Below are 1153433 nucleotides of genomic sequence, written 5' to 3'. Positions count from 1 at the left end.
GTACCAGGACCTGACCTCAAGAGCCACAAAATCTTGAAACATTTCAGCACAAGATAGTTAACTCACTGATTCAATAAACAGAGTGTTAGAACAGTGAGCGCCATTAAAACTTTTGTTTCATGTTGGTGAAGAAGGCAGAAAAAAAATAGCAATAGCGAATTTCTAGCAGTGAAAGCATTAACGGAAAATTATGTTTTTATAAACTTATTACATACATAAATCACAGATGGATACAGTGAAACAATACAGTAGACATGGAGATTATAATAGTCACAGTCATGTGAATATATATAAATACTAGCTGTAATACCCGATGTTGCCCAGTTGGTTTTTGAATGTTTACTTTTTAGTATTACCAGATAGTTATATGTAAAGTGAATTCCTTCTTGGTATATATATTTTGACCATCTATTATGTAGTTTTAGAGTTATTTAGATGTGTTTCGATTTCAAGTTTTAGATTACAAGGGCACTAGGAAAGTTTGTCAATACACAAAAACGGTTGGATGGTCACCCCTGTTATGGTGAGGGATGAAAAGAGGGGTGAAAACCGGTCTAGAAGAGAGCAAGGCACGACCTTTACACTAGTTGTTACCAAGCAGTGGGAATGAAAGCAAGTTAAGATGTCAGTGTGGTCTAAAGGTGAATATGACGCAATTATCCGCTACAGTTTTGCTCGTGGATTAACTGTTGACCAGTGCCTGGAGGAAATGACTCCTGTGCTGGGGAAAGACTGTCCACATTAGACAACAATTTTCTGCTGGTACAAAGAGTTCCAGAGGAGAAATTTTGGGGTTGAAGATGATCCTCGTTCTGGGCGACCCTCTGTATCAGTGACTGAGGAAAACATTGAAGCTGTGAGGAAAATGTTGCAGCAAGAGAGGCGGTTGACATATCGGCAGGTAGAAGAGACCCTCCGCATCCCTGCACCAGCTGTTCATTCAATTCTACACCACCATCTCCATGTTAGAAAGGTTCGTTCCCTTTGGGTGTCCCATTCACTTTCAGAGGAACAAAGGACACATCGAGTGAAATGGTACCGAGAAATGCTAAAACAGTTTGAAAATGGGACTTGGCGTAATGTCAATAGCGTCGTTACCGAGCTCGATGGCTGCAGCCACTTAAGTGCGGCCAGTGTCCAGTAATAATAATAATATAAAAGAATTTATTGGACTCCAACCTATTCAATACATTACTGGATGTTAACATTTTTAGTTAAACATCGTTAAAATGGAGACATGTTTCGCCCTCCATGTGGGGCATCATCAGTCATATCAAAGCACCTCAAAATTAAACCAGACGTCTGGTTGGAAATTATGAACAAAATATGTAAGAAAGAATACATTAAAAACACATACAAAGTCCTATCCTAAACGAAATAACAACAGACTAGTTACACCTAGTAAAATACGCTAGTGGTTTCTTAATATTAAAATGAGGTTATCATATGCACAGTATAAAAATGGAAGTAATCAAAGTCCGTATGATATTGAGTTCGATGGTAGTTCTGCGTAGTATATGCAATTGTTGGCAAGATAAAACACAATTTATAATTACTGTACACTTATTTATAATTGTTAAAATTGATGAGGTAAAACATTCCAATTTGTCTATTTGTAATTTGGCTCCAACCAAAATAATTCGCCCTAGGATTCATGAGGTAGTCAACGTTGGTCACTCTCTATTTAAATGGAGTGCACAGTGCAAGTGAACAGCTTTTGTTGATTATAAACTGAGGCTGTGCTAAGACAGAGTTAAAACAACACCAGCTTCAAATGAAGATAGTTAAAAACATCATTAGGTTCTTCCTAGTTGACTAAAAATTTGCGTATATTTTGTTGTTGAAGTGTGGGAAAGTCAGTTGTTGGTTGAATGGGCAACGGTCGAAAATGTTGTGCAGTGCAATCGGTGTTTGAGCTGTCCTACATGTGAGGGAAATCTGAAAATGGAGGATTTGTCTTAATTAGTTAAGTGAAATGACGGAAAAAGAAAAGAAACGGGAAAATCATTGAGAAATGAAAAATGTGAAAGTTAAAAATTTACCTTGAAAGCTGTTGAGCTGTTACCTAATTGTTAGGAGGTTTGTGGAGCACTGGCTGTCACTAATGTCCTGCTCCTCGTGTTGTACGTGTGACGTCTCAGAGGAGGGGAGTGGATTTGAGAAGGCGGCGCTGTGGGTATGTGATTGGCGCTTGGGGAGGAGTTGTGTGTATTGGAGGGAGAATAGGGGCGTGATGAGTTGAGAGGCTTAGTGGGGGTGCTTGGAGAGCTTGTTTTGAGGACGTTAACAAGTCTTTTGTCTTTCAGATTTAAACTATTGAGCGAAAATATTAATTGTTCGTAAAGAGGGCTTCGGTTGTCTCTTGGATCATTTAAATTCTTATTCTTATTATATTTTTGGTCCAAAAAAAATGTATAAATTTTCGAACTCGGTCATGAGCCTGCCTTTATCTAGTCTTTTTAAAATTGGAGATCTTGTTCGATTGTGGTAATAGTCCAGTCAAGATGTACATCCGTGCTTGCAAAAGGTCCGGTCGTTCTGAATTTTTTATATGTTGTTAGGACCTAAACCAATATTAGAAAAACAGATTTGCAATTTCCGAAGTGCTGTGCAAGCGGCGTTGTACCCAAAAAACCATGAAATGTTCGGACTTTTTTCAGGTTTTGCTCAATATCTCAGTGAAGGAAGGGTTTTACCGGTATCGTTACCCTATATACTTTTAAAGTAGACTAAATGTTCTACAATTTGAGACCAGATGGAGCTCTATACAGCCATTGGTTCCCAAGATACAGTTCTTCAAAAAGAGGCAATTTTTTCCAAAAAGTGAAAATTTTTCGAAATGGTAACTTATTTTGTGAAATATCTTCTGAAATACGCATCCCACGTCAATTATTATATGAAATGTAGTTGTAGTAAGGTTAATTATCTTTCATTTGAGACCAGACTGGTACCTATTGGCCTAGTGGTTCTCTCAAAAATGGAGGATAACCAAAATAGTCGTAAGTGGGTTTTGGGGGGAAATTCAAATAAACTGTTCTCAGGTGTTTTTATGGTTTTATTTATTAAAAAGTTAAAAATTTTATTGTTAAAAAATTGTTTGATGAAAAAAGAAAAAGATTATATACCTACATACTAAAATGCTTGCACAAACATCATGGTACCTACTATAAGGACAAATTACATTTACACAATAAACAAAACTAATAAAAATAATGTAGGAATTGTGTTTTGGTTGCCAAATCATGCCTTTCTTTTTATCTTAGATAGCCCGGGCTTCAGCTGGCACGAATATGGTGTCTCGATGACACTAGGAGAGGACGCTTGGAGAGGCGCCCAGTCTGTAGTCGGGTCATCTTCATCATCTGAGCATTTCAGCTCCACATCCGGAACGTTAATGCATAATTTACCACCGCATGACTGGCAGAAGACTGAGCATTGGAGCCCAGCCTTTCTGCACGAGCAGCTCCCACAGCACTCTTTCTTGCACTTATATGAAATTTTTCGAGGAAGAACAGGAGGTGCGGGATCCATGGTGGTGGGGATGGGGGAGAGTCCTTGGGAAGAGAACTTCCACCCCCAATCAGTGGGATTCAAGTTGATTCCCCGCCACTTCTGCACTTGGAGTTAGCACCTTGCTGCATGGTGGCCTGCGGCATCTTCTGTTGGTGGCAAACGGGCGAGGTTTATGCTCGTTGAAGTGACAAACGTCTTATATCTCCGGAAATCCAAAGTATCTATCGCGATGTCACCCCCATACAGAGCCACAAAGCACTTGATGCCCGCTTCTCTCCTGGTTTGTGGGGTGGAGTCTGGCCGAAGGAATATCTCCACTTGCTCAGCAAGTGGTTCACTCTTGCTCAGGACTGTAGTGATTTTGGTCTTTCCTTGGCCAAACGGTGCTGAGGGGGTATCGCACCCGGTAAATGCGTGGGTGAATAGTACCGTCCCTGGTGATCGCTAAGAGTCCTGGTGGTTGTAGGAGGTCGTAGAGTAATGACAGCAACCAGCCTCGCCCTTCGTTCTCTTCTGACGGTAGATGTTTTTCTCGTCAGCGCCTAAACCATTGAGAAGAACGAGCAGGTCGACTTACTCTCCAACTATGACGACCCGATCAGCTACTGTTCTTTTTTAAAGCGCTGTCATGACGATCCCTTGATCCGCATCTTTTTCGGCAGCAGCCACTTCTACTCCTTTCTGAAAGGCGTCACAAAGAAGAGTTATTAGGCGTCTCTTGTAGTTCTCATTGCCCAATACATGCTCTTGATCAATTTCAATTACTGTGAATTCATCGATCGTCAATTCGAAGCTGGAATGAGCTGCGTAGCGCCGGAGTCGTTCCGCAGTTTTGGTGGGGTGTTTTTGTAGCATCTTCGGGGTAGCCGTCAGGAACGACGGAGACGTTCTTCCCAAAGTGGTTACGGACGTAGATGGTATAACGCACCAAAAGTGATCGAACTGTGCTCTTCCGCTGCCACACGACCTTGTGCAAGAGGTAGCCACCATCCAAAACGACATGAGTGCAGGCAGCTATCGGCGTGTATCTGGAAAGAGGAGTGAAGGCAGAGTACAGAGTGGATTTTGTGCCCTTGCGCATCCTCTGTTCATTGAACATAGACATCGGGAACTGGGCCAACTCATACTTGAAGTCATCCTTTAAATCCTAAGGACATTTCAGTAAACCACTACTGATAGAAAGCAAAATGCCAGTTTTAGGAAATGGGGGGTGGAGAGCAAACCAGTTTTTGAGTTTTTCCACATCACCGTTATCTCAGACAATTCTAAAAGGTCTCATGTCTACATGCTGCTCTCCAGTAGGTTATGATATGCTGCAAAAACTTTCAAGTTCTTCACATATGTTTACCACAAACACCATTCCTCTTGTCCACCTTGCCAGCACACTGTCGGAGATTCCACTTCCTTGGGTCAACCCACCGTAGGTCTTCATGGATCACACCAGCTTCTGTTTAGTTGTTAGGTCTGGCCACAACCCAGATAAAAACTTGTCAGACCGGCGAATGGTGAATGATCCTTTTGTGAACATGTCGTATTCACTTTTATCCATCAGTTCTTGTAGAGCTATCATATCCTAAAGGTAGAGGTGCGCGCCCGTAGCGTACAAAATACGTCCAGCTGAGTGGACAAAAGGGAGCATCTTGTGGACAGTGTACAAATGAAGGTTCCAATAAAAAATAAAACCATAAAAATACGTTAGAACAGTTTATTTGCATCCCCCTCCCCCAAATCCACCTATGACTGTTTTTGGTTATCTGCCGGTTTTGAGAGAACCGCTGGGCTTACAGGTACCACTCTGGTCTAAAATGAAAGATAATTAAATTTACTACAACTTCATTTCATATAATAGTTGATTTGGGATGCTTAGTTTAAAAGATATTCCACAAAATAAGTGACCATTTCGAAAAAATTAACTTTTTGGAAAATATTGCCTGTTTTCGAAGAACTATATGTTGGGAACCAATGGCTGTATAGAGCTCGCCCTGGTCTCAAATTGTAGCAAATTTAGTCTACTTTGAAACTGTGTAGAGTGACTATACCGATCAGACCCTTCCTTCACTGATATATTGAGCAAAACCTGAAAAACGTCCGAAAATTTAATGGTTTTTTTGGGTACACTGCCGCTCGACAGCACTTCAGAAATTGCAAATCTGGTTTTTTAATATTGGTTTAGGTCCTAACAACATATGAAAAATTCAGAACGACCCAACCTTTTGCAAGCACGACCCCCTTTCCATGTTTAACTTGACTGGACTATAAAGCTATGTCCGGTGTCTTTCATATGGATGCTCATGGCTGAGTGTTTATTGTGCTTTTGGGCATTGAAATGTTCTGCATATCTAATTGCAAAGCTTCTACCAGTTTGACCGATATATGAACTGTTACATTCAGCACATTTCAGTCTATAAATGCCAGAGCCCGAAAATTTATTGTTGTCCGAGTTTATCTTATTGTGGTTGAAAAATAGCTTTTGATTAGAATTATGGGTCTTATAGGCTACCCTAATATCATGTTTTTTTAAAGGGGTAGCGATTTGATGTATAATGGGGTTAATGTAGGTGAATGATGCATATTTAGGCTTATTAATTTTTATTGGGGAGAGGTTTGTGGCCAATTTTAATTTCACTTTATTGATTATTTTCTGTATGATTGAGGGGTTGTATCCATTGAAAACAGCTATTTCTTTTATGGTACTTATTTCTTTTTTTAAATTGACGGTTGACATGGGAATTTTTAACGCTCTGTACACTAAACTGTAAAATGAGGCTTGTTTGTGCGATTGTGGGTGAAGAGAATTTTGTTTTATGGTTGTGGGAGTGAATGAAGGTTTTCTGTGAATCTGGAAATCGAAATTGTTTGAGGTCCTGGTGATTGTAATGTCTAAAAAATTGATGAAATTATTGTCCTCATCTTCTTTAGTAAACTTGATGCAATTGTCAAGGCTGTTTAAGTAAGTTAGTATGTTTACACTATTATTGCAGCTTTTGTCTATTATTGCTAGTGTGTCATCGACATAGCGTAGCCAAAGACACAAACCGTTAATGCTGTTTGTTATTTTACTATTTTCGAGGTTGTCCATATAAATTTCGGCGAGTATTCCCGAAATGGGATCACCCATGGCTAGACCTTCTTGTTTGTATATCTTATTATTGAACGTAAAATAATTGTTATGAAGGACGAAAGTTAGTAATTGTAAGCATTCTTCTATTTCTAACTGACTTAAGGTGCTGTGTTTAGAAAGATTAGTTTGTATGATTTCGATAGTTTTTTTTAGCGGGAATGTTCGAGAACATATTGGTAATGTCAAATGAGCACATTATGTGATTAGGCTGCAAATTAAATTTATTTAAAGTTTCGCATAATTCTATTGAGTTTTTAATAGGGTGTTTATTGTGAAATGTGAAGTGTTTCTTAAGGAATTTTTGGAGGAACTGAGAAGTTTTGTACGTTGGGCTATTTCGGCTATTTATGATGGGTCGAATGGGAACGTCATTTTTATGTATTTTTGGCAGTGATCTGACGGTGGGTAATTTGGGATTCATATTGATGAGTTTTTGATGTTCGTGTTCATTAAATAAGAAAGGTGAATATTTTAGGATTGTTTTTAAATTACGCTGAGTTTTTAAGATAGGATCTTTTGAAATTATTGAGTAAGAATTATCGGAAAAGAAATCTTCCGTTTTTTGGACGTAGTCGTGTTTATTCTACCAATATAAATGGTCCGTTATTGGACATTATAAATTTTCCAGCTAGCTCATTCTTGGTTGCCAGCGTTTCGCCCTCGTGTGCTAGGGTGGGCTCATCAGTTGGTACCTAGCACACCTACCAATACGCTGGCTAGTGCATACCGTGGAGGCCACTGCGTAGGCTAACTGGAGCCACCGGCAGTGCCAATGCACTAAGAGACTTTGTCTCATCACTAAAAATTGATGCCTGCTTGGCCATCAGATGATATAGATGTTAATTCCCATAGGGAATCTGAAATATTTGTCCTGAATGAGCAAATTTATAATACCAATATAAATGGTCCGTTATTGGACATTATAAATTTTCCAGCTAGCTCATTCTTGGTTGCCAGCGTTTCGCCCTCGTGTGCTAGGGTGGGCTCATCAGTTGGTACCTAGCACACCTGCTCATTCAGGACAAATATTTCAGATTCCCTATGGGAATTAACATCTATATCATCTGATGGCCAAGCAGGCATCAATTTTTAGTGATGAGACAAAGTCTCTTAGTGCATTGGCACTGCCGGTGGCTCCAGTTAGCCTACGCAGTGGCCTCCACGGTATGCACTAGCCAGCGTATTGGTAGGTGTGCTAGGTACCAACTGATGAGCCCACCCTAGCACACGAGGGCGAAACGCTGGCAACCAAGAATGAGCTAGCTGGAAAATTTATAATGTCCAATAACGGACCATTTATATTGGTATTATAAATTTGCTCATTCAGGACAAATATTTCAGATTCCCTATGGGAATTAACATCTATATCATCTGATGGCTAAGCAGGCATCAATTTTTAGTGATGAGACAAAGTCTCTTAGTGCATTGGCACTGCCGGTGGCTCCAGTTAGCCTACGCAGTGGCCTCCACGGTATGCACTAGCCAGCGTATTGGTAGGTGTGCTAGGTACCAACTGATGAGCCCACCCTAGCACACGAGGGCGAAACGCTGGCAACCAAGAATGAGCTAGCTGGAAAATTTATAATGTCCAATAACGGACCATTTATATTGGTATTATAAATTTGCTCATTCAGGACAAATATTTCAGATTCCCTATGGGAATTAACATCTATATCGTCGTGTTTATTCATTAGGACTACGGTATTGCCTTTGTCGGCTTTCGTTACTATAACATTATTGGTGTGGGTGGTTTTTTTTTTCATTTTTTAACTTGTAGGAATTGAAAAACATTTTGTCATTGAACTTTCGCTCTTTTTTTTTTTGCTATCAACCAGCCTTTGGGCTGAATACCCAACAAACATACATACATACATACATACATACATACATACAGTGGCTTTACGTCACACCGACACAGATAGGTCTTATGGCGACGATGGGATAGGAAAGGCCTAGGAATTGGAAGGAAACGGCTGTGGCCTTAATTAAGGTACAGCCGCAGCATTTTCCTGGTGTGAAAATGGGAAACCACGGAAGACCACCTTCAGGGCTGCCGACAGTGGGATTCAAACTTGCTACCTACCGAATGCAAACTCACAGCCGCGCGTCCCTAACCGCACGGCCAACTCGCCCGGTGCACTATAATTTGCTTTGAAGGTTGGCATTTCTGAACATGGTTACTAATACAGCACCAAGTTTCTCACTAAATGTTACAATGCAATTTCTCTTGAAGTCCATTGGCAACAGTACTTTGTTTTGTTTGTTTGCTTGCATGTATATTTCTAATAATCTATCTATATATATAAAATTTTTAGTGATCTGTACATTGCTCAGAATTTGAAGAGAATGGTATTTCTGTATTGGTCATATCCATAGTAACAAGAAAATGTACTTTTTACTTTTTCGTAACTTCTGTCTGTCTGTCTGTCTGTCTGTCTGTCTGTCTGTCTGTCTGTATATATGTATGTATGTATGTGCACGCATCACGAGAAAACGGCTGAAGAGAATTTAATGAAAATCGGTATATAAAGTTGGGAGATGAGCCGCTACACTCTAGGCTATAAATAATTTTATTCACGCTGAGTGAAATGGTAGTTTAGGGGAAGGCCTTAAATTTAATTATCGAATATTTATATCATTGGCGGTCCTATCGATAAATACTGTATAACTAAAGTTATATAGAATTAAATTTCCAATCAATTATGTCTTATACATTTTTACCGTACCGGCTCTGATAACACAGATATTAATGAATTTGTACTTTTGTTGCTAAGTCCATATCAACGCCGAGCTACAAGAAAATGGGTTAACAGAATTTAATGAAAACTGCTATATAGAGTCGGGGAATAAGAAACTACGGTCTAGGCTGTAAATAATTTTATTCGCTCGAGATGAACTGGTAGTTCAGGGGAAGGCACCTAAGATTTAATTTTAAAATACCGGTACCTATGTTATTGGTGCTATCGAAAAGTACTGCGTAACAAAAGTTATAGACAATACTGTACCATTTCATTGCCCTGGTCATTTAGAATCGCGACATTGAAATCGTCATTTGGCGAGAATAGTGGTAAAGTTCCGTAAATCGTGCGGCAGAAAGTTCGAAGTAATGAAATACAGACTAATGGAATCCATGTGGCCGCTAACATAAGGGAAAATATACAGGCAAACGGAATCCAGGTAACCGTGATATAAGAAAAGTTCACTATAAACCAACAGTATAGTAATGGGAAGGAGCAGTTCACCTGTGGGAACTAGTTCATTTACTCTCGCTCCCAAGAAAGAACTACTTCATGAACTACTTCACCAACTACTTCAAAATGTTTAACTTTCCCGCTAGACTACTCTGCAACCGCTGAAGTAGTTCGTCAGCGAACAAGTTCTTTCCCATTCCCTTCACACTCGTGAAGTTCTACAGTTCGAGAAGTAGTTCTCGAGAGACGAGTAAACACTTCACAGTTCGTGGGAGTGAAGTAGTTCACGAGAACTAGTTCGTTCGCGAACTACCCATCACTACAACAGTAGGAACATTCGAAGATCGTAAAAAGGAAGAATATACACAGAAGATTTCAAGAAGCTACTGTATAAAGAAATAGCAGGTTTTAGAGAGAAGATACTAACATTATCGGAAGAATTAACAAAAATACGAAGTCCAAATGTTATATTTCTCGTAAAGATATAGGGTCATAGGCAAATTACACTGCAATTCGTGTTGTTAAAACTGCAATAGTTGAATTTGCGTCATCATATTCTCCTCATAAGATCCTAAAGAATATAAGAAGGCTTTATAACTATGGAGACCGTGGAATTAATGTTATGTTTGTCTATGTTTTACATGCATGTACGTGAAAACGCTGTGATGGCCTGCTAAATAGAGATGGGATTGGCGACAGACGGGAACCGAACCGGCCTTGCCCGACAACACAAATCCAGCGATCAAGACTCGGAGATGCCTCAAGGGCCCCATACACGCGCAGACTTAGTCGGAGGTAAGTCTGCACAAACCAGTCTCTTCAGACATGTCTCTGTGTGTATGGCCGATAAGTCTGCCGACAAAAAGTCTGCAGGCAAGTCTCTGACATTCTAGCGCTGCTTGAATTCAGCCGGAGACTTTGCGACTAAAGCGCCATCTCAGAGTTGCGGCAGAAAATGTAAATGTGGTAACCTACAAATATGAAAACTGAAATTTATTTTTTGCGCGTCCTTTTCGTGCAGGGCACTAAATTGTGTCCAAATAACAACTCATCTTCTATACCGACTATCTAATTAATTTAGATCGTATACATTTTTCAACCATCAGAAGCCCATAATCTTAAACAGAAAACAGCTGAGCGTGACGTATTCAACTTCCTCGGTAAATAGTCATTTAGTCTGAGCGTGTGTGGACAACTGCATACTTCCGACTTACCTCCCGGAGGCAAGTCTGTGCAGGTAAGTATTCCAGAAGTCTGCGCGTGTATGGGGCCCTTCAGATATAAACCAGAGATGATCGCCACATAAGAGGACGAAATGACAGCAGTCCCAGCCCAAAACACAGGCAGAATAAGATAAGTTTAAAAGCTGTATTTTTCAAAAGTAGATATTTGTGTAGTATCATATAGTAATTTGTTGGTTGTGTTGATGTAAGGAATGGATCGATGTATCTTCGAGAGATGACTTATAAAGATAGTTTCATCGCGAACGTATTGATAATGCTGTTCAGATGAAGGTGTTTGGTAATCTTCAAAAGCAGATAAGAACTTCCATATGTAGGAAATGTCGCATTCGCCAATGAAGCACTATAATAACATCTTGTCAGTCGATTTTCAAAGAGTTATGCCATAATCTAGCCGTTCAAATGTACTTGGAGTAAGTAAATACCGGTAATGCAGATCGAATCGTAGGTTACCTAGATCATCATTAACACCAACTTATTGCCAAACGTGAATAAATATGGGTTATATTTATACATATATATTTAGACAAATCAAGTGCATATTGTCAGAAATAGATGTTGTCGATCCATAATATTGTAATTTCATTGAGATATGGAATTATTCAAATCGAGCGTTACATTGAATAGATCAAATGAAGTTTATGTATGCGGTGATGCAAGGATATGATGGAAATATGAGATAGGGAGTGCGAATAATAAATAATAGATATCCTTGAATATTTGTTTGGGGAATGATAATAAATGGAAGGTCGTTTGAGGAAAGTATCTCACGTATAAGTAATTAATGAGAGTGTATGTAACGTAGTGTAGAATTAAGGTTTTATTTAATGCTTAAAGCGACGTAACCTCGAATAATCTATATGTGACGTATTGACAAATTGAAGATGGGTTTACAGGATGTTAATGAGGTATGGTCATCGGAAATTAATCTCAGTTAACCTGCGACTCGGGCTATTATGGCAACCTCAAAGAAAATTTCCACATCCTATTTGATATTTAAGTTGATTTGAGCTGAAACACTAGATTAGTGTCGGCAGGTATGAAATTAGTGTCATCGTAACGTTAGCTAATCACTATTAATGGCTTAGGAACTGTCATCTAAGGTATTCCTTGACTTATTGCAAACATATAATTGAATTTATTAAGCGGTGCGACATATTATAATCTGAATGCAAATGTGTTGAGCTATCTTGAAGATTTTACAGGTTTCATAGGAATATTTTGATCACATCTAGTCATGAATAATGATATATATATGTGTGTGTGTTTATATATATATATATATATAGGCTATATATATATTAACGTAGGTAGCTATTACGAGCTACAATCATGAAACATTTCTTATTCTGCGTGTGTTTTCTGAAAGATAAAGTTAGTTGAAGAGCCCAGAGAGATAATTAAGCTTACTTACCAAAAGTTAAAAAAAAAAAAAAAAAAAAAATATTCTCGGATTCTTAAGTTTGAAACTTTGTAAAATATCAATAACCGAAACTGGATGTTTGTCAGAACTCGACTTTCTGCTGGAATTTCACGAGAATTTGACTTTATTCATGAAAGTTTCACTATTATTTTACTCTTGTTGTGTCATTTACACAATTTCAAGCTAATTCATTAATCTAATTAATTTATAAATGTCAATATAAAGAACTATACAATTATAATTTTTTTTTAATAAGAGAATGAAAATATGAAGATAGATTGTAATTCATGAAAAGTCAGGATGAATTCATCAAACAATCTTAATCCATGAAAAATTTTAGGAGAAGAATTATTTGGTAGGACGAGACCATAGGTAATAATGAGGCAGTTTTTTTTTTATTAATTATCATGGACTTCAAGGACTAGTTCAAGATTTTTTTTTTGTTTGGATGAAATACCAATGTACATACAAAATATTTAGAAAACATTTAGCTCATCTGAAAATATGATATAATTTTGAATAAATATCAATAATTTAGAATTTAAGCGATTTTATATTATTTATAGATTATAAGATTAATTTAAGGTAATATCTTACCTGATGATGGTAACTAATTGAGTTTGAAACCGAGTCTTTGTGACCAAAATATTCCAATCGATGTTCGCATATAAAGAAAGGTAGAGAAGGTAATCCCAGTCGGATTCACGGTAAAAAAAATGCTGATGTAACTTATTCCCTGAAATATTGTTCGAACATTGAATTTTCTTGATTGCTGAGTAGGACCGAAAGGTGGTATAGGCACTGTAGCACGGCTCTAGATAAATAGTCACCCATAAGAACGGTGCAAGAAAGGAAATTGTTGCCCACTCATAGAGCTTGAAAGGAGAAAGACGCCGCGGGACTAAGCGTTCGATTCAGGAAAAAGGTAGTCGCCCACTCATGGCAAGAAAATTTTCCATACTTCGGCTCAATACAATTTCTGATCATGTATGTTTCATTCATTTTACTGTACTGACTATGATAGAGGGCTATTTCAGAAGGCCTACAATATCAAAAGCGCATAACACTGATCAACAATAACTTTACATTGACCATTGTTTGTTACTGATCAACAATAACTTTACATTGACCATTGTTTCATGTGATTGTGATGTTCTTCATTTCTTATGGTGCCGCTCAACTCCGATAGATGGGTTACTACTGCAAACCGCGTACAGCCCGACTGATAATTGGCAGGAAATAGCTGGGGAGTTGGAAAACTTTCTTCTTTAGCATGCCATTCCTCTGGTTCATGTAGCCTCCGTCGCTCAGATGGCAGCGCGTTGGCATCTCACCGCTGGTTACCGTGGTTCAAATCCCGGTCACTCCATGTGAGATTTGTGCTGGACAAAGTGGAGGCGGGACAGGTTTTTCTCCGAGTACTCCGGTTTTCCCTGTCATCTTTCATTCCAGCAACAGTCTCCATTCTCATTTCATAGCATCTATCGGTCATTAATATATCAATGGGAGTGGTGACTCTGTCGTACTAACAGCCTATATATATGCTTCGTTCATTACATCCCTGACCCGGTCAGTGACTGGAAAACAGGTTGTAGGTTTTCATTTTCATTTTCCTCTGGTTCATACATTTTCTAATACTGCAGGTACGTAACACACTGGTTCATCAGAGTATTCCCGCTATTCGATCCCTACTCTTGACGCGCTGTTTTGAATGAGCTGTATGCATACTTATGGCAGAGGCTCACTTAGTAGTAGTAGTAGTAGTAGTAGTAGTATGACCTGGTCTAGAATTACAATTTAAGCCTATTTCAAATTATAGCACCACATTTCACTAAATAACTCAAAAGTCAACCCTGAAAAGAGCTGTTTCTTAGGAAAAGCTTCTTCCTCTTATTTATTAAATTCTTTTATTAAATTCTATATTCATTTAATTCCAAATTAGCATTGAAGAGGGGGCTTCTCCTCGGCTTGGAGGAAAAAATTGCCTCCAAGTCAGGTTTTTACATTGCCAGTGTAGTGAATTGAGATTTTCCGACTCATCGGGTACTCCTCGGAAACAGATTAGTAAAAGGGCATAGTTTATGCCTTGGGACTCTTCACTATTCGCCTTCCCCCCGCCCTCGCCCCGCACCGCCGAAAAAAGATGAGTGTTCACGGATCAGAGCTGTCTGCGACTTGGTCATTCCAGCATAGTACTGTTCGTTAAAAGTGAGAAAGTGCGTGGTCTTTCATTTGATGGAGTATTTGATATGAAAGCATTGCTTTTAATCGCGCCATTCCTACTGACGTCATTGCAATGACCTATGTTCATTTCAGTTGGAAAAACCACTAAGACAGTCTTTCTGAGGATATAAAATGGCTGGTGGAGAGTGAGTGTCTGCCATTATAATAAAAACTCCCCAACCTGGTGGTGACTGATGGTAGGCAAGCGGGCCTATCATTACAACGAAAATTCCCTAACACAGTCTTCATATGAGAAAAGACGTTTGGTGACTTCCCCGTCACGTTTCTAGGGTAACATTAAGAGCTATGCAATTTAATACAATCTTGCTCACAATGTGTACACTACCTAGCCTAGAATTCTGTATACAATGTAGAATTCCTTAGCGACGCACAGGTACATCAGCTAGTATTTAATAAGGAAGTGTGTTGCAATTAATTCTATGGGCTTATTATATTTTTTTTTTACAAATTACTTAGATGTTTTTCAAAACATATTTTAAAATTTAATTTTTGCAGTATTTTAAAACTAAGATCACAGAGCATGCAGTCAAATTATTTACACATGATACAACTAATAATAAATAATCAACATATTATGAGACATATTTGGGAAGTAGGAAGTAAAAGGATGGGGGGGGGGGGGTCATGGCTATATTTTTACAGGAAAAATAACTAGTGGTGCACTAGACACTTCAAAATAATAAACCAGACTTGAATTGGCATACCTTCACTGGGTGAGTTTGCCGTGCGGTTAGGGACGGGCAGCTGTGAGCTTGCACCTGGCAGATGATGGGTTCGAACCCCACTGTCATTCCTTCCCATTCCTGAGCCTTTCCTCTCCCATCGTCGCCATAAGACCTATCTGTGTCGGTGCTACGTAAAGCAAATAGCAAATATATATATATATTGGCACACCAGTCTGAAAAGGTTAACTGTCACTGGTCTACTATAATCAGAGAATATGGTTTGGTGGTTGTATTTTTGACATTTGTTTCATAAACTTTGAAGAGTTGTTAGATTGATTTTGAAAATGTTCGATTCCCACAGAACTTGAACTAGAGATCTTCGGTTTATGGCCTATACAAGTCAAACATTTTTTTTTTTTTGCTAGGGGCTTTACGTCGCACCGACACAGATAGGTCTTATGGCGACGATGGGATAGGAAAGGCCTAGGAGTTGGAAGGAATTGGCCGTGGCCTTAATTAAGGTACAGCCCCAGCATTTGCCTGGTGTGAAAATGGGAAACCACGGAAAACCATCTTCAGGGCTGCCGATAGTGGGATTCGAACCTACTATCTCCCGGATGCAAGCTCTCAGCCGCGCGCCTCTACGCTCACGGCCAACTCGCCCGGTCAAACATTTTTAGCTTAGGAACTTAAGTTGTATAGCTTCATCATTAATTTTGTTTAGTTATGCTTGTAACTGTCTATAGGCCTATATTACGTTCTCCTCTGTGATGCTTGTGTATTTTTCTGAAATGAGAGAGAACAGCTAGGCCATGGTTGTTAATAATAGAAACACCGGGCGAGCTGACCGTGCGCGTAGAGGTGCACGGCTGTGAGCTTGCATCCGGGAGATAGTGGGTTCGAATCCCACTATTGGCAGCCCTGAAGATGGTTTTCCGTGGTTTCCCATTTTCATACCAGGCAAATGCTGGGGCTGAACCTTAATTAAGGCCACGGCCGCTTCCTTCCAACTCTTAGGCCTTTCCTATCCCATCGTCGCCATAAGACCTATCTGTGTCGGTGCGACGTAAAGCCCCTAGCAAAAATAATAATAATAATAATAATAATAATAATAATAGAAACAGAAGTGCATTGACGAAAGGCTATACAGAAATTGCAGAGGGGACCTTCTCAAATCCTATTGACCTGAAGAGAGACTGTGTGTTGATAGCTCATCGACTATAGATTACCCAGGTCTATTTTCAATAGGATGTTGGTGTTAAAGATTTGATACTCCAGGTTTCTAAACCAATCTGTTCTCCCCACTGGAGTCTAGACACAACTGGAACAGTTTTTATGCATTGCTCTCCACAACCTTTTCTTCTCCGAGTTCCCCCCACACCTTTCCTCTGTTGACATTATCGTATACTTCCACTAGATTAAGGAATGCCATCTTCAGATCTTTTCCATATTCCCACTGGCTTTCTGTCTATAATCTCATGGCAAATATAGGGTGTATCGTTGACTTGCCCTGTTGAAAGCCATACTGCTCTTCTTCTAGATTTCTCTCCACCCTTCCTCTCACCCTCCTTTCTGTTGTTCTTTCCAAAATGTTGGCTGATTGTGACAACAGTGTTATTCCTCGATAGTAAATTGTCACATACCTTCCTATCGCCTTTCTTAAATAGTGGTATTATTGCTCAATTACACCAATCATCAGGTACTTGCTTTTTCCTCCATTTACACCTTAGTGGCCTATATAACCAATGTAGACCAATAGATTCTGCTACCTTTATCATTTCCACACACATTTCATCCATCCCTGCTGCTTTTCCTCTTTTCATTTGTTTAATAGATTGCAATATCAAACTCCGTTTCCAGATCGTCCTCATTTACCACTACACTCTTTTCTGTATCATTTCTTACATTCAGGAGTTTATCATAGTAATCTTTTCACCTATTCTTTATCTCCCCTGGGTTTGTTATCACATTTCCTCTCTCTTCCTTCACTTGTTTTGTGTAGATTTTTTTCTTTTTGCTTATTTTTTATAAATCCATGCAACATCTTTTTACCACCATTTACATCCATTTCCAACTCTTGTGTGAATCTCTCCCAACATTTTTTCTTTTCCTCTTTTACCACTTCTTTACTCTTACAGTACTTTTAATTTCCTGATAATTGATCTTACTTCCTTCTTTCCTATCTATGTTACATTCATGCCATGCTTTCTTCTTTCCTTTAACAACCTCCTTCACTTTTCCATTCCACTAAGGTGTCTCCATTTCCTTCACTCTTTCCAAAGTTCTGCTGCAAATATTCTCTGCACAGCTTACAGATGTGTTTTTAAATTTGGTCCATTCTTTTTCCACATTTTCCTTATCTGATACAGGGATGTGCTGTTTTAATTCCTCCTGAATTCCTTTTATCTTTTAATTTCCATACTTTTATTTTTTTCTGTCCTATTTCTTTTACTCTGACAATTTTACCTATTTTCAAATTTTGCTACCACTACTCAATGGTCTCCATCAAACACCTCACCTGATAAAGCTGTTACATCCATTAACTGTTTACAATTAGTTTTCTCAACCAAAAAATAATCAAGAACTGTTTTTGTCCTTCTTTCACTCCACCAGTATCTAGTATCTCTCTCCTATCATTCTTTTTAAACCAAGTGTTGCCTACAGTCATTCAGTTTCTCTCACAAAAGTCAATTAACTTATTTCCCTTGCTGTTTTTTTTTTAATTCAAAAGGTCCAATCATTTATTTTTCAATTGTCATTTCCAACCTGCGCGTTGAGGTCTCCCATGACTATCACTTCTACATCAGCGATTACTTCCTCAAGTGTCTCAAAGAATTCCTGTATATTTTCCTCACTGTTTCCAGTTTGGGGTGCATAAACTTGGATGAAGTCCTTCACTCCTCCTTCAGTATACTCTGATTATTCTGTTACTAACGTAGTCTACCATATCCACATTTTCATCCAGGGTTTTGTTAACAATTGCTTCTACTCCATTCTTTGCCTCGAGTCCTCCACTCCAGTATAGGGTGTATCCCCTACTTATCTTCTTCACTCCCTTTCCCTTCCACTTGACCTCACTCAGTCCCATCATTGCAACATTCTCTTTCTCCATAAAGTCAGTCAACTCTCCTCACTTTCCTGTCAGGGTCATAACATAAATTATTCCCATGTTCACAATATTGCTTGCTGGTTGGCCGCTTATCACAGCTACTCCAACGTAAGAACTGCGCGTCATTTGCAGGGTACACCCGAACATTTTCCAAGGATGATATTTACCATCACTCATTTTGAGGCTATTGTTACGATGGGGTCGCTACTCCCAAAGACATTTTAGAGGTACTGCGAGCAATTATTCGGGCCACCCCTTACAGAGGGAACAGATTCTCTTGCAGCCACCCTTAACATGGTATATAAATGCTTGAATAGTGTACTTACACTATTCCCTGAGTACTGGGCTGCCTTTTCCACAACCTCCACCATTCTAAAGTCCATCTTCTCTGCTGTAGATTCCGTTGAGGTCTTGACGCATAATCCTGAGCTGGGACCCTTACCAGATGATACACACCAGGTCAGGGTGCTCTGGGACTCACATAGGCACGCCACTCCCTAGGCAGGGCTGCCTCCAAAGAGGGTCCCTACCTGGTACCAAGTTATGCTGTGTCTTATGTTGTGATAATGCACCAGTAATGGTTTTAGTGGAGTTGCAGGTATGCTGAAAACTGATATGCCCAATCTCTTTGTCGCTGGATATGCCATTTATTAATTTGGCTGCAGAAAAGGGAGCATCATGTCTGTCATTCTGGATTGATGATTATTTGATAGACATACATTATTTTCTGCAAAGAAGTACTAAGAGGAAAGAGAAACTGAAATAATTTCAGGAACTGTGCAGTGTCGAGACAAGGAAATTTTTAAAATGTGTGCACACATTGTCTTTCTGTGGGCAAATGTTTATCCAGACTTTTGGAACAGTGACAGCCTGTGTCCAGCCCAGAGTCCTGCAGCCAGACCCACCGTGCAGCACTTCAAACCCACGGGCTCCGGAAGCCCAGCCCGTGCAGTGCCGTTCTCTTCTGACGCGGCAGCGTACTGGCCCACAGCACTGGGCTCATAGAGCCCACCGCACTGGGCGGGCCCAGTAGAATAACCTTGTGTACTTCTCCACAATAACATGTGCGCCGTGCATAATGAAATATTCGCGTCGCTCTACCATTCGGATCGTTCTCTCTACGAATTCCCGTACGCTAATAACATATTTTAAAGTAGGCTAATCACATTTGGAAATTAAACGGTAGAGATATCTCCTGCACTGTAATAATAATAATAATAATAATAATAATAATAATTGTAAACAAACAGAAACTTTATTATAAACTAATATTCGTCTGCAATTGACACCAAATTAACTGAAAATGAATCTAAATAACACGAAGCATATTCATAGGACTTCATTCGCGTTTACCTCAAAATAAAATACAAACAGAAATGACGTGCAATATGCCAACAACACAAACAAACCTAAAAATAGCTTTTACTTAGTGTGCGTAGTTTATTGGTCATTGTTAATTGTGGTGGAATGGAATTACTGTGAATGAAAAGAAGAGCATCAGCAATCGTCTGGTTGTAGAAGAGAATGAAGCCCGCTGAACTGAAATTTATCTCTGAAGCTAAACGTGATGCTTGCATACATATTACTTTCTTAGCGATCTGGTGAAATTTTGGATAGTTTTGTCCATTTGTTCTCCAATAGGACGGTATATCCATCTTCTTCCATTCCATAATTTTGCTTTAAATATCTTTCCAGCACATCTGTTGGAATAGGAGCATCATGAACGTCAGTCCACGAAGAAAACCTCATTACTTTGACAGGTTGTGGCATAGTCGTGGAGTGCGATGACACGGAAACATTAGAATGCTCGTCATTCAAGCACACCTCGTTCAACGTAAGTTTTTTATCTAATCATAAAAAGACAAAATCCTTTAACTCCTTTAACTTTTACTAATATAATAAAGATAATAACAATAATGCTATTTGCTTTTACGTCCCACTAACTACTTTTTCAGTCTTCCGAGACGCCGAGGTGCCGGAATTTAGTCCTGCAGGAGTTCTTTTACGTGCCAGTAAATCTACCGACACGAGGCTGACATATTTGAGCCCCTTCAAATATCACCGGACTGAGCCAGGATCGAACCTGCCAAGTTTGGGTCAGAAGGCCAGCGCCTCTACCATTTGGGCCATTCAGCCCGGCATACAATAAAGAGAGAGCGCGAATTTTGTTAGTTTGTGTATATCTGGAGGGTAATCTAAGAAACTACTGGACCGATTCTAAAAATCCTTTTTTAAATGTAAATATACATTATCCCTGAGAGACATGGGGTGTATTTTATTTTCAAAATAATTCGAGGTGGGGGGGGCGATGGGGAAGATATCAAAATAATAGGCTAATATAGGCGAAATATCGAATTAGTCGTGCAACGAGGAGACTAAGCTCATTTTAACCCCCTTGACCCAAAGAATAAATCTCGGTATGCCCTATGGGCCCGAAAACCATGTTTTAAGGCCCTAAAACCGACCGTTGTGGAGATATTGGCGCCACACTACCCCTGCTCTCGGAATTGGATAAGGAAATGAACTGCTGTAACCATGGCAACGCCAGCTCCAGGATTCTACAGCAGCAAGATTATGCGTGTACGTTTGGGCATAGCTGCCAACCAAAATTTGTACACATAATCGCTGAGCATATTTACAATATATCTCGAAAACTTCACATGTTACAGACGTGAAGTGGTATTTATAGTCTCTTTTTAAAATAAAGAGACATGTATTATTTTGTTTTCGAAAAAGACACTTAAGGAGGGGGGGGAGGGGGCTGGCATGAATTCTTAAGATGAGCATATCTACAGCATTTATCAAACAAATAACACGTTACAGATGTGAAAATTTATATTTTTAAAATTTAAAAAATTAAAAAAACAGGTATTATTTTGTTTTTGAAAAACCACTTAACGTTGGGGGGGGGGGTTAAAAGGGACTGAAAAGGGGGTTGAATTAATTTTATTAGGTTACTGATATCTCAAAAACTGAAGTTCTTACAGACGTAAAAAGATGGTATTTAGATTCTCCTTTAAGAAGAAAGAAATACGTATTCTTTTGGTTTTGGAAAATCCACTTAAGGGGGGATGAAAGGACTGAAATATTAGTTGAATTATTTGTGTGAGGATACTTATATCTAAAAAACCTAAAGATGTTGCAGACGTGCAAATGGGTTTTTGAAATCACCTTTAAAAATAAAAACCACTCATTTTTGGGGGGTAAAATTAACTTCGGTTGGAAGGGTGGGGGGGTTGCTTTGAAATCGGTGTTGAGTTCTTTTCATGAGGATACAAATATCTCGAGAACTGAAGATGTTACAGTTGTGATAATTGGTATTTGGCAGCTCCTTTATCAATAAACGTCTTTTTTTGTTTTCGGAAAAACCTCTTAAGGGACTGAAAAGAATTGAAAAAGCAGGTGAATTTTTAAAATGAGTACCGGTATATCTACAGTGTATGTCAAAAACTTTACATATTACAGACATGGAACTTGGTACTTGGAATGTCCTTTAAAAATAAACAAACATGTCACTCTTTTTTGTTTTCGGAAAATCCACGTAGGTAGAGGTGGAGGAAGGGCTGATAAAGGGGTTGAATTCTTTTTATGCGGATACTTATATCTCAAAACCTGAAGATGTTATAGATGTGGAAATATGTATTTGTAATCTCCTTTAAAAATAAAGAAACTTTTTTTTTTTTTTTACTTGAGAGATGACGTCACGTGTACAGTTCTATGTCGAATGGTCATCTCAGCGCCAAAAGGCCTTTCAGTGAGGTTTTACACTTCAGGGATTTTCAGATAATGTCTTAGTACAGTACTGAGGAACGATTACTTTTATCAAATTACGAACTCCACGCGAGAAGCCGCGGGTAACTGCTAGTGTGTACATAAAGTTCACTGCAGTTCGTTTGTTCCTTTCCTTTTTTTTTTACTTCAAGATTTTTTGCCACGGTTTCCTTTCTTTATGAACTACAGTCCATATTCGTTTCCGATAACAGGATAGACGGAAAAGTCAAACTGAAAACCACAGCAAATTTGATCGGCTCCACTCGACCGTAATGCAACGCGCTCCGCTGACATGCAGTACACTACACATTGAAGTCAGCCCATGGAACTTCCACAGCGCTGTCCTTGACTCACCGCATGCAAAAGACAGAGCGCTGGCCCAGACCAGCCCGTGCGATGATGTCACGGGCTTCTTATGTTCGAGCCTTTCAAAGCCCATTGCAGCCTACTTTCGAAGCAGCTCATGGGCTGGGCCTCTCTGCAGGACTGTGGTCCAGCTTGCTCAATTATGAAGTGATGTCTGGTAAGAAAGTTCATGTTGAAAGTCTTGAGACTTATATGTTCCAAAGGTAAAACAAACTCCAGTAGAAAGTGTTTTCCCTTCATTGAAAAGAACCAGTGAATCACCAGTCCCATGTTCTTTTACACCCAAAACAATTAAGCAAGATGCCTTTGTTAAGTGCAGTCTATCTTGTGAAGAAAGGATTTTTGTGTTGCTGTTATCAGATTTAAATCATTCTTATAAATGTTCTTATCAAATATTACACCAACCTTTGAGAAAACAAATGTAATTTTACAGCCAAGTCTGCCTCACTTCCATTTACTGCAAGATTTGCTCCTGGACACTCCTCTGTTTTAGAAGTTGATTACTACAGCAGAGGAAACCAGAAGAATGGTGTCATTGATAATTGCAGTTCCCTATTCATAGATTATCTGAGGCATCATTTGGAAAGTATGTCGCTGCCACATGTGACTACATTGTTCACAAGATTCTATTGAAGAATCCAACAGTTGCACAAATTACGTATGCATCCAAGACCCCATTTTCTACATGTAATATATTTTGTGGCCAAGTTTCCAGTGTTACTGAATGCAAGTGAAGAACATGAAGCCATGAAACCAGTTCTCTGCATTTCAGATGATGATATACCGGATGAGATCTTATTGGAAGAAAGAATTGATGTGCAGTGGTCTTTGGTAGGAAAATTAAGAAGTGATGATGGGTGCCTTAAAATATGATAGATTAGTTTGCATTATGCTTGTTATTTTAACAATTCCTCGCAGTAACACTGAATCTAAAGAGGATATTTAGTCACGTGACTAAAACGCGAACAGAGTTTGGGTCATCTGTTAGTGACGAAAACTTGAAGAGATTGTTGACAGTAAGATAACAGCTACAGGATATATACTTTCAACAAACCTTCGACAGAGGGTTTCTCAAACAGGCAAAAACTGCCACTGCTCCTTCTATTAGTCAGTAGCAATGTTTCACTGCTGAGGAAGCTCTTGTATATCAGTAAGATTGAAAGTAGACCTACCATTCCGTACATGTTCTTATAAATATTCCATTGTTGCTCAATATTTAGGTATAACTGAATATCAATGATTTGTGGTGTCTTTTTCTGTAGTCACGTCCTAGTTCGTGAACCATGGGCAACGGCTGAGTGGCCTAGTACGTGGTCCTGCGGTTCGGGGTACCAGTTGCTACGGAATGGAAGTGGGAATCTCGGACATATTCTGAGTCATCGCCCACCTTATGCTCAAACGGCTAGAACCATGCAATCCACCTGTGGTCCCTGACCTGTTAGAGGAGATATCTTCACTTGGACTATGTGTAAGTAAGGGTAGCATCCTGCTTCACAGAATTTTCACCGAGCAAGCTCAGAATGATTCGTGCAATCCTCGGAATTGGGGGAGTAAGAGAGTCCCACTCTCATTTGACCGGTGAAAGACGCCTTTGAAACAACTTGACGAACGAAATGGATTTTGATGGGGAGCTTAACGTATTCACACAGGAGCACACGAGATGCTGTCAGTTGGTACAATTAATTTTATTCATATATAATCAATCTTTTTGATTGGAAGTCAAATGTACTTATTATCTAAATAAATAAATTATCTTCCCCACACACACGTAAGCTTAATCACTGTATCACAACAAAACACTTCACTTCAAGAATATCAACAAATCCACCATTATTAAAAACAACTACCTATCACTGCACATGGAAATTACAACTTTGAAACACGGTCTTCGTGCATACAAATTTGTATGCTCGAAGAATACAGTTGAAAACAGATGACTGCATAAAAGCATGTTACTTCAATATGGAGACTGCAACTATGGCATGTCAACATGAGAATAACTTCCAATCAATAACTAACTTTTACCATCAAGATCGTCTCCATATATATATGTGCCTGACAGGCTTCTAGAAAGTTACATTACAACATACATCTTCGTGAGAGTTCTGGAGTGTCTAATACATAGGTTATAATGTATATAATATTCTCAATTGTTCTTGTGCCTATTACCATTCTGGAAGTTACAGTGTGTTTCACAATTATGGATTACAATTCATATATACAGGTAAGAATAAATTATAATATAAATTTACAGGTATTTACATAACTGAACTGATATAAACGTCTATATACAGTGCACATTTCATGATATAACTTCAAAAACAACGTGATCATTTCGTATGTACACATGAAGTAATAATAATACTAATACTAAATGGATGTACACTTCATAGCCATACATACAAGTAATAATAATAATAATAATAATAATCATAATCGTAAAAATAATAATTCGAGCTCGATACTTGTAGTAGTTACCCATGGGTGAGAGAATATTGTTTTCAAGTTATACCTGTTATCGCATTTGCGTCATTATCCCCACTATAACTTGAAACAATTTCCACACTTTGTCACATTCGTCGACTTTGCCTTGGACGTTGATTGTATCTTCTTTCTTCCTCGATGTCGCTGGATGTGCTCTCCTCCTCTTGACCAGCATGTGCCGTGTCAGGGGTCGGGGATGCCTCACTGCCAGCCTCTTCCTCGATGATCGTCGATGTATTCTCCTCATGGTGACCAGATGATGCTGTGTCATTAGTAGCCTCTCCTCCAGGCTTACTCTGTATGCACAGTGGTTGGGTGACTTGCCGCAACTCCGATGTGTGGACCCTGACAGGAGGGTAAGTAGATCCCATGGCCCAGCTGTTATCCACCTCGATGGGACCAACCCATTTAGGTTCGAGACCTGCGTGAAACCCTCCAATCTTATTACTGACTGGGTGGTTACGTCGCAGTACTTGTTGGCCTGGTAGAAAGATCTGGGTCTCTTCGACATCTTGAGCCTTGGTCTGGGTAAGGGATCTCTTCTCGGCCAAAGCTTGCTTCTCCTTGATGTTCTGTTTCAGCTGCTGCTGCTGCCGCCACTCCGCCAGCGAAACAGCTGCATCATCTTGGCCCGAAGTGGGTGGTGGACGAATCTCCCAATCCCGGGTACCGTACAGCTGTCGACCAAGAAATAGCTCTGCTGGGGAATAGCCAGTGACACTGTTGATGCGTCGTCCCAAGGCAAAGAGTGACTGCTGTATCTGGCGGTCCCACAGTCGATGTTCTGACTCCCGTTGTCTGACAGAATCCACCGTGGATAACCGTACCAGCTGAATACCTTATCTTGTAGCAGGCTGGTGATGCGTCCCATCATGGCTTCATGTTTACATAAAATCAGCTTCATGGACCTTATCGCACTTACACAGATTCACAACTAAGTATTTTTTATTTTCTACCTTGTCGATACACTAAATTGCCTAAGGCAACTTACTGGTTAAAAGTTGTATTGCCTCAAGCAGTTTAGTGTATCGACAAGGTGGAAAATAAAAAATAGTTGTGAATCTGTGGCTTCAGGTATCGGAAAGGCCTCAATCCATGTCTCGAAGAGGTCAGTGATTACTAGGAGTCCTGTTTTACCCCGTAGTCTTCTAGAGTAAGGACCCATCAAGTCCAGGGCTATGACCTCCCATGGGCGTTGTGGCCGTCTTTCCCGTTGGCTGGAATCTGCCTTCCTGTTGCTCTCCTTGTTGCAGGCATAGATGTAGCACCCCTTCACGTAGTCCAGGATGTCTTTCCGCATGTTAACCCAGGAGAATCTTTGTCGGATAGACTGATATGTCTCTTCGCCTCCTGGATGTTCGGCTGCCATGCTGTCGTGGAACTTCTCGAGGATGTCCATCGTGTGCTGTCTGGGAATCACCCCTACTGCAGGCGTGTCGCAGAAGTGCAACATGTACATCAAGAGTCCTCCATCGACCTGGAAGTTCTTGTTGCACATCTTTAATTCCCTCGGGACAGGTCGACTATCGGTGTTCTGTCTCCTAATCCACTCTGTCATGGTCCTACAGGGCTTTTCTTGTTCCTGCCACTGTCTGATCACTCCCAGATCGAGTTCCATCTTGATGGTCATAAGGACAGGTTCCTTAGGCTCCCTTTGGTGTTTTGTGGGAAATCCCTCTCGACAATGGTGCTCCAAGCTTCAGGTTCCATCGCCGGGTGTCCAGATAACCTGTCTGCTCCTATGTTCATCGGTCCTGGGACGTGACACACATCGAAATCAAATTCTGTGGTTAACAGGGCCCATCACATCAATTTAGATTTTGAGCCAGAGACCGAGTTCAACCATTCGAGAGCGGCGTTATGGGTGTAGAGCTGGAATTTCCTTCCCCCAAGTAGCCTTTGAATTTGCCCATGGCCCACACCACAGCTAAGGCTTCCTTCTCGGCAGTGCAGTAGCGTTGTTCGGTGAAAGATAGCTTCCTGCTGGCATACTCGATGATGTCCCTTCCGCTATCACTCCTCTCCTGGAATAACACTTCTCCTAAGTCGAGTCACTGGCGTCTGCAGGCACATCTATTGAGGGTCGGAATGGGCTAGACCGGGGGCGTTACATATCGCAGCCTTAATGCCTTGGAATGCTGCCTCTTCCTTGCAGGTCCATTGGAACGGGCAGTTATTACGGAATAGATCTGTGAGTGGTATTGCCTTTTCTTCGAACTGTGGCACAAAGCTGCTATACCATCCACAGAAGCCAAGAAACTGACGTACTTGTTGCTTGGTCCGCGGGCGTTCAGCTTCTTCGATAGCTCGATTCTTATCCGGTTGCCTTTCTAAGCCTTCAGAAGTTAGGATATGCCCAAGATACTCTATGCGGGACTGGACGAAATGGCACTTCTCCATTTGGCAAGTCAGTCCATGAATCTTCAGTTGTTCCAGCACCTTCCTCAGAAGTACAAGGTGTTCTTGAAAATTCCTGATATGAATTAAAATGTCTTCGAGATACACTTTGCAAAAATCTCAAACATATCCTGATACCTTATCCGTCAGTCGCATGAAGGTGGCAGAGCATTCTTCAATCCAAAGGGCATTACTGCAAACTGGTACAATCCTCTCGATGTCATGAAAGCGGTCAGTGGTATAGAACTTTCCTCGACCTCTACTTGCCAGTATCCAGAGTTGAGATCCAGTGTGCTGAAAATCCTAGACCCACTTACTCGTTTCAGCGAGTCTTTCAGGTCAGGCATGGGGTATGCATCACTAACGGTCTTCTCGTTCAACCTGCAGAAGTCCACACAAAGTCGATACTCCCCACTCTTCTTCTTCGGTAGGATGATAGGTGAAGCCCAACAGGATGTAGAGGGTTCGATGAGACCTTGCCCTTCCATCTCTTGAATCTTCTGGATGACGAAGTTGCGTTTATCCGGGTTGATTGGAATATGAACATTGCTTGATAGGTGAGGAAGAGCTACATTCAATGGTGTGCGTTACCGTGGCAGTCTGTCCTATTTTATTGGTGATGACTTCTGGAAAGTCCTATAAGGTGCGTCTCAGTTCCTCTTCTTCACTCGGTCGAAGATGTGTTAACTGGATATCTCCCAGGTTTATATCAACTTCCGTATCGGTGTGAGTCCAGAGATTTCCATCGTACCAAGCGACCCTCAGGCATCTGTCTTTTCCCAAAAAGACTTCATGAGCTGCATAGTTGAGGATCACCTTGTATTCCACCAGAAAGTCATGACCTAATATGATGTTAGGTATCAGGTTCTGAATCACTGCAACATCAATTACATTAGGCAAGTTCATGCATTTCGCAGTTAGGTTTGTCCTTGGATGGAATAGGTTACCCCGTCCGCTGCTCCCACTACCCTTCTGAGGTAGTGATTCTTCATAGGCGGTAGTAATCTGGCGACAGTCCCGTTGACAAATGAGTGGCTTGCTTGGCTGTTGAATATGGCTGAAAAATTCTCGTTGCCAATCCTTAAGATGATAGCTGGGCAGGGTTGGCCTATTCTATTCGCTATCTGACCTGCCCCTATCCTACCTGACCGGGGTTGCTTCTCTGTCAGGTCTTGAGGTGCATTCCTGTTCCTGGTCCCATCCCCCTCAAACGAGAATGGGCCGGACCGAGTTTTCCAACGTCAAGGCTAGGCACTTCTTCAGGTGCCCCGCTCTTCCACACTGGTAGCACTTCCTAACTGCGCTGGGCTCTTCCGTAGCTTTGCTCTTATGTTCCTCCTCCAGCTGGGCGATGATTCTGCATAGATCGTCAAAGGATCTGGGTTGTGATACTTTCACAAGGGGCTGAATCTCATTGTGGAGTAGCTCTGTGATATTTGGTAAGATTTCACTTCCTTCTGGGTGCAGACGCTTGGAGAGTTGGTACTTCTGCAGTAAGAAGGCGCTAGTTTTCATGCCAGTGGGTTGTGCCTCAGTCAGTATCTTCCTTTTCACGCAGCTCTTCACCCCTTCGGAATTGAACCTAGCGAGGAATTTTCTCTTGAGGTGCATCCAGTTTAGATGTAAACCCTTCAAGTTGTTCCACCAAGTAGCAGCTTGCCCCTTTAATCGTGGTGGAATGAGTTTCATGAAGATGTTCTCTGGTAAATTAGTCCTTCCTAATAGGTTGACCGATCCCTCAACGAAGCTAGTTGGGTTCTCCTCAAGTCGCCCGTGGAATTCCGGAAGGCTCTCTATAATCACCATTGGGTCTAGGTGTCCTGTATTGCCGGTTAGATTTATGGGGGGTAGAGGTGTTGCGGTATGTCCTGTTTGAGTTAATCTATTTTCTACTGCATGAAGGATGCTTTCTCTTATATTCTGCACATCTCCTTTGATGGTCGACATCCAGTTTTGTATCCTTCCTTCGACAGCAGAAATACGGCCCTGAAGAATTCCCTCGAGAGCAGATATACGGCTTTCAAAATTTCCCTTGATGTTAGAAATCCTCCACTCAATCTGTTGTTTTATGTCAGAAACCTGGATTTCCACCCCTTGAGGTCCAAGATATTCCCTTCTAGCTGGCTTACTCTACTATCGATCTGGTCAACCTGTTCCAATTTTGACCTGATTTCTGATATCTGCTGCGTTAATTATCAGTGATATCTCTAATATGCGATGAAATTTTGTCATTTACGGTTGAAATGTTCGATGCTAGGCCCTGTTCAACTTTGTAAACCTGTGTATACACATGTGATATTTGTCCAGTTAAAACTGGGTTAGCTTGAGAAATTTTGCCTGAAAGTTTGTCATTTACATCTGAAATTTTGTTATTTAGTGCCTGCATCATGGTCATTAGGTTAAAACACCATTTCGGTTATATTTACCTCATCTTCCGATGTTTCATTGGCATCTTCGTTGACTTCGATGCAAAACTTTCCTGGAACTTTTCCCTTCTCCAAGAGATCTTCCCATAGTCGCGCCTGTAGCGATTTCTTCTTCCGTTCATCAGGAGATTCCTCTTGGTGAGTTCATCTTGGAGCTGTTTGAGAGACATATTCTCTAATACGACTTGCATTTTGAACTACTACACTCGTATTCACTCATAAATTTTACGTCCTCATCACGGTCACCAGTTAACGTATCAACACAGATGCACACGAGATGCCGTCAGTTGGTACAATTAATTTTATTCACATATCCACAAATTAACACACACATAACCTTAATCACAGGATCACAACAAAACACTTCACTTCGAGAATATCAACAAAGATGCCATTATTAAAAACAACTACCTATCGCTGCACCTGGAAATTACAACTTTGAAATACAATCTTCGAGCATACAAATTTCCATGCTCAAAGAACACAGTTGAAAACAGATGACTGCATAAAAGCATGTCACTTCAATATGGAGACTACAACTATGGCATGTCAACACGAGAATAACTTCCAATCAATACCTAACTTTTACCGTCAAGATCGTCTCCTGATATATATGTGCCTGGCCAGGCTTCTAGAAAGTTACATTACAACATACATCTTCGTGAGAGTTCTCGAGTGTCTAATACATAGGTTATAATGTATATAATATTCTCAATTGTTCTTGTGCCTATTACCATTCTGGAAGTTGCAGTGTGTTTCACAATTATGGATTACAATTCATATATACAGGTAACAATAAATTATAATGTTAATTTACAAGCATTTACATTAACTACACTGATATAAATGTCTATATACAGTGCATGTTTCATGATATAACTTCAAAAACAACGCAATCATATCGTATGTACTTATGATGTAATAATTATAGTACTAAATGGATGTACTTCACTTCATAGCCATACATGCAAGTAATAATAATATGTTATCGCACTTGCGTCAAGCTATCATTATTAATTGGACTTATGAAAGAAAGAATTGAGAACTGCCTGAGTCTGCATGTGTTACGAGTTAATGATATTCGGGTAAGAAGAGGTAGAAGATTATAAAGATATTTGACAGGTGTTACAAAGGGAAGGGCAGAGTGAGTGAGAGGCTGTTCGTCAGTAGTACTATTGCATGCAACATGGTTTCTGTTAGGCTTCTAAATGAGCGAATGATGTGGGTAAATTTGGCAGTTGGAGAAATCAGGATGAGAATTGTCTCAATGTACTCGCCATGTGAGGGTGCAAATGAGGATGAAGTTTTATGAACCATTGAGTGACATTGTAGTCAAGGTCATCAGCAAGGATAGGATAGTGCTAATGGGCAATTTCAGTGTGAGGGTTGGAAATCAAACTGAAGGATATGGAAGGGTGATTGGTAAGTATGGGAAAGAGATGAAAGGTAATAGGAATGGAAAGTGTGTGCTGGAATTCTGTGCTAGTATGGGATTAGCAGTTACAAATACATTCTTCAATCATAAGGCTATTCACTGCTACACATGGGAAGGTAGGGACATGAGATCCATAATAGACTATATCATAACCGACTTTGAATTCAGGAAATCGGTTAGGAACATGTGGGTAATCTGGGGATTTTTTGGGTCATACAGACCACTATCGGATCTGAATGAAGTAAGTATCTCTAGACCTAAGATAGAGAAAATGAAATCTGTCTGCAGATGAATAAGGGTAGAAATTCTCCAGGTTGAGAGAAATAGTCCATGTATATAATTAGTAAAAAGTTCCCAACAGTGGACAGTAAGAAGGTTCATGATATGGAAGGGAAATGGGTGGCATACAGAGATGTTACAGTGGAAACAGCAAGGGACTGATATGAGAGCAGCTTGTAGACATAAGAATGAAGGTGTATCAGAAATGGCTCCAGATAAGGACATAAATAATCAGGGAATTGTACATAGATGAAAGAAACAAAGCGAAACAAATAGCTCTTGAATCCAAGAAGTTGTCGTGGGAAGATTTTGGTAATAACCTAGAAAGGCTAGGTCAAGCAGCAGGGAAACCTTTCTGGACAGTAATAAAGAATCTTGGAAAGCGAGGGAAAAACAAAATGAATAGTGTTTTGGGAAAATTAGGTGAATTCATAATGGATCTCAGGGAATCACTGGATGGATTGAAGGAATATTTGGAAAATTTTCTCACCATAAAAGGAAATCTTCCTAGAGACTTTATAAACAACCAAGCACATGGGGAAGAGGACAATGATGTTCGTGTAGTTATGTTTGAGGAAGTGGAAAGGATGGTGAATAAACTCCATTGTCATAAAGCAGTAGGAATAGATGAAATTAGACCTGAAATGATGAAGTATAGTCAAAAGGCAGGGATGAAATGGCTTCATAGAGTAATAAAATTAGCATGGAGTGTTAGTAAGGTACCTTAAGATTTGACAAAAGCAGTAATTGTGCCTATCTATAAGCAAGGGAACAGGTAGAATTGTAACAACTATTGATTAGTAACCAGGCAAGGTGTTCACTGGCGTCTTGGAAGAGAGGATGCGATCAGTGGTTGAGAGGAAGTTGGATGAAAACCAGTGAGGTTTCAGATGACAGGGAATCAGATTTTCAATAAGCACCAAGGTAATTGAAAAATGCTACAAGAGGAATACATAGTTATGTTTATGTTTTGTAGATCTAGAGAAGGCATATAACAGAGTACCGATGGAAAAGGTGTTTACTGTACTGAGGGACTACGGGATTAAGGGTAGATAGTTTAAATCTATCAAAGGCATTTATGTTGACAATTGGGCTGCAGTGAGAATTGATGGTAGAATGAATTCTTGGTTCAAGGTACTTGAGGGGATTAGAAAGGGTTGTAATTTTTCACCTTTGTTGTTCATAGTTTACATAGATCATCTTCTGAAAGGTATAAAGTGGCAGGGAGGCATTCTGTTAGGTGAAAATGTAGTAAGCTGGGCTGAGAGGCTCAGACGGTTAAGGCACTGGCTTTCTGAGACCAAGTTGGTATGTTCGATCCTGGCTCAGTCTGGTGGTATTTGAAGGTGCTCAAATACGTCAGCCCCAGATTTTTTGGCACATAAAAGAACTCCTGCAGGACACACTTCTGGCACCTCAGCATCTCCAAAAACCGTTAAAGTAGTAGTTAGTGGGATGTAAATAATAACATTAATTATTAAAATGTAGTAAAAAGTGTGGCCAATGCTGACAACTTTGTCTTAGTGGCAGATTGTGCTGAAAGCCTGCAGTCTATTATCTTGGAACTTGAAAATGGGTGCAGTGAGTATGATATAAAAATAAGCCTTTCTAAGACTAAAATTGATGTCAGTAGGTAACAGATCCAGTTGAATGTCAGATTAGGGATGCAAGCTGTAACAGGTAGATAATTTCAAGTATTTAGGATGTGTTCTCCAAGATGGTGGTATAGTAAGTGAGATTGAATCAAGGTGCCGTAATGTTAGTGCAGTGAGCTCGCAGTTGCAATCAGCAGTATTTTGTATGAAGGAAGTTGGCTCCTGTGCGAAACTTTCTTTACATCAGTCTGTTTTCAGATTAACTTTGCTTTATTGGAGTGAAAGCTGTACGGGCTCATGATATTATTCATAAGCTAGAAGTAACCGACATGGATGTAGTGAGAATGATTCTGGTAAAAACAGGTGAAAACAATGGCAGGAGGGTACTTGGGATTAGGAAATAAGGCTAAGTTAAGAATAAACACGATGGATCAAGCTGTACGCATATAAACCGGCTTTGGTGGTGGGGTTGTGTGGCGAATGGAATAGGATATGTTACCTAGGAGAATAATGGACTCTGTTATGGATGGTAAGAGGAGTGGAGGGAGACCAAGAGGATGATGGTTAGACTCAGTTTCTAACGATTTAAAGGTAAGAGATATAGAACTAAATGAGGCCACAGAACTATTTAGAAATAGAGGATTGTGGCAACTATTAGTAAATTCACAGAAGCTTGCAGACTGAATGCCAAAAGGCATAACAATCATCGATATTGAGAAAGTAATATATATAGCATAACAAAAGCAAGAAATATCAAGGCGGCGGTAAAAAAAATAAAGCCTAAGATTGTTATATTATTATTACTACTACTTCTTGTAAAAGACTGAATACTAGAAGAAGCAGGTACCGGTCGTTGCAAAATAAGCACATACCGGTAATACGAGTAGCTGACTGAGATTTGAAGAGAATTTTTACAACATTTGGGAGAAAAAGATAAGAAATACAGAGTGCTATGCTGAAATGTGCAAATAAACGCCAATAAATCAAAGTGTTATATTCAGAAGAAGATTGCAGGAAGGATTATGTCACAAATCTAAACAGCGGCAGATAATACTCATAGCTGACCAGAAATAAATATTTAAGTCACGGCAATTAGTATCAATGTATCAAATAGAAATCGTAACAGATAACTGAATTTTAGGCAGACATATTTGTAATCTAGAAGAAAAATCAGAGTTGAAACTTACAGAAATGCTACATTTGACATCAATATTAATGTTAGGAGGCAGTGAAGTTCCGAAGATGACGAAAATGACTTGTTTATACGCATTTTTGTTAAATTTGCGCAAGAGATGACCGTCAACGTGAACTAAGGAGACCATGGCCCGATGTCCGGGAAAAGCTTGCCTGAGATGACGGAGATGGAAGCATCACAACATCCCAGAGACCAGGTTGATGTAGCAGCCAAACTAAATCACAGATGTACCAGTACATCTAATTCCAACGTCATGGAGCAGAGGGAAAAAGGATGAGTCATATACGTCAATGCAGTAAGTAAAGTAAAATTCTTTTGAATTAAATGTAAATTTCTTATGCGATAAATAGATAGTGAAATGGTGAGATCTTCAAATTTTTTTTTTTTTGCTAGGGGCTTTACGTCGCTCCGACACAGATAGGTCTTATGGCGACGATGGGGCAGGAAAGGCCTAGGAGTTGGAAGGAAGCGGCCGTGGCCTTAATTAAGGTACAGCTTGCCTGGTGTGAAAATGGGAAACCACGGAAAACCATCTTCAGGGCTGCCGATAGTGGGATTCGAACCTACTATCTCCCGGATGCAAGCTCACAGCCGCGCGCCTCAACGCGCACGGCCAACTCGCCCGGTGATCTTCGAATTAGCTTATAAATAGTGGATTTTCGTGAGAACACATATGCATGTGACAGTGCAAAGGGATGATATGTAGTCATCTAAACGAAATAACAAATCTTTGGCTAGGACGTGAATGTGATATATATAACCTGCAAATGCGTTCGTAATGTTTCCCAACATAGAGAAGGGGTTAGCATATGTGAATTATAAGAGTTATGTCGACGTAATGGTTAATGTGATAAATAAGTTAGGGTTAGTATTTTATAAAATAGAAGTAATTCAGTGCCATATGTAGGTTATAGTTGGATTATAAGAAGATATATGAATAACATGAAATGAAACAAAGGTGAATTAAGAAGAAATGGAATATTCAAGCAAATAGATGATGATGATGATGATGATGTTGGAATTAGGCATCAAATCAGCATGTACATGAAGGTAGTTGATATGAAAGAAGAAGAGTAATGATGGTGATAGTTATTATTTCATTGGTAAAGGAGAGAATGATTTTTGGTAGTGGTTATAATAATAATATTGATGCAACTTAAGGTTAATAATACATATTTAATTCCATGATGAGTGATAATTCTTAGATATTTTATATCCAACATTGAATATGAGTTGCATAGCTCACATATAGAAGGTACACATGTATAAGTCGTCAAGATAAATCCATATAAGGAAAGTTGAGTAGAATATTAACCAACATTAACGCAGATTTAAACCATAGTCATGCTTACTTGATAGATAGAAATATATCGTACTTGTTTTATTACATATATGCTATTGAAAATGTTACTCACACATAATTGCTAAAGATAATGGTTATTAGTCTTCTTAAATGATATACAATACATATTTTCATAAATAGTGATGGGTGAGGTGTTGTAATGTATTAATGACCTGTTAACATGTTTCATGTGATACATTTATACAGTTGACCTAAGTTGTAAAATTTATGAGAGGGATGATATCCACATGATGATAATTTTGAAGAGTACACATGTAATAAGTGAGTTATCGCTTACCTTTTTCTTGACGTATCCATATATAAAAACTGATATGATTGATATCCTCGATATTATTGTTATTAATGATATGATGAAATGTGAAGACATGAATATTTAAGATTAGGATATTTAATTCAAGGCAATGGATTGTTGCTCAGTAAATTTTTCCAGATAGATCTGTAGATTTTGCAATAAGAAATAATGTAGGGATAGTAATCTCATTCAGTCACAGAAAAAAATGAATCGGAGATGTGATTTTAATGTATTGGTACAGAATTCATTAAATAATTTCATACTTATTTTCTACTTTTCAATATACATAATTGTAAATATTATATTTTTATCAAAGATCTTTGATGAGTCAGTTCAACAGTTAACTAATTTTGAATGAAGATAGATATGATACTTCATTTTACTTTCTTTTGCTAGATTTTTCTATTAGAATAATGAGAATAATCAAAAATTAATGGCATTTTTATGTTATACTAAGATCAGACAGTAATAGTCAAGTTTTGGGTTAAGGATTATGAATTATATTATGTAAAAGTGATTGATCGGCATGATGGAGACATCCATCAACTTCATTGAAAGGAAATAAGCCGGCAGATACAGCTATCTAATGATTTATGCGAATCCACGACCTCAGGACGAAATGAAAATTGTTATTTAATTGGAAATGAGCTAGTCTGGATTTCTTCGCGACCCACCCTCGACGCAGGAATGGCACATTATCCTTGTACAGCTGTTCAATGATTAGGTCGATCTTTTTCAATTCATGGGCGAAATTTGGAACCCATTCAGGTGTTAATGCTTTTGGCAGAGATTTGATCCTTCCAGAAAGGAATCCTACTTAACAATGCGTCCCTGATAGAAATGTATCAGTAGGCCCTACCTGATCTTTATATACAGCCTGGAGTATATATTAACATATTACGTGAATCAGGATATTGTTGAATATTTGCTTGTGCTTGTTTTAAGGGGTCTAACATCGAAGGTCATCGGCCCATTGTTGAATATTTAATTTCATATATAAGAGGAATAGGAGGTCCTCATGATCATCCAAGTCCCTTGGATTTCGTACATAGATTAAGGTGGTACATTATGGGGAAATATTCTATTGCTGTGTATACTCAGAATCAGAGCACAGTGAACAATAATGAATCGTGTTTGATTTTTTTTGCTAGTTGCTTTACGTCGCACCGACACAGATAGGTCTTATGGTGACGATGGGACAGGAAATGGCTAGGAGTGGGAAGGAAGCGGTCGTGGCCTTAATTAAGGTGCCCCAGCATTTGCCTGGTGTGAAAATGGGAAACCACGGAAAACCATTTTCAGGGCTGCCGATAGTGGGGTTTGAACCTACTATCTCCCGAATACTGGATACTGACCACACTTAAGCGACTGCAGCTATCGAGCTCGGTTAATAGGGAATAAACAATCCACAACCTCGCTCTCAGATGCAAAAAAAGAAGAAAAGGAAAACAAGCAGACTTGCCTTTGCTAAGGAACGTACTCTGTCCGAAGTCATTGCTATGCTACTTTCTGTGAATTTCATCGCTGAGAAATACGGCCACAGAGACTCGGCCAGTATCCCTGAGGAGCCACTTTTTAATTTTGCAAGTTTCTTCACTTCCTGAGAAAACTGTGATTTCAAGTTGTGCGGTTTTCGTAGTATTTCCCTTGGTGACTTGTTAAAGTCCTCTGCAATTGTGCTGAAAGCATTGGGTTTCTTACTTCCGTCTCTGAATTCACTGCTGTGAACTTCCCAAATTTCTGGGAAGCTCTCGATTTTTTATATCATTTCACTAGTGTCCTTCCTGGTCATTCGCATTTTTCCTCCATGTCTGAAAATTAAATTTGAGCATATCATTATTTGAGCATTATCATTAACGATATACATGGAAACAAATGTGTTAAATGTGATCACCTACTTTCCAACTTGCATCTTCCACTTGCACAAAATACGATTGGATTCTATTGGTGCAAGTAACTTGCGGAAGCTTACGAAATGTCCTTCACACTGCTTGCATGAGACTGGCTGCAAGTTCTTATCCAAGAAATTGCTAACCGCTGCAAGTCAGCCTTCTGGGGAATTTCGACTTGCAAGTGGTGCAGCAAGTTGCTTTGTGCAAGTTAATTACTGCAAGAACTTGCTACTGTAAACGTAGCCTTAGAAAAAGGGATTAGTGTCTAGCGGTGCAATAAAATGTCTCGTTAGATCCCGCGCTACCAATCCTGCTCATCGGAAGTACAACAGCAGCAGTGTTAAGTGTACCCAGTGACTTAGTTTTGTAACAAAGGATTTCATTCAGTCAATCCCCTATCATTGAAATGATTTATAAACAGTATGAGACAAGGGTGTTATGTCTTTTACAGTCTGTGGATTAGGAAGAAGTTTTAGTGAGACTGAGGATGAATTAGAAGTAGTAGACTAACAGTTACACTCAACAGAGCGTTAATGAAGAAGTAGTAAATGTTAGTGATAATTATTTACTTCTTTCTCAACGGTTTTGGACCATAACAGGAAAGAATGGTGTTACAAACTGGCCAACAATTCCTCCTTTCAAAAACTCACGTACTCGAACGCACAACATTGTCACTCATTTACTGGGAGTGAAACCCATAGCAAGAGTGCATAATCGTCTGGAGAAGCTTTGAGCATTTTTTTCACAAATTATATGTTGCAACTGATTGTAAACTGTACGAACCTGGAAACAGAAGGAGTCGGAGGAAATTATACTCGCAAACGAATAACTTATCATGATATGGATCATCATGAAGAGGATAATTATTTCCAATAGCGTAATTATTTTGAAAGAAACCCTCCCTGCCACCTAGGTACATACTACAGGAATAGCATAACGTAGTTTACAGAATCTAAGCCTGTCAGCTGAATTACGCAAGGTAAGGTGTTATAATAAAGATTATTCCTATGCATGACAAGTGTTTATTTTTGTATGCTGTGAAGTATTGGATATATACATTTATTTTTGATAAAATATCATGCTATTCTGTTAATAAACCTAATTATTAAATATATGATGCATAAAAATGAGTACTTTTATCAGAGTAAGTTCAACCACAGTGGTCATCAAGTACCCCCACGCCACCTCTCTCACTGCACCAACAAGCGCTGCCTGTCCAGGGTTAAAATTATCATAGTTATTTGGTACTAAGATCGGGATCTATGTAGAAATAACAAGAGTGTGGAGCAACCTGGGTAAACACCATTTGAGTGTAGCTGCTGGCAGTACTATGAATTGAACATCTATCATAGCAGTTCAGCTTCTTATTTTTGATGGATTCTGTCATAACATGTCAAAACAATAAAAGGTGGGTGTTGACAGTGTGTTGTATCTTCTGTGGAGCATATTCATCATCTCATATAAATTCAAATTCCTGTCAACCCAAGAACTATACAAGACTGCACAGGAAGAACAAAGATGGGTAAGTTATGAAAGAGTTTATTTTGTTACAAAACTGAAAAAAGATGATACAATATTCTATAATAATAATAATAATAATAATAATAATAATAATAATAATAATAATCTCTGTTGGATAGAGTTTTAAAGATTGAATAGATTAGAAAGGAGTGCAATGAAATATTGAATGGCAGCTTCTGGGCTCAGCATTTAAGTCAAAAGATCTAATCCTTGAAGTTAAGCTACAGCTAAATGAATGATAAAAACGATTAGACGTTAATAAAGTCCACTCACTCTATTAGTTCATAGACAATAGACCAGCCTGTAGAATCCATAAAGGGTAGATGCGTCTTACCCTTAGGTAATTGTTCACATACACCTTTGTCCTTGTTCCAGTTCAACCTGGAAGCTTTTCTTTCTACATTACTCTGTCTCTTGATATCGTAGCCCACTACACACTAACTCACGTCCTTAAATTTTGAGGACCATCTTTGTTGTAGGTATCCCCTGCTCCTTTTTTTTCCTATCTTCGGATACCATAACATAGTGGCATTGTTCCGCTGTCTTCATACATCTTGGGCACATGTCCTCCCCAGCTCTGACTAACCTAGCGTTGGTGATTGCATCTTCATACCACTCCTTGGCTCCTCATTCTGTACGTTGTCCTTGAGACTGATGCCCAGTAGTATTCTCTCCAGTTTACTATATTGTACTGGCGATCATCTCCACAGTCCACATTCAGGATTTATTTAAAGATTTCTTTCATTTTTGAAGTTGATTGCTCTCATTTGTAAGGCCAATGTCACTTCTGTCTTTGACTGGACATTTTTACATCTTTGTGAATATTGTAATACAGCATTCTCATGTCTCCTGTTCCAGCTGTTTTTTCAAGCTTGCTCATCTACCTACAATAATTATTGATCCCTCCCTTCTGGCATTCTGACTTCTATCATGTTCTTTATATTTCCCTTGCAGAACAGCCTTTTGGCTTCTTGTTTTATAGGAGTTAAGCTTGTTTTTTATTTTTTCTGTCCCGTCTTGCTCAATTTCATTTTAACTTCCAATCTCTTCTTCTCCTTAAAGCACTACTTCACTGTATTGGCATAAACTTATTTTATTCTGTCTGATCTCAACACTATGTTCATTCACCATCCTTTGGGAACCACAAACTGGGTCTGGAGTCTTGCTTTAAATTCATACTTCTTATACTTACGTTTCAGTATGTCATGCTGCCTTGTCCATTTTTAAGATGCCAGTTTTCTGTTTTGATCTTCAGTCAAAAGAGAGCAATGACAAGATGATCACTACCATCATCAGCTCCCTTTCTATTGTATACATCTGAAAGAGATCTCCACTTCCTTGCTATAGCAGTGTGATATTTTTTATATTCTGTTATGCCATCTGCTGATACTCAAATTATCTTGTGGCACCATTTATGGCAGGGCCTCTCAAACGTCCAAAATCTCACACGTGCAAACTTGAGGCGCAGAGGTCCTGTGCACAGTGCATCGTTCCCATTCGGCTCGAATATGGAACACTACGGAGCAAGTGAGAAAGACAGAGATAGGCGGAGTGAGCCAGACAACGCTATTGCTCCAAATCGAGGAGTGGGGGTCCGCACTCTGTTCAACCGAGCGAAGTCGTCTTTTACACCTTGCACCGCGCACCGCACAATGCACTGGTGCATGCACACTGAGAGGCCATGATTTATGGAGTAAAAATGGTTCCACCAATCACAAGATCTTTTTTTCAGCCAGTGACGGACAATCTGAGACGTGGTCTCAAGATTCCCTGAGACTAGCACAGGCACTGTTTCTCACGAGAAATTTCGAGGGCGATGTCTCCACATTGTGTGGCGAGCAGCATGTCGTAAGCCTACAGGTAGACAGAACTGAATGGTGTTTGTGCCGAGTATGCGAATAGCCAACCTCGATCTTCTCCATACCGTAAACACATTGCAACGTCATATACCAAAGTACCTAATTATGACGTGAATACTCTATAACAGGGCCTCTCAAATGACCAAAATCTCATACGTGCAAACGGAGGTGCAGAGGTTCTTTGCACAGTGCATTGGTCCCACTCGGCTGGGCTCGGACCAGCGCTTTGTCTCGGGGCGACTCGGCTTGGATTTGGAGCGTTACAAAGCAACTGAGGAAGAGGGAGACAGGCGTGGGGAAAGAGAGAGACAGCGTTATTGCTCCAAATCGAGGAGCGGGGGTATGCACTCTATTCAACTAAGCGAAGTAGTCGTTTGCACCTTGCACCACGCAATGCACTGGTGCATGCACCCTGAGAGGCCCTGCTCTATAACATTGTAAGGAATCATTTTCTTCGTCACCAAATATGGGTAAACACAAGCCGTGGTCATATGATATTGAATGTGGGGTCTGATAACGTTGTATACCTACCTGTCAAAAGAACTGGCGCAAACTCAGGCAGTTTAGATCGCACTATCCACTCATGCATAAAAGTGGTTGCGTATTCAACAAGGCACATCTTGATCCATCAAACGTTAGAATAATGCACACCTCTAGTATCCAAGTAGGTGTACATCCTATCTACAGTTATTCACAAATTATACGGGGTTATTCAGCTAAGTTGTCCGCCTCAAATAAGTTGTGAACAGGTTGAGATACTGATATTTTGTTTTCACTTTTGCTAATGGTATTAAGGGGTTCATTGTTGAACATGCAGTGGTTTTCCAGGCTTTGACAAAATGTATTAGCTCATACGTTTCCAGATGAGAACGTTATTTCACGCAACAACTGCTGATATAGACCTACTATCAGCTTACACTCTTAGTTACTGGAACATCACAGATATCGCAAGAGAGTTGGTCTCGAGATCTGTGTATCAGTCTTGAGCGAGAACATTACACATCACTACTTTGAGCACTGAAACTGCCAAACGCTTCCGTTTTCATTCTGATCTCCCCCAGCATTACATACCCTCATCCTTCATTATCTGAACCTTCTTTGACATTTACTGTAGCCCCATCAAGGTAGTGTGATTGTTAGAAAATCTTCATCTGACTCCGTATTTCTATTAAAACATGCTTTATTTTCTCTCGTGCAAACTATATTGAAATTCACCTTCTGCACTTTTATGAAATAAAACAAGAACAACCAAATTATTAGCATATTACCCTATGATAGTTACTTACTCCTAAGAGCTCTGAATCAACAGTTCATGGAGATAACAAATCCAAGGAGTACAAATGAAGAAATATTTATAACACCCTCCCACATAGGAATTTCAAAACTGTACTCCTTTATGGGGTCCCCCAACCTACCCCACTTCAGTCACAGTATTTGCTGTTAGGTATCACTACACGACCACTTTTTGTCACATACGAACTCTGTCCTGATGTTGTCCCTAAGTTCAGTTTTCTTTTAAAAGTTATTTGGTCACTGTCTACCTCCAGAGGATAAATTTTTTCAATTGAGCGAATCAGAACTCCATCTTTCGTTTTCACTTTAGCCCCACGCGCTGAACCATCGCGACAAAGGAAGAGCATTAAAATTCTCGCCAAAGGCTATTCCACCCTTTTCAATTTCTCAGAACTGAGTATACCATGTCGCCTTCTTTCAGAGATGTTGCCTTCTTTCCTTTGGGACGTTGGACCAACTGTAAGAGATATTCTTTCCTGAAGCGCTGTTTCAGTTCTTGAATTAAGTACTGTCTGAAATGTAAGCGAGAACAGAACCTTTCTCCCTCTAACTTATGTAGATCTGATATATGGGTAGCATTGATCTCGTGTAGAAACATACTTGGAGTTAATGTAATAAAGACTTCTGGATCCTCTGATATGTATGTTAGTGGTCGGCCATTAATCACCAACTCCACATCACACAGTGAAGTTGACAGTTCTTCATAAGTCAGAACAGACTTCCCAAGCATCCTCTTCAGCAGCTTCTTGACAGACCGAACCAGGCACTTCCACCAACCTCCCCACCAACAAGCTGTGGGAGGATTGAACTTCTACTCAATTCCTTATAGCTGAGATTCATTTAGGATTTTCCGGACAGACATTTCTTTTAGCATATTTGCAGCTCCAATAAAATTAGTTCCGTTGTCACAATATACAATGGATGGATATCCTATTCTTGCTATGAATCTCCTTAATGACAGAAGGAATGCTTCAGTGCTGAGTGAAGATAAGAGTTCTAAATGTACAGCCCTATAAATTGCGCACGTATACAATGCAATCCACACCTTCGAATCATTCTTTAAAATCAATGGTCCAGCTAGATCAATTCCAATAACTTCAAATATTTCAGCATCCTTGATACGATCTTGTGGTAGCTGAGTACTCTCTGATTCTACGTGCTTAGCTCTGTGTCGCTTGCACTGTATGCACTTGGAAATCACATTTCTAATGGCTCTTATACTTTGAATGATCCAAAACTTTTTTTCTCAGATGTACAAGGTGAAATTGTATGACAATGAACTTTATGTTGTTCATTGATCAAGGCATCAACAACATCATGATTGCTGGGTAATAACAAGGGAAATCGGAAACTGAAGAGGTCATTTCTCATTGTGATCTTTGTCTTTACCTGGACTGTCTCAAATTACTTTCGATCTGCTGACTGTGTCACCTTTTTGAGGAAGTAGCTCCTGCTGTACACACTTTATAGTAATTAATTCTGAAAATGTTAGTGGGCCATTTTGCCTCTCTCTACTATATGAGCATTGTAATAGAACCTTAATACCCATCCCATTATTCTTACTGTTTGAGAATATGTGAAATCACCATTTAGATCAATGCACATCATTGTTACAGGCCTGTCTGTGTTTTTCTTTCTCTCTGAAACAATGATATACTCATGACTACCACAAGATCGTATCAAGAATGCTGCAATATTAGAAGTTATTGGAATTGATCTAGCTGGACCATTGATTTTAAAGAATGATTCAAAGGTGTGGATTGCATTGTATATATGCGCAATTTATAGGGTTGTACACTTAGAACTCGTATCTTCACTCATCGGCGTGATAAGCAGGCCACTTCCCTTCAGGACCTTTTAGCCAGAGGGGTCCCTCACACCAGTTAGAATTTGCCAATTCTGATGGATAGCACCCTATTGATAGTAGGTCTGCAGGATTATAAACACCAGGTGTATGCATCCATTGTTGCAGGTCAGTTAGTCGTCTTATTTCCTTGACTTTGTTACCGACAAATGTATGCCATGGTTCATTTCTCCTAATCCATGCAAGCGCAGTCGTGGAATCACTCCAAAAGTAACCTTTCACATTTTCTAAAGAAAGGGATGATCTGACTAACGAAGCAAGACAACTTCCTACAAGGCAACCTAACAATAGTGATGGGCAGTCTGAGACAAGGTCTCGGGATTTCTCGAGACTAGCGCAGGCACTATTTCGAGAGATCTCGAGAGCGTTGTTCCCGCATTGTGCGGCGAGCAGCGTGTCGTAGGCCTACAGGTAGTCGGAGCTGAATGTTGTTTGTGCCGAGTATGCGAATAGCCAACCACGAGCCTTCTCAATTTTGTACATACGTGTCAACAAGCGATTAGGGCTTTCATTTCTACCCAGGTCTATTTTGACGCAGTATAACATAATAATTATAAAGGATACGCATTCTGGCTTTGTATGCAGTGGGAAGTACACGAATGAATAGGGTAAGTACAGAAACTGACGGCTACAGTAGGTACATCTACCTGGATACTAGAGGCGTGCATTATTCGAACTCGAGACGGAGCAAGATGTACCCTGCTGCATATGCAACCACCATTCCGCATGAATGGAATGTGTAATCTAAAATGCTTCAGTTTGCTCCAATTCTTTCGACAGGTATGTGTACATCGTTATCAGACCTCACATTCAATAACATATGACCACTGCTTGTGTTTACCGATATTTTGGTGACGAAGGAAATAATTCCTTACAATGTTATAAAGTATTCTTTTTGGTGCTATTTGCATTACGTCGCACCGACAGAGATAGATCTTATGGCGACGATGGGACAGGAAAGGCCTAGGAATGGGAAAGAAATGGCCGTGGCCTTAATTAAGGTACAGGCTCAGCGTTTGCCTGGTGTGAAAATGGAAAACCATCTTCAGGGCTGCCAACAGTGGGGTTCGAACCCACTATCTCCCGGATGCGAACTCACAGCTGCGCGCTCCTAACCGCACGGCCAACTCGCCCGGTGTTATAGAGTGTTCGCGTCATAATTAGGTACTTCGATATATGACGGTGCAATGTGAAATTGTGTCTAGTTATACGCGACAACTTGAAGACGATGTCCGAAACGCAACGTATGTCGTGGTTGTCTGTTATTTTGAAGAGATGTCACATAGCACTGCCCGCTGTGTTGCTTATTCAAAAGAAGGAATGGGATGATCCGACACTTAAAAACACATAATATAAATGAAGAGGAATAGTCACAGAACACCTCCGGACGGTCTGAATCGCAAGAAGCTACCCTGCCGACAACGATTGTGAGGCATCCAGGTAGGTTTACATCCTAATAACAGTTATTAACAAATTATACGGATTATTCAGCTAAGAAGTCATCCTGACATAACTCGTGAACAGTTTAAGATACTGGCATTCTGTCTTCACTTTCGTTAATGGTATCAAGGAGCTCATAGTTCAACATACAGTGCTTTCCCAGGATTTTGACAAAATTTATGGTCACACACGTTTCCATATGAGAACTGATGATGATAATTATCAAGGTTACACTCGAAGTTACTGGGACGTCGCACAGCTCGCAGCATACGAGAATCGGTCTCGAGAGCGTTGCCCATCAGCCCTGCTGAAAGAATTGGAGCAAAGTCGGGCATTTTAGATTACACGTTCCACTTATGTGTAATGGGGGTTGCATACGTAGCAAGCACATCTTCCCCGTCTCAGGTATCCAAGTAGGTGTCATCCTATCTACAGTTATTCACAAATTATGCAAGGTTATTCAGCTAAAAGTCGTGTGAACAGTTTAAGATACTAATACTCTGTTTTTACTTTCGTTAATGGTATTAAGGGGCTCATAGTTGAACATGCAGTACTTTTCCAGACTTGACAAAATGTATTGTATCACACGTTTTCATATGAGAACGCAATAACTGCCATTAATATACTACCAAGTTTACAGTCGTAGTTACTGGTACGTCGCACAGCTTGCACTACAGGAGGATCGGTCTCAAGAGTCCCGAGATCTGCGACGTCAGTCTCGAGTGAGAGCGTTGCTCATCACTACTATAGGTTGAGCTTTCTACTAGCTTAATATTACAAGTGATAATAAAGTGAAGTTAAACCATCATTACCGGAACACTACAAGTGATATTTAAGTTAAAACATATACTACCCAACAACTAAAACAAGTGTTCAACAAGTAATTCCATGGAGAGAAAATATTACAAGAAGTACTACTACTATAACATTCTAAATCCAGCAGACAATCACAAATTCAGTGTCCGTCGTTGACAGCTTTTACTTTGCACTAGCACTAATCATCATCTTGAACGATTTGATAACGGAAGAAAATCTATCCAAGACTGCTGCAGGTAATTTATTCCAATCCCTTACGGTCCTGTTTACGAAGGAAAACTTGCCCACATCAGTATGCTGGTTATTATCACACTACTGTAAGTGACCATTGCCACCGGGATATTCCCCATCTGCGATGTATTTGTTAATAATAATAATAATTAGGCACTTCGGTATATGACAGTGCAATGTCTAATTGTGTCTAGTTATACGTGACAACTTGAAGACGATGTCCGAAATGCAACGTAAGTCGTGGATGTCGGTTATTTTGAAGAGATACCACATTGTACAGCCCGCTGTGTTGTTCATTCAAAAGAAGTAAATTACGTCGGCAGAAATAATTCTAGGATGATCCGACACTTAAAAACTCATAATATAAATGAAGAGGAATAGTCACAGAACACCTCCGGCCCGGTCTGATACCGATAACGATTGTGAGGCATCCAGGTAGGTTTACATCATAATAAGAGTTACTTACAAATTATACGGGTTATTCAGCTAAGAAGTCCACCTGAAATAACTCGTGAACAGTTTAAGATATCGGTACTGGCATTCTGTCTTCACTTTCGTTAATGGTATTAAGGAGCTCATAGGTCAACATGCAGTGCTTTCCTAGGCTTTTGACAAAAAATTTCGTCACACATGTTTCCATATGAGAACTGCTGATCATAACTATCAAGCTTACACTCGTAGTTCCTGGGAAGTCGCGTCGCACAGCTCGCAGCACACGAGAATCGGTCTCGAGAACGTTGCCCAACACCCCTGCCGAATGAATTGGAGCAAAGTCGGGCATTTTAGACTACACGTTCCACTCATGTGTAATGAGGGTTGCATATGTAGCAAAGCACATCTTCCCCGTTTCAGGTTCGAATAATTTACGCCTGTAGCATCCAAGTAGGTGTTCATCCTATCTACAGTTATTCATAAATTATGGAGGTTTATTAAACTAAAATGTCCGCCTCAAATGAGCCGTGAACAGTTTAAGATACTGACATTCGGTTTTCACATTCGTTAATGGTATTAAGGGGTTCATAGTTGAACACGCAGTACTTTTCCAGGCTTTTGACAAAATGTATTGGCTCACACGTTTTCATATGAGAACGTTATTTCACGCAATAACTGCCAATAATATACTATCAAGTTTACAGTCGTAGTTACTGGTACGTCGCACAGCTTGCACTACAGGAGGATCGGTCTCGAGATTCTCGCGAGAGTCTCGAGATCTGTGACGTCAGTCTCGAGAGTCTCGAGCGAGAGCGTTTCCCATCACTACCTCACAATTCTAGTCGAGGAACAGTGACACTTTTGAGAGGTGCTATTCAAGCTTTATCTAGTACTAACTGAACTGGTACACCCTTCTCATCCTCGGTTCTGAGATACACTACTGCTGTATAGGTGTGTTGACTGGCATCAACAAAAGTATGCAGTGACCAAGGCTGTGTATCTATTTTTCCACCAGTTAGCAGTCTTTAAATCTCTATTTCTTCCAAGTAGCTAATTTCACGGTAACGCTGGTTGAACTCCTTCAACATTATATCAGGTAGAGCAGAGTCCCAATTTGACTTAAATACTCTTTTACTTAATTTCTTTGAAGCTTCTGTTTTCCATGACTCCTGTAGCAATAATTTGAATGGAAGAAGCGCAGGGGCAAGAAACCCAATGACGTCATAAATTTTCCGTATCGCTGAGAGTAGAATTCTCTTTGTAAGTGTTTCTGTGGAGAATTGAAAGTGAGCAACAATATAAACCCCCAATGTACCCAAAACCTTTGTGACATATCTATTGTTATTAATATGTTCATTGTTGTCCTCGATCTTCGAAAGTTCACAGTTTCCTATTGTAGATTCGCAGCTTCTCAGCTCCATCTTGGCTTCAGCTAGAATCTGGGTACTTTCTTAATGAAACATACAGTATTCTTCTACAGAAGCAACTGATGTTACACAGTTATCTACGCACATAGATTTCATCAGTTTCCGTGCTATCAGTTCATTGTTATAACAGTCGAAAGATGATGATCCAATACAACACCCAATATAAACGGACTACACCTGGTTCCAAAAATAACTCTTGAATATCTATAAGGCTTCAGTTTCATACTTCTGAAATCCTCCCACCATAAAAATCGGAGATAGTCACGATTTTCAGCTCGTACCTCAATCATTTGGAATGCTTTTCTTATGTCTGCAATAACACCCAGCTCTTTCTCTCAAACCTTAAAAGAATTATTGGGATAATTTGAACGTAATTAGGACCATTCATTAAGCAATCATTTAGTGAAAGCCCTTCATTTGTTTTACCCGAACCATCGAAAACTGGTTGAACTGGAGTAGTCAGGCTTTCAGGTCGGTGTGGAAGATAATGACAAGATTTCTCAACTTCTTCCTATGCACTTCTTCAATATAACCTTCCGCTGTCCAGTCTTCAAATATATTGCCGTATTGTAAGAGGAACCTGTTTTTTGCAACTTCTGTATAGTCGACTGAAGTTTTTTCTGCTATTTCCTTATTGGACTGGATTTTTGGGTGACCCTCCTTCCAAGGAAGGTCAACTACATAACGTCCATCTTCCTTTTGGGTTAAAGTATTAAATAGATATTGCTTCGCTTCTCGATCTTGTTCTTCAGCTGATTTTATTTCTACAGGATTCTGAATACCAATTGTTTCAAGATTCCACAAGTCCGTGATTGAACCATCTCTAAGTCATCGTGATTGTTGTATTTGCCATATTTACTTCAGGAGAGTTGTCAGTTAGTTCTCCACCCAAAGTCCATCCTAGCTTTGTTTCAATGGCTGTAAGACCATTCTTAAGTCGAATTCCAGTTAGAATTTTAACATAGACATCCATTCCAATAAGGAGCTGAATTTCTGGATAGTTATCACCCACACTGCTGATCCATATTTTCTTAATTCTAAGTTCTTAAAAAACGTAGAGCACGCTGAAACTTGTGGGACTGACTGGCGAATACGTGGCTGGTCCCTGACTTCGATCTCACAATCAACATTACCACCTGGTTTTTGGAGTTTGATTGTGTACCTCTTATGATTTATTTCCAAGGTCTTGCTTCCACCGAACAGAACATGGGAAACCAATTCTTCAGCATGTGCTTTCAATCCGAGTTCTTCGGCTGTTTTCTTCAAGAGGTAGGATCGTTGAGAGGCACAATCCAAGAAAGCTCTCGCTGTTTTTCTTCTGCCATTTCCGTGGATAGTAACTGTACCGGGCGGTACACCTCTACTCTGTTTATTTAAAAGTTGCGCCAGTTGAAACTCCTCTTCTGGAGGAAGGTTGAACTTTATCTATTCTATTAATTCTCTACTTTCTCAGAAGATGTCACCACGTGGAAAATTTTGAGTTTTTGAACTGTGTCACTTTTGATGTGTTTTTGTTTCGCTTGAAATAAGAAGTGTGAACTTTCTCTTCTAGAGGACACTACTGAAGAATTACAATAGTGCAACCTAGTGCGAAATCAAAGAACTATTTTGTTGGAGAAATTTTTATTTCAAAAGTTTGTTTCTTGTTAAATTTCTTTCTGTTATTGTTTAAGTTGGCTGTATACCCCTCTTTTTCCCCTTAGTTTGGATCTAGCCAATCCCGAATTTCTTTAATTAATTTTCCACCAATAATGTGTTTCTTTTTCCTCTATGTAGGGGTTTCTTTTCCCGAACCAATAAAGATTTTGTGGGAGGGTGTTTTATTTCCCCTAACGCCTAGAATCTTCCGCGAGAGGATATAAACTGCTGATTTTGGGGTCTCCGGGCCACTTCTGTTCCATCTTTCAGTGTATTAAGTACTTTGCAGGAGGCGGGAAGCGCCTCTTTCCTCGGCAGCGATCTACTACCAGGTAATGGCCTATTAATATCTTCTTTTTTTGCTAGGTCGGCAGTTTAACTCTCGCGGCGGGTTCGAAGCATTTTCCATCATGTAACCTTTTCCTAAAATGTAACTACTCTTTTCTTCTTTTCTTGTAAAGTTACATATTGGGATAGAGAGTGCTAACCCTCTCGAGCTCCCACTCACATTTGTTTTGAGGTGAACTTATTTTCTCAAACTTTTCTTCGTTTATGTAATGTAAAGTGTTCTTCTCTAAGTCACCTCTGTAGTATGGGATTAGCCCTTGCGTTAGTGGCCCAGAGCCAGATTAGGTTTTAAAAGCAAAGTGTATTAGGAGTGCAAGTTCGCCTCCTCTCAAGTTGTATTTTAGAGGTCATGTATTAATCTTTTCTCACCTAATAGACCTCAGTAGGTTGGGTATTTTACCCCTGTGTATATGTCCTTTGAGGACGACTTGAAAGTTGAGTTTGGTGTGGCCTGGGAGAGGCTTAACTTTAAGAGCGAGTGGCTCTTTTCTAAAACTGAGAGTTGTATGCCTCGAGGAGGCTTTGCTGTGTAATTTGGAGCAAGGGCTCCAGGGTTTGAGTGGGGTCTTCTGCCCCTTTTGTTGAAATTGGTATATCGTAAAGTTGAGCTAGTTGCTCAAGAATTGTATTTTCAGGGCTCGAAGCCCAAATTCTTTAATCCCTGTAATTGTACATTTCAAGTTGTATTTCGGCTACTAAGTACCTGTTCTATTTGTTGTTACCTAATTTTGAAAAGAAAATATAACCTTGCTAAATTTTAAAATTTAATTTCTCTTTAGTAGCTTGAGACCTATTCACCACCCAGCACCTTCTTTCATGCTTAACTACCACAAAAACTCGGTAACAAGTGGTAGCAGAGCGTGGTTGAATGGGTCTCAATTTAGCCCCTTTTGACGGCTAAACATTGCTTTGATTCGAACTCTAACAATTTTCTCAGTTGCTGGAATTTTTTGAGTTTTTCAAAATTGTTCTGTCATCATGCCCGGCCCTCGCGATGTTCTCCTCCTTAACTACTTGCGCAAAGAGGAGTTGATATATGAGTTAACTATCAGAAACGTTCAATCTGGAGGCACGGTTGCAATAGACACTAACAAGCTTAGAGAGTCCCTTGATTTGCCCATTTCCATCCCCAATTTGGGAGAGAAAGAAATTGACGACTCTCTTTCCACGATTGTCGAGAATATTACTGGGCTAGCATCGGTAGTCAGCTTTTTTGATGAAAACGATCCATCTCCTAATCAAATTAAGCGTGTGCAAGGCAGGCTGTATCACTTTGCAAATAGAGTTAATGATCTATTGTCTCTAAAGGTGAATGACGTTCAGAGGAAGCAAGCTAATACGCTCCTTGAAACTATTTCTGAATTGTCTAATAAGGTCACTCAATTGCTAACCGGCGAAGCTCCTCCCAAAACTGATCAACCCGCCACGGTGAATGTAGGTAACGAGGAAGAGCCTCCTCAGGGAGAAGTCAATAGGATAACCGTTGCTGCTCAAACTATCTCTGCCCCATCGAACAACGAATCTGAACGCCGTGCGTCATTGAGTAACATCCGCTCTGAATTAACTTCCTTGCCCTTGAAACCTTTAACGACTATGACACCTGGGTTCAGCAGCTTGCCTCATCCATTGGCAATGTTGCTTAGAGGTATCTCTAAGTTTTCCGTCAACACCACCAGTGACGTAATTTCATTTTTAAGATTTCTAGTGGAATTTCAGGATCATGCCCTTGTGTTTTCTCTTTCCCCATGTCAAATTTTGCAAATTATCTATCCTTATGCTATTGGTGTTCTATCTGACAAAATAGTTAGAGCCATTGCCGAGCAATCTTCTATTGAGGATTTCCACGCCCATTTGCTAGCTAACTTCATCCCGGCTAGGGCCAGGTCCTCCCTTATTCAGAAATACTATTATCGGGTACAGCGCTTGGATGAAAACCTGGCAGACTTCATCCAAGATATTAAGTTTTATACTAGGGTGTTTGCTCTCCACTTCCCTGAGGATCAGATCGTGCAAGCTATTGTTGAAGGGATTTCACCACCCTACAGGTCATATTTGTGTTTCGCGGCGTGCCCGCAAACCTTCTCTGAACTGGAAGCATTAGCCGTCTCTGCGGAAGGAGTTAGGTATGCCGATTCCTTGCGTGTGGCGAAAGAACCCCCGCCTTCCTTTAGTAACACTCGGCCTCCACCTTGCCGACCAGTCAATCCCCGTAAATGTTATGCTTGTGGGTCGCCTGACCATCTGCGGAATAAGTGTCCTCTGATCAAGTCAAGTGGGACAAGGAATGGAGTAGGGTCATCACAAGGCTGTTTTAAGTGTGGGGCCTTCTCACATATCGCCAAGAATTGCCCAAACTCAAATAGCACCCTCTCCTGCTCAACTTCTGGTGCAAATTCCAGCTATTCCAATAATAAAAAGTGACTAGTGGCGTCGGCTGAGCCGACTAATCCATCTTCCCGAGACTTAGCCCCTAGTAAACAGGTTGTAAATGCAGAGAACGACCAGCCTTCAAATTCATCTTTTGAATGCCCTAAAGAGTGTCTTAGGATTGCGGCGGATACCCCCGCACCTGTTCCTTTTCTTAAGATTGAGTTAAATAACGAGCCTATAACAGCTCTCTTAGATTCAGGCAGTGTTTGTTCCATTATTTCGGCTGATTGGTATTCTAAATTGAAATCTGTTTGTAAACTCCCTGACTATGTCTCTTCTCCTGTTCAATATGTTTCGGCTAATTCATCTCCATTAGAAATTCTAGGTTCCATACATGTCAAAATTCGGGTTTTTAAGTTTACATGGAAGATCAAATTGTTTGTGGCCAAGCGTTTGTCTTGCCCCATCATATTGGGAGCGGACTTCATTTCTCACACTGGTCTTGTGCTCGATCTCCAGTGTAGGTCGTGCATATTCAAATTTGCGTCCAATTATAGAATTCCCTTGTTAAAGTGTAATTCTGTATCATGTTCATCTATTTCGCCTACCCAGGATGAGATGTTGTTAGACCTTAGACATCTACCTGAGGAGCAGGCTGATAGTATTCGGAAACTGTGTCAGTCGTTTCCCGAGGTGTTCTCTGATACTCTTGGTGTTACTGACCTTATTGAATACAAAATTGAGGTCACGGATTCAATTCCTGTCCGTTTTCCACCGTATAGGCTATCTCCACCTAAAATGAAGGCTCTGAAAGAAATCATCGATCAGATGTTGAAGGATGGTATTATTAGGCCCTCTAAGTCAGCGTATTCTTCGCCTATTTTTCTAGTCCCGAAACCCCAAGGAGGCTTCAGGCCGGTCATTGATTACAGGGCTCTCAATCGGAAGGTGGTGTTGCAATCTGTGCCCCTTCCCGACCTTCATTCTTGCTTTTCATGGTTTCGTAAGGCCAAGTTCTTCACCATCTTGGACTTGAATCAGGCCTATAATCAAATTCCCCTTGCCGAAGAGTCCAAACATCTTACAGCGTTTGCCACGGACTGGAATTTATATGAATACAACCGCGTGCCTTTCGGGCTCCCCACGGGGGCAGCTGTGCTCACTAGGCTACTAGATAGGGTCTTTTCCGACATCAAATTTGAGTACTTATATCACTACTTGGATGATGTCGTCGTATTTTCCGAAACCTTTGAAGAACATCTAGATCATTTGCGAGAAGTTCTCAATCGCCTTCGTAAGGCTGGGTTAACTGTTAAGTTGTCCAAGGTTGCCTTTGCTAAGCCCTCTATGTCATTCCTAGGGCATATTGTGTCACCTGATGGTGTAGCAGTCGATCATTCTAGAACACAGGCCATCCGTGATTTTAAACCTCCTAAGGACATCAAAGGTATCGCTAGATTCATTGGTATGGTGAATTTCTTCAGGAAGTTTATTCCTAACTTCGCTAATAGAGCGGCGCCCTTAAACCTTCTTCGTAGGAAAGGCATCAAATTCGAGTGGGGACCTTCTCAACAAGCCGCTTTCGAAGATCTTAAATTAGCTCTCTGTAATGCCCCTGTACTTGCTATGCCTGATTTCTCGAAGAAATTCATCGTCCAAACGGACGCGTCGTCGTCAGCTGTAGCTGCAGTCCTTCTTCAAGAGACTGAACTAGGGAGGCGTCCCATCGCCTATGCATCTAGGACTCTATCGGTTCAAGAAGCCAAGTATTCCATCTATGAGCTCGAAGGGTTGGCAGTCTTATTCGCCTTAGAAAAGTTCCGTCTCTATCTGGAACATGTCAAATTCGACCTGGAGACAGATAATCAAGCCTTAAGCTGGGTCTTAGGTAGGCCGCGTCGTACTGGTCGTATAGCCCGTTGGGCCATCCGTATTTCTGCCTTCCAATTTGATGTACGACATATCAGAGGTACCGAAAATGTTGTTGCTGATGGACTCAGCCGTATGTTTCATAACGACGTCGAGACCCACGAACCGGTCGATAGTTCATCACCTTCCGAGTCCATACTATCTGGTGTTAATGCCATCTTAACAGGTGCTCCCATGCTTTTTAGGGATATTGAGAAATACCAACGTGAAGATCCGACGCTGGCTCCTATAATGGAAACCCTTTCTTCTGGGGAACATGTTGTCCCTTATGTTCTGAGGAATGGTGTTCTATGTTGCCCTTCGAGGCATGATAAGTTGATGAAAGTTGTTGTTCCAGCGGTTCTTGTACCTATGATCTTCAAATACTATCATGAGACCCCATTGGGGGGGCATCTTGGAATCTTTAAAACTCGTGAAAAGATTCGTGAAATGTTCATATGGAAAGGTATGGACGGTGAAATTCGAGAACTTGTAAAAGCTTGTAAAACTTGTTTGATCAGTAAACCCACCATGTCCACTAAAGTAGGCCTTTTGTCTTCTCATCAAGCGTCGCGCCCCATGGAACGCCTGTATATCGATTATGTGGGACCCTTCCCCCAGTCAAAGGGTAATGCCAACAAGTTCATCTTTGTGTGTGTAGATGGTTTTACAAGATTTTCCTGGTTATTTCCGACTAAGTTGGCTACCGCTCAGTCCACCATTACTTGCCTAAATTCTATTTTTGCTTCTTTTGGTCCGTGCCAATACATTGTATCTGATAATGCTAAAGCTTTTACATCAAATCTGTTTCGTAAATTCTGTTTTGACTTGTCCATCTCTCATGTAACTACATCTGCTTATTACCCTCAACCATCTCTGGCTGAACGGGTTAACCGCAATCTCAGGTCCGCACTTATTGCCTATCATCATGAAGATCATTCTAGGTGGGACACGTCCCTGCATTGGTTAGCTTTTGCTTTGAATTCGGCGGTTCATGAATCTCACAAATTTACTCCAGCTTCTTTGATGTTTAAGTTCGTTCCCAACACGCCGCTCTCTAACCTCTGGTCTCTGAATGACATTCTGCCCGAGACAATAGATCCGGACAACATTAAAGATCTTTGGAAGAAGGCTAAAGCTAATCTTAAAGTGTCTCATGAAAAGGTTAGGGAAAGGTATGATCGTGGACGGAGACCCACCACTTTGAAGGTAGGTGACCCGGTTATGGTCAAAAATTTTGTTCCCGCGGGCAAGCTTGCCCCCAGATTTCATGGGCCTTGTATCATTCTCGATTTTCTTACGCCGGTTACCTTATTGCTAAGTAATCCAGCCACCGAGAGGATATTTAGAGTTCACCTGTCCCAGGTGAAACCGGTGTAATTTCTGTGTTAACTTGCTCCATATTATTTTGAAAGGATATGAAGGTTATATTTTTTTGAGTTTCACTTTTAAGGCATTCTGCCCCTTCTGTAATATTTTGGTTTTAGATGTAAGCCTTATGTAAAACCTGCCCCGACCCGTTAAACTGCCATCCTGTTCTTGCCACGGCCATTACCACGCTCCCGTCTCCTGCTCCACTCTACACAGTGGCTTAATGAATACCATGAATATCTGCACGCCGCTGGCCCCTCACTCTCTCTACAAGCCTGTACCCTCAAAGAAAATAATTGTCCAACACAATTCTGCCGCCTAGCTTTAATGTTTCAGCGCCCCCGCAGCCGCGCAGCGCCGCGCAGCGACTGGGGAGGGGGATGGGCCCCCTCCTCTCCAGCGAGGACGACATGTGCACGGCGAGCCGGAGCTCACCTCCAGGCCAAGGCTGATGTGCGGCGCACGACCTGCTACATGCCCGCAGCCTGTATCTGTTCACCGCGGGCGCGGCGTATTTCAACACCTCTGCTCCCCTCATAGTGCGGGCGAGCGGTATCTCAGGGTACTTGAGGGGTCCGAGCGGCCTCCGTTGGACGCAAGCTGCAACGGCCGGTCTGGCCATCCGACTCAATCTACATCAACTACATGGACAGTCACCATAAGCAATAATTACATTTGGGAATTTAACAACAATATTTGGTGGACATTGCAAAAACTTTTCTTCACCTTTTAAGCATTAAAGGTTTATCTTCAGAAATTCAACTTCTACAAACATAAAAACTTTACTGCACCGGCAACAACAAAATTTTGAAATTGCAACCAACCAAATTACTAAAATCTTATAAATGCTTCCGCAATTAATCTTAATATCAACATCAAAACTTGGACCTTATTTTGGAAACAAAGCTTATGTTCTTCTGTGTTACCCCTTGGAGGAACTTTTGGGGGGGGAGGTCTGTACCGGGCGGTACACCTCTACTCTGTTTATTTAAAAGTTGCGCCAGTTGAAACTCCTCTTCTGGAGGAAGGTTGAACTTTATCTATTCTATTAATTCTCTACTTTCTCAGAAGATGTCACCACGTGGAAAATTTTGAGTTTTTGAACTGTGTCACTTTTGATGTGTTTTTGTTTCGCTTGAAATAAGAAGTGTGAACTTTCTCTTCTAGAGGACACTACTGAAGAATTACAATAGTGCAACCTAGTGCGAAATCAAAGAACTATTTTGTTGGAGAAATTTTTATTTCAAAAGTTTGTTTCTTGTTAAATTTCTTTCTGTTATTGTTTAAGTTGGCTGTATACCCCTCTTTTTCCCCTTAGTTTGGATCTAGCCAATCCCGAATTTCTTTAATTAATTTTCCACCAATAATGTGTTTCTTTTTCCTCTATGTAGGGGTTTCTTTTCCCGAACCAATAAAGATTTTGTGGGAGGGTGTTTTATTTCCCCTAACGCCTAGAATCTTCCGCGAGAGGATATAAACTGCTGATTTTGGGGTCTCCGGGCCACTTCTGTTCCATCTTTCAGTGTATTAAGTACTTTGCAGGAGGCGGGAAGCGCCTCTTTCCTCGGCAGCGATCTACTACCAGGTAATGGCCTATTAATATCTTCTTTTTTTTGCTAGGTCGGCAGTTTAACTCTCGCGGCGGGTTCGAAGCATTTTCCATCATGTAACCTTTTCCTAAAATGTAACTACTCTTTTCTTCTTTTCTTGTAAAGTTACATATTGGGATAGAGAGTGCTAACCCTCTCGAGCTCCCACTCACATTTGTTTTGAGGTGAACTTATTTTCTCAAACTTTTCTTCGTTTATGTAATGTAAAGTGTTCTTCTCTAAGTCACCTCTGTAGTATGGGATTAGCCCTTGCGTTAGTGGCCCAGAGCCAGATTAGGTTTTAAAAGCAAAGTGTATTAGGAGTGCAAGTTCGCCTCCTCTCAAGTTGTATTTTAGAGGTCATGTATTAATCTTTTCTCACCTAATAGACCTCAGTAGGTTGGGTATTTTACCCCTGTGTATATGTCCTTTGAGGACGACTTGAAAGTTGAGTTTGGTGTGGCCTGGGAGAGGCTTAACTTTAAGAGCGAGTGGCTCTTTTCTAAAACTGAGAGTTGTATGCCTCGAGGAGGCTTTGCTGTGTAATTTGGAGCAAGGGCTCCAGGGTTTGAGTGGGGTCTTCTGCCCCTTTTGTTGAAATTGGTATATCGTAAAGTTGAGCTAGTTGCTCAAGAATTGTATTTTCAGGGCTCGAAGCCCAAATTCTTTAATCCCTGTAATTGTACATTTCAAGTTGTATTTCGGCTACTAAGTACCTGTTCTATTTGTTGTTACCTAATTTTGAAAAGAAAATATAACCTTGCTAAATTTTAAAATTTAATTTCTCTTTAGTAGCTTGAGACCTATTCACCACCCAGCACCTTCTTTCATGCTTAACTACCACAAAAACTCGGTAACAGTAACCATCAATGTTTGTAGTATTTCTAGACAAACAGATGTATGACAAGCCATATTTGAAGTTGTGTGAAGCTGATGGGCTTCTTCTTATTTCTTCATCCTGATCTTTCTGCAAAAGATCAGGACACATAACTGTGGCACGCTTCTTACAACAAACCAAGCACCTAATGTTTGATTTGCAGTTCTTTGACAAATTAGGTCGCAAGCATGTGAAACAACACCTTTTTTCTGTAACCTTCAATCTTCTTTCCTCAACTGTCGTTTTTGTTGTTTTGAAACACTTCTTACTATCATGGGCCTTTTCACAGAAGATACATAAGTCTTCTTAAGTAGGGGCCTATTGCTAAGTGCAGCCACTGTAGGTGAACTCACCTTATCTTTAATATCCTTCCTATCTACTTTTGAAAAATATTCCTTCCTTTCAGTCTTTCCTTTTGCTTCTGTACTACCGAATCCTGACTGTGCTATCAGGATTTGCTGCTCATTTCGGACTTCAGCCTTGACAAACTCCATTAAACAATCAAGTCGAGACATCCTAGGTTCCATTACATTTACACTCTGTTTAGAAAATTGACTCCTCTGCCATACCCGTAACGCTTCTTCTAGCACACTCGACTCAACCAGGGGAAATAATCATGTACCTGGATCTGTGCCGGTTAAGTTTAAGGTACTGAGTGACCGTTAATGTAATTCTAATTTAATGGATAAATTTGAAAGGGGTTGTTTATCATTTTGAGTAGCATTTGAAATTACTAGTTCCAACAGCTCTGTTACGTAGACTTGCATCAGAAGGTCATCCCTACCAAATCGTTCTTTTAATGCTTCAATGACTTTTGGATAATTTTCCGCTGTTTGAGAGTAACTAAGAACAATTGCCTCTGGTTCTGTGCCAGATTTCATTGGCTGTAATAAATACTGAAACTGTTCACTGTTGTGCAAAGTATCGTCTTCGTGTATCTTTCGGAACTGAGAACAAAACCCTAATAATTCCTTAAGATCTCCATTAAATATCTTTAGCTCAATTTTGGGTAACTTAAAAGACCTTCGTTTACTGTTATGATTGCCTCCCTCGTTTCCGAACAACTCGCTAGGTGGTGAACTAATCTTTCATGTGAGCAAAAATGTATTGTTTACTTGTACTTTCATAACCTCAAATTTGTCACTATGTTTCTCAGTACTTTCTCTTTCAGCTAAAATAGCATTATCCTCCGCATGACTGTCTAATAAATGATCCATTATTTTCACGTCAATTTCATGAATTTCCTCCATTAAACTTTCCAAACGGTTAAAATTTGATTGCAACAAGTCATGATTCTGCGAGGTAATTTCTGTTACAAGAAACTCTTTTAATGCATTGAAACTTCTTTGTTACACATTGACTAATAGGCGTCCTACCTTTCTTTAGCCGTTCCATGTCGCTTCCTTGTCTTCTTGGGTAGGAATAATTATTCACGATTACTCACAACATATATTCCTCTTTCGCCTTGGACAGGAATGTTCACAGTAATTTATATACATTTCCGATCATGTCAGGGGTCACCAGATGTTAAAATATATTTATCTGACCCCATATTTTTATAAAATAAAACAAGAACAACCACGTATTAGCATATTACCGCATGATAGTTACTTACTCCTAAGAGCAGCCGGGTGAAAGTCTAATAGGGCTTATGGTTCCAATCTGTAGCTAGCTTCAGGTAGTTTCATTCTCTTATTTTAGATGGCGCTGGAGGTCATTCGTAACGTGTAGATAGTTATATATAGAGCTTCTGTAGATGGCACGCAAGTAAGCATGAAATGAGCGATGTTAATAATTAAAGGCAGTTTGTCTCGAAGTGAAGTATTTCAAGTCTAACCTCAATCAGTGGGCCCTTCTAATAAATTAATTAGTCATATAACGTCAAGCATTGTGGAGATAATATTGCTGGATTGCATCGAATTCGACTTTACCCAATCGAATAACCTTGTTCGAACTGATATCGATTTTAATCGATAGTTCCCATGATGCTACAGTATTTGTGTTGTTTGAATTCCAAGTGCTCATGTGCTTGTGCTGTAAATCTTTGTTCCTTGTGCTTCTTTATTTGAAATATATCTTCGCCAGTCCTCCTGAAATCCTGTATTTCCTGTTTGAGTACACATCAGGGGCTCAAATCTGAATGGTTCTATTAATGTAGTTCTATATATTTCCTGTCTCAGTGCATTTAATTCTGTTATTTTTATTTTCATGTGGTACTTGGATATTGATATGATACCCCATTCTCTTGCATATGGTGTGCTCTGCTGTCTTGCTTTCGAAGGGATTTCTTATTTGTTATAATATCAGCTTTGTGTTAATGTGTCAATCTTTCATTTGAAGTTAAAGCTGCTTTGAGGTGTGTGGTTATGTTCTCAGTAACATAGTATGCCATACGAACTAGGGGTATCAGATCATTATTTACAACATAGTAAGTACTTGGAAATAAAAATATATGAATTACAATGTATTGGGCATGGAAGTAGTAGAACTGCATTATTATCGCCGTGCGGTCGGGCGAGGGGCAGGGGAAAGGAGGGGGGAGGAGCTGGAAGCATACCCGGATGTGCGTCACTGCGCCGGATGTCTCTTCCCTGCGCTATCTGTTGATAATAGCAGGAAGATAGTGCACAAAATGTGCACTGTGGCTCTATCTCTATTCTATCCTCTTTGCCTAAGACAAGACCAACTACAATTACATCAGACCGGAATCCAGAATAAACATGGCGGACATCGGTGTGCGATATGAGAGGTTGAGGGAAAGGTTATGCATGTTATTTCGAGTCACCTAAAGAAAATATCACAAGTCGAACGTCATGAAATGCAACTCAAAAACTCAAAATATGAATAATTAAAGACCAAAAGTAGTGTTATAGCGTATTGTAAGTCTAAATGATATTTCAGAGGGGAAAATAACGAAGGGAGAATTATTTTATCAACGTTAGATTGAAACAGACACATGCCCGAGTGCACCAAACTCGGTAAAGAGAATACCGCGGTAAACTGCGCAATTTTACCAGGGTAAAGTCGTATTTCTATTGCACCAAGCTCGGTTTCGAGTTTACCGACATTTTACCGCGGTATAATGTTTACCGCCCGTGAGCGAGCGGTTAACTTGAGAAAACCGCGGTAAAGTTGTATTTAAGCTCTGTGGTTAAAGATTCCAAGATGGAGCTTAACAACTATAGGTTAGATCTCCAGTATCTTGATCAGTTTGAAAGAAATGAAGGGAGAATTATAAAAGAGAGACGCGATTTATTTGAAGAATTAAGCGATGTTTCGTTCCAGAGAAGATTTAGATTGCGTAAGGAAACTGTGAATTATATTTTAGATTTAATTGGTGAACAACTGGAATTCCCGACTGGGAAAAACTGTCCTATATCGCCTAGAAATCGCCTTTTAATAGCGCTGCGGTTCTATGCAACTGGAACATTTCAAGGAGTGATCGGTGACGTCTGTGATGTTGACAGAACAACTGTATGCCGCATAATACACAAGATTTCTGATCTACTTGCGTCGTTATCGCCACAGTTCATTCAACTTCCACTTACGCAGCGGGAACAAAGGGAGGTTATGGAAGGGTTTCATACAATAGCTGGGTTCCCTGGTGTGTTGAGTGCGCTGGACTGCACTCATGTGCGAATACAGTCTCCCGGAGGTGAAAATGGGGAGGTATTTTGAATAAGGAAAGGTTATTTCTCGCTGAACGTGCAAACTATGAGCGATTCGAACCTCATGATACGAGATATTGTAGCAAGATGGCCAGGGTCGACTCATGATAGCACAATATTTCACAATTCTCGGCTGAGAGCGCGTCTCGAGACGAGAGAAATAGCTAATGGCTATCTTTTGGGTGATGGAGATTACCCATGTAAATCCTTCCTCCTTACACCTGTTCAGAATCCCACCTCCCCAGCAGAACAACGATATAACAGAGCCCATATTGCCACAAGGAATGTTGTCGAGAGACAATATGGTGTGTGGAAAAGGAGGTTCCCTTCCATGTCTTTAGGACTTCGATGCAACATTCAAAACATGTCGAACATTATTGTTGCCACGGCTGTGCTGCACAACATTGCCATTGCAGCTCGAGAAATAGATCCTCCCAATGACCCTGAAATTAATCTTCAATTACTTGATGTAGAAGAAGAAGAAGAAGGCAATTTACCAATACCTGCTGTGCATCTGCATCTCAGGAATGATAATCCAGGACAAGTTACCAGACGTGCTGTAATTAACAGACATTTTACTTAAATTCAAACAAAGTGAAGGTGAGATTTTATTTTAAAACATTTCTTTTACAATGGTTCAGCATTTTTTCCTTTCCAGTATGCAATTTTTTCTTTTAATAATTCCTTTTTTAATTTAAAAATTTCTAATTCCTCCTTATGTTTTTCTTTCTTCAGCGTCATGTCCAACAGAAGTGCCTCTCGCTGCACTTCTGCAGCACTTGACATGGACTCCGCTGCTGTCAGCTTCCTCTTTTTTGTACCTCCGGGTGCCTTCCTCGATTGGTGCTGCAAAGAAAAATATACACCCATTATTTTAGTGAAGAGAGAAAAAATGCAGTGCCATGTAAATTGAAAAAGAATATTTAATAGTTTGGCCTCGGTGTTATAAATATTGGTGATTTTTAAATTTATTTTCACTATCTAAACTCTACCTCCAGTGCAGTGCAGTGCAGTGCAGTGAAGTTTTTCTAAAACTAAATTAAAACAGAAAATATTTCACCTTTAGGCCTACACCACTTGAAGGTCTTCTTGGTGTATGTAGTGGAGTTTGCCCATAATCATGAAAACACTGGCCTAAGTTGTCACCCTCATCATGATGATGATCATCATCATCATCATCATCACCATTGTCAACACCAAAGTCCCCCTAAAACAGAATAATTACATATATATGTATTATTACATAAACACAGTCTGTACTTCTGTGGTCTGCAGTTACTTGTGTGTAGTTTTGTGCATTGTGATATATGGTGAACATATTAACATACCGTACTCACATCAGCAATATCTCGTAGTGTGTCCAGAGGGTTGGAAGTACTGTGAGGTCTTTTCAGACTGTCATCAGGTTCTGGAAGTTATATTACAGTTTATTATTTTAAAGTGATCTACTATATGCTATTGTTAAAGTATATTTACAAGCAAGATATATATATATGAGTTTACTACCATATAAGTATCCTATTTAGGCCTACCTTTGTTTTCTGCATAACCCACATCCGAGTCATGGGTGCTTGGAACACACACACTGCTTTCCGCAATAATCCCAAGCACCCTTTTGTCAATATCCTGCACTTTCGGCGGTACGCTAGGTCCATCCCCTGTCTTGTACATTTCTACCTTTTCATCGGCAGAGGCTCTTCTAGCCCTTCTTTTAAGATTTTCATACACACCTTTTAAGTTAGTGTGTGACCTAGGTGTGGTACCTGAATAATATGTACAGAAAAATATAATAGAACATGTTGCAACAGGATAATAAAACATATATACAAATGCCTGAACTCCAGAGACAAAGAACACTACTGTATGTGCAATTACAATCTTCAGATCTGTACAGTTGTTGTTCAGTAAAATACTGAGCACATAGTACTCTATAAGATCCTCATGGGTACACTTTTCTGAGAAACAAGTGAACCTATAAGTATAATATTTGTTATGGGACACCAGAGTATTTGTATCTATTTGGGAGCTGAATTATACTTTAATAACAATTTAAAATTACTTTAATAAAATATAATTGCAACAAACATAGAATGCCATAAATATAACATTGCAGGATGTTCCTCCTAATCAATACAAGTTCAAATTAGTAAACAGTTTCTGTCTAACATATCAACAACGTGAATTACACAATATCAACACCGAGCTCAACACCATAAGTGACCTGCATTGGAAGAATTGAAGCATGTGCAAACTATTTTAATGTTATCAATATAAGCACAGATTCATCAAGCACTAATGTTACAAACTGACAAAAATACTGAAGTAGGCTATATGCCATTTTAATGTTAACAACATAAGTACAGACTCTTTTCATCATGCACTAGTGCAACGAAGTGACAAGATTTTAAGTGTATATTACTTTCAGAAATTATTCTATGCATAAGCTAATTATCTTACACTTATATGGCTGAAGATGGCACAAAATGTAGAGCTGAAACTAGAACTATGTAATAAAATGTGTACTAATCTGAAATTGTATTTATTAGGAGGAACATCCTTCAATAATATATTTAGGCCTATACAATATACATACCATCAATACAGAACATGAAACACATAGTTTACAAAGAATACAGTACTATGCGTTCATTCTAATTTCTGAGTGACTACATATGATGCTAACCTACACATTCTGCCCTTTCTAGTGGCATGTAGTCCTAAAAATCCTTATGGTTCCCATATAACCAGCATCGTTGATGGCTCATTGAGCACCGTGTGACAGCTGTTATACAGAGTCTTTCGGACTGTTCAGCAGTATGCTGCAGTGTTCTAATAGCATGTGAAGTTATTGAGTTCTTTGGAGAAACTGAAGTGATGAGGATGTGCTCTCTGGAGGAAAAAGTCATTAAGGATATTTTTGACAATAGAAATCATAACACTTGTCCAGGTAAGCAATAAGGTTAAACTGGCATGACGTCAGTGCAATCTTACCATGGTGAAATCTATAAGAATTTACAGTAAGTTTCTCCATTTGTGTGATCAGCAGATCCTCATTAGTATTTGTAAATTTATTATAGCAGAACAAGTACTCTTACAGAGCTTACCATTTGTTGGAGTTACACATACATCACCCATAACCACATGTGAGCATACTGACATACGAAGCAAAATTACTTCAGTAGATTATAACACTAACCAATCTTGTGCTTCATTACACCACAGTAGCATGCAATATCAAAGCAGCCTTTATGTTCCACTTCAGAGAGCAAGATATTGAATGATTATTTACTATTAAGCTGCAGTGAACCTCATGACTGAAAATGATAAAAATTATGAGGCTTTTCTTTACGAAGAGTTCCAGAATGGAGTCAGATACTGGTCCCTACACAGACCAGTCGCACTGCTGACAGTATTTTGGATAATCCCGTTAGGTTGTGAATAATACAGCAGGCAATGAAGTCACAACTGGAAAGATTACATACAATCACAACAGCAATCAGTCAGCAAGGAAGGAAACGTGTCCTGAATCCAAGTCAGTGGGGTAAGTAACAAGCCCAATGCAAGCTATGTAGCTAGGAAATCTTAAACAGATAAAATGGGTCAGAATGTAAAGTACAGAGCAATGAAATCACCATGATTCTGCAGGATGCATTACCATAAAAAATAAGGGAACAGAAAGGTTGGAAATATTCTGTTCATATTACTGGTAAGCCCAACATAAAAATAATGATACCTAAAGGCATTTTATTCGTTCGCCCACAGATTTCACATACTAGGAGCTGGTAGTTTAAATCAAAAGCCAGTTCTCTGACATGCAAACTTATAGTGAATAAAACGGTAGCAAGAGTATGTAAAGTCGTGTTTCTCACTATACTCTGTATTTCTAATACAGATAAAATTCACATTCTTGCTAAGTTAATTTTAATGCCTACATATATTATTATCATTATTATTATTACTACCATCGCCATTAGGCTGAAAAAGGGGTAACAACGAAAATGAAGATGGAGCTAACAGATATGAATGAAAGCTTTATTTGTGAAAGTAATACTCATCAAGTCACTTTTAAGTTACTTTTTCAGAGGTATAGAACATTATAAATCCACTTACGCCCATTTTCAGGAATTTAAAAAATACTATGGCATTACATTTTTACACTGGCAAATGTACACTAACCTAGCTACCCACAAAGTAATTGCAATAGAACTTCAATGCAAAAACGCAACTACCAAAGAAACTCTCCTCACAAATATTTCTCTAGCGGCATAGTGTAGTATCATTCATTCATTCATTCATTCATTCATTCATTCATTCATTCTTTCATTTATTTCAATTAATTCCAACGAGCCTGCAGGCTCATACATAGGAATTGTACAGGACATCACATACTGGCGGGCACTTACACATCAAAATATAGTTTGTGTATATACGATAATTAGTAATTGGTTGAACATATAAACACATACAATATATAAAATATGTACATCATCAATATGAGGATTACAGAGAATTATTTCTGACTGTATTTACATTAACATAACATGAAAGTTGCAGAGGTACAAGAATGGATTACGGAGTATTTACATTTACATAACATAAGAGTTGCTGAAGTACAAGAATAGATTTCAGATTATTTACAATTACATAACATAAAAGTTGCAGACGTACATGAATTGATTACAGAGTATTTACAGTTTATATACATAACACAGAGTTGCAGAGGTACAAGAACAGATTACAGAGTATTTACATTTACATAACATAAAAGTTGTAGAGGTACAAGAATAGTTCCTGACAGTTTGCAAGATTGTTTGGGAGAATGTCTTAAATGACAACTGATATTTTGATTTAAACAGCACTGTACCTTTCCCAAAAATAATGCTTGACTCTTTTTTTGAATTTTGCCAAAGTTGGTGCTGTTTTTATCTCCACAGGGATGTTATTAAATAACTGGATCGCAGAGAACTTCAAGCTGTTTATACTATATTTATAAGAGCAAACATTGTATAAGGCAAAGTCATTAGCATGCCTAGTACTATATGGATGGTTGTCAGAATTCAGAGTATATGTAGTGTTGTGTTGTATAAATTTATGTTTTATTTTATACATGAGTACAGCTGTATTGAATTCTGCACTCATGCTTAGGGGTGGTAATTTAGCACTTAGGTATAGATATTTTATTGGTGTTAAGTAGGGAAGATTAAGTATATTTCTAACAGCTCTATTTTGTACTACCATTAGCTCATTCAAGTCAGACTTCTTACAGCGCATCCAGATTACATTCAAATATTGTAGGTGACTATGAATTAAAGAGTAGTAGATCTGTTTTAGAAGATGTTGTGGGATAAGATAACTACGTTTCTTTAAAATTCCTGCAATAGGTGTGATCTTTTTAGTAATGTATTCAACATGGTCTGTCCAGTTCAAGTTCCTATCAATCACCAACCCAAGATATTTGACAGTACTAACTAGTTTTATTTCAGTATTCTGCATATATATTTTACTGTGTGGGATTTCATTCTGACCTTGTTTTATCATTATCATATAATTAGTCTTTTGCACATTAATAGTTAATTTATTTGCTTGAAACCAAAAGCACAGAGTATTGAGGTCTTCCTGCATATCTTTAACAATGGAGTCTATATTGCAACTAGTATAGAACAAGTTTGTGTCGTCAGCATACAGTGTGATACGTCCTTTCAAGCAGCAAGTTGCAATATCATTGATGTAGACTAGGAAGAGAATCGGCCCTCATACTGACACCTGTGGAACGCCAAGGGTTACCCTAATTGCTGAGCTCCTACAGTTATTCAGCACTACATACTGTTTTCTGTCGGACAGATAATTATCAAACCACTTCAATGCAACACCACGAACTCCTACTCTCTCTAATTTAGCTAACAGTCTTTCATGGTCCACTGTATCAAAGGCCTTCTTTAGATCTACAAACAACCCACCAGCAAAACTATTAAAATCTATTGATTCTTGCAGCATATTTATGAGATCTACGGTTGCTATTTCAGTGTTAGAGTTCTCACGAAAGCCATATTGTGCATTGTAAAAGAAATTATTTTTGTTTAAAAAAGTGAGAAGTCTCTTTTTGACAATAGTTTCTAATATTTTGGAGATTATGGAAAGAATACAGATAGGCCTATAGTTACTAGGATTCCTCCCGTCCCCACCCTTGAAGACAGGAACTACTTTAGCTATTTTTAGCTCACTAGGTAATGTACCAGATGCCAAGGATTCGTTAATGATATCTGTTAGCATCCCACTTAGAGAATCCTGGAATTCTTTTAGAAAGTTGGCAGTTATACCATCCTGCCCACAGCTACTCTTGTTTTTTAGATGTGATATTATAGATCTTACTTCTGTTTCATCAGTTGGATATAGGTAAAATGAGTTCAAGTAACTAGGAACCGCAAGTGTTTCAGTGCTCTGGGGAGGGATTGCTGAAGCCAGGGTTTTAGCAATATTTGTAAAATATAAATTTAATGATTCACATATTTCCTGACTGTCTGTAATTATCTTGTTACCTATTTCTAGAGATGTACAATTATCGTCTTTTGTTGTTTTTCTGTTATGTATGATTTCATTGATTATTTTCCACGTTTCCTTTGGGTTCTTGTTATGAATTCTAAATTTTTCAGAGTAATATTTGTTTTTAAGCTCCTTTTTAGATTTGTCACATTGTTTCTACACCTGCGATATTCCTGATTGAGATTGATGTTATTCTTTAGGGTGGGATTTTTTAAGTTTTGCATGTAAAATGTCACGTCGCTTAATAAGGCTGAGAAGTTCAGAAGATATCCATGGCAAGCTACCAGTTCTTTGGGCTTTCTGTTTTTGTGTACTAAGCGGTAGCTGGTCAATAAAGGAATTATACATTATGTCAGTTCTACTAGTAGTGTTGTTTATGACTTTTGTGTTATGTTCAGTGATATTACTACTTTCAGGTCTATCATCATTTCGGTCTACATTAGTTGCTTTCAGCCTTTTTAGTTCAAGCGATTGTGATGGAGATTTAGAATTTGGCAAAAGAATATCAAATATTAATATATTATGGTCACTTATATAGCTACCAACATTTGATAAATAATAATATATTCCAGAGTTATTTATAGACACATGATCTATTCAAGTGCTTGTGGTATCACATATCAGTGTTGGATATACATTATTGCATTGCTTGAAATCATAGCAAGAAAGCAGGTTCATGTATTTTCGTTTTAGTTGGTCACTAGTTAAGATATCAATATTCGTGTCACTCAAAAATAGGCATAAATTGTTAGTTGTTTTACTTAGAAAATTTTCGAGGGATGCTAGAAATGGTATGGCATTATTCCTATTTGGGTTATATCCCGCAATTAAATCAATACTTTTATATTTACTACTACTAAATTTATCCCTATAAATTTCAACCCATATCAAGCTATGATCAAGTTCAAAATTCATTTTCACATTTGCTTTCCAACAGTGTGAAATGTAAATACCTAAGCCACCTCCAGCTTTGCCGGCTCTGTGTGAAAAGATGCTTCTATAATTTGGTATATTATAGTATTTCGCCTCCTCACTTTTTACCCAGGTTTCTGTCACAACCAATATATCTACCTGGCCTATAATGTGCAACAGAATTTCTATTTCCTCAAGTTTGTTTCGGATACTCCTGCTGTTTAGGTACAAGCACCTAACCGCACTGTAAGATTTTGACGGGCCTGTAGAGCTGTTTCCGTCCAGGTGAGAAGCAACTGTATATGAACTGATGTTCTGTAAAACAAAATTATTTATGGAATCGTATTGAATTTCATAACAGCCTAATGGAAAAATGGAATATTTGTTGTAACTCTTAGGTACTGCCATTAACGAGTGTTGGTATGATATCTTGGCTGTGCCGTTACACTTGTGTCTTCGCTCTGCAACTTTCTAATATCATCAATGCTCCTAATTCGCACTGATCGATGGTTTTCAGTCCTTCTTACGTAGATTTTGCAGTCCCGTGTCCAAATATATTTATATCGATGTTGCCGTAGATCCCTGGCCATCTTGTGGAGATATTTATTCCCCGATGTCAAATGTTCGTTGATATATATATATAGGTCGGTTAGCTGCTTGGTTACCTAAATCTTTTGAGCTTAGTGTTGATTTATTTTTCCTTGCTGCGAGCAGCTGATCCTTTTTTAACCGGCTGCAAAATTTTACAAGGAGAGGAGGAGGGAGTTCCTGCTTCTTTTGGGGTAGACGATGACACGCATCAATATCACTGTCGGTCACTTCGACACCGAGCGCATTGCCAAGTGCTTTCACAACTGCGACTGGATTCTCGTCACCAAGCTGAGTCAGTCCATGAATTTCTACGTTGTTCCTCCGGACGTACTGTTGGAGGGCCTGATTTTCCTCTCTAAGCTTCGAGACTTCTTCCTCTGCTATTGTCTTCTCCCTTTCGAGGACAGCAACCTTAGACTTCAATGTTGCTACTTCTGCCATAGCCTTTTTAAAGTCATCAGTTATTTTGTGCAGCTGACGCTTAATATCGTCGAAACTCTCAGCACAGAAGGTTACCGACTTTCTAATTTCCGCTTGTTCAGCTTCGATTCCTTCTAGTTTACATAGCCTTTTGTGGATGTCCCTAACTACGGATTCCATATCCCCAAGCTTATGGTCACTCGGCCCTGCAGCCAGATCACCATTCACACTATCACACTTGCCGCAGTACCACTTCTTTGATTTGTCCTCAATTAGTGTCTTGAATTCCCGTTTATTTAATTTAACACACGCTCTGTGATGTTTTCTATGACACTTACCGTCACAGATGATGTAGTCGTCCTCGGCAGTAATTGATTTTATGCACGAACCACACACAGCTAGTTGCTTATTGCCCGCCATCTTAAAAGCCTCCCAGGGGCAGATAAAGTCCATTAAATTGCTTTTTATATTTACTTACCTGGCACACAACTAAATTCTTGACTTATCCTTAACCAAGTTTTCTCCTTTTCTTTTAATGTCATGCCATCCGTCTTTTTATTTTCAATGACTGCCTTATATTTTTCAGCCAAATCTAACAGGACGAAATTTTCGTGAGGACTGAAATTAGGATTTCTAGGGCGTTTCATTACTTTGTTTTCCATTTTAAGGAGCTGATAACTTGATTGCGCTGTCACAAAATGTAAACACGATGGACAAGTGACTGTCGAAACGATCACTGCCGGCTGGATAAACTAAAGACAAGTGACTATCGAAATGATCACTGCTTCCTGAATACTACTTCGAATGTCTTCCGAGGGGAATAATAGCAGAAAATAGAGCGTCAAGAAACCGCGGTAACGAAACCGGGCGATAGTAATGGTGCACTCAACGAGCTAGAATAACATAGAGTGGCGGAAGCGCTGCCTGGGTGAACCTAATAGAACGAACGTCCACCATGTTTCCTGTTGTCACACAAGCAAGGGGGCATGGCCTTTAAATGACGAAAAGTGTAGAAAATGCGCATTTTAGAATCGTTGGGGGAGAATTAAAGTCCGTTGCTGAAAGCTTGAAGCATGAAAGCGAATACCGCCACTTCATCATATTGCGGCACGAGGCCAACATCACGATCAGTTGATTGTAGGGTAGTTCGAAATCATCGCACAGTGACATACGAATAGGCCTCGAAATCGGAACAAGAGCGTTACCCTGCTTGGCTGTTGTAGTTAAGCGTAAATTAGAATAAAATCGATGGACATAAATATTTATGACAGGAAACCTTAAAATCATAGGGACCTATAATAGGTTACAACCTCATTCTGTTAATATTTTTAAAATGATTGCATCTTCATGAGTACTGTGTTCCTTTCTTAATCTGTTTACCCTCCCGGGTTGGTTTTTCCGACGGACTCAGCGACGGATCCCACCTCTACCACCTCAAGGACATTCTGGAGCGTGAGACATTGGGTCGGGGATACAACTGTGAGGGAGGGCTGCACCTGCTATGCTGAACAAGGGCCTTGTGGGGGGAGAAGGAAGCGGCCGTGGCCTTAAGTTAGGTACCATCCCGGCATTTGCCTGGAGGAGAAGTGGGAAACCACGGAAAATCACTTCGAGGATGACTGAGGTGGGAGTCGAACCCACTTCTACTCAGTTGACCTCCCCAGGCTGATAGAATCCCGTTACAGCCCTCGTGCCCCTTTTCAAATTTCGTGGCGGAGCTGGGAATCGAACCCGGGCTTCCAGGGGTGGCAGCTGCTCACGCTAACCAGTGCACCACAGAGGCGGCCCATGAATACTTTACCACAATAATCGTTTAGTGTAATTATTTATTATAATATAGGGGGATACCGGTATCGTGTTTCTCCCATTACCATATCATACTGGGATTACTAGCTTGAAAGTTGTCCATTATGAAGTGTGGCATAGTTTTAAAAACCAAGGCAACAGACATCTACAATAAAGGCTGTATACATTTCAAAAATAGCAGTAAAATGCTGTATTTATCATACTTGGTGTACGTTTGAACGAAATAAGTGATTTTTGTGGTTACGTTTTCTTGGTGGTGGGCGTTCCATTTCCTTTATTTGTAAATGTGAATAAAAATTAAATAGGGCTGAAAATGTACAGAGCATAAGCAACTGAATTGAGTGGGATACCATTTACCTCTTTTCGCCCTCACAACGCATTGTTCAGTTAATTCCTTGTTCTTTAAACGAAATTTGAAACAAAATTCGACAAATAATTACTGTGGCTATCCGTACTTTCGCTAAGTAAACAATAAAATGGATTTAATTACAAACAGAAATTACAAAGAGGAATCTCGGCTATAATTCAGTAATACTTACATAAAGTACGATATATCCTTGGTTTTATTACTCCGATTAGTACAACCATATGCTGAGCTTACGGCTGGCATTCTTGAAAGCGAGAATCTATCTTTTCACTTCTTAAAACTTAGGGAATTAAATTGGCATGCACGATCTCCCTGTCACCTCAACATATGCTCTCGCGCCAATTCGCTTTGTCTTGACAACCGTTAACATGGCTGCCCCTTATCAACTTGCTTCAAGCAGGGAGCGCTGCTGTCATGTATAGAGCCCCTCTATGTTATTCTAGCTCGTTGAGTGCACTGCTTTTACGGCAATACCACGGTAAAAGTTTTACCAAGGTTTCGTAAAGGCTGATAATTACCGAGCTTGGTGCACTCGGGCAACAGAGTATAAAATTATTTCACATATGAATCTACTATGTAACACCACCATTAACCACAGCCCATTATGTAAAACACGCAAACAAATTTCTCCAACAAAATTTCAAACCTCCAAAATCCACCTGTATTGTTGAGTAGGTAGGTATGATACACTTGACCATCTAAAGCACTCGTCAACTTAAAACTCACCAGAATTGATGGCATAATTGTAATTTTATATATAAAGAAACACAATCCTCATGTTCACTCCACGGGAAATGGGGTTAGGTTTAGTTTACGCATGTTCATTGTAAAACATTAAAAATTAATTACATCATTCTTGCACCACCATTTAAGAATAATTTGAGTCTCTAAATCATAAATTTTAGTCATGATTTCTGGGACTGATTTAATGTTCTTTGTAGTAAGGTACGTTGGCTGATAAGGCAAATGCTAGGATAGGCATCATTAGTTTAAACTTCGGAAATTTGCGCGGCACTCGAATTAGATCACCACTTTCTATGGGTATATAATGTCTTCCCTGACAATATATTTGATTTCAAAAATGATTAATCCACACAACATTATTAGTCTTATGATTCGGTTCAAAGTTTTCCTTACGAATGCTCTTAACCCAATTTTGTCTTAATACTAGGTCTGTTGGAAACGGGAACACTGAATCTCTTACTTACATCCAGGCACACAGCACATTAAACTATAAACATATTGCATAGGTAACTAAAAATGAAAAATCTTTCAGAGAAGAACTCGAGAATCAACATTAACTTTATCACCACCGATATTGTTGGAATAAATAAGCTCTTTGAGAACAAATAGCTTCTTACGGCACTGAACGATGATCTGTAACCTTCTTAAGACTATAAATAAATGTAATGTACGATTAACAATATTCAAATTTCCGTAAATATTTGGTAACAACACGGCTTACACAAATCAAAACAAACGCATGCCAGCACTCCAGCTGCCGCCATTATGGACAGTTTCGATAGGTCGGTTAAGGTCTGAGATATTATAGTTGGTCTTGGCCTAAGAGCTCTAAATCAACAGTTCATGGAGATAACAAATTCAACGGAGTACAAACAAGGAGTATTTATAACAGTGATCTGTCTTCTTTATTCCATCAAGTATTTCCTATGATGTAGAATAGAACTTGTCTTTCTCTTCATCGGCTGAACATAAAAATACTCTTACTTCCCTGCCGCATGTCTTGAACTGAGCTTTCGCTATCCTCCCTGAGCTTAGTTTCCATATGAACAAACTTCTTTTAGCATTCTTACTTTGATGTATTCCAACAACATTTTGAGAATAAAGAAAAATTAACCCACTCTGGCATTTTTATTAATTCTCCATTCTAACATACTTTGCTCAATACCAATATAAATGGTCCGTTATTGGACATTAAAAATAACAAATTCAAAGGAGTACAAATAAAGGAGTATTTATAACAGTGATCTGTCTTCTTTATTCCATCAAGTATTTCCTATGATGTAGAATAGAACTTGTCTTTCTCTTCATCGGCTGAACATAAAAATACTCTTACTTCCCTGCCGCATGTCTTGAACTGAGCTTTCGCTATCCTCCCTGAGCTTAGTTTCCATATGAACAAACTTCTTTTAGCACTCTTACTTTGATGTATTCCAACAACATTTTGAGAATAAAGAAAAATTAACCCACTCTGGCATTTTTATTAATTCTCCATTCCAACATACTTTGCTCAATACCAATATAAATGGTCCGTTATTGGACATTATAAATTTTCCAGCTACCTCATTCCTTGGCATCAATTTTTGGTAATGAGACAAAGTCTCTCAGTGCATTTGCACTGCCGGTGGCTCCAAGTAGCCTACGCAGTGGCCCCTACGGTATGCACTAGCCATGCGTCTTGGTGGGTGTGCTAAGTACCAACTGATGAGCCCAACAGAGCACACGGGGGGCGAAACACTGGCAACCAGGAATGAGGTAGCTGGAAAATTTATAATGTCCAATAATGGACCATTTATATTGGTATTATAAATTTACTCATTCGGGACAAATATTTCAAGTTCCCCATGGGAATCAACATCTATATCATACTTTGCTCAAGCCGAAGATATCAAACTTGTAGCCCATTTTGCAACAAACTTGCATTCCAATTTCTTTCGGTCTGTATTCTAGCAGCCAGTTCTCATAAGCATTTTCTAGCTAAATGTTGTCTTCAGTTTATCAGGCCATTTTCTCTTGCTTTGTAATAGTTTCTATAATAATTCAGTTAGAATTATTGGTCTCTTTTTGACACCTATTTTCTGTCACTACTTTCTCCTTTTACTTTTAAGAATCCTTCCTCCTTACAAGGCAGCAGTCTCTCTTGTTATTTACCCTAAGAGAATAGGACGACTTATGACAACTGCACCATACCAAGGGGCTCTTCGAAATCTACCATTGAGGACTTACCCTGAGCCCTGTCAACCATCAATTTTTAGGGTCTCTATGGGACTGGTGCATTACCGTAGCATGGAGGAAATCCAGACCCCACTACACCTAACTCCTACAGACAGTCCCCTACTTTATAACATTGCTCATCTGGACAAAGAGATCAGACTTATGGAAGGGAATTTTCCATGATATGTACCAAGAAAGATTAATTTGCATAAAAATGAGAAATATGAAGTGCGTTTTAAAATGGACTGTCCATCAAATTACTGTTTAATTGTATTATCAAATACCCTATTCTGAAACTGCCTATTGCAAGATAAAGATTAATAATAGTTTGAGTGAGATGTGCACAAATTTTTGTACAAAATAGTACTCCATATTGAAATTTATTTTCAATAATATGGATGTTAAGAATATGACACCAGTTGGAGCCTATAAAGAAATCGGGAATTTGTATAGTCTGGCATGTTGATGGATTCTTCCTACTTATATTGTAAACTCAACGGTATGAGGTGATATAGTGGAGGGACAGAGTTGCCTAATGTTAAAACGTGAGACATTAGCTAGCAATACAGTTTTCTGTATATGAACTTTGATATGGGCATCTTAGGTTTGTTTTGAGAATTTTGAATCATTAATATAGACAACATTCAAAAGTGTGTTTAATTGGTGAATAATAAATTAGTTGAAAATAATTTTGGTTAAAAATAACTATGCATTGTGCTTGTGATGATGCTTGTTGTTTTAAGGGGCCTAACATCGATGGTCATAGGCCCACTATGCATTGTTGGGGATTTTCAGCCTATACCAGGTAGCTGAGAAACACTACAAAAATATTTTTTATAGATCTACCTAAGGCATTTGTTGAGTACCTAGAGAAAATAATTACACCAGTAATTACATTCTATAGTTTATAATTTCCACAAAACATAAAAATAAAATTAATGTTTTTCTGTCCTTTTAGATCAATTTATTAGAGAATGTTTTATAAATACCATGCAAAGACAACAAAAAGGGATTTGTTTTAAAACACATAGTAAACAATTACATAAACTGTTTCGAATTTTGCAGTGATGAGCATCTCCTTTGCATTCTTTCTTGATACTATTACATCCCAAACTAGGTGAGGAAGAATTGAATGTCTATCAGTACTTCTCTTCTCCTGTTTAAATTTCACCTACTGGCTCTCTTTCAGGGCCGGATTAAGAGGGGGGGGGCTAAAGGGGCTGCAGCCCCGGGCCCCGCGTGCCAAGGGGCCTCGGCCCTTGGCCGAACCTAAAATTGTATAAAAAGGCCTGCTGCTCCACCTCCGTGCATGTATATGAATATTTACGCTCGCAATATATCGAACACGCACTCTTCCTTCCTTCTTATCAGTTGTCCGCTGTAGTATTTCATCACTGCTAGAATCAAGTCTACGAATCCTCGCTACTTACGCATTGTAATTATTGTAAAGGTTATTGTTGACAAAAATTTAAATCTGGCAGCTTGCAAGTACGGGCAGAGGGGAAGGTGGTGAAGAGGTCTAGGAAGTGAGCGCGAGGGACAGGGGAAGCACGGTGGAATGCGCATGCTATACTAAATCTTTGCATCAGGAAGATAACTTCCAGTTCACCTCTCATTATTGAACCATTCGTAAGTTACAACTGTAATGTTTTTGTAAAATGGATAGAAAATATCCTAGTGGTGCCAAAAAACGTAAGTTCTGTTTTGCATGTCGATTTGATAGTGATGATGAGACAAATGTAAAATATGTTTTGGCATTATGAAATATTAACATGAAAAATTGTAGTACGCTAGTCTTACGTGATGTTACGAAGAAGGGGCCCCACATTTTTAAATAGCCCAGGGCCCCCAAACACCTTCATCCAGCACTGCTCTCTTTCCACCTTCAACATCTTCCTTTAACACTGTATGCTAAATGCTTTGTTCTGTTGCTTTATACATCAGGCATTGTGATTCAATACCACACCACATTTCACTCAACCACATTTTGAAACATCGTTCCTTCATGTTCAAGTGTAAGTTCAGTTAATTTACAGTTTTCAGAAAGGAAGGTTCTTTTTTGTATCCTGAATTTTATGCCCTCCTTTCCTCAGCTATTACAAGCTATTTTAGTAATCATGAGGCAAAATTCACACACTTCAAGAGTTCACTTCCTAATCTTAATATTTTCTCCCTCATCTTACTTCATCCAAATCCATATCCCTTCTGCCCTTAGTTTCCAATATTGTATTCAACAATTCGCGGCGTTATTACAAAAGCCTTTCGCAATAATGGGCGAGAAGTGCAGTAAAACCTGCCTTTAGCGGAACGTTTATGAACCGGAAAATTTTCCTGGTCCCGTGAATTATAGTTTAATATTCATGTATTTAGCAGAACCTGTCTGACTCGGAAATGGAAGAAAATTTTGCGACTATATAGGAAAAAAGTAAATTTCCTTCCTAACCCTTTTCAGTATGCGAGTATTCCAAATAGATCTAAGATGTTCAAAATACTGATTGCTACAAGAAACTCTTGAACAGTGATGTCATTGCAGAAGATCACATGGCCATTGATCTAAAAGTCGAGACAGGCAGCTTTGGAAAACATCAAAGAGTTCGTTACCCATGACCTCCAACAACAGAAATTGATGGCTACGTTGACGGTGAAGAAGATGGTTCATGTAACATTAAGTCCTACCGACATGCCCTATCAGCCATAAAAGTAGTATAATGGGAGAGTTCGGCGGCACCTCCGCCGCCACACGCCTCCGCCCGCCTCCTCCTCCGCCGCCTCCTCCGCCGCCGCCGCCGCCCGGGGGAAATTTGAATTTTGGCGGGAAATTTGAATTTTGGCGCGAGATTTGAATTTGTAAACAAAGCCACGTGCTTTTTGACAGCTGTCATCGACAACAACGCAACGCTAACCTCACTGCTACCATCTTGACGGGCCTAAACCTCACTAGTGCCAACTTAACCTAACTAGCATGAGGTAAACAAAGCCACGTGTTTTTTGACAGCCACGTGCTTTTTGACAGACAACAACGCATCGCAAACCTCAGTACTACCATCTTGACGGGCCTAAACCTCAGTAGTGCCAACTTAACCTAACTAGCATGAGGTAAACAAAGCCACGTGTTTTTTGACAGCCACGTGCTTTTTGACAGATTTGTAAACAAAGCCACGTGCTTTTTGACAGCTATCATCGACAACAACGCATCGCTAACCTCAGTACTGCCATCTTGACGGGCCTAAACCTCAGTAGTACCAACTTAACCTAACTAGCGCGAGATAAACAAAGCCACGTGCTTTTTGACAGCCACGTGCTTTTTTGACAGCTGTCATCCGCCATCTTTGAGCACCGTGCTGCCCTCTTTTATCACCTGTCATCGGCAGTGCTGCCATCTTGACGGGCCTAAACCTTAGTGCTACCAACTTAACCTCACTAGTTCGAGATAAACAAATCCACGTGCTTTTTGACAGCCACGTGCTTTTTGATAGCTGTCATCCGCCATCTTTAATCTATAGAGCACAGTGCTGCCCTCTTTAGCTACTTACCTTTGAAATGTGGTGGCGGATAATTTGAAAAATGCTTTTCGACAAGCAGCCATCTTTAATCCAGAGAGAACAGTGCTGCCCTCTATGTGGTGGCGGCAAATTGAAAAATTCCACGTGCTCTTGTTTGAAAACAAACTCACGTGCTTTTTTGACAGCTGTCATCTGCCATCTTTAATCTATAGAGCACAGTGCTGCCCTCTTTAGTTTGAAATGTGGTGGTGGTAAATTCCACGTGCTCTTGTTTGGAAACAAAGCCATGTGCTTTTTTGACAGCTGTCATCCGCCATCTTTAATCAACAGAGCACTGTGCTACTATCATGCGGGCAATTTCATCACCTGTCATCCGCCATCTTTAATCCACAGAACACCGTGCTGCCCTCTTTATGGCTACTACCTTAAGCACGTAGTAGCGGGCAATTTGAAAAGTTCTGTTAGCTATCATCCGCCATCTTTAATCAAGAGAGCACCGTGCTGCCATCTTTAGCTAGATACCTTTGAAATGTGGTGGCGGCAAATTGAAAAATTCCACGTGCTCTTGTTTGGAAACAAACTCACGTGCTTTTTCGACAGCTACCATCCGCCATCTTTGAGCATAGTGCTGCCCTCTTTAGTTTGAAATGTGATGGCGGCAAATTCCACGTGCTCTTGTTTGGTAAACATAGCCATGTGCTTTTTTGACAGCTGTCACCCGCCATCTTTAATACAGAGAGCACCGTGCTGCCCTCTTTAACGTAGTAGATGTAAATTCGTCACCTATCATCCGCAGTGCTGCCATCTTTAGCTAGATACCTTTGAAAAGTGGTGGCGGATAATTTAAAAAGAAAAATTCTACAGCAGCCCTCTCTCGACGCTAATTGCATAAGATGGCGGCTATACATGACTCCTTAAGGGTGCTTACGCAAGATGGCTGCTATACACAGGTTCTTATGAGACGCCCTTGGGATGCTTGCGCAAGATGGCAGTTATACATGGCTCCTTATGAGATACCCTAGGGATGCTTGCGCAAGATAGCGGCTGCTCTTATGGGACGGCTTAAGGGTCCTTGCACAAGATGGCTTGAGACGCCCTAAGGATGCTTGCGCAAGATGGCGGACACAAGATGGCGGCTATACATAACTCCTTATGAGACGCTTTAAGGGTGCTTGCGCAAGATGGTTGCTACTCTTAGCTTAGAGGCTAACGTGTCGTGATAGTTCGATTCATTAAATTTAGGGCTTAAATGCAAAATGTTAAATATATCGAAAACGGTGCACCGTAGAGCAAAAGGGACAAAATTTTTCTGCCTAATACCCAGGTTCGCAGTATGAGGAACAAGAAAATCATAGTCTAATGATGGGATCAACGGTTCTGTTCCTACTTAGGCCCTTTGGCATTTGCTCTGTTTTAGCTTGTATTGAAGCGAGTCTTCGTAACATGATCAGGTCTAGCTATGGTAGAGAGTATAACGTACCGTGCAGGTTCGATTCATTAAATTTGGAGGCTTAAATGCAAAATGTTAAATATCTCGAAAACGATGCATCGTAGAGCAAAACGGACAAAATTTTTCCGCCTAATACGTAGGTTCGTAGTATCAGGAACAAGAAAAAACATAGTCTAATGATGAGATCAACGGTTCGATTCCTACTTAAGCCCTTTGGCATTCGCAGCTATCTATTTCTACAAGATGGTGGCTGCTCTTATGAGAAACAAGATGCCTTGAGACGTCCTGGGGATGCTTACGCAAGATGGCAGACACAAAATGGTGACTATACATAGCTCCTTATGAGACGGCCTAGGGGTGCTCGCACAAGATGGCGGCTACTCTTATGAAGAAAGCTAGCTTAGAGGCTACTGCGCAAGATAACAGCTGCTGTTATGCATGTGGTGGAGGGCAATTTGAAATTCTATGTGCTTAATCAACAGAGCACCCTGCCGCCCTCTTTAGCTGAAATGTGGTGGTGGATAATTTGAAAAATTCTTTTGACAGCTATCATCTTTAAAAACAATGGCGACTATACATAGGCTGTTAAGGCCTTATCATTCTCCTCCTCCTCCTCCTTCTCTACCTCCTCCTCCGCCTCTTATGTCAAGGCATAGCTTTATATCGAACAAGTTTAAACCTGCATCGCGAAGGTAATCGTGTGCAGCGATAACATTATTGTGCATGTTTAGACTTTCGAAACATAAGAAGAGTAGAATCAAACGCTGTACTCGATACGACATGTGATTAGAACATTGATTGATGCGTTCAGAAAACAAAATCAGTGATCAAGACTAGAATCGAACAATGTACTCAATGCATCATGTGTTTAGAATATGTCAGGGGATACGCTTGTTCTAAGAAGATCAGATTGAAACATAACAAGACTAGAATAGAACACTGTAATCGATGTTGTTAACTTCAACATGTGATCAGAACATTGATTGATGTGTTCAGAACACAAAATAAGTGATCATGACTAGAATCGAACACTGTACTCGATACAACATGTGATCAGAACATTGATCGATGTGTTCAGAACACGAAATAAGTGAACAAGACTAGAATCGAACACTGTACTCAATACAACATGTGTTTAGAACATGTTAGGGGGTACCCTTGTTCTAAGAAGATCAGAATGAAACATAACAAGACTAGAATCGAACACTGTAATCGATGTTGTTAACCTCAACATATGATCAGAACATTGTTTGATGTGTTCAGAGCAAAAGTACAATTTTGATGATTTGCTTAGTGTAAAATCAAAAACTATGGAAACACACTGTGCACATATCGCGTAGCTAACTCGCTCAGTAAGCAATATTGCAAAACTACAACTTCAATGATTTGCATAGTGTAAACATCAAAAACACACTGTACCCATACTGCGCAGCTAACTCGCTCGGTAAACGATATAGCCAAAGTATAACTTCAAATTATTTACCTTCCATCATTCGTCTTGTGTGTAAAAATCAGTCGAACAAGTTATCGCATAAACATGGCTGAAAAAAAATCGTGATAGGGTATGGAACCCAGGGGTTACATCTTGTCAGAAGGGCAAAAAGGATGAAAAGACTCTTCCTCCTCCTTACCGCACATTCCTTGGCTAAAGGGCTAATGGGCTAAAGGGCTAATGGGCTAAAGGGCTAAAGGGCTAATGGGCTAAAGGGCTAAAGGTGCAACAACCTCGTCGATCGCTATCAGCAAGAACGCTTGTACTTTGTAGAAAATTAATCTTTATTGGTAAATGGTTTTATGTTCAGAACAAGGAATGGAACCTAGGGGTTACGTCTTACGTAATAAAATCCCCGAGGTGCGATGAGTTACGTTTTTCGAACTAGTGTTTGGAACACTGAACTTTTCAAGATGATAGCAGAGAGTTTAGCAATGTTCTGTTGTTGGATTTTAAATTCCGCGCTACAACATGCATAAGGTGGCAGCCTTGAGGTTTACTGCCGTAAAGATGGCAAGAGTGAGGTTAACAATGTTCTGTTGTTGGATTTTAAATTCCGCGCTATAACATGCATAAGGTGGCAGCCTTGAGGTTTGCCGCCGTAAAGATGGCAGCAGTGAGGTTAGCGACGCTCTATTGTCCTTCAAAGTGAGGTTAGGGTTCGTCAAGAAGACAGCTGTCAAAAAAGCACGTGGTTATGTTTACCAAACAAGAGCACGTGGTCTTGACGTCACGGTCACGTGGTATCTTGCCTCAGCATGTAAAGTTCAATGTCTACACCTACGTAGTTAACACTCTGCTATGTTCACAAGATTTTTTACACATAACTATTCTTTATGCTTTAAGTTCATGCACATAGGCTATGCTAAGAAAGCAGCACACACACATGCGAACTTTGTACATTCTAATGGAATAAGTTTAGTACTGTATGCATCATGGATTCATGATGTGTGCACACATTTAATCTTGACTATACGTAATGCTGCTGCTTTGTTTACAAGATTTTTATACATTGCTATTCTTTATGCTTTAAGTTCGTGCGCGCACAAGCGATACTCGTACGCTGTAGCAGGAGAAGTTTAGTACGATATTCGATACATACATTATCGATAGGTGGTGTGTACACGCTTTAGAACATAGCTCATCTTTATGCCTTAAGTTCATGCACATGGGTTAGGGATACACAAAAGCGATTGCTATATGCTCTAGCGGAAGAAGTCTAGTACGATAGTCGATGCATGTAAAATCGATAGGTTATGCTAAGATAGCAGCACACTTACATGATTTTAGCACAATCTAGTGGAAAAAGTTTAGTATGATAGTCGTTTCGTGCAAAATCATTAGGTAATGTGTAAACGCTTTGAAACAAGGCTATTCTTTGAACTTTAAGTTCATGTGTACAGGTTATGCTAAGATAGCAGCACAATCTAGCGCAGGAAGTTTAGTACGAGACATGCAAAATCGATAGGTGACGTGTACACGCTTTGAAGCATGGCTATTCTTTGTACTTTAAGTTCATGGGTATAAGTTATGCTAAGATACCAGCACAATCTAGCGGAAGAAGTTTAGTGCGAGATTCGATGCATGCAAAATCGATAGGTGATGTGTACACACTTTGAAACATAGCTATTCTTTGTACTTTAAGTTCATGTGTATGAGTTATGCTAAGATAGCAGCACAACCTAGCGGAAGAAGTTTTGTACGAGAGTCGATACATGCAAAGTCGATAGGTAATGTGTACACGCTTTGAAACATGGCTATTCTTTGTACTTTAAAGTAATGCGTATAGGTTATGCTAAGATAGCAGCACAATCTAGCGGAAGAAGTTTAGCACGATATTCCATACATACATTATCGATAGGTAATGTGTACACGCTTTGAAACAAGGCTATTCTTTGTACTTTAAGTTCATGCGTCTTAGTTATGCTCGCGATAGTCGATGCATGTAAAATCGATAGGTTATGCTAAGATAGCAGCACACTTACACGATTTTAGCACAATCTAGTGGAAGAAGTTTAGCACGAGAGTCGATGCTTGCAAAATCATTAGGTAATGTGTACACGCTTTGAAAAAAGGCTATTCTTTGTACTTTAAGTTCATGCGTCTTAGTTATGCTAAGATAGCAGCACAATCTACCTGAAGAAGTTTTGCACGAGAGTCGATAGGTACATGCAAAATCGATAGTTGTTGCGTACACGCTTTGAAACATGACTATTCATTGTACTTTAAGTTCATGGGTATAGGTTATGCTAAGATAGCAGCACAATCTAGCGGAAGAAATTTAGTACGAGATTCGATGAATGCAAAATCAATAAGTAATGTGTACACGCTTTGAAACATGGCTATTCTTCATACTTTAAGTTCATGTGCATAAGTTATGCTAAGATACCAGCACAATCTAGCGGAAGAAGTTCAGTACGATATTTGTTGCATGCAAAGTCGATAGGTAATGTGTACACGCTTTGAAACATGGCTATTCTTTGTACCTTAAGGTCATGCGTATAGGTTACGCTAAGATAGCAGCACAATCTAGCGGAAGAAGTTTAGTACGAGAGTCGATGCTTGCAAAATCGATAGGTAATGTGTACACGTTTTGAGACATAGCTATTCTTTGTTCTTTAAGTTCATGCGTCTTAGTTATGAGATAGCAGCACAATCTACCTGCAGAAGTTTAGTACGAGAGTCGATACATGCAAATTCGATAGTTGATGTGTACACGCTTTGAAACATGACTATTCATTGTACTTTAAGTTCATGGGTATAGGTTATGCTAAGATAGCAGCACAATCTAGCGGAAGAAATTTAGTACGATATTTGATGCATGCAAAATCAATAAGTAATGTGTACCCGCTTTGAAACATGGCTATTCTTTGTACTTTAAGTTCATGTGTATAAGTTATGCTAAGATAGCAGCACAACCTAGCGGAAGAAGTTTAGTACGATATTTGTTGCATGCAAAGTCGATAGGTAATGTGTACACGCTTTGAAACATGGCTATTCTTTGTACCTTAAGGTCACGCGTATAGGTTATGCTAAGATAGCAGCACAATCTAGCGGAAGAAGTTTAGTACAAGAGTCGATGTGTGCAAAATCGATAGGTGATGTGTACACGCTTTGAAACATGGCTATTCATTGTACTTTAATTTTATGGGTATAGGTTATGCTAAGATAGCAGCACGATCTAGCGGGTGAAGTTTAGTTCGATGGTCGATGCATGTACAATCGATAGGTCATGTGTACACGCTTTGAAACATAGCAATTCATACTGCTGCTCTGTTCCCAAGACTTTTAAGCATAGCTAACCCTAATACTGCTCTTAACGACGTCGAGCTAAGGATTGATTACGTGACCGTGACGTCACGACCACGTGCTCTTGTTTGGTAAACATAACCACGTGCTTTTTTGACAGCTGTCTTCTTGACGAACCCTAACCTCACTTTGAAGGACAATAGAGCGTCGCTAACCTCACTGCTGCCATCTTTACGGCGGCAAACCTCAAGGCTGCCACCTTATGCATGTTATAGCGCGGAATTTAAAATCCAACAACAGAACATTGTTAACCTCACTCTTGCCATCTTTACGGCAGTAAACCTCAAGGCTGCCACCTTATGCATGTTGTAGCGCGGAATTTAAAATCCAACAACAGAACATTGCTAAACTCTCTGCTATCATCTTGAAAAGTTCAGTGTTCCAAACACTAGTTCGAAAAACGTAACTCATCGCACCTCGGGGATTTTATTACGTAAGACGTAACCCCTAGGTTCCATTCCTTGTTCTGAACATAAAACCATTTACCAATAAAGATTAATTTTCTACAAAGTACAAGCGTTCTTGCTGATAGCGATCGACGAGGTTGTTGCACCTTTAGTCCTTTAGCCCATTAGCCCTTTAGCCCTTTAGCCCATTAGCCCTTTAGCCCATTAGCCCTTTAGCCAAGGAATGTGCGGTAAGGAGGAGGAAGAGTCTTTTCATCCTTTTTGCCCTTCTGACAAGATGTAACCCCTGGGTTCCATACCCTATCACGATTTTTTTCAGCCATGTTTATGCGATAACTTGTTCGACTGATTTTTACACACAAGACGAATGATGGAAGGTAAATAATTTGAAGTTATACTTTGGCTATATCGTTTACCGAGCGAGTTAGCTGCGCAGTATGGGTACAGTGTGTTTTTGATGTTTACACTATGCAAATCATTGAAGTTGTAGTTTTGCAATATTGCTTACTGAGCGAGTTAGCTACGCGATATGTGCACAGTGTGTTTCCATAGTTTTTGATTTTACACTAAGCAAATCATCAAAATTGTACTTTTGCTCTGAACACATCAAACAATGTTCTGATCATATGTTGAGGTTAACAACATCGATTACAGTGTTCGATTCTAGTCTTGTTATGTTTCATTCTGATCTTCTTAGAACAAGGGTACCCCCTAACATGTTCTAAACACATGTTGTATTGAGTACAGTGTTCGATTCTAGTCTTGTTCACTTATTTCGTGTTCTGAACACATCGATCAATGTTCTGATCACATGTTGTATCGAGTACAGTGTTCGATTCTAGTCATGATCACTTATTTTGTGTTCTGAACACATCAATCAATGTTCTGATCACATGTTGAAGTTAACAACATCGATTACAGTGTTCTATTCTAGTCTTGTTATGTTTCAATCTGATCTTCTTAGAACAAGCGTATCCCCTGACATATTCTAAACACATGATGCATTGAGTACATTGTTCGATTCTAGTCTTGATCACTGATTTTGTTTTCTGAACGCATCAATCAATGTTCTAATCACATGTCGTATCGAGTACAGCGTTTGATTCTACTCTTCTTATGTTTCGAAAGTCTAAACATGCACAATAATGTTATCGCTGCACACGCTTGCCTTCGCGATGCAGGTTTAAACTTGTTCGATATAAAGCTATGCCTTGACATAAGAGGCGGAGGAGGAGGTAGAGAAGGAGGAGGAGGAGGAGAATGATAAGGCCTTAACAGCCTATGTATAGTCGCCATTGTTTTTAAAGATGATAGCTGTCAAAAGAATTTTTCAAATTATCCACCACCACATTTCAGCTAAAGAGGGCGGCAGGGTGCTCTGTTGATTAAGCACATAGAATTTCAAATTGCCCTCCACCACATGCATAACAGCAGCTGTTATCTTGCGCAGTAGCCTCTAAGCTAGCTTTCTTCATAAGAGTAGCCGCCATCTTGTGCGAGCACCCCTAGGCCGTCTCATAAGGAGCTATGTATAGTCACCATTTTGTGTCTGCCATCTTGCGTAAGCATCCCTAGGACGTCTCAAGGCATCTTGTTTCTCATAAGAGCAGCCACCATCTTGTAGAAATAGATAGCTGCGAATGCCAAAGGGCTTAAGTAGGAATCGAACCGTTGATCTCATCATTAGACTATGTTTTTTCTTGTTCCTGATACTACGAACCTACGTATTAGGCGGAAAAATTTTGTCCGTTTTGCTCTACGATGCATCGTTTTCGAGATATTTAACATTTTGCATTTAAGCCTCCAAATTTAATGAATCGAACCTGCACGGTACGTTATACTCTCTACCATAGCTAGACCTGATCATGTTACGAAGACTCGCTTCAATACAAGCTAAAACAGAGCAAATGCCAAAGGGCCTAAGTAGGAACAGAACCGTTGATCCCATCATTAGACTATGATTTTCTTGTTCCTCATACTGCGAACCTGGGTATTAGGCAGAAAAATTTTGTCCCTTTTGCTCTACGGTGCACCGTTTTCGATATATTTAACATTTTGCATTTAAGCCCTAAATTTAATGAATCGAACTATCACGACACGTTAGCCTCTAAGCTAAGAGTAGCAACCATCTTGCGCAAGCACCCTTAAAGCGTCTCATAAGGAGTTATGTATAGCCGCCATCTTGTGTCCGCCATCTTGCGCAAGCATCCTTAGGGCGTCTCAAGCCATCTTGTGCAAGGACCCTTAAGCCGTCCCATAAGAGCAGCCGCTATCTTGCGCAAGCATCCCTAGGGTATCTCATAAGGAGCCATGTATAACTGCCATCTTGCGCAAGCATCCCAAGGGCGTCTCATAAGAACCTGTGTATAGCAGCCATCTTGCGTAAGCACCCTTAAGGAGTCATGTATAGCCGCCATCTTATGCAATTAGCGTCGAGAGAGGGCTGCTGTAGAATTTTTCTTTTTAAATTATCCGCCACCACTTTTCAAAGGTATCTAGCTAAAGATGGCAGCACTGCGGATGATAGGTGACGAATTTACATCTACTACGATAAAGAGGGCAGCACGGTGCTCTCTGTATTAAAGATGGCGGGTGACAGCTGTCAAAAAAGCACATGGCTATGTTTACCAAACAAGAGCACGTGGAATTTGCCGCCATCACATTTCAAACTAAAGAGGGCAGCACTATGCTCAAAGATGGCGGATGGTAGCTGTCGAAAAAGCACGTGAGTTTGTTTCCAAACAAGAGCACGTGGAATTTTTCAATTTGCCGCCACCACATTTCAAAGGTATCTAGCTAAAGATGGCAGCACGGTGCTCTCTTGATTAAAGATGGCGGATGATAGCTAACAGAACTTTTCAAATTGCCCGCTACTACGTGCTTAAGGTAGTAGCCATAAAGAGGGCAGCACGGTGTTCTGTGGATTAAAGATGGCGGATGACAGGTGATGAAATTGCCCGCATGATAGTAGCACAGTGCTCTGTTGATTAAAGATGGCGGATGACAGCTGTCAAAAAAGCACATGGCTTTGTTTCCAAACAAGAGCACGTGGAATTTACCACCACCACATTTCAAACTAAAGAGGGCAGCACTGTGCTCTATAGATTAAAGATGGCAGATGACAGCTGTCAAAAAAGCACGTGAGTTTGTTTTCAAACAAGAGCACGTGGAATTTTTCAATTTGCCGCCACCACATAGAGGGCAGCACTGTTCTCTCTGGATTAAAGATGGCTGCTTGTCGAAAAGCATTTTTCAAATTATCCGCCACCACATTTCAAAGGTAAGTAGCTAAAGAGGGCAGCACTGTGCTCTATAGATTAAAGATGGCGGATGACAGCTATCAAAAAGCACGTGGCTGTCAAAAAGCACGTGGATTTGTTTATCTCGAACTAGTGAGGTTAAGTTGGTAGCACTAAGGTTTAGGCCCGTCAAGATGGCAGCACTGCCGATGACAGGTGATAAAAGAGGGCAGCACGGTGCTCAAAGATGGCGGATGACAGCTGTCAAAAAAGCACGTGGCTGTCAAAAAGCACGTGGCTTTGTTTATCTCGCGCTAGTTAGGTTAAGTTGGTACTACTGAGGTTTAGGCCCGTCAAGATGGCAGTACTGAGGTTAGCGATGCGTTGTTGTCGATGATAGCTGTCAAAAAGCACGTGACTTTGTTTACAAATCTGTCAAAAAGCACGTGGCTGTCAAAAAACACGTGGCTTTGTTTACCTCATGCTAGTTAGGTTAAGTTGGCACTACTGAGGTTTAGGCCCGTCAAGATGGTAGTACTGAGGTTTGCGATGCGTTGTTGTCTGTCAAAAAGCACGTGGCTGTCAAAAAACACGTGGCTTTGTTTACCTCATGCTAGTTAGGTTAAGTTGGCACTAGTGAGGTTTAGGCCCGTCAAGATGGTAGCAGTGAGGTTAGCGTTGCGTTGTTGTCGATGACAGCTGTCAAAAAGCACGTGGCTTTGTTTACAAATTCAATACTCGCGCCAAAATTCAAATTTCCCGCCAAATTCAAATTTCCCGCGGGCGGCGGCGGCGGAGGAGGCGGCGGAGGAGGAGGCGGGCGGAGGCGTGCGGCGGCGGAGGTGCCGCCGAACTCTCCCATTATACTACTCATAAAGAACGTTCAGTCTGTTTTGCTAGTGAAAAATGATGCAGAATTGTTAGACTTTATTTGCTGTACCCATATTTTAATTGAGAACCGTGCTACCAGGTATAATTGTGTCTAGTATACATTTCTGGATTAGTGGAGAAAGTAAATGACAGTACTGTAAAGTATTACCATGGGTGTGCTAGATTATCTAACGGAGGTATGCACTTATTAGTTTTGTTATGATTTATTAATTACCTGTATGAACCGGAATCCTGTGTACAGCGGAAAAGAATCCAGTTCTTTAGGTTTCCACTGAGGACAGGTTTCACTGTATATAAGAAAGTGAACTGCTTAGCTGAAAATGGTAGCATGAGAAGAGTAGATATTGTAGCAATCGATAATCAAAGATCATTCTTTAATATTGGACCCAACAGTACATCTAGAATCAGGCGAACAGCAGCCATATTATGTGCATTCTGAGAAGAAGGCAGTCTGCTTTCCAGTATCAAAATACATCGTGGAGAAATATGTAAACTCCGTCACTGTATGTGGATTGTATGGTGCAAGAGCTACTATCCCGGGAATGATGGCTGAGTTGTGGAAGATGTTTGCCCTCACAGAAAGCTACCTAGCCACAATTGCTGAGGCAACTGTGCATGGGTCAGTACGTTTTAAGGAACCATTTATATTCTAAAACATAAAAATCGTACAATACTTATGGCAAACCCGTTGAGGGTCAGTTTCCTAAATAAAGGATTATATATACCGTCCAGATATTTCCCTAATTATCCTGCCATTACTGCAAAATGTCTATCAACCAATGTGATCTGGATCTCCAAAGGCTACTAATGCAGAGGTGTCATCTATTGTGTATTTCCCCTCATGATTCTTAAATTATGCCCAAAGGGGAAATTATAACGGATAAAATAAAATTGTCATGGAACATGGAAAACATTATTCCATATAGAAAATTGAGAAAAAGTATTAAAGCTGCTTGGTCTTACTGCCATGTGTAATATTTTTCAGGTGTGCAAGTGAAAGATTCCCTTGTGGGTCGCTTCAGTTTGCTACAGTCATTGGTGTAATACCAGGAATCATGACGAGGAACATAATACTGAGAGATTCTCACACTGATTGGCTGGCTGGCACACGGTGCCTGCCATTGACTCATCAGTTCCTGCTCCACAGCATAGCAACAAGCATGGAACTTCATCACTTTGTCCATTCATGACATGACATAACAAAACTATGAAGATAAGCGTGTACCTTATGACGGGAGATATTGGAATTGTCTGGCCACATCAACTCATTTTTGGCATCGTGTTAGGAAACTGCTTTACACACATTAGTTCGTCTTCCATAATTTATATTGCCAGTAGTGTTGGTCGTGCGGTTAGGGGCGCGCAGCTCTGAGCTTGCATCCGGGAGATAGTGAGTTTGTACCCCACTGTCGGCAGCCCTGAAAATTGTTTTCTGTGGTTTCCCATTTTCACATCAGGCTGTGCCGGGCTGAGTGGCTCAGACGGTTGAGGCGCTGGCCTTCTAACACCAACTTGGCAGTTTTGATCCTGGCTCTGTCCGGTGGTATTTGAAGGTGCTCAAATACGACAGCCCCGTGTCGGTAGATTTACTGGCACGTAAAAGAACTCCTGTGGGACTAAATTCCGGCACCTCGGCGTCTCCGAAGACCTTAAAAAGTAGTTAGTGGGACATAAAGCAAATAACATTATTATTATTACATCAGGCTGTACCTTAATTAAGGCCACAGCCACTTCCTTCCCACTCCTCGCCCTTTCCTATCCCATTATTGCCATAAGATCTATCTGTGTCGGTGTGACTTAAAACAATATTGTAAAAAATTGTAATTTATGCTTTTTTCTCTCCAAATATGTTTCAGGAGCTCGCCATGCTGAACACTGTGAAATCGAAGTTTCTTGTCCTAGTTGTTGTAGGGATTTTGTAGGTGTATGTTCTAATTTTTCTGTGCTTTAGTTCATTTTCTTCTCATTAAGCACATGCTTTTTTTACCCTTCTGTTTTTATCGAGTAAAGAACCTGTTCTTCTCTATTTGTTTATGCTCAGTATCTCTCTGTGGGGGTGTATACCTGGAAATTGTGTTGCAGGACTCTGTTTTCACATAACTGTTGTACATAAATACGGCTTCCTGTACTGTGTGCACAGTGGAGTGCATTATGAGAATTATACCCCACACTAAGACTTCATAACTCGAGAAAAGTTGGCACAACAGCTCGGCACAGGTCTGGAAGTGAGGGAATTGTTGTGCTTGTTGCTGCGCCGCTAAGGACGGAGTGATGTGTCGATGACAGGCAGGCCTCATTTGCCCGCCAGCCGACCGATGAGGAAAACACACTGTACTAGGAAACACAATTCAGGCTTGCATTAAACTCAACACAGAAATCACTCCTGATCTAGAAAGTCATGCGTACTGTATGGGCATTCGACTCTTTTAGAGGAATTTATGTTGGGATTACTGATAACCCACTTTGACATTTGCTACCTCTGCTGATGTCTTTTATATATAAGGAAATGTCATATTTCAAGAAGATATTCACAGAAAAGCAGATGTTGGATACAAAACTATTACTGTATCCAGATCTAGTTTTTACTTTAATTTTCAATAGATTTTGTCAAGTTTAAAACAAGTGGCAATCAACTTTGCTTCCGTTCGATATCAGTAAATGGCAGCCACATCAACTGAATGAAACGCTCACAAATGTACAGTTCACTTGGAAAATGCAAATGATTACATGCAAGCATTTAAATTACTTTGGGGATGTCTGAATTTAAACATGATGAAGAGTTAGGATTAGCAAGGAAAATACTAGAATTATCCTGCACTTACAAAATCAATGTAAGAAAAGTAACATTCATAGTACAAATAATATGCAGGATTAGCAGGGAAAATACTAGAATTATCTTGCACTTACAAAATTAACGTTAGTACAAATAATATTCAACATACTTTGAAATGATAATGAACATTATAACAACACACAATAATGTACTTTATATGATGCTATCAAGGCTGTCAATCCGACACACAGTTACAACAAATGGCATGCAGAGAGAGCAGGAGGGGGAGTATTCAATAACGCACATCATAATTATATGCCTATGTCACTTAACAGAGCCATCTGATGAGCCTCCACTGCCTACAGAAATGATCAACATGTCATCCAGAATCCCTTCATTTTCCCAGTCTTCCTCAATAACTCCCCTTACGTGATTCACTGCACATGCCCACCTCTCAGCTATCATAAGTTCACTTATACCTTTAATATCTATAGATAAATTATGACAACTAGGGCTGGAGGGAGGAGCATTGCACGTGTCATTTCACGATGTTGCCACGTTGTTGTAGACTACCTGTCCAGACTGTGACTGACTTGGTCTCATGTTCCGTTATCTTTAACAGAGGCCGGGATTATAAGCTCAGACAATAGAGCGCTGGCCTTCTGATCCCAACTTAGCAGGTTTGGTCCTGGCTCAGTCTGGTGGTATTTGAAGGTACTCAAATATGTCAGCCTCGTCTCGTTCCCTTGAGAGAATCATCAGTCCGTCCCCTATTTCTGATATGGCCAGCAATGACCAATGTCTCGTCTAGCCATTTTGTAGTATTGAATAGGTGGAAACAATTACCCTCACTACTTAATGTAAATCTGGATTCAATACGGACCAAGAATGAAGTTTTTGAGATCATCTAGCCACACAATAGACATTAGATCCCAACTTCGAATTCTGGGGGCGATGACCTCGATGTTAGGCCCCTTTAAACAACAAGCAGCAAGCATCGAATCTTCTGCAGGAACGTACTCCTTAGAGCTACTACGTCACCTCTCTCCAACAGCAGCTTCCTACTGTTAATCGTTTTATATTAAAAAACCAAGGTTATCAACTACTTTCAGTAAGGAAGAGTAATTGCCTTTAAATAAGTCATTCAGAAGTGTAAATAGCAGTTTTTGAATTGTTGGATTTCCCTCCTGGAGTAGTAGGAATATATGTGATGGTGAATAGCATCCTCTTTAAACAGATCCAGCTTTGTAATTCTGGAAGTTCTAGGCCGCTTCTTTCCATGCGTGGATAGTTTAGATGACACCTCCTCTGAGTTTTTATATTTTTCCATCGTAACTCTTGTCACAGTACTTTTGCTAACTGTGTAAGAGCTTTAGCAGTGCATTCCTGAACACTCTAAAATGGAGTTAAGGGAATATTCCTTTCCGAAAAACTCATAGCCTCCTCTTGCGGCACATATAATTTCTCTTCCTTGGAGATGAATTGTCACACCACGGCCGAGAGTAATTTTTTCACGAGGTGGACGAGTCCTGGACCTCCCTCTCCCTCAAGGAGTATTCATCGTACTCGAAATATATATTTAAATACAATAATTGTGCATAATTAGTGTACCGGGCGGTACACCTCCACACCGTTTATTTAAAAGTTGCGCCAGTTGAAACTCCTCTTCTGGAGGAAGTCTGAACTTTATCTACGGTCTTAATTTCCAAATTTCTCAGAAGATGTCACTACCTGGAAATTTTTGAGTTTGTGAACTGTGTCATTTTCGACGTACTTTTGTCTTGCTTGTATTAAGAAGTGTGAACTTTCTCTTCTAGAGGACACTACTGAAGATCAACAATAGTGCACCCTAGTGCGGAGTCAAAGAACTATTTTGTTGGAGAAAATTTAATTTCAGGAGTTTGTTCTTTGTTAAATTTCTTTCTGTCATTGTTTAAGTTGGCAATATTTACCCCTTTCTTCCCCTTGTTTTGAATGTATCCAATCACGAATTTTTTCAATTAATTTCTGACCAATCTGGTGTATCTTTCCCCAACTTGAATCTGTTGCGGGGTCCTACCCAATAAAATCTTTGTGGGAGGGTGTTTTCTTTCCCCTAACGCCTAGAACTTTCTGCGAGAGTATTTAAACTGCTGATTTTAGGGTCTCCGGGCCACTTCTGTTCCATCTTTCAGTGTATTAAGTACATAGCAGGAGGCGGGAAGCGCCTCTTTCCTCGGCAGCGGTCAACAATAAGGTAATGGCCGATTAATAAATTTTTTTCTTTGCCAGCTCAGCAGTTTAACTTTCGGGGCAGGTTCTAAGCGTTCCCCTATGTAACCTTTTCCTAAAATGTGACTTCTCTTTTCTTCTATTCTCTTGTAAAGCGACATACTGGGATAGAGAGTGTTAACCCTCTCGAGCTCCCACTCACATTGTTTGAGGTGAACTTATTTTTCGCAACCTATTCTTCAGTAATGTAAGTTAGTAGTTTCTTAAGTCACCTCTGTAGTATGGGATTAGCCCTTGCATCAGTGGCCTTAGAGCCAAAATAGGTCTTAAAGACAAAGTGTATTAGGAGTGCAAGTTCGCCTCCTCTCAAATTGTGATTTTAGAGGTCATGTATTAACTTTCTTGTCATTTAACAGACCTCAGTAGATTGGGTATTTTGCTCCTTTGTATATGTCCTTTGAGGACGGCTTAAAGGTGGAGTTCGGAGTGGCCTATGATAGGCTTGTATTTTAAGGGGAAGTTGCCCTTTTTGAAAATTGTGTTTCTGCCTCAAGGAGGCTTTTGGATGTAATTGGAAGCCGGTGTTTCTGGCATGTTTGGGGGTTTTCGGCCCCTTTGTTGTATGGTGTTCATTGTAAGGTTGGGCTCATGGCTCAAGAATTATGTTTCTGACTTTTTGAAGCCCCAAATGGGGTACCTATGTAAATGTAATTGTCAATCGTGTTTCGGCTACTAAGTACCTGTTCAATTTGTTGTTATCTAATTTTGAAAAGAAAATATAACCTTGTTAAATATTAAAATTAATTTCACTTTAGTAGCTTGAGACCCCTTCACCACCCAGCACCTTCTTTCATGCATAACTACCACCAAAACTCGGTAACAAGTGGTAGCAGAGCGTGGTTGAATGGGTCTCAATTTAGCCCCTTTTGACGGCTAAACTCTGTTTTGATCCGAACTCTAACCATTTTCTCAGTTGCTGGAAATTTTTTATTGAGGTTTTTCAAAATTTTTCTGTTATCATGCCCGGCCCTCGCGATGTTCTCCTCCTTAACTACTTGCGCAAAGAGGAGTTGATCTACGAATTAACTATTAGAAACGTGCAATCTGGAGGCACGGTTGCTATCGATACTAACAAGCTTAGAGACTCCCTTGATTTGCCCATTTCCATCCCCAATTTGGGAGAGAAAGAAATTGATGACTCTCTTTCCACGATCGTCGAGAACATTACTGGGCTAGCATCGGTCGTTAGTTTTTTTGATGAAAATGATCCGTCTCCTAATCAAATTAAGCGTGTGCAAGGCAGGCTATATCATTTTTCAAATAGAGTTAATGATCTGTTGTCTCTAAAGGTGAATGACGTTCAGAGGAAGGAAGCTAATACGCTCCTTGAAACTATTTCTGAATTGTCTAGTAAAGTCACTCAATTGTTAACTGGGGAAATTCCTCCCAAATCTGATCAACCCACCATAGTGAATGTAGGTAGCGAGGAAGAGTCTCCTAAGGGAGAAGTAAATAGGAAAACCCCCACTGCTCAAACTATCTCTGCCCCATTGGACAACGAGCCTGAACGCCGTGCATCGTTGAGTAACATCCGTTCTGAATTAACTTCTTTGCCCCTGAAACCTCTACCTACTATGTCACCCGGGTTTAGCAGCTTGCCTCATCCATTGGCAATGTTGCTAAGAGGTATCTCTAAGTTTTCTGTCAACACCACCAGTGAAGTTATTTCATTTTTAAGATTTTTAGTTGAATTTCAGGATCACGCCCTTGTGTTTTCTCTTTCCCCTTGTCAAATTTTACAAATAATCTATCCTTATGCTATTGGTGTTCTCTCAGATAAGATAGTAAGAGCTATTGCTGAACAGTCATCTATTGAAGATTTTCACGCACACTTGCTTGCAAATTTCATTCCTGCCCGCGCGAGGTCATCTCTGATTCAGAAATACTATTATCGGGTACAGCGCTTGGATGAAAACTTGGCTGATTTCATACAGGACATTAAGTTTTATACTAGGGTGTTTGCCCTTCATTTTCCTGAAGATCAGATTGTGCAGGCTATTGTAGAGGGAATTTCACCTCCCTATAGCTCATATTTGTGTTTCGCGGCGTGCCCGCAAACCTTCTCGGAACTTGAAGCGTTGGCCGTCTCGGCGGAAGGAGTTAGATACGCCGATTCTTTGCGTGTCGCGAAAGAACCCCCGCCTTCCTTTAGTAACACTCGGCCTCCACCTCGCCGACCAGTCAATCCCCGTAAATGTTATGCGTGCGGGGCGCCTGACCATCTGCGCAATAAGTGTCCTCTGATCAAGTCTAGTAGGGCAAATAATGAAGCTGGTTCATCACAAGGCTGTTTTAAATGTGGGGCTTTCTCACATATCGCCAAGAATTGTCCCAATTCGAATAGCACCCCCTCCTGCTCAACTTCTGGGGTAACTTCCAACAACAATCAAAAGTGACTAGTGGCTTCGGCTGAGTCAACTAATTCATCTTCCCGAGGCTCAGCCCCTGGTAAGCAGATCGAAAATTCTGGGAACGTTCAATCTGCTAATCTGTCCTTTGAATGCCCCAAAGAGTGTCTTAAGATTGCGGCGGATACCCCCGCACCTGTTCCTTTCCTTAAGATTGAGGTAAATAACGAACCTATAACAGCTCTATTAGATTCAGGCAGTGTTTGTTCCATTATTTCGGCTGAATGGTACTCGAAATTGAAGTCTGTTTGTAACCTACCTGTCTATGACTCTTCTCCTGTGAAATGTGTTTCTGCTAATACATCTCCATTAGAAATTCTAGGTTCCTTACTGGTCAAAATTCGTATTTTTAAATTTACATGGAAAATTAAATTGTTTGTGGCCAAGCAATTGTCTTGCCCCATTATATTGGGAGCTGACTTTATTTCTCACACTGGTCTTGTGCTCGATCTCCAGTCTAGGTCGTGCACATTCAAATTTGCTTCTAGTTGTAAAATTCCACTATTAAAGTGTAATTCTGTGTCATGTTCTTCTATTTCGCCTACCCAGGATGAGATGTTGTTAGACCTTAGACATCTACCTGAGGAGCAGGCTGATAGTATTCGCAAACTGTGTCAGTCGTTTCCCGAGGTATTCTCTGATACTCTTGGCGTTACTGACCTGATCGAATACAAAATTGAGGTCACGGATTCGATTCCTGTCCGTTTTCCACCGTATAGGCTATCTCCACCTAAAATGAAGGCTCTGAAAGAAATCATCGATCAGATGTTGAAGGATGGTATTATTAGGCCCTCTAAGTCAGCGTATTCTTCGCCTATTTTTCTAGTCCCGAAACCCCAAGGGGGCTTCAGGCCTGTAATTGACTACAGGGCTCTCAATCGGAAGGTGGTGTTACAATCTGTGCCCCTTCCCGACCTTCATTCTTGCTTTTCATGGTTTCGTAAGGCCAAGTTCTTTACTATCTTGGACTTGAATCAGGCCTATAATCAAATTCCCCTTGCTGAAGAGTCTAAACACCTTACAGCGTTTGCCACGGACTGGAATTTATACGAATACAACCGCGTGCCTTTCGGGCTCCCCACGGGGGCAGCTGTGCTCACTAGGCTACTAGATAGGGTCTTCTCCGACATCAAATTCGAGTACTTATATCACTACTTGGATGATGTCGTCGTGTTTTCGGAGACCTTCGAAGAACATCTAGATCATCTGCGAGAAGTTCTGAATCGCCTTCGTAAGGCTGGGTTAACTGTCAAGTTGTCCAAGGTCGCTTTTGCTAAGCCCTCTATGTCATTCCTAGGGCATATTGTGTCACCTGATGGTGTAGCAGTCGATCATTCTAGAACACAGGCCATCCGTGATTTTAAACCTCCCAAGGACATTAAAGGTATCGCCAGGTTCATTGGTATGGTGAATTTCTTCAGAAAGTTCATTCCTAACTTTGCTAATAGAGCGGCGCCATTGAACCTTCTTCGTAGGAAAGGCATCAAATTCGAGTGGGGACCTTCTCAACAAGCCGCTTTTGAAGATCTGAAATTAGCTCTCTGTAATGCCCCTATCCTTGCTATGCCTGATTTCTCAAAGAAATTCATCGTCCAAACGGACGCGTCGTCGTCGGCGGTAGCGGCAGTCCTTCTTCAAGAGACTGAACTAGGGAGGCGACCCATCGCCTATGCATCTAGGACTCTATCGGCTCAAGAAGCCAAGTATTCCATCTATGAGCTCGAAGGGTTGGCAGTCTTATTTGCCTTAGAAAAGTTCCGTCTCTATCTGGAACATGTCAAATTCGACCTGGAGACAGATAATCAAGCATTAAGCTGGGTCTTAGGTAGGCCGCGTCGTACTGGTCGTATAGCCCGTTGGGCCATCCGTATTTCTGCCTTCCAATTCAATGTCAGGCATATCCGAGGTACCGAAAATGTTGTCGCTGATGGACTCAGCCGTATGTTTTCAGGCGACGTTGAGAACCATGAACAGGTCGACAGTCCATCACCTCCCGAGTCCATGCTATCTGAGGTTAATGCCATCCTAACAGATGTTCCCATGCTGTTTAGGGATATCGAGAAATACCAACGTGAAGATCCGACGCTGGCTCCGATAATGGAAACCCTTTCTTCTGGGGAACATGTTGTCCCTTATGTTCTGAGGAATGGAGTTCTATGTTGCCCTTCGAGGCATGATAAGATGATGAAAGTTGTTGTTCCAGCGGTTCTTGTACCTATGATCTTCAAGTATTATCATGAGACCCCATTAGGAGGGCATCTTGGTACCTTTAAAACTCGTGAAAAGATTCGTGATATGTTCATCTGGAAGGGTATGGACGGTGAAATCCGTGAATTAGTAAAGGCATGTAAATCCTGTTTGCTTAGTAAACCGACCATGTCCACTAAGGTAGGTCTTTTGTCTTCTCATCAAGCGTCGCGCCCCATGGAGCGCCTGTATATTGATTATGTGGGACCCTTCCCCCAGTCAAAGGGGAATGCCAACAAGTTCATCTTTGTATGTGTAGATGGTTTTACTAGATTTTCCTGGTTATTTCCGACTAAGCTGGCTACCGCTCAGTCCACCATTTCTTGTCTTAATACTATCTTTGCTTCTTTTGGTCCTTGTCAATACATAGTTTCCGATAATGCTAAGGCTTTTACATCTAATTTATTTCGTAAATTCTGTTTTGACTTATCCATCTCTCATGTAACTACTTCTGCTTATTACCCTCAACCATCTCTGGCTGAACGGGTTAACCGTAATCTCAGGTCCGCACTCATTGCCTATCATCATGAAGATCCTTCCAGGTGGGACACGTCCCTGCATTGGATAGCTTTTGCTTTGAATTCAGCGGTTCATGAATCTCACAAGTTCACTCCAGCTTCTTTAATGTTCAAGTTTGTTCCCAACTCGCCGCTCTCTAACCTCTGGTCTCTGAATGACATTCTACCCGAGATAATAGATCCGGACAACATTCAAGATCTTTGGAAGAAGGCTAAAGCCAATCTTAAAGTGTCTCATGAAAAGGTTAGGGAAAGGTATGATCGTGGACGGAGACCCACCCCTTTGAAGGTAGGTGACCAGGTTATGGTCAAAAATTTTGTTCCCGCGGGCAAGCTTGCCCCCAGATTTCATGGGCCTTGTATCATTCTCGATTTTCTTACGCCGGTTACCTTATTGTTAAGTAATCCAGCCACCGAGAGGATATTTAGGGTTCACCTGTCCCAGGTGAAACCGGTGTAATTTTGTGTTAACTTGCTTCATATTATTTTGAAAGGATATGAAGGTTATATTTTTTTTTGAGTTTCACTTTTATGGCATTCTGCCCCTTCTATAATATTTTGGTTTTAGATGTAAGCCTTTTGTAAAACCCGCCCCGATCCGTTAAACTGCCATCCTGTTCTTGCCACGGCCATTACCACGCTCCCGTCTCCTGCTCCACCTTACACTGTGGCTTAATAAGATTAAATGCCACGGATATCTACACGCCGCTGGCCCCTCAACCTCTCCATAATGCCTGTGCCTTCAAAAAGACGATGGTCCAACACAATTCTGCCGCCTAGCCTTAATGTTTCAGTGCCCCCGCAGCCGCGCAGCGCCGTGCAGCAACTGGGGAGGGGGATGGGCCCCCTCCTCTCCAGCGAGGACGACATGTGCACGGCGAGCCGGAGCTCTCCTCCCGGCCAAGGCTGATGTGCGGCGCACGACCTGCTACTGGCCCGCAGCCTGTATATGTTCACCGCGGGCGCGGCGTGTTTCAACACTCTGCTCCCCTCATAGTGCGGGCGAGCGGTATCTCAGGGTACTTAAGGGGTCCGAGCGGCCTCCTTTTGGACGCAAGCTGCAACGGCCGGTCCGGCCATCCAACTTCATCAACATCAACTACATGGACAGTTACTATAAGAGATAACTACATTTGGGAATTCAACCGCAATATCTGATGGACATTGCAAATTTTTCCTTCACTTTTAAGTAGTAAAAGCTTATCTTCAGAAATTCAACTTCTATAAACCTAAAGACTTCACTTCACCTCCAACAACAAAATTTTGGAACCGAATTAAGAAATTTCTCAAATACTTCTGCAAGTTATCTTAATATCAACATCAAAACTTGGAACTTATTTTCAAACTAAAGTTTATGTTCTTCTGTGTTACCCCGTGGAGGAACTTTTGGGGGGGGAGGTCTGTACCGGGCGGTACACCTCCACACCGTTTATTTAAAAGTTGCGCCAGTTGAAACTCCTCTTCTGGAGGAAGTCTGAACTTTATCTACGGTCTTAATTTCCAAATTTCTCAGAAGATGTCACTACCTGGAAATTTTTGAGTTTGTGAACTGTGTCATTTTCGACGTACTTTTGTCTTGCTTGTATTAAGAAGTGTGAACTTTCTCTTCTAGAGGACACTACTGAAGATCAACAATAGTGCACCCTAGTGCGGAGTCAAAGAACTATTTTGTTGGAGAAAATTTAATTTCAGGAGTTTGTTCTTTGTTAAATTTCTTTCTGTCATTGTTTAAGTTGGCAATATTTACCCCTTTCTTCCCCTTGTTTTGAATGTATCCAATCACGAATTTTTTCAATTAATTTCTGACCAATCTGGTGTATCTTTCCCCAACTTGAATCTGTTGCGGGGTCCTACCCAATAAAATCTTTGTGGGAGGGTGTTTTCTTTCCCCTAACGCCTAGAACTTTCTGCGAGAGTATTTAAACTGCTGATTTTAGGGTCTCCGGGCCACTTCTGTTCCATCTTTCAGTGTATTAAGTACATAGCAGGAGGCGGGAAGCGCCTCTTTCCTCGGCAGCGGTCAACAATAAGGTAATGGCCGATTAATAAATTTTTTTCTTTGCCAGCTCAGCAGTTTAACTTTCGGGGCAGGTTCTAAGCGTTCCCCTATGTAACCTTTTCCTAAAATGTGACTTCTCTTTTCTTCTATTCTCTTGTAAAGCGACATACTGGGATAGAGAGTGTTAACCCTCTCGAGCTCCCACTCACATTGTTTGAGGTGAACTTATTTTTCGCAACCTATTCTTCAGTAATGTAAGTTAGTAGTTTCTTAAGTCACCTCTGTAGTATGGGATTAGCCCTTGCATCAGTGGCCTTAGAGCCAAAATAGGTCTTAAAGACAAAGTGTATTAGGAGTGCAAGTTCGCCTCCTCTCAAATTGTGATTTTAGAGGTCATGTATTAACTTTCTTGTCATTTAACAGACCTCAGTAGATTGGGTATTTTGCTCCTTTGTATATGTCCTTTGAGGACGGCTTAAAGGTGGAGTTCGGAGTGGCCTATGATAGGCTTGTATTTTAAGGGGAAGTTGCCCTTTTTGAAAATTGTGTTTCTGCCTCAAGGAGGCTTTTGGATGTAATTGGAAGCCGGTGTTTCTGGCATGTTTGGGGGTTTTCGGCCCCTTTGTTGTATGGTGTTCATTGTAAGGTTGGGCTCATGGCTCAAGAATTATGTTTCTGACTTTTTGAAGCCCCAAATGGGGTACCTATGTAAATGTAATTGTCAATCGTGTTTCGGCTACTAAGTACCTGTTCAATTTGTTGTTACCTAATTTTGAAAAGAAAATATAACCTTGTTAAATTTTAAAATTAATTTCACTTTAGTAGCTTGAGATCCCTTCACCACCCAGCACCTTCTTTCATGCATAACTACCACCAAAACTCGGTAACAATTAGTATTTAAAATACCGTTAGATACCTTTCTTCTTTGTTAGTTGCTTTACGTTGCACCGACAAAGATAGGTCTTATGGCGACGATGGGGGAGGAAAGGGCTAGGAGTGGGAAGGTGCGGCCGTGGCCTTAATTAAGGTACAGCCTCAGCCAGCATTTGCCTGGTGTGAATAATGGGATACCGCGAAAAACCATCTTCAGGGCTGCGGACAGTGGGGTTCGAACCCACTATCTCCCGGATGCAAGCTCACAGCAGCGTGCCCCTGACCGCACAGCCAACTCGCCTGGTCCGTCAGATACTAATGGCCACAAAACAGAAATAGAATGTCACTCACACTGAACTGCTTGCGACAAGATCTAACTCAGAAGTGAGGGGTTTGGCAACTCCAAGCAAGACAAGCTGGCCAGAAGATTTATCTCCATGGCAACCACAGTCACCACACTCTTTTTTCCATGGTAACCATACCCCCACTCCCTTTATCCCGCCCCGACAGCAGTAAACGGACCTTCCTCTAAGAACTGTCAGGATGCATCTTTAGATATTAGAGGTATAGAGCTTGCCACATTTTTGAAACAGCAGAATCCACGAAACTACTGCGCTGGCGTAGCAGGGGGAGAGGTGAAACTCCCACGTGGTGCGTCCCAGGTGGCGGATAGGGGGCTCCTAACCGGCTTGCCGGCGGACTTGAGCGAAATAAAATAGCTCTCGCGGACCAAACACATATCCCCCTGTGGGTTGGAGACGCAGGCAAAGAATACTCCCACGGTATCCCCTGCCTGTCTTAATGTGTGACCATCGGATGATCGAATTAGAACCATGAGGCTACTTGTAATTAGTACCACCACTCACGGAACACCATGGGTCGCTTTTACTTGTGCATAGTACCACTATCTTAGGTACACAATAGGTTTATGATTAGTAGCGACAGTGTGTGAATCAGGGTGAGTTTTATAGTACCTGTGATTAGTACCACTCTGTGAGCGACACAATGGGTCTGCCTTGCCTATGATTAGTACACACTGTATGAGGAACACCATGGGATAGTACAAGTCGCTGTGATTAGTACACCTATGTGAGGAACACCATAGGTTTGCGTTGCCTGTAAATGGCGCCACAATGTGAGAAACACCAAAGGTCTGTGTTACATGTGCGCATTATATTATCTTTGAGTAGCACCATAATGTGTGGAATACAACAAGTCTACACTACTTCTGATTAGTACCGCAACATAACAAATACCATGGTTCTACTTTCCTAGCGATAAGTACCATTATGAAGAATCAATGACCTGGATTTTGGACTCATTTAGACTACAAGCATCATCGATTCAGGATTGTGCTGTAAATAATGGCTAAGGAGCGCGAGTGTACGAACTGTGGGTGTGGCGAGGCATTGAGGGGTACGAGGGAGGAGTTGGAGAGTTTGAGGGAGATAATTAGGATTCTCACAGAAGACAGGAAGGAAGATAGGACTCCCTCAAACAATGTACAGGTTATAGTAGGTGTACAAGACGGAGGGGAAGGAAAGGGAGGAGTTGTAGAAGACAGGTGGTCTAATGTTCTAAGGGGAAGGAGATTGCAGGCTAAGGGCTCTATTCAGGATCAGAATTCAGGACAGGTGTCTGTGCGAAATCGGTACGAGTCACTCCAGGTAGAACAACAGAGGGAAGATGAGGGACAGGGAACTGTTGCTGAGATGTGTGGAAGTAGGAGGAAGAGAAAAGGTAGGAAAGGGAAATGTAGAGTAGAGGATAGGAAAAGACAGGTGGAATAGGGTCATGGGAAGGAGAAAATGGAGGAGGAAGTAGCTTCTGCAGCTATCAGGAAAGATAGGGCTGACCAGGAGGGGAGGGGATCAAATGAGGTGGGTAGGGTTGAGGCTCTGGTCATGGGGGATTCCATCGTTAGACACGTGGGGAAAGTGTGTGGAGGAAAGGGAAAGGAAAGGTTGAGGCAGATGTTGAGGAAAGTAGAAGAGAGGGAGGAGGGCAGAAGGTGGTAGTGTTTCACGTTGGTAACAACAACGTAAGGCAAGCTGATATAAGTACCAACATTGAGATGTGTGGGATCTGGTAAATGCAGCACGGGTGAAGTTTAAGAAAGCGGAGATTGTTACTAGTGGAATACTGTGTAGGAAGGATACTGATTGGAGGGTAATTGGGGATTTAAATGAGACTATGGAGTGGGTATGTGGGAAACTGGGAGTGAAATTTCTAGATCCTAATGGGTGGGTAGAAGATAGGGATCTGCGCTCAGATGGCCTTCACTTAAACCACAGTGGTACGTATGTTAGGAAATTTGTTTGGGAGGGTAATAGGGAGGTACATTCAGGGAAACGGGGTGGCCTAGGGAGCGGTGATAAGGGAACAGGAAACTGGAAATCAAGTAGGGATGACATAAAATTGTTAGTGTTGAACTGTGGAAAAATTGTAAAGAAAGGAATAGAATTGAGTAATTTAATAGATATATATTTACCAGATATTGTATTAGGAGTTGAATCATGGCTGAGAAATGATATAATGGATGCAGAAATTTTCTCACGGAACTGGAGTGCGTATCGTAGAGATAGGATAGGAATGGTGGGAGCGGGAGTATTCATTCTGGTGAAAGACGAAATTGTAAGCTACGAAAAAGTTAAAAATGAGACACATAAAATTCTAGGTGTAAGGCTCATTTCTAAAGATAATAGGCAACTTGATATATTTGGAGTGTACAGACCGGGAAAGGGTAGCACTGACACGGATTCAGAATTATTTTATAAGATAATCAGCTATGTAGGAAACCACAAGGAAAGAAATGTGATTGTAGCGGGAGATCTGAATTTACCAGATGTCAACTGGGAAGGAAATGCAAATGACAGGAAGCATGACCAACAAATGGCAAATAAGTTAATATGGGAAGGACAGCTGATTCAGAAAGTGATGGAACCAACAAGAGGGAAAATATCCTGGATGTAGTGCTGATAAAACCAGGTGAGCTCTATAGAGAAACTGAAGTAATAGATAGTATTAGTGATCATGAAGCTGTTTTTGTCATAGTTAAAATAAATGTGATAGAAAGGAAGGTCTTAAAAGTAGGACTATTAGGCAGTACCATATGGCTGATAAAGCAGGCATGAGGCAGTTTCTAAAAAGTAACCATGATCGGTAGAAAACGGTAAATAAAAATGTAAACAGACTCTGGGATGGGATTAAAGAAATTGTTGAGAAATGCGAAAACAGGTTTGTACCTTTAAGGGAGGTAAGGAATGGTAAAGACCCACCTTATTATAATAAAGAGACTAAGAAGGAGGTGCAGACTGGAAAGAAATAACGTTAGAAATTGCTGTGGAAGTAAGGAGAAATTGAAGGAACTTACTAGAAAATTGAATCTAGCAAAGAAGGCAGCTAAGGATAACATGATGGCAAGCATAATTGGCAGTCATACAAATTTTAGTGAAAAATGAAAGGGTATGTATAGGTATTTTAAGGCAGAAACAGGTTCCAAGAAGGACATTCCAAGAATAATTAATGAACAAGGGGAGTGTGTATGCGAGGATCTTAAAAAAGCAGAAGTATTCAGTCAGCAGTTTGTAAAGATTGTTGGTTACAAGGATAATGTCCAGATAGAGGAGGTGACTAATATTAAAGAAGTATTAAAATTTACCTATGACAGCAATGACATTTACAATAAGATACAAAAGTTGAAAACTAGAAAAGCTGCTGTAATTGATAAGGTTTCGGGGGATATACTAAAGACAATTGGTTAGGATACAGCACCATATCTGAAGTACTTGTTTGATTTTTGTTTGCATGAAGGAACTTAACCAAATGAATGGAGAATTGCTATAGTAGCCCCTGTATATAAAGGAAAGGGTGATCGGCATAAAGCTGAAAATTACAGGCTAGTCAGTTTGACATGCATTGTATGTAAGCTCTGGGAAAACATTCTTTCTGATTATATAAGACATGTTTGCAAAATTAATAATTTGTTTGACAGAAGGCAGTTTGGGTTTAGGAAAGGTTATTCCACTGAAGCCCAACTTGTAGGATTCCAGCAAGGTATAGCAGATATCCTAGATTCAGGAGGTCAGTTGGACTGTATTGCGATTGACTTATCTAAGGCATTTGGTAGGGTAGATCATGGGAAACTACTGGCCAAAATGAGTGCAATTGGACCTGACAAAATAGTGACTGAATGGGTGGCTCTGTTTCTAGAAAATAGAACTCAGAGAATTAGAGTAGGTGAAGCTTTATCTGTTCCTGTAAAAATTAAGAGGGGAATTCCTCAAAGCAGTATTATTGGACCTTTATGTTTTCTTATATATATCAATGATATGTGTAAAGAAGTGGAATCAGAGATAAGGCGTTTCGCAGATTATGTTATTCTGTACAGAGTGGTGGGTGGGTTGCAGGATTGTGAGCGGCTGCAGGGTGACCTCGATAATGTTGTGAGATGGACAGTAGGCAATGGTATGATGATAAATGGGGATAAAAGTAAGGTTGTGAGTTTTACAAATAGGAAAAGTCCTCGCAGTCTTAATTACTGCATTGATCGGGTGAAAGTTCCCTTTGGGGATCATTGTAAATACCTAGGTATAAATATAAGGAAAGATCTTCATTGGAGTAATCACATAAATGGGATTGTAAATAAAGGGTACAGATCTCTGCACATGGTTATGAGAGTATTTAGGGGTTGTAGTAAGGATGTAAAGGAGAGAGCATATTTGTCTCTGGTGAGACCTCAACTTGAGTATGGTTCCAGTGTATGGGACCCTTACCAGGATTACTTGATTCAGGAACTGGAAAAAATCCAAAGAAAAACAGCTCGATTTGTTTTGGGCGATTTCCGACTAAGAGAGTAGCGTTACAAAAATATTGCAAAGTTTGGGCTGGGAAGACTTGGTAGAAAGGCGACCAGCTGCTCGACTATGTGGTATCTTCCGAGCTGTCAGTGGAGAGATAGCGTGGGAGGACATCAGTAGACGAATAAGTTTGGATGGTGTCTTTAAAAGTAGGAAAGATCACAATATGAAGATAAAGATGGAATTCAAGAGGACAAATTGGGGCAAATATTCGTTTATAGGAAGGGGAGTTAGTGATTGGAGTAACTTACCAAGGGAGATGTTCAATAAATTTCCAATTTCTTTGCAATCATTTAAGAAAAGGCTAGGAAAACAACGGATAGGGAATCTGCCACCTGTGCGACTGCCCTAAATGCAGATCAGTAGTGATTGATTGATTGATTGATTGATTGGTTGATTGATTGATTGATTGATTGATTGATTGATTGATTGATTGATTGATTGATTGATTGATTGATTGATTGATTGATTGATTGATTGATTGATTGATTGATTGATTGATTGAAATCTTGGATTCCGGAGGTAAAATGGACTGTATCGCGATTGACCTGTCTAAAGCATTTGATAGGGTGGATCATGGGAGACTACTGGCAAAAGTGAGTGCAACTGGGCTAGACAAAAGAGTGACTGAATGGGTTGCTATATTTCTAGAAAATAGATCTCAGAGAATTAGAGTAGGTGAAGCTTTATCTGACTCTGTAATAATTAAGTGGGGAATTCCTCAAGGCAGTATTATCGGACTTTTATGTTTTCTTATATATATAAATGATATGAGTAAAGGAGTGGAATCGGAGGTAAGGCGTTTTGCGGATGATGTTATTCTCTATAGAGTAATAAATAAGTTACAAGATTGTGAGCAACTGCAACGTGACCTCGAAAATGTTGTGAGATGGGCAGCAGGCTATGGTATGTTGTTAAACGGGGTTAAAAGTCAGGTTGTGAGTTTCACAAGTAGGAAAAGTCCTCTCAGTTTTAATTACTGCGTTGATGGGGTGAAAGTTCCTTTTGGGGATCATTGTAAGTATCTAGGTGTTAATATAAGGAAAGATCTTCATTGGGGTAATCACATAAATGGGATTGTAAATAAAGGGTACAGATCTCTTCACATGGTTATGGGGGTGTTTAGGGGTTGTAGTAAGGATGTAAAGGAGAGGGCATATAAGTCTCTGGTAAGATCCCAACTAGAGTATGGTTCCAGTTTATGGGACCCTCCCCAGGATTACCTGATTCAAGAACTGGAAAAAATCCCAAAAAAAAGCAGCTTGATTTGTTCTGTGTGATATCCGACAAAAGAGTAGCGTTACAAAAATGTTCAAAGTTTAGGTGGGTAGAATTGAGAGAAAGAAGACGAGCTGCTCGACTAAGTGTGGTATGTGAAGTCAAATAAATATTAAAGTTTATTTATTCCACCTGTTCAATACGTAAAAAAGATAATGAATTAAATAAAATTATAGGGACATGTTTCGCCCTTTAATTATGGGCATCTTCAGCCTTAATCTCAAACTGAAAGTTGATCAATCAGGAACCTGATTATAATTAACTTACATATGAATGTGAAGGAAATGTTGGAAATGTGCAAAATGGTTGACAATAGTTATGAAATTCTTAATATTAGGCCTTAATAAAGTCTAAAATACAAATGTTTGTAATATTATACACTTTCTTGAATCTAGTTAAGAAATTCTTGAAATGAGGCTTTAATGTTTAAAATACAAGTAGTCGTGAGTTTATACACTAGAGGAAACTTTTGGATCTTAAACAGATTGAATTTCACTATAATAATCACATCAAGTTGCGTTCATAATAAATGTGAAGTGATAAAACTTAGTTTTTTAGAAGCATGAGAGAAGAAGTGTGTTTGAAGGTAAGTTGCTGTGATAAATGTTAGCAGGAAGGAACGACTGTAGTCTCTTGTGTAGAGTCGTAAGGGAAGTTTGGATTGAAGTCTGTAACAATAGGAGATTTACGTGTTAAAGGATGAATTTGAATGAAAGGAGATTTTAAAGAAATCGAAGTGTGTAAAACCACTTACCTCTTTATTAACGTTGAAATTGGTTGACGTAAAGACGATTCGGAGAGAAAACGCTGTGTGTAATTTATTTTATTTTCAATTGTAATGGTATTAAATAGTTGCTATGGTAGCGTTGAAATGACTGATATTTAAGTTACTAGTGTTATGGATGATGTGAGATTAATGGAGGAGGGTGTCGAAGTTTATATGTTATTGGCCGTGGCGGGTAACGGGAAATGAGTTCAATTCTTAGAACAATATAAAGATAAGCGATATCATCAGTATCAAGTGAAATTCAAATATAAGTTATAACCAGTCTATAGTCTATCTTTTGTGAGGAGAAAAATTAGCCTTCCTCGTGAATTACGTTGCGGAAGCGATGGAAAGTGTGACAGTAAACATCCAAAATTATAGAGTTCAATAAGGACTCAGTTAATTTCGCTAAAAGGTGTTCTGTAAATGCAGTGCTGGATTAAGGTGTTTGGGGGCCTTGGGCTATTTAAGAATGTGGGGCCCCTTCTTCGTAACCAAGGCCCCCCCACCAGGGCAGCGCCAGGGAAGGTACATGTGCTTTCGGGGGTAGCAGTCATTATTCCTATCACTACACCAACGAGATCGGCAATTTATTATTTACGACTCCGAGTATTCCATACATTGTGACTGAAGTTTAAAATACACATTAGGACTCCCTTTCATTGTTCCTAAAACCATCTTCCTAATGCTCATGCTATCCAATTCCGTTAAGACCTAATCTCTCTTAAAACAGCAGACTTAGATATTACACTATTCGCTTACCTGTAGAAGATTACAATTCACCAGTAACAGTCTCTTCAGTCGTCGATACACTTGTAGACTTCCTGTCAAAAAATGTTGATAATCTGCCACTTGGGCGACTGCCCTAAATGCAGATCAGTATTGATTGAATGGTTGATTGAAGCAATCCCTTGGTCAGTAATTCTATTGATTAACGCTAGTTTCTGGGAGTGTGGGGCTTTGCGGGTCGGATCCACTGATTGTTTTAAATTCAGATCCATTCATTCTTCATCATCACATTTTGAATTCTGGTCAGTGGATGATTTTGGACTTTTATATTGTCATTACATTTTGTACCGTTGGGGCTGATGATCTAGATGTTAGGCCACTTTAAACAACAAGCATCATCATCATCATCAAAACAGCTTATTCCTTTTGTGGTTATAGGGGCTGTATCTGTTGCCTGTTTAATTTAGCTGCCCAAAAGGCTGCTAAAACATTGGAAGCAAGTGGAAACCTGGAGACATTGTTTTATCGAGTGAGTGAGTGAGTAAGCCGTGCAGTTAGGACCACGCAGCTGTGACCTTGCATTCGGGAGATAGTGGGTTCAAACCCCACTGTCCGCAATCCTAAAGATGGTTTTATGTGGATTTCCATGTTTGCACCAGGCAATTGCTGAGGCTGAACGTTAATAAAGCAGCCATGGCCCAAACCCTATTGTCAGCAATCCTGAAGATGGTTTTATGTGGTTTCCTATTTTCGCACCAGGTAATTGTTGAGGCTGAACCTTAATTAGGCATCCACGGCCACTTCCTTCCAACTCTTGGCCCTTTCCAACCTCATCGTCGCCACAAGACCTAAAGCCAATTGAAAAACGTTGTTAGTAGACATATCTCTCTTTTAAAAGAAGCTCCAATTCAAGATGTATCAGGAAATTTGTAGACCTGAGCTCAAAAGCCACAAAATCTTGAAACATATTAGCATAAGGTTATCTCGCACTGGTTCAGGATGGTACACAGGATATTAGAACAGTGGGGAGTCCATGGAATGAAATTGTTTCATGTTGGTGAAGAAGTCAAGTTGGAAGAAACCAGCGATAGCAAATTTCTTGCAGTTAAAGCAGGAATGAAAAATAATGTCACTAAACTTTACTTCTTATTTCTGAAAAGCACACTCCCTGGTTTCACAAATTCATAATCATGTTGCAAGTAGAAGTTTCCTCCATACATAAAGTGGCCAGATAAGTGGATGGATCGTTAATAGATTTAATGGTGAGGTTTGTGAAAGCTGAAAAGTTTAGAAAGCGGTTAGAAGTCAGTTTGAAATGCATTTGTTATATATAGTTCAATAGCAAGAGTTGTCAGAAAGATGACTACAATCCTGTAACTGGAGTTACAAGAAGACAGTACAGTAAGCAGTGATTGATACTGCGCCCTTCGGGGCCTCGAATGGAAGACCCGCGCATAAGAATGCCTCCACATAACAGGGTAAACATCCACGGATGAGACTAGAGTATGGAGCGGCTCAACTTGCCTAACGAGCTTCGAACCGATCCCCTTCCTACTTTTTGTGCTGGCCGCGGCAGCTCGAGCACTTGGGGAGTGGTACGTTCGAAAGAAAAAAAAACAACAAATATTTAAGATGGAGTCTTATGTAATCTGAAAGTAGGATTCTCTGGGTTCAGCTGTCTACTGGATACTGCTTAGCACTGCTACAATGACAAGAGGCATATAATTGGGGGTTTATAAAGACTAATTTATTCAAAATATGGCATAATAAAAAATAGATACAACCCTATACAATGAATTTCCCGCATTCGGGAGGGAAAGAAAATAATGAACACTTTAAAATTCGACTCGCCTATGGGCATCGTCTGCACAAAGGTATGACTGAGGTTTAGCGACCACTACCGTCTATCTTTCCCTCATTAGTTCGTATATTTTTCTGAATTTTATATTCTGTCGATAACACCGTGAGATGAGCTGATGTCCCTACACATATTAGTTTCTGATCTTAGCACGTAATTAACCGGTTCCTGCACTACATGATTACCATATTAAAGGATACATTTACATAATACACAGACAAAACACACATACCATTAGCTAAAATCCCCTCCCCGGACTTCCCGTATCTGTCACCAAGACAAAACAACGTGGAACAACGGTTCTGTTTGAACTCAAAATAAATGCACATTAAATACTACACACACAGATATATACACATCATGCGTAAAGGAGGCTATTCCTGTACGGAAAACATAGTTATCAGCATCTTCTGCCCACGGCGCAAGCTTAATGGAAGCTTGCCCAAGGTGACACCTCCTAATCCGGGGCTCGAACTGGATGAATCCCGACTGAGAGGTGCATTCCTGAAAGAAAAATCCGTAACTAGCTACGGTCTCATATCACCGGATGTTGGGGGGAGATCCCTACTCATTTATTAATTACCTTCTATATTACCGTGATATTATCATTGACAGAAGTCTTAGCTGAACTAGTTAAAACAACAAGCAATTACGGGGGAGATCAACAGCCACAAGCCTTAACTGTAATAGCCCAGCGGGGCCGCTCTGTCGCGAAGGGCGAGAAGCAAACACTCACAAAAAAGAGGAGGGGACGGTCATTCAATTCATACGAACATTTCTCATTCATTGGCCACGCCAGATTCTTCTCTCCCTCACAACGTCCAGCCTTCCCTTCTCGGGGACATATATCTATGGCCCACTTCATTTGTTTAATCATCTTACCGCAACATTCCCAAGAAATACTCATTTATTCCATACATTCTCATTCTCCTCGTAGAGCGATCACTTCCGAATCATCTCATCATAAAACTATCTGGGCATTCGGCCCTCTAATTACGTCTCATATCGCGTATCTTCTTTCCTTGGGCATATAACTCTCATGATTCCTCAATTCCACGCTTCATTTTCGCTCAGCGCTCAAGGTTAAGCATATATTTATATTTTTACCATCCATAAGACTCTGGCTTCCCTGGATCTCAGCCGGATGCATACAAAAAAATTCCATACATTTCTGGTTAACTAATCAAGAATCACGGGAAAGTCGCGATGTGTCCCTCACTATTATACCTAAATAACATATGTATGCACCTCTCTCGGTCAGGATTTCTTCTCTCATGTTGTACATGCACTTATTATATGTGTAAATTACGCATGCATCGTCTGATTGACCCATGAGTTTCCCCAGCAAATACGATAACCATGTTGGAAATTAACTAGCAACCTTTGGACATGGTTTTCCCTGCTCACTTATTATTGTTCCAGCCACACTTAGGGGAACTCAAATATTCTCCTATCCTTGTCTCCCTTACTTGTTAGGATATTGTACATATTACTCAGGGTAACCCCTCACGATAAACTAATCATTAAGAAATAAACAAATGGGTTGTCCGGGGAGTTAGCTTCCCTTGAATTTTAAGTTAACATGATCAAGAATAATAAAATTTCCATATCAGGACATGCATTATTTTACAATATTTAGGTATTACAGAGGAAAGCTCATCCTACTACCGGTTCTACAGTAACGTGCTAAGGAATTTTATATTGACATCACTCATCTATTTGGTGGCCGTGGTTTTTCCTTCCACGGGAGACCCATGGCGGTGTTTACTCCTGCATGGCCTCGGCGCTGGAAACGGGCGTGCTGTCCTTCACTCCTGGTCCATACAAGTCTGACATCCTGGAGATCTCTTCACAGCTGAAATCTCAGAGTAATCCACATGTGTAACACTTCACCACTCGTCACACGGCCTTCTGTTTACCGCGACACGAACACAAAGTTTACACCACGAACAAGCAGGTCATGCTAATCACAGCGAGCGCGTTCACATCATGAATCGGGTAACTCACAACACATTAGCACCCTGACTTAGAGTAGCAATTTGGGTGATACCCATTTACTAATATCACGGACTCATTTAGGCCGGCATTGTATATAGCCGAAACCCGCTACTCGTTTATAAATTATGCCCGCAGTTTATTTAATGACATACGGTACAGAGACATTCGCCTAGACTCGCTTGGCTTCCCGTTCACAAAGGCTTCGTATTTCACGGCCGCGACGGACACAATAGCACTGTCTTAGTATGCGGTAAGTAGGGTTCGGACTGTAAAAACTAGAGCACAACGGGACACACTGTCCCCTCCCTACGACCCGCTTAGAACTGTCTTCAGCGAGGGTCAGCTCAGCTTTTATGGTATACGCACCGGAAGACAATGGGCGTAAACGATTCACGGTTCATTAAGGACAGCCGCTCCTTTCATCCCAGGAATTCAGAACATTTAAATGGTGGATATTGTAACCCCCTCTTTGCTCTCTTATTTGAACCAGGCGTGCCCTGCCGGCGATCGGCAGATTTCACGTAATTCGCTTCCCGCTTTTAATTATTCCATGAGCGTCATCTGGGGGGTGGAGTCAATTTTGAGCGCGACTCTTAGCTTGGCCGACGCTTTCTCATTCACATGTGTTTGCAATCTGTTAAATCTGGACATCTGGTGACCTCCTTTCTTCCCCTGAATAAAGTACTACATATTTTTAGTCTGGGATACGCAGAAAATTCAGCTCTATTCATTGGTGTGTCTCACATAATTTTCCCATGTCTGGATCAAAATATCTTATTATCTTTACGCGTCAAAATTCGACGTTGGCACTCGTGAAACGTGCATAAAAACCGGAAGTTCCTTCTGTTAGTTTGGATCCCTGGCAGAATAGGCCATACCTCAGGGCGTGTTTGACTACGGCCGCGTCGCGTCATATCTCCAACTCGCTCTGCAAGTTGAGAGGGCCTTTTCGCGTGGGCTTGGCTCCTGCTCAGTCTTCCCTTTGTTTTCCAGGCGCTCTTTCGTGGGTTCCGTTCTGGCCGGACGCCGCTCGATCCCCATCGCCCATACTACTACCAATGACGCGACCTTTAGAAGTGTTTTTAATGAGATAGAAAGGCACCTATAATTCCAAAGAGCTGTACAGTACACTGTACGGTTTCAATACAGAAAGTGAAGCTGGCAGTTTATCTGGAGATGCAACGTGAGACAGTTAAAGTGCGGTTACTACTGTTCTCTAGTCTCATGAGACATTTCTCTTCAGCTAGAAATTGTTGGGCACCCCTTCTGAATTTGTGGTCATCCAGAAGTTTTTATTTTAATTACCAGTATTTGGAATAGTATCACACATTATTAGCCAAGGAAGTGGAAAGAAGGAAGCCTTCAGTAAACTTGGTATAATTTATGCTATACCATAGCAATTAGTCTTCAAGGTAGTGATGGGCAGTCTGAGAAGTAGTGGGTCGTTCGTGAACGAACTGACTCTTTTGAACGACTCATTGGAGAGAGCTAGCTCTCTCAATGAGAGTCGACTCTTGTAAGAGCTATCTCCCTCCTTGCTCCTTGAGAGCTAATCGTTCAATTACGAGCCGACTCTTGTATGAGCTAGCTCCCTCCTTGCCCTCTGAGAGCTAGCACGAGTCGACTTTTTTATCAACTGCGACTGCAAGAAAGAGCTAGCTCGTCACATCGACTCTCGTTCATTTCTAGCCAATACCATGCCTCAGATAATCACGTGACATACAGAAGCCGCTTTCGTTTTTATAGGCTGCCCAGTCTAGCCTCTTCCCACATTCAGTCAGTGCTCTGAGTGCAGTGGTTGTGGTCTGTCTGCTAGGTACTTTTTTGTGCCATAGTTCGGGCAACTTGTAACCTAACGAAACAATGAAATGAAATAAACAACATGTTATTGAGCAACACTTACCTGTTCACTTCCTGTAAGCACTCATAATCTATGAAGGATGTAGGGCCTAGTATAGATCCAGTAGGTTAGGAGCAAATAAACAACACAAAGTTCGGGTTAACTAACCTCAACTAAGCACGAACAAACAGTCACTATCCAGAATACTGAATATACCACTTTTCTGGTTCGGGAACTGGGTGTTTGTGTTTGTCCCAACACTTTCCTCTTCATATTCAGACTACACACCACAATACCAACCACCATAGAAACACGCAATATTGATTACATCCCTCCGCATAATGTTAGCGTCAGGAAGGACATCCGGCCGTAAAACAGGGCCAGCCGGGCTGAGTGACTCAAACGGTTGAGCGCTGGCCTACCGACACCAACTTGGCAAGTTCGATCCTGGCTCAGTCCGGTGGTATTTGTAGGTGCTCAAATACGTCAGCCTCGTGTCGGTAGATTTACTGTCACGTAAAAGAACCCCTGCGGGGCTAAATTCTGGCACCTCGGCGTCTCCGAAAACCGTAAATGTAGTTGGTGGGACGTAAAGCCTTATTACGTATTATAAAAAAAGGCCAAATCGACATTTGCGAAAATGTTCGCACCCGCGAACCCACAAGTGTGGGAAAAGTGGTCGAATAAGAAGAAGAAGTGGCTAGTGTAAGGAATGCCATTATATCGAACATATACGTCTCATACGGTTTAATCGTTCTTGAAAAAAATAGAAGTCTGACCATACCGTACAAAAACGGCAATATGCTATGCGTACTGTAGTATACTTGGTTATATGTACATTTGTGCTGATAGTCACTGGCGTAGCCAAGGGGGGCCCAGGGGGGCCGGCCCCCCCAAATATTTCCTGAAACTGAGCGAGGATCAGCTGTTGTTTTACGTACGGTACGAACAACTTAAAAACGTACGCCGAAATGTTAATTTAACGTAGCGACAAGAATCTACTAGCAGGGCTCATTAGGGCCATACATAATTCTCCATATTTGTACTGCTTGAATGAAAGGAAGACACTTAGGGTACGTTCACACCGCACGCAGCAAGCTGGGCAGTAAGCAGGTTGACCTTGCTGCCAGGTGAGGGTCGTGTGCAGCAAGCAGCACAAGTGTTCACACCACTACGCTGGGCAGTGTGCTGCTGATCATTTGTCTGCCGCGTTTCGCTTTGTGTAAGATGCCATTATCAAAGTTATCGAGAAGAATGTATTTAATGGAAAGTGTTGCAGTAAAGGTGGATGATCCTAGGATCTTGACTCGTACATGGGTACATGAATTTAAACAGTCTAGAGCCACTCGTGGTGAGTTTAATCGTCTCTACCGTGATGTTCGGAAGTACAACGATAATTTTTTTAACTACCTACGAATGACTAAAGAGACATTTGATTCCCTACTACGAAAGCTGGAGAGACACCTTTACAGAGAAGAAACTAATTTCAGGAGGCCAATATCACCAGAAGAACGACGTGTTATTACCCTGAGGTGAGTAATAAAATCATATTGCAAACTCTTAAATGGAAAAGGTAGTAAAAATCTGCTGGAAATAATTATTTATTACTTCATCATCATATTTTATCAATTGAGAAGTTTCACTCAGATATTTTACTCACAATTTTGAAGTTATTTACATTTAAAAATAATAAGGAGCGTATAGTAATTAGCAAAAACAAATTAGGGCCTAATGAATTAAAGCACAAAAATGTCCTTGTCAGTTTCTCACAGCAAACATTAAAAACTACAAAGAATTGCGTAAACTGTCTGACGGAAAACTGGGATTTAAACTCATCACTCTGTAACCATCGGTAGAAATATTAGTTTCTTCAGTTGGTTTGGGAGCAAAAGAATGGGGCTACCTCTCCAATGCATTAATTTCACTGCAAATTATTTCTTGAAATTTCAAACGCACTGCACGATTGCGAGAACGAGGCAGAGACTTCAAGTCAGGCAGCAGGCTTTTTAGAAACATGAGGTCGTCGTCCTTTTCTTCGGCCATATCTTTCTGAAGAAATTCCAATTATTGCCTTTCTATTGCTATCAATGCTTCATTCTTAGTCAATATTGCGTCAATATCAGGCGTGACCTTTTTCTTTTCTACGCATACTCTGAGTGCTTACCGATGACACGTCCGAAGGTATCTCTTCCTGAGGTGATGTGGTCTAAGGCCATCTTCTTGAGTTCTAGGGACTACTTCATTTGCTACTTCTGGAGACAAGGAACTCCTAGACTGGAACTTCTAGCTTCTGATATCATCGTATCATGCAGGAAACTCATCAGTTGAAAAAACTGCCAAGAGCTAGTTGTCGTCCCGTCTCCACCGGTACCAGATCTCTGCTTTTCAATTTTGTTAATTTCCTGGCGAAAATAGTCGCGCAGTGTTTTCCAGCGGTATCTGGCATGTTTGACTGAAAAACAGAACAAGAAAAGAGGGTGAGTATGATTCACTAATTAAAAGCTACAATCATGATTCAAACAATGTTGAAATATGCAACTATCCCTCTAAGTATGCCATTTTAGTTCGTATCCCTGCTTCGCTAATTCTCACCGGCCGTATTTTTGAAGGTGTTTCAGTTTTCCTTACTTGCTCATACACATACTAGGGTGATATCTTAATACAGTTCCAGACATTTTGCCCGCTGTTCGATTGTTTGTATGCTTAACCCATCCCTGAAGGAAAAAATAAATAAATGGGAAAGAACAAGTCCGTCATTAATTTTAAAAGCTCTAAATTTCAGAAGACACAATTATATTACATTTCGTCTCCTTTTCAGATTTCTTGCAACTGGTGACTCGTTTGCATCTCTCTCCCTTCGCTTTAGAGTGAGGAAATCTACAGTAGTAGCTATTGTCAAGGATACCTGTAAAAAAAATATGGGAGGTCCTGCACGAAGAGTATATACCGGAGCCAACGACAGAATTGTGGTATGATGTAGCAAAAGAGTACTCTTTGAAATGGAATTTTCCTAATTGCATCGGCAGTATAGACGGAAAACATATTGAAGTGAAATGTCCGTCTAAGTCTGGCTCATTGTACTACAATTACAAACAGTATTTTTCAATAGTGCTTCAGGCTGTAGCTGATGCTGACTGCAGATTAATTGCAGTTGATGTGGGTGCTGCAGGCCGTCAGAGTGATGGAGGTACATTCAGGACATCTTCATTGTTTCAAAAATTAGAAGCTGGAATTTTGAATGTGCTTAATCACACGGAATTGCCGGAGACACCGTACAAGGTTCCATTTGTCCTTGTAGGTGACGAAGCTTATCCTCTCTTACCATATCTGATGAGACCGTTCCCTAGACGAAACTTAAATGATAAACAACTTGTGTTCAATTACCGTCTATCCAGAGCAAGGAAATGCATAGAATGTGCTTTTGGGATCATGATTGCTAAATGGAGAATTTTGCATAAACCGATTGAAACGAACGTTGATCTTGCAATTTCTATTGTGAATTCTATTTGTGTATTACACAATTTTGTTATTGCTGAAGAGGGTATTGATCCTCAGTTCATGAGCGTTGCTACGACCTCAACAGCAACAGTACGAAATAGAGAGTCTGGTTCGCACTTCCGCTTCTCTAATTCAGCTAAACAAATCAGGGAAATACTAATGCATTATTTTAGTGGACCTGGAAAACTGACTTGGCAGAATAATTATGCTATACCGGAAAACATTGTGGAAAGAAATGCTGAAGTAAACAGAGAGGGACTAGTTACACATTAATGTTGATGGTGTCATATTTTCACTGCTAATATTTTATAGTGCTAAGAAAAAATGAAATTCTCTTCATTTAGTTAAATGGTAAACCTCATGTAACTAAAGTCAGCCTTATGTTATGTATCTGCTATATTAATCGTTAAACAGAGTTGAGAAAATAAAACCAGAACACCAGTCAATTTCGTATCATTATTAATAATATTGAATACTTACCATTACAGCCCACCTCTGTAGCTACTTCGTCCCAAAGTTTCCTACTAATCGTATTGTTTTTGTACGACGCTGTTTTGGGATCCCATAAAGGTCTCCTCTTAAACACAGCACTGATTAAAACTTCTTCCATGGTGAAAACTGTGCGAGCAGTACGCTGGATTTAGAAACACTGCTGCCTGTCGAGCTGCGAGGCAAGCAGGAAAGTTGGCATGGCATGTCCTTGAAACATTCGCAGCGTGCGGTGTGGACGGTCTCATTAGAAGAAGCTGTGTTTCTAAACGGAGCATGCCGCTCACCTTCCTGCGTACTGCTTACTGCCAAGCTCGCTGCGTGCGGTGTGAACGTACCCTTAAGATTGTGATGCGCGGGAATATTTCACTGTAGAGGTCTCACTATTGAGAATGTAACCGTGTGTTGAAAAACGTCAAGACATGAAGAAAGGGGCAATTAGCAAGGGATTACTCAATTGGGGGCCGGAACGTGACCACCGAGATAACGGGGGCGACAGGCAGAAACAGTTGCAAGCTTACAACATCGTGTCAGCTTTTGCATATCGGTTCCAGGAAACAACAATGTCCTAGGGATTCTTGCGTTGTACCGTGGTTGAGAGATGTGCTGTGTTTAAATTGTTGCGTTGGGAAGACTGTGACAATATTGTGAGCTGCACGCTAGTTCCTCATTTTGTGCCATATAAGTAACATTTTTTTGAAGAGGGACCGTTTTGTCACTGAGAAGCCAACACTATGTGCATCCTCGGTAAGTTATGAAAAAGTTTTTTTATTCTTCCAGTAGCAAGACAATCGCGGATGCGTGCCTTAGTTCGATAGGTAGGCCTATATATTTTTTCAAATGACCGGCGACTAATTGGAACCTCAAATAGCACCATCAAAAGTGCGGGTAACTATTTTGTAATTGGCGGGCGTGATAACTTAGTTCCAATGGTTCTATCTTCTCATCACGACGGCCCAGGCTTGAATCGCAGTCGATGCATGACACATTTTCTAAATGGGAAGCCACGTTCTATTGATACGGATTCTACTTAAAACATTAGATCCCGTCCCTCAGCCCACGTGTTTTCCTTATAGACTTTTGAGCCAGAACCGCATAATTTATGGTTGTGTATTTTGAGTATCCAACCATTATTCGGACTTGTACCTTAAATGGTGAGTGAATGCAGTGGCGTACCCACAAAATAATTTCAGTGGCCAGTAGTGTGGATGCAACTTTTCCTTGGAAGGGGTTGTGAAAATATTTTTTATTTAGAATTTGCTTTACGTCGCACTGTAGGTCTTATGGCGACGATGGGAAAGGAAAGGGCTGAGAGTGGGAAGAAGCGGCCGTGGCCTTAATTCAGGTACAGTTCCAGCATTTGTCTGGTGTGAAAATGCGAAACCACAGAAAACCATCTTTAGGGCTGCCGACAGTGGTGTTTGAACCCACAATCTCCCCAATGCAAGCAACAGCTGTGCGGCCTTAACCGCACGGTCAACTCGCCCGGTTTATATGAAAAGAAAGCCGGTCCTACCAAGTGCGGTAACTGATCTTTAGTAGATATTGTTGGTTTTGATTGTTGCCTTGTACAATCATAGCTTCTGTACTCTTAACATAAACCTGCTGCATTATTGAAACTGTTCGTAAAATTGACAATATCGTTCTTCGTTTGTGAGGAAGTAGAATCATTTAATTTGTCTTCTTAAAAAAAGGAAGTACTTTGGTACTACACCCCGTGAAGTTGACTACCTTACAGGCCGTAAATATTTCGATTACAGGCGACTCAAGGAGACTCTACTGCACCCAAAAACAAGCCTGTATCCTCCTCATCCCATGCCTTTCTTAACTCTGTCAGTGCCGGGAATCGAATGCAGGATGCCTTAAGTCAAATTCGGAAATAAAAATACCTAAAAGTAACCAGCCGGCCCCACGGTGTAGGGGTAGCGTGCCTGCCTCTTACCGGAGGCCCCGGGTATGATTCCCGGCCAGGTCAGGGACTTTTACCTGGATCTGAGGGTTGGTTCGAGGCACACTCACCCCACGTGTTTATAATTGAGGAGCTATCTGACGGTGAGATGGCGGCCCCGGTCTAGAAAGCCAGGAAAAACGGCGGAGAAGATTCGTCGTGCTGACCACACGACGTTTCGTAATCTGCAGGCCTCCGGGCTGAACAGCGGTCACTTGGTAGGCGATGGCCCTTCGGGGCTGTTACGCCATGGAGTTTGGTTTGGAAAAGTGAACAGAGAAGGAAGCGACACCCCTGCAAGGCTCCTTAGCTTCCGGCTAGTTCTTCTGTTCGGCCTTGTGCATTTAGGACAGTAAGAAAACGTACGCCTTAATAAATGCTCCTCAGAAAACCTTTGTAAAAATACTAACTGCACCTGTTTATAACAATAATCACAATCGCCTCCTTTTCATGTGGCTCAGTTGGTTGAGTCGCTGTCCTTCTGAGTCTGAGTTCGCAGGTTCAAATCCCGGCTTGGATCGGTAACCCTTAAAACGGTGTTGAAATGGCAACAGCTCAGTGTCGGTGGTTTCTGGAACGTTAATAAAAATTATACATACGAATATTAGCGTCACAAAATTCTAACTTTATACTACTATATTCTGTATCCCAGGCTTGCGAGGGAGAGTAATTAACAATTTACTTTACGTCGCACTGACAGAGATAGGTCTTATGGCGACGGTGGGATAAGAAAGGCTTAGGAGTGGAAACTACGCGGCCGTGGCCTTATTAATTAAGGTACAGCACCAGCATTTGCTTGGTGTGAAAATGGGAAACCACGGGAAAACATTTTCAGGGCTGCCGACAGTGGGGTTCGAATCCACTATCTCCCGGATGCAAGCTCACAGCTGCGTGGCCCTAACCGCGTTGGAAACTAACAGGAGAAGGTAAACCCTACATAGCATATGTTGTAACGTGTAATTTTCTTTATCAACTAACAAAATATCTGTACCCATACGCTTTACATTATTTATTTATTTATTTATTTATTTATTTATTTATTTATTTATTTATTTATTTATTTATTTATTTATTTAAATCGTGATTTAAAAAAGCTAGTTTCTCTGACCTGAGTGGCAGGGATTTCCATAATCTGGCGACAGTCACCACAAATGATCTCTTAATTTTATTTGTGCGGTGCAGTGGAATAGAAAGGAAGAATCTAGAACGTGTATTTAAGATGTGAAATGATAAAAAGATGAATTTAGAAGAAATATACATTGGCTGACATTCAGCTACCACTCTGATCACCATCGTTAAAGTGTGTAGCTGCCGACGTTTATCAGACATCAACCATGAGATAGCCTGAAAGTACGGGGTGATATGAACATCGTACCCGATATTGTAAATAAATCGCAGGCAGATATTCAGTACTCGTTGAAGTGTTTCTTCTCTCGTCATATCAACTAAAATAACGTCACAATAGTCAAGAATAGGGAGAATGAGTGACCGTATTAGTTTGGCCTGTAGTTCAACTAGTGAACTATCTCGCACCATCTCGCTCTTTCAAATAAAAACGGGAGTCATGATTAATCTAGAAAATGTAAAATCACACTATTTTGGGCTTTTATGAATAAATAACTCATAGCGTAGTATATACTATAGTAACTTACATCCCATTACATTCTTAAACAATTATATATTAACGTGTAAGTATTGTCAATATCATGAACATACGTCACGGTGCATTCAGTCTTGAAAAGCATCATTTTAAGAAGAAAGGAACATAGGCAAAGTATTATTAGATGTTTTCCATTAATACTGCATATTTGTTAAACATTTCTTCGTTACTGTATATAAAGCTTTATCGTTAGATTATTTGCCAATGTTGCCAGGAGTGCATATATTAGTTGTTTATTTGGTTTTTTTTCAAGAGTAGCTTTCTGAACTGAGCATTGTGCTGTCATCTGTTGTGGAAAATATAAACTATTTGCGCTATATCGTTCGTTCCCGGAAGTCATGAAGAGCGACCGGAAGTCATAAAGAGCCGTCTGCCCTAAACAGGATGAACGAATGAACGAACCTGGAGCGGAGAGCGGCCTCTGACCTCCTAGCTGGCTCCTACTTTCCCGCTCCCAAGAGTCGACTCTTTTGAACGACTCTCAATTAGGAGCGGGAGCGAATGAGCTAGCTCCCTCAAAAGAGCTAGTTCGACACATCACTACTGAGAAGAGGTCTCGAGATTTCGCGAGACTAGCGCAGGCACTATTTCTTGCGAGAAATCTCGTTGTCCGCGCATTGTGAGGCGAGCAGTGTGTCGTAGGCCTACAGGTAGTTGGAGCTGAATTATGTTTGTGCCGAGTATGCGAATGGCCATCCACGGATCTTCACCATTCCGTAAATACACTGACTGACAGAGCAAATGCAACACCAAGAAGGAGTGGTCAGAACTTTATGCCAATTGCAGGGTAGACTGACGTCATTGAGGTATGCTCATGATGTGAAATGCGCCGCTGTGCTGCGCACGTAGCGAACGATAAATGGGACACGGCGTTGGCGAATGGCCCACTTCGTACCGTGATTTCTCAGCCGACAGTCATTGTAGAACGTGTTGTCGTGTGCTACAGGACACGTGTATAGCTAAGAATGCCAGGCCGCCGTCAACGGAGGCATTTCCAGCAGACAGACGACTTTACGAGGGGTATGGTGATCGGGCTGAGAAGGGCAGGTTGGTCGCTTCGTCAAATCGCAGCCGATACCCATAGGGATGTGTCCACGGTGCAGCGCCTGTGGCGAAGATGGTTGGCGCAGGGACATGTGGCACGTACGAGGGGTCCAGGCGCAGCCCGAGTGACGTCAGCACGCGAGGATTGGCGCATCCGCCACCAAGCGGTGGCACCCCCGCACGCCACGTCAACCGCCATTCTTCAGCATGTGCAAGACACCCTGGCTGTTCCAATATCGACCAGAACAATTTCCCGTCGATTGGTTGAAGGAGGCCTGCACTCCCGGCGTCCGCTCAGAAGACTACCATTGACTCCACAGCATAGACGTGCACGCCTGACATGGTGCCGGGCTAGAGCGACTTGGATGAGGGAATGGCGGAACGTCGTGTTCTCCGATGAGTCACGCTTCTGTTCTGTCAGTGATAGTCACCGCAGACGAGTGTGGCGTCGGCGTGGAGAAAGGTCAAATCCGGCAGTAACTGTGGAGCGCCCTACCGCTAGACAACGCGGCATCATGGTTTGGGGCGCTATTGCGTATGATTCCGCGTCACCTCTAGTGCGTATTCAAGGCACGTTAAATGCCCACCGCTACGTGCAGCATGTGCTGCGGCCGGTGGCACTCCCGTACCTTCAGGAGCTGCCCAATGCTCTGTTTCAGCAGGATAATGCCCGCCCACACACTGCTCGCATCTCCCAACAGGCTCTACGAGGTGTACAGATGCTTCCGTGGCCAGCGTACTCTCCGGATCTCTCACCAATCGAACACGTGTGGGATCTCATTGGACGCCGTTTGCAAACTCTGCCCCAACCTCGTACAGACGACCAACTGTGGCAAATGGTTCACAGAGAATGGAGAACCATCCCTCAGGACACCATCCGCACTCTTATTGACTCTGTACCTCGACGTGTTTCTGCGTGCATCGCCGCTCGCGGTGGTCCTACATCCTACTGAGTCGATGCCGTGCGCATTGTGTAACCTTCATATCGGTTTGAAATAAACATCAATTATTCGTCCGTGCCGTCTGTGTTTTTTCTCCAACTTTTATCCCTTTCGAACCACTCCTTCTTGGTGTTGCATTTGCTCTGTCAGTCAGTGTAATTACGTGTCAACAAGTGACGAGGGCTTTCATTTCTACCGAGGTCTATTTTGACATAAATATAAAGGACAAGAATTCTGGCATTGTATGTAGCGGTAAGTACACGAATGAATAGCTTAAGAAACTGACGGCTGCTCATTACTCATGCGTAATGGTGGTTACATACACAGCAAGGCGCTTCTTGTCCCGTCTCTAATTCGCACATTGCACGCCTCCAGGTAGGTGTACATCCTATCTAGGAGTGTCATTATTTACAAATTATACAGGTCTGTTTTAGCCAGGATATCCACCTCAAATAAGGCGTGAACAGTTTAATATTCTGACATTCTGTTTTCACTTTCGTAAATGTTATTAAGGGGTTCATAGTTGAACATGCAGTACTTTTCCAGGCTTTTGACCAAATTTATTTGCTCACACGTTTCCATATGAGAAAGTTATTTCACGCAATAACTGCTTAAGGAATACTATGCAGTTTACGCTCGTAATTACTGGGACGTCGCACAGATCGCAGCACAGGAGAGTCGGTCTTGACAAGGTCTGTCTAGGGAGGTCTGGTCATGCTACCATAATCCTTTACGGTGGCGGCCATATTGGGTCTTAAATATTATAGTTATGTGGGCGTGCCCGATGTAATGATGTGAGTTATTACTTGTATTTTGAAGGGAAGTGGGATACTGTGCCGCACCAAATTGTCAAAATAAGACAACTGATGGAATTAGTGTTTCGCTTCCCGAGAGATAAACAAAGGAGAGTTCAGTGCAGTGGCGGTTTCTGGTATAGCGCAATGGAGCAATGAACCTCCAATTTATATCAAATTATACTGAACTACTTTATATTCATAACTCCCTTGTCGAACTCGAAGCTTTTGCTTAGCCCGTCTGTACGTAAAATACTCGTACTGGCTTTCAATTCATCTGAACTGCGCACGTTCCGTGGTTGGATACTTGTCTGAAATGAACCCCCTTGGAAGACGAACTCTCCGTCCGTACCTGGGCGAAGGGAGTGGCGAGGTGAGGGGGACATCGGCCGGCACGTAGGCAATACCAGGATATCGCATAAACAAATCTCTGTGGTTTACGCATGCGCAATATGCCACTCTCTCAAGTCGTGTTGGGGTAAATATGTGCCTGCCATCTGTTACCCTTATAGGAATTCATCTACGTAGCGGAAAACAGTGCACATAATTAGCGCTAGTGTTGAAGAGCATCATTACTACCAGCAGTCACATTAAACCGCCAAATTCCAATTGATGCTTTTTCCCAAATACATCAAAAGTTAAACATCTATTCATTTGCCTTCTTTGGACGGTACTTACTTTTTGGAGAGATAATTAACTTAAAAATCACCGAGGCAAAGAGTAGCGGGAATATAATACCAATGAAAACGCAAATTGCCTAGCCATAGAAGTTCTTAAAATTATGTTACCAACATTGTGAACAGTGCGAACATACATCCCTAAAGTTCACTCGTGTTTCCTGGGAAAGGTAAGGAGCTACATAATGAGTTTGAACAGTGATATGATACTTAAGAAGACAAACTTTTCTTCTTCTTCTTCTTCTTCTGTCTCCTTCTCTCTCTCTCTCTCTCTCTCTCTCTCTTGAGCGTAAACTTAAGATTAAAATTAAGGATGCCGGACGTCCAATGCCTGATCTTGATATAACGAGGCATCCTAAAAGTATAATAATAATGGCGTGTGGTCTCTGGGGAGACCTGGTACAGGTCTTTTGGTTTGACTCCCATAGGCGACCTGCTAGTCATAATGAAGATGAAATGATGATGAAGACGACACATACACCCAGTCCGGGTCCCAGGGAAGTTAACCAATCATGGTTAAAATTCCCGACCCTGCCGTGAATCGAACCCGGGCCCCTGTGACCAAAGGCAAGCACGCTAACCATTTAGCCATGGAGCCGGACATCCTAAAAGTAAAAGTAATGAAATCGTGCATAAATTCAGAATGGATATATGTATAAAAGAATCGAGTGGATGTGTGGGTACGAAATTACTAACATGTTGATTTGTTTTCCATTTTTATGATTCATGAGTGATGAAGGCGAAGGGACTTGGACCAAAGTCGGAGTGGTAGATTTAAGACATTTGTCCCCAAAAAATAAAGAAACACAAAAGTTCTAAATCTCATATGCTTGCCCAGTTACAATTCGATCTCCTGGGAAGACACGATTACCGTCAGTAATTTGACTGTGCTTACAGGCAGTCTGTGGAAAGAGACAACGATCAAGTACGGAAAAGTCGTTATGTGCTGTGTAAAGTTATGTGGCGCGTTTGAGATGGCACTTCGCGGGCATGACGAAACAAGTGAATCATCGAATCCTGGCATATTTCGAGGCCTCGTTAATTGTAGTTCTGAAATTGACGTTGCATTAAGAGACCATCTGTCCAAAGCTACTGTTTTCAAAGGCACCTCGAAAGACCTTCAGAATGATTTGCTTTCGTGCATGTATGAAATCTGTCGTGAGAAAAGAAAAAATAAATAAATCACCACAGCGCACTTCATTTCGATAATCGCAGATGAGACCACCGATATATCAACTACAGCACAATTTGTTATCGTTCTTCCCAACGGTAGGCCAGCTGAAAGATTCTGGGGTTTCCTCTCACCCTCTAGTCCTAATGCTAAGACAATAGCAGAGTGTTTAAAATTTTCTTTGAGCGAAGTTGTGGATAGTCCAGATAAGTTGATGTCACAAGGTTACGATGGGAGCAAATGTAATGAGTGGTTACCATTCAGGGTGCAAGTTCTCATCAGGGAAGATTTTAGGCATACACATTATGTTCACCGTTATGCCCATTCTTTGAACTTAATCATGGCACAGGTGACAGGGGGGAGATTAGATATTGAGGCGGGGGGGGGGGGAATTTTCCTTCTGTTGAACCCCCACTGACGAAAGTCACGCGCCGCCACTGGTTCAGTGGGTACCAAACTGTAGGCGTGACAAATGGCAACCTACAGACAATTCCGTCTTGTGCGAGGTTAGTGAAGTTACACCTTCGTATTATTCCTGAATATGGATATGTTTATATGAACGATGTTTTATATTTATAGGTCTTATTACGTATTTTCTTCTAGCATCATTTTGAAGAATCGCAATTTGAACTAAAGAGGGCAGATGGACGGAAACTTCTCAAGTGGAATTCCATCCCAACAATTTTCAACGCTCCTAATCCACCCAAGTCTTTCAAATATAATAGGAAACCTCCCAAAGAAAGAGAATTGTCTTTCAAAACAAACAAGAAAAGTAATAGGAAATATGTAATAGTAGTATTGATGTTTATGAAAATTCCCTTTTCATGTATCCGGCTTCATGACTAAATGGTTAGCGTCGATGGCATGCTGGCCTTTGGCAACAGGGGTCCCGAGTTCGATTCCTGGCAAGGTCAGGAATTTTAACCATAATTGGTTAATTTCGCTGGCAAGGGGACTGGGTGTATGTGTCGTGTTCATCATAATTTCATCCACATTACGACGCGCAGGTCGCCTACGGGAGTCAAATCAAAAGATCTGCACGTGGCGAGCTGAACTTGTCCTCGGACGTTCTCGGCTCTAAAAGCCATACGCCATTTCATTCCATTCCTTTTCATGTAAACTACAGACAGTATCTTTCTAACCCTACATACAATGTAGAAATATTTCACATATATTTGTTCCTGTTCATTTACCAATTACAATCACAACAAACAATAGGCCTATCACTTCAAACCAACAATTTGTCTCCAGCTTGCCATCATTACAACAATTGTTAATAGCAGTCTTAAGGTACTGCAGTTATTATTTACAGCTAAATTTCATTCTTCTTAAATGCTCTGTAGAGTATATTATATGGCTGGAGGCTGGACCAATACTTAAAGATCACTTCACTCGCAGTAACCAGCTACTGTAATTTAACGTACTGTAGCCTAACATAATATCCTAATGTAATCCCTAAAATAGCCTAACCTAGGTTAACTCAACTTAATAGTGACTGAATTTCTGTTTCTTATGGAATCGTGTCTACCAATGGCTTAATTTTCTTAACTATTATTAGTATTATTATTATTATTATTATTATTATTATTATTATTATTATTATTATTAATTTTATTATTATTATATGCATGAATGTTAGGGCTCAGTTAAGAGTCCCGCGGTCGCCAACCCACCGCTTGCTAGTTAGGAGCTCCTGGGGCCCCTTTCAGTCACCTCTTACGACAGGCAGGAGATACCGTGGGTGTTGTTCTATCGCCCCCACCCACAGGGGGGAAATCTATTTTGGGTTGTGACTACGAGGCCCTTACCTGAGTCTTGACATTGCTTTCAATATTCTAGCCCAGGGCTGTCCAACGTTCGTTTCCATGCGAGCACATTCACATGATAACTAAGGGTATGCGGGGGCCAGGTACGATTCCACTAATTCGACTATTGTTATCGGTACTACAACGACTATATAATAATAATAATAATAATAATAATAATAATAATAATAATAATAATAATAATAATAATAATAATAATAATAATAATAAATCTAGAATTAAGAATTATATGAAAATATATTTACTCACATAATTAATGTGAAATCTGGCACTGCATGCTCGCTGCAAGTTGAGGAAAGTCTGGTGTGTAACTGGAACAGGTTGCTCTTAACGCGTCATCCAGGAGTGTGTCTGTCAGGCAGGATAGGTATTTGTTTTTTATTATGTTCATAGTCGAAAACGTGACTTCACAAAGATAGGTTGCACCAAAACAAGATTGCATCTTCAGAGCAACACTGCGGATAATGGGATATTTTGTACCGTCCACCAGAGTCCAGAAATTGCCACGTGTTGCGTAGGAGGTTCTCAAAGAAAGGTCTGACTGAAGGCTTAAAATTTCCATTTCTAATTCTTCAGGATTATAATTTTCGAATATTTCACACACCCTCCTTCCAAGCTCACAAACGTCAACAGAAGCGAATGGATTATTGACAGACATGATCACTGGTTCAAGCGTTGGAAACTGGCTAAATCTGCTACCCTATTCGGACCCAAGAGTTTCAAGATGTTTAGCAAGAGATGAAAAATCAGGCTTGCGGCCAATTACTGTATCTGCCATAGATTTCAAATTTGGAAAATGCTAAAGGGAATTTCTATTTAAATGGACAATCCATACCTTTAAGTTTCTTTTCAAATGCATTGACAATACTTATCATACCTGAAATATGATGGTCTTTTCCTTGCAATTCCAGATTTAACTCATTTAATTTTGAGGTGATATCTGCCAAAAATGCCAATTCGATTAGCCAAGATATATCGTCAAGTTAGTGATAATATTTCCCAGGAGATGATTTCATAAAGTCTCGTATCTCATCCAACGGGCAGCAAAACCGTTCGAGTGTTTTCCTCCTACTAAGCCACCTTACGTCTTCCTGACGGATGACGTCACCATACTCCGAATCTGACATAAAATATTTCTGAACAATCGATGACGAGTAGATGACGATCTTATATAATTCACGATATGAGTTGCAATTTTCATAACATGATCGAACTTTAAAACCTTTGCGGATAAAGCTTCTTGGTGAATAATTCAATGATAAGAAATTTTGGAAATGATCCATCCTTAGCGCAAAGAGAAAGAAATCCATTATTTCTACCAGTCGTAGACGGTGCCCCATCTGTTGTTATAGCGACAAGCTTTGACAGTGGTACGTTACTCTCTTTGGTGAATTTAACGAAAGCATTAAAAATGTCTTCTCCCCTAGTACGCCCATGAAGTGGCAATAGCTTGACAAATTCTTCCCTTACTGTAAAATCATTAAAAACCATTCTAGCAAATACACACAACTCAGCAGTGTCAGACATATCACCACTTTCATCAAACTGGAGTGAAAAATGTTCACACGATTTCAAATCCTGATTTAATTGAGATTCTATATTGTTAGAAATCTGTTCAACTCGCCTAGCAACAGTTTGGTGAGACAACTGAAGTGCTTTGATTGAAGAAATCAATTCAGATTTATCTTTGTGAGATTCGAATAGAGATTCAGCGGCATTTAGCATAGCTTCTTTCACTACTTCCCCATCCCTGAAATCTTCTTTCTTTTAGCTAGGACGTAACAAACGTTGTAACAAGCTATTGTCACGATACGCGTTTGCTGAACTGGCTTCTTAAACGCACATTGTTGCAATGCTAATTTAGATTTTAGGTCTTTCACTTTGTATTTTCTTAGTTCAGAATTAACAGGAAGTTCACTGTCAAATTTTTTGTGATTAGTCAAAAAATGTCGCTGTACATTACTTCTTTTAGGAACAGACACGCTAGCATTACACAATAAACACACAGACTTTCCTTTGTTTTCAATAAAGCAATACTGGTCCTCCCATTCACTGTTAAAATTATAATTTCTTTGCCTTTTAGCCATGTTAAGAAGAGTTATGTTTAATGAAATATAACTGATTATAAACTGAATAATTTAAAGTTTAAATATTAATGAAAAAAGCACACGAAACATGTTGAATGTACAACTTATCACAACACAAGGCACTCAAAACGTATTCTGTAAGCCCTGCATAAGCTCACAAGTAATATTGAATGTTCGCCTGAAAGCTAGGAACTGGGAACATTCCAACTGCAAGACGTTCATAAATCGTTTGTTCATTGTTTACGGCACAGCTTTGTTGGGATTAAAAACTCTGTCATGGTAGGTAGTTTATGGCATTGCAATCAAGTGAATCATAAGGAAGCGGTTCTGTTTGGCAGAATAAATATGCGGCTGCATTTTGCTCCGTGAGTAGAGAGGGCCTTATTCCTGGCACCCCCCCCCCCCCTACACACACAGTGAGAGGTTTCCCTTTGTCGCAACTACTTACATGTCGAATAGCTCTCTTTCTGAACCTTTCTTCTATCTCTTCACTAATTGCGGACACGAGTCAGTTAGACCTACATGACATTTATGGCTTACTCAAAGCTCTTTGTGTATTTAGAGGTACGGATATAACAAATTTCTTGACTTTGAGGACGGTATTTTTAAGAGAAAGGTAAGAATATTTATTGAAATGCAAAAGTATTATTTTCAAATATTAAGTAAAATTTAATTTGGAAATTAATTGCGAAGGGCGTCATAAAAGGGCACCTCGGGCGCCGCGTTGGACAGGACTGTTCTAGCCCATCCGACCTCCCCTGGTCAACACTTATTCTTTTCGGACCGCGACGGCATTAGCGCATTCGAGGCCTAGGAAGTTTTTCATTTCCACGCACTTTGTGGCCTCCATCTTACTTTCGCCGATATCTTCATTTTTGAAGTGTTGGAGCCCTTCCATTTGTTTTCTTCTGATTAGTGTTTATAGAAGATGGTTGACCAGTTGTACTTCCTTTTAAAACAATAATCACCACCAACACTTTGTACTATATAGCAGCATGGGTTATCAATAAACTAGTTAAAAGTAGCTAAGAACATCACTCTTGTTGCATATATGCGGAATATTTTTGGCTTAGAACCCAAAGAATGAAAGAAATACCACATGAATGGATAATAACAGTTACCATACATAATTTAATGCATTCAACTCAAGAGGCATTCAGTGTTTGTCAACATACTGGGGTAATCTTTTAGAAACGCAGTATCGGCAATTACTTTCTTAATAAAGAAAACGCTTAAGGTAATTTATTACAACTGTATTTTAGTACTTTAAATACAGTACTTCAAATTCAGTATTTCATGTACCGGTAATCATAATATGGCACAGGTACTGTACAGATTTCTATGTTTCTGTCAATAAGATTGCATATTTGACAGATGATATTAATAAGAAATACGGCAAGACCAAGTTGTAAAGAGGTAAAAGAGAAGAACATGAGCTTTTCTGTTGATTCTTGCTTCTCAAAAAAAAAAAAAAAAAAAAAAAAAAAATCAGGCTCTGTTAATTAACTTCCTATTCAAATAGCTGTGAATGTATTCATATCATTTAAGTGTTATACAGTTATACATACATGACCAATAGATGCCTAGTTAATTTCTTTATGAAAAATAGTTGGTATTTTGTTTTTATTTCAATGTAGGGTACCGAAATCCTCTAAATTCGAATGCACTTGCCTTTGGTTATACCGGCTTAAAGACCCAATATGGCGGCTCCATAAGTAGCATTCGTGACTTGACCTCCCTAGACAGACCTTGGGTCTTGAGAGTCTCGAGTGAGAGCGTTGCCCGTCACTACTATTCACAGCAAATGACATAAGCGAATATGTAAATAGGAAGAAGGTGGTAGGACGTCTGATGAGACCACTCGGCTCATTTGACGTGACGTTCACGCGAACATCGGCCAGGCCGCGTCGCGCTGAGTCGTATGTACTAGCTTATATTTTGATCACCCCTGCAGGGTTTTCCTTTCGTGAAGTTCTATGAATAGGACAGGAATGTGGCTTGTTTATAGCTCTCCTTCTAAGAACTTGCACCGTTATTTATTGCCCGACTGTAGCCTCTGAAAGCAAAAACATTTCATCAAGTGTCAGTCATTCTCCTAGCGAGTGTAGTATAGGCAAGTGACAGCAATGCTGTTACTGAGTTAATTGAAAGTGTTTTAGATTCGGAGGACAGTGATGGCGATTATTATAACATTGAAGAAGAGATTTTAAGTGAAAGTGACAGTTCATCTGATATGAGTGACTGTGAAATTGTACGTAAAGCCCTGCGTGCGGAACAAAAGCATAGTGACTGGGTGTGGCTTAGTAATAATGATAACAGATCAGTTACCCTTCACTTTACTAGCTCTCCAATGATATCATGAGAACTGAGAAAAAAATATTTAGATAATTCTGTATCGGAGTAGTCTGTATTCTTTGAGTTTATGGACCCGTCTTTTACCCACATTTCACGGGAAACACATATTTATGCTATGGAACAGTTATCGAATGCACGTGGAAAAAGACTGTAACAAGCGGTATGACACTAATGAGGATGAAATTAGGGGCTACCGGTACCGGTACTTTGCATTCTAATGTCTCAGGTTCGTAAGCCTCGCATCCTATTATATTAGAGCCAAGATGAATGTATTGAGGCCCCAATTGTTCGAGAGGCAATGAGTAGTGTCAAGTGCCTCTATATATTCCCGAAATGTTCGAGATTTACCGCACAAAATCTTCGTTCTAACATCATTGTTGTTGAGTACAATTATTTGAATGCTTCTTTGAAAATTCTAGTTGCTATTCCATTTATGGCATTTATTTCAGAGCGGTGCACAGTAGTTCCGACCGCATGTCTTATTCGTGCTGACGATGATTTAAATCTGATTTCCAAACCAGCGCGCGGGGCCATTAAACCCTAGTCAACCTACGAGATGAAAAGGAGATTCTGTCATCTCACTTCAATCTGACCCCTCGATTTGTGGCGGATGGGAAAGATTTGCACTTTCGAGGTTATAATTTGTTGAATGTAATATTTTTAGCGCAAATTTACGGCTTCAGTGCTGTATGTCTACACCTTAGTCCCGTTTCCTGAAATGAGTTCGAGGATGAGCCGAGATGAAATTAGATGGCAGGCTTTTATGGCCCGATGCACTAACTATCGTCACCCTCACTTGAGGAGCTAATGGGGTCTACGAGTAGGAACTGTGCCAATATTTGCCAGGAAGTGCAAATGGGAAAAAACAGAAAAGCATTTTCAGGACAGCCAATGGTGGCGTTCGAACCCACTTTCCCAAGTGCAGAGCTTGGCTTCGTAGTCATCGCACTTTAATACGCTCGGCACATTTAAGGCTACGTACCAAGAGGAACTCACAGGACTGGGAGCATTTCATAGATCCCCTTGAAAGTTAAAAGCAACGCAATCATTTTATTTGTGAATAGCTACGAGACATTTCAAGGCAGTCAAGAATTGGCTTCTACTTTGCGGGCTTCGTTTGTAGTTTCAACTACGTTTTGTTCTTCATATGAATATGTAGGTAGTTGTGATGTTATAGTCAAATACCATGTTTTATTAAATAAATAAAAAGCAAGAGAAAGTTTAATTTGATAAAAATAAATACACTCGATTTTTATTCACTAGTGGTTGCAAATAATATTATGTCTGTTTTTTTAAGAGTTCCTGAACTGAGTCATGTTCTATTTTGTTTATCTTGACAAATTAGTAGTTCCTTAATATAAAAGATAATCCAGTACATGGCAGTCTGCAGGCAAGAAATTCGTAAAAGATATTGCACATGTGTTATGACAGATTAACGAAAAATGTGATGCTTTAAAACAGCTTTGAGTTTGCGCTTCCTGAGAAATGCCTTCAGCAAGTTGCGATTCACACCTGCATACGCAGAGATCGTAGCTCTATTCACTTTGGCTCGAGAGATGTTGAGAGATTCTCAAGAGTTTAGCTGCCGTCCTCAAGACTACCGATTGAGAAGGATTTGTATCCCGAATAAAAAGGACAGTAACACTGATGGGACATACCGGAACCACCTGCTATTCGTTAATAATAATAATAATAATAATAATAATAATAATAATAATAATAATAATCGTATGGCCTCAGCTAGCGTGTGCAGACATTTCGATTTGACGCCATCTGGCTGTCTGCTCCTCGTCAATTTCGACGTTCCGTTTTACTCTAGGTCCGCTAGATGACAGACAGGACAGAGTAAACCGGATCTCTCTTGGGCGTCTATGGCTGAGATTTAATTAATTTTGTCGGGTAAATACTAAATGTATCACCAGAGATCTTTTACATGCCAACATCGTACGACATGGAGTGCCGAATGGACTTTTATTCGCCCTTCAAAAATCCGGCTACCTCTGCCGGGTTTGAACCCGCTATCTTGGGATTCGGAGGGCGACACCCTACCACGGATCCACAGCTATCGTCCTTAGAAACTGGAATCGATGCTGTATGAACTCGCGGAATTCTTCTAATCTGTGGATCTCAGGATGACCCTCAGGGAAACAGTTATGTGCTCAAACAGCATGCATGTCACCATTGACAATCAAGTCTGTTGACAAGTACATATACCTGGGGCACAATATTAAACTAGGAAGGGACAATCAGACATCAGCAGGCGAATAGACCCGACCTGGTCAGCTATGTACCCGCAGTTGTTAATAAACCTCAGGAGGAAAATATACGGCACGTACGTTTACCAGTCATGATACATGCTCGTGAAACTGTCACTTTCACCGTGAACAGCGCTGTCAGGCGGAGAGCAATGGAACACACTAAGATTGGAATCAGCCCGAGAACAAGTCCAGAACGAAAGGATCCGGAAGTTTCCAACATGACGGAGTACGTGGCAAGACTGAAGTGGAGGTGTACAGGCCATGTAGCAAGAGACATCTCAAAATGGATCAAGGCTTTCATGGAATGAAGACCACCTGCTAGATTGAAGATATCCCTTGCCACGAAGGAAGCAAGTGGATACTCACTGCCCAGCAGAGGTCATTATGGAAGGGACGGAAGAGGTCTATGTCAACAGGCTTGAGAAGAAGAAGAAGCAAATTACCAGCCGGATGTAGCCCTTGTAAGGCAGACCCTCTAAATAGGTGGGCAGTGTTTGCTGTACGTGTAGAGATATGTGTGGTGGTGGTGGGTTGTGTTGTGTGTATAGTGTTGCAAGCTGCACGACTATTGGGTGCCTCTAAACCCTCAATACCCGAATTATTTATTATTTAAATCCCACAATTCGGCCAGATAGCAAATGTAGGATTCTGAGGCCCAAACGCCAAGTTAATTGATCAGTATTGATTATTTGATATTTTAAAACTTTAAGATCTTAGTAAGACAAATTTGTTTTATTAATCTATTTTAAACGTCTTGCAATCTGTTTACAATATTAAAGGCACAAAATGTGACTATTTTCTCAATTCTTTTAACAGTTCCTCTCACATGCCAAGTTTTTAAGATCTGTCTTCTTTAAATTTCAAACCTTCCCATTCCAAATGGCAGGGTGGCTCAGACAGTTACGGCGCTGTTTTTCTCAGCTCACGTTGGCAGGTCCGATCTGACTCAGCCCAGTGATATTTGAAAGTGCTCAAATATGTCAGTCCCATGTCGGATGATTTACCGGTACATATAAGAACTGGCAGATTTACCGGCACGTCAAACAACGCCGGAGTGAAAAATTCCTCCACCTCGGCATCTCCGAAAACCGTAAAAGTAGTTACTGGGATGTTAAAACAATAACAATATTATTATTTTGGGGGATGTGCTAAGGGAAGAGTCGGAACTTCTCAGAACCTCAACAAAGATCAAACCTGAAAGAGTTTTCAGAATGGCGACCATAAACATATAGACGATGGCGAAGACTGGCATACTCAAACAAACAATAGACGAGACGAAAGAGAGAAACTCGGGATACTATCGCTCCAAGAAAGTAGATACAGGGGAGAGGATACAGTGGAGTCGGAAGGCTTCGTAGTGCTGAAAGGAAAATCAGAATGAGAAAGGAGAGACACACACCTACATGTTTCGGTACAGGGTTCATAGTGGGCAAGAGATACGAGGGTGGAATAATTGAGGTAAAGAGCAGGTCGGAAAGGATATTCAACGCTGACATTCCGAGCAAGGAAGATTAATCGCGAACACAATTTGCGACTGATAAAACACACTTCTGGACCAAACCAAACAAGAAAAGGACAATGGCAAGCCCACAAACAAGTTTAGGAGAATTCCAGTTTGATCATGTTGCGATTAAGTTGGACGAGCACTAAAGAGATCATGAACGCCAAGGTCAGGAAGAACACAAGGATGGAGTCAGATCACTACCTTACTGAAGTCAAGTGTCAATGGATACCGAACAGGGATAGGCAGCCAAAGACGGATAGAGCAACTGGGAACATCAAGATCGATCGAGACAAACTAAGGTGCAACAAGTACAAGTTTCAAGAGGGGATCCAAACACAGACTGAATGGGAAGACGTGAAGACGAACATGGGAAGAGGGCTGAGTTATGGGTGAAAGAAGAAGACGCGCTGGTGGTGGAACGAGGATTGTGAGAAAGCAGTAGAGAACAGGAAAAAGGCATGTAGCAGCAAGAAAAACCCTGAAAAATGGAAGGTTGTTGTAAAAGTAAGGAAGGCAGTGGCCAGAACAAAAAATTGGACCAGAAGATAGAGGATAAAGCAGGAATTGAACGAGATTTAAATCAACTTCAGAAAGTCCACCACCAGAGACCTGAAAAGTAAAAAAAGACTGACAGGATATAAGGGCAGAGAAGTGTTCATAAGAGACAAGAAAGGGAACTTCGCCATAAGTGCGAAGGAGATTGGTAGAGTACTTGCAGAGAACTTCCACCACCTGCTGAATTGCGAATCATCTGGGGATGAACTGGAACTCGGACCAGGCGTTGCACAAGCCAGAAGGGAACTGAAGAATAACAAGGGGATAAAAGGTGAGGGAATATTGTCGGAGATGATAAAATGGGGAGTTAACATGATCGAGATCGTTACTCAGATCTGGACGATGAAATTACCGGCAGGTTAGAAAAATGCAATCATAGTACCGATACACAAGAAACGGTACAAGAGGAACGCAAATAACTACAGAGGGATATCGCTACTAGAGATCGGATACAAGGTGCTGTCCAGGCTCCTCTTGAAAAGAGTAGAACAGATAGACAGTTCAATATGAAATTACCAAGCTGGTTTTAGGAAAGGGTGAGAGTGCACAGAGTAGATATTTACTTTGAAACAACTGATAGAGCACAGGACCTTGAAGAACAAGAAGACGGTAGTAACCTTCGTAGACTTCAAGAAGGCATACGACTCCATAGACAGATACTGGGGATGATCTTGAACAGAGGACTGGATGGCACCACACAAGAACTGATAAATGAAATATTGTCAGACACAAAGGCAAGGGTGAGATTCAGGAATGTACTATCAGAAGAGTTTGAGACCAAGATCGGAGTCGTACAGGGAGACTGACTGCCATCGGTGTTATTCAACGTAGCAATAGATGAAGTTATCAATCAAGGAGAACAAATGAAAAGATGGGGAAACTGAAGACATGCGTAGGAGAAAAGAAGGAAATCAGAAAGCAGGTGGACTGCCTAGCCTTTGCGGATGACATAGCCATAATAAGCGAGATGGAAGAAGATGCAAAAAACAACTCAATAGCATGAACAAGATAGCCAGAAGGGTAGGGCTACGGATCGCCTACGAAAAGACTAGGAATCTGACCACCATCGGTGCTTGGAACACACCAGAAGGCACCGCGGAGGAGGTAGAGAAGTTTAAGTACCTTGGAGAATATGTAACAGGAAGGAATAGGAAAAGCGAAGGGATAAAACAGAGGGTGAAAAGGATGAGGACAGCCCACCTTGAGACCAGAGAAATGAACAATAATAGAAACAATCAACAGACGCAAAGCACAGGCACTACAACGCAACAGTGAGGAACGCAGTACTGTACGTGGCCAAGACAATGAACTAGCAAGCCATTGGGCAGAACAACCAGGGAAAGAAGAAAGAAAAATCTTGAGGAAGATACTGGGACCAAAAAGAGGAGGTGAAGTATAGGAACGAGGATCAAGGGACGAACTGTACCGAAACCTGAGGATTTACGAAGAAATAAGACTGAAAGGAGCAAGATTTGCTGGACATGTGATCAGGATGGAAACTGAGAGAATGATAAGAAGAGTATCGGAGACAGTGCATAGGACGAGAGGAAAGATTGGAACTAAGTGAATTTGATAAAACAAGTATATAAACTAGTGTCCAAAAGTTAAGCATAATCACTAAACAAGGCCATGCCGAGTGATAGGAATGTCATACGGATTGCTGAAAAACGAAAGCTGAATCACACATCATATTGTGTCGTAAAGGCACTTAGAAAATAAATTAAGTTAGGTGGGTACGGAGCTATACAACTTACCTATCGTTCCTGTTCTTCCTTCACCTGGCTAGGTCATCGGAAGAGCGCTTGTACGGTCCGGTGACCACATAAAATATAACTAAAAGGATCTTAACGATCTAACAGGACAGAATACATCGTTGTGTGAGTAAAGGGGGAACAAAATAAAATCAACTAAATTTAATGAACGAAAGCACAAAAGATAGAGAAGATAGAGGATAAAGCAGGAATTGAACGAAATTTAAATCAACTTCAGATAGTCCACCACCAGAGACCTGAAAAGTAAAAAAAGACTGACAGGATATAAGGGCAGAGAAGTGTTCATAAGAGACAAGAAGGGAACTTCGCCATAAGTGCGAAGGAGATTGGTAGAGTACTTGCAGAGAACTTCCACCACCTGCTGAATTGCGAATCATCTGGAGATGAACTGGAACTCGGACCAGACGTTGCACAAGCCAGAAGGGAACTGAAGAATAACAAGGGGATAAAAGGTAAGATCACAAAAATTAAAGAAAGCGTATGAAATATAATTATAAATTTAAATCACTGACCATGAGGTAGCACTGGAACATCAAACTCGTGGAATCCGTGTGATAATTGCTTTAGTCTTGATGAATTGCTATAAGTTTCAACAGTTTTCTTTGCGTAAAACCCCTGAGCATAACGTTTATAATTGATGATGTTAGGAAAGAGAGATACTTCGCAGATTTATAAATTAGTACTATCATAAGTTCCTCCACATACGGGCATATTTACATATTAAAATGAAAGAAGAACCTTTTGTTGCCCCCAAAATCACAGAAGTTAAGAGTGATCCCGATATCACAGAAAACGATGCGACTTTAACCCACAACCCCTAGGTAGCAGACGTGCTACAGCACTTTCTAACGACAATACGGTACAACAAATGCAAACAACACAACATAACACAAGACAACGCACTCTACAGCACCTGAAAATAATAACACGCCAAATGGAAATAAAAACACTTCATGCGCTGTCTTCTTAAAGAAAGGATCACACCCTCTTCAGGGAGTACTGGGCTGTGTTATTAACCGCACGCAGCGAGGGTCGGGAAATACCGTCTGTACTCGAACAAAAATACGTCAGCAGATCCTTCTTAACTAGGCCTAGTTCCACATAGCTGACACTGTTTCGACATAATGGGACATTTAAATCTTCCGCTTTCCTCAAAGAGGGCATTCATCTGGCTCTTTGGGCCTCGTCATAATATACATGAGAACACACTCTTCTTATTCGCATTAAGGCCTATGTGCCTGACCTCATCTCGTGTCAACTTCATAAAATAAAACATTTTCGTATATCGATTCTTTACATAAATCCACGGAGTATCATCCGTACAATGTATCTCTTTTCCCCGGAGTCCTTGGTTGAAATCGAGTACACAGTTGTGAAAATCTGCCGGTAAATTCAGAAAACGCTTGCTATTTCGACGTTGCAGACACATGCTTCACTGCATGGCCCCTTTCTCTGAAATTCATGCACACATATAACATGTGTCTAACGCTTCGTAATAACTTCCCATTCGAGATTTAAAAGTGACAGAACTCTCCATTTTAAAGACACTGACTTTACTACTATCTACATTAACATGCACGAAGGAATAATATTAAGCATTTTCATGACGACAATCCTAGATTGGACCTATCTCCCTCGTTACCCATAAAGAAAGTAAAAGCACTGGCTACACATGCATTAGTCCTGTGAATGATAATCAGTTGCTAGAAGGGCTTAAATAAAATCTTATTTACATTAAAAGAAGACTATCTGTGAACAATTACTGAACGTAACTCATGCCAAAACACCTGTTCAGACTTATCTTATTGCTGTATACCTCATGGCGCCTCCATTGCGGACTAGGCAGTTATATTTAGCCCACCATCAGACTGTCGTCCTCCTGGGTTGACAGTCTTGGTTTCAGCTCTTTGGATGGCTTCATCGTGAGGCCGTCTGCTTAAAGTAAATGTAGGAAGGACTCGTGCTATTGGCAGCTCTTGCCGTAGTCTCCAGGTCCTAACTGTAATCAAACGCCTAATTAGTCGTCTGCGATGCACACAGGATGCTCCTACTCGCATTGACGTTAAGGCAGAAATTTGCGGTATGTTAAACCAAAGTAATTGTTATGTGACTAATGCTCAACCGCACTCGAATTCATGTGACGAATCTGACTTTAACTGTGGGCAAAGATTATAGCCTAATTAGTAGATATGTACACTGTTACTGTCTCGTGCCGGATTGCACACGCATATTACTTATAAGGCGGTAATGCTAGCCGTTCTAGTTTATATCTCTAGCTACACTCTAAACTTGTTTATTTACATTGTTCGCCTATACAGCTCCTTTGACAAAGTCTTTGTTCACGGTGTTATCATCAGTCGGACGGACACACTCGCGACCGCACTGGGAAATGTTAGAACAGAATGACCTAATCAAACCTTGTTCTAAAATAAGTTCATCGCGCAACTATCGGCCGGGTTGACACACTCACGACCTGCACTGAAGGAAGTCAACTCTTTGTTCTGTAATAAGTTTATGGGGCAATTCTCGATCAGACTGGCATGCTCTCGAACGCATTGAAGCAAATGTTGAAACAGAATGAAGTGCCATCCCTCGTATCTCTCTCTTTTTATAGGGAACAGCAGGGGACGCCACGCTAGGGACTTCACCAGGATACACACTTGAGACTGCTATGTGGCGAGTCATTTCGTTCCAACGGTGTACACGCGAATGTTGTATTGTAGAATTCATTGCTGATTGATATCTCAAGACACATTATGTCGTTTGGAAAATTACGAGGATTATTACTGTAGTTTTAGTTTCTCTAATAACCCTCTAGGAGAGTAGATGTGGTCTTATTTCCTAAACGTGTCAAGCCTGATCCTTGCCTATTTAATTCTTGGTACGGTGGCACGGTAGTTCCCCAGACATCATCCAATTGTCTCTGTCCTTATCTGTTATATTCCTTCTCGCTCACTCCCTGTGCCACTCCCGTCTCGGTGAACTACACCCTAACTAACGCTTCCAGCACGGCTTCGCGCCAATTGTGAGTTCAATTCTCTGACACAATATTACCGCTGCGTTAAATATCACTCTTTCATACCATGAACGGTACGGTTCAATATGTCACATAACTCGTCCAAAGACAGTGTCAGAAAGGTTCTGATAGCTAAGGTGCACCTTTGACAACAAGTAACAGAACTTAGCAGTGTCTTCCATAAAAAATATATGCTATTAATAGGGTGTACGATTACCGCTAACGGCCACACATGCTTCGCAGTGACGAGGCATGCTCCCTATCAGACGGTCCAAGAGCTCTTGTTGCAGTCGATCCCATTCCTCTGAAAGGGCAATGCGAAGGTCTTGGAGGTCCTTGGTGGAGAATGACGGGATGCAATTCACCTCCCGAATGCATCCCATGCATGCTGTATAGGATTCAGAACCGCAGACCTCGCTGGCCAGTCTATGCGATGAATATCTTCCCCAGCCAGAAATTCATCCACCAGAACAGCGGGATCCGGTCGGTCATTATCGTCCATTAAGAGGAAGTCTGGACCAACCGCACCTCTCAAGAGTCCAACATATGGTCTCAGTACATCATCCCTGTATCTCCCAACGTTTGCAGTGTTTCTGGGACCACTCATGAAGATGTGCAGGTCCGTACGTCGATTCAACATGATGCCGCCCCACACTATGACGCCGCCACCACCACCACCACCACCACCACCACCACCACCACCACCACCATACTGGTCCCGTTACACGAAGTTCCTGTGGTTGTATTGGCTACCCGGTTCTCGCCAGATTAATGTGCGACGGGAATAATTCTGCAAACTGAAGGGGGTTTCATCTGTGAAGAGCACATGTCTCCATTCATTCATGGTCCAGTTTCGATGTTGATGGCTCCACAGTAAACGGACCCTCTCTGTGCAGGAGTGAGCGGGACGCACACCGCTGGACGTCGGGCAAACATGCCTGCTTTTCTGAGCCTCCGGTACACAGTTCGCCGTGAAACGGCAACCCCTGAGACGGCTGCAAGTTCCGCCGACAATTGTCTTGCAGGTGCACTCCGATTTCGTCGGGCGGTTAAGGTCAGAGATCGGTCCTGCTGTGGGATGGTTACCCTTGGTCGATCTGGTACTGGCCTACGACTAGCATCTCTTGTGTCTCGAAATCGTCTCCAATGCCTGGAAATGACACTTTGTGGCACATTCAAGGTTACGGCGACTTCGGTCAGTGTTTGGCCTGCTTCCAGGCGGCCGAGTGTTCTACCCTGCATAACGGGGTCCAAATGGCGTCGTTGTGCCATTATGTTGTCACGTTTGCAACGAGACTACACTCCGCACACTATAACAGAGCAATCAAGACTGAGGGAATATGGGGCGCAGGCACTGGCTGTGTTTACCTTGCGGTTACGCCGCTAGTCAAAGCAGGGAACACTCCTTTCCTATACAGAGCGAACACGTAAGGTTGGTAGGTGCATATATCGTGCGATTTGCGGTCTATTTCCTGTTGACCTGCTTACTCGTAACTTATGCTTAACTTTTGGACACTAGTGTAGTTTAACCACCTAATCAATACACGATATTAAAATCTAAAAATATTTATGGAAAAAAAGTGGATATTTTTTGGCTCTTGGAGCATTCATCCGCACACAAACACTTAAATAAGATTAAAAGCACATTAGCATGAAACAATCTTAACACAAATTCGTATGATATAAAGATCATGATGATGCTCGTTGTTTAAAGGGGCCTAAGATCTAGGTCGTCGGCCCCAAACGGTACGAAATGAGACGAAATGTGATGACAATTTAAAAGTCGAAATCTCATCCACTCGTCAGAATTCAAAACGTGATGATGAATGAATGGATGAATATGAATTTAAAATAATAATCGGATCTTAGAACGATAGTATTACTGACCAAGTGACTGCCTCCAAAGCACAATCCTTAATCGATGATGCTTGTTGTCTAAAGTGGTCCAAAATCCCGGTCAACGGCCCCTCATTACGGTTCTTATCGCTAGAAAACTAGAACCATGTTATTTCTCATGTCACCGAGCTCGATAGCTGCAGTCGCTTATGTGCGGCCAGTATCCAGTATTCGGGAGATAGTAGGTTCGAACCCCACTGTGAGCAGCCTTGAAAATAGTTTTCCGTGGTTTCCCACTTTCACACCAGGCAAATGCTGGGGCTGTACCTTAATTAAGGCCACGGCCGCTTCCTTCCCACTCGTAGCCCTTTCCTGTCCCATAGTCGCCGTAAGACCTATCTGTGTCGGTGCGACGTAAAACAACTAGCAAAAAAAATTCTCATGTCGTGGTACTAATACAAATTAGCGCAGGCTCAACGTGTTCCACACATTATGGCACTACTCAGAAGTATTGTACGTCGCCCAGGTAACGCAGACCTATCATGTTTCTCACATATTGGCGCCAATCATAGGCAACGCAAACCCATGATGTTCCTCAAGGTAGTTAGAGTAAGAGGTAGGGAGACGCGCAGGTCTCTCCACCACGCCTGGCCGTCGATGACGTCATCGTGCACCCTCAGCGCCTTGTCTTCAATATGAGGTAGGCTAATACACAGCTGTGAGCTATTCTGTTTTAGCCACAAGTTAGAGATAAGAGAACGTCATTGATATTTTAACATCACCTCAGCAAAGGTATTCCCCTTCACTATTACAGTCGAGTAATAATAGGAGATCAAATACAGTGTGTATCAAGCAGCGTTTCTGAAGTATTTCGATCTGTATAAAGGGTTGTAACAATGCTAGACTCTGATCGCAGTGGAATGGCCATTCCATATGTTCATGTTATTAACACATATGATGACAATAACTAGGGACTCGAACATTAAAGCTTGATGACTGCAAGAAATATGTCAGTTGTTACAAGCAATATTGGGAAACTATATACACTGTCAACGACACAAACAGCAAATGTTCGGAAACTATAAGTCTACAACACAAACAGTACAGTAAATGTTCTCCAAGTGCCAGGTACAGACAAATTCCACGTGAACAGTAGATAGGCTATATAAATAAAGAACCTGTATATTAACATTCTTAGCACTGGTTTCATATACAACATAGTAAACTGCCTTTCGTAAAAAATAACAGGTATGTTATACACAAAGATAAAAACTGATATTTTTAAAAATGTATTATCAAACACACTTATCTATAGCATCAGTGGAATTTCTTTGCTTTACTTCTTTCTTTATCGGTATTGTATTAACTGAAACCCGGTCTCTTGGATGTCTTACTTTTGTTTAAAGCGTCCATTCGAATAAAAGAACAGCAACGAAGCAACTTGCAAACTCATAAATTTCGAGGAATTTCTTCTTCAGGATATCCGTAAGGTTTATGATGGTGTTAGAACCCTGTTTCAGTTCTTTCCCGTGGTAAAATTTGAACTACCGGGCGAGTTGGCAGTGCGGTTAAGAGCGCGCAGTTGTGAGCTCGCATCCGGGAGATAGTGGGTTCGAACCCCACGGTCGGCAGCCCTGAAGATGGTTTTCCGTGGTTTCCCATTTTCACACCAGGCAAATGGTGGGGATATACCTTAATTAAGGCCACGGCCGCTTCCTTCCCATTGCTAGGCCCTTCCTGTCCCACCGTCGCCATAAGACCTACCTGTGGCGGTGCGACGTAAAACAACTAGCAAACAATGAACTCTTTTTCAATCAATCAATCAATCAATCAATCAATCAATCAATCAATCAATCAATCAATCAATCAATCAATCAATCAATCAATCAATCAATCAATCAATCAATCAATCAATCAATCAATCAATCAATCAATCAATCAATCAGTCAATCAATCAATCAATACTGATCTGCATTTAGGGCAGTCGCCCAGGTGGCAGATTCCCTATCTGTTGCTTTCCTAGCCTTTTCCGAAATGATTTCAAAGAAATTGGAAATTTATTGAACATCTCCCTTGGTAAGTTATTCCAATCCCTAACTCCCCTTCCTATAAATGAATATTTGCCCCAGTTTGTCCTCTTGAATTCCAACTTTATCTTCATATTGTGAATAGTAGGAATACTTTTATAAACGCCATTCAAACTTATTCGTCTACTAATGTCATTCCACGCCATCTCTCCGCTGACAGCTCGGAACACACCACTTAGTCGAGCAGCTCTTCTTCTTTCTCTCAATTCTTCCCAACCCAAACATTGCAACAGTTTTGTAACGCTACTCATTAGTCGGAAATCACTCAGAACAAATCGAGCTACTTTTCTTTGGATTTTTTCCAGTTCTTGAATCAGGTAATCCTGGTGAGGGTCCCATACACTGGAACCATACTCTAGTTGGGGTCTTACCAGAGACTTATATGCCCTCTCCTTTACATCCTTACTACAACTCCTAAACACCCTCATAACCATGTGCAGAGATCGGTACCCTTTATTTACAATCCCATTTATGTGATTACCCCAATGAAGATCTTTCCTTATGTTAACACCTAGTAATTAAAACTGAGAGGACTTTTCCTATTTGTGAAACTCACAACCTGACTTTTAACCCCATTTATCAACATACCATTGCCTGCTGTCCATCTCACAACATTTTTGAGATCACGTTGCAGTTGCTCACAATCTTGTAACTTATTTATCACTCTATAGAGAATAACATCATCCGCAAAAAGCCTTACCTCCGATTCCACTCCTTTACTCATATCATTTATATATATAAGAAAACATAAAGGTCCAATAATACTGCCTTGAGGAATTCCCTCTTAATTATTAGAGGTTCAGATAAAGCTTTGCCAACTCTAATTCTCTGAGATCTATTTTCTAGAAATATAGCAACCCATTCAGTCACTCTTTTGTCTAGTCCAATTGCACTCATTTTTGCCAGTAGTCTCCCATGGTCCATCTGCACTACCGTGGGGTACCATCTCTCTGTAGGCTGCATCAAACTGTCTCTAAACGTTTTTGAAATCTACTTTACACTCCTTGTAGGTTGACCTGTTTTCTCTCCGTAATTGCTTTCTATATCGAGGTTTTACCCTAAAAGCTATATAGCCAGCGATGTCTTCAAGCAGCTCATCACGATCCTTGGTTTCGCGATTGTCCTCGAGCTGTTTTACTAGCTCTTCAAGGGCTTTAACGATCCCTTGCTCATCCTCCGGTAAAGAATAAGATGTTGTGGGCTCCAAGCTGCCCTTAGACTGGCACCCGATATCCGAGTTTTGATCGAGTTCATCAGCAGCATGTAACATATTTGGACGTAATGTTTCATAATCTTCCGGAGAACAGTTGAATTTCTTATCGCCTCGGAAGCATTGAGGCTAAGAAGCAATGATTTCACCTTTTGCGTCACAGCTGTCGGAAGAGGATGGTCATAAAGTCTTCCGAACCTCGAAGGTGGGAAAGATAGCTTTCGGTAATGCCTTGATTACTTCTGTCACCATTTATTTAGGTCAGTCGCTTTAGGGAATACATGAAAGTGTATGTTTCCTTCCTTCACGTGCCTGCTATGATTTGTGCAGCCTGCACTCGCATGACAAACCATACTGAAAAGTGTACACTATTACTGCTTTTTACGTTTTAACACATAAAATAAACACACACAGTTTCTTAAACACCACAGATATGTTATTATCACCTAGCTTCTGCGTGCACAGCGATTCTTATTCGAACTACCCCTACCTCATTCAGAGCAGATTCAACGCGATGGTCCTGCGTGACGTCACAGCTCTGCTTTGCTACAGCGCACCTCTCTCTTGATCCCTACCTTGCATTCTACGTACCGTGGGTGTTCCTCGCCTAGGTGTACTAATCACGGGCGCCGGTATTCTCGTGGTTTTCCTCACATAGTGGGTAGTAATCACAGGCAACGCTGACCCACGATGTCGCTCATATGGTGCTACTAATCACAGGCAACACCCAGACCCGCGATTTTTCCACATAATGGTACTAATGACAGGCAACGTAAGCCCGTAATGTTCCACATATAGTGAAACTAATCACAGGTACTGTCAAAACACAGTGAACCACTCTGTTGCTACTAATCACAAACCTATGGTGCCTAACATAGTGGTACTACTCGCAAGTAAACGCGACCCATGTTGTTCCCCGCGTGATGGTACTAATCACAAGTAGTTTCATCACCCTTAGTCGCCCGTCTGAGTCTCCTCTTACGACAGGCAGGGGGTACCGTGGATGTACTCTTCGTCTGCGTCCCCGACCCACATCGGATAGAAAAATCTAGAATGCAGTATTGGTACTTAAGACAATTCAGAACATCATATTGGATCTCATTGATAAAATGTTCGCAAATTCACCGCAAGATTGCTAAATATATATTACTAATTTCATTGATGAAACGTTCGTAAAATTATCACAAGGAGGCTAAATATATAATATTAAGGTTAAATAACCAAAGATGAGAACTTCACTCTTTTACGAGCTGCAGGGCATCCGTTCAATAATCTCATCGAGAAGAATGTTAAGTGCGTAGGTGAAAAGTAGCTGTATCAAATGTGGTATCTTCTCGTCAAATATTTTTTTTTGCTAGTGGCTTTACGTCGCACCGACACAGAAAGGTCTTATGGCGACGATAGGATAGGAAAGGCCTGGGAGTTGGAAGGAAGCGGCCTTGGCCTTAATTAAGGTTCAGCCCCAGCATTTGCCTGGTGTGAAAGTGGGAAACCATGGAAAACCATCTTCAGGGCTGCCGACAGTGGGATTCGAACCCACTATCTCCCGGATGCAAACTCACAGCTGCGCGCCCCTAACCGCACGGCCAACTCGCCCGGTCGTCAAATAATTGTAGACTTCTTCACATGTTAATCATATATGTATTGAAAAGAATAAATTGTTTAAAGGTATTCATAATAAAATGTAATGGAATATAAAAATTAAAGAATGTGATTGGAGGAAGAGTTTGAAGGAAGTTTGAATATTTGATAGATAAGGGATATGAACATTGTTATGGTTGTTTTTTTGTTTGAAGATGTATTGGAGAAATATTTCAAGAACGCACTGTTACTCGCAAAAAATTTCTAGAGATCTCGAGAGCGTTCTCTCCGCATTGTGTACCGAGCAACATGTCATAGGCCTGCAGGTTGGCGGAGCTGAATGTTGTTTGTGCCGAGTATGCCAATAGCAAACCACGCGCCTTCTCCATTCCGTAAGTACGTGTCAACCAGAGACTAGAGCGTTCATACCGAGGTCTATTTTGACGCAGTATAACATAATTATAAAGGATACTTATTTTGCCATTGAATGCAGCGGTAAGTACACGAATGAGTAGGCTAAATATAAAAACTGACGGCTACTGTAGATACACATAATTGGATACTAGAGGCGGGCATCGTTATCTGGCCCCATATTCTCTGCTTGCGTTTGCCGATATTTTGCTGACGAAGAAAATAAGTTCTTATAATGTTATGTAATATTCGCATCATAATTAGATACTTTGGTATATGACGGTGTAATGTGTAACTGTGTCTAATTGTATGCGACAACTTTAAGACGATGTCCGAAACGCAACGTAAATCGTGGATGTAGGTTATTTTGAAGAGATGTCACATAGCATAGCTGTGTCATTAAGATTGTGTTTTCACTTTCGTTAATGGTATTAAGGAGCTGATAATTCAAGGCTTTTAACAAAAGTTATGGGCATACGCGTTTCCATTTGAGAACGCATAAAGGGTTCACGAGTTATTTGAGGTGGACATCTTAGCCAAATAACCATGCATAATTTCTGAATAACTGTATAAAGAATGTACACCTACCTGGATATCTCGTAATTGTTGTCGACAGGGTAGCTTCTTGTGATACAGGTCGGGCCGTAGGTGTTCTCTGTGACGATTCCCTTTCAGCGATATCAAGTGTTTTTAATTGCCGGATCATCCCAGAAGTATTTCTGCCGACGTATTTGACTTCTTTTGAACAAACGACTCTGATGATGTACAATGAAGCTTACACTCGTAGTTACTGGAACGTCGCACAGATCGCAACACTGGAGAATTGGTCTCGAGAGCATTGCCCATCAGTACCCTGTCAAAAGAATTGGAGAAAACTCAGCCATTTTAGATTACACATTCCACGCATGCGTAATGGTGGTTACATACGCAGCAAGGCGCATCTTCGAATAATGCACGCGTCTAGTATCCAGGTAAGTGTAGCCTACATCCTATCTACAGTTATTCACAAATTATGCAGGGTTATTCAGCTAAGACGTCCATCTCAGATAAGTCGTGAACAATTTAAGATACTGACATTCTGTTTCACTTTTGTTTATGGCATTGAGAGGTTTATAGGTGAACATGCAATACTTTTCCAGGCTTTGACAAAATTTATGGCACACACGTTTGCATACGAGAACGTTACTTCACGCAATAACTGCTGATATATTGTCAAGTTTACACTCGTGGTTAATGGAACTTCGCATAGATCGCAGCACAGGGGAATCGGGCTCGTGATCTGTGACGTCAGTCTCGAGCGAGAACATTGCCCATCACTCCTGGAAAGTAGAGCCCTGAGGCTCGAGCTCTAGACTTTCTCTTAATTATTAAGGCTGTGTATTAACTTCAGCGTCAAATATAATCGTTGGGAGTCACCTGAGCCCTTGATTGAACCGGATTGGCTTCCGATGTCCTCATGAATTGACTATCACAATCATCAAGTTTGAATTACTAGGGCTGACTGCCAAAGGATAAGTCCGATCGACTGATATTGGATTGAAGATCCCAAAATAAAGTTAACATCATCATCATAATCCAGCAAAAATAAACAAGTCAATTAATTAAAGCTAAGCTATGTGTATTTGACGACAAAAAGAGTCAAATAAAACAATTACAGGTTAATTATTTGGAATTGGAGCTCCCACAACAAATGTGAATGTGAAAATGAAAGAAATTTCAGGTTGAGCACCCACCTATCACCATTACGTTTATTGCATTTAATAATTAACAGTAAGCTTAAATGTCAGGAAGGTCCTCGACAAGCAAAAATATAAAAAAGAAAAACGATGGTTTCTACAGCAGGAAAGCTTTTTTCTGGTTTATTAGTTTAATCACGTATCACGTGACCGTCACATATCTGCAGCACCCGAAAAAAAAAAAAGAAATGTGCTCCTAAAGTTAACTTACCATTATTACTGTTCCATGAGTTACCGGTACTAAAATAGTAACTAAAAATCCTTACTCATTCATGTGTACACGTATGCATACACTAAACTAACGCTTGAATAATAAATAAACTCGTAAATATAATAATAATAATGACACAGAATGACGCCCGCACTTGACATCGGACCGAAGTTACAGTGCACAAACCGGCACTCTATCGATCACCCGCTCCGTACGACTTTGCGATGATGACCCCTCAGCTAGAGATAGGCAAACTGAGAAGGTGTCTCGAGATTTCTCGAGACTAGCGCAGGCTCTGTTTCTCGCAAGAAATTTCAAGAGATCTTTATGGCATTGTCCCTGCATTGTGTGGCGTGCAGCGTGTCCTAGGCCTACAGGTGGACGGAGCTAAATGTTGTTTTTGCCGAGGGTACGAATGCCCAATTTCGTAAATACGTGTCAACAAGCGACTAGGGCGTTCATTTCTTTCATTTCTACCGAGGTCTCTTTTGGCGCAGTATAATATAATAATAAAGCATACGCATTCTGGCATTGTATGCAGTGGTAAGTACACGAATGAGTAGGCTAAGTACAGAAACTACCGAGCGAGTTGGCCGTGCGTTTAGGGGCGCGCGCCTCTGAGCTTGCATCCGGGAGATAGTGAGTTCGAATCCCACTGTTGGCAGCCCAGAAGATGGTTTTCCGTGGTTTCCCATCTTCACACCATGAAAATGCTGGGACTGTACCTTAATTAAGGCCACGGCCACTTCCTTCCAACTCCTAGGCTTTTCCTATCCCATCATCGCCATTAGACCTATCTGTGTCGGTGCGACCGACGTAAAGCCACTAGCAAAAAGAAAAGTACAGAAACTGACGGCTACTACTAAGTACACCTACCTGGATACTATAGGCGTGCATTATTCGAAGATGTGCCTTGCTGCCTATTCAAGCACCATTACGCATGAGTGGATCGTGTAATCTTAAATGCCTCAGTTTCCTCCAATTCTTTTGACAGGTAGGTGTACATCATTATCAGACCCCGCATACAATATCATATGACCACTGCTTGTGTTTACCGATATTTAGGTGACGAAGGAAATAATTCCGTACAAAGTTAGAGTATTCGCGTCATAACCAGGTGCTGATGAAATGGGAGACCCAATTTTGAGATCAGAGTTTGACAGAGCTTTGAGAGACCTAAATAGGAACAAGGCACCTGGAATTGATGACATTTCCTCTGAATTACTTACTGCCTTAGGAGAAATCAGCGGCAAGGTTATTCCACTTAGTTTGTAAGATGTATGAGACAGGAGAAGTGCCATCCGATTTTCGGCACAATGTTGTTATACCTATTCCCAAGAAAGTCGGTGCTGACAGGTGTGAAAACTACCGCACCATTTGTTTAGTATATCATGTCTGTTAACACGTATTATTTACAGAAGAATGGAAAGACAAGTTGAAGCTGAGTTGGGAGAAGATCAGTTTGGCTTCAGAAGAAATGTAGGAACACGTGAAGCAATCCTGACTTTACGTCTGATCTTAGAGGATCGAATTAAGAAGGACAAGCCCACGTACATGACGTTCGTATCTAGAAAAGGCATTCGATAATGTTGATTGGACCAAGCTATTTAACCCTTAAATTCCCTGTGTGTCCATATGGACACACATGTAATATCATCCCAATTCTTTAATGGTAATTTTTGTCTTTAACAATTTGGGTTGGTAACAATTCAAACTGTGAAATATGCAATACTTTCCAAGTGCTGCACTGGGACTTGTGTTTTGATTCTTAACCTCATTAAAGACTGTGACAATTCAGAATACGCATGTCGCGTTCCCAGAAAGCCCAGAACTTTCTAGTATTTTGAGTGAATTCCATAGTATGCAGATGTATAAAAATCAGTCTGCAGTGATAAGAATCGAGGGCTTTGAAAAAGAAGCATTAGTCCAGAAAGGAGTGCGGCAAGGCTGCAGTTTTCAACCCGTCCTTTTCAATCTTTACATAGAACATGCAGTAAAGAAATCAAAGAGGAATGTGGAAAGTGAATCACAATCCACGGAGAGGAAATCAAGACCTTGAGATTTTCCGATTATATTGTACCCGGAAAAGTGTTTATATCTTTGAGGCGCTTGATATTAAATTAATGAGCATAGATTCTATCTAGGGAGTAGCTTTATCATTGGAGTTGGTACAGAGAGGGGTATAGTTATCAATCTTAAGGATTTTTTTAATAATCTGAATTTATTGATTATTGAAAGCAAGTTGATATCAAGTTGATATCACCTTCGTACAACAGCATGGAAGTGTTGTGGCTGGTTAGCAACTCCGAGTCCTGAGATGGCGCCGGATACGGCCTGGGCGGTGACCACGACTGCTTGGATGAGAAGTTCTAGAATTTCTCGAGGTTTTGGACTTTCTTGAAGTTCTAGAATGTCTCGAAGTTCTGGAATGTCCCGAAGTTCTGGAATGTCCCGAAGTACTGGATGCACACGTTCAGAGTTCGATTTGAGATGTGATTCATATGTGAGTTTTCTGCACGGCACTCCACACATTCATGGCACTGTTTAAACAGATACAACCTTTCAATGATTTTTACTACACTCTTAACACTGAATCGAAAACGTCCTGCAATAAACACTCGGAGAACAGGATGATTTTGAAAAGCTTACAGTAAATCAGAATGTTCTGTAGGATTACAGTCAACACAGTTCTTAACGCATAGTTTCTGAAGATTTAGAACACATTGGCACATTGGCAATGAACTGAATAAATGAAATAACACTCTGAAACTGTTCCGTCAATAGGCAAAGCGAATAATGATATTTGAAAAAAGGCTACTTTCATAAATTATGGATTCACTCAAAATGCTGGAAAGTTCTATGCTTCCTGGGAACGTGACATGCGTATTCTGAGTTATCACAGTCTTTAATGAGGATAAGAATCTAAACACAAGTCCCGATGCAGCACTTGGAAAGTATTGAATATTTTCACAATTAAACGTAATGTTTGAACGTCCCTAAGTTTCAAAATTCTTCACAGAACGCAAATTCGAGGGGCACTTGAGAAAAAAGTCATATCGTTCACACGAAAGTTTATGTTGGTAGGACACAAGTTCAACCTACACGTTCGGAAAATTTATATGTTCACGAAAATACAAGTTCGAATAAGTTCGAAACATAAGTTCCAACGTGGTACACAACACTCATGAAAATTCTAAGTTCTTTCAATCATCGTCGGATAACCAAGTCCCAACGCGGCACTTCAAGAAAATGACAAAGTCCCTACGTGGCACTTTAATGAAATAACTAAGTCCAATGTGGCACTCGAAGAATATGACAAAGTTCCTATGTCACTTTAAGAAAATAACAAAGTCCAATGTGACACTCGAAGAATATGAGAAAGTCCCAACACGACACCTTGAGAAAATAACGAAGTTCCAACACTTGGATTTCGAAGACTTTTCAACTATAAGTTCGGCACGCACAATGCTCCTCCCGTCACCCGTGTCGCAGAGACGGTGGAGCGACAGATACTGAATTCGTAGGTCGGGTGGTCCTCCTTTTATATCCGTTCGCGTGGAAGTGTCTATTCTCCGAACCACCTTTTGAGCAGACTAAAGCGGAAGTGAGTGTACAGACCAGGGGATGGCGCGGGCGACAGGGGCAGCGCCAACGGTGTTGTCACACGGTTGGTGAGGGGGCAAGGGGGGTGTGCTACTCGGAGCGAGTTTTGGCAATAGTGCAGTCAATGCGGAGCTGCCATACTTACTCACTCTGTGGATGTCTTGAACACGTGGGTTTAGTTCCAACCATATTCTGTTTAAAACAGCAGTGAGGGAATTTTATCAGTGTGCTTCGCTTTTACAAAAAGAATGTATGTGCGTATTGTGTGCTAATCCATAATTCTTGTAGTCCCTTGTACGTTTGTAGGTTTTTTCTTACTCGTTATTGGATATTATTGTGCAATGCATCTGAACAAAACTTCAAACTGTTATCATTTGAACAAGAAACGCAAGATTTTTACGTCCGGCGAGAGAAACATGATTCTGTCTGTTTATAAACATTTCCGAGCGAATAGTATTGACGGCGGGATTAGTTTACCTCGTGTGCTGAACCCGGCTCTGATTCCGACTTGGATGTGCAGCCACTCGATAGTGACACAGATTAATTACTGCGGCACAAGGTAAGCTGACGCTGAAACCTCCTGCATGATGGTAATAATAATAATAATAATAATAATAATAATAATAATAATAATAATAATAATAATAATAATAATAATAATAATAATAATAATAATATAATATATAATAATATTTTTATAAAAATGTATTTGTAATAATTAATTTATTGAAATTGGGCTGGACAAAGCGGAGGTGGGACAGGTTTTCGCCTGGATCCCCAACTTCATCTGTCAGTTTCAAGTTAATTCCAGTATGAGTACACAATCCTCACTTCTCTCGCTTATTCATAAATCGCCCGTGAGTAGCAGCTCATTTCAATCAGGAATCAGGCCATATATTTAGATGATAATAGTGATTAAGTTATATGCAGTATATATATTTATAATAATAATAATAGAATAATTTAATGAATGCAATGCTTACAGTTTATGTCAAAAGAATTCGTTCGCAGTGCTTTAAGCGTGAAATTGTAATTAGTACATTAAAATTGTGAAAGCCCTGTGGCTCAGGTGGCAGCGCGTCGGCCTCTCAACGCTGGGTTTCGTGGTTCAAATCCCGGTCACTCCATGTGAGATTTGTGCTGGACAAAGCGGAGGCGGGACAGGTTTTTCTCCGGGTACTCCGGTTTTCCCTGTCATATTTCATTCCAGCATCACTCTCCAGTATCATTTAATTTTATCTGTCAGTCATTAATCATTGCCCCAGAGGAGCGAGTCAGGCTTCGGCAGCCGGCTCAATTCCTATCCTCACCGCAGGATGGGGCTTCATTTATTCCATCCCTGACCCGGTCAGTGACTGGAAAACAGATTGTAGGTTTTCACATTTAAAATGTAATTCAGTAAATTAATTGTTTAAAGATGTAAGCCCTTAAAAAACTATGGGATTCTAACACGCATACGTTAATGTATTAATTATTTTAAATTCATTCGAGGTTCAATCCATGAGCTGTGCTGTATTATAGTGGTAGAGTACAACTTTGAATCGTGCGCCGGCTTATTTGGCAACCACGGCGAGTGTGACGACACAATGACGTCACTTCCGCTTTAGTCTGCTCAAAAGGTGGTCCGGAATTATAGAACCCGGGTATTATCTACCCTTATATCCCCTAACGTATTCGGTGGATTTCCCTGAAATCTTGACAGATTGCGTCCATAGTATGGTTTTTATGATGGCAGTGTCAAAATAGCGATAGTTTAGCGCAAAATAGACTTTTGCGGGTAAGCTAGGACATTACCATATATGGTCACGTATAGCGTGCTCAAGGAGGTCACGTCTCTCGCTGCGTACGTCATTGAGTTCGGCGGGTTGCATACGTTCCACCTCGCGCGAAGTTCTATAAACATACTTCGGACTACTCTCGTAGCGGCGTTCCCGGTACAATATTGTTATTTTATCTGAGACTGCAGAAGATCTCGAGAAGCTGCTGAATGGTATGGACGAAGTCTTGGATAAGGAGTAGCCTACAAGATGAAAATAAGTAAGTCCAAAACAAAAGTAATGGAGTGCAGTCGAACAAAGACAGGTAATGCAGGAAATATTAGATTACGAAATGAAGTTTTAAGAGAAGTAGATGAATATTGTTACTTGGGTAGTAAAATAACTAACGGTGCCAGAAGTAAGGAGGTCATAAAATTCAGACTATCACAAGGAAGGAAGAGTTTTGTTAAGGAAGAAATTTGCTCACTTCAAACATTGATATAGGAATTAGAAAGATGTTTCTAAAGGCTTTCATCTGGAGCGTGGCATTGTATGGAATTGAAACATGGACGATAAGTAGCTCAGAAAGAAAGAGAATAGAAGCTTTTGAAATGTGGTGTTACAGAAGAATGCTGAAGATGAGATGGAGAGATCGAATCACGATTGAAGATATACTGAATCGAGTATGTGAGAGGAGATCGATTTGGCTAAATTTGACGAGAAGAAGGGATAGAATGATAGGGGATATTTTAAGACTCCTAGGACTTGTTCAGTTGGTTTTTGAAGGAAGTGTAGGTGGTAAGAACGGTAGAGATAGACCAAGGTATGAATATGACAAGCAGATTAGAGCAGATGTAGGATGTAATAGTTACGTAGAAATGAAAAGGTTAGCACAGGATAGGGTGGCATGGAAAGCAGCATCAAACCACTCTCTGGACTGATGACTTAAACAACAACAACGACGACTAGGTACTTCCGTATATGACCGTGCAGTGTGTAATTGTGTCTAATTGTACGCAACAACTTTAATACGATGTCCGAAACGCAGCGTATGTCGTGGATGTAGGCTATTTTAAAGAGGTACCTCATAGCATAGCCCGCTGTGTTGCGTATTCAAAAGAAGTAAAATACGTCAGCAGTTCGGGAAAGATCAGACACTTAAAAGCACACAACGTCTCCGTGTCGCAGAGACGGTGGAGCGACAGATACTGAATTCGTAGGTCGAGTGGTCCTCCTTTTATACCCGTTCGCGTGGAAGTGTCTAGAACCCGGGTATTATCTACCCTTATATCCCCTAAAGTATTCAGTGGATTTCCCTGAAATCTTGATATATTGCGTCCATAGTAATGGTTTTTATGACGGCAGTGTCAAAATAGCGATAGTTTAGCGCAAAATAGACTTTTGCGGGTAAGCTAGGACATTACCATATATGGTCACGTATAGCGTGCTCAAGGAGGTCACGTCTCTCGCTGCGTACGTCATTGAGTTCGGCGGGTTGCATACGTTCCACCTCGCGCGAAGTTCTATAAACATACTTCGGACTTCTCTCGTAGCGGCGTTCCCGGTACAATATTGTTATTTTATCTGAGACTGCAGAAGATCTCGAGAAGCTGCTGAATGGTACGGACGTTACAGAGAACACCTCCAGCACGTCTGCATCACAAGCCGTCCTGTCGACAACAATTGCAAGGTATCCAGGTAGGTGTACATTCTATCTACAGTTATTAACAAATTACACAGGGTGTAGGGGTAGCGTGTCTGATTTACGAAGAGGCCCCGGGTTTGATTCCCAGCCAGGCCAGGGAATTTTTTCTGGATCTGTGGGCCGGTAGAGGTCCACTCAGCCTTCGTGATTACATTTGAGGAGCTATCTGACGGTGGTATTGCGGCCCCGGTCTAAAGAGTCAAGAATAGCGGCCGTGAGGATTCGTCGTGCTGATCCCACGACACCTCCTAACCTGCAGGCCTTCGGGATGAGCAGCGGTCTGTTGGTAGGCCATGTTGCTTCAGGACTCTTGCGCCATGGGGTTTGGTTTTTAATTCAGCTATGATGTCCACCTCAAGTAACTCGTGAACATTTAAGATACTGGCATTGTGTTTTCTCTTTCGTTAATGGTATTAGGGGCTCACAGTTGAACATGCACTACTTTTCTAGACTTTTGTCAAAATTTATCGGCACACACGTTTCCATATGAGAACGTTATTTCGTGCAATAACTGTTTATGACAAACTGTCAAGCTTACACTCGTAGTTATTGGGAAGTCGCACAGATCGCGGCATGGCAGAGTCGATCTCTGTATTCTCGCGAGAGTCTCGAGATCTGTGACGTCAGTCTCAAGAGTCTCGTGCGAGAGCATTGCCCATCACTACCCTCAGATACCGTAGCGGTTTCCGACTCTCATGAGGAAATACGCCCAGTCACCTTTTTGCGGATATTAACAGACGACCCTAAATACAGCAGGAAACAACTCACGTGATGATATGCCTGCCTGAGCATCGCATTATCCGATTGGTTCAGAAATCAGTACATACTATCTCGCAACTCGCGAAGGTACAAACCACAAACGGATAACCGAACAAACTCGTCCTATGAACCTCAAATAAATAGAGGTATAACGTCACTGAAAAAGCTCCACATTAGTTCACCTAATGAACTGAACTTACATATGAGGCGGTTAGGTGGATTATCGGAGTGATATGACAATTGTTATGTGCCTAGTAAATATTATTATTATTATTATTATTATTATTATTATTATTATTATTATTATTATTATTATTAGATTTACGTGTGTGATTGTGTGTGTGTGTATGGTGCCTTAACGAGTCAGCAGTCCATTTCTTCAGGAAATCCAGATAAGATTTTTTTGTCTTAGTTAAAGTATGCCCATTAGTCAGGTAGCTACGGTATTTCCTCATGACAATGACCTCTCTAAAAATAGCACACCCCTCACTCCTTCACAGAACATAGATGCTGGTAACCTTTTGAAACAAGAACTTTCACTATATCCTCATACTCTCCAGTGTTGTCACTTGAACAGCCTAAGCTTGCCCGCACACATTGACGAAATTCAGGCTATATTTAACAAAAATAGCATCCATTTGATAGGTATTAGTGAAAGCTGGTTATCGCCATCAATTCCAAACAACATGGTTCGTCTTGATGGCTATAACCTCTACCGCCATGATCGTACAAATAAGAGGGGTGGAGGTATTGTTCTCTACTGTAGAAATGACCTGAAGAGCCGTGTCATTTGTACCTCATCGACCAGTGAATTGCCGAGAACAGAGTTTATGTTCGTTGAAGTAGTTGCTAATGGACATAAAATACTTATTGGAGTGGTTTACCGACCACCTAAAGTACTTGACCGAGTTTGAAACGCACCTACTTAACTTGCTACCAGCCTATCAACATATCATTATATTAGGCGACTTCAATAGAAATCTACTTACGAAGAAATACGATACTAAGAAACTAGAAGACTTGTTTTCCTCATGTGACTTGACTATCCTTTCATCTGACCCTACAAACCATGTACGTACTGCCAACAATATTTCCCACATCTTAATAGATCTCAAAGTAACAAACAACCCTCAGAAAGTGGTAAGGCACGGACAAATTTCAGTACCGGGCGTGTCCACCCACGATCTTATATTTCTTACGTACTCACTTCGCGTTCCAAAATATAAACCTAGGTATATAACGTGCAGGAATATGAAAGATATCGACATCTATGAATTAAGACACAATCTTCCATGGAATAGCATTTTAAATCTTAATTCGTTAATACACAATCTATACAACAAACATGCACCGAAAAGACAGATCAGAATATCCCGCAAACCCAATCCATGGCTAACCCCTGCAGTTAAAAATATGATGTGTCAATGTGATGCTCTCTACCGACATTACAAACGTACTCAGGACCCAAATGACTATGAACAGTATAAAATAATTAGGAATAAAACTAAACAAATCATCCGTAATCTTAAATTTAAATATGTTCGCGAATCAGTTAGTAACCTAAACACGGCTAGTGCCTGGAGGCATTTCCGAGCCATAGGCATAGGAAAAACACAAAACAGCTTCAGGTACCTGACATTCCACTCGACGATTTAAATAAGTATTTCACGGAAGAGAGAGCTCATTCTAATCCGCTTAACAGACCACACGTAAATAACGTCCCAGCACCTGTCCCATAAAATCGCCCCTGCTTTGCCTTTCGTATCGTCAGCAGTTATGAAGTTAAGAAAGTCTTGTATTCTATTAAATCCAAAGCAAGCGGTGTCGATGAAATTCCTATTACTTTCATACTTAATATTATTGGCGCTATTCTACTCATTCTCACCCATATTTTTTAATTACTGTCTCAAAAACGGCACATTACCGACAATTTGGAAGTACGCCAATGTAATTCCACTTCCTAAAATCCCAGGTGCGAAACTCCTATCCGATTACCGACCCATTTCGATTCTCCCATCTCTCTCCAAAGCGTTAGAACGGTTGGTACATGCGCAAATATTGGAATACCTTCAGGCTCACTCTCTTCTTGACCCCCTACAATCTGGCTTCAAGAAGGGTCATAGCACAGCCACTGCCTTACTCAAAGTGACTGAGGACATCAGACAAGCAATGGACGAAAGACAAGTGACAATACTCACACTCCTTGACTTCAGCAGTGCTTTTGACACGATAAAAATCCAGACATTGCTGATGAAGCTCAAATCGTTCTTCGGTAATGTTGCTTTAAAATTTTTCACCGCATATCTTACAGATCGTATGCAACGTGTTACAGTACAAGATACTGCTTCTCAGTGGCGACTCTGGAGGGCAGGAACCCCCAAGGTTCTGTTCTTGGTCCCCAATTGTGTGTCCTCTATATAAATGATATCTCCTCTAAAATAAAGTATAATAGATATCACCTCCTTGCCGACGACCTCCAAATTTTCTGCCACGTTAATATAAACGATATATCGAATGCAATGAGATAATAACTCCGACCTTCAACAACTCAGTGTGTACGCCAGTGAAAACTCTCTCCTCCTCAACCCCCAAAAAACTCAAACGATTATTATCGGTTCTCAGAAATGATTAAACATCATGCATAAAAATTATGCTATTCCTCCGGTGACATTAAATGCCACCGTAATCCCGTTCAGTAAGGAAGTGAAGAACCTAGGTATGATCCTGACTGAAACTCTTGACTGGTCTGCACACGTAAGATATACATGTAGAAAGATATACGCGACGCTACACCCACTGAAACGACATAAGGACATTTTGCCACAAGACGTAAATATAAAACTACTCCAAACTTTGATACTACCGATACTTGACTACTGCGACATTTTCCTCATTGTAGCAACCCGTGAACAAACTATCAAACTTCAACGAGCACTGAACTCTGGTCTTCAATTTGTTTTTAACTTGAGTTAAGATGCTCACATAACCCCTACCTACACATTTCTTTCCTGGCTGAAACCCCAGAGGCGACGAAAATTCCACGTACTTACGTTGATATATCGAACTCAGGAGGAAAATCTACCCAAATACATCTCTTCAAAATTCCATTTATTATCCTCATTTCATAATTCTAACACTAGATCTGGCACTTCCCTCGCTATTCCCGTCAACCACTCCTCAATATATAACAGATTCTTCGTTGTGGCTGCGTCACGATTTTGGAATTCATTCCCAGCTGCTGTCAGGAACTCAGACTCAATATCGAAATTTAAGATTGCATGCAGAGATTATCTGTTGAATACCGCTGACTGTTTCGTGTGATTGTTTCGTGTGTATGATGACGTATGATAGGTTGTGTGATTATTATTATTATTATTATTATTATTATTATTATTATTATTATTATTATTATAGTGTAATGTACATAATATTTAGCTTCTTACTCATGTACATAGATCACTTTTATTGCCATACTTATATTTCCATTTACTTTATTACTTATTGTGTTCTCTTTATGTATTGCTTATTTTTTCAGTTTGTATCTTACTTTTTCATTATGACTTTGTCTCTTTCTCATTATCTATACGCTCCGAATTTTATTCTATTTTATTTGTTGAACTCTGTTTCTTTCTTGATTATATGTTGTCCAAATCTGTAATTTTTAGCTTATCTTTGATTTTATGATAGAATAGTACATTTCTTTTAAATATGTATTATCTGTAGATCAATTATGTGGTTAAGTGTAAGAGAGGGCCACGAGCCCTAACTTCGCCACTGCTAAAGTCAATAAATAAATCAATATATAAATAAATAAATAAATAAATAAATAAATAAATAAATAAATAAATAAATAAATAAATAAATAAATTGAAAACAAGGCTTAAATAAGGAATAACATAGCTTTTATATTTGCATATAATTACTAGTTTCTAACATTAAAGAAAAGAAATACTTCACCAGCGTAAAGAACGGAGATTCACATTCTCTGAACATGAACAGTTCGCCGACTCTCGAGATATCCCTTCACGCGACATTTTCTTTACCTGCTAACCGATCGCTGCAAAATCTGAACCGAAAGAAACACTTAATTAACATAATTTCAACCCACACTAAATCTCATGCACTAACCAATGTGAAATACATAGCAAGACTTGTTCTGCATTCTGCCAGACAAATGACACCAAACATTTAAAAGAACAAATATGACTTCATAGATCACTGCAGACCTTACACAAATGCGGAAATATGACGTCCTAAACTGCACCATTAATAAATACTTTCTCAGGACAATTACCTGGTATATCTCTACACACGCCGTGACAACGACGCTATTCAAATGACGAGGTGAAACTACTGAACAACTGTCTTCCTGAATATACCAAAATCTACAGATCACTAGCCTGGAATAACTCAATCTCCTAATTCAGGTCAACAAATATCACCAAAACGCCTATTTCCGGACAACAATATCAAAACTACGTGGTCATTTCGTCCATCTCGTCACCAAGACAAATATCACAACAATACGACATGACAGCAAAACACGATGTTACCTTTTCCCTTCTGATCATAATTCACTCTGCCCGCGTGATCTATTAATATGACCGGTCACCCTATATTCATGCCAACGCTATCAAGTTTAAATATTATTAATCTCTACAAATTTAATGGACACGGACAGTTTCAGTCATCCTTCTCCCAGTTAACTACATGTTTGAAAACAACAATTAGCACTTCACAGTTACCATTTTGATGCCGTAGTTACAAATACATTTCTATTACAGGATCGATCGTATTTCCTTCTGCCCAAACCTTGACACCAATCTATCCTTGAATACTGTGGCATAACCTTTAAAAACTTACGTTGTCTAACGCGAATAATATGTACTTATCTACACCAGTCTAGCTTGAGCAAGCGGCGAGAGAGGACGTGCTGCGTAGTGCGTGTCTTGAAGTATGGTGGGAGTCGAACAGTACCGGGCCGCGTTTGGGAGGTGGTAGTGGAAGGGGGGAAAGAATTCAAAGAAAAGTTTGGAAAGAAAAGAAGAGCTGGGAAATATGGGTGCGGCGGTACTTGTGGTATCAGTGAGGGCTGTGTTTCTGGTCATTGTGGGTAGGGGTGGAAATAAACCCCGGCCCGTATACCAGCGGCAATTTCAGCCGGGAAGACTGGCAGTAATTAAGGAGATAGTGAAGGAAGTGATACAAGAAATCTGCACATGGAACCAGATTAATGAAATGATAAAAGAGCGATCAAAGGAGTTAGGGAGTGTGAAGCAATGACTGCAAGAAAAGACGGAAGAAACGATGAACAAAACGTGTAGCAACGAGAAAGAAGTAGAGCTGTTAGAGGGAAAGTAAAACTCTAGGAGAGGAGGTGCTGATTTTGAAGGAAGAAGCAGAAGTATGCAACCACGAGAGGATGAAGTAATCCTGATTTGTACATGGTATTCAGGAAGATGAGAAAGAAGGCAAGTTGGTCCTAATTCGCAAGGTGATGTAGGCCATCCAGAACAAGATGAAAATAAATGTTTGTGAAGTGAATATAAACGATGTAGAAAGAGTGGGTGAAGCTAAATTTCGCAGACCAATTAGAGTGAAGTTATTCGTACTATCTTCTTATATGGCAGAAATAGTGCTATGGAACGCTAGCAATTTACAAGGACACAAAATCTAGGGAAAGAGAGACATGGGTAGAAAAGGAAGTGAAAATCTGAAAACGTTAAGTGAAGACAAATCTTAAACAGTTATGGAGATAAACTTTTAGAATTGTGTGCGGCGGGAAATTTATATATTCTGAATGGTTGGAAAGAGGGCGACAGGAATGGGAAGCTGACTTATGTTGCAGAACAGGGAGGAAGCGTGATTGACATAGTAATAAACTCAGAAAATATGTTAGAGGAAATCATAAGGATCGAGGTAGGAAACTGGGTTGAATCACATCACTTTCCAGTGTGGGTGTTGTTAAAAAAGGAGGGTAGGGGGAATGAGAGAGTTAAAGAAGAGTGGAGAATTGGAGATAGGTTATGTTAAATATAAATGGTCAGAGAAAGTAAAGCGGGAATTGGATACGACTATAAAAGAGGAGTTACAATTCGTAAAGTACGGGTGAGAGGTTGCATTGGAGGTTAACAACATAGATAGAGCATTGGAACGGATTTTATATCCAATGAAAAGGTTGCAATTATAGCCAGAGGCAGGAGGAGAAGGAAGAGAAAGGGAGAAGGGTGATACAGTAAGGAGTGTGAGGAATTACGAAAAAAGAATTATGGGTGCGTTAAGAGAGTATGGAAAAAATGTGGGAGGGCAGAAAGAGAAATTTTCTGTAATTTAAGGAAAGATTACAAAAGGGAAATCAGTGACAGAAAGAAGTTATGGATGAAAGAACAAACGGAAGCGATAAATAAAGTGTGCAGGAAGAATAAAATGGAAAAATTGGGAGAATATACAGAATTAACAAGGGTGAAGGAAGATTTGAGAAACCAAGTATTGAGGATGAGCAGTGGGTGAACTATTTTAGTGAACTACTTGGGGGAGGAGAAATGGTATAGAGAGAAGGGGAAGAAGTAATTTGGAGTAATGGGGGTATCGGTATTTGAACTGGACAAAGAAATTTCCCAAAGGAGAAGTCATGGAAGTGATAGGTAAATTTAGGGGTAGATCTTCGGGAGGATGCAATGATATTAACAGTAGGTTTGGAAATAATTAAGCAAAATTAGGCTGTTGATAGAGGGCACAGTAATGTTATTAACAAGATTTTTGATGGGGGTAAGTACTCAAAAGTATGGAAAACGGGAATTATATGTCCAATATACAAGAAGAAAGGTAATAAAAACATCACGAGTAATTATAGGGGTATAACTCTGTTAGATTCTCTAAGTAAAATTTACACAGGAGTTTTAGCAAACAGATTAAGAGACTGGGCTGTTCTCCAAGGGTTCTTTAGGAAGAGAAAAAGAACGGCAGACAATATAATGGTAGTGGAGTTGATTTTAGATAAATACATGAGTATGGGAAAAGGAGAAGTGTAAGTGGAGGCAACTGATTTTGAAAAAGCTTTTGATGCGGTAAACAATTGCGCTAGTAGAAAAATTGGGTAGGTTGGGATTTTCTGAGAAGATAATACGTGCAGTGGAGGCGATATAGAAGGAGGTCCGGTGCTGTGTTAAGCTGGAGGAAAACAGATTTAGTAGGCCGTTAGAGTATGAGATGGGTTTAAAAGGGGTTGTAAATTATCCCCGATATTGTTTATTTTATTCATTAACGACATTTTGGATGGACACGACGGGAATAACTGGGCGGCACCGGTTCTTAATGGGATGGAAATTCCGGGACTGATTTTTGTGCACGACGTTGTTTTGCTGACTTTAACTGCAGGTGGGATGCAGCGAAGTTTAAATGCAGTATCAGAATATGCAAAGGAATGGGCCCTGAAATCAACGGGAATAATTTTAATGTGTTAGTAATGCAGAAACATAAAGGAGAAGAAATAAATAAAATGGATGGTCCAGGGAGAGAGGATAGAACAAATAAATAATTTAGAATAATTAGGAGTGACTTTAAACAGAAGAGGGACATGGGAGGACCAAATTAGGGGCGCAAGGGGAAAGAGGATGGCAGCCTTAGACGTAGTCAAAATTTTAGTGGCTAAATTTCCGGGAATAAGCTATAAATCCTTGAGGTTAGTCTTAAGATCAGTAGTATTAGGCAGGGTAATGTATGGGGTAGAAGTGTGGGGGTTGGAGGTAAAGAGGGATAACTTCAGACAAATTATGAGTAAATTTGATAAGGCGGTGATGGAACTCTCTCATTGCACAGCGAATGCTGGGGTGGTATTAATGTGCGGGGAAGAAATAGATGTTTGTGTGTGTGAAAATATTAAACAAATATTGGATGGGTTTGAAAAGAGGAGAGGGATGGAGGGTGGTTCAGACTGCGTACGAACAACAAAAGAAAATCATGTATAAGGGGTGCTGGAGAAGGTGGAAATGGGGTACATGTGAGAAGAGGTTCGGAAGAAGAAGGAAGTTAGGGGACAGAGAGTTCTTTTTAAGGGGGATTAGAGATATTCAAAGACAGAGACGGATAGAAGAGTGCAGGAACATAGGATCGCTTAGTGTTTTTAATAAAGTAACGGAAGTGACAGTGTTAAATATAAGGAATGTAGATAGATGGAAGAGAGGAGGATTACTACGGTGGCTGATGGGGTTATACAAGAATAGGGGTGGACAAGGGGTAAAGAAAAGTCACCATGCGTATTATGTGGGGCAACAGGCAATGATCTACACTTAATAGGTAATTGTAAAGATAGGGAACAGGTAAGAAATAAACTTTTGAGTGCCAATAAACGGGAGTTATTAGAGAATGGGGATGAGCAGAACATATTAGGGTAGGTCATCAAAGAATGGGAAAAGGGGGAATTTAACAGGTATTTATACGCGGTAAGGAAAGCTTGTGAAACAAATTTAAAAGAGGAAAGTGCATAATGTTACATGGGTGTGAAACAAGCTAAATGACGACGGTGAGGACTTGTTGGGTAGTCATGAAGGTATAATACTTCTAAGTGGATGTGAAATAAAAAGGGTTAAGGGTGTAAAATGAGAATGAATTAGAGGAGTGTGAAAGAGTGATATATAAAATTAGAAGTAAGGATTTCTAAATAAATAGGTTTGTTAAGGATGGTTAAATAAGACAGGTTATGGTCATAAATGTGTGTGAAGTGTGAGTGAAGGATTGCTAAGATAAGGACAGCAAGTTTAAGGTTTGAGTATATCTGATTGTAAAACGTGGAGGTAGATTTTAAACGTGGGAAGTTTGTGAATTGCAACTAAGGTTTGGGAAGTGGAAAGATATTGTAAATTTGGAAGGTTCAAGTGATAAAGATACGGCATGTTAAGATTGATATGGAAAGACATGGATGTATACTTTAAATAGTATTGGTAAGTACGTTAGAAAATGATGTTTTAGTGATTAACGTGTGGTAACACGAAAGTAGAACAATTACATAAAGTTGGAACGTGAGAAAACTAAGCGGAAGTAGGTCAGTGCATATGTAATATTATGAACTGCGAAGTCAGTATGCGGGAAAGGCGATAGCCAAGAAGAATGAAGCCACATGCTCTGCGGATGACGAAATGTTAGGTCAGCGAGTCTGGAGCATAGTAGGTCAATAATAAGTAAATAAGTGTAAACTAAATGTATGAAGACGAAATGTTGATTCAAAGAGGCTTGAGTAGAGTAGGGCAGGCCTTGAGTGAATAAGGGTGTGTAAGAGTTAGGGAAAACGTATAAGAGAGAGATAAATAGGTAAGAGGTTACAGGGTGAAAAGGGAGTGGGGGAACGACATAAGGGGGAGAGATAAGGCGGTGAGAACAGCGGTAGCCTGTCGCCAAGCGGAATGGTGAGGATCTGGCTTTGCCAACTGTAAGGAGGGGCCGGATGTGTCGATCAAGGGAGGGTGGTTCCTTATTTCCTCACCAGGGGGGATTGGCAAGGACGGTCAGTAATTTTAGGGGTGGAGTCTTACATGTGGTCTGGTTTCTGTTTGTGTGATGGGTCACAATATTAAATTAAGATTTTACAGTTAAGGTAGTTATAGGGGTGGCGCTTACATGTGGCCGGTCTTTCCGCCCACGTGAGTGACCACATAGTATATAGTGGTGGCGTCTCACATGTGGTCTGGTTTCCACCTGTGTGAGGGTCACAAAATTAAGTTAGGATTTTAGAGTTAAGGTAGTTATAGGGGTGGCGCTTACATGCGGTCCGGCTTTCCGCCCATGTGAGTGACCGCATAATAGACTTAGCTTATTTGTTATTTTTACTTTGTAATGGGAACATGTATTCGGGCAAAATGCCAATTCATCTTCATGACTATTTACGATACATCTACAAAAATTATATATAAAAAATGCGGTCTATTTCCGCGTTCGGAACAATTAACAGTGTAAGGAGGACATGCCTACATAATACACAGATAAAATAATTAGGGGAACATGTTTTTGAGCGTATTCTATGCTCCACAAAACAATACCTCACACCCATGTGTATTTCCAACTAGACATTTATTTTATACCTTTGAAGTATACAAATGAACATCGATGGATTCTCGTTCATTTTCAGAACACAAACGGAAATGTCCAAATAGGGGCGAAAACAAACTGATTACTGTCCTCTAGGGTGGATTTTTGTCACAGTTGGAAAGCTTCAGTTTGGTGTATGTTCACCACGAGCATTTATCACACGGAGGTCACGTTACGATATCAGGTCCCACTCTTCAATCAGAGCCTGTTCGAAGTCTTGGAGAGTCTGTGGTGGAACAGAACGCCCACGAACACTTCTGTCAAGCCTATCCCACACATGCTCGATGGGATTAAGGTCGGGACTCACTGCTGGCCATTCCATCTCTTGAATGTCCAGTTCTCGCAAGACAGCTCTGGTGATGCGCGCTACATGAGCCCTGGCATTGTCATGCATGGGTACGAATTCGGAGCCAACGCCGTATTCAGCAACAAACACGTGCTGTAGCAGTATCTGCTCGATGTACTCCGCAGCGGTAAGATTACCACGAACGACGACATGATCCGTACGGCCATTAATACAGATGCCACCCCACAGCATCACAGAACCTTGTCCAAATCGGTCGCCTTCCTGGACAACATTTCACATGTACTGCTTACCACGGTGTCTCCATACACGTTGACGTCCATCACGCTGTGTCAGGGGAAATCAGGACTCTTCTGTGAACAACACAGGTCTCCATTGGCGAATTTTCCATTTGACGTGGGTACGGGCAAACAGAAGGTGAGCTGCGCGATATTGCTGCGTTAGACGGGGCGTAAGGACACTTCTTTTAACCTGTTCCTTGCTGTCTGGTCAGACGCCGTGATTCCACTGATCCACCTGAGGTCTTGTTGCAGTTCTCTGGCAGTTGCTGAACGAAGCAGCAAGGCACAGATTGCCAGATACCGGTCATCCGGTGGGGTTATCATGCGTCCACGACCTTGTCTAACACTGCTTGTGAAATGGCCTGTCTTATTGTAGCGATTCCTCAAGCGGCGAATAACCGACGGAGAGTCATTGAGATGCACAGCAACAGGAAGAAAAGTCCACCCTTCCTGGATCAAAGTGACGGCCCTTGCGACTTGAATCTCGTTAAGATGTCTCATGGGATGTGCTGGTTGACGTACAACGTGCTAAAATGACCGCAGTAGTCTGTGTACCTCACAACGACACACGGACGCACCACTGTTCACTTTGTTTTGAGGGATCACCTGACAGTTCTTTAGTACTAGCCACCTCCTATAAGTGGTCATTATCCTTGTAACCAACAATCTTTACATACTGCTGAATTCAGTGGCTGCTGGTGATAATTCTTTGAAAACGAACACTCGTCGTGCTACAGAGTCTCATCAGGTGATTTAAGACATTTGACTTCGCTTTCATGGACGTTTTTCTCTTTTCTTCTAATAATGTTGTTCATTTTTATAATTCTCAAACAATTCTTCCAATTTTCAGTGTATGGTTGTATAGTTATAATGGTTGCAATCTGAGGATTTTGCATCTGTACTGTACCAGTAAATTAGCCCGACTTTATGAATTAATTTTAAAGTTAGCACGATGTAGTTCTCAGGGCAATACTGGGTGATTTCTAGCTAGGGCTTGGTAAAGGAGGCAGGGTCCTATCTACAAGAAAATTTTTAAAGAGATTGGATAATAGTTTTTTATTCAGAAAATGCATTTCAAAGTGCACATCACCTTACTGTTGACAGTCGTTGTCTTCAACATCGCCCTTTGATGACCCGTGCTCCCATTTCTCCAGGATGAACACATTCTGGAAGTTGCTAATATTACGTTGAGATAAGGTCAGAACACCCAGATTGGTTTGATATGGGTTTGAGTCTTGAACTTTCGACGTTCTGGACGATCTCCGACATTCTACGACGTTCCCCGACGATCTCCGACGATCTCCGATGATTTTGAGGGGTAATCACTCGTCACATAACTTACACGAGTGTCCGAATTTACACAGTCCCCCGACACTTTGGTTTAACAGCACTGTTTCATTTAATATGTTTGGGATATGCCGTCGAATTCACTCTTAATGTTATAGATATAATTTATAAGTTCACTAAAGAGGAAGATGCGGGTACCATCGAAATTGGAAGAAAATAAAGCACAGTTCATGAATAGAAATAATGAAACTGAAAATTGTTCACGCACTTGTCACAGTTCGTGGTGATTTTCCACTAAATAAAGTAGCACTTGACATTGAAAGAAATGTATGACTACTCTAGAGTTTATCAAAGACACTGCTGTCAGTCACACACAAATAATTTACACAATGTTCAGAAGAAATAATACACAATTTTGTTTGAATTGGATAAAGAACACAGTTTGAGTTCGGAGTGAAACCTTGGTGTCGTAGCACACGATTATGGTAATCACTTGCATTAACATTCATGTGAAAGTTCGAACACTTTCATATATACCCTTGTTTGTTAACGAAATTATGCTGACTGAGATTTAACAAAATGCCACAGTTAATAGTATAATGTAGTAGTGTCACACTGAAATTATTATGTGTTCAGAGATTAAGTTCTGATGATTGAAATTTAAAAAATAAATATCACAGTTCCTAGTGTATCGCAGTAGTGTCACATTTAAATTAATATCGATTCAGAGACTAATTTTTATAAGGTGACGTGGTAATGAACTCAGTTCCATAATAACGTAAGTAAGTGATATCGAGAAATTTCTACATGCGCACAGAATATAAGTTCAACTCAGCTGTTGTCACCCAATACATGACTTGTCATTATCAGAGTTCCAACACACGCAAAATTTTTAAGTTCAACTTAACTGATGGACTCAATGTCCATTATAAAGACTTTGTCATACATTAGATTTCACATGCGCACAATTTATAATTTCAACCCGACTGTCAGAGTTGAAGTCCCACATGAAGACTTGGAATATTCGAAGATATCCTCTGTCAGCACATCAACGAACACTACAACGTGGAGAGTCAGGCTGGACACCAAGCTATGACTGTGTAATCGGGTCTAGTGAGCTCAGCTTACATTCAGTTTGGGGCTTCTACGTCATCATATAACGTGATCTCTTTGAGGCTGATTATCTTGCGAACCCCTCGACGGATTTCCTTGAGATTTGCAATTTGAGACATTTATGTTATCCTCTTCAAAATGACGTAACGCTCAAGACGCTGCGATCATTATATAAGTTTTGAATTTTTTAAATCAAATGTTCGCGAAGGCGTGACGTTCATATCCAGAACATACCAGGCCATGCAGGCTACACGTGGCGTCAGGCGGGTAGTCTATATTGTCCCTGCAGCTACGTCTCACACACAGCTCTCGCTCGCTCGCCTGCTCGCTCCTCCGAACGTAAACAAACCAAATTCGCTCTGAACGTCTTGCGTGACGATGAAGTACAATTAATAGTTTTAAAAAATACGGCATGTACAGGTCGTAACCGGTACAGTACCCACTTTGTTTTCTTGCCATATTTATTCGACTGTAACATTCCTGGCCCCTTACGTCTTGAACTGACAAGCCCATGATGTGCAGTTTTGTCACAATATTGTCTGACTTTCTCCTGTTAGATCATCAATATTCATAAAACCTCTGCTTTGTACATCGAAGTATCTAATGCACAGTGTATGTTGTTTACATCGAACTGTCTATCACGAACATCTTCTCAAAATATATGAAATGCACAGAATATGCCTTCAATCTTTCCTCCCATACTTGGACCAAGCATTATTCTATAAACCCTTCGACTTCTCCGAGGAATATTCTGATGGCTAAACAATAGTACAGTATAACTTTTATTATAGGAATAAGACACAACCTGTTTTGTACAACTATTTGTTTTTATATGCGAGTCAACTTGCACTGATAAACTTCACATTTGCCTTCCATTGTTTCCTTAAAACAATAGCTTTCATTACAGTGCATTTTATGATAATGACAAGACGAATAGTTATTGCACACTAACTGCATTTTTATAGCAACAGAATGGTTTTGTTGTAAAGGGCTAGAGTTTGGCCTGTCCTTTCCTCTTCTCTTCTGCGAAATAGCACACAAAAACGGCAGTATACGCTATAAGTTATCTTTATCACCATACGTCATCCAAGGAAACGGTTCTACCAACTTCACTTGAAACTTGCTGTTCGTTTCAAACTTAATATGAGTTGGGTGCCTAAGGCTTGCATGATAAATTGTACTTCACACCATCCAAAATGCCTTGCTTATTTAAATTACATTTGGTATCTTATTCATAGTTCAACACAACTTGTCTCGGAATATTTACTGGAGCATGCAGACTGGTCAATTTGCAACACAGCATCAACCCCTTCCTGCTCCATTAACACTTTCAGTAACAGCTCCAGTATTTCTGACAGTTTCCAACTGTTTGGGAATGAAAAATGAAATTGGAAAAATGTTTGGGATTGATTACTTAATTATGCATCAGCGTCACCTTTTTACTTTAATTTAGTTGAGACATTGCCTTTAAATAATAACATACTATAAGAAAGTACAAAATGTTTACAGTTTAACACTTCAAATCCTACTACTTCATATCACCACAAAAACTCAAACCAAGCACTATTAATACTACCAAGCGAGTGATCAACAATATCTCAGTTTTACTCCAGTAATTTAACCAGCACTTGCAATGTAATCAGATAAATTACAAGTATCTTCGACATCTCCTTGCCTCCACAACCATCCCAATGTATTTCTAACCTGCGCCTCGTCCTTAATCCCCTTATTTCTCTCTTATAATGTTGAACCTTATAATATGCTTCATTTTATTTATTATAACACTGTGGCATAATTTTATTTAAGTGCTAAAGATAATCGCGTGGAGTGATGGAAGGAACCCTGGATGGCTGTGCTATAGGCTGTGAGAACCCCCTAGGGAACGAATTCCTCTAGTTGGATCTGAACTGAAAGCCGTGATTTAAATCATGTAGACCCCAATAGATGCATACACAAGCGCACAGCAAATTCTGGAGGTGGTGCGTTTTAATCGAGGGGATGTACCGAACAGTTGTCACAGGTTGACAAACTTCTCTTTTCCAGGGCTGGAATCACGTGAATTTTAGTCAATTAATCCTCCATTAAGCTAAATTCTACAGATTTGGCACCACGCTTAATTAAGATTATAATGATATAGTAACAGGAGCTGATAAATTTGTTTCCTTGTGCTAAACTGAGAAATATGCGTATTTACGGGAGCAGTCGTTGACATCTGGCGTGCTCGGAAAACGGGAAAGGGACTGTTTGCCGGTGGTTACCCTTGGAGCTGGCGACCTCGAGAGACTATAAAATCTGCGGTCAGAAGGAAAGGCCCCTCTTTCCACTTTTGAACGCCAAGTGTGACGTGTCGTGAGTCGACAAAGGAATTGCTTTGTGAAATTTTGTTAAACTGGAGTAGAATCGTTGTAATTTAAATCACAAGAGCTAGTAACGGTATGCATTTATAAATAATATCTAACGCGTACGCGAACCGTGTAATTAACGTGTGCGAGTCGTTTAAAATAAAACCGCTGACAAGGAGAGATGGCAACTGGGCCCAGTTCCCTTAATTTAGTGCTGCGTGGATCGGACTAATATTTATGCGGAGGCTAAAGCCAAATAATTACCAGTGATAAGGTTGTAATCGTGCATAAAAGCACGCTAGGCGGAGAAGTAGATGGTTCTAACTTGACCCAACAGTTCCAGATACGTCCGACATCAAGGGGACAGCAACCGTGAAGTATCCAGGAGTCGAGAAGAGGACCCTCATCCTTGTGCTGTGTACCGTAGTCATGGGCTAAGCACGCGTGACACAGCGGTTATGTGATTCGTCACTGTTGGAAAGGATGCTGCCAACTTAAGTCCTTTTGTTCCATAAGTATGTTAAGTGATGTCCAGATGCACTAGTTTAGGGCCCAGTTAACACTTTGAGCGCCACATGATATTACGGTTTTCCTACCGCTGAGCGCCAAGGCCAGTTTCCGTTTTTTTTCCAAGGTTTTGTTTGATCACTCACTGTTCAGCTGTTGAAATTTGCGTTACTAATAGGATTGCCTATATGGATAAAGCTTTACTCGGTTCATTTATGTCCATTAGTAAACCCAAAAATGTTAATTAAAAATAAAACAAAACAAACGCTTAGCAATAAAATTTAGTTAGAATAAAAATTGTTTATGCATCGCGAACATATTTATTGAATAGTACAACTTTTATGAAATTATATTGAAAATGTCATTCATTTTGAACCAAAAATAAATCTGTACTAGTAAAATAATTAATTTATATATCCAAATGAGTCAAAATACAAGTCTAATTACGTTCGTTTGGTTTATATGTCAATATTTACGACATACGGTACAAACTTCTTTTACATAACAGATAACATAGTACATAGTAATAATAACGATAATAACAATAATAATAATAATAATAATAATAATAATAATAATAATAATAATAATAATAATAATAATAATAATAATAATAATAATAATAATAATAACAAAATTCGGTACAAATATATTTTCCAAGACATCTCAAACACAATTATGTTTTGTCAAGCACAGTGGATGGACAGCTTTCTTGCATAGTTTGCAAATATACCTAGTATTTTTCCTCATCCCTCCTTGAATGGTACTAGTTGCAATGCAGGTGGCACAATTCCTTTGTTTCTTTTCCTGTAGAAATTCAAGTGAATCGAAGCTATCGGCGGGAGCCACGTCACACAACCACTTTCCCCGTCAGGTATGTCAGCTTAGAATACATCTCCTTACCCAAGGCAATTCAGGTGAAAGATTTGTCAACGGAAACGTGAAAACATTTCTTTTGGTAGTTACCCATTTCAAACAAATTCATTACAACTTGGTGTGCAAGGCCCTTTTCTCTGTTAACAGTCCCACGATTACGCTTTGTAGCTCTATAGATAAAACATCCCAAACAGTAATATGTTACTGCATCACACAGCATCCAGAGATTGATGCCCCACTTATGGTGGTGCTTATTGTGTAAGTACTGATTGAGCTGTGCACGGTTTTTTATGCCTGTAAGGCTTCGCCGATTGAAAGCTGTTCGTTTGGAGAACAATACTGCCTGAAAACTGGATTAGCATGTTCAACTTAAAGAAAAGAACCGAACACATGGATCACAGCCCACATGTCCTGGCATTGGCAGTGTTCTACTGTCTACCAAATGAAAAAACTTGAGAATGCTTTCAAATCGGTTTCTTGCAAGTATCTTTCCAAACTGTGGAAAATGTTGTGAACCTAATGTCAACCAGTATCCTGATATAGTAGGTTTTTTATTTAGGCACATGTTGAGCAGGGCAACAGTAAAAGCTTTGATTTCAACTAAACTTACAAGCCTCCATTTCCTATTCCTGCTATGAGCACGTAATCTGTAACGATTTACATCAATAAAGTGCCTTGCATAGCTATTTGTTTGCATAACATCGGAATCTTTAAGTGTCATAGAGAACAAAAAGCCGAAATACGATAGGGGATGCGAGTTCTTAGGGGAGCATCGCTTAAGCCCTGGTGTCTCGTTGAAAGTGAATGAATGATTGTATCCACGATCACTGTTTCTTGTAACTCCTGCCCAACTCTCTGAATCATGTTAATAGTCCCTATCTGATGAACTATCACTGCTTACGTCGTGTTCATTGCCATTACGAGGTGGGCGGCCGCGGCGTCTAAGGACCAGCCTGTTGTTGATGTGTAGCCCTGGTGCGCGGTGCTGATGAAGAAAAAACTGATCTGTTTATTGTATTGGAAGAATTCAAAGACAGACCAGAAGTATTTGATAAGCTGGGATAAAAATCTAGATCTGCGCCTGTATTGACAATATCACTAGTAATACTTTCCGTAGAAACGATATCACAAAACTCGCTGCACAAAACTCGCTGTCACTGAAAAAGTCTTCTTGTCCTTCTTCTTCGATCATATTACGAATAGCGTTCTCATTCACAGGAGATCGGCTCATTTTCACAGCAATAAATGAACAAGTAAAAGATCGAGAGCAACTGGACACAGAGCGGACAACGTACATAGCGAGGCAGCTAGTGTTGCTGCCGCACCAAGTAAAGCGCGCCAAAAATTAAGCCTGCTGATTGGACTGATATACTGAAACAATGGCCTTGAAAATAAAAGACTCTGTTTATTGCAAAATAATAAGTCTTTAACTAAATATATTGGGAAATTCTGAACGAAAATGACTGTTACTTGTAATAATAACTACTGAACGTCCTTTTGAAAGGAAGTTTGCAATTTTTCAGATGAAAACAAAACGGGCTTTCTAAAGGACATTGGCGCTTAGAGAGTTAAACAAGGAAATTAATCTTTATATGCAAGCCAGAGTGGCATTTGTTTTGCTCATTTTTAGTAAAGTTGAATACGTGCAGGACTATTTGCAGTCCAAGTTCCCGAGCTAAGTGGTGTATTTATTCAGATGGGAATGCGGGAGATAATAGGTTATATACGGGTGTGTATTGTAGTTGTTTGTATTTTATTGCAGTGTGTATTGATTTTAGATAGAGTTGTATGGGCAGATTCTCCCGTGGGGGTTTTCTTACCTGTTCCCCTATCGGGCGAGTCCCAGGTGGCGGATAGGGGTCCCCCCTTACTTGTCTGTAGGATCAGAGGGAAATAAAACACCCTCTCACGGAACAAAGACAGGTATTGCCAGAAAAGTCTTGAGGCATTGTGATTGTTACTAGCCCAAGTCAAGGCTTGGAAATGGAGGCCTCGCCCACACATGCTAGAGAGGCAACCATGATGATGCAAAGTGGGGCTGGTGATTGAAGTGAAGGATGACTTTGGGGTGCTTCAACAAACACATCACTTTGCTCTACGTAGCATGGACGAGCCCCGGGTTGGGAAAGGGATGATCCCAACCTAGGGGGAAAGTCATGGTTGTGAACTCAGTCATAATAGTGCCAAGTGGAGACATCGTGAGTAGGCCTACTGAAGGGGGAACAAGCCAGGCGGACCGCTGGATTGACGACTGAGGGGCGGGGTTTCTGCTAGGGAGAGCCTGAGAGCCTGGATAATGTCTGGCTGTATACCTCAAAACGGATGGTGAGAACGACGCTCAGGACCCTAGAAGGGGCAAACCCCTATGATTTATTGAAATATGGACGCTTATAAAGAACCAATTTCAAAAATCTCGACTTCAATTGAAGCCATGGAAGCTCCAGTACAGCAGATCCGGGAGCAAGCCCAAGATAGAAAAATGAAGACAGAAGTCCTAATTGGACAGGCTGTCGCCGACTCAAAACAAGAAATATCAACAGAAGCTCCAGTAGAGCAGACTGCTAACACAAGCAAACAAGGAACGTCCGTAGAGACAGAACTGAGGATTTCTGCATCGAAAATCAACAGATTTGATATCGACAGACCACCTCGCAACAGAGCATATTACAAGGAAAGGAAGAAAGCAAGGAAGGAAGCCAAAATAGCGGCAGGAACTTGGACGGAGAAGAAGCCAAGGAACAGGAATCGGCGAGCGGCTATCCCTCCGACAACGCCCAAAAGGTCAAGGTCGGGGGATAGTACGCCATGAAGTTCGGATAAAAACCGTCCAACAAGAAACAGAAAGCAGTAATACCTAAAACCTTTCCAGACGGGAAATTGAAGGAAAAAGACGTGACTGAACTTTTATCTGTTCTGATAGCGCAAATGAAACCGCTGTCGGACGAATGCCTTCCAGGCTTCTTCGAGTCTCCAAGGCTGGAAAGTGGAGCAATCTTGCTGATTTGTACAAATCCATAAACTAAAAGCTGGCTGGAGTGGACAATGGCCAATTGCAACACTTGGAAAGGGGAGAATTTGGAGGTGGCAGAAGCCAAGAAGGTGCTAAATACTACAAAGGTCAGCACCAACTTTCCTCCTTCATTTGACAAGATGAAGGTTGATGATGTGCTTGTCAGTATAATCAGCATGACATCATACTTCCGACGAAAGTGGGGAGAGTGCTGACTGCAATAACTACTGATAACACAGGAAGGACAATTGTTTTGGCCCTTATTGAAAGAGATTTTGAAGAGCTCAAGAAGAGAGGCCTTGAGGCTAAGCTTGGACTTGGGCAGATCAAATTTCAAGTAATTAAGGGAAAAACAAAACCTAGCGATGGCAGGGCTGGTATTGAAAGTTCTACAGGCCAACCTACAACACAAAAAATCAGCTGTGGTCAATTTCGCCTGGAAATTCAAGTCTGAGGCTATCGACGTGGCTCTTATTCAAGAGCCATGGGTAGTTAAGGGCAGAGTAGCAGGACTGGCAGAATCTGGAGGTGATCTAATGTACGATACTACATCGAATATGCCTAGAACATGTTTAATTGTAAGCAGAAAACTAAAATGCCTTTTGTTGCAGGAACATTGTTCAAAGGACTTAGCGGCGGCCAAGATAAAACTTGGAAGTTGGGAAGGTCCCAGAGAAATAACCATAGGCTCTGCATACCTGCGATATGATTCCACTAATCTACCCCCGTCAGAAGAAGTTGAGAACCTAATTTGCAACGCAAAGGGGAAAGGCGAACACCTATTCTTTGGCGCAGATGCAAATTCACACCACACGGCATGGGGAAGCACGAACTGCAATGCAAGAGGTGACTCTTTACTAGAGTTTATTATTGGAACTGAGTTGACGATATTAAACCTAGGAAACAAGCTTACATTTATAAATAAAAATCTTAGGGTGGTAAAAGGCATTACACTAAGCACTATGCAATTGCAAACTTTATTAAAGACTGGAAGGTGCTGGAGGAACCATCATTGGCCGACCATCAGCACATCCAATTTGCAATAGATGCGAGAATATGTGGGATTCAAATGTGCAGAGACCCAAAAAGAACTAACTGGGGTAGATACAGAGACGGCAGTATAAAAAAATTCCAACTAACCTGAGAGGACAGAAAGAATTGGATGAGGCATTGGAACTATTAGAAGAGACCATTATAGACTCATTCCATGACAAATGTCCTCTCAAAGAAAAGAAAAATGCCAAAAAAGTAAGGTGGTGGAACAACAAACTAGCCAAAATGAATAAGATGTAAGAATGGTGTATAGAATATCATCTAGAAATGTTATATGGGACGTATATTATAGGAAACTCACTGAGTATACCCTAGGGATACGGAAAGCGAAAAGAAAATCTTGATGACTGTTCCGTGAGAAAGTGGAATCATACACTGAAACAGCAAGGCTCCAGAAGTTTCTTAAAGCAACCCATATAAATCAGATGGGGACGCTGGAGAAACCAGATGGGTCGTTTACTCAGGCTGGAAAGGACACGCTGGAGATGCTAATGGGGTGTCACTTTCCTGAGGCTGAGGAGACGACAGAAGAAGAAACGGTTGGAACAGAGACCGGAGCTCGAAGAGCAGACTGGAACTGTGCCAACAGAATAATAAAACACAACCATGTAAAATGGGCAATCGACACATTTCACCCTATAAAGGTTCCGGGGCCAGATGAGATAATTCCGATACTCCTACAGGAACGACGGGAGATACTCGTCAATGCCCTAATGGACCTCATCAGAGCTAGTCTAGCTTTAGGGTACGTGCTAAAATAATGGTCTGATTCTAAAGCAGTATTCATACCTAAGCCTGAAAGGGCAAACTATGCCCAAGACAAAGCACACAGACCATTATGTTTAACCTCCTCAATGCTGAAAGCAATGGAGAAAATTCTGGATAAATATACCAGAAGAACGATGCAACTGAACTCAACGTTACACGAAAATCAGTTTGCATATAGACCTGGCAGATCCACTGCAGTAGCATTCCAACTGTTGGTTTGTAAACTAGCGGAAACCCTACAATACAAGAAATGGCACTGGCGGCATTTCTAGATATAGAAGGAGCCTTCAGCAATACAACCTATGACTCTGTGATCAACGCATTGGAAAAGAGCAAGGCGAGTAAAACTTTCGTCATATGGATTAAATCCATGTTAGACGGAAGGAAGATAAAAGCAACCCTGTTTGAAGAAACGCTGACGGTTAGGGCCACCCGAGGCTGTGCTCGTGGAGGAGTTCTTTCGCCTCTGCTGTGGAACCTCGTGGTGAACAAAATCATAGCCATGCTCAACGAACAGGGTGTCTATACACACGGATACGCAGATGACCTAGTGATTGTGGTACGAGGGAAGGTGATGAGTGTTATTCAGGACCTCATGCAAAGGTCACTTAACCTTGAGGAGAACTGGTGTCGGGAAGAACAACTATCAGTCAACCCGAACAAGATAACTCTGGTCCCTTTTACAAGAATGAGAATATTAGAGGGAAAGAGATCACTGAAGCCCTTTGTGCAAGATATAAGTATATGTATATGGAAAAACAGGCATTGCACCTAGGTATAGTGTTAGATAAAAATCTAACCTGGAATCCACATATAGAAAGGAACATAACCCGGGCAAGAACTTGCAGTATGTATGTAAAAGAGCCTTTGGTAATACATGGGGCCTAAGACCACCAATGGTAATGTGGATATACACAATGATCGTTAGACTGTTGATGGCCTACGCTGCAATTATCTGGTGGCAGAAAGTAAGTCAAGGGAAAGTCGGTAGTAGATTGGATAGCCTACAGAGAATGGCATGCATAGCCATAACTGGGGCTATGAGAACTACGCCGACAGAAGCCTTGAATACTTTACTAGACCTCCCTTCACTAAGCAATTTCATAAAAGAACAGGTTAGAATGAGTTCATATATACTGGCACAATCAGAGTGCTGGAATGCACAAAGACTCAGTCTAGGACACTGTGAAATTAACAGAGTAATAACAGAGGAAATTCTACACATGCCTTCTGATCGTATGATACCAAAGTACAACTTTGAAAATCTGTTTGAGACCCAGATAATAAAAAAGAAGACTGGGATATCAACAAATGGAATACTGAAAAAGAAGATATAGTGTGGTGGACTGATGGCCCAAAGACTGTGGATAGCACAGGAGGAGGGATCAACGGGGAAAGACCTGAGAGATCAATCCAGATGAACCTGGGCAGACACACTACAGTCTTTCAAGCTGAAATGTCAGCTATCACAACATGTGTTGAAGAAAATCTGAAAATGAAGTATATGAATAAGAACTTTTTCATTTACGGACAGCCAAGCTGCAATTAAGGCAACAGAGGCAGTCCGAATAATATCCAGAATTGTCTGGTATTGCCACTCATTTCTCGTGAAGCTCTCAAAGTACAACATTGTCAAAATAATATGGGTACCAAGGCATGCAGGTATAGAAGGAAATGAAAAGGAAGGTAAACTGGCCAAGAAAGGGGTAGAAACATATGCTGTAGGCCCAGAACCTGTATGCAGGATTTCCTACGAATAAGCCCGGCACTACATAGGAACATGGGTACAAAAGGAACAAATGGAAAACTGGAAAAATACTCCAGGGTGCAGGCTTGTAAAGGAACTGATAAAAGGACCAAACAAGAAGCGTACTAAAGAACTGTTGAAACTCAGCAAAGGAAATATAAGATGGGTAGTAGGACTGTTGACAGGATGCTACCATCTCAAAAAACACCTACACAGAATTAGAGTAATAAGAGACAACATATGTAGGAAATTCAATGAAGCAGAGGTATGAGATGAACACATATTTTTCGAATGTGAGGTGCTGGGTACAATTAAACTCCTGCTCCGTTATGTCCCTTAATTGTTGGGATCACGTGTCGTTCTCGCGTGAAATATCTCGGTAAGTTCCAACCCGGTCTGGTGTTTGTGTCAAACGTACTCAGTTTGTTATTCCAGATCCGCGACCTGTATTCCATTAGTTCGGTTTCGATTTCTATTTTGAGTTGGTTTTTAAGTTCCCGTTCTTCATCGCGGTAATATTGGACCCAGTTGCGCCTGTGTTGGTTGCGCTTGTGTATTAGGTCTTTAATGTAGGCCGGTATATCGATGTTAGTGTGGTGTTTAGGTTTGTGTACCGCGATGCTCGCTGTTATGGCTGCCTGGATCGCATTTATGAGAGTTTTTATTGATTCTTCCGTTTGGGCTGGGTTTCCTATTCGTATGTCCTCAGTCCCGTGTAAGAGTAAATCGAGTTTTCTTTCGAATTTACCCCATTTGGCTGCTTTGTAGTTGAGCCGGCACTTGGGGTTATTCTCAAAATCCTCTGGGTTCGCATCCAGTGTAAATATCACTGATTGGTGCCTCGATTCAAGGTTGTTTATGATTTTTATGCTGTGTCTTTGAGGAATATGTCTCAGTAGGGCTATGTCTAGTATATCGGAGACCTGATCGTTGGCGCTAGGAACGTGGGTTCTCTGGGGGCAGTTATCATATAGTCCTGGGATAGCATTTGGCTGCTTGTGCCTTGTGCCTGCTGAGTTAGATCTCAGGCAGCCCCAGCTGGCGTGTTTCGAGTTTAGGTTCCTCCTAGAATCGTGTTTCGATTTAGCCTTAGTGCCGCTTCGATGTCTTGTGTGTTTAGGCTTTTCGGTCAGGAGTATGCCGATATGACATTAATGAGTGTTCCTCGCACTGGAATGACTATTCCGCATGCTTGCAGTTCGACCAGTTGTGGTAAGTCAATAAGTCAAGTTCAATATGTTTAATGTCTTTCCTTACCAGAACTGTCACCCCTCCGACTCAGTTAACCTTGTTGCTTCTGCGTAATTTGTAGCCTCTCATGGTGAACTTCTTCCCCGGTGGGAGAAAGGCTTCTGTTAGGAGTGATACGAGTATGGTATTCTTGACTAGGAAGGCTTCGAGTTCGAAATTTCTGGAGCTGACGCCCTTGCAGTTCCATATTTATACTCGAAGCCCCTGCGTGTTTTTATTGTTATTATTGTTATTGTCATCGTTGTGTTGTTCAGACTTCTTGGAACAGGAGGTCAGAGATCGCATTAGCCAGGTCCCTTAGCCAGGAGAATGGTAGCATGTTGGCTATCAAAACTCCAGTGGTTATGATTTATGTGAGGTTCAAGTTCGGGAAGATGGTTTTCAGGATTTATTCTATCCTTTCCTTGAACGCCCTTCCTGCCATGTTCCCTTCTGGCTGCTGTACATGTTTCAGTGTTTCGTGTGTAGGTGGCTGGGTTGCTGTGATGTGGGTGCGGGCGTAGTGGGCGGTGGTGCGGATGCTTGTTTGCTAGCGGCAGGTTTCCCGCGGAGGTGGAGCTGACCTAGGGCAGGCACTGTGGCAGCTCGGGCGTGTGGGGGGCTTGCGTGGACTCAACCTGGCTTTTGTTTGTTGTTTGGGGCTGGGCCTTGTTTCTATTAGTGTTGGAGGTCTTGACTTGGACGGTGGTAGGGTCTGGTTTGGCCGAGGGCCCGGGGTTAAGTTTGCCCGCCGTCCGTGTTGGCTTGAAATTTAAAATACCTCCGCCTGAAGGGCCTTGCTTGCCTGATGAGCCTTTTTTTATCCTTACTCGGCGAGGCGATGACCTTTTATACCTGCAGCTGTCTGGTTTGCTGCTTGAAGCGAAGAAAATGTGGTTTTGATTCCACCTCGATATGTCTGAAATTAGCAGATGGATTCCTTTCATATTTTGGCTACTTTCGTTCCTAATTACGAGCTTGACGCTGATGTACCTCATATTTTTGTAGCTAACGTCGTTTTGCAGATATTAAAAAGTATCTAGATCATTCCAGACCGGTGGGTCTGCAGCACGTGGCGATTACTTCACCCAGCCGATTCCTTGCCCTGTGACGTCGCGTTGTCTCTCTCACTCCTATTGCGAGCAGCTGAGTCTGGAATATTCGTTCGGCACGCTGTTTCCAAATGTTAGAGCTTAGCAATTTTTTAATAAATTATTAATTACAAACATGATGTGCGAGGCCATATGCATTCCTGGTACAATACACACCTTCACACTCCAAATAAATTTCTTCAAACTTATCCCATAGGCAGTTTACATGTTTATTTACCATTTTCCACTGGTCATAATTGCTCAAGTGTTTATACCTCCGCATCGAAACAGCTAGTACTATTAACCGCCATTTTTGGAGGTTTGAGTTTGATTCCCCAAGGATATACAGCTCCCCGCAGACGAGGACGGAGTGTACAGACTAGCCGAAGCTCTTAACTCTCTTCTGCTTCAAACTTCCCAAGACCGGGACCAATATGACACGTTCGACTGACCTGTGGTTCCTATCCATGGGGCCCTACCTCGACAATGCCCAGCGATCCGACGCTTCCACCGGAACAAGCCTGCTCTACATTGCATTATCAAAGAGATGGGCCTATGCCATCCAGTTGGATTCAGCAACTGGGGACAAAGTGGTCAACCTCCCTTCCGGGTTCTAGTTCGTCCAGCCCTTCAACCAGGTCTGCACCGGTCAGCCGCCGAGCCAGAGCCTACAGCGGCTGGAGATCTGGCAGGTCAACAACAGCAAAGCCGATATAAATCTTCACGGCGGCCTCAGGTAAGTGCCCCCATGTACCGTCCTCTACAAGGCAGATGTGCGGTGGTTCATGGACGTGTGTGCTTTTCCTTAGTGTATTTGTGGCTCTAGTGATATTTTTCGCAGGAGTTTATCGTCACTACTCTCAAGTCCCGGCCTGAATGATAGATGGAGGACCTTTCCTGTTTGTGTTCCCATAGAAGTAACGCAGTGGTTACTGATTGGACCAACGATATGGTGCCTTCATGGGACTTCAAAGTAGATGGTGTTCTTGGATATATGTACATAGGATGTTCTTGGTAAGACCACCTCAGACTCAGTCTTCTTGCTATATCTGAGTATAGTTGTTCATTGTATTGGTGTATGTTGTTCGTTGGGCTCTGATTATAATTGTTTTTAGCAGCCTTCCCGTCTGGAGCAGTAAATCCCTGCTTGTATACAAGAGGTATGGAAAATAAAACATTCGGTGCACTATCAGGTATGCAAAAGGTTAGATTTGTCTTAGTTGACGCACCCGCCGAAGTGACCTTGATTGCTCAATTCGAAATGCAAAGGCTGCGCCAGTGTTCTTTCATAATACATGCGCTTGACCAAGGCTATATAAGACGGGTGAGTCCAGAGCTCCGCTGCAGCCGTCTGTGGAAGCAGGAGGACGAGACAGTGGAACTGTACTTACAAAAGAGCTGCACCACCTTCGAACGGAGACATCATATTATGAACACTGCAAAGAGGTTTAATATTGAACCCAGTCCTTTAGCACGCAATCTGGTGATTAGAAACTGTACACCACCACCTCTCCTATCCTGCTAGCCAACATTCCGATGGTGAGATTTCTTTTCCAAACAGCATGACTCGAACCAGCTATCCATTATGTCAGACCCTCAACGATCATAGCCACCGGGAGGATACATTCATACTTAAGACCTATTGTGTTAAGTCAGTGAATGACGCCTTCATCAGAAAACAGCTTCTTACTCAGCGGCAAGAATATAAAGAATCTATTGACCCGATACTTAGTCGAGACTGTCAGTCCAAGGCAGTCTCTGCTGAAAGTAATACATATAGGTGTATGCAAGGTGATTTTCTTAGAGGCCTTACTAACCCTGATATTCGTCAAATATAGTAGAGAACACGACGCTTTATCTCTCCTATGATTATGTTCAGGCGCGTTCGCTGGGGTAGGCTCTTCTGCACCCTTAGCAGTAAGTAGGAAGCAGGAAGTAAACTACATCCCTTTGGTGAAACAAATGGTCTTTTTTGGGGTTATTCGGTGGCTGCTGTTAATTCTAGGTGGCAGTTCTAAGTACTTAAAATGCATCAGGCAATCATATGTAAAAAAAAAAAAACTAGGATAGTCTGCTAAGCCGATAGCTCTTAAAGACATTTCACTGTCAGCACTGCCCGTCTCTAACAAAAACCAAAAGAACTCATTGATAGATAGACAAGTATTTAGAAAGTGATTATTTGAAGAATGTGTGTCTGAAACTGAAATGATTTTTGAGACGGAAGATTATGCCTATTAAAGCAGTTCTATTGCTGGACAACCCAGGATCACATTCAGATGAACAGGAACTAGTTGTCATGGAATTTGTGTTACAACAAGTTTGGATCAGGGCGTTTTGGAATGCAGAAAAAGGAAAGAAGGTATCGCCACTGAAATTGCGAATACATCACCAACTTCCTCAAACACATAACCTTCAGGGACATAGTGTACTGGTTAGCAGAATCATGGGACGAAGTTAAGGCAGAGACACGATATCATGGAAGATGTTAAGAAGTGCGCTCTGCTGACAGTAACTCCCATGACAGCAATGAAGATGACATACAGAACTTGTCAGATCTAATCTCACAGATACCCGGATGTAAAGATGCTAGTGAAATCGAAGTCACGGAATGAATGAACAGTGATGAACGGTATGAACTTACTGTCGCTCAATCATTTAAATATTGGATGAATCAATTTCGTAGAACCACAACCAGAGGGAACAGCCACCGACACCCTGTTCTTCAAGCGATGGCGTGACACTGCTGCACAAAAACGATGCAACATTCAGAAACAGAAGTCAACTAAGGACTTTATCAAAAAATAACTTAAATCCATGCCGTTACAATGTAAGAAATGACGACACAGGACTTTACCTTAAATCGTTGTTGATCTTTTTAATTGTTTCACGATTCTCTCCGTGCTGTTCCGTGCAGTCCGAGTTGTTCCTAATCCAAGGTACCTCTCCTAATAACCTCGAATTATCGAGACTCTATTGTACATAAAGCTACTTATGAACTCAAGTAAGACTCCATTTTTCCTCCTTTTGTACAGGCTACAAGAATGGGGTTGTGAAACTAGCCATGAAATGAAAATATCAAAGTCAATAATTCAAATATATTTTAAATATCCATTTAAAACGTTTGCTAAGAAAATGATGACGATGATAATGCTTGTTGTTTAATGTGGCCTAACATCTTGGTCATCGGTCCCTAATGGTACGAATTGAGACGAAATGTAATGACAATTTAAAATTTAAACTCATCCACTGACCAAAATAAGAAACAAGATGATGAAAAATGAATAAATGGATATGAATTTAAACCAGTTAGTGGATCCCACACAGAAACGATCATAAACGATAGTATTACTGACCAAGGGACTGCTTCTAAAGCACAATCCTGAATCGAGGATGTTTGTTGTCTAAAGGGTTCCAAAATCCAGGCCAATTGCCCCTCATAATGGTACTTATCGCTAGTAGAGTAGAACCGCGGTATTGGTCATGTTGCGGTATAAATCAAAAGTAGCGTAGACTCGCGTTGTACTTCGCACAGGTGAAGCAGACCTATGATGTTTGTCATATAATGTCGCCACTCATAGGCAAACCAAACCCATGGTGTTCCTCACCTAGGTGAACTAACCACGGGCGCCGGTATTGCCGTGGTGTTCCTCATATAATTGGTAATAATCACAGGCAACGCAGATCCACGGTGTCGCTCATATAGTGTTACTAGTCACAGGCAACGCCCAGACCTGTGGTGTTTCTCACAGTGGTACTAATCACGGTTATTGGATATCCCATACAGACCTTCTGTTGCTACTAATCCCAAACCTATTGTGTACTTAACATAATGGTACTACTCGTAAGTAAAGGCAACCCATGGTGTTCCCCGCGTAATGGTGCTAATCACAAGTAGTTTCATGATTCTAATACAATCATCCCTTGGTCGCCCCTTAATACAGACAGGAGATACCGTGGGTTTATCCTTCGGCTGCGACCCCCACCCACATGGGTTGCTAAGAAAATCACATTGAAAGAAGTGCCTCAATAAGGAGCCAATGATTTAAACAATTGAAATGTAATTTCTGTTCTCTGTAGATATAGATGCATTGTAAAATGGCATCTGCAAACAAATTGAGTTTTAATATTCTGAACGGTGATGTCATCTTTCTTCAAGGTCTCCTTATTCCAACTAATGAAAACGTCCATATTCCTTATCAGAAGGAAATTATAACTTGCATTAGTTCTATCTCTGCCAACGTAAGGGAGTAAATACAACTTTTACTTGGCAGTGTCAATAGTTATCGTTCTTTGTTGGATTCATGATTTTAATAGCAAAAAGGGATTTCAATTAATAGTTTTTAATTCTGTCATTACGGGAGGCTTCCTTGTTGCTTAAACTTTCCCATTTTACAATAATTTTTATCCTATAAATTAAGTAATGCATCTGTGATTACTGAAAATGTTAATAACATTTATACAAAAACTGAATTGTGTATTCTCGAAGTAGGGCAAATTCTGTGAACTGACAACTTTAGGAAATGCGAATATTCTCAAATAATTGTGTGAAAATTAAAATGCCAAGATGTAATGTTTAAAATGGAATTAAATTTTTCTGAATTTTCTCTATAATAAAATATACTCGGAAATAGTTTTAAGAGTATAATATCCACCTTGTTCATGTGGGAAAAAGTCATTTAATCAAAACACATATTATCACCTACCTCAGACTGACTATATGCAGCAGAACAGGATATGCGATCACGCAAATGAACTACACAAGACAATAACCGAATTGCTTGTCAGCTATTGTCAGAGTAGCGGTATTTGAAAATGAGATCTTGGCCATTCTGAAATAAACCTTTATCCGTGCAAAACCAGAACAAAAATCCCAGAAACAGGATTGCCTTGCCTAATCTGGGGCGTTTCACCTATACTTACCGATTACTTACCTCAGTCTCTTGTTCAATCACCACCTGGAAGAACTTATGAGTGTATGTAAGTCTCCATTTGTTTCTTCTCATTTCCCTGTATGACTATGTGGTTATGAAGTTACACAGGAGATGCAAAAAAGCAATCATGAACCTTACTGTACGAATGTATGTTTTAAGACGTACGTACGTATACTTTACGTGGTGCTGGTAAAACCAGTTGAGCTCTATAGAGAAACAGGAGTAATACATGGTATTTGTGATCACGAAGCTGTTTTTGTTGTAGTTAAAAATAAATGTGATTGGAGGGAAGGTCTTTAAAGTAGGACTATTAGGCACTACCATATGGCTAATAGAGCAAGTATGAGGGAATTAAAAAACTATGATCGGTCGAAAACCATAATAAAAAATGTAATCAGACTTGGGGATGGGTTTAAAGCAATTGTTGAGGAATGTGAAAACAGGTGTGTACCTTTAAAAGTGGTAAGGAATAGTAAAGACCCACTCCATTATAACAGAGAAATAAAGAGTCTAAGAAGGAGGTGCAGATTGGAAAGAAATAGAGTTAGAAGTGGCTGTGGAAGTAAAGAGAAATTGAAGAAACTCAATAGGAAATTGGATCGGACAAAGAAATCAGCTAAGAATAACATGTAGGTAAACATAATTGGCAGTCATACGAATTTTAGTGAAAAATTGAAGGTTATGTATAGGTACTGTAAGGCAGAAACAGGTTCCAAGAAGGATATGCCAGGAATAATTAATGAACAACGGGAGTTTGTATGTGAGGATCTTCAAAAGGCAGAAGTATTTAGCCAGCAGTACCGTACGTAAAGATTGTTGATTTAATGCCCGAATAGATGAGGTGACTAATGCTAAATAAGTATTAACTTTTGCCTATGACAACAATGGCATTTACAATAAGATACAAAGTTAAAAACTAAAAAAGCGGCTGAAATTGATAAGATTTCGGAGAATTTACTTAAGACAATGAGTTAGGATATACTGCCCTATCTGAAGAAATTTGATTATTGTTTGCATGAAGGACCTATACCAAATGAAAGGAGAGTTACTATACTAGCCCCTGTGTACAAACGAAAGGGTGAGAGACTTAAAGCTGAAAGTTACAGGCCAGTAACTTTGACATGCTTTGCATATATGCTCTGGGAAAACATTATTTCTGATTATATTAGACATGTTTGCGAAATGAATAACTGGTTCGATAGAAGGCAGTTCGTGTTTTGGAAATGTTATTCCATTGAAAGTCAATTTGTAGTATTCCAGCAAGATATAGCAGTTATCTTGGATTAAGGATGTCAAATGGACTGTACCGCGATTGAACTGTCTAAGGCATTTGAGTGGGTGGATCATGGGAGAATAATGGAAAAAATGAATGCTATTGGACTAGACAAAATAATGACTGAATGGGTTGCCATATTTGTAGAAAATAGATCGCAAAGAATTAGAGTAGGCGAAGCTTTTTCTGACCCTGTAATAATTAAAAGGGGATTTCCTCAAGGCATTATTATTTGACCTTTATGTTTTATTATATATATAAATTATATGAGTAAGGATGTGGAGTCAGAGGCACGGATTTTTGCGGATTATGTTATTTTGTGTAGAGTAATAAATAAGTTACAAGATTATGAATAACATCAAAATGGCATCGAAAATGTTGTGAGATGGACAGCATGCAATGGTATAAACGGGTTTAAAAGTCAGGTTGTGAAGTTTCACAAATAGGAAAATTCCTCTCAGTTTTAATTACCGCGTTGAAGGGATGAAATGTAATCAGTGTGGATCAATGTAAGTACCCAAGTGTTAATATAAGGAAGGATCTTCATTGGGGTAATCACATAAATGGGATTGTATATAAGGGGTACAGATCAAACATTCTTGGTTAAGATGGCTACTGTCAGTCGTGTTGTTCCTCAAGCTGTTGGGGATTTTCAGAAATGTAATAGTTGAATGGAAAGTAGTGTGTGTGTGTAGAATTCAATGACGGGAAGCAGAAGGTGTCAAATGTCAGTGGAAGTGTGCACCAGAGTGACAGTAGTGACGTGGGCCCGTGGGAAATTAATTCGCGAAGTTTTCGTGTATGTGACGCACGCATCGGGCATGCGGAATATTGTGTTAACTGTGTTAATGTATTATAAGAACTGGCCTCAAGGGATGAAATTATTCGAATGTTAAGGGAAGACATTGAAAATGTTAAACGTAATAGACTTAGTTTAAATTATGTGACTGAAGTGCAAACTGAGGCATGGTCGGTGGTAATTGCAACAGTATAATCGAGGCGTAGGCATAGGCATTGAACTAAGGAATCTGTTGTCGGTTGATAAATAACACAAACTGATTATAGAATCTATGTACACTGATTGACAGAGCAAATGCAACACCAAGAAGGAGTGGTTCGAAAGGGATGAAAGTTGGGGAAAAAACAGAGACGGCACGGACGAATAATTGATGTTTATTTCAAACCGATATGCAGGTTACACAATGCGCACGGCATCGACTCAGTAGGATGTAGGACCACCGCGAACGGCGATGCACGCAGAAACACGTCGAGGTACAGAGTCAATAAGAGTGCGGATGGTGTCCTGAGGGATGGTTCTCCATTCTCTGTCAACCATTTGCCACAGTTGGTCGTCCGTACGAGGCTGGGGCAGAGTTTGCAAACGGCGTCCAATGAGATCCCACACGTGTTCGATTGGTGAGAGATCCGGAGAGTACGCTGGCCACGGAAGCATCTGTACACCTCGTAGAGCCTGTTGGGAGATGCGAGCAGTGTGTGCGCGGGCATTATCCTGCAGAAACAGAGCATTGGGCAGCCCCTGAAGGTACGGGAGTGCCACCGGCCGCAGCACATGCTGCACGTAGCGGTGGGCATTTAACGTGCCTTGAATACGCACTAGAGGTGACGTGGAATCATACGCAATAGCGCCCCAAACCATGATGCCGCGTTGTCTAGCGGTAGGGCGCTCCACAGTTACTGCCGGATTTGACCTTTCTCCACGCCGACGCCACACTCGTCTGCGGTGACTATCACTGACAGAACAGAAGCGTGACTCATCAGAGAACACGACGTTCCGCCATTCCCTCATCCAAGTCGCTCTAGCCCGGCACCATGCCAGGCGTGCACGTCTATGCTGTGGAGTCAATGGTAGTCTTCTGAGCGGACGCCGGGAGTGCAGGCCTCCTTCAACCAATCGACGGGAAATTGTTCTGGTCGATATTGGAACAGCCAGGGTGTCTTGCACATGCTGAAGAATGGCGGTTGACGTGGCGTGCGGGGCTGCCACCGCTTGGCGGTGGATGCGCCGATCCTCGCGTGCTGACGTCACTCGGGCTGCGCCTGGACCCCTCGCACGTGCCAGATGTCCCTGCGCCAACCATCTTCGCCACAGGCGCTGCACCGTGGACACATCCCTATGGGTATCGGCTGCGATTTGACGAAGCGACCAACCTGCCCTTCTCAGCCCGATCACCATACCCCTCGTAAAGTCGTCTGTCTGCTGGAAATGCCTCCGTTGACGGCGGCCTGGCATTCTTAGCTATACACGTGTCCTGTGGCACACGACAACACGTTCTACAATGACTGTCGGCTGAGAAATCACGGTACGAAGTGGGCCATTCGCCAACGCCGTGTCCCATTTATCGTTCGCTACGTGCGCAGCACAGCGGCGCATTTCACATCATGAGCATACCTCAGTGACGTCAGTCTACCCTGCAATTGGCATAAAGTTCTGACCACTCCTTCTTGGTGTTGCATTTGCTCTGTCAGTCAGTGTATTTAGAAGATAACTCTCTAGTTAAGTACGGAGAAAAACAAAACTCATGGTTATTGGTTGGAAGTCTTTCTGTGTTCACCATACTACCAACTGACGGGTGTGGAATCACATTTGTTACACAGAGTTTTTCTAGACAGATAGATAGATAGATATTTCAACAATGAATTCCAACGAGCCAAAGGCTTATGCAGAGGAATTGTAAAATGAATAATATGTTCAATGGCGGATCTACAAACTCTGATATATTCAGGTGACTTAAACAGTAAAAGTAGAAACATCAGTACAGAAAGTGTATAAAATAAAAATAAAATACCGTTCTATAGTTCCTTAATTATACTAATATGCTTAATCTATTTAGTGCTACAAGTGAATAACAATACAACAGGATTGGAAATGCGGGGCGAATGTTTGTTTTAAACATGACCTTTTTATATTTATATTTCACCTATTATCTATTCCATAGATTTTCCTTTGCCTTTCGTTTGAAAGTTATTAAAGTAGGGGCAATTTTTACGTCAGTAGGAAGTTTGTTGTATGCATGAATTGCTGAGCATTTACAACTCTTCTTCCCATATTTTGAAAAGTGGATGTGATACAAGGCCAAATCATCTGCATGTCTAGTTTGATACCTGTGGTTATCTGAATTGGTTATTAAAGTAGTGTTGTGAAATATCATGTTTCTTTTTATTTTATACGTTAGTATGACAGAATTAAGCTCTGTAATTATGCTGAGAGGTGGAATTTTGGTCTGAGTGTACAGGTCTTTTACTGGGGTGTATAATGGTAAGTTCAATATGTTCCTTATTGCCCTGTTCTGTATCACCATTAGTTCATTCAGGGAAGACTTTATACAATGTGACCAAATTACGCATAAGTACTGCAAGTGGCTACGTACTAGTGAATAATAAATTTGTAGGAGGAGGTGTTTAGGGAATAAATATCTAAGTCTTTATAGTAACCCAGCAATTTGGGGCGATTTTCTTAGTTATGTATTCAACATGGTCATTCCAGGTCAGGTTCTTATCAATAATTAATCCTAGATATTTCACTTTATTTCCTTTTTTCTATTTCCGTATCAATTATGAGTAATGTGTCAATATTTGAGGGAATGATTTTTGTTTTGAAATAAGTATGGATTTAGTTTTCTGCAGATTCATTGTCAGTTTGTTACAATTGTACCAGTGTAAGAGAGTGAGTATGTCCTGCTGCATGTTTTCTAAAATTGTGTCCTTACTTTTGCCCATATAGAAGATATTGGTGTCTTCAGCGTATAATGTGATATAGCCATTAAATTACAAGAAGAAATATCATTTATATAAATGAGAAATAAAATAACACCTAGTATGGAACCTTGTGGGACTCAATGGATTACATACTTGGCAGAGCTCGAGTAATTATTCACGGTAACAAGTTGCTTTTTTCGTCCTGTTAAGTAATTTCGAAACCAATTCAGCGCATGGCCACGAATTCCAGCCTTTTCTAATTTTCTTAAAATAATACTATGATCAACAGTATCAAAAGCTTTGGTAAGATCAATGAATAAGCCTGCTGCAATGTTGTTGTTGTCTACGGTGGATTGTAACATTGTAATGCGATCAACAGTAGCTACTTCGGTACTAGACCTCTCCCTGAACCCATATTGCCCCTTATAGAAGAAGTTATTTTTGTTTAGAAAAGCCAAAAGTCTTTTCTTCACAACTGTTTCCATAATTTTGGAAACAATTGATAAGATCGAGATTGGCCTATAATCTCTTGGATTTGGTCTATTCCCTCCCTTAAACACAGGGATTACTTTAGCTATCTTTAGTTTATTGGGTATTATACCGGTAGACACGGACTCATTAATGATCTCTACGAGGATCCTTTACTTTTTTAATAGTGAGGTAGTAATGTCATCTACACCGCAGCTATTCATAGTTTTCAGGTTAGATACGATTGCCTTAAATTCTGCTACATCCGTTGGGTACAGGTAAAGGGATTCAAGACTAGTAAATTCACTGAAAGGCACAGTATTATGTTCAGGAATACTTAGAGCTAGGTTTTTGGCAATGTTTATAAAAAAGGAGTTGAATGAGTAACACAGAACCTGTTTATCAGTTATTACTTTGCCTTCAATTACAAGCGTGGTACACGAGACGTTTGTTACTTTTTTATTATGAATGATTTCGTTCATTAATTTCAATGTCTGTTTTGGATTGTTATTATGAGATTTGAAAAGGTTTGAGTAGTAGTCATGTTTGAGTCTTCTTTTTAAATTAGTTACTGAATTTCTACACCTGCAATATTCCTGTCTCAGAAGCACGTTATTCTTGTGAGTAGGATGTTTGAATTTTGCATGCAAGCTGTCTCGTCTCTTTATAAGGGTAAGGAGATCATATGTAACCCAAGGAATTTTCCTAGATTTGTTTACGCCCTTTAATGTTGTATTGTGTTTATTAGGACAGCTCGAATAATTGTCCTTTTGTCGTATTTAGTTAATGAATGAATCATAAAATATATCTATTTGGCAACTGTTCGCATTACATATATCTGACTTGTGTACACCAGTGTTCATGTAGTTATTGCTCGATTCATTCTCCTTACACCTACTAGGTATTGCAGAAACATTAGAGTGGGGAGATGTTAGGTGAGTGTTTTGGTTTGGCCATAGCATGTAAAAAACTAAAATATTATGGCCACTTAAGTCATTATTAATATTTGGTACCGTATAGCATAATTCAGAATTATTCACTCACTGATATGTGGTCAAGTAAGGTGCTAGCAGAATCACTTTTTCGGGTTGGATATGTTCTATTACACTGAGCAAAACCATAGCACGTTAGAAGATTGAGATACTTCCTTTTTAATTGGTCACTGGATAAAACATTAATATTGACATCATCTAGGAACAAACACCGCTTGTTAGGATTATTAGGCTTACTGAGAAATTGTTCAAGAGAACTCAGGAATGGAGTGGCACTATTCCGGTTAGGATTGTATCCGGCAATAATGTTAATGTGATTGAAACCTTTCCGTTTGAACTGATATCTGTAAATCTCAATCCACAAGAAGCTGTGATTCAAATCACATTTTGATATCAAGTTTATTTTCCAACAATGCCATACGTAAATACCCACTCCACCTCCCTCTCTACCATCTCTGTGAGCAAATACACAATCATAATTCCTTTTATTATAGAATTTAGCTTCATTAGTAGTTGTCCAAACTTCAGACACAACCGCAATAACCACTTCACCAATGAGGAATAACAACAACTCAATATCGTCAAGCTTATTTCTGATATTTCTGGTGCTAGTGTACAAAATCCTAACCTCACTAAGTAAATTAATTGAAATTGAACTATGACTTGAGTTCACGGTAATATCCGAGGGTTTCTGCTGAAGGAAATCGTCCAAAGACTTGAATTTGACTTCATAGCAACCTAGAGGAAGTTTTGGGTATCCTGTTATAAGATTATTTAAAGTAGTCCTATCATTAGTAATTTCGAGGTTGAATAATGTGCCTGGGTGGCTTAGACTTGGTAATATCTTCCCCTTGAAGGCGTTTAATGCCCTCGATGTTCTGAATGCGGATTGATCGGCGATTCTCCGATTTCTTTACGTATATGTTGCAGTCTTTAGTCCACACAAATTTATATCCATGTCCCTTCAGGTCCCTCGCCAGTTTATGTAGTTATTTATTGGTCTGTGTCAGGTGTTCGTTTATGTAAACAATTCTAGGGGCAGCCTGAATGCCTACCTCACTCAACTTGATGTTTTTCATCTTTTTAGCCGAAAGAAATTCTTCTTTCTTGAGGCGGCTACACAATTTCACAAGGAGAGGTGGTGGGAATTCTGGATTTCTGGAGGGTAGTCTATGACACACATCAATATCACAATCGGCCACTTCGACGTCGAGTGCTTTACCGAGGCCTTTCACTATTGAATGTGGATTTCCAAATTATTTCTTCGAACATATTGTGGCAATTCTTGGTTTTCTGTCTTTAGTTTTACCACCTTTGCTTGTGTTATTTCACGTTCTTTCTCAAGATCCCTTACCTTGCATTTTAACTATGTGATTTCAGACGTCGCCATCTTGAAGTCTTCTGTAATTTTTCGAAGAGTGTCTTTTATCTCGTCGAACGGGTCCGCACAATATGACACAACCTTTTGAATCTCGCCCTGCTCCGTTTCTATTGCCTCAAGTTTGGAAAGTCTTTTATGAATAACTCTAATCACGTGATCTATTTCACTAACGTTAGACACACACTTAGTCTCATTACTAAGACATGCCGAATCATCACACCTACCACAGTACAATTTTTTCGACTTATCATCAATAAGTTTCCTTAAATCTTTCTTATTTATTTTTACACACACTCTATAATGCCTTCTACGACACTTTCCGTCACATATTATGTAGTCATCTTCTGATTTTATGCCAGAGTTGCACAAGACACACACACACGACTGAATTGGATCCGCCATCTTAAACTATGAATACACAACATTTCCTCCTTCTTTTAAATTGTACTAGGTATGCCTATGGTGAGAATTTGACTGATCTGCGACGTGTGCGTGTAGATGTGCGCGGTATGACTCGGGTAGCCAGTGTAGCTGGTGTTGGTGTTTGATAACCACGGATCACTTGTGGTATCCTCTCGACTGGTGCTGCAGTAGCTGGTGCTTGGAAGAACCGAACGCGTCGTGGCCCAGGTGGAATTTCGACAGGTCCGTCACAGGTTCCGGGTTCTCTCTCTCTGTTCGCCTGTGTTCCTGGACATTGCAGTTGTAATCGTGCAAGCGAAGAGGAAGGTTGTTGAGTGAGTGAGTGCTGACATGGGGATTTCAATAGAATTGTACCGGGCGACGATAGGTCTTTGGCACGGTAGAGGCAGGAATACGAGACGCAATATGAGTGGCAGAACCGGACAGCAGGTGAGTTTGGTTTCAATTTTGATGGCTGCATCAGTGATGGCAATGTTGTTGGTTATTGGAGGGGTCGAGATGAACCCTGGACCTGATCATGAGAATGTGGTTGGTTGGGAAGACATGGAGAAGATAAGGGAATTTAGTAAGGCCCAAACTGAACAAATGAGAGAGCTATTACGAGAGCAATCTAGTGATCTACGAGAAATGGTGAAAGAGGAGATAGGAAAAGTGACAGAAAGGGCGGTCCAAAATAATAAAGAAATATCAAGCTTGAGGGATAAGGTGAGGAGAATGGAGGAAGAGATAAAAGAGTTGAGATGGCAGGAGAAAAAAGACAAGAGGAAACCCGAAAGAAAAATATTTTTATATATGGCCTACCAGAGAACACTAAAGAAGACCTGGTATTCAATGTACTGGAGCTAATTAACGAGAAGATGAAGGTTAGCTGCAGAGAGGGCGATATAGAAGAACTACAGAGAATGGGGAAAACAAAAGGCAAGAGACCAGTGAGAGTGAGATTTGTATCAAACCTACTAGTGAGAAAGTTTCTGCATAGTACAAGCCGGTTGAAAGGTGAGAACGTATGGGTCAAACAGGAGATGGAAAAACAAGCCCTCAGGAACCAGAAAATGCTACAGTTTCACCTAGGGAAAGCTAGACGTGAAGGATTAAGGGCCTACATAAGGCGCAACAAATTAGTGGTGGGGGACAGCAACTGGACGAGGCCTTGGGGAGTAGAGCAGCTAAGGAATATGTACAATACAGCGAGTACATTGGCCGAGGAGGAAGGTGAACGTACGAGGCAGCTGAGACCAGCAGAATGCGGAGCAGTGAGGGTCAACCAGCTAGCGAAGCAACAAGGACAGAGAGAGGAAGTAACAGATGCTGAGACAACGAATAGCGAAGGCAGTCCAGGCGACCTTCAGCGGCAGCTGAGTGCGGACTCTATGAAAGGAGCAACACCGAAACGCAGACGTGTGAGTATCAAGGACTTCTTGCTCAGAAAAGGTAATGTAAATGAGGGTAGCCTTCATAGAGAAGGTGTTAACACTCTAGATGAGAACACTGAAGATCTAGGTGTAACAAGGATTACGAGGTTCAAGAAGATCAGCCAGAGTGAGGGACAGGGGTGAAAGACATAACTAGAGATAAGAGTAGGGTGTATCAATATTGAAAGCCTTAGGGGTAAGTTACAGAATGAAGCTTTTATAGAGTTATTACATAGCTTGCATATTCTCGCATGTGTGGAAACCTGGATTCCACCGAAAACTATTATAGAAATAGGAGAGTTCACAGTCTACTATAAGTCAAAATAGAGGCGAACCGAAAGGGGCAGATACCCGGGTGGGATAATGGTGATGGTTAGGGAGGATTTGAAAGCTAGAATAATTCAGATAGAATCAGAAATGGAGCAAATGATGTGGGCCAGAATAAAGATGTATGATGAGAATGAGTCAGACTTATGTATTGGTTTTGTCTACAACCCTCCTGAAACCTCGCCATTTGCGAAAAGGGTTTTCGTTGATGAGATGGCATTAGAAATCAATAGATTACAAAATATTTTTGAGGATACAGGCATTCTAATAATGGGAGATTTCAATGCGAGGGTTGCAGACCAGAAGCCGGTGTACGACAAGGAGACAGAAGCTGTTTATGTAAAAAAGAGAGTGAGCCAGGATAAGGGTTGTAATAAAAATGGAGAAAAGTTGCTAGAGCTATGTGGTACGATAGAACTATATATTTTGAATGGATGGTGGCATGGCGACGAATTAGGGAACCTGACATACATAATGGAAACAGGGGGTAGCAGCATAGGCTTGGCGTTATGCTCCAGGAATGCGTTGCCTGTGATTAAAAGTATGGAGGTTAAGGAATGGGGTGAGTCACATCATCTCCCAATTATTGTCAGAATGAAAGTTAGTGAGGGTAAGACACCAAGAAGCAATATGATAAAATATAAAGAAACGATAGTCACTAAATATAGGTGGAGGGAGGAGCTAAAAAAACGAGTTTATGAATTATTATGATGGAGAAATAGGACAGATAGTGAAAGCTGGAATAGATTCAATGATCGAGATTAACCAAACGAGTACAGCAGTTAAAATAATTGAAAATTCTGTAAAGATGGCAGGGGAGAAGATGAGGATAAAGGAGGGGCAGAATATAATAGGAAAAGGCTGGTACAATGACGAATGCAGGCATAAAAAGTATGAAGTGATGAAAGCATTGAAGGAGTTTCGGAAGCATGGGGGAGAAAACCATAGGATGGGATTCTGTAACTTGAGAAGAGAATATAGGGAGTTACTGTATGCAACTAAGTCCGAATGGCAGGAGCAGCGAGTTGTCGAATTAAATAGCAATGCAAAACAGAATGATAGTAGGAAAGTATGGAGTACAATTAAGGGGATTTGTGGAATGCGGAAGCTGCCGCGGCAGACGGTAATAAGTCAGGCTATCTGGGTGGAGCACTATAAGAAATTAAACGATACCGGTATATCGGTAGGGTTAGGGTGTATTGTGCCGCCATTAGACAAGAAGAAATAAGAGAGGTACAAGGGAAAGCCAGGAAAGGCAAATCAGGAGCGATTTCGGGTATCACTAACGAATTTTGGAAGCAGCTGGCGCAGAATAAGGATATCGTAGAAAGTATGGCGAAACTATTTAACAAAATATTTGAAGGAGGTGAGTTCCCAAAATCTTGGCAAGAGGGAGTGATCTGCCCAATCTATAAGAAGAAGGGAGATAAAAATAACCCTAACAACTACAGGGGTATAACGTTTCTAGATACATTAAGTAAAATATATACAGGTGTGTTAGCAAAAAGGATAATGAAGTGGGCAGAGGGGGAATTGATTCTGGAGAGGCTGCAAGCAGGTTTTAGAGAAAGGATGAGGACAACAGATAATATTTTTGTAGTGAAAACAATAATATATAAGTATGTATAAAAGAAAGGAGGAAAAGTATACATTACTACTATTGATTTGGAGAAAGCATTTGATTCTGTGAGCAGAGGGGCGATCGTGGCCAAGATGAGAGGGATAGGGGTGTCCCAGAAGATGATAACAGCGGTTGAAAATATATATTCAGAAGTAAGGTGCGCAATAAAAACTCAGGAGGGCGTAGTATTTGGAGAAATATTCTCTAATGTAGGATTAAAAAAGGGTTGTAAGTTGTCACCAGTACTGTTTCTACTCTTTATAAATGATATCTTTCAATCGAAAGGCTTCGAGGCAGGGATTTACCCAAGTCTTGAGAACCGAGATATTCCGGGCCTCATTTTTGCTGACGACATCCTTCTACTCACTTTGACACCCAATAGTATGCAGGGTAGTATAAATGTGGTGGTAAATTACTGTCAAGAATGGAATTTAAAAATCAATGTACAGAAAAAAGGTAATGGTTGCAAAAAAAAACATAATTGATCAGAAAATGAAAAATGGTGGATGGGCGAGACGAGGTTAGAAGTTGTCAAGAAAGTAGAATACTTGGGTATGATTTTAAGTGGAAACGGAAAGTGGTCAGAGCAAATAAAAAGATCAAAGCTAAAAGGCATGAGTGCACTGTCAGCCATTAGCATACTGAAGAAGAACATGCCCAACACAGACTACAGAGTGTATAAAAATGTTTTTAATGCAGTAGTTAAATCTAGAGTGCTGTACGGAGCGGAAATTTGGGGAGTTGAAGAAAGGGTTGACTCACTTGATACAATTACGAGTAGATTTGGGAAAATAATTATGGGTCTACCCAGCTGTACAGCTAATTGTGGAGTGAGAATGTTGTGCAAAGACATAAGTCTGCGAGTGGACATTATTAAATGGATAATAAAGTATTGGTTGAGAATGAAGTTGCGAAAAGGGGGCGAAATTTTACAGATAGCATATCAACACCAAATTAAACATCAGAACCAAGGATACTGGGTGGATGGGGTACGGAATATTTTAGAAACGTTTGGAATGGGATGTTACTGGGAAAAAGAATGTATAGAGAAGTGGAAGATATATAAAAAATAGTTCTAAGAATTAAGGATATTGAAAAACAAGACATTGATGCACAATGTAGAAGTAGGAGGTCATTAGAAGAATTTTGTAATATAAATGGGAGAATGAGAATAAATGTAGAGTTTATAACAAAAAAGAGAATGAGGGGTATAATATGCTGGTTAATGGGGATACATAAAAGTAAAGCATATAGAAGGAACAGGGATGAAAATAAATGTTTAATATGCTCTGAAGAGATGGGATGGGCACACGTTATAAAAGATTGCCCTATGACAAAGGAAATACGAGAAAAATGCATAGACGATGAGGATGTAAAGAAAATTGAGAACGAAAATCAGTTGTATACAATTGTAAAGTTATTGAACAGAGAATGGATGCATCCGGATAGAATTGCAAAATTATTTAACATTATTAGGGGAAGGTGGAGCAGGAAATTGAGTGAAGGAAAGGATGTGATACATGTCAGCCAGGAACCGAATTGTGCCTAAGGTAACCTAGGCAATATAACTCCGTTGAGGTCTAGAGCCATTAGGTACATAGGCTTAAGGGATAGCATGGAACTACCTCGTTACAGTAGTTCTACTAGTTTCATGTATTGTCGAGTAATAATTTCCGTTTTCTCTCTTTACTTAACAGCCTGCAAAGGCAAGATTATCTTTGATAATCTGAAAAGATATGACTATAAATAGATGTTTTGGTTTTTTCTGCCATAATACTATATATGAATGGAACTCCAACATTCAGTTTATAGTATTCTTTCTCTGTTCAATTACTAAGCACCTGCTTTATATGAACATTCATCGCATGTACCAATTATTAACACTATTCACAATAGTTATTTAAGTTACTCCTTCTAATTTTGTATACGGCATGTATCACAAATTATGAAATTATGAAACGATTACAATAAGTAATACCCTCTCCCTAATCTATGATTTTCGAGATTAAGGGTGACGGGTATTTTCAATTGCCAAGTTTGTTTGATGTGGCGCTTTATTTATTTTCCTTGGCGGTTAATCTCATAATGTAGATCTCCAATGCGCGCTGCAATGGTACCGGGAAGGCACCTGTCCAGGTTCGGGTTGCCAGATAGGAAATAAACAGACTGACCCGCTTCGAGGGTGCGGAACATCGAGTCCATTTCTGCTTTCTGTTTTTCGCAGACTCTAATGCGGACAACTTCGGGTCTCGCCAGGTTGAGACATGTCCGAATTTCTCGTTCCAGGAATAGTTGAGATGGAGATTGTCCCGTGGTAGTGTGTGGCGCTTTCCGGAATTGACGAAGGAACGCGTTCAGGTAGGTCTGCAGAATTCCCTCCGTGGTCTTCATCTCGTAGAGGGCGTTTTTCACTGCTTGGACGCACCGTTCTGCTTAAGGAAGCGGAGATTGCTATCAGTGGAATTCTGTGTAGGAGGGATACTGACTGCAGGGTGATTGGGGCTTTAAATGAGACTATTACGTGGGTATGTGGGAAACTGCGAGTGGAATTTCTGAGTCCTAATGGGTGGGTAGGAGGAAGGGATCTGCGCTCAGATGGCCTTCACTTAAACCGCAGTGCTACATAAAAGTTAGAAAATGTCTTTGGAAGGCTAATAGAGAGGTACATTCAGGGAAACGGGGTTGTCTAGGGAGCGGTGATAAGGGTACAGAGATGTGGAAGTCGAGTAAGGATGTTAAACTGTAGAAGTACTGTAAAGAAAGGAATAGAATTAAGTAATTTAATAGATATATATTTACCAGACATTGTAATAGGAGTTGAATCATGGCTGTGAAATGATATAATGGATACAGAAATTTTCTCACGGAACTGGAGAGTGTATCGTAGAGATAGGATAGGAAAGGTGGGAGGGGGAGTATCCATTCTGGTGAAAGAAGCATTTGTAAGATACGAAAAAGATGAGAAAATGAAATTCTTGGTATAAGCTAATTTCTAAAGATAATAGGCAACTTGATGTCTTTGGAATGTACAGGCCGGGAAAGGGTAGCGCTGACGCCGTTTCAGAATTATTGGATAAGATAATCAGCTATGTGGGAAAGGACATGAAAAGGAATGTGATTGTAGTGGGGGATCTGAATTTATCAAATGTCAATTGGGAAAGAAATGCGAACGACAGGAAGCATGGGCAACAAATGGCAAACAAGTTAATATGGGAAGGACAGCTGATTCAGAAAGTGATGGAACCAACTAGAGTGAAAAATGTCCTGGATGTGGTGCTGGTAAAGTAAGATGAGCTCTATAGAGAAACCGAAGTAATAGATGACATTAGTGATCATGAAGCTGTTTTTGTCGTAGTTAAAAATAAATGTGTTAGAAAGGGAGGTCTTAAAAGTAGGACTATTAGGCAGCACCATATGGCTGATAAAGCAGGCATGAGGCAGTTCTTAAAACGTAACTATGATCGGTGGAAAACGGTAAATAAAACTGTAAACAGACTCTAGGATAGGTTTAAAGCAATTGTTGAGGTATGAGAAAACAGATTTGTACCTTTAAAGGTGGTAAAAATGGTAAAGACCCAACTTATTATAATAGAGAAATAAAGAGTCTAAGAAGGAGGTGCAGATTGGAAAGAAATAGAGTTAGAAATGGGTGTGGAAGTAAGGAGAAATTGAAGGAACTTACCAGGAAATTGAATCTAGCAAGGAAGGCAGCTGAGGATAACGTGATGTCAAGCATAATTGGCATTCATACAAATTTTAGTGATAGATGGAAGGGTATGTATAGGTATTTCAAGGCAGAAACAGGTTCCAAGAAGGACATTCCAGGAGTGTATGTGAGGATCTTCAAAAGGCAGAAGTATTCAGTCAGCAGTATGTAAAGATTGTTGGTTACAAGGATAATGTTCAGATAGAGGAGGAGACTAATGCTAAAGAAGTATTAACGTTTACATATGATAACAATGACATTGACAACAGATACAAAAGTTGAAAACTAGGAAAGCGTCTGGAATTGATAAGATTAATGGGGATGTAATAAAGACAATGGGTTGGTATATAGTACCATATCTGAAGTACTTATTTGATTATTGTTTGGTTGAAGGAGCTATACCAAATGATTGGCGAGTTGCTATAGTAGCCTCTGTGTATAAAGGAAAGAGTGATAGACATAAAGCTGAAAATTACAGGCCAGTCAGTTTGACATGCATTGCATGTAAGCTTTGGGAAGGTATTCTTTCTGATAATATCAGACATGTTTGTGAAATTAATAACTGCTACTATAGAAGACGGTTCGGTTTTATGAAAGGTTATTCCACTGAAACTCAACTTGTAGGATTCCAGCAAGATATAGCAGATATCTTGGATTCGGGAGGTCAAATGGACTGTATTGCGATTGACCTGTCTAAAGCATTTGTTAGGGTGGATCCTGGGAGACTACTGGCAAAAATGAGTGCAATTGGACTAGAAAAAAGAGTGACTGAATGTGTTGCTATATTTCTAGAAAGTAGATCTCAAAGAATTTGCGTAGGCGAAGCTTTATTTGACCCTGTAATAATTAATATGGGAATTCCTCAAGGCAGTATTATTGGACCTTTATGTTTTTTTATATATATAAATGATATGAGTAAGGAAGTGGAATCAGAGGTAAAGCTTTTTGCAGAAGATGTTATTCTCTATAGAGTAATAAATTAGTTACAAGATTGTGAGCAACTGCAACGTGACCTCGAAAAAGTTGTGAGATGTACAGCAGGCAATGGTTTGTTGATAAACGTGTTTAGAAGTCAGGTTGTGAGCTTCACAAATAAAGAAATTCCTCTCAATTTTAATTACTGTGTTGATGGGGTGAAATTTCCTTTTGGGTATCATTGTAAGTATTTAGGTGTTAATATAAGGAAAGATCTACATTGGGGTAATCACATAACTGGGATTGTAAGTAAAGGGTACAGATCTATGCACATGGTAATGAGGGTATTTAGGGGTTGTAGTAAGGATGTAAAGGATAGGGCATATATGTCTCTTGTAAGACCCCAACTAGAGTATGATTCCAGTGTATGGGACCCTCACCAGGATTACCTGATTCAGGAACTGGACAAATTCCAAAGAAAAGCAGCTCGATTTGTTCTGGGTGATTTCCGACAAGAGAGTAGCGTTACAAAAATGTTGCAAAGTTTGGGCTGGGAAGAATTGGGAGAAAGATGGCGAGCTGCTCGACTAAGTGGTATGTTCCGAGGTATCAGCGGAGAGATCGCGTGGAATGACATTAGTAGACGATTAAAATTAAGTAGCGTCTTTAAAGGTAGGAAAGGTGACAATATGAAGATAAAGTTGGAATTCAAGAGGCCAAACTGGGGCAAATATTCATTTATAGGAAGAGGAGTTCAATGCATTTCCAATTTCTTTGAATGCATTTAAAGATGGCTAGGAAAACAACAGATAGGGAATCTGCCACCTGTGCGACTGCGGTAAATGCAGATCATGATTGATTGTTTGATTGATTGATTGATTGATTGATTGATTGATTGATTGATTGATGATTGATTGATTGTACGGCGCTGTTAGCTTGTGGTACTTCACACCACTGTTCTGCAGGAAGTCCTTGAATTCTTCTGCGATGAACTACCTACCGTTTTCGGAGACGACGATTCCCGGAGTGACATGTGTTGTAAATAAGTCGTCCATCAGGGCGATTGTTGCTGCTGCTGTCGAGGAGGTCGTCGGCTTGACTTCGAGTCACTTGCTGTAGGCGTCTATAACAATCAGAAGCATGGTGTCGGCTACTGGGGCTGCATAGTCGATGTGTATGCGCTCCCAAGGTGCTTTCGGGTACTTCCAGTGATACTCGCGGTACTTGTGTGTAGCGTATGCATGGGTTGGGGATCTGGTGCAGAATTTCGCGATATTCTCAATGTCGAAATCGATGTCTGGTCAAAACACGGAGGAATATGCTATTTCCTTCGTTTTACGATTCCGAGATGAGCTGCGTGCAGGTCGTTGAGGATGGCATCTAGTAAATCAGGCAGGACTACTACTCTGTGCTCAAACATCCAGCAGTTTTCATCGAGTGTGTATTTTCGCCTCGGGTGCCTTGGAGTCATGGCAAGTGAGATCTTGGGTTCCTTCCAGAAGTTTGACATTTCTGACAAAATGAGGGTCCTTCCTCTGCTCTCATGCGATGGCTTCAGCTTTGACGGGTGACTGCTGCGTCTTGTGAACTGTAAATTGGTCATCGTAATCCTCTGTCTCTTCCCTCTGGCGTGGGATTGAATTTTGGATCTTCTTGACAGTCGATGGTAACAGCGCTCTGGAGCAGTAGACAACGTTAGCGTTATCCTTCGACGTTTTAAAAGACACAGTGTAGTTAAAGAATGCGAGATTGTCGGGATAACTGGCCATTTGACTAACGCAGAGGACTGGTAGTTACTTCTCTGGGCGCAGTATCTGTGTCAGGGGTTTGTGATCTGTGATCAACGTGAAGTGGCGATTTTACAGATAGTTGAAAAACTTCTATAATGCCCAGACGATGGCGAGTGCTTTCTTATCGATCTGGGGGTGCATCTGTTGCGTTGTCGACAGGGTCCGACTAGCGTATTCGATAGGCCGTTCTTGTCCGTTGCAGAGCCGGCGTGCTAGCACTGCGCCTAGACCGGTTTTGCTGGCGTCTGTTGCCAGAAAATGTGGTAATGCTGGATCATACTGCATAAGGTCCTGCGGCGAGGTTAGAGCATCCCTGATGTACTGGTAAGCCCTTTCGCTCTCTGGCGTCCATACGAAAGGGTTCTTCTGCAACATCCCTGAGTGGTCGATCTCTTGTTGACAGGTTATGGATGAAGGCGCTGTAGTATCTCGCTTTACCCGAAAACAAACGGAGTGGTTCTTGAGTCGTTGGTTTCGGCGCATCTCGTACATCTCGGATGTGCACGTGAGACACGGATGCCTGATGCATCGATCTTGTGGCCAAGAGCTTCCAGGGCAGGTTCAGAAAACTGCACTTAGCTTGGTTGTTTTTCTGACCGTGTTGGCGGAAGCGTTCAAGTGTCTTGGTGAGGGCCTCTATCAGGTTTTCAAAACTATCGGCAAAAACAATGGTGTCGTCAAAGAAACTTACGACATTAGGAAGGTTCTGCAAAACAGTGTCCATTCGCCGCTGCCAGATGACGGGTATGTTGTTTGCTCCGAAGACAGCACGAGTTGGGCGATCAGGCCATGGGTTGGAGCGTTGAGCGTGAGGGCATAGCTGAATTCATCATCAACTTCGAGATCAGTGTACGCGTCCGTGACATTCAGGTGACAGAACAGGGTGGCGCCGCGCATCTTGTTGAACTGGTGCTCCACTTTCGGAATTGGGTGTTCATCAGTGATGATCCGCGGCTTGAGAGTTGGTTTGTAGTTACCCGTCGTTCTCAACTTGCCGTTCTTCTTCACGACGTCGTGTGTTGTTGACGTCTACTCTGAGTATTCTACTCTCTTGTAGAAACCAGATTCGATTTTTGCATCGATTTCTCTGGCGTAGGCACATGCAGTGCCACAGGAACTTCATGTGCTCGGGAGAAGACAAGAGTGGTACCATCCTTCAGGTGCATCTTCGCTGGTGGGCCTGACAGCTTCGCGGGGGTATCGCTGATGTCATCCTTGTACTGGTTGACGACAGCATCAAGTTCCTTTGCTGGTCCAGGGACAGAGCCTGCTTGGGGGAGATTTGATGGATCTGTCCTGGTCTTCCTAGAAGCTGCTCGAAATTGATCTCTTGTGCGAACTCTGAGATCCACCCTCGATCAAGGAGCGTCTCAAATTTATCGTCGACGATGTAGAGGTCAGGGTTCCTGGAGGTGGTGCTAATGGTGGCGGTGACTGGCATCTTACCGATGCAGTTAATACGGTGGTCAGTGTAGCTCGCAAAGTTGCAATCAGTCTTCTTCAAAGGAAAACTTGGTTTTATCGTAGCTAACCTCAATTTGTTGATCATCGAACAGGGGGGCACCAGTGTCGAGTTCCATTTTGACGGTGGTTCCCTCGATGTTGACATCTATCAACTGCTTCCCTGGGAACTGTATTTCTCCGACGAACTCAATTTTGTTGAAATGATATGTGGTATCTATGCTGTTGACCGGTTTTTCTTCTTCGGTCACGTAATATGTCTTGCGCTGCTTTGGTTCGGACCTTCAATCTTTAGCAATGTGACCTTTCTTATCACACGTCCGGCAATCAGCGTTGAGGAACCTGCACTGCCTGCGGGGATGGTTCCCACCTCACCCAGCGCACGACGATGACGGTTGTTCACGTGGTGCTCCTTGATTGGCTTGATGCAATCCTTGTTGAGGCCTACGTTAGTCAGACTTCTGTTGGCGATTGAATGATTTCTCACGTCGCCATTGGTAGCCGCCCCTCCACGACTATGGCTTTGCATAGCCCATCCGGTTGTTTGAACCGGGTTTTGAGGTTACGTTCGGTTTCTTGACATTGTCAGCAGTGTTCCGGGTGGCTTCGTGTGTGTTGGCTATCTCGTACGCAGCTGTCAAGCTTTCCGGTTTTTCGCAATAATTTCATCGCACATGTCCCTCGGCTCTAAACCTTTGATGAGTTGTTCAATTAGCATGCGGTCTAAAATTCTCCATATTCAGAGTGTGTTGCTGCTTGCCGTAATCTGAGAGTGAAGCTGGCGGTGGTCTCCCCTGTCGTCTGCATGACGCTCCAGAATTTTATGTTCCCTGCATATTTATTTCGACTGGCGTCAAAATGGTCCGTCAACTTCGACTGAATTGCGCTGTATGCGAGAGTTTCTGGGTCGATGGGACTTACGAGAAACTTAGCATCGTTGAGTTCGGCGCCCATGTAGACACGTGCTTACTGCGCGTACTCTTCTTCTGGAACCTTACTCAGATCGAGCGCCCAGGTAAACCGCGTGAAATAGTCCCCCATACTGGTCCCACCGGCAGCGCGATATGCTGGCAACGAGAACTGTTGTGGTCGAGGCTGTGCTCGTGGTGCTGACTCGTTCGCGGTGGATTTCCTGAGAGCGTTGGCGATCACTCCAGAAATAGCCTGAAGAAGTTATGCGACCACTCCTTGTGATATGATGGAGGACGATGGTTCTCTATTTCACTGATACTCTAACACGTGTGATGTTGAACTTCGTTCGGTGGCACGTGGTCGAGTTGAGGTCAGGTTTCTCACGGGTTTCACTTCACTGTTTCGCACGAGTATCACTTCACTACTTATCGAGTGCACGCGAAATTATTTATAAATCTCAGTTAGCATCAATCAATCAATCAATCAATCAATCAATCAATCAATCAATCAATCAATCAATCAATCAATCAATCAATCAATCAATCAATCAATCAATCAATCAATCAATCAATCAATCACTACTGATCTGCACTTAGGGCAGTCGCCCAGGTGGCAGATTGCCTATGGGTCGTTTTCCTAGCTTTTCTTTAATGATTGCACAGAAATTGGAAATTTATTGTACATCTCCCTTGGTAAGTTATTCCAATCCCTAACTCCCCTTCGTATAAACGAATATTTGCCCCAATTTGTCTTCTTGTATTCCAACTTTGTCTTCATATTGTGATCATTCCTACTTTTAAAGATACCACTCAACCATATTCGTCTACTGATATCATTCCACGCCATCTCTCAAGTGACAGCTCGGATACCACTTAGTCGAGCAGCTCGTCTCCTTTCTCTCAATTCTTCCCAGGCCAAACTTTGTAAGATTTTATAACGCTACTCTTTTGTGGGAAATCATCCAGGATAAATCGAGCTGCTTTTCTTTGGATATTTTCAAGTTCTTGAATCAAGTAATCCTGGAGAAGGTCGCATACACTGGACCCATACTCTAGTTGGGGTCTCATGAGAGCCTTATATGCGCTCTCCTTTACATCCTTACTACAGCCTCTAAATACCCTCATAACCATGTGCAGAGATCTGTACCCTTTATTTACAATCATATTTATGTGATAACCCCAGTGAAGATCATTCGTTATATGAAGACCTAGGGACTTACAATGCTCCCCAAAGGGAACAGCGAATAAATTCACGCCCACGACGTGGAGAGGGCGTCTTTCAAAACTGACCAATGAAAACAATGATTCGTCCATTTCTAGGTTCGTAGTATGTAAGTGCAAATGGTTTCTAGAAGATCCGCTGCAATCGCTGTTGTCGATTAAGATGCCATTTCCATACCACCTGAACTACATTTACGAAATAAGAAACATACGCCTCAACCCAGGATCGAACACTCGACCTCCTGCATGCTAACGCAAAAGTCTATCCACTGTACCAACTGTACAGCACGCTTAATATATGCTGACAGAGGTAGTTACCCAACATGTGGTTACAGTGTTGCATGATTGCCACTCTTCAACGTCCTTTTTCCTGCCGGATTTACTCGTAGGACGAACTTTTGTGAGAGATATTTTTATGGCTGGCATGTGAGGAGCCGCGTTGCGACGACCGAAAGCGCGAATTTCGGTTCAACCAGTATGAGAAAATATAAAGTTCCAGTAAAACTGCCTTGAGGGATTCCCCTCTTAATTATTACAGGGACAGATAAAGCTTCGTCTACTCTAATTCTCTGAGTTCTATTTTATAGAAATTTAGTCACCCATTCAGTCACTCTTTTGACAAATCCAACTGCACTTATTTTTGCCAGTATCTCCCATGATCTACCCTATCAAATGCCTTGGATAGATCAATCGCGATACATTCCATTTGACCTCCTGAAACCAGGATATCTGCTATATCTTTCTGGAATCATACAAGTTGAACTTCCGTGGAATAACCTTTCCTAAATCCTAACTTCATTCTATTAAACCAGTTGTTAATTTCACAAACATGTTCAATATAATTAGAAAGAATGCTTTCCCAAAGCTTACATGCAATTCATGTCAAACTGACTGGCCATGACGAATAGAAATGAATAGTGTGACGACTCCCTCTGAATCACATGTTAACAGACACGGTGTACATGTTCTACGCCACCTACAGCGCTGCTGTCGATAAAAGGACCACGTACGCGCGATTTTCGTCTGCTTACTGTGAAAGTGTGCAAACAGTTTGTGGTCTTTTTCAGTGGTTTTATACATTCTCCAGTTGTATAAGTGCAAAATAGCTGGCATTAATATTTCATGAACGGAAAATTGAAAAAAGATTATGCATTTGAGAAGTAGGACGTATACTTTGACATATGCTTCAATTTACTACCGCATGTGAATATGCCTACAACTTGCATTGTCCCTGGTTGTAATTCGGGTTACAATAAACATTCGAATGATAAGCGTCATTTTTGTTTCACCCCTAAAAGATCTCACTCTGTTCTCAAAGTGGTCGAAGGCGATCCCATGTCAACATCTGCCTTAAAGTGATAGTAACCTTAACATAATTTTTCAGTCAGATTAGAGCCATGGTAAAATCTGGTTGTCAAATAGAATGCCAAAATCACAAGTACAGTTCAGGAAAAAATTACAGCACGATTATCTTTGATTAGCCACCATTATCTTTTTTTCTAGTTGCTTTACGTCGCACCGACACAGATATGTCTTATAGAAAGGCCTAGGAGTTGGAAGGAAGCGGTCGTGGCCTTAATTAAGGTACAGCCTCAGAATTTGCCTGGTGTGAAAATGGGATACCACGGAAAACCATCTTCAGGGCTGCCGACAGTGGGATTCGGACCCACTATCTCCCGGATGCAAGCCCACATCCGCGTGCCCCTAACCGCATGACCAACTAGCTCGGTCCACCATTATCAAGTTGGGAAGATGAACAAATAACTCCTTTCACCAGTTCAAAAATTAATGTCATTCATCAGTTCTGTGGGTATATTGTAAACATGCAAACGAAGTAATAGGCTGTAGAGCGTGTATTGGTTCTATGCAAAACAATTCAGGAGAGGACCTAACAAGCCTATAAGAATATTTTAACGCATCCAACTATCTTATTTATCCATCGAGTGAATTATTTTTGATGTTTTCTCATGTAGAGGAAGTTGTGAGGAATATTAGTGTAAAAGAAGCATAATGGGGTGAAATATTTCAAGAATGCCTGGATAGCTTACCTTCAATTACTGTTTCTTATAGACTTGGGTGGTGGTGGTGGTGGTAGTGATTTTTGTTTTAAGAGGAAGTACAACGAGGTAATCATCCTCTCTGAACAAATAAGTGGAAGAAAATTTTAAAATATAAAAACGAAATTATTTATTCAGCAAAGTAATTTGGAAACGCAGTACAAAATAAAACAAAAAACAATTATAGAATTAGGCCGAAGGGATTACTAACGTATCAAAAGGGAACGTACGTTCCCTGAGTAACAGTACACTTGTAATTTATATACCCTTGATAAGTATACTGTCGCACATAAAGCGGATGACGAGATCAGCAGTAGTCGCGTCATCGGCTAGTATGCGTTCGAGTGTTTCCTGCAGGCCGAGGCTCCGTCTTAGGCCAGAGAGATCGGCGCACTCTGTGAGGATGTGGGCCACGGTGAAGTCGGCACCACAAGAGCACACTGGGGGGTCTTCCCTCTTTAGGAGATAAGAGTGCGTGGATCGTAAATGACCTATCCTCAACCTGCTTAGTACTATGGCCTCTCTCCGTGAAGGTCGGAAAGAGGACCGCCACACGGTAGTTGTCTTCTTGATTGCTCTAGCTTGTTGGGTGTTCGGATATCTAGCCAATCCGATTCCCAGGACGCCAAGATGGTTCGACGTAGCTGAGAACAAATATCCTTAGCAGGTACATTGACTGGTCTTGGAGGTAAAAGTACAGCTTCCTTTGCAGCTTCATCCGCAAGTTCGTTTTCCGCAATCCCAACGTGGCTTGGAAGTCACGCGAAAGTGATTCTGGTGCCAGCATCCCATAACCTGGCTAGAAGGTCATGTATCTGCAGCACCAGTTGCTGTTGCGAGAAACAAGTTTCAATAGACTGCAGAGAGCTTAACGAATCGGTACACAACAGAAAGTGGCTTCTTTCGTCACCCTTTGCAAACTGCAGAGCCTTTAAGATGGCGTAAAGCTCTGCAGTATACACGCTACATACTTTAGGGAGCGAGATCTTCGTGCTGATATCATCAATGACGAAAGAGCAACCAACATTATCTCCAATTTTTGAACCATCCGTGAAGATAAGTCTCGCAGCCGGATATTGGTGAACAAAGTCCTGGAAATACCTCCGATAAACGGAGGAATCCGTGTTCACCTTGGGTCCACGCAGCAGATCTAGACGTATATCCGGTCGCGAAACCAACCACGGAGGTACCTCGCTAAGAGTTCTTTCAAGACAACCACCGATATCAATATTCAAATCATGACACAAGCTATCAATCCGAAACCCAACCGGCCGTGTGGCATTCGGCCGGTCTTGGTACCGTTGGTGGTATTGAGTACGATAGATGCATTGATAGCTTGGATGTAGCGGCATTTCACGAATTTTGGCAGCGTACGTGAGGAGTAACTAATGCCTCCTTATCCGTAAAGGTGGAACTCCCGCTTCAACAAGTAGGCTGGGAATGGGGCTAGTATGGAAAGCACCCGTTGCCAGCCTTACTCCACTATGGTGAATACTGTCTAAAAGGCTCAGCGTAGATTTTGATGCTGAGCCATAAGCCGCACTTCCATAGTCAATCCGGGAGAGTACCGTAGCCGTGTAAAATCGCAGCAGTACCGCACTGTCAGCCCCCCACGAAGTGCCACTGAGAAACTTAAGCATGTTAAGTCTCTTCATGCAGGCTGTACTGAACATGCTCAGGACGTGTTACCAAAATTATTTTTTCATTACATACGATGCCGATTTTATTTTCGAACAAAAGAAGTACGGAAAGAAATGCAAGCTATTACGACCGCAAAACATACCCGGAAAATGTCCAAGATGTCCAGTTAACTGACTGATGGGGTGAAGTGCTGATAAGATTAATTAATTTGAGCATGTTAATATATAATTTAACTTAAGTAGTTTTGTAGGAATTACATATGTATGACATACCGGTACGTAACATCATGTGGGTGCCTGCAGAGTTTTAATGTGTTTATATTACGCAGCATGTACACTAACAGTTGAACATGTGTTTCTTTAAGATAATTGCAACTGAGTTTGATTTTGTGGTGAATGAATGAAATAGCTCTATACACACATACCCGTTTGACATAATCGTTAAGACACTGACGAACCAATTTCAGAAGTTATGTCATTAAATCATTACTAAATGTAAAATATTTCCTACGAATTTGTCACATATTACTTTCAAAACAAGGAGCACTATAATCTTAATTTGCACGAAACACAGATCGCACATAAACACAGTCATCGGTCAGTAAAGAGAATGCACATTCTTGAAACATAACAATAATAAACACACGGTTTTAAATAACTTATTTAAACGATAAATTCCGAATTAAATCACATCAGATCTCATTTAAAATCACATGTTCAGGGACAGCTGATCCCTGTTTACCTACACCAGCGCTGCGTAGTGTAGGAACATATCAAACAGCAGAAGTCGTCACACTATGTACTTCTATTCGTCCTGGACTGACCTGTAATTTTGAGCTTTATGTCTATCACCCTTTCCTTTCGTTCACTAATAAACTAACCCGCGTAATTTCGAGCTTCATTCAGCCGCATGTGGTCGCGTTGAGGTTACGTTTCGCGCGCGATTTTCAGTTCACTCCACTCTATCTCGAGTGCACGTGATGTTACACATCCATCCCATTCTTGAGGGTATAGTGCGCATTGGTATCACCCAAATATCACTATAAAAATTGTCACAAATGGAACATAATAATTGCTTTTACACATATCAAGTGAAAAATCTTTGGCAAATTAAGAAATATTTGATTTTTGGAGAATATTATGTATACGTACTTTACCACTTTACAAGTACATTTGGTGTTGCGCTCACAGTGACACACGTATGTCTTTTGTCTTACACGTTCAACAATTTCGTGTGTGATATCTGTGTTCACTGAAATTCTTTGCTTTCGTTTCATTGCTTCACTTGTCAATGACATCATTTCATGAATTGTATCGCGATATACAATATTTAATAGGCGGCAAAATGGTATGGCCAATGTACATAAGAAAAATTCAGTGGACTGGTGATTTATTGATCCAGGGATCGAGCTACTTTCGTTCGAACAGAAATAAAAATATTTATTGGTCCAGGGATCATGCCAACGAGCTAGAATAACATAGAGGGGCTGTATGCCTGTCATCAGTGCTCCCTGCTTGAAGCAAGTTGATAAGGGGCAGCCATGTTAACGGTTGTCAAAACAAAGTGAATTGGCGCGAGAGCATATGTTGAGGTGACAGGGAGATCGTGCATGCCAATTTAATTCCCTAAGTTTTAAGAAGTGAAAACATAGATTCTCGCTTTCAAGAATGCCAGCCGTAAGCTCAGCGTATGGTTGTACTAATCGGAGTAATAAAACCAAGGATATATCGTACTTTAAGTAAGTATTGCTGAATTATAGCCGAGATTCCTTTTTGTAATTTCTGTTTGTAATTAAATCCATTTTATTGTCTACTTAGCGAAAGTACGGATAGCCACGGTAATTGTTTATCGAATTTTGCTTCAGATTTCGTTTAAAGAACGAGGAATTAACGGAACAATGCGTTGTGAGGGCGAAAAGACAAAAATGGTATTCCACTCAATTCAGTTGCTTATGCTCTGTACATTTCCAGCCCTATTTAATTTTCATTCACATTTACAAATAAAGGAAATGGAGCGCCCACCACCAAGAAAACGTAACCACAAAAAAAACCACTTATTTCGTTCAAACGTACACCAAGTATGGTAAATACAGTATTTCACTGCTATTTTTGAAATGTATACAGCCTTTATTGTAGATGTCTGTTGCCTTGGTTTTTAAAACTATGCCACACTTCATAATGGACAACTTTCAAACTTACCTTTCAGCTAGTAATCCCAGAATGATATGGTAATGGGAAAACATGATATCCCCCCTACGATTATTGTGGTAAAGTATTCATGGGCCGCCTCTGTGGTGTACTGGTTAGCGTGAGCAGCTGCCACCCCTGGAAGCCCGGGTTCGATTCCCAACTCCGCCACTTAATTTGAAAAGGGGCACGAGGGCTGGAACGGGATTCTATCAGCCTGAGGAGGTCAACTAAATAGAAGTGAGTTCGACTCCCACCTCAGCCATCCTCGAAGTGATTTTCCGTGGTTTCCCACTTCTCCTCCAGGCAAATGCCGGGATGGTACCTAACTTAAGGCCACGGCCGCTTCCTTCTCCCCCCCCACAAGGCCCCTGTTCAGCATAGCAGGTGCAGCCCTCCCTCACAGTTGTATCCCCCGACCCAATGTCTCACGCTCCAGAACACTGTCGTTGAGGTGGTAGAGGTGGGATCCGTCGCTGAGTCCGTAGGAAAAACCAAGGATAAACAGGGTAAACAGATTAAGAAAGAAACACAGTACTCATGAGGATGCAATAATTTTAAAAATATGAACAGAATGAGGTTGTAACCTATTGTAGATCCCTATGATTTTAAGGCTTCCTGTCATAAATATTTATGTCCATCGTTTTTATTCTAATTTACGCTTAATCACAACAGCCAAGCAGGGAAACGCTCTTGTTCCGATTTCGAGGCCTATTCGTATGTCACTGTGCGATGATTTCGAACTACCCTACAATCAACTGATCGTGATGTTGGCCTCGTGCCGCAATATGATGAAGTGGCGGTATTCGCTTTAATGCTTCCAGCTTTCGGCAACGGTATTTAATTCTCCCCCAGTGATTCTAAAATGCGTATTTTCTACACTTTTCGTCATTTAATGGCCATGCCCCCTTGCTTGTGTGACAACAGGAAACATGGCGGACGTTCGTTCTATTAGCTTCACCCAGGCAGCGCTTCCGCCTCTCTATGTTATTCTAGGTCGTTGGATCATGCTATTTTTCTGTTGACCTCCATTTTGCTGTTTGAACTGGCCACTCTAGTCATACGGACAAAGACAATGAGAATCTACAGATATAGCACTCCCATTCCACGGTGCTAGCCCTGGACCTGAAGAAAGTAAAAAAAAGAAGCACCATCACCAGCAGCGAATGGACAAGGATAATGAGAATCCACAGACATAGCACTTGCATTCCTCGGTGCTAGCCCTGGACCTCAAGAAAGTAACAAAAGACGTCATCAGCAGCGGAATACGACATAAACCAGTCCTGTCTACAAGCCTTAAGTATGTTTTCATATTTCTCAAATAACGACGGTATTTCTTAATTTGCCAGAGATTTTTCACTTGATATGTGTAAAAGCAATTGTTATATTCCATTTGTGACAAATTTTATAGTGATATTTGGATGATACCTATGCGCATCATACCCCATTTAAAATCACATGTTCAGGGACAGCTGATCCCTGTTTACCTACACCAGCGCTCCGTAGTGTAGGAACATCAAACAGCAGAAGTCGTCACACTATGTTCTTCTATTCGTCCTGGACTGGCTTGTAATTTTGAGCTTTATGTCTATCACCCTTTCCTTTCGTTCACTAATAAACTAACCCGTGTAATTTCGAGCTTAGTTCAGCCGCATGTGGTCGCGTTGAGGTTACGTTTCTCGCGTGAGTTTCAGTTCACTCCACTTTATCTCGAGTGCACGTGATGTTATACATCCATTCCATTCATAAAACCACTTTTGTATTTTGTGGGTTGATAAATAACACAAACTGTTTAGAGAATCCATGTATTTAGAGGATAACACGACAGTTAAGTACGGAGAAGAAGAAAACCCATGATTAGTAGTTGCAAGTCTCTCTGTGTCCACCATACTACCAACTGATGGTTGTGAAATAGCATGTGTTACACAGAGTTTGCAGCGCCTCCTAGAGAACAAGGCCTGGCAATACGATTCGTGACGTCACGCGACTGGGCTCAGCCGTGACCACCACGGTTCAGCGCGAGTGGATAGTGGATGAAGCTAATTCCTTACGAAAATTGAAAAATACGCTGGTTAAAGTACATTCTACGAATATTCTTTCTCGTAGACGCGCGTATCGGAAGCGAAATGTGTAATATACCGTAATCATTAGAAAGAACAATTAAAAATGCAAAAAGAAATCAGTTTTCAAGAGTCTTAATACTGAACAACTTTAATAATATGTCTATATGTCACTTTCTTACGTATATTTAAGAGTCAAAAATGATCAGTTCCGTTTACAAAACTCGCCATAAGACCCCTCTGTGTCGGTGCGACGTAAAGCCACTAAAAAAGAAGCTTTTACAAAACAGAACTTGCTGATGAAAGATAAAAGATCAAAAACAACATGTAAGTACAGCAAAAGCTATTAAATAAAAATAATAACGTATAAACTACCTTACTTAGAGTATATTAGTAGCAGTCCAGGAACATATAAGCTGTAATGCTCAGTGTTGTCGGTCATGAAAACAGGTAAACATTTTTTTACAATAGAAGCCTAACATAAATTAAGGGGGTGAAGAGCTCACACAATTTGGCTGTTACGCAAAGAGAATGATTACAGTAGATGCCAACAATAGTTTGTTTATCAAGTCATCAAAATTATATTCGCATTCCCTAGTGTATATAAATGTACTTATATGATTTTGGACCCTGATTCAAATAACCAGAACAGGGGGAAAATTGAAATTCTTAAATTTGAAAAGTAGCATGCCAATTCTGATAACATTTGAACTGACCTTCACCCAGACATTTTCTGAAATTGTTTTCAATTTCATTTCACCAGGTTGCTTAAAATTGAAATGGACATGAGGTGAGCATGATATAAGAAAATATAAAAGGAAATCTCTATGAACATTAATTTTTAAAATCCTAAGAAACCATATTAAGAACTTGCGTCCCTGCCATTACATTAAAAAAGTACACTGAACTACTCACTTCATGCTTTATGAACCAGCTGCATTATATAGATATGACACACTTGAGATCAGAAAGAATAATTTCTAAGCTACGAAAAAGTTAAAGATGAGACACATGAAATTCTAGGTGTAAGGCTCATTTCTAAAGATAATAGGCAACTTGATATATTTGGAGTGTACAGATCGGGAAAGGGTAGCACTGACGCGGATTCGGAATTATTTGATAGGATAGTCAGCTATGTGGGAAACGACATGGAAAGAAATGTGATTGTAGCGGGAGATCTGAATTTGCCAGATGTCAATTGGGAAGGAAATGCGAACGACAGGAAGCATGACCAACAAATGGCAAATAAGTTAATATGGGAAGAACAGCTGATTCAGAATGTGATGGAACCAGCCAGAGGGAACAATATCCTGGATGTGGTGCTAATAAAACCAGATGAGCTCTATAGGAAAACTGAAGTAATAGATGGTATTAGTGATCATGAAGCTGTTTTTGTGGTAGTTAAAAATAAATGTGATAGAAAGGAAGGTTTTAAAAGTAGGACTGTTAGGCAGTACCATATGGCTGATAAAGCAGACATGAGGCAGTTTCTAAAACGTAGCTATGATCGGTGTAAAACGGTAAATAAAAATGTAAACAGACTCTAAAAAAATAATAATAATCGTATGGCCTCAGCTACCGTTTGGAGACATTTCGATTTGACGCCACCTAGCTGGCTGCTCGTCAATTTCGACGTTCCGGTTTACTCTGTCTGCCATCTAGCGGACCTAGAGTAAACCGGATCTCTCTTGGGCGTCTATGGCTGAGATTTAATTAATTCTGTCGGGTAAATACCAAATGTATCACCAGAGATCTTTTACATGCCGACATCGTACGACATGGAGTGTCGATTGGACTTTTTTCCGCCCTTCAAAAATCCGACTACCTCTGCCGGGTTTGAACCCGCTATCTTGGGATCCTGAGGCCGACACACTACCACGGATCCACAGAGGCAGCTTAAACAGACTCTGGGATGGGTTTAAAGAAATTGTTGAGGAATGCGAAAACAGGTTTGTACCATTAAAGGTGGTAAGGAATGGTAAAGACCCACCTTATTAAAATAGAGAAATAAAGAGACTAAGAAGGAGGTGCAGACTGGAAAGAAATAGAGTTAGAAATGGCTGTGGAAGTAAGGAGAAATTGAAGGAACTTACTAGAAAATTGAATCTAGCAAAGAAGGCAGCTAAGGATAACATGATGGCAAGCATAATTGGCAGTCATACGAATTTTAGTGAAAAATGGAAGGGTATGTATAGGTATTTTAAGGCAGAAACAGGTTCAAAGAAGGACATTCCAGGAATAATTAATGAACAAGGGGAGTGTGTATGTGATGATCTTCAAAAGGCAGAAGTATTTAGTCAGCAGTATGTAAAGATTGTGGGTTACAAGGATGATGTCAAGATAGAGGAGGAGACCAAGGCCAAAGTAATAAAATATACGTATGATAACAATGACATTTACAATAAGATACAAAAGTTGAAAACTAGAAAAGCGGCTGGAATTGATCAGATTTCCGGGGATATACTAAAGACAATTGGTTGGGATATAGTACCATATCTGAAGTACTTATTTGATTATTGTTTGGTCGGAGGAGCTATACCAGATGAATGGAGAGTTGCTATAGTAGCCCCGGTATATAAAGGAAAGGGTGATAGACATACAGCTGAAAATTACAGGCTAGTAAGTTTGACATGCATTGTATGTAAGCTTTGGGAAGGCATTCTTTCTGATTATATTAGACATGTTCGTGAAATTAATAACTGGTTCGATAGAAGGCAATTCGGTTTTAGGAAGGGTTATTCCACTGAAGCTCAACTTGTAGGATTCCAGCAAGATATAGCAGACATCTTGGATTCTGGAAGTCAAATGGACTGTATCGCGATTGACCTGTCTAAAGCATTTGATAGGGTGGATCATGGGGGACTACTGGCAAAAATGAGTGCAATTGGACTAGACAAAAGAGTGACTGAATGGGTTGCTATATCTGTAGAAAATAGATCTCAGAGAATTAGAGTTGGCAAAGCTTTATCTGACCCTGTAATAATTAAGAGGGAATTCCTCAAGGCAGTATTATTGGACCTTTATGTTTTCTTATATATATAAATAATATGAGTAAAGGAGTGGAATCGGAGGTAAGGCTTTTTGCGGATGATGTTATTCTTTATAGAGTGATAAATAAGTTACAAGATTGTGAGCAACTGCAACGTGACCTCGAAAATGTTGTGAGATGGACAGCAGGCAATGGTATGTTAATAAACGTGGTTAAAAGTCAGGTTGTTAGTTTCACAAATAGGAAAAGTCCTCTCAGTTTTAATTACTGCGTTGATGGGGTGAAAGTTCCTTTTGGGGATCATTGTAAGTATCTAGGTGTTAATATAAGGAAAGATCTTCATTGGGGTAATCACATAAATAAAATTGTAAGTAAAGGGTACAGATCTATGCACATGGTAATGAGGGTGTTTAGGGGTTGTAGTAAGGATGTAAAGGAGAGGGCATATAAGTCTCTGGTAAGACCCCAACTAGAGTATGGTTCCAGTGTATGGGACCCTCACCAGGATTACCTGATTCAAGAACTGGAAAAATCCAAAGAAAAGCAGCTCGATTTGTTCTGGGTGATTTCCGACAAAAGAGTAGCGTTACAAAAATGTTGCAATGTTTGGGTTGGGAAGAATTGAGAGAAAGAAGAAGAGCTGCTCGACTAAGTGGTATGTTCCGAGCTGTCAGCGGAGAGATGGCGTGGAATGTCATTAGTAGACGAATAAGTTTGAATGGCGTTTATAAAAGTATTCCTACTATTCACAATATGAAGATAAAGTTGGAATTCAAGAGGACAAACTGGGGCAAATATTCATTTATAGGAAGGGGAGTTAGGGATCGGTATAACTTACCTAGGGAGATGTTCAATAAATTTCCAATTTCTTTGAAATTATTTAGGAAAAGGCTAGGAAAGCAGCAGATAGGGAATCTGCCACCTGGGCGGCTGCCCTAAATGCAGATCAGTATTGATTGATTGAATTAAGTAATTAATCCCCAATTTTTCACAGATGCATGTTAGATTCATTACATAACAAAAGCTGGAAGGAGTACTTTCTCCAAGAGGAAATTCATAACCACAGTGTGAATAGGCTATAATGCTGGAAGAGGAAATTCCTAATTGAATTCACAATTACTCAAACAGGAATGTTTACTACTGAAGGAACTTACAGTGATTAGCCCTGAATTCAGAGTTTAGACATTCCCTTTGAATGGAATTCATAGAGGTTCATCAACTCAGTAATTAATAATAGTAATGTACTAAAAAGAAATGAGAAATCCTTAGCTTACCACAGACAAAAGGAAAGGATGGTTAATGATTTTGTAGGATATGTGCCACCAAGGTAATGAACCGTATTTTTTAAATGACAAAATACCCGTGTAACATAAAAGGTGCCCTCTCAAATGTAACATCACTCCCTGAAAACATAACACCTGGCAATAAATATGATAAAATAAAAGTGGTCTTGTGTTATTACTGTGTTCTCTTCTAAAGAAACTACTATGGAAAATAGAGCTACCAAATTTGGCAATGTGTCAAGAAGTACATACTGTAGATACAGAGACCTTGTTGCCGAAAAATTAAAGAATAGCTCAATAAACTTCTAAATATTGTCACATTATCAACATAATAAATAATATGGCATGTACAATATTAAAATACAAACCCTTCAGCTTGTTTTACAGATATTGAACTTAATTTTTCTTAAATTCCTGGAAGTTCTTGAAAGAAACAGTACTGACATGAGTTTCATAGGTCTCTAAACTTTGAGCAAGAGCCTTGGCCAAATTTTCATTGTCTACTTGACAACGCCTATCATCTGGAGCTTCTCGGTGGGCAGATGTGGTATCAGACAATTACTCTGGGCAGTTTGGAAACTGAGAAGGAACAGCTCCTAAAACGTTTAGACCAAGTTAGAATGCATTCGCCTAGATATAAATGCGCTCGTCTATTAATTCATGGCACCACTTACTTCACAGGACCATGTCATGTCTTAGATATATCTGGTTGATTTTAATATATATAGAATAGCGCACAAGGAGACAGGGAAATTCAGTGAGTGAATGTAACTTATAATAATTATACAGAACCTAACTTAATTGCAATAAACACAATAACATTGCTGTCTAGACTGAACTAAAAATATTAACCCACACTGAGAGGTATATTCCCTCATGCAATATAATAAACAGAACTGCCTCACTTGCAGTTAAGGGTCCAGCACAGAAGGAATACTTGAAAGCGAATATCTTACATGCCTTCATAATTTAGGCCCTATAAGTTTTCCCAGAATATCACTATACCCACAACAGTAGTCCTATAAAGTAATGTGAATACTCAGCACATCCCAAACTAAATGTAATAACTGGACAGTTCAATACAGTAGATGCTTAAATCAGTAAGATATAAATCACCCTGAAAAAATCTACTATTTCATTTATAAATAGCAAAGATATAAGAGACCTATTCACAAACCTTTCACAAGCCTTGGATGAGATAAAGGTGCAGTCAATTTCCCATTTCTCTCATCATACATGCTGGTCGTCCTTTCAACCTTATGAGTTTTGAAATGGAGCTCGCACACTTACAACACAGGGCTCGATTTCAAGGACCATTTCACACTTAAGTGATTGAATGATTGAAATCATATATAATACACTAATAACTAAGCCTTACCTTTGCATTTTTGGAACGAACGAAATCATCTCGGCGAATAGCTCGTAACCACTTAAAATAGCTCTTCCGAGTCGTCAGTTGGAAACGAGAAAACACTCACTTTAGGGCCAGTGCGATAATTGCCCTTACATTTTGGAACATTGCATTTCTGAGGCATCGTTATTCATAATTTGAAAAACAGTGATCGCAATTCACAACACACCATTAAAAATAAACTCAGTTCTAACCTTACGTGGTGGCCATGCCGGCACTATAAACACAATTTATCAATATTAACAATTTATACGTACTACCACCTGTAACTGAACTTACACTAATAGGAATATTAAGCGAGTGTTAACACACAAGACTCGATTAACATTAATGTAATCGATGAAAAACACACATAACAGAGAAACTTGTCCTCATACACCACGCGACAACAAGCTAATTGAGTTACTGGCATGGGCCTCCTTCAACATACATCATCAGCTACTCTCATCCGTATTACCAGGCCTTGCTCTCTAGGAGGCGCTGGAGTTTGAATACACAACAAGATCTTTGAATCAATTACGTCTAGTGAAAAAGAACGTATGAAGTCTAATAACGTTCCAGCCATTAATGGGAAGCCTGCACTGGGGTTTAGGGAGAAGAATTGTAATGTAGTTGTGTACGGGGATAGTCATATTACTCTTAAAATGTGGGAAGGAAGACAGTGATCCAGAAGAAAATGCAGAAATCTTAAGTAACTGTTTTCTAAAGCAGTTTGGTGTTTAACAGAAAATTTTCAAACATCAATGATAAGAACAAACTTCAGTACACTTCATATGAATGTATCATACTTGCTTCTTACTCTTGCGACTGAGCAAGATATAGAGCAAATAAAAAAGCAAGTGGTAATACGGAATCTTCTGGTTTAGATGGTTATTCAAAATACCTTATTAAATGCTGTTACCAATACATAATCAAGCCTCTCTGTTATTTGATGAATTTGTCACTAAACACTAGCAAATTTGCAGACAAATTCAAGGTAAATGAAGTTGTTCCGATACATAAAATGTGTATTGAGGGAGATGCCGGTAACTATAGACCTGTCTGCCTCCCATCTGTATTCTCTAAACTACTGGATAGAATTATGTACGAAAGACTACTATCATTCTTAGAGAAGTATAATATTTTAGCTGGTTGCCCAAATGGCTTTCGTAAAAATAGATCTACTACCACAGCATTTATTAATTTTATTGAACGTAAGTTATATATGACACACTAGATGTGGTGCGTGCATATTTAGGTATTTTCTTAGACTTATCAAAAGGTTATAATATAATTGTCCACAGCTTGCTTTTGGAAAAGTTATACTTGTATGGAGTTCGGAGAATGGCCTATAACTGGTTAAGATCTTTTTAGGGGACAGAAAACGGATTGTTGAAATATCATATACCGGTAATGATTTGAACATGGATGACATTAACAATATGTATACTTGTGCCAGAAATATAGATCATAGTCGTCCACAGGGGCAAGTTTTAGGACCGTTATTATTTTTAGTATTTATCAATGATATAGTCCAAATTGTCGATAATATGTGAGGAGTGCAGTTAACAATGTTTGCATATGATATTTTCTATTTTTGTAGCTGATTAAAATTCTGAGGTGTTACAATTAAAGACAGGCATTGTAGTGAGTAATAATCTGATCTGGCTTGAAGATAATAAAGTAATCTTAAGTAGACAGAAAAATTATGCGGATAGATTTCACCATAAGATTAATCTAAATATAGAAATTTGTCCAATATCATTTGGAGAGATCATAATTGAATACTCATCATCAACAAAGTTTCTTGGCTTGTGGATGGATGGATCATTTACCTGGAAAATACACACAGAATTTATAGGGAAATGCTCAGTAGAATTTATTTCATGATAATATTGTACCGGTAACGGCGGTACCAAACTAAGTCCCCGTCATAGAAATTTTAAAATCTTACGTGTTACGCTCCGGGCCGCCTACGAAAGACTGACTGGACGGCGAGCAACAGCTGTGTGCGTGTGACGTAGAGAGTGGGTGACGTCACAGCATGCCTCGCCGAGATACAGAGCCTAGACTGATGTGGAATGTTCTTCGAGTTTCTATGGGTAATAACTTTCCCCACAATAATAATTAAACAAATTTAACAACATCACCATGTAACTCGATCCCTTATCTATGTTCCTGCCGAGTTTCGCTTATATCTGACATGAGGCGATAAAGTTATGGAACGAGATGTGAAGGCCCGGATCAGATATAAATACGTACTGCTTCGCTCAGCAGACCAGTGTGTTGCCAGTGTGTTACCAGAGTGTGTTGCCAGTGTGTTGCCAGTGTGTGTGGCCTGAGTATGTATGTACACGCTAGGCAGTGGAGTTCACACAGTCGGTTCGCGAGCACCGTGATCGAGCGTGAAGCAGCTATTAATCTTCGAGTCCGTGGACTTTAACCTAATCGCGTCGAATATGGACTTGTACGGATTTCTTTATACTGTGAGTGACAACTTTTTACTCCGACGGGACGTGATATGAATTGTGCTTCGTCTGAACATTATCAAGTGACTGTTTTCCTACACGAGTGTCTAAGACTTGCGAATGTTTTCGAGTGCTCGTAATTTGAAGTTTCATGTTATGGACAGGACTTAGAACAGTTTGCTCCTTACAGAGTACTAAATACGGTACTTCGAGTTTATGAGACTGTGTTTGAATTCAGATTTACTTGATTCCAAGCATGACTACGTCACTAATTTACCATTTCATGAACTATGTAAATATTTTAGGTCATGAACTGTGAACTGTGCATTTCAGTTCTACTAAACAGCACATTTCAATTCTACGAACATTCAGTTTACGAACAGTCGAACCGAGGACTGTCAATGTTCGATTAATTTCGTCTTTTGATTTCATGCTGTTATCAATACGTGAATGAGTTCTAATTCACGAGTGGAACATCTTTATTTTCAATTAAATTATGTTGAACAGTGCTTCAAAGAATTAAGTCGTGCGGCATTACTTTACATTGTACCAAGTGTCACAAACTTTAAGTGACTCTGTTAAAATTCGACGATAAGTTTCGAGTGGACTTTTATTTTGATGAGTATTAAACTTACATGCTCATTCGAGCCTAGTGGCCTTCTTTCACTTAACACGGGACAAAATTTAGTGACATTTCACCGTGTGATAAACTCTCAAGGATACATTTTTGTGTTTGAACCTTGTTAAAACATTAATAAATTTTCCTCTCATCTGTGCAGAAGCAGCCTTTGCAATAACTCGCCCCAAGGCTTAACGATGTTCATTCACGTTCATCATTCACGAGGACTACCTCAACGCCCTTCATCAGCATCGTATGGATCTTCAAGACGTCGAATGGTTTTTCTAGAACTTCCATCGGGGGATGAATGGTGGTTCACTGGTATGGGAAAAGGAGCTGCCGGAATCCAAGGACATCGCCAGCCCTAGGACGAGGAACGTTTCCTACTGTATCTGCTGTACAGAGGTGACATGACTTTGAATTTATTAATAAACTCAGAGGAAAAAATTTTAAGATTTATTTCTAAACAAACCCTCTCCCTCTGTACGCACTTCAACGAATGGTACACGCCCTGCGTCTCATGTCTACCGATGTACCACATTTACTGTTTGAAAAGTAGTTTCAATTTAGAGGCTTGTCGATTAATGTATTTTTCATATGTCCATCCTACACTAACCTATGGTATAATTTACTGGGGGAATTAACTGAATGGAGAAATGATCTTTAAGTTGCAAAGAAAATAATTATAGGAATGGCCGTTGTCGGCAGGAGGACAAGCTGCAAAAAAATATTTTAAACTTTATTCTATTTTACCATTGCCTAGCCTTTATATTTTTCAAACACTTCTATATATTAAAAAACGCAACTCGATTTGTTCTGGGTGATTTCCGACAAAAGAGTAGCGTTATAAAAATGTTGCAATATTTGTGCTGGGTAGACCTGGGAGAAAGAAGATGAGCTGCTCTACTAAGTGGCATGTTCCCTATTGTCAGTGGAGAGTTGGCATGGATGACATTAGTAGACTAATAAGTTTGAATGGTGGCTTTAAAAGTAGGGAAAATCACAATATGAAGATAACGTTGATATTCAAGAGGACAAATTGGGGTAAATATTCGTTTATAGGAAGGGAAGTTAGGGATTGGAATAACTTACCGAGGGAGACGTTCAATAAATTACCAATTTCTTTGAAATCATTTAAATAAATTTAGGAGAACAACAGATAGGGAATCTGGCACCCGGGTTACTGCCCTAAGCGAATATGTGTAGTGATTGATTGAAAGCCATCTGAGCGTAGATCCCTATCTCATACCCACTCATTGGAATATACATATACATACATATCTCACTCCCAATTTCGCACATACTGTACCTATTCTATAGGCTCATTTAATCCCCAGTCAGTGGCGGTGGGCTCTCAGGAGCACATGAGCACGTGAACACCCAGTTTTAATACATCTTTACGCATTCATGGATAATTTAAAACTTCCCTTTCTTTCGACCTGATTTCGACAATTGTTCGAAAGCATTCAACTTATATCGAAGCTCTGTTACACCGACAGTTGTTTGTTTGGCTGACAGTGCAGCGAGCACTCAGCATAATGCGCTATTGTGCTGAAGACTATACGCATGCGCAAAGCAGATGGCGTCATGGTTTATGCACTGATATTCTCATTAGCGAGGAGCACGGTAAGGTACGTGCCTTACAGTCTAGAGTCACCCTCAAACCAGTGGCAGTATTACAGTTGACCACAAGGGTCCGCCACCTCCCCTATTGCGGTTATCCACAGCCTCCCAGGAGCTACTATTGCATTACATTACCGGCAGATTTCGCTAGTAATTATGAATAGGCACTTTCTAGCTCGTTATGAACAGGTGTTCCTAATCGCGGGAAGAAGTTTACTCTATCTTGTGATTGGAAAACCTTTTCAACTGAAATTTATTTGAGTGTTGTGTTTTGCTTCTCTGCTTGAATGATTTGTAAGCGTGGTATTCTTTGTGCAAGAGAAAATTAATTCAAATCAGGTAATTTTAACCAGCAAAGTATTAAACTCACGATAAGTTAGAAATTAAAAGGCTAGGTCCGGACAGACCAGATTTGATTATCGAAAAAGTTACAAAACTGACAAACGCGAGTATAGGCGTAAGTTTAAGAGAGAATTGTACGAAACACGCAAGTGGCTCTGTGGATGTAGGTCTAGGAATGCGCTTTTTTTGTTTGCCCTTTTTATTTTTCAACAAACAAAGAAGTGTATGGAATTCAGCTGGGTGCACAGACCTTGCTCTTTTGACTGCAAAAATAAATAAACATGAAAATTCTCATGCACACAAAAACGCGAGTATTGAATTCCCTATGCTAGTGTTGTCTATAATTTCCAGGACGAGAATAATTAACATATGATGCAGTAGAACTCTGATTAACCGAGATAATGTTGTAACCGCAGACGGATTAACATTCTTTACCCGATACCTCCATTCTTTTACTCGTCGATGGGCAGCCTAGTTTGACGAAATGGAGTCGCTCAGCGGATACCTCAGGGTTTTCTTGTTGCAAGTAAGACATGTAATCTTACTGTAGAATTCGCTTTACGTGAGTTCAAGAGAATTCCAACTCACGGGTGACACCTATCGTTACTCACGATATAATAATAATCATCGCCGACAACCTTATCAGAGTATTGACTTCGAGAGAACTTACCATAGTTAAATGAACACTTAATTACACGGTACCTTTTTTAGCCATTAATTAACTTACAAACTAGACAGTAATTAAAGAATTCATGACACCAGCAATTATAGAAAAATAACAAGATATTTATTAATAAAATATTAAGTTATTAAATTTCCATATTATGCGACGCATTATTTAAAATTGACTGAAAATAAGTATGAGAATGAGTCAGCGCTGGCTCGTATAAATAAACAAAAAAATATTCAGTATTTTAAATTATTAAAATGATCAGTTTCTTTGTGAAGAAGAAGTTCAATATTTACACATTTACAATAGATCACTGGACACATCTGAGGTCCACCTCGCAATTGGAATGTAAGTATAACATCGACACAATTAACTAGTTCCGACAGTTCACTTTCTTTAGTCTGATTAAACCAGTCTCACTTGGATACCATATCCAACTGAAATGCATCTCAAATACACTAATAAGTTAAGTCTGAATAACTTGGAATACATTTAAGTAGTTATGAATAAATTAAAGGAAATCGAAAATAGTTCTAAGGAATCAAGATAATTTTTGAGTGAAATCCGAAGTCATGCTTTTGTTGCATCGACCTCGTTGTGCATGGATAACTACTTACGAACTAAGGCATTCTTTCCTAGTGCCTGGTAAATGCGGCTCCTACTCTAGCTTTACCCTAGCTGTAATTCGTTAAAGAAATGTACGTTCAAACGGAGAATATTAATCGATCTAGCTATCTATCTAAATTCAACATAATCTTTGGCTGTCTTACACATGTCCTTTTAGGTTCAATGTCCCTTTCTATAGTTATCTTCCAATAACATTCAACTACAATGCAAGCTACTTTTCTCTTATGCAGTTACTATGAAGCGCTATGCCGCGAGGTTTAGAAACATAATCTCATATACGTCGGTGTCGTAATGCATCTGTTTAACTACAGCTATTCAAAGTATCGTAGTATTCTAATGTTCATTATAAATCATCTACACTGACATACGATTACGTCACGAGCATACATCTATAATAGAAAATCCAGTTCGTACCTTGGCTTGTGTAGCTCCAGCGGTGTGGGCACTCATTACGCAAATAAATCATAAAATAAACTTGTAGTGTGGCATGACTTAACTCGCAGGTACACGATGGTCCTGCATCGCGTAAAACCATTTCATATCACTATATATGTATATAACTCGAAACTTTCATCCAATTACCATAATCATATTCTTATTACAACATCCATTTAATATTAACATCGTAGCCTCCATAATAATATATCGCGTTCCCAACTTCACGACTACGTTAAAATACCACACAGTTACTTAATAATATTTACAAGTCAGAGCTTCTCATAACCTACGGACGAGTTCAATGCCCTTTCTATGAACCAAACAATGCGTAATTCCATTTGTTTCTTTCTACACCGCGCACAACCATTCGTGACGTCAACTTTAAGCATTACTTCAATGAAATCTCTATAATCTCCCTGTATGTCATTTCAATCAGCTGTTTTACATTTCTCTTCAAACCTCACGCTTCCTACAAGTATTCTGGTCGATATAGCATAAACTATTGCTATATTACTAAATCGTAACTACGAACTTAATTATCTCACACATCGTTGGTAATCCTCACTTGCATTGCCATATTTATCGGTCTACAATTAGCCCATCGGCACATACCTAAGGTACATGTGTAGGCAAACCAAAAATTATGCAATAAAATATTATGAATGACTTAGCTCGCTCGTGGTTGTCCCTGGTCCAGCTGTTCCGTTCCCAATGGATGTAGTTGGGTCTTCGGTTCGGTCACGGGTCAGACATCTGGCACGTCATCCGCTCCTTCGTTCTGGAAGTACTATCAGGTTTCCCGTTGCCTTCCTCCGTCATGGCTCGGTTGGATGGTTACCCGTCGCATTCCTTGTCATTGTCTGGTCGTATGGTAAGAAGAATTGTTCCCAGCTCGGTCCATCACGTGAATTTAGCACATCATCTGGATCATCTTCTTGTCAGTCTCAAAGTTGAAGATTATATTACAGTATACAGCCATTTATGCTATTCTTCTCTGACGTCTTTAATCCTTAATTTTTATCTATTTTTATTTTTCTCCGTAGCTCTTCGATGTATCTGCAATTTCGTATGTAACGACTTCAGTACGTCTATTTTCGTCTGAACTGCTTATGAATCTAGACGAAAACTTATTCTTTATTCTTATAAATCGTTGAAATATTTCTTTTTTTATGCGCGATTCCTTTGCTTCTACTAAAGAATTATTCCGCTGTCGGTGATTGCGTCCGCTCTCGTTGTCGTGAAAATTCAAGAAGAAGCTTTTTTAATAATAATGTTTTTCCCATTTTTTTGAAAACAATACTGTAGACCGTCCACTGTCCGTTTTACTCGAATACTTGACCATTCCATGACGTATATGGCCCTCTGAGTCATCATAACAGGTGACTATTCCTTGCTTGATATAGATTACATGGCCCATACCTTCGGTCGGCGCCATTTTGTAATCTGTCGTGGACGTGCGAACGGGCACAATGTGGAGACTATTGGGATCAATTCGCAAAAAAGTATTTTTTAAAAATCGACCGGTAAATGCGGTACACATTATTTCTATGCTTCTCGCCATACCCAGGTGAACTTCGTGCTATTTGAAAACCAAAAATAGTACTCGCATCCTTCAATGTTCGCAGTGCAGTAAAGTTATTATTAATTTTACTTTTGTTCTACACTAACACAGCCGGCCCCGTGGTGTGGGAGTAGAGCTTGTCTCTTACCCGCATGCCCCGGGTTCGATTACCGGCCAGGTAAGGTTTTTTACCTGGATTTGAGGGATGGTTCGAGGTTCACTCAGCCTACGTGATTACAACTGAGGAGCTATCTGACGGTGAGATGGCGGCCCCCGTCTAGAAAGCCAAGAATAACGGCCGAGAGTATTCTTCATGCTGACCACACGACACCTCATAATCTGCAGGCCACCGGGCTGACCAGCTGTCGGTAAGCCATGGGGTTTAGTTTTGTTCTACGGTATCACCCAGGTGAACTTCGTGCTATGTAAAAGCAAGAATAGTACTCGCATCCTTCAATATTCGCAGTGTAGTAGCGTTAGTATGAATTTTACTTTTGTTCTACATTAACAGATTAGTCTAGTATAAAATTTATTCTCGATTACAGGGGTTCTACCATATTATTTGTGTGAAAGGAACCGTACAAGGAACTTTTAGTGAAGTGATTTATGTGCCTATGTTACTTTTTTGCTGATTTGAGACATGAACAAATATGTTGTTGTGAACCCCCTAAAATTTTTATCACGAGCCGCCACTGTCTCCAGTTACCCTCTAGTCGGTATCCCTTCCCCGTTGTGATGAAGTTGTATGTAAGTTGGCGTGTGCCTATTCGAGAGTGGGTAGCTTGTTAGGATTAGTTGTTGGGAAGACTGAAAATTATCGAAAGGCATGCAGCGTGATTTGTTCTAGACCTTTTTCGACAAGAGGGTAGTGTTAGAACAATTTTCGCAAATTTTGGATTTGGAAGAATTTTGGTTGTATCATATATTAATAAGAAGCACTGAAATGAGTATTAAGTTTGTTGTGTTCATTTACATTTTGCTGTATTCTGTTAGATTGTTGGCTATTTTTGCACTTTAGCAGGTGGTAGCGGTCGCACTCTTCCTTACACAGTGTACAAATTCAGTCATCTGTTGTGTTGTGGAATTTTGTCTTTGCGCATATATTGTGGTGGAAGCCAATTATCGCATAGTTTGTTATAACATGACTTTTTTCTTGAAGTTGTTTCGTCCAGTGACGATCGATCATGGCGTCATTGCCATAGAATTCGGGGTCTATTTCCACGCATTTCTTAAGAAGTTTTTCTGAAATTCTTCAACGAAGTAGGTTTCCCGTTCCAGTACATAAACAAGACTGGAGGGTGCCACTTTACCTACTCCTAGAGGCTTCTTGAAGTTTCTTGCTTTGACTCTATTCTCTCGAAGTCATCGAATGTCAGGTTGTGCCATATTATTTCGGTTGCGTATGTGACAATTGGTGTTATTGCGGTCTTGAATAAAGTCATCGCTGTGTTAAGGGATAGCATAGATAAATTCGTGATATTGTGAATGGCTCTGATCGCTGCTGTCGTTCTGTCTATAACGTGGTTATTGAAGGATGTTATGCTCGTTTGGAACGGAATGCCCACGTTTTTGAGTTTCTTGACTCTTTATAGTGTTTTATTTTTTAATGATATAGCGTCGTCCTTAGCCGTCTTGCCGTCTTTTCTGTTCACCATCTGTACTGCCTTTTCCTGGTTACTTTAAATTTGTTATCTGAAGCCCAAGCTTCTAACTTCATCATTGTCGTCTGTAGTTCTGCCATTGAGCTCGATCCCATTGCCATATCATTAGCGTTCATTATTAGAGTAGTTTCAGGAGAGTCCGTCATTTTTCGTGTTTTATCTGCCGTCGCTGCGTTAAATAGTTGCGAAATTAGGGGTTTCCTTGAGGTACCCCATTTGTTTGCATTGCTTTCGCGGATAGGATGCACCAACTTCAATTTTGATTAGGTTGTAGTCTAGTATGGTTATGTGTTTTTGGCTAAGTTGGTCGGCGGGGATTCACGTGGGCTCTGTCCGTGGAGAGATGGTGTGGGAAGATAGTATTAGCAGTCGGATGAACATGAATTGATATACTAGGAAAGACCATAATATGAAGTATAATTTGGAATTAATGAATCTGATTGGGACAAATTTTAATTTGTTGGTAGAGGAATTGGTGTTTGGAAAATATTCAAACATTATCAAAGCTTTTGACATCATGTAAGGAAAATTCACAGGAAACAAATGTTAGGGAATCTGCCAAATGGAGGTGTGGGTTAATGATGTTTAATTGATCTCTGGTGTCTTGTGCGAATTTTCCTCTATTATTGTTTTAAAGCAGAAATCTTTTGTCGCAGTATATCGTTTAGCCAACGATATATCGCGGAACTATAATCCTTTTCTGAACATGGTTCAGGTGTTTGTGTTGAACATCTTCGTATTCTTTGAACTTATTTCCGGTATATTTCGTCAGCAGGAAGCTTGCCTGCTACTAGCGAGTATTTATTTTAGGGCAATGCAATGGTTCGGTAAAAATGATCCTATTGCTGCAGTATATTGTATTTTAACTGTCTTTGTGGTATGGCTGCAACAATTAATTTTAATTCGATGAATGGAACAGTGTCTTCGGTAAGTTGCTTTCTTAAAAGAAAAATAGTATTATCTGTTAGTGAAGTCTTTTGAGACGGTACGTAAGGTAATGGGTGGCGGAAGCGATGAAGTTTTGTGTGGTTATGTCCCTTTTTATTATCGAAGTCGCTTGTTTTCTTGATGTATTTTGCATTTGTTATTGCGTTATTTTATTATTTGTGGAGTGGGGAGTGGAATGATTATTATTGCAGTTTTGCACACATTAATTGGCGCCAATGACCGCCATTTTGTGCCTCTCCGCCTGGGAGGATTGCTTAGTATTGATTTTTATCTACCCCTGTTAATGTACATCACCCACGAATATCTGGACATTAATACTAGTGGCATAACTCTTCAAAATTAAAACATCCTTCATTGTTCATATTCTACAGTCCTAATTTGGTTTTATTCAATTCGTGTGCACAGAGTCTTGGAAGGACGCACTCAGTTATGTTTTCGCTTTTAACCCTTTATAGGTCAGTGGCTGAATATTTAGCCACCTGAATTTTCCCTGAATGATCAAATTTTATTTTTTATTAAAAAAACATTATTTGTAGCAGGGGTATCTCTTGGTTGGATGTCATTTGATTTGATATTGTTTTTTCATAAAACCCCTTCAAACGAAATTCAGAACGTGATGGCTTAATATTTAGCCACTGTTCATTACTGCTGACAATAGGCTGGTGGGTAAATATGTGTACTGTTAGCTATTAGCTTCCCATGGATTATTGTAATGGTTAAAAATCATTAAACTTACATGAAATTTTGCATATCGGGATATAACATGGCAGTCGCTCCAGAAATACTGAATAAATAGCAACAAACTGAGAATATACACTTGTGATACTGCTAGGTAAGCGAAGACTTAAGTGTCTAAATATTTGGCCACTTTCATCCCAAATGGCAGCACAGTGCAGGAACTGACACACACAGCAAAAAGTGGCCAAATCTTAAGCCACTGAACATTTGCAGACACCACCAAATTCAATAAGACTCAATATCCATGGCTTCTGTGGAGCATATTCAACTTTGTTGAAGTGTAGACATTTAGCCACTGTTTATGTACGCAAGCTAAACCTAAAATGATATGGGCATAGAGGGTTTATTGAGGTTATTGTATGTGTTATTCCTGTCTGCTGGCAGAGGCCGGTTCCTGTTGTTTCTCACCTGTGGAAGACTTCTTCCACATGTAGATACCGCACCTCTGAGCTTCCTTGTTTCCTTTTTCTTTTTTTGTTGTCACCAGGCGAGTTGATCGTGCGATTAGGGGTGCACGGCCGTGAGCTTGAATCCGGGAGATAGTGGGTTTGAATCCCCTGTTGGCAGCCCTGAAGATGGTTTTCCATGGTTTCCGATTTTTGCACCAGGCAAATGCTGGGGCTGTACCTTAAGGCCACGGCCGGTTCCAACTCCTAGCCTTTTCCTATCCCCTCTTCGCCATAGACCTATCTGTGTCGGTGCGATGTAAAGCCACTAGCAAAAAAAAAAAATTCCTTTTTGTAGGTCCGTATTTAATCGTAATGTATCTAGACACAATCTTGAATGTGTATCTATGGCATTAATAACTGTACACATTTTGAAGTTCTATGTAAGGAATGATTCAAGACTTTGGGGCCGTGGTAACCTTGGAGACGGATAGCTGTCTTATGACCAAAGTGGTTGCAGTTGAATCTAATGCATGTGAGACTTGTAAAATATGTTTCATCCCTTCAGTTCCGATTCCATGTAAAATTGTTTGTCCTGTGTATGACCGCAATATGAATGAAACATGTAGCCCATGGCCATATAGGCTGGAAACATAGGAATAAAAAATTGAGAACTTTCTGCTATTCTTGTGTGGTGTAGAATCTTGTTTGGTAATAGTCTCTGTTCACAATACATTACATAGTGCCTTACACACACAGTCCCACATGCTTGCAAACACATACTGATCCAGGTTGATGATATCTTGAATTACTGGTGATCGGATGGTGAAATCTGGCTGGCGCTTCCGCAAGCGGGCCGGCATTAGTAAAGATTGAAAGGGAACGTTTTACAATACCCGGAGTACCAGAGAGGAGAGATCCTTCCTCTATGCTTGCTATAAATCCACCATCCCGCCCCAAAAAGTATTCTTTCTTATATAGGAAAATTGAAAGCAAGACGGCATGAAAGAAGAAATTGCCACTAGTATCTTTACTCCGATTGGCCGGCTCCGATCAGCGGTGAAGAAGTCTATGTAACTTTTTTCCTGCTAGAGGTCGTATGATCAGTGGCCACAGGGTTAGCACATTCGGTGAAAATAAGAAAAGCACGCATTTTAATTTAGTACCTGTAACCTTTGTAAATCCAGGCCAAGCTCTGTCATGAGAACAGTGGCACCCGGGTCACACTCCCTTCGCGAGGCTCTTAACCCTAGAACCGGCAAGCGGTTCACCTTCAAGCGGCAAGCATTTAGGCGAGTTTTGCAAGCAACTTTTAAAAAATACATAAAAATGTTATTTTTCAATTTATGTTTATGTACAACATGTCATTTTATTCAGAAAAGGACGAAGAATACTGTAGTATGAAATTAAACTTACCAATTTAGTATCGTGAAGCAGTATGGGCGAAGTATCGAACACACGCCAAGTATTCCAAAATAATCCAAAAGTTCTGGGCAACGTGTACGTAAAAAGTAATATGACGTTTTTACTGTATACAAAATTTTCAAAATTTTATGCTGATTAAAAATATGTAGAAAGGTTTCACTACATTGAAGTATTGTAAAGTAAAATAGAACTGAAATAACACAAGCACATCGCACCAAAACATGAGTCTACTTAGTCAGATTCATCCTCGCTACCTTCGGGGTGGCTCCTCTTTCTTCCTGCTTTCACATTCCGCCAAAAATGTTCTAATTTATGTCAGTACTGTTTATGGACACCACAATTACATCCTGGGCACCAGAAGTGGGTGCGTGACTTTTTCCTGCAGTCGAGCAGACAGGGCACAACCGCAGTTTCTTCCCTGGGAGGCGTACCACCTGATGTCCCATTTCTCCTGAAGGTCCAGGTGGAATGTTTTGAAGAGTTTCTTCATCTAAAAGACCTTCGTCAATACTAACCATAAATAATTTATGGAATTATTCCTCATGTTCAAGGGGTTTGTCGGTGTTCAAACTATAGAGTATGTAGGCATCAAAAATGATAATTACCAACAGGTTATAGAACATTTCTTACCAGTCGAAAAGTTTTAGTGACATGACTTTAGAAAAATATGGAAATGTTTGAGATTTTGAAGTGGACCACTATTTTTCAATATTGTTGTTATGGTTCAGACCCATATTTATAACTAGAGAAATGATATTTCATTTTTGATACTTTAACTTCAACCCACCTTTGCAGACGAGAATACGGACCCATATTTCCGGAATTCGTTTTAATTCGAATAATTTCTTGTGCTTATTTATTAGTTTTAGTTACTAAAAGATTCTAGATACCATTAGAGAAACAAATAAAAATATGTTAGAGGAGGATTGTTTCTCAGAGGGCAATTTCGTACACCTGCGTTTCGAACCTTGAACTTCTCTTCCACATTTATTTCAGTCTGGAGGATAAACTCTTTTCCACTTCGGTTTTGTTTGGTCAACTGCATTACCTTCATTATTATCATCAGTGGCATGTTCATTGTGTTCCACATCATCGTCAATATCATTGTCGGAACCACTCAGCCTAGCCTCATATAACTCGCCACTACCTGACGAATTATTGTCAAAATCATCGCCAATTCCTTTTAAAAATACCTCACTATCACCTTCGCCGTCCAGATCAAACAAACATTTACGAATTTCACTACTTCCTGACAATTCACTAATTTTGCGCCACGAGAGGAAATGCACATCGGACAACCACAGCAAGCACAACAGAATGACCATCTGCAAATCGTTCTCGTTTTTCCCCGTGTATACCGCACACACTGTCACACTAAATTACTTCAGAATTGAGCTGTATTATAGAGTAGAGTTTCCTCTTCAACATGATGCAAGATATGTCATAAAGATATTGAATGTCAAGGCGCTATCTCGAAATTAGTCAGCGCTGGCGTGATGCATCTCGATAGCGACTCTGCCGGTTGAGTAACAGGGAAATGAGTCGCGATCGCGACGACTGCCGGTTCCAGGGTTGACTATCGCTGCGGTGCATACTGCCCGCACAGCAGGAAAAAAGTTAATTCAGTGGTTGCAACCTATTGTCAAATTTTCTCAACAGTTGGTGACAGCATCACCTGCCGCCAAGCCTCCGTGTGTACAGTGAGCGGAGTGTGAGGCGTGCCATGCCCAGCCCGCTTGTGGAAGTTATACTGAAATCTGTGTATGGTTACGTGAACGATGTTGATCCACGAAATATCACTGTAATATTTGTCACAAACGAAAGGTAATCATTGATTTACTCAAATAAAGTCTCAAATCCCAGGTTGATTTAGAAATACCGTCGTTACTAGCAAGAAATATGTATACGTATTTACTGGCTGTATATAGGAGTCCATGGTGTTGCATTCCGTTGCTCGTGCCGTCGTTTGTTTGTTTTTCCTTGAGGTCCAGGGCTGGCACCAACGAGCCCTCTTTCTAGCGAATGGGAGTGCGGGTATTTTGTTGAAAAATAGCATGATCCCTGGACCAATAAATTGTTTAATGAATCAGTTAATGCACATGAAGTGACAGCCCATCAAATTACATGGAATGCGAAAAATCAATAAAACGATGCCAAAGAACTTCAGTGAGCAAAGACATCAGGCGACAGTGTTGGACAAACAAAACACTTACGGAAGCGCTGCGACGTAGCAGAAAGTTGTTGTAAGGCAGTAAAGTATGTATTCTCTAAAATAAAATATTTTGTATTTTTTAATCAACCTGGGATTTGAGACTTTATTTGCGTAAAAGCAATTACTATCTTCCATTTGTGACAAATATTACAGTGATATTTCGTGGATCAACATCATTCACGTAACCCTGTGTATCACAGATGTGATCGTCATATGAATGAGCTCATAATTTGCATGCATCCTGTTCGGGATTATCATAGCATCAGTGGTATTAGCTCTTGCAAGATAGTCCTGTATCTGGTTCTTACTGGCAGAAGCATTGTGAATCGTAGTTCTTCTACTTAATACTGGGTTACGTTGCGCATTCCTATCTACGAAATTTCACTGTAAAATTTGTCACAAATGGAATATAATAATAGCATTTACACAGTTAAAGTCTAAAATCTGCGGTAAATTAAGAAATGTTTTATTTTCTTAGAATATTATGTAAACCTACTTTACTTTTGGTGCTACGCTCACAGTAACACATGTATGTCTTTTGTTTGTCTTACACTTTGAAAAGTTTCGTGTGTGATGTCTGTGTTCACTGAAGTTCTTTGCTTTCGGTTCATTGCTTCAGTTGTCAGTGTCATAATTTCCTGTGAATTGTATCGCGATATGCAAGATTTAATAGGCAACAAAAGGCTATGGCCAATGTACATAAGAAGTATTCTGTGGACTAGTAATTGATTGGTCCAGGGATCATGCTATTTTCGTTCGAATAAAAATACCAATATTTATTGGTCCAGGGATCATGCTATTTTTCTTTCAACAAAAATGATTTTTGTGGTACTTACAATATTTCTCTGTAATGTGTAGCACCAAGTTGTTGAATGCGTCCTTAGTTGTTTTTCCGTAGAGTTCCATCCACATCACTATAACATGATCATTTCCCTCATTGAAGAACGAAATAAGATTGTGAATGCTGCTGACCTCCATTTTGCTGTTTTATCTGGCCGCTCTAGTCATATGGACAAAGATAATGAGATTCCACAGACATAGCAGTCCCATTCCTCGGTGCTAGCCCTGGACCTCAAGAAATTAACAAAAGACTGCACCAGCAGCGGAATACAACGTAAAGGAGTCCTGTCTACAGGCCTTGAGTATGTTTTCATATTTCTCTAATAACGAAGATATTTCTTAATTTACTGCAGATTTTTCAATTAATTTAAGTAAAAGCAATTATGTTACATTTGTAACAAATTTTACAGTGACATTTTGTGGATAGGAATGCGCGACGTTAACCTAATACTGTTCTCTGGCTGATACGTACACTGAATGGGATAGCGTGACTGCCACATGAACTTGAGACATGTTTCTCTAACTTCCAGGGCTCTTTTAAGGGAGTTTTTTTAATGTTCCTAATGATTTGCAGGCCATACATCACGACAGGTAGGTCCTATGTTTAATGTTGTTCATTGGTTTTATTGCTTTACCGACCCTGTGATTAATGTGCATGCTGTATATAATTAACATATAAATACTGCGGAACTGTTTATTTAAATGATACATTTTCATTATTGTAATCATAATTGAATAAATTATATCGGAGTTTAAAGGTTTAGCGTGACAATCGCGTAGTGTCGTGCACGAGTGGTGTCTGGAGTATACCATTATAGTTGGCCCGTTGTTGGACATAATTTTACTCATTCGGAACAAATATTCCAGGTTCCCTGTGGGAATCAACATCTATATCAACGGTGTCTGGATTAGCGTGGAATCATATGTGAGCACTCTATTCCACGTCACAAATCCGTATGGCAACCCGCAGCAACGAAGTGGTAAGCTCCGGTGTTATGTAGTTGTGAACGAGCAGTAGAACACAAGTTCAAAATACTCTTATGTCAATTTTGCTGTTGAATGTTTACCTGTCTGATATTACTGTTAATGCCTTGAGTGGTAAAATAGAAATTTTATCATATTCATAGTTTAAAAAATGTATGTAACTTTTTTAAGGTTACAACAATCAGTGTTGAATAGGTGAAACCCTTTAGCTTTTATTTTACACTATATTGCTCTCCAATACGGATTAATATGAAATTTATTACCTATGACATTCATAGTTTACGTAGTATTCTCCACCCGCTGCTTATTCCTGTCACCCGGCTGATGAAAAATTTTGAGGGGAATTCTGTGTTAATTTCGTTACTTAGGAAGCTATTATCATATCGTCGCCGTAGATTTACAGTTTAAAGACAGTTACGTCTGCTGTAGCTATTATGAATAATACTGGGTTTACATATGACCACAGTATCAGCTCTCGCCTAAAACTACAAGCATGCTTGCGTTCATAGCCTTTCTTGAATGTTCCGTATTTAGTATATCCCATTCAGCCGAGCGTCTAGTTAATGCGGTTTGGGTCATGTAGCTATTAGCTTGCATCCGGTAGATTATGGGTTCAAGCCTCTCTGTTGGCAGTCCTAAAGATGGTTTTCCCATTGTTTCACATTTTTACACAAGGCAAATGCAGGGGCTGTATCTCAAGGCCATTGTCGTTTCCTTCTCACTCCTAGACCTTTCCCATCGCATTGTTGCCATTAAGGTCTGTCTGTGTTAGTGTAATGTAAAACAATTTCTAAAAAAGAAAATTTTTAAATTCCGGTGACCGTACTTTTAGATGGTACAGTAGGTACTGGTTTCCTCATAAGCAAGAGTTTTCATTAGAGAAGTTTTGTGATTCTGTAGTTATAACTTCCTTTATTAAATTTATTAGTCGTATACAGGTACGAAGTACTCCATTTTGCACTGATTGTATTACATTAAAAAAAATGGTAAAGGAAAACAAACAATGGTGCAGCTCCTGTAAGGGCTGACCAGCATAGGAGCGCTGTTTAATGTTCATTTGTTATTCAGGATGTAAGTCAGTTCAATTAGTTTGTGGTACCAACTTTAATTAGTTTCTAGTGTGACGTACCAACTAAACTTTGTTCCTAATACTTCGTAACACCAGGTACCAACTTGGGGGATGAAGGGGAGGGCACTGATTGCAGGCATTGTTTAATTATTCTTTTCATTCCTATGGTAATCATCAAGTTACTGTTCAAAATGGATGTCTCTGTTAGTGCAAGTTATACCACAATCTCTTTCTGGCAGCTCGTGATCTCCTTTAATTACGATCAATGTTCCTTTTTTCTACATCCTCCTTTATGTGTGTGTGAGAAATAATTTTTCAGTATTTCTTTTCCCTGTACCAGTGTGTACCGCTACCTCTGAACCATTTAAACACGTCATTATTCAAAGCGATTGGTCTCTGAACAAGCAAACGTTAGAAGCCGCAAAGCGGCTTTAGGCCTCTTTCTTATTAATATTAAATCATAAATGCTGTAATCTAAGCTTTACAGTGTTCAGATACGTAATTACTGCATGGATAGTGCCAAAGCGATTGGTCTGGGTACGTTAGGTCCGGCTAGTGACAAAACCATCTAACCTCTATTGACAAAGCTTTGTCAACAAGCTTAGAAGCCGTAAAACGGCTTTAGGCTTCTATTTCTTATTAATATTCAATCATAAGTCACGCAGCTTTAGGCCTCGATTTCCTAATATTAAAGCATAAGTGGTGCAATCTATTCTTTCCAGTGTTCAGAATCTGTACTATTTCAACATGTTCTTATTTCTCTTTGGTGTTCATATATAATCATGGCTGGCGGTGGCACGAATGGACTCTGCCATTGCCTGAAGATTTGCCCTATGAAACGTCACTCCCATAATTTTCTTGTTTATTTCATATGCTTATTCTTTCACATTGCCTCATTCTCTTAGGTCTTTTTATTCCGCGAAGGTTGGTTATAACTTCTCGCTGTCTTGAATTTTGGGAACGGCGTTTCATTGGAGTAATCTTCAACCAATGGCAGAGTCCATTCGCCTACCGTCAGCCATGATTACTATGTTATTTATCCTGGCGAGCCTTCTCGGGAGTTACACCGATAGGCCTATAGCAGTGGAGGGCACTAATAATATAACAAATTTAAATAAGTATAATAAAATAAGTCGGTATAAATAACAGCATAAAGTATCAACAGTAAATTAATAACAATGTAACAAGAATGGCAACGATACCTGGCAGGGGATCGGTTACAGAGTTAGCAAGAATAAAGGTTATGGCTAGGAAGGTCGGAAGAAAATGGAAACCTGGAGAAGACTTTGAAGGAATCTTTTAATTTTGTTTGAAAGGGTGTGAATATGTCTGTATCGGGCAGTGGGTTACCAAGAATAGGGAGAGGGTGATGGATGGAGAGTTGTTGTAAGATTAGGCGTGGGCGGCACACATGAGTATGCTGGTTGCGTGTTGGGCAGGCTGGAACATACTTAGGGAAGTACTTTGGAAGAGTATTGCACTTGGTATAGCCGTTGATTATTTCATGTAAACAAATTTGGAGAACTGTAAACTACTTCTCAGGTCATGTATACCCAGGTAGTTCAACTTGTTGGGATTTAGTTGTGTTCTTAAAAGCTGGATTGCAAGTCTTAACAATGAAAGTGAAAAGTACTATTTAGTTGAAATATGTTTGTAACGGGAGACGAGGACCAAATAGGGATACAAAAGTCAATACTGGGGAGGACATAGAGACGAAGTATAATTTTAAAGTGTTAACATCATTAATTTCAGTGAATCTGTAAAGAATGCTTAGGCTATGCATAGCTTGGGATTTTATTGATTATATGAGCAGAGGAGGTCAGTTTGCAGTCAGTTATAACGCAGGTCTCTTACCTGAGAAGCCGATTGCAATGTATTTCCCTGGTTTGTATAGGCAGTGTTCATTCCTTGCTTTAGCAGTGAAAAAGATAGTTTTACACTTCTTAACATTGGGAGAAAGATCACATTTTTTAAACCAGTCACTACACGAATTGAGAACTCTTCAGTTCATGACAATCAGGCGTAGACACTTGCCGTAAGATTTTCAGGTACAAGAGGAGGAAACAGTGACTGTTTCGGCCTCTTACTGCTAGAAAACATGTTTTGGGATTTTGCCATACATTTTGTGTATGTTTTAATGTGGCTGATGATGACCCCGAGTAGGGTTGAAACTAGTCCCATGTAATGTAAATACTGTAAATACAACTTAGTATTGAATAGGTGGAAAACTGTACTGTGCATTATTTATATGTCAAAGAATGTAATATATATAGAGAACAAACAGTAGGGGTCCAAGGATACTATGCTGAAATACATCTGATAACACAGATAACCATGATGAGGCAGATTCAGGGAGTACCATTATTGTTTGAAAAGTTCATTTTCCGTATTGATAGATTCAACGTATAGACAAGAAATGTGTTTTTCCACCAATCACTACACGATTTATTGTAAATAGATTACACTAGTACCGGTTTCGGCCCTTAACGGCATATGTCTAATGGCTGCAAACTAATTATGTACTAGCTGTTGATGGCCGTTAAGGGCCGAAACCGGTACTAGTGTAATATATTTACAATAAATCGTGTATTGATTGGTGGATAAACACATTTCTTGTCTATACATCAGGGAGTACCAGTCTTAGTTTCTGCTGAACAGGAAACTACACTAGTGTCCAAAAGTTAAGTATAAGTTACGAGTAAGCAGGGCAACAGGATATAGACCGCAAATCGCACGACATATGCACCTACGAACCTTGCGGGTTTGCTCTGTATAGGAAAGGAGTGTTCCCTGCTTTGACTAGCGGCGTAACCGCAAGGTAAACATAGCCAGTACCTGTGCCCCATTTTCCCTCAGTGGTGTGTGCCCTGTTTTAGTGTGCGGAGTGTGGCCTCGTGGTGATCTTGAAAACATAATGGCACAAGGACGCCATTTGGACCCCGTTTTGCAGGGTAGAATACCTTAGGCGCCTGGAAGCAGGCCAGACACAGACCGAAGTCGCCGTATCCTTGAATGTGCTACAAATGTCATTACCAGGCTTTGGAGATGATTTTGAGACACAGGAGATATTAGTCGTAGACTAGTACCAGGTCAACCAAGGGTAACCGCCCCACAGCAGGACCGATATCTGGCCTTAAATGCCTGACAAAATCGGAGTGAAACTGCAAGACAATTGTCGACGAAGCTTGCAGCTGTCTCGGGTTGCCGTTTCCTGGCAAACTGTGTACCAGCGGCTCAAAACAGCAGAGCCGTTTGCCTCGCGTCCAGCGGTGTGCGCCTTGCTCACTTCGGCACTGAGACAGGCGTGTTTACTGTAGAGCCATGAACATCGAAACTGGACCATGAATGAATGGAGGCATGTGCTCTTCACAGATGAATCCCGCTTCAGTTTGCAGAACGATTCCCGTCGCACATTAATCTGGAGAGAACCGGGTAGCCGATACAACCACAGGAACATTGTGGAACGGGACGAGTGTGGTGGTGGGGTCAAGGGTGGTCCGAGGAACGCTGTTAATGCTCCGAGATACAGGGATGAGGTACTAAGACCACATGTTTGACTCTTCAGAGGTGCTGTTGGTCCAGACTTCCTCTTAATGGACGTTAATGCCGGACCGCACAGTGCTGCTCTGGTGGATGAATATCTGGCCAGGGAAGACATTCATCTGAAATATTTGTTCTGAATGAGTAAATTTATAATACTAATATAAATGGTCCTTTATTGGACATTATAAATTTTCCAGCTAACTCATTCCTGGCTGCCAGTGTTTTGCACCCGTGTCTAGGGTGGGCTCATCAGTTGGAATCTAGCACACCTACCAGGATGCACGGCTAGTGCATACCGTGGAGGCCATGAGTTAGCTGGAAAATTTATAATGTCCAATAACGGACCATTTATATTGGTATTATGGAAGACATTGCCAAGTTTTGTTAGTTGTTGTCAAAGGTGAACCTTAGCTATCAGAACCTCTCTGACGCTGTTTCTTTGGACAAGTTGTGTGACTTATGGTGTGTGAGTCAGCTTCAGTTTGTTCGGCAATCTGACATTCCTATCAGACGGAATGGCCTCGTTTAGTGATTATGCTTAAATTTTGGACACTAGTGTAGTATTCAATAACAAAACGGAGCCATGGATATTAAATCTTCATACGTGCCAACTTTCCTGATTTTTCATTGTTTCGCTTGATCACTGGAACTGATCTCCCGATTTTGAGAACAGTTTTGGGAATTTTCATGTTATTTTAAACTTTATTTATAGAGATTTGAGCATTTCCACCCAAGCAGTACAATTTTTAATCACTTAGTGATTAATTATACTGGGACATTTTTTATCTATTCAGTGGATTGCCACTTGCCCGGTCACCTGTGCTGCGAGCCTTTCTCTGCCATTAACAATTGCTAAACTGAACCTTATGCTGATAAAGCTCTCTGCAAGACTGAAAAGGAAGGGAACTTGTGGTGCTGAGACATGCGTTACGGTAAAGGGCTTGCCGGGAGAAAGGCTCGCAAAGTGGGCGAGAGACAATTAAAGCGTCTTTATTGTGGCGAAGTTAGGGCTCCCGGCCCTTTCTTACACTTAACCACTTCATGTATATACAATGTAATTTTTACATAAAATTGAAACATATGAAATTTTTACAACCTAAAGAATAACTAAAACAACTAAAGTATCACTAACTAAACTAAGGTGAGTAAAGTATAACTAAATTATATACAGGAACACATTGCAATAAACAACCATATTCACTCTCATTCATGCATCCCATTCACACTCAAGAAAGACTGGAAGTGTTTAAAAGATGACGCTGGCAAAGGATTTTAAATTTTGTCTTAGATTTAGCTTCTCTGATGTCATTGGGGAGTTCATTCCACCTGCTCGTGGCAGTGATCGTGAACGATCTGTTGTAGGTTGCGGTTCGATGCACAGGAATTTCTAGCGTACAGCCTGACCGGGTATTGAACAGGTGTAGGGAACTAAGGTAGCGAAATCTGGTGGATAGGTAAGGAGGAGTGTTTTCAGAAAGCACTTGATACACCAAAGTAGTTGCATGGAGTCTACGTCTGCCATTCAGTCGTAACCACAATAATTGTGTATAGAATGGGGATACATGGGCGTATGTCCTGAATAGATTAAAAAATGTCCCTTTTAACCCCTCAGCGTGCTAAATTTAAATGCCCAGTAGTCTCTGTGCTGTGGGAGGACTTCTGAGCGTGGTGTTAAACTTTCCCCGATTTGTGCAAAGCAACACAACTTGGTACTATTTTATGGATTTCAATAAAACTTCGATGTGTATGTTTAGAAAACTCAATTCTTTCGGATAATACAATGGTACCTTACTTTAATAGCTTGTTGGTGTGGAATGTCTTGAAGCATCCCTCAGTACAGAGACCCGCTTCGAAGTCTGTACACCGAAACGTCTCTCTTAATTTTTTTTTTTAGCACACTACATAATCTGATACATTTTGAAGAGTTTGGAGGGTCCCTGATATCTGTCAAGTGTCGCATTGTTGTTGAAGTTCATACAATCACTAATTGATTCAGATACATCCATTGAAATGACTGACCGAAAAGTTGGTGTTGACAGAATAGAGCTTTTAGAAAAATAGCTTCGCAGCTTAGGTTTTTGTATTATAGCCATTAGCATATAAAGAGCAGTCACAATGTGTATGTTGTCCTTTGTGTCTGGTTTCCAAAACCACATTCTGGAACGCAGTGGTGATAAGCTCCTAGATCGGATTTGTTTCACGAACTATTAGTTCCAATAACTAGTCCATAAAGAATGTCTTAAAAATGGTCACATCATCACATTCCCCAAATGATTCAATCTGAGGTCCTGGGTTCCCTATAAACTGTTTTATGGGAGATAGTAGGTTCGAATCCCACTGTCGGCAGCCCTGAAAATGGTTTTCCGTAGTTTCCCATTTTCACACCAGGCAAATGCTGGGGCTGTACCTTAATTAAGGCCACGGCCGCTTCCTTCCTACTCCTGGCCCTTTCCTGTCCCATCGTCGCCATAAGACCTATCTGTGTCGGTGCGACGTAAAGCAACTAGCAAAAAAAAAAAAAATACTGTTTTATTTGACCCACATAATTAGACATGTTTTCTCACCGAAATGTATTAGCCATGACATGCAGATTGCCATTTTGCGCACTATCAATCGTATCTTATTCCGAACCAAGGATTTCGCGTACAGCGTTGTCAACAGCATCACTCAAATCATCTGAATCTAACAAACTTTCATCAGAACCACTCATCTGTTCTAAAACATATTCTGTTTCCAAGCTTGATAACCCGCACTTGTTTATAAAGGCCATCTCCATTCAAGACCGACGGAATGCAAGACAGCGTGTGATAAGGGAAAAGGACAGGGAAAAAAACTTCTCAAGAGAGCCCTGAATAGATAAAATTTGATTCTGTGACAGCCAGGTTCTTCCTGAGAGGAAATTAAGGTATAATGCAAGAAGTGTACATGGTAGTTGCCAGATAGCAGGCAAAAACAGTGCTCCCCCCTGGAAGCAGAGGTGAACATTCCTTGAAATATCACTCGAATTTCATTAAGAAAAACACTCAAAATAGGGATCAAGGTAGATTCGAAAGTTCAACCCTTCCGTTTTAAGCAGGAACGAGTTAAAACACAAACAGCTTTGATCGTAACCGCTAGGTTGCAGTAGAGTACACGCGTGTACTGTGCGAGCAGTGCTCGTCACTCCACCGCGCGTAATGCTCACCGCATGACAAGCAGTGCTTGGCACTCCACACTGGCAGGTTAAAAAAATATGCAGTACGTTTCATTTCCTAGGAGACATCTTCATTAGCTTCATACGGTTAAATTAAACATGAGACATTGGCAACGATCTAGTATAGTTAAAACTTTTTAAGTCCTAGAATCGCACTGAGTACATTTTAAAAGATGCTTAGAAAAAATCAGTCATAAAATAGTCTTAAAAATAATAGAAAAGACATCCACTTGTGGGGATTACTACACTTACTGATTTGCCAGCTACAGTAAAAACAACATTAAATAGAACTATATTTTTATTCTTCCTGGGACTTTACATTATTTTTCCTACAATCTGTCCATAGATAACATTACATAGATAGACACTTGTATTAGTTTACCATCTTCATCCTGTCAGCCATCTTGTTATGCTGCCATGAAATCGCAAGGGAGACTGGTACTGTACATTCTTGCACCGGCGTCGCCTAGTATGCTGCCCTCTAGGTTCCTGTGGCAGAGGGATGACGTGGTTTCGCCACACCAGCCCCCATGGAGTCGAGGTAGTCACGGCTGAAAGTAGTCCGGGAACCTAACTCTTTGGCCAGAGCGAGTTGTGGGTACCAAGTCGCGGGATGGTGGAGCACTTTTAAGTAGTGTCCAGACTTGCAACAGAACCTCGTAACGTGACTGCGTCACGCTCCTGTCTGGACGGTACTGCGTAACTTAGTCGCGTAACCATAGCCCATAACATGAAGGATACGGAACAAGGTTCGCTGCGTTCCACTGCTTGTCGGTTTTTCCATGTGACAACAAAGAACTGCGCGCACGGAAGTTACAGCAAGCTTGGAGATACACAGAACCTCAACGCGCAACACGCATTTGCCTCAGTCTGCTTGATCAGTAAACATGGAGTGGACCGAGCAGAACACACAGAATTTTATTGAAATGTACAGAGGTAAGGAATTTCTATGGGCAGCTGGTCATCCCAGGCATGTCAACAAAATTTTAAGGAATGCTTGAGAGGAGCTGGCGACTGTACTTATCACAACGGCCGAGGAAAGCTGGAAGAAAATGACTCCTTTGCTTTCTTCACTCTGGAGCGACAAAGGAAAGATGAAGAGCAGGGTCAGGTGTGTATAGATAAAACTATATAATATTTACACATAAAATATCTTATCAGACTGTAGGTGACATTCTGGTTAAATTTTTATAATGCCCATTAGCTGTTTGAAACAGTCACTGGGCTGAGTGACTCAGATGGTTCAGGTGCTGGCCTTCTTGGCAGGCTCGATCCTGGCTCAGTCCAGTGGTACTTGAAGATGCTCAGATAAGTCAGCCTCGTGTGGTAGATTACTGGCACGTAAACAAACTCCTGCGGGACTAAATTCCAGCATCTCGGCGTCTCCGAAAACCATAAAAGTAGTTAGTGGGACGTAAAGCAAATATTATTATTATAAAATTCATGTCGGCCAGCAAATGTGTACCACCATGTGTAGTTCTACTTGTATATAGCTGAATTAAGCACTCTGTGTTTCTTTCTCGGTTTGTTTCACAACGTAAATATAGTAAATATATGCTGCTGCTGCTGCTGCTGCAGCTATCTCAGTGTTTGAAAGTTGCACTAGCTCAACTGCTGGAATGCTAGTAGGTTACACTACATGTTTGCCATCCAGGGCTCCTAAACAATGAGGCAAGTTCCACATGCGTTCATAGTTTTGTGCCACAGCCTGCCATCCTTGTTCTGTTTTAGGAATCTGTGAATAATAATAATAATAATAGTGGAAGTAGTAATGCATATGTTAAATACGTATGTGTATCCTATACACGATATTTCTTATATAGATGCCGCACCAGACAATGAACAAGATCAAGAAGATACACAACATGCGGAAGGCACCATAGGAACTACATCGCCTCACCCGCAGCCTGTTTCCCATAAACGGAAAAGACGAGTTAAGGACGAGAGACTAGAGAAGGCATTTGAAATACTGGCGGCATCTGCAAGCAAACGTCAAGAAGAGGACGAATGCCAGATCTTCGGGAACTTGGTTGCCAAAAGGATGCAGAAATATTCACCAATAACTTGAGCCAAAGTTGAACGTTCTATGATGGACACTTTTACTTCGAGCAGCCCGGGGACAGTATGACCACTTTCCCCATCCACTACCTTCCCCGGTTCACTCTACATATTCCCAATATCCCCATCGTCCTGTGCAGCCTAATGTTCATCAGGTGCCGAACCCGTCACATTTTCAAGGTAATAATAATAATAATAATAATAATCGTATGGCCTCAGCTACCGTTTGCAGACATTTCGATTTGACGCCATCTGGCTGTCTGCTCGTCAATTTCGACGTTCCGGTTTACTCTGTCTGCCATCTAGCGGACCTAGAGTGAACCGGATCTCTCTTGGGCGTCTATGGCTGAGATTTAATTAATTTTGTCGGGTAAATACCAAATGTATCACCAGAGATCTTTTACATGCCGACATCGTACGACATGGAGTGTCGAATGGACTTTTTACCGCCCTTCAAAAATCCGACTACCTCTGCCGGGTTTGAACCCGCTATCTTGGGATCCGGAGGCCGACACTCTACCACGGATCCACAGAGGCAGCTATTTTCAAGGTTACACTGTGTCAACACCCACTCCTTCAGCTTCTCTATCCTAACCGAATACTACTACACCTAATTCTCCTCGCTCCAATCTGTCCACTGAGTCAAATACAATAAGCAATTCCCACGATGTGGATATGGATTTTCAGGACTTGATTTGGATTTAGACTTACAAAGTAGTGTTTCTGTGTTGAATAAGCAATTAAAATAGATAATATTTGATGTATGTAACATAGAATATCCCAGCAATAAATTCCTTACGTTTATGTTTTCTTTTAGTGCTTCAATCAGAGCTTGACGTACTTCTGGTACGATAACACTAATCGGCTGTTTGGATATTTTGAAGATACTGCAGACTAGTGTATGAATCACCGGTTGCTAGAAATCGTACTGTCACTGCCAGTCTCTCTTGCACCGAGATAGCCTCTCTGTGGTATCCTTCTTAGCAACTTAAGGCCGTATCAAATTGATGAGGTATTCAAAGTCTGTAGGTGACATTCTAATAACATTTTTATAATGCCCACTAACTGTCTGAAACTTCATGTCAGCCAGCAAATTTGAATCACCATGTGTAGTTCTACGTGAATATAGCTTAGTTTGCCACCATCGCCTATGTTTCCGTTTCCGTTTGGTTGCATAATGCAAATAAATATAGACTGCTGCAGCTATGTCCATTTTTCAAAGCTGTACCGTCTCAACTGGCAGAATGCTGGTATGTTACACGTTATGACCTGCGGCTCGGGGTAGAAAAGTTTACCTCGCAACCGCGGTGCGTAACATTGCCCCGTTTAACCTTGGCGCGTGACGTGGATACGTAATAGAGTTAGGCGCTCATGTCTGTACCCGCCTTTAGGTGCCGGTGATGCTGCGACTGTGTCATCGATGAGAGTGTTCTCTGGGCTGATGCTATGATCCTAAGTGGCATTTTGTCCAGGTAAGCCAGGAGGAAAGCAGGTTTTATCTGATCAATGCTGACGCGGACAGGCTTGCCTCTTAGGTGCACAGTCAGTGTCCTATCACTTCCATCTAACACTCGATGTGGGCCTGTGAATGGTGGCTGTAGGGCGTTGCGGACCGTGTCGTCACGTAGGTGACGTGAGTACAAGTGTTCCCCTGAAGATGAAGGTGGAGTGTTGATCATGTTGTGATGCTGTCAAAGGACGCAGTAGACTCATTTGTTGTTGGAGTCTGACTACGAAGTTTGAAGTGTCCTTCAGGTGGTTGTTCGTTGTGGCGCAGAGCATTTTTCCAAGAAGTCGAATTGGTTCTCCATAGACTAGTTCTGCCGATGAAGCACCAAGATCTTATTTATGCGCACTTCGGATACCAAGCAAGACAATTGGCAAGGCTTGCAGCCAAGACCTTTCAGGATGACACATGATGGCTGCCTTGAGTTGACGGTGGAAACATTCTACCATGTCATTGGCGCAAGGATGCCAGCTGGTTGTTCGGGAGCATGAGGTCCCGGTGAGAACGTCGGCTGTGATGCGTTCCGGTGGCCAGACTTCTGAGTGAAATTAGAGGAAAGACTTTTTTCAAAGATGACTGGTTGGACAGAACAATAAGATTGGAATTGGCTTCAGAGTGGAAAGTAATAGCTATGAAGGCTATTGCTCTTTGTGTAGGACTAGTTTTGATATTAGCAGCAAGGGGGTGTCTTCAGTTCGATCTCATGCCAAAGGCAAAAAGCACATCGAAAGAGTAAATGCTTCAAGTTCCAGCAAAAATCCTTCACACGATACCTGCCGAGGAAGAAACTACAGATTCTGTTCCAGTGAAAGCTGAACTTGGTGAAGTGCTAACTACGCAGTTGTTAAGTGATAAGCATACTTGTGTTGTGACTAGAAGCATTCTTAACAATTTTATCAAGGATGAAGTTATTACTGCAGAAATATTGTGGGCTACTACTCAAGTTGTGACCCATTCTTCTACTAGAAGTTTTGGCATTTTTGTGATCTTTTTAAAATCATGATTCCTGACTGCAAAATTGGGAAGAAGTTCAAGTTGCACAAGGATGAACTTGGATACCTATTTACATATGGACTGGGTCCATACTTCCAAAGAGAATTGACAAACTTGGTTAAAGAGTGTCCTTGCTTTTGTATATCTTCTGATGAAAATCCACAGCCTGTTTCCAGTCATCCCACCAGTCAGGAATGGAATGAATGAAGCCCCCATCTAGCGACGAGGATAGGAATCGTGCTGGCTGCCGAAGCCTGTTGCACTCCTGGGGCAATTATTAATGAATTGCAAATGAAATGATATTGGGGAGTGTTGCTGGAATGAAAGATAACAGGGAAAACCAGAATACGTGGAGAAAAACCTGTTCCACCTCCAGTTTTTCCAGTGACCAGTGGAGTGACCAGGATTTGAACCATGGGACCCAGCAGTGAGAGGCCGGTGCGCTGCCACCTGAGCCACAGAGGCTACCTGTATTTCTTTTGATGAAAGTTTAAATTCTGTTGCTCAGAAGGGTCAAATGGATATGGCTGTTCGATTTTGGGATGGAAACTTAGTTCAAACGAGATATCTTACATCTGCATTTTTTGGTCATGCTTCTGCTGAGGACCTTCTGATGACATTTTTGCAAAACTGGTTTGGATGCAAAAAAGATGGAAGTTTTTGAAAGTTTCGAAAGATCTAAAGAAGTACTTAAAGGTGATTCACCTTCAGATCCGGAGCTGTTGGATTTTGGTACCTGCTCCTTGCATACTATTCACGGTGCATATAAAATTGCACTCAACCACTCTGAATGGAACATTCACAGATTTTTGCACTCTCTATATTACTTCTTCAAGGACTTTCAAAGTAGACTTGCAGATTACAAACGCATAACAGGTTCACACCTCTTTCCTCTGAAGTTCTGCTCTATCGGACGGGTTGAAAACTCAAAGGTTATTGAAAGAGCTGTGGAAATGCTGCCACATATTGAGAAGTATGTTGATGCTTTTGAGGAAAAACCTGCATCAAAACTTTGGAATTATAAAAAAGTTTTGTGAAAAAATGATCTCCCAGCACAGTTGGGATTCATGCGTTCTGTTTCCCTTGAACTGGAACAGTATCTCTCTTAAGTATCAGAGTAATGATCGTTTGCCTTGTATGTTCTCTGATCTGAGTACTATGCTTGAACACCTGTTGGAAGAAGTGTAAAGAACCAGGTTTTAGTCAGCAAATACCAGTAAGAAACTTCTCGATTGATTTGAAGTAAACAGAAAACCTCAAGCCCTTCCATGCTGTTGACATTGAAATTGCAGCCTCAGCAGCTTTAAAAGGAGAGGGAATATGATGCTTGTTGTTTAAAGGGGCCTAACATCGAAGGTCATCGGCCCGGAAAGGGAATAAAACATGTGAAAGTTCTTCAGTTCTTCTATGGAGACTGCAGAAAATTTCTTGTTATTTATATGAAGATTTTTGTCAAAGGCTCTCTTCCTTTCAGGTTTGTTAGAGGTACCAGCTGCTTCACTCCTGCAATTATGACCAATTTGTCTATTGGGACCCGCAGGGTAACCGCTGCATTAGAAGTTTTTGTTGAGACAAAACAATTATCTACTATTGCAAACTAAAATACCGTACTAAGATTTCTCATCAAAGGAAGTAGTGAAGTATCTCAAGAAGTTTGATCTCAAAACCGATCGATTGGATGGTTTTCTTAGCATTGCCTGTTTTCAACACAATGTTTCAAAAGAACTGATCCACTTCATGCAAAAAGTGCTTGCTTTGTTTCATGGCAATGCTACTGTAGAGAGGTGTTTTTCAATAAACTAAGAATGCCTAGTAGAGAATCTTAATGAAAATAGTTTGATTGCACAGCATCTGGTGTATGATGCAGTATCTGCAGCTGGTATAATATTAGCTGTCAGTGTTCCAAAAAAAAAAAAAGATGATCCCTGCAGCCAAAAATTCATCGACATTGATAAATGAAGCTTTAGAAAAATTTTAAAAAGAATACAGGTAACATCGCAGCCAAAAGAAAGTTAGTAGCAGAAGAAATAAAATATATAGAATTGAAGAAACCATGTATTATGCAGAGTGCTAAGGAAGAGACAGAACTACTGGAGAAAGAGGTAAAAATACTTCAAAAAATTAGTCATAAGTGCATTTGTGTGTATCTTTTGAGTATAAGCTATAGTCATTGTGAATTGATAATTAAATACATATGATGATAATTCACAAATTTGTTATAAAATGTATAAAGTATATAGCATAGCACACAACTTTTTGTACATTACATATATTATAAAGCATAAAAACTACTGTATATAGGGTAACATTGTGTTTTTTTCTGTGATGAACATAAAAGTGATTGATTTAATGTCTTTCGTGTGACTTATTATCTAGAACAAGTTTTTATTTAGAATAAGTTTGGTACAGACTCTATTCAAGTACGGTTTACTTCCGCAGTGTGTGTTATGTGGTACTCTTTCTTTGGGTGTGTTTATTGGATGAAAGTCTTAACGAAGTGATCCAAACAGCCAAAAGTGCATTGTCAGTTACAAGCAGTGATGTTAGATAGGACTTTTCATGCATATTTTGTGTGTGTGTAATACAGCATTGTAAATTGAAAACGGACAGTTATATAGTATGAAGTATAAGTACAATTTTTTTCATTTATATAAAACACAAAACTGGCAGTTTGTCAGCTTTTGTGTTGTAATTGTTGTAGAGAGATACTCGGATATCTGAAGGACTACCAAAGTTTTTGATCAAGTCTCCGCTGTTTTCTCACATGCCTATATAGTCCTCAGCTTCCCCTTTACTCTCACATAAGTCTAGATTGATCCTGGCCATCCGATCACGAGTAGAAGATTCTCTTGCCATACCAAGACCCCGTCCTGAACCTCTTCTGGGTAGCAAGACAATAACATCAGCGGACTCTGCGCAGTTCCTTATGACTCGTGCAAAGCTTTCGAGTTGTCTTTTCTGCGGTGGTAAACATGCACAAATTAAGTGAACGAACTGATACACAGACGTAAATAAAACTACGGCGGTTTTTTTTTTACACTGAACTCTTAAACCTGTATTGTACTAACTTACACTATGCTAAACGTAAACTATGATATACTGTACTAGAGAGGTAAAGGCTAACATGAAAAACACTAATTACTGAAGAAAAATGCAAAAGATAGCAAACCGTACTGAATACCATATGCTGAGCAAGTTGGTTAAGCACGTGGTGAATGCAAATATTAGAGTTAGCAACTAGGTTTTGAGATCACGCTCTGCTGATATAAATCAATATGATTGGCAGCCTGGGATTGGTTGGATGTCTGTTTCAGCGCATAACCAGCAGACAGCCAAAATTGGCCAGAACAGAAGAAACTCGTATCGTATTCACAAAGATGCACACACGTGATGCTGTCAGTTGTGTACACTGTTTTATTTACAAATTATATACATATTACACACACACTAGAGAGGTAACGGCCAGACTACACATTAGCATGTCAACCATATACCACCACAACAAAATCACGACACGAGTTCACACACTCGACTAATGACTTTCACTAACAACTCAACAACCCAAGACTGCCTCTTTATATACCTTGCCTGGCCAGGCTTCTAGAAATGTACGACACATGTTTTCTTGTTTCTTCCGGAGTCTCCAATAACCTTTGTACAAATCGATCGAAAATTCCCCGCGGTATAGGGAACAACGCGTCCGCCTGTCACCCAGCGCCCCAGGTTCGATTCCCAGTTGGGTCAGGGGTTTTTAATTGTAAATGATAATATCCCTGGTCTGGGGACTGTGTGTTTGTGTCGTCCTTAACGTTCCTTTCCTCACATTCAACACACTACACTTCCTCCATTCCAATTGCACGCAGGTTCATATCACATGGTGCAACAACAAATATCATTTTCTTGGACAAAGGTGTGGTGTTCTGGAACCTTACCCTGTGTTGTGCAACATTACTTCGGATTTATACATCATATTTACATGTAATAATAAATTATATACCATTAATTATGCCTTGTTACATTAAATAAATTAGTATTAATAAACATACAGCTAAAGTATCGTGACATAACCTCACGTGTTATATTACACAAGATATCATACACAAATAATAAATGATACGACAACAATTTGTACCAAATCAATTCTGTACATAACTACGTAAATAATAATACTAATAGATGTAAACAACTTCACTTACTTCAGGGATGGTTGCAGATACGAAAGCACACACGACACACTTCTGTACAAAAGAAAGTCTAGGCAAAGAAAGTATTATGTTGGAGGTACAGAAACATGATTGTTGCCAGTTGCTGCCATCTTGGACATTCAAGAACAAGAAACATGAAGTTTTTGTAGACATTCTGTCCCAAATTTATTTTCAAAACAAGTGAAATGGAGTCTGTTACAGAATAGTACTGATGGATACTCAGAAATGAATAACAATATGTCAAAAAGTAGTGAAAAAAGAAAATTTATGCAAGAGAGGGAGAGAGAGAACAATACAAGTGGCAGAACAGATTCAGATAATGAGTACCTGTGTATTGGTGGGATTAATCATCAGAATTTGCTAAAATGAGGGTGTCATTGATAGTGCTGAGGAAAGCATGGAATGGTATGAAATCACATCAGTTTCAGTACCATGAACAATTCTAGTTTACAACATAAATATTTCAATTTCTCATTTTAACATTCTGTACTTGTCTATTAGCAAATTTGTCATTTTCAGTAAATATACTGTAACATTAGTGATTGAGTTGTCTGTCTGTTAGGTCATCAGCCCAGAGGCTGGTTGGATCCTCAAATAGCACCACCAAAGGTTATGCGGTTATGAGGAAACCCCAAAAACCAATGGCAGCACTAAAATGAGGCGTACTAGGCAAGATGAGGAGTGAGGTAGTTTGCGATTGCTTTCCTCACTGGGTCAGAAAGTACTATTGCAGCACAACTGACCCTATGAGCAGCACCTTTCATAACACTCAGATGCACTAGTCATGCTCTGAATGTCATTACTAGACCTGGGATTTTAAGGCAAATGCCTATTTCGTTCCTTACAAAATAACATGATTTTTTAAAAATGTGTTGACGTTTCATGATAAATCCCTTACATTAATAGAGTTTTATAGTGCCCTAAAATGCCTATTTGGACCTTTAGAGCCTATTTTACTATTTTAGTGCCTAAAAATGCCTATTTACTACATTTAAAATAAAATTTAACTTCTGTGATTTTTACAATCACACAATGGACATCCCTGGAACGAGCAGAACAGCAGAGGGTGGGTTTTTCACAGAAATGTGCTCTTCCCAGACAACTGTCACCAAAGGAATGCTGAGTGAAGGGTGGAGGTGGAGGATGAGCTCAGAAGAACAACGAGCAGGTAGTAAAGGACGTACTGTGTCGAGTGACGGGGTGAGGGGGAGCATTATCTGGGAAGAACAAGGAGCAGATAGTAAGAAGGGACATACTGTGTCAGGTCGCCAGTGAAAGAACATCTGTTTAAGTGAATATAGTTCACCATGTCTAAAACGAAATCATCTAAGAGTGCGCTTATACAACAATGGCTTGTACAATTTCCAGGGATGACTTCTGATGGCAAGATTATTTTCTGCCAGTACTGAAATAAACAGGTATGTGCATATATTGTAAATTTCATATTAATCTAAAACTAAGGTTTTGATATTGGCTCTTCTAACTAATTATAGAGACCTAGTCCAGGCGACCTGGGTTTGATTTCTAGTACCAGCAGTAATTTAGAAATCTATGAGGTCTGGAACGGTGTTGACCCAACATCATGAGGACAATTGAGAAGCTACAGTGGCAGGGGTCACGGAGGCAAGGCAATACGGCTGAGGGATGTATCGTGCTGACCACATGCCACCCAATATCTGCAGGCCATGAGCTGGGCAGCAACCGTTATTGAAAGCCAAGGCCCTTCGGGGACTGTAGTGTTCTTGTTCTTAATTAACTTTAGAGTAATAATGGCTTAATTTAAATAGTTCAAAATTACAAATTTTGTTCAAAAGCTCATCTTAGTCCTTAATTGACATCACTTTATTGTGTTTTAGATTTCACATGAGAAAAAAATGCCACCTTCAGCAGCATGCAGATACTGCCATTCACAAAGCAAAAGCAGCCATGAAAAGTAACATTAGACAGACTCTGCTCACACAAACTATATCTCCTACAACCCATAATGGTTTCTATGCTGATATGTGTTGAGCCCTAGTTGCAGCAAATATCCCCTGGAATGCTGTGCATGATCCAGTTTTCAGGGATTTTTTTGCAGAAATACACTAAGCAGCACATGCCATCAGCATCTACATTAAAGAAAAACTACTTAGATATTTGTTACAATGAGGTAATTTTGTCATTCAGGGAGGATATTGGGGAGTCTTGCATATGGTTGTGTGTGGAAGAAACCACCGACTCTTTGGGCAGGTACATTGCTAACCTTATAGCAGGAAAACTGGAACACAATCAGGCATCTACCGCTCACTTTCTTTGCTCTAAACAGCTTGAGAAAGTCAAAAGTCAAAGCATTGCATACTTCATCAACAAGGGGTTGGAATTATTGTATCCTGGGCGTGTTGATGATTCTAAAGTCCTTCTCCTTGTCTCCGATGCTGCTTCCTACATGATTGCCACTGCACCTCTCGTCAAAACTTTCTACACTTTTTCAATTCATGTTACTTGCATGGCCCATGCCTTGTATAGATTCGCAGAAACAGTTAGGGCCGAGTTTCCTGCAGTAAATACTCTCATTTCAACAATGAAGAAAGTGTTCTGTAAGGCTCCATCAAGAATAGCCATCTTTCGAGAGAAACTCCCCTCTGTTCCACCACAGCCAATCATCACCCGTTGGGGTTCCTGGGTGGAAGCTGCCCTGTATTATGCAGAACATCTTGAGGAAATCATGACTGTGATAGACAATTTGCCTTTAACGGACAACTCTGCATGTGTGTCGTCTGTCAAAGAGCTGTTAAATGATTGTTCCAGTGTTCAGAGAGACATTGCGTATATTCAGGCAAATTTTTCATTTCTTCCAGTCACCATTACAAAAATACAATACAAAGGAAACAGTCTCAAACAGCAATTTTCTGTAATTGAGGAAGCTGAAAATAACAAAGTGCTAGGGGCAAGGTAGGGGGATAAAATAAGAGACATACACCGAGCTCGATAGCTGCAGTCGCTTAATTGCGGCCAGTGTCCAGTATTCGGGAGATAGTAGGTTCGAATACCACTGTCGGCAGCCCTGAAGATGGTTTTCCGTTTTTTCCCATTTTCACACCAGGCAAATGCTAGGGCTGTACCTTAATTAAGGCCACGGCCGCTTCCTTCCCACTCCTAGCCGCTTCCCGTCCCATTGTTGCAAAAAGACCTGTGTCGGTGCGACATAAAGCCAATAGCAAAAAAAAAAAAAAAAAAAAAAAAAAAAACAAAAGAGGTCTAGTGTACTGCAGAAGAACCAAGGTTATTCAGTGCTGAAAAGGGTACATCAGGTAATGATGGGGAAAAGGTAGACTTACCAAGTGAAATTGAATTGAAAAATGTAGGTAAATTTTCCTATGCCCCTCTAACATCCGTAAGTGTGGAGCGCTCTTTTTTTTGCTTTCAAAATGATTTTATCAGACAAAAGACACAGCCTGACTGTGGACAATTTGGAGAAGATTATTGTTATGTACTGTGAAGCAAACTACGAATGGAATTTCTGTAGGAATGTTCCTCACAAATAATAAACACATACTCCATTGGCATTTACACTGTTATTGGATGCCTACAGTGCTGTAATTGTGTACAGTGATTTTAGTATTAAGGTTTTAGATCAGTACCGATAATGATATATTATATAATCCCTAACTTTTTTGACACATGACTTTTTAATATTGTTTTTGATAAATGTCTTTTTTATTCTGTCTTAATTTTGCAGTTATTTCGATTAAGAATAGGGATATTACGTTTCGTCAAAGTAAAAAAGTATCACGTTACAGTTTAAGTGTATGTTGTAATATTTTAAAGTCTATTTCTTGCCTATCCACACATTTTAAAAACATATTTTAAGTGCCTATTTTCTCTTTTAAAAGCCTATTTACTTGTTTTAAAAGCCTATTTTAGGCACCTAAAACTAATTTTTTTAGAGCCTAAAATCCCAGGTCTAGTCATTACTCAGCACTACCCATACCCCAGCAACTTCCATATTGTCACAGCCATGGATGTTGACTGGGACTTCGGTGGAAGCTACACTTTACTCTGGCCTGTGCCAAGAGTGATTGAGTTATGAAGTATATAAAAAAGTGAAATATAACAGTTTTCTGTAGCCATCTGAAGCAGAATGACTCGGCAAGTTGGCCGTGCGGTTAGGGGCGCCCAGCTGTGAGCTTGCATCCGGGAGATGGTGGGTTAGAATCCCACTGTCGGCAGCCCTGAAGATGGTTTTTTGTGATTTCCCATTTTCACATCAGGCAAATGCTGGGGCTGTACCTTAATGAAGGCCACAGTTGCTTCCTTCCTACTCCTAGGCCTTTTCCATCCCATTGTTGTGCAAGGACATGACAAAGCTCATTTCAAGCCTCATTACGCAAAGAACAATATTCTGTATGTTTGTATGGGACATTGAAAACCATGTTTTAAGGCACTGAAACCAACCTTTTTCAATATATTGTCACCACACCACCCCCGCCATAGGAATCTAAAGAAATGGCTTGTCGTAACTTTGGCAACATCAGCACAAAGATTCTAGAAATCAGGCCTGGTGTTCGAAGTAGACCTGTGCTTTAGTGTAGGCTGCCCCAAGGAGAGATCCTGTCTAAACAGTTTAAACTCTTAGCTAGCATTAATCTGCCGGGATGCTTCTTGTTTCTGAATGCAAGTTGGCACAATGATTGTGAATAGCACCTAAGTGCAGGCCAATTTCTAACTAACGTTAATATACTGAGATACTTAACGTTACTGGATCTACATATTCATAACCTTATCCGTTATATGCTCATAAATGAAATACTTTTGTCTGTACAAGATTTAGAATAAAGTAATTTTAGTTTATCTCTACATTTCATGCATTAGGGGATCTGAAACGGATGTTAACCCTTTATAGGGCAGGATTTTTTCTTTGGTTATGGGTATATTTTTATGTTTCTCTTAATCCTGAGTTGCAAACGAATAGGTTAGAACAGTTTTTAAGGCAATTTGCTCCTAAATTTGTTATATACGAATGAAAATAGGGTGGCTAAATATTTAGCCACCATCCATTCTGACTCACAACTTTCTGTATGTGGATGGTGGCTACTTATTTAGTCACCTTCATTATATGAAGCCACAATTTTCTTTCATTTGTAGGAACTTTTAAACAATACCATAGGACAAATGCGAATAGTCTTTACAAATTTGGATGAACCTTGATGGGAGACAAGGAAAATTTTCAGGATAATCTTGTATGAAAATGTCATCAGTACCCATGGGATCAGCTGATTCAATCTCTGACACATTATCGTACAATACAGAATCATTGCTGCTTTTAGAATGAGTAGATGTAGCCATTATCCCAGTTCTGTACGCAACAGAATCTTCATCACTATATCCACGTTCCTTGTGCTCGTTTGCTTGATCTGCTGAATCAGCATCTAGTAAGTCGAATAGCTCGTGTACTGACGTGTTTATTTACGTCCACGTATTTCTCCATGACGTATCTTGAAACACAGATAAGAAATTCCGGATAGACAGATGTTTTATAGCAGTTGAACGCTGTTTTAGTTATCATTTATAGCATAAACATAGGCCTAGGCCTTCGTTTAAAAGTGAGGTTATGTTGTCACTTGCCAGCTCGGATAAAGGTGATAATATGAGTGGATAATTTCCCATACTAAGGTCGCATATTGGTTACATACATGTTTATTTCTACATGCATTTTTACCTCACATTATTCTATAACTATACGTGTTTCCTTTATAATGCAAGATAATTAGTTTACAAGCGTAGTATTGTTTGGCGCAACGTCAACAAAACAACATAAAAGAATGTACTTGTGAAGAGATCTGCTAACTTTTGACAGAATAAACTGTCTGAATATAAACTGAAGACATTGATATAGCCACAACCAGCAATTCAAATTTTGTTTGTTAGAAAAACAACATTGAATCACATCAATATAGCATAACCATGTTTTTCCATGGAGCCTCAATGGATGGTGGCAATATCCTTAGCCACCTCGATCGTATTCCAATTCCAGTTGCTTGCATAGCCTTCAAAATCTTCCGTGTGGCTTACTATTTAGCCACTACCCGTTCAGGCATGTGGTTTATGGCGATAAAGGCCAAATTCATTACAATTTTTTAACAATATGGACCTGTATATGGGGTGGCTAAATATTTAGCCACCAACCTATAAGGGGTTAACTAAATGTCTGTCTGTCCTTCTTTTGGGGCTGGTTTTGTTGACTTTTCACAAGAAAATGGCTGAACAGATTTCAATTTAAAAAATTCCATTATATAAAGCCATATGGAGGTTTTTAGCAGTAGCAAACTGCCATCTATCTTAAAAAATAGCGGAGGGGTCAAGGCTTGCTTTTATTCCTTTTGACTGATATTTTTTTGCTTTTCACAGAAAAGCCGCTAAACCAGCATAGTTATTATGTAGAGTCGCAGAAAAGGTTTTTATTAGAATGAAACTATCTGCCATCCTGGGACAGAATGATGGACGTTTCAAAACCTGATTTTATTTGTTTGGACAGACAAATTAACAAGTTTCCGTGATATTTCTGAACACTTGGCAGTGAGTGTCTTTTGTTTCTTTACATAAAGCACCCAGAGCGGTACATTGGAATTGTATTTTGTCACACATGGTTGACATAGGTTATTAGCAGAGACTGCTAAGACTAAACCTGTGCAGTAAGAAGCAACAGAAGCATTATAATGAATACGAGAAATGTTTTCATAGATTTAATTTGAAAGTATGGCAAGTGTGCATGAAAAATAAAAGAATGGACTGTTATACCACAACATTCAAATTATATTCTGATCTAAGGCTGCTATAAAACTGGGATAATTGATATACATCTGAATGATTTTCGGGCATTCTTTTGATGCGGGGAAAGTAATGTAATGTAATGCCTTGCCAATGCAGTGGAAACTCTTTGCACAATTTTAAACACTCTTGTGATATTCTGTATTGCATTCATTACAAAGAGACTCAACTAACACCATGTAAGTAAAATTGCAGATGGGACCTCTTGAGTTGCCTACAATTACATGAGTCTATTCCTGTGCTGGAGATACTAAGTTGCAATCCGTGGAGAAACTCTAATAACCAATTTTCAATTTCTTGTAGTATCTTGTTCATTAGGGCTTTGGTAATTAGATACCTATCATGGAAAACTTTCCTCTGAAAACACTAAATACATTTTTTTTTAGTATGGGGCAACCTTTGCCTTCTTCAGTTTATAGTTTTCATACAGCAGTATAGCTTCAAACTTTTACCAAGTATTGACAATTTGTTAGTGTTATCAATATTCTTAATGAGACGATCAGTTTGTTAAATTGTGTGACCGGCCAGTTTCATCAAACTCCGTTAAGGATTTAATGTCACGTTAAACTGCTTTAACGGGGTTAACAGAATGACTTTTTCATTGACCTTTGTTAATGCCAATGCACCGTTAATATCTCTGTTAATTTAATGTAGCACTCTTGTCCTGTTTAGCAGAACATCGTGTTAAAATAAAATTGGCTGAAAGAGATTATGCGTTGGGTGCTCAGGTACTTTATTTAGATAACCTTCAAAATGCTGAGACAGGAAGTTTCATGGGGAAGAAATGACTCTTGAAATAACAGAAAGGCAGTTTTTGGAGCGGTATAGGTAATCTACATGAGAAGTACTCGAAGAGACAGAAGAGAGGTAGAATACCCTATAGGACGAAATTTACCTGTTTCCGATGTAGCAATTGCTGATTGTATTGAAATATTATGCAAAACTCTCATTCAGATTGTTACGGGAGATACCAGTATTGTAAATAGTAGAGGAGAGGTACTTTAATATTTCATTAACTTATTCATATGTAAGAAACAGAGTTGAAATGTAAATTCAAAGGAAGGAAGATCTTAGTAAAATATAGCCTACACCATATATGGCCTGGGCAGGCCTGATTTCTAATATGATTGTTTTACTGTACTTATTAATGATAAAATTAAGCTGAAAACCTGTGAACGGTAATACGAAAGAGATCTCTCGCACAATAACAAGATTGCTTTAACACCCAAGTATTATTTCATATAACGACATTAATGTATCATGGTTAATAAATTATGGTGGTATGACGTGATACTATGTATTGCATTCATTACGAAGAGGCTCAACTAACACCAAGTAAGCAAAATTGCAGATGGGACCTCTTATTGAATGCAAAACAAGAGTAGTGTCATGTTAAAAAGGCTGGAAGAGCTTTTGTGTTTTGCGCCCAGTTGTTTTAAATATTAGTCAATTTTCACAATGCTGAGAGAAAAGAAATTTTACGCAGAAGTAATGGTGCACTTTACCTTACAGGAAAGCAGTTTTCGTAGTGATGGGCCTATAGGTTGTTGAAGTCTCTCGTGAGAAATGTACTTGAGATAAAAGAGAGGTTAAGGTACCCTCCAGGAACAAATTCATCTCTATCTCCGATGCAGCAATTGCTGATTGCACTGTGATGTTATGCAAGGGGATCATTCAGATCATTACGGGGATATTATTTATTTATTTATTTATTTATTTATTGTTGTCTTGGTCTCCCTCTACATCTCTTACCCTCCATAACAGAGTCCATTATTCTCCTAGTTTACCTGTCCTCCTTCATTCGCCTCACATGATCACACCGCCGAACCTGCTTTATGCGTACAGCTTCACCCATAGTGTCCATTCCTAAATTAGCCTTTATCTCTTCATTCTGAGTACCATCCTGCAATTGTTCCCACCTGTTTATACCAGCAATCATTCTCGCTACGTTCGTGTCTAACTTATAAGATATCCTGAGTCCACCCAGCTTTTGCTCCTATAAAGCAAAGTTTTCCTGAAAACAGACTGATGTAAAGATAGTTTTGTCCGGGAGCTGACTTTCTTCTTACAGAGACTGTTGATTGCAACTGCGAGCTCACTGCATTAGCTTTACTACACTGATTGAATCTCACTATATTACCAGTCTGGGAGAACACACAACCTAAATACTTGAAATTATCTGCCTGTTCTAGCAATTTATCACGAATCTGACATTCAGTTCTGTTAAAATTTTTACCCACTGACATCAATTTAGTCTTCAAAAGATTAATTTTCATACCGTATTCATTGCAACTATTTTAAAGTTTCAAGATATTAGACTGCAGGCTTTCGGCACTATCTGCCATTAAGACCAAGTCGTCGGCATAGGCCAGACTGCTTACTACATTTCCACTTAATTGAATCCCTCCATGCCACTTTATACCTTTCAGCAGATGATCCATGTAAACTATGAACAGCAAAGGTAAAATATTACAGCCTTGTCTAACCTCTGTAAGTACCCTGAACCAGGAACTCATTCTTCCATCAATTTTCATTGAAGCCCAATTGTCAACATAAATGCCTTTGACTGATTTTTAGTAATCTACCTTTAATCCCCTAGTCCCCCAGTATGGCGAACAACTTTTCTCTCGGTACCCTGCCATGCTTTCTCTAGATCTACAAAACATAAACACAGCTGTCTATTCCTCTCCTAGCATTTTTCAGTTAACTTGCGCACATTGAAAATCTGATCCTGATAGCCCCTCTGTGGTCTGAAACTACACTGGTTTTCATCCAACTTCTTCTTGACCACGGCTTGCACCCTCCCTTCCAAGATGCCAGCAAATACTTTGCCTGGTATACTAATTGTTGAGATACCTCGACAGTTGTTGCAAGTCTTCCTGTTCGCTTGCTTATAGATAGGTGCGATTACTGTTTTTGTCCAATCTGAAGGTACCTTACCGACACTCCATGCTAATCTTACTACTCTATGAAACCATTTCATCCATGCCTTCCCACTGTACTTTACCATTTCAGGTCTAATTTCATCTGTTCCTGCTGCTTTATGACAATCGAGTTTTATTACCATCCTTTCCACTTCCTCAAACATAATTTCACCAATGTCATTGTCCTCCTCCCCATGAGCTCGATTGTTTATAATGTCTCCAGGAAGATTTCCTCTTATGTTGAGAAGATTTTCAAAAAATTCCTTCAACCCGCCCAGTGATTCTCTGGGATCTATTATGAATTCACCTAATTTACCCAAAACACTTCATTTCCTTTTTCCCTCCATTTGTAAGATTCTTTATTACTGTTCAGAAAGGTTTCCCTCCTGTTTAACCTAGCCTTTGCAGGTTATTACCAAAATCTTCCATCGACTTCTTTCTGGATTCAACATTTGTTTTGATCTGTTCCTTTCAACGTACAATTCCCTGTCTGCAGCAGCCTTTGTTTGGAACCATTTCTGATAAGCCTTCTTTTTACGTTTACAAGCTGCTCTCACTTCATCATTCCAGCAAGATGTTCGCTTTTCGCCATCTTTACCACAGTTGTTCCGAGGCTTTCCCTTGCTGTTTCTACTACAGTATTTCTGTATCCACCCATTCTCTTTCTATACCCCGAACCTGCTTACTGTCTACTGGTCGAAACATCTCACTAATCATATCCATGTACTTCTAATTTCCTTGTCCTGGAGATTTTCTACCTTATTCGTTTGCAGACAGATTTCACTTTATCTATCCTAGGCCCAGAGATACTTACTTTCCTTCAGATCTGATAGTGGTCTGTATCATCAAAAAATCCCCAGAAAACTCATACATTCCTAACAGACTTCCTGAATTTGAAGTCAGTTAAGATGTGGTCTATTATGTATCTGGTACCCCTAGCCTCCCATGTGTAGTGCTGAATAGCCTTATGCTTGAAGAATGTATTTGTAACTGCTAGACCCATACTAGTACACAAGTCCAACAAATGCTTTCCATTCTCATTAGCTTCCATATCTTCCCCACATTTACCAATCACCCTTTCGTATCCTTCAGTTCTGTTTCCAACTCTCGCATTGAAATTGTCCATTAGCACTATCCTATCCTTGCTGTTGACCCTGACTATGATGGCACATGATGCTTCATAAAACTAGTCCACTTCATCCTCATTGCACCCTCACATGGTGAATACACTGACGGCCTCGGTTCACGCAAAACTCTACATTTGTATTGTATATACGTTAATCTGAGATCACTTCGCACTGAACTAAGATCAACTTTGGCTGGACGCTTTGATCTTAGTTCAGAGAGTTGTTTTCTGCTTGAGTTACAAGAACGGCTGATTGTTAATAAAATATTACCTGTGTTGTTACGATAAATGATAAAAAAAATACACTGAAGTCCAACCTCGTACATTCCTAACTATAGTTGTCCGTATATAGGCAATATTACGCTTCTTCTACTGCATTGTCATGTAATAATTCTATAACATAACCTCGATAAATTGCTTACGTTATTATCTTATCTCGTTCGTATTTTACAGATGTCTGATTACTCTGATTTGTCGGATATATCTTCTGATGATGAAAATAATTAATTTAGTCGGGCTCCCTGTGTGTTCTGTGAAAGAGGAAATCCAAAGAGAGAATTGAGTAATAAGTTTAAGCTGAGGGATCGCTTGGGAAAAGATTCCGTGGAACAGCTAGAACTCAGGTTGTGCGATATTCTAGATTCTAGTTAAACCTACCAAGAGAAACAAACCTTTGTCTCCAATGCACATGTTATTACTGACTTTGAGATTCTTTGCCATGGGAAGTTTTCACTTCCCTGGTGTTATAGGTGCTATAGATTGTACCCATGCCTTTGCTGGCAGGACGTAGTGTTTACAGTGCACTATGTCTTCTGGTATGGGCTAGAGCAATATTGTTACTTTCATTGATCTGTCGCCGCTTTATCCTTGGCTTTGACAAGATGAAAGTGACTGAGGTATGAGTGATCCTAGTAATGCCATTCCTTCTGCAGCCAGTCCCTGCTATGAATGGTGTGAAAATGTTGTTCATAGGGTCAGTTGGTGCATGCATTTCAGTGGGCTTGGCAGACTGATATTTAATAGCAACTTCTGGCTCGGTGAGGAAAGCAACGGGAAACGACTTCACTCCTAATTTCCCTAGTACGCCTCTTCAGTGATGCCTAGGCCATTTATGACAGCTGATGGTTGAGCTGTTGAGGATCCAACCAGCCTTCGGGCTGAGGACTAAACATACATACATACAGATTGTACCCACGTACCTATACCTCCTGGGGGTGGTAACGCAGAAGTTTATAGGAATCGTCATGGTTGGTTTTTATTAAATGTTCAACTTATTTGTGATGCTCGGCTCAGGTCCCTAAATATCGTAGCAAGATGGCTAGGATCTGCTCACGATAGCAATATCTTAATTAATTTACGAGTGCATGCTCAGTTCGAAACAGGAGATATTCCAGAAGGCATAGGCCTACTCTTGGGAGACAGTCACTATCAGTGTTGTCGTTACCTGCTGACTCCAGTACTACTTGCGGAAACAGCTGCAGAGCGAGCTTATAATCGAGCCCATAAAGTAACCAGGTCAGCAATAGAAAGAACATTTGGGGTTGTGAAAAGTCGGTTCCCTTGTCTCACTATGGGGCTAAGAGTTAAGTTACCTTGTGTTTTTAAAAAATTAGCTTTACGTCGCACCGACACAGATACATCATATGCTGACGATAGGGTAGGAAAGGTCTAGGAGTAGGGAGGAAGCAGCCGTGACCTTAATGAAGTTACAGCATCAGCATTTGCCTGGTGTGAAAATGAAAGACCATGGAAAACCATCTGGGCTGCAGACAATGTGGCTCGAACCCACGATCTCCCAGATTCAAGCTCTCAGCTGCGCGCCTCTAACCGCATGGCCAACTTGCCCATTACGATTTCAATTAGGGCATCTTTGTTCTCCTTGAAAAAATTAGAATGGTCCTTTTTCTGCTTCATTTGGTCATTCTTTCCTTCATTTCTTTCGTTGCTCGGCACATAGAATACGTAGGAAAAGAGATTCTCACTGCTCAACGTGACTCACGATACTCAGCTGTTTCTGTGCTGTTGCCAAGCGCTTACATATGAACTGGGATCAAAATTGAGCTTCGATTAGTTGATCTTAGAACAGTGTTATACAACACGACATCAGTCTGATCTTAGATCATTTTCTTAACTTCGATTAAAACTGATCTCCAGTCAGTAATGTGTTCACAATCGGCCCTGAGACAGTTCTCGTCCTAATTCCTCCAACTGCCAAATCTACCCACACAATTTACTCATTTAAGTGCCTAACAGAAACTGTTCATGCAGTGGTATTCCTGACCAACAGCCCTACCCCATACACTGCCCTTCCCTTTTTAATTCTTATCAAGTACCTTTATAATCCAGATGCATCCTCTTTGCTGACTCAGCCATTTCTACTTTCTTCCATAAGCCCCATTAATATTGATAGCTCTCCCTCGAATTCCATTTCTTTCGCCAAGTTGTTTCCAAGGAGTCCCTCGCCTGTCAAATGGGAGTGGGACTCCGTTACCCTATAGGTCCGAGGCTTGCTTGAAATGTTCTGAGCTCGGTAAATTCATAAAGCAGGATGCTACAGTACTTGAACCTAGTCCAGGTGAGGGTCTCTCCTCTAATGGGTTAGGTACCACTGGCGTTTGTATAGTCCTAGCGGTCTGAACACATACAGGGCCATGATTCAGAATATGTCCGAGATGCCCACTCCGATTCCACAACAACAGGGGTCCTGACTCAGGACCACTTAATAGGCCACTGAGCCGTTGCCCATGGTTCACGAACTAGGATGTGACTACAGTAACCCACCATGAATAAATACTTACCATATAACGCATACAGAATTATTGTAGGCCTACTTGCCAACTTCTCTCCGTTTGGTGTCGTCCAGTTCGGCAAAATTTGGAATGCTTTGTTGCGAAACTTCATTCCACATTTGACTTTTAAAAATTTCATTTGAATAGTCTGTTTTGTGTAAATCCCACAGACATAGCCTTAAGTTCCGGCATTTGCCTGGTGTGAAAATAAGAAACCACAAGGAAACATCTTCAGGGCTGTCAACAGCGGGGCTTGAACCCACTATCTCACGGATGCATGCTCATAGCTACCTGAGCCAATCCACATAGCCAACTGGCTTGGAAAAACTGCAATTCTTCAGGGGCCTAAAAGTAGTTAGTGGGTCGTAAAGCAAATATTATTATGATTGTTATTAAGGCCACAGTCTCTCCCCATTCCTAGACCTGTCTTATCCTGTTGTTGCTTTAACACCTGTCTTGTGTTGGTGTGACTTGAAGAAACAAATAGCCAAAAGATAACGCAGAGTTATTAACTGTTGTCAGTTACCATGCACCTGGATTATAACGTGCCACAATGTGTAGGAGTGCTGTGAATAAATGTACGTTTATGTCCTTGAGGTTACAGACTCTTCATTTAATCATCATTGGTCTGTTACCCATTTCAGTCTTTTCTCTTCGATGATACTGAGCATGACTGTGTTTTCTCAAGATTATTGGATCAAATTTTGACTAATTTAGTTGATGTTGAGGGAAGGTTAAATGCGAGAGACGTTTGTTAATAGTTACTAACACATTTCATAACCTCTTTTCAGGGCCCTGTTTCATAAAACGTCTTTCACTAATATTATTACTAAGAAACCAATAATATTAACTAATAATATTAGTATTATGTTTCATAGAGTTATTAGCTAATCGTATTAGTAATTAGTTTGAGTGAAAGTTATTAGTAGATATTCCTAATAATATTAAAAAATGGTTTTATAGACAACATGACTAATAAGTTACTCATATTATTGGGATTATTTCCATGAGTGTATTTTGACTCGCAATTCATAATTATTATTAGTTTAACCAAAGTGTGTGGTATTTTAAAATTCGGCATAAAATTGTGAAGATCGCTGAAAATGGTCGACTCTGATTGAAATTGTTACGAGACTGATGAGGAACGAGTGTAGGTATTCACCGTTCAATAAATGTTACATCAAAGACAGCCTGTACTGGCAAGTAACACACATGAATACAATGGGAGATTTAAATTATATATTTTATATATATTAATTATATATTTAAATTATAAAACTGTTGAGTGTTTGCTTGATAGGATTGGTAATAGAACGTTCCATTGTAAGGAATGAAGCATAACCTCAAAACAGCAGCTTCACACGAGTTGGTAGTGATACACAGTATCATTGTGTTTCTCTAGTGCACTTCTGCTCGGACACTCCACCCATCCTTTAAAATCTTTGCTTATATCACCAGTAAACCAAGATGATGATGATGATGATTATTATTATTATTAAGAGGAAATAGTCTACAACTAGGCAACCATCATCTACAGTACAATGACACTAATCAGATAGAAAAATGGAAAGGATTCAACTTTTCACAAAATGAAGGTATCGGCCAAAGAAAGAGAAGGGCTTGAAAATGAAAGTCTCTCTCGGCCTCGCAATCTAATACTGTCATGGTTGGAAAAGCACAAGAGTTGAACAAGGTGTAGGTCGGAAGGGTAGATGAAAATGAGGAACCTAGCACAAGTGGAAGCAATGCCAAGACTTAGCTCAGGGCCCCTATGGTCGCCAACCCACGTTCCCAAGTTGAGAGCAGTGAAACCTACGGTTTATCCATGAATCTTAACAAGAACAAGCTGATTGTATTCTCAAAAACACCAAAACAGGCCTCTCTTTACATCAGCAACAACATCGTCCAACAAGTATCTTCTATCAAATATCTTGAAACTTTAGTTAACCAGCGTTGTGATTCAAAATGCGAAATCTTATCCAGTATTGGACAAGCAAAGAATATGTTCTATACCATGAGGACCTTATTCACCAGCCGAGAACTCAACCTCCAGCTCAGAGTTCGAATGCTACGGTGTTATGTCTTTCCTGTCCTGTATGGTTTCGAAGGGTGGACGCTTAGCCCTGTATTGGAGAAGCATATTGAATCTTTTGAAATGTACTTATACAGAAGAATACTCTGAATATCTTGGGTAGAAAAGAAGACAAATGAAGTCCTCAACATCTTGAACAAGAAGGAGCTTCTCATAACCATCAAGGAGCGTAAGCTCAGCTACCTCGGGCACATCATGAGAGGTGAACGATACGAACTTCTCCGACTGATCATTCAAGGGAAGATTGATGGGAAAAGATCTGTGGGAAGGCGGAGAAGAAAAGATCTGTGGGAAGACGGAGAAATTCCTGGCTGAAAGACTTGCGGTGGTGGTTTGGACATACGTCGATAGAAATCTTCCGTGCTGCCGTTTCGCGTGTAATCATAATCAATTGGATCGCCTACCTTCGAATGGAGACGGCGTCATAAGAAGGGGCCCCTTTTAGTTACCTCTTATGACAGGCAAGGGATACCATGGGTTTTATTCTACTGCCCCACCCACAGGGGTAGTAAACCAAGATTTTGCTAGTCCATCTCAACAGATATTTTTAAGAGCACATAAAATAAAAAGTAAAAAGAACAAGGAGGATTATAGTGTGCAAGAGGCAGCGAATAGTTGATGCATTAACTCAGTCACTTCTTTCCACTAAGAAACTTTCTTACGATTTTCACTTCTTTCATTGCTTCTCATATGTGTCAGTCACAACAACGAAAATATCAGGTGAGCCTCTCGAACATGTGGATTAATAGTCGGTTGTCAAGTACTAGCCTACTGCTAGGAATAAACCCAAACCAAGAACATATGCAACAGACATATTCTAATCTTCACTTGTATCAGCTGACTAAAGAACTAATATTATGAGTGAAGATATTTCATTAGTTATTGTAAATCTTTATGAAACAGAATTTGGTTAACTAATAATTATTTTTATGAGTTCTAACATTATTAGGTAATATTAGTTACTTTGGGCAATATTCTGACACTGTGGTTTCCTAAAATCTTACAGGGATTGAAGGCTGTTTGAACACTAATTTGTTATTGTTTCAGATGTGAAGTGCTTCTTTGGGGAAGGACTTGGCTATAATATGCTTACAGCTGTCAACTCAACTACTGTCCTGCAGATCATAGTGTTCTGACTTAACCGTGCTTCTTTGTAGTTTAAAATGTTTATTTTTATATGTATATTCTGCTTGTGTTCTAGTAATGTGGCAAATTTTGATTTTTTTAGATAATGCTTATGATAAAATAAGCATTAATGAACTGTCACATAAAATGGTGGTTTGAAAAGTCCGTGCAAAGTCCGAGAGATGGCACCACCGGCACGTATAGACGTCATGTTTAGTTAGTAGCATCTCTTGAATGAACACTCCAAGTTTCAGCCATATTGGTGTATTTCTTTGTGTTTGGCATGCGTGTGAATCGAGGAAGTCGAGTGATTTTCAAGAAATGGACGAAAAAGAATTTCATGTGGTGTTTAAACATTACTTTATGAAAGGCAAAATGCCTCAGGAGACTAAAGAGAAGCTTGATAAACATTATGGTGACTCTGCACTTTCGATTAGAACAGTTTATAAGTGGTTTCAAAATTTTTGGACTGGCCATATGGGCACAAGTGACGCTGAACGTTCTGGACGGCCTGTGGAGGTTACGAATCCAGAAATCATTGATCAAACCCATGATATGGATGGCAGAAGAGTTAAGGTGCGTAAGATTGCTAGTACTGTGGGCATCTCGACTGAACTGGTACATAATATTTGGCATAAACATTTGGACATGGGAAAGCTATCCGCAAGATTGCTCACACTTGCAAGTGTTGCAAGGATGGTTTGCAGCTGTTCCAGAAGAATCCGGAGGTCTTTAAGTGTCGTTTTGTCAATGTGGATGAAACATGGATACATTACTATACTCCTGAGATCAAACAATCTAAACAATGGGTTACCAAGGGGGAATCTGCACCAAATATTGCGAAGACCAGTCCTTTGGCCGGAGAGGTAATGGAGAATGTCCTTTGGGATTTGCAAGGGTTAATCCTCATCGACTATTTGGAAAAGGGTAAAACTATATCAGGTTCATATTATTCATCATTACTGGACCGTTTGAAAACCAAGCTGCAAGAAAAAAGCCCGCGGTTGGCCCACAAGAATGTCCTTTTCCATCACGACAACGCACCGGCACACAACTCGTCAATCAGTCAATACTGATCTGCATTTAGGGCAGTCGCCTAGGTGGCAGATTCCCTATCTGTTGTTTTCCTAGCCTTTCCCTAAATGATTTCAAAGAAATTGGAAATTTATTGAACATCTCCCTTGGTAAGTTATTCCAATCCCTAACTCCCCTTCCTATAAATGAATATTGCCCCAGTTTGTCTACTAATGTCATTCCATGCCATCTCTCCGCTGACAGCTTGGGACATACCACTTAGATTCACAATTAAGTATTTATTTATTTTCCACCTAGTCGATACAATGATTGCTTAAGGCAATTTTTAATGGTCAAAAGTGGTACATGTTTCGTATATTATCAACATCTTCAGCCACATAACACTGTTTTGGTGAAAAATATATAAAATTGACAAAGTAATGCTTTAGAGGAAGTGTCCTTAAAATTAACATAAGATTGACAAGATTAAAACAAACAAATAACTCGAGAGAAAATATATAAATTATTTCTACAATAGAAAGCAGTCGTCAAGGAAACACTTGTACAATATTCCATAGAGTAATTGTCCTAATAAATATTCTTTTCTTAATAATTCATGAAAAAAGATCAATTTATAAATTAAAAATTATACAATTTATAAGTAATTATCAAAATGAAGAAATCCTGATATCACAGTGCAGCTCTTATTATTAATACAGATGAAAATATAACTAATTCCTAGTTGTCAAATCTTATTAAGCCTGCTTTCCTTTGGAACAGTAACTCCTGTCATTCTTTCACAGTTTTGCGCCGGGTGTAATATTGATGATGCGTTCTTCCTTGCTCTTGCACCTGAGGAGGTGGAGGAGCGGGGGATATAGGTGTGTCAAGAACTTCTTTGCTGTCACCTATAGCTTCAACTGGGGAGGAATAAGTTGTAGGGCTATCTGTAGGTGGAGAAATTCCAATTATTTTTTCTTGATCCTTCTCAAGCATTTTCAAATATACTAGAATTTGATAATATAATGGATTCTTATATTCTACAGCCTCATTAAGGTTATCATTTTTCTTTACAAGTTGGTCTAGATGAATGTACAGGTCTTCATATGTGTTCATTAAGCTGCCCTTTTTTAACTTTTTTATGATGGTCAGGTCTTGTTCTATCAAATTCTGAAGATGTTGATAATGTACGAAACGTGTACCACTTTTGACCATTAAAAATTGCCTTAAGCAATCATTGTATCGACTAGGTGGAAAATAAATAAATACTTAATTGTGAATCTATTGAAGTGCGATACGGACCATGAAGCTGATTTTATGTAAACATACCACTTAGTCGAGCAGGTCTCCTTTCTCACAATTCTACTCAACTGAAACTTTGCAACATTTTTGTAATGCTACTCTTTTGTCGGAAATCACCCAGAACAAATCGAGCTGCTTTTCTTGCGATTTTTTCCAGTTCTTGAATCAGGTAATCCTGGTGAGGGTCCCATACACTGGAACCATGATCTAGTTTGGGTCTTATCAGAGACTTATATGCCCTCTCCTTTACATCTTTACTACAACCCTTAAACACCCATTTATGTGATTACCCCAATGAAGATATTTCCTTATAATAACACCTAGATACTTACAATGATCTCCAAAAGGAACTTTCACCCCATCAATGCAGTAATTAAAACTGAGAGGACTTTTCCTATTTGTGAAACATGCAACCTGACTTTTAAACCCGTTTATCCATCTCGCAGCATTTTCGAGGTCACGTTGCAGTTGCTCACAATCTTGTAACTTATTTATTACTCTATAGAGAATAATATCATCCGCAAAAAGCCTTACCTCTGATTCCACTCCTTTACTCATATCATTTATATATATAAGAAAACATAAAGGTCCGATAATACTGCCTTGAGGAATTCCCCTCGTAATTATTACAGGGTCAGATAAAGCTTCACCTACTCTAATTCTGTGAGATCTATTTTCTAGAAACATAGCAACCCATTCATTCACTCTTTTGTCTAGTCCAATTGCACTCATTTTTGCCAGTAGTCTCCCATGATCCACCCTATCAAATGCTTTAGACTGGTCAATCGTGATACAGTCCGTTTGACTTCCTGAATCCAAGATATCAGGATATCTTGCTGGAATACTACAAGTTGAGCTTCAGTGGAATAACCTTTCCTAAAACCGAACTGCCTTATATCGAACTAGTTATTAATTTCACAAACATGTCTAATATCAGAAAGAATGCCTTCCCAAAGTTTACATACAATGCATGTCAAACTTACTGGCCTGTAATTTTCAGTTTTATGTCTATCACCCTTTCCTTTATACACAGGGCTACTATAGCAACTCTCCATTCATCTGGTATAGCTCCTCCGACCTAATAATAATCAGATAAGTACTTCAGATATGGTACTTTATCCCAACCCATTGTCTTTAATATATCCCAGAAATCTTATCAATTCCAGCCGCTTTTCTAGTTTTCAACTTTTGTATCTTATTGTAAATGTCATTGTTATCATATATAAATTTGAATACTTCTTTAGCCTTAGTCTCCTCCTCTATCTGGACATTATCCTTGTAACCAACAATCTTTACATTCTACTGACTGAATACTTCTGCCTTTTGAAGATCCTCACATACACACTCCCCTTGTTCATTAATTATTCCTGGAATGTCCTTCTTGGAACCTGTTTCTGCCTTAAAATACCTATACATACCCTTTCATTTTTCACTAAAATTTGTATGACTGCCAATTATGCTTGCCATCATGTTATCCTTAGCTGCCTTCTTTGCTAGATTCAATTTTCTAGTAAGTTCCTTCAATTTCTCCTTACTTCCACAGCAATTTCTAACGTTATTTCTTTCCAGTCTGCACCTCCTTCTTAGTGTCTTTATTATAATAAGGTGGGTCTTTACCATTCCTTACCTCCCTTAAAGGTACAAACCTGTTTTCGCATTCCTCAACAATTTCTTTAATCCCATCCCAGAGTCTGTTTACATTTCTATTTACCGTTTTCTACCGATCATGGTTACTTTTTAGAAACTGCCTCATGCCTGCTTTATCAGCCATATGGTACTGCCTAATAGTCCTACTTTTAAGACCTTCCTTTCTATCACATTTATTTTAACTATGACAAAAACAGCTTCATGATCACTAATACTATCTATTACTTCAGTTTCTCTATAGAGCTCACCTGGTTTTATCAGCACTACATCCAGGATATTTTTCCCTCTTGTTGGTTCCATCACTTTCTGAATCAGCTGTCCTTCCCATATTAACTTATTTGCCATTTGTTGGTCATGCTTCCTGTCATTTGTATTTCCTTCCCAGTTGACATCTGGTAAATTCAGATCTCCCGCTACAATCACATTTCTTTCCTTGTGGTTTCCTACATAGCTGATTATCTTATAAAATAATTCTGAATCCGTGTCAGTGCTACCCTTTCCCGGTCTGTACACTCCAAATATATCAAGTTGCCTATTATCTTTAGAAATGAGCCTTACACCTAGAATTTTGTGTGTCTCATTTTTAACTTTTTCGTAGCTTACAATTTCGTCTTTCACCAGAATGAATACTCCCGCTCCCACCATTCCTATCCTATCTACGATACACACTCCAGTTCCGTGAGAATTTCTGCATCCATTATATCATTTCTCAGCCATGATTCAACTCCTATTACAATATCTGGTAAATATATATCTATTAAATTACTTGATTCTATTCCTTTCTTTGCAATACTTCTACAGTTCAACACTAACAATTTTATGTCATCCCTACTTGATTTCCATTTCCCTGTTCCCTTATCACCGCTCCCTAGGCCACCCCGTTTCCTTGAATGTATCTCCCTATTACCCTTCCAAACAAATTTCCTAACTTATACGTACCACTGCGGTTTAAGTGAAGGCCATCTGAGTGCAGATCCCTATCTCCTACCCACCCATTAGGATCTAGAAATTTCACTCCCAGTTTCCCACATACCCACTCCATAGTCTCATTTAGATCCCCAATCACCTTCCAGTCAGTATCCCTCCTACACAGTATTCCACCAATAACAACCTCTGCTTTCTTAAACTTCACCCGTGCTGCATTTACCAGATCCCACACACCTCCAAGTATGTTAGTACTTACATCAGCTTGCCTTACTTTGTTGGTACCAACGAGAATCACTACCACCTTCCTTCCCCTCCTCCCTCTCTTCTACTTTCCTCAACATCTGCCTCAACCTAATTCCTGGATAACATTCTACCCTGATTCACTTTCCTCCACATACTTTCCCCACGTGTTTAACGATGGAATCCTCAATGACAAGAGCCTCAACCCTACCCACCTCATTTGATCCCCTCCCCTCCTGGTCAGCCCTATTTTTCCTGATAGCTTCAGAACCTACTTCCTCCCTTTTCTCCTTCCCATGACCCTGTTCCACCTGTCTTTTCCTGTCCTCTACTCTACATTTCCCTTTCCTACCTTTTCCCTTCCTCCTACTTTCACACTCTCAGCAACAGTTCCCTGTCCTTCATCTTCCCTCTGTTGTTCTACCTGGAGTGACTCGTACTGATTTCGCACAGACACCTGTCCTGAATTCTGATCCTGAATAGAGCCCTTAGCCTGCAATCTCCTTCCCCTTAGAGCATTAGACCACCTGTCTTCTACAACTCCCCCCTTTCCTTCCCCTCCCTCTTGTATACCTACTGTAACCTGTACATTGTTTGAGGGAGGTCTATCTTCCTTCCTGTCTTCTGTGAGAATCCTAATTATCTCCCTCAAACTCTCATACTCCTCAATGCCTCGCCACGATCCTTAGCCATTCTTTATGGAAAAAAAATGAAAATAAAAATAAAATATCTTATTTGCAAAAAGTAAATGAACGGAGGGTTGTGGTCACAAAATTAATGGAAATAGGTTTCCAACTCATTTCACATCCCCCCTATTCTACAGACTTGGCTCCCTCGGACTACTATTTGTTCCCCAATTTGAAGAAATGGCTGGCGGCGGGGTAAGAATTTTATTTTGGCGAGGAGGCGATTGGATAGTTTGCAGACTTTGACAAATCCTATTATTCGGAAGGGATCAACAAACTAAAACATTGTTGGACGAAGTGTACAGTAGAAGTCCGATAGTCCGGCACGTTCAGGACCGGCCCGGTGCCGGATTATTGAAAATGCTGGACTATCGGGCGGTACCTCTTACTACGATGTAGGTTAAGGCGTACAGCGAAAACAGCTGTAACACGGAGTTTTGCAGTAAAATATTGATCAGCAGAATCATTAGTTTAATAACTTTAGCTCAAAATTAGGGTAGCACCAAAATTCATTCAACACATTCAGTTTAGATACATGTACTGTACAATATTTTGGTGTGATGTAAAAAATCTCGAATGTCTGTCTGTTTTCGAGATCGTTGTCGCTTGGCATAAAAGTTATTTCTGATGATATGTAAATCAATAAGTTCAGTGGCATTGTAATTATTAGTATTACACTCAGCGAAAGTGATGAATTTATTTAGGGACTCTGCGGTTTCTGCCCAGCTGATTTTCTCCTTTACTTTGGTTTCCTCAATGAACTGAACCTGTGTGTGGTGACAGCCAACAATGCCGATTGTGTCTAACAATAGCAGACACATAGCTTCCGGGTGGTTTCGAACCACGCCGTGCGCTTTAACTGTCACAAATGTAAAAAATAAAGTAAAAACATAAATCCTGGAATGGTGCCGGACCATCGGGCGTTCCGAATAGTTGGATGCTGGATTAATGGAATTCTACTTATAAGCCTAAAAGGAGACTGTCGGATAATAAAAAAGGTTAACCCCAAACACGTAAGTAGTTTTTATTTTTGCACGGACTTTTCAATCGCCCCTCGTACTTGGTTCAAACTAGCTCTCTTTTTGAGGTCATTCTCATTACTTCATTTGGTAATCTCTCTGGATTTCTCATATTATAATGATGGTGGCTGTTGTTTACAGCTCTTAAGAATGACCAATCAGAAGTATCCAGAGAACAAAACTTCATTACAGCTACAGTTACCTTATTAAAGGAGTGTTAATTATTAAAATGTACCATTAAGGGGTAGGGTAGAGGATCTGTCACTTTGATTGTGGACTAGATTTTGTTGCACCGGGCGAGTTGGCCGTGCACGTAGAGGCGCGCGGCTGTGAGCTTGCATCTGGGAGATCGTGGGTTTGAGCCCAATGGTCGGCAGCCCTGAAGATGGTTTTCCGTGGTTTCCCATTTTCACACCAGGCAAATGCTGGGGCTGTACCCTAATTAAGGCCACGGCCGCTTCCTTCCAACTCCTAGGCCTTTTCTGTCCCATCGTCGCCATAAGACCTATCTGTGTCGGTGCGACGTAAAGCAACTAGCAAAAAAAAAAAAAAATGAGATTTTGTTGCCAGATTAATAGGCCTACTATCAGTTGCTGTGTTCTGTGGCTATGCTTGAGGAGTCATACCGACTCCTACAGGGGGAAAGGTGTACGGTTTGTTATGATCACACGTGCTAGAATTTCCATTCGGTCTGTACTGTCGCCATAGCATTCGGCATGCTTGTGACCAGTAATTCAGTACCTAATGGTAGCTGGTGCTACCAGCTGTCCAACTAGCACCATAGTGGAAAAGTGTAATTTGAAGTGATGAATAATGCTGCACAGTCTGGTGGTTTGCTGTGGGTTTGAGTGTGGCACTGCCTGGAGAATGATACCTTTGATTGTGCATGGCGCTCAAAATGAAATTTGAAGGATGTAGCGTTATATTGTGACCATATATATATTCGGTATAGTAAAAAGCTAATTTGGTGCTAAGAATCTGGAAATAGTCTGGCCATCCCTTACAGCTCTTGGGATGAATTAGAATGGCAAGTTTGCTCTAAACTTTGACAACAGGTTCGATCCTGGCTCAGTCTGGTGGTATTTGAGGGTGCTCAAATACGACAGCCTCGTGTCTGTAGATTTACTGGCACATAAAAGAACTGCGGGACTAAATTCCGACACCTTGGCGTCTCCGAAGACCGTAAAAGTAGTTAGTGGGACGTAAAGCAAATAACATTATTATTATAAACTCTGACAATACAGATCACAAGTCACTTCATTGTGCCTCTCAAAGTTGAATAGGTTGGTGATCCTTCCAAAATATTCAGATGCATTATAGCAGGTCTCCCAGACGAGCCATCTCGAGGACAGAATGGTGATGTACTTTATTAAAGTTCAATGTGCGACATGAACATGCTTCTAATTTTGAGGTAGGTGTCTAAACACTTCAGTTCAGACAGTGTATTTGAATAAATTTTGGAAGTTAACACAATTCAGATTCTGTATTTTCAAATTAGATGCAATGTTTGAAATAAGTTATTTGCCACAACTAGTTTCATTGCAAACCAACATAAGTATGTACTTGGGTAGAAACAAAAGGATAACTTTTTGAACATATTCTTTCACTAACCTGTGAGAAACATATCTAGCTACAATTTGGTTACGTTTAACTTGATCACTTCTCCTATAGGGATGCTTGGATAGTTTTGTGTATTTTTAAGAATAATTATTTAACTTTTATGCAAGGCTTATGGGTAAACTACTCTGCACTATTTTCTGGTACCTTAATCCCATCAAATGTTGACTGTTATCAGGGCGATCTGATTCTTGTTCTCAGCAACTCGGAACAGGGTGGAGGTATTGAGTCCATACCATTCTCTTAAGAGTCTGTAGCGAAGATCTCCTTCCCCCGCTTATTTCTCCTTCAGTTTTAACCTGTAACATAAGCTGACGGTGGTATACTAAATAGATAAATCATGGTTTTATTGTTTTTTATGGTAAGTATACTAAATATACTTGAAGCGTTGGATGGTTGAGTGACCATGTTTTGGGTTCTAGTACGCAAGTTTTTAGGTGGAGGCATTTTTGTTCATTTTGTAACGCCATCCTTCCTATTATGGTCCAAAATTGTTGACAGAGACTTAGATCGTCATCACTAATATTTACTACTTCATTAGCACTTTTGTCTCATATCACTGTTATAGAATTTACTACTTCTAATTCATCCTCACTCTCACTAAAACGTCTTCCTCTTCCACAGACTGTAAAAGAGATAACGCCCTTGCCTCCCCTCTTCATTACTCATTTTAGCGATAAGGTATTGACTGAAATAATTCTTGACATGATCACACAAGTAACTCGCTGGGTACATCAACACTGCTGCTGGTGTACTTCCAATGAACAGTACTGGTGGCGCGAGGTCAACGAGACACTTCATTGCACATTCTTTCTAAGAATGAACACCTCTCACTTTACTGCCCAACCTCTTAGAGAAGGTAAGGAATGTGGGGAGAGTTATATGGCAGCCAAGGTCTCTTAAGTTTAAAAATAAGCCCTATCAAACTGAATACATCTGTGCCAGGTTGCAAAAGACCCCATGCCACCACTCCTGCGTTAAGAAGCTGGAGAAAATTGTTCAGTGTCCACTGGCAATGCAGATGTAATCAGCTAGTGGTGGTCTGAAATATGACAGAATATCTAATGTAATACGGTGAAACGTTGTTCGTGCGTTCCTCATTAACACGTTTTCCCGCTTAGCATGTCGCAACTTCAAAATCCAGATTCTCAACTTATTCAATCTATATAAAAATACCTCACTTATCGAGTCACAAATTTTCGTTATTACTACGATCACATTTTTCCTTGCCCTGAACATTTTGTCATCTATTGTGAAACAACGTGATTTTCAACTCGGGTAAAATCCCTTGCCACAGTTACGTGATTACGGAAAAAGGCCATAAATTCCTGAACTTCATGGGATAAGTTGCACCTTCGGGTAGCAAGCTGTTTGCCTCAGGAATGTTCAATGTGCTTGCCGGTTAGCAGCAAGATTGCTGAATAAAAGTATTTGTGCTTGTGTTTCGCATTTCATTCAGAAGTAGAAATTTATATCTTGTTGAGTTGCACAGTGAAGTTTTTTCACGTGATACTGTAGCCTATATCTGGCTTAGGGTGATAATCGTGTGAAATTGACTATAGTCCATCTTCTTAGTAAGTGTCTTTTTGGGCGACCGGAGGTGTGGCCTGGCCTGGAGTGCAAGGAACTATGGGAGCGTTCGCGCTGGTAGTGGGGGAAGAACTTGATATTTTCCTCGAGCAGATATGGTCGAGTTCAGGCAGCGGGCGTAGCCCAGGGAGCTGATTAAAGTAGTGTGGAAAGCTTGTCGTGTGTTACTCTCCCCGCTTCAGGTGCAAAATGTTTTTTGGTCAGGATGGTCATAATGCAATGGCACATCGGTGTACATACACCATACTAACTCGTGTAAGAATTACTTAATGTGATGAACTAGTGAAAATAAGGTAATACTGTACATTTTACAAATCGAGTCTTACATTTTGATTGTGTGCGTTAAACCTTGTCAGTTGACTACACAGGCCTTTGAGCACGGAAATACTTTGTATATTCCGTAGTAAATGTTGGTGACACCAAGAAATCAGAGGGTAATGCTTAAAAGAATTCATATCGGATGATGCTTTCGATACATTGTCAAATATATCTCAGTGTATAACACTCTGTAGCCTTTAATTTATTCTTGTGCCATTTATTATTTCACATTGTAACAAATGTGTCACCAGTTATATAAAAATGAAAGGTTTGAGCTATTTAGTAGAAGCAGCTTGCAACTGGTAAAACTGCGAATGAAGTAAGTTCGTTTGACACTGTACTATATGCCCAGGAAAGGCACATCGGTACTTGCTATCATCTCATCAGTCGCTTAACGAAATGGTGGAAGTTGTTTCCACTGACAGCCCGAAGATATTATCTACAGCACTTAAGCTGATTTACAGTGAAATACGTATAAAAGAGATGAATGCGAATTTGTCAGGAAAATGCAGAGAAAAAGCCTTAGTAGAAAAACTTCAGCTACTTGCATAATATTAGCAATGTCTACCTTTCTTGTCCACCAGAAGAAATATAATACATAATACTCTTGAATAACCTGCTATTGTTATGATTGAGAGACAGGTTTCTTACAACAACAAAGAAAACGGCAACAAAATGCTCCGGAACAATAGACAATACAAATGTGTCGCATAAAATCAAAGCAAAAGTATTATCCGACTGCTTAGGTGTTCTATGATCAAGTTTGTTTGTTTGTTTGTTTGTTTGTTTGTTTAATATTCGGAGTTCAGAGATCTTACAAATTATTCAGAACAATCTTCACTCTGATCTGAATCAGTGTCATCTGAACTTTCACTGAGGTTGATGATGAACTGGTCTAATTCTAATTCCTCATCCATGATGTGGTCACGCTCCCATCATTCCTACTCAATGCCTTTTACACGGTCACAACATTTTGTCCATTTGTCTTGCGAATACTGTGCGAACAATATCCGGCAAAGAGCTTCCTTTTTGTCGAGCGTGTCTATCAAGTCACGAGTGATCTGTAAGACAGAGCAACTTTTTTCGTACATAATAATCACTTTTATTTATATTGGGAATAGGAGCGCCTCATTTATGAACAATGAAGGCATTAGAGATGCTATGGCACACTTTTTTGAGCTTGAAAGTGAATGATGCAGTCTTACTATTAGTTGAAATATATTCTTATTATGTACCTCTCCTTTGATGTCTGCCCAAACCAACTCAATGGGATTGAGATCTGGATGATATGGAGAACTTCATGTCCATAGCTTTTCAAAAGATTATCTATTTTGTATACCTTCTCCATGGTAGCTCTTCTCACTAGTCCCAACAATTCAGCCTTTGTCATACCTGGATCAAACTCAATTCCTTTCTTCTGCAGCCATTCCTGTACATCCTTCTTCAGATAGGTAGAATTAGGCTTTCTATCTTCCTGAACACAATGATAGGCTGCATTGTCCATTACTACTACGCTCCATGGGGTTAAATTTGGAGCAAGTCTCTCATTTATCCACTTAGGAAAATTATAATAATTCATACCGTCATGATAGTCCCCGGTCTTTAAGTGGGACTTATAAATTGAAAGGGCATTGGGAACAAAACCATTCTCTCCTGTCCTGTGCACTATAATTAATCTGTTACCCTTTCCTACGGAACAAAGTACCCCCAGTTCTTCAGATCCTTGCCAGCACCGAGAAACAACATGTGAAGTATGAAGTTAGGCTTCATCTATAAATATAATATTTCTGCCTTCATTTCGGAAAATCCGTAACTGTCACTCGCCATTCCACAATTTCTGGTCGCTCAACTAAAATCTTACCCTTTGATTGGCATTTCCTCCAATTAAATTCCAAGTCACGCATTATTTTTTTGCGGATGTGAGGGACTGCACTGCACTATGTCATCCTCTTCCAAAGCTTCAGAAAGGTGTTTCAAAGTGGGCACTTGTTTTCTCACAGCGTAAAATTTATGAATCTTTCTCCTAATAGCTGCTTTTACAAAATCATCAATTGTAACTCTCTTCTTTCTTTCACCTTATTTTCCTGTCGGAGTGCTAAACTTAAGCTCACTCCTAGCCTGACTCGACACTCATTCTTTCATTACCTTCTTCACCATTGTTGTTCCCACTCCTGTCGCCTCTGTAACTGTCTGCACAACATTCAATTTCGAGTAGTGTTCTCGCTTCATAACTTTCATATGTTAAACATTTTCTCTTGCCTGACCTCGCAGTGGTCTCCCGGATTTAGAAGAGGACTTAGAAGCCATGCTCGTCACTTCAGTAATTTCAACTTAGCCCGCACGTAACATGCATTGCTTGAGAGATGTTTTCATTTCAGCCTGGCGACTGGACTTGCTGCAGGAGTGGCGGGACGATAGCTCCCACCACTGCATGCGCAACCATTTCTCGTGCAGGATGCTTTCAACCAAAATGGACTATAGTGTGGTGCATATTTGTCTTGTGATAGCTTAGGTAAGTGAAATTCCTTTCTAATGAAGACCACAAACCTGCTACGCGGGCGTAGCAGGGGGAGAGGTGATACTCCCAGGTGGCGGACAGGGGGGTGGACTTCAGGGAAATAAAATACCTCTCGCGGACCACACACACACACTCCCTGTGGGTGGGGGAGGTAGACGAAGAATTCACCCATGGTATCCCCTGCCTGTCGTAAGAGGCAACTAGAAGGGGCGACCAAGAGATGATACAATTAGAACCATGAAACTACTTGTAATTAGTACCATCATGCAGGGAACACCATGGGTTGCATTTACTTGCGCATAGTACCACTATGTTAGGTACGCAATAAGTTTGTGATTAGCAGAGACAGTGTGTGAACCAGGATGTGCGTCCTACAGTACCTGTGATTCGTACGCCTATATGAGCGACACCATCGTTCTGCCTTACCTATGCTCAGTTCCCACTGTATGAGAAATTCCACAGGATAGTATGGGTCCCTGTGGTTAGTCCACTTATGTGAGGAACGCCATAGGTATAGGTTTGCGTTGCCTGCAAATAGCGCCGCAATGTGCGAAACACCATAGGTCTGTGTTACATGTGCGCGCGACGCTACCTGTGAATAGTACCATAATGTGTGGAATACCGCGAATTTCCTCTACTTTTGATTAGTACCGCAACATTACACATAGCATGGTTCTACTTTCCTAGCAATAAATACCATTATGAGGGGCTGATGGCCTGGATTTTGGACCCATTTCGACTATAGACATAATCTATTCAGCATCGTACTATAGAAGCAGTCCCTTGGTCGGTAACACGATTGTTCTGTGCCAGCTTCTGTGCATGTGGGGCACTGTGGGTCTGATCCATTGATCGTTTTAAATTCATCTCCGTCCATCCATTCATTCTTCGTCCTCATGCTTTGAATTCTGGTCAGTGGAGGATTTTGGAATTTTAAGTTGTCATTTCATTTTGTCTCATTTCGTACCATTAGGGGCCGAAGAGGTTGCGAATGTTGAACTCTCATCTTCGAGTTTTAACTCAATCCGTCTTTGTCAAAGTTTTTCAAGATAGCAGCCAGAGCCATTCTGTTCTGTTGCAGATGCTCATGGCCGAATATATCCTCCAATTCATTGTTTAAGAGTGTGACCAGAAAATGTTTTATAACCCACTGCTCTGAAATAAGTTTTCTACTAACATTTGTTTTGGAAAGAGTGTGATCTGCAATAATACTTGGATATTTTTATTGGCCCCTGTGCATATGTTTTCATGTTTGTTTGGTGTTTTTCCACGCTGTTCATTGCACTAGTTTTTATAAGCCCGAGCAGAAAGGGTTGTCATATTTGTTCTCTCGTGTTTTTCACACCTTTTAATACTTTCCTCATATGTTGAGAAATGGTAGATACTGTTTTCACTGTACTCACATATACACGACGTAAAATGCCTTCCTTAAGACAAGGACCGTTACGAGTGTTTATTAATTTCCACCTATTCAATACAAAGTGAGTTCTTGTGATGAAATATATAGTCATATTAATTGCAGGGACATGTTTCGCCTATTATATGGGCATCCTGTTCCTTAATCTCATACCTGTAGGAAATGATCAGGATCCTGATTGTTCTTAATTGAAGTTCTGAAGAGAAACATACATATCATAAACTTGAGGATACTTGTTGTAGTTACTTGTTTAACATTTATGTACTAAAATACATTGAAAAGATGAGAGTAGGATGACTGTTATTACAACATTCTTAAAATAAAATCTTTTTTTTAAACTTTATAATCAGTCCTTAACTTCTAAGAATGTCCATGGCTAAAACTGTGATATCAAGTTGCATGTTATAAGTTCTATATGAACACTTTTTGGTGTGTTAAATGGAACCTGGTTAAAGGCGGCCCACACTGGTTGAGGACGTAAAATGTTAATTGGAACATGAACAGCTTAATCCCTTAGATAATGATGTAGAAATGTGTTTTAGATCACTCCTAGTGGAGGTTGAGTTAGAATGTAAAGCTGTTAGACTGTTGAAGTTGTTAAGGTTGTTCATCGTGTGATAAGATTATAAGATTAATCAACAATCTTCTTAATGTTCGTTGTAGAAGAGAGGAAGGGTTGTCGACTGTGTGTAACTGTGTTTATCTTAGCTTGAAGATGTGACTGTGGCGTCTTATATTGATAGTCGAAAGGGAACGCTCAGGTTTGGTGTAGATTAGCGCTTGGATGTTGACTTTTACTACTGAGGAATGTGTGGTGTATTGTCTGTAACGAGAGGAGAGGGCGCTTGGCGAGCCGAAGATGTGCTTGGATAATCCCGGCACTAAAAGCCATACGACATTTCATTTCAGAGGAGAGTAAAATACTTACGAATAAACTTAAAGAAAGGATGAGTTTAAAGAAAAATGTTGTGTGTACAATCACTTATCTCTTTGACTATTATAATGTTGATCAGTTGTGTGTATATTCACTTACCCTTCGACTGTTATGATGTTGATCAATTCCTATGGCAGCGTTGGAATGATGGACACTTGTGCTTCTAGTGTTGTATCGATGTGAGATAAGGGGAAGGGGTGTGGTGGATGGGAGGGGATAGGCAGGGTGTTATGTTTATGTGCTGTTGGTTGCAGGAGGTTTGTGCGGGCAGACAGGGAGTGAGTTGTGTTTAATAAAGTAGTAGGTGGTTCTTGATGATAATTTAAGATTGTTAAGAATGTTGCTTTGTTTTTAAATCTGGTGTTTCCAATAATTTGAGTAAAATCTCGTATAAGGGATGTTTGACTTTAGTTATTTCGTTCAGGCTTAGATTTTTGTTCTAGTACTCGTCTAACTACAGGTAAACCCCGTTATCCGCGATTTCGCATATATGCGATTTTGGTTTTAAGTCTAGTGCTGCTATCTGTTAACAGTACATGGAAGCTGTAATGCCTGGCGGGTACAGACATGTGTGCCGAACTCTGTAACATACACTACGTCGCGCGCCTAGGTTGAACGAAGCAAGCGCATCTCTACGCGTATGTTCTGCCGTATTTGTAGAGACGTGAATCGTCAGTTTCGGTCAGTAGAGCTGTGAAGTTGCACTTGACAGGTTTCCTATTTTAAAACGCTGCATAAAATGAAAGGAAGTGTACCTGTCAAAGAAAAGAAACGTATACCAAAGTTGTATTAGTTAGAAACAAAGTTAAAAGTTTTGGATCGCTATGAGAAAGGAGAGGGTATTGTTGATATTCACCGTGCTTTGGGACTTACTGAACCCACTCTGAGAACTATTCGTGACAATGCAAAATCAGTTCGAAAAACTGCTCACTCTTCTACTAATTTAAGTGTGACTGGAGTGACCAAATCTCGCTTGGAAGCGATGGAAATAATGGATTGAATTGAGCGTCACAACCAACTCCAACCAACACATGCATCATGAGCTGCTATTGAAGCTAAAGCCAAGAGCTTGTATGCAGAATTTAGTTTATTATTGTGTTTCAGTGTTAAAAAATTAAGTTTATTTTAATTTTTGCATTAAAATGCATTTCAGAAACATAATGGCCTTTTTTTTAAAAAAATTGTAAGAATCTCTGCTATTTTAAACTTAACATGCGAGTAAACGGAAACCTAACCCTATATTTTACGTATAAAATGACTCGATTTACGTGAATTCGGTATGCGCGACAATTCCGCAGAATGTAACTATCACGTATAACGACGTCTACCTGTGTATAGAAATATTTTCTAGTTCATTAATCAATTTCTCTTTACCTACTCTTTTAATTATTGTAAAGTCCTATTCTATAGTTGTGAATTGATGCCCTGTCTCCTTCACATGGGAATTCATAGCTGAAAATTTGTTGTGCTTGTTGGCATTATAGTGCTCCGAGTATGTTGTGTGAAAACTCTGGCGTGTTTGCCCGATATACGAGAAGTCACATTGTGTGCATGTGAGCTGTATATGACTGAGTCTGAGTAAATGTTTTGACTCGACTGTGTTGTGATTGAAAAATAATTTCTGGTTAGTGTTTGTTGTCTTAAAGGCTATACTGGTGTGTTTTTTATATTTTTTTATGGGGTTCGAGATCTGGTAAATGCCCAGATTGTTGTTGGTGAAGGAAATGAACGTAGTTTTTGGGTCTGTCAGTGATGAGGTTTGTTGCTATTTTGAGTTTGACCTTGTTGATTAAATGGTTAATCATTTCTGGTTTATACCTGTTAATTTTTGCCAAATTCTTAATATAATTGAGTTCTGCTTTTAGGTTCTTAGGTGTTAGAGGGATTTTTAGGGCTCTGTAAAAACTGTAAAAGGTAGCCAGTTTATGGGAGTTATGTAATGATGAATTTTTGATTGTCATTGGGGTGTGAGTAGGTTTCCTATATATTTGGAAATAAAAACTATTATGATTATTATGTGTTACTGTGACATCTAGGAAATTTAAGGATCCATTGGCCTCATCTTCTTTGGTGAACTGAATATTATGGTCAAGGTTGTTTAAAAAATGTAATATTTCATTGCCATTATTGAGTTCTTTATTGATTATTACGAACGTGTCATCCACATACCGAAGCCACAAGCTGAGGCTTTTTATTTTTGTCATTTTATGATATTCTAATAAATCCATATAGATGTGGGCCAAGATGCTTTTAACTCAAAATTTAGGATCTTTATGAAGTCTTCTAATTCAAGCATGCTAAGGTTATGTTTGGGGAGGTTGTCTTTGATAATATATATGGTTTCTTTGGTGACATGCTATAATACATGTTTGTAATGTCAAAGAAGCACATAATGTGGTTGGGTAGTAAAGTGAATTTCTTTAAAATATCACAAAAGTCTGAGTTCTTTAATGGGGATTTATTGTTAAATCTGTGATGTCTTTTGAGAAAATTGTGCATATACTTCGAGTTTTTATATGTCGAACTATTTCTACAATTGAGAGTTGGATGCAATAACATCACAAGTAGATTTACGTATTTTGAGAAACAGAAGCTTGAAGTTTATAAATGTTCTGAGTTAAAAGTAATATTAGGAATCAACCTGAATTTCATTTAAAGACATTTAAAAGAGCCAGGAAATGTATTTCCCAAATAATTTTACTGATCTATTAGCTAATAAGAAAGACAGTTATTTAAAATTTCCTTTTATACGCTGTTATTGCATGAAGAGCAGGAATATTATATTTTGCCATACACCAGTATTGATAAGGGAGATAGGAAAGCATGATCACTCACTATAGAGGAACAAAAGTGAGAGTTTATCCCACCTCAGTTCTCCAAAATGTCTAAACTTACTAAAATTAAGAACAAATTCATAAAAAAACTGTCAACTAGGAAAGGTTAAAAAAAAACGTTTATTCATTATTTAATATTCACCTTTTTCGTTCTTTATTGAGTAAAGGGCCGAGAGAGGTTTGTTACAGTGCTCTCCCCAACTATGGTATTAGGCTATGGTAATTGCCCCCTGCCAACAAATATTTGAAGTGTTATAAAATTAGAAACAAGCTTTCTGAACAACTTTTATTCCTATTTTCATTTACAAAGTGATTCTCTAAACGTAAAAGAAATGGAAAGAAACAAATAACAGATCACAAAGTATATAATTGGGATTTAGACATTGTATGTCTTACTTGTTTAAAATACTTAAATACCGCATCATTGACCAAAATCAGGATGATTAATCTTCACATGCTGCATTAACAGACTCTAGGGAATCATTACACACAGACATGACTTTCACATACCACTCAACATTTTCAGGTTTTAAGTATTATCCGCACACTTTATCTTGGTGCATTTGTGTACGGAGATGAGGAGTAAGCAGGGAGCTGTCCCTATATCGATAGTGCTGCCTGGTCCTGTCAACTGAATGAAATTGAAATCTGAATTGAATCGAAAATATGATCGATCGATATGAAATTTCTAAACCGTTACCATCTTAAGCCAACAACTATGTCACATACACATTACATAACATTATAAAACATTTCTCGATGCGGATTTTGTTCCTAGCATGAATTCTATACTTTGGCTTTGTTGTGTAAACAACAGTACTAGTACGTAAAGTGTACGCCAGATGTCGTACGACGATGCTTAAGTCTGATTCCTGGTTTGTGTTTCAAAGGATGCCAGTACGAATCTCGAAGATCGCCGAGGTCTACCGATTCAGCACTAGGGTGTAAATGCACCAAGATAAAGTGTGCGGATAATACTTCATTAGTGAAAGAACATCAACCCTTTTGTCTGCACCAGCCACAAAACTTTCTCTTCCGTTCGCTGACATCTTCTCCAGCCAAAGAGCTCGTGGCAACTGAACGTACTGCTTGTGAAGCATGCCTCATGCAATAACAGCGTAGCGCATGGTACCGGTTTTAGTGAGCTCCTGACCTCTAGCGGCACCCTAGCAAACTAAGACCCGGACTGGGTTGTAGTGAAGGGACCGGGAAATTCGAAAACAGTATTCGTGCAATAACAGCGTAAGTAGACTTACGCTGTTATTGCATCTAGCTCCTCAATTGATGATTGGGCGCATGGCTGTATCTTATGTACTTTAGGTAATGTTCTGGCTGTGGGGGTATTAGGGTTCGTAAGAATTAGCTCTTGCTGTTCTTGTTCATTAATTAAAAGAAAGTGGAATTCTTGGTGTTTTTAAATTTCGTTGGATTCTTACTGTTGGGTCTTTATTGACTATTGTGTATGTCTCATCTGTGAAAAAATGCATTTTTTAATGTAACCTTTCTTATCTAATAAGACAGTAGTCCAACAATCAAGGACTGACAGACTTTTGAAAAGAGGATTGGAAGAACCTGCATCAACAAAAATTAACCGGAAAGATGGACAATGGCGGATAATACCTAACAAAGTGGTGTACAAAGAGGTGGAACCCATTACAGATGCTATGCAGAAGAGGAGACTGGGATTCTTTGGATGTATCATGAGGATGCAGGATTCGAGACTTCTGAAACAACTAGTACAACACAATCTCGCATCAAAAACAACAGGATGTAAATGGATCAGAGAAGTAAGAGAGGATCAGAAGGAAATAGGCCTTACAATAGAAGACACTACAAATAAAATTAAATACAAAACTCAAGAATACAAACCTCTGCTTTACCCTTACATGAAACAAATGAACAACACACGTATTTTCAACCAAGGAAAGGGCACGAAGATCGGAGCATCTGAAGAAGTACTGGGAAGACGTCAAAGCCCGAATTGTATTGTTAACTTTTATTTTGCTTTTCATTTTTTTAAATTAACCTTGTGTGGTTGACATCAGCATTTTTATTTAATCCGTCAGTTAATGTGGTAGTTTCTTTTTCATGTTTGCAACTCCAGAGGGAGTTATGAGACATTCGACTCAAATTCTGCTATGGTGGTGATAACATTGATTTCTTTTCATATACTAGGCCAATTATGGTTTATCCCTTTACTTACAGCATCCATTTCTTTTTCTGACAAGCTTGTATTCATCATGTTAACTATGGCAGGTGAGTTGTTGAAACAAGGAATCCCTTTTCTTGTTCTACATTCCTCTTAGGCGACTGAGTTTCTCTTAAGTGAGCAAGTTTATCTCCTACATGTAATTGAAATGAACTCCACTCTATAGGGGCTACATATTGAGATACTAAGCCGTGTAGTCTGTAAAATTGTAAGTTTAAGTGTGACTTCTTGTAGAACGTTTTTATTTCGTCCTTAAGCCAGATTTCATTAGTTTTGTTTTGGGTTTTTATTAAATTACTAGCTGATAAGCTTTTCCTTTGGACATGTATTAAGAATCCTGTTGTTTATCCTACAGGTATGAGATTAAGCCTGATGATGCCCATGTAGTGGGCGAAACGTGTACCTGTAATTAATATGACAAGATATATTTCTTAATCACAAGAACTCGCTTTGTATTGGATGGGTGAAAATTAATAAAGACTTGTAACATTCTTTGTCTTAAGGTACATTTCAGTATGGGCCAAAATGTGAATTGTAACTTGTAAATGCCTTAATGTTGGAAGAAATCATATCTAGTGTTTCCATATCCCTGTTGGATAGTTTTTATTCGTATATTCAAATGTACGTTTTCTCGTGTAACGTTCATTTTTGTTGCCCCCTGCAGAAACTTTTGACGAGGTTTTACTGTACTTTTTATGTTATCATTTCCACATAGCATTGCCGAATGTCTGTGTGTTTTTAGCTTATTGACAAGGACAAAAGCTCAGACCAAAGCTTCTAAAAATGGGATTCTGGAAAAATATTAAACCTTAAAACCCGTTCAACAAGGCCAGTGCTTTGGGCATAAATCAAGTTCAGAAATATATACGAACAGGCCTAAGGCAGTTACAATGAAGAGTTGTATGTTCTAAAGCTCAGATACATGCATTATTTCAGTATTTATAAATAAATTAAAAAGAAAAAATACATTATTGAGTAATATGTGTTAAATATTCTAAGTTGCATCATCAGTGATGTGTTGTAACATGTCAGGATGTGCTGCAAAGAAAAATCCTAATACTTTTTACTTTTGCATGTTGGCATGTCTGCACACACAATTCTATTTAACCATGAATGGCCTCACTCATTAATTGCTGTTTGTTTACAAAAGTCTGTCCTCCTCACAGTGGGCAGTCTGGCTTGCTGCAGATACTGTGTTAGCTGGCAGACTAATCCTGGTAGACAGGTATTTCACTTTCGCTTCTGTAAGCTTCGTCCCTTCCTACATACATACATACACAGAGCTGCATGGAGACCACTAATGTTTGAAAACAAGGCTGTTGTCCCCCACAACACCCGATGACTATTCCTTGGTTCACTATCAGCCACTGTCCAGTAATTAACACATTCCAACATAGTGAACTACTAACGAGTAACAGCTCTGCAGTTCTAAACAACAGGATAGTACTCACAACAGTGACCATTAACACTGTGTCAAATACACTCACAACAGCTACGCCATACTCTGACTCCAGGGCAGTTCAGGGTGGTATACACACAGTAATCCCAAGACAGTACTCCACTCCTTACCCGACGATACTCTTGACTCAGGCGGACTAAACCATTGAGGCTTAAAGACTAACTCAGTTATATAACAAAGGTCTTTGACCAAAATGAATTTATGAAAAGGTGTGGTACATTCGTTCCCAAACAGAATCTCAGTGCAAATTTGACAATGCCAGTCACGAGGCGCTCAGCAGGAGGTTTTCTGCTTTTAAACATAAACATGAGAAAAGATCAACCATGGGTAAAGAAAAGCTCAAAAGTGTGTGGAGGGGCACAGAGTGCTCCTTGGTAGTATCAGTGGGAATTTTTTTCGTGGAGTTCTTGCAATTTATTCTTTAATGACCAGTACGGTTTTGAAGCCTAGCTGGCCAGCTGTGTTTACATTCCTTATCCGTGAAGTGATAGGATTTCTGCAGCTCGACAGAGTTTTCAACTCTGCCGAACACTGTAGGTTAAGGGCAGTTGGAATAAAACTTGATGGTTCTGAATTAATAATAATTAGGGCCCGGATGTTTAACATGCCATATTTTTTTTTCTTTAAATTATTTCCATGAAAAATTAAAGTTAAGCGCATTTTTATCTATAGTGGCTAAAATTGTGCAATTTTCACGGGGCATATAAAGTCATATTCTGGCTTTAGCGTTTCTTGTCATTTTTCTGTAATTTTTTATATCATGGTCATATTTCCCCGTGAATTTTTGTATTTTTGTCATGTTTATCTTTTTTTGTTCCATTTTCGTATACCTGCTTGCAGGTTCTCAAAGACGGATTTTTCACATCTCCTAATTGTTTTCTGTTAATTTCCTACAACTGTCTTTCTTAGAAATATATATTTATATGAATTAGGAAGGTAAGCTGTATAGAAAGAGACAGATGAGTAGAAAGCGACAGATGTAAAGGAAGCATAAGGACAATTGAGGATGGCCATTGTCAGTTTTTGTGCCAAGGTGAACTGTTTCTGTAAATAACTTGAGCAGGTAGAATTGTTTTTCACGGGGGTGCCAAAGGAGAAGGGGGCGATAGAAAGGTACAATGGGCTCAGTTACTGGACAGATTTCGCAATATGCGTGTTTGATGCGAATACTCTCAATTCATTATGCCAAAAGCTAACCGGTTCGATAAGTGAAAAATTACGAGTATTAGTACAGATGGCGCCATTCTGTTCTGTAAGCTGTGCAAAACTAAAATAGCAGCTAAAAAGCAGTTTAATGTTGAAAAACACTGCAGTATGGCAAAACATTAAAACAATTTGGCTCGAATGTTACATCACAGAACCATCAACAGCTTCTGTTCCAGAGAATTTCGTCGCAGTCTATGACAAGCAAAACTTAATAATTAAACAAGGATTTATGTACAATGATGTCTGCTGATATACTACTGGAGAAAGTTAATAATCAGCACTCCAGCAATTTTTTGAAGAAATACGCTAATCAGCATATTCCGAATGCAACAACATTTCACAAGAACTACGGGACTACCTGTTACGAAGATGTTTTAAATAGAATACGATCCTACGTCGCTGATAACAAGATCTGGGTTTCTATTGATGAAACCACTGACGCTGGAGGGAGATACGTGGCAAACGTTGTCATTGGTGTTCTGTGGGGAGACTGAGCAGGAGATATATTTCTCATTTCCTGTGAAGCAGTGGCCAGAACCAACCACTCAACAATTGCTGTAACCTTCAATAATGCAATTTAAACAAAGTCAAATCTGCAGTGTACATTCAAGGAGAAAGTAAAAAATGTTCTGGCCTTAAGGAGTGAAGAGAGAAAATGTTCTATTTCTAGTCACTGATGCAGCTTTCTATATAGTGAAAGTTGGCAAAGGTCTGCAGATTCTCTACCCTAAAATGATACATGTAACATTCATTCCACATGCAGTAAATAGAGTTGCGGAAGAAATTTGTGGAAAGTTTACTGATGCGGATAAGTTAATTTCAGTAGTAAAAAAGATCTTCATCAAAGCTCCCACACAAACAACTGTTTACCGGATCGATGCATCGCGTTCTATCATGCCAATAATGCACCCTCTTTCAAGGTAACTCATTTGACGGTACGGTTCTCGTATACGTCAGCGAGACATCGTGCAGGTCTGCTCAGGTCACACTGATCCATTACCTTTGATTTATAGCGGCAACGAGAGCCGCAGGCACATTTTACCAGTCGGTGGTGGTGCGCCGAGATATCGATGTGGACCTTGAACCTGAGGGCCGACACGGTTCAAATGCTAATCAATTCTTTAGAACATACTAATGTCCACTATGAGTGCAGAAATTCAAGGAAATTTTTTCTTCTGTGCCATTGCCTCCCCAACCCACCCTCACACGTTGGGGAATCTTGCTTAACGCCGCAGACTAATACTGTACCAATTACAATGCCATCGAAAATGTTGTAAATGTATTGAACGAAGGTAAAGCTTCCTCCATCAAAACTACTAAGACACTGTTTTCAAGTGCCACACTGACGGGAGATCTCACTTATATCAAGTCAAATTTCACCATAACAACAATCATACAGTTAGATGAAACAGGTGAAAAATGTTGAAAGTGAGTTAAAGGCTGTGCTTGGTGAAGTTGGTGAATGTGTAAATGTAAAACTACAGTGTGTGCTGGGTCAGAATGAAGGGTACTCTACTCTCTAAGATTAGCGACATTCTGAGTGGCAAGTCGGCAACATTCCATGAAGGTGAGTCTCGTTTGAACTCTAATGATTTGACCACTGATCTCTATACATGGATCGGTGATGGCAGCTCTCCGCTGCAGGAGAAAGTACGCCAAGTTGAGCGCGCGGTTCGCCATGTTGGCGTACCCATCCTAGAGCTCTCCTTATGGGGAAGCAATGATAATATAGTCAATTTTAAATCGCAATTAATGGCGCGTTGGAATAATTAAAAATATAGGGACATGTTCACTCAAAGCATAAGGACATTGGGATCACTGACACGTCGTTCCTAGGTCAGTAAATCTCCGGGATAGCAATAAAAATGAGTGTATAATAACGGCCGACTAATATTAACTTAGGTGCTGAATACATGCAATTAGCGATCGGTAACACAATACGAGTGAAAATCACTTTCTGGAAACATTGCTGTAAATTGTATACATGTATGTCACGAAATTATGCATTCTTAAAATGATCTACCTACAAACGTAGCTCACTATACAGGCCTAGATTAGACATACCATAATCGGTGCTTGATAATGAATTCCTGTTTCCTGTTTGTATGAAATAACGCGCAGTTTATCAAATTAAAATATAACTGAAGCAAATGTGCACATTCATAAAACCAGCAAATATTCAAAACTTGTCAATATATCACGTTACCTGCAGCTTAATTTACTATTACAGACCTCTTTAATTAAATTCAGCTACCAAAGCAATATTGATGGTCATCATCAGAAATATGTAACACCCGTTAAATGAGCCCCAAATACCACAACTAGTATAATGGGATAGCCTAAAACACCCACCACACTTTGCCTTCTCCCACCACTCCAGTATCTGAAACCCATAATTATTACTGATGTAAATAAGGTCTAGAATTCCTCCAGACTTCATTTTCTAAGATTGTTATAAGGTCACGCCAATTATTTCATCAAAACCGTCAGTTTAATTATGACAAATAAAAAAAAAATAAGTAAATCTTTACTTGCAGTTAATGTTCAGTAAAATTGAAAACAGTTGGCTATACATCATTTCTAAGGCGTGCAGTTTGTCCTTTTTTATCTAAACAGTCTTCCTCAAAGTGATGGGAGCAGAGAACAGCTGTTTTAGAAGGCTCCCAAATCTCCCGCCTGATACTCCTAATTCATGATCTTAGATGTTCGGGTTTCGAGAAAGGAAACCTAGAAAAATTGCCATTTTGCTCCCAGAATATGCGAAATAAGATACAATAAACCTAAAACTCAAAACACTACCCTAGAGAGTACAGTACTGTACAGTATGTACAGTATAAAACTCACCGATGAAATGATTTCTCCTTCTGCTGATCGTTTCTGTTTGTACATCCATAAGCTGAACACTGCGGTATGTTAATACCTGGTAGGATGTTTCTTCATTCGGATTTCACATAAATACATGCACATTTAAATTTAATTTTGTAATTTACAAGCAGTGTCCGCCTCTGTGCTGTAGTGCTTAGTGTGATTAGCTGCCACCCCCAGAGGCCCAGGTTCGATTCCCGGCTCTGCCACGAAATTTGAAAAGTGGTATGAGGGCTGGAACGGGGTCCACTCAGCCTCGGGAGGTCAACTGAGTAGAGGGGGGGTTCGATTCCCTCCTCAGCCATCGTGGAAGTGGTTTTCCGTGGTTTCCCACTTCTCCTCCAGGCAAATGACGGGATGGTACCTAACTTAAGGCCAAGGCCGCTTCCTTCCCTCTTCCTTGTCTCTATCCCTTCCAAACTTCCCATCCCCCAACAAAGCCCCTGTTCAGCATAGCAGGTGAAGCCGCCTGTGCGAGGTACTGGCCATACTCCCCAGTTGTATCCCCGACTGGAAGTCTGAATCTCCAGGACACTGCCCTTGAGGAGGTAGAGGTGGGATCCCTCGCTGAGTCCGAGGGAAAAACCAACCCTGGAGGATAAACGGATTACGAACGAACGAATTTACAAGCATACTGCAAGGCAACAAACCTAAATTCATAAAATACACTACTATTTCTTTTGAAATAACACAGCACAGAACACCTGTCGAACTACAATCAAAGGGGTTGGCGTCACTGAACTAAGCAAAACAAAGCAAGCGCGCTCCTCGTGGTCTACTGCACCGTGCGCTCGATGCCATCTTACTACGCCAGTCATCTTCTATTCGGCTTGCTGCTACCCAAGCCACTAGCCATCCATGTATAGAGATCAGTGGATTTGACTCATTTCAAATATGCCCCAATAACATCCTGCTATGTTGAGCGGTCTTTTTCACGTTACAGGTCGGTGTTGCGTGAAATGTTGAATGTATGTCATTTGCTGTTGTAATTCTTTCTGATCACCCATCAAAATTTGACATTTATTTCATTCTGTGCAGCGTGGAGAGTTACCCCTGGATTGATAAATTAAATAAAATTCAAAATATAATAACAAAAATTAATATTGTTACTTATTATTAAATGTGCTAGATTTTAAGGGTATATTTTCAATATAATTTTAATTTAAACAGCAGCAAGATTTTGAAGAAGTTGAAAATTTAACCAAAATATTTTGAAGTCATATTTATTGTCATATTTTAATACATTTTTAGGTCATAAATGCTTGCATGTTTTGAGAATTTTTAGGTCATAAAAACCTGGGCCCTAATATAAATATAAATAATAATAAAAGAAAAAGAAAATGGTAATTTAAGTCATAACCTTCTAGGCTATCTGTGCATGTAAGTCGAATACATAATGCAACATCGAGGAACGCTGCCTAGTGCGATCTTTCAGGGTATCACTTTGACGGACAGTTTTCGTTTTAAGGGACACTGGGACTGAAATTTCCAAATTCTATATAAAGTGAGGTACAGCTTTGAAATTTTGTATGCTTATGAATAGTCATAACATAAACCACTGTGGTAAATTTGAGCATTGCAAGTTGATTAGTTCTTGAGATATTAATTATTTTATACATTTTCATGTGCAAATTATTCAATATTTATAAAGGTCTGCCGCATTACACCAATCAAGATAGTGTAACTTTTAGGTAATATTCTATTGCATTAATACAATTGGAAGAAACCTACGGATTCGTTTTTGAATTGCATTAATGAGTATGAAGAAATAAATTTTTTTCATATCCAAGTTTTTAATCTACAAAAAATCTTCTATTTTTTAAGTTTGAAATTTTTTGCAGCCAGACCAAAAGTGCAATCCAAAAATCGATCCGCAGGTTTATAGTCAATGCAATGAAGATAATACATGCAAATTTTGAAAGCAATATCATAAGATTTATGATGCGTGTAATGTTTTGAATGCCTGAAAAAGTGAAACAGAGAAAAAAGCAATTTTTTAAAATAATGGACAATGCTTAGAACCTGTATTGCCAGCTGAGAATCTCAAAGAAATTTCTTGTTTTCTCCTACTTTCGGATTTTGGCTTACGCCACTGAGAACTTATTGTATGCATTTCACCACAGAACAACACCAAACAATAGTAGAAAATATTCGCATACCTCAACACAATCAAACTGGAAAACAACTTGTTTGTAAACAAACAGGATTTGCACATGGTATGTACGGAAATAGTCATAAATAATGTTGAAACTAATAAATATTTCTTTTATAAGTAATCACTGTCTTTGAATATAGGCATAAAAATTTACTCAATATATTATGCAAGGCCACACCACCACCTGTCAGATTTTTCAAACTTTTGTAGTTCTTATATAGTTTATGTAGTAAAAGTACCTACTTCCTCCACTAGAAAGCAGCAAAATGCAGACCGACAGATGTAGGAGGCCTTTTTGAATTATTCTTATGAAATGAAATCGTGAAATCTGCTTGAATACACCACTGTGCGCTGATCGTGAGTCGAACGAAAGTGGGCGTTTAAAGGACTGCACGCCAGGCATTTAAAAGCTACGCTAGAGCTTTAAAAATGGAGGAATTTGGATGAAAACACTGCTATCTGATCCGCGGGGGTTAGGGGTGTATTAATATGGAAAAAGCCGAAAATCAATATTTTACATATATTTCGCCAAAATTTCAGTCCCAGTGTCCCTTAATTGGGAAACTTGTTAATCCTTCTCACTGATTGTTCACATGAAAGATTTTTCATATTCTGTAACATATTCCCCCAGTACTCCTACATAATGAACTTAATGTGTGGCCAGAATAGCTGAAATATGTTGAAATTGTTTAAGATATACCTTTACCTCTTCTGTTTCAACTCGTGGTACCTGCTGAACAGTAAATTTCTTGGTCTTATTGCTCAAAATGTTAACAAAATCTTCAGCACTGTACCTTCATTGTGCAACTATCCTCAGTGAAGCAACCGTATTCTAAATTCAGCTTCACAAAAAGGTTGACTCATATAGTTTTGCAATTATTGCTTAAATTGTTTATACAGATGAACCTCAGGAATACATTTTTGAATGGAGATGGCTATCTATATATATAAAATAAGAGTTTTGTCTGTACATTGCTCAGAATTTGAAAATAACGGTATTTCTGTATCGGTCATGTCCATAGTAACAAGAAAATGCACTTTTTACTTTTCCGTAATGTCTGTCTGTATGTATGTATGTACACGCATCACGAGAAAACGGTTGAAGAGAATTTAATGAAATTCGGTATGCGAAGTCGGGGGATGAGCCTCTACAATCTAGGCTATAAATCATTTTACTCACGCTGAGTGAAATGGTAGTTTAGGGGAAGACCTAAAGTAGAATTCTCAACTATTTATGTTATTAGTGGTCGTATTTTAAAGAAAATAGGTATGCAAAGTTGGGGAATAATTTGCTACCACCTAGGCTGTCAATAATTGTATTCACGCTGAGAAAAATGGTAGTTTAGGGGAAGGCCTAAAATTTAATTCTCAAATATTGTTATTAGTAGTCCTATCTTGATGAAAATTGGTATGCAAAGTCAGGAAATAAGTCGCTGTAGTCTAGGCTGTAAATTATTTTATTCACGCTGAGTAAAATGGTAGTTTAGGGGAAGGCCTAAAATGTAATTCTTACATATTTCTTTTTAGAGGTGTAATCGATGAATGATACATAACTAAGGTTATACAGTATTAATTTTCCTATTATTCATGTCTTAGACATTGTTACCGTACTGGCTATGATCACAAAGATATTCATGAATTTGGATTTTTGTTACTACTGTAAGTCCATATCAGCGCCGAGTAACGAGAAAATGGGTAAACAGTATTTAATGAAAATCGGTATGTAAAGTCGGAGAATAAGAAACTACAGTTTACGGTATAAAATATTTTACAAATCACAGAGTCGAAAAAAAACTAAATGTGTAGGCCTACAATATAGAAAGCTCATAACATTGATCAACAATAACATTACATTGACCGTTGTCTGTCGTAATGTGCTTTGTGTCTCCTGTTGCCCCTCATCTCCGGTAGATAGGATTACCGCTGCGTACAGAGTATTTTTTATTTGATTTACGTCGCACCGACATAGATAGGTTTTATGGCGACGATGGGATAGGAAAGGGCTAGGAGTGCCTTAGGCCTTAATTAAGGTACAGACCCAGCATTTGACCGGTGTGAAAGTGGGAAACCACGGAATACCATCTTCAGCGCTGCCGACAATGGGGTTCGAATCCACTATCGCTCGGATGCAAGCTCACAGCTGCGCACCGCTAACCACATGGTCAACTCGCCCAATCGTACAGAGTGTAACAGCCTGCCTGAATATTGATGGGAAGTAGCTGGGGAGTTAGATAACTTTCTTCTTTAGCATGCCATTCCCCTGGTTTATAAATTTTCTGATACTACTGGTACGTAACACACTGGATCATCATAGCATTCGGGCTATTCAATGCCGAATGAACAATGTGCATATTTAGGGGAATAATGGCAGATGAGTGTTCATGGCAATCTGCGACCTGGTCATCCCAGCTCTGGAACTTTGGGCTATTAGATTGGCACCTCAATCTAACCGCAGCACTGTTCGTTAAAAGTGATAAAAAGTGCGGCTTTCCATTTGATCGAGTATTTTATATGATAGCATTGCTTTTAATTGCTACATTCATACTTACGTTTTTGTAATGACCTATGTTGATTTCAGTTAGGAAAACCACAAAGTCAGTCTTTCTGAGAATCCCGTAGCGAAGCACGGGTACATCAGCTAGTAACAACATAAATGAGAAAACTTAAAAGTGAATTTTCTTACGGAACTGAAACTGGTTTATTACGTTATTACTCAAACTGCTGTATAAGCAAATAAATGAAACGCATACACTGTAGTATTTAGAGTACAGTACTGTACTTACTGTGTACATGTTGATTTTTCTTTGATTTTTCTCCTCAATATAACTAGGTTATATGCACTAACGAGAAATGTCATCCCTTAGGCTTTGTGATGATAGAAATTCTTTGAATCTAACATTGTTCTGATTGATTCAGGCTTCATGCTGCCCCAGCGGATTACCATCTGTTTAGTCCACTTAAAAATGCTCTATGAGGCCTTCGATTCCGCTCCGATCAACAGGTGAAGGAAGCGGCACAATAGTGTTTTTTTTTTTTCTTTACGTTGCACCGACAGAGGTCTTACGGCTACAGTACAGTGGCTTGCTGTGCAACCAAATACCTTTTTTACAGAGGGTGTCAGAAATTTGTGAAACAGTGAATCATCTGCATTGAAAAGCACAGTTATGTTGAAAAATATCAATAAAAAGTGTGCATTTTTTGTAATTATAAAAACTGATTGCAGATACTTATTGACTTGCCCTCATATCCGTAAAGGGTTAATATCTAGAAGAATGTAGTCTTGTTTTTTCTTAAAATTTTGATTTTAGTGCACAAATATTGGCGTAAAATCTTTGATAGCATACGTGGCGGTGTTTCTTGAATCTGTTGTTCATATATATTGACCTCGTTTCTTTCATCATAATGATTCCTCCTGATCTGTACTTCACAAAGTCTGTATTACCACCACTGAAGTGCACATAGCTTTAGCCTTGTGGTGGACTTGTGACTAACTACTTTAATTTTTTTAAATTTATACAGCTTGAATGATGTGTAACCTTTCAGTTGCTATTTCAGCTTTATTCAGGTATTTCTTTCAATGTCTTGAAATCTCTTGTGACTCAATTACTTGTGGCTCGTAATTACTGTACACACTGAGATGTGACATCGCACAGTATGGGAGTATTGCAGCTTACAGTTTGAATGAAAGTGAAGTAAATGAATTATCCCACACCAAACCGAGTTACTAAGTTACGGAGGTGTGCACGTGAGATCAAATTACTGGCAGTGGAACCCCTCAAAATGCATGAACTAATCATCCCACCAACTTGGGATTTGTGCTAAATGATTCTTTGAACTATTGTTGCCAATTTTACTACACACTATTTCTGAGACAATAATTACACTATTTTAATTGCATCTTGAAGCAACCCTTGCAAAGAAAAGGTTACTTCCATTCTGCCTGGAATATGAGTGATCCCTTCTCGATTAGTGTAAGATATAACATAAAATCAATGATTGTGAAGTATGTTCTTTAAGATCAACGGGATATTTGTATTTCCCTCATTGCAACAGCCAACCTACCATATAAAATGCAGGCAATCGTGGTGAATTGTTTGAGAGAGTAATCAAGGTTGTTCAGAAGAGCCGTAATTTTTTCCATAATAGCAAATCAAAGAATGGTTATACACAGTAGCTTTGCCAGCCAGAACAAAAATTCTTATTCCTCACTTGGTTTCTTACGGTTGTAGGTATTGGAGCTTATTTTCCCTTTGAAACTCAGCTGACACTTATTTCCCACATACAAAAATGCTATGCTTGATTCTGGATATTTCAGAAGGTATCTAACTTAGTGTGTCCTGGCAACACTATTGTCTCTCCCAATAACGTCTGGATTAGGACCCATGTGCAGCATCCAGAAGAGATGGATGAATCTGTCTCGTGTAAGAACATTATGAAAAATGGAATATGTGGTAACCATTGCTGAGAATAGTAGTCTTGTATAATACTAAAATTTCAGTGAATGTCAACTTTGTCCAGTTCCTGCACGTAGACGGTTTCATTCTAGGCATCAGTTTACAGTTTTTCCTTGGCTTGTTTGATAGTTATACCTGCAGTAACTATTTTGTTAGTTATGCTTTATTGATACAAATCATTAATAAAAAAATTGGCCAGGCTGAGTGGCAGAAACTCTTTCTGACACCATCTTAGTGGATTTGATCCTGGTTCAGCCTTGTGGTATTTGGAGGTGCTCAGATACGTCAGCTTTGTGTCGGCAGATCTACTGGCACGTGAAAGAACCCCTGCTGGACTAAATTGTAGCACTTTGGCATCTCTGAAAACCAGGAAGAAGGAATTTAAAACAAATAACATTGTATGTGTATGTTGGGTACTCAGCCCGAAGGCTGGTTTGATCCTCCACATTCCCGCCAACAGCTGTCATAGATAGCCTAGGCGTCACTGAAGAGGCATACTAGCGAAATGAGGAGTGAGGTAGTTTCTCATTGTTTTCCTCACTGAGCCAGAAGTTGCTATTACATATCAGTCTGCCAAGCCCACTGAAATTGTGCACCAACCGACCACCATAACGGGGGCTAGCTGTAAACGGAATGGTATTACTAGCATCACTCATACCTCGGTCACCTTCATATTGTCAAAGCCAAGGATGACATTGAGATAGGTCAATGAAAGTTACAAATTTATTCTAGCCCATACCAGAAGACATAGTGCACTGAAAACACTACATCTTGCCAGCAAAGGCATTACATTATTAATAAAAAATGTACAATAAGGAAACAGTTTACCCTCAAAAGTCCACAGTGTCTTTCTAAGATAATTCCTTATATTGTACCTTAAAGAAGAAAAAGTACTTGAGTAGTGGAACCAGGCTAAGTGGTTCAGATGCTTAAGGCGCTGGCTTTGAGCGCAAATTGGCAAGTTTGATCTTGGCTCAGTCATGTGGTATTGGAAGATGCTAAAATACGTCAATCCTGTGTTGGTAGATTTAGGGTCATGCAAAAGAACACACGCGGGACAGAATTCCGCACCTCTGTCTCCGGAAACGGTTGGTGGTGGTGGGACGTAAAGATAACATCATTTTATGGTAGAGCTAACAAAAAGGAAAAAAATATTGAACTTAGACAGAGGATGGTCAAGTGCTATATGTGGTCAGCCTTGCTATTTGATGTGGAAACATGGACTCTCAAGAACATATCAGTGAAACGCTTGAAGCCTTTGAAATGTGGATCCACCGTAGGGTGCTCAGGATTTCGTGGGTTGCACGACTAACAAACCAAGAAGTACTCAGAAGAGCAAGTCGGGAACTTGTTCAAACGTTAAAACGCCGGAAGATCTCTTACCTTGGCCATTCTTAGAAATGACTGTTACCTCATCTTAGAGCGGATTGTACATGGCAAAATACAGGGTCGAAGAGGTGTCGGGAGGAGGCAAACATCATGGCTTGGAAACATCAAAAATGGGCTGGAATTCACAGTGTTGAAAGACTTTTCCACGTAACAAGAGATCGTACTGCATTCGCCAGTGATCGCCAATGCCAAGGGGACCTAATATGGTATGAAGAAGAAGAAGAAGAAGAAGAAGAGTTAAGATATGGATGAAATTACTGCAGGTTATGAAACTGTAAATTATGTCGTGAATGTCCTGGAAGTTATGGCTTTTTCAATGCTTTCTGTTTTGTCGTGTTGGCTGTATTTAGATTTCACTCTCGTTTTCTCATTGCCTGGTTCTGAGGCTAATTGATCATCAAAGAGTCCTGGTTTCAATTTCAGGCTGGGTCGGGGATTTTAAGTTCCATTGGTCGATTCCTCTGGTTCGGGGGTTGGGTGTTTATTCTGTCTTCAACATTAGATTTCATCCTTGGCAAGGCTCCATCCTCAGACGTTCAGGTAGCTCATGGGCGTCAAATTGAAATATATGCAGCATGCCTTCTTCGGAGGCCGAATGCCATTATTATTTGTTCATTTATTGTATGCAACTAATTAAAAATAATACCTATTGCATTCTGGCCTACAGGATAAGAGAACAATTGGCAATTCGTATTTTAATGTTATTTATCTTTTAGTTTGTTAGCTACTGACTCCTTCTTGTTATGAATAAAAGTTAACTCATGATTCAATCTTCCATAATTAATTTGTGATTGTGTGAATGAAAATTATTCCCATGGTGGGTTACATGACATGGCATTTCATGTTGCTTGTGTATATGATCTGTATCAAACATTTGTCAATGATCCCGCTAGAAGTATTCAGTACATTCATGTAAGAATGTGTTCTGAGAATGTATTTCTTCATCTTATTAATACTCTTGCTGTTGTGGATATTTCTATTAAAACCTATTTTGCGTTGTTTTGTATCTCCAGTTTTCATATGCAGCTTTGCATGAGACTTACAGTATTGTCTTATTTCAGCCTGCTCCTCCAAATTCTCAACCGTCTGTACCTGGTCTAGAAGTAGAACCTCCAACCAAGAAAGCGAAAGCTGAGGGTAAGTACGAAAACAATTTGTTACCTGTTATTAAAATTGAACCTTAGTAATAGTATGGGATATGATCACATATATATGTTTAAAGTTCTTTTTATTATCAGGACAGGTTATAACTGTAAATAGTATTGTTTATTACTCACACGGGTTTAAAAAAAATGTATAGCGGGCATACAAAAAAAGATAGGCCGTTGAGTATTACACGTGTACTAATCTCCATCGTCTCTCTCTGTTTCTGAGTTGTTACAGGATTTCTCTGAAGCCAAAACCAAGTGATCCACTAAGTTAACTACCAGTGGAGAAATGTGACTTCACCTTTCTTTGTGTTCACAATAGGGCATGGGGAGTTATTTCTGTTACGTGTTATTCATCTTTTTGTCCCAACAAATTGCTTATTAATCCTTTTGGTAGTAGGTTATGTTCTATCATGTCTCCATTAACATAATTTCAAAGTTACAATTTTGTATCTTTCATTATTTACCACAAGATTTTCTTGAAGAAATAAAACTCATATCTATTTAACATGATTTCTTTTAAGATTGTCTCTGATCTGAATTTTGTTCTAGAACAAAATTGAAGTTAATGTATTGTGGTAGATTTTGAATTGAATAACGGTCATGCATTTAATTTATTTCATAGAAGAGTGTCCCTCATTTTACTAATCAACATTTTTTTTTTTACATAGCTAATTTTATTTTACATATTGTTATTTGTACAGTATATTGCTACATCCATTATGCACAGTGTCATTTCTCTTCATATCTCAATCCCTTTAAACTACTTAAGTTTACAATTGAGACTGTTATCAAAACTTTCTAAATCAGGGTTGTCGGGTGGGTATAGCAGCGTTGTCAGTTCCACTATTTGGGTAGAGTCCTCGGTTTTCAAATGGTGTGTGTTCGAACATTGTTGTGCAACAGCAGAACAATCATCGGATGAACATAATTCAGTCAAGCGTGAAGTTCCTTTGGTGATAACACATATCCATCGAAATTGTGGTTCCTTGAGCCATGATGGCTGCAAGCAGAACTCCTTTCTGATCCTATAGATTGGTAGCCATCTCTTTTCCTGTCGAAGATGACAGTTGAAATTTGTTTTATGGGCGAATTTACACAATGGCACGCTCCATTCATACCCTCTTCATCTCTGGTTCAGAATTGTGCAGTTGCGTTTAATCTTCCCATCAGTTTTTTTAAAGGAAGTCTCTCCACTATTTTCATACTGTGCTGAGAGTTTTCTGAACAAAATTTTTTTTTTGCTAGGGGCTTTACGTCGCACCGACAGAGATAGGTCTTATGGCGACGATGGGCGATAGGAAAGGCCTAGGAGTTGGAAGGAAGCGGCCGTGGCCTTAATTAAGGTACAGCCCCAGCATTTGCCTGGTGTGAAAATGGGAAACCACGGAGAACCATCTTCAGGGCTGCCGATAGTGGGATTCGAACCTACTATCTCCCGGATGCAAGCTCACAGCCGCGCGCCTCTACGTGCACGGCCAACTCGCCCAGTCTTTGTTTCTTTATAGGCAAATGTCAACATTCTTGGAACCCAACCATAGTAAACCTCTGTCAGAATTGTTAGTATTCTACACACGCTTCCCCAGTTGGTGAAACTTTTTGCTCACAGTTTGGCATTTGTTGTCTGTAGTGCTGTGCATTGGGAAAGTGTTTGTACAGTCTGACAGTCTGAGAATATTTTTGAATTTGACTTGACTGTGGCCTGATTTTCTCTGTGTTCAGCAACTACTGTAAAATCCTGAATACCATCCACCACTGAATAAGACCTGCACACCTGAATTTCTAACGTCAACATTTTGTAAAAAATAAATCGCATGTTTACTTAACCAATTTTAATAATTTCTGTGAATGTCACTAAATTGCTAATTTAAAACACTTTACAAGTAATAAAAATACTAAAAACACCTTACTGAAACATGAAACCAGTTCAGTGTACAAATCAGTTGTGATTCAATGTCATCTGAACTACCAACATCGAACATTGATCACTGCTGCCTTCCCATATATTTCCGTCCTCCCTGTCATCCATAGAATTTGAAATTCCACGTTTCTTGAAACTTTTCGTCACCAAGTTGTGGAGATGCGATCCCAAGCAGTCTTTACCCATTTGCATAGAAGTTCCACTTCGGGTCCTTTTAAGTCGTTCAGTTGGTGTCAGTACGTGATCGCCTGCAGACGCCACCAACTCGGTGTTGAGCAGTTTCAATGTAGCTTTGTAAGGCTAGTTCAAACATCCAATGGCTGTAGCATAGAGGAATTATTGCCAAATCCTTTACAGTGTTTGTAGTATGCCTGCGAAAACTGTCGAGCAGGCTCTTCTGCAATAAAGCTCCCGGGGGATGTTGCCAAATACACTTACCCCAGTCCTCAATTAGCTCACTGCCCATCCAGCTGGATTCTTGGGTTCAAACGAAAATACCAGACGGATAATTTCTTTTCGGAAGGGTTTTTCTCATCAGAACCACATACGGAGGAAGTTTGTTTCTGTCAACGCATATAAATCACTGTGCAGCATTACTTCATGCCACCACTTGTCCTGACGGGTGAACTGTATCGTGTAGTGCATACCTGCCAAGTATTCTGGTTTTTCCGTAAAATGTACGGAATTTGAGTGTGTTTTACGGTTGTACCGATGAACATTATTGTACGGATTTTGAATATCCACGCTTGGTTTCACTTTCTGCGGTCAAATCGGATTTGTTTGACTTTCGATAGTAGCTGGTAATATGAGATGCAGTGTTTGAAATTTGACCGGTAAATGTATCGATAATCACATTATCGATTATCACTGTGCTTTTGTCACCTGTTCGACCTCAACTGCTACTTCATTCAATGAGATGTTCCCAAACAAGTAGCAGGCTGCGATTTTGAAGAAAAGAAATCCATGAAAAGCACGCCGTGAATGTATATATAAAACAACTTTAGTAACTGCTTCGTGCTTCGTAGCAATTGAAAGGCTTTGTTTGTGTACGTGTGTAACATTGGCGGTAGTTCTGAAACTCGTGAAATTGTGTGATGAATTTTTAAACGATTTTTAGTTGTGTTCATAATGAGTTACTAAGAAACTGTTATCAGTCTTTTTGTGAGGCATATTCTGCTTGATTTCCTTGTTTTATACGATCACGGAAAATGTTCCCAGTGTTAAGTGAAAACAGATGAGCACTCACCAAGATGTAACTTCATGTATTTAATTTCAGGGTTGACCATAACATATACAGTAAAACCTCAATGCATCGTTTTCAGGGGGCAGGGGGAAAATGACGACGGATGCGGGAAAAATATAAATGCGGGCAAGATAAAAAATAGGGGGAAAGCAAAATAATAAAATACGGTACTGAGTTGGGACGTTTTTCGTTATGTAAATATATTATGATAATCCACAAGGTACGACGCGATTCATCATCCTGCGAGTAATTAAAACGTATCTGGCCAGCCTATACCAACACAGAAAATGGTGGCAAATTTGAGTTTTACGCTGTCTACATTTTTAATTCTTGTAAATAAGAATACTTCTAGGGGTCGGTTAATGGGCCGAGGAGATGCGTTGGCGCCAGGAGCCTCGTAGTGAGATTGCGCGTGAATAACCTGCGCACAGCACTCCAGCCTACAAGATCCTTGTTCAAGACTAGCTACTTAGAATCGCTTGTACATTCTCGCGTCACAGGTTGCCGCTATTATATGCTAAGAGTTTTGAGCAGTCCCTCTAAATTCAAGAAAATGTTGCGTATATTTTTCTTACGCATGATTGATCAGTGTGGGAAAATTGTGACCGAGAACAAATAATTTTTCGACGATTGATGCGACAAAAACGATAGTTCGAGAAACGATAGATGAGGGGAAATTTAACATTGGTTTATATGGAACATTTTTTTGGACCGAATAAATTCAACGATGGATACGGGAAAACGGCAGTTTCGGGAATGATGCATCGAGGTTCTACTGTATTTGACTTCTATTAGTATTGTTCAAAGTCTTGAGACAATGAAAAAGGACGGTAAGGGCCTAAAAATTTCCGCTTAAGAATCTTCTGGATTTCACTTTTCGAAAGTTGGCAGGTATGGTGTAGTGGTATTTCAGAATCAATGGGCGTCTGATCAGCATTTCAGATTTGAGAAAGCAAGTACGAATATTGTTTCCGCAAACTTATAACATGGCGATGAAAGGCCATAACATTTTCTTCGTAGAAGTTGCTTTGCGATCTCTCAAACGATTTTAGTTGACATATTTCAGTCAATACACCATCATCTAGTTCATGACTTTATTACGTATTTATAAAGCCGTCCTTCAGTTTCAGGAAACTGCACTCTGCCTTTGGGAAGTTCCTTGATCACTTTTTATAACATTTCCTTCTTCCTCCAATTGCGAATACATGATTCATAAAAAAATATCCAAACACCCTGAAATAAAGAATGTAGAATATGGAAATTTTGGCAATACATTTGTCGAGGTTACATTTAATTGATTAAAGGTACAAGACCACGGGTTAATATCCGCACGAGAAAAGCCCTTGCAAAATTGCCATGCTGGTCCATTAATAACCGGTGTAATCGCCTGACTGTTGAATGCAGGCATGCAAACTTACATCCATTGTGTCGTACAGGTACCAGATGTGCACATCTACTGTCCGGGTGTGTGCGATAACCACGAGTGTGCTCCTGCTGTCATAGGAAATAGCTCCCCAGTGCAGAACTCTCAGTGTAAGTCCAGTGTGTCGACGCTGCTGACAGGGGGAATGCTGACGCTTACCTGGCCTGCTTCTAATCAACACTCGACCATAACTGGCACCAGGGCACAACCAGCATTCATCAGAAAACGCAACAGACCACCACTCCACTCTCCAGTGAGCTTTCACTTGACACCACTGAAGTCGCAGACGCCGCAGGGCGTCTGCCTCGGAGCTGTCCTTCGAGTAACCAATTTCGAACTGTTCGTTGCGTCACTGTGGTGCCAACTGCTGCTCGATTTGCTCCTGTAGACTCAGTCCGCTGCGCCACGGCCATGCGCCGAATACAGCGGTCCTCCCTCGTGGTGTTGTCACGGAAGTCCAGATCCTGGTCTTCTTGCGAGTATACCTCCTGTTGAATAATGCTGCCATCACGCATGCACAGCGGAGACATTCCTGCAAAGTCGTTTTGCAATAGCGCGGAAGGCAAATCCACCTTCGTGCAGGCCTTATATACAGCCTTGTTCTACCGCAATGAGCTGTTGATACTGGCCTTTTCATAGTCAATGGCATTCTTGACCTGTTACATGTGATAAAATTCATTTTTGGGTCGTATTGAAAATATTTGTATTAAATAACACTTGCATGTTTTATTATTCATCCACCTATTCAATACAATACAATTTTAAAAATTAGGACATTGTCCTTATCAAAGTTAACATGAAATTAATATATTATATGGTACATGTTTTGCCTATCAATAGTAGGCATCATCAGCCACATTTTTCACCTTAGGATAGATCAGGTACCTGATTGGAAATAATTTATGAATGCTGTTAAAAACTATGTCATTTAAAATGTATTGGAGATTGTTAAACACTATTACAATATAAAATGTAGTATGCTGTTCTTCTTCTTTTCCTGCCGCGTTTCCCACACCTGTGGGGTCGTGGGTGCGAACTGTGTCGCTTGCGTCATTTGGCCCTGTTTTACGGCCGGATGCCCTTCCTGACGCCAACCCTCTATGGAGGGATGTAAGCACTATTGCGTGTTTCTGTGGTGGTTGGTAGTGTAGTATGTTGTGTGAATATGATGAGGAGAGTGTTGGGACGGACATATACACCCAGTCCCCGAGCCAGAAGAATTAATCAGAAGCGATTAAAATCCCCGACCCGGCCGGGAATCGAACCCGGGACCCTCTGAACCGAAGGCCAGTACGCTGACCATTCAGCCAACGAGTCTGACAATATTTGTGATAATATTGGAGTCTAAAAACATGATAATTATTTGACAATTATGAAATATTAAAAGATGTTACAATAGAGATAAAAATAAGAAAACGCATTCCATTTAGTTGTCAGATGGCGTATTGTTAAAAACTTATGGAAAGTTGAGCAGTGGTAATGGTCGTTGGTTCTTTGTCTGGTTCCTTTTGAGATAATAGTAGTTGGAAATGTTGGTGCCGTAGGCTATATTAGTCTTTGTAGGCGTCATTAGACCATTTTCTTTGATGTGGTAAGAGTTTGTAATGTGTATGGCTCTTTGCTGTTGGGCATGTTGAGGTGAGCGTATTAGTTGGAAGGGAACGTTGTTGTCATTCGGTGGTTAGCCAAAGATGTGATGAGTTCTGTACTTAGAGTTAATTTAAAAATTTAATGAACAACCATAATTGGAATTAAGGAGCTGAATAGTGGAAGTTAAATGAAGAGTATTGACACTTACCCCTTCGACTGCTGAGATATTATCTTACGTTGAGAGTTTTAGAGTAACTGGCAGTCGTCGAGCTCTTACTACGTCTGTTGTATTTGTAAAGTCTTGGTGGAGGGGGTTGAGCTTGGGAATTCGTGGCTGAGGGCCCATTCGCTGCGCATGAAAATAAATGAAAATCAATATTTTAATAACTTCAAGAACCAACGACCATTACCATTGCTCAACTTTCCATAAGTTTTTAACAATACGCCATCTGACAACTAAATGGAATGTGTTTTCTGATTTTTATCTCTATTGTAACATCTTTTAATATGTCATAATTGTCAGATAATTATCATGTTTTTAGACTCCAATATTATCACAAATATTGTCAAATAACAGCATACTACATTTTATATTGTAATAGTGTTTAGCAATCTCCAATACATTTTAAACGACATAGTTTTTAACAGCATTCATAAATTATTTCCAATCAGGTACCTGACTTATCCTAAGGTGAAAAATGTGGCTGATGATGCCTACTATTGATAGGCGAAACATGTACCATATAATATATTAATTTCATGTTAACAACTTTGATAAGGACAATGTCCTATTTTTTAAAATTGTATTGTATTGAATAGGTGGATGAATAATAAAACATACAAGTGTTATTTAATTCTTGACCTACTCAAGTCATTCTGTTTAATCTCACAGGTAACTAACGCTCTCGCACAGTACAGCCCGTATTTAAAGCAAACCTGATGTGCATTGTCATGGGGTCCCTACCAGCGCCACGCTATTGCAGTATGCAGGAAATTTGAATCAGCATTATCTTTCAGATGTATAAACACGCCTACCAACGTTTGTTAATCTAGCACTACCCCTTCTTGATGTTTGGATATTTTTTCCATCAGCGTATTTTGTGCCGGTGGCATGATTTCTGATTGTTTTCATTACAAGTTTTAATTTTCGGACTCGCAGTATTTGACTGTAAACAGCTTTTTGAATTCCTCATGTTACCATTGATTCTTCTTCACTCTGAACACAAAGCATTAATTAACTGCCACACCGTATGATTCGTTATCGCGGAAGCGAGCGACGGAGGGAGATTTCAGCCGTTGCCAATTCGCAACATGAAACCGCTGTTAATACGTCTTTGTAACAATGTATTATGAGACCATGATAGGAAAGGCCTAAATATGACCCACACCCGAATTTAAGGAGTAATATTACTGTAAAAAAAAGTGTGAGTGGTATTTAGGATTATACGGTATTGTCAGGAACATATGTGCTTACGCTTATTTCGATCTCTTGTGAGTGTTAGCCACTGTCTCATTCTCGCAACCTAGGAACTCGTATACTGTGCGTTGCTGTTGACAAAAAGCACAGCAGTGTACTTTGTGCATTCTTTGATGGATTGTCTGCTATGATAGGTTTCAGTACATCATTTATATTAGAACATATTTATATATATTTTAGTAATGCCTTTCATGATTATAAATACAGAGAGTTTGAGGATGGAATCAATAGCTCTATGGGTAGAGATGGTGTAAAGTATTCATTCATAACCTCTCCTATTGTATAACCGCTGAACTATATTATGAAGTCATGGCTACTCCTAGTTCTTGTATTCGATACAATCTTCAGGGAAACTAAAAATTACCGACATGAATTTATGTAGATGAGCTGTTAGGCAGCGGGAATTGGGTGGTAATTATTTTGAAATTAATGTATATTTCCTCATTCTCCGTAATGTTAAAAATTGCCTAAACAATATTTTGTTATAAATTACCATTGTTTGGAATTCATTCAGTTGAGCGTAAAGGAAAAAAAGTGACATTTTATGTTCTTGGAAATACGATTAAAACTTCAAGATTCATAGTTAATTTTGTGTTCATTTCAAGATATTTTTAAGTGCTTATAATAGTTTCACATACAATAATTAGTCTTGTTCCTTTTTTTCCCTTAAGTTTGTGTATTGAATGTTTTTCTTACTGAAACATTATCATTTTGTTATTGCCTTACAGCCATGACTTGTTCACCTTTGCCTGCTATCTGAGTTTTCATGTTTTAACAAGAAAGTAGAATTGTGATTGATACATATGATGCATTGCTAGATGATTTGAAATGGCAAAACAATAAATTTAAAATGTCTAAACAGTCTTTGTTTCTATTTTGTACCTGTTCCTTTCAACATGTTTACAAATCTGTAAAGGATTTAAAAATTTACCTTCCAGTTGCCCCCCTTGGGGATAATTGGGTGGTGGTATATACATTTTATCATAGAATCACTTATTTGCAAGTGATTGTATTTAGAAGTTTGGATCCTGTGCTCTCTGAATATAAAGATCACAGCTAACTAGAAACTAGGGAAAAGGTTTCAGAAAACATACCACCCAATTTCCCCCTTTCATGAAATTTTTGGGGTCTATAAATGATACTCCATGCTGATACCTTGCAGCTATAGCAATTTTTATAATTCTGTAGAAAATAGGTCAAACTGTTTTCTTGTTTCCTATTGTGATTGTTGGCACGCAATATTTCTCCATCATAGAGTTGCCCTGTATTGAAGTGAGTAGGAAGATAACTTGCAATAATAGTGATTTCAAAACTTATCTGGAAATTAAATTTATTTTTTTTTCCTTACGAGTTACTGCATGTTAATTTTCAACGTACCATGCTGAGATATATTGTTTGCAGTAATTTATTCTGTTCATTCTTCATCAGTTTTTATACTTCCTGCTGTACTGTATTAGATCCCCTTTTTGTTCACTTAACTACAAAAGTTGATGTCCAATTTGCAGTAGCCTCCAATATTAAGTGAACACATGACTTCTGGCTATAAAGAACTACACATTGTGCATGTTTGCATTTTGCACTATTTGTTAACAAATTTATGATCATATTCTGAGTCTTTGATTACATTTGTAGGTTGGTAATATTTCCAAATTAAATTTTAAAAAATATAACAATGACCATTAAACTCAAGACTTTTAGGCCTACGTGTTGTGTAAATGTAATCAGTCGGGTTTATTTATTCTTCTGTAATGTTATTCATTTCATTTCGTTTACTCGTCTGATAAGGCATCTGGTAATAAAAACTTGGTACCAAGATTCATCTCACTTCATACCCAACCGCGTGGAGAAACTGTGTAAGGGTTGAACATAGTTTTATTTATTATATCATGCAATATTAGTACAAAAGAACTTCTGTAATACCAGTCATTTATCTCTGTCAGTTGAGCAGTAGGCCTATCACTCAGTAAACCTTATCACTGCTTTCATTTGAATTGTCGTTTCTGCCGCCAACTTCCCTGCTACCGGTGTCAGCATCTCAAATGACAGCTTCACTGCCATCGAGAACATCCAAAACTTTCTGCAGCAGTTGTGCTCCCGATTAGTGGCCAAACAGTACATATCTATTCACTGATGATATTTAGATATGTCTCTGTATTCTCCCAGTCGGTGTATGTGTAGCAGAAGCAAATAGACTTGCTGTAAAAAGTCTGCATACCCACCAGCTAATCGCTAATTTTATGAGTTGCACATCCAAATGTAATACATAAGGACTTTTAACATTCTTTGGATAATTGCGGCTGTCGAAAGGAAGACTTTCATTTTAAGTATACTTCATGCCTGTTATCTACATTTATCACATCAGGATTTACTTGAACAGCTGTAATCGGGACAGCGAGACGCTTTGTTTAGGTCGCTTGCTATGCCTAACAGCAACATCCATGAATACTTCTTAACTAAACTTATCATCCTGTAGTGTAGCAGGTCTTTTCAAGAATTCCCTCAGTGGAAGTGAGCTACATGCATCATTTTACTGCCTACCAACCTTCTTGCCATTCTTAAATCTCTGGGAGTACCGAGTATCGAACTTTGCTGCTGAGAACGGCAGCTAATTTTGCTAACCGTTACGCAGCGGAGGCGAACATTCTTAACCCCTTAACTGTGGTTGACTCCATCTACTAGCATATTTAAAAAAAACTTCCTTTCTGCTACACGTAGTTATTACAGACCCGTTCATTTTTATTCTATCTCATGCCGGCCGTGTAGTTCGTGCCTAGGCAGCAGCTAGACAGCTGTCTCTTGTTGCTTTGTGCGGTCTGCACAAAATTTTGTTGTAAAGTATTATTTGTATATACAGTACATTGAAATGAGTTAAATTGACGAGTTACTGCAATGGTACATTTGTTCTGCGTACTCCATTGTGTATGTTCTGATAACTTTTTGTAAATCGGTTTGTGTATGTTGATTAACTGTTGCATGTGGAGTGTACATGGGTTGGGTATGAAAGACATTGAATCGTATCGGCGAAGATGAAATAGTGGGATATTTATTACAAGATGCTGACAGTGACATATTAACTGATGGACAAAGTGACACTGAAAAGGGCGACCCAGAAATGCTAGAAAGTGATGCTATATGGGCTGACATTCAGAGTAAGCCTAGGTCTAGAATTCCTTGCATTGCTTTTCATGTAATTCTGGTATATGATCCGTTAAGCATTTTTGAATTATTTCTTACTGCTGAACTATGTGGAGATGCCAACTATTACGATTAAATCATATTAATTACACATTACCTGTTTTAATTACCCCTTTACGAATGACACGCCACAAATTACGATTTTTTGTTGATTTTTAAATGTAGGTATGTGAAGTGCTCATGTACGCAGGGAATGCCATTTCAGCTTGAATTGTCAGAATATTTCTTTTAGGATTTCTTGGTAATAATTTATACCCCTTTCCTGTCCCTCATTTAAGAATATTTTGAGTTTTCATGCGCTTCCAGTATCGGAAAAACAGCCACCTTTGAAGTGGCATATCTTGCCAAGTTGTTGTCTTTGTTCGTCACAAAATCAGACTTCCTTGAAAGTATCTTGAGTTCTTTTGTCTTTGTTTTGGCGGCAAAGTGGTGGCAAGCTCAGTTTCATTGTGAATACTGTGTGCGTGACTGAAGTATTTATTGCGAATTTGGTTCCCTTCTAGAATCACATGTTACGAAATGCAGACAGTGAAATAAACAACAAAGTGATTTCTTGTGCAGGAAATTACGTGTGGGGACATTACCGTGACTAGTGACGCTAGTAAGAAACCAAAGATAGTTCAATAATTTAGGGAGGGATACTCTGAAGAATGGCCCTGTTTACTTAATTCCTCAATCTCCTTCACGTTTGTTTTGTATTGTATGTACCCGCGATTTCTCAGTTGCGCATGGTGGGCGAGATGACTCATAAACACGTGGCTAGCAAAATTCATACGGATACAGTTAAGCTGGGGGACACAAACAAGAATTTAACAATTTTTGCTAAATCCTTGGAAGATGAAAGCTCGGTAACAAATGCTGAGTTGTTGTTTACAACTTTTCTTGTTTAACACAACTTGCCTTTAGCCTGCAGTGACCATGCAGAATATTTTTTCAAGATAATGTTTCCCGATTTGAAAATAGCTTCGAAGTAGGTTGTGCAAGAACAAAAACGGGAGCGCTTGTTAAAACTTTGACTTCTACAATTGTGGGAAAGGTAAGAGTCAGTGAAATCCCAGCCCTTTGCCCTGGAAACACACAGCAGTAATGATGTGAATGACAAAAAGCTCTACCCATTAGATGCGATTCTTTTTGATTGGGTATGTACGCAAATTTCAACAATAATTCCTACAATTATTGAATCCAACGAAAATACAGGCCACGGAATATTCAGTATTTTGAATGATGAACTGGAGATCAAGGGGACTCCGTGGGATAAACTGCGTAGGTTTCGCATGTGATAATCCAAGTACTATGACTGGTGTTTCCAAAGGTGTGAGCTCCTTTATTTGTAAAGAAAATCCTAATATTTGTGCGCAAGGCTGTGCTTGTCATCTTGTACTCTTAGCTGCTCAAAAGGGGTGCAGTGCTCTTGTAAACGTTAATATTGAACAGTTTTTTAATTGATGTTTATTACTATTTGCTGACGAGTTCAAAGGGGCAAAATGCTTTAAAGATATGCCAGGAAGTCTTTGGTGAAGAGCCTCACAAAATTTTGAAGTAGGTTTTTGCCATTTTATCTCTTCTACAGTGTGTATGAAGGGTCTAAGAACAATAGATCCTTTAAAAATGCTCTTCTGTCAATCAGATTCTGACAAGACCAACTCAGAATTTCTGAAAGTTAAGGAACAGTTTGAATATTCATCTACTAAGCTTTACCTTTTGTTTCTCAGCTCTGTTCTTCCACTTTCCTCCAACAAGAGACGCATGTTATTCATAAACTTCAAAGTTATATGAATTTTTCAGTGACCTTATTGCTCGGTTTGTGAGAGCATCCTCTGTCCCAGAGTCCGATACTGATTTGCTCGATGTGAAATTTAGTTATGCTAAGTTACAGAAAAGTGACGGAGCGTCATTGGGGCAGTCATGAGGGCTTACATAAGGGCAGATTCTCTAGATGAAACTACATTTGCACCATCCCGCGTCCAGGTTGATTACACGAGTTTCCAGACTAGCTCTAGATAATACTTTCATCTGCCGAATATTCTTGGGTTGTGAGTTCCGCGTGAGAAAGAACACCGACGGCCTACGGTAAATACCAACCTACGTAGATGAACGTCTTCAACACGCTATTAGTCGGTTACCGTATATTTTTGACACCAAATTTTATCGCAAAAATCAGATTATCGTGGCTTGTCAAGTACACTGTACATGATATCATCATGATCGCAATGAAAATTTATCATTCCAAGCTTATATCTAGTATCTATTCTAAGTAGACATTGAAAGAATTCAATATTACTCTACTCAGCTTTTATTCATAAATTGATTTATGGATGAATTGGAATAAACGTTGATTACCTTGAAAATCATTTATACAGTATAGCAGGTTTCCTATTCAATCAGTTTCTCAATCATATATTGATGTTGTCTTGAAGAAATAGGTTTGGGAAAACCTCTGATAAATAAATAAAATAATGAACTTAGGCCTTATTCATCTGACTCATAATCTTAGCCTATCGAAAAATTGTATTATAACTAAGTAGTTTCCAAGGGATTCAAATGAAAAGAAAAATAATTAAATTATATAATAAGTAAAATTACTCAACATAATTGAAAAAGTTGGATAATTGCAATAATTATAATTATTATAATGTTTGTAATGAATGAATTATTTGGATGCATCCGAAAGTTCTAAGTAAAATAAACTATATTCCTACTATATACAATTCAAATTAAAGTTCAATTGGAAAATGAGGAAAACGCAAAGAAAATGGCCAATAATTAATCACTCAATTAATTAATTAATTAATTAAGATCTGGAATCTCTGAATATCAAGCTAAGTTGCTTCTCGAAATCATCAAAATTCAATTGCCTGAATTAAATTCGCATACAATTACAGAAATGTATATCACTCGGTTGAAAACAGTTCATCTCAATGTCCACGCACAGTAGAAAAATCGTGTGAAAGGATTACTGTCTGATCCTTAGGTATTTACTCTATTCGAAGTTTCAATTTGTTCAATGTTTCATATTTTGTACCAATTAGCCTCCATATAAGCAAAACTAAGTCCACTTTAAGTCGTAAGCATTTTCAAATTATTTCCATCGTAAGGATTACATTGCTAAATTATTCAATTATTCCTTTAATTCATGGTTAAATTTCAGCTAAAGTGCGTATATGACTTACCATAACATTTCCAAGTATATTACGATTAATATTCCAACGAAATACCATGTGTGGAAAAACTGACACATAGGAAGACTCTATCCTCATCTAAAATCCACATATGAAAGTCTAAGTTACCAGTAATGTCTAATATTGCTCCAAAAGAAAATAAATAAATAAATCGTAAGCTGACTTGCCGTAAGTGAGAATATATGAAAACATTCGTAGTTATGTCAGTGAAGGTCTAAATGTTTACGTAAGTGATCTCTCGGCTCTTCGAAGATCCTACTTATTCAATTAATTCTTTAGTGATGGCATTAAGATCGTATCCTAAACTGTATCATATATATATATTAGGGAATAAAATAGCAATCAGAAACAGTACGTTTCACCTCCGACACCTTAGCATGTGCAACCCACACATACTACCATTTCTCGAAGAAATACTATGACCGACACCTTAAATAACAGTAACTATCACCATCAAAATACCCTAGCAATTCATATGCTAACTATATTCATTATTTAACACTTCCATTATCGCGTAGCATTTATAATTGAAGCACTCATTCCATCAAAACACAACATATGTACTATCACCTGCACATATATATATTCATTACCATTACTGTCATAGTATCAAATAAATAGTACACTGTAACCTTAAAATTGTGCCATCAAACTTCCTTGTAATACTCCCTAAATACGATCTTTACGCTTGCTCTTAGTCAAAACCATCATGCATATAAATATTAGGTTCCTCATAATACTCTAATATTTCACTGACAACAAATTATGAAAAATATCAATCACTTCTCCACTCTCATATTGACAGATTTACGAACGGCATTTCACTGGTGCTTTAACGTCTATGTTTGGAATTTACGGTAACTTTGGATGAATACCTATTTCCTTGTGAACACACACACGTATATTAATTACGCACACAAAATGTTACTACATATATTATACATTAACCCAAAGAATAAGGTTTTCTACTTACGATACGACTTAAATGGGGACTTATCTTTGCTTATTGGATCTGACTTCCATTTCGCTGTTGATCGTCATGGGATGGTAGGTCTTGCTCCCTGGTTCGGCTTAAGTAATAAGGAATCATCTCGTCATCACAGCTGACTATTATCCTCCTGGATCATCCATCTCGTCAAGCGTTACCATAGCCAGAGTAGTCCTCGCCTCAGCTTCTTAGAACATCATGACGGCCTTCATTGCATCAAGGACAGAATAATACAAGGCATTAGTGGATTTATACATGGTAATCTGCTTAGTAATGCTAATGTGGTCAGTATATTTGTTTTCTGTTCCGCTTAATTTGCCTATAAGACTCTAAATATCGTCTTGTTTCAAACTGCCTTGCTCGCCGAAACGTTATGAATTTTATGTGCTTTAAGGATTGCACTCTGTTCCGTCTACTTCAGTTCTCTTGATGTTATGCAGTATCGGGCAAATAAAATGTTCCGAGCCCAACCGTGACGTAGTGAAGCTCCAACTTGACGTTTCTTATCAGCTGGTCTCTTATCTCACGTATATGTCAATTACAGCTGGTGTTCGGCGGGTTATCGTGGACTTGATCTTATCTCTAACAGTAGACTAAACTCTCCAATTATTACTGGGTTTCTTTACGCGATTCCGTCTTTCTTGGTGTAGTGCTCAATTAAGAATCCTTTCTCTAATGGAAGATTTTTTTTCAATAATGGATTTAAATAATCTGCTCTCGTCATTCTTTCGCACTGCCTTCTAAAAAAAAAATTCCTTCTGTGATTGCCGGTTGAATTTATCATCTCTTCAGTTCATACAGCTGTTAATTGTTTTTATTCTGACCCGCTAATAGCCGAAGCGCCATTTTTGTTCCAAATATAGTAACTATAGAACGGTGAAATGGCACACATTGAAGAACTTTTATTCTGATATCAGACTGTTTTATATGAAAACATGTGAGTACATTGTCAACAAATGTTCAATTGGGGATAAGTTTCCTCAGCATGCTGAAGTTGCTGATGTTTTCCAGAGGATATCCAAGAGATTATTATCAGAATTTATGATTGACTGGTTTCCTAAAATTCTGTCATCAGAAGAAATTGATTCTTTGGAAACAGAGTTTAGTAGTTTCCAATTTGATGGATTCCCTTTTGACAAGGATGAAAGGGCCGACAGACTTTGGTTCGAAATATCCGAAGATCACTGATGCTTCAGGTATAAGGAAGTACCCTTCACAGAGTAAGCTAATGATGGCTGTTCTTCTAAATCCCCATAGTAATGCTCCAGTGGAAATAGTTTATAGTTTGGAGAGGAAGTACAAGATTGAATTTCATGCTAATGTGAACATCGAACTGTTACATGCTCTGTTAGTGCAGAGTATGCACATGATATCAAAAGAAAAACATGTCACCAGTGTACGTTTACGAAACAGGAACTAAAAGCAAGTAAGGCAGTAACTACAGTAATTCAACAAAAGAAATGATTCTTCAACCTCCACTCGGATATGTACTGCAGGATCGCCGGTTACTCTAGCAAGTCAAGTATCGTACACTGTTTATATGCGTCTTTGAATATGTTACATCTGGTTGAATTGTATGTTGTTCATTGATTTTTGAATGATGTGCGAGTTAGTGAGATCTCGAAAAATAATTCTACAGTCATACCATCCCCTTTACCCGTTCCTGAATGGCTGCATTATTAATTGCCTTTCTTGAAAGTGGCATCTCTGACTATGTACTCTAATTGCTGATCAAACCAATTTGTATCACACAATCAATTGAAAGAAAAACTCAAACTGTGAAAATGAATAGAAGCAGCGAGAAAAAGTGGGAACCTACTAATAGCTTAGAAATAACACTTGTTGGACCTATTTTTATTACAATGCATTGTTCAAAAGCCAGCAGTGGAGATGTTTTTCATTAAAAAACAGAACTATTCATACTACATTCTTTACGGATATCATGACTGTATCACAGTTTCATTTGTTAGTGAAATTTCTGATAGAATAGAGAAGAGCTGACTAAGAGGGTTTGGGAACATAAATTTCATCCAACTTCTTCTTGACCACAGATCGCACCCTCCCTTCCAGGATGCCAGTGAATACTTTGCCTGGTATACTAATCGTTGAGACACCTTGTTAGTTGTTGCAATCCTTCCTGTTCCCTTGCTTATAGATAAGTGCAATTACTGTTTTTGTCCAATCTGAAGGTACCGTACCGACACTCCATGCTAATCTTACTACTCTATGAAGCCATTTCATCCCTGCCTTCCAACTATACTCCACCATTTCAAGTCTGATTTCATCTATTCCTGCTGCTTTATGAGAACTGAGTTTATTTACCATCCTTTCCACTTCCTCAAGCGTAATTTCACTATCATTTTCTTCCTCCCGATGAGCTTGGCTGTTCGCAACACCACCAGGAAGATCTCCTTTTACGTTGAGATGTTCAAAATATTCCCTCCACCTCTCCAGATATTCCCTGGGATCTATTATGAGTTTGCCTGAATTACTCAAAACACTTTCTTTTTTCCCTCCCTCCCTTCCTAAGATTCTTTATTACTGTCCAGAAATGTTTTCCTGCTGATTGACCCAGCCTTTCCAGGTTCAAAATCTTCCCATGACTGTTTTGCTCTGTTTCATCTACGTGCAAATCCCTGTCTGCCTCGGCTCTTGTTTGGAGCCATTTCTGATAAGCCTTCTTTTTACATTTACAAGCTGCTCTCACTTCATCATTCCACCGAGATGTTCACCTTTTCCCATCTTTACACACAGTTGTTCCTAGGCAATCCCTTGCTGTTCTACTACAGCATCCCTGTATGCCACCCATTCTCTTTCTATATCCTGAACCTGCTTACTGTCCTCTGTTCAAAACTTCTCACTGATCATATCCATGTACTTCTAATTTTCTTGTCCTGGAGATTTTCTACTTTTATTCCTTTGCAGACAGATTTCACTTTCTCTACCCTAGGCCTAGAGATACTTAGTTCACTACAGATCAGATAGTGGTCTGTATCATCGAAAAATCCACAGGAAACTCGTACATTCCTAACAGATTTCCTGAATTTGAAGTTGGTTAAGATATAGTCTTACGGATTTGGTACCCCTAGCCTCCTATGTGTAGCGGTGAATAGCCTTATGCTTGAAGAATGTATTCGTAACTGCTAAATCCATACTAGCACAGAAGTCCAGTAAACGCTTCCTATTAGCTTTCGAAGCCTTGAAGCTGCCTGAGATACATTCTCAACAATGACGCAGACATTCCGAGGAGTCTGCATACCAAGTCGACCAATCAGTGGATTGAACTGGCTAGTAGACATTATTAAAATATTCTCCAGTTAATAGGTTAACTACAAAACATTGAAATATCGCATGACCGGTGTGTGCTTAGAATATGCAGGTCGGACATATAAAAATGTTCATCTATTGCTGTGATGTCATTGGAGCTGCAGTGTGCTACGGAAGCAAACAGTTCCTAATTATGGAACACCGTCGTACCACGACTTCAATGCATGCTCCATGGTACAGTTTGGATGGACGAAACTATTCACCTATTTGTGTAATGTTATTGAAGCAGCAGTATGGCCTGTGCCTGCTATGAAGCAGAATCATTGTTCTCTGACAAATTATGTTGGGAGGATCTTACATGCAAGCTTTAATTTTTAAACTTTTTTTTGTCTTGAAAAATCAGGGGTGTCTAATACGAGGAAATATGGTAAGTACATAGGCAACCAATAAGAGGAAAAAGAAATCTATCCAATTTTTAACTGTTAATCACAAATCTACTTATCAGAAATGAGTAAATTTATCGGGTGTTCGGAGTGAGATATATACTTAGTTACCGTTGCTGATTTGTTACGTCCAATCCAACTTCGGTTACCTGAAATAGCTTACATTTGACTACCTTAATTTCAAAGCTGGAAAGCTGCTTCCTTCATGATCTTTCAGAAATTGTTGTTTCTTGCATTAATCATGGAAATCTTGACATTTTTTCTGCTAAGTATTGAGTCCTGAGAATGTTCATATTTTTTTTCACGTCCTCAACTGCAATTTCTGGAATATGTGTTATATATTATAAATATATTTGGACGTGCTCGAGTGGCAAGGAAATGAAGTTACTGCCAGCCACTCTTCTATACTAACAGCATTTGTCAAGTGGGTACTTTCCATCGCCACTAATGAATCAGTTTGAACCATCCTGTGAGCAGCCCTGAAGATGGTTTTCTGTTTCACATTTTCAAACTAGGCGCTTCCTTTCCACTCCTAGCCCTTTCGTATCGTATCGTTGCAGTAAAATCTGTCTGTATCTGTGCGACGTAAAGCAAATTTGAAAAAGGAAAAGATCTAATTGGAGCAACTTTCTGGACTAAATACTGAAATATGTCTATATCCATTCCTAAATATCTCCCGTATGATTTTGGCTCCTCAGTTTTCAATTAATTGGCCTTGTTAAACATTTCTGGCTCTCCTTCTGTCTTTCTTTTCTCACTATAATTATTACTGCACTTGTAACTAGAGCTGGAGCCTGCTCAGAATCTGGTGTTTATACAGGAGACTGAGGAGTTTGTCCAAGATATTTGATGTAATAGAGTGAAACATTGGTCAAATTATTTGATAAAAGTTGTTACCCAAGTTCTTTTATAGTGTAACACTGGCCTTAAAGATGATGGTCTTATTGCTGCAGGGAATTTTGAAAGCAAAGGATCAGAAAATTTGGCTTCAGTTAGAAGAAATTCTGGTCTGAGGAAGCTGCTTATCAAGTGTGCAGATTTAATCACTTGGAGGACAAGGTACCTGCTAGAAATCGGACAGTTCGGGTGTGAAGTTTACAACATTGTTTACGTTAAGATGTACATTCAGCAGTCGCCCAGTGTGAAGTGTTGGCTGTTGGAAGAATAAATAAGGGCTTCTTTTTTGCTATGGGCTTTATGTCGCACCAACACAGATAGGTCTTACGGTGACGATGGGATAGGAAAGGCCTAGGGCCAGTGGAGTTCGAACCCACGATCTCCCGGAATGCAAGCTGACAGCCGCGCGCCTCTACGCCCACGGCTAAATAAGGGCTAAGACTAATATTGGGCCCGGGCAATGACTAACAGTTGTTCATGGATGTGTAGAGGAATGTTTTGTGGTTGAGGCCTTGTGTTGATTTTTCAATCAGGACAAAAAATCAGGCCATTATCACAAGTCATTGAACTTCTAGAATCTTCTAAAATGGCTCGAAACGCAGCCACTCCCAGTCTCGCGGTGTCCAAGAGTTATTGTCGAGGATATCACAACACACCACTGCAACAAGAGAAACGAAGTGCCTGCTCAAGCTTCTCTAAAAAATGACGTAGTTTAGTGGGTTAGAGAAACATTGGGTTTCATTCGATGCAATGAAGGATAAGGCTGTACTTAAAAAATTTGTCCAAGTCACTCCTCATGGAGAAGTGTATGATATTAACAGCTACAGCCTTATTCTTTTGCACCTACCACCTTACTGTCTGGATCTCAATCCAATTGAGATGGTTTGGGGTGATGTTAAATGTTGAAGATAGGAATTTTGTAATGATCGGTGTTGAATTGAATTCACAAATTGAAATTAGATATATGTTTCGACTTTTTCAATACAAGTAGAATTAGAAATGTAATGTTACATTCCTAGTTGATTACAAGCGGTACTGGTTTTGATCACTGTTACGGGTCATCAGCCGATCACTTAAAATATAAAAAACAATGCACAGGGAGACAATAGTTAATATATAAATCTTTCATCAGTTGCAGTTCACAAAGCACTATAACACTTCAGGGATCAGCACTGCGTGTTGAAAATTCCTAAAATCCTGAAGAAGTCGATCACACAAATGAAGCCAGATGCAAGTTCTTGGAGAGCTGCAAAACACGTGCTAACCGGCTCTGTGCTTCCGAATGTTTATTGAACTCGATGAAAAATTAAAAAGTTCAAGGATCAAGCCTGCAAACCTGCTAGGCGGAAATTGTACAATACAGTTTAATATACTTGACGATAGAAATATATATTAATGTTTATAGAATCTCGTATATCAGATTCTTGAAGGTTGGAGATGCAGAACAGTTGACATAAAAAACAATTGTGAAAAGAAAAAAGTAAAAAAAATCGTGATTTCTTGAAGATGCAGAGCTCAGGTAGTTCTTGAGGTGGCGTAAGGGTTAAATTTAAATGTTGTAATAATCTGAACTGTAAGTGGTATTATAATACACTGTTCAGTGCGGAAAAGAGAGGGAAAACAAAGTTTTTAATTTATTTTTATGTATATATATATATATAGACAGGGGTTGAATTAGATAGGACATGATTAATAAAGCGGTAGGTAGATTGAAGAAAGAAGTAAGGAAAGGATAAGATAGGGTAATAAAACAGGGGTATTAGTTTAATCCTCTTGGAGCAAGGAGCCGATCTGGCCGGCTGCTCACCATCAGCTGGAAGAGGCCAGAGCTCCGCCTCCACTCTACTACTGTGAAGTGCCGGGCCGTTTTTAGTGAAAATACGTGTATTTTAAAATTCACGTATATCTACCGGTATAAGTCAAGAAATTTTCTACATATCGACTACATAGAATAAACAACTCATTTAGAGTGATATAAAGAATCAGAAACGTTTTATTGTTGATATTATAGTTATTACAAGATATTAGAATCATTCCATATTGACTGTTTTCACTTTACAAAGGTGAACAATGAGAGTATCCTCCTAATTCAATACAGTAAATATTCCGTCATTAGACGGAGTAAACAAATTCAAACATGTTTTGGCTCGTTTGAGCCATCTTCAGTGAAAAATGAGAGGAGTTTGAAATAATTTACATAATATAAGTTGAAAAAATGCTAAAAAACATAATGAAGGAGCAAATGATAAAACAAAAGAATCTAGACAGAAACAAAATTAGCAGATGCATAGTAAACTGTAAGTGATCTAGTGGAAACGGTCAATGAAGTTCTAATCTGTAATGGAAAAATGAGGTGTGAGAAACTTGGGGTGATAAGTAAAAAGTGTAGAATGGGTGTGAAGAAAGCTTAAACTTACGGTGTTTAGCAGGTGGTTGTCCTCTCAAATGGCCTGGCCTTCTCAAAGTAACGGTCTCGTTCGCGTGATCGAGTCTGTTGGTTCGACTGTGTTTGCTAGGATGGAAGGAGCGGAGGGGGAAGGGGTGGTCCAGGGCTGGTGTGAGGAGGGGGCAGTGGTGGTGAGTTGGAGAGATGGAGGTGGGGTTTGTTTGTGTTATAGAAATTCTGACAAATATATGGAATGAATGTTTCAAGTAGAATGTTCTTTTTCTCGCTGACTTCATTTAAATTGTGAGAGGGGTTCATAAACTGATCTAAATCGATGTGGATGCTCTCGAGAACGTTGAGCAAGGTGCCTTTTTGCTCATAATGCAAGATCTTGAGGTCTTTATCTATTGAAGTGTATTCGTGGCTGGTTGCTTTATGATGTTCACTCATAGCTGAGAAACGATTATATTTGAGAGCGTTGAGATGTTTGGCGTATCTTATAGTTGTCGATAACGTTTATTTTTAGGAAGAGAAAAACATTTTCACACTTTCTCTCTCAATATCTACTTTGCAAAAATCATATACGATACTGAAGAATATTCGTAATGATGTATAATGTATTTCTAAATATAATTCCATAGAATAATTAAAATATGGACATAAAAAATAAAAATTCAAAAATGTCACTATTAAAAACAAGACAATTTTACTCACCGATGAAATTCGCGTGTATGCATCGATGTATGGCAAATATTGACAGGACATTTTATATGTACGGACAACATAGTATAACAATTATTCTGAATTATTAAAAAAATGATATAGTTTTTGTTTTCCGCAAAAACTTTTTCTCGCTTTTGGTTCTGGTATCTATTTGAAAAACATTTTTACAATACAACAGAATGCCAGAATGAAGAGGTTTGGGGAAAGGAAGATGATGCAAGCTAAATCTTCAGTTAATTCTTTGTTAACGTAAATGTATTTGGGTTTGATTTAAGTGCTCCAATGTGGGCGTAAACTATGTAAATAAATAAATGAATAATACAACAGAATACACGTAATTGAAAAATCGATGGCGCTAAAATCCTGCTTTGCTTTGGCCTACCAAGCGACCGTTGCTCAGTTTGAAGACCTGCATTATTCTTGGTTTTCTAGACCGGGGACTCCCTCTCACGCTCAGATATCTCCTCAATTGTAATCACTTAGGCTCACTTAGGTTGAGTGGAACTCAAACCAACCCTCAGGCCCAGGTAAAAATTCTTGACCTGGCAGGGAATCGAACCGATGACCTCCGGGTGAGAGGCAGCGTTGGCCCGCGTGGACAGGAATTTACGTAATGATAGAGGACTATATGTGACCATAAGGTTTAGGAGATGGAAAGTGAGAAGTAAGTTGAAGTATGATATGGGCGGAGAATCAGGCGGAGGGGCATGTTCTGGTCCTACAGGTTTAATGAAGGAGACAGGAAGTTGAGGAATGTTGTCGGGTTCGTTGGGAGAAATTTTCACAAAATCTTCTCCAGAGACATTATCATGATCATCTTCGTTATCACTAGTTTCATCTACGACCATAATCACAGTAGCTTTAGTGACATTAGAAACAAATGTCGTCTTTAGCGCACAATAACTCGTAGCCTCTTTACTATAGGTTGCCACAAAAGTTTGCACGTCACTAGAGGTTGCCTCAAAATGATGTACATCACAGAATTTTAAGCTGGCCAATGTAATCGGCTTCGGTAACTTCCGACTGGATTTTTTAAGGCCGACCTGATCGGCTTTGGCAATTTAAAGGGTGGATGCTTGCACTACCGCCTAGTTCCAAGAGTGTTAAGGTGGGGCAGGTGGATGGGTTAATGGAGGTGGAAAATGTTGGTAGGAACTGTGTAAGGCATGGAAAATCGAATTCGGGTTTAGAAATTTAGCATTTTTAAAAATGAGAATGAAGTTGAATAGAATATTGGGTATTTCAGAAATGTTGTTTAAATTGAAATTAGGGTTGAAGTATTGGTCAAGGTTAATAAAACAATTTTCAGTTGTGTTTAGAAGGGACCCTTTGTTAATAATTTTAATTATTTCCATGACCTGTTAAATTTTGGCAAAATTATGTTTAGAGTCTTGTATGTGTTGTCCTATTGCAGAGAATGTTATATTTTATGGCGTAGACATGTTCGGAGTATCTAATAGTAAAGTTACGTCCAGTCTGACGAATGTACGAGGAGCTACGGTTGTTACATTTGAATCTGTATACTCCAGATTTAGATCCTATTAGATACTCCCTAATGCACTCTGTTGCAATGTATCCATGATCTGTTGGCTGGATTGTGGAAAGTAAGCTCTAGAATTGCATTTGTGTTGCTTACAAGCTACATGGACATTCTGGGAAACAAGGTAGCTGATCAGGCTGTCAAGAAGGCAGTAACTCTGCCCCATTGCCTGGGATATACGTTCTCAGCCAAGACATGTTAATACTGCACTGGGAGGAGTGGCAGGCCATTCCTCTCTTTCCGGTAAGCCGAGACTGATTAAAGATACAACGATGGTGTGGAAAACTTGCCTCTTCTGTCTTGCGATCATCCTTGATATAGTGATGGATCCCTATGTACTGAACGGAGAAGACACATCAGTGTGTAGACCTGTCTGATGTACACCATAGTCCAACACATCCGAGGACCATGGCCCTTGTTCTACGAGGTGTCGAGCAGTTGGGACATTATGTATTGTGAGGGGCACTGGTATTATTAAAATTGTAGTATTACCGACCAAGTTGGCCGTACTGTTAGGGGCGCACGGCTGTGAGCTTTCATCCAGGAGATAGTGGGTTTGAATCCCACTGTCGGCTGCCCTGAAGATGGTTTTCCGTGGTTTCCCATTTTCACACCAGGCAAGTACTGGGGCTGTACCTTAAGGCCACAGCAGCTTCCATCCAACTCCTAGGCTTTTCCTATCCCATCATCGCCATAAGACTTATCTGTCGGTGCGGTGTAAAGCACGTTGAAATATTATGTAACTAGCAGATAATATCTAGGTTATGATAGCAGGGCGGTCAGTGAAAACTGCTGGGCGGTGCGTCCTTTAGAAATCTTCTAAGGGAGAACACTGATGCTATTACGAGTGACTGGTGGGAGGGAGTCCTAGTGCTCATTGCCTCGGCGATCCCTTATTAGGCATCGTCCAACATCGGACCCCGGGCAGTACCGGCTATGACCAGGCGGGTATTGCCTTGGCTGCTTTGTTCGGCTTGAGAGAGCCCTGATCGGAGTGGGTGGCATTCGGGGAGGGTGATTTTGGGCATGGCTTCAAAACGTCATTGTCCTGCCCAAGGTGGTCCCCACCGAAGGCTTGAAGTTTTGATTCCTTGAGGGGTTCAACTCCCTGGGAACATGCACTGCGTGAAGGAATTGGATCCGGCTTCCCTAGGTTTCTGGTTGCTACCAGAACCGCACGATTTTAAGCTGATAAAAGCGTTCCTTTTTAGTAGGCGCATTGAAAGACGTCTACAGCGAACTTGAGGATCTCATGAAAATTCGCAACGGTAGTTTTCTTTTGAAGACTCGTACAGCACTGCAAGGCAATCAAATGCTTAAGTGTGACCACTTTGGCAAAATCCCTGTCAAAGTGTAGGAACACAAATCCTTGAATCTGGTTCGTGGAGTCGTCTTCCTCCACGACCAAAATTTGAACACTGACAAAGAGTTGTTGGAAGATATGAAGAACCGTAGCATGACACACATCTGGCGCATTATGTGCAAAGTAAGCGGTGTAGACATTGCCGCAACTTATCGTTTGCTATGTGATGCTGTACATTCTGCCTCCTATGTGTTGCTATCAATGCCAGAGATTTGGATATATTGGTATGTCATTTGAGCCAGTCTCTGTTTGGTACATGTGGAAGAGTAGCTCACGGCGCAGAGGAGTGCAAAACTCCGTACAGGTGCACTAACTGCTCTGGTCTTTATTCTCCTCGAGATCAGAACTGTCCGTCATATCTGAGTGAGAAGATGGTCCAGGAGATCAAGGCCCTGGATGGTCTTTCCTACCAGGAAGCACGTAGCAAGTTTAACTGTACGAACAAACTTGCCAGTACACTAGACTACAGCATGATAGCTCAGTCTCCCAGGTTTGTTATTCACGACGTTACCCGTGAAGTTTGCTGCGCCCAAGGCGATTGTTGCTCCTGAGGGGGTGTGGTGGGGGCCACCCAACATTCGACCAACAAGAAATCTGTGCCGGCTGGCAGTCCTAAGCGTGCATACCACGGGGGGGCGAGGCAAAGTCTCCCCCCACTAGGAGGTCGGCGAAGGCGGCATTGTCGGCCAGGGCTGGGATATTATCTCCCAGCCCGTCTAAACACGAAAAAAAGGCGGAGAAGAGGAGCGCGCACTTCTCCTGAGAAGAGGAATCATGCCTTCGGTACGGAGAGTACGGGTCTGTGCCAGCCGGTACGCCTGCACCAAAACTTGCGCGCTCCCCTCGAAGGGGTACTCCACTCGCTGAAAAGTTCGAATTTCTGGGCGTCAGTCCCGCCATCTGTCGATGACGGAATGGATGTCGAGCTGTCGTCTACAACTACAAATGTAGATGTTGATATTGATAGTGTTCAGGCTTTAAGAGCATCGTGTCGCTCATAACCTAGCACTTTTTCTTATAGTGTACACTATGGCACTGTTACAGTTGAATTGTGACTGTTATGACAGTCATCTTGCTGAGCTATGTCAGTTCATTAAGTGAGTTTGCAGCGAGTATAGTCTGTATTCAGGAGACAAACTTCAGACCAGGTGATCATGCGGTCTTGAGAAATTTCAGACTGTACTCGACAGAACGATATTATGCTCACTGGGCGTCCGGTGGCATGGGTATTTTTTTTTTTTTCGTTCTGATACCTACAGCAAAGAGGTTCAAGAACCCCACTGGAAGCAGTTGCGGTGCGGCTACCGCTGCCTGTCATGGCAGCAGTGCGTAAAGTTTATTTTCCACCAGGCCAGCCTCTTAACATGTATGATGTCAGATCAGCTATCACCTCCCATCCTCTTATTGGGCGTTAAACGCCCATCATCCCATATGGGGCTTTGAGACGCCTTGCTCAGTTGAAGAGAGCTAGAAACATTAGTAACAGAGGTGGGTTGATGTATTTTGAAGACAGGGGAACCAGTTCACTTTAGTGTACGTTACGGCACATACTCTCGCATAGACGCAAGTCTATGCAGTCGACCGTTTGTTCCGCTTTTTCGGTGGAATACAGACAATCTTTGTGACTGACCATTTTCCCATTATCCGTACTTTGTTGAAACAAAAATGCGTAGAGGCTTCTCCTCGATGGATTCTTAAACATGCTGATTGGCCGATGTTCATATCATTAGCTGCCTTTAACGACGAGACCAGGCGAACTGTAGATGACAAAATAACTTTCATAAGACAAGTTATTCTTGCTGCTACTGAGGAGTCCATTCCCTCCTTTTCAGGGACTCCTCGCCGAAAACTCGTTCCCTTGGTGGAATGAAGAAATTGCAGCAGCTATCAAAGAACACCGTCGCATTCATAAATGTTATCGTAGGTAGCCTACTGTGGTGAACTTGGTAACATTTGAAAAACTCTGCGCTAAGGCAAGAGTTCTTATTTGCGGAAGTAAGAAAACTTCATGGGAGAGATATGTGTCATCTATAACGTCACAAATTCCATCATCTGAAGTGTGGACTATACTTCGATATATTTCGGGTATCCAAGTATCATCTTCTATACCAGGAACAACCACCCTCGATTGCTAACCATCTACCTAGTCATTACGCGGATGTATCTGGCTCCGGGAATTACCATCGTGATTTTCTTGCTCTGAAGCGGGAGTCAGAACGTCATCACCTTAGTTTTGTCACTAGAGCTTTAGAGGACTATAACGTGCCCTTTACTGAGTGGGAACTCTGCAGCGCCTTAGCTCTTTGCAAGGACACGTTTCCTGGGCCAGACAATATCCGTAACCAGATGTTGAAACACCTTAGTGAGGATAGTCTATTATATCTCCTTCGTGTGTTCAACTGAATCCAGATAGAGGGTGAGGTTCCATCTCAGTGGTGAGAGGGCGTAGTCATTCCTGTCCCTACGCCTGACAAAAATCCTAAGTATGTGGAAGTTACAGACATGTTTGTCTTACAAACTGCCTGTGTAAGCTGTTTGAGAGGATGGTAATTCGCAGAGTTGTGTGGTGTCTGGAGAAACTACTACTTTTGTCAGAGTAGCAGTGTGGGTTTTCGAGCCGCTCGCTTGACCACTGACTCCTTCGTATGTCTGGTGAGTTCTATCCAGGATGCGTTTCTCCGCAAACAGCATTTGGCGACCGTTTTCTTTGACTTCAGCAAGGGCTATGACACGACACGGCGATATGGTATCCTTTCAGTCCTGCATCGATGGAGACTCCGAAATCACTTGCTATCATTGTAAATTTTTTGTCCCTTCATCTATTCCGTATCCGATTAGGGAGGGCTTATTCACAATTCTACATTCAAGAAAATGGATTCCCACAGGGATCGGTTCTTAGTGTCACTCTGTTCGTGATTGCCATGACCGGTATTGTCGCTGCTGGTTCAGCCGCAATACTGTTGCTATGTGTGAACTTTTTTGCTGTGCACTATAGCTCATGTAATATGGCAGTCGCAGAGCGACAATTACTGCAAGCTATTAAGAGGGTGAAACGGTGGACCTTAAAACATGACTTTCGGTTTTCAACCGAAAAGACCTCTGTTGTCCACTTTTGCTGGCAACGCACTCTTCACTCACATCCTGAACTTTATTTAGGAAATGTTGCTCTTTCCACAGTTGACACTTACCGATTTCTTGGGCTCCTTTTCAATAGCATATTATTGTGGGAACCACACGTGCGGCAGTTAAAAGTGCAATGCACCAAGAAGCTGAATATCTTGAAGTTTCTTCGCAGCATTAATTTGGGGACTGACCGCACGGTGCTTGTACGATTTTATAGGGCAGTGCAGTGCAGTGCACTGCAGTGCAGCATATGGCTGAGCAAGGCCAGATGGCAGAAGGTGCAAACCCGTGGCGTCTGTACTTCTGAGGAGTGGCTGCGAAAGGCGTCTGACTCCATGTTAAGGGCGGCCTAAGTTTAATTTGGGAGAAGGTAAAGCCTCGGAAAGTGCTAGGGCTTTGCCCTGAAGTGATGTGCAGTTCCCAATCCTCTGGGGGAACTGTGGGAATCGGACTACCGGACATCACGTCAATGTCACAACTTTGAATGGCAAGGTATAGAAGAATTGGAGTATGTGGAGAAGAAATATATAGCAATGATGGGAATAAGTGAGACAAAATGGAAGGAGAAGGGTCAAAACGAATTGAAGATAGGGTATAGATTAATTTGGAGTGGAGGATAGATGGCAACAAATGGTGCTGGTGTTATATTGTGAGAAGACCTAGCGCAATATGTGGTCAAAATTGACCAGATCAATGACAGGATAATTAAAATTGGACTTGAGAGTGGAATCAAGGATTTTATACAGGTTTATGCGTCCCAATCGGGGAATGCAGATGAATGTTTAGAACAGTTTCTAGAACAACTTAAAAAAGACAGAGGTTATAATAATGAGAGACATGAATGCATATCTGGGAACAGACAGGGAAAAGAAGAGAAAATTGGCCCCTATAGTTATGGAAACCAAGATGGAGAGTTGGTAATGGATTTTTGTAGAATGAATGGATTAATTGTTGGCAATATGTGGTTTAGGAAAGAAAGAACTCTCAAAAAATAACTAAATACAGCTGGGGAGATTGAAAGACAAAAGCAGTGATTGATCTTATTCTGGTGGAGAAGGAGAAACTTAAACATCTGGAAGATGTGACAGCAGTGCCAAGAACAGATTTTGAAGGAGACCAGAAAGTGGTGGTAGCGAAATTAAGACTTGTTAAAATAACAAAATAGAAAAAAGGGAAGAAATAGTGAAGGGACGGAAGTTAAAAGAGAAAGAAATAAGGGAAAGTTTCAAGATATGAAGAAAGAAATTCCCAAGGATGACTTGAACAGTGAGGAAGAGGAATGGACATTCAGAAATGGATTCGTAAAGTGTGCAGTAATCGCTTGTGGAAGACTATCAGGGACGAAAAAGGAAAAGGCGACTCCTTGGTGGAACAGCAGGGTAAAGGAAGCAGATAAAATGGCTTGGAGGAAGTGGATAGGCAGCAATAGTACAGAGAATTGACAGAAATATAAAGAAGCCAGAAGGGTATGTAAGAAAATGGTACAAGAAGAGAAACGGATGAGCTGGGAAAGTTTCACAGAGGATATAAAGGGAAGTAAAAAGGTTTTGTATGGTTTGATAAATAATAGTTTACGAAATAGGGAAAATACAAATTTTGTAAAAACATACAGGGCAGATATTGATGCAAAGAGATGACATACCAAAAAGATTGGAAGATTACTTATCAGAATTCGTAAATATTAAATACAGTAAACTGGTAAACGAGAGGGAGCAGGAAGGAAGAAAGGCGAAAGAAGAAAAGGAGATATCGATGTCAGAAATAGAAGAACCTGTACAAAAGATGAAGAGCGGTAGAGTAGCAAGTGTAGATGAGGTAACTATGGAAATGATAAAAGCAGCAGGACCAATAGGGCTACAATGGCTGTATAGATATATGTTATTTAGAATAATCTGGAGGAAGAGAGAGATCACAGAAGTGGGGAAAGGGTTTAATTATCCTGATATTTAAAAAAGGTGATAAAAAGGAAAGCATAAAGTTGAAACTGGTCTCCGTCAGGGAAGTGTACTATCCCCCATACTACTCATCATAGTCATGAATGAAATTCATAAGAACATTAAACAGGTATTGGGAAGACAGGCAACAAAAGCCATGTTGTTTGCAGATGGTGTAGTGATATGGGGTGAGGTTGAAACGGAGGTGCAAAAAGAAGTAGATGTATGGAATCAAGAGATAGAAAAATTCAGGATGAAAGTAAGCACAGAGAAAAGTAATATGGTAGTGATGACAAGGGGAAAGAAGGAAGAGGAAAGATAAAACTGAATGGTAAAATTCTGGAAGTGTTAAAAAGTTTCAAGTACTTGGGAAGTGTGATCACAGAAGATGGAGAGGTAACTGAGGAAACTGGGAAAAGAATACAAGAGGTAAACAGCTTCTACCACAGTGTAAGGGGTATTTTGTGGAAAGATATCCCGAAGAAAAATGTAAGAAAATATTATATTCAACCTATTATGAACCCACACTAACCTATGCAGCTTTGTCGTGGACTACAACAAAAGGAGAGGAGAGTAGAATACAGGCAGCGGAGATGAAATTCCTAAGAGGTATAGAGGGCTCAACGTGCCAGAAGACAGTGTGGAATTCCAGTCTGCTTTTATCTCCATTTTAAAGGAACAGTCAGTGGATAAGAAGCACGAGAAAATAAATGCAGTTCAGTGTGAACTACTTGCTAAATTTAACTTCACTATTTCCGTCCAGCAACTGTTGGTAAAAAATTACAAAACATGAAAACAAGACTGAAATATAAAGTAGAAATAAAGCGTTCTGGAAACCCCATACCATTAAAATAATAGGGAGAGAATAATCCTACCATCGACAGTCTGAAAGGTAGGAAATCATAGTCTGAATATTACGACCTTAATAAATTGAGATGGTTCATGGTGTGGTTTACTGTAGTTACAACCTTGTTCGTGAACCATGGGCAACATCTAAGTGGCCTAGTAAGTGATCATGAGAGTCAGGATACCATTTGCTACAGAATGGGTCTGGGCACCTTGGACATATTCTGATTCATGGCCCTTCTTTTGCTCAGGCGGCTAAGACTATATGGTCCACCGGTGGTCGCTAACCCATTAGAGGAGAGATCCTCACTTGGACTATATGTATCATTTCTGCTAAATAATTTGGTTTTTCTGTAAAATATACGGATTTTGCGTGTGTTGTACGGTTGAACAACGTTATTGTACGGATTTAGAATATCCGCGCTTGTTTTCGCTTTCTGCGGTCAAATTGGATTTGTTTGACTTTCCATAGTTGTTGGTAATACGAGGTGCAGTGTTTGAAATTCGACCGGTAAATGTATCGATAATCACATTGATTATCACTGTGCTTTTGTCACCTATTCGACCTCAACTTCTGCTTCATTCACCGAGATGTTCCCAAACGAAAGCAGGCTGTCATTTTGAAGGTAAAAATCAGTGAAAAGTAGCAGGCTGTGAATTTATATAAAACAACTTAAGTAACTGCGTTGTGCTTAGTAGCAGCTGAAAGGCTTTGTTTGTGTGTGGGTGTGAGTATTTGAGGAAGCAACTTGTAACAAGGTTTCTGCAGGTGAACCTGTGGGAGGATCATTACCGAAATTGTTTTATAAAAAATCATTTCGAGGAGGAGTCGGACAGAGTAACATTGGCGGAAGTTCTGAAACTCGTGGAATTGTGTGATGAATTTGTAAGCGATTTAGTATTTTTAGTGGTGTTCATAATGAGTTCAACTAAGTAATGATACGAGGGCTATGCCAAAGTTTTTAGCAGTGTGTGAGAAAAAAAAATTATTTGCGAAACAAGTACAACTTTTCAAAATACTCTGCATTAGCAAGTATATATTTTTCCATTCTCTGAAACCACTTAGAAAACGTTTCAGTCCAACGGAACAGAAAGAAGTCGCATGGGGCCAGGTCAGGTGTGTAGGGGGGTGAGGTAATACTCGCGTTTTTTCCCTTTCCAAAAAGCCCATTGTTCTGGCAGCCTTGTGTGCAGATGCATTGTCTCAATGCAACAGAAGGTGCCCTTTCTTGGACTTTGGGTACTGTGACCTCCAAGTGGCAAGGACTTCGGGAAGACAGTCATTCACATACCATTCAGCACTGACTGTACAACGTGTGTCCAAAGTTACAGAAGTGTGATCCCCCATTTTCGTAAAAAAAAAAAAAAAAAGCTGCCATCTTCTTTCCGGAGCTCCGACTTCATCGAAATTTTGTGGGTGGTTCCTCCCGTGGAAAGCACCACACAGAAGACTGTCTTTTCGTATCAGGGTCATAATGGTAGACCCATGTTTCATCACCTGTGACGATATTGTAGGTGTCTTCGGACTGCCCTCCATTAAATTTTTCTAGCATGAAATGACACCAGTCCACTCTCTCCTTTTGGCTTTCTGTCAGGGAATGTGGCACCCAACGGGCACATCTCTTGGTAACGCCTAAATAATCATGAACGATGGTTTGCGCTGCTCTTGACCTAATATTTAAGGTCCCTTCAATGTCACAAAAAGTAAGATGTGGATCTGCTGTGATCATTTCCCTCACAGCATCAATGTTTGAGTCACAGCTGTTGCTCGGCGACCAGGACGAGGTTCATCTTCAATTGATTGCCGACCTGTTGAAAACTGGCGAAACAAATTCTAACAGTGGCTCTAGAAGGGGCAGCCTCACCAAAAATGTGCAGCAAAGAAGAATGGCGTTCTTTGGCACTTATATTTATTTTTATAATCATAAATCATTGCTCGAAAATTGCGGCGCGACAGATCCATCTTGCGCCATGTCTGACTCAGCACTGCCTGTGCTTTCTTCCCTCGCTGTGGAAGAACTTCCGCTAGGAGGGGTTGCGCGCACATGTTCCAAGGTCGAAAGACATCGCTCTTTCAAATGAAAATAATCCCATTGTCCTCAGAATTACGGTTTACACGCTGCTAAAATCTTTCAGCATAACCTGCACAACCCCCTTCCCTACCGATGACATGAGACGTAATATGATACGCACATAGGGCAAAAATGAGGTGTGGACCACGACTAGGAAAGGCCAGGAGAACACAGCCTTGAGCTGAAAACGTCCCTCATTAGTGATGAATAAAGACATCCAAATAAAACTTAAATGGGGGTTTATTGATAAAGTAAAACTGAAACAGATAAGCAAAATAGTGATGTCAATAACTTAAAAAGGGAAAAGTATTGTAACATAAGCATACCTCGTTCAATGGATGTCAAAACATTATAGCGTGAGCGCAGCATTATTACAGATACAGATAACTATTATCACAAGCTCGCCGCCTCAAATATAACCTCGTTACATCATGTGCAGGTATTAATACAGCTCACACGGCCCAGTTAGGTCGTTCTTTTTATGAGATTGACTTCATTCAAGCATATATATTCTTTGTGCTCATTATCCACACAATAGCCATATCGCTACGAAAAAACCTCTCTGCATCATGGAGAAGAAAAGGCAGGTAAAACAAATATGAAAGACAGTATCACGCCAGAGAGAGGAATGTCTCTGGACCAAAGAAGTGTATTTAAAATCAAAGGAGAAAACTCAGGCATGAGCATTGCCCACAAGAATGAAAGTAAACAAACAAGGCTGCCTCACGGGCAAGCAAGCACCCGAGACAGAGACCAAGACAAAATAAGTAATACTGTACCGAGAACAAAATTAGGTACAGAAACTAACTTAAAAACGTAAAGAGAACTGACCGGTACATCATCTTTCCACTCCCCTTACTCACGCACGCACTCCCGAACGGCAGGCAATACGAGCGGTCGCTCCAATTAATAAAGTCCAACACCAATCCATATAGGGTGACTCACCTGGTCACGAACTGCAGGATCGGAAGAATCCCATACTCAAAACCACCATGTCACATGCCCCGTACGACGAGAATGGAGCTTCCAGTCGACACGGAGAGCATAGATATATTTGATGGCGAAGTACCATACTATGCAGTGCACATAAATAGAATCACATTGAGACTTGCTTATCGTGGCATAGTCACAAACATAGTAACACACACTCGTCTCATTCATGCTGTTTGGGGCAAAAGACGCATATCGATCAGCCATAATGAATAAGGCCAATAGTAATACTAAAGAACTGCAGAACCAAAGTCAAACAAGAATTAACGTACCTGCGATATGAATAATCAAAATAATAAGATGCATGTTACAATGAGCTAGGTTTGAATATATTAATCACCCATTTATAAGATAGGAATGAAGCTCTGCTCTTTGTGGGCTCTTTTGTTAATTCATCTCCCATAAAAAGGTAAAGATACCCATCAAAGAGATTAAACTTCATCTCGCAAAAGGAACCATCTTCCGTGTTTATATCACAGAGTGCTGCCCTCTCTAGTACATTGTCGGAAACACACAAGTTATTCGAATTGAGGCCATAGGCAGCCATTTACATATTGAAAAACGTCACATTTATGAACATGCCATTAGGCATGGCTCAAACCTTTGTATTATCAGTCTTTTAGCGAGGCATATTCTGCTGAATTTCCTTGTTTCATACGATTACGGAAAGGCGAATCATTCGCATTCTGTTCCATGTGCTGGTGTGATATAAATGTTTCTCACTGAGGAAGAACAGAATTAGTAAATCACATTAAATCATTTAAACACATCCCCAATACAAAATTTAAGGATGGCAGTCAGAAAATTAATTCGTTTTTTACCTCTTGTGGAGCCGACCTTGATACAGTAAGAGCAGAATGCTTGTTTACTTCATTTTTAATTGAACATAATATCCCATTAGCTGCTGCCGATCATGCTGGTGCTCTGTTTAGGAAAATGTTTCCTGGTTCAGAAATTGCAGAAAAATATGGCTGTGGTTGTATGAAAACCACACACATTTTGAGAGAAATGGCTTTTGATTCAAGAAGTGAACTTGTTGGTTACATGCAACATGAACCATTTTCTTTAAGTACGGATGGGAGCAATAATATTTATACTAAGCTTTATCCAATTGTCGTCACCTGTTTTATGGCAAAACAGGAAAAGACAGTAAGCTCAGTGTTGTCTGTCCCAGCCTTGGTGAGTGATTCAACCTGACTAATATTGGTAATTTGGTAATTTCACAGTTAAAAGTGTTACAAAATACCAATTCAAAATTATGTAGCATTCTGTTCCAACAATGCTCCAGTCATGATTGGACAGAAGAAAGGAGTTGCTGCTGTTTTAAGAGGACCACTGTCATCTGTCTTCGTACTGGGTTGCTCAAGCCATTTGATTAACTTGGCTGCTGAGAAATTTGCAAGCAATTTGCCTGTTAAAGTTGAACTTTTAGTCAACATCTTCTATTATTTAGAAAAGAGTTGTAACAATCAGGAACGCCTTAAAGAAATTCCAAGAGCTTCACAGCAAGGAAGCAAAGAAGATACTGAAACATGTTTGCACAAGATGGCTATCAATAGGAAGGTGTCTGCAGAGGCTGTTAGAGCAGTGGGATCTCCTACTTGGTTTCTTTAAAGATGAGGTGCTTGTTAATGCTCAGTGTGCCTCAACCACTAGCTTAACATAATTTACGATCCCAAAAGCCGAACCTGGTAGTTCCAAAGACCATGAAAAGAGGAAAGCTACTGAGTCGTCAGAATTGGTTGCTCTCAAAAGATTTGCATGTGTCTCAAAATCTGACACGCCTGTGCTAAAGGATAAGAACATTTTTCAAAATCGTGAAGATTAAAAAAAAAAAAAAAAGGGTTCTGTCATCCGGCTAAAATAAGGCATACTGTGCCTTCCCATGTGCTGTCATTCCATTATTTGAGAATCTCTATTCTACACTTCAGAGTGCTTCCCCTCACATTCATAAACTACTAGACCTAATGATTAAAAGGCAACTAATTTCCAGAATTGTTAAACCAAAAGTTATTAAAAGTTCCCTTTTATTAAAAGTTCCATACCATTCTATTGTGAATTAGAGAGACAATGATGAGCTAGTCATTGGCGTTGAGGCAATGAACTTGGTGAAGAAAATGATAGAAATAACATTTTCATCTGCCAGGGGTTACTTCTGCACAGCATATGATTGTTATTAGAAAGTTCCCTCTTAATGATGAAGTTCTGAAATATGCAAAGGTTGCAGATGTTGGAGAAATTGAAGATGCCCAGTTTTCTTCTGTACAATTCTTTGTAGAAAGATTTCCATCATTGCTGCCAAGTAAGGACTGTGAGTCAGTTGAGGAGGCAATAGAATATAGAATAGAACATATTTATCACCTACAGGATGTCCCAATTACAGATGATGTAATAGAAAATAAAATAAAAAATTAAATAAAAAAAATGAAATTAAATATTTAAATAAAATAAAAAATAAATTAATATACATACAAATATACATATATACAAATAGATATTAATCACATGTTTTCTACAGATTATTTACATAATTTACAAAGTTATCACGTTCCATCCTTGAGAAGAACTTTACAAATTGCAGTGGAAGGGTGGTAGAAAATTTCGAGTGACCCTTCCAGCTGATTTATTGTCCTAAGGGCTTGCATGAGCCAAGAATTTTAATGCGCAACTGTCCTATATTTGGGCAGGTGGAATGTACATTTCTGCCTTGTTCGTCTGCTTGGAACAAAAGTGGGATCGACCCCAGTATAGCCGGGGAGTCCATTTCACTCTTCAAGCATTTAATCACTAACATTGCGTTTGCACATTTTCGGTGCGTTGCCAGTGTATTCATTCCAAGAATGTTTACAAATTCTTCATACCTGCTTGAAGAGAGTGGCATGCCTAGGAATACGAAACTAATCCACTCCATGAACCTTATCTGTAATCGCGAGATGGTGTATTTGGCCTTTCTGATACGGGAGCCACACCTCACAACCATACTCGAGACAGGGTCTCACCAGGGAACAGAAGAGAGTTTTGACACATGCAGTATTAGTGAAATCTTTACAATTCCTTTTGATAAACCTAGGAGTCTGAAAGATTTCTTTATAATACCACTAATGTGCTTCTCAAAGGATAAGCCATTCCTGTTGTTAAGAATCGCACCTAGATCATTAAACTCCTCTGCACGATTTAAACTTTCTCCACTGATTTTATATTTGTAAAATACAGGTGTTAATTTTCCGAGTAAATGACATGACTCCACACTTGAATTTATTCACTTGAAGGGACCACTTATCACACCACTCGCATATTTGCTTCAGATCCTCTTGTCGTCTATGACTTTGTATAGTTTCAAGTCATCAGCGTACAAGAGACATTCACTGCTCTGAATGACTGTAGTAATATCATTTAGGAATAAAACAAATAGAAGAGGTCCTAACAGTGATCCCTGTGGGACGCCAGATGAAGGTTGATAGGGGTTGGAGATCAAACTCTTGGACTTGACATAACATATTCGTTTTGTCAAGTAGCTCTTTAGCCACTCGAAAATACTCCTGGACACGCCATACGCTGACAACTTTCTCAACAAGGCTTCATGTTGTAAAGAGTCGAAGGCTTTGGAGAAATCAGTATATATCATATCAACCTGTTTACCTTTGTCCAATGCATTGGAAATTGAAGATAAACTGCCAGGTTGGTAACAGTTGACCTGCCTTTAACAAATTCATGCTGTGATGGGTCTATGTACTGACTAAAAGAGTCATACAGGCGATTATATATACTTTCTCTGCCACCTTCGATAAAAGTGAGAGCAGCACTACTGGTTTTTAATTATCGAACAACACCTTATCACCTTTCTTAAAGATATGGGTTATGTAACACTTTTTCCACTCAGCTGGAAACACCCACTCTTAAATGATTTATTTATAATTTCACGTAGTGAAATTGCTAGTTGGGAAGCACATTCACGGAGGACGATGCCAGGTATCTCGTCAGGCCCACATGATTTGTTGATATCCACCGATGACAGGATACGTGTCACCTCTGCCACAGAAGTTTGAATAGACACTGGATCTGTCGAAAATGGGGGAGAAAAATTGGAGTTGTAGGGCTCGGCAGGAGAATGGTACTTTGCAAAACTTTGCGCAAACGTGTTTAGAATTTTATCTTTTTCGTGGATTTCAGTTTATTAGCATAGTGGGAGGCAGACAGGAAGATTTTCTTTTATTAATGAAATTCCAAAAGCGCTTAGGGCTTCTGATGATGTCATCTTCTACTGACCTAACGTAGTCCCTGTACTTAGCACGCTGCATATTTTTACATTCACTTCGTAATGTGGAAAACTGCACAGTCGCACTCTTGGCCTGATCATTTGTATTTCCTTCTTGCCCTTTCTTTTTCCTTCAGTTTCTGGATTAGTTCTGAGTCGTACCAAGAAGGATATTTTGTGATGTTAATTTTTCGAAATGGTGCGCTGTCTTTTATGACCGTATATAGTGAGTCATAAAAGGTGCTCACAGAGTGGGACTCTTTAATCATATCCCAGAGGCAGAGGGATAAAAGGTCCCTCATTAAAGAAAAATCAGCTTTCTTCCATGCAAATATGACTTTGTTTTGCGCTTTGAAGCGAAATGTCCTTGGCATAGGCAGGAAGATTTTGATGACTTGGTGATCAGAGTGAATTACGTTTTCAGTTTTAACGCACTCTCCACTCTGAAGTAATTCGTTTGAGACTAAAATTAAGTCCAGAAAATTATCATTCCTAGTAGGGAAATCACAATCTGACTAAGATTGAAGTCAATAATAATTTCTAGAAATAAGAATACGTCCTCGCTTCTCTGTTTGATAATGTGTTGTACTTTCAACGACTCATCAGTTTTCCAAGCTAATTGGCTCAAGTTCAAATCACTGCACACAATAACAGTGTCCCGTGAGTTGAGAACAGATGTAATGTTTCCCAGTGTTTGACGTAGGTCACTAAGCCAGTCATTCACTTCATCTAGAGGCAGGTAGCAGCACACAATGAAGACACTACGACCGGGTTGAGGGTTGACTTTCACTACTTGACACTCCCAATTCCCAGCAAGCTCACGCTTTGACACTGGTCCAACGTCAGACTTCACAGCTAGTAAAACACCTCTGCCATCCAGTTTTGGAGTGTTCACGGAATTTCTGTCCTTACGAAATACAATGTAACTAGCCGTTAATATTTGTTTCGTTAACCCTCTCATGCATGGTGTCCTCATATGAGGACATCCGAATTTTTAGGCGTTACTTATTCTCTAGAGTTTCTAAAGACGGAGTTTAAGTTATTGAAAGTATATTTTAGGTTGGTAAGAGTGAAAAACATCAGTTTTTAAAAGAACCAGCAGGTGAAAGCATTTAATTGGCATTATTGAAAACATGATATTCATGGTTCGCCAAGTTGTGAGAAGTCATCATAGTTTCCAATTGTTTTGAGCTGTTTCTATCTTGAAAATGCCCGAGGTAAGTGTGTGGTTCTTCATTTTGTACATTCTACTGTCATTACCACTATAATTCAGCTTATTCTGGTTTGTAGTCTTAGCACAATATTGGTATAATACGGGCATCCACATATGAGGACATCATGCATCAAACTACCATGTGTTATTTTTGAGGTTAGCTTGTATTCTCAACTGCTTCATCCAATATTTATTTTCCAGGATTCTCCAAGTGGTGTATAATATTATCAGATGAGCGAGTGATGTTTGTAGGACAAGAATATAGTAGTTTACAATATTCCCACCAGATATCAGTATTCAACTTACCCCTTGGGCTGAAACTGATATCTGGTTTTTAGGGACCCGCAGAGAAAATAGGCTGAAGGATGCTACTAAAAAATTGAAAGATGTCAAGGACCTAAAGAACGAGGGTCGAGGAAGCTCATCAGTTACAACATCAACAGATGGCATCACAGTAATCCGGTAGGTTGATAATTCGGCAGTTCATATCATTTCTTCCTATGCAGGCTTAGAACCAGTTGGTAAGGCCAGAAGATGATGTAGAAAAGAGAAGAAATTCATTGAAATTGACAGACCGAAGGGTATAGAAATACATAATGGCCATATGGGTGGTGTTGATCTCAGGAATTCCTTGGTGGCTCTTTACAGGAATGATATATGGAACTGCAGATGGTGCATGAGGATTTTTTTACCATATGCAAAATGCCACAATTGTAAATGCTAGGTTACTATGGAAAATGGACTGTAAGACCCCTATGGACCTGCTCGAGTTCAGGAGTCGTGTGGTAACAGGACTCATCTTCAGTGGTAAGGCAGAAGTAGCACCACGGAAGAGGGGCCGGCCAAACAAGAATGGCCCATCACCACCACTCAAGAAACAGGCTACACATACTGTGCCTGCTGAAAAGAGGATGGATGGAGTAGAGTAGGTCACTATCCGCAGAAAACACAGGCTGGAAATGCTAACAGATGCCGTGACAAAAACTGCGCAAGTAAAACACGGTATATTTGTGGAAAATGTAATGTACCACTATGTCCAGAGTGTTTTCAGAGTTTTCATACCATTGCCTGAAATATGAACATGTGAAGTACATCAGTTGCATATAAATGCCCCCGTAGGACCAGTGTGATTTTGCTGTACTCATACAATTGCCTCAGATGTAAAAAGTTCTTGTAAATACTAGTATAATAAACCAAAGTAGTAAATGTATCACGTGTTGCCATTATTCCACTAAATGCATGATGTCCTCAATTCCCGCCAAGTATGGTAACTTCATTTTGTGTTTTAAGTTTGTATCACCTGATAGGGTCATTTTAACCAGGAAAATCACATTAAAGTATTTTTAATTTATTTATTTTTAAATTCATGCATGAGAGGGTTAAGCCAACTTTCGCTGATACAAATACAGTCATAGTTCCCTTCACTTAGTCCAGCATTAAAGTCAGCAAGTGAGTTACGCATACTCCTCACATTTTTATAGAAAAATGTCATACCTTGATTGCTTTGGTTGGGACCTGGGTTCAGTTGTACATCTCCGGAGAGTGCTAGCATTAGGACGGCTAGTACATAGCTGGATGCCAATTTGTAGCTCTTCAGATTGATGACTGTCCAATTTTTGAGAGTGAGAATCTGACAGTTGACACCAAATGGGCTCGCTTGATGAACATTCGTGGAGCTGATGGGTGTTCCTAAGTATGATAGGATATCCAGGCTAATGCTTTCTGTTCTGACTACCGCACAGCAATGCTGAGTGTGAAAGTGTGTTCAGATTGGTGAAAAAGAACCAAAATCAGTTTAAGGTCTTCAATGTCAAATGAAATTCTGGGTTCTTTTTGAAAACCAGAAGTACTGATCTATGTTACTAGAGTAGTTTCCCTCCAGAATTTCTGAAGAAGGTAAAGAAAGCAACTCATCTCCATCTGTACTCTCCAACCTGTGATGGATATTGTGAACTTGAAAGAAATTTGTAAATAAGTGTACATGTTTAGTTTAATTTTGACGGTGACGTTCATATTGTGACCCGCAAGTTTAAAGTGCAGAAAAACACTGTTTGTATATTGTGTTCCCAGTGTTAAGTGAAAACAGGTGAGCACTCATCAAGATGTAACTATGTATTTAAATTCATGGGTGATTTTAACATGTATTTGACTTGTGTTGATATTGTTTGTAATCCCCCCCCCTCCCCCTTGCCGTCCTTTTTCATTATGTCTTAAGACATTACGATACATGCGCGTGTTGTTAAATTTTCTGCTATAGGATCTTCTGGATTTCTCCTTACAAAAGTTGGCAGGTATGATGTAGGTAGGGTAGCATCCTGCTTCACAAATGTACAGAGCTCAGAACATTTTAAGCAAGCCTCGGACCTATGGGAGTAATGGAGTCCCACTCCCATTTGACGGGCGAGGGACTCCTTGGAAACAACTTGGCGAACGAAATGGAATTTGATAGGGAACGATCAATATTTATGGGACTTACGGGAGAGGGAAAGTAGAACTGGGTGAGTCAGCAAAGAGGATGCATCTCGATGTGCTAGGAGTAAGTGATATTCGTGTAGGGGGAGATATCGAGACACAAGATTATAAAGTGTACTTGACGGGTTTTAAAAAGGGAAGGGCAGAGTATGTTTTAGAACTGTTCATCAGGAATACTACTCCATGTTTAATAGTGTCTATTAGGCACGTAAATGAGCGAGTGATATGGGTTGATTTGGCAGCTGGAGGAATTAGGACGAGAATTGTCCCAGTGTATTTACCATATGAGGGTGCAGATGAGATCGAGTTGTCAAGTTTTATGAAGCATTGAGTGACATTGTAGTCTGGGTGAACAGCAAGGATAAGATAGTACTAATGGGTGATTTCAATGTGAGAGAAATAGCACTGAGGGATACGAAAGGGTGATTGGTAAATATGGGGCAGGAATGGAAGCTAATAGGAATGGGAAGCGTTTGCTGGACTTCTGTGCTAGTATGGGTTTAGCAGTTATGAATACATTCTTCAAGCATAAGGCTATTCACCGCTACACATGGGAGGGTAGGGGTTCCAGATCCATAATATAGTATATCTTAACCAACTTCAAGTTCAGGAAATGGTACATAAAATCAACTTCATGATCCGTACCGCACTTTAGCAGATTCGCAACTAAGTATTTTTTAAATTTTCTACCTTGTCGATACATTTGTTGCTTATGGCAACTTATTGGTTAAAAGTGGTGCTTGTTTTGTGTATTATTAACATCTTCAGCTACATAACACTGTTTAGATGAAAAATTCATATATAGACAAAGTATCAGTGCTTTGAGAGAAAATGTCCTTAAAAATAGCATAAGAATATTAAATTACAACATTAAAAACAAAATGTCATTGTTTTAATGTTGTAATTTAATTTTTAGTATCGTATTGAATAGGTGGGTGAACAATAGAAATAAACTAGTTTTATTTAATGCAAATACTTCCAATACATATCCAGAAATGATTTTTATCACGTGTAAAATAATGCCCGAAATTTATTTCATTAAAGGGACTACTTGCTTTACTTCTTTAACTATGTGCCTTAAGAATCAAGAATGATACAACATGCGTAGCCGAATATGTCCTCGTACACTCCTGGCATTAAAAGCCTACTTATTAAATGGCACTGAAGATTTAAGAATGTGGACAGAGGAAAGAAGGCTGGCTCACAGCCAGAAAAAGGAGTACTGAAAGAGGAGAAAACAGAAGGCCCAAGTGACAGGATATGAGCCCCGTGGTCATCAGAAGGCCCAAATGACGAAGAAGAAGAAGAATACAACTATTACATGTAGGGAATATTAGTGGTGTCTCCTGATGACTGCAGGAGGAAGTAATTTTTCACCAACAGTGTGGGGCATCATAGATTTTGCAATTATGATGCTTTTAGTGCTTTCTTAGGAACTGTAGCATGCTTTGCTAGGAATTTGACATTTACTTTCAGTTGTTAACCGTGATGCTTAAAAATGTTTATAGGTTTACTCACATGCACGGAAGTGTCTTGTAAGTTTTATAGGTTTCCAACTATTGTTGGCTAAAATATCCAAGCAAAAAACACACTGTGGTCACTGCTGCGATAATCCGGCATGCTAATGCTGGATTATCAAATATCCTGGATCATCAAGGTTGTTCTTAATAACCTGGTTTAAACGAGGGGATGTAATTAAAAACTTATGTTTCAGCTTAGTAAAGGAAATAATTACACTACCCAGCATGATTTTTGCGGCAAAGCATCTGATACGTGATTTTAACTAAATAAGGTCTCCTGATTTCAGAAATGCCATTGGTTCTATTGTATCACATCTAGTTTTTGTGTTATTTGCCATTTACTGTCTGGAAATGTGTCATTGAGGCACACTGCTGCTTTGTGATAACAGCGAATCGGCTGTTGTTAGAGTGGCCGTGGTTTGCTTAAAGGCTACTTCATAACTGAAACATTCTAGCTTCGATTCCTGTGGCACATTCCGTTTCACAAAAAGAAAATTATATCACAATGAAAACTGTTTTAGATAAAATCAAATATCGTGAGCACCGGTAGAATGTGTATAGTGACTTGAAGGTGTGTGGTATTCTATTAGGACAACAAGCAGGCTACTCTAAATTCCCTTGTTATTTATGTGAATGGGACAGCAGAGCTAGGGACAAACACTGGTCTACACCTTCCTGGCCCAAGAGACAAGTTTTGACATCTGGTGTGAAAAATGTTACAAATTCTGCCTTAGTTGACACACAAAAAATTATTCTGCCACCGCTACACATCAAACTGGGAATCATGAAGCAGTTCGTTGAGGTCTTGGACAAAAGTAGCCCCTGTTTCAGGTACATTGCAAGCAAATTTCGACATATGATGCAAAAGTCAAAGAAGGCACTTTTAATGGACCGCAAATTAGAAAGCTTCTGAAAGAAAGAAACTTTGAACAGACGATGAATGCTGTGGAACTTGCTGCATGGAATTCAATATGAGATGTCATAACGAAGTTCCTAGGAAATGTAAAGGATGAACAATACGAAACAATAGTGAAAACGATGTTGGATGATATGAAAGAGTTGGGGTGTAGAATGAGCCTGAAACTGCACTTCCTTCATTCTCACCTCGATCACTTTGCGGAAAATCTTAGGGCTGTTAGTGAAGAGATGGGAGAGAGGTTCCTCCAGGACATCAGGAAGGCAGAAGGAAGATACCAGGGTAGGTGGGATGAACCAATGATGGCCGACTACTGTTTGTGTTTGAAAAGAGAAGGCAAACTTGATGCAGTCAGATGCTGGGCAGCCAAGCGTTCATTCCAAGGGGACATCTAGGACTGTTCAAGTTTATTTTGTTCACATTTATGAATTCATAAAGATACTGAATAAAAGTTGCATTGTTTGCTTGTATATCACAATTATTGTCAAAATAAATTGCTTTCATTGCCTCAGAGATGTTTATGTGTTTTTTTGTGTAAATTAGTATTGTATTACAATAAATGCTAAATATTTCATTGTAATTTTATACTCAATAATTATTCATTGTATATAATAATTCAAGACAATATTCAACTATTTCAAAATATATATAATACAAAAATGATAAATATTTCCAAAATTATCAACATTTTAAAGTACTTTTTATATGCAATTTTCAGGTCTATCTCTTATTTTGGTATACCCATTGCGAGAAAACGTGACGTGATACGTAGAAACGGACAACGGATTCATGTTCAGCGACCCAAAATTAGTCAAGATCACCTATTACACCTCTTGCCGCAAAAAAAAATGTTTGAAAATGCTGGGTTGTGTTATTCATTAAACACATCTGAAGATATTACATTATAGAAAATGAAAGCGTGTAGTATTGTACGATACAAACAAAATTGAATTAAAAATAGAGTACTGTACTGCCCAGTTAAATCAGTTTAAGGCTCTTAAGTTTTAGCAAAGTTAAATAAAATCATTTTTGAATGCCAGGTTTATTAAATAAAAAATACTATGGCTGTGAAAAGCCGAAAACCAGTTAACTGTCATCTAATAAAAAGGGTTAAATACCAAGAAATTCATACACTTCAGTCGGAATCACTGTCTACAGGCCTAGCAAAGGTGTCGGATAATGTCGCAGGTGTGGAACATGTCAGACTGGTCTCTACCACTGATGGGATATCTTGAATTATATTCTGAGCCCTCTGGAACACTGGGGATTGAGCTATTAAGAAAAGAAACAAATTGAATACTGTTGAGATTGATAACTTGAGTAACGTAAATACTTTTGGCTTCCCTCTGTGAATTTCGCAAAGCTTGCGAAGCCTTAGACCATGAAGCGTTTGGTTTAGAAAATATATTCACTGTACGTATGAACTCTTCAATATGCTGTAGTCTATTTGACAGTCGTTCATATAGCTCAACTTTGGTACAGTCCAGTGAAGTTATTTAATAACTATAAAATAAAACTGCACCGCACTGATGCAGACATAAGATTTTTTCCTATTTCTTTGACGACGTACTAACACATCGAACGTTTTCGGTGACGGAAGGATGGGAAAGGTCTAGAATCGCAAAGGTAGAGGCCATGTCCTTAATTAAGGTATAGCCCCAGCATTTGCCTGGTATGGAAGTGGGAAACCACGCAAATCCATCTTCAGAGCTGCCGATGCAGGGATTCAAGTATGCTATCTCGCGAACGCAAGCTCACATTTGCGTGACCCTGAACCGCAAGGCCAACTCGTTTGGTGCAAATGTAAGTGCTGTAATTGTAGGTCTACGTGCATGAAGAATTGTAGTGATGCTAGCTCGAAGCCAAGAGAGCGACTGGCTGATACCGGCGACAGTACACTCTTAACAATGAGGCACACAGTAGTGACTGACGAAATGCTGAACGGTCCGGTATCTCCCAAATGCATCAGAATGTACTGTTAACCGTACCGGGCGCCAAATCGCACGAAACAAGGGGGAAATATCTGTTTCTGATGCGTGCCGGACTATCGCTCCTGCTGTATATTTGCGCACATTTGTTCTTGTTGAACAAATTACCTTCTGGCGAGAGCTGAAGCAGATGTGGAAGGTGAACATACAACTATATTTGCGTCTTGCTTGTTTGTTATTTTCATGGGAGAACAGGCACTTGACTTACATGGGATCGCTTTTTACCACTGAGAATCAGCCGCTTGTCATTGATTATGATGATAGATTTACCCATTTACCACTAAAGAACGTGCAGAAATCCATCTGTACTGCAGAATGTACCGTTCACTCAGTCTTTTCACTGACTGGCGAGTTTCAGGCTGAGAAAGAAAAATCTATTCTTGTAACGTAGCGAGGTAACTGATCTCCGAACTTGTGCTGGCAAGGTCAGTTGCCAGCCTTTCTGGTCAACAGCTGTGAAATTGTAAGTTAGATGTTTTCCACGTAGTATATTTGTTTTGAATAGCAGTGGAAGAGCTTCTCACCTGCTTTACTGCACTGAGAAACACAGGATAGAAATAATTTTTCAAAATGAGATGAATGTATCGTCATTTGAATATCTGATTTTAGGTGAGCTCCCACAGTATTAATCTTATTGCCGTCTTCTTTGCAAACCATTGTTCTAGTGGCTTCTGGGATGAAAAAGAGTGGGCGTGACTTGCACCACTGGCTCGTCCTTCGCTGGCGGACGGTGCATGCGGCAGGCCAATAGTTTCACTTGCAGGTGGGGCTAAATAAACTTGCCTCTCCTGCTTCAAAACAAAGTGGCGGACATTCCATGAATATAGGTTTCACCAACCTCAACCTCTCCCAAGAAGGAGTACTTAAGATTTATCATGAGTATGTTGCTAGAATAAATGTTTGCAATACACAAATAGTTCGCAAATCAGTCACTGAATTTTTAATACATCGCTGGTTTTCTAGGCATAAACATTGTGAAGGCACATCACTTGTGAAAAGGTGCACAATTTTTGATAAATCTTCGGTGATCTTTCTTTTTTTCCCCTCGATCATTTGGATTGTCAAACCGCAAAGCTGTCAGCAAAATCAGAAATCCATTCTTTCAAGAGGATGCATCGAAAAACATGTTTTCCCATATAGTTAGTGGCAAACACATTGTGGACAGATCGTTTGCCAGACTTGAATATGGCTGTATAGACCAATAATATAGTCGTTGCTTTCACTTGAACCATATCTGTATCTTGAAGATTGGGCAAATTCTTATTAGGGTAATTTGTGTTAAGTTCAGCTGATTTTGCATTTGTCCAGAGGACTATTTCATCAAGAATATCCTAAATATACTGATGGAAAATTATTCCAACACCAAGAAGACCTTAGGGGAATGCAATTTAGGCTAAGCATTTGTTTAGATAACATTTATTTGAATAACGGTTCAAGTCACAGTTTCAATTATGCTCAAAGAGACGTTACATGACATTTGCAAGCATTCAAATGTTCATGTGTTGTCATGCAGGTGCTGTGTCATTTTGTGGATGGAGTTCCACACCTGTTAAAAGTAGTCAAATCAGCAACGGTTAATGCTGGTATTGGGATGACACTGGATTGGTCATCCGATAATATCCCATATGTGCTCAATTGGCGAAAGGTCTGGTGATCTCGCAGGCTAGGCAACTGGTCGACACTCCGTACAGTATGTTGGGTGACAGTAGCAGTAAGAAGATGAGCGTTATCCTGTTGGGAAAACACTCTCTTGAATACTGTGAATGAGTGGCAGCGCATCCTTTTCAATCACCAGTCTGACGTACAAATCTGCTGTCAAGATTCTTGGGATAATGGCGAGAGTGCTCCTGGTGTCTCCCCAGGCTACGACTCCTGATACTGGTCCTGTGTGACAACAGACGCTTGGTTCCAAGCACTCACCTGGCCGCCTCGTCAACAGTCGATAGCTTGGTTTCAAAGACTCACCTGGCCTCCTTACTAACCTGCGACCATCAGTGGCACAAAGACAGAAACTGCTGCCATCTGAGAACACAGACATATTTCCACTCCGCCTTCCAATGAGCTCTAGCTGGACACCACTGAAGTCGCAGATGGCAGTGATTTGGAGTTAGTGGCATAACGCTACAGGACATATGGCTTGGTGCTGTCCCTCAAGTAATTTATTTGTTACAGTTTGTTTTGTTACTCTGGTGCCAACTGAAGGTCTAATGGCAGGTGCACTACGATGCACCACAGCCGTGCAACGAATACGGCGGTCTTCCATATCCGTAGTAGCCCTTGTGCAGCTGGTCACTGGTCTTTTTGAGACAGCGCCTGCAGTGACCATTGTTGCCAACACTGATGCACTGTGGATACATCCCTATCAAGTCCTTCTGCAGTATTGTGAAAGAACATCCACCTTTCTATAGCCCTATTACACAGCTTCTTTCAAACTCGGTAAGCTGCTGATACAGCCTTCTCTATCTCCTTAACCTGTCAACCGGTACATTTCTTTCGAGGAGCTAATACAGTGGCACATTTTCCACAAGGTACTGGGAAGTAACATAATGTGATACTCTTGTGTAATATAGTATTTTTATCGGGTTCAAAAGTACAGAATATGTATCAAGCAGTCAATATTGATCATAGTATGAAGGGCAAGGCATCTGGCTCACTGAGGAAAGCAACGGGAACTTACAGTGAGGTACTTTTAATTGGTCAGGTACTTTCATCACATGAAACACACGGCTCCTTGTCGGCTCACTGGACACTGGCAGAGAGCCGACCTTCCGCTGCAGCGAGACCTACAGCGAGCCATGGTACACGGAAAGAATCGTATGCTATAATGGACTCTCGAGCTCAGCTCATTTGAAAATAATACCCATTTGCATTCACTGTCCTCTTCTTACAGGGAGGTTTAATTAATAGATGGATTTATTTGCAGTGTTAAAAAAGGTAGTCAAAACATAATACTGAAGTAGCTAGTAAGTAGGTAGGCTATTAGGTTATACTATTTATTAGTTTAATGAATCTTAGTATTATAACTTAGTTGACATTTGACAATTAAACTTGACTCTAGCCTGCCCTATACCATGAGTTGTGCTCATGACCACTCAAAAGTACCTGTTTTATATTGAGAATAATGGCTCGGTATTCTCCGAGTTCATATGTCACATTGTTGCACAAGACATCAATCATATGAGGACAGACACAATAACTTAACCAACAGTATGTTGAATCAGAAAACCAGTGGGCTGCTGTACATCTCGGGTAGCCTGTACAAAATATGATGATTTAAAAAAATCCTCAGCTGATAGAAAAATACATATTTTCATAAATGACTGAGCGAGTTGTCGTGCCGTTAGTATCTCGTAGCTATGCGCTTGCATTTGGGGGATGGTGGGTTTGAAACTCACTGTCTGCAGCCGTTAAGATGGTTTTCCATAGTTTCCCCATTTTCACACCAGGAAATGCTGGGACTGTACCTTAATTCAGGCCATGGCTGCTACTTTCCTAATCCTAACCTTTCCCACCCTGCGTGGCTGAAAACCTTCGATGTATTAGAGTGACTAGCATTTTTTTTCTAAGAAAGGAGTCCATAGTATGAAGACCAGATGGCAGCTGCGAGCACTGAATGCTGTTGCTGCTGTCTTACCAGCACATATTACACGGATGCAGTAGGAGTGGTGACTAACATGCCGTGAATCGGATCACTGTATCGATTCAGTAACGTGAACAGAATCAAATGAATCGATTCAGTAAAGTGAATCGAATGTCCCATCACTACACCGGACTGGGCGGGCTCAGTCGAATAACCTTGAGTACGTCTTCACAATAACATGTGCGCCGTGCACAACGAAATGTTCACGTCGCACTACTATTCGTGAAGTTAACTGAAAATGAATCTAAATAACATGAAGCATATTCATAGGACTTCATTCGCAAATACCTCAAAATAAAATACAAACAGAAATTACGTGCAATATGCCAACAACAAAAACAAACCTGAACATGGCTTTTACTTAGTGTGCGTAGTTTATTGGTCATTGTTAATGTGGTGGAACGGAATTATTGTGAATGAAAAGAAGAGCATCAGCAATGTCTGGTTGTAGAAGAGACCATCGTGCATTGAGAATAAAGTCCGGTGAAATTTCTCTCTGAAGTTGAACTTGATGCTTGCATACATATTACTTTCTGAGCGATCTGGTGAAATTTTGGATAGTTTTGTCCATTTATTCTCTAATAGGACGCTATATCTATCTTCTTCCATTCCACAATTTTGCTTTAAATATCTTTCCAGCTCATCTTTGCCTGCTGCCATTTCTTGATGGATACAGAACTTTTGTATCCATCCTTTGGCACAGGCCAGAGTAAAGTGTAGCTTTCACCGAAGTCCCAGTCTCATCCATGGCTGTGACAGTATGGAAGCTACTGGGGTATGGGTGGTGCTGAGTATTGACATTCAGAGCACAACTAGTGCATCTGAGTGTTATGAAAGGTGTTGCTCATAGGGTCAGTCGTGCTGCAATAGCACTTTCTGAACCAGTGAGGAAAGCAATGGCAAACTACCTCACTCCTAGTCTTGCCTAGTACGCCTCATTTTGGTGCTGCCATTGGTTTTTGCGGTTTCCTTATAACCTTTGGTGGTGCTATTTGAGGATCCAACCAGCCTCTGGGCTGATGACCTAACAGACCAGCTCATCTGTTGGAATAGGAACATCATGATCATCAGTCCACGAAGAAAACTTCATTACTTTGGCAGGTTGTGGCATAGTCGTGGAGTCTGATGACACGGAAACATTAGGATGCTCGTCATTCAAGCACACCTCGTTCATCGCAAGTTTTTTATCTAATAATAAAAAGACAAAATCAGTCTGACTCCTTTAATCTATACTAATATAATACAGATAGAGCGCAAATTTTGTTAGTTTGTGTATATCTGGAGGGTAATCTCAGAAACTACTGGACCGATTCTAAAAATCCTTTTACTGATGTAAATATACATTATCCGTGAGGGACATGGGTTGTATTTTATTTTCAAAATGATTCGAGGTGGGGGTCGACGGGGGAGATATAAAAGTAATAGGCTAATATAGACGAAGTATCGAATTTGTCGTACGAGGACGAGACTAAGCTCATTTTAAGCCCCTTGACCCAAAGAACAAATCTTGGTAAGCCCTACGGGCCTGAAAACCATATTTTAAGGCCCTAAAACCGACCGTTATGGAGATATTGGCACCACACTACCCCTGCACTCGGAATCGGATAAGGAAATGAACTGCCGTAACCATGGCATAGCCAGCTCCAGGATTCTACAGCAGGGAGATTATGCGTGTACGTTTGGGCATAGCTGCTAACCCAAAATTTGTACACATAATCCCAGAGTATATCTACAATATATCTCAGAAACTTATCATCATCTTTTAAAAATAAAGACACATTTATATTTTGTTTTCGGAAAAGACGCTTATGGGGGAGGGGGGTAGAAAGGACTGAAGTGTGGGTTGGCGTGAGTTTTTAAGATAGCATATCTACAGTATATCTCAAATACTTAACATGTTACTTAACGTGTGGGGTGGGGTGTAAAAGAGACTGAAAAGGGGGTTGAATTAATTTTGTTAGGGTACTGAAATCTCGAAAACTGAAGTTGTTACAGACGTACAAATTGGAGAGTCTGCTTTAAAAAGAAAGAAATGCGTATTCTTTTGATTTTAGAAAAGCCACTTAAGGGGGATGAAAGGACTGAGATATTAGTTGAATTATTTGTATGACGATACTTATATATCGAAAAAAAAAAAAGAACCCTAAATATGTTGCAGATGTGAAAATGGGTATTTGAAATCACCTTTAAAAATTAAAAACACTCGTTTTTGGGGGGTTAAATTAACTTGGGAGGGGGGTGGGGGTGAAATAGGTGTTGAATTTTTTTCATGAGGATACAAATATCTCAAGAACTGAAGATGTTACAGTCATGATAATTGGTATTTGGCAGTTCCTTTATCAATAAACACATAGTTTGTTTCTGGAAAACCACTTAAGGGTATGAAAAGAATTGAAAAAGCAGGTGAATTTTTACAAAGAGTACCGGTTTATTTACAGTGTATGTAAAGGATCTTCACATGTTTCAGACATGGAACTTGGTACTTGGAATTTCCTTTAAAAATATACCTTTTTTTTCTTCAGAAAATCCACGTAGGTGGTGGTGGTGGAGGAAGGGCTGATAAAGGGGTTGAATTCTTTTTATGCGGATACTTACATCTCAAATCCTGAAGATGTTACAGATGTGGAAATATGTATTTGTAATCTCCTTTAAAAATAAAGAAACTTTTTTTTACTTGAGAGAAGACGTTCTCATATGTACAGTTCTATGTCGCATGGTCATCTCGGCCCCTAAAGGCAGCACCACAAACTTGGTTTACAAAGAGTTTCTGGGGTAATTAAACTCAAATTCTCAGTGAGGTTTTATGCTTCAGGGATTTTCAGATAATGTCTTAGTACAGTACCGAGGAACGATTACTTGTATCAAATTACGAAATCCACGCGAGAAGCCACGGGTAACTGCTAGTGTGTACATGAAAGTCTACCGCAGATCGTGCAGCACACAAAATTAACGTCTTTTCCATCACCATGAACTTGAGGCTGGAATACCAACCAAAGACGACTTTTGAGTTTAGGATCCATTTCAGAAGTCTTGTATTGTGCGGTTTTTAGCTCGTTTGTTGCTTCTTTTACTTCACGATTTTTTGCCACGGGGTCTTTTCTTTTGGAACTACAGTTCACATTCATTTCCGATAACAGGATAGACGGAGAAGTCAAACTGAAAACTACAGCAAATTTGATCGGCTCCACTCGACCATAATGCAACGCACTTCGCTGACACGCAGTGCACTTTAAACATTGAAGCAATCAGCCCATAGATCTACTACAGCCCTGTCCGTGGCTCACCGCATATGAATGACAGTGTACTGCCCAGACCGGCCCGTGCGATGTCACGGCCTTCCTATGTTCGAGCCTTTCAAAGCCCATTGCTGTCTTTTGCCAAGCAGCTCATGGGCTGGGCCTCTCTGCAGGACTTTGTTTGGGGTACATGCCCTTCAGTTGTTGGAAAGCCAAAAGTATATACAGTGCACGCCATTTATTGTAATCACGGTTAATGTTATCAACCGTATTATATGATCACTTTTATGAAGACTCGTATGGACAAATACTGAAACATTGAAAATCTTACGTTTGTTGCGATCATGAATTCGATTTATGTTATCACTTTTGTTTTCAAGGATTTCATTCTTCAGTATGCGAGTAGAGTGCATACAAAGAAAACGCTCCCACCATTTAAGAACCTGTTTTTACACTGCGTCTGTCTTCAAGGCCACTTTCACGTCTCATCTTCTACAGTATAGCAGGTGTACTACAGAAAACCGGTCAGTGCAGGTTGTAACCTTCCCGTATACACTTTTTCTTTTGTTTCTTCTCTTATGGTAGTTTAGTCAAGGACCACTCAATGTATTACAGTCTTATTCGAATACGCCTTGTCAACACACTTATTCATGAAGGAAAACTGTTTATTTAACCATACATGTTTTGGGCAGTCAGCCATTCCCTTCATCAGTGGTCAGTTCAAAGAATACAACAATATAACATAATCTTTTGTTTTTACAATTCAAAGAAGTATTGTGTCCTAATACAGCATATCAATGAACAAAGAAAACTTACAAAATATTATAAAAATGATCAATACATAAAATTTTGTTGAACTGAATGAGAACACTTATATAAATTTAAGAACTTCAAGCTTTTCTTCTTTTTTTCTTTTTGTTCCTTAAATGATCATATGCTAGTCTCTACAGTGGGTTATCTTCTGCACTTCTCTCATTTAAACTTGATTCAAAATTATTATTTTGTGTAAGATAAATTTCTAAACTTCCCAACACAGTCATTAATTTTCCTTTTTGGCTGAATGTAATAATTTCATGTCATTAGAAATGCCTGTAAATTTATGATTCTTTTCAACCATATGTTCTCCCGTTGCCGAATATCTTTTATGATTGACTGCATTAACATGTTCTTTGTACCTTATACGCAAACTTCTTCCAGACTGTCCTATGTATCGTAGTGCAGTGACGGCTAGTGCGAAAAGCAAACTTAAAGACTTAACCATTAAAGAGAAACTTTCAATAGTATAGAACGTTATGACAAATTGTCTACAATGAGTCAATGCAATGCTGCTGTGGAGTTACAAATCTTGCTACCTCTCCTGTGCAAGCTAACGAAAAATTGAGACAATATTCTTAAGCAGCAAAAGAAAACAAAAACTTTAACTGTAAGCGAAATCGTGGTGGAAAAGACTTGTCAAGTTAAATCAGCAGTAAAACTGTGGTTCTGAAATGTTCGTGAGAAAGATACTCGTGTTGGCGGTCCTCTGATGCGGCAAAAGGCCGAATTATTAGGGAAAAAGAATTTTGTGGTAACGGAAGGATGGATTCATCGTTGGTAGAAACTAGAAAATAGTGTGTACAAACGAACCTATGGTGAGCAGGAGGACGCTGATTCTGTCGCTGCCGAGAGGTGGAAGACGAGGAGTGGCCTAAAATTGCTTCTGAATTCCCGTGTGTGTGTGTGTGTGTGTGTGTGTGTGTGTGTGTGTGTGTGGTGAGACTGCACTGTATTAACGTGCTTTGCTGAACACACTGACTTGTTCTAAAATGAAAGTGCCAAAGGCTGTAAAACCTCCAAGGAATGTGTATCGGTGATATGTTGTGCGAGCATGTCTGGTGAAAAGAAAAGACTGTTAGTGATTGTTAAACATAAGAACCCACGTTTCTTTAAAGGCATCAATAAGTTTTTCAGTGGATTATCATTCCAACTCTAATGCATGGATGACTGCTGTGAATCAATGCTTACTGAAGTGGTATAATAGGCTGGACCGTAAACATTTTTGCTGGCTGACAACTGTGCAGCACATTGTGAATTTTGAGTTCAAGAACATCAGTGTATTTTTCTTACCAGCAAATAAGACTTCATTAATTCAACCATGCAATCAAGGAATCATTCGCTCCATGAAAGCATGTTATTGCCACGAAATGCGCACAAGAATCTTAGAAAACCTAGAGGACTCGCTTAAAACTAGTGCCAGTGCCCTTGCCAAAACCACCAGCCTTCGCGATGCTCTGCATCTTCTAGCCATGTCATGGGATAATATCTCGGCACATACAGTAAAGAACTGTTTCCAGCATGGGGGAATTTTAAGAGAGTTACCAGAAGTAAAGGGGAATGTTGGAATTTGTCCGACAGGCCTTTAACGGAAGATGAATTTCTGGAATGGATGAACATTGATGAGAGCATCATTACTGATACGGAAAAAAAAAAAAAAAAAAAAAAAAAAACAGAAGACTACATGAGAGGCAGTTACTTCCGCAGAATTAGATACGAGAGCTGAAGAACACAGAACAGATAGCGATGCTGATGGAAACTTTCCGAACACCAGTGAATGCTGAAATGCGACAGGCGCGGGATATCTTCAGCGAGGGTCAGTGGACTTCCGAAATATTATGAATATAAAAGATTCATTAATGGACTTTTGAGAGACAGCCAGAAGCAAAACAACCATTAGAGAATATTTTGCATAGCTGAATTAACATTATTGCAGTTTCATTGTAGTGCATGTAGGTTATGAATCAGTGTTTCATTGTAGTGCATGTAGTTTATGAATAAATACAGTGCGCTGCCTATCAATTTTTATTTTTTGGCTACTGTTATCAATCAGTTAATATTATCAAATTATCTGCATCACAGTGTGATCATAATGGACAGCGTCCACTGTAGTGTGATTGAATAGTCACGATTTCGTCAACAAGTTGTCAACCATAACCCTTCAACCTAAAGCACTTTCGGTGGGTTTCGATGTGGAGTCCTTGTTCACTAAAGTGCGGATTGACTCGGTCATGGCTCTCATTGAACACCTGTTCCCTGAGGACGTTGCAAAGCTATTTTACCACTGCATGACTTCCAGCTAGCTATTTCTTGTGGGGTGGGAATTTTTACGAACAGACGGACGGAGTGGCTATGGAAAGTCCACTTTCGCCCGTATCGGCCAATTTCTTTATGGAGCATTTTGAAGAGGAGGCTATTGCTTTGGTGCCCATTAAACTTATATGGTGGAGGTATGTTGATGCATTTGTGGTCTGGACAGAAGGTCCTGAGAAACTTCATCTATGTCCAAACCACCTAAATCAGCAACATTCTTCAGTTAAATTCGCTATGGAGATGGAGTCGGATGGATGCCTTCCTTTATTGGGTGTTCTAGCAAGAAAGAAACCGGATGGCTCCTTTGGTCATATCGTCTATCGTAAGCCTACCCATACAAATTGCTATCTTCATCCAGATTCTCACCATCATCCAGCACAAAAACAAGGCATTCTCACGATACTCACCAAGAGGGCGAGGCAAATTTGTGAGCCATCAAATATCCAGGTGGAGATGGACACGCTCAAATTCACGTTCAAGGGTAATGGTGACTGCGATTTGCAGATTCATAGAGCTCTGCATCCCGGAGAAACGACCAAGCAAAACTCACAGAAGGAAGAAGTGAAGGGAACTGCCTACTTGCCTTACATTCACAACACCACAGATCGAATTGCCAAGGTCCTCTGTAAACACAATATAAAAACCGTGTTTGGCACTGTCACTAGAATTGTTGAACGTCTGAGTAAAACCAAGGACAAATTGTCCCCACTTTTACATCCTGGAGTATACGAAATTCCCTGTACTTGCGGTAAGGTATAGATTGGACAAACATGCTGGTCCATTGGTACCCGTATCAAGGTACATGAACGTAATATTCGTCTCAACCAGCCAGACAAATCGGCAATAGCTGAGCATGCTCTATCATCGGGTCATGATTTCATGTTCCAAGATGCTCGACCTCTTTCCCACACTAGACACTACAGGTCCAGGATTATACGGGAAGCTGTGGAAATATGTAGAAATCCTAACAATTGTAACAAAGATACTGGCTGCCAACCATTAAAGATTTAAGTAGATAGTTCCCTTCCCCGTCCCTTCATTATTGTTATTTTGTCTTGGTGTTTTCCAAATTCATACGTTCTTCACTGCCAGATGTTTCTTCCAGGCTTGTGCAAATGTCATACACCATGTTAGGCGGAGTCTGATGGATCGGTCAGCTTCTGCTTCGAGCTCTGGTGCTGTGCCACATCCGGGGAGTCATCTAGTGACGAATGTACCATTTCGACTTCTATTATAAGTCTAAATTTCAAAAAGTCATTGTTTAAGAAACCTTTCTCGTGGACAGTCAAGATTTTCTTCTGATGACGCAGAGCACAGTTCTCTGCGAAATGTGAAGAATTTCACCTTATTTTTTTGACGGGGCATAAGCCCAAAAAGCATATACAGTGTCATGTCTATAAGTACAGGCCATGAGAGCATCAGTGGCAACTTTTTAAACATTTGTTCAAGAAGTGTGAAAAAAAATATTCTTTCCAATGTTTTAAAAATACAATTAAAGTGGGGGAGAAAGGTGCTGAAGCATGAAACAGAAGGAAAAAGGTGGCAAAATGTAGTAATCTCAAAAAAGAAAATAGAAAAAAGTCCAAAAGGTGCAACAAATTGTGTATATTTCAGTTAATTTCATGCTCCTTGTGTTCAGTGTTGTTATATTAAAACCTATTTAAGTAATGGTTCCTGCTGTGCATGGTTGCTGATTTTGCTCAGGTCTTTTTTCTGTCTTTTTTGTCTTGGGAGTTAATGATTTTGTGTTATGGCTCTTAAGACAGTAATCAGCATCATGAGATTATTACATTTCGGGTATTTTTATTTCTTGTAAACCTTGTTCAGAAGAATGACTACAGTTAGGATTGGTGGCTTTGGTTGCCTGTGATGTTTGAGGTAGGTAGTACATATTGTAGAGATTATCTGATTTTAGTCTAGAGAGAAAGGAACAAGTGATGCATTATCAGAAATGTAAGATTTTTGTTTTGTATTTGCTTTACTTTCAGGAACCAAGACCTATTGCTGACATTCTATATACAGATTTTTTAGTGCCTGTTACGAATCCTGTGTATTTGTGGTGATTGTATTGGTGTGGGTAAATGTAGTTAATTGAGCCGTGGGTTTGTATAGAAGATGCAAAATGTGTTATGTACGCTTAGGGTGGGTTCTGAATGTGTCCATGGTTTCTGTTTAAATGATTATTTTGTTGATTCAAAGTCCTTGTATAGTCTTCCATTTTGTATGGAAGATAATGGGTGTGCCTCTAGAGAGGTACATCAACGAACGGTACTGATACTTCACATTGCAATATTATTTCATCATTTGGTTTTCATTAGTTTTAATGAAGAGTATGGCTTTATGTATACTTGCAGGTTTCTGTTATTGTTTTGTATCCTTGTAGTTTGTCGATTAGTCATGCACTTACAAAGTCATCACACATTTCTACTCTTTTAATAAAAATGGCAGTATTTGAAGCCTTTATTTTTAAGTTAATTTTTCTTTCACATAGACATATTGGTTGGTAACTTATATCTCAATGCTGAGAGCTCTGAAATGTGTGGTAACTACGAAGCTATGTATTTTAGATTTTTAATACTGTAAATTTACCAGTTCATTGAAGAGCCCGTTTCCTTTTCTTGTTATCTTTACAGATTGACACAGGTAAAGGGGTTAGGGTGTGTACAAGAGCGAGGCAATGACAAGCGTCACATACTGTCAATTCATTGAATCCACCGATCATCGTCTATCTTGTACAAATAGGGAAATCCTTGGTTGTGTACTGAGAGTATCAAATTAGGTGAAATTTCTTTCAGTTGCGGGAAGCTATTCTAGTTTTAAAAATTCATTGGAGGTTTTCATATATGTACTCTTTTGTGACCTTTTTCTGGTGTGCCTGGGGATGGCATTTATGTTGAGCATAGTTTTGTGGCTAGATGCTCTTCCTGACGTCAGCCCTGTCTGGAGGAATGCATTTACTATTATGCATTTCTGTTGTGGTTAATAGTGTTAAATTTTGTGTGTAAATGAAGGTGTGTATTAAAATAATCCCAAATGCCCAGCTCAGTCAGAAATCAAACCCAAGGCCCTATAAACCAAAGGCCACAATGCTGACCATTTAGGCAAGGAGCCAGACCTGTTATAAAGGCCTGTATGAAAACCTCAATGAAATATATGAAGATACTGTTTGTTCAGCAGCATTGGTTTTCTGAGGTACATAAAAAATGCATTTTAATTTTTGATTTTTAGAAAGTTGTGTTCACTTCTCTGACTTTTATGTGATGTATGTAAATCTAAGCGGAACAGGATTAGTTATTTGAGATGGTATTTGGCATATTTTCATTAGGCTACTTTTAAATATTTGAGGAGATTTTGAAGGTCACCATATTTTTATGAAGTGGAACAGATGCACAGTGAAAATGGTATTTTGGTGAAAGAAATTCTGCTTCCTATTGGAAGAGAAAATTTGATCTGCGTTCTGAGAAGACATATTATCGTGCATTCGAGAACTCGAGTTCTTCCTTATTGCGAATAATTATATTCAATTTATTGCACGGGTAATGCTATCAGCCTTGAAAGATGATTTCCAAGGCAAGATCAGAGCTGAATGTTACATGCAGTGGAGCTCATTCAGAACTTGGATGAGGCTATCAAAATAGAGATGATGAGAGATTAACTTGCAATAGGTTGCTAGTATACTTAGTTAGTAAATGGTAATTTCTTTTACTGTTCTGTAGTTTGAGCTTGATAGTGGAACATGACTGTACATTTTAAAGATAGATTGAATGATGAGCACAATTATGTAACTTTTAATTAAATATAAATCACGGTGTGAATCTCTTCCATTATCATTATTGTCAACGTTGCTGCACTGTTAACAGTTAAGGTTCAGATCATCATTTTATTTTCTGTGTTGCATTTTTTGTACCTTTTCTTCATGAAAGTTAAAAAATACATATTAATGGTTAAAAATAGGAATAACCATTCTTATTAACATTTTTTTTACGAGTTAATGCATTTATTGAATTATACCTATTTACACCAAGTTTTAACTATATACAGTCCAGTATGAGTACTAAAAACCATGTCTCTAATAAAAATGTAAATACACACCTATCTCCAGGGTTTTTTTACCATGTGGAATAGGCAAATACTGAGCTTGATAGCTGCAGTCGCTTAAGTGCGGCTAGTATGCAGTATTTGGGAGACAGTGGGTTCGAACCCCACTGTCTGCAGCCCTGAAGATGGTTTCTGTGGTTTCCCATTTTCACACCAGGCAAATGGTGGGGCTGTACATTAGTGAAGTCCATGGCCGCTTCCTTCCCATTCCTAGCCCTTTCCTACCCTATCGTCGCCATAAGACCTATCTGTGTCGGTGCAAATAGAAAAAAACAAACAAAAAAACATAAGCCAAGACTGACAGTCTAGATTGTCATGTTATTGTGCTCTGAGTCTGGTCTTCTTGACATGTACAGGTAGTCGTGGATAAGATTGGCATTGCTCTCAGAAGGCACAATATCAAGACCATCTGTAATCCTAATATCATAGGCAGTTGGTTGATATCTTATAGATGTAGTTTGTTTAGACTGTGCTGCAATATAAATGATTCCTTGTTCCTGCAGATCAGTTTATGTTGGTCAGACATGTAGGAAGACAGCAAAGAGTGTTAAGAAACATAGCAGGCATGTACATCTTTGCTAGGCAGAGAAGGCTGCTATGGCAAAGCATGTCATACATAATAACCATCAAATCATTTTTGATGCAACATCTGTAATTTGTCAAGAGAAATGATTTACCCCTAGAACTATTTGTTATGCGATTGAAATGTCTGAACCTCCAAATAATTTAACAAAAGGGGCAACTATGTACCGAGTGGATCATGGCTACCCTCTGTAGTAAATTTTTCAAAGTCTTTCTCCTTGACTTCGGGGTCCTGGAATGAACTACATTTCTACCAGGGTCTACCTGTTTTTAGCCTAGTTTCTATGGAGTGACAGTTGCAATGTACAGATCTCATTCATCTTCCTTATTGCTCTGAAGACTATCCTGGTTGCAGGTTTGAAACGCGTCAACGTATTATTATTATTATTATTATTATTATTATTATTATTATTATTATTATTATTATTATTATTATATGACCTAACATCCCCAAAATAACATTGTCATTTGGTGTTTGTGAAGGTCTATGTTTTAATATTACCTAAATATGGTTTATAGGATGCTCCTAATACATTTTGTTGATTGTCCTTGAATGGAGGAGAGGAGAAAGGCTTATGGAATAGGAAGAATTGTATGATGCTGCTGGAGGGTGATCAAGAAAGTAACTTGTAATGTTTCATTATTTTAAGCTTGCCCCCATTCAGGTTGATATGATTTTCATAGATATTCAAAGAAATAAAATCACCATCATACTCCAACATTTATATTAATACGCGAGAGGTCATGCCTGTTATAGAACCCGAGAAGTCACGCAAAGGCAAATTGCTCGCTTAATATTTTAATGAGCTGCTATTTTCCTTTTGCAGTGAATGCTCTGATATAAATATTAATATGTACCTTGTTTAACTGCCTTTCAACTAGTGCTAACATAATTACACAGCAACTATATTTTCTCAATGTAAAAAAAATTAATTTATTTTTTGAAAAATCTGGTAAAATTACGCGAGTTTTAAAGAGGGCGAGAGGTCGCGCGTGGGCAAGTTCCCTCAACGTTTGCATTTGTACATTTCAATGAATGATTTGGTCACAATTCAAGATAAAACTACAGCAGCACACTTCAGTGAAAGCTACTATAAACTTCATGAACTTTACTTAAGAAACTTTCTTGAAAATGCAGTCATGTAAGAATGCGCTGCGCTAGGGGTTGCACAAATGTAATTTGCCGTGGCAGATGCGAGAGTGAAAGAAAACTTTAAACTACTCCGGAACACAGCAGGCAATACACTGACGATAATCAGCGTCAGGCGAAAGAGAGGGAGGGGAGGGATGAAACGAGCGCCTTATGCTCTACAGCTGCTAGCAAGTAAATTATGAACAATTTTTTAAAAAGTGCGGCAAACTGCCGCGGGTGCGACCTCTCGCGTGTTAAGGGATCTGTGACATTTTCAGGCTCCTTTTGCTTCCATTAATGTGTTTTTGTTTTGTTTTATAGTTGTTGAGTTTCCAGATGCTGGACATCGGTGTTGTATTATTTCTAGAATGCAGAATTGTAAAATTCCAGTGATGTGATGTATCTGTTAAGTTACTTTGATTTCTTTCCTCTTTTTTCTGTGTTGTTCCATGGGTAGAGTTGCGCCTAGACTAGCCCCGGTGTTTTCAGCGAGTGGGCGAACCGATCAGGGGGCAACATGACACTGCCTGCCTGCTACCCTCCGTGGTAAACGTCAACCCTTGAGTCACCATACTGTAAATCAAACTCTTTTAGCCTCAGTTATTTTACATATGTATTGAGCAGCAATTGAATGAGCTTTTCCTTTTAGTATAAGATCTGTTGTCTCTTTCAGTGTAAGGCTCATGGACACATGCTATAATTGTAAAAATTCTGGTTAATATTTTAAGAGAATTGTAACTAATAATTTTATTACAGAAAATCTGAAATTGCATGATTTGTACTTCAGTCACATCCATGCTTTATTCTGAGGCTAGGTTAGTTTGATGTAATAATAGAATTTTGTTTCTTTATGTTCTCTGTATCCTCCTTTGTCTCCATCTTTTGGTGTTTTGTGTATTGTTAATGCTATTTCTAAAGGGCTAAACATGTCAGCTTTGTCGACTAGCAAGCAATACATTGTTTCTGTATTTTTCCTTTTTTCAGCAATAAGTAGTTTTAGAATTGCAATAAACTCCGTAATGGGAAGGTTGTCAGTTTTCCTTATGTTCAAATGATGCTTGTTATAGGAGTTCTCATTGTATTTCAGTCAAGTTACTGGTCTTCAAAATAATGTGCAAGTGATAAATGCAAATGGGAAGGAGGATTGTTCTCTAACATGAAGTGACAACACTCATGCAATTTCCCTTTCAGCCAGTTTCGATAGTTTCGATAGACTGAAGAACCTAAGAGTTATTTAAAAAAATGCCTGAAACTAGAAATTATAAAAAAAGTTATTTGTACAATCCCTGTTGATTTTTCAGGTAATTTCCTTCATTTACTTTTTTTAATTATTAAGAAAAATACTTAGCGGAAATATGCAGAAAGTGTCGTTTATTGTGGCTTACCGATTCATACAGCACAGCAGTGTGTGGTATTCGCTGTGATGAAAGGTAGCAGGGATATATTTTTTGCCCAGGTCACGTACACAGGTATGATTCACCTGCTTCAGTATTCTGGAGATAGGTTCGAACCCCACTGTTGGCAGCCCTGAAAATGGTTATCCGTGGTTTCCCATTTTCACACCAGGCAAATGCTGGGGCTGTACCTTAATTAAGGCCACGGGTGCTTCCTTCCCACTCCTGGCCCTCTCCTGTCCCATCGTCGCCATAAGACCCATCTGTGTCGGTGCGACGTATAGCAACTAGCATTAAAAAAAAAAGATTCACCTGCTTGCTTCGCGCATTCGTCATTTTGACAGTGTCGCTCATTCAGTGTGTTTGTGCAGTTCTATAGTGTGTCTGTTACTTTGTTAGTGTATAGTCAAATACTTAACGATTGTAACTGTATAATCATGGCGTACTTCTATTTAATTGTAATACATGTGTAATTGTCCCTTTGATGAAATTTTATTGTATAGTACTATTATAACCGTTCTAAATTTGGTAGACTCAAGCCTTTACATCGCTGTCAAAATTAGTTCAGTCAGCATTAAAAAGCTTACCATTTTGCAGCCTTTTTTTCTTTTCAAATTTTATGTACTCGCTCTCCCCCCTCCCACTCTCTGCTAATGACCTTAAGCCTGGGTACTTTTTGTTGTCTATTACTGTTTGTGCCCTCCCACTTCTAGCTTCCAATCGCTGCTACTGTATTTAGAAAATGCATTGTTCCAAAAATACTTTAATTTATCATTCAGTTCAAGTTCAGTATTGCTTTTATAGTAAATGGTATTTTGTTTTTTTAAACATTCTTCTGAAATTGGATTGGATTTGATTTGATCCAATATTTCACAAGTAGAAATGCAAATTATTGATTTCAGTCTAAGTTTATACATCTTTTCTAACTGCAAAATCATTAATCCATTGCAGTAGAATAAACTTTTATGTTTCACACGTTGATATAATCTCATAAACCAGCAAGTTTCTACTACTAAGCATGTAGTTATGATTTCCCCTAATGATGAATTTGGGGTGAAGGGCTCATAGCAGACTATCCAGTCTGCAACTAAAACAATGTCTCTACAGGATATAAAAGACACAGTCAAGCAAAATACATATTTAAGTAATCGTTTAAGAATCAAGAAGCAAATAGGAATGCAAAACTATCGATTGAACCAAGTAATCCACACCTGAAAGCAGTTGGTCCATACTCATTCTTGCAAGTGAGATTAATTTTCCAGAGTATAAATTGCTAAATTGTATCATAGATATCCTTTGCTATTCTAAGTTCAACATTCTATCATAGAGCAAAACCTGCCACCTGGAAGCGATCATTTGATACTTGTTTATGGAATTGACTTTAATTTTCCAGAGAATAAATCACTGTATTGTATCGTAGATATTTTGTGCTATTTTAATTTCCATGCTATTCTTTTCTCCAGTCTATCCGCTAATAGTTTTGGTATAAAAACCAGCAGCACACACACAAAACCTTCTACCTGTACATCACATTATGACCAGTTGTTCAAAATCTTTCATGGTATAACTACCTCTACGCATCATACTCCTTGGCTGAATGGTCAGTGTACTGCTCTTTGGTGTGGAGGGTCCTGGGTTTGATTCCTGGCCGGTCTGGGGATTTTAATTGCTTTTGATTAGTTCTTCTGGATCAGGGACTGGATATTTGTGTCTGTCCCAGCACTTCCCTCTTCATATCCAAACAACACAACACACCCCACCCCACCACACCTCCAACCACCACAGAAACATCCAATAGCGATTACATCCCTCCATACGGGGTCGGCATCAGGAAGGGCATCTGGCGGTATAATGGAGTCAAATCCACATGTGCTATGCAGTTCGCACCTGCAACCCCATAGATGTAGGAGAAGCGGTGGAAGAAAAAGAAGATAACTACCTCTATGACATGTCCGATTCATTTATTGGATGAGGTTAATTTCGTAGGGAGTAAATCGCTAGATTGTATCATAGAGCAGAATGCAGGGATGTACCAATGAAGGGTTTGGTCCTTTTCCTTATGAGGTATGACCATATTCCTTGTTATTCCAAGTTCCATTTTTTGTGTGTGTCAAGTCTGTTCCTTAACAGCTTTGGTATAAAAAATGGCAACAGCACACAAAATAATCTACCTGTGTGTATTACATATTAGACCAATTTCACTTTTTAAAATCTTTAACAGAGTGCCTCGAGTCTCGTCGAAAATTTTGGTACTGATCAGTGTAGGCTTGTAGATTTGTATAGCAAGCAAACAAACATACTTACTTTTGATTTTATTGGAAGTAACCATTATCACACAGAGATCTTTACTAAATTATGAAGTGTTACCTAACAAGACCATATAATAATGATAATGATAATAATAATAATAATAATAATAATAATGTTATTGTCTTTACGTCTCAATAACTACTTTTTTGGTTTTTGGAGACGCAGAGGTGCTAGAATTTTGTCCACACAAGGTTTTTTAAATGCCAGTAAATATACCGACACAAGGCTGACGTATTTGAGAGACTATATTTTAACAAGCTCCCCCAGAAAGCAGGTGCTGTTTATTCTCTGCTGTGGAAAATCTTCTTAAACTCCTATGTTTATTACAGTGTTGTTACAGATTAAAATATGTTTGAGCCGATAGTTTAACTTCCCAGAGTTTACAGTATAAAATAACAAAATCATTACTAAAAAGCTGTTCCCCAAATTCTTGAACGAATTGCCTCAGTTTTGCACTGTCTTAAACACTTACCTTTAGGCATGTTAAAATGACCTTGTAATACTGATGGTGCTATCTCATATCAAGGAGTGAAGGGGAGGTTAGTTCAGTTGTCCTTGCTTTTCCAGAAAATAAAAATCCTAGTACTGTGACCATTCAGGTAAGAGGGAGATTTACTCGGCCCAAGCCAAGCTACATTTTTTAAAAATACTGTTGTTTCACTCTCTCGGTTGAGCTCATTAGGAATTTCCAGTAAGCCTCCATTGTGCAGTCCTTTACTGGTACGTGCTAAGAAGAGACTAAAGCTGAGAAATAGTCCTTCCATTGAAAGTCACCACCTACCTGTTGCAGTAGTAATATATTAAAGTGTGCCACAGAAACTCCTGTACTAGTAATACGAAATTCTATGGAAAGTGGAGAAAAAAAGAAAAAAAAAAGCCTTTATATAGAATTAAGCAGAATTAAGATCAGTGTTTCAATTTTAATGCAGAATAAATATTTCACAATTTCCTTCAGATGACTTGCACGTGTTTTTATGTACGTAGTGTTGAAATGAAGCTCTTTGAACAAATTTGACTTCATAGAAATCGACACCTTGATAATGACCTGACAAAATTTTTCATATTTATCACTGTAGTTGGTATCATCCCAGGTAATTCTGATTTGTTGTACCTCTGGGATTATGTAAAACAATTTCCCTATGAAAACCGAAGTATTGCATTTGAACATAAAACTTGTTACTTTCATTACCATTGCATGTGTGATATCTCAAAGGCTTACATAACTTGCATATAATCAATTCTAGAATTTCCTTAGCTAAAGACGTTTTAATTACAAGAGCAGTTTTTGTGACTAATGGTGGGAAAATGCTCATAGTTTGCATGTTAATCCTGTCTTATTGATATGAAATTGTTAAATAATGTAGACAAACAAGTTTTGTAATTCTTTTTCACCTGTTTACATAAAACATTCGTCATACTTGTGAGACTTTCACTTTATTGATTATTGATTAAATTAAAATTGTACACTTGCATAGATAGAATTCATATAAACGGTGTAGGAAAAAAGTTTCATGTAAGCCCTACTTGTGCAAACTTCTTGTTTAGGCAGAATAATTTACCCTTTTGTAAAGTCCTTAGCTATGTAAAAGTACAGGTGGTTTATCCCAATCATTAAGCTTTTATTAGTAGTCCTACTCCATTAAATCATTTAATCTGCACTTTCCTTCTTCCCTATTAATAGAGCCTTCAAGATTGTTTCACCTACATCAAACCAGTGTTCTGCATTATGTATTCCTAATACCACAGTATTGCTTTCACATTTTTGGTAGTTGTTTCATAACCATCATAAATACCGTATAATCTCGAATACCACCTGCACATTTTTTCGAAAATATCTCTTCCGAAATTGGGTGCGAGTCTTATTTAAAATTTTTGGAAATGTATCTTTCTGAATGCGCGTAAATCGGGCTACACCGCCAGCGCGGCTTGGCAACAATGCTCTCTCCGCTCTCAGTATACGCTACTACCGCGCTTGGCGTCAGTCTCACGCACGTTCTCGGAGTATCAACATTAATTCCGAAAAGAGTTTGCGATCTTTTACTGCGAGTGGAAAACGGAAAGTAGTTTGGGAAGCCGAAATTATTGGAAATCGTGACGCCGGTAGGAAATACGATATTGATGAGTCGTGTGTTCGCGATTGGATTTGTCAGCTGTAGGCATTAGAGATCGCAAAGGAACTTGTCGGATATCGTTCTGGAAATGCTTGTTTGATGTGTGTTAGTAAAGATTGTAAATAATTTTGTCTTCACTTTTTTAAAAAATTTTGTTTTTTCAAAATAAGGATGCCGGTCTTATTCGATGGCGGGTGGTATTCGAGATTATACGGTAATTTTTGAGTCTTTGATTTTCTAATACTGTTGCGTTCATTTGAGAACATTTGCGTAGTGGAACCTTATATTTTGTGCTTCCATTGTGTAGTTTACTAATTGTGCCAATTAGTATGGCTTTCCAGTTCATGGAAAGCATTTTTAGGTTTAAACTTTTATTATTTTCTGTATAGTTTTTGTATAGTTGGTTGCTAGGGGGCTAGCTAACATGTCGAGTCAGTTATGTACTGTATACTTGTACTGATTCCAGTTTCTCTCTGTTGTAGGGGATGGAGTGGCATCGGCCTCAGAATTTTTACCAGGTCCGATATACAACTTGGCTCAAACAGGACCACTGGTTGCAGGTAAGCTGCATCTCATTCCTGAGATCCTAAATTAAGGTATATATGGTTTTTAACAAATTAACTGTACATTTTTAAAGTAACAGCTTTTTAGTTTGACTAGTGCTCAGTCTTCCCATGGTTTGCGTGTTAATAGCAATAGTATCGTACGATATAAACTTCATAATGATCTGTATTGACAAACATTCCCATTAATAAGAAATTAAAATGAAGGTCCACCTATTCAATACCATTTAATATGTCATATCACTGTAGATCATTTAAACCATTCTAGATTAATACCAAGGGGGAATGTCTCACACATGACAAAATTCGACTAGTGGACTTTGAAATTCACTAATAATAATGTTTTGGAATGGAAGATTTTTTGTCTCTTTTGAAAAGTAATTTTTAATATGTACATAATATTTTTCAAATGTTAATTTGATTGTATTTGCACTATATATTGTCAATTTTAGTCCATGGTTTAAGATGATCCTTAATGGGGTTGAAACCGTTCCCATTATAAAGTGATTTGACATCATATTAAATGTATTGAATAGTTGGACCTCCCCTTTAATTTTCTCATTAATGTTAATAGCAATAGGGTTAACACATTGGAGACGGCCATATAAGAACTTTAACGGTTAGGTAAAGTGATGGTTGTAAAAACTGTTGGAATAGTTAGAAAGGCCTGACTTTCATCTTAACAAAAATGTTTTAATTGTAATAGTACATCGGTTTATTTTTTATATATTTATGAACATGGTATGTTTTACAAGTAAAAACATTTTTTTCCTGATGTTGCTATGGATACCAGTCAGGTTAATATTTTAAAATTTTGCAAATATTGAGAACAAATCAACTAAATTATACTACCGATATATACATAGTCTAGTCTACGAGGGCATTTGGCATGGGTATCATTGTTTACAAGGAGTAATTAGCTTTAGTATGGTAAGCCTTGAAACAATATGGCATACACAAACCAATATCACAAATGCTGCAGAACCATCGTGGTTCCCTCCTAATTCTCTTTCCATTATTCTTTTGCCCTTTGAACATACTTTACAGTACATAGATGCATACTGCTTTCCTGTGGTGGGTGGAATTCTTTCAGCAAAATGCCTCCCAGTCAGTCGCGCAGCAGAATTTGTGATATTACTCACGCTGGGTACTGGATTGTCAGTGCCTCCCATTTCCACGAACTTATTTGCTAATTCAATCATAAAGCCCTCTAAATGTGCTTTCTTTGGATTTGACCGTGTATTTGAAGTTTACTTTTTTCCACCATTTCAGTTGCTTACATTGGAATGGATAATAACTAAGGAACTGATCCCCATGATCAACTCCAGTTTTATTTTTATTGTAATCTAATACAGCTAATACTACATCAGGCTTTTCTTTGTTTATGTTTCCTCCCTTACATTTTACCTGAACACTTGTCATTTTTGCCCCGGTGTCTTGATGAAAGACAATAAATATTCCTTGTGTCTTGCCACTTGAGTGCAAGTAAATGTTGTTTACATCTGAATAACACTTCACCCTTTCTCAATTTAATTGCTTTAAATATTGTCGATAGGTTTTTCCAATTTTTTTTCTTCCGAACAGTGTCAACTGCCATTGTTTTTCTGCTCCACAAATGATGAAACAGTGGGACACTGGTAAAGAATCTATCCATATAAATAGTGTGACCCTTGTTGAAATAAGGACCACATAACCGATTTATTAGTTCCTGAACCGTGTTATTTGTTCCCCCAGCCTACCCTGTATAAATTTCGCAGTTGCAAACGTAACCAGGTTCTGCATCACTGACAATGTAAAACTTGATTCCATATTTGTTTGGCTTCATTCTTTATGTAAACACGGAACCCTTCTTGGCCTCGGAAAGGACATACGACTGTCAAATTTTCAGTTGTATAGAAATTTTCTTTACATTTTCTAATAAAATGGTCATATGTCGGTCTAATCTTATGCAGGGGATCATGGTTGGGTTGACCCTTTTGAACATAGGTTCAATTGTCATTCAAGCGTAAAAATGGCAAAATCGCTCCAAATCTATCCCTAGATAGGAGTCATCTTGGGAAAGGAGCTTGAAGAATCGGCGATTTTGCCCAATAATCTGTCAACTTTGGCTTCTCAAACAAACACATGTGAATGATTATTGCAGAGAAGTGATAAATCTCCCTCAATGTAACTGTAGTCCAGGAGCCAAAGAGAGATCTTTGCTTTATCTGTTCACTGCTATTTCTTTTCTTTTTTATTGCATCGCTTGCATAATGATTTGCTTCTGATTTTATGCCCTTAAAAATATCTACGTTCAGATAATTTCTAAAACATTCCCATGCATCACTGCTATTATCCACTGGAATTCTGACTCCACTTTTTTTCTTGAAATACTGGTAATTGAGGAAGATTATCAATAGATGACCATCCGTCATAAATAGCTGGTCTCTGAACTGCACGCTTCCTCCCTTTATTTTGATGCTTTTCCTGCAGTTCGTAACATGACGACGGGCTAGTATCGGGTTGCTGCAGGTTGTCATCTGTACACTGGAAACAACCCAAATCATTGGAGACCCAGAATAAAACTACCGTATTTAATCGTGTACTAGACCCCTTTTTTTTTCCCATTTTTACAGCCAAAAATAGTAAAGGAGAGCCCAATAAGTGATAACCTCAAAATTTTGTGCAGCAAACACGACATCTAGGTTATAAAGAGCTATAAATTGTACGTGTAAACATTCTATACGTACTATTATTTAACAAACTTGGAATGTATTTAAGTTATACTGGCTATTTCCTTTGATAGGCAGTATTTCTAAACGTTAAAAGACCATAAATGGTGAACATGACTTTTAGGCCTATGGTACATAAAAGTCCGTTTTAGATACTCCTATTACGTCATTGTCATTTGTCACATCTCATTAATTCCTCTGGTGTGGCTGACGTCAGGAAGGGCATACAGCCGTAAAAAGTCGCTACAGAGATTCGTCTCGCTTCATACTTGATCCCATAGAAGAAAGGGATAAAGGTATCGTGTTATATAATTAAATATTGATACAAAAGAACTTAATGACCAGTCATTTGTCTCTGTCAGTTCAGCAGTAGGCCTAGCACAGTAAACCTGATCACTGCTTTCATTTGAATTATCGCCTTGTGCCGCCACCTTCCCTGCCTTGCTACCGGCTTGTCAGCATTCTAAGTGACGTCATCTTCACTGCTATATCTCGCCAGTCGCGTCAGCCATGCTTCATTCTCTTTGAGCCATGCACTGCAATCAAGAGCATACGAGGTCCCGTCTTTTTTAACCTTTTAAAAATAATTTCGTTCCCAGCTATAGAGTCTTATTTTTAAGTACGTTTCATGCTTCTTCTCTTCATTTATCACATCAGGATTTGTGTAAACAGCTATCCATGAGATAACAGACCACATTGTTTAGGTTAGGTATTTTATCGCCCTGATAGTGCCAAAAAATTCGACGGAAAAATAGAAATAAACAACATGAAAATATACCGCATTTATGGATATCTACAGGTGTAGCGGTAATGCGTTTTATGATCATAATGTTTAATTTCATACGTTCGTTGTCTCTTTTTTTATTAAAGCATACCCTAGTATGTTTTGTTTGGCGTCTCCGAAAATCGTTTAAAGTACGTTTGGACATAAAATTATTATTGTTGTTGTTGTTGTTATTATTATTATTATTATTATTATTATTATTATTATTATTATTATTATTATTATTATTATTATTATTTGTTAGGTACCTTGGCGAGTAAAACAATAGTTTTAATTGGATAGCTTTTATCACGTTTTAAATTTACTTCTCTCCAAATATATACCTATATTGGCCCGAGTTACGAGATATTAAACGGCCACTTTGTTAATGATGTCGCCTGCTGTATACATAGCAACAACCGCGAATATTTCTCAACTAAAGTAAACTCGTGTCCTCATCTTGAGGTGGTACAGCTCTTTTTAGACACACCCCCAGTGGAGGGGAGTTACATGTACCGCTTTTACCGCATATCAACTTTCCTGCCATTCGTAAATCTCCGGCAGTACGGTACTGGGAATCGAAGTCAGACTCCAGAAAACAGCAACTAATTGAGCTAACCATTATGCTAGTGGACATTATTAACTACAAAACACAGACATGTAGCATGACGGATTCATTCTTGCAATGCGCGGGTTGGACACGAAGCTAGGCCTATTCATCTATTTGTGCGACGTCATCAGAGCTGCAGTAGACCTACACTACAGAGGCGGACATTTCTTAGTTACGAAACACAGAGGTACCGCATGGATTCGATGCGTTTTCATTGCGTAGGTCGTATGGACAAAACTATTCACATATTTGTGCAATGTCATCAGAGCTGCAATAAGACTTGTACCCGCATCGAAGCAAAATTGTCGTCGTTCTTTGACGAATTATGTGGTGGGGGGGTCTTACAGGCAAGATTTATTTTTTTCATTTTCTTCGTTTTGAAATGCCAGGTGTGGTCTAATACGCGAGGGGGTCTAATACACGAGTAAATACGGTATATTACAGAACGCACTTTATACCATTTTGAAATGAGCTAAATAATAAGTGTACTTGCCTGAAGCGTCAGAATCATCATGGTCACTTTGTATGAAATCGTCACCTTTGTCCTCCATTTCAGAACCCGAGTCTTCCATAAGAACATCCAATATGGATTCATCGTCTAAATTTTGTGCGCTTGAATTAGACATAATAGCCACAAGAATGACACAAATAAGTCATGCTCCCAAAACACACTCTCTTCCTGTCGGTATGCACGTACTTTTCAGCTCATTTCACAGCTGAGAGTGAGCATTGATGCAGCCACAGGCTATGTCGGAACGCAGCTGTGTTATCAATGCTTTGATAGAAGAGCTCTTGACTTCAGCTCATAACTAGTAAAACTGTATGCTCACTAGAAGCATCAGACAGTATCCTGGTGAAGTAAGAGCTTGCTGCAACAGCGGCTTCTCTTCCTAGCCACAGTGAAAACATACGCTCGTAGATTCTCCGAGCGCTGTCAGTAGCAATGAAATCACGCGCCCGTAGAAACTACGGGCGGCATCCCCAATGTGTTAAATCAAGACCATTCGAAACTTGTTTGTTTCCTGTTATACATGTGTATTGCACAATTTCTTCGAGACAGCTAGTGAACTGTATTGTCTTCTGCATTAAGGTGTGTACGTTTGAAATGTTATTGCATATATTATTTTACCAATGCTTATTTCATTGTTCTATTCATTATTGGCTGGAGGTGTCTTGTTTTTTTTTTTTTTTTCCAAGTGTCCACGCCTCTTTAATCTTTACCTTTCTATTCTGTCCTGTGTAAGTTCCTTCTTCAGCTTCGTCACCATAGAGACTGAAGGACTGTATGCACAGGAGAGATTTTTATTTTGAACAGTTATCTTCTTCCTCCTGTACTCTTAACATGCAGAATCACAGTCTCATGTTCTTGTATCCATTTTTGTTGCCCTGCAACATCATCTTTTAAAAAATAAAATGCAACCGCTTACGATGAACAATTTTGTCATACATTTGCTATTAACGTTGAACCACAGAAATTGCACTATTTCTTCACTCAGAAATTTAAAGGAAAATGAAATTTTTATATGTAGTGTAATAATTTGAATGCTTTTTTTTGACTTTACATCGATTTTGCACAGACAGAGGCAGAAAGGTTATAAAAGGTGTATATTTCCAGCGTGCACTAATGAGTCACATTCTACCCGAAACAAATTTTAATTAATTATAAATAATTATTTATCCATGTGCCAAAGGCCCCTAAGACTGGGAAGAAATTAGTTTTGGTGTACCGAAGTTGTTATTGAAAGGTTGTAGTAGCCACTTTTTTGTTTATTTTACTAAAGTTTTTCATTTGCTCTGTGCGAATGTCGAGGCCAGCTGCTTTATCACTGTTTGTACATTCTTATGGACTTCCCGAGATCTGTTAAATTGCAGACACAGGGAGGGTCTCTTGTTTCATTCTCGTAGTCTCTTTGGATTTTGGACTTCTAGATGTGCTCCTTGACTTTGCTGTTCAACACCAGTTTTGAGCTATTTGATTGAGAGTTATGTTAGTATGGATTTTTTTATTGGGAGTTCCATTGTTTAATCTCTTCAAGGTCTCAAAGTGCCTTTTTTCTTCTTTTTTTTTCTTTTTTTCCCCCTGAGACTTGTCAAAGTTCGGTTATTGTTCGTGCCCATCTCTCTTGTTTTCCTTTTGCAAGGGCAGGGTTAATTTACAACCTAGTTGAATGGTTTCAGTCCCAAATGGTTATCTTTGTCCATATTACTAGTCTTTTTAAAGTAGAAGGCTGAATTGGCTGGTTCTTATATTGAAGATACTGTGCTGGTTGAAAACTCCACTGTTAGTATCTCCATGTTACCATCTTCAATTCACTCAGTGGACAAGACTGTGATATATGGGCTAATAAGAATGACACTTATATATTGCTCATAAGATCTTTCAGTAACTAGTATCATTCCTGGAATTGCTGGTAATGTCTGCTGTTTGCTTCTGTGTGTTTCCTGGATACAGAACACATCACACTTGGGCGATTCCTTCAGTGTTAATCGAGACTATAGTTAGCTGTGGTCCATAAAAGGACCGATTCATTGTATCACGTTCCATTATAATGCAGACTGAAAATGCTTCTGGAATGCTCGTATTCAGTTCGGTACTGGAGTTTGATTTCAAGTGCCTATGTAGGTCCACCATGGGCAGGTATCAGGTTCGCCCCCAGCCACCATATATTACACTGTTATAATTATGAAAAGAATATATTAATATCTTACAGTTTTATACTTACGGGAATAATGTAAAAATACGTAATATAATGTGTAAACAGGTTTGAATAAAAACTCTTTGTGACATGTTGCATGGAAAGGGACCCAAATTGGCAATCGAAATTTTATAGCAGAGCTCAACAGAAGTGTCTGGGATGTAAAAACTGGATTTTGTGTTTTGACTTCTTGTACTACATATAGGTCTTCTTAAGTTACACAGCAGTTTGTTGTTAAGAAAACTTTATACAATTGGTAAGAAAATAAGTGTAAAATACATTTTTTGTAATAGCATTGGTTGATAATTAATATCTTCTGAAGTTTTGTAATGCTCTGTATCTTATGTCAATTATGGAACCTTAAAAATCTCAAAAAGGAAAAATCTGATTTTAGGTCCCTTTCCGCACAACAGGTCACACATTAAAGGCATCTGTAAACACTGCTTTGCACTTTGTTTTACTCATAACATGTTTTAGAATAGCAGGTCCACGGTTTCATCTTTATCATGTCTTGATTGTTTTAAGAAACTTCTTTGAGTTGCTTTTCACTTAAATCTTGGACAGAAAAACAAAAAAACAAAAAAACAAAACCAAGAATTCTGTCCGCCATTTGTTTGTAGTCTGGATCCTTTGTGTTGCCAAAAAAGTTTTTGACTACATCCTGGAGTGCTTTCCATGTCGATCATTCTGCTGCGGCAAAATAATGTCTTCAAAATTGGCATCTGAAAGGAGTTTCCTGATGTCCTGGACTGTGGTCTACAGGTGGTCATCACACTAATGGAATTCGCAATGGTAGCGCTGTTTGTTCATCTTTCTCCCTGTGCCATAACTCCTCTTACACGGCTCCTGCAAGCTTTTATGTGCTGCCCATGGCTTTTGTTGGTCTCCCAGTTTGATGCCAAAGAATGTTTGGTGGGCCTTTCTCACAAACTATTTTGTAGGCACAAAACTTCCACATACATAGCAGATTGTATGTGGATGGTTCTTGCAGCCACAACATGACATGTTAATATATATATATATATAAAAAATAAGAGTTTTGTCTGTACATTGCTCAGAATTTAAGGAGAATGGTATTTCTGTATCGGACGAGTCTAAAGTAACAGGGAAATGCACTTTATAATTTTCCGTCATTTCAGTCTGTCTGTATGTAGGTACTTAGGTGCATGACAAGTAAGCAGCTGAAGAGAATTTAATGAAAATCGGTATGTAAAGTCAGGCAGTGAGCCTCTTCAATCTAGGCTATAACTAATTTTATTCAAGCCGGATGAAATGGTAGTTTTGAGGAAGGTCCCTAAAATTTAATTTGTAAGTACCTACCTATGTTATTGGTCCTATTGAAAAGTACTACATAACAAAAGTTGTAGAGAGTACAATTTTCGATCATCTTTGTTTTATTCAGTTCAACTGTACCAACTGTGGTAAGAGTGGTATTTACAGTTGGAAGAAAACTAAATGTGAAAGCCTATAATGTCGAAAGATTATAAATTTTATCAACAATAACATTACATGGACCATCGTCTGTTACGTTCTTTGTCTCTTATTCTGTCACTCGTCTCCGATAGATGGGATTATTGCTGCGTATCGAATGTAATAGCCTACCTGAATATTAGTGTGCAATAGCCATGGAGTTATATAACTTTCCTTCTTTAGCATGCCTTTCCTCTGGTTCATAAGTTTTCTGATACTACTGATACGTAACACACTGGTTCATTATAGTATTCCAGCAATTCGATCCCTACTCTCATGCGCTGAATTGAATGAGCAGTATGCAAACTTAATAGAATACGGCAGAGGAGTGATCTTGGCTTTCTGCGGCCTGGTTATTCCAGCTCTGGCACTTTGGACGGTTAGATCGGCAGCATGGTACTGTTCATTGAAAGTGGGGAAATGTGTGGGTTTTCATTTAATCGAGTATTTCATGTGATAGCATTGCTTTTAAGCACGACATAACTACTGACGTCATTGTAATTACCTATGTTGATTTCATTTGGGAAAACTACTAAGTCAGTCTTTCTGAGGATGTAAAAAGCCAGTTGGAGACTGATTGTCTGCCATAATAATGAAAATTCTCCAAATTGATTGTAAGTGATTGCAGGCAAGAAGGCCTCCCATTACAATGAAAATTCCCTAACCCAGTTTTCACGTGAGAAAGGACGTTTGGTGACTTCCCCGTCGTATTTCTGGGGTAGTGGTAAGAGCTATGCAACTTAATACAGTCTTTCCCAGGACTTGTATACTACCTAACCTAGAATTCTGTATACAGAGTAGAATTCTGTAGCAAGGTACGGGTACTTCAGCTAGCTAGTTCAATAAAAATATTTAAAATATTAACACAGCATGTAACTCGCATGTAGGCCATTTACGAGGACAAAAATCTTGTTTGACTAGCAAGCAAAGAATAACTCAGACTGAAGGACACAATGTGCTGCAATAGATCAGCTCCATGTAGAAATAAAAATTTTAAGATCATCGGTTAAAAAGACAAGAAGAGATAGAATTCAAAATATTAAAATCAGAGAAGAGCTAAATATAGAACCGTTACTACAAAACATACAGAAATCATGACTTAGATGGTTCGGACATGTAAAAAGAATGGGAAAGGAACGGGTAGCAAGAAGGGAATTGGAAAGAGAAGTTACAGGAAAGAGACCAGTTGGAAGACCGAGAAGAAGGTGGATGGATCAGATTTGGAAGGACATTAGAGAAGCTGGATTGGATGTGGTGGAAGTAATGGAGCAGGAAAAGTGGAAGGACAGAAAGGAGTGGAGGAGGCTTGTTAACCACACCCAGGCAACTGGAGTGGTACATTGATGATGATGTAAGAATTGTATAAGTAATGTTTGGATCATTATTTTTGTGTTAGTATTTACTCATTGTTTCTTTATATTGTATGATATTACTGAGTACACAAATCTATAGTTACATTCAACAATCAGTCCTACATTATGAAGTCTTATAATGAAAATGCTGATCAATAATTGAGAAAGGCACCAATTATGTTGCAGACCCTTGCTGACTGCTGTTGGAGTGACACGTGATTTATCATAGACTCGTTTCATTGCATCTGTTGTGTGAATTTTGCTTTGTGTGTGATACAATGAAGTGACAAAGGCCAAAAACAGTTAAACCACGATTACTTGCATGGTGAGCATGGCACTCACCTCCGTAGTATATTGCTTGTGGTTGGAGTATTAAGTCATCTCTACTGTTGAAACTCCATATACCTTTCAATCAAATGGTTAGGAAGGGGAGGTGGCAGTTATTTCTATTATCTTTGAAGGAAAAAAAAAAAAAAAAAAAAAAAAAAAGAAGAAGAAAGAGGAAGAAATTGGATGATGCACTGAAAATTAGAATATAAATGTGATTACTAAATTGTAAGTGAAGCACTATTTCTTTGGTTCACTCAAAACTGGGAAAAGGGCCTGGCAATATCTGGTTCCATTCTGCAAGAAAAGGTGGTGTATTTCCAGAAGAAGTTTAATGAAGGGGACCGTAATTTTGTTGCCTGTGCTGGGTGGCCTGATCGGTGGAAAAAATGGTACGGTATTAGTCAGCTTAATATCTGTGGAGAAAAACGGTCAGCTAAATCCGATGAGGTTGTGAAATTTAAAAAGGAATTTCAAGAAATAATTCTTGCTGAAGGATTAACTGGTGATCAGATTTTAATTTTGATGAGACTGGGCTAAATTTTAGGATGCTGCCATCAAAATCTCTCGCAGCCCAAGCTGGATGTCTGTACCTAGCTAGCGTAGTAAGGAATGAGTTAATGTTCTTGCCTGTAGTAATGTTACTGGGATCTTAAAAGCAAAATTGCTTATGATCGGTAAAGCAGAGAAGCCTAGGACACTTAAAAACATTTTTGTTAATGCTCTTTCAGTCCATTACACAAATTAGAAGGCTGCCTGGATGTCTGCTGACTTCTTTAAAGATTTTTTTTTTTACACAGTTTTTTCCAGATGTAGAAACATTTCTAGCTTCAAACAATCTCCCTAGAAAAGCTCTTCTACTGGACAATGCTCCATCACGCCCAAATGAAGAGCAACTTAGAAGTGGCGACATCAAAGTCATGTTCCTCCCTTCTAACGTGATGTAATTACGCCATCCAGTGGACCAAGGTGTGCTGGAAACATTGAAGAGGAAATATTGGCGGGAGCTCCTTTGATCCCTGATACAGGAAATGGACAGTGGCACCCTGCACAAATAATCACAGGCATGCGAAGGAACGAAACATACACTTACATGTATTCTTTAAAGCCACTGGCCTAAATGAATGGTGACCGAAGTAATCAAGACATTATAGAAAGCTGTCTTTCTCAGCTTCGAAGGTTCGGGAGATTTTATGACCATCATCTTCCGACAGCTGTGACGCAAAAGGTGAAATCATTGCTTCTTAGCCTCAATGCTTCCGAGGAGGTAAGAAATTCCAACTGTTCTCCGGAAGATTATGAAACATTACGTCCAAATATGTTACATGCTACTGAAGAACTTGAACAAAACTTAGATATTGTGTGCCAGTCTAAGACCAGCGTTGAGCCCACACCATCCTATTCTTTACCGGAGGATGAGCAAGGGTTGGTTAAAGCCCTTGAAGAGCTAGTAAAACACCTCAAGGAGAGTCGCGAAACCAAGGATTGTGTTGAGCTGCTTGAAGACTTCAATGGTTATATAGCTTTTAGGGTAAAGAAGAACCACCTTGATATAGAGAGCAATTATGGAGAGAAAACAGGTCAACTTACAAGGGGCAGAAATTAGATTTCAAAAACGTCTAGAGAGAGTTTGATGCAGCCTACAGAGTGATGGTACACCATGGTAGTGTTAATGGAAAACAAGTTCAAATTTTACCACGGGAAAGAACTGAAAGTGGGTTCTAACATCATCGCAAACCTTACGGATATCCTGAAGAAGAAATTCTCCGGAATTTATGAGCTTACGAGTTGCTTTGTGAGAAGCCGTTCTTTTATTCAAATGGATGCTTTAAACAAACGTATGGCATTCAAGAGACGGGGTTTCAGTTAATGCAATATCGATGAACAAAGAAGAAAAGTAAAGAAATTCCACTGGTGCTGTAAATGTGTTTGATATATATATATCAATCAAACACTTTTATTCTTTGTGTATAACATACCTGTTATTTTTTACGAAAGGCAATTTATTATGTTGTATATGAAACCATTGCTAAGAATGTTAATATACAGGCTCATTGATTTATATAGCCTATCTAATGTTAACGTGGAATTTATCAGTTCCTGGCACTTGGAGGAGAACATTTACTGCATACCTGCCAGCTTTCCTGATGTAGGCGGGAGACTCCCGAATTTCGACAGTTTTTCCCGCCTTCCGATTATTCTATTATTTCTCCCGATTTTAGCTTATATTTTGGTGAACTTTAAACATTTGTTTTCAAATCCCGCCATTTCAGTTTTTTTTACACCAGTGGCCGGAAGTCCTTCGCTCTGGCCGCTTTCAAACAAAATATCGACGTTTATTAATGCGAGAAATGTGCGCGAATGTGCAATGTTTTTTGAAACCTGTATATAGCGACGCATATATCGATTGTCAATCTCCCGTTCTCGCGTGCTATGTTCGTGTTCATTTGCAGTTCACATCAGTCTAGTCTATTCTAGAGACTAGTCACTAGACATGGAGTCTTTTTTAGTAATTTAGTGACAGAATTTCAATCATAATGACTAGTTAATTTTTGTGGAGATTTTAGTGGCCATTTGGAGACAATTCTGACTAATTTTAATTTATCTGAATATAAATAAAATTAGAGCTTTGTCTGTACATTGCTCAGAATTTAAAAATAATTATATTTATGTACCGGTCTTGACCACAGTAACAAGGGGAAATGCACGTTTTAAGTTTCCATAATATCTGTCTATGTATGTATGTATGCTCATCACAAGAAAATGGCTGAAGAGAAGTCGGGGAATAAGTCGCTTCAATCTAGACCATAAATAATTTTACTCATGCTGAGCGAAAGGGTAGTTTAGGGGAAGGCCCAAAATTTAATTCTCAAATATTTGTTATTATTAGCCCTATCAATAAATACTACATCAATTTCCTATCATTTATGTCTTATACATTTTTACCGTACCGGCTATAACAGAGATATTCGTGAATTTGTATTTTTAACCGAGCTCGATGGCTGCAGTCGATTAAGTGTGGCCACTATCCAATATTCGGGAGATAGTGATTTCGAACCACACTGTCGGCAGCCCTGAAGACTGTATTCCGTGGTTTCCCGTTTTCACGCCAGGCAAATGCTGGGGCTGTACCTTAATTAAGGCCATGGCCACTTTCTTCTCACTCCTAGTCTTTTCCTGTCCCATCATCACCATAGGACCTATCTATGTAGGTGCAACGTAAAGATTTTGGATTTTTGTTGCAAAGTCATATCAGCACCGAGGTATGAGAAAATGGGTGAACAGAATTTACTGAAAATCGGTATGTAAAGTCGGGAAATAAGGAACTATAGTCTACGCTGTAAATAATTTTATCCACCCTGTTCGAAATGGTAGTTTAGAGGAAGCTGCCAAAAATTTAATTTTTAACTACCTGTCTTATTGGTCATATCGAAAAGTACTACATAACAGAAGTTATAGAGAATACAATTTCCTATTATTTATATCTTATTCAGTTTTACCGTACCAACTATAATAATATTGGTGGTGATGCCGATAAAATTGTGAAGAATGAGAAAAAAGTCGTGAAGGAACAATCGCTTGAATAACAACACAAGACGGAGTCATGAAGGACTTTACGTTAGATGCTCTAATATCACAAATCGGAAGAAAACTAAATGTGAAGGCCTGCAATGCAGGGAGCTTTCAAAAAATTGATCAACAATAACATTACATTGACCATTGTTTATTGTGATGTGCTTTGTGTATTCTGCTGCCATTTGTCTCTTGATAGCCAGGCTGAGTGCCTCAGACGGTTAAGGCGCTGGGCTTCTAACCCCAACTTGGCAGGTTCGATCCTTGCTCAGTCCGGTGGTATTTGAAGGTGCTCAAATATGACAGCCTCGTGTCGGTGGATTTACTGGTACGTAAAAGAACTCCTGCGGGGCTAAATTCCGGCACCTCGGCGTGTCCGAATACCGTAAAAGTAGTTAGTGGGACGTAAAGCAAATATTATTATTATTATTATTATTATTATTATTATAATATCTGATAGATGGGATTAATGCTGTGTAGGTGCGTGTTCACCGGGCGAGTTGGCTGTGCGGTTAGGAGCGTGCAGCTGTGAGCTCGCATCTGGGAGATAGTGGGTTCGAATTGCCCTGTCGGTAGCCCTGAAGATGGTTTTCCGTGGTTTCCCATTTTCACACCAGGCAAAATGCTGGGGGCTGTACCATAATTAAGGCCACGGCCGCTTCCTTCCTATTCCTAGGCCTTTCCTGTCCCATCGTAGCCATAAGACTTATCTGTGTCCGTTCAATGTAAAGCAAATTGAAAAGAAAAAAAAGAAGAAGAAAAAATGCGTATCTCTCTTCTTTAGCATGCCATGCCTCTTGTTCATAAATTTTCTGATATTGGTACGTAACACACTGGATCATCATAGTATTCGAGCTATTCGAACCCTAATCTGAGGCAGTGAATTGAATGAACACTGTGCACACTTAAATGGAATAAGTACACAGGAGTGTTTGCAGCTGTCTGCAGCATGCTCATTCTAGCTCTGAAACTTTGAACTGTTAGATCGACACTGTAGTACTTTTCACTAAAAATGTGAAAATGTGCTGTTTTTCATTTTATCGAATATTTCATATGAAGCATTGCTTTTAATTGCGACATTCATACTGACGTCATTGTAATGACCTGTGTTGACTTCAACTGGGAAAACTATCAGGATCGTTTTTCTGAGAATTCTGTAGCGAAGCACGGGTATATCAGCTAGCTATTTTATACAAATAGCATGGTGCTTCGCATAATCGCAACGGGTGTTTGATGCAATATATTAAACTATGCATTTGCTAAGTAATGGCATGACTGATTCACACATGTGGAGCATGAATTCATACTTTTTTCAGAAGGTTTATCAGAGACCGATCATCCCACTCACATACTTCCTGTGAGGGAGTAGATATGTGTAATTTTTGGCCTTGTAGCCTCGTTTAGCAACAGTCGGGCTTTGAGACAATTTGATTTTCGTATCAAAATGTCCCGATTATTGGTTTTGTAAAGTTGGCAGGTATGTTAACTGTACTGTTTGTGTTGTGGACAGTTTCCTAACATTTGCTGTTTGTGTTGTTGACTATGTATATAGTTTCCGAAATATTGCTTGTAACAACTTACATATTTCTTGCAGTCATGAAGCTCAGCCCCGTGTTATTGTTATCATAGGTGTTGAGAACATGAACATATGGAATGACCATTTCACTGCGATCACAGTCTCGGCATTGTTACAACCTCTTATACAGATCGAAATACTTCAGAAACACTGCTTGATTCACACTGTATTTGATCTGCTATTGTTACTTTTCTGTAATAGTGAAGTGGAGTGCCTTTTCTGAGATGATGTTAAAATATCAATGAAGTTCTCTTATCTCTTTGTGGCTAAAACAGAATAGCTCACAGCTGTGCATTGGCCTACCTCATACAGAAGACAAGGCGCTGAGGGCTCACGATGACGTCATTGACGGCCAAGCGTTGTGGGGGACCTGCGCGTGATCCTTACCTCTTACTCTAACTACCTTGCGCCAAAGTCAAAAGAAAAGTCATATTATGCAATATTAAACGTCCAAATATTCGCTATTAAATTCATATTTTCAATACAAAATGTTATATTTATTTATAACATGTATTTGCACTTGGAACTAGTTTCGACGCTGTGTTTGCGTCATCATCAGCCAAAATGTGGGAAATAGGTAAGATGTAGGCATTTATATTACACAAGGCGTTACATTAAACAATACACATCTTACAAGGAGATAAAAACAGGGACGAATATAGAAACAAATGAATCGTTGAGAAAACAAAAGTTATACATATTAAAAATAACATTAACCAACACATCTTGCAGTGCGAAAGTGTTCTTCTTGAATGATTCCTGAATATAAAAACACACGCGCACACATTTCTGAAGAGCCAGCAGGCAGGACAAAGTAAAGTGAAACCTTAAGAGTTCTTCTGAGAAGAGTTCATCATTCTTTCTATGTTCCGACTAATTAATGAAGTCTCCCTTGAGTTCCTGATAAACATACACAACAGGAAATTCTCCTTCACTCTCAACAATAGCTCTAAAGACCAACAGTAAAATTTTTATTTTAAATATTGTGCAGAGACGTGAAAGCATGATTTTGAACATGATATAACTCCTTCATATAACCCAGTTTTTATACAAGGTGTTGCATTAAATAATACACATCTTACGAGGAGATAAAAACAGGGACGAATGTAGAAACACATGCATCGTTGAGAAAGCAAGTTATACATATTAAAAATAAGCTTAACCACATAACTTGCAGTGCGAAAATATTTGCCTTGAATGATTCCTGAATACAAAACGCGCGCGCGCACACACTTCTAAAGAGCCAGCAGGCAGAAAAAAGTAAGGTGAAACCTTAAGAGTTCTTCTGAGAAGAGTTCATCATTCTTTCTATGATCTGACTAACTAAAAAAGTCCCCCTTGAGTTCCTGATAAACATACACAACAGGAAATTAAACAATACACATCTTACAAGGAGATAAAAACAGGGAAAGTTATACATATTAAAAATAACCTTAACCACACATCTTGTAGTGCGAAAATATTCGTCTTGAGTGATTCATGAATACAAAACACACGCGCACACATTTCTGAAGAGCCAGCAGGCAGGAAAAAGTAATGTGAAACCTTAAGAGTTCTTCTGAGAAGAGTTCATCATTTTTTCTATGTTCCGACTAACTAATGAAGTCTCCCTTGAGTTCCTGATAAACGTACACAACAGGAAATCCTCCTTCACTCTCAACAATAGCTATAAAGACCACGGTAAATTTCATTTTAAATATTGTGCAGAGACGTGAAAGCATGATCTTGAATATAACTCCTTCATTTAACCCAATTTTTTACACAAGGTGTTGCATTAAACAATACACATCTTACGAGGAGATAAAAGCAGGGACGAATATAGAAACAAATGCATCGTTGAGAAAGCCAAAATTATACATATTAAAAATAAGTTTAACCACACAACTTGCAGTGCGAAAATATTTGCCTTGAATGATTCCTGAATACAAGACGCACGCGCACACATTTCTAAAGAGCCAGCAGGTAGGAAAAAGTAAGGTGAAACCTTAAGAGTTCTTCTGAGAAGAGTTCATCATTCTTTCTATGTTCCGACTAATTAATGAAGTCTCCCTTGAGTTCCTGATAAACATACACAACAGGAAATTCTCCTTAACTCTCAAGAATAGCTATAAAAGACCAACGGTAAATTGTATTTTAAATACTGTGCAGAGATATGGAAGCATGATCTTGAACATGATATAACTTCTTCATTTAATACACCACAAATACTGGCACAGTCAACCTCCACACTCGCAACAAAGTATTCCTTAATACCTATTTTATATTCTTGTCGAGCTGAATACCGGACCTGTGAAGATTACAAGATTATTTTGTGCATCTACAGAATGGTGTGTTAATGAAGCTATGTAATATAGAGAGAAACTTTCAAAGGTGGTTAAATGAAGAAGTTATATCATGTTCAAGATCATGCTTCCACATCTCTGCACAGTATTTAAAATACAATTTACCGTTGGTCTTTTATAGCTATTGCTGAGAGTTAAGGAGAATTTCCTGTTGTGTATGTTTATCAGGAACTCAAGGGAGACTTCATTAGTTAGTCGGAACATAGAAAAAATGATGAACTCTTCTCAGAAGAACTCTTAAGGTTTCACATTACTTTTTCCTGCCTGCTGGCTCTTCAGAAATGTGTGCGCGTGTGTTTTGTATTCATGAATCACTCAAGACGACTATTTTCGCACTACAAGATGTGTGGTTAAGGTTATTTTTAATATGTATAACTTTCCCTGTTTTTATCTCCTTGTAAGATGTGTATTGTTTAATTTCCTGTTGTGTATGTTTATCAGGAACTCAAGGGGGACTTCATTAGTTAGTCAGATCATAGAAAGAATGATGAACTCTTCTCAGAAGAACTCTTAAGGTTTCACCTTACTTTTTTCTGCCTGCTGGCTCTTTAGACGTGTGTGCGCGCGCGTTTTGTATTCAGGAATCATTCAAGGCAAATATTTTCGCACTGCAAATTATGTGGTTAAGCTTATTTTTAATATGTATAACTTGCTTTCTCAACGATGCATGTGTTTCTACATTTGTCCCTGTTTTTATCTCCTCGTAAGATGTGTATTGTTTAATGTAACGCCTTGTGTAATATAAATGCCTACATCTTGCCTATTTCCCACATTTTGGCTGATGATGACGCAAACACAGCGTCGAAACTAGTTCCAAGTGCAAATACATGTTATAAATAAATATAACATTTTTGTATTGAAAAGGTGGACCGTTTTAAGTTTTTCCTATCATCCTTTCTCAGTTCAATACAGACAAATGAAATTCCTAGGTTTAAATTAAATTCATAATCTTCAAAATATGCATTATGCATGAATTTTCTCGTAAAAAGGTCAAAACATGCAAACATGCAGGGAAAAAGAACAGTTATTTGGAATTGTTAAACCTCAAAATGAATGTTTGCAAAGTTTGAGAAGTGTAAGTACCTTGTTTAAAAACATGCAATTGCATGGGAATCCGGGCTCTAGTGATAACACAAGGGAATTAATATTTTAGGTGTTGGCTAGAGAAATTATGGTCACGTTGTTGAAGTCTGAAAACTTTACCATCGTTTGGGACAATGCAAATACAATGGCAGGTAAATTTAAAGGAGTGTGGGCATTTTTGAAACAGCAGAATCCTTCAATTGTTATATGTGGCTATTAACTTCCCCAAAAGTTACTAGAATATTGGAAGTAAGTGAAAACTTGGAGACATTCCTTGAAGGAAGTTCCAGCAGAGAAAAAAATGGGGATGATTAGGAAATGAGATCAGAAGCCACAAAATCTTGAAACATGTCTGCACAGACAGTTCATCTCTCACTGATTTAGTGAACAAGGTATTAAAACAGTGGGAACCATTGAAATCACTGTCTCATGTTGGTAATGAAGTCAAGTCCGAGGAAGCTACCAGTAGCAAATTTCTTGTTGTGAAAGCAGCTATGCAAAATGATGCCACTTAACTTTATTTCTGAAGAACACCCACTTTCACAAAGTTCAGCATCATGTTGTGATATTTTGAACATTACAGCATATACAAAATTATCAAACTGTGTAATTAGTTGGAAAGATGTATATATTTAAATAGTGGTAGGTCATTGTAAATTATTTTTATATATAGGGTTTTTAGTCATCCATTTCTCATTTATCATCTCATTTCTTTGTATCACGGCAATAACGAACTCTGAACGAACACATTCTTCAGTAGGTATTACAACATCACCTGTATTTATAGCTTGCAGTAAATTTCCAGTAGCTGAGGTCAGGCGACCGGACACGACATGCTAATTTTAGCCCTTTACCAGGAAAAAGACATCATAAGGCTTGCAAGATATCCTGCCCCATTCCATATTCTGAAGTGACAGTTACTTTTTTCGTCTAGTTTTCGAAGTTCGCTACATGACGCTTTGTTTGCCTGCGAAAGTTCAACCTATGTGATTGTACGTTATGAAACAAGATGATGGATATACAGCAATGGATAGGAGAAGTGATAGAAAATCACATCTTACTGGACTATGTGATATGGTGCATATAGGGAGATTTTGGAGCCTATATACATCCACAGCAAGAGCTTTAGAGTGTCTGTGCTGGTCAAATCTATCTGTTGATTCTGTCATTAAATTGGAGGAGGACTGTACGTCTTTCTTTTACATCGGAAAACGTCCTGACACTGGAGGTCTTACCTGCTGAAGGCCTTAATGAAGTTCACTTCACATCTGAGTAGAGCTCTACTCAAAATTACTGTCATTGAGACCTGGTTTTCTCAATGACGAGAGATGAAGTCAACAAGAGACCAGTTTTGATTTGTCTAGAACAGGATATATTTTTGTCATGTATTTAGTTATGCTACAATTCTGTAATGAGCCTCCATGGCTCAGACGGCAGCGCGTCAGCCTCTCACCGCTGGATACCGTGGTTCAAATCCCGGTCACTCCATGTGAGATTTGTGCTGGACAAAGCGGAGGGGGGGCAGGTCTTTCTCCGGGTACTGCGGTTTTCCGTGTCATCTTTTATTCCAGCAACACACTCCATTCTCATTTCATAGCATCTATCATTCATTAATAAATCACTTTGGGAGTGGCGACCCCATTGTACTAACAGCCTATATCTGCTTCATTCATTACATCCCTGACCTGGTCAATGACTGGAAAACAGGTTGTAGGTTTTCATTTTTCACAATTCTGTAATATGGAAGAATACAAATGTATTCTCTCCATGAACGTAACCCGAGGTGATTTTGATGTTGACGGCTCATTGCTCATTATGTAATGAGTATCCTAAGTATCATAGGAAGTGTTAAAGTGAGGAATGTCGTCCAGTTAGTGGGCTATGCACGAATCCGAAATAGGACTGGTGGTACCTACGAGAGACGACAACGCCTGTACGAGACGTCCATCAAACATCAGCTGCTACATCGAATGTGTCCAGGTAACAGAGTCTACAAATGGTGAGCTAATGGCATAAATTACTGCAAGCCCCATGTAACAGTACATTTTCTTAAATTTTATTCTATTCAATTTTTCTTTTGTTTCCGGAAGTTCAGTTTGCGTAAATACGCCATCACGTTTATCATCCTAATAAATAGATATTTTAATTCGTACTTTAATAAACTCTTATTAATGATCCTTAATTTCCAAGTTAGCGTGTACTTAATGGTTAGTGTTCTGTCACCCCACCTCTGGGAGTATTTAGTCTCATTACCGATGATGATGATGATGATGATGATGATGATGATGATTATTATTATTATTATTATTATTATTATTATTATTATTATTATTATTATTATTAATTATCAACTATCGTCTTCAAGCCATAAGTTTGAAGGCTGGCGCCCATGGGATGTTGTTTATGGAGAAGTAAATGAGCAAGTATTTATTTATATTAAAATTAAGGTGACCCGCCACGTCACATATTGTTGCACATCTGTGGGCAAGAGTGGGTACGTTACAGTGTTGCAAGTGGTAGTCACCCCATGCATTAAGTGGCCAGATACAGGATTGGATTGTCTGGATTTAATGGTGGTGTTTGTGAAAGCTGAAAAGATTGGAAATTGGTTAGAAGCAAGTTTGAAATGCATTACATGTAAAGTTCAATAGCAGGAATTGTCAGAATGATGACTATGATCTGGTAAGTAGTTTCAATAGGACAGCAGATTAAGTGAGGCTTGCACTTATCTGGCGATGAGATGAGGTAGTTGTTCAAATTGGAAAGAAATTTCTTCGCTACAGCATGCAATTAAATCTTGGACAAATCCCCGTTTTATGACTTTGTGGTGAAGGATGCAGAAGTAGTGAACGATTCATTATAGCAACTACTTCATTTTCGTCAGAGCTTTCTTGGTTGAATTTTTTCAAAACATAATTGTGAAAACTGACCATGATCAACTCTTAAGCGGAATTTGCTTCCTACCAAGCAGACCCATTAAATGAAGACATTTAAAACTGCAAAACAATGGATATAGCATGGGCTAACATTTTTAAGCTGAAATATTCTTCTGGAAACATTAAATACTCAGTTCTTCTTGGAATGTCGCTTGCCTCTTTAGTGATACCTCAGAGGAATGCTTCAACTGACTGAATGTTCAGTATTGATTCTAATAAAATACAAGGTGGTCACGTTTCCACCTAATCAATAAAATATTATTTTGATACAATTGTTTTAAATTTAGTCCCAAGTCTAGTTTTGACCTTTATGAATAGACGGTCCTCAGCCGAATCGAAATATAATCTTATATTCTTGAAAAGTATTCTTCACTTAATAATGGATATCATTGTTATTGTCTTTTAAAATCTTCTGTTGATGGTAAAATGGAAATGTTAACTTGCTTTGCACCTATTATCTGTATATATAAAATAAAGAGTTTTGTCTGTACATTGCTCAGAATTGAAGGAGAAAAAAAAAGTTATTTCTCTATTGGTCATGTCCACAGTAACAAGGAAATGTACTTTTTACTTCTCCGTAATTTCTTTCTGTCTGTATGTACACACATAGGAGAAAACGACTGAAGAGAATTAAATGAAGATCAGTATGTAAAGTCAGGGAACGAGCCACTACAATCTAGGCTATAAATTATTTTAATCACGCTGAGTGAAATGGTAGTTTAGGGGAAGGCCTAAAATATAATTCTCAAAATTTGTTATTAATGGTCCTATTGATAAATTATATACGTACAACTGAAGTTGTATAAAATTACTTTTCCAATGATTTATGTCTTACACATTTTTACCATATCAGTTATGATGACAGAGGTATTAATTTAATTTGTATTTCTGTTGCTAAGTCCATATCAACGCCGAGCCACGAGAAAATCCGTAAGCAGAATTTAATAAAAATCGGCATGTAGAGTCAGATTAAGAAATTATAGTCTAGGCTAATTTTATTCACCCTGAATAAAATGGTAGTTTAGGGGAAAGCGCCTAAAATTTTTATTTTAAAATAAGTGGTTCATGTTGTGGGTTACTGTAGTCACGTCCTAGTTCGTGAACCATGGACAATGGCCGAGTGGCTTAGTAAGTGGTCCTGAGAGTCGGGATACCAGTTGCTATGGAATGATGGTGGGCATCTCTGACATATTCTGAGTCATGGTCATCCTTGTGCTCAGACGGACTATACAATTCACCGGTGGTCCATTACCCATTAAAGGAGAGGTCCTCACGTGGACTATGTAAGTAGGTAGCATCCTGCTTCATGAATTTACCGAGCTCAGTACATTTTAAGCAAGCCTCGGACCTAGGGGAGTGACGGAGTCCTACTCCCATTTGACAGGCAAGGGACTCCTTGGAAACAAGATAGCGAAAAAAAATGAAATTTGATGGGCAGCTATCAATATTAATGGGGCTTTGGAAGAAAGTAGAACTGGCTGAGTCAGCAAGGACGACAGTCTAGATGATTGACTGATAAAGCCTTGTAATAATACTCAACATGGCTTAGCTGTGTTGATACTGCTACACGGCTGAAAGCAACAGGAAACTACAGCCGTAACTAACTCCCGAGGACATGCAGCTCTCTCTGTATGAATGATGTATTGATGATGGCTTCCTCCCGGGTAAAATATTCTGGAGGTAAACTAGTCCCCCATTCGGATTTCCGGGTGGGGACTACACGGGAAGATGGATACTGACATTCTGCGAGTTGGAGCGTGGAATGTAAGAAGTTTGAATCGTTGTGGTAGGTTAGAGAATCTGAAAAGAGAGATGGATGGACTAAAGTTAGATGTACTTGGTATAAGTGGAGTACGTTGTCAGAAAGAACAGCATTTTTGGTCAGGTAACTACTGAATTCACTATCACTATCAGCCATATTCAATCGTCCGAAGCAAGGTAGGTTTTCATGAGGTCTCTCAATCTGGGATGGTCTTGAGCGATGTTCAGCTAATTGATCCCAGTAATCTTACGGATGTCTTTATCCCATCTGTCCGGTGGTCTTCCCCTAGGTCTCAGATGATCTTTCGGACTCCACTCAAGCACAAGTTTTGTCCACCTACCATCAGTTCTCCAAGCAACATGCAGGAGTTGGTTTAAGCTATTACGACCAGCACAGTGAAAGAATTATTTTCATCAAGATAGACACCAAACCAATGCCCACCACAATTGTACAGGTCTATATGCCTACTAGTTCAGCGGGTGATGAGGAAATCTAAAGAATATATGAAGAGAGAGAGAAGATTTAATACAATATGTAAAAGGTGACGAGAATTTAATTGTCATGGGGGACTGGAATGCAGTGGTAAGCCAACGAAGAGAAGGTAATACAGTAGGAGATCCGGAACTAGGGGATGGGATTATTCTATTCTACTATTCTGTATAACAATGTTCTCGCTTGTGCGTCATGAATTCTGTGCTGCAAGGGTTATTTTACGTGTCGATAAAGCTGTCGACACGACGCTGACGTAGTTCAGCACCTTCAGATACCATTGCACTTAGCCGAGGTTGAACCCACAGACATATTGTACGCTCAGAAAGCCAGTGCTGTACCATCTAAAATGGGTGAGAGAGGAGGGAATTTATTCATTATTCGACGAGTTAGTTTACTGACAAACTCAATTTTATAGAATTTTATTTAATCACAAAATTCTTAAAAATACTGTACTGGTAGGCCTAATTATCTTCATCAATCATTGTGTCTCTATGTCACTTTTCTTGGTGACACACAAAACTATGACATAACATTTAAAACAATAGTCTGTAGGCCTAAATTAGCTTCATCAATCCTTGTGTCCCTATGTCACTTTTCTTGGTGACACAAAACTATGAAATATAACATTTAAAACAATAGACTGTAGGCCTAAATTATCTTCATCAATTCTTGTGTCCCTATGTAACTTTTCGTGGTGACACATAAAACTATGAAATAAAATAACATTTGAAACAATAGACTGTAGGCCTAAATTAGCTTAATCAATCCTTGTGTCCCTATGTCACTTTTCTTGGTGACATGTACAAAACTATGACATAAAATAACATTTAAAACAATAGTCTGTAGGCCTAAATTAGCTTCATCAATCCTTGGGTCCCTATGTCACTTTTCTTGATAGGTAAAACTATGAAATAAAATAGCATTTAAAATGGTAGACCGTAGGCCTAAATTAGCTTCATCAATTCTTGTGTCCCTATGTCACTTTTCTTGGTGACACACAAAACTGAATGAAAATGAAATAACATGTAAAACAATAGACCGTAGGCCTAAATTAGCTTCATCAATCCTTGTGTCCCTATGTCACTTTTCTTGGTGACACACAAAACTATGAAATAAACTAACATTTAAAACAATACACTGTAGGCCTAAATTAGCTTCATCAATCCTTGTGTTTCTATGTCACTTTTTATGGTAGCACACAAAACTATGAAATATAATAACATTTAAAACAAGGGACTGTAGGCCTAAATTAGCTTAATCAATCCTTGTCTCTATGTCACTTTTCTTGATGACACACAAAACAGTTTCCCTTCTCGTCCCTCTTCATCACATTCTTGGATAACATGTCTGATAACCTCCCTAGCTTCGCTGTGGATAGTCTTTCTTTTCTTCCGGCGGGGTTCCATAATAGTAATACAAAGCAGCATTAATAACATAAATGTTTTATAACACAGTTATGTAAGTCTCAATATATAAATCGCTGTTCAACACTTACAACACACAGACAAGATCAACACTACTGAAATGTTCGATTGGCCATTTGTATCATCAAAGGGATATTGGCTGCTGGCTCGCTGGCTGACGATACTTTTAGGAAGAGCCATAGCCGAGAGGACAGAGAGAGAAAGCTGCTCCCCTGTGTCCCACCTCACGTCCAGCTAGTCTTCTCTGCAGCTCGCATCTGTAAATTTCTTTTCATCAGTGAGATACTACTTCTGTACTGTCTGTGACTACATCATCAGCAAGTTTCCACTCAAGGATGATGTGTTAAAGCATGCTCAAGTATAGGTCAGACAAAATTTAAGATGCACTTTTTGTTCCATTCGCTTTTTCTTGGGAAAGTTTCCTATCATATTATGCAAAGAAGAGAATGAAACTACAGATAAGGTGATGAATGAGCTTCACACGCAGTCCACAGCTCTTCAGGTAGATTGTACGCAATTTATAAGCCAGGGAATGCCGAAAATTGTTAGATTTTTGTCGCACGTGAGTTTTACTGAGAGCCGTTTTCAAAAGTTGGCAGTTATGTTAATGCATTGATGCAGGTAGACAGCTTGCTGTAAGACTGTTATGATTGGTGTGGACACAATGTTGGATGTATGGGGGTCTTTGGCACTTTCTGTTGAATCCCTTCCCCTCCCTTTCGGTACTGGAGTGGCCTTCAACTTTACCCCTCCACTTCCTCCCTACTTTATGTCGGGACACCATTTCTATGCGTGTTCAGTAGCACTCATTCAAATGTTCCATCCAGAGAAAGATAATTTGTGTGTTTGATAATTCTATACCCATTCTAAGAAATATAACTAGATTTTAAAAAATATACTGTATTTCACAATATTTAAACTACTTACTAGTATTCTTCGTGGTCAGTGGACGAGCAAAATTACAAAGGCAGTGTAGTGTCGACAGTTAATTTACACTGGACCTTTATTGGAGGTAAGTAATAGGATTAAGATTAAATTACTGTATAAATTGATAATTTTCATTTGTGTAACGTTTGTTCTTTTCCAGAGCATTTTTACATATGTAAGTTGTTTCCCCATGATCCTTCCCCCAGCTTAGTGTAGAGTGGTACAATTTCGATATCAGTACAGTTACGAGAAATGTTAGACAACTTGCTGTACAGTATTTAATTCTTCAGTATTAGTAGCACTTACATGTGACCAGCTGTGGGAGGAGTGGAGTAGCTCCTGTGTAAATGTGAAAAATAACACACCTGTTTTTATTAGTTTGCAAGAAGTTGCTGATTTTACATTGCAAGGTGAACAATGCTTCTTTGTATTGCACATTGTTATAAGTTTCAAGCTGTTTTAACTAAGCTCTGGGACTTTTCTTTGAAATATAAGGTGCTGTTTATAATAACGCCATATTTCTACAAACTTAAAAATGAGAGTATGATACTGCAAGCACTATCTCTTGCATTTCTCTGTAACTAGTTTATGGATCCATTGTTGAAATACATGCGGTACAGAAGGAATAGTACAATTTTGATCTTAGATGTTTGCATTTTTCTCGCTGCAGATGCTGCACAGAAAGTCGGAGAAGAAAGTTTGTATGAAATTTGCTTATTTCTTGAGACTCCTTGAAATAGTCGACTCAAAATGAATCATCCTTCGCGAAATGTAATGAATGATAGGAGTTCTGTACTAATTCAACACCATATACAGTATTACCCTTCTTTTACAGTTTTCAAGGGACCAAGGAATACTGGCGTAAAGTGGGTGGGGGGTGTAAATCGTGGGAAACAACTTGTACAGGTATATGTAAAAATGCTCTGGAAAAGGAGGTAAATGTTTTACAAATGCATATTATTAATTTATAGAGCATTTCAGTCTCAATCGATTTACTGTACTTACCTCAAGTAAAGGTCCATGTAAGTTAATTACTGTACTGTATTAACTGTTCACTATACTGCATTTGTAATTCTGCTCATCCTTTGCCCAGTAGAAGGTTACCAGTAGATGGTTAAAAATTTGTGTAAAATATTCTTTTAATGTACAGTAGTTACTTTCTTAGAATGGCTATATAATTATCTACGATGCAATATTTTCTCTGAATGAAACACTTTAATTGCTACTATTGTACCTGTATTTACAACATCAACACAAATTTATTCCAGATGAAAAACTACACAATCACCGCTTCGTACCAAAATAGTCCAGAATCGATTTCTGTTTACACTTATTTCTTATGACCTCTTTGTTTTTTAAGCTCTTCTGGCAGCTGATTTTCGGGACGATTCTTGAAAAATCGTGCTTTGAAGAAACAATTTGAGACGGTGGCCTGCTTCACAGCTTTCAAAGACTTTGCAATGAAGTGAAGCGCATCCAGGATTGAAACTTTAAATGATGATGGATCCTTTCCAGCATCCACAAGGAATAAAATTCGCTGCACCAGGTTCTTCCTATAAAGTGACTTAAAGGAGTGAATAACCCCTAAATCCATAGGTTGTAGCTTGCTTGTGCAGTTAGCAGGCAGAAATTCAAACTGCACATTCCTCAAATTAACATCCACGGGATATGCAGGACAACAGTCGATTAAAAGAAGGATCTTCCTATTTTGCGCACCCGTTTTTGAATTCAGAGCAATTAACTGCGGTCGGAAAAGATCTGAGGTCATCCAAGCTTTATGGTTGGCATTTTAGGCAGTAGGTATTGAGCACGTTCTTGAAGCAACGAGGCTTTTTAGATTTCCCAATCACGTAGGGGTGGAGCTTGTCGGAGTCATCAGCATTGGCTCCCAACTTCACTGTGAGTCTCGTCTTGCTGTGTTTCCCACCATGGCATTTATCGCCTTTGAATGCCAAAGTCTTGCTGGGTAACACACTGAAAAACAGTCCAGTCTCATTTAGCTTAAAAATTTTCCTGGGTTCGTAATCCTTGGTCAGCTCCTCCTCTTATCGATCCAATCTTCCACAGTTTCATCACTAACTGCATTAGATTCCCCACAAACAGTTTTATAGGTTGGGTTATGCCTTTTCTTAAACGGGTCGATCCAGCCATTGGACGCGTTGAAATTTTCAATGCCAAGATTGTTTGCCACTTTAAGCACCTTTTCCCTTCAGAGCACACCATCGATTGGAATGCCTGCAGCTCTTGAAGTTTCAAACCAACTGTTTACAATTTTTTCCGTTTTCTCGTATTTGCAGTATGATGCATACTCCCTTTTCTTGGAGTTTGGTCCACATTCTGAAGCACTTGATGTAATGCTTCCTCTGTTTTTCACAGTTGTATTCAGCATGGATACAGGAAGCTGCAATCCGGGTGCCAATGAAACACGTGTTCCGCAGTACGAATCAACCTTTTCTAATAATCTTTCTCATCCATAGTGAAAGTTTTTCTTTCTTTCCTTTTCTCCATTATTAGCAGGAAAACAACAAAGCAATAACAAAGGAGGATTAACAAATACACACGACGGGGAAGGAAGATCGCAGCAATTCACTTGGTTTGCTTGACTCGCATAACAAGAACAAAAAATGTAACAAATAACAAAAATAAATGTGACAAATCAGTGACAATAACTCCAACAACAAACGCAAGTGTAAAACAATAATCATGAAATAACGAACTCGGGCAAGATAAACACTGAATCACTTGGTAACGTCATCTTCTTATGGCTTATGCTGTACTTAGCAATAAAGCAAACCCCTGATACGGTATCTTCTCCTTTTGGTTTTGTTGGGCTCTGCATTTTGCTATTACCCAGATACTGTATGTGCGGTATTATACATGTTTTTGACTTCTATTGGGTGTGTGTTTACTTGCATTCAAAAGTCATAGGATTATGGTGGAAAGTTTGTATGTGAGATATAGGGAGTTAATTCAACTTGTCGGATTTGAAAATAACGTTTAGGATGTTGTGGAAAACACGTGTTATCAAAGAATGTGCTGCGTTGGTTAAGCGGAAGTTCAATACTGAGAGTTCTAAGAGTTATTATAGTTCATGGTTTTTTGATTTGGTCGTCATACCATGATTACTCAAAGCGTTTTAGGTTAGTTGCGACACCATTTTACCTCAAAATTGCATAAAATGTCGCAAACGTAAATTTGAGGATTTTAATACATTGTGAGCATAGGAAATATCAGGGAACCAAGAAAAAATGTTGTAAAAGACGAGAAAACGTAAAAGCCAGAACGTAAATGCGGGGTAATTCTGTAATTGTACTGTTATGAAAAATGCGTCAACTTCAACTTTTAATGTTACAAGCGCTGTATCACCAGACAATTCTATGAAAAATTCCTACTGTCACCTGAAAAGAAATCCATGCCAAAATAATGAAAGTGTCACGAACCACCAACCTTCTCTCTTTACACAAGTACTGTAAAATAAAATCCTAGCCCTAAAGTTTACTACGAGGTGTTCCCGTAGACATAAGTTAATGCTTGAAGGGTCAGGGGAAAAAAGCTGGGGAGTCAATATTTGTGCAACTTGAGAAAAAGCAACTTTTGTGCTTCACTTCCCTAGCTCTTTCCCCTAACAGCAAAACTTTGAGTGCTAATTTCTCCTGACTCGCCTGCTTTTTTTCCATTTTCGACCTCTCAGTAGATGCGCATGATAACTCTGAAGCGGACTGTAACAATATCTCAATTTCGATGAAAAAGTTACTTACCTGGTTTTTCCCCCCGACCCTTCGCTTATTCAACCAGTACAGAGTATACACGCAGTGGAAAAACAGCTACTCGATTGGGGTTTCTCATAGTGGACTCGGCTCTGGTGAACACAACACAGTTTGATGTTGAATCAGAGTCAGTTAGCATAGCAAACAAAATTCTGAATTTAGGATAATGTAGTAAAGGAGAAATACATTTATTTTAAAACACATAAGGAAGGAATATATGAATATTAAACAGTTAACCTCTTAACTGCGAGGACGGATATATACGTACTCAATCTTTTACCACAAACAAATCCTGGGTATAACAAGTTACTTTGCCGCGTCGTGTATTGCCGTCTTAATTGATGTTTTTCCCGCAGTCTTAATTGGTTTTTCCCGCGGTTTTAATTGATGTTTTTCCCGTCGGATGGGAGCTAATTCCACATTTAATGCTTCTTGAAGCTTATTTGTTTTCATTTTACATCTCTGCGGCGCCACTTATCCACAATACGCCTAATATGGCAGCATTTAGTTCAAAGCGTAAGTTCGAAATGCTTGAAGAAGACGAGATTATTCAACGCTTTGAGAATGAGTGTGGTGATTTAACTTCTCAGAAATCCGAAGATGAGTGGTTTGAATGAAAACTGTCGTATCCTAGGGAATGGACAGGCTAGGCACTGGGGTTCGAATATCAGATTGACCTCAATATAAATCAACACTCTGACACAAATTAAAAACTTATTTTAATTATTTAATTAAAAAAAAAGCCAGAATTTGCCTTTCACATATTAACACCTTACAGTTCTTTTAGCTTCGCAAGTATCTTTACAGAAGTTCACTTTTCAAACTGTCGTAGATTAGCAGTTTGTTAGTCTTTGATAACCTTATGTATTAGTATTCCATTTTACAACACCTTACGTTTCTGCTAATTCTTAAGAGTCTCTTAAACAGCAGATACTTAGGTCGGATATTGAAGGTTTCTCTCTTGACTCTTGCTGGAGTGCTTCTGGATTCTTCTCTGCTGCGCTCGGGACTCAGATATGGAACTCCTTGTCTGGCTGACGAGATCACTCACGGGCAAACTCTCCCGCTTAAAGTCCAGTAGGTAAATTCCCAAATTGATGTCTAGAGTGCTTTACTTAGAAAATTCCAACTGTAATGATACTCAACACGCCCTTGGACTGAGGCTACAGTTCCTTTAATGTCTCTTTGTGAGCTTTCAACATACTGTCCTGGTGCTCTACCCTGCGAGACTACTGGCCGACATTCCGAACTCTTACTAGTCGTCTCTACTCTAGCCTATACTTGCCTCTTGCTTGCCCCTTGCTAGCCTGAGCAGCTACACTGCTGACTACTTTTATTCTCCTCCTTAATGTTCTAGAACAATTCCCTTGCCTTCCTGAAGTGTGACACAATTCACTCATATGACTAGTTTACTGACCCCTCGTTGGTTCGTTTTAAGCAAACCTAGTGTAAGTTACAAGTCTCAGTACACATGTATCTAACTTCTACTGCGTTCTCAAGATATGTAATTTCTTGTTGATTTCACACTGCTTGGTTCTAGAACTCTGCATATGTGACCATAGTCAATGCGTTTTCAAGAGTTCTGCCCTGAGTTGATTCCTTCTAAAATTTTCCGAGCAATAACAAATTGTTTTACCTGTTGAGTTCGTAAACACACACATTGCAGCAACTTGCCTCAACATTGTGATCTGTCTTCACTACACTCAAATAAATTTGTGAACCACTCTTCAATTATTATTATTATTTTGTTGTTGTTATTATTATTATTATTATTATTATTATTATTATTATTATTATTCACTATCACTGTATCACTTCACTGGAGTCTTGTGTTCAGTTGCCTTAGTTTCCCGTATAATACATGAGACTGAAAACCTGGTAAAGTTCTGGGATCTTTACCCTGGAGGTCTCGGATGGAATCCTATTTGATCCGCTCACTTCTGTCTTATGCGGAAGGGCGTGTTTTGAGTTCCAGTCTCATGACGGAAGGAAGAACTAGACGATGAACAAAATGACAAATAGCATGAAGATGAAGTGCTTGACATATTTCTACCTTCCCCACATGTGGTGTTTGCATTTTCTAGAACTTGTGGTGTAAATATGGACTTGGATGATGAATCCAATGTGTTGGAATATTTTGAACAGTTCATTGGGTGGATACAAATCCAGCTGAGATAAAAACTCCTAATTGGATTTCTAATGCTGCAGGGAATAGTTCATGACAATGCTAAAAAGAGAGATGTTCCACCTATTCTATACAGTAATAAACTGTTGCACAAATTAATCTCACAACATGTTTAACCCTGGAACCGGCAATCGTCGCGATAGTGACTCATTTCCCTGTTACTCAACCAGCAGAGTCGCTATCGAGATGCATTTCGCCACCACTGACTAATTTTGAGATATCGCCTTGAAACTCTTTATGACATCTTTATGACATATCTTGCATCATATTGAAGAGGAAACTCTACTGTATAAATGCACCACAATTCTGAAGTAGTTTATTGTGACAGAGTGTGCGGTTTACACGTGAAAAAACAAGAACGCTTTGCAGACGGTCATTCTGTTGTGCTTGCTCTGATTGTCCGATGTTCATTAGCTTTTGTGGCGCAAAATGAATGAATTGTCAGGGAAGTAGTGAAATTCGTACTTGTTTGTTTGATAAGGACGGCGAAGGTGATAGTGACGTACTTTTAGAAGGAATTGACGATTATGTTGACAATAATTCGTCAGGTAATGGCAAGTTATATGAGCCTGGGCTAAGTGATTTCGACACTGTTATTGACGATGATGTGGAACATAATGAACCAGCCACTGATGATACTAACGATAATGACGGTAATGCAGTTGAAATAACAGAACCGAAGTGGACAAGAGTTTATCCTCCAGAGCCAGAAATAAAAGTGGAAGAGAAGTTCAAGGTTAGAAACGCAGGTATATGAAATTGCCCTCCCAGGAGCAGTCCTCCTATAACATATTTCTATTTGTTTTTCTCAAATGCTATCCGGAATCTTTTAGTGACTGAAACTAATAAATACATACGCACAGGAAATTATACGAAATAAAACGAATTCCGGAAATACGGGTCCGTATTCACATTTGCAAAGATGGGTCACGTTACAGTATAAGAAATGAAAAAAATCAATTCTCTAGTTATAAGTATGGGCCTGAACCCTAATAACAACATTGAAAAATAGTGGTACACTTCAAAATCGCAAATAACTTATTTCTATTTTTTTCTAAAGTCATATCACTCAAACGTTTCGACTGGAAAGAAATATTCTATCCTGTTGGTAATGGTAATTTTTTATGCCTATATACTCTATAGTTTGAACACCGACAAACCCCTTGAACAGGAGGAATTTACGGTTGGTATTGTCGAAGGTCAAAACATTCCACCTGGACCTTCAGGAGAAAAGGGACATCAGCTGGTACGCCTCCCAGGAAAGAAACTGCGGTTGTGCCCTGTATGTTCGACTGCAGAAAAACAGTCACGCATCCATTTCTTGTGCCCAGGATGTAATTGTATTGTCCATCAACAGTATTATCATAAATTAGAATATTTTTGGAGGCCTATGAAAGCAGGAAGAAAGATGAGCCACTTCGAAGGTAGCGAGGATGAATCCGACAAAGTAGACTCATGTCTTGGTGCGATGTGCCTGTGTTACTTCAGTTCTATTTTACTTTACAATACTTCAATGTAATGAAACCTTTTGCACATATTCTTAATCGGCATAAAATTGTGCAAATTTTGTATATAGTAAAATTGTCATATAATATTACTTTTTACGTAAACGTTGCCCATAACTTTCGGATTATTTTGGAATACTTAGTGTGTGTTGGATACTTCGTCCATACTGCTTCAGGATACAAAATTGGTAAGTTAAATTTGCTACTATAGTATTCTTCGACTTTTTCTGAATAAAATGACATGTTGTACAAAAAAACTAAATTGAAAAACAACATTTTTTTGAATTTTTTAAAAGTTGCTTGCAAAACTCTCCTAAATGCTTGCCGCTTGAAGGTGAACTGCTTGCCGGTTCCAGGGTTAATATGGTTTGGATCCGGTTTCGACACATTTCCATGTCATCATCAGCCGATAGAAAAACATGGCAAGAAGTCAACACACAAAAAACTTTGAGGGGTAACTGTAACACTTAGGACACTTTCTTGAAGAAATTAATAATCAAAGTTCATGGAGCACTTTTAAATGAAGATAATTTTTGTAAATATCATAAGCAGTGTGATGTTCCTGAGCATTCTTGCTGCGGATCTTGAGGTTAAAAAGTTATGTCAGAAAATTGCATGTACTTCTCAACTTTTCGAATGTTATGTCGATGAAAAGATTTCACTCCTGAAGTTCCTTCATTTCTCTCCCAGTTCCAGATTTTATCCTAACCTGCACAACAAAAAGCTCTGTAACATTCAGCCGGTGGTTGATCACTAGAGCCCGGAAGTTAGGCATTTATTTTTGGTTAAAATAGGCATGCATAAAGGCACTTGAAATACTATAAATAGGCAGTACTGTAATTAAAATAGGCATATAAGGAGTGAAAGCAAATAGGAATGTCGCTCATTATTAATGAAAATATGTACTTTTAATACTCATTCATTTCTTTATTATCAGTTGATGATATAATTAGCGTGCTTACTCTTACTTTCCTTGGTTACAAAACAAGGTGCTTTTACAAAGTATCAACTGTAGACAGACGCTTGTCAGAAAGAATGTTTACCATCATGGAAAAGGAACGTTGTACTTCCACTGAAGTGATTGGCACAAATTTGAAACAAGCTGTTTCAGAAGGACACATGCCAGTTAAAACAGAATTTTCACCTTTCAGAACATCCACGAATGTTCTTCATTTTTTCAATGTCCACATTAGCACTCAGAACTTGTTTACACTTTTCACTAACACTGCTTCCTTTTTCTCCTGGTGCTTGCAGCAGTTGATTTACTGCATCTTCGAAGATCGCCATGGATGATACCAGCAAATCATCTCTTTTCTCCAACTTCAAGATTGCTTCCGGTATCACACTATAATGTGCTGTTATAAATGCCAGATCATTGCTGAGCTCTTCATGGTCCAACAACTTTTTTACCTCGCGAACTGAAGCAACTTCGTCTACTGATACGGCATGAATTACTGCACGTATCTTGTCCAAATTGTTGCTGTAGTATATGACTGCTGAGATCCAGGTTCCCCATCTGGTGAGAACTGGCTGTGGAGGTAAATGGAGCTCTGGTGCCACGTCCTTGAAGAAAACCCGGATGGGAGGGTGAATTTAGGAAGATTTTCTTGGTATTCGAAACTAACTTATCCACGTGAGATACAAACTTTTTATCTCTTCAGCAATTCTGTGCAGTCCATGGGCTAGACATGTGAGGTGGAGCATTTTAGGAAAGAGAAATTTCAAGGCTGTAGCTTCTTTTTTTCTTTTTCATGTAAGGTGCCGCATCTGTGACAAAAAGTAGGACATCATCATGCCGTATTCCATCCGGCCAGAGTAACATTAATGAATTTGTGAACAACTGTGCCACTGTGGAACCATTTGCTGTCTCCATCTCTTCTGTTGTCAAAAGAAATAGTGATGATAGATCAGTTTGCTCTGCTTCCATAGTTCCAATGGTAACGTTGGCCGTGTAACGTCCCATTGCATTCGTAGTTTCATCAGTGGAGATCCAGATTTTTTTTTCTGCAACTCTGCTTCGAATTCTCTGCAGGGTCTCTTCAAAGGAGATATTCAAATACGTTTTTCTTAATGTGGATTCTGAGGGATTGATTTTCCAGTTTCCAGAACGGAATTCCAGAGTCCAAGAAAGCTTTACATAGTTCCAGGGAAAACTGAGATTGCCTGCTGGATGTTGTAACTGCTGTTGATATTAAATTGATCTTAGGGTCAACAATATTTAACCTAGACTTATGTTTCGTTGTTGCGAAATGCAAACTCCATCAGTAGAAAGTGTATCCGAACCGAATTCACGAACGTAGCCATGCAATTTGCCACACAACGATGAAAATTTCGGCATGATTAATAAGTCAGCGGGAACATCCAAGTTGCCTTTAACAAGTTCAACAGTAGACTAACAGCTTCTTTTATGTTTGATCTGGTAGACAAAAGTGATTTGCGCCCTTCCTCTGCATTATCTTATCATTTTGAAATCATGAATACCAGGTAATTACGCATTGTCACAGCAAAAGGGCTGTGAGGAAGGAGAAGAGATGTACTTCCCTCATCCTTTCTCTTTCCTGGTATTCATTATGCTTGTGCATTCCTTTCACTAATGAAGGTTCTGCTATTCACAGAGGTTAAATGATTGGGTTGAGAAAATAAACTTTCGAATGCCTGAAAACAAACGATTTACAGGGAACAATATTCTAAATAGATATTTGAGATGGCAATATGTAATTTAATTTATGCAACCTTTTTTGTCCTTGATGTACGGAAATTCATCATCTGCTTTTTAAAATGTGTAAATCGCAGGAAAAAATCGCATAACGAAGAGAAAAGGCAAAAAAATCTTAAAATAGGCAGCGGAACCCAAAATAGGCAAAAAGAGGCAAAATAAAAACTGTCTCTACACTTCCTAAATGCACGAAAACATATTTATCTCTATCTGATTCTTCAATATATTCAGTCAGATAAAAAAAGGCATTTTGCCTAACTTCCGGGCTCTATTGATCCCCTATAATCAAGATTTTCTTCCTTTTACACTCCTGAGCAAAACATCGGTGTCGATGGGTCCGATCTTCTATGGAAAGGGCGATTGGGCTGGTTGGGCGGGTAGGCAGGCAGGCGATGAGCGTGTGCTATTCGGACGCAGTGACTTTGTTGTTACATCATAGGCCGTAAAGATGGAGCAAAGTTTTCCCAGTCACTTTCAATCACTGCGGCGATACCTGACTTTGAAATGGACACAGAAAATAATGAAAGGAAGTGGGCAGAAATACACGTAATTTTCAATTACATTGTAAAAAATAAGTTGTTTATGTTCATTGTAGTTTATCTATTTTGACCGAATACAATGAAGAGTTAGGCTACAACCTCAAATATTTCAGTACTGTACGTAATGAATTACAATTTTCAATATTATATTTTAGGAGGTGCTTTAGTAACATTCTAATATAATGCGGAGTTAGGCTGATTCTCCACGAGCAGGTAAAACGCCGCTGTTCGCCCCCTACAAACCCGCTTGCGGAACAGAACCATGGGATATTTGTCGAGTTGTCTACACGGGCGGTTTGCAACGCCGCGGGTGGATGCGTCCGTGAACGGGCAGGCGGGTCCAACGCAAGCAGAGACATCATTCCCGCTAGCGGTAGAACAGCGAATCGTACTCCACGTGGCGGCAGTGAGCAGTTCACCCGCCTCTGTTCCACGATAGGAACCGCCTGAAGTGTAGTATATTCTTTACTGGCTGATGTACCTGTGCTTCGCTACGGAATTCTAGATTGTATACAGAATTCTAGGTTAAGTAGTGCACACGTTGTGAGCAAGATTGTATTAAATTCCATAGCTCTTAACGTTACCCTAGAAACGCGACGGGGAAGTCACCAAACGTCTTTTCTCATATGAAGACTGGATTACGGTATATCTATAACGGTAGGCCTGCTTGCCTACCATCAGTCACAATCAAGCATTATAATGGCAGACACTCAATCTCCACCTGCCCGTTCACATCCTCAGAAAGACATGAACATAGGTCATTGCAATGATGTCAGTAGGAATGACACGATTAAAAAGCAATGTTTCCATATGAAATTCTCGATCAAATGAAAAACCACTCATTTTCTCACTTTTAACGAACAGTACTGCGCTTCCGATCTAACAATCCAAATTTTCAGAGCTGGAATGACCAAGCTGCAGACAATCGTGATTCGTGAAGACTCTTCGTCTTTTTTTTCGGCGGGCGGGGGCTCAAATAGTGGAGAGTCCCAGGATAAAAATTATGCCCTTTTAATAATCCGGTTGGCTACGAGTACCCGATGAGTCGGAAAATCTTAATTCACTACACTGGCGGCGAAAAAATCTATTCGACTTGGAGGTAAATTCTTCCTGAAAACCAGAGGAGAAAGCCCCTGTTCACTATTAATTTGGAATAAAATGAATATAGATTTAATAAAAATGAAGCGGAAGAAGCTTTTCTTAAGAAACGGCTCTTTTTTCAGGGTTGAATTTTGAATTATTTAGTGAATTGTGGCGCTATAATTTGGAGTAGAGATTAAATTCTAATTCTAGACCAGATCATACTACTACTACTGCTGCTGCTGCTGCTGCTGCTAAGTGAGCCTCTGTCTTAAATGTGCACACTGCTCAATCAAAACAGCGTGTCAGAGTAGGGATCGAATAGCTGGAATACTATGAGTGCTACATACTAGCAGTATCAGGAAATGTATGAACCAGAGGAATGGAACGCTACAGAAGGACGTTTTCTAACTCCCCAGCTATTTCCTGCCAATATTCAGTCTGGCTGTTATACTCCGTACGCAGCAGTGATCCCATCTATCGGAGTTGAGTGGCAGCATAAGATACAAACAACATCACAACAAACAAACAAGAGTCAATATAATGTTCTTGTAGTTGAATGTTATGTGCTTTCGATATTGTAAGCCTTCACATTTAGTTTTCTTCCGACTCTGAAATACCACTCATCATAGTCGAAGGCAGGTTGGAAACTCCGCAGAGGTATGCCTGTGCCGGAGTTTGCGTGCGGTAGGGTGGTCAGTTCTTTCCCGCTCCTCCATCCCCTTACCCCTCACCAACAGCGCGTGGCAACCCATCCAAATCTTGATTACGCCCAATGCTGCTTAACTTCGGAGATCTCACGGAATCCGGTGTAGCAGAAATTGTATTCTCTAACTTTTGTTATGCAGTACTCTTCGATAGGACCAATAACTTATTGTAGGTATGTAAAAAATGCATTTTAGGTGCCTTTTCCGAAACTGCAATTTCATCCAGGGTGACTAAATTGTTTATGGCTTAGACTGTAGTTTTTTTATTCCCCGACTCTATGTACCGATTTTCATTATATTATGTTAATACATTTTCTCCTGGTTCGGCATTGATATGGACTTAGCAACAAAAATACAAATTCATGAATGTCTCTGTTATAGCCGGTACGGTAAACATGTATGAGACATAAATGATCGGAAATTTAATTCTACATAACTTGAATTATGTAATATTTAGCGATAAGACCACTAGTAATTTAAATATTTGAGAATTAAATTTCAGGTCTTCCCCTAAACTACAATTTCACTCGTTTAGTAATATGCACCTTAATAAGTTCAAACAGCTCATCGAATGAAGCAACTGGCATTCTATAATATTGGAAAAACATTTCCGGATGGCTCATGTGTTCGCAAAACGTTAAATGAAATTGTCCAGCGGTGAATCGATTTGATAACGCAGGGTGAGTCCACCAACGTCTTTCTTACCAGGTTTCGTTTTTAATATTGCTAATAACTGTAGTTGAACAACTCCGACAACACAACCTATTTGTAAGACATCCATCGTTATAGTATGGCGGGCTTATCGCTGGTGGAGAATGGCTGCGCGTGTCGCCGGTGTTTTTGGCGCTGTTTACAGGCGTCAAATCAACCGCTCGTGTAGAATAGGCAAAAAGTTTGAGCGTTCAGGCGGGCAAACAGCGGCGTTTTACCTGCTCGTGGAGAATCAGCCATAAGGTAGATAAGCTGTGGCTTGTGGATTCTTGTTTTTAAATTAATTGATAAACTCGCCAACAATGCAGTCATGCTTACCAGGAATAACGTCAGTTGGGTTATTTATATGAAGGCACACACTTTTTTGGAAGATGCGTCTACACTGTTGTTGTTGTTGTTGCTGTTGTACTCTAACCTTGGTTAGTAAATATCTATATCCTGAACTGAGATGAAACTCCCTCACCATTATCATTGGATGCCTGGTAAGTATTAATACTATTTTCGGAAATTCAGTTAACAGGGGAAGTCGCATAACACTACAACACTGCAAAATCAAGCATTGAAGTAGTTGAATTATGCAAGTACTATGTTTTGCTGAATGAATAACAGGAATTTGACCTTTGTAATGAAAATACTGTCATTCCTATTCAAGGAATTGTGAATCGTATTTTGTACTCTTAAACCACGTTTCCTTGTAAATTGTAACACAAAAATAAGGTGGCAGTTTTCTTTGAATGTATAAATATAAGAAAAGAAAATAGGCTGTTTTTATCAAGTGCAGTCTAAATCAAACCGGAATATGTTGAAAAGGATGGTATTGCTAATACTCGTAGGATGCTATTTCACCACCTATTCAATACATTAAATACTTCACATTTTTTATTTATTAAATAAATTAAATGTTCATGTTTTATTTATAAAATACATTAAATATTTTATTTAATGTATTGAATAGGTGGTTAAATAATTAATTAATTAGCATCCTATAAGTATAGTATCTTCAATATGGAACCATAATGATATTTATCACTTCCATTTGTTGAAAAGGTCAGTTTTCTTGCAATTATAGCGTGTTTAAAAAAAATTCTCTACCCAAATCAACCATTTAGCTGACTAGTGGAGGGGACCTTCACAGTCACAATCGAACAACACTGCTTCACTTCCCTGCCAAGTGTAATCGCTCTTCACTGTGACATGTGCATGCCACGTAAGCTGTGTGCATTTACATCAGGCCAGCCCGGCTACATTGGGCTAGCTTCAAGGGCTGCCCAGCTGAGGACCTCTGATCTAAAAGAAGCACATTTGGTATGAAATTTTAGAATCTTTGTAAAAATGGATCTGGGTTACCTAGGGACAAAGATATCCTTGTGAGAAAATTTCGTCCAGAATTGTACTAGAACCTACTCACGGCTTTCTAGATAAAGAGTATTATTTCTACCTTGACAAATGTTACGATAGTTCAAGACTAGTTGATACAATGTGTAGCAGAAATACTGATGTGGGAACTATGAGGGTTGAGAAAAAGGAATTCCCACACACAGTGAGGAGGGCCAAACTGCAGAAGGGTGGGAAAAAAAAAAAAAAAAGAAGGAACTTTTTGTAAAGAGCGAATGATAATGTAATGGAAAGACAAAAGGGATGTTACCTTAGTTAGCATAATACATGATGGCAGCATGAGTGATGTTCAGACCATGAAAGTAGTAATCCATAAATCATCCCTTATATTAGATTACAACTAGAACTTGAGAAAAGTAGATTAAAATGGGTCGATTTCCTAGCTACAAACTTGCCATAGAACCCTTAAAATAGTATTACCAGAAGATGTTCCGTCACCTAATGGATCTGGCGTATTTGATTGCATTTATAATTTACTAGGAAAGGTGGAGGGTACCTACGTAGATTGGACTTTCAGCTGACCTTAGCAGAGGACTTATCTTCATCTGGAGGAGCGGAACAACAGCAGCCAAAAAGACGCCCTTCAAAATCACCAACACCTTCTCGACTACTGGGAAGCTGCTTGCCAGATTTTTCCATCGTTAGTAGAGCTGTGCCGTGAGAGTGGAAAAGTGCTAATGTGGTGCCTGTATACAGAAAGGGCGGAAAGGAAAGGTTTGAAAATTACAGGGCAGTGTCTTTACTCCATTGTCTGTAAATGCATGGAGCGGCTGATAGTAAACAGCGTGCTGGAATTCTTTCGGGAGATTAACTTACTTAACTCCAATGAGCATAGTTTTTTCCTAGGGCGTTCCTGCATAACGTTATTCACAAAGGTCGTTGATGACTGGCAGTTTAATTTGGATCAACCTGATGTGATACAAATTGACTGTATTACCCTAAATTGGTCCAGAGGCTTCAATCAAGTGACACATCAGCAGCTTCTGTTAAAACTACAGCAGCTCAGCATAGGAAACAGTTTATTCGCATGGATAAGATTCTTCCTGGAGGGAGTGACTCAGTGCGGCGTGTACAGAGGTGTTCGATCACTGGCTGTTCCAGTAACATCTGGTGTAATACAAGGTTCTGTGATCGGGCCTCTTCATTGTCTTTGTTCTCAATCATCCCCTGTGGGTGGGGGATGCGGACGAAGAATACACCCACTGTATCCCCTGCCTGTCGTAAGAGGCGACTAAAAGGGGTGACCAAGGGATGGTTGTATTATAACCATGAAACTACTTGTGATTAGTACCATCACGCGGGGACCACCATGGATCGCCTTTGCTTGCGAGTAGTACCGCTATGTTAGGTACACAATAGATTTGTGATAAGTAGAGCCTGGATTATGTGTAATATAAAAATGAAAAATATGCTCAAATTGACAAAATATGTAGTTACATAGGTAGTAAAATAACTTAATATTTAAGCTTTATTTGATGTATTCTTGTATACAGAAAAGGAAACAAAACCAAAAAATATTAGAAGTGCAGATGTTATTCAACCTGTAATTTTCATTTGGAGGCGCAATTAATAACTACATATGTTTACAAATTTTCTGCGGTCATTGAATGCCTTCTGTATGTTAGGATGTTCTTATATGTAGAGAAAGACCTTTCAAATTCACATGAAGTCACTGGCGCATATTTCAAGTGAAGTTACGTTCTCATTCTCAGGGAGCTGCACAGACTCGCCATTAAGTATATGGCATATATTTGAAAAAAAAATTGTATCCTGGGTTCTTTTTCAACATACTGAATTTTACTGAAACACACCCACAGATTGCTTCCAACACAACACTCAATTTACTGATTGCATCTTCCACTATAAGCATGGATTCATTGAGGGACAGTTCAGATGTTTCCATCTTTGTTATGCTGTTCGAAATCCAAATAAAATGGCTTGTGATGTATGCAATCAATGAAGCCAACTTTGAATCTCGAAAGGCACTCATACACTTACGCACAGACGCTGGACTTTCAGGAGGAAATGTTTCCACCACTGACTTCATTGCTTCAAAATGTTCATTACAAGAAGTTTACAGCTTCTATCCACGTTCCCCATCTGGTGGTCACAGGTTGTGGAGGTAAAGGCTCACCTGGAAACAATTTCTTGTAGCACTGCACATGATTGGGAGATTTGTGGAAAACTTTCCTTGTAGCTGATACTAAACCATTCACTTCAGCAAATTTTTCTCTTATGATCTTAGCTACTCAATGTAATCCATGTGCCAAACATGTGAAGTGGACTTTATTGGGGTAAAACACAGACAAGGCAAACGCAGCTTTTAGCATATAGGATGCAGCATCTGAGTAGAGCACAAACACGCTTTCTTCATTAATTCCCAGATCTTTAAGTCCATTGTTAGTGAATCGTGAAACTGTAGCACGATTTGTCTGTTCCAGTGGTTAGCAGTGAATTAAATAAGACTTTGGAGCCTATGGATCCAATTTACTTGCTAGGAGATTTGCAATAAAACGACCCAAGTCATTGGTCGACTTGTCAACGGCAGTCTATACATATGATTTGCCAAGTTCAGCTCTAATTGTTTCCATCGTGTCAATGTAGCAGGATTTCAAATAGTTTTTCCGGAGTATTGATTAGTAGTAGTAGTAGTATTAGTAGTAGATGATGATGATTATTCTAGTGCCCCTTATGGAAGAGGAATTTGTTTCTTCGACGAAGCACGTTTTTTCTCACATGACGACCAGTTTTTAAATGCTGTTCTAATTGTGACTTAATGGAACATCCAACATGGTTGTAACACACTGTGCATAGCATGCTTTTACCTTCACTTGCAAAGGCTTCAGCAGTTGAAATCCATTTTAACTTTGACAGTTGTTCCGATGCAACTGGTGCCATAGCGATTCACTATGACTCAAATTTGATTCAAGCAGTTGTTTTCTTTCACGGGTTGTTTTTGCTAAGCGGTCATCCAAGTCGCAGTGTAATTATAACTTTGTGTCTTTCTGCATAGTACAGCGATATGTCATTGAACCCACCTTTCACACTGTATCGTTATTCTTAGGGATGTACAAATTATCAACTTAGGTAATGGATGTGATTCTTTGACAAAATACTTCACTTTAAATTGTTAAATTATTTTTAGATGTTAGAGACGTACACTATAGGGTTTTTAAACTATGTGTTTAATTACAAATTGAAATTGATTTCAAATTAACGAAAAAAGGATTGTGTTTTCTTTCAAATGCGCAATATCCTTCAAAATATTTAAAATATGTAACATTTATTGGAATATTTATTATGCATCTAATATGTAAAAATATGTAACTTTAAACTCCTGGAATAATGGTCCTTTTAGTGTGATTCGCCGACATTTTAGCGTTTCTTGTAGCTACATATATCGGAATAGAATATGTAATTACATATAATCCGGGCTCTAGTGATTAGTAGCAGTAGATAGTTGTTTACTGTGGGTTTCCAGTCCCCGTGATTAGTACCATTGTGAGAAGAACCACGGGTCTGGGCGTTGCCTGTGATTAGTACCATTATATGAACAACACTGTGGGTTAGCGTTGACTGTGATTAGTACCCACTATGTAAGGAACACCACGGGATAGTACGAGTCCCTGTGATTAGTACACCTATGTGAGGAAGACCATACATTTGCGTTTCCTGTAAGTGGCGCCACATTGTGAGAAACACCATAGGTCTGCATTACCTGTATGATGTAAAATACTTGTAAGTAGTACCATCATGGGTGGAACACCGTGAGTCTACACTACTTTTAGTTAGTACCGCAAAATGGCAAATACCATGATTCTACTTTACTAGCGGTAAGTACCATTACGATGGACTGTTGACCTGGATTTTTTAGCCCTTTAGACAACAGTCATTCTCAGTTCAGCAGGATTGTGCTTTAGAAGCAGTCACTTGGTCAGTAATACTATTGTTTGTGGTTTGTGTATCGGATCCACTGATTGTTTTAAATTCATATCCATTCATTCATTCTTGATCACATTTCTTATTCTGGTCAGTGTATGTTTTTGAACTTTTAAATCATCATTACATTTTGTACCATTAGGGGCCAGTGACCTAGATGTTTGGCTCCTTTAAAACAAGCATCATCTACAAGCATGTTCTCCATCTCCTATGTTGTGTCTTATATTCAGTGGTCCAATACGCCGATGACACTGTGCTGTACAAGTGTATAAGAAATAAAGACTCCGACTTCATCCATTGGTAGCCATCTGAACGAGGAACTGCCAGGCAAATAGATAGCCTGAGAGGCCCTTTTTCTTGGCCCGCCAGATCACCAGATTTAACGCCGTTAGACTTGTTCATGAAGAGGCATTCTGTTACACTCGAGCGCTAGAAAATCTCAACCAGCTCTGGCAACTCATCATGGACGCCTGCCGAGCAATTGCACTTAGAATGCTGCAGCAAGCAAGATGATCTATTGGACACTGGGCCGTACGTAATGTGCATAAACCAAAATGGTCATCACATTGTGCACATGCTGCAATAAAACGTTGTCTGGGCAGTCGTGTTCCTGTTACTTCCAGTCCGTATGTGTCCTTCCTGCTAACTAATCGGCCCTTCTTATGGCCACAAACACATTCATTCACACACAATTTGCATGAATGTGGGTATTAAACTTACATCACATGTGGTACGTATTAAACAAATATTTCAAAACTATGTCTTCGTCCCGAACTTGAATCTCCCACCCCACGCATGAAAGCTCTCCGCCACGCCTGTACGAAGTATGCTACATTTCCGTTTGGCACACTGTGCAGCTTATAGCATGTATTAGGTTTACTGCGGTCACAATATCAAGTTAATGTTTCACTGGCGTGTCATGTTCATGTGATCTGGAAGACACATGCATGCCTTCCAGAGTTTGATACGAGTATAATATTACAGCGTCCTATCATGGTGAGGCGGTAAATACCAAGACACAGGTTGTGCTGTCGGAGCATACCAGCAGGGCACATGTTAATATTGCTGGTTGCGTAAAACTACATTGGGAGGGGCAGCTGAATCACACAGTATAACTAAAAATTTCATTTAATGTGCATGTGATTGTATGGGTGAATGAGTGAATGATAGGTAGAATGAAAGGAAATGTATGAGCACAGGAATGATAGAATTAATGAATGATTAGCTGTCAGTAGACAGAATGAATGTGCATTAGGAAATTTTATATATATGTATCTTGCACGTTACTGCGTATTTTGTAAACTATGTAAATAATACCTTAAGATAGGTCTATGGAACATTTTATATGTACATGGGGCCTCACCCTTCTTCTCAAGGCTTTCTATATTTCTGTGGTAAATAGATATACTAGTACGGTTACCGTTGATGCTTTCATGGCCCGTACTTCTAGGCATGATGTATGCTTTTGGGCTTATGCTGTGTCAAGAAAATAAGGTGAAATTTTGTATGTTTCGCAGAGAACTTTGCTCAGCGTCTTCAGAAGAAAATCTTGACTGTTCACGCGGAAGACTCCTCCAAGAGTGACGTTTGAATTTAGATGTTAATGATATAAGTGGGAGTGGTACATTAATTCGCCATCAGATGGTTCACCATACGCGGTACAACACTAGTATTTGAAGCGGAAGCTGACGGAACCATCAGAATCAATCTGAGGGGGAGCCATGTAACAGATGTACACACATATGATCGTATAACATTGACACAAATGTAACATCTGGTGATGAGGAACATATGAATTTGGAAAACACTGAAACAAAATAACAATAGTGAAGGTACAGGGAAGGGAACTACCTTCATAAATTGTTAATGGCTCGCAACCACGTATTACTTACTTGGTAGCCAGTGTCCCTGTTGAAATTGTTAGGATTTCTACTTATTTCCACAGTTTCTTGTATGATCCTGGACCTGTAGTGTCTAGTGTGGGTAAGAGCTCAAGCAACTTGGAACACGGAATCATGACTCATAAGTTAAGAATTTCATTATGGTTCGTATTGGCAGTTATTCACTATTAAAGGGTACAGAGAGGTTCACCTATTGAATACCATTACTTTAATATAGTGTAATGTATCATTGGTTCTAGTTTCGACCCTACATATATTGGGTCATCTTCAGCCATGATGTAATTAGAAGTGTATATTTACATACAGCCAATAATGAAAATCCACAGCCTGTTTCCAGTCATTCGACCGGATCAGGAAAGGAATGAATGAAGCCTCTATATAGCAGCGATGGTAGAAAATGTGCCGGCTGCCGAAGCCTGTCGCAGTCGTCTGGGGCAATGATAAATGACTGACAGATGAAATGAAATGTTAATGGTGAGTGTTGCTGGAATGAAAGGTGATAGGAAAAACCAGAGTACCCTGAGATAAACCTGTCTCGCCTCCGATTTATCCAGTACAAATCTCACTCTCGATAGCTGCAATCGCTTAAGTGCGGCCAGTATCCAGTAATCGGAAGATAGTGGGTTCGAGGCCCACTGTCGGCAACCCTGAAGATGGTTTTCTGCGGTTTCCCATTTTCACACCAGGCAAATGCCGAGGCTGAACCTTCAGTAAGGCCACAGCCGCTTCCTTCCAATTCCTAGGCGTTTCCTATCCCATTGTTGCCATTAGAGCTATCTATGTCGGTGACACTTGAACAAAAAAGCAGAACAAATCTCGGATGGAGTGACCGGGATTTGAACCACGGCATCCAGCGGTTGAAGGCTGGCGTGGTGCCTCCTGAGCCATGGAGGCTACAACCAATAATAAAGAATATAATTATGTCTTAATTTAAAAATCTAAGTCTAAAACATTGATGAAGACTGACTACCATTTTGAAATTGAAACCAAAATGACACATTAAAATTGCTGCAGTTGGTGTTGAACCATGTCATCGTTCTTCAATCGATCTCGGCGTTTGTATTCTTTATCTGTGTAGATGAGCCATCTGATTTATAAGTTATGTTTTGTTGAAGAATAGTAACATGAGTAGTGATTTATATGTAGCTTGAGAAGGAACATTCACAACTTGTATAAGTATTCATTTCCATCAGATGTAGTGATATATTGTTTAATTTGGTTTGAAGTGAAGGTCTGAAAAGAAAATATTTTGAAGTGAATTTTTGAGGAAAGAAAAGAAGGGAAACTAGATTATCAAGATAAATATACATCTGCATGAGACTCTTCCCTATGTTCCTCATAAATTGTGTGCACTTGGTACAGACACTGTCACCAGACTGATGGTTAAGAGGGAGCAGGAGTATTGCTTGTGATGGGGTTAAAGGATTGGTTGACTTAACGTGTCTGTTTTCCGTTTATACTTTGCATATATACGAACCTTTATCTCAAATAGACGTTTAGTAAATTCACAGAGGCTTGCGGACTGAACACTGAAAGGCATAATGGTGTATAATGATAATATATGCATCAATATTAAGTTTTTCATTGATTTCATTAATATTATGGTTAAAGTACGGTTCTAAATGAATGTAACAGTTCTTCCAGTATGTTGAGGGTGAATGTTATTCTTCAAGCTACATATAAACCACTACTCATGTTACTATTCAAACAAAACATAATTTATAAAGCAGATGGCTCAACCACGCAGATAAGGAGTACCAACTCTCTGACCGACTCATTATCATTTGGTTACTATAAGAACGATGACATGGTTCAACACCAAATGCAGCAATTTTGACGTGCCATTTTGGCTTCAATTTTAAATGTGTAATCAGTCTTTGTCAATGTTTTAGACTTAGCTTTTAAAGTAAGACATAATTAATTATATTTTTTTATTATTGGTAGTATGTAAAAATAGGTTTCCAGTTAGATCATGGCTGAAGATGACCCAATGTATGTAGGGTCGAAACTAGTACCAATAATACAGAAACCTATATTAACCCCTTCGGTGGCGGGTTTTGGGAGACCTCCTGTGCCAGAAAAGTGAGGTTTTTCGGAGGAAATTATTTATTTTTAGGAAGCAAGGAATGAGTAACAATTATTAAGGGAACACATTCATATATTATTCAAGGTTAATAAAATCTTACTTTACACTCTATTAACACTTTTTCACAGTAGGCCTGTGATATAGTTTAATAAAAATCATAAAACACTGGTGTTTTGAGTAGGACCTATACTGTCCTGTGAGCAATACATTCTTATTTCATGCTTTTGTATTATTCCCATCAGCAACACTAACGCAATCAATTGCCAAATTTTGTAAGAGTTTATTTTTTCCAAAACTGTGCCCTTCCATGCGGAGATTTATTTACAAGTTTTTCAATGCAATTTTAGAATAGGGCCAACAAATTTTTTCGGGCACTGTCAAATTTACAATTTCATCTGTTACAATCAGTTCAAAACAGTCAATCGCACTCACCTCTGATAATCCTCACACCAGGATTTGCCGTAAATGGAATAATATTAGGTCGCGCACTATCCCCAGGCTTACACATTTTCCAAACGAATGTATATTCAACATCTACCATCACCTTAGCTTCTGACGTAATACCGTCTTCACTTTCACTACAATTACTGAGGTCATCTGAAGAATCAATAGTACCATTATAGCTACTATCAGAAATACTAATGTCACTTAGAGATTCATCTTTGATGTAGTTCCTTATTTTGTCTTCAGACAAACTTCTCTTCCGTTTCGCGCTCGCCATTTCTGTTTACCTCGTCAGCTGGCCAGAGGTTGTATATGTAAAGTAGAAAAGATAAGGCATATTTTAGGCCAGACGCTTCGTGAATACAGCTGGAAATCCTCCCGCCATTTGTTGAGAATGCTTGAAAACATTTTCCAAAGCGATTAGAGCACCCGAGAAATTATCTGGCGATCGAGAAATGAACACTGCAGCTAAACGAGAATTTCTCGGGCGGTGACGTTGTGGGCAGGCGTGCGCCACCCGATAATTTCTCGGGCGTGCCACTGAAGGGGTTAAACTAATGGTATTGAATAGGTGGACTTTTCTCTATCCTTTGATAGTTGATAACGACATCATGGCCCAAGGACAGGGCGTGCTCAGCTATTACTGGGTTTGTCTGGCTGGGCGAGACGAATATTTCGTTCATGTTCCTTTACGAGTACCAATGCCAATGGACCGGCATGTTTGCCCGATGTATACTTTGCCGCAAGTACTGGGATTTTTGTATAACTCGATGTAAGGGGGGGAGGGGGCAATTTCTCCATGGTTTCACCAAGACTATGAGCAATTTTAGTGACGGTGCCAAACACGGTTTTTGTATTGTGTTTGCAGAGGACCTTGGCATTTTGATCTGTGGTGTTGTAAATATAAGGCAGTTCCCTTCACTTCTTCCTTCTGTGAGCTTTGCTGGGTCCTTTCTCTGGGATGCAGGGCTCTATGAATCTGCACATTGCTGTAAGCATTACCCTTGTACATGACTTTGAGTGTGTCCATCTCCACCTGGATATTTGATGGCTCACAAATTCGTATTAGTCTCTTGGTGACGTGAAAATGCCTTGTTTTTGTGCTGGATGGTAGTGAGAATCTGCATGATGATAGTGATTTGTGTGTGTAGGCTTACGATAGACGGTATGTGCTAAGGAGCCGTCCGGTTTCTTTCATATTAGAACATACGATAAAAGAAGGCATCTGTCTGACTCCATCTCCATAGTGAATTTAATTGAAGGATGTTGCTGATTTAGGTGGTTTAGAAATGGATGAAGTTTCTAAGGATCTTCTGTCCAGACTACAAATGTATCAACATACCTCCACCAAATCATAGGTTTGACGTGCGCTGAAGCAATAGACTCCTCAAAACGCTCCATAAATAAATTAGCCACATCCGGCGAAAGTGGATGTGTTCGTGAAAATTCCACCTCACAAGAAATAGCTGGAAGTCATGCAGTGGTAAAATAGTAATGTCCTCAGGGATCAGATGTTCAATGAGAGACATGACTGAGTCAATCGGCACTTTAGTGTACAAGGACTCCGCATCAAAACTCACCAAAATGTGCATTAGTTTGAAGGGTTATGGTCAACATTTTGTTGACGAAATACAGGGAGTCCCTAACGTATGATTCACTACGTTCTCACCGCTCACCACCCTCTAGGACCCCGGTACCACCTAGGGGTGATGAGGTGAATAACCTTACCCACCAGGGTGAGAGAAGAAGAGAGAGGAAAAAGGACACAGAGAGAGAAAAAGAGAGAGAGAGAGAGAGAGAGAGAGAGAGAGAGAGAGAGAGAGACCCTGGCGAGAAGGTTGCTAGCGTGTCCGCCCCAAAATGGGAGTTATAGCGAACACGAGGAAGGGTGAAGGGCACAAGAAGAACAACAACAAAGTACAATCACGATAAAAAACAAGAAACCATAGAAAAACTTACCGGAAACAGCGGAGGAAGACGACTAAAAGGCCGTGGAAGTTAATCAGTGGCAGTGCTCCACCGAACGTGGCGAATGAAAACCGACACTTCAATTAAGTTGAAGAAATTTAATGGAAGGGCAAAAGGGTGGTAACCAACCAAGTCATTAAGATGATAAAGCCTAAGTTTATTTTAAAACGTAATGCCAAAATGTAAATAAAATCAACATAAGGTTGAAAAAAGGAAAAGGTAATCAACAATAAGTAAAATAAATTAGAATATACCCAGGTAGGGTTTAAAAGAAAATTAATTCGTTACTAATTAACAATTAATGAAAATAAATACTCTTTAACGGATAATAAATTGAGAACATTATGAAAACAATAAGAAGAAAGGATGACCTCCGTACCTAATAAAATGTGATCAGAAAACAACGGAAAACCGATAGACTCTCTTACATAAGTACTAACTTGAAATAAAATGTGATCGATCACGGATAGTTATTTAATAAAGAACTAAGTTAACAATTATTCAATAAAATGGATCTTCAACGCGGTCGCTTCTCATAATTACCAAATTTGAAAACGTTTAGTTTCCACCAAGGACAGTTTCCAAGGCAAACAGAATTTTACGTTAAAATACCTCCTCACGCGGGGCAAGGAAATGGTAACACAACATAAAAGGAGGAGAAAATAAAATAAATTAATTAATTTAAACAGTAAACGATACACTCAACCCCGAAATATATAACTCAAGATCCACACCGGCTCAACACGCCAGACAACTCTTAACCCGACAACAATACACACACGAACCGTTGCCAAGGTAACCACTAAACAAAAGCAACGCCTCCAAAAACACGGAGGAAACCAGGCAAGAGAAAATAAATTTAATTCACCCAAAAACCCCAGAAGGGGGAGGGGAGAAGAAAACATACCAAACAAATTAGAAAACAAAACACAGGAAAGCAAACAGAAAGCCGAAGAAGGTAAGGCTCGATACCTTGGAGACTGTACCTTGGTTTACAAAGAAGGTTACAATTTGAAGTGCCAAAAGTAGATCAGTAAAATTTTAAATTAATAATTCCAATTTAGTTCATGGTGAACCTTCCACATTACTGTGATTAGCTGCCGAAACTGTTTTTCAGATTTTCGATACCACACACGCAAACAGGAATTAATTTAACGGCGAAGTCCAAATATTTATTATTATTATTATTATTATTATTATTATTATTTTTCCAGAAATCTTCGAAAATATCAAAATCCTCTTCAGGACGACGTTTAAAGTGTGTCAAACACTGGTACATACCTTTGGTGATGAAGAAATGAGAAGAATTTTAACCTGACATTGTTGACGAAGAAATACAGTCACACCACCGGCATCCAGACCTCGTTGTGAAGTATCCAGACGAAAAATAAATCCAAAAACATGATCAGAATGAATGGCAGGAGGTCTCCAATTAGATTACCTGGGGAAAATCCCCGTTAACGTGGAGATTACGGTGGTTTCCAGCTACTCCATGACGCCGGACACCAAGCCACACCAGTTCGACATGGCTGACTGAAGCTAACTGAGTCTCGCGTCGGCGAGCGAGCAGGGGACAAGTTTTGCCTGGTAGTAGCCCAGCGCATGCGCAGTTATGCTCAACCGAACAGAGCTAGGAGAAACCGTGCGCGGCCTACGTTATCTTAAACTGTTAGTCGAGTAGTCACTTGGCACAGATATTCTAGGGCGCAAAGGCCAGTTTCGAAATGGTTATAAGGGGGAGGCTCACATTATTTAATATTGTCTCAGCCCTCCCGCCCCGAATCGACGACAAAATCTCATGCACATGCCATCAATGATGAGGTGGTCACACATACACTAAATTTGGGCGGAGTTGTCCAACAGAAAACGACCACCAAGATTAACTCATTTTAGTTAGGAGTTCACATGACCAGGTCAATAGTTCAAGACACAGTTCCATATCACATAGTTTTTAGAAATAATAGGCGGGGTGCGATCAACATCAATGTCCAGAAACGTTAACCGAGCACACGGTAAATCACCAGAATAATGTTTATCATCAAATAGAGAGCACAATGACCAGAGTTCACCAAAGTTTCAGGTTCACCTAACACACATGTTTTCAATGCATCACACAATGATATAGGTTATGACACATGACGCAGTTCACCTTGAGGTTTGGCAACTCTCACACTAATCACAGATATATTGACCAAAATTAAACAAAAACCACATGATTATAAGTCCACGCATCCAGGTTATTTTCTCAAGCACGGTGGTAAATTAATTTTTAATGCATGAATACCTTTACAAGTCTCCTTTGATATTAAGGGAATGCATGATCTCGAGTTGCAAAAAAGGGTGACAACAGGGGAAAGAAACGCACAACGGGATCAGGGGAGGACCAAAGAAGGCGCAATTGGTGAACGTAATCTTCAAAATAAGTGAACCGCAAATTTTAGATCAATACAGTTTTGTTACGCTTGATTAAGTCAGGGCCACGGTACACCACTCAAAACACAGCAGTAGGTAGTCAACGAGGTAAGCACCAGATAGTACACGGAGTATCCATAATACCAGAATGGAACGAGCAACCACACCCATCACCATAGCCAAACAAGACCTCAAACTTCAACACTCGGTTCGGTTAGCAATTAAATACCCAGAATTAAAATCACCGCAAAAACAACAACCCATAATCAAGAGCATCAACCACAACATAAGGTGCCATGACCGCAGTGCCAAATAGCGATTTTCCACAGAAGTTCAGATCAGAAGCTCTGAGTGAAACAACACCTAGCCCACAAGTACCGTCCCAACAGTACAACGGCTTACCATCACTAGCTAAACATAAATAACTATGACATAGGTCAAGAAATTTTTCCTCTAGACGAAGGTCATTACACAGGCATACTCCAATGAAAGCAAGTTAAGTCCAAGATTTTGAATTTAGTAGATACAGGGTTACGACACAGTGAAGAATCGACCACTAACAGATTCCGAGATCCACTGACAAGAGCATTAGGAGAAGAGAAAAAAAATTTTCAAATACAGGTTCAACTTCCCACATCAAAATACACCACCTAGTTGAATAAGAGTGAGGACAAGAAACCAAAACGCAATAGATAAATCCAGCTTCACGAAGTCAGTGTTAGGATATTAAATATTGAAAATCCAAGGCTTAAAAGGGTAAACATGTTTAGAGCAAGGGAAGGATTGACTGGACCTGTTTGGAGACTTCTTAAGGTATCCAGATGGAGGGTTCGCGAATAGTCTGTCATCGACAACAAATCAGCCAAGCAACACCAAGCAACCGCGCACATCATTAGTCACAAATAAGCATCCTGGAATTAACGGAACAGAAATAGGGATAGAAGAATCACAGGAGGGAACACAATCTGGAATCAGTAACCAACCTACTACACAGAACCTTAAATACAATTAATTTCACAACGGCCAGCCAATCAAATTAAAAGGCAAAGTAAAACCTCAGATCGGAAGACCAAAATGGAAAATATCGAGCAATGAAGCACACAACGTACACCACCGGATACCCAATAGGGTCTCGGCATTACCCGGTCTACAAATACGTGACTTTCCCATCACACTGTCCCAATACGGCCACAGGTACTTTCTCCTATCCACCAGGAGAGCAAGCAAATAAAACATAAGTGGCGGAATACGAGGCGAGTCCATGGAAAATGCTCACAGTAGCATGAAGAAGGCAGTACTCTACAAGAAGACCCCATAATCTACTCGCAGGAAGATTCCAGTACCGACCAAGGGAGCACTACTCCGTCCCATACCAGAGTAGCAAACCCAGAGCACGGTAAGATGACAAACACCAATGTCAACAGACACAAGAGATCCACTGAGAAAAATAAAACACCATAGAGTGGTAGGTAAAATAAAAATGAGCTTTACAGTAGAAGAAATTACAGACACGACAACGTCAGATCAATAGGAAATGCATGGAGACAGGGAAAGAAAAACCCGAGCATACGAAACAGACACATTACTGAAAATCCACAAGCTAATTCTGAGAGTAGTAGATTCATGTAGAAGAAATGGCCATATCCACAGAACACGGAGGTAAATCAAAGACAGACACGAACACTGCCCATACCAAGGTGCCAACATCACCAAATAATACAACACAAAAGAATAACCCAACCATGACAAACCACACCGGACATGTGTCAGCTCCACAAAGGGATTAAAGGAACACAAACATCCTCAACAACATGCCGTGTAGTTCTCATGCCACCCCAAAATACATCCCCAAAAATAATCCACGGTACCGTCACAACACAACCACCTTACATATGTCCAAAGCCATCCCAATGAAGGTTCAAAAGGGCATATACCACCCCTCAGGCAGAGGATCATCAACAACACAACACAAGACCCGACAAGTAGATATGGTAAGGAATACTTGAACCCACAACTCAAAGGAATTAGATAAATACCAATAGGTTAACAAAATTTTGACAACACATATTCTAGGCCTATAATTACCATGGCAGTGCACGATACCAAAATGGAGTGAATAATCGGGCATAAGAAACACCAAATTACCAAATAACGTTTACACCGGGATGAAATCCAAAGCAGTAGTTCAGAAAAGGTCAGTCAGATTAATTAATACACAGCAAGACAAGTTACGAGTAGCAAAACTTGAAGTGGCCCAGACACCAGATAAATATCCTTGAACTAGTTGATAGGTTACACGAGGAAGATGGTTCACGACACACCAGAAATAGCTAACATGCTTGACCAAATGTCAGAAAAGGAAAAAAAAAACAGTTAAAACTATAATAGCTCAGGCACAAGGCCATCCAGTTATCCCAACCTAATACCGGCCAACATGGCCCAACCACAACTGATGACTGCCTCACAACCAGTTGACAGAGAAGATAACTCCAATCACAAACCAAGACCAGACATACATACACATATTCACGGGTGGGATGATGAAATGAAAAGACACTCAAGCCAACAACACACAGCACACAGCCAAGGCACAAACACACAAAAGCTCGGTAATGATTGAGGCACATCATATAGGCAGATTTCAATATACCAAATTCCACACAAGGATGGGAACACGTCTCTAGTCACAGGACAAATAAACCAGACATGATCTCACAAGGGTGCATATTTAACGGCACACTAAAAGCCAACTACACTTCAGATAACAGAAACTTAAACCAAATTCAAAGAAATAAAAAAGGACAAGTGAGGTTAAGCAAATTCCAAATTAAAAACCAACCAAAGAGCACAGAAACATTACAGGCTTGATAAGTTTCAAAATACCATGATGTTGCCCACTAGATTATCAGCTACTAACAGCCAAGAACGGTTACTGGCATGGAAACAACAGAGGTTAGTCATAAGTTAGTAGGGGCAAATAACTTTACCCACACAGCCCCAATTAAATGAAAAGCACATACAACCATCAATGCCATAACACCAGGTCACACTTCAAAACCATGAAAGGGCATAACACATCACCGTACACTACAGCACATAACCGTTTACACATATAAGTAGGCATATTTGGACATGCTTAGTGGCCAGGTCAATTTATAATCAGAATCACACACCAGAGTTAACGCAGTAAGAAGGTATTAAATTTAGAAGACAAATAAACGGTTAGCATGTACACCACCGAGGTACCATACAGGAAATATGCTAGAAATGATAATAACAACATTAAGTCTCGGAGCCCAAAGCAAGGCCAGAACAGGTAACACAACAAGGTGATCCCAGGACACCCTATGTTACTCTCCAAAAGCAACCGAGCAACCTTCACATAACATAATGATCAGAAAAGCACTCCACGATTAAACCAGATTAATTCCCACCGAAATCGCAACCACAGTATGCAGGTAGGCAGCAAAAATACAAGGTTGACAGCCAGTACAGATAATACAGGACATGTACTAAGCGGTAGTACACCAGTAGCCCTGAGTCAACCAAGTCATACTCCATTACAAGTTGTTCAATTATTACAACTTCCACCAACCCAGAATAATTAATTACATGCAATCACTCACCAAATCCGCCAGGAAAAAGGAAGAAAAAATGTACAGGTCACCTCGAAACAGCAAGGCAGAAACAGAATTCACAGCACAGGTACCCAAAGGGTTTCAAAATCATAGTCAGCAAGTAGGTAAGTCCATACAGCTCAGCATAAACACAGTTGAAAGCAACAGGGAACTCCAATACACAGGTACATGAAACAAATAACATAGGGAATTACACGAGATCCTTGCATTTCCTTTTACAATAGTTATTGACAATAACACTTTTAGTTTCTTAAATCTTTGATTTTCATTCACCAACATTCACTACAGCACTGCACCAAGCAAGGATAGAAAGTGAGGAAAATTAGGCTGCACAAGGCAGAAACAACAGAGGTTAGGCAGCAGAGCAACAACAGTGGAACAACAAACAACCACCGCTCTGATACCACTCTCACCGCTCACCACCCTCTAGGACCCCGGTACCACCTAGGGGTGATGAGGTGAATAACCTTACCCACCAGGGTGAGGTTATTCACCTCATCACCCCTAGGTGGTACCGGGCTCCTAGAGGGTGGTGAGCGGTGAGAACGTTCTGTATTGTGCTGAAGCAATTTCCTTAGGTATTTAGCCAGATCATACGTAGGAGAACCTTTCACACTTACAACATGCCTGAGAGGAACATCATGTTTATGGATCTTAGGACGTCCATATAAACTAGGTGGCACTGCATTCCCCGATGATGGATGTTCAGCCTCCTCCTCTAGAATTGAGGATTGCCTTAAGATCTTCACAGTGGCGTTGAACACACAAGTGGTAGGGTCACGTGAACTCAGTCTGTAAACAGGCTCTGACAATATAACCAAAATCTTATTCTTATACTCGACAGTGTCCATGACCAACGTCACATTACCCTTATCAGTTGAGAGAATGGTCGGTTCTGAATCAACTCTTAAATTCCTTCAGAGCTCTCCTCTCATCTCTCGTTAAATTCGGCGCGGGTGCAACAGCAGACCTGATGAGGCTCGTACATTTTCTTTAACTCCTCAGCCTTATCTGTAGGTAGTCGACACCGAAATTAAGACCCCTAGCTACAACTGCCATTTGGTTTTTGTCCGAAGATTTCTTGGAAAGACTGACAACAGTTTTACTAGCATCAGAGTTCGTGCAAGAGACGGTCTCCTTCTGATCCAATCAGAGGAACTTGGATTTTTGTCTGAAAGACACCTGGTTGAATTTGCGTTCAGCCTGTATAGCACTAATGCTGTTGAAAGACAACCACAGTTCCTGTGAAAGTGTGTTGCTTAACAGCAGGTGTAAGTGAAGCAACTCTCGGGAGACCTAGTCCAGTTCCTTACGAGTGTAATGCACACTCTTGATCATAAAATTCTTGCTAGCGCGCTGATATATTCTTCTCGCCTTCAGAGTATTTAACGTGTGGCTCAGCTTCACACATTTGTTAATGATGGTACGGTCCCGGCATCTCAGCAGAAAGCATAAAGAAGAATGAAGAATCCACAGTCATTATGGCGTGTTCCAAGATGCTAGAGTTCTTACTGACACTAGACACTACAGGTCCAGGATTATGTAGGAAGCTGTGGAAATACGTACAAATCCTAACAATTTCAACAGGGACACTGGCTACCAATTAAGTAATACGTGGTTGCCAGCCTTTATGAATTTGTGTAGGTAGTTCCCTTTCCTGTCCCTTCACTAATGTTATTTTGTTTCTGTGTTTTCCTACTGCATACGTTCATCACCATATGATTCATTCCTGGTTTGTGTCAGTGTCATACTTTCATGTGTGTTTATCTTGCTAGATGTATTCTTGGTTAAACCATGGGAAATTGTTGATAAAACTGAGGTAATTGAAGGAATAGGTGACCATAAGGCTGTAATAATGGATGTAGGACTTCTACCAAAAATGCTTAATAAGAGGGTCACAAAAGACAAGAAATTATACAGAAAAACTAAAGTTGATGAATTTGGGACTTACCTTAAATCACAATTCAGTTGTTGGATAAGTGAAGGGAATAATGTGGATACACTTTGGGCTAAATTTAAAGGAATCATTTGGGAAGGAGAGAAGAGATTTGTACCTGTTAAGAAGGGTAAAATGACCTCAGACCCTGTTTATTACACAAGGGAAATAAGATTTTTTTTTTTTTTTTTCTATTGGCATTACGTCGCACCGACACAGATAGGTCTTACGGCGACGATGGGACAGGAACGAGCTAGGACTGGGAAGGAAGCGGCCGTGGCCTTAATTAAGGTACAGCCCCAGCATTTGCCTGGTGTGAAAATGGGAAACCACGGAAAACCATCTTCAGGGCTGCCGAAAGTGGGGTTCGAACCTACTATCTCCCGAATACTGGATACTGGCCGCACTTCAGCGACTGCAGCTATCGAGCTCGGTGAAATAAGAAAATTAAAAAAAAAAAAAAGAAATTGTAGAATAGTAAACAGGAAAATCAAAGAAGGTAGGGAGAGTAGAGAAAGTAGAAAAACAGCTAATGAGGGAACTGAAAGAGTGAAAAAGGAAGCAAAAGAGAATTATATGAATGGCATTCTTCAAGAGGGTAATGACCACAAAGGGAAATGGAAAAAGCTGTATTCATATATTAGGAATCAAAAAGGAAAAGGAATCCAAATTCCTACAATGGTGGGAGAAGGGGGTGAATACTATTTAACAGATACTGAGAAAGCAAACCTCTTTAGTAGGGAATTCCGAGATTCAGTAGAAGATTGTCAGGACTTGGAAACCGTAACAGAAGATAGAGAGGGAGAGACACAGAGGGAAACAAGAAGCTTCTCATTCACAAATGAAGATATTTTCAGAGAAATCCAACTGCTTCAGCAAGGAAAAGCAGCAGGAAGTGATCAAATTACTGGGGAGGTGTTAAAGACAATGGGGTGGTATATAGTGCCTTATTTAAAATTTCTCTTTGACTATGTCATAAATAATAGTGTGATACCAAAGGAATGGAAGAAATCTATAACAATACCAATTTATAAAGGAAAGGGTGATAAAAGGAAACCAGAGAACTACAGACCAATCAGCCTGACCAGTATAGTTTGTAAAATACTGGAGAGTTTAATAGCAAAGTACATCAGAGGGATATGTGATGATAAAAATTGGTTCATGAGGAGCCAGTATGGATTTAGAAAGAAATTTTCTTGCGAGGCACAACTGGTGGGATTTCAGCAGGACATATCGGACCTGTTGGATTCAGGAGGCCAGTTAGATTGCATAGCCATAGATCTTTCCAAAGCCTTTGATAGAGTGGAACATGGAATATTATTAAAGAAATTGGAGGGAATAGGATTGGATGTAAGGGTTATACATAGGATAAGAACATTTCTAAATTCAAGGGTTCAGAAAGTCAAAGTAGGAAATAATATATCACAGGAAGAGAAAGTCTGGAAGGGAATTGCACAGGGTAGTATAATCGGTCCGTTACTTTTCTTCATATACGCAAATGATTTAGGGAACAATATAACATCGAAAATAAGATTGTATGCAGATGACATAATTGTTTATAGGGAAATAAATAACATTGAGGATTGTTCAGAATTACAAAGGGACCTTGACAGTATCCAAGAATGGGTTGAAGAAAATAATATGAAGATTAATGGAGGCAAATCAACTGTTACAACATTTACAAACAGGAGCTTTAAAACTGAATTTGAATATACTTTGGATGAGGTAGTTATCCCAAAAGATGGCAAGTGCAAATACTTAGGTGTGAGATTTGAAAGTAATTTGCACTGGAAGGGTCATGTTGATGACATTGTTGGGAAAGCATACAGATCGTTACATGTCATAATGAGACTACTTAAAGGATGCAACAAAGAATTAAAAGAAAAAAGTTACTTAAGTATGGTTCGTCCATTATTGGAATATGCAAACAGTGTTTGGGATCCTCACCAAGAATACCTAATAAAAGAACTACATGGTGTGCAGAGGAAAGCAGCAAGGTTTGTAACAGGGGATTTCAAGAGAAAGAGTAGTGTATCAGAAATGTTAAAGGAACTTCGGTGGGAAACTTTAAGTAAGAGAAGCGAGAAAACTAGACTTATAGGATTATATAGAGCCTATACAGGAGAAGAAGCATGGGGAGATATCCGTGAGAGGCTTCGGTTGGAAAATAACTATGTTGGTAGAACTGACCACAAGTACAAAATTAGAAGGAATTTTAGCAGAAGCGATTGGGGTAAATTTTCTTTCATTGGGAAGGGCGTGAAGGAGTGGAACAGTTTACCAGGGGTAGTGTTTGATCCATTTCCAAAATCTGTACAGATATTCAAGAAGAGAATAAACAACAACAGAGATAATAAATTAAATGTTAGAGGGCATTCGACCAGTGCAGGATATTGTAAATAATAAATGTGTGTGATTAAATTCATTTCATCCCCTGGTCTAAGGAGTTTGGACAGCCCAAGTAGGGGACTGCCTGTAGGGGTGAAGTACAGTGGGGACTTCGAGGGCCCTGGGACCGCTACGGTAGCTGTGAAGGCCCTTCAGGAACTCTGAAAAGTGGTGGCAAAAGGGGCTCTGGTTAAGACGCAGCAGGTCGTTATGCTACTTAGGTTCCAAAATGGGTAAAATATAAATATGTAAATAAATTCAGTGTTAATTTTAATCTTATACCAGTTGTATAGTATTATTAGAAGTAATTTCACATACCGTACTGTATATGAGTTGACTATGTTTGTAAGATATTATAAGTAGAATTTTGTAAACAATATCAATTTATTAAGGATGATGTGTGTGTTTAATAGAAAAAATTATTAGCGTAAATTGTATAATATTGTATTCTAGGAAAATTTTCTTCGTCTCCTGTTAATTTAAAATTTAGTGCTTGACAATAATGTATTTTAGTGTACCATTTGCCACCGAGGTAGACACCTCATTAGCAAATAGAGATTTTGATTTTGATCTGTTATGTGTAAATGTGGGGAATCAGATTTTTTTAGAGGAAACGATTCACCAGTATGATTCACCAAAATGATTTGTTCATTCGATTACCACGTGGCAGAGAGACGAAAGCGAAACCATGGACTCAATATGAACCATTCCGTTATGTTCTTTATAACTGCTACTGGTTTACAAGTTTACAGGGTGGAAGTAGTGAAATCTTCAAGCTAATTGGTAGCATTTTAACAAGAGTAATATCCTTTTCAAAGGTTACAGTCAAAAAATGCTACACCATTGCCCGACTAATCGTGTCCAAACTTAAGAAGCTACCATTGAAAACTATACAACAATCAAATATCAAATTTATAGGACGATTGAACATTTTAGTGGCAATTTGAAAGTGAATATTGACAGCACTTCACCATCAGTTCTTTACTTTTAATTATTTTTTAGGGAATAAATAGTTTAAAACATCTGGAAGCAAATGTAAATGTGATCACTTGACTATGAAATAATAAACCATGACAAAGCAACTGCTACGTTACGTTTTTTTAACTTCGGTTGTTCTTAACAACATTCCTTACAGTTTTCATTATTTTCACAAGCTACTCACTAGATAGTAACTTGAGGCAGGTCACTCACTCTCTGTAGTAGGCAGTGAAATTATGGGAAAGAAATGCGGGCTCACATGTAAGACTATCGATGTATTTGCAAGAAATCCGTTTCATTTTCCATATCAAATTTTATTTACATTGAATCAATAACAGTAAATTTCCACCTTTTTGATACTTATATTTACTGTACTTTAAGCAAATTAACTAATCATTTACAGTACGTGTTTCGTTCCATTTGGAACATCTTCACCTATATTACAACACTTAGGTGAAATTACAAAGTATATTTATGTTCTTAAAATACATCTTCATAAGTACCATGTTATGCTTCAAATCTTTGTGAATTTGAAAAGTTAAGGTAATTAAAATCAATGTGGATTGTTGAATGGAGTAGTGAAATGGGAAGGGAAACGGATTTATATTAACGTACTGTATTTTAAAATATCTATTCATTTAAACAGATATTTTAAAATGTTTTTGTTCTCGGCACTTTTCACGTTGATGAGCGATTTTCTAGTTGTCTACAAACAAAAAGTTTTTGAAAAATAATTTTCTTTTGTCAATGTTCTCTTTTTTAAGAGGGTGTTCTCTTCATTTGTCCTTCCCAAGGCGAATGTTGTTGTTTGTTTTAATTTTATAAAAATGTCTCTTCAAAAACTGTTAATGCAGGATCCCTGAGGCTGATTGCTCTTTTATTATTGTTATTATTAAAAGATGATGTGACACACATCATTACTTCACAAGGCAGAAGGCTGCATCAGCCATCGCTCGCCCAGGGACACAGCATGGTATGATATAGATGACAAACCTGCAAACCCTTCCGATTTACCCGGAAATTTTCCGGTTTTTAACTCTATTTCCGGTTTTCCGATTTATTTTTACTTCTTTCTATTTTTGACCATTATAACTTCTAGAATGACCAATACTCTTCCCTTATGATAAATTCTTATGTGCTCTTGTAATTTATGGAACCTCATTCTCAAGCATCTTTATTTGATGCTTTATTTTGCGAGTGCTTCATCCGGCGCGTTTGTGCATCGTGTTTCCTGCTCACCACAGCAGCGTGCACGCTTTGTACAGCTGGGGATTCGGGGTGGTAATCGTCCTGCAAGCAAGATAGGCTGGCATGCGTTAGTGACTCAGTTAATCGGGAATAAAGAATGAGTTTGTTATTGTTGTTCGCGTGCTGTTGACATCGTTTCTGTGCGTGGTTTCATCGGAGTTGTAGGCCACTTGTTTTTTCTTACATTTCTATGTTTTCCCCCACTGCCAAAGTCATATCTTAATAGTTTGTGGGACTTACTGAATTGTTTTGTATGTGGTACTTTCGCATATTTAAGTGCATGATTTTAATGAGTTGAATGTTAAGGGAGTTGTGTCGGTGACAGTTTCAAGTATTTATTTTCTCGTTATGGCCAAAAAATATAACAAACGTTATCTCCAATTGTTCAGAGATACCTATGAATTTCCATTCATACTGTCTGATAAAGGCAACTTCCGTATTTTCTCGCGTAATTAATGCCCTTGCATAATTTACGCATCCCAATATTTTCGGTGCAAAGTGGGGAAAAAGAAATGTTCAAGTATTTAATGCGCCCACAACTTCGAATATCACGAAGCTCCGGATGTGTTTCAAAATAAAGATGTCAAATACTCAAGTAGCAGGTTTCCTGTTGCGATAGCGGGCATTCCAAATACAGGGCAGCATGCTGTTATTAGCTGGCAGGAATTCCCACTGCACTAGTTTTACGAGTGTTTCGGGTACGGGACATTCTGTGATCTCAAAATTGTTTGTCAGTCCACAGTATTCGTGTAATACTGCATCTTGCAAACTCGCGGTGATCTGTTACGCCGAAACATACAGGAATATGGCAGCGGGCAACAAGTATGAAGTGCACTTCAAGCGGCCAAGAAGTCTCGCAAAGCATTTCGCGAACCAAAAAGTGACAAGTTTCCGCAAGTAGATGAAGATCTGCTTAAATATATGATTTTGTTACGCAATGTTGGATAAGCCATTTCTCACGAAATGCAGTATTTTAAAGAATGAGAAATAGCCGCTGCATGTGGAATCAGTGTCTCGAATTTGAAGGTCAGCCGAGGCTTAATTTTATGAAGAGAAATGTACTTCCTATTCGACGAAGCACATCATCGTGCCAAAAAATGACGAATGACTTAAACCATTTTTATCGCTTTGCGATTGAGAAGTGTAAAGTGAAGGAATATTTGATCTTCCTTATTGGAAACGCAGGTCAGATGCCAATCAGTTTCCATATGCCACAAAGTCGAACAATCTATAAGAAAGGAACATACAGTGTTATCGTACGCGCTGCCGGAAGCAAAAAAGAACGATATACTGCAATGCTTGCTGTAACAGCTGTTGGCAGAAAGCTTGCACCTTACATTGTTTTAAAACAAAAAACCATGCCTAAAGCAAAATTTCTGCAAGTGATCCACGTTCGTATTGAATGAGGGTGGATGACAGTATATGAATTTTACTTTTATTAGTTCATGTTCATTTCACTTCAGGTTGTTTTGTCAGCTCGTAATGGGAAGGATATTTTCCGTTGTCTATACTTCAGTCCCATATGTCTCACTTACCTGATGTACCCTATTTGACTTTTCAGAAAAATCTTGCGCCGGAATTTAATGCTAAATGACGATAACCACAAACAAGTTGAACCAATTGTTTATATTACATTTGTTGTATCTTTTAAATGTAAATGAATTGTAAATATCTGAATTCCTTGAATAATTTATGCATACAACATTTTCGCTTGTATTTTTGGTAAAATAATGCGTTAATTACGCTAGAAAATACGGTATTATACACTTTGTTGCGTGTGTCGGTGTGTCATAAATATTATTATTCACTAAAGTGTCATAAATGAAAACGATTAGGTACATTTTCTTGTAACCATTTTTATGTTTTCTTAGTTTTGGATTTTAAATTAAACTGTCAATTTGCATTGTAAATGTAGATATGTATGCCTTTTATCTTGACTTTTTTCTTTGACCTATAGGCTGGTGGAATATATGTGATGAAATCCAAGAATTAAAAAATCTTCCTATTTCTGGTTTCTAAAATTTAGCAGGGAACCTGAAATATTTGTCCCGAGTGAGTAAATTTATAATACCAATGTAAATGGTCCATTATTGGACATTGTAAATTTTCCAGCTAACTCATTCCTGGTTTCCAGCATTTCGCCCTAGTGTGGAAAGTTGGGCACTTCAGTTGGTAAATAGCACACCCACCAAGACGCATGGCTAGTGCATACCGTGGCGGCCACTTCGTAGACTACTTGGAGCCAACGGCAATGCCAATGCACTATGAGAGAGTTTGTTCCATTACCACAAATTGACGCCTGCCTGGTCATCAGATGATAGAGATGTTGATTCCCATAGGGAGTCTGATATACGTATTTGTCCCAAATGAGTAAATTTATAATACTTAGGTTATGTAAGTGGTCCGTTATTGGACATAATAAATTTTCCAGTTAATTCATTCCTGGTTGACAGCGTTTCGCCCCAGGTTCTCTACGAGAATCAACATCTACATCGTCTGATGGCCAGGCAGGCATCAATTTTTGGTAATGAGACAAAGTCTCTCATAGTGCATTGGTACTGCCAGTGGCCCCAAGTAGCCTACGCATAGGCCAGCACGGTATGCACTAGCCATGAGCCTTAGTGGTTGTACTATTTACCAACTGATGAGCCAAACTTAGCACACTTTGGCAAAACGCTGGCAACCAGGAATGAGTTCGCTGGAAAATTTATATTGTCCAATAACAGACCATTTAATTGGTATTACATAGTAGATTAGTCATAATAAGAAGATATCAGGGAAGGTCTGGAAAGCAAACTGTTAATGAAATTGTTGAGCCCAATTATTCAATAGGGGCAAAAACGAGAACACTAACACATGATTTGAGAGTTTATTTTTCGTGTGTTCTTGGGTGTGTTCTCCTAAATTTACAAATTTATTACATCATTTTAATGAGTTGATAGTAAACTGAAGTGCTTTACTTTGTTTTTCTAGCAGCAGAATATATGCATTATCTATTTTCAATTCATTATGGAGGGTCATTATTAAAGCCAGGAACTTAGGAAAAATGCCTTTAACTTTTACTTGGTTGATGTATGGAAGAGTTAAATAATGATGCTAAGCCTCTTTCAGCGTATTTGGAATGTTGGGGACAATTTTTATTTTGCTTTTTGCCTATTTTAGCTGCCCTTTCATATTTTAAGCTTTAATGCCATTTGTTGCCTATTTGCGGGGTTGCAGATTCTTTATGGTATTATTTGCACATTTCATTCATACATACATACATACATACATACATTATCATTATAGACTGTTATGCCTTTCAGCATTCAGTCTGCAAACCTCTGTGAATTTACTAACTGTCGCCACAATCCTCGATTTTCAAGTAATGTTGTGGCCTCATTTAGTTCTATACCTCTTATCTTTAAATCATTAGAAACCGAGTCTAACCATCGTCGTCTTGGTCTACCTCTACTTCTCTTACCCTCCATAGCAGAGTCCATTATTCTCCTAGGTAACCTATACTCCTCCATTCGCCTCATATGACCCCACCAACGAAGCCATTTTATGCGTACAGCTTCATCCATCGAGTTCACTCCTAAATTAGCCTTTATCTCCTCATTCCGAGTACCCACCTGCCATTGTTCCCACCGGTTTGTACCAGCAATCATTCTTGCTACTTTAATGTCTGTTACTTCTAATTTATGAATAAGATATCCTGAGTCCACCCAGCTTTCGCTCCCGTAAAGCAAAGTTGGTCTGAAAACAGACCGATGTGAAGATAGTTTCGTCTGGGAGCTGACTTCCTTCTTACAAAATACTGCTGAGCGCAACAGTGAGCTCACTGCATTACCTTTACGACACCTTGATTCAATCTCACTTACTATATTACCATCCTGGGAGAATACACAACCTAAATACTTGATATTATTGACCTGTTCTAGCTTTGAATCACCAATCTGACATTCAATTCTGTTGAATTTCTTACCTACTGACATCAGTTTAGTCTTCGAGAGGCTAATTTTCATACCATACTCATTGCACCTATTTTCAAGTTCCAAGATTTTACACTGCAGGCTTTCGGTACAATCTGCCATTAAGACCAAGTCGTCAGCATAGGCCAGACTGCTTATTACATTTCCACCTAACTGAATCCCTCCCTGCCATTTTATACCTTTCAGCAGATGATCCATGTAAACTACGAACAGCAAAGGTGAAAGATTACAGCCTTGTCTAACCCCTGTAAGTACCCTGAACCAAGAACTCATTCTACCATCAATTCTCACTGAAGCCCAATTGTCAACATAAATGCCTTTGATTGATTTTAATAATCTACCTTTAATTCCGTAGTCCCCCAGTATAGCGAACATCTTCTCCCTCGGTACCCTGTCGTATGCTTTCTCTAGATCTACGAAACATAAACACAACTGCCTATTCCTCTCATAACATTTTTCAATTACCTGGCACATACTGCAAATCTGATCCTGACAGCCTCTCTGTGGTCTGAAACCACACTGGTTTTCATCCAACTTCCTCTCAACGACTGATCACACCCTCCCTTCCAAGATGCCAGTGAATATTTTGCCTGGTATACTAATCAATGAGATACCTCGATAGTTGTTGCAATCCTTTCTGTTCCCTTGCTTATAGATAGGTGCAATTACTGCTTTTGTCCAATCTGGTACCTTACCAACACTCCATGCTAATTTTACTACTCTATGAAGCCATTTCATCCCTGCCTTCCCACTATACTTCACCATTTCAGGTCTAATTTCATCTATTCCTGCTGCTTTATGACAATGGAGTTTATTGACCATCCTTTCCACTTCCTCTAGCATAATTTCACCAACATCATTTTCCTCCTCCTCATGAGCTTGGCTGTTCGCAACACCACAAGGATGATTTCCTTTTACATTGAGATGATGTTCAAAATATTCCCTCCACCTCTCCAGTAATTCCCTGGGATCTGTTATGAGTTCACCTGAATTACTCAAAACACTGTTCATTTCCTTTTTCCCTCCCTTCCTAAGATTCTTTATTACTGTCCAGAAAGGTTTCCCTTCTGCTTGACCTAGCCTTTCCAGGTTGTTACCAAAATCTTCCCAAGACATCTTTTTGGATTCAACAACTATTTGTTTCGCTCTGTTTCTTTCATCTACGTACAAATCGCTGTCTGCCTCGGCACTTGTTTGGAGCCATTTCTGATAAGCCTTCTTTTTACGTTTACAGGTTGCTCTCACTTCATCATTCCACCAAGATTTTCGCCTTTTCCCATCTTTACACACAGTTGTTCCTAGGCATTCCCTTGCTGTTTCTACTACAGCATCCCTGTATGCCACCCATTCACTTTCTATATCCTGAACCTGCATACTGTCTACTGTTTGAAACTTCTCACTAATCATATCCATGTACTTCTGTCTAATTTCCTCGTCCTGGAGATTTTCTACCCTTATTCATTTGCAGACAGATTTCACTTTCTCTACCCTAGGCCTAGAGATACTTAGTTCACTACAGATCAGATAGTGGTCTGTATCATCGAAAAATCCGCCAAAAACTCGTACATTCCTAACAGATTTCCTGAATTCAAGATGTGTTAAGATATAGTCTGTTATGGATCTGTTATCCCTAGCCTCCCATGTGTAGTGGTGAATAGCCGTATGCTTGAAGAATGTATTTGTAACAGGTAAGCCCATACTAGCACAGAAGTCCAGCAAACGCTTCCCATTCCCATCAGCTTCCATATCTTCCCCACATTTACCAATCACCCTTTCGTATCCTTCAGTTCTATTCCCAACTCTCGCATTGAAATCGCCCATTAGCACTATTCTATCCCTGCTGTTGACCCTGACCACGATGTCACTCAATGCTTCATAAAACTTGTCCATTTCATCCTCATCTGCACCCTCACATGGTGAATACACGGACACAATTCTAGTTTTAATTCCTGCAACTTACAAAGCTACCCACATCATTCGCACATTTACGTGCCTAACAGAAACTATGTTGCGCGCAGTGGTATTCCTGATAAAGAGCTCTACCCCCAGACTCTGCCCTTCCCTTTTTAACACCCGTCAAGTACACTTTATATTCGCCTAGATCCTAAAAAATTAGATATAAATGTCTTTAGTGATAGTTATCTCCCCTTCCCCGAATATCACTTACTCCTAGCACATCCAAATGCATCCTCTTTGCTGACTCAGACAGTTCTACTTTCTTTCTTCCATAAGCCCCATTAATATTGATAGCTCCCCATCGAATTCCATTTCTTTCGCCAAGTTGTTTCCAAGGAGTCCCTCGCCTGTCAAATGGGAGTGGGACTCCGATACTCCCATAGGTCTGAGGCTTGCTTAAAGTGTTCTGAGCTCGGTAAATTCATGAAGCAGGATGCTACCCTACTTGCACATAGTCCAAGTGAGGATCTCTCCTCTAACGGGTTATGGACCAGTGGTGAATTGTACAGTCCTATCCGCCTGTGCACAAGGCGGGCCACGACTCAGAATATGTCCGAGATGCCCACTCCCATTCCATAGCAACTGGTATCCCGACTCTCAGGGCCACTTGCTAGGCCACTCAGCCGTTGCCCATGGTTCACGAACTAGGACGTGACTACAGTAATCCACAAACATAAACCATTTCAAATAGAAGAAAAATTTTAATACAATACTCTATGTGAAACTAGAAATGAATATGAGATACATAAATTAAGTGATATATTTGCAACACATAAATCTCTATTGAGAGTATCATTCCTGGTAAATACATTACTTTGTCTGTTTCTATATTGTTAAACAGGGAATGCAGCTATGCAAGGGTCAGGTCGACTCGTGCGTGCAATTAGGATTGACCAGACCCTCCCATTAGTCACCGCTTAACTGAAACACTTTGGCAATTTTTTTTTTTTAAATATCTTGTTTTTACCCTCTTGTTCTTAGACGTTGATATCCGTAATTCTCTTGCTACTGGGCAAACCCTATTTTGATATATTTATATTATGCACGTGTAACATAGAACAAAGCAGTTTCTTAACCTCTAGTTTGTTTCATGATACATTTTTTCTTGAACCAGCAGGAGTTATTAGTATTGTTGTTGTTGTTATTATTATTATTATTATTATTATTATTATTATTACAGACGTGCCAAGTCTCCCGATTTTTCATCGTTCCTCCCGATCTCTTGATCGCTGGGTCTGATCTCCCGTTTTTCAGAGCAATATCCGTAATTTTCGTATTATTTTAAACTCCCGCGGATTTCATCGTTCTATCGATATATGGCTGAGTATGGCTGGCCGATAGTAGATGGGAGTACGGGGCACGGTGGCCAGTCATGTGCTGCTCCTTGGTCTATAATACAGTCATTCTCTTTGCAAGCGAGTCAGGCGAGTAACATTCTCTTTGCAGTAACCTAACCTCAGAAGTAGCACACCATAGTCGTTCTACCCGGGCCAAGACCTGCAGAAGTGCTTGTGTTGTGCCTTAATATTTGTTTTGGCCAAAATGTAAAGAAGAAATATGATGCAGTGTTTAAAAGTGCTTATAGGGAAGAGTTTCCGTGTTTGAAGGAATCCTGAAAGGGGCCAACATTCATATTCTGTACTGTATGTAGGTGTGATTTTTCAGTTGCACATAGCGCGAAATGCAATGTACTCAAGCACATGCAAACGAAAAAACATAAGGAGAGCGTTCAGTATGTAGAAAAAAACCAGAAACTGAACTTTTCATGTAAAAACCAAGATGTAAATCCTGTGACGAATACCGAGGCGTTATTTACGTCATTTATAGTAGAACATAACCAGCCTGTAAATTGTGCCGATCACGCGGGACCTTTGTTTCCCAAAATGTTTCCTGATTTCGAATCGCTAAACGATATGGGTGTGCTAGAACGGAAAACAGCGGCTATCATTACAGAAATGTGCATGGAAGAAAGGGCGAAAATTGTATCACATTTGCAGGTGAATGCATTTTCTGTTGTTACTGATGGTAGCAATAAAAGCGATTTGAAGATATATCCCATTGTTGTAACATTTTTTAGGCCTGAACTCAATGAAATACAGAGTTGTCTACTCTCTGTGCCTACTTTAGAAGGGGGTGCTACTGGAGCTAACATTGCCAATCTTTTGCTCTCAACTTTTTGGGAATTCTGTATTCCATTAAAAAACTGCCTAGCTCTTGGTGCTGATAATGCTCCAGTAATGGTAGGATTGAAGAATCGTGTGGCAGGATGTGTGAAGGGGGAAAATGGTAACATAATAATCGTAGGCTGCTCTTGTCACCTAATTAATCTTGCTGCCGAGAAGGGTGCGGCATGCTTGCCCGTAAATGTAGATGAAAATAAATTGATATATTTTGTTATCTGGAAAGGAGTCCAAAGAGGAAAGAAAAGTTCAGAGAATGTCAGACTTTCTTTGTGCTGTTGTGCTAACAGAGGTGCCAGCTATTACGGATTTTCTGTAATTATTACGGTTTTCACCTCACCATTACGGAATCACGGTCAAAGAGGAAATTATTATGGAAAAGGTGACATTATCAGGAAAAAATGTTTTTCTACGGAGCAAAAGGAAAAGAAGGGAAAAGGCTCGGAAGAACTGAACATTTCTCCTAAATCGTTCTTGTTTCAATGCTTGTGAGTTGGCAACGATACTTATTTGATCGTGACTTTCTTTTGCTACCAATAAGCGTTGTAAAATTAATTGTGAATGAAGGAGCTAAGGCGCTGCTCTTCTCCATTATAAATCCTTCAGTAATGTTGCATTTGCTGTGTTAAGTGTACCTGACAGTTGACAGAAAGACTGAAAAAGAAGTGAGCCATACATTAAGCACATCAGCACTGGAATCGCTTATGGTTCAGAAGACGAAAATGCCATCACAGTAGGAAGGATGCTTCAAGAAAAACTACACTGAAAAGCAGCTGCTGCGTGAGAAACAAGCTACAAGGAATGTTTTATAATAGAACAGGTTCTGTGCAAATGTTATTGTGTAATTTGGTATATTTTCTAACAGATTGCTAGAGGGAAGGGCAAAAGGGGTGTCATTATCAAGAAGGAAGGAACGTGCTTTGGACTTGACTTGAAATTTTTCTCGGGGGCGGAGGGCGATTACTGATCATCCACTTCAAAGGTTGGCACCTCTGTGCCATTCTGATATTGATCTTGTACATTTGATCATGACAAGAGCAAAAGGGGTTGTCTGCTAGACAATGCCATAAATAGACTATCAGAATACTATGGTCAAGCTATCAGAAGCAACATGATATGAAAAAGGCTGTGTGGGCAACCTTTTTCCATAAAATATCAACAGATGACAGGCCAATCCACAACCTTTGTTCTGGCGAGTGGTGTAAATACAAAAAAGCTGAAGCAGCTGGAACTTTAGATAAGTTTACCCACAAGAACTCTATACCTATACCTGAGGGTGTTATGTTGGCTATAAAGCCAATTTATGGAGATTTGGCAAATCCAGATCTACTGAAGAAATGTCTGACAGGGAAAACCAAAACGTAAATGAGTCATTCAGCGATGTAGTGTGGACAAGAGTACCCAAAAATGTATTTGTGGGGTACCATACATTGAAGCTTGGTGTGTATGATACTGTCATCACATTTAATGATGGCAATATTGGTAGACTGAAAGTCTTGGAGGAGCTGGGTGTGAAGACTGGTTGGAATACACGAGCCATACTGTAGGACTGAAGGAACTGGACAAGGAGCGAGTTGCCAAGGCAGAGCTACAGGCCTAAAAATGTCCAAGGAGGCAAGATCTTTGAAGAGGAAGGAGAGGATACACTCGGACAATGTAGGAGATCTAATGGAAACAAAAGAGGTCCACCTATTCAATACCATATAATGTTATAAGAAAAATTATAACATTTTATTATACTCGGTACCGGTTTCTATGCTGGTGTGCATCATCATCAGCCAAAAATAAGAAAAATATACATAGACAAAGTTACAATAAACAATGCATAAAGTACATACAAATTTTTACATAACTGGCAAGACCTAATTAAAAGCGGGATCCATAAACATTAACCTATGACTTAAACTTGAAAAAATGTAGGAGATGATGAAGACTACACAGTCGGCAGTTTTTTTACTGTTGTTTCCATTGAAAAATTAGTTTCAATCTAAATTAATTAATCACAATTTTGGAAAAACAATTTTCTTTTGCAGACAAATGACCCATTATCTCCGGATCTATAGAAGATAGACTTTTGATGTTTTCACTGTTCATGTATAATACTCTTGTAATACCACACCTCTAGAATCGTAGAGATAACTTGTATATTTGAAGAAAAATTCACAAACATTCGACAAATAAAAGGTGTAAAAAATGTAACAGAGAAAGAAATGTATATCCCAATGTGTAAAATATGTAGTTCTATGAAACTAGAGCAGTATGTATTTTGAAAGTTTCATTGTCTTTCATCAAGTAGTTCTTGAGAAAATGGGTTATGAAAAAGCAAATTTAACATTAGCGGGATAGGCCATTCATACTCCCCTTAATATAGTATTCAGTTCAAAGATATTAATATTAAAGTTCCCCCTTTACAATACTAAAAGCCGGGCTGAGTGGCTCAGACAGTTAAGGCGCTGGCCTTCTGACTCCAACTTGGCAGGTTCATCCTGGCTCAGTTCGGTGGTATTTGAAGGTGCTCAACCACATCAGCCTCGTGTCGGTAGATTTACTGGCACGTAAAAGAACTCCCGCGTGTCTAAATTCCGGCACCTCGGCGTCTCCGAAAACCGTCAAAGTAGTTAGTGGGACGTAAAACAAATAACCTTATTATTACAATACTAAAAAAAATTGTTTTATTCTTAAAGCAAAGTTATTTACATGTTCTGTCCCTCTTGGGGGGCATCTTCAGCCTAGAAAACCAAAGTTATATAGTAAAATTAACATAAAAAATGTTATATACATGCATACATCAAATCAAATTTATATGTTAAACAGGTACAACCTATATAGAGTTAAATTTCTAAGCAAAATCTCAGACCCTTTGAAAATCAAGGGTGGAATTTGGCAAGATGATGGACTTCAGTTGGGTATTAACTAAAATTGAGGGAGTGGGAAAATGCATTACATGAGAAAAACATTCAGGGAATCCATTTGGGGCAAGGAAGAGGAAGATTTGAGGTGAAATGTCTTGTTTTTTAATATCATATAGCTTTTGGAAAACAAATTTCAGCCACAAATGATGACAGAAACTCTGCATGAAATCGGAATTCAACCTGATATTCAAATTTTCTATGACAAAATTAAATATAATGAACATAGACACAATACTAGGGGGAATGGATCCAGCAAGGTGGATACAATAACACAACCTGCAAAGTGAGGTTGAAGAAGACTGAAAAATCATGCAAACTCTCATAAAACTGTTGTAGCAAAAGACTGATACCATTGGGAAAAATAAAATAAAAACACAGCCCCATGGAACTGTAATGAAACTAGAGGTTCTATATGGTTCAAATTGCCTAGCGAACAAATGATGTGGACAAGAGGAACTGGAGGGGTAAGAGAGGAACATTATGGGATCCCAAATGTTTGAGATATTGTGTGGTGTGAATAAAAATGAGTCTAAGCGAGTGAGCGTGTGCTCGCTGAGTGCCTGAGTGTCTTCCTGCTGATGAGCATTTGCGGTGAATAAAAATATAGAGCGGAAGCACAGCGTACACTCAAGTGTCTGGAGGAGCCACTCAGTGTCACTGATCAAGGTCGTGGATGTGCCATGTATGTGGGCCGGCACAAGGTTGCACTTGACAGTTGTAAGTCATGTTGTCACCACTACAAAAATGAAATGAAGAACACGTCAATCAGAATCACCAATCTAGTACTTTTTATGTGAGATACAGTTACACATTTTATTCATGTTAATTATAATATTTTATTTGTTATTCATGTTAATTATAATATTTTATTTGCTTACACAAAAATGGGCATTAAAAAAATTGACATTTAAGCGAGCCACAAAATAAATACGAACTATTTTCAGTTGATTGTTGTTGGCAATGTGGTAGTACGGTGGCGCCATCTATAACTAGCTTGACTACCATATTGAAGTGTTGCCGTTTTGTCTGTCGCCCCTAGCACGTGGTCAGGTGTGATTCGCGCATTTATGAAAGTTTTGTGTTCTTTGTGAGATAATCTTGAAATTTTATTTTAACGAATGCAGTGCGTTGTGACGTAAACAACATAGTCGTGAACCGCGAAGTGATAACTCTTTGCGCCGCGGAGTGACTCTTAATAGTCAGGCGTTAGAATTAGTGCAGAGAACTAGTGAGTTTTACGAGAGGCAGAGGAAATTCGTACGCTTGTATAGCCATCTCTCTGTTCCTGCAGATCAAGTTGTGGAACGCATGTCAAACATTAGGGCTTTCAAAGCGTACTGTTATTCAGACAGGTGTTCGCCTCCAAGAACAGAAGGATAAAGGGACTGTGGAACATAGCAGTAGCAGAAACGGGCCTGATAGTAGGGACTTGTTTCACAGCACTCTGAGAAAGTAACGAATTAAGCCAACACCTGTAACAGGAATTAATCTTTCCATGCTGATGAAATACGAAGACACGTGTACGATTATTACAGCTCGAAGTCCCTTCTGTCATTGTTACGGATAATGCACCTTACCACTCTGTAATAATGAACAAGACACCAACTTCGAGCGCCCGTAAATAGCTGTTAGTGGAATTGCTGCGGTAAAGAAATATCCCAGCGCATATTTGTATGATTAAATTAGCCGACAAGGTAGCGAAGGACCAAGGGCACGAGATTATTAGGTTGCCGCCGTACCACTGTCGCTTCGACCTCATTGAGTTGGTACAATCAATCAATCAATACTGATCTGCATTTAGGGCAGTCGCCCAGGTGGCAGATTCCCTATCTGTTGCTTTCCTAGCCTTTTCCAAATGATTTCAAAGAAATTGGAAATTTATTGCACATCTCCCTTGGTAAGTTATTCCAATCCCAAACTCCCCTTCCTATAAATGAATATTTGCCCCAGTTTGTCCTCTTGAATTCCACCGTTATCTTCATATTGTGATCTTTCCTACTTTTATAAACGCCATTCAAACTTATTCGTCTACTAATGTCATTCCACGCCATCTCTCCGCTGACAGCTCGGAACATACCACTTAGTCGAGCAGCTCTTCTTCTTTCTCTCAATTCTTCCCAACCCAAACATTGCAACATTTTTGTAACGCTACTCTTTAGTCGGAAATCACTCAGAACAAATCGAGCTGCTTTTCTTTGGATTTTTTCCAGTTCTTGAATCAGGTGATCCTGGTGAGGGTCCCATACACTGGAACCATACTCTAGTTGGGGTCTTACCGACTTATATGCACTCTCCTTTACATCCTTACTACAACCCCTAAACACCCTCATAACCATGTGCAGAGATCGGTACCCTTTATTTACAATCCCATTTATGTGATTACCCCAGTGAAGATCTTTCCTTATATTAACATCTAGATACTTACAATGATCCCCAAAAGGAACTTTCACCCCATCAACGCAGTAATTGAAACTGAGAGGACTTTTCCTATTTGTGAAACTCGCAACCTGACTTTTAGGCCCGTTTATCAACATACCATTGCCTGCTGTCCATCCATTTTCGAGGTCACGTTGCAGTTGCTCACAATCTTGTAACTTATTTATCACTCTGTAGAGAATAACATCATCCGCAAAAAGCCTTACCTCCGATTCCACTCCTTTACTCATATCATTTATATATATAAGAAAACATAAAGGTCTTATAACACTGCCCTGAGGAACTCCCCTCTCAACTATTAGAGGATCAGATAAAGCTTCACCTACTCTAACTCTCTGAGATCTATTTTCTGGAAATATAGTAACCCATTCAGTCACTCTTTTGTCTAGTCCAGTTGCACTCATTTTTGCCAGTAGTTTCCCATGATCTACCCTATCAAATGCTTTAGACAGGTCAATCGCGATACAGTCCATTTGACCTCCAGAATCCAAGATATCTGCTATATCTTGCTGGAATCCTACAGGTTGAGCTTCAGTGGAATAACCTTTCCTAAAACCGAATTGCCTTCTTTCAAACCAGTTATTAATTTCACAAACATGTCTAATGTAATCAGAAAGAATGCCTTCCCAAAGCTTACATACAATGCATGTCAAACTTACTGGCCTGTAATTTTCACTTTTATGTCTATCACCCTTTATACACAGGGGCTACTATAGCAACTCTCCATTCATCTGGTATAGCTCCTTCGACCAAACAATAATCAAATAAGTACTTCAGATATGGTACTATATCCCAACCCATTGTCTTTAGTATATCCCCAGAAATCTGATCAATTCCAGCCGCTTTTCTTGTTTTCAACTTTTGTATCTTATTGTAAATGTAAATTGTAAAATCGGACTTCGAATTATGTGATTTCGAATGGTACGGTATGGGGTGAAGTAAAACATTACGTACGCACTAATAACAATTCCTTCACAATTACTGAAGTGGAAGGACTGCTCCGGGAGGTTATTGCTCGAATGGATGCGGCTTTGTGGAGGAAGAAAGTTAGCCATGTCGCAACATTCATTAACTCGGCAATGGCAATACATGGCATCATCAGTGACTGTCAAGAGTTGATAATCTGCCTAGACGACAACGAAGGCGACGGTAGTGATGGCAGTGATCTGGAGGGTATCGAGCCTCTACCTGTGTGAATTAGTTATGAAAATATTTCTGAATTATCGTAAATTGTATGTACAGTAAAACCTCGTTAATTCGAAGTCGTTGGGACTCAGAAATCGGACTTCGAATGACGTGATTTCGAATTAACCGCCAATTCGCAATTCAGAAGTACCAACCCAGAAGTACCAACACAGAAAGTACCCGATGCCCTTAAAATCAAACTTTCCTATGACTCTATCCTTGTACGATTTCCCGCCATGGCACTTCTCTCGTACTTCAGAAATGTAAACACTTCCCGCGTCACAAAGTATTCTAAGACCCATTAATGAATTCAATCACCTCGATTCACAGTTTAAACCTTTCCAATGCCATGGAAAAACTATTTCCGAAATGTATCCAACAAGGTGAATTTACAATGTTCAAATAATGCATTTGGATAAGTCACTGACGAACATAACCTCACGCAACGAAAGAAAAACAATCACACAATTCAAAGACAAGGATAAATTTTGCTGCTTCCCCCGTGCAAATGCATTTTTTTTTTGTTAATATCTGTACTGTTTGCATTTTTAGATGCTTTGTACTGGGATGGAAAGTGTCCGACGGCCTTAAAACATTGTAGCTTATCGAACTTTTCTATGACGAGGGGATAAAGTTTCTCGCTTCCATGTGCAGCGCACTACATTGACCCCATCCCCGACCCTTTTACGATTCTCCGGCTGGCACTTTCTCCTTTAAAACCGTAAGACCGTTTGGGCTCGCATTAAAATAAAGTAATGCAGTTTCATCGGCAATGACAGTATTGTTCGGTGCCTACGAATTTATTATATGAGCCACGCTTTTTTGTCAACTGTCGGCATCGCCAGTGTTAGCGCATTTTGTTTTCCCGCACACTGCATGTTGCGTGATGTTACGGCGTTCCTTAAAAGGTTGAATACAAAAGAATTCCGATTTCATTCAACTTGGCAATCATGAAGCGCGCTGTAGACCCACCGAAGTGAGTGTAAGTGCGGAAAGCTACCCCTCCACGTTCCGAAACACGCGTTCTATTATGACGCGGATAAATTTCGAGTTGAAATTACTCTGTAACATACTATTGTTTTAAAATGTAAAGGCAGTTTCGAATTAAAAGTCTGAATATCGGTAATGGGGCCGACACTGTAATTCGAATTACGAATTATCCGTATTTCGAATTAAACAATTTAAATAACATGCAGAACTGTATCTCATGTTTTCGGGAACGAGAGCTTCTTCGAATTACGTGGGATTTTGAATTAACCGATTTCGAATTATCGAGGTTCTACTGCTGTATTTTACTTGAAATCTTTTGTGTTAGCACCGGTGTATATTATTCTAACAGTTATTGGTGTATTTGAAATGAGGTTATTGTCGGCCGATTTCTTCCGTATTTTCTAACTTCACGATAATAAGATCTCCGTAGTATATTTATCTCGTATTATTTTGTGTGGTGAAGTATTTTATTGTGAACTTAATCGGTGTGTTAAAAGTTTGATTTTGTCGGCCGATTTCATTTGTATTTGTGTTGTGTATCATTGCGACGACATTAAAAGCATTTCTCCCATGTTTTTTAAAACTCACGTGTCGTGCAATGAGCTGTTGTTGTGGCAGCAGCATCGCTTCGTGCGCCATTGCAGTGTGACCAACACTGCGCAGCTGTCATGTGCAACCTTACACCAGCCCATCTATAGACTGTGATAACACTTCGATGACTTCCGGATAGTTCAATGCTTAACGTGGCAGACGACAGCGTGTAATTCCAGTCCGCTTTTATCTCCATTTTAAAGGAACATACTATTATGTTTTCAAAGTCACAGTTACCGGATAAGAAGCACAAGAAAACAGGTGTAATAAATGCAGTTCAGTGTGGAGCACTCGCCAAATTTAACTTAAACATTTCCGTCCAACAACTCTCTAATTGGCTGAATAGTCAGCATTGAGGCCTTCGGTTCAGAGGGTCCCGGCTGGCTCGGGGAATTTAATCGCCTCTGATTGATTCTTCAGGCCCGGGTGTTTGTGTTTGTCCCAACACTTTTCTCTTCACATTCGTACAACACACTACGCTACAAACCATCACAGAAACATGCAATAGTGATTAGCTGATTACATCCCTCAATCTAGGGTCGGCGCCAGGAAGAGCATCCGGCCGTAATACAGGGCCAAATCCACAGGTGCGACACAATTCGCACCCAGGACCCCACAGAGGTGGGAAAAGCGGTAGAAGGTAAAGAAGAATTTCCGTCCAACAACTGCTGATGAAATATTACAAAACATGTAAACAAGACTGAAATATAAAGTAAAATTGAAGCGTACGGGAATCAGATTCATATCGTTAAAATGGGAGAAGCGGCTGATGAATCTGATGCAGAGTGAGAATAACCCTACCATCGGCCGTCTGAAAGGTAGGAAATCATAGCCTGAATATTACAACATTAATAAATTGAGGAAAATGGTAGGCCTATAATGTAAATAACAAACATTAATTATGATGAAAATAATATATTGACAATGGAATTAAATTTTTAAGGAGTCAGATCTGCAGGACCGGATGAGGTGGCCGCGCGGTTAAGGGCGCACAGCTGTGAGCTTGCATCCGGGAGATAGTGGGTTCAATCACCACTGTCAGTAGCCTTGAAGATCGTTTTCCGTCGTTTCCCATTTTCACACTAGGCAAATGCTGGGGTTGTACCTTAAGGCCACGACCGTTCCCTTCCTACTCCTACGCCATTTCTATTCCATCGCCGCCATAAGACCTATCTGTGTCGGCGTGACGTAAGCAAGTTTTAAGATTGCAGAAGTAGTCATCCCTTCGACTTCCTACAGAGGTGTCATAACTCTGCAAACATCGGAGTTTGCCGTGATACATCTACACTGGTTGAATTCTTCCTTTCCATTGCATGTGGTCTGTACATTGATGCTAGGGACGTTTTTTTCTGTAAATGTAGTCATTCCCATGAACGTGTGGCTTCTGAATTTGTACACGAGTACAGTCTACAGTTCCGTCAGCATATGGGAAGCTCAAACGTTCTTGCCACTTAGCCCTGCTTCCTGCATCTAAGCAACATTTGTTGGAATGTTATCTGCTTTCATTTCTGTTCATGTCAAAACCTGAGAAAATGTTTTTGACACAGTTCTCCGGGATGTCTTCACCAACTCCACTTTGAAAACCAGGGTCACCAACATAACGCAAGAAGATATACATTTTTCCTTCATTTGTTAGGGCACCACCTCTTTTTTCTTAGGATTGGCCAAGGAAATGCTCCGCTAACCATTCAGTATGCTCCTTGAAAATCCACAGCCTGTTTCCAGTCATCTGACCGGGTCAAGGATGGAATGAATGAAGCCCCATCTTGCGGCAAGGATAGGAATTGTGCCGGCTGCTGAGGCCTGTCCACTCCTCTGGGGCAATGATTAAAGACTGATAGATGAAATGAAATGATGTTGGAGAGTGCTGCTGGAATGAAAGATGACAGGAAAAACTGGAGTACCCGGAGAAAAACATGCCCCGCCTCCGCTTTGTCCAGCACAAATCCTACATGGAGTGACCGAGATTTGAACCACGGAACCCAAAGGTGAAAGACTGGCGCACTGCTATCTGAGCCACGGAGGCTATTCAGCACGCACCTTACTGGACCTTTATAACACTCTGTAATCAAGTTGAGATGATTCTCTGCAAAGTTTATATAATTTTCTTTTCCGATTAACCTCCACCATTACCTCTACCATGCCATTGAACTTGACACTATCATTTGGAGTCACCTACTGAGTTAGCTCAAGGAAACATGAGCAGGCTCTTACCGGAAAGAGTGCCTGCTTTATCTTTATTCACCAGAAATCTGGAGCGCCCACTCTGATACTCGAGCGACTGGAGTGTGTGCTCAAGGTCACAGGTCTGATGTGAGTGACTGCTTCTGACAGGCGGTTTTTATTCACCTCATTGCGAGTGCCTGTTCTAAATTTGTTAGTAAAGAGTGCGTGCTCATTTTTATTCACACCACCCAATATTTAGACGAATGGGAAAAATCAAGACATTTACCAGGGGGAAAAAAAAAAAAAAAATTTAAAACTACTTTTTGTGGACACTTTCACAGAATGAACAACAGGTTAACCAAGAGGATTTTTGAGTACATATCATTCAAAATACCACAGGCTAGATGGAAGAGACAACATGGAACCTACAGACTGAAAATTACAGTTCGCTTCTGCAAATGTTTCGATTTTTCAAGTTCAGCATCAGTGTAAGTGAGTGATACAGAGTTAGGCCCATCAGCCAACGAATAAAGTGGTTCTGGGAAGAAAGGAAGAAAAATACTGTTTCATAGTCTAAGGTTCAAAGTGTTCAAAAATTGCAAATTTCTTAATAAAAGATTTTTAAAATACTCATGCTTAAGTTGTACTTACTGTCCTGTGAAAATATTCACTAGTAATGTTCATACCAGTTACTTTTCTAATTTGAAATCCTTCTTTTACCATTATGTGTCTGCTATTAACACGAATGGTTTAACGTTGCAGGTCCTGGTGCACGGAACACGACAATACCTGGATTGTTGGGTGCTGGTCTTCCAAAACTCTCCTCAGAGCAACAAGATGCTGTGACCAGGGCTAAGAAGTATGCAATGGAGCAGAGCATCAAAATGGTGTTGATGAAACAAACCCTTGCTCATCAACAACTGGTAAGTATTCATCACCATATTTAAAATAGCTACCAGGTGACTTTTGTAAGTAGTATAAAGTTACTTTCTGTAATAGGAGCTATGTTTTGATATGAAGAATGGCAATGCTAAAAAGAAGGTATGGAGGTTCTACCTTTCCAGTACACTGTTATTAAGTTGTACCAATATTAAGTTACAACATGTTAACTTTGTAAACTTTGGGGCCAATTTCGACACATTTAAAGTGTCATCAGCCGATTAAGGGAACAGGGCAAAAGGACTAAATCATAAACAATTATAAACAGACATAACAAAAATAAGACATTATTCACAGAGTTTTTAATTGGTACACCTTAATAACAGTGCATTGAAAAGGTGGAACCTCTATACCCTCTTTTTCGTATTGTGATTCTCAGTTGAATACAGAACAGTATTATGTTTTTAACTTTGCATTTGCACCATACTTCATATAATCAGCTACTGTGGTTTTTGTCTTACTATAAGAACACGAGTTAGTTAAGTCGCTGAAAGTTGAATGTCTCTCTTTTCTTGCTTATGAAGGGTAGGAGAAAGATATTTGCAAAAATCCTAACTAATTCTACCAGTTATAAGTTACTCCTGGATTGTAATCTTGCTATCTTATTACCCTCAAAATGTCACTTCTTTTTCATTTTGTCCAAAAAGTTAACAGTTCAAAAATATTGAATTGGACCTAAAAGGTCTCATTTGTAGCTTAGGACCTAAAAGAGCCTGTTTTGCTTGTTAAAACTAAAAAAAAAAACAACCATTTATTTAACTTGTACTGTACATCTATGTGTATTGTAGAGTAGAACCCTGATTATCCGAAATCCAATTATCAGAGGTGCTTTATTATCTGAGGCAAATCTGTAAGTATAAAACAACCTTAATTCTTGATGCAGTAATTTTTAAAAGCTTTATCATGAATTCTGCGCTGCGCATGTATATTATTGTGGTAGAAAAAACAAGCAAGCTTGAGGTGTAAAATGTTAGAAAGTGATTTAGTTTTCATTATGTTGCTTCATTTGATTATAACTTCGATATACGTAGTCTACTTTGAGAGTAACAATTCCTGCAGTTTTTAATTATAAAAGTACTTAATAATATGTATTATGTACACTGGCGGACAAAGAAATGGATCACTTTAATTTAAAAGCAAAAACTGTATTTTTCTTTAGCCCTGCTTTGGCTCTGTTCCTATACATACATACATACATACATACATACATACATACATACATACAAGGGTTGGGACAAAAGTCGCGGCAACTATTTTTTTTTCTTTTCTTGAAGATACTAGCCCGCTTGGAAAACGGGGCATATACAGACGAAAGGACAAGTCTGGACATGTGTGGACAATGAATAGCACTGAAATATTGTAACACACTCATTTATTACGGTAGTATACCGGGAAATATAGCCTTTCCGGTGCAAAAGAATGACAACACAGTACACATAAAGTTGACATGACAAACCTGGGCCTAAATACCCTCAAAGTAGTCCCCTGCTACTGACACCACACGCTGCCAACAATGTGGGAGGTGGTGAATACCATCTACCTCAGCATTGCCACACCATATGTGAATTAGGTCACCTGTTGGTGCACAGCATTAGCAATGTCCTCTCATGTTGCAAACCGCCTACCACGTGAGTGGTTCCTTAATCTTTCGAATGAGATCGAAGTCACAGGGCGAAATTTCGGGTGAGGATGGTGGGTGCTCCAATACTTCCCATCCCCAACATCGCAGTAGCTGCCCCGCACACTCTGCTATATGTGGTTTTGCATTGTTATGCAGGATTATTGCACTGTCCACAAGATCCTGACGTTTCTCCCGAACACCACCGTGCTACTGTATGGTATGGTAGGGCATTATTCCCAAGGGCTTCCACTAATTCACTGTGACATTCCATCACATTTCTCCCTCGGAGAATGGCTATTTTGATGTAAGTGCGCTGCTCAACACGGGTTGCTTCCATCTCGCATGTCATTCACCAACTGATTGATTTCACAGCCCTTGCTGCGCTACTACCAGCTATCACAGAGCCATGTGTTGTTCTGCATACACACTATGCCTGCAGAACTTCCACAAGACACATACAGTGAAACTCGGTTAGGAAGGTCCCGCATAAGAAGTTTTCCCGCCTAAGAAGTGTGATATTCTTGGTCCCTTGATCAGTTGCATTAAGATATATGTATATTTTTCCCCTTTAAAGTGTTCTGTTGTAAATATATTTCCCGGTTAAACAGTTCAGATTTTAGAGCCCCTTGAGATAGAAAACGTCCGCTCAAAGCAGCCCATGGTTAGAACCCTCCAGTCTCCGCGCAAGTTGCACCCTGTGTTAGACCGTTCGCACGCTCGCGGTGTGTCTCTGGTGTCACGGAACCTGTGCGGCACATTCCCTTTGCTGTGCGGGCTTGCCTAAGCCATACGACGTCACGCTATGACAACACGGACACTAGATGCTCACTCTCACCTTGTGGAATCGAATCGAACCCATCAGTCGAAATTTCCACTCCTCCGTTCCATCTAGCGGTATAGAATCGAACGGGATTCTACGTGGGAAACATAAAGCATGCATTGGATGGTTTGATAAAACTTTAATGCAGTAATTTGCGGGCCGTGACAGGATGAAGTCATTAATCGAGGTGGCCTAAACATTAATTGAAAACCGTAAAGTGTATTTGTCCGCAACGATAGTGTTAATCTGCCACAAAATGGAATATTCTAACCTGTTTGATTTTTCATTCCCTTGGTTATTTCCTTCCAGGCATTCTCTCTTACGTTGTTGTTGCGATAATACTTATGGGTCTTGCCGTAGAGGAAATTACGTTTTTGAACTAAACTGATAAGATTTTCCGTGTCCATTATTAGTGAGGCGAACAAAAACAACTTCCCGACTCAATGCAGGAAACAGCCGACTTGCCAGCTGATACACGTGCCGCCAAACAGCCGGCTGAAAGATCCCGATCGTTTACGAAGTTGAACGAATTTTGATAGCCAACTGGGTGTTGGTGGGAGGCACACAGAGGCATTGCAATACCATGTGTTCGCATAAAATTGAAAATTTTTAATTTTACCTTTATACGAGCTAAACATTGTATTATCGTGTCACTCGTAATTATTACATCGCATTATTAGAACATAGCACAAGGATGATGAGGCATGAAAGAAAATTCTCGCGGGGAAAGAAACCGTGTATGGTTAGATGTGCTAGCGTTGCTACTGCGCCTTTATCACTTCCACGTAATACCCCAGATACGTGACCATGCACTCATTTCTGCAACTTCGAACCTGTGTTTCTTTTCTTCATTACGTAGAGCATGAAGAGGATTGAAGCAGGAAAATAAACTCAATACTGGCTTGGCCATGCAGTACTTATGAAACACATCAGATGTAAATCTTTTCAGGCCAAAAGACTTACATCTGATATGTTTTTGACATGCTCTATTGGTGAAAAATATCAAATTCCCTCCATGGGAATTTAGAATTTTCCACTTGAGAAACAGCCAGAAACTACGCCCATCGTCGTGACAACCAGTTGGAATGCACGGGCGATTTAGGCCTAGGTTCTAAGAATCTCTCTAAGAATAAGTTGCCAGATTTCCCATTTGATGCCGTTATCCTTGAAGCAGGTGTCGGGGGTGTGAGGAAGATAGAAAGCACATGCTAACAAACTGTAGTACACATCTTGTCTTTGCGTCTTGTAAGCCTAAGCTGCCGATTGCCAAGCAAAGTGTAGCATCGTAGATAGTATGAATAGGAGTCGGTGAAGTTAATTGTACTTGTAATATCAACGTACAAACGTTTTAAGTGAAAATTAGCGGAACTCAGAGGAAAGAGATCAAGCGAAAGGCACTAACAATAAAAGACAAAGGGGAGATTATAAGGAAAGTGGAGTCTACACTTTCCCGTGCGTGTTGCTTTGGCAAAGGAGCTGGGGATGTCGCCGGGCCATCTACTTTGAATGGCATTATAGCGAAGAAAGAAGGGCTCTTTGCTTCTGCAGGGAATACTTCTGCAAACTGTAAGGAAGTTAAATCTGAAAAGTACGATGAAATAGAACAAGCTCTGCTAATATGGTTTAAACAGCAGCGAAGTTTAAACATATGTTTCAGTGGGACTATTGTGCAGGAGAAAGCCGCAGGCAAATTAAGGGTACGTTTTACCGCGTAGAACGGGTGGCTGGACCGCTTTAAAAATCAAGCCAGCGTCGTTTACAAAACAATTTGTGGCGAAGCAGAGAGTGTAAGTGCGGAGGAAAGGGAAGCGTGGAAGGAAATGGTTCTGCCTGCTAAAATAAGCAAACCTTGCAACGTTTTTATATAATATGTTCCCTGCTCTTATCAAATATATTTATAGTACGATATGTTTAATTATTTTACTTTATCTCTAAAAATATTGTCATGATAATTGAATTTTTATATTGTGGCTTTTTGTTAGCAGCTCTTATATATCGGCTTATTTCGATATTGTTCACAAACAAGAAAATCTGTTGGCTGTGTGTTTCACATGTATTTCAAAGTTCAGAATAAGTTTTTGGGCATCATACCTTTTAAGTAGTTTCCTGCATAAGAATTTTTTTTTTGCAGTCCCTTGAAAAACTTCTTAAGAGAGTTCCACTGTATACATTTGTGATCCGTTCACATATCTACAAGAAAAAAAATAGTTGCCAAGACTTTTGCCCCAATCCTCATACATACATACATACATACATACATACATACATATATACATACATATCCCACGTCGTTCCATCTTAAGCGATGGGTCAGCGTACGAGGCTTCTCCACCAGTTCCGGTCTCTGAACTTCTCTCCTTCGATGCTTTCCAAGCTATGTACTCACTGTTCAGTGTCAATCTTCATCATGTCCTTGTATTAGAGTCTTGGTCGCCCTCTTGTTCTTTTGTCTTCAAGTTTTGGATCATACATTTGTTTTGGTAATCTGTTATCTCCCATGCGTCACGTATGTGCATACCATCTCAGTTGCTGCGCATTGTTCTGTCATGCAGTCTTACAACTCGAGCCTGCTTGCGGGTTTCATCATTACGGGCTGTCCCTCCGTGTTTTACCAATCATGCTACGGACAAATCTCATTTCTGCTGCCTTGATTTTACTTACATCTTTCTCATGGTCCATGTTTCGCAACCATAAGTCAGAATTGGTACGTAATAGCTTTCATATATGACTGTTACATTTTGTTGGTATTTTCTTGTTCCATATTATGTCTTTAACTGTTTTGTAGAAGTTGCTACCTGTCAGAATTCTGTGGGGAATTTTCCTTGTCTATAGACCCAGTATCAGGGATAATACTTCCAAGATATTTGAATTGATGGTTTATCTGTAGCTGTTTCCCTTTCATTTTAATGTCTCCCACTGTCATGACCATAACCTCGCTTTTCTATTGGCTGAAGACGAGTTGATATTCTTTAGCAGCTTCTGTCCAGGTCTTTTTGTTCTTGAAGGTCTTATTTAGAGTCTCCCCACAAGCATATATCGTCAACGAACAAGAAAACTTTCCTTTTCTTACCTCCAATGATTTGGTGAACTTTTCTCTGAATCTCGTTCATCACAGTGATAAGAAAAGGAGACAAAACTCCACCCTGTCTTAACCCAGATTTTACATGAAAGGTTTGTCATTCCTGCAGGTGTTTTGGCTTTACTGCAGGTATCTTCATACAAATTCGTGATGCTGTGTATCATGTCATCCTCTATTCCAATTTTCTTCAGTGTTTCCCACACTTTCTCTCTGTTCAGAGCATCAAATGCTTTCTTGATATCCAGAAAGGCTAACAAATCTCTGTTGTGTTTGTAATATTTTTCCATTAACTGATGGACGGTGAAGATTAAATGAGTAGTTTATCTCCCCTTCCTTGTACTATTCGATTCTTCTTATCTGCCCAGTAATTTTTCATTCGTTCTGATCGCAGTGTTCTTAATTTGTCTAAACAAAAGATAGTGTTTTTTATTCCTTGACTAGCTGACCCGACAGACGTCGTTCTGTCAAGTATAAATGGCAATGGAACAAACTGAAATTCAAACTGTACAGCATGCAAAAATCGAAATAATGCAAATGAGGAATCATCAACATCAAATGAGTTAATTTTCTACTGCTACCAAAAGTTAGTAACAAACTACTGAAAAAACGTGTTTCCATTACCTGCAATATTAATATCTTGATTGTGAATAGGAAAATGTTCAAATAGGTCACAGCATATCACTACCCAGAAATAACCCCGATTGACTGTAACGTAGATGGGAACTGTTCAACAGGTCTTCAAATCCCTCACAGAGCCATAATTATCCCCCGTTGCAAATCAAGTAATTTGATAAGTTGATGACATGGAGATAATGTGGCAAAACTTACTCCTCTTTCTTCGTAGGGAATAACTATCATAGAAAACACTGATTCCAATGAACACTATGAAGATATTTTTCATTGTAAAGCTTTAAGGTACACGATATTTTTTGTTTGATTACCTGGCGAGTAAACAAACAAAGTTGATGGTTTTCCAACACGGAAACAGGCAACATACAATTTTCCATGCGAGAAACATGGCTTTTCAAGATTAATGCTGCAAACACTCAATGAATGCCCCTGGGATTTATGTATGGTCATAGCAAAAGCGACCCGCACTGGAAACTGCAGTCGTGGAAATTCAAACGGTATGTCAGTCGGAATCATAGGGATGCATGGTATCAAAACGTCTTCTCCTTTCTACTTCCCCGTTAGAATTGTTGCTTCGATCACGTTGTTCAGTAATGTTTTCACCGCTAGCCGTGTGCCATTACAAAGACGCGGTAGGTTGTTATTTTGTAACATTATGACCATTGATAGAGCCTCCGTGGCTCAGGCGGCAGCGCGTCAGCCTCTCACCACTGGATACCGTGGTTCAAATCCCGGTCACTCCATGTGAGGGGACAAAGCGGAGGCGGGACACGTTTTTCTCCGGGTACTCTGGTTTTCCCTGTCATCTTTCATTCCAGCAGCACTCTCCATTGTCATTTCATAGCATTTATCACTCATTAATAAATCACCTTGGGAGTGGTGACCCCTTTGTCATAACAGCCTATATATGTTTCATTCATTACATCCCTGACCCAGTCAATGACTGGTAAACAGGTTGTAGGTTTTCATTTTCATGACCATTGATCCGACCTTTAATTGAAGAATATGAGGCGGCAATCTTGGCAAATCCAGCAAGTTCAAAATTCTGTAAATTAAGGACAGGTTTACTATTTTTGTCACAAAAACTATAAAATAAAATAAACAAAGCAATAAGTCTGTTTGTTACATGTTAAAACAAAGCAATGTTATATGTTACCTTGAAAGTTGGCATGAATTTGTCCCGCAGTACATTTGTTGCCCCAAATGAAATTATTTGAAACCAGTTGTTATATTTTTGGATATTTGTAAGGAAATGTACAGAATCTGTTCCTGTTCCTGAAACCAATGAGTACAATGGATCTGGTGGTGGAATCAGTGGCGCTAATTTCACTTTGCCATTTGCGCAACACAATCTAGTGGCTTCATTTTTGTATTTCAATGCCTTAGAATTTTGGATAACTGAGTGCATAGATCCAATAGCAACGCATTGGTAGGCACTGTAGTCAATTGAAACATCGTAACTGAAAGCAGCTTGATTCAAACTTGCAAGATTATTAGCTGAACGACGCGCTGCACGGATTTGTGATAGTTGAATCCTTTCAGTTTCATTTCGCTCTTCACGTTGTTGTGCAGTCCGATCAGACTGAAAATTAGCTTGGCTTGTAGCATTTTGAGTTCTTCGACCGAAGTTTCTCCGCCCGCGTCTTATAGGCAGCATGAGTCTTGAAATGAGTATACTGTAGATGGAAGCACTCTCAAAATAAACCAATCAACCAAAGAAATCAATGAACTTGTTTGTTGAGAAGCGAAGATTTAAAAACAATCAGGGTAGACAAAGGTCTCCAACTATAGCAAAACACGACACTGCATGCGACTGTCTGGAGAGCATATCTTTGGGAGATCCGTACCGGCAGTCGAGACAGCCAGACAGCCATCCAGCCCGCGCGAAACCAAAACTCAAGGAAACATTCTTCCTGTCACAAACTGAGAACTAAGCGAGATAGGAACTTGGGGTTTGCTTTAAAAATAATTTCCATATCTGAAGACCATTTTCCTCGCTTTGAACCCCCATGCAAATTCAATAGCAAAGAAGTTGGACAGCGACTGACTTTTTTGTGCCTGCACATAAAAATCTCTGAACATGACTGAAAAGAAACACATATAGTGCATGTTCTTATCATTTAAATTTAAAAACAAACTTATCTACGTCGAGCTGAAATGTTCCTTTACCATCAGTGAAAAAATTACAAATATAGTGAATATGAAGTAGGAGTAATGACATAAGTTCTATGCAGTGAAGATTTTGCATTTGAGGTAACATTCCATTAAATTAACATTTTCACACTCAATTACTTTGTAAACCTTTTTTTGTTAACGGCATCACATGCGGCTTGAAATTTTGTACATAATCCGATATTCACCCAATTTAACCGATAACATAGATTTACGGACATTTGGCAAATGCGCTGGATTAGAGGAGGACAGCGCTAAGTGCAAATGTGGGAGAAGGAAAGAGAGACGAACAGTTTGAATGGAAAAAGAGAAATGAGGCTTTTACGTTTTTCCAGGCATTTTTTTCCAATTTTTCTCTTCGTAAAAACCTTACTCGGACTTCGACGAATATTTGAAGAAAAAAAATTAGCCCAATTGGTCTAGCCGTTCCTGAGTTTTGCGCTTAGCAACACATTTAGTGATTCATTTTTTTAAATATAGATTTGACTTCATGAAGGGAATGCATATTGTTACTGAAACATGTATGATAGAATAAATCATTTTCCATCATTAGAAGTGTATTGACATGGTGAACCCAACATAAACTATCTTAAATGGTTTCTTTAATAGATTTAGACAAGTCAATACACGATCAAAGAAAATACCTATTATGATTAACCTCTTAACATGAAAGCCCGAGTATACTCGGGGGTTTTATATATTTATATAAAATAAAATCCCGAGTATACTCGGGAATGTCGCTCATTAGTCGGTACTCAATTTAAAAGCCTGAATATACTCGTTTCTTGTTGGTTATCAATATTTCCGCCAGATGTTTATGAAATTATTACTTTAGGGTCCTATTTTTGCCAACAGATGTCTCTGACTCGACCGTAGTGGATGTCGGTGACTCGAGCAGTTCGTTTTCGCGGCTTTCCAGCGATGTAGCATTGTGTGTTGATCCTTGTTTTAGGGCATTTCACACAGCCACTAACATTTGAACAGTATTGAGTGTCATGTTGTATTACTTGCCATCTGTTTAATGCTGTGTTATTTATTTTAGAACCCGTAAAAAATATCACGAGTATACTCGGGATTTTAAAGCAGGAACTTTTCGGTGGCTTATATTTCATGTTAAGTTCGAAAAATGTTTTTTTATTGTTACCACTGTCATTAGTTTTCAATAAATAGCCCATTTTAACAATAAAAAATAAGGTAAAATAAAATCACAATTTTGTAAATATTGGTATGTTAAGAGGTTAAGTTTATCAAGATTGTTTTACAAAGCGATCCACTTTTTTTGTCTGCCAGTGTATAATGACATTTGTGCCTATTATATGAATTCTATTGCTGGTTTGACCATCCATATAATCTGAAAGATTTCTCTTATTCAAGGTGGCCCTGGTCCACATTACCTGTGATAATTGGGGTTCTGCTGTATTTATTTTTAAGTAACCATGTGAGTCTAAAAAGGCTTTCCAAACATGCATGCTACATGTCACTTCTTTGTTTTCTTTTTCACATCACGAAGGGACCAGTGAGTTCTTATGGCCAATGCTTTTCCCATGGGAGAATAAAGCATGCTGTTTCTAAATTTTGAATTTAGTTAAACAGAATAGAATATGTACTTTTGTAGGAAATTTTATGGAGGAAAATATGGTTTGAATAAAAAAAAAAAGTTAATTGTTTTATGCACTTGCTGTTGTACTGGAAATAATCATTCAGCCTATTATACCATGTTCCGTAAGTATGGTAATTTTGAAGAGATGTTACGTACAGAACAAAAATGGCCAACCAGACATAATTACGATCCAAACCCACAGCCTCACAATTTTGTGTTGGTTGCTCTACCAACTGAGCTGTGGTGGCCTAGGTCATATTTGTTCTCTTGGAAAGGATTTAAGGTACTACTGCCATCGAACTTTAGAGTGCGTGCAATTCGTCCATTGTGTGCCAAGTAAATATTTAATTTTCATGGACCCATTGTAATGGAAATAAACCTCCAACCTATTAGGTCGTGTTCAGTACACATTTCCGATATAAATGGTCGATCTTGGTTGCCAGTGTTTCGCCACAGTGCACCAATTTGGGCTCATCAGCTGGTAACCAGCACACCCACCATCAAGACGCATGGCTAGTGCACGTAGCGGAGCCCACTGTGCGGGCTACTTGGAGCCACAGGCAGTGCCAATGCACTATAAGAGACGTGGTCTCTCTCACAAAAATTGATGCTAGGCTTGACCATCAGTTGATGTAGATATTGATTCCCATAGGGAACCTTCAGTATTTGTCCTGAATGAGTAAATTCATATTTCCAATATAAATGGCCCTTTGTTGGAAATAAATTTTCCAGTGGACCCACTGCAGATGTGGCAAGGTGTGTTCTATTTCTTTGCCACAGTAGGCATGTAGGTGTTTATGTGGCTGTTAGCAGGTTATCATGGACATTCACTTCCTGGTCCTCTGTGGGCTTTCGCAGTTTCATCTTTTTTTTTTTTCCCCCTTCAATATTGCTGCTCTTGATCCCATCTCTTCCTTCTAGTATATAATCGAACTTTAAAAGAAAAAAAGACTACTGACACATCTACAAAGCTTTAAACCTTTAGCCAAGATGATTTCCATAACTCTGCATAAAGTAATTTATTGGTCGTTGGGCTTGGCCAGTAAAAGTTATTTCCTTTATTTTTCACTTTAACAGCAAGGTGTATTCAACAAAAAGTTCATAGCCTAAATAATATTCTCTTTTTTTTTTTTTTTTTGTGTGTGTGTGTGTGTGTCATGAGCAGTTTTCCTGTAAAACCAATTGTACAAGCAATGCGTCTAGTTTTATGCTAAGGCCCCCTCACAAGGCCTGTTATGCCGAACAGATGATAGCTATGATCCTTAACCTCAACTTAAATACCACTTTTCATGAAAATCCACCAATTCCACCAATCTGTCTTGCTGTGATGCTATAACAGTTGTTGCTTGGGTCATCAGTCTATAATAGCTGTTGTCTATGTGATACCCTATTCTTTGCTAACCTCTTTGCTAACCTTACAATTTCTACTAAATCGTAAGTCTACTCTAATCTGTTCGTCATATTCATGACTGGATCTACCCGTATCATTCTTACTGTCTGCACTTCTCTCAAAAAGTAACTTGTGACCGAATTTATAGACAGCACTTATACATAAGTGCTCCTTATAAACCAGGTTTGATTTCATATTACCTACTTAAGTGTCCCACTTATTGCTATAAGTGGACCTCTTACACACACTTAAGTGACTCACTTATGTTGCAGCAAGGTGGAGGATAATGATTTTGCTGAATATGTCGGATTTCATTCACAGAATGCTTTCTGTGCACACAGTAGAGATGGAAAATCCTGTCGAAATGTTATGTGACCAACAATTTAAAGAAGGTTTTGTCTTAGTACAATGACAGTTAAGAATATTCTTGTTCCTTTGATTGATTGAGAGAGTGAACATAACATCTAGAGGACTCACTATCTCACTGTTAGCCCTTTCCACTTGCTGGTTGAGAAATTTTATTTTCAGCCTACTTGCGTTCATTTGTGTAAGAAAAGTTGTGTCTTGCTGAGTTTTATAGTTTTGCAGTGTGTGGAACCTTTTGCATAGTGTCCACATTCTGGAAAGTCGGGGGAAGTCAGGGAAAACATTTTGGTCAGTAAAGTCAGGGAAATAGACAAAAAATCTGGAAAGTCAGGGAAATCTTCCCCAATGATGGATTTGAGTGGATATTTTTGGGCTTTAGTAAGCTGTAACCCAGGCTATTGTAGCATTTCATTTTTTTGCGGCCATGAGCTATTTGTTTCAACCATTTTTATCTTATTTTTATTTGAGTTTGAAAATGCTTTCTTGATGCTCATGACAGTGGCTAACAAGCAGTGTTTATATTTAATAAACTTTGGCTAGACAGTAAAGTGTTTCCCGAACTGAGTGGTTGGACATGTTGGTAAATGATGCAACATCAGCATATTGTAAAGTGTGTTGTAAATCGTTCAAACTTTGTAATATGTGTAAACAAGCAGTCACTTCTCATGCTAAAGGACCTATTCATATAAAATACATGAAAGCTAAGTCTTCTCAACCAACGATTTCTTTCCTTGCAAAGGAAACCTCTATTCCATCTCCACTTGAAGATACACAAGTACTATATACTACATTCACAGCTACAAAGGAATTAGCAGTGCCAGGAACAAGTCAGACGAGTTTAAAGACTTTCAGTGTGAATGAAGATGATACATCGGCTGAAGCCATATGGATGGGCTCTCCAGGTTGTCACTGGGAAGATGTCTCTCAGCTCGTGATGAAACCTCCACAGCATTCAAAACAATGTTCCCAGACATTAAAATTGCTCAAAACTTTACTATAGGCAAGAATAAGGCTTCCTATGTTATAAATAATGGATTAGCCCCATATTTTAAAGAAAGTGTGCAAAATGACTTAAAACAGTGCTCTGACTACGTTCTTTGCTTTGATGAATAGTTACACAGATTTGTCCAAAGAGGACAAATGGACTTGTGTGAAAGGTTTTTGGGATGTACAGTAAATTTTCAAAAAAGTTGCAAGAAGTTACTCGAATAGTGTATTTAACTGCAGATCTCTTATTAGATGGGTTTATACATGGATTCTACTTACCATTTGGATATATTTTGCAAGTCTCAGTGGTTGGGCCAAATTTTATTAAAAAACTTGGATATCATTTGCAGAGGGCAAATATCTTCTTGATATTGGCATATGCAGTTTGCATATAGTGAATGGAGCCATGAAACTGGGATCTCCAAAATTGACTGGGACCTTCATTTTTTTCAGGTCTCTGTAAAATCTTTTTAAAGATAGCCCTGCTTGACATGCTAAATATACAGACGTAACAAGCACTGCAATTCCTCACAAGTTCACTGCAATAAGATGGTTTAAAATATACGATTACACTGACAAATTTGTGACAGAGTACACTGAAGAAAATGACAACAGAAACCTTCAATACCTTAGAGAAGTTATGATGAATCCACTACTACTTAAGGCAAAATCAAGTGCTTATAACCATATTTTCTTAGATGTTGAACCTTTCCTCAGAAGTCTGAAAATATAGCTGAAGCAACTACTAATAAAGTTAGACTTACAAGATAGCACCAATCTTTCAGTAGAAAAAGTGGATATTGGTTATCTTCTGAAAAGGAAAAAGTTACTTTCATGAATGAGTTCAAAAATGTCTTGATCACCATGTTAGAAAAACCTCTAAAATCACAGACCCTAAAATGATATTGATCAAATCCAGGTTGGTTATGAAAAGGATTGATATCTTTCTTGAAAACTTGCACAGCCATACAAGAATATGTGATAACAGTGCTGAAAAGGCCAAACGAGAGTTCTGTCTGCTAGCTGAGGAAGCTCAGAGTAATGCAGGAATCGGCAAATAATGACTTCATTTCTAAAACGGATGACTTGGGATTGGATGAATTTTACTACAGTCTCACAGGAGATGATGAGAAATATGAAGATCTCTGGTCTGTAATGAAATTTTTTTTTATTTTCTCCCATGGTAAATGCATTTGTTCGGACAGGCTTTTCTGTCAACATTAATAAGTCTATTTCTTGTAGAAGAACCACTTGTGTCCCAGAGAATAATTTTTGAGAGTGTGAAACACGTTGGTGGTTCGAGGGATCAATAGAAGTCTGCTGACTGCGATCCGAGCTTCAAGAGGAAGTTATCAGTCATACCTAGAAAATAAAAATTGTAAAGCAATAAGGAAAATTGAATTATAGTTGATAGATTTTGGGGAAAAACCAAAAAAGATCAAAATTGAAAGAGAAAAGCAAGATGCTGAAATTGAAAAGAAGAAAATAGTTCCAGGAAACAAAACGAAAACAGTAATTTTTTTGATAAGTGCAAACTTCTCTTTTTCATTCCTATCTTTCCTGACTGATTTTTTTTTTTCAAATTTGAAAACTGTTTTGTATATAGACGTAGACTAATTGGAATTATTCATATTCACCTACATTAGAATCTAAATACACATGGAATAGTATTGGATTGCTCTGGTAAAATGATTTTATCTTAGTATTTGAATTACTCTTATAATAAGCTAGTTGTACGTTGTTTCTTGGAATTGATAAGATAAAGGTATATGTTAGGCCTACATGTTACCTTTATGCAATTTGTTTATATATGAAGTGCCATCAGTGTAATTGTTCCTCCATAAATAATTGGAAAAAAGGAAGTTGAGAAGGAATTAGGCCAGCTATGGGAATGGCGAAGGCTGGAATTTCCTTTTGTGTTTCTTGTAAAACATGCTGTTCAGCGAATTAACTTGTCACTCAGTTTTCATGAGTCAGTGAAATTTTTCTTGTAGGTCAGGGAAAATTGAGAGAACATTACTGTGGACACCATCTTTTGAAACAAACACCAGGGTGCAGAGCAGGATTATTTGAGACCCACCTGCAACATCCAGAAAATCTGCGTAAATCTATCTCATGTAAAAACATTGTGAAAAAATGGCACTTGTGTTACCCATTGCTGGGAGAAGTAGTCTTGAAATTCGGTAAACTGAGAAGTCCCATGTTGAGAATAACACCAATAAACACTAAAATTTCAGTAAATGTCACTTTTGTCGATTTCCTCCATGTAGACTGGCATCAGTTTGCAAATTTTCTCCTCAGCATATTTATAAGTTTCATTGGATATACCCTCAAAAATATTTTTGTTAAAAAACAAGCTAAAATATTTCAATGATCTTGCATCAGTTGGTAGATAGACGTCCCGAAACACTGTTTGTTTGGAGGAAGGATATTCAGTTGGTCCGCCGTTGTCATTCGAAACATTCTGCCATAGCATTGCACTTGCATCAACGTTTGTATCCGTATCACTTTCATCATTTGAGGATTGTCAATGTTTGATTCACCAGCACTAAACTCAGAAATGTCTTATAAACCACTGTCACTATTTAGTACCGTGTCCTAATGTTTCTATCGGGGATATGCGTACTTTTATCCCTCCGTAATTGGGACGTTCTACTTGTTCATGCCATGACAGCTGGACTGGTGCGCAGCGAGAGTTAGGGTACATACTCTCCAGATAATCTAGCTGTGCTGGGAGAAAGATTACTCGTTGATGTTATGAAGTGTGATGAGAGAGTTCAGGACACATGCAGCTACCTTTCTGCACAGGCATTTGTCGAAATGGCTCGACATTTGATTTTTCAAGTGGAAATCGAGTGGAAAGATATTGTTTTGCGATTTTATGCCACCTCTTAATTTCATGTTATTGTTGTTATTATCACCACCATCAATATTTTGCGTAATTAATTGGAAACGTGTTACAAGTTAAGTTATCAAGATTATAGGCCTATAGAATAGTTTAGACAATACTGAGTTATAAGAAAAATGAACGTGTTGCACTACTACCATTAATTTTACTGTTGGTTTTTGCTAATTACATCAGGTTAGTCAACCAATCGTTTGCTGGATTATATCAGAAGTTTATGAAATTATGGCACCGCACATCAAAACATACTATTTACATTTTATTGAGGAAGTAATTAAGCCTACTACAAAGTAAGGGCTACGGATATATTTGTCAATATATTCTACATTTGGATGGATATTTGTTTAGGTTCGAGTACCTGGATAGCTATAAACATATTAAGAAGAAAATTAGACTGAACACTTTAGTAATTTGCATTGTCCACAAGTTTTTCCCACGTCATTCATATTCTGCTGAGAAACTGCGTTGACCAAATATAATATAGACGATCTTTTAACCATAAAAATGGCAACAAATCCTGCGCAATGTCCTTAGATAAACGAAACACAATAGATCATCCCACTCTTTGGTAGCCAGAACTATACAAATTATGAAGCATGGGCATAATATACGGCATTGCCACATCTCCAGTGAGTACTTACTGTATCAGTGAGTTTGCTCTCTAAGTGCTGTCTATGAAATGTAAACTCGTATAAATGAATACTTACTATAAGTGATCCCTTATTACTTAAGTGATCCACTTATGTACAAGTGCTGTCTATGTATTTGGCCCTAGGAATCCTAAGATGTGTCTATCCATTCTCTCTGATGTTATATTTTGCCAAATTGTTCTACTCTCACCTATTTGATTCATCATATCTATCCTCACCTTCAGCATTCTTCTGTAACACCACATTACAAAAGCTCTTATTCTTTTACTTTTGAGCTAGTTAATGTCCATATTTCACTTCCATATAATGCTATGCGCCAGATGATAGTCTTAAAAAACATCATAATTCCTATATCAGTGTTTGAAGTGAACAAATTTCTTAAGAAAGGCCTTCCTTGCTTGTGTTAGCCTGCATTTTATGTCGTCCTTACTTCTGCCATCATTAGTTATTACATCACCCAAGTACCAATATTCATCTACTTCTTTTATGACCTTACTTCCTTTAGGACCTCATTTCCTAACCTAATATTACCTGCATCACCTGAGTTTTTTTTTTTTTTTTTTAAATTCTCTCCATTACTTTTGTTTAGATGTACACCCTGTGGGTGGGGGCAGTAGAAAAATACTCACGGTATCCTCTGCATGTCCCTAGAGCAGGGCCTCTCAAACGCCCAAAATCTTACGCGTGCAGACAGCGGCGTAGAGTTCCTGTGCACAGTGCATCGGTCCCGCTCGGCTCGGACCTGACCAACGCTTCGTCTCTGGGCTACTCGGTGCAACTTGGCTTGGATTTGGAGCGCTACGGAGCAAGTGAGGAAGAGAAAACGGGGAGTGAGCGAGACAGGCGTGGGGAAAAAGAGAGACAGCGCTATTGCTCCAAATCGAGGAGTGCGGGTCTGCACTCTGGTCAACCAAGCGAAGTCTTCTTTTGCACAGTGCATGCACCCTGAGAGGCCCTGCCCTAGAGACTTGGAGTGTGGGTTGGCGATCACGAGGCCGTTACCTGAGTCATGGCATTGCTTCCACTTACTTGTTCCAGGCTCCTCACTTTTACCAATCCTATCCAACCTCCCTTGGTCAACTCTTGTTCTTTTCCAACACAGACGATATTAGGTATGAAGGTCTAGTGTAGGTCTAACCACTGGTTTAGTTATTTCCATTACTTGAGAGTATTGTTAGTTAATTGATTTTTGCCTTGTCTAAGGCTCGCATAATTGTGTGTTTAAATATTTTAAATTTTACTAAGTAATTTTTTAAAATTTACATATTTTTGCAATTTTTGTAGTTAATAACATGTTCTGACATATTTATTCAGAAGTACTCATTTCCTGTATTTGGTAGTATATTCTACTACCGAGATGTTTCCTGTCCACAGTTTTGATCCTGGCCGTTGGCTTCCCTGTTTCTTCAGTGCACCCTTGTCTCTGTTTTCTATTTCAAGACAGGAATTCCCCAATCATTAAGGACAGCAGGGAACTGGAGGTGATAGTCTCATTAAGCCTATTTTGCCTCTTCAATAGTGCGTATGTTAACAGCAAATTTTACATGAGATTACAGCGGTCTTTCGAACTTGTAAGACAGACAGTCAGTGTAGAGTTCTCGTTTCAGGGAATAGGATGTGTTCCAAAAGTGTGAAGAGTGTTACTTTGAATAGCTTCGTGTGGGAGAGAAGTTTTTAAAACTAATGGAACTGTATTGTTGCAACATTTATTAGAAATTAATAGCCAGAGACATGGTTGCAAGTTACATGTGAAATGTGCATCGATTTTTGCTGACAAGGGTTCATCTTGAAAAACATTACCTAAAGCTTTTAACTCTTATAGTGCCAGGCGGCCAATCTATCGGCCAAGCAAGCTGCCATAACGTGCAATATTGATATAGGTGAATTTTTATAAAAGCTTTCTTTCGTCACATTGCAAGTTTCGCTCATGGTAGCCCAGCGCTCTACCGCTTCGTATCACTTTCTTGTTATCTCCCTTGTTTATACGTTGATTTATCTCCGATAGTGTAAAGATAGCTAAATATATGAAAGAGGATGAATACGCAATGTTTTAACATTTAGTGATTCATTAGAGAGTGATTTATCATCTGATGACGGCGACAATTTCGCATCTTCTGACAACAGTGATAATTCTGTAAGTCCGCTGCCTAAGCGAAGCCATGTGACAAATGTATCTCTGACCCAGGTAGGAATGATTCCAAGTAGCTCTTGTAGTGAATACGAACTGACAGATGTTTCCTCAGATTCTGTTGATAGTTCGAACGGTGATAGGGAGGTAGTTACAGATGACACAGGTAATCCGTCTAATACCGGCTTTGGTTATCAAGAACTTCAAGGACCAAAACACATTCCCCCTTAAAATTCTGCACCATTGGCTTATTTCTACTTGTTTATTACCATCTCCCTTCTGAAATCATTTGTAGTTAAAACCAATAGATTCATGTTTGTGGGTTACTGTAGTCATGTCCTAGATCGAGAACCATGGGCAACGGCTGAGTGGTCTAGTAAGTGGTCCTGAGAGTCGGGATACCAGTTGCTATGGAATGGGAGTGGGCATCTTGGACATATTGTGAGTTGTAGCCCTCCTTGTGCTCAGGCGGCTAGGACTATACAATTCACCGGTGGTCCATAACCCGTTAGAGGAGAGATCCTCACTTGGACTATGTGCAAGTAGGGCAGCATCCTGCTTCATGAATTTACCAAGTTCAGAACACTTTAAGCAAGCCTCGGACCTATGGGAGTAATGGAGTCCCACTCCCATTTGACAGGCGAGGGACGCCTTGGAAACAACTTGGCGAACGAAATGGAATTCGATTGGGAGCTATCAATATTAATGGGCCTTATGGAAGAAAGAAGGTAGAACTGGCCGAGTCAGCAGAGAGGATGCATCTGGATGTGCTAGGAGTAAGTGATATTCGGGTAAGGGGAGATAATGAGAAAGAGATAGGAGATTATAAAGTGTACTTGACGGGTGTTAGAAAGGGAAGGGCAGAATCTGGGGTAGGGCTCTTTATAAGGAATACCATTGTACGCAACATATTTTCTGTTACGCACGTAAATGAGCGAATGATGTGGGTAGATTTGTCAGTGGGAGAATTAGGACAAGAATTGTGTCCGTGTATTCACCATGTTAGGGTGCAGATGAGGATGAAGTTGACAAGTTTTATGAAGCATTGGGTGACATCGTGGTCAGGGTCAACAGCAAGGATAGAATAGTGCTAATGGGCGATTTCAATGCGAGAGTTGGGAATAGAACTGAATGATACGAAAGGGTGATTGGTAAATGTGGGGAAGATTTGGAAGCTAATGGGAATGGGAAGCGCTTGCTGGACTTCTGTGCTGTTAAGAATACATTCTTCAAGCATACAGCTATTCACCGCTACACATAGGAGGCTAGGGATAACAGATCCATAACAGACTATATCTTAACACATCTTGAATTCAGGAAATCTGTTAGGAATGTACGAGTTTTTGGCGGATTTTTCAATGATACAGACCACTATCTGATCTGTAGTGAACTAAGTATCTCTAGGCCCAGGGTAGAGAAAGTGAAATCTGTCTGCGAACGAATAAGGGTAGAAAATCTCCAGGGCGAGGAAATTAGACAGAAGTACATGGATATGATTAGTGAGAAGTTTCAAACAGTAGACAGTAAGCAGGTTCAGGATATAGAAAGTGAATGGGTGGCATACAGGGATGCTGTTGTAGAAACAGCAAGGGAATGCCTAGAAACAACTGTGTGTAAAGATGGGAAAAGGCGAACATCTTGGTGGAATGATGAAGTGAGAGCAGCTTGTAAACGTAAAAAGAAGGCTCATCAGAAATGGCTCCAAACAAGGGCCAAGGCAGACAGGGATTTGTACGTAGATGAAAGAAACAGAGCGAAACAAATAGTTGTTGAATCCAAAAAGAAGTCCTGGGAAGATTTTGGTAATAACCTGGAAAGGCTAGGTCAAGCAGCAGGGAAACCTTTCTGGACAGTAATAAAGAATCTTAGGAAAGGAGGGAAAAGGAAATGAACAGTGTTTCGAGTAATTCAGGTGAACTCATAGATCCCAGGGAATCGCTGGAGAGGAATATTTTGAACATCTTCTCAATGTAAAAGGAAATCATCCTGGTGGTGTTTCAAACAGCCAAGCTCATGGGTGAGGAGGAAAATTATGTTGCTGAAATTATGCTTGAGGAAGTGGAAAGAATGGTAAATAAACTCCATTGTCATAAGGCAGCAGGAATAGATGAAATTAGACCTGAAATGGTGAAGTATAGTGGGGTATAAAGGTATAAAGGTATAAAATGGCAGGGAGGGATTCAATTAGGTGGAAATGTAGTAAGCAGTTTGGCCTATGCTGACGACTTGGTCTTAATGGCAGATTGTGCCAAAAGCCTGCAGTTTAATATCTTGGAACTTGAAAATAGGTGCAATGAGTATAGTATGAGTATGGCTTCAAAGAGTAGTAAAATTAGCGTGGAGTGTTGGTAAGGTATCTTCAGATTGGACAAAAGCAGTAATTGCACCTATCTATAAGCAAGGGAACAGGAAGGATTGCAACAACTATCGAGGTATCTCATTGATTAGTATACCAGGCAAAATATTCACTGGCATCTTGGAAGGGAGGGTGCGATCAGTCGTTGAGAGGAAGTTGGATGAAAACCAGTGTGGTTTCAGACCACAGAGAGGCTGTCAGGATCAGATTTTCAGTATGCGCCAGGTAATTGAAAAATGCTACGAGAGGAATAGGCAGTTGTGTTTATGTTTTGTAGATCTAGAGGAAGCATATGACAGGGTACCGAGGGGAAAGATGTTCGCCGTACTGGGGGACTATGGAATTAAAGGTAGATTATTAAAATCAATCAAAGGTATTTATGTTGACAATTGGGCTTCAGTGAGAATTGATGGTAGAATGAGTTCTTGGTTCAGGGTACTTACAGGAGTTGGACAAGGCTGTAATCTTTCACCTTTGCTGTTCGTAGTTTACATGGATCATCTGCTGAAAGGTATAAAATGGCAGGGAGGGATTCAGTTAGGTGGAAATGTAGTAAGCAGTTTGGCCTATGCTGACGACTTGGTCTTAATAGCAGATTGTACCGAAAGCCTGCAGTGTAATATCTTGGAACTTGAAAATAGGTGCAATGAGTATGGTATGAAAATTAGCCTCTCGAAGACTAAATTGATGTCAGTAGGTAAGAAATTCAACAGAATTGAATGTCAGATTGGTGGTACAAAGCTAGAACAGGTCATAAGTTCAAGTATTTAGGTTGTGTGTTCTCCCAGATGGTAATACAGTAAGTGATATTGAATCAAGGTGTAGTAAAGCTAATGTGAGCTCGCAGTTGTGATCAGCAGTATTCTGTAGGAAGGAAGTCAGCTTCCAGACAAAACTATCTTTTCATCGGTCTGTTTTCAGACCAACTTTGCTTTATGGGAGCGAAAGCTGGGTGGACTCAGGATATCTTATTCATATGTTAGAAGTAACAGATATGAAAGTAGCAAGAATGATTGTTGGTACAAACAGGTGGGAACAATGACAGGAGGGTACACGTAATGAGGAGATAAAGGCTAATGTAGGAATGAACTCGAATGATGAAGCTGTACGCATAAACTGGCTTCGGCGATGGGGTCATGTGAGGCGAATGTAGGAGGATAGGTTACTTAGGAGAATAATGGACTCTGTTATGGAGGGTAAGAGAAGTAGAGGGAGATCAAGACGACGATGGTTAGACTCGGTTTCTAACGATTTAAACATAAGAGGTATAGAACTAAATGAGGCCACAACACCAGTTGCAAATCGAGGATTGCGGCGACGTTTAGTAAATTCTCAGAGGCTTGCAGACTGAATGCTGAAAGGCGTAACAGTCTATAATGATAATGTATGTATGTACCAATAGATATGCAAATAATTTTCTCCAGAGCCATACAAATCTTCTTATAAAGCTAAAGATTGGAAAAATGTTACTCTCAGTGAAATGTAATGATTTATTGCCTGGCTGCTAAGCACGGGTCTTATCAGATGACCCACGATTGCATCATACAGCTATTGCCATGGTTTCATATGATGATCCCCAGAAATCACTTCAAATTGATCATAAAAATTTTTCATCTTGTTGACATTTAAAGATCACCCCACTCCTGGACAACCTGGCTATGACATATGCTCAAATATTCAACCCCTGATAGACAATGCTAAAAATGTATTTAGTCTACATTATATTCCCATCAGCAACTCATTGTTGATGAGAGTTTGTAGGCATAATATATCACACTCGGCTCATGCATTATTTACCAAATAACACCACTATTGCTGGGGCGTAAAATTTAGGATGCTATGCGATTCAGTTTGGCTATTTTTTTATATATCTTGATACAAAGCACACTCCCAGCGACAAGGCAGATGTTCAGAAGCATGGGCCAGCTCATAACGTTATTATGAAATTATTGAAAATGGTAAATTATTTATACAAAGACTACCATGTACTTTTAGATAATTATGTCCATAACCTTGGCAAAGCAACTATACAAATTACAGACTTATGTAACAGGAACCATTCGTCACAGTAGAAAATTTCTACCACAGTCCTTCTCAAGGAAGTTCCAGGTAGGAGAAATAAAGTACTTTCGGCAAGGCCCAGTTCTGCGAGCTGCTTGTAGAGAGAAAAAATTACAGCGTTTTCCTGTTTTACTAGTATCAACACACAGGAAAGCCGGAGATTCAAGCTGTGTGTCCATCGTCGTGATGTTCGTAATGTAACCAAACCTAGTCATTGACTCTTACAATAACAACATGGGGGAAATAGATACATCAGACATGATGCTGTATGCTTACTTGGATGAGAGGCGCCCCGACAAGTTCTGGAAGAAAGTATGCTTAGACATATTTTCAAGAATGTTTCTGAACTCTTACATAATTTATAAAGAAAAGCTTCCTACCAGTACTACGCCAATGCCGTGTTTGGATCTTGCCGTATGCATTATTAATTCTTTAGGTGATGAGTGGCTGCAACACAGAAAAAATCTCTAGTGGTGCACCATCTTCAAGAGATGGAGCTGGAGTTGGAGGAAATGGTGAGAGATGTCTTTGGAAGCTGTCTGAGAAGGAAAAGGAAAGGTATGTTTGCAGCACCAGAAGCAAAACTGGGGTAGGGAAGAGGAGAACAAGAACAGTGTGCATGATGTATGGAAGAGGATTTCCTGGGGAGTGCTTTCCTGACCACAAGTGCTCAATAGGGGTCATTGTGTATTTAACCTGCGTTTGCATAATTTAGTAAAAATTCGTCATTCTCAAAAACTGCTATCAAGAATTACATACGACTTTAGTTTTTTGTTCAGAATGAAGTGAATATTCTCACAAAGGCATCATACCTGTAATAAAAATGCACTGTATAAGTAAAAATTAGGTCAAGTTTGAAAAGTAAATTTAAAAAATCAAAAATTATTGCTTCTCAGTTTAAACCTCTTGAAAAACACTATTTTTGAAATGTACCTCACGAGGTGCATTTACATTATACAAATAATGTATTTGGATAAAACAATGGCAAACACAACCTCATGCAGTGAAAGAAAAAATTTCAAAGATGAGGACAAATTACTGCTGGTTGTCCTTGCAAATGCATTATCTCTCCGACTACTCTACCGTTTGCATTATTTGATGTCTTGTACTTGGACAGTGAGTGCCTGACGCCCATCATACATCGTGGCTTATCAAACTTCCATATGACAAGGAAAAGAAGTCTCTCGCTTCCACATGTATTGCAACACAATACGGTGACACCTACCCTTGTACAGTTTTTCGGCTGGCACTTCTCTCCTTTAAAACCGTAAGTCCTTTTGGGCAGTTGCAGTTTCATCGTCACTGCGAGTATTCAACATAAGAATAATAGTGAAGCCTCCACCTTATCAATACATTTATTTATATACTATTAGTTACAGTAATCACAGTACCGGTTTCGACCCCTCGAGGGTCATCTTCAGCTGTCATAACCAAATGTAGTTCTTAAAACATCACATGAGAAGGTGGTGAACATACATGAACATTGACCAGTTTGACAGGTCGTCTAAATCTGTATATATAAAATAGCTTGTCCTGACTGACTGACTGACTGACTGACTGACTGACTGACTTACTGACTGACTGAGTGATTCATCATCGCCGAGCCAAAACTACTGGACATAATGAAATAAAATTTTGGGGATACATTCATATTAAGATGTAGGTGCTAGCTAAGAGAGGATTTTTGGATATTCCGTTGCTAAGGGGGTGAAAAGGGGGGTGAAATTTTAAAATGAGTGCACCTATATCTCAAAACTTCAAAAGTTTACAAATGTACAAATTGGTATTTAGAATCTTCTTTGAAAATAAGGAAACACGTATTCTTTGTTTTCAGAAAATCCCAATAGGACGGGTGAAAAAGAGGTTAGTGCCTTTAATCAGGATACCGGTACTTATATCTCAGAAACTGAAGATATTACAGACCTGAAAATTGGTACTTTTGATCTCTTTTAAAAATAAAGAGACACGTATTTTTTTGTTTTTGGAAAATCCAATTAATGGGTGGGGGAAAGGGGGGTGAATTTTTAAAATCTATGTCTCAAAACTTTGAAAGTTTAAAGGTGTAAAAAATGGTATTTAGAATCTTCATTAAAAATAAAGAAACACGTATTTTTTGTTTTTTTTGTTTTCAGAATATCCAATAGGAGGGGTGGAAAGGGGTGAAAAAGTGTTGAATGCATTTAATGAGGATACTTATATCTCAGAAACTGAAGATATTACAGACCTGAAAATTGGTGTTTTGGATCTCCTTTTAAAATAAAGAAACGCGTATTTTTTGTTTTTTGCTTTTAAAATAAAGAAACACGTATTTTTTGTTTTTTGAAAATACAATTAATCGGGGGGTGAAGAAGGGGTGAATTTTTAAAATGAGTGTATCTATATCTCCGAACTTTGAAAGTTTACAGATGTAAAATTTGGTATTTAGAATCATGATTAAAAATAAAGAAACACCTTTTTCTTCCTTCAGAAAATCCCAATAGGACGGGTGAAAAAAGGGATTGAATGTCTTTTATCAGGATACCGGTACTTATATCTCAGAAACTGTAGAAATTATAGACCTGAAAATTGGTAGTTTGATCTCTTTTAAAAATAAAGAAACACGTATTTTTTTTGTTTTTGGAAAATCCGATTAATGGGAGGAGGAAAAGGGGGGTGAATTTTTAAAATGAGTGTATCTATATCTCAAAACTTTAAAAGTTTGTACATCTAAAAATTGATATTTAGAATCTCCTTTAAAAATAAAGGAACACGTTATTTTTGTTTTCTGTAAATCCGAATAGGCGGGGGTGTAAATGGGTGAATAATGGGTTGAATGCCTTTAATGAGGATACATATATCTCAGAAACTGAGGATATTACAGAACTGAAAATTTGTATACAGGATCTCCTTTAAAAATAAAGAAACGGATATTTTTTTGTTTTTGTAAATTCCAATTAATGGCGGTTAAACAGGAGTGACATATTGGGGTGAATTTTTTGAAAGACAATATCTACAGAATATCACAGAATCGTTGAATGTTACAGACGTAAAAAGTGGTATTTGGAATCTCCTGTAAATGTAAAGAAACATAGGTGATTTGTTTTTGGAAACTTCTCTTAAGGGGAACTAAAAAGTGGGTGAAATTTTAAAATGAGAATTTACACAGTATATCTCAAAAAACTGAACATGTTACAGAAGTGAAAAATGGTATTTTTTATCTGTATTAAAAATAAAGAAAAGTGTATTTTTAGTTTTCGGAAATACCACTTGGGCGTGACTGAAAATGGTGTTGAATTCTTTTAATTAGGCTACAGTTATCTCAAAAACGAAGATGTTACAGACGTGAAATTTGATATTTGGAATCTGCATTAAAAGTAAAGAAACACGTATTCTCGGAAAATCCAATGAAGGAGGGGGGGGGGGGTGGTGGTGGTGGTGAAAGAATTGGAAAATTAATTGATTTAATTGTATGAGAATACTTAAATCTATTAAAAATTAAACTTGCTAGGGCCTGCAGACAAAAAATTCGTATTTGGATCTCCTTTAAAAACAAAGGCAAATGTATTTTGGGGGGCAAATCATCTTGGGGGCTGGAGTGAAAAGGAGTCAATTCCTTTCATGAGGACACATAAATCAGAAACTGAAGAAGTTACAGAGTTACAGTCGTGATGATTGGTATTTAGAAGATCCTTTACTATTAAAGGAACAAGTATTTTTTGCCGGAAAATTCGCTGTGGGTTGGGGGTGGGGGAGTGTGAAAGTGGAAAAAGTGAATTATTTTAAACTCAAAACTGAAGGTAATAGACGTAAACAATGGTGTTAGGAATCTCCTTTAAACATAAAGAAACACGCCTTCTTTTAGTTTTTTTGGGCGGGGGTGGGGTTGAGGTAAATAAACATTACGGCGGTGGAGTGTAAAAGGAGGTGAGACCAATTGATTTTACAGTTCATAAGGTATTTATAAGGAGCCTCCGTTGCTCAGGCTGCAGCGCGCCGGCCTCTCACAGTTGGGTTCCGTGGTTCAAATCCCGGTCTCTCCATGTGACATTCGTGCTGGACAAAACGGAGGTGGGACAGGTTTTTCCCTGGATACACCGGTTTTCCCTGTTATCATTCATTCCAGCAACACTGTCCAATATCATTTAATTTCATTTGTCATCCACTAATCATTGCCTCAGAGGAGTGCGACAGGTTTCGGCTGCCGGCACAATTCTTATTGTCGCCGCTAGATGGGGGCTTTATTCATTCCATTCCTGATCCTGTCGAATGACTGGAAACAGGCTGTAGATTTTCGATGTACTTATTCTGATCATAAACCGATCATTTTTAATCTTTCCTGGGTTCGTTTTCAAGAGCCATCTTTTCCTTCGGAGAACGTTCTTAGATTACAGTAGATTCTCCTGGCATATAAATAAAAAAATAAACACATTTGAAATAAACGATAGGAATGATTTTTACCGTCCAATCTTTCGCCTCCATAATAAGGTCAATAATGCACGGAAGTATGTCTTTCTTATGGCCAGAAATCCCGCACACTTGCCTACGCGCGACAATGGTGCTGGTCACATTCTCAACAATGACAATGGCAGCAGATGAAATTTACCGGCAAGTAGCGGTCTTGCATCTTGCTGTGGGGTCCAGGACATCTATAATAATAATAATAATAATGTTCTGAACCGTCGTCAAATGTGCGGACCGCGCTCGAAACGGGTCCTGGACGGGTAATGACTACGATGGCAGTCCGGCCGCGGGTTCAGTATCGCCAAGGCACCCAAAACGACACCACGCTGGATCTCCTGAAGGATTTGATCCATATTAAAAATGCTTATGGGAAAAGATGGCAAGGATTTAGGGACCCAACTGACCGGGTGGAATACCTGGACTTAGCTTGGGAAGTACAAAATCGATTGCTGGAAAGAAAGATTGAAAAATGGGAGGAAACTTGCCATAATCTATTACAAAATGAGTCAGATCACGAATTTTGGCGGATTCTCTCAGAAAACGATTCAGATTGCGAATTTTGGTGGAGTATATATAAAACAATAAGCATTCAATTCTAAATTTCAATATAATACCGTAGCGAAGCACGGGTGTCTTGCTAGTAAATAAATAAGAAGAGAGGACTTATTTTACAATTTTAACATATATATAATTTATTTTAGACGACCTGTCAAATTGGTCAATGTTCATGTATGTACAACACCTTCTCATGTGATGTTTTAAGAACTACATTTGCATATGACAGCTGAGGATGACCCTCGAGGAGTCGAAACCGGTACTGTGATTACTGTAACTAATAGTATATAAATAAATGTATTGATACGGTGGAGGCTTCACTATTATTCTTATGTTGTAGCTACAATCAGTGCGGAAATGAAGCTTATAGATTATGACTGAGAGTATTGTTCAGTGCATACGAATTGGTTATATGAGCCACGCTTTTTCACCAACTGTCGGCATCGCTAGTGTTCGCAGATTATATTTCTCCACACACTACCTGCTTCGTAATATTGTGGCGTTCCTTAAAACTTGGAATACAAATGAATTACCATTTCACTTGAACTTAGCACTTATGAAGCATACTGTAGACACACTGAAGTGAGTGAAAGTGTGGCAAGCTACCCCTGCACGTTCTAGAAGACTCGTTCTTTCATGACGCGAAGAAATTTTGAAATCGAAGAAAATATAAAGGTAGTTTTGAATTAAGTTTGAATTTTGGTAATGGGACCAACATTGTTGTTGTTCTTCAAATGATGAATTATCCGTATTTCGAATTAAACAATTTAAATAACATGCAAACCCATACTTCATGTTTCCGGGAACGAGATCTTCTTCGAATTGGTACAATTTTGAATTAACCAAATTCGAATTATTGAGGTTCTACTGAACGCCCTATCCTCATGCATTAAGGACATGAAGTAAAATGCCTCAAAAACAGAAGAAAAGAAATAAAACCAGTTGAGGTCCTAAACAAAATAACAATTTGCCCTCATTACCTAAAGCACTCTAAAACTCATGCTCATGCATTGATGTACAGTATGTATGTATTTATGTTGGGCATTCAGCCCGAAGACTGGTTTGATCCTCCACAGCTCCGCCAAAAGCTGTCAAGTAGCCTAGGTGTCAATGAAGAGGCGTACTAGGGAAATTGGGAGCGAGGTATTTTCCCGTTGCTTTCCTCACTGAGCTAGAAGTTGCTATTGCATATAAGTCCGCCAAACCCACTGAAATACATGCACCAACTGACCCTACAGGCAAAATTTTACACCATTCATAACAGGGACTGGCTGCCTAAGGAATGGTATTACTAGCATCACTCATACCTCAGTCCCTTTCATATTGTCAAAGCCAAGGATGAGACTGAGACAGGTAAAACAAATTTATTCTTTTTTTTCCCGTGCTATTTGCTTTATGTCGCACCGACACAGATATGTCTTATGGCGACGATGGGATGGTAAAGGCCTAGGAGTTGGAAGGAAGCGGCCGTGGCCTTAATTAAGGTACAGGCCTGGCATTTGCCTGGTGTGAAAATGGGAAACCACGGAAAACCATCTTCAGGGCTGTCGACATTGGGGCTCGAACCCACTATCTTCCGATTACTGGGTACTGCAAGTGATAAAAATCATTGTTATCCGTATTGAAGATACTGAATGTAGGATGCTAAAAGGTTTGTTTAGTCACCTATTCAATACATATAAATTTTACAATTTAGGAATTTATTATTGATTCCACTTGAGACATGTTTCGCCCTTCATTGAAGGCATCATCAGCCAAATTATCTCCACAAGGCAAAAATCAGGTACCTGGTTAGTAGTTGACATGCACAAATTATTACGTATTATTAATACACATTACAAAAAATTAAGTATGAGAAACAGTTGTACAATAGTGATGGATGAACATATTGGTTTATAGAATAAGAAGTCAGCACCAATGCGTAAAATTAAAATAGTAGAGTTCGGCAGTGGTGCTCTGGAGAACAGTTGACGCGATCATAGGAAAATATAAAGTTTAAAAAAATATTTACATTATAACAATCGAGGGAGAAAGGGTGTATTGCTCGGCGACAATGTTTGTTACCAAAAATTAATGTGAATGGTTGGTAACTATACAGTATTTACATTGTCCAATAGAACAGTTCAGAATTTCACAATTTATATACATATTTACACCGGGCGAGTTGGCCGTGCGTGTAGAGGCGCGCGACTGTGAGCTTGCATCCGGGAGATAGTAGGTTCGAATTCCACTGTCGGCAGCCCTGAAAATGGTTTTCCGTGGTTTCCCATTTTCACACCAGGCAAATGCTGGGACTGTACCTTAATTAAGGCCACGGCCGCTTCCTTCCAACTCCTAGGCCTTTCCTATCCCATCGTTGCCATAAGACCTATCTGTGTCGGTGCGACGTAAAGCCCCTAGCAAATAAATAAAAATACATATTTACACAAGAGCAGCTTGGTGAGCAGGATATAAAAAAATCTAGTATCAAGTGCGTCCTGTTGTTTTAAAGGTTGGAAGAAGAATGTTGCATTGACATTTCAGAAATATGCAGAGTAGTTTATCTTAGTTAAAATCACCGGGGGTAGGGAAATATTCCATAGCCAAATGAGGTTTTATATGCATCAGGCTGAAAGTTGTCTGGTTGCAGCACCGAGATCGGTACGGAGACTGGTCAGTGTGGATGGAGACTCATGGGTATTCAGTGCGTTTGAATGGCAACAATGATGACAGTCATTTGTAGGTAATTGCTTATTTGGAATATGTTGCGGGTTGAAACTTTCGCTTATTCTTTTAGTTGACTTCTGTAGCTTCGAATGTTATGTGAAGACATTGGTGTGAGATGCCGGTGAGACTAAATTGATATTATTCCGTGGAAAAAAGTATGACGGACCTCGATGAAGTTATTATTTTTTGTTGCTGGTCTGGTGAAATAGAATAGAGTTGCTTGTGATGTGAACTGCAGTGGAGAGATTAGAATGTATACCGTAACTGCAGAGTCAGAGCGTTGTAGCTGGAATGAGGCATCTTCTCATTCTGACTGCGAAGAGGAGCCGTAGTGGCACGCAGATTGTTATAATGTAAATATTTTTAAAACCTTATTCCAACTGTTCAATTGGACAATGTAAATACTGTATAGTTACCAACCATTGACATTAATTTTTGGTTACAAACATTGACGCCGAGCACTACACCCTTTCTCCCTTGATTGTTATAATGTGAATATTTTTTAAAACTTTATATTTTCCTATGATCGTGTCAACTATTCTCCGGAGCACCACTGCCGAACTCTACTATTTTAACTTTACGCATTGGTGCTGAATTCTTATTCTAAAAACCTATATGTTCATCCATCACTATTGTACAACTGTTTCTCATACTTAATTTTTTGTAATGTGTATTAATAATACGTATTAAATTGTGCATGTCAACTACTAACCAGGTACCTGATTTTTGCCTTGAGGAGATAATTTGACTGATGATGCCCTCAATGAAGGGCGAAACATGTCTCAAGTGGAATCAATAATAAATTCCTAAATTGTAAAATTTATATGTATTGAATAGGTGACTAAACAAACCTTTTAGCATCCTACATACTGGATGCTGGCCGCACTTAAGCGACTGCAGCTATCGAGCTCGGTCAAATTTATTCTAGCCCATACCAGAAGACATAATGCACTGTAAACGCTACATCTCGCCAGCAGAGGCATTGCCGTCAAATGGAATTACGTGAAATCTAAAATAACATCATGCTCCCAAATTTCTCCCCTATCTAAATTATTTCTACACATTAAATACGATGACCAACTCAAAAGTTGCTCCCTGGTTTCAAACATCTATATTTATCTGTGTCAACTCTATACTATGTTATTTATATTTTTACAAGGGATTAAGTACCGCATTTATATCACCACATAATACTTCAAATCAGTGTACTCCTCGTGATGTTAGGATGTCCGTGGTTGGAGCCTCGAAGAGGCCCGTGGTGGATGGTTTAGGACTGCGTGTTAATGGCATGGATCGCTGGTTTTAAGTTTCCTCTTCTGACCACCGTCTGTGAAACCATGGTCTTGAGTTGGTATCCACAGGAACTGGCTAGCACAGATTTTCCATTAACCATATCTTTCTTTTTCATTTGCACAGTTAATACTGAAGTTATATTGCAATTTATTTAATTTTCTGTAACACTGCTTATAGAAAATTCTCTTATACTGCTTATAATAATCCAGTTATTTCTCCAACACTGTTTATAGAGATCTATCTACTTCTCCAGTGCTGTTTATCGGAACCTAGTAATTTCATTCCTCTGACACTTTATAGAGATCTGTCTACTCCTCCAACGCTGTTTATAGGAATCTATCTCGCGTTTAACATTGCGATATGCAGGCTCCATGTGGAATACCTAAATGCAATCGTTCTATGACTGCTTTATTTAACACACCGTTTTCACATCACTAGCAGAATTTCCACACACTCCTTTTGCAAAGAACATGTGTACCCAATATATCTCGGGTACAAATTGTTTCTTCTTACTACGGTACATCGGGACACAACTCATCATTACTCCTGCCCAAAAGAAATGTATATGTGCAGACTCGTGACACAGTCAAACGTTAGCTTCCCTCGAACACTCATTAGTAAATCTCTGCTCTTGCTGTGGCATGATTTCTTAGGTAAACTACCTTCATGTAGCCATGCGATTGTTCAATAGTCCCCACTCCAATATTCATATCTGGTTTTCTGATGGTCTTCTGACATTGGTGATGTGATCAAAATGTTTAGCTCATAGTTCCACGACAGATTATCATATTCGGAAAGTATTTTGATCGATGATTTGATTAATATCTTTGTTAAAATAGGGACGTCTCGTCTGGGATTTCTTTTTCTGCATTTGGGTCCACAGCTAGCTTGGCTACTTCATTGATGCATACCTTGTTCTCTGCGCTGCAGTTTGAATATTATAGAATTTTAATAATCCTTTATAATTTTATCATATGTCTAAAATGCTTACGTAGGACTTGGCGATCTTTTACTTAGTAAGTAATGCAGTCATCCCGAAATATCCTGTCTTAAGTCAGTCAGTCAGTTAATCAATACTGATCTGCATTTAGGGCACTCTCCCAGGTGGCAGATTTCTATCTGTTGTTTTCCTAGCCTTTCCTTAAATGATTTCAAGGAAATTGGAAATTTATTGAACATCTCCCAAGTGAGCACTACTGTGTTTTTGCCATTTTTATTGGGCAGGGCGATAAGAATGTTGTCTTCCATTTTTTTTCTTTCCTGAGCTAGCTTTATCTCATCGGGGATTTTCAGGCCACAAAGTACTTGAGACGGCGTCACAGTGTCAGGGGTCTTGTGCAGTCGGATGCAACACAACTTCCCATACAACCAAGTAAATTTGGAAAGCGCTTTGATTCCCTCGGTGAATTACTGATATGATTACAGTGTGGAGAATTTTTTTCCAAACCTGAACAGAGTAATAGTATAGGCGAAAAATTCTGCATTCCCTGTCGAGCGGGTTTATTGAGATCATGTGTTGCTGATTTGTCACTCCCTCTGTAACCAGTGTGCACAAGGAGGGTTACTCCCCTGTATGCAGCGTCTTATCGTGCGAACAATTTTGAGGTTATAAAGTGAGTCATGGTAAAGCTAAACAAAGATGATGCTGTGTGCATGAGGGAATCTTTAGAAGCTGTGTCTGCGAAGCGAGTTTGAGGAAACATGGTATTCATTTAAACCTAAGCTCGCATCTTAAGTTCCAAAATCACAAAACTAGAAGAAAAACATATCACTTTAGTCAGCTGTGCAAGACATTCTTGAAGTCTTACGAGCAGATGGAGAGCTATCCCATGAAAAACAGGAAAGGAATTCCTGCAAAATGAAAGAATATGTGGCAAGCATCAGCCTGTTAATTGGAATGTATGTCTGATGGGAACATTATTTTGTTCTGGGACTGGAAATATCAACAATATTTTTGTGCAGATTGGGGCATCACAGAAAATTTAAGAAGAATTACACATTCTTTTCACTTGTTAAGTACATAAAATCAATATCTGAAAATTTAAGCACACAACTATTTGAGCTGAGGGTTGACCTTCATGTACTGCAAGTTAGTAATATCCTATTATTATATTATGAGTCTTCTCTTTAAAAAACAACCACTTGATGTGGCTGCAATAATGTGTATACTTGTTTTTCATATGTTTATTTACTGCAAAAAGTAGGGACCTATTTATCGACTCACTTTGGAGCATTCTGGAAAATAGATTGCTTTGTATATGATATACTTTGTGTTTCATGATACTTTAGATGAGATGTAAACAGTTTAACTCAACTATCTATATACAGTGTAGCTCACCATCCTTATGAAGTCAGTATTGAGGCAGCCTCATGGTGTAGGGGTCTAATGTTTGCCTCTTACCAAGATACCATGGGTTAAAGTCTTGGCTCGTCCAAGTGTTTAAATTTTGGACTGAGAGCTGCAATGGATTCATGGAGTCCTTTGAGACCAACTGATGGTCTGTCCAGTATGAAGACGTGGACGAAATGAAGAAAACTGAGCAACATATGAGGATGTTGCTTGCAGACTACTCCATTATCTGTAAGCCTTCTGACTGATCAGCAGAGTTGTATTGTCAGGTCAGAGTCCTTAACCCATTAACGCCTGAATATTCTTTTCTAAATTTTCATGTTTTTTTTTTTTTTTTTTTTTTTTTACATTATTATTACTCTCAAGTAACACAAACACACTGAAATTAAAAAAAAATGTTATTCATTACTCAGTTTTGAAAATATTTGCTGTTACCATATGATAACGCTAGGCGCTTCTACTACGTACTTATATTGGGTATCACTTTGGTTAAAAATTTACACTCTGAATCATCAGCAGGCTACTATTCTACATTATTATTATTATTATTATTATTATTATTTATTAAACGTAATACTACTAAAATGCAATACCAATTAAGACTTTTCTTTTGTTATATTACACGCATCATTTCTTTCTGTGTTTGTAAAACCACACGATCTAGCCAGTATGAAAAGGAACAAAACAGTCGATGCACAATCCCACTCTACACTTCAAGCACATTGTCCTCTCTATCTGGATTTACAGTTTTCATTAGCGTACCTTTTCCTTTTTCCTTCTGTGTGCTGGACAAGGTGGTTAGTTTTATCAAAGTCTTACAGAATCTGATATGCAGTCGCTAAGAGAGGTCCGTGAAGCTGCTGGACTTGCAGCTCTTTTTGCTACATTCTGGTATCTCTGGAGATAGATTGTAGCTATTTCTCTTTTGAAATCCATCTGAGCAATTTTTTGTTTTCTCCCTTTATTGTATAAAATCCAGCTGTTTTGAACAGTCACATCTAGCATCAATGTGAACAAAGGCCAGTACCATTTTTTTGCCTCGTATCCCAGTGCAATAGCAGGCATCATTCTGATCCATCTGGTCAGTGCCTCCCATAAAGGTGTTTTATTTGGCAACCAGCCTTGGTTTTGGAATCATTACAGTTCGCTTCTGCTGCTCTGAGTATCTCTTCACTTGACCGACTTCTTGTGCACCACATGAAGAAGATATCATTGTTCCCACGGGGTTAGCCATCCACCGGACATACAGCAGTCCATCATTCTTCTCTAATGCTGTCTCATAAGTCCCACGATCTTTTTGGAAAATATTTGCTTGTTTTCCGGAGTACATCCTTTAGGAATTCTATTTTCTCGAACAGTACCAATGGCAGAATACCCACAATACTTCAGAAATGACAAAAGTCGTGCACTAGAAAATAAATTGTCCATGAAGAAGGTGTAGCTTAGTTCCCTTTTCTCATCTGGAACTTCCTTAACCCGGGAACGCCGGAGTTTTCAATTTTCGTTTTTTTAAATTTTTGTTTAATATTCCCAGCATTCACATATCAGAGAACATTTAAAAGTCATTTTTCTAAAAACTGAATCGTTGGTTTTTAAATGAGGGCCTGGTACCATACGGTACCGCACGGCGCTTGACATAGCTTTTGGTTGGAACATAAAAATTGTTACCTCTTTAGAATACCATGATACTGAATGCTTAATATTGTTACAGAATATCACTTACAAATTACTGAGCAATAAACAAAAGAAGAAACGGTGTTTATAGGTTTATTTGTGATATCCCTTTGGGAATTCCGAAATATAACATTAGCTCAGACGTGACATATCTTTAGGAAATACGAGTAATATTACTTCAGCTTTTCTTATTTAGTCACCTATTTGCACTCTTCACTAGTTTAGAATGGCAAAATGCTGTTTGCACAAACGCCCACATTACACGTGACGCATTCTGTGCGGCCGCGGAATTCGCATTCGTTCGCCGCACAGCTCCTGCTTTGGTTTGTCGGAGCGATATAGTGATGTACGCCATTGAATCTCAAGGTGTCAGATACACTAAGAAGTGTAAACAACTGCATTTATTTACCTTAAAATACCACCCAAATATATATGTCGTAATAAATATTTTGCACCTACCCTTTTCTGATTGTGGTACTTACACATAGCCACTTAGAAGGAAAATGCCGATGAAATTTTCATTTCTTCGGGGTTATTTTTCGTTTGTAAAAAGCATATACCGGTAGTTGTTGACTTCAGAGCACAAGAAATTCATAATTTCATCGTAAAGAAAACCCTCATATTTCGGTCGGCATCATGTATCGAAAAGTGGAAAATTTCGCACTATGGAATTGGAGTGAAAGTGGGCCATACGCCATCCAGGTACCTGGTGGATGGGGTGATGATTTCGCTCTCTTCCCGGGCCATGAATCATTATCGGACATGGATTATCTACTCCTGTGCGGAATTTGTTGCTTTAGCACTATTTCTGCTGGTACCCGTGATTGACCTCCCGTAAGGTTATCTGCGAGACCCCCTTAATCTTCCTTGGATAATACCTTAGACTCCAGTGGTTCAGTATGTCATGCCGTTTAATTTTTAAAAGTAAAATATACAATTATAGAGTTTTATGACACACATAAATCATTATTTGCAACTACAGTATGAATTGTTACCCTTAGAAGTAAGGAGGAAAAAGTAAACAGAGAGGCATGGTAAGCGCCGTGCGGTACCATTCGGTACCAACGGAATAATTTGTGTCATAACAGCTGACACAGGAATGCTGACCAATTGCTTGTTATTTCAATTCATGGACTTATATTTCAAGACAATAAATCACATGATACAAAACCGTATTGTCAATATTTATAAACAAAGTAAAGCAACTTACTTTAGACAGGTAGTCATTTTTATTCCTCTCGACACGATCTCAAATTACAAGCAGTTGTTGCCGCAAACAAATACTCAAATAAAACCTTTTGTTGATTTTAGGCATTGTAGAGAGTATATCCTTGACAATGTAAAGCGAAGTTGCCAGATTTATGGCGCAAGTAAGGATCAGTATGAGAAAATCAGAAGTAAGGCGCACTGGTACTATACGGTACCGCACGGCGTTGCCGGGTTAAGCAGAACAAGTAGGGGACTTGCATCCCTACCAAATCACTTGTCATAGTCAGCATTAGATTTTGGTCCTTTACCCTGGTACAACTCAAAATTCACTAAATATCCGTCCTTAGTGTTCAGGCTCCAGATCTTGTACCCAAATCTAATGGGCTTACCACGAATGAGTTGTTTGCACCCATGGCAGCCAAAATATTTCACCGCACATTCCTCAATACATGTCTTCTTTAACTTTTCCATTATAGACCTTATTTTCCATGCCTTATCATTAAGGTCAATTCTAGAGTTGTCTGCAAAGTGCAGAAACCTACAGATTTGAAATAATCGGTCTCTTCTCATTGACCAAGAAACTGCCAGGTTCTTCAAGTCATCATTCGAATCCCAGAAATGCCTTTTAGAAGGCATGTTATTGTAGCCGCTGATATATAGAATGGCAGTGAAGCAGCGTATTTCTTCTGCTGTTATCTTTGGGTCCTGATAATTCAAAAATAATGCATAGCGTCTGGTTTCCTCCACTAAGTGTTCTATGAATTCTTCGTCTATAAACAATTAAAAATTTCTATTACTAACAAGTGTTCATAACTTGAATAATCTGGAAGGGGGAATGCAGTAGATTTTTCATTGTCAAAATCAGCTCCTTTCTCCCATCGCTTGTGAGATGTTTCCCTCTCAGCGACCCATTTGATAACATTTTCAGATATTGGGGTAGCTATAATTTCAGGTGAAGCTTCCTCTAGTGTGGGTGGCTGTACCGATGGGCTGTACTCGTTTTCGTCCACACCTATTCTTTCTTTGTTGGATAACTTTATTTCAGCGTTAGCCAGCAATTGACAAGACGTCAGGTTGTCTGCTAATCCACCTTCATCCTCACTTCCAGAATCCTCAGCTCTGTCTGTATTTGGTATTGGTGGTTCAATAAACACATCACCGTCAATATCATCATTGTAAATGATGTCCAGTGCTTCAACAATTGAAAACCCGCTCCTAAAACAATAAAGTAAAATATACGTCTTACTGAGTATAAACGCTTAGCGTTACCATATGATAAACTTGAAATTCGGAAGCCATAACTTTCACATGTTTTGAGTAAAATCATTTGTAACGGTCATAGAATGTATATTACACTATACAAATAAGAACAACACCAAGACCAACAACCCATGTAGTAATTATAAGCATATAAAAATTCACTTAATCGAAGCGGATGTCCATTTTTGCTGCACATTCAGCAATAGCAATTTTTGAATTGTCTATACCCCCTTCAGACCTGAAAGAAAACTATCAGCATGAATTTTTGTTTGTACGTCAAAAACCGACTAAAATGCTCTTAAATACATATATTTTTAGTTTATTTTACAAAATGAAAATTAACATCTGAGAAAAAGCACCCGCACAATTGTGCGTATCAGGACTTCAATTTACTAGTTACAAAAATGAAAAATTACCTCACTGGATGTGAATATACATATATACATGGTCAAATGTTCTATTTTACAGTGGGGAATAATTTAAAACAATTAAATCTTTGTTCAAACACAAGTAAATATTACATTTTCTACACTGATGACAAGTTCTGCTTTTACTGCCCTTTTGGCAGCAGTACACTGTCGTCGGATCTGAAAGAAAACTGGAGGTGTGAATTTTCGTTTGTACGACAAAAACTTACTAAAATGCTCTCAAATACATGTTTCTACAGTTTATTTTACAAAATGAGAACTTTCAGCTAAAAAAAAAAACTAACAGAACTCACACAATTGTGCATGTCAGGACTTGATTCACTACTTACTACTTACAAAAAATAAAAAATAAGAGCATTCAGCTCAGTACATGTGAATATACACATGTACACGTTCAAATGTTCTATTTTACAGTGTGGAACGATGAATTTTAAACAATTAAAATCTTATACCTTACATTTCTCACGTAGAGTACGAGTTCTGCCTTCACAGTCGTTTGGTGGCAGCACCCAGCACTCTTGCATGCATTGCCTGCAATGAAACCTAGCCCGCACACTTGTGCATATCAACATTCAAAGCCTCATGGTATCGCGTACGATGTTGTAAGTTCACAATTTATGTTCACTAAACAATTTACACACTTCATTGATTATATTCTGATATTCAGTAGAGCTTCTCGATTAATATGAATGCAATAAAAAGAGACTTATTTTAGGCATTACTGCTTCCCGCCATGTTAACTGAAGTATATGCTGCGTGTCCCGCACAAGCACTGCACCCCGGTCTAGCTCCAAGAAAACATCAAATAAACTCAGAGATAAATAACACATGAACCTGCACAATTGTGCGTACACGGTCTGGAAGGGATGTGTTATTATTGTAACAAACACTTCAATGAGCACTACATTGTTGTAAGCGTGGGTCCCTTACAGAATGATAAGCAGTGGTACCAATCCTCCAGCACAGCTGTTGAAGGTACAGTAACAGCTTTAATAATGTGTTACATGTGTTACCATATGGTAACGCTAGGCGTTAATGGGTTAATGTCAACCGGAGGGCGAGGAGGAATTTCAATGTAGTAAATACTTTGAGACCTTGTTAAAAATTATCACCTTTCAGGATCTCTTTGTACATGTCCCCACTTCAAACTCTCCCATGATATAGAAGTTATTAAATATTATATTTTATTTTGCAGAACCTGACCATCTAGTAAGTACATCCCTGATTTGGGGGTTAGGATCATTATCTCTTGAACATTAACAGAGAAAGTATCCCTTCCGATTGCAGGATATGTCAGCTCTGTTGCCTCTAGTTGGTTGGATTCTTGTTGCACCTCCTTCTCGTGGGTGCTATCACTGCTATCACTCCACTAACAATATTCTAATTGCATTGTCTCAAAATATTATGTGAAAAGAGACAGTGCATAAAATCTTAAAATTATCAATACCCTGAAGCATTGGAGAAAGGGTACTAGTTTTTGTTAAAGGGATATTCTAAAGGTAGTTTACAAAATTCAAGTGAACCACGTGCTGGGTCCAATGACTGGAAACAGGCCGTGGATGTTCTAATTATTAATTTTAACAAATGTTGTTAATTCAATTGTTAAAAATTATTTAACAGCTTGTTAGGTTTTTATTTCCCCACTACTTTCTTGTCATGGATGCAATCCTTGCAGAAATTCAGCTTGAAGTTCTAGTAAATAAAGCTTTGGAAATTCTATCATTGTTTCCAATCAACACAAAAATTCTTATGAACATAAGCCCTATGGTTGATTGTTAATGAGCTACATTTGTTTTAATTCTTAACTGGAATGGAAGATGGTTCGTATTTCAGATTAAGTTTTAAATCTGGTATGCCATTGCAGACATTGCTGTCCTTTACCAAGGTGTGAAACATGGTTGCCATTGAGCAAGTACGATCCCTTGAATTTTCAAACATTTCCAATAATCAATGGGGTGGCATATTCAGGTGTTTGAAGGACATTTTGAGGACTTCTTGTAGTAGAAAGCAGTATCCCTGATGGTATGCCAACATGGCAACAGCTATTCAATATGAAATGTGCTAGGTAAGGCTATTGACAACTTCCAATACAAAGTTGGCAAGTGTAACTCGTAAATGGTAGACCGTAGGGCATAAGTTTGCAGGGACTTTTTGTGTTCTTCCCCCCTCCCTCCACACATACACACAAAACCCTGATTACTTGCCATATGTCGGGGAACAGCCGGTGTGTACTTATTGATGATTCAATAGTGTTTCCTTCCCTGCTTGGGCTCTGCATATGTATGCAGACACTTGCCAGTAAAAACTGTAGTGTTAAGTGTGTATGTGATGTTTGTTCTTATATTTGTTAGTTTCATATTGCATTATGACATAGGCCTTTTTAAGAAACGTTTTTGTTGTTGTTGCCTTCTCAATGTTATAATGTACTAACACGCTCATAAATGCATGCAAGATATTGTACGCAGCTAATTTAACTTCAAATCCATTCTTGTTTGAATTCTTCTTTAGTATTTTTTTTTTTTTTTTTGGACATGTGTATACTATTAATGTGTTTCCCTTTTTATTTTAATTTCTTTCCCAGAAAGCTAAGGCCTTCGAGCGGCATCAAGCCTTAATGCTAATGTGCAGGTTAGTGGCAGATAAGTTCTTGGCCAGGAATTGGCTTATATTTTCCTTCTATGTCCTGTTCTTAGGTGACAAGCTGATGTGGATCCATCCAGGTGAAGTATTTTCTGTTGATTCATTGGGGTGACACTTGTCTTTTGTTGCAGCAAATGGCTAGTCAGAGGAGTCAGGTTCAAAGGCAACAGGCCCTCGCCCTTATGTGCAGGTTAGCAGTTATGCCATCCATCTTTACAAAGCACTGCAATGTAGCCCTATACAAGGAATCATTTTTAAAATTTTCTTCCATTTCTGTATGTTGTAATGCTTAGTACATATTATGCAGCCTGATAGTTTTTTTTTTTTTTCTGATTAGGACATGTTTGTCACATTGTCCATTGATGAAAGTTTAGTCTAACAAGTTTTAATTATTATTTCTGTTAGGTGTAATTATTGTGAAGAAATGGAAGATGTATTTTCCTGTATTACCCTTTATTGTTGTGAAAAAATTGTAGCTTTACTTAGTGATGAATTTAAAGTAATACTTATGTCTCTCCCGCAAATTCCAGCAGGCTCTTTTGATGATCTGTATTTCTAAATGATTTGTACAGGACTGGCTTAAGTGATAGTTATTAGTATTAGATTTTGAAAAGTTACAGGCACACTGACCATTCTACTCTTAACTTGAGTAGACTCGGTTAATCCTTTTGCCTTCAGGAGGGATTTTCTGTAGGACCGGTTCATAGTGACAGGAAGGTCATGCAGTCTTGAACTAAGCTTGTTCACGCTACCGACACCCATATAAACATGGGAAGGTGCCGTTGGAAAATAGGTTGTCACCAGTGGAAACTCTCCACTATAGGAACTGTCCTTGCTTAGTGGATCACTGATTAACTAATTTAATATGTCACATAAGTTTATATATTGTATACAGGTTATTTTTTTCTTGTGTTTATTATATATTCATTCGTGGAAGTTGAGTAAAGGATTTCCAGCCTGATATGGTGGGGCTAGCAATAAGTAATGTTTGTTTGAGAGGTGTAAAATAGAGGATATTAAGAGCAAACCATAAAAAGATAAGGCAAGGGTTGGATGGCCTTGTATTACTATATTAGAATGGCAAAAGGGATTGTGTACTACTACTAAGTATGGCTACAACAGGATAGGAAAGGACTAGGAGTGGGAAGGAAGCGGTCCGTACCTCAATTAACCTCTTCAGTGGCACGCCCGAGAAATTATCGGGTGGCGCACGCCTGCCCATAACGTCACCGCCCGAGAAATTCTCGTTTAGCTGCAGTGTTCATTTCGCGATCGCCCAATAATTTCTCGGGTACTTTAATCGTTTGGGAAAATGTTTTCAAATATTCTCAACAGATGGCGGGGGGATTTATAGCTGTATTCATGTAGCGTCTGGCTTAAAATATGCCTTATCTTCTCTACTTTACATATACAACCTCTGGCCAGCTGACGAGGTAAACAGAAATGGCGTGCGCGAAACGGAAGAGAACTTTGTCTGAAGACAAAATAAGGAACTACATCAAAGATGAATCACTAAGTGACATTAGTATTTCTGATAGTAGCTATAATGATTCTATTGATTCTTCAGATGACGACCTTAGTAATTCTAGTAAAAGTGAAGAAGATATTACGTCAGACGCTAAGGTGATGGTAGATGTTGAATATACATTCGTTTGGAAAAAGTGTAAGCCTGGGGATAGTGTGCGACCTAATATTATTCCATTTACGGGAAATCCTGGTGTGAGGCTTAGCTTATTACCAGAGGTGAGTGCGATTGACTGTTTTGAACTGATTCTAACAGATGAAGTTGTAAATTTGACAGTGACCGAAAAAAAATTCGTTGGCCCTATGCTAAAAGTTCATTGAAAACCTTGTAAATAAATCTCCGCATGGAAGGGTACAGTTTTGGAAAAAAGAAGCTCTTACAAAATTTGGCAATTTATTGCGTTGGTATTGCTGATGGGAATAATACAAAAGCCTGAAATAAAAATGCATTGCTCACAGGACAGTGTAGGCCCTACTCAAAACACCAATATTTATTAAACTATATCACAGGCCTACTCTAAAAAGTGTAAATAGAGTGTAAAGTAAGTTTTTATTAACCTTGAATAATATATGAATGTGTTCCCTTAATAATTGTTACTCATTCCTTGCTTCCTAAAAATAAATAAATTCATCCGAACAAACCTCACTTTTCTGGCACAGGAGGTCTGCCAAAACCCGCCACCGAAGGGGTTATAGCCCTAGCACATACCTGGTGTGAAAACGGGGAACTATGGAAAACCATCATCAGGGTGTTGACCAGTGCGTTCAAACCCTCCATTCCGAATGGAAGCTCACAGCTGCATGATCCAGACCGCTTAGCCAACTTGATCGGTTTCAGTTTCCTTAATCTGTAGTATAAGTATGACTGTTGAGACTAATGGAATCTTCATCCCTTAGTAAATTTCATGATAAATTACATAGTTACGTTCAAACTGCTTTTGTGTTTTGCATTCAAAATTTCCACTCTGGTTCTGCTGTATTCTTATAATCTAATCAACTGCAATCGGACACACTTAGGAACGCGTGCTAAGGACTTCGGATGAAGGTGTTTTGGATGCCCATAAAACAAAATCACCGCCTTTCCTTTTTTTTTTTTTTTTAAAGTTGCTTTACGTCACACCGACACAGATAGGCTTTATGGTAACGATAGGCAGGAAAGGGCTGGGAGTTGGAAGGAAGCAGTGTTGGCCTTAATTAAGGTACAGCCCCAGCATTTGCCTGGTGTGAAAATGGGAAACCAGGGAAAACCATCCTCAGGGCCGCCGACAGCGGGGTTCGAACCCACTATCTCCCAAATACTGGATACTGGCCGCACTTAAGCGACTGCAGCTATCGAGCTCGGTCTCTTTGCTTCCAGTACCAGCTCAGGATTTGTGGGTGAAGAAAATCACTTATCCTCAGGAGTTGTTATTCCCACCACCAACCACCAAACTTTTTTTCCCCCCTGCATTTACTATGGTGAAACTTCATATGTAAATTAACAGTAGAATAACTAGTTTTACATCCTACTGTTGCAGTGTTAAATATTTTATTTCTTTGTTCCCTTCTTTCCATTCTCATCCACTGCTTAGAGATGCCAACTTTCAAAAAAGGCAATTCCTAATGCAGCCGTTCGGGCACGTGGGGTGGGGTGGGGTGAGTGGGTGGCAGGCACAGTGGCTGTAGAATTTCTTTTTTCAACATCTTACTAACATATCCCTGAAAAAATCAATGAACTACATACAGTTCAACCAGATATTCAAAGACTGGTTTAATAAAGAGTGTATGATTCTTAGCTGCTAAAGTAACAGTACATATCTGACTGGAGGTTGTAGGATCATTTCTTTTGTTGAGTACTGTAGTTGCTCCCTTAGCAGCTTGTAGTTGCTGTTTGGTAAACATACACTGGTGACATGCTTTTTGTTTTGATATCATGTGCATCTTCTGCACTAACAGAACACTTCACAGTTCGGTATTCATATTAGCACGGAATTCAGTCTTGTTCTTCCTCACCATGCGAAACTGAAAAATCACAGATACACACACTACAAAACACGTATGAATGAGATTTTGAGGAACGCAGTAAACAGGGCCATTGTTTAGAGTATTCCACCCTAAATTTTTGAACTATTTTTGGTTTATTACTAGCGTCGCTAATCACGGTAACGTCATCACATGTATTTTTCTGCACAAGAAATCGTTTCATTATTTCAAACCTTTCGCATACTGTGACACACGAATAGCATGTATCCTAGAAGAGCTATATATGTAAATTTGGCAACCAAAATCGCAATAAATATTTCTTCAACCGTCCCACACACAGTATCCACATTGAAACGGAGTTAGTCACAACTCTGCCGCCAAAACAAAGAAAAGAACCCGCATACCTGCATGGAAATCTGGTCATGTGACTAACAAAGACAACAGCTCCGCAAGATATGCCACTTCACAGGCGCCTATTTTTTTGGTACTGGAAGCACCTGCGTTCGGCGCGTGAAAACTCAAAATATTCTTAAATGAGGGACAGGAAAGGGGTATAAATTATTACTTGGAAATCTGAAAATAATATTCTGAGAATTCAAGCTATAATAGCATTCCTTGTGCATCCTTTTGAACACTTAAAATATGCTTAGATTTAAAAATCAACAAAAAATTGTAATTTGTGATGTGTGATTCGTAATTATTATGAATGAATCGTAATAGTTGGCATCTCTACTTAGACCACACCTTGGTGGTGTGGGTGCAATATGTTCTGCATATGTGAGGCCATTAGAGCAGCAGCCAAAAGCTAGTCTCTCTCTCTCTCTCTCTCTCTCTCTCTCTCTCTCTCTCCGTCTGAATTAACCAAGGAAGGTAAAAATCCCTGACCCAGTCAAGACTTCTTGGACCAGAGGGCAGCACGCTGACCATTCAGCCACGGAGCTGGACATGCTCATACTATACAGAACGGCATCAAAATATTGCAACCACTGTATATCTGATGAAGGATAAAAAGCCTGTTTTTCTGCCGTCTCATTGGACATTTCTTTATATCTCATAATAATTGAGAAGCTTAAATGTCAGTTGTCTTGCTGCAAATTATTGATACCCTTGGAAATTATGGTGAGGACCTGCATTTTGGCAAAGTTTCCATGAACCCTTCGTGGACAGTAGGTTAGAGATCCAACACTGCACGTCTCAGACAGTGTTTATAAATTAAACATGATGCATCTCGAACGATGTCACAGCATGCTATGTGAGGCTTCCAATGTAGGAACTAATTAGAAGAACAGGCTAGTGAAAAGACCACTGAACTGGGTAGGTTAGGTCCGGCTTGTAACAAGAAAATTGGGCAGGTGCATCAAGGCAGTCAACTGGCCTTTAGCATCCCATACACTCTACAGGGTACGACACAATCACCCTGTGACTAATTATAAAGTACACGGTGCACACACTGGCAATTTTAAACTGCACAATGTTCTCATTTTCGATGAAAGTGGCTACCCTAGCTGACCAGTAGTAACACAGGAAATGGAGGCATATCTGAGTTTTACAGTACCTTTGTTTTAATTCTTCTAGACAAAAAACAAGAATCGTTGGTGCTAGGAGGAACATAGGTGTTGTTATATAGTGTGGTTGCACATGAATAACTAGTGTACCACACTCCATCCTACAAGATCCTTGCTCAAGACTAGGAACTTTGATTCAATTGTACATTCTCGCATAAGTTTTCTGCTGTTCTATACTAGATTATTGAGCTGCTGATTTAAAGTCTTAAAGCTTTGATCTATATTTTTCTTGCAAAAAAAATCGAACAATGCAAGAAAATTGTGTCTGAGAACAAACAGTATTGTGACGCCCATTGCAAAACAATAGTTTGAGGAGATGCGGGGAAATATCACCTTGGTTTATATGGAGCTTTGAATAACTATGAATACGGGAAAAACGACAGTTCCAGTAATGATGCATTGATGTTCTACTGTAGGTAAATAAATGAACAAACATACACAGTATCAAGTTTAGCTCACCAAAGAAGTGCTGGTGTGAGTGGGGCTACGGTCTGAGAAACCTCTGATTTTTAGCAGTTTGTCAGTAATTTAAAAGACCTTTGTCCACTGTTCCCTCTTTCTTGCCCTCTGGTGTGTAAACTTTTCTTGATCAGCAAATATATTATTGAAGTATGCATGATGAGTTACAGGAATTTAAGGAAGATGTGAGCGAAGATCTGCAAGTTTTACTGGCAGAATGATTACAGGTATAGTTTACTTATTCAGCCATCAAATTGATGTAAGGTTGAATAGATTAACATAACTCTTTCCCCGTCCTCTTCATACATTTACTTCATAAAGTTCTCCAATGTAACCTGCTTAATTTTGAGGTGCTTCAGAACTCCTTTAAAATGGTCTCGCTTTACTAAAATGACATCAAAATGGTTCTTCTTTATGCAGTTTCTGATTTGCTGGCTATACTGAATCATATTAAACACTTCTTTTTTCCTTAGCTACAATTCTACATTCTCAAAATTATGACCACAAGGAAGATATGAGTGGTCAGGTATCATAAGTATGTGCTGAGTTTCTGTGAAACGGTCAGCATGAATGTACCTGAGGCAGGTCAAAATCACATTGAAATTTTTATTCAGTCCACTGCAATTATTGGTGATAATATATAGTCTTCACATCCGATGGTATTTTATTTTCAATATTGTGCAAGTCCTTAACTTAATCTCGTAAAATTGGGTTCTGGAATTTATTTTTGCATTAGAAGTGCTTGTTGCTTGTCTGGTGATGGCACCAACTGGTGGAATCTTGTTATATGCTATCTACTTTAACAGTGTTTGTGCCATCTCTGCTCTGCATTCATGCAAACATACTTCTCGTTTTAATTCTTCTGTGTGTCCAGAGGATTATGTGTTGTAATGGTTGATAGGTGAACAACCGCGCATTGGACGGTCTCAAAAAAACGGTAAATTAATGTGGAAAAAATGGCAGAAGTCCACCTTACATATTTAGGAATTGACTGTTTAGAAGGAAAGTGACGGAAGAAAAAACTTCGTAAGTATGTGTAAATCAAGAAGATCAATACTCGTAAGTCTGGCGGAATTCTAACCTCAAGAAGGTAAGGGGACGTTGGAGCTGAATGAAGCCCCGTTGAACAGCGAATCAACTTTGATTGCAGCGCTCCCAATGCGGACAGCAAGTAGCATGACACAAAAGGGAAATCTCCATCACGTGCAACAAATGCAGTAAGACATTCTAGTAATACACAAAGGAGAAACTCCCATTGTATGTCACAAGGCAATATAGCACCGCAGAAGAGAAACTTCCACCTTATGCAACTCTTTGACCAGTTAACGGTATTTTAAGGTACCTAGACAGAGAACAGCGAATCAACTGGATTGCAGCGCTCACAATGCTGGCAGCACGTTCCATGACACAAAGGGGAAATCTCCATCACGTGTCACAAATGCAGGAAGACATTCTGGTAGTATACAAAGGAGAAACTCCCACCTTATGCTACAAGGGTGACAAGGTATTCTACACCACACCCACACAGAAGAAAATGGTATTGTGCTTCAGGTGAATCTTCGACTAGTTAAACAGTATTATATGTGATAAAATTCATTTTTTGGTCCGTATTCAAAGTATTTGTATGAATAACACTAGTATGTTTTTATTGTTCTCCCACCTGTTCAATACAATACAATCTTAGAAGTTAGGACTTTGTCCTTATCAAAATATTAACATAAAATTAATACTTTGGATGGTACATGTTTCGCCTATCAGCCATTTTTTACCTTATGAAGAGATCAGGTACCTGATTGGGAATGACTTATGAATACTGTTCAAGACTATGTCTTGTAAAATGGATTAGAGATCGTTGAATTACTAATACAATGTAAAATGTTGTATACTATTACTTAACAATATTTGTGTTCATATTTGAGTCTAAAAACATGACAATTTTTTGAAGATTAGAACATAGGTGGTTGGTTCTTGATATTAAAAGATGTTACAATAAAGTTAAAAATCAGAAAGCACATTCCATTTAATTGTCAAAATGGCATGTTGTTAAAACCTTGAGGAAAGTTGAGCATTGGTAACGCAAAATACTCCAAATAAATATTACTGCAAGAACGGCAACATACCGAGAACAAGTTTTATAACTAGATTTTGAATCAAAAGACTGTACGAAAGGCTGAACTTTTAAACAAATACCACGTTACAAGAAAGATTATATCTAAAACAACAAATCAAATGAAACCTTGTTAAGACGTTTCTGCAAGCGGCAATGGAAAAGAAAGTGTTAAGCGAGAAAACGTACTCCTGAATATACAAATAAAAACTATCTGACATGGATATGGAAACACTAGATAAGATTTTTTCCGACATGAGGGCATTTAAATGAAGTCAAATAAATAATAAAGTTTAATTATTCCACCTATTCAATACATAAAAAGAGATGTTAATAAAGAATTAAACCTGTAAATAAAACTATTGGGACATGTTTCGCCCTTCAGTTAAGGGCATCTTCAGCCTAATCTCAATCTGAAAGTTTTTAACAACATGCCATTTTGACAATTAAATGGAATGTGCTTTCTGATTTTTATCTTTATTGTAACATCTTTTAATATCAAGAACCAACTGTTTTTCGCTATACTTCATTGTACCACTCAACACAAAATAAATTTCTAGCTTCAGAATGAAATGCAAAACACAAGCACAAATTTGCTCACTGTGTTATTCAGCAGTCTTGCTGCTAACCAGCAAGCAAAATTGAACATTGCTTATGCTAACGGCTTGCTCGCCAACCGTGCAACTTATCCTGTGAAGTTGGAAGTTCAGGAATTCAAGGCCTTTTTCTGTAATCACGCAACTCTGGCAACGGATCTTACCTTAGGGAGTCATGCTTGTTTCATGAAGATGGCAAGTAACATATTTAGGGCTAGGAAAAATGTGATCATACTAAGCAGTAATAGCAGAAGTTCGTGGCTCGATAAATGAGGTATTTTTGTATAGATTTAAAATGTTTGGAATAAGGGCTTCAAATCTACGACGTGCTAAGTAGGAAAACATGTTGCTGTAGAACACACTGATGAGCTTTCTCTGTATCCATTATAATGCTTAACGAATTTGCAGGTTGAAGGGCTGAAAACAAATTGTACCACTTCATTAAGAGTAATTTATTTCCCTTGTTATTAAATACATACATAGTAGCTAATGCAGGAGAGAAGCAGACTGGCTGGTACGCCTTTGCTTTTCTCAAGATTGTGCTGCAGTGCGTAAGGTCGAACAGCACCGTCTTTAAATGGAAATTTTGTTCATAACCAAGGCTATCAACCATTCAAACTGAACGCTCCTGCTGTATGTTGTAAGGATAAATTCTAAAAGCACATGGCACATATTTTTCCGCGATTTTAAGTGCCTCATATGGTCTTGGCCCAGGTTTACATCTGCTGCTCTTAATGCTATGCGAAGGAATGTATTAAATTTTTACATCTTTCTGTGGTGGCTGACTGTATTGTGGATAAGTTATGCATGTGTTCTCCCCAGAAAATTTTGTAAGCCGGGGGGGCAGGAATTAATAGCTGTGCGGTGAATACTACGTAAAAAATGAATATTATAAAATTTCATTTTATTCCCCTCAGTGCATTAACAGTAATATCAGACAGGTAAACACTAACTGCAAAATTGAATTGTTTTATTGTTATTGTCATGAATAAGATGTAACAGAGTAGCCTGAATTTCTAGTATTCTGCTGCTCGATCATAATCATGTAATACTGGGGCTTACCTCTCAGTTGCTGTGGAGTGTCATAGGGTTTTGTGATGATGTGTGTAATAGAGGGCTCACCCACTATTCCACGCTGATCGAGACACCGCTTTTGCGCGACACTACGTGATAGTCAAGCTTAACATTTAAACTCCGATGTAACAGGTATAATATGCTGACAATAACTAAGATTTTGTCATAGTTTTACAGTATTTACATTTTCATTTGGAGCATCAAATGACTCAATTACAGTAAAACCTCATTAATTCGAAGTCATTGAGATTCAAAAATCGGACTTCGAATTGCGTGATTTCGGATTAACTGCCAATTCACAATACAGAAGTACTAATCCTTGCCGTTTTACAAAATATTATAAGGCCCGTTACTGCATGCAGTTAACCTTGATTCACAGTTTATACCTTTCAAATGCCATGAAAAAAGAACTATTTCCAAAATGTATCCAAGAAGGTGCATTTACAGTATTCAAATAATGCACTTGGATATCTCACTGACGAACATAACCTCATGCAACGAAAGAAAGAAAGAAAGAAAGAAAGAAAGGAGGAAAAAAAGCAAGATTCAAAGTTGATGAGAAATCTATGCTGGCTCCCATGTGCAAGTGCTTTATTCATTGGATTACTATACTGTATGCATTTTAGATGCCTTGTATTTACACAGAAAGTACCTGATGCTTTTAAAAATCGAACTATGACTATCCTTGCACGATTTCCCGCCATGGCACTTCTCTCGTACTTCAGAAATGTAAACACTTGCCGCATCACGAAGTATTCTAAGACCTATTAATACATGCACTCCCCTCAATTCACAGTTTAAATCTTTCAATCTTTCAAATGCCATGAAAAAAACTATTTCCAAAAGTACCGTATCCAACAAGGTGCATTTACAATGTTCAAATAATGCACTGACAAACATAACGTCACGCAACGAAAGAAAAAAATCATGCAATTCAAAGACGAGGATCAATTGTGCATTATTTTGTGGATTTCTGTACTGTTTGCATTTTTAGATGCTTTGTACTGGCATGGAAAGTGCCCGACGCCCTTAAAACATTGTGGCTTATCGAACTTTCCTATGTTGAGGGGATAAAGTTTCTTGCTTCCATGTGTATTGCAAACGCACTACAATGAACCCCACCGCCCACCCATGTACGATTCCTCGGCTGGCATTTTCTCCTTAAAACCATAAGACACAAATAAAACCTGTACCCCAATTTTGGCCACAAAATTTTACAAAAATATGCAGTGATTATTAGCGTAAATATGGTAATTACCTGGAAATTGGGAAGGTGAAAAAATCTTTTTTTTTTTCTCTGTATTTTAGAGCTTTTCAAGTTGAAAATCATACTTTTGTAATGCTCATATGTAATGTATCAAAATAAATATTTAATAGCCGACTTTAGAAAATATTTAAACTTGTCTTCTTTGCACAAGTTGCCATTGCTTATTATTATTATTATTATTATTATTATTATTATTATTATTATTATTATTATTATTATTATTTTAATAATTTGTATTATAGGGGTTATTTGTTGAGGCACTTTGTTATAAATATTCTGATTGATATTACAGTTGAATCGTGTGGTTCCTTTAGGTGCATGTGTTTATACGTAATGCGTGGAGTGAGGAAAGCTGAATGCGACAGTAATACGTCTACGTCTGTAAAATTAGCAATGTATTGCTCTCGTTTTCCACAGGCACTGAGCAAGCACTGTGAAAACAAACACTTGGTTCCCATCTCCTTGAATTCTAGAATTTACTTCTTTCTCTCCCACCCACAATTAGTTTTTACAATAAAGTACTAGTGTGTCTTCAGAATATCTCTTGTCATTATAACATTCTCAGTACCTAAGGTTAAAGGCATCTATTTTAAAAGAACACCATAAGAAGATTTCTTGTTGCTGTTGTCATTGTCAACAGCCTACATCTGCATATTCCTCCTTCATCTGCGAAGCAGAGGTTTGACAGCAACATATAAGGAAAAGCTGCTTCTCCCATGTCATAAATACTGAAATGAAGTACACACATCCTTCTTCCGTAACTATAGAAACTATAGAAACTTCCGTAACTATAGAAAATCGCAGGTAGTAGATATGACGCAAAATAACGCTGGCCTCCCGTGGTCAACTTGGCAGGTTTGATCGCTGCTCAGTCCAGTGGTATTTAATGGTGCTCACATAAGTCGGCTTCATGTTGTAGATTTACTCGCACACAGGAGAACTCCTGATCTTGACGACACCAAAAAGTGTAAAAATAGTAAGTGGGACATAAAACCAACACCACTAATTAATTAATTAATTAATAAACTTCTGTATAAAAACGTTGTAGACTGTCAAAAATTTTAGTCTCCTACATGCTTATGACTCGACTTACTTCCTGTAATTCCTATGTATAACATAGGGCCTCGACGAAATTTCTCTAGCTTGTTCTATCTACCTCTAATGCTTTCACCTCTATGTTTCGTTGACTCCAGGTGTCCCCCTGTCTATAGTTCTCAAGTTAATAGTCGATCTGCCTTGTCTACGACTACCTTGCAGATTCCAGCTCATTGCCTCCTTTATACTTACGTGTGGTCTCCCCAGGGTGTAGCTGGTCCACCTCCATTTTTTCTCATCTGTTTTTTTTTGTGACTTTGACTTGTGGCCTCCCCAGGGTCTTTGTTTGAGATTGTCTTTGGCTACCATATTCTCATAATGTACCTCAAGCATCATCATCATCATCATTTCCTGTTTCCATCTTCCTGGGTCAGTTGTGAATCAAGGACCTCCATCGCTGCCTGTCTCTCCACCACTCTTTTCCTTTTTTAAAGTACATCTTCTGGTTTTCCTTCCCTCTTCTCTATGCACTCCCACTCTGAATCTGTCCACCTCTTTCAGGGTCTTCCTCGTGGTCTCCTTCTTGTTTAAAAACCTTTTCTTGGCCCACTCTGTTCTCCCATTCACATCATATGCCTACACCACTTGAGCTTTGTTGTTTCTATCCTGTCTTGAAGTTTCAAGATTCCTGTCCTTTTCCTTATCTCTTCATTTCAATGCTAATTTCTGGTCTTGCCCTGGATACCTCTTCGGAATTTCATCTCCGTTACCTGTATTCTACTCTCCTCTCGTTTTGTTGTAGTCCACAATCCAGCTGCATAGGCTAGTATGGGTTCGAAATAGGTTGAATATAATACTTTCTTACATTTCTTCTGGACATCTTGGTTCCACAAAATACCCCTTGCACTCTGGTAGAGGCTGTTTGCTTGTATTCTTTTTTCCAATTTCCTTGGTAGTCTTTCCATCTTCTATTATCATACTTCCCATGTACTTGAAACTTATAACCACTTCCAGAATTTTACCATTCTGTTTTATCTTTCCTCTTCCTTCCTTCCTTCCTTCCTTCCTTCCTTCCTTCCTTCTTCCTTCCTTCCTTCCTTCCCCTTATCATCACTATTGTTTTAATTTTCTCTGTGCTTACTTTCATCCAAAATTTTTTTATCTCTTGATTCCATACATCTACTTGTTTTTGCACTTCCGTTTCATCACCACCCCTTATCACTATAATATCCGCAAACAGTGTGGCATTCGGTGCCTGTCTTCCCAGTCTCTTTTTAATGTTCTTATCAATTTCATCCATGACTATCATGAATAGTACGGGGCATAGTACATTTCCCTGTCGGAGACCAGTTTATAAAAGCCTGTAACCTTGTGATAACGTCTTCAATCACTTTCAAGGTCTCGTTTCCAAACGGTAAAACAGATTTAACATTTGAGTTGAATACCTTCAGCTTCATTTTTATGCTAATGTGAGGGGATCTCCAGATTGGTCGTAATCGAAAAAAGGCTTGTTTGACTTTGTGTATAAAACACAACACATCTCTAAAAACACCTCCATCTTGAGTCAAGCTAGAATTGTTTGTGTGGTTTTGTACATTCCATCAGTCTTTTTTTATTATTTTCCGTTAAGCCCACTTCTTCAACTTGTTTTTTTAAATCATTCATTTTGATTTTCCATGCCTTGAAAACGTTGTTTAAAAAGGATGAGATCATCTGCATAATCCAGTTCTTCCAGTCGGTTATTTATTCCCCAGTGAATGCCCTGCTTTATGCACATTGCCTCTCTCAACATTCAAACCATTGTCATGATAAAACAAGATTGGCAACAGGTGACATCCTTGTCTGAGTCCTGATTTCTCAGCAAGAGATTGAGAGTTTTCTTTATGTACTACTCAACAAGGTTGACAATACGGAAATTTATTTCTTGTGGAAGTGTAAGTATATCCAAGCCTTTTGAAAAATCAATGAAAAGTATATAGAAGATACCTGATTCTCAGCAAATTGTTCAATGATTAGCCTTAGTGTGTTGATCTGATCCACTGTAGACTGACCTCCTCTGAAACATGCTTGATTCTTGTTAAAGTCTCCTATCATCGGCAGAGCTTTATTCTATTCACTATGAATCTTGTCATCACTTTTCCCCTATATGAGAGAAACATTCCCCTTTAGTTATTACATTCTGAGGGGTTGCCTTTCTTCATTGTCCTGATGAGGACTGCCGTTTTCCATTCCTCAGGAAGGTGTTCTTTGTTCCATATTAGTGTTAGAAATGGCTCCTTGTATTCTGCTATTTTATCTGGATTTGCCTTAGGAGCTTCTGGAATAATGTTATATACACCGGATTCTCTGCCACTCTTAATTTGTTTCGCTATGTGTGTGATCTCCAGTCATGTTTGTGATTCTACCAAGATATGTGGGTCCTCTGAAATGGTTTTACCTTCTTCAGTTCTTTGCATCCTCGACTGGTTTCTCCCAAAAAGTTCCTCCTAGAAAGCTTTCTCAAAATAGCATACACTTCTTCGCTTTTACCAACGTTCGCTGTTTCTTCTACTTTTGCTCAGTTGGTTCTTTCTCTCACTCCACTATGGTCACGAGTCTAACTTTGCAGTAATTATTCAGTGAGAATCAGGGGTCCATTCCCTTATGCTATTATTTGCTTATTTTTGTAAGGCACTCACTGCACTTGAACATAGTAAATTTCCTTCTCTTCCGGAGTAAAAGAAGGGGCCACCCCTTCAGTCCTCACCTCTCCATAGCCTGTAGTTGTTTCGTGCAACCCAAATGTCTCCATTTTATACATTTACATTTCTGCCACTACTTCTCTCTGCCATTTTCATACATGCTGTACTTTTCACATTTCACAATCCAATTTGTGTCCTGTATTTCATTGCAAAAGTTATCTCCATAAAATCTTTAGTGATTTTGTTTCGACCCCCTGTGGGTGGGGGGACACAGGTGAGGAATACACCCACGGTATCCCTTGCCTGTTGTAAGAGGTGAAAAAAAAAAGGGGGCGACCAAGGGATGATTTATTTAGGACCGTCAAACTACTTGTGATTAGTACCATCACTCGAACACCATGAGTCGCCTTTTCTTGCAAGTAGTACCACTATGTTAGGCATACAATACGTTTGTGATTGGTAGCAGCAGGGAGTGGTCCATTGTTAATTTACAGTACCTGTGATTAGTACCACTATATGCGGAACACCACGGCCTTATGTTGCCTGTGATTAGTAGGATTATGTGAGAAACTCCATAGGTCTGCATTACCTCTGCGATGTACGTTACCTGTGAGTAGTAACGTAATGTGTGGAAACTGTGAGTCTACGTTATTTGTGATTAGAACCGCTACATGAGAAATACCATGGTTCTACTATACTAGCGATAAGTATCATTATGAGGGTCCATTGACCTGGATTTGGACTCCTTTAGACAATAGGCATGATTGATTCAAGATTGTGCTTTGGAAGCAGCTCCTTGGTCAGTATATGCTATTGTTCTAAGATAGTTTCTGGGAAGGTGGGGCAATCCTTATTCATAATTTCACTTTTTGAATTCTAGTCAGTGGGTTAATTTTGGAATTACTTGTAACTTTCAATATTGCGAGTTGTATCCACTGATTATTTTAAATTCATATTCGTCCATCCATTCATTCTTCATTATCACATTTTGAATTCTAGTCAGTGGATGAATTTTGGAATTTTAAATTGTCTTAGTCTTATTTTGTACCATTAAGTGCTGATGACCTGGATGTTAGGCCCCTTTAACTTGTTGACAAGTGCACCTAAGGACAGTCAGTGGAGTGCCCACGGCATTATTCAAATAGTATCGCTGTACAAATCCTAGTTCGGTATGGTAGTGGTTTCTAACGGAAATGCATATACTCCCTACAGTGTAAGAGTTTAGCGTGCAGTAAGCCTACAGGTTACAGCAGTGTTACGATTGTCACCAATGTGGATAGTTCGTGTTCTTCATAGCTATAAATATTTTTGGCTTTTGTGATTATAATTGTGAATATTCTTCTTTTGTAAATTACAACTGATGCTATGGAGTTTTTTTTTTTGCTAGGGGCTTTACGTCGCACCGACACAGATAGGTCTTATGGCGACGATGGGATAGGAAAGGCCTAGGAGTTGGAAGGAAGCGGCCGTGGCCTTAATTATGGTACAGCCCCAGCATTTGCCTGGTGTGAAAATGGGAAACCACGGAAAACCATTTTCAGGGCTGCCGATAGTGGGATTCGAACCTACTACCTCCTGGATGCAAGCTATGGAGTTTCTGGACACAAGTGATATTATATCGACGGTGATATATTAGAAAAGTTTTGAAACAACAGTGTTTCCTAGATCCAAAATTTCTTTTCATGTGTCTGAAAGTCTTTCAAAGTTGTAATAAATAAGTTTATTGTAATTTTTAAGAAAAAATTTTCTTATTCCCCAGAGGTTGTTAACCGGTCAAATACGCACTCAGATGGGACCGGCATTATTGCACGGCATATGCTGTGCGCACTCTTCAAAAGCTTAAACAACAAGCATCCTAATCATCAATTTTGTTTTGGGTGTGTGGGTTATTGGCCCATAGCACCCAAGTCCAGTGGAATGGCTGCGCTAGAGCGCAGAATTTTTCTGTAGCGATTATCTCCGTTAACCATCATAGGTCCCTCTTTACCACAACTCGCTGGTTTCTTTGTTGTTTAACCCGAAGGGGGAAGGGCTGCCAGCTTCTCAGTACCAAAGGACTCCTCCGTTGTTGTTGCTGCTGTCGAGGTCTTCACCAAACCCCATTAGCTGCCAGTTTTCAGCATTCCTATAGGGCAATGATGGCGAACCTATGCCGCACGTCACTAGGTGACACGCAAACACTATTTTGGTGGCACAACACGTGCATATATTAACGTTTTAATATAAGTCTTGTACTATAGACTATGAATATCTTGTGCATCATATAGTCATAGTGTTTCAGGTTTAAGAAATAAATACCGAAAATCTAAATTTGAGTGCCTTTAGGAAGTGCATTATTGCAACACTGCAACAATGATGGGTCCGGAAGTCAAGTGAGATAAATATCGGATGCAGCCGGTGGGCCATTCTCTCAGCCACATCTGTCAATTAGTGAAGTTTGGCTTGTATATGGTTGCCAAGAGCACGTAATTATTCGTAGTGTGTAACTGTTTATTGTTTTGAATTTTGTAAGACAAATACTGTAATTTCCAAAAGATTATCCCAATTTCAAAATTTGGAGAAACTATTACACTTTATTTCGCAAACGAGTGACATTAAGATCAATTTTTTGAGTGGTTAGAAATTGACAGTTTACAAATGGAGTTGATTGGATATGGGTAAACAAATTCGTATATTCGTGAAAATCGAGTGTGCTGTTGATGGTGAATACTCTCTCCAGAAGCTAGGGAACTTGCTACATGAACAGTGAAACAGCTTCCCACAAATGTTTTTGTACATGATGAAACTTGCAACAGCGCTATTTACTTGGTTTTGGTCATCATACACCTGCAAGCAGCTATTTTCTACAATAAACCTTGTGAAGTCAACATTAAGAAAAGTCTTGGTTCAGACCTAACTGCTTCTTGTGTGTTATTGAAGACAACAAGTAATGAACCTAACGTAAATTACATGGCTACTAATAATCTTATTTAATAATTTTTGTGTGGTGTTGAGGTATGCTGTAGTTATGTTATTGCTGATTTGAAAGGGTCTGTCTTCTCTATAAGACTTGCGCAAAAGAATATCAACTTTATATTATTATTATTATTATTATTATTATTATTATTATTATTATTATTATTATTATTATTATTATTATTATTATTATTATTTGTGATTAAAGGCTGCATTGTTTGTATGAATCAATTCTTCTTTGAGTGGAATGAAGAGATTTTATTCCTTATACAGGGCTGCATTGCAAATAGCTTCTTTTATTACCAAATATCAGTTTTGACAGTGTTTGAAATATTATATTAATAGTGTTAGTTGCAGTGTGATGTAATTTTTTTAGTATGAATGGTAGAGCTTCAAGTGAATTTATACTTGTATAGCTCCCATTGAGCATGATTGTTTGCTGATAAGATCTGACTGCTTTTTCTTTTTATTTTAAATCCATGTTTAATATTTCTGGGTTAGGGCCTGACTGCATGTATGTAGTTATATATTTTACCATCCATATACTGATTGGTTTGATTTTCTTCCAATTGGTTTGTGAGTTTTCTATCAATTTTCATTAGTTTTTACTGCTGGTATTTTCTTTTACTACTCATGTTATGTTACTTTATTATGTTGTGTTTAATTAACCTGGTTCTATTCCTGTGATTATAAACCTGTAACTTGTTATTGCTTTATGATGTTACAATATATATTGTCTACATATCTGGCAACCCTTCCGATTTACCCAGAAACTTTCCGGTTTTTAACTCGTCTTCCGATTTTCGGTTTTATTTTTCCTTCTTCCTATTTTTGACCAGTATAACCTCCAGTATGGTCAATACTCTTCCACTAGGATAAAGGATAAATTCTTACTTGCTTGTGTAATTAACCAACTTTATTTTCAAGAGTATTTATATGATGCTTTATTTCGCGAGTGTATCGTGTTTCCCACTCATCACAGGAGCGTTTGTGCTTTGGACTACAGTTGGGGATTCAGGATGGCAATCGTCTGACGACCGAGAGAGGTTAGCGACTCAGTTAACCGGGACGAAAGAATGAGTTTGTTTTTGTGTGGTTCGCCCGTTTCTGTCCGTAGTTTTGTTGGATTTGTAGGCCACGTGTTTTTTCTTCCGCTTCTGTGCTTTCCCTCTTGTCAAAGTCATATGTTAATAATGTATGAGGCATACTGAACTGTTTTGTATGTGGTAGTTTTGTGTATTTCTGTGCATAATTTTAATGACTTTAATGTATTTCATGGAGTTGTGTCAGCAATAGTTTCTGGTAATTTCCCTTTACGCTATGGCTAAAAAATATATAACAAACGTTATCTCCTAGTGTTCAGCGATACCTATAAGTTATCATTAATTTTTCTCTCTAATAATGCATTTTCTTGCGTGTGTAGGTGTGATAATTATTTATATATAAGCATCATAAATGACAATTGTCATGTACATTTTCTTGTAATAATTTTTATGTTTTCTTAGTTAAAGATTTTAAATTTAAGGGTCACTTTGCATTGTAACTGTAGATATGTAGGGTAGATTCCTCCAAGAGTACGCACTTAACGTTAGGACCGCCATAACATGAGAAAGAAATCATAAAGTAACAAATAGTTTGCACGAAGGTATTTACTGATATCCTGGGCACTACATACATATCAGCAAAACACAACTCAAATGGTAAAATAGTAGAAATAATATAAAATGTAAAATATGAGAAATGCGCGCTCTTGGAGGCATATGCCTGTAGGAGTGCGCAGTAGGTCCTCTATGAGTGCGCACCTAACAGGAGTCACATTTGAACACGCCAGCGCCCTCGTAGCTACAACAGGCATCATGCCACCACTGTTTACAGTCTTTACATTGAATCCAATCTTCAACTAAAGGTTCTTCATACTTTTCATCACATCCTGGGCAGAAGATACTGTCCTCAACTGGTGTGCATTTTGTGGAAGCTGTAGCATCAAAAAAGCTTTTTCTTTTTTGTAGACTTGCTGGATTTCCGTCCTTTCTCACTCGCGCTTGACGTGGAAGCCATTAACGCATTTTTAAATGGAGATCCCGTCATAACTTCGGACGTTTTACCTTTCCTCTTTCGCTTCTCTTCGTGAGTTGCTTTTGGAAGGGGGAGGAGAGTTGAAGGTGACACTATTTCCTCTTCTGCATTAGGCATATCAGCAATGACATTGTTTTCTTCAGGTTCTTCTGAGGGTGGAGGGCGGCTCGTAACGGCCGAAGGTTCGCAATCTTCATCTGAGAAAACATCCGGGGTTCGCAATCTTCATCTGAGAAAACATCCGGGTTGTATGGATAAATCCCCGTAGCCTTGAAAGAATGATTTGCTTTTTCAAGCGTTGCCACTCTTTCATAGGCAGAACGAAAAAGAGAGGAAAGATCCTTCAGAGTGATTGCTCTTCCAGGGTGATTGAACATCCACTTGTCACATTCAGTTGAAAAAGCTGATTTTAAGGGTCCGAAAAATCCTTTGTCAAGGGGTTGCAGCATGTGACTAGCATGTGGAGGAAGTGTTAGTAATGTAATGAACTTGTCCCTACAGAACATAACTGCATCCAAACTACAGTGCGAGATATGGTTGTCCATAATAAGCAGAACAGGATCTTCTTCACTTGGTTTAACAAATTGTTCAAAGTGTTTCAACCAATCGAGAAAGAGTTCTGTGTTCATGTAGCCCGAGTCAGACATAAGTGGCAGGGTCCCTTCTGGGGCATCTTGGTACAATTGAACATTCATTCTCTTTCGGGGGAAGATGATGGCAGGAGGAATGAAAATACCAGTGGGAGAAAAGCAACACACAACTGTCACCGTTTGACCCCTCTCAGCTGAAACAACCTTTGCAACATGCCGTTTTCCTTTTGGCGAAATATCTTTTGGAATGCGGTTAGGGACAGTGGAAATGGCACTCTCATCCATGTTGAATGTCCTGTGGGGAGGGATATGTTTCTCTTCTATTACTGTCTTCAAATTAGTGAAAAATCTCCGGCATTGTACTTTATTGAACCCTATGGCTCTACCTAGACTGCACTTCTCGGGAGCGTGAAGTGCTAGGTGGTTTCTCTTGCAAAACCCTTGGACCCAGTTTTTTCCAGCCATTTTTGTTTTTTCATTGAAATTGTTGGCGATGTTGATGTTCTTTGCAAATTGAAACGCAAGCTGCATTAGCTGCCTCCGTGTTATGCCGTAAAACCTAGCATCCAAGTCCTTCGCATGCTCTACTAACGTCTTCTCCTGATCGGGGCTGAATATTGGCTTCATTCTTCCGAGAGATGTCGGAACAGTGCCCTGAAAATACAACGGATTAGTGAAATTCCTATGAAATGTGGACATTTAAGAGATAAAATAAAGCAGATACAAATGTTAATCAACTCTTTTTAACCTCAAGTGTGTACTTACAGCTTTCAGTCTTTCCCGTAATGTTGATTCGTTCACTCCAAGTGATTCAGCTATTTTTCTTTTACTCTCTCCTTTCTCCAGTCTTTCCCAGCAATCATTCAAAACAGCTTCGGTGAAAATAAGCTTTGGATTTGATTTTCTCTTATAAGACATTTTAACCCTGAAAAATAAAATGTCAAAGCATAAGACGAAGCTTAAACAAGGTGTCCCGTAAGAGCGCGCACTGACGTCCTACAAGAGCGCACGCGCCCTCTTGCAGGACAATCCACTGCGCGCTCTTAAGGGCTCGGTAGTAGTTTTATGTTTTACTCGGTAAATAGCACGAGCATGCAAGACAGAAGGTTGAACTCTGTCAATAACAAAGGTAATGAACTCTTCTCTCTTATAACACAAAAGATAAACATATCGAAGTCTTCCAGGGGTGTGCAAGTACTAATACACAGTTTCAGAATATTATACGAAAATGAGTGAAAACAGATTCTTACCTGTAACAAGAACAGTAGAAATCACAAGGCTTCAGCGATACCGTACATGGACAACGGCTACGCACAGTCGACTGAATACCTCATCACCGATATCGTACACTGCTGCCAACTTCGGAATTTTGAACTGCGCACTCTTGTGAGACCGCGCGCTCTTAAAGGAACTTAACCTATGCCTGCCCTTTTTTCACTTAGACCATGGCACATAATATGTGATGAAATGCAGGAATTAGAGAATCTTTCTATTTTTATTTCTAAATGTTGACAGATGTGTGTCTAGATCCATGGAAGGTATTGCATTGATGCAAGATTCTAAGATCTTCAGGAGTGTACAGTATTATTATAACTTCTTACGTCCGACTCGTTGGCTGAATGGTCAGCGTACTGGCCTTCGGTTCAGAGGGTCCCGGGTTCGATTCATGGCAGGGTCATTGGTTATTTCCAATGGCCCGGGGGCTGGGTGTTTGTGCTGTCCCCAACATCCCTGCAACTCACACACCACACATTACACTGTCCTCCAGCACAATAACATGCAGTTACCTACACATGGCAGATGCTGCCCACACTCATCGGAGGGTCTGCCTTACAAGGGTTGCACTCGGCTAGAAATAGCCACAGAAAATAAAAAAATCAATTCTTACAAATACAATATTGGGGAAGGAGTGTGTAGAATTGCATTCTCACTTGATACTGGAAATGTTTTCCTCAAGCTCAGCTCTTTCAACAAATCTCAGGAGATGCTGTTGCAATCCACCACGTCCAACACATATTTTATGTTTTGATTACAAGACAGTACGTATTGATGATAAACCAGTGTTTTATTTTAAATGTATTCTCATATATATATATAAGGAAACCCTTAAATCTGGCAGGAAAGCAAATAATACACTTGCTTAGAATCACTGCATGTGGGTATTAAAGGGATGGAGTAGAGGCATCTGCGATTCTAAGTTTGCTATATCATATTTTATGGGAAGCCCTTAAAGCTTATTAAAATTCTGTCATATCTAGAATATATATATTTAAAGGCAAGGAGACAGTTAGTTTGCTGACCTTCCAAGCCTAAGATAGTAGATTTGATCTTTACATTCCTGGAGGTTAATACCAATATAGTTGGTCGGCTATTGGACATTGTAAATCATACATACGTACGTACATACATTATCAATATAGACTGTTATGCCTTTCAGAGTTCAGTCTGCTAGCCTCTGTGAATTTACTAAACTTCGCCACAATCCACGATTTGCTACTAGTGTTGTGGCCCCATTTAGTTCTATAGCTCTTAACTTTAAATTGTACCGGGTGAGTTGGCCGTTCGTGTAGAAGTGCGCGGCTGTAGCTTGCATCCGGGAGTTAGTAGGTTCGAATCCCACTATCAGCAGCCCTGAAAATGGTTTTGCGTGGTTTCCCATTTTCACACCAGGCAAATGCTGGGGCTGTACCTTAATTAAGGCCACGGCCGCTTCCTTTCAACTCCTAGGTATTTGCTATCCCATCGTCGCTATAAGACCTATCTGTGCCGATGCGACGTAAAGCCCCTAGCAAAAAAAAAAAAATTTAAATCGTTAGTAACTGAGTCTAACCATCGTCATCTTGGTCTACCTCTACTTCTCTAAGGGTACGTTTATGCTGCAGCTTCGCTGCTGGCTCATGGATGCTCGCCCTAGCACTGCGCTGCTGGCTATAGCCTGGCTGCTCGCCATGGAGCTTTTACCCTGCAGCAGCCCCGCGCGCACGCTGCTGGCAGCTCTCAGCTGTAGTCGAAAATTCAAAACAGAGGAACTGATAGTTAAGGCGGTTTGTATTTTGCATAATTTGATTATAGATATAGAGGGCATGAACACTTAGACTACCGAGCTCGATAGCTGCAGTCGCTTAAGTGCGGCCAGTATCAAGTAATCGGGAGATAGTGGGTTCGAGCCCCACTGTCGGCAGCCCTGAAGATGGTTTTCCGTGGTTTCCCATTTTCACACCAGGCAAATGCCGGGGCTGTACCTTAATTAAGGCCACGGCCGCTTCCTTCCAATTCCTAGGCATTTCCTATCCCACCGTCGCCGTAAGCCATATCTGTGTCGGTGCGACGTAAAGCAAAAAAAAAAAAAAAAAAAAAGAACCCACCTCTTAGACTACGAAGACGTACTTCCAAGAGCTACCCCGTCGTGGAGAAACAACACAGCTCCAGCTGAAGCTTCTGAAGTGCGGAATAAATTCACAGATTTTTTTAACGAGTGAGTCGCAGTTCTGTTGACGAGTGTATCTTACAATAATTTGGTGTACTGAATGTGAAATAAAAAGTGTAAAATGCTTCGCCTGGATTTTTCAGTGCATTTCTACTGCGGGAGTTGATTGAAGAATGAAGCTACAAATGCTTCATTTTGTAATTTAATAGTGTACATTTAAATAATGTAAAATAGGGGGTTATGGAGTATGTCATTTTGACTTTAGTTAGGTCTCCTTAACAAAATGTGTTTACAGTTTGAAAAAATAACTGTCGAACTTTCCATGAAAAACGAGGTACTTCATATAAATCACCTGCTTGTAAAAATAGAGGTCCCCAAAATGGCAAGGTTAAAAGAACAAAGTTGATGTAATCGTTCCGCATTCTTTTGCCACGTCATTCGTTAGTTTGATGATGATGATGATGATGCTTGTTGTTTAAAGTGGGCTAACATGTAGGTCATCGGCCCCTGATGGTACGAGATGAGACGAAATGGATTAAAAGTTATAATTAATCCATTGACTAGGATTAGGAAAATGCTATTTGCTTTACGTCGCACCGAAACAGATATGTCTTACGGCGACGATATGAGAGGAAAGGCCTAGGAATTGGAAGGAAGCGGCCGTGGCCTTAATTAAGGTACAGACCCGGCATTTGCCTTGGTGTGAAAATGGGAAACCACGAAAAAACCATCTTCAGGGCTGCCGACAGTGGGGCTCGAACCCACTATCTCCCGATTACTTGATACTGGCCGCACTTAAGCGACTGCAGCTATCGAACTCGGTAGATTAGAAAAATGATAATGATGAGGAAAATTATTATGAATTTAAAATAAGCAGTGGATCTAATTCGCAATGCACTGATATTGAAGTAAAATATATTTAATTCCAATTAAAAATACACAAAGGTAAACACATAGTTTTTTTTTGCTATTTGTTTTACGTCGCGCCGACACAGATAGGTCTTATGGCGACGATGGGATAGAAGAGGCCTCTGAATAGGAAGGAAGCAGTAGTGGTCTTAATTAAGGTACAACCCCAGCATTTTCCTGGTGTGAAAATGGGAAACCACGGAAAACCATCTTCAGGGCCGCCGACAGTGGGGTTCGAACCCACTGTCTCCAGGATGCAAGCTCACAGCTGCACGCCTCTAATCGCACGGCCAACTCGCCCGGTAGGGTAAAATAGTAGTTAACAATAAACCAATTAAAACACAAATAGTTACTTTACTTTCAAACACGATAAAACAAGCCACTCTCTCTCATAAAATGTAGGAAAAGGTCTACTGGCCCCTCGTCATCTCGTCACTCCTTTTATCTCATATGAAACTCGTGTGATGATCCGCATGCCGCAGGCTCCAAATCGCATTGCGTTCGAAGACAGGTTCAGATAGCAAGTGAGCAAGTGATCACTGAACGTGTGTATAGAGTGCGAAGAGAGGAAGGAGTGGGAGAGCGGGTGACCTTGAAAGAACCAATCACAGTCCAAGTTACAGGATTGCCAGCGATGGGCCAGGCTCGAAAATCAAACGTGTTTGAGACCATGGATGTGGCAAGGATAGCAGCCAGCAGCCCAGCTATGAGCCGGGCTCCAGGGTAAATGCACTGATTGAGATTCATTGGTTTGTTTCATCATCGCCTAACATTGAGCAGCGAGGCTTAGCGATGTGCCAGCAGCCAGGCTGCAGCATAAACGTACCCTAACCCTCCATAGCAGAGTCCATTATTCTCCTAGGTAACCTATCCTCCTCCATTCGCCTCCTAACTTATGAATAAGATGTCCTGAGTCCACCCAGCCTTCGCTCCCGTAAAGCAGTGTTCGTCTGAAAACAGACCGATGTGACGATAGTTTCGTCTGCGTGCTGACTTCCTTCTTACAGAATACTGTTGATCGCAACTGCGAGCTCACTGCATTAGGTTTACTACACCTTGATTCAATCTCACTATATTACCATCCTGGGAGAACACACAACTTAAATACTTGAAATTATCGACCTATTCTAGCCTTATATCACCAATGTGACATTCAATTCAGTTTAATTTCTCACCTACTGACATCAATTTCGTCTTCGAGAGGCTATTTTCATACTATACTCATTGCATCTACTTTCAAGTTCCATGATATTAGACTGCAGGCTTTCGGCACAATCTGCCATTAAGACAAAGTCGTCGGCATAGGCAAGAATGCTTACTACATTTCCACCTAACTGAATCCCTCCCTGCCATTTCATACCTTTCAGCAGATGATCCATGTAAGCTATGAACAGCAAAGGTGAAAGATTACAGCCGTGTCTAACCCCCTACCATCAATTCTCACTGAAGCCCAATTGTCAATGTAAATTCCTTCGATTGATTTTTTTCATCTGCGTACAAATTCCTGTCTCCCTCGGCCCTTGTTAGGAGCCATTTCTGAAAAGCCTTCTTTTTTACGTTTACAAGCTGCTCTCACTTCATCATTCCACCAAGATGTTCTCCTTTTCCCATTTTTACACAGAGTTGTTCTTAGGCATTACCTTGCTGTTTCTGCTACAGGATCCCTGTAGGCCACCCATTCACTTTCTTTATCCTGAACCTGCTTACTCTCTACTGTTCAAAACTTCTCACTAATCATATCCATGTACTTCTGTCTAATTTCCTCGTTCTTGAGATTTTCTACCCTTATTCGTTTGTAGACAGATTTTATTTTCTCTATCCTAGGCCTAGAGATATTTAGTACAGTACAGATCAGATATTGGTCTATCATCGAAAACCCCCGGAAAACTCGTACATTCCTAACAGATTTCCTGCATTCGAAGTCGGTTAAGATATAGTCTATTATGGATCTGGTACCCATAGCCTCCCATGTGTAGCGGTGAATAGCCTTATGCTTGAAGAATGTATTCGTAACTGCTAAACCCATACTAGCACAGAAGTCCAGCAAACGCTTCCCATTCCCATTAGCTTCCATATCTCCCCCACGTTTACCAATCACCCTTTTATATCCTTCAGTTCTATTCCCAACTCTCGCATTGAAATCGCCCATTAGCACTATTCTATCCTTGCTGTTGACCCTGACCACAATGTCACTCAGTGCTTCATAAAACTTGTCAACTTCATCCTCATCTGCACCCTCACATAGTGAACACACGTAGACAATTCTAGCCCTAATTCCTCCAACTGACAAATCTACCCACATGATTCGCTCATTTACGTGTCTAGAAACTATGTTGCTCGCAATGGTATTCCTGATAAAGAGCTTTGCCCTTTGCTTTCTAACACCCGTCATGTACACTTTCTAATCTCCTATATCTTCCTCGTTATTTCCCCTTACCCGAATATCACTTACTCCTAGTACACCCAGATGCATCCTCTTTGCTGACTCAGCCAGTTCTACTTTCTTTCTTCCATAAGCCCCATTAATATTGATAGCTCCTCATTGAGTTCCATTTCGTTCGCAAAGTTGTTTCCAAGGAGTCCCTCGTCTGTCGAATGGGAGTGGGACTCCGTTACTCCCATAGGCCCAACGCTTGTTTAAAATGTTCTGTGCCGGGCTGAGTGGCTCAGACGGTTAAGGAGCTGGCCTTCTAACCCCAACTTGGCAGGTTCGATCCTGGCTCAAATACGACAGCCTCGTGTCGGTAGATTTAGTGGCACGTAAAAGAACTCCTGCGGGACTAAATTCCGGCACCTCGGCGTCTCTGAAGACCGTAAAAGTAATTAGTGAGATGTAAAGCAAATAACATTATTATTATTATTATTATTATTATTATTATTATTATTATTATTATTATTATTATTATTAAAATGTTCTGAGCTCGGTAAATCATGAAGCAGGATGCTACCCTACTTGCACATAGTCCAAGTAGGGATCTTTCCTCTAATGGGTTATGGACCACTGGTGAATTGTATAGTCCTAGCCGCCTGAGCACAAGGAGGGCCATGATTCAGAATATGTCGAGATGCCCACTCCCATTCCATAGCAACTGGTATCCCGACTCTCAGGACCACTTTCTAGGCTACTCAGCCATTTGCCCATGGTTCGTGAACTAGGACGTGACTATAGTAACCCATGAACCATCATTATAAATTATATCATATGAAATATATTATATATATATTTTAAATTTTCTCACTCGGAACCAATATTTCAAGTTCCCCATGGGGATAAACATCTGTATCATTGGGAAGGTTTACATGCAACAAATCTAGGTTGTGTATTTCTGGTGTCTATCTCCTATGGGATAGAATTCTGACCTCTAGGGCTTAATTTTTAGCATGTTAGTGATGGTTTATCCTAAGAAAAGGAACTCCTTGACCAGTAATTATAGGTTTTGTGACTTAGTTGTACGAGTGTCCCTATTATATTGCTTTTCGAGTGGATGGAGAAGTGCATATTCAAATATCCCTCAACTAAAGTCATCTATGGTATATACACCTACTGGTGTCCTGAATTTTATAGTAGTTTGTTGGAAAATGTGGAAATTACGGTGCTGTGAACGCTTCATTACGGTTGGTGTGGAAATAAGAAAGTCATTTCTTTCTGTGATAATTTTAAAATTGTGTAAATATTTATCGATTTCATATCGTTGTTGCACCTGCAAAAATGATTTTGGCCGGTATGGTTATCTTGTCTAAGGTTCAATATTGTGCGACAATTGTCAAGGTATTCTCGCTGTTCATTATATGTGTGCGGCGGGTTAGTATTTCTCTAAAAAATATTTCACAACGGTTTTTGCAGGCGCAGCAACCATATATAGCTTGAAGACAATGCATTTTATTCTTTTTGTTATTGTACTGCCTTACATCCAGTCTCAATAAATCAATCACTACTGATCTACATTTAGGACAGTTGCCCAGGTGGCAGGTTCCCTGTCTGTTGTTTTCATAGCCTTTTCTTAAAAGATTGCAAAGAAAATGATATTTATTGAACATTTCCCTTGGTAAGTTATTGCAGTCCCTAACTCTCTGTTCTATAAATGAATATGTGCCCCAGTTTGTCCTCTTGAATTCCATCGTTATCTTCATATTGTGATCTTCCCTACTTTTAAAGACACCACTCAAACGTATTCGTCTACTAATGTCATTCAATGCCATAACTCGACTGACAGCTCTGAACGTACCACTTAGTGAAACAGCTCGTCTCCTTTCTGCGGAGTCTTCCCAGCCCAAACTTTGCAACATTTTTGTAATGCTACTGTTTTGTCGGATATCACCCAGACCAAATCGAGTTGCTTTTCTTTGGATTTTTTCCAGTTCTTGAATAAAGTAATAACGGTGAGGTTCCCATACACTGGAACCATACTCTAGTTGGGGTCTTATCAGAGACTTATATGCCCTCTCCTTTACATCCTTACTACAACCCCTATATTCTCATAACCAAATGCAGAGATCCGTACCCTTTTTGTACAATCATGTTTATGTGATTACCCCAATGAAGATCTTACCTTATATTGACACCTAGGTACTTGCAATGATTCCGAAAGGGAACTTTGACCCCATCAACGCAGTAATTAAAACTGAGAGGACGTTTCCTGTTACTGAAACTCATAACCTGAATTTTAACCACATTTATGATTTTACCATTGCCTACTCTCCATCTAACAAAATTGAGGCCATTTTGCAGTTGCTCCCAATCTTGTAACTTATTTATTAATCTGTACAGAATTACATCATCTGCAAAAAGCGTTATCTCTGATTCCACTTCTTTACACATAAAGGTCCAATAATACTGCCTTGAGGAATTCCCTTCTTAATTATTACAGGGGCAGATAAAGCTTCGCCTACTCTAATTCTCCGAGTTCTATTTTGTAGAAACGTAGCCACCCATTCAGTCACTCTTTTGTCTAGTCCAGCTGCACTCATTTTTGCCAGTAGTCTCTCATGATCTACCCTATCAAATGCCTCAGACAGGTCAAACGCGATACTGTCTAATTGACCTGAAACCAGGATATCTGCTATATTTTGGTGGAATCCTACTAGTTGAGCTTCAGTAGAATAACTTTCCGTAAGCCCTAACTGTCTTCTGTCGAACCAGTTTTTAATACTATCAAAGGATAGGAAGGGTCCACCTATTCAATACTCCTACTTTGTATATTGTCTTATAAAACTGGGACTAGTTTCGACCCCATATATATTGGGTCATCTTCTACCACACTCCAATTGGAAGACATAAGAATACATATAACCAATAATGATATAAGCACTGATATGACACAATATATGGTCTTAATTTAAACCATTGATGAAGTCTGAATAACATATCTACATTTAAAACTAAATAACACATAAAAAAATGTTGTGATTGATGGCAAATTATTTTGTCATTTCTACAGCAGCTATTGTTTTTGAGTTGATCTGGGAGTTGGTAGCCTTTTCTGTGTGAACAGTGGTTTAATTTAAACCATTGATGAAGTCCGAATAACATATCCACACTTTAAACTAAATAACACATCAAGAATGTTGTGGTTGATAGCCAACTATTTTGTCATTTCTACAGCTGCCATTGTTTTAATTTCACAAACATGTCTAATATAATCAGAAAGAATGCTTTCCCAAAGCTTACATGCAGTGCATGTCAAACTGACTGACGCCTGTAATTTTCAGCTTTTTATCTATCACCCTTTCCTTTATACACAGCGGTTACTATAACAACTCTCCATTCATTTCATATAGCTCCTTCATGGAAAAAATAATCAGAGAAGTACTTCAGATATGGTAGTATATCCTAACCAATTGGCGTTAGTATATCCCCTGAAACCTTATCAATTCCAGCTGCACTTCTAGTTTTCAACATTTTTACCTTACTGTAAATGTCAGTGTTGTGATAGGTAAATTTTGATGCTTCTTTAGTACTTGTCACCTCCTCTATCTTGAAATTATCCTTGTAACCAACAATCTTTTCATACTGCTGACTGAATATTTCTGCCTTTTGAAGATCCTCTCATACACGCTCCCCTTGTTCAGTAATGATTACTGGAATATCCTTCTTGGAATCTGTTTCTGCCTTAAGGTTCTTTTTTCGGTCTCCACCCAACTTCACCCTCTAGTAATTGCTTATAGTACTCCACCCAGTTAGCCTGACTTATTTTGCCTGCCGAGGAAGTTTGTGCATTCCGCAGATCCTTTTAATTGTACTCCACACTCTCCTACTTTCATTATGTTTTGAATTCCTATTCAGTTCAACAACCCTTTGCTTCTGCCATTCAGACTTTGTTATGTACGGTATTTCTCTATATTCTCTTCTCCTGTTACAAAATTCAATCCTATGACTTTCTGCCCTGTGCTTTCTATATGTCTTCACTGCTTTCATTACTTCTTTCTCTTTATGCCTGCATTCATCATTGTACCAACCCTTTTCTCTTATTCTCTTCCCCTCTACCTGCATCTTCTCCTTTGCCATCTTGACATTGTTTTCTATTAGTTTTACTGCTGCACCCGTAAGGCTATTCTCAATCTTTGAGTCTATTCCAACTTTCACTATCCAACCTGTTTCTCCCTTATAATAATCCATGAACTCTTTCTTTAGCAATTCTCTGCACCTGTATTTAGTAACTGATCTTTATTGAATTTTATTGTTTTGCTTGTTAATGCCACTGCCCTCTCCAGCATTTACTTTGGCATTAATTGGTGAGTGAGTGGCTCTCCCCATTCCTCAACCTACATGCTCTTAATCATAGGCAACACATTTCTACAACAGGGCGCCAAATCTATGATACTACCTGCTGTCTCCGTTATGTATGTCAGATTCCCTAGTTCGTCGCCATACCACCATGCATTCAATTCATATTGTTGTACGGTACCGCACAGCTCTAACAACTTTTCTCCACTTTTATTATAGCTGTTATCCTGACTTACTCTCTTTTGTACATGAACTTCTTCTGCCTCTTTGTTGTACAATGGTTTCTGATCCTCATCCCTCACGTTGAATTCCCCCCCATTATTAGAATTTCTGCATCCTCAAAAATATTTTGAATTTTATTAGTTTCTAATGCCAACTGATCAAAGAAATCCTTTTCCACAAATGGAGAGGCCTCAGGAGGGTTGCAGACCAAACTGATACATAAATCTCGCTCACTCTCATTGTAAAATTTTATTTTAAACAAATCATTTCTTCCATTTCTGATTCAATATAGTCTATTCTTGCAAATTCTTCATAACCAAATCATATCCTCCATTTCTGATTCAATATAGTCTATTCTTTCTTGCAAATTCTCCCTAACAGTAACCATTATTCCACCCGGTTAGGCCCTCTCTACCCCTGCAGTATCCTCTTTCTTTTGCCTTATTTTAAACTGTAAACTTGTCTACTTCTGTCTTACTTCCCAGTGGAATCCAGGTTTCCACGCAAGTGAGGATATGCAAGCTTCGCAACAACTCTTTAAAAGATTCATTCTGTAGCTCACTTCTAAAACCTTCAAAATTGATGCAACATACTGTCATCTCTAGTTGTTTCTACCTCCCCTGCACCTCATTTTAGCTGCCCATCTTGAACCTCGTAATCCTACTTACACCCCATTCTTCAGAGTTCTCATCTAGTGTACTAACACGTTCCCTATCTAAGCCATCCTCATTTAAATGTCCTTTTCTCTGACAAAGTCCTTCAGACTCGCACGCCTGCGTTTGGGTGTTGTATCTCTCGCAGAGTCAGCACTTCTTTTTACTAATGTTGTTTGTTGTACGTCCCACTTTACGGTTTTCGGAGACGCCGAGGTGCCGGAATTTAGTTCCACAGGAGTTCTTTTACGTGCCAGTAAATCTACCGACACGAGGCTGACGTATTTGAGCACCTTCAAATACCACCGGACTGAGCCGGGATCGAACCTGCCAAGTTGGGGTCAGAAGGTCAGCGCCTTCACCGTCTGAGCCACTCAGCCCGGCTAAAGAGTCAGCACTTAACTGCCACTGTAGCTCACCATGGCTGCACTCTCTACTGGTTGTTCTGCATCAGCTTCTTCCTCTCTCTGTCCTCTTTGATTCAGTTCTTGGTTGCCATGCGTTGTTCCGCATTTTGCCGATCTCTTTTGCCTCATTCGTTCACCTTCCTCATCGGCATTCGCCAAAGTACTCTCATCGACTTCTTTCCTTTCTTTCTTTCTTTGTGTTGATTTTTCTTTTCTATCGGCTTTTGTTTTATATGTTCCTTTTGGTTGCATATTCTTTTATTGCTTCTTTTTTTGATTACTGTCTCTGGCTCTGTGGAGGGTTGTTCTGCATTGTGTGTGTTCTACATTGGACCATGGTGTGGCCTTCCTTTCCTTACGTGGTATGGCTGCAGATTTAATTATTTTCTTGATTGCAGAGGCAGCCTCATCTATATTTTTTCTAATTATTAGGCCTCTAGTTTTGATTATTTCACCGCTCAGGTTAAGTGGCGCCCCTGGTTTGATTTTTCCCTTTAAATTTTGTTTCGGAGTGCTTATTTGAGTTTGCACTCCTGCTTGGCTTAGACTTAGTTGTGTTCTTATTGATATGTTTTTTCTGAGCTTAGCCTCCGCCGACGTTCGTAGTGCTTGTTGTGTTTCTCGTGTTAGGTCTCTTCCTTTTGTGAAGATTAGGTCTATTGTCGCGGCCACCAAATTAGGCGGGTGAGGAAAATTGCGCTCTCGTCAGATATGGGAACGGCGAAGCGACAGATGGTCGAGAGTCGCTTACCCCTGGGCACGGATTGGCAACGCTGATCATGCAGTACTGTCAAACTGAAGCTCATCCGCTCCAGGCCACCTTACCCGAGTCATTTCCTGTCAAGCAACTGTTGAGCTCCCATCGTAAAGGCAGTTAAAGATGGATAGTGAATGTGAATTGATTTGGGCTCAAGTCAAGAGAGAAGTGGCAGAGAGGAACAAGACATTCAAAATAAAGGGCGTAGAAAAACTCACGTCAGAAGCCATCGACCGTGCGACTGCTTCAGATTGGGAGAAGTGCTTCAATCGCGCGGAAGATGTTCAAACAACCGATTGGGCCAAGGAAATAGTAATGGACGAAAGAAAGAAGCCATTCATCATCAGTGCAAAAGACGACTCGACAGTCAGTGAGATGAGTGATGACAGTGACTAAGACTGCCTTGAAGGCAGAAACCGATTCTTACTTCATTGTAAATTAATGTAAACCTATTCTTAAAGTAGATCTTTTCCTATATTACTCGGTACAATATACAGTATTAAAATATTTATAATGTAATAAAACTGATACGGATTAATATGTAATCCGAAAGAATTTACGGGGTCCTGCAGCCTGTGCTGGTGCGTGCGCCCCGAACTGCCTCACTTAGCGACATTTACATGATCGCTTTCCGGGCCATTTTCCAGAAAAATTACAAGACTCTCGGAAATATGTTTCAGATAAAAAATATAAGTCGAACGATTTTTCCCGCAGACAAAATTTTATTGGCTGAAGAAATAAAAACTTGGCCGCTTACTGAAATTTTCAATACATGATTCTACGGATTTAAACTTACTCGTTCAAGATTTTATTTTTCATAATTATTGAAAGTGGTTTATATGGAAAATAGTTATACCACTGGAATCAGCAGTGTTTTCTGAAGCTTGTAGTATAATTTGTCTCGGAACATTGTATGAAGTAACATCAGAAGCTTGAGAGAGAACAACTTGCCTCGCGCTCCGAAATGATGTGTTCAGTTAGACATTTCTTCGCCAGTTGCTACATAACCTTGGCAACAGCGTAATTTCTCTGACCCGCCTAACTTCGTGGCCGCGACAATAGTGCACTTTTGCCATTGTGTGCGATGTATGTTATGAGATCCTGGTTATTTACCACTTTATAAACCTCCTCTTCCATTAAATCGAGTATTTGTTTATTTTTTTTGGCCTGGTTTATCCAGTCTGCTGTTTGTCTCCTGCAATTATGACGTTTTGCTCTTTCTCGATGTAGGTAATGATTTTGGTGAGCTTTTGAGTCGCGTCTTGCACTGTTTCTTTCGGGTTGTATGTATAGACCTGCGATTGTGATGTATGCTTTTGTATTGATGTGTATTGATGACAATGTTTTTTTCTTTATAAATGTTCTCTACTTTGCCGGGTGGGTTGTGCAAAGACATGTTACTCCTGCAGAGAGTCTTCCTTTTTTCCTTCTTTTGTGCTAGGACGTGTATGTTATCATCTGGTATGTCCAGTGGTTTTTTTGAGATATGTATCTTCGTTAAATATTGTTCGTTGTGTTGAAAGCCACGTGATGTTTGCCAGTCTTTCTACATTCCATAGTAGAACAGTTAACTTGGTCTCATCTTTTTAATTTTTTTGAATCGAGTCCTTCTTGGTGCAGTGTATGTTTTGGTTATCTTTGAAATTATTGCCTTCAAAATAAAATAGTTTGGTAGATTACTGTGTCTGGTCAGAGATTCACCTGCATGACTTCCTCCTTTCCTCTATGGGCACACAGATTTTAAAGTTCTTTCTTGTATCAAGAGATGGGAGTTGTTTGAAGCTGATGATCTTTTTGATTCCGTTTTGTTAAGTGGTTTATTTGATGTCCTCTTCGGTTGTGTCGGTACCCAATCTTCCGACGAAACTCCATGTTGTCTTTGGTGCTGCTTTGTTTGGCTATTTCCGCTCCTCTGCCAAGTTGTAGGGACCTTCCTGCGGCGTTGTTTGGTCTTCCAGTCTCTCCTTGTGCTGTAGCATCATGGTTTGCATTTTTTTTTTTTTTTTTTTTTTTTTTTTTTACTGGCTAATGTGGACCGTTCTTTGTTTGATAATGAACTGACTTTGATTATGTTTATTTTGTTGCTCTGCTGTGGTGGTTGGTGATTTTTTGTGCTTGTTGATTGTTCTGTTAGTAGTGTTTGGGTGTTGTCCTGACTTCTGTGGTGGACCTGCTTTTCCTCCTTTTGCTAGTATATCTCCCTGTTAGAATTGTGTCTCGAGGATGTGTCATCTTTTTCATGACCATTTTGTCGGGCTGAGTGGCTCAGCTGGTTGAGGCGCTGGCCTTCTGACCCCAAAGTGGCAGATTTGATCCACGCTCAATCCGGTGGTATTTGTAGGTGCTCAAATACTACAGCCTCATGCCGGTAGATTTACTGGCATGAACAGGAACTCCTGCAGAACTTAACTCCAGCACATCCAGTTAAGTGGGACCTAAAGCGAATAACATTATCATCATGACCATATCTGTTACCTCTTAAAGTTTGTTCTTGATGTCTTCAAATGACTGTTTGTTTTCTATGGCTATCTCTTACCTCTTGGTTTATTTCTTGATTGCTTGGTGTCCGTTGTGGGGAGACAGTGTGATTTGTGACGTATTCGAGGGGTATCACACATCCATAAAAGTGATCTGTCTTTTGAGTGTAGAGTGATCCACTTGTTACGATGTGCATTCCTTGTGGTATCAGCTGTTGCATCCTCCATCGCAGCATACTGCGTGGTCTTCCTTTTGAGTGTCTGAATTGCATTTTGTGCAGGGACCTGTTTGGTTTTGCCTGTTTCATTGTCCGTTGCTTTATATAAAGCAATATTTTCAGACCTTATGTGTGTTGGTGCTATGAGAAATGTTGTGTATTCCTTGGACAGTACGGTGGATGTGTACTGTAGTCGATGTCCGGTGGTTAAGTATGTCTTGGTAGTAGACAACCATTTGCTTGTTTAAATCTTTTGAGAAAGCCTTCTTTCAATATAGGCACTTGCAGTTCGTGTTCACGGTATGGATTATTAACTTGTGCAAAACGGCAAATGTCTGTATGCACTTTTTACATGATCCTTTCCCCTCGCGTGGGTCGAATTGTGCTATAGCTGTAGATGTTCCTTTCTTTCAAGGGGACAACTAGCGATCTCTCTTTTACTTGTGTTTTGAGTAGCAAGTTGTTGGAGAAAGATCTCTTGCATATGTGCCAACTTGGCAGTTTCCTCTCTGTGCGTATTATCATCGTCCAGTATCTATTAGTTACTTCTGCATTCTGATTTACGTGACTTTAGCCGAGATTCTTTGTTTTGTTGTGCGATTTGTGTGTTACTGTATTTCTCCTTAACCTCACTTGTCCTCTTGTTAAGAAAGGTGATATCTTTGTAATTACCTCCTGTGATGGTAGGTCCTTGCATTCTTAGTGTTTGGAATCTTTTTCTGGCCACTTTAACATTTATTCAAGCTTTGACAACACTGTTTAGCCTTGTAAAAGACCCAATATCCAGGACCAGAGACAACTCACTCCCACTAGCAATACAAATCATTTGTTGTTTAAGTGTTAAAATTGTATTTCAAGATCAATGCCATAGCAGGAATCTTAATTCCTAATTATACTTTTAGTCATTGTGGATGCGGGGGAATGGTTTTTGTCTGTGGAAAACGGGAAAATGTAAGGTATTTTTAAACACCGAATTTGGTGGACACCCTGTGGGAGATTACCGAAACAAATTGTGTGATATAAACCGAGGGAATAAATATCTTTCAGACATCCGATGAAGAGGTGGTGTGACAATGCAAGACCGTAACGGTACACATGACCTAATCCGTGAGGGGAAGGTGATAATTGTTACAAGGCATGAAATATCTGGTTGATTTAATGAATCTCCTTTGATTTGATTTAGACTATTTATATACCATGCATTTCCAGTGAACTACAAAACCTGTTTCTGATGATTCTGCATTTTCTCTTCCACAAGTTTGTAGTTCACTATCAATATTGTGATTTTACCCTAAGACTACATGTTTATTGTGGAATCTGAACCACAGGGATGTGACTTCTAACCCTGGAACCGGCAAGCGGATTACCTTCAAGCGGCAAGCATTTAGGCGAGTTTTGCAAGCAAATTTTAAAAAATTCATAAAAATGTTGTTTTTCAATTTATTTTCATGTATAACATGTCATTTTATTCAGAAAAGGATGAAGATTACTATAGTAGGAAATTAAACTTACTAATTTAGTATCCTGAAGCAGTATGGGCGAAGAATTCAACACATGCTAAGTATTCCAAACTAATTCGAAAGTTCTGGGCAACATGTACGTAAAAAGTAACATTATATGAAGATTTTACTATATACAAAATTTGCTCAATTTTATGCTGATTAAAAATATGTTGAAATGTCCGAAGACCTCACAAAATCATTCAATCGGTAGTAGCGACAGGCGGTGTGTACAAAGGGCAGGGACGTAATCAATGCGAGCGTATGTCTCTTGCTTACTGGCAATTCCTCGTTCTTGGGGAACAATTTTAAGCCCCAATCCCTAGCACGAAGGAGGTTCAACGGGTTGTCCGGTCCTTTCGGACTAGGAGGACGCTCATTTCTTCAGTGTAGTGCGTGTGTGCCCCAGAACATCTAAGGGCATCACAGACCTATTATTGCTCAATCTTGTGCGGCTAGAAGCCGCCTGTCCTTCTAGGAATATGTGTTATCACCAGTAGCAGGAATGGATACCAGATGCGACTATTTAGCAGGCTAGAGTCGTTTGTTATCGGAATTAACCAGACATATCGCTCCACCAACTAAGAACGCCATGCACCACCACCCATCGAATCAAAAAAGAGCTCTCAATCTGCCAATCCCTGTTCGTCGCCATAAGACCTATCTGTGTCGGTGCGACGTAAAGCCCATAGCAAAAAAAAACAAAAAAACTGTCAATCCTTCTGGTTTCCGGGCTTGGTGAGGTTTCCCTGTTGAGTCAAATTAAGCCGCAGGCTCCACTCCTGGTGGTGCCCTTCCTTCAATTCCTTTAAGTTTCAGCTTTGCAACCATACTTTCCGCGGAACCCAAAAGCTTTCGTTTCCCGGGAGCTGCCCGCTGAATCATCGGAGGAACTTCGGCGTTTTGCTAGCTGGCATCGTTTATGGTTAGAACTAGGACGGTATCTCTTCACCTTTGAACCTCCATAGTTTGTACTCAAAATGTGTAATATCTTCGTTCATTTGTCCTATTTTGGCTGATGATGATGTCCAAGACTTTGAAATTGGTACCAAATAGATAATGTTGTGATTTTGAATTATCAACATACATTGTATTGAAAAGTTGGACCAATTGCACTCTACTTTATTGTATGTTAATCTCCATTCAATACGGACCAAAAATAAAATTTTTAATCTAAAAAATCAGAAGTTGCAAAAAAATATAGCTGTGGTCACACGAAAAAAACATGTATTGTAAATAAAATGGCAAAACATGCGTTATCTAAAGTTGTTAAGTGCCTTCAAAACAGACCATTTTCTTTGGCAACTGATGGAAGCCCTGATATGAAGGCCAATTTGTATTTTATTGTTATTACATTCTATGATATTCCACTAGAAAATGTAGTGGGCACTGTTGTATCCATACCGCCATTAGACGGGGACTGATCAGGGCGAAACACAGGTAACCTCATTCCATTGCCTGCTGTCCATCTCACAACATTATAGAGGTCATTTTACAGTTGCTCACAATCTTGTAACTTACTTATTACTCTATATAGAATATCGTCATTCGCAAAAAGCCTTATCTCTGATTCCACTTCTTTACACACATCATTGATATTGATGTATATACTAGGTTTTGTACCCACGCTTCGCTGCGGAATTCTAAATTGTATACAGACTTGTAGGTTATGTAGAATACACGTTGTGAGCAAGGTTATTAAATTGCATAGCTCTTAACGTTACCCTGGAAACGCGACGGAGAAATCACTGAACGTCTTTTCTCGTATGAAGACTGCGTTAGGGAATTTTCATTGTAATGGTAGGCCCGCCTGCCTACCATCAGTCACACTCAAGTTCAGGAGTTTTCATTATAATGGCAGACATTCACTTTCGGTCTGCCTTTTTACATCCTCAGAAAGACTCCATTCGTGATTTTCCCAACTGAAATGACCATAGGTCATTACAATGATGTCAGTAGAATGGCGCAAGTGAAAGCAATGTTTTCGCTTGAAATACTCGATCAAATGAAAAACCACACATTTTCTCACTTTTAAAGAACAGTGCTATGCTGCCGATCTAACAGAACAAAGTTCCAAAGCTGACATTCTTAGCCTTTTTCGGACGGGGGGGGGGGGGGGGAGGGAATCAAATAGTGGAGAGTCGCAGGGCGAAAACTATGCGCTTTTACTAATCTGTTTGCTAGGATTACCCAATGAGTCGGAAAAACAATTCTCTACACCGGCGGCAGAAATATCTATCTGACTTGGAGGCAGTTTTTTCCTCCAAGCCAGAAGAGAAACCACCCTTTCACTGCTCATCTTGAATAAAATGAATGTAGAATTTAATAAAGAGGAAGAAACTCCTTATAAGAAACGGCTCTTTTTACTACTACTACTACTACTACTACTACTACTACTACTACTACTACTACTACTACAGTAGTCTCTGCCTTAACAGTGCACACTGCTCATTAAAAACAGTGCGTCAGAGTAGGGATCGAAAAGCTGGAATACTATGATGAACCAATGAGTTACGTACCAGCAGTACGGTATCAGAAAATGTATGAACCAGAGCAATGACATGCTAAATAAGAAAGTTTTCTAGCTCTCCAGCTATTTCCCGCCAATATTCAGTCGGGCTGTTATACTCATTACGCAACAGTAATCCCATCTATTGGAGTTGAGCGGCAGCATAAGAGACGAAGAACATCACCACAAACAATGGTCAGAGTAATGTTGTTGATCAATGATATGTGCTTTCAGTATTGTAGGCTTTCACATTTAGTTTTCTTCCAACTCTGACCTGCCACTCTTATCATAGTCTATACGGTAAAACAGAATAAAACATAAATGGTAGGAAAATGTGTCTTTAATTTCTTTTATACTTCTGCACTTGCATTACCATTGCTTATTTAATTTTGTAGTTATCCGCTGAACAGTCTTTAAAAAAAGAATAGAATTCAGTCTGCAGATTCTCTCTACATAATTTCTGGAGCATTTTGTGTATTGCTACGTATAATTTCACACAATTCCACCAGATATTACTATGTAATTTTTATTACACTTTGGCTTAAGTGTTGTGTCTTTGTCACTTTCAAATGATTTTTATATGTTTGGTTTCACAATTTCATCAAGTAATTGGCGGGTAGTATAAATTGTGAGAACCATTGAGATTGCTAATACACAGAATTTTAGACGAGGTGGAATAAGGAAAACATACAGGTTTACAATTAGAATAGGATATTAGATAAGTTACTAACTAACAGGCCTTTAAACAATGTTATATAGAGTAGCTCAGGCTTTATCATCATTAAGAACTTTTCTCTTATTTAAAAAAAAACTTCTTCTGACACTATGAACACATTTTTCATAATGCATATTCAGAGAAGAAAAAGAATGACTGCTACTATTACTTCCGTTATTCTAACAGAAGAATTATTTGGTTTACTGCAGTAAAGTAAATCAGTTAATGCACTTAGTTGGATATGATCATGCTATTCAGAGGAGACTTTTATAGACTCATCCAATAGGAGCCTCCAAGTTGTGTTGCTGCATAATGGGAATGGTATATGGCTGAGACATTTGGGAACAGTAGGGTACTCTTATCAAGCATAGAGTATGAGGACTACAAGTGACTGGTGGTGGTAGTGGTGGTGGTGATAACGTTTTTTGTAAGATGGAGTTCAACCTCAAGAATGGTTTATCAGTGGTGAATCAAGTTTATAGGAATGTTATTAGGACAACATATTGGGTACACGGGAAATCGTTGCTTTCTATGTGAATGGGACAGTTTGGCTGTTTAGCCAGAGCAGACTCATCTTAAGTCTATAACTATAAATGATCTGCTTGTAGACGCTCATAAGGTGTTTCCTTTACCACAGCCTAACTCATTGGGCTTGATGAAACAAGGTAGGCCCTGCTTCAATTATCTTTCAATGAACTTCCTCTTTGTCACACAAAAATGTGAAAACCGTAATTTTTGCAGATTACATCCACAAATTAAAGGAGGACAATGATTTTCAGAAAATTTATGAGAGAAAACTATGTCTTCAGATCTCTTATTGAAAACTTCATACAGAATAAAACAATCTGATTTACAAGAAAATAATTGGACCAATAATGGAAAAACTAAAGAAGTTGTTGTTTGATGGATGTAAAAGTTTACTTTCTACACTCTATTATTAACTACTTTCCAGAAAATCTGGCACAATGTTTTGAGGACTTACATTATCAGAAATGGAGTGAAACTGTAATGGCTAGTTATTGTTGGATGTTGAATAGAGGCAATAAAGGAGAAGTGGGGGTCTCCCTTGATATAAAAATGAAGCATTGATGCTTTCATGGCCCGTACTTGTCGACATGATATCGTCCCTGCTCTGGCAAACTAACGAATCTGAAAATTGTCAAAAGGTTAGGGGAGCTAAAAGAAGTTGTGATTACTCATGTCAAATCAATTTTTATATTTAATTATTGGTTTTATGTGTTAGGCATACAGGATGAGCTGCAGATGTGAGACTTTGTCAGAGGGTAGACAATATATAAATAACAAAATCTAGACCAGAACTTCAGAACTACAGATTCCTTAGTTTGTCAGTTTCGCTAGTTTGCCAGAGCAGGGACGATATGGGCTTTTGTGCTTACACCGTGTCAAGTAATCAAGGTGAAACTCTTTATGTTTTGCAGTGAACTTTGCTTCACGACTTCAGAAGAAAATCCTGACTGTTCTCAAGAGAGACCTAGAATAATCATGATTCGAATTTTAACGTTAGTAATAAAAGGATAATTGGTACATTCGTCACCAGATGGTTCGCTGTATGTGGTACAGTGCTAGCGTTCGATGCGGAAGCTGGTGGCACCACCGGATTTGGTCTGGGAGGGGAGGTTATGACTGGGGTACACACACATGAAAGTATAACTCTTGACACAAGCTTAGAATGAAACATGTGGTGTTGAGGAACTTGCAAATTTGGAAAATAACAGTACTGAAGGGACAGGGAATAGAACTACCTGCGTAAGTCCTTAATTGCTTACAACCACGTATTATTTAATTGATAGCCAGTGTCCCTGTTGAAATTGTTTTATGTTTTCTATGTATTTCCACAGCTTCCCGTGTAATCCTGGGCTTGTAGTGTGTAAAGAGCTCGAACATTTTGGAACACGATGTCATTACCGGATGATTGGGCGTGCTCTGCATCCAATAACGGATCAACTGTATTGGTATTTTCCATCTCCATAGTTAATTGAAATGAAGAATCCTTGTGAATTAAGTGGTTCGAAAATATCCAAAGTTTCTCAGGACCTTCTGTTCATACCACAAATGTGTAATCAACATATCTCCACCAAATCATTGGTTTGACAGGCGTCAAAGGAATAGCCTCCTATTGCCACCTAGATTATATGGACTTCCTAAGTTCCATAGAAAAGGTGTCCTCCTCGGACCAATTGTCAGTGTGATAGGTTCCCCTACATATGCTTTGGCTAAATACCGAAACAAGTTGCTTCAGCCACATATAAGACAGATAGGTCTTATTATGACGATGGGGTAGGAAAAGCCTAGGAGGGGGAAGGACGCTACCATGGCCTTAATTAAGGTACAGCCCCAGCATTTGCCTTGTGTGCAAATGGGAAACTAGAGAAAACCATCTTCCGGGCTGCCGACAGTGGGGTTCGAACTTGCTACCTTCCAGGTGCTAGCTCACAGCTGCGCGCCCCTAAACGCACGGCGAACTCGCCAGGTAAAATATTTTCACAGAAACGCAAACACCCGTGAATGTACCAGCCATGGATATTTGTTGTTAGTGATGTCACACCATCTTGGTGCTAGCTATTCAAACTCCCAACAAGCTGAGAGTAATTAAGCATACAACTACCATCTAGCTATCCTCTTCCGGTCTTTACGGGGGTAGACCATATTTTTGTGTAGACTGAGGATAGGTCATGGAAGTACTACGACTCTTACCTAATAAATTTGGAAGACTCCACCCTCCACGTATTCTTAGTGTTACCCGTGCTCCACGTCATTCCAGTGTGTGGTGATCTCTTTGGCCTAAGACAGAACATTGGCCTGCAAGATATACTCAAACTAGCTCATGATGAGAATCCTGCTGATCTCATCATTTGCTTTATGTATTACAATGGGCTAATCAGTGGCACATTCATTCAAAGTGTTCCGTTACTCAAGGAATTTACGTTCCCATTTGATCCATTTGTGACTTTCGGCATAACAAAATATTTTTTGTTCAATTTTTAATTTTTTTTCAAATTCCTTGGTTGTGTGAATGAATGAATCAATTAAATAACTATTATTTGAGTTTTTTTCTGTATTTAATTTATTCATTGGGGACGCGTACTTAGTTGTACTTCGTTGTAAAATAAAAATCACCACCAGCACCAACTTTCCAGTGCACACACATTCCCACTTGACAACATCCCAGTTAGGCTCGATGGTGTTGAGATCGCATACCAGGCAAGTGTCCTTCCAGCAGGTTCATGTGTTGTTTGCTGGTGTCAAATTTTATTACATATACCAGAAGTCCCATTTCCTTTGAAACGAACACACTGCATACAAGAACACCGCCATTACCGGCATGAATTTTACCTTTAGGGCAGGGGAGACTCATTGCCTCGTGTGGTTGATGATGTCGTATTTGACCATTGACGTGTACCAACTGTAATCTATTAACTTACTAGAATTTGCCCTAAACAATAATTACTTTAGATTCCACGACACTATCTACAAACAACAAGGCCTTCCCATGGGTTCACCAGCCTCAGGAATACTAGCTGAGATCTACATAGACCACTTAGAACACTCTGAAATTAGCAATATATCATTCTGGTGCAGATTTGTAGACAACGTCTTCGTCGTTATAGACCGCAGGTCCACAAACGAGAACAACATACTTTAACAGCTAAACATAATAGATCCACATATAAAGTTTACTATGGAAACTCAGAAAGATCACACTTCGAACTATCTTGACTTATCTGTCACTAAAACTGAAGACCACCTAACATACAAAATCTACAGGAAACCTACACAAACCTCCAACACAATAAGAATGGATTCCACTCACCCAAACGCGCACAAAAAAGCGTCATACTACAGCATGATTTGCAAAGCTTTCAACATACCTCTCTCTCAAGAAGAATTGAAAAAAGAACTGAACATAATTCACGAAATAACTGAGCATAATGGATACAATAGAAACATGATAAACAAAATCATTCACAAAATAAAACATCAGCCGAAATCTAAATTAAACAGAAACAGTGAAACTAAGAAAGACTATGCCTTTTTTTACATTTAACAATACCCACATCCACCCCATAACCAACATTTTCAAAAAACACAATCTAAGAATAGCTTACACAACCTCACGTAACAATGCTTCTATCTCACACAACACTAAATTGGTCAATGAAAAAAAACAAAAACAAATACAGCCACTCAGGAGTATACCACATAAAATGCAACAACTGCGAAGCTAGCTACATTGGGTGCACAGCCAGATGTTTTTCTATCCGATTCAATGAACACATCAACGCTACTAAAGATAATCACTTTTAATCCATACTGCAACATGTTGAGGAACACAGGCATAAATTCACCAACGTCAAGAATGACATGGAAATTTTAAATATAAACCCCTCAGGCCCATTGCTCAATATAATGGAAGATTTATACATCAACATGGTCCAACACGCTAATCCCAACTACAACATAAAGGAAGTCACAGATAAAACAAACATCCTTTTCAACGCAGCCATACCCTTTCTAAAAGACACATATTTAAAAAGAATCAGCAAACAAGGACCCATACACGCCCCATAATACACGCCTCACTCCACACCACCCCCTCCACATGCCGCCCCCCTCTTTCTCAACGCTGCGATAGCCATACGACGTATACGCAACAATGTGCAACACGCTCCTAACCATGCTCAAGGACATATCCAGCTCACACTTAAGTAATGCACACACATACCATATACAACCTATTTAACAGACATTCTCTATCAGTTATTCTCATACCTACCTTCCTTTTCTTCTTTCTCAGATTTTCTAAAATACACGAGGGAACGCAAGTATGAAGAGAGGAGCACCCACAACTAGCTTTCACTGATTTCAATGTGTCACGCACAGCAACGTAAACCTCAATAAGGAAGTCTAATATAAACTAGGTTGTTTTTTATCATTGGTATAGACTGAGTAAGAGCTATGTACCTGAATACGATGTCCCCGCATATTTGCGGCCCAACAATGCACCTTGAATAACCGTTGTACATGGTACTGGCATTTAACATTGGATATCTGAGCCTGACACCAGTATGTCAATGATTCTCCATAAACCCTTAGAATTGTATCCAATTTCAGCCTCAGCAAACGGACCTTTTGTAATATGTGGAATCATGGGGCCAGTGTAAAACCCTTCAACCCCATAACTGTACCATATGTATATATTTTAAGTATTTTTTAGAATAGTGGCACTCACTAACGTATTTTTCAGCAGTGATATAGACTTGGTATAAGCTAGTGCCCGTGAACTGGTCCCTGAACCTCTTATTCTAAGGAACACGACACCTCCGAATATTTTCGGCACAACAATGCACTCAAAGATCTCATAAACCGTTGGACATAATAGTGGCTTTAACAGAGATAACCTGACATCTGAATACCAGTGATTCTTGATCATCTCCAAGAACTGTATCCGATTCCAGCCTCAATATATCGTCCCTCCTCTGGCAAACTAACGAATCTGCAAATTGTCAAAAAATTAGAAGAGCTGAAAGAAGTTGTGATTACACATGTCAAATCAATTTTTATATTTAGTGATTGGTTTTGTGTGTTAGCCATACAAAATGAGTATCAGATATGAGATTTTGCCAGAAGGTGGACATTTTATAAGTAATAAAATATAGATCAAAAGTTTAGAACTACAGGTTCCCTTATTTGTCACTTTCGCTAGTTTGCTATAGTGGGGACGATATGTAATATTTGAAAATAACACCCTTAACCCCAAGACTGTACCATATGTATATATGCTAATATTACGTAATTTTAGAATAGTGATATCATGTTTATTTAATGGCATTCTTGTTTAGTTTTTAATTTTAGTACTGTTTATTCTGTACAGTTGCTATTGAGTAAGTTCTCTAACAGCTGAAGATGACCCATTTATGGGTCAAAACCGGTACTGTTTTTATGTAAATTATTGACACTATGTAAAATAAAGTATTGATTAGGTGGAGAACTCATCCGTGATACGTGTACCAACTGGTTCCTCAACTCGTGCAGATGTCCTTTTTCTGCGCTTCTAGCGTCCAGTGTTAGTCGTCGTGTCCTGCGAAGTGTCAAGCAGAAGTACTCTTACTTCTGTACCCCTTAGTGATGAGATGGTTCTGAATGGGATGGGTTGCTTACACTTCATTGTTAACCTGCATCGAACTTATGAGTGATCTGTTTCACTGTGCCTGTCTAACTGCTCTTATGGTCCGAACTAGCCAACAGAGGCTCCTCATCAATGCTTTGTACACCATGGCAGTTGACCCTGGTGGCAGTGGTTTGTTCCTAATCCACATACTTATGGTACACTCGTGATACAGGAGCCCTTGGATGTCCGAATCTCTGCACGACTTCAGTGATGAAGTGGCCTATTTGTTTGGCGCTGAAAATCTGGCCGCCATCAAATGCGCTCAGGTTTCATGTCTTACCCATCCTGTAGTCAGCTGTTATTCTTATGGGCCGTATGATACCTTAGATCTTCACCGTTCCATGCCATGTCTTCCTCTGGCATTCATCAGGCTGAGCATAGCACCATATTCTTATTGCGGTAGTTGTCTCTTATTCAGGTGCTCGTGAGTGTAGATTGTACATGTTCAAAGAGATGTTTTAGTATACATTGTGAGTACAGTAGAGTTAAAATAATGTATTGAAGAAATTAAACATAAGGTCTCAAAATTGTACAACATTAACAAGTAGTTAAAGATAGAAATCCTTAAGTTGCTGGTCAAGGAATTCAATACATCCTGGCTCCTTACAGGTGCTGGTATCCATTCAGAGAACAGCTGAGCCAATGTCACGTCGTTTTCCTAAGATATTCATAAATGTAATGCCGCATGGATGCTAAGAAGGCTTTTCTGTTTTTTGGAACTTGAAGAAATGGATATCCTCGAATGGATATCAGCATCTTTAAGGAGCCAGCATATATTGAATTCCCTGACCAGCTACTTAAGGATTTTTATCTTTAACTACTTTTTAGTGTTGTACGGCACACTATTTTTTTTTAAAGTATCTCTGTCGTAGAGTTATTTTTTAACATAGTGCAGCACGTCTCTCAAATCGTATCTCAGTTTCTCACATGGTATGTACAATTTTAAGACCTTATGTGTCTTTACGTTGTTTAATTGCTTTGATACTCATGTATTTAATTTGCTCTAGGCTGATGATGACCTACTGTTAGGTCGAAACTAGTCCCTGAACATACAATTTACACTCTGTACAGTTTGTATTCAAAAGGTGGACGTTGATAATGCATTATTTTAACTCTGTTGTAATCACAGTTCAATATGGATCTATTATAATGAAATTTATTTCTTTTAATCCAATTCCTATAGCAAACTAATGAAGCGCTGTAAGTGCATCAAACGTAAATCAAATTGCATATTATTTCTAAATTACATGTTTAGGAAACGGGGATCAGGTGCTCGTTTCAAAGGAAACAGACTGTGGCAGTTACAAAGTATAATTACGTTGTGCGTACCAGTTGAGTTGCTGGTTGTTCCCTGTGCAGTGCCTGGGCGAGTGGATGAAGCAATATCATCTTGACCGACATTGCTTGCTCCGTGACATCTCGGATAGCCAGCAATGAGATTCCGTATAGCACAATTTCTTCTTATGCATTAATAATTGAATGCTTTAGTGATTTTCATGGCTTCCTATTTAAGATTCGAACAGCATATTTTCCTGTGTTGTATATTTTTTAAGCACAAATCTGCTGGGAAAGTGGGAAGGGAATTCTGTGAAAAATTTCCTGGAATTTACATGCCAACTTGTTACAGAATTAAGAGAAATCTGAACAAGTTCAGAACTGTGGGTTCATTGGTTAAAACTGCAAAAATAAATAAATCAGGATATCTGTGAAAGAATGTTTCCCCTCCCGAAAAAGATCTTTAAACTGGCTCAGCAAGGTCAGGTTTCACATTCCTCTATATGATGGACAACAGTAGAACCTTTTTGAAGTCGTAGAAGAGATCCAGCTGCAAGAAGGCGTTACTGCAATTTTTTTCTCCTTCTAACATTAATTAAATCCTGAATTAGTGCTCTCTTCTTATGAGACTTGGTTTTTATTTCTTCAAGTGCATGAATTTGTAAAATAACGATTAATGATCTTGTGAAAATCCAAAATAGTTCATGAAACTCCATTTCATGACCTTAAAACAGTAGTTTGTTTTGCTGTTGGTGCTTAAAAGGAAGTACGGCCAATTTTGCTTAACTCTTAATCCTGGCCGTTAAGTAGATTGCATAGTAATGGCATGGAAACATTGAAAGTTATCTTACTTGGTGAACTGAGAATAATACTGAGGCTTTCTGTTCCACCTCAGTCCCTTTTTGGAAATGTGACTACACATTATAAAAAAAAGCAAGTTTGCATTACTGCACTTGTTCAGTCGCTTATCCAGCAAGTTTTTTTCCTCAGCTGACTGAACAAGAAAGGTCTCTCAGATCATTCTAGCAAGAGGGGCTACAGCACAAACTGGTCGTAATTCAGCGATTGCAGAGCGTAATGTTTTTGGGGACAGTATAACTAGTTAACTAGTTAAAGCTTATGGCCATCTCGCTTGCTCCCCCCGATTGAAAACCTTGTAACTTCTGTGAATTAGTTTGTATAGAAATACAATAAAACTAAACAGTACAATTTACTCCAAAATTTTAACTATCATGAAGCTGAATAGCAGAGAGTGAACCGGATTAACATTAGATGATGCCACAATGCTTCTTTACAGGCTGGGGAAGAGCATTTTAAACATTTACTGTAATAGGCTAATTTTCTGTCTTTTTCAATCTGATTATCCATTCATCAAAATTGATAGAAAATTGATAGAATTTTTACGGGCGCAGAGGACTGGTTTGATACCAGATGTGTTCGTTTATGAACACTGAGCTTACAGGAATAAAATGACAGCTACCTTTGCGAATCTTGCTGTGCTTTATGCTAGGTGGAAGAAAGACCGGATTATTGTGATTGCACACAAGAATCTCGTTTAACCGGCCCTCATTAATCCAGATCTCCAGTTTATCCAGATCGAAAACAATAAACATTTACTAGTACAGTATTTTTCTTAACAGGGTTGGCTCTTTGAATTTCTTTTCTGCCAAGGATAGTTAAGGACAAGAATTTGGAAGTAATTCTACCACTGTCTATCGAAGCTATTGTCCTGCCATTCACCTGGAATTGAGAATGGAAAACCATGGAAAACCCTTCCCAGGACGGCCATGGTGGGATTCGAAACCACGCTTTTCTGATTGCAACACACTACTAACGTGCCACATGTTTTATGTCTTGGCAGTTCTGCTATCCATAACTTATAATAATGTGTACCATGTGTGACAAAATACTATTCCAACATTTCGCTAATAGCACTTTGGGTAAATAAACAAAAGACGCTCACTGCCAAATGCATTAAGAAATCTCACGGAAATGTGTTAATTTGTCCTTAACAATTGTTTCATAACAAAAGTTGGAAATTTGTTCGTGAAACAGAGCACTTTTAACTGAAGTGTTAAATTAATGACATTTGTTAGTTAACATTCATTAAGTAAAATTTAACAGAGTTGCAGATACCGGGCCTTGGAGAGGCAACAATGCAGCTGGACAAACTGATGGCCTATTTAGAATCCCAGAATAAAACAACACCGGCAGAATTGATATTAGTAAAACGACTTAGTGATCGTGCTGCGCGCAAACGTTATACAAATGTAAAATAGAAAAGCTCTCGTATTATTGTAGTGCCTATAACAGAGTTGTAAATGTAAGGAAAGTGTTCGTATATTCTTTTTGTACAATTGAAAAAGGTGTTACTGTACATCTTATGTTAGATTAGATTATATAACATGTACTGTATTTGTTTTTTTAATATTTTTTCCAGATTATCTGGATTTTTGATATCCTGGATCAGTTCCGATCCCACTTAATCTGGATAAACGTGGTTCTTGTGCACTGTATTTACAATATGAATTGCTGCACTTGTTGGGTAGCATTGCATTTAGCATTTGTCCGGGAGATGGTGGGTTTGGACCTCACTGTCGGCACCTGGGAGGATGGTTTTCTGTGGTTGCCTCTTTTCACACCAGGCAAATGCTCGGGCTCTACCTTATTCAAGGCCACGGACACTTGTTTGTTACTCCTAGCCTTTCCTATCCCATATGCTTCAGTGCAATGTAAACAAAATTGTAGAAAACAGGACTCTATTTAGCATTTGCTATATATTTTGGATGATGAGAGTAACTGAAAACATATTTCTGCAAGTTCTAATAGATCACCCTTTTTGGTTGACTGTTCAATATGTTGCGACTTGCAGTATCACAAGATTACATCAAATAAACATATATATTTTCTGTATATATTGGAGTTAAATAGACACCAACAGCTGAACAGTATTGAAAGTTAGGAATGTCTTGATTCGGTGCACTGAGGTGATCTGTTTCAGATCGGCCGTATGAGGAATTTGAATACACTGTATACGGCAAAATAACACATGTTAGTGTCATGATCAACCCCATTATGATGAACTATATTGTGAAACTATAGCACTAATAAGCATTTTTTACAGTATTTTGTACACTCCTTGTCGATGAAATGTGTATGTTCATTACTAGGGCTAGAAAATAATTTGGAGTAGTGTCTCTTTGTGATGTTCTGTGTTTATATGTACATATTAATTTCATCTATCTTTCCCCTCTTTTTTTGTCCAGGGTGTACGTTGGCAGTATAAGCTTTGAGCTGAAGGAAGACACTATTAGGCAGGCATTTCTGCCATTTGGTCCAATTAAGTCGATCAACATGTCGTGGGACCCAGTGACTCAAAAACACAAGGGGTTTGCTTTTGTAGAATATGATATTCCTGAAGCAGCCCAGTTGTCACTGGAGCAGATGAATGGGGTGATGATCGGTGGAAGAAACATCAAGGTAGAAGTTCCTTCTTCAAGCTGTTTGATACAGTAGAACCTCAATTTTCTCCTGCACTTTGGTGGCATCCTTATAATCTGAGTTTATTATTTTGTTAGAAAGAATGACACTTTATTAATTATTGCTACTTTTACTGTTTCAGGTTCCTTTCCTTGATTCCCTTGCTATTTTAGGTATCAATATATACAGCATGTTTAACATTACTTCAGAGTTCTGCACATCCCATTTTCATAATTTGTTAATACTAATCCCGTCTCAACATCAATTCATTTGAATAATACTTATTATAACTTGGTAAACATAAGCATTTCATTCATTTGCGGGTAAGGGTATTGTTAAGTCAAGTTGCTTTTTGAGAGTAAGAAATGGGGAAAATCTAGCTCATACTTGTTTGATATTCATTGGATACATGCAAAATGGAAATTTTCATTAATTACTTCTTTTAGAGGGAAACAGCGTTTCAGTCCTTTCATTTTTTCAAAACGATTAGAATTTTTATTTTTCAAAGGAAAAATTGTCATGTAGGGGCAAAAAACAGGGTGTTGGATGCTCTGTGTATTGAGATATTCAGTGGTGGTTAGCGAATGCTTGCTCAACCCAGTATTCAGATGTATTGACGTTCTGCCAGTTCTGATTTAACATCTCTATATCTCACAGTAGTGCATAACTTCTTTTCCTCTTTTAAATAAAGTGTGGTATGATCAAGCATGATATTATCATGATGCAAACGTGAAGGAGTGTGTTTGCTCTTAATGATTTATGGATATGAACTTTGAAACAGTAAGAGTTTTATTATGAGTATGTTGTTTGTAGTGTACCAATATGATTTCATTGTATATAATTTGTTTAGTATTTAGCTGGCATATATTTGGTATATCTAATATCAAATTAGTGAAAAACTCTTTGTTTTCAAACTTTCCTGTTTGCTATGTTAATGATTCATCAATGTGAGGTAAAATTGGGGTCTGCTGTTTTTATTTCGTACCACACACACATTCAGCATCGAGAAGCAATGTACACTGAGTGTTTGATAATGTATACCATGAGAGAGAGTTCTCAGAAGTCAGTTTCAGTTAGTTTCGGTATAAGAAGTGTTGGTATTTCTGTGCCTTGACTATATTTACCTTGCTACATCCTCAGAATGTATCATTTTATATTTAGTTATTCCAGTTACGTGACATTTACAACAGACATATACAGGAACACAAATTTCTTCAGCTTTTCGTTGGTGTTACAGATTTAAAACTAACATTATATTCATCTTGCTGGGTCTCTTTGATATTTTATTCTAGAAGCTTTGTAGAATATCAGGGTTTTATCTTGAATGCTGTTAACTCAAATTGTTTCCTAACTGCTTGGAAGGATGCTTAATTAAAGAATAGGTAAATAATTGATAGCAAATCTGATACTTGTGCAAAAGTCCCATATGCTGATCTGTAATAACTGATGTGATTGATTTTAAAATTATGACATTTTCCTGCACATATCTCTATGCTCATTCTCTTTCTCTCCTTGGAGTAACAATCTTCCTTTCACTGCAGAAGGAGAAAATGGTTTGAAAGATGCCTCTGTAAGTGTTTACATTCTTCTTTGTTCCAAAAAGTCTATAGGCGATTTCTGTACATTACTGCAAATATATCGACAGCTCTGTACAGTCGTCCTTCTTCTAACTGTTACAATTGACTTAACGTTGAACATTGCTGTGACATAATGTTGATCAGAATTCAGAGACTTCACAGCAGGTGCAGTACCTTTACCTGTCATGACTATTACTATGATGTAAGTAACATACATTTCATCAGTTTATTTCAGGATAATTATCATTTGGTTAATGGCTGGAATCCTCATAAAATATTACAGTCAAGAGGGATAATAGTTTTTAGATTTGAATCTGATATGCAGACTGCTGAGACTTCCTACTCAACATTTTACATATATCTTTGTACATTGCTTCTTTATCATTCATGGGTTGAAGAGTAGCACTTGTGAGGATATTTATCTGATTCAACCATTTTGTAATTGTTCTCAGTATTGTCATATCTTTATATGTATGTATGTATGGATATATGCTATGCATCCACACACATTTTCCTGTTTTTCTTCATTTATTTATTAATAACCACACTAGTGCTACTCTCACCAGCATTATGAACATTGAAATGAACTGTGTTTTATAATGAAAGTGGCTCCATATACATACCTGCTTTCGCCAAGTCTCGTATCTGTAGAGTATCGTGGTGCGTGCTGAAGCGAGGAATAACCTGCAGTGCCTGGAGGGAGAGACCAGTGCAGCCATCGCCGTGGGACAGCCGTGAGTATGGGAACAGAGGAGAAGATAACTATACGGTAAACTGTGAGAACCGTATGTAATTTGTGAAAAATAAAGGTTATCAGCTCAGATGTTGCAGCTGTTCTGCAAAATTATGTCTGTTCCAAGGTTGGAATTCTAAAATATTGCTTTGAGTTCCCGTTTTTTCTCGGACAGTTTCTGGTCGTGATTTGATACAACTTACTCTTGATTAAACTTTTTGGCATGCTTTTGTGTTTTGTTTCCTTCCTTCGATTTTTCTGTTTTATGTACTGTATATATTGTATGTATAGCTTGGCTTTATTGCTTAAGGAAGTTTCCCTTCTTCCAAGGTTTCAGGATCCTCTTCATATTGATTTCATTTACACAATAAATAGTATGTTGACTCTTCCTTAAATGACCGTTTTTATCACATGACGACGTAATAGAAAATTACTTAGTAATCCCTTCTTCCTTTCAGCTCCAGTACATCCGGAGACCATTCTTCAGTTCTTTTATCACCTTCTCATCTCCACCTTGTCTCTGCCAAACCTAGTATGTCTATTTTCCTTTCCTCCATCATCTACAATTTCCTGCACTTTCTTCCTTAATGTCTCAGTTTCATTAATGTCCTGAATGTGGTTGGTTTAAGTGAAGAAGAAGGAGAAGATCTTATTGAAGAAATTGATGACAGATGTAAGGAGAAAGTGGAGGAGTTAACCTGGGCAATTGAGGAAGCTGTGAAGAGGATGAAAGTGGGAAAAGAGCCTGGAGTGGACGAGTTACGTGTGGTGATAAGAGCTGCAAGGGGGGTGTGTACACAGTGGCAATACAGAGTGATGCAGGCAGTGTGGATTGAGAAAAAAGTAACAGAAGATTGGAAGAAGGGTGTAATATTACCCATCCTTAAGAAAGGAGAAAGAAGAAAATGTCAGAATTTCTGTGGCATAACTCTGATGTGTCACTGTGACAAAATCTACGAAAAAGTACCAGAAAAGCGAGTGAGAACGTAAGTAGAAAAAGAATTCAGAGAAGAACATTGTGGCTATAGGCAAGGAACTATTGGCCTCATATCCACGATAAGGTAGCTACAAGAGTGGCACCTTGAGTATGGGGAAGATTTTCTGATAGCCTTTATGGACATAGAGAATGCATATGACAGTGTCCGTAGAAAGATGATCTGAGAAGCTGTGAGGGCAAAAGCACTAAATGAGCAGATAGTTAAAAGGGTGAAAAACATGTATGATGGAAGCGAAAGCTGCGTTAAAGTCAGAACCAAAATATATATATATATATATGGTTTAGGTTAACAAATGTTGTAAGGCAAGGAAGAATGATTTCAGTGTCATTAGCAGACGATTTACTAAAATGTGACACAGTGAGAGTTAATTGCAGGAACAGTGTAATGTATTGGAGGAAGTTCCGTCTTGTGGAATGAAGTCCTCAGCCGAAAGTGTGAAGTGCTGTAACGACACAAAACAAGAACCAAACTTACACAGGCATGACATTGGGACATGCATTAGAAAACTTCGCTTAACTCTTCTCCCAAGGTAATGTTGTAGGTTGTATTTTTAACACGAGTTTCAGAAGATGCAGTGACACAATCAAAATACTCCTTCAGCTTCTCATAATCGTATATGAATATCTACGGATAATGCATCGCTTCAAAATTCAATGTAAAAGTTTAAGCCATTCCTTAATTCTAAATTCTGTCATTGCCTGCAGCTTAACGTGTCTTAATTACTATCATTTATTGATCAAAAATATGAATTATTAAATTTTTACAAATGTGAAATAGATTGGTTAAATCCTGAATTGCTTTGGTATTTTGAGTTTTAATTTTTAAATACTTATATACCAATGTCATATTCACCATTCGTTATGTACAGTATTGTATAGAAATGAACTAGTGTATTACATCTCATCGATAAGAGTAAAATGTGAATTACTTGCAGATAATCGTGGGGAATTCAGTAAAAATCAAACAATTCCTCTTTAAGTTACATGTTCTTAAGTATTTGATCTATATCCTTTCATAATTTCTTAAGTTCGCGAGTTATTCGAGGTAGTTACTTTTTCCTCATATTCATCTTTGTCATTTCACGAAATTGTGCTTAACAGAAGAAAGTTAGGTTTCATATATCTTCGTAGGAAACATTGGCTACTATTCATTTAAATTACTAAATTAACTATTGTTGCATTCAACATCAACTTAATCTTCAAATCAAGACAAATATGTATCAAAAATAACCACGGAAATTCATAAGTGCAATGGAAATTCAATTAACACTAGAACGGCCAGAGCGGTCATTTTGACCGTTAGCGAATTTCATGGCATTTCCACGCTCGTACTTTTTTACGCACGAGGTTGTTCTTTTGTGACTTTTAATATTTTAGGGTTATGTACATTCACGCCAAAAATTACATCCGTAGATAATAAGGGAACGACGATATTGTCCCTTATACCTAGGAAGGCCATAAGCGGTCATTTTGACCGCTTCACTTCCTTGATACGGAAAACTCTATTCTGCTCACTGATTGCTTCCTGTGATATATTTACAAGTGGCGCTATAGGGGCGTATGATGTAACTAAATAGTATGCCTCTAGCAGTGGTTGCGAGTGGACGAGTTAGTGCTTGTCCCTTGTGTCGTATAGTGCGTAATAATGGCTCGGCGGCAAAAACTTACTCCTGTTCAATTATTAGCAGAACTTGAAAAGCTAGGAGAAGACGAATCAGGTGACGAAGATACATTATCAGATATAGACGCAATGAGTGACGATGAGGATTTTATAACTCAACAGTGTGATAATATGTCGGACAGTGATGGTGATTCGCCTGATGAAAATATGCACACAGTGGACTTCGCACCTACGATAGACGCAGTTACTCCTTCAACCAGCCGTGATCAATCTTGCAGCAGAGGACGATCTCTTAGCAGCAGGCAACCTGTTCGAAGAGGAAGGGAACGAGGTGGGAGAGGTCATGAACTGGTAAAGTCTTCTTCATTTGCACCAGGGGATCAGTTATGTGGTAATGATGGAACAACTATTTGGACTGTTGTCGACAGTAGTGGGAACCCCCCTGGAAGGATGGCTGCTCAGAATGTACTGAAAGAGGCAGCAGGGCCTACTTCTCACGCTAAGCGTAACGTAGAGACTAACAGCAAGGTTAGTGCCTGGCGTTTATTCATTGACGCATCCATGTTGAAGCATATAAAGATGTGTACAGAGACCGAAGCTCGTAGACAGACAACGGATAATAATTGGTCTATTTCTTTGGAAGAATTAGATGCTTTTATTGCTTTGTTATACGCCCGTGGAGCTTATAAACTTACTAGTCTAGCTGTAGATCATATGTGGTCTTCTTTATGGGGTCCCCCTGTTTTCACTAACACTATGGCAAGAAACAGGTTCAAAGAAATTCTAAGGTATTTGCGCTTTGATCTCCGTAAAACTAGATCCACTCGTTTGCAGACAGATAAATTTGCTTTGGCTTCGGCTATTTGGAATAGATTTATTGAGAATTGTTATGCGTGCTATAAACCAGGAGCGAATGTCACAGCTGATGAACAACTCTTCCCCAGCAAAGCTCGGTGCAGGTTCACGCAGTATATGGCCAACAAGCCAGATAAATTTGGCATAAAATTCTGGCTACTGGTAGACGTTGATTCTAAGTATGTGTGCAATGGGTTTCCTTATCTTGGGAAAGACGAAATGCGACCCGCCAATGAGTCACTGCCTGAAAATATTGTCATGAAACTTATGGACCCATACCTCATGAAAGGACGTAACGTGACCACTGATAACTTCTTTACATCGGTAAAGTTGGCTGAGAGACTGAAAGAGAAGAAAACTAGTATTGTTGGAACAATCAATCGAGTGAGGAAGGAAATCTCGGTGTCAATCAAAGCACTACGTATGAATCTGTACGAGACTCGTACTTCAGAAGGAAGATCACACCACTCTCACAGTATATCAAGGAAAAGAGAACAAGAATGTGCTTCTGCTAAGCACTCTACATCCAAGTGTTCAAGTCAGTGAAGATAACAAGAAGCTCCCTAGTACTACTGAATTTTATAACGAAACTAAGTATGGTGTGGATGTAGTTGATCAAATGGCGCGTAAATACTCCACTAGAGCTGGATGCCGAAGGTGGCCTGTACATGTATTTTACAACGTACTTGATCTAGCAGCAATAAATTCATGAATAGTCTACAAGGAAGTTACGGGACAGAGAATCTCTCGACATGATTATATTCTTGAAGTAATACAAGAACTAGGATCTGATTTTGTGAAGACAAGATCCCGGTTGATTGAACTCCCTACACTTCAGCCTGAGCCTCAGATTCAGGTTCAATATGCCAGTCGAAAGCGACGACAATGTCAAGTGAACTCCAATTGTAAACAGAACAAAACCTCTGACACATGTTCTTCGTGCAACAAAGTAGTCTGTGGAAAATGTTCGTGTAAGGTAATAACTTGCATGAATTGCTTGTCAAGTGCCTAAATAGGATTGTAAACAAATAGAGACCGTTATTTTTATCATAATTTTTCACAAAGGCATTCAATAGCAAGTCCGCCGAAATATTTCATTGTTACCTATCAGAAGTGAGATAATATGAACAATTATTAATATTTAACAATGGATTGACCTGTATACAATACATCCTAATGGTTAACTATGTTGTTTTACAATAAAAAATTGAACATTCGCATGTTTCTCAGATCCTGGATCCTAGGTATATGTCAGTAAGCGGCAGCGGTCAAAATGACCGCCTGCGGCCTTTATAGGTATGAGGAATGTTCGGCCGTTCTAGTGTTAACAATCTTCTGCGATTTAACTGGACATTAGGAATACCGTTGTCAAGAATTGCAAGTGATTATTATCCAATATAAATAACTGGAAGGACATACGATTGTTTAATGGTAACTATCAACATCTGTCATAACACATATTTTAGAATACAATACTCTATTGTAGGATTATCACGTAGAAAGTATGGAATGAAGTGTCTAATTTACCCTAACAGGATTCATTTCGATGATTCATTCCTGCGATATCACTGTATAAGCGTGAAGTCAATCTATCTTTAATATCCAAGAGGGAATCTCCATCAATAACATGCATCTATGGCTCGCAGAAATACATTTGATCCGAGTTTACGCCAATATTCTTCATAACCTCCTCAAAATATTTCATATTCTTTCACAAAATCATCGTAGCAACATACTCATTCCATTTCTTCATTATTGTTCTCTTATATCATTGTTTTGTAACTCTCTCTTTCCATTTCATATGATCTCTCTTCGGATTATATCACATATTCATCACAAATAGCTCATATCAACGTGTAAGTAACTCCTTTGTCATTTAAATGCATCTTCGAATCATGAACTTCACTTTCAACATTGACATGTCTTCATATTGTTTTGATATTCATATCTAATCTATCAATTACGTGTGACGACATTACCTTCACATAATACAAACATATCCTACATTTCTTTTAAAATATTATTCTGTTCTATTCCTAATCATTGCCTTCATATTACATTATTGAAATAACACTGATATCTACTTAACTCACTTGCCCTATCATTTGGATTGTCTAGTTTCTTCTGAAGCGTACTGCACTCCATTACGACATTCGTTCATTATTAAGTCACTCCTGATAACTTAACCTGCATTTGTTTATTTTGAAGATCCAATCGACCTATTCCCTATTCAACAAAATGCAACTAAACCATATTACATGTTACGTAACTGTTATGTTTAATGTGATTTGAAACTTAACTTCTTTCCTTTAAGCAGCCGGGAACTTGTTGGTTTTGTTCCTGTGTCTGCTGTGGTCAGGCTCCATCCTTCACTGAGCTCCATAGAGTCATTAACGGTAACATTGCTCTCTCCTTCGGACATCTCGGTTGGCATGGCCCCGAACAGTCATCCTTCTGCTTCTTAGAAAATCATCTTGAGCTTCTTTTGCGCATTAAACAGAATCAAGTACATGTATGACATCATCTGGGACATTATGACAAATACTAAGCCTGCTACCATTAACCCTACAAGTGCCATGCACTTACAGTCCGTAGTGCCAGGCAAATAATATAGGAAATTACCTGTTGGAATGATTAATTAATATTAGTCACCTTTAATGAGCCCATTTTTATGAATGATACAGTAATTTAAAGATGAAGGTTTGTGCATTATTTGAAACATCAATACAAGATAGATATTCCAAAACATTTTGACATAAGTCTTTTTTTTAAAATTTATTTTCTTATTTTTCGTTTCGAAGTTTGAGGTATTTTTATGAAACAAATTGCCTATTAAGTAAATACTTTTGGAATATACAACTTGTTGAAAATGCCATGAACTAACATCACACAGTGTTTCAGGCTTCTAAGTCTGTACCTGTGTCGTGAACACTGAAGAACATTCGAACGGAACACTACATAGAGATTCAACAATTTTTTGGTCCCTAGCCTTTAGTCACACGGCAACTTCCTTTCAAGTACTTTTGGTCTGTGATAGTGCTCTGATTGTCCCCAATACTTCTCATGGATTCTCACATTGCATCCTGGGCACCAGTGTGATGATCTTCCCCTCTTTTTTTTTGGACCACCTAACGCACACTTTTGCTCTTGGCGTGCAGGCGATTTCGCATAGTAATGGCTACTGTCTCCAGACATTCCTGGGCTTCAGAGGAATATTAGGCTTAGCTGGGGTTGGTTTCTTTGCCAGTGTCTTCATTACTTCAACAATGTAGTCGTGAGTATTCATTTGGAGGCAGATATCAATGTTGTCACCGTAGGCAATGTACAAATTTAGCATTGTCATGTCAAGCAAATTTTGGAGGATTTTTCTCCAGTATCTCCTTGTAGCAGTTTTTGCAGCAACATGATGCACCTTCTGGTCCTTCAGGTGTACTCCACCCATGTGTTTATTGTAGTGTTTGGCAATATGCAATGGTTTAGATACCTCCCTACTTTTTTTTTTGCATTCACCAACACAGTTTCAACATGACATGCAGTGGAAAGGCTATATACAGGCTTTCTGGATTTCTTCTCTTTGAATCCACTAACTAGCACCTCCCCCTTTCTATAATAGAGGACAACACCAGCTTGCAATTTGGTTGTCATGAGCTCTTTTGGAAGGCCCTTAGCATTTGCTCGGACTGTTCCCATGAGCATGATCCCTTTCTGATGGAGAACATCTGCCAACTGACACTTTGTGTAGAAATTGTCAGTAAACAAATGGTACACCTTGTTATGTGGGTTGCATTTACCAGCAATTTCAGGAACTGCTTTCTGTGCCATGGTGTCTGGGTCACCTGAGGCAAAAAAGTACTTGCCATTGTACTGTTCAGTATGCAACACATATCCAGTTTTGCTTTCACACAGTTCAAACTTTGTCAGATCGAGCATGTCTCTTGTTTGCTATGTACTGCATGAAAGCAACTCTTATTCTTCATTCCAATCAAGGATTCATCTAGTGAGACTTCCTGTGCCAGTTTTTCTTGGCATAAAATCAATAGCAGTTTTTACAGGCTCTAACTTTCTGCCATGAGACATCTGAATGACTGATTGTATCACTGATGGGATCAACTTGATTAAAATTAATAATACGATTGAGGCATACTTGCAGTGGTATATTATCTTCATCATCAGGGTGTTCAAATGTTTGGACATTCCTAAATCCATTTCCTTGGGCTTCTCTAGAATCATGCATGCTGTTATCATTTTTCTTCAGAACCACTGCTATTAATTTCACTGTCTAGCACATCACCAAACTCACTCTCCATCTTCCAATAAATTACTTGTTCTCTCAAGATCTCCTGCAATGTTTTCAATTTGGACAGCCATATCTCTGTACAATGACCACATGGCCCATGCATCTTCAACGAGTAAATACAACAGAAATACATATCCTATTAGAGTACCAACTTAACTAAACGCAATCATGAAACTTCATCCTCACCGTTTGTTTCCAAGAATTGCGAAAAATTGTCGCTGTTTGAAAACACGCACGTAGTCACAGTCGACTTTTTTGGCCCTGGCACTACAAAGCAAACGGAAGAGTCGAAAAAATACACTCTTGATACTTGTAGGGGTTAATATGTTGTCTGTAGTCAGGTTTAATATCGGCTTTTCTTTAAATATGATACAGATTCCCAAGATGTCTTCTGAAGTCGTACCTTCTAATGGCTATTAAGTGCTAGTTGGATTCATATTTGTAGTTGTTGTGTTAAATTACTTTTCTCGTTTTTTTGCTAGTTGCTTTACGTCGCACCGACACTGATAGGTCTTATGGCGGCGATGGGACAAGGAAGGCTTAGGAGTGGGAAGGAAGCGGCCGTGGCCTTAATTAAGGTACAGCCCCAGCATTTGCCTGATGTGAAAATGGGAAACCACGGAAAACCATCTTCAGGGCTGCCGACAGTGGGGTCTCGTTTTCTAAGCCAAGGCCTGTTCAATGCCTTCTTCTCTATGTACGGCTTACTTAATCCTTCTTAATTCTTGCGTATTTATGTTGATATATAATAAGTCCTTTAAATGTATAAAAGCTTGCAGTAACTTCTTTTCTTTTCTCCTTTACATGTCTTTAATATTATATCGCGTATATTTCTTCTTATAGGATTTGCATCCGTTAGCTAGCAGTATGCATTCATTTGTGTATTTTTCTTCAGTGTTAGTTGCAGCATTTTTGAACTCTTTCTTTTCAAATGCACTGCCATCATGATCGTAACCGTTTCCTTATTTCCGCGATACCGTTTTCTTTGATATTTTCAGAAATTGTGTTGTATCCAACTCCAGTACGGGTAATTACGCGTAAATCAATCCTGCCTAAATGCTTTGAGAAGAATGGAATGGAACAACATTAACAGGGGAGAAGTTGAAAAGAGCTGAAAGCTTTAAATACCCGGGAAGTATAATTGGTAAAATGAAGGAAACATGATTGAAATCAATGGAAGAGAAGGTGTGCAAATGGATTATTTAGGAGTTTGGAAGATTGATACAGAACAGTGATGTTCCACAGAGATTTAAAGAAATTATCTACAAGGCATATTTTGTGCCGATTTTGAGGTATGGATCAGAAACGTAGGTGATGGAGAGGGATAAAAGTTGAATACAGGCAGTGGAAATGAAGTTTCGAAGGTGTCGAGTAGGTTTAACAAGTTATATGAAATTAATTTATTTTTATTGACCCGTGTTGATGATTGACTACTTTCAATGGGATGGGCTGGTTGCGGTGGTATGGTCATGTCAATAGAACAGAGAGAGGATACCTAGGAGGATGCTAGTAATGGAGTTGAGGGGAAGTAGACCTAGAGAAAGACCGAGGGGAAAATGTCTGAAAGGCGTAAAGAAGAGCATCGAGGCAAAAGGAGAGAACTGGATGACAGTGTCAGAAGGGAAGTAATGTATGGACTGAAAATGGAGAGGCTTATGTTCAAAGCAGACCCAGCCTGTGGTAGGAAACTGCTGCAGATATGTTGTTGATGATGATGATGATGATGATGCCGCAACTTATTAGCTGGGTACGTGTTCCACATCATCATACCAAATCTGAGTTATATCCGTATGGTATTGGCTTGCCTTTTAACACAATCCATTAGTTTATGCATTAACCGAGTGAAGGTCAAGGCGCAATATATTATTTCTCGCAGTAAGAAGGTTTGTGCGTGTCAAGTTTCCGATTGTTATATGTTTGCTTCTTTTTATCTTTGAGGGGTGATTTCAAGTGGGATTTACAAGGCAGTGTTGCTATATTTTCTCGTGGATTGTTCCGGTTTGAGAGCCATCAGTAAGACCAATGCTCTTAACGCTCGTATACCTGGTTCAAGTAGTTTCTGATCACCCTGTATATACACTAAGTGGCCAAAAGTCATGGGAAGACACTGAATGTGATGTTAATAACGTGTTGCTCCTCTGCGAGCCCTCAAAACGGCAGGAGTAACACGAGGCATCGACTCTACAAGGTGCTGGAATCATTCAGGAGGGATATGGGCCCACGCATCTTGCACTGCTACTCACAATTATTGGTCTTGTGTAGTTGGTATGGGGTTCATGGAGCATACACCAGGATTGACAGTATCCCATAAATGCACAATTGGATGAGATCGTCAGATCTTGGGGAGGTGTGGGGGGGGGGCAATCCATGGTCGTAACTTCACTGGAGTTCTCTTCAAGCCACCTGTGTAGCACCACAGAGCGGTGACAATGACTCATTGTCCTGTTGAAACATGGCATGTCCATCAGGGTACTCTAGGGTCAGAAAGGGATGCAGAGGGTCTGAAAAAATGTCCACATGTCGTGCAACTGTCAGCACTCCCTGCAGCTGGGCAATGGGGCCTAATTGAGGCCATGAGAAGGCTGCTAAAACCAGAACTGAGCCACCTCCCGCCTGGACACAACCTTGTTGACACGCAGGATCCATAGCTTCATGGGGCATACGCCACACACTCACGCACCAATCAGCTCGATACAGCTGGAACTGGGATTCATTGGACCATACCACATGCTGCCACTGTTCCATAGTCCATTTCTGATATTTGCAGGCCCATGCACGTCATTGAGCTCTTGTGTTGAGGTGTCAGGGAGCGGACGCTAGTTCGTGAAGCTTAAGCGGTGCAGTTGCCTCATTACAGTCCTGGTAGGAATGCGTTTCTGACTGGGCTGTGATCTGACTCAGAGCCCGTCGAGCGCCCAGTACGGTTCTGCGGATGCGTCGTGATGTCCGTTCTTTAGACACCTGTGGTTTTCCTGTGCTGTAGTTTACACGGGTGGTAACATACTCTGTGCGATATTGCTCGGCACTGGTGACCTCTGAAACCCGAATTCGCATGTAATCTCCGCAGTGTTATGACCCATGCACTGGGCGCCAATGATCATTAATCATTCAAAGTTTTAAATCGGCACCTCTTGCCATCTTCACAACACTGGTGTCTGTGACAGAATGCTCAGCTAATTGCAATGCTCAGGGATCATACAAGGCACATTTTCTAACGGGACGCCCCTTCCTGTGAATATTGGCCACTCACTGTATAGATAAGTCGGCCTTTTTCTTTTCAACAAGGAAGGTTTTTTTTTCTTCTCCAGAGTTAGCTCAGGTAATACAACTTAAATCTTTGAGTTTGTTCTTAAACAACAAAACAAGTCATTCTTTGTATTTAGTGTGTTCATTGTTTTATGGCTATGTTATAGTGTTACACATGTTATAATTGGTGTTCCAACAGGTGGGAATGCTTTAAATTTGTAGTATAGAGATGTGTTCAGCTATTTTAAAAATATTTTATTGTTATAACTGAAGTTTAAAAAAATAACATAAATTGGAAGTGATGCAACGGAGAAAGGATGTCTCATCTTTCTTCAGATAATTGATGTGCAAGTGTGGAGTATGTCTTACATTTTTATATAATAGAAGGGATATCCTATACATAACTTGGAACACAAATTATAGTATATAATGTTACTGTAATAATAATAATAATAATAATAATAATAATAATAATAATAATAATAAACATAACATCAATCAAGGTGTCAAAGAAAATACTATGACAAAATATTCTCCAAAATATACACATGCTTTCAGATTTCATTAAGAATGGTCAGAAAATGTTATTACACTTCGTAAGCCGCATTTTAAAAATCATGTTAAACTGTAATGTTGCTTGTTGACCGGTAGTTGCAAGTCTGAACTGACGGTGCTCAGCATCTGGAGTAGTTGCATATATGTAGATGATCTTTCTTGTTTTCATTGGAAGTGAATTCTCATGTAAAAGTACCTGTGACTCAGGAATAGTACTTGTAGCAGGATATACAGATCCTCCTCATAGTTTCCTATGACTGTCAGAACATACTTACTATGGCTAGAAAATATTGTACAATTTCTTCATATGGACAGAAAATAGATAATCTTTTGTAGTTTTAAGCCACATACCTGTTATTTTGGTCAAGACATTCTTTTGCAAAACACAAAAGTTTTTAATCCTTTAGTTTCCATATACGGTACATGAAATGGTACTCTTTTTTCAACAAATACAAAACTTTAGGGAAGAAAACAGTCTGCTGCATGGACATTTTTTCTCGGACAGAAATTCCCCTAAATAACAAGCGATAACCCTGTCACCGTTGGTTAAAAGTACGTTTATTTATTAAATATTATATAAACAGGAAGCAACCTCAGAGGCAACTTCATTCATAAAATAGTTGGAAGTAGTCAACTGGCACTGCTAGAATACATTTGAGTTACTTAACACTGGAGAATATAAAACTACTTCCATGTCCTTGCATAACACTATCACAATGATAATAATAATAATAATAATAATAATAATAATAATAATAATAATAATAATGGTTTTCTCGGCAATTTCTCTGTCGTTCGTTAGTGATGAATTTGTTTAGCATTTCTCTGATTTAATTCAGTTTTTTCTCTCCTGATTCTTCACCCTTTTGTCCATGTTGAACATAATACCCATAACATTTTTGCCAAGTGTCAGAACGTGTAGGACCAAATTTCAGGTTGATCTTTCCTCTAAACACACCCCTATATTCATGACGTGACTCGTAAGCATCAAGGTATCGTTCTTTAAATAGGTGAGTATATTCAGTACATATACACGGTGTCTCATATAAACTAAGATTGTCCAAGCGGCGGTTTTTCTGTCCGATACGTAAGCTGAAGTATAGAAGGTATGCGCATAGTTCTTGACCTTGCAAGCTGCATGCAAATGTTCGACGTCAGCAAGCATCAGTCGCCACTCTGAATCTCGGCTGTTAACATCGTGGGACAGTTATTATTCTAACACCATATTTTCATATGTAAAAGTTATTTTAAATATAAATTGGCTTGACAGGCACTTGACGCATTTGTTCAGATATATTTGGTCAGTAATTTTCTGGTGAATTGGCATCTTCACAGGCACTGATTCACATAATTGTAAATAAATTTGAAACTACTTCCTTAGTGCTCAGTAAAGAACATGCACACACACAAACATTTTCGAGAGAGGAAAAGCTAGATGACATTGGTGCGAATCTTGAACGGTCACCAATAAATCACTCGCATATTAGCATAACAAGTGGGGATTTTCTACTAGAGGACCCGTGCTGCTTTGCACCATTCATTATAAATAGGTAAAGTAATTTGTCTTGATATGAAATTGCGTGTCCTAATGAAGCAGATAGCCGAGCCGCAGGTGCAACCGTATCGGATGGGTATCTGTAAGAGACCAGACTAAGGAATGGTTCATCGAAAGGGAGGTAGCTGCCTTTCGGAAGTTGCAAGGGCGGCATTCTGGATGATTGACTGATAAGACCTTGTAATAATACTCAACATGGCTTAGCTGTGTTGATACTGCTACACGGCTGAAAGCAGCGGGAAACTACAGCCGTAACTAACTCCCGAGGACATGCAGCTCTCTCTGTATGAATGATGTACTGATGATGGCTTCCACCTGGGTAAAATATTGCGGAGGTAAACTAGTCCCCCATTCGGATCTCCGGGTGGGGACTACACGAGAGGGAGCGATCACCAGAAAGATGGATACGGACATTCTGCGATTCGGAGCATGGAATGTTAGAAGTTTGAATCGTTGTGGTAGATTAGAGAATCTCAAAAGGGAGATGGATAGACTAAAGTTAAATGTAGTTGGTATAAGTGAAGTACATTGGCAGAAGAACAGGATTTTTGGTCAGGCGACTACTGAATTATCAACTCAGAATCAAACGGAGGAAATTCAGGAGTTGGTTTAATCTATATATATAAAATAAGAGTTTTGTCTGTACATTGCTCAGAATTTGAAAAGAATGGTATTTCTGTATTGGTAATGTCCACAGTAACAAGAAAATGCATTTTTTACTTTTCCGTAATTTCTGTCTGTCTGTCTGTCTGTCTGTCTGTCTGTATGTATGTATGTATGTACACGCATCACGAGAAAACGGTTGAAGAGAATTTAATGAAAATCGGTATGTGAAGTCGGGGGATGAGCCTCTACAATCTAGGCTATAAATCATTTTACTCACGCTGAGTGAAATGGTAGTTTAGGGGAAGGCCTAAAATTGAATTCTCAACTATTTATGTTATTAGTGGTCGTATTTTAAAGAAAATGTGTATGCAAAGTTGGGGAATAAGTTGCTACAATCTAGGCTATTAATAACTGTATTCACACTGAGAAAAATGGTAGTTTAGGGGAAGGTCTAAAATTTAATTCTCAAATATTGTTGTTATTAGTAGTCCTATCTTGATGAAAATCGGTATGCAAAGTCAGAATGTAAGTCGCTATACTCTAGGCTTAAATTATTTTATTCATGCTGAGTGAAATGGTAGTTTAGGGGAAGGCCTAAAATGTAATTCTCAAATATTTCTTATTAGAGGTGTAATCGATGAATGCTACATAACTAAGGTTATATAGTATTAAATTTCCTATTATTCATGTCTTATACATTGTTACCGTACTGGCTATGATCACAAAGATATTCATGAATTTGGATTTCTGTTACTAAGCCCATATCAGCGCCGAGTTACGAGAAAATGGGTAAACAGTATTTAATGAAAATAAGAAACTAGAGTCGGAGAATAAGAAACTACAGTTTACGGCATAAAATATTTTACAAATCACAGAGTCGAAAGAAAACTAAATGTGAAGGCCTACAATATAGAAAGCTCATAACATTGTTCAACAATAACATTACATTGACCATTGTTTGTCGTGATGTGCTTTGTGTCTTCTGTTGCCCCTCATCTCCGGTAGATAGGATTACTGCTGCGTACAGAGTATTTTTTTATTTGATTTATGTTGCACCGACATAGATAGGTTTTATGGCGACGATGGGATAGGAAAGGGCTAGGAGTGCCTTAGGCCTTAAGGTACAGGTGTGACTGGTGTGAAAGTGGGAAACCACGGAATACCATCTTCAGCGCTGCCAACAATGGGGTTCGAATCCACTATCTCTCGCATGCAAGCTCACAGCTGCGCACCGCTAACCACACGGTCAACTCGCCCAGTCGTACAGAGTGTAACAGCCTGCCTGAATATTGATGGGAAGTAGCTGGGGAGTTAGGTAACTTTCTTCTTTAGCATGCCATTCCCCTGGTTTATAAATTTTCTGATACTACTGGTACGTAACACACTGTATCATCATAGCATTCGGGCTATTCAATCCCTACTCTGAGGCACTGATTGGAATGAACAGTGTGCATATTTAGCGGAATAATGGCAGATGAGTGTTCATGGCAATCTGCGGCCTGGTCATCCCAGCTCTGGAAGTTTGGACTATTAGATTGGCACCGCAATCTAACCGCAGCACTGTTCGTTAAAAGTGATAAAACGTGCGGCTTTCCATTTGATCGAGTATTTTATATGATAGCATTGCTTTTAATCGCTATATTCATACTTACGTTTTTGTAATGACCTATGGAATTTCAGTTAGGAAAACCACAAAGTCAGTCTTTCTGAGAATCCCGTAGCGAAGCACGGGTACATCAGCTAGTAATGAATAAGAAAATAAGGCAGCGGGTAAGCTACTATGACCAGCGTAGTGAAAGAATTATTGTCGTCAAGATAGACACCAAACCAATGCCCACCACAATAGTGCAGGTCTGTATGCCTACTAGTTCAGCGGGTGATGAGGAAATCGAAAGAACATACTGAGAGATAGAATATTTAATACAATATGTAAAAGGTGACTAGAATCTATTTGTGATGGGAGACTGGAATGCAGTGGAAGGCCAAGGAAGAGAAGGTAATACAGCAGGACAATTCGGATTGGGACAAGGGAACGAAACAGGAAGTTGTCTGGTTGAATTCTGCACTGATCATAATTTAGTCCTTGCCAATACTTGGTTCAAACACCACAAACGATGGCTTTATACTTGGACGAGACCTGGAGACACTGGAAGGTATCAAATGGACTTCATTATGATTAGGCAGAGATTCAGAAACCAGGTGTTGGATTGGAAAACTTTCCCAGGAGCAGACGTGGACTCTGACCACAAGTTGTTGGTCATAAAATGCCATCTGAAGCTGAAGGAATTGAAGAATTGCAAAAAGATGGCATCTAGACAAGTTGAAAGAAAAGTGTGTGAGGGATTGTTTCAAGGAACATGTTGCAAAAGGACTAAATTAAAAAGCTGAAGGAAACCCAATAGAGGAAGAGTGGATAGTCATGAAAAATTAAGTCAGCAAGACTGCTGAAGAAATGTTAGTTTACCGAGCTCGATAGCTGCAGTTGCTTAGGTGCGGCCCGTATCCAGTATTCAGGAGACAGTGGGTTTGAACCGTACTGTCGGCAGCCCTGAAGATGGTTTTCAGTGGTTTCCCATTTTCACGCCAGGCAAATGCTGGGGCTGTACCTTAATTAAGACCACGGCTGCTTCCTTCCCATTCCTAGACCTTTCCTGTCCCATTGTCGCCAAACATATCGGTACACAACCTCCACAGCAACAACAATAACAACCATATAACGTGCATAGACGAGAGAAGTGTCACCACCAACTGTTCTAAAATTAAACCCTATCTTGCTGTATATATAAATCTTACCTGACTACATCAACAGTTGAATTGCACAGTACTCAATTTTTGAATTTTAATGACGAGTTCTTATAACAAACCAATACAAAGTATATCAGCCATAGAACATTCTCGATATTCACCTATACAACTTAATCAACACAAGAACTACAAGAGGATTGAAGAATGAATGCAACGCGACATGAACTCAAATTTTAATAGACGTTTTTTAAAATATACCCTGTTTTAATGTGTTTAATGTGCTATATTTTTTAGTGTCTTATGATGTGGCATATATATTTTAATGTTTTTATGTAGGCTACTCATGTCCATGCTCAATCAATAGGTTTTAGTTTATTCTAACCATCACCACTTTTAATCAGAGATATTTTAACGCATCATACTGCAATATATTTTACTTCCATTTTTCATTAGACATCCGGATGCTCTTACGTAACATTTTTGTAATTTTGTCCTATGACTGTAAATTTGTGTGCTAGCTGATGATGGCCAAGATAGGTCGAAACCGATACTAGTGCAACAATTCATTCACAATAAATGTATTGATCGGTGGAACATTTTTCTTGTCTAATACATAAGACCTACGTGTCAGTGCTACGTAAAGCAAATAGCAAAAAAAAAAAAGTTAGTTGGAAAGAAAAGATCAACTAAGAATCAGTGGATAACTCAGCAGATACTAGACCTGATTGATGAACAACGAAAATACAAGAATGCTAGAAATGTAGGGGGCAGGAAAGAATACAGGCGATTAAAGAATGAAGGGGATAGAAAGTGCAAGGTAGCTAAGGAAGACCGGCTGAAGGAGAAGTGCGAGGATATGGAAGGTTGTATGGTCCTAGGAAAGGTAGATGCTGTGTACTGGAAAATCAAGGAAACCTTTGGAGAAAGGAAATCTAGCTGTATGAATATTAAGAGCTCAGATGGAAAGCCACTTTTAGGGAAAGAAGACAAAGCAGAAAGATGGTAGGAACATATCCAACAGTTGTATCAAGGTGAAGATGTAGATAATTTGGTTCTGGAACAAGAAGAGGCTGTTGATGCTGATTAAATGAGAGACCCTATTTTGAGATGAGAGTTTGACAGAGCTGTGAGCGACCTAAATAAAGACAAGGCACCTGGAATTGATGACATTCCCTAGGAATTACTGACTGCGTTAGGGGAAACCAGCATGGCAAGGTTATTCCATTTAGTGTGTAAGATGTATGAGACAGGAAAAGTCCCATCCGATTTTCGGCAGAATGTTGTTATACCTATTCCCAAGAAAGCCAGTGCTGACAGGTGTGAATACTATCGCACCATTGGTTTAGTATCTCATGCCTGCAAAATTTTAACACATATTATTTACAGAAGAATGGAAAAACCAGTTGAAACTGATTTGGGAGTAGGTCAGTTTGGCTTCAGATGAAATATAGGAACACGTGAAGCAATCTTGACTTTACGTCTGATCTTAGAGGATTGAATCAAGAAGGACAAGGCCACGTACATGGAATTTGTAGATCTAGAAAAGGCATTCGATTATGTTGATTGGACCAAGCTATTTAACCCTTAAATTCCCTGTGTCCATATGGACATGTATGTAATATCATCCTAATTCTTCATTGGTAATTTTTGTCTTTAACAATTTAGGTTGGTAACAATTCAAACTGGAAAGGGAAAGTTTAATCTAGCTAATGTTTCATTTTCTGTTGCTGGTTCATTGTTGAGTGGCAGTTATGAGCTTCTGAGTTGGGAGTTTATAGTTTGATGTGGAAATGATGGACATTGAGACAGAGTAAATAGCTTTCTTAGTTCATATTTGTTTAAGTTTCTTATTTAGTTGTTTGTGGCAGTATAAAACATTGTAGTTACTACAGGGTATGTGCCTAAATGGCAAATTATCAGTTAGTCTAGTGTTCAGGACCTTGTTTAACCTACCGTGTCCATATGGACACGGTGGGCTGATGTGGTCACAAATTCTATTCATTGCAGTTGTGTTATATGCATAATATGTATTCGGTCATAAATATAATGACACATATAATAATAATAAATTTTATTATTACTCTTATCATGAACATGACTGAGTACTACTGAAGTACTGTACTACTGTTCTATTATCTCAGTAGGTCGCTGTCAAGGATATTAAATTCTGATTTAACAGTTCAGGAGGCTCTCTACATTCTCTTCAAAGAAGATGACAGTACCCCATGAGCAAATACAGTGTTCATAGCCCCTCCTGATCCAGCAATTTTGACGGATGAAGATTCAGTGGATGAGGACGGAGGTGTACGTGACAGCCTAAATTCTCGGCAATTTCATTCTCAAGCACAAGTGAGACTAGTTGACAAGGAAGTGGAAAGTGAGCCACGAAACCTTGATTACTTGACCAAACAGAGGCAAAAACATTGGGTACATGGTGATATAGTGTGTCTTAGGACATTTCCTGATCCCAACTTTAGTATTTGTTGTGAAAAAACTCCAGTTCGGATTTTTGAAGATTTCCTCGGTAATGACATTGTTAAATTATTGTTTGAAGAGTAAAACAACTATGCTGTTTTCAAAAACTGTCCAAATCCGTTGATAACTTGTGAAGAAATGCGTTGCTTCCTTGGTATCCTTGCTATCCGTATTTTAATTGATCTAAATGACGAGCTGTGGGAACTTCAACCTCTCTCTCCTTGACAAAATACAACTAAAATGCAGATAACACTTTGTCCCTGAACAGCAGCTGTCTTACGATGAGTCGATGATAAAATATTTTGGGAAACATTCTCTCATCTATCCATGGATAGATTGAATCACAGATGAAGAGGTACTGAATCAAATTGGCGAGAGGAGATCGATTTGTCCAAATTTGACAAGAAGAAGAGATAAAATGATAGGACACATCTTAAGACACCCAGGGCTTGTTCAGTTGGTTTTTTGAAGGAAGTGTAGGTGGTAAGAACTGTAGGGGTAGACCAAGGTATGAATATGACAAGCAGATGTAGGATGCAGTATTTACGTAGAAATGAAAAGGTTAGCACAGGATAGGGTAGCATGGAGACCTGCATCAAACCAGTATATGAACTGATGACTGAAACATCATCATCATGAAATTGCTCTATTCAATGCCCTGGTGCTTTTTTGAAAAGTTTCTTTTAGGATTTATATTACATGTTACTGTGTCGAGCGAATTTATGAAGACATTGATACTTTGCGAACCTTTTGTTCTTTTTGAATTATTGGGTTGTGTTTAATGTATAGTTTTGTTGATTTTTGTAAGTTCTTAAACTTTTAGATTGTTTTGGGTGCAAGTGTGTCCTTGTTGCAGGGCATATTGTCTGCAATTTAGACAATCTTTTCAGACAAACAATAAAAATACCTTAATTGATTGTTGTATGTGTTCATGCGTCGTGCAATAGATATGTACAAGTATCCAACTGTTTTTTGGATCATTACCAATGAGCCTAGTGAACCCGAGAACAAATTCTCACTCAATGGAGGAATTGAATGAAAACCTTACCAATGAAATTAGAAACATTACATTCCCATCCGCCAGAATGTCGTTACCGGATAGAATGCTAAGATTTCGTATAAGATTGTACGCACATGCGTAAAGCAGGGTGGCAGTGCAGGGTACAGTCACAGCCCATGTGGCCTTAGTTCATATGAGACGCTCTATTCCACTCTGGTGCCAAGTACAACAGATACTTTTCCTTCTGCCACATTGGCTCTGTTCCTGACATGCTTCATAATCATACACTGTATATAGTTTCTGCTGTAGTTCTATGAGGTTTATTCAAGTGTTGCCTACTATTATCCCCATTATGGCAGTACCTCATTGGTATTGGGGGTTTGAAAATAATCACTACGCATTGTCTTAAAAGAAACTTCCACTTTCTTAACATTTCAAATTATAACATTTTTGAAGCTGGACTCCCTCCTAGAGGTACTTTTGAACAGAAGCTTTATGTTGGGAATAAATCGAACCACTCAACCGGAGTGGAGCAATATATGCAGCCTCCAATCCGTTTTCATTGTGTTGTCAGTCCACAATCAGGATTTATTGTGTTCTGACTGGACAAACATTTTATCTACCCAAAAGTCTTCACTTCTCACCCTCATCACTTCTCTATGAAGCAGGCACTACTGAGCTACTATGTTCCCTCTCTTGCTACCAACAAATAACCTACTATCCCATTGTGAAGGAAAAGGAAAAAGTTTATTTCACATGACATTCCTTTCTTGCATAATATTCATACAGCTACATGCCACAGAGTAGCTTCTTACTGAAAGCTTCCTCTCAGCTGTGACTTACCTGTTGCACCTAACGATCTGGACACTTATCTCTGGTTTATGTTTCTGTCCAGTTTTCAGAGCTGTGGCATTTATTTCTACTACCTTTGGATATGGGAATGATGCATCCACCATTTTCACATTTTTTTCTCAAAATATTTTCTTGAATTATATACTAACTCTCTGGTTTGACTTTAGGGTTTTGTGCTGACCAAGTTTTCTTTTGCCACTATCAGAACAAGGCAATTCACTCTTTGAAATAGGAAAATCTACAGTTAAATAAATTATATTGCTTATTACACACTAAGTATGAATTAAATTGAAGTAAGCACTATTAATAGAAATACATCACTATGGAAATGAAACTAAGCGGAATATCACACACTTCCTTTTCTTTTATACTGGACTCAGAGAGACTTGAAACTTAAGTACCATAGCACAGGAAAGCAATGTGACAACTGCACCATGTGACCTGCAGAGACTAAACATTATCAACACTGGTGGTTGAAATGAAAACCACAACAGATCCCTGCAATGGGACTGGTTGAGAGTGGTTGAGAAAGCTGCTCGAGAATTCCCTGTTTAACTCATTCCAGAACTATCAGGGCCATAGTGTGGCTGGCCCCACTGTCGTAGGTGAACTTGTACCAAAACCATATTATTTGTTAGCATTTTGGAATTTGTAGCAAGTTTATATTTTAACCATTAGCACACAGAAGGTAAATTTCCACAAGTGAAACCAAAGATGACAGCTGTTCTTTTATGGAGCAAACTATTTTCTGTATTTATTAACAAACCAATTAAGCCCAAAATGTGATGTATTGGGCCAATTGTAGAAACCATGATTAGTTCAAGTTTAAACAATGTTGTAAGTTAATTATGATTTTCCATTTTATAAACATTGTTCAACCAGTGTATAGCCAGACATCGTTCAAAGTTTCAATATTGGTTTAAAAATGGGAAGTGTCTTCCATGCAACTCTTTGCTTGTCACAATCAATGAAATTTGTCTGTGTATGTCATCTTTTTACACATTACTCAAATATGGCTAAGCATGAGCATGACTTGCCCACAGGTAATATTATTGCAATATTATTGCAATTATTGCAATTGTATTCTAAATAGCTTCAGCAAAGGAAGATGAAACTATAGTACTGTGTAACTGAATGAGCCACATAGATGTAACGGTCATTCTGGAGGTCATATGTTCGAAACAAGTTATCGGCGGCGCTGAAAATTGTTTTCTGTAGTTCCGCCCCCCCCCCCCTTTTTTTTTTTTTTTTTAAGCAGTGGGGCAGTTAACATGGCCACAGCTCTTCCTTCCCAGTCCTTGCCTATTCCTGTCTCATCGTTGCTGAAAACTTACTTGAGTTAGGGTGATGGAAAAAAAACCACGGAACCTATTTTGTAGTGTCACTATTGTGTGTATGTACTAGGCAGTAGATAAAACGTAACTGAATCCCTCCTGGTTGATGTATGCGACAGCCCCCTGACAATTGGGACAAGATATTCTGATATGGATGTAGTCGAATTGACCTTTAATTCCAGGAAAATTATCCCAAATATAATAAGATATCAGTTGCAAAGAATTGCTGTCAAATTAACAGTTATCGGACTCTCTCTTCTGTCTGTCTCATGAAACGAGTCCTAATATTCTCTCTTCAAAATTGAAATAGTATTTTAAGCTGTACATAACCTCTGATTTTGATTCACTCCTAAAATTTGAGGTTAATCCGTGTTCTGGGCAGTGTTTATACATGGCCAGTTGAACATCGGTTTTCGAGATTGTCTGAGTGATAAACAACTTCTTTGCAATGCAGCATCTATACTTGGACATTGTTTAACCGTAAACATTGTCTAAATCCCATTTCTGCAATTTTCCCTTCAATTTCTAGAGGCCTCCGACGTTGCTTCATTTCCATGTCCTTCATCACCCGTTGTGCACTCTTTTAGTCAATGTCACATGTGTACCATTCATTCAGTAAATAGTGTTACGAGGAAATGATAATGCCGGTCTGCGAAAAAGAAAGGTTTAGGAGGTGATTTACCCTAATTTAGTTGTGCTGATATCTGATATGTAAACAGTTTTTGCGTGTCACGTACATTATTTTTGCTATTTGAAATACAAATTTGACATATTATTGTAATTTCGATAGAAAACACCATAATAGAGAATATATGTAATTTTAATGGGACAAGATCAAATTGCAACAAATGTACAAAAAAAAGTAAAACGTTCATTGCTAGAATATATGAATCTCGCTCGAGAACACCATTGTTTGCTGTACTTTGATGCGAATGAACACTGGGTATCCTCAATCTTTGCTCCACGAATGGGCGCCAATTTATACACCGTACGGGGGTACATCATTCGTATTGTGCCTTTTCCCTAACTGCCTCATATGCTCCGGCTAATAATCTAATAAAATATGTTGGATGGACAAATAAATATAATCATCTCCTAAAAATTCCAGGAGTCACGCAGATAGGAATGAAAATAATTACATCAACTTAGGTCTGCAACCAAATAATATTACAGTTATCTATGTTTGCAAAAATCGTTTGTATATTTCATCCCATCCGACATACGCATTCATTTGTCTGCATCGATACTGGCTTATTTCGGTGAATACCACATGAGAATCATATTTTGTTGTCAAACCATATATTCATTCGCTGCACAATACCTTTCAGGAATATACATTTGAATTAACTTTCCTTTTTAACGTGGACTCGCCTGAGAAATGCACAGCCTCTTCCCCAAGTCTGTCCGCAAAACCACTTCCGATTAATTGTAGCCAATAATAAAATAGATCTTAGAATTTATCCATTGATTATTTATAAGTACTCCATCTAATATCTCTTCCGATAATGAAATGAATAAATAACAAGAATTCCGGTTAAAATCCTTATCTCCTATTTTATTTGAAGTCCATTGTACTTGGAATGAAGTACGATTACATTTACATGTTCAGTTACATTCTTAGGAATTCCAATTCCAAATTGAAATACAATTGATATTTTCTTAAAATATTATAAAAATATCGTCGAAAATAACATTTAAATATCATTTCAATATTTTTGAAATATCATTAATTCATTGAAATATTATTGAAATCTTGTTAAAATATCCCCTAAACATTGTCGAGATGTCGTTGAAATGGTTGACATATCTTTGATATCATTGTAATAACGTTGAATTATTCCTTAAAATTCATTGAAACGTCATTGAAATGACTAAAATACCTTGGAATATCGTTGAAATAATGTTGAAATATTCCTTAAAATTTATTGAAATGACTAAAATACCTTGGAATATCGTTGAAATAATTTTGAAATATTCCTTAAAATTCATTGAAACGTCATTGAAATGACTAAAATACCTTGGAATATCATTGAAATAATGTTGAAATATTCCTTCAAGTTCATTGAAACGTCATTGAAATGACTAAAATACCTTGGAATATCGTTGAAATAGTGATGAAATATTCCTTAAAATTCATTGAAACGTCATTGAAAATGACTGAAATACCTTGGAATATTGTTGAAATAATGTTGAAATATTCCTTAAAATTCATTGAAACGTCATTGAAAATGACTGAAATACCTTGGAATATCGTTGAAATAATGATGAAATATTCCTTAAAATTCATTGAAACGTCATTGAAATGACTAAAATACCTTGGAATTAAGTTGAAATAGTGATGAAATATTCTTTAAAATTCATTGAAACGTCATTGTAATGACTAAAATACCTTGAAATAACCTTGAAATAGTGATGAAATATTCCTTAAAATTCATTGAAACGTCATTGAAATGACTAAAATACCTTGGAATATCGTTGAAATAATGTTGGAATATTCTTTAAAATTCATTGATACGTCATTGTAATGACTAAAATACCTTGGAATATCGTTGAAATAGTGAAGAAATATTCTTTAAAATTCATTGAAACGTCATTGTAATGACAAATTTGTTGAAATAATGTTGAAATATTCCTTAAAATTCATTGAAACATCTTTGTAATGACTAAAATACCTTGGAATATCGTTGAAATAATGTTGAAATATTCTTTAAAATTCGTTGAAATGACTAAAATACATTGGAATATCGTTGAAATTGTGATGAAATATTCTTTAAAATTCATTGAAACGTCATTGTAATGACTAAAATACCTTGGAGTATCGTTGAAATAATGTTGAAATATCAAGAACATTATTTAAGTATCACTCAGATATCAATTAAACATTATTGAAGTATCATGTAAATTTCATTGAATATGCCTACGAAATTCATATGTATTATCTTTGCTTTCTTTGTTTTCTTAAGTCTTCATCGTGTAATAACGATAACGATATAAGTAAGTTCCATAAATATGGTTCAAAAATTACCATTCAGCTATATACCGACTCAAATACAACCGAAAATAAAATATTATTTATACTAGGTAAACTAATTTAGTCATATAGCTTCCTAAATATATATATATATATATATATATATATACATATATATATATATGTATAAGTAGGAATAGCCTACCATAACACTCATGTGCAAACAAGCCAGTCAAACATCTAGGAATGCCATACTTCCCTTCATAAACAATCATCTTTCCGCGAAATTAAGACAGAAAATGGTATCGGAAATTTATCTTTTTACGGGCAGTAGTCATTTAAGTCATGAAGACGTTTCCTCCCTCCAAACATGCGCTTGACAGGAAATCAACTTGGGCATAGCTTATTATGTGAGATTCTTCAAAAAAAAAAAAAAGTTATTTTTCAATCGTAAATGCCTTGTTTTAGGATATAATTTTCGATGACCGTACACCACAAGTAACCTGTAAGTTCATTAACCTCTTACAATTGTATGCATGTGCCACATAACCCGATCTCGTATACCGCTACTTAATTCACATGACGAAAACACCAACTATAACCTAACATTAGCGTTATGTTGCTTAAATATTACCGACTGCTCAAATGTAGTCGTATTTCACCAAATGCGCATTCTATCTATAACAAGTCCTCATTACTTATACACTTCTGTATATCCATTATTTTAGCCTATAATCTCTTAAAATCATCGATCATAACGATTCCCTATAACAAAATCATTCATTGCTTTACATATGGCGCAGTATACGTTTATTCCATTCACATAATCTCATCACACATCATGGGTTTGCAGTATTCTGTAACACAAGCAATCACATATCCCCAGCAAAAGAACGCATGTGTTAATATTTCAGGTTCTACATACTTACTTTTGGTGTCAAGTTATCGTAAAATTAAGTTCTATTAATCTAGAAGACGGTTTTATACCATTCTGCATTGCACTGGAGTTGAATTACACAATGAAAGGCATAAATCTTCAGAATCACATTGATAACGTCGGTTTTCAAAGCTTCACATAAAATAAACAAGCATTCCTACTCATTGAGTGTAGATTTGAGATGTCAAAGACTACCTAACTCCATATTCTAAAGAAGTTATTCGGATTCCTTTTTAATGACACTATTCATGGAACTTTTATCTTGAAGAATTAAGCACTAACCATACTACAATCGTATATTAAAGTAGTCATTTACTATTGTTCATCCAAATATAAGTAGTTTAACTACGAAAAATAAATGTGTGGAACTTGACTTATCTTGCTTTCGTTATTCGACTGGGATGGTCTTCATTCTGGATCTCCTTTGGCTCCCGATTCGAGTTGCGGTTCACGTCATCGTTGGTTACTCGTGACTGGCCTCGGGTGTGGATGATGACGGCTGGTAAGGGCTCCCACCGGATTGTGACCCCATTCATCTGGTTTACTCAGCCATAATATCCCCGTCGATTACATGCGATGGAAACATAATGAAGGATAACATTAGATGCATTCTCCAGACAGGAAATAAATAATTTTGAATATATTTTATCTCTCTAGTAAAATACTCGTCCAGATGCAATATTTAGTGCAGTACTTTACGTATTTCTTGCTTGTCGCTAGCGTGAACAATAACCTGCCGATCTCTAAAAATTTTTTTAAGACTTCAGCTATGAGTTTGTATTGGCAACTATTACGGGGCGATGTCTTCCTCTTTCCTTTCACTTCTTTCACACCCGATGCTTTTAATTCGTATTTATGGTTTATATACCGCCGTAATTATACTACTAGCAGTTCTCTTCTCCAATTTCAACCTCTTCTTTTCTTGAATACTAATTCTAGCTTACAGTTTCGTTCCGATGATCAATACGATTTTTTTTTTAAAGGTGGCATCTTTTTTTTTTTTTACTCGGGACAACAATCTGATTCTTTCACTCACGGCCATTTGGATTCCTTAGGTCTGATCGTCGCAGTATTAACTCATGGCCTACTTGACTGGTTATATCTGCATTTTCTCTCTAGAATATACTCTTTCATTATATAACCTCCGTCATTTTTATTGCGATGCATGGCAAGTATTAGGGATGTAACTCCCGCTCATGACGCAAATCGGGCAATGAAATGGTACACATGCACTAGACACCAACAGTAATCTGACATCATGGACATGTCCCATCGCCCCTGATATCTTCGTTCCAAATCTTTTAGACCCTGATAGAACCGCTCACCATGTTCCTCACTGAATGCTCCTAAATTTGCATGAAAATAATTCAGATGACAGTGAAGGAAATGTAATTTTTAAACTCGTGCGGCAGTCCAATTCCTGGAAGTTGTAGAGCATGATTTCCACAATCTGTTGGTAGTTGATACCTTTAACATTGCCCAGGAATTTGCTACAAACATCCTTCAATAATTCCCTAGCCTGAAGCTGTGTTTCATTCATCTTCGTAGTGAATATTGAATCCTCCATAAGCTTCCAAATTTGGGGGTCGTCAAAGACACCTTCCTTATTTTTGACATCCGATAGTCCTGGAAATTTCTGACAGAGGTGCTGAAAGCAGGGACTGCCTCTATCCTGACTCTTTACCAACTGCTTCATAATTCCCGATTTAATTTGTAAGGGGGGTGTTAACACACTTTAAGGATCAATTAATATACGATTTACAATGTTTTTTTCTCCAGGCACGAACGGTTTCCTCTTGGGCCACTCAGGCACTTATGAATGACACTTGCTGTCCCGAGAGTCCTGCTCACACAGAAAACGCAGGAACTTTGTATATCCTCCTTGCTGCCCTGATATCATACTGCGCACTTTTAAATCATAGCACAGTAACCATCTGTGTTTATTGTAGTTCAGCTTCTGTGATAGTTTGATAGTTTTCACGAGGAGATGTTGAATGGGCGACTGGCACTGAAGGAAGTTTATTTCCATTGTGCAGAACAACACTTTTGAGAGTTCTTTTACTGGTATCAATAAATAGAAGCCAGTGCATTGCTTGGTAAATAGTTCCAAGACGACCGGGCGAGTTGGCCGTGCGCATAGACGCGCGCGGCTGTGAGCTTGCACCCGGGAGATAGTAGGTTCGAATCCCACTATCGGCAGCCTTGAAGATGGTTTTCCGTGGTTTGCCATTTTCACACCAGGCAAATGCTGGGGCTGTACCTTAAGGCCATGGCCGCTTCCTTCCAACTCCTAGGCCTCTCCTACCCCATTGTCGCCATAAGACCTATCTCTGTCAGTGCGACATAAATCTCCTAGCAAAAAAAAAAAAAAGTTCCAAGACGAAAAATCAAGCCGGGTATATCCCAGCAAAACACAAGTTCGTCGTCGTCAACAAAAAACTGCTGGAATTTTTTCCCGATTTCTGTTGCGATATGAATTCTTCCCAGCAAGTAAGAAATTTTTTCTTTCATTAATCCTACCCTAAAAGTTCACTTTTTTCTTTAGTGAAGCCTAGGTCACGCACCAGTCACACTGATTATAAAGACTTGAAGTTTTATCCTTAACATCCGGTACAAAGGTATCCTTACCGTCGTCTGCACTTGAAGATGATTAAGACACACTCTCTGGTGGCGTATTGGTGGTTTTGGGACAGGAATGTCGGATCCATGTGGTATGGAGGTGATGGCAGATTAAAGGCAGGGATATACAATGTGCTTTTTGTTTTTCATATTGAACCCGGTCACTTTACATGCAGAGAAATAACATTTGTGAAAATTACTTCTTTGATCCCGCCAAGCCAATTCCGAATAGCTTCGATGGCAACAACCCATTATACCATTGCCGCAGGTTTTCTACACACGCTTTATACACAGTATGGGGTGCGAAATTCTTGTTAGAATATGCCAAGTACAGGCTTTTTATCTATGACGTGATATTTTGCCTTAGGTCTTCCATTGTATACTGGCCACATATATATATATCAGAATGAGTTGGGTATGTTCACATATTTTCGCCTCCGAACATCACTGCTACTTGCCATTTTAACATAAACTAACTCACATGTTCACTCAATCTACTTCAAGTGCACGTTGTGACTTCTAGACAAAAGTGTGAGACACGTTCTGAGATTCTTCTCTCTGACTACAGAGAATCCGATCTTGGCGATTTGACCTTGTCTGACATTGCGCATGAGCGCACTGCAACTGTTCGAATTGTTCTTCCGGTGTTCCTGTATGATCTACTCTCCTCGAAAACAGAGCACATGCAATATTTTCTCTCAGACAGTCCGTACAACTAATCCAAACCTCGTTTACAAAAATGAAGCTCCGTCAGCATAAACATGAGACGGACTTGTGACAAACCTGTACGTGATATGAAACAACTTGTATTATTTTTTACATAAGGACACTAAATGTGACATATACCACATACAATTATTTTTGCCGAAAAATCTTCGCAGGCTAGTGTAATAAATTTTATTTTGTCACTTGGAACAACAAACTTGATTGTAACACCCGTTTTTAAATGGTGCACGTGCACAGCATCCACTTAAATGTTTATAATATTAGTTATGTCACTGCAGTATTTGCTTTGGTTACTGCTGGTAAAAGTAGACATTGTTTCTTAAGCAAAGTTCAGTTTCTCAACTAATCAGATATTGATGTAATTTATTAGTATTACATGAGTATTCAATGCTTAACGTTAATAATTACTGAGGGCTGAGATCAGATGATTATTTTTTGCAAAAATATCCTTGGCTTTAAGAAACACTGTTGCTTAAATAGAAGTTGGTGCTGTAGGTGATAATATTTGTTTTCTTCTTGTTATAGATAATAACATCGATACAGTAGTGAAATGTTTTTTTTACAGATATTGATATCTGTAGGAACTCTTGGACACTGTAGCTAAGCATACAGTAGTTTCTAAGTGCATCATTTGTAATATGATGGAGTCTTAATGCATTAATTGTGGATCATTCCATTTCCATTTGGAATCAAGTGTTTTATGAGGTGTCTACTAAAAACATTTTGTTGAATTTTTTTTTTAGTACCTAGCTGATGGCAGCTATTAGGCCCCTAAAAACTAATGGCTGTGCCATATTTATATGTGTTTAAGAATTTAGCCTTTAGAAAGCCCCAAGTGTGCTATATTAAGTAATCTTTTAATTTCTTTATATCTGCCATTTTGAAGATATATGCCTTCTGTTGCCTTAAGTCCCTCACTATACTAAATTCCTTGTAAATCTTTCTAAAATTGGCTACTTTATGGACATTTCCTAATCATTATCTAGGTTAGTGAATTGCATAATACTTTCTTCAAATTTGTATATTGTTGAACATTCCATACTCAAAAGGCTGATGATTATGAACAATTGCAGGTACTCGTATGTGATATTATTCTGGTAAGGTACTGTTCAAAATTTCAACGTTAACAGCCATTATTTGGCACATGAATTCTTTTCAGTTCTAGTTAGTTAGTTGCCTCCATATTTGACTCAAAACATTTCATATGTAACTGAGCCGTGATGCATAGGTCCGTGCACCTTCAGCATCACTATAAGGCTCCATCCAGCCCGAGACATCAGCAGAGATCAAAGTATGGAGGCGATCCATTGTGTAATTTAACAGTTTAATTGTCGATGTCCTCCTGCAGGTGGGACGTCCCAGCAACATGCCCCAGGCACAGTCAGTAATTGATGAAATAACTGAAGAGGCCAAGCAATACAACCGTATCTATGTTGCATCTATTCATCCAGACCTAACCGAGGAAGATATAAAGAGGTAAGCCAGAGTTGTGTTTCATTAGCCAATAATAGCACTAGGTCATGTACTAACAACATATTTAACCTTATATTGCTACACTGATGTACCATATTTATTTGATTATAAGCTGATCACGCAGCAATCAAAAACGAAAATGTAAAAAAAAAAAGATAAATTTATTAATGTAGCATACGAAACACAAGGATTACATTTTCTGCTGTTACAGTATACTGTCTAGTCAGTCATCACCATCGGATGATTAAGACTGTTCATCACTTTTCTCAGCGACTGTCTTTGTAGAGAGCACAGTCTTCTATTCCGTCAAACTGCAATGTTGTCCCTAGGAGAACAGCAATGACGTTATGCCCAACAAACTCCATAGAGGTTATGAGAACAAGAAGATGGAACCAAATATTTAAACAGTGACACATTAAGAAATAAACCTGCCCGAAAAAAATGGGGTTGGGGGAGCAGAAAGACATTTAGGGAAGAAATCTGAAAACCCACCCCATGAGAATGTGGACTCTGATTACTGAAAGAAAGCACTGGTATACTTCAAATTAAACTTATAATTTAGGAACAGTTTACACAAAGGAGGGGGGAAGTAAATCAGTGAATTTTTTTAAAATATCAGAATATTTTTGGCAAATAAAAGTACACATTACAAATAGAAAATATACGAGTTTTAAGGTAAATCACTAAATTGACGAATAACTTGGTACCAAAATCATTTACCCTTTAACAAAATTCAAACCTTGTTGAAATTGTAGTAATTAACCCAGACTCAGTGACTCGTGCGTCCATACAGAGAGTATCAACGGCGATCCAACCCATATATCAAAACAAAAACAAATCGGCGTCCCCATGTGAGAACAAAAGAAAGTAGATCAAGACCACGGAATAATGCCATGATTAGGGCATAGGGATGACCAAGCAACAAAGCAATATAAAGAAAAGAATTCAGCCACTAGAAATACTACTCTAGAAATGCGTGAATCCCCACATATTTACAGGCCTTAATGGAAATACCACCCTTTTGAGAGTTATAGTTTAATCATAGCTTTCAAAATAATTACGGTGTTCAAACATTTAAGGCGTTCCGAAATACAACTAGACATATCCTTCTAAATGACTATGAATGTAAATAATGAATATACTAATTTTTAAATGAATGAATGAATGGTTTACAATATCTAAAGTGAACAAATAATAATAATAATAATAATAATAATAATAATAATAATAATAATAATAATGAGGATAATAAATGGTGAAACTTAAGAAGTAAAAGAGGAGATTGTGATTTACTCAGCACATGACGTCAACACTGGGCAATTTACGGAATCAAGGTAACTCAATTAATTAATAAACCACAACAGGAGCAAAATGTAAAGCCCAAAGAATGAGGGCAAGGAATACCATATTAAAAAAAAAAAAAAAAAAACACAAGAAGAATGAAAGAAATAGCGCGCGCACAGAATGAAATACAAGAAAACCCACCTAAGTAATCGTAAGAGAGGAAAATAAAATCTGCAAAAATACAATAAATATGAATTAACAGGCCTAAACAATGCACAAGTGTTGTAAAAATATTGACAAAATGGTGGGCAAATGGCGTAATAAAAAGAGAGTACTGAAACCAAAAATCTTGCCACTAACCCCACATAATTAAACGACCAATAATAAGGCAAATCACATAACACAACAAAATATTAAATAAGGTATTGCAACAGTAGTGAGGTATCCCTTAGTAACGTACCCATGCTGACCTATTGCACTGGTAATCACCGACCGAAATGAACAATTAGCAACTATTAATTTTACATTTCTAAACTTAATTAAATTTGAAATTATTAAATAATCCTTAAACGGGATTTTACAAATCAGATTCATCCAATTCTCACAGAACTTTCCTTCATCTTGCCAGAGGATGGCAGAGACATGGCTTGATGCGTCCGCACACAACCAACTTCATTGGCACACAGCCTGCTTTCAGCAGGTGACCATACAAGCGTTAGCATGGGGTGAATTCAGTGCACTCTGGCGGGAGAGTTCGCACGTGAGACGGGTAAGTCTGTTCATTGCCAGATGGTGTCAGTGTCCACAACAGCCACCTACAGCAGATACAGGCTACAACAAAAGAATCTTTCACAGTAAACACATGGCGAAGGTGATGTAGAGTCATATTTAAAATGAGCAGATGAAAATGTAGACTACGTTCAATCCGTTTCTGAGTTCGAAGTTGGATGTGTTGACCTGACACATAATTTAGGAAACAATAGTTTATAGTGGGGAGAGACAGTGTTTTTTTTTCTTTTTTCGGTGGGGTGGGTACTCTGCCTGAAGGCTGGTTTGATCCTCACAGCTCCACCAAAAGCTATCATAGATAGCCCAGGTGTCACTGGGGGAGACATAGTAGGAAAATGAGGAGTGAGGTATTTTGCCGTTGCTTTCCTCACCGTGGAGAGTTTAATTTCTTATAATTATCTTTGTCACTTAATAACAATTAATTAATAACAAACGATTGAAATCAAACACTTTTTAAGCACACGAATGACTATTTCTCTCAAGTTACTCTTCCACAAGTCAATAATCCCCTAGATATCGGCATTCTGTTGTCCCTGGTGAGGCGGTGTTACGAGCCAGTGCTATGTTTTGTAGTGCCTTGCGTTAATGCTGAAACTATACTGTTTTAGGAAATATTTTGTAATCTTTGTAATAATATGATCAGAAACCAACAACATATGTACCATTTTGATACGAGAGTTATTTCACGATAAAAGGACATATAAACACTTAAAATATTGGAATTAAGTGTCTTTATAGAAAGCAATTTTTTTGTTCGTTTCAACTTTTGCTGTCTCGAAAATACAAAGTTAAATTACACAAAAAAAAAGTCATAACAAAAAAAACAGAAATATACAAAATTTTCCCCGTATAATGCTGAAATTTAAAGTTAAAAACTTCATGATCGTTCCGTATTGAATAGAGAAATAAGATGATGTACTACATTAGAAGGATCCACCTTTCAATACTTCGTTGCAAGTTGAATTAAAAATAAAAATAAAACAAGTTGTGACTTCTTTTTAGTTCAACTTACAACAAAGTATTGAAAGGTGGATCCTTCTAATATTGTACATCTTCTTAATGCTAAAATAACCGTGAAAGTTTCAAGAACTACGGTACGTAATTAGCACCCCTAGGACACTTTGTCACAATAGAGAAAAAGGAAAACATTCAATTTTCCCTTGTAGCTTATAATGATTCTACTTCCTCTTCTTGGGATTTCTGCGTTTTGTGTTCCCTTGCTCTGAAGAAGTGCTCTAATTGATCCCTGCACGTTTCATAGACTCCCACACTACAGTAGAACCTCGATTATACGTTTCTGGAAACTACGTTTTTCCCATATTATTTCTTCAAATTACGTGGTCTTGCGAGCATCCTAATTAAATCACGTTGTAAAAATCCTGCATTATCTGTTCCTCGAAGGAATGATTTCCCGGATCAATTGTCCAGAAAGGTCAGTCCCATTAATGTTAAATCCCTCATCACACGTTTTTCAAGAAACTGTATCTCATGAAAGGACGGCTTTGACATATGGTAATTACGGATCTTGGTGTTAACATCCCGTCATTCCGGTAATTTCAGGAAGTACAGTACGGTACTGTACCGTAGTGGAAAAGTTGATCGGCGGTGAACTTGCATAAGGGACCATCTTAGCGGGACCGTCTTAGCATCACATTCGGGTGGTATTGTTTAGAGAATCCTCGGAAATCATAAAGCAAAGAGTTTCCACAACAATTGGAAGGAGACAGGGCCCATTTTGACAGCTCTGTTTGAAGACGGAACAAGTTTCGTCAAATGTTCGTAGTTGCAAAACGTCTATATTATGTTCAGGGTTACATGTTTATTTTTTTACTTTTTTCGAGTGTATCACCGAACAGGTTTTCGGTAGTTCTCTCACGGCACTGTAAATTCACTGGGCTTTCAGGCAGTAATCGAAACTGCTCATTTTTAAGAATGGTACGGTTTAATTAGTATTTCAATATTATTGTATACGATTGTGCTTTCGAGATCAGAATAGATGTTGCACCTTAGATACTATACATAAAGCCATGGGAGGTTTTGGGATTGCCTGTTACTGTTTTGGTCCCAATATAAGGGAGGAATTTAACGTTTTTGTGTTAAAATGTTATAAAAACTGCAGTCATCTTATTTGCGCATGTTACACTTAAAAATTTTGTATCATTTTGCAGTCGTACCGACTTGTACAGTCCCATCAACGTTTAATCCTTGAGCTTTCCAGCTGAGTCAAGGTCGCGAATAACCGTAATTTCGGAAATGTTAATGATTTTTTTTTCTCTTTCCTATTTGACTGCGATTAGTGACGGTCAGAATTAAATGGCATTTGAGGACGTGAACAACGATACTTACGTTCGAAACCATATTCTGGAGTTCAACATAACCTTTAAAAGTCGATGTTGGCCTAATGTACGCGGTCCAAAAGTACAAGATTTCCATAAACTGACTACGAGCAGTATACCGGTGACCAAATTACAATGGAAGATTAAAAAGAAAAGTATTTTGCCATCTAGTTGGGTGCTTTTGTTTCTAATGTGCTTTATTTTATTAGATTAGAGACTTAAAAACTACTTGTGGTTGATTGTTGTTTCGCTTGGTGTTATGGGTATTATGGTTTTCGAAGAGTTTGGCTGATCAATGTTGCTGAACTGAAAGAAATTTTCAGAGGAAACTGGCGAAGTTTTCCCGGTAAAGCTGGCTCCGTGGTCTAACTTGCCTCCCTCTCAACCCGGAGGACCTGGATTTGATTCCTGGCCAGGTCAGGCATTTTTACCTGGATATGAGGGCTGGTTCCGGGTTCAGTCATTCTACGATTACCTTTAATTGAGGAGCTATTTAATGGTGTGGAGACGAGCCCGGTCTAGAGAGCCAGGAATAAAGGCAGAGGATTCGTCACACTGACCATGTGTCTCCTCACGATCTCCAGGGCTTCGGATTGAGCAGCAGTCGCTTGGTAGTCGGAAGGCCCATTGGTGCTGTAGTTTGGTTTGGTTTAGGGGTGTGTGTAAGGTTATAAGTATACATATTTCATTTTTGTGATGTTTAGCCAAATTGTTGATGGTTCATTCGTTTCCGGATTTCCTGTTTTCCCGTGTTGTACGTACTTTTCCATGGTCCCTCCAAAAACAGAGAATCAAGGTTCCACTGTACATCCTCACATCCTTGATACCAGAGTCTGGATCGCCTTTGGTTTTCTGTTCTCCCACATAGAGCATACTTCCTCAGTTGTCTGCAGTGGTGTATTGTCGTCTGACAAATTATCCAAACTTCCTCCAGCCTCACCTGGATTTTCATTGTCCTCAGAATGTTCACTATCAATTTCACTTAAGTCACTACACTCATCATAACCTTGCAGAATATCCAATTCAGTCAGCAATGTTCTTGATTTCGACGCTGCGAGGTTTGTTTACTACAGTCGCATGGCAGCTTCTAGATACAAGTTTTGTATGGACATGAAACTATAACAAATACTACCCAAAGTGACAACAGTGGAGATAAGTGTTAACTAGAGACATTCTAGTTGATGCAGTACAAATGTTTCACTAGCAGATGACATAAGTCAGGGAAGTACACATTTACTGAGGATCTCAAAAAGTGATCCTCACACCACTGGAAGGTGCATTGAGCCACTTTTAGAGATTAAAAAAAATCTCTTTATTTCCATATGAGGTGTTTACCTCGGTGGCAAGCGGTACACTAAAATACATTATTGTCAAGCACTAAATATTAAATTAACAAGAGAAGAAAATTCTCCTATAATGCAATATTATACAATTTACGCTAACAATGTTTTCTATTAAACACACAGCTCATCCTTAATAAATTTATATTGTTTACAAAATTCTACTTATAATATCTCCCGTACTACTTACAAATATAGTCAATTGATATACAGTATGTGGAATTACTTCAAATGATAATATACAACTGGTATAAGATTAAAATTTACATTGCATTTATTTACTTTCTCTTCTCTTTACCCATTCTGGAACCTAACTAGCATAACGACCTGCTGCGTCTTAACCAGAGCCCCTTTTACTGCCACTTTTCAGAGTTCCTGAAGGGCCTTCACAGCTACCGTAGTGGTCCCAGGGCCCTCGAAGTCCCCACTGTACTTCACCCCTACAGGCAGTCCCCTACTTTGGCTGTCCAAACTCCTTAGACCAGGGCATGGAATTAATTTATTCACACACATTTTTTTATTTACAATAACCTGCACTGGTCGAATGCCCTATAACACTTCATTTATTTTCTCTGTTGCTGTTTATTCTCTTCTTAAATATCTGTTCAGATTTTGGAAAAGGATCAAACACTACCCCTGGTAAACTGTTTCACTCCTTCACACCCTTCCCAATGAATGAAAATTTACCCCAATCGCTTCTGCTAAAATTCCTTCTAATTTTATATTTGTGGTCAGTCCTGCCGATATAATTACTTTCCAACTGAAGCCTCTCACGGATATCTCCCCATGCTTCTTCTCCTGTATAGGCTCTATATAATCCTATAAGTCTAGTTTTCTCCCTTCTCTTACTTAAAGTTCCTTTAACATTTCTGATACACTTCTCCTGAAATAGTCTGTTACAAATCTTGCTGCTTTCCCCTGCACACTGTCTATTTCTTTTATTATGTATTCTTGGTGAGGATCCCAAACATTGTTTGCATATTCCAATAATGGACGAACCATACTCAAGTAACTTTTTTCTTTTAATTTTTGTTGCATCCTTTAAGTAGCCTCATTATGACATGTAACGATCTGTATGCTTTCCCAACAATGTCATCCACATGACCCTTCCAGTGCAGATTACTTTCAAATCTTACACCTAAGTATTTGCACTTACCATCTTTTGGGATAACTACCCCATCCAAAGTATATTCAAATTCAGTTTTAAAACTCCTGTTTGTAAAAGTTGTAACAGTTGATTTGCCTCCATTAACCTTCATGTTATTCTCTTCAACCCATTGTCGGATAATCTCAAAGTCCCTTTGTAATTCTGAACAATCCTCAATGGTATTTATTTCCCTATAAACAATTATGTCATCTGCATACAATCTTATTTTTGATGTTATATTGTTCCCTAAATAATTTGCGTATATTAAGAAAAGTAACGGACCGATTATACTACCCTGTGCAATTCCCTTCCAAACTTTCTCTTCCTGAGATACATTATTTCCTACTTTGACTTTCTGAACCCTTGAATTTAGAAATGTTTTTATCCAACGTGTAACCCTTACGTCCAATCCTATTCTCTCCAATTTCTTTAATAATATTCCATGTTCCACTCTATCAAAGGCTTTGGAAAGATCTATGGTAATGCAATCTAACTGGCCTCCTGAATCCAACAGGTCTGATATGTCCTGCTGAAATCCCACCAGTTGAGCCTCACAAGAAAATTTCGTTCTGAATCCATACTGGCTCATGAACCAATTTTTATCATCACATATCCCTCTGATGTACTTTGCTATTAAACTCTCCAGTATTTTACAAACTATACTGGTCAGGCTGATTGGTCTGTAGTTCTCTGGTTTCCTTTTATCACCCTTTCCTTTATAAATTGGTATTATTATAGATTCCTTCCATTCCTTTGATATTACACTATTATTTATGAAATAGTCAAAGAGAAATTTTAAATAAGGCACTGTGTAACACCCCATTGTCTTTAATACCTCCCCAGTAATTTGATCACTTCCTGCTGCTTTTCCTAGCCGAAGCAGTTGGATTTCTATGAAAATATCTTCATTTGTGAATGAGAAGCTTCTTGTTTCCCTCTGTGTCTCTCCCTCTCTATCTTCTGTTACTGTTTCCAACTCTTGACAATCATCTACTGAATCTCTGAATTCCCTACTAAATAGGTTTGCTTTCTCAGTATCTGTTAAATAGTGTTCACCCCCTTCTCCCACCATTGTAGGAATTTGGACTCCTTTTCCTTTTTGATTCCTGATATATGAACACAGCTTTTTCCATTTCCCTTTGTGGTCATTACCCTCTTGAAGTATGCCATTCATATAATTATCTTTTGCTTCCTTTTTCACTCTATTCAGTTCCCTCATTAGCTGTTTTCTAGTTTCTCTACTCTCCCTACCCTCTGATTTTCCTGTTTACTATTCTGCATTTCTTTTTAATTTTCTTATTTCCCTTGTATAATAAACAGGCTCTGAGGTCATTTTACTCTTCTTAACAGGTACAAATCTCTTCTCTCCTTCCCAAATGATTCCTTTAAATTTAGCCCAAAGTGTATCCACGTTACTCCCTTCACTTATCCAACAAGTGAATTGTGATTTAAGGTAAGTCCCAAATTCATCAACTTTAGTTTTTCTGTACATTTTCTTGTCTTGTGTAACCCTCTTATTAGCCTTTTTAGTACGAGTCCTACATCCATTATTACCACCTTATGGTCTCCTATTCCTTCAATTACCTCAGTTTTATCAACAATTTCCCATGGTTTAACCAAGAATACATCTAGTAAGTTATTGAGATGAGTCGGTTCTTGTACTACTTGTGTAAATCCTCCCTCCCAAATTAACTTATTTGCCAGTTTCTGTTCATGGGCTTCACTTGCAGCTCCATTCCATTCAACTTCAGGCAAATTTAGATCTCCCCCAATTATTACCACATCATTATTATTGTTTTTATGAGTATAATCTATTATTTTCTCAAAGATTTCCATGTCTCTTTCCTCTCTTCCAGGTCTGTATGTTCCTATAATTCCCATCTCCTTCATATTATCACAAACTAATTTTATCCCTAATATTTCATCCCTTTCATCAGTAAACCATTCATGTGAACAGTAAGTTTCCTTCACCAGAATAAACATCCCCCCCCTCCCTTTTTATCTCCTCGGTCTCTACGATAGACTGTTTACCGCCGGGCTGAGTGGCTCAGACGGTTAAGGCGCTGGCCTTCTGACCCCAACTTGGCAGGTTCGATCCTGGCTCAGTCCGGTGGTATTTGAAGGTGCTCAAATATGTCAGCCTCGTGTCCGTAGATTTACTGGCACGTAAAAGAACTCCTGCGGGACTAAATTCCGGCACCTCGGCGTCTCTTATAAGTAGTTAGTGGGACGTAAAACAAATAACATTATTATTATTATTATTAGACTGTTTACCCTTCTGGAAATACTTCTCTGTTACCCACCCCTTCTTTCAACCACGATTCCACTCCTATCACCACATCAGTCTCATAAGATTCCATCAACGTACCGAATTTTAATTGTTTATTTACTTCACTTCAACAGTTTACCAAGAGCAACCTCAGACCCCCTTCCTCCCTAAAACTTGACTGCTGCAGTTGGGTAACTTGAAATTCCTTACTATCCTGAGTTTCTTTTTCTAGTTGACTGAGCCAGCTTGTAGTACAGCTGGCTCTTTCTACTAGTTTTCCTGGCCAGTATTATAACTCAAGGGAGTTGCCTGTTTTACAGTACATATCTTCAGATTAATAAAATCTAGAACAGTATTTGCTGTCTTTTGTTTACCTGAATTGTTTAGATGGAGGCCATGTTTTCTATAACAGTATCTCTCCAAACTGCTGCATTCAATAACCTGAGTATTCCGAAAATGTTTACAAATTTTAACAATATCTGTATTGACCTTGTCCACTTCAATGTTCACACACAAGTCTCTACTCAAATCATGCCTGTGGGGTACGTCCACTACAAAGACGTTAGTGTGGGTCAGCTTCCCTAGTGTATATTTAAGTTGTGATCTTACATTCTTGGCGTCGTCGTGAGCTACGTCGTTCGTTCCACCGGTGATAAGCACTGCATCACCGCTCCCGAAGTTCTTAGTTGCTGCTTCTACGTTTTCCAGAACACTGCTGATAGAAACTCCTGGGTATATTTCTTCGGTTGCTGCTATATTCTTGTCATTAATCACTCCCGCAATTCCCCTTCCTTGGCTATCATCAAACACAGCTACCTTCGCTGATTTAGGCCTAACTGGGTCTTGAATCTGAATTCTAGGCCTAAATTTCAAACTCGGCACGGCAACGGCAGCGGATCGCGATGATTTGGCTTCACGCGCACGATCACTTTCTTCCAGAATTAAATTATTTAGGGCAGAAAACCTATTTCTGATGTTTATTTCCGGAAATTCTGTTGTAGATTTCTTCTTAGCCGGCCATCCATGAACTACTTGACACCACGTGCTCAAGTTTGTTACTGGTACCGGTATATCACTCGAAGAATGGTCATTCCCAAATTCTAGTGATCACAGTCTTTTTTTTTAATTCTTGATTTTCAACTTTAAGAGTCTCATTGTCCTTTTTTGGAATGTTTATAATTTCTAATGCACTTTTATATTCCTCATCGATTGTTTTCGGTGCTTCATCAACACCGTCGCCAACAACAACATTCCGAACACACTGCTCACAAATTCAGTCAACATTTTCATTAGTTTTTACGTCTCTAGGTCAATTTCCGCACTTATAATGCCACCATCGATCCTTGGCACTTGTTAAATGGCCTTTTGATGCACAAATCGAGAGATTGAAGAATTGTAGTCATCCTGCCTGGAATGACAGCCAAGTCAATTTTACTCTCCTTTAAACATTTCTTTATCGCCTGTGTTGTATAGCCTGCAAGACAGGGAGACAAGGAAATCCCAACAAAGCACCAGGGCAATTTTCTGGCACCAACTGTACTCATTCCATCACAGTGTCGTATGTGAAGTCCAGCTCCATGGCTAAACAGCTGGCCTTTGGTCACAGGGGTCCCAGGTTCGATTCCCAGTTGGGTCTGGAATTTTAACCATCATTGGTTAATTCCGCTGGCATGGGGGGGTGGGTGTGTATGCCATCTTTATCATTTAATTCTTATCACAGTGTGCAGGTCGCCTATGGGCTTCAGTTGAAAAGACCTGAAGCAGGCGAGCCCCACTTGTTCTCGGACACTCCTGGGACTAAAAGCCATACGCCATTCCATTCACCAATCAAACATCCACTTTCATACAATGATGCTTTTTGGAAATTATTCCAACTTTGGCAATGCGTTTGAACACAATGAAAGGAGGTAGTGTATGTCTGTTATGCAAGCATAACTGACATGCATTTGCACCCTTTGTTAATCAGATTTTTCACTTTTTCTTCCTTTTTTTAATTTGGGAGTTTGGTCAACATTTCCTATATGACCAAGAATATTGGTATTTTCAGTGTGCTGCATTATAATTAGAGCCCGGATGTCCATACAAATGCATGTTTTTAAGTATGCTGTTACACTTCGCAAACTTTGCAAATATTCGTTTTATGACTTGATTCCAAATAACCGTTCTTTTTCCCTGCATGTTAGCATGTTTTTGTCTTTTTAGGAGAAATTTCATGCATAATGCATGTTTTGAAGGGTTTGGATTTAATAGTGAATATGGCAAGATGTAGTGTTTACAGTGCGCTATGTCTTCTGGTATGGGCTATATCAAATTTGTTACTTTCATTGACCTGTCTCACTCTCATCCTTAGCTTTGACAATTTGAAAGTGACTGAGGTATGACTGATGCTAGTAATACCATTCCTTATGCAGCCAGTCCCTGTTATGAATGGTGTGAAAATATCGCTCATAGGGTTGGTTGTTGCATGCATTTCAGTGGGCTTGGCAGACTGATATGTCATAGCAAGGGCTGGCTCGGCGAGGAAAGCAACGGGAAACTACCTCACTCCTCATTTCCCTAGTACGCCTCTTCAGCGACGCCTAGGCTATTTATGACAGCTGTTGGCGGTGTTGCAGAGGATCAAACCAGCCTTCGGGCTGAATACCCAACATACATTTGGACATTAATATTGTTTAATATAACTTCTACTTTTTACTTCGATATAATGTTAACTTGCATGAAGGTGCCTTTTGTGAAGGTTGGTTTGCTGAATTTGGGACCAGTTTTCCACATTATACAGTATTCGACCAAAATTAACGCATATGGTAGAGATCCTATAACCCAATTAATCCAGCACTTTCTTTATCTGTTGCTTGACTAAACATAGACGTAAGCTGCAAGGCCCCACGTTGATCTCTGTAGTTCTTAGTAATAAGGTGTCGCAGTTATAAGTTTCTATAAATTGAACCATAAATTGTGCATTACCAATTGACAGCTCACGTTTTCTTCTACGTTAGACGGACAAAGCAAAACTTGTATCAAACTTCTGTGATCCTGTGTTACTGAGATAGCAGTTCTCAAACCTTGGTTTTGCTTTGAACTTTCCATTGTTATCCTGCAATTTCCTACCTCGAACTCTCTCACTCGCCACACATCCTTGTTGTCAAAATAGGCAATCCTTAACAGTTATTGAAGACATCATCATCTGTAATCATCGCAAGGAGAAGTAGCTGCAGCCGCTAGAGACAAGCTGACCAAAGTGAACCATTGAAATCCAGGCAAAAGACGTTTGAACAGTGCTTAAGGTAATGAACTACAAAGCATGTGGAGAAGACCAGTTTTCTCCATATGATATTACAAAAGATTTGGTTATCAAAAAAATTCCCAGAACAATGAACAACTGGTATAATTAATCCAATTCATAAGAGAGATGAAAGAAGTAATCCAGGCAACTATGGAGGTATTTACATCCTTGACTGCAGATATAAGATTTTCTTTTGGGTACTACATAATCAGATTAAAGAACAACTTGATCAAGAGTTAGGTGAATACCAGGGAGGCTTCAGACCTTGGAGAAGCTGCTCTGAATGAATAATATTTTTTTTAAAGCTAGTCATGGCATATTACAGAAAACGAAAAACCCCTTTCAATAAAGTTTGTAGATTTCAACAAATCTTATGACTCAATCCTCAGACTACTGTATTTATTAAAATATCTAAGACATTTCAGACTTGACTGTAAGCTAATCAAGTTGAATGATCTTCCTCTAACTAGTACAATTTCTAAAATTAAGTTCAGATCGGAACTTTCTGAACCATTCTTGGTAACAACTGGTTTAAGGCAGGGTGGCGGATTGTCACCTCTTCTTTTTAACTATGCACTAGAGTACATTATGGGGGAATGGTACAAGAACTCCTCAAAAAATATAAAAATTGAAACTAAAAAAATAACATATATTTGAACTGTCCAGGATTTGCTGATGATCTAGCTCTTTTCGCCAATGATATTCAGGAAACAAAACAAAATCTTTACAGGAAATAGCTTAAAATATTGGCTTAAAAATTTCATTTGAAAAACAGAAATTCTAACTCAACTTACACTTGCAAACAAAATTAAGCTGGGAGACCAAGAAATAAAAATTGAATTTTTTTTAAATATTTAGGTGAAATAATCAAATAGAACCTGAACAAGAAACCAGCATGGCAAAATAGATAAACTGGTTACAGCAAAGCATGTTACCAAGATTACATATATTAAAATGTGCCTCTCAATACAAATTGAAACACTACAAAACAGTCACCCAGTTTTAAATTACATAATGCATGTATTAATAGAGAAATGTACACTCAAGTTTGAGCATTAAATAAATTTCACATTTTAGTCTTTGCTATAGTCTGTAATTGTCCTGGTTCTTTTCGTGCATGTTATGATGTGATATCTTCTACAATTCTGTCCACACAAAATGCACTTACAATCTTCGTCTGGCTCATGGAACTTCTGGTTTAAGCATGCCTTGTGGTGAAACCCATGTATGGAGAGTCGTGTTATCACGTGGCGCTGTGTGTTGCACTCTCTAGTCCATCTATCGTCCGTCATCGCTGGTGAGGCGTAGAAGTCGAGGTCGATTTCACTTTTCTTCCTTTCCCTGATGTTTACTAGTGCCCTGCTTGCTTCCGTTGATTGTAGGTAGAACTGTGATCGTATGTCTTCTATGAAATACGTCTCCTGCAGCATTTCGTATACCATCCGGGATGGCGCTGTCTTTCCGACTCGGGTAATCCTCTTCATGAACATTGCTTTTATTCTTTCTATTCTCATCAGGTCTCCGATCTTCAGCTTTTCCCACACGATCTCAATTCCATATGTTATCACTGGCGCTACTGTCGTCTTGAAAAGTCTCATCGCCGTGCTGATTGAAAGGTTTGAAATGTTTTGGATGCTGTATGAGGCTCTGATTGCTGCTGCCGTTCTTTCTTGAATATGTATACCAAAGGACGCCGCCGTTGTCTGTAGTGTTATTCCCAAATATTTGTAATTTCGTACCTTTTGTAATGGCTTTTGGTGTAATGTTATGTTGTCTTTGGGCGTTGATTTCCCACCTTTTCTGAAGGTCATTTGTACTGTCTTTTCTTCATTTATCTGTAGGCTGTTTTCCTCCACCCAGGTCTCTAGTCTGCGGACTGCCCTTTGCACATCCTCCTTTTCTTTCGCTCCGATCAGCATGTCATCTGCGTATAGGATCAGCTCTGCTTTTGATCCTTCCTCTACTATGCGGTTCACATCTGCTGTATAAATGTTGAAAAGTGTGGGACTCATGGGAGCCCCTTGCATAACTCCGTTCGTCTGTATTATGTCTTCAGAAATTTCTACGTTGTTGTTTATTCGGATTATGTTCCTCCGTAGACATGCTTCAACTATTCTCACTAGTGGGTCTCTGAAACATTATTCAAAACAACAAACACAGCTTTGTTCAGAAGGTATGAAACAGTATTGAGCTGACAAAAAGAAGAAAATCCTCTGTTGTTGTTTGAGTCATCAGTCCGTAGACTGGTTTGATGCAGCGCTCCATGCCACCCTATCCTGTGCTAACCTTTTCATTTCTACGTAACTATTGCATCCTACATCTGCTCTAATCTGCTTGTCATATTGATATCTTGGTCTACCCCTAGCGTTCTTACCCCCTACACTTCCTTCAAAAACCAACTGAACAAGTCCTGGGTGTCTTAAGATGTGTCCTATCATTCTATCTCTTCTTCTCGTCAAATTTAGCCAAATCGATCTCCTCTCACCAATTCGATTCAGTATCTCTTCATTCGTGATTCGATCTATCCATCTCACCTTCAGCATTCTTCTGTAACACCACATTTCAAAAGCTTCTGTTCTCTTTCTGAGCCAGTTATCGTCCATGTTTCACTTCCATACAATGCCACGCTCCACATGAAAGTCTTCAAAAACATCTTTCTAATTCCGATATCAATGTTTGAAGCGAGCAAATTTCTTTTCTTAAGAAAGCTCTTCCTTGCTTGTGCTAGTCTGCATTTTATGTCCTCCTTACTTCTGCCATCGTTAGTTATTTTACTACCCAAGTAACAATATTCATCTACTTCCTTTAAGACTTCATTTTCTAATCTAATATTTCCTGCATCACCTGCCTTCGTTCGACTGCACTCCATTACTTTTGTTTTGGACTTATTTATTTTCATATTGTACTCCTTACCCAAGACTTCATCTATACCATTCAGCAACTTCTCGAGATCTTCTGCAGTCTCAGATAAAATAACAATATCATCGGCAAATCTCAAGGTTTTGATTTCCTCTCCTTGGACTGTGATTCCCTTTCCAAATTTCTCTTTCATTTCCTTTACTGCCTGTTCTATGTAAACATTGAAAAGGAGAGGGGACAAACTGCAGCCTTGCCTCACTCCTTTCTGGATTGCTGCTTCTTTTTCAAAGCCCTCGATTCTTATCACTGCAGACTGATTTTTATACAGATTGTAGATAATACTTCGTTCTCGGTATCTGATCCCTATCATCTTCAGAATCATAAATAGCTTGGTCGAATCAACGTTATCGAATGCCTTTTCTAGATCTACGAATGCCATGTACGTGGGCTTGTCCTTCTTGATTCGATCCTCTAAGATCAGATGTAAAATCAGGATAGCTTCACGTGTTCCTACATTTCTTCTGAAGCCAAATTGATCTTCTCCCAACTCAGCTTCAACTTGTTTTTCCATTCTTCTGTAAATAATACGTGTTAAAATTTTGCAGGCATGAGATACTAAACTAATGGTGCGGTAGTTTTCACACCTGTCAGCACCGGCTTTCTTGGGAATAGGTATAACAACATTCTGCTGAAAATCGGATGGGACTTCTCCTGTCTCATACATCTTGCACACTACATGAAATAACCTTGCCATGCTGGTTTCTCCTAAGGCAGTCAGTAATTCAGAGGGAATGTCATCAATTTTAGGTGCCTTGTTCCTATTGAGGTCACTCACAGCTCTGTCAAACTGACCTCAAAATTGGGTCTCCATCAGCATCAACAGCCTCTTCATGTTCCAGAACCAAATTATCTACATCTTTACCTTGATACAACTGTTGGATATGCTCCTGCCATCTTTCTGCTTTGTCTTCTTTCCCTAAAAGTGGTTTTCCATCTGAGCTCTTAATATTCATACACCTAGATTTCCTTTCTCCAAAGGTTTCCTTGATTTTCCTGTATGCAGCATCTACCTTTCCCAGGACCATACAGCCTTCGACATCCTTGCATTTCTCCTTCAGCCATTCTTCCTTAGCTGCCTTGCACTTTCTATCCACTTCATTCTTTAATCGCCTGTATTCTTTTCTGCCCTCTTCATTTCTAGCATTCTTGTATTTTCGTCGTTCATCAGTCAGGTCTAGTATCTCCTGAGTTATCCACTGATTCTTAGTTGATCTTTTCTTCCTTCCTAACATTTCTTCAGCAGCCCTACTGACTTCATTTTTCATGACTCTCCACTCTTCCTCTATAGTGTTTCCTTCAGCCTTTTCATTTAGTCCTTGTGCAACATGTTCCTTGAAACAATCCCTCACATTCTTTTCTTTCAACTTGTCTAGATCCCATCTTTTTGCATTCTTTCCTTTCTTCAATTTCTTCAACTTCAGATGGCATTTCATGACCAACAAGTTGTGGTCAGAGTCCACGTCTGCTCCTGGGAAAGTTTTGCAATCCAACACCTGGTTTCTGAATCTCTGCCTAATCATAATGAAGTCTATTTGATACCTTCCAGTGTCTCCAGGTCTCGTCCACGTATACAGCCGTCGTTTGTGGTGTTTGAACCAAGTATTGGCAAGGACTAAATTATGATCAGTGCAGAATTCAACCAGACGACTTCCTCTTTCGTTCCTTCGTCCCAATCCAAATTCTCCTACTGTACTACCTTCTCTTCCTTGGCCTACCACTGCATTCCAGTCTCCCATCACAATTAGATTCTCGTCACCTTTTACATATTGTATTAAATCTTCTATCTCCTCACATATTCTTTTGATTTCTTCATCATCCGCTGAACTAGTAGGCATATAGACCTGCACTATTGTGGTGGGCATTGGTTTGGTGTCTGTCTTGACGACAATAATTCTTTCACTATGCTGGTCGTAGTAGCTTACCCGCTGCCCTATTTTCTTATTCATTATTAAACCAACTCCTGCATTTCCTCTGTTTGATTTTGTGTTGATAATTCGGTAGTCGCCTGACCAAAAATCTTGTTCTTCTTGCCAACGTACTTCACTTATGCCAACTACATCTAACTTTAGCCTATCCATCTCCCTTTTCAGATTCTCTAACCTACCACAATGATTCAAACTTCTAACATTCCACGCTCCGACTCGCAGAATGTCAGTATCCATCTTCCTGATGATCGCCCCCTCTCGTGTAGTCCCCACCCGGTGATCCGAATGGGGGACTAGTTTACCTCCGGAATATTTTACCCGGGAGGAAGCCATCATCAGTACATCATTCATACAGAGAGAGCTGCATGTCCTCGGGAGTTAGTTACGGCTGTAGTTTCCCGTTGCTTTCAGCCGTGTAGCAGTATCAACACAGCTAAGCCATGTTGAGTATTATTACAAGGCCGTATCAGTCAATCATCCAGACTGCCGCCCTTGCTACTGCCGAAAGGCTGCTACCGCCCTTTCGATGAACCATTCTTTAGTCTGGTCTCTTAACAGATACCCATCCGATATGGTTGCACCTGCGGCTCGGCTATCTGCATCATTGGGACACGCAAGCCTCCCCACCGCGGCAAGGTCACATGGTTCGCAGAGGAATAAATCTGAATGATGTGGTCCTATGTCTTAAAAAAATTAAATAAGTAACGGCATTATGTCCTAATCATGATTAGATCGTGTTGGTGGTTCTCAAGGTCATTGGCGCCAAATAAGTTCTGCACTTGACACATTTATTTTCAATGGTATTCAGCAAAAAGTGTTTTCGGTGAAGGCCAACATTACATTTCATGCAATGATGTGTCTCATACTTTCCTCAAAAATCACAGCACCATTGAATGTTTGCCAAGAAGTGGAACATATCCTCACTCAGTACAGACCTCTCAATTTATCCTGTTGGTCTGTGCCTCCCATTCCCAGGTTGTAATCCTTGACCAGGTTTGGTTGTAGAATACTCAGTTTCTTCTTTGTGCTTCAGCGATTCCACAATCCCAAGCCACCTACTTCAGATGGTGTTATGTTTGTCGGTTTGGTAACCTGAGCATTGAAGTTCCACCTTACTAAAGTAAGATTATCTTCCTTGTTCTGGAGTGCATGACAAGTCCCCCTGGTTGATTTCTTTAGATGAAGTAGAGGTGTCTTTTCAATTCTAGCCGCCTCAATTGTATCTATGCATGAAGTGTTCTTTGCTTTATGACCTTAAGTTAATTCAAGGAAGTGAATTAATTGTCTATGTAGAGAAAACTGTTTGGTGGTAGTAAGCCTTCACACATTTTTTCATTGACTGTGCTCCCCAATGTACATTCTTGCTGTCTTTCGACTTTACCTGTGTAGGGTTCAAATTTTACGAAATACCCTGATGATGTTGCTAGATGCAACAGTTTATAGCTGAAACGTATAGGTTTCCCTCTAATAAATTGTTTCATACTGTGATGGCTAAAATATGGCTCCATGGCTTTGTCAAGTATGTATAAGCCTGGACTAATGTTAATCATGCTTTGAAACTTAACATTTAAATGTTCAAATTGGGTGTCACTTTTTACAGTATACCTTATACGCTTGGGTTGATAGTTGTGTTATCGTTGAAATGCAGGAATCGTTGCAACTTTTCAAACTTGTTTCTTGGCATTTTGTTTGTAATTGTAATGACAATCAGCCCTTTTCTCCCAGTGCATTCTTCTTGAAGGCAGTTTTATATACCCTGGCAAGAGTAATATAGCTAGATGTCGATAAATATCTTGCATAGATACCTCACTTTGTGGACAACCTTGTGTATGACTATTTTCATATGAGAGTATCCTTTTGCACGGTTTTCTGGTTTTTCAGTTCCATCTGTAAACTATCGGTAATATTTTGATAACCACTGGACTTAGCCTCCCTTTTTCATATTTTGTTGAAGCAGTTTTCCCTTCACATTTACTTAGAAGTAGGTTTCTACTAAGGTAATTTATATTACTCTCATACTCATCTGTCATTAACATCAAACGTTTCATACAACCATCATCAGGAGGTTTGATGTGCTGCTCCTCTCCAAATGTCGGTTCCTCCTCCAAAACTTGCAGCATATCACTCACCATCAAACTGTATGTGTCCGTGTAGTAAGGGACTACAAAATGTCTGAGGTGGCAGAACTCCCTGTGCATAGCGTCCGATTTTCAGGACAGCTATATTTACAAGCCTCTGTCACGTCAATAGTAAGACATAGTTGACATCTTTGTGGGTCGGTAGATTCATGTGGATGTCAACAATGCGGTCCGTACTAAAGTTTACAATTATTGGAAATATTTCTTAATTCATAAATAAAAATCTTTGATTGTTGCACAAAACTCTGTACTATTTTGCTGCCATGCTCGCAATAAGTGTGATTCAAAGTAAATGGTAAGGATAAAGATTTATGTATACTTGTTTCTTGTTAACTACAGCCTTTCTGAAGCACAAGAAAGTAACACCGGCTTAAAACCATGCATAAAACTCACACAATTTTATTTTTTGTGACGTCCGATTTTTCGGACGCTATGTACTAATGGGTTATAGAGTGAAATTGTGTAAAGAGCATCCTAAATTGGGTGGAAATTCAAAATTTATTTTAAATTATTTCCTGTACCATCTTTACTCTGTTAACCTGAGCAATTGCCCTTAGCTCTGCTAGTTAGACGAGTGTTGTTAATCTGGAGGTTAAAATTTATTTATTTATTTCTTCTTCTTCTTCTTCTTCTTGCATTCCGGCCTTCTAAGGACCACGTTACAATTTCAATTGTTCCTCCTTAGTTGTTCTTTCCTTTTCTTCCAGTATTCTTTCATTGTTTCACTGTGTTTCTTTTTCCTGTCTTCAGTCCACTTTGTGCCTGTTTTCTTTTCCTTCCTCCCTTGGAATCCTTCCTTTTGTAAGACTTTCTTCCTAAAAATCTTTCTCATTTATTTATTTATTGATTTATTATTTATTTATTTATTTATTTATTGATTTATTTATTAAGGCTCATGGTCTACCATGAAATATCTACAGGGCGGTTGCCTAGTCATACATACTCTTAAAACAATAATCACCACCCCCGCCACCTACCATGACATATAATATTTTAATTCAGATAGAAATCTTTTTATTTTTTTATTATACAATTCTTAGGATTGTCCTCTAATTTCCATGGATATTCAACTGTTTCACACTATGTATCTAATAATCGAGAGTTTAGTGTTGTATATATGCTTATATTAAGATTTTAATTTTACACTTTCTTTAATGTTGTCATTCTTATTTTTACAGTGTTTTTGAAGCCTTTGGACCTATTAAATATTGTAAGCTTCAGCCAGGAAGCACTCCTAACAGGCATAAAGGCTATGGTTTCATAGAATATGAAACTCAGCAAGCTGCACAGGAAGCAATAGCTTCAATGAATTTGTTTGATCTTGGTGGCCAGTATCTGAGAGTGGGAAGGGCTATTACACCACCCAATGCCTTGCAGGTACGACATTTTCATGCTTTTGTGAGTTTATTTCATATTGCAATCTGATTTGTACCAACCATTGCTTATTATCTTACTCACATATTGTATATGTTACAGGGTCCATCAAGTTCCTCCAGTATGATGCCAACCGCTGCTGCTGTTGCTGCTGCTGCAGCTACTGCAAAGATTCAAGCCATGGATGCTGTTGCTAGTAATGCAGTTGCATTAGGTATAGAAATTAGAATTACAAATTATGTCCTTCTATATCTTTACCGTTAATTGTTAAAATGTTATAAAATTCTACTTTACTGCAGGCCATGTGAAATTAGTGACCAGGTATAAAAGGCTTTGGGCTTTGTTAGCTTGCTAATTCTCATGAGATCACCTTCTTGGTATTGTAGTTGTTTGTATCATGAAGAGAAACACATTTTGGCAAGAGTGGTGTCTGAAGTACCATCTTGCTCCGTCACCAGTGATCTTTTTTTTTGCTAGGGGCTTAACTTCGCACCGACACAGATAGGTCTTATCGCGGCGATGGGATAGGAAAGGCCTAGGAGTTGGAAGGAAGCGGCCGTGGCCTTAATTTAGGTACAGCCCTAGCATTTGCCTGGTGTGAAAATGGGAAACCACAGAAAACCATCTTCAGGGCTGCCGATAGTGGGATTCGAACCTACTATCTCCAGGATGCAAGCTCACAGCCGCGCGCCTCTACGCGCACGGCCAACTCGCCCGGTGATCTGCAGTTTAGGCAAGTTACCCAGGTGGCAGATTCCCTATCAGTCGATTAAATAATTTCAAAGAAGTCTGAAATTTATCAGTCATCTCCATTTGTAAATTATTCCAATCCTTAACTCCTCTCCCTTTAAAAATATATTTGCCCCAATTTTTCCTCTTTTAATCCTGCTTTATTTCATTTTGTATGGTTTGGAACCAGTTGTATAATCTATTTATTACGAAGGTAAAAGTGACACAAATGTGAAACATTTACAGTCCTTCAGGGTAGTCACCAGCATTGGCTACAAGTTGTTGCCAGCAGTGTTGAATTTATAGCAGCACCTGTTTTCTGGTTGTCTATGGTGGCATAGAATCACCTGTAGATCTCTGGAGTAGATCGGAAGCGAATGCTCCAAAGTGGTTCCGTTATCTTTGGGATCAAGTCGTAATTATGGGGGTTTGATTTCAGCGAATATGGTGAATGGGAAAGCAGTTCCCAATTCTAGCGACCATACAAATAGACTACAGGGCTTGCCGCATGTGCCCGCTATCCTGCAGCACGATCAAAGGGTTATGCAAAAAGTGTTGCCGTTTTCTTCACAACACTGGTTTCAGGGTTATACTACATGAAATGACTGTAATACTGTCTTTCCAGTATAGCATATGTTACAATGACACCATCGCAGTTGTAGACAAGAATTACTTTCTTTTTGTAAGAGTTTGACGAACTTTTGTTTTGCGTGGTGACTTTAAATTACGCTAGTTGTAGGATTGGTGCTTAACCGTTTTCCCTGCTAAGTTAAAATGCTCTAGTACTGCTAAAACAGCCAACCTAAATTAAAGTAAAATGTGAGGTCTTACTGAAATCTTTGCACTGGCCACAGTTTTGTTTTTGATGATTAATAATATATCTGTGCATATGTTCTATGATTTACTTTGGTGGCACTGATATCTTTATGTTTAAAAAAAAATAATGAATTTTAATTTCCACTTTTTGTAATTAATTTTACAATTTTGAATTTGCATTTGGCATAGGTGATAATTACGAGGGCAGATCAAACATAAACGGCCGGGCTTAGTGGCTTGGACGGTTGAGGCGCTGGCTTTCTGACCCCAACTTGCAGGTTTGATCCTTGCTCAGTCCGGTGGTATTTGAAGGTGCTCACATACGTCAGCCTCGTGTCAGTAGATATACTGGCACGTAAAGGATCTCCTGTGGGTCTAAATTCCGGTACCTCGGTGTCTCCGAAAACCGTAAAAGTAGATACTGGGACATAAAGCAAATAACATTATTCAAATATAAATAGTTTATTGCATCAACCAAAAAGTACACGTATAGAATCACTTTTTTTCATAGTGTCCTGCATTCCATATACATTTTCTCCATCGCATTGGTGAGTTTTGATGCTGTGCTGGCAGAAGGAAGGGGGCCTGTGCAGAGCCAGTTGCACACGAACTCTTCTAGATTTGCATACTCACCAAACCGCTGTCCTCGTAGGTCTTGTTTGAGTAGTCCAAACAAATGGTAGTCGCAATGCGATAAATCTGGATTAATAAATTTTCCAGCTAATTCTTAGTTAGCTGGAAAATTTATAATGTCCAATAATGGACCATTTATATTGGTACAGTGGAACCTCGACTTTGGAGGGACCGCGGAAAAACCATACAACATGGGAAAACGGAATATCCGGGAATGAATGAACCTGATCAAAAATTAGATGTTGGCTTTTCAGGCGTTTGCTCTATTAACCAGCGTTTCGTCTTAGGTCTGACACTAGACTCGTCAGAGTGGGATGTGTCAGACCCTACCCACTGACGCTGGGGTGTATTCAGGGGAACTTATCAGAAGCCTATTATGAGGCACAGTCTGATAACTGCATACGAGAGATAAAACTCCACAATGGAATTAATGCCCGCCTAGCAATTCCAAATGGTAATTCTAAGTTCCCATGGAGGGAACACACACATCCCACATCCCACTCTGACGAGTCTAGTGTCAGACCTGTAACCGTACGTATGTACGATCCCCGAGTTTTTAGGTTAGGAAATTTTCGTATATAGTTTGTTAGGTTAAAATCATGTAATTTTGTTTATTTACCATGTAAAAACGTAATATTATGAGAAGAATGTATAGTTAGGGAATATTGCATATGTTCATCATTATATTTTGTATAAATTTCCGTTTGGGTAAGAGTCTGTAAATATGGCCTAGCCGTAAGGATTGTGCAACCGGGAAAACTGCGACTATATCGGGAAGGACGGTTGAAGTCAGTTGGATGTGTTGCAACAGGTGGCTTGAAAACACGGGGTACGGCAGGTTGTATCGGTTGAAGAATTGTAGTGAATCAATGTGGACATACATGAGTGGACGGTCTATGTCACATCATATACTCGATAGCCAATGCGAGGGCTTTGTTTTGAGCGAGGTTTGTGTTGACAGAGTGACGCGGGAAGAAGTGCCGGTGTGAGCGTTACTACCAGTGAACTTTTCAGGACGCGATAACCACGTGTAGCAAGGATATATAAGTGGGTACGCGTGTGCGGCGTGGCACTCTGATTCTGATTCTCATTGTGTTTCTGACTCTGATGCTGATACTGTGTGTTTCTCATTTGTACTGGTCTGCGGGAGCGACGTATTTGCCCAGTTTGCTATACGATCTGCTATTGTACGTGAGTATCTGTTACGGAGCGATCATGGTATAATCTCAACAACTTACCGGCTTTGCAATGGACTTTCTGTAAAAGAAAGTGTTTGTTTGGAACTTGTCTCCCGAGTATGCAGCTTCAGTTGATGAAGAATTTTGCTATTTGCTTGCCTCTGGAGATGTAACACTTTCTGTCCAGCCAGCAATTGGAAAGAATTCAATACGTCGACGAAGAAGTGTAAATAAGGTTAGGGATGCTCGTCTTAAGAAGGTTGCATCCATATGTAGAGAAATAGTCGTCGTACTTTTCTCTACCAGATTAGAATTCACGGTAACAGTGGAGTGCGAAGGGGCTCTTACCTGGAGGTATGTTAAAAGTATAATGATGTTCTATGTTTATTGAAGATTTTAATGATGTGTAATTTGCCTTTGAAAGACGGCAAACGAGTAAATCTCGTGAAGAGATGATTTTGTTGGGTGCTATTGTGTATATTAGCTCTATGTAAACAGCAAGCACTAAGTGGGTTGCATAAGTGTTTATTTTTTTGGTGTTTGTCACATATTAGTTCTTATTCTGGGAGTAAAGTCATAGAATCAAACTTTAAGTGAGTCTTTTGTCAGTGGAGTAAGGCTGAACCTGGCATGTTACCCAAATTTAATTTCAGGGGTTATATAGCAAACAGGTAAGGTTACAAAGCAAGTCTGGAGCCTCGTCAGCCTGATGACCGTCGCCTTGAGAGAGAGAGTGGCTCGTTGCTCTACACAATTAAATATTCCTGCAATTGTTTTGCAGGTGGCGCCCATTATCCTTGTTATTTTCACTTAGTTGAGTCAACGTTTATCTGTTCAGTATTTCAATAAGCTTACAGTAGTTACAATTGGTGCCCAACGTGGGGCAGAATGATATCCAGGCTTGCTATATGACCTTGGTAGGCACATTTGGTCCAGTGTTTTAGTGGGCTTGTGTCAGGAGTTATGTATCGGTGTCGTCATGTTTGGAGTGCTATGTTTATCAGTGGAGCATGAATATTAGTGAGAATAATAGTAATCCTATAAATTTGAGAAGTGTAGTGCATAAAGGAAGCATGTCTGTTAATGATCAGGAGAGCAGCTCTGACACAAGCATACAAAGTTTTGATGAAAGTAGTTGTCTGAGTGAAAATATGTCTATGGAAAAAGTGTATGGAATTGTAATGGGGGGTGAAGGGGAAGTTAGTGAGCAAAATCAAAGTAACAAGGGGGGTAATAATGAGTTTATGAAGTTAGTATTAGAGCAGTTGGCTAAATTAAGTGATGAAGCGGATAATTTGAGTAGTAAAATTAGTAATCGGGGAAGGAATTAAGTGATAAAATTGAGAGTCAACAGAAGGAGTTGCATAGTTTTGGCAAGATGCTTACAGAGAAAATGGAAGAGAAATTTTCAAGCATTAACAGAGAACTGCAGAGTGTTAAGGTTAATACAGAAAGGAGGTTTGAACTGGTGGAAGAGAAGTTTATGAAGGTGGATGAGATTAAAATGAGGCAGGATGTTATAGAGAGTAAAGTTGAAGGCCAAATCACTCGATTCCAAAACCAACATGTTCAGATGGAGAAGGACAAAAGTGAACTTAGATCTATTCTTGAGGAGAAAGTGGAGAGCGTGAAGTCTAGTGTAACAGAAGAAATTCGAGGAATGAGAATTAATGTGGACACTAGAATTAAGGAAACAAAAGAGAAAACTGAAAAGTTAGAGTGGGAATTTACTAATTTAAAGTCGAAGGGGTTAAACATGATTGAGGTAGCACAGCAGATTGAGGTGGTCAAGGAAGTAGAGTTACCACGGTTCAATAATAGGCAATTAGGTCCTATGGAATTTCTCAAGGTAGTTAAACAAGGATTTGGGAAAGGGCTGTCAGATGGTATCACCCAGTGGGATACCGTAGAGGTTAAGATTTCTGAGGCTCTTATGGGGGAGGCTAAACTCTGGTATGATGTATACAGGGAAACGATTACTTGCTTGAGTGAATTTGAGGTAGCCTTTAAGGCCAAATTTTGGAACAATAGTATTCAAGGGAAAGCTAAAGACAAAATTAATTTTGGCAGATATAGGACTCAGGGAGGGGGTAGCATGACTCAGTACTTCTTGGAGCATGTGTTACTAAATCAGAGCCTGAACTTAAATTCATCAGAACAGGATATAGTGAGAAGGATGTTGGGACATTTTTCTGAAGAGGTTCAGTTGGCAGCATGCATGCAGACATGGAACAGCTGTTAGAGAGGTTCGATTCCTTAAGTTCTGCTAGGAATAGTGACAGTCATTCCAATCTCCGCCAGAATGGTGGACAGAGACAGAATGGTCCAGGAGAGTACCATCGGTACCCTGACCAAAACAATCGAGGTGGCAACCACAGAGGGCAAGACCCAGGGAGGAATAACCGTGGTTATGGCAGAGGTTCTGAGTCCCGCAGATATGTGGAAAATCGGGACAGGGATGAACAAGGATCGAATAGGAATCATAATCCGAATCAAGATGATCAGCCACCAAGAAGAAATTTAAACGCTTAAGGGGCGGGCGAGATAGGTCAGACGACTTGTCCCTAAATGAAGATGCTGTTGTAACATGTGCTATGAAGGAAATTAACTATCAAATAGATGTTCAAGAGGATCTGATTAATGACCACATTGCTGACAAGGGTAATTTAAGTAACATGCCCATTAATCCTATTATTGAATTCTTTATTGTAGGGAGGGAAGGTGATGATTTGAGGGATTTTGGGGGTAAGGGGTGTGAAGAAGAGGAGGAGGATTTGTCGGAGGACCTACTATGTGCTAAAACTGATGGTGATAACACTGTGGTAATTGATGCTCTTTGGGAAGTTGCAGAAATTGAAAAGGAAGTTAGTTGTAAAGGTGATGAAGATTATTTTGTGGAGGAGGAGTCTTTGAGGAAGACATATCATGTTGTAGAGGATGGTGTAATTGAGGAGATTAATGTTACGTCGATAATGTGTCTGAGTAGTGATGATTTTGAGATTAATGAAACTTCCGTTACGAGGGTCAAGAGCAACAGTGTTGATGGCATGAATGATGTGCGAGTGGGAACAGCGATGAAAGATATGGAAGTGGGAGAATTTAGTAGTAATGGTCAGGATCTCAGGTTCAGTGATAGTAGTGATTTCAGGAAGAGAGAGAGTGTGAGTGAAGGAAAGTGTGAGAAGGGTTGTGTGAATGAGATTGAGGTGATTGAAGCTGGTATGTCCGATAAGGATGAGTGGAGGAAAACTGTCGATGCTGTGGGTGAAATTCTTTGTGAAGTGGAGGTTAGGTCACATTTTGTGCATAATGAGAATCATAAGAGTGGTTGTGAATATTATAGGGATTCAGGGTTTGAAGATTTTATGAGGAGTAATTGTGTTGGAAAGCTTTTGGTATTTGGAGAAAGTTCAAAGAAAGTGAGAGTGACATTGTGTATGAGAGAACAGGAGGCCGATTCAAACGTATGTTGAGTGGTATATCTGATGCTGAAGATCGTACGAATGATTTCATTGAAGTGTGGAAGAGTATCGATGAAAGAGGTGCGATTGTGGTGTGTTTTCAGAACAGGAGGGATGTTTTGATTGTGAAATGTATATGTGTTCCGAAGGAAAGTCTGTGTAAGTTGTGTGTGAAAGAATGGGAAGAGAGTTTTTGTGTGAGATTGGCAACCAGGGTAGATCTACCCTCAGCAGAAGTGGTATCTTCAAAGGTGATTGATTTAGCGAGGCAGAATTTAAGGAAGTCAGCTGATAGGAGAATGATGCAGCAGGGGAGGCATCATGGAGATAGTTTTGAAGTAGGGGAGGAGGTGTTACTAAAGGTTCCACACATTTCATCTGCAGACAACAAAGAAATTCATGAGTTTTTTCAGTTGTATCAGGGACCTTACACAGTAGGTAAGAAAGTTGGTAAATGTGCTTATCACCTGTTGAATAACAAAGGTGACATGATTGGTACACACAATATTCACAATCTTAAGAGGTATGTAAGGTGAAGTATTGTAAGTTCGGATGTTTTGTGTATGTTAAGAAGAATATGTGAATTTTCTTTAAATCCTGAGTGACTTTGACAGGCTGTGTAGGCTGCTGTACTGAAAAGACTGTGATTTGCTCAGACCTAAGACGAAGCGCTGGTTAATAGAGCAAACACCTGAAAAGCCAACATCTAATTTTTGATCAGATTTTTTATATGCTCTTTTGGTGGAAAAATATCTAATTCCCTCCATGGGAACTTAGAATTTCCAAATGAATGAACCATCAACAATTTGACTCAACATCACAAAAAAGAAATGTGTATATTGATAATCCTACAAACACCACTGAACAAAACCAAAGTTGAGCCCTAATGGGCCTTCCGCCTGCCAAGCGACCGCTACTCAGTCCAAAGGCCTGCAGATTTCGAGAGGACGCATGGTCAGTGTGACAAATCCTCTAGATCGGGGTCATCATCTCACCATTCAATAGCGCCTCAATTAAAGGTAATCGTAGAATGAGTGAACCTGGAACCAGCCCTCATATCAAGGCAGGAATGCCTGACCTGGCCGGGAATCGAACCCGGGCTCTCCAGGTAAGAGGCAGGCAAGTTCGACCACGGGGCCGGCTTCAAACGTTATTTACCGGTATGAGACTTAAAAATCTCAGAACTTTACATTCAGTTTTACTGGGGAAACTTCGTCAGTTCTCTGAAAATTCTTTTAGTTCAGGAACTTTCATCAGTCAAACTGTTCGAAAAACCTATTACACCAAGCCAAACAACAATCGACCACAAGTAGTCTATAATTCTCTGATCCAATAAAATAAAGCACATTGGATGTAAAAGCGCCCAACATGATGGCAAAATCCCTTTTTCCTTTAATCTTCCATCGCAATTTGGTCACGGGAATACTGTTCATAGTCATTTTATGGAAATGTTGTACCGCGTAAATTAATAATTAATTACATCGACTTTTAAAGGTTAACTTGAGAATATGGTTTCGATTGTAAGTATCGATTCTCAAGTTTCCGAATGCATTATGTTCAATTCTGCCTGTCACTAATCACAATCAAATTGGAAAGAAAAAGTATATCGTCAAAACTTCCAAAATTACGGTTATTCGCGTCCTTGATCTCAGCTAGAAAGCTCCTTTCTTTTCCCCCCCTTTTTTTTTTTTTTTTCAGTGACTACTGATCTGCATTTAGGACAGTCGTCCAGGTGGCAGATTCCCTATCTGTTGTTTTTCTGTCCTTTTCTTAAGTGATTTTAAAGAAATTGGAAATTTATTGAACATCTCCCGTGGTATGTTATTCCAATCCCTAACTACCTTTCCTATAAAAGAATATTTGCTCCAGTTTATCGTCTAGAATTCCACCGTTATCTTCATATTGTGATCTTTCCTACTTTTGAAGAGGCCACTCAAACTTATTTGTCTTCTAATGTCATTCAATGCCATCTCTCCGCTGACAGCTCGGAACATACCAGCGTTCGTATACAAGTCGGTATGAGTACGAAATTGTACGAAGTTTTAAAATGTAACTTGCGCAGATAAAACGACTGCGGTTTTTATCACATTTTAACAAAAAAAATGTGAATTTCACAGTCTTATATTAGGACCAAAACAGTAATAGGCAATCCCGAAAACCTCCTGTAACTTATGTAAGTTGCAACATCTGTTCTGTTATCGAGAACATAATCGTATTTATGTTACCGGTACTTAAGAAGGCTCGGTTTTGATTCCTGCCTGAAAGCTCAGTGACTATACATTGCCCTGAGGGAAGTGCTGAAAACCTGCTCGATTTTGCACTCGAAAAATAAAATTTAAAAGTCTTCTAACCCCGGACATAACGTAGACTTCTTGCAAGTACAGATACCGTACGAACATTTGACGAACCTCGTTCCATCTTCATGTAGGGCTGTTGAAATGCGCTCTGTCTCCTTCGAATTGTTGTCGACACACTCTGCTTTATGATTTCGATTCTCTAAACATTACCACCCGAATGCAATGCTAAGATGGTTCCTTATGCAAGTTCGCCGCCGATCGCTTTTCCGTTATAGTACCTCCTCTAATTAGTGCATTGACGTGAAGTTACCTGGTAACACCAAGATCCGTGCGTATGCCGTAGCCATCCTTTCATCAGATACAGTTTCTTGCAAAAAGCGTAATCGAGGATTTAGAGTTGATGGTAATGAAATTTCTGGACGGTTGGTACGGGAAATCGTTTCTTCAAGGAACGGATAATGTGGAATTTTTACAGCGTAATATAATTAGGATGCTCGCTGGACCACGTAATTTGAATGAATAATACGGGAAAATGTAGCTTCCGGGAACGTATAATCGAGGTTTTACTGTATTAAAAATTTACTCATTCGGAACATATATTTCAGGTTCTGTATGAGAATCAACTTCTATATCAAATCTGGACTGTAGGGAATGTAGTCCAGAGGTGTCCAGTGAATTTCCTCCTGTTCTTCTCACGTTAAAGCGGCAGTGTGCGTGTGGCCGTGCATCGTCATGGATCAGTTGCCGGCAATGCTTGTTGCGTTGCACAGGTTTTGTTCATCCAAAAGGTGACAGTAATAGGCTGCATTAATTCTCCATTGTTCATGAAGAAAATCCACCCGCAAAATACCTGCAAAGTACCAGAAAACGGTTGAAAGCACCTTTCCAGCAGATGGCTGTGTTTTGGCCTTGACCGGACCTGCTTTTTCTCTTCACCACAACTCCATGCTTGCTTGCTTCGACTCTGGGGTGTAATCAGATTGAAAATTGCGGTCAGGTTAGTCATCATTTTTACTTGCATTTTGCTTGTTAACATTAAGACCAGTAGTAGTAATTTGAGGAGGGATAACATCATTAGACCTAATATCTTTCATATGAACTATTACCGTCTGTCTCGCTGTTTTCATCTCCACTAGAAGGTATGTCATTGTCACTTCCTAACAACATAGCTTGAATGTATTTTCCACACAAATTTTCTGAATAACATTTTACAATCTTACCCTACACAAATTTGCAGTATAATAAACAAAAACTCGAAAAAAAAAAACAATGAGCTCCAATCATATAAAATACGAGCCAGCTAAGCAGTAGATACCAGTCACTGATGGGAGTTCTGATGTGTCGGTCTCACCATGCTACGTCGTAATTCTGTTCGTCGGAACATAGTACTGTTCAAAATCTATCTCAAATTCTGCGAGTGAAATGAACTTAGGTTCTAGAAGTAAATAAAACTTGGAATTTATATGCAAGTAGGGACTTTCGATATTTGTCAAGTTTTAAAAAATTTTCAACAGATTGTAGACCATCCAGTGTTATAAATGTGCTAATTATTTCAAATTGACACACTGTGACACTATGTCAAAAACTGTGGAGTTTTTCTTAGAATGTTTCTCGTTTGAAAGTCAGTTCAATTTAATTAATTTGCTATGCAAAGGTGATCTTGCAAGTGCTTCAACTGCTTCGCTATATCAATACAAGTGTTTGCCTATTGCGCAATTCAATACTCGAGTGCTCCAATATTGGTGATTTATTCTGTGTTGAAGTGAACAGTAATTAATTCAAACTGATTTGAATTTGTAACTGTACATAATAATTTCTGAACTTTATTATTTCATGAGGGTGATTGATTAGCAGTTTATCAGTTTGTTGCTAATAGCAGTTTCCAATGGATAAACTCTTGAGCAGCTATATTTATTTTTGTGTGAAGTGCCACATTATTTACTTTGGAAAGCAACCACATAGAGTGCATAATACGTGAACGAGCTTTAGTTTCGTTATTTCTAGAAGCCAATCCCATGAACTGTGATTTACTTTCTTAACTTGATACTACCTGTATTTTCAACTTCTTAGATGACATTTAAATTCTGCTATCTACAAGTGACAAGTAAAGTTCTGACTACTTCAAACTTTGTGTTATGTCAAAATTAAAGTCAATCGTTGGTGCCGAATTAATGTGCCGGGTGACTGTGTAAATGCGGACGCTTGTATGAGTAAATCACGAGTTATTACCCCGCGGCAAGATCGTAGGAGTGCTTCGAGGTCATCTAGAGCTTCAGGTACGAGATACGAGTTGGACCCCCATGTTGGACAGACCTGGGCTTCATAAAAGAAGAAATAACGGGTAACAACACGGGACTAAACAAGTATTTCCCATCTGAGCTGTAATTCACTAATATAGCCATATAATGGACCAATGGTACTTGTAAATGTAAACCTTTATAGAATTTTTATGGGTATAACATATTTCCATATTAAGAGTAAAAATTTTATAATAGTCACGGTAAGGAGCGCACAACTGTGAGCTTGCATCAGGGAGATAGTGGGTTTGCATCCCACTGTCGGTAGCCCTGACGATGGTTTTCCGGGGTTTCCCATTTTCACACCAGGCAAATTCTGGGGCTGTACCTTAATTAAGACCATGGTCACTTCCAGCTCCTAGCCCTTTCCTATCCCATAGTCACCATAAGACCTGTGTCGGTGCGACATAAAGCTACTAGCAAAAAAAAAAGAATGTATAATACTCACCTAGAGTATTCTTCTTGCCTATGGGTTTTGCTTCGAATTCTGGAATAAAGCTCCTTAAAATGCTGTTCCAAGAATTCATTGTTTCTATTTTGTCAGTGTAAGCTTCAGTTCTGGAATCCCAAGTGATTGGTCTTCATTCTCCCTCAAACATGGTCTTCAGTATTTATTTGACTTTCAAATAATTTTGCTATCTCCTTCATCATTTGCTGTTGTAGTTTATTTGATGCCTCTATGTTGAGTAAATAAACTATCACAATAAGTAAGATATTCATTCTACCACAGCACGAGACCAAACTAGGTAATGAAGAAAGATGATGGTTCAGTGATTGCTGACTCAATTGCGTTCCATCTTCCGCATTATGTCAAGCTGGTGTGAGAACACGAACTTGAGTGACATTTCCGCATGCGCGGGGAGGTTTATTGGGCGACTAGTTGTGCCATTAGTTGTCCACGGCTAATAGGCTACATTTACTGCAATGCCCCATCACGCATTTGAGCAGCTCAGACGATGGCCGGCAACTAGTTGCTCAGTTGCACCACTAGTCGCCCGCGGCTAAAAGGCTCCATTTGATCCAATGGTCCTTGACTCGCCAGAGAGACTAGTTGTGCCACTAGTCGCCCATGGCTGATAGCAGCCTTGGAGTGGCATCTTACAGAAAATAATAATCTCTCTGGTATAGCTGAATCTAATATCCAAACTAACGCTAATCTTGCTAATGTAGATCAGTGCTTAAATATCTTAGCTCAGTCCCTTACTGAAGCAAACTCTCGTCTAAAACAGCGCTTAAATATCCTAGCAATATCTCATGACGAAACTGTCAACTTAGATGAACTAAAGACTGAACTCAAAACTGATGTCAAACAGGTAGAAGGGATTATCCAACTTCAATTGGGAGATGTTAGGAGCAATCTGGAAGGCAAGTTAGCCCAACTGGCAGATAAAGTTGTTAATTTAGAGTCTCGAGATATGACTAGACCAGTTTATAGTACAATAGAGGGAGTAGCAGAAACTTTGTATCAGACATCGGTAATTAAAGTCCAATATGAAAAACCTCCTGAATTCTCCAGCAAGGGAGACTATGCGGCTAAGGAATTCTTACTTAAGGTAGAAAAGTACTTCCAAGAACATAGAATTAACGAGGATAGGAAGTTACGAACGGTCGCCCAGATATTAGAAGGCAAGACTCTTTCATGGTATGCTCTCTTCAAATTTAACATCAAGACATACTCAAGAGTTCAAGGATGCCTTAATTAAGCGTTTTTGGAACGCACAAACACAGCATCTAATCAAACTTCAACTGCATTCGAGAAGGTACAATACATCTCGATACTCCGATTTTTTACTATCACAGTTGAAAAAGTTGCCTGAGAGGGAACTTACACATGTCATTACTTTGCATTATCCTTCACATGTTGGCCGCGCTGAGTGGCTCAGACGGTTGAGGCGCTGGCCTTCTGACCACAACTTGGCAGGTTCGATCCTGGCTCAGTCCGGTGGTATTTGAAGGTGATCAAATACGTTAGCCTCGTGTCGGTAGATTTCCTGGCACGTAGAAGAACTCCTGCGGGACTAAATTCCGGCACCTCGGATCTCCGAAGACCGTAAAAGTAGTTAGTGGGACGTAAAGCAAATACAGTAGAAGTTCGTTATAGCGAGAATTCATAACAGCGAAAAATTTACTCGCTTTAACGGATTATCGTTATATCCGATTTTTGTATAAAAGTCGGAAGACCCTTCATGCACATTAAAATCGGTATGTAACGGCAATCATTTTGTTTAAAACTTGTGTTTCCGCAAATGATATCCACAATGGCTTACTTGTTTGTTATTTTTCGTAATCCGATACTACGTGAAAGCGTATGTTTAATTTCATTCTGAAAAAAATATGGTACCGTATTTCTCCGAATCCAAGATAAACCCCACTTTTCCCTTCAAAACATTTTAATCAGGCTCAAAAAGAAGTTTGTAAAATCATATGAATGCCTTGTACATTAGGCCTACGCATTTTTAGACTATTTTTAGACGCCGGACATTGACTTTCGTCACGCCGTGGTGTTTTTTTTTTTTTTTTTGGCCACACAATTATTCTCTTGCTGTCTATAAAACTGTTACTATTACGCAGCGGTCAGATATAACCGGCTACCGCTACACGCATGTCTCGCTTGTCGGGTTCGGCCAAATTCAGTCGCTAGCGATGTATAGGCCTAATCGCGAATGTTGAAAGTCAACGAACGAGTTTTTTGCGCTACGGTATGCCCCTTGCGTCTTTCATGCACATACCTCACAATTTCATCTTCGACTTCTTTAAAGCGTCCTTGTTGCGGACCACTGAATGCATTTTTTGTAAAGTACGCATTTTTTTAAGCTCTTTGTCTTCGCGCTAACGCTAAATACTGGCTTTAGTTAGGCCTATGCCGTATGTTCTTGCAGCTGCACAATTATTTTCATTTTCGAGTGTTTAATGAACATCAACTTAAAACTGGCATCATAATATTGACTAGAATCCGTTGAAAATTTGCGGGCAATACCTTTTCCACGTATCTTTACAATACGACTATCCATCACGAAAATATTCCTGCAGTCTATAAACCTTAATTTTACTAAGCGTCAAGTGCAATAGACGCGTTATGACTCTGCCACTGAGTAGCCATGGCTTTTCTAAGAATTCGAAGGGTCGCATGGTTTAATGCCATTCTGCAGATTTGAGAAACGCACAAGCACTGCACAACCGGTTGTCGCGGCTAGCAATGTGTAGTAAAGAGGCGGTCGTTTATTGTCAACGAGTTCTGTGCACGTGTGAAAAGAAGCAGCGTGGTTACCGCGGTAGTTGCCAGTGGTATCAATTAACTTACTGTTAGGCCGCGAATGCTACAACCCTTGAGTTTTCGCATGAGATTCTGAGAAAAAACTCTTTGATTTGGAAAAATACGGTATCGCTCCAGAGATTTCTGTGGCAAACACCTCAGCTTTCTTCTTCAAACAGCGTCACCTAACCTACCCGTATATGTAGCCTATCATGAAAACATATTTGAAACACATGTAGGGAAATAACCTCTACGCGAAAAATTTACATCTAAATAGCTGTAACTAGATGCAAGAAGGTATGAAATATCCTCTGAAATCAGTGATGTACTCTGCCATATCTTGAGGTGTATCACATTCTTACTTAATTTCCGTATATTACATTAAAATGGTATTGTTTACTTCAGTCTTTATTTTTAATGAGTTAACAACTGCTATCGGCCACGTTATTTACACGTTTATTACGAAAATGTGTTATCCTCTTTAATTTCAAATTTTCTTCAGAGAACAGCAGTCGATGGGTGTTACTAATCAACTCCAACATTGCCTTTGAATGTCAACTAGAGAGATCGCAAATGCACAAAGTGAGAAAACTATACTGTACCGAAGATGATCGATCCCATTTTGTTGCAAACGTTTCAGTTTTCTTATTCAAACAGCGTCACATATCCTATCTTAACCATACTATACGTATGATGAAAACACACTTCAAGCACCAGTAGAGAAACTATAACTTTTTCGCTATAAATTTTCCTAATAGCCTTTTCGTTATTTAACCAGACGCGACAAAATATAAGCTAACCTCTAAAATCAATTAAGCACTCTGTCATATCTCGAGGTTTATCCCATTTGTACTTAATTGCAGTATTTTGCCTCAAAATTAAGTGGTAGTTTAGTCAGCCTTAATTTTTAACGAGTTAACAACCCTTATCGGACACGTTATTTATGCATTTATTACGACAATATATTCCCTTTCATTTCGGATTTTCTTTGCGGAACAGCTTTCGGCGGGCATTACTAATCGACTCCGATATCGCCTTCGAATGTAGACGAGATAAATCGCTAGTGCACATAGAGAGGAAACGATGCCGAAGGTAATGTGTCGCATGCAATATCATCGCTGGGGTGTATGAATATTGGTAACGGAAAAAATCGCGCGTGCTTAATCGCTCGTAATAACGGATGCACTAGTGATAGGGTTCTCGCTGTAACCGAAAAGCGATACACAGTTTAATATAGGAATTTTGAAGGGGCAGAAAAAGGTCATCGCTATAACGGAGTTCTTGTTATATGCCGTACTCGCTAAAGCGGACTTCTACTGTAACATTATTATTAACATCATTATTCCTTCCCATGTTCAAGAGATTTTGGTAGCTGCAAATATTCAAGACATAGACCGGTTAGATGGGATACTAAGATGTCTTGATACTGCTCATGCACAAGACACCTTTTAGCTGCACATCCAGTTCAGATTCCTGAAGAACAAAAGCTAAGGTCCTAATTGTGTCGAGAGAAGGGATGGGTAAGATACTCAATCAGCTGCACCTAGATGGGTAGAGGGTACGGAAAACTCCCATACCGTAGCAAGGCGCCATTCCTGACAAAACCTACCTGGCGAAGGCAAGATGGACAGCGAGAAGGGAGTAGAGACTCAAATCGTGCCGACCTAAATAAAAGATCGGAAAGAAACCCAGGACTATCTCCAACAAGTCAAACAAGAAAGTAATCGCCCTGGAGCGACTTCTCGTGAATATCAGGAGTACAATAGAAGAAACAACACCTTTGGTCAGACTCTTGGATTCCACGGGTGCTGTTAAAAAAGAAAATTCAAACAAGACTGCCTGAAAAGTAGGTCCGCGCATTGTATGTTGACTTAGTCAATTATTGGCACATTGGCAATGCTGATTTACTGCATCAAGACGAGTCAGCGTACGAATTATTGACATTATCATTGGGGGCTTCCAAGTCTCGTTATGAGTGCATTCTGGCGCGTTAAGTCCTTTGATCTCTGATAAATTAATAACTATAATCAAGGACAAACATAATATCCTTATTTTTCCAGTGGCACAAATCAAGATTAAGGGTATCATTCCTGTAAACTTCTATTTAAAAAGAAGTTAAAGAGATTACACGGTAATAGATAGCAGTTGAGTAGGGAAAATAATAGTAATCCACCAGCTGTAATAATCACATAACCACATTTCAGTAGAATTGTAGTGAAGATAAGGTATAATATATCAGATAGTATCTTGCCACTTATATTCGTGTTTTTCTTCGTGTACGGCAATCCTTTCGATACTTAAGCATTTAACCAAACGCAGTGTAGTGTAGTTTAGATACATTGTAGTGTAGATACAGTACATTTAGATAGTGCCGTATCTTGCCTGCTATATTCGTGTGTATATATTAGACCGTAATACTAATAATAATTTGTCTAAGCATTTAGCTTCGTTGGTAATCTTTGAATACAGTAGTTCTTGCAAATTTCATTTCTGTTGAGCTTAGTAGTGACATACAGTACGGTACCGGTATCGTAATTAGGATACGTCTGAAAGTAGTTTAAAATTACTGTAGTGTACTGTACATTAGTATACGAGTAATATCCTATTAGAATTTAGTGTGCTTATTTTATTATTGTAAAATATTTGTGTAGTACTGGTGTAGTAGAGGTATCCGTAGAAACTCTTACTAAAATAACTGTTGTTGTAATTAGGGTAGGCTTAATTGCAGTTTTGGAATTGTGTAGTTCTTGTGTATTACTTTCAATACACAGTAATTACCAGCAGTTTTTATCCTGTTAGGGGTTGTAGGATAAAAAAAATAGAGCACGACTAAGTAGTATTGTAGTGTAGTCGTATATTAATTACCTTATTGTTGTGTACTATCCCAGATAATATATCCCTCCATTCATTTATTTTTTGCAAAGTAAGTTATTTTATTTTTAATTTCATTTTTTTTCCCGTAAAGAATGGCTAAGGAGCGCGAGTGTACTTACTGTGGGTGTGGCGAGGCATTGATGGGTATGAGGGAGGAGTTGGAAAGTTTGAGGGAGATATTTAGGAATCTCACAGTAGACAGGAAGGAAGATAGAACTCCCTCAAACAATGTACAGGTTACAGTAGGTTTACAAGAGGGAGGGGAGGGAAAGGGAGAAGTTGTAGAAGACAGGTGGTCTAATGTTCTAAGGGGAAGGGGATTGCAGGCTAAGGGCTCTATTCAGGGTCAGAATTCAGGACAGGTGTCTGTGCGAAATCGGTACGAGTCACTCCAGGTAGAACAACAGAGGGAAGATGAGGGACGGGGAACTGTTGCTGAGATGTGTGGAAGTAGGAGGAAGGGGAAAGGTAGGAAAGCGAAATGTAGAGTAGAGGATAGGAAAAGACAGGTGGAAAAGGGTCATGGGAAGGAGAAAAGGGGAGGAGGAATTAGCTTCTGCAGCTATCAGGAAAGATAGGGCTGACCAGGAGGGGAGGGGATCAAATGAGGTGGGTAGGGTTGAGGCTCTGGTCATGGGGGATTCCATCGTTAGACACGTGGGGAAAGTGTGTGGAGGAAAGGGAACCAGGGTAGAATGTTATCCAGGAATAAGGTTGAGGCAGATGTTGAGGAAAGTAGAAGAGAGGGAGGAGGGGAAGGAGAAGGTGGTAGTGTTTCACGTTGGTACCAACAACGTAAGGCAAGCTGATAATAAGTACCTACATAGTTGGAGATGTGTGGGATCTGGTAAGTGCAGCACAGGTGAAGTTTAAGAAAGCGGAGATTGTTATTAGTGGAATACTGTGTAGGAGGGATACTGACTGGAGGGTGATTGGGGATTTAAATGAGACTATGGAGTGGGTATGTGGGAAACTGGGAGTGAAATTTCTAGATCCTAATGGGTGGGTAGGAGATAGGGATCTGCGCTCGGATGGCCTTCATTTAAACCGCAGTGGTACGTATAAGTTAGGAAATTTGTTTGTAAGGGTAATAGGGAGGTACATTCAGGGAAATGGGATGGCCTAGGGAGCGGTGATAAGGGAACAGGGAACTGGAAATCAGGTACACATACATACATACATACATAATCATTATAGACTGTTATGCCTTTCAGCGTTCAGTCTGCAAGCCTCTATGAATTTACTAAACGTCGCCACCATCCTCGATTTGCAACTAGTGTTGTGGCCTCATTTAGTTCCATACCTCTTATCTTTAAATCTTTAGAAACCGATAACCATCGTCGTCTTGGTCTACCTCTACTTCTCTTACCCTCCATAGCAGAGTTCATTATTCTCCTAGGTAACCTATCCTCCTCCATTCGCCTCACATGGCCCCACCACCGAAGCCGGTTTATGCGTACAGCTTCATCCATCGAGTTCATTCCTAAATTAGCCTTTATCTCCTCATTCTGAGTACCCTCCTGCCATTGTTCCCACCTGTTTGTACCAGCAATCATTCTTGCTACTTTCATGTCTGTTACTTCTAACTTATGAATAAGATATCCTGAGTCCACCCAGCTTTCGCTCCCGTAAAGCAAAGTTGGTCTGAAAACAGACCGATGAAAAGATAGTTTCGTCTGGGAGTTCACTTCCTTCTTACAGAATACTGTTGATCGCAGCTGCGAGCTCCCTGCATTAGCTTTACGACACCTTGATTCAATCTCACTTACTATATTACCATCCTGGGAGAACACACAACCTAAATACTTGAAATTATCGACCTGTTCTAGCTTTCTATCACCCACCTGACATTCAATTCTGTTGAATTTCTTACCTACTGACATCAATTTAGTCTTCGAGAGGCTAATTTTCATACCATACTCATTGCACCTATTTTCTAGTTCCCAGATATTAGACTGTAGGCTTTCGGCACATTCTGCCATTAGGACCAAATCGTCAGCATAGGCCAGACTGCTTACTACAGTTCCACCTAATTGAATCCCTCCCTGCCATTTTATACCTTTCAGCAGATGATCCATGTAAACTACGAACAGCAAAGGTGAAAGATTACAGCCTTGTCTAACCCCTGTAAGTACCCTGAACCAAGAACTCATTCTACCATCAATTCTCACTGAAGCCCAATTGTTAACATAAATGCCTTTGATTGATTTTAATAATCTGCCTTTAATTCCATAGTCCCCCAGTATAGCGAACATCTTCTCCCTCGGTACCCTGTCGTATGCTTTCTTTAGATCTACGAAACATAAACACAACTGCCTATTCCCCTCGTAGCATTTTTCAATTACCTGGCGCATACTGAAAATCTGATCCTGACAGCCTCTCTGTGGTCTGAAACCACACTGGGTTTCATCCAACTTCCTCTTAACGACTGATCGCACCCTCCCTTCCAAGATGCCAGTGAATACTTTGCCTGGTATACTAATCAATGAGATACCTCGATAGTTGTTGCAATCCTTTCTGTTCCGTTGCTTATAGATAGGTGCAATTACTGCTTTTGTCCAATCTGGTACCTTACCAACACTCCATGCTAATTTTACTACTCTATGAAGCCATTTCATCCCTGCCTTCCCACTATACTTCACCATTTCAGGTCTAATTTCATCTATTCCTGCTGCTTTATGACAATGGAGTTTATTTACCATCCTTTCCACTTCCTCAAGCATAATTTCACCAACATCATTTTCCTCCTCCCCATTTGCTTGGCTGTTCACAGCACCACCAGGATGATTTCCTTTTACATTGAGAAGATGTTCAAAATATTCCCTCCACCTCTCCATTGATTCCCTGGGATCTATTATGAGTTCACCTGAATTACTCAAAACACTGTTCATTTCCTTTTTCCCTCCCTTCCTAAGATTCTTTATTACTGTCCAGAAAGGTTTCCCTGCTGCTTGATCTAGCCTTTCCAAGTTGTTACCAAAATCTTCCCAGGACTTCTTTTTGGATTCAACAACTATTTGTTTCGCTCTGTTTCTTTCATCTACGTACAACTCCCTGTCTGCCTCGGCCCTTGTTTGGAGCCATTTTTGATAAGCCTTCTTTTTATGTTTACAAGCTGCTCTCACTTCATCATTCCACCAAGATGTTCGCCTTTTCCCATCTTTACACACAGTTGTTCCTAGGCATTCCCTTGCTGTTTCTACTACAGCATCCCTGTATGCCACCCATTCACTTTCTATATCCTGAACCTGCTTACTGTCTACTGTTCGAAACTTCTCACTAATCATATCCATGTACTTCCGTCTAATTTGCTCGTCCTGGAGATTTTATACCCTTATTCGTTTGCAGACAGATTTCACTTTCTCTACCCTAGGCTTAGAGATACTTAGTTCACTACAGATCAGATAGTAGTCTGTATCATTGAAAAATCCCCGGAAAACTCGTACATTCCTAACAGATTTCCTCAATTCGAAGTCGGTTCAGATATAGTCTATTATGGATCTGGTACCCCTAGCCTCCCATGTGTAGCGGTGAATAGCCTTATGCTTGAAGAATGTATTCGTAACAGCTAAACCCATACTAGCACAGAAGTAAAGCAAACACTTCCCATTCCCATTAGCTTCCAAATCTTCCCCACATTTACCAATCACCCTTTCATATCCTTCAGTTCTATTCCCAACTCTCGCAGTGAAATCGCCCATTAGCACTATTCTATCCTTGCTGTTGACCCTGACCACGATGTCACTCAATGCTTCATAAAACTTGTCAACTTCATCCTCATCGGCACCCTCACATGGTGAATACACGGACACAATTCTAGTCCTAATTCCTCCCACTGACAAATCTACCCACATCATTTGCTCATTTACGTGCCTAACAGAAACTATGTTCCGTGTAATGGTATTCCTGATAAAGAGCCCTACCCCAGACTCTGCCCTTCCCTTTCTAACACCTGTCAAGTACACTTTATAATCTCCTATATCTTCCTCGTTATCTCCTCTTACCCGAATATCACTTACTCCTGGCAGATCCAGATGCATCCTCTTTGCTGACTCAGCCAGTTCTACTTTCTTTCTTCCATAAGCCCCATTTATATTGATAGCTCCCCATCGAATTCCACTTCGTTCGCCAAGTTGTTTCCAAGGAGTCCCTCGCCTGTCAAATGGGAGTGGGACTCCATTACTTCCTTAGGTCCGAGGCTTGCTTAAAATGTTCTGAGCTCGGTAAATTCATGAAGCAGGATGCTTCCCTACTTGCACATAGTCCAAGTGAGGATCTCTCCTCTAACGGGTTATGGACCACCGGTGAATTGTATAGTCCTAGCCGCCTGAGCACAAGGAGGACCAGGACTCAGAATATGTCCGAGATGCCCACTCCCATTCCATAGTAACTGGTATCCCGACTCTCAGGGCCACTTACTAGGCCACTCAGCCGTTGCCCATGGTTCACGAACTAGGACGTGACTACAGTAACCCACAAACATGAATGGGATGACATAAAATTGTTAGTGTTGAACTGTAGAAGTATTGTAAAGAAAGGAATAGATTTAAGTAATTTAATGGATATATATTTACCAGATATTGTAATAGGAGTTGAATCATGGCTGGGAAATGATATAATGGATGCAGAAATTTTCTCAAGGCACTGTAGTGTGTATCGTAGAGATAGGATAGGAATGGTGGGAGGGGGAGTGTTCATTCTGGTGAAAGAAGAATTTGTAAGCTACGAAAAAGTTAAAAATGAGACACATGAAATTCTAGGTGTAAGGCTCATTTCTAAAGATAATAGGCAACTTGATATATTTGGAGTGTACAGATCGGGAAAGGGTAGCACTGATGCGGATTCGGAATTATTTGATAGGATAGTCAGCTATGTGGGAAACGACATGGAAAGAAATGTGATTGTACTGGGAGATCTGAATTTGCCAGATGTCAATTGGGTAGAAAATGTGAACGACAGGAAGCATGACCAACAAATGGCAAATAAGTTAATATGTTGCTGCGAATGTTTGCATACTGAACTGGCCCTAATGTAGTATAACAATGCTTAACACCTAGCTGAAAAGCAAAGCAAAGTCATCTCCGTACAGGCCATGAAAGCCCTTGGAGCAGTGGAAGGTAAAATCAAAGTCACCTCCGTACAGGCCATGGAAGCCCTTGGAGGAGTGGAAGGTAAAGGCTTCCACCATTGTTAACCTCGCCACGTGAAGGTGTAGAGTGGTTGGCTCTACGCCCGGCCGCCTTTGCCCCCAGGAATTAACCTGGTACTCATTTTTGTGTTAGGCTGAGTGAACCTCAGGGCCATATACACCTCTGGAAGTGGAAATCTCGTTTCTTAAATTTTATGACTTCCTGGGGGGGATTCGAACCCATATCCTTCCGGGCGAACCGAGCTCTCCTTTACCGCCTCGGCCAGGCAGCCCCGACCTAGCTGAACAGGGTCTTTGAAGTTCAGTTGAAATTGTGTAGCTTCACTGAAGCGAACTGAATCTCTAGTTGTGAATTTAGTGGGTATTGATAGCAATGACGTGAGATCATCTAAAGTTTTGAAGTCATCTCTTTTCATTATTATCACAATGAAGTTTTTCGGACTTGCTGACTTTACAACATCCACCCATTCATCTGGGGTATATACCATCGGTGATTCCTCAGGCATTCTACCAACTTCAAGCTGTAAAATTAGGAGTAACAAATTCAGACAATTTCAGATGAACTTAGTTATAAGCTACATCAACAGATATTTAACTGCTAATTGCTTTCACATGATATTCTATGTAAATATTATTGTTAATATTAATAGTTCTACTAAATTATTAATCTATGGTTATCAAATCTGACGCTATTGTTCATGCATTTTCATAAGATATGAGTTATTTGTAAAGTAAGTAAAATGAGTAAAATACAGTCACAAGCCACAAACTAGAGGTTATCCATGATAAAATTTGTCTATACTCTTACCAAGTTGTCATTAGAGCTGGAACTGTTGCTTGATGGGTGCCAAGTATCATCACCATATGTATGAAATGGATCTGACTCTTCATTTTCAGCTTCATTATTCTCGAAAGTCCTCTGAACAGGAGATAAATCTTCATTCACTCTTGATTTCGATGCCATTTTGGAGTGGCTTATGACTGTGTTGGTTCTGAAATTGTCACTAGATGGCAAAGTAAAGAACTTCCACCTAGCATATGCTGCCATCTTTTATAAATAAAGAAACTTCTTAGTGTGATATTAAAGAGGGAAATTTAAAGAATACGATGGCATGAACATCTCAAAAAACACAAAATGGTGGCTTAAGACTATATTCCACCGAGCCCTTCAATTCATTAACTCAATTAACAATTCACCTCATTCTTAGTTACAAGCCTTGTAAAGCTATCAGTTTAATAATTTTTAGCCACAAATTAATTTTTATACGCAACCTTTTTAAGATTCTTTCTAATACAGTCCTATTTTAACATTAATTTATAAGTCAATCAGGAGCCTGTTTTGATTTTTAAGGTCAAATTATGATTGATGATGCCTACGTAATTAAGGCGAATCATATACCATATTTTAAAATATGTCAACAAACAATTTAATAATGACAAAGTCCTAACTAATTGTGTTTAATGTATTGATTAGGTGGATAAAATAACTTGTTGTTATTATATAAAGTCAAATATCATCAATACTGAACCAAAAATGATTAATAATACATATAATAATGGAATTTTAGTCGTATATCCGCGGGTACAGTGAAAACTCTATGAGAAATGAGTATTAAAAGGTGTGGAAAACCCGAGAGAATAAATATGAAAACTTATTCCGCTGGGGCTTATAAAATAATAGTGCACTGAAAGTGTTTAAATGTATCAAGGTATTATTGCAGATCACACTCTGTCTAAAACAAATGTTAGTAGAAGACTTTTATTTCAGACTAGCTGGTTACTAAAGATGATGTTTCTGGTCACACACTTAGGCATTGTATTGGAGGTTATACACGATCATGTGCGACTGCAACAGAATGACTTTGGCCGCCATTTTCAATCGAACCAAACTTTGACCGACCAAGACCGATTAGAGTTATCGAGTCAAAGCTGGAAGGTGCGAGTTTCAACATTCACGCCAACTCCGCACTCTTCAAGCTGCGGATGCCAGTCATCTTGCTGACAGACTTTAATTTTGTCTTCATTAATAAGGAATTTCACGACTTTTCCATACCCATAATTAGATCATCACATGACAACTATGCACCACTCTGGTCAACTTCAAACCTCCAGATATAGACTGTCACGTGACAAATATTCGCTACGCTTCAATGTACAACTTAACACGAAATACTTTTCTAACTTCTTAATGGAATGCGAAATATAAGCACAAACAGGCTCATTGTATTCTTCTGCAGTTTCACTGCTAACCGGCAAGCAAAACTGAGCATTTATGAGGCTCTTGGCTTACTTCCTGAAGGTGCAATTTCCCGCTATCACGCTACTGCGGTGGGGGTTCTTACCTGAGTTGGAATCACGTTCCTTCCACAACAGATGATAAATAACAATTTTAGGGTTAGAAAAAATGTGATCGTACTAAGCGGTAATAGCGAAAATTGTGACATGATAAGCGAGGCATTTTTTAATAGATTTAATACGATGAGAATCGGGACTTTGAATTTATTATGTGCTAAGCGGGAAAACATGTTGATGAGGAACTCGCAAGGTTTCACTGTACTTACCTGGTCCCCTACCTCATCTTTGGGAGCAAATGAGTGTGGGATGTTGTGCTGTTACACAAGAACACTCAGCCACAAATTAGTCAAATGATCCCTGAATCTATTACGAATTTGCAAAGACAACATTGCCACACCCACTTTACAGCCCTAATTTGGTACCCTTGTATTACCCTGTGTTTGTTAAACTGAAGCGCTCACTCTGCAGAAAGAGATTTGAATATAATGTTTCCCCCATGATGGCAAGCACGCAGTGGCTCGTGTGTGTTGGCCCAGACTTTTACCATTGAGCCATATCCTGTGTTAATTCTGAGGCAGTTGCAAGGGACAGAGATTATGTAGGGAAGTGACATTGTGTGCACTAAGGGTGTAGGAGTTGACCGTAGAAATAAAGAGTGTAGCACAAAAAATAAGTTTTTAAAAATTAACTGAGTTACAGTGGTTGCCAAGGTTACCTTGGTGTCAGAAATTTGTTAAGGTAAAACTGTTCACACCAATTCTAGATAGACCCCCCAGCCCAAAGCAAATGTGATGAATTAGCTTTGCAGAGACCCTTGTAGAATTTCCTAATTTCTTGATATGCACCAGATTGTTAACTGACTGGTAATGAACATTCACCTGTGAAAATATTTGGTGCTTAAATGAAGGTATTAAAAAAATAATTCTCCCTGATCTTCCCTCTTCCGGAAGCTAAATACTTAAATAAATTAATTCAGTACAGTACAGCTACAGTTTTCTAAAATGTGTTCCTTTTTGAGGTATCGTTGAGAGAGAGAGAGAGAGAGAGAGAGAGAGAGAGAGAGAGAGAGAGAGAGTAGAAGAGTCACAAGAATAATTAATGATAACAAGATGCTGTATCAATTTCCCTTGTTGTAAAAGAGGGTAATTGGTGGTGGTGGTAGCGATGGTGATTGTGGTGAAGTCCTACCCTACCTTTGCCACCTACAATTCTGACATTGCATATCGTTATGCGTACTTAACCTCTTCAATCTCTGCCAAGTGTCCCTGGTTTGCAATCTTCTTTTATTACTGTTATTACTTGTGATGTTCAAAAAGAAAGTGAGAGTTAAAACTGCCTGTTTTTGTTACTCCTTGTAAAAGAAAACTGTCATTGATCCTGATATGCTCTTTCTTTTTTCTGTTCCCATCAGGTCTTTCAAAATTAAGCAGTGCTGTTGGGAGCCCTACTGTACCTTTGCTACCTACAATTCCAACATTGCCTACCACAATGCCTACGTTACCTCTTCAGACCCTGCCAAGTGTCCCTGGTTTGCAACCTTCCATAGCACCTGTTGCTCTAACTACACATCACCCAGCTATTATTCCTTCAACGATGCCAGGAGCAGCTATTATACCGCCACCAGGTCTTGCGATTCCACAGTTCCGAGCGCCTGCGATTACTGCTCCAGTCTCCACAACTATTGGTGGTATGTATTATTTAAACACACCATGTGATGAGATCTCCATTAATTTAAGTTAATTAATTTGTATGGTATTGTGTTGTCACCCCAAGTGAATGTGCAGCCGTTATATTTCCCAAATTGCCGGGCTGAGTGGCTCAGATGGTTGAGGCTCTGGCCTTCCGACCCCAACTTGGCAGGTTCGACCCTGGCTCAGTCTGGTGGTGTTTGAAGGTGCTCAGATACTTCAGCCTCGCGACGGTAGTTTTACTGGCACGTAAATTAACTCCTTTTGGATAACATTTGGCCACCTCGATGTCTCTGAAAACTGTTTATTATGTTTCCCAAATTTTATTACACATTATAAATTGCATATTTGTGCCCGTATTGTCAAAGTATCAACTTGTGAAAATTTATAATTGATAATTCCACCTTGACAATACTGTAATTGTCTTTATTGAAGAGACTACATTAGATTGTATTCATGATACATGTTTTGTCCTATGGAACATCTTCATTCACACATACAAACATTGACAATAAGGTGAGCGACACGTTGAAAGCAGTAAATAAAAAGTCTTTAAATATTGTGACATGGCGTGTTGGCATCATATCAATCCTGAATGTTAAAATGGTGCAGCATGAACATAATATGAAGCATGAAGTCCAGTTAAAACAAAGATCAAAATGTTGTTATATGCATAGAATTTTCCAATTATAAAACAACGTTGAGTGGCTGTACGAATAAAATTATGTGCATGTAGTACATAAAATAGTGTGATAATGCCACATTAAAATAGTGGCCTTGAATAGATGAAGATGGTGCAGTTATGCTGATGACGCAAGTTTAACTTGATTGTGTGTTGACAATATGGGCCTAAACAAAAAAAAAAATATGAGTGAACTAAAGAAAAATTCAATTGAAATGTAAACTGAGTGCCTATCTGGTCACTCTCCTTCTTGCCTGTCCTATGTCAACCGCTCCACCTCAAATGTTAAAGCTAACTGGGTGACGTCCTCGAAGGTTGTTGAGGACCGACTAGGATGGGAGGTTGAGGGGAGTTTGATGTAATGGGAGAGGTGTAAGGTAAAGCATTACTAAGGCGCCTTCGTGTAAAGAATTTATTGATTATCTCCTCGATTATTTCCTCCCAAATTTTAAGCAGAAAACTGTGTTCCGGCCATTATGTGGTGGCCTTCATTACGTTATGAAACATGTGTAGGCCTAAAAGTTGTGCCCAGCATTTACCATTATGTTACCGGGCAGGTTGGCCATGCAGTTAGAGGCGCGCGGCTGTGAGCTTGCATCCGGGATGGAGTGGGTTCAAATCCCACTGTCGGCAGCCCTGAAGATGGTTTTCCGTGGTTTCTCATTTTCACACCAGGCTAATGCTGGGGCTGTACCTTAATGGAAGCCACGGCCAACTCCTAGGCCTTTCCTCTCCCATTGTCACCATAAGACCTATCTGTGTCGGTGTGACATGAAGCCACTAACAAAAGAAAAATATTACCGTTCTGTAGACCTAACGTTCCTAAGGTATTTTCTCACTTCCCCCTTACTTATTGTGTCTGTTAAAATGAAAATGGAATTAGGTTTAATATATAAGTAATACGGTGTTTAACATTTCAACAAAATTCTTGTTCATATGATAATGAAGGTATGTAAGCCATGAACGATAGATTTTTTTGTACCTTACATTTTGCTGTATTTCTCCAGAAACTAGCCCTTTTGTTAAATAGCTGGCATTTATCCATAGGCCTTCGAGCACATATGGGCAAACCCAAACCACTTGATAGGTAGTGAACAATGTCAGCAAACACTGAATTGGTGGATGAAGGCACAAACGTACAATCACTGTAGTGGCTGCTGATGACCCTTCAACAAAGGCAGATCATGGTTTAAATCTAGGCTTCTTAACACTACAGTGAAGAAATAATCAATTACAAGATTTTAATTTTAATTCCATTTCTTTTACATTTGCAATAAATTTACTAAAATCTGCATTTTTTTTTCCATTAAAGCCCTCCAAACTCTTAAAGAGTTCAGTTATACAAAAGAGAGATGAATGGACACTGACCTACCACAATGCCATTTATTGTAGTTGGTGCAAAATTCAAGAACTGCTTGAGGTCTGTGATCCAGTAAATGCCTTTGGATGCCTTGGAGTTTTTATTGCTTTCGTTATTCTGAATTTACTCGCCTAAAAGATCCCCCATTCTCTCTATCCTGGCGAGAACACTGTTTGGTTGGTGGTATAACTGATTCTTGGAGACTTCAAACAAAGTGGCTTGCAAACCAGAGGTACGTCCAGGTAGTATAGGCTGAAGATTGGTGTTAAGTTTCAACATCAGAAATAAGGGAGAGTATAATAGTTCGAAATTTGACATAATAGGTTATGTTGGTTTGGTTTTAACGCAGAAAAACAAACAGTCACGTAAATGGTGAGGGAACTTCCATGTGATGCAATTGATGCTTTATCATATGATTACGAGAAGGATCCGAGTATTTTCATTGACTTTCACTAGAATCAAGACTTCTAAAATAGAGGCACAGCTCATATTCAAGATGGCCCAGTGACATGAGGGGCTAACCAAATTGAAATAGAACAGTGCAAAGACAAGTGTTCGTAGAAACATGCTCAGTGGAAAATAGTTCTATAATCTACACGCCGGGCTGAGTGGCTCAGACAGTTTCCAAAAGCCGTGAAAGAGTAGTTAGTGGTACGTAAAGCATATAACATCATTATAATCTACAGAGTAAAATGGACCAAGCCCCAATATCTTGAGGGCAAGAAAGTCAGAATGAAAGAACATGTTAGTCTTTCAATAGAAATTTATTTAATAAATTAGTAGGCTTTTCCCCTCCTGAGGGTTAAATGCAGAAATTGTAATATTTTTTAATGATAAACGGCAAATTCCAAGCAATCATTCAAAGCAATAATTAGTAACGTTAATAAACCTACTTTACATCAAAGTTACTTTTTTTGCTGTTGGTTTTACGTCGCACCGACACAGATATGTCTTATGGCGACAATGGGATAGGAAAGTTCTAGGACTGGGAAGGAAGCAGCCATTGACTTAAGGTACAGCCCCAACATATGCCTGGTGTGAAAATGGATAACCACAGAAAACCATCTTCAGGGCTGCTGACAGTGGGGTTCGAACCCACTATCTCCCGAATACTGGATACTGGCTGCACTTAAGCGACCGCAGCTATCGAGCTCAGTAAAGTAACTTTTATGCGAATAGAGTTGGGTTTATTAAAAAGATTGGGCTTTAAGAGTCTTACTTTGATTTTTACAAATAATTCTTACATGATGGTAACCATTTATATTTACAGACTTGAATCACAATTAGAAGTTTCTCTTCCAAACTGAAATCAAATAAGAGGATATACCGTATTTACTCGCGTATTAGACCCCTTTTTTCCCCACTTTTACAGCCAAAAATAATGAAGGGGGGTCCAATATGCGATAACGTCAAAATTTTGTGCAGCGAACACATGACTTCTAGGTTATAAAGAGCTAAAAATTGTACGTGTAAACATTCTATACTATTATTTAACAAACTTTAAATGTATTTAAGTTATACTGGCTATTTTCATCGGAAGGCAGTATTTCTAAACATAAAAAGACAAAAAATGGTGAACACGACTTTTAGGCCTACGGTACATATAAAAGTCCGTTTTAGTTACTCATATCACGTCATTCGTTAAATCTCATTAATGCCTCTGGTGAGGTTGACGTCAGGAAGGGCATACGGCCGTAAAAACTCGCTACGAAGATTCGTCTCACTTCATACTCGATCCCTTAGAAGAAAGGGATAAGGGTATCGTGTTATCATATAATTAAATATTGATGCAAAAGAACTTGATGGCCAGTCATTTGTCTCTGTCAGTTCAGCAGAAGGCCTACCACACAGTAAACTTGATCACTGCTTTCATTTGAATTATCGCCTTGCGCCGCCAACTTCCCTGCCTTGCTACCGGCGTGTCGGCATTCTAAGTGACGTCATCTTCACTGCTATCTCTCGTCAGTCGCGTCAGCCATGCTTCATTGTTCATTCTCTTTGAGCCATGCACTGCAATCAAGAGCACACGATGTCCCGTCTTTTTGAACCTTTCAAAAATAATTTCGTTCCCGACTATAGAGTCTAAACAGTGTAAATCTATTCCCAGATGGTCTCTGATATTTGCAGTTGGTGTATATGCAGCAGAAGCCACTCCTTCCGAATAAAGTCGTGCTGTAGAAGGCATGCCAAACCATCAGCTGATAACTAGCGTATGTTATGAGTTGTACTTCCGAATGTAATACATAGTAACTGGAAACATTCTTTTGATAACTGCGGCTGTTGAAACACAGACCCTTATTTTTAAGTATATTTCATGCTTGTTCTCTACATTTATCACATCAGCATTTGCGTAAACAGCTGTCCATGAGATAAGACAGACCACATTGTTTAGGTTAGGTATTGTATATTATCGCCCTGATAGTGCCAAAAGTTCGATGAAAAAAAAAATAACAGGAAAATATGCCGTATTTATGGATATCTACAGGTGTGGCGGTAATGCGTTTTATTATCATAATGCTTAATTTTATACGTTCGTTGTCTCTTTTTTTATTAACGTATACCCGGGCATGTTTTGTTTGGCGTCTCCGAAAATCGTTTAAAGTACGTGGGGACATAAAATTATTATTATTTGTTAGGTACGTTGGCGAGTAAAACAATCGTTTTAGTTGAATAGCTTTTATCACGTTTTAAACTTACTTCTCTCCAAATATTTACCTATATTGGCCCGAGTTACGAGATGTTAAACGACCACTTTGTTAATGATCTCGCCTGCTGTATAAATAGCAACAACCGCGAATATTTCTCAACTAAAGTAAACTCGTTTCCTCATCCCGAGGTGGTACAGCTCTTTTTAGACACACCCCCAGTGGAGGGGAGTTACATGTACCGCTTTTACCGCATATCAACCTTCCTGCCATTCGTGAATCTCTGGCAGTACAGTACCGGGAATCGAAGTCAGACCCCGGAAAACAGGAACTTCTTGTGCTAACTATTACGCTGGCGGACATTATTAACTACAAAACACAGACATATAGCATGACTGATGCATGCTCGCAATGTGCGGGTCGGACACGAAGCTAGGCCTATTCACCTATCTGTGCGACGTCATCAGAGCTGCAGTAGACCTACGCTAAAGAGGTGGACATTTCTTAACTACGAAACACAGATGTAACGCATGGATTTGACGCGTTTTTCATTGCATAGGTCGTACGGACGAAACTATTCACAAATTTGTGCAATGTCATCAGTGCTGCAATAAGACTTGTATCCGCTTCGAAGCGGAATCGTCATCGTTCTCTGACGAATTACGTTGGGGGTCTTATAGGCGAGATTTATTTTTTTCATTTTCTTCGTCTCGAAAAGCCAGGGGGGGGGTCTAATACACGAGTAAATACGGTACATTCCCATTCTAGAATTTCACCCTAGTTAATTAATACAGTAGAAGTTTATCGTGAGAATTCATAATAAGAAATAAGTTGACAAGAGGGTCCACCTTTTCAATACAATGTATTAAATAAATAGTATTACATGAGTCTTGGGACTAGTTTCAGCCACTTAATGGGTTATCGTTGTGATTCTAGTGTAATTGAAATGTGGGTCAATGCGATTAAGACTGGACAGAAGTGGTAATGGCTTTAGTTGTACTTCCATTCACCCCCTGCAGGTGGGAAACACACATGTAGAATGCATCCACGGTATCCCCTTAAGTTGGGAGAGAATGCTAAGCATCCCCCCTGGAGGTCAAGTAGTGATAAGTTTCAAATTTATAACAAAAGAATAAGAATCGCCACATGGAATGTGTGAAGTCTATATATGGCTGGGAAACTTGCAAACTTTGAATCAGAAATGCAACGCTTGGAAATCAAGATTTTGGGCGTTAGTGAAGTTCGATGGCCTGGGTCAGAAACACAACAAACTAATCATGGATTTCTGTATTACTCTGGTGGTAACAATTCTCAACATCTGTATGGAGTGGCTGTGCTCCTCTCATCTGGTGTGGTGAAGACTTGTCATCGATTTCATTCCCTTTGGAGAGCGTGTAATGTTTCTTAAACTGCAAACTGCCCACTGTTCCATGAATATAATCCAGGCTTATACTCCAACTGGCTATAAGGAATACGAATTAGTCAAAGAATTATAGTCCATTCTAGAGCAGGCAATCTCCCTTACAAAGAAAGGGGATGTAACTCTTGTCCTTGTTGATTTCAAAGCTCATAATCCCGTCATCATGGACTTAACACTTCACTGTTTCATCAAGAACATACGCTCTGACAGATCTACAGGCATTGATACAAAGAGCCTTGACAAACCCTTTATTTCGAGCTCAAGCTTGAAGCTTGAAGAACGTATGAGAACAATAAACAACTGAAAAACAGAGGATATTGAATCACAATGGACTACAGTAAAGAATATACTCACCGACACCCAAGAAAATGACATAGGACATTTGAACAGTTCGAAAAAAATAGCCGTGGATGGACCAAAGACAGAAAGTGAAAAATGTAAGTAAAGTCCAATACCAAGTGAGGAGGAAGTGTAGGGAAGCAAAAGAACTACTGCTCGTGGAGAGATGCAGAGAAATAGAACTTCTCCAAGAGAAACGTGACTTGTTTAATCTCCACAAGAAGATCAAAGAACTTGTAGGGAAATATCACAGGCCATGTAAAGCTATGCTGAGGGATGCCAATGACACCTTTTTGGTAGGAGTCAAAGGCAAGTTGAACTGTTGGAAAGAATATGTTGAAAACCTATTTAGCGATGTAAGGCCAGACAAACCACCTTTTATTGGCGAAGGCAGCGAAACAAGTCCAAATATAACCCAAGAAGAAATTCTGTATGCAATCAAACTTCAGAAGAATGGAAAAGCTGTAGGTCCAGACAAGATTCATGGGGAAACTCTCAAACTCATTGCTGAAGGCCATGGCAGAGGATTGGAGCTGCTAACTACATTATTCAACGCAATATATAAATGTGGTAGAATTCCATCTGACTGGCTAAGATCTACTTTTGTCACCATATCTAAAAGGGCTAGCGTATATCTCATTGTGATGATTATCGTATGATCAGCCTAATGTCCCATGTACTAAAGGTATTTCTGCGCATCATCCACACTCTTTTATCCCTTGAATGTTTGGATATGAATGGATATGGATATGAATGTGCTCCGTCATAAGTTATTATTAATTGATGTACCTTTTCTAGATGTAATTATTATTATATTAATATTATATTATTCCGAAAAGCTTTTGATTGTGTATCTCATGCAAAACTTGTTGAGATTTTAAAATCTACTGGTGTAGATGTTGGTGATCCTCGTATCATTACTCATTTGTACCGGAATCAAACGGCAGAGGTCAAAATAGAAGGAACTACTATTGAGGACATAGTTATACGAAGAGGTGTCCGCCAGGGATGTCTTGTCCCCACTCCTTTTCAACATCTGCTCTGAAGGTGTGTTCAGAGAGGCTATGGAAGATGTTAATCTAGGCATCAAGACCATGGCTATATCATTAATAACATCCGATTTGCTGCTGATATGATTGTGTTATCCAGCGACCCTAGTGATCTTCAAATCTTTACAAACAGCATCGTGAAACCAGTGAACATTAACAAGACCAGGCTCATTATATTCTCCAAAACACCAAAACAGGCCTCCCTTTACATCAACAACAATATTGTCCAGCAAGTATCTTCCATCCAATATCTTGAAACTGTGGTGAACCAGCATTGTGATTCAAAATGTGAAGTCTTATCCAGGATTGGACAAGCAAAAAATATGTTCAATACCATGAGGACCTTATTCACCAGCCAAGAACTCAACCTTCAGCTGAGAGTTTAAGTGCTATGTTATGTCTTTCCTGTCCTTCTGTATGGTTTTGAAGAGAGGATGCTCAGCCCTTTATTGGAGGAGCGGATTGAGTCTTTTGAAATGTACTTGTACAGAAGAATACTCCGAATATCTTGGGTAGAAAGGAAGACGAATGAAGTCCTCACCATCTTGAAAAACAAGAAAGAGCTTCTCATAACCATCAAGGAGCGTAAACTCAGCTATCTCGGGCACATCATGAGAGGTGAACGATATGAACTTCTCCGACTGATCATTCAAGGGAAGATTTATGGGAAAAGATCTGTGGGAAGACGGAGGAATTCCTTGTTGAAAGACTTGTGGCGGTGGTATGGACATGTGTCAACGGAAATTTCCGTGCTGCCGTTTCACGTCTAATCATAATGAATTGGATCGCCAACCTTCAAAGGGAGATGGCGCCATAAGAAGAAGAAGATTCCCTGAATGTCATAAGAGGCGGCAAAAAAGGCAACCTAGGCGCAGGGATGGATTGTGGTTTGTTGTAATGTGTTGACCTCCTGTGGATGGGAGGGTCTGAATACATTCACAGGTAATCGCTGCCTGTTGTCGAAGGGGACTAAAAGGGTCATGTGGTCATTGTCTGTTCTTTTTTTTTTTTTTGAGGGTTAGTTGTAAACCATTTCAAAATTTTTGTTGTGCGTGCTGCTCGGAGTTGGGCCTCTTACGAGTGAGGTTAGGCCCAAAAGCTCGCATTTGTGACCACCCAGGTATCTTGCGGGTGGGAGCACCATGTAGCCTTGCAGTCATATCTGCCTGACAACACAGGTCCCCGTATAGCCGAATGCCAGAAGGACATATGATTATTTAATATTTTTTCTCTATATTTAGTGCTCTGTACACACTATGGGGTACATGGTGTTGCAGGTGACTTGAGGAAGGGAGTCCTAGTGCTCATTGCTTCATTCATCCTGTATTAAGCATCGTCCAACATCGGACCCTAGACGGTATCGGCTATAACAAGACGGGTATTGCCTTGGCAGCTTGGTTCGCCTATAGAGACCCCTGATCGGAGTGGCTGGCATTCGGAGAGGATGATTCCGGGCATGGCTTCTAAATGAAGTCGCCCGTCCCAAGGTGGTCCCCCACCTCCCTGAGAGGTTCAATTCCCTGGCAACATGCGCAGCATGAAGAAATGGGATCCAGCTTCCCTAGGTTTCCGGTTGCTGGGTACCAATGGACCGGCATGTTTTGCAGATGTATACCTCACCTCAAGTACAGGGAATTTCGTATACCCCACGTTACCTCAGGTATAATCGTAATGGACATAGGATGCTGAGATAATATAGTTATAGAATTAGTTAATATATAGCTTAAGCATACAAGTTGTAGAAGAAGAAGCACAAATAATAATAATGATTGAATGAGAGAAACGCGCAGTGTGAAGGAACTAGGCCAAGAGAAAAATATAGGAACAAGAGAAAACCGAAGGTTAACAATATAAATAAGATATGTTTTTACAATAAATAAATGAATAATTAAACATTTCTCAACAAGATAGTAAATCGCAATTGAGTAATTGATAGTGAATTATATAGAGGAAACCTTAGAAGACAAAGAAAACGTGCCACATTTACAATATAGATTATTAGAAATACATTTAAAACCGTATGAATAGGTATTAAGCGTACAAAAAAGGGTAATAAAAGTCGAATAAGAAGAAGCAACCTGAAAGATGATGCGAAAAGAGGGGAAAGGGGAATGAAAGTAGGGATCGAACTGGGGAAAGGATTCTCTTCGCCAGGTGTAGTTACGCTGCAGGATCTGTTGTTGTTGTTGTTGTTGTTGCTGTAGAAAGTAGCATTGGTCCTAGGAAGCAGATAATCTTCGTATGTGTTCGATTGTGATGTGACTTTGTTGCCTGACAGTGTTTAAAAACTGGCTCATTTAACCGTTCTCCGTTATTCGTAAACATTGTGGGACTTTGCCTAGCGCTGCATGTGCCATGCTGCCGCTCAGAGAATTGCGCACTGTTTTCTTTTGAGTGACTTCCATTTTACTTCTGAGATTTACAGTGTCTACCCCCAGTTCATTTTTATATCGCCGGACATGAGGACAGCAGTGACTCAAACCTTGGCGTATTAGTGATCTGTTCTGAGCGCAGAGAGGCTACTTGTTGCAGTCTGCTGATCCAAGGCCGCACGGCACAGAGCAGCTTGCAAGGCGGTCAAAGTGGCGGGTCGAAGCGCTGCTTGGAATTGCCTCTTCTACTGAACTGGACTGTACTTGATCTTTCATTTCCTTTTCCTATGCATTGTTTTTCATGTTTTAATCGGCTGATAACTACCTGGACTAGGGTCGAAACCAGTACCATTTCTACTTATTAAATGGGAATGTAATTCACTGCATTTCTTATTCTAGTGGCGGTGCCAAACACGGTTTTTATATTGTGTTTGCGGAGGACCTTGGCAATTCAATCTGTGGTGTTGTGAATGTAAGGCAAGTAGGCAGTTCCCTTCACTTCTTCCTTCTGTGAGCTTTGCATGGTCTTTTCTCTGGGATGCAGGGCTCCATGAATCTGCAAATCGCTGTAACCATTACTCTTTAACGCGACTTTGAGCATGTCCATCTCCTCCTGGATATTTGATGGCTCACAAATTCATCTTGCCCTCTTGGCAAGTGTTGTGAGAATGCCTTGTTTTTGTGCTGTATGGTGGTGAGAATCTGTATGAAGATAGCAATTCGTGTGGATAGGCTTATGATAGATGGTATGTCCTAAGGAGCCGTCCGTTTTCTTTCTTACTAGAATATCCAAGAAAGGAAGGAATCGGTCCAATTCCATCTCGATAGTGAATTTAATTAAAGGATGATGTTGATTTAGGTGGTTTAGTAATAGATGACGTTTCTCAGGACCTTCTGTCCGGACCACAAATGCATCAACAACATACCTCCACCATATCATGTTTGACGGGCGCCGAACTAATAGCCTCCTCAAAATGGTCCATAAAGGAATTAGCCACTTCGGGCGAATGTGGACTTCCATAAGCTACTCCGTCCGTCTGTTCGTAAAAATTCCCACCCCACAAGAAATAGCTGGATGTCATGCAGTGGTAAAACAGTTTAGTAATGTCCTCAGGAAACAGGTGTTCTATGAGAGACATGACCGATTCAGTCGGCAATTTCATGAACGACTCCACATCGAAACTCGCCAAAAGTGCATTAGGTTGAAGAGTTATGGTTGATAGCTTGTTGCTGAAATACAGTGTGTCCCTGACGTGTTATTCAATACGTCCTATGTGTTGCTGAAGCAAGACCATCTACAATAATACCAGACCTTAGTACAAAAACAACATGGCTGATACATCCGTTCCATGTTAACACACCTGTGGTACATAAACATAACCTTTTGATTATCGTATTGAATTGCTAAGCTATCAATAATAACGAACAGAATACTTTACTTTGGGTAATAGACCAATACTATCTAGAAATACCCTATACAGTATTTAGGTAAGCAATATGTGAATAATTCAAAATTTAATTATTTTCTATGAACTAGTCCGGTAAAGGAAATATGTAAAATGTAGGATTGTGTTCTAAAATAACAGTCCTAGTAGAATATTTGGTGCATTTCAATACAGTCAATTAATTAATCACCAATAATCCAAATTTAGGGCTGTTGTCCAAATGGCAGATTACGTATCAATTGTCTATCTTGTCTTTCCTTAAGTGATTTCAAAGAAGTTGGAAATTTATCTAATTGGTGTAGATATAGTAGGGGCTCCCTTGGTAAATTATTCCAGACCATAATTCTTCTTCCTATAAATCAGTACTTGTTTTAGAAATACATTTATTTGAATGGCCTTTCTATTACCATACACTTTGAAATATAATAGCCTACCTCGTTCAAGAATTTTGTTAGAAACATAACCTTGTCGTGAATTTCAATTCTCTCATAACAATGATTCTGATAATGATCCATCAAACTGCTATATCTGTTTCACTTCAGATAATCAATTTTAAATTCTCTGGTAGCATATGCATTTTCATATAAAGCACTTTAACACCCAAATCCTTGGCAACGTAAATACGTACTGTAAGTGACAGTAGGCCTATATCAGTTGATACCTTGTCCTCTAATTTAAGAAAGAGAATATAATCTTCCTTCACAGATAAATAAATACCTTTTATCACTTTTTATAACCTCACTTTTAAAATCTTCAAAAGGTATAATAATTGAGAAATGTACTAGGATTGGCACCAACACAGAGTTTTGGTTTCATCCGGAAAAATTAGCTCATCAATTACATAGAACACATCTTATATTGACAGATTTATCCTCGAATGTTTTAATGCATCTTAATAAATTACTTGTAACTACGAATTCGTCACGATGCATTAAGTACACTTGATCTGAATGTGAGTGCATCAGCTGTAATATTAATTACATCCAGGCATGCAATACGATCAACACGTCCTAATATATCATGTGATATAGATGTTGATATAGTTTTAACACATTGCTGACCGGATGTCACATACCCTGTGGACCAGACATTTTTCTACTAAGCATACTAAGGTGCACTTGATTATAAAAATGTGCATAAATATTAAACCAGTCAGGATTTTATCTTTAAAGTTGGTGGATCTGCCTTTACAAAACCATCTTCAGCGTCAATTCCTAACACATCATTCATGTTTACATCGTTGTCGTCGTCGATCACAAATAAATAAGCACACTAGGTAAATTACGGCGTGGCGAGGCTTGAATATCAATTCCACAATCACTCTCACATTCAGTTTCCACTAATTCAATATCAGTATATCCATTTGAACGATTACCGGCACATAATTCGTCTAAAATATCGTCGTTAGCTAACACCATATTCCGCGGGTGCTCCATCTTGTCATTGACTGAACCGGCAGAAAGAAAGTCGACATTTCAAAACTAAATCAAAGAATAAAAGAGGCCGTGAATAAAAGAAAAGTGGCAGATATACATCCACGATTTATTCTACTCAATGTGCAAGTCCGAAATAGTTCAATATATTATGGTCAAGAGATGTCACAGGAAGACGGAAAACAATGTCGTGAATAAAACCAAGATTTCTCGGGACCATTCACCTACCGCTGGCGAGCGTACTACGAGATTTCTCGGGGCCCGTCACCCATGTGTTAAAACCAAATTTTAATAGAACCATCACTATGCTAATATGTCCTAATCAAATCAAACCAACAGGAAGAGCTGAACAGATGCTTCGCACAGCTCATGTCTACATTTAAACAAACCAATCGGGGCGCAATTTTATCTAATATCGATAGCTTCCTTAAGCATTTAAAGATAGAAATGTGATTGCTACGTTTCTTTCTTTTGAGTATTGAATAGGTTGAACCTCCTTTCCAGTTATTTAATTTTTAACAGCTTCCTTAAGGTCTAATATATTGTAGTTAGTCTTGGCTGAAGCAATTTGCTTAGGTATTTAGCCAGAGCATACGTAGGAGAACCTAACACACTAACAATAGGTCTGAGGGGAACATTTTTTTTATGGATCTTAGGCAGTCCATATAATCTCGGTGGCACTGCATCCCTTGGGAACAGATGTTTAGCTTCCTCTTTTGGAATTGAAGATTGCCTTAAGAGTTTCATGGTGGCATTAGTCACACGAGTGGTTTGGTCACGTGAGCTCAGTCTGTAAACAGGCTCAGACAATATAGCCGAGATCTTATTCTTTTACCCATCAGTGTCCTTAACCACTGTCGCATTACCCTTATCAGCTGAGAGAATGGTTGGTTCAGAATCATCTCTAAGTTCCTTCAGAACTCTCCTTTCGCCTCTTGTTGAATTGGGCGCGGGTACAACAGCGTACCTTATGAGTCTCGCACATTTCTGTCTTAACTCCTCAGCCTCATCCTTAGGTTAGGTAGTTTCTGGATGGCCGTCTCAAGGAAGTAATCAACTCCTCAGTGGGAATTTTTGAGGGAGCGACAGCGAAATTAAGACCTTTAGCTAGAACTGCCATTTGGTTCTCGTCCAAGGGTTTCTTGGAAAGATTGACGACAGTTTCACTAGCATCCGTGTTCGTGTAAGAGACCGCCTGTTTCTGAGTTAGATGGAGGAACTTTGATTTCTGTCTGAATGACACGTGGTTGAATTTTCGTTCAGCCTGTATAGCAGTAATGCTATCGAAAGTCATTCTCAATTCCTGTGAGAGAGTGTTGCTTAACAGCATGTGGACAGTAGACAATTGCGATTTTCTTCTGATAACGTAGAGCACAGTTCTCTCTGAAACTTAAAGAATTTCGCCTTATTTTCTTGACACAGCTTAAGCCTAAAAGCCTATACAGTTTATCGTAATTTTTCTCTCATCTTTTTCATGCCTTTTAACCCCTTCGTGCCCTTAGCGCCCAAAAGCGCCTGACTGTTCACTTTGCCTTCTGGTCCTTAGCGCCCGAAAGCCCTCGGCTGCATTATCTGCATACTTCTGCAATCTGTGCGATATTTTTGTATTTTTTGAGCAGTGAAGTGTGTATAAGGCATCTATGAACATGCAGTATAATCTACAAGGCTTAGGAAATAAAAGAAGAGCTAATATCTGTCTTGATGTTGCCTATGCAACGGTCTCGAACTTCCGCGAGCGCTGGTCAGCTGTTTCGTTCGTATACATCGTGGGATTGTATACTGTGGATATTGAAGCTGAGCTGAGGTGCACCTTTAGTGAGTGAATAACATGTCAAAAAAGATAATTTTAAAGTTAACAGTGATATAAGTGAAAACAGTCGGACCTGATTGCCATGCTGCGGCAATTCAAGTAACACAAACATTTGGTTTTGTTACCGCAAGTGATTGTATGGGTGATGTTGAACCTGCCCATAATTCAGAAACTGTAATATGAGAAACAGATTTTTCTTTTGTTAGAAGGATACAAACTATTCAATGACATAGCCTATTGCATATATATCAATGCATAGAAGCATGATTTTTTCGCATTAACGATAAACGCGACAAAAAATATTTTGAAGCGATTTTGCGATATCCTTACGAATCATATGTTTCTGGTTAAGAAATTATGGATATTGTGTTCGCAAATTAAAGCGATAAGGCCATTTTAAAGCGCTATTTGATTATTTCACGATAAGCTCGATATTACAGCGAAATCTATAGTGAATAATGAACTTGACATTTTGTTCCAAGATTATTTACGAAAAAAGGAAGCACGAACAACGATTCATCGGCAGGAACGAAATATGTTATCATTAATGTTCTGGAAAATCTGCTTAGCCCACTTTTTCTAAGGCCTTTCCCATGTGGGATGGCAGTGGTAATCCTAAATAGGCCTGTCCAAACACAGATGCAGGACTGAATTCCTGAGTTGCCGCAGGGTCTAAGAGATGACCATCACACATCTGCTGCCTACGTGCAGGTCCGAACTAGGGGTTTTCAGCTTCAGACGTAATCTGCCCCCACCATCTATACCCATCACCGCTGGACTTTGGAAGCATCAATTGACATCTTGATGAAGTGCCCCTAGCATGGATTTGATCAGGGTGGATCTCAGCTTGCCAGGATACAATCATTGTATCGACTAGGTGGAAAATAATAAATACTTAATTGTGAATCTATTGAAGTGCGATACAGACCATGAAACTGATTTTATGTAATCTCTGCATTCCACTCGCAGGAGGTACTTTTAAAGATAAAAATTTCATTGTTCCGTATTGAAATTATTAACATTAAAAATTAAATAATTGAAGTTCAGCCAATTCAATACATAAAAGAAAGAAATGTAGTAATTACATTCTTATTTAAATGGGACCGGTTTCGACCCTAGTCTAGGTCATCGTCAGCCGTAAAAACAAGTAGGCGAAATCACACAATGTTTATGAATATTGGAGAAATGGGTCAGTTTCACACTCTGTCAGGCACAGTCACAACACTATCAAATAATATATGAAGATTATAAATAAACTTGAAGTCGCAGACGAATAGATTTGTAGAAGCAAACCGCCAGTTCCCGGTGATCAGCGCGGCACATTCAAGGTCATGCGCTGCGGTCTCGAACGCCAAAGTAGAGTGGAGAAAGTCTTGAAGGTCCAATATTTGTCTCGGTTGCGGGAAGTTAAGTACGTATATAAAAAATATACGACGCAAATCAGTATAATTGAATGAGAACTTGTGCTCCTGCTAAGTTCTTGGAAAACAGTTGACTTGAAAAAACAATTGTAAAGAGAAAAAATGTAGTAAAAAGCGCAATATCGGAAAACAAATGAAAACTTATATGCACAGTGCGCTATTTTTTAAATTGAAAAAATTATTAGGACATGATTGAAGTAGTCGACGTAGGCGCAAGACAAGAGTTAAAATTTGAAAGAGGAGAACCGAAATGAAGGTCGATTTTTTTTTTTTTTTTTTTTTTTTTAATAAATAGAGAAGGTAGAATAAATTAACAGAGGAAAAGTGATAGTGAAAAAAGAGAAAAAATAAACGAGATTGAAGTTAGATGGTATTGAGGAAGGATAAGATAGGGAAAATGAAGGAGGGGTAGTTTAGGGTGGGTTAGGAGGGTGGGTTATTGGAGGTAGAAAATGTGGGTGGGAACTTTGTAAGGCATGGAAAATAGAATTGGGGTTTTGGAATTTGGAATTTTTGAGAAGAAGAATTAGGAAGTCAAAAAGGATATTGGATTTTTCAGAAATGTCGTTTAAATTGAAATTAGGGTTGAAGTACTGGTCAAGGTGGATAAAGCAATTTTCAGTCATGTTTAAGAGGGGGGCCTTTGTTAATGATTTTAAGTATATTCATGCCATTGTTAATACTGGTGAAACTATGCTTGGAGTCTTGTATGTGCTGTCCTATGGCAGAGAATCTGTTGTATTGAATGGCGTTGACATGTTCAGACTACCTGATATTGAAGTTGCGGCCAGTTTGTCCGACGTAGGAGGAATTGCAGTTGTTGCATTTGAATCTGTATACACCAGATTTAGAAAAAGCATTAGACTTATTTAGAGATTTAGAGTTGTGTAAGATATCAAGATTTCTATTGTTAGATCTAAAAGAAATTTTCATGTTATGTTTTTTAAAAATATTAGTTATTTTATAAGCATCCTGAGTGAAAGTGAAGGTGGAAAAAGCAGTTGGTCCCATTTAAATAAGAATGTAATTACTACATTTCTTTCTTTTATGTATTGAATTGGTTGAACTTCAATTATTTAATTTTTAATGTTAATAATTTCAATACGGAACAATGAAATTTTTATCTTTAAATGCACAAGCTAACCAAGCTAAACAAAAAGCCTTCTCTTACATGGGCCTTAAGATCAAGATCGCTAAATTAGGAAAAGACATCGACTTCCTGAAACAATGCATATCCTACAATGTTACCCCCAAATTTCTTCAAAGTTGTACCAGAAAAAACATTTCTTCTCCTCACATGTTAAAAACCCAAAGAATAACCAACAAAATTTGGTTAAAAAACGAAATTCGTTTCTTATACAAGAAAAAATCATTTTTAAACAACAGATTATACGAAACACATCTAGAAATTGCTAATCTTGTCCCGAGTGCAGAATGGAACCTCTTCCTAACTCAAGTAGACAATAAATTATTTCATGTACTGTCAATCAAACAACGAACCCTAGAGAAAAAACTCAAAATTCTTAAGAACAACTCTTCTTCACATAAATTCCAGTTTAAGAACCGTAACACACCCTCCAAAACTATTGAACAATTCCATCCCCCATCGTAAATCTATCTAAAACAACTCGGAGTGATGCTGAAAACTCAATTCTTTCAAAGGGCTTCAAACACAATTGGCCCAATCTCAACACTTTCAATGTAGCCACCAATTTAATTATTGAATCTGAAATAGCCATTAACAAAATGCCAACAGATGTACAAGATGAAATCAGATATGAAGTAAAAAGGAAACTTGAAAAAGTCTTCATTAACAATAACAAAAACACTTCTCTTAATAATAATAATAATAATAATAATAATAATAATAATAATAATAATAATAATAATTTAATTAAAGATAATAAAATCATTTCAGATCTTAAAAAGAAAATCAATGACAATAATCTCATTATCACCAAATCTGATAAAGGCAACACTACTGTCATAATGGATAAAACTGACTACTTAGTGCACCATCCTAAGGGGTAGTTTCATCCTTGCACCATATTGGGCGACCATTTTTAATATGAACGCTAACTTGGCTAACAATTGCTCCGGCTATTTTCCCCTCACTCTCCCATCACTCTAATAGATCATTTAATGGATGAATGCATAATAAATTTGATGCAAAGTGTCGTTGGCTAAGTTCACTTTAAATATTCATCATATACGCAGTTATCGCCTCATAGAATTCTAGCGATATCGTAACTTAAAAATTCTCCTATCAGAATATATGATATGGTAATCCTTACTTTGCCTCGTGACACCTCTCAGGGATAATTAAATTGCTTTTTTTGAACCATACTATTTTACCGTGAGGTCAACTGAGGCACCACATTTCTACTTCAATAAATTATTATCGATACCATTCATCATCCTAAATCATTATTATGTTTTCCAAGTCCAATCATCCGAATATAAGTGAAGAAAATAAATAAAATATTTTTTTAAATGGATTAATTCAAGATTACCTAAATCCTAAAAATATTAGCCTATCTCCTAAAATAATAACCTCTAAATTAGAAAATCTATATTTTATTTCTTGATTCCGCAATCACAAAAGAAAATCCACTAATAATTATCATCATTTAATTATCTTCTTCTCTAATAAAGAAATCTTTAGGTTGAAAATAAATCTAAGTCCCTAATCCTAATTAAATTTCTTAATAAAATATAGTTTAAGTCCATCAGTTCTTGTTTCTTCTATATAAAAAAACAACTGATAATTTAAAAAAAAATTTTAAAAAAATATTTTCATCATTATCACTTCAACATTCCATCACAATTCACTCATTTCGGCGTCTTAACGTTAGTAATCACAAGTAAGTTCCAAATATTTTGGCCCAAAAATGGCTATTTCAAATATATTTTGTTCTTAAAATGAGAAATATTGTTCTCCTCGACCGTATCATTTGATTAAAATATTCAAATACCACCTTAAATAAATGTAGGTATCGTTCAAAGTCTAATTATAATTGTAGTTCTAATAGAAATTGTACCAAACATGTTTTAGGGTTTAGCAATAATTAATCAGGTATCACTGATTCCGTAGGAATGCATTTGGTTACCTCTTATATTTAATTGCGGTAAAGATTTTAAATTATGGGATTATTCTTTGAATCAAATTCATTCTTGACAACAAACTTCCAATAATATTTAGTACAACGTTGGTATAAATTAACTATGAAGACAACAAGTTTCCCTTCATTTATTTCCTACTTGGATATTTCTTCCGAAGACAGTGTATGGTAACCCAAATATACGAAATGTGCGATGTATTTCATTGTACGCGTGTATTATTAACCCTATATACCACTCATTACCATTTTATTATTCTGCCGCAAAAAGGTAATCATCACCATCGGCCCATACTACGTCGTATTTACCGCCAAAACTACCTATAAATATATCTATCTTTCCGTCTACTAACATTAATTACCATAATGTCTCATAATTCAATCACATAAACATATCACGACGAATAATTATTCACAATTGCACATTAACATGCCACTCAAATCGTTAATTCTCTATGTAAACATTTATCATCACCAACATGACGGCAAATCATTCCAACATCATATTACTTTACTACAATGGTGCTCTTTTGGGTTAAAATCCATATATTATACGCGTAAACACGCTAGCCTAAAAATGAAATGCATATATAAATCAAATAAGTTAATATGTACTCACATTTCATTGCGTCGTTTCGTCAATCACATTTAGGTTATTCGTAAATCAACTATCTTCTTCAAGAATATATAATTAAGGTTACGTCACTTTAAATACGGTGTTTTTATCCTATAATGGTTAGAAATTACATTTCAGTTCTCTTCTGGTTTAGCTTTAAGCATTCCTATATTATGGCATAGATTGTAAAATCTGGAAGAGGTACCTATTCCCCTATTAATAATAATAATTCAACATGGACAATCTCGTTTCGAAGATGGTAATGTCTGTGATTTAATCACGAAGAACTAGGTAAAACAACGTACCAAATATACACTATAACTACCACTACAAATTTACTGCATATCAATTTCAAGAAAATAAAGTAACTCTTTGGAACTTATCTTGTGATCACTGACGTTAGATGGTCGGCTTTGGCCTTGATGTTGTCATCTAGGGATTGCGTCGTACGGCTCCATCCTCTGCTACGTCACCATCAGGTTGTGATTTTGGGACTCGAGATAGCAGAACAGCTGGGCGGTTTCCGTCAGACAGCCGGCTCCATCTTTGGTTTAGCCTCTCATCATGTTGTTGCAGTCAATCATAACAGAAAGAAACATTTCCAAATCGTGAATTAATTTCATATTCATATTCTCAGGAATAAATATCAGGTCTGTCTCTAATATCAGGTTTTTAGGACAATACTTCAATATTAATCTTTGGTAGCAATTTAACAGTTAAATTATTTCAAGTTATCTCCGTAAATATTTTCTTCTGCTCGGCTAATCAACCTATACTGCGTAATATTCAACTTGGTTGCTCACACGGACTTGAGTATCCACTCCGACTACTGTTCGGGTATTTCCTAACTCTTTCTTCACGATATTCCTTTGTGTATGTTTGTTTTCCAAATATTCTCTCACTTCGCAAGTTCTCCAGTCAGTAACTTCTACAATATCTCCCTTCTATTCACACGAAGATTGGCTTTACTTCTTGAGGATAAATTTATTTCGATTTACGTTACGGATTTTTCTTATTGTTCAGCTTCTTGTTCTTGTTTTAACAATTTTGAAACCCTCTATTATTTTATCACGGCCGCATGGATCCTTGACAATTTTCCGTCTCGGTCCGTGATCTAGGCATCTTTAATTCATCAAATAAATATCTTTGCCGTCACGTGCACGGCCTTCTTGAATATATACACGTTCGTAAAATGTATACACTTCGAAATCACGGCCTAATTTATTTAACATATGCATTCCTTTCTGACGTATGGCCCAATTACGTAATCTTCGCGATCATTACCGTGCATGGCAAACTTATAACTTCGTATGACGACCTTCATTCCGATATCAGGACGATGAAAACGGTACATTTGATAAAACCAAAAACTTTTTCAGTGACCCTTCTTTTTCTATAGTAAAAAAAGACCCAACCACAAAAATCCAACGCCTACTCAAACATACTTTAAAAAACGCTTCCTTTCTCCTCACAGATCAAGAAAAAACTAAATTAATAAACATGAACCCGGGACTACCCACTGCCAAAGCACTCCCTAAAATTCACAAAACTAACATTCCCATCCGTCCAATAATCAATTACAGACCCAGTCCCCTATACAACACTTCTGAATTTATCCAAACATTTTTACTAAATTATCGATTTTTATCCAACAAATCTATCAAAAACACTTCTGATCTAATTAACAAATTAAAGAATTTTGAAATCCAACCAAATTTTTCTCTCCATTCTTTTGACATTGTGAACATGTACCCTAGTATTCCAATTTCAAAATTATTCCCCATTATAAACAACAACCTAAACAAATTCAGTAACCTAAGTAAACTTGAAATTCAAGACTTCATGTCTATTTTAAAATTAGTTCTCAACAATAATTATTTTACCTTTGACAACACCATTTATCAACAAGATGGCTTGGCTATGGGCTCACCAGCTTCTGGCATTCTTGCTGAAATTTACCTCGACTTCTTAGAAAACACTAAAATTAATAATAATAATAATTTCTCCAACATCCTCTTTTGGGCGAGATATGTCGACGACACATTAGTAATATTAAATGAGTAATCAACCAACGCAGCCTCTACACTTCTTCATCTCAACAACTTAGACTCTTAACATTAAATTCACCCTCGAATTAGAACACAACCAAACTCTTAATTTTCTAGACCTAACTATTACTAGACATCCTTCCTCTTTATCTTACAAAATTTTCAGAAAACCAACCCAAACAGCAACTACAATAAGACAAGATTCTTCGCACCCCCAAGCTCATAAACGTGCTACTTATAACAGCTTAATTTTTTGTGCCTTCAACACCCCTATGTCCAAAAAAGATTTAAATAATGAATTAAACACCATCCGCAACATTGCTAAATTTAATGGCTTTAACAACTCCTTCATTAACCGCATCAACAAATTCAAACACCGTGCAAAAACCCCTTTATCTAAAGACACAATAAAACCAACTGGTTTTTCCACCTTCACTTTCACTCAGGATGCTTATAAAATAACTAATATTTTTAAAAAACATAACATGAAAATTTCTTTTAGAACTAACAATAGAAATCTTGATATCTTACACAACTCTAAATCTCTAAATAAGTCTAATGCTTTTTCTAAATCTGGTGTACACAGATTCAAATGCAACAACTGCAATTCCTCCTACGTCGGACAAACTGGCCGCAACTTCAATATCAGGTAGTCTGAACATGTCAACGCCATTAAATACAAGAGATTCTCTGCCATAGGACAGCACATACAAGACTCCAAGCATAGTTTCACCAAATATCCTTTTTGACTTCCTAATTCTTCTTCTCAAAAATTCCAAATTCCAAAACCCCAATTCTATTTTCCATGCCTTACAAAGTTCCCACCCACATTTTCTACCTCCAATAACCCACCCTCCTAACCCACCCTAAACTACCCCTCCTTCATTTTCCCTATCTTATCCTTCCTCAATACCATCTAACTTCAATCTCTTTTATTTTTTCTCTTTTTTCACTATCACTCTTCCTCTGTTAATTTATTCTACCTTCTCTATTTATTAAAAAAAAAACAATCGACCTTCATTTCGGTTCTCCTCTTTCAAATTTTAACTCTTGTCTTGCGCCTACGTCGACTACTTCAATCATGTCCTAATAATTTTTTCAATTTAAAAAATAGCGCACTGTGCATATAAGTTTTCATTTGTTTTCCGATATTGCGCTTTTTACTACATTTTTTTCTCTTTACAATTGTTTTTTCAAGTCAACTGTTTTCCAAGAACTTAGCAGGAGCACAAGTTCTCATTCAATTATACTGATTTGCGTCGTATATTTTTTATATACGTACTTAACTTCCCGCAACCGAGACAAATATTGGACCTTCAAGACATTCTCCACTCTACTTTGGCGTTCGAGACCGCAGCGCATGACCTTGAATGTGCCGCGCTGATCACCGGGAACTGGCGGTTTGCTTCTACAAATCTATTCGTCTGCGACTTCAAGTTTATTTATAATCTTCATATATTATTTGATAGTGTTGTGACTTTGTGCCTGACAGAGTGTGAAACTGACCCATTTCTCCAATATTCATAAACATTGTGTGATTTCGCCTACTTGTTTTTACGGCTGACGATGACCTGGACTAGGGTCGAAACCGGTCCCATTTAAATAAGAATGTAATTACTACATTTCTTTCTTTTATGTATTGAATTGGTTGAACTTCAATTATTTAATTTTTAATGGAGGTACTGTTATGACGTTCATATCTACCTAGGCTCCAACCCTAGGTGATGATGATGTAAAGGATGAGTTTTACAATCAGTTGAGCACAACCATCCTCAAGGTACCATCTGCTGATAAGCTGTTACTCCTTGGCGATTTCAATGCCAGAGTTGGGAGAGAGATGGAAGAATGTGATGGATAAGGAAGAAGTTGGCAATTAAATGCGAAGTCACTGTTACTTCTCAGTCTTTGTGCACAACATGAACTCATCACCAACACTCGGTTTCGACTGCCTAATTGCTTCAAGACCACATGGATGCATCCTCGATCCAAGTATTGGCACATTCTTGATTATATCATTACACAGCGTTGTGATAAGGAGGATGTACCTATTACCAGAAAAGCAAGAAATATTTATGATTGTTGGACTGCTCACAAACTCCTTACTTCTCCTTACTTGACAACTCATGATCTCTAAAGCCCCTAAACCACTTAGGCATCTTCAACTCTTGACCAGAAGAAAGTTTAACATAACTTCAGGATGAATCCTTTGCCACAGAATTTCAGAATATGATCAATGTAGAGCTAACAGTTAACCCAGTTAGCACAAATGACGTTCAGGAAGAACGGGCCTCTTTGCAGAAGAAAGTCAGCTGAAGAAACCTTTGTTTTTATAAAGCAGAAGAGAAAAGACTGGTTTTTACGACAGCAATGAGGAAATTTTTTCTCTCATCAACGCAAAAAGGGAGGCCTATCTATGCCATCTTCAAAATCCATCCTCCAACACGAAGAAACCACATTATTTAGAACTCAAGAGAACATGACAAAGATAAGAGAAATTAAGATTGCATAGGGGCAACGGAAAGCTCAGGAACTTCAGAAACACACTGGTGCTCGGGACCCGAGAAACGTTTACACAGGAATAAAACAGCTGTACGGTCCATCTCGCTCTTCAACAGGTACACTTATTCTTTTTGACAGCCATGAAATCCTGGAGCGTTGGTAGGAGCATTTCTCCACCCTTCTGAGTCGTCCTACCACTAATCACGACTTCCTTCACGTGCCTCAACAGTCTGAATAACCATGGATGGTAGTTCCGCCAATTTACCAAGAATTCAGTGCAGTTCTCAATTGTCTGAAACCCAGAAAGGCACCTGGCCCAGGTAACATCCCTGTGGAGTTGATTCAAGCTGGTGGTCAGTCACTCAAAACGAGGATTTTCAGTCTCATCCTCACAATTTGGGAAGTCGGAGAAGTACCCAGCAAACAAAAAAAATGACACTATCAACACAATCTTCAAGAAAGGTGATCACAGTGTATATGGTAACTATTGGGGTATATCGCCACTATCTATTGTAGGTAAATTTCTTGCAAGAACTCTGAATAAATGCTTACAGGTTATGTCTGAGAGAGTCCTCCCAGAGTCCCAGTGTGGGTTTAAACCTTCTAGAGGCACAACTGAACTGATTTTCTGTGGAAGGGAACTTCAGGAAAAATGCAGAGAGGAACACAGTCCTCTCTTCTTAGTCTTTTATTACCTGGAAAAGGCATTTGACTCATTTCCAAGATCTGCTATCTCTGCAGTACTGAAACACTTTGGCTGCCCTTAGCATTTTGTTGACCTGGTTCACGCCCTCTATGATGGCACGACCGGACAGTTTTGCCATCAGAATAGGATCTCGGATGAATTTCCTGTTACTCATGGACTGAAACAGGGGTGTGTGCTTGCCCCAACACTATTTGCATTATTGTTGGCTGGCATGCTACATGAATCTTCTACAAACAATGTAGGTATGGAGGTTAGGTATCGTTTTGAAGGAGGACTTTTCAACCTGGCAAGTCTTCGATCCCGGAGGCTCATCCAAGTTAAAAAGGTAACCAAAATAGTGTATGCAGGTGATGCTGCATCACATACACTCACGCCAGAGAATTGCAACAGTCAGTTAACTGCTACAAGAATGCATGTGATCATTTTGGTCTCACCATAAACGTTCAAAAGACCACGGTCCTGGCACTAACTTCACCGGGCACAACCCTCCCCCATTTCAACATTTCAGATACTCCACTGGAGCAAATAGACCACTTTTCTTACTTGGTAGTATCCTATCTGTGCGCTGTTCTCGTGATCAAAATGTGGAAAAGAGAATTGGTGCTGCCTATGCAGCATTTGGATGACTATCACACCGGGTGTTCATGAATAAAGACCTTACCCCGAGGACAGAACTCATGGTAGTGTCATCACACCGGTGCTGTACAGTTGTGCAACTTGGACTATTTACCAACGTGACTTGTTCATGAGAAAGCGCATGCCAAGATCATAGAATCGTCCACCAGTCATCAGCTTAAATGGATTGGCCATGTCCGATGAATGAGTGAAACAAGATTTTGTCGTCAAACCCTGTATGGTGAACTTTGTTATGGCACCAGACCCCGTTGATTCCCCTTGACTTGCTACAAGGACCAGTTTAAGCACACTAAGGTCTCAATCCACAAACCTGGGACACGCTTGCTCAAGACCATACAATTTGATGCTGGACCATTCCTGCTACCGTCAGCTTTGCATATTGAAATAATTTTCAAAAATATTTAGGAGTTTTATTCTCTTGGAAATTAAATATAGTAAAAGTCCATTATAGCGAGAATTCATAATGGCAAAAATTTTACTTGCTATAGTGGATTGTAATACCCATATAAATGGTCCGTTATTGGTCATTGTAAATTGTACCAACTGATGAGCCCAGCATAGTACACGGGGGCGAAACGCTGCCAACCAGGAATGAGTTAGGTGGAAATTTTATAATGTCCAATAACGGACCACTTATATCAGTATTATAAATTTACTCATTCGGAACAAATATTGCAGATTCCCTATGGGAATCAACATCTGTATCATAGTGGATTGTCGTTATATCCAAATTCTTGTAATTAGTCGCTATAGTGGATTGTCATTATATCCAAATTTTCGTACAAGTCGGGAAAAACGACACTCATTAAAATTGCTATGTAATGGCAATCGTTTGCTCAAAACTTTCATAATCGCAGATACTACGGCTTTTCATTCTGAATATTGGAGCTGTATCACACCAGTGGCTTCTGTGGCAATCGTTGCGTACAGTGTTCTCATTCAAACAGCCACTTAACCTCATACGTGTCATGAAAACATATTTCATGTGTCTATAGAGTATTGATAACCTTTTCGCTATAAATCACTCGCAAATAGACTTTCCAAAATTTAATCAGACGCGAGGAAATACAGTGAAACCTTGTAGTGCATTCCTCATTAAGTTGATTTCTTGCTTAGCACATCATAAAATTGAAGTCCTGTTTCAAGTTATATTAAATCTGTTTAGAAAGACTTCGCTTATCGAGTCACAAATTTTCATTACTATCGCTCAGTACGGACACATTTTTCCAAGCCCTGAAATTGTTCTTTGTCATCCCTTGAGAAAGGAACGTGTTTTCCAACCAAGATTATAGCCCTCGCCACAGGAGGCAGGTCAGGGAAGGTTCCATGGAAACAGGAAATGACCTTGATTTCCGGAAATTTAGAGTTAAGTATAGCTTCGGGAAGAAAGCCATTAGCCTCGGGGAAGCTTAGTTTTGTTCTCCGGTTTTCATTGATATTGCTGAATAACCCAGTAAGCCTGTTTGTGCTTGTATTTCGCATTCCATTCAGAAGTTAGAAATGTATTCTGTGTTAAGTGATACAGTGAAGGGTTTAAATTTAAGAATTTCATCTTATATAAGTATTGAACTGAGAACGTAAGAGAGGGTCCTCCGTTTCAATACATAAATGTTATAATGGTTAAGTTACAACATATTTACTTGGGACTAGTTGCAATGCTATTTAGAGTCATCTTCAGCCAAAATGTGGGAAATAAGCATAGGTACATATATACAAACATACACAATACACAAAATATTATAACATTATGCTTAAATATGAGTAAAGTAGGGAATAAAATAGTGAATAGATCTTCAATCACAAGTTCAGAACTGACAGTCATTATTCGAACAATACATGGAAGGTGAATTAAAATAGCAATCTGATCATACAAACATGAGTTAAGAACTCAACAAACATAGTTTTTTAGGAATACATATAACACTAAAACTTTGCTTAAGTCCAAGTTGAACTTGGTAGCCAAGGGTCACTTTTTTCATTAAATATTATTACTTGTTGACTAGAAATATAATGTATATTTTCTTTGACCAAAGATATCAAAGCCTTCACACTTGCACATGATTTTGCAATCTGGAGTGACTCAGAAGAGGAATTGGGCGAGGGAATGCAAAGCTGGAATGAGGAGTTTAAGAAATATGGTTTAAACATCAGCAAGACCAAGACGGTGGTGATGAAAGTGTATGGGGAAGGAGCAGAACCAATAGTCGTGTTAAATGAAGCCCTACTGGACAGTGTTCCAGTTTTCAAATACTTGGGTAGCGTTATGTCAAATGACAACGTATAGAGCGTTCCAAACTTAAATTGCAGTACAGCGTAGATGGAGCGCGCTGTTGCGAAATCGACTTGTGAAAATCACGCTCGAGTGTGACTCAAACAGGGCGTCACAGTTCCACATTTTTCGTTTGTAATTTTGTAATTTAAAGTTCATTCATTCATGAATTGATATTTGTAGGATGGTAAAATAAATACAACACACCTTAATCATTGGCGTTGCTCTCAGACATTGGACATACACCTTGTATCATTTCTGCAAGGCCTGATCTTCCCGCTTTCGATGAACTGGGTTCGGGAGATGAACTTGAGAATGATCCGGGCGATGAAGAAAGTCGTTTTAAAAACTTTTCATCATCGACATCGTCCTGTAATTCGTCTGCTTTCCATAAATCTCTTTTCATTTTTCATTACTTCCTTCACGTAATTTGCCCAATTGTCTTATGTTTTTATGGCATATAAATGTTAGTTCAGCATTTGGAACAAAACCATGTTCATTACCCGCGTGGACTAAGGCAAATCACGGTCCTCGGCTTTTCGGGGGCCTAAGCCCGAACTCACCCCTTCAATGGCGTCCTGCCGTGCACTTTTCACTGTCGTATCCTTCCATTCTTTTGCCACTGTCTGCCCAATATTTACCCACGATTCATCTTTGTAAATTATAGCTTTAATTAGTGCCCTCAAACATTTTATCTCCCTGAGATATCTGTGCCTACAATTAATTATTTCATCGGTTTCAGTGAAAGCTGCTTTATTACCCTGTCTTAAATAACGGAAGCCTATATCATGTAAGAAGCGATACAACGTAGTTTTGGAAAATCGTGGCAAAGAATCTTCTCCATTTACTCGACGCACTCCACTTTGCTCAATTTCATCATATTTAATTTTCCTTTTTCTGCCGTCCTTCTGCTTTTGCTTTTTTGCTTTTTGCGGGAGTTCGCAAAGGACCATGTGTGTGTTCCTTCCTTATAGCATAGGTTGTTTTTTCGGAACAACTTGTAGCTTAAGCAGTTTCACTGACTGCGCTGCTCATATTCATAGACTTTAAAAAATAATCCAGGATACTCATTAAAATATTGCGTTCTTTTCCCCTGAGTTTACCTACGGAACGTTTCTTCTTAATTTGACGATCCATTGTACATCCTTCTGCACTTTTTCTTCGAACTAAGAACCCCCCGCACGAGCACGAACTGACAACTACACAGACTATACAAACACAATGAACACAATCCACTTGTCCTCAAGAACTATACATTTATCACTGATTTTGTCCGGCTCCATGGCTAAATGGTTAGCGTGCTGGCATTTAGTCCAGAGGGCCGCGGGTTCGATTCCCAGCCGGGTCGGGGATTTTAACCTTCATTAGTTGATTCCAATGGCTCGGGGGCTGGGGTGTGCCGTCTTCAGCATTATAATTCTTCACAGGTAGGTCCCAATTCTTATAGACGCGCAGGTCGCCTATGCGGCGTCAACTCGAAAGACCTGCACTAGTCCTCTTCGGAGGCCACACGCCATTAAATATTATATATATATCACTGATCTTTATTTAATAAATCTTATAATGCTGATTAAATGAACACCGTTGCACACGGCTATCAGTATATTTAAAAGCTCAGCCAGCCGAGTCACTCGTGAAACGTAAACAAACGAGACGTTCTCCCTGTCATAAATTAAGAGATAACGAGATAAGGACTTGAGGTATGATTTAATAACAACTTCCATATCCGACGACCGTTTGCATTGCTTTAACCACACCATGATCCTTCTACACTTTTTCTTCAAAATTAGATCCCCACGCACGAACTCACGAACCACACAAACGCAATAAACTTGCCCTCAAGAATTGTACATATGTCACTGATATGAATTTAATCACTATTATACATACTACTGATGAAATGAGCACTGCACTGCATGCGACTGTCTGGAAATGTTAAAAACGCATGTTTGGGAGATCACTACCGGTACTTAGCCAGCCAAGTCACGCGCAAATCCAAAATTCAAGGAGATATTCTTCCTGTCACAAATTAAGAACTAAGCAAGATAAGAACTTCGGGATTGTTTTGAAAATAACTTCCATATATGAAGACCATTTGCCTCGCTTTGACCCCCCATGCAAATTCAATAGGAAAGACACTGGCAAGCGGCTGACTTTTTCGTGCCTGTACATAAAATTCCCTTAACATGACTGAAAATCAATGCATATACTGCATTTTGTTATCATTTAAATTTAAAAATAAACTTATCTACATCAAGCTGAAATGTTTCTTTACCAGTAGTGAAAAAAATAGGAAAGTAATGAATATAAAATAGGAGTTATCACATAAGTTCTATGCAATGAAGATTTTGCATTTGGCGAAACTTTCCGTTATATTACCATTTTCACACTAAATTATGTTTTAACATTTTTTTTTGTTAATGGCATCGAATGCGCCTTGAAATTCTGTACATAAAACGATATTTACCCATTTTAACCGATAACATTCTGATTTACGGATATTTGGCAAACCCGCTGCATTATAGTAGGACAGCGCTACCTGCAAAACATGGGAGAAGGAAAGAGATGGAATTATCCCATTACCGCTGTACTGCAATTTAAGGTTGGAACGCTCTATAGCAAAACATGAGGTGAACAATCGAATCAATAAGGCAACACAATTTTACCACCAGGTAAGACACCTCCTGTGGGATGAGCAAATACCCATGAAAACAAAAATGACATTGTATAAGTCTTATTATACACCAATTCTTACATATAGTCTCGAAACCACAATACTGACCAATAGAGATAATTCCAAACTTAAGGCAGCTGAAATGAAATTCCTACGCACTATGATCCAGAAAACCAGGAAAGACAAGATTAGGAATGAGAAAATTAGAGCAGTAGGAATAGATTATTCTCTCCTCAATAAGATTCAGATATCAAGACTGAAGTGGTTTGGTCACATGAAGAGGATGCCGGTAAACAGGACTGGAAGGAAGGAATTTGACAGAAAAGTAGAAGGAAGATGACCCGTGGGAAGGCCAAGAATGAAATGGATTGATTTTGTTAAAAACGATGTACTGCTGAGAGGTAATGATTGGGACAAGTTGGTGGAGGAGGAATGGTACAAGGACAGGAGAGGTGGCAGAGGCTCATATACCACACCCGGGAAACTGGAGATGGTTCAGGATGATGATGATGAGTAAAGATTTTGTCGCTTGTTTGACAAGAAGGAATAAAAACATCATTCATTCTGTAGCAAAATTTAATGGATTTAATGAAGCCCTTTTTAAAAGAATAATCAATAAATTCAAATATGGCCCAAAAATCAACTTAATAAGAGACAAAACTAGTACTGTCACGTTCTCAACATTTACCTTTAATGAGGAAATATATAACGTCACTAAGGTTTTTTAATAAATGTAATGTTAAAATAACCTTTCATACCAGAGATCCTACATAACTCTACGTCAATAAATAAAAGTAGTTCTTTTCCAAAATCAGGTGTCAATAGGTTTTCATGTCAAGACTGCAATAGTTTGTACCTAGGTCAAACCGGACGTAGTTTTAAAATCAGAACACTGCGAACATCTCAAGAACCTTGGTTCAAAGCTTGGTCTCCGCCTCGCACATTGTTACAACATAGAAACTCTAGACCACAGGCAACAGCACGGCCGTGATGCAACACTTACTTCAAAGCTCTCACGAGGAACATCTTATGCAAATTGAATCGTCAACAAGTGATATCATTTAGTGAAAAACATGACTAAGGAGTCGAACCCTTGACTACCAAGTTCAACTCGTACTTAAGCAAAATTTTAGTGTTATATCGTCGTTGCCGGAACAAAACCTCTTGGGTAATAATGTTTTGGAAATATACTAACCTGCAGCACATATATTATGAAGAGCGAGAATGCCTTGACCATATTTGCACAGCTCAGATGACAGAACTTTAGTGGCGTATGTTCTATGCTAAAATATTTTGCATATATTTCACTATGTTTGTTGAGTTCTTAACATGTAGAATAAAGTAGTCATGAATGCCAAAAGGATTTACTATATATACTGATGTGGTCTAGGGATCCTATGCTCTGTTTTTAGGCCAGCTATGAAGCTTCTTCCCAACACACACCATCACTTCAAATACCAAGCCTCTGTGAAATTGTGCATGAGAATTATAGTTCTCCTGCTGTCCTCCAGACATTTTCTCTGCTATCTGGTGATCAGACTGGATTATGATGTGTCATTGAGTAATACTTGCTCCTATTGTTGAACTGTGCTGCCACTATATTCTCTTGCATCTCGCAGTGGCTTTTAAGGGTGCTGTCAGTTGAGTTCTATGTTATAGTAGGTCTTGTTGATTGAAAGTATGCTACTTCCTTCGAAAGATGTTCTTGTACTTTTCCATGTGTTGCTGATCTGTGGCTATGCATCAAGTTGTACTAAATCTCTTGACAGTTGTAGCAGCCCATAAGAGCTGAAATGTATGGACATACAGTCAAGTTAATTACTGATAACTTAATTCAGTTTGCCAGTGACTGCAAATTAATGTTGGGGTGAAAATTCCTGTATTGTGAAGCTTGTCCCTGTCACACTTCTTGAGCTGTATTATGTATGAAACTACCCAACATCCAAGACTTTTCAACCATAGTAGTTTTGAAAAGTACAGAATGATCAGGTAATGTCTGCATCTCTACTACTCCAACATAGCTTTCTGCTGCCTTACTATTCAAGCTCAGGTAGGAAATTGCCTGTCTGCCCTGGAGGCAACCAGGAATCAGGGCTAAGAATTTTTGCCAACTTCTCAAGTTGATAGCTCTTCAGGATTGAAACATTTCTTCCTGATAGTCTTTTTGGACACCTTTTGAGGGTGCAGCTCTGTGACAAAGATAAGGCACCAGGCTTCGTTATTGATCTCAAGAGTACTTAGGGGCCAAAAAGAGTGGACGTTGGTTGAACCCCTCATGCAGTTTACTTCAGGGGGTAACATGTATGTAGACATCTTCCGCTAGTAACTGCTCGCCCAGTAGTCATTTTTCACCTGTCCACAACCCAAAGTTTGTGATTTGAGTGTGGACTGAAAAAAAAAAACACACGCATATACACATGCACGCACGCACACACTCTCTCTCTTTCTCTCTCTGGCCAGGGGCAGTAAGAGAAGAGGAAGAGCATTAAAATTAATATTGTTTGTATAGGAAAAAAGCAAAAGAACTTACAAAGGAGGAGCAGAGGTAAATCTCAGGCAAGTCTGCCTCTACTGCGAGACCAATCCAGCATGGGTGACCCTGGACTGGCAATAGCCCTTGGTATAAATGAGCACGCAAGCCCTACATTGACCTCAAGATATTGGTGTCCATAAAGGGGACCTAAGGTAGTATTGGAGAAAAACCTAAAGTAGTATTGGAGAAAAAATTCTGCTTATCCACAATAATACTTGACTGCAGGCCGTGTGAGTGAACTTCACTAGTGCTACTGGGATAAAAACTTTGGACAGCTCTGGTGTAAATTTCGTTGAGCACACATGGGCATACTGATGAAAATTGTTTGCCGCTGCACCATTGATTCCCGGAAACGGCATGGGGATGCTGCAAGTTAATGGGAGATCATTCCCTGAGCCTAAGTGTGCAGCTTCCTGAGAAGTCTCTTAAGGCTGCAAAAGAGAGAGTGTTTTGGAAACAGAAATCCAAAAAGCATTTTGTGCAGAAAATAATCTAAAAAATTATGTAATTGCTAAAATGATCCAGAGATTTTCAGTGTGTCATGTTAGTAAACATTTTTTAAATTCTCCTTTAAATGGTTAATTGCCATGAAGTGTACATTTTGTTTTATGAAAACTGTGATTGCATGGAGAATGGGATTTCCTAAAATATTTGTGATCCACTCTATTTTGCCAGTCATGAAATTAATTTAATGGTATCATTTAAGAACAACTTCTTATTAACTGATTGTGTTCAATTTACCCTGTGAAATGTAGTTTTCTTGTTAAACATTTGAGAGTGTAAACTGGCATATTTTATATTCCTTTGATTTCTTCAGGTCAACCTGTTGCAGTTATCCCACCACCTGTAGTGTTAACACCAACTCTGGCTACCCAGCCTCAAGTTGGAAATCCGCAAGATGCCCTCAGAAGAGCTCAAGAACAAGCGCAGGTATTATTTTCAGTTAACCTAATTAAAAAAAATTCTGTTACTATTTTGAGACTACTTTGGTGTTAAAATTATGCCTCGCTGCGGTACTGGTAAGAATATTATTATATGAGCTTTGGTATGGTTGTGGCTACACTGACTGTAACTTCTCCTGGATTACTCCAGGCAGTTACTGGTATAACCCTTGAATTCATACTTAACACCACCAATCCAGACAGATTTACCTCTTTTTTTTTTTATAACTGCAGATTCCATGACAGGTTATCAGAAAAATTCTTGTTCATAATTCTTTGTGGGTAATAACTTGAACTGTGGATTTTTAATGTTGTCATGAACTTGACAGAAATAAACATTTGGCAGTTGTTTATATTTTTATGAATTACATCAATAAGGTCAACTTAGAGGAAAGTTTATTTTATGACCAGCACATATTTACAGATAAATGAATGGGGGAAACGGGTGCAAAATTTTGTTAGTACATATGTTGCGAGAAAAAGTAGAGCGAAGAAGTCGAGAGAAATACCAGTTGGAAATCTCTGTATGACATAACCAAATGAGGCGGAAGGAATAGAGGGATTCCTTTCTATGTAATCTGCCATGAGTATTGTCTATTTTGTTTCTCTTGGCTTCCTGCCAAGTGTATTTGAAGGTCGTCCTGTAGATGGCAAGATAAACTTCATCTCATTTTAAAATCGTGTAATGACATTTATTACCATCTGTACTACTGTGTTTTGTAATTGTTCTATTGACGTGAACTTTCTGAATGCTGTATTAAAGTCCACTTGGTTTCCCTCATCATCCGTTGCTTCAGATAGTGTTTTTATTTTATTTTTTAAGTTTTAAGAAATACAGCAATGTTCTAGACCCAAAGTGGTAGACTCTTGTTTTGTTGCTCAATCTTCTGACTGTTTACACAACTGCGATAATTGCGTAAGGTGCAGAACGACAATTTGATTTAAAATGTCTTCAAAAGGAGTTGTGATGGCAATGCGCTGGCAAGAAGAAGTGGTGGAAGACTGAAAGAACCTAGAGTTGAAAATACAGAATCTCTCTTATATTTCTTGCTCTAAATTGGTGTTAGTCAGTACTTTACATTATGGAAGTTACAGCTACTAAATAATGCTAGGTAAAAGTAAAAAGTAAACTTGTGTCCTCATTCCGAGGTGGTGCAGCTCTTTCCAGGCACATCCCCATTGGAGGTGAGCTGCATGTACTATTTCAACCACATATCAGCCCTTCTGCCATTCTTAAATTTCTGGCGGTACCGGGAATCGAAGCCGGGCCTCCGAGGAATGCAGCTAATAGAACTAACTGTTACGCTAAGAAGGCGGACAATATTGCTAGGTTATATATATTAAAAAAATTTCAGGTTATCGATCATGGATGTCATAGTCCCTATGCTAGCAATGTATTAGAGGAAACAGAAGGAGGCGATTTTGATGACTCTGGCGTACGTAAAACCTTGCAACCTTAACCTAATTCTGATACTGATGATGCTAATTCACACGACGAAAATTAGGTATTATGCGGATGACCTTGATTTCCACCGATTTATATATTATATTTTTCTTAATCATGCCAGGCAGTGATAAATGTCGGCTTGTATGTTAATATAAAGTAAGTGAGGAAGTTTTGGTATAGATACTGCTTATTTGATATGGTATCGCATCATCATCAATGTCCCAATCCAGTCGCCCAGGTGTGGTTAACTAGTTGCCTCCACTCTTTTCTGTCCTTCCACTTTTCCTGCTTCATTATTTCTTCCACATCCAATCCAGCTTCTCTAATGTCCTTCCAAATCTGATCCATCCACCTTCTTTCTCGGTCTTCCAAATGGTCTCTTTCCTTTAACTTCTTTGCTACCCGTTCTTTTCTCATTCCTTTTACATGTCCGAATCATCTCCGTCTTGCCTCTGTTCTGTACTAACAGTTCTATATTTAGAGGTCTTCTTTGATTTTAATATTTTGAATTCTATTTCTTGTCTTTTTAACCGATGTTCCTAAACATTTCATTTCTGCTATCTTGTCTCTCTTTAGTTACCAGCATTTCTAGTCCGTATCTTACAATTGGTATGAAATACTGTTTATATAATGTTAATTTTGTTCTCTTGTGTACCTTGTCATCGCATAAAAGCTCTGTGGGCTTGATGATAAAATATTGTACCTTTATTTTCATTTCAGGGTTGATTTCATTACTTCCATAAATAATGCTACCCAGATATGTAAACTGTTGTACATTCTCTCACTTGGCTTCTCTTTTCTACAATGCATGGCTACAGCTTTCTTACTATTTACTATTACAATCTCCTTCAGATTTTCATTCCAAATGTACAGTCTCCTTTGTACTTCCCTTTCTCCCCATCTGCAAATCACCACATCATCTGCAAATACCAAGGCATTCACCTCATCACTACTGATACTCGTGTTTTACACGTTTTATGATTTCATCCATCAATATGATAAACAGAAATGGCGACAATGCTTGAGACCTTTTCTTGTATAAAATGTTTGAGTCGCCACTCCCCACTTGTACACTGCTTTTACTCTCATGATACATTTTTATTATGTTATTTAATGATTTTGGTACATTCCTGTTCAGTAAGCATTCCCATACATGTTTTCTCTTAACTGTATCATAAGCTTTTTCCAAATCCAAAAATATGATGATTTCCTTATTCCTCTCTAGATGTTTTTCCATTATCGTTCACACTGTAAATATCAAGTCTATCGTTGATGTATTCGGTCTAAAGCAATATTGTTCTTCCTCTAACTGTGTTTCTGTTATATCCCTCAGTCTTTTGTCTGTGACTTTCTGCATTATTTTTAGCCTATGTGATCATAGGGTTATACCACTATAATTTTCACTTATCTTCCTATTTCCTTTTTTGAACAGTGGTACAGTGCTTCCTTGTTTGCCAATAAGGCATTCATATGATTTTCCAAAGTTCTTTTTGAGCCTGATTTAAATTTTTTAAGGAAAAAGTGGGGTTCATCTTGGATTCGGAGAAATACGGTACTATATTGTTTTCAGAATTAAATTAAACATACGCTTTCACGTTGTATCAGATTACAAAAGAACAAGTAAACCGTAGTGTGGATATCATCTGCGGAAACGCAAGTTTTGAACAAACTGATTGCTGTTTCATACCGATTTTAATGAGAATGGGGGGTTTTCCGACTTTTATACAAAAATCGGTTATAATGGCAATCCGTTATAGCGAGTAAATTTTTCGCTGTTACGATTTCTCGCTATAACGGACTTCTACTGTAAAGGTGTCAAGTAGCAGCCTTCCTATTGCGAAAGCGGGCATTCCAAATACAGGGCAACGTGCTGTTATTAGCTGGCAGCAATTCCCACTGCCCTAGTTCAGTGAGAGAATCAGCCTAAAACTGACTAGTGACGTTCTATTCCAGTCTGATGCAAACATATTTTACAACTTTTTCTGCTACAGGACATTCTGTGATCTCAAAATTGTTTGTCAGTCCACAGTATTCGAGTAATACTGCATCTTACAAACTCGTGGTGATCAGTTACGCCGAAACATGCAGGAATGGGGCAGCGAGCAGCAAGTATTCAATGCAAAATGAAACTTGCGCTACTGCATTAACAGAAGTACACTTCAAGCGGCCAACAACTCTTGCAATGCATTTCGCGGACCGAAAAGCGGCAAGTTTCCGCGAGTAGAGGAGGATCTGCTTAAATATGTGATTTTCTTATGCGACTTTGGATAAGCCATTTCTCACCAAATGCAATATTTTAAAGAATGAGAAATAGCCGCTGCACATGGAATCAGTGTCTTGGATTTGAAGGTTAGCCGAGGCTTGATTAATTTTATGAAGAGAAATGGAGTTCCACTTCGACGAACATCATCATGCCAAAAAATTACGAATGATTTAAACAATTTTTCATCGCTTTTTTATTGAGAAGTGTAAAGTGAAGGAATATTTGATCTCCCTTATAGGAAACGCAGGTCAAGCGCCAATCAGTTTCCATGTGCCACAAAGTCGAGCATTCGATAAGAAAGGAACGTACAGTGTTATCGTACACGCTACCGGAAGCAAAAAAAACTACGATGTACTGCAATGCTTGCTGTAATAGCTGATGGCAGAAGGCTTGCACCTTACATTGTTCTAAAATGAAAAACAATTTCCGCGAGTGATCCATATTCTTATTCAAGAAAAATTATGGATGGCCACGTCACTTGTACAAGATTGCATACGAATGGTTTGGGGTAATGTAGCAGAGTCCCTCCTTCGATGCCCTTCCCTTCTCGTGTTGGATAGTTTTTGTATTTTTGCCGGTATGTCATTGTTATGACATTACATCAATTGTACTTTTATTAGTTCATGTTTATTTCACTTCAGATTGTATTGTCAGCTCGTAGCGGGAAGAATATTTTCCATTGTCAGTACCTCAAACCCTCATGTCTAACTTACCTGATGTGCCCTTATTTGACTTTTCAGAAAAAACTCATGCCGGAATTTTACGCCAAATGACGATAACCCCAAATGAGTTGATCCAGTTGTGTTTATATTATATTTGATATATCTTTTAAATGTAAATGGATTGTAATTCATTTTTAAATGTCTGAATTCCTTGAATGATTTACGCATCCGAAGTTATTGTCTGTATTTTTGTGAAAAAATGCGTTAGTTATGGGAGAAAATATGGTATTATGTATTTTGTTGCATGTGTTGGTGTGACATTAATACTATTATTCGTATGCAAGTCTCATATATGAGAATGATTAGGTACATTTTCTTGTAACCATTATTATGTTTGTTTAGTTTAAGATTTTAAATTTAATGGTCAGTTTGCATTGTAACTGTAGATATATATGCCTTTCATCCTGGTCTTTTTTCACCTAGACTGTGATGGAATATACACTTAAGAAAATGGAAATTGCAACACCATGAAGGCATTGGTCATTTGTGTTCATTTTCAAGATATGGAACGATGCCATGTAGGTATGTAAATAATCAAAGTTTCAGACCCATTGAATTGTTGCTACAGGTCTCCCCACATGATTGGTCGTGGAGGAATCAAGTCCAGTATACGGACACTGGTGTAGCGTGGTTGACTTGCAGTCTGTGCAGTGAAGTGTTCCCCGTCAAACATGCTTCGACGACAGAGAAGAGCACGCTATCAACAGCTGTCGCCGTTTGAGAGGGCTCGGATAACTGGGCTGTGTGAGGCTGGATTATCGCTAAGGACTGTCACTGTACGTGTTGGCCAGTGGGCATCTACGGTACAACGTGTATGGCAGCAGTGGTCAAATGAAGGTACCCACACTTGTAGACCTGGCACAGGCCCAGCGCGACCGACAACTGTGAGAGAGGATCGCCGCATCATTCGGATGGCCCGGATGGAACCCCATGCAACAGCAGCGCAAATTCGAGCAGTTGTGGCACCCCACATTACACAACAAACAGTTGGTAATCGCCTATGTGCAGCTGGCTTACTAGCCTGTGTACCTGCAGAAGGTGTTCCATTGACCCCACAACAGCGACGTGTAAGGCTGGCCTGGTGTCAAGAAAGATCGACGTGGGTCGACGAATGGCATAGGGTCGTCTTTAGTGATGAATCGCGCTTCTGTCTTGCCCGCAGTAATCGCCGGAATCGTGTGCGCCGACGTACCAGGGAGAGGGGCCTTCCAGATCTTATTGTCGAGAGGCACACAAGCAAGCATGGGCCACAATTCCTCAGGAAGCAATCCAGGGCCTTATTGCCTCCATGCCTCGACGAATTCATCAATGTATTGGAGCTTGTGGTGGGCACATCCTGTATTGATTGTTGTCAAAACTTGCGGTCAGAGGGACGTGAAAGTGTAATCGTCGAATCACAACCAAATACTCGTCCTGCATGTTGAAGCATTATGGTCTGGGGAGCTATTGGCTTTAATGTGAAATCACAATTAGTGCTTGTTGAGGGCACTATGACTGCTCGACAGTACGTTGATAGGGTACTCAATCCAGTGGTTGTCCCTATGATGGCGAACATTGCTAATAGGATGTTTCGGCAGGACAATGCCCGGGTTCACACTGCGCGCATCTCCAGAGAAGCTCTCCACGACATCACAACCTTAGAATGGCCCGCCAGATCCCCGGACCTCAGTCCTATTGAGCATGTGTGGGACATGATGGGTCGACAACTGGCCAACCGTCCTCAGCCACCCACAACTCTGGAACAACTGACCCGTGCAGTGCAGCAAGCATGGGCCACAGTTCCTCAGGAAGCGATCCAGGGCCTTATTGACTCCATGCCTCGACAAATTCATCAATGTATTGCAGCTTGTGGTGAGCACATCCTATATTGATTGTTGTCCAAACTTGCGGTCAGAGGGACGTGAAAGTGTAATCATCGAATCACAACCGAGCCTTCGTCCTGCATGTTCAATTGCAGCAATGTAGCACCACTCTTTCTGCATGTTGCAATTTCTATTTTCTTCAGTGTATGTGATGAAATCCAAGGATTAAAAAATGTTCCTACTTTTGGGTTCTAAAAGTTGGCAGGTATGTACTGGAGATTCTGATGATGACCGGCATTGTGTGGTCATTCTACACCTCAAGGGGCTCTAAAACTTCTAACTTTTTAACGTGGATACCGGAACACTTTAAATGGGAAAAATATACTTATATCCAAATAGGACCCAGGATATCACAAGTGTTCGGCAGGAAAACTTATAATGCAAGATTTTGTTAACAAAGTTATACTGTACTTCAAGTGTGGCTTTTAAAAAAATTAGAAAGTGGAGATGCATGTAATGAACAAAAATTTGATTTTAGGAATGTGTCACTTTTGAGTTCTCTTTCAGTTCTAGTTTCGAAACAAAAGGAAAGTGCATTCAAGCTAGATAATTTTAGCTTTTAAAATTCTGTTCCTCAAAACAAGCAGGAGCACATCCAGTTCATGAATATTTGGACTTGTTTGTTAACTTTCCAAATGTAGCATTGTATTTTTTTTCTTGAAGTGCCCAGCATTACAGCCTGGTTAGATTCGTATCCAATAATGTTTCTGCATGTTCATGATAAATAGCTGTTGCATACATGCCAAGTATTCCTGTTTTTCTCTAAAATGTACGGATTTTGAGTGTGTTTTACGATTGTACGGAGGAACAGAGTCACTGTATGGATTTTGAATATCCGCGCTTGGTTTTGCTTTCTGCGGTCAAATCGGATTTGTTTGTCTTGCTGGTAATACGAGATGCAGTGTTTGAATTTCGACTGGTAAATGCATCGATATCACTGTGCTTTTGTCACCTGTTCGGGCTCAACTGGTATGTCATTCACTGATATGTTCCCAAACGAGTAGCAGGCTGTGATTTTGAAGAAAAGAAATCCATGAAAAGTAGCAGGCTGTGAATTTATATGTAAGTTATATATTGGTGTTCTGTGATATAATAATTTTAATAACTGTGTCGTGCTTCGTAGCAGCTGTGATAGGCTTTGTTTTTGTGTGGGTGTTCTGAAACTCTTGCAAGTATGTGGCAAATTTGTAATTGATTTAGTATTTTTTTGGGTTCAACTAAGAAACTATATTATCAGTCTTTTAGGGAGGCATGTTCACGGAAAGTGTTCCCAGTGATAAGCGGACACAGTTGTACTTTGTTTAAGTATTTAATTTCAGGGGTGATCTTAACAAATATTTTACTTGTGTTATTGTTTATAATCTCCCCCCTTGTCGTCCTTTTTCACTATGTCTCAAGTCTTCGCAACACATGCACGTGTTGTAAAAATTTTCCGCTTTCGGATCTTCCAAATTTCTCTTTAGGAAAGTTGGCACCAATATGCTCTTGTCTTTTATAATAACTCTAAAAGTCTTAATCAAGATAATTGATATAATTTTCAGTTAATCGACGAGTATTGGGAAGGAACAAACATGTTTTGAATCAAGTCATATAAAGGTAGATAAAAACATGAAGAGGAGCATGTAATAGGATGAACACAATGACAGATCAGTGTGGGAGGAGGGAGCAATAACTAGAAAACATAAGAAGATGAGGACAGTCTGCACACTGGAGTTTTCAAATAGATCCGTCAAGGTGGCTGCTCAATGAGTGGCGGTACTCAGTGAGAAGAAATGGATGCAAAAGAACTGGGATTTATGAGGGGAGAGCCAATCTATTTGAAGTTTGTTCTTGTACTTATATGCTCTCTTGTTATTACTCCGTTTTCCCCATTGGCCTGTCAGTGTGTTAATCATGTTGTGTAATGTTCCTATCTTCCTTTATACGACTTCGATCAATGAGTTTGCATTGATTAAAACTCTGTTGTAAGATCGTCAGCATAGTTTCATAATTGTATATTTTCACTTTATTTTGCAGCAGAAACAGCAAGAGGAACTGCAGAAGAAGTTGTTGGAAGAGACAGAACCACAAACATTACAGCAGCAAGAGAATATGTCCATTAAAGGACAAAGTGCTAGGCATCTTGTTATGCAAAAGTTAATGCGCAAAGTTGAAGTAAGTAATAGCTTATATAATTGTATGTGTGAAATAGGGAAGCACTACTCACGTGCACTGTATGACAAATTTTTCTCTGCTGCATAAATTTTAAGTCCTTGTGAACAGTCACAACTAGATTTGTGGGTGATATTATTTTATGATATATATCCTAGTTCAGCATTCAAAAGACAATGAATTAATGACATATAGAGCAGTTTAGTGAGTTCTGGGGTTACAGAGAATTAAACATGCCATAAATAGCCTAATTAAATGCCATGTGAGGAGCAACAATTGAGAGTAAGTTGGCCACGAATCGTCACCACGGCGTAGCTGCTATAACAGGGGTGGCCACTAACCTTACTTCTAGGAGCTGCAAATGTAGGAGACAAAAATTGGGAGCAGGTTTAGAAAATGGTTTATAAAATGAAGACACGCTTTTAATTTTATAACAAATGAAGGAACATTTATTTTCTACACTACACACATTATTTTTCAGGTACACATCAAGGAATGAGATTTTACTTTTGAGAAGTTCTTTGAGTGTGTGTTCATTTTAGCTGTTAGTTTTTGAAATCTGGTTGATAATTGGTAAGGGCAGTTTGCACAAGTTCACTTACACATTCATCAGTTAGTTCATATCGATATTTAGATTTAATGAATTTAAGCGTTGAGTACAGTGATTCACACACATAAGTAGTCCCAAAGTTTGAGATTAGTCTCTTGACACACTTTTGTTAGTGGTATTTTTCTTCTGGAACATTCTTCCAAAATTCTATGATAGAAATGCCACTTCGTTTGAGTCCTTTTAGTCCTTTGTCCTCTTGCAGTTGTAGTAGTTCCAACTCTACAGCTGCTGTATCCTTTGTTATTGGTGATGAAACAGAACAGCCATCGCCCCAAACATCAACAGAAATTAACATGGTTAAGTGATCTCAAATCATTAAATCTGCCATTGTTTTTCTCAGCAAGGCCAGACATTTTACTCATGTAATCTTCAGTTTCCACCTGAACGTTAGGAAGGCTTTCAGTAATTTTCTTCAAACATTTGAAGTGAGAAAATGTTTTAGTCTGAAGGTCTCTCCCAAAAAGCTTCAACTTGCTATGAAAGCTAAATACAGTCTGGGCCAATTCAGAAAAGTTGTTCTCTTCCTTGTAAAGATTTGTTCAGCGTTTTTAAATGCTGGACCACATCTGTGAAAAAGCCAAATCTAACAACCACTGGGGGTCATTAAGTTCAGGGAATAATTTTCTTTCCATAAACTGTTTGACTGGATCAAGTAATTCGAAAAATCTGTCAAGAACATTGCTTACTGATAGCCATCTTATTAATTAGTGCCAGGATACATCATCAGGAAGCTCATCATTGTTCATATCTTCTATAAAAGATTTGAACTGTCGGTGTGTTTTGACACTTAAGCGAATACAGTTCCCAATTTTTAGAACTACCTGCGTAATATGCGGGTACTGAAAATATTTTGCTGTTAAATGTTCTCTGTGAATAATACAATGTACAGGTAGGAAATCAGGAAATGATGTGTCAGCATTTAAAAGCCAAATAAGCCCTTGTTTCGTGCCTTTCATAGATGGTGAACCATTGGTAGCAATGTTGATACTGAGTTTTTCTGTAAAATGCCATTCAGGGCTTCTTTAATGTCACAACCACGAGTTGTATCCTTCAAAGTAACCAGGTCTAAAAGTTCTTCCACCACCTCCAATTCCTTTGACACATACCTCATAAATATGGCAAGTTGTGGTTTATCTTTGATATCAGTAGACTCGTCCAGAGCCAGACTTAATGCTGAGCACTCGCTTAGATATTTTTGTTAATTATGTAAAATATCTGCACTAATAACAGAAACTCACCTCTCTATTGTGTGTCCAGCAGCAGGCATTTCATTTATCATTTTCAGCGGTTTCTTATTTTGGGTTCTAAAACAGAAATAACTTGCGATATGTCTTTAATAAACCCCTCTTCTATGTAAGGCTTTTTTGCAATATCAAAAGCCAAGATGAAGCCAGCTTCTGTTGCCAAATCTGCTTCCTTGGTAAAAATTGATATAACCCTACTCTGACCATGAAGTTTTTCCTTTAGTGATTTCAGTTTGGTTTTCCTTAACTGAGAGCCAACAGGAAAATCTTTGTTGAAACCGCCGTGGTTAGTGTCATGATGGCGTCTTAGATTACTGGCCTTGAACTGTGACAAAGTTATTTGACACAAAAGAGAGATTAGCTTACCGTTTCTTTCTACAAAAACGAATTCTTCCACCCAGTCGGTATTAAAAGCTCGATTCTCATCTTCATATTTACGCTTCTTAGACGGCATCACAACTGTTCAGACACCAGGCCACAACTGTACTCAAACTGCACACACTAACTGCACACTGAAAAGTATCAGCACTCACTACTGCCTATTCATGAACGTGATTGGCTTCACCTCACGAAACTGACTCACTGACACTCTCTCCCACTCAAAGCACTATCTAACAGAAGGCGCTGGAACTATCTTCACCTCCCATGTCTTACCACTGGCGTACAGCGCTAATAACGTTAAGCCGCACACCGCTGCTACTGACTGCAGGCGGCCACGAGATGTTGTTAGATTCCATTAATTATATCACTTAATTTTACTGTAAGGTTGGTGTCAAGAGCCGCATGTGGCTCGCAAGCCTCGTGGCCAGCCCTGTGCTATAGCATCATGTTCACTATTAGGGTATGTCATAATTTTTAATAAACTCTGTAGTTATTACTTTTTTTTTTGCTTCCTCTAGATTGTCAGGGGTATTAGCAGAAACTGTGATGATGATACTTGTTGTTTAAAGGGGCCTAACATCTAGGTCATCGGCCCTTAGCAGAAACTAGTGAGATTGCTGCATCACATGGCGTACACATTGTCGGGGATATAAAGGGAAACTAGAGAGGTTGCTTTTGTTTTACACTTTCAAGGCTACATCACATGGCTTACTGTTTATGAATCAATTGTTCATTCCACAGTGAACCAGTCACACATTCAATTCTTAGAGGCTTCAGAAGAAGGCCTAAGTATGATTGTTCCACAGAGCACAGGTAGTTTAGGAAAATGTAAGGTGTAACTCTCTCACAGTGACCCAGGTTTACAGATGTTGTCCTATGTTGAGGTCAAGCAATCTCATCTTGGCTGCGTGGCTCTCGTAGTCTATATATCCTAGTCATATACCTATTTACGCGAATATAAGCCACACCAACATAACACCAGAAAAATATTTTGTTCTCAAAATTCACAGCCAAACATTTCTATAGTGGATTGCAGTGCCATCTCTTGAAGTCATAGCCTCAAGTTTTATTATCACTTGTTGCACACTTTGACGGCCAATTGAAATCATTTTAATAGTTACAAAATGGAACACGGTAATCTGTTATCCATTCTTGTCCTATTGTTACCCAGCTATCATCGTATGTACGTACGGTGCTGAATAATATAGTATATTGTAATACAGTAGTTAATAAATAGATTGGATTAAGCATACAACTGGTAGAAGAAGAACTACAATAAATAATAATAATAATAATAATAATAATTGAACCATAATGACAGAAACGTGCCATGAGAAGGAACTAGGTCAGGAGAATACCAAAGGTTAAGAAGGTAATTATACATGTCTCAACAAGATGGAAAATCCCAGACAAGCATTTGCTAGACAAATTATATAGAGGAAACCTCTGAAGACAGGAAAAATGTGCCACATATACAATATAGAATATCAGAAATACATCAAGAACTTTTGAGTATTAAGCATACAATACAGATCCTCTATATAACATTAAACAGATGGAAATATGGAAGGGATCCGACACTTCGAAAAATGAGTGTATCGGCCGAAGGAAGACATGGGCCACGAAGGGCGTGAAAATGAAAGACTCCCTAGGCCTCGAGTACTCTAATACAGTCGGGATCAGAAAAGAAAAAACTCCAATGAAAGGAAGCAACCTAAAAATGAGAATAAAGGATGCAAAAAGAAAGGTAAATGGGAATAGAGTAGGGCTAGAGCTGGGGAAAGGATTCTCTTCACTGGGTGTAGTTATGCTTCAGGATGTTTTATATTTTATTATTATTATTATTATTATTATTATTATTATTATTATTATTATTATTATTGCAGAAATAGCATTGGTCCTAGAAAGCAGATGTGAGATCAAAGTTCCATTGTCCGTAGTCCAGTTCGTGTTTGAAAATATTAAGTAGGAATAATGTCTCGCTTATTTAATTTGATTTCGTAATAAGCTGACGAAAGCGAAGTTCATCTGGGGCAGATATCGTAAAGAAGAATCCAATGTCAAAATAATAACATGGTAGGTCTTGCTCAACAAAAATCTGAAGAATTTTAGTCCAGATGGGAATGACTAAATAAACGTAGGACAGTTGTGTGGTGCTCCACCACTCCGAGGCGAAGGCAGACTCAATTTTAAAGTGGTGGGGGAGAGAAATATATAGCGGTATAGAAGCATCGAGAAGAATAGAGAATTTAAAGATAAAAATTTCATAATGTTCTGTATTGAAATGTATTACAATTAAATTGAAATAATATAATAATAATTATAATTAAATAGGAATGTAAATCTACATTTCGTATTTATTTGTATTGAATAGGTTGAACTACCTTATTTATTATTTCAATTTAATTGTAAGAATAGAGAAGCTGAAAGCCAGCATGTTCGAGAAATAAGAACATCATAATCACGTGTCGAATAGAGGTTAGCACAAGCACACACAGCAAGCCTAGAAGGCAATGCGTGGAAAAGATGACGACGTCACAGTCACGTGATGAACGGAGTAGGTGGGCGGCAGGTGAGCAGAGCAGTAGAGTGAGTGAAGCAGCGGCGACGTGGTCGGAGAAAGAGCAGCATGCGAGGTTGGAAATATACATAGCATTTAGCGGAGATCGTAACACTATGGAGAAGTGTTTTTTTTATGAAGGATATGGATCTCTCTGAAGAATGATGTGCAGTGTTGCTAAGAGTGCTTTTCCCAATTGTCGTGCTCCGTCCTGTTTCCGATTGACTACTATTTATTACATTCGGAAGTACAACTCGTAACATACGCTAGTTATCAGCTGATGGTTTGGCATGCCATCTACAGAACGGCTTTATTCGGAAGGAATGGCTTCTGCTACATATACACCAACTGCAAATATCAGAGACCATCTGGGAATAGATTTACACTGTTTACACTCAATAGTCTGGAACGAAATTATTTTTAAAAGGTTCAAAAAGATGGGCCCTCAAATGCTCTTGACTACAGTGCGTGGCTCAAAGAGAATGAAGCATGGCTGACGCGACTGACGAGAGATATCAGTGAAGATGACGTCACTTAGAATGTCAACACGCCGGTAGCAAGGCAGGGAAGTTAGCGGCTCAAGGCAATAATTCAAATGAAAGCAGTGATCAGGTTTACTGTGTTGTAGGCCTACTGCTGAACTGATAGAGACAAATGACTGGCCATTAAGTTCTTTTGTATCAATATATAATTATATGATAACATGATACCCTTATCCCTTTCTTCTACGGCATCGAGTATGAAGTTAGATGAATCTTCGTAGCAAGTTTTTACAGCCGTATGCCTTTCCTGACGTCAACCTCACCAGAGGAATTAATGAGATGTAACGAATGACGTGATAGGAGTAACTAAAATGGACTTTTATATGTACCGTAGGTCTAAAAGTCGTGTTCACCACTTTTTGTCTTTTTACGTTTAGAAATACTGTCTTCCGACGAAAATAGCCTGTATAACTTAAGTACATTCTAAGTGGGTTAAATAACAGTATAGAATGTTTACACGTACAATTTATAGCTCTTTATAACCTAGAAGTCGTGTGATCGCTGCAAAAAATTTTGATGTTATTGCATATTGGAACCCCCTTTGTTATTTTTGGCTGTAAAAGTGGTGGAAAAAGGGGGTCTAATACGCGAGTAAGTACAGTATTTGCCCAGCTCGAGAAATCTGCTGAGAGACATGACAGTTCTAAAATAGGGTGTATCAACACTTGCATCTTCACACCAGTAACCTTGTTGAATTTTGTATCGGTCCTAATAGAATACAAAGAGCTATGTATACACATACTTCATTTGAGTTTGTCTGAGAAAAGTTGGGATCAGCCCTGGCGTACCTATTAGTTTCATCTGATATGAACTGTATAATGTTTCTTTACAAATAAAATAGTCTTATATAATCCTCCTTTTCTAACCAAGCAGCCATCTATATGTACCGTAGGCCAATATAACGATATGTGTACATGTTTCAGCGTATCTGGAGGCCATCCTCAGTAGAAGCTCAAATATTACATTTATGCAGACAAATAAAAACCCTGAAGTGTGTGGAATTAAAATACATGGATCATTATTTACATATTAAAAACCTGTTGAGGTGGAAAAATTCTCTCGTCTAAATATTTGTCTGATTGACATCAAACTTGCTAATCCTGTTTTGAAAATACAGTGTAGTGAGGCCATCAAGAAAGGGAATAATAAGTGTATTCTTAATATGTAATGTGGGAAAACAAGAGAATGAATGGATGAAAGAGAAACCAGCAATATGGCGTGAAAAAAAGCCCCAATCAGCTTACTCATTGCAAGGCTATCGTCTCGAATAGTGCAACCTTGTCGGTGTTGTCACTATTGACACTAAGCTTGTGTGTAGCTTACAGCATGTCAGAGCTGATCTGGTTGGGTGGGGAAGGGGAAATGAGGAGGGGTAAGGTATGGGAGGGGGATATTGAGGGAAGGGCGGGTCCAGTTCGGGAATCTTGATAGTGAAACTCGTTTTTATTGCTACAGATTTTTCGATCAACATTTCAATCAATTCCCTTCATCAAAGAAGCATACCAGAGCACTCTGATGACACTATCACCAAGAACGAATTTCAAATAGAAAAGATTCCAGATAAAGCCAAGCGATGTTACAAATATCTCCAATATGTGAACTTGCATCCTGGCATATCAGGCCGCTTGTCCGTTCCCAATACTGTCGGTTTCACAGCTTGCTGGGCACGTTTTGTAATATTCTCAAAACCACGCCCCAGAACTAATTTTGAAAAGGGACTGGCGGAATGATACGGTTAAATCATGTTGAATATGCTAGTGTCTGCAGCTTATTCAGTCAACTAACTCTTGTCTGTGATCCCAAAAATTGATGCTGTGCACTGCTCCAAAAGATTATAAAAATCGTTCATTCACATTAAAGTAAATTGATAAGCGCCAGTGGTGTTATTTTTCCTCGTGGATTTTTAACGACGCACCCCCATTCGGTGTCTTCTTTAGGACGAATCCATTTTACACGTGTACTGCGGAGTTGCTGATAAGACTAGTCTGCGATGAAATTGCTGCCGCCGTTGTTTGATTGTTTTGGGGGTATTTTTAGCGTGCTGGATTCAAATTCATAACCGGGAAGTTTCTGTTACGTACCATTTAATTTTATGAAATTATATTGAATTTTCCTTATGTCATAATTTTCGCATCCTCAAACAGTGATTATGTAAACTGTAATAATTTACCACACACATTGTTATCTTTGAGAAAACTTACATATCTTGTTTTCGTTTCTCTCACATTGCATTAGTGTGTCTCATCTTGTAAAAATAAAATTTTTCAAGCTGTTTTGTGGCGTAGTGTGTTGTGAGTTTGTAGTTCAGTACGAAAGTATATTTACCATGTCGTATCCCTCATGTATAAATGATCCAGACCACTTTTGTTGTATATGTGGGAAATACACATTGCCTAAGCAAAGGCATAATATTATAGATTTTGTATTTTAAAAAAGTCAAATTATATAGAGTATGCATTGATGATCTTCGTCATTGGGTCAACGGCAAACGACGGTCGCTATCTTTTGGAATGCCTATGGTTTGCAGAGAGCAGTCAAACTGTAGTAATGACTGCTACTTCTGTTCGTGTCATGTGAAGGGATACAATTTTAAAAATAAAAAGCAAATTGTGTATTCAGTTGTTCGGTCAGCCATTTTACATATCCCCCATGGGCCTGATGAGCCAATCCCTGTCCAACCAGAAAATCTTGGACAGTTTTCTTCCGAGTCTCATGTAGAAGTGATGCAAAATGAGATGTGTTACAGTGGCTAGCTACCAGGATAGTCTGCTGCAGAACATGGGTGTATCAACCTGAGTGAATTAGCCCTTTGAGAGTCAGGTTTCTTAGCCCACTGCACACCCCAAAATTTAGGTTTTTGCACATGTTTGTAAAACAACCCTCGAGGGGCATTATACTTTAATGAAACGAATGAATTTAACACAGTATGTTAACAAGACATCAAACAATTAGTTTAAGCACAAAAAATGTGAAACATCGTTTTAATAACGTTTTTTGGTATGATAATCCTCAGAACAAGGTACAGGGCAGAGAGTTTTGTTGCACTCCTTACAGTGGTAGATAATCTTTGTGTTCCTTTTCTCTCTTCTTGATATGTGAGCACACACATGGCACTCTCTTGAAGGTGGTCTTCTTCCTGGTTCGTTTCAGACGTGGCGGCTGTAAGACCTCATCCTCACTTTCATTTAAGCCTCCCCTCTTGAATTATTTCCAGATATACCTCCTACATAGTCTTCATCACGGTCTTCAAATACTGAACAATCACTTTCATTATTCATAAGAATTTCACGAACTGTAGCGTCGCTTGTAAGCAAGTCAGCTCGACTTGGCGCAGCCATTTTCATCTCTTTGCATTGACTCGCTAAAGCTGAAGACATCCGCTTAAAAACATTTCATTTCTAGCCCTTCCCGTGGTGATAACAATAACAACGATCAGAAAATAGCCAACAGATGTCGGGAACAATCGTCCAATGACATACATTTACGAAGATATGTCACTTCAAATTCCGAAACAGTTTGTAACTTGGATTTCTCTCATTCCAGTAGAGAAGCCTGGAGCCTACTGAGAAAATTTGGAGCAAGCTCAACAGGAGTTAGAGAGAAGTCAACTATCTCACCAAGCAAAATAGCCTCCCATACAGAAACTGTGAAAAAGAACTTAAGGATGCTTAAACATACCTCTCCAACTTCTTCTGAGTACTCTGAAGCCTTCACGATTGATGAGGTTGATACGGCATTAAAGGACATGAAAGTTCGTAAGGCATCAGGTTTTCATGGAATACATCCTGAATTTATCATAAATATGGGACAGAATGCGAGAAGGTGGTTGACGTGCTTCTTTACCCACATACTTGGGACAGGTATTCTTCCTAAGGAGTTTAAGAAGACTAAAATCCTTGCCATATTGAAACTTGGCAAACCAAAAGATAATACCACAAAGCTACAGACCAATCGCTCTCCTCAGTTGTTGCTATAAATTCCTTGTAAGACTACTATACAACAGAATTAGCATTGTAATTAATCAACATATTCCTATTGACCAAGCTCGTTTTAGGCAGAATTGTACCTGTTGTGACCAAGTCCTTGCACTGACAACATGCGTTGAAGCAGGTTTTTAGCAACAGTTGAAAACCCCTGCTGTTTTTCTGAATCTTTCTTCTGCTCATGACCTGGTTTGGAGAGAAGAGCTGCTGTATAAACTACTTCAGGTATAACCATGCAAAACCACGGTACAATTAATTGGAAACATGCTTAATAGACTCAGGTTGTTCTAGGGAATAGGACTAGCAAGCTGAGAAGATTGAACAATGGTCTCCCTCAACGCTCAGTCTTGGCTCCTCTCCTGTTCAATCTGTATGTATCAGATTTGCCACCAACGAAATCTAGAAAATTTTGCTATGCTTATGATATAGCTTTAGCTACAAGTCATAGTAACGTGAAAGAAACGGAGAACATTTTAACTGATGACCTTTCCCTTCTTAGTGACTACTTTTGGAAATGGAGACTCCAACCAAACACCAGCAAAACTGCGGTGTCCTGCTTTCATCTGAATAACAAAATGGCAAATTGTACCCTCCAAGTGTCTTTTAGCGGTAAGGTCCTCGGACACAATAATTACCCCAACGTACTTAGGTATAACATTAGATAGGACGCTCTCCTTCAGGCAACATCTATTAAATACAGCAGCAAAGATTAGGAGTCATAACATTCTGCAGAAGTTGTGTGGTACAACCTGGGGTGCTTCTGCAACTACCTTCAGATGTTCTGCCCTTTGTTTAGTTTTCTCTGTGGCAGAATATTGTGCTCCTGTGTGGATCAACCTCTGCCATGTGAAACTTGTGGACACTCAACTCCTACCCACTGGCTTCCTGTCTTGAGCAACATCATGCCTCCTTCATTCCGTAGACCACAAGCACTGTTGAGAGAACACTTCAAGATAAATGAGAACCCTGACTTGCCCATCCACTCCAATATTTCTGACCTTCATAGGAACCGGTTGAAATCTAGACATCGGCCAGTTAAGTTCGCTCAGAAGTTCACAGAAGTCAATTTCGACCCCTGTGCCCAATGGAAGGAAGATTGGATCTCAAAAACAGGTGAACATCTCTGGCCTTTCTTCCCACCTAATTTGAGGTCTGATCTCCCAAGAAGAACTTGGACCATCCTTACTAGGATTCAGTGTGGTCATGGTCTCTGTGCTGTGTCCCTGTATAAATGGGGTAAGATACAATCCCCCAAGTGTGATTGTGTTGCTGCTTTTCAAACCATCGAACACATTGTAAAGGAGTGTAGCAGAAGAGCCTGCCTGGGGGATTGGTTTGATTTTCTAGAGGCCAATACACAGGCTCTAGAATGGATAACAACTTTGGACATTAAAATATAATGTACTTGCTGTCTTATTTTTGTGTATATATATATATATATAATATATATATATATATATGTCATACGATAAATAACACTTCAAATTCCAACAGGCAATACATTGCGCCGTAACCACAGCGACACTTACCGTTACACGCAATATATTGCGCCGTGACCTTCAAGGGGTTAAATGACTTGGTGAGGTATATTGCCCTCTAAAGAGTTAGCTGAGTTATTGAGTTCTAGTCTCCATAATAAAATCTGCTCTGTCCAAAAATATCATGCTATTGGTACAGACAGTGCAAAATAGCATTTAAATCCTTTTTCTCCAAAGATGGCTACCTTGTATATTGCAATAATGTGAAAGAACGTATGCTAAAACTTGGACTTCCAAACTATGATCCAAGTGAGCAGAGACTGTTCATTGATGCTTCCAGGCGAAGATTAAAGGGTGTTCTCCTTCATAATGGAAACGTTTTTGGTTCAGTGCCTGTTGCCTATTCAGTGATCCTCAAAGAATCATACGCAAATTTATTGTTATTTAATGTTATTGTGAGTGAACTACAGTGAACACAACTGGCAAGTTTGTGGAGACTTTAAAGTTCTTACTATCCTACTTGGTTAGCAATCTGGCTTTATAAAATTTCCATGCTTTCTTTGGCTGTGGGGTAGCAGGGCACGAGTTGATCACTGGACTAAGAAAGACTGCCCACCTCGAAAGTGTGGAAGTTGGTTCTAAAAATGTTCTGTGCCAAAGCCTCGTGAGCACTTGTAAAGTTTTCGTGCCACCTCTCGACATTAAGCTTGGCTTAATGAAACAATTCGTAAAGGCTTTAAATAAGGAACAAGGAACAAGACTGTTTCAAGTACAAATGTGAGGAATTTCAAATACTATCTGAGCAAAATTAAAAGAATGTATATTTAATGGTCCTCATATAAGAAAATTGATGTCAGATGCAGCATCTAAAAGCATCTTTCTGTGAGGTTGTTTCAAAATTTCTAGGTAACAACAGGGATCCCAATTACCGAAACGTTGTCGTTAACATACTTGAAGCATACAAGGAAGTTGGTTGTAACATGAGTATGAAAATTCATTTCTTGTTTTCTCACCTAGATTATTTACCTGAAAATCTAAGATCTTTGAGCGAAGAACACGGCGAATGATTTCCCAATGATGTGCTGGAGTTCGAAAGGAAATACCAGAGATGCTGGAGCATCAGTATGCTTGCAGACTATTCTTGGATGTTAAAGCGTGAATTACCTGAAGACAAACATAAAGGAAAGAAGCAACAGCAAGAGTTTCTCAAGTGAGAAGCAAAGAGTGTAAAATTTGTGTGAGACTTTCCAGTAGTGAAGTAAACCAGACAAAATAAAGCGAAGTCACTAATGACATGTACTAACAACCGTGCACATAAATTCGTCAAGTTGTGTATATTAAATATTGTTATTTCTTTAAAATAAAAAACGATTATGAAAATGTTTGCGATGGAATTCTTGTAATTTGCACTATACATGAAAAGTGATTTCCTAAAACCTTAAATGATAGGAGTAAACGGATTGAAAATTCAGATTCAGCACATCAACATTATATAAAATCACATTTTTTACTTTAACCCCTCAGCGTCGCAGCCGTTTAAAGAGCTTCCTACCCCGCGGCCGGATGAGATTTCAACTACGCGCGACTGAAATACATTGATTCACTTAAAGCGTTACTACCAGTATAAGAGTAGCCCGATATTCACGAAATTTGGAATTCCTTATGGTAGAACTATGTACATGAAAATAATTACATAATTGTTTCACATTTCCTTAGTAATTTAGTTCCGTGTGATAGAGTTCGAAGCACTCTTCGAGACAGAGACCCAAGGCACACTCCTGGCAGCAGTACACCGATGTCTTCTTTTCACCGTGTTTTGAACACGCGATACAGCGTCTCTGAGGTTTGGATTTCTCACTCTTAGGTGCTAATTTCCTGATAAAACGTATTTCCTGCAACCGTGGGACTGTATTATCTGATGCGCGCCGGCCTTGAATATTTCGTTTCCCGCCCGAGAAGCGTATTTTGTACTACGTAAACAAACCTTCCATCAGCTGAAACTGATAAGATAACTGCTCAATGTTTGCCCTGTGACTTGTCTAAATATTATTGGAGAATCTAGGAATCATAATTCACTGTTGAAAACTTCCCTTTGACCTGTATGCGTATCTATGGTCTCCTACACGAAATTTCCAAGTACTCGTTCCTCCTCATCGTCACTCTCATCATTTACCACTGCATCGGCCACAGCCACATCATCTATTTCATTATCACTACTGCTAATACTGCCACTACTACTTCCGACTAAACTTTCATTTGAATTATACAATATTTCAAGCACGTTATTGTCAGCAGGAGCTAGCCATTGAGCGCGGTGCGTCACACAAGCTGATGAAGCTGCAGCGGGACCGAAAGCGGCAGGACGAAACTGAATGAGGGGAATAACTTTTATGACGAATCAAACCAACTCGATACATATTTCAGATTAAAAGGTCGATACATCGTCTTTCAAACGAGATATATACCATGCACAACTGCTTCTCGTGTCGTAGCCTGATGCCTACACAGAGCACTCGTGGAGAGTTACGAACAGACTACAAGCTGAGAAATAGACAAATATAATAAATAAACCGCACTCTTAATAAAAATTAGAGCAAAGAACATCACACGAAAAGACAAACTTCTCAGATCATCATTTCTTTATTTTATTCTGTGGGAAAGAATGAAGCAAACGGACTATTAAAAAAGCAGGGTTTGGTGCTCAGGCATAATTGACAAATACTTATCCATGCAAAAGCAACTACACTTTAACGATTTTCAATTCTTATTTAGAACACTGATAAACCCGAAAATGTCTTCTTGGAAACAAAACAATTTGCATATCAATAACACCAAAACTCTTCGCGCTATAGCCGTAAATGCGAAACCATGTATGGGTCTATACCACGTATAGAGGTCGGCGGCTACGGAAGAAAAGGGGGTTTATACCACATATAGAGGTCGGCGCTGAGGGGTTAAGCAACAAACTAAGAGTTTAATTTCGCATGCTAGTGTAATTAATTATTCGTGGTATTATTCTTAATTATTTAAAGACGAGAGCACATTATTTCATTCCTAATTCACTTGTCAGTAGCGAAAACGAACAAACTGATATCATCACTTCTGTAGGGCAGTTAGAGTTTACGATTTTGTGATTGGTAGAATAATGCCAATGGCCCTTCTGACAAGGGCCAAACCATTTTACCAAAGGGGTGTAGAGTTTATCTCTGTCTCTTGCTGCTACCTTGCTTTCCTTGTCTTTCTTTAAGGAGTGGCTGCTATTTTTCCTACATCCGCTTTCACGTAGGAAGATTTCACTTGGATGCCGCAAATCGGCTTGTTAGATTTTTTGGAGGCATTTATGATTTTGGGTCTTACTGGTACGTGACTGTAAGCAAGTCCTAGAGATGTAACTTCTCCCTGGGAGGTCTCTGTTTCTGTCCAGGGAAATACCTTTACTGAATTCGCTGTGTGCTGTTGCACATATCAAAGTATGATAAATTGATTAATTTATCCACGGGCATATTCACCTTATGGGTGCAATGCCCCCCTGCAAAGACATAAATCTTGCAATATAGTGGAATATTTCTCTAAGAATAAACTTTTTGCTGTTTTTGCATCTATAAGCAAATTTATGCTGCCCTTTTCAGTTTATTATTTACAATATTTTTGTCGCTGTCGAAGTTGCTGCCTAATTTCTCCTCTGATTGTTTTCTGCCAGTAAATCATTCACGATCTGTTGCATGATTTGTTTAACCCCTTGCAGGTCACGGCGCAATATATTGCGTGTAGCGGTAAGTGCCGCTGTGGTTACGGCGCAATATATTGCGTGTCGGAGTTTGAAGTGATATATCTTCGTAACTGTATGTCTTTGGACAATGATTGAAAAACGGATATAGTCCATTTTGGTTGAAAGCGTCCTGCGCGAGAAATGGTTGCGCATGCAGTGGTGGGAGCTATCGTCCCCCCACTCCTACAGCAGGTCCAGTCGCCAGGCTAGCGCTGAAGTGAAAACGTCTCTCAAGCGGCGCGTGTTGTTACGTGCGGGTTAAGTTGAAATTACTGAAGTGACGAGCATGGCTTCTATACTCCGCACGGCCTTACTTCTAAATTGAAGTTTCGCAAAACAAATGAGCATCGCTTTCCCTCTGTTGCCAGCGCGCGAGAACAGCTGACGCAATATGACCGCGGTAAACAGCCCTTGTAAATTGTAAAACAGTACTCAGAAAAACGAATGAATATGGATTGAAAACAAATTCACAAGAACTACACTTTCTAACAATATCTGGCACTAAAAGAGAATATATTGTTAACAATAAAAGAGAATGAGGAAATAACACATCACTAACGACTAATGGCTGGCACAGAAAGGAGGTTATGGCCTACAAAGGGAACACTCCACTGATCTCAGAGTCACTGGAACCCTCCAACAATATGAAAAACACACTAAATATTGAAGGAAAATGCAAAAGATCGTGAACCGTACCGAATACCATACACGCTGAGCGAGATAGGTTAACCACGTGGCGAATGTAAATATTAGAGTTGGCAACTAAGTTTCGAGACTGTGCTCTGCCGATATAAATCGATATGAATGGCAGCTTTGGATTGGCTGGATATCTATGCTTCAGCGCATAACCACCAGACAGAGCCAAAATCTGCTAAAACGTCAATTTAGAAGTAGAGCCGCACGGAGTATAGGTCCTCTTCTAAATCTGGGAGTCCACTGCGAGGCTAGGCACTTGAAAGTGTTTATACAGTGAGTGAACATATGAAACATATCATCCAGATCTCAATCACACTGAGTCGATTTGGGGAGATATCAAAGGAGAGGTCCGTGATAAGAATATATCTCCATTAATAGTAATACAGCATAATTAGTTTTTTAGCATAAAAATGTGTGCCATAGCATCTCTAATGCCTTCACTGTTCATAAATGAGGCGGTCCTATTCCCAATATAAATAAAAATGATTATTCTGTACGAAATATTTCTCTGTCTTATAGATCACTCGTAACTTGACAGCAGACACACTCGACAAAAAGGAAGCTGTTTGCGGATATTGCTTGCAGAGTATTCGCAAGACAAACGGAAAAAATGTTGCGACCACGTAAAAGACACTGAGCAGGAATACTGGGAGGGTGACAACACCATGCATAAGGAATTAGAATTAGACCAGTCCGACATCAACCTCGGTGAATCTTCAGATGACATTGATTCTTTTTTTCTATTTTGCTTAACGTCGCACTGACACAGATATGTCTTATAGCGACGATGGGATAGGAAAGGTCTAGGAAGTGGAAGGAACCGACCGTGGCCTTAATTAAGGTACAGCCCCGGCATTTGCCTGGTGTGAAAATGGGAAACCACGCAAAACCATCTTCAGGGCTGCCGACAGTGGGGCTCGAACCCACTATCTCCCGATTACTGGATACTGTTCTCACTTAAGCGACTGCAGCTATCGAGCTCGGTGACACTGATTCAGACGAGAGTAAAGATTATTCTGAATAATTTGTAAATAAGATCCCTGAACTCCGAATATTAAACAAACGTGATCATAGAACACGTAAGAAGTCCGATAATATTTTCGCTCTGATTTTATGAGACAGATTTATACTGTCTATTGTTCCGGAGCATTTTGTTGCTGTTTTCGTCGTTGTTGTTGTTGTTGTTGCTGTTGCTGTAGGAGACCTGTCCTCTCAGTCATAACAATAGCAGGTTATTCAAGAGTATTTATATATTATTATATTTCTTCTGTTGGACAAGAAATGTAGACATTATTAATGTTATTATGAAAGTAGCTGAAGTATTTCTACTAATGCTTCTTCTCTGCGTTTTCCCGACAATTTCGCATTAATTAATCTCTTTTATAAGTATTTCACTAGAAATCACGTTAAGTAGATTATATCTCCGGGCTATCAGTGGAAACAACTTCCTCCTATTCGTTAGGTGATTGATGAACTGATAGCGCGTACCGATGCGCCTTTCCTTGGTATACAGTACAGTTTCAAACGAACTTCCTTTGTTCGCAGTATTACCAGTTGTAAGTTACTGTCTTATGTTCACTTGATTTTCTACTAAATGGTTCAAACCTTTCAATTTTATATAACAGATTTCATATTCGTAAGAATGTATAATAATAAATGGCACAAGAATAAATTAAAGGCTACAGAGTGCCAAAATATTGACCTCCTCTTTTACTATACACTGAGATTTATTTCACGTTGTATCGAAAACATCATCCGATATGAATTCTTTTAGGCATGACCCTCTGATTTCTTGATGTCACCAACATTTACAACGAAAGTCACGAAGTATTTCCGTACTGGAATAAAACTTAAATTTTAGAATGTTATGCTCAAAGGCCTGTGTAGTTAATTGACAAGGTTTAACGCAGACAATCGAAATGTAAGACTTGATTTGTATAATGTACGGTACTATTTTATTTTCACTAGTTTATCATATTAAGTAATTCCTACACCTTTGAGTTAGTGTGATGTATGTACACCGATGAGCCATTGCATAATGACCACCCCGACCCGGGAACGTTTCGCGCCTAAGCTTTCCACGCTATTTCAGTCAATTCCCAGGGCTACGTCCGCTGCCTGAACTCAACTATGTCAGCTGGAGGAAAGGTTCAAGTTCTTCCCCCACCACCAGCGCGAACGCTCCCATAGTTCCTCGCACACGAGGCTAGGCCACACCTCCGGTCGTCCAGAAAGACGCTTACTACGAAGATGGACTATAGCTCCCTACATCTGTTGGCTATATTTTGAAGTCATTAGGTTATTATTATCACCACGGGGAGCGCTGGAAATGAAATGTTTTTAAGCGGATGTCTTCAGCTTTAGCGAGTCAGTTGCAAACAGTTGAACATGGCTGCGCGAAGTCGAGCTGACTTGCTTACAAGTGACGATACAGTTCGTGAAATTCTTATGAATACTGAAGGTGATTGTTCAGTATTTGAAGACAGTGATGAAGACGATGTAGGAGGTATACAGTAAAACCTCATTAATTCGAAGTCTTTGGGACTCAAAAATCAGACTTCGAATTACGTGATTTCGAATTAACCGCCAGTTCGCAATTCAGAGGTACCAACCTTTGCCGCGTTACTAAATATTCTAACGCCTGTTACTGCATGCAGATATCGTTGATTCACAGTTTATACCTTTCTAATGCCATGAAAAAACAACTATTTCCAAAATGTATCCAAGATGGTGCATTTATAGTATTCAAATAATGTACTCGGATATCTCACTGGTAAACATGACCTCACGCAACGAAAGAGAGGGGGGGGGGGAAAAAAAAAAGCACGATTCAGACGAGGAGGAATCTATGCTGGCTCCCATGTGCAAGTGCTTTATTAATTGGATTACTATAACTGTATGCATTTTAGATGCCTTGTATTTACACAAAAAGTACCCGGTGCCCTTAAAATAGAATTTTCCTATGACTCTATCCTTGTACGATTTCCCGCCATTGCACTTCTCTCGTACTTCAGAAATGTAAACACTTTCCGCGCCACAATGTATTCTAAGACCCATTAATACTTGCAATCACCTCGATTCACAGTTTAAACCTTTCAAATGCCATGGAAAAAATATTTCCGAAATGTATCCAACAAGGTGCATTTATAATGTTCAAATAATGCACTTGGATAAATCACTGACAAACATAACCTCACGCAACGAAAGAAAGGAAAAAAAGCACGATTCAAAGACAAGGCTAAATTATGCCCGTTCCCCTGTGCAAATGCATTGTTTTTTGGATTTCTGTACTGTTTGCATTTTTAGATGCTTTGTACTGGCATGGAAAGTGCCCGACGCCCTTAAAACATTGTAGCTTATCGAACTTTCCTATGACGAGGGGATAAAGTATCTCACGTCCATGTGCATTACAACGCACTACTATGACCCCCATCCCTCTCCCTTGTACGATTTCCCGGCTGACAATATATCCTTTAAAACCATAAGACCGTTTGGGCTCGCATTAAAATAAAGCAATGCAGTTTCACCGGCAATGACAATATTGTTCGGTGCCTACGAATTTATTATATCAGCCACGTTTTTTCGTCAATTGTCGGCATCGCTATTGTTCGCGGATTCTATTTTCCAGCACACTGGCTGTTGCGTGATATTACAGCGTTCCTTAAAAGGTTGAATACAAAAGAATTCCGATTTCATTCAACTTAGCAATCGTGAAACGCACTGTAGACCCATCGAAGTGAGAGTAAGTGCGGAAAGCTACCCCTCCACGTTCCGGAACGCGCATTCTATTATGACGCGGAGCGGATAAATTTCGAGTTGAAATTACTCTGTAAAATACTATTGTTTTAAAAGGTAAAGGCAGTTTCAAATTAAAAGTCTGATTTTCGGTAATGGGGCCGACATTGTACTTCGAATTATGAATTATCCATATTTCGAATTAAACAATAACATGCAAAACTGTATCTCATGTTTCCAGGAACAAGAGCATCTTCGAATTAGGCAGGATTTTGAATTAACCAATTTTGAATTATCGAGGTTCTACTGTATTTGGAAATAATTCAAGTGTGGAATACTTAAATGAAACTGAGGATGAGGACTTGCAGCCGCCACGTCGAACGAACGTAAATAAAGCGCCTAGTAATCACAGAGTTTGGGAAGACGAAACTATAACCAGTTCACGCCAACCGCTTTTAACTTCGATGGCACTAAGTCAGGAATTCAGAACGTTTCACTGACGAAAAATTCTGCAGAAATTTGCATTTTCAAAAAATTGTTGTCCACCTCTGTGGTGTAGGGGTTAGTGTGATTAGCTGCCACCCGTAGAGGCCCGGTTTCGATTCCCGGCCCTGCCACGAAATTTGAAAAGTGGTACAAGGGCTGGAACAGGGTCCACTCAGCCTCGGGATTTCAACTGAGTAGAGGTGGGTTCGATTCCCACCTCAGCCATCCTGGAAGTGATTTTTCGTGGTTTCCCACTTCTCCTCCAGGGAAATGCCGGTATGGTACCTAACTCAAGGCCACGGCCGCTTCCTTCCCTCTTCCTTGCGTATCCTTTCCAATCTTCCCATCCCCCACCGAGACCCCTGTTCAGCATAGCAGGTGAGGCCTCCTGGATGAGGTACTGGTCATTCTCCCAAGTTGTATCCCCCGGCTCAATGTCTCACGCTCCAGGACACTGTCCTTGAGGCGGTAGAGGTGGGGTCCTTCGCTGAGTCCGAGGAGAAAACCAACCTGGTGGGTAAGCAGATTAAGTAAACAGGGAAAAATTGTTCCTTGTACCTTGTTTTGAGGATTATCATACCAAGAAACATTACTAAAAATGATGTTCACAATTTTTGTGCTCAATCTAGTTTGATGTCTTGTTAACATACTATGTTAAATTCATTCATTTCATTAGAATATAATGCCTCTTGAGGGTTGTTTTTTAAACATGTGCAATAACCTAAATTTTGGGGTGTGCAGTGGACTAAGAAACCTGACTCTCAAAGGGTTAATCTCTGCTGCCTCCTGCTGGCATTCAGGACATTCATCTGTTACTTCCTGAGTTTCTCCTTTCTCTGGATGTTTTGTTTTCTTCCGCTGGCCTAACTGGTGACTCCTCTGCCTCATCCTCTTCTTCAGTACCTGGGTCGTACTCTTGTTCTTCTGCTTCCGCTGTGGTTATGTTCCATTGTTTTTCCAATAAGTGCTGCTCCAGGTGGTGATCAGTACAATTTCAGATTGGCGGCGTTCAATATCATTTTGTTGTTTCCATCCAGGCTTCTTGTTTTATATGCATTGTTATTCATGTCTTGGACAATGTGATATGAGCCAATATAGAGTGGTGCAAACTTTGCATAATATCTCCTAGCACAGGGATGGCGAACCTTCTCCAACTAGTGTGCCATTTGAAGACTGGTTTATTATTCTCAACTGTCTACTGTGCCACTTGCTATTTTCGTTTGTAATGACCACCTTCCCCCCACCCTTCCACCACCCCCTTCCACCACCATCACCATCACCACCGACTTCCATCCCTAATTCAAAATTGTGTTTCATGTTATTACTTGTACCTACATGTATACATTGTAACATAATACTTTTTATTGCATGTTTCGTGGTCGTATTTTGCCAGTACCGCAAAAATACTTACACTAGTAGCCATATCATTTATGTTAGGTTCACTTCTTGTTTTCAATAACATACGAGAAGCACTTAGATCTGAAGCAAAACGGTTTCTAATTGTTGACTTCACAACATTCATTGTAGAAAACAGCTGCTCGCAGACGTATGCTGGCCCAAACAAGATAACTAGCAAGTTTCTTCATGGCCCAAAACATTTGTGGCAGGCTGTTCCACTGTTCAAGTATTATATTCTCTGTTTTCTGAGAGAATATTCACCATCAAGAGCACACTCGATTTTTACCAGTGCTTCACCAAGGTGTACGAATTTGTTTACCCATGCACTGCTTTTTTGAAATTCAGTTAACTCCATTTCTAAATTGTCAATATCTAAACACTCAAAAAATTGACATTAGGCCTAATATCACTCATTTTGTGTAGTATGAGGTTTTGAAATAAAGTGCGACAGTTTCTCCAAATCTCGAAATTGGGATAATATCTTGCCAACTATTTGTCTTACTAAATTGAAAACAATAAACAGTTACTCATGAAGAATTATTACGCGATGCTGGCAACCACACACATGCCAAACTTCACTAATCGACCTCTGCAGATCAGCGAATGGCTCGTTCGCCACGTCTGATGTTTATTTCATTTGGCTTTCGGACCTATTAATGTTGCAGTGTTGCCATAATACACGTCCGAATGGAAGTAGAATTTATATTTTCAGTATTTATTGCTTAAACCTGAAACACTATGATGATACGATGCACAAGATACATATAGTCTATAGTACAAGATGTACATAAAAATATTACGGTAATATGTGCATGTGGTGTGCCACCGAAATCGTGTTCGCGTTTCACTAGGTGACACGCATGGCATAGGTTCGCCATCCCTGTCCTAGCAGGATCAGTTTCACCTCTCCATAGGCCTAGGGATCTGTGAAATTTCTTAAGTTTCACCCGTCTTAATCTGCGGTCAGCTTGTTGTTTTAGATGCTCAGCTACCTGTTGAGTGCATATTTCCAGTGACAGTCAGGTCTCTGCTGGTCAATTTATGTCTGGATGCCAAGGCCTCGCTGGGTACTGGTGATTGTGTACTACAGACACTATTTTCCCAGTGGACTCATGAGCTGTATTGTTTATTCAGTAGGTGATTATAGGTAGAGTATCCACCCATCACTAATGCTGTTCTGGAATGTAGATTCCATTGAACTTAGAAATGACCCTCGTTACTCTTTCTGCCGGGTTTGATTCTGGACGACATGTTGAACTTAGGACATGCTGAATCTGTAACTGTTGCAGACCTGTTTTGAACTGTAAGGATGTAAATTGTGACCTATGGTCCCTTAATAACTTCTGGGGTTTTCCCATCGTTGGAATTATTTCTCTATTGAGGCATTATAGAATTGATTTAGTGTTGGATTTCTGCATGGGAAAAAGTCTAGCGTACTTTGAAAATACATCCATTGTGACTAATATGAGTTGATTAGCCCTGCAAGACTTGGAATTTTCCCAAAAATATCCGTTGCGAATAATGCACAGGGTTCCGTTGGTAATATTGGGATTGGCATCTGCTTGATGAGGTATGACTTCGACTTCACTCGATGGCAAGTGTCACATCTGATGATGGCGTCTCAGACAAATTGTCTTAAATTCTTCTAGACGAAAGTCTCCTGAATAGTAGCTACAGTCTTATCAGTACCTCCATGACCAGCAATACTATCGTGCCATATCAACTCACTTTGCAGTTCTGCAGGAATTACAGCTTTTAGCATGGTGTGATCTTTATTTGCATACTTTAACAATTACTTGAATAATTGGTTGTTAAGAGACCTGTACTCTTCAGATAGCTTTTGAATTTCATCATATTGAGGATCACCCTGTTGAATTCTGCCTTGAAAATAGTCTTATCAATGGCCATAGGGTTAGGTCAGCTTGCTGGAATCTGGATAGTTGGCTTAGTCGTAATAGGACATCTGTATCTTCCTGTACAAGATCCACATAATTTACATTCTCTTCCTTTGCATTAGGATTCCTACTTAGGGTATCAGCATAAGTGTTTGCCTTTCCTGCACAATGTTAACAAAGAATAAAGTATAAATGGGGTGTTGTAAAAATTATAATCATGGAAATCAGTAAGTTCTTGTATTGAAATGATATATATATATATGGCTTAGGAAGAGGGCTTAAGGTGGGGCTGAAGGGTGCGGGAGAAAGTGTAATTGTCTTGGAAAAGTACCTAAACTTAATTTAATCAAAGGTACTATTTGGTTTTTTTAGTAGAAAAGAAAGGTCTCAGGAGAGAAACTATACAACCATGCAGCTAGAAATGCTGGCAATAGTTCAATCTCTAAAACAATGGCATAAAACCATTTATATGGATTCCCAGTAGTCATACGGGTTGAGCACAAAGCTCTTTCAACTGACTGGATAATGCGGCGGTCGTTATTTGTACAACAATTTAATTTCATAATTGAACACGAAATAAAAATGAGACCATTACGTGCTGTTAAATGGATGAAACCATTTCGCGCATGGACACACATTCTGTAGTCAAATGAAAAATTATTTCTATTGTTGACATAACAAACACATGCCATTCTCAAAGGCTACTTAAAGGATGCAACAAAGAATTAAAAGAAAAAAGTTACTTGAGTATGGTTCGTCCATTATTGGAATATGCAAACAGTGTTTGGGATCCTCACCAAGAATACCTAATAAAAGAAATAGATAGTGTGCAGAGGAAAGCAGCAAGATTTGTAACAGGGGATTTCAGGAGAAAGAGTAGTGTATCAGAAATGTTAAAGGAACTTGGGTGGGAAACTTTAAGTAAGAGAAGGGAGAAAACTAGACTTACAGGATTATATAGAGCCTATACAGGAGAAGAAGCATGGGGAGATATCCGTGAGAGGCTTCAGTTGGAAAATAATTATATCGGCAGGACTGACCACAAATATAAAATTAGAAGGAATTTTAGCAGAAGCGATTGGGGTAAATTTTCATTCATTGGGAAGGGTGTGAAGGAGTGGAACAGTTTACCAGGGGTAGTGTTTGATCCTTTTCCAAAATCTGTACAGATATTCAAGAAGAGAAAAAACAGCAACAGAGAAAATAAATGAAATGTTAGAGGGCATTCGACCAGTGCAGGTTATTGCATATAAAAAAAATGTGTGTGAATAAATTAATTCCATCCCCTGGTCTAAGGAGTTTGGACAGCCAAAGTAGGGGACTGCCTGTAGGGGTGAAGTACAGTGGGGACTTCGAGGGCCCTGGGACCGCTACGGTAGCTGTGAAGGCCCTTCAGGAACTCTGAAAAGTGGTGGCAAAAGGGGCTCTGGTTAAGACGCAGCAGGTCGTTATGCTACTTAGGATCCAGAACGGGTAAAAAAAAAAAAAAAATAGTAAATAAATAAATGCAATGTAAATATTAATGTTATACCAGTTTTATAGTATCATTTGAAGCAATTCCACATACTGTATATCAGTTGACTATATTTGTAAGTAGGACAGGATATATTATAAGTAGAATTTTGTAAACAATATAAATTTATTAAGGATGAGCTGTGTGTTTAATAGAAAACATTGTTAGCGTAAATTGTATAATATTTTATTATAGGAAGAATTTTCTTCTCTTGTTAATTTAATATTTAGTGCTTGACAATAATGTATTTTAGTGTACCATTTGCCACCGAGGTAGACACCTCATTTGCAAATAAAGAGATTTTGATTTTGATTTTTTGAAATGGCTGATTTTGTCTATCAGGGCTGTCTTTGAATTTTACTACACTGTAAAGGAGTACAATAATTTATCACCTATAAAAGATTCAAACTTACTCACTGTGACAGTTATCGGACACTTTTATATACCAAAAACATTTGTTCTGCCATTGGTCAATTGAACTCGCCTTTCTACACATATAGAAATTATACCGCTGGTCACTCTATCATTCCCATTTAATGTACCAAATGTTGAGTTATATACAGTGGTGGTAGGTTTCCACACTCTTAACCCACACTTTTACAGTTTTACACTGATTTGCTCATTATGGTCGGTTCATTGACATGACATGCTTCATTTAGCACATTTAGAGTTGTAACCTCATATTGTATGCTTGCGATGTCTTTCACTAGGATAAAGAGAAATGTTGCAATTTATTGACGATGATCATAGGGCCGTCCTTCACTAAGATTACTTAAATCTGAGGGATAGATACGCTCTTGAAAGTTGTATGTACAAAAGCTACATGATGCTGTCAACATAGCATTCAAAAAAAAAAAAAAAAAAAATCTAGAATGACCAAAATCACTATAACCTGAATTATTCTATCGACATTAAATGATTATAAACACAATTTGACATTCACGCGCTTTCCCACATGAGTATGGTAATCAAAGTCATGTATTTGAGTCTTTACATTATGATCAAATGATAAATAGCACAAGTTACCACGACTAATTCAACATAAGTTAGATCTCAGTTTATACAGTAAAATACCAGTATAACAAAATTTCGGGGACCTTAGAAATAAATTTGTTATAGTGAAATTTCGTTATACTAGAATACCTGTCAATTCTTAAGCACTCTCCCATTGCTAAACCTGGGAGAATCTACGTTATTTCTTAAATGAGAAGAAAATTAGGATACTCATATTTACAGGAAGTATCTATATAAAATAAGAGTTTTGTCTGTACATTGTTCAGAATTTGAAAAGAATGGTATTTCTGTATCGCTCATGTCCACAGTAACAAGGAAATGCTCTTTTTACTTTCCCATAATTTCTGTATGTATGTATGTATGTATGTATGTATGTACACGCATCACAAGAAAACGGCTGAAGATGATTTAATGAAAATCTGTATGTAAAGTCGGAGGATGAGCCACTACAATCTGGACTATAAATAATTTTATTCATGCTGAGTGAATTGGTAGTTTGGGGGAAGGCCTAAAATTTAAATGTCAAATTTATTATTAATTTATTTATTTATTTATTAATGGTCCTATCGATAAATACTACATAACTAATGTTATATAGAATTAAATTTCCAATCATTTATGATTTATTCAGTTTTACCGTACCGACTATGATACGTGGTATTTCAGAGTCGGAAGAAAACTAAATGTGAAGGCTTACGATATTGTAAGCGCGTAACATTGTTCAACAATAACATTACGTTGACCGTTGTTTGTTACGATGTTCTTTCTCTCTTACGCTGCCACTCAACTTTGATAGATGAGATTACTGCTGCGTACCGACTATAACAACCTGACTGAATATTGGCGGGAAATAGTTGGGAAGTTTGAAAACTTTCTTCTTTAGCATGCCATTCTTCTGTTTCATACATTTTCTGATACTGCTGGCACATAACTCACTGGTTCATCATAGTATTCCAGCTATTTGATCCCTACTCTGACGCGCTGTTTTGAATGAGCAGTGTGCACACTTAAGGCAGAGGCTCACTTAGAAGAACTATGTCCTGGTGTAGAATTACAATTTAGGCCTATTCCAACTTGTAGCACCACAATCCACTAAATAACTCAAAATTCAACCCTGAAAATAACTGTTTCTTAAGAAAAGCTTCTTTCTCTTCACTTTTATTAAGTTCTACATTTATTTTATTCCAAATTAGCGATGAGGAGGGGGTTTCTTCTCCGACTTGGAGAAAAAATTTGCCTCCAAGTTGGATAGATTTTTCCGCTGCCAGTGTAGTGAAATGAGAATTTCCAACTCATCAGGTACTCCTAGGAAAAAAATTAGTAAAAGGGCATATTTTTTGCCATGGGACTCCCCACTATTCGACCACCCTCCCCCATCGAAAAAAGACGAAGGGTGTTCATGGATCACAGCTGTCTGCGGCTTGCTCATTCCAGCTCTGGAACTTTGGACTGTTAGATCGGCAGTGTAGTACTGAATGCTCTTCATCACATTGGCTATTTTAATCTTCAGGTTCTGATATCTGAAAGCAGTGTTCTTTGCCTGGTTGGCTGAGATACTATAATCTATAGATTATAGTGTAGTACTGTTCGTTAAAAGTGAGGAAATGTTTGATTTTTCATTTGGTCGAGTATTTCGTATGAATGCATTGCTTTTAATCGCGCCCCTCCTACTGACGTCATTGTAATGACCTCTGTTCATTTCAGATGCAAAAACCACTAAGACAGTCAGATTTCTGAATATAACAGGCAAGTGGAGAGTGATTGTCCGCCATTATTATGAAAACTCCCCAACCTGATTGGGCCTGGTGGTAGGCAAGCGGATCTAACATTATAATGAATATTCCCTAACCCAGTATTCATATATGAAAATACATTTGGTGACTTCCCCGTCGCGTTTCTAGGGTAACGTTAAGAGATATGCAATTTAATACAATCTTGCTCCCAACGTGTACACTGTCTACAATTCTGTATACAATATAGAATTCCATAGCGAAGCACATGTACATCAGCTAGTAATGATATAAAGAACAGGTACTAGCAAGAAGTTTTCAGCATGTCAAAATTTACCCTGTACCAGTATGTTTTCTCCTCGACTTTATTTTTTGAAAAAGTCTGTGATTTTCTTCTGGACACTCCCAGACACAAACGAATATTCAAGGTAGTCAGCAACCACTGCACTTGAATTTAACACAGATTTTGGCACATCACTTCATCACAGAAGTAAATCCTGAAGACTACATGCCATGCTTGTCTGCACTAGAGTCAAACTCTGTTGAACACTTTGAGGCACATCTTCCTCTTTCAGCTCATCATCACACATATTCCTATCACTTATAATATCTGCCACAATGTCTTCTTCAGTGACACTTGTTGGCACATCCAACTTTTCACACAAATGTTTCCAGTTCTGCTTTGTTTCTGTATACAACTCTTCACTTTCTGCGATGTCTTCTCCATAACCCACTCCAGCAGTTCGTAATTACCTCTTCTTTCAGTGATCTCCATGCAGCACTGAGCATCTGCATTGCTTCCAATAAGTTGACATTAATGTCTCTCTCCGAGGCGGTGTTAGATAGCAAACGCCGGACCACACGAGCTCGGTAATGCCGCTTCACTGCGTGAATTATCCCTTGATCCAGTGGTTGCAGAACTGAGATTGTATTTGGAGGCAAAAATAAAACTTTCATATGTTCCAAAAGGCAAGGTCACAATTATGAGAGGAGTAACTGTCTAGAATGAGAAGAATTCTCCTCTTTTTGGCCTTCGTCTGACGTTCCAGGCACAACAGCCACTCTTCGAAGATCACTGATGTCGTCCATGCCTATATGTTATGCCTATATTCACAGGGAAGATGTACTCCCTTGCAGCACCTTGGCTTCCCAAACTTCCCAATTATGAGAGGCTTCAGTTTATCCGTTTCAGCGGACTTGGTGCCCAACAGAGCCGTTATCCATTCTTTTGAGCTTTTGCCCCTAGAATGCTTATTTCCCTTGAATTCAAGGGTTTTATTCGGCATTAATTTGTAAAATAATCCAGTTTTGTCTGCATTATAAATGTCCGCCGGCAAATATTCCTTCAAGGCACCTGATAGTGTCTCCATCCTCCATGAAGATGCAACTTCCTTTGGGACACAGTTTTCTTCACCATTTACAACCTTGTGGTAAATGCAATCCATATCTTTCCCGGAACCTACAAAGCCATCCGGTACTCCCTATAAATTCCAGAAATCCAAGTGAACGTGCAAAGGATTGTGCACACTCGCATTACAGTGGGTAATTGACAGGAATGCTTCTGGTCCGCATTTCGACAAACCATGTATAAACGACTTTGTCCACCTCTAGACTGCTGTCCTCATCTTCTTTCTTTGTGGGCCAAGGGCATCAGCATCAATATTCTGCTCTATCTTACTTTTTTGTTTTAAAAAAGTAGACAGTGTTGAATGATTGATGCCTTTCACATTTTTCTTTTAAAGAAAACTGCTTTCGCTTCTTTTGAACCATATTGGCGAAAGAGTTAACTGGCACACTAATACACACGTTGCTTCACAAACGAAAGATAAACAACGAACACCTCGTGAGGCGTGAATAAGCGGAATGCAGTACTGAAGGTAGAGATGTAAAACCATAACGTTCATTGGTTGATAGCATACCTGCCAACCCTTCCGATTTACCCGGAAACTTTCCGGTTTTTAACTCGTCTTCCGATTTTCCGATTTATTTTTACTTCTTCCGATTTTTCACTAATATAACCTCTAGTACCGCCAATACTCTTCCCCTTCGATAAAGGATAAATTCTTACGTACTTGTATAATTTACGAAACCTTATTTTCAAGCGTATTTAATTGTTGCTTTATTTCGTGAGTGATTCGTCCGTCGCCTTCGTGTATCGTGTTTCCCGCTCACCACAACAGCGTGTGCGCTTTATGCAGCTGGGGATTCGGGGCGGCAATCGTCCTGCAAGCAAGAGGCTAGCGCGCGCTCGCGACTCAGTTAATCGGGACGAAAGAATGAGTTTGTGTTGTTCGCGCGCTGTTGACAGCGTTTCTGTGCGCAGTTTCGTCGGAGTGGTAGGCCACGTGTTTTTTCCCCTCTCTGTCAAAGTCGTTTGTTAATAATGTATGGGACATATTGAATTGTTCTGCATGTGATAGTTTCGCGTATTTAAGTGCATAATTGTAATTATTTGAATGTTTTTAAGGGGGTTCTTGTCGGTGACAGTTTCTGGCATTTTCTTTTCTCGTTATGGCCAAAAAATATAACAAACGTTATCTCCAAGTGTTCAGAGATACCTATAAATTTCCGTTCATTTTACCGTCTAAGGGAAACTACCGTGCCGTATTTTTCGCGTAATTAACGCCCTTGCATAATTTACGTATCCCAATAATTTTTGAGTCCAAAGTGGAGAAAAAGAAATGTTCACGTATTTGACGCACCCACAACTTCGAACATCCATCACTCAGCTCCGGATGCGTTTCGAAATAAAGATGTCAACTATACTGAAGTAGCAGGCTTCCTATCGCGAAACAGGCATTCCACACACAGGGCAACGTGCTGTTATTAGCCGTCAGGAAATCCCACTGCACTAGTTTTACGAGTGTTTCCGGTACGGGACATTCTGAGATCTCAAACTTATTTGTCAGTCCACAGTATTCCAGTAATACTGCATCATACAAACTCGCGGTGATCATTTACGTCGAGACATACGGGAATAGAGCAGCGGGCAGCAAGTATTCAGTGTCCAAATGAAACGTGCGCTACCGCGGTAACAGAAGTGCACTTCAAGCGGCTAACAAGTCTCGCAAAGCATTTCGCGGACAAAAAGCGGCAAGTTTCCGCAAGTAGAGGATTATCTGCTTAAATATATGATTTTGTTGCGCAATGTTGCATAAGCCGTTTCTCACAAAATGCTGTGTTTAAAAGAATGAGAAATAGCCGCGGCACATGGAATCGGTATCTCGGATTTGAAGGTTAGCCGAGGCTTGATTAATTTTCTGAAGAGAAATGAACTTTCTCTTCGACGAACAACAACATTATGCCAAAAAATGACGAATGATTTCAACCATTGTCATCGCTTTGTGATTGAGAAGCGTGAAATGAAGGAATATTTGATCTCCCTTTATAGGAACCGCACGTCAGACGCCAATCAGTTTCCGTACGCCACAAAGTCGAACAATCGATAAGAAAGGAACATATAGTGTTATAGTACGCGCTATCGGAAGCCAAAAACAACGATGTACTGCAATGCTTGCTGATGGCAGAATGCCTAAAGCAAAATTTCCGCGAGTGATCCACGTTCGTATTCAACAGAAAAGGTGGATGGACACGTCACTCGTACAAGATTGGATACGAACGGTTTGGGGTAATGTAGCAGGGTCCCTCCTTCGATGCCCGGCTCTTCTCGTGTTGGATAGTTTTCTTTTTTTTTTTTCGGTATGCCATTCAGGTCGTATTTTCAGCTCGTAATGAGAAGAATATTTTCTAGTGTCGGTACTTCAAACCCACGTGTCTAACTTATCTAATGTACCCTATTTGACTTTTCAGGAAAAAATCTCACGCTGGAATTTTACGCTGTGTGACGATAATTGCAAATGAGTTGAACCAATTGTCTTTATATTATATTTGATGTATCTTTTAAATGTAAATGAATTATAAATAATTTGTGAAGATCTGAATTCCTTGAATAATGTACGCATCCGCAGTTGTCGCCTGTATTTTTCGTCGAAAAAGTGCGTTAATTACGCGAGAAAATATGGTATTATGGATTTTGTTGTGTGTGTCGGGGTGACATAAATATTATTATTCGTATGTGTCATAAATGAGAGTGATTAGGTACATTTTCTTGTAACCATTTTTATGTTTTCTTTAGTTTAAGATTTTAAATTTAATGATCAATTCGCATTGTAACTGTAGATATGTATGCCTTTTATCCTGACCTATTTTCATGTAGACAGTGGTGAAATATACGTGATGAAATCCAAGAATTAAAAAATCTACCTATTTTTGGGTTCTAAAAGTTGGCAGGTATGGTTGATAGTAAATGTGGCATTCCTACCCAGCCAGTAGCGTTACTGCTTACATATTGATTACTTTGAAATCAATATCCAGCTCGACTAATCGTGTACATGTATGGAAAATGGCTACCTGAACCGTATCGTGTAAACGCGAATACTGCGTAATCACATGTAATACTGCAATCCAGTCCGCTCACCTCAATATTTGAAGATACCATTATTTTGATTAATAGATAATTGGCTTTAATTTGCTTTTTGCGTATAAGAAATTAATCCTACATACAGTAGAACCTCGATAATTCAAAATCGCTTATTTCAAATTCTCGCCAATTAGATGAAGATCTCGTTCCTGGAAACATGAGGTACAGTTTTGCATGCTATTTCAGTTGCTTAATTCGAAATAATAATTCATAATTCGAAGAACAATGTCGGCCCCATTACCGAAATTAATTAATTAATTTATTTATTTATTTATTTATTTATCTATCTGAAAGTACACAGGTTTTACACCCAATTAAGTACCTTCTTGACATTCAGTATGTGTGTCTACGAAGTTAAAGTTTAACAAACACAAAGTTAAAAATCAACAAAAAACAAAGTAGAACAAAATTAACATATTTGATACCATTTACAATTTAAAAGAAATGAAAAATACACCAAGAAGTCATGCAGTAATATAAGGCAAAAGACTATACAAAAAAACTAATAAACTTAGAACACGAATAAGCATTGGGAAATATGACGAATACCAGAAAGAATGAATTATTAAACATTTACAAATTGTAAAGGCATGCTTCTAGTTTCTTATTGAATTCATTATCCGATTCGGGGAATATATCGACTTCTTTTGTTACAGACCTCTAAAGCGTTGTTATTTTTACGAAAGGTGAATTTAACTGATGCAATGTTTTTGACCTTTGAAGGTGAAGTAATTGGTGCTGACGTGATCTTGTCTGCAGAACATGGAATGAAATGTGTTTTAACGTGTCCTAACAATCAAGTCATCATATTACAAATTTTCTTAGTATTTGTATAGAAATTAGGGACCGTCTCTTTTTCAGTGAAGGAAATTGAAATATATTCCTTAACTGAGTTGATGTGTTGAAAGGGCAAAAGTTATTAACAGTTTTCAAATAAAGAAAACATAGGAACTTGTATTGTGTAATTTCAACAGCATTCACTTGTTGCTTTGTATACGGGCTCCTAATTGTTACAGAATATTCCAGTATGCTCCGTACTAAGGTAATATACAATTTATTCAGTACAGAGGGCTGGGTAAATGGTCTCGAAGTTCTTATCAAAAATCCTGTCATTCGGTTAGCATTCTTTGTTATTGTAGGGATATGGTTGTTGAACGTTAGCTTACTGTCAAAAATTATAACAATATCCTTAAACGTTAAAACCCTATCCAATTCTTCTCCCCGTATATGATAGGCGGAGACTTCAAATTCCTTCCTCCTGGTAAACATCATGTATTTACATTTACTAACATTCAAAGACAAATTATTATCACCACACCAAGAAATGACGTCATTAATGTCGTTTTGCAACTCGTCCTGGTCTTGGTGGTCGCTAATATATTTGTAAAGTTTCACCTCGTCTGCATAAAGTAAACAGAGTGGCAAATATTGCTGGTAAATCATTAATTAGAATTAAAAACAGGAGAGGTCCAAGATTTGAACCTTCCAGAACACCAGAAGGACTGATAAAATTATCTGAAATTCCATGGTTAAAAATAAAGAAACTGCTGTTGATTTTTTAAAATATGATCACTTTAACTGCAACAACTGTTTACAAAAACCAAATTTATACATTGTTTTAAATTAAAATTCTATGGTCGACTTTATCAAATGCTTTTCGAAATCCATATAAACTACATCATTCCTTCCGTTGGTATTAATGGTATCGTACAAATTTTGTGTATAGCCCAAAAAATTGTAGATAACTGTTCTGTTGGGCACAAATCCATGTTGAAATAAAGATAGAGCAATCTTACATGGTCATAAATCTTATGGTGCAATATATGTTCGTATACCTTAGCTACGGCGTTGATAATGCGCACTTGATAATAATTGGACATCATTACAAAACTGCCTATCATGAAATGGGTGTAACTTTAGCGACTTTCCATTTCTCAGGAAAGGATGAAGTTAAATTCAGACTTTTAATTCAAAACTGCCTTTACATTTTTTTTTAAATAGTATTTTACAGAGTAACTTAAATTCAAAATTTATCCATGTCATGATAGAATGAGTCTCCTGGAACGTACAGGGTAGCTTTCTGCATTTTCACTCACTTCGATGTGTCTACAGTGTGCTTCATATTTGCTAGGTTTGAGTCTTTTGTATTCAGCGTTTTAAGGTTCGCCACAAGATCACGTAGCAGGCAATGTGTGGGGAAGGAGAATCCGCGAACACTGGCCATCCTGACAGTAGTTGGTGAGGTGGTGGTGATTATTGTTTTAAGAGGAAGTACACGTGGCTCATATAATCAATTCGTACGCACCGAATGATATTGGCAATGCCGATGAAACTGCATTGTTTATTTTAATTCCGAGCCCAAACAGACTTACGATTTTAAAGGAAAGAACTGCATGCCGGGTTGGGGTCATAGGAAACTTCGATAAGCCACGATGTTGTACTGGCGTCGGGCATGCAATACAGTAATCCAATGAATAAAGCTCTTGCACACGAGAGCCAGCATAGATTTCTCCTTGTCTTTGAACCATACTTTGTTTTTTTCTGTTGCGTGAGGTTATACTTGGCAAGTGAGTTATCCGAGTAATTTATCTGAATACTGTTAATGCACCTTTTTGGATATATTTAGGAAATAGTTTTTTCCATGACACTTTAAAGGTTTAAACTGTAAATCAAGGTTAAATGCATGCAGTAACGGGTCTTAGAATATTTTGTGATGCAACAAGGGTTGGCATTCCTGAATTATGATTTGACGGTTAATTTGAAGTCTGATTTTTGCGTCGCAATTACTTCAAATTAGCAAGCTTTACTGTAATGACGTTCAATACCGCTACACCAAAACTGATAATTTTCATGTGCTGTTAGGTAGGCAACCCGCTCGTCAGAATTGTGATGTGTTTGCTTACTTTCCCCCCATTTCATAGTCGGGTAGTTTCACCTGTGTGTTGTACAGTGTGTGCCGTCTGGTATTAGCTGTACAGAAATATGTTGTGCGATATACCCAGCGATTAAAAGAGGATGATTTTCAATTATATTTTAAAGAAAAATGCTACATTTTTATTCATTATAGTGAAAGTTTGAAATTCGTTTCAGTGAAATATTTTAACACATTAAATAGGGAAAAGGGAAGGGGCCTAAAAATAATTTCGCTTTTCTGAACATTTCGTTAAGCTGGTGTTTGTTACAGTGACATTTTACTGTAATATAATCTCACACATGGTTACATATTTTTATTCTTACACATTTTGAGACGCTGAGGCTCTATTGTCGGCAATCACTCCATAAATAATTTTATTAAATTTATCTCAAACTTAACCATTTCAATCAACATAATTCCTATCTCATTGCTATCTTGCTGATTTGTATTGTATCTTCCCCGGGTCTGTTTTATTCTTCACTATAATATCTGCAAGCACATTCCATCATCTAGTACCTTGTCGTCCCTGCTAGTTTCTGGAGTGTTCAACACCTCTTTTTATTATTATCTCATTATTTATCAACGTAGACTAGAGCTCCAATTCATCGAGCTAATTACATCATAATCACATGTCTTCTATTCATTTATTCTTTATAAATTTCATTTATTCTTCACAACATGGCCATGCCAGGCTCTATCTTCTTACTTCATCTATTAATTGCATTCAGGGATATCACTTCATGCTCACGATTGTATATTTCTACCTCTCACTTGGACCTCGTAATCGTATGCATCTCAAATACTATCATCTCCTTCAAGTTAGCAATGACTTCAACTTTTACCAATGCGGCATTACTCCCTTTGTTCTCAAAACATGTTCTATTGCCTACACAATAGATTTTCGGTTCTACTATTCAAATTTGTGGATAATGACAAATCTACCTATTTAATCCTTTCCGGGTCACGGCGCAATATATTGCGCCTCGCGGGAAGTGCCCCAACAGCTACGGCATAATATGTTGCGTGTCGAACATCCGAGCATTATATCTTCGCTTCTCTTTGACTTTCAGCAATGATTGAAGAATTCGTCGTTTCTGCCATCCATTGGCTATATCACGGAAGCTTGCGCTAATTTGTATTCTCTTTGGGAGCACTGTTAACTTAAATTTTTCGTGTGAATGTCTACCACACTTGCAAGTCAATGCGATCTGATAAACATGGCTGCTCGCAGGCAGGCGAAGTTTTGAAAGGTGAGGAAAAAGTGTTTGAAATATTAATGAATGATGAAAGTGAGGGTTCAGATTTGTGTGAAAACGATTTGGAAAGTGTTGACGATATTGTACCCGAAGTTTCAACTGTTGACGATGAAGGTGTAAGTGACAATGATGAAGAATTATAACTAGCTACCGCGAAGAGCCAGAAACGTAATGTATCAACTGATTACCGGGTCTGGGTAAAAAGATCGGGTAATAATAAATTTTTACCTATGATCGCTGGAAAATGGTAAATAAAAATGTAAACAGACTCTGGGATGGGTTTAAAGCAGTTGTTGAGGAATGTGAAAATAGGTTTGTTCCTTTAAAGGTGGTAAGAAATGGTAAGGATCCACTATATTATAACAGAGAAGTAAAGAGACTAAGAAGGAGGTGCCGACTGGAAAGAAATAGTTAGAAATGCTTATGGAAGTAAGGAGAAATTGAAGGAACTTACTAGGTAACTGGATCTAGCAAAGAAGTCGGCTAAGGATAACATGATGGCAAGCATAATTGGTGGTCATACAAAATTTAGTGAAAAGTGAGAGTATGTATATGTACTTTAAGGCAGAAAGAGATTCAAAGGAGGACATTCCAGGAATCATTAATGGACAAGGGGAGTGTGTATGCGAGGATCTTCAAAAGGCAGAAGTATTCAGTCAGCAGTATGTAAAGACTGTTTGTTACAAGGCTAATGTCCAGATAGGGGATGTGAGTAACAGTAAAGAAGTATTAAAATTTACCTATAACAACAATGACATTTACAATATGATACAAAAGTTGAAAACTAGAAAAGCAGCTGGAATTGATTTCTGGGGATATACTACAAATACTTATTTGATTATTGTTTGGTTGAAGGAGCTATACCAAATGAATGGAGAGTTGCTATAGTAGCCCCTGTGTATAAAGGAAAGGGTGATAGACATAAAGCTGAAAATTACAGGCCAGTCAGTTTGACATGCATTGTATGTAAGCTTTGGGATAGCATTCTTTCTGATTATATTGGACATGTTTGCAAAATTAATAACTGGTTTGACAGAAGGCAGTTCGGGTGCAGGAAAGGTTATTCGACTGAAGCTCAGCTTGTAGGATTTCAGGAAGATATAGCAGATATCCTGGATTCAGGTGGCCAAATGGAATGTATTGTGATTGACCTATCTAAGGCATTTGATAGGGTAGATCATGGAAGACTACTGGCAAAAATGAGTGCAATTGAACTAGAAAAAAGTGTGACTGAATGGGTGGCTATATTTCTAGAAAATAGAACTCAGAGAATTAGAGTAGGCAAAGCTTTATCTGATGCTGTAATAATTAAGAGGGGAATTCCTCAAGGCAGTATTATTGGACCTTTATGTTTTCTTATATATATCAATGATATGTGTAAAGAAGTGGAATCAGAGAAAAGGCTGTTTGCAGATGATGTTATTCTGTACAGAGTAGTAATAAGTTACAAGACTGTGAGCAGCTGCAGGGTGACCTCAGTAGTGTTGTGGGATGGACGGTGGACAATGGTATGATGATAAACGGGGTTAAAAGTCAGGTTGTGTGTTTCACAAATAGGAAAAGTCCTTTCAGTTTTAATTACTGCGTTGATGGGGTGAAAGTTCCTTTTTTGGATCATTATAAGGACTTAGGTGTTAATATAAGAAAAGACCTTCATTGGTGTAATCACATAAATATGATTGTTAATAAAGGGTACAGATCTCTGCACATTGTTATGAGGGTATTTTACGGGTTGTAGTAAGGATGTAAAGGAGAGAGCATATAAGTCTCCGGTAAGACCCCAACTAGAGTATGGTTCCAGTGTATGGGTCCCTCACCAGGATTATTGATTCATGAACTGGAAAAAATTCATAATAAAGCAGCTCGATTTGTTCTCGGTGATTTCCCACAAAAGAGTAGCGTTACAAAAATGTTGCAAAGTTTGGGCTGGGAAGATATGCGAGGAGATGGGCTGCTCGATTAAATGGTATGTTCCGAGCTGTCAGAGGAGAGATGGCGTGGGAGGGCATCAGTAGACAAATAAGTTTGAGTGGCATCTTTAAAAGTAGGAAAGATCACAATATGCACGTAGTGTTGGAATTCAAAAGGACACATTGGGGCAAACGTTCGTTTATTGAAAGGGGAGTTAGGGATTGGAATAACTTACCAAGGGAAATGTTCAATAATTTTCCAATTTCTTTGCGATCATTTAAGAAAAGGCTAGGAAAACAACAGATAGGGAATCTGCCACCTGGGCGACTGCCCTAAATGCAGATCATTAGTGATTGATTGATTGATTGATTGATTGATTGATTGATTGATTGATTGATTGAAAAAAGGAAATTAATTTAACTGTAGGGGGCGGGGGTATCTTTGGTGGTGGTGTTGTTATGTTTTGTTATTGTTTTTCTTATTATTATTATTTTTATGATAATTTTTTTATGATTATTGTGGTAACTCTCCGAACAAATGATAATTATGTTGATTCTACTAGATGTCGGAGACCTCAGATTACAAACACAAAAATGTGATAAGTGACACACACACAATATCGATCTTATCCATGATATGAGCTTACAACATTCAAATCACGATCATAAAACTTGACTGCTCCAGTGCACGTAGTGTTGGAATTCAAAAGGACACATTGGGGCAAACGTTCGTTTATTGAAAGGGGAGTTAGGGATTGGAATAACTTACCAAGGGAAATGTTCAATAATTTTCCAATTTCTTTGCGATCATTTAAGAAACGGCTAGGAAAACAACAGATAGGGAATCTGCCACCTGGGCGACTGCCCTAAATGCAGATCATTAGTGATTGATTGATTGATTGATTGATTGATTGAAAAAAGGAAATTAATTTAACTGTAGGGGGCGGGGGTATCTTTGGTGGTGGTGTTGTTATGTTTTGTTATTGTTTTTCTTATTATTATTATTTTTATGATAATTTTTTATGATTATTGTGGTAACTCTCCGAACAAATGATAATTATGTTGATTCTACTAGATGTCGGAGACCTCAGATTACAAACACAAAAATGTGATAAGTGACACACACACAATATCGATCTTATCCATGATATGAGCTTACAACATTCAAATCACGATCATAAAACTTGACTGCTCCAGTGCACGTAGTGTTGGAATTCAAAAGGACACATTGGGGCAAACGTTCGTTTATTGAAAGGGGAGTTAGGGATTGGAATAACTTACCAAGGGAAATGTTCAATAATTTTCCAATTTCTTTGCGATCATTTAAGAAAAGGCTAGGAAAACAACAGATAGGGAATCTGCCACCTGGGCGACTGCCCTAAATGCAGATCACTAGTGATTTGATTGATTGATTGATTGATTGATTGATTGATTGATTGATTGATTGATTGATTGATTGAAAAAAGGAAATTAATTTAACTGTAGGGGGCGGGGGTATCTTTGGTGGTGGTGTTGTTGTTGTTGTTATGTTTTGTTATTTGTTTTTATTATTATTTTTATGATAATTTTTTTATGATTATTGTGGTAACTCTCCGAACAAATGATAATTATGTTGATTCTACTAGATGTCGGAGACCTCAGATTACAAACACAAAAATGTGATAAGTGACACACACACAATATCGATCTTATCCATGATATGAGCTTACAACATTCAAATCACGATCATAAAACTTGACTGCTCCAGTCTCTCCAGTGGACTCTAATCATTATATAAATTGCATGATTATTATCATATTATTATTATGCACATGAATTCATATTTTACCTTATAACCTATCTATATCACTCTAGCGTACACGTACAACGCTCTGCTCACCATCATTAAATTACAAAGGTAATAAATTCAACATTTTCCTTACCTTATTGCCGGGTCGTTGGCTGCTACTGCATTCTGTAGGCTCCCGCTTTTATTGTGAAGTTACTCTATAGTAGATATTATAGTCACTTTTTATAAAACACGTAATACACACGGCTTGAGCACATTGTAAATACACAGATTACACGCATTAATTTCTTTCACGTCTCTTGATGCTTATCCTATGGTACAGATTTACTTACACGCCTAAAATTTTTACAATATTAAAATATAATCCCAGTTTGTATCCGGAATAAATTGATTCCTCTAACCTACCTTCTTTGTTACCAATCAGCTGTTCAAACTTCTACTTCCTCGAGTCACTTTCCCATTTTTTGTCAGTTGATTGTAAACAGGATTATAGGTCAACTATGTCGTTTTCTCGACTAGCCTCTCCGGAATGTCCTTGGCCATTATCGCCTCCCGTTATCTGAATTCCTGTCTGACAGCTACCCTGCAACCTCGTACAAACTGTGGCGTTAAATGAGCTTACTGATACTGTCTTTCCACTGCTACCATTTTATTTTAATTTTTACCAGTCCTTGTATAATTGTGTTCACATCTTTGACATTAACTCCCTTCAAACTTCTGCATATGAGTTCATTAAATTCATTGCTACTTTCCAATTAAACAATTCTGATAAAATTTTATATATTCTCCTCACTGACAGTAAGCTATAATAATGAAAGTATCACAGTGTTTGCCAACTACATGACTTAAGACTGTAAACAGACTGAAAGTTCAACTAACTGACACATACTGTTCAAAACTACGGACTGTCGCCTGGTGACAAACTTTGTTGATTTAAAACTCGCTGACGATTCAAACTTCACTGTCGGTTTCCAACACACTGTTGGTGTCACGGCTTGCTTGGCTCATTTTGTAATATTCTGAAAACCATCCCCCAGAACTAATTTTGAAGAGGGGATGGCGGAATAATGCGGTTAATTCACATTGAAAGTGCTAGTGTCTGCAGCTTAATCCACTAACTCTTTCTTGTCTATTATCCCAAAAATTGATGCCATGCACTGCTCCAAAAGATTATAAAAATTGTTCGTTCACTTTCAGATAAACAGATAAGCGTCACTGGTGTTATTTTTCTTTGTGGATTTTTAACGACATACCGCCATTCAACGTCTTAAGTTGATAATGGACTATAACAGGAGAAGAAACAGAGATATGGTGATAACATTTGTAGATTTCAAGAAAGCTTACGATTGCATCCATAGAGAAACTCTGTTTGAAATTTTAAGACACCTTGGACTTCACCCCAAACATGATAAAATTGACTCACCAACAACAAATAAAAAGTGAAATTTAGGGGTGAAACATCAGACACATTTGAAATTAAAAGTGGACTACGGCAGGGAGATGGACTCTCACCACTATTATTTAACTGTACTCTAAAAATGGTATTGGGGGAATGGTTTAGGAAATGTCCCCCCAAAATAAAGATTGGCCGAAAAATCGAAACAAATTGCCTGGGTTTTGCCGACGATTTAGCATTACTAGCAGTGGCCATAAAAGAAGCAAAAACCCAGATATCAGAACTTCAAAACATTGCAAATAAAATTGGCCTCAAAATATCATCTGAAAAAACAGAAATTATGTCCCAAAAACCAAAAGAGCTAAAGAGAAGTCACCATAAATGGTAATAAAATCAAAATAGTTACTCAATTTAAATATCTTGGAGAAGTAATAACACATAACCTAAATGAAAAAATCTCAATCCAAATAAGAACAAATAGATTAGCTAAAGCACAAAAATTAACATGGGATATCTACAAAAAGAAATGTCTATCAATAAATACAAAAATAAAACATTACAACACAGTTATAAAACCGGAAGCTACATATGCAGCAGAAACACTCTTTTACCTAAATAAACAATCAAAGACTGACAGACTTCAGAAAATTGAAAGGAGGATTGGAAGAACCTGCATCAAAAAAATACCAGAAAGATGGACAGTGGCGGTTAATACCTAACAGAGTCGTGTACAAAGAGCTAGAACCCATTACAGATACTATGCGTAAGAGGAGACTGGGATTCTTTGGACATATCATGAGGATGCAGGATTCGAGACTTCTGAAACAACTAGTACAACACAATCTCGTCTCAAAAAATACCACAACAGGATGTAAATGGATCAGAGAAGTAAGAGAGGATCTGAAGGAAATAGGCCTTACAACAGAAGACACCACAAATAAGATAAAATTGAATACAAAACTCAAGAATACAAACCTCCGCTTTACCCTTACACAAAACAAACCAACAACACGCACATTTTCAACTGAGGAAAGGGCCTGAAGATCGGAGCGTCTGAAGAAGTACTGGGAAGACCGCAAAGCCCGAACAATCCCTTCAAAGAGACCTGAACGGCGGACTGACTGAAGTGATCCTATGTTGTCATAAAAGAAGAAGAAGAAAGATGAGAGCACAATATTTCGTTCTTAATCTACTCGTCAGTAACAAAAACGAACTAACTGATATCATTACTTCTCTAGGGTGGTTAAAGTTTCCGATTTTGTGATTGGTAGAGTAATGCCTACGACCCGTACGACGTCGTACGACGAGGACCAAACCACTTTACGAAAGGGGTGTAGGGTGTATCTCTGTCTCTTGCTGCTAGCTTGCTTTCCTAGTCTTTCTTTAAGGAGTGGACGCTATTGTTCCTACATCCGTTTTCACGTAGAAATATTTCACTGGGATGCCGCAAGTCGGCTTGTTAGATTTTTTCCGAGGCATTTATGATTTTGGGTCTCCCCGGAACGTGGCTGTAAGCAAGTCCTGGAGATGTACCTTCTCGCTGGGAGGTCTCTGTTTCTGTCCAGCAAAATACCTTTACTGAATTTGCTGTGTGCTGTTGCACATATCAAAATATGATAAATTGATCAATTTATCCACGAGCATATTCGCCTTATGGGTGCAATACACACACACAGTCAGTCGGACAGACAGAGATGACTGAAAATTAAAAATACATTTCCTTGGACATAACCGATACAGAAATACTAATGTCTTTAAATTTTGGGCATTGTATAGACAAAACTCTTATTTTATATTTATGTAGATGGTGGTTATTGATGTTTGAAGGCCAGAATAATTGGTATTAATCTTGGGGGAAAGTTTCAAATTGCTGAATTAATTGTAACAAGAATGATGATGGTTATGAACTCATACATGAGGAAGTAGGGTGAACAGCAGATATTTTGCTGAGAGCAAGACTTAGCTGTTCAAATCCACATACCCCAAGCACGTAAGTTTAAAGGGTTAAAATGTATGGTAGTTTCTTCCTGCATGTGCTTGGTTAAATAGTGGCTATTTCAATCTCCATCTTACTGCCCAACATTTACTTCTGGAGCATGTTACTCTGTCATAGTTGGTCTACACGTGCACATGTGAAGTGAATCAGAAAAGAAAAAAAATATTTTTGAGCTTGAAGATGGGATGTGAGAAAGAAAAAGATGAAAATTGTCTTTGCTCAATCCTTCTGATCACACAATTCTTAAAGATATAATAAACCAAAATTATGACTGGAATATTCTTTGTCTCTTCAAGAATTACTGGATAAACATTTACGGTGTACATGTTGTTTCCTTCTTTTCTCTTTAACACATTGGAGACGCCGCTCGTAGAAACTACGAGCGCGCTAATTCATTGCTACTGACGGAGCTCGGAGAATCTACGGGCGCAATTTCACTGTAGCTAAAAAATTGTAGCTGCCGTTTCAGCGAGCTGTGACTTCACTAGGATAATGTTGAATGCTTCTAAAAGCATAAATGAGCATAAGTCGAGAGCTTTTCTTTCAAGGCATTGATAACACAGCCACATTCCTACATAACCTCAGGCTGCGTCATCGTTGACTCTCGGCTGTGAAATGGGCGGGAAAGTACGTACGGTACATGCGGACAGGAAGAGTGTGTGTTCGAGAGGCAGGCTTGTTTGTGTAATTCTTGTGAATATTTAGCATGTCTAATTCAAGTGTACGAAATTTCGACAATGAATCCATAATGGATGTGCTTATGGAAGACACGACTTCTCAAAATGAGGATAACAATTACACACCAAGTAAACATGTTGATTCTGGCATTTCAGGCTAGTAAATGTAGAAGATGAGCTAATTTCAAATTGGTGTGAAGTTTAACGTAGTTTTATATCGCTTGCTTGAAGTGGGTTCCGTAATACTGTTTTATACCGCTTTTTTTAGTGTGCCTGCAGCAAAGAACAGTGCAAATTCCTGGTTGTAAACAAGGGACCAATTTTGTTAGAATCTGTATTAGTGTGTTCCAGTAGATGTGCCCACAAAGTCAAATGTCGAAATATTAATATAGCTGCGTCAGATTTTTTTCTCGTTTGTAAAACATATTATATTCATAAATTTATGTTTAAAAATTGCTGCACTATTATGATAATTAAAACTCATTTTTGTGAAGAGGAAAGTGTGATCTTTCTATGCATTCCAAAAGTTGTTACAGTCATGGCTTACCCTACCACTGAAAAATTTTCAAAAACCATTAAAAATCCTGTGATTTCTGGAGGGTAGGACATTCAGATATGGCCGTCTCCAATGTGTTAATTTACTGATCACTATTTTCTTTTCTTTTTCTTTACAGAGTCGTGTTGTAATTCTTCGTAACATGGTGGAACCTGAAGATGTTGATGAAACATTACAAGAAGAGATTCAGGATGAATGTAGCAAGTAAGTTTTGACTTTGCAATATATTTAAAATAATTTTAAATGTTAACAGTTGTATACACAGAATATTAACTAAGCAACAAAATTATAGTACTCACCACGTAAGGCTATACACTAAAAAGTAACTATCACCACTCTATTCTTTTTGTTTATTGCTCATTACTGCTGCCAGCTTGACTATTACACATTGAAATCACGAGACATAACTGTCAACAAACTAACCTCAGTGTGTCAATAATGTAGGTTCACTTACCCAAGTAAATGATGAAACGTAACCGTGCTCTGGGATATTCATAATTAAGTCGATTTTCAAGCACAATGAGGAATTAACACATTCAAGGCCACTCGGATATGGGTAACCGTTATTGCGGTACCGTAATACTTTCTTTGTTAATGGAGTTCATTCCTGTGTTCTTTTCTGTATTAGAGGAAGCTGAGAGGTACAAACTGGGGTGCAAAGGCACAAGTTCTTAGAACCACTGCATTGGCTCTGTGTTACTCTGCTGCAGAATACGCATCCCCTGTGTGGTATAGATCATCCCACGCCAGGACTGTGGACCCTGCCCTGAATGAAGCTTGTAGATTAATCACAGGATGACTGAAACCTACCCCTGTTGAGAAGCTACACTGGCTTGCTGGCATTGCACCTCCAAGTATCCGTCGAGAAATCGCTGCTGATTAAGAACAACTGAAGGTTGAGAATGTTGAAGCTCACCCGCTATTTGATCATCATCAATCTCAATCTAGGCTGAAAAAGGAAAAGTTTCCTCCGGACATCAAAGCCCTTGAAAGGATCCCTGATAAAGCAAGACTTTCCTTGTGGAAATCTAAGCAGCAAGAAAGGATGGAGCCGCGTGAACATCTTCCGGCTGGTTACAATGAAGACTGGGGTGTTTGGAGATCCCTTAACCAACTAAGAACTGGTGTCGGCAGGGCTAAGTCCTGGCTTAAGTTATGGGGCTTCACATCAGAGGACAGCAAGTGCGACTGCGGTGAAGAACAAACGGTGAACCACATGTATAAATGTCCTCTTAATGCTTGCTGATGACAATGCCATAGGGGTGGCTCAGTTTTGGAAAAACACCGTCTAGATGTATAGTAAATTTGGTCAATGTTCTTTTGTTTTTCCATTTTTGTAAGTTTTGTAAATAGTCTAATTATCACTTTATTTTAACTGTATGACTAAGTATGCTTCTGACATAAGTAAGTAATATTTGTGTGCATGGGAGCCTTGACGCGGATGGTACGTCAGCGGAACTACCAATGAGCTTTTTGCCTGCAGTGCCTATTGACGCAGCGTATGCATCATGACAGCTAATGAAGTGGAATCGGGGAAAGAATGTTTTGGTCAGTCGTAGGTATTCAGTAACTTTCCTTCAGGAGATAAGCACATTGTAGAACATTTCTGGCAAAAATGCTGTGTGTTAAAATTTGTGTTATTGCTGTGTGACAATCGCCGTACAATGGTCCTAGTCAATGTACTAGCCTCTAATAGTGCGCTGCAACACTCATAGATATGCAATTGTTTGGAGTCAATTACTTCAGTCTTTTGAGGAATTTCACGACATATTGCTCAAGACACATGTCAGGCTGTCCAGGACACACTCTAAAGTAGAGCATGTAGTCTTGCGCCGCCGCTGCCGCCTTGTAACACTGTGTGTACGCCTTCCACGATCTACACCCATGATGCCGAATTATAACAACTATAATTGTAGTAACTAACAATGGACCTGATGCCCAGTTGGAGCATATGTTTAACAACAGCTTAACAATGCACAGATAAGAGGTCCGCTTGTTTACATAGATACTAGCGGAAATACGAGCTTTAATATGTGGCGTGGAGTGTGACTCGAATGTCGTCATCGGCACTATGTGAAACTGGAATCATGACGCACGTCTTCATCGGCCGCGAACGTGTTAAGGAAATAAACACACTCTCTCTCACCCTCATTCAACTTGATGTTTTATATTTCTGCCCTTATTTTAATATAATGCATTACTACAGGGTGATTAATTTTTAAAAGTACAGAGCGGAGTGCCGAGGATTAGGCACGCTGGGAAGCGGAGACAGCGAGTACAGTGCCCGCCATGACAGGCATAGTCGGCTCAAAAAAGCGGCATGATTACGCTTATAGAAACAAAACGAAACTGAACTCACGGGCTACATAGATGCTCTGGACAAATAAGTAAATGAATAAATAAATAAATCAACTAGGAAATTAAACTGAACTCACCTGTAATAAATAGATAAATAAATAAATAAATAAATCAACTAGGAAATTAAACTGAATTCACGGTGCAGACGATGCTGAAAATGATCTTCAGCTGCAATGCAAGCATCACATCTTGTAATGAGATTTCGAAACACACTTTATAGTTCATGGACACCGATAGAACACAGTTTCAATTTTTAATTCTTCTGGAGTTCGAGGATTATTCCTGTAAACTTTTCCTTTGAGCTTTCCCCATAGATAAAAATCACATGTGCTTAAATCAGGCAAACGAGGGGGTCATAAGCCTTTACTGATGATCTGATCATCATCGAACACTTCGGTAACCGTTGCTTAGAGCTACGCGCCGTATGGGCTGTTGCACTATCCTTCTGGAAATAAACGTACCTTTTCTCTTCAGACAATTCAGCAAAAAATGGTTCCAGAATGTTGTGAATATAACGGTCAGAAGTAATCGTGTCCTAAAAAATTTCGGACCGGTAATTCGCCGGGCACTGATAGCACACCACACACCCACCTTCACATCATGCAGAGATCTCGGCTGTAAAATGTGCGGGTTGTCTGTATCCCAGATTCTATTGTTCTGTGAATTGACATATCCAATCAAATGGGCTTCGTCGCTCATAAAAAGGAAGTTCGGATCCACAATACCGTCGTGGACACTATTCATTAGCCAATTGCAAAATTGTATTCTTACATTGAAATCTCTAGGCAGTATGTTATGGACTGAATGAGTCCGATAAGATAGTAAATTTAACAATTTTGTTGCATTTTGTGCTGAAGAAGGTGAAATATCACTTTCCTGAGCTACTTTCCGAAGCGACTTATGTGCACTGACCTGGAGTCTTGCCTGTATATCTTGTAACCTCTCCCATTTGAGAGCTGTTCTCCTTCGCTTCTTTTTGCATACGGAACCAGTACTACGCCACTCGTAAACAAGCTGATGCTCGTAGCGATTTGATGGTACTATCGCACCAGGAAATTGTCTACGGAATTTTCGAAGGCACCTTTTAACTAGTTTCTTCTTCTTGAACCATCGTGATAACTTCACAACCCACCTTAAAAGTCCAATAGTTTCCAGCAAACTGAGGGACAGAGTGTTAAAACAGCTGTGCGCTGGCAGTGAACACTTCTTATCTCGCCAGTGTTGACACAAGACATATGGCGCTCGCTCGGGACTTCCCACTCCTTGCGAGCGGAAGTCTAAACTCTTAAATTATTCTCCCTGTATAGCCGTGTTCTTCTGGTGTAAATAATCAGCTCTCTTCTTGAAATTTGCAATCACTTGTCAGAATGAAGTGAAACTAGGCTGTAATTATACACTCAAGCATATAACTTATGTTACATGTAAGCCTATTTATGTTGTAAGTCAATAAGAACACACAAAGGCTAAGTCTGCAAGCCATACCAAAGTCGTGATAAGACAAGACCACGTTAGGTTAGGTTAGGTTTCTATTGAAATTACCCTCCATTTCAACTGAATTGACCTAGCTCAATAGCTGGAGTCGCTTAAGTGCGGCCAGTATTCGGGAGACAGTGAGTTCGAACCCCACTGTCAGCAGCCCTGAAGATGGTTTTCCATGGTTTCCTATTTTCACCAGGCAAATGCTGGGACTACCTCAATTACGTCCAGGGCCACTTTTTTCCCATTCTTAGGCCTTTCCTGTCCCATCGTCACTATAATACCTATCTATGTCAGTGCGATGTAAAACAACTTGCAACTGAATTGATAGTTGGAAAGGACGTAACGTTGCTTTCCTTTTTGAAGAATCCGCGATTTTGCCCAATAATCTGTCAGCTTTATGGCTTCGCAACCAATCACATGTGAATGATTATTGCAAAAAAAGTGGTAAATCTCCCTCAGTGTAACTGTAGTCCAGGAGCCAAAGAGAGATCTTTGCTTTATCCCTTCACTGCGATTTTTCATTTTTATTGCATCGCTTGCATAACGATTTGTTTCTGATTTTATGTCCCTAAAAATATCTACGTTCAGATAATTACTAAAACATTCTCATGCATTACTGTTATTATCCACTGGAATTCTGCCTCCACTTTTTTCTTGAAATACCGGTAATTGGAAGATTATCGGTAGATGACCTCCGGTCATCTGCTTTGATATCACCAACATGTACTCTAACATACCCATCAATGAAACAGTCATAATAATGTAATCCAATTTATCCAAACAGCATTTTAAGTCAAATAGAAATAGGTGAATTTATTAAATTACTCAAATTTGTATTAAATAACAACTACTTCTCATTTAAAAACAAAATCTGTCACAAATTAAGCTTGACTATGGGGGACCCCAGCTCAGGGATATTGGCCGATATTTATTTTGTTCCCTATAATGCCTTTGTCAACATCAAGCAAATGCTGAGATCTGGCCAAGTACATTATACTGAACAATATTCTCACCACCAGGTGAAACCTTATGGTACATAGCTTACGACGATCCTCTTCATCAGCTCCGGCAGCAACAGCAACAACAGGGTTTCGGGTACAAAAGGGTCAACATGACAAATAAATGAAGAGGAATAAGATGAGCAGTGTGTGAACTAAACTGAGCTGCACGTTCGCCATACTATACAAATTTATTACAATAATATTCAAAATTTGATTATAAACCAAAATCATCAATGAAAATTTATATAATAGGGAACATGCATGATCCGGGGTTTTAATTAAAAATATGCTAATCTGATTCAAAATTTCATGCAGAATTCAAAAATGTGATCAGAATGTACAAATAATAACTCCAAACATGATAAAAGTCTACGAAAATGTCACGTCACGCAAGTACGCGATATCATTGGTCTGACGTCATCGTACAGGTTGACTGAATTAGCAGACGAAATAACACATAGTGTGCTGTGAAAAACAGGATACACTTCGCGTATTTCTACTTTACGTTAGTGTCTAGTATGGTTAAATTCGAGGTCTATACATCGGATAATAATCTGAGTGGTATATTGTAGACTTAAAATGAATCCTGCACAGACAATGAGGCAGAAAACTTATAAATGGTGTAGAGTTCCAATGTGCAATAGCACATCGCATACCATACCAAACAAATTGTTTATACATGTTCCAAAGACGCTAAAACTAGGGAGAAATGTATTTTGGTGAGCCGGAGAAATGCTGGTGATATATCGGAAAAGTCTACAGTTTATTTTTTTGAAGATTCTAACGTAAGATGAATTTGTTTGAATTTTCAAATCACTTTTCCATGTCAGCTGTTCTAGTAGTAAAACTTGAAATTTTAATGTATGATGCTTTATTTAAATGCTTCAATTACATCTTGGAATATGAAAGTAATAAACAGTGCATTAAATAATGCTGATTATTAAAGTATTCCCCAAACCTAACGTATGTTTTGGGTGATCCATGTCAAGATGATAAATCAAAGGGGTTATGAACCATTTTGACAGCTCTAATTCTACCAATATATCTTGGCATGGGACAGTTATGTATGTCTTTATTGAAGAGCTTAATTGGTAAAGAAATTTAGGCTATATCTAAATACTCTATAATGTAACAAAGAATAGGCGTGTACATCATGGAAGGAAACAATGTGAATTTAACAAATGTATAACTCTACACAAAAGCAATGCTTGTCTGTTGGGGTCTTATAAGTTAACAATGCTCAATTATAATAATTATCATAATATTAATGAAATAAATAACATAATTGCACACAGGTGAAAATAGTGATGTAGGTGTTTAAAATATTATCCAACTTAGCCTAAGTTTTAGGTTATACAAGCCAACTCAATAAACCGAAGGGTAAAAATACCGCGCGAGTTGGCCGTGCGGTTAGGAGCGTGCAGCTGTGAGCTCGCACCCGGGAGATAGAAGGTTTTGAACCCCACTGCTGGCAGCCCTGAAGATGGTTTTCCGTGGTTTCCCCATTTTCACACCAGGCAAATGCTGAGGCTGTACCTAAGGCCACGGCCGCTTTGTTCCCATTCCTAGGCCTTTCCTGTCCCATCGTCGCCATAAGACCTAGATGTGACGGTGTGACGCAAAAAAAAAAGTCACAGCACCCAAAGACACTCCTGTATTGAGCGATTAAAATGTCACCAGGACACTTTTCTTTCCTGATATGCTCAGCTTGTTAAAAGCCAAATGTAATTAATGTTATTGGCTTCATGCCCCGCTAACTACTTCTACGATTTTCGAAGACGCTGATGTGCAGGAATTTAGTCCTGCAGGAGTTCTTTTACGTGCCAGTAAATCTACCGACACGAGGCTGACGTATTTGAGCACCTTCAACTACCACCGGACTGAACCAGGATCGAACCTGCCAAGTTGGGGTCAGAAGGCCAGCACCTTAACCGTCTGAACCACTCAGCCCAACTTGTGAAAACTAGATGAAGTCATATTTATCTTTATCATGTTTAAATTTTTCCCTCCACATAGATATTTAATTCTCTTTCATGGGCCCCGGAAATGGGTAGGCCAGTTGCCCCAACCATAAATATATATTTTTTCAGAAATGATAGGTTATAGACCTACAGTACTATGATCTTTCTTTCTTTCTTAATCAGTTTATCCTTCAGGGTTCGTTTTCTCTCGGACTCAGCGAGGGATTTCACCTCTACCACTTCAAGGGCAGTGTCCTGGAACGTGAAACTTTGAGTATGGTGATGAAATTGGTGAGGAGGGCCATTACCTCGCCCAGGCGGCCTCACCTGTTATGCTCAACAGGGGCCTTGTTGGAGGATGGGAGGATCGGAAGGGATAGACAAGGAAGAGGGAAGGAAACGGCCGTGGCCTTAGGTGCCTGGAGGAGAAGTAGGAAAATACGAAAAACCAGTTCGAGGAGGGCTGAGGTGGGATCCGTTGACCTCCTGATGCTGAGTAGACCCCGTTCCAGCCCTCGTACTATTTGTTTTCAACCTTCATGGCAGAGGCGGGAATTGAAACCGGGCCTCCGGGAGTGGCACACATTAACCACTACACCACAGAAGCGGACTAGTACTATAATGCTACCTATATGTTTATGTTAGTGCTGAAATCCGATTTCTTACTTTACTAATGCTGAAAGCCCGAAAATGTAATGTTATTCTTTAATAGGGGAATCAGTCTAGAAGGAAATGTTGAAAGTGATGTGATATCTATCCAGGTTCATTGTTATCCTAATACTATGGGTTACAGTACATTGCACGTATATAAAAGACGCCACTTACAAACTTGCTTGTTATCCACTAATTTCTGCGGCCACAAAAGTCACATTTTTCAAGAATAATGACATCTATACGTGGTAGATTGTCTGACTGTGCTGTTTTGAACATTTCTTCTGTCATTTCGAAGTTGTTCGCGATCATGAATAATAAACAATCGGCTTTTAGCAACGGCTGATGCACAACGGCTGGTAGAGCTCCATGCGGTACTGGATCGTGATGTCACAGCGCCCGCTTACGTCAGAGGCCGTTTCACTCGCCTTGCGGAAAGGCACTATTAAATTTTTTTTTTTTCAATGGTAGAAAACAAGGCAACATACCACAATGTAATACGTTTACGTACTATTTCATTGGTGTACTTTTCAAAAAAAAATATTTTTGAAAATGATGCATGTTCCCAATTGACAATCTTGTCATAAAAAAATATAAAAGAGTTCTTGAAGTAAAGAGGCATCTCATCGGGAGTTAATGCCCATGTGGAGGAGATTCCTAGCCCCGTGGAAACAACCAATACCGCAACAGCCAGCCTAATGGCTCCGTCAAAGAGAATAAATTAAATCTTAGGTTGGAGAATACCCATATCATATTTACAAAGAACAAAACATATTCCTAACATGAATGTATGTCACAGTACTCGTGCTTAATATAAGCTCTAAACTAAGCATGCAATACACACACTACCTTCCGGGAATCGAACACAGGACTATCCCCAAATCCTACAACCACATGACTTCAAGTATGTTTAAAACATTATTTACATTATGCAGATACATATGAATCATTAACACACATCTTTAAATGACACACGTAATCGTGTTTAGAATTTTATCTTCCAGACTGCAGTATTAAAAGGTCACTGCTCTCCCTTTTCCCTTGACAGACACAGTATTGTTACTTGCTGCATACCTTACGGTCGTGACGTCAGAACGACCTACTTTTATACTCCAGCACACCCCAGCTTTTGTATAAATGGAGCGGCCATGTTCTACCCCCATAAATCTCTCTCACGGTCGACAACTTGTAAACAAAGCTGAAGGACGTCCCTCCCTCGCTCTGGCCCATTGATCTACCCTTCATTTTGCCCTCTTCAGCCATTCAACACACTATTCCATTTATGACTCAAATGCAACTGGCCCATATATTAACTTACATTGGTGCACTAACTGGCACATTCATATAAATACACATTGGTGCTCTTACTGGCACACAGACTGTCATATTACCACTTAATCCGTTATTCCTCATGCTATTTAAGGCCTCGTCTCTATACTCTGGGCATAACAAATATATTTCTCATTACTTATGGGCTTCTCCATACTTGACCCGCTCACTTTGATACGCCAGTCCGAGTGCATTAAAGAAATATAGAAGGTCTTATGCTTTTCTTCATCTCACAAATTAACACTACAGTCTACCATGCTCCATGCATTTAGCTAGTACCTAACAACTTGTTCTAGCTAGACTCATATGCGACTGCGTAAGTCATGGATAAATGAAAGTACATGAGCCTAGTTTCCCTATACTGAAACATGGTATCTATTCAATAATGATACTAACGAAAAAAATGAGAACACATCATGCAAACATTAACTATCTAAGCAAGCCTGAGTCCTGGGCATAAATTCTTTTTACATGTGTCCTTAGACACGTACATATTTACATGTTGGCGAAAGGCCTAATTTATCTGCAGCTGACCTAACTATACCCTGACTGCTACATGCTGAGAATTAGAATTGTCTGACCTGTATCTTGTGATCGCATCTGAACAGTTCCCCAACAAACATTGCTAACTTCAGCCATCATGTCAATGTTATGGGCAGGCGACAGCAATCTTAGTTGGATGACTGGTGACATCCTGGTCTGCTGTGACGTTCAACTGCAACTCATGCAGGTGACTCGATTGCCGCGTCCTCGATGTGGTCGGTGTGCTGATTGGACGTCACTGATGGTCCACGGTCGTACCTTGATGCCATGAAGGATGTTCTTGTACCTTCGCTCCAAATTACGGCCTCAACGTGATGGATGAGCAGCATCCAGTCCACACATGACATAAGAGAAACTGTAAGGAAAACCATATTACAGTGTGTTTTTACTTCGATGCCTAGGTCTCCCCTCTAGCCTTTTATTTAATCCTGGAATGTCAGGACTCGTTCTTAGCATTATCCTTCTAGACAATTTCCAGCGGCACTTTACTTCACTCTTGACTGATATTTATACTGACCGAATTGAATTAACATCCACCTTCCGAACCTATACTAGCATGTGACCTTAGTTTAGAACAATGTTAGCCTCAGATTATGCTAGGTGACTTTGTGTGAACAAATTAATAACAGAGAAATGTTCTCACAGAAAATCAGGTCAATACTTGCTGTACAAAATTCTTATCTATATTACAAATGGTTGTTACTTAAAAGTCCATAGGACAAAGTAGACTCTGAATGTGATGCTTGTAGACAAAGGTAATCTTCCCTTCGCTGCGTCGCTCCGTGACAAACACCTTCTTGACAGCGATACACCCAGTAAATGAGCCTGTCGCCCTCGGTGGCCATATATATTAGCGATCGCGCACCCATGCTACAGAGCTCTGTGTGTGGGCCCGCGGGAGCGTGCCCGCGGAGGGGAAAATTCTTCCACAGTGCGCAGAGTACTTACTCATTCCTTTATTGTAATTACAATTAGTGTCATGTAACATATCAAAATTTTTAGAAAAATGCGCTCATTGCAATTGCTACATCCAATGCCCTATATTCCTCTTGTGAGCGGAGATATTAGATAAATTCATTTCCCTTCAGTATAAACTTCCCCACGGTTTCACACGGTGTAGTTCGCGTCCCCACGCTGAAAGTCAAGAAGTTCGCTTGGGATAATAAATTTTAATAAGCATCTTGGGAACTTCAGCTCGCTTCTGACGCGAAGATCTCTTGAGAAGCTCGCAATGTGAGACACTACTGCGCAATAAAATGCCATCTAATGTCCATTCTTTGTGGTCTGATATGATTACCATAATTATCATTATATCAACGTCCCTTGACCATGAACAGAATGGTTCAATATGGATAACATGGAAGAATCTATAATTAAACCAAATTTAGAAGGGCTATGCCTTTGGTTGAGGTACGTAGATGATATGTTTGTAATAAGAGGGCACCAAAAAATTAACAGTACCGGTACTAAAATTCTAGAATTTTTAAACAGGGTAGACAATTGCATAAAATTCACCAACGAAGTCAAAAACAACGGTTCATTGAGCTTCCTAGATATAAATGTTACATGTAAACAATTTGGATTTGATTTTCAGATATATAGAAAACAGACACACTCCAATTACAATTAATAACGATTCCCTTCATCTGAAATCCCATAAACACCCCTCCTTTTTTAGCCTAGTCAATAGAGCCTTCAAAATACCATTATCACCTGTTAACTCTCAGAATACCAGAGAGCGCAAAATCGTTCCTCGGCGAGCGAGCGAAAATTGCTGGGAACGCAATAGTGCTCCTTACGCAAGCAGTTTTATATTTGCTTGTAGTTCTTGGTTTTTGGACAGATAGCAGCACAATACAGGTGATCTAGATTCTTTGGAACCTGTAGTTTCTAAATCTACCACAACTATCGTGCCAATCGCTGTATTTACGGAGATATGAATTTTTTCCAAGCGACCTATATTCTGTACACTGTAAAATTTGTGAGCAGGAAAATGGCCTCTGCCGCGCACGATGTGTTCCAGAATGATGACGATTTAGCTGAATATATTAACAGAGTCTGTGCCGATAGATGTAGCTATATCAGGGTCATGTAATTATGATGTTGATGTTATTTCAGAGACAGGAAGTGAGTGTAGCGATGACATTCCACAGTACAGTAAACCTCATGGTATTGTCATTAGCTAAAGTGACAGTGATGCTGATTCGTAAAGTGACGTAAATCATGACAGTGTATGCCGTGATGCAGGCAGTAATAACAGCAACGCCTATATGCATGATACAGTGTTCAGTGAAGTTTCAGTTGGAAATGACACTCGGTTCGAGCCCTCCCCGCTGTATCTCGAAACACCCGGTCCTAAACATGTGCCTCCCGCTGATGCAGAGCCTGTGCTGTATTTTGACCTGTTCTTTACTGTGTATATTTTGAATTTAATTGTGAAGGAAACGAACAGGTGCGCAGATCAGTTCCTCTCTTCTCTAAAGCCACCATCGCCCCATTCAACAGCTTGGCATTGGAGACCTGTTACTGTCACAGAAATAAAAGCCTTTGTGGCAGTATTATTGGAAATGGGTATTACAAGAAGGCCAACTATACTTTCATACTGGTCGACTAATTCAAGACAGATTCCTTGGTTCGCTACCATGTATTCCCGCAATAATTTCAGTTGATTCTGAAATTTTTCCACCTTATTGACTATAGTACCATCTTTCCACCTGGCCACGCTATATATGATCCATGTGCAAGATTTTAGCCAATAGTTGACCATGGCAATAGACTGCTCCGGTTTCCCTACACACCTCATCAGCAATTAACCTTTTCCAGCCAAAATTATCTGCAATGATGGAAAAAAATATTTTCCAGTGAATTTCATTTAAAATGTGTGTCCTGAACATGAAACCACCGATATTTATTTTTTGTCAGACTCCCATGTGCTCAAAAATTAGTGACGCCATAAGGCATCATTGGGGACGCAATGCAAGTTCTCATGAAAAGTTCTTCAAATTGTGAACCTGAAATACAATCATAATACCATTTATATAAATGCTCCATTGTTAAAACTGGTTCTCCTCATTATAGAATAGTACTTTTACCAACACACACTTCAAAATCTTAGACAATGCCACTAAAACCAGCTTGAGCAAAAACTTTTACACCCCATTTATGAGGCTTATTTTTCATGTATTGGTCCAATGAACTTCGCCCTTTGAGCGGTATTATAATTTCATCCTCAGAATTGTACTCCTCGGGCTCAATATCAGGGAATCTAGCTCTGATGGCATCAATAAAAGGTCTGAATTTGAAAAGCTTATCATACTCTGGATGATCATGTCACTTCATATTATCATCGTTGATGTGGAAGAAGTTTCTGAGTTTGTCAAACTTACTGCAGGACATAATGTCAGCAATTGGGGGAAATCTGGTTGCTTGCGCCCAATACGTTCTGTAACTTGGCATCCTGCAGACGTGCCAAGTCTCCCGATTTGAGGAGACTCCCGATTTTTCATTGTTCCTCCCAATCTCCTGATCGCCGTTTCCAATCTCCCGATTTTCAGAGCAGTATCCGTAATTTTCGTATTATTTTAAACTCCCGCGGATTTCCTCGTTCTGTCGATATATGGCTGAGTATGACTGGTTGATAGTTCTAATAATGATACCAGATGGCAGTACGGGGCATGGTGGCCAATCATGTGCTCCTCTTTGGTCTATAATACAGTCATTCTCTTTGCAAGGGAGTCAAGCGAGTAACATTCTCTTTGGAGTAACCTAACCTCAGAAGTAGCACACCATAGCCGTTCTACCCAGGGCAAGACCTGCAGAGTGCTCGTGTTGTGCCTTAATATTTGTTTTGACCAAAATTTCAAGAAAGAAATATGATAGCAGTGTTTAAAAGTGCTTATAGGGAAGAGTTTCTGTGTTTGAGCGAATCCAGAGAGGGACCAACGTTCACATTCTGTACTATATGTAGGTGTGATTTTTCAGTTGCACATGGCGGGAAATGCAATATACTCAAGCATATGCAAATGAAAAAACATAAAGGGAGTGTCCAGTGTGTAGAAAGAAATCAGAAACTGAACTATCATATAAAAACCAAGATGTAAATCCTGTGACGAATGCCGAGGCGTTATTTATGTCATTTATAGTAGAACATAACCTGCCTGTAAATTGTGCCTATCACGCGCGACCTTTGTTTTGCAAAATGTTTCCTGATTCGGAAATCGCTAAACTATATGGGTGTGCTAGAACGAAAACAGCGGCTATCATTACAAAAATTTGCATGGAAGAAAGGGCGAATATTGTATCACATTTGCAGGGGAATGCATTTTCTATTGCTACTGATGGTAGCAATAAAAGTGACTTGAAAATATATCAAAATCAAATCAAAATCTCTTTATTTGCAAATGAGGTGTCTACCTCGGTGGCAAATGGTACACTAAAATACATTATTGTCAAGCACTAAATTTTAAATTAACAAGAGAAGAATTTTTTTTTTTTTTTTTTTTTTTTTTTTTTTTTTTTTTTTTTTTTTTTTTTTTTTTTTTTTTCTAGAATACAATAATATACATCAAGTAGCAGGTAGGGACCCTCTTCGGAGGCAGCCCTACCCAGGGAGTGGCGCCCCTGTCTATGTGAGTCCCAGAGCACACTGACCCGGTGTGTAACATCTGGTATGGGTCCCAGCTCAGGGTTACGAGTGAAGACCTCAACAGCATCTACGGCGGAGAAGGTGGACTTCGGTTCGGCGGAGATGGCGGAAGGGGCATACCCGTAGCATCTGTACTCCAGAGGAGCGGCTACGAAAGGTGTCTGTCTCCATGTTAGGGGCGGCCTAATTTTGAACCTGGCAGTAGGTATAAAATGCCTTTGGGTGTGGCGAGCCCAACGTAATAATAGCCTATATGGACAAAGCAAATATGGTGCCTCGGAAAAGGTTAGGGCGTCCCCTGCTAAAAGCGACGCGCAGCTCTTCAAGTGCTGGGGGAACTGTGAAAAATGGGCAACCAGCACCAAACTACATCAAAATTGCAACAGTTAATGTACTGACACTGACAGGAAGGAAAGACAGAAGAACTGGTTGACTTCATGATAGAAAAAGATATAGCCATACTTGGACTGTGCGAGACCAAGAAGAGGGGTACAGGGGAGATCCCTCTGAGAGAAGGATACAGGCTGTATTACAGCAGAGGACCTGAAGCAATAAATGGAGTGGCCATCATACTTAGAAGAGAAATCCAAGAATATCTGGAATATACAAAGTACCTCAGCGATAGGATGATGATGATGAGACTCCAGTTTGAAAATGGCATGAAAGATCTATTTCAGTTGTATGCCCCACAAACTGGTTGCATAGATGAACATCTAGAGGACTTCTTATTGGAAGTGGAGAGACGGATAGAAGATAAGGAAGTACTATTGATGGGAGATTTAAATGCACAAGTTGGAATGGAAAGACAAGGAAAGGAAGATGTTGTAGGGTCCTTTGGATATGGAAATGTAAATCCAGAAGGCGAGTTGTTGGTGGATTTTTGCATGAGGAATCAAATGATTGTTGGAAACACCTGGTTTAGGAAGAACAGTCAGAAGATTCCTAGGTATGGTTGGGGAGACAGACGAACAAAGACCATGATTGGTTATATAATCGTAGAGAAAGAACACCGGAAGAACCTTGTAGATGTAACAGCCATGCCTGAAGAAGCCTTTGGTGGAGAGCATAGAGTTGTGATAGGAAAATTGAAAGTTGGAAAGATTGAAAAACCGCAATTAAGAAGAGAGAAAAGAATTAAAGTATGGAAGTTGAAGGAGAAAAGCATACAAGAGGAATTTCAAAGGGAAATAATACCCTTGGTATCCAGGACGGAGGTGGGGAATGTTGAAGAGGAATGGAAAAGATTTAAGGAAGCACTGGTTGGATGTGCAGAAAAGGCGTGTGGTAGAACATCAGGAAATGTGAAAGACAAAGAAACACACTGGTGGAATGATAAAGATTAAAGTGAAGGAAAAGAAAATGGCATGGAAAGCATGGAAAACATCTAGGACTGAAGAAAGTAGAAGAAAATATGAATGGGTGAAAACCATAACGGTATAAGTAGCATTTTGGTCATTCAGAGAAAAAGGCATTTAAACATCTTCAACACTCATATAAAGCATGCTATTTGTAGTTATACCACACATCACTAGAGCGCAGAATATTACCGCTATCACTTGTATCTCTTCACTGGTGAAAGGATACATCCTCCCGGAGTTACATCCTGCACTTAACTCATTTTTTTAAAAATGTCACTTATACCGTTATGGTTTTCACCCACTCATATGTGGAGGCCAAGAATTTGGCCAAGAAAGTAGTGGGGGAAGAAAAGAGGAAAAGCTGGGCCTTATTCACACAGAAATTGAGAGATGATACACAGGGCAGCAAGAAATTACTGTATGGTATCTTAAGAAACAAAAAGAGCGATCAAGTAAACGCCAGATTTGTGAAGGATGAAGGTGGCATAATTTTAACAAAGCCAGAAGAAATAAGAAAGAGATGGAGAGAGTATTTTCAGCAGCTGCTGAACATAAGAACGGATGACAGTCATTCAATGGACGACCAGGCAAGGGAATTAGCTGATGAAGAAATGGATAAAGAAATTACAATGAATGAAATTGAAATGGCAGTAAGAAAGATGAAGAATGGAAAAACTGCTGGAATAGATGAAATTTCAGTGGAGATGATAAAGGCAGCTGGAGCTGTAGGCCTGCAGTGGACATATCGGGTTCTCAGGAATGTCTGGGAGAATAAGGAGGTCCCTAAGGATTGGCAAAAAGGAATAATCATCCCAATTTTCAAGAAAGGTGACAAGAAAGATTTGAAGAACTACAGGGGAATTACTCTAATACCCCATGTTGCTAAGATAATGGAAAGGATACTGGAAAGTAGAATAAGGTTGAGGGTTGAGAAGCAGATACAGGAAAATCAGTTTGGTTTCAGAAGTGGAAGGTCAACAATAGAGCCCATTTTCATTATGAGACAACTAATGGAAAAGCATTGGGAGTACGGGAATGATATGGTGATGACATTCATTGATATTGAAAAGGCATATGACAGTGTCCCTAGGACAAAAGTTTGGGACAGTCTGGTGCAAAAAGGAATTGGACAGGAATTAATAAAAATGATCAAGGCATTGTATAAGGAATGTTGTAGTTGCGTGCAAACACAAGTTGGCAGGACAAGTTGGTTCAAAATAACTAGTGGGCTGAGACAGGGAAGTGTTCTATCACCAATCCTGTTTACAATAGTAATGGATGACATCATAAGAACAGCAAAAGCAACATATGGAGGAAGAGAAATGAACATGATGTTATTTGCAGATGATATTGTGATTTGGGGAGAAGACGACAGGAGGGTTCAAGAACAGTTGAATGTGGTGAATGGGAAGATTGAAGAATGTGGATTGAAAATAAGTGTAGAAAAGAGTAAAACTCTTGTTATGACCAGAGGGGAGAAGGAAGGGAAATGTCAGATTAGACTTGCAGACAAGCCCCTGGAGGTAGTGGAAACGTTTAAATACCTGGGGAGTGAATTAATGGAGAATGCTCGACTGGATGCTGAGATTAGTAAAAGGATTCAAGCTGGAAGTTATTTCTATCATAGTGTAAGAAACATGTTATGGGACAAAGATGTGCCAATGGAAGCAAAGGATACTATGTACAAGATGTATTACGTACCCATAACAACTTACGGAGCAGAAACTTGGACAATGACAAAGAAGGATGAGAGTCGAATACAGGCAGCCGAAATGAAGTTCTTGAGGAGTATGATACAGAAGAGTAGAAGAGACAAAATAAGGAATGAGAAAATCCAGGAAGAAATTGGAGTGGAAAAAATGAATGATAGAATAGAGAAGAGCCGACTAAGATGGTTTGGGCACATAAAGCGAATGAGCGATGAAAAAATGCCAAAAAAGGTGATGGAAATGCAAATCCAAGGAAGGAGAGGCCATGGACGACCACAATTGAGATGGAAGGATACCATCCAACGCAGCATTATAGAAAGAAACCTGGACTGGAACACAGTGTTGGAGGAGGAGTGGTGGAAAGACCGAAGAAAGTGGAGAGGAACCATATTTGCCCCTACCCGGCTACAGCTGGATAAAGGGAAATGATGGTGATGACAATAATATACAATTTATGCTAACAATTTTTTTCTATTAAACAAACAGATCATCCTTAATAAATTTATATTGTTTACAAAATTCTACTTATAATATCTCCTATACTTACAAACATAGTCAACTCATATACAGTATGTGGAATTACTTCAAATATTACTATGCAACTGGTATAAGATTAAAATTTACATTGCATTTATTTACTTTCCCCCCCCCCCCCCACATTTTGGAACCTAAGTAGCATAATGACCTACTGCGTCTTAACCAGAGCCCCCTTTTGCCACCACCTTTCAGAGTTCCTGAAGGGCCTTCACAGCTACTGTAGCGGTCCCAGGGCCCTTGAAGTCCCCACTGTACTTCACCCCTACAGGCAGTCCCCTACTTTGGCTGTCCAAACTCCATGGACCAGGGGATGGAATTAATTTTTTTTTTCAAACACACATTTTTTATTTACAATAGCCTGCACTGGTCGAATGCTCTCTAACATTTCATTTATTTTCCCTGTTGGTGTTTATTCTCTACTTGAATACCTGTACAGATTTGGGAAAAGGATCAAACACTACCCCTGGTAAACTGTTCCACTCCTTCACGCCCTTCCCAATGAATGAAAATTTACCTCAGTCGCTTCTGCTAAAATTCCTTCTAATTTTATACTTGTGGTCAGTTCTGCCAATATAATTATTTTCCAACTGAAGCCTCTCACGGATTTCTCCCCATGCTGCTTCTCCTGTATAGGCTCTATATAATCCTATAAGTCTAGTTTTCTCCCTTCTCTTACTTAAAGTTTCCCACCCAAGTTCCTCTAACATTTCTGATACAGTACTGTTTCTCCTGAAATCCCCTGTTACAAATCTTGCTGCTTTCCTCGGCACACTATAATTTCTGTTATTAGGTATTCTTGGTGAGGATCCCAAACACTGTTTACGTATTCCAATAATGGATGAACCATACTTAAGTAACTTTTTTCTTTTAATTTTTGTTGCATCCTTTAAGTAGCCTCATTATGACATGTAACGATCTGTGTGCTTTCCCAACAATGTCATCAACATGACCCTTCCAGTGCAAATTACTTTCAAATCTCACACCTAAGTATTTGCACTTGCCATCTTTTGGGATATAACTACCTCATCCAAAGTATATTCAAATTCAGTTTTAAAGCTCCTGTTTGTAAATGTTGTAACAGTTGATTTGCCTCCATTAACCTTCATATTATTTTCTTCAACCCACTGTTGGATACTTTCAAGGTCCCTTTGTAATTCTGAACATTCCTCAATGTTATTTATTTCCCTATAAACAATTATATCATCTGCATACAATCTTATTTTTGATGTTATATTGTTCCCTAAATCATTTGTGTATATCAAGAAAAGTAACGGACCGATTATATTACCCTGTGCGATTCCCTTCCAGACTTTCTCTTCCTGTGATATATTATTTCCTACTTTGACTTTATGAACCCTTGAATTTAAAAATGTTCTTATCCAACGTATAACCCTTACATCCAATCCTATTCCCTCCAATTTCTTTAATAATATTCCATGTTCCACTCTATCAAAGGCTTTGGAAAGATCTATGGCTATGCAATTTAACTGTCCTCCTGAATCCAACTGATCTGATATGTGCTGCTGAAATCCCACCAGTTGAGCCTCACAAGAAAATTTCGTTCTAAATCCATACTGGCTCCTCATGAACCAATTTTTATCGTCACATATCCCTCTGATGTACTTTGCTATTAAACTCTCCAGTATTTTACAAAATATACTGGTCAGGCTGATTGGTCTGTAGTACTCTGGTTTTCTTTTATCATCCTTTCCTTTATAAATTGGTATTATTATAGATTCCTTCCATTCTTTTGGTATTACACTATTATTTATGACATAGTCAAAGAGAAATTTTAAATAAGGCACTGTGTACCACCCCATTGTCTTTAATACCTCCCCAGTAATTTGATCACTTCCTGCTGCTTTTCCTTGCCGAACCAGTTGGATTTCTATGAAAATATCTTCATTTGTGAATGAGATGCTTCTTTTTTCCCTATGTGTCTCTCCCTCTCTATGTTCTGTTACTGTTTCCAACTCCTGACAATCTTCTACTGAATCTCTGAATTCCCTACTAAATAGATTTGCTTTCTCAGTATCTGTTGAATAGTGTTCACCCCCTTCTCCCACCATTGTAGGAATTTGGATTCCTTTTCCTTTTTGATTCCTAATATATGAATACATCTTTTTCCATTTCCCTTTGTGGTCATTACCCTCTTGAAGTATGCCATTCATATATTTCTCTTTTGCTTCCTTTTTCACTCTATTCAGTTCCCTCATTAGCTGTTTTCTAGTTTCTCTATTCTCCCTACCCTCTTTGATTTTCCTGTTTACTATTCTACAAATTCTTTTTAATTTCCTTTTTTCCCTTGTATAATAAACAGGGTCTCAGGTCATTTTACCCTTCTTAACAGGTACAAATCTCTTCTCTCCTTCCCAAATGATTCCTTTAAATTTAGCCCAGAGTGTATCCTCATTACTCCCTTTACTTATCCAACAACTGAATTGTGATTTAAGCTAAGTCCCAAATTCATCAACTTTAGTTTTTCTGTATAATTTCTTGTCTTGTGTGACCCTCTTATTAAGCATTTTTGGTACAAGTCCTACATCCATTATTACAGCCTTATGGTCACCTATTCCTTCAATTACCTCAGTTTTATCAACAATTTCCTATGGTTTAACTAAGAATACATCTAGCAAGTTGTTGAGACGAGTTGGTTCTTGTACTACTTGTGTAAATCCTCCTTCCCAAATTAACTTATTTGCCAGTTTCTGTTCATGGGCTTCACTTGCAGCTCCATTCCATTCAACTTCAGGCAAGTTTAGATCTCCCCCAATTATTACCATATCATCATTATTGTTTTTATGAGTATAATCTATTATTTTCTCAAATATTTCCATGTCTCTTTCCTCTCCTCCAGGCCTATATGTTCCTATAATTCCCACCTCCTTCATATTATCACAAACTAATTTTATCCCTAATATTTCATCCCTTTCATCGGTAAACCATTCATGTGAACAATAAGTTACCTTCACGAGAATAAACACCTCCCACCCTTTTTATCTCCTCAGTCTCTGGGATGAAAATTCCTTGATGATGTCATCATTGTTGTAGTCGGGCAGCTTGCAAAGTTTCTGAAGAAAGGACAAACCACATAAACGTTACTGTGTCTGCGTTGAACGGCGGTACCGGTATGACTTTATCCTTTTCAGTGCAGAAAACATACCTTCTGCAGATGCTGAGGTTGCTGGTAATGTAACCATTAATGTTGCCAATTTTAGTACTTCAGGAATCATTTGGTTTAGTCTGTTTTCATAAATGGCAGGAGGAATTTCATGGACTCTTTTTGCTAGTAAGCAAATACGTAGTAAAATTTTGCTGTTTTTTTCTTACAAGAGTATTACGTTGCTCAGTGTGCAGAGTACGTTATCTGGTTGTAAATCTGTTGTTTTATTACCTAAGTTTTCAAAGTTCATGCTACTGCAAATGTGAGCCTTCGATTTATCATATTTTCGAACTGCCGTGCGAAGAGGGGCTAATTTTTTCATAACTAAAGAACAACGTGGCCAGCAAGACAGTTTAGACAGCTTAGAACTACCAGACAGCAAATTCCATCTACCATATGTAGGCCTACTCTGGTGATGTGAAATGATGTGTATGCTCACACTGTTTTAGTTCACATCAGTACACAGTTGCAGTTCAGGTGTAGGCTTTGTCGTATTCATAATTTGAACTTTGTTACTGTATGGACGATGGCTGAGAGGAACTTAAAGTTGGCTCAGTTAAAACAAGATGCTATAAGTAAAATTATACAATTGTTCAACATGCAGGCACTTACAGAAATCACAAATCGAAAATACTACAACTTCTAAAAAACATATTCACATCTATGCGCACGATAATATAGGTATATTTATTGTAGACTGTTTGTTGTTTTAAAAGCTTTTAATTACTGTAGGTAAGAAACCACTAGCTGTAGCGGCTACTAGCTCGTTTTCAGTGCCGAGCTCGCACTGAACGAGTGTGCACGAGGAGAGAGTTGGAAGGCTGGCATAAGGCTGCCGCTCTCTGGTCACTGTTTCTACAGCGTTTCCGCGTTCATACGCACTACCATAGTTTCTTTCAGTGTAGAAGAATGCACGTTAATGTCACGATTGTTTGAATGCTCTGTTGAAACTGTATCAAAGTGTTAACTTATTTTTAATGTATTTTTCGTGGGCTACCACTGCCAGCCCGTAGAATTGAATGGTTACCCCGAATAAAGATGTAACCCACAAATAGAACATTATTGGGAAACGAAAAAAAAGTTTCTTTTGATTTAGAGTTCAATCTTATCAGTTAATTATTTGTTTTTCAATCTTCTGTGCAATATAAAAACATATGTTCGTCACACATTAAGGAAAATAATACATGTTTCATAGATACAAACATAAGAATGCAAAGTTTAGTGGAAAAAAGATGTATCTTCAAACAGTGGAAAACTGATCTAAGATATAATTACAATATAAATGCTACAATGAATTGGAAACTACAATGTAAATGCGACAATGAAGTAAAAATACATATTGAGCATTGCTCTAAATTATACACAAGAACTCGCGGTATTGGAGTGGGATGAACTTGCACATATCCAATAAAGCCCTCTTCTTTGCTTTCTTTATAGCAATACCTTCATGATACAGTTGACATAGACCTTGGGGAAGTGGTTGTAGTTGGTATCTTCTTTTGTAGGCTCGACGTATTTTGTAAGTGAACCAAGGCTGAAGAATATTGTGACTGACTTGAGCTCAAAGTCTATTGGGTTCCTCGTCTGAAAACCGTAGCCATTGGTACGAGGTGATCTTAAATTTAGAGTCTTTTGATCATGTCTTCTATGACCTATAAATCAACAAAGTTTCTTCTTCCATGTAGTATGCAGAAAATCCAGGACTCGTATTAACGATGACTTCCACCCACTGTTTAGGATGATAAACTGTTGCCTTCTTCTTCCTTCTCTCTATTACTGAAAAATCTCTTATCACAGGGAAGAAAGCTGTGTCCAGTGACCAAGAACTTTTGATCAATGATTGTAAAATATTTCTTCCTAATTAGGTAATGCTTCGTCAGTTATTGTTCTGACCAATGAGACCAAACTATCAATCTCTTCTTTTCACCCTGTTTTGGTGGTTCAAAATGCAGTTGTATGTACTGGGGAATGCATTATGTAACTTCTCAATACCCTCTTTTCCCACTCATTCCATATGGGAGGAAAAAAAAAAAAAAAGAGGCTCTATCTGCTCCCATGTCGTGAATGCCCTGATTGTAGGTAGATAATTGTCTTTGATAGAACACTGACGAATGGTGAAGCGTAGGGCAAAACAGTACCTGCTGCATATCTGTGCATAGTACCACCTACTCAGAGTTGTTCTTTGCAATTTCAGTATCATCATGAAGAGCACTATATGCACAGTCTGCTTTCATATGATGAAGCTTACTCTGTGCACTTATCTTTTTCTGCTGTTCTTCAGTGTCAGCTGCTACAAGTTGGACATACAATTCATCACAGTACGAGCAAGTATCTGAATGTGGTGCTCCAAATCTTAATTTAAATTCACTTCAGAATATATCTCTGTATGTGCTACGTGAACAATTGATGTCAGGATTGCTTTCTTTAAAAAGATTGTACAGATTTTCTACACAAAGTTCTGAACTTAAATAAAGCCCCTGGGTGACAGACCTAGAGTACCACCGCATGGGGAAGATTAAAATGCTTCCCTTCTCTTATCAGAAATATCAAGGTCACTTTTAATTTTCATCTGAAGTGTTTGCACTTGACCAGAAGAAATTTGGAATGCATCAAGTAGCATTTTCTTACATACGTTGTATGTTTTGCCATCCACACAAAGTTTGTACTTAAAGGTTGCTTGTCTTCTTGATATGTCTTCCTCAACTTCTCTGCGTTTTACTTCCTCTAAGGAACAGCTTCTTCATATCTGGCAAAACCTCTCCACATTGATATTGTCAGTGGCATACATTAACCTAAAAATAATATTTTAAAATTACTTTGATTTTTCAGATCATCATTCCTGTACACGGAGTACAACTTGAATTAATTACGGTTTACTGAAATACGTCGCTTTACATTGCTTATGATTATGAACTTAGATATAACTATGTAAACAACTTTCAGTACTCTTTAACTCACCTGTTGTGGTGAACATTTTCCTGGAACGAAACGTCCTTAATCCTTCCATTCCCTTAGCCCTCCTTTTTTTCTGAACACTCCTGCCTCTCCAGCTCCATTTAAGAACCTGCTTGCACAAACAGCACAAACTTATTGACAGCATATTTATAAAAATAAACTAAAGCAAACACAAAATAAATATAATACAAATACAATACAGTATTCAGGTGCATTGTTCAGCATTTTCAAGCCTCAAGTTATCTCAGACAGTCACTTTTTGTCTGTAATAGTGCACTGTGTGGAACTTCACAAAACAATTGCCGGGATATAATCCAGGCTTTTTCCTACAATTATTGCCGAAAAACATAGTCTCCCATCATAATTCAGGCTTACTGTTCATTGCTATATTTAGGGTTACGCCTAAAAATGCTTTGAATTCAGGAAGAGTAACATCTATCCCCGATCTCCTAATAGAATCACGTGTGAGGTACGTAACCTTTTGCATGTTTATGCTAGCATACCGGTTAGTCTCGCGCACAATTTCCGACAATAACTTGTCAAATAAGAATTAAATAAAAACTTTTCCACCTGATCAATTACACTAGGTCGAAGACGGTAGAGAAGGAAACAAACAAGTGAACTCCGTAACCAGAATAAATTGGACAGGGGTCACACCAAATGTGCCAATCTTTTGAAGATTTAGAATAAATTTACACAACGAACAATTAAATAGGGGTCATACTTCAAACTATCTAAGTGAAATACTGAACAAATTCGACCTTAGTTAGCATAAATTCTTCTAGCGGACAATAAGAATGATCTAGAAAAATGGACAACACATAATCAAGACACGTGAACTGTGCATTGATTGAAAAACAGCTGAAACTAATGAAGAACGAATGTAGTGCCATAGAAGGAAGTTTAGGAAGTTTTTAGTTTAGAAATAGCTTTTTAATTTGTATATCTAATTTTAACATCCCCACCCTCCCTCACCATTAGGTGTTCTTTACAAAAAAAATTAATTATCAAATGTTTTAATATTCTTTTGCCTAAGCTATAAGATAAGCAGCTGATGATGATTGCCAAGCAATTGAAACATGTACTGCAGTTTTTTAATGATATAATTTAACCTAAGGTTAAATAATAAAAGTATCGGTCAGGTGGAAAAGTTTTTATTTAATTCTTATTTGATTATAATAACGATACGGAATGAAGTGGATAGTATGTAATAACTTGTCAGTCGTGTACAGTAGTTCTTGCAATTTTCATTTCTGTTGTGCTTAGTAGTGACATACAGTACGGTACCGGTATCGTAATTAGGATACGTCTGAAAGTAGTTTCAAAATTACTGTAGTGTACTGTACAGTAGTATACGAGTAATATCCTATTAGAATTTAATGTGCTTATTTTATTATTGTAAAATATTTGTGTAGTACTGGTGTAGTAGAGGTATCTGTAGAAACTCTTACTAAAATATTGGTGAAATTAGGATAGGCTTAATTGCAGTTTGGAATTGTGTAGTTCTTGTGTATTACTTTCGATATTCAGTAATTAACAGCAGCTTTTATCCTGTTAGGGGTTGTAGGATAAAAAATAGAGCACGACTAAGTAGTATTGTAGTGTAGTCGTATATTAATTACCTTATTGTTGTGTACTATCCCAGACAATATATCCCTCCGTTCTTTTTTTTTTTTTTTTTTTTTTTTTTTTTTTTTTTTTTTTTGCAAATAAGTTATTTTATTTTTTAATTTAAAAATTTTCCCCCGTAAAGAATGGCTAAGGAGCGCGAGTGTACTTATTGTGGGTGTGGTGAGGCATTGAGGGGTATGAGGGAGGAGTTGGAGAGTTTGAGGGAGATAATTAGGATTCTCACAGAAGACAGGAAGGAAGATAGGACTCCCTCAAACAATGTACAGGTTACAGTAGGTGTACAAGAGGGAGGGGAAGGAAAGGGAGGAGTTGTAGAAGACAGGTGGTCTAATGTTCTCAGGGGAAGGAGATTGCAGGCCAAGGGCTCTATTCAGGATCAGAATTCAGACAGGTGTCTGTGCGAAATCGGTACGAGTCACTCCAGGTAGAACAACAGAGGGAAGATGAGGGAATGCTGAGATGCGTGGAAGTAGGAAGAAGGGAAAAGGTAGGAAAGGGAAATGTAGAGGATAGGAAAAGACAGATGGAACAGGGTCATGGGAAGGAGAAAAGGGAGGAGGAAGTAGTTTCTGCAGCTATCAGGAAAGATAGGGCTGACCAGGAGGGGAGGGAATCAAATGAGGTGGGTAGGGTTGAGGCTCTGATCATGGGGGATTCCATCGTTAGACACGTGGGGAAAGTGTGTGGAGGAAAGGGAACCAGGGTAGAATGTTATCCAGGAATTAGGTTGAGGCAGGTGTTGAGGAAAGTAGAAGAGAGGGTGGAGGGGAAGGAGAAGGTGGTAGTGTTTCACTTTGGTACCAACAACGTAAGGCAAGCTGATATAAGTACCAAAATAGTTGGAGATGTGTGGGATCTGGTAAATGCAGCACGGGTGAAGTTTAAGAAAGCGGAGATTGTTATTAGTGGAATACTGTATAGGAGGGATACTGACTGGAGGGTGATTGGGGATTTAAATGAGACTATGGAGTGGGTATGTGGGAAACTGGGAGTGAAATTTCTAGATCGTAATGGGTGGGTAGGAGATAGGGATCTGCGCTCAGATGGCCTTCATTTAAACCGCAGTGGTACGTATAAGTTAGGAAATTTGTTTGGAAGGGTAATAGGGAGGTACATTCAGGGAAACGGGGTGGCCTAGGGAGCGGTGAAAAGGGAACAGGGAACTGGAAATCAAGTAGGGATGACATAAAATTGTTAGTGTTGAACTGTAGAAGTATTGTAAAGAAAGGAATAGATTTAAGTAATTTAATAGATATATATTTACCAGATATTGTAATAGGAGTTGAATCATGGCTGAGAAATGATATAATGGATGCAGAAATTTTCTCAAGGCACTGGAGTGTGTATCGTAGAGATAGGATAGGAAAGGTGGGAGGGGGAGTTTTCATTCTGGTGAAAGAAGAATTTGTAAGCTACGAAAAAGTTAAAGATGAGACACATGAAATTCTGGGTGTAAGGCTCATTTCTAAAGATAATAGGCAACTTGATATATTTGGAGTGTACAGATCGGGAAAGGGTAGCACTGATGCGGATTCGGAATTATTTGATAGGATAGTCAGCTATGTGGGAAACGACATGGAAAGAAATGTGATTGTAGCGGGAGATCTTAATTTACCAGATGTCAATTGGGAAGGAAATGCGAACGACAGGAAGCATGACCAACAAATGGCAAATAAGTTAATATGGGAAGGACAGCTGATTCAGAAAGTGATGGAACCAACCAGAGGGAAAAATATTCTGGATGAGGTGCTGATAAAACCAGATGAGCTCTATAGGGAAACTGAAGTAATAGATGGTATTAGTGATCATGAAGCTGTTTTTGTCGTAGTTAAAAATAAATGTGATAGAAAGGAAGGTCTTGAAAGTAGGACTGTTAGGCAGTACCATATGGCTGATAAAGCAGGTATGAGGCAGTTTCTAAAAAGTAACTATGATCGGTGGAAAACGGTAAATAAAAACGTAAACAGACTCTGGGATGGGTTTAAAGAAATTGTTGAGGAATGCGAAAACAGGTTTGTACCTTTAAGGGTGGTAAGGAATGGTAAAGACCCACCTTATTATAATAGAGAAATAAAGAGACTAAGAAGGAGGTGCAGACTGGAAAGAAATAGAGTTAGAAATGGCTGTGGAAGTAAGGAGAAATTGAAGGAACTTAGTACGAAATTGAATCTAGCAAAGAAGACAGCTAAGGATAACATGATGGCAAGCATAATTGGCAGTCATACAAATTTTAGTGAAAAATGGATGGGTACGTATAGGTATCTTAAGGCAGAAACAGGTTCCAAGAAGGACATTCCAGGAATAATTAATGAACAAGGGGAGTGTGTATGTGACGATCTTCAAAAGGCAGAAGTATTCAGTCAGCAGTATGTAAAGATTGTTGGTTACAAGGATAATGTCAAGATAGAGGAAGAGACTAAGGTCGAAGAAGTAATAAAATTTACATATGATAACAATGACATTTACAATAAGATACAAAAGTTGAAAACTGAAAAAGCGGCTGGAAGTGATCAGATTTCTGGGGATATACTAAAGACAATGGGTTGGGATATAGTACCATATCTGAAGTACTTATTTGATTATTGTTTGGCCGAAGGAGCTATACCAGATGGAGAGTTGCTATAGTAGCCCCTGTGTATAAAGGAAAGGGTGATAGACATAAAGCTGAAAATTACAGGCCAGTAAGTTTGACATGCATTGTATGTAAGCTTTGGGAAGGCATTCTTTCTGATTATATTAGACATGTTTGTGAAATTAATAACTGGTTCGATAGAAGGCAATTCGGTTTTAGGAAAGGTTATTCCACTGAAGCTCAACTTGTAGGATTCCAGCAAGATATAGCAGATATCTTGGATTCTGAAGGTCATATGGACTGTATCGCGATTGACATGTCTAAAGCATTTGATAGGGTGGATCATGGGAGACTACTGGCAAAAATGAGTGCAATTGGACTAGACAAAAGAGTGACTGAATGGGTTGCTATATTTCTAGAAAATAGATCTCAGAGAGTTAGAGTAGGTGAAGCTTTGTCTGACCCTGTAATAGTTGAGAAGGGAGTTCCTCAGGGCAGTGTTATCGGACCTTTATGTTTTCTTATATATATAAATGATATGAGTAAAGGAGTGGAATCGGAAGTAAGGCTTTTTGCGGATGATGTTATTCTCTATAGAGTGATAAATAAGTTACAAGATTGTGAGCAACTGAAACGTGACCTCGAAAATATTGTGAGATGGACAGCAGGCAATGGTATGTTGATAAACGGGGCTAAAAGTCAGGTTGTGAGTTTCACAAATGGGAAGAGTCCTCTCAGTTGTAATTACTGCGTTGATGGGGTGAAAGTTCCTTTTGGGGATCATTGTAAGTATCTAGGTGTTAATATAAGGAAAGATCTTCACTGGGGTAATCACATAAATGGGATTGTAAATAAAGGGTACCGATCTCTGCACATGGTTATGAGGGTGTTTAGGGGTTGTAGTAAGGATGTAAAGGAGAGTGCATATAAGTCTCTGGTAAGACCCCAACTAGAGTATGGTTCCAGTGTATGGTACCCTCACCAGGATTACCTGATTATAGAACTGGAAAAAATCCAAAGAAAAGCAGCTCGATTTGTTCTGGCTGATTTCCGACAAAAGAGTAGCGTTACTAAAATGTTGCAATGTTTGGGTTGGGAAGAATTGAGAGAAAGAAGAAGAGCTGCTCGACTAAGTGGTATGTTCCGAGCTGTCAGCGGAGAGATGGCGTGGATTGACATTAGTAGACGAATAGGTTTGAATGGCGTCTATAAAAGTAGGAAAGATCACAATATGATTAAGTTGGAATTCAAGAGGACAAACTGGGGCAAATATTCAGTTATAGGAAGGGGAGTTAGGGATTGGAATAACTTACCAAGGGAGATGTTCAATAAATTTCCAATTTCTTTGAAATCATTTTGGAAAAGACTAGGAAAGCAACAGATAGGGAATCTGCCACCTGGGCGACTGCCCTAAATGCAGATCAGTATTGATTGTAAGGTGATTGGGCACCAGTCCAGAGGTGAAGGCTCTACAACAACTTATATTATTTAAAAGGAGGGACACAAGATAATCCCGGGGGTAGGGTAATAGGACACTAACCATTAAGTACTATCTTGAGGAACAAGGGTAATTAATATAATCTTAATTAAAAAGCAAAGAAAAAGATTTATTTAGGTGAAAATGAAATGCTGGTACTGTACCAAGAACTGAAAGATTATTGATTAAAAAATGACCCATTAACGTAATTGACTCCATGATTGCTTGCTGTAATTTAATCGCACACTCACTGATTGTAGACTTGTTCGTTTGGACATCGTTTTTATATGGGTTGCTTCCATGGTTGTTGGCTTCCTTCTCATCTGGGTTGCTTCTGTGGTTGTTGCCTTCCTTCATCTAGGCTGTTCATCTTGTCATCTTAGTATTAGCCTGCCTGTTTCGTGCATCATTCAAGAGTTGAAAGACATCTTCTCTAACGTTACCACTCCCTATTACACCAATATCTATAATGCAGGCATCTGCTACTGAAATAGACCACCATGGGTACTTAGGAGTGGAAAAAATTCCAAGATAGGAATTTTTCCAAATTAAAATGATGCTTTCTCTAGATATAAAAATCTAGGTTTGTCTGATCGAGAGACAATTAGTCTCTTGTCCATCCCGGACTGGAAAATATAGTTGAATGACGTAACTCTCCTTGAGTTAATGTACAAAGTACAGGTAATGAAAGTATAACAGCTCTGCCACTGTACTAAATCATTGCTACCGCAGTTTAGAAGTAAGTTTCTCCACTGATCTAATACCATGTAGCTCTACAGAAGTTATAATACCAAGCAAGACTCTTGAGGTACTAATGCCCATTGAAACCGAGAGGACTCTCTCTTATATATCAACTGAACTGGACTCCTCAGTTGATTTATCACATGTTCCAATCGTATTGAAGTTTCTTTCCCTCGACTACATCAATCATTCCCTCCATCAAAACCATTGTAATAGCTTCTTAATAGGTTTAGTTTTCCCGCTTCGTAGCATCCCACACCAGCAGGCTCAAAAGTGTTGCCATATTCAAATTGAAGCAAACCAGGAAAGTCTTCAATGTTGACCTAGGCTGGCTACTGTCTTGAAATTCCAGGAACAAGCTAGCCTCCGTCCGGGGTGCATAAATACGCCTTGCCGTTGTCATCAGCGCTTAAGTAAATCGTTTAGTTAATTTTAGTGTGGATGTTGCAGTATAATTCTTGTATGAACCCTTTCTTTTCAGCTCTCGCTAAAACATTTACTGTGCAATATAATGGAATGAAATGACAGTGTAAAATGATCAAATAACCTTGCAAATATATTTATGCAGATATATACACATATAATGTAACATAATATCACATAATATCAGACACCAATTTAAATTGTACACAAAATCTTTCAATGGTTTTAACAACCTGGATGTTACATACACCCTCCTGAGTCATTGACAAATATTCACAATATTTTGCGGAGAACTTGCACCTTCAGCTTCTCTTGTCATGTTTCAAAATACTACTTACTATATCCACCACTAATTCAGAAAACGTCAAAATATAAACATATATACATTATTTCTTCACGCTGAATCTTTTGCAAGTGTCCGAGTCATCACACAACACATACATTAAGTACATCTGAAATATACATAACATTAATTACATGCTCTTTCCTAATTATCTCACATTTCTACTTTTCTCCGGAGAGTCTGAAATTAAACCAAATTAAAAATAATTAGCAAGTTAATTCCACCTTTTCAATACAAATGTAATGGTGTTTGTTAAATAAACATTTAATGGGACTAGTTTCGACCTATTTAAAGCTCATCTTCAGCCATATCGCGTGTAGAACAAAGTATTTGAAACACAGTGGTTTTAAAGATGGTCTTAAAACATAGAAGTTTGACACTATGTAAAATTGTTTTTAGAATTTCATGAAAACACCTTTGTTGTAAGAAATAAGTTATATAAATATAACTTATATAATAAGTTATATAAATAATAGTAATAAGCTGTAGGAATATATGAGAAGAAGTAGTCTTTTATATTCCTCGCAGTATTCAAGAGTGTAGATACAAATCGAAATTCAGTCTTGATGAGATGTGGAATCGGGCACAAGCAGGCTGCTTACAATAGTTTAGTCCATAGAGTTGTCACTGTTCCGATGTCCAAACAAAATCTAAAAACTTGAAGTCATTTGATATTCTTCATATCTCTGCGAAGCGTTGATACACTTAAAATCATTTATAACCTTGAAGATATGTATAATTGAGTATGTATGTAAAGTATTGCCATAGTTAAAATGTGAGTTGAAACAAATATATTTTTGTAGTGGAAAGGAAATTTTATAATTATAGTAAAGAAAACAATGTAAAAAATATCAAAGGTATCCATGGAGTTTAATGACTTTAAAAAATGAAAGTGAAAAGGCACTTGAAGATACGAATTAAGTTAAAAGAATTTTTTATTCTTGGTATTAAAATGTGGAATGAGTACTCATCGAATGCTGAAATGAAAGAAAGGAAAAGTATAGATAAATGCAGGAAATATTAACGAAATTTAAGGAATGTAATATATTAAAAGAAAAGAATGAAAGGAAGAATTGAAAAGAAATAAGTCAAAAAGTGTGGCTGATCTTACATAACCAAGTGTTGTACTTAAGGTGGGCTGAAGAATGAGGGAATGGGGGTAAATGTTGAGGAGAGGTGGAATTAATGGAATGGAAGATTGAATTTAGATGGGTTAATTAAAATTTTTAAGAATAATGATTAAAAGGCCAAATAGAATGTTGGTTTTTTTTTTTCACATATTTCATTTTGATAGTAATTAGAATTAAAATATTGATCTAAATGTATGAAAAATTTCTTAGTTATATCAAGTAATGGGTCTTTGTGTAATGTTTTAAGAATTATTAGATCTTGTTGAATATCGGTGAACTTAAGGTTATAGTCGTGCATATGTTGACCTATAGCCGAAAATTCATTGTATTTAATGGCATTCTTATGTTCTGAGTATCTAGTGGTGAAGTTTCTCCCTGTTTGTCCGATGTAAGAAAAATTGCAATCATGACACATTCATCTATAAACATCTGAATTAGAGAAACAGTTAAATTTAGGACATCGACATATCTAGCCCAAAAGAGGATATTGTTAAAATTTTGGTTTTCCTTTGTAGATGACATTGTCAAAAGTGAAGAAATTGTTATCCAGAATTAATTTCAAAACCAAAATGAAATCTTTGATTTCTAATTTGCTTAAATGACTGTGTTGATTTAAATTTTTTCAATAATGGGGTTTAGAGTTTGTATATTTGTATACTAGGGTACATATTAATAATATCGTCCCTGCTCTGGCAAACTAGCGAAACTGACAAACTAAGGAATCTGTAGTTCTGAAGTTCTGGTCTAGATTTTGTTATTTATATATTGTCTACCCTCTGACAAAGTCTCACATCTGCAGCTCATTCTGTATGCCTAACACATAAAACCAATAATTAAATATAAAAATTGATTTGACATGAGTAATCACAACTTCTTTCAGCTCCCCTAACCTTTTGACAATTTTCAGATTCGTTAGTTTGCCAGAGCAGGGACGATATCAAAAGAGTGAAGTGAGTGACGAGGTTGGATTTTGAAATTACTTAATTTATCAATTAAATCTGAAGTGTGGATTTGTTGGACAAATAATAATTCTGAAAAATATTAACAAAATTTAAGGAATGTAATATATTTAAAGAAAAGAATGAAAGGAAGAATTGAAAAGAAATAAGTCAAAAAGTGTGGCTCATATTACATAACCAAGTGTTGTACTTAAGGTAGCATTACCTTTGTCAGCTTAGGTGATTATAAGATTATTGTCTTTCATTTTCTTTTTAAGAGCAAATAAATGATGTTGTTCAAAGGAAAACTCTTTAAAAGTGTTATAAGAAAATGGGTAAGTAGATTTGTATTCAACAGGCACTACTTTAATCACAGAATCTGAAATAGCCATTAATAAGGCTGCTATTGATAAACAAGATAAATTAAGAATATAAATTATAAAGAACATGAACCACATTCTTCTACTTGAAAACACACATTTCTACATCATTATCTAAAGATTTAGCTGTTCATGTTCCAATTAACATTTTACGCCATCAACCAGTGTGGGGCGCCTTTAACCAGGTTCCATTTAATGCACCAAAAAAGTGTTCATGTAGAATTCATAACATGCAACTTGATATCACAGTTTTAGCCATGAACATTCTTAAAAGTTTTCAACTTTACAATCAGTCCTTATTTATAAGAGATTTTATTGTAAGAGTGTTGTAAGAAGTCATCCTACTCTTTCATCGTTTGGACGTATTTTAGTACGTAAATGTTAAACAAGTACCTACAACAAGTATCCTCATCTTTATGATGTGTACTTTTCTCTTCAAAACTTTGATTAAGAACAATCAGGATCCTTATTTTTATCCTACAGGTATGAGATCAAGGCTATGGTGCCCATATAATTGGCGAATCACAAGAACTCACTTGGTAGTGAATTGGTAAAAATTAATAAACACTTGTAACATTCTTTGTCTTCATGTACATTTCAATACGGACCAAAATGAGAATTGTAATGTGTAAGCTGGGGTATGTCAAAAATTGTTGCTGCTAGCCCTTTTCAAAAGTTGGCAGGTATGTATCCCTATTCATACAGTTAAACCCCTCACTTTGTGCACCCCTATATCCTAGACACCCTTTTTGATTGGGCATATATTGAATGCTCTGTTTAATTCCCTATACATTTACATGTTAAAAGTCCTCTGTACATTGGGCACCCTTCAACTCTGGACATTGGAGAGTTATTAACTAACAGTTTGGACAGTGGAACAATGCAGTCAACTTTTCATGGAGTGTGATGGTCCTCGACATAATTTGCTGGATAGGTATTGTAAAGAATCAATTGCAAAATATGATAACTGAGGGATCGAAGTGTTTCCCTAAAGTCCTTCACAGTGAATTGTGAGACGGTGTTTTTAGTGATTTCAATAATGTGTTTGGAAGTCCACGATGGTATCTGAAGCAATTTATAGACTGTGACAAAAAGAGTTTTCTTCAGAAGAATGATTTTCTTAAGAATAAGAAGAAGAAACTATTTCTATCTGCATAAAGTATACCTATTCGTCAAAAAGCTTTGCAGTGTATTAATGAGTTGGAACGTTAGGTGTTAGTGTTTAGCCAACCAGAAATGATTGAAATTCTATTTGGATTAGTATGAAAATTGAATCAGAATGAGCACGTACAAAAGTAAAGTTAACCAGTCTCGTGATTATTTTTCCCCTAAGCAGTAAAGGGTGAGCGCTGAACAGTACAATATGCAAAATAAAACATTAGGCAGTACTGTAGTTCCTTTAAAAAAGTGTTAGTAGGCATGGAATTCAGTGTATTGTACTGTATATAAATTCAAAGAACCATTGTTTTTATTATGTATCTACAGTACACGCTAGCTCAAAATTTTTTCTTTCCTGCACTGTCAGTGTACTTTTGAAATACTGTACACTCACCCTGTAGATTAGGGGTTTCCAAATGGCTGCATGTGGCCCGCAAAGCCATTTTTGCGGCCCGAGAGAGCACTGTAAGAAATAATGTGAAGAAAAGTCACAAAAATATTTATTAGCTTGTTCATAAACGTATTAATTTGTATACACCTTATAGACCCACGTCAGAACTAATTATTCTCTAATACTAGTTCCGCTTTTCAAGCATTCACTTATTCTCAACAGATTATTTTTGATTTTAAAACATTTAAAATCCAAATTTGAAGTAATAATCTTATGATTTTTGTGACCCACTGACTACTTTTGATGATTTTCGGAGACGCGAAGGTGTCGAAGTTTTGTCCCACAGGAGTTCCTTTACAAGCCAGTAAATCTACAACACGAGGCTGACGTATTTGAGTACCTTTATAAATACCACCAGACTGAGCCGGGATCGAACCTGCCAAGTTGGGGTCAGAATGCCAGCGCCTCAACCGTGCAGACCCCCCCACTCCTCAATTTGGAGCAATAGCGCTGTCTCTCTTTACCCACGCCTGTCCCGCTCGCTCCCCCTGTCTCCCTTTTCCTCAGTTGCTCCGTAGCGCTCCAAATCCGAGTCAAGTTGAGTCGAGCTTAGCTGAGTAGCCCAGGGGCAAAGCGTTGGTCCGAGCTGAGTAGTAGTACTCAGCCCGGCTCAAAATTTCACTCTTTTATGCAACATTAAAATAACGTATTAAGCAATTGAACTATGCATATTATTTCATAATGGTGCTTCTGTACTATTTGCAGAATTTTACAAAATTTGGCCTATTCAGGTGCGGCCCGCGAACATGACTGAGGTTTCCAAAATGGCCCTTATAAATTGGAAACCCCTGCTGTAGATTGTACACCCCACTTACATAAGACACATTTTTAAGGAACTATAGGTGTCCAACTTAAAGGGGTCTCGCTGTTTACACTTTAATGGAAACAAGAGAGTTCCACCTATTCAATACCATACAGTGTTATAAGATAAATTATAACATTTTAATATTCTTAGTACCGGTTTCGATGCTGGTGTGCATCATCATCAGCCAAAAATAAGAAAAAACATACAATGACAAGGTTACAAAAAACAATGCGTAAAGTTTACGCAAATTTTACAAAACTGGCAAGACCTAATTAAAAAATAAGATCCAAAAAATTAACTTATGACCTAAACCTAAAAAATAGCACCAACTGTCTTAAAATTTTGAATATACATCCTCTTGACAAAAGTCCTCTGAATCTAAAAACGTTAAACCATGTGCGAGGTGCGAGCAGATTATATTGAGCCGAGGACAAAAAACCAATGCTTCACTATCATAAAAGTCCAAAAGCATATTTTTTTATTTTTTAAGAACATATGTATAAAAGGTTTTCTTGCTGAACATCCACTGAGTATCGGAGTAACAGGTGCAAAAATTAAGAAACCATTTTTCTATTGGTTAAAAATGGCTGTCAATAAAATAACATAACCAGTCAAAAGACATAACTTCTAGTACTAAAAAAGAACATGAGGGAACTTCAGACAGTGTTTTGCGTAATAAAACATAGGTCTTCTCTAACTTAAAGAATATGGCTAAGTATTGAATAAGATTTATTTATTTATTTATTTATTTATTTTTTTTTTTATTAATGAAAAATGGCAAACACCGTGTTTCCATTTTTCATTTAAAATTAAAAAAATATCTTGTTATTTAATACTTAGCAGACTGAATCCAGCCACATTCTTTAAGTTAAAGAAGACAGTTGGTGCTATTTTTTAGGTTTAGGTCGTAAGTTAATGTATACGGATCTTGTTTTTTAATTAGGTCTTGCCAGTTTTGTAAAATTTGTGTATACTTTATGCATTATTTTTTTTTGTAATCTTGTCATTGTATATTTTTTCTTATTTTTGGCTGATGATGATGCACACCAGCATCAAAACTAGTACTAAGAATAGTAAAACATTATAATTTATCTTATAACATTGTATGGTATTGATTAGGTGGACCTCTCTTGTTTCCATTAGATTCTCGGTTCAATACGGAATTAACATGAAGTTTTAAACTTGAATGTATTTACACTTCTCCATTATAGCATTTGATAAACAAAAATGTAGCCCTTTGGCTAAGACAAGTGATCCATATAACAACAAAGATGAAGTCCTGTAGCTAATACAAGTGATGAATCAATGCAACAACAATTGGTCTTTCTTTAGTGAACAGAGGAAACTGAAACAGTGTACAAATAAATTAAAAGAACAACTATCTAGAAGTCTAATTTATGTTCTAAATTATTACTTATGTGGTCTGAATTACTACTTATACACTTTAATCCCTAAAGCAGGGCCTCTCAGGGTGCATGCACTGTGCACGGTGCAAAAGACGACTTTGCTTGGTTGCCCAGAGTGCAGACCCCCCCACTCCTCAATTTGGAGCAATAGCGCTGTCTCTCTTTACCCACGCCTGTCCCGCTCGCTCCCCCTGTCTCCCTTTTCCTCAGTTGCTCCGTAGCGCTCCAAATCCGAGTCAAGTTGAGTCGAGCTTAGCTGAGTAGCCCAGGGGCAAAGCGTTGGTCCGAGCTGAGTGGAACCGATGCACTGTGCACAGGAACTCTGCACCGCTGTCTGCACGCATGAGATTTTGGGTGTTTGAGAGGCCCTTCCTAAAGTAAGGCATTAGGGAGAAGTCCGGAAAGCATGAGCAAGATGAAGAGCCAAAAGTATACCTTTTCCTAGTTTTTGTACTTTAAATGACAATTACAAGTTCAGTCCCTTATTTGTAGTACTGCAATTTATTTCTTATAAAATCAGAATCACTCGGAATTCACTTGAGGTAATGATAAACAGAAATTGCTGCGTCTTACCTCTCATTGAAAGTTTGCTGCTCAAAGATCCCAAAAAGAACAATGACGAATGATAAAAATTGAGGAGGAGAAAGATGCAGCAAACTGAATACTCATGCGCAAATCTTGCTACAGATGAACCTGCTAGTAGATAATGAGGAGAGCCTTTCTTACCATGATGCCCTATGCTCCACTTAGGAGATACAGGAAATAAGTCAAGTAAGTCAAGTCTTTCTTACCATGCGGGAAACTTTGTAATGTGAATAATAGTGAGATTAATCGTGAGGACCCCTATCACTATCAGCAAAATACTTGCAGAAATAAATAATTTGGTTGAGCATTAACAAACTCCTTCTCCCAAGGTGACGATTATCAGGCTGATGAGGCTCCAAACTTGCTTCATTACCTTACCTGATAATTTTTAGACCTGAAATTGAATGTGGGTAGCATGCCACCTCCTTCTCTACTCCACTGATAAGCAAAATAACCATAAGTTGCACTATTTTAATTTACTCCAGAAAAAATGAAACGGTAACTTTTCCTGAATTTTATTTAACAATAATAATAATAGTCACGTGATGAGACCAACTCGTTTTGTAACTTACAAAAACTGATAAATCCACGCTACAAACCATAAATGTACACTAGATCGACAATTTACATACACTCACTTTTTATATACATGTTTACTTCTAACATACCTCAAGGTGATAGTTTGATCGGCACTGCCTAATGCTACTAGATTTCCACTTTATCTTGTAAGGATTGGTGAAATAACCTTCCATTCATTTCGATGCCCCCTTCTTTGTGAATGTCATCCCTTATCTTAATTACAGATTTCCTCTTCACTGACGCCTTGAGTCCTCCCAGCTTCCAACTGCTATTTCTAAAGGTTGGTGGGGCTACTCACGTCGCTCCAGGACATGAATATACGTTAATCACCTCCTTGGTTCACAGACGTATGTACATACCTAGTTTTGAAGGCCAAGCTTCATACTGATGATCTCGTATAGATGCGAATGCTGTCCCTTTCCCAACCTCCTCACTAAAGTATGTGAACCTATCCATACAACTTCACAGTGTAATACAACTTCTGTGGAATTAATCAATGATGATTGCGATGTTGAATCAATGAAGGAATGACCAAGCAGTGAACACTTAGCCCACTGTTTCATCTAGCAATACTCTGTTCTGTGCTAAATAACACATTAGCTCCTGATTACACATAGAAACCAACACTCCCTGTTCTTTCTCCCAGAGAAGCCATGCACATCATGTACCGGTGAAGTCTTTGTCAGAAAATGAACTTTTAATAACCTCTTAATACATCCGTTATTAAGCCGTGTACAGTAATGACTCCATAATGTTCATGTCGCATGTGTGCACATGTATACATGGTTGTGCTCCACATGGCTATAGCATCTCCAAAAATCCACTGGTAGCAACGCTTTACATCTCCAAAGCATCTCTGTCCAAATAACCTTGTTCAGAATCGGAGCCTACAGATCGGCTATCAAGTGACCCGCACTTTCATCCACATTGATGAATTACACTAGCCAACGTGATTTTGCGGTAAAATAGAAAATATGTAATTCTGATGGTAATCGGTGCCCTGATTCCAAAAATGAGGCTATTTTTTTCCTATCACGTCTAGATTTGACGCAATTCGGTGTTTTAGTATCTGCATGAATTCGTAAGATGTAATGTTGAGAGATGTTCTCGAGCAACTTTTTTTAGAATACAATTATGTGATTTGATTTGTTATTGTTTGCATTTTATTATAGGTTTATTGCTGTCTAAATTTTCATTTTGTAGTTGGGGATTTCCTGGTAAATTCATAACAAACTCCCCCAGATACGCAATAGACCGCAAGGTATGTAGGATTGAAGATAAGACAGTAGAGAGTTTGTCTTTCATCTTAGACCACTTGAACAATCAGACGTGTTAAAAGCCCCAGCCCTTATGTAATGTTTATGATGGACTGATAAAGCAGTTTTCTTTCAAAGATAACAGTCCGAAAGTATTATACTCGAGAAGATGAACTTGTATTTTGAACAGATGTTTCAAATCTTCTACGTCGATTGGGAGAGAAAGAGTAAGATCCTAGTAACTGGTATGTTTTTATTGACTCTTCCAAAATAAGTTTAAAGGCTGTTTTGCTTCATAATACAAATGTTCTGGCATCCGTCCACTTGCACACTCCACAAAAATGTGTGAAACATACGAGACCTTAAAGTTGGTGCTTGAAAAAATTAAATATCATGAGCATGGGTGGCAAATTTGCGATGATTTGAAGATCATTGGATTGTTGCTGGGACAACAAAAAGACTATACAAAATTCCCCTGTTTCCTATGCGAATGGGATAGCAGGGCACGGGATAAACATTGGGATACAGTGAATTGGACGGAAAGGAAACAACTACAACCAGAATCCAAAAATGTCTTGTATGTAAGTCTTATTGACTGTGAAAAAATTCTACATGCACCCTTGCACATCAAATTTGGATTGATGAAACAGTATGTCAAGGCATTAGATGAATGTAGCCTATGCTTCCAATATTTATCCACTAAATTCCCATCATTATTAGATGCAAAAATCAAAGAAGGCGTATTTGATGGACCATAGATTCATAAACAGATGAAGGATAAAATTTTCAGACACGATGGCCAAAATTGAGAAAGAGGCATGGAACGCATTCAAAGATGTAGTGACTAAATTCCTTGGCAACACTAAGGACCCTCAATACAAAGATATTGTAAGGAAAATGTTGGTAAAGTTTAAGGAACTCGGTTGTAATATGAGCCTTAAGCTTCATTTCTTAGCTTCGCATCTGGATTATTTCCCTCCAAATTTAGGAGCTGTCAGTGAAGAACAAGGTGAAAGGTTTCACCAGGATCTCAAAGATGCAGAACGACACTATCAGGGACGTTGGGATGTGAATATGATGGCCGATTACTGTTGGTCGATTGCACATGACGACCCTTCTAGATATCATTCAAGAACTTCAAAAACCCGGAAATTCCACGGAAAACGGTAAAAGACGGAGGTGTGAATCTAACCTGCACATAATGTAGGTAACAAAACTATGTATGTTTAACCATGTAAGTTTTATTCAAGGTACAGTTATATTAATTTAAAAGCAACTGTACAGTCGAAACTAAATATTCACTTTATGCTTCAGTTTCACGTATTTCAATATATATTAAAAATATAATACATACTATGTACTTGCTTACAAAGCAGCATTTATGTGTATTCAATGCATGAAAAATATGATTACGTTTTGCAAGCTGAAATTTACATTAATACATCAAATTTTATCAACAATTTTACGTAAGAACAAAATAATATTTTGTAAAATTGCCACCAAACCAGACGTGATTCGCCAAAACTAATTTTTTTCTCGAATTCTGCGTTAAGAAATTCATAAAACCAACCTAGTTTAGTTTTTACCGCACAGAAAAAGTTTTATTTTGCAGGCTAGTGTTACAGTCTTCAGGCTATGCTTCTTCAACTCTACCCCAGGTTTCCAAACCACTTGTTGCAACACTTTTAACCAACTCCTTACCAATATATCTTTATGTTTGGGGAGACATGGAAAACAATGTTTCGAACTGAAGTAACCACTTTGGATGACTTCTGGGAATGCATTTTTTTCAAGCAGCAGAGGATAGAATAATGCTGATGTCTTGGCTTGAATGCATCGCAACTGGATTTGTAGAAGTGAGCCTGCATACAAGCTCACAGTGGTCATTTCGAACAATTGCTATGTTTCACTTTGGTATGTCACATGTTAGACCATTGTACTACATTTCTGCAGCATATTGACTTGGGTGTACAGTAGTCTTGATGTAGTATTTTGAGTCTTAATAGTTTGATATTCCCATACATGCGAGTAGAACAAATGAAGTACCAAAGTTATAAATCGTCACTTTCAGTGCGCGAGTGCCTTGTACGTGTGAAAACTGAACACAACACAGAGGGGAGGTGCTTGTTGAAATGCTAGACATTGACCTCGAGTGCAGTTCGGCATTTCCTCAGTCCTACCCCTCCACGTGGCTCTAATTAATTACATTTGTTCGAGCCCTTGGTTGCATTTTTAAGCGCCATTTACCTTAAAACAGCAATCCTCATAATCATCACTTTTTTTTTAAATGCAATGAAATGTGGCTCAGCTTCAGTAGGTACTGTTGATTTATTTTATTTGCAAAAGACAATTGAAAATTTCTTTTAGTGTAAGGCAATCTGTATGTTTTTGTTTCCTAAGCTATTGTGCTGTAATGCTGAACATAAGTACATTTTTTGTGTAATTTTTAAGTCTGCGTTTTTCGATTCAAGGTAGTATCTATACCATCCACCTGGAATCATTACTGAGCACATACTGTATATAAATTACTTTCTACAGGTGTGTTACAACCAGTGGCGGCTGGTGGTTTAAAAGTTGTGGTACACATTTTTACCATTGATATAATATGATTACAGACTAATTTTCAAATCCAGATACACCAACAATACTTTTTATTATTAAGAATATAACAAACATTTTACATTTCTATTTTCAGGAATATTACTACAACCCAGTAACATTTTTTCATTTAAAAACCTTTTACCCTATTGAAATGAAACACTTTGAGGTAGCCTAATTCCGTTATTGTATCTGGTTTCGAAATTAAACTTTGCGTCGGCCTACCCATTCGTTTCACCTTGGATGTTTCTTCGGCAGTCTGTTGCAGAAACGGCCCAGACAAAGACTGCCCCGAATTCATGATCTGGCAAAATACCACTAACTGATAAAAATGCATAGTAATAAAAGTACACACACTGACACGAATGTTTACACAGTGTAATCAATAAGGTACTTAGCTTGAATATGATGGCCGATTACTGTTGGTCGATTGCACGAGACGACCCTTCTAGATATCATTCAAGAACTTCAAAAACCCGGAAATTCCACGGAAAACGAGAAAAGACGGAGGTGTGAATCTAACCTGCACATAATGTAGGTAACAAAACTATGTGTGTTTAACCATGTAAGTTTTATTCAAGGTACAGTTATATTAATTTAAAAGCAACTGTACAGTCGAAACTAAATAGGCACATAACAAAGCTCACAACTATACTGAAAGAAATGGCGGTTTTTATTTTCAAATTTAAAGCCATTAGTTATGTACCCAAACACGGCCGACTTGATGCATCCCTCTAGCTAGCTAGAGCTAGAGCGACGCATCAAGTCTGCCATGGTAGGGGGAGCCAGGTTGATAAACCTCCATGTAAGCAATGTATAAGAAGCCACGCCTATCGTTTCCTCTCCCCGCGCACGCCTCTAGCAGCCAATAAGTACACACACACACACACACCCGATCAGCCCCGCACAACCCTCTGGCAGCCCTGGTTTCATCCTACCTCAGGTTGACTCTCTGCTGCAAACTTTTAGGCTCCTGCAGTGAACATCTGTGAGTACTGGCTTGTAGTCTCCTGTAGTCAATATTTGCTCTTTCAAGCTCTTGAAAGATTTGTCTTGTTGAATGAAAATACAGCAGTTGAGTAATCCAAATAATAATAATAATAATAATAATAATAATCATCGTATGGCCTCAGCTACCGTGTGCAGACATTTCAATTTGACGCCATCTGGCTGTCTGCTCGTCAATTTCGACGTCCCGTTTTACTCTAGGCCCCCACTAGATGGCAGGCCGAGTAAACCGAAACTCTCTTGGGCGTCTATGGCTGAGATTTAATTAATTTTGTCGGGTAAACACCAAATGTGTCGCCAGAGATCTTTTACATGCCGACATCGTACGACATGGAATGTCGAATGGACTTTTTTCCGCCCTTCAAAAATCCGACTACCTCTGCCGGGTTTGAACCTGCTATCTTGGGATCCGGAGGCCGACACTCTACCGCTGATCCACAGAGGCAGCTAGTAATCCAAATTATAAAACTTTACCTAAAATAAACATAAGGAATTAATGGGGGTAGTGCAAACCTGCAACCTTATGGAGAAACCACCTCTGGTTACAACTATGACTGTAGTTCCTGTGGCCATGCCACTGTTATGTCTGTCTGTAATGTGAGCCTTGTTCAGTTTGTCATGCTTGACTGTGGTGCTATGGTTACCTCCTTCTAGTTCTTCTCCTCTGGAGCTTTGTCTTATCCCAGGTGTATTCTACCAGTATCGTCTTAACACACAGTAATGTAATCAGCGGAATCTTCTTCGGTACGTTCGACATTTGGAATCGTTTATAAATTTGATACTCCTACTCATGAAAGTGACTGTCGCCATGATTTTCATGTTGATGGCTAAAGTCTCATTTCAGACAGCGTCAACCAGGTAGAATATCATGTCTGGGTATATTAAGCAGTATTGTACTTTTTTTTTTTTTAGGTATGGAACTGTGGAAAGAGTGATAATCTACAACGAGAAGCAGTCGGAGGAGGAAGATGATGATGCAGAAGTAATAGTGAAAATATTTGTGGAGTTTTCTCAGATGAGTGGTAAGTTGCATCAGGAAGTCTTGTGTTACACTGCACACCATTTTAGATTATTGTTATTGCATGTTATTAAATGTATTAAAACCTTGAAAGTTACAAAATGCTTAGTATAAAACTTATCCTTCACCTCTGGTATTCTCTTATTTGTGTATAAGGTTGTCAGGTTGGACAAGAAATGAATCTGGGCCTTTTAAAAGTTACAAAAAATCAAGTTAGATGTAGAAAAGCTTCAAAATGAGGGTTTTGTAAATACAGTGAAATCTTTTTTTGATGTTTATGCAGTGGACGAGGAGGCAAAAGGTGTTAAGCGAGAAAACATACTAATGAATATACAAATAAAATCTATCCAACTAGGATATGGAAACACTAGATACAAATTTTTTTGGTCATAAGGGCATTTAACGCCGTGTATTCTTAGGTACAGTGGAAACTATAGGGCAACATACCATTTCTGAAGATGAAAGGAAAGTATTAAAAGGTGTGAAAAACACAAGAGAACAAATATGAAAGCGTGCATAAAGGGCAACCAAAGTATTGAAGTATTATTGCAGATCACACTCTTTCTAAAACAAATGTTAGAAGCCTTTTGTTTCAGAGCAGTGGGTTATTGATAGGGACCTGAAAAAATCTCATTTGCTGTAAATGCAAATTTTTTAATCTTGTACTGAATCCAAGCCTACGGTAATTCTAATGTGGAATAAAATCATTTTTATGCATAAATAGAAGTGCGATAAAATTTGAATTGTGGCCCAAAATGCGAAATTAGTATGAATATGTGATTTTGGTCAAAAATGTGCTATTTTACTGGCATAAACGACATATTTTGGCAAAATCTTCAGAAATACTCAAAATATGATGCATAAATCTTTCGACCGTTCCAATCGATGAAGAAAAGTAGCCGATCGATTGCTGCTTGATGACTTTAATCGATATTTGCAAGGGGAATAAGATCTGTATCTATTATCGAAATGTGAATCGACAGTCACGGAAATAACGAGATAGACACAGCATTGTTTTCCGGTTGTTCAAAATTGAAACTAGTGAAGAGTAGAAAGTCGAGCGATCGTTTAGCTTATGGGGCGCACGACAAAAACGGCGCGTGAAAGGGCTCAGCAATATGTAAAGGATGGTTTATATGCCACAGATTCAGCGACAGAACACGTGGGTAGGCGATGCGATAACATACTGCTAGTACGTCTCAAGGAGAGCCATCTTCTTTGCTTACACAGTTAGATAGTTGTAAACGACGAAAATTTTCCGGAGATAACTTCTCGAAACGCACAGTTGAATTATTTGCTAAAGCAAATACACCTCTGGAAAACTGGAAAGCAAAGAGCTAAGATTAGTGAGTTTTCAAATGATGAGCTGCCGTTTGATTTCATTGATCGGGTACGGTTTAGGTATTATGACATCGAAACCACGCGCAAAATTGAAGGATACCGAATTTGAGTGTGATTTCCATATCAAACTATCTTACCCATACCCAGTTGATCCTGTAATTTTAAATTATATTGTTATAATTTGGTGTCTATCTTCCTTTCTATAAGTTGCATCTCACTCCCAGAAAAGATCAGCAGAGGCTCTAGTGGGGAAGAACATCAACATACTCTGTGATGAATACAGATAGAATGGGCTGTTGTGTTTTTATCATCATATTCCAAATCCCAGCCGGTCGAAAAGAGAGCTGCACGTTGTTTCTTTGCACTATCTTGATGTAGGAAATGCTATAAACTGCTCTCGTGCTGTTTTAGAAGCTCTACGCAGTTGTAGTGTACTGTATGATGCAGTTAATATGTTTGTTGGTGAGTGTCCCGTAAATGACCCGGTGGTCATAGGGCATCATTTAATGCATGTATAGTGCTGGGCGCATAAGATCAGCTTAGGGCATCATTTAATGCATGTACAGTGCTGAGCGCATAAGATCAGCTTGGTTGGCAATAGTTGGGTCGCAGTGATGACAGATTTAAATCATGTGGTTGCAATGGTAAAGTCTGCATTTTTGAACACACGAAAATGAAAATATAATTATTTACAATTCTTAACATCAAAGTATGGTGCTTCAAAGGAAGCAAAGCTTTTTCCTGAACCTGTCATAACCCAATGGAATAGCTGGTTTCAGGCTCTCTTCTGTTTGAGTGCTTACTTTACCGATGGTACATTTTGCAAAATGTCTGACATGAAAGACATCAACAACTGTGGTATTAAGTACCCTACCTGACTGATCTGAGTGACCGAGAAGTGAATAGGTTTCACTCCCATATGGTTTTTGTCACAAGTCATGCAGCTGGATTGGTTGACCTCCTTACTGAACTTGAAGGGTCTCTGTATCCTACTTCTCATATCCTTTACCCCAAACTGCATAGCCTTGACGCCAGTTTTACCTTAATTTGTGAGGGGAATTTTTCTGCGGCAATTAATGATGCTTTGATTTAGCTCACTCGTCTACAGCAGGCTGCCTGTAGACACACATTTGTCAAAGCTGCTCGTTCTTCAAGGTGCAAGCTAGTCCCATTGAAAGCTAAAGACCCCAACCGTAAGCATTTTATGTCAATTTCTCAAGTTTTGTATCCAAAAGTATAATTTTGAATAACTGATAAATTAGATGAGCTTGAGAAATTGTTTGGAGTAACAGATCTCTCACAAAACAATATCTGGTCTGGTTACTGTTCTCTTAAACATGCAATTCAAACCCAGATGAAAGAAAGTGAAAAATGTGATGCCATGCTTGCATTAACTGCAGTTCAGAGTTCAGCATATTTGCTAAATACTGTTGAGTTGTTGTGGACACCAACAAACAATGTAGATAGTGAGTGCGTATTGTCTCATGAAAACACAGTGGTTACAGACAGACGGTGCAATTTGAAGAAAAGCAATGCCGAAGTACTGACAATGCTTTCGTTTGAACAATGAATTTGTATTGTGTATGAACCATGGACAATAATTGCACTTCACAAAGTTCAAATCGTTAAAATTAATAATACCATGCGATTATTTTAACTTTGTAAATAGATGCTAATTTTTCAGGTCCCTAGTTATTGAACATAATTTTTTGCGACACTCTTAGACGATGAATTAGATGTTACACTCTACCATGTTCAACTGCGAGAAACAAACAAAACTTTGACCAACTTGAGTGATTGAGTCATAACTCGAAAGTACGGGTTTCAACATTCGCCACCTCTGCATGCTTATGCCAGTCCACGTTCTGACAGATTTTAATTTTGTCTTTATTATTAAGGAATTTTACAACATTCTCTGTATGTATAACTAGATTATCAGAAGGCAAATGTGCACCCTGCTAGTCGATTTCACACGATTATGTTCCTAATCCAGATGTAGGCTACTGTATTACGCGACAAATATTAGGCCCTAACTACCCTTCATTGTACCACGCAACACAAAATATATTTCTACCTTCTGAACGGAATGCAAAAATACAAGCACAAACAGGTTCACTGTGCTATTCAACTAAACAGCAAGCAAAACTCTTCCTGAGGCTAACGGTTAGCTCCCCGAAAATGCAACTTATCCTTTGAAGTTCAGGAAGGCCTTTTCCGGTAACAACGCAACTGTGGTGACGGCTATTACCAGAGTTGGAAATCACGTTTCTTTTGGAAGTGATGACAAATACAGTAACATTTTCAGGTCTAGGAAAAATGTGATCGTACTAAGTGGTAAGAGCAAAATTTGGTGACATGATAAGTGAGGTATATTTAATATAGATTTAATATGATGAGAATCAGGACTTTGAATTTATGACATGCTAAGTGGGAAAACTTTTTAATGAGGAATACGCTAAGGTTTCACTGTAATATTTTCCCAACTGTAATAGAGCTCACAGAAGAATTCATTAAAGTTCTTGTGTAGCGTCATTTTGCACGACTTCTGAGGCTCATAGTTTTGGTTATCCTTACTAGAGAGAAAATTGAATGTGGTTTTATTTTCACACATACAGTGAAACCCCTATTTTACACCACTCGAAAGACTGTTTTGAAAAAGAAAATTGTAAAAACAACAAAAGTATCTCTTTTGCACAGATTATAGGTTAAAACTGGAAAACCTAACTATTGAGCTTCAAAAATGAATAGTATGAACTTACGTGACATACCAACTAATGAACACAATATGCTGCACATCCACGAGTAGGATGACATTAAACATATGGCAAACATGACTGTTAAAACTTTAAAGGCAATTTACATTCCCAGTAGCACAAGAAATGACAATGGTATCACTAGGTCTACTTCTTCAGTTAATCTAGAATGGACATTTCCTTTCTTTTCTTGCATCATTTTATCAAATACTTGATTTGTTTTGTCAAATACAGTTCATTCAACACACTACATGACACTAACACACTGTCCTCAACATCGAACTGCAGCAAATATCTTATAGCAGATTCTAGCCGTTAAAACATTATCACAAGGGTCACCTTTTCTGCCACAGCTTCACCATTCTCCACCTCATCTTGTTCCTCATCGTTCACCTCTCTAGATGTGTAGTTCTCCAAGATTTGATCTACAGTTTGGACCTCATCAGTGCTCAAATCATCATTATAGACATGATATAATTGTGAAGGTCAGTGTCAGCTGGCTGAAATGCAAGCCAGTCAACTCTCTCTTGCTCATTTAATGAAAGCACATCATTGCTGTCACCATCTTCGCCTCCAGTCACAAAACTGCACTCTCTGTAGCAGTTCTGAATGGTTGATGTAGTTATACATCTCCAAGCTTCAGCCACAAAGTGGATAGCTGAATAACAAATTTCATTTTGGATATATCCTCAAGCAGTCTCCCGTCGATCATTGCCACAGCCTTTCTAACCAGCTGCTTGCGATAGTGACAATTTGAAAGCATGAATGATGCCCAGAATCAATCTTTGCAGTTGAATCTTTACGAGGCTAGTACTTACTAAAGTGGCTCTGTGCTTTGTTGGTAAAGTTTCTTATGGTTTTGAAGCACCGAGGCTTGTTAGAATTTTCAGTAATTGATGGAGGGAAATATTAGCTTCCATCAACATTGCACTCCAGAAGACCTGTTACCCTCTGCTTGTATTTTATACCACCATGGCATGGGTCACCTTTTAAGATTAGGGTCTTGCTGAGTTGAAGTTGATATAAAAATGTCTGGTTTTGTGAGCGTAGAACATGTCTTTCGCTTCACGACCTTCAGTTAGCTACGGAAGCTGATCTCTCCAGACACTGACCATAGCAGGATTAACAACCGCGCTCGCCCCGGGCAAACAGAGTAATGCCTTTTCTTCAATCTGTTGATCCAGCCGTTCGACAGCTCTGAAGCCATCAATCCCAAGCCACGCAGTTGAGTGTAGTACCTTTTACCTCAAATGTGATCCATCAGTGTTTGCATTGGCAGCCTAGACTTACTTAAACCAACTTGTGAGGATGGATTCCAACTCATCTAATAGCGACACCTTAATGGATTTGCGATCTTGCTAGAAAGAACGGCCACAACGCATGAGACCTTTTTTTTTATTTCCACTTATTTCTTGACTTGTGTTTTAACGTTTAAAAAATGGTGAAGTTTTGCAGCCAACTTCATGTGCATCGCAACATGGGTACCAACTTGTTCCAAATTTTTCATTATCTCGTCCAGAGAAAAGGTATTCCATTTCTTCTCCATGAGTATGTGTTGCAGAATGCTTTACTACTCAGAGTTAATACAACAATATACAGTCTTAACCCTCTTTTACACTTTTCAAAGGACCAAGGAATACTGGTGTAAAAGGGGGGGAAGTATAAATCATGGGAAACAACTTGTACAGGTATATATAAAAATGCTCTGGAAAAGGAGGTAAATGTTACACAAATGCATATTATTAATTTATAGAGTATTTCATTCTCAATCGATTTACTGTACTTACCTCAAATAAAGGTCCATGTGTTATACTGTATTAACTGTTGACTACACTACCTTTGTAACTCTGCTCATCCTTTGCCCAGGAGAAGGTTACCGGTAGGTGGTTAAAAATTTGTGTAATATATTCTTTTAATATACAGTAGTTACTTTCTTAGAATGGCTATAGAATTATCTAAGATGCAATATTTTCTCTGAATGAAACCTCTTAATTGCTACTATTGTACCTGTATTTACAACATTAACACAAATTTATTCCACATGGATAACTACACAATCACTGCTTCCTTCCAAAATAGTCCAGAATTGATCTCTGTTTACACTTCTTATTTCTTATGACCTGTATTTGTTTTTCAAGCTCATAAAGGTTATGAAAATTATTTTCACTCCCCCCCGCGCCTCCTCTACGGATGAGAGATACCTGCATAAAACATCCACTGCTGCCCTTGCATCAGCACTGGTAGGCATCACTTCAGTGTGTTCCTCTGCTTCATCACGGTCTGTGGTGGAAGACAGGGCTGCTGTTTGCTCAGCAACCAACTCCTCCGCACTTCTTTCCTCTGCAGTGATTGCAGAATCATCTACCCGAAGAAAATCAGTAGTGCCGTTTGACTGCAACATTCTCCATACATCAGGTAGCAGGTCTTCTTCTTCTTCTTCTTCTTCTTCTTCTTCTTCTGCTTCTTGCAGCTGAGATTCGGGATGATTCTTGAAAAATCCTGCTTTCAAGAAACAATTTGAGATGGTAGTCTGCTTTACGGCTTTCCAAAACTTTGTAATGAAGTGAAGCCCATCCAGTATTGAAACTTTATATGATGATGGATCCTTTCCAACATCCATAAGGAATAAAATTTGCTGCACCAGGTTCTTCCTATAAAGTGATTAAAGGAGTGAATAACCCCTAAATCCTTAGGTTGTAGCTTGCTTGTGCAGTTAGCAGGCAGAAATTCTAACTGCACATTCCTCAAATTAACATCCACGGGATGTGCAGGACAACGGTTGATGAAAGTAATTCCTATTTTCCGCACCCATTTTTTAATCCAGAGCAATTAACTGCTGTTACTTTATACTCATTCGAGTGATTATTATTATTATTATTATTATTATTATTATTATTATTATTATTATTATTATTATTATTAACTGTTGTTGGAAAAGATCTGAGGTCATCCAAGCTTTATGTTTGGCATCGTAGGCAGTAGGTAATGATCGCACATTCTTGAAACAACAAGGCTTTTTTAGATTTCCCTATCACATAGAGGTGGAGCTTCTCAGAGCCATCAGCATTGGCTCCCAACATTACTGTGAGCCTCATCTTGCTGTGTTTCCCACCATGGCATTTATCTCCTTTGAATGCCAAAGTCTTGCTGGGCAACACACTGAAAAACATTCCTGTTTCATCTAAGTTAAAAATGTTCCTGGGTTCGTAATCCTTGGTCAGCTCCTGCAATCTTCTGTCCATCCATTCTTCCACAGTTTCATCGCTAACTGCTTTAGATTCCCCACAAACAGTTTTATAGATTAGGTTATAACTTTTCCTAAATCGGTCGATCCAGCCATTGGACGCGCTGAAATTTTCAATGTCAAGAATGTTTGCCATTTTAAGCGTCTTTTCCCTTAAGAGCACATCATCAATTGGAATGCCTGCGGCTCTTGAAGTTTCAAACCAACATTGACAATTTTTTCCGTTTTCTCGTATTTGCAGTATGAGGCATACTTTCTTTTGTTGGAGTTTGCTCCGCATTCTGAAGCACTTGATGTAATGCTTCCTCTGTTCATCACAATTGTATTCAGTGTGGATAAAGGAAGCTGCAATTCGCATGAGAATGAAACACTTGTTCCGCGGTATGAATCAGCCTTTTCTAATTTTCGAACTTTCTCATCCATAGTGAAAGTTTTTCTTTCCTTCTTTTTTCCATTATTAACAGGAAAACAATAAAGCAATAACAAAGGATTAACAAATACACATTACGGGAAAGGAAGATCACGGCAATTCACGTGAGATATTTTTTTCAGAATGACATTATGATGATTATTATTATTCTTCACCTCTCGACTCTCATAACAAGAACAAAAAAAAAAAAAACGTTATAAATAACAAAAATGCAGTAAATGTGGCGAATCAGCAACAATAATTTTAACACATTGCTGACCGGATGCTTGAGCTTGTCACATACCCTGTGGACCGGACATTTTTCTACTAAGCATACTAGGGTGCACTTGATTATAAAAACGTAAATAAATATTAAACCAGTCAATATTTTATCTTTAAAGTTGGTATGGGTACTCTCCAATGCCCTTAGTAATAGTGGATCTGCCTTTACTTAAAACCATATTCAGCGTCAATTCTTAACATATCATTAATGTTTACATCGTCGTCGTCAGAATCACTTGAATAAATAAGGACACTAGGTAAATTATGGCCTGTAGAGGCTTGAATATCACTTCCGCTATCACTCTCACATTCAGTTTCCACTAATTCATTAGACTATTTCCATTTGAACGATCATCGGCATATAATTCTTCTAAAATATCGTCGTCAGCTAACACCGTATTCCGCGGGCGCTTCTTCTTGTCATTGACTGAGCCGGCAGATAGAAAGTCGACGTTTCGAAACTAAATCAAAGAATAAAATAGGCCATGAATAAAAGAAAAGTGGCAGATATAGATCTGCGAATTTTTTCTACTCAATGGGCACGACCGAAATAGTTCAAGATATGGTCAAGAGATGTCACAGGAAGACCGTAAACAATGTCGTGAATAAAACCGAGATTTCTCCGGGCCCGCCACCCATGTGTTAACAACTCCAACAACAACAAATGCAAGTGTAAAACAATAACCGTGAAATAACGAACTCGTTCGAGACAAACACTGACACCGTCTTACTAATAAACGGTATATAACTTTTATATGAGGTTTATACACCGTTTATGTGAAATTCATTACTAATAAACCGTGTATAAGCTTCCTGTTTGTACATCTGTTATAGTTATTCATTGAATTGCTTATACAGACCAGGACCAATGTATAAGCGTTGTATAGCAGCGAGCAGTTCATTTTCGTGGTGTTTACTGTCTGCAGTAATATAATTGTGCTGAAAGAATGGACGATAGCGTTGATGATCTTCACGATATTTTAAACGTAGAAGAAATACACCCTTTAGAGGTTATGGAGGCTAGACATCTTCGTAAAGTAAAACACTTGAAAGAGACTGAATAACAATGAAAAACTATAAAAAGAAATGATGATTCGGCGTATTTTTGTGTAATAATGTGTTACTGCTTAATAGGCTTGAAATTGCGAGTTTATTGTACATTATCTGCCTCTTCAAAGATCTTTCTCAATAAAAAATTGTATAGCTTGAAAACCATGCGTAATATGATTTCCATACTTTATAGTTGAATACGCAGATATATGATGTATAAATGCCTAATAGAAACTTTTTTGATCAAACCTTTCTTTTAGCTACAAAACAGTTTTTCCTTTCTCCTGAAAAGTAAGGATTTTAGAATGTGCACCCTTTTCAACTCACCGATTCAATTACAATTGCTTAAATTTTCCATACTATCCGAGATAGGAGCTCTTGATCTTTTCTTAAGCTTTTCCATTTCTTTAGTGGCGTTCATTACACAAGCAAGCGGGAATTCAAGAGGACAAATTGGAGCAAATATTAGAGTATAAGTAGGGGAGTTAGGGATTGAAATAACTTACCAAGGGAGACGTTCAATAAATTTCCATTTTCTTTGCGATCATTTAAGAAAAGGCTAGGAAAACAACAAACAGGGAATCTGCCACCTGGGCAATGCCCTAAATGCAGATCATTAGTGACTGATTGATTGAAATGTTGATATCAATATAAGCCAAATTCCAGATGTCTTACTTTGTGTTGCCACTACCTTCTCGATGCGCCGTGCTACTTTGCAACTTTCCAGAAAGTTTTGCTCTAGATAACCTGCGGAAGCTATCATAATGACAGTGAACGTGTGGAATACGTCAGTGAACTGCAGGAAGAGATTCCTACGACTTGGAACAAGTGTATACGTGCTGTATAGTAACACAATGCGTATACCACGTTTATTAGTAAGAAAAATATACAATGCATATACATGGTTTATTCACTGTATAACTATCCAAGTGTTAAACGAGAATCTCTTGATAACATCTCCTTGATATCGAAGAATCCGTTGCGTTGGTTAATCGGAAGTTGAATACTGAGAGTTCTAAGTTTTATTATGACCGCGGTTGTTCGATTTGGTCGCCATGCCATGGTTACTCAAAGTGTTTTAGGTTAGTTGTGATGCTATTTTACCTCTCTTTTTTTTCCCCTTCTCGAACGGCGTAGGAGCAAATCTTTCCGGAAAGTCGATGAGTAGCATGGCGCATCGAAAAGGCAGTGGCAACACAAAGTGAGACAGCTGGAATTTGGATTATATTGATATCAACATTTCAATCAATCGGTCACTACTGATCTACATTTAGGGCAGTCGCCCAGGTGGCAGATTCCCTATCTGTTGTTTTCCTAGCCTTTTCTTAAATGATAGCAAAGAAAATGGAAATTTATTGAACATCTCCCTTGGCGGGAAGCATAGAATGTCGCAAACGTAAATTTGATGATTTTAATACATTGTGAGCATAAGAAATCTCAGGGGACCAACAAAAATGTTGTGAAAGACGAGAAAACGTAAAAGCCTTGAACGTAAATGCTGGGTAATACTGTAATTCATTACATTAAGAAACGCACAAAATGCAGGCGGTTTTGTTCAACCCTGATTTCTTGTTTCTTTGATTCATCAACCAGATGGAACACACTGCAATTCTCACTCCTACTAGGCCACTGATGCATCAGTTATGGCCATCATAAAATTCAAAGTTTCATTGTACCGATATAATTGGTTCATTATCATAAATTATACCTTTTCCAACTAACCCATTCTTGGTTGCCTCTGTTTCACCCTCGTGTGACCATTTGGGTTCATCAGGTGGTAACTACAGGATCTTTTTTTAGCTCGCTCTGTGTGTCAGGTGAACATGTACGGAAGGCGATAGCACGGCCGGGTGACCTAAATGCTGAGAGATATATTGCTTCGTGACCGGCTAAGATTATTAATGCAGTATAGTAACGATAACCATTGCTTCACAGCAATAGTTTAATTTAACATCTGTGGTATTGGTAGCATGTTCAATGTGTTCGCTTTAAAATAGCGTAGTTTCTGTCGGAATACTAAAGTAATCGTGTGTGTAATGAGTGATTTATAGAGTAGAACAGCATGTATTCATTGTAATGTGCTATGCGAGGCATTCTTCTTATACACAGTGTTGCTTTCGATTCTGTAGCATCTGCTGGTGTACACATAACTATAAATAATAATAAAATAGGAACAAGAAAAATAATAATAATAATAATAAATGAGGAAAATAGAAAAATATGAATTTATATTTATATTTCATATCTAAGCTTTGGACATAAGACGGTTAACTTATCAAACACGCAAAATAGAAGCATACGCAGCTACAGAAAGGATTGTAGAATGTGTTGGGAACCCTGTTGAGGTCCGCGGGAATCTATGATGTTATGGGGAAGAAGAGGTTCACAATAATCACCCTTTAGCTCAAATATATTAAAATTAACAGAAGATACAAAATCAAAAAACCAAAACAAAGACATAATCAAGATATTACAGTAAGTTGCCAATATCAAGGTGCAGGTGACTGTCTGTCAAAAACATAATCATTCAGAAAAGCGAAATAGGTGAATATGGGAATCTAGAGCAAACTCCGACACTTTGAATTTAAATCGTTGAAAGTTACATTAAACGAGAAAATACTGAAACACTAGAAGGAGCAAAATAAAATCAAATATAATAGAAATAGCACTTACCAAGCTAGGCTGGGGACCTGTGGAGGGATATCCCTCGAGGGAAAGTGCTCACGAGGGCGGTTGTATGGAAAAGATTCGGACAACACACATCACACATGCGAAGCAGGCAGAATGACACAGAGTTTCTGTAGACTCCCTTTTTCGCCAATTGGAAAGGTCGTTATTCTGACCAATCCAATTGCATGACCATATATGGCCAGTTGCTAAATTGCTGATGCAAGTAGAATTGCATCACCTACTTCCTCCCATGCCAGTACCGGCTGACACAAAAGTTGAGTACTGCACATATTTAATCATATTACAAAATACACAATATTACAAATCCGTGCAAATCGACATATCGAAACCTCTTCATAATTAAAACTTCTTTGTGATTACTAGTTCATAATGTCTCTTTCTCCAAATTTTGATAGATAAAGAAAATATAAGGTTTTATCTTGAGGCTTCCCTAAATTGCATAAAAAGACATATTACAATAATTTTCTAAACAAATTCTAATTAACATTTTCTCGTTCACATAAAATTTTCTTTGCATAAACTCTTCAGTCCTTAAATGTTCCTTTTGTTTATTCAAAATGATGACAAGACCAAAATTAAATAACATTGCATGACAAGGATTTATGTGGCTTTACTGATTTCTGTACACTGCTGTTCCACAATGGTCTCAGATTCATTTGCATATTTCCTGGGATCCTCCCTCTTCATAGGAGTACAGTACATAAATTAGTAAAGTTTCACACCACCAGGTCCTTTCTTAACAAGAAATCACGCAGGAGACAAACCGTTTTAACAGAGGAAAAGCTTGACGAAATAGGAACTCTCTTGAAAAAGTACTCCAACAAAATCTCTGTCGTGTCTCGGCGTACAAGCTAATATGTCATTATCTGTTGCCCACAAAGCAACAAAACTGATAGAAGCAAAACCTTACAAACCCACCCCTGCCCAATTTTTAAGAGGACCTGATAGTTTCGCTAGGGTTCGTTATTGTAACTGGTTGCTTCAGTCAGTTCACGATGGGTATGTTGACCCGAGAATTTTTATTTTATAGTGGTGAAGCATGGCTACACTTAAGTGACTATGTAAATAGTCAATACAATCGCTTCTGGTGTGCAGAAAATTCCCCCCAGCTGCACGTCCGTCCACTTCATGATGTGAAGATAGGAGTTTGGTGCACAGTAAGTGCTCGCAGAATTATAGAGCCTATATTTTTCTGTGAAACAATAAATGCTGATCAATATATAGATCTCATTCTCAGAGCATTCGTTCAAGAGCTGACGGAAGAAGAAATGAATAATGGTTACTTCATTCAAGATAATACCAATATAAATGGTCAGTTACTGGACATAAATTTTCCAGCTAACTCATTCCTGGCTAAAGGCTAAAGAAGTATTAAAATTTACATATAATAACAATGACATTTACAATATGATACAAAAGTTGAAAACTAGAAAAGCGGCTGGAATTGATAATATTTCTGGGGATATACTAAAGACAACGGGTTGGGATGTTGTACCCTATCTGAAGTACTTATTTGATTATTGTTTGGTCGGAGGAGCTATACCAGATGAATAGAGAGTTGCTATAGTAGACCCTGTGTATAAAGGAAAGGGTGATAAACATAAAGCTGAAAATTACAGGCCAGTAAGTTTGACATGCGTTGTATGTAAGCTTTTTGAAGGCATTCTTTCTGATTATATTAGTCATGTTTGTGAAATGAATAACTGGTTCGATAGAAGGCAGTTCGGTTTTACGAAAGGTTATTCCATTGAAGCTCAACTTGTAGGATTCCAGCAAGATATAGCAGATATCTTGGATTCAGGAGGTCAAATGGACTGTATGGCGATTGACCTGTCTAAAGCATTTGATAGGGTGGATCATGGGAGACTACTGGCAAAAGTGAGTACAGTTGGACTAGACAAAAGAGTGACTGAATGGGTTACTATATTTCTAGAAAATAGATCTCTGAGAATTAGAGTAGGTGAAGCTTTATCTGACACTGTAATAATTAAGAGGGGAATTCCTCAAGGCAGTATTATCGGACCTTCGTTTTCTTATATATATAAATTGTACGAGTAAAGGAATGGAATCAGAGGTAAGGCTTTTTGCGGATGATGTTATTCTCTATAGAGTGATAAATAAGTTACAAGATTGTGAGCAACTGCAACGTGACCTTGAAAATGTTGTGAGATGGACAGCAGGCAATGGTATGCTGATAAACGGGGTTAAAAGTCGGGTTGTGAGTTTCACAAATGGGAAAAGTCTTTTCAGTTTTAATTACTGCATTGATGGGGTGAAAGTTCCTCTTGGGAATCATTGTAGGTATCTAGGTGTTCATATAAGGAAAGACCTTCATTGGGGTAATCACATAAACGGGATTGTAAATAAAGGGTACAGATCTCTGCACATGGTTATGAGGGTGTTCAGGGGTTGTAGTAGGGATGTAAAGGAGAGGGCATATAAATCTCTGGTAAGACCCCAACTAGAGTATGGTTCCAGTGTATGAGACTCTCACCAGGATTACTTATTCAAGAACTGAAAAATTCCAAAGAAAAGCAGCTCGATTTGTCCTGGGTGATTTCCGACAAAAGAGTACCGTTACAAAAATGTTGCAAAGTTTGGGCTGGGAAAAATTGAGAGAAAGAAGAGGAGCTGCTCGACTAAGTGGTATGTTTCGAGCTGTCAGCGGAGAGATGGCGTGGAATGACATTAGTGGACGAATAAGTTTGAGTGGCGTTTATAAAAGTAGGAAAGATCACAATATGAAGATAAAGTTGGAATTCAAGAGGACAAACTAGGGCAAATATTCATTTATAGGAAGGGGAGTTAGGGATTGGAATAACTTACCAAGGGAGATGAATATTGAAATTTCATGACCGCATTGTAATCGAAACAGACTTTCAATGTATTAGGTCGTAGTACGTGTTGAAGAGATGTTAGGTACAGAACAAAAATGGCCAGCCGGACACCAGTGTGCTAGCAGCAGTGCCAGACCTGTAGCTCAGATCCTTTCAAACAGAACAAAGATGGCCTAGGCCACCATAGCTCAGTTGGTAGAGCAACCGACGCGAAATCGGGAGGTTGTGGGTTACGATCCCACTGGTGTCCGGCTGGCCATTTTTGTTCTGTACTTAACATCTCTTCAACACGTACTACATGTATGTAACACGACCTAATACGTTGAAAGTCTGTTTCGATTACCAAGGGAGATGTTCAATAAATTTCCAATTTCTTTGAAATCATTTAGAAAAATGCTAGGAAATCAACATATAGGGAATCTGCCACCTGGGCGACGGCCCTAAATGCAGATCAGGATTGATTGATTGATTGAACCTATTTCCGAGACGTCAGGCGTGTTTGACAGCTGAGGGACAACATTTCAAACATCATATGTAATGCCTGGTAGGTTTTAGACTAATATTTTCACTAGGAATGGATTTCTATAAGAGTGAATTGCTGTGAGTAGTGGGGTGGAAAGGCTTGCATTATACCGGCTAGCAAGGGAGTGTCATTGCACCAGCCGTGCCCTGCTCTGAGTGGTGCTGCGGAGCGAGCTAAAAAAGGACTCTGTAGCTCGCCAAGATGCATGGCTAGTGTATAACTTTGCAGACATTTCGAGTCATTGTGCTCGCTAATAGGGAAGGATGTAATATGTTCTAAGCCGGGCCGAGGGGCTCAAACGTGCTCAGATACGTAAGCATAGCATTGGTAAATTAACTGGTACGGAAGGAAATTCATGCAGAACTAAATTCTGGCACCTTGGAGTATCCGAATACCATAAAAGTAGTTTGTGGGCTGTAGAAACAAATTATTATAATTGTACCAGGGTTACACCTTCCCCGGCTATTTAAACTGTGCGCCTTCTCCCCTATGGCCATCTCTGACAGTCATTAAGAACTTGTATGACTTTCTAAAACTTTCTTCTCCAATGGTTAGATGGCTGTAGCATCTATTTTGTAGCAATCTCTGGTGGGCTAAGTCCCAGTTTATCGTCGAAGAAATTTTATTGTAGTTGGTAAATCTTTTTACTGGTTATGTTTCTTTATGTGCTGTAGTTGTCCATACATCACTTGGTTCTCCTCTAATGTAATCTGCCTATCACATGCCTGTAACTTTAGTTCTAGTCTAGAACTTTCCTCTGTGGAACTTTTTAAGGAGAGCGCTTTAGGGCCGTCTTGTCCGGTTTACACCGGTGATAGAGAGTATGACTTGATGGAGGTTAGAGTGGGCTGGATGTGGCTGGCTTGAAGAAGATCCCATGCTGGCAGGTAATGGCAGAATCGACCTAAATATATGATTGTGCTGGCATGTGTTTTGAGGGGAAGATTTTTGCGGTTTTCTTTTTAATATAATACCTAATCTTTTTTTTTTTTTTTTTTTTGCTGAAGTGTAGGACCTTCTGCGCAGTCTTTGGACTCGGTGTATATTCCCTACTGGGATAATATTTATTGTAAGGGGGCACGAGTGGTGACCCTCGGAAATCTCCCCTTCTACTTTTGAGGTAGATAGTAGGTAGTTTTCAACCTCCCAATTTTGGAAATTTGTCTCAGCCTTTTTAGCATGGAATTAGCCTCTGTGTCATTGGGACTTAAAGCCTACTTAGGTTCTTGTGTTTCCCTAAACATTCTTCTGAGGAGTGGTGGTGTTTCGCCTCCTTGCCTTTTGTTAATGGCCTGTTTTGTGTAACTTTTTTTTTTCCCCCTTTTTAAGGCTTAGTAGAATGGGTGATTATGCTCCTTTATATTCTTTATGGCTATTTCGGTAATCGTGTCTACGTTTAGCTTCCGTTGGGGAACAGTATTTGAACTGGTTTTGAAACTTTGTAATTGATGAGTCCATCATGGGGCGACCTGTGTATGAACACTAGGAAGTGGGATCACCATAGGTGTTACCAGTGTGATTGAAATTGTAAATGGCAACTAATTGCTGGATTGAGGCTAGCCTTTATTTATTTTGTAGCTATGTCTTTTAAAATATTGTACTTAGGAGCAATTAAGCTCTTTTATATGTAGGTTAATGACTGGGAGTTTATCTCAATTAACCTTGGACCTGATTAAGGACTTCTAAGTCCAATGCATTGTCAGAGCTGACTAGCTCATTGTTTAATGTGAACATTCCCAAGTAGTATTTCAACTGTTTCTTGTTATATCTTTAAATTACTCTCTCTGATTTTAAGAAAGGAAAGACATAAAATTTCCAATTTTTTTAACCCTTTATATGGCAGGAATTTTTTTGTTGGTTATGAATATATTTTTATGTTTCTCTTAATCCTGAGTTCCAAACGAATAGGTTAGGACGATTTTTAAGGCAATTTGCTCCTAATTTTGTTATATACGAATAAAAATATGGTGGCTAAATATTTAGCCACCGTCCATTCTGACACACAACTTTCTGTACGTGGATGGTGGCTACTTAGCCACCATCATTACATGAAGTCACAGTTTTCTTTCATTGGTAGGAACTTGAAACAGTACCGTAGGACAAATACAAATAGTCTTCACAAATTTGGATGAACCTTGATGACAGACTAGGAAAATTTTCAGGATCATCTTGCATGTCAATGTCATCAGTATCCATGGGATGTGCTGATTCAGTTTCTGACACATTATCGTGCAATACAGAATCATTGCTGCTTTTAGAACGAGTAGATGTATCCATCACCCGAGTTCTGTATGCAACAGAATCTTCAGCATTACTATCCCCACCTTCCTCGAAGTCGTATGCTTGATCTGCTGAAACTCCGTCTAGTAATTCGAATAGCTCGTCTGCAGACATCTTATTTACAGCCACGTACTTCGGCACGACGTATCTTGAAACAAAGAAAATACGGTTAGACGTTTTCTGGCATCGGGACGCTGTTATAGTTATAATTAATAGCATAAAGATAGGACTAGGCCTTCAGTTAAAAGTGAGGTTATGTTTTGTTACTTGCCAGCTCGGATAAAGGCGATAATATTATCTGAGCGGATTAATTTCTCATAATATAGTCGCATATTGGTTACGTATATGTTTATTTCTACATACATTTCTACCTCACACTATTCTATAAGTGTTTCCTTTATAATGTAAAATAATCAGTTGGCAAGCGTAGTATTGTTTGGCGCAATGTCAACAAAACAACTTCATAAAATAGTGTACTTGTGAAGAGATCTGCTTCGTTGGCAAAATAGACTGTCTGAATGAATATCAACTGAAGACACTGATATAGCCACAACTAGCAATTCAAATTCTGTTTGTTAGAAAAAATTCTCTCCAATACAGCATAACCACATTTTTCTCGTGGAGGCTCAATGAGTGATGGCAATATCCTTAGCCACCTTGATCATATTCCTATCCCAATTGCTTGCACAGCCTTCATAATCTTCTTTGTGGCTTACTATTTAGCCACTATCTGTTCAGGCATGTGGCTTATGGCGATAAAGACCAAATTCACTACAATTTTTTTACAATATGGATCTTTATGTGAGGTGGCTAAATATTTAGCCACCAACCTGTAAGGGGTTAAAGGTAAATTCTTCCTCTTAAGTGATCCCCTGTCCAGCCATTCACCTCATGTGCTTCCTTACTTCTGCGGTGCACAATAAATCCCAGCTTTGGCGTATACAGGGTCGGGGGGGTTTGGGCCTACCCCCACCCCCAAATAATGAATATTAAGAAAAAAATAAATACCGTAATCTGAATTATTTTAATGAATCATGCACAAAGGCATTGCCTACTATCCCGTGTAGGTGAGGGGAGTGGGGTGGAAGTGGTGTGAAGTTTGTGTCAGTGATCACTGGCAATTTGATTTTTCTGAACACCGCAAGCTCCCGCTTCCGCCCGGCTGTCTGTGCAACTGAACTACACCAGTCACTGCCAGAGGCCAGCACTACAACCGGGTGCCAGGGGTGTGATGAACAGTTCAGTGGCAATCATTGGTTGTTGTTTACGTTTGTTCAACACTTCTTGTACTGAAGTATGGTGCTGTTTTGAGTGTTAATGTTTACGTGCTTTATCAGTATACTGAAGTTGGCTCTAAGTGAACCACAGCCGTAATGAAGAGACAAGCTTCCATTCAAAACTTTTTCGCAAAAAAAAAAAAGGAAGAAAAGAAAGTGTCAATAAGTCTGTTGGCGATAGTCCTGAAGTCGGTAGTGTTACGAATGGACAAAGTGCAAATCGGCGTGAAGTTGGTTGCATTGGTAGAAGTGCTTCTTGTGGTGTCGCTACTTCGAGCTCAATTAATGTAGTTCCGGTTATGGAGCATAGTAGGCCTAACCAAGTAAGGAAAAATATCTATGATTTTGGAAACTATTGTCAGAACAATTCTGTTCATTCTTTTGCAAACAAAAAAAAAATGTTATGGTAGAAAATGTTTGGAAACCTTAGCCTGGAAACAAGTTTCCCTCCATTACTAGTTCAAATCATACTAGATCTTTTCAAATGAAGTGGCTAGAAGAATTTGGTTAGCTTATTCAGAGGAAAAATCTAGATCTGTTTGCAAGTACTGCTTATTATTTTCACATACTGAAAATGTAGGGAAAGGCGATCACCAAGTAGCAGGGGCGTTGGTCACTCACGCTTTTACCAATCTTAAAAAAGCCAGGGAAATGATTAGCTAACATGAAAACTTATTCTATCATAAGTAATATGTTTTGATCGCTGCAAATACAAGAGGTATAGTTAAGAAAATGCCTGTAAGTGTTATCAGTCAAGTAAATGACCAAAGAAGACTGAATATTGAGAATAATAGAAAACGGTTAATCCCTGTAATACAAACAATACGGCTTTGTGGGTTGCAGCAAATATTTCTAAGGGGCCATCGTGACTCTGGACAAATAAAGCCATGAAGAACTGAACCAAAAAGATGGAATTTTCAATCGTTGTTAAGATGCCGAGCCAACAGTGGAGTTAATATTCTTAAAGACCAATTAACGAACAGTAGTGGGAAGACAAGTTTTGTAATTTAAAACGAAATTAACACATTCGGGCACTTAATGCAATCAAAAATTGTAGAAAATATCAGGAAGTCTGTTTTTTTATTCCATTTTACCAGATGAAACCACTGACATCAGCCAAATCGAACAGTTTTTTCTGTGTACGTTACAGAGAGGACCAAACTTTCAAAATGAGAGAGGATTTTCTGACATTCGTCCCCGTTTATGATGTCACTGGAGGAGGTTTGGCCAACACGAACATTAGGGCTTGACCTAAACAAAATGAGAGGCCAAGGGTATGATAGTGCTGCCACGATGAGCGGGCAATTCAGAGGAGTACAAGCTTCTATCAGAGAAAAACTACTGTTGGACCTGTATACACATTGTTCTTCACACACTGTAAATTTATGTTTGTCAGATGCGAGCAAAATACCTTCTATAAGAAACTGTATGGGTGTCATAAAAGAAGTCTGTGGGTTCTTTCATATGTCAGCCAAAAGAACCAAAATATTGAAATCACTGATTTCTGAATGTTGTCCTGAACAAAAGAAAAAGAAACGTATTTCACTGTATGAAACCCAGTGGGCGGAAAGGCACGACACAGTAATTTTAGTTTCTACGAATATGATCCGTCGCATAAAGAGATTGTGGAAAGAAAAGTGGAGTCAGGAAAATCCTTCAAATCTTCCAAAAACGGCTGTAAGTTCTGTAGAAAAATGTGACAAGACTCAAATTACTCGCAGTTCTTCCTTTTTCTATCGCAACCATAGAAAGAACTTTCTCTAGCCTAAGAAGACTGGAGACTTACTTAAGGAACAGCACATCTAAAAGTAGGCAAGTGTTTGAAATCGTCTGACCTCATAAAATTTACTTAACGTAACCTTAATCTCGCCCCCCCCCCCCCCAATTCTATATTCACCACTGAATCCCGGCAACAATTATTAATATTTATTTACTTATTTACTCCATGGCCTTCCTGACCACAGCTCTCCAGTCATCCCGGTCCTCACCACACCTGTGCCGCCACCTCCTGACTCGAACGGTCCTCGGATCAGTCTTCACATCCTCCAGCCTTCTCATCCAGGGCTGACCTCTCCTCCTGCCCCCATGGTGCCCTGGCAGTGCCTTCCTTGGAACCATCCATTGCACAATGCCCGAGCCATCCAATTTGTCTCATTTTGACTGAGGTCACAAAGTCTGGCTCCTTATACAATAATTTATTTCTTCATTTGTTCCGATTCTCCATAAATCTCCCTCCTTCACCAGTCCAAATATCTTCCTCAGGACTTTCCTTTCCCACTTAGTTAATCTCCGCTCTACCAGGCGAGTTGACCGTACGGTTAGAGGTGCGCGGCTGTGAGCTCTCATCCGGGAGATAGTGGGTTCGAATCCCACTGTTGGTGGCCCTGAAGATGGTTTTCCATGGTTTCCCATTTTCACACCAAGCAAATGCTGAGGCTGTACCTTAATTAAAGCCACGGCCGCTTCCTTCCAACTCCTAGGCCTTTCTTATCCCATTGTCGCCATAAGACCTGTCTGTGTCAGTGTGACGTAAAGCCACTAGCAAAAAAAATCTCTCCATAGCCTCCCTCCCATACATAAGTACTGGTTTAATTATTGTTTTGTAGGGAATCAGTTGTAATTTCCTGCTTAAGTTTTTACTTCTCAGAAGAGGGTACACTGCTCTATAGGATCTGTTGGCAGCCTAAATACGATGTACAATATCTGTCTCAACTTCATTTTCTGATGTTATTATTGAGCCAAGATGTGTGAAGCTATCTACTGCTTCAAAGGTGTAATCATCCACTAGGAGTTTTTCGGTGTTCCTTCCACTTCTCTCCGTTGCCTTATATTTAGATTTGGCTTCACTTATCTCCAAACCCAAAGACCCAGCTGCATCTTTCAGCTCCCTCAAGGCAGTTGTAAGTGCCTAGTTTCTTCTAGCAGTAGCAGTTATCACCACATCATCTGCATAAGTCAGAACTTGGGTCAATCTATTGTAAATATTACCACCTGGATTGGTAGTTATTGATCTTACAGCTTTCTGCAGCACTAGATTAATTAACACTGGTGATAAGGGATCTCCTTGTTTTAGGCCTTCTTCAGTTCTGAAAGATCTTGAAAGACTTCCCTGCACTTTTACCTGACTTCTGCTGTTCTCCAGGGTCATCTTAGTCCATTTTATTAATTTATATGGGAATTTAAAATCCTTCATTGTTTACCATAATGTTTATTTCTTTACTTTGTCATAGGCTTGTTTACAATCTATAAAATGATGTCCTAGTCGAACGTTGTATTCGTATGTCTTTTCCGGAGTCATTCTCATGGTGAAAATGTGATCCGTCGTCGATCTTCCAGATCTCAAACCAGCTTGGTTCTCCCCTATAGTTCTTTCTGCTCTACTATTAACTCTCTTTGTTATGGCTGTAGAGAGGATTTTGTACACTATACTCAGTAAGGATATACCTCGATAATTCTTGCATTGCATGCGCGACTTCTTAGGGCATATATTTGCTAGTGTCCAAGTCGTCCGGCATTTTACCTGTTTCCCATACCCTTATCTCATTCTCTCACCAACACTTCTCCTCCATGTTTTACCATTTGTGCTGTTATGAGGTCAATTTCCTGGGGCTTTGCTCTTCTTCAGTTGTTGTATAATCTCTCTTCTTTCTTCAATCGATGGTGATCCCGTATCGTTTTCATCCATTCTCATCACTCCTCTCCCTCACACTCATCTCCACATTCCCCCTCCTCAACTCTCTCTGAAGTTTCCATACTACCTGACCCTTCTCTTTCTTCATGTATTGGTCTAATGGAAAGTAATGTTTCAAAATGTTTAGATCATTTTTCCGGAATTCTTCTTTCCCAACAATCAGTATATCAGTCTCATCCTTAAGCGTATATTATCTCTAGGTTGATATCCCTTCTTTACTTGTCCAACCCGATGAAAGAATTTTCTATCTTGCTTGTTTTCAAAATTCTTCTGCAGTTCATTCACTCTCTCCCTTTCTTCTATTATTTTCTTGTTCCTCATCAATGTCTTTGCTATTGTCCATTTCTCCTTAATAACTGCTATATTATTTCAAGCGGGTCTCTGTAGCGTTCTGTGTCGGGCCAGATTTCTCTCTTCCAGAACCTTACCCACTTATCATACCCTTTATTTCTATTGTTTCTTTCTCTCTCAAGTACTTCCTGCGCTGTTGTATTTATTGCTTGCTTGGTTTCTTCCCACTTTGTATTGATGTCCACATCCCCGTTTCTGCCCATCTGTAGTTTTCTTTGCAGCCGGTCTCTGTACTCTTCCTCCTTCTTCTCGTCCCTTAATATTTCTATTTTGTAGACCCTGCTCTGCTCAGCTCTGTCCCTGGGTTTAATTGCCAGTCTTTCTTTGAACTTGATCCTCAGTAGTATGTGATCTGAATCAGTCAGCACCACGCATGCGTCTCACATCCATTATATTGGAGGCATGTCGCGCATCTATCAGCACATGGTCTATCTGGTTCTTTGTCAGACCATCCAGGGATATCCATATCTCTTTATGGATCTCCTTATGGGGAAAACATGTGCTCTTAATCACCAGCTCCTTGCTAAAGGCAAAATCAATCAATTTCCATCCCTTCTCATTGGATTCTTGTTGTTTACTGTGATATCCTGCCACTGGCTGGTTTTCTTTCTCTTCGCCTCCTTTGGCATTGTAATCCTCTAGGACAACTTTAACATCATACTTGGTCAACTTGTCATATACTTGCTCCATTCCTCATTGAACTGTTCTTTCTCTTCCTCTTCTGCATCCTCCGTTGGGGTATAGACACTAATTAGTGATATGTTGGCAAATCTCCCTTTCAATCTTAATCAGCATAGTCTGGAGCTTGTTGCTTCATATAAAATCATACTATGACTGACCAATTTCTTGACCATAAACACTCTTCCTATTCTATTTTCTTCCTCCCTACTATTAAACAAAATGTATTGCTGTAGATCTGCCACCTCGATTGTCCTGTAATGCTGCCATATCTATCTCCAATTTCCTCCTCCAATTTTTTACTAGCCCCACCCTGAAAGATACTTCCCACATTCCATGTTCCAGTATATCTGTATCGTTGCCATTTAGCGTGCTTCAGTCGTCATATGTTTGGGACCGTCCAGTTATCTTGATTTGGTTTCTGAACAATATGTAGTTTTGTGGTGCTGGAGTAGTTAGGCCCACGCACCAAGCCCCAACCTGGAGAACCAGGGTATCACCCTTGGTCTGGATCATCACCTTAGACCTGTATGGCTTGCATGGCCCTAACAGGAGCATACGCTCCCGCTGGCATAGCTCTAAAGATCATTTGAACACGCATTTGAATTTCTATTCATTCCTAGCACTGACTTAACTCTTCCTATGTTAGGCCAATCAATCAATCAGTCACTACTGATCGGCATTCAGGGCAGTCGCCCAGGTGACAGATTCCCTATCTGTTATTTTCCAAGCCTTAGGTGATTGCCAAGAAATTTGAAATTTATTGTACATCTCTCCTGGTAAGTTATTCCAATTCCTATCTCCCCTTTTTCTATAAATAAATATTTGCCCCAATTTGTTCTCACAATTTCCAACTTTATCTTCATATTGTGATCTTTCCTACTTTTAAAGACACCACTCAAATTTATTCGTCTACTAATGTCATTCAATGCCATCTCTCCACTGACAGCTCGGAACATACTGCTTAGTCGAGCAGCTCGTGTCCTTTCTCCCAAGTCTTCACAGGCCAAACTTGACAACATTTTCGTGGCGCCACTCTTTCGTTGGAAATCACGCCGAACAACTCGAGCTGCTTTTCTTTGTATTTTTTCATTTCTCTATCAAGTAATCATGGATAGGGTCCCATACACTGGAACCATACTCTAGTTGAAGGTCTTACCAGAAACTTGTATGTCCTCTCCTTTACATCCTTACTACAACCACACCCTCATAACCATGTGCAGAGATTCATACCCTTCATTTACAATCCGATTTATGTGATTACCCCAATGAAGATCTTTCCTTATATTAACACCTAGGTACTTGCAGTGATTCCCATAACGAACTTTCACCCCATCAACGCAGTAATTAAATTGAGAAGACTTTTCCTAGTAGTGAAACTCATAACCTGATTTTAACTCCGTTTATCATCATACCATTGCTTACTGTCCATATCACAACATTGAGGTCACTTTGCAGAGCCTGACAACCTTGTAACTTTTTTTATTACTTTATACAGATAACATTATCCACAAAAGGCCATATCTCTGATTCCACTTTTTTACTCGTATCATTTTATATATATAAGAAAATATGAAGGTCCGAAAATACTGCCTTGAAGTCCCCTCTTAATTATCAGGGACAGATAAAGCTTCGCCTACTCTAATTGTCTTTGCAGATATGATGGAAGGGCTACAGAAGTTGATGAACAAAATTTCTGAAACAAGCAAGAGATATGGTCTGGACATCAACACTAATAAAACAAAATTAATGATCATCAGTAAGAAGAACATCCGAGGCGTGAATCTGTTCCTCAATGGAGCAAGTATAGAGAGAGTTTCACAGTATTCATACCTGGGTACCAACATTAACGAAGCATAGGACAATTCGCAAGAGATAAAGTGTCGCATTGGAAAAGCGAGAAGTGTTTTCAATTCAATGAGGTCAACCTTCAAGAATTATAACCTTACCATGGATACCAAAATGCGGCTCCTTAGGTGCTATGTGTTTTCAGTTCTCTTTTACGGTGTGGAAACATGGACGCTTACAAAAGCCACCACTGCTAGACTGGAAGCATTTTAACTCTGGCTATACAGAAGAATTTTGAGAATATCATGGACTCAGAAGATTACAAACGTTGAGGTTCTACGCCGAGCTAACAAGAGACCAGAGCTGATCAACGCCATCAAGTGACATAGACTACAATAATGTGGACACATCATGAGGAATCAGAAAAGGTATGAGTTGCTTCAACTTATCCTGCAAGGGAAAATAGAAGGAGAAAGATCTCCTGGGCGAAGAAGAATTTCCTGGCTCGACAACCTTAAAACCTGGTTCAACAAAACATCTGCAGAACTGTTCCGAATTTCAATGGATAAAGCCCGAATAGCCATGTTGATCGCCAACGTCCGAGGCGGACAGGCACGCTAAGAAGAAGAAGAAGAATACTATAATTCTCTGAGATCTATTTTTTAGAAGTATAGCCCCCATAAAGTCCACTTTGTCTAGTCCAGTTGCACTCATTTTTGCCAGTAGTCTCCCATGAATCCCATTTGTCCTTAATCCAAGATACCTGCTGTATCTTGCTGGAATCCTACAAGTTGAGCTTCAGTGGAATAACCTTTCCTAAACCCAAACTGCCTTCTATTGAACCAGTTATTAATTTCGCAAACATGTCTAATATAATCGGAAAGAATGCTTTCCCTCGATCGAATGAAAAACCACACATTTTCTCAATTTTAATGAACAATACTACGCTGCTGATCTAACAGTCCGAAGTTCCAGAGCTGGAATGACCAAGCTGCAGACAGCCGTGATCCGTGAACCCTCTTTGTCCTATTTCAATGGTGGGGGGTCGAATAGTGGAGAGTCCCAGAACAAAAACGATGCCCTTTTACTCTTTCCGAGGAGTACCCAATGAGTCGGAAAGCCTCAATTCACTACACTGGTGACGGAAACCTGTAACTGGGAGACAAATTTTTTCTCCAAGCCAGAGGAGAAACCCCCTCTTAACTGCTAATTTGGAATAAAACGAATGTAGAATTTATTAAAAGTGGGGAGGAAGCTTTTCTTACGAAATGGCTCTTTTTCAGGGTTGAATTTTGAGTTATTTAGTGAATTGTAGTGCTATAATTTGGAATAGGCCTAAATTATAATTCTAGACCATGTCATACTACTACTACTATTACTACCACTACCACCACCAGAACTACTGCTATTAAGTGAGCCTCTGCCTTAAGATTGCACACTGCTCATTCAAGAACAGCGCGTCAGAGTAGGGATTGAATAGCTGGAAAACTATGATGAACCAATGTGTTACGTACCAACAGTGTCAGAAAATGTATGAACCAGAGGAATGCCATGCTAAAGAAGAGAGTTCTCCTCAGCTATTTCCCGCCAATATTCAGTCAGGTTGTTATTCTAGTATACAGCAGTAATCCCAGCTATCGGAGTTGAGTGGCGGCATAAGAGATAAAGAACATCACAACAAACAATGGCCGGTGTAATGTTATTGTTGTTCAATTTTATGTGGTTTCGATATTGTAGGCCTTCACATTTAGTTCTCTTCTGACTCTGAAATACCAGTCTTATCATAGTTGGTACGGTAAAACTGAAGAAAACGTAAATGATCGGAAATTGTGTTCTCTATAAATTATGTGATGTAGTACTTTTCGATAGGACCAATAACATAGGTATTTAAAAATTAAGTTTTATGCACCTTCCCCTAAAGTACAATTTTATCCAGGGTGAATACAATTGTTTATAGCTTAGACTGTAGTTTCTTATTCCACGACTTTATATACAGATTTTCATTAAATTCTGTTTACCCATTTTCTCGTGGTTCGGTGTTGATATGGACTTAGCAACAAAAATACAAATTCATGAATCTCTCTGTTATCATAGCCGGTACGGTAAAAATGTATCAGACCTAAATGATCGGAAATTTAATTCTATATAACTTTAGTTATGTAGTATTTATCAATAGTACTACTAATATAAATATAGGAGAATTAAATTTTAGGCCTTCCCCTAAACTACCATTTCACTCAGCGTCAGTAAAATGGTTTATAGCCTACATTGTAGTGGCTCATCCCCCGACTTTACATACCAGTTTTCATTCAATTCTCTTCAGCCGTTTTCTCGTGATCCATGTACATACATACAGACAGAGAGACTGAAATTACGGAAAAGTAAAAAGTGGATTTCCTTGTTGCTGTGGAAACGACTGATACAGAAATACCATTCTTTTCGAATTCTGAGCATTGTAGAGAGAAAACTCTTATTTTATATACATATATAGATGTCAGTGTGTAAGTTCCTTCAACTTCTCCTGAATTCTGCAGCCATTTCTAACTCTCTTTCTTTCCAATCTGCACCTCTTTCTTAGTCTCTTTACTTTTCTGTTATAACATAGTGGGTCTTGAGCATTCCTTACCACCTGTTTTCACATTTCTCAACAATTGCTTTATACCCTTCTCAGGTATGTTTACATTTGTATTTACCGTTTTCCATCGATCATAGTTACTTTTTAAAATCTCCCTTATGCCTGTTTTATCAGCCATGTGGTACTGCCTAATAGTCCTACTTTTAGGACCTTCCTTTCTATCACATTTATTTTTAACTACGACAGAAACAGCTTCGTGATCACTAATACCATCTATTACTTTGATTTCACTATAGAGTTAATTTGGTTTCACCAGCACCACGTCTAGTTCCTCTAGTTCTGTCATTTTCTGAATTAGCTGTCCTTCCCATATTAACTTATTTGCCATTTGTTGGTCATGCAATCTGTGGTTAGCATTATCTTCCTAATTGACATTAGGTAACTTGAGATCGTCTGCTACAATCACGTTCCTTTCCATCTGGTTTCCCACATAGCTGATTACCTCATCAAATAATTTTGAATCGGCATCAGTGCTACCCTTTCCCGGTCTACACACTCTGAAGACATCAAGTTGCGTATTATCTTTAGAGATGAGCCTTACGCGTAGAATTTCAAGTTTTTCATCTTAACGTTTTCGTAGCTTACAAATTCTTCTTTCACCAGAATGTATACTCCCCCTCTTATTCCATCTCGAATACACACTCCAGTCCATGAGAAAATTTCTGACCCATTATTTCATTTCTCAGCCTTGATTCCACTCCTATTACAATATCTGGTAATTATATATCTATTAAATTACTTTATTCTATTCATTTCTTTACAATACTTCTACTGTTGAGCACTAACATTTTTATGTCTTCCCTACTTGATTTCCAGTTCCCTATCCCCTTATCACCGCTCCCTAGGCCACCCCGATTCCCTGAATCTACCTGCCTATAACCCTTCTAAACAAATTTCCTAACTTATATGGACCACTGCGGTTTAAGTGAAGGTCATCTGAGCGCAGATCCCTATCTCCTACCCACCTATTATGATCTAGAAATCTCGCCCCCTCCATAGTCTCATTTAACCTTTCCTGAGTGGAACACGGTTATATCCGGATTAGATCTGTTATCCACGAGCGGAGAATGGATATACCCAGGTAGAGCGCTTATTCAAACTGGCGCAGATTTTCACTGTAGTAGTTAATGCTAGGCTAAGAAGATGGCAGCACCATGCACACATAGGTTTGGTGGTTATCTTATAACCGATAAAGACCTTTGTGACTTCACAAATATTTGCAGCCAGCTGTTAATTCTGATGCGTGAACGTGATACTTCATAGGCTTTAGTGCATGTTAGTTTTTCTGTTATTTGTCGGATGCTTTTCACGTAGTGTCGCAGAAAAGACTACAGACTGTTGAGGAAATAGTATCTGCTTTGGATATGAGTGATGATCATATTTCAAATATTAATTATTTGCAGTGATAGTGAAATAAGTGAAACTGACGGGTATGAGAGCAAGAACAGCACAAGTGATAGTGTGACATCTTACAGCGGCAGTGACTCAGAGCGGATAAATGTGTCCAATCGGGATCTGGGATCTAGTCATGGGATTCCTTTGTTAGATATAAACCCTGGTCCAGTTCTTCCATCTAGTTTTGATAGTAATGCAGAGCCTATAGATTATTTTGAGCTATTTTTCAACGATGACTTGAACATAATTCGTGAAAAAACCTGTCTCTACAGTGACAAAGAAACAAAAGAATACCCCCCTCACACAGAAGTCAAGGCTAAATGAATGGAAACATCCTCTAAACTCAGATATAAAAGCACTCTTCGGAGTTGTGATAAATATGGGGCTTCTCCCCCTCACTGAGTATTTATCTGAGGCATGGGTTAATAAGGTACCATTCTTTATGGACGTATTTCCCTGTGATAATTTTTACTTCTGTTTTGGAATTACATTTTGCACATCATCATCATTTCCAGCTTCCTGGCTCAGGTTGTAAATCAAGGACCTCTATTGCTGCCTGTCTCCACCATTCTTCTGCTTTTTAAGGGGGCTGATATACCTGGAATGCATGCATTTTGTAAATTACTCTGTCTATGGAACCATCACATGGATTTGAATTAAACTTTGTACACATGTAGTAGAAATGTAATAAAATTTGCAGATTAAAAAAAAAAAAATATTTCTTGAATGCTACAAAAAAACATTTCTTGAAAACTATCATTGCGATTGCCGTATACTATTTTTTTTACTTACAGATAACACTAAATTACCCAGGATAGACCTCTATGAACTTAGTTGAAGAATAGGTTATGCTTTTATAGCTATTTAATTTGAATATTTAAAAACGGTAAGAATTTCACATGATGTTTTAGATGCACTGGGCATATTTTTCAAAGGACTTCAATAATTGAGGTTCATCCTCTGTAACTTAATTCCAATAAAGGGAATTCCAAATATCATGTATTTTGGACCTTTATTTCTTGAGTTATTGCTTTTTTTGTGTGAAAAATTCAACTTTTGGGAAAATGGCTCTAAACGTAGTATATACATTTCCACTTACGCATAACACTAGAAGGCACCTGCTGCATATTTAGTGCCTTCTATCTCCATGTTCTTGCCATGTTCTTCCATCCTCAGCCTCCTTCTTGTCCTTTGTTCCTCCTTTGAAGACTCTCCAAGCCATTTTTCAGCAAATTTGACCCGAAGAACATCTCGTTCAGAGAGAGCAGATGTTGCATATTTCCCATCTTTGATGCGTAAACATTCTAACACTTCCAGTTTACTTTTATTACCATCATTAAAAGAACACAGCTTCATCATCTGCAATTTTCACAACTATCCTTCCTGAATTTGAGTTTTTAGGGTAAACAGTCTATACTTTATTAAATGGTCTTGAGCCTTCGCAAAACAGTGAAAATTGGGGGAACGCACAAATGCCACGCCCACACAGCTGACTGTTCAGTACATGCATGAATTTAAATAGAAATATCTTGGTCAAAATTGGAAATTTTGCTATAAAACTTCAGATTTAGGTAAAGAAATGTGTATTCTTTCGTTCAGGATTTAAAAAATGAAAAAAGAAATTTCCAGGTGTATCAGCCCCCTTAAGTACATCTTCTGGTTTTCCTCCCCTCTTCTCTACGCACTCCCACACTGAATATGTCCATCTCTTTCGAGGTCTTCCTCATGGTCTCTTTCCTCTTAACTTCTCTGAAAAAGTTGTTGGTTTTTTCTTTGGGGGGGGGGGGGCACTCTCTCTTCCCCCATTCTCACCATATGCCCATACCACTTTAGCTTTGTTGTTTCAGTCCTGTCTTGAAGTTTCAAGATTCCTGTACCTTTCCTTATCTCTTCATTTCTAATTCTATCCTTTCTGGTCTTGCACTCGATACCTCTTAGGAATTTCATCTCCGCTGCCTGTATTCTACTCTTCTCTCATTTTGTTGTAGTCCACGATCCAGCTGCATAGGTTAGTATGGGTTCAAAATAGGTTGAATATAAGACTTTCTTACATTTCTTCTGGACATCTTGGTTCCACAAAATACCCCTTGCACTCTGGTAGAGGCTGTTTGCCTGTTGTATTCTTTTTCCAATTTCCTTGGTAGTCTGTAGACCGATCGCCTTTGCAAAAAGCTTATTCCACTTAAAAAGCTCTCTCTTCAGTAGTAAACATTACAGCTTATATCCTGTTGCGCTATTCAAATAATCTATGTGAATGCTCGCTTAATGCAATACACACTGGCGATTTCGACAGCCCACAGCTGTGATGGCCTTCCCTGTACTGCTATCCTCTTGACCTTGGCCTCTCGGCGAGCGAGAGTGACGGATATGTTACCGTGCTGCCAACTAAACTGCTGATGTTCCCTCGCACAGCAGCAGGTAGGCACTGCGGAGAACATTTCCTGGCGCCCATCATCATGAAACCATACTTCAAGCACCAGTAGAGTAATAATAACCTTTTCACTATAAATCTACATGGGAATAGCCTTTCCAGAATTTAACCAGATGTGAGAAAATACAGTTAAATCTCGTTAATGTGTTCCTCATTGAGACGATTTCTCGCTTAGCACGTTGTAAATTCGACATTCCAATTCACGTCATATTAAGTCTATATAAAAATACCTTGCTTATCGCATCACAAATTTTACCTAGCTCTGGAAATGTTCTTTGTCATCCTTTGTAAAAGGAACATTATTTCCAGCACAGATTGAGGCCCTTGCCACAGGAGGCAGGTCAGGGAAAATTTTGCAAAACCTGGCCTGGAATTCCGGAACTTTACAGGGTAAATTGCACCTTCAAGAAGCAATCTGTTAGCCTCAGGAATGTTCAGTTTTACTCTCCAGTTTTCATTGCTATTGTTGAATAATCCAGTGAGCCTGTTTGTGCTTGTATTTTGCATTCCATTCACTCTGCCGAGTGATGCAGTGAAGGGTAGCAAATATTTGTCGCATGATAGACTACCTACGGATTAGGAACGAAATCGTGTGAAGTTGACTATCGTGGTGCATATTTGTCTTGTGGTAGCCTAGTTATTGATACTGACAGTCATGAAGTCGCTTACTAATGAAGACAAAGTTAAAATCCAGAAAGTTGATCATCGTCCACATCTTTCAAGTTTCTACTTGAGTTAATCGAAAAGTTGTCACATTCAAAGTGGCGGTTAAAGTCATTCTCTTGCACATGGCCGAGTTTAAACTCCGAATAATTCAGGGTCAAAGCGTGTGACCGGAAAACATTATTTAATACCTCACTAGTCCAAACACTTGTTTTAGAAAGAGTGTAATCTGCAATAATGCATTGATATTTTTATGGGCCCCAGTGCAAATGTTTATTTGTTGTCTGGTATTTCACACACCCTGTAATACACTGTTGTTATTTAACAAGTCCCAGCAGAAAGGTTTTCATGTTTGTTCTCTCTTCTTTTTCATGCCTTTCAGTACTTTCATCTGTAGAAACTGTAGATAGTTTATATCCTTCACTGTATTTTGTAAATACACGATGTAAAATGCACGCATGGCAGAAAAAACTATCGAGTGTTTATATATCCCTGTTGATAGTTTTTTTAATTCGTGTATTCATCAGTATGTTTTCTCACTTAACGCATTCTCTTTCCTTGTCCCCTACAGGAACGTCCTAACAAGATTTTACTGAATAAACTAACTTCTGGAATCAGTTGTCCAACTGTGCCGTATTATGAGTGTATCACATTTTTCCATTTCTATTTATTGAATTATACAGAGATGCCAACTTTCAAGAAAGGCAATTCGTAATGCAGCCGTTCGGGCACGTGAGGGGGGGCGGGAGTTGCGGGCGCTGCGGCCATTGAATTTTTTTTTATTTTTTTTTTTTTTTTCCCCTCCGAGATCTTACTAACTTACATATCATTGAAAAATGAATGAACACCATACAATTCAACCAGATATTCAAAGAACGGCATATAAAGAGTATGATTATTACCTGCTAAAGTAACAGGTGATCTGCAATACATATCTGAGTGGAGGTTGAAGGATCATTTCTTTTGTTGAGTACTGTAGTTGCTCCCTTAGCAGCTTGTAGTTGCTTTGGTAAACGTATATTGGTGACATGCTTTTACTTTTGATATCATGTGCATCCTCTGCACTAACAGAGCACTTATCAGTTCGGTGTTCATATTAGCATGGAATGGAAGCTAGGAAAACTTAAAAGGGTCCACCTTTTCAATACCAAAAATGTTATAGTTTATTTATGACATGTATTTGCACTTGGAACTAGTTTCGACGCTGTTTGGAGTCATCATCAGCCAAAATGTGGGAAATAGGCCAGCATGTAGGCATTTATATTACACAAGGCGTTACATTAAACAATACACATCTTACAAGGAGATAAAAACAGGGACGAATATAGAAAAAAATGAATCGTTGAGAAAGCAAAAGTTATACATATTAAAAATAACCTTAACCACACATCTTGTAGTGCGAAAATATTCGTCTTGAATGATTCCTGAATACAAAACACACGCGCATGCATTTCTGAAGAGCCAGCAGGCAGGAAAAAGTAAAGTGAAACCTTAAGAGTTCTTCTGAGAAGAGTTCATCATTTTTTCTATGTTCCAACTAACTAATGAAGTCTCCCTTGAGTTCCTGATAAACATACACAATAGGAAAATCTCCTTCACTCTCAACAATAGCTATAAAGACCAACGGTAAATTTCATTTTAAATATTGTGCAGAGATGTGAAAGCATGATCTTGAACATGATATAATTTCTTCATTTAACCACCTTTGAAAGTCTCTCTCTCTATATTACATAGCTTCATTAACACACCATTCTGTAGATGCACAAAATAATCTTGTAATCTTCACAGGTCAGCTCGACAAGAATATAAAATTGGTATTAAGGAATACGTTTTTGAGAGATTGGAAGTTGACTGTGCCAGTATTTGAGCGGCTGCCAGAGTCGTCGGCGCTTCATGCGGCACTAACGGGTACTACTTTCCGGATGGCCCTCATAAATCGCAATAAATACTTCAACAGTCACGCACACAGTATTCAACTATCCACAATGAAACAGAGTTTGTCACCACTTTGCAACCAAAACCAAGACAAAAGAACTCGCATTCTTGCCTGGAAGTCTGGTCATGTTATGAGCAAAGACAACAACTCCGCAAGATATACCACTTCACAGGTGCCTATTTTTGCGGTACAGGAAGCACACACTGTGTTCAGCACGTGAAAACTCGAAATATTCTTAAACGAGGGACAGGAAAGGAATATAAATTATTACTGAGAAATCTGAAAATAATATTTTGAGAATTCAAGCTGTAAGGCATTCCTTTTGTATCCTTTTGAACACTTCACACACTTAGATTTAAAAATCAACAATCAATCGTAATTATTGTGATTGAATTGTAATAGTTGACATCTCTGAATTATAATTCAATTTTGCAGTACATGCAGTATTGAATAAAAACATTCGTAATGTCTTACGAAAAGAAACTTGTCAACAATGTCTGCATGCCTGTTGATTCACGTTTTCTTGCTGCAAGATCCCGCCATCGACAAAAAATCAACACCTCCGTTGCACTTGCTTCCGGCTGTTGCTCAATGTAAGTTAATGCCATTTCCAATGTACTTAATCCTTTGCTGTGAGTCACCATTTTGTCCTTTTGTTATGCAGTGCCTTCTTCTTCAGCTTCATCATCCTAATTTTCATTAACGTATACAAAATCAAATTCAAACATCTGATCTTGTGCATACCACTTACATCTTAAGTCGCATTCTCACAGCCAGGAATGAAATTCAGTAAGGGAACAATGTTTTCCATGTCTTCTTGTAGCACCTCCTTTCGATGTTCAACCTCACTCAGTGATATGTTCCAAGACTTAGTTAATGTCGTTGTTTCAACTTCTTCCCAAGACTGCGCTTTCCACTATGCCACGTCTTTCATGTTGATTCGCTTTAACTTTTTTATCATATCGTTACCATTGTTCATTTCCTGTATGAGGGTTTGAAGGGAGTTTCCGCCGATATTTCCTCTTCATTGTTTCCAGCGCACCTTGGTCCATTGCCTGCATAATGACGTTACGTTAGGAGGGAGAAACGTGACTTTGATTGGCATAATGTCGTTACGTTAGGAGGGAGAAACATGACTTTGATGACACCACTTCCAAGTTGCTCTTCATTGGGGTGTGATGGAGCATTGTCTAGTAGAAGAAGAGCTTTTCTAGGGAGATTGTGTGAAGCTAGAAATTTTTTACATGTGGAAGAAACTGTGTAAAAAAAACAGTCTTTTAAAATGTCAGCAGACATCCGGGCAGCCTTCTGATTTGTATAATGGACTGGAAGAGCATTAACAGAAATGTTTTAAAATGCCCTAGCCCTTTCAATCCTGAGCAATTTTTTTTCAGCCAAAGTAAATGGATCACATAAATTATTAGGCTAATATGATCAAATAGCTAAGTAAAAGTGGTAAAAAAATTCTCATGACTATCATTATCTCAGAATAGGATCCACACAATTGTGTGGTCTAGGATTTCATTCAGTAAATAATAATACACAATCTCCCTGTGGCAACCATTATTATTATTATTTAGTAAATAAAGAATTTCTAGTTTTGTGTTGTTACTTATTAAAATAAGGTTTCAATTAACTGTTTCGTTGCATTTACATGTATTACATTGTATAATTAATGAACAATAATTATGTTAAAAATACATTTCTTAAAAATTACTTACTACCTAAAACTCAGTCCAAGAATCATTTTTACTTCTGAGTTTGGAATAGTTTGAAACAGTGTTTTTCCTTACTAATACATAAGTACACATTGCACTTCTCACAACGGGATTGTGTTCGACTTGCGCACTCCTTCAACCGACACATTCTGGCTTACTTCAGATCAACTGTTGACCAGTAGTCATACCTATCCATCCGTTTATCTATTGGTGGTAGTGCTGAGTACTTGACTTTCTTCTAGGGAGGCTCCTCTTCCGCGTACAAGTTATCATTCTCTATAACTGGACCAAGAGAAAGCAATGATTCACCAACTTGCATTCTGAATTCTAGCAAGTCCATGACTTTGTTTCTTGGAATAGAGCTCTTCCTGCAGTCATCCCTATATTCCAGCCACGCATTTGTAACTGCCATATCATTTAAATGCAATGATACCTTGAGGGTCCATTTTCTCGTTTTTATCTAAGCACGATAGTACTCCAACAACTGGTTATGGATATCGACACCTATGCTTTAATTGTACTTACTCACCGAACAAAGACAATCCACATCATCACACTTTTGCTCCTTTTTGTTCCGACGCTTCACACTTGCCACTGGATCTGCCCCATGACATGTTGAAGCCATTGTTACGCACTTTGAATCACGCCATTTAACAGCGACCACCTGTTCATCACTTCTTATGTATGACTGAATGGCTGCTCGCTTCATTTTATTGTCAGGGCTGAAATGCACGTTCTTAATTCTGTTGGTCATTATTGTACCAGTTGCATGTAACCTAAGCTCTCTGAGCCTATCCAGGGGTGGTATTGTGGTGAAGTACCGGTCAAAATACAGACAGCTCCCCTCTGGCACTGTAGCCACAAGTTGAATTACTGTTGCAGGACCTAATCCTAATTGTGTCTCTGGCAACGGTGTACTCTTCCCTGATAAAATTCAAAATTATTGACTAAGCCATAGGTGGTTGTGATGATAAAAATTTTCAGTCCTACGGGTCTGGTTTTGTTTTTAACATACTGTTTTAGATTGCACCTACCAGTAAAAGGGACAATTTGTTCATTAATTGAGTACGAACTTTCTACTCGAGGAAGTTGAAGGCATCTTTCTCTCACAGAAGTTATAATTGGTTGAACCTTCCATAGTTTATTGCCTTTTTCATCTGTAGGTGGCAGTGCAGTATCTACCCAATGAAGACATGTCCTGAGTAGAAAGAATCTGTCCCTAGACATAGCATTGGCAGTTTCTTCTAATTTAATTCCATTCTTCCAGTACATGTAAATCCTTGGGTATGGAATGCAACGCATGATCAAATGCATCCCAAAAAATTTCTTAATTTCAACAGCAGAGGTGCACAATTCTTTGCCCATTTTTGCCAGACAATAGCGGTTGATGTAGTCGGCAGCTGAGTCAAATAATTGGTTGGTGAGGTACCGTTCATAATAATCCAGGGGTGTTCCAACCACGGAAGAGTTCTAAAATTGGAAAGGAAAAAAAAAAAAAAAAGGAAATGTTTATAGTCATCAGAACAATAGAATTAATACACAGCTGCTTGAAACATAATACTTAATATGATTTAATATCTCACCTGCAGTTGTTGTTGGCTTGGTGGTGATACTGCAATTTCAGGAAATAGCTTTGCTTTCCAAACATCAGACCTTTTGTGAGAACTAGTGGGTGTGGTAGGATGTTGGTCAATATCTTGTACGGTAGGCCTAAATGTCTGAAGACTGCTCCTATCATTACATGCTTCATCATCATCATCATCATCATCATCATCACTTTCCGACAGCTCACCCTGGACTGAAATCAATGTAACTGGAGGGTCCCAATCAACATTATCTTCAACACTGAGAGACTGGTCGGAATCAAAATGTTGTAGTAATCAAGCAATTTCTTCATCATCAGGACAGTTTACACCTAGAAATTAAGTAGGAAAGCATAAACAATACAAATGATATTGTAAATGAATGTGAAGTTTGTATAATAAACTGTTACGACAGTACAAAGATATGTGACCAGAATAGGTTATGTATAGATTTGTAAACGGAATCCTAACCTACACAGTTGTGTGAGTAAATATTTATAACTATACAGAATAATCTCTGAGCACTATATATGTGAAATAACATACTACAATCTTATATTAAGGTGTTTATATTATAACCTAGCTGTTAATTTGCTGCTGTAGCATTTAAGAATCACATAATTAAAGTTTACCTCGTGGTCAGTGGTTACTGGCAGCCATGTTGTCCATAGAGGAAAAGTAAATAGATCTCACAACTTCATGGAATAGAAAGAGAGCTTCATATTTGAGTTCCATGTAGCCAGTTACCCGCACAATCGATGTGGACCGGTCTGGGGCCTAAAAGCGATCTCTACTAAGAAATAAAAATACGTACCCACACAATTGTGTGGTCAGGGATTGAAAGGGCTAGGCTTCTTTGCTTTACCAGTCATAAGCAATTTTGCTTTTAGGTTCCCAGTAACATTTCTACAGGCAAGAACAGTGACTCTTTCCTTACTACGCTTGTAGCCAAGTGCAGACATCTCGGCTTGGGCTGCAAGAGTTTCTGATAGCAGCATCTTAAAATTTAGCCCATTCTAATCACAATTAAAATTCTGATGACCGGTTAATCCTTCAGCAAGAATTATTTCTTGAAATTACTTTTTAAATTTCACATCCTCATCTGATTTTATTGACAGTTTTGCTCCACAGATATTAAGCAGCATAATGCCGTACCGTTATTTCCATCGGCCGAGCCACCCAGCACTGGCAGTAAAATTAGGGTCCCCTTCGTTAAACTCCTTCTTGAAATACACTGCTTTGTCTTGCAGAATGGCCATTTTCCTGGTTTGAGTGAACAAAAGAAATAGTGCTTCACTTACATTTTCGTACTCACATTTTTTTATTGTTTGTAATTTTCAGTGCATCACTTGTTGCTCTGGTAAAGCACCACTTTTCAGGTGTGTTTTTTTTTTTTTTTCACTGTAACACGTCCTACACCATAATCGGAAACCACTTTTTGAAGAGTTTCACCTTTGCCCGGTCTCTTTAACGCACTCGACTTGTCTTGCATAGAAACAATCACTTTCTTCCATTTACTCGCCATATTCACAATACAACACTGAACAATGACTGAAGACTTGCTGTACCTGCCCTTGAGGGGAAAAAAACGGTCCTAGCACCAGCAGTCAGACCAGTGTTTGTCCCACGGTCACACCCTCCACACCATGTGCCCCAGAATTTAGTCTCCACCAAAAGTTCAAATTAAGTCTACCAGTGTCTTATAACATGGAATGTCGGATAAGCGAAGGTTGGTTGAGCGAGATTACTGTATTTGATGATATTGAAACTTCTGTATTGAGCAGAGGTCCAAAACAGAATTGACCTAAACCTAGCATAATTGACAACGTAATAACCACTACAGTAGAAATTGAATTAACCATCAATAAACTACCACTCATTATCCAAGACGAAGTTAGATATGAAGCGAAGAAAACCTCTTTAAGCCATTACATGATTATATTCCCACTAATCCCAAATATAATCACATTAATAAAGATATTTTCACACTTAAACAAATCCACAATCTCAGAAAGAAAATTACTGGTCATAACCTCATCATAACTAAGGCAGATAAAGGTAATTCTACTGTCATCAACAAAGGATGAGTATACGGGTGGTCCACCAGCCCCTTGCGATCCAGTTTTATGCATCCCTTCACATTTACTGCAATTCTCAAAGACATCCGTCCTTTAACAGCCAGTTGTCTGGGATGTGCTAAAGATGCATTCTTAATAGCTTCCAAGGACTGATTTATTTGACCCTGTAATAGACCATGTGTATCGTTGCATTGGGTATGGTGCTGGGTTGGACGAGGATGAGGTGGTGATGGTCTGTGGCCAGTTAGCTACATTGTACATGTTCCAAGCTTCGTAGACGACAGGGCATAAATGTGACCTATTGGAACGATAACAACATGCGATAGCAGTTAATTATGTAGCTGCGCAAACTTCCCTCCTTCAAAGCAATTCACAACTCAAAATTTATTCACTGCCTCGAGATGTATTTCAGCGACGAGTATGTGAATATGTTACTTATGTATGGAAAAGCTAGACAGAAGGCATAACAGGCACAACGCCTGTACCAAGAACGCTATCCGGATATGTGACAACCGACGGGCATGGCTTTTCAGAGTGTGGAAAGACGTCTGTATCCCTGGGAAGGACACGGTCTGTTCGGGATCATCCCGTGACGTTTGCCGACAATGAAGAGGCCGTGTTTGACGCTATCGGGCGTATCGCTCATACTAGCTCGAGGCCATTGCGCAGGAGACTGATGTTAGCCGAGTGTCTGTTACGTTGGTATTGCATACACACCGGTTTCAACCGTACCATCTGCACTTACAGCAGAAGTTCCATGGTCATGATATCAATGCCTGAGTGGGATTCTGTCAATGGATCCTACAGCATGTATACATTGAACCTGCTTTTCTAGCGACTATCTTATTTACGGATGAAACCCGATTCCACAACAATGGAACCGTTAATCGCCATAATGTGCATTACTGAAGTGTGGATATTCCCCATTGGGTGCGACAGATAGCTTTTCAGGTACATTGGTGTGTGAATGTATGGTGTGGAATCACGGGTGATCACCTCATTAGTCCCCATTTCTTTGAGGGCCATCTGACCAGCCAACATTATCTGCGGTTTCTCCAAGATGAATTACCACCTTTTTTGGAACATGTGCCACTCCTTGACCTCTGCAGGATGTGGTTTCAACATGGAGCTCCACCGCACGTGGCGGTGGTCATCCGGAACCATCTCCTTGCGACTTATCTTCATAAATGGATAGGAAGGGCAGGACCTCTCCCCTGGCCCACCAGGTCGCCCGATCTTATGCCCTTGGATTTTTTCTGTGGGGTCATGTAAAACAACTGCTGTATGCACAGGAGGGGGCCACTCCTTTTCACCTCAGACAGCTCATCACCGAGGCATGCTGATCTGTTTCGCCAGAGAGATTTTGCAATGGGCCAGACAGTCCTTACAGCATCGCGCACAGCTCTGGATCGACCACAGAGGTCATCAGTTTGAGCGGGTGGCTGTGTTATTCGACGTGGATAACTGAAATCCTGTCACATGTTTCCTAGCCTCTGTCAACCCAGCTCCATACCAAGGGGCCTTTTCAGGGTCAAATAAACAAACTGGTCTGTGAAAAACGCCGGTATTAAGTATACAACCTTGCCACATCCCAGGCAAATGACTTTTTAAAAAAAATACTCCTCATGGGACTTGAACCTTCTACCGTCGAGCACTGTCAACAGTCATGCACCCTACCACACTCTAGCCTTGAGAGCTACTGCGACACCTGACCTACGGTGCCCGCTTCCCAGCCTATACTGGCCACAGACCATCATTTCCGCACTCCACATCCTTGTCCAACTCAGCACCACCGGGCAAGTTGGCTGTACAGTTAGGGGCACGCGGCTGTAACCTTGCATCGGGGAGATCCTTTCGGCAGCCCTGAAGATGGTTTTCTGTGGTTTCCCATTTTCACACTAGGCAAATGCTGGGGCTGTAGCGTAATTAAGACCACGGCCGCTTCCTTCCAACTCCTATGACTTTCCTGTCCCAGAGATGCCAACTGTTACGATTCAATCGTAATAATTACGAATTGCCCATCATAATTACGCCTTTACGAATCACACACCACAAATTAAGATTTTTTTGTTGATTTTAAATCTAAGTGGATGAAGTGATCAAAAGGATACACAAGAAATGCCATTACGGCTTGAATTCTCAGAATATGATATTCGGATTTCTCAGTATCATTTATACCCCTTTCCTGTTCCTCGTTTAAGAATATTTCGAGTTTTCACGTGCCGAACGCAGTGTGTGCTTCTAGTACCGAAAAAATAGGCACATGTGAAGTGATATATCTTGCCGAGTTTTTGTCTTTGTTTTGGCGGCAGAGTGGTAACAAACTCCGTTTCATTATGAATACTGTGTGCATGACTGCTGAAGAAGTATTTATTGCGATTTTGGTTGCCAAATTTACATATATTGCTCTTCTAGGGTACCTATATGCTAATCGTGTGTTACGAAATGCGGAAGGTTTGACATAAGGCGATTTCTTGTGCAAGAAAATACGTATGATGATGTCACCATGAGTAGTGACACTAGTAATAAACCAAGAATACTTCAACAATTTAGGGGGAGGAAAACTCAAAAGAATGGCCCTGTTTACTGCGTTCCTAAAAATCTCATTCACATGTGTTTTGTAGTATGTGTGTGTGTATCCGCTATTTTTCAGATGCGCGTATTGCGGAAGGACAAGATTGAATTCCGTGCTAATATGAACTCCAAACTATTAAATGCTCTGTTAGTGCAGAGGATGCACATGATATCAAAAGAAAAAGCATGTCACCAGTGTACGTTTACCAAACAGGAACTACATGTTGTTAAGGGGACTACAGTACTCAACAAAAGAAATGATCCTTCAGCCTCCACTCAGATATGTACTGTAGATCACCTGTTAATTTGGCAGGTTCGCTGGGCGAGTTGGCCGTGCCGATAGAGGCGCGTGGCTGTGACCTTGCATCCGGGAGATAGTGCGTTCGTCTCACTATCAGCAGTCCTGAAGATGGTTTTCCAAGGTTTCCCATTTTCATACCAGGCACGGCGACGGCTGCTTCCTTCCCACTCTCAGGCTTTTCGTATCCCATCGTCGCCATAAGACCTATCTGTGTCAGTGCGTTGTAAAACAATTAGGAAAAAAAAAGAATTAGCAGCTAAGAATCCTACACTCTTTACATGCCAGTCTTTGAATATGTTACATCTGTTCAATTGTATGTTATTTGATTTTTTAATGATATGTAAGTTAGTAAGATCACAGGAAAAAAAACTTCTAGCCCCCCCCCCCCCCCCATGCCCTAACAGCTGCATTACGAATTGCCTTTCTTGAAAGTTGTCATCTCTGCTGTCCCATAGACCTATCTTCAGTGCAACATAAAGCCACTAGCCAAAAAAAAAAAAACCTCCTACCTCAAGCACTGACCACTGTATTTTAGTTGTGCTGTTTGTTGTCTTCGGGATGTGTAAAATGTAAAATGAAGTCATATGAGATGCTGAAGGTGCCTAGTTCGATGATATGGAGTTGTACATATATATATATACACACACACCAGAGACCATTCAGTGAAAAATGTACACATAGTGTTCATTGGTTCACATATGTACCCGTTCCTCGTCGAAAAAACAATTTAATATAAGAACTGTGAAATAATGTGCAGTAACATATTATAAAAGGCTGTAAATTATAAAAAGTAATAAAACCCTAAATGTCTGTCCATCTCACAATGATCACATTTTATAACACAGTAACATTTTTTGTAGAACTTTCACTTCAAGTCTACATTTCTGAAACCAGAACTACAACCTCCAGTTTTCGTTGCATGTGTACACTCTTCACATTATAACATCTTAGAGGGTATCAAAGATATTCAATGTACTTACATCAAATGAAACGAACACTCATTGCAACAATGCCAAACAAATATATGGCACGAAACACTATCTTTCCAAGTACGATAGCAACCGCGTACTAATATCTCTATTTACCTGCATTCTATGGTAACAAATCTCTAGATAGTTACACAGTTAATAAGTTTCTAATGTCTACATTAATTATAAGCTACCTAACTTACTTTGGCAGGAGTTGAATGTAAATGGAGTAAAATGTACTTTACACTCCAATATCAGCAATGCACAACTTTCCCACGAGCTAACACTCTCTGGTACATATGTATACCACATTTTAAACAGATGAATGTCGCAGATGCGTTCTCGTAGGAATTGCAATAATTAGTGAAGAAAGCAACTTCAGACCACTAAGTCTCATAAAGACTGCAATCATGCATGTTTCATGCAAGATATAAGCCATTAAAGCTATGTACCAGTAACCTTTAAAGGGTTCAAGTACATTTTCTGCACATCTGTACTCGTTTTACAGGTTTATTCGAGGTACCCATAATTAATTAATAGTGGCACTCACGATTCCTGCTGTCTTCTAGCCCGTAAACACACATCTTATTACCCCGGTTTAGAGGGAGGGACTGATGTCTTTCAGAATTGAATGGCTTAGTGCATATTATGTGAGCTAGGTCCATTTGGCATCTGTTGTTTGTTTCTGTGGGGGTTTTTTCGTGGGGGGGGGGGGAAGCGGCCGTGGCCTTAATTAAGGTACAGCCCCAACATTTGCCTGGTGTGAAAATGGGAAACCACGGAAAACCATCTTCAGGGCTGCCGACAGTGGGGTTCGAACCCACTATCTCCCGATTACTGGATACTGGCCGCACTTAAGCGACTGGAGCTATCGAGCTCGGTTGGCATCTGTTTATTGAATTATCAGAGTGCAGGATTGCTCCATGTCAATACTAAAAAGGATAAGATAACAGGCCTTACAGAGCAGTCTCACACTTCTGAGTGGAATAAGGAGGTATCCCAAATCTCTGATACCTGGGTTCCAGCTGGCTAAATGATAACCTAACCAACCAGTGGGAGAGCAGGTTGGAAACCTGGGCTTATAATCAACATGGCTGACACAGATAGTAGTAGTTTGTTTATAAATGATAAATATAGAAATTAAAAGCAAAACGAGGAAGAGAAATCCAGAAAAATAGAAAGATAATAGCAGGAAGAAGGCGTGTAACAGTGGAGAAGAATATATTGCTCACGGAGGTAAGTTTTTACCTGCTAAAGTGTATACCAGTATCCTGTGCTGTAAAACAGAATGGTGTGCCTACAAGGATATTGCAGAAGACAGGAAGAAAGAACTTTTTAATGCTGTTTATAAATTAGGAGATTGAAATACCCGAAATGCCTATGTTTTTGGCCTAGTTAAACGTGTTCCTTGTAAAAAAACCCTTCTTTCCCTCTAGCAATCACCCACCATTGCACATCTGCCAGCCCTACCTTAGGCTCTTTTTTTTTTTTTTTTTTTTTTTTTTTTTTTTTTTTTTTTTTTTTTTTTTTTTTTCTGCGTGATGGAAACAAACATCTCAACACTTTCCCATCCACATCATTCTGTTGATACTTGTTTCAGCTGAGCTGAGTTCTAGAAGATTCCTCAACTGCTGGTATTTTAAGTGCTTCAGTGATCTATATTGGAAACAAATGAACATCTCAACGCATTTCCCATCAACATCATTCTGTTCACACACGTTTCAGCTGAGCAGAGTTCTAGAAGATTCCTCAAGTGCTGATATTTTAGCGTTTCATCTAGTCTTCTGTGAGGTGCAGTCTTCAAATTGGTTGAAAGCTGAGAGCTTGCATGGGACATGTGAATTTGATGAGTGTTTCCCAAAATTTTACTTGAATTTCATGCTTGCTTCATAAATGTTATATATATTCATGTCTTGCCTAAACTTTGATTTTGACTGATGATGGTGTCTGGTAAGACCGAAACTAGTTTCAACAAATATATGTAAGTTTTCTAAGGTTACAACTAATAGTATTGAACAAGTAGAAACCTTTAGCTTTTGTTTTATACTATTAGAAAAGCATCTGTGACAATCACGCCAAACTCTAGGTTTGTCTAATGGAACCATTGCCATTGCCAAGTATTCAGTAGGGGTTTCAGTGGCGATATATTCTGGAAGAGTAGTAGAATGAGTTGGTACCATCAAAACCATTTTGTGTAGGTGGGCCCACGATCTGTATTTTTGGCGATTATGTAATTCGCGTGAAGCTGCAATTTGATTTATTACTACCTCTCTCACTGGAACTTTCTGTAAATTTATCATTCCCATCGTTACCTTCAAAATCACTTTCTCCCTCACCATCACTCACAATTTCTTACATTTCTTGATTGTGAAAAGTGCTTTCGTCGTATTACTCTATGTTACCATGTTTGCTTGAAAAACTGAAGATTATAAATATGTATTTGACTAGAGCAGTAGTCGTACATTATTTTGAAAGTCCAGAGATGTGTTCAATAAAATATAGAGCTTTTACTCAAGGAGACGCATCACTATAGCCATTCAGCAACAGGTTCTGGAATCATGCAGAATGTTCAGTCTATGACACTGAGTGAGAGTATGCCTCGCACAGAATATTCCATCTACAACACGCATATGCAATATTCTGTAGCGGATTATTCCATCTACGATACAGGAAGCGTTAAGATTCCACGTAAAGGTATAGCATCCCGTGTTCTCCCCAGAAATTTTTGTCAGCTGGGTGGCAGGAATGATTACCGGGCGAGGAATGCTACGTAAAGAAATGAATATGATGAAATTTAAATTTAGTCCCCTCGGGGCATTAACAGTATTATTAATGCCAAAATTGAATTATTTCAGTTTTATCATAAACAAGATGTAATGGAGTATTTTGAACGATTAGTGTTCTACTGCTCGTTCACAATCATGTAACACTGGGACTTATCAGTCGGTTGCTGTATAAGTGCCATGCGGGTTTGTGATGTCAGGTGGAATAGAGTGCTCGCATGAGATTCCATGATATTACAAACACCGTTCGCACACGACACAACATAATAATCAAGCTAAACCTTGAAACTCCAATGTAATTGATGCAATTATGCTGACAATAATGAATGTTTATCATTTAAATTAACAATTTTACAATATTTACATTTTTATTTGGAACTCCTCATGACTTCAACATGTATTAATATTATGTAAGTAGCTCATATCTAGGTTAGGTTACCTGGGCGGTCTGTAAAACCGGCAGGACAGTGCGCCCATTAAAAGGGTCCTAGGGAGAACACTGGCATCTGTAACTATGGGACAATTTGTCCAACTCCCATCCCTCCAGTTTGTAGGTTTGAATATTGATGGTGTACAATATTCTCCTCCTGATGTCTCCTAAAACCGTAAAAGTAGTTGGCAGAATATATATAACCAAGTACCATTATTATTACTCACTCTTCCCCTGGCTTTTCCACTAACTTTTCCAGGCTCATACGAAGCTGTCTTCATTTCTTATCCTCTTTGAAATTCAGGTCTACCTCTCAGTATAATTGTTATATCTGTGTTTGATCACTTTTTCGAGAGCTTCCGGTTTTCATTCAAGTGGCTGGTTTCAGTTGGCCACTAGATCGTTTGTTGTTGAACTCTTGTGCTTCCAACAGATATAAATTATTTGTTTCGTGTACAACTTCTTTGTGTAGATTCTTGCATATAGCTTACACTTCTTGAAATACCAGCGTAAAATAATTGATTCTTGTTATATTCAATATAGCATTTTGAGAACTTGTGTATTATTTCTTGTTTGATAATTTCTTTAATTTTCAGGGATAGGAGTGGTAATGTTCATGTCTCTAACAGTCCTTTTCAAATGCTCGTTCCTTGAGCAGTTTATTTGGATTATTACCATTCCACTGCTGATACCTGTGTCTTATGTTATGAGAGAATTTGCAGTATACACCACATACATTGAACTTGGGGAGTTGTTGGTTTTGATTATTGTTTATAACAAGCTTTGCGCCAGAGTTCAAAATATATTTAAATTTTTTTGTATTTTTGTTTCAATGTATATATGTTTAATATTGTTCTTTTTTTCTTTTTATTTGCAGAAGCTGAGAGTGCAAGAGATGCATTGAATGGAAGATATTTTGGTGGTCGTTTAGTGAAGGGTGAACTGTATGATCAAGCACTTTTTGATCATAATGACTTTTCAGGTTAAAAGTTAATATTAGTAGCTATATTTCTCCTATGGAAGAAAGCTGCTTGTTATAATCTGAAAACTTTGAACATTTCATTCAGAAGTAATGTGACATCAAGATACAGTTGTTACTCAGCAGTCTACATTTTGTTGGAAGGATGAAGCATCAATATTGTTCCGAGTGACATTGTGTGAAACTGGTGATGATTTTATACTGTGTGATGATAGCTGAACACATTGTACAGATATATTTGTTCAACAAGTTGAATTAGATTCATTACCTATATGAATTCTCTCTCTCCATCCTAATATGGCTTGTAAACAAGCTTGCAGTAATTTCCTATTTTATTGCAAAAATGAATTAATGTGCATTTATACTTTTTTGTTCCTGAATTACATTCATTCTGATTATTGTACACTGCTGAGAGTTACATTGGATGAAGTAAATCAAGTGGAAGTTTCAGAGTAAATATTTGTCAAAGTTATATGTCACAAAGTTTTTATCATTTCCTCTGTAGCCTTGTTCATTACTTTCCTTCTTCACATTCCAAAGGTTACATTGTTCACTTGATTATTTATTTATTTATTGATTGATTGATTGATTGATTGATTGATTGATTGATTGATTGATTGATTGATTGATTGATCAAACCTTCCCTAAGTAGGCATATTTAGGCCAAAGAATCGATGGATAGACACAGTGAAATCGAAGGTCAGTAAGAGGAATGTCAAATGGGAGGACATAGAGGAACAAAGACTACACTTTGGCAGGAAGAAGTGATTAGCACTTGTACACCACACGCGGGAAACTGGAGCTGGAAAATAATGGTGTGTGGCCTCTGGAGATGCCTGCTGCAAGTCTTTTGATTTGATGCCTGTAGGCAACCTGTGCAACGTGTTGAGGATGAAGTGGTGATGAATGCAGCACATACACCCAGTCCACGTGCCAGGAATTAACCAATTATGGTTAAAATTCCCGACCCTTCTGGGAATCGGACCCAGGACCCCTGCGACCAAAAACCATCATGCTAACCCTTTAGCCATGGAGTCGGAGAGCTGGAAAATGATGACGACGACAACCATGAATAATGCTCAGTTTTTAATTTTATAATGTTTGTAAGATAGATACATGAATGCATTCAGGAGAAGGTGGTTTTGAGCCCTACTGTCAGCATCCTGAAGATGGTTTATCCGTTTTTCACACCAATCAAGTACAGTATTGGGGATGTGCTTTTGAAGCATAATATTTTTCTCTTTGTTAGTGTCTACTGGTTAAGGTTTAAATGCAAGTAGCAAGGAATGTAATTTCTTCTTCTGGAGTTTTTGTCATTCTATTATTGAATGGATCATTTGACCCCTATACATTGTATTTACTCACATATCAGCTACTCCCCTAATTTTTTGACCAAATATTAACAATCAGATTCATTTTCGCACCGCACATCCAGTTTACAGAAGAAAATTATAGCAAAGCAGTGGGTCGCGAGTTTTCTGTTCACAAAAAGCAGGTGATAAATTGGGGAAAGCAGTACCTACCATATCATTTTGTGGCCAAAAACAAGGCAGTGTTGAGGAAGTTTTACTGGGATGAGTGAGAGAGATGCGGAGCACCGTTTTTCACGAAATGTTACAACTAAAGGCGCGGGAAATGGAGTGATCCCATGCAGTGGGGTGCGATGAACACATTTGTTACCCCAGCAGCAAAAATGTTTTTTTTTTTAATATAAGCAGTCATAGTCTTCAGTACACTCTAAAAGGTCAACATTACTACACTGAAGATAATGGAAATTGCAACACCCAGAAGGAGTGGTGCTACATTGCTCCAATTAAAAAACCGAGCTCGATAGCTGCAGTCGCTTAAGTGCGGCCAGTATCCAGTATTCGGGAGATAGTAGGTTCGAACCCCACTGTCGGCAGCCCTGAAAATGGTTTTCCGTGGTTTCCCATTTTCACACCAGGCAAATGCTGGGGCTGTACCTTAATTAAGGCCACGGCCGCTTCCTTCCCACTCCTTAACCTTCCCTGTCCTACCGTCGCCATAAGACCTATCTGTGTCGGTGCGACGTAAAGCAACTAGCTCCAATTAAACATGCAGGACGAGTGTTCGGTTGTGATTCGATGATTATACTTTCAGGTCCCTCTGACCACAAGTTTGGACAACAACCAATACAGGATGTGCCCACCACGAGCTGAAATACGTTGATGAATTCGTCGAGGCATAGAGTCAATAAGGCCCTGGATCGCTTCCGGAGGAATTGTGGCCCATGCTTGCTGCACTGCACGGGTCAGTTGTTCCAGAGTTGTGGATGGCTGAAGACGGTTCAATTAATCAATCAATCAATACTGATCTGCATTTAGGGCAGTTGCCCAGGTGGCAGATTCCCTATCTGTTGCTTTCCTAGCCTTTTCCTAAATGATTTCAAAGAAATTGGAAATTTATTGAACATCTCCCTTGGTAAGTTATTCCAATCCCTAACTCCCCTTCCTATAAATGAATATTTGCCCCAGTTTGTCCTCTTGAATTCCAACTTTATCTTCATATTGTAATCTTTCCTACTTTTATAAACGCCATTCAAACTTATTCGTCTACTAATGTCATTCCACGCCATTTCTCCGCTGACAGCTCGGAACATACCACTTACATGTAATAAATATCATTTTTGGTCCGTATTGATGATGTAGATTGAAATAATAACATTAAGTTATTTATTAGACCACCTAATCAATACAAAATCGTCTTGGATGATTTACATAAATTTGTTAGCTAATAGTGGGACATGTTTCGCCTTCTCTGAAGGCATCATCAGCCATAGTCTTAACCTTAAATTAAAAATAAGCGTCTAAATAACATGTAGTGATGAAATGAATTTTAAAATCTTGAAGAGATTTGAAGTAAAATAACATTAAAAATAACAATGATGGTTTGAAAATACAATGTGATGAGATACAATAGTGGAAGTATTAACAAAATTAACCTTAGAAGGCTGCTAAAATAAGTACAATGGAATAAAACAACAGATTGTTATACAACAAGTAGTAAGATTGCATAAAAGTAAAGTTGATAGTAATGGCGGTTATAATTAGACGATGGCGAAAAATCTTATGTAATCAAAGTAAAGAGGAGAGAGTAAAAGTCAAAGTTAGTCGAGAGATCCGAAGTTCATTATGATCTTGAAGATAAAGGATGAAAGTCAGATGCATATGGTGAAGTTGTAGAACACGTTGAGGATATGAAGTTGGTGAATAGAAGTTGAAGAACAGTTTCAAATAGGATCACTATGGACCATCTCAAAATTTGAAGTGATGTTCAAATGTTGTAAATTGTGAGTTTGTAGATATTCTAGTTGAAAAAGCATATACAAGTGGAATCTGTAAATGGAAGCAAGAAACGTAGAGTTAATTGTGTGAAAAGATATTTGAAAAATCTTGAAGTAGAATCGTATGCACTTACCACTTGACGGTGACAAAGATAGCTTGTAATATTATGAGTAAGAAGTATTTGCAACAGTAGACTTCTTGCTACGTGTGTTATAACTGAAGTTTTGTGTTGGAGGGGGATCTGTTTGCGTTGACGTAACTATTAGAGGGGGGCTGCTATTGGTGGGAGGGAAGGAAGAGAGTGTATTACTGCGCGTGTTGTAACGGTGTAAGGCTATTGGAGGGAGCGATGTTCCGGTGGGTGTGGCTATGGGTTTATTGGTTGTATTTGAATTAGAGGTACTAGCGGTGGGGGGAAGGGAGGGGGGTATATTAGCTGTAGGGGAGGTGGGAACTCTAATTGATGTGAGGTTGAAGATTTTTAAGAATTTGTTGGTGAGGGAAGTTGATTCTCGTAATAAAATAAGAATCTGTTCATACAAGGGGCTTTTTTTATCAATAGTGTCATTTAGATTTTTATCTTTATTAAAATGTTGGTCGAGGAAAATAAATAAGTTTTCATATTCTGTCATGAGTTTGCTTTTATCAACTCTTTTTAGGATATGGAGGTCTTGTTCTATTGTGGTGAATTTATGCCCGGTGTCCCTCATATGGTTGGCCATTGCGGAGAATTTGTTGTGTTTTTGGGCATTGTAATGCTCGGCGTATCTGGTAGAGAAGCTGCGGCCAGTTTGGCCAACATAAGAAAAATTACATGTAGAGCATTTCAATCTGTATATTCCTGATCCAGAGTAACTATTGTCTGTGATGTTGATAGAGTTGTGATTGAAGAATAAATTGCGATTAGTGTTTTTTGTTGTGTAGGCTATTTTTATTTCGTGCTTCATTAATGAATTGGTTATCGGGTAAATGCTATGGTTAGTGAACGTGAATTTAGCGTATTTTGGTTTGACGGGTTTTAATGGAGTTAAATTGGTAGCTAGTTTTAGTTTGGTTTTATTGATGATTTTATCAATCATATTCGTGTTAAATCCATTGAATTTAGCTATTTCCTTGATGAATAGTAATTCTTTCTTTAAATTAGTAGAGGACATAGGGATCTTTAATGCTCTATATATTAAACTGTGATAAGTGGCTTTTTTATGTGAGTTGGGATGTAAAGAATCATTTTTTATGGTTGTTGGAGAAAAGGTGGGTTTTCTGTATATTTGGAAGTCGAATTTGTTCAATGCTCGTGTGATTTTGATATCTAAGAAGTTCAGAGAGTTATTGAACTCATCTTCTTTAGTGAATTTAATATTATTATCTAAGTTGTTGAGGAATGATAGTATGTTATTGCTGTTGTTGATTTGTTTATCAATGATAGCTATGGTATCATCAACATAGCGATGCCAAAGACAGAGTCCGTTGATGTTATTAATAATCTTACTATGTTCGAGATTATCTAAGTATATGTCGGCTAGTATTCCAGATAACGGGTCTCCCATCGCTAGACCTTCTTGTTTGTAAATTTTCTTATTGAAGGTAAAATAGTTGTTGTCTAAAACGAAATTAAGTAATTTTAACCATTCATCAATTTCGATTTTACTCAATGTGCTATGTTTCAACAGATTGTTTTTTATGATGTTAATAGTATTGTTGATAGGGATATTAGTATACATGTTGGTGATGTCAAAAGAACATAAAACGTGGTTTGGTTGTAGACTGAACTTATTTAGGGAATTACAGAGTTCGATCGAGTTCTTTATGGGGTTGGAGTTGTGAAATTTGAAGTGTTTTTTTAGGAATTTGTGTAGGAATTGAGAGGTTTTATAGGTAGGACTATTGATACTATTAATTATAGGTCGAATGGGGACATCTTTTTTATGAATTTTGGGCAGTGATCTGACTGTAGGTAATTTTGGGTTCATTACAGTTAATTTCTGATAATCTTGATCATTTAAAATGAAGTTAGAATTTTTCAGAAGGTTCTTTAAGTTACGCTGTATTTTGTTTGTAGGATCTTTGTTAATTAAGGTATAGGTATTGTCTGAAAAAAAGGTTTCAGTTTTATTGATGTAATCTTGTTTGTTCATTATTACTATGGTGTTGCCCTTATCTGCTTTTGTAATTACTACGTTGTTGCTATGGATTTTGGATTTCAGGTTTAGAATTTGTTTCGAGACATTGTGGTTATTATTAGATGTTATCTCATTAATCAAAGTTGGGAGTTTCTTTTTTACTTCATATCGTACGTCATTCTGTTTATCAATTGGGATTTGTTTATCGATATTAGTTTCGGTTTCAGCGATGGTAGTGATGATGTCTTCTGCCTTTTTGTGATTAGGCCAATTATGTTTGATGCCTTTATCTAATAGATTTAATTCTTGGTTAGAGAAGGTTGCATTAGATAGGTTGATTGTAGTGGGAATGTTAGTCAAATGGGAAGGGGACATTTTGTTGTTTGTATTTTGGTCAGGAGTTTTACATTTGTTTTCTTGAAGACTAAGTAATTTATGGTTTAGGGTTTTCTGTTTCTTGTCTAATACGTAAGATAGTTTGAGGTCAGTGTACCTTAAAAATGAGCTCCATTCAAGTGGGGGTAATTTCTCAGAGATGGTCAAATGAGTCCTATATAATTGTAAATTTAGTAAAGATTTCTTCTTGTATAATAGTTTAATTTCATTTTTCAACCATATGTTGTTTACTTTCTTTTGAGTGGCATTAGATTTTGAATAGGGATGACTTTTTCTTTGTAAAGATTTGAGAAATTTAGGTACCAACTCTAATTTCAAGCAATCTTTAAGAAACTTGATATCTCTAGAAATCTTGCCTATTTTAATTTTTAGGTTTAAGTACTTGTTAGGTTTTACTATTGCCTGGTTGGCATTGACATTACATGTAATAAATATCATTTTTGGTCCGTATTGATGATGTAGATTGAAATAATAACATTAAGTTATTTATTAGACCACCTAATCAATACAAAATCGTCTTGGATGATTTACATAAATTTGTTAGCTAATAGTGGGACATGTTTCGCCTTCTCTGAAGGCATCATCAGCCATAGTCTTAACCTTAAATTAAAAATAAGCGTCTAAATAACATGTAGTGATGAAATGAATTTTAAAATCTTGAAGAGATTTGAAGTAAAATAACATTAAAAATAACAATGATGGTTTGAAAATACAATGTGATGAGATACAATAGTGGAAGTATTAACAAAATTAACCTTAGAAGGCTGCTAAAATAAGTACAATGGAATAAAACAACAGATTGTTATACAACAAGTAGTAAGATTGCATAAAAGTAAAGTTGATAGTAATGGCGGTTATAATTAGACGATGGCGAAAAATCTTATGTAATCAAAGTAAAGAGGAGAGAGTAAAAGTCAAAGTTAGTCGAGAGATCCGAAGTTCATTATGATCTTGAAGATAAAGGATGAAAGTCAGATGCATATGGTGAAGTTGTAGAACACGTTGAGGATATGAAGTTGGTGAATAGAAGTTGAAGAACAGTTTCAAATAGGATCACTATGGACCATCTCAAAATTTGAAGTGATGTTCAAATGTTGTAAATTGTGAGTTTGTAGATATTCTAGTTGAAAAAGCATATACAAGTGGAATCTGTAAATGGAAGCAAGAAACGTAGAGTTAATTGTGTGAAAAGATATTTGAAAAATCTTTGTCACCGTCAAGTGGTAAGTGCATACGATTCTACTTCAAGATTTTTCAAATATCTTTTCACACAATTAACTCTACGTTTCTTGCTTCCATTTACAGATTCCACTTGTATATGCTTTTTCAACTAGAATATCTACAAACTCACAATTTACAACATTTGAACATCACTTCAAATTTTGAGATGGTCCATAGTGATCCTATTTGAAACTGTTCTTCAACTTCTATTCACCAACTTCATATCCTCAACGTGTTCTACAACTTCACCATATGCATCTGACTTTCATCCTTTATCTTCAAGATCATAATGAACTTCGGATCTCTCGACTAACTTTGACTTTTACTCTCTCCTCTTTACTTTGATTACATAAGATTTTTCGCCATCGTCTAATTATAACCGCCATTACTATCAACTTTACTTTTATGCAATCTTACTACTTGTTGTATAACAATCTGTTGTTTTATTCCATTGTACTTATTTTAGCAGCCTTCTAAGGTTAATTTTGTTAATACTTCCACTATTGTATCTCATCACATTGTATTTTCAAACCATCATTGTTATTTTTAATGTTATTTTACTTCAAATCTCTTCAAGATTTTAAAATTCATTTCATCACTACATGTTATTTAGACGCTTATTTTTAATTTAAGGTTAAGACTATGGCTGATGATGCCTTCAGAGAAGGCGAAACATGTCCCACTATTAGCTAACAAATTTATGTAAATCATCCAAGACGATTTTGTATTGATTAGGTGGTCTAATAAATAACTTAATGTTATTATTTCAATCTACATCATCAATACGGACCAAAAATGATATTTATTACATGTAATGTCAATGCCAACCAGGCAATAGTAAAACCTAACAAGTACTTAAACCTAAAAATTAAAATAGGCAAGATTTCTAGAGATATCAAGTTTCTTAAAGATTGCTTGAAATTAGAGTTGGTACCTAAATTTCTCAAATCTTTACAAAGAAAAAGTCATCCCTATTCAAAATCTAATGCCACTCAAAAGAAAGTAAACAACATATGGTTGAAAAATGAAATTAAACTATTATACAAGAAGAAATCTTTACTAAATTTACAATTATATAGGACTCATTTGACCATCTCTGAGAAATTACCCCCACTTGAATGGAGCTCATTTTTAAGGTACACTGACCTCAAACTATCTTACGTATTAGACAAGAAACAGAAAACCCTAAACCATAAATTACTTAGTCTTCAAGAAAACAAATGTAAAACTCCTGACCAAAATACAAACAACAAAATGTCCCCTTCCCATTTGACTAACATTCCCACTACAATCAACCTATCTAATGCAACCTTCTCTAACCAAGAATTAAATCTATTAGATAAAGGCATCAAACATAATTGGCCTAATCACAAAAAGGCAGAAGACATCATCACTACCATCGCTGAAACCGAAACTAATATCGATAAACAAATCCCAATTGATAAACAGAATGACGTACGATATGAAGTAAAAAAGAAACTCCCAACTTTGATTAATGAGATAACATCTAATAATAACCACAATGTCTCGAAACAAATTCTAAACCTGAAATCCAAAATCCATAGCAACAACGTAGTAATTACAAAAGCAGATAAGGGCAACACCATAGTAATAATGAACAAACAAGATTACATCAATAAAACTGAAACCTTTTTTTCAGACAATACCTATACCTTAATTAACAAAGATCCTACAAACAAAATACAGCGTAACTTAAAGAACCTTCTGAAAAATTCTAACTTCATTTTAAATGATCAAGATTATCAGAAATTAACTGTAATGAACCCAAAATTACCTACAGTCAGATCACTGCCCAAAATTCATAAAAAAGATGTCCCCATTCGACCTATAATTAATAGTATCAATAGTCCTACCTATAAAACCTCTCAATTCCTACACAAATTCCTAAAAAAACACTTCAAATTTCACAACTCCAACCCCATAAAGAACTCGATCGAACTCTGTAATTCCCTAAATAAGTTCAGTCTACAACCAAACCACGTTTTATGTTCTTTTGACATCACCAACATGTATACTAATATCCCTATCAACAATACTATTAACATCATAAAAAACAATCTGTTGAAACATAGCACATTGAGTAAAATCGAAATTGATGAATGGTTAAAATTACTTAATTTCGTTTTAGACAACAACTATTTTACCTTCAATAAGAAAATTTACAAACAAGAAGGTCTAGCGATGGGAGACCCGTTATCTGGAATACTAGCCGACATATACTTAGATAATCTCGAACATAGTAAGATTATTAATAACATCAACGGACTCTGTCTTTGGCATCGCTATGTTGATGATACCATAGCTATCATTGATAAACAAATCAACAACAGCAATAACATACTATCATTCCTCAACAACTTAGATAATAATATTAAATTCACTAAAGAAGATGAGTTCAATAACTCTCTGAACTTCTTAGATATCAAAATCACACGAGCATTGAACAAATTCGACTTCCAAATATACAGAAAACCCACCTTTTCTCCAACAACCATAAAAAATGATTCTTTACATCCCAACTCACATAAAAAAGCCACTTATCACAGTTTAATATATAGAGCATTAAAGATCCCTATGTCCTCTACTAATTTAAAGAAAGAATTACTATTCATCAAGGAAATAGCTAAATTCAATGGATTTAACACGAATATGATTGATAAAATCATCAATAAAACCAAACTAAAACTAGCTACCAATTTAACTCCATTAAAACCCGTCAAACCAAAATACGCTAAATTCACGTTCACTAACCATAGCATTTACCCGATAACCAATTCATTAATGAAGCACGAAATAAAAATAGCCTACACAACAAAAAACACTAATCGCAATTTATTCTTCAATCACAACTCTATCAACATCACAGACAATAGTTACTCTGGATCAGGAATATACAGATTGAAATGCTCTACATGTAATTTTTCTTATGTTGGCCAAACTGGCCGCAGCTTCTCTACCAGATACGCCGAGCATTACAATGCCCAAAAACACAACAAATTCTCCGCAATGGCCAACCATATGAGGGACACCGGGCATAAATTCACCACAATAGAACAAGACCTCCATATCCTAAAAAGAGTTGATAAAAGCAAACTCATGACAGAATATGAAAACTTATTTATTTTCCTCGACCAACATTTTAATAAAGATAAAAATCTAAATGACACTATTGATAAAAAAAGCCCCTTGTATGAACAGATTCTTATTTTATTACGAGAATCAACTTCCCTCACCAACAAATTCTTAAAAATCTTCAACCTCACATCAATTAGAGTTCCCACCTCCCCTACAGCTAATATACCCCCCTCCCTTCCCCCCACCGCTAGTACCTCTAATTCAAATACAACCAATAAACCCATAGCCACACCCACCGGAACATCGCTCCCTCCAATAGCCTTACACCGTTACAACACGCGCAGTAATACACTCTCTTCCTTCCCTCCCACCAATAGCAGCCCCCCTCTAATAGTTACGTCAACGCAAACAGATCTCCCTCCAACACAAAACTTCAGTTATAACACACGTAGCAAGAAGTCTACTGTTGCAAATACTTCTTACTCATAATATTACAAGCTATCTTTGTCACCGTCAAGTGGTAAGTGCATACGATTCTACTTCAAGATCTTTCAAATATCTTTTCACACAATTAACTCTACGTTTCTTGCTTCCATTTACAGATTCCACTTGTATATGCTTTTTCAACTAGAATATCTACAAACTCACAATTTACAACATTTGAACATCACTTCAAATTTTGAGATGGTCCATAGTGATCCTATTTGAAACTGTTCTTCAACTTCTATTCACCAACTTCATATCCTCAACGTGTTCTACAACTTCACCATATGCATCTGACTTTCATCCTTTATCTTCAAGATCATAATGAACTTCGGATCTCTCGACTAACTTTGACTTTTACTCTCTCCTCTTTACTTTGATTACATAAGATTTTTCGCCATCGTCTAATTATAACCGCCATTACTATCAACTTTACTTTTATGCAATCTTACTACTTGTTGTATAACAATCTGTTGTTTTATTCCATTGTACTTATTTTAGCAGCCTTCTAAGGTTAATTTTGTTAATACTTCCACTATTGTATCTCATCACATTGTATTTTCAAACCATCATTGTTATTTTTAATGTTATTTTACTTCAAATCTCTTCAAGATTTTAAAATTCATTTCATCACTACATGTTATTTAGACGCTTATTTTTAATTTAAGGTTAAGACTATGGCTGATGATGCCTTCAGAGAAGGCGAAACATGTCCCACTATTAGCTAACAAATTTATGTAAATCATCCAAGACGATTTTGTATTGATTAGGTGGTCTAATAAATAACTTAATGTTATTATTTCAATCAACATACCACTTAGTCGAGCAGCTCTTCTTCTTTCTCTCAATTCTTCCCAACCCAAACATTGCAACATTTTTGTAACGCTACTCTTTTGTCGGAAATCCCCCAGAACAAATCGAGCTGCCTTTCTTGGGATTTTTTTCCCAGTTCTTGAATCAGGTGATCCTGGTGAGGGTCCCATACACTGGAACCATTCTCTAGTTGGGGTCTTACCAGAGACTTATATGCACTCTCCTTTACATCCTTACTGCAACCCCTAAACACCCTCATAACCATGTGCAGAGATCTGTACCCTTTATTTACAATCCCATTTATGTGATTACCCCAGTGAAGATCTTTCCTTATATTAACACCCAGATACTTACAATGATCCCCAAAAGGAACTTTCACCCCATCAACGCAGTAATTAAAACTGAGAGGACTTTTCCTATTTGTGAAACTCACAACCTGACTTTTAACCCCGTTTATCAACATTCCATTGCCTGCTGTCCATCTCACAACATTTTCGAGGTCACGTTGCAGTTGCTCACAATCTTGTAACTTATTTATCACTCTATAGAGAATAACATCATCCGCAAGAAGCCTTACCTCCGAATCCACTCCTTTACTCATATCATTTATATATATAAGAAAACATAAAGGTCCGATAATACTGCCTTGAGGAATTCCCCTCTTAATTTTTACAGGGTCAGATAAAGCTTCACCTACTCTAATTCTCTGAGATCTATTTTCTAGAAATATAGCAACCCATTCAGTCACTCTTTTGTCTAGTCCAATTGCACTCATTTTTGCCATGTCGACATATCATGTCCCACACATGTACAATAGGACTGAGGTCTGGGGATCTGGCGGGCCATTCTAAGGTTGTGATGTTGTGGAGAGCTTCTCTGGAGATGCATGCAGTGTGAACCCGGGCATTGTCCTGCTGAAATATCCCATTAGCAATGTTCTCCATCATAGGGACAACCACTGGATTGAATACCCTATCAACGTACTGTCGAGCAGTCATGGTGCCCTCAACAAGCACTAATTGTGATTTCACATTAAAGCCAATAGCTCCCCAGACCATAATGCCTGGTGTTGGCCCTGTGTGCCTCTCGACAATAAGATCTATGCGGCCCCTCTCCCCGGTACATCGGCGCAGACGATTCCGGCGATCACTGTGGGCAAGACAGAAGCGCGATTAATCACTAAAGACGACCCTATACCATTCGTCGGCCCACGTCAATCTTTCTCGACACCAGGCCAGCCTTACATGTCGCTGTTGTGGGGTCAATGGTACACCTTCTGCAGGGACACGGGTTCGTAAGCCAGCTGCACGCAGGCAATTACCAACTGTTTGTTGTGTAACATGGGGTGCCACAACTGCTCGAATTTGCTCTGCTGTTGCATGGGGTTCCATCCCGGCCATCCGAATGGTGGGCGATCCTCTCTCACAGTTGTCGGTCGCGCTGGGCCTGTGCCAGGTCTACGAGTGTGGGTACCTTCATTTGACCACTGCTGCCATACACGTACCGTAGATGTCTGTCGGCCAACACGTGCAGCGACAGTCCTTAGCGGTAATCCAGCCTCACACAGCCCAATTATCCGACCCCTCTCAAACGGCGACAGTTGTTGATAGCATGCTCTTCTCTGTCGTCGAAGCATGTCTGACGGAGAACACTTCACTGCACAGGCTGCAAGTCAACTACGCTACACCAGAGTCCATATACTGAAGTTAATTCCTCCACGACCAATCACGTGGGGAGGCCTGTAGCAACAATCCAATGGGTCTGAAACTTTGATTGTTTACCTACATGGCATCGTTCCATATCTTGAAAAGCAACACAAACAACCAATGCCTTCATGGGGTTGCAATTTCCATTTTCTTAAGTGTATTTTTTTTTTTTTTTTGTAATTAGTGATACGCAAGAAATTTTTTCTTATCTTCTTTCTTTCCTATATATGACCTTCTAGGTACTTAAGCCATTGGCCGTAGCCATGTTCAATTACCAGATCTCGTGAGTTTTTCTAAGTTAAGCAGCGTTGGGCGTGGTCAAGATTCGGATGGGTTTCCACGCGCTGTTGGTGGGGGGTAAGGGGATGGAGGAGCAGAAAGGAACTGTCCATCCTTCCGTACGTAAACTCCGACTCAGGCACACCTCTGCAGAGGTTCGGACCTGCCTTCAGGCAGAATACACCCTTACCTTACCTTAGGTAGGGTAAATGTACCGTTAATCGGCACTGACCGAGTGATCGTTACTTTTGCGATTAAATGCCTATATCAAGGCTTTAACTGAATAGGTTTGCCATCTGCTGGGATTTTCACAAACCTTAGGTACACACGATTCATTCAAACTTCACTAGAGGCGCTTGTGTCGAAGGTGTTCTGCCACGCTTCCAGTTGAAGTGAACTCGTGTGATGTCACTGTCATTGCCTAGCGTACGTGTTAAGGAATAGGACTTCAGTATTCGTAACATCGACGTGATTTGCAATGTAAGTTCTGTTGCAAAACTACGTGTTGCATGAGTCAGAATACACAGAACATGATTTTAATCATTTATATTATATTTTCGCTCAGTGCCGAATACTAGTTCAAAGAAAATCACAGCCGTACGAGTTATCGACAGGTGTGCTGATAACTAGTGCAACTGAGGCTTCCAGGAAATATACCTTTTCTTAATATATAACTCCCGCTTCATAACCTTCCGTTGGACATATCAAAAAGAAATACTTTGAGAACATTTGAACTAGTAATCGGCATATACATTCTTCACTCGGTTTCTTTTTAAACTCTGATAAAATAAATGCCAAAACATTAGGTCATGTATGTGCCGATCACTCGACAGTGAATTCACATTTACCTTTCAGATGGCTCCGAAATTGCTTTATTCAGAAGAAAGCATGAAGAAGGCTTTGGAAGCCGTGGCTGGAGGTATGCCTGTCCTTAGAGCAGCGAAACAGTACAGAGTGCCTAGGTCAACACTTCATGACAAAGTAAACGGCAGAACTCCTTCTTATAGAAAAATGGGAACTTCATCTGTTCTTAGTCAAGACGAAGATGCAAAACTGGTTAACTGGATAATTACTTTGAGTAAAAAGGGGTTCCCTCTGACGAAGCATCAACTTTGCGATTCTGTAGCTATAGTAGTGAAAATATTACAGAAAGAAACCCCTTTTAGTGAAGGTAAACCTGGTAGGCACTGGTACGAAGCATTTCTTAAGAGGCATCCCGAAGTTACTGAAAGGGTTTCTGAAAATCTGATAACAAGCAGAGGATTTGTAAGTGAACAGAGTTTGGTTTAAGGAAATGCTTGACTATTTGACAGAACATGGTTATGCAGACATTTTAAAGGAACCTTCTAGAATTTTTAACTGTGATGAAACTTGTTTCTTTTTATCACCCAAAGATAACAAGGTTTTGGTGCAGAAAGGCTCAAGAAATGTCTATAATGTTATTGCTAGTGGGGAGAAAGACAATGTAACTAGTTTATTAATGGTGAATGCCTCCGGTTCAATAGCCCCTCCAATGGTTGTTTTCAAATTCAAGAGAGTTCCCAAGCTTGTTTCTGATGCAGTCCCACAATCATGGGGGATTGGCCGTTCGGACAATGGTTGAATGACAGCGGAAACTTTCTTTGAATACATTACGAACCTGTTTTATCCGTGGGTAATAGAGCAGGGTATTAAACTACCAATATTATTATTCATGGATGGACATGCATCACATCTAACCTTACCCCTCTCAGAGTTTTGTGAAAAAAGTGGTATAATTCTTGTTTGTTTGTACCCAAACACTACGCACATCTTGCCACCCCCTTGATGTCGCCGTATTCCGTCCAATGAAGCTTTTCTGGAAGAAGAAAACTACTATGAATGGTTTTTGTAAATGTGGTTTGTTTCCATTTTCTTCTGAAGCTGTGGACTACAGCAAGATCTTGAAGAAAAGGGAGGATGATAGGCCTACTGCTCCAAATGTAGATGATGTAAAACCTCACTTGAGGTTCTTCGAGAAACTTAGACTCTGAAATAGGGCTACTTGATTCGTTTAAAGCAACAACTGGACGCTGGGTTGGTTCGACCAAGGACGAAAATCTTTTTTTACTTTTGGAGGGGACTGAAGGAAGAAGTTGGTGAAATGCAAGCACTGGAAAACACAGCTGACGAAGTGCCAATTGTGCCTGCAGATTTTCCTTTTTCACAGCTGAAGGTAAACGAAACAGTTGAGATGTATTTAGAAAATCACGATTTCAGTGAATTTGAAGGACTCCTAACTAACACTCCAAATGAGACTTCCCATTCAAGTGAGTGTGTGAATACTTCATACTCTGGAGGGACTACTGAGAAATTATCTGGGCACATATCCGATTTAGATAGGGAACCGTTTGAGCAGTCGGATAACTTCAGCAGAGATTTACCACTTCGAATGCCAAAGAAGTGCTTGCTTCCAGAGTTTAACTCTGTTAATGGATGCATCGATCCCTCTGTAACAAATCGTGGAGATTCCAAGTGTCAGGCATCCACGTCAGAAAGTAGATTTATCCCTCTTTCTCGTATTCTTAACCATAGTAATGGGATAGTAGCAGAATCTTCAACCAGTGCAATTCAAGTTTCTGGAGATATATTGAATCATAATTCTCAAGTAGTCAATATGATACACCATAGGCCTACATGTTCAAATCAGGAGACAGCGTCAGATCAAACACCCGATAAGTGCAACACCATGAATTTCAAATGAGTTGGGTTCTAAACACCTGTCGACTCCACCTTCCTCGTCTCAGGTAGTTATATCTCCTTTTAAAAGCATACTTTTCTGGCCAAAAGATCAGCCAGTTCTGAAGAAGAGAAAGGAGAAGATACCAACAGTAGCAACATCTGCACAATGGATGAGATACTATCAAAAGAAGGAAGAGGAAAAATTTAAAAAACAAACTGAACTAGAGGAACGTAGAAAGAAAAGGGAGCAAGCAAAATCAAGAAAGGAAGAAAAAGAAGTGGAAAAGAAAACTTTGCCTAAAAAAGCAACTCGTAATAAAAAGAATCAGTAAGCAAACGATCAAGAAGCTGTACATGAAAATAACGAAGTTAAGAAGAGAAGGATTAGGGAAACACCTTCGGAAGTTGCAGAGGATTCATGATACTGCAAAATATGTGAAGAAGACAGAAAATTGCCTATGATACAGTGCATACAGTGCATGCAGTGCAAAACATGGTTTCATGAAGAGTGCTGCAGTATCAATAAAAAAAGGGCTTCCATGACTTTCACATGCCACAGTTGTGTAAATGAATGAACCTTTCAGTGTCAGTGTTTCACATGAAAGAAACGTACGCCTGATTATAATATTATGTCAGTTAAAGCTAAACGTTGTTTTGATAGGCTTACTGTACATAGCACCACAAATCTGTGGTGTAATGAAATGTATCCTTATGCATGGTACTTAATGGTGATTCAGTATTGAACATACTGTTTCAATTTTTTAGGGTGAAATTTTGTAATATTAAGGTAGAAATAAAATCTGTCTTAACCACATTTTAGTTGCCACTGCCGATTAATGATACACTTGAATGCCGATAACCGGGTCTCAGCTTTTCTTGCGCTGCCGATCATTGGTACACAGGGGTGCATCTAGTAAAATAAATTATTTTGAAATGAACGGGTTGTCTGTTGAATATATCCTTTCGAATACAAAGGTACTTATGTGCCATATCAACGTAAGTTGCAACCAGTATTGTAGAAATTAAAGACTTTATACATGATGATGTAACGCGGTTCCTCTTAAGGTGCCGATTAATGGTACACTTACCCTACTTACAGTACCGTATTTTAGCCAAATGAACTCATGAAATATTGTGAAATCTGATTTATTGTGCAAATTGCACAAATATTCTCTAAATATCCCCTACTTGGTACAAAAAATGAGAAATATCAGAAAATCTCTCCAATTACCGTCTTACTAATAAATGGTGTATAACTTTTATACAAGGTTTATACACCGTTTACGCGAAATTTGTTACTAATAAACCGTGTATAAGCCTCCTATGTATACATCTGTTATAGTTATTCACTGAATTGCTTATACAGTCCAGGACCCTTGTATAAGCGTTGTATAGCAGCGTGTAGCGGAAAAAAAGAAACGAGTGAGCAGTTTATTTTCGTGGTATTTATTGTCGACAGTAATATAATCATTGTAAAATATTCGACTTATCCATTTAACATTGAACACACGTTGAAAGAATGACGATAACGTTGATGATCTTCACGATATTTTAAACATAGAAGACATACGGTACCGTACACCATTCAGAGGTTATGGAAGCTAGACATCTTTGTCAAGTAAAACACTTTAAAGAGACGGAATGACAATGAATAACTATAAAAGAAATGATGGTTGGGCGTATTTTTGTGTAAAAATGTGCTACAGCTTAATAGACCTTTGATATTGCGAGTTTATTATACACTATCTGCCCCTACAAAGATCTTTCTTAATTGAGTAGGTACCTACCGTATACAATGGGACATATTCCTCGAGATAAAAAGTGGCATAACTTGAAAACCATACGTAATATGATTTCCATACTTTGTAGTTGAATACGTAGAAATGTGATGTATAAATGCCTAATAGAAACTTTTTTTGATCTAACCTTTCGTTTAGCTACAAAACAGGTTTTCCTTTCTCCTGAAAAGTAAGGAATTTGGAATGTGTACCCTTTTCAACTCGCCGATTCAATTACAATTGCTCACGTTTTCCGAACTACCCCAGTTAGGAGCTTTTGATATTTTCTTAAGCTTTTCCATTTCTTTTTTAGCGTCCATTACACAAGCAAGCTGAAGAAATGTTGATACCGGTATCAATATAAGTCCATTTCCAGCTGTCTCACGGAATGACAATGAATAACTATAAAAGAAATTGTGGTTGGGCGTATGTTTGTGTATTAAGGTGTTGCTGCTTAATAGACTTTAAATTGCGAGTTTATTATACATTATCTGCCTCTACAAAGATCTTAGATCTTTCTCAAATTTGAGTATAAAAAGGGACATATTCCTTGACATAAAAAATGGTATAACTTGAAAACCGTACGTAATATGATTTCCATACTTTGTGGTTGAATACGTAGAAATGTGATGTATAAATGCCTAATAGAAACTTTTTTGATCTAACCTTTCGTTTAGCTACAAAACAGGTTTTCCTTTCTCCTGAAAAGTAAGGATTTTGGAATGTGTACCCTTTTCAACCCGCCGATTCAATTACAATTGCTTACGTTTTCCATACTATCCCAGTTAGGAGCTATTGATCTTTTCTTAAGCCATTCCATTTCTTTTTTTGGCGTTCATTACACAAGCAAGCTGAAGAAATGTTGATATCAGTATAAGCGAATTTCCAGCTGTCTCACTTAGTGTTGCCACTGCCTTTTCGATATGCCGTGCTACTGTGCGACTTTCCGGAAAGTTTTGCTCGTAGATAACCAGCAGAAGCGATCATAAAGGCGGTGAACGTGCGAAATACGTCAGTGAACTGCAGGAAGAGATTCCTACTCCTTGGAACGAGTGTATACGTGCTGTGTAGTAATACAATGCGTATACCTCGTTTATTAGTAAGAAAAATGTAAAACGCTTATACAGGGTTTATTCACTGTATAACTAAACAAGAGTTAAACAACGGTATAAGGACTTTTTATTAGTAAGACCCTTAATGTTTAAATGCTTCTGAGAACTTGACTGTTGTAGTTTCCTTGTCAGTTGCTTGATATTCTATACACCAACGCACACAAAGCGATGCACGCTGTGTATCGGAAGTGTGTGCATTCAGTTTCGCGATCTCTTAAGGCAGTCGATAAAAATCGGTATCTGTTATCGATTACAGCAGATGGCATTGTGGTCATAGATACAGCAGTACGCATTATACTCCTTCGGACTGAGCCAGAATTGAACCTGCCAACTTGGGCTCAGAAATTCAGCGCCTTAACCTTCTGAGCTGCTTATTCCCGGGGAGTACCAGCATATCCACTAACATCTTACAGGACTATGTGGCTTTGCAAAACGCAGTGAAAGCACATCTGGGAGAGAACAAGAAAGAAGGCATTCATTGTTAATGAAGTATTAGGAGGTTTGATAGAAGACTGCAGTGAATTTGCATCCAAGTGTTACAAACATTATTGTTTTCTGACATCTAATGTGGTCAGCAAGAGGGGCTTGTCTGGTTACACAGATACTTTGTGACTGTTGCACAACTCTGCATCCTGATAATGTTGAAACCGTGCTTAGTTTGTACTTTGGAGACAAGTAATTCAACATGTAAAAAAAGAAAAATGTAGGCTATATATAAATTCATAGGTTCGTTCCAACACGAGTCCCTGACCGTCCGACGCATGCGCAGTTGAGAGAAAGCGTTCCAACACACCAAACCAATCCCGGACTGATGCATGTACTCAAATGCGGCGTTCCAACATACCTCAAACTGTAGTTACTGACCGCCAGAACTTGTCCGAGGCCTGTGGCATGAACCGGTAGTACGGACATGCGCAATGGAATACATGCGCGAGAGAGGAAACTCACTGGACAGACCACCTGCGTTTCCACTCCTGTTCTGCTCCTTGTTCTTCTCCCATGTGGTTTGTTAACATTGCCATAACCTCTAAGCGGTAATAGTTATTTCTAAATCTGTTAAGGTACTTGTGAATTGAGGAGTAGAAATAATAAATTAGTAAATAACGAATTAATAAATACGCAATAAAAATGGAAAAGTATGGGGATTTCGTTGAATCTTCATCCAGTGGAGATGAGTTGGATATGCAGTTATCCGCGCCAAGGAAGCGAGAAAATTATTTGCGTAAGTTTTATTGTTGCTAGTGGAATTCTCGAGGTACTTTCTAATCGCGTCATTCTGATTTCACCGTCCAAACTCAGTAGCGATTATTATAGTTGTTTTTTCTAATGGTAGAAAATGACAGGGTCACGGCCACATAAAAGTTAATTACCGTAAAACTTGTAGGTAATCCTGGTACATCAAAACGGAAACATGCTTACCACTTGTTCCACTGCTTTCCTCTCACCCTAGTGGGACCTGGGAGCGAACTGTGTTGGACATGTTATGGAGGGATGTATTTGCTTTACGTGTTTCTCCATTGGTTGGTTGGTTGGTTGGTTGGTTGGTTGGTTGGTTGGTTGGTTGGTTGGTTGGTTGGTTGGTTGGTTGGTTGGTTGGTTGGTTGGTTGGTTGGTTGGTTGGTTGGCAGTAAGTTGTGTGTCATGTATTGAGACGAACATGAACACCAAGTTTCCGCGTTCATGGAATTAATTGGACCTGGCCAGGAATTAGACCCGCGACTGCTATGAAACGAAGGTTGTGACAATGGCCTTTGATAATAGTGAATTATGATGATAAATAATAAAGAACGTGCAAGTGTATTTATTTTTATACCGAGCGAGTTGGCCACGCAGCTGTGAGCTTGCATTCAGGAGATAGCGAGTTCGAACTCCACTGTCGGCAGACATGAAGATGGTTTTCTGTGATTTCCTCATTTTACACCAGGTAAATGCTGGGGCTGTACCTTAATTAAGGCAACCGAAACTTCCTTCTCACTCCTAGCCCTTTCCTATCCCATCGTTGCCATGAACTATCTGTATCGTTGCGACGTAAAGTAGCCTGTAAATTTATTTTTACGCTTGTAGTTTGGGATTTACTATGCCTAACGAAAATGTGACAATATCAGCAGTTCCCTTACACAGCATTTTCTGCCGAGTATTGGGAGCTGAAAACGTTTATTTTCTTCCTTACACCCTCAACCATAATCTCCTTTAATATCATTCAGTATCTCGCTATATTTCCTTAATCGCAAATATTTAGATATGTATAAACATTTGTGTTTCATCCAAATTCTTATATCAAAGACTATAACATTTCTTTGAACCAATTTACTTACATCATAGTTCCTTAACGGTGAAATACAGGCCTAAGGCTTCGAGGCAGATATCCCTCCCTAACCAATTAAAACGAATATAAACCATGTGTGTGTATTTCATTCTTTATTCATTTTTAAAATACCTGTTGCACCGTGTTCTATACGTATATTGAATTTCATCAGTATTTCAGTAATTTACCTTTCCTTTTTCTCGCGAATCTACAAACTAAACAGGGCAAGGTAATACGCGCCATACTCTTTGTTTACACGTCAGATTGCTGTCCAGGAAGCGTTCCAACACGATCAAGTTCGGGACCAGCCGCTGACCAATCCCAAACCGGCGCATGCGCACAGGGCGATGCATGAACCCGCCGGTGACCGTCAGAAACTCGTGTGTTGGAACGAACCTCATGTTACAGTGCAGATCACCTAATTTCATTTTGAGGTATCAGTGATTTATAAATTTACTTCTATAACATTTTGTATACAGTATTTAGTTTCTCTAAGATTTAATAACAAGGGTACATATAAGAGTTCTCTTTAAAACCCCTTATCACAAAATTAGTTAGATTTACTGCATACTTTAAGGAAGATTTCACAAGAAATATCTACCAGAATAGTGTTGGTTTTAACACCGAAATCAACAGTTATATTTCACCAAAAAATAATGTCCTTGCCATTTTATAGGGCTGCATTTTTCATGGAAAGGTCTACCTGAGAAAGGTCTTACAAGAATATTTTCAACCTCACACTCGCACATATTTCCAAATCAATATTGACGGCAGTGATGACACAGTCATAACTTAATCCTCAGCAGATTTTAAACAATGTTTACAGTTTCACTCACTTACTGAGCGTAAACGCATCGACAAACGAGGAAAAATATTTGTCACGACGTATAACACGTTATATTCATTAAGAATGCCACACACAAAATCTTCACCTATAATACAAGGACAAGGAAGCTTCAAGTGCGTGCATCAACCAAGCGACTTAAATTTCGCTGGGGTTGCTCTCTTTTGCACCGGCTTCAACGGAATCACATCACTGGAGAAGCTGAACTGCGGTAATGCAAGCAGATTGTCGAGACAGCTGTACTTGTCTTGCCTTAGATGCTTGCAGTTTTTTAAACTTTGTAAAAAGCGTTCTAAAGAATACTGTAGTAAGAAAATGTTAATACAGAGTTATTTACCCCAACAGCGCTGAAGTAGATGGGATTCAGTGCATGCCACTGATCCCACAATATTCTGGGAAATTTATTCAAGGCAATCACAGATGTGTTGCTTTCTTATGCAGCGTAATAACTTGTCATTGCGGCGGAAAACTTCTTTATGCCAAAAACTGCCCAACGACTGCTCCAGTAAAATTACAGGTTTTCACAACCCTGTGTTGAGGTTAAGGCAGCGGAACTCGTATCTCCTCTCACGGATCGACAATGCTGACCAAACCCTGGGGAACACTACTGTTTCTGAGAAGGGAGCAACAAGTGCTCTATTTAAAAGCCATCTGGCAGTGTCAAGTTATATTGTACAGCGATGTTGGCTATTACTGCTGACGGCTGTTAACTAGCTCTGTACGTTATATTTAAACTCAAAACATTACCGAAGCACATCTCGTTCCTGACTGGTATCCATGAATTGGAAGTGAAACTAGCCATTCTGCTTGTAATGAGTACATGCTCATAAGCTGTGTCTTTTTGACATGGTACTGTACAATTATAATGTATCTTTTCTCCTAAGTTTTTAAAATGTAAACTAGTGAAAGGCCTACAGATTTGATAAATTACAAATATAATATAAAGTAATAAATAGCCTCCGTGTACAGTTTAAATCTTTACCATATTTACTCTTGTATTAGACCCCCCTTGGCTTCGCGAGATGAGGAAAATAAAAAAATAAATCTTGCATACAAGACCCCCCCAACATAATTCATCAAAGAAGAACAATGATTCCGCTTCAGAGCGAGTATGCAGCTCTGATGACTTCACACAAATTTGTGAATAGTCTCATCCGTACGACCCACGCAATGAAAACATGCGTTAAAGTCATGCGGTACATCTGTGTTTCGTAGTTAAGTAATTTCCTCCTGTAGCGTAGGCCTACTGCAGCTCTGATGACATCGCACAGATAGGTGAATAGTTTCATGTCCGACCCGCGCATTTCAAGCACGCATCAATCTTGTATATATGTATGTGTTTTGTAGTTAAGAATGTCCGGCAGCGTAATGGTTAGCACAATTAGCTGCCGTTCTTGGGAGCCGGAGTTTGATTCCCAGGACCGTATTGCCAGAGATTTGCGAATGGCAGGATGGTTGATTTGAGGAAAAAGTGGTACATGCAACTCCTTCCCACTGGGGGCCTATCTAAAAAGGAGCTGCACCACCTCAGGATGTGAAAACTAGTTTACTTTAGTTAAGAAATATTCACGGTTGTTGCTAGGCGTATTAATATAGGCAGCGAGATCATTAATAAAGTGATCGTTTAACATCTCGTAACTCGGGCCACTATAGGGTTTTTTGGGAGAGAAATATGTTTAAAACTTTTTCCCCTCGTACTTTCAACAATTTTCTGAGATGCGAAACAAAACATACTAGGGTATGCGTTAAAATGAGAGATAGCGAACGTATGATAATAAAACGCATTACCGCCACACCTGTAGATATCCATAAATGCAGCAAACATTCCTGTTATTTATTTTTATTCTTTCTGTCGTGGAACCTTCGGCACTATCCGGGCGATAGCATACCTAACCTAAACAATGTGGAGAACAAGCATGAAATATATTAAAAATAAGGGTCTGGCTTTTAACAGCCGCAGTTATCAAAAGAATACTTCTGGTCGCTATGTATTACTGGTAAATGCGGAAATACAGCTCGTAACATACGCTGGTTATCAGCGGGTGGTTTGGCACACTTTCAACAACACGGCTCCAAAGCTATTTTTAAAAGGTTCAAAAAGACGGGTCCTCGAATGCTCTCGGTGTCGATTGCAGTGCATGGCAGTGAGGATGACATCACTTGGAATGACGACATGCCAGTAGCAGGGAAATAAGCGGCGCAAGACAACTAAAAAATGAGAGCAGTTATCAGGTTTACTGTGTGGTAGGCCTACTGCTCAACTGACAGAGACAAATGACTGGCCATTGAGTTATTTTGTATCAATATTGTATAATATGATAATACGATACCCTTATCCCTTTTCTCTACGGGGTCAAGTATGAAGTGAGACGAATTTTCGTAGTAGCGAGTTCTTATGACCATATGCCCTTTCTGACATAGACTTCATCAAAGGAATTAAACTAATGATGTGATATTATGAGTAACTAAAATGGATTATAATTATGTAGTTTATATGTAGGCCTAAAAGTCGTGATCACCATTTATTGACTTTTACATTTAGAAATACTGCATTCCAACAAAAATAACCAGTATAACTTAAATACATTCATAAGTTTGTTAATGAACAGTGTAGAATGTACAATTTATAGCTCTTTCTAGCCTAGCAGTCATGTTTACTGCAAAAAATTTTAGGTTATCATATATTTTACTTTTTTTGGGCTGTAAAAGTGGGGGGAAGGAGGTATCTTGTGAGAATAAATGCAGTATTTATGTTTTGTATGTTTGTGAATAAGTTAAAATATTTTGAGTGTATTCAGTAAAATATCTTGAGAGATAAGTTCAACACGGACAACATTACTCATTTCATACAGTATGCATTACAATGTTACTGATTGATTTTGTTGATTACTGACAACACCGTATCAGTAACATGACGATCCAGAAATGTGTGTCGTACTGGCAGTGGCCTACATGACAATGCGCGAGAAAGCGAAGGATGAATCGCAGACCTGACACAGAAACAATCTGACGGACGGCGCCCACAAAGGACATAAAAAAATTACACACTCCTCAGGCCTCGGAAACAATACCGCAAGGGCCGGAAAAGTACAAAAGTTGAATAAGGAAGGTCTGTTGGGATAGATGAAAGTAAGGAGCCTGGCACAGGCAATACCTGGACTCATCTAAAGGCTCCATGTTTGCCAACCCTCGCTCGCCCAATCGATCAATCGAATCACCACTGATATACAGTGAGGGTAATTGTTTCCACCTATTCAATACCACAACAGTGTGAAGTCATTAATACATCACATATTTATTAGATTTCAACATAGGGACCGGTTGCGGCAACTGTATTTGCCATCATCAGCCTAAGGAAAAATTGTTACAAGGTGTTATACAAATCTGTATTCACATAATATTAAAATATATGTATGTGCAAATCGAACCATATTCTTAAACTATTTTGTGTATTAGGTGTACACCATAAAACTTTTTAATTGAAATTACTAGCATACTTCTTATGTGATATATTTGTTAATTCTGTACATTCTTTTGGATATAAATAGTTAAAACGTTTTCATTTCCTTGTAGTAGTTGCAAAATGCTGATTAAGCATCTAGTTTGGTTAAAATCAATCTCTTAAAAATTTACAGCTGCTTAGACCTTAAGGGCATACAGTTTTTTTTTTTTTGGCCAGTTATACATTCTAAATATTAACTTACATTGAAATAAATTCATCTGATGTCATTTTGGAACATCAAACATATTTGTGCTTGGTATGGAGGTCCAGTACAGTACGAGTCTTTGGTAAAATCTCTCTCTTAAAAATTACAGCTGCTTGGACATTAAGGGCATTCAGTGTTTCTTGGCCAATTATACATTTAAGTTATTGATATACATTAAAATAAATTTGGCTGATGTCATTTTGAAACATTAAGCACTTCTGTGTTTGGTATGGAGGTCCATTGTAGTACAGGTCTTTGGTAAAAAAACAGTTCCTCATCAAATGAATGTTAGCGAACTATAAAGAGTGTTCACTCTGCCTTGGTAAAATATGAAGTTAAGTGAAAATCCTTTGTGAATACAATGGCTTTTAGTAATATTAATCAGGGACCGATGACCTTCGATGTTAGGCCCCTTAAAACAAGAAGCATCATCATCATCAATAATATTAATGTGCGTTTTTAGTCTATATTTTGATTGTAGTATCCTTAATTATGGGCAGACTTATTTTGGGATTCTAGAAATATCTTGAACCAAAGTGGACCTAAAAAAGGAATATATTACGTATTAGTGTAGCAGAAACTGAGATAAGGAAAACACTTTTGTTTGTAAGTAGAAACTCACCTCGAGCACCAAGTTGACAAGAGTAAAGTCGGAGAGGAACTGCCTTCCGAAATGACAGTCAACATACCACAATCACTAGCGGAGGGACGGAGAGTGTTATGTAGGGGAAGGGGTGATCGCGGTAATTTGAGGCCATTGGTCAGGAGAGCGTGGATTACGGTGGGGGTAGTAGGCAAGCGTGTTAGTATCATTTTGTATAGATTGATTTATTGGTATTTTAAGATTTTTAATTACTGAAATAAGTGTATCAAACAATATTGTAGGTTTTTCGGACAAATCGTTCAGATTGTAGTTAGGGTTATAGTGTTGATCTAGTAAAATGAAACATTGCTCCGTTAAGTAAAGGACCTTTCCCCATTATTGGCATTAACATGTTCATTATATATCATCTTAAAGGATCTTCCTGTTTGCCCAATATATGTACTGGCACATTTCTTACAGTGAAATCTGTATACCACTGATATGCATTTAGGGCAACTGCCCAGGTAGCAGATTGCCTATCATTTGTTCACCTAGTTTTTTCAGAAATAGGTATAGGGGCTGCTGGGGCTACAGTACAGATTATACAGTGGATGTTATTCTACCACCCTTTCCCACAGGGGAAAATAATTGTTGGTGAAGGAAAAAAAAACAGCTATGTAAAATTTTTTAAAATTATTATTATAGTCATCATCAAAATAATTTGCTGTATAATTTAATACCATTTATTCTTTCCCTTTGACATGAAATTGAAGTAGGTATATTGCTTGCTGTTAGTCAAAAGAAATTGTCAATTGGGCTTACTTATATTATGTGGTCAGAAGGCAGTATTACTTAAATAAGGAACTTTATTTTGGAGATTATTAAATATCAAGACAGTTCATTCTCTCATTCAGTTTCAACATTCGGAGAATCATTTGGGGACAAAAAGATATGTTACTATTTTTCGTAAGAGTAAATCTATTACATGTGATAAAATTCATTTTTGGTCCGTATTGAAAGTATTTGTATAAATAACACTAGTATGTTTTTATTATTCTCGCACCTATTCAATACAATGCAATACAATATTAAAAGTTAGGACTTAGTCCTTATCAAAATGTTAACATAAAATTAATACGTTGGATGATACATGTTTCGCCTATCAATAGTAGGCATCATCAGCCATTTTTTACCTTAGGAATAGATCGGGTACCTGATTGGGAATGACTTATGAATACTGTTAAAAACTATGTCTTGTAAAATGGATTATAGATCATTAAACAACTATTACAATATAAAATGTGGTATACTATTACTTAACAATGTTTGTGTTAATATTTGCATCTGAAAACATCACAATTATTTAGAGATTACAAGATACTTTCTGATTTTTATCTTTATTGTAACATCTTTTAATTCACAATTAAGTATTTATTTTCCACCTAGTCGATACAATGATTGCTTAAGGCAATTTTTAATGGTCAAAAGTGGTACATGTTTCGTATATTATCAACATCTTCAGCCACATAACACTGTTTAGATGAAAAATGTATAAAATTGACAAAGTAATGCTTTAGAGGAAGTGTCCTTAAAATTAACATAAGATTGACAAGATTAAAACAAACAAATAACTCAAGAGAAAATATATAAATTATTTCTACAATAGAAAGCAGTCGTCAAGGAAACACTTGTACAATATTCCATAGAGAAATTGTCCTAATAAATATTCTTTTCTTAATAATTCATGAAAAAAGATCAATTTATAAATTAAAAATTATACAATTTATAAGTAATTATCGAAATGAAGAAATCCTGATATCACAGTGCGGCTCTTATTATTAATGTAGATGAAGATATAACTAATTCCTAGTTGTCAAATCTTATTAAGCCTGCTTTCCTTTGGAATAGTAACTCCTGTCATTCTTTCACAGTTTTGCGCCGGGTGTAATATTGATGATGCGTTCTTCCTTGCTCTTGCACCTGAGGAGGTGGAGGAGCGGGGAATATAGGTGTGTCAAGAACTTCCTTGCTGTCACCTATAGCTTCAACTGAGGAGGAATAAGTTGTAGGGCTATCTGTAGGAGGAGAAATTCCAATTCTTTTTTCGTGATCCTTCTCAAGCATTTTCAAATATACTAGAATTTGATAATATAATGGATTCTTATATTCTACAGCCTCATTAAGGTTATCATTTTTCTTTACAAGTTGGTCTAGATGAATGTACAGGTCTTCATATATGTTCATTAAGCTGCCCTTTTTTAACTTTTTTATGATGGTCAGGTCTTGTTCTATGTTGGTAAATTTATGACCTGTGGCAGTCATGTGTGATCCCATTGCTGAGAATCTTCTATGTTTTTCAGCATTCACATGTTCCAAATATCTAACTTTAAAATTGCGGCCAGATTGTCCTATGTATGTATTCTTACATTCAAAGCATGTGAGTTTATATATTCCGGAATCAAAAAATTTATCTTTTTCCGAGAGATTTATTGTATCATGGTTGAAAATACTATGTTTCATGTTGTTATTGGTGGAAAATGCAATTTTAAAATTTTTTCTCTTAAATAAATTTGTTATTACATGAATGTTTGGATTATTATATGTGAACTTGATATATTTTTCAGTTTTACTAGGTGCAAGAGCAAGGAAGAACGCATCATCAATATTACACCCGGCGCAAAACTGTGAAAGAATGACAGGAGTTACTATTCCAAAGGAAAGCAGGCTTAATAAGATTTGACAACTAGGAATTAGTTATATCTTCATCTACATTAATAATAAGAGCCGCACTGTGATATCAGGATTTCTTCATTTCGATAATTACTTATAAATTGTATAATTTTTAATTTATAAATTGATCTTTTTTCATGAATTATTAAGAAAAGAATATTTATTAGGACAATTTCTCTATGGAATATTGTACAAGTGTTTCCTTGACGACTGCTTTCTATTGTAGAAATAATTTATATATTTTCTCTTGAGTTATTTGTTTGTTTTAATCTTGTCAATCTTATGTTAATTTTAAGGACACTTCCTCTAAAGCATTACTTTGTCAATTTTATACATTTTTCATCTAAACAGTGTTATGTGGCTGAAGATGTTGATAATATACGAAACATGTACCACTTTTGACCATTAAAAATTGCCTTAAGCAATCATTGTATCGACTAGGTGGAAAATAAATACTTAATTGTGAATCTATTGAAGTGCGATACGGACCATGAAGCTGATTTTATGTAATACATCTTTTAATATCAAGAACCAACCACTTATTTTGTAATCTTCAAATAATTGTAATGATTTTAGACTCAAATATTAACACAAACATTGTTAAGTAATAGTGTACCACATTTTATACTATAATAGTTGTTTAACGATCTCTAATCCATTTTACAAGACATAGTTTTTAACAGTATTCATAAGTCATTCCCAATCAGGTACCCGATCTATTCCTAAGGTAAAAAATGGCTGATGATGCCTATTATTGATAGGCGAAACATGTACTATTGAATATATTAATTTTATGTTAACATTTTGATAAGGACAGAGTCCTAACTTTTAAGATTGTATTGTATTGAATAGGTGGGAGAATAATAAAAACATATTAGTGTTATTTATAGAGTAAATAATTGATTATCAATCTGACACACACAACCCAAAAAATGTATTCATAATGTAGCTGAATGTGAAGCTCATTAGATTTTTATTTGATTATCCCATCACTAACCTGACTCAGTCCAGTGGTATTTGAAGGTGTTCAAATATGCCAGCCTCATGTTGGTAGATTTACCGGCACATTAAAAAACTCCTGAGACAACATTCTGGCATTTTGCTGTCTCCAAAATCTACAAAAGTGGCTAGTGGGACGTTAAATCATTAATATCTATTATTATTATTATTATTATTATTAGAAATGAGTGGTGAAGACATGGATTGGAATGTGGAAATACAAGGTATGTTCAAAAAGAAACCGAACTTTTGAAATAGCACGCTAACCTACGGAGGGAGCACGCTGCGGCTGCTGAGCGCACATAGCAGCAAGGTTTAGGCAAACTGCAATTCACCATGTTTCGCTCTGAACTTTAGTTGACAAACTGTAGCTGCTGAAATGAGCCAATGCTCAAGCTGTTTTGTCGGATTAGTGCCAAAGTTACGATGAAAGAGCTTGAAGGACAACGTGTGTGTGTTAATTGCTACAAACTTGGCAGAACGTTCACATAGACATTTTAGTTGCTCAACCAAGCATTCAGGGAGGTTGTACTCATTAAAAAAGCACTCAAGTTGGTCAAAGCTCAAGGTGATGTTGATTGTGTTTTTTTACTTCGAAGGCATTGTTCATCAGGAATTTGTAGCACGTGGTCAGATAGTAAACAAGGATCAGGGAATTCTAGCGCGTTTGAGGGATGCTGTATGCAGAAAGAGGCCTACATTGTTGTAAAACCAGACTTAGATGTTGCATCGTGACAGTGTGCCAGCTCACACGTCGCTCCTTGTCCACAGCTACCGTATTCCTCCGCATAATTGTCACCCTTTTTATACCAAAATTTTCAAAAATATAATTGGGTGCGACCATTATGCGATGATAATTTTAATACCAGTATTTGTATTACTGAAAAAAATCATTTATAACTAGAGCCCGGATTTCCATGCAAATGCATGTTTTTAAATATGCCAGTTACACTTCTTAAACTTTGCAAATATTCCTTTTATTGCTTAACGATTCCAATTAACTGTTCCTTTTCCCTGCATGTTTGCATGTTTTGGCTATTTTAGGAGAACATTCATGCATAATGCATATTTTGAAGATTTTGGATTTAATAGCAAATATTTGGACATTTAATATTGCATAATATGATTTTTCCTCTGACTTTGATCCATATATAATGTTAACTTGCATCATAGTGCCTCTTATGAACCTTGGTTTCCAGAATTTGGAACCATTTTTCCACGTTATACAGTAAGTTACGTCTGTAATTGACAGATGGAGAGTATATATTCCTGGCATCCTATGTGACAACCAAAGTTAGCACCTACGGTAGAGGTCCTATAATTCAATTAACCAAACACTTTTTTATCTGTTGCGTGAATAAACATTAACATACGCAGGAAGGGCCCACATTGATCTCTGGTTCTTAAGCTGCGTTTACACTAGCGAAACTCCCTCGCAAAAGTCGCTCGGGTGAAACTTACTCGCTTCGAGTGAAATTTCGCACTACCCAAAACAGAGCGAAAAATAGCGCGAGTGGGGCGAGCCGCCTTCGACAAGCCTGAACGCTTCTGTTCTTGTTTTGCAGCCAACATGTCCCTCCAGCCGCGTTTTCCATCATGTCAATGTCATTTTTGATCAAGAACGGGAAGAAGAAAAATCGGCGCCCTCGACGATGGTGGAGCAAACAATTATTCCTTGAAAGAAGTCAATATGGAAACAGCCTTATGAGAAAAATGGTACAGGAACCCATTGATGGTACAATTAAGAACTTCGTCCGCATGAGTACCCAAAATTTTGAACAACTCGTTTCACTGATCAGAAAAAGTTGAAAAACAAGACACAACATTCAGAGAAGCAGTAACAGTGAGAGAAAGGTTGGCTATCACACTGCATTTCTTAGCAATTGGTGATTCGCACACAAGTTTGCAGTATTTATTTAAAATATCGAAGTGCACAATTTCAAAAATCGTCCCAGAAGTTTATGATGCGTTGATTGAAACACTTCAGGATTATGTGATGGTAAGGAAAATAATAAATCGCATTTAAAACAGTAAATCAACTCGGTATTATATATGTATTTTTAAAAAGTCAAATGAACAAATAGAAATGCTAATAATTAAAAATCACACAATATTAATTCAATTTAGAAACACATTTCGTATCCAAACCGCACCCATTTAAAAAATAACGTTTGATATATTTGTTAATTGTTGTGGATCAATACAAAAATGGGTGAAAATGTAAAATAAAGATAAAATAATGGAAGAAAAAATAAATCACAAACCAAGTAAAAATAGTCACGAGCGCAATAGCCCATCTAAATATGACGAATCCAAATGTTCAGGGCTTGTGCCTTCTGAATGTGGTGTTGTCTGCCCACTAGTGGAAATTCTTCACAATGACCCAAGAATGCTTCAAACTAGGTACCGGTAGGTTCAAAAAAGTAATGAAATGACACAATTTTGCATTATAAACCAATAGTAATAGCTTACCTGATCCAGTGACTCTGCTCTTATTTTCTTTCGATCTTTCACTTCGATATGATCCCAGTAGCGCTTTCACTGTAGAGATAGGAAAGTTTAGTTGAGAACTAATTTCCTTACACGCATCTTCTCTTTTATTGCGATTGAAATGGTTTTTGTTTTTCGGATTCCACATAAAATATTTATTTTTGTAGAGTTCGATAAGCTGCAAGCTCTGTTCTTGATTCATTCCTCGCGCAACTACGGGGACCACGTTTACACTGAGAGAAATTCGATGAGCGAAACCCTTTGATGCGCGGACAAAAACCGACTGACCTCCGGCTCGCAGTGAGGGCCCTCACTCCGCAATCACTCAGGGGTGAGGGAGCGTCTACACTAGACGCAATTCCCTCGCGAAATTATTTCGCGAGGAAATTGCGCTTAATGTAAACGCAGCTTTAGGAATAAGGTGTCCTAGCTGAACTGTAAATTTTGCATTACTCACTGGCGGCTCATGTTTTCGAACAAAACGAAACTTATATCACATTTGTGGCGTCGCGTTACCGAAATAGCAGCTTACAGAGCTTGGTTTTGCACCAAACCTTCTTCCTTTGCTATCCTGGAATTTCCTACCTGGAACTCTCACCCGTCACACGTCTTCATTATCGAAGCAGGCAGTCGTTACCAGTTATTGATATTCAAATGTGTGTGCAGTTATCACACGGAGAGGTAGCTGCGGCAGCTAGCGATAGGTTGAATAAAGTGATCCATTCTAATCCTAATTTTGAATTTGTCAGTCTTTCATGAATGTTCCGTATTGAATAGAGAAGTACCAATATTAAATAGAAGGAAGGATCCACCTTTTCAATACTCTCTTATTAAATTGAACCAAACAGAAGTTGCAACCGTTTCATTTGGGACTGGTTTCATCACATTTGAGGTGTCATCCTCAGGCAGTTAGCAAGGCAGAGCAAAAATTAAATCGTCAAGTTCTAAAATCATATAACACAATGATGACAGTCAGGAAGAGTACTTAGAATAATTAACACTATAATACAATGATCACAGTCAAAAGAGTAAAAAGAACAAGACTATTTCATGCAAAACAATTCCTGGTATGTAAATGACACGTTTGTGATCGTAGATGATAGAGTTTTTAATGCAGCATGTACTCCAAATAACCTCAATAAAATTGATCCGCATATTAAATTCACTCTTGAAACAAATCAATTAATTTTGTAGATAATATAATTGGGTGCGACCATTACGCGATGAATATTTTAATACCAGTATTTGTATTACTGAAAAAAATCATATATAACTAGAGCCCGGATATATAATATAATTGACGAACTGCAGCTGCTAAAGTGAGCACATGCTCAAGCTGTTTTGTCGGATTGGTACCAAAGTGACGATCAAAGAGCCTGAATAAGCAGATTTACCTTCCTCATTATATATATGCAGTCTTACTAATAAACGGTGTATAACATTTATACAAGGTTTATACACCGTTTATGTGAAATTTTACTAATAAACCGCGTATAAGTCTCTTGTGTATACATCTGTTATAGTTATTCATTGAATTGCTTATACAGACCAGGACCCTTGTATAAGCGTTGGATAGCAGCGAGTAGCGGAAAAAGAAATGAGTGAGCAGTTTATTTCAGTAGCGTAGCCAGGATTTCAGTTTGGGGGGGGGGGCATTCATCCAGAATTTTATTTTGATAGGTGTCCAAACTTCCCTAGTTTAGGTGGTGTAGAATACCGAAAAGGGAAATGAGTGTCCTTGGATCCAAGTAAGAGTGGTGGATTCGTGCGGATTCCGGAAGATAATAGTAATTTTCTTCTTCTTCCCTCGCTTTTCCCACATCTGTGGGGTCGCGGGTGCGAACTGTGTCGCACATGTGGATTTGTCCCTGTTTTACGGCCGGATGTCCTTCCCGACGCCAACCCTATATAGAGGGATGTAATCAGTGTTGTGTGTTTCTTTGGTGATTGGTAGTGTAGTATGTTATCTGAATATGAATATGTTGGGACAAACACCTAGTCCCCAGCCAGAAGAATTAATCAGACGCGATTAAAATCTCCGACCCAGCCGGGAATCGAACCCGGGACCGTCTTAACCGAAGGCCTCAACACTGATCATTCAGCCAATGAGTCGGACTCGTAAGCTAATATTAATGTACATTATATATAAAATGCTCAATAAAAGTACATTCGTTAAAACTCCTGGGGTGTCTGGACTTCTTGGACGACAACCACCCCTGTCCCCCACCTAACCTTGTTACTCACATCCCAACATAACTGCAGCATTTCATATGTTCCGAGTACAAGTGAAATGAATGCAAGAATAAACAGTTGGAGTAAGGATGCAATATTCTGGTTTAGAATAAATACGGTAATGTTATTATAATAATGGTCATGTGATAAGCAATAAAGGAAATTTTATACAAATAATGCGGCAAAGATATACACACACACACGCGCGTCGAATACAGGTTTCTTGTCCATGTCTAGATAATGAAGGCAAGGGAATGATGGCCCACCGTGACTCGTTATTTCGACATTATAAACAAACCCTAGATGACACAGACTTCGAATATAACCGCATCTTAAGAAATCGCACAAAGCAGTTAATCAGAAATTTTTAAAAATGTATATATTTTCGGAATTTAGCTAACAATTTAAATTCTAATCGCGCACGGGACCAGCTTAGAGCTCTGGGAATAGGAAAACATCAACAGAGACAGACAACTCCTGACATTCCACTTGACAAACAGAACGATTATTTTAGTAGAATAAATTATCAACCTAGCCAAATTAACTGCACCGACTCACCGCCCTCTCCTCCAGCCAATCCACCATTCACATTTCATAGTGTCACAGAAAATCAGGTTAAAGGGCTTTGTACTCGATTAAATCAGACTACAGGTGTAGATGATATTCCTATTACTTTTATACATAACATTATGGGTGCTATCTCGCCTATACTGACGCACATGCTGAACTACTGTTCACTAAACGGAACTTTCCCTACTGTCTGGAAAACAGCCAATATTATATCGGTACCTAAGAGTTTAGACCCACAATCACCCTCTGACTATCGTTCTATGTCCGTACTCCCTGCGCCTTCTAAAGACTTTGAACGTGTAGTATACGAGTAAGTTCTGGAGTACCTAAATAAAAATGCTCTTTTGTACCCTTTACAATCTGCATTTGAGAAGGGTAACAGTACCGCGACAGTACTTTTGAAGGTTACTGAAGACATTAGAAACGCTATGGACAAACGACTGCTCACTATACGTATCCTTCTTGACTTCAGTAGCACCTTTGACACTATAGTAATTCCGACTATGATAAAGAAAATGGAACTGCTAAATTTCGACCTGGCTGTGCTTAAGATTTTTAGTCCTTATTTGAGTAACCGTCAACAACAGCGTGTAACAGTAAACGACAAGGCCTCTAAATGGAAAATGAAACTTAGTGTTGCCCCACAGGGCAGTATTCTACGGCCCCTAATTTTCTGTATTTTTATCAATGACATTCCATCTGTGACAGGAAATAACACACATGACCTCTGTGCTGACGATCTTCCAATATATCGACACTGCAAGACAAGATATTAACAGGGACCTCCGACGACTCAGTGTACTGTATATGCACAACGAAGCTCTCTTATACTAAACTGAAAAAAAACTCAAATAATTATAATTGGATCACGAAAATTACTGAGCTGCTCAAACAATGTCGCAATCCCGCCTATCCTACTGAATTATTCCCTACAGTAAAACGGTTTAAAAGCCCGGCGTAATGATGAATGAAACAGGTGATTGGTCTGATCACACGAAACAAATACGTAAAAAGAATTTTGGAGTTCTTCACCCTCTTAAACGGCAGAGGGATGTATTTCCATTTGAGCTACAGGCCAAACGAATACAGACACTCATTCTCCCTATTCTTGATTATTGTGACGTCGTTTTAGTTGACATAACGAGAGAAGAAACACTTAAACTTCAACGAGCACTGAATTCCTGCCTGCGATTTATTTAAAATATCGGGTACGATGTTCATATCACCCCATACTATCAGGCTGTCTCATGGCTGATGTCTGATAAACGTCGGCAGCTACACACTTTAACGATGGTGATCAGAGTGGTAGCTGAAAGTCAGCCAATGTATATTTCTTCTAAATTCATCTTTTTATCATCATTTTACAACTTAAATACACGTTCTAGATTCATTCTTTCTATTTCACTTCACCGCACAAATAAAATTAATAGATAATTTGTGGTGACTTGTCGCCAGATTATGTAATTCCCTGCCAGTTCAGGTCAGAGAATCTAGGTTTTTTAATCACGATTTAAGGTCACCTGCCGAGACTTCCTGCTGAGGACAGCTGACTGAATGGTTGAAGTACGAATGTGTGCGTTCGTGAGGATTAGCCATTTTTAAGAGTTTTTAATATTAATTAGTTCTAATATTAATTTAGTAAGTAATTTATTTAAATTTATTTTCGATTTTATTAATTTATGTAGATTTAACTATTTTAAGTATCTCGGTATTTTATTTAAGATTCTGATTAGTATGTGGTTAAGTGTCCGTTGGTAAAGAAAATACGCATTACAACATAGGCTGTGTAGAGTTTACCTTGTCCTATTAGTTTCCAACGCGGTTAGGGCCACGCAGCTGTGAGCTTGCATCCGGGAGATAGTGGATTCGAACCCCACTGTCGGCAGCCCTGAAAATGTTTTCCCGTGGTTTCCAATGTTCACACCAAGCAAATTCTGGAGCTGTACCTTAATTAAGGCCACGGCCGCTTCCTTCCCACTCCTAAGCCTTTCCTATCCCACCGTCGCCATAAGACCTATCTGTGTCGGTGCGACGTAAAGTAAATTGTTAATTACTTTCCTCGCAAGCCTGGGATACAGAATATATAAGTATAAAGTTAGAGATTTGTGACGCTAATATTCGTATGTATAATTTTTATTAACGTGTCAGAAACCAACGACACTGAGATGTCATTTCAACACAGTTTTAAGGGTTACCGATCCAAGCCGGGATTTAAACCTGCGAACTCGGACTCAGAAGGACAGAGACACAAACAACTGAGCCACATCAAAAGAAGGCGTTTGTGATTATTATTTTTATAAATAGATGCAATTAGTATTTTTACAAATGTTTCATGAGGAGCATTTATTAAGGCGTACGTTTTCTTACTGTCCTAAATGCACGAGGCCGGACAGAAGAACTAGCTTGAAGCTAAGGAGCCTTGCAGGGGTGTCGCTTCCTTCTCTGTTCACTTTTTCAAACCAAACTCCATGACGTAACAGCCCCGAAGCGCCATCGCCTACCAAGCGACGGCTGTTCAGCCCGGAGGCCTGCAGATTACGAGGTGTCGTGTGGTCAACACGACGAATCCTCTCCACCGTTATTCTTGGCTTTCTAGACCGGGGCCGCCATCTCACCGTCAGATAGCTCCTCAATTATAAACACGTGGGCTGAGTGTACCACGAACCAGCCCTCAGATCCAGGTAAAAGTCCTTGACCTGGCCGGGAATCGAACCCGGGGCCTCCGGTAAGAGGCAGGAACGTTACCCCTACACCGTGGGGCCGGCTGGTTACTTTTTGGTCTCCTTAATTTCGAATTTGACTTAAGGCATCCTGCATTCGATTCCGGGCACTGACAGAGTTAAGAAAGGCATGGGATGGGGAGGATACAACCTTGTTTTTGGGTGCAGTAGAGTTTTCCTGGAGTCTCCCGTAATCGAAATATCTACGGCCTGGAAGATAGTCACGGAGTGTAGTACCAAAGTGGTTCCTTTTTTAAGAAGACAAATTAAATAAAGAATCGACTTCCCCACAAACGAAGAACGATATTATACATTTTACGAACAATAATGCAGCCGGTGTATATTAAGAGTACAGAAGCTATGATTGTACATGGTAACAATCAAAACCAACAATATCTACTGAAGATCCGTCACCGCACTCGGTAGGACCGGCTTTCTTTTTTATATATCCACCGGGCGAGTTGGCCGTGCGGTTAGGGGCGCACAGCTGTGTGCTTGCATCCGGAAGATAGTCTGTTCAAACACCACTATCGGCAGCCCTAAAGATGGTTTTCTGTGGTTTCCCATTTTCACACCAGGCAAATGCTGGGGCTGTACCTTAATTAAGGCCACGGCCGCTTCTTCCCACTCTCAACCCTATCCTTTCCCATCGTCGCCATAAGACCTACGGTGCGACGTAAAGCAAATTCTAAATAAAAAATAAAAAATCTTTTCACAACCCCTTCCAAGGAAACGTTGTATCCACACTACTGGCCTGGACTTACACCACCCACTGAAATTATTTTGTGGGTACGCCATTTAAGGTACAAGGTAAGTCCGAAGAATGGTTGGATACTCAAAATACGCCACCATAAATGATGCGGTTCTGACTCAAAAGTGTAAGGAAACGTAAGGGCCCATATCTAGTGTTTTAAGTAGAATCCGTATTAATAGAACGTGACTTCCCATTTTTAAAATGTTTCATGCATCGACTGCGATTCAAGCCTGGGCCGTCCTGGGGCCTATTCCACAAAAGTATGGTTTTGTACATTACAAGTTACTAGTGCGGGTTCTTGTAAAGTATGGAGTTGTACATTTCTGTTCCACAAAAGATTAAAAGTCTCTTGTATATTACCAGTGAATAGTTACAAGTTTTACAAGTGACGACATATCAATAAACATACTACGTCATAGCATGAATCAGTTGTTTATCCTCGTATTTCATTCGTTAAATTAGGTTATACTTGCCGCATTTATCGTAATATCGTATTTTAAGGTAATTTATGCAGCTAAGATTCAAAGAACTAATATTCCTGTGAATTTCTTAATGCTACGATGTTATTTTTCAGTTTATTTCTTTGATGATAGAAAATTACTCCGTTATTCTCACCCATTATGTTCTTCCGTGATCCTTGCATATGTTCCACGATAGGTGATATAGGCTACCTTGGTTCTGTCATTAGGAATCATTTGCCGCTAATAACGATATTACCGGGCGAGTTGGCCGTGCGCGTAGAGGCGCGCAGCTGTGAGCTTGCATCCGGGAGATAGTAGGTTCGAATCCCACTATCGGTAGCCCTGAAGATGGTTTTCCGTGGTTTCCCATTTTCACACCAGGCAAATGCTGGGGCTGTACCTTAATTAAGGCCATGGCCGCTTCCTTCCAACTCCTAGGCCTTTCCTATCCCATCGTCGCCATAAGACCTATCTGTGTCGGTGCGACGTAAAGCCCCTAGCAAAAAAAAAAAAAATAACGAATAATGAATTAAGTCAAAATTACTAAAACTACAAAGCTAAAAGTACATTCCCATTTACACAGTGCAATTTACTTCTTGTGGAGTTCCCCAAAACAATAGGGGTGTAAAGCAACAGCACATCCGTGGCATGCTCGGACAGTTTTACTTTTGCAGACGCGACAACAGCGCCGGGCCTGATTGTCCACCAGAAGTTGACCACCGTGGCTTTCCCGCATGGCTTCAGTCACTGGTGCACGCGTGTTAACATTGCGAGGAGGGGTGCCATACTTCTCTAACAAGCTGGTCACAATGAATCGTCGGAACACCAGGGCATCAAGCTTCATACCGTGAGATCTCGTCAAAATCCAAGCATTGCTCATCACGTCTACAGTAGAAGCCAGAGCAGAATTGGCATACAGCGAAACCTCGATTCTCCACGGAAAAATAAACGTACAACACGGGAAAGCGAAAAATCCGGGAATGAATGAACCATCAACTATTTGGCTAAACATCACAAAAATGAAATTTGTATACTTATAATCTTACAAACACCCCTAAACGAAGCCAGATTACAGTCCCAATGGCCTTGCCTACCAAGCGACCACTGCTCGGTGTGAAGGCCTGCGGATTACGAGGTGACGCATGGTCAATGTAACGAACCCTCTCGGCCGTTATTCCTGGCTCTCTACACCGGGGTCGTCATCTCACCATTAAATAGCTCGTCAATTAAAGGTAATCGTTGAAAGAGAACCTGGAGCCAGCCCTCATATCCAGGTAAAAATGCCTGACCTGGCCGGGAATCGAACCCGGACCTTCCCGGTGAGAGGCAGGCAAGTTAGACCGCGAGGCCGGCTTCAAACATTAATTACCGGTGCACGACTTTAAAATCTCGAAACTTTGCATTCTCTTTTAACAGACTAACTTTGTCAATTTCTTCTGAAAACTTTCAATTAAGCAACTTCGATCAGCCAAACTCTTCAAAAATCTAACACCTGCAACGCCAAGCCAAACAACAATCGAACACAAGTAGATTTTAATTCTCTTATCTAATAAAATAAAGCACATTAGATACAAAAGCGCCCAACATAATGGCGAAATCCCTTTTTTTTTTAATCTTCCATTGTAATTTAGTCACCGGTATACTGTTCGTAGTCAGTTTATGGAAATCTTGTACCGCGTAAATTAGGCCTAAATCGACTTTTAAAGGTTATGTTGAACTTGAGAATATGGTTTCGAATGTAAGTATCGATCCTTAAGTTCTCGAATGCATTATATTCAGTTCTGCCCGTCACTAATCACAATCAAATTGGAAAGAGAAAAAAAATATCATTAATACTACCGGTACCGAAATTATGGTTATTCACGACCTTGACTCAGCTGGAAAGCGCGCTCGCTGCACAAGTCGGTACGATTGCGAAATGACAAAGTTTTTTAATTGTAACATGCGCAAAAAAGACTGCAATGTTTATAATATTTTAGCACAAAAACTTGAAATTCCCAGTCTTATATTAGTACCAAAACAGTAGTAGGCAATCCCAAAACGCCCCATGGCTATGTACCGTATGTAAGGTTCTGGTCTCGATAACATAATCGTTTACGATAATATTAAAATACTAAATTTGTGTTACTTACGAAGGAGCAGTTTTGATACCTGCCTGAAAACCTAGTGACTATACAGTGCCCCGAGGGGAGTGCCAAAAACCTGTTCGGCGATACACTTGAAAAAAATGGTAAAATAAACATGTAACCCTGGACACAATGTAGACGTTTTGCAGGTACGAACATTTGAAGAAACTCGTTCCGTCTTCAAGTAGAGCTGCCAAAATGCGCTCTGTCTCCTTCCAATTGTTGTAGACACTCTCTGCTTTATGATTTTTCGAGAATTCTCCAAACAATACCACCCGAATGCGATGCTACGATGGTCCCTTATGCAAGTTCACCGCTGATCGCTTTTCCAGTACGGTACATCATGCTACTTTCTCAAATTACCGCATTGATGGGACGGTAACACCAAAATCCGTAAGTATGCCGTACCCGTCCTTTCGTGAGATACATGTTTGTTTTTGATTTTGAAGTAAAGGAACTTGGTGCCTTCAATACTTGATTGCATTTGATATGTCTTAATGATGCGATATCACAACTTGATGACGGACATGACTGTTGCATGCGTAACCATTTTCAACAATACAAAATCATCTGACCAATCGGTAATAGGCTTGGAAAGTGCCAACTTCAATTAATGAAATACATTTGCAAAAATTAAAAGTCTCTTCATAACATCTTGCCCCCTTGAAAGGAGTTCTTTCAACTAACTATTGTAATCTTATACCTATTGTAAAAATACTTATTCTTAACGTATGCATTAATACAAAACTCTATACATACATATTTTTATCATTAAAAGAAAATAATATTGAAATTATATATTTGATGAAAAATTAACACAAAGTTAGAGATGTCACAGGAAATCTTGAATTCAGTTCTCCTTGTCATCCCCTTCAATGGGAAGAGGGCATATTTTCTTGATGCTTCGGGTGAAAGTTCCACCAGCCGTCCGAACAGTGACAACCCTCACCTCACCATCTCGTCCAGGGTGAACTTGAACTATCCTACCTCTGGGCCACTCTAGAGGAGGGATGTTGTCCTCAATTAATAGCACCAAAGAATCAACATCAATACGTCGATTGGTCGATGCCACTTGACGCATTTTTGCAATTCCTGCAAGTATTCTCGCTGCCATCTCTACCACAACCGCTGCCGAATTTTCTGCAAGTGCTGCCAACGTGACAAGCGGTTATCGGGTTCTCTCAACAAATCCCTTTGCACGGGTTGCACGATCGAATCACTTAGAAGAAAATGTGCTGGTGTTAAGACTTCTAAATCATTTGGATCATTTGGCAAGGGAGTAAGGGAACGTGAATTTAATACAGCCTCTATATCGCAAAGAATAGTGTAGGTTTCTTCGAAAGTTAGTACGTGTCCCTGTGTTTCAGTCAGCAAATATTTTTTCATCATCTTTACAGCTGCTTCCCACAATCCCCCAAAGTGGGGTGACCGGGGAGGAATGAAACTCCACTCTATCTGCTGCTGAGCGAGTGAGGAGGTAATGGTCGTTCATCCCTTTTCCAAAAAGGATTGGATATCTTGTAGTGCGTTGTCTGCTCCAATGAAATTCTTCCCATTATCAGAGAAAAGCTGCTTGCACAAACCTCTTCTCGCCGTAAAGCGTTGCAGTGCAGCTAAGAAAGCTTCGGTCGTTAGCTCTGACACTAACTCCAAATGCACTGCCTTGGTACTGAAGCACATAAATACAGCTACGTAACTCTTGTAAGTATGAATGCGGCCTCTTCTGTGGCTTTCTCTTACAGATATTGGACCTGCATAGTCCACTCCTGTGGTAACAAAGGGTCGAACAACTAACGTAACCATTTCTTTTGCTAAATCTGCCATGCGTACCTCTGGAATTGTAGGATGGTAACAAAAGCACTTCAGACACCTCTTGACAATCTTTTTCGCTTCTCGTCTGCCGTTAATAGGCCAATATCGTTGTCGAGTTGCATGTAGCAGTCGCTGTGGGGGACAATGCTTCAGACGACGATGTTCATTTTCCATTATCATTCTGGTGATGTGATGATTTGCTGGTAGAAGCACAGGATGTCTCTGTTCTGATGTTAGCTCCGAAAAACGAAGCGTTCCTCCAACCTTAATCAATCCGTCACAATCCAGAAATGGACTGAGTGACTTTACAGAACTCTTCTTTGGGAGGTCTTGATTATTAATTAAGCAATGTAGTACTTGAGGGAATACTTCTAATTGTGTCCATTTGACTACCTGTTTCTCTGCTTTACAAGTTTCTTGTATTTCTAGTGAACCTTTTTTTCCTTTCTGGCGGTTTGAGTTTGCAATTATAAATGAATCTTTGACAATATGCTACTATACGGCATAATTTCGGAAATGACGAGAATTTATTCAGTAGAATGCTGGTTGATGTTGCTGTCAACGTAACTGCTGTGACCTTCAGCTCTGGTAATTCTGTTTCATATTCTTCTGTATGCTCTGGTTGTTGACGTGTGCGAAGCCAAGAAGTCCATTCCACCACAGCATTTTATCTTCGAGTTCTGCTGAAGTAATTCCTCTTGAGAGAAGATCAGCTGGATTTTCAGTCGAAGGAACTTGCCTCCAGGTAGTTGCATCAGTGGCTTCTTGAATCTTTGCAATCCTGTTTGCCACAAATGTCTTCAGCAGCCTTGGCTCAGTATTGATCCATCCTAAAACAATTGTACTGTCACTCCATAATCTGATCTGACCATTTTTTCTTTCAAAGCACTCACTGTTGTTTTGACAAGTTGTGCAAGAAGAAGAACTCTCCAATTCGAGTCTTGGCAACGAAATGGTTTTTAAAGGAGCTACTTTCGTCTTCGCACAAAGTAAATTGGAAATGTAGAGACCACTTTGCGTTTGACAAATTGCACAAATGCATGCTCCAAAAGCCTTCTCTGAAGCATCACTAAATCCAAACAAATCAAAAGAGCCAGAGCAATTCCCAGGATTTATTTTTCTCATAATTCTGACGTTGTTCAGTCTTTCTAATGACGTATAATACTCGTTCCAAATCTGAAGGTGCTCTCGAGACAATGGCTGATCCCATTCAAATCCATCTACCCATAAGTGTTGCATCAACAACTTCCCTTTGATCAGTACTGGACCCACGAGTCCTAGTGGATCAAAAAACTGTGCGATTTTGGAGGCGACTTCTCTTTTGGATCTTGGTGACTGCTTTGCCAGCTCGACTCGAAACTGAAAGTAATCTTGTGCTGAGTCCCAGAGGAGTCTAATAGTCTTACTAGCTTCACCTTTGTCTAAAACCAGTAAAGTCCTTTCGTCGCTTTTGCTCTCCAAATCCTGCAAGATCTTTTTGCTGTTGGACCTCCATTCCCTCAAGTGCATTCCACCAATCTTGAGTATATTTTGTATTTGCCGCCGTAGCCCGATCACGTCTTCTAGAATGTCTCCTCCACTTAAGCAGTCATCCATATAAAAATCATCGCGAATAGCCTTTGCTGCTGCTGGAAATTAGTTTTCATGAAGAGTAGCCAATTCATTTAGGCATCTCATTGCATGGTAAGGTGCCGATGCTGTTCCGTATGTTACTGTATTCAACTGATAAATCCTCACAGGGGCTGAAGATTCCTGCTGTAATGCTCGATCTTCAGGATGGATGAGGATTTGTCGAAACATCTTTTCCACATCTGCCGTCATGACGTACTTACGACTGCGAAATCTAAGTACAATGTGAAAAAGATCTCGCTGTAAATTAGGTCCTGTCATGAGCTTGTCACTGAGTGATGTTTTTGCCGAGGCATCAAATACCACTCTTACATTTGTGGTGTCACTATCTGGACGTACCACTGGTTGATGGGGTATGAAGTATGAATTCGGTTTGTTTCAGTCAAGCCCTCGTTTTTCATATTCATCCATGAAATCTGCATAAGCTTCTTGAGTTCGGGGTGTCTGCTTAATCTCTTGACTAATGATTCTAGTCTGTTTAGTGCGTGTATTCTTGATTCTCTGAGGATGACATCTGGCTTAATAGGGAGCCTTAGGATGAATCTACCTGTTGTATCCCTCGAAACGGTGTCCATGAACTGTCTTTCTCATATTCTTTCTTCTGATGTGTAATGTTGAATCTCCGGAATTGCTTCTTGTTTCCAAAATTTTTCCATCTGCTATGATAATTGTTGATTGCTAATTTTCATGCATGTTGTTGCCGATCCTTGTTTGTTCTCAAAAACTTCACCGCCGATAATCCAGCCTAATCGGGGGTTTTGCAGAGCTGGTTGCCCCTCAGCTTCATTCTTGGGTGGACCTATGACTATTTTCCAATAAAGTCCTGCACAAATTAATTTGTCTATGTCTCCAGGCTTTTGAATGTGGGATCTGCCAAGCAAATGTCCTTTGGAATAATAATTTTATCCTTCTTGATCTCCAACTGTGGCAATCGTCCTGTTATAGTTGGCAAAACTAGAAATTCTGCTTCCACCTCAAATTCGTCATTCCTTGAAGCGAGGTGTACTCTCGTAATCCATTATGTTTCCACTTTGGAACAATCTACTCCAGTGATCTGTGTATTTGTCTTTACATTCGGTAAACCAAGTTTCTTATACATACCTTCCTTAAATTCGATTGAGAGCCCGGATCCAATAAGGCTCGGCATGTCATTCTTCTTCCGTGAACATCTTTCACTTCAATTAAAGCTGTTGACAAAAGTATTTGTGATGTTATTCCTTTCGCCATTGAGTGAAGCAGGTGAATGCTGAGATTCGACACACAGGTTTATGGGCACTTGATTTTCTTTAACAATTTGTTTCCGTTTGTCATCTTCCTCAGCATGTAAAAGAGTGTTGTGAAGAAGTCCACGTTTCTTGCATTTTTGATCCTCTGCAATTTTTGCAATATGTCCTGGTTTCAAACAGTTATGACACTGTCCTTTTTCTCGGAGCATTTTTCTTCTGTCTTCAACTGATCGCTTAATTAATTCTTCACGTGTAAAACTGGGGTGACTTCTACCACACAGATTACGGCTTGCCTGAGTCGTCGTCATAACTTTCTTGCTAGGTTGTTTGTCCTTCGGATTTGCCTTCATGTTCAATGCCTTGGTTTTGTTGTGATTTAATAGCATATATGATTGGGAACGCTCAGTTAAAAATTTCAAGAAATCATCCAATGTTGGCGTCTTTTCTGGAGTGTTGCCTTTCACCCTTTCCTGCTCAATGAAATCCAACTGCTTCTTTGCTAGATGAATAACCAATGTATCCCAATATTGTACTGGTTGCTTCATTGCTTTTAATGAAGCCATGTGAGTTTGAATATGAAATTGTAATTGCCTGAGTGATTCAGATTTCTTCTCTTTAAAAACTGTAGGAAACTTGAAAAGTTCATCTAGATGTGTCTCAATTATCAGCTTTTGATTATCATATGTATCTACAAGCAAGTTCCAAGCACTTGTGTAGTTTTCTTCTGAAATGGTAAAACCTTGAATGACTTTGCGTGCCTCGCCCTGCAGAAGACCGATGAGATACTGATATTTTTGAATATTTGTTAGTTGAGTATCATTATGAATGGTTGACTCAAAACTGTTCTTAAAAAGCAACCATTTTGTGAATTCGCCGTTGAATTCCGGTAATTTAATTTCTGGTAATTTCTGTATTCTGTTATGATGTTGTGGAACTTCCTGTTGATGAACGGTGTTATTTACTGCCGTGTTCATTTGAGCTAGTAAATTATTTTGAACATCCTCTGCTTCATCTATTATCGTTTGCAGTTGTGTAACTGCGCTGAAGTAAATAGATTCAAATAGCTCTCGCTCTCCCTCACATTCCTCTTCAAACTGCAATGCAGCTGTTTCATCAGTGATCTCAGTTTCCTCTATTTTCATTTGTACTTCTTCAAAAGAATTCCATAGCTCTTCATATTTTTTAATTCTAACCTTCTAACCTTCGCCTCTAATTTTAACATGTCAGCTGTAATGGACTTTATTATTCTTGTTAACGTGCCTTTTACTCGACCACGCGATTGTTTCAATTTCGTCAGATGCGACATATTGAAATTAAGGTTATGCTGTGAAAGTTCGAATGGATTGCGTGAAGGTTATGTGTAAGTTCAAAGGAATCGTGTTACTGAATTGAGGTTATATGACAAAGGAATTAGGATCTTTTATATTTATGACAACGGGAGGATCAATGGACTTCAATTATCATTTTCTTATTATTATGTTGATCAGTGCATGTTTATGTTACGAAAACATGCGCTAAGAGAAAGAGGCTAGTATCTAAGAGTACCGTATATATAGCAAGGATGGTGTATATGTCAAAGAGACTAACGCTCTCACGGAAATTCTTAGCATTGAGCGGCGAGGAGAATGTAAAACTTGAAATCTTGTCTTTACTTCTTTGTAAGTACGTAACATGGAATCGTACTTGCCTGATTACTGATTTATGCTGCACTCCGTTGAAGATGTTGGCCTCAGCGGTCTGATTTTCGTTATAAACGAGAATGCAATATCCGTGAATGATTCCACGAATTCGAGATGTGTTGTATTTTTACTCCGGTGCTTAACCTCAATTGCGACGCATTGTTTTCACCTCTGCATTTCACATTTCATTATCTTGCTTGTATTGAACATCTCATGTCATTGAGAGTCATGCTGTTGGGTGCCAATGTTTTTTTATATTTTGAAGTAAAGGAACTTGGTGCCTTCTATACTTTATTGCAGTTGATATGTCTTAATGATGCGATATCACAACTTGATGACGGACATGACTGTTGCATGCGTAACCATTTTCAACAATACAAAATCATCTGACCAATCGGTAATAGGCTTGGAAAGTGCCAACTTCAATTAATGAAATACATTTGCAAAAATTAAAAGTCTCTTCATAACAATACAGTTTCTTGAAAAACGCGTCATCGAGGATTTGGCGTTGATGGGACTGAAATTTCTCGACGGTTGATTCGGGAAATCGTTTCTTCAAGGAACGGATGATGCGGGATTTTTACAACGTGATTTAATTAGGATTCTCGCGGGACCACGTAATTTGAACGAATAATACGGGAAAACATAGTTTCCGGGGAGGTATAATCGAGGTTCTACTGTATATACCATTTTTGCATCTAATGTTGATGCGGTAAGTAGATTCATTGTTGTCCGTTTCATCTACTCCTCCCTTGTTCTTGTTGTACTTAGAAACAAGATGAGGTTGAGGTATCTTAAGGTTTTTTTTCTGCGCGAATGAGTACCACCCGGCTTCTTCAACAGGTTCTACGCCATGCTTGTTTGACAGGATGTTTACAACATTGTTGTCTTTCCTTGTCACAGCCACTATTTGGTCTTCTTTGCCAACTGCACTTTCGAAGTATCCCCTTTCTTTTTTATTCATCGTCGTCTTGTCTGGCAATGTGCAGCCCTCCATCCGGTTAGCCCGAACCGCGCCAGTGCATTGCATTCCTCTCTTTTTTAACTCCGACAACAACTTTGGGTCAGTAAAAGCGTTATCGCAGTAAAAAGAAAAGCATACATGGGATAAAACGTAGATTAAACATCGCAAAATTTCAAAACAACGCTTTCCCCTAAGCCAACGTCTTTAGCGCGTTTTTCTTTAGTTTTTGCACCTTGATAAATATCTACTTGCATACAACAACCTTGTCTTTGAGCAGCAGTCCATGCTTTAAAACCAAATCTAATAGGCTTTCCCTTTATGAACTGGCGGAAACCATGGCGCCCAAAATAAGGGATCAGGGACTCATCGACAGAAACGTTTCTCTCATTGGGAGCACTTTCCACGAAAGATTTTATTCAAGGCTTTCATAAATTCAAGAATTTTTGTCATTTTTTGGTTAGTTGGTATTGTCACACAAATGAAAAAAGTGAAAAACATCTTCAAAACGATTTTGCCGCAGTGGCTGATTCACAAGATAGTTATGTGAGTCGCGTTAATTCCCAAAACATCCGTCTCCGTGGCGCAGGTACATAGCCGCTCAAGTACAGGACTCCTAATACACAGTAAACTTTTTCAGCTGTTACCTATAAATTGGACTGTTTTTTCTGTGAGGCGTACATGTTAGTGTACTTGACAATAATATCTTTGATACAAAAAACTTCCCAAAAATCTAACGGAGTCGAATTTTCATTTACAGAAGCAGCAGTGGAACAGCTGATACTTCGTGGTGGTACAGGTTCGTATTGAAGTTCTCCCTTTTTCCAAGGTCGAAGTGACTTCTTTTTCTGGTGATTTTTCTTTCTTTGAAGGTGGCTCGTCGGGCTCTGAACTACTACTGCTAGAATCACTGTCAGATTCCAGAGTAGCTAAGCCGTTATCGTAAACAACTACTTGTTCTTCAGCCCTTAGTTGTGACCCACTCATTTTGTCCAGATTGCAGCAATAATCTTCGTTGCCCGAATCGGAGTCTGATATAGGACCCGTATCATCCAGTGGAGTGATAAAAACATCTGCTGATGTTCCAGAAATATCACTGGCAGTCAATACCTCAAGTTCTAACAGAATTTCAGCAGCAGTTAAATGTTTTCTCCTGAAAAAGACTAAATAAATATACAAACACTGTAATTTGCTAGTTAGTTAACGAATAAACGATTGAAATGTGCTCCGAATGGTTGATATTGTTAAAAAAACACTCATTTAGAATATTTTACGCCAGTCCCTTGCGTTGTACTATCTAAATGCAAAAATACGGTAAAGTACTATTGTTCTGTGGCTTGTGCTCAGCGGGTCGTTTGCGACCCACGCTATGTTATTCGTGGTGTATTGTAAGAACCAATTAACGTATTGAAATAGTAAAGGCATCTAAAGATGCGTCAGATGTCCCCGAACAACATCGACACACTGAACACTACATTTTAAAACTTTTATCCACTCTACTTACCAATAACGGCGAGAACGCGATGCAACTCAACTAGCTGCCGTGCAGCATCTGCGTTGTGGTGGGAACGCTGCTCCAACCAAGACACGGCAGAGCGGGCAACCTTAATACACACACTCAACGCGAAACAACAACAAAAAGTATATGCTCAGCAGAATTTTTTCTTTCGGGTGGGTCGCAAACGACCCGCTGGGCATAAATGGGTTTACAGTGTCTTCATATTTTAATGCAGCACAACAAGATTATACAAGACCTGCTTATGGACTTCAACTGGAATTGCTTCGACATGAAATAGTCTAATTATTCTACGTACTCTTTTTGAATGTGATCATTGTGTTACCGGTATGTGTTCTTAGAACTTTATGATTTAATTTTTGCTTTGCCTTGCTAATTGCCTGATGATGACACTTCAAGTGTGTTGAAACTTGTCCCAAATGAACAATTTGTAACTTCTATTTGGTTCAACTTAATAACAGGGTATTGAAAAGGGGTTCCTTCCTTCTATTTAATATTGTATAATCTTTTAAAATACAAAAAGCCTCCCGGCTCAGGTGGCAGCGCACCGGCTTTTCACCGCTGGATTCCGTGGTTCAAATCCCGGTCACTCCATGTGAGATTTGTGCTGGACAAAGCGGAGGCGGGACAAGTTTTTCTCTGGGTACTCCGATTTTCCCTGCCATATTTCATTCCAGCAACACTCTCCAATATCACTTCATTTCATCTGTCATTCATTAATCATTGCCCCAGAGGAGTGCGACAGGTTTTAGCAGCCTACATAATTCCTGTTATGTAAATTATAAACATAATAAAAGTTTTCCACCTATTCAATACATAGTTTTATGTACACTGCATGTATTTACATTATATGTGATTAGTTTCAACCCTACTCGGGGTCATCATCAGCCATATTTAAACAATACACATTATTTGACGGAATCCTAAAACATGTTTCTAATGAGAAGTAGGAACAGTATGAAACAAATATGTAACTATCACTATGATGTGTGGTTGAATTAGGCGAAGTGCTATGGTGCTAAAAATGTTGCATATGAAAGTTAAATATTACGAGTGGCAATAAGTGAGCAATATATAATACAAGTACAAAAATACGTTAAAAAGAAGTACAAATGAGATGCTCTATGTTGTGGAACAACTTGAGTCGAATTTTTTAGACACATTGTGCTTTCAGGTAGAATTCGGTAGGTTCTGGCAGTACATTACGGTTGTGGACCGACATCACAAGATGTAATGTGACACTTATAATAAAGTATATAAGTATGTACAATGTTTGAGTAACACATATGTACACGGTACTCTCTAGGAGTTGATTATACACTGTATAAGCTTAAGCAGCAATTTTGATACTTGGTGTATTAGGTAACCAAGCTATGTTGATATGACTACATGATTGATTGTTGAAACTGTGCAGACTGAATATGGAGTTGTAAGTAGACACTGCGCGTGGTGATATGAATGGGTGGAACTCTCAGTTCATAGTGGAACAAATGGGACCTATGAGAAAAGGCCAGTATGAATAAAACTATGTATTGAATAGGTGGACAATTTATATGTAATATCAGTTCATACGGACCAACAACATGAAATTCATAACCCTTGACAATTCCTATCCTCGCCACTGGATGGGGGCTTCATTCATTCCATTCCTTACCCGGTCGAATGACTGGAAACAGGCTGTGGATTTTCGTTTTCATTGCGGTGAAAATGCAAAAGACGTACAATTTAAGCTTACTTTGTCCCAAATGCCTTAATTTAAGTATGCACCTTTCACTTTTTGTGACGTACAAAGATCATTTTCATTGCTTAACCCTTTGCTGTCCAATTTTCTGTCACATGTTCCAACAGTCTGGTCCAAATTAATTTTGCACATTTTTACTTAGATTAAACTCAGAACTTTTATTTGTAACTATAATTATATTATTATATTCTATAAACATGAGTCTAGTCAGTTACTTTCAGCTTTCCACAAAAGTCATCGGTGCCAGAATGAAAAATTTAAAAAAACTGAAGTGGAGTGATGCAGCTAGCAGGAACTTGCGGCCCTCTAGTTTCCTGACCTGATGAATAACTTAGTCTAGGAGGCTCACTATCATGAAATGTTACATTCCCGTAAACACTATTGTTATTAGCATTTCCATTTGCATGTTCGGAAGTATTTTTAGCATCACTGTTACTCAAATGATCAACACTGACCTGAGGAGCGTCGTCATTACCGTGAGCCATATCCTCTCCTTCACCCCGGCCCATTACCTTTGTGCGTCTTCTTACTTTTGTATCAGTCACTGGAACTTCCTCTTCTGAATCTTCAGAAACAGCATATGATGGTCCGGGATCAATCCGTGCTTTTTTAAGCACAGGCCCAGTCGCTGAAGTTACACTTGCAAGATATAACTACACCTTCATCTCAACCTGACAGTTCTCTAAACTCTTAGTCTAATTCAAATAAATAATCATCGTCACTGCTGTCTAAATAAACGTGCGTACGTATTTCTTCTTCATTAATATTTGCTGCTTTTATGTCACAAATTCAACTGAGACAATTCGCATTTACAGATAAACACACCCAGTACAACATGTGTGCAGCACTACTTTCTGCTTCATCCATTCCCTTTTCCACGTTCTCTTTGGGTAGGGTACCAAAGCCCTCCACCTTATTCGATCTTTTCACCATTCCCCTTCTAGTACTTTATTGCTATCGGCTCCTCTATTTGCAATGCAGTCCACAACAGATCTCCTCCATCTCATTCTAGGACATCCCCTAGGCCTCTTTCCAGTATCTGTATCCATGAATGTTCTCTTTGGTATTCTCTCTCCTGGCATTTTCATCATGTGTCCAAACCATTGTAGCTTTTCTATATCAATCTCTTCTTGAAGTTTATACACGCCCACGCTTCTCCTTATTTCCTCATTTCGTATTCTATCTCGTCTTGTCTTTCCCTGTATGCTCTTCAAGAACCTCATTTCAGCTGATGGTATCTTACATTGGTTCCACTTAGTTAACATTCAGACTGCTGAAGCATAGGTCAGTATAGGTTTATAATAGGACGAGGATAAAACCTTCTTGCACTTCATCGGCACATCTTTTGTTCCATACAATGTCTCTCACTCACTGGTAGAAACTTGCAGACTGCTGTATTCTTAAATAAATTTCTCTATCCAAATTCCCATCTTATGATATCATGCTGCATCTCCTCACATCATACATCAATGTATGTCTGTACTTCCTCTTCATTTTCTCCCCCAAACTACAATGTCGTCAGCAAAGAGCATAGACTTTACTTGCTCGCCCATCATCTTCCCCTTGATATTATTTAGAACTCTATCCATGATGATAATGAAGAGTAAGGGAGACAATACACTTCCCTGTCTTAAGCCTGTCTCAACTCTGAACCATGCAGTTTTACCCACTTTGGTTCTAACACAGCTTTCGCAATTTTGATACAATGCTATTACCATCTGCATTGTTACATTCCCAATCTGTGCCTCTGTCAATGTTTTCCATATCAAATTCCTTCGGACACTGCCATATGCTTTTTCAGTATCTAGAAACGTTACTACCATGTCCTTTCCGTATTCCCAATACCTTCCCATCGTTTGATGCAATGTAAATATTGGGTCAAATGTGGACCTCCATCTTCTGAATCCATACTGGTGTTCTGCCAATTTTCCCTCTACTCTGTCTCTTATTCGTCTATCCAAGATTCTTTAAATGATCTTAGCTGTATGAGGTATCACTGTCACTCCTCTGTAATTTTCACATTGCTTCATGTCTCTTTTCTTGAAAATTGGTGTAATGACCCCTTTTGTCCACTCTTTTGGAACAGTCTTTTCTCTCCATATCACTCTGAAGAGTCTATACAACCACTGTAGACCAACTGCTCCTGCTGCTATTATCATTTCTATGGTGACCTCGCCAATTCCAGCTGCCTTGCCCCGTTTCATTCTTTTAGCGGCCCACTCAGTCTCTGCCATGGACACCTCGTTTTCCTTATCTTCCATCTGCACTAAATCTTGTTCTTCGATTTCTCCTTGTACCGAGGTATTTTGCACATGGAAAAGCTGTTCAGAGTATTTTCCCCACCTCTGCAATATATCCTGCTTCTGTTTCATCACTTCCTCCTGTTCATTTTTAATGAAGTTAGCACCTTCACCTGGGTTTTTATTCTTTTTAACACATAGGAATGTTTCCAGTTGTATCTTCTTGTAGAGATTCAGTGAATTTAAGCCAGCATTTCTTTTTCTTGAACCACCTTAGAGCACTCTTTCTTGCAGTGCCTGTATTCTGTTTTGCATTCTGTTGTTCTGTTTCTCAGCCATCTTTTCCAAGCTTGTTTCTTCCTTTTAACTATGTCCTTTGCCCTGTCATTCCACCAGGGCATTTCTTGATCTTTCTTCCATTCTGATACTCTTCAACAGGTCTTTTCTGTGCCTCGATCACGACTGTTTTAAAGTACGCCCATTCTTCTACCCTTCCGATGTCTTCCTTAGGTATACTGTACTTGTTTCAATGTGTGTCTGGAACTCTTCATTTATTTCCTTCTCCTGCAATTTTTACACCCTTAGCTTTCTCTGCCTAATCTCAGTCATCTTTTGTATCTTTCCCATCTTTAACTTGGTTATCACAACTCTGTGATCTCTTTCGAAAGATTCACTTGGGAGGGCTGTTACGTCTACCAACATTTTGCTGTTACCTTTCTCGACCCAAATGTAATCTATCAGGGTTTTGATTTTGTTATCCCAACTATATCTTGTTATCTTCTGATTGTTTTTTCTTTCGAAACCATGTGTTACCATTTCTTCTATAAAAGTCTACCAAAATGTCTCCGGCCTTGTTTCTCTTCCCACATCCATATGCACCTATAATCTCTTTCCTGACCTACTTGGGCATTCATGTCTCCTATGATCACAACCTGTATTTCCTGTTTGTAGAGCATACCCTTGAATTATATCTGTAACACCAGTTTCAAGTCTCAATCTGACTAATCAACCTGTCATTTATGTTTCCCACCAATTCTAGGTATTCCTTTAGGTCTTTTCTAATTATAAGACCTACACCATTTTTGGCTTCTCTTCCTCCACTATAGTATAAGGTGTATCCTTTCTTTAGTTTTCTCTCACCTTTTCCTTTCCATTTGGTCTCACTACTCAATGTAAAGAAAACACAGCTGACAGGTCGCGGGTAACCATGACTATAGTGGGTTTGAATCCCACTGTTGACAGCTCTGAAGATGGTTTTCCGTGGTTTCCTATTTTCACACCAGTCAAATGTTGGGCTGTACCTTATTTAAGGTCACGGTCGCTTCCTTCCCACTCTTAGCCCTTCCCTATCCCATCATCACCATAAGACCTATCTGTGTCAGTGCGACGTAAAGCAAATAGCAGGGGAAAATGCTACATATAACTCATTGTTTCCATGGAGGTAAGAGAACGGCTTCCTTTGTGCACAAAAATTTGCTCTAGAAACTTCAGGGATATCGATCAACCTAAATCAGGTCAAATAGCTTCAATAAATAACTTCTTAAATAGAACGAAACATAATGTCGAGGTGACTTTGACGTTGGACCAGTTACAATAAACCATACGATGTTGGACTTGAAAAGGTTAACTCAGATGAGCTCACATCAAGACAATTTGGAGAAATTAGTTGTTGTACAATGTTAAAATGGAACTGAATGTTGATAGTGCATATCTTCCATTTTATTGTGCATGGTTTTTGCCATTTCAGGCATGAATGCATGCACATTTTGAAATTTGATAGTGCATAGAAATCCGGGCTCTATTTATAACTAAATGGTACTTTATACAAGTTTATGGTGCACATATATTAATCGCGGATATGCATCAAAATAATTAATATAGTCCAAATCGAAATTCATAATTTATTCGCAGTAGTTCGGTGAACATTTCTCCAATTTGAAAATAAAAGTGTACTTAAGTTATTTGTCATTAATTGGGGCATTTAAGTTAAAATATTACACTAGCTAAAAATGATTGCATTATTGTGAAATACGGACTTCCCAGTAAACAATTTATTCGGAATCATCTGTGTCGCTATGGCTGGTTTCAGTATCTGATGTGTCATCCTCGCGGTTGCACATACCAGTATCAGATTCTTCAGTCACTCTGCCACACAGCATCATCTCCGGATCCGTGTAACATGTTTGAAATCCAAGTCTTTTTGAAGCTCTTGAGACTAGTGCAGTTGGTATAAGGTCTCAACTCGTCATTGCACACGAGCATAATAAGTCAAAGGATGGACGCCTAATATTTCCAGCGGGCGTCATGTTAGGCCACCGGAAATGTCTACATTTTGTCTTATTGCTTCACTTAATTCACGAGGTGACCTCGGAATCTATCTAAAATAAGCAGAGCCGACTGTTTCAGTAGTGCACCGGGTCTTCTATCCCACACAGTTTTAATCCAGTCCAACATGAGTTCTACAACCATCGAACCTTTTGGTTGCACTCGTACACGAATTCCATGGGGAAACTGTATTTGCTTATTCATCGTTTTCTTTTTGAAAATTATGTAAGGTGGCAACTTTCTTCTGTCAGCTGCAATGGCAAGCATTGCTGTCCTTCGTAATTTCTCACTACCGCTAGTTTTCATAAATACACTCCATGATCATTATAGTGCAATAGTGTTGTTGCAAGGTATGCGGTATCGAAAAAGACTGGAACCTGATCACCATTAGGGTACCGATTTGAGAAATTAAGCGTAGATTTTTCTGGCACGAACGTAAGACAAATCGGTGAAAATTTGCAATCTTGTCCATGTTATCAGCTGGCAATCTCTGACACAGTGTTGTTCTCCTTCCCACCGGCAGATTGTGTCGTTGCATGAACCTCTTAACCCACCCGGAACACGCCTTAAAGTGAGTTATAGGAACGTTGTGTTCATGGGCTTCCTTCCGTGCCTTTATTTGTAACATTTCATGTGATACACTGCAACCAATGTTACCTATTTCATTTACATACACGAACACTTCTTCAATTTTTGGACACTTCCCTGTTTTTGGACATCTAAACGCGCGTCTAGAAGAATTTGTGTTTTTTAGCTTCTTTTAATTTCTGCCAATCACATACCAAGTTTCCACTCATTGAACATTTTCTTTCCACAGCTGTTCAGTGAAGACAGTTACAAATATATGTCTCACGCGTTAATGTGTTTGCTATGTAAATTACTGTCCGTAACTGTTCCATGTAATTTTATTCAAAAACCAGATATTTCTACAAACTTCCCGCAAACAAAATTAAACTCAAATTCTTACGCACGCATGTGTGTAGTAATCAAGCCACTTATAAACATATTATGCCCTTCCTGCGTCCAGTTCGGTCAACATAAAGAATTTCCCAACCAGCTTCTCAGGGGTTCTTTAATTTACAGTTTATTCTTAACGTGGGATTCGAAAACGAGGCTTTGATGCGTCAATACGTGGTTACTAATTTTCAACCTGGTGTGTCATTAATTCCTTTTATCGCCTCGATGGACGTCTCCTTCCGACTCATCAGTCGCGACATTTCAACTAACGAAGAAACTTAACTAACATATTTGATTCTACTATGATATTCATAAATAAGTTCTCAAGTAAGTTTTCTTAAACTAGAATTATTTATTGACAAGTAAAATATAGGAAGAAATGAATAGAAAAATAATGATGTGGTTTCCACAACGATTATTAAATTGAACCCTTGCTGCTGAACAGCTGATCTTTCATAACACAACATCATTTTGCATTCTGTCTATTTCATTCAGGCTAATTAAATTAGACTCTTTACTCTTCATACATTTCAGGAATTAGTATCTTTAAATACAACCAATTCTTTAAAATGTATCCTCTAGTTGAGAATAGAAGTACAGTAGAACCTCGATAATTCGAAATCTGTTAATTCAAAATCTCGCCGAAGCAGCTCTCGTTCCCGGAAACATGAGGTAGGGTTTTGCATGCTATTTAAATCTTTTAATTCGAAATACGGATAATTCGTATTTCGAAGAACAATATCGGTCTCGTTACCGAAATTCAGACTTTTAATTCAAAATTTCTCCACGTCATGAAAGAACGCGTCTTCCGAAACGTACAGGGGTAACTTTGCGCACTTTCACCCTCTTTGGCGTGTCTACAGTGTGCTTCATATCTGCTATGTTCGAGCGGAATCTTAGTTATTCTGTATTCGACGTTTTAAGGAACGCCACCGTATCACGTAACAGGCAGGCGATGCCGACAGTTGGCGAAAAAGCGTGGCTTATAGCCTATAATCAATTCGTACGCACCAAACAATATTGTCAATGCCGATGAAACTGCATTGTTTGTTTGTTTGTTTTATTCTTTAAAATGCTGAGGCCAAACGGACATATGCTTTTAAAGGAGAGAATTGCCAGCCGGAAAATGTACCGTGTTGCTATGCAGTACACACGGAAGCGAGAGACTTCCTTCCCCTGTCATAGGGGAAATTCGAAAAGCCCCGATGTTTTAAGGGCGTCGGGCACTTTCCATGCCAGTACAAGGCGTCTAAAAATGCAAACAGTACAATAATCCAAAAGATAAAGCATTTGCTCAGAGGAGACAGCATAATATTTCCACGTCTTTGAATCGCGTTTGTCTTCCTTTCGTTGCGTGAGGTTATGTTTGACATTGTTTTATACAAGTGCATTATTTGAATAATGTAAATGCACCTTGTTGGATACATTTCTGAAATAGTGTTTTCCATGGCGTTTGAAAATTTTAAACTGAAAATAAATGTCTTGGAAGTGGCATGGCTGAAAATCGTATATAGAAGTATAGTCACTGTATTGTGGTAACGTGGACGGAAGTGAGAGACTTTCTCCCCTCGCCATAGGAAAGATCGATAAGTCGCGATATTTTAAGGGCATCGGGTAATTTCCGTGCAAGCACAAGGCATTTAAAATGCATACAGTACTGAACCCTTGAACTTACCATTCCATCGTTGGTCGCCCACAGCTGCTGCAATACAGCAATATCGAACCCTTAAAATCTTGGGGCGTAGCGGGTATATTTCGGTCACGATCTTGACCAAACGATGGAGTTCAGAAGAACGCCTAATTACTTGAAATGAGGAGCAAATATGTGCTTACTATCTTTTTATTAAGCCATCAAAATGCAAATTTATGTTTATAAAATAACCCAGCAGAATTTTTAAAAATTATTATTTAACATTTAAATGCAATCACGTTGCATTGCGTGAATGCTATCTTTCTACATTTATCGAAGAATTTTCTTCGGAGGAAAGTAGAAAATATCATAAATTAGTGGACAGCGAAAACTAGGAAAACGAAAATAAAACCTGAAAATCGGGCACCTTTTGATCCGAACGATAACTGAGAATTAATCCACACGATACGTGGAAAATCTGACCTTCAACAAGTAGAATTCCAAATTAATATTTTAATTAAGTTTATCCACCAGTCAAATACCCTGTCGGGTATGGGATCACCCGACGAATGGACCCTTGATCGAACCAAATTGACTATCAGTTGCTTTAGATAGGTTGCGAAATACTACTGGAAAGCATGGTGTTCACTACAAGTTAACAGCAGAAGGCATAATTAAAAATAAAATTCCAACATATATTGTCATCTCGCTTAAGTTTATGGAATAATCCCAATGCTGAAACATGCATAATCCAAACAGCTCTTCAGAAGGAACCAACAATAACTCGATCCGAGAGCATCTTACGTTACGTCGTTCTGAAGAAACAAAACTGCGAAATGCAGGAAACACTTATTCATCATGCATTTGGAAATGCTAAACACTGTTAAAGAAAAAGTGATCAATCACTTGAAAAATATTCTTATAAAACCAACTTTCAGGTTATAAACGGTTATGTTAAGTTACAAGTCCACATGATAAAATAATATACAAAAACACCAAAGAGTTATCAAAGGAAATATCTCCATTCGACAAATTATGACTACCATTACAAATCCGTCTACTTATGTTTGTCCCAATAAACTAACTACAAGTTATTGATAGACCAAAGTCATCTATTATAAAATGAAAAAAACGAAAATTGAAAATAAATTATATTCACAGCTGACGAATCGAAACCGCATTCGTAACTTAAGTCTCACATAAATAAGCTAAGTGTCCACACGCACACTATCAAAGCAATCGGATGTCTGAACGATAAAATAGTTAAGTCAAGAAATAATCTTCAAATACTAAAGTTCAATGAACTCGAACGTGCGTGGCAAACAGCAGTAATAATCAATAACCGTTAGCTCAGTATCCAATGTTGGACAGCCCTCACGTTTATGCCTCTAGTGGTTCCATGCTCTTATATAAACACCTTCCAGCTGGTAAGGATTGTGCCGAAACATGGCCTCAATATTACTTTGCTAACACTCTTTGCATTACATACACTACTGCAGACACTGCCATCGTTCAAGTCACTTCGCAAATACACTTAACCTAAGTCTTGACTATATACAGACGACACCTGGAAATACAACAAAGTCCAATCTCGTCAATAAAACATGAAATTGAAAATTAATAACGCGCGGCTACTCAATCCACGACTCAAACACGATCTCGACACACGCAGTGAAGTTTGAAAAAATAATAATGAATTCATTACACGTCAAAATTTGCGTGAATATTGCCAAAACAATAATCATCACCATCGCAAAATCAACACTGTAATTCTAGTGTGAGGTCCAAAAATCGCCTACCATCTCACTGTTCCAAAATCTCTATCCACGAAATATCCAGTGAAGCGAACATCATTGAATCTACACAGCCAAACTATCACTTTAATAATGTCCAATATCTCATCCCACAATGTTTCCGATTTAATGATAATCTCGCCTCGTAATATAAAAAATATACTGAATGGAAATTTGTTACAACAGTTGAATAACACCAACCGTGTTTTCAGAATGCCCTTCTATTCTTGAGGTCGCTTACTATAACATGCACTATGCTGATTTTACATAAATCGTCATTTGAACTTAACTGCCAAGAGCTACAATATTCTACAGAAATTGTTTATCGTGGGGAAATTCTCTACTTGAACTCATAATTGGCGTTAGAACGCACTCAGTTCGAATCTGACTATCACCCAACCAGTCAGCTGTTCCGGATTGCTAACGAAACCTCATAAACAGCCTGACTCAGAAATATCGCATTTAATATATAGCCTGTCACAAAAATTCTTCTCCATCGCCTATCATCATGGCGGCATTACTCAAGAAGTACAGGCCACCTATGCCTTCAATGTCTACACAACCATTCTCTCAACATACCATTCCGACACAATCCATTTCTTCCTGTTTCAAAACCTTTCTAACCTTGATACTCCCACGACGAAGCATTTTATAAGAATCTTTTCATTCATTTCATTACATATTTCGGACCTCAAGGACAAAATAATATACTGTGATTTCCCATATCACAAAATACATGATGTCACAAAAATTTTCCCACGAATAAATGTAAGTTTATCAGACTTAACTGGATTTCGGAAACGAACGCAAATCTTACTCGACATTTATGTTAAATACAGGTTTAACATAGAAAAACTTTATCCTGCTGTAATTATTATTATTATTATTATTATTATTATTATTATTATTATTATTATTATTATTATTATTATTATTATTTCGACTACTTTTTTGAACTCATAGGATATTCGAAATTATTTTATTCATCACGACTACATTATCGTTATCACCTTCCTAACTTTAGTCATTTTGAACAATATCTCAAAGAATTTTAACACATTACTTAAACTTTGCATTCTACGGTTTTCAACGTGATTTTTACTGCCCTGAAGAGTTTCTCAGGACGACCAGAAATGTAACACTTTCGCCTGATCATTTTTAAACACTAATTCGACACATGCACTGGAAAATTTTATTGGGACAAACAAATTCTATCTACAACATTAATACAAAATATAGACAGACCTGCAATGCAGTCATCTTGGAGTTTCTGGCTACATTCTAGCCAGCTGACCTCAGATTCAGCCACTCATGACTGTAGAATACATCATCCTCTTATAGATTTCTTAAAAATACACAGATTTTACACTCGATATTAATTAACAACACAAATGACGCACTTTCCTCGCTCTTTAGCATGCGAACGTACTTCCCTGTGCTGGCGACTGTGAATTGTCTCCGGGGACTCTGTTCTCGTTCACCCTAATAGGCCAGGTGTTTCAAGAGATAACAAAATCAGGCCTGTCTCTGACTAGCCCCCAAACTTCCTTTGACAATTTCAAACACACAATGAAACGAATGAAATCAGCTGCGTGTTTTAATTAGATATCTATGCCTTCAGGTTTTTCGTCGCCGGAAGCTCAGGAAAATTTCCATCACCTTCAATTAAATGCTCTACTTGAACCATCGACATGAATATATAACATAAGTTATTTTTAAGAAACAAATCCCGCTCTTTCTTGTAGACGAGCGACGTGGGTTTCACCGCCCAGACCCACAGGTAGAATGGTTAAATGTAGGTGGAGGGGATTCCTTTTATACCCTCTGAGAGGACGCTACCCTGATTATAAAGCTTGGTGGTGCTATCTTCTAATTCCATAACCGCTGGACCAAACTTCCTGAAATTTATTCCACAAATTCAGACAATTATAATTCACAATGGTGTTATTTTTATATTTTCCCTATTCTTGCAACGGGCGTAATAAATTTATTTCTGACATGTAACTTCGCGAGCTTTCTTAGGATTTGGCCTTGGCACGTGTCGCAAATCCGCCAGTACGGACGCCAACTTCTCTCCAGGATTAATTGCATTTAAATTCACCCTGTGGGTTCTGCCTTCATTTAATGTTTATTAATAATGTCAGTCTTTTATTCCTGTATTAACCATGTCGCCAAAATGTCTCATTGTGAAGGTTTTTCCTAACTTGCTAAATTAGTCAGTACTCGATATCAACCGAAGTGTTCCGGCATTTCACGGGAGGGTGGCTCGCTCGCTGCGGTGAGTTCTGTTTCCACGGAGGGTGTGAGAATCTCGAAATAAAACATGGCTACTCTCAGAAAAGTTATTTGTAGCTGAAATATCTGCAATTATTTATCATCGTAGAATTGTGGGTTCATAATCTACCTACAACGACGAATTTTTTACTCAGGAAGGGGAAACATTTCTATATATATTTCTTCAAAATTTTGAACTGTAAGGAGGAATTTTGACACCAAATGAATCATGATTCTACAGAGGATCTCCCGGTCGTCTCATTCTTGACGTAGGGCTTCGTTACTTTCCCGTATCTTCCTTTTCTCCTCTGCCAAACATAGAATCGCATTATACATGTCATCAAAATCTTCTCTTAAATATGAACACTGTGGACATTCCTGGTCTTCCTCTGGGTTACTGCAACTGCCTGCCCGTCCTCGGAGTGGTTCTTCGACCTGACTTTCTCTCGTTGTGACGACCATATTTACGGGCTGTAACTCTTCTTCTTCTTCTTCGACGACAATCTCCCCTGCTGGTAAGGTGACGTCATCAGGTGGTGGGACTCTTTCTTCTGGTCTGTCTCTTGTTGCTGTTGAGGTTTTCATATAGGGATGGCTCTTCAGTCTGTCTCTCTCTCTCTCGTTACAATCGCTGTCTGCATTTCATTGAAGTGGTTCTCCGGTCTATCTTTCCCTCATCGAAGTAAAAATGTTGACGTGCTGTAGTATCTAACCATAATAACGGTGCTCCCTCGACGTATCCTTCGGCTGTCCTCCATCGCCGTTCTTCAGGAATCTTAGTATCCAGGATATATTCCCTAAAATCTTTAAAGAATCCTTTTGCAGTTAGGTGCGGGTCTTCCTTCAATTCATTAGGCTGGTCCTGATATGTCCTGATTATATTTACGACATTCGTAATCCCTGAGCCTTTAGATGGACTGGTCTCATCATTTGAATTCTGACATTCAACATTTACGTCACCGTTACTTGGCAATTTACAACCAATGTCTGGATTAAGAACTTCCGTAGGTTGATCCACAACTGTATCCGCCTTGGATTGCACCTCCGCCGCACTACTAATCCCACTATTGACTTCATTCTCACAGAATCCGACCTCTTTATCCCTTTCCTCCTGGGATGAAGTACTCTCTCACTAGAATCCTGTTCACTCTTACTATTCGCATCTTCGGACTCTAGTATGGACGGTCATACTCTGTTTATCGTCACCCAAATCCTTCCCTACTTCAACTACTTCCTCTTTGACTTCGGGACAACCAACCTGTGTCTTTGGAATCTTACTTTCTACTTTCATCTGTTTGTCCATCGTTTCTGTGAATCCAGCCTTCAAACAATCCCTAGTTTCCTTACAAGTAGCTTATAACTCACCAACCATACCCTTTAAATGGTCATTGGTTTCTTTCAAACTATCTACCAAACACTTAAGCTGAACTATCATGCCATCCCCCACACCATTCAAACAATCATAAGTCTCCGTCATCTCGTTATTCAACCTATCAAAACTGTCAGTCATCTTACTATTCAAACTATCAAAACTCGCCGTCATGTCTCTACTCATCTTATTATACATTTCTTCTCTCTGAATTTTAATGTCCTCCATCAACTTATTACACATTTCTTCCCTCTGAATTATAATGTCCTCCATCATATCCATAAAACTCACCATCACTTGCCTCAGCTGATTCTCTGTCAACTGACCTTCCATCACACCACAACAAAATACAGAAATGAGTACGCTGGCTGTTAATGCAACCAGAATACTCCACACTACTATGGAAAGATTTCACTACCTATTGCGTTTTCGCATACAAACACTATTATAATTTAATACCAAAAACTAACAACTTTGCAACAGTTGCATTATTTAAATTGAATTTATGTGGCTTGTATTACAAATAGTTTAATAAAAGGAAATTCTGAAGTTAATAAGTTATCTGGATAAATATCCAAAAATTTTACTTCCATTCAATTAATTAATTAATGAGCATTCTAACGCATAAATTTTGAATGTAATTCAGCTTTACCACTTCCAAAATTGATTACTATAACATGAATTAAGCTTCAATAAAGCCTTAAGCAACGGCTTCCTTAAAATGCATTGTGACTATTATTATTATTATTATTATTATTATTATTATTATTATTATTATTATTATTATTATTATTATTATTATTATTATTATTATTATTATCTACCAAGTAGTTACGCTCCTCGTTAAACCTGATAATATCTAGCATTCTCATTGGGCATAATTCGTTTACCTGTGGCTCAGCGATAGGCTTCATACGCTTGCATTATTTATAAGGTGGCTTAGGCCTCAACATTATTTCATATTATCGTAAAATTTTTCTCAAGATATAATTCTCTAACCGTGGCATCTCATCGTTATCGTGACGTCATCAGATGGTTGATCCGCCACTTCATACTGAAGTCATGGAGCGTGTAAATTATCTTCGTTATCGTGATATCGAGCTCCTCATCGTTATCGTGTCATCAACGCCCCACTGTTGGTCACGCCACTTCTACTGAAATCTTGGCTCGTATAATTTCATCGTTATCGTGACATCGAGCTCCACGCTTGGGACGCCTATTTTACTGAACCCTTGAACTTATCATTCCATCGTTGGTCGGCCACTGCTGCTGCAATAGAGCAATATCGAACTCATAAAACTTTGGGGCGTAGCGGGTATATTTCGGTCATGATCTTGACGAAACGATGGGGTGCAGAAGAAAGCCTAACTACTTGAAATGAGGAGCAAACATGTGCTGTGCTTACTATCTTTTTATTAAGCTATCAAAATGCAAATTTATGTTTATAAAATCATTCGTCAGAATTTTTTTAATTATTTAACATTTAAACGCAATCACATTGCATTGCTTGAATGTTATCTTTTACATTTATCGAAGAACTTTCTTCGGACGACAGTAAAAAATATCACAAATTAGTGGACAGCGAAAACTAGAAAAACGAAAATAAAACCTGAAAATCGGGCACCTTTTGGTCCAATCGATAACTGAGAATTAACCCACACGATACGTGGAAAATCTGACCTTCAACAAGTAGAATTCCAAATTAATATTTTAATTAAGGTTATCCACCAGGCTAAAGCCCTGTCGGATATGGGAACACTCGCCGAATGGACCCTTATTTGAACCAAATTGACTATCAGTTGCTTTGGATAGGTTGCGAAGTACTACTGGAAAGCATGATGTTCACTACAAGTTAACAGCAGAAGGCATAATTAAAAATAAAATTCCACCATGTATTGTCATCTCGTGACACTCTTCAGTTATGGAATAATCCCAATGCTGAAACCTGCATCACCCAAACAGCTGTTCAGAAGGAATCAACAACAATTCGATCCGAGAGAATCTTACGTTACGTCGTTCTGAAGGAACAAAACTGCAAAATGCAGGAAACACTTAATCATCATGCACTTAGAAGAAATGCTAACCACTGAATTTAGAGAAAAAAGTGGCAAATCACTTGAAAAATATTCTTATAAAACCAACTTTCAGGTTATAAACGGTTATGTTAAGTTTAATAAACTTACAAGTCCGCATGATAAAATAAAATACAAAAATGCCAAAGAGTTGTCTAAGGAAATATCTCCATTCGACAAATTACGACTACCATTACAAATCCGTCTACCTATCTTTGTCCCAATAAACTAACTACAAGTTATTGATAGACCAAAGGCATACCTATTATAAAATGAAAAACCGAAAATTGAAAATATAATATATTCACAGCTGACGAAGATATAGTGTGGCATGACAAAGTCAAATACCTAGGAGTAGTCCTAGACAGAAAGCTCACCATGCTACACCACATCAATGATATCCAAAGAAAAGCACACATAAGACTTAGCCAGCTATATCCTATACTGAACAAAAAGTCCAGTAATAACACGGAAGTAGCCATAAACATGCATAAGGCCCTAATCAGACCAATAATCATGTACGCAGCCCCAGCGTGGGGGTTCACTGCAATGACGAACCTGGATAAGCTGGAATTAATACAAAATAAATGCCTACGAGCAGCGACCAGACTCCCTTACGACACGCCAATACGCCAACTACGCAGTATTGCGAAAGTCAGCTCAATAAGGCACCAAATACGTAAACAGACACTAAACATGTACAGAAAGTCATGGAGTAATAAGATCAACCCGTTAATAAGCGGGATCGGACGCTACGACGTCGATCTGTACAAAAAGTATCCTACACCGAAGCACATTCTGTTCAGCCACATGGTCGGGTGGGCGAGGGGCCGATAGCCGACCCCCTCCCGCCAAGCTGACACCTATATACCACATAAACCCACACACTGCAGACACCTATGTAAATATGTTTCAGCTGTCCTAGACCCAGGGACCAGGTGAGGAAGATTGACAAAAAAGTACAACCTACGAAGACGACGGCAACGCAGCCAGACGGCCAAGGACGTATCAATCCACCCCCGCCCCCCGACAGAGACATGGGAGCGGAACACCAGCCCGCGCCCTATAAACAGCACTGTTTATCTGTTTAATAAGTTATCTCACTCCCATCTAGATTGAACGCTGGACACGAGAGCAGGCAAACAGCCGGTACTCCAATGAGAACTTGTATATACATATGTTATTAATAACCTTAGTTTTAGATCTGCAGTGACAAGTGTGTTCCAACAACACCGCATAGAGGGACATCGACAGGAGGAAGAAGATAGCCCCTTGCATGCAAGGCTTGGCTCTAATTCCCCCCTCTCCAAAAGGAGACTTGGCACCAGGGACTGCTGGCTGCTGGACAATGGGACGAACCTGTGGCCCAAAGCCCAAACGCTAGCAGACCCGAGCCGACCCGGCAGTGACAAGAAGGACTTATCCCCATAATAACAGAAAATTGCAAGGAAATGGTTATGATTGCATGACACCTATTCCTAACTAACACAAACTCTGGACCTTATCCAGCCCACATCCTTGCATGTGCTATCACAAGATGTCAGGTTTTACATGTAGGCTCTTTCTTCTTTCTGCCTACGTGGTTTTTCCCTGACCCTTCAATACCATACTTCAACACCATATACCTAACACAAACTCTAGCCGTAGTAGCGAGTCTGACTCGGAAACCGGCAGATACTCCTTGTATCACCTCCCACTCCTCCCTGCTCTTTCTTCTTCTTAGAAATTAATAGCATGTCGGAGGCCATGCAGATTGAGTCGATGGTCACGCGGGGAGAGCGGGCTTCGCCCCCCCCCCCGAAAAAAATTGAAATCCCAGTCACAGTAACTCAGGCAGCAGCGCGGCGGCCTCTTACCGCTAGATACCGTGGTTCAAATCCCAATTACTTGATGTGAGATTTGTGCGACGTAGCTCAGGCAGCAACGCGCCGGCGTCGCTCGATACCGTAATTCAAATCCCGGTTACTGTAGCTCAGGCAACAGCGCGCCGGCCTCTTACCGCTAGATACCGTGTTTTAAATCCCGGTTACTTGATGTAAGATTTTGCGACGTAGCTCAGGCAGCAGCGCGCCGGCCTCTTGCCGCTAGATACCATGGTTTATATCCCGGTTACTTGATGTGAGATTTGTACGACGTAACTGAGGCAGCAGCGCGCCGGCCTCTTACTGCTAGATACCCTCGTTCAAATCCCCGTTACTTGTAGTAGACAAAGCAGAGGCGGGACAGGTTTCTTTCCCTGCACTCCGGTTTTCCCTGTTATCCTTCATTCCAGCAAAACTCTATTAATATTTTATTATTGCCCCCTAGAGGAATGCGACATGCTTCGGCAGCCGCGTGTGTATACATTCTTTGTACTGTTCGACAAGTATCAATCTTCGTTCTCGCTCGAAGGTTAGCACAACCGCTGACCAGAAGCGCTGATAATACACATTCTTATGTTTGCTAGTGGGAAAGATACACGTGCTCTCAACGAAGTAAAAAATGCCTTTTGAAGGAGTCTTACAAAAAGGCCGCTATTTAGCCAGATAACGTGCAAGTACGTTCAATTCTACTTAAATCTATAATTTTACATCTACTAAAACACTATCTCCTAGAACAGCATTGTATTATTAAAATGAGCCTAGACGACAGCGCACTAGGCTCTACGGTATCTCTTGCCTGACGTAACAGGTAACTAAAATCTATCAGCTCTGCACTTACAGTATCCTCTGCCTGTTGTAAGAGGCAACTAAAAGGCGATCTTAAAAGTACACCCTCCTTGTAGCTCAGGTGACAAGGCACTAGACTGCACGGTATCCCTTGCCTGACGTAAGAGGTAACTAAAAATCTATAAGCTCTGCACTTACAGTATCCTATGCCTGATGTAAGAGGCGACTAAAAGGCGTTCTTATATTCAAAGTACACTCTCTCTGTAGCTCAGACATCAGCGCACGAGACTATTCCTAGCCAACATATAAACACACACGGTATACCTTGCCTAACATCTAAAATGCACTATCTATAAGCTCCAGCTTATCGATTCACAGCCAAGACAGGGAATTAATAATTTTTACGTCTGTCAATGCTTTTTACACGAAAGCTCTGTGTTTAATTCCTAGCTAGGACAGGGATTTTTACGTACACGTAAAAGTTGATTTGACGTCAGCGATTTGTTTACATACACTTAAAGTCTACTTAGCTTACTAAAAAGGTATTTCGAGTTCAATTTCCGGCCAAGTGCGAGCTTTTTACGTCCGTAAACGAGCAGCGAGTTAGCTACGCGGTTAGAACAATATGTGTTTTTTCGCGGTCGCTCCAGTGCCACACGCTACTTTACTTACTGTGAACAGCTCAAAAGAATAGTTTTTATGCAAATGCTGGGAAGTGTACGTTAACACGGTTGCTTGTTTTTTATCTTCTACCCGATTTACTGTCCATGTGCAGTGAAAATACAAGAGTCAACAGATTCTTTTCGCAGAAGTAATACTAGTGTTGTACACCTATGTTTTTAGCTATGATAATACATTTTTTTGTTGGATAGGGACGTGCTAACCTCACAATGCTATTCAAACATAGATATTCACATAAACTACTACTGCACAGCCTTGCATCTGCTTTGTCCAGCACAAATCTAACGTAATGTAACCAAGATTTAAACCGTCGTATCTAACGGCAAAAGGGCGGTAGAACTATTCTATTCTAGTAATTCCTATTCTTAATCTCTGCAAATGTATTTTGTCGATAAAAGAGTTCCGTCTTGCTGAGAAAGAGCTGCCGCTTGCTTAGATAGAGCCGCCTGCTTACGTGCCTGCACACAAGGTCACATTGTGTAACAAAAGGAAGCGTGTTGTAGCATTTCTCATAACGCAACTATTCCTTATCCGTGTGTATTGTGACTCGCCGCTCATTCTATACAGAGGAATATTAAAATTCTGTTCTTGCCTCGTTCTCGGAAGCTCTACGTTCGATCCCAGCCAAGTTACAGATTTTAACATAGACCAAAATAGTGGTTCGATGTCTACGATATTAAAATTCTGTTCATGCCACCCTCTTTCACAGTGCTCCCATGTTCGATTCCCTCCAGTTTTTTCTCAACAGGCAATGTCTCCGTCTCCACTACCTAATTTTTCTTCTTCCCCTCACCTTACCTCTGTTGACAATGCACTTAATGTTCAGATAGTTAAGCAGTTATTGCTTCTTGTACCTCAATTACAGGCTACTGATCATCGCAGCTTGACCATTTGGCTTTTCTCTGTTAGAAAATGTTTAAATATTACACTAGATTCCTTTCATCTGTTAATCGGTCTCTTGTCGGCTAAAACTACTGGTTTCTCTTCAAAATTTTGGCTCGATAATATGTCTAATTTCTCTTCTTGGTTTCACTTACGGACTGTAATACATAATTAAGTTTTGTCATATGAGATTCGTTATAAACTAAGTACTGAGTTTGTCCGTCGCCACCAACTACTCACCGAACCTACACACGACTATCTTGATTCTATTACCTCCTATAGTGTTGTATTAAACATTGCTCATAATACTTCTGAATCAATTTCAAATGTCCGATTCTATGCTGCTCCTTCCTTTCGTCAGCTTCTTGATGCACTTAACCCCCCTACTACAATGCTTCAATTAAGTAACTTGGCTCGGTACCATGTCATCAATTCTTTAGGAAACCTCTCATATTATTCATCTATTCCCCTACGTGGTATTGTACCCCTCCCCACCTACTTCGCTATCTTCGCTTTCCGTCTCCCCTTCTCCATCAACAAATCGTTCAACTATAACATGCTTCCGCTGTAAAGGTCAGGGACACATTTTTAAGTATTGCACTGCCTCACTTTCTGGAAACGCCTTCCACCCGCGTCGTTAGGCAGTCGTCGTATTATTGAGGAAAACCTGCCTTCATCTACCTTTTCTGCTGCTCAAAATGTTCCTCAATTTTCTTCTAATATAAATAATGCTTCCTTTCTTCCGGCTACTTCTCATGTTTTGGTAACTGTGAATAGTTTGCCATCGATTGCTCTTTTAGATTCGGGTGCGGTTGTATCCCTTATGAGTTTATCATTTTTTGAATCCTTAAAAGCCAATTTTCCTCACTTGCAGTATATTCCATCTTCCCATCAATGTATTTCTGCATCTAATCAAGCCCTTCATGTCCTTGGAACTATTTCTTTAAACATCAAAACGCAATATTTTTCCTGGCCTTTTACCTTTCTTGTGGTTAAACATATATCGTCTCCTCTCATTTTAGGTTTTGATTTTTTCTCACACTGGTCTCATTCCTGATTCAGTTAACTCCCACGTTTGTTTTCACTTTTCATCTAAATATATTCCATTGATAAACCTGTTTGATTATCCTTTCTCCCATCAGTCTACTTCTCTCACAATTATTTCCCTTTATTCTGATCAGGAACTTAGGTATTGTTAAGAACTTCACTGCTCATATCGATCTGACTAACACTACTCCGGTTCGCTCTTCTTCATATTTTCTTATCTCTCCTAGGATGAAAATTCTTAACCAATTAATTGATAAGATGCTTTGTGATGGCGCTATCGTTCCCTCATCTTCCAATTATGCTCCTTCTGCCTTCATTGTGAATAAACCTGATGTTTTTTGATTCATCGTTGATTACAGAAAATTGAACTCTCATATATCGTATGATGCCTATCCGATGCCCAAAGTACAATCTGCTTTTCAACATTTTTCTAATTCTCATTTTTTTTACTATTTTTGATCTTAATTCAGCTTACAATCAGATTCCTCTTGATGCCATTAACTCCCGCTACACTGCGTGTATTACGCCTGATGGCTTATATCAGTTCAAAAAGTTCCTTTTGGTTTAAATCTTGGCACCCAGATCATGCAGCGTTTTGTTGATTCTTTATTCTCCGATATTAAGTACAAATATTTATTTCCTTTTATTGACGATATCCTTGTTTATTCTCCTGATTTTGAATCTCATCTAATGCATTTCCGTGAAGTTCTTACACGTCTTCGTTCAGTTGGTTTGTCCGTTAACCCTTCCAAGGTTCTTGTAGCTCAAACATCTATCAAATTTCTTGGCCATATCCTAAGTTCACAGGGTGTCGCTGTTGATCCTGACCGCATCTCCGCCATTCACAAAATTTCCCCTCCTCAGAATTTGAAACAGTTGCGCTCCTTTTTAGATATGGTTGGCTTTTATGCCAAATGCATTCCCAATTTCTCTCAAATTTCGGAACCTTTAAATCTCCTTAAAAGAAATGAAATTAAAATTTCACTGGGCTGCTTCTCAACAAACTGCTTTTGATACCTTAAAATCTAAACTCTCTCACGCCTCTTTCTTGCAAATTCCAGATTTTTCCTTGCCCTTTGAACTTTCAACTGATGCCTCTGACGTTGCTCTTGGTGCTGTATTACAACAAAATTGTAATGGCCAAACATTACCCATCGCCTATTTCAGCCGTCTTCTATCTCCTGTCGAACGAAAGTATTCTGTATACGAAAGAGAAGCTCTGGGACTTCTTCTGGCTATTGAACACTTTGCTGAGTACTTTGACCATCGGGAATTTGTAGTAAATACCGACAATTAAGCTTTATCCTGGTTGCTTCATAATGTTCCTAAAATAGGTCGTACTGATCGTTGGCTCCTCCATTTATCTCGCTTTAAATTTTCGCTCAAGTTTGTATCTGGTTTTCACAATTCGGTTGCTGATGCTTTATCCCGCCTTTTTGAAGAAAATCAATTCCATGAACCTGAAATTGATTATTTGCCTGTTAATGCTATTACTTCTATTTCTTCCCTTACCAACTTCCCTCTTTGTTTTCAGTATTGTGTAGACCATCAGAAACGAGATGCGTATTGCCAACAGCTGATTCATGACCATTCTCTTCCAAATTACTCTGGTCCTTTCCGTTTGCAGATTCATCTTCCCGTCTTTAAGCCTACTCCACGTGCTACTTCTTGCTTCGTTCTCCCTTCAAATGTACGTCCTATGATCTTTCAGTATGTTTATGTTTCCCCTGTTGGGGGCCACTTCGGAATGGCTAAAACTTATGCTACTCTTGCTTCTTTATTTTTTGGCCACAGATGAGAAAAGACGCGCATTCTTGGGTTCGTTTATGTGATTCTTGTCAGAAACATAAGCCCCTCAACCACCAACCCTATGGTACCTATGCCGCTTGTCCTGCTACTTATCCCACTGAGAAATTTTACATTGACATTATTGGCCCATTAGTTAAATCTTCAAAAGCAAGGGCTTATATATTTACCTTGCTCGGTGGTTTTTCAAAATTTCTTATTGTTCGTCCGTTACGCAATATTTCTTCCCAAATAATTATTAATTTATTATCTAGTCAAATTTTTCCTATTATTGGTCTTCCGATAATGCTTCTATCTTTACTTCCAAAGCCTTTTACAATTTTGTTTCTCTCATGATATCAAGAAAGTTTTTACCTCCCCATATCATCCTCAGGCTAATATTGTAGAACGTTACCATCGAAATCTCAAAACTTTTCTATTTTTCATTCTACTGACCATAAATCTTGGGATTCTGAACTTCCCCATTTTGTTTTGGCATTAAATGCTACTATTTACTCTTCTACTTCTTATACCCCTGCTAAATTGCTTCTTGGCAGAGAGTTACACACACCCCTCTCTTTATTTTGGAATTTATCCTCATTATTGGATACCCCCTTCTCATCTTCTTACTGATACTCAACTGAATTACGCCTTTCAACAACTCCTTCAGGCCAGAGATCTTCATCGCAAAACCTGTAATTTCCGAGTCCGTATTCAACTTTCTGATCTTGTATTATTAAAGAATCACCCCATTAGTTCTACTTCTCAAAATGTATCTGCAAAGCTCTCCCCCCGATGGACTGGCCCTTTTCGTATCCTCTCCTTTTCCTCTCCGACTATCGCCCTCCTGCAATCCCTCGACACTCCTACTGATGTTAAAAAGGCTCATTTTTCTCAGATAAAGAAATTTTTTGCTCCTTCTCTTCCTGGTGGTCAGGGATAGGGCTTTTTCCAGGCTAACTTTATTGTTCCCTTTTTGTTATATTATTTATCTTCATTCGTTTGAGTTTTTAATATAAATTTATTCTTGTGTTTTCTTCTTTTCCTTTTGTTCACTCAGTTCTGCTCTCTCCACTCACATTCGCCCCATGTCTGACTCTACCATATAATAATTATTAGGGGTTTCTTATCCTATTTCTGTTTTCTAATATGGGAAATTTTATTATTGCTTTAAATCAAATACCTTGCTCTAAGCATCTATGTTAATTCTTCTGCTGATTTGTATGTTAAGGCCACTCTTTTCTTCACTTATATATATATATGTATACTTGTAATTCCCTTTTTATTCGATCCGGATCGTTTTCCTCCACTCTATTCCTTTCCCTTTTTTCCTTCCTTTTTTCCGCCCCCCCCCCCCCGTTTTTACTTTTCTTTTTGTTGTTTTGCTGCGTATGCCTGTTTGGTTTCTGCTTTCCGTTTCTGCTGTCATCGTTCTACGAGTTCCTGCGAAGGCGCCTCGCTCGGACAACGTGGGATTTCTTCTCATCTTTTGGATCATCGTCATCATCCCCCATCCTTCGGATTCGCCGCGTGGTGGGAATATGTTACGGCCTCACTACTACATCAAGATTTTTCTTCTTACCGTCTGCCGTCGCATTCTATTGCTGCCATATTCTCACCATCTACTTGCTCACTGAGCTGTTCAGTAACTGGCCTGTTTCCCTGCACTGCTGCTGCTCCGCTGTGACGCCACGCTTACGTATTTTTTCGAGTAACTTCTGGACTCGCTTCACCACCTATATAAGCGTGCTATTACTTCGTTTCGCCGGTCAGACATCGAGTGAAATTATTTCTGAGTGGAAAGAGCAGAATATTTCGCAGGCGGCTGGTCCGTTGCGATGTTTTAAATTTTTATTTTGAAAATGCTGCATTGAAAATTTTCATACAGACTGGGTGAGCAAATGTTATATCTTTTTCATGTTTCGTGTTTCCATCAAGACTTAAAGACTGAACTATTGATTATTCTATGCCCTTCTGGCTTTCATTCTAACTGAATCCTTCAGACTGATATCTTTATTAATCTTCAGCTTTACATGGTGGACTACATCTGGACAAATGTTAGAAGTGTTGCCACATTCTGAACTTTTTCTTGAGGCCGGAGCCGCCACTCTCACTACTAACTGATAGGGTTTAAGCAGCCTGGAAAAATCCCCCCTTTCCTTCCATTCTCTGCCTGTCTCCTTTTTTCTTTCCACGGAATTAACTCGTATGTTTCTGTCTTGTAACGTGCTCTAACTCTCTATTTTACTTACCCCTTTTTGGGTTTGATATTTGATTGTAAGTGTGGCCTTTAATCACTATTGTCAAATTGCATTAATCCCTCCACTTCTTTCTTAATCAGTGTCGTTTTCAAAAAATATACTAACTGTGGTTCTCTGCCGATTACGGGTCTTGAGTTTTTCTAGAAACTTATTGATGTTGTTCGTAAGAATTTTTAATCAAGATCTGTCTCGATCGCATTCTAGGCCTATATTAAGAAGGGCCGAGCCCGTGTTAAAATCTTTGTGATTCCTATTCTTGGATTGTTGCACTCTGCCTGTTCTAGTAATTTATAGTTGAAATATAACTCACTTAAATTGATTCCCTTTTCTTTAATTCTTGTTTGTTGTGTGCTCCCTCCCCTCTGTTCTCTTTTCTTTAGACTCTGCACTTACCGCGGACGGCCCGCCGAAACTCCACTGACTCTGCTAATTGATAAATGTCATGTTTATCACATTAGTTTTGGGGTTGCCGTAACCTAACGAGATTTAGGGTTTAGGGTTTTGGGTATCTGACATATGCCCTTCCGTGGTCTGACAAGTTCCCTCCCGTGAAATGATACCTGCCTGACTTAGGTGCTGAGTAGCTCGAAATGTATACTGTTTGATGATCCTTAGTTCCGTGGGTCGATCGCTTTTCATTGCCTGTGCTGTGATTTACATCGTTTTCGATATTTCTATAAATATACCATTTATATTGATACCACATACTATTTCATTTCGCCACAACTGTTATTCATATTGTGCCCTGCGCATTCTCCGCTGGTTAGAGCCTGAATGTACTGTAATCTCTGCTGTTATTCGGCATGTTTTCAACATAGGAATATGTTGACATGCTCCTCATTTATGGGAAAGCAAGACAAAACGCGTGCGAGGAACTACGTCTGTACCAGAAACGGTATCCCGACAGGCGACACCCGGCTGATACGACATTCCGCCGTGTTGAAAGACGCCTAATGACAAAAGGCGTGATTTCCAATCAGCCACCAGTCCGCGAGAGGCCCGTTACATCGGGTGAAACAGAAGAGGCCGTTCTGGAGACAGAGGAAGAAATATTCAAGCGTAATCATTTGATAAGAGTAGGAAAAAGGTTTGAAACAGAAGATGAAATAGGTGTTGTAGCGTTGTGTTTACAATCATCCCACATCGATTCAAAACCCCAAGAAGTTAATGTTGTCTTGAGCAAAGTGGGTGATAATGTGAAGTGCAACTGTACACGTAAAGCGGGTTTGTCAGAGAAATGCAAACACACCGTAGCCACACTAATTCACCTTAACAGGTAGGCTACAATAATTTTTTACTATTAGAGATTTGGAGTAATTTCTTGTTCATTTGGTCCATGCCAAAGCCTTAGCCATGAGAGGGGGGAGCTACCTGGTTTGTAATCCTCTCCCTCCCTGATATCTTGGGGAAGAAATTAATAACTCTACTAAGTAAATGTTGTAAGGACCGAGCTCGACAGCTGCAGTCGTTTAAGTGCGGCCAGTATCCAGTATTCGGGAGATAGTAGGTTCGAATCCCACTATCGGCAGCCCTGAAAATGGTTTTCCGTGGTTTCCCATTTTCACACCAGGCAAATGCTGGGGCTGTACCTTAATTAAGGCCACGGCCGCTTCCTTCCCACTCCTAGGCCTTTCCTATCCCATTGTCGCCATAAGACCTGTCTGTGTCAGTGCGACGTAAAGCAACTAGCAAAAAAAAAAAAAATGTTGTAAGGCAAATAAATCCTAGGCTTTACACAGACTTGTGTTGGAATAGCCCACATATTCTTAATGTTCTTCTTCCATTTTTATCATCAGCACAAAACCGACAGTAATAAGTATAAAAATTGTAACTGCCTACAGAATATGCAGAGAAAAGTTTAAAAATTATAATTTATGGATACTATAACCTCTACCGGTCTAAAAAGCCAAGAATAACGGCAGAGAGGATTCGTCGTGCTCACCACATGACACCTCGTAATCTGCAGGCCTTCGGGTTGAGCAGCGATCGCTTGGTAGGCCAAGGACCTTCAAGGGCTGTAGTGCCATGGGGTTTGGTTTTGGTTTGGTTTTTATAACCTCTACAGTCACAGCTGTTTGGGATTGAAGAATGCTTGGTTTGTCCAATTCTACCAACTAATTAGGTTATGGATTCTAATGTATGATAGCAAAATATTCCATATTTTCTTTCATTATTAGATATATTTTTATAAGCAATTTAAATGCAGTGCTTAATTACTACCACTTTAAAATATTACCCATACGTAGATAGTTAATTTACTGTCTGCTGTTACATATATGATGATTTTACTTGGGAGCCTAGGGATATCGAATTTTTTATTAATTTCACAATATATACTTCTCACATAACATAAAGGACGACTCCCTGATAATAAATCAAATCCAGCAACCCTGAATTTGCATTAATGTTTGGGTTCAAAGAAGCGTTACCTGGGATACTCAAATCATACTTCAATATTGCAAATATTGGCCTACATACTTGTTGTTCGAAGGCAATAATATAAATTTATTAATCTCTTACCACAGTCAAGTTAAAATGGAGGCATCCTCTTTATCAATATATTTAATTAATAAAATATTTAAAATACAGATATTTAACAAAGCTGGAGTCTCCAATTGAACTTGTCATAGGACAAGTTACCTGCCTCCTCCCCTCTCCCAACCTACCTACCTATACTACTGTTGTAAAAGCTTCTTTGTTAGTTATATCAAATACAGTAGAGACAATACGCGACACTCAGCGAGATATCGAGGGACAGCTATTAGAGCTCCCTCCACCGGATTGACCTGTTAACTACTTATTCTATCATAAGAGCACGTGTATTTGTGTGTGAAGTTTTTGGTGTTATTTATGCGTTTTCAGTGAGTTGACATAATTAAACAGTAGCGTGTGTCATTCCTTGATATCTCCTCTCAACACGAGGGGAAAGATATGTGCTGTGTTTGGTCTGCAGTAACTATGAAGTAGAGCAGAATGCGCGGTCTTTCTTCCGTTCCCCTCGTGACAAGAAAATGTAAGTAATATTGTGTTCGCATATATATTCTTTCAGTGACAAAGAGATTTTTAAAGTACTTCATAATATTCTGACCTGCTTGACCCATATTTTAACTGGCTTAATCCTTTAAGTGACAAATTAATTTAAGACTACTTATTATTAAAAATATTTCCAAACAGTTCCATATAGAGCTTAAGAGTATTATATAATGCAATATTGCATTAATCATTTCTTTCCTTGCAGTTATGCCCTGGTAAATATATATATACCAATGGATATTTAGGGTAAATAAGATCACTACAAATTCTTCGGTAAATATTCTTACCAAAATTAATTTATTGGTTTTCAATCAAATTAATACAACATTAGGACACATAAAAGTACAGCTAAAGGCTTAGTAGGTTATTATTGAAAAGATAAAATTTAATTCACTGTTAGTAACATAAGACTAATCTAATTTTCAGTATGAAACGGATGAAAACAAGAATTGCAGAGGGCAACTACACATTTCTGACAAATGAGGTTACTGAGCTTCTGTTTGTCCCCTCTGCTGCAATATGCACACCGTCTCCATGTCCCCGGTACAGGCAAATGTTCCTTTACATATCCTAAACTTACACCCGTCTATTTATGTTACTTATGTTCCAAAATGGGTAAAATATAAATATGTAAATAAATTCAATGTTAATTTTAATCTTATACCAGTTGTATATTATTATTAGAAGTAATTTCACATACTGTATATGAGTTGACTATGTTTGTAAGATATTATAAGTAGAATTTTGTAAACAATATAAATTTATTAAGGATGATGTATGTGTTTAATAGAACAAATGATTAGCGTAAATTGTATAATATTGTATTCTAGGAAAATTTTCTTTGTCTCTTGTTAATTTAAAAATTAATGCTTGACAATAATGTATTTTAGTGTACCATTTGCCACCGAGGTAGACACCTCATTTGTAAATAAAGAGATTTTGATTTGATTTTGATTTAGGTCGCTCCACGGTTGGCTTTTTCAGGATTTATATTTCTCCATTTTGGGCCGGGCTCCTCTCCGTGTTCTACCACAAAAAATGCCAATCAATTAATTTGCCAAAGTACTACAGAATTCCAGATGAATTACTGGCTTCACATTATTATCTTTGAGCCGTACAGTCTCCCTGTACAGAATATAACTATTGACAATGCAGGCATCTAGCAGGTGATAAAATATCCTTACCCAGCACCTTCTTGATTTCCAGGTCACTGAATAACAGGAGTGGAGCTGATAGAATCGGTCCACCCCTCCAATAAACATATTGTAGTCTTTGATGGCCTCGGGACATTCTACTACTTCCTTGTTACCCTCCTTATTTGTGCGCCTAAATGTGCATTATTACTTGTATACTGAAAGCTGTTGGTGCTCCCCACTGACACATTATTGAAACTTATTTCATCTTCAGCTTCACTGTCCCCGCCAAATTCCGAATCAATACCTTAACCCACAGTGATCTCTTCCAAAGCATCTCCCACAAACTTAGCAAGGGAGTACCTCCTATTGTAGAGTTTCCAAGAGCTCATGGTATATTGTACGATATCTGAAATCTAAACACAATTGAATAACAGGAGTGGAGCTGATAGAATCGGTCCACCCCTCCCATAAACATATTGTAGCCTTTGATGGCCTCGGGACATTCTACTACTTCCTTGTTACCCTCCTTATTTGTGCGCCTAAATGTGCATTATTACTTGTATACTGAAAGCTGTTGGTGCTCCCCACTGACACATTATTTGAACTTATTTCATCTTCAGCTTCACTGTCCCCGCCAAATTCCGAATCAATACCTTGACCCACAGTGATCTCTTCCAAAGCATCTCCCACAAACTTAGCAAGGGAGTACCTCCTATTGTAGAGTTTCCAAGAGCTCATGGTATATTGTACGATATCTGAAATCTAAACACAATTATTATTATTATTATTATTATTATTATTATTATTATTATTATTATTATTATTATTATTAGGCTATTTCACTGGAAAAGTTTGTTTCAAAACATAATTTGTTATAATTCTTCATAACTATCCAGAACGAATTGCCACAGCCTTCACAAATGTTAGAAGTGCAGGAAGCGAAAAGTAGGGTTATGGTCCACTCACGAAGTAAAATAATTTTAACATCTTTGCGCCACATAGATTATATATGATAACTATGGCAGTAAGATACTGAATAACTGGGGTTTAGCCATCATATGTTATTTAGCTTTCAAACGGAAGGAATAAATCGAAAATCGGATGGGCAAGATGTTATTTTCGATAGCTGTTTGTGATATGTGCAAGAAGAGATGCTAATTATGGAACAGTAAAAAATTATGACGTGCTCTTTTGCTAATCACTCAATAGACAAATAGTATATATGTTATGCTAACATAAAAAAAACTACACAAATCTTCATATAAATGATGTAATCTTTGGTAAACCATGTATATCTCAATAGTTCAGCGCCGCCATGCCGACCGGAAGTAACATCAGTAAATATGCTTACCGTTATTTTCTTTTTTGCCAGTGAAGCCAACAGAACCCCACAAAAATGGTCAGTATGATTAACAGGGATCACTTAGCTCACAAAGTTAGCATAGCTAACCAGTAAGTTCCATATTCACTTCATAAAGTGTTGAAATATATCCTTTATAATTTTGGTACATATATTTACCAAAGAATGGTAAAGGGTTAAAGTATAATACGCATATTTTATTGTATAATGCAGCAGTTAACCTTCAATACCGATGTGTTGTTGTAGGTGTGATCTGTGGGTTTGATTTAATTCAGGAAAATACATATGCATATGAATGTGGCTGGTTGTGTCACAAGTTACCCCATTTGGAATGCCACAATGCTTAGTCAAGCAATTAACAAAATATGGATGACTTAAGAAATGTACACATTTCGTTGAAGCAATATGATGATACAAATTTGCTTTGCCGTAATATAATAGGAAGTATTGCTTATAGGGAAGTTTTGAATGTTTTGAGGCTAATTTTATAGATTTTCTTTCTGTTAGTAGGCTTCATGTTAAGAGGAAAATTGTCCAGCTTTTAAATGTTAATTCATTGCATCATGTGTGTAAGGAATGTGCCGATATTTTTATTGACAAGTGTCTTTATGTGATGATGAAATGTTTTAAATGAGAAAAAAGACATCTAACCGTAAAAGTTCAGGCAGGAATGCTAAAACAAAAAAATGCATAAATGAAAGCTCAAGCCATTTCACAGCAGTCCATTTCACATCTCTTTTATATGTCTAATTTCAGTCTTTGAATAATGACCTTTTAAATAATTCTTCATTCATTTATCAAGAATTGCTTTGGCAACTTCGAAGTTAATATCTCAATAACACTTTCTTTCTAGACGCATTTTATTTATCCATTTTCGTATATGCATTTCCATTGATATTTGAATTTAGCGCTACTTTTCAGACCAAGTCACTAGGAGCGCCATCGTCGAATTGTCTCCCATTTTAACAAAGCTAAATCCGTAAGTGTCGTGTATTGTCTCTACTGTATTTGGTTATATTTAAAGTTCATATCTTATTATTTCCATGGTAGACGTACTTGATCCCATTTAATATGGAAGTCAGACTCATCTTTGGCTCTTTATGTCCTTTTATGAGGGATTTATTCACCTGATGCCAAATAACTTGTCATTATTATTTATCCAGGACTAACACGTCTAATGACCTGGAGGACTTAAGCTGCACTGACCTTGCTCAACAGTGGGGGGAAATTAATGAAAGTGCAAAACATGAGTACAGACCACAGCCAATAACTTCCTTGTATCATGTTAGGGAGAAGAGTAAAATTTACTCATGTGGTGATCCAGAACCAACTCCTGACATGAAAAGGAAATTTCTACACACATTGATGAGAAGTGTGTATATGCAGCAGGTTTTATCCACCCCGAACTCAATATGATTATTATTATTATTATTATTATTATTATTATTATTATTATTATTATTATTATTATTATTATTATTATTATTATTATTATTATTATTATTATTATTATTATTATTATTATTATTATTATTATTATTATTATTATTATTATTATTATTATTATTATTATTATTGATGTTACTATTCAGATTATTATTGTTATTTCTAGGCCATCCAGAATCTGAGTTGGCTATCCATCAGAGTTGTAGTAGACAGAAGTGTCATGGTGAAGTTGCAAACACAAGCAATTATGCTGAGGAGCTAATTTCTATGATAGTTAAAGAGCAATTTAACAAGGAGACATTCCTAGATCTACAGGAAAGTGCAAATGATGCCCTTCAGTCAAGATATGCTGAGGAGAAAGAAGTTCACTCTAGTTATTTAGCCATAACTAAAGACAAAGTTTCTGAGGTGTGCATCAGAACTGTAGTTTAAGCAGGAGCCGAGTGGCGTAAATTTAGAAAAATAAGAATAACAGGGAGCATCTGTTATTCTCTATTTACATTCACCAAGAAGAGGCAGTCTGATTGGTTTTAAAAGCTGGAATCTGTGTACTATCTCAAATTTAGTAGAAATTCAGCAACTCGACATGGGTTTAAGTATGAGAAGAAGGCAAAATTGTGTATGCCAAGTTTACAAGTAGGCAGTAGACATCTATAGGTGTCATTTCAAGTGCTATTCTGCCATGGCTGGCATACAGTGCTGATGGAGTATCATCTGACCCAACTGGTTGCAGGAGACTGATTGAAGTGAAGTGCTCCATAATAGGAAAGACAGTAACTGCAGAATCTGTCCTACAAGGGAGCACATTTTTTCATAAGGGGAGCCAATCACTAAAAATGAAACATCCTTATTATGGCCAGATTCAGCTTGATAGGCCTATGTGCATTCTTAATGGTAATTTGTGTGACTTTGTGGTCTATTCTTCATTTGACAACTGTCTTGTTGTAAAATAGGTAGCTGACAATGAAGAATTGACCACAAAGCTGGTAGAAACCTTAGCAAATGTCTACTTTTTTACTCAGATTCTTCCGCGGATTGTTGCTAAGAAACAGTAGGAATAAGTATGAAAAGAGGAAGGATTTGTGATACATAACTGAAGAGCATTATGGTTGATAAGCATTTTCTTTCATGAGGTGCTATTTCAATTTCAGTACATACATTTTTACATATTTACATCAAAATACATTCACATCCTGTGGATGATTGTTTTATAATAGTTTCCAAATATTTATATTTGTTCACTTAGGTGTCAAAACTACTATTGTAAAAATTATCAGTGGCAAGGGGAAATCTCTGATCTTAAAATTCCTCATTGTAGTTTTCAATGAAAATCATCAGAAGTTGAGTGGCATTTGTCTGGAGAAGGATATTTGTTTCCTGTACTTGTGGTAATTTTTAAGAAGAGCTCTTTTTTGCATATTGATAATCACTTATTTTGAAATTTCTGACTTTACACATCCATAATCTATACCGCTTGTTACTTGGACTGTACTTAAGGGAAGTTATGACGGACATTTTAAACATTTTCTCTGGGGTCTCGGGTCCACAATTCCCAAAAAATTAATTCCATACCATTAACTGATCAGAGGTGTGAAGGAAGGCATTTTGTTTTCCAGTGAAGTGTTATTTCATGGGTATAGTAAATTATGTTGTGAAGGTAATACATTAGGAACTTTCAAACAGTTCATACGTGCTGTTAGACTGGAGAAATTTTCATCATATATTTACTGATCAGTCATTTTCAATACCTCTGGCAAGCATGTCGTAGGACCTACACAAACACCAGTGGTTTTTAAATTTAACACATACTGACCTAGTGTGACCATATGGTGTACCTGTCCAAGGCTTCAGTACATAAATAAGTCATCGTGGCTCTTCGATACCGTTTCATAATACCTTCGAACTAAGCCCGGCGTCGGAAGTCCCATCTCCCCTACTAAAATAACATTCTAGCTGAGTCGGTGAGAATTACGGGTCAATGGCGCGTTCGGAAATGGGCAATAAACTAATCATCTCTATAGTAGGGATACCTTAATTGTGAGAGGAATACGACCACACTAATAAATGAGAAGAATGATTTTTATCTTCCTAAACATAAGTATAAAAACTAAGAAAACACATATTGATATCTGCACGGATAGGCCACCTCACTTTAACATACAAAATACTGTATATACATTCGAATTTATCTTGAGTGATTTAATGTGCGTTAGTCCCTTTCTAAATATCATTTCACACTCAGTAACTATCAAATCTCGAGAAGGCGTCCCCTCTCTGATTATTTAAATATTAAGTAAAACACTTGTCACGCTACGCACTATAGCACTGCACACATGTATAACTGAACATGAGCATATCCTACAACGGTTCATTCTATTATGTCGTGGATTAACACATTACAAACAATTTATGGTGCCCTAACATCATGTGAACTGAACATAATAATGAAGTTATCATGAGCGCACTTTCAAACACATGAAGGTTGTATCACATCCTTTAATTTACAAACTTATTAGATTACCTAAGAATTTACTATATCACACAAAGCGCTTGTTTCATCGGGATATTACTATACACAAGTGACAAGACATGAACAATGTTGTTTCCTGTGAACAGCACATATAGCGACACGATATCCATATATTACGTATCATAAAGTTAGCACTTACTGAAATAAAGACAGGAGAAGATACACTTCACATTCACAAGATGAATCACAAATGACACAATCCACTTGCAGTTGTCACAGTGAGAATTAAATTTCACTGTCATCTGGGAATGAACCGAAGATCTTCCAGCACATGGGGTATATTTTACCTGAAATTCCATACACGATTTGAATAATTATGAACAGAAAAAGTGGTAGGATTCTTCATCTAATGAACTAATGAACGACGGCGGTAGTCTATAATTTGTTGCATGTAATCATTGTATCGAGAAAAGAGAAGCGAGCTGCGTGCATTCTGTTTCCAATACAACAAAGCACACTTTCTGGGCCTGCCCTTACCGGGGGGCTGTAAATCACGCGGACCAGCTGACAGCCGTCTCACACTTTCGCTCGCTGGGCATAACAGAACAACTACGCTCCTCTTATTACTCACACTCTCGTGGCAAATGTTATCATTTCTTTAGTTCCCAAAGGCTATCATTATCAATATCACATGTCGGCTCTAATCTAGCCCAAATCCTCACATTTATAGGCCCGGTATTCCACCCCGCGCTTATCACATTTGCATCCCTTATTATACAGTCAGGACAACAGCCTGCACAATGAGCTTCGCTTTCCCCTCGGTACCACGAATACATGCTTTCTTAAAGATGAAACCCTGCCACTCGGGACACGAACTAAGTAACACTAAGTAACACACGAATATACGTCCCATGCCATACCTTCATCCATTGGTCCAGCAGTCTTAAATTATACTGTAGGTGGGAGGAAATTCCTATCACATGTGGGAAGTGCAACGAAACAATTTGAAAGTCTTTGAAGACTCATATTAATTTATGAAACGGTGATTATTTGAGTCATTTTAATGAATACGTTAAACTTTTTTACCTTACAGCACTTCGCACTTAGTTAACTCTAAGGCCTTAAAATTCCGTCATGCACTATAATCCCACATTAAATGGAAATAAAAATGGTTATCCCAAACCATTAAGAAAATATCCTATGAAAACCCATTAAATAAAATACTATCATCCCTCTGAAACAGCGTGTTAACAGTCTACGTTCTGAAGTGTTTACATGCAATTTACTGATTTAATATTTACAGTAGTGATTCGACTTCATGTCACGAAAGGATTTAAAAAGTGAATTCATCACTTCTGCATTACGAACAGCTCCTCGGGTAGGTTCAATCATATATTTACACAGACATAATGATAGCTTCAGCGGCGTGGAGTCCCAGGTTCACCTGCGGAGGAGTTGCCTGCATGGTGGCTGGATCCTCGTTCGGCGTCGGACGATCTGGAAGCTCTCTGCTGTGGAAGATAAATAACAGGCAAACTGCTTGATGTCTCGTTCAGTACATGTTCTCACTGGTTCAATTATGCAAATGAGAAGAACTGATTTAGTGTAAATGTGTTAGTTTATGTTAACACTACAAATCACTACGATTGTGCCATTGGCGGTTGAGTGAGGACGTGAGTGAATAGTGCCCCGGTGTAAATGTGTTATTTTTGCTGATTATGCTGGTTTCCTGACTTGGAGTTGTGGCTACCGATGTAGTAAGTTTCAACGAACAGTAATAACACTAAGTTTCACTGGTAGATAGCCGTAATACTGGTTTAATTTGTATTCTTTATAAAGGATAATGTATGTAAACATTAGACGGTCAGTGTTGCAAACCCAACGAATTCAAAACACCGGAGTATGTTCTTCACTGTTTGTTCGAGATATCGACTTTGCCTACGCTTGCGATGAGCACCTGTTTGGAGTGTGGAAAATCCGTATCCAGGCAGGATACCACTGCCAAAATACAGTGTTCTATTTGCAGTAAATGGTTTCATTCTAAATGTGTGAATCTCCAAGACAGAGACTTGAAGTTACTCTCACCCAGTGATCATAAATGGAGGTGAAAAACTTGTCATAGTAAAAACAGATCGAGCACTGTGAGTGATGAAATGTCAGTAGCTGAGATGCCATCTGTTGGTGACATCTATGAACTTCTGGTTACTCTGAAGGAGGATATGACAGCTCTAAGGAAATCAACTACTGATATTGAAAGACAGCTAGGTAATTCAATTAATGTCAGCCACGAGAGATTAGATGAGCATCAGAAACTTCTTGACAATCAGCAAGCAATAATAGCAAGACAGCAAACGATAATTGACAATCTGTTATCCGAAAATCAGCGGCTCCAGAAAACAGTACATGACCTTCCGATCCGATGTGATGACAGTGAACAATATTCTAGGGTAAATACTCTTGAAATATATGGTTTTCCCGAGGTTCCCAATGAAAACGTTGTTCAGACCGTCATAAATGTCGCTAGGGCCTTAGATGTTGAGCTTAAAGAGGACATGATTAATGCTTGCCATAGATTTAAAAAAGGTCAACAATCGTCCAACTGCAGGCATTATTGTAAAGTTCGTTCGCAGATGTCATAAGGAACAGCTCCTCGAGAGGCGAAAAATCAAAAGAAACTTATCGACTTCTCACCTGAGCTTTACAGTTACTAATCCTGTGTACATTAATCAGTCCCTATCCCCAGGGAGGAGAATTCTGTTTGCTAAGGCAAAACAGCTGCAGCACGACAAAGATTATAAATACCTATGGGTTAATAACAGTGGAAAAATAATGATCAGGAAAGAAGACGGGAGTCCTGTTCATGTCCTTCGTAGTGTCGAAGATTTAGGTAAACTGTAATGCGTTTTGGTTTCCTTTACTACCCTTAATGTTCGTATATTTTCCAATGACCAGTCATTTATTAACTTCTACATTTTATTTAACATTTTTATTGCCTTTTAAATGTCAGTGAACAATTTGTCAATTTACTACCAAAACGTTAGAGGACTTCGTACCAAGTGTGCGTTATTTCTTCAAAATCTCCTTTGTTGTTCATTTGATGTACTAGTGTTAACTGAAACGTTCTTGGCGAATGATGTATTTGATAGTGAATTATTCGATGATCGATATATAGTATTTAGAAATGATAGGGACGCATCACTAACAAGAAAGTCACGTGGAGGTGGAGTATTAATAGCTATTAAAAAGGGATACTGTGTAAAGCTATCCTCTGTTTACAATAGTCAACAATGTGAAACTCTAACTGTTCAAATTCTCGGTAACAAGCGAAAGTTATTTATAAATGTTGTTTATATAACTCACTCTTCCGGCTATTCTGTATATCAGGATTACATTAACTATGTCGAAAACATTGATCACCTTATAATGTCCGATTGCATCATTATGGGTGATTTTAATTTAGCTGAAATTATTGATGTAAATTATAATTTTACTGAAGGATCAACGGACAGTCGTAGTCTAGCAAATTTCATGTCGTATTTAGGATTGAAATCTTATAACAATGTTCTCAATTTCAACTCTAGAACACTAGACTTGGTTTTGGCCAACATACCAATTAATATAAAACATGAAGAATTCGTACTGGTACCAGAAGATTTGCATCATCCCGCACTCTCTTTATTATCGTTACCAACCAGGAAACTTCCCATTTTTAAGAACATATGCCGTGAATATTATGACTTCAAAAATGCAGATTTTATGAAACTTTACTGTGAAGTGCGTGACTTTGACTGGAACCCGTTGTATTCCTTTGAGAACGTTGACCTTGCAGTAGATTTCTTTTACACCTCACTCTACAAATGTTTTGATGTATGCATTCCCAAGAGGAATCTCATTCAAAAATCCAAATATCCCGTACGGTTTACACATGATATTATCCAAACTCTAAAGCGAAAAAAGAAATGTGCCAGGAAGAGAAAGTTTTCAAAATATTATGACGATCGATTTAGGCAGCTTAGAAGTGAACTAAAATCTAAAATAAACATTGCATATAAAATATATATTCACAACTTAGAAAATGGAATAAAACACAATATTAATAATTTCTGGACGTTTACTAGTAGTAAAAGAGAAACGCGAATAGGTGATAATGCCTATTTCTATAATGACAACACGTATGAAACTGGAAATATTGCGCAAGGTTTTGCGCAATATTTCTCATCGGTGTATACCATCCCGGACTTTAATTATAATATCGATAACATGGACTTGGATGAGATTCCTGTATTACCAACTATGGATGTGCTCAATATTACTTCTATGTCAGAAGAGGAGGTAAAACGAGTCATTAATGGAAAACTAAAACCTAAAAAGTCAAGCGGTCCACATAACATCCCACCTTATATAATTAAAGGATGTGCTAAAATACTGGTTCCACAGCTAACCTTCATTTTCAACCTTTCATTAAAAAAGTCTTGCTTCCCTGAAAGGTGGAAAATATCAAAAATTACACCAGTTCCGAAGGCAGGCGTTCATGAAAATATACCTAACTACCGCCCTATTTCCATTATTGACGCTTTTGCAAAAGTATACGAACATATACTATATTTTAAGATCTATAATCACATTAAGGCAGGTATTTCCGAATTTCAGCATGGATTTTTGCCTAATAGATCTGTTATTACAAATCTTGTAGGATTTATTCAGATACTGTATGATGTATTGGATACCATCGGAAGAACGGATGTTGTCTATACAGACTTCGAAAAAGCATTCGACAAGGTAGATCATAAAATTCTTGTCCAAAAAATGCACCAGTTTGGGTTCTCGAAACCACTACTTACCTGAAAGATAGACGTCAGTTTGTGTCTTTTAAAGGCGAAATCTCAGACAACTTCATTAGCTACTCCGGTGTTCCCCAAGGATCTAATTTGGGTCCCCTTCTATTTTTAATTTGGTTAACGACTTGCCGAATAATCTTCGTCATTCCAGTTGTTTGCTGTTTGCTGACGATGTAAAACTATTTAAAGTCATACATCACAAGAAGGATGAGGATGAGCTACAGCAGGACATTGATCGTGTTGTAGAATGGTGCGATATGAATCATATGTCTCTTAATGTAAAGAAATGTAAATCAGTAACTTTTACCAGGAAAAAGAAAGGTACGATTGGGTCGTACTATATAAAAGATACCAAACTAGAAACAGTTTCGGCAATAAGAGACTTAGGAGTAATATTTGATGAAAAATTAACATTCAAAGCCCATATCACAAAAATAACGAACGATGCCAACCGTATGCTCGGTTTTATAATAAGGAGTTCTAAATTATTTGCTCAATCATCGATTGTTATTCAGTTATTTACTAGCCTTGTTAGGAGTATATTAGAATATGCATCTGTAATTTGGGACCCGTGTTCTAACGAACAAATACATACTATTGAAGTTGTTCAAAACAAGTTTTTGCGGTATCTGTATTATAAAACAAATAAGACATTTTTCCCTTTTGATATATCAACACGGTATTTAAGAACTAACTTTAACCTCACGTCGTTGCGCAACAGAAGAATCATTATTTCTCTAAAAACGTTAAACAAAATCGTAAGAAATAAATTTAATTCTATAGGACTGCTCAATTTTATCTCCTTTCATGTTCCACGAGCTGGAGCTCGCATGAACACAGTATTTCAAGTTCCAAGATCTAGAACATCTCATCACTTGAACTCGCCATTTATTAAAATGCTACGATTTTATAACACATTTGCTGCAGGAATAGATTTATTTTCAGAATCACACACTGTCATTAATATACATTTAAAGGCCTGTGTTTCTAATTTATAAATTCAGACTCCTTTTCTATATAATAAGTGCTCTTTAACTTATTTATTAATATAGTCACTTACGACTTTATTTATATCTTTGTTGCAATTCCTGTATTTTTATAGTGTAGAAATAATCATTGTTGTACTCTGGATTGTCATTGTCTCTGTGTATGTGTTTTCCATTCATTCTTCTTCCTTGTCTTTATTATCTTCAGCATTATTATTGTGTATTTATCTTTACTTACATGTATGCATTATAAGTACTGTTGACTGTTGTGTTAAGAAGGTACTGTATTGGGCTTACTGCCTGTGTACTTTCAAAAAGTCAAATAAATAAATAAATTAGAAACACTCATGGACTCGAGCATCCGAATCTAGCAACGGTATTGTCCAGTCGCCCATTACTAAACTTACTCATTTGCTTATCTCCTTCCTTCACATAAAATTTAGGCCCTGAAGTTACACTGGTTGTTTAGTTAACGTCACTGGATTACACACTGTCGATTTCCTCATCACTTGTGTGTTAATAAGTATGACTTGACCTAATTCACAGCACTAGCTAGGGGTAAGACAATCTGTTCACTGCATTTGAGACTACCATGACAGACGCTGCCCATTTTACGGTACCGACAATATGCCGTCCGTTCTTTCTCCAGATCTACTCCCTGGTTAATACTGATGCACAGTTAATAACCTGATATATCACTCCCTCGCCGTATTTGTCTGCACACTTAGTTATATGAGATGCAGTGGCGGTTTCTGGTATAGCGCAATGGAGCAATGAACCTCCAGTTTATATCAAATTGTACTCAACTACGTAATTTTCATAACTCCCTTGTCAATCTCGAAGCTCTTGCTAAGTCCCTCTATCCGTAATATACTCGTACTGGCTTTCAATTCATGTGAGCTGCGCAAGGTCTGTGGCTGGATACTTGTCTGGAATGAACCCCCTTGCAAAGACGATCTCTCCGTCCGTACATAGGCGAAGCGAGTGGCGAGGTGCGGGGGGACGAAAGCCAGCACTAAGGCAAGACCAGGATATCGCAGAAACGGATCTCTGTTCTTTACGTATGCGCAATAGGCCACTGTCTCAAGACTAGCTAGTCGTGTTGTTGGGGTTGGGATATGTGCCTGCCATCTGTTAGCCTTACGGGAATTTGACTAGGCAACAGAGAATAGAACACGTAACTAGCGCTAGTGTTGAAAAGCATCGTTACTACCAAAAGTCACATTAAACTGTCAAATTCCAATTAATATCTTGTCCCAAATATATCATTACTTACTAAACACCTATTAATTTGCCTTCTTTGGAATAATTACCTTTTGGAGAGAAACTTAACTCAAAAATCATTGAGACAAAGAATAGCGGCAAGGTAATACCAATGAAAACTTTTAAATATAGTTGTTACTATTCCCATGACATCGGAAGCAGAAAGGTGTTTCTCTACCCTGCAGAGAATAAAAACTTTCTAGCGCAGCACAATGACCGAGGATAGACTTATTGCTCTTGCTATGTTGTCAGTTGGAAGGAACTTTGTTCGAGACTCTGCGGACTTCAATGAAGCAGTTATTTCTTATTTTGCATGTGGTAAAACTCGGCATGTAGGCCTACCGTATTTTCTGCTCCTCTTGTATTTGATCACTTTCTAGAACTTATGTCATTTTAGTTTAGGAGGTTACGGCCCACGATGGAAGAGAAGCTGGCGGAGATGGGAAGAGGAGAGGTTGGGGGGAGGCAATTTTTTCTTCTTTTGAACCCCCAGTGATGAAAGTCACGCGCCGCCACTGATGAGATGTGTAATTTAAGATAAAGAAGCCGCACTCGCTTCGTTTATTTACGTAGTCTAACACGCAACTTCCACATCACACGAATAACTATGCACACAATTTCGTGCCGTTTTTACAAATTCTCTGGCGGCAAAATTTATATGCACTATGCATTTTACTCACTTCACTATACAGTGATCAATCTCACACTAAATCACAGATCATTACTAGATCACCGTTCTACGCCGTATACAAGCAGAATCACATTTAACAAAGAACACAGTCAACTGTCTCGAAAGCACACATCAAGTAGCAAGTCGATGAAGCGAATGGATGTAACAAAAAGAAAGAATGAGGTCTGCCTTGAGGCTCTTTCTTTTATAGGCAAGTCGCTTTGGTGTGAAGAGAGAGGGGAAAACCACGCCACTTTGCCAAACTTTGGTCTGCTAATACGTGATCCTCGACATTGATTGCGGTATCAAATTAAAGCTTGTGTGCGCCTCTTCTCACTGATTGAATTGCATTACGATCGCATCTTGGATTTGTCTGTAATCTTGAAAGCGTCATCTGATATCTCCCAGGGGGGGGGGGGGGGGCGCTAAGCCAGTGGGACTCCCAAAGCTTACTCGAGTTGTCAAAGCTCGACATCCGTTTCTCGTTAGGTTGCACCCTTGTTTACTGCGTATTTATTGTTAATTCAATTATGTAGAGCACTTCTTGGCCTTATACTTTAGCAAAAAGTCCCTCATTCAGAGGAATATTAACTTGTAAATATCCATCATATACATCGCAACTTCAGTGATTATTATTAACAGTTGAAGACAGTAAGTTGTTACAGGTGAATGTTGTTGTTTGAGTCATCAGTCCATAGACTGGTTTGATGTAGCTCTCCATGCCACCCTATCCTGTGTTAACCTTTTGATTTCTACGTAACTATTGCATCCTACAACTGCTCTAATCTCCTTGTCATATTCATACATTGGTCTACCCCTACCGTTCTTACCACCTACACTTCCTTCAAAAACCACCTGAACAAGTCCTAGGTGTCTTAAAATGTGTCCTATCATTCTATCTCTTCTTCTCGTCAAATTTCGCATGCTATTATCATAAGGGTGTATCTACATTTTTGCCATTTTGAGAAAATCAGGAATATCACTATACAATTTATTTAAAATTATATCACCAGTACAAGATATGTACCAGCACATGATGTTGCAATTAAATGGTTTCATTTAGGTTTGAATTAAGCAAAAAAGCAAGTAATTCAAAACAAGTTATAATATTGTTCCTAATTTAAAACTCTTTTCCCTGACATACGCATTCACAGTTTTCAATGTGTCAAGTGGCGTAAGTACTTGTCTATACTTTAAACCTTAAAAATAACAGCAAGGCATAAGTCGAACTGTCCAAGGTAAATGAGATAATAATAATAATAATAATAATAATAATAATAATAATGATAATAATGATAATAATAATAAAATCATACTTTTATTGTTACGATATTGTAACGTGATTGTTACATTATTAACACAACCCTGACTAAAAACTTGCGTTTTACATGAAAAAGGCCTAATAAACTCAATATGTTTGTGTGTGTTTGTGATACAGTACACTCCAAAGTTACAACTGAACATATATACAAGTTGAACCAATGATTACAAAAGACAGATACCATCAGGCGTAGTGCATTATCAGCAAAGCTGAAACTGCATATCGTGCTGTACATGCTCGCGACGGGAAATATTATCCGAAGCCTTCATCATTTCTTCAGAGTTTCCAAAGCCCGTATATCTTTAACGATTCCGGAAGTATGTGAAGCTATATATAATGCTCTGAAAGATTTCATACAGGTAAGGAAAAATACAAATTCATTATATATAAGCAATTGTTTAGCAAAACGACTATTATCAAAGGTTTATTGCTTTTAAATATCAGTGAATACACAACACAAACACATCATAATTAGTATTGTTTCAATTCTGCAGCGACTTAAATGCTTGTGCTAGAATGTCTGCTCTGCTTTCTTTCACACTAACTTCTTGGTGTGAGTGATCATACACATATCGTGATGGTTGGTAGAAACGGTTGTTTGTGAAGGGATAGAGCAGGTGGCGGACTGTTAGAAAATGTTACAGAATGAGAGGGTGAGGGGGGAAACAATGATTCAAAGAATTTCACTGTTAACAATCAGCTGCTGTATACGTATTTCTGACAAATAGGTTAGTGGGCCTTTATCGTTAGAGTGCATATTCTTTCATTTACAGGTTTAAAATTCAAAACTGCTGACTTATATCTCTCATCTACTAGGAAGCCTGTGCCACCTATTGTACCTCTGGCTCCACCAGTATGCAGAACTGTATATCTACCACTTCTAAAAACACCATTTCCTTTCCATCTGACTTCCTGAATTGCTGCTATTCCAATATTATATTTCTCCATTTCTTGTTTCAGACTGTTCAGGGCTCCTAGTTTATTCAGGGTTCGTACATTCCAGGTTGCTATATACATATAATATTTCCGTTTTCATCTTCCATTTTCTCGCGTGGTTCGTTTACCATCGTCATCAGTCCGGCTATTCTTGTCTATGAGTTTCGTAACGAGTTGTTTTTCCGATATAGGGTTGTTAGCCCCATGATCAACCCCCAACCTGGAGGACCAGGATATCCCTCTTAGTCTGGCATATCACCTTTGACCTGTCCGGCTTGGGTGGCCCTACCAGGAGCTTACGCTCCCGCCGACATAGCTCTCAGGATCACTTAGGCACATAGCTCCCACATCGCGAGAAGAAGAAGATACCAGCGTGGGAGATGTGTTGATGAGCTTGAAGTGGTAAAGTCAAGGGCATAGATTTTAACTCACCGAGCTCGATAGCTGCAGTCGCTTAAGTGCGGCCAGTATCCAGTATTCGGGAGATAGTAGGTTCGAACCCCACTGTCGGCAGCCCTGAAAATGGTTTTCCGTGGTTTCCCATTTTCACACCAGGCAAATGCTGGGGCTGTACCTTAATTAAGGCCACGGCCGCTTCCTTCCCACTCCTAGCCCTTCCCTATCCCATAATCGCCATAAGACCTATCTGTGTCGGTACGACGTAAAGCAACTAGCAAAAAAAAAAAAGATTTTAACTGAAGTCCAACACTCTTTCCAAAAACTTCAAATTCTTTTTCAGGCGCTAGTGGAGCATTTAAAAGTTTACTCACGTAATGTATTTTTTTCAACTGTAGAACCAAGGTCTCTTAATCGTTTCCGTTTAGTATCATTAGGCGACGATCGAGGTTCTTGTTCCAATGAAATATCCCCTGAATTCTGCATTGCTTTGCACTCAGAAAATCCATTTTTTGCACTTGTACTGGCTGCGTTTTCAATACCGTCTTCCTGAAATTGAAAGATTAAATGCACAGGCTATAAACTCATTAACATTTTAACTAATGAAAAGAGACTTAATTACTACTAAAGAATTATATATAACGTATAACGCGAGTAAAATTTCGCGATTAACGCAAACATATTTTTTTAGGTACCACGAAACACAAACGAGTGGAATGAAATTGAACTTGGTTTCCGAAGAAAATTGAATTTTCCTGGATGCTGTGGCGCTGTGGATAGAAAGCATGTCGTGATAAAGGCTCCACCTGCGGCAGGAAGCTTTTATTACAACTACAAACACACTAACAGCATTGTCCTGATGGCTGTAGTAGACCATGATTACTGATTACTGTTTTACGCCTCCGACGCAGCTGTACATACTGGAGTAAAGCCAAACCCAAACACGGAATGCAATAAAGTTTCATCTATTTAGTAATCTTCGCACCCAAACTCTCCTTCATAACGGGGAAGGCCCTTTCATTGTCAGGATTTATCCAATTATTCTGTAGGAGAAGTAACCTCCGGGTACACAAAATGATACACGCCCGGTGGTTATATTACATAGTCTACGTATGGTGTTAATTTCAGTTTAATCGTACAGCCTTGACATGTAATAAATTGTGTGAGCATAAGCCGATATGGATAATCAAGTTAACTAATCGCAAACTCATTCTCAACATCGGATTACATTTTACGACATGGAGACGGAATCCGCGAAAGCCAGTAACGAAGCAGCAGATTCTTCGAGTGCTGTAGATCATATTGCAAGCTCCCAAAATAATTTAAGTTCGAATGGAAAACCACGAATACCCTGTCCCCACTGCGGCAAACACTACATAAAACTCAATACGCATATAAGTCGATCTCATCCTGATATCCATCGCAAAATGAAAGTACAGAGACAGCCTACCATAAACTACTCTGTCGCTTCATAAGGTGATGAAGCATACAATAACGAAGAATTTCTCTCTCAAAATGAAAGTAGAAACCCAGTGGGGCCAATAGACGAATATAAAAAGAGCTTGAACACGTGGAATTGTAAGTTTTCTTATGAAATGTGCACAGATCAGTTCGACAAGTCCGTTGACGAATTCGCTGTTTTCTTAGCCGAAGCCATAGATCTCCTACCAGGTCCTAAACACCCGGCAAAAATACTTTGAGGCAATAAAAACAAAGAGAGGTGCAAAGCTACAGAGAACTTACAAGCAACACTCAAATCCGCAGAGGGCAACAAACAGAGATAAAGAAAAGAGACGTAATAAGTACCGATACCAAGAAATGCAGTATCTCTATCACAACCAGCGAAGAAAAGCAATCAGAAACGCTGTGAATGATCAAACGACACACTGTACGGCTGATATCGAGGATATTGAGAATTATTTTTCATCTACTTTTGCCACACTTAACAACTGCGAACGCGAACATTACGACGACCTGCTGACTGAAAGGGAACGCGCTGTACAAGACGAAACCTTCGATGTAACGGTGCACAAGAACGAGGTAATCCTGGCTATGAAACGAATGGCTGTGGACACGTCATCCGGAACCAACAGAGTTCTAGTCAGAGCTATCAAAGATGATATGGCACCAACTATCATAGCTAAAATCGCTACGATAATGTTACAGACAGGGCACGTTCCATTACTGTTCACAAAGGCGCGCACCATTTTGTTACCCTAAAAATGGAGATCCAACAGAACTGTCAGACTGGAGGCCAATCACTATATGTTCAGTCCTTCGCCGTGTCATCGAGAAGGTCTTCGACGCAAGTTAAGGAGTTACATCCAATTTAGCGAACACCAAAGAGGATTCACAAAAACACCTGGCACCATCATAATCACCGCTTTACTCAGATATGTGTTAAACTCAGAGAAACACAACAAACAAGATGCTACTCTGGTCTTCCTAGACATAAGCAAGGCTTTCGACAACGTGGGCCATATAGACTTAAGAAAAACGTTACCTTCGTCAACTGCGCCAAGCAAGCTGAGCAAAATAATTTGTAAGCTTCAAGAGAATAATACAACTCAGATCCAGGGCAACTTCAAGAAAACTAATCCCATTAAATTACGCCGTGGCGTAATGCAAGGATCCCCATTGTCGCCAGTTTTATACAATCTCACAACAGATCACATTTTTCGAGAAATTGGCAAAAAAGAACTATGTGACATGCATGGTTATACCCTTGCCAACGGACTGCAACCTTTAACAATATTAGGCTTCGCAGATGATACGGTTATTGTAGGAAAAAACCGTGACTCTGCAATAGAACTGACGAAACTAGCTCTACGAAGGTTTCGTGAACTAGGTCTCACAATAAACCCTGAAAAATCTAAAGTTATTAATATAAGTGGAGGAGAAATAAAAGAGGGGCTCATTACAGTCGAAGAAGGTATGGAGATTAAATGTATTTCTAGGAACAAATGTGTCAAATACTTAGGGGGTAAATTATGCAGATACCATGTTATTTGATCCCAAGAAATCAATGACACTCATTCAGCAGAAACTCAGCTCGTTATCATCCTGTCCCTGGCTTCATCCGGATCAGAAATTTTCAATTCTAAATACTTCAGTCTGCCCTACGGTGACTTACCAGTTCCTCTGCGTTCCTGCAGGTAAAATACCACGCCGATTTCTGGAAGATGCCGATAAACTCGTTAAGAGTACACTAAAGGAGATCTTATCCCTTCTACTGACACTCCGGATTCTATGATTTACTCAGATAATCGGTACAAAGGGTTAGGTGTTTTTAGAGCAAGCTGGGAAGCCTTGATTCAGAACATAAACAGCTGCAACATTCTGAAACGGGAGGAGAACAGATACATCGAAGCCACCAGAAACCTAGATGAGAAATTAACAGATGTTTAACTGAGTTAAACGTAAAGGGTAAAACTGAGAATATGAAGAACAGACACGGTGAGTACGACACCAAGAAACTCAGAAACAAATTACGAGAATCTGAATTTGAAAAATGGTACCAGTTTAGAAGTAAAGGTCAGGTAGTGTGTCTGTACAAGGAGTTCCCTCCTGCAAACCGCTCGGTTAGAAACCATGATGGCCTTTCTAGCACGGAGTGGAGAGATGCGCTGAAAATGGTGTGTAACGTTGCACCTGTAAGAGCTGTACCAGGAAGGTCCCTTGATGGTAACCGCTGCAGAAGATGTAGTGAGACTGAAACATTACCTCACGTCTTGGGATCCTGTGCCTTCGGTGAAGTCCTTCGAAACACGAGACATCATAACATCAGGTCATCCATAGCACAGACTCTCCGTGAGAAAGGATATCAAGTGCATGAGGAAGTCCATGGCATCGGAGTAAATGGCCGTACAAGAAGGATTGATATGATCGCAATCAAAGGGAAGAAATGATATATATTAGACCCCACAGTAAGATTCGAAACACACTCCAACCAACCAGACGAAGTGGACCAAGAAAAGAAGTCTATTTACCAGCCTACAGTGCCGTATTATACAAATACGAACTGGACGACATAGAAGTGAGGGGTCTCATGATCGGTGCAAGAGGGACAGTCCCTAAGAAGACGATAGAACTGATGAAGACCTTTAACATCAATACCAAGGAGTTCATCGACTGGGGGCTGAAAGCGCTCAGGGGTTCTCTGTTGATACTCAGACACCACCTATACTCGCCAGACTGAGACTCTCCAGGTTGAGACATAAGTTACTCATTTTATTTTTGAATGAATTGTTTGTGTATTCTTTGTCTTTGGCAACCTCCAAGTGGAGGAAGATTTTGAAAATAAAATAAAAAATACATAGATGTAGGTTATAATGGAAGAATTTCAGATGGGGGTGTCTTTAGGAACTGCAGTCTAAGCACAGCGCTGGAGAATAATTTGCTGCCAGAAAATCAAGTACTAGTTTCAGATAACGCCTTCCTTTTGAAAAAGTACCAGAGGATAATTTAAGTTTAAAACAGAAATTATTTAACTATAGGCTATCACGTGCAAGGCGTGTGGTAGAAAATGCTTTTGGGATATTAGTGAGCCGTTTCCGAATATTTGAGAAACCTATCCCATTTATTCCGGAAAAAGTTGACAAAATTGTGAAAGCTAGTTGTGCTTTACGTAACTGGCTTAGAATGACAAAAAGTAACGAGAATGCCTTTTTAACGGTCGACAATGCGGACACTCTTCGATGTGATGTTACATATGGAAATTGGAGAGATGTGCCATCAGAAGGACTGCATAAAACAATTCACCTCGAGATGCTCTCATGGTTCGTGATTATTATGCAAATTTCTTTGTTGACGAAGGATCAGTTCTATGGCAGATGAGGATGATATGTTAAAATACAACACAGACTTGTATAGTGGAACTACACATGTCAAATTGTAAATATGATAATACTAGTAACCAGTGTTTTGTTAAACAGACAGGTGCCGGTACTCATTATGAAAGTGAAAATGATTACTCTTTGGGAAACACCTATCTGTGAACACAGTCTCATCTACTGGAACATAGTCATATATTCTACTGTCAATAAAAGTGTTGTATTTTATAACTAAAAAGGTGCCGGGATTCCGTCAGAAAAAAAGCTCTGCTATTTACTACACTTTTAGAAATAAAGACATTAAGTTACATTAACACTCACCAAATTATCCTGTGTTTTTCTTGTCTCCAACCCGACAGACTTCAGTGCTTCATCCAGCAAGTTGAACCATTTCACATTCGGTTTATAAACTCCATCGGAGCCCGCGCCAGATTTTGTTGAGTCCTTGATCTCTTTAAGTTCTTGAGAATAGGTTGAACGTATACTCTTTATTTTCTGACACACGTCTTTTATGATAAAATCTGTCATACTCATAGCATCTTTTATTCGTACGTAGGCTTCTTGGTGGGCTTGTTTATTTCTGTACGAAGCACTTTTAGTATTCCAAAGGCACTCGTGCTGAACGTAAACACTCTGTTCATCTAGCCACTGTTCTCGGCAATTAGAATGAACGATCGAAAGAAAAACGAACTCACAACGATGATCAGCTCCGTAGCTTCACCCACAACTTATGAACTTGACTAAATTGCGCCTGTTCAGTGCTCCCCCACTACTCCAATGGGTGCGAGCGCAGCTTGTGAGAAGTCTACTTGAAAGGAAAAATAGACTGGATTCTATTCCACTTGAATAAATTGTTACTTAATCGTTTACTTACCACTTCAGTCACAGTTCACACGCTAAATTAAGTTTAAAACATTTAGTAACCACTAAATTACTGTACGCGTGTAAACAGGCCATTAGACTATGTAACAGTTCTGTTTCCTCCTAAGTGCTGATCTCTTGTTTCCTACAATATGCATTTTGTTGATTTCTTCATGCATGTTGTACTTGAAGTAAACATGGTTGGGATCATCTTTCAAGTACTTCAACCACACAATGATCATCCATCTTACCTTTTGACCACAAACATCTACTGTTATATTGTTTATAAGAGCCTGCTTTACTTTTCTAAAATCAAAGAAGTCATCTTGTGACGTTTCTTCTACTTCGTAAGGTGATTTTCGTGCTAGGCGGATGACTGTATTCCAACCAGATGGCTCAAATATGTGAACACTCTTCTTCTTTTTCTCGATCATAGAATGTACCGAATTAACCCCCATCTGTGTGTGGCCTGGAGTAAGATATTTGTGGTTGATTTCAGGTATATTTAATTGTTTTACAGCAAAGAGACACATTGCACAGATGTACGCATTCCTATTTTGGCCACTGCATGTATCTGTATAAAAACAATCTCTTTGCCATTTGCATTTTGAGTAAGAAACTTATACACACGTGATGATATTTCAGATGACCCTCTCCTAGCTATAGTTCCATCACACGCGTAACAGACAGAACTACAGTATTTGCAATTGCATTTAACACTGTTCGGTTGTAGAAAGCAAGTCTTCTTTTGTAAAACAATGCTTTGACATTTGTATGTGGACACTAAAGTACACCTTGTAAATCGAAGTCAATGAGTAGGCACTCACCTCTGGTGGCTCTTTTCTTGTCTAAAATTTTATTGGCTCTTGCAGTCTCCTTAATACTTACATGAGCTTGGAATTAATTCGGATGTTCTTCCTCATCTAATGTGTTAATACGCTCATATTTGTAGCATGAGTCACACATGTCCTTCTTTGGTCTACGAAAAGCTATATTAAAGTCCTTATTGAAACAATCTCAATATAGCCATTCTTTCTCTGGAATAATATTCCTTTCTCTACACTGCTGAACATAACTGTCGTACATGATTTTTATAGTTAAACCTTCTTGAAGATATTCTGTATTTGAGTTTGCTCTGTTGTAGTGTGAAGGTACCCTAGGAAAAGAATTAATATTGTCCTGAATAATGTATCTGGCGTCTTGTGGTCGTTCTATTCCAGGTTTGTGTTTTCCTCTCTGGTCATCTGATGTCGCATGAGAAGAGTTCCTATTTTCTATTGCACAGCGAACAACTTTTTCTGAAACACCTAGCGTAGCTAGAAAAATAGTTTACAGACAGCAACTCTGTCATTGTCACATATTAAAAAGTAGAAAGTAGATAATGATCGCCTAGAGTTTTGTGAGTTTATTCTCACCGTAGCTTTTGGATGCACATCCAGAAGAGAGCTCACATACTGACGTCTGCTGTTTAATGTCAAGTTTTCCCCAAAACTTGAAAATGTAGATTTCCTTTGCTATTCATTTATCTTCTTATTGCAACGCCTCACACAATTATCAAGGCATGGCATTGGCTTCTGACAATAGCTGGTTTTGTTACTCCTTTTATTGATACATATTCTTTTCCAGCTTGTCGTCTGTCTCGTCTTTTATTTTACTTCCAGTTCTTATGATCAGCAGTCTTCTTTCTTCTTTTCTTAGGAGGGGATCAGGGTTCAGTTCCAGTCACCGAAGTGAAAGTTGTATTTTCAATATCGTTTTCATCCCTATCGCTACCTGATTGCACTCTAAGCTCTGGTCCACTGGCATGAACATACAAATCACTCTCTGTGGCCCTACTGTTATTAAACTCTTTAAGGGCATTGTCATCATTTAAAAAACTGCTTAGAAGAATCTAATGTGATAGGAAGCTGTCATTATTCAGTTTCACACTATGACTCAGTAACACCATCATTTCCGTTAAAAATATATACAACAGGAATATTGCTCAAGTCCTGTAACAGGTTAGTGTTACCAACACCATCACTAATATCATCATAATTTACTGTACTTTTCGGTCGATTCAGAGATGTTTCTAACAGTGAGTCAGTCGATTTCAAACTTGCTTTACTGCTTACATCAACACTCGCTTCTTCTTTATTCACTGCAGTTTGTTGAGGGTTCAAGGTTGTTACATCTTCTGACGTGGTGAAATTCGGATTTTTTCTCCTACTAAGTAATGAGCCGTGCGATATTTGCAATGCTGGTTCTTTAGATTGTAAAGATGGTTCGGACTGTTTACCTAGTGCCATTTGAACAATTAGTTCTCCACGAGAAAATGCTGCATTCATGATCTATAAAGTAAATAAAAGTAATGATTAAAATGTGAAAATATGTTAAGTTGAATAACATGATATATTGACTGTGCTGATTAATATGACTCGCGACAACATAGGAGGACATCAATGTAATTAAAGTTGAAATTATCATTGTAATGAGTTAATCTTAGCTCATGTTGATTTAGAGATCTGCAATGTGAGTAGTGAAAGTAAAAAATATATCCTGATACTAGTCAGTATCATAGGTTATGATCGCAATGCATGCTTCATCAGCCTAGTAATACACTTTGCTAAATTGAGTGGCTCATATTTTAGACTCACCTTCTTCATTGATAGTATTATTCTAGTTTTAAAACACTATCAAGTATTTCATTACTCTTATAGTGCTCGAAGGTAGAGAAAATAATAATTCACCTCATAGTACGGCAATATGCTTAACACACGCTAGTCACACAGGTTTCCATAGAGAGTAAATGAAATAATAATTAGAGTGAAAATGGCGTATCATGTGTTACGTCATTTTCTTCCTAAAGTATGTGCCTCATATCTTACGTGTTTGTGAGTAACAAATGGGCGTATACTGATACGCCCCTTTGTTATTTACTAAAAATCTCTTAATGAATTACGCCATACAAAATTTAAAAACTAGCGTAGTTAGAGATACGCCATCCTGTTACTCAAATACAGCATTCTTGTCGTATTGCAATGATATCATAACCTCAAAATGTCAAAAATCGTAGATAAACTTTTATGATCCTAAGCATGCGATTTAACCAAATCGATCTCTTCTCACCAATTCGATTCGGTATCTCTTCGTTCGTGATTCGATCTATCCATCTCACCTTCAACATTCTTCTGTAACACCACATTTCAAAATCTTCTATTCTTTTTCTTTCTGAGCTAGTTATCATCCATGTTTTACTTCTATACAATGCCACGCTCCACATGAAAGTCTTCTAATTCCTATATCAATGTTTGAAGTGAGCAAATTTCTTTTCATAAGAAAGCCCTTCCTTGCTTGTGCTAGTCTGCATGTTATATTCTCCTTATTTCTGCCATCGTTAGTTATTTTACTACCCGGGTAACAACATTCATCTACTTCCTTTAAGACTTCATATCCTAATCTAATATTTCCTGCATCACCTGCCTTCGTTCGACTGCACTCCATTACTTTTGTTTTGGACTTAATTATTTTCATCTTTTAATCCTTACCCAAGACTTCGTCCATACCATTCAGTAGCTCCTTGAGATCTTCTGCAGTCTCAGATAAAATAACAATATCATCGGCAAATCTCAAGGTTTTGATTTCATCCCCTTGGATTGTGATTCCATTTCCAAATTCCTCTTTGATTTCATTTACTGCCTGTTCTATGTAAGCAATGAAAAGGAGGGGAACTGCAGCCTTGCCTCACTCCTTTTTGGATTGCTGCTTCTTTTTCAAAGCCCTCGATTCTTATCACTGCAGACTGATTTTATACAGATTGTATATAATTCTTCGTTCTCGGTATCTGATCCCAATCACCTTCAGAATCTTAAATAGCTTGGCCCATCAACATTATCAAATGCCTTTTGTAGATCTACGAATGCTATGTACGTGGGCTTGTCCGTCTTGATTCGATCCTCTAAGATCAGACGTAGAGTCAGGATTGTTTCCCGTGTTCCTACATTTCTTCTGAAGCCAAATTTATCTTCTCCCAACTCAGCTTCAACTTGTCTTTCCATTCTTCTGTAAATAATACGTGTTAAAAATTGCAGACATGAGATACTAAACTAATGGTGCGGCAGTTTTCACACCTGTCGGCACCGGCTTTGTTGCGAATATGTATAACAATATTCTGTCGAAAATCGCATGGAACTTCTCCTGTCTCATGCATCTTACAGATTAAATGGAATATCCTTGCCATGCTGGTTTCTCCTAAAGCAGTCAGTAATTCAGAGGGAATGTCATCAATCCCAGGCGCCTTGTTCCTATTTAGGTCGCTCACAGCTCTGTCAAACTCTGACCTGAAAATTGGGTCTCCTATTTCATTAGCATCAACAGCCTTCTCTTGTTCCTGAACCAAATTATCTACATCTTTATCTTGATACAACTGTTGGATATGTTCCTGCCATCTTTCTGCTTTGTCTTCTTTCCCTAAAAGTGGCTTTCCATCTGAGTTATCAATATTCATACACCTAGATTTCCTTTCTCCAAAGGTTTCCTTGATTTTCTTGTATGCAGCATCTACCTTTTATAGGACCATACAACCTTCGACATCCTTGCACTTATCCTTCAGCTATTCTTCCTTATCTACCTTGCACTTTCTATCCACTTCATTCTTTAATCGCCTGTATTAATTTCTGCCCTCTTCATTCCTAACATTCTTGTATTTTCGTCGTTCGTCAATCAGGTCTAGTATCTCCTGAGTTATCCACTGATTCTAAGTTGATATTTTCTTCCTTCCTAACATTTCTTCAGCAGCCCTACTGCAGGGGAATTCACGGGATTATAGTACCGTTAACTCGCACGTTGGGACGGCTACTTGAGTCTTGCTTGGTGACCTAGATTCGTAATCATGTGAGGCGTGCCTCATCTGATATCCTTCGCACAGGAGAGAGAACGTTTTCAGTACAGGTGCTTGTACTTGCTTCCCCCTCTAATTACGCGCAACGATCCTTCAGTCGCGCAATCCAACAGAGAGCCACTCGTGTCCCGGAACGGGTGAAAAGTGTTAGTTTGGACACTATTTGTCATAGAATGTTACGGAAAACGACATATTTCATCTTCAGAGTCTCAAGACATGCTCTTGATGATGTGAACGGTTACAACGGTAACACATAACATGCTTCGAGAAAGAGGCCTGTCTTTACTATTCCCTTACAAATTAACTACATTGGTTGGTTAGCAGAGGCAAGCTTTCAACTACTATACATTTTTGAAGCTTTATTTGTTGCATATTTGCTCTGGTTGGTGCTGAGGCAGGGAGTGGACGTGAGAGTTTGCTCAATGCTCTGTTATAATGACCGTGCAGCTTTCTTACCTTTTTGTGAATTATTTTCAAATTCTGATATACAAACAAATATTTTGTTTCTCTTAAGTTATTATTATTTTAATTATATAATATTATTATTGATCCTGCCAATAAACAAACATCATCGTAATTTAAATTTTTTGTCGTCGATGAATGCCTCAGTGTTAATTTACGGCCCTTACCCGAGGATGTGAACAATGGAATTTGAGATACATCACATGTCCATACAATCCTCAAGAAGTAACAGACTTCAACCACTTGACCATAAGAAAGGTAATCTACATCAAATGAAAACTTGGAAAATTTGGGGGGTCATTAAGGGTTAAATAGGCAAGGATTTTTTTTCAGGAAAGTCAGAATTGTGATGTTTAAAGGAAGACTTGACCACTATATTTCTAACAAAATCATGAAATGCATAGCAATCTTCATTTTCCTATCCATCAAGCGCATCTTTAACAAATTTTGGTTCTTTTGCTTTGAAATTTTGTTGTGTGAGTACTTTTTGACGATGTATAAAGGTAATATGGAAATCATTGCTTGAAACAGTACACTTCTGAAATTTTACTCATACCTCCACTTACGGCATTGGTAGTTTTCTTCAGTACATTTCCTCAGCAAGAACAGGTTTACTGAGATTCATTAAACCTGCTATAATAGTTAATATGCTATCACTATGGTATTATTGACCAAGTTAAGCACCTGATAATATATTGAAGAGTTTCATTTTTCTAATGACTCTCTCAACATGGACCCTTGCTTTAGCAATTTCTGCAGTGATAAGAGCCTCCTCCTTGCTCAGGGAACTTTTATGTCTTAAGAAAGGGTGTCTAATGAGGATTACACCCATTCTCCTACATTCTTCTTCAATTAAAAACCCTTTGTCAACCATGATTTCATCTTGAGATTCTAATTGGTCCAAAACACCACTCTAAATTAAAATGGCTTTATCAGAAGCCTTTCCACCATAGCATTTGCTGACAAAGGTAATCAATCCTGAAGGTGCCACACCTGCCATAAATTTCACAGTATCCCACATTTATAGTGAGAATAAGTGCATATCCTACATTTAAGACACTTACTCCTCTCAATGAATAATTTTATACAATCAAGTGCAAGTCTGACATTTTTAAATTTCTTAAAGCATGTGGGATAGTTTGCCAAAATCTCTTACTTATCTGGCCATACAATGGATGCAGATAAAATTTGTATAAGTAACTGGCAAGTTGATCTGAAATAGTTACTGCATGTATGAGGAGTAATACTGAACAGTACTGACAAACATTCATAGCTTAAATTTAGTTTCAGCTTACAAATTGTCAGTAATATTCTCTCCTTAAGGCTGAAAAGTAATGTAAAGTAAAGTTTTAATTAACCTCAATTAACTTCTCAGCACACACCTCAAGTAAGTTCAAGAGTTCAAAGTAAGAAATTCCTGTAAAGATAAGTAAGTCTTTCTCAGTCATAAGAAGTCCGGACAGAGAAAAATTTCTCTGTAGTGCTGCTGTTTCTACTTGCATAACTTTGTCCTCAAAAGACTTTTGACAGTCAGAGGAAACATTTTGTGACCTCAGCTACTTGCTACTTCTACAGGTGAGAGTTGATTATCATTTCTGCTATTATTATCAACATTTGCAGATGATGGGCAGGGTTGTGAATGCTCTTCATGGTTCTGAACATTCTCTAGAAATCCCCTCTGTAAATCATGCTCTTGAAGATGAGTAGACCTGAAATTAAAGTTATTAATTTCAATTTCCTATTGCTCAACTCTCTCGGTTAAAAAAATTAATTAAGGGAACCGTTCTCTCATGTAAGTTACATGAAAATGTTACAATTGTGATATTTTATCAAAAAATAAATACTTTAATGCTATTTGTGTTTTCTTTCATTCCAGAAACTCCAAGATTGAACTAATGTTGTTCCTAAAACTAACAAAAACCCTCTCCTTATAATAAAATGTTATATAAATATACACAGGTAGATATGAAGTGTGTGGCTTTTACACAGAACAATATGGATATCATTAAATAATAAACTGACTCACAAGAGTCATAAAATCTCCAGTTATGTTGTTTCTAAAATGACAGACTCACTTGAATAAAAATTGATTTTTATTTAATTTATGATCTTGAGGTCTCCTTGGCATAACAGTGATTACATAAGTGTTGGCTCTTAAGTAACTTTATAAAATGTTACTCATTAACTAAAGAAGTACAAATCTAAATTTCACCACTGCAGTAAAATCCAGCTGTAAAGAGTTGCATGATAGTATAATAATTACAACTATTATCATTATAAAAATTTACAGCAACCTATCCTGTAACGATGTCCAAAATTGTTTTTTTATAATTAGTGATTAAATCATACTTTCATCTACCATGTCACCTGTGAAACCGTTGTTCATGGTACTGGGCTGTCTATATAAGGAATTTTTTCCTTTTGAATTAAAACATAACATTTTTAAGGCCTGCATTATATCACTTAAGATGCATCACTAGCGAAATTTAAATATAATAATATGTTTTGTACTTTATAGCAATGTTAATAAGCCTTACATTTAATTGTATAGTTAGACTTAATTTATTAATTATAGTTATGTTACCTACTCTTTTTGCATTTTCTTTTTGACCTTTCCTCTCGTTTGAATTTCTGTTGCTCATATAAGCATAATCTTACCCAAGTGATATCCCTAACTTCGATCACTAGTCACTATTAATGATAAAAATAATTTCTGTACACAAATTATCTCCTACTAGATATGACGTGACCCGACCATTCTTAAAAGTCAAAAGTAAACTTGCAGGAACAGGATTCGATGTAAATATTGTATATAAAATACGTGTTTCCCAGTATGAATGAGTGTGTGTGTGTAAATATGTGTATTTTTCTTGTATCATGTTTATTCTATTTAACTTGATCTGGTCGTGTGCTTGTGACGACGCAGATTACATTCATCGTTGTGTGCTACCTTAAGAAGTAATTTTCGTGCCCTTAAGGGAAAATTTTGATAAGTTTAAGTCGAGGAAGACTAGGAAAGGATTTATTTTTGTTGATGAACGTGATTTAAAAGGAAAGATCAACTCGTTATTTTCACAAAGGCAATCGATTTGTAAAGTAAACTATTAATTAGCTAGCCCACACGTGGATAACAAAGTTTTCTAACACATTTATATTTGAATTTTGAAATATTTGAAAATTAATTTGAAACGTAAATGCCATGCAAAGATCAGAAGTAGACGTTCATTAGCTGCATAATTACTTTGAATTTTGGTGATAATGAGTCACAATAATTAATTGGAGAATATTTATTTTGGAATGTTAATGACAATTGCTAAGTGAATGATGCAGTAAGAAATTAATTAGAAACACGATCGTGTGATGGTGAAGGACGTGTTAATTAAATAAGGAGAGAGATTGATAATAACAATAAGAATAATAATTAATTAATTTTGAAGTCTTTGAAATTAATTTCGATTTTCTATTAAAGCTTATACTGGTGTTATTGACCAATGGTAAATACATTAAAGTATAAAACTTAGTAGAATTCAACTTAAACCACGTGTTGAGGCTACTTTAAAATTATGGAGCCTTTAACTACTTTATTGTAAAAAATATCAGCAAGACAGTTATCGTGTTTTTTTGTGAACCTCTCTGTTAAGTTTTTTTGAATTTCTTTCAGCCGAATATTTGATTTTTAAAAGGCGGTAAGCCTAATGTTTCTTTGATTTTCGTTACAGAATAGTAAGGCTGTCCATTAAGAAATACACTGACTGACAGAGCAAATGCAACACCAAGAAGGAGTGGTTCGAAAGGGATGAAAGTTGGGGGAAAAACAGAGACGGCACGGACGAATAATTGATGTTTATTTCAAACCGATATGCAGGTTACACAATGCGCACGGCATCGACTCAGTAGGATGTAGGACCACCGCGAGCGGCGATGCACGCAGAAACACGTCGAGGTACAGAGTCAATAAGAGTGCGGATGGTGTCCTGAGGGATGGTTCTCCATTCTCTGTCAACCATTTGCCACAGTTGGTCGTCCGTACAAGGTTGGGGCAGAGTTTGCAAACGGCGTCCAATGAGATCCCACACGTGTTCGATTGGCGAGAGATCCGGAGAGTACGCTGGCCACGGAAGCATCTGTACACCTCGTAGAGCCTGTTAGGAGATGCGAACAATGTGTGGGCGGGCATTATCCTGCTGAAACAGAGCACTGGGCAGCCCCTGAAGGTACGGGAGTGCCACCGGCCGCAGCACATGCTGCACGTAGCGGTGGGCATTTAACGTGCCTTGAATACGCACTAGAGGTGACGTGGAATCATACGCAATAGCGCCCCAAACCATGATGCCGCGTTGTCTAGCGGTAGGGTGCTCCACAGTTACTGCCGGATTTGACCTTTCTCCACGCCGACGCCACACTCGTCTGCGGTGACTATCACTGACAGAACAGAAGCGTGACTCATCGGAGAACACGACGTTCCGCCATTCCCTCATCCAAGTCGCTCTAGCTCGGCACCATGCCAGGCGTGCACGTCTATGCTGTGGAGTCAATGGTAGTCTTCTGAGCGGACGCCGGGAGTGCAGGCCTCCTTCAACCAATCGACGGGAAATTGTTCTGGTCGATATTGGAACAGCCAGGGTGTCTTGCACATGCTGAAGAATGGCGGTTGACGTGGCGTGCGGGGCTGCCACCGCTTGGCGGCGGATGCGCCGATCCTCGCGTGCTGACGTCACTCGGCCTGCGCCTGGACCCCTTGCACGTGCCACATGTCCCTGCGCCAACCATCTTCGCCACAGGCGCTGCACCGTGGACACATCCCTATGGGTATCGGCTGCGATTTGACGAAGCGACCAACCTGCCCTTCTCAGCCTGATCACCATACCCCTCGTAAAGTCGTCTGTCTGCTGGAAATGCCTCCGTTGACGGCGGCCTGGCATTCTTAGCTATACACGTGTCCTGTGGCACACGACAACACGTTCTACAATGACTGTCGGCTGAGAAATCACGGTACGAAGTGGGCCATTCGCCAACGCCGTGTCCCATTTATCGTTCGCTACGTGCGCAGCACAGCGGCGCATTTCACATCATGAGCATACCTCACTGACGTCAGTCTACCCTGCAATTGGCATAAAGTTCTGACCACTCCTTCTTGGTGTTGCATTTGCTCTGTCAGTCAGTGTACGTGCTTCTCAAAGACTGAGGAAGAAATGGATGTTATGAAAGTTCAATGCAAAAGAAAGTAATATCAGCAAGAATATTTTTATTTGTGATTTGCTTGTGTTAATAAATGTCAGAGTGTTGTTTTAAAATTTATTTTTCTGGCCTGGTCATCAACCCTTCTTTTCCCTTTAAATGCCTCTAGAAAACAATAGCCAATGAATGAACGGTCCCCCTTGGGATCTCTCGCTCACTGGCTGGGCTTAGCTAGGCAATAATGGGGGCCGTATGTTATCCCTCGACTATACTTCGCCTGCTGATCCACTAATGACGATATGACTACTTCTTTATAATCTACTCGCAGTCAACTTACATACATGTACTTCCTGCATTTTACTTATGCCCTGTCCGCTTCCACGGCGAAATGGTTAGCGTGCTGGCGTTTGGTCCAAGGGCTTCCGGGTTCGATTCTCAGCTAGCTGAGATATTTTATCCTTCACTGATTAGTTCCTATGCTTCGGTGACTGGGTATATGAAATAAATAGTAATGAAGAGTGTGACGTATGTTTGATATTGTATTGAAACCACTTCTTTTTGTGTAATAATTTGAACAGAGAAGAAAATATACCAGAAATGGCATAAAGATACTGGTATATGTGTGCATGTATATGAAAAGGGACTCGTTCTCGGATTAAGTCGTCTTCTGTGCTATCGATACATATATAAATATGGTAACAAATAGATTGTTTCCATGAAAAGGACCATTCAAGACTAGCTACATTATTGTCAGACCTGAAGGCACATATACAGCATGAAGCCGAACTCCATCGACAAACTTTCGGAAATTGTTCAGGGAAACTTTCTGTGTATGTTGGTACAAGGTACCCGTGGTCTCCGGTGGCTCGTTATAGAGTAGAACCGGTTATGAAATTATGATTTATTCGGTTTCATTACCACAAACAACCTTATTTTTGTGAAAATCCCTTCACAACAGAGAAAAAGCCTGCAATATTCAATAACCAAAACGTTCAACACAAAACCCAGAGTAGCAAAGCCTGTAAAATGTAATAACCAAAACGAACAACACGAAAGACAGAGTAATGCCGTAATCCTCGGTCCAAACACGTACATTTTTTCACAGTGTGTTCAATATGTTCTGTGAGTGTACTGTTTTAAAGGTAACTATTCCATGTCGTTGGCTTCCAGCACGTTAAAGAACTCCTGTGGGACATAATTCCCACACCCCGTCGTCTGTCAAGAACTAGCATTTAGGACGGACGTAAAACAAATAACACTATTATGATTACTATTTTCAGTGCAATACAGATACAAAGCTAACTTATCTGATAACATGGCCACGAGGTAATCAGGTTTGTTTACATAATGACTGGTTTATATTGCATGTGTTCAAGTGGAAGAGATTTTTTATTATCTATTGGTTATTTTGTCTGGCCTGGTCACTCTAGCTCTGGAACTTTGGACTGTTAAATCGGCACCATAGTAATGTTCGTTAAAAGTGAGAAAATATGCGGTTTTTCATTTGATCGAGCATTTTATACGACAGCATTGCTCTTAATCTCTACTTTCCTACTGATGTTTTTGTAATGACCTATGTTAACTTCAGTTAGGAAAACCACAAAGTCAGTCTGTCTGAAAATCCCGTAGCGAAGCACGGGCACATCAGCTAGTTAACGAACAAAAGGAATATATGCTTTTGCCATTTAATTTAGGTCGCACCGACACAGCTAGGTCTTATGGCGACGAAGGGACAGGAAAGGCCTAGGAATGGTAAGGAAGCGGCCGTAGCCCGGATGCGAGCTCACAGCTGCGCATCCCTAAACACACGGCAAACTCGTCCGGTGAGGAGTATATGTGAGGATTTACAGGAGGCAGAAACATTTACTTAACAATATGTTAAGGTAGTCGTACTGTAGAATAATGCCTAGGTAGAGTGGGTGACTAATACGAGCGAATTACTGAATTTTACCTTTGAAAATATATTTGCATAAAGATACAAATGCAAAGGCTAGGAAAGCAACTGGAATTGATAAGATTTATAGGGACATATTAAAGTCAATGGATAGGGATATAGTGTCATATTTTCAATCAATCAGTCATCATTTATCTGCATTTAGGGCTGTCGCCCTGGTGGCAGATTACCTGTCAATTGTGTAGCTAGCTTATTCTTAAACGTTTTAAAAGAACTTGGAAATTTATCGAACATTTCCCTCGATAATTTATTCCAATCCCTCACTCTTCGTCCTATAAATGATCATTAGCCCAAAGTGTCCGCTTGAATTCCATCTTTATGTTCATATTTTATTTCCTACTTTGAAAGGCTCCGCTCAAGCTTGTTCGTTTACTAATGTAATTCCACGTCATCTCTCTACTGACAGCTCGAAACATACCGCGTATTAGAGAATCTCGTCTCCTTATTCCCAATTCTTCCCAGCCCAATTTTTGCAACATATTCGTAACACTACTCCTTTGTCGGAAATCATCCAGAAAAAATTGTGATGTTGTATCTTAACCAGTTCTCTTATTGAAGTCCTGGTGTTGATCCCACACACTGGAAACATACTGTAATTGGGGTCTTAGCAAATATTATATGCCCTGTCCTTTACATCCTTACTACAACCGCTAAATACTCATAACCATGGGAAGAGATCTGTAAACTTTCTTAACAATCTCATTAATGTGGTTACCCCATCGAAGATCATGCCTTATTTTAACACCTAGGTACTTACAGTGATCCCCAGGACGTTCTATCACCCTATCAACACCAGTAATTAAAACTGAAAGGAATTTTCCCCTAGGTGAAACTTGAAACGCGTATTTTCATCCCATTTACCATCACATCATTGTCCGCTGGTCATCTCGCAACATTATCCAGTTCCCCTTGCAGTCGCTCCCAATCCTACAACTCATTTACTACTCTATACAGTATAACATCTCCCGCAAATAGACTTATCTGAGATTGTATACCTTTACTCATATCAAGTACATTAAAAAACATGAAGGTTCAATCACTGTGCTGCGCGAAAGCCTTCTTAATCATACAGGATCAGATAATACTTCACCTGCTGTTTGTATGAAGGAACTATGCTAAAGGAATGGAGAGTTACTATAGAAGCTCAAGTGTACAAAGGAAAGGTTGATAAACATATACAAGGCAATTTCAGGCCAGTCAACTTGACATGTAAGCTCTGGAAGAGCAATTTTTCTGAAAATATTAAATATGTTTGCCAAATTACTGTCTGGTTCGATAGAAGAGTTTGGGTTTATGAAAAATTATCCCGGTGAGGGTCAAATTGAGAGATTCCTCCAAGATTTTAGATTAAGGTCAAATGGACTCTATCGCTATTGACATATCCATGTGCGCCATTCTGAGTCCGTATTTCGTAGGTGTCCAAGAAAATCCGCAGATAGGTTTATGTTAAGTATAAAAAAATTTACGTGACTTCGATTGAGAGTTATTCAGTATCTTCCTTCAATTTATGTTATGCAAGTTTTACGGACATTTGAGCTTAAAATCAAACGCAAGATCGGAAATTTCTTATCAACTAAGATATATATATATACTACTATTATATTCTATAAATAATAATAATAATAGATTAAAACTTAATTACTATTATTTATACAAAATAATATAGTATATGCTGGATAAGTTAAACCATAAGTTCAAATATTCATCACTATTTACAATAATATTTCTTTGGAAGCATCGATTTAAATTCATTTTCTTCCTGGTCGTCATAGCTTTCAATAAAAATATAAATGTCAGCTTTTCCAAGCTCTCGATTTCATAAATAAATACAGTATAATTCATCTCCTATAAATCTGCATAGATTTGAATTAAATGAAAATTATCTTGACCTAACGTAAATTTCTTCTCTCATCTTCTAGGTATGTTATTAAAGAATTAAATATTCAAGAGTTCATTATGTCAAAAATGACATGATTAACATGTTTGAAAGTTTTAAAATCTCATAATATAATAAAGTATCTGGTCGCGTTACTAAGAATGATCAATTCTTATAACTTCTTTCATATTGAGGCATACGATTAGACGTTTGCTTAAACAAATACAAAATAAGATCAGTTTCACTTTCTGTTGCTTCCACTGGCTACATACCATAATATAAAAATATTATTCATCACAAATAATTATATTCAAAATGTTTTCCTTAGAAATAGGTGAAATTGTCCTAAATAGTTTCCATAGTTTCGTCGTCAAGTTGCAATTATGTCATACCACTTCCTAAAATTCATTCATTTGACTGCAAGTTGATAAGGAATACCATGGATGAAATTCCTAATTCCTCATTAGTGTTAGGTTGTCATAATGAAGACACTAAGATCGTATATCCTATCAATAACCTGCTATTTTAGCTTAAATCAGTTTAAACCATACACATAATCTGAAATTCTCTTCGAAATTGCCATAAGAGTGTTAATTATAGGTTACTTGAAATTATTCTGATGAGTATTATCTATTATTGACTCGTAAGTTTATTACCAAATTGCCTTTAATACGTAATATAGGTTATTCCATATTTAAACATCATTACTACCGTTCACTATAACCTTGATCCATGTTTACGTTACCTGATCATTCATTATTTAACCTTATATGAAAATCTTTCCACATGCGTCTTCGTATTTATCATAATTCAACAACTACTTACTCTTAGACAACATTGTTCCATAATCTCACATTCCTTTCCTCATATTTTTCATATATTTATATCGCCGCATATGCAAATATTATTTATTCGATATTATGTAACGCATAACTCAATTCACTTTTCAACTACTTACAGTTACTATTTCATGGATCAACAACTAATCATATTCATAGCAGTACGCAACTGACTTATCCATATATCTTCACATTTAACTTATACTGGCTTAAACTTGGCAATAAATCGTCAATATTTACGAGTTTGGTAACTTACGACTTGATATCAACATGTATCATACTTATTTTCATCAAAACTCCCTATCTTTGGCATGGCTTATTGAGAATAAACTAAAATATTGCTAACATAAAACTTCACTGAGATATGTACACTTTCATACATTTGGATGTATTTAAATCTTACGGAAGGCTACCTATGACCTTCCTCAATGAAACACTATTGAATCACTCGCGTCGAAACTACGTGATATTAAACACTTCACGAAGATATAACGACCTATTCCTTCCGAACATCATCAATCAACAACTAACTACAAGAAAGAAAAACATACATGGTTTTAAAATAAAATTGTGAAACTTGTCTTATTTTGCGTCTACTTGTGGTCGGGATAGTTGTTGTACTGCTACATTCTTCCTCGGGTTATGTTCTTCTCTGGTCATCGGTTCAGTCATCTGCGAGTCTCGGCAATTGAGCTCATATTCACGGGTGCTGTCGGCTGGCTTCCATCAGTCGGCAATCCCATCTTTAATTCAGCAATTCATGACGTCGTTCTCGAGTGCATGCATGAAATACATATTGAGATGAATATGTATTTCATGCATGCAATATTAATAACATTTTCTTCTTAGATGCAAAGCCTTCTTGTACTATAATATTGCTTTGTACAATAAAATGTGACCTCAATTTATCTGCTATAGAGACTTCTAAGATGTATATCGTAGCTTATAATCGTCTAATTTAATGGTATTTTACTTTAAATGCTAGCATTCTCTTAAGATGTGTTTTCTAAAGAATCGCTTTTCTTCCATGCAACACAAGGTGAATTCTATTGTATTATATCTCCTCCTTCGTATTTCGTTTAAAATTCCGCACATATGATATGCACGAAAACAAGTTCTCGTAATATCTTCCGTTTTTAGCGTAAATTTGATATTCTATATTCAGAATGTTATTTTCTTTTACGAGACTACTCACGGCAGATTATTTCACTTCAGTGTTCTATTGATCTTTCTGTTGACTTTAACATTTTCAAAATAGTACATTTATCTCGGTCGCGGCCACTATGATTCCTATTGCTCGTATCATTTGATTCGTACTTTGCTGCCGTTTGACGAACATTTAGCGTTATTCAGAATAAATTGAGGGATATTTGAATAGACAAACGAGGGACTGAAGTGTTAGTTAAATGTTTAGAAAACAGAACTCAAAAGCATTATCTGATCCTGTAATGATTAACAGAGTGGTTCTAAAAGGAGGTATAATTGGACGTACGTGATAAATAAGTTACAGGATTGTTGGTGACTGCAAACATACCTCAAAATTGTTATGATATGAACTACAGATAACAGTAAGTAAGAAACGTGGTGAAAAGTTAGACTGCAAGTTTCACCAAGAGGTAAAGTTCTCTCCCTTTTAATTACTGTGTTGATATGCTGCAAATACCTCATGGAGATCATTGTAAGTACTTAGGCGTTAATATAAGGAAATATACCTACACATTTCTTCATATCGTTAAGAGAATATTTATGCAAATAATAATTTATAGGAAGAGGAATTGGGGATTGGAATAATTTACCAAAGGCGATCATCGATAAATTTCCAACTTCTTTGATATCATTTAAGAAAAACTAGGTAAAAATCGATGGAGAATATCACTTGTGCAACAGCCCCAAATGCAGATAAGTGGTGACTGATTAATGTTACATATTTTATACTCCTTAATATATTATGAATTAACCGTAGTGAAGTTTTTTATTTTTATGTTGCATAATAGCTGCATGTGAACGGAACCACGTGACGATGGTCTGAGACAATACAGAACAATATGGAGCAGCCGCATTAGACCAGTACTAAACAATGAACTTCAGTACTAATGAGCGTGAGATGATATAACGAAAGGCTGCAAGATTCGTGCTGAGTGACTTCAATCCTAGAAGTAGTGGGACAAGTACGATAGAAAAACATGGGAGGGAGATGATTTGGGCTAGAAGGAACCGAACATTGTTATGTGACATGTATAATGCCTATACGAATAAGCCAGCTTGGGGAGAGATGAGCAGTCGACTAGAAATGCACTGTTACATGAGTAGTACAGATCATCCGCATAAAGTAAAAGGTAGTGATCGGCAGTCTGAGACGATGTCTCGAGATTTCTTCAGATTTTTCGAGACTAGCGCAGGCACTATTTCTCGCGAGAAATTTCAAGAGATCTCGAGAGCGTTGTTCCGCATTGTGTGGCGATCAGCGTATCATAGGCCTGCAGGTAGACAGAGCTGAATGTTGTTTGTACCGAGTACGCGAATAGCCAGCCACGGGCCTTATCCATTCCGTAAATACGTGCCAAGAAGCGACTAGGGCGTTCATTTATTTCATTTCTGACGAGGTATATTTTAACGCAGTATATCATAATCATAAAGGATACGCATTCTGGCATTGTATGCAACGATAAGTACACGAGTGAGGAGGCTAAGTACAGAAACTGACGGCTACTGTAGGTACACTTATCTGGATATCAGAGGCGTGTTTTATTCGACTCGAGACGGGAAAAGATAGGCCTTGCTGCACATGCAACCACCATTACGCATGAGTGGAACGTGTAATCTAAAATGCCTGAGTTGGCTCCAATTCATTCGACATTGTTATCAGACCCCACATTCAAAATCATTTGACCACTGCTTGTGTTTACCGATATTTTGGTGACTAAGTGAATAATACCTTACAATATTATAGGGTATCCGCGTCATAATTAGGGATTTCTTTATACGACAATGCAATGTGTATTTGCGTCTAATAGTACGCACAACTTTAAGACGAAATCCCAAACACAACGTAAATCATGCTATCGGTTATCGTGAAGAGAAGCCACATAGCACAGACCGCTGTGTTGATTTTTATAAAGAAATAAAATACGTCGGCAGAAATACTTCTGGGATGAACCTGCACTTAAAACAGCATAATATAAATTAAGGGGAATCGTCACAGAATACCTTCCGTCCGGTCTGCACCACAAGAAGCCACCCTGTTTGTCAGGTATCCAGGTTGTTGTACATCCTAACTACAGTTATTAACAAATTATAAGGATTATACAGCTAAGATGTCCACCTGAAATATCTCGTCAACCGATTACGATACCGACATTCTGTTTTCAGTTTGGTTAATGTTATTAAGGAGTTCATAGTTCAACATGCAGTGCTTTCCTAGGCTTTTGAAAATATGTATCGGCACACACGTTTCCACACGAGAACTGATGATGATATAGTATCAACATTACGCTCGTAGTTACTAGGACGTTGCACAGCTCATAGCCCAGGACAATCTGTCTCGAGAGAGTTGCCCTCACTCCTGTCGAAAGAATTGGAGCAAACTCGACGATTATAAATTACACGTTCCACTCATTTGAAATGGTGGTTGCATATGCAGCAAAGCATATCTTTCCCCACATCACGTTCGAATAATGCACACCTCTAGCATCCAGGTAAGTGTACATCCTACCTACAGTTATTCACAAAATTATACAGGTTTATTCCTCTAAGAAGTCCACCCCATATAAATTGTGAACAGTTTAAGATACCGACGTTCTGTTTTCACTTTCGTTAATGGTTAAGGGGTTCACAGTTCAGTATGCAGTAGTTTGGAATATACAGACCGGGAAAGGGTAGCGTTGACGCTGATTCAGAATTATTTGATAAGATAATCAGCTCTGGGAAACGACATGGAAAGAAATGTGATTTTATCAGGTGATCTCAAATTACCAAATGCCAACTGGGAAGGTAATGCGAACGACATGAAGCATGACCAACAATGGCATATAAGATAATACCGGAAGAACAGCTGATTCAAAAAGTGATGGACCCAACTAGAGGGAAGAATATCATGGACGTCTTGCTGGTAAAACCAAATGAGCTCTATAGACAAACCGAAGTAATAGATGGTATCAGTGACCACGAAGCTGCTCTTGTCGTAGTTAATAACTAATGTGATAGGAAGGAAGGTCTTAAGAGTAGGACTATTTGGCAGTACGACATGGCTGATAAAGCAGACATGACGAAGTTTTAAAAAAATAACTATGATCGGTAGAAAACGGGAAATAAGAAAGTAAACAGACTCTGGGATGGATTTAAAGCAATTTTTGAGGAATGTGAGGTGTGTACCAATAAGTGTGGTAAGGAATGATAAAGACCCACTATGTTATAACAGATAAATAAAGAGACTAAGAAGTGCAGATTGGAAAGAAACGATGTTAGAAATGGCTGTGGAAGTAAGGATAAATTGAAGGAATTTACTAGGAAATTGAGTCTGGCAGAGAAGTCAGCTAATAATAACATGATGGCAAGCATAATTGGCATACGCACACCTGTTAGTGAAAAATGGAAGGGTATGTATAGGTACTTCAAGGCCGAAACAGGTTTCAAGGACATTGCAGGAATCATTAATGAACAAGGAGAGTGTGTATGTGAAGATCTTCAAAACGCAGAAGTATTCAGTAAGCATTATGTAACGATTGTTTGTTACAAGGATAATGTCCAGATTGAGGAGGTGACTAATGCTAGAAAAGTATTAAATTTTACACATGATAACAATGATATTTAAAATAAGTTGAAAACATAGAAAGCGGCTGGAATTGATACGATTTCTGGGGATATACTAAAGACACTGGGTTAGGACATAGCACCATATCTGAAATGCTTATTTGATTATTGTTTGCAAGAAGGAGCTATACCAAATGAATGGAGAGTTGCTATAGTAGTTCCAGCGTACAAAAAGAAAAGGGTGGTAGATATAAAGCTGAAAATTACAGGCCAGTCAGTTTGACATGCATTGCATGTAAGCTTTGGAAAATCATTATTTCTGATTATAATATACATTTTACGAAATTAATAACTGGTTCGAAAAAGGCAGTTCATGTTTAGGAAAGGTTAATCCACTGAAGCTCAACTTGTAGGATTCCAGCAAGATACAGCAGATATCTTCTATTCAGGAGGTCAAATGAACTGTATCACGATTGACCTGTCTAAGGCATTTGATAGGGTAATCATGGAAGACTACTGGCAAACGTAACTGCAATTGGACTAGACAAAAGAGTGACTGAATGGGTTGCTATACTTCTAGAAAATAGGTCTTAGAGAATTAGAGTAGGCGAAGCTATATCTGACCCCGTAATAATTAGGAGGGGAATTCCTCAAGGCAGTATTACTGGACCTTTATGTTTTTATATACATATAAATGATTTGAGTAAAGAAGTGGAAGTGGAATCAGAGATACGGCCTTTTGCGGATGATGATATTCTGTATAGAGTAATAAATAAGTTACTACTTTGTGAGCAACTGCAAAATTTCCTCGATAATATTGTGAGATGGACAGCAGGCAATGGTGTGATTATAAATGTGATTAAACGTCACGGTTAGTTTCACTAATATGAAAAGTTATCTGAGTTATAATTACTGCATTGATGGGGTAAAAGTTCTTTATGAGGATTACTGTAGGTACCTAGGTGTTAATGTAAGGAAATATCTTCATTGGGGTAATCACATAAATGGGATTGTAAATAGAGGGTACTGTTCTGTGTACATGGTTATGAGGGTGTTTAAGGTTTGTAGTAAGGATGTAGAGGATAGGACATATAAGTTTCTGGCAAGAACTCAACTAGAGCATTATTCCAGTGTATGGGACTCTTACCAGGATTCCTTGATTCAAGAACTGGGAAAAATCCAATGGAAAGCTGCTCGACTTTTTCTGGGTGATTTCCGAAGAAAAGAGTAGCGTTAAAGAAGTTTCAAAGTTTAGGCTGGGAAGACTTGGGAGAAAGAAGGCGAGCTGCTCGACTAAGTGGTATGTTCCGAGCTGTCAGCGGAGAGTTGGCGTGGAATGACATTAGTAGACGAATAAGTTTGAGTGGTGTCTTTAAAAGTAGGAAAGATCACAATATGGAGATAAAGTTGGAATCCAGGAGGGCAAATTGGGGCTAATATTCGTTTATAAGAAGGGGAGTTGGGGATTGGAATAACTTACCAAGGGCGATGTTCAATAAGTTTCCTATTTCTTTGCAATCATTTAAGACTAGTCTAGGAAAACATCAGATAGGGAATCTGCCACCTGGGTGACTGTCCTAAATGCAGATCAGTATTGATTGGTTTGTATGTGAACATGTTGTACTTACAATGTTAAGATAAGTGTTGGTGTAAACATTTTGAAATACTTAAGTACGTGTGAATTCGTTTATGACGGAGTTGTAATGTTAAACTAGTTTAAGTTTATTTCATTATCATACTAATGTAAGTTATCACTGCTATCGGGATATTTCCCAACTGTGATGTATTTTTAATAATAATTAGTTTGTAACTATGTTATTAGTTTTATGCCCCGCTGACTACCTTTACACTCTCAGAGATGCTGAAGTGCCAGGAATTTGTCCTGCACGAGTATATGCTTGACATAATTGAGTACCTTCAAATACTACTATACTGAGCTCAGATCGAATCCGCCAACTTGTTAGTATTTTATCATAGTGTGACGACTTGTGCTAGTTGATATGTTCCTTCCGTACGTGGCGCTAGCGTAGATGTATAGACATCAGCTGACCTTGAACATGTGTTTCTAAATGGGAGTCGATGAGACTTAATTCGGAATTTATCGTTTAAATAAATTCTTTGAAAACGTGTCTTCATTTTTGTGGTGTTTCAGGACTCTGCATTCACTTTACTGAACGATGTTTGTGTTTATGTGTGATATGTGGTGGATGCTAATTAAGATATAGTGTTCCTTGTTTCGGAAGTACTATCTGAAAATTATGCAGGAAATATTTTACAGTTATTAATGACATATGGACGTTACTTCAGAAATTTTCGTCGGTAACGTAATCAATATCTCTAACGTTTATGTGCTTAGTTGCGCTAAGTGTTCTTTCAGTAATTCGCCACGAAACTGATTGCATATCTATTATGTATTTGATTTAATAATATAAACAAGCAATAAAGGAATGCTGTATTGGAATATAACAAAGAGCTAGAGAGAGGCCTATGGAGTGGCTATTGTACCGCCAGATTTGAATCCACTTGAACGCCGCATCTGCCATATTTTAAGCTATCAAAACAAGTGGGCGCGGGGATGAAGCAAGTATACATGTTGCAGAAGTGAAGGCAATATCGTAGTTTTCTTACTTAGGAAAGCACTCAGAGGGGCATAATTTTCTTTTTAAAGGACATTAAAAATACAATATTCAGACTACATGTTTACATACTGCGAAAAGAGGAAATATAATACATTTCCAGTAAATAGAAAAGAGCACAACACAATGACATTACATAGATGTAGTCCTACTTATAGAGTTTGAAAATATATAACAGAAAACTTCCAATAAAATATAACATTATTGAGAAATTTATTCATATCACTTGGAATTGTTGTAATGAAACAATGTAATGATATAGCCCATCATAAAATAATTACAATTGTTGTAATAATAAAACAATACATTAATTTGGTAGAAAATGTTCATACCATTAATAATAATAATAATAATAATAATAATAATAATAATAATAATAATAATAATAATAATAATAATACTAATTTATCAGGTGTCCCCTTACCTGGCTGTTTCAACTGCGCGCCCTCTTTATGGCCATCTATGGCAGCGACCAAGAACTTTTAAAACTTTCCAAAACTTTCTTCCCCGAAGGTTAGATGGCTCTGCTATCTATTTTCTAGCGATCTCTAATGCACTAAAGACAAATCAATTTCTGAAGCTATTTCAAGTATTGTAGTTGGCAAACCTTTCTCCGGATTATTTTGTATGTACACACGTTGCCAAAACTTCACTTGGTTCCTCCTCTAATGTAATCTGCCTATCACATGCCTGTAACTAAGTTTTCTAGCCAATTAAACCCTGGGATGTGTATGGAAATTTAGCCTACCAGTGCTCCGGATTTTAATTTAATATGGAATTTTATCCTACGGAGCTATTTAAGGAGAATACTTTAGGGCCCTCTTTTCTGATATGCTCCGGTTATTGAGAGTGCAATTTGACGGCGGTTATAAAGGCCAGGAAGCAGGGCACTGCCGGCTTGAAGAAGATCCAGCGCTGAAAGGTAATGGCAGAATCTACCTAAACATGTGATTGTGCCGACGTGGATTTCGAGGGGAAGATTTCGGCAGTTTTCTTAATATCTAATATGTAATATTTTGTTTTTGTAATGCAATTTACGACCTTCTGTGCAGTTTTCGAACTCTATTTATATTCCCACCTGGAAAAATATTTAATGTAAGGGAGCACGAGTGGTGACCCTTAGATCTCTCCCCCTTCTACTTTTGAGCTCTGTGTCTTAAGTTTTCAACCCATAAAATGTTGGGTAACTTGTCTCGGCTTTCTAATTCCCCCCTTTAGTCACCCTTTTTAGTATGGTATTAGCCTCTGCATCATTGGGCCTTAAGCCCACTTAGGTTCTCGTCTCTTCCCAAATGTTCGTTAAGGAGTGCTGATGTTTCGCCTCCGTGCCTTTTGTTAATGGCCTGTTTTTGTGTAAACTTTTCTTTCTTTTCCTAAAGGCCTTGCATTATGGGTAATTATGCTTTTTATGGTTCTTCGGGTAACCGCGTGTACGCTTAGGTTCCCTTGAGAAATAATACTCAACCTGATTTTTATATTTTGTAATACCTAAGCCTCATGGGGAAAACTCCGTATGGACACTATGAAATGGGATCACCCCAGGGGTTAAGTTTACTTGAGATTGTAAATAGAAACTGACTGCTTTATTTAGGCTAGCCTCTATTGTATCTTGGATCTGAGACTCCTATAATATTGTACCTCTTCAGAGCTACTATGCTCTTCCATATGTAAGTTAACGACCGGGAGTTTTTCCGGATTAATTTTGTACCTTATTAAGGACTTCTAAATCCAATGCATTGTTTGAGCTGACGAGCTCGTTGTTAATGTAAATATCTCCAAGTTATATTTCAACTGTTTCGTATTATGTTATTAAATTACTCTCTCTGAATTTTAAGAAAGGAATGAAATAACATTTCCCATTTTTGTTAAAGTTTTGCTCTAAATGTCCGGCTCCGTGGCTAAGTGGTTAATTTACTGACCTTTGGTCACAGGGGTTCCGGGTTCGATTCTCGGCAGGGTCGGGACTTTTAACCATCATTGGTTAATTTCGCTGGCACGGGAGCTGGGTGTATGTGTAATCTTCATCATCATTTCATACTCACCACGACGCGCAGGTCGCCTAGGTGTGTCAAATCAGAAGACCTGCATTTGGTGAGCCGAACATGTCATCGGAAACTCCCGACATTAAAAGCCATACCCCATTTCATTTTATTTGCTCTAAGTGATCCCCTGTCCAGCAATTCGCCCCAGGCGCTTCCTGTGAGCCCCGGAAAAACGGTAATAATAATAATAATAATAATAATAATAATAATAATAATAATAATAATAATAATAATAATAATAATAATAATTTTGTGTGCCCTCCGAAGAGGTCTGGTGCAGGACTTTCGAGTTGAAACCCTATGGGCAACCTGCGCAATCTGTGAAGATCGGGTCCTATCTAACATGAATTCTAATGGTGAAGACGGCACACACATACCCAGCCCCGAGCCATTGGAATTAACCAATGAGGGTTAAAATCTGGCCGGGAATCGAACCCGGGACCAACTCGAAGGAAGACCAGTACGCTAACCATTTAACCATAGAGCTGGACCTGTTAATAATAATAATAATAGTAATAATAATAATAATAACATGAATTTAAGGACTCCATGATAGGACTAGGAAGTGACATTTAACTTTCAAAAGGGCAAAAATATAACTACAATAAAAAGATTATGAGAATGGTTTCCTTTGAAATAATTGCCAGAATGAGCAGTTTATTGCGCCATCCGGCACGCTGAATTTCAATACACTTAATAAAACACTTGATTTGACAACACATTAAATCAACAGGTCACTTGCTTCACCGCAAGTGGTGACAATACGCTGTTAATGTTCATCCTGGAAAAGAAATACAACTGTGGAGTATAATTCACTGATCGATCACGTTAGGATCGAACCCGTGTTCATATGACCTGATGGTCCACCAGGACGAGCCTTCTTCATGTCGAGAGCCCGAGCATAAACTAGGTTTATCGTCGGCTTCTCGACTCAAATTAGATTCAGTACCTCCGACTATTTACATTTTCCCACGGTCGGCACTTGGGATGGGTAATGTTACGATGAATTTTAGGAAAGTTTTAATTCACGAACGGGTCCTATATTATACATCCAGCTGATACCATGCCACTGGACTAGCATCTACAAATTATTTACATATGATCTAAATTATTGCCAAATTCGACCACATAGCCTCAGTAGGATACTGTCATTCTGCCACAACAAATGATGTAACGGAAATCCCGGCCGATAACCTCGTCTCACCCCGCAAGCAAAATAAACACAATGGGGTATTACGGTAACCTGACTCGCGATGAGCCGTCTAGTTACGAGACAACATATGGTTATATTCCACTCAAAATCTCAAGCTAAGGGATGTCGTCGTCACTAATTTAATTCATTATTATTAGAATAATCCTTCATTCACGAAATTATCATTTGCGTCCATTTATCGTACTCGTGCGAACGACTTCCAGGTAACGTTTAACTTTTCCCGGTCAAACATGATTATTATTATTATTGCGTCTATTGTTATTATTATCTAGAACTCCTGACTCTGCCACACTTTGATTATGGACATTATTATTACTGGACCCAAAATACAACTGTCATTATATTATTATTATTATTATTATTATTATTATTATTATTATTATTATTATTATTATTATTATTATTATTATTATTATTATTATTATTATTATTATTACGGTATCATGATTATCATCACTCGTCATTCTTAACTATCACAACATACTATCATTTAAGTGGAATCTGAACCTTTCATTATCTTTAGGTCCGTAGTATTTCAACGAATATCTGCGCAGTCTATTTATTTCGTACATGCTGTCACGGGTTCGACTCCTGCCCTCTACGTATTTCAATTTTACTCTGTTACATTGCCCGTACTTGTACACTCATTTCTCTGTGTTCATCATTAATTTCATACATTTCCTCGTATCATATTATATTTCAACACAGCTTCATTACGCGGTAAGTGTTGCCATATGGAATTTATATCTCTTTCTATCTCAACATTATTTTATTCATTTATTTATCACAGAGTTTACAACTGACTTATTTTCTCATCTATGACATCGTACGACATTTTATATTCTGACTGCGTGATCTTTATAACATCTCTCTTCACATCTAATTTACTTCTGGGGTCATTCACCACAAATGATCGCAACAGCCCTGACGTAATGTTCGCCAAAATTTTTGACAATCATGATCACGTAAATATTAGTCCTACGTGTTCCGGCTAATACTTAAAATTAAATATCTGACATTTATACAATATTGGACCGTAATTTAAACAAACGTTTATTAACATTATTTTATTAGCACCGATATTATTACTCATGATTATAAATTCACCAGTTTAAATTATCATCCCCTTTAAGTCCGAATTGGAGAACTACACCGTCATTAACAATTCCCGATAATCTCAACATTATTTGATTCCTTTAAAATTTACTATTACTCACTGTTCACATAGAAAGACGATATCTCATGAATTATTCTTCTTATTATTATTAGTTTGTGACATTTCCTACAAATATTGACAACGTCAACCAGAGAATATTAACACAACAACATTACCATAGCTGGCACGACACATGGCTGGATTTCCATAAACCTTTTTATATATAACTTGTCGTCAAATGACTGACCTAAAAGCAAACTCCGGGTCGAATTGAACATTACACAAAATCAAACGTCGAAAAATGTCGACTCTCAAATATGATAATACATGCATGACTTAACTCACTACCCTATACATGCAGAATTATATATACAACAAAATGAATACATTGTTCGACCCGGCATTTACGTTATTATCATTTAATCCCGTTCGTTAGACAAATTTAGAATGGCATCGGGAAGCGATCCATTTTGTTATATAACGTAATCAATTCAAAAATCAAGAAGTTTGAATCGTTGTGGTAGGTTATAGAATCTGAAAAGGGAGATAGATAGGCTAAAGTTAGATGTAGTTGGTATAAGTGAAGTACGTTGGCAGGAAGAACAAGATTTTTGGTCAGGCGACTACCGAATTACCAACACAAAATCAAACAGGGGAAATGCAGAAGTTGGTTTAATAATGAATAAGAAAATAGGGCAGCGGGTAAGCTACTACGACCAGCATAGTGAAAGAATTATTGTCGTCAAGACAGACACCAAACCAATGCCCACCACAATAGTGCAGGTCTATATGCCTACTAGAAATAGATGATGAAGAAATGAAAGAATATATGAGGAGATAGAAGATTTAATTCAATATGTAAAAGGTGACGAGAATCTAATTGTGATGGGAGACTGGAATGCAGTGGTAGGCCAAGGAAGAGAAGGTAATACAGTAGGAGAATTTGGATTGGAACAAAGGAACGAAAGAGGAAGTCGGCTGGTTGAATTCTGCACTGATCATAATTTAGTCCTTGCCAATACTTGGTTCAACCACCACAAACGACGGCTGTGTACGTGGACGAGACCTGGAGACACTGGAAAGTATCAAACAGACTAGATTATGATTAGGCAGAGATTCAGAAACCATGTGTTGGATTGCAAAACTTTCCCAGGAGCAGACGTGGACTCTGACCACAACTTGTTGGTCATGAAATGCCATCTGAAGTTGAAGAAATTGAAGAAAGGAAAGAATGCAAAAAGATGGGATCAAGACAAGTTGAAAGAAAAGAGTGTGAGGGATTGTTTCAAGGAACATGTTGCACAAGGACTAAATGAAAAGGCTGAAGGAAACACTATAGAGGAAGAGTGGAGAGTCATGAAAAATGAAGTCAGTAGGGCTGCTGAAGCAATGTTAGGAAGGAAGAAAAGATCAACTAAGAATCAGTGGATAACTCAGGAGATACCAGACCTGATTGATGAACGACGAAAATACAAGAATGCTAGAAATGAAGAGGGCAGAAAAGAATACAGGTGATTAAAGAATCAAGTGGATAGAAAGTGTAAGGTAGCTAAGGAAGAATGGCTGAAGGAGAAGTGCAAGGATGTCGAAGGCTGTATGGTCCTGGGAAAGGTAGATGCTGCCTACAGGAAAATCAAGGAAACCTTTGGAGAAAGGAAATCTAGGTGTATGAATATTAAGAGCTCAGATGGAAAGCCACTTCTAGGGAAAGAAGACAAAGCAGAAAGATGGCAGGAGCATATCCAACAGTTGTATCAAGGTAAAGATGTAGATAATTTGGTTCTGGAACAAGAAGAGGCTGTTGATGCTGATGAAATGGGGGACCCAATTTTGAGGTCAGAGTTTGACAGAGCTGTGAGTGACCTCAATAGGAACAAGGCACCTGGAATTGATGACATTCCCTCTGAATTAATGACTGCCTTAGGAGAAACCAGCATGGCAAGGTTATTTCATTTAGTGTGCAAGATGTATGAGACAGGAGAAGTCCCATCCGATTTTCGGCAGAATGTTGTTATACCTATTCCCAAGAAAGCCAGTGCTGACAGGTGTGAAAGATACCGCACCATTAGTTTAGTATCTCATGCCTGCAAAATTTTAACACGTATTATTTACAGAAGAATGGAAAAACAAGTTGAAGCTGAGTTGGGAGAAGATCAATTTGGCTTCAGAAGAAATGTAGGAACACGGGAAACAATCCTGACTCTACGTCTGATCTTAGAGGATCGAATCAAGAAGGACAAGCCCACGTACATGGCATTCGTAGATCTAGAAAAGGCATTCGATAATGTTGATTGGACCAAGCTATTTATGATTCTGAAGATGATAGGGATCAGATACCGAGAACGAAGAATTATCTACAATCTGTATAAAAATCAGTCTGCAGTGATAAGAATTGAGGGTTTTGAAAAAGAAGCAGCAATCCAGAAACGAGTGAGGCAAGGCTGCAGTTTGTCCCCTCTCCTTTTCAATGTTTACATAGAACAGGCAGTAAAGGAAATCAAAGAGAAATTTGGAAAGGGAATCGCAGTCCAAGGAGAGGAAATCAAAACCTTGAGATTTGCCGATGATATTGTTATTTTATCTGAGACTGCAGAAGATCTCGAGAAGTTGCTGAATGGTATGGATGAAGTCTTGGGTAAGGAGTACAAGATAAAAATAAATAAGTCCAAGACAAAAGTAATGGAGTGCAGTCGAACGAAGGCAGGTGATGTAGAAAATATTAGATTAGGAAACGAAATCTTAAAGGAAGTAGATGAATATTGTTACTTGGGTAGTAAAATAACTAACGATGGCAGAAGTAAAGAGGACATAAAATGCAGACTAGCACAAGCAAGGAAGAGCTTTCTTAAGAAAAGAAATTTGCTCACTTCAAACATTGATATCAGAATTAGAAAGATGTTTTTGAAGACTTTCGTGTGGAGCCTGGCATTGTATGGAAGTGAAACCTGGACGATAACTATCTCAGAAAGAAAGAGAATAGAAGCTTTTGAAATGTGGTGTTACAGAAGAATGCTGAAGGTGAGATGGATAGATCGAATCACGAATGAAGAGATACTGAATCGAATTGGTGAGAGGAGATCGATTTGGCTCAATTTGACGAGAAGAAGAGATAGAATGATATGACACATCTTAAGACACCCAGGACTTGTTCAGTTGGTTTTTGAAGGAAGTGTAGGTGGTAAGAACGGTAGGGGTAGACCAAGGTATGAATATGACAAGCAAATTAGAGCAGATGTAGGATGCCGTAGTTACGTAGAAATGAAAAGTTTAGCACCGGATAGGGTGGCATGGAGAGCTGCATCAAACCAGTCTATGGACTGATGACTCAAACAACAACAACATTCCCCAAATATTTACATATCGGTACTCATGTTGTAGTTGAAATCCTTCGCGGGCTTAGCAGATGAGGGACCCACATGGCCCGTCTGATTACTCCTCCATAACGGCTGACTTCATTTCACAGTTGATTTCCTGGCATCCCGCCATTTTTACACTGTTTAAATTATCACACTTATTTACTATTTCAAACATATTTCTGATACATTGAAATTTACTTGAATAATATGGTAACACTAAAACAACCTAGACCCAAATTAATTTATTTACACTATTATCTCTTCGTCCCTTTCTCACACAAAAGGACTTGACACAAACGGCGGAGTGTCAGTATAATCGCCCGACGCGGTTCGCGTTGTCCGACACGGCCGAATCACGTCGCCCTCTTGAAGAGTTCATTATGATGGCGGTTCGATTCCTAAAGTACTGGCTCAATTAATTACTGTTATTCTCATGTACTGTTCGTCACACAGTGTCGTACCTCTGTGTTTACTGTTTTGAAAGAAGAGTATATTATTCCCATGTACTGTTTGTCACATAACATCGTATCTCTGCTTTTACTGTTTTTAGAAGAAGAATTATATTTCTCACTCCTTGCGAATACTATCTATTTACTTGACTTCATATTACACACAACTCGGAAGCTCAGATCGTAACATGATCTGGAACATATAACTTTACTCGAATGACTGGCACACAACGAAAATATTACAAGTCACTTCGCCCCCTTGAAGAGTTCATTATGGCCTACCTGCTGTCGTTCGTACAAATGAAAATTGAATCAACTGCGCACGGCGAGTTAGCGTCAAATTGAATTCAGAATAAGCTGCGCACGACGAGTTAGCGTCAAAATGATTTCAGAATAAGCTAGTGAGTATACCTTGCGCTCATATTTATTGGTGAAGGCCTTCCTGGTGGCTTAGCTGACGTCATGTCTTGGAGAGAGGGGGTGGATTTCTCAAATCGGCACTTGCATGCCGAACTGGAAATTATAACTGATACCAAATTAATCCCCTCCTCTGGAACATACACTGGATTGAATATGATCACCTAACGATCATAGATTTCGGAGATATAGCCAGATATCGCTCCCTGATTTTTCGCGGGTCACATAACATCTCTTACGGCATGGTAACCTTTCAGCCGATAGCATTCAAACTGTCCTGATTCCAAGAAATTCGGTCTTCAATTTATTTAATTTGCAACTCATTATTGATCATTCTTCCATGCATGACATCTAAAAAGTTCCTTAATTTGATCCATGTAACTGCTACAATTTATTAATGATTACTTTCGAAGTTAAATTTACATTTCGTTCACATCTGTCAAGATGGTATTCCTGGGGTCGCCAACTAAATATTGTGATTGGGCTAGGACGAGCGGTCTATTTGAATCTTCACCTGTAACAACCTGACAAATATATGCCTTCGAGCTCTGTACTTTTCCACTCTCCAATTCCGAGAATCCGTGACGTAGTTGAAATTTTGTGCTGCCTCCAAATATACCTCCGCAGCGCTGACGTTGCAACATCCCCATTGTTCTGGACTGGCGTTTCTCTTCCCGTACGAAACTTATTTGTGTACCTCTGTATCTTTGCGTTGGTAAATTAATGGGCCTCCTACTGGGAAGCAACTCCCTAGTGTTGTGACAAACCAATCCCCTCGGCTCCACTCTGACCAGCTCGCGTTTCACCATCGCTCAGACGAAATGTTTTCAACTAAAATTCTGTACTTCAATAAATGTACCATATTCTCTTTCATATATCAAATCGTGATTATATTATGGCCCCTGTCACACGGGTTCAGTACACATGCTGGATTTTGTTACAAGCTAAAGCAACATAATTCTACTAATCCCAAAAAACAGTGTACTGTACTAAAACGCTTATTTGAAATATGATACATGTTTGTGCTTTTTCTACGGTTTGTTCAATTGCATACCGCACACAAAGACATAATTCATGCAGCTAAATTATTCGATATAGTCTAAACTAACGCACTCTAAGCGGATGGAACTGTATGCATGGCGCTTAAACACGGCGTCGCTATTTCGCCTTGGCACCACCAGGAGCGCTATAGCAGTCATGTTGACCACTCTATAGTCTTCTTTCTACCTCGTTACATTATAACCGATTACGTAGGTACGGTTACACGTTTAGAAAAAAATAACATCGAGTGTGTAATGAATCACATAGTGCCATGATTTAATCGATAATAATATCTGAAGAAATATGACATCAGTAGTGGAAATCCAGGGCTTGAGCCACAGGATCAGGATCACTCGGGTACGTGTGCGACCTCATCCTCACACCTTGGCTAAGTTTGGGTCCTTAAACTCACACCATGGTTAAGTTTGGGTCCTTAACCTCACATCATGACTAAGTCAGGAGCTTTAACCTCGCAGCCTGGCTATGTTCGGGGACTTCACTTCACTACTTGGCTATGTTTGGGGCCTTAACCTAACACCCTGGCTAAGGTCGGGTGCTTAACCACACAACCTGGCTAAGAGTGGGGCTTTAATCTCACACCTTGTGTAAGTTTATGAACTCACGCTGGCTAAGAGTGCTGGATTAACCTCACGCCTAACCTAACAGGCTGCCCTTACCTACATCAAGGCTAGGGGATAAGCTTTGAAACATCGTAGTCATCAGCCCCAAATAACCTATGCTACTGTAGTAGTATGTTAAAATGAACTCGTGTTGGGGAGGGTGAAAACAACTATTAACCCCTCAGCGTCGCAACCATTTAAAGAGCTTCCTACCCCCGGCCGGATGAGATTTCAACTACGCAACTGAAATATATTTATTCACTTAAAGCACTACTGGCACGAATTTCACGAAATTTGGAATTCCTTATGATAGAACTATGTACAAGCAGAAAAATACATAATTGTTTGACATTACCGTACCTTAATAATTTAGTTTCGTATGATAGAGTTCGAAGCACTCCTCGAGACAGAGATCCACGTCACACTTCTGGCAGAAGTACACCGACGTCTTCTTTTTTTGTCGTGTTTTGAACACACGATACAATGTATCTGAGGTTTGGATTTTTCACTCTTGGGTGCTAATTTCTTGATAAAATGTCTTCCCTGCAACCTTGGAACTGTATTATCTTCTCCTCCCGAGCGAGGGTATTTTATAAACAAACCTTCCACCAGCTGAACCCGATGAGATAACTGCTCAGACTTGTAAATACAACTACATTTAACGGTCTTCAATTCTTATTTTACAACACTGATAAACCTCAAGATTTCTTCTTGGAAACAAAGCAGTTTTCACATCCATAACTCGAAAACTCATTGCGATATAGCCGTAAATGCGAAACTATGATTGGGTCTATACCACGTATAGAGGTCGGCGGCTACGGAAGGAAAGGGGGTCTATAACACGTATAGAGGTCGGCGCTGAGAGTTTAAATTAAATATTAATTATCTCCTCAACCGTTAGCTGCAAAAAACTGACTCTCTGTTAAAATTTATCCAAAATTATCCTCTAACAGGTGATACAGAACATCTCACACCTAACTGCTTCTTTCCAATGTTTTGAGGTAAAAGTGTCTTTTAACGATAAAGTAGTCTTGGAGGATACTTTAAATACCTTTTAGAGTAAAACATAGGAGGGGCTGAAAACATCTGTTAAATTAAAAATTCAATATCACCTAAACCCATGGTCATCGAAAACTAATTTTTCGCTTATAATGTATCAAAAATTATCCCCTATCTGGTAATATAAATCAAAATGCCACCAACGATTTCTTTTCGAAGTTTTGGGGTAAAATATTTTTGGACGTTAAAAGTGGCGGAAGATACTTTAAATCAAGTTTTGAGTAAAATACAGTGAGCCCAACTGGCTCGTAGCATTGTCTTTAAAATATTAAATTACAGAAATGTATAAGAGAATAAACCACAGTTTTATTATAGGCCGGATGTGTGGCGCCATTTCGCTTGCCCAGGCTTAGAGCTAAGTTCCACGTGTCAGGGTCATTTGATGACGAAATGGGAAGTACTGGAATATTCCGTGAGGTGTGTGATCAAGGTCTCCAGTTTTAAGTTGGCAGCACTTTCAAGCAGCGAATAGCAGCGTAGCAAGTTTGAAGTGATGGGGGAAAATTAAAGATGGGTGCCGTACGAATGACCTCCAAAATTAATTAAATCCACCAAGGGATAATGTGAAATCAATATTAAACTATTCCGAGAACAAGAATTAAAGACGGCATATTACGAATAATTTATTGTAATAAATGAATGCAGGCATACGTGACGGGATATTACATCACTGTTGATGGGGTTCCCCGAGCTCCATATCCAGGAGCTGGTGTGCAAGAAGAAGACGCGTGCTGCTCAAGACTCTCACTCTGCTACAGAAATTTGAACGGTTCGGACGTAAAGTATGTGGTTAACGAGGAATCCTAGTCTTGAGCATTTCCTAGTCCACTAACTAGTTGTCGATAGGATACGACGGGTCCGATAGACTATGTATTTCAACTAAATAACGACCGAAAATCTGGTTAAATTCGGGAAGGCGATTTTTACAATATTAACTGAGACAAGGTAGAAAGACCGGAGCGAGATCGATGCAAGGACGCTTTGCAGTGCCACGTGTTAAACTCGCGAAAAGAGCAGAGACAAAGTATTCACTACCAGTGTAAATAAGTGTTTATGTGCTATAATAACTTACTTATATATGTGTTTGTATGTATTTTAGTGTATTAAGACGTGAAGTCGTGTGAATTCATTAAAGCCGCAAGAATGAAGACCATGGTCATGAAGAAAGGCATCGGTTCACGTGTTAAGGCCGCCTGTATGATGGCTTAAGTACATCATGGGGCCGACCTGAAACCATGAGGCCGTGGAGCTGAGTATGGAGCGTCGCCGAATCGATAAGTACCCTGATTCATTATATCTGGCATGTGCATGATTAGCTGTTAACTTGTAAATAAATTAATGCATGACAATTCGTTAATTTTTTTATTATTTACTGTAGCAAGGATAGTTAGATTTTTTAGGGCGTAAAGTTCATACTGATGCCTAGGGGGGAGTAAATATTGTAAATAAGAGGCGTGTGTTGAATATGGTCTTCACGAATGATGAAATAATATGTGTGTGTAAATAATGATCTTCTATTACGTGTGTGAAATATGGTTTTCCTTAGTGCGCGATCTTCTGATAAATACCAGCGTGTGTGTGTGTGTGAATATTTAATGTGATTTAGGAGGCATCAGTAAGGTATAGTCAAAGGGAGTAAATAGATTAGCCTGGCATGTCGCATGACCAAAAAGTTCGTCGAGAGAAATTTCATTGACCAAAGATTCGAACCTTGGTTATTCCGGCACATTACAGTGAAATTTGAGAGTGTATGTCATCAGTAAGTAATGTGTATTGTTAACCAGTGAATGAGAAATGTGCTGTAGGGAATAGGTTTCATCGTATAATTTATCCGAGATGTAGTTAGACAGTGTCGAAGTAGGGCCTCTAAGACACAAAAAAATACCGAGCTCGATAGCTGCAGTCGCTTAAGTGCGGCCAGTATCCAGTATTCGGGAGATAGTAGGTTCGAACCCCACTGTCGGCAGCCCTGAAAATGGTTTTCCGTGGTTTCCCATTTTCACACCAGGCAAATGCTGGGGCTGTACCTTAATTAAGGCCACGGCCGCTTCCTTCCCACTCCTAGCCCTTTCCTGTCCCATCGTCGCCGTAAGACCTATCTGTGTCGGTGCGACGTAAAACAACTAGCAAAAAAAAAAGACACAAAATGCCAGCAGCAGGGGTCGAACCAACGAGATTGTGTAGCGCAATATATGAATAAATACCGGCATAGCGATATACGTGTTTCTTAATAATGTTGAGTGAGAAATGTAGAATTATACACGTGAGATATGGAACAAATAAGATGCATTGAGAGTGTTATATATATATATAATTAGTTACTGTTCGCACAGAAAGCAAGGATACGAAAGATGATTTTGGAGGAAACATATGAGTTCATTAGAGCGGAGAGAGAGAAATATTGAGTGCGGACGGATTAAAATGCCGCGTTAACGAAATGAGTAAGGCGCTTGAGATAAGTGTAGTCGCCTTGGTCGGCATGCTGTGTATTAGAGGAAATCAGACAGCCTTGCCAGGGTCTTACAAGTAAAATATTACAGTCATTCGTAAGATAATTCTGTTTTGTGGAACTTAGGACAGCACATTAAAATTAAAAAAATAATAGATATACTTCGTGACAGTTCATTGTGGCGAGTATAATGATAGGTCACTGTAATGATGCCATACTGAGGGTCGGAGTTCGATGCCCAGCCGAGGTCAGTGAATAATGATTTTCCCTGTGATTATGTGATTGGAATTATGTTGTGTTTGTGTCCATGTTATATGTTCTACAGTGTGTGAGCAATGCAAATTCTGGTTTGCAGTTGTAATATTTCTTGTTAATGTGTGAATTCAGTTCACATATGGTTGTTTGTACTTGTGACAATGAGGTTCTATCCCATTGTTTGTAGAATCAGTGTACGTTAAGTTGCGTATTACCATTGTAGTGTAGGTTTCTTGCTACAGGGTAGGCATATGTTTTATGTATGATGAAACAGCTGATTATGTATGTGCGGGATATTTATAATTTTAAATGAATCAGTGAAGTGAGTTAATCTATTTATGTCAGGGTTACTTTCGATTCGCGCGTGCGTTCCATATTATCAGCATTTATATGAGTGGAGAAAGAATAAGTCAGATAATTTCGGACTTAAATAATAATAGGAATTATTTTATATAAAATTTTGAGATAAATAATTTAATGATTTATCAAAAATTGGGTTAAATTATCAGATCTTACAAATGTAATTGGATCATTTAATGATCTTAGAGGTAACGATTATAATGACATGATGACCCCGAATTTAGTGACTTATAAAAAAATTTAATGAATTTAATTAATCGAAATGATGAGTTCATGAATTACACGGCGGATGTTGGGTTTAATGAATTCATATAGCTTCATAAATTTCAGAATGGAGGGTTGTAATAAAGTAAAGAATTTGATAATTAATAATTGTAATTACAAGGTTTATAACATAGTGATGGAGTAATTTGAAAGTATGGAGAGTAAATACGTATTTATTGATTCAAAGAATAAATGGAAGAAGTTTTGGTTGTATATTAACGTTTCAAAGGTCATTCTGACGAGTTAATGAAGGTTATGATGGTAAATTATAATAATATTTTTGTATTATTAATAAATTTGAAATATGGTGGTAACCGAATATGATTGGAATTGAATTGAATTAAAATTGGAGGTATTGGAGTAGAGTTGGTAAATAAAATGAAATGTAATAGTAATCAAATGAAATAAGGTGTTTGGAAGAAGATCTGAATTTTATGAGTCATGCTGTTGATACTTCATAGTCGGAGTTGACAAAGGTTACAAACATTATTTTGGTAATTTACATTGTCGAAATTCGTAACAAATGATGGCGTGAGGAGTGCCTCATAATAAATGGTAATAAAATGTAAACAATATTTAGATGAATCGAGTGATGTAAAGTATGATGTACAAATATTTGGTCCGAAGATTTTGTTGATTTGTATAAGGGTATTTGCTTTGCCAAAGTTTGGAATTTTCTTTCAATAAATTTGTATTCGTAAAGGTTCTCATTCAGATTTTTTTGACTTAATTATTTTCTTCTCTTTTATCCTTCCTGCATAATAATTTGAAGGTTAGTTTATAATATCCGAAGGTGTCTCTGTGGGTAGTACCAGTCAGCGACCCTGTGATGTCTCAAGCCGGTGCCACATTTCAAAGGCTGGAAGGGTGAAGGGTTGAATAGGTTAGAGTGAAAACGTCTCTTAACTTAAAATTTTATATCACCTAATCCTATGGTCCTAGGAAACGAATTTTGGCTTATAATTTATCAAGAAGTATCCTCTAACTGGTGATATAGATCGAAACGCTCCGATTGTTTCTTTTCAAAGTTTTTGGGGTAAAAATATCTTTTGACTGTAAATAAAGTGCCGGAGGATACTTGAAATTAAGTTTTAAGTAAAAATATTTTGAGGTGAAAATGCCCCTTAAATTAAAAATTAATAACACCTAAACCTATGGTCCTAGAAAACTGAATTATAGCTTAAAATGTATTAAAAATAATCTTCTAAACGGTGATATAGATCAACTCGCTGCTGACATTTTCTTTCCAATGTTTTGGGGTAAAAGTGACTTTTGACGTTAAAATGTGCCGGAGAACACTTTAAATAAAGTTTATAGAAAAAATAGGTTGGAGTGAAAACAACCCTTAACTTAAAAATTCAATATCTTCTAAACCGTTATTTTCAGATAACTGATTTTTTTGTTATTTACTTTACGTCGCACCGACACAGATAGGTCTTATGGCGACGATGAGATAGGGAAAGCCTAGAAGTGGGAAAGAAGCGGCCATGGCCTTAATTAAGGTACAGACCCAGCATTTCATTATGTGAAAATGGATAACCAAGGAAAACCATCTTCAGGGCTGCCGACGGTGGGATTCGAACCCACTATCTCCCAGATGCAAGCTCACAGCTGCGCGACACGACCGCACGGCCAAGTCGCCCGGTGATAAATGATTTTTAGCATAAAATTGATTAAAAGTAATCTTCTAACCGGTGATATATATAAACTCACCCCCGTTCTTTTCGAAGTTATGGGTAAAAATGACTTTCAACGTTAAAAATGTATAGTATGATACTTTAAATGACGTTTCTTTCTTACAACTTGCTTAACGTCGCACCGACACAGATAGGTCTTATGGCGACGATGGGATAGGAAAGGCCTGGGATTTGGAAGGAATCGTCCGTGTCCTTAATGAAGGTGTGAAAATGGGAAACCGCGGAAAACCAACTTTATGCCTGCCGACAGTGGGACTCGAACCCACTATCTCCCGGATGCAAGCTCACAGCTGTGCGCCCCTAACCAAATGGTCAACTCGCCCGGTAATGACGTTTAGAGTAAACATAGTATGGGGGTAAAATCAATCCTTAATTTTAAAATTCAATATCTCGTGAACTAACAGGTACAGAAAACTGATATATAGCTTAATATTTATCAAAATATATCCTCTAACCGATGATATAGATCAACTCAGCCCTGACTATTTCTTTCCAAAAATTTGGGGGTAAAAAGGACGTTTGAGGGACACTCGCTTGTTCTTATGAGGATAACATGCTCTTGACTAGATCCTCTGAGGATCACTTGCTCCTCACTAGATCCTCTGACGATCTCCTGCTCTTCACTAATTCGCCTGAGGATCACTTTCTCCTCACTACATCTCCTTAAGATAGTTGGAGATGTGTGGGATCTGGTAAATGCAGCACGGGAGAAGTTTAAGAAAGCGGAGATTGTTATTAGTGGAATACTGTGTAGGAGGGATACTGACTGGAGGGTGATTGGGGATTTAAATGAGAGTATGGAGTGGGTATGTGGGAAACTGGGAGTGAAATTTCTAGATCCTAATGGGTGGGTATGAGAAAGGGATCTGCGCTCGGATGACCTTCATTTAAACCGCAGTGGTACGTATAAGTTAGGAAATTTGTTTGGAAGGGTAATAGGGAGGTACATTCAGGGAAACGGGATGGCCTAGGGAGCGGTGATAAGGGAACAGGGCACTGGAAATCAAGTAGGGATGACATAAAATTGTTAGTGTTGAACTGTAGAAGTATTGTAAAGAAAGGAATAGAATTAAGTAATTTAATAGATATATATTTACCAGATATTGTAATAGGAGTTGAATCATGGCTGAGAAATGATATAATGGATGCAGAAATTTTCTCACGGCACTGGAGTGTGTATCGTAGAGATAGGATAGGAAAGGTGGGAGGGGGAGTTTTCATTCTGGTGAAAGAAGAATTTGTAAGCTACGAAAAAGTTAAAGATGAGACACATGAAATTCTAGGTGTAAGGCTCATTTCTAAAGATAATAGGCAACTTGATATATTTGGAGTGTACAGATCGGGAAAGGGTAGCACTGATGCGGATTCGGAATTATTTGATAGGATAGTCAGCTATGTGGGAAACGACATGGAAAGAAATGTGATTGTAGCGGGAGATCTGAATTTGCCAGATGTCAATTGGGAAGGAAATGCGAACGACAGGAAGCATGACCAACAAATGGCAAATAAGTTAATATGGGAAGGACAGCTGATTCAGAAAGTGATGGAACCAACCAGAGGGAAAAATATTTTGGATGTGGTGCTGATAAAACCAGATGAGCTCTATAGGGAAACTGAAGTAATAGGTGGTATTAGTGATCATGAAGCTGTTTTTGTGGTAGTTAAAAATAAATGTGATAGAAAGGAAGGTCTTAAAAGTAGGACTGTTAGGCAGTACCATATGGCTGATAAAGCAGGTATGAGGCAGTTTCTAAAAAGTAACTATGATCGGTGGAAAACGGTAAATAAAAATGTAAACAGACTCTGGGATGGGTTTAAAGAAATTGTTGAGGAATGCGAAAACAGGTTTGTACCTTTAAGGGTGGTAAGGAATGGTAAAGACCCACCTTATTATAATAGAGAAATAAAGAGACTAAGAAGGAGGTGCAGACTGGAAAGAAATAGAGTTAGAAATGGCTGTGGAAGTAAGGAGAAATTGAAGGAACTTACTAGAAAATTGAATCTAGCAAAGAAGGCAGCTAAGGATAACATGATGGCAAGTATAATTGGCAGTCATACAAATTTTAGTGAAAAATGGAAGGGTATGTATAGGTATTTTAAGGCAGAAACAGGTTCCAAGAAGGACATTCCAGGAATAATTAATGAACAAGGGGAGTGTGTATGTGAGGATCTTCAAAAGGCAGAAGTATTCAGTCAGCAGTATGTAAAGATTGTTGGTTACAAGGATAATGTCGAGATAGAGGAAGAGACTAAGGCCAAAGAAGTAATAAAATTTACGTATGATAACAATGACATTTACAATAAGATACAAAAGTTGAAAACTAGAAAAGCGGCTGGAATTGATCAGATTTCTGGGGATATACTAAAGACAATGGGTTGGGATATAGTACCATATCTGAAGTACTTATTTGATTATTGTTTGGCCGAAGGACCTATACCAGATGAATGGAGAGTTGCTATAGTAGCCCCTGTGTATAAAGGAAAGGGTGATAGACATAAAGCTGAAAATTACAGGCCAGTAAGTTTGACATGCATTGTATGTAAGCTTTGGGAAGGCATTCTTTCTGATTATATTAGACATGTTTGTGAAATTAATAACTGGTTCGATAGAAGGCAATTCGGTTTTAGGAAAGGTTATTCCACTGAAGCTCAACTTGTAGGATTCCAGCAAGATATAGCAGATATCTTGGATTCTGGAGGTCATATGGACTGTATCGCGATTGACATGTCTAAAGCATTTGATAGGGTGGATCATGGGAGACTACTGGCAAAAATGAGTGCAATTGGACTAGACAAAAGAGTGACTGAATGGGTTGCTATATTTCTAGAAAATAGATCTCAGAGAGTTAGAGTAGGTGAAGCTTTGTCTGACCCTGTAATAGTTGAGAGGGGAGTTCCTCAGGGCAGTGTTATCCGACCTTTATGTTTTCTTAAATATATAAATGATACGGTATGAGTAAAGGAGTGGAATCGGAGGTAAGGCTTTTTGCGGATGATGTTATTCTCTATAGAGTGATAAATAAGTTACAAGATTGTGAGCAACTGCAACGTGACCTCGAAAATATTGTGAGATGGACAGCAGGCAATGGTATGTTGATAAACGGGGCTAAAAGTCAGGTTGTGAGTTTTACAAATAGGAAAAGTCCTCTCAGTTTTAATTACTGCGTTGATGGGGTGAAAGTTCCTTTTGGGGATCATTGTAAGTATCTAGGTGTTAATATAAGGAAAGATCTTCACTGGGGTAATCACATAAATGGGATTTAAATAAAGGGTACCGATCTCTGCACATGGTTATGAGGGTGTTTAGGGGTTGTAGTAAGGATGTAAAGGAGAGTGCATATAAGTCTCTGGTAAGACCCCAACTAGAGTATGGTTCCAGTGTATGGGACCCTCACCAGGATTACCTGATTCAAGAACTGGAAAAAATCCAAAGAAAAGCAGCTCGATTTGTTCTGGGTGATTTCCGACAAAAGAATAGCGTTACAAAAATGTTGCAAAGTTTGGGGTGGGAAGAATTGAGAGAAAGAAGAAGAGCTGCTCGACTAAGTGGTATGTTCCGAGCTGTCAGCGGAGAGATGGCGTGGAATGACATTAGTAGACGAATAGGTTTGAATGGCGTGTATAAAAGTAGGAAAGATCGCAATATGAAGATAAAGTTGGAATTCAAGAGGACAAACTGGGGCAAATATTCATTTATAGGAAGGGGAGTTAGGGATTGGAATAACTTACCAAGGGAGATGTTCAATAAATTTCCAATTTCTTTGAAATCATTTCGGAAAAGGCTAGGAAAGCAACAGATAGGGAATCTGCCACCTGGGCAACTGCCCTAAATGCAGATCAGTATTGATTGATTGATTGACTTAATCCTCCCTACGTCCTCTGAGGATAACTTGTTCCTCTGGGGGTCACTTGCTCTTAACTAAATCCTCTGAGGATCATCTGCTCCTCACTAAATCCTCTAAATATCACCTGTTCCTCACTTACTCTTCTGAGGATCACTTGCTCCTCACTAAGTCCTCTGAAGATCACCTGCTCCTCACTAGATCCTCTAAAGATCACCTGTTCCTTATTTACTCTTCTGAGGATCACTTGCGCCTCACTAGATTCTCCGAGGATCACTTGCGCCTCACTAGATTCTCCTAGGATAACTTGCTCCTCACTAAGTCCTCTGAGGAACACTTGCTCCTCACCAGATCCTTTAAGTATCACCTGCTCCTCACTTGCTCCTCTGAGGATCACCTATTCCTCACTGAATCCTCTGAAGATCACCTGCTCCTCACCTACTCTAATGAGGATCGCTTGCTCTCTAGAAGATTATCTGCTCCGGTTGTTGACCCGATCCTCTGAGGATTACTTGCTTTTTGTCGACTCTTGTGAGGATTACTTGATCTTTTGAGGATCAGAGTGCTCAATCTACTGATGACCACTTGATTTTAACCCGATCCTTTGAGGATTACTTGCTTTTGACTCGATCTACTGCTTCTGACCCAATCCTCAGAGGATTACCCGGTTTTGACTCGAAGAGGCGGAAGCGTAAGTTGAGGTGGAGAAGAGGCTAAGGCTAAAGCTGAGGAGGGCTCTTCAGTGTATCGATTGAAGGTTACTTACTCCTTACTGATTTTTGTAAGGATCAACTGCTCTTCACCTGCTTCATACTAACATTTTTGAAAACACTTGCTTCTTACTGATAATTATGCTGGCACGTTTTTTGAAATGTATTGTATACTACAAACTACGAGTACATAACTCTTTACATTGCTCCTTAGACTTTTGTAAATCAACGTCTACTTGCTTAAGAGTACACTGGCGGAAAAAATATCCAAACACCATGAAGTAAGGAATATAGAATACGGACATTTTGGCAATATATTTGTCGAGGATACATACTGAATTGATTAAAGATACAAGCCTACAGGTTAATATCCGCGCGAGGAAAGCCATCGAAATGTGCCACGCTGGTCCATCAATAACCGGTGTAATCACCTGATTGTTGAATGCAGGCATGCAAACGTTCGTGCATTGTGTTGTACAGGTGTCGGTTGTCAGCTTGTAGGATGGAGTTCCATGCCTGTTGCACCTGGTTGGTCAATAAAGGGACGGTTAATGCCGGTTGTGGATAAAGGTGGAGTTTTCGTCCAATGATGCCCCATACGTTCTCGATTGATGATAGATCGGAGATCGAGCAGGCCAAGGCAAAATGTCGACACTCGGTAGAGCACATTGGGTTCAACAGCGGCATGTGTGTGCATTATCCTGTTGGAAAACACCCCCGTGAATGCTGTACATGGACGGTATCACAACAGGTCGAATCACCAGACGGACGTACACATCTGCAGTCTGCGTGCGTGGGATAACCACGAGAGTCCTCCTGCTATCATTGGAAATTTCTCCCCAGACCAGAACTCCCGGTGTAGGTCCAGTGTGTCGACGCCGCAGACAGGTGAAATGCAGGCGCTCACTTCGGCTCCTTCTAACCAACACACGGCCATCACCAACACCAAGGCAGAACCGGCTTTCATCGGAAAACAAAATGGACCAGGAACGCAGATACATGAATTATTTCTTGCGTTTTCCCAAGTCTTACAAGTTGTAAATAAGTAACACGCTTCAACCCGCCTCATCTTGTGTTTTTACCAAGTCTCGCTGGATTTAGATAGGCAATCGGATCCAAACCGTCGCAGCAAGGTGACTCGCATCACGGGTCACCATCAAGGTCAAGTTACATTGCATGTTATAGTGATTTCCATGCCGAAAAAATGAGAAACTTCCATAACAATTTGCCTAGCGACATGAGAAGTACGCCGTTTTGTGCACCGTAACATGAATGTTTCCAGGTTCAAATATCATAAAAACGGGAGATATTCAGTGAGAAAGAAATCATGCCGTCGGTCAACATACGAGCACCGAGCTCGATAGCTGCAGTAGCTTAAGTGCGGCCAGTATCCAGTATTCGGGAGATAGTAGGTTCGAACCCCACTGTCGGCAGCCCTGAAAATGGTTTTCCGTGGTTTCCCATTTTCACACCAGGCAAATGCTGGGGCTGAACCTTAATTAAGGCCACGGCCGCTTCCTTCCCACTCCTAGGCCGTTCCTGTCCCATCGTCGCCATAAAACCTATCTGTGTCGGTGCGACGTAAAGCAACTAGAAAAAAAACATACGAGCCTCGACAGTATTGTTGGGAGTACTGACTCGTCAGGGTCGCAATTTAAAGCCGCGATATTGCTCGTCTGAACGAAATGCTGTTGGAAGTCTACTAGAAATTCTGTTCGAGTTAAGTTAGAATTCTGTGAGTATACTGAACTTAGAATCTCGTATGTAAACGAGGACATAGAATGTTTTCGTGTCTTTGAAATATTTTGATAGAAAATGGAACATTAGATCTTTAAATGTTTCACGTTATTCAAGATTCAAGATTCAAGATTCAAGATACCCGTCTCCCTTAATCTCAAAAATAATAAATTAGGGAGAGGGTATTATTTATTGTAATCGTTTCATAATTTCATAATTTGTGATACATGCCGTATACAAAATTAGAAGGAGTAACTTAAATAACTATTGTGAATAGTGTTAATAATTGGTACATGCGATGAATGTTCATATAAAACAGGTGCATAGAAATTGAACAGAGAAAGAATACTATAAACTGAATGTTGGACTACCATTCATATATAGTATTATGGCAGAGAAGAAAAAAAAAACCAAAACATCTATTTATAGTGATATCTTTTCAGATTATCAAAGCTAATATTGCCTTTGCAGGCTGTTAAGAAAAAAAGAGAAAACGGAAATTATTACTCGCCAATACATAAAACTAGTAGAACTACTGTAACGAGGTAGTTCCATACTATCCCTTAAGCCTATGTACCTAATGGCTCTAGACTTCAACGGAGTTATATTGTCTAGGTTACCTTAGGCACAATGTTTCACGTTATTCATGGAACATTAACTCATATCACCGATATCACTTCTTCTCATACACCAATTGTTTAAGACATTACCACTATTCTTTAAAATAAAAGTTCACATACAAGGGAAACTATTACTCGTGACGGTCACACATGAGTTTCTCACGAGATAGAGATGCAGACTGACCAGGGGTGACGCTTCCAAGACATATTAGTTGCGAAGTTCCCCCCTCCCAAATTTCCCATACACTTTATCCTCGGTGTATTTGAGGCGCAATAGTGCGATAATCAGGTGACCAGTCATTTCATAATATGATTAAGACTCGCCCGGTCGAAAGATGATCACAGAATCCGGAATAATGAATAAATAACTGTCTTCATTTTCAGCTCACTCATGGGATTCCCCCTGTCAAGTGGGTGTCAAGACATTTAACACATAGTCTCTGTAACTTTACACTGTTATATTCCTTCATAAATGACGTCGCAAACCATAAATAAATTCACAGATGTCGAACAGTTCATTTGAATCCTTGTACAGTGCAGTATTATTAAATAGTCAATTCCTTTGATACAGAAAACGAAGTTGGCCAAGCTGTTTTAAAGATGGTTCCAAGATTACGATGCTAAAAATTTCCCTCTCCCATTCACCAACGACTTGTGGTGGAGATTAACTTCTCCCTTCTTTCCATCCAGGGGTTCCCTAGCTCTGCTTGGGGTAAATACTTCCTAGTCTCGCGCTTCGAGATCCCGCGAACTCGCTCCCAGACAAAGAAATGCTTGTCCACTTGATCCCTAGCCCTTGGTTCACGTTCCTGTCGGGTACAATATGTAGGTATATGTAGGTAACAGTTTTGAATTAACTGGCCACAATTTTCCAGCAAGTTTGTATTTATAATACTGACGAAACTAGCATTTTTACAGTGCCAAACCAACCCTCTAGAATGTTACCGTTGAAACGGAAGAAAAAAGTAGGGGCATTGTCATCTGGGGAATGTTACGATTTGCTTTACGTCGCATCGACACAGATAGGTCCTATGGCTACGATGGGACAGGAAAGGGCTACTAGTGGGAAGGAAGCGACCGTGGCCTTAATTAACGTACAGCCCTGACATTTACCTGGTGTGAAAAAGGAAACCACGGAAAACCATCTCCAAGGCTGCGTACAGTGGCGTTCGAATCCACTATCTCCCGAACGCAAGCTCACAGCGCGCTAACTGCACGGCCAACTTACTCGATCTGGTGAATGTGACTCTAATAACAGCAGAAATCTGCTAAATGCTGCAGAACAATGTATATTGTTACGTGTCAAGCGACCGTCAGCCTCCTTACAGACCTTTCTGTTTTACCTGAAAGGAGATGATTGAGCAAGCTCGGGGAACCTCCCAGCCCGCCGGAGGTATGCCGCGGCCCTTCCTCCATTGTTTCCTTCAACTAGTTCCTCCACGCGATCTCTGGAAGATACGTCCGGAAAGTTTCATCCCTGAATGTTCTAGTGGCCCATCATTGAGGTATAAATACAAGGCAGCTGGAAGTTGTGCTATGTTGTGGTGTCGAAGTGCCCACTGAGCAGGTGGGCTCCAGACGACGTAAGTAACGCAAGGCACTGTACTACCTGAGAGTACTGTGCATTTGGGCATTTCTATGGAGTGAGGATCGCCGTCAGTCAGCAAGGAAAGCTGCTATCTTGAGTGTGAGGGTAAATAGACCTCAGTTAATACTCGCTGATGTGAGTATTGTCCTGTTGTTGCTGTTTAGTTGTTCACTGCATGTGACTGTGTGAACTACTAGACTGTCCCTGGAGTCGAACCAAGGAGTAGTCATCGTGTGTTGAGTAGCCTGTAGCCCTATGTTCAAATCCAGCGGTCTACATACAGCTGCTGTATTTGGTGACTGGACTTGGGGAAGTGAAATTAAGGATTAATCGTCCCCAGGTAAAGCAACGGGCCAGATCACCTACTATGCCATAAGGAAGAGAAAATTGTAAATAGACCGCAATTAGCAAGTGTGGCCGTTCATGGTTTATTAGAAGTGTGTGTGTGTATATATATGTGTGTATGCATTTATTGGGTCATCCTGAAAAAATTGGGGTAATAAAACAGTCGAAGTTTTATTTGTAACACACTGGTGCCATGATGATGCTTGTTGTTCAAAGGGGCCTAACATCTAGGCCATCGGCCCCTAACGATACGAAATGAGAAGAAATGCAATGATAATTTCAAAGTACAAAATTCATCCACTGACCAGAATTCAAAACGTGATGATGAAGAATGAATGGATGAATATGAATTTAAAATAATCAGTGGATCCAACCCGCAATGCCTCACCTTCCCAGAAACTATATTATAGACCAAGGGACTGCTTCCAAAGCACAATCCTGAATCGATGATGCTTGGTGTATGAAGGGGTTCGATATCCAGGTAAACGGTCCCTCATGATGCCACATACCGCTAGTAAATTAGAACCATGGTATTTCTCAAGTTGAGGTACTAATCAAAGGTAGCGTAAACTCACGGTGTTCCAAACATTATGGTACTACTCAAAGGTATTGTACGTCGTACAGGTAACGCAGACCTATGGTGTGTCTCATATAATGGCGTCACTCGTAGGCAACGCAAACCCAAGGTGCACCTCACATAGGTTTACTAATCACAGGGACTCGTACTATCCCGTGGTGTTCTTCACCATAGTGGGTAAAAATCACAGGCAACGCAGACCAACAGCGTTGCTCATATAGTGCTACTAATCAGGGGCGAAGCGTCAGGGGAGACAGGGTAGACGGCGTGTACCCTTAACATTTTGTGAACGAAATGCTGTCTAATTAATTCAATTATTTTTAGAACGTTAATTATTTCCACATTCATGACATTATCGTATTCCCCGCTTTAATTATTTTCGTCTCGCTTCGGCAATGTAAGGGCTCGCGTCAGTTACATGAAGCATGTAGGCGAAAGTAGACGCTGTCCATTCTGTGTTTGATCCCTTTGATTTTCAAAGCTTTCAGGCAGAGCAACACTAACGCTATATGTAGGTGCTGACTGTGGAACTATGATATTCCTATAGCGAGATTTCTCCGCCCAGTAGACAGACTTGCCAGCGTCTCTTCTTGTTCTCATTGGCTAGTATTTGGATCTCAGATATAAAGGTGCTCTTATTGGCTACCATCTCAGGCATGCTTTTCTTTCTTCTTTCTTTCTTAATCTGGTTACCCTCCAGGGTTGATTTTTCCCTCGGACTCAGTGAGGGATCCCACCTCTACCGCCTCAATGGCAGTGTCCTGGAGCTTCAGACTCTGGGTCGGGGGATACAAATGGGGAGGATGGCCAGTGCCTCGCCCAGGCGGCCTCACCTGCTATGCTGAACATGGGCCTTGCGGGGATGGGGAGATTAAAAGGGATAGACAAGAGGGAGGAAGCGGGCGTGGCCTTAAGTTAGGTACCGGCATTTGCCTGGAGTAGAAGTCAAAAACCACGGAAAACCACTTCCAGGATGGCTGAGGTGGGAATCGAACCCACCTCTACTCAGTTGACCTCCTGAGGCTGAGTGGACCCCGTTCCAGCCCGCGTACCACTTTTCAAATTTCGTGGCAGAGCCGGGAATCGAACCCGGGCCTCCGGCGAGTGGCAACGGAGGCGAACGAAATGCTTTTAATGGAGTTCATTTGAATTTATTTTATTATAAGACACGTCTAAGAACAAAATAACAATATTCAAATACGAAACTTACACCTAATAAATGAACGCCAGCATGAAAACCTTCAAGTACATGCATTTTCTTTCCCGCCAATATTAGTTAAGGTATTATAACCCGCACAACTATTGGCTTACATTCTTAATAATGCACTCTAGAGTGTGCATACGGAAACAAGAAAATTGCTTAACTAGATGCCGTATATTCCGTTAACGTCAGTTTCTAGTGAACGCGCGATGAGTGCCTTGAAACGAATTAAAACCTATTTAGGGAATTCAGTGACCAACCAGAGACTGTCTAACTTGGAAAATCCAGCTATGTATAGAGAAGGAACTGCTGTGGCATCTTAGCAATTCGCCTGACTTCAAGACGAGGGTAAAAGATATATGTTTGCTGAAATGAAGGACAGCCGGATTGAACTCATTTACAAGAATATTGTTTGACTTTTACGAAAATCTATTTGTCCGACTCGTTGGCTGAACGGTCAGCGTACTGGCCTTCGGTTCAGAGGGTGCCGGGTTCGATTCCCGGCCGGGTCGTGGATTTTAACCTGAGTTGGTTAATTCCAAAGGCACAGGGGCTGGGTGCATGTGTTGTCTTCATCATCATTTCACCCTCATCACGATGTGCAGGTCGCCTACAGGAGTCAAATAGAAAGACCTGCACCTGGCGAGCCGAACCCGTCCTGGAATATCATTTCATCTATTTATTTCTTATTTCTGTTATGAAATCTACATAGACATGAAATATATTGCCATTTTTCATTTTAAAAGTACCGTATGTTGTTATTTGACAACTCCCGCTGCCCATTTAGTCTATATTTAAAAATAAAACGAGTGCATGTAGGATTATAGAGTGTTGTAGGATTTGTCTTAGATTCAGTCATTAATATAATATTGAATGTAGATCTGTATGCGTCGAAAACAAAATTCCAAATAAATAATGTGATTAAAATTGTTTAAATTCTAAAAAAATCTGTCTCCCCCTTATTTAGTTCACGTTTCGCCACTGGTGCTAATCATAGGCAACGCCCAGACCCGTGATGTTCCGTATATTGTGATACTAATCACAGTGAATCGCTCTGTTGCTACTAATCACAAACCTATTGTGGAACTACTCGCAAGTAAAGGCCACCCATGGCTTTCCTCGCATCACAAGTAGTTTCATGGTTTTAATTCAATCATCCCTTGGTCGCCCCTTACGACAGGCAGGGATACCGTGGGTGTATTCGTCTCCGTCCCCCACCCACAGGGGTTAGAGAGAGAAAGAGAAGGAATCCGTCACTTCAAAAAATGAAGAAAGGCGGGCCACGAAGGGCGTAAAAATGAAAGACTCTCTAGGCCTAGAATTCTCTAATACCGCCTGTGTAGGAAAAGAACAAGAGTGGACCAAGGGAGGTCGGACAGAATGGATGACAGTGAGGAGTGTGGCACAAGTGGAAGCAATTCCAGGACTCAGTTAAGGGCCCCACGATTACCAACCCCAAGTTGAGAGCCCCTGGGTTCATTTAAGTCGCCTCTTACGACAGGCAGGGCATACCATGGGTGTATTCTTCATCTGCGTACCCCATCCACAGGCGGTACACTGGTGCCAGAAGTTAGAATAGACCCCATGTAGTATACATCATTGTAATCAGCGTGAATCAGGGGACCAGTTACTACAGGTTTCGACCGCCGTTGGGAGCACACCAGACCATCGGTGTATAGATCTTTACGTTTTCATGTTGTGTTAATTACTGCATGCCAGTTTAGACCAGAGGTCATACGAACATGGAGCCTCGGCTAAATGCGCTCTTCGATATGATGATGAAGATGGAAGGAAATCAAAACAAGATAGAAGAGAAGATGGAAGAAAATCGAAGAGAGATGAAAGGTCAGAAGAAGGTAGAAAACGTACAGAGATAGATTGAGCAAGGTCACCACAAGATGAAAGGTTTTCTGCCGTCAGAAATAACTAAACTGAAAGACGAACTTGAACAGATGAACACGGTACAGCGGGAAATTGACGAGAAAATTTATGATAAGTTAGAGACGGTTGACGAGAAATTAACTACGGTTGATGAAAAATTCGAAGCTATTTGCCAGGACCTGGAGCGGAAAGTCGCCCAGCTATGCGATAACGTACGAAACGGGACCTATCTGGAAGAGACAGCGTATGCACTACCGAGTTCGACCAAGGTGACGCCACCAACATTTGCCAAGAAGGTGTCATGGAGTACGTACCTGCGGCAGTTCGAGGCGGCCTGTTCTCCTAACCACTGGAGTGAAGGGGACAAAGCTACAGCCCGTGTCGTAGCTCTGAGAGGGAAAGCCCTCAATGTACTACAGGCATTACCAAAAGGCAGTCAGAACTATTACACCGTGCTAGTAGCCCACATAGACCCCCGTTACGGAGATCGCCACTTCCAACAAGCCTATCAGATACAGCTTCGAACCAGAACTCAGAAGAGTACGGAGACACTCCAGGAATGTTAAACAGATGCCGCCAGTCTCGTCCACCTGGCCTACCCATAAGCACCGAAAGAGATCCTAGAACAGCTGGGTAGGCAGACCTTCATAGATGGATCATGCCACCCAGATACTCAACAGGCCCTTCGCCTCGCCCGTCACAAGACCCTAGGAAACGCTCTCGGCCACGCGTTGGAGTTCGAGGCCGCGAAGCAGGCGTCGAGACTACAAACTAGGGTGCGTCGCCTGGAAGTGGACGAAACTACGCGGCCACAGGACGATAAGTCCCTGACCGGTTAACTCGAAGCCGTAGAGAGGTTCTATGAATTCAAGCGGGACCCAGCGAACGAGGCAATGGAACAACCCTCGAGTCACCGAGTACATCGAGGACCTGCCACCTGTTGGAATTGTGGTACCAAGGGCCACATAAGCCGGAATTGCGAAGACCGCCGAAAGCGGGAACCTCCATCTGACGTCACGACGGCCGAGAAACACAGTCAGGAAAACGACTATGAGTCAGCCTTAGGAGGCGAAGGCTGGTTCAGGAAAGTAGTCAAGCCCCAGCAGCCCATGCTTGCGTAACGAGACTGGGATCAGATGGTTGATGATGATGATGCTTGTTGTTTAAAGGGGACTAACATCTAGGTCATCGGCCCCTAATGGTACGAAGTGAGACGAAATGTAATGATGATTTAAAAGTCCAAAATTATCCACTGACCAGAATTCAAAGAGTGATGACGAAGAATGAATGGATGGATATGAATTTAAAACAATCAGTGGATCCGACCCGCAATGCACCACATTCCCAGGAACTAGCGTTAAACAATACTATTACTGACCAAGGGAATACTTCTAAAGCACAATCCTGAATCGATGATGCTTGTAGTCTAAAGGAATCCAAAATCTAGGTCATCGGTCTCTCAAAATGGCACTGATCGCTAGGAAAGTAGATCCATGGCATTTGTGATGTTGCTTACTAATCAAAAGTAGCGTAGACTCGCGGTATTCCACATATTATGGTACTACTGACAGGTAATGTACTACGCACATGTAATGCAGACCCATGGTGTTTCACCCACTGCGGCGCCATTTACAGGCAACGCAAACCTATTGCATTCCTCACATAGGTTTAATAATCACAGGGACTCGTACTATCTCGTGGTGTCAGTTTCCTTTCCCTATCCCCATTCCACCACCCATTCAAAATATACAGATTACCTGCCACACGTAATTCTAGCAATTTTAACCCATAACTATTCCTTTCTTTATCTTCACTACGCCTCATTCCCTTCATCATTATCCTACCTTTTTGCCATATATTGGACTTAGGTCGCCTATTCTAGCATTCCAGTCACCTAACAAAATCATCCCGTCTTCTTCATATTTCCTACCATTCAGAATTATTTCCAATAATAGTTCCTCAAAAAATTTCCATTACCGTACGGCGAACCTTTTGGATGATTGCATAGGAAAGCCAAGCATTTCTTCTCTCTATCTTTTCTCCCTCTCCATATTAAACCTGGACCGGGCGAGTTGGCCGTGCGGTCAGGGGCGCGCGGCTGTGAGCTTGCATCCGGGAGATAGTGGGTTCGAATCCCACTGTCGGCCGCCCTGAAGATGGTCTACCATGGTTTCCCATTTTCATACCAGGCTGTACCTTAATTAAGGCCACGGCCGCTTGCTTCCAACTCCTAGGCCTCTCCTATCCAATCGTCACCATAAGACCTATCTGTGTGGGTGCGATGTAACGCCACTACAAAACAGCAAATATTAAACCTGATTCAAACCACATCCTCCATCTCATTGTCAATATCATCAATTAATTCACTAATGCCTTCCTTGATTAAAGCCATTACATCCCCCGGATTCCTACACCTCATCCTCGCCTTCCTTTTTTTATTTTTAACAAACCCCTTTCACGTTAACACCTTCCCTATTTCTAACTGCGTCTTTAAAAAGGCTACAATATCGAAACTTTACTCATTTTATTACTTTCTCGTTCCACATCTTACTTAACAAACCATCAATATACACAAAACCTATATTCCAATCTAGTTATTTAGTTCCCCCACCTGCCTCTCCCAAACCAAACCCCATGGCACTACTGCCCTTGAAGGGCCTTGGCCTACCAAGCGACCGCTGCTCATTCCGAAGGCCTGCAAATTACGAGGTGTCGTGTGGTCAGCACGACGAATCCTCTCGGCTGTTATTCTTGGTTTTCTAGACCGGGGCCGCTATCTCACAGTCCGATAGCTCCTCAATTCCAATCACGTAGGCTGAGTGGACCTCAAACCAGCCTTTCAGTCCAGGTAAAAATCCCTGACCTGGCCGGGAATCGAACCCGGACCCTCCGGGTGAGAGGCAGGCACGCTATCCCTACACCACGGGGCCGGCATACCTGCCTCTCCACTCTCTCCATTATTTTTACCCTCTCCTCTGCAACATTGCTTGATTTACTTCTTGTTATTATCGCACTCTCCCTTTCCACTTCCATTCCATCTTGTGGACATTTTAAGACACTCCTTATCTGCCTTTTCCTCCTGATCTTTATTTGTCTTTTCTCACAGATCTTTTAAGCTCAAACTTCTTCCTCTAGCCAATACCTAGCTTCTTTTTCTTTATTCTCGTTCTCTCTCCTCTTCCAAGTACCTGCACGCTGCCGACAACACTCGCCGATTCATCACTTTCCTCTACCACTTGCGACTGCTGACTTCTTGTATCCGTACTTGCGTTGTCCTGGACATTGTCCTCTCCCGTACTGCCGCTTCCTGCCTCGCCATGGTCATCCGTCCGCTCTGCGACCTTCCTTTCACCTTGGCTAGTCACCAGACACCCATTCTGTTTATGTTTTTCCTCTATTTCCTGTAATTTAGCCACTGTTCACGTTCTAGTCCATCTTCCATTCCCCTCCACCAATTGTTGGACCCTGATGCATGCTCTCAGTCCTTGACTCCTGGCTATTTCTAAGTGCTTTCTTAACATTCTAATGTTTTACTAGTGATGGGCAACGCTTTCGCTCGAGACTGACGTTATAGATCTCGAAACTCTCGCGATCAATTATCCTGTGCTGCGAGCTGTGCGACGTCCCAGTAAGTACGAGCGTAAGCGCGCGCGTGTGTGTGTGTAACGATACATTTCGTCAAAAGTCTAGGAAAGCAATGCATGTTGAACTGTGAGCCCCTTAATATCATTAACGAAAGTGAAACATAATGTCCGTATCTTGAACTGTTCACGAGCTATTTCAGTTGGACTTCTTAGCTGAATAACCCTGTATAATTTGTGAATAACTGTAGATAGGATGTACACCTACTTGGATTCTAGAGGCGGGCATTATTCAAACTTGAGAGGAGAAAGATGTGCTTTGCTGCATATGCAACCACAATTGCACATGAGTGGAATGTGTAGTATAAAATGACCGAGTTTGTTCGAATATTCTTCCATCAGGGGTGATGGGCAACGCTCTCGAGACCGATTCTCTTATGCTGCGAGCTGTGCGATGTCCCCTCGAGACGGGGAATGATGTGCTTTGCTACGTATGCAACCACCATTGCACATGAGTGTAACGTGTAATCTAAAATGTCCGGGTTTGTTCCAATATTCTTCCGACAGGGGTGATGGGCAACGCTCTCGAGACCGATTTCCTTGTGCTGCGAGCTGTGCGATGTCCCAGTAACTAGGAGCGTAAGCCTGATAGTATATCATCAGCAGCTCTCATACGGAAATGTGTGTAGCGATACATTTTGTCAAAAACCTAGAAAAGCACTGCGTGTTGAACTATGCGCTCTTTAATACCATTAATGAAAGTGAAACATAATGTCAGCATCTTAAACACTTCACGAGTTATTTCAGGTGGACTTCTTAGCTGAACAACCCGTGTAATTTGTTAATAACTGTAGATAGGATGTACACTTACCTGGATACCTCGCAATTGTTGGCGACAGGATAACCTCACGTGATGTAGTCCGGGCCGGAGGTGTTCTGTAACGATTCCCCTTCATTGATATTATGTGTTTTTAAGGGCCGGATCATCCCAGTATTTATGCCGACGTATGTTACTTCTTTTGAACAACAGTAGGCTGCGCTATGTGGCATCTCTTCAAAATAACCGCCATCCACGACTTACGTTGCGTTTCGGACATTGTTTTCAAGTTGTCGCGTACAATCGGACAGAATTACACATTGCACCGTCATATACCGAAGTACCTAATTATGACGCGAACACCTTATAACATTCTAAGGAATTATTTCCTTCGTCACCAAAATATCGGTAAACAAAAGCAGTGGTCATATGATATTGAATGTGGGGTCTGTTAATAATGTATACCTACCTGCCGAAAGGAGCAAACTCTGGCATTTTAGATTACATATTCCAATCATGCGCAATTGTGGTTGCATATGCAGCAAGTCGCATCTTGCCTCGTCTCAAATTCGAATAATGCACGCCTCTAGCACCCGTCAGTTCCAGTATTTAACCTATTCATGAATGTATTTACCGCCGCATACAATACCAGAATGCGTACCGGTATCCTTTATAATTATGTTATGCTGTGTAAAAATAGACCACGGCAGAAATGAAAGAATTGATCGCCCTAGTCTTGCTGTCACGTATTTACGGAGAAAGCGCATCGTTTGTTATTCGCATACTCGGTACAAACAACATTCAGGTCCGTCTACCTGTACGCCCACGACACGCTGCTCGCCACACAATGCGGGGACAACGCTCTCCAGATCTCTCGAAATAGTGTCTGCGCTTTTCTCGAGAAATCTCGAGACCTCGTCTGAGACTGTCCATCACTCCCCATGTCGTCTCTTCACCATGTAAATTCCCTACGTTTCTCACCACAATATTAGCCATCAAAGTGGATAATAACCTAGCCTTTATTGGCCCATGCCCTTTCACTTTTCCTACTCTTTACACATCGTCAATGTCCGCTTCACTGAAGTTAGCCTTCATTTTATTTTGGATCATCTCCACCACCTTATACACTAAATCCACTTTGTTCTCTTTCGCTCCCTCATGAACACCATACATAAAGACGCTTTTCCTCGTACGTTCCCGACTACTATTTGCTTCATCTCTCTTCAATGCACAACAACTCCCCTAAATTTTTCATCTTCTTTCTCAATAGCACTAGCTTTTCCATATTACTTTCCACTTTCGACGTCATTTCTCCCATTTTTTCTTGTATACACCTCTTCATGTCTTTGCTAGCGGGGCCTAGTGTTTACAGTGCACTATGTCTTCTGGTATAGGCTAGGGCAATTTTGTTACTTTCATTGACCTGTCTCAGTCTTAACCTTGGCTTTGACAATATGAACGTGACTGGGGTATGAGTGATGCTAGTAATGCCATTCCTTATGCAGCCAGTCCCTGCTATGAATGGCGTAAAAATGCTGCTCATAGGGTCGGTTGATGCATGCATTTTAGTGGGCTTGAAAAACTGATATGGAATAGCAACTTCTGGCTCGGTGAGGAAAGCAACGGGAAATACCTCACGCCTCATTTTCCTAGTACGCCTCTTCAGTGATGCCTAGGCCATCTATGACAGCTGATGGCAGAGCTGTTGAGGATCCAAACAGCCTTAGTGCTGACGACTGAACATACGTACACCTTTTATATAATTTATCTCCTTCGACTGGTTTCTTATCATTTCCTTAATTGGTCCTTTTGGCAAGCTTCTTTAATAACCTCCTTAATCGCTTCGATTTCAACCCAATCGATGGTGCCACTGGTCCAGGGCCTGGATTCATTTGCACGCCTCTAATGATTAATAGAACTGCCACCAGTGTCACTTCCCTCATACTGTCCATATGACCCTTACTCTTCATTCTCCTTATCGCTTTCCTCTTCACGCTCCTCAGCCATCTTCAAATTACCGCTCGATATTGTTCCACTGAATATCCATGTCTCGACACTAGCCGCTCAGCACAACCGCTGTCTCTGCTTCCTTCAGCTCGACTGACGAAGAAAGATAGCTACTCGATACCACGGACTGATGCTACTCTCTATACGATACCAGGGTCAAAGTGGTTCTCTGCCCTGGATCTGCAGAGTGGCTACTGGCAAGTGAAGATTCATCCTGAAGACCGAGAGAAGACTGCATTTTGAGATGGACATGGTCTCTGGCAGTTCAAGGTGATGCGATTCTGGCTGTGTAACGCCCCGGCAACTTTTGAGAGGCTGATGGAGACAGTACTGAGAGGACTACCCTGGAAGACGTGACTGATTTATCTTGGTGAAGTCATCGTTCTGGGAAGCACCTACGATGAGCACTTGAAAAACTTGAGGGAGACGTTTGGAAAATTGCGAGCAGCCCAACTCAAGTTCATCTCGAAAATATTTTTCTTCAGGAAGTGCAGTACCTCGGCCATATCGTCTCGGAGGAAGGAGTCCGAACGGATCCAGGGAAAACCATGATGGTGAGGGAGTGGTCAATTCCTGAGGACAAGTCTCAGCTTCGAAACTTCCTGGGCCTCTGTACTTTGTACCGTCGATTCGTCAGGGGATTTACCAACATTACCAAACCATTGCATGGCCTTACGGAGAATGGCCAACGGTTCATCTGGACGGAGGAATGCCAAAAGACTTTTAACCATCTGAAGCACGCACTGTGCATAGCACCTGCATTGGTGTATACCAGAGCTGGGACGAAATTTTTGCTCGCCAGCGAATTTGGTATTGGGGCGCCCTGTCTCAGGTCATGGACAACGAAGAGAGGTTAGTGGCATACTTCAGGAAGGCCCTTCCTAAACCGGAAAGGTTCGATGACCTAGATGTTGGTCCCTTTAAACAAACATCATCATCATTTAAACCAGAAAGTCAGACAGAAGACTGCAATTTCACTTGGACATGGTCTCTCGCAGTAAAGGTGATGACATTCTGGCTGTGTAACCCCCCGGCAACTTTCGAGAGGCTGATGGAGGCAGCTCCTGGCCATTGCGAAGGCCGTCGAGCATTTCCATAAGTACATGTATGGCCAAGAATTCCTCATCAGGAGTGAACATGCATCACTCAGCTGGTTTCTAAATTTCAAGAACCCGGAAAGACAGCTCGCATGATGGTTGGAGACTGCAGCAGTAAAACTATGTGATCGAACACCGCAAGGGTCGTCTACATTGCAACGCCGACGCACTGTCCCGTAGGCCTTGTCCAGAAGACTGCAAATTCTGCTCCAAGAGGGAAGATGTACACGAAGTTCCTTGCCGAAGGACTGCCGTGGAGTTCGACGGAAACTGGAGTCGCGATGCACGGATCAATGCAAGGGATGACATGGACATCCGACTGCTGGCCGAGTGGAAGACTGTCCGCGTTCCGACGACTGGATGAAAACCAAGTCCTATCGATCACAATGGGACTCGCTGTCGAGCAGGGATAGGTTGCTAAAGCGCATCTGGGAAAGCAGCGACGGGAAGACTCTCCAGGGAAAGGTGGTTGTCCCATGCAGTATGGTGGCGGAAGTCCATGGTGCAGCTTCGGGAGGGCAATTGGAATGAAGAAAACTTTGGAAAAAATCCGAGTTTCTGCTGGGCAGGGTGTCGATCGGACGTAGAAGACTTCTGCACTAAATCCAACGAGTGTTCTGCCAGCAAGGGACCAAGCCCGAGACATAAATGTCGCATGAAGACTTACAACGCGGGCGCTACCAGTGACGATGGAAATCGCTTTACTCTTGTCATCACTGACTATTTCGCGAAGCGGCCGGATGTGTATGCGCTTTCGAACCAAGAGGCAATTACGGTGGCAGAAACCCCCGAGTTCGTCAGCAGATACGGCGTACCATTAGAGCTACATTCTAGTGTTGGCTACCGAGTGTATGATTCGAAGCAGTGAATCGATTCACAGGAACGGCGAGCTCATGGCACACGATTCAGCTGACTCGCAGCAGACAGCGCGCACTCACGGATCAGTGAGAGACAATAAACACACGGCTCACTAGCGGGACAATGGACATGGGCGGTGAACCGAACTTCCGCTGCAGCAAGACGTACAGATCAATAACACTGAAAGAATCGTACGCAGTCACGGACACACGGTTCATTATCGGTACACTGGACGTCGGCGGGGAGCCAAACTTCCGCTGCAGCGATACAGAGCCATGATACACTGAAAGAATCGTTCGCTGTAACGGACTCTCGCGCTCAGCTCATCTGAAAATAATATCTACTAAATAATAGGCGAATTTATTTGCAGTGTTAAAAGGTAGTCAAAACAAAATACCAAAATACCTACCTTGTAAGCAGGTAGGCTATTAGGTTATTCTATTTACAGTATTAGTTCAATCAATCAGTATTTTTATTACTAGTTGACATACGACAATTAATTAAACTCAGCTCTCTAGCCTATCCGCCTGACTGATTGGCTCAGACGGTTGAGGCCTAGCCTTCTGACCCCTACTTGGCAGGTTCAATCCTGGTTCAGTCTGGTGGTATTTGGTGCTCAAATACGTCAGCCTCGTGTCGGTAATTTACTAGCACGTAGAACAACTCCTGCGGGACTAAATTCCGGTACCTCGGTGTCTCCGAAAACCGTAAAAGCAGTTAGTGGGACGTAAAGCCAATAACATTATTATCTAGCCTACCCTATGACTACGAGTTATGCTCATGACCACTCGAAATTGTCTGTTTTTTATTGGGAAGAACCGCTCGGTATTCTCTCAGTTCGTATGTCGCATCATTGCACAATACTTCAATAATCGAATCACAAGATCTCCGGTGCACGTGGACAGTGAGCCGCCTTATTCAATAGCTTAAAGAAATAAAGATGTTTAAGGCCACTGTACATCTCGGGTAGCCTAGACAAAATATGACGATTTCTTCTGCTGATAGAAAAAGACATTTTCAAAGACAACCGAACTAGTCAGCCGCGCGTTTAGGGTTGCGTAGCTATGAGCTCGCATTCGGGGTATGGTGGGTTCGAATCCTACCGTCGTCAGCCGTTAAGATGGTTTTCCGACCCATAATTCTACGATGATAAATAATTGCAGATATTTATTTCAGCTACAAATAACTTTTTTGGGGGGGGGGGGGTAACCATGTATTATTTCGAGATTCTCACACCCTCCGTGGGAACAGAACTCACAGCAGCGAGCGAGCCACCCGCTCGGGAAATGCCCGAACGCTGACTAATTTAACAATTTAGGAAAACCTTCTCAACGAGAGATTTTGGCGACATGGTTAAACCAGGAATAAAGGACTGAAATTATTAATAAACATTAAATGAAGACAGAATCCACAGGGTAAATTTAAATGCAATTAAGCCTGGGGAGAAGTTGGCGTCCGTACTGGCGGATTTGCGGCACGTGCGAAGACCATATCCTAAGAAAGCGCGCCAAGTTACACGTCAAAAATAAATTTATTACGCCCGTTGTAAGCATGGGAAAAATATAAAAACATCACCATTGTGAATTGTAATTTTAGTGAAATTTTTGGAATACGTGTCAAGAAGATTGGTCCGTCGGTTATGGAATTAGAGGATTGCACCAACCAGGCTTCATGATCAGGGTAGCGCCACCCCTAGTCCTATAAAAGGATTCCTCTCCACCCACATTTACGCATTCTATCTGAAGGTCTGGGCGGAGAAGCCCACGTCGCTCGTCTACAAGAAAGTGCGGGATTTGTTTCTTAAAAATAACCGAGCTCGATAGCTGCAGTCGCTTAAGTGCGGCCAGTATCCAGTATTCTGGAGATAGTAGGTTCGAATCCCACTCTCGGCAGCCCTGAAAATGGTTTTCAGTGGTTTCCCATTTTCACACCAGGCAAATGCTGGGGCTGTACCTTAATTAAGGCCACGGCCGCTTCCTTCCAACTCCTAGCCCTTCCCTGTCCCATCGTCGCTATAAGACCTATCTGTATCGGTGCGACGTAAAGCAAGTATAAAAAAAACCTTATGTTATATATTCAGGTAGATGACTCAATTTAAAGTATTTGATTGAAAGTGATATTTCCTGAGCTTCCGCCGACGAAAACCGTGAAGGCATAGATAAATACGTAGCTGATTTCATTTATTACATTGTGTGTTTGAAATTGTCAAAGAAGGTTTGGAGGCTAGTCAGAGACAGGTCTGATTTGGTTATTTTTTGAAACACCTGGCCGAGTAGGGTGGATGAGAACTGAGTCCCCAGAGACAGTCTGCAGTCATCAGCAGAGAGAAAAGTACGTTCGCATGATAGCGAGGTGAGTGCGTCATTTGTGTTGTTGTTAATTAATAGCGAGTGTAAATATGTGTATTAGAAGATGATGTATTCTACAGTCATGTGCGGTTGAATCTGAGGTCAGCTGGCTAAAATATAGCCAGAACTCTAAGATGACTACATTGAAGGTGTTATACAGCAGTGAAAGTGACAAAAATTTGCGGAAGTGTTACATTTGTATTTACCAATCAACATACATACACGTTTTGTTGGTATTGATCCTCTTTTTCTTCCAAATTCGCATTGTAAAGAAAATGGGTCGCCGAAACAACGGAGTTGGAAGCCCAGCCATTACCAGTGCTGCCAACGTAGACCGCCTCGTGAAATGCGCGCTGGACGACTTCATTAACTCGGACAGCTTCCTTGAAAAAAATGTGCAGGCCATTTCGACCCGCATAACAGAAGTGGTCATAAAAGAACTTGAAAAAAGTTTAAAATTTAATATCGAAGCGTTGTCAGAGTTAACTGAAAAACTTGATAACAAGGAGGCGGAAATCCGCAAACTGAAGGACGATATGGACGCTAAGTGTGATTCATTGGAGCAATATAGCAGGAGAAATAATGTAAGAATTTTCGGCATTCCTGAAAGTTCGAACGAAAACTGCGATGAATTAGTGCTCAACGTGTGCAAAGCAGTAGGTGCAGATGTGAGACTTAATGACATCGATAGGTGTCACAGAGTAGGGCCTCGATCTCCAGAAAAATCACGACCTATCCTAGTGAAATTTGTGTCTTATCGCTCACGGCAGGACGTTTTCACGAAGAAAAGGAAACTGAAAGGATCATCTACAACAATCCGTGAAAATCTTACGGCTGTCAGAATGTCCATCTTGAAAGCAATCCAGCGTTTTGGACTTACAAACACTTGGACTGATTCAGGAGACATCATAATCAAGAAGGCGGACGGGATGAAATTAAGAGTTTTCCAGTTAAAGGAACTTCCTATGGCATAAGTTTCTGTTGCAGTGCTGCTTTATCACTTGACAATGTGAGTCTACTCCCATCCTTTACCGTAATTCACAGCCGAGAAGCTATCTTTTTATTTAGTTTAAGAAAATCTATCTATCTATCTATCTATCTATCTATCTATCTATCTATCTATCTATCTATCTATCTATCTACCATCTGTCTATCTACATATCAATCCATTTACCGTATTAATTGATCTAAATATCTATTAGCTTATCTGTCTTCTTATCCTACCATCTGTCGATTGACTTACTCTTTAATCACTTTCCTAACTGGTTCTAATTTAAATCAGGCCCCTGTATTTACGTCTACATAGATATAACATCTACACTACGCAGAATAAGCTCCTCTCGAGTTATTCTGTACGCGTAATCTGCTGTTGCACGTTATTATTATTATTATTATTATTATTATTATTATTATTATTATTATTATTATTATTATTATTATTATTATTATTATTATTATTATTATAGACAATTTAGGTATCTAAAAGACGTAAATTGCTGATTATTCATTGGATGTATTCGCATGTTGTGTTCTACATCTAGTTAGTTTTCATTTTAGCAATTGGCAATGCATACCACTAACAGCAGCAATCCCTCTGACCATTGCAATACTTTTCCTTGTCACACTTCCCCTTCCCCGCCCACCCCTTCAACCTGTCTACCTGCTAGTCCATTGACCCGAACTTCACCCCTTGAAGCTACAACACACATTCTCCAGTCAGCCCTAAATAGACATAAAAGCGCACTTCACATATGTCACCTTAATGCCCAGAGTTTAGTTTCTCAAACTCGTATAGATGAACTAAAAGCGATTTTCATTCCACTGTCCTTTGATATCATCTTATGCAGTGAAAGTTGGTTGAAAGTCAAACATCAAGCTAAGAATCTTGAATTACCTAGCTACTGCCTTCTGAGGAATGACAGACTTGGCAAAGGGGGAGGTGGGGTCTGTGCTTTTGTCTCTTCGCGCTTGAAACCTCAAATTATCTGTCAGTCGCCTCAACAGTACGAGCGTAAACCTGAGTACATGTTCATAGAGATACAGGTCGCTACTGTGAAATGCTTGGTAGGTGTAGTATACAAACCGCCTAAAGCTCGCCGTCTGAATGACTTAGAGACTGATATTAACAGACTGTTACCTATGTACGAACATTTTATAATGATGGGAGATTTTAATACAAATCTTCTAGATCCAGATTCTTCCGAAGCCACCCATCTATTGAATACGTTTCAGGCATGCAGCATGGAGGTCCTCCCACTTTCTCCCACTCACCACACTAAAACTTCACACACACTACTGGACCTAATAGTAACGAACAACCCTGACAGAGTATCACATCACGGCCAGACATCTGCTCCCGGACTGTCAGCCCATGACATCATCTTTATGTCTTACGCACTGCAATGCCCTAAACATAAACCTAAGTACGTGACTTACCGAGACTATAGCCGTATTAACAACGAAAAATTATTGGAAGACGCTTTTCCGATGCCATGGCAGGAGATAACTCATAAAACTAATACTGACGACATGGTCACCACTTTCAATAACATGATACTACATATTTTTGACAAACATGCCCCTATACGAACAGCACGCGTCTGTAAAAGACTCTCCCCGTGGCTAAATGATGATATTAGAGCAATGATGGCTAAGCGGGATGCAGCTCATAGGAAATATAAACATTACCCGACAGAGGAAAACTTTATCTATTACAAACGACTACGTAATAAAAACGACTCAGACAGTAAGAAACGCTCGACTACTGTACGCCCATGACCTTATAAAACCTGACATAAGACCCGCTACTTTATGGAAGTCAATTCGCCATTTTGGACTAAATAAACCGGACAAGGTAGACGATTTGGAAGTTTCTCTTGATGAACTGAATAATCACTTCGTATCCTCCCATGTACAATTAAACGAAGAAGCAAAAGAAAATCTTTTGTGTGCAAATTACAACACACCACCCGTAGGCAGAGACATATTTTATTTTAGTTATGTCTCACCCATTCAAGTGAAAGCGGCTATCATGCGAATTAAAACTAAATCCACAGGGGTGGACAATATATGAATTATAATGCTAAAGAAAATTATTGATGCTATTATTCCAGTATTGACATTCATATACAATTTCTCCCTTCAAAACAGTGTATTTCCAACTGTCTGGAAAATGGCCCTGGTGCATCCTTTACCAAAGACAAAATCTCCTAGACTAAACAGTGACTACAGACCTATAAATATACTGTCAATAGTAGCCAAGGGACTCGAACACATTGTGCATAATCAAATCACCAACCATCTCAACGACCACGACATATTAGACCCACACCAGTCAGGTTTCCGACGCAATCACAGTACATGTACTGCCTTACTAAGCGTGACTGACGATATAAGACTGGCTATTGATGAGCAAAAACTGACTATCCTAGTATTATTGGACTTCAGCAGAAGCATTTGACTCTGTAGACCACGAGCTGCTCCTATCCAAACTTTATCACCTAGGCTTCTCCTACAGTACTCTGAGATGGTTGGGAGCTTATTTACATGAACGTCAACAACGTGTCATCAATCAAGGTGCATCTTCTTCGTGGCAATATGTAAAAAGAGGTGTCCCACAAGGGTCAACCCTTGCTCCTTTGCTATTTTCTGTCTATATCAACGACCTAGCTAAACAGCTGACACATTGTAAAAGTCACATCTATGCTGACGACGTACAATTGTACCTCCATGCAAAACCAACAGACGTTTTGACAGCAATCGAGAAAATTAACATGGATCTAGAGGCCATAAGTAAATGGTCTTAACAGCATGGACTTATTTTGAACCGAAAAAAGTCCCAAACTATAGTAATTGCCCACCCAAGACTTCCGACAATTTCCGTATGTCCATCCCCGGCGTACAACTTCAAAATCAAGTTTTGCCCTTTTGCAAGAGCGTAAAAAATCTCGGAGTAACCATCGACCAGCACCTCTCGTGGACGGATCAGATAATATCTGTGAGTAGACGAGTTTTTGCTACGTTGCACACATTAAACAATTTCAAATTTACTTTTCCGTTCAGTTTAAAGAAGAAACTAGTTGAAACCCTCGTCCTTCCAATATTCGATTATTGTGACGTAGTTTACAAAGATGTAAAAACCGAGCTTCGAGATAAACTACAACGTGCACAGAATGCCTGTGTAAGATTTATATGTAATCTGAAATTTTCAGATCATGTTACCCAGTCTTACGTCGACCTCGGATGGCTACGCCTTGAAGACAGACGCAAGCTGCATACCCTGACTTCATTGCATCGAATCCTTACCTTACAATCCCCATCTTACCTGTATGAACGATTTCATAGCCTTTCTGAACACCACGATAAAAACACTAGAGCGCTGAGCTCTACATTGCGCGCTATTCCTAAGCATAAATCCTCAACCTACAACAATTCCTTCACTGTTGTGGCAAGCCGTGAATGGAACTTCCTTCCGCAGGAGGTCAGAGGGATATCAAACCACGGAAGATTTAAAAGTATGTGTTCAAATTATCTCTTTGAAACGAGCTCGTAGTGCGACAGTCTTCTTCTTCTTCTTAATATTATTATTATGATGGTAATTATTCTTCTTCTTCTCCTCCCCATGGTCCTTCTTCTTCTTCTTCTTCTTCTTCTTCTTATTATTATTCAATAGTGTTAGAAAGTACTCAGCTGTGGTTTCCTGTATAGTTATCCTTATCCCTATCCCCATTTTACAATGTTTTTCACCCACAGTATACACATGAAAACTGTAACATTCGTCAATGTGATATATTTCTGGAATTGGACAAATTAATTGTAAATATTAGTAGATTTATCTATATTATTATTATTATTATTATTATTATTATTATTATTATTATTATTATTATTATTATTATTATTATTGAAATTGTAATTCGTTCTTTGTTGTATGTTAATTTCTTCGTAAGAAGCAAAATGTTAATTTATATTGTGCATTATAATAGTTATTTTTATGTACAGCAGGATAGCATAGTACCGTAGTAATTTGTTTCAGTCTATTTTTTTCATTTATTCAGTATGTTATATATTTTTATGTTAATTATGTATTTCACTGGTTAAGTGTAAGACAGGGACACGTGTCCCTAACTTTGCCAGTTAAAATAAATCATATCTATCTATCTATCTATCTATCTATCTATCTATCTATCTATCTATCTATTAATGTTGTAGATAGAATTTCTTTGTTCCAAGAAAATTTTCCAGTGCGTGTGTCTAATTAGTATTTAAAAATGATCAGGCGAAATGCTAATATTTCTGGTCATCGTGTGAAACTCTTCAGGGCGGTAAAAATCACGTTGAGAATCTGTAAAATGCGAAGTTTAAATAATGTGTTAAGATTCTTTGAGATATTGTTCAAGCTGATAGAAGTTAGGATGGTGATAACGATCATATAGTCGCGGTGAACATGATAAATTCAAATATCCTATGAGTTCAGAAAAAATGTAATCGAAATAATAATAATAATAATAATAATAATAATAATAATAATAATAATAATAATAATAATAATAATAATAATTACAGCAGTATAAAAATTTTATGTTAAACATGTATTTAACAGTAATGTTAAGTAAGATTTGCGTTCGTTTCGAAATCCAGTGAAGTCTGATAAAGTTATATTTATTCGTGGGAAGTTAAGTTTTGTGACACCGTGTATTTTGTGATATAGGAAATGACGGTATGTTATTTTGTCCTAGAGGTCCGAAAGATGTAATGAACTGAATGAAAAGATTCTTATAAAATTGTTCGTCATGGGATTACCGAGGTAGGAAGAGTCTTGAAATAGGAAGAAATGGATCCTGTGATGAACAATTTCTGTAGAAGATTGTAGCTCTTGACAGTTAATTCCAAATGACGATTTATGTAAAACTGACATAGTGCATGTTATATTAAGCGACCTCACGAATAGAAGGGCATTCTGAAACACGGTTGGTGTTATTTAATTGTTGTACCAAATTTCCATTCAGTATACTTATTACGAGACGAAATGATCATTAAATCGGAAACATTGTGGGATGAGATATTGGACGTTATTAAAGTGATAGTCTGGCTGTGTAGATCGATGAATTTCGCTTCACTGGATAGTTCGTGGATAGAAATGTTTGGAACAGTGAGATGGTAGGCAATTTTTGGGCCTCACACTACAATTACATTGCGGATTTTGCGATGGTGATGATTACTGTTTCGGCGATATTCACGTAAAGTAACACATGTGCTGAATATTATTATTATTATTTTCCCAAAACTTCACTGCGTGTGTTGAGATCGTGTTTGAGTCGTGGATTGAGTAGCCGCGTTGTGTTTGGTTTTTCATTTCACGTTTTATTGACGAGAATGGACTTAGTTACATTTCCAGACTTGCGTTCATTCTGTGGCAAGCTTCGTTTCATTGTGTTCAACTTTCGATAAGGCTTCAAGCTAAATATCAGAGAGTGTATTTGAAGTTACGATTTCGCCTGACATTTTAGAGGATGAGTAGATATCCCAGTTTTCGCTCGACAATAGATTTACGACGTCGCGCGTGTCATAGGAGTATACTGATGCATGGGCGCCCATATGACAGTTTCTAGGGGGCGGGGAAGACCTGGGGTAAGTAATAATTTTAATATTTTGGTAGATAAATGACAATTTGTATTCTGCGGTAGAATAACCCACGGTATCCCCTGCCTGTTGGTGGGGGACGGTACTACCGCTTTTACGTAATACCGACTTTTACATAATTTTCTTGAAAGGAAAACACGTGACTACACTAGATTTTTGCCTTTCCCTGAGAGCTAGCGGGGACGGCGTCCCATTCTTGTCCCCGAGTATGGGCGCCCTTGTACTGATGAGTAGACATCCCCTTTACGCTCAACGATAGATTTAGGATGCTGCGTGTGTATATAGATGTTATTTTTAGGGCATATAGACACTATGTAGGCTCGACGACAGGATTAGGGTGTCGTCTGTATATAGTCATGTCCTAGATTAGGTGTTTTTGCGAAGTGACTTGAACGATGGTAGTGTCTGCAGTAGTGTATGTAATGCGAAGAGTGTTAGCAAAGTAATATTGAGGCTATGTTTAGGCACAATACTTACCAGCTTTCACGTTGGTACTAACAACGTAAGGCAAGCAGGTATAAGTACCAACATAGTTGGGGATGTGTGGGATCTGGTAAATGCAGCACGGATGAAGTTTAAGGAAGCGGAGATTATTATCAGTGGAATACTGTGTAGGAGGGATACTGATTGCAAGGTGGTTGGGGATTTAAATGAGACTATGGAGTGGGTATGTGGGAAACTGGGAGAGAGATTTTTAGACCCTAATGGGTTGGTAGGAGACAGGGATCTGCGCTCAGATGGCCTTCACTTAAACGGCATACATATAAGTTAGGAAACTTGTTTAGAAGGGTTATAGGCAGGTACATTCAGGGAAACGGGATGGCCTAGGGAGCGGTGTTAAGCGAACAGGGAGCTGGAAATCAAGTAGGGATGACATAAAAATGTTAGTGCTCAACTGTAGAAGCATTGTAAACAAAGGAATCGCATTAAGTAATTTAATAGATATATACTTACCAGATATTGTAATAGGAGTTGAATCATGGCTGAGAAATAACATAATGGATGCAGAAATGTTCTCACGGAACTAGAGTGTGTATCGTAGAGATAGAATAGGAATGGTAGGAGGGGGAGTATTCATTCTGGTGAAAGAAGAGTTTCTAAGCTACGAAAAAGTTAAGGATGAAAAACATGAGATTCTGGGTGTAAGACTCATCTCTAAAGATAATAGGCAACTTTACGTCCTTGGAGTATACAGACCGGGAAAGAGTAGCACTGAAGCTGATTCAGAATTGTTTGATAAAATAATCAGCTATGTAGGAAACGATAAGGAAAGGAACGTGATTGTGGCGGGAGATCTCAATTTACCAAATGTCAAGTGGAAAGGTAATGCGGACAACAGGAAACATGAACAACAAATGGCAAATAAGTTAATATGGGAAGGGCACCTGATTCAGACAGTGACGGAACCAACTAGAGGGAAGAATATTTTGGATGTGGTGCTGATAAAACCAGATGAACTCTATAGAGAAACCGAAGTAATAGATGGTATTAGTGATCACGAAGCTTTTTTTTTGGATGTTAAAAATAAATGAGAAAGAACGGAAGGTATTAAAACTAGGACTATTAGGCAGTACCATATGGCTGATAAAACAGGTATAAAGGAGTTTAAAAAAAGTATCTATGATCGCTGGAAACTGCGAAGGGTTTAAAGCAATTGTTGAGGAATGTGAAAATAGGTTTGTACCTTTAAAGGTGGTAAGGAATGGTAAGATCCACTATACTATAACAGAGAAGTAAAGAGACTAAGAAGGAGGTGCAGGTTGGAACGAAATAGAGTTTGAAATGGTTATGGAAGTAAGGAGAAATTGAAGGAACTTACTAGGAAATTGAATCTAGCAAAGACGTCAGCTAAGGATAATATGATGGCAAGCATAATTGGTGGTCATACAAATTTTGTGAAAATGGAAGAGTATGTATAGGTACTTTAAGACAGAAATAGGTTCAAGGAAGGACATTCCAGGAATCATTAATGAACACGGGGAGTGTGTATGTGAGGATCTTCAAAAGGCAGAAGTATTCAGTCGGCAGTATGTAAAGATTGTTGTTTACAAGGTTAATGTCCAGATAGGGGAGGTGAGTAATACTAAAGAAGTATTAAAATTTACCTATGATAACAATAATATTTACAGTAAGATACAAAAGTTGAAAACTAGAAAAGCAGCTGGAATTGATAAGATTTCTGGGGATATGCTAAAGGCAATGGGATATAGTACCATATCTGAAATACTTATTTAATTATTGTTTGGTTGAAGGAGCTATACCGAATGAACGGAGAGTTGCTATAGTAGCCCCTGTGTATAAAGGAAAGGGTGATAGACATAAAGCTGAAAATTACAGGCCAGTCAGTTTGACATGCACTGTATGTAAGCTTCGGGAAAGCATTCTCTCTGATTATATTAGACACGTTTGCAAAATTAATAACTGGTTTGACAGAAGCCAGTTTGGGTTTAGGAAAGGTTATTCAACTGAAGCTCAGCTTGTAGGATTTCAGCAAGATATAGCAGATATCCTGGATTCAGGATGCCAAATGGCCTGTATTGCGATTGACCTATCTAAGGCGTTTGATAGGGTAGATCATGGAAGACTACTGGCAAAAATGAGTGCTACTGGACTAGAAAAAAACAGTGACTGAATGGGTGTCAATATTTCTAGAAAATAGAACTCAGACAATTAGAGTAGGCGAAGCTTTATCTGACCCTATAATAATTAAGAGGGTAATTCCTCAAGGCAGTATTATTGGACCTTTATGTTTTCTTATATATATCAATGATATGTGTAAAGAAGTGGAATCAGAGATAAGGCTGTTTGCAGATGATGTTATTTTGTACAGAGTAATAAAGTTACAAGATTGTGAGCGGCTGCAGGGTGACCTCGATAGTGTTGTGAGATGGACGGTGGGCAATGGTATGATGATAATCGGGGTTAAAAGTCAGGTTGTGAGTTTCACAAATAGGAAAAGTCCTCTCAGTTTTAATTACTGTGTGGATGAGGTGAAAGTTCCTTTTGGTAAGTAAGTAAGTACCTAGGTGTTAATATAAGAAACGACCTTCATTGGGGTAATCACATAAATATGATTGTTAATAAAGGGTACAGGTCTCTGCACATGGTTATGAGGGTATTTAGGGGATGTAGAAAGGATATAAAGGAGAGGGCATACAAGTCTCTGGTAAGAACCCAGTGTGGTTCCAGTGTATAGGACCCTCACCAGGATTCCTTGATTCAAGAACTAGAAAAAATCCAAAGAAAAGCAGCTCGATTTGTTCTGGATGATTTCCGACAAAAGAGTAGCGTTACAAAAACGTTGCAAAGTTTGGGCTGGGAAGACTTGGAAGAAAGGAGATGAGCTGCTCGGTTAAGTGGCATTTCCGAGCTGTCAGTGGGTAGATGGCGTGGGAGGACATCAGTAGACGAATGAGTTTGAGTGGTGTCTTTAAAAGCAGGAAAGATTACAATACGAAGATAAAGTTGGAATTCAAGAGGACAAATCGGGACAAACATTCCTTTATAGGAAGGAGAGTTAGGGATTGGAATAACTTATCAAGGGAAATGTTCAATAATTTTCCAATTTCTTTGCGATCATTTAAGAAAAGACTAGGAAAACAACAGATAGGGAATCTGCCACCTGGGCGACTGCCTAAATGCAGATCAGTATTGATAGTGATTGATAGTGAGTGATAGTGATTGATTGAGCTAGAAGGTGGTCATATAAGAGCATGGAACCACTAGTGGCATAAACGTGAGGGTCGTCCAGCATGGATACTGAGCTAACGGAAATTGATTATTACCGCTTTTTGCCACGCACGTTCGAGTTCATTGAACTTTAGTATTTTGAATGTTATTTCTTGACTTAATTATTTTATCGTTCAGATGTTTGATATGCTTTGATAGTGTGCGTGTTGACACTTAGCTGATTTATGTGAGACTTTATTTACGAATGCGGTTTCGATTCGTCAGGTGTGAATATATTTTATTTTCAATTTTCGTTTTCATTTTATATTCTATCAATAACTTGTAGTTAGTTTATTGGGACAAACATAGGTAGACGGATTTGTAGTGGTACCGGTAGTCATAATTGTGGGAATGGGAAGATTTCCTTTGGTATTTTTGTATTTTAGTTTATCGTGTGGGCTTGTAAGTTGGTTTTGAAGGAATGGGGATGTATAGAACTAGCACCGATAGAGCGCACTGCTGTTGTACTGGGTAAGCGCAATGCGCTTTTCATTTGTCTCCTGTGTACTCATGCCGCTAAACATCCACGAATTTAAGTTGCTAAAATTGTTATTTTCGTGATGGCGAGCTATTGCAGTGTTCCTCTTTGAAAAAAAATCAGGGAAACTGTTGAAAATATCTTCATTTCTGCTCGCTTACACCGCGTTTAGGACAAAACTTATACCATTGAAACACCAGCTTCATGACACATCCATTTATTACGAGCTGTTGACTACAACTGACTTACACACACACACACACATAGCAATTCAAAAATGTCCAAAGAATAAAACAAATGAAGATAAACCACTTGACTAAATTAATATGAATTACCAAAACATAACCTCAATGTTGTATTCCTAAAATATGTACAAGATATGATACATGACATTTTATTTTTTATGAGAAAACTTCAACATTCCAACACTCCCCCCTTTTCTCAAAAAAATAAAAATACAACACCTCAATCAATTGTCCTCTCATCGCAAACCTATAAGCTTATACAAACTCTTAAGCTTGTTGCTTGATAAATTCTTCGTGAACAAGTCTGCAGCATTTCTCTCTGATGCTACATATACAAACTCAATTAACCCCTTTTCTACCAGTTCTCTACATACATGGTACATGATGTCAATATGTTTTGACCTTTCACTCACAAAATCATTTTTACTCAATTTAATTGCTGCTGCATTGTCAGCAAAAACTTTACAAGGTATATCCATAAAGCTTTCCAGCCCTAGCTCTGATAGCAAATCTTTCATCCAAGTTACTTCTCGAGATACCTCTGCCATTGCCATGTATTCAGCATCCATGGTAGATCTAGCAATACAACTCTGTTTCTTACTATACCATGATATTGCTCCCCCTGCCACAGTGGTTACATAACCACTCACTGATCTTCTAGACTTAGTATCTCCTGCCCAATCTGCATCACAGAACACTTGTACTGACTCCTCACAATTTTTGAAACACAACTTTAAATCTCTAGTACCACATAAATATCTCATGATATGCTTCACTTCTTTCCAATCTTTAATCGTAGGTTTTTGACAATTCTGACTAACTTTACTTACCGCAAATGCAATGTCAGGTCTAGTATTATTTGACAAATATAGCAAACTTCCTACTGCACTGCGATAAATGGTACAATCAAATTCCTGCTCATCATTTTCAGCTGCTGAATACCCACTTGGTAAAACAGTCCTACTCGGTTTACAGTCCCTCATGGAAAAATCAGCAAGTAATTTGTCAATGTATACACTTTGACTCAACATAACCCCTTCTTTTGTCTGTTCTATTTTTATTGACAATAAGTTTGTTGCTTTCCCTAGATCTTTAATCTCTAACTCATCTGCCAACCTTATTTTAACCAACTTAACAACCTCTTTGTCACCTATTGCAATAATGTCATCAACATACAAGCCAATAATACAACACTCCTTTACATACACACATGGTTCTTTGATACATCTCTTAAAATCTAGTCTTCTAATTATAGCATCAACACAAGCATTCCAGTCTTTACTCGAATTAGGTAGTCCATAGATGCTTTTCTTCAATTTACATACATAGTTTTGGACATCCTTTTCTACAAACAATTCTGGTTGCTCCATGTATACAGTACAACTGATTTCACTATTTAAGTAAGCACTAGTTACATCTAGATGTTCTACAGTCCAGCCTCTACGTACTGCAATACCTATTAACAGTCTCATTGTTTTCCTCTTTATAACAGGACTAAATGTTTCATCAAAACTAAGGTTCATCTGTCTCTTAAAACCTTGGGCAACCAACCTGGCTTTATATTTCTGAATGTTACCCTCACTGTCATATTTCAATGAAAACACCCACTTAGAACTAATTATCTTGACATTTTCTGGTCTTTTTACAATTTCCCAAACATCCTTCTTTCTCATCTCATTGATCTCCACTTTCATGGCCTCCATCCAGTTACCAGACTCTTGGCTTGACATAGCCTCCTCAACTGTTCTAGGTTCTACTATATTTGCATGCCTAACTTCCATCACTGCCTTACAATCTGCACATGTCTTACCTTTCCTCTGTCTTATTGACCTTCTCAGACTATTACCTGGCTCTTGTATTGCTATAGACTCAACCTCTAGTTGTTCCTCTCCGGTCGTTGGCTCAACAGCCAACGTTTCCTCTCCGTCCTCTGTGTCTAACTCAGTCCCTAATTTTATCTCTGGATCTTCAGTGCACAGTATGTCAAAGTATGTTTCACTACCCTCTGCCTTTGGTACATTTATCTTTTCCTTGATATCAATTCCAGGACTTTTCACCTTAAAGGGAAATATCTGCTCCTCAAATACGACACTTCTCCTCACTATTACTCTTTCCCTTTCAAGACTCCATAACCTATATCCATCTTTAGTACCTGCCTCGTACCCTATTATAACGCATGGCTCTGCTCTGGGATCTAACTTCCTGCTGTCTGCCCTCACAGCCCATGCCTGACATCCAAATAATTTCAATCTACCTATTTCTTCCTGATCCAACTTCCTATTGAACCACAGTTCATACGGTATCTGAAAATTTATTGCTGAGGATGGGCACCTGTTTCTCAAGTACACTGCTGTCATTACCGCTTCTCCCCAGAATTCCTTTGGTAACCCTGACTGGATCAATAGACATCTAACAGTATCAAACATCGTTCTATTCTGCCTCTCTGCTAATCCATTTTGTTGTGGAGTGTACGGTACTGACCTCCTATGAGTAATACCACACTTTTGCAACTGTGCTTCAAACCCGCTACATGTATACTCTGTACCATTGTCAGATTGCACCACCTTAATTCCTACACCATGTAACTTTTCTGCATTTGCCTGATACCTATTAAACACCTCTAATACTTCATCCTTATTTTTCATACATACAGCCACATTAAATCTGGAGTATTCATCAATCATGGTTACAACATATTGAGCTTTTCCAAGTGATGGTGGACTAATTTTTCCAATTACATCAGTGTGCACAACATCAAGTGGTTTTTCTACCTTACGCTCACAAGACTTAGGTACTCCCTTGTTAGTTAGTTTCCCCTGAATGCATACAGAACAAGTATTAATGTCATTACTCCTTTTCAATTCTAACATAGGCAATTTAAACAAGGCTTCAGAATGTGCATGTCCGTATCTCTCATGCCACAACCTAACCTGCCCAACGCTTTTAAATACTACATTGTTATTACATTCTTGATCTATCATTTGATCACAGTCACTCACAGCTGCAATATCATTTCTCCCCTCTATTTGTACTACATACACATCATTCCTCCTGTTTGCAACAAACAATGTTTCATCTCCATTCTTATCTACAACCACTGCTTTCTCACCTGCAAATCCTACTTTGAAACCTTTGCTGGTTAACTTACCAACTGATATTAAATTTGCACCTAAGTTTGGTACATACAACACGTCTGTAAATGTAATTGTCCATCCTGTGGACATTTTTACTTTTACCTTACCTATACCTTTAATATCCAGCTTACTGTTATCTCCTATTTCTACATTCCCGGTTACATTTGTTAACATGTCTGTAAACATCTCCTTTATTGGACACATATGATGGGACGCACCTGAATCGAACAACCAATCTTTAATTTTCTCAGCTCCCACAGAAACGACCATGCTCATCGCCTTATCTACTACATGTATAATTTCTGAGCTTACCAGTTTTCCACTCGCATTCACTGATTTACTCTCCTGCGATGGTTCGTCACTCTTCATTGTTGGACATACTTTTGAATAATGTCCTGACTTACCACAATTGAAGCACTTTTGGGTACTGCGACAATATTTAGATACATGTCCCTGTTTACCGCAATTGTAGCAACTATATTTTCCTCGTCCCACGTCTTCTTTCTTGATATCTCGCTTCTGTTGAACAACTATGGCTTGAGCTTCATCCTCCTCACGTTTTCCAGTGTCATAAGCCTTTCCTCCATTTTGCTGAAGTTTCCTTCTGCTTTCCTCCGTGAGTAATCTCGCCTTCACCTTCGAGATAGTCAGTTTCGCCAAATCAGCTTCCAAGGAAGGTATACAAGCTGCATATTCCTCTGTAAGATTTCCGATGATCATTCCTGCAACTTGTTGATCTGTGAATTCGTATCCGGCTTTACTAGTTCTCCTCCAAAGTTGATTTATTTTTGCGAAGTATTCTTGAACACTCATGTCCTTCGGCTTCACAAAATGAGTTAACTGTTTCAAGGTCATAGCACCATTCACTAGCCCTCCGTCATTGCACAACTCGTCCAGTTTTTCCCATGCCCTTTTCGCTGATTCAATATCTGCAATGTCACTTTCAAAATCTTCTCCGACATATTTGAAAATAACCGCTAACGCGATCACATTGTTTCGCGCTCGTCGTCTCGTTTCTGTCTGAGGCAGTTGACAACCTGGCGTATCCTCATACCCTATTACTGATTCCCATACATCTTTCAACAGCAGCTCTTGTTTCACCTTTAATGCCCACGAAAAATAGTTCTCCACTGTAAGCTTGGCCACATTCCTATTCAGTGTTTCTTCACCGGTCCACGAGGTCGCCATTTTTACCGTCAATAATGTCACAGCTTGCTTCGTCCGACGTTAATTCTCGTTGCTCCATTTCCACTTATATTGACCGAAATTTACTGCGGCGTTTTGGCGCTCTGGAGCTCTGGACCCATAACCTGTTGAAAATATCTTCATTTCTGCTCGCTTACACCGCGTTTAGGACAAAACTTATACCATTGAAACACCAGCTTCATGACACATCCATTTATTACGAGCTGTTGACTACAACTGACTTACACACACACACACATAGCAATTCAAAAATGTCCAAAGAATAAAACAAATGAAGATAAACCACTTGACTAAATTAATATGAATTACCAAAACATAACCTCAATGTTGTATTCCTAAAATATGTACAAGATATGATACATGACATTTTATTTTTTATGAGAAAACTTCAACATTCCAACAGAAACCCGTTTTCATTTCATCAGTTTCCACAAAATAAAGAAATGAGGAAGAAATTGTTACATGCTATTAGAAGGAAAACTTTCGGTGAGAAGAATCTGATCGAAAATCTTAAAGTGTGTTCCCATTATTTTCAACCCGGTGACTTCAAGAAAACTTTGTTGGGTACGTGCGATTTACGGAGGGAAATTAATCCTATTTTCTACCTATAAACTGATTAGGCATTTTGATAACAACCACGGAATTTATGCGTTTGTATTTAAAGGTGAGAGAGCAATATTAAAACCGGGCGCTGTTCCATCACTTTTCCATGGACCACGAACACAACAAAAACAAGGAAGAGGCCATACACCAGAAAATTGTCTGATTACCGCGATAAGCCTACAATATCGGAATATGCAGAAATCACCTTCTTTGGAGTGCTGGAAGAAATCGTGAATATACCCGAAGAAGTAAATGTTACATTTGTGACCTCCATTTTCAAAGACATCAGCACTCAAAAAACACTACAGGTAATTTGGTTGTTGAGCAAACAATGCGTAATTCTGGTGCCATATTGCTTTATACAGGGTTTGTAGACGTTCAACATTGTAATTTGGTGTTTGCTGTTCTGGGAAAAAACAGATACAATTTACAGATATTCTCTCTTGAACCCAGACTGTGTTTCTTCTTGACAGTTATGAAGCTGAGGACAAACAAATCTGACAAAGAACTAGGCCTTAACTTCGGAATCCATAAAACTACTGTTAGGAGAATATTTAATGTTTGGATTAATTTCATGCACTGCCAATTTAAAGAGTTGATCATTTGACCTGATAGAGAAAATGTCCTTGAAACAGCCCCCTTACTTTTAAACGGAAATACCCCTCGATTAGAGTTATAACTGGTGCAACTGAGATGATAATAGCGAAACTTGTTCCAAAGGCAAGTAGTCCACTTTCATAGCGCTAACTGACCTCAACCGTTTGGTAGGGGGATGCTGAAAAGTTTATACATTTTGGCTGCATGTTTCTGAACACTGAATAATACCAGTCTTGGGGGAAGTGCTCTAATGCGTAGCTTACAGCAGCAATATGCTTACAACATGGTTTGGGGCCTGCTCCAGGAAAACGCTCACATTCCCCTCCTATAATGTCACCAGGTACTCCTAAAATAAGCTTCACATTATAGGTCTTATGTTTTGTGTACTCGGATTTCACAGCACTGCATTTTAGAATTTCACCCGATTGAAATTAACCTTTTAAAAATAAAACAAACTTTTCACTGAAAAGTCCATATCCAGCATAACACAATGATTTGTAGTTGGAAACAGGTGCTCCATCTATTTCCGATTTTCTAAATACGAAATAATCCATCAGATGCAAATTTGTGATAGTGACCTTCACCTTATGGCTGATGGTCAAATATTCAAAGGAACCGGCAATGGGAATCTCAAGAATATTCACATGCCTTTGGTGGTGGACAAAGGATGTATCTGCAGTTTCATGTAAGCCATCAACCTTTAAATAAAATACATGAACCGAAGTCTATAAGCAAGGGAAGCAAGTGCGTGTTTAAATATCTATTTATGATTTGTCTTGTGGAGGTACGTTTATATTTTTATCAATGTACAGTACTCAAGTAATTGTAATCTATAGGAAAAGGTATGCTGACTCCTATTCATTATTTGGATAATAAAGCGTGTTAGAATTTCTAATTACCGCTGTAGTAATTCTTCCTTCCTCCTGCTAGTTTTAGCGTCTCTGGTCCGTAGCTCATTTTGCAGCTGTTTAACGCTTAAACGCTGAAAATCTTCCGTAATATACTAAGGGATATACCTATACAATTAATTAATATAGTCTTGAGTAAAATTAGAGAAGATACAATCGACTTTAGCTCAGAAAGCTCGGTCACATTCTCTACATTACTCGCAGCTGACTGGGAGAAACATAAGACGAACGCCTTGCGCTTACCCAGTACTACACGAGCGCTATCTCGCGCGAACTTTCTCTGCCTACATCCCTATATTTAGAAGTGATTTACCACTTTTTCTTTAAGTTCAGTGTTTAGCATTTCTTCCAAATGCACGATGAATAAGTGTTTCCTGCATTTCGCAGTTTTGTTTCTTCAGACCGACGTAACGTAAGATCCTCTCGGATCGAGTTGTTGTTGGTTCCTTCTGAACAGCTGTTTGGGTGATGCATGTTTCAGCATCGGAATTATTCCCTAACTTAAGGGTGTCACGAGATGACAATACATAGTGGAATTTTATTTTTAATTATGACTATTGCTGTTAACTTGTAGTGAACACCATGCTCTCCAGTAATATTTCGCAACCTATCGGCCAAAGCAACTGATTGTCAATTTGTTTCGATTAAGGGTCCATTCGGCGGATGTTGCCATATCCGATAGTGTATCAGACTGGTGGATAATCTTAATTAAATGTAAATCTGGAATTCTACTTGTTGAAGGTCAGATTTTCCACGGATCGTGTGGATTCTCAGTTATCGTTTGGATTAATGGTGCCCGATTTTTAGGTTTTTATTTTCGTTTCTAGGTTTGCTGTCCACGATTTTCATGATATCTTCAACTATAATAATAATAATAATAATAATAATAATAATAATAATAATAATAATAATAATAATAATAATAATAATAATAATAATGCAACACTCACGCAATGCAATGTGACTGCATTTAAATAATTAAATTATTTGATGATGATTTTAATTTTTTTTTTGTGCATTGACAGTTTAATCAAATTTAGTAAGCACATATTTGCTCCTCATTTCAAGTAGTTAGGCTTTCTTCTGAACCCCATCGTTTGGTCAAGATCGTGACTGAAACCAAATACAGTAGAGACAATACGCGGCACTTACGGATTTAGCCTTGCTAAAATGGGAGACAATTCGACGGTGGCGCTCCTAGTGACTTGACCTGAAAAAGTCGCGCTAAATTCAAATATCAATGGAAATGTATAAATAAATTACGTCTAGAAAGAAAGTGTTATTGAAATATTAAATTCGAAGTTGCTAAAGCAATTCTGGATAAATGAATGAAGAATTATTTAAAAGGTTATTATTCAAAGACTGAAATTAGACATATAAACAAGATGTGAAATGGCTTGATCTTTCATTTATGCATTACTTTTTTAGCTTTAGCATTCCTGCCTGAACTCTTACGGTTGGATTTGTCTTTTTCTCTCATTTAAAAACATTGTATCATTACATTAAGACACTTGTCAATAAAAATATCGGCACATTCCTTACACATACGATGCAATGAATTAACATTTAATAGCTGGACAATTTTCCTCTTAACATGAAGCTTACTAACAGAAAGAAAATCTATGAAATCCCGGCTTTAATCTGAGAAGAGGTATAAAAGAAAGAAAAGTATGAAAATGTCGATAGTGATGCATTGAGGAATATTGACGTACACTTAGAGTAAAAATGTAACATACCGTTGGCTGTATAGTCGAGGATTTTTAATGTCGCTGGCCTGGAAATGATCTGAACAGATCTTATAATTCTTATATAAGCATAATGTCCCTTCTTTCTTGTACACCTCATCCAAATCACTTCTGTGACATTTCAAAACCCACACATCACACCTACAACACATCGGTATCGAAGGTTAACTGCTGCACTACACAATAAAATATGCGTATTACATTTTTAGCCAGTTATAGTATGGGTCGAGCAGGTCAGAAGATTATGAAGTACTATAAAGATCTCTGTCACTGGAAGAATATATATGCAGACACAATATTACTTACAGTTTCTTGTCACGAGGAACATGAAGAACAACCGCGCATTCTTTTCTACTTCATAGTTACTGCAGCCAAACACAACACATACCTTTCCCCTCATGTTGAGAGGAGATATCAAGGAATGACACACGCTACTATTTAATTATGTCAACTCACTGAAAACGCATAAACAACACCAAAAACTTCACACAAAGGTACACGTGCTCTTATGACAGAATCAGCAGTTTTTAGGTCTACTCGCGAGAGAGAGCTCCAATAGCTGTCCCTCGATATCTTGCTCAGTGTCGCGTATTGTCTCTACTGTATTTGCTGAAACCGTTGCCTACGTTATAATACAAGGCCGGAAATAGAGCCCGTAAAACGCTATGGAAGTGGTTACACTGAAGTTCAATGCCGGGCCGCTAGGATAGCTTTCTTGCCCCCTGTCTACCAGGCTCGCGCCTTTAAACGTGTTCATTAACCGAGTTGGTTTTGAATGTATTATGTATTTGTCTGATGTTAAGCATTCGCAGTTCCAGTCATGGTTTATTCACGAGAAATTAAAGGTAGTGGAATTTCGTTTCACAAGTTTCCAGTGAATGTTTAATGTTCGAAACATTATATAGAGGAAGTATTACGCATGAGATACGGCTTCAAGCTGATCGAAGTAGGCCTCTGTTCCTAAATTTTGATCCGAGTTACGTCATAAGAATCGGGCGATCCCAAAATTTGTCACTGGACTTTTTTTAAACTACGCTACTGTGACCGGCAATCATTTGAGAGGCATCTCCAAACTCAGAAATCTTAAATTAGGAAACCAACGAGAAAAATAATTTGCCCAACAAATTTCACGAAAATTAATGTAGCAAGAGCTAAAAATATTATATTTTCCCCTGAAACAATCTCTGGTTTGAAAAGTATGGAGGTGGTTTTGTCCCGAGAGCGTAAAATACTGTTTAAAATAAGTCATTTGTTTTATGGAGCATTTTATTAAATTGTTGAATGCGCATAACGTCTGCAACACCTCACATGGGACATATTCAGGAACGAGAACAAACGAACATCTTTTAACCGGGCGAGTTGGTCGTACGGTTAGGGGCGCGCGGCTGTGAGCTTGCATCCAGGAGATAGTGGGTTCGAATCCCACTGTCGGCGGCCCTGAAGATGGTTTTCCGTGGTTACCCATTTTGACACCAGGCAAATGCTGGGGCTGTACCTTAAGTAAGGCCACGGCCGCTTCCTTCCAACTCCTAGGCCTTTCCTATCCCATCGTCGCCATAATACCTATCTGTGTCGGTGAGATGTAACGTCACTAGCAAAAAAAAAAAAAAGCATCTTTTAGTACTGAAGATGAACTCCTCAGTTGGTTAATGAATGATTTCCTGTCATATATTAAGAAACTTAAAATGCATTCAGAGAAAGTAAAAAAAACCATGAGAGAAATGTATCAGGCATAGATCTAGACTACCCAGTCCACTGTGGCCTGCGCAAAATACCTCATAAGTATACATTTTCATTATGCATTGACGAGGAACGTAACGAGCTATGACATCAATTTCTTCTTCAGCTACCTAAGACGCCAAGCGGAATACAATGACGACATGGTTCGTGTGGCAAGAGAAAAAACAGACTGTAAAGGCGTTTTTTTTTTTTTTTTTTTTTTTTTTTGCAAGTTGCTTTACGTCGCACCGACACAGATAGGTCTTATGGCGACGATAGGACAGGGAAGGGCTAGGAGTGGGAAGGAAGCGGCCGTGGCCTTAATTAAGGTACAGCCCCAGCATTTGCCTGGTGTGAAAATGGGAAACCACGGAAAAGGCTGTTTAGAACATATCTGTTCTCCAGCTACTCAAAGTCCAACATTGTATCTTATTCGTTTTCAAGATCGAGGAGCCCTCAGATACCGAAAATCATCGTCTGTGGCACTTCTGCAGTGAACGATGGTATTCCGCTACGCAGTACTTGTCTCGAAGAGAGTTACTAAAAGGTGTACATTTATTTTTTCGAAAAAGACATGTTCAACAGTGAAATTAAGTGTGGAAAGTGTAGAGGCGATGAGCCAGTCAAGTAGAAGAGAGAAAGTTTTGAAACTTGATAAGAAGCTCCTCAGAAGAGAAGTTTTGAAACTTCAATGACATATCCAAGCCAACGCAGCACCGCTCTATAAATAAAGTACTGTCAATACTCGCAAAAACATTCAGTTCTTTTTATTTAGAATATACTTTACTTATTGACATATACGGCCATGCGAATACAAGGGGGCAAGACCGCGATCCTAGCGGCTGAATGATGAAGTAGGAAGCAACCCGTTTCCACGAGTGCATTTCAAGGCCTTGTATTATAGCGTAGGCAGCGGCTGAAACACACCCGCTACGACCCCAAGATTTACGAGTTCGATATTGCTCTATTGCAGCAGCTGTAGCCGACCAACGATGGAACGGTAAGTTCAAGAGTTCATCGTGGATTCTTTCAGGTCTTTCCTATCTCATCATCGCCATAAGACCTATCCGTGTCGATGCGACGTAAATCAACTTATTTGATTTATATCTAATATGTAGGCCATTTTTTGTGTACATAGTTATTTTTTAACACCTAATTCTCTATAAGGTGCTCCGGGGTTTCTGGGCCCAGGGGGTAACTGGGCCAGAGGTTATTCATTTCCATATTTGTGGGAATTTTAATATTAAACTGTTGGCACACCTTCATCTTCTTGGTTTCTCTCTGGAACAACAGCCATTACTTCATTAGGAGCCATTTTGTAGTTGCAGGAGGTTTAATAATTTTTAAGAATAAATTTTCTTATACAACGTCGTGTTTTCAAATGTTTTACGGGCGTCCACCATTTCTTGGTAAGTACCTGTTTCTTTATTACCATTTAGGCATAAACATAATGAATGGTTTTATCTATAAATATGCTAATAAACAGTCCTGAGCATGTTGTTGTTTGTCTGGCAGGGATGGTCCAGTTGCCCCGGAAAATTTATAAAAAAGGGGTAACTGGGCCATCCCATTGGGGTAACTGGACCCAGTTACCCCAATAACGTATACAAGATATTTCATCAAGTCTAATAATTTTTTAAATTTACAATTAATATGCCTATGCTCCTTAAAATACTAAAATTAACGTAAGTTAACTTAAACTTATACAGTTTTAAGTTATCCTAATTTCTTTTTGCTCTGTTGCAGAATATGGTGCGGAACTACAAGAGAAAAACTGAGAAGGGTGCTGGGGGAGCCTACTCGTCTGAGGACCTTGAGAAAGCTCTAAGTGATGTGAAAAATGGAAATAAGACAACTCGAGGAGCAGCCGCTTTTTACAACATTCCGCGGAGTACTTTAAAACATTATGTTCTTGGAACTCGTGGGAAGGGAAATGTCTCTCAAGGTCCAAATAAAGGTGGCGGGGGTGTGAAATCTTATCTCTCTGCTGATGATGAAGAAGAACTTGCCAATGGGATTAGAATTATGGAGAAAAATGGTTTTGGTCTCACTCGTGAAGAGGTTTTAGATATAGTAAAATGTTACATTGTCCAAAACAAGTTGGAAACCAGATTCAAAAATCAACGACCTGGGGAAGACTGGTTTCGATCATTTCGAAAGAGGAATCGCCTATCAATTAAGTTGCCACAAAGCATTGAACATTCTCGCTGTGACCAAACAAATCCTTGGATAATATATGACTTTTTTGATAAATTAACACAGGTTGTTAAGGAACTTGGACTGAATGGGAAACCTGGGCAAATATACAACTGCGACGAAACCGCTTTTTGCCATGACCCCTATAAAACCCGAGTTGTAGGAGCTATCAATGAGAAGAGCCAACGAAAAACAAGTGCTTCTGGAAGAGAAAATACCACAGCATTGTTGTGCGTATCTGCTGATGGCAAGTTAATGCCTTTGCTTTGCGTTTTCAAGGGCAAATTCGTCATGGAGAACTGGATAGACCAGCAAGTACCTACACAAACAGCAGTATCTGCTAGTGAAAGAGGTTGGATGGAGACGACATTATTTTTTCATTGGTTCAGAGATGTATTTTTAACTAACATAGGCACGGAGAGACCAGTCCTCCTCCTTTATGATGGGCATTCAACACACATTTCTACACAGCTCATACGTTTAGCACAAAAGAACGATGTGACCATTATGAAACTGCCCCCGCATACAACACATATTTTGCACCCCTTAGATGTGGCAGTATTCAGGGGCCTAAAGCAGAAGTGGGACAAAGAACTTTGCAAATGGCAAAGGCAGAACCCAAGAAAGAAGATCCCTAAGGCAGACTTTATAGGTCTTCTTAGTAAAACTGCCCTGGAAGTTTCTTCGTCTACTATTATTAATGGGTTTAGGGCAACTGGTATCTATGACCCTGACCCAGAAATTCAAGGACCCAACCGAAAAGCAATTCCGGAGTCAATATTTTCTCCCAGAGACCTTGAGAAATACAAGAAACATCTCACGATTTGTGATGGTACGAAGGAAACAACAGAGGCAGGACCTTCAACAGCTGAGCCTAAGGATCCTATAACAGTGGAGCACAAGCAGCCTCTGACATCTCAACGTGAGCAGCTACCGACACTAGAGCCCGAACAGCGCCCGCCAACTGAATCTGAGCGGTCATCGGCATCTGAACTTCAGCAGCTCATGCAAAGCGATCCTGCGCAAACTTCGACATTTCAACATGAGCAGCCACTAGAGCCCGAACAGCGTCCAACAGCTGAAACTGAGTGGTCATCAGCATCTGAACTTCAGCAGCTCATGCAAAGCGATCCTGCGCAACCTTCGACATCTCAACATGAGAAGCTACTGGAGCCTGAACAGCACCCGACAGCTGAAACTGAGCAGCCATCAACATCTGAGCTCGAGCAGTCATCAACATTAAAGAGAAAGACTTTTGAAGAATTGTTATTGGACCTTGTAAGAAACGACAAAACCTCGGACAAACCAAAGAAAAGGAAAAAATTGTTAATAACTGTGAAATAATAACTACTGCAAAATACCTTGAAATGAAAGAAAAAGAAAAAGAGGAGAAAGAAAAGGCTTTGATTGAGAAAGAAGAAAAACGTAAAAGAAGAGTGGAAAATGCAAAAGCAAGAAAAGAGAAAAGTTCTGAGAAAAAAGGAAAGATAGGAAAAGGAAAACCAAAATCACAAGAAGTTCATTACGACTCTTCTAGTGACGAAAATGAGTGTGATGCTTATTCTATCCAAGACAGTGAAGGAGACTATCTCGAAAGCTTCTCGGAGTATGAGGATGAAGATAGAATTACACTTGAACCTGGAGAGTTTTGCATCGCTAAAGTTTTTGGCAAAACAGAGAATAGCTTCAGATTATACGTAGCAAAGGTTTTACAAAAAGAGAATGGAGGCTACATGGTTCTTTTTTATAAAAGACATTTGCAGACAATGAAATTCAAAGACACCAACGAAGAATTCTACATTAGAGAGTTTGACATCGTACGGAAACTTCCACAACCGATAACAAGTAGTTCCGTTCGATTTAATAATATGATTGGGTTTGCAGCAGACCTCAGTGATCTAACTAACATCCACTAAGTTTTCCTTAAAGTATGAATAGTTGTTTGAACTCAAATTTATTTTAATTAGGCCTAATTACTTAATTTGTAATTTATTTTTTACTTTTCATTTTTTGTAATTTCATTGTAAGATACTACTGTAATTTCTTTGAATTATTTCTAATTTCCTTGTAAGAAACCTTTTTTAAATACAGTTATAAATATATTACTTTTTTTTATTATTTGGACATTTTTCTTTGCACTTTTTCAAATGCCCTTATTAGGGTCCTAATACAACGGCCGGAATGTGTACTTAAATCAAACTACTCGTCATACCAATATTTTTTCAAAATCAATAGAATGTACAATAGGTCCACCTGCCCCAGACATTTGCTGCAGTGCTCTTATAGAATATAGCCTGGGGTGGTCCAGTCACCCCATATTCGCGGGGCAACTGGGCCAACAGGGGGAATAAAAATTATGTGTGTACAAAAAATATATAATGTCAAGGAGTTGCCTTAAATGGTATGTAATCTGTTTGTCTGTTTATTGCTAAATAATCATGCTATAATTTGAAGTCAAAAATTGCTTGTTACTTGTCCCAAATTACAATTTTATGAATGTAACTGGAGGACATGTTGTAAAATCATGACCCAGTTACCCCAGAGCACCTTATATAATAGAGTTGTGACTTTTGTGTTGAAATAAGCGTGTATTTGCACAAGTACCCATTTTTTCTGCATTTCAATTTTTAACTTATTTATTTTGTATTACGTACTTACCAAGAATATACTGTAATGAAATTTCCAAGTTCTTTGAAATCATTTAAAAAAGACTCGGCAAGCAATTGATACAGAATCTCCCACCTGTGCGACAGCTCTGAATGCATATCATTGATTATGTGTACACATATTTTTCACCTAACTATATATACTGTACTTAATACGGTTGTCACTGTCGGGGAAGGCTTTGTAACATCAAAATTTGATGCAAAAAAGTGGCTGCAGGAGGATCGAGAATCTGAAAACTACACGACGCATAAGAAAGCAGTTCATAGAATGAAGACCAGATGGCAGCAGCAAGCATTGAATGTTATTGCTGCTGTTTTACCAGTACATACTACACAGATGCAATAGGATTGAAGACTCTAATGAGCCGTGAATCGGCTCATTGTATTGATTCAGTAACGTGAATGGAATCAATTGGATCGAATATCCCATCACTACTACATTCCGGTCAAGGACGGTACTTCGAGTAAGCGGTCTTCCAAAATCTGTGCGGTTCATTGGGTATCCGGAGGACAAGGACCACAGCTCTACACCCCCAATTGAACGGCATCGTGGACAGATTCAATAGGACCATCGAGAATCATCTGCGAATAATCATCAGCGAACATCAGAGAGACTGGGATCATCATCTTCCCCTGCTCCTCTTGGCGTAATGGTCTTGCAGTGCCAGAGGCCACTGAATGCACACCAGCAAGGACATTTGAGATAGAACTGCACAGTGGATTAGAGCTTGGTAAACCTGAGGAACATCCTGCCCATACCGACCAATAACGCCTCGATCTAGTAAGGAAACTAGAGGATGTACACGTCGCTGTCTGGCAGAGATTGAGAACAGAGAGCGATTGAATGAAAGCACGATACGACCAACAACCGGACGCTACCAGATATCAGGAAGAATACCTGGTCATCATCATCATCATCATCATCATCATTTCCCTTTATCCAGCTGTAGCCGGGTAGGGGCAAATATGGTTCCTCTCCACTTTCTTCGGTCTTTCCACCACTGCTCCTGCAACACTGTGTCCCATTCCAGGTTTCTTTCTATAATGCTGTGTTGGATGGTATCCTTCCATCTCAATCGTGGTCGTCCACGGCCTCTCCTTCCTTGGATTTGCATTTCCATCACCTTTTTTGGCATTCTTTTGTCGCTCATTCGCTTTATGTGCCCAAACCATCTTAGTCGGCTCTTCTCTATAAGAATACCTGGTATGGCTGTATATTACAGTATATATGTGGCGCGCAAGCTGCACTCGCTCCGAAGAATGGTTGACACCAAGTGAAGAATTACCACCTGGTCACATGGAGAAATGGAGTACCTGGAGATCACTGAACAGATTACGGTCAGGCGTGACAAGATGTAAAAGCAACCTGCAGAAGTGGGGTTTCAACATCGAGTCATCATTGTGTGAGTGTGGTGCAATCCAGACGACGTCTCATTTGTTGCAGTGTAGTAAGTGCCCTAAAACATGCACAGTACAAGATCTACTTCAGGCAACAGAAAATGCACTGGATGTCGCCAACTTCTGGGCAAAAGTAGTATAGACCTTTGTTTTTTGATAAGTGTGACTTTGTATATAATGTATATAATTCAGTAAGAGTATATATGTATATGTATTTATAGTATTAATGCTTCTGATACGAATAAATAAATAAATAAATGGCTGTATAATTCCATAAGGAAGAGAGGCTTGTCCCCCAAACTCCACTCGGCGTGTCAAGGGCCTTACTGTGTTATCAAAGGAATAAATGGCAATCTATCACACACAACGGAGCCCGAGAAGCATGAAGAAGGTGGTGCATCTGGACCGATTGGTGCCTTACCGGGAAGCAGCTGGAGAAGACAACTGATCGAGACAACCAGCTCTCGAATGGGGGCGATGTTTCGTGCACAAGCGACCGTCAGCCTTGTCACAGCCCCTTCAGTATTACCTGAAAGGGGATGATTAAGCAAGCTCGGGGAACCTCCCAGCCCACCCGAAGGCATGACGCGGCCTTTCCTCTATTGTTCCCTTCATTTACTGTAGTTTCTCAACGCAATTTCCTGAAGATACGACCAGAAATTTCCATCCCCAGCCGAACCCTAAATGATCTAGTGGCTCATCATCGAGGTATAAATACAAGGCCGTTGCGAGCTGTGCTAGGTTGTGGTATCGGATAGTCCAGAAAGTAGGTGGGCTGCAGGAGACGTATGGAACGGAAGACACTGTACTACAATATGAAAGTAATATAGAAGCCTCCACCTTATCAGTACAATGTTTATTTACAAGATGCAGTAAATTCAGTACCGGTTTCGAGCCCTATGGGGTCATCCTCAGCTGTTATACATTAAATTGGTTTCAAAAACATCACATAAGGACTAATGTCTTCATATCACTGACCCAATTTGACAGATCATGAAAAAGTAAATATAACAGTAGTATAATGGATCTTTTCTCATTGACTAGAAAGTTGCTTTTCATATAAAGCATCATCTCATTATAGCCCGAGTCTAGTAAACATCAAATAAAGTTTATAACGGTATATATGGAATTATTGCATATTTACATATATAATTGGAACATACATTGTCTATTAAAAAACGAATATATACACATAAAATTTGACCCGCTATGACAGGCCGTTTATAAGTGGATGAAATGATAAAAACAAGGTAAAATGGGTCCACATTTAACTCTTAGTATGTACTGGTTTGTTGTTGCTGAGGATGACCCCATAGGGGTCGAAACCGGTACTGAATTTACTGCATCTTGTAAATAAACATTGTATTGATAAGGTGGAGGCTTCTATATTACTTTTATATTGTAGTAGCAATCAATACGGAGATGAAGCTCATAGATGATAGACATTGTACTACCCGAGAATACTGTGTGTTGGGTATTTCTATGGACTGCAGATCGCTGTAAGTCAGCAAGGGAAGGTGCTACCATGTGAGGGTAAATAGACCTGAGTTAATATTTGCTGCTGTATTGTCCTGCTGTTGAATACTGTTGAGCTGTTGCTGTTTAGTTGTTCACTGCATGTAACTGTGTGAATTACTAGACTGTCTCTAGTCAGCATGTGTTGAGTAGCCCATAGCCCTGAGTTCAAATCCAGCAGTCTACACACAACTGCTGTATGAGGTGACTGGACGTGGGAAAATGAAAGTAAGGATTAGTCGTCCCCAGGTATAGCAATGGGCCAGATCACCTGCTATGCCATATGGAAGAGAAACTTGTAAATAGACAGCAATTAGCAAGTGTGGCCATTCATGGTTGATTAGAACTGTGTGTATGTATATATGCATTTATTGGGTCATCCTGAAATAAACTGAGTAATACAACAATCAAGAGTTTTATTTGTAACCATATACATACCCGCTTGCTTAGTTTTTCCAAGAATCAGAATGGATTTTTCTTTTAAACTTGCTCTACTTCAAGAATCAGTCATCATTTGTTATCAGTTGTGGTTGATGCAAAAGGAGATTTTTGCTCCTGTTTAGTTCAACCATTTCCTTTGTTTCACAAAGCAATCCATAGAAGACCTAGTTCTTACAATTTTAGATGGCCATGCAACTCATGTGAAGAAAACTGAACTGATTGAGCTTGCAATGTTTTTAAACTGAAATCATTGATGAGTAGTGATAAAAATAGTAAAAAACAAATTTCTGGTGCAAAGAGGAAATAAATTTCAAGAACAAAAATAACAATGGTCATTGACACAGATTCATAGGAATTCTGTGATGACTCTGATAGTAATACATTTCAGAAAGTGATGGGGAAATGCACAAAAGGGTTGAATCAGAAGGTCAGGTTATGAACACCCTGCTATCATATGCAACAGTAGACTGTACTGCCTGCAAATGTCTGGCTGAAGATTGGGAGGCCAGTACCAAACACAACAAACTAAGGGAGAACCAATGACTAAGGGCAGAGGAGTTCTCCCTTAGGATGGTTGAAGCCTTTATGAAGGAAATGAAAAATTCACCAAAATGCTGCGTCTTGCAGGTGTGGTAAAAGACTGCCAAAGGCTAAGGGAGATAACCCCAACAGAAAATCCTCTACTGTGTTACGCCTAGCAAAGCAGCTGAACAGGGTTGATGAGTTTGTTAATTTTGAAACCAAAACAAGCCTAGGGCTACCGACAGTGGGGTTTGAACTCGCTCTCTCCCGAATGCAAGCTGATAGCTACATGACCCAACCCACACAGCCACTTGCTCGGTCTTTTAGGAAGAGGCAGGCTACAATGGTTTGGACATGTTATGAGAATGGACAGAACAGCAGCAAATTACTTTGACACTGGAGTGAAAGGGGAGAGGCCAAGGAATCGATGGATACACACAGAGAAAACGGAGGTCAGCAACAGGAATGTCAATTGGAAGTATATAGAGGAACAGGAACTATACTTTGACAGGAAGAAATGGCGAATGCCTGTACACCACACCCAGGAAAGTGGAGCTGGAAAATTATGATGATAGAAGAGAAAAACAAAACAAAGGTTTTATTGCTTAAGAACAATCTGAGAAAGAAACTGAAACATATTTTGTTGTGAAATTTATGCAGCAGTAGAAAACCTATCTTTTCTCTGCTGTGGACGACGAAAGCAATGTTTTCAAAATTACGTCAAAGGAAGACTTAACAAAATTTACTGAACTTAGACATAGAATAATTAGATTTATCTGTGAGTAATCATGTATTTCATAAACTTCATCTAAGCATTTTCCACCATTTGTCATGTTCAGTTTGTCAGTGTCAACATTTTCTTACCGTACCACTAATTTGAGAAAGCCCATTCACACTTCATTTCCTGATCTTGAGAAGGCTTTCAACAGCATACCCCACCGTCTAATTATTGCAAGATCATGGAATTCGCTATTTTAATGAATAACCTGGTTTTGAACTCAAAGGTACATCATCAGTGTTAAAATTATTTACTACATTTAAGTCCTCATAAATGTGTGTCGTCAAAATAAATTAAACGTCTGTTCAGTACTTGATGAACAGCCTTAACACGAGTACGTCAGCCTCTTCTATGGTATATCACACTTTATTTAACAACATTATAAGGTTTATATGCATTGTTTTCACACTCTTACACTTTTTCTTTCTTATCTTACAGTTGATCTCAACAAGGCTCCATTTTGATGATGATTGTTGTTTAAAGGGGCCTAACATCTAGGTCATCAGCCCCTAATGGTACAAAATGTAATGACAATTTAAAAGTCCAAAATCATCTACTGACCAGAATTCAAAACATGATGATGAAGAATGAATGGATATAAATTTAAAACAATCAGTGGATCTGACCCGCAATGCCCCACATTCCCAGAAACTAGCGATAAACAATATTATTACTGACCAAGGGAAGGCTTCTAAAACACAATCCTGAATCGATGATGCTTGTAGTCTAAAGGGGTCCAAAATCCAGGTCATTGGCTCCTCATAATGGTACTTATCGCAAGGAAAGTAGAACATGGTATTTGTCATGTTGCAGCACTAATAAAAATTAGCGTAGACTCGCGGTATCCCACATCATGGTACTACTCACAGGTAATGTAGTGCGCACATGTAACACAGACTTATGGTATTTCTCACATTGCGGCACCATTTACAGGCAACGCAAACCTATGGTGTTCCTCACATAGGTGTACTAATCCCAGGGACTCGTACTATCCTGTCGTGTTCCTCACATAGTGGATACTAATCATAGGCAAGGCAGACCCATGGTGTCGCTCATAGAGTGGTATTAATCATAGGTACTGTAAAACTCACCCTGATTCACACACTGTCGCTACTAATCACAAACCTATTGTGTACCCAACATCATGGTACTATGCGCAAGTAAAAGCAACCCATGGTATTCCCCGCATGGTGGTAAGGGTTCCATTTTAACGACACACTCATGTGGACTTAAATGTTGTAAGTAATTTTAACACTGATGATGGACATGAGAGACCAAAAACCAGTTATGGATTAAAATAGTGTGCTGATATGACTGTTTGTGATTAATAATAATAATAATAATAATAATAATAATAATAATAATAATAATAATAATAAAAAGGTAATATTAAAGTCAAAGGTGAAAACCTACTGAAGACCAATACTTTCCATTACTTAGGATCTCATTTATGTAGTAACACCAACATTAACACTAAAGTGTGAGCAAGGATAAATGCTGGATGGATGTGATGGAGGGAGGTAACGGGAGTGCTCTGTGACAAGAGAATGGCAATACGCCATAAGTTGAAAATATATCATACAGTTTTTCGTCTTTTAGGAAGATGCCGGCTACAATGGTTTGGACATGTTATAAGGATGGACAGAACAGCAGCAACTCTTACACTTACTGCTGTTGTAAATTTCAGAAATAAATTTTTACAGATCTGTTCATAATGGTTCATTTTGATCTGTATGTTAAGTTTCGTTCCATTTTGCCCCAGCATATTTTTCACTTTACCATGAGGTTGGGATAAAGTAAAAAAAAAAAAAAAAAGTACAGTGGTACAAAATGTCCTCCAATATCCAATGATAAAGTATGATGAACATTGTTGACAGTTATAACAAAGGTGAACCCATGAGTTATCATTAGGCATGAAAATCATCATCTTTACTTGATTAAATTGCTTTTCACAAGACGTAAACACTTAACCATTTCACTTTGCTCCAAGCTTCCCTAGTATAGAAATGAAGTACCTACTGTAGTTAGTAAGGGCTTGAAATGTTTCACCACTGGAGCAGTATATGTGCTCAGCTGTAGCTCCAGAAGCCCAGAACTTGCCTCACGATACTCAGGCATATTAACTTTATGATGTTCACAACAAAACCTTCTGATGCTTGCCTTTGGTTATTTTGAACATTTAGGAATTCTGACAAGCTGCTCTCAAAAGGCATTGTCCATATGTTGCAACATTTTGCAAAAGAAAGAACATTTTGCACTTCTTCACTGCAGGCTGGATATAAGTGATTTGGGTACTAAGGGACTCACAACTCAACACATCAAACCATAAATAAATATGAAGTGGGCAGCAAACTTGAAACATACGAACAAAGCACTGAAAAAGAAAACTGACAACTCCACTTCCCCCCCCTCTTCCTATCTCACTCAATCCCAGATCATCCTTTGAGATGTCAGTTGTTGACCTATAGAGAAGTACAATAATAACTACTCCATCATCACTCATGGGGCAGCAGTCTTTGCTGTCTCTACATTACAAATACTCTCACACCCAACATTTTGTAGCATCGTGCCACCTCACTGCTGTTCATGTGTTCGATACTCATTGTAGAGTCTTACTAACATCTCATCTTGTAGGCCAACTGTTTGGACTGGAAACAATTTTCTTGTAGAAGGTTGAGAAAAATCTGGAATGCTTGAGAAAATGTGTATTTTTATGCTAGAAATATTCCTTATTATGATCACGAATCATAAGCCAGTTGGGAAACTGAGAACTTGTTGTGGTACCTCACAGTTATGCTGTCAGCTTGTGTTTCAGTGTATGTAAGCCTCTATTCAAATTGAAAATATATACGGTAGGTCATTTGCATTCATGCGTTCAGTGAATATGTTGTGTTCACCTGAGTACACGTTTTTGAGCAACGTTTATTCTCCAGAGACACAGACTGTATGTATCTGTAAACTGAAAACACAGGTAACACCCTGAGCCCTATTTTTAAGTAAACATGTACTGGTATTGGTTAAGAAGGTTGATCACACAGAAGTAGCACTTAAGTTTCATAAGGGAGAAGGAAACAGTTTCAATAACAATGATCATCTTTGCTTCATCAGTGATTCAAAAGTATAAATTGACGCAAGTGTAATAGACTAATATAACTTGGAAACAATATTCTTTAAACCATGGGTAAGTAATGCAAATATTATTATTATTATTATTATTATTACTTGTGAGGTACGGCTATGAAGTGTTTGCATCCATTTAATATTATTATTTACGCAGTTGTGTACGAACCATAATTGGTATAATCACAATCATATTATTTGTGAGCTTATGTCATGGAACATCTGCTGTATATATATTAATAAGAGTTTATTTAATGTAGGAACATGTGATTGATAGTATATAATTTATTATTAACTGTATACATGATGTATAATCCAATGTAACATTGTGCAACACACTGTAATAAGTCCAGAACAATGCAATGCACGACTAGATTTATATAGAGAATTCTTTACATTGTAACTAGGCTATTGGAAACTCTCGAATTTACGAGAAAATATGTTGTGTCATATTCTTCTAGAAGCCTGGCCGGGAAACATATACAGATTGTACCAAAACTTGACGGCAATAATTTAGGAATGGATTCTCACGTAGAGAGAAGAAAAAAGTTTATGACAACATGGGTCCGGAAATGTATACTTACAGATTTATTCAAACTTTTGTACATTTACACCGTACATCTGTAACGGCAGCTGAAACACTTTGAGCATGTATCAGAGGAAATTTTCTAAGTGACGACCTTCAGCTTGAATACAAGCCTCCACTCTTCGTCGCATGGAGTTACACACGCGATCAAAAATGCCTGGTGTAGTGCGTATTACCCGACAGATTGTCACAATGTGCTCATGTAAAGTTGCTTCATCAGGAACAGGAGTCGCATACACGAGAGATTTAACGTGTCTCCACCGGTTAAAAGTCTAGGAGGTTCAAGTCAGGAGAGCGTGGTAGACAAGCAATCAGTCCTCTACCTATCCAGCACTCAGGAAAATGGGTATTCACGTACCTGTGGGCAGGTAGACTGAAATGTGCTGGAGCACCATCATGCATGAAAAACATTTGTTGACGGGGTGCAAGTGGCATGTCTTGCAAGTAATCAGGCAATAAAGTACGCATGAAACTCATGTACTGTAGTTCTGTCCAGTAAGCCTATTCAGAAGAACGTATGGTCCCAACAAGGAATCACCAACAATGCCTGCCAAGATGTTAATGGCGAACCTCTGTTGATAAGCAGATTGGATGATTGCATGAGGATTTGTATCACTCCACACGTGTTGATTATGGAAATTCTGTATTCCGTCTCTTGCGAATGTCGCTTCATCTGTGAACAACACAGAAGCTGCGAAGTTAGGCGTCATGCCGCATTGTTGTAGGAGCCACGGGCAGAACGTTACTCTTGCAGGATAATCTGCACGAGACAAGGCTTATAAATGCTGCAGATGACCGGATACAATAGGTATTCTCGTAGTAGTCTCAGGATGTGTGAGAGCTAAGGTATTTTAAGACTCATATCAGGTTCATTTGCAACATGATTACTTATGTAATAATTGTAACCGGGGTCTCGAATTTTTTTTTAGCAGCAAACAGGACATGTAAATTATCACTAACATTAATTTGTGTCACAAAGTTTGAATAAATCCGTAAGTACATGTTTCCGGGCCCATGTTGTCATAACTTTTTTCTTCTCTTATGTGAATCCATTCTTAAATTTTTGCCGTCGAGTTTTAGTATACCCTGTATACAGAGGCAGTCTTGATGGTATAGTGGAGTTGTTTTGATGAGACTTGTGTGAAAGTCGTGTTAGCTAAGTGTTTGAAGTCAAGTTTGTGAACTGGTTTTGTTGGGTTGGTAGTTGACATGCGACTGTTGCAGTCTCTCCTCATTCTTCGTAGTAGTGTTTTGTTTATCAAGATGGCAGTTCTTTAGTACGTGCATGTGGAAGATGTAAATATAATTTGTACTGTAAATAAATTTGTGTATGTCTTTGTGAAAACATCAAAATTTATGTTAATTTTTTCACCAAAACACTGGGAAAAAAAAAAAAAGCTGAACTCCATGGCCATGGTTTAAAAGGACTTGATAAGATACAGTGACTTAACAACTTCTGACATTGGTTCAACTGTTCACAAGACTGACCATACTAATACTAGTAAATAATGTGCAATGGCATAAGATCTTCCCCTTTTCTCCTTTATCATACTTACAGGTGCAACAACATTAACACAGTTAATTAGTCTGGTGGTTTATTCCATCATTCAAAAAATATAATGGTAAAGAGGTTAAAATCAATCATTAACAACAAATAAATAAAATGCAGTCTGACTTCTTAAATTTACAATATATACAGCTATAAACATACCAGTACACATGTGTATGTAAAGAATAATTTCTAAGTTAATACTACAATTAATACTAATTTTCATCATTTTTCACAATTTTGTGACTTTCCTGGCATTATTTCATATTCTGGATATTTTGGGAAAGATTCTATCCCTTTTTTTTCTTGTTGTAATACACCCAAATTTTTGGCACCAGAGTACTTGGAGGCAATTTCAGCAGCATTTTGTTTCTTTTGCTGCATAAGGGCAAGATTTCTTAAGACTTCTTCCTCTGTGGGTGGTGCTTCTCTTCTACCTCGAAGCCAAGCTTCCCACTCAGCTGGGATCTCCTGTTCAAAATTATCCTTCTCAGTTGGTTCAAACCATCGTGACGGTTTTCTCTTACCAATTCTTGGATCTGCTGCTATTTCAAAATATTTATTTCCAAAATAATCTTTTCCTACAGGAGTTCCAATAATCTGTCGAGGCTTCAATGACTGAATGAAATTTCTAAATATCATAGCCAATATACTTCTTCCTTCTTGAGCCATTAGATCTTCAACTCAATCTTCATTCATCAAACACCCTGAAACAAAACAATTATATGACTGCAAACACACACAAAAAAGAAAAAAAAAGAGCTGATACAAATCAAATGAACATGCACTATCTTATAAAAATTATCTGTAAACCTGCTTCAAAATGAAGACAGAGTTTGCCGGTAACATATTCCCTAGTAGTTGCAATTAATATGATACTGGCCCGCCTTTTGCCTTTATCACAGCCCTGACTCTGTCGGGGAGTCTTTCCACCAGGTGTCGGAACCTTTCCATGGGTTTGGCATTCCATTTTTTCCGAAGAGCCGTAGTCAGAGAACGTGTGTTGGGCGGTGGGGTCTGGAACAAGTTGCCGTTCTAACTCATCCCATGGGTGTGGGTTTAGATTGGGTCTATGGGCGGGCCAGTGCAGTTGCAGAATATTATTATCCTTAAACCACTGGCTTACAGAGCCCGCTTTATGACTCTGAGCATTATCATTATGGTTCAGAAGATTATGACCTAAAGAAGTACAAAATAAGCAAGTAAATATGCCTTAAAACTAACTAAATATGACCTAAAAAGAGAGTATTTTAAGGATAGGTAGCAAGTATTAGATTATTATTAACAGTAAACATGTCAAAAAGTGATAACCGACAATAGCAGACACATTTAAACATGCAAACTGACAGAGCTACAGTAGGTAAAGTAAAACTGTATACATTCATTCAGTATCACAGCCCTGAGGTGCAGTTCCCATTCTGTTTTCCTAAAAAAATTAAAAAATGAATTATTAGCGTGCTTTTTGGTATCTGTCGGTGTACGTTCGTACAGCATCCCTTTCTCAGAATCATTTCTAGACCTGCTACCTTTTCTTTCGGGAAAAAAAAAAAAAAAAAAAAAAAAAGCATCTTTACTACAGTATTTTGAAATCCTGTGTTTGAAAATCGACACAGGCAACATCTACTCTGTTAAAAACAATGCCTCAATTTAAACAGAAATGGTCAAAATATAATCAAATATGACCTTATATCACTGAAATGAGCAAAAAAAATAGCTGAAATATGCATTTATATGCAACATAAAAATTTCTTTAAACAGGGTCAGGAATCCACCATTCAGTTATTTTTCAGGTTTTTGGTACATTTTTTTTTAAAACTTGCTTTACGTCGCACCGACACGGATAGGTCTTATGGCGACGATGGGATAGGAAAGGCCTAGGAGTGGGAAGGAATTGGCCGTGGCCATAATTAAGGTACAAACCCATCATTTGCCTGATGTGAAAATGGGAAACAACAGAAAATCATTTTCAGGGCTGCCGACAGTGGGGTTCGAACCCACTATCTCCCGGATGCAAGCTCACAGCTGCACGACCCTAACCGCACGGCCAACTAGCCTGGTCGGGTAAAATTACCAGGAATGAAATATGTCTTTTCTGTAACATCCAAACCTTCATGTTGGTATAAACAATTGTCATCAGTGAACTATCCGGCTCCACGGCTAAATGGTCAGAGTGCTGGCCTTTGGTGACAGGGGTCCCGGGTTCGATTCCCGGCAGGGTCGGGAATTTTAACCTTAATTGGTTAATTTCGCTGACATAGGGGCTGGGTGTTTGTGTCGTCTTCATCATCATTTCATCCTCATCACGATGCGCGGATCTCCTATGGGAGTCAAATCAAAAGACCTGCCATCTGGTGAGCCGAACTTGTCCTCTGACACTTCCGGCACTAAAAGCCATATGCCATTTCATCACTGAACTGATTTTCCACATTAGGTAACGAAATCATTCAGAATGTATGTGTTTACAGTCATGCAGTCCTGCTAGAGGGCCAAGTCCATGGCGTGAGAAATATCACTACACCGTAACGCCACCTCCTCCAAACTTTACTGTTGATACTCAACATCCAGGCATTCTGCATACCCTAATCCTCCAATCACATTGCCACAATTTATAACATGATTCATCACTCTAAATCGTCTGTTTCTACTGCTCCAGTGTCATCACTCTTTACACCATGCCAGGCAACACCTTTTATTAATAGGGGGAATATTTGGTTCATACGCTGCTGCTCGACTGTGTAACCCTATTCTTCTTAATCCCCAATGCACAGTCAGACTGGCTGTACTTTGATAATGCCTTGAAATTCTCTGGAGATTCTTCCTACAGACAACAGACTATTTTCTCGTACCACCCTCTTTAATGTTCTTTGGTTCCTCGGTTTCAGTAAATGTAATTAAATGAAATAAGTTTCATAATGATAGATCCGTACTGAACTGTGATTGCAATAGAGTAAATTAACGTATTATTTGGGTCCACCTTTTCAATACAAAATGTAAATAGTTTAAATTACATAAATGATTAGGGACTAGTTTCGACCTAGTAATAGGTCATCGTCAGGCTAAAGCAAAATTAAAACACAAATAACGAAGAAATTAAACAATGTAAAGACACGTACGGTCTCGTAAACGTACATACCATGTGAGATATTGTGCAGCACTATGTTAAAAAATAACTCTCTGAAAGAGATTCATAATAAGTCCAGTGCATATTAAAAAAATGTTATAGATAGGAATCCTTGAGTTGCTGGAATATGCTGGCTCCTTTAAGATGCAGGTATCCAATTGAAGAACTACTGAGCCGAAGTTACGTCGTTTATTTATTAATGAAGTCCAGTGCGCCGTATAGTATTAAAAAGTCCAGTGCGCACTAAAAAGATCTTATAGAAAAGAATTCTTGAGTTGCTGGATAAGGAGATTAGAATATGCTGGCTCCTTTAAGATACTGGCATCCAACTGAAGAACCACTGAGCCGAAGTCAAGTTTATTTACGATTAAAGACCAGTGCGCAGTATAGCATTAAAAAGTTGATAGGGATGGAAATTATTTCAGTTGTTGGTCAAGGAATTCAACATATGGTTTCTTAAATTTACTGCTGTATATTCGAAGAACAACTGATGTGCTTTTACGTCTATGAATATCTTTAAAAACAAAGTAACTTTATGTAATTTAAACTATTTACATTTTGTATTGAAAAGGTGGACCCAAATAATACATTCATTTACTCTATTGTATTCAGTAAATGTAGCCGACCAGATTGATTTTAAGCTGTGGATGTACCTTCATGCTTCCACTTTACAGTTACATTGCTGACAGTCAGTTTCGATACATTCGTAAGGTCAGAAATGTCCCTTACAGATTTCTTGCTGATATGGCAACTCACGCTGAACATCACTAAATTCACCTGACCCACCCTTGTTGCTGTTCCATAGCCGCACTGAACAATACAAACCTCCCTGCCTCCTTTTAAATTGTTACGACGTATCATTTTTTGTCGTTTTACTAGTGTGCAGTGGTGCCTGCATACTTCTGATCATATAGTGTAGATACTGCAAACTCTGAAACAGAAGCAGGCCTACTTATCATCATCATCATCATCATCATCATCATCATTAACATCCCCCATCTTCCTCATCATCATCGCCCTCCTCATTCTATGAACTTGGATACAGAATTTATATTTTTCTAATTTAAACCCCTTTAGTGATTTATATGTGTAGTGTCACATAACATTATTATAGACAAACAGCTGTTAGCCCAATATTTCATTACTTTCATATTACTTTCCCCTTTTTTTCAATTTTTTTTTTTTTTTTTTACTGGAATCATTGTATTTTCTTCTCACTGGCCTTTTTCCCAATTATCTGGGGTTTGAACCAATGTGGAATTAGCCCACTTTTATGGTCAGATGCTTTTCCTGATGCCGATCCTATGTGAATGGATGTATTTATTATGTGTTTCTGTGGTTTGTAGAGTGATGTGATGTATGTATTATTAAAATGAACATTAACACCAAGCCCCCAAGCTAGAGGAAATAACCATAAGCAGTTAAAATCTCCACCCTGGCCGGGAATCAAATCCGGTGTCCTCTGAACAGAAGACCAGTGCGATGACCATACAGCCAAGGAGCTGGACTCCTGGAAATTATTTCATATTTTGGATATTTTGGGAAAGATTCTATTTCTTTCTTTTTGTGTTGTAATACACCAATATTTTTGTCGCCAGAGATGGAGAAATGAGGGCATTTTGCCAGGATGTCATCTTACGTATACTGTAGTTAATATGAATGGATTTAATAATGTAGCGCAAGTCTACTAAATGTAGGCTCCAAAAACCAGCGTTCTAGTCTCCGAGCCACTCACCTTGGATTATCATGGCTTATCGTGATGTCCGGCTGCACGGCAAAATGGTTAGCGTGCTGGCCTGTGGTCAAAGGGGTGCCGGGTTCGATTCCCGGCAGGGTCAGGAATTTTAACAATAATTGGTTAATTTCGCTGGCACGGGGGCTAGGTGTATGTGTCATCTTTCTGTCTGTCTGTCAGGTAACCAGCCTAGAGGCTGGTTGGACCCTCAAATAGCACCACCAAAGGCTATGCAGTGAGGTCGCTTGGCATTGCTTTCCTCACTGGGCCAGAATGTGTCACTGCAGCACGACTGACCCTATGAGCAACACCTTTCATAACAATCAGAAATGCTCCAAAATGTCATTACTCAGCACCACCCATACCCCAGCAACTTCCATATTGTCACCAGCCATGGATGAGACTGGGACTATGTGTCGTCTTCATCATAATTTCATCCCCATCATGATGTGCAGGTCGCCTACGGGAGTCAAATCAAAAGACCTGCATCTGGCGAGCCAAACTTGTCTTCGGACACTCCCGGCACTAAAAGCCATATGCCATTTCATTTCATCATGATGATAATAAAAAACAGGCAAAACAGCCTCGAAAGGCCTTGGCCTACCAAGTGACCGCTGCTCATCCCAAAGGCCTGCAGATTACTAGGTGTCGTGTGGTCAGCAAGACGAATCCTCTTGGCCATTATTCTTGATTTTCTACACTGGAATGATAATAATAATGCACCCTACCCGCGTCCAGGTGAGACATAGCTATCACTCCGGCTAGTCAGATGTAGTCTCAGAGTATCCACCAGCAAGAAAAATGTTTAATTTTTCTATAAGTTAGGTTTTACGTGAATTCCAAGAAAGAACCAATAACCGTACACGACACTGTCCGATGAATGTCTTCACCTTACCGCATAAATTCGCAAATTTATCTTCGACCGTAATTTCATAACGCAACTCACATAAAAATTACCTTACATACTAAGTCAGTCTGCTATCTACCACTTTAAATGATCACTCATTGAATAATGAAAATAATGAAGAAACATATTTATTAAACTAATAAATTATTGAAAGAAATGAGAATAAATATCTTCATGAACTCCATAATTATTGTTTCAAAAATAAATATTATTCAGTAGAAATTAAAGTTGAAGTTAACATTAACATGTTATTGCGAATTCAATGTTTCTGAAATGAAGTCAAATCTTCCCTAATTATCCTTGAAAAATTATGTTAATCATTCAATTGCATTAATATGACACAATTACATCATCATTAAGAAAAATTCAGGATTCCTCCACATAATTTACAAATTTGAAAATATTAAATATCTGAATTCGTTAGCGTTGAATATCACTCTGATGAACAGCATTATGCCGACTGATGTGCTAAGGTTTTCGACCCTACTGCCTCTTAAATTACGGCTCCTAGTCTAATATTTACTCATTTAAAATTCTAACTTAAAATATAAAACAATACTCAATATATAAAATAATCTCCCTATCCTACGTGTATAATTCTTACTTCATTTCATCTCGGCTCAATAGGCGTCCAGCCGTTAAGCTTATCTTAAATATATCACGTGTGCAAGAAATTCAACAAGTATTTGCAGTGTAACATCTCGGTATTATGCTTGTACGTCAGCTACATATATCATCTTGCCTACCTCACATTTCATATTTTTGAGAATACATCACGAAAAACATATCTATCTATTAACAGCTCTAATTACAACCATATCATCTTCAATTCTCAACTGTATATGAATTTTAACCATCCATACCTTATTATAAGTTACTCCTGCGGCGTATTCCTTTTCAGTATTTGCATCATCAAACTGCATCAATTCCATTCATATTTAACGTCTATTCATCACATATGTCTCATTAACTATCACAACGCGTAATATTATACTTAAACCATCTCATAAACTCCATACTACCATTTATAACCTTCAATTAATACACTCTTAACTTCCTCAATATGTATACTCAACACGTATAACCTTCTTTATATCATTTGCTACTATTGAGACATGACGTTTTTCTCCGCGTAAATATTCCTTTCCATTGACTAATTCACTTTAAATATATGATGCATAACCTTAAATACCGTATATGTCCTTTTAACAATATTATTCGACAAGGAATAACTTGACTCTAAATATCACGTCTCAATATGCTATCCACTTGTGACGTAATCTAAGATTGGATGGCTTACGAAACTCAGATATTATTCATCATTTGACACTTTTTGAAATCAGCTATTATATTACTTTCCTTCTTAACCGTATTCTCATTTACCTCGTTGAATCACTTGTTAATATGTAACCATACTCCACGAGATATCCTAATTCTACACTGACTTAATATATCTTTAGTACCTTAAGTATAACTCACTTCAACGTTTCACTTGACACTTAATTATCTCATACTTAGGCTATTCTATTCTATCGCATATGCCACAAAAATATATGAATTAAGAATTAAGTTACTTATTATAAACACTTGGCTCGTCTTTCGTCATCTCGGGCCTCAATTGCTCTGCTTCCGCTCGTCACATGGCTAGTACTCTGGCCATGGTTCGATGTCTGGACGGATTCGTCATCTTAGGTTGATCTGGCTGGGCGACATCCTTCTCTCATCTCGGGTAGTTTTAACTGCTCGGATGATATCTCCCTCCAGGTCGGTCCATCTGGGTGTTTAGCAGACCATCATCTTCTTGTAAAAACTGCCGATAAGATCAAGTATTTCTGAGAAGTACATATTCATTTTAGACTTTTGTTAAATTAATATTTCTCTTAGGATATCTTTTTCTCAGTCTCCTTTTGTGAAATAATCATCCAATTCTCTAAGTCCGCGTAAAATAATTTGCGCCTTGTCTTGCTCAAATCTTCAGAATTTAAATTATTTAATTTCAGAAATATTATTTCTTCCATGACTTCTCTTTTAATACAGTAATTCTCCGCTATCGTTTCCTCTTCCTATGGCTTCCAGTTTCTGTTTTCGTAGTATAACTGATCTTGTACTTCGGGACAATCAGCACACGTATTTGAATGAATTTTCGTAATTCTCTGTGTATTTTATATCTTCCACCGTATTTTTATACGCTGTTTCACCGTCTTCTTCAATATTATCGAAGCTTTTCCTCGGTATTTCTACTAGAATCTTAGTAATCTCCTTATTTCCACAGAGTGATATCAGTTTACTTCTTATTCTCTCGAGTTAATTTTATCAAGTCCTTTTTTCTCAATAATCTCTTCTATTTTACTTGGTTTTTTTGAAACAATCTACTTGACTTTACTCTGTTCTGCACCGCCTTCGTAATATAGTAGTTTTGAGTAAGTCATGGCCTCCTATTGTGTTTAAATGTTAAGACTTTGTTATGTACTCTTTTTTAGCTTGAGTGGTCTATACCTTCCGTATGCCTCATTTTGGAACATGTCCCAAAAATGCAACAGGCACAATAATAATAATAATAATAATAATAATAATAATAATAATAATAATAATAATAATAATAATAATAATAATAATTTACCCTCAGCTCCAGTGTTCAGGCATCTTGAACGAACATCGTTTAGACTGCCTGTATGTAAATTTTGATGTTTTGAGATGTTTAGAGAAACCAGAACTCTACCTGGGAACCCACTGCCAAGATTTTAAATTAATTTTGTAGGATAATACTGAATATGTTATCACAGATCTTTTACCTGCCAACACTATGACATGGAGTGCCGAATGGACTCATTTCTGCCCTTCAAAAATCAAACTTCCTCCTTCAGATTTGAACCCACAATCTTGGGATCTGGAAGCTGACACTAACACTGATCTACAGAGATTCCACCAGGATGTATTCTATGTTTTTTCTTTGCCTACTATATACAGTTCTTCGAACAAGGAACCTTTACGAAGTGCCTGACTGTAATGGTATAAAATCAAAGACGATGGAAAGTTCAGTTGTAATAATAATAATAATAATAATAATAATAATAATAATAATAATAATAATAATAATGTATTAACAGTAATACCAGTACTGTTAACAGTAAGGCCAGTGGAATATAAGAAGGAAAAGATGTAAATATACATACACAGGTTATATTACAAGTAAGCACAGGAAAGTAATAGTCACTTCTGGAGATTATGTAAGTGATTTCTGAATTTGGACAATAAGCAGTTAAATATATCAATATCCACTTTGTTTAGAAATCTTGACATTCGTTCAATTGGTCCACTGAATGCATAATTAGTTCTATGCCGATTTGTAGACAATGTATTCTTAAACCTCGTGTGTCTGTCTGGTACACGTAGATTAATTTTTTCAAGGAGTTGTGGACAATTCACCAAGGAGTGAAGCAATTTAAAAATGAAAAGTGTATCCAGGAATTCACGGCGTTGTGACAGACTATGCAGACTTAAAGACTGTTGTAGGGCTGTATAATCAACATTTTCATATGAGAATCCTGCTTTTCCAGCCATGTCAATTTGTAATCCTGAAGTCCAATTACAGAATATCACTCGATATCAAATTATCCATTATCGGCAATTATCCATTGAGACCTGTTAATTAAACTGCAGTCAATTGTAAATTAGAATGATATTGGAATCATATTAGATATATTAGAACATAATTTCTTATTTAAATTATGAAAGGATAGGAGTTAATTATGTATTGTAATTTGGTCAATATGTTGAGACAGTGTTTGTGTCATTTCATCTCATATTTGTGCATACGGAAAAGTTATTCTTGAAGCTGGGAATTTGGGACGAGTCATTGGGTTTAACTCATGAGAACATAATTATACAGCGACCCACGCGCAAAGCTAGAGCGAGCATTTTCAACATCGTCGACATGCCCATTGGTTACTCCTGAAGAAAGAAGAAAGGGAAAGATATGGTATGGGGGTCAACAAATCAGATGCTACGATGGTAAGGAGACTTGATATAGAGCAGTCACCAAGCGAGGGGAAGTCTCGTGTATATAGTGATGGGCAGTCTGAGAAGAGGTCTCGAGATTTCTCGCGACTAGCGTAGGCACTATTTCTCGCAAGAGATTTTGAGAGATCTCGAGAGCATTGTCCCCGCATTGTGTGGTGAGCAGCGTGTCCAAGGCCTACAGGCAGTCGGAGCTGAATGTTGTTTGTGCCGAGTATGCGAATAGCCAACCACGGGCCTTCTCAATTTTGTAAATACGCGTCAACAAGCGACTAGGGCGTTCATTTCTACCCAGGTCTATTTTGACACATTATAACAATTATTCTGGCATTCTATGCACTGGTAGGTACACGAATGAGTGGTTTAAGTACAGAACCTGACAGTTACTGTAGGTACACATACCTGGAGACAAGAGGCGTGCATTATTCGAACTCGAGACAAGGCAAGATTGCACCTTGCTACATGTGCAACCACCATTACGCATGAGTGCAATGTGTAATAAAAATGCTTCAGTTTGCTCCAATTCTTTCGACAGGTAGGTGTACATCGTTATCAGACCCCACATTCAATAACATGACCACTGCTTCTGTTTACCGATATTTTGGTGACGAAGGAAATAATTCCTTACAATGTTGGAATATTCGCGTCATAATTAGGTACTTCGATATATAACGGTGCAATGTGAAATTGTCTAGTTGTACTCAACAACTTGAAGACGATGTCCGGAACGCAACGTAAGTCGTGGATGTTGGTTATTTTGAAGAGATGTCACATAGCACAGCTCGCTGTGTTGCTTATTCAAAAGAAGTAAAATACATCGGCAGAAATACTTCTGGGATGATCCAACACTTAAAAACACATAATATAAATAAAGAGGAATAGTCACAGAACACCTGCGGCCCGGTCTGAATCACAAGAAGCTACCCTGCTGACAACCATTGTGAGGCATCCAGGTAGGTTTACATCCTAATAACAGTTATTAACAAATTATACGGGTTATTCAGCTAAGTCCACCTGACATAACTCGTGAACAGTTTAAGATACTGGCATTCTGTCTTCACTTTCGTAAGTGGTATTAACGAGCTCATAGTTCAACATGCAGTGCTTTCCTAGGCTTTTGACAAAATTTATCGTCACACACGTTTCCATATGAGAACTGCTGATGATAACTATCAAGCTTACACTCGTAGTTACTGGGACATCGCACAGCTCGCAGCACACAAGAATCGGTCTCGAGAGTGTTGCCCATCACCCCTGCTGAAAAAATTGGAGCAAAGTCGGGCATTTTCCACTCATGTATAATGGTGGTTGCATATGTAGCAAAGCACATCTTCCCCGTCTCAGGTTCGAATAATGCACACCTCTAGTATTCAAGTGGGTGTACATTCTATCTACAGTTATTCACAAATTATGCATGGTTATTAAGCTAAGATGTCCACCACAAAGAAGTCATGAACAGTTTAAGATACTGACATTCTGTTTTCACTTTCGTTAATGGTATTAATGGGTTCATTGTTGAACATGCAGTACTTTTCCAGGCTTTTTACAATATGTATTGGCCCACACGTTTTCATATGAGAACGTTATTTCATGCAATAAATACCAATGATATACTATCAAGTTTACAGTCGTAGTTACAGGTATATCGCACAGCTTGCACTACAGGAAGATCGGTCTCGAGATTCTCAAGATATGCGACGTTAGTCTCGAGTGAGAGCGTTACCCATCACTGCATGTATATAATCCTTAGCGGGGCAATCCAGATATCCACAATAAATATTATTTTTTGGTACCTTGAGTTTTTATCTTGGTATACAGTACGTAGGTGCTGTGATGCTTTTGGATCAGGGTTTGACGGAATAGTATACGGCTTGTGATATATTCCAAATTATTCTGGTTGAAGAACTATGTTAGTTCAAGTCTACGGTACTTGGTACAAATCTATACTGTATCAGGAGAACAGCTTAATTGGTTCGAGATTTCTGATAAAATGGAAAAATTCATAACACTGAATTTTCTCCATTCAAGATCAACTGTGATCAATTTTCATAAGCATAGGGCCAATGTCTATCTTAAAGACGAGGCAATTAGGGAGTGTTAGTCCTGAAGCCCAAACCGGATTGCATGGAGTCAATCTACAAAGAAAAATGGGAAACGAGTAACCATGGAATACAGATGACCTCAACAGAAGCTGCAATTAGTGAGCCAAAATTAGATAATGCAAGCAACAGTAAATTACAGTAACAGTAAATTCTAAATTCTCTTCAAGCTTAAAGGAACTTTTCCAATTCATCTCATTTTTTAATAAATTCATTTGACTTTATATTGCATTAATTTTCCTTCCCAAAGTGATACTTAATGATTATTTAAAATCCCACCCCTGTGATTTATGTGCGGGTCTCTATGACATTCAATATAAATTTTTTGGTACAGTCTTTTTTTTAAATCTGTAAAGCTGGTGCCCAATCAAAACATAGAGAAATGGGAAACCTTGGAATATGATAATTGGTATTTTATTTGTGTGGCAATTTTGCGGGCAAGCCACATGTATTTTATATTTATATTCAAGTGTCCCCAGCAAATAAAACTTGTCTACCAGCGTGGAGCTGAGGTGGTAGACAAGTTACATTTGGCGTCTAACGTGGGGTTGAGGTGCTTAGAAAAAAGTTACAATGTTATTACTAAATTTGTACTGAAATGATATTTTCTTCTTGTCTTAAAAAAAAAAAAACGATATTATTTTTACTTTTTTCATGATTAAGTTTCAATCCATTTTGAATGCAGTACTGTTCCAGATGATGTAAATCTTCTTGAAGTTTTAAACAATCAAGTGGGCAATTAATCTGCATCAAATTTTTTTGCATCATCAGCAAATGAAAGCAATTCAGAATTCTTAAGTAATTTTTAATGTAATTTTTGTAGAGAGTAAAAAGTAAGGGCGCAAGGTGAGACCCTCGAGGAACTCCACTGGTAACAACAATAGGCGCAGAAAAATGATTCCTTATTTTAACAATCTGCAGGCGAAATTTAAGATAAGATTCAAACCAGGAGAGGCCTATTAATTCCATAACCTGTTAGTTTTTGCAGCAAGATATCATGGTCAACATTGTCAAAAGCTTTTGAGAAGTCTGTATAAATGCAGTCCACCTGGAAGTTGTTCTCTATTGCATCCAAGAGGAACTGGTAGAATAAAAGAAGATGGCTAAAGATCGACCATCCTGAACAGCCCAATCAATAATGATGTTTCTAAAGAGAGGTGTGATCTTGTCAAGAATTATAGAATCAAACATTTTGGAAATATGAGAAGAAATTGTAACTAGTTTATATTGTTTTATGTCAGTTTTATCACCATTTTTGAAAACTGTACTAACAAATGCTTTCTTCCATTCCTCTGAAAAAACACCTTGGTTTAATGATAAGTTGAACAGATAAGAGTGCTTCACATAAAATAAATGAGCAGTACTTGAGCAGGTAAGTTGAAACACCATCAGCTCCTACAGTTTTCTTTAATTCCAGTTTGTTGTAAATTTCTGCCTTACTAAAGTTTATAACGGACAGATTGACAGCGAAAGAATAATCAAATGACATACTATTACTATTCTGATAAGAAGAATAAACAGATGAAAAGTGTTTAGCAAAAAGATTGACAATGTTTTCTCCAGTATCTGCTGTAACTTCATTAAGATGCACTGTTGAAGGAATATTATTACACGACCTTTTAGAACTTAGATATTGCTAGAATTTCTGTGGGTTGAAAGTAGCGATGTGGGCCAGGTAAATACCCAGTGGTCATTTAAATACCCAAAATGAGGGTATTTTCAGTTTTTGAATTTGTACAACACTTTTTGATGTGTTGATGAAGTGTTGGACAAACAAGGACTGAAACACAGGTATTTCATGCCTTAAATTGAAATCAGGAACAATATTGATCCTTAAAAAAAGAATATGGATGTACAGGTATTTATATCTTTTGGCACTGTAACCTTGTCTTCCTTAGCTGTTAAAGTGTGTTTTTTCCTTAAACTAGAGTAAAATATTTGACAAAACCTTTTGGATGTTTGGTGTTTTAAATTTTTCATAAATACCAAGATATTGAGAACGTCGAGTTTTATTACGGTACTGGAAATTGAGCAACAAAGATGTGGGAGGGAAAAGCTACTTTGTAGTAAGAGTAGGCTATATGCATATTAACTGAAATATGTGTATGACAAAACTCGAAAGGTAACATAATATATTCAATAGAAAGGACATTTTTTTAAAATCCTTAGGCCTAATAAAAGTGCATTAAGTTATTTTTCATTCAATTTTAAATATAAAAAAAATATCAATTTTTTAACTCATACTCTAAACGATATAAATGCATCTCAGGAAGTTTTTGTAGTATGTGGGCTCTATAATGGGTGAAGATGTATGCCAGCAAGCATGTGGGTTGGCAACACTGCTCAGCTTATCCTACCCAGAATTCAAACTGACACTGTACTTCCCTCCCATTTTCTATTCTTTGTTTGATGCCTACTGTATAGTCCGCGCACCTTTTATCGATATTACTTTGTACGGGGGTGTGGAGTAAGGGGGGAACTCTCCCGGTTCCGGCTATACTGCCAACTGAATGGAAATGAAATTTGAACTGAATCGATAATATGATCGATCAATATGAATTTTCTAAACATTTCTTATCTTACACCAACAAATGTGTCACATATACATTATTTAACATTATATAACATTTCTCGATGTGAATCTTGTTCCTAGCATGAATTCTATAGTTTGGCTTGGCTGTGTAAACAACAACAGTACTAGTCTGTAAAGTGTACGTCAGATGTCGCACAGCGATGCATAAGCGATTCATAGTTTGCGTTTGAAAGGTCGCCAATACAACTCTCGAAGATAATCGAGGTCGATCGATTCAGCACTAGGGTGTGCATGTATCCCTAAAAGGTGCGCGTAGGGTACTTAACCTAACTTTTTCAGTGTAGTGGAGTTCTTAGTTTATAGTGGCAACAGATTTTCATTTCAGTCTTTTATCTGAACTTGTATGAAGAGGTCTTTAGCTTAAGTTGATGTTTTATGTCAAAACACTTGATAACATAATTTGTGAACTATTAGTGTGAGCAAAATAGCTTGGCAGTTATTTAAAGACAATAACAAAGGTGGTGTTGTTTGCAAGTATTGTAATGTTGTATACAAACATGCTAATATTAATAAAATGACCAATCATATCAGAAAATGCTTTAAATGTCCTGAAGAAATTAAGAAAATTCTTGTTCAGCCAAACACTGTAAATACAAAAGTAGGCCATTCCAGTCATAAATCCAGCACAAAGAAAACATCTGAATATCTTCAACAGCAAGAGGAATTGGAAGCAGATATGTCTTTTGAACCAGAAGAATCGAATCCAGGGCCGAGTTCAAGTAGCAGCCAAATTTTTAATTTAACATCCCCGGGCAATGTAAGTAGCCTATCTGGACGAAGTGACCATTCCACCTTTAGCTGACTTCGACCATCATCAAGCGCCAGCGGAGGAGACTTACTGACCGTTTTGGATCACATGGACAGTCAATTAAATGTAAGTAAAATAAATTAGTTTGTTTATACTATATACTGCAGTTCAGTTACAGTATAAACATTAGGTCCAGTGACCAGTACCCATTTAACTGCAGTATCTTCTTGAACATAATCAATTTGCATAAGTAACAAATTTGGATAATTGTTTACAATTACTGTATCACTTTCGATTTTTTCACACTTTTATATTTACTTTCTGTAATGAAAAAACAGCAAAATTAGGTGTGTCAAACGATGCCAACTACCTGTGGAGGCAATTGCTTCTGCGAGCGCTACAGGACGTTGTAGCAGTTTAGCGCTGGACTGTTCAGCGATAAAGGCTCGTGGACAATAACTTCCTTATCGGACTTTCAGACATGTCGATACACGTTTGGGACACCTAATTTTGCTGTTTTTGCTTCTCTTTTTATATAAGAAAGTAAATAGTAACTAGTCTTGTAAAGGGATTGTTTACTCAGAACACTTGTTTTGTTGTAGGCTATAATAACAATATGGCATGCCTAATATTTTTTGTTTCTTTTCTTTTAGGAAAGCCTCAACCAAAGTTTGGCGAAAGCAGTCTTCATAAGCGGAGCTCCGTTATCTATGGTTTAACATCCACTGTGGTTAGAATTCTTGAAAAAACTTTGTCCATTTTACAAACCACCATCCAGGTATCATCTAACTTCTTCATATCTCAAAGCTCAGTATGCAGAAATACAAAATGAAGTCGCAAGCCAGCTAAATGACTCGAAACACATTTACAGTGTGACGGTTGGAGTAATATCAGAAATGAGTCAATAGTAAAATTTGTCATCTCAAAACCAGAACCGCTTTCTGTGGAGTTTGTAGCAACAAAGGAAAACAGATACAATGCACCTTACTTAGCTGAGTTGATGATCAATGTAACTGAAAGATATGGTACTGAGAAGTTTCTGATAGTAATTGGAGATAATACTTCCCACATGAAAGCTGCTTTGGCCTTGGTTAAGGAAAAATATCTGTCAATCATACCACTTGGTTGCCTTGCTCACCTCTTGCATCCTTTATGCAAAGATATTTTAAAATATAACACTGTGAAATCTTTCATGGCACTGTTATTAGCATAGTGAAAAGTATCAAAAATGGCCAAATCCTGAAAGCATTATTTGACTGACTTCAATTGGACAAAAAGTTTGAAGACAGAATATCTTTGAAACTTCCTGGGCAGACTAGGTGGGGAATCAACTTGTTTTGTTTACAAAGTTTACTAGCAAATAAATCTGTGCTTCAAAAGCTTGCTGTTAGTGAGGAAGCTGAAATCACACCAGAAATGAAAAGGCAGCTACTTGATGATGGAGTGTTTTGGGTTCGAGTTCAAAAGCTGGTGAACATTTTTGATCCAATCATTGAACATATTACTGCCTTTGAGTTCAACACCCCCATAATCCACAATGTTTTCACAAAGCTTCAAAAACTACACAACACTCTCAAGCAAGAAATTCCGGAATCCCCTCTTCAAAAATCTGAAGAAAAAATGGTGCTAGCCAAACTGGAGAAACTTGTGAAATTTGGTGTCGGACAAATTCATCTGGCTGCCGACTTATTGAACCCTTCATATCTCAAGGTTGCAATTTGAAACCTGTTGAACTGCTTGATGCTATTGAGTTTGTCTGTGAAGTCGGCAGTAGCATGGGAACAAAAATAGTTGAACTTCGGCAAAATACTGCGGACTACAGAGATAAAGAGGGGCTGTGGCAGCAGCCCTTTCTTTGGAAAGCATTAAAGGTTACTGAAAAAGAGAAAGCAATTAGCCCTATGTTATGGTGGAGGGACTTGAAAGGAACATGTGTGCTAGCTGATGTTGCTGTGAGAATTTTAGGGGCTCCAGTAACATCTGCTGCTTTTGAAAGAACGTTTAGCACATTCAGCTGGATTCACTGTAAGAAAATACACCAACTTATAACTGAAAGGGCTGGACAGACGGCTTGTCACACAACTGGAATCTGCTAAACAAAACTCCAAAACCAAGATAAGAAAAGAGTCCAAGGAAACAAGGCGGATACAGCAAAAAAGAAGTTGAAATCACCAATAATGATTTCCTGTAGTGACGATAGCGAGGACAGCGATGATGGCCACATTTTGCTCTCAGATGAAGAATACATCTCTGAGCGTGATGAAAACTCAGATTAGAAAATATTTTATTACTTTATGATATTTTGTTTTTTGACATCAAAAGATGTATTTCTTGTGATGACTTTGAATTTATTTTGTAAATTAAAAAAACTATACCAAATAAAATTTCAATTTAATTTGTACTACTCAACTGATATTTTTCATTGTAAATTGGAATATAGGCCTAAGTCTAAAGAGATTCATTATGTATGATTATGAATAGCCTAATACATTTGTTAAGGTTCATTAAACCTAAATTAAGTAAGGCCTCTATTTTTTTAAGAACTTTTTTAGTGTAACTGTTAATTTTCTATTTACTAATCTTTTTGGTTATTTGATTATTAATTTTATATATGAATGATATTACAAACTGTTCTGAAAAAACATATACAGTGCATTGAAAACTGTATATTACACCTTTTGTAGAACTTTGGCAATGCTCTGAATAAATTTTCCCTAACTTTTATCTCAATCTCTGCAAAAGGCCTACTTCAATTCTGAGTTTTTCAGGTTTTAACTACTGAATTTTATCTCCGGATTGAATTCCAATTCTAATTCTGTTTTTATGTCCCAGTTCTAATTAAATTAAATTTAATTAACTATCTAATGTTGTAACATTTCTAAATAGTTAATGTACAATAGTTTGCAATACCGGTACCCTTTTTTAAGGTTCAACTTACGACACAGGATTTAAAAATCTAAAATACCCGGGTATTTACCCAAGTATATACCTGGGTATTTACCCTGATTTATAAATACCTGGGTATTTTACATCACTAGTTGGAAGTAATACTTTGTTCACAGTTGGAGATATAGTTTGTATAGCAAAATTTGGATTCAGACTTGCATTCATTTCTTAATTTTGAGAAATGCTGATAATCACTATTGAGACCTGATATTTTGTACCGCTTGTGTGCTTTCTTCTTTTCAATAATCAGTGACTTCAATTTGTGATTATACCACTTTGGGAATTTGGGAGTCTTAAAATTCCATATAGGGATGTAAAATTCCATGCCATAATGTAGTACTGAATAGAAGGTTTCTACTACTTTATCAATTGATACATTCTGAAACATCACCTTCCCCCACTATTACTGTACGGGCTTGTTTCTGTTTCGGTCGCCGACGGGATTTCTTTGTCTTTTCAGCACTGGGGCTGAGCCACATTCTACGTTTTATAGTCACCATTTAAAATGTCAAAATAAAAAGTATCAGCAGGTTGAGAATTGTATAGGTTATTTATTGGTAAAGAAATCTCTAATGCTGGGTGGTGTCTATCGAGGGAGACAATACTTTCATTACTACATTTTACTTCAATGGAACTGGTTACTGAAAACCAAATCGAGAAAGTGATTCAGAAAATTTGGGATACCACTGAACTGATTTAAACAGAGATAAGAAAATGTGTCTATAACTAAACTGGACTGCACTGTGTGGTTACCTACTGACACAAGGCCAGAATATGTTTCTTCATTTACTATCCAATTAAGGGAGCAATAAATGGTTGTCGAGATCTGACATAATTTTTTCAACAACAATGCAATGTTCGAAATATTTAGGAGACCTGGGTGGAATGTATATAGCACCCATTATTAATTTTGTGGTGTTAAAAGTCAGGGACACAAACAACTGATCAACTGTGCTAACGCACGGTATCAGAGTAGGTTTAAACCTCTTGGTAATACAGATCATTACACCCCCATGGGTTGCCTGCCTTCATACTCGTTAAAGAAGACCTATCACATCTGAAAACAGAATATGTTTGGAGTCTGAGTTCCTCATCACTAATTTAATCATTTAAGTTTGTTTCAGTTAATATCATGAAGTCGCAGTCAGCTAAACATGAAGAAATTCTAAGTTCAGTTAATTTTCTTCGAAGTTCATTTACATTTTGACAGTATCCTCTGAAGTGTTCATCTAACCTTTTTGGTGCTTTCTTAGTATTGTGTATTTGACCTCTATGAACTGATTCCCTATCTACATGTTGTATTTCATTCCCAATAGAGGTTATACTTTCTAAATCATTTAGTCTATTACTTACGTTTTGGCCATTAGGTTTTGCAACCCCCCCTCATTTTCTTAATTAGTTTCCTGAGAGCATTCTTCTAGATATTCTATTGAGAAGTTTGCCACTTACAGATCCCTTTTCTGTTAAGGTGTACCCCATCTTTTCCAAAATCACTGCCTCTAAGCCAACTATTAGCATCGACAAAAAAGACATCTCCATTACGGCATAACCAGTCAAGAGTGGAGTTTACAGCATCTATATAATGATAATCAACATCGTGCCGATATAAAACGCCACTGAGACAAAGCTTTGCTGCTGGAAACCTCCTTTTTATTGCAGCAATAAGTCTATCAGTCTTGGCTATTATGTCACTGGGTGTAAAATTGTAAAGATTATTTGTGCCAATATGAGCAATTAAGGCGTCAGGATTTTCTTTAATACTATCACTGTTCACATGTTCTGTAAGTTGACCCACTCGAATGCCTGGATAGCAGTACGCAATACCTTCTTCAACTTTGGGTCCAACATTTATTATCATTGAGTCCCCCACTATTACTGTATGGGCTTGTTTCTGTTTCAGTTGCCGACGGGATTTCTTTGTCTTTTCAGCACTGTGGCTGAGCCACATTCTATGTTTACCTCTTGATCATTTGATTCTAACACTTGAAAACTGTTTTGTGTCACTAAATTATTACTTACAGTATCTTTAAAGGCAACATGTTTCTGGATATGCCTAAAATACTTCGATAACCTCTACAAAGTCATTTTTGCATTGTCTCGGCATTTCAACATTATTTTGTTTTTGGTTCATCAACTTGAGTAGTGCATTTTCTAGATCAATGGATAACATTTTCATTATTTCATCTTTAGATGATAGTTCAAGTTGTATTGTACTAATTTAGCTGCACATAGCAGAAATTATACAGATTTAGGAGCCATAATAATTAACGACAGGAAACTCTGATATCAATAATGACTATTCTACTGCTAATGCTATGTAATGTTAAGGTGTGTGGATATGAGGTTACAATTTATTACTAAATAACTAATACATACATTAAGCGTAAGTCTATTCCTCAGTTAACCTTAAACCAACTCTAAATAACTACTATTTCACTTACGAAGTACATTGGAATTGCACTGAATTCATTACGAATCTGATCTTCAGCATTATAAACTGCAGTTAACCTACATACTTTCAAAAAGTACTGGAACTATCAGAGAGAGGTTATACACTTCATATTAGGACCGATCTGGAGATGCTTTTTCAGTTAAGAATGTTTGTGATGTTAATTCAATATACACATTAAAACCTGTATAGCCATTCCAGAATGTACTAATTGGGACCTTACCTCAATTATTATCAGGTTTCCAGTTGACTTAATGTTGATGTTTTGTGTTGTTGCTTACTGGTACTGCTAAATATTCCACCATGCCTCCGTTTCTGGTTATTTTGTATGCAAGTTTCGGCACCATATACTGTATATTACTGTTTGTTAAACTGCAACATGATAAGCAGTGAGATATATTGCAACTGACTTACTGACACTATTTACAACATGTTTAGCATATTCTTAACAAGATTACACTATCTTTACATCACACAGATACGTCTTATGGTGACGATGGGTTAGGAAATGGCTAGGAGTGGGAAGGAAGTGACCGTGGCCTTGAAGGTACAGCTCCACCATTTACCTGGTGTGAAAATGGAAAAACACGAAAAACCATCTTTAGGGCTACCGACAGTGGGATTCGAACCCACTATATCATGAATGCAAGCTCACAGCTCTGAGCCAACTCGCTTGGTAATTTACACAGAGTCTTCATATCTCCAGGGTTACTTGAAATCTCTCACCTAGCAGTGATGGCATTATAGTCAGGTTATTCTTCACAGATGCGTCCACTTTAAGTACCTGGAAGAGAGAATTTTCTTTAATGTATAAGAGAAAAAAGCCCTGAAATATCAGGCTAAATGCCTGAAAACAACTTTTTCACCTCTGCAAACCCACTTATCAGTCCAGTGCAACCTCATGGCAGACCAAATACCACCACTACATCACAGCAGCATGTCCTGAAACCTTACATGTTGCAGAGTGCTTGACCCTCACTCACTACGGTGAGATAGAAAGGACCCAATTGAAAGAGGGGAATTCCTCTGAAAGATCCTCAGCCCATGTCAAAATTCTCAGGATGAATATCACCTGAGGTCAAATAGAGAGCTGTAGGCTACTCTAAATTTGAGAAGCTCTCATTTACGTTTTACTGTTATCTGTCTCCAATGTCTAACACTGGACTATCTCAAAGAATTCTTGATCTTCTATCACGTGGAAATGCCTCACTCCATCGGCAACTGCAGCGTCTCTGAGACACAGGTTCAAGAAAGAAGTAAGTTCAGGACCTGCGTACACAGGATAAAGGACCTTTTGGAAAGAGTGAGAAGGCGACCTACCACAGAGTGGTCTGAAGAATGAAGAACTGTATTCTCCCATCAAGATGGAGTACTGGAAATCCAGAAAGGCTGCCAAGTGTTAATCATAGTCCCAAGAGGCTAAAGCAATGTTAAAAATAAAATAAAAATGACAAGAACAATGATGATGATGATACCAACTAATATGATAACATGGCTATAATATTCACAACATTTTAAACTTTAACTACCTCTTTGATCCTTAATGTTAATAATACGATAATATATATAGACAAAGGCTAATCTTCAATTAACACAACATGAGAGAGTAGATTGAATAATAAGCCAGAACTTCAACTACTGCCTAATAAGTACAGGTGGCAACAATGCTTAAAACTAGCAAGTGAAGTCCTCTTACAGAGACAGATAATGGATTCCACGGTCGTGCTGAAGAAATACAAAACAAATTGTTCAGGACGAAGTTACAGCGAGAAATCACTTTGTGCTTGTTTCCATAAAATTTCTGCTCGAAGTACGAAAAGGTGCAGACGAATGTCACAAATTCCAAGATCTGTAAACACAGTTTAAAAAATATAATCACCACATTACACATTAAAAAATAAACTCACTAGCGCATAACTCAGATCTCAATATCAAGCACCTCATTGCGAACACATTGCCAACATTTACGACAGCAAAACCGTATAAATAAAACTGGAAATGCGGCAATTTGCGGTATACGGTTTCCTGTCAGTTGGTAGTAGGCTAGCGCTCCAGCGGCATTACGGTGAAACTTTCCAATTACAGCTTTATGCGGGGCTCGACCATTGCCTACGTTGTAATAGAAGGCCTGAACAAGACGACACATTTCTGGGCAAACGAAGTAGTTCAGGCAATGGCCGCTTGGATCGCGTTTATGTTCTGTCTATATCCTTACATTGAAGATTCATACAATAACGCGAAATAATACATTTTTATTATCATTATGCTCGGTGTTAATCAGATAAAAATATATAAAACAACTTAGAACACACTACACTTCATAGATTTCTTTCATTTTGCACTTGTTTATCACGCAAGAATGAAGAATAGGGAAATAGGCCTAAATAGAACTACTCACCCGATTTTTACCTATTTCTATAATTTCAACACTTTTCTGCTCAGAGGCTTGCTCTTGAATTTGTTTAATAAATCACAGTCATTAGTCACTTCCTTTGCATTATTATCAAGAACAGGCCTGAAAAATTGTGTAAGTACAGTATAACGTATGTGATATGTGCTTGATCACAGTCGCGGCACTGAAACGTCTCTTGAAGCTTTGGAGCAGTAAGGAATTTCAACTTTCGGACAAGGTTACATTTTCCGAGATATCCTAATGCCCGCGTTGTAAATATTAATACATTTTTAAAAAGAAGACGAATTTGCGTCGGCACTTTGTCGGGAAGCAGGATTTCCTTCACAGTACTTACACTGTAATCTGATTCGACAAAGAGCAAGCTACATATTCTGGAATTATCATTCGGAGGCCAGGATATCCTTTTCTGCGGTCCTGTCGAGAAATAGCAAGCCTCCATTTCTCCCGTAAACTCAGATCTTTAGGAAAAAGATGAACATTTATATTTCTGTATATTTCTACGCTGTGTCAGATGTGCAGTTAGGCACGCAACAATAAACCACTTCAACCTACAGAATGGAAAGGGAAACTTGACGGTAATTGGCCACAGCGGCTCTGAACTTTGGAGCGCGGTTTGGCGACCACGGGGCCCTTAGCTGAGTCCTGGTATTTCTTCCCCTTACTTGTGCCAGGCTCCTCACTCCTCTAATTTAGTAGCTGTAACTTATCTTTGCAAATTCAGGCCAAGCTCTGTAATTAGAACAGTCGGGGGCCACACTCCCTTCGAGACTCCTAATTATCGCCGCGGCGCATACTTCCCGCACGGCAAGAAAAAAGTAGTTTAGTAGCTGTAACCTATCTTTGCAAAATCCAGGCCAAGCTCCGTCATGAGAACAGTGGGGCCACACTCCCTTCAAGAGGCTCTTAACTATCGCCGCGGCGCATACTGCCCGCACGGCAAGAAAAAGTTAATAGTAGCTGTAACCTATCTTTGCAAAATCCAGACCAAGCTCTGTCTTTCGAGAGGCTCTTAACTATCGCCGCGGCGCATACTGCCCGCACGACAAGAAAAAAATAATTTAGTAGCTGTAACCTATCTGCAAAATCCAGACCAAGCTCTGTCATGAGAACCCACACTCCCTTCGAGAGGCTCTTAACTATCGCCGCGGTGCATACTGCCCGCACGGCAAGAAAAAAAAAAAATAGTAGCTGTAACCTATCTTTGCAAAATCCAGACGAAGCCCTGTCATGAGAACCCACACTCCCTTCGAGAGGCTCTTAACTATCGCCGCGGTGCATACTGCCCGCACGGCAAGAAAAAAAAATTAGTAGCTGTAACCTATCTTTGCAAAATCCAGACGAAGCCCTGTCATGAGAACAGTGGCCCCCTTCGGTGGCCACACTCCCTTCGAGAGTCTCTTAACTATCGCCGCGGCGCATACTGCCCGCACGGCAAGAAAAACGTAGTTTAGTAGCTGTAACCTATCTTTGCAAAATCCAGGCCAAGCTCCGTCATGAGAACAGTGGGGCCACACTCCCTTCGAGAGGCTCTTAACTATCGCCGCGGCGCATACTGCCCGCACGGCAAGAAAAAAAGTAGTTTAGTAGCTGTAACCTATCTTTGCAAAATCCAGGCCAAGCTATGTCATGAGAACAGTGGGGCCACACTCCCTTCGAGAGGTTCTTAACTATCGCCGCGGTGCATACTGCCCGCACGGTAAAAAATATATAAAAAAATAAACAAATATTTAGTGGCTGCAACCTATCTTTGCAAAATCCACACCAAGCTTTGTCATGAGAACAGTGGCCCCTCACACTCCCTTCGAGAGGTTCTTAACTATCGCCGCGGTGCATACTGCCCGCACGGTAAAAAAAATAAAAAAATAAATAAATAAATAAATAAATAAATAAATAAATAACTAAAATAAAATTTAGTGGCTGCAACCTATCTTTGAAAAATCCACACCAAGCTTTGTCATGAGAACAGTGGCCCCTCACACTCCCTTCGAGAGGCTCTTAACTATCGCCGCGGCGCACACTGCCCACACGGCAAGAAAAAATATAATTTAATAGCTGTAACCTATCTTTGCAAAATCCAGACCAAGCTCTGTCATGAGAATAACATCTTTGCATTGTATCTTCCTTGCTTTATGTTGTAACATCCATGCTTTCCTCACCTATCTGAAGTTCTTTGCTTTGCTGTAAAGTCGAAGTAACCAGTCTATACCATAATATCTCTGGAAACAAAGATGGCTATCACGAATACATCCACAAACTTCTTGTGCAATTACCAATATTACCCGCAAAATCATTAATAATGCAATATTTCGGGATCTAATAATATTCAAAATGGAGTTCTGAACACCTATGAGTAATTTTCAATGTAATATTGATAATATTTCCAGTCCCCTACTTCTTTACCGGAGCCCATTTTCCATATTTATAGTCTCTATTTTAGTTCTATATACAAAGAACACTTGAGTCCAGGTTAGCATAAAGGAAGGATTTCTCTTGTATGATATAGCCTAGTTGTACTTCATTTTGAAACCAAACATCCTCACCACCCCCACAACCACCACCCTCACTCTCCTCTATGTTACCATATATTTGTCAACACCCCCAAAACTACCATTATCAATACAACAGACCGCACTTACCAATATTAGTGCCACCGCGTGGATTGACTGTCTGTCTTTCGATGGGACAAAAAAAAAAAAAAAAAAAAAAAAAAGAATGGCAGAGACGTTACTCTGAAGCGACTTGTATAGCTTAGTTTGGTAGTGATGTATAGCTCGTGAATGAGTCGTTCAAAATGAACTAACCACTAGTGATGGGTCGTTCATGAACGAACTGACTCTTTTGAACGACTCTTGTAAGAGCTAGCTCCCTCCTTGCTCCTTGAGAGCTAGCACGAGCCGACTCTTTTATCAACAGCTAGTCGTTCAATTACAAGTCGACTCTTGTATGAGCTAGCTCCCTCCTTGCTCCCTGAGAGCTAGCACGAGCCGACTCTTTTATCAGCAGCGACTACAAGAAAGAGCTAGCTCGTCACATCGACTCTCGTTCATTTCTAGCAGCTTTCTTTTTTTATAGGCTGCCCAGTGTAGTCCTCTCCGTGTAAGGACGTACCCTAAGGGTGCAACCTTACCCTTTCTCCCCTGTAATATTAAGATATTGATTTATGGTTACTTTTCTTGCTGTTGGGTCTTTTTCAGTGTCGGTAACCGTACAGTTTAGGGACCCTACTTGCCGATACGACGTCTTACATTTACCGTTAATCTGGCACGTTGGCAACGTTCAATCACTGCTCTAGCGTGAAGTGCGTGTTGCCACCGCATCGCCGTTAAAGTCACTAGTGATACATTTGCGAGAATATTTAAAGCATATTTTCTTTTTCTGTGGGATTGTAAATCTATTTGGCTAACACCAGGTAAGTAGGATTGTGGCATGTTCGGATAATGCATTTAATAATATAGTTTGTGTGAAATGATGAAAGTGCTCAAATACGCCAGTCTCATGTCTAGATCTACCGGTACATGAAATAACTCTTGCGGGACGAAATTTTGGCAGTAGAACTTGTAACATTATTATTTTCAAATCCGCAGTGAACTTGAAAGCTGACCTAAATTCCGTTCACGGAGCTTGGCACATTAGTATTCCTATATGTTTCCTGATAAGCTTGAAGATATAACCAGCCTGCAGGCTGAAAATATGCCCAATAATCTCTCTCCTTACTGGTTACCGGTATTGAAGAGAGAAGGAAATATTCGCGCAAAAGAAAGGGAAGTCATTGGATGTCTGGAACTTTCGAAAATCACACTGCAAAGACTTATTAAATAAATTGCATCGTTTAACACGCCCCTCTTTTCAAGAATATGGTTATAGTACGCCTACTGTATATCAAAATAAAGACAGATAATTTAAGTGAGAAAGTGTGTTTATTTCCTTAATTCCTCATTGAGGAGATATTCATAATTATCTTGATTTATTTCATCTTATCTTTTATCATTTACTAGGGTAAGGAAACAATCATTATCGGTGTTTACATTGAGGTTAGTTTGTTATGGTTATGTCTGATGATTTCCCGCATTCAGTCAGTGCTCTGAGTGCAGTGGTTGTGGGCTGTTTGTTAGGTACGTTTTTGTGCCATAATTCTGGCAACTTGCAACGTAACGAAACAATGAAATGAAATAAACAACATGTTATTGAGCAATACTTACCTGTTCACTTCCTGTATGCACTCATAATCTATGAAGGATTTAGGGCCTATTATAGATCCAGTAGGTTAGGAGCAAATAAACGACACGAAGTTCGGGTTAACTAACCTCAACTAAGCACGAACAAACAGTCGCTATCCAGAATACTGAATATACCACTCGGCAAGTAGAAACGGCGTAGTTTTATTCTGTCTGAAATAATTAAGAAATACTCTGATAAATCCTCATCTGTTTCTTAAATGAGTTCGTAGTTATGAATTAACATATTGCCAAAATCTTTCGGTTTTACGGTACGGTGGATAAAATAATATACCGTAGTTTTAAATCGAATTAAGGCAAATAGAAAATAACACTAGTCTTGGCTTTAAAATATAGGCTAAATAACTCATACCAACGTGTATACCGCAGTACATTTTCAAATAATTATTTATTGACGTGTAAGAAGTCCGACTCCTTAGCTGGATGGTCAGCATTGAGACCCTCGCTGCAGAGGGTCCCGGATTCGATTCTCGGCCAAGTCGGGAATGTAATTCTTCTGGCTCGGGAACTGGGTATTTGTGTTTGTCCCAACACTTTCCTCTTCATATTCAGACAACACACCACAATAGATATTGATTACATTCCTCCGCATAAGGTTAGCGTCAGGAAGGACACCCGGTCATAAAACAGGGCCAGCCGGGCTGAGTGACTCAAACGGTTGAGGCGCTGGCCTACTGACACCAACTTGGCAGGTTCGATCCTGGCTCAGTCCGGTGGTATTTGAAGGTGCTCAAATACGTCAGCCTTGTGTCGGTAGATTTACTGTCACGTAAAAGAACCCCTGCGGGGCTAAATTCTGGCACCTCGGCGTCTCCGAAAACCGTAAATGTAGTTGGTGAGACGTAAAGCCAGTAACATTATTACTTATTATAAAACAGGGCCAAATCCACATTTGCGGAACAGTTCGCACCCGCGAACCCACAAATGTGGGAAAAGTGGTCGAAGCGGAAGAAGAAGAAGAAGTAAGTTTCGATAGTGTAAGGAATGCCAATATATTGAACATATACGACTCATACGGTTTAATCGTTCTTGAAAAAAAAAATAGAAGAGAGTGTGACCATACTGTACACGAAAAATAGGCAAAATGCTATGCGTACTGTAGTATACTTGGTTATATGTACATTTGTGCTGATAGTAGTTTCCATTATTTTCGTTAAAGATCACGTTTAATCAGCTATGTTTCCTACGCTGCATTAATGAATGAAAGAATCTGTTGTCCCAACGCGGAGTGTCAAATTAGAAACTTTCTGCAGCTCCAGTCGAAAGAGGATATTCTGATGACATCTTTTAAGTGAAATGTAAACTACGTGCACAGGAATAGAGATTCTTCTTATGCTTATCTGGATTGCCGGGGTCGAACGGAAGTATTGCCAATATCTCGAACGTACGTTCCGTACGGTGCATTCAATCTTGAAAGACATCATTTTAAGAAGAATGGAACTTAGGCAAAGTAATATTAGATGTCATCAATCAACACTGTATATTTGTGACACGTTTCTTCGTTACTGTGTATAAAACTTTATCATCGGATTAATTGCGAATTTTGGCAGCAATGTACATTTGTTTTATTCCAAGAGTAGCGTACCAAACTGTACATTGTGTTGCCATCTGTTGTGTAAAAGGTGAACTATCTCGCACCATCTCGCTCCTTCAAATAAAGACGGGAGTCATGATTAATCTAGAAGATGTAAAATCACGCTATTTTGGGCGCTTATGAATAAAAAAACTCATGGCTTAGTGTATACTATAGTAACTTACATCCCATTACATTCTTAAACAATTATTTATTAACGTGTAAGTATTGCCAATATCATGAACATACGTCTCGTCACGGTGCATTCCGTCTTGAAAAGCATCATTTTAAGAAGAAAGGAACATGGGCAAAGTAATATTAGATGTTATCCATTAATACTGCATATTTGTTAAACATTTCTTCGTTACTGTATATAAAGCTTTATCGTTAGATTATTTGCCAATGTTGCCAGGAGTGCATTTGTTTATTTGTTTTATTTCAAGAGAAGCTTTCTGAACTAGACGTTGTGCTACCATCTGTTGTGGAAAATATAAACTATTTGCGCTATATCCACCGCCGTCTCGATCCTCTTATACTGCCTGCCCTATGCCACTAGTTTAACACAGGAAGGCGCGACTACCAATAGTTCTCCAAATCGCCGCAAGAGTGCAGCAGTAGACGCACAATCTTCGCTGTCAGTGTGGGTGTAGCACTGTATTATTGGTGCATGAATGTGTGTGAAAACCTGAGTTATTTTGTACAATGAGTAAACGTGTCTGGTCACTTTCGTTCGTACAAGATATATTTTGAATAGAACTGTGAAATGAATTAATCATGTTACGTTTATAGATATTTCAAAAGTGATGTTAAGGTGTTGGTACTTGTTTCTTTCCGTTCGTGCAAGGTATATTTTTCGTAGAACTGAAACTTTAGATTTGTTCCCCGAAATATTCAACTGTTGTATACCATGTTGGCAATCTCGGCAAGGTTGTTCGCAGCCAGAAAATATACGACTCCATGAAATGCCGTCTAAAAGAGAATTGAGAGAAAAGCGGCTGTCGGCTTTATCTAGGCAAGGACCTAATGAAGGAAGTAATTGGACATGCTCAGGTTACTCTCGCATCTGTGCCTTTACACCTTATTTCAGAATTTGATGGAGCCTCCGCGGCTCAGACGGTACACGCCGGCCTCTCACCGCTGGGTTCTGTGGTTCAAATCCCGGTCACTCCATGTGAGATTTGTGCTGGACAAAGCGGAGGCGGGACAGGCTTTTCTCCGGATACTCCGATTTTCCCTGTCATATTTAATTCCAGAAACACTCTCGAATATCATTTCATTTCATCTGTCATTCATTAATAATTGCCCCGGAAGGGTGCGACAGGCTTCGCCAGCCTCCCTGCTAGATGGGGGCTTCATTCATTCCATTCCTGGCCCGGTCGAATGACTGGAAAAAGGCTGCGGATTTTTTTTCCAGAAGGTGATCAAAGCCGTGGAAGATAGTGGATTCCTTGTGACAAAAATTGTGACGGACAGTCACAAAACGCCTGCATGTTTAGACATTTTGGACAACCTCAGATATCTAGACGATAATATTCCAATCAAACTAGAAACAGGAAATCAAATCCTAACTTGCGGGTACTAGGTTCGTGTTGTTGAAGAGAGGATGGAGTGTGACATTTGTGTCAGCAACATCTCACTGCCTAGAGCTTCGACACCTCTAAATGGAACTGATTATACATCAGGACAGAGGAGGAGTTCGATACCCAAAACCTAGTTTTGTTGCTCTGGTGAGGGATCTCCAGGAGTTCGTTTAAACTGATGGGCCCTATTGTCGAAGTCCTTCAAGCGTATGAGCGTAATTCGAGGACTTGCGACGTCTTCCCTTTCAGAATACCGGGCGAGTTGGCCGGGCGGTTGGGAGCGCGCAGCTATGACCTTGCATCCGGGAGATAGTGGGTTCGAACCCCACGGTCGGCAGCCCTGAAGTTGGTTTTCCGTAGTTTCCCATTTTCACACCAGGCAAATTCTGGGCTGTACCTTAATTAAGGCCACGGCCGCTCCTTCCCATTCCTAGGCCTTTCCTATCCCATCATCGCCATAAGACCCATCTGTATCGGTGCGACGTAAAACAAATATTTAAAAAAACTTTCAGAATGTGTTTTGTTACAGTGTGAGGTCAAAGAACATCAGCAATATGTTAGTGATATTATCCTAACCAAGTTCGTAAGACCTGTATTATTTGATATTGCGTTGGCAAGAACACAAAAAGTACGGTACCACTCCAAGCCTTCGTCCAGGAAAATCTTTAAATTGTGCATGAAGAGGCCAACTGCGACTTCGTGCAGGTAATATTGCCGATATTTAATATTACTGATGTAATTTACGAGCTTCAGTGAACATATGACCATACTGCATAGTGTTTTGTAGGCTGTCGTCATTAGAATAAGTTTAGACCATTGTGCGTCTATGTCTGCCATCTAGCGGAGAAATTTTGTCGCAGCGTAGTCGCAAAAAGGCTCGCATAGAGCAGGCAGTATAGGAGGATCGAGACGGCGGTGGCTATATCGTTCGTTCCCGGAAGTCATACAGAGCGACCGGAAGTCATAAAGAGCCGTCTGCCCTAAACCGGATGAACGAATGAACGAACGAACCTGGAGCGGAGAGCGGCCTCTGACTTCCTGGCTCGCTCCTACCTTCCCGCTCCCAAGAGTCGACTCTTTTGAACGACTCTCAGTTAGGAGCGGGAGCGAATGAGCTAGCTCCCTCAAAAGATCTAGTTCGACCCATCACTACTAACCACTCAATTTTAATGGACTGGTAGTTCTTCTTCTACGCTTCTACTTCTTCTTCTTCTCTTTTACTTCTTCTTGGAAAGTTGTATTGGGCTCCTTGTAATTTTCGCCCAATCAATATTCTTACGAGAGTTATAAAACACCGTAGAGATGTGTGTATAAATATAAATAAATAAACAAATGGGAGCACTGTATTATACACACGACAGAAAACACTGGGGGTTTGGAACAAGGCATAGCGGACTACAGTTACAAGCCGGAGTCATGTAAGTTTGGGAACGTCCAGGGGAGGCCACGGTGAAAGCGCGGGATCTATCCGTGTAAGCTGATGTCTAGTGAACTTCGTCTCGTGTTACGTTTAATTTTTCACGGAGATAGGTTCGAGTACATATAACAAGATACGTGATAGAATAAGCATACGTAGAGCCTATTATCGAAATAATGTGGAAGGTAAGCAGGGCTGAGTAGCTTGGACTGTAGAGCTGGCTTACTAAGCCCAACTCAGTCCGGTGGTATTTGCTAGTGCTCAAACACGTCAGCCTCGTGTCGGTAGATTTACTGGCACGTTAAATAACTAATCCGGCACAAAATTCCGGCATCTAGGCGTCTCCCAAAAACCGTAAAAGTAGTTAGTGGGACCTTGAATCAATAACGTTGTTATTTGTGAAGGTGCGGCCTGAATTTGGCGTATTAATAAATTGTTTCGTGAATTTGCAGATAGCCAGAATATGTTGTGTTTCCATGTACCGTAACAACTATAGAATTAAAAAAGGTTTTGTTACCTTGTTTAGTTTTCCTTCAGACGAGGAATTAAAACAAAAATGGATTTGTCATTTTAAACGGGATAATTGGGAACCTGGGAAGGATTCAGTCGTAAGCATAAAACATGCCACACACGAAAGTTTTTCAACAGGGGATAAAATTTGTGATAGTAAAGTCAACGTAACTATACTACTACCTACACCTAATGAGCTTCTTCCTGGTGCATGTCCAATTATTTTCTGAAATTTGCCAAACATATTTGAAATCGAAAAGTGTTAAAAGAAAAGATCCTGAAGGTAGGAGCCTGGAAATGTAGAGTAGGGTAAACAAGAAGATGGATGATTTGCCAAATGTAAACCATTTACTCAAAATTCACCAAAATATGAATCTCACTGGATATGTTAAGTTATCAGGTGTTGGTAAAAGAAATATCATATTTAGCAGATGGTAAAATATCAAAGTGGTCTCAACTAAATGCATATTTATTTAATTATATAGGAACCACTTCTTGTAGTGTTAGTGTTAAATGTGTACAAATAAATCAATTAAAATGCTTCACAATCTCACACAGTATCGTGAGGTAAGCAGTGAAAGCACACTCTCTGTCTTGCCTCATATTTTTAAGGAAACAATGTGAACTTTGCACTAAAAGACCTGGGCTGAGTGGCTCAGCTCTGGCCTTTAGACCCCAACTTGGCACGTTCGATCTTGGCTCAGTCCGGTAGTATTAGTAGGTGCTTAAATACGTCAGCCTCATGTCGGTAGATTTACTGGCACGTAAAATAACTCCTGAGGGACTAAATTCTGGCACCTCGGCGTCTCCATAAACCATAAAAGTAGTTATTATTATTATTATTATTATTATTATTATTATTATTATTATTATTATTATTATTATTATTATTATTATTATTATTATTATTATTATTATTATTATTATTCCGAGGTATCTGTGGAACAGCAGATGTGAAAGAAGGTGCCGGGGTGAATGGGTCTAACTACAATGCCAAGATATGAATTAAAATGTCATTAAAGGTTATATTTTCGAAAATAGCAAAACTTAACTATTTTCACATAGAATTTCAAAATTTAACAAATAACAACAAGTCAACAAATAACCGACAATCAGGTACAGGACCAGGAAAAGCCAATATTTAGAGACAATTTAACAATCTGGGCTTCGAGCCCCAAGTTTTACAATTTCTGAGCTCTCAGCTCACAAACACATATTTACCAAAGGGCAGAAATCCCCTAATAATAAGGAGCACTTGCTCCCACGTAGCAATGTCAAGCCTCCTAGAGGCACATTTCCAATACTTAAAAGAGCTGACCCGCTCTCAGTTTTCCAAGCCTATTAAAGGCAATACCAGGCTTTACCCTAAATTGCCATCAAGGCACAACTTACATAAAATGAAACGGGGGTATCTTGTACCCAGCCTACTGGGCCTTAGTAGAAAAATAATAGGTTAAGTAAATGGCCCAAAATGCAAAAATGAATGGAGGCGTGAATTTGCACTCCTACATGAAACTTCTTAAAGCTTAAGAGGCACTAGGCCGATGAAACAGGGGCTATTCCCAAACTATGGAGGTGACTCGTATACTGAATAAATTTAACACATTAAGGAAGAGTAGGAAATCGGTTACGAAGACGTAGTCACCTCAAATCAAAGTGAAGGGGAGCTCTAGAGGGTAAAGCACTCTCAATCCCGGATTTACAGTTAAAGATCTATGAAGTTTCTTACATAAACTGGAAGAAATTTACATGTTTATAGAGATAGGTTACATGGTAAAGGTTTCGGGCCTTCCCCGCGGGTTAAACTGCTGAGCTAGCAATAAATAAAGATGTTAAGCGGCCATTACCTGACAGAATAATAATAATAATCGTATGGCTGAAGAAAGAGGTGCTTCCCGCCCCCTGCTACACGTCCATACACTTAGATGTTGATGAAGTGGCTGAGAGACAAGAAAATCAACAGTTTTTATACCCTCGGGGAAGATTTGAGACTTACATGAATAATTAAGACACACCCACAGGCTTTTATTGGCTACAGTACACAGTTACACACAAAATCGAAGAAGACAGACACGATTGGTCAAAAATTAATTACAGAAATTCTGGATTGGCTAAGTTCAAAACTGGCGAAAGGAAAGATTAATATTGCCAACCAAAAATGAAAGAACAAAATTTAGTAAGGACAAAAACTTATGAGTACAAAATGTCTTCAAATAAAGTTCCTTCACTTCGCACCAGGGTGCATGATCATATACATCTATGAGAGAATGTCCACACTTCTTGATAAATAGTAAACAAAAACAAGTCGAAATTCACACAGTGTCATCTTCAGAGGAAAAATTTAAGTAGATCCAGTTTTAAGTTCAGTGTTTCTCCAGTAGAGGAGTTCTTTAAGGTGGAAAATTTGAATGTGCGGCGTAGAGGTGTACCCCCGGTACAATTATTATTATTATTATTATTATTATTATTATTATTATTATTATTATTATTATTATTATTATTATTATTATTATTATTATTATTATTATTATTATTATTATTATTATTATTATTATTATTCACTAAAAGGAAGAAGAATTAGGCCCTACTCAAACAGTTTCGTTTGGAACTGAGAAAACAAATTATTTACTGCCAAGAAAGTTTTAAAGTGATAACTTAGAAGGCATAGTCAGTTATTGGTTGAAACTACAATGTTACTGCTCTTCAAGTCCTAGAAAGTGAGATGAAATTAGGATTAAGTGTATTCTATGGTAGCGGTGGTGGTGATGGTGTGGAAATGTGGGGTTTGGCTGTAGCCAATTATAAATGTCTGATTCCATCAAGACAGATGTTATTGGGCTCAATAGGGACGTAATAAAGTTAGACTGCTGTACATTTCTGGGTATACACTAAGGACAATATCCAGAAGGATAAACTGTGACACTTGTTTAGGTCTGCTGCAGAGTAATGAAACAGGTGATCCCTATTTTGAAGAACTTCAGGGGTGGGTTAGTGGTGACATCACATTGTGTTGTGTGTGTCTGCAGAACGTATACGAAGACTACCTGGATTGTAAAAATTATAAAGAATTGCTGTTCTCTGTATCCTGAGCTACTTTAGAAAGGGATGGTAATCAACAGTCCTGGTTTGAACGCCGTCATTGTGGGCGTGACAATAATGGTGCGATACATTGTTTATTGTCTACATTTTCCAATGTCGTGTTAAATAAGTGCTGAAAACAGATGAAGAACACGAGTTATGTCAGCAGTGAGGATGAAAGCACAAAGCGGAGGAAGCTGTCATCACTCCACAATAACTGAGCTTGTGAGTACTGTCCTTAAAGTGATTTGTTTTTATTCATATAAAATGTGTATTTCTAACTTCAGTGAATGCATTTACTGATGTGTGTATTTCTTGGTACCATTTTACGAAAAGTGTGCATTTATCATAATCATCGGGTTGGTTTAAATGTAGTGAATATGGGTGAAGTCATTCAAAATCGGACACGCCCCATTTTTCTCTCGGCCTCCGCTTGACAGATGGGTACAACGTTGCCAAGCGTTCCTTCCGGCTTTAACTGTAGATGGCTCTGGAAAAAGGGGTGCGCGGTAACGATATCGTATCCAAGTGGTAAGCTTCATAGAGATGGTAGTAAGCAGCTTCAATAACAAAATATAAGAAAAAACCGAATGAAGAAATAGTCACCACAAAAACAACCGATCAGGTTATATACACAAAGGAAGCCAGGAGCATACCAAAAACAAATGAAAGAGTAATATGATATCAAGTTATAAAGTGAGTTTGGAGTCATCAAGAAAAGTGGTAATTAGTGAAATTGCAGTGGGTGTCAGATTATAGAGTAAACAAGAAATACTGGTAAGCAATGAAAATTTGTGCTGGCCAAGGCTGTGTAAAAAACGTTGGCGGGCTGAACGATATAAAGGACATTGGAAAAAGATATGATTAGCATCTCCGTCGGGGTAATCATATTCACAAAAGGGGTGAGTTGTCAGGTGAAATCGATATTTATAGAGCGGAGTAAGGACATGATTAAATCTTAGACGGATGATAGTAGTAATATGTCGCCTAGAGTACTGGCATGTTATGAACCACGGTTGTATGGGAATAAGAAGTTGCAGTTGGTAGTACGATCCACCTTTGTACTTGGCAGTATCATGTCATTCTGATTGCCATTCAGAGTGAACCTTGTTTTGACATGTATAAAATAATCAGTAGGGGGAATAGCTATAGTAGAGGCGGGAAGCGGAAGACGTGCTACTTGCTTTGCGTAAGTATCGGCTCGTTCATTTCCATAAATTCCAACATGCGCTAGCACCCAAACGAAAGTGAGGTACACGTTTGAGTATTCGAGGGTATAAATAACTAACTACCTAACTAACAATGCTTTCATTCCCCACCCTGAAGGGGTGGGACGGGCCACCTAGAGGGTAACGCCCTCTCTCTGGCCAATTGGGGAGATGTGACGGAAGAAGGAGGTGGGTAATGGATGTGAATATATAGGAGATGGGAGGAGAATTGTGCCTATGCCTGAGTATGAATGAATACGTTAAGAAGGTGAGGTTAAGAATGTGTAAGTTATCTAGAGCTTTATTGACAGATTTGCAAATGGTAAATACAATGATGTGATTGCAAATACATGTGTAAACAAGATACAGGATATGCGTGAGGGAAGAAGTGAAATGTAAGGGAGGAAGTGGAGTTTAGAAGGAAGTGCCGGGGTAGATGTGCAAAGTAAGAAGATGGAGGGAAGCGGTTAGATGGTTAAGAAAAGCGGTGAGAAGACGGAGGAGGTCAAATGTTGGAAGGGGAGAAGGGAGTAAGCCGTTAGGAGGAAGGGATGGGCATACTGGTGGACATGGTAAGTCAGTGGAGGGGTTGGCCGGGGGCGACGAGATGGACGATCTGAGGGCTGGCGACCAGATGAAGGCGGGGAAAGAGAGGGCTCTACGCGATAAAATGGTCGTGGACACGGGTACCGGTGGCAATGAGCTGTTGAACTGCTCCGGATGTAGTCAGCTGGAGGCGTACCAGAAAAGTTGGGCCGGAGGCTTTCCGGATCCGAATGGCTCGTCGGACGGGAACACCGGTTGCACGTAGTTCTTGCAGGACGTCCCTGTCGGAGAAGTCTAGAGGTATTCTACTGAGCACAGCTGTACACGGCAGAAGTGGACGGTGAAGGCGGCTGGGTCGTTGATGACTGCTGTGCGGTGTTAGCTGGCGGAGATGGCAGTGGAGAAACTGCGACAGACGAGGTCGGCGGGTTAGCAGGTACTTGCCGAAAGACAGGGGGCGCAAAAATAGGGAGAGAGGAGGACATAACAGGGCAGGAATGACAAGTGGTAACAGTAGTGATGGGAAGTGAGGAAGGGAGAAGAACGGACGGTGTTGTGGTGGTAATTGTGGTGGTTGTCGGGATGGTGAGAGTTGAGGGCAGAGGCATCGTCTGAAGTGGAGGCTCATGGACAGTTGGGACAAGGGTTGGGATGGTAGAAAACTGGTCTTCAATGTATGGAGGGGTTGGCACCACTGCATAGATCTGACAGTGAGGTGTAAAGACGTTGAAGGCCGGCCTCGTCGCTAAGATGAACCAGAATCTGTGAAGAAGGTGTAGACGTGAGGCCATCAACCAGTCGATAGACATTGTGGACCGGAAGGCCAGCGGACAAAGGTCGTCGAAGATGTTATCTTCGGGGATGGCAGGATCCACGCCGGGAATTATGCAAAAGGTCATGGTCGTGGGGAAGTCGACAGCCAACGAGGCGTCAACTGATTTGCTAATTAGGTCGGCTGAGTGGCAGATATATAGGTGAAGGCCACCCGGCCGAACAAAAGAATGCTGAAGAGAAAACGATGCCCACTTATAAAGAGATGTGGTCGTGTTGTGTGTCGTATAAATAAGATGTTTTACGTAATATAGGTACCAATTGTATGAGAAGGAGATGGAGGAGAGTGATTGTAATACGCTCATAGAATCAGTGTAGATGGTTGCTTTTGCATAATTATATTGTGTAACATAAAGGAGAGCTTGGCGTACGGCAAAACAGTCAGCAGAATAAATGGAGAAGTGATTAGGTAATCTAAATTGATGGCCAAACTGAGGTTGAACAGCAAAAAAGGCCGCTCAAAAGCCAGTCGATGACTTAGAGCCATCTGTGTGTATATCGACAGTACTTGTAAAGGGGGAGACATGTATTTTTTTGTGAAGCTGTGCCTGTCTACAGTGCTGATCGGCATCGCGGCAATAGTTAGAAGTAGTAGGGAGAATAATATAAGGGCGATGAATGAAACATTCATAAGAAAAAGAGTAATACGGCAGTGTAGGCATGCGCAAAAGTGCATCGCGGTATCCATGTAAATAACTATATGCATGATATAGAGCCGGCACTTTTTGAAGACGGTGACGGGAAGGAGCAGAAAGTTCGAACAATAGTTGTAATTTTGGTATGAGGGGAGTAGCGATGATGGCGTTTCTTGAAGAGGTATTTTGTTGTTAACAGAAGTCGACGTATTTTTAGAGGGGGATCGCCAGCTTCCACAAGTAATACGTTAGTAGGCGTTGTGTAAAAAGCACCGAGACAAATGCGGAGAGCGCTGAATTGTATCGTATTTAGGTGTGCTAAAGTAGTGTTAGAAGCCATGTCTAGGACATGGGCACAATAGTCCATATACGAAAGGAGGGTGGCCTTATATAAAGAAAGAGCGGTAACCAGGTCTGCTCCCCAATTTCTGCACGTGACAGTTCGGAGGACATTTAAATAAGAAGTAGCTTGAGTACGTAAATGTTTAATGTGGTGAGTCCAGGTTAGTTTATGGTCTAGATGTAGTCAAAGGTATTTGTAATGGGTACAGAGAGGGATTGAATACGTATCAAATAGAAAAGGGTTCCGGTCATATTTACGGTGATGGATGAAGATCATCGTTGAGCATTTGGATATTGCAAGCTGAAGGCCATGGGAATCCAACCACGAGGTAGCCTCACTCATAAGTAGCGACATTCTCTCGCGGCATGTATCTGTGTTGATGTGAGACAAGTAAAGAACGATATCGTCAGCGTACGTTATTATGCGGGCGGAGCGCGTTACTAACCTGTCAAAATCGCTCATATAAAGAGCAAAAAGTATCCCGCTGAAAATATCCCCCTGCGGTAAGCCATTGGACATCTGCCGACTAGAAATAGGATGTTGAGACGATTTTGTGATAAGATTACGGAATGTAAATAATTGCTGTAAAAGGGAAATAAAACCAAGTGGGAAATTCTTAGCAGAAAGACAATCCCATAACATATGTATTGGAATAGAGTCATATGCGCCTTGAATATCAAGAAACGTAGCTATGGTACTGTGACGACATGCCTTGGCCAATATTACGTCGAGTACTAAGGAGTTTATAGCATATTGTGTGCTACGACCCTTAAGAAACGCATATTGATTTTTTGGGACCAGGTTATAATATTCAGCTGGTAGTTCAAATACTTCACAGATCTCGCCACCGCCGTCTCAATCTCTATATAGGCCCACTGCCTGATCTCTACCGCGAGAATTTCGTTTACAGTGACTTACAGCTGGTATCACTTACCGCACCCAGAGCACATGCTGGTTAAATGAGTGTTGTGCCCGTTCACACCTCCGCGACAGCTTTCAAAATGGCGCCGAGTGAAGGTATGGCCCATTTGATCTATAGGAAGCAAAGAATAGACACCAGTTGCGGTGACATAGAAGGCCATACATGTCATGGAACGGTCGAGTATTGAGAGTGAAACGGACAGTGTACTGTACTGTTTTACGAAAAAAGTAGAAAACTACGGATTGTTAAGAAAACTCCATCTTAATTTTTTCAACGGAGAGTGAAGACGGAACTGCCGACCGCGCTATAATTTTAAAGGAAGAAGAAGCGATCTGAGGATATTCTAAAGGAAAAAGCGTCGGAAAAGAGAAGAAAACAAGTTAATTCACCGGAAAGTAAGCAGAGTTGATTAGAGGTATTAAAAAAAAAAAGAAATCAGCTAGTACCACGAAATACGCATGGGTGGATACAGAGCGCACTTGATATATACCCTGCAAAGGAAGACCAAGCCAGCATCTAAAAGAAAAGGATCTCATACAAGAAGAGATACATCTCGATTTATTGAAACAGTTTTCAAGATCCACAAGAAGCAGCCGACAGAGATAGATTCACTGAAATTAACACCGAGACCGAAGATATTCGGCTGAGACCAACAAAAGATATAATAATTCAAGGATTACAAACTTCAAAAAGGATTATATAATGGCTGTTCACTGCGCTGTAATCCATATTTTAGTTGCTGACAAGAATACCATGAAGATGATGTGCTAAATAAACATGATGGATCAAGCTGGGGACCAGTACACCTTGCCATACGACCGAGCCATGATGAGGAAGGCGACGGGAAACCATTCGACCAACCCATGATGAGGAAGGCGACGGGAAACCATTCGACCAACTCATGATGAGGAAGGGAATGAGAAACCAGACAGCAATTCCGTGATGAGGAAGGAGATGATGTACCAGGTGTCCAACCCATGACCTGACCGCAGACCCAACTACATCCATGTGGAAAGCAAAACAGCTGGACCAGGACCAACCATGAGCGAGGTAAGTCATTTACAATACTTAATCGCATAATTTTTGGTTTGCCTACACATGTGCCTTAGGCATGTGCCGATAGGTTGAATATAATACCGATATACACTGACTGACAGAGCAAATGCAACACCAAAAAGGAGTGGTCAGAACTTTATGCCAATTGCAGGGTAGACTGACGTCACTGAGGTATGCTCATGATGTGAAATGCGCCGCTGTGCTGCGCACGTAGCGAACGATAAATGGGACACGGCGTTGGCGAATGGCCCACTTCGTACCGTGATTTCTCAGCCGACAGTCATTGTAGAACGTGTTGTCGTGTGCCACAGGACACGTGTATAGCTAAGAATGCCAGGCCGCCGTCAACGGAGGCATTTCCAGCAGACAGACGACTTTACGAGGGGTATGGTGATCGGGCTGAGAAGGGCAGGTTGGTCGCTTCGTCAAATCGCAGCCGATACCCATAGGGATGTGTCCACGGTGCAGCGCCTGTGGCGAAGATGGTTGGCGCAGGGACATGTGGCACGTGCGAGGGGTCCAGGCGCAGCCCGAGTGACGTCAGCACGCGAGGATCGGCGCATCCGCCGCCAAGCGGTGGCAGCCCCGCACGCCATGTGAACGGCCATTCTTCAGCATGTGCAAGACACCCTGGCTGTTCCAATATCGACCAGAACAATTTCCCGTCGATTGGTTGAAGGAGGCCTGCACTCCCGGTGTCCGCTCAGAAGACTACCATTGACTCCACAGCATAGACGTGCACGCCTGGCATGGTGCCGGGCTAGAGCGACTTGGATGAGGGAATGGCGGAACGTCGTGTTCTCCGATGAGTCACGCTTCTGTTCTGTCAGTGATAGTCACCGCAGACGAGTGTGGCGTCGGCGTGGAGAAAGGTCAAATCCGGCCGTAACTGTGGAGCGCCCTACCGCTAGACAACGCGGCATCATGGTTTGGGGCGCTATTGCGTATGATTCCACGTCACCTCTAGTGCGTATTCAAGGCACGTTAAATGCCCACCGCTACGTGCAGCATGTGCTGCGGCCGGTGGCACTCCCGTACCTTCAGGGGCTGCCCAATGCTCTGTTTGAGCAGGATAATGCCCGCGCACACACTGCTCGCATCTCCCAACAGGCTCTACGAGGTGTACAGATGCTTCCGTGGCCAGCGTACTCTCCGGATCTCTCACCAATCGAACACGTGTGGGATCTCATTGGACGCCGTTTGCAAACTCTGCCCCAGCCTCGTACGGACGACCAACTGTGGCAAATGGTTGACAGAGAATGGAGAACCATCCCTCAGGACACCATCCGCACTCTTATTGACTCTGTACCTCGACGTGTTTCTGCGTTCATCGCCGCTCGCGGTGGTCCTACATCCCACTGAGTCGATGTCGTGCGCATTGTGTAACCTGCATATTGGTTTGAAATAAACATCAATTATTCGTCCGTGCCGTCTCTGTTTTTTCCCCAACTTTAATCCCTTTCGAACCACTCCTTCTTGGTGTTGCATTTGCTCTGTCAGTCAGTGTATAAGAAATGCAAGTGAGTATTACCAGTGTAGTGTGAGATACTTAAGTCCGTAGTTTCATGATCTAGCAATATAGCATAAGATTCTAATGTGTTGGATATATACGCCATCGTATATCGGTCAAAATACACGTATGTAGCGAGAGGTTTGAAAAAGAATTTTGGAAACAGCTGATAGTAATGACATACTGGCAGATTGGAGATTTCGTATTGGTAATGCTACAAGTCGACGTCACGTTTGGTTGCGCGCGGTGTAAAATAAACATATGGAATCCCGCATTATTTTGCTTCGCAATAAGGGCATTGAACTCAATCATAGGTTATGATATATAGCAACTTTAAAATGTTGTTTTAAGAAACATAGTGTGGTAGTTTTGACATGGTCATGTATATGGAAACGCGACGAGTTAATATTGAGGCTACGATGTTAAGATATTATATGAATGTTGCAATAAGGTTACAATTGTGCTAACTTGAGGAAAAGTATGAGTTATATAGTGATATGAGGAGATTTATACGCACTACGTAGGGGCCATTGAGTGCCTGCAGTTTAAGATATGCCACGCTACATTCTTTAGATTCGTATACGTGAGATTGCCCACACCGCAGGATTGACCTAAGCCAAGGTATGAATAGAATTTACTATTGTAGAATTATGCTTGTGACGGGATCGTATGTCAATTTTAGAGGTGCTGTAATGAATATCGGAATACTACGATACGTTTTATAGCTGTGTTTTGACCAAATGCATTCACGACACCGATAAATATGATATTATGTTTCTGAATACAACGACATAGCACTTGCATTGTAACTGCGCGTATGAATAAAATAGCTTGCATTGAAGTAGAATGTTATGGAATATAACGAAGGAAAGGGACATTGAGCCTAAAAGACATGTGTATGACAGCCAAAGGTTATGTTGAAGTTAGTTAGATAGCTGAATAGATTAACATATACTCTGTTTGAACTTGCATTTTCTCAACGAACAACATCTAGGAAAATTTTAGAGTAGGAGCCAAATTTAACAGGCACTACCGTAAGTACGGTAGTTGTCCATGCACAACGTGAAAGAAGTAATAAAGCATGAGTTCGGATTTATTCATATGGATTTATGCATTCAAATTTACGCATCCGGATTTACTTATTCGAGTTTACTTATGTGGATTTACTTATTAGTGACTCGTCATTTACTGAGTATCAGCTACGATTTACTATTTAATATTCTCAACGCTCAATTCTAATATGATTAGCGATTAAATATAACTGTGATATACAGTTCAGTCCTGCAATTTAAAGTTATAATTTGGTTTAATTTCAAGTTTGACCTTATTAGTGGACTTTATATACACTTCAGCTTAACCGGGTTTTTTATTCAGACTTCTTTAATTAGTCTTAAAGCAAATGAGCTCTCGCAACAACTTAATTATGTTGGTGTTGTATCTATGACGTAACTTCAGAATGGACCTTAGATGTCCAGTGATCGATTGTAAATATGTACATACTCAATTTTGATTTCATGATGGAACTGATCTACATAGTTTAATACTAGATATTATTTCTCTTTCTACGAGCCAGCGCTGACTCACAATCCACACTTGTAAATACGCAATGACAAGTAATGCCTTGGATAAAATTCCAATTTAATAGTCCAATATTTAGTCAATAAATATCTTGTTTATTTTTCTACAATTTTATGTGTCATGAATTCTTTCATTATAGCCTAGTCGGTAAGTTAGTTGCTTAGCTAAGCGAATTGTTGATTAATTAAGTACTCCATTAGTCATGACCAGTTCTCACGTCGTTGAATATTTTGATTTAAGAAATTGGTTGATGATTATTACTATTATGTCATGAGATTCTATAGGCGTCTCCCGTGCGTTGTTAATCTTTTCATACTCACGTAAAGCGTAACTTGAAGAAAGATTTCATGTCTTACTTGGCATCTGACCACCCTGAGGTATCCGCTGAGCGACCCCATTTCATCTGATTAGGCAGCCCAACTACGAGTTCGAAATGGAGGTATCGGGTAAAGAATGTAAGCTTTCGTTACAGTGTTCATCCGTAATACCAATATAAAATGAAAAATAATCCTTAACATGTTACTAATTGTCAACATAATGCACATACAGAAACTAATGTTTCACATTTGAGCTTGGCTCAAAATATAGAAACGTAAAATATATAAAGTTATACCAGTTACAGTAGATGTATTAGGATCATGGCTGCATGGCACATAAACATTTCAGAATTTTCTCGACAAGAATGACGGAGCATCTTTTCAGTCCTCTTCTTACTGTTATTTACCAACAGTGGACGCACACATTTTCTATCACTATTTCGCTGACCCTTTTTTCACGATCAGATTATTTCAGGAAACGTTTTATAACGCACACTGCAGTGCGTTCGTCCGTCATGTCATTATATACACTACCCAAACTCACTGCACTAAGTATATCTTATATTGCGTCTCCAGTAATGCATCTAGTGAGAACATTAAAGAACCCATATTGCAACAGCTAAAGACACACATTCCACTATAGATTTCACAGTTAGCGTCTTCACAGTCTACCGTCTCATTAACTCATTGCGGACCGTGGACGGCGTAAGACGTTTAAGCTTGCTCCTATGCTGCGGGCCGTGGACGGCGTAAGACGTTTAATGTTCCGCGCGAAGCAATGCTGTTTATATTCGTCATTTATGCATTCCTACACCTTAGCCAGCGTTATTGGTTGTAGCAGGTAGTTGACCTTTTTGAGATAACCGTCGCGTTGAGTGGGCTTATGTTTATCTTAGCTGTTTTAGCGGGAATATCTCAGCACTTCCTCGCGCGTCAAGACGGTACTTGAGATTTCAATGCAGTGCATGTCGTTCTTACCGAGTGTAGTATAATGGCTTATAAAACAAAGTTTCTTACGGAAGAAAAAGTATTAAGTATTGTTCACAATGATTATTCTGGTGCTGAACTTATTCCTGAAATAGACTCAGATAGTGAAAGTGAGAGTGACGAGAAAATTCCGATTCCCGAATCCGATAGGCCTATAAAGAAAAGTAAAGTGTCTGATACATATCATCCTAGTTATTGTCCACCCTTTCCACCATTTACAGAGAATTGAGGTATAAACGTTCAAATAAAATATAAGCAGGATATTTTGAGTTACGTGAGTATTTTCATGAATGACGAATTTTATCAGTATGTGTGTGAGCGGACCAATCTATACGCGAGTCAAGTGATAAGTGCGGCGCCGCGGCCTTTCACAAAGATTTCGACTATGCAATCGTGAAAACCGATTAGGCCAAAATCCTGATATAAAAATGTACTGGACCGAAGACCCTGTTTTTCATACTCCGATATTTTCTAATACAATATTCCGAATACGCTTCCTATTCTTTCATTTCTTCACTTCGGTGACAGTAATCATTATGCCGGAAATACAGATAGGCTGTATAAAATTAGACGTATTTTGAAACCTGTGACACCAGATATCACACCCTAAATATTTACTAGTGGTAAGCACAAAGTATCATTTTTCTAACATTTATAGTTTAGGAGTAATCGTAAATTGTATTAAGTGATGCAAGTCAAGAGGGCCTGGCATCAAAATGGCCGGTCCAGGTATTCGAGTGTCCCGCTCAGAAGCTGGTACTGAACGTGTTAAGCAGACACTTCAGTTTTGCACGTTTTGATTCCAACTGAGTCATTTTTACGAATTCGATGGAATCATCATTCAACCATTGTTATATTTTATCTTCTGGTGAATAGAAATGCACCCAGTCTGGATAGTTTTGACAAATGTGCTAAGTACTGTCAATGACGTTGTGGAATGTGAAAATTTTGTAAAGTGATTATATGAAGCGCGCCGTCGATTCCACGTATGAAAAGTCTAATCATGTGTTTACAGGCTAAACGGGTATCTTTTTCATAAAGCAGCAGCAACCGCTGGGGAAATATTTGTACAGCAGAACATTCATCTTTTCCATATTCCTCTGATTTTTCGTAATACCGAACAGGCTTGAATGTCAAGTCTCTCTGGAGGCGATGAACTTCTTTCACAAATTTTGCGTTGATGATGCCATTGCTGTCATATCCCTGTCTAGGAACTGGAATCCCTTTTTTTGAATCAAATGGTAACTGTCAAAACTAAAAAGAAATTAACGACTGGGATAACGTGGATGAGTTACACAGGTTCCCACTTTCCCTCTCCAAAATGTTTAAACATAGAAAAACTGGTCCTATGATTGTCAGTCAAATGCATTAATCATTTCTCAACTAAAAGGACTAGATCGGAGTCTTCTAAGCCTTTAACGAGGAAGTAGGCAGCAGGAATAGGCAACTCTTTTGGAAGTCCGTTTACAACAAAACCGTTTATTCGCGACAGCAGGAGATTTTTCAATATTTGTGCCACATACGCCTTCAATACTGTCCACGCAAACGAACTTGTCACTGGTTTTGTCGTAGATGAGCCGTACCTAATTAGCCGCTTACTCGGCAATTGCTGTTGGTCTGAGTGTTTTACATTCGCCTTCAAGTCTTTCATTCACTAATTGGAAAATCCCGACACCAAACTCAACATTTCCCATTTAAGCTACCTGTAAAGAGCACTTTGTGTTGGAGCTGACACTGGACCAGGAGTCCTCCCATATTCGTAACCGTGTGAGATACTATTCCCTACGCCGCACATTACTGTGTGATTTGTTTTGACCACACGGATTTTGTCTTGCGAATATTATGGATTTGGTCTAAAAATGGTCTTTTGTTCATTATATTTAGCTAATTCCTTTATTTTACTCAGACGATCAATTTTTGGGTTATCGTCGAATTTCCCCTGTAGTTCTTTAAAATACATTGTATTTAGTCATCAGCTTTTATCACTGTCTCAGTATTCTAGACCGGAGCCTGTAATATCTGAATTTCTGATCACTGCTGTCATTCTTACTCCTCGGAAAATTGATTTGGATTGAGACATCATTGTTCACATGAATTTCACACTCGTCATCCTATGAATTTCCTGCGGTTGAAGAGCTTGTTTCATCATAGATTTGTTCCGAAGAAATATCTTGTCGCTCTCTGGTCTTTCGTGGAGATTCTTTTCTAGTTTTAAGGTAATGGGGATAATTCGAAAACCGACTAGCTTCAATATATTTTGCTTTGAGTTTTATCTTTTATTTCCATCCCTAAACTTCAGGCTACAGACACGAGAACAATCGGATAGAATCCTTGGACTATCCTTGGTTGATCCTTGCCTTGATACAGCGTTAAGCCAATTTCCCCAAAGTTCTTTACTTGGGGTGGGTTATCAGGAAACCTCACACCTGAATAAAATATGGATTACTTGCTATACTACACAGAGGGGAACACAACAATTCATCGTTTTATAAGCAGAGACACACACATAAATACTCGATGCAAACGGTCAGGAACACAGCGTGGGCACCTATCTTTCATGTCGTTGGTGGGCACGGAGATAAACTGGGTGCGTTAGCTGGTGCCACTAGCGGAGGTTTGTGACGCTAAGACCTCACACGGAGCAGCATGTTAACCGCATAGCATAGAGCAGGCAGTATATAGGATTGGGACGGCGGTAGTTCTCACACTTCATATCATTGGCAGTTCTCAAACTACATACCATTCACAACAAATTCGATTCGTCTGTCACTCGCTCGCTCTCTCCCCCCCCCCTCTGACGTAATTTATTTCATCCTTCACTCCCAGTCCCATTCTACCTGTTAACTGTGTTATTACTCTATTAAAGATATATACGAAGACACGGACAGTCCGACAGAGTGAGCACGCAGACATGAAAATAAAATGCTTACCTTGACAATCTGGAAGTAAAAAATACGTTGAATCCACAGCCGAAAGGGTATCTTCCTTGCAGGAGTTTTATCTCATACACAACAATTAATTAAGCAAAACTGCACTTGGGAACAGACTAATTTAATGAACGGACTTCTTAACAGTAAAGAATACAGTACGTCAAGTCCACGGCCGTATTTTAGCAAGTTCAAAGAGTGCTTGTTACACTGACTGCCGTTCAGACCACCATTGAAGTAGATGTCCTTGCCTCTGTAGTAAGGGTTCCTGCAAATATTTATCCACTTCCAGTATGGCAGCAGCTCTGGGGTGTGGATTACTCTGCAGCCTGGTATCAGAAATAAATTCGGGCACAACTCTCAATAATATAATTGATTAGAAAAAATTATTAAAACTTTCTGTCTCAACTCAACTCTACACTCAACAACACATCGCGCCATACTCAGCACAAGAAAAACAAAAGAATCGCAGTTTTAGTCATAGAGTAAACATAAATATAGTGCGATTTTGGTGTGAGAGGTTTGGCGACACAATCTCCGGATAAAACAATTGAATAATCAAAAAACACAGCCTTAGATTTGAAAAATACTCCACACACTACAAACTATTTTTCTCATTATGTCAAATTTTTAGTGACACTAAATACAGAAGAAAAATTATTAATTCCAATACCTCCCCTTGTCATAAAAATTTGACCACAAATACAAAATAAAAAAATAGCAACACACGTAGATAAACATGTGGACGCTAATCAACAAGTCCTAACAAGTTCCTAAATTTAGAAGTTTCCTCTCCTGACAATGCCTTTGTGAAAACGTCTGCCACATTTTCATTTGATGGCACATACACAAACTTTACCAATCCCTTCGCCACAATGTCCTTTACAAACAAATAGCGAACATCCATATGTTTAGTTTTCTCAGACACAACATGAGTTGAGCTCACATGTATACCACCTTGATTATCACAAAGTATTTGAATTGGCACTTCAATGTAATTACAGTCATCGAATTCATTGAAAAAGTTATGCAACCACAACATTTCCTTTGTGCACACCACCGTTGATACAAACTCAGTCTCCACAGTTGAAGTAGCAACAATCTGTTGTTTCATACTAGACCATATAACCGGACAACCAGAAAATTTGCACACATATCCAGAAATAGATTTCCTGCCCTTAGAGTTAGCATAATCAGTATCGCAATAAACATTCACTGAATCATCACTAGCTTTGTAGCATAACTTCACACCTCTTGTTTTCTTCAGATATCTAAACACCTTCTTTATTCTTTGCCAATCTTTTACGCTAGGTTTCTGAGAGTACTGGCTCAGCTTGCAGACCGCAAAGGATATGTCCGGTCTTGTATTGTTGGCTATATGAAGTAGATTCCTACAGCCTTTTGATACAAAAATCTGATTACAATTATCAGCCTCCCCTGAAATCCTCTTGTCCCCTACATCCAAAGGAGCAATACATCCTTTGGCATTTTCTAAGTTATACTCATGTATCAGATTATCAATATATTTGCACTGATCAACATACAACGCATCTTTGGTTACAGTCATACACGTCGATAAAAATACTCTTAATATGCCCAAAATCCTTGAAGTCTAGATAGCGACACAACTCTGACTTAAACCACTCCAAAACTTCAACAATATCGATAGCTATCATATCATCAACATACACTCCAACTAGCATATTTTTACCGAAGTACACACATGGTTCACAAACAGATCTTTTAAGACCGACTGTCTTCAAGACACCATCAAAACAAATGTTCCAGTCCTTTGAACTTTGGTGTAAACCATACATGCTTTTTTTTAACTTGTAGACACAGTTGGGTTTTCTTTCAAAACCACTTGGTTGCTCCACAAACACTTCTTCCTGAATGCTACTCTTTAGAAATGTCGCATCTACATCATAATGTTGAATATTCCAACCTTTGACAACCGCAAGAGCAATCAGGATTTTGACAGTCTGACGCCTCAAAACAGGACTGTAAGTATCATTATAATCAACACCTTCTACCTGCTTATAAACTAAAGCTACAAGCCTAGCCCTGTCAATGTTCTCATTACAATCAAGTCCTTCTTTGATTCTGAACACCCATTTTGTCCCAATAATATTCTTTCCCTTTGGTCTCTCTACCAATTCCCAACACTTATTTTTCTCAAAATTACTTAGCTCCTTCTCCATTGCTGATTTCCATTTTTCACATTCAGGACCAGTCAAAGCATCGTTGGCACTCTTTGGTAAACTGTCAATTACAGCAGACACTACATGCAAATTACATCCAATGCAACCCACACACACTCGTCCGTTTCTAATTCTCTGTGACATACGTAGTTCAGAAATTATGGGTTCTTCCTGCTGATTTCAGGATCCATCTCTGGCTTATCTACTACTTGCTCACCTGTTCTACGCACCAAGTCAGATTCATTATCAGAGTCAAACAAACTTAAATCTACGACCAATGGTTTTTCACATGACTCAAACAGGTAACACAGTAGCAGGTCCTTCCTTAGTTTTCATGGGAAACACTCTCTCCTCAAATACTACATTTCTGGACAAAACAACACACTTGTTTTCCAAGCCCCATAGCCTATAACCTATTCTATTGTCAGGATAGCCCAAAAAGACACATCCCTTTTCTCTAAACTCTAATTTCTCAGCTTTGTTATGTTCCTCGTATGCCCAGGCACGACATCCAAATACTCTTATTCTATAAATTTCCTCATTAGACAATTTTTTGTTAAGCCACAACTCATAGGGTACACTCAAGGTTCTTAAACACTACTAAAGGTTGGGCCCAACGCGAGACGAGCTGCTATTGGTTAACGAAATGACGTCAAAGTAGGAGCAAAGCAGCCGAGCCCAGAGCGCGCAAATCAGTAGGAATCTCATATCAGCAAACATTACAGTTTATCAGAACTAATTGCAGACCAGACATAAAGATTACTGCTGTTATAAGATTGAAAAAAGAGTACAGCATAGTAACTTTTCATTATTTCTATTACGAATAAGGCGTAAATGTAACGTGACGGCACACTGACCAACGCTTGAAATTTATTAACATTTCCAAGTTCCTCTATTTAGTTTAAAGAAGGTTACGCACTCTCAAATCTGTAAACATAAATATTTAGAGATATGAAATGTTTGTAATATTAAATCTTTACAGCAGAACTACCGTATACTAACTTACGATATACAGACTCACTTCCGCAGGTATCGAGTTTAAAGCTTAACACATATTATAACAGCAGCAGAAGTAAGTTCATATTCGAAACCATGCATAGATAGTCCTGGAAAACCTACAACCTGTTTTCCAGTCTTTGACTGGGTCAGGGATGTAATGAATGAACGTTATTATTATTACAATGGGTCGCCACTCCCAAAGTGATTTATTAATGACTGACAAATGCTATGAAATGATAATGGAGAGTGTTGCTGGGATGAAAGATGACAGGGAAACCCGGAGTACTCGGAGAAAAACCTGTGCCGCCTCCGTTTTGACCAGCACAAAACACACATGGAGTGACCGGGATTTGAACCACGGTATCCAGTGGTGAGAAGCCGACCGACGCGCTGCCGTCTGAGCCACTGAGGCTCCGTATATATAGTCTACTTTTGAAAAATTAAACAATAAGGAAGAGCAGGAGAACACTTCATTAGAACACAGTCCTACCTGTGAGATTAGATGTCATGAAGTGGTTGCTTTTGAAGATGAAATCCACTGTCGTGCCTTTCACCGATGAGCTGCTATGGATTTTTCAGTTCTTGCCCGAATGTTCATTTGTCTTATGCGTATAAATATTCTCGTTTTAACATACATTTTTACTATTTCTGGTGGTACAGTGGGGAATTTACTGCTAATTATTTGACACACTTTGCGTATAATATTAGGTATGCGTCACAGTTCATCACCTCCGTGAGTGTCCGTAAAAATTAACTCAAATTCCTTTATTTGGTTTACCATTCTTCCGATGGAACGAGTAGACCTCCCCACAGGGGCTGTACCAGAAGAAATGGAAAGCATTTCCCCAGTGGGACTTCACATTGACCTATCATATTTTCTTTCACGGTAGGCGATGTAGCCGGCGAGGTACCGAAATCCCTCTGCTGAACAATCAGGTGTCGCTGTAGATTGCGGTGAATCATTAACGGCACGGTTTTCTATCGCAACGATACTGTACTATGAACACATAGATTTCACTCCAGCTACTATTACACTGTTTACGCAACTAACGAAAAGAAAATAAGTGCACCTCACTGCACGAAACACAGCAACTTAAGAGAGATCTCACAGAAACGAACTACGACACACATACTATGCAAAATACAGCAGGCCACTATATAAACCAACAGCAATATACGAAAAAAAAAATTACATATAGTTATTACGTGGAAATCCTTTCTTTGTAAGACAGACATATATAAACAACGAAATGACATACACGTGCGGTTGTATGCTACACAGTCGCTGTGCTCCTGTGATGACGTCACGCGCAGGACGAGGGAAAACTAACTTCTACTGCGCAACCAATCTGGGCCACTCGTGGGGTACACTGTTTTCAATAGCAGATGCTTTACACCTATTCTCAATGTAACAGGCTGTATAGATCGCCTCACTCCAATAATTCAAAGGCATACCTGGATTCAATAGCATGCACCGAACTAAAGTCAGAAGCTGTTGATTCAGTCTCTCTGCCACTCCCATTTGCTGGTGTTCCCCTCGTAAAGACAGCCTGTGAACAATACCATTGTCAACAAAGAACTGTTTCAAGTCATTATTACAATATTCTCCTTCCCCATCTGTTTGAACACTTTTCAGTTATCTTGAATATTCTCAGCTTTTTCTTGAATGTAATTACTTTTTCACAAGCCTCACTTTGTGCTTTAACACACTCATTTCACTGTATCTGGAATAGTCATTTGTCAAGGTTAGGAAATATTTCCCCCCTCCCAAGGTTTCAGGATTTACATAACAAACATCAGAGTAAACAAGTTCTAAGGGAGCTAGTGATTTCGCTAGTCTACCTGGGAAAGGAGCCCTTTTAGCTTTGCCTTTCATGCACACTGCACACTTCTCATTACCGTTTTGCTTGCTAATCAAATCACTGTTGGGCAAATTTTCAGCATGTCCAAAACGGCCATGCTATATTTCTCTTGTTACCATCTTGCAAGCATCTGCACACACACACACACACACACACACACACACACACACACACACGTTCCTGTTCACCATCACTATCTTGACAGTCAGATTTCTCTAGTTCATACCTATCACATTTGATGGTATACATGTCATCTTCTCTTGCATAGGCACTGAATATTTCTTCATCTCCATTCCATTTGTCATAAGCAGTCAGCTTTCCATTGTCTATCTCAAAACGTACATTAGTTTTCTCAAGTTTCCTCACCGACAAAATATTATCAGATGCATCTGGAACCCACAGCACTTTGGTTAGTTTCAAATTCCATCCACCACACTGATCACTTATTTTCAGCACTATGGACCCACTGTCTTTCACATCACATACGGCGCTTTTCTTTCCCACCTGCACTGAACCTGACACATTTCTTGTAAAGTCGTTCAACAACTCACGGTGAGGAGTAATGTTATGGTTACAACCATTGTCCACAATCCAAGTGTTTGCATCACTTGTCTTTTCGTCCTGTTTACATTCTTTGTCCTCAGGTCCTCTAATCAAATGCACAGCCTATTTCACTTTCATAGTGGTATTTCCAATCTTCTTTTCTTCTGTCTCCGGTTCTTTCTTCTCTTCATAAGTGGCAACTTTATTCTTGAATTATCTCTCCCGTCTGAGCCCCTATTGTCACTTGTACTAGCTTCAGAGTTTCTACACTTAAACGAAGGATGTCCCTCCCTGCCACAAGAGTAACAAATCACATTTCCTCTTGACTTGGATTCTCTTACTTTTGGACACTCTCTTGCAAAATGCCCAAGTTGACCACAACAGTGACATGATCTATCAGAAGAGCTGAATGTTTCACCAGAAAAATTTGAGTTTCTTCTCAAAACCATGGAATTTTTCTTTGTTCTTCATAACATAGCTTCTCAATTCTTGATTTTTTCGCACGTTCATCCTTCTCTCTCTCTAGTCTATCTTCTTCTAGCAGCAATTTACTCTTCACATTTTCTGACGATAGTTTTTCTTCATTTAACTCCATCACATGGGCAATGTGTTTGTAATTTTCTTGCTTCAAACCTCTCAGCATGTAGGCCGCCAGGTCTTGATCATTGATGTTGGATCCATGATTTCTCAGTATTCCCCTAAGTGCTCAACTCGATTCAGATATTCCAAAACAGGTTCATCATGTTTCTTGATGCAGCTTGCTAATTCGTCCATGGTGCCCACAAATTGAAAAGGAGAAATCTTGAAATGGATTGCTTTAAGTCTGTTCCAGGCATGCTTTGCTCTTTCATGTCTGGTTACATCACTCAAGTAACAGTCCTTTACCAACTCCGTCAAATAACTAAGTGCAGTGGCGTTTAGGTCCTCTTCGTCTGTAGTTAAATCTTCATCATCATCGTAACCGGGATCGATGGCAGTCCAGCATTTCTTTTTATTTGGAAAGCCTTCACTCGCTTGCACCAAACCACATAGTTTTACGGCCCAAGTCTCTCAATCTTCGGCGTATCCGCAACTGATGCCATTTTTACTCACGACTTACTGACGCACTGGGCACATAACCTATCAGAAATAAATTCGGGCACAACACTCTATATAATTGATTAGAAAAATTTATTAAAACTTTCTGTCTCAAATCAACTCTACACTCAACAACATCTCGCGCCATTACTCAGCACAAGAAAAATAAGAGAATCACAGTTTTAGTCATAGAGTAAACATAAATATAGTGCGATTTTGGTGTGAGAGGTTTGGCGACACAATCTCCGGATAAAACAATTGAATAATCAAAAAACACAGCCTTAGATTTGAAAAATACTCCACACACTACAAACTATTTTTCTCATTATGTCAAATTTTTAGTGACACTAAATACAGAAGAAAAATTATTAATTCCAATACCTCCCCTTGTCATAAAAATTTGACCACAAATACAAAATAAAAAAATAGCAACACACGTAGATAAACATGTGGACGCTAATCAACAAGTCCTAACAAGTTCCTAAATTTAGAAGTTTCCTCTCCTGACAATGCCTTTGTGAAAACGTCTGCCACATTTTCATTTGATGGCACATACACAAACTTTACCAATCCCTTCGCCACAATGTCCTTTACAAACAAATAGCGAACATCCATATGTTTAGTTTTCTCAGACACAACATGAGTTGAGCTCACATGTATACCACCTTGATTATCACAAAGTATTTGAATTGGCACTTCAATGTAATTACAGTCATCGAATTCATTGAAAAAGTTATGCAACCACAACATTTCCTTTGTGCACACCACCGTTGATACAAACTCAGTCTCCACAGTTGAAGTAGCAACAATCTGTTGTTTCATACTAGACCATATAACCGGACAACCAGAAAATTTGCACACATATCCAGAAATAGATTTCCTGCCCTTAGAGTTAGCATAATCAGTATCGCAATAAACATTCACTGAATCATCACTAGCTTTGTAGCATAACTTCACACCTCTTGTTTTCTTCAGATATCTAAACACCTTCTTTATTCTTTGCCAATCTTTTACGCTAGGTTTCTGAGAGTACTGGCTCAGCTTGCAGACCGCAAAGGATATGTCCGGTCTTGTATTGTTGGCTATATGAAGTAGATTCCTACAGCCTTTTGATACAAAAATCTGATTACAATTATCAGCCTCCCCTGAAATCCTCTTGTCCCCTACATCCAAAGGAGCAATACATCCTTTGGCATTTTCTAAGTTATACTCATGTATCAGATTATCAATATATTTGCACTGATCAACATACAACGCATCTTTGGTTACAGTCATACACGTCGATAAAAATACTCTTAATATGCCCAAAATCCTTGAAGTCTAGATAGCGACACAACTCTGACTTAAACCACTCCAAAACTTCAACAATATCGATAGCTATCATATCATCAACATACACTCCAACTAGCATATTTTTACCGAAGTACACACATGGTTCACAAACAGATCTTTTAAGACCGACTGTCTTCAAGACACCATCAAAACAAATGTTCCAGTCCTTTGAACTTTGGTGTAAACCATACATGCTTTTTTTTAACTTGTAGACACAGTTGGGTTTTCTTTCAAAACCACTTGGTTGCTCCACAAACACTTCTTCCTGAATGCTACTCTTTAGAAATGTCGCATCTACATCATAATGTTGAATATTCCAACCTTTGACAACCGCAAGAGCAATCAGGATTTTGACAGTCTGACGCCTCAAAACAGGACTGTAAGTATCATTATAATCAACACCTTCTACCTGCTTATAAACTAAAGCTACAAGCCTAGCCCTGTCAATGTTCTCATTACAATCAAGTCCTTCTTTGATTCTGAACACCCATTTTGTCCCAATAATATTCTTTCCCTTTGGTCTCTCTACCAATTCCCAACACTTATTTTTCTCAAAATTACTTAGCTCCTTCTCCATTGCTGATTTCCATTTTTCACATTCAGGACCAGTCAAAGCATCGTTGGCACTCTTTGGTAAACTGTCAATTACAGCAGACACTACATGCAAATTACATCCAATGCAACCCACACACACTCGTCCGTTTCTAATTCTCTGTGACATACGTAGTTCAGAAATTATGGGTTCTTCCTGCTGATTTCAGGATCCATCTCTGGCTTATCTACTACTTGCTCACCTGTTCTACGCACCAAGTCAGATTCATTATCAGAGTCAAACAAACTTAAATCTACGACCAATGGTTTTTCACATGACTCAAACAGGTAACACAGTAGCAGGTCCTTCCTTAGTTTTCATGGGAAACACTCTCTCCTCAAATACTACATTTCTGGACAAAACAACACACTTGTTTTCCAAGCCCCATAGCCTATAACCTATTCTATTGTCAGGATAGCCCAAAAAGACACATCCCTTTTCTCTAAACTCTAATTTCTCAGCTTTGTTATGTTCCTCGTATGCCCAGGCACGACATCCAAATACTCTTATTCTATAAATTTCCTCATTAGACAATTTTTTGTTAAGCCACAACTCATAGGGTACACTCAAGGTTCTTAAACACTACTAAAGGTTGGGCCCAACGCGAGACGAGCTGCTATTGGTTAACGAAATGACGTCAAAGTAGGAGCAAAGCAGCCGAGCCCAGAGCGCGCAAATCAGTAGGAATCTCATATCAGCAAACATTACAGTTTATCAGAACTAATTGCAGACCAGACATAAAGATTACTGCTGTTATAAGATTGAAAAAAGAGTACAGCATAGTAACTTTTCATTATTTCTATTACGAATAAGGCGTAAATGTAACGTGACGGCACACTGACCAACGCTTGAAATTTATTAACATTTCCAAGTTCCTCTATTTAGTTTAAAGAAGGTTACGCACTCTCAAATCTGTAAACATAAATATTTAGAGATATGAAATGTTTGTAATATTAAATCTTTACAGCAGAACTACCGTATACTAACTTACGATATACAGACTCACTTCCGCAGGTATCGAGTTTAAAGCTTAACACATATTATAACAGCAGCAGAAGTAAGTTCATATTCGAAACCATGCATAGATAGTCCTGGAAAACCTACAACCTGTTTTCCAGTCTTTGACTGGGTCAGGGATGTAATGAATGAACGTTATTATTATTACAATGGGTCGCCACTCCCAAAGTGATTTATTAATGACTGACAAATGCTATGAAATGATAATGGAGAGTGTTGCTGGGATGAAAGATGACAGGGAAACCCGGAGTACTCGGAGAAAAACCTGTGCCGCCTCCGTTTTGACCAGCACAAAACACACATGGAGTGACCGGGATTTGAACCACGGTATCCAGTGGTGAGAAGCCGACCGACGCGCTGCCGTCTGAGCCACTGAGGCTCCGTATATATAGTCTACTTTTGAAAAATTAAACAATAAGGAAGAGCAGGAGAACACTTCATTAGAACACAGTCCTACCTGTGAGATTAGATGTCATGAAGTGGTTGCTTTTGAAGATGAAATCCACTGTCGTGCCTTTCACCGATGAGCTGCTATGGATTTTTCAGTTCTTGCCCGAATGTTCATTTGTCTTATGCGTATAAATATTCTCGTTTTAACATACATTTTTACTATTTCTGGTGGTACAGTGGGGAATTTACTGCTAATTATTTGACACACTTTGCGTATAATATTAGGTATGCGTCACAGTTCATCACCTCCGTGAGTGTCCGTAAAAATTAACTCAAATTCCTTTATTTGGTTTACCATTCTTCCGATGGAACGAGTAGACCTCCCCACAGGGGCTGTACCAGAAGAAATGGAAAGCATTTCCCCAGTGGGACTTCACATTGACCTATCATATTTTCTTTCACGGTAGGCGATGTAGCCGGCGAGGTACCGAAATCCCTCTGCTGAACAATCAGGTGTCGCTGTAGATTGCGGTGAATCATTAACGGCACGGTTTTCTATCGCAACGATACTGTACTATGAACACATAGATTTCACTCCAGCTACTATTACACTGCTTACGCAACTAACGAAAAGAAAATAAGTGCACCTCACTGCACGAAACACAGCAACTTAAGAGAGATCTCACAGAAACGAACTACGACACACATACTATGCAAAATACAGCAGGCCACTATATAAACCAACAGCAATATACGAAAAAAAAAATTACATATAGTTATTACGTGGAAATCCTTTCTTTGTAAGACAGACATATATAAACAACGAAATGACATACAGGTGCGGTTGTATGCTACACAGTCGCTGTGCTCCTGTGATGACGTCACGCGCAGGACGAGGGAAAACTAACTTCTACTGCGCAACCAATCTGGGCCACTCGTGGGGTACACTGTTTTCAATAGCAGATGCTTTACACCTATTCTCAATGTAACAGGCTGTATAGATCGCCTCACTCCAATAATTCAAAGGCATACCTGGATTCAATAGCATGCACCGAACTAAAGTCAGAAGCTGTTGATTCAGTCTCTCTGCCACTCCCATTTGCTGGTGTTCCCCTCGTAAAGACAGCCTGTGAACAATACCATTGTCAACAAAGAACTGTTTCAAGTCATTATTACAATATTCTCCTTCCCCATCTGTTTGAACACTTTTCAGTTATCTTGAATATTCTCAGCTTTTTCTTGAATGTAATTACTTTTTCACAAGCCTCACTTTGTGCTTTAACACACTCATTTCACTGTATCTGGAATAGTCATTTGTCAAGGTTAGGAAATATTTCCCCCCTCCCAAGGTTTCAGGATTTACATAACAAACATCAGAGTAAACAAGTTCTAAGGGAGCTAGTGATTTCGCTAGTCTACCTGGGAAAGGAGCCCTTTTAGCTTTGCCTTTCATGCACACTGCACACTTCTCATTACCGTTTTGCTTGCTAATCAAATCACTGTTGGGCAAATTTTCAGCATGTCCAAAACGGCCATGCTATATTTCTCTTGTTACCATCTTGCAAGCATCTGCACACACACACACACACACACACACACACACACACACACACACACACACACGTTCCTGTTCACCATCACTATCTTGACAGTCAGATTTCTCTAGTTCATACCTATCACATTTGATGGTATACATGTCATCTTCTCTTGCATAGGCACTGAATATTTCTTCATCTCCATTCCATTTGTCATAAGCAGTCAGCTTTCCATTGTCTATCTCAAAACGTACATTAGTTTTCTCAAGTTTCCTCACCGACAAAATATTATCAGATGCATCTGGAACCCACAGCACTTTGGTTAGTTTCAAATTCCATCCACCACACTGATCACTTATTTTCAGCACTATGGACCCACTGTCTTTCACATCACATACGGCGCTTTTCTTTCCCACCTGCACTGAACCTGACACATTTCTTGTAAAGTCGTTCAACAACTCACGGTGAGGAGTAATGTTATGGTTACAACCATTGTCCACAATCCAAGTGTTTGCATCACTTGTCTTTTCGTCCTGTTTACATTCTTTGTCCTCAGGTCCTCTAATCAAATGCACAGCCTATTTCACTTTCATAGTGGTATTTCCAATCTTCTTTTCTTCTGTCTCCGGTTCTTTCTTCTCTTCATAAGTGGCAACTTTATTCTTGAATTATCTCTCCCGTCTGAGCCCCTATTGTCACTTGTACTAGCTTCAGAGTTTCTACACTTAAACGAAGGATGTCCCTCCCTGCCACAAGAGTAACAAATCACATTTCCTCTTGACTTGGATTCTCTTACTTTTGGACACTCTCTTGCAAAATGCCCAAGTTGACCACAACAGTGACATGATCTATCAGAAGAGCTGAATGTTTCACCAGAAAAATTTGAGTTTCTTCTCAAAACCATGGAATTTTTCTTTGTTCTTCATAACATAGCTTCTCAATTCTTGATTTTTTCGCACGTTCATCCTTCTCTCTCTCTAGTCTATCTTCTTCTAGCAGCAATTTACTCTTCACATTTTCTGACGATAGTTTTTCTTCATTTAACTCCATCACATGGGCAATGTGTTTGTAATTTTCTTGCTTCAAACCTCTCAGCATGTAGGCCGCCAGGTCTTGATCATTGATGTTGGATCCATGATTTCTCAGTATTCCCCTAAGTGCTCAACTCGATTCAGATATTCCAAAACAGGTTCATCATGTTTCTTGATGCAGCTTGCTAATTCGTCCATGGTGCCCACAAATTGAAAAGGAGAAATCTTGAAATGGATTGCTTTAAGTCTGTTCCAGGCATGCTTTGCTCTTTCATGTCTGGTTACATCACTCAAGTAACAGTCCTTTACCAACTCCGTCAAATAACTAAGTGCAGTGGCGTTTAGGTCCTCTTCGTCTGTAGTTAAATCTTCATCATCATCGTAACCGGGATCGATGGCAGTCCAGCATTTCTTTTTATTTGGAAAGCCTTCACTCGCTTGCACCAAACCACATAGTTTTACGGCCCAAGTCTCTCAATCTTCGGCGTATCCGCAACTGATGCCATTTTTACTCACGACTTACTGACGCACTGGGCACATAACCTATCAGAAATAAATTCGGGCACAACACTCTATATAATTGATTAGAAAAATTTATTAAAACTTTCTGTCTCAAATCAACTCTACACTCAACAACATCTCGCGCCATTACTCAGCACAAGAAAAATAAGAGAATCACAGTTTTAGTCATAGAGTAAACATAAATATAGTGCGATTTTGGCGTGAGAAGTTCGGCGACACAATCTCTGGATAAAATAATTGAATAATCAAAAAACTCTACCATAGATATGAAAAATACTGTGCACACTACGAACTATTTTTCTCATCATGTCAAATTTTTAATGACACTAAATACAGAATATAAATTATTAATTCCAATAACTGATTGAGGAGTATAACTTTTGACGCAGTGACCAGTTTTTGAGTACTCATTTTCTCAGTACAATCGTTGAAACCTTTCAACACTTTGGAATATTAGGGTTATTTATGGTTATAAGCGACTTAAGGGAATCCTTGACATCAACTATTCTTTGTAGCATATCGAAGTTTGAATTCCAATTTGTGATAGTACCCTGTTTTAACATTAGGACCGGCTCTTTCAACTGTTCCTGCATCTCATTGAGCTTCATGCTGGCCTGCGATTTTCTTTTAAGAATTCAACATTTTTTCACTTTTGTTCCGAACGAGTTCAGTGTACTGCAACGCATTCTGAACAATCAAATTTAGGGTGTGTGCTAAACAGTGAATGTTTTTCCAGGCTGTGAGTCGTATTGCTGCCACAATATTCGGAGCATTGTCACTAACTACACATGCGACTTTTTCTTCAATGCCCCATTCCAAAATAACACGTCGCAGTTCTTCGGCGAGGTTTTCTGAAATGTGTCTTTCGTCGTACTTAAAGCATTCTAGGAGGGACGATTCCAGCTTCAGATCTTTAATATAGTGCGCTGTCACTGACAAGTAGCTCTCATTTTTAATTGAAGTCCACTTATCCATTGTCAATACTACCGCTTCTGCAGACTGAATTTTGGTTTTCACCACTTCCTTCGTCATGGCGTATTGTTGTTGGAAGAGTGTGTTGGAAATGGTCTTCCGCGCAGGCATTTTATAAGCCCCATTCAGTTCACCCAGGAACTTTCAAAAATGTTTGCTCTCAACTATGCTAAAGTGCTAATAATCTTTCACCACAGTCTCCAGGAGTGCGAAATCTATCTCTTGATTTCTTTTGTTAAACAGAGGCTTTGCAAAATACATAGATAGTGTTGCTTGATTCTGGGAACGGATTACTGTTGTTGTAGTGGCACTGTTATCCCATGGTACTGACTGCTGTTCGGTGCTGGCAGTTGATGTTGCTGGGTGTGGATCATCCTGCTCATCTTCTGGAGAAATACCTACAGATGCGGTACTAGGAGGCGCTAAACGCCTGGCGGATAAAGACACTGTTATGTGCATCATGCCAACATGAGCATCAAGATTACCGTACATGCATTTCTTCATTTGTACGAAATTTGTTTCGAGTAAAAGTGACACTTAAATTTCCCATTACATAAATCGGCGAAGAAACCACAAATTTCACTACATTTCCGCGATCGTTAGTTGCTAGCCATTGTATAACAGTGAAGAGAGACACACACACACACTGCTTTCGAAATACAAGAAAGAGGGATTTTACCTCAAATGGTACCAATGGCCCAACATGACAATTTACTTTTTGAATTTCAAGGATTATTATTTCTAACAAAAATGAAATCGAAAATAAAATTAATGAAAAATTCATCAAGGTAGATAAAGATACGTTTATGGCAGTGGTAATCATATTAATTATATTTCGGATTAAAATTTAAAAGGAAAATACGTTATGATATGATGAATAACGTTTGTAATCCTGGTTTTTTCTGCCAGAGTACAGCTAAAAAAGTATCACGTGGCAGATAAGGACACTGGGATATATGCATAAAAATATAGAACATTCTACAAGCACAAGCAATACGTAAAAGCATATGCTTTCAGCAAATACTGGCAAGTAAAAAGTTGCTTAAATTGATATGAATAACCTTTTGCTTGTGCTGACTAGAAAGTTCTGCAAGTCTTTCCAGCATATGCTGACTTCTTAGAATATTCTAACTAGCATTTTCTAGATCCGCAAAGCATGCTGGTTGCCGATAAGAGATTAAGTTAATATAGAAAAACGTGTCATATCCTAAGGATATGGCAAGCTGGGGACTGGAAAGGGTTCTAAAATGCACTAAAACTCTGTAATAAAAACACTAAGTTAAGGTGGCTTGATGCCAAGAATCACTATATTGCATTGCCCAAATTAATTCACTGTACAAGTATATACATTTATATACAACTCTAGAATGTTAATTTGATCTTGAGTTAGAGAACTTCCTATTCTACACAGTATATTGTCTAGCTATTGAGTCCTTGGTTCCCTAGTTAGTCCAGTTATTACTAGATAATACTTATCTTCCGAGAGGACGAAGTCATCCACGACGTCTTCTTTCTTGAAGCCTAATTTCACTTTCACAGGTTAACACACGCTTGTTCACTGGTTTCCTTCATAAATACCCAAGAGATGCAGTTCCGATATTTCTTTGTGTTACTGTCCGTGTGACTCCCTTAGTGTTGACCTCTTGGTATATACTAGAAACTGCCGCTCCGTGGTTACCTCTTCCCAACTATCCGGTCCAATTCTCGTACAGTTCTTATCCCTGCTCAACTTTATGGTAGGATACTCAGAGCCTTTAAATGATGACTTCCCTTGAGTTCCTCCGTGTAGTTGAGCGACTATTAAATGGGCTCCTCCAGAGACCTTCACTCATAATACTGAACAGTCAAAGTCTTTTACCCATCTCCCTGTAATTTAGGTCCTTGCTAGCAGTAGATATTTTATGTTCCAACTGCTGATCAAGATACCTGCACGTTTCCCTGGTCGCGTAATATTCTTAAGGACTTCCCGTTATTCTAGTTGAATTACAAGTCCACAGATGCGTTCTCTTTTACCCTAACACTCTATTGATTTAGTGTTTAGACTTCCTGGCACAATGCCTAGAATTCCTATTACCGATCCTGGTAATTCTGACTTAGAACTTTACTCAAGTTCTGTTCGCGACCTGACCGGCTTATTGTCCCGCCAGACTTCCAGCCTAACTTCCCAGCTACCTCTTCTGACAGTGAGCTATGAACTAACTGACCACCTCTCTGTGTTCTCCCTTAAGTTAATTTCGTATTTCGCTGTTGCTATGCTCTGCTGAACTTTGAACCCTGTGTACTTCTGATTTATCTTATTCTCATTGACTAGCAGCATCCCTTCCCTGAGGAAATTCTAAACCTTCTCAATTGTTCTGGAAGGACGAACATCGGAAATTTCCTTGGACGACGTGCGCTTCAAGCTGTGCCCTGTCATCCTTTTGACCATGTACATACTGTGATAAGAAATGACAAATATCCTGTGTTTGTTCAAATATTTCACTACTGCCTGAACGGCTTCTACTGCTCAGAACTGCATCTCCTAAATAATTCACAATGTATATTTCAATTTCATTTTCTTACACATATAATTATTTTATCTTGATACCTTGAAGTTCTATTTCATTTTCTGACTTGAATTTTCTTATATTTACTTTACTCTTGCATTGTGAGGTCGCGGTTCGAATTGATTTTCGAACCGCTCGCTCACAAATTTATGAATTGCGGGTGGTGCCCGATCAGCGACACGACAAACGTGTTGACCACTGTAACCATACGAGTTTTACATTCGGTGTTACTGGTGTTTACAGCTCGTTTCCATTTGCTGCAGTGCATATTAAGTGTTCTACGATGTCGGAGATATCAGAAACAGATGTAGGAATTGACGTAAATTATCACTTCATTTCAATGATCAAATAGTTACCAGTGTTATTAAGTAAAACTCAAACTCCTTCGACGAATACAGCCAAGTTACAAGCTGTTGAACAGTTACGCGAGAGTTGAGAGAAGACGCTTAGGCGGCAATTTACAGCAGAACAGGTGAAAAAGGATCCATAACATGAAGATCGAAGTGAAAAAGAAGAGTGACCGTAACACTACAGGAAACAGGAAGATACAGTTGAAGACATCTGAGGAGGAACTTCTAAGTTTAATTGACGGACAACGAAATCCAACATTCACTCGTGTACCAGGTATGTTCATTAATTAATTTGTTAAAACAATTTGCTTTACGTCGCACCGATACAGGTAGATCTTATGGCGACAATGAAAGAGGAAAGGCCTAGGAATGGGAACGAAGCGGACGTAGCCTTAATTAAGGTACAGCCAGGGCATTTGCCTGGTGTGAAATGAGAAAGCTCGGAAAACCATATTCAGGCCTGCCGACAGTGGAGTTCGAACCCACTACCTCCCGGATGCAACCTCACAGCTGTGCGGCCGTAACCGCACGGCCAACTCGCCCGGTATTGAACTTTTCTAGACTCATTGTTGAAATACCGTATCACTCCGAAAGCTGTGTAGTAATTAGAAAAAGAATCATTAAGCCTAACGTATTTCTTCCTTTTATGAATCATTAATGTTGAGTTCATTTTATTGGTCTGTAGATCAAGGTTAACAATTCTATTTCATCAACATTTTAGGAGGATGTGCTGTAGGAGGAAGTAAGGAACACGCAGCTGATATCAATGATGATAGCATACCGCTATAGTAAGTTATATCTTCATTTCCGTGTTGACGTTCAACCAATAATGTAGAGTTTGAGGGATGTTTCGGGTTTGACTGTCCTGCTTCCCCTGACTAAACTAGTAAAATAAATATACATTGAATGTTAAAGATAAACTACTTGGTATTTGAAGTTCTGGTTTTTGGTTTCAAAAATTGTCATGTTTTCGTGGAACACAGAATAGAACTGCTGGTCCTGCTTCTGTCTACTGGAAACTAATGCATTAACGCAGTTGAAATTAATTGATTGAAAGTGTATACACCAATGTGAAACACTTGGCACTTTAATATTCTTGGATCTGAGTAAAATATCGTTGTATGTATACACAACTTGGCATAGACTTGTCGAGCGGTCTTGTCACAATCAACCAGAATATGTGAACCTTTAAAAAAAATAAAAACAGAAAACAAAGACTTGTTGACTATTACAACCACACATCACATGAAATGTTTGGTGAACAGCTGAAGTTACACACTGGTCTGAGATGCTTAGTATTTAAGAGAGATCTTGGGTCTATATTAAAATTTTACCGTGTGTTAATGGAACATGGAACTTAATTGTCGGTTCTGAATCAAGATACTTGCTGGTTTTAGTTTGCATGAGCTTGCAGTGAACTTGAAATGAACTTATTAGTAGAACTAAGCTGACTGAAGAGCTGGGGGAACATCCTTCAATATGGAATACTTGCTATTGTAGTTGTAACTCTCGTCGCTATTGTTGTTATAATAAGGTGATGGTATGGCCTTGGCTTATGGAAACGTGCATTGAGGGTGTTCCGTATCCGCTCGTGCTGACCAGCCGTTTGAAGAGTGGGTAAACATTTATTGTCTATATTGTTGAGTTTAGAATTTATTGTATTGAGTTTATTTGGGTTACTTTATTTATATTTATATTTTTTGATTATGAATTGTATTTTGGTATGATTTTATACATTTTCTGTTTGTGAAGGGGCTTTAGGATTATCTGTGTTGGTTTCTATAATTCGAACTCATGTTAATGATTTTTCAAACATTTAGAGTTTTACAATGTTAAAGTTTATATTTATAATTGTATTTTAATCCCCCTATGATTTTATTGATTTTAGATGGGGGGTTCAATCTTTAATATATTTTATGACTTTTATATTTTTTAAAGGTTGTATTTTATCTGGTGAGTTTATTCATTTAAGTTACTGCTTTGGGGGTGATATTTTATCTTATGGACTTATTTTATTAAGTTTTTGAAATTGTGCATTAATGATTACGGCGAGAGAGTCAATCTATCGAGTTAAGTTTTATAATCAATTATTTCAAATTTATGTTTTATTTTTGTTGTTAATGTTATATTGTACTTTTAGAAGAATAAGGATGTTTTCTTTCTATTTATTTTTTGAAAGTAGTTTGATTCCTACTTTGTTTTTAATTTTGGGTTGAGGATATCAACCTGAGCGATTACAAGCAGGAGTATCTTTATTGTTTTATACTCTATTAACTTCCTTACCCTTGTTACTAGGGTTATTTAATGTATGTAGAATGTATGGTAATTTGGATTTAAGTTTATTAAAAATGTAAATTTACTTAATGTTATGTTTTACTTGGTTTTGATTTTGGCCTTTTTGGTAAAAATTCCAATATTTCTTGTTCATTTATGGCTACCGAAAGCGCATGTGGAAGCTCCGGTATCCGGATGTATAATTTTGGCGGGTGTGTTATTGAAGTTAGGGGGATATGGATTTTTACGTGTTCATTCAATAATGATTTCCTTGGGATTGAGGTATAACTATATCTGAGTGGCAATTAGTTTAGTTGGAGGTGTGTGTCGGTTAGCCTAGTATGTTTATATCAGACAGATTTAAAGGCTTTAATTGCTTATTCTTCGGTTTCTCATATAGGGATCGTTCTAGAAGGTTTAATAACATTGAGTGTTTGAGGGTTTAGAGGAAGTTATACGCTTATAATTGCTCATGGATTATGTTCTTCTGGTTTGTTTGCATTAGATAATATTACATATGAACGTCTTGGTAGACGAAGAATGTTAGTAAGTAAGGGTTTAATGAATTTTATACCTTCAATAGTTATATGGTGATTTCTTTTCAGTTCTTCTAATATAGCTGCGCCTCCCTCTTTAAATTTAATAGGTGAAATTGGCTTATTTAATAGATTATTCGCTTGATCATGAGTGTCTATGGTTATACTAATGTTCCTATCATTTTTAGACCGGTATATACTTTACATTTATATGCTTATAGTCAACACGGTATAATATATTCTGGAATGTATTCATGTTCGAGAGGATATAGTCGTGAATTAATTTTGTTATTACTCTATTGATTACCATAGCTGCACTAGAAGATAACTCATCCAATGGCTATGACATTTTTCTGAAGTAAAACACTTAAAACAATTAGTTCACATATTCTACAGCCTCTGCAATAAATTTTTAATCTTTCATCAATGAAAGGACAATTTCCAGACCCATTCAAAATTGCTAACATAGTCCCAATCCATAAATCAGGCGATAAGAGAGAGTTAACAATTATCGCCCAATTTCTCTCACAACCCACCTTTCAAAATTACGAGAGAAATGCATTAAAACCAGATTACTTAAAGACCTGAATAAGTATAACATATTGTCTCCAAATCAGTTTGGTTTTAGACCAAAAATTAGCGCTCAAGATGCAATATTATCCTTAAATGATTATTTGTATAAAACTATTTATAGCTCCAAAAGGACTGTTTCTATATTTTATGATTTAACAAAGGCATTTGATACCATAGACCACAATATACTCCTTAGAAAACTTGAAAAAGTAGACATTCGTGGAATTCTTCAAATTCTAATTAAAAGCCAGTCTTGATTAAGCTAGTGAACGGAATGAATGTGCTGAGTCATTGCTGCGTAATGGGGAACACTGTGCAACAATATAGAGCTGCGTTAGGAAGTTGGCTGAGTAGATGGAAGAGTAATGACTTCGATAAGAAGACGAAGGATATGAAAGAGGGTTAATGGCAGCTCTGCTCGTAGGAGTGGTGGTGGCAGTGTTGCTAATGATAGGAGGAGTGGAGACGAACCCAGGACCAGGACAAGGCAATGTGGGCGCTCTTGGTTGGGAAGAAATTGAGGCAGTAAAAGCAAGGTGAAGGAGGCTTGTCAGGCAGACCATGTACGGGATCTGTTAACGAAACAAACTGAGGATATCAAGCAATGCATCAAAGAGGAGATGAAAGATCTAAAGGGGAAGGTGGAGAACAGCAGAGAAGAGGTAGAAATACTACGAAAGAAGGTCAAAAATTTGGAGGAGGAGCTGGTAAAGGTGAAGAAGGAAAGTTTTAATGGTGAGCAAGAAAGAAGAAGGAAAAGTATTTTTATTTATGGAATACAAGAAGGGGCCGGAAAAATAAAGTGGACTTAGTGTATAAGGTGGTGGACGTGGCACAAAACAAAATGAAGATAAATTTCAGCGAGGTTGACATTGATGATGTTTACAGAATGGGGAGAAGAAAGGGAAATAGGCCCACTAAAGTGTCGCTATTATCCACCCTGATGGCGGATATTGTGCTAAGGAACGCAGGGAATTTGAAAGGGGAGGAAATATGGTTGAAGAATGATATTGGCAGTGAAGCAATCAAAGAGCTGAGAATTCTGAGAAAGCATGTTTGCTTAGCGAGAAAACAAGGTTTGAGAGCACATATTAGAGATCGTCAGTTGGTAGCTGGAGACGGCCGGTGGTCACATGTGTGGGGAGTGAAAAAGCTCCAGGGAATGGATGACAGACATCAGCAGGTTAGCGAGCAAGTGGCGGGTGAAGGTGAAAGTAAAGTCGAAGGAAGTGCAGAGTGTGCTGACGCAGTAGTGAATAACTGTGACGAAGTGACCGAAGTCCAGTGCCCAGAGGAGGAAGGAGCATTGAGTAGATCACCGAGTGAGGAGGGGATGGTGCTGTCTCACAGAAGTGGAGCTGTGGAAGGAGAAGAAAGAAGAGTTTAATCTGAAAAGACTTATGGGGTAAGAAAATCAAAGGGCAGGATGACAAGACCAGTAAGGAGAGTACCAAACTGAATAAAAAGGAAGAAGGGGTACTTGAAAGAGAAGGAGCGAGGGTAACGAGAAGTAGAATGATCAACACAACAGAAGGAAATAAATTTAAGGGTGGAAGAGCAGAAGTAGAGGAGAATTAATAACTACATTGGAAAATAGGATTTGTAAATACTGAGGGTGTTCTAAGTAAAGTGGGAAACGGGGGAGTGTTAAAAGTAGTGGAGAGCTTTGACATTGTGGCCCTTTTGGAGACATGGCTAGGAGAAGGAAGGAGTTTGACCTGGAAAGGGTTTGTGGTAAGGAATATAACCAAGAAAAATGAAAAAACGGAGGAGGAGGGGAAGATATCCTGCTGGAATAGCATTAATAATAAAGGAAGAAATATGTGACACGATCGAAGTTTTAGACAATCAGGTGGAAGGGGTAATTTGGGTGAGGGTTAACCTAGGTGGGGGCGAGCCGAAAGAGGTATGCCTGGCCTTTATATACAACCACCCCAGTGGTTCTGTATATGCAAATGATAGTTTCTTTGAAGAACCGATAGTGGAAATTAGTGGGATAAAGGAGAAGTACGAAGAAGCGGAGATTATATTGATGGGCGACTGGAATGCGAGAATAGCGAACTTAAGCCCCTTATACAATAAAGAGTCGAAAGGAATCAGAAGGAGTAAAGAGAAGGGAATAAAAGGGTATAGGCAGAAACTGCTTGAATTATGTTCGGCAAGCAATTTATACATTCTGAATGAATGATGGACGGGGGATAACGACGGGGACTTGACATATATCACAAAACAAGGGGGGAGTGTTATTGACTTGGTAATCAGCTTGGAGGAATTGTTGGAGAACATAAATACAATGGAAGTGATTAACTGGTCTAAATCTCACCATGCCCCGATATCTATAAACCTGAGGAGAGGGGAACATGGGGATTGGTTGGGAAAAGGAACAAGTGATATAGAAAAGGGCATGAGTCTCATTAAATATAAATGGACAGAGGAGACTAAAACAAGACTTGGTGAGTATTTACAAAATGAATTTCAAATTATTAATGTAGGGTGCGAAGTAGCACTGAGATGTAATAATTTAGACACGGCCTTAGAGCTAGTGGAATACCCCATTAAGAGGTTAGCAGAGGTGATACGTCATAGGGGAAAAGGGTAGAGGAGACAGAGGGGCGGTTCGATAGTGAGCGTAAGGGATTGAGGAGAGAAGTTCTGAGGGCGCTGAAAGACTTTAGGAAGCATGGAGGGGGAGAAGAAAGAGGAAGGTTTTGTAGACTGAGGAGGGAATACAAGGCCAAGATAACAGAAAGGAAAAAGTTATCGAAAAAGGAATAAGTGGAGGCGATCAATAGGGAATGCAAAAGTAAGGAAGGGGAAAATGTATGGGAGAGAATTAACAAAGTTCACAGGGGATAGAGGAGGGATAGTAAACCTAAAATTGATTACGAAATATGGATGGAATATTTCCGTAAACTGTTAGGTGGGAAGGATAGATGGAAGGGGGATAGAGGGATAGAGTTGATTGGATGGGGTTGGAAGTAGGGAATTATGAGTTGGACGAAGAAATATCAGGGGAAGAGGTATTGGAAGTGATAGGCAAAGCTAAAAATAGAACAGCTGGGGGTAGGAACGGAATAACAAATGTATTTTTAAAGCGATAAAGAATGATAGGATGAGGGAGTGTATAGTGAAGTTATTTAATAAGGTGTTCGAAGGTACCAATTTTCCGAAAGTGTGGAAAAAAGGTATTATATGTACTATATCTACCGGGCGGTGCACCTCTACGCGACGCAAGTTCAAATCTTGCGCCAATTGAAACTCCTCTACAGGAGGAGCTCGGAACTTTAAAAACTGAACTAACTCTACTGTTTATCAGAAGATGTCACTGTGTGTTTTTTGATTGGCTTTTGTTTTTATTAATCAAGAAGTGTGGACAGACTCTAACAGAGGTCTCTACCCAAAACTATGGTAATACACTCTGGTGCAATGGAATGAACTCTCTTGAATAAATTTTGTATTCATAAGTTTTGTCTTTACTAAATTTTGTTCCGTGGTTTGTGGATTGGCAATATTAACCCTTTCCTTCCGCCTGTTTTGAATTTAACCAATCGGTAATTTCTGTAATTAATTTTCCTCCAATCATAGCTTTCTTCTTCAAATTTCCATGTGTAATGCATAGTCTACCAATAAAAATTGAAACGTCTCGAATTTTCCATGAGGGTATAAAAACTGCTGATTTTCTTGTCTCGAGGCCACTTCAGTAACATATAGCTTAGTGTGTGGGTATGTAGCAGGGGGCGGGAAGCGCCTCTTTCTTCGGGGAACAGATCTCCAACAAGGTAATGGCCTTTTAACATCTTTATTTCGCGCTAGCTCAGCAGTTTAACTCTCTGGGAGGGTTCGAAACCTTTCATATGTAAACCATTGAACAGGTAAACCCTTTTTCTGGTAAACTTCAGTTTTCTTGAACTTTAATTCGGGGATAGAGAGTGCTTTACCCTCTCGAGCTCCCCTTCATTTGAAATTGAGCTGACTACGTTTTCATAACCGTTTCTTCTCTTCCTTAATGTATTAAAGTTTTCTCATACGAGTCACCTCCCTAGCTTGGGATTAGCCCCTGTGTATCGGCCTAACGCCACTTAGGTTTTAAAATGTAGATTTAGGAGTGCAAATTCACGCCTCCATCCTTTTGTTTTGGGCCATTTAAATTAACCTGGTTTTTGCACATTAAGGCCCAGTAGATTGGGTACGAGATAATCCTGTTTCTTTATTATGCCTTGATGGCAGTTTGCGTAAAAGTTTGTTATTGCTTTTATAGGCTTGAAAGATCGAGAGCGGGTCAGCTCTTTATGGTGTTGTGGTAAAAGTGCCTTAGAGAGGCTTGAAATGTAAGGTTGGGAGCTAATGCTTCATGTTATTAAGGGTTTTCTGCCCTTTGGTGTTTTGTGATTTTGAGCTGAGAGCTCAAGGTTGATGAATTTGGGCCCGTAGCTCAGAATTTGTAAAGACCACTTAACTGGTGCTTTCTTGTAGAGCGGCATTGTACCTGATTTTCTTTGTTATTTCCCTCTAGTGTAAACTGTTTAAATTTTTCTCTTGGTTGTGTACCTGATTTAACTTGTTGTTATTTGTTGTACGCTCAAAATTCTATGTCACCATTGTTAAGTTTTGAAAATATAACCTTGTTGAAATTTTAATTCATCTTTCGAACTAGTAGTTAGACCCATTCCAGCCCGCACCTTCCTTCACCTCTGACTACCACGGATATCTCCGTAACATTATATATAAAAAGAAAGGAGCGAGGAGCAACCCCTGTAACTATAGGGGTATAACTCTATTAGATGCGTTGAGTAAGGTGTACACGGGTGTATTAGCGAATAGACTGAAGAAATGGGCGGAAGAGTTGTCTATTTTATCGATCTACCAAAGTGGGTTCAGGAAGGGACGTAGAACAATGGATAATATGATGATAGTGAAGACAATAATTGATAAGTATGTGAGGAAGGAAGGAAGCAAGGTGTATATAGCAGTGGTGGATTTTGAAAAGGCATTCGACACAGTTAGTAGGAAGGCGCTGTTTGAGAGGTTGGGTAGGGTGGGAATTTCCAAAAAAAGATGTGACGGGCAATTGAGGCCATATATGAGGAAGTGTACTGCAGTATAAGATTAGAAGAAGGTGTTATAAGTGGTCTAATCGAATCAAATGTAGGTTTAGGACAGGGCTGCAAATTATTTCCCATTCTTTTTTATCTTTATCAATGACAAATTAGAAGGTCATGGGAGGGAGTAGGCGAGTCCTGTATTGGGTGATATAGAGATCCTTAGTCTGATATTTGCAGACGATGTATTATTGATTATATTGACGGGGGGGGGGAGGTTTACAGAGAAGTTTAAATAATGTTGCAGATTACAAAGGTAATGGTATGTAGGAAAAGCAGGAATGGAAAGACGAAGAGGCATTGGGTGATAAATGGGGAGGTAATAGAGGAGACAAGTAAGTTAGAGTTTTGGGGGTTTGTATAAGTATGAATTGCAAATGGTCAGAACAAGTTAATCAAGCTAAGTGGAGGTTGATAGCAGCACTTTAAGTTATAAGAACATTGGAAAATAAATTCCCAGGGGTCGATTACAAAATTAAGAAAATGGTATTTAAAACAGTGGTTCTAAGTAGGGTGTTGTATGGAGCAGAAATGTGGGGAGTTGAAAAGGATTGTATTATATTTAATCAGATTGTTAGTAGATTTGGAAGAATTTTATCGGATCTCCCAAATTATACGGCTACCACAGCGCTTAGAGACATGTGTAATGTGTGCTTAGAGGTTGATATCATGAAGAGACTGTTGGGGTACTGGAGAAGATTGGTAACGGGAGAGGGCGGTCTGCTCCTGCAAACGGTCCACCGGCACCAAATGAGTTCTTTTGGAGACTATTGGGTTGACAAGGTGAAGAATATCATTGAGAGGTTGGGGTTAGGTATTTATTGGGGGACGGATTGTGAAAGAAGGAATGCAGTTTGTTGGAGGAACACTTAAAAAGGATTAACGATATTCACTTACAGGAGCTGGAGACTGATTGCGGGAGAAAAGCGTCTCTAAACATGTTTATTAAAATCAAACAAATAGTAAGTGTAAGAATAGATAATGTGAATAGATAAGAGAAAACAGCAATCATTTGGTGGATGTAGGGTACTCACAGAAATAAAGGATGGACAAGAATGAACGACAACTCAATTTGTTTATTGTGTCGAGAGACAAGGGAGGAGTTACATTTGTTAATAGCATGTAAGGGAACTCGTGCGGAGAGAGAGGAATTCTTGAGCGAGGGGCAATTGGAAGCCATGAAAGTGTTGGACAATGACCGGAAGATTATTAACTGGATAGCGAGATGTTGGAAAGAACCTGGAAACTTAAACAAGTTTTTACAGGCTATCGAAAAACGCTTTATTATGAAGTTAAAGGAAACTGAAATTAGTAGAGTGTAGTGTGGCAGATGTATATATTGTTCTGCCTGTAGTAGCGAGTGTGTTGCTGAGAAGATAGGTCAGCAGGGAGTGACGAGATAAGCAGCAGAGAATTAAGATCCTCACACTGCTGGATAGTAGAGTGGGGGTTCTATGGCAGGGCTCGGCTGCCTGAATCTGTTGGAAGACTCGGTCAGCTGACCAAGGGCTCGCCGCTCGGACATACGCCCATTGTAGGGACTGCTATAGTTAGCTTTTTGTTTATTTTTTGCCTTGTTTTCCGTGTTGCCGAAGACTTATTCTATAGGGTGGTTTCATTATTTACATCTTGTTTTGATTGTATTGTGGGTTGCTTTCTATATGTTTTCCTTTTGGGTTGTTCTTTTATTTCTCCGTAAAGATTAATTTGGTTGAAAAAGTGTACAATCTGAAGAAATAAATAAATCTACTAACTAATTAAAAGCTTTCTTTCTAACAGAATACAAAAGGTAAGAATCAAGGATACTCTAAGTAAAAGTGTTCACGTAAAAAATCGGAGTACCCCAAGGAAGAGTGTTAGGACCAATTCTTTTTCTGTTATATATTAATGATCTGTGTGAGCTAAACTGTAATGCAAAAATTAACTCATATGCTGATGACACGGTAGTCACAGTCACGGGTGAAACTTGGGAGGGCACCTTCAACAGAGCTCAAGAAACCCTAGTCATAGTTCAGAAATGGCTAAACAACCACCTTACTTTAAATGAAAATAAAACTAAATTCCTCTGCTACTCGCATAATAAAACTATGCAACCCTCGGACAACCTAACACTAAAACTCCACACATCAACTTGCAAAAATACTGAAAGCTGCAACTGTTATACTTTACAGAAATCAATAAATGTTTCATACCTAGGGATAGTTATCTGAAATGGAATTGTCATGCATTAAATTTGATGATTAAACTTCAGAAATTTATTTATATATTTTACAGAATTAGAAGTGTTATTTCAACAAAAGCCTTGAAGTCTGTATACTTTGCCTTAGTTCAATCGCAACTGCAATATGGAATTAAGAGTTGGGGTGGAATACTTGATTCACACTTGGCTCAGGTAAATACATGCCAGAACCACATACTGAAATTCTTGTACAAAAGCCTGTTCCAGCAAAGCATGGAACTTAACATACGGCAGCTATTTGTGCAGTCAGTGATCCTATACATGCAAAAAAGTATAAAGCTCTTCTGCAAAGAACTCAAGTCAAAAATTTGCACTAGGCTGCAAGACAGAACTGGAATAAGTAATCCACGCCGGAACACTTTACTTGGACAAAGAAATCTAAGTTGGCTAGGGACACGGATATACGATGCATTACATGTGGACGTGAACAGTGGCAATCAGAATACTCCGAGGAAAAGGTTATTCACATGGCCCATTAGCAATTATTACAAAGTAGATCAACTTATAAATTTCCGTTATAATATTTAAATCAACTAGCACACTATTCCTCTCCACTAAGAAACCAACCTTCTCCTTAACCCATGTCCCTCCTTTCCAGCTTCCTGTTTATTACACCAAATGCAGAAAAACAGTTCATAAAATTACTGTAGTCAAATATCACCAAAATGATAATGGAGTAAATTATATTCACTAGATGCCATGATGTATATAATCTAGCTATGGTATTTTTGAAGCCCACACACAATTTTACCTTATGTGGGATTCACACTGTATATTTTACTACCTCTGTATGTATATGTAAGCCGACCCTGTGGTGTAGGGGTAGCGTGCCTGCCTCTTACCCGAAGGCACCGGGTACGATTCCCGGCCAGGTCAGGGATTTTTACCTGGATCTGAGGGCTGGTCTAGGTCCTCTCAGCCTACGTGATTACAATTGAGGAGCTATCTGACGGTGAGATATCGGCCCCGGTCTCGAAAGCCAAGAATAACGGGCGAGAGGATTCGTCGTGCTGACCACACGACACCTCGTAATCTGCAGGCCTTCGGGCTGAGCAGCGGTCGCTTGGTAGGCCAAGGCTCTTCAAAGTCTGTAGTGCCGTGGGGTTTCGTTTTGGTATGTATATGTAAGATACTGATTGTGAACAAAAATATTTAAAATAAAAAATACTCTGTTTTAAGCATGCACGCGATTGTAATTTTCTTCTTGTGGATTTTGAAGGTTTCGGTAAGGAGTTAGCAGCCAAGGTAGAAGCCCGTAACCTGAATCACCCAACAGTATTGAAGCTCCCACGTGGTCTCACAATCCTTCATACACATGTGAATTCTTAAATATGCGACTGTCGTGAACAGAACCAAGCGAACTAGCATCAAGACTTGTAAAAACTTAGCTTGAATTGCATTTTGCTTGTATATTGATAGAAGCGAAATTTTTGCAGTTGATATATTCATCGCCGTGTAGTCGTGGCTTAAAAATTGGTACATGTGTATAGTCAAGAGCACCGATCACACAAAGACAGTTAGAGCGTCGCTGCCATTCGTCTCTAGCTACATTGATTTCTTGTGGCCGTGACGGAAATTTTATCCAGTGATGTGCTTTTTGAACATTTCTCTCGCTGACGAAATCAATGGTTCTACTAACAGTACTTTGATGCATTCCCGTATCTTCTCCTATCCCAACTTGGAAACCCGGATCGCCAACAAAACGAAGATCTGCATTCGTTCCTTCGATGTTAATGCACCTCCACGCTTCTCGAAACTTTCTCCCAAGAAAGAGCTCGAAATTAATTCAACATTTTCTTCGTTAAATCTATGCAGATGTTTATATGCATATTCATAACTATGCCGTCTGGGGTTATAGAGCCTCCTGGGTCGGATACTCAAAATTTGCGCCAAATCAATTCCAACTTACCTTAATTACACTCAAATCACTAAACATTTCAATAAATATATTGTAATCTCAATCTAACTCCACAATAAATTCCCTAATCATTACAAATTTTCACCCCACTCATATCACCAACTCATCATTCACATATACTTAATACTACAAATCAATTCCAAATGACCTTAGTTACACTCCATTCACTAAACATTTCAAAAGCAATCCAGTTTACTTACTTCGACGGCTTGACTATTTGCTTCTCGTCACTATGCCTTCGTCACTTTTAACTTTCTTACCCCATAGTCCCTTTAAGCTCAAACTTCTCCCTTTAGCTAAGGCACCTTCTACTTCTACTACTTCCCTTAAACCATTATTTTCGCTTAGTTGATTACCACTTGCCATTTCTTAGTACCCCTCCCACCGTAACTTCCTGTATCCTCATTTCTTCTCTCGCACAGGCCTCCATCCTCAGCTCATTTGCTGCTTTCCTGAATCCTTCTAAGACAGCATCGAAGATATTACTTCTGCTCGGCGCCCCTCTCTTTCTAATATGCACATCCTCACCTGCCCTACTGATTTCTTCTTCCTTCAAATTCTCTTCCAATGCTTTCAGTTTCGTCACTGTTCAATTTCGAGTACAATTCCCATAGCTCACCAACAGTATCTGTCCTTTAATATATGCACTCAACCACTGCAGTTTTGCCCTCACTAAATGTTTCTTCAACATTTTGAAATTCATATTCTCCCCTCTTCCCAAATCCCTCTTAATCCCAATTTTTTCACTCCGTAGATTACCAGCGTTCCCCGTCACTATATCTGCCATCAGTGAAGATAGCAGCGACACTCTTATGGGTCTGCGCCCTCTCACTTTGCCTACCCTCTCCACATTATCTATATCGACCTCACTAAAGTTAATTTTCATTTTATTTTGAATGATATCTACCACTTTATAAATAACGCCCACTTTAGCTTCTGTTTTTCTTTCTCCATCCCGTAAATAAATATGGATTTCTTGTTACGATCCTGACTGCAGGCTGCATTTTTTCTTCAAATTTACCACCTCCTCTTGCATAATTTTTATTTTCTCCCTTAATGACACAATTTCTCTCTCACTGTCTTCCATCCTTGCCTTAGTAGGCCTACCTTTCGTGAATTCCTGGATCCACTGCCTCGTCTTTTCGTGCTTCTTAACTTGCTCCTGTAAAATCTTTTTAACTGATCAAACGGGCATAACACTTCCACTACCTACTTTACCACCTTCCTTATAACTTCTAGGACTTCCCAGCTCATGTTGCTACTACTTTGTGGACCTTGATTTACCTCCACTCCTCCAATAACCAGCAGCACAGTGACCACCACTGCCGCTAACAGCATCTCCTCCTTCACTCCCATCTCTACCTTAGCTTCCTTTTTATTATTAGTTCCCTTCTTCATTCTTCCCTGCCATCTCCCGATAATGATCCTGTATTGCTCTATACCGATCATCTTCCGTGCTTCCTCGTCACACTCCACTTGATCCGTCCACTCCCCCATTCCTTCTTCACTCCACACAAACAGCACACACCTCACGACACGTACGTTCCCTTTGCTTGCTTAAGCTAAACTGGCAGCAAATCTTATGGCCGTTCGGTCAAACTTTGGTAGGCGTGTTTATGCATCTGAAAGTTCGCATTAGCGTGGTGATACTAGCGGCCCCATGACTTTGCATATCAGATATGTTTTAATACGGGCTGTACTGTGCGAGAGGGTCTGTTACCTGCGAGATTGGACGGAGTGACTGTGAGTAGGTCAAGAATGCCTTTACGACGACGAAGATGCCAGTATAAACAGCGCACAGTGGTTGAATGAGGCCGTATAATAGGGATACGTGAAGGCGGATTTTCCATCCACGCTATTCTAGAACGACTTGGTAGGAATGTCTCCACTGTGCATACGTGCTGGCAGCAGTGGTCATGGGATAGTACGCTCGCAAGAAGAACGGGCTACGGACGTCCCAATGGCACCACCGAGACAGAGAACTTCTATATTCGGCGTATGGATGTGGCGCAGAGGACTGCGTCTGCAGTAGCAATTCGAGCGGCAGTTTGCACGACATTGACACAACGAACTGTTCGAAATTGGTTGCTTGAAAGACACATCCGAGCCACAAGCGCTGTGGCGTGCATTCCGCTTACTCCAAACCACCGTCGTCTGCGACTTCAGTGGTGTCAACCGAGAGCTCACTGGAGGATGGAGTGAAGGTCCGTTGTGTTTACCGATGAAAGTCGGTTCTGCCTTGTTGCCAGTGATGGCCGTGTGTTCGTTGGAAGGAGGCCAGGTGAGCGCCTTCATTCCACCTGTCTGCGGCATCGACACAATGGATCTACACCGGGAGTTATGGTCTGGGGAGCAATATCCTATGAAAGTAGGAGCACTCTCGTGGTTATCCCACGCACGCTGACTGGTGATTCGACCTGCTGTGTTGCCATTCATGAACAGATTTCCCGGGTATATTCTCCAACAGAATAATGCACGCCCCCATGCCGTTGTTGTAACCCAACGGGTGTCAGCATGTTTCCCTGGCCTGCTCGATCCCCCGATATATCCCCAATCGAGCACGTATGGGACATCATTGGATGACCACTTCAGCGTCATCCACAAACGGCAATAACCGTCCCTGTATTGACCGACCAAGTGCAACAGGTATGGAACTCCATCCCACAAGCTGACATACGGCACCTGCACGACACAATGCATGCACGTTTGCATGCCTGCATTCAACAATCAGTCGATTACATAGGTTATTAATGGACTAGCATGGACATTTGTGACGGCTTTTCTCGTGCGGATATTAAACAGTCGTCTTGTACCTTACCTCGAAAAATATATTGCTAAAAATTTCCGTATTCTACATTCCCTATTTCGTGGTGATTGGATACTTTTTCCGCCAATGTACGGTATCGTATAAAATATATTCCTCTTCCTAATTCAAGTATCAGCAGAAAATTGGCATCTAAACTAATTGGAGACTCTAGTATAACCGATCAATCATTTGGCAAGATTAAAGAGAAGGCTACTAACGATGGTAACGTATATTTATGTCTAACGTTTTATGTAATGGCAATTAAGCAAAATATTGGTTTTGATGGAACTCAAGCTGTGGGCTATTGTAATTTAGGCCATGGGTTGCTTGAAGATTATGATATTCCAATAGCAACACAAGCACTGGTCACTGGTCGGTCACTGCCATTAATGATTCATGGAAGATGCCAACTGGTTACTATTTACTTAACAGTTTAACTATAGATAGATAGATAAATTTAGTAGGGGTACTGCAGTATTTGAGGACACTTCATGACACATGTGCAAAACGTATTGGCTTATTATGCGTCCGCTTAGCCTAAAATATTAGTATTTTTTATATAAATTGTGCTTATACTGTAATATGGTTTGTGGTGATTTAACTTTGTATATTCGTGTTCAAAATCTACAAGGTGATCAGATATTTCATTCTAGTGTATTAGTTTTAGCTTTTGTTTGTTTACATTTTGATACAGACCTATAAATCCTAGCAAATTGTTTCCTAAGTATTATATAGATAGTAATTATAATCTGTGAAAACACATTACCGGTACCAAATTACTCTTAGAATAAATGACTGACCTAGTTTCACCTAATCATTTTATAATGCAATCAGTTCATCCATTTTACTTCCGCTTTCCTGGGACTAAAACGGAGGGAGACAGATTCAGCACTGCATCATTACAATACACTTTACGAATGCTTTAGTTGTTATTTAGGTACCCTACTAACTTTGACCATTTAACATGATTACTTTAAATAATTAAAAATCAGTAGCGGTTTCTGGTATAGCGCAGAGGAGCAATGAACCTCCAGTTTTTATAAAATTTTACACAACTACTCAATTTTCACAACCCCCTTGTCAATCTCGAAGGTCATGCTAAGTCCATCTGTCCGTAATATAGGTTCTACTCGCATTGGCTTTCAAATCATGTGAGCTGCGCAATGTCCGTGGCTGGATACTCGTCTGGAATGAACCCTTCCTATAAGGCCATATCTCCGTCCATCCCTGGGCGAAGGGAGTAGTGAAGTGCGGGAGGACGTCGGTCAGCATGAAGGCAAGACCAGGCTATCGCAGAAACGAATATGTCACTTTCTCCAGTCTCACAAGTTGTGTTGTTGGGTTTAGAAAACTATAATAGTATGTACCTGCTATCAGTTGCCCTTAACAGGAATTTAACTAGTCAGCATAGAATAGTGCACATAATTAGCGCTAGAGTTGGAAAGCATCATTACTACAAAAAGTCACATTAAACTGCCAAATTCCACTTGATATCTTGTCCCAAACATATAAATACTTAGCAAACATCTATTCGTTTGCCTTTTTTGGCATCATTAGTTTTGGAGATAAACTGAAAAATTATTAAGGCAAAGAGTAGCGGGAAGGTAATGGCAATAAAAATGCTAATTGCCTAGCCCACACGAGTTTTCTAAAAAATAAGCTACCAACATTGTGAACAGCGTGAACGTACATACCTAAAGATTTCTCGTGTTTTTCAAGTGTGATGCTAGTGTTTAAATAGTTTGCAGTTATTAGCATAAATCGTTGTGCAAGCGTGTGAGTGATTTTCTTGCACTGTTGTGCAGTTCAGAAACTTTATTTCTAAAACATAAAGAAGTTGCAATCTTTTGCCCGTGTGTGTATTTTTTGCATTGCAGTTGCGTCCACAATCGTTGGGCTCGGGAAAGGCAAGGAGCTATATAAGGAGTTTGAACAGTGTCCAGATACTAAAGAAGACATTTTTCTTGTCTCTCTCTTGAGCGAAAACTTGAGATTAACAATGCCGGGCGTGCCATGCCTTATCTTGATTTAACGAGGCAGAATAATAGTGAACGTACGGTAAAGAAATCTTGTGTAAATTCTGAATGGATATATACAAAAGAGCCGAGTGGATATGTGGGTGCGAAGTTACTTACGGGTTGTTTTCTTTTCGTTGTTTGTCTTTAGTGAGTGGTAAAAATGGAGGGACATAGACCAAAGTCGGAGATTTAGACATTTGTCCCAAAAAATAAAGAAACACGGAAGTTCTTACTCTCATATGCCTGCCCAGTTAGAATTCGATCTTCTGGGAAGACACGATATCCGGCAGCCACTTGACTGTGCTTACAGGCAGTCTGTGGAAAGACACAACAATCTAGTACGGAGAAATCGTTATGTTGTTGTGTTAAGTTCTGTGGCGCGTTTGAGTTGGCACTGCGCGAGCGTGACAAAACAAGTAATCGTCGAATCCTGGCATATTTCGAGGCCTCATTAATTTTAGTTCCGAAATTGACGTTGCATTAAGACCCATCTATCAAAAGTTACTCTTTTCAAAGGCCCCTCGAAAGACATTCAGAATGATTTTCCAGCGAAGTTATCACGAGGGCCGCTGTGTGCCTCGAAACGAGTTGCGGCGAGAGATTTGTGACACGGTCGTTCTTCAAGCAAAGGAACAGTTTCAATTCATAAACCAACTTCTTGCAGCAAACTTGTCACAATCTGAGTATTTCGGCACTTTCGAGAAGTAGTTTCCCCACTCACTTTTGTACAAAGCGTGTGGATCCTACCCATTTATCAACAAACCGAAACTGAGAACCGAGCTTGAAATATGATAGTCATGAGAAATGATTTTCGGACTGTTTCTGGGGCTACGAATTTGTTACATTTTCTTTTAGAAAATAAGTTGCAGAATGTCTTTGTCGAAAGCATAAAACGTTTATATATTCTTATTACTATTCCCATGACGACATCGGAAGGAGAAAGGTGCTTCTCAACCCTGAAAAGAATAAAGATACTCTTGTGCAGCACTAAGACCGAGGATAGACTTAATGTTCTTGCTATGTTGTCTATTGAAAAGGACTTGGTTAATGATGCTGTGGGCTTCAACTGAGCAGTTACAGAAAAAATTACATCCCTCAGGGAGCGCGGGATGGGTTTTCTGTATAAGCTCTCTTGCATAGTGTAGGTTGATGGTGAAACATTTCTTATTTTGCATGTAGTAAATTTCGGCATGTATTGTCTGCTTCTCTCGTATTCGATCACATTTCCAAAACTTCGATCATTTTATTTTAGGAGGTTACGACCCATGAAGATGTAGGGATGCGAGAGCAGAGGAGGTTGAGGAGAGGAGGAAAAATCTTTTTTCTCCTGTTGAACCCTCAATGACGAATGACACGTGCCACCACTGTTAAATACTATTTTTAACAGGAAACTGGAGCCACCTTTCAACCAACACAGTCTATTGCCACATAACCATAAACGAATTATTCACATTCGTTTAACTCTGTCATCACACAACTTCTACGGTAATTCTAAAAGACATATTTAGAACGAATTGTATCATAATTAAGGCCGGTTTTATTGCATGAAACATAAAGAATAGCGAATTTAATGTGTATATCTATACAAGTACAATCACTCTGCCATGACACCTGCCATTTCTTTTGCCTTTAAGTGTCATGGCTGCCAACAGTTTAAATATATTCAAAGATGGTCGGCAGTCAGCAGTCTATAACTTTCATGTCTTTGGTATCACGGTTGGTATAAATTGTTGGCTGCCATATTGGAATTTAATGCAAATAATATTGTGCTCCCAAATAAAATAATAAAAACACAAGTAATTTAATAAATACAAGTGTGAATTATATATTTACTTCTACGTAATCATCCGTAAATCCACTCCCACCAAAATCAGGTACAGTAAGTGAGTTTAAGTAATAACAACATTCAGTGCCTTAGTATTCATAGTGTTAGTGAGTGAAGTGAAGTGCTGAAATAACTTTTAGGAAGGGACGATAATCTGGGGCTCCCACCCTCCCCCCTCATGATAAGGGTGGGTAATTGATGACACTCCTCCTTTACACCCTATGAGTATATCCCTCCACTTTCGTCTACCTCCAAAGGCATAACATCAAGAGTGGTCAAAACTAACCTCCAATTAAAAAGTAATATAACCATTCTGAACAACGGAACTTTCGGACTAACTCCGGAGATCCTCCAACATTTGAAAGTAGTAACACGCAATAGTACAGCCACAACAACATCAACAACCCCACCTACGACACCAAATAAGTTCAAAATAATAATAAAAACAACTAACTTGAAACAAGCCCCTGCAGTCCCAGAATGGATTCAGGTTAAGAGTAAAAGATCGAGTAGGGCCAACGCTTCTTCATCGTTGGGGTTAGAACGGTATTAAGAAGCAGTCGGCTTCAACTGGGAATGAACCCAGTGTGCAAGACCAAACTCTCGCTACAAGTGAACACGTGACTGTGGCTACATTACAACATGGGGAACCCGAACCGGTCCCCAGCGAGGTCTCCCCTATCGAAGACGAGGCCACGCCAGTGGCAAGTAAGGTAAGGGTGCCTCCAATAGTCATTTATGACAAAGCTAATTGTGCTCGCGATTACAAATATCTTAAAGGTATTTGAAATGGAGAGCTCCGTGTAATCAATCAGCGTGAATGTCTCAAATATCACGCTGGTAATATACAAGATTATGAGAAGTTGAAAAAAGACTTCGTAAATTCAACTGCTCCACATTATACTCACCAGTTACCCCATATGAGAACCTAAAGTTAATAATTCGTAACTTAAGAGAGACCGTTGAAACTGACGATGTCAAAATTGAACTAAATGAATTAGGATACACACCTATAGACATGCACCAATTATCTAAAAGAGACACGACTACTACACTAGGTCGTGCACAAAGGCAGATCCCCAAATCCCAAATTGGATCGATTAATTCAGAAACCAGTCAAGCAACAAGTCTGTCAATTTGGGATAATAAAAAAACTGCCTAGCATCCGACTAAATATTTTGGTAGTGGTTTTAATATTTCAGCTTGAAAGAAATATATATTTTAATATTTATTTAAGGAAAATATTTTGTGCTTAACGTTGCTTTAAAAAACGAAAAATGAAAACGTCTTTGCTTCCTTCAAAGGCGGAAGGTAACAAGTTCGGTTTTATCGATCTATCGGCTGCCTATAACTTTGTCAAACACAATCCCCATGTGGTAAAACTGTATGAAATCACACGTGAGTATCAGCTTACCTGTATGATCAGAAACCTCCTCCAAAACAGAATATTCTTTGTGGAATTCTAGGAAAAGAGAAGCAGGTGGCGATTGCAGAAATATAGATAACCTCAAGGTGTTGTACTTGTACTTTCGCCACTCCTTTTTAACATCTACGCAAATTATCAACAATTACCCTCAAGGAACTCAGAGTTTCATCTTGCTGACGACCTTGCTCTCGCTGCTAAAGCTGACAGTTTTGGAGAGATTGAGATGGCTTTAAGTAGCACTTGGAAAGATTTTAGGACATACTACAAGAATAATCAATTGAAGCCAAGTCCCGCAAAACCTCAAACTTGTGCCTTCCATTTGAAGAGTAAACAGGCCGATAGATACCCGATCATTACATGGCGAGGGATCAAGCTGGCACATTGTGAGATCCCAAAATATCTTGGGCTTACTTTAGATCGCGCACTTCCTTATAGAAAACATTGTATGAACACGTAAAACAAAGTGGCTGCCAGGGATAATGTGGTACGGAAACTGACTGGAACAACCTGGCGAGCAAAGTCAGACGCAGTGAGAATCTCAGCACCAGCATTATGATGCTCGGCAGAAGGGTACGCTTGCCCAGTATTTTACAGATCTTGCCATACCAAAGAATATAGACTTGGCAATCAATGAAACGTGTCATATCATCACAGGCTGTCTAACACCTACACCGCGAGAAAAATTGTACTATCTTGCTGACATCGCACCTCCTGATATCCGACGTGAGGTAGCAGCCCATAAGGAGAAGACCATATCATTAAAATCCAAAGCTCATCCACTGTATGGACTCCAACGACCACCATCACGGTTATGACCACGCAAAAGTTTCTTGAAGATCACAAAGAAACTTCAAGGAACACAACAGTGCGCAAGACTCACCTTGTGCCGAGCTAGGGTTGAACATTTGGGACGATGGAAAACATCTTGTGAAGAATAAAATGGTGGACATATGGAGTACTGGACGACTTGGAGATATCTCAATAGTCTGCGCTTAGATGTTACTAGGTGCAATACCAATCTGTACAAGTGGTGATATTCTGTGGATCCTCTTTTGTGTGACTTTGGTGAAGAGTGCAGACTACGGCCCATCTGCTAGATTTTTATCTTTGTCCTGCCGCATGTGCTGAGAAAGAGATGCTTGAGGCGACAAGGAATGGACTCGACGTTGCTAATTTGTGGTGCACCACACTAATGAACCTTTGGTGCACAATAATTTTTTATTTATTTGTTATGGTAATGTTGTGAACATATTTTATGGGATAATTCTCGAATTTTGAAAAGATTCTGTCATATTTGTGGAAAAAGAAATATTTAAATTAGGTTTAGACTACTTTGCTGCTAAAAATATAATTATTAAAAGGATAAAATCAGCAGTGCCTGCTTAACATGACAGAATGTAATCAATCCTCATGCAAACTCCACAGCACATTCTGTCTCTGTAGTAGGCCATTGTGAAATGCTGTCATAAAAGTGTTCATATCCCATCGGGTAATAATTTGGTAAGTATGCCTAGTAAATTATATTTGTGAACTTACTTTTCCTGAAGTGTAGGCCATCTGCGTGGGTAAGTCAGGAGAAAGATCTCTTTTCAGTAGAGAGAAAGTTGATTGAATGATTCCATCAATATAGGCCTACGGAAATACTATCATTTTGTTGTAACGAAACTGTTTGTATGTCGATACCTTGAAACTCTCCTTTTTGTGCTTGGGAACAAATCTACCAGAGGTTTCGTCTGAGTGAGTAATTTTTTTCGCATGAATGAGGCCACCATGTTTTGAAACTTCTGATATCTTGGGAGCTAACTTTGGTGTGCAATAAATAAATGGATTAGTTTTACTGGGTTTGTGTATAAGCTCCATATATTCATCTGGAGTATAAATTTGATCGATTTTGTTCAGCACACCCTGTATAGCACTGAAGTCTCTGTCACAAGGTGAATACGAATGACCACGAACAGGGAAGTTGTGTGTGATGCTGTCAAATCACCCTTTGTCACGGAGATTCATAAAAAATCTAACAAGTCTCCGATTCTCGTTTTTTCCTGATGGATCATCACAGAAAAGTCCGGCTCCATGGCTAAATGGTTAGCGTTAATAAACTCATATAGAGTATGTGGAATTACTTCAAATAATATTATACAGGGTCTTTCACACAATGTGGGGCCGGCCGGCGAGAAGATGGACGAGCTGGTCAGACGGACACATGGCAACTTGCTGAACTTGGGGTCTGGAGAATGGTATGAATCGCATGTAAATAACAACCACACATAATAACGCATAAACAAAGTAAAATAATTTCTCACCTTGTCACAGAATATGCTGAAAATGGCTTCCACCTGCATCTACACATTTCTGGCTTCATCTAAGGAAGTTTACATTCATACGCATTAGATCATCTACCGAGATAGCCTCAATTTCTCTCATGATATTCTGTTTGAGTTCATCTACAGTGTGAAAATGGGAGTGATGGCGGCATTAACTGCAGACAGGATAATAGGGCCTATAGTTTGTGAAAGCACAATCACCGGGCAGAGATATAGGAATGACATTCTCGTACCATTTTTTAACACTTAACGGACAATGAATGTCAGTCTGGATATTTTCAGCAAGACTCGGCAACGGCGCATACGGCTAACGAATCGTTAAGTTTAATTGAGGAAATTTTTGACAACAGAGTAATTAGTAAACCATTGTGACCAGCAAGATCCCAATATCTTACGGTTTGCGATTTTTATTTATAGGAAACATTAAAAATTATATTTATTGCAACAAAACCCAAGCTCAGCGAATTGCCATGTGCTCGTCTGACCAGCTCGCCCGTCTACCCGCTGCGCTGCGCCGGCCGGCCGCACCGGCCCCACTTTGAGTGGAAGACCCTGCACAACTGCTGTAAGATTTAAATTTAAATTGCTTTTTTACCCACTTTGGTACCTAACGTGCTTGGCTTGGTTTTCTTACTTTCCTGAGTAAGAAATACGAGGTTTTGAGCAAAAGTCATGGCAACTTTTTTCTTGTAAATATGTGAACGGATGACAAACGTATATGTGTCGTGTGGAAATTCTACAGGCATAGTGTGTATGCAGAACAACAGATGGCTCTGTGATAGCTGGTAGTGGCGCAGCGAGGGCTGTAAGATCAGTAAGTTGGTGAGTGTCGTGCGAGATGGACGTAACCCATGTTGAGCAGCGCGCTTACATCAAAATAGCCGTTCTCCGAGGTAGAAATGCGATAAAATGTCACAGTGAATTAGTGGAATCCCTTGGGAACAATGCCTTACCATACCGTACAGTAGCACGGTGGGTAGAAAAGTTTCAGAAAGGACGTTTGTCAACCAGTGATGAGCAACGTTCGGGACGACCTGTCAGTGTGCGGACGTGGCACGTGCCGTCATCGAGCACCTCCTGGATGAAGACAGATGATGGACGCTACTGGAGTTAGAGAGGGCAAGTGGAATTAAGAAACGCACCGTCCACAGGATATTGCGTAATGAGCTGCAACTGCGCAAAATCGCATCGCGGTGGATTCCGCATGCACTGGCGGAAGTTGAAAGGTGGGTGCGCTATATAATATGCTCCTACTACCTTACACGCTGGCAAAAGGGCGGCGATCAATTCTCTTCACGAATAATCGCCATCGATGAATTTTGGGCCAGGGCATACGAACCAGAACCGAAACGTCAGTCCGCAGTGTGCCGACATGCTGGATCACCAAGGAGGCAGAAGGTTCGTCAGAATCCTTCCCCAGCCAAATTGATGGTGATTTTCGCATATGACGGGAGAGGTGTCATTATTTGCCACTTTGTTCCACATGGCAGAACAGTGACCGCACAGGACTACAGGGACTTCCTGGTGCGACAGGTACGACGTGGTGTTCTGAAAAAACGTCCGGATTTTGTGGACTGTGCAATAATCCTGCACGACAATGCAAAACCACATGAAGCAGAGTGTGTAGGGCAGCTACTGCGACGTTGAGGATGGGAAGAGTTGGAACACCCACCGTACTCTCCCGACATTCCGCCCTTTGACTTTGATCTCATTCGAAAGATCAAGGAACCACTACGTGGTAGGCGGTTTGCAACACGAGAGGAGATTGCTAATGCTGTGTGCCATCAGGTGACCCGATTAACACATGGTGCGGCAAATGCTGAGGCCGATAGTATTCAGCGCCTCCCACATCGTTGGCAGCGTGTGGTGGCCGTAGCAGAGAACTACTTTGAGGGTCTTTAATCCCAGGTTTGTCATGTCAACTTCATGTGTACTGCGTTATCATTATTTTGCACCGGGAAGGCCATATTGCTCTTATACTACCGTAATAAATTAGTGTGTTACGATATTTTAGTGCTATTCATTGTCCACACATGTAGTTAACACCTTGTCCTTTCGTCTGTATTGTACCAGGAAAAAATGTCTGTTTTTGAGGCGCTGACACTAGCTTGAAGATCATGGACTATTTCTGAGGGTGTGGCATGAAAACATTGCAGTTGGTACAGAGAGGGGTATTAGTTCATTGAACTTAGATATTTTGAGAATCGGATTTTATTGTTCATTGAAGACAAATTAATATCACCTTTCATACAAGTTGAGTTGAAGCGTCGTAGCTGGCTGGGATCTCCGGACTCCGGGATGGTTGCTGGGCACGGCGTGGACAGGAAACACGCCCGTCCTGGGTGTGAAGTTCTCGAAGTTCTGGAATTTCTCGAATTTCTCGAGAATTTGAGTTTTCTCGATTCTCCAGGCGCACACGTTGCGGGGTTCGATCTCACACGACAATGTTGATGAAAGGTGAGGCGTGTTTCCCACAGAATTTCCCCGTACGGCATACAAGTTACTTGTAGCACTGTTAAACAAATAGACCTTTAAATTATTGCGTTCACTCATTGCAATGTGTTAATCAAATTGACTCTAAAATCTTGATTCAAACACCTCGCTGAATTGTAAATATTCATAAATTGTCGCTTGAGAATAAGAAGATTGAACTGAATATCTGACCGTGTGTTAGATGTTAGTCGAATTAATACTTGAGAAAATAATGTGTAATTTATAATGTCAAGTTCATGACATGAGCTTGTTAACATTGGCATGGTAGACTAGAATGTTCTATTGGGTCACTAATCATTGTCATCACAGTTCCTAATTCACTGATCTCGCCATTTTATGATTAGAGCACAATAGTAAGCACAAGATACAGAGTTTATGCAAGTTCAGGACACATTGGCAGGTTTGTAATGAATTAAGTAAATTAAATGGTACTCGAAAATGTCCTATTCCGTCGATTAACAAAATTAAGTGATCATTAAAGTAAAACTGCACTTGGAAAGAGTGTAACACTGTCCATGAAAAATTATTACGAAGCATAAATTGTAAGTTCAATTATCACACTGAAAATTTCTATGTTCCCGCGGAACATTACGAGAGGAAAACACAAACTCAGATATGGCATGGGTACTCTATGTTTTCACAATCTGTTACGGTGACACAAGTTTAAACACAAGTCCAGAAGCGACACTCGAAATATATTTCATGTTCCCACAATTTGTTATGAAACATAAGTTCGAACGTAATATCCTGAAATAATCTAAGTTTCCATAGTTCGTCACGAAGCACAAGTTCAATGTGGTACTTGGAAAATTGTAACATTCACAAGGAAAGTTTTATGTTTCCACAGCTTGTCGCAAAACACAAGTCCAAATGAGACACTCGGAATATGTCTATATCTCCAAAGTCTATTCACGAAATACAAGTTCATATGTAGCACTTGGAAAAATTACAACGCTCACGAGAAAAATCCTAAGTTCCTTCGGTTAGTCACTGAAACACATGCCCTAACATGGCACTTGAAGAAAATTAAAGTTCCAACTCCGCCGGAGCCGACCATTCGAAATGCAAAGACTCGTCCAACCATAGGTTCGGTCCGCCCTCGTAGAGCTTCACCCGTTACCCGTGTAGCAGAGACGGTGGAGTAACACATACTGAATCTGTAGTCCGGATCGCCCTCCTTTTATAGCAGATTATGATGAAGCATCTAGACCGTGGGTATTATCCACCCCTATAACTCCTAAAGTACGCGGTGGATTTTCTCAATAATTTGACAGGTTGCATCTATTACGATGGCCTCCACGTTGGCGATGTCAAAGCAACAATATTTTAACGTTAAATAGCCTTTTGCACATGGGCCGGGACATTACCATATGGTCACGCTTGGCTGTGTAGAGCTCACTCGAAGCTAAGGCTCTGTAAGATGGGTATACTTAGCCGCCATTTTGGTTCATACGTGCGCAATGGACCATGTGATCATACTCTAGTTTCTCCTACAAACGCTCGCTTCATCACATTGAACGTATTGCTTTAATCACCACGTGCATGACAGAATTGTGCAATATTTGTGCGGATATTTATTGCAGCCGAAATAGCTCAGTTGGGAGAGCGTTAGACTGAAGATCTATTACATAATGGTGGATTGTTCTGCACCTAATTGTAGTAATGTCTCTACTGCGCGATACAGGTTGTTAAGATTCCCTTCTGAAAATTCTAGGAGAACAATCTGGCTTCAAAACTGTAGACGTGACAGGTGGAAAACAACATCAGCTTCGAGGTTATGAAGTTATGAAATATGAATTTGTAACCGTGAGGTCTTCTATAGAGATTATAATCATTATATATTGCAAAATTGTGGAAATCTTGTAATGGAGAAACTTTCGAATGAAAATGTCCAGTATTTTCCAACGTGCTGTATTTTTTTTTAATTAGGCACTTCTTCAAAATTCGATTCTATGCTGTTGTGGACTTAACAAGAAAGCACAGAAACGGGCTAAAATGTATATGCCTGCTTGGGAAAAGAAGAGAAAAATGTAAACAAGGAATGGAATGTTATTGTTTTGTAAATACTGTAATAAAAGGAGACAGTAAGTTTGTAAAATATTACTTAAATTTCATATTTTTAAAAAATGTGCTGCGTGAGCAAATTAACCATTGTTGTGACCCTTTGAAGTTTTACAAGCTAAGTCGTGCTGATGAATCATACTACTTCTCCTCAAACCAGAGGAATCTCTATAAAAATGTACTGTTAACTTCAAAGTAAAAAAAAAATACAATGTTCTCCACAGCTCGTGGGTGACACCCCTTACAAGTCATTGGTAACTGATTTTATCAGTGCAATACTTCAGGTTGGAAGAGAAGATTCAGCTATAGAAGTAGTTACTCTATTCCTATTTTCTTCCTGAATGTAATTTGTACTAACATTTATTTCATGAATGTTCGGTTGAAGAAACTAAAATTCTCTGTTCATTACAACTACATAACGCTGATGAGATTCATAACACTAACTAAAAATTAAGTTTATTTTTCACATAGAAGGTTTGGTTTTAAATACTGATAAATAAGGAAAGGGACTAAATTTTAGAAGAAAGAAATAAGCTTAAAAAATCCCAATTACTTGGGTGTGTTCGTCTTCGTACATCACATTTCAGCGTTTTGTTCGAAGAATATTTTTCTTATTATTTCGTTAACATTGAAAATAACGCTAAATAAATTTCACGTAAGTATGAAATACTGACTGAGGTTATATGGTATCAAAATCTTCTATCACAATTTATATATCTTCGACACTGACCGATTATCATGTCAAATTTCACGATTTAAGAATGACAGTAGCCTACACCAATACCACGGAATCCCTCATTACATTAGACGGTACCGCGGCGCATAGCTTACGGACAATCTATTCTGCTTATTATTATTATTATTATTATTATTATTAATATTAATAATAATAATAATAATAATTAATAATAATAATAATAATAATAATAATAATAATAATAAACACATTTATTAGTAAGCTATTTTTTCTAATATTTCTCCAGTGAGAATACCTGCCTAGTTTGTTTGTTAAACGGCAAATTATCAACGACCTTGCTATTCGTACAATCACTGTCTCGAGTAAAAATTCCACAATAATGTACGAAATATAGCCTACTAACATTTACAGTATGTTGAGCATCCATTTGAGTAATACTGATAATGAGTATTTTTACATTATGTTAGTTTAGCATTATTTTCTAGGTTGGAGAACAGTAGAAAAGAGGGATATGCAAGGCTGGGGCGGTCAACTGTATTACCAACGTAGTGCAGGAATGAACCATAATGGCGGGCGAGCATACCTAGTCTTTAGAGAGCCCTACTCGAAGCGGCTACGTCACGGCTGAGTACGTCAGCGAGTTCGGCGGGCTGCCTATCTTCCACCTCGCGCGAAGTTTAACACACGTACTTCGAACTTCTTTCACGCAGCGGCATTTCCGGTTCAGTATATGTCACATTTTCCAACCGGACTGGTATCATCAAGAAAAAAAATAGTTGCCATGACTTTTGCCCCAACCCTCGTATTTGCCAGCAATAACTGTTCAACGTATGTTTACAATACGACGATCCATCACGAAATATTCCTGCTCTCTATACAAATTCATTTTAATGAGCGTCAAATCAGCAGACGCGTGTAACTTGTGGTACTGAGTGGTCGTGGCCCTTCTAAGAGTTCGAAAAGTGGCGGGTTTTGATGCCATACTGCAGATTTGAGAAACGATTTTGTAGAGGCTAATAGAACGTCGTTTTCTCTTAAATATTTCCCGAGATCCAGTGACGTTTACACAGGCACTGTAAAACCGGTTCCCGCGGCGAGCGATTTTTAGAATGGAAGTTAAAGTAACACAACACCTTTTGCTACGGAAACACCATTGGTCTGAATAGGTTACGGTAGGGTTGGGCAAACCTGTGATATCTGGACAAGCAATGGGGGTCTGTAGGCGTAAGGCTCAGGTTAGAGCCACGAATCAGCCTTAAACCACTAGTTTACTGTATAAACGCCATTGGTCTGGACTGGTTAGGGTAGGGCTGGACAAGGCCATTGGTCTGGATAGGTTAGGGTAGGGACTAGACAAGACCAGTGATTTGGGGACAAGGGACGGGAGCCTGCGGGTGGAAGCCCCCAGGTTAGAGCCTCGAAGCGACCTTAAGATTTTGGTTTCGTGTAACTCCCAAAAATTGTAAAACAAATAAAAATATGAAACGACTTTATAACAGATACAATCAGTATAGTGGATTCATTTCCCTATTATTTTACGAAAACTGGGGCGAAGCTAGTCCATTCCATAGAAACTACGGGTAACATGCACCTTAACGTTAATTCAATTCCCACTAATAGAAAATATTTATCCCTGCAACCACTATCAGATAGTGAAATAAGTAAACTTATTTCAGATTTAAAGAGTGGATCTGCATGTGGACATAGTAAGATATAAGCTAGAACAATTAAAAATGATACTGTATTGGCTTTTGGGCCAATGCCGTGTCAAGAAAATAAGGTGAATAATTTTACGTTTCGCAGAGAACTGTGCTCTGCGTCCTCATAAGAACCACAACCCCTAAATAAACTCATAATCATGTGCACAGATCTTTACCCTTTATTTAAAATCCCATTTATGTGATTGCCCCAACGTAGATCTTTCCTTACATTAACTTAACACCTAGGTACGGTACTTACAATGATTGCCATAAAGAACTGTCACCCTGTCAACGCAGTAATTAAAACTGAGAGGACTTTTCCTATTTGTTAAATTCAAACCCTGACTTTTAACCCTGTTTATCATCATACCATTGCCTACTGTTCATCTCACAATATTATCAAGGTCATATTGGAGTTGCTCACAATGTTGTAACTTATTTATTACCCTGTACAGAATAAAATTATCCGCAAAAGCCTTATCTCTGATTCCACTTCTTTACTCATATCATATGTATATATAAATAATTGTCCAATAATACTGACTTGAGGAATTCCCTACTCAATGATTACAAGATCTGATAAAGCTTCGCCTACACTAATTATCTGAGTTCTATCTTATAGAAATATAGCCACCCATTCAGTGGCCCTTTTCTCTAGTCCAATTGCACTCATTTTCGGCGGTAGTCTACCGTGATCTACCCTACCAAATGTCTGAGATAGGTCAATCGCGATACATCCCATTTGACCTCCTGAATCCAAGATATCTGCTATAACTTGTTGAAATCCTACAAGTTGAACGTCAGTTGAATAACCTTTCCTAAGGACGAACTGCCTTCTGTCGAACCAGTTATTAATTTCGCAAACATGTCTAATATAATGCTTGTATAGACCAAATATATCTACGAAGTGTCACTAATATTTGTCTCAAATGGAACATAATAAGTGCTTTTACACAAATAAAGTCTAAAATCTGTGGTAAATTAAGAAATAGTACGAAATATTTTACTTGCAGAGAATAATATGTATACACACTTTACTACCTTACAACATTTTTTTTCTGCTACTTCGCTGCGCTTCCGTATGTGTTTTGTTTGTCTAACACTTTCGTGTGTGATGTCTTTGCTCACTGAAGGTGTTTGTATTGATTAAGTGTCATTCTTCATGTTGCTCATTCGGTTTTTACCCTAACTCATTCACTGAGTGATATATTTATTGGTCCAGAGATCATGCTATTTTCCTTTCAACAAAGAAGTAATATATTTATTTTTCCGTGGATCATGCTATTTTGCTGTTTGAACGGCCCCCGCTAGGCATGTGGACAAAGAGAATGAGAATTCACATACATAGCACTCCCAATCGTCGGTGTTAGCCCTGGACCTCAAGAAAGAAACAAAAGTCGGCTCGAGCAGCGGAATACTGTACAACATAAGGAAGTCCTGTCTACAGCCCGTAAGTACGTATACATATTTCCCTAGATATTTCTCTAGTAAAGACGGTATTTATTACTTTACTGCAGATTTTTCACTTTATTTATGTAAAATCTATTATTATGTTCCATTTGGGACAAATATTAGAGTGACATTCCGTAGATATATTTCGTCTACATAACGAGAATACTTTCCCAAGGCGTATATGCAATGCATGTCAAAAAGACTGGCGTGTAATTTACAGCTTTATATCTATCACACATTTCTTTATACACGGGGGCTACCATAGCAACGCTCCATTAATTTCGTATAGCTCCTTCATGCAAATAATAATCAAATAAGTACTTCAGATATTGTACTATATCTCAACCCATTGTCTTTAGAATATTCCCAGAAATCTTATCAATTCAGGCTACTTTCGTAGATTTTCACTTTTGTATCTTATTGTAAATGCCGTTGTTATCATAGGTAAATTGTAATACATTTTAGTATTATTAAAATCCTCTATCTGGACATTATCCTTGTAACCAGCAATATTTCCGTACTGCTGACTGAATACTTCTGCATTTTCAAGATCCTCGCATACACACTCCCCTTGTTCATGAATGATTCCTGGATTCTCCTTCTTGTAACCCGTTTCTGCCATAACGTACTTATACATACCTTTCCATTTTTCACTGAAATTTGTATACTGCCAATTATGATTGCCATCACATTATCCTTATCTGACTTCTTTGCTAGATTCAATTTCCTAATAAGTTCCTTCAATTTCTCTTTACTTCCTCAGCCATTTATAACTCTATGTTTTTCCAACCTGCACCTCCTTCTTAGTCTCTTTACTTCTCTGTTATATTATAGTGGTTCTTTGCCCATCCATGGCTTTGTTTACAATGTGACGGCACGGTCACGTGGCATGTCTTCATGGGGTCAATGACCTCGGGCATTGCCTCAGCAGAAAAAATGTTGAGGAGGTGGTCCAGAATCACCACAGCTCTACTGCTGGAGACATTGTCGTTAAATAATAACACACTGTAAGAAAGAACAAAACATTTTACAATTTAACACTACAATTCTTACTACTTACAGGTTTGTACATTCAGTTCTCAGTCCGCAATCTCTACAAAGACTCAAAACAAGCACTATTAATACTACAAAGAGTATCTCATATTTATCACAGTAAATTAACCGGCGGTAGCATTTGCAACGTAATGAGATTCTTCCGAAATTCTACACAAGTAAATTACAAAAAAATACTTAAAACTCTTTAACCGAGTGAGTTAACGTGCTACAGCTATAGAGCCAAACTCAGCATTCAGGAGACGAGTGGATTCGAAAACCACTTACGGCTGAACTGAAAATGGTTTTCTGTGGCTTCCTATTTTCATTTAAAGGCAAATGCGGGGCAGCTCCTATTTATAGGCCACTGCCGATTCTTTCCACCTTCTTACCCAGTTATGTCACCATCGTTCAATTAATCTTCATTAGCTCCTAGACAGAATTCGGCGTCAGGAAGGGCATCCGGCTGTAAAAACCTGCCATATAAATTCATATCACCTCATCCCCAACCCCGTATCAAGAAATGGGAATAAGGCCTAAAACAATCCACAACAGCCGTGTGTAACTGTTTGTGTTCGCAGCTGGACAACATATTTTTATTTCACTTTAAGGAATAATATAATGAGGGAATCATACAGTATTTAAGTTTAATTCACTGGAAAAATTCGTAGGCTTATTTAATTTTCATAACTGAAATGTAAATGAATTAAGAGAATAGTAAATATAACAATAGAATCCATAACACAACAAATGTAAGTCGTTATTTATTTTCTTATTCTCATTCTTATTTTAACATTATTTTTCTATTCGAACTAAATTACACTACAATTTTGCATTGATTTTATACCTCTTTTTACACCACCGAGCTTGATAGCTGAAGTCAATAAGTGCGGCCAGTATCCAGTATTCGGGAGATAGTGGGTTCGAACCCCACTGTTGGCAGCCCTGAAGATGGTTCTTTCGTGGTTTCCCATTTTCACACCAGGTAACTTCTGTGGCTGTACCTTAATTAAGACCACGGACGCTTCCTTCCCACTCCTATCCCTTTCCTATCCCATCATCGCCATATGACTTATCTGTGTCGGTGCGACGTAAATCAGCTTGCAAAAAAAAATTACCCCAATACATTTAATCATTTAAGTCCGGCAACGAGAAAGATGTATATCATACATTAAAATAGAATGACAAACAGATTAAAATGTTATAATTTGAAGTAGCCTAGATAAGCAGAAGGAATACAATTTGCTATTTTATTTCGTTGTTCGGAGTTATAATTCGTGTATTATTACTCTTTTTGACAGAAGATATAATTTGAAATGTTAGTTGAGAGCTGCAACAAACCAGTCTATGGACTGATGACTCAAACACACAAGTTGTATCCAATGTTCTTTACAAGATCAAAATTCGCTATTTAATTTTTATGGTTTCAGTGTTTGTAATACGAAATTGGAATAAAAAGGCAGATCGGAACAAACGTAAATATTATGGTATTGTTTTAACGCTTTATAATAAAATTCAATATTTCTTGCGAATACCCTTCTCACGAGCATAGTTCACTGTCGACATGGTTTCAAACCCTCCCAGCTCGGGGGAAACGCGCTCGAGTCCAGGACTTTCGAACGAATACGAGCAGTAAAAAGCATAGATTGCAATGCTCTGCTACACACCAGTTTTCAAGAATTTTGCATACTTATTCTGAGAGGGTTGGGGGGGAGAGAGAGAGGAATGGCGGCACATGGGACTGTTGCTCTAAATCCGCGCCTGTTTATACTATACAGCGGCGTCGGTATAGTTGAGGACAAAGCATGACGGCCTCAGTTCCTGGAAGCGAGCTGGAAGCCAGTAGTTAATCACACCCTGCACCCTGCTGAGTTAACAAGTCTAAGTGATCCTTGTTTGTTTTGGAGAGGCTGCCAAACCACTTTCTTCCACAACTCTCTGTAGTATTTACCCTTTCTTCGTGTAGAGTTCAGTAGGCGATTTGGCAACTCTAGCTGCAGTAGAGGTAGTAAATGCTGTAAGTCGCTAATAGACACCGAGCTACTGCTGGAAAGTAGTGGTGTGAGGCGAGGTCGTCATGATTTGTCCCAACTATACACGAAGTATTTCTCAAGATGTTACATCTCGGAGCGGATAGACAACCCGCCTTAGTAACGACGTGTAGCTGCGCAGCGAGCGGTCAAGGAAATGTCATGGCACCTACATTCTAGATGCTTCCTTGGCGAGAATTTTACTAAGGTCTATAATAAATAAGATATCGGCAAGTGACTAACATCATCGTGTAGACCGTTTAACAAATGTCTCCATGTATCAATCTCATTCAAATCCCTCCGGGAAATCATAATTATTACGCATAATATAAACTACAGCCACGGTTACTATACCATACGGTAGGGGTCATTAGTTGGGTGCGCAGTTGCAAGCGACGCTTCCTGACGTCACGCGGTCCCCAAGTTCGCTAAACCAAGCCGAGTTCCATTTTACTTAGTGATGATGTTTACATTCTCAACAGTGTAAGCGTTTAATTTTTCTGTGCTGTGCCATGGTGTATTGTGCTGTTGTTGGTTGCTATAGCCACGAAAGACACCAGAAGGACTTAGACATTAAATTTCATCGTTTTCCAAATAACAGTGGCATTAAATTAAAGTGGGCTGACTCGTTTACTGTTGAGAATGCTCGTGTATGCTCTGTACATTTCGACGACTTCGACTACGTAAGGGACTTTAAGCGTGAGTTGTTAAACCTTCCAGTAAGAAGTGATTTAAGGCCTGGCGCAGTACCCCATTTAAATTTGCCACCGAGTAGTAATGATTTAGCGAGTCAGGCCTGTAGAGATCGTGAAGTAAGGGCAAAATCGCCGTTAGGAAATACGGCAAATTTTATATTCGCAGGCGCCAATAGAAGTAGAAAATTTTAATAATGCAATCCTGAGGAAGGAATTAGATAACAAAAGTAAACATCAGTGTTTCTGTGATGAGAAAATTGCTGAAGTGACTGCAGAATTTGAGTTACTTTTCATGTTTGCTATTTGCTTTACGTCGCACCGGCACAGATAGGTGGAATTATTTTAAAATTGTGGCTTAAAACAGCAAAATAAGGAACTTCAGGACCGTGTTATCGAGATAAAACATTTAAAAAATAATGTTCAAATGTTTTGGGAGTACTTTTTCTAAAAGTCAACAGCAAGTTTTAGTAAAAGGCAGATGCTCAAGCTGGTCATCTGAGGACATTGCTGATGCGGTCACCTTACGGTCTCTATCATATAAAGCATTGTGTTTTGTTAGAGACGTGGTTAATTATCCTCTTCCTAGTGAAGTTACAATCAAACGACGGCTAAGACAGTTTTCTATTTCCCCTGGATTCATTGAGTTGAGCATTAATATCTTAAAAACACAACCAAGTCTTTTTATAAATTTTGAAACAGATGTTGTTCTCAGCTATGATTGAATGAAGGTTAACACCGACCAGTGCTTTGATCAGAAAGAAAAAATGATTAGAGGAACCTATGATAATGTCCAAGTCATTGTAAAAAGAAGTCTAGTTCCAAAGTGGATGCAACCTATCTACTACAACTTTGATACTGCTATGTCAAGAGACCTGTTAGTAGGATTAACTCATGTCGTAAAAAGCAACGGATTTAAAGTTAGAGCAGTTGTATGTGACATGAGACCTTCAAATAGGAAATGTATGACTGATCTCAATATTTCGTGGGAAAAACGTCGCTGGAATGTAACATATGTTTTTGTGATATGCTTCATGCACTTAAATTACGGCGGGCTCACCTTCTTGATGAAGAGTAGGTGAGCAGTGGGAGTTCAAAATCCGCTGAGTCAGCATTTTTACTGCGTCACCACCCGAGATCATTGAACCCGATCAATGTCATTGACCCCGTGACGTCAGCAAGGTCATTGATTTCGCGACGCCATGCCCACGTGCTTTTGTTTGTAAACAAAACAACGCGCTCTTGTTTGTAAACAATGCCACGTGCTTTTTGACAGCTATCATCCGCCATCCTTAAACAAGAACGCATCGCTAACCTCAGTGCCGCCATCTTGATGGGGATAAGCCTCAGTGCTGTCATATTTAAGGCACTAAACCTCACGGGCGGGAAATTTGAATCTTAGCTCGAAATTTGAATTTGTAATCAAAGCCACGGGCTTTTTTTTGACAGCCACGTGCTTTTTGACAGCTGTCAAGCGGCCATCTTGCATCGCTAACCTTAGTGCTGCTATCTTGACGGCACTAAACCTCAGGGCGGGAAATTTGAATCCTAGCACGAAATTTGAATTTGTAAACAAAGCCACGTGCTTTTGACAGCTGTCATCATCCATCTTTAAACAACAACAACGCATCGCTAACCTAAATGCCGCCATCTTGACGGGGCTAAACCTCACTGTTGCCACCTTAGCTACGTAGTGGCGGATAATTTGAAATTCCACGTGCTTTTTTGACAACTGTTAACGGCCATCGTTAAACTAAGTGACGTGCTCTCCACAGCCACGTGGTTTTTTGACAGTGGCCATCCTGCATCGCTAACCTTAGTGCTGCTATCTCGACGGCACTAAACCTCAACCTCTGACATATGGTAGCACGCAATTTGTAAAATTCCACGCGCTCTTGTTTGTAAACAAAGTTACGTGTTTTTCTGACAGCTGTCAGCAGCCATCTTTAAACAACAGAGCACCGTGCTGACATCTTTACTGCACTAAACCTCATCCTTAGACATGTTGTGGCGGGCAATTTGAAGTTCCACATGCATTTTTGACAGCTGTCACCCGCCATCTTTCTTCGCTAACTTCAATGATACCCTATTTACGGCACTAAACCTCATCCTTATGCACGACGTGGCGGGCAATTTGAAATCCTAGTGCTTTTTTGATAGCTGTCAGCGGCCATCTTGCGTCGCTTACCCCAGTGCTACCCTCTTTACCTGTTATCCGCCATCTTGCATCGCTAATCTCAGTGCTGCCCTCTTTACGACACTAAACCTGACTGGCGGGACATTTAAGAAAAGCTACGTTCTTTTTGATAGCGGCCATCTTTAATCAACAAAGCACCGTGCTGCTATATTTATCGTAGTGGCGGGCCATTAAAGAAATTGCACGTGCTCTTCAAATCTGCGGTCATCTTTAATTAACAAAGCATCGTGCTTCCATCTTTACGGCAGTAATCCTCATCGTTGTAGCGGTAAATTAAAAAACTCCATGTGCTTTTCAAAGCTGTGGCTATCTTTAATCAACAAAGCATCGTGCTGCTATCGTTACGGCACTAATCTACATACCTTTGACATGTGGTTGTGGGCAATTTGAAATTCCCCCTGCTTTTCAAATCTGCGGCCATCTTTAATCAACAAAGCATCGTGCTGCCATCTTTACGGCAGTAATCCTCATCGTGTTGGCGGGAAATTTGAAATTCCACGTGATCTTCAAATCTGCGGCCATCTTTAATTAACAAAGCATCGTGCTGCCATCTTTACGACACAAATCCACATACCTTTGACATGTGATGGAGGCAATTTGAAATTCTATGTGCTCTTTGACAAGCTGCCATCTTTAATCAACAGAGCACTTTTACGGCACAAATCCACATACATTTGACATGTGGTGGCGGCAATATGAAATTCTATGTGCTTTTTTTGACAAGCTGTCGTATTTAATCAACGGTGCACCGTGCTGCTATCTTTACAGCACTCGTAGTAGTGGGCAATTCCACAGCGACTATCGACAAAACTTTTTAGTGATGGCTAAATCCACATGCCTGCAACTTTGTCAGGCGCCACCTTTAACTACATGCGCATGACTTACTACTGGCAGGACAAGCAAGCAAGCAAGCTTCTAGCAAAGGGGTCCTATAGAGAACGACCGGATGCCCTTGTTGACGGTCCCCATCCGACGGACCTGGTCAGGATTCGAGTTAAAGCATGCACGACGAGAGAAGCAAGAAGAAAAACTACAGCCTTAGGGGACTGCTGCTCAGCACGACTTGCGTTAACTCTTCTTGTGCAACAACTGTAAGAACAGACCTACGAACTTACCTAGAGTCAAAGCAAGCAACTTCTCTGCTGCTGCTTGCAAATCACGATCCTGTTACTTGTTGACGTCAGGAATGGCATCCGGCTGTAAAACAGATTCTTGCGATTCAAAATCCCGGTTCTGTTCCTTGTTGGCGTCAGGAAGGGCATCCGGCCGTAAAAAGATTCTCATGTTGTTAGAAAGATTAGGCTAGGAGCGGGTAGCGGATACCGCCCCCTCGCATTTGCTATCTTCGGAGCTGACGACAGTGTAGTTCGAACCCCGCTACTTCACACTGCGTAACACTGTTGATCGTATGATGCGACTGCTGCTCAGCACCACAAGCTTTAACTATTTTTGTGCAACAACTATAAGAACAGACCTACGAACTCAGAGTTAAAGCAAGCAACTTCTCTGCTACTGCTTGCAAACACCGGTCCTGTTACTTCTTGACGCCAGGAAGGGCATCCGGCTGTAAAACAGATTCTTGCGATTTAAAATCCAGGTTCTGTCCTTTGTTATCGTCAGGAAGATTTCTTGCGTTATTTGCTGTCTTCGGAGCTGACGACAGTAGGGTCGAACCCCGCTACTTCGCACTGCATAACGCTGTTGATCGTGATTTATCTGTCGGGCATACACAGAGGTTAGCCGGTTCGAGTCCTGTTGGTCGAGAATGTTAGCTAGGACACAACTCAAAGGCTTGAGGTTTTCTGCACCAGCTCTTAAGGAGTATAGCCAGAACTCGAACCAGAGCCTGCTTGCAACATCTTGAAGCCTTGAGCAGGCTATATGACGTTACCAGGCTGTGGTATTTTACCCTACAGCTGGGAAGCTGCGTGTAAAAAGCCTGCAAGCCTTGAGCAGGCTATGAGCCGGGCTGTGGTTTTTACACCTAGGGAGCTGTTAATAGAGGGCGCTGGAGTGGTCTATGTGCCTGCACAGGACTGCAGTAAGCTAAATGCTGCGAAGCTGTAAGGGCATATCTGTTGAATGCATCGAGTCTGAGATGCGTAAGACCCCGGGCAAGGAATATCGTGGATGTGGGGATGTGTTACACAAAAAAAAGTTGTATGAATATTTTTAGAGTGAGCTTGAAGCAAACACACACAAGCTGCAAGAGTCGGCCAGTGCACACTCGCAGGAATGCCATGTGTCAGCAAGGTTCTCCAGGTACAAAGTCTATCGCTCGCTCGCAAAATGTACAATAAGAAATTACTCAATAGCAGCAGACTTAGTTCAGAGCCCTAGAGAGACTTTAGGCCCGTAAGTGATGTTCTCTTTTGCCGGGCCGGGCTGAGTAGCTTAGACGGTTGATGCGCTGGCCTTCTAACCCTAACATAGCAGATTCGATCCTGGCTCAGTCCGGTAGTATTTTAAGGTGCTCAGCTTCGTATCGGTAGATTTACAAATTCTGGCACCTCAGCGTCTCGTGTTGTTCTCGCCACAGCTCAAAGGCCCTAAGAGGACGCTCCAACATAACAGGCAGGGATACCGTAGATGTTGGCTCCCTCTCTTTTTGCTCATCTCGGTGCCCGAGGATCGCTTCTTCCAACAAAGAAAACTGAGCTCAGCGCCCCGTCTACGTTATTCAAGTTCAGAGCCCGAGGATCGCGCGCTGGCCTTCTAACCCCAACATAGCAGGTTCGATCCTGGCTCAGACCGATAGTATTTGAAGGTGCTCAGCCTAGTGTCGGTGGATTTACTGGCACGTGAAAGAACTCCTGAGGGACTAAATTTCGGCACCTCGCCGTCTCGTGTTGTTAACATAGTAGGTTCGATCCTGGCTCAGTCCGGTATTATTTGAAGGTGCCAAGCCTCGTGTCGGTAGATTTACTAGCACGTAAAATAACTCCTGAAGGACAAAATTCCGGCACCTCGGCATCTCCGTAAACAGCAGGTTCGATCCTGGCTCAGTCCGGTGGTATTTGAAGGTGCTCGGTAGATTTACTGGCACGTAAAAGAACTCCTGAGGGACTAAATTCCTGCACCTCGGCGTCTCGTGTTGTTGTCGCTACAGCTCAAAGGCCCTAAGAGCTCGCACCAAGTTAACAGGCAGGGGATACCGTAGATGTTGGCCCCCTCTCTTTTTTCTCAGCTCAGTGCCCGAGGATCGCTCCTCTTAACACACAAGACTCAGCTCAGCGCCCCGTTTATGCTCCTTAAGTTCAGAGCCCGAGAATCGTTCCCTAATATGGGCCTCGTCATCAGCGGTTGCCGCTGTCTACTTCAGGAAACAGAACTCGGAAGGCGACTTATCAGTTATATATTCAATCAATAAACTTAAGGTTTTGGCAGTTTTGTTTGCACTAGAACAGTACCCTGCTCACTCTAAAGGTCTGTGCTGAAAGAAGTAGTGCATACATTTTTGTTACAACTGTACTCCACTTCCTGCTTTTTGTTCTTACTAGCAATCCCACAGTCGCACTGGATGCATAACAGTAGCAGTGCTCCGTGTGTGTGTAACGTGCTGAAATTTATTCAGTTCCCGTACTTTGATTCAAGCTCATCATCGTCTGCCGTCCAGTGGTATCTGCTAAAAAAGGTAAGTAAAATTCTTTTAATATTATTATTACTGTACCGGGTGGTACACCTCTACGCCGCACATTTATATTTTCCGTCTTAAAGTACTCCTCTACAGGAGAAACAGTGAACTTAAAACTGGACCTACTTACATTTTTCCTCTGAAGATGTCATTGTGTGAATTTCGACTTGTTTTGTTTCCTATTTATCTAGAACTGTGGACATTCTCTCATAGATGCCTCTGCAAAAAATTATGATCATGCACCCTGGTGCGAAGAAATTTTGTATTCGCAAGTTTGTTCTTTACTAAATTTAGTGCATTCATTTTTGGGTTGGCAATATTTATCCTGTCTTCCGCCTGTTTTGATTTTAACCAATCAAGAATTTCTGTAATTAATTTTGTACCAGTGACAGGTTTCTTCTTCGATTTTGGTGTGTAACTTTAAGCGACCCAATAAAATTAAGTGGGTGTGGCTGTTTGATTCATGAAAGGTCTCGAACGTTCCCCGAGGGTATAAAAACTGCTGATTTTCACGTCTCCTGGCCACTCGATCAACATCTAACACAGTGTATGGACGTGTAGCAGGAGGGGGGAGGTGCCTCTTTCATCAGGCAGCAGATCTTCAGTAAGGTAATGGCCATTTAACATCCTTATTTCTTGCTAGCTCAGCAGTTTAACCCGCGGGAAAGGTCCGAAACTTTTGCCATGTAACCTACCTTCTGTAATGTAATTTTCTGCCGGCTTATGTAAATATCTTTAATTGTAAAATGGGAAATAAAGAGTGCTTTACGCTCTCGGGCTCCCCTTCAGTTTGGTCTGAGGTGACTACCTTTTGGTAACTGATTTTATTCTTTTCCTTAATGTTTTAAATTTCTTTCTTATACGGTTCACCTCCATAGTTTGGGAATAGCCCCTGTTTCATCGGCCTAGTGCCTTTTAGGTTTTAAGAAGTTACTTGTAGGAGTGCAAATTGTCGCCTCCATCCCTCTGTATTTCGGGCCATTTACTTAACCTCTTCTTTTCTGCTAAGGCCCAGTAGGTTGGGTACAAGATACCCCCGTTTCATTTTGTAAGTTGTGCCCTGATGGCAATTAATTGTAAATTCGGGTATTGCCTTTGATAAGGTTGAAAAATTGAGAGCGGGTCAGCTCTTTTATGCATTGAAAAAGTGCCTCTACGAGGTTGGACATTTGTTAATTACGGAGCAGGCGCTCCTGGTACTGGGGGATTTCTGCCCCTTTGTAAATTCATGCTTCTCTGTAAACTTTGCTCTGGAAACACAAAAATTGTAAAAATGAGGGCTTATAGCCGATTTGTGTTACAGAATTTGAAATCTTGGATCTCCTTCTAAGTCTTGATTTTAAATTGCTTGGTCATTGTTATCTCACTCAGAGAGAAATTGTTGTTTTTTGAAAATATAACCTTCCATTTCAGTTTAAATATTTTTTCCTGGTATTTATAGTTAGATCCATTCGCCCCAGCAACTTCTTTCAGCTCTGCTAATCCACAAACCACGGTAACAATGATTATTATTATTATTATTATTATTATTATTATTATTATTATTATTATTATTATTATTATTATTATTATTATTATTATTATTATTATTATTATTATTATTATTATTATTATTATTATTATTATTATTATTGTACCGGGCGGTACACCTCTACGCGACGCAAGTTCAAATCTTGCGCCAATTGAAAATTCTCTACTGGAGAAACCCGGAACTTTAACCACTGAACTAACTCTACTAGTTATCAGAAGTGGTCACTGAGTGTTTTTGATTTGCTTTTGTTTTTCATTGATCAAGAAGTGTGAACATTCTCTAACAGATGTCTCTACCAAACAAATACTATGGTAATAAACTCTGGCGCAATGGAATGAACTCTCTTGAAGACATTTTGTATTCTTAAGTTTTGTCTTTACTAAATTTGGTTCTTTTATTTTTGGGGTTGGCAATATTAATCTTTCTGTCCGCCAGTTTTGAACTCAGCCAATCCCGAATTTCTTTAATTAATTTTTGACCAATAGTGTCTTTCTTCTTCGGTGTTGATGTGTAACTTTTAGCTACCCAATAAAATTGATGGGGGTGTATCTACTCATTCTTGAAAGGTCACGAATTTTCCACGAGGGTATAAAAACTGCTGATTTTCTTGTCTCGGGGCCACTCGTATAACGTCTAACTCTGTGTGTGGATATGTAGCAGGGGGCGGGAAGCGCCTCTTTCTTCAAGCAGCAGATCTTCAACAAGGTAATGGCCTTTTAACATCTTTATTTCTTGCTAGCTCAGCAGTTTAACTCTCGGGAAAGGTTCGAAACCTTTAATATGTAACCTACCACTTTTAAAATGTAATTTCCTCTTCTGTCTATGTAAAAACTACAAAACTCTTTAACTGTAAAGCGGGGATAGAGAGTGCTTTATCCTCTCGAACTCCCCTTCATTTTGAAATTGAGGTGACCACGTTTTTATAACCGTTTCTTCTCTTCCTTAATGCATTAAAGTTTTCTCATACGGGTCACCTCCCTAGCTTGGGACTAGCCCCTGTGTATCGGCCTAGAGCCACTTAGGTTTTAAAAGTGTATTTGGAGTGCAAGTTCACGCCTCCAGTCCTCTCTGTACTTTGGGCCAATAACTTAACCTGTTGTTTTATTTTCATTGCGAAGGCCCTGTAGGTTGGGTATTAAATACCCCTGTTTCTTTGTGTGCCTTGAGGGCAGATAGAAGTGAAATTCGTTGTGGCTTTTGATAGGCTTGAACTTTGAGAGCGGGTCTGCTCTTTCCTAAATTTGATTTCTGTGTGCCTCTAAGAGGCTTAACATTGTAATTTGGAGCAAGTGCTCCTTGGCATGATGGGGTTTTCTGCCCCTTTGTTCGATTTTGTACCTTGGTAAAGTTGAGCTAATAGCTCAAGGATTGTGATTGTGGGGCTCGAAGCCCAGACCTTGTAATAATCCCCTAACACTTGTGATTTCTTTGTATCTGATTTTGGCTTGTTGTTGACTTGTTAAGTTTTCAAATTCTATGTTACCATTGTTAAGTTTTGAAAATATAGCCTTGTTGAAATTTTAATTCGAACTTTTGTAGTTGAGACCTATTCCAGCCCGCACATTCTTTAACCTCTGCTGATCCACGAAAACACGGTAACAATTATTATTATTATTATTATTATTATTATTATTATTATTACTGATTTTTTATTATTTATTTTCCTTTGTTTTTATAAAATCATCGTCTGCTAACAACATTATTCCACTGAGCGTTCTTCGTCTTAAGGTGAGCCTAATCTGTTGGTTAGTGCTTACATTTTTAGAAAGCAACTTCTACACTAGCTGATAAAGATCTGTAAGCTGCATGCATTTAGCTCAGTAAAGAAAGCTAGGCTAGCTATTGACGAACCGACTAACCTTCTAGCCGCCGACTCATTGCCCTTTCATATCCTTACATCACTATGTGCGACGCAAGTGCTAAATTTTCTAGGCTCTCTTTCAAGCCACAGATATACAGTAATATTTTTTTGTTTTTTTCTTGATACATGAAGAATTATCGTCGCCATTCATCGGAGTTGCAGTTTACAGTGCAGCTGCAAAGTAAGTTTTTTATCGGTTGGTTTCTTCTATATGGCTTTGTTAACTGCACAGAAACAAAAACATTTGGTGAAAGAATTCTGTGCGTCTGTCAGGACTTCGAAGTATTTCTACCCACTATGTTATACGAAATTCAGTTTTTCTTATCAGTCAGCTCAAAGAACGACCGGATGCCTTTGTTGACGGTTCCCATCCGACAGACCTAGTCATCAGCGCCCCATCTACGCTCGCAAGTTCAAAGCCCCGTTTGTAGCCTCTTACGATGCTGCAGCTTTAAAGTAAGTTTTTGTTTTTGTTATCGCCCGGTTGTTCGTTGCAGCTTCAACGTATTGTAGTGCCGGAATTTTGTCCTCCAAGTATTGTTTTTTTCAATATTCGCTATCATACATTCTACGTTTTTCTTATCGGCCGCTTTTTTGGATATGGCATTGTTCGCTGCAGCATGTATTGTACTGTCGGAATTTTGTCCTGCAAGTGTTGTTTTTCAATATTCGCTATCAAAAATTCTAAGTTTTGTTTTTCTCATCGGTCGGCTTTTCGATATGGCATTGTTCACTGCAGCATTAAAGTATTGTAGTGCCGGAATTTTGTCCTGCAAGTGTTGTTTTTAATATTCCCTATCAAACATTCTAAGTTTTGTTTTTCTTATCGGTCGAATTTCCGATATGGTATTGTTCGCTGCAGCTTGTTTTGTAGTGCCGGAATTTTGTCCTGCAAGTGTTGTTTTTCAATATTCACTATCAAACATTCTAAGTTTTGTTTTTCTTATCGGTCGGTTTTTCGATATTGCATTGTTCGCTGCAGCATGTATTGTACTGCCGGAATTTTGTCCTGCAAGTGTTGTTTTTCAGTATTCACTATCAAACATTCTAAGTTTTGTTTTTCTTATCGGTCGCTTTTTAGGATGTGGCATTGTTCGCTGCAGCTTTTAAGTATTGTAGTGCCGGAATTCTGTTCTGTATGTGTTGGAAGAAACATTAAGTACGTGTCTTAGAGTTTTTAATATTTGCAATAAAACATTCTGCAACTTGAACTTTTTTCTAAGAAAGCATGCGTTTTGTTGCTCTTCTTTTAGAAAGTGCACATTATTAGCTTAGATTATAACAATACGTTTTTATATTAGCACGTTCTTCTCAGTCTGCTTCTTGACTATTGCATGTCTATAACACTCAAAATTCTCTCAATCTGTTAAAAAAGCAAAAGGCGTGCGTTAGCCGTTTACACCTCGCGATGTTCTTACCTCTAGAAATACCGCTTATTGTATGAAAAAAAAAAAGATTCATTCACGTAAATAATATGTGTGTACGATCCATCAAAATAAATGTTCATTGCTTCCTTGAAATAACAAACGTGTATAGGATAGCAATTCCCTTACCAGTGTTCTATGGGGGTACAGCATCAACTAAAACTTGTATACACAAGAAGGGAAAATGTATTCGAAAATTGTAAGATGAAAACCTGTACATACATGAAGTGCGTTGAGAAGGAAGAAGTACACGAACCTCAAGCAAAAGAAATCACTATAGCAAATGATTCAAGATCAAACTTGTACATATAAAATGTAAAAAATAATGTGGTATTGGCATATTCTTTTATTTTAGATTATGTATTCCTTTACCTCCTCCCGCTCCTTCCTCTTAAAAGTTTAGTTAAATACTCGGAGAAGAAGTGGCTGTATATCAAGAAAGAAGGTATTCAGCAGATTCGTAATTATGTCATCGTCTCAGAAGAGCAGCTCAGTACGTATGTTGAGAAGGGAATTTTTTTCTGAACAGTGTTCGATTCTAGTCTTGCTAGGCAGTGTTCTGAACATCAAAATATAGTATGCGATTTTGTGTTTCCAACACTTGTTCGATATCAACTATAGTATGTGATTCTAGTCACAATGTGTTTTGAAAAACAGCTTCGTAAGTATGTGTTCAAGTCTAAACATGCACAATAACGTCCTCGCTGAAACACGTGCACACTCTTGCTTTCACGATGCATGTTTAAACTTGTTCGATAAAGCTATGCATTGCAAGAGGAGGAGGAGGAGGAGGAGGAGGAGGAGGATGAGGCCATAACAGCCTGTGTAAAGCCGCCATCTCGTGTAGTAGCCTCTAAGCTAGCACCTGCCATCTTATGTAATTAGCGTCTCAAAGGGCACTTTGTCATAAAACTGAAGATAGTCCCTTCAAGATAGTAGATCTGAGGTTAGGTTCGCTCAGGAGCAGGTGGAGGCCATAACACCCGCCGCCATCTTGCGTAGAAGCCTGTAAGCTAGCAGCTGCTATATTGTGTAATTAGCGTCGAGAAGGGCATCTTGTCATAAAACTAAGGATAGTCCCTTCAAGATAGTAGATCTGAGGTTAGGTTCGCTCTCTTAGGCGTCGAGAATCCACTGATGATGATAGCTAACGGAATTTTTCGAATTGCCCGCTACCACGTGTGTAAAGTTGTAGCCATCTAGATTTTACCCAGTCAAAATGCCAGCACTGAAGTTTGCGATCTCTGTTGTTTAAAGATGGCCGCTATCAAAAAAGACGTGGCTTTGTTTACAAAAAAAGCACGTGGAATTTTTCAAATTGCCCGCCATCACGTGCCTAACGTAGTAGCCGTGAGGTTTAGTGTCGTGAAGATGGAAGCACGATGCTCTATTTGATTAAAGATGGTGGTTGACAGCTGTCAAAAAAGCACGTGGAATTTCAAATTGAGCGCCGCCACATGAATAAGGATGAGGTTTAGTGCCGTAAAGATGGCGGCACGGTGCTCTGTTTTTAAAGATGGCTGCTGACAGCTGTCAAAAAGCACGTAGCTTTGTTTACAAACAAGAGCACGTGGAATTTTTCAAATTGCGCGCTAACATATGTCAAAGGTTAAGGTTTAGTGCCGTCAAGATAGCAGCACTAAGGTTAGCGATGCAAGCTGGCCCCTGTTAAAAATGTACGTGGCTTTGAATAGCACGTGGCTTGGTTTAAAAATGGCCGTTAACAGTTGTCAAAAAAGGACGTGGAATATCAAATTGCCCGCCACTACGTAGCTAAGGTGGCAACAGTGAGGTTTAGCCCCGTCAAGATGGCGGCACTCAAGTTAGCGATGCGTTGTTGTTTAAAGATGGACGATGACAGCTGTCAAAAGCACGTGGCTTTGTGTACAAATTCAATTCTCACTAAGATTCAAATTTCCCGTCCGTGAGTTTTAGTACCGTCAAGATAGCAGCACTAAGGTTAGCGATGAAAGATGGCAGATGGACAGCTGTCAAAAAGCACTTGGGTGTCAAAAAAGCACGTGGCTTTGTTTACAAATACAAATTTCGAGCTAAGATTCAAATTTCCCGCCCGTGAGGTTTAGTGTCGTCAAGATGGCATCACTGAGGGTTTATCCGCGTCAAGATGGCAGCACTGAGGCTAGCGATGCGTTGTTGTTTAAAGATGTCGGATGACAGCTGTCAAGAAAGCACGTGGCTTTGTTTACAAACAAGAGCACGTGTCTTTATTTACTAACAAAAGCACGTGGGCATGACCTCACGGGGGTCAATGACTTTACTGACGTCACGGTCACGTGGTCATGACGAAACGGGGTTGGTGTCCTCGGGTGGTGACTCAGCAAAAAATACTGACTCAGCCGATTTAGAACCCTCTCTACTCCCCTACTATAAAGGACATCAACTGGAAAGTGGGCAATGTGCTACAAAGGTATTACAAAATCAATTGAAATGCAAAGTGAGGGCGAAGACTTACAATATGCGCATAAGCTTTCAATGAAGCATACTCTTGTGGCTGGAACGGAGGGCAAAATGTATGGAGAGCCGTTGAACTGTGGGTAAAGCAATATCCTATAACTTCCCAGAGCCCAGCTATGTAGGAGAAACTGTAATCATGATGTATAATGGATTTGACGTCCTAAACACCCGTGCCCACGTGTGTGGTACAAACGGCTTAAAAAGTGCCTATGGGAATTACATAGAGCAACAAAATCATGCTCTTCACAAATTATTCGAATTAATTTTCACCATGAGAATAATAGGCATAACCAAACTCCTTCCCTTTTCAAGAAGGTATTCTAATCTCTATGAATAGCCTTCGTGGTCTATTTAAGGATTTAATATCAGAAGGGTATACTTACGTAATGGCGGCCAAGTGTAACCAGCACATAATTGTGAGATACTTTTCCCAGATACGAGGACTTGGTCGCTTTTATGATCATCCTCTCCCTACCATTGTGTCGCAGCGAATTATGTAAACATTAAAACTGTCCAGATGAAAAAATGTTCAATCTCGGAGCTGTGACGTTTTGTCTGCGCGAGATGAGGTGCCTCAAAACTTCATACTTGATAATGACGAACATTGCCAAGCAGTGTCCAACCAAAATGGAGAAGCTTGTGACAAAAATTGTAAATGTTGAGGATGATTATGACTATGATGATGAAGATTTCACTTCAGTTGTCAATGGACTTACGGAACATTTTCAAGATGAAAATAATGCAAACGTGTCTGTCAAAGTAGTTAGAGAGAAGACGGAGCTACTATAAATGATTGCTGTCCATGTAGCTTATAGGGTGAAGAAAAAGTAGCCACAGAAAGCCAATATGCACGGAATCCAAACCGTGAACATTTCTCCTTCACCTAGAATTGGCTAGAAACCATTTCAAGAGGGTGTTTAATGAAACTCACCGATGAGCGCATTAATTCTATTATTAAAATGGAAAAATGAATTTGGTGCTTTCCATAGAAATTACATTAAGAAATGTACAGGAGTTTTTAGGTTGTTAAAGGAAAAAAATAAGAAAAATATCCTGATCTCGAAGATTTTTTGTTTATGTTTTGTTAGAACCAGAAAGTTCATAAGGATGAAAAACATACACAAACTTAGGCACAAGAATTCTTGCAAGATGTGTAAACGAATGCCTAATGGAAAAGGAAAAGTATTAAAAAAAATTTGTTGGATAGACTGATTTTAAAGTAATGTAAAACAACCAAGTAAAAATCTAGATGTAAATATATTGTGTGGTACCTATATAATGTAAATATGTATGCAGTTTTACTACCGCAATAATAATTAAGAGTGTTTATTAGGTGTTTTTAAATATTGAACTTTTGATCGCATTTTCTGACTGTGAGGGTTTCATCCTCACCACATGTCTATATGCTCTAAACCTATGGAAGCCTCTTTCCCCCCAAAAAGAGTGACCCGTGATATGGTGGAAGAGGTTGACGTTTCTTCAGGGGATTTTTACCAACATTCCACCAGCCAATACACGTTTAAAAATACTCATACATAAATATAATATTAGGTGTTTACAGTCCGGCTCCATGGCTAAATGGTTAGCGTGCTGGCCTTCGGTTACAGGGGTCCCGGGTTCGATTCCCGGCAGGGTCGGGAATTTTAACCATCATTGGTTAATTTCGCTGGCACGGGGGCTGGGTGTATGTGTTGTCTTCATCATCATTTCATCCACATCATGACGCGCAGGTCGCCTACGGGTGTCAAATCAAAAGACCTGCACCTGGCGAGCCGAACATGTCCTCGGACACTCCCGGCACTAAAAGCCATACGCCATTTCATTTCATTTAGGTGTTTACAATACTACTTAACGCCAATAATCCGTCAAAACAACGGTAAAAAGCATCCCGTGCGATTGGTCATGTTTCTTTAATTTTAGTAACTAGTTTTATAAATAAAACTAAGTATAAAATCGTTCTAAAATCACTGGATGGGTAGAAAATACGAAAAACGAACCGTAAATACTTTATTTGCGAGGCGAAAGATAATTTAGTACTGAGAAAGCTACTGGAATAGTTTGTGTTACGCACAGTGTTATTATGTTACTTGTAATGTTCTGAAAAATACTGAAATAAATACTATACATAACAACCGGCAATTATATTTGACAAAATTGAAAAATATTAAACAAGTGGTTAAATAAAAGCAAGCAAATCATTAACAGAAACGCATCATTACAATGGATCGTGTTCACTGCAAGCCCGGCAGTGGGGGCCAGATGACGTCACCAGCCAAAGCGAGGCTGCGCTTGACCCTTACCGTCTAGTCTAGTAACCGTGACTACAGCCATAGGATGGTTTCAGCGCTCTGGCTGTGTAAAATCCGGCTCCTCGAACTCTGGATACTGAACAAAATGTCCAGTATAAACACGAAGGTAGCCATATACATGTATAAGGACTTAATTAGGCCAATAATCATGTAGGCTATGCAGCCCCTGCGTGGGGATTCACTGCGATGACAAACCTGGAAACAATGGAAAACATACGATACAAATGTAATGCATTCGAGCAGCGAGTAAAGACCCCAGAGACACACCACTACTGCACCTCTATTATATAGCGAACGCTTGCCCGATAAGACATCATATTCGTAAACAAACACTTCGAATGTACACCAACCCATTAGTAAGTGGGATAGGACGCTGCGACGTTGATCTTTACACGAAGTTCACCACTGAGAAACACATTCTGTTCATCCACAGGTTTAGGAAGCAGGAGGCTGTGAGCCGGCCCCCCTCCTAACCTGACCCCTACACATTACAAAAGCATATACTAAACTGCAGACACCATGCATCTATGTAAATGTGTTTGCTATTATTACAGCTGTATTCATCCCGAGAGACAGATGCTAGGAAGGGTTGATAGAAACACAACAAGACGATGCCAGCATAGCCAGACGGCCAAGGACGAATCAATTCACTTCAGCTCCCCGACAGAGACATTTGAGCGGAAAACTAGCCCAAATACCATAACGAAGACAGCAGTAATAATTTAGGTGGTTATATTGTGTTTAGGTAGAATCCTGGAAACGAGAGCAGACGAGCAGGCTGCACTCTAATGGACGTCTGTATATATGTAAATATCTTGTACGTAATAATCTTCGCATAGTTTCAGATCTGCAGTGACAATTGTGTTTTAACAACACCGCACGAGAGGGACATCGACAAAAGGAGGTTGATAGCCACTTACACCACGCAAGGCTTGGCTCTTAATCCCCTTCTCCACATGGAGACTTGGCACCAGTGACCACTGGCTGCTGGATCGTGGGACCAAACGTTGACACAAAGTCTGGGCGCTAGTGGACCCGATGTACCATTTCATTGCCGTGATTACTTAAAAACGAGATATTATAATACCAAGTTTTGCCATACATCGCGGTATAATGACAGAGATCACGCAGTAGAAAAATGTATTATAAGAAAATATAGACATACGGAACTAAATAGGCCGTGAATATATCGAAAGGAAATACAGACATAACGAATCAAGTAAGCCATGGTCGGGAAGTAAAATGTTCAGACATATAGAATCCATTTGACCGTGATTAAGAAAAAAAATGCAGAACTGTTAAATTGTTAAATCGACAAAGTGAACAAGTATTTTTTACGTTGAGCAGCAGAACGAAGTTGCATGCGAGGATTGACACGCAAATAAGAAAATAACTTGTTAATGAAAGAAGATTTCACGAAAAATTGAAAGAACGTATAATAACGTAGAAATATTACGTCAATTCTCGTATACGTAACGGGATTATCAAGCGCAATAACTGAAAGGAGAAGAAAAAGTTTAAATGTCGGAAGCCGAAGATGAAATCGGAAATTAATAAGGATTACTTATAGCAGAAAGTTAGATATCGTTAGTTTAAAGTATATTCACGTCAAACTAGATTTCATTTAAAGAGCTTTATAAATCATATAATTGGAGATAATATCGTCTACGGTGTTATAATCTGCTTGGATAATAGAAATAAGAATCCAGATAATGCATTATAGTTGAGTTGTGAAACTAATGATGTTGTTAAATCTGTTTGTAATGCATGTTTACGGCGGCATCATGATGAATAACTAAGCAGAAGAATGGGATTGACGTCTGACGGAGACCAGCCAGCTGACTCTGCGAACCCGATACTGATAACCACTGACCGGAGATGACGCAGCCATGACTTGGAGCCGACGAGCCAAAGAAGAACCAGATGAAACACATCTCAGTCCAGTAACGCGGGCAAAATAAGCTAAGTTCCATGTAAATAATATATAGATTATCCATATTTAACTTAAAATTGTAGTGTGTTGATATTTGTGGTGTTATTATAAAGGATGTCGACATTTATATCTTCGAGAAATGATTTCAATGTGTAGTGTCTTCGCGAAAGAATCCATAAAGTTGTTTTAACACAATAGATTTACGTAGTCCTCAATTACGTAAGTTTACATTCACATATAGGGAAGATAATATTCAATTAGTGGAGAACTTTGAAATGATTCTTCGACTTATTACTAAAGAAATGTACTATACATAATGTAAACCAATCTAGATGATATGTGAAATGGAATAGATCGTCTTAAAAGAAATTGAGACTTGATTCAACGTCAAATTGTCACCAAAAGTAAGTAAACATGAGCCTGACATATCCATTTCTTTGGCATGTAGAGTGTAATTACTTTTGTTTTGAATATTAATCAGACCCATAAAGCATCATTGTAATGTGATAGTGAAATATCGAAGTATACGCTACAAAGAAAGGATTAATTGATATTTTTATGTGTGGCTGAGAATATAATGCGACGAAATGATGAGATTAGAGTTGTGAATATATTGTGATTGGTATATTTGTTGATACAATCGATGTGGAATTAGGTTGTTTACAACAAGAATATGATGAAAAATATTTATTTATGGGTAATGAATGAAATTAAGAATCAAAGGTTATAAAAAATATATAATCAATCATTTTTGACATTCGACAATATTGTTATTCAGGATAAGTGACAATTATGTTGTCTGATATTCCGCTATTTTGACATTTCTGTTAATAAGTACAGCATTTTATTTTAGTCAGATGATGATTTAACATCGGTCAAGGATTTTATTAATTTTTCGAATGAGATTATGAAACTTGTAATTGAACGTTACGGTAACTTATGAATTCATTCTGAGTTACTTGATGCTCATAAATAAAACTAGAACTTAAGACTTTAAATTATTATTATTGCTATTTTATTTCATTATTATAGAAGATTAGCTTAAGTTAAATTCTTGGAAAATGACAGTTGGATGAACTTGAGAGTTGATTTTTAATTGCATTTTAAAAAGAAAACGGATTTTTCGGATGTACTAGAAAATGGAATAAGCGGTTTCCCAGTCGAACACACATAAAAAAATTATGAATAATATTTATCCCTGAGAGGTATCGTGCAGCTGGCCAGAAACTTATTTGACACCAACAGTAAATCGTGGGAAGGAGATTATCATCCTAGTCAAAAATATATCGGCGGAAGAAAGTTTAATTATGTCGGGCTAAAGAAGAGAGGTATAGTTGCCGGTACATATTAAGGCGAATGCAAAAATTAATAAAAAGGCGCACCGAGCCGCAGCCGGAAGTGACAAAATGGACTGATCCCCAAAATAATTGACAATGGCAAGGAAATGGTTATGATTGCATGACACATATTCCTAACTAACACAGCCTATAGAATTTTCCAGCCCTCATCCTTGCATGTGCTTGTTACTGCTTATAACTCTTGGTTACTAATTAGTATTTAATGCATTTATTTACTCTGTTTTATGTACAACAATAAGACTTTACAAGCAAAAACACATCATCATAATGAATCCGCGATATCGGGTTTCTCCTTTTTCTGTTATTTCTTTTGCCTCTTCTCTTTCACTGCCTTCTAATGTCTGCTACATCACTCTCCTGCCAGTAACTAAGTTACGTTAACAGAAGATGAACTGTACATGATAACGTCTAACCTAAGCTAACCTAACCTAAGAAGTCATCAACTGAATTCTGTCCCGATATCTGGTAGGAGATCTTATCAATCTACCACTACGTGTAGTCTTGACTCGTTCACTGTTCTGGAAGGTTTTTTCCTGTTTCTGGTTGGCATGGTATTTTTCAGAAGCAGGGGGTGTTATAGGAGGTAGATTAGGATTCCTCACTGTATCTCGTTCTGTTTCTTCATCCGCTAGTATACAAGCAGGAAACAGTATGGAAACATTTACATCTTTGCCCTTGATATTGATGGTGAAATATTTGTCCTGCCTCTTTACCACTCGGAACGGTCCTTCATAAGGTGGCTCGAGGGATTTTTTTTAACTTTGTCTGTCCTCAAGAACACATGTGAACTACAAGAGAGGTCTTTGTGAATAAATGTAGATCTGGATGTCACTGTTCTAGGTTTAGCGGGCTTAAGATGCTTTATGTGATCCCAGAGTTGGGTCACAAAGGTATCTGGATTGCTTTGTAACTGCACTGAATGTTCGAAAAACACTCCAGGTTCCATACATCCATGGTGGTTCCATACATCATTTCCGCAAGTGAGTAGTTGAGTCTTCTCGAATGGCTGCTCGTAGATCAAGTAGAACTGTCGGTAGGCTCTGAGTCCATCTGGGGTCTTGTGTGCTCTGATTGCTGCTTTGAGAGTACGATGTAGTCGTTCTATTTTTCCATTTGCCTGAGGATGGTAAGAAGTGGTATGCTGCACCTTCGCTCCGCAGAGCTTTGCTAAGTTTCTAAATAATTCCGAATCCATTTGTTTCCCTTGGTCCGTAACAATTACTTCTGGAACTCCAAATCTACTTATCCAATTGTTGTAGAAAGTACTTGCTACTGACTGGGCGGTGATATTGGCCATTGGAATGATTTCCATCCAACTGCTGAATCGATCAATGCAAGTAAGGCAGTAAATGTTTCTCTCTGATGGTGGCAAGGGTCCAATTATATCTACGTGAACCACTTTGAATCTATCATCTGGTTTCTCGAAATTTCCAACTGGTGGCTTAGTGTGCCTTGTCACTTTGTTTTGTTGACAACTAATGGAAGATTGAGCCCATTTACGCACATGATTTCTTATTCCTGGCCATATAAACTTGGCAACAACGTTCTTGACAGTTGCTTTCACGCCAGGATGTGCCATATCGTGAATCTGTTTGAAAATTTTTGTGCGAAATAACTTTGGAACAAAAGGGTGAATGTTATTAATAAAGACATCACACCACAACATGTACTGAGAACCTAACTGACACTGTTTGAATTTCAGTGATGTATTGTCTTGTCGTAACGGCTTCAGCTCTTCATCATTTTCTTGATGCTTTTCTATGACTTCATAATCAATTACTGAAATTTCATCAAGTCTTGACAGAGTATCGGCTACCACATTATCTCTGCCACTGACATGACGTATGTCAGTCGTGAACTGCGAGATGTACTGCAGATGCCGTAGTTGCCGAGGAGATGCCTTCTCATTCTTTTCTTGGAATGCGTAGGTGATTGGTTTGTGATCCGTAAAAATGGTAAGTTCTCTACCTTCAATGAGGTGCCTGAATTGTTTCACGGCCAGGTATATTGCAAGCAATTCTTTATCATATGCACTGTAATTTTTCTGCGCACTACTAAGCTTTTTGGAGTAGAAAGCTATGGGTTTCCAACCAGCGTCTTCATACTGCTGTAATGCTGCTCCAACAGCCTGATCAGAAGCATCTGTGAAAAGGGCTATAGGCAGATCTGAAACTGGAAATGTCAGAAAGTAGCATTAATCAGGCCTTCTTTACATTTTTCAAACTGTTTCTTGGCTTCGTCGGTCCAGTCAATTTTTCTGCTGTCGTTCTTCTTAGCTCCTTTCAAATATTCGTGTAGAATACCTTGGGTTTCTGTTGCATTTGGCAGATAACGACGATAAAAGTTGATCAAACCGAGGAATGTGCGTAAGTCACGCACGGTCTCAGGTAACTTATAATCCTTGATTGCTTGTACCTTCTCAGGAAGTGGTCTCGAACCATTTGGTGTAATCGGGTACCCTAGAAATTCAAGTTCTTTTGCAGCTATTACAGATTTAGTCATGTTGATACGGAGGCCATACTTTGACAACCGTTCTAAAACTAGCTGTAGGTGATGCTTGTGTTCTGAAAATGATTTGGAGACAATCAATATATCATCCAGGTACTGAATTACGAAATTTAACCCATTCAACACACCATGGATGAACCGCATGAATGTCGATGAGGCATTCCTAAGTCCAAAACTGGTGACATTAAATTCAAAAAGTCCGAATGGTGTGATAATGGCAGTTTTGTGCTTGTATTCTTCTGCTATTGGGATCTGAAAATACGCTCTGAATAAATCAATTTTGGAAAAAATCATTGCACCATCCAAGATGTGATGAAAGTCTTCAAGTATCGGAATAGGATACCTGTCTGGAACTGTTCGTTCATTCAGTCTCCTATAGTCTCCACATGGACGAAGAGATCCATCCTCCTTGTTTACCAAGTGAAGAGGACTAGCCCATTCTGACTGTGACGGCCTGATGATTCCATGGTCCAGCATAAATTGAAATTCTTGTTTTGCTTGCTGTAACCGATGAGGTGCTATTGGTCTTGCTCTGGAATAAACTGGAGGCCCTTGGGTATTGACATAATGCTTAATATTATGTGGAATCTTTTCTGGTACCAAATTTGGCGATGTTATTTCATGATAGGACCTGAACAAGTCGGCAAATTGCATACTTTTGTTTACTGTACTTATAGTTTCATTTTCCGAAATGGACATAACCTCACCCTTGCTTTTAAGTTTGGTTACGTCATCTGTTAATTGTTTGTTACGAATATCGACACATAAATGAAATTCGTTAAAAAATCCGCTCCTAATATACCCTCGTTGACCGTAGCAATTACAAATGGCCACTGAAATTGTCTGTGTAAACCTAAATCCAAAGTTAGGGTTTTGATACCATACGTTGGAATTACAGTACCATTGGCAGCATAAAGTTTAAACGAATCATCGATTCGATCACAATTCCTTGGTGGAATTATTGACACATCTGCCCCACTGTCAACAAGAAACCACAGGCCTGTTGTATTATCTGTTACGAATAACTGGTGTTTGCGGCTTCTATCATGGTTCACGGCAGGTGAACTAGCCGCTAATTCTACTGCCCGTTGGAGTTTTCCGACGATTTCCATGAGCAAGTCTGTTTACATTTCTCTGGAATGCACTGTTAACCAAATCGGAAGTTATAATAGCAGTACTTGCCTTTTGGGTCGTATCATCTTCTACTTCGGCTTCGGTTACGGCTAGAGCTTCGCCGGCGATGACTGCGATTTCGACTGCTCGGTTGTCCTACGGACATCATAGCGATTTGTTGTTCCAAATGAGCAATCTTAGTAACTAGCTCATTAATAACATTACCTTTTGGGTCTTGGGTATCAACCTTGAAAACGTCATTACGGGTGTTCATCTCCAACATCTTATCAGCCATCACTGCGACACGCTCTAAGCACTCTTCGCTCACGACTAGGATATTTTTTATCGAATCTGGAAGCTTATCTAACCAAAGGGTTCTAATAACCTTTTAAGTCACATCCTTTCCAGCTAACGACTGCATTTTTCTAAGAAGCTGACTAGGTTTGTAATCTCTTAACTCTACATCAGTAAACAATCTTTTGATTTTCACATCTTCACTCTCTTTGAAAATATCCAGGAGTCGTAATTTGGCGGCCGTATATTTAGCAGTTCCTGGTCCTGTTATTATATCCCAAATATTCTCGATATATTTTTGTTCGAGTTGGGGAATTATGTAATTAAATTTGGTTTCTTCTATTAATGTTGAACTGGGCTTCTACTTGGAAAAACCAAATTTCGGGCTTCTCAGACCAAAACGGAGGAATTTTTACGCTAACCTTGTTAGCTTCGCATCCTACGGTTGGAATATCTTTGTTTTCCTTGGTTGCCATTTCGGGGTTAGTTCCTATTGTATGTTTCTGAATACACAATTTACAACACAGTCTATGGCGTAAGATGGGTATTCATCACAGGACGATAAAATAAATGCGACTGAGAACTTCTACTCACGTAACAGTGTGCTGTTGTTTAATTAATGGCTTTTTTATGTTTCACTTCACTACACTTCGAAAACTTGCCGTTATTTGTATCACTCGGAGGTCACCAATGTTACTGCTTATAACTCTTGGTCACTAATCAGTATTTAGTGCATTTATTTACTCTTCTGTATGTACAACAATAAGCCTTTACAAGCAAAAACACATCATCTTAATGAATTCGCGATATCGGGTTTCTCCTTTCTTTTTTTCTGTTATTTCTTTTGTCTCTTGTCTTTCACTGCCTTCTAAAATCTGCTACATGCTATCTACAACAGGTCAAGTTTTACATGTATGGTCTTTCTTTTTCCGCCTATGTGGTTTTTCCCTGACCGTTAATACCACGCCTCAACACCACCATACCAACTCAAATGTCTGCCTGGTAGCATGTCTGACCTGCAAACAGGCCGATACTCCTGTGGTATCATCTCCCACTCTTCACTGCTATCTGTTTCTTCTTAGAAATAATAGCATGTCGGAGGCTATGGTAGATTAGTGACGAATGCCACGCGGGAAATCGGGCTTCGCCTCCACCCCCAGAAAAGTCTGGATATCTTGAGGACGAGTTTGGCAGTCATAGCGGGTGGACGTACGTGCTTCCCACTGAGTCATTCTCCTCGCCAGGCTATTTGAACTTCCCAATTACTACTCAGGTAAATGTATTTATTAGTACAAACAGGAAAGAGCAGACTTTGTCTGAGCCAGTGCATTTCTCTGAGCATGGCATATTGTGTACTATGTACACAAACAGAGCATTGTCTACCAGCGCTTCTCAGTGCTACTTTCAAGTTGTTTCAGGCACTTACGGAAATGATGTTGGACAACAGCGAGGGCAGCCTGGTGAAGAAGGTGATTGCTACGGAGGCAATACACGAATCTGGGCGCCTAATCCAGGAGGCCCTACGGCCACCTGTACCGCCGCAGGAAGACAACACGGAGGCAGAGACGCCGGCACCAGAGCCCGAGCTGGAGCCGGAGCAGGAGACGCCGAGATCGAAGAGTAGACGGAGCCGTTCAGGGACGGATGTGGCCCCCCAAACGGATTTTTGCACTCCGATGGCTACAAGGAGTCAGAATAGAGGTTCTACTCGTCTACTAATGGCCGGGGCGCCCTGTACCTACTGAATAGAGCCTAGTCCTGGACAGAATGCGGTGCCCCCTCCATGGAGACAATAATATATCAACGGCTATGACTCTTGAGAGCTTTCTACCACGAGGCCTTATCATCAGGCATCACGACCAGGAGCGTATGCGCGAAACGGAGAACGAGCTCTCTACTGTGTTTCAGGTCATCCGACCACCAGGGAGGGACGTCGTGCCAGGGACGAACGCCGGTGCCCTCAAGAGGTGGGCCGAGACGGAGACCAGGGAAGCCATCACCCAGATGCCGAGGAGGTAAAGACATAAGGGATTAATACCGACTTACTCCAAGCCACCCAGCCAGATACATAGGACACCTCCACACATGTGGTGCGGGCCGACCCGCGGAGCCGGGACTTTGCGATCCAGGCAGAGCGGCCAGACTCTGTCAGGTGGACGCAGACGGAGGTCCAGAGGCCCACTACGGTGAAGTGTACGCAGACTAAGACCAGCCAGGAAGGGCCTATCACCCTGCGCAAACCAGGAAATCGCCCCAGACGGCGGACGGCAGCACAGCAATGGACGAGGACGCCCCCTGGCGCTCGGAGGCTGCTGCCCAGGCTCGGCCTGTCAATTTGTCTGTCAGGTTGCAGACATCTATGTGCGCTCCACAGGACGGGGAACGCAGTCAGGTGTCAGCAACGACCAACGCCACCACAGCCAGCCAGGAGGAGGGAGGAACCGTCTCTACAACGGGACTATCCAATACCCCAGGGTAATCAGGGCGGGAGAAAGTACACCCGGACGAGGCCTCTCCCCTTTCCAAGAAGAGACCCTCACTGCAGGGAAGAAGACGCCGTCCCCGGACCAGAAGGAAGAAGTCAACGCCGGCACGCCAGGAGAGGGCCGTCCAGCCGCAGCCCAGGACTGCTCCCTGGACAGCAGTCAACCGAGGAACGATGAGGGGAGGACCTCAGCGTATAGCGGCAATTAGATGCGACCAGTACGTTCCCCTAGGCAGCTCTTGCAGTGTTTCCGCTGCTTGAGGTGGGACCACCTACAGAATAAGTGTGGGCCACTAGTGAGGTGCAACCGTTGTGGGGGTGATCATCACTGCACGGCCTGCAAAGAACTTAAGGATGCGCCGGTGCGGGTCAAATGCGCGGGGGCCACCCGGCCTCTCATCATACTTGCCCTGTTTACCGGGCCATGGCGCGGGCAGAGAGGAAGGAAGCCTGGCGTCATGTACCACCCCATCCAGGAGGCACCTGCCTCGATAGGTATGGCCTCATTCTCCGAGTACGGAGACTGGTGCGAAGGACCAAAATGGGGCCAAGTGGTGCGACAGGCCCTAGTGGCAATTGGCGCATGGCTCCGAAACCGGCAAGGCCTGCGCTAGTCACGGCAGTGCCAAGAAAAACTGATCCCCTGAATAACTAGACTAGCGATGATATGGTTTATGACTTGTGCATGATACATATTCGCAACTAACACAAACACCTGTACCTACACAGAAACCACATCATTGCATGTGGTATCAAAATTTGTCAGGTTTTACATGTAGGCTCTTTCTTTTTTCCGCCTATGTAGTTTTCCCTGACCCTTTATACCACGCTTCAACACAACCTATCCAACACAAACCTTGTCTGGTAACGCGTCTGACGTGCAAAGAGGCAGATAATCCTGTAATATCATTTCCAACTCCTCCCTGCTAACTCTTTCTCCTTAGAATTAACAGCATGTCGGAGGCAATGTAGATTAGCGTCGATTGACACGCGGGGGGAGCGGACTTCAGGAGCCCTCCCTAAAAATCCGGAAATCTTGAGGACGAGTTCGCCAATCACAGCGAGCGAACGTACGTACGTGCTCACCACTGATTAACTCTCCTCTCCAGGCTATTTGTGCTTATATAAGACCAACTGCAATATATCAGACCTTAATGCAGCTATCGATATTAGGTAAAACGGTGCCGCGTTAGGTTTTCCGAACGTGAACATGAGCATGTGCGAAGCATTATTTTAGTTCATTCTGGTGGTTTGGTTGGATTAGGAAACTTTAGTGCAGTGTTGTTTTAATTGTAACTTTGTTTTGTACATTAGGACGTGTAGATCGTATTGTGTGCATGGATGTGATTCATATTAAAGCAGATGAACTCACATTCAGATCAAGCGTACTCATCGTGATGATTTCGTAGTTACAAATAATTAAATAGAGTGCATTAAAACAATCGAGGATACATTTCTCATTAGAGAGGATGTTTTTCGTGTAATTGGTGAGCTTTTTTGGGATAAGGCCAAAACCCGTTGGTGCATATCCTAGTATATTCCCCAACTACTATATCTTTCAAGGTTTTCAACGTGAGCTTATAACAAGTGATTCACAATCACAATCACAGTTAGCCAGTTCTATCAATAACTGATGTGGCCTCTTAAAGTCTGAAACTTTGGTAAGTATTTAGAAGTTGCTTCCACTTTCAGCGATATTGAGCGATGTTTTGCCAATTAACTCCGGCGATTTTACAGATATCCTTGTTCCTGCGATCAGGTGGTCTTCCTCGCGGTCTCAGTTTATCTGTTGGGCTCCACTCGAGAACAACATTGGTCCATCTGTCATCCCTTCTTCGGGCCACATGTCTTGCCCATTGCCACTTCAAGCTTGAAATTCTCGTTATGAAGTCAACGACATTTGTGACTGTTTTTATGTCATGGGCCCTCTTTCTCTATCTTCTGGTAAACCCAAGCATATACCTCTCAATTCCTCTCTGGGCAGTTCTTAATTTCCGTTTTGTGAACTCATTCATTGTCCAGGTCTCACAGGCATCGGTCATGACAGAGAGAATGCATTGGTCATGAACTTGCTTCTTTAGGTTTAGTGACATATTGGATTTGAAGACGGTTGAATATCGTCCAAATGCCTGCCATCCTATTCTTCGGAACATTTCTTGACTTATATCTCCTTCCATGTTGATTTGTTGGCCGAGGTCGATTAGTGATTAAGCTATTTTATCCTTGTTAAATTAGAGGACAAGACATCAACTGATATACTTTCACCTACAGTACGTGTTTACGTTGGGTGTTAATGTACTTTATACGAAAATGCATATGACACCAGATAAATTCAAATCGATTCTCCTATTGAGAAACAAATATTATCTGAAATTTAACATATGGAGTATAACAGTTAGGTGAAGCATTATCAGATTTTTTCTGAGAGAATTGAAATTCGTGACCGGGTTATGTTTCTACTAAATTCCTTGAACGAGGTAGGCGATTATACTTAAACGCGTGTGGTAATAGAAAGGTCATTCAAATAAGTGTATTTCTAAAACAAGTATTAATTTATAGGAAGAAGAGAAGAATTACGGACTGGTATAATTTACCAAGGGTGCCTACTACTACATTTACACAATTCGATAATTTTCAAAATTGTTCGAGATCATTTAAGAAAAGACTACGTAAGTAACTGATAGGTGATATGCCACTTGGACGGCAGCCCTAAATTCAGATCATTGGTGAATGATTGAATTATTGAGTTTGAATTGAAACTGGCACTCTTTGAAGCGCATCAAATATTCCCATAGTGGTGTTATTTTAGATTGCAATCCTATTTTACCTATTTTCTGGACCATACTAATTCATAGTAAAGATATTTTCAATTTTCTACATATTGCTTATTTAAATATTGGCTAATTCCAGATAGTATTCCTTCGATTACACAAAGGTAAATATTCTTGAATGAAAAAAGTAAACTGCTTTAAGAATTAGGAACTCGCTTTCGCTCGTTGGGGGCTGCGCCCCCAAACCCCCAATTCCTCTATATTACAAGTGGTCTTATGGGAAATTACTGTGAGGAATGGGTACTTCGTTACGGAAAACGGATTGTGCCACCAGACGGCCCATTTATTTGCGTATATTTTTGGTCCTATAATATTTTCTCGTACCGTATATTCACGATTTATAGCAAAGATAGCGTTAAACGTTTGGACGTGGTGCAAATTACGTACGATTCTCACAAGATATGAAATATTTTCCTAACGTAAAGGGGAGTTATAGTCTTGAATCTTGGTAGGTTTATCGTGGTTGAAACGCTCTATATTTACGTTCTTTGATGTTCTGTCGTATCTGCATCGAGTTAGGGGAAGATTGGTGTAGAACCTTGGATTAGGAGTACAGTGTTTACGTATTACTTCCGTTTTCCATTTTTACAGGGTGCTAGAATAATGCATTTTGCTCACATATGATCCACGAACGTTCCAACGAGCCTGCCATATTTCATGATTCTGTCGGTCTTATAAGTGTGTAAAACAATAACATTAATTAGGGAAAATGTAAAAAAATGGACGTCAAATCTGAAAAAGCGGCTCTATCCAAGTCATAAGGGATCAAGATACGACTAAAATTCCCTGGACCGAAGTTGTAGATCTCCTCATGATGGGATCCGAACGCCTGGTCGATTTGGCGGTAAGACTTACAGTTTAGCCACCAAAATCCTCGAAACGTTAGTTATCACCATCATGAAAACTGCTTCCAGATTTTGATAATTTCTGGAGATAAAAACGTTAAACAATGCAACTCTTTCGAATTTCTCCCTCGGTTGCAGGCCAAAGTTGTAACTGCGACAAATATTAATTTTCTTGCGCACGGCAACACATCGTCCACAATTTAGTTTAAAAGAAGGGAAATAAAAATAACAAAAAATCAACATTTAGCCAGGCAATGTGCATGCTAAATAGTGCATGCTTTCATTTGGAAATTTATTGCGGGCAAACGGTGCGTCGTATCGTGGTACGGATTGCGGCGTTAGACGACCCGTTTAGTCGTCTACATTACTGTATTAGGCGCCTTCTCGTATCCCGCATATTTATACCATAGAAAGAGGTGAACGTTTCGACCCATGTCAAATTTCGTCCACTTTTCAAAAATTGAAAAATAATTTTGCCAACTTAGCAGACAGCTTCAGTCTTGAAACTTTGCAGGCAGGTTGACGATGAAAGGGCCTATATTTTGGTTATTGGAGGTTTTGCAGTATCTCAACGGGCTTCGCCATAAATTGCTTAAGAATAATAAATTAGACTGAAATTTCAATAGTGTTTCCACATATACCCTCCGTTTTCCCATACTTTCAAGGCAGCTAGAATAACGAAAGTCAGCCTACATATGGCCAATGACGTTGCCAAGAAGCGTGCTGAATTTCGTTCATCTATCTATCTTATGAGTGTGTGCATCAGTAAAATCATTTATGGAAATTTAACAAAAATGACCAAAACCGGGGAAATGAAGCTCAGTCTAAGGTAGAAGGAGTCGAGATACGACAAAAATTCATAGGACCCAAGTTATAGATCTCTTCATTTTAGGGAACGAAACTACAGTCCGTTTATTGATAACCATTACCGTTTAGCCACAAGAGAGCTCGAAACGAAAGCCTGCACCGTCATTAAATTTGGCTTAATATTTCAATTTTTTTTGTGGATAAATATTAAATATTTCAACTTATTGCAATGTCTACGTCGGTCACAGGCTAGGAGCTACAACTTTGCCAAATTTTAATTTTGTAGGGCACTTCATCACGGGGTCCGCCATTTTGTTTGGGGGGAGGGGGGCAAAATTAAAAATGTAAACTTTTGGAATTTTTCCGTTGGTTACACGCTAATAGCTATCATGTTGAAAAATTCCAAGTTTCTAGCTCATCTGGAACGGAAGGGTCTAACCCGAAAATTGAGTCCGACGATTTGATTCGACGGGGGCTAAATACGAAAAATTTGAACTTCTGGAATTTGTCCTTGGTTTACAGCCTAATAGGTATCAGAAAGGGTGTACGAAATTTGAGTCGGATAATTTGATTGGGCGGAAGGGTGTAGCACGAAATTTGAGTCCGGTATTATAATCCGGTGTGGGGGGCTAAATATGAAAAATTTGAACTTTTTGAAATATTTCCTTGGGTTATGGAATAACAGTTATCAGATTTCCGTATTTCAAGTTCCTACCATATCTGGAAGGGTCTAACACGAAATTTCAGTTCGATATTTTGATGGGGCGGAAGGGGGGCTAAATATGAAAAATGTCAACGTTTTTTAATTTTTCCTTGGGTTACAGCCTAATAGCTATGAGACTGCCGAATTCCAAGTTTCCAGCTAATCTGGAACGGAAGAGTCTAACCCGAAATTTGAGTCCGACATCTTGATTCGACGGGGGGCTAAATACGGAAAATAGAACTTCTTAGAATTTTGCCTTGTGTTACATCCTAATAGCTATCAGATTTACGAATTTCAATTTCTTAGCTCATCTGGAAGGGTCTAACACGAAATTTTAATCCGATATATTGATGGGGCGGAAGGGGGGCTAAATATGAAAAATGTCAACATTTTTGAATTTTTCCTTGGGTTGCAGCCTAATAGCTATCAGACTGCCGAATTCCAAGTTTTCAGCTCATCTGGAACGGAAGGGTCTAACCCGAAATTTGATTCCAATATTTTGATTCGATGGGGGGATAAATACAAAAAATTTGAACTTTTTGGAGTTTTGCCTTGGGTTACAGCCTAATAGCTATCAGACTGCCGAATTTCAAGTTCCTAGCTCATGTGGAAGGGTCTAGCACAAAATTTTAGTCCGATTATTTGATGGGGCGGAAGGGGGGCTAAATATGAAAAATTTCAACTTTTTTGAATTTTTCCTTGGGTTTCAGCCTAATAGCTATCAGATTGCCGAATTTCAAGTTCCTAGCTCACCTGGAAGTGGGCAAACATTAATGTCAGTCAGTCAGTGAGTCAGTCAGCCTTGTGGCTTTATATATATAAGAAGATGAAGTGTTATATGACGTACAGAGGATGACATGTATTGACTTTGGATGGAAATAGAGTAGATGCCGGTTTTTATACCTTCAATGTCATATCCATTGAAATAAGGATATTATTGACCTCCCCTGGTAAATTTTATCAACTGATACACCATATATCCTCATAATTACACATAATGCATGAGTTTGAGAGCATACTGGTGGTGGCGTTAATGTTCAATATCGCTGATGTATCAATGTCATTAGTGCACACATTTGTTTCTTGCAAATAGACATCTACGTTACATATGTATAGTGTCGATATCTATATTTTAGATGGATCTCTTTATTTTAGTATTTTTAACATGACATATGTAAATTTGTACGTTATTATTGACGACTCAGCAATTCAGTACGATAATCAGAAGGTTACGTATTTGTATCATAGGCTTGTTTAAATTCAACCGATGCGTCGAACATGTTCATTTTGTTTTAAGGTCTGATTCTACTGGAGATGGGATTGGCTAATCAGTACTACTCAGGCAACTGTGCTTGTTAGTACATTTCCAAGAGAGCATTGTCTACAGTGTGTACATTTCAGTGCAAACTAAGAGCATTGTCAGGTAGCACTACTCAGTGCTAGCTCTCTTTCAGGCATTTATTTCAGGGAGCAACAGGAATGGCTGAGCTACGGGACGTTCTACCAGAGGACTACAGGGAAACAGTGGCGAAGAATGTTCAGTGGGTCGACAACAGGATTGACTCACCAATCTGTCCCTCCCTGCACTTACGGTGTACTATCGACCGGGACACGACAGCTACAGGGAGGCCTACTTCATCATGGATCTTCATATTAGGCTAGAGGGGATGGAAGAGGACCTGTCGACCGGCGGCGTCAAGGACATCCTAAACTGGGCGATGATCATTCGCCCCATGGTCCCAGGCCTGATCGGCCACTATGAGAGGAGATATTCTGCTTACTTGCAGGTCACCCGGCTACTAGGAAGGAGAAGCTGCCGAGCCGACTCCGGCACCAAGGAGGCGGCCATTCAGACGTCACAGGAGAGTCTATCACCGGGAAGCAGACAGTCAGGAGGCTCAAACACAAGCAGTTGGGCACGGAGCCTCGCTCCTTGGCTCCTCCGGAGCCGAGGATCTAGGAAGACGACGACGCTCCCGGCGCCAAATTGGTCGAAATGCTGCACTGCACAAAGTACACGCAGACAGACAAGGCGGCAAAAACCGGATCGTCCACCACCTGCCAGGGCCACCCAGGGAGGGCCCTCTACCCGGGCGCAGACCAGGAATGTGACCCGGACGGAGAACGGCGGTACGGAAACGGACGCCACCGAGTGTTCAGAGGCTACTACCCAGGCCCGGTCTGCTAGCGCCTCCTTCACGATGCAGACATAGATGTGCGCCCTACAGGACTGGGAATGCACGGAGACACCAGCAATGAGGGACGCCTCCGCCGCCATCCAGGAAGGAGAAACCGGCAATGCAGCGGGGCCACACGCTATTCCACGTTCGCCAGGCCGGGAGGGGGACAGCAGGACGAGGCCTCTTTCTCCTCCGAGAAGAGACCCCCACCGCTAGGAAGCGGACGTCGCCCCCGGACCAGGAGCAAGAAAACGACGCCGGACCACAGGGAGAGGGCCACCCAGCCGCAGCCAAGGTCTCCTCCCAGGAAGACAGTCAGGTGAAATCAGAACGTTCCCCTCAACAGCTCTTGCAGTGTTGCCGCTGTTGGAGCTGTGGCCAGGTTTGCTGTGGGCTGTGGGCTCCAAGTGAGGTGTAACCGCTGTTGTGGTAATTACCATTACACGGCCTGCGCTACACTTAAGGAAGCGCCGGTGTGCAACAACTGCGTGGGGGCCACCAGGCCTCTCATCGCTCTTGCATTATATACCGGACCATGGCGTGGGCAGAGAGGAAGGAGACCCGGCGCCATGTTACGCATCCATCCAGCAGGTCTCCACCTTCACGGGATTGGCCTCATTCTCCGGGATCGGAAGCTGGGTACGAGGGATCCCAACGGGGTCAAGCGGTGCGGCAGGTCCTAGTGGCTATTGCCGCATGGCTCTGCAACAGACAAGGCCCACGCTTGTCACGACAGTGGCCAGAATGACTGATCCGTTGAATAACTGGACTGACGACGAATAGGCTAATGACCTCTCCAAACTAACGCAATTACCTGGACCTCTCCAGAACTACATCCTTGCATGTGCTATTTGCAAAATGTCAGGTTTTACATGTAGGCATATTTCTATTTCCGCCTATATAGTTTTGTCCTGAACCTTATTACAAAATTACACCGCTATTGATATCCATCACCAAATCTGGCCTGGTAACATGCTGAGCATGGGGACAGGCAGATACTCCTGCAGTATCACACACACAGTCCTCCCTGTTATTTCTTTCTTCTTAGAATTAATAGCATGTCGGAGGCGATGTAGATTAATGTCGATCACCATACGGGGGGAGCAGACTTCGCCCCCTCCACTGAAAAAGGCAAACTGGATATCTTAGTAATCACCGGGAGTGAGTAATCACTCGCCGTATGGGACGTCGTGGTTAAATATCGTCTTAGAACGAAACTCTGCCCGAGTACGACTTTAACTCTACAAGTGAAAGTAAGACTTTATCTTCGAGTGCGAAGTGGACTTAGAATATCGCAAGTGAGATCGGGACTTACAGTACATATTTCTCGAGTGGAACTCGACTTAGGACGTATAAAATTCAGAGGTGAGTCGAGCTTGTATTTACACCATCATGTGTTTGAACTGCTACAACTTTTCTCAACGTTTACTTTATTCTAAACTGTAATAGTTCTTGACTTCAGTCATTACGTGAATGATGAACTTTTAATATTTCACATGAAATAACTTTGGATTCTTTCATTAAGTGAATAATATTTAGGAAACAAATTTTCCATTTCCAAATAGACACTTGCAATAATAAACGAGTGCAGTAGTAGGATCGTATTACTTCGGACATTCAACTTAAATGCCGACGTGAGTCCTAGAACATTTTTATAAGATTTTGAACTAATATTTCAGTGTTTAATTTTCATTCCATCGGGCACTCAATCCCAGTGTTGATGTGTGTATTAGAACAATTTCACATTAGTGATTAGATTATTATTTCAGTACAAACAGCCAGTGTTATTTTTCCATTTAACTTTCAAAATTATTCAATTTTACTATATGTGATTCCATGATTATACCCATGCTACTTCTGGTATATTCGCGGGAGTTACAAATGTGGACAATCGCGCAAAGCAAATAGCGAGTGATAACCCCGCAGTAAGACCTCCCAGAACTTCAAAGGCGCTGCCGCGGGAACGTGGTACCATGGTAGATAGCTGTCAACGCGGTATCGTGGTAGCATAGTGTGTAGCTGCTACCGTCGGAACCTGGTGCCATGACGAGGATGCAGGCTAGAGAATCGCCGAGGAAAACGATGCCCCAGATACAAACGTACTTGTACAGTCGAGCTTAAGCAAGCAGAGACAGCGGATGTGCTGAGCGGTTAGTGTCGAGACATGGGCATTTCTGTGGAACAACAGCGAACAGTAATTGGAAGTTGTCAGATTAGTATGAAGAGAAAAGTAATAAAGTGAACGGAGAGCAAAGGTGATTGGAAAACACGAGGGAAGTGCCACTGGTTGCAGCAGCTGTGGCAGTTCTATTAATCACTAGGGGCGTGGAAATGAATCCATGCCCTTGTTCATGTGGTGCCATCGGTTGGGTTGAAATTGAAGCGATTAAGGGGTGATTAAAGAAAATCATAATTATTGATAAAAACATTTGCTAACAGCTTAATGCAATTTCAATCATCGTTTTCGGCTTCACACTACACTGACACTCATTATCAAGGTTACATACACTACTCTCAATTAACTGAAATCCCAACACTACCAGAGCCTCTGTTTGATTCTCTAACTTACGAAATTCTGCTTTGTAACTGTCACTAATTAACACCTGGAAAAGTATGAGCACTTTCAAAACACAAAGACATGACCATCAATGATCGTCACTTCAAACCATTTCTCTTCACTAGATTAAAACACATCATCATATCCCTGTCGCTATCCACAAGAAAGTCATTTCCAGCCTGCAACATTTTAACGCAGACATTACATTTTTACATAATATTTCAATATCTTGCAAACTGGTGCATCTGGCAATGCAGATCAAAATCTGCAGTGTTTCAAGGGGACTGTGATGTGAACTACTTCATTTAATTCAGGCTCTAACGCATCTAAATGATAAATAATTCCATCATGGATACTGTTATAGACAATACGAGCAAAGTCTTTCAAAGAAAATTCACCAAGTTTCGCAGACCTCATTTTCAATACGCCTAACACACTGAGCTTTCTTTCAGGCTCAAGAATTTGTTTCACAGAAACATAAATGCAACCACTCTATCTCCTACGGACACCAAATCGTCCCTATAAACTGCCTGTCTTCAATTTGGCAGTAAGCTCATAAGACCAGTGATACTTATTGAAAATATATTTACACATCAAAAGGTGTAGCAATCCAACTGATGAGCCAACTGCTACACCGGAGCGAAACGCTGGTAATTTCACTATTGAAAAAGCCTAAAGAGCTTAAATGTTTTAACATTTGCAATCGATGAAATTAAATTATGGTTTCCTTCTAGGAACCTTACTTTTTGATATAAAGGCCAAAGGCAGGCATTTATACAAGTGGAGGCACATGCTTCCCCAAATGTACCGTCACTGCATTGTTCTACATAAGAGGCTTGCAGTGATGTCTCAACGGTGCACTAGCTGCCAGCGTCTCGGAAATGTGTAGCAACCCAACTGATGAGCCCACTGCTACAAAGGGGGAAAACACTAGTAATTTCACGATTGATAAAGCCTAAAGAGCTTAAATGATTTTATATTTACACAGTTCTATCAGTGTGGTAAGTGTGTGTCAAAGCAGTGTACATTTCACTTCCTTCTGTTTATTGCATGTGTCATAAATCTATGGATGTTTTTAAACATGTAAGGGATGAAAGTTTCATGTCATCAGGTCCAGTGAATAGCATCTTCATTTCTGGTATATGTTCTTTTCATGGGAAACTGTACATTACAGACGGACCACCACATTTGAATTAATTTTAGAAAATGGATTGTGCCATCAGAAACATCACACGTTGACTTTAAAGCAATTCCAAACCAGCAACATTCTTACGATCAAAAACTTGACTGCTAATGATATATTCTGTCTCTATTGTTGTTGGATAAATAGCCTGCCTAGGTAAATTTGGAGCCATTTTTAGCAACAATCTCTTCTCTGAACGAAACAACTCTTTAAGGTCTGAAAATTTGGCCATAGTAGCTGTACATTTACAGACTGACTCTGTACCAATATCAAACATGACCATTTCA

At 39.2% G+C, this 1153433-nt stretch overlaps 3 protein-coding genes and 1 long non-coding RNA gene across 16 annotated transcripts; 2 read left to right on the top strand and 2 right to left on the bottom strand.

Annotated features, from left to right (window-relative positions):
• The first annotated feature begins 238065 nt into the window (after positions 1 to 238065).
• On the top strand, positions 238066 to 817402 carry hfp (Poly(U)-binding-splicing factor hfp). 2 transcript variants are annotated; one of them, XM_067159786.2, is made up of 15 exons: positions 238066 to 238224; positions 313123 to 313198; positions 382285 to 382362; positions 465105 to 465265; positions 506733 to 506791; positions 557741 to 557954; positions 591004 to 591131; positions 611737 to 611935; positions 612035 to 612146; positions 638326 to 638601; positions 672496 to 672608; positions 680930 to 681067; positions 725191 to 725276; positions 769156 to 769265; positions 816829 to 817402. In XM_067159786.2, exons 1-15 carry the CDS (start codon positions 238177 to 238179, stop codon positions 816936 to 816938), a joined length of 1908 nt encoding a protein of 635 aa, XP_067015887.1. In that variant the 5' UTR covers positions 238066 to 238176; the 3' UTR covers positions 816939 to 817402. The 2 variants fall into 2 exon arrangements, with proteins under 2 accessions (XP_067015887.1, XP_067015888.1); XM_067159787.2 differs by lacking the exon at positions 506733 to 506791 and adding an exon at positions 506543 to 506589.
• Positions 817403 to 1003015: 185613 nt separating this feature from the next.
• LOC137498541 (uncharacterized) lies at positions 1003016 to 1005982 on the top strand. The gene is made up of 2 exons (XM_068226192.1): positions 1003016 to 1003111; positions 1003449 to 1005982. Exon 2 carries the CDS (start codon positions 1003452 to 1003454, stop codon positions 1005240 to 1005242), a length of 1791 nt encoding a protein of 596 aa, XP_068082293.1. The 5' UTR covers positions 1003016 to 1003111; positions 1003449 to 1003451; the 3' UTR covers positions 1005243 to 1005982.
• Positions 1005983 to 1016502: 10520 nt separating this feature from the next.
• On the bottom strand, positions 1016503 to 1042223 carry LOC136887171 (NADH dehydrogenase [ubiquinone] 1 alpha subcomplex assembly factor 2). 12 transcript variants are annotated; one of them, XM_068231067.1, is made up of 5 exons: positions 1039028 to 1039176; positions 1038785 to 1038937; positions 1038409 to 1038507; positions 1037312 to 1037460; positions 1016503 to 1017180 (listed from the first exon to the last, which is right to left on the bottom strand). In XM_068231067.1, the coding sequence occupies exon 5, from the start codon at positions 1017143 to 1017145 to the stop codon at positions 1016699 to 1016701; it is 447 nt and encodes a 148-aa protein (XP_068087168.1). In that variant the 5' UTR covers positions 1017146 to 1017180; positions 1037312 to 1037460; positions 1038409 to 1038507; positions 1038785 to 1038937; positions 1039028 to 1039176; the 3' UTR covers positions 1016503 to 1016698. The 12 variants fall into 12 exon arrangements, with proteins under 12 accessions (XP_068087168.1, XP_068087165.1, XP_067015871.1 ...); XM_068231064.1 differs by lacking the exon at positions 1038409 to 1038507 and adding an exon at positions 1037815 to 1037872; XM_067159770.2 differs by lacking the exons at positions 1038409 to 1038507; positions 1038785 to 1038937; positions 1039028 to 1039176 and adding exons at positions 1037815 to 1037872; positions 1042138 to 1042223.
• Positions 1020758 to 1022072, bottom strand: LOC137503704 (uncharacterized). The gene is made up of 2 exons (XR_011019304.1): positions 1021740 to 1022072; positions 1020758 to 1021096 (listed from the first exon to the last, which is right to left on the bottom strand). It is a non-coding gene; the product is annotated as an uncharacterized lncRNA (long non-coding RNA).
• Positions 1042224 to 1153433: the final 111210 nt, after the last annotated feature.

Source organism: Anabrus simplex, chromosome 1, assembly GCF_040414725.1.
Source record: "Anabrus simplex isolate iqAnaSimp1 chromosome 1, ASM4041472v1, whole genome shotgun sequence".
Classification (NCBI taxonomy): Eukaryota; Metazoa; Arthropoda; class Insecta; order Orthoptera; family Tettigoniidae; genus Anabrus; species Anabrus simplex.
The sequence above is the reverse complement of the archived record's forward strand: the minus strand, read 5'-3'. Positions and strand labels throughout refer to the sequence as shown.

Excerpts from the sequence above, each read along its gene's own strand:
- hfp (XM_067159786.2), top strand. The coding sequence starts at position 238,177 with ATGGCTGCAACAATTAATTTTAATTCGATGAATGGAACAGTGTCTTCG. Across the intron at positions 238,225-313,122 it reads TGAATGGAACAGTGTCTTCG|CCTGCTCCTCCAAATTCTCA; the intron begins GTAAGTTGCTTT and ends GTCTTATTTCAG. Across the intron at positions 725,277-769,155 it reads ATTCAGGATGAATGTAGCAA|GTATGGAACTGTGGAAAGAG; the intron begins GTAAGTTTTGAC and ends TTTTTTTTTTAG.
- LOC137498541 (XM_068226192.1), top strand. The coding sequence starts at position 1,003,452 with ATGGTGCGGAACTACAAGAGAAAAACTGAGAAGGGTGCTGGGGGAGCC.
- LOC136887171 (XM_067159770.2), bottom strand. The coding sequence starts at position 1,017,145 with ATGGCTCAAGAAGGAAGAAGTATATTGGCTATGATATTTAGAAATTTC.